Source organism: Phalacrocorax carbo, chromosome 17 (assembly GCF_963921805.1).
Source record: "Phalacrocorax carbo chromosome 17, bPhaCar2.1, whole genome shotgun sequence".
NCBI classification, from domain to species: domain Eukaryota; kingdom Metazoa; phylum Chordata; class Aves; order Suliformes; family Phalacrocoracidae; genus Phalacrocorax; species Phalacrocorax carbo.
Window position 1 is genome coordinate 9,817,466 of NC_087529.1, and position 1,150,566 is coordinate 10,968,031.

The window sequence follows — 1,150,566 nt, forward strand, 5'->3', positions numbered from 1 at the left end:
GGAGGGATCTTTCTTATGCCCTTCCAACATTATTTTGGCTGTGAACAGACCTCATGGAGCAGAGCAGCATCTCTAATTCCTATAGTGCCTAGCCAGCACAGGGGACGGGCAGTGAGACCTCCTGGACACTGGTCCGTGCTCCTCATACAAGGATCCTCCCATCAACCTTTGTGAAGACTTAATTAAAGAAAAGCTATAACGTCTCATCAGCAGTCTTTGCTGGTTTTAAGCATTATTAGTGCAAAATTCAGGAGGGGTTTGCTTTACTCTCAGAGAGCCTTTGAGTCTCCGGTAAATAAAGCAACTATTTTCAGCTCCCCCCGTCCTCCCGCGACCGAATGAAAAGGCAGAAGCCGCTGCAGCGAGCCAGCGCGCTGGGGAAGGCGGCAGCGAGCAAAGAGCACACCCTCCGAGATGCCGTCAGCTTTGAAGAAGCTGAGACGTCTTCTGCAGAAAAATAAGGTGCCAAAGATCAAAGGCATCACAGTGTATTTTGAGACTGGCAAATGAGTGGAGGAAAATGCAATTTTTCAGAGCAATGTAAGAAGGACAATTATTGAAGGCAAAGCGATGTCATTTAAAATCCAGCAGCATATTCAAAATTGACCCCACAGAGAACGAAACACACTTTTCTCTTTAAATATTAACACTGACAGTATGAAGGAACAAAGACGTTTAAAAAATAGAAAAATACAATTGGCGGGGAGAAAAAAGCTCCACCTGCCCCTCCGAGGAAAATAAAACCCAAGGTGTGAGCAGGGGGGGCATTTCTGCGAAGCCACTGACATTTTTGATTAATGAGTTTTCTGTGGGTGGTTTATGTAAAGGAGAAGGGTAAGAAACGCAGACATGACTTATTCTCCAGCAAGCCGACGAGACTAAAGGTCTCCTGACTCAACAGTTCTCCTGACTCAAGAATTCATCTTTTTTTTCTTTTGCCTTTGTAGGTTTTGCTGGATGCAAGAGAAAGCCGTACAATTTGTGAACTTCATAACAACAGTGTGGTCTTTTTAGGATCCAAAACCAATTTAAAGCCTACCTTTAAATGCTTAACTAGATGAGTTTATGATTACAGCTTAATTCCATATTTAATTTAATCTAAGCTAAGCATGATGATGAACGGAAGCCGAAATCAATGTCTACCTTTATACGTGTATTGAAGCCCTCCTGTCATAGGAATTGTACCACAGAAGACAACGTGTTGGAGAGAGAAAAACGTGTATAGGATGCTTTTACGGATTAGAAAGTATAAAGTCGTAAAAGGAAGCATTTCCTCTGATTCCTCAAGCCATTAACATGGAATCTTTCACCTAGAAATTCAGACTGAGCTTCAATAACCAGCGGTTGGTGGCAGCAACCGCCCTACAACCCATCCCTGCCCAACGACCCACGCCTGCAAAGCCCCCCTGAGCAACGCTCAGCAGCTACCCAACGGCAGGGACAACCGTCAGAGAGTTTGATCTGGCTGAAAACACACGGGGAATATATTTAAATCAAATAATTACCAAAACACGCTGCACACCCCTTCGCCTCTTTTCATTTCGCATTTGTCTGCATTCCTGACGCGGCAGCAACGCCACCAGAGGAGCAGAGCTCCTTTGGAGTCCAATAAGGGGTTTTGCTGGTTCCTAGAAATGTTATGTGGTTGAGGAGGTTAGAACCTTTGGGTGCCTTCAGGCACCCAAAGCTGAGCTCCCAGCCCACCTCCACGAAGGTGTGTTAAAGACAAGGGGAATGACTCACTACCAAGAGCTAAAAACAATTTTGTGTGTCAGATATTAGGCACGAAGCAGTGAGAAGGTGTGATGCTTAGCACCGGCCTTACCAACGCCTCCTGGAAGGGCGCGCACCGCCTGAGCGCAGCAAAGGGCTGTCTCCAGAAAGCAGCAGGAGCCCCGGCGGCAGCTCGCTCCGCACCCCCAAAGCGACGCTGCACGTCTCGGCCAAGCCAAGGAGCCGCAAAGCGGGGCTTTGTGGGGAGCCTGCAGGGAGGCGCAGAGACGGGCTAAAGCGGGTCACAGGAGGCAACCGAAAACGCATCGCTGTAGTCACTGCCCAGCGCCGCCAGAGGAGAAACCACCACCAAGCTCACCCCTGTTAGCCAGACCCCACTCTTCTGCAGGTCGGGGTGGGGAACTCCCTCACCAGAGGGCTTGCGAGGGGAGGAGGGGGCATTCGCTGCCGGACACAGCTCACACCGTGCGTATGAAATGGAGCACCTCGTCTAGCACTCACTCACGTGCACGTGCAGGCATCAAAACGGCTCGGAGTAAGCACGTTCGAGGATACAGGTGCTGGGAGATGCTAACAAAGCGTTTTGGGAACCAGCCTGCGAGGGAAGGTACCTTTGACAAATATTTGCAGGTGCTTTAATTTTACATTTGTTTCGTTTACATCAAATTGACTTTTTCCATGCAATGCAAGCTTAAATATTTGTTGTTCGCACTGCAAATGTTAAAAAAAAAAAAAAAAATGCAGTAAGATTTATGGGAAGCCAGACAGTGAAGTGGGGAATAGCGGCAGGAAACCAGCTTAAAAAAAACCAAACCAACAACCAACCATTAAAGGAAAGCAGAAAAGCATTAGTTGGAGAAACTCCCCAGCAAACCGCCTGACACCTAGGTGGAAAGACCCTGCCTCCAAGACAGCCCAGTTACCCCTTCTCCACTTCCGTTACCACAGTCCCTAAATCCAAATGTTCTGAGCCCTTGAATATAAAAAGAACAAACCTCTAACTGCTGGGGACCGTTACAGAACCGTCTGAGGTTTTAATGTAGTTATCAGGAATGCTTGTTGGGATTTTCAGTTGGAGGAAATAAGGTTGGGGTTTTTTTTTCAGTGTTCATCCCTCCTTAGACTGCATACCCATTTATGAGCCCCAGCCCAATGCTGCAGCCTGGGTTTGAGCTTTTTATTATTTGTGCTTTCTTAGGTAAAAATTAGGAAAGATTACTGCAGAATAGACCTCATTAAATTAGACCCGACCATCATGGAAAGAATGAGCTTTAATCTTACTTCCTTCACCTCTTACTTAATTCCTTCCCTATTCACAGTGGATTTCTCTCTTATTCACTTGAGTTGGAATCGGCTTCTTTGCTTTAAATTCAGAAGTGGGTTCTGTTTCCCCCCTACAAAGCCCAGCGCAGTTCCTGTTTTTCCAGGCTTTTGACCAATACACAGTCTTTGTTCCAGTTATTATCCAGCCTGGCCTCCCACGGACTAAGTGACCGAGCGTTGAAAAGCATCCTCTTTAATATATTAATCTGTTCTCCACCATTCAAGTAGCTTTACCTAAAGACCAGGTCATGGTTCTTATAGGCTCCCATGGCTGCGGTTGCTTGTCCCCTGAAAACAAGGCGTGACGCTGTGCTGGTGGCTTCCCCAGGAGATACCCAGCCCCGCTCACCTCTGGTTGCACGAAACCACTTTCATCATTCGCAGGGGAAAGGAAAGTAACGAATCGGATTATTGGGCCTTGCTCTGCTCCAGTGCACCCTCATTTTACAGCCGGGTACCTTCGTGGATTTGTGGACAGTCATTCCAGGTTTAAAATGGCGTTAATGGGCAGGTCTTGCCCTAATGTTTGCCAAGATACAAGATCCACTGGAAGCGCTGCATCTCAGGGCATTTGGGCTGGTTCTCTTTTAAGCATAGAACAGCCTTCTCCTAAAAGTAGGTTAAAAAAAACTCACTCGCTTTTAAGTTAGCTTGCAGCCTAATTTTGATCTCTTGGAAGAAAAACAGCCTTAATTACCTTGATCTGAAAACCAGTCGTTCTCAAACATTGTGGTTGGGAGCTCTGTTACATTCCAGCGCCTGGGAGCAGACGAGATTGAATAGCAGATTAAACTGAATTTGTTAAATTTATTACCTTGCTTACACCGGGTGAAACCTCAAACCTGGCTGTCTCCGGGAATGGTCCCCACTCCCCCACAACTCCACAATCACACCATTTATTTGTATTTAATAAAATTACCTAATGAGAACATTCTCTGAGCACGTGAAACCGGTGGAAACGACTTACAGCTTTAGGTAAATACAGCAAGATGTCAACTTCCTCACGCTTCCCTGAACAACCTTTTCCTCCAGCCAAACCCAAGGTAAATAAGCTTCTAAACTAAGCCCACGGGACTAGGTAGGAACAAGGACCATCGCTGATAAACACCACTAATTAGAATCAAGAGATACTACCACAAATCTCAGCTTTACATAAAACATCTGGGGTCCCAGCTGTTTCAGGTCAGAAAGTAAACACACATAGGCACTGAAACCAATGGATATCCATGGGAAAACTTCAGTTTTAGGACAAGGCCACTGGAATGTAAACAGCAGGGCTGGATTTTAAGAGAGCTCCAGAAGCATGTATCTCCGGAGCATGTATCCTGCATAGCTCGACCCAACATCAGGCACAGGCTGATCACAGGAGGAAAAGCGCGTTCGCTGACAGGCGCTGAAAATGAAGGTTCGTTAGGGAAAACCCTGGCTCTCGCTGCAAATTCGTGTGTTTCACATTCACTGAGGAGAGGAGAAAAGCAAACAAAAACCAGACACGGTGTTGTACTTTTTTGTTTTTATAGATTTTTTACAATATATTTCTCTTCATTTGCATATTTTACCCACATCTGTAGCTTTCTTTATACATGTTGAACTGAACTGGAATAAATCTAAAGGTTTGATATATTTTAAACAACTGATAAAAATTGCAAAGTAGTAAACCCGTAAGAAAAGAAATTATAAAACTCTCTTTTTTAAGTGTTTAATGAAAGCGAGTCAAATGTATCATTAGGAACAATATGGTTTGTTTTAAACACATCATAAGTGATTCAGGCAGGACTTTTTTGTTTGTGATTTTTTTTTTGTTTGGTTTTAAACTTTTTTTATATTAGGCACATTTTTTTCAGCATGCCTGTTTTCCAGACAGTTTTATACTATTCAATAGTACCATCCATATCCACTTGGAACTGCTGCAGGATTTGCAAAATGTAATTGATTAGGAATATTGATTATTGGTGTTCTCCTCCTTTCTTTAAAACTATCAGAATAAAATAAAATATCAGTGTTTCTTGTCTCTTAAAAAATCCATAATGAATGATTGAGTTGTAAGGCAGCAACAGATTCAGTGTCAACTGAGGTCACAGTCCTTCAGTTCCATCTAGTGGGTAGAAATTATATTTAGTGGACACTGTTCCTAGACAGTCCCTTCAGGGCGAGACGACTGACTGACAAGGCCAGTTACTGCTGGTAGAGTAAGTTAAGTGGTACACCTAGAAAGGAACACCGGCCACTCCTGTGTCATCCTTGCAGCCTCATGTCTTCACACAGCAAGCAAAAAGTCAGTCCAACGGAAAAAAAAACGTGAACATGATAGAGCCACGACAGGTTCTATGAATGGTTTATTTACAGTCTTCATCCCTGATGTGAGAAAAGAAAAAAGCCTTCTTTAACTAAACCAGGCAGATCTCAGCAGCATGCTACATGCCTTCGCAAATCAGCCCGTCGCGTTCCCTGACTGCTTAGCCATGGATTCACACTGAGGCAGTGAGTAGAAAGTCCTACTGCTCAAGAAGAGCAATTTCAAAATGCTCACCTGTCCCATCGAAACGTCTCCCTAAAGTAGACTCAAGAACGTCTCATTTTGGTGGAGCAACTCCCTGTTCCCAGGATCTGTTCGTGCTATTAAAGTGTGAAGCAGCTGGTTCCTCAGGGATCTCTGAGACCCCTGCAGTGAGATTCCAAACTCAAATACGTCACTCGAGTGTGGGAACAAAAGGATCCATGAGTTAAAGATATGCCGCAGCTTTGATAATTCCCTTCCCATTGTGATCTCACTGAGGAAGGAAGGAGGGCTTTAACCTTCAACTACAGTATGCTCGAGGAGGGGTTTCAGAGCAGTATCTCTCCGTCTCCTTTCAGTCTTTGATAAACAGTACATTTTTCCTGAATTCTGGCATTCTCGTTTGCTAAGAGGGCCACTCCATTCCTGAAGGCAATGTCTTCAGCATAGTGCTTCTTGGTCTTCAGTTTTAAGTCTTTCAGGCAGCATAACCACATTCTGATTCAACCTTATTCCCTGAAGAAGCACTCACTTTGCATTCACCTGGCTGAACAGAAGTCAAAACATCTTTAACTAGAGCAGTAAAGGCCATCCAAAAAAAAAAAGGGGATGTATTACTGCATGCTTCCCTCTCAGAGGGAGATTGGACCACCCTTAAAATTCCAGCCCCAGCTGACGAGACCATCAGTTCAGAGGTCGTCCCCTGAAGTGGTGCTCCTGTGCACGTTGCACATTGCTATTTAGGCACCCTTTGGACAAGCAAAGTCAAAAAGCGTATTCCCTTCTGACAGAGCCACTGCCTTTACACAACTTGCATTCAGTTACTACTGAAGCTCTTGGTTGCCTTTTTTTCAGATCCTAATGTTGAGGTGCAGAAAGGAAGAAGAAAATAATTAGCATAAGAAGTTCTCTGAATTAATACTTGACAAAGACCAGCTCTACATACTGTATAACGGTATACAAAATACACCCCCAATTCCTTCTATGTTCTTTTTAACTCTTTGGAAAGGGAATAATCAGCATAGCTGAGCAGGAAGAAAGCCAATTTATTTCAGCATAGAAGGACTGCAATTCATTCCATGTTCACTAAAAGTAACGCAGTTATTGCTCTCTAAGATAAGACTGGATTGATCACTAACCCCCATCCTAAGTGCTGGGAGTCCGGGTTCCCAAGATTGCCAAGAAAGACCTCCTAAGTCACTAGTATGGAAATAATTAAAGAAAAAAGCCTCATGAGTAATTTCTTGTAAAGACATGATCTTCAAGAAACATGCAAGTTTCTCAGTTCTTCATATTACCTCTGCTTTGTCAATGGAGGCCAGCCTCTGCTCTCTGCACTAGAATCACGTACTATTTAGAATAACACATCAGAGATAAATTAAGAGTAGATGATCCGGCTGATCAAATCAAAGAACAGGAGAAATGTTAATCTCTTGCACAGGGATGCTCTGAAACTGAAATCCTTTAACTGCTATGCAAGTCACCCAGAATTTTACAGGTTTTACAACCTGTAGTTTAGTAAGAATTAAGGTTCTTTTCCTTGGGTAGTAGCCTTCAAAGCAAAAGCAAACATGACAGGATTCAAGTGTGGACCCTTTCTGCATCAGCCCACCAGATTCTGGCTTGCCTATTTCACTTCAATGATATATAATAGATGCTGCTGACGGCATCACTCCGAGTTCAGCAGTATTTTCAAAGCCGTCACGTTCCATCAATCAAGTTCCCTTGGAGGCAGACGATACCAACGCAGGAGCCTTCCATTCTCATACTTCAGCTACCTTCTTTCATTTACTTCCTCTGAATAAAAAAAATATTGTTCTGTTTACTCTAACATGCTACAATATGTGCATACATAACTGTAGGCGACGCGTGAGTTACTTCAAGATGTGCTTTTTCATTGAAGTGCGCTTTTACTTTTACAAATTCTACATCAAGGTGGAAGGAAGGAAGGCTGCAGAGTGCTCATACACTGAAGCTGAAGGAACTTTTCCTGAACGAAGTTAAGATGTTTGTTCCAGTGTCCTATGGACAAACTACTCTATCCCATGCACTCCGGCCTGAGCCAGTATTAAACATTCCAGAAACTTGTTGATTTGTTTGGGTAGTTAATGGCGAGGCTGATAGCAGCAATGTTTTTCAGGGCCTATAAGAGAGAAGGAAAAACAAAGTCATGGCAATGAATCTCCTCAGTCCCAACCTGTAAAGAAATCCTTGTATGAAATTAAATAGATAAATAGCCATCCTGTTTCTACCCGGTCATTTCCTCGCAGTGCAGTCATGCCTGGTCATGCATCCAGGCAGTTTTGGCAAGGCAACTGCATTTCCAGTTGCTGAAAGTCCTTCCCCGTTCCCATGTTTTGGCCATTGAGAAGCCAATTCGGTAAAACAGATACAGCTGATTACACCCAACGGCCAGTCTGTGGCACATCATCTGACTGTTAAAGGAGAACAGCATTTGTGTGCAGTTCATTCACAAGTTTCAGAGGCCTATTGTCACAGTACTGTAAAGCCCAAGTACATTCATATCTATTTTCAAAACTCCACTAGGCAATCAGAAACCACTTGTTATCTCTATCTGCCAGAAAACTGACAAATACACACATCACTGGGATTGTGCAATCTTATTACCTGTGCTGTGCAGCGATGAAGATGATCTTCAGTATTTAAGGCAAGCAAATACTCCTGTAGAGACCCAAGCTCCTGCAGCCAGAAAACATTCCATGAACACCAACGTTTCTGCCAAAGGTGATATCCTACTAATTAACATTAAAATGCCAATCATCATAGCAGTCCCCGGGAACCAAAGGCATCAGAACTACACCCAAGACTCTCTTGAACTAGAGCACAGTTTGCGACCACAGAAATCAGTTAATTACAGGCTGTTCATATGTAAGGCCTACTGCCTTAATCACACAAGGAGTCACGACTATTACTTAAGGGCCCACGACGGATAAGGGAGCAGTATGCCCCTCTATTAGAATTCACTACCAGACTCCACAAGAGAAAGTTGTTAATGTTTCTGAAGCATTTAAAGTTTCTAAAGCTCTGATGAACTTTGCCAAGAAAAAAAAGAAAACTGCATTTAGTTTAACACTGAACCACATATCATTCCCAGCACTGGGGAGAGGAGGGATACAAATACATGAACTACTTACACTAACTCTGTTTTCTGTAACAAAGAAGAGTTCTGCAAGCGCACGATGAAGAGGAAGGAGAATACCAGGCTTGGTCATGTCATGACACAAGTTGTTTTCCATATGGGTGAAAAGCTGCCAAAGTGGCTTCAACAAGGTGAGGTCACAGTCCCTGGAGGGAAAAAAAAAAAGAAAAGGTAATTTAGATGAAATAGTGAGTAACCATGATGATTATGCCTGTTTTGGGGGAATGGGGGTGAAGGGGCAGGAAACCCCAAACAAATTTCAGAGACCAAAAACATACAGTTTTGACAGTTAGATGTACAGATGAAGGGAGAAACACAAGAAGTATTTTAGAATCTAAATTCAGTCAGGTGTTTCAGCACAATGAATTTCATCCTGAATCAGTGAAGTAGAGAAAACCTGATATCCATGAATATGTCTAAATGACTTTTCTAAAACTGAGTGGCCTCCTGAAATGAGGACTTTAAAATAACTATATACATCACTTTGCTAAATGCTCTAGCTCCACTGCTTCGAAGTATACCGTACCGAACTACAGCACCGAGCAGATGATGCCCTTGTAGAAGGCAGACAGACAAAAACTGATATATAGCTCTACAAACAACTCCAACCCTGCCTCCTTCCTACTCCTGAGTTAAAGCTAGCTAACCCAAATGTCACTTGTCATACAGATGGGATGACAAATATCACTTAGTGGGGGGGGAGAAAGGGGTAAAGTCCATTTCAGAACCTACCATCTGATAAACACAAGAAAAATATTAAATATTACAAGTACAATGGAAACTTGATATTTTAGCAATTAAATTTGTTGTCCGCATGACAAGGCAGACATTTTCTGAATAAAAAAAAAACAAGGGAACTTGAAAAAGTAATAAATCCGTGATTACAAGTAATACCAAAATCAGTATTTCAGACTTGCGTGCAGATCAGTGTATCTAAAATTTACAGAGTCAAGCAATAGTTTTATGTAATTGTTCATTTTTATTACTATATGTGAATATACTTCTTGACTTCTCCTTTATCGAAGCAAGCAAGTAGGATGCTGTTATTGACATGATTTTGCTTGCTCTTAACTGAGAAGACATAACCGAGGTAAGTGTCCAGCATTGCTGCCTTTGTTTCCAGCATTTCTGTTGAGTTAATGCGACTATACACATTTGCAAAACACTATAAAAGCTCAACATTTTTTGAACACGTACTTTCATAAGAAATACCCATGCCACACATTAGCACACCTATCCCTCCTAAAATTCAATTACAGGCTTAGTGGTACAACTGAAAATAATAATTTAAAAGTTATTTACTTTATAGAGAATCAGATCATCATTTCACCAGTTTATTATTCCATCCTCACCTTAATTCTGAAGTACAACTAATACAAAGAGAATATATTTCTAGAAAATTACTTGAGATCGATTTTTTGACCTGTATTGGTGTGATTTTTTTTCCTTTACTACAACCACATTTGGATTCATGGGACTTTTTTAAAAGCCAAAGAAGAAGAGAAAATGTTTTTAAAAACTGCTTATAATAGTTTTATAACTATTATAAACAGATAGTTTCTGCTATCAAGGCACTGTGAATTTTATCTGAAAGGCAAATTAAGAATACCTACTTCAAATCATGGGTTTCTGGCTTCAAAACAATACCAGCTTGGTCACTTTTTCTTCGCCTGCCCTTTGCCTTCTAGTGTGCAAGGCAGAACAGTGCACTTACCTCTGGGCGCTGCACTGCACTACCTTCAAGAGCAAGTGAATAGCCTTCAAACGCTGGTGACCGGTCTGACGGCACGCTACCCCGACCTGCCACTCCCAGATTTTGGCCAGTGGGAGGTGAGGAACTACCCTTTCCTCGGACAGCATCTGCTTTAGAATTTCAAACCCTGGGGGGGCGGAAAAGATTCAAACAGCTGTTACTTTTGTAGGGACCAATCCTGTTCATATATTCAGTTTTCTCTTCTCCGTATACTAAGAATTGCTCTGCCGAGCAAGAAATATCAAAGAAAAATACCAAACAAAAATCTGAGATAATTCTAGATTACATCCTGACATCGCAAGTCTTTTCTGGGGCAAAACTTAGATAATAATTAGAGGGAATCCTAATCTGAAGTTAAAGTTTTGCCCAAATAAGGCAAACAGAACGCAGGCCCTCACTATTATGTGGTATGCAGCAGAGTTTTGCTGATTGCAAGTCATCTACCGGCTTCGATTTTGTTAGCAATATTTAAGCTCTAAAGTAAAATAACAAAACCTTTTATGCTGTATCCAGACATTAGGTCCAGAACCAGCCTAATTTAATGGATGACTACTTTTTAAAAACACAATTACAATCATTTCTTTTTCCAATTACGGCACCTTGGAGTGTTTACTAAATCCTGCGTGCAATTACTGTCATATCATAAGACTTTGAACGCAAATAACATTATTGTAATTGTTATCTCCAAGTCTCTGTGAAGATTTGGTATTTCTAGCATAAAATCATAGCAGGTAAGAGACACTAGTCAAGTTTCAGCTTGAACAAGCCTAATTACGTTATTTCCAAAACACTGGAGAAAGCAAATTTTAAATAATAAAAAAAGGGATAAACACAAGTCTGTCAAAGCTCAGCAAAATAACTCCAAAAAGTCCTTTCCAATACATTCTGAGCAGTGCTTACCTGTCTGAAACCTTCCAAGGTGACCTGCTGTCACTGTAAACTTATAACCCCACTCAGTGTTACTCATGTCAGAAGTAAATCGGTAATAGAGTGTGTCTCCTGTGTACAGGGGCAGGAGGAAAATCAACATTACTACCTTCTGAGTTAGTTTTGCTACCACAACTACAATTCAGATGAAAAGTCAGTCATAAATTAATTCTAGACATCACCATTCAAGAGAGGTGATCTTTTACTTTTTGGTTAATGATGAAATGCACCGAACAGGGTGATGAACAGAAGGCTGGAGCAAAACGCAGCATGGTTTCCACTGGATAAAGATCGTTAGAAGGATAATGTCGCTTACATTTTGGCAGCTACATAGAAGAGGGAGCTAAAGAAACTCTATAATGTACACACAGCTAAACTTCACTTTTCCAGTTGTGTTATGGATCAGTTACGATTTATGAAAAAAGAAGCCAAGTTCACAGCCCATTAAACAGAAGGTTAAAAAAATGTGAAAGTAAAGCTGCACTGCTTTTACTTGTCAGAAAGTTAAATCGCACACTTCTACTCTACGGAGCAAAATTGCTAAACTTAACCACTTGAAAGTGGAAGAACCATCAAAATGTTTCACCATTTACAGTCAGGCAGTGGAACATTCACAAAGTTATTGTCACTGTAACATCTACAGCTTCACAGAGTTAAACAGGTAGTTAGCTGTAATGCTAAACAAAACAAATCCTTAGCTATCATGCCCTGTAATATTAGATCTGGTTAAAACTTAGAATTTCCTTCTGTTCCATGAAAAATCCTATCACCCTGGGACAAGCATGCTAGTTTAACTGGGAAGCAGAATTTTCAAAGTTTCATGAAGAAGAAAAATTTTTAAAACATATTTTAGGATTAAAAAAAAAGAAGAAATCTGAAAACCTGTTCCTCTTTACATCATGAAATGGAGCCATTGCTCTCTCCTACTCCAAGGAGCCTTGAGAAAGCCCTGCCGTCAAATGAAAAGCCCAGAAGCCTCCAAATGCCTGGTTCCAGCTAAAGCCTGCTGAGTGAAATCAAGAGCCTTAATCCAGACACCCTTGGCTGGAAGTGAAGTTTCACAGGTGAAACTCAAGTTTCACAGCCAAGGCTGCTCCAAAAACAACAGGCCTCAAAGTTCAGTTTCTTGGCAAGCCTCTACAACTGTTTGGGAGGAAAAGGAGGACAGAAAAGAGCATAAAAATTAAAAATATTTCTACAGAGCACACATTTGTTTCTAACTAGCACCTTGTAACCCAAACTCCTTTGCTAAGGAAGTTCTTAAATCTATTTACAGCTACTGACAGTACTCGAAGTCAAAAGCTTCCTGCAATGCCACAGTGCTCAGTGGTTACAGCAACTTAACCTAAGCAGCATGGGACCATGTGGTCTTCCAGCTCACTGGCATTTGCTACTGTGTTATCAAAAACGTGCTTAGAGAACAGAGACTGAAGCTGTCGGTCAAACGACTGACTTCTTTACAGCTATGCTCTGCAGCAAGCACTGGAGATAAGGCATTGGCATGCACTCTTTATTTGCTCTGAGCACTAGTACAGAGACAAAAGATAAGCTTTTTTTTTTTATTTTCTGCTTCCTGTGGAAAGTAAGACAAGGCAGAAACAATGTAAGTGAATATCGTGCAGAACAAGGGCTGTGCTGGAACAGAATCAAGATCAAAATTTGTTTCCAGTAGCTAAGTGCATGCTTTGAGTGAGGCGTGGAAAGAAAAAGGTCAAGTAGCAGAACAGCAGATAAGCCTACTTATAAGAAACAAATGCAAGAGCAGCACGTCAGAGCAAACAGACTGGGACAAGAAAGCGGTTCCCCCTCCTCGCCTCAGGAACACCTGCATTTAACTGTCATCTTTCAGCAGTTTCCCTCAGGAGTCCTGGATACTACTAATATCCTACACATTTGCACTGTAAAACACTGCATATTCACCTGGAAGCTCAAAATCATTCCATTTCTGCGGAGACCCACTGAAGCTGTGCCGATCCTGCTGGAAGTCACTGCTGCTGGACATGAGCAACTCATCACAGCCTTCTTCTGTGTTACACTGAGAGTCAAATTTGATCGAGAGGTAGATAGCACCGGGAATGTGAACTTTATCCTGAGAAATAAACACATCACCTTTGTATACTGTAATACTATATTACCTGCCAAGAAGCCACTTAACTTTCACCATCCAAACAAGGGAGATATGACAAATATTACAGCATCTCCATGGGGGAAAAAAAGAGTCTTCATTATTTTTATTGGGAGCTAATTTAACAAATGTAAAGCACGGTCTATCGTTTGCATTAGCTGTTACAAGTGTAAAAATTAATTGCTAGCAATGCCTTAGTGGGTTTTTTGTTGTTTTTGTTTGTTTGTTTTAAAAAGCTGTAATTGTTGCTGACATTGATCTCATTGCCAGAACCTAAAGGTTTATATCCATTTTAAAAATAAAAAGCTGCAGTGCAGTTAAAAATCCCAAGACTGCCCAGAGGCAATAAATACTTATAGCAAACTCTAGCAGAAAAATGGTTTCAAACAATACGAAGAAAAGAAAATCAGAAACTGTTTGTGTCAGGACAAGACAGTCTAAAACGAGAAATACAAGAAAAAAAAAGACTCCTCTCCTAGCTTTCATCTAGGAGCACAAGGAAGTAACAGGCCAAGTGAAACAGATCTTTGTATGAAAGGGTAGAAATATTTGCTCATTAAGGCTCTGAAACCATTTAAGTATATGATCTGCTTCAAACTCATGCGTAGTAAAACCCTTTAAGTTATGCACTTTCCACATGATTGAATTAGGACTGCAGTAGTGTGCCTTACACAACACATTCCTTACAGGACAAGGCCTCAGTCATTTGGCATCAGCCTCTTCAAAAGCAAGACTGAAAAGGACATTGCACAGGAGCTTCAAGCACAGAAGTCCCACGGGTATACACACAGACCATTAATATTTTTCAACCAGCCTTCAAGTCATGCAAACCCACTGCACTGCGATACATGTGTACCTTACCTCAAAATTGGTATTGTTGTTATACGGATGTTTAGATTCGCGCATCTGGACTGCCATTCCGGGTTCCTCCATGAACTGGCAAGCTGTCAATGCCATTGTTCCTAGCATGCTCTCATTGCACCCATGGAGTACTTTCTGTAGAATCTGGGGAGAAGCAACACGTCATGTAAATAGAATTTGCTATCAAAACATTTACAAACTTACATGCTGGTGACTGACACGAAAGTCATTTCTAGCCTCACCATGTTTCCCAAGAGAGGATTGAGCTACTAGCAAGAAACAAGACAAATTCACAAATTACGTCTCCAAGTGTCATCTCTGTAAGTGCAGAATACTTCACTCTGACCCAGACCTTTCAGTCTTTATCTGATAAAAATGCGAGAGCTATTAGCTACATCTCCTTCCACAAATGCTAGAATCAAGGCTAATCCATAAAGCATTTAACAGTAAACTAAAGCTGTAAACAACGAAGATGTTTTAAAACAACTTTGTTAACATAATAAAAAGACACCTCTACCTTCCATGCCTACAGGTTTTGATTTGAATAGAATGTGTCACATGTTTTAGCCTTCAAAATGTACAGCTCCATGTATAAGGAGGAATGATTAAGTATCAGTTAAGAGGCTGCAGAGTTAGAAAGCACTAGGTGCAAGAGCTGCGTCTTGAAAAATACAAAAAAAATGCTATTCAGTCTATCAGGACAAACTAAATGATAATTCAGAAAAACTTGAGTCTCCACTTTTTCCATATTTTTCAAAATTGCACAAAAGCTCTGAATCAGGAGTCCTGTGACTTAAGATCTTCCCAGCTCATTATAGCAACCCGTTACATCTCTTCATCTGCAATTTTCTAACTCCTCCTATAAAACATAGTGCAAGCTCAGACCAAAAGGTTCATCTCCACATCAGCCAGGAATGGATTTCTTGGGGGAAACGAGTTTAAAAAACAAAGGCAGTGTGTACCATAGTTCCCTGAATGCGTTCTTTGCCTCCACACACTTGCAGAACAGCCTAAGACAAAGGCTATGCTTTTGTATTTAATATGCCCTAACACATTTTTATTCTATCAGTTCATCCTGTCACTTTCTGAACCTATATAAACACCCTGTGGCAACAATTTCAATGACATACTGTGTCAAGAACCAGTTCTTTTGGTTTGTTTTGGACCTGCTGCTTATTACCTTAATCTGACACTCCTTTGTTTTCTTACTGGGAGGGCCAGTGAATAATACTTGCTGGTGACTTTTGTTTGCTGCTTACTGTTTTAGAACTACAGAGAAAGAGGAACAGACTTTTTCATTATTCCTCCTCCCTCAATGCCCCTACAGGGCAAAGATCCAGGATGAAGAAAATCAGTTGGTTCCTCATACTGAAGTTATTCCATGGCTATAATAATCCCTGCCACCCTTCTCCAGATCTCTTCCAGTTGTACTTCATCTTTTTTTTTTTAGAAGAGACAAGGGAGTCAGGTCACTCGCTGTAGTCCAGGTGAGAGCATACTAGCAGTTCAGTGGCATACTGATGCCTCTGTTTTATTTTCAATTCCTTCTTTGAAGATTCCCAGCACTTGATTTGCTTCAACTGCTGTGAAGCGTTGAGCTGACATTTTCATTACAACAGTCTATTGTAATTCCACAATCACTTCCACCACGGTAACAGTCAGCTCATCAATGGAGCAGCAGGTATTACAATATACACACCAAGACCTAATAAAAAGCAACTTTCAAAACAGACTGCCTATTCTACCAATTTCTCTGTAAGACTGGCTTTCCCATATAGCTCTTTCATAACTGAAAGATTTGTCTCCACGGAGCTAGTTTTTCCATTTTCTGTTACCAAAATCAGTCCATTAAAGACACTGACAGATTCCTACTGCTTTTCCAGAACTAATTTAAACGTTGGAGTTTCAATTTAGTTTAAGAAAAGGTACTGCAAGTATTTTTGTTAGTTGGTCTCGTGGCACGTAGGCACAGGGCTTGTTCACATGCATGAGTGAAATCCACTTACTTTTTCCCATAACTGCTTCTCCTCTAGCTGCATAAGCATGTCCAGTATGTATGTCATATGGGCTGGGCCACTAAGATCTAGGATTTCCTCATTTATTGCCACATCATCCGGCCACTCTGCTAACAACGATGCCAGCACATGCCTGGCATAAAGAACAGCAGTTGCCTCGTTTACACGATACAGGTAGTCCCTCACAGCTTTTTTACTTCTAGAGTCCAGCTCCTTGTGCAGGAGTATCGAACTTTTAGTGCGACGTTGCTTGGCATAACTAAGCTGTAGATCACTCTCTGTGTTGGTTATCAGCTTCTGGGCGACCGGATTGGTTTCTTCTGTTGCTTTATCACAGAGCGCAGGCTTTGACTGCAAAAAAGAAACACAAGTTTGAAAATAGGCTCTCAACATTTCGCTTCCTTACGTTTGGATATCTGACCAGTCCCTCAGACTGCAAGCTGAATTTACAAATTCATTTGTCTTTTACATACTGAAAAACAGATGCATCAAAGAACACAAAAGCGCGATCTCACACACACCTACAGGGACAGAATTCCTCAAAGACACTGTATATGTCAGACTTCACTATACACTGATGCATTCATGACTGTACACACGAGCAGAAATAGCAGTTACAGTTCTAACCAGAAGCGTTAATTTAAACTGACCTACAGAGGTAAAGCAACAAAGTGCCATGCTATTTGTGAGACCTAATGAGGCAAGTTGGGAGGGACCTCTGGAGATCATTTGGTCCAAATCTGACTTAAAGCTGAGCCAACTTCAAAAATCAAGGCTTTGTCCAGTTAAGTTTGTAGACTTTCCAGGGGTGGATATTTCACAGCCTCCGTATAAGCTGTTGTAAGGCCTATTTTATTTTTTCCTTATAATTATGTGAAACTACTTCAGGAAGCCGTTGATCCAGTTTGCTATAGAACTGTGCTGGTGATACCACGCAGCCAGGAACCAGCATCAAAGATAAGCCAAAGATCTGTGGGACCACGCTACTGAATGCAAAACATCAAGCTTCCAAGTGCAGTCTCTACTTTACAAGACGAACTCTTTGCTTCCTTGTACTGCTGAAATTACTGTAAGATAACAATAACATACTAAAAGAGTAACACTTAGGCATAAAGCTTACAGTAATTGGATACAATCTCTCTCGTATAAGGAGAGGAAATTACAGTGTGCAGTCACAATTTGTCCTCTTACTTCCTCTGAAGGAAGAAATTACAAGGAGGAAATACTTGCTTCGTGTTGTACCTGCTCATTCATTTTGATGTAAAGCATTAACAACAGATTATTTCAGATGTTAAAATGAAAAAAAGCTAGCTCTCAGGTTTGAAGTTACTAAGCAAAACTGAAGTTATTCAATGCCTAAATTAATTATTTCACAAGTACTTCTTTTTGTGGAGATGTACATACCAAACAGGGTAGGATGATCATATCTGTATCTACTGCTTTTGAGCTCTGCTCCTCCAATCGTAAACGCTTGCTGGGTTGCCATTTCTGAGCCAGTGTTCGGATCCTCTCATCTGTTGTAATTACATCTCCATCAAACCTTAAAAGAGGCAAAAGGAAAAGAAGCATACAAATGTGTTTTGGAAGTACTGAAAACTAAATAAGTGCAATTAAATGCAAATTCATCTTCCCACCTTCTGTTTTAGGAAGATTCATTAATCTCTACCTATTTTTATCATATTATGTTAACTAGCTTCCCTGTTCTAACAAGTCAAAGGTTTTACATGTTATAAAATTGCTCATCTCTGTGGGAAGATGGTGGCTCCACAACACGCTTTGATTACTAAAAGCCACAATAAGGTCGTACGGTCTCCATACTTCCTCAGTTTGGATAATTTAGAGACATAGTAGATCTTCATATGGGAGTTACCATACTGAAAAGAAAATATGATGTATTTCAGAAGATAGTGACTTGCTTCCATAAATACAACTTAGCAGGAGTTTATTTCCTTACTTTTTCACACATGAAAACCAAACATATCCTTGAACAACTTCTACTTGGCACCTATTAGATCTTAGGGTACCACCCACATCTAACGACTTTGTTTTTCTGCTGGACCCAGTCTTTCACATACCTCTTTTGAACTTCCAGGAAGAAAGAATCTGTTCTTTTCATTTGCAACTCATACATGGCTCGAAGAATATGGAGAGGTGCATTGAGTGCATCATGTGTCATCTGAGCAAGGAGAAATAAAAAATAAATTAAAAAAAATTACATTACAGGGGAAAAAGAAAGAAGAGTTTTTTTAAGGATGACCTAGGTATTGTTTACCCACTTATCATATAGGTACCAAATTAATGAACCGAATATCTGGTTTAGTAAAAATTAAAAGCAATTTGGCAAAAAGCTTTATAATGATTTTGTAGCGTTTATTAAGGTAGTTCTAGTTTATTTCCTTTAGATAACAATACATTGAAATCATTGACCCGTATTTGGTAAATTTATAAGAAAAACAGCCACATAAACTATGAAGTATTTTATGCCACTAACAAATTCACAGTAACTTCAAAGGAGGTAAAATTAAGTTTAACTACCAAGAAGCATATTTTGGTGGCTTCATCCAAACCCTCCAGAGGATCAAGTTTGTTCTGCTCTAAATCAACAGGACCAACGACGGGTTGCTCCACATCTTGATCTTGTTCCCTTTCTTCCAGTTCAGTATCCTCACGTTCAGCCAGGGAACTGATCTCTTTCTTTGAGGAATACAGCATTATTGACAAAATCTACATAGAAAAAAGGTAGCATATGGTGTGACGGCTGTAGATATTATTAGTGTATCTGCAATCAGCATTTTATAAGAACATTATAAGACTTGGACAGTGGTTAACACATCCTACTCTAAAAAGAAGCAGCACCTAAAAAAAAAAAAAAAAAAGGGGGGGAGGGAAGCCCAAAACACAAAACCAACCTGCTCCCCACTTCACAAATGAGTTACACCTTCCAGGCAGCTATAAAGGCAACTTAAGCAATTAGCCATAAATATAAAAATTTGAGACAATAATTATTTAACCATTTCATTACATCAAAGGTTTGAGGATTCTTACACAAGAACGGAGCAGAGGTGACTATCACCAAAAAGCCAGCGATGCCCTTACACACTCTCCTCCTTTGAAAACGTACGGTTGGCTTCAGCACAGCCAACACCACTAGTGCTTGTACCAGGAAGAAAATAACGTTACACACTTCCTTGGTCCTCCAATTTGTGCCAGCCTCAGTTCTAAGGATTAATGCAGGCAGAGCTATGGAGAGACATTTTCGTGCTCAGAGCAGAACACTCATTTGGTACGATGCTGCCCAAAGGGGAGGAAGGTGGGACACCTCTCTGAGCCAGGGCTGGTTCTCTGGCTGTAGGTCAGGAGGCAGCAAAACCCCACAGTCCAGATCTGATTCTGCAGTATTTCTAACCAACCACCTGGGGCAACTTTTCAGAGGAATTCCAGGGCATCTCTCTCTCTCTTGTTGCTACCGTCCTAAGTGCAAGTTAACACAACTCTTGCCACTATCTTCCAGCAATTAACAAATATTCAGAAAGAATTTGCCCACATGCATATTGATCTCCCTATATGGCACTGCAGTAATACCTTGTACATGTCAGTGAGTAATGCAAGTAATGTTTTTCTTTGAGATTATTTATTTTTTTAAAATTGAAGAATGGAAATTTTCAAGAACAGGCTAAATAAAATTCATAAAAGAAACTGAGCTGGTGGTTAATGCCTCATCTTGAAAATTTCTTTCAAATACCAATCAGATTAATTAAAACCAGCTCCTGCTTTAGAGAAGTTAGACTATGATCTACACAGTTATGATTGACAGAGGAAGACAGATTCAGGGATACAGGTAAGCGAACATTTTTGTAAAGACTAACTAGAAATACTATTGATACTTTCTTCACGGAAGGGAATTGCAGTGCCGTAACCTTTCACACCACTGTGTGAAGCCTGACTTCTTACAAAACGTAATTTTTCTTACCTCCAAGTCCCTCAGAAGCCAGGTCTTACTGAAACCAGTTCCTTTGCTACATTTTTTCACTAGAAGCTTCAGTAAACCAGACTGAAGAAAGGCAGCCTGGATCTCCTTAAAGCCATGAATCTACACATAGACACACACAAGTAAGTAAAAAGGGAATGATGCATCACAATCCTTGCAAGGCCTTATCACACAGCCTCAATTAAACTTCCTGCCTAGATGAATTACACTGGGAATCTTTTTCTTTCATTTCCCCAAAAGACCCCAAAATACAAATCCCCACTTCAAATACCTTAAGAGTATCACTTATGACACACACAGAGTAGTAACTGGATATCTGTCTCGCTCTGACGGTCCAAAAAAATCCAGACCCCCCCTTCAAATACTTCAGGAGTAAGAAAAGGGGCAAGTGAGCTTCACTCCATAAAGCGCTATTCCTACAAATTTCTTCTTCAGCTTTTCACGAATGGTCAGCCCCCACAGAGTAAAAGCCACTCAACTTTCAAATCTGACTCACAAATGCTTTTTAAAGCCTCGCAACCATTTCAACCCCCTGCCAACAGGGGATAAAAGGAGCCAGCTGTGAGAGAATGAACTTGTGTTAGTTCCCCAATGTGCTTAGTCAGTAGCCAAGTTCCTGTAGCACAAGGTAGAACACGGACTTTTATTTATCTATTATGTTCTACAGGTCAGGCAAAAGATACCTTAAGTGTTCTGTAAAGCCCCTTCAGAGCGAGCGACAAGACCCAAGTTGCCTCCACTGCCTCAGCATAGCTGCTGTCCATGCTGGTTTGCAGAAGGTGAGTGGATATAAGAACAAAGTGCTGGAGGTACTGCCTCAGCTGGGTCTGGGAATCACTGCCTTCTTGTCCACACTTCTGAATCAACTGATAATCTTTCACTACAAGAGAGAAAAAACACAGTTCACTATGTTCCTCTTAAAATGTTGTGAAATCATGTCTTACCAGTAGATATGAGTAGGCTGAAACAAGAACACAATCCATACGTGAAGTACATTCTAATAACCACAGTCACATTAAAGAGACTGTAGAACCACCACATATCTGCCTTGCTGTGACAAAATTATACTCTTGTACTGAAATTATCTCAGATTCATTGAATAGTCAAGAAAATATTTCATTTTTCTGTGCAAGTTAAAAAACCCCCAGGTAACTTCTGGCAACAGCTGACTGTCTGCACATATTTGCACATAAACAGTACCACATACAAAGCAGCACATGTTGTATTTAAAATTAAAACGGGGAATATTCTAACCTGCAATTGATATGATTAAATAAATCTTGCTGATCTTACTGTTGAAAATGTCAACCATAAAAAAATCAGATATAATACATAACACAATAATTATAAAATTATATCCACAGCTTTCAATACCAAAAAAGCAGTTTAGTCTGTTTATTTTTCCAAGTGTCTTTTAAAGAACTTCATTAGTCAAATCTTAGGATAACCTTTTCTTTATTAACTTCACAATTATTAAGTTGTGTATGCCAAAGCTGAAAGCCCTCACTCCCACAAAGCCAACTGATTTGTTATGTTAGGTGTTTGGCTTGACTAGCTTTTAAAAGAAGGTGAAACAGAGGAAGAAAATTCTCTCTTGTACAACGAATGTGACTCAGGAGGCAGCATCTAGCTCTGGGTCTTTGTTGTTGTCTTCTGGTGAGTTTTATTGTTGGGTATTTTTAATAACCTTTAGACACCATAATAGCCAACACACACTACCAACGTGCCCTAGAAAGGATTATTCCTAAATGTCCAGACACACATCCTGGAGCATACACTATTTCATGCCATATAGCTCTTTTTACATTTTTGTCTCAAATTTTAGGGGTATCCAAACTGTTTTGAGAAGTTCTTCCAGACAGGAGGAAAGCAGAGAAAATAGACTCCTGACATTTTATAGAGTACATGACTAAAGAAGTTAGGCCCATCCTCACAGCACGCTTTTTTACACGATCAGTTGAAAACAGCCAATACAGCATCACTTCAGAAGCGATTGATCGATGATGGGTATGTTTGTGTTTGTTCTTAGTCTTCTTTTGCTAGTAGGTAGCACACCTTGCCCACAGTGGAAACAGGCACTTCATAAAAATTCAGAATATTTTTTGAGCAATAAAATGGACTACCCCAAAAACGTTCAGGCTCTGAGTACCTTTCCTTTATATGGCAGCACCTAACTACAAAGATGCTGCGTGTGCATTTTATAAATTTGCAGTTGCTGTTTTAAAACACTAAGCACACGTCTGTAAAGGGTAAGAGAGAAGCCATGAGCAAATCTTGAAACAGAAACAATTGCTTAATCAAAGGCCTATTTCTGAGATTTCTCAGTTAATAAAATGGTCAACATTCCTTTTCTGAATAAAAATAAATGAGTCTCCATCATCTTTACTGCAGAACTTCACAATTTGGCTTAACCTACAGGCAGAAAATCAGGTGACTTAATAATGGAAGTCAAACTCTGCAGACCTGCATCAAGCAGTTTAGTTAAAATATGGTTCTGGGTGTCCACAAAAAACTGTAAGGAAATACTCTGTGATTCTTTGATAAAATAAAAATGTCACAGAACCTGTTTTTCTCTTTCGGGTTTTGATGTCTACTACAACTGCCCTGTTTTTCTCTGTGAAATGCTTCAGGATGATCACGTTATGAGGCTCATTAGCATTGTCCATGTACACAGAACGAGTCCCCATACACAGCACCTGAAATTGCAGCAAAAGTTGCAGTTATTGTTTGGAACACTTATTTGTAAATACACAGTCACCTTTTCTATTGGTTACCCTTGCTTATACTTGGTATTGCAGTTTTTAGCTGAAAAAAATCTGCTCTTTGCCAGGTATTTGCTGATCCTTAGAAAATGGCAGTTCCTTTCTATAAAAGTAATGCCTACAACAAACAACTTAATGCTACACAGGCAATATATCAGAGTTATAACTATCAAGAGTGAGACTGGTTTGTTTCGCTAGTATAAAAAGCTGGTTTTGATACTCAAACATACTAAGCTGGTTTTCTCATGATAGTTACAAGTAGCACTCAAAGAAATACAAGGCAAAACCAGCTACGTTGTTATTCATTAAATAACCATTAACTGTGTGCAAGTGGAAAGATGTGAACTCTGACATACACTGTGTTTTCACAGTTTATAATGGATGTCCCCAGTTGATTAAATGCCTAGTGTTTAGAAGTAGAAACCTAAAAGCTCTAACCAATTTTTGCTTCCTTTAGCATCAATAGGCCACTTACCTCAGGGAACCCAACCAGAACCAATAAAGTGAAGATATTGGTGTGCTTTAGCTGGAAGGGCAGTTGCTTAATGCAATGGTCAGTGAAAGCAGCGATCACATTATGCCACTGCGCAGAAGAGTTCAAAGATCGAAGAATATCTGCCATGGAACTTGCCCAGTCCAGACCTACACGACTGGAAAGCAAGAGCAGTCTGTATTAGGAGGGCTGACTACATACTTACCTGAAACTATTTTTCCCCTCAAGACAGCGTATCACTGCCAAATCTGTCATAGCTAGAGCTTTCATATCATATATAACTTCTTCCAAATATTTGAAGCTTTCAGGTTAGCTGACACATGAATTCCATTTTGTTTTTCATCACTAGAGCATAAATACTACTCTGTTTTCTTAAAGGGTTTACAGTCCCAAATCAAAGCGTTCCTGGACATTGTCACCTTTAACTCCTAATTTTAGTTTACAGGCCAGAAGTTTTTCTTTGCACAACAGCAAATGCTTTAATTCCCACCTATGTAACTACCTGCTTTCTCTCTGTGGACTACACAAATCTAGAGACTGGCCTCCTTGCTCTAAAGTTAGTCTTTGAGAAACTCCTTTCCCTCAGCTGATTCTCTGGATATTCTGCCTTTAAATTTCACATGCTTTCCAATTTGTTTGATTTAACAAGTGTGATGTTAACCTTAGAATGCTTGAGAGCTTTCTCAGGGTCTTCAAAATGGAACATCTGCCTTGCCCCTCCTTGCTGTTTCCAGTGCAATTTTACTATACAAAAGTCTCTAACACTTTTACATAAAAGGGCCAGATCCAGACCACAGCACTGGTGATGACACACTCTCCACCTTTCCCAAGTTACACAAGAGGTATGTAACTCAATGGGAGATTATTAATGACATACAAAAAAATATAGGACTGTATTTTGGTTTTCCTCGAAGCTTCCAAACCTTACTTCTTCCGCCATAACATGCTACATAGGTAAGCCCAGGAAAATTAAGCCACTCTTCAACAACCTTCTTTTGACGGAAATCAAGAGGTTCTCACTGCAACAAGGGCTGCAGGTGCTAAGCCCTTCCCAGAATTAGGGCACGGGTTTAACCAACTTTGTTAAAAAGGCTCTATGCGTGAGGCACACATAAAAGACAATTAGCATTAAGTCATCAGAGAGTAACTAATAGGTTCAAATTAAAAAGCACCTGTCTAAACACACAGCTCCCAGACTGAACAGAAGATGAGTTGTCTTCCAGCCTTCTGGCACTGAAGATCCATCTCCCGCAGCAAACAAATTATGTTTAGCTGAAAGGACTTTAGCCACTGCAGCATCCACTTCTGCAGGCATAAGCCGCAGGATTAACTGGCCCAGAAGTCCCAGTGTTAGATGGTAAGTTTCATTTAGGTGGCCAGCATTTGAGATTACAACCTGAAACATCAGTGGAAGTATCTGTTCCAGGTTAATCAAAGACATTGTGGAACCCTATGAAAAGAGAAAAATCTCAGTAAGACAAGGAAATAAAAGACTTTTAGTCAAAGCCATAGCACACATGAAAGATTCTGTTCTAATGCTCTTTCGAGTGGGACAAAAGGAAATGAGAAACTAGGTTGTTTCTTCTGTTGTTGACTAGTTGAGCTGACCTGACACACAAACTTAGGTTGATGGTTTAGAATTTGCAGCTGTTGAACAGTTAAGATAGACTGCTCTACAGATAAATTAAAATTCCCTTCCCTCTCCCCTGACCAGGAGAAAGCCCTTACATTCCTTAGTAATGTGAAATGTCTCAAGACATTCTGATTCACGTTTTATAACATGTAAGCAACAAGAGCCCACCTCCCACATTTAATTTGCTATGAATTCCATTCATGTTACTTGTGACACCTAGAAAACTACAGATTGAGAATAAAAAGAACTCACTGATTTGAAAGGTGGTAACATAGCTGCCAGCAATCCTAGGATCCTCTTCTGAGAGCATTCAGCAAAAACCTGTTCCTGGCTAGGTATTAAAACCTTCTCTGCTTGCTTCTGGGTGGAATCCTCCAAAAGGTAGTCATCTGCTTTTTAAATTAAAACAAAAGAAGAAAATGCCCAAAATTACATTAAAAATAAGATAAATAAGTTATAGCTTGATTTTATAATTACAATCTAAGGATAAAACTCCTTTTAAAAATTTTATTAAAATTTGAAAAGCAAGTTTTTATAAATCTGTATAAAGACAGCAGGTAAAGAGATCTACACCATCTATTCAAAACCATCAAGGACAGTACTATGGACAGATCCATTTTACCATCAAAATTCTAAAATACTAGTCTTTAATAGAATAAGACACTTAACTTCTGGTTCCAAGTACGTAAGAATACACCAGTATTGTGTCAGACCAACAGGAGCTATAACCTCTATACATGGATATATATTGGTGGAATTCTACTCCGATTTCTATGATCCTTTAAACGGATCGCAAGGTAGCATTTGTTCAAAGCAGTATGCTTGGCAGGTTTTTACAAAGCAGACAGCTCGCTTGCGTTAGAGACATTTGCAAATACACAAAAATGGGTTAGGAACAAAAAATACAGCTGTCTGCTTTGCATACGAATGGATATTCCTGTGACGGGGAAATGAGAAATAGTCCTTTACCTGTTGGAGAAACATTATCATCCACAGACAAGTCTGACTCCTGTCTCAAAACAGCTTTCTTTGCAATGACAGCTTTGCTTTCACTTCCTTGTTTTCCTACTTTATCTTCTGCAGGAGACCGAATTTCATTGCGAGCATCTCCTTTCGCCTAAAAATAAAACAAAGACACTAAAAGATTAAAAAAAGAATTAACACCTGCAGAGACAGCCATGGAAAGAAGCAGCCAGTCATCTGCAGTCAACAAACATTCTCCTTGACTATCAAAACATTTTACTGGTTAAGAACTTCTTGATATATACACGTCTTAAGCTTCCATACGGTGAAAATATATTTTTCTATTTCACTCGTATCTCTATGCATAAAATTATTACAGTGTAATAGTTTTATACACTGTATAAAATGGTAGGAAACTCGTTTTCCTACCTAAACAGTGCTAACAACTAGGGGAAACGACAGTCCTTTCAGAAAGAACCTCCTTTGCCCCTTCCCTCCAATGCTTTTGTGAATCAGTTGCCTGTGAGAACATAAGATGCCGCCTTTGTCTTTGATCAGCTGGATCTAATAAAAAAAAACAAACCCCAAAACGAACCAACCAACAACTGTTCCCTTGCCCTGCAACTTTTACCAACAAATGAAATCATTACTATCCATTATTTCAGTTACCTCTACGGAATAGGATGTTTAAGCTTCTGAAGAACACACATCTAACTGGTATCAGAGGTTCTGTACATAACAGGTACTTACATTACAACGCATAAAAGAGCGTGTGCTTGGTTTCTCATCTCTTCCCTCCACTGCTTTATCACCAGTATGACTTTTTGGAGCACCATCTGTGGGAGGACCGACTGAAACAGCATCATTCTCTGAGAAGGATTCACCTTCTGGCAACATGCAGAGGAGAGCTAAATTTTTCAGACCTGAAAGCAAGAAAGTTATAAAAGCTATTTAGCTGCTGAGTGGCAAGATAGGCAAAAAGCAGACTCAAAATGTTTTTAAAGAGAACTGCAAACTTCCCCTCACACACTTCTGAATATCAGCTCCATTAAAAAGATGTTCCCCATCATGCTCACTTAATTATGTAGTTCCATTAAATAATAGTGATGAACAGGTGGTGACATTTTCCACCTCGCAAAGATACCATCAGGGTAGGAGTCTTAATTAATTTAAGAAAGTGTTAGAGAGACCTTCCAGCAGCATAAGTTATGAAAGGTAAATGAAGTTTTTCATAGCTTTTAATCTTCTGACCATTTAAATACCTATACAATAAAACTGTACATTAAAAACAGATTAAATAATGACCGTGCATAAGTATGTGTTTGTGGTGGCGGCGGCAGCACTTCAGCTGTATTAGAGCTGCTCAAAACAACTACCAGTAAATTTATTTCACCTTGAGCCTGCAATTTTTGATACATTCAACATAGGTCTCTATTGTATCACCCTGTTTTCTGTAGTAGGTCTTAGTTCAGAAATCCCCATTTCCAGAAAAGGGACAGCATCCCCAGAAACTTATCTCAGACCACAAATAAGGTTAAAAAATTCTTGCGAAGAGATGCAGAACAAAAAACATTTTCCACCAAGTCATTTGCTTTCCTTCAAGTCTTTCAGTTGTCAGTAACATGTTAGTAACAGAACATGAAGCTATTTTGATTGATCCCTTTAAAACGTCTAAGATGGAAAAAAAAAACCCAAAGAGTTGCCAAGTTGTCTCAATATTTATGTAAGCATAAAATTAATTTTCTCAAGCACTCTGTTTTCCATGTTCCAGTGACCCTGAACGACACTTGTTCTACATTTGCTTTCTACATAAACAGTTATGCTCAGTGAAGTACACAGTAGCTTCCCCTTTCCTTTGGAAACCTCAAAGTGAGTAATCACAGACTTTTCTGACACTTGCTAGAAACCATTGTTTCAGTGAAGGAGGAGCTGACTCACCTTTTCCATGCTGTGCTTTCATCAAGCAGTCTCCGATGAGCTGTATGCACTGATGCTGCAGAACTCTGGCATGACTGAGGACCTGTGAATCTAGTTTCTCTCCTTCTACTTCCTCCCCATTTGCCAGATCTGCACTGTAGAGAGTCAAAGCTGCAAACAACAGCCAGGAATAATTGTGGACATATGGCTGGATGAGCCTCTGTCGGTCACTGATTCGAATAGTCACCATTGGATACACTGTGATGCTGTGAGTGGGCAAGTGACTGAAAGAAGAAGGTACATGATTTTGAAATGCAGCCATTTCTTGCTAACCAGTGTAGTTAGTAACACGCGACACCTCTGCAGGAAACTATGAAAAACCCAACACATTCCAGAGTTTCAAACTATAGACCTTCAAGTGCTGTAAACTGTCAGAGCCTCACTGACTTCAGCAGTGCTCATTTAACAGAACCTGAACTGTCACAAGAGCTCCTGCTCTAGAAATGAATTTTTTTAAGATCTTTGGTGTCAAGCAGTGAAACCTATGCTGTCTAACCACAGCACTGTGAGTTTCTTCTATCCCAGCATTCACGGCTGATAACTCCCTCTGCAACTTTCACAGCCACGGCTAGAAAACAATTGCTACTAAGTTACTTCAGAGGTTGGGGCAGGTTTCCAAACTGCAGAAGTTTTTGCTGAACTGGCCCTATATTTGTTATGTTTCCCTGAAGGACACCAGCTAGATGTTCTATGTCAGATGCTGCCTTGTAGGAAGAGACATGAGAGTGACTGTACTTAGTCACTTGTTCACTGCCAAGTGAAGTGAGTACAGAAATCACGTATTTAATACCTGTCAGAGTATTTCTTTGCAGAATAGCACCCATAGCAAAGGTCAAAGTCATCACACACATTGCAGTTCATTCTCCGACCTATGATAACTCCTTGACAGTGATCACAGGCGTACTCCATGTTAACCATTTCATGGTCATCCTCATGTCCTTCAGGTTTAACTCCACCTGTAAAGAAATATTTTAAGATTTCCCTGTAAATCCTTTTTGATAATGGATCTTTCTTAATTTCATGTTCAGATTAGGAAAAGAAAAGCTTAACATTTCTAAAATATCCAGAAGAAAAGTATTTCACTTCATTTTATGAATAATTTGTAAGATGCTATTTTGCCTTTGAGTATAGGGGTTTGAGGGTGGTTGGTTTTTTTAATGATTCTTACCAAGAAAACAAGTTTTACACAGATCCATGTCATTGCATTGCAGGCAGCGGTAGCGATGCCATGGCGCAATTTCATCACAGCCATCGCAGGATATGTCCACGTTTAGCAGGTCACAGTAACGAGCGACAAACATGTGCATCTAGAGCAATAAATGGACACAGTTTACTTGAGTATTATTTTCTGACTTTGAGAAAGCTCTCTTTAGACAGAAAGCAGAACACTTCCCCTGCCAAAAAAGTATGGGGATATTTTAATCATTTTCGACTTTTGAAGGCCTACAGGGAACCAGGGATCCAGCTCATGAAAAATCAGTTTAAGTTAGATTCCTTTCTCTCCTTTATACTTTTAGAAGTCTCCTAATTACCCCTTCTTCAGACAAATAAGCAAATCATGAGGTCACCTTTCTCTGCTTCTCTGGGTCAGCTTGAGCTATCTTTTCATACCAGGTCTCAAACATTACATCCTGACATTCATCCATCCACTCACAGTTTTGCTTGTAGTCTGCAATTTCATCTTCTTCACTCCACTGACTGAAAGAAAAGCAAGCTCAGAATTCAGTTGGAACGCAATCAGGCTTCCCTCTAATGTAACTTGAGATACTTTTTTTTTTTTTAAAGAACAAAGTGCTGTAACATGCTAAGAAAAACAGAATTGTGAGAACTCCAGTTCACTTGGTTAATAAATGACCATACAGACATGTGCTTCTTGCCTCCGTGACCAGTTCTTAGATACACATGGGAAGCAGAATGCAAAGTCAGAAAAATCCACTTACAAAACTGTTCATGGTAATGCCGGCAGATCAGATGGCAGATTTTAAAAGCTTTTTGGCCTTTACATTTGCTTACGTGTAAGAACTACAACTACTATAAAAATGAAATATGCAGGTGTTAAAACATTTGGCATTTATCAAGACAAGAAACAGCATTATCTACCTCCTGCTGCACTGCCTAACCGAGTGAAACGTTCCAGCAGTAATCAGGTTAAAGATAAACTTTTAATAGTTTTTGTGCTAGTAATGCTGCAAAAATTTTCAAATACTTCAGTTAAGCCCTTGGATACCGGCCAAAATTTTGCCATACTTCTTAGTAGCATTTTTTACTGCTTGTTCCAGCACAAAGTTCAGGAGCCTTTCTTGGTAAAAACGGTATCAATAGTTAGTACCACGTGCAAGTTGCGTTCTTCCTGACTCACCAAATGACACTGTCATGAATGCTTATGTTTTCTTGTGATGTAGTCATGAGAAGCTGTGGTAGTTGGATCTCAACAAAGAAGGAAAGATCGCTCGGTTCCCAGCTCATATCCAAAAGGTGAAGGAGAGTTGTCTGCACACATGATAAGGCTGGAAGCAACGATCTAAACAAAAAACAAGACAACAGAACATGACTGCTCTAACCTAAAGCTGAAATTGCGTATTTGGGGATCAAGAGGGAGACACTCGCTGTACACTGTTTTCCAGGCTTTACTCTGCATTAAGTCAACTATGTGGCAGAAACTCAGGTTTCCTAATGCATAAACTTACACAACTTATTAAGAAGCACAGCCAACACAATTTGAAGTAAAGATGGTATTTTTTATGGATTCAGTTGAGATAGAGCTTGTACTATTGCCTGAGCATGAGCAAGAGGGTCTGTTTCTTCTCTGCAGTACATTTTCCTGATATTTGCAGGAACTGGTTCTCTTTGAAACCTTTGCCATGTTCAGTTGAAACTAGACAAAGGACTTTGAAGTTATTGGCAGGGAAACGGACAATATAATATAGTCATGAAATTCTCATTTATTTAGGGCACCTGGCTATAAATCCCAGCAATTCTAACCAGGATGCTACCAAAACATGAGCTTTAACATTAAAGCATGGCTGCAGAATTGTGACGTTTATTATGGCATTACTCTCGCCGAAGTATTCCACAATAAATTCGCTATTTCTAGTATTTTACTATTAAGCTTCAGAAACACACTGCAGAACTATAACTACAAAATGCCATAATAAGTCTGAGTTTTAAGATTGATAAATTTGTTGTGCTTTCCTGCATAGTATTAATAAAGGAGTAACTTTGTATTTTTCATCACAAGATCAAGGTTCCATATTTAGTTCTGTAAATTATGCATGGCATAGTCAAACTAAATTAAGACATTAAAACAATAAGTAACAAGGGAAGAGGTGTGGAAGAACAGAAAAAAATAATCTCACGTGAGTAATGCCAGCAAGGTACTGTACCTGTCATTAATAGCACTAAATCCCTTCACAGAATTTACCAGGAACAAAACAAGCTGATAGTAGGACTCTCGAATCTCTTTGTGTAGCTCAGCACCACAGCCTTCCAAGTTTCCAAAGTAGCTAGAAATTAAAGACTCAGTTTAGTAGTCTAGAATTCACTACTACATTTTAGGTAGCATGATTTGTGCAAACTGACAATCTTTTAAACACTCCCCAGAAGTGGGAAGGATGTTAGTTTAGTTTAAAATGCAATCTGCCACTTTCAAAGGAAAATAAAAGAATCTGTCCTAGGTTTCAGAAGTTAAGAAATAAAATAGGCGAAGAGAACATTCTCATGGCATCAGTGAAAAAAACATTCCTTCAAATTAGGTTTTTGTAAAGCACCCTTTTAATCAGGGTCTTAGAGATCAGCGCGCTGCACCATATAAAAGCTCTTGACAAGTGAGAAACCAGCCGACAGAGTGGCATATATCCATATATTGCAATGTGAACAACAAGCATAGAATTGATATGATTTTTTTTCCCATGTGTGCGTGTGTATTTTGATCTGGTTGGAAATGTAAGCATGCTGCTAGGTATTCATGCTGATTCTACCCACTGGGTATGGGTAGCTATAGGTAGGTATAGCTGTACCACTAAGTCTCACTTGAAAATAGGTCTTGATTTTTTTTTAAATGAAGCACACAAGGTATGCATAGTAGCCTAAAAACTAATCCTCAGTCCATATTTTTATTACCCACATGGATTAAAACCAATAACTTTGCACTGTTTTCAACATACATAACTGGGAGAACACAGGGACTAAGACATTAGATCATGTGGCTGAGACTTGCCTAAAAAATTACTTACTTTGTAAAATCTTTCTGACAGGCCAGAAGTTCTAAGAGAAAAAGTACACACGGTGGCTGAAAACAGTGTGGCTGCCCAAGTGAGTCTAGGCACTGGCGGATTGTCTTGAGCACTTCCAAAATACTCTGCCCTTGGGATTTTCTCAAAGCAAGGACCTTTAAAACACTAAGAAGAGCAAAAATCATCTATGAGAACTTCAAAACATCATGCTTAAAATAATCCAAATAAATCACAATTCAGGAAGCACTTGACCAGGAAGTTTGGTATCTAAATTTCCGGTTGTAATTTGGCAGTGGTATATTGCAGTTGGAGTGAGCGATAATCTATGGGTGCCCCATCCCTAGAAACATTCAAGGCCAGGCTGGACGGGGCTCTGAGCAGCCTGATCTAGCTGAGGATGTCCCTGCTCACTGCAGGGGGGTTGGACTGGACGGCCTCTAAAGGCCCCTTCCAACCCAAGCCATTCTATGAGTCTAAAAAGCTTCAGCCAGAATCCTGCACCAGTCCAACTTTTAGAGCCTAAAATAGACAAACTGAGAATTGGAAATCTCTCTTTTGATATACATTTTCAGAATATCAGGCAATTTAATGAGGTGCAACTATTGTATATTTGGTATCAAGGATTTCTAGTACTGCTATATCATGTCTTTGCTGTTTGTAGATAAGAAGCAAAACGCCACTGCAAACAGATCTCAGGAAGCCAGACAACAAACAGACACGTCCTTGTTTTTCACATTCTGAAGTTCTACATGACAGAACTGAATCAAAGGAAATAATACTCTCTATGAGCCCATACGTGGTTGTGAATAACTGAAGTTTGATACATAAATCTGACAACTATTTACGTACAACATGATTTTCAATGCTATCTTGCACATAAAAGATGTTTTATTCCATCTGAAGAGGTCTGCAGACAAGCTTCTGTATTTTATAATTGGCAACATTTTCAATTCGCTTACCTTTCATGTGAAAGTGATTGATCCTTAATAAAGTCTAATGTGTTTTTCAATATAGGATATTTCTCCTTCACAGTAGGCACAGCTCTTGGCTCTTCCATTGATCTGAAAGACAGCAGCCTTAGTCTTCCACGGCTGAACTGAGATTTTCGTGTAGGAGTAGAAGGAGGTGATGATACATCTTGCTGTGAAACTGTATTCTCCACAGGCTTACTATGAAGTGCAGATGCTTCTTCTGTCTGGAGGGGGTCTGGAACTTGTTTGCTCTTTGTATCAGATTCTGTCATTTGGCCCCCGTCTTTTGAAACAGCATGAGTTACTCCATTGGAAGACAATGAGTGTGCTGCCTGGAAGTCTGCGTCCACAACAGAACCTTTTCTTTGGCATTTATCACTGACATACTGTTGGATATCATCAATATCTTGGGCTTCCAAGCTGTCTGAAGCAGCATCTTTCGTCTTTGCTCTTACAGGCAAAAAATTCAGCAACAAAAGGCTCTTCTGCATACAAAGTTTTGCTGCAGCATACAAATTGGAAGAATTAAAATCATGACAATAAAATGCCAAACTTGCCATCTTCTGCTTAGGAAAAAAAAGTTATTTATCTTGTTTCTTCTGAGCCAAGACAGCTAGAAAATACTGTTTTTCTTATTATATTGATCACAACACTGTCAGTTACTTAATTCTAGACTTCCAAATGCTAAATTTGAATGATCACGCTGAACCATACGAAGCACACACCAATAAATCAGAACATACACACCAATAAATGAGAACACATTTTATTCTAGTAACAGTCAGTGGCTCTTCTAACATCAGTTAATTGTGGTAACAAGTATTTACAAAAATAGATGAATGTAAGTTCAGAACCAGGTGACCCCAGTGAGAGGTCACTCCCTGCAGGATTTTCCCCTGAACTATTTTCTGCAAAGAATAGCAGAACACAATCCCAGTTAGTTCATGTAATGTGCACTAGTTTATCTCTTCAAGTATTAAAAAACACCAGTTGCTAACTTATCTTTTACAGCAAAAATACATGTCTAAGATTCACAAGGCAATGCTTTACTAAACTACCTGGAATGCTTATACATTTGGAAAGGCAACACTTACCAAGAGTTTCTGGGTTCACCTCACTTGCTTCTGTGTTCTGCTTCTCCTCAGTATCATTTCCCCTACCCATTAGGGATTTCTGCTTCATTTCCAACTGTAGACAGGATGTTAAAATAGTTAAAATATGACTCCCCCTGTGTATCTATACAGCAAGGCAGTATGAAGACTACATTGCATTAAAGGAATTTAATCTCGGGAACAGATGACAGTATTTACCATCCCCTATTGCAGAATAAAACACCCAGCTGTCTGAAAGAGCAATGCCTAACCTATCCAAGCAGATTACACAGCCTCATACAGAGATGCTCAAGGTTTGTAGGCTGAGAATCTTCCCTGTCTTGTGACTGGATGTGCATCAGCCCTCCAAGAGAAAGAGGGCTCCCCCTTTATCCCCAGCACTCAGGAAAAGATATGTTTAGTCATGAGGTGAGATTCTCCAGAAGCATCATGTAATCCAACTTGTGAGTGCTGTCAGATGCAAACAGCACCCGTCATGCAACAGGTACAATGCAACTACTCATCTTAACATGCATCTGCACTCATTGCACCTCTGGCTATCAAGCTGCCAGGAATTCTTGCAGGTAGGGGAAGAGGAGGAAGGAGGTCACAAGATGCTAGAAGTTAACCGGCCCACATCTGAAGGGCTCACAGGAGTAGCAGAGAAGCAGGCCATAGCAGTCTGAATTAGCTGTTCTTGAAGGCCACACAGTTGTTAACGTTTAGAATCTCCTGCAGACTAGCAAAATCTAACTGAATTTTGACTCTCCGTAACTGCAGGTGATGACACACACACCTCTCACCAGGATTTTTGCTGATGACACCAGCTCTTGACATAAGGCTTATGTTTCAAGGAAAATTATGTGCAAAAAAAATACTCTGAACTGCAGCCAGTTACTTGCTTGTCAAAGCAGCAATTATTTCCTTTTCTGTTAGCACTGCATTACTGTGAGAGTGATGTTTAAGACAGATTTCTTTCTATGTTATGCCTCAAAAGAATTCCAACTGCTCGTAAGAATCTCCCTAATAAACAACATGCTTTCTTATTGAAAAGTAACACAAACGTAACAGATTTTGAGTAAAATTCAGTCCTCAATACTCATGATGACACATCTGGGGCTGAGGGAAGGAGGGGAGCATTAGAATGCATTTAAATGTTTAAGTTCATAGTTTAGAAGTGAATGTATGTTCTTCCTAATCGAAAACAGTTAACCTAGAATCACTGAAGCAAAAACATGGTTCCACCCTACTCCTTAACATTGCATTGTAAAATATTAAGCTGAATGACATTAACAGACGTCCTCCTGAGTGATCTTACCATCCATATTCTAATTGAATCAGCCAGGGAATATACTTGTGCAAACTCATCACCCAAAGGCACCTTGCCTCCACTGTTGACTGGAAACGAGAGAAAGAAAAGTCCTGTTTATTTACAGCTCCATTTTTTATACAACTTGACTACTTAACTAAAATTATGTTAGAGTCTTCCTTTCACCTCTTAGTCAATACTTGGAATTATGCCTGTAAGAAAAATAAGGAATAAAAACTGCCCACTTTCATATGCCTTAAATACATAAATTGCACCTTAGAGTTATTTGCAAAGTTAAATTATTAATACCTTTCTCATCTCTTCCCAAAATTGACACCTGCAGCCATAGAAAATAAAAAGCTCTCTCTATACGTGCAAACATTACTAATGCAAACTGATAGAATAATCAAGAAATGCTTAGTATTAACTTAAAGCTCTATAGATTTATTTATCATTTTTTTTCCCCCTTTTGTCTTATGCTATGAATTCCTTGAACAGACTTTCAAGATCAATTTACAAAAACTAAAGACCTGACAAAACAGTTTCCATCAAAACTGGCCTGACGACGACTATGGAGAAAGATGTTCCTATGTGGGGTCTTCCCTTTCCCATTCCCCCATTTTTTCCTCCTTTTCAGCACCACTTGTACGTACTTCACACAGCATAGGTGAACATGGATCTTGAAATTAGTCTGCCCCACCAAGACCGACAGATGAAGCTATTAACATAATAGCAGGATGGATATCTTATCCACCCAGTAATGCGTTCCTCAGCTACCAGAGTTTTCAATCTTACTCAGAAAATCAGATCAATTGTCAGACATAGACAAAATGACTAAAGGCAATAACCAATTTAGTCATCAAGTCAGTCTTTGTGTCATTTTTACCCATAACTTTATAGCTCAAAATGTAAGGTGTTTAGCTTCAAAATTGTGACAGAAAGTGAAAGCCTAAAATTAAACGTTTCAAAATCAAGTAACACCTTATCCAATACTTCAAACATATTAATAAGCTTTATGGAAGGATGGTGTAAATTAGATAGTTGTTCATTTTACCTTCTGAAAATGCATAAGCTGCAATACAATGGACATTATACAAGTTAAAAGCAAAATATTACCTTTTATTTTTAAAAAATATATTTTGAGGATGCCAAGGTTAATTTCCACGGTATAACATTCTGGGAGGTAATTCACACCTCCTCCACCCCCAACATTTAAAAACATATTTAAGTTGGTGCTGACTTTTTAGAAAAGATACACTGAGAGTGGAAAATGATATAAGAACCTCTCATCACTGGGAGCCACACTGTTCTGAATTAAAACCCCAGAGGACATCACTACTCTCTTTAGGTATATCATTGTAAGGCTTAGGCAGTGGCTGATGATGGTTTATTAGTATTTGGACAGAGCTCTGAAGATAAAAGCATATACTAATAAAAAAAAAAAAACCAACACTCTAGAGATAAGGCTTACCACGTCTACCTAAACAATGACTTCTTTATACAGAACATCTTTTTCAAAGTGTCACACTAAACTGATTTTTCAAAGTTTATGAACTGAACTATAAGATAGCCTTTTACAAACTTTATGTCTTCATTATTAAGATAGTCTAATATTAGAGTTACCATATTTTTGAAGCTTCTCATACAAATCTGGAGTGAGATACACCAAAGCAGCAAATGTTGAGTTCACAGCTTGATCAACAGTAGAACCAGCAACTATATCTGTCTTTGGGGTCTGTTTTTTACATGCCTGTATAAGTCCTTTGAAAAGTTCAGATTTTTGCCCACTGAAGTCCTGGGCAGGATCTGATTTTGCAAAGTCGATAAGAAAGTTACGGCAGTCGTCTTGGTGAGAGCTCCTAGCCTGGAAAAAATGTTAGAAAACATTTACCTTTAATATTACCTGAAAAGTTGTTGCAGCACGTTTCTATAATTAAGTTAACTTGCAGTATATGCACTGCGGCTGAGCAACCGGATCTAACGGAACATGTCCCTGCCCAAGGCGGGGGTGTGTGTGAATTAGATGAACTTTGAAGGTCCCTCTCAGCCATTCTGTGGTTCTATGAAAACTAATAAAGGGCACAGAACAACAGTTTCTTTCCTCCTTGATATTTGAATTAAACAGTGCAACTGATGACAACTTTAGCACAACAGCATATGCTTAAGGACATACCAGCTAATTAAGTCTGAATGAAACTGTATGATACACAGGGATTTCATGCCAATGAAACAAAAGCAGTGGTGTAAGTACCTCTTTTTTATCTTGGTGCAGTCTGCTGCTTTTACTGGCTCCCAGGAGTGCCTCAGGACACATCTGATGCCTGAAGACAGGTTTCCACAGAGGAGAATTAAGAACTGATGTTACTTTCAAAGCAGGCAGGTCTGCTTCACTACCTAGTTCTGCAAGAAATTCAGAACAGACACTTCAGTTGCTAAATATTTTTGTTCATTTTTACAGATCAATGAAATTAATAAAAGTTAAACGTCCAGTGGCAGGAGGGGGAGGTAATGCAAAAAGACTGAAGTAGTAATATAACTATATTCTTTAACTTCTGTTTCTCTAATGTGGTGCAGAAAACTGATGTACCCTTTCTTTAATGATAGCATCAATATCCTATCATATAGTGACAATATGTTACATCATGGAAGGACTTCAATTTAAAATTTTTGCTGTACTTATACCTCTAGAAATTTCTGAACAATTTGCAAGAGTTTAAAAGCTTTTTCCTCCTACGAAAGACATAATAATTTGCTATACGTAAGGTAGGTCATAATTAACAAAGGAGAAAAATATTTTATGATAAGAACACTTCAGTTAGTTCCCTAAATCCACAGGTAAGTATCTGCCTAATTTTCCAAGGTAAGTAGTGACCACGTGACTGCAGCAAGAACTCTAACTTTGTTTAATTTCTCCAAAGTGGTGAGCGAATTGCCATTTAGGAAGCTAGCTAGAAGTGTTCTGGTTTTGAAATTAAAGAATAAACAACTGTCTCTTTTTTTAATTATGGCACCCATCTCACATTTTGTATGTTATTTATCTTCAGTGGCCCCGATCCTAAGAGTGCTTAACTTCTGGAATTAGCCAAACTTAACGTGACTGGGCAAACTGTGATATTACTTCATAAATGTAATTCAGCTTAGTACGACTACTTTCAGGTGTCCACCTTTTCCTAATATTGGCTTCTGACTACTAGAGAAATCAGTGATCTCTGGGCCATTTTCAGAGTAGTCCCACAGAACAGAGGCCAGGCTTGCTGCACGGAGGCCACAAGAAATGGATAAGGCTCAATGACCGCACGTCGTTAAGCAGCAATACAGCAAGGCTTCCATCTTCAGTCAAGGCAGGAGTACAGAAGGAACTTCATTTTCACAGGGGATTCGAAACATAAGGTCCTTGTATCTTCTATTTACAGGGCACCACAACTTCTGGAGCTATTCAGTGCACTCACCTCGTAGAGATTTCAGTGCCATACTTCGGGAAGCCAAGCGCCCCATCAACCGGGATACAAGAAGCTGTAAATCCAAGCCCCAAGAAACGGCAACATCTGGTAGGCCATAAGCAGTGACGGAAAACTTGTAGCCCCACTCATTATTACTGCTGTCAGAGTGAAAGAGAAACTGCAGCCGTGGGCCAGCCTTAAAGGTCACTTTCTACAGAGCAACAAAACAGTCATTTTGCCAAATGTACATGACAGGAAGACGTTTCAGGGTAATGAATTTCCTTCAGCAATTGTGGTTTTTCAGTATTATGTTCTGACCATAACAGATCTAATTTCCCCCACCATCTGAATGAGAAACCCACAATACCAAGCAGATAAAATTTCTATTCAATAGCTTAATGAGAAATATCATAGATGATTGAGCTTTAGAAGTTGGAGCCATAAAACAGTAGAGAAGCATCCCATTCGAGTAGGTGTCATTGAAGAAAGAGTAGCCACAGGAAGAATTACGCTCATCTCATGGTGTAAAAAATTGTGAGGGCAGAGCGTCAACAAATAAGTTTTACCAATGTAGTTACTGGCAGTTAAACATGATTATTACTTTTCAGTTTGACTGGCTGCTCCTTTGATAACAGCAACAAAGAGGGATTCTTTACTCATCCGCTCCTTTTGCTTGCATCATTGCCGAATTTCTTCCCCACCTCCTGCCCCCAACACTTGAGAAGCATGGATGCATACGTGCTTTTAGACAATAGTTTTTCCACAAGAATCTTAAGAATTTCTGAAGATTGGATGTATCCCTTGGTTCAGAATTTTAAAGGTGCTCACCTTAGGCCACTTCTCAGTGCCAACCTTTGTATCGTAACGAGTTTTTGCACCTCTGGCATCAGTAAACTCCAGGTAATCGTACCTGTGAAAATTGCAGTTCATTACTTCCAAATTTACTCTTTAAATTTTGGGAGAATATGTTTGCTTGTGGATTTTCACAAGTGCTGCACCTCAGAGTACCCTGTCACATCTGTCTGAACCACATCTGCATTGCTTCACATGACTGCTAAGGAATTTGTTTCATGTTTCAATGCAACGGTCTCAGCAAACACAGACCTGCATTCCTGCAGAACTTTCCCAACCCTTCAGAATTGGTAATGGGTGCCAATTTTAACATCTGGCATATGCCTTAACTAAGCAATAGCTTGGTATGTTACCAAGAGAAACGAAGCCAATAGTTTTGGCTGAAGAGGGCAAAATAAATACCACAAGCAAAAACTGTGGTGGTCACAGCAATATTACAAAACAGATCAAGGCCAAAGGAAGCAAAATTCTTACGAAGAACACGTCTGTACATTTGCCAGAAGTGGCTTTCAGCGTGAGAAGTCATTCAAAATAAGACGCTGCATATTACACAGGACAAGGAAAAAAATAGAAGTGGCATGCTTGGAGTGCAAGAAGTATTCCTTGCACATTGAAACATGAATTTCCCCTCTGCAAATAGTTATTTTAATCTTGTGCTGTGTTAGATTCAATTACCTCCTTTCAGTTTCACATTTTTCATCAAACTCCACCTCAAAGTAAGTTGCCCCATGACACAGGAAGACTGAGACCTCATGGCAATTATTTTCATAGTTATGAGGCGATTCCATCGTCCACGTCCGCAACACTACAGGCTGTTCTTGCTGCCAGCTTTCCATTTCGACCTGTAGAACAAAAATGTATTCCTAAGATACAAATGTAAAGTATTTTAAAAAATAAAATTACCACACTAGATTTTTGTGTCTATACTTTCAAGTTGCCACATGTACATACAAGGCGGCATTTACGAGGCTACAGCACTGATTTACACCTCAACTAGTTATAGACACCCTTGATAATCATGGTAAAGAGGCATTTCTAAAGCAAAATTCATCTACTCTACCAGGGAGGGGACAGACTCACCCCAGAAGAGCCTACAAGTCTCCAATAACAACAAAAGAGTCTGGATGACTAATGCAGATTTAAACATCTACACTACAGACATCCAGACTTTATTTGCATCACCGCAAGGAAGCTAAAAATGTTAAGCATGTACTATTTTTAATTTATTTTCTTCTTTCATCCTCAGAATCCTTCCTTCCTATCTACATTCTAGGCTTCCCATTCCAGTTGCACCTTCTGGTTGCTTTGCTCATCTTCCATATCAGTATAGATATATTTCTAGTTCTTCACTCAATATTTCATTACACATCACATGCTTTTAGAAGCTTTGCAGCTCCTTTCAAACACTCACTAATGGAATCACCTGAGTTTTCTATGTCTTCCTTGCAATTTTGGTGTTGTTTCACTGTACTTGATAGTGCCTGTATCTTTAGTTACCTTATGAGGCTCATTACAAAGGCTTTTCAGTGGTTCTATCAAAGTGCTGAATCCCTGTAGCAGTGTACAGTATGGAATGTCTAAAGTGCAAAAATCCAACAAGAAGATGACCTAGGAGAAAACACAAGTCTCATGAAAACACATGTAACCGCAGACATGCTACCCGGGAATAGTACAAATCCCAATGAGCACTTACCAGCTGACGAGTTGCCATAGCAAAGACAGAGTTACTTATTTTTTCTACTACTGTTTTGCCACTATATTGAGATAAAAGTGACTGCAAAATCGTTCTGATATTTGACAGGAACTGGCCCACATCTAAAGAGAAAAAAAACCCTTAATAGCCACTTTATGGATTTGCTACCACAACCTGCTTTATCAAACACTTAAGTGCATGTTGATGTGCACAAGAAGAAAGACAGCAGGAAACGCATCTGCTGCCCCAAGGCAGTGACACTCAAGAGCAAAAACAGTTCAGAGAAGTTTTCTGTGATATTTCTATTGTGGAAACAAGTTACACTTATCAATGATATTTTTAAAAAAATTATGAGTCATTTAAACACTCCAAGATTATTTCAACAATCTTAGTATATCAAATAGCCTCCTCTCCATGTAAACTTATGTGCAGCTTAAGTAACAATGGGGCTAATAATTCTTAGCTATAGTCCTGCTCCATTTTAAAATATATGACAGGAACACAACAAACTTATTTATACACAAATAACAAATATGAAGTAATTTTACATAAAATTACATCTCCACTAAGGATTTGGCCCAATTAACTACTCAATACTAAGCTGCTGCATTAAAATGCTGTAGCAAAACACCCCTTAGAAGTGCCCAGTTTCTTAAGCTCCTTTCTTCTTGCTATTACAAGCATCTAGGAAAATACATATGACCTCAGAGGAGCTTATAAAAATCAGGGAAATATAAAGAAATCAAAATGTTCAAATGAAAGTCTGTAACTCCATTTCCTCCCCCCCCGAATTTGACACCCAAAACTTACTGAAATGTTTTCTGAAGATTCTCCCAACATAAAATTATCAGTACAGTTAAAATTCTAAGTTGGTCAATACGCCTAGAAAGTCCTTCCTAAACACCTTAGAAATGCTGTGACAGTTACAAGTACGCCTCGGGCAACCACTGATGAACCCGTATTATACTGCAATTTGCAAAACCACATTTTGAAGTCCACCACATCTAATTCTGTATTTAATCCCAGCACTTACAGTTTTTAAGTATTTCTACAGCAAGATCCTTAGCTGAATTGTCGCTACCCTTAAGTTGCAGGTAGCACCAGGAAAGGAGGCTACCTTGAACAGACCAGAATAAGGAAGACAAGACTGTGCCACTCTCCTGCTGTGCAACATCCAGCATCATCATTTCACACTGAAAAATAAAGAACATAACACAAGGATAACCTCTTCTGCTGCAGAATGACACACAATGTGTTCTGAGTAAACTGTGATGGACATTATCGTCCCACTCACCCCACAAAAAAGATTAAACGCAACTGACAAGCAGCATATAACACCACGAAGCAACTAAAGTATTTTGCTCTGATAAATCGCAATTTTAAGTAGGAATAGCTACATATGAGTCACTCGATGTTCTCAGCACATTTTTTTTCTGCATATGTAAATGACCCTCCTCCATTTACACCTTCTGTAGTGGCACGACCAATTCTAACCTCTCAATATGGGAAGATTAATTCTGTTTCTTAGTCTTGATTGGGTGCCATAAAGGCTTCTCAACGCTACAGGAAAATTCCTTGTCTTATACATTACTATTATGAAACATTAATGCTTAAAGGAAAATATTTCAATTGGTTAGAAAACCTAATCCTACAGATCTGAATAGCCATGAATAGTTTTATCCAGAAAACCAGGAAAGGTAGTTCTTTAGCACACACCTCAGGCATGCAGCTTGTGTTTGAACACATAAAATCACGGCAAAGAAGTAGAAAGAGAAACAGTGCAAAGGCAGTTACCTCTCTTGCTGCCACTAGCAGAAGGGTATCCATGACTGACAGCACTTCATTTATGTCAAAATTTGCAGAAACTCCTTTCTCCGGTAATAATAAGAGTCCACCTGGATCTTGATCACTACAAAACAAAGATCTTACTGACCAACAAGTAACAGTTTCAAAATACAAATTTAGTTATCTTTGTGACAAATCTGCAGAGATCCTACTGCGTCATTGCTATGAAAATCAGCAGCGTTTGGGTTCTGATGACTACCAACCATCACCATGGACAAACAATCATTTAAAAAAAGCTGAAGGACAGCCCAGGAGAAGCCTGTGAGCGGTATACTGCGATTTCATCTCCAACTATTTTCCTTGGGCAGTGTTTTATATTACTATTTGGTTAATAAACATACTAAGTAGTAATATTGTCCTTCCCAAGGCAAAGCCTGTTGGTTGTTTTGAAGAATTCTTTTCCAGAGGAACAACATTTCTAAAAGGGATTAAATATGAACTTATTAACAGACATGGGGTATCAGACAATTATTTTCAATTTCCAGACCCCTTACCTGAAGTGAGTACACAAGGATCTGAAGGCAAGATGCACAGATTGCTTATGTTCTTGTTCTGTGATGTTTTTCTAGAAAAGGAAAAAGATTTATTTTTATTTTATGTTATGTTTCCCTCCTCTGTGAGAAAGGATTATAATTTCTGCAGTGTACTATTAATTTTTGGTAAGAAAGGCAGGGTTAGCTCCTCTTTCTCTGAATAAGCTGCAGGGAGAGAGAGAAGGGGGTTAAAAAGAGGCAAAGAAAAAACCCACATTTTTACTTTAATGGGACAAAGTATGCAATATTTGACAACAAGAGCTCACATTTGTCCTCTTTTCTGCACAAAGAAAGCAGGTTCTAATCAACCAATTTCTCATTTAATCATTTACCATCATGGTGAAGAGCTGGTGTCTCCTGGTCTGTCTGTCTGGGAAAAAGATTGCTGCTCCACTGAGTAAGGTGTTCTTAACTTCCTCTTTTAGCATTTTCATTGGCATGAAGTTACTGTCCCCCATATCCACTACTGCTCATACAAAAAGGAAACAAAATTACAAGTTCTAATTAATACTCCATCTAATAGTCAGAGGCATATTTCAATTAAATCTGTTATTTTACACAACTTCAGCCCCTTGCAACCCCATTATAAACACACAAAGTGAGGGGTAACTTTTTGAACTTCTAGCAAGAATGATTTTTCTACGGATATATTTGTTCATTGAGTAAGTTAATTCTAGGAACATTATTAGCTTTGGTAGTTGTCAAGTCTTAAACCAGTTTATATAGGATCTTTCACATCTGGAAAACATTATCTCCAGCTTGCTTTTCAGGAGACTGTGAGGTAATTTAAAAAAATGTACACTGGAATAAAGAGGACACCATCCTACTTTCAATGAAATCTAATTCCCATTCTCTTCACTGGCTCCAAAAGCTTCCCTGCGTTTCTGTAAACCTCACAAGGCTCCTTGAAAGTTTATTTATATTTATACGAAAGATCAGAAATAAATGAACCCCAGTAACAGTATAGTTAAAAGATCACACTCGCTGCTGGTTTGAAAGAAGCTTTCTATTGCAGCTGTTTCCAGACCACTTATTGTCACAAAGTCTATAAAACCATTTCATTGGGTCAAGGAAAGTTTCACTGCGATAGACTAATTAGCACACACCAACCTGAAGCAGCAAAGGAACAGTACTGACTTGGCCCTTAGGAATAAATATCTTTCCCACATTACAACAACTATGACATGCTTGTAAGCCAGAACAGACAAAACAGTTAATATAATTCAGTGTCAATTACCTTCACACAAATGTCTATAAAGCTCTTCTGCAGCTTCTGTGTGACCAACTGTTTTGCTCTGAGAAGTTTCTTGAGGTTTAGCAGTTTTATTGTCTCCAGTAAGCACAGAGAAGCAGCTCTGGAGAAGCTGCAATAGCAGTGTTTGAGCAAAGACGCATTCTTCCCTTGGGCTGTAAGAAAGCATAAAACAATCAGAAGCAAAAACTAGAAAAAGCAGCTCTTTTGCACCAAATAGATAATGCTATGAAAGTCACTATCTCGGACAGATAAAAAACACTGAGTAGAGAGCACATAGCCAAAAATATATAGCTGCCAGCTCAATTAATCTACATCTCAAGCTTCTACATTATGTTATAGTTAAAAACACATATGGCAGCAATAGAAAAGTGTTATTTATGTGAATAATGTAGTTTATGAAGAAGAAACTGCTGCAACTAAACTAAGCGTACTTTATTTATATGTACACACACAAGTCACTTACTTTTGGTGAAGTTTATTGTAAAAATTCCAGAACAGCTGCAAATCAAGGCCTGCAAAATCTAAAAATGACTTGTATTTTAATCCAGTCTCCTTCTGTTGAACCTTAAAAAGTCAAAGAAAATGCAGGATTGGAAAATTAACTCCATACAGAACACGCTTATAAGAAGTAAATGCCTGAGCACTGGGCTTAAAGCAGCCTAGTTTCCTGTAAATTTGCACCCAACATCAATTCCAGTATAAGTTCTTTCATGGATATTCCAGTGACTAAATGTGACAGTTCATGCGGAAACCTTCTCCTTCACAGAGCTACTACTAAGGACACTCTCTCCACTTTCCAGATGTCTAGTCCCCCATCCCTGTCCTCCACCACTGAAAGACTTTACAACTTCTACCTCTTCATCTAATTTGACTGAAAGTAAGTAATAGCCAAAAGAAGACTGCCCATGATTCAAAATTGAAGTTGAAAAGGCACAGATGCATGTACTGTATGAACAAAACATGGTTTTGGCATGTATCCTCAGAAGTATGGTGCACCATACCGACCTACATCAGCACACATCAGCCACATCTCTTAACTATGTACATCTCACCCTAGATATTTACAGAATTATTTCCAATAAAAAGAGGATGTTTTAATCTATGCAACTTTCCTCCTAGCTACCTCTCCAAGCACTTTTCCCCATGCTTGCTTCAGAAATAGCTACTGACAGACAGTAGAGCATCCTCCTGTTGCATGTACTTCACCCAGCATTGTAACCTGATGCTGAAAAATGGCGCTTAACTCTCTCTTAGACCCAAAGCGAGCATATCCCTATTCAACTTCAGTAAAAGTATAAAGAATGCTATTTTTCAGACACCATTTTTTCTTCTCCACAGCATAGTTTTAAAAGTCTTGCTACTAGGTACTAGTAACTGTTCTTTATCCATTCACAATTACTGTTAGCATAGCCTTATTACTTTTAGCACAGTAAATACATGCTTAAAGGGAACTAAAAAGTAGAAATACCAGGTCCTGTGCCAACTGCTGGATGAAATTAAGTGTCTTCAGGAGAAGAGTTGTGCCACAAATTGTATCATCATCAGTTTTCCTGCACTGCAAGCAGTTCATGCTCCTATTTGGCTCGTCTCGCATAGGCCGAAGATAGCCAAGAACATTCAGGCCTTGAACTCCAAGTCGTTCTGCTGTGTCTTGTCTTGTGCACAAGAACTTTATCATCAAATACTAGAAGGATATAAATGCAGAACAAGATTTGGCTTTAAAAGTTAGTCCAAATTTGGCTTTTAAAAGACATGAGTGCACATATGTGAAGAGACTGCAGGTGGGGTAGAGGAGGGCAAGCCTTATTCACTGTCAGTGAGATTCAGGCTAAGCTTGAGCTCTCCCCACATCCAAAAAAGTCACAGTGATTCTGCAGATGCCTGTAGAGGTCACAAAGTTAGCTAATTCAACATCAGTTCCATTCATTCTGCATACTCTGTTCCTTGGCTCGATAGTTACAGCATTTTTGCAGGTTAAAAAATTATTAGCCGGGTTTAAAAGCAAGCAGAGGATCCATATGTAATATTTAAAACATACTTTTATGCAATCTGTCCACAGTGAGGTACAGAACACAAAGCCGAAGGGAACAGCAAGTTCTGCCATCCAAATGCGCTTAGTAACTGCACACTAAGAAGTCTCAGGGACTAAGGGTTACACAGACAACAGCAGAATGTCTTAGCAAGCAGTGGCGGCTTTAGAAAAATTCCCAGCTGACTTATAACTGTGTCACTGCTTCTGCTGATTTCCACAGCACAAAAAGGATTGGGGAACTACAGAACAAGTGACTCCAGAAACAAGATAAAATGCAAGATCTGAAAAGCAATGTTTCCTTCTTAAGCACTACAAATCAAAACCCATACTCTGCCCCTCTTGAAATGGGAAAGTCCCACATTCCTCAAGGAAATTAACCTGGCGGAACTGCTTAGTAATCGTTTGTCCCTTAAAACAAGGGTTGAAGAACATGGCTCTGAAAGATAAATGCTATAACTATGCAGTGGTTAATTCATCTAGATATTAAAATAAAGCAAGTCATGTAATCCTTTTTAGAAATACTTCCCCATGATAAAAGCAGTAGCCTGCACATCATAACATAGTTTTGCATTAAATTTGATCCTGAAAGCACCATTTAACTACAGCTACATATGTGTACATACAGAGAAAAAGAATAAAACTCAGAGGACAAAAGTTGTGTCATTCATTTAACTAGAAGCCCATGGATTTTTACCTCTATCCAGAAGAGTTCTCCTTGCACAAAAAAGAGTTATGTTTATTTCAACTGGCATTACAACAAAGCACAGAAATGAGCCCACTGCGGCTGGGCCAATGGGTTGTCATGAATTCTCACCTGGGAAATTCTGCATTGCTGCATTCTGACATCAACTTCATCCCATTCCTCTTCCACTTCAAACCAGCCGATGGGATCATCATCTCCCAAATCATCACATGAACAACTGCTTCTATGTATAAAAGAATGTAACAAACTTTGTAAAGTAGTTTAAAGCAACTGCAAACCTGTTGATATTCTACCAAAATATTTTAGCATGTTACGGCTATAAAGATGAGAAACAACAGAAACTTGCACAAACTCTATCACATGCAAGGTAAGAAAATTCAGGAAATCTTTTTAGCCATGATCCCTAACCTCCCTTAACTCCGAAGCAACAGTTCTGAGAAAGTAATCTAATAAAAGCTAATTAACATATGATCTTCCTATAAATTGTTTGTTATCAGTGATCTGCACCTCAAGTAGAAAGTTTGTTTTGTAATATCCCTTTTTAAACAGGTCTTTAAATCAAGAGGTTGAAAACAACAGCTATATACATAATTCCTCAAACACATCAAATTGAGGCTCACTAAAATCAAATAAGTAAAAACGATGCATCATTTAATTGTTAAGTCATTTGGAACAATCTGCAGTGTCGCTTGAACTACCGAGGAAAGATCTAATAAAACATTTATTTTCCATGTATTCGTTAGAAAAAGTCCACCTATACCTGTTTTTTAGAAATTGTTTGAATTCCCGCAGCTTCCATTTGTCATAGCTTTCAAATCTTTTGAAGTGTTCCTCTGCGTGGAACTTTTCTGAAGCACTATTGTAAGCAAACACCAGCCCACACTGGGCCCCAATGGCTCCTCTTCGGACCTAAAAGAACAAATCCAGAGCAAAGTATCAAAAAGTTGACAATAAAAGAAGGTGTTACTTTCACAGAAAAATAAGTTATGAAAAGCAACTAAATGCTGACGATACTGATCTCTGGAATTGCACAGAAAAATGAAACTTGTCTAGAGAAGTAACCCACTGAACCAGGATCATGTACGTGTACGTGGTTAGTATTTGCTACATTTATCACCCTGCTACCACCCTAACATGAACTGGAGTTCCACGTATTAATTCTCATTCAATTTTTGTATACTTTTTTATTTAAAAAATAAAATAAACCAGAATTATGCATCCCAGTATCACTACACCGCCAAACAGCTTAGCTGCTTCTCCGGCTCCAGTTAGAATTTACTTGCCAGAAGTCTGTCCATGTATAATTCTCTTTGACATTGAAATATGCATCCCTGTTCCAGGAATTAAACTACTGCTTTGCCTTAAATAAATAAATAAATTCAGCTGCAGAAATCTCAGTGACGTTTTGTCCTGCCCATGAGATTTAATCGTAAGATCTTCCTTTTAAACCAGATACAAATGACACCAAATGTTCAAATTACACCAATGTCTCTAAAAAGAATTTGAAAGACCTACATTTAATCTGAACTCACATGCTACATATCTTGAAACCTGCTATTCACAAGAGTCAAAAAGTTATTTTAAATGTAAGATATAAGATCTTACATATAAATCCATATACTTTAGAGAGAAACCATTCACCTAAGAGTCACCGGCTTGAGTATATTGCAAGATACATACAAAAGCAATATAAGATAACAGCCTTTACTACATGCTGGGGGCACCCTGGAATGATTTAAGACCTCCCTTTCCTTAAATTCCTGTGGCTTACACCAAAATAAAACCCTAAAATAACACTATTTCATGATGAATTTAAAATTTCAGTTCATACAAAAAGTATTCTAATTTGACTCTACCACTAGGGACAAAAGTAAGCCTCCTACTTTGAAAACATATGGGAACCACATACCTTTATTCTAATTTGTGTCACTTGAAATGAAGATTCAGTTCCAGTAGAAAGAATGATACTTGCTCTGGTTTTCCCAGTTTCAGTAAGAAAACCTAAAGCAGCAGTGGGAATAGAATGAGGTTGGAAGGACTGCTAGTGCACACTGTTTGAAAGAGAATACTAATAGCGTGGACTAAAGGGGGGGGGAAACAAAAACACAATGCTTTTCTAGTGAAATGCTCATTAGTAAATGTTTCCAAATAAAAGAGTGAAGTAAAAAGGTCGTATTTTGTTAGTATACACTCCCGCAAAGGCACACAGAGATCTCTGCAGCCAGCATCTCTCTTGGGACTGCAATATCTGCAGCAGTTTCAAGAGTATCTCCCCATTAAAGGTTACTAATAACTCCCAAATGTTACTGCAGCTTGTGGCTCTGTTCACTGATACAACTCACTGTTTCCCAAACAGTGGTCCACAAAACAACAGAAGACAATCCACAAGATAACTAGAAAATAAACTCAAACAATACACACGAGCAAACAGAGGGATAAACATTTAGAATGTGCCTGATTTTCTATCGCAATAACAATCATTTAGTAGTAGCACTGCGAGAGACAATACACAATTTTTGTAAAAAAAAAAAAAACGGTTAGGTGGCATCTGACTTAAAATGGAGGTCAAGAAACACAAACCTCTTTGTTTAGGTTGTATCCACTACATAAAAACATTGCATTAACGAAGTCCAGCTTTCAAGGAGAATTAATGGTTACATGCAGCCAGTGCAAATTTCAGTGATTTCTACCATCTCTCTCCATCAGTATTTGGGAAACTAGCAGTGGATGAGTCACGACTTCAATCCACAAAATGTGCTTTAGTATAATGTTCTTTGTGACAGTTCATTGCTGACTTCCACAGAGAATATCAATAATTGTCCCCAAAATCCAATCTCTCTTTTGTTTGTCTTGTTTTAACAATAAACTGACTCCTGAGGCATCCACCTTGTTGTAAAATAGAATTTACATATTGTTTTGGTTTCGGTTTTTTGTTGGTGGTTTGTGGTAGGTTTTTTTTCAGTTACGGATCTTCCATATCATAAAACTATTAAGTAGCACCAAATATATATAAATATATATGGAATGGCACCACAGCCTGTTAAAATCCAGAATATTCAACCAGACACAAAGGCTGTTAAGTCCAGGCTCTTACCATCCCCAGTCCAAGGCTCTACAAGGAGGTTTTCAGGCCCTGATTTATCTTCTTTTCCCTTTACATCACACGCTTGCAGAGTTAGTCGCAAAGGTTTTCCTGTGTAAGAAAATCAACAGGTTTATCAAATTCATAAAAAAACCAACCTGGAACTATGCTTTCTGAAGTTCTTCACTCAGAAAAGAAATGGAAGAAATGATGATACTATGGGACTTCTACCATTGTCAGACAAAAAAGGAGAAAGAAACCGGAGTACAAGAGATATGTTAACCTAAAATAGCCGAAAATTAGATACAGGCAGAAGGACAATGAAAATCATGACAATTAACCTTCCTTCAACTGCCTGGGTGGTTTGGAATTCACAATACATGAAACGCCACTCTTGTCTTACAAGAAGCAGCAGTTGCTCCAGGAAAAACAAAGCAATTTTCAAAACTTTTGAAAGTAAATACTAATATTATAATTATAATTAATGTATTCTTTGGCATAAGCCGAGAAGTCCTGACAAAACATACTATAAGGCAAACAAAGGGAAAAGTTCTTCATAAGAGACTAATGATAATTTCAGAAGTCGACACCTGAGAAAATACAGATTTATCAAACAAGTACAGTCAATACAGCAAAATCTTACTACCTTATGCCAGACCATGCACAGCTCTACACTTACGACATACTCAGATTAATTATATTAATTAAGATAGAATTAATTAATATAGAAGTGAAACTAAAAGAACCGTAAATAGATGCTAATGGCATTACATTTAAAACATGTCTTAAATTTGTACACGAGTCTGCAAGAGAGACCACGTACTGAGGCTAAACATACAAAAAACTGTATTATTGGAAGAATAAGAATAGTTAATGTCATTTGCCTTTTATAGATTACAAACACTATCACCATCTTGACATAGGGGCCGCTACCTACAAAGTTCATGTTTTCTCCCTCAAGGTGATGTCACCTGGTTCAATTCTTAGACCACAGAAAGCTGATCTAATCACCAGCTTTTAGGGCAGTTCAGCTTCACAGGCTGTCTTCTTGGTAACAGTTCTTAATTTAGAAGTCCTGTATAATTTTAAACCCCAGCAGAACAAGAAGTAAAACAACTCAAAGCTGCATATTTTCTTAAGTACATACAGTAAAGGATCCAACAATTATTCATTTACCGTATTTATACAGCAGGTTCTGTCTGACTGTTGCCATGGAAGCAATAAGGGATGAAGCCTTGTATGGAGTGTCCAGGTGATCACTGATCGTACAAAGGGAACTTATCACTTTAGCGACACTCCCCCTGGCTAAGGCAAAGGCCAAGAGTGTAAGTTCAACCTCTGGAGTAGTACAACAACTGGGGAGGGAAAAAACCAACAGTATGAAAAGAAAACTCAAGACACTTTGCTTTTAAATAAAGACAAATAATGCTCGCATGATAAAATCTAAGGTGTCTGTTTCTTAATGTCTTTTAATTTTTCAAGATACCAAAAAAAGAGCAGGTGAGTAAAAATGAGAAGTTTGCCATACAAATCCTTCTAAACCATTTTCCACTGCATCAAAATACATCAACACGAACTCACCTTGTTATTCTTATAAGGAAGCTATCTACCTCTTCCAAAACATTTGGAGATAAGAAGCTTGAAAAATCTGTAGAGCCCGGTGTTAGGGATAGAGGTGGCATGTGCTGCAGTGCTTTCCTAGTAAAAAGGACAGAACACAACATCAGCAAACCACACAGAAATGGAGAAAACAGCCTGCTAAAATGAATTAGACATTTGAATCTTCCTGGTTTTTGCGAGCAGGTCTCAACAAATAGCTTCCAAGAGCAGAAAATCTATTTACACAGAGAATCTCTTCAAAAGGTAAACACAGTATGTCATTCTAGGCAGGGAAAGTTCAATGACTGCTAGGTAATCTTGAATCTAGCCTCCTAATCTCAGATTTAATGAGAGAAATAAATCAAGGGCTTTTGAATTAAGTCTGTGACAATATTATAAATAGCTTAGTGTCCAAGTACTGCTTCATTTTAAATCGTTCTAGAATTGAGCAAGAGTCCGTTAATAAAGGGAAAACCACTTTTAATTTTTTTCAGAACAATTACAGAAACTAAGAGAGAAACTTGTTAGCTCAGATCAGAATTTCTGTTTGATTTCCAAAGATAATGTAATAACCCCCAAAAAGATGAATTCTTAAGTGGTTTCAACGAAGTCATTTTATCCAATCTAAAGTTTGGGACTTTGCTTTATAATTCCAAACACTGAATATTTAATTCCTGAAAGCGTATTTTTAGTCCAGATTTCTCCATTATAACTTTTTTTAGGCTTTATTAGCTCAGTATTCATGTTAAATTTCTAAAAAAGTATCTAAACTGTAGCAAAACTGAAGATCCTCAGTTTCAGTGAAGTTCACAACTATGAACCTTCCTTAGACATAAGCACATATAAATTTATCTAAACTTTAAAGAGGTTTCATAGATTACACAAATTAAAAGGTAGGCTTAATGGACTTTAGCTTACAGTATTCATTAACCTAATGACAGCAGTGCTCTTAAGTGTGGTGCCATCATGCTAACTAAGCTCTATAGAAGTTGATGTGGGTGTGTAGCAATTTTATTAGGATTCCAATCCTTCAAGTCATCGAGCAAAAGTGTTTGGCAGCCAAACAAGGAAATGTTAGTCAGAAAACGGCCAATCACCACCAGCAAACATCTCCACAGAGATATTGCATATGCCCAACTATATCCCCGTGTAATGCATGACAAGGCGCTATACAAGCGAAGATTTGCTGCAAATGAAGCTAAATTAAGCACCAGTCATAAGTGGAAAGTGTCCAATACTTGTAATCGATAAAATTAACAATGAAAATCAATTAATTTTAGGCTTCTCAAAATTACTACAAATCAAAGGATAGGTAAAAAAATGTATTTTTCAGCGCCCGTTCAGTCACAGCTTAACCACTAGATTAGATACAAGAGCTAGGAGAATTACACTTGTTCTAGTATGTGCAAATGGACAAAAGAGAAATACCAAAATTTAAACAGTGTGATAGCTAAAAAAATGTTGAAACACCTTGATGGAGGGAGTGAGCTGTATTTAAAAAAAAAACCAAACCAAAACACCCACACAAAAACACCCACCAAAAAACCCCAAAAACCAAACAAACCCAAACAAACAAAAAAAATCACACGCCATGGAATTTTGGTACTTACTGAGTATTTTGTAAAATAGTGTGAACAAATGCTGGATTTGTTTCCATGGAAGCTGTTACCAGAGAGGTCAGCAGAGACCAGTACCAGATAGCTGAAGCATCACACACAGAGACGCCCACCTTCTTAACTCTTTGATAACCAACGGCCCTGAGTCCATGGATTCTAGTGTCACATCCATCACTAAGGCAACGCTTGATGTTGATCTGTACATCTGTCAAAACACAAAATAGAATTTTTTTCCCCATTTCTTCTGCTGGATTAGATCTAGAACAATCCAGATATTCAAAACAGTAAATACTGCAAAACCTCTTGGAAAAATAGCAGCAGATATATAACAGTACACCCACATATAGACAACTACACACATTTCTTCACCGTGCACCCTACATAAGATTTGGAAAAATTTAGCCTTTGAATGGCCTATGTGATCCATTATATTGGACAGCTAGATACTAGGGGAAAAAAGGTAGTAAGAGACCCTCAAAGTAGAAAATAGGTTATTTCACCAGCACGGTTTTGCCTACATACATAGGAAGTATATTGGGAGTGGTAGTGGAGAAGACACGGAAAAAGATTAAAGCCTAAAAGGAAATTTTTAAGTTATATGAAAATTTTCACATAAGTTCTTGACCATTATGCATAGCTAACGCTGTCTAGTCACTTTTGAGGAACAACATCCCTGCCACCCGCTTATGTGGCAGTGAAAGTTCAGCTTAGCGAAAAGCACCAATTTGAACTGAAGGGACAGCATTTCTGAAGCTGCAGAAACCATCTTAGCAAGGAGCAGCTTCCCTCTGATTGATTCCAACACAGCACCTACAGATCCACCAGACTTAAAAATAACACTACTTAAAACTCCTTAGCATAAAACCTGCTTTACAAAAATCATCTGACCAGCTTCAGAGTTTTGCTAAAAAAAAAAAAAGTTGCTCCGAAGCAGATTTTTTGCTAGATACTATTATCCAACATATGCTTTCGCTCTGCAAGCAAAGATATTTTAAAATTGCCCAGTGCCTTCAGACTGAGAGGCTAAAACTGCATCTGCTGTCAATCTAGCTCTTCAACCCTTAGCCCAAGTTAGACAGACACCATGAGAAAGACCCAGAAGACTCTCTTATAGGCTAGAAATTAAACTGCAATTAAAACAATTTCTCTAACCCAAGGACGAGGTCAAAAGTTTCTGCTCTAATGACTGACATTTCAACACATCGTTCTGTGATCTACCCAACCTTTCACCTTCAAAAAAGCAGCAGAACAATACACCAATGGTATCTTTATTGACTCACACATCTGACTAATGTTAGCGTTTTCCAACAGTGTTACGTAGCCAGTGATATTGCTTGGAATGTGAACATCTCGGACCTCCTGAAGACTGCTGGCATTCCTTCCCACTGCCACTGTAACTTGCTGTGGCATGTAACTCTGGTCATTAGCTGCCACCGCAATGGACAGATGTCTCAAAACAACATCTGGTTTCATCTTTAAACTGCAAAGCAAAGAAGATAAAACAGTTCTTGCAAAGAGAGGGTAAGTCGAGCACTTCACTTTTAGCTAAGCTTCACTCAGTTTCCACTTCTACAAACACAAATAAATCCACTGGAAATTACCCAATGCTTCACAGGCATTACCAACCCCGTATCATGGTAGATGAGTTAGAAAACTTGTAGCTGACTTGAAAGACAGTCATCTCTGATAGTGAGAATGTAGAATTTTCTATTGTTCAGCTTTTCAACTGAGAATTCACTCCGCAGGAATAGAAACGTACTGTCATTAGTGACCAAAATGAGACTTTTTTTTTTAAGCATATATTCTATACGTAATACCAAAATCCCACTGAACATTTCTGTTTCATGGAGCAGTAACTTTCTAGACAGCAGCAAAGCACTTCTGTTCAAGAACTAACTGCTGCACCTGTAATACTATTTGGAAAGCTTAGCCACCTAACAAGACAGTGTGTCAGCATGCATGTATTTTACAGGTGAACACTTTTACTTGGTGATTAGGCCTTATACCCCACTGGCTGTCAAACCTATGGACTAACAACCCCAAAACTCAGCTGTGTATCGCGTGCCGCTCACCGTATCCAATGTGAGCGAGCACTCCCATCCGACTGCCAGAAGGATGTAGTTTCTCCATTTGTCATCTTGTCAATATCAGCAGAATTGGATGAGGTTTCTATGTGAGTATAGCACTTTGTGACAGACTTCAGTTTGTCCGACTCCTGATTACCATTCAAGTCACTGGGGTATTCTGCAAAGAAAAGAAATCACTCATTAACATTCTTCTTTTGGTCATTTTTGAGAACCATTATACCTTTCTAATAATTATCTCATATAAATGAACTTGTTGGCACAGAACACAGCTCCTGAAGAAGTGTTTCTGACAGAACCTAGAAGACAGCAAAGTTTCATTTCAAATGAAATCACAATAATCTCAATCTACCACTTGTGCTATGAAAACACCTACTTTGCCTGGAGTTCAGTAGCCTTTATCTCCTTTCATTACTGGCCTCACCAGTGCTTTATTAGTATTATTATGTCAAAATACAAACAGACGAGACGAAAAAGTAAAATACGATGGCAAAACCCTCAATTCAGCTGTTCTAGGGAAGGGACAAAGCAGACTGTTTCCCCAAGTAATTTGATCTGTTTCAGTACAAGTGCAGAGATCTGAAAATATCAAGTCAAGCTGTGAAGAAAAGGAGCCCTCCCTCTAGGGAGACAACCAGGACAGTCCCATCTAGAATACAATAAAAGATTCACTACCTCCACCCCAAAACAATAAATTACTTTTTAATAATGAACAATCCACTTCAGAAAACATTCACCCTCACATGGAAACTGCTTCCAGCAACTAGCACCGATATTTGACTGAACAGAAAATATTGCAAATCAGTAATCGTTATTCTGAAACAGGTCAGGGGAGAGCTGAAAGACACCCCAGTGTGTTACTCAGATCGCTAGGATTGCTAGGCAGTTCAGACATTAATATGTTCACCTCAAAAAACCCAATAAAAAATCCACAGAAGCATGCAGATCAACTTCATAAAAAGTATGCCTGTTAAAAATCAAACAGGAAAGAAAGCTTTTTATTTATCTGCAATCTCTTCTTCAAGCTACAGTTACACCACCATCCTGGAGAAAAAAAAAAAAAAGATATTACATACCTCTCTCTTTTAGGAGAAGTCGATCTAAAGAATCCTTCAATACAGAAGACCGCATCGTACAGATATTGTTGAAGTACTCCAACACTGGATAAGGGATGGCAGTACTAGAAATCCGATTGCGGTGCAAGAATCTCAGTATCATTGAAGCATGAAGACCAAGACGCTCTTTTGATTCAGAAAATATATCAATAAAACCTAGAAAGAGACATTATTTCTACCTCTGTGGCAACATCTGACGTGACCAAGTCATCATTTTCCCCCTCTATATCTTATTATTAGGTAAATCCAAATTAAGCATGGCAGCCAATATGGGGACTACATTCCACCACACAAAGTAGATCAAGTCTGCAACCTCTACAGGACTGTGAAAGGAGTACACAAATATTTTTGCCAGTTACTTGAAATGCCTGAAGGGCTTCAAAAAAATTACCAGAAATCTTCATTCTTATGCTTATTTTACTGCCTCAAAAGCTCCAAACCCTTAGGTGAAACAGATGCTGCTTAGCTAACGAGCCATGGTACTCATGTCACGCACCTTGAGCTACGTTAAGCATCTCACTTTGGCATTATGGATTATTCCCAAAAAGGTTCCTAATGCTTTCCACCAACTTCATCAGAAATATCAGCTCCTGAACAGTGGCACTCTGAATCACAGTGCATTTAGATGTGTAGAATACCACCTCATAAGCACTCTCCTCTGACTTATCTATTAGCCAATTCTAACACCTCTTGTCTGATCCTCTAAGGCAAATCCCCTTTAGCCACTTAACATCAAAAGCTTGGAAGGAAAGCCAGTAACTGATACTTATCTGAGAAATCAAATTCTAGAAGCTGACACTTTCCAAACTATACGCTCTAAAACATGAATTATGTTTTAGCTGGATTTCAAATGCTAAATAACAATATAACAATAATAAAGTATATGACTCATCACCTGCAACAGACTCAATGGAGGATTTATTCCTCCAGTTAGCAAGTACAAGACTGCATTAGTGAGGCACTCACCAAAATTTTGCAAGGAACTGTTTTCTGTCTGTGAGATAAACTAGACAGGGATAAGAAGCCCCCCAGTCACACGGAGAAGAAAATATTGGTTATTTATGACAGTAAGTTAGCAGGATGTAATTAAGGGAAACTTAATTTACAGCAACTTCATTTGTTTGATACTAAAGAAGCGAGAATGACTTGGACTATGGTTTTGAGAAGATTAGGACAAACAACGCTATGAGAGCAATTCATTGAAGCAGCACTCCCTATATAGGGCAGGACTTGGGAAACTATTTGCTTTGTCACTTTGTTCTCATACCTGGAACTAGTGAGCAAGCTTGCAGTTGCCTGATTACATGGCTAAGCTCCCCTTGAAGATTAGCTCCACTAGAATTCTTGAGAGCCTCCAGCATATTCTCCACATCTACAGTGCCATCTCCTTCAGCATCAAATTGTGCAAAGGCCTGAAGAGGAACAAAAAAAAGAAAATTTATTTCAGTTTATTTACTTAAAGCGGAAATTAAAGGTATTTCATAGAAAACATAGCAGTAAACATCGTAACTCTGCTAAATAAATATCAAAGTAATCTGGTTTTGGTAGTAATGAATTCATGGCAACAGGAAAAAGCCTGGCTGGAAATCTGTAGTCTTCAGCAAGTTTTTAGGCATTTGCACTGCCTTCCTGTAAAAGTCAACTGTAGTTATGTTTAAGTGGAGAAGAAGGTGCTCTCAAAACAATACTAAAAAGCTCTTCCATTAAAGGGTGAGTTAGTTCTAAAAGCCATACCAGCCATTACTCATTACTGCTGCATCCACCTCACACTGCATCCACTCAAACTCTTTCAGGTTTTAAATATTTTCTTTAATTAAGAAAGTGTCCTTTGAACCAGAACACTTTTTAGATATGGATTTCCTTCCATATACTGTCCTCCCACACAAAATACCAGTTTAACAGAGTTTGTCAAAGTATTTGTGAAAACAATGGAGAGAGAAAATTTTTTTCTTATTGAAGGGAACCATTGCCAGCTTTAACTTTAACCTTAATACAAATTTTTAACACAAAATGTTGTGTTGAGCATGTATAAAAGTCACTCAACACAGCTATGCGCTTCACATCTTTCAACTACAGAAGTACAGGAAATTTTTATTCAGCTGAGCCTATAAAACCGAACCAAGTTCATAAATGTAAATTTTTTAACTAGCTACTTCAGAGAACTCATGATCCAGTGACACACTACTATTATTAAAAAACCACAGCTCTATTTTGATAATCGTATTTAAATTTTGAAACAAACTTCTGTTTAGTTGCTAGTAAAAATTGAACATACCTGAAAAAGAAATGCAACATTTCAGGAACATCCATTTTTTCATATAAATTGGGAATGCACTTACAAAAGACATTTCTGTACAAGCAAGACTTCAGCCTCCCAGCCCTGAACTTGGTATTTCAAGTTTGGCTACATAGCCAAGTAAATTTGGCCTCTAAGAACAGATCATCTCACAAGTGTCTGACAGAGTCAAGAAACCACTGCTGTTCAGGAGGATCTCTTGGTTTGCTACCCGATTATCAATCTCAACGTACCATTAAAAGCAATATCCTAGAGAGAAGTAATCCAAAATGACTAGATCAAAATAACCTGCCAATTAACCATGACATAAATGCATAAATACACCACTTAAATGAGAGCGAAGTCCTCAGAAGACAACAGAATCAAAATGCCATATTTTCACTGACTAAGGCTCCAACAGCACTTCTGTGGCACGGATCTGAATTTTAGCCCAGCAGTTCTACAAACTCTTGTTAAACATACAGCTGAACCCACGCTAACAACTATCACCTTTAAAAAACTTAGTAGCAACGAGGACCAGTGCTGGGCATCCAGTAGCTACCACAGCCGTACAGATGACTGGTGCTGGGCATCAGGTAGATACCAAAGCCAGAAACTAAGACCTTTGCTCGAGGACAATAACACAGAGGGAATTAATTTTAACAAACATAACTCAGTTGCCAAAAAACTTTAATGTACAGTTTCGTACCGTGCCATTCCTGCCATTATGACTTCTTCTCACATTTGAAGTCAAACTGTGCAATTACTAAACTATGAAGTGAACAAGTGAGCAAGTATTGTGATGTTACTAGTGGAAACAAACCACGCACAAGGTGACATGGCTGGATCTGCTGATAGCTACTTTAAACCAATTTCTTATACTTTCACGTAAGGAAAGATTACCATATATATTCTTTTCTTTGCATATTAATGCAGTATTTTGATATTTTATTTTTAAACTCTTCCCAAGATCTCAGGAGACTGCACCAACCCCAGAACTCTAAAATTATTTTTTGACTGTTCAGTATAACTTTCTATCTATATTTAACAGAAAACATACACAATTTCCATTGCTCAGACAAGCTGCCTGTGCAATACTGGTATAAGCAAAGAAAGAAAGAAAGAAAAAAATCAGTATGCAAATCTGCACCCAGAGCTTTTGAGTTGTGTTCACAACTCGGACACGACACAAATGCAACAGTAGCTTTGCCACAACCCAGCTGCATCCTGCTCCTTAATAAAAGCATCAAGTCCATGCACTTTCTACCTAGTTCAACACTGAACATGAAGAAACATAAAAGAAGCATCTTTCCTGGGAAATGATGGCTAAGGTGATCGCTAGGAACCACGGCACGTGGAAAAAATCACCTCCTCATCTCCCAGGGAGCTCAGGGGTTGGACAGCACCTCAGAATATCTAACATGTGACTTGGGAAAACTCTATTTCATTCTTTGCTCTCACTAGAACTGAAGCATTAATGTTTCAAGCAAAAGTTGGATAATTTACACGATAGCTGCTGAAGCATTAATGAATAAAAAAAGGATTCAGAGGTTCAGCTTATCTAAAAAATAGATTTTGCATTTAAACGGAGGTTCATTTTGTCCATAGAGCATTCAAAGTACGTGGTTCACAAGCCCCACACTGAGAACAGAAAAACTTAATGGGCAGATCAAAGCTTAGTCTATGCCAGCCACGATTCTATAAACATTAAAAAGTGAAGCTTATTGACCTGCCACCCACAAACTAACCTCTCATCAGTGTAAAATACATCCCGGAAATATAAAATACTAGAGCTCATGGGCTAGTGCCAGTTTTAGAAACAATGACATCAAGGTTTTCCACACAACTCCCAGCATTTCGCAGGATAGACTAGATGTGACCACATATCCGTAACCGTGATAAATCCTTTGACAAGTTTTTTCCCCACTCCCAAGAGCAGGGAAAAAACCCAACCAAAACATATCTTCTTCATGCAGAGGAAGATGTGCAATACAGACAATCCTCAAAATATTTCCGCAGCCCACAAAGCTCAGTTGTTTGTGCTAACAGAAAGAACCCCGACGTACTAATTTCACTCTTGCTGTCATTACCAATTAAGAAGTGTTCTTTATTGGCTCTCGTAAAGGGAACTGGAAATGGAGACAGCGTTTTAGTAAGCTACTTAAAACAGTCTGGTATAAACACCTATCTGCACAACAAAATCAATCTCTTCCCGGTTTCCAGTAGTTTTGTGAATATGTCAGCACCGATTTCAAGGAGCGTATGTGCAATTTAACAGCTTACCAAGTTATTCTGCTTCTCGGGAGCAATGCAAAACAGAAGGAAGTCCCTGGTGAGACTCAGGAACTTCACGCAGTAAGAAATTCAGCCATAACCACTTTCTCAACTGAGTGTGAAATTCCCGACAGGGTATTCTACTGCACTTTAAACGCTGGCTGAAGAGTAAAGCTGGAGATCAGATGTTCTAGATGTCAGGCAGAAAGGAGACTGTCCTCTCTTTTACTATTAAAACCTTAAGACCCTCTGTCTGTGGAAGGGGAACTCTGTTACACTGCTTTCTTACAAGTTTTCGAAAACTCTTACTTTACAACATGTAGTAGGATACCAACAAGATACCTGACAATTTCACTGCTGGTTTTGAAAAGCAACAATAAAATTAAGTCCAGTAAACTTAGACCTGCTGATACCATTAGGAAGTATCTCAGAGGAATTCCTCACACAATTTCCTATCTCTGCTACCACCAGCTGTGCTAGCGGCAGCAACAGCAGAAATACTGTTGTAAAGGACCATTTTACTCACAAGTGAGCACGACCACGGAGAACAGGCATAAATTAAAAGATGTCTGCAAGTTCACGGCCTGCCTATCAGTAGTGGCAGCCACTTCTTTAACCTCACTACAGAACCCTCTGGTCCGGCCTTGCCCGGGCTACCAGGGAGGGGCGTCCGGGATCTCCACGGTGGTGCCAAGGGCCGCGCTAGCGGCACCCCCTGCCACGGCCCTGGTGCTGGCGCGGGGAGCCCGGGGAGACCCACCCCCGGCGGCGCCCCGGGGCTCGGGAAGCCCCCCTCCCCGCCTGCCCCCCGCCCCGGGCCGGCGGGTCCCTCCGGACGCGGCCCTCCCCGCCGGTACCGGCCGCCCCTCACCTCCTCGCTCTCGCCGCGGGAGCCGGCTGCCAGGCGGGAGACGCTCTCCAGCACCTCGCAGAACTGCTCCAGGCTGACGGCCTCGTCGCCGCGGCTGAGGCGCTCCTCCAGCCATCGCACCAGCGTGCTGTGGTGCCGCGACACCAGCGACTCGGGCAGCGCCGCCTCTCGCAGCCGCGCCGTGGCCTCCCGCAGCCGGGCCTGGTCCAGCAGCACCTCGGCCGGCGGCAGCGGCGGCGCCGGGCTGGCGGCGGCGGGCGGGAAGGGAGCGCCGGGCTGAGGCGCGGCGGTCGTCCCCTCCATGCCTTCCTCGGCGCCCTCCTCCTCCTCCTCCTCGCTGCTGTGGCTCGCTGCCGTCCCCATGAGTCCCTCAGAGGCGCTGGCGCTGCCACCCGACGCTCGGCGGAGCCGCTTCTCCTCCTTCCCCCTCCGGCCGCCGCTGCCGCCGCCGCCCCGGCTCCACCCGGCCCAGCCCGGCTTAGTCAGCAACTTCCCGGCCCGCCACACCTGTCAGCCCCCGGCCGGCGGCGGCCGCGCCACACTGCCGCCAAGCGACACCGGGCAATGCCGCAAAGCCCCGCCCCGCCGACGGCGCGCAGTGGCCGTGCCGCGCGACACTCGCCGTAAAGCGGCGCCGCGGGAAGGATGGCCACACTGCCGTCAACCGCCGCCGCCGCCGCTCCGCTGTGAGGCGAGGAAAGTGTCGTGAAAGTGTCGGGCGGCCCCGCGGCGGCCCCATGCGGCGGGGTGCGGCGGCGGCGGCGGCGGCGGTGCTGTCCCTGGGGGCAGCCTGGCTGCTGGGTCGCGGGTTCGAGCCCCGCGCCTGGCTGCTGCCGACGCCCCACCACCGCTTGCTCAGCGCTGCCGAGCTGGGCCGCCACCGTGGGGCGGAGGGCGATCCCGGCCTCTACCTCGCCGTGCTGGGCCGCGTCTTCGACGTGGAGCGGGGCCGCAGGCACTACGGCCCCGGCGGCGCCTACAGTGGCCTCGCAGGTACTGGTGGGCTTGGGCTTGGCTTGGGCCTGGGCCTGGCTGGGCCCTGTCAGGGAGCTGGCCAGCGACTTCACCGCCTGCCTGCCCCACAGGGAGAGATGCCACCAGAGCATTTGCCACCGGCGACTTCACCACAGCCGGGCTGGTGGACGACGTCTCGGGGCTGTCGCCGGGCGAGATGCTCGCCATCCGGAGCTGGCTCTCCTTCTACAGCGACAGCTACGATCCCGTGGGTGAGCGGGTCTGGCCGGGGTGACCGGGCACGAGGGGAATGCGTGCGGGGGTGGGCGAGGGAAGGCCAGAGGACGCAGCGCCATGTTGCGCCTACGACGCGCCCGCCTCGGTGAGGGTGTTTCGCCTGTGCTGCTGGTGGCCGCTGGAGATCAGCGCACTGAAACCTGTGAGTGATCGGCTGGGCCTGCTGCTAAATCAGACCTAGCTTGAGGTCCGCTTTCCTCCAAGGCGAAGCTTAACAGTTTTCCTGCCCTGGGCTGTCAGCCGCAGCTCTCTGCCCTCCTTTTATTCATCTCTGCTGAGCAAAAGGCACGGAGCCAGAGCTGCGAGTACTGAAATTAGCAGGACTCGGGAGACTGTAGGAGCAGCAGTGCAGGGAAACTATTTTGAGGAATGAGGCACATGGGTGGGAAAGACTTCTGGGTTCTGCAGCTGAAAGTAGCATTGACTTTGCAATCTTTAATGAGGCCATGCCTGAGCTTGTCCTGCGTGGATTTATCCATGTGGGTAAACTGCTGTGTGATCCAAGAATGGAAGGGATGTAAAATTGGGCCATGGTGAGATCCTCCTTGTTTTTTTTTCTTTAAATAACAATTAAAAAAAAACCAAAACACTATTCACTTTCCTTGCCTGGAAACACTGTGGTCTTAATTGATCTTCTCTCCCAGGGAAGCTGGTGGGCAGATTCTATGATGAAAACGGGGCACCGACAGAAGCCTTAAGGCAGGCTGAGGCTGCGATTGAGGAAGCTCTGAAGTTCCAAGCAGAAGACGAGCAGAGGAAGCAGCAGTTTCCACCCTGCAACTCAGAATGGAGCTCTGCAGGGGGCAGCCGATTCTGGTGCTCCAGACAGAGGTAAACTCTGCTTTCCTACCATCGCTCTTGGGTCTTTGGAGCAGAGCGTTTCTGCCCTTTTTTTTTTGGACGCCCTGAGCTTTGTCATTGCCTCTCCTAGCAGAAGTGGCGTAGGAAGATGTTGTGGCACCTGCAGCCACTGTGCTCCATAGTCCGTAGGTGAGGTCTGCTGACTTCTCTACAGAAACGCACAGCTCGGTCCTGATGTGCCAAATGCTGGCATGGCTAGAATCTACCAGGCCTGGTCCTTTCCCCTGTCTGCACTCCTAAGGCTGTGCTTTCTGACAGAGGCAGAGCCAACCGGCAAGGAGCAGCAGTGCTGTTCTCCGCCATGCCTGGCTGAACCGCTGCTGCTGTGTGAATCAGAGCCCCTGGATTTCCTCTGCCAGTCGAGCAACCGCTGATAGCCTCCACCCAGTCTGGAGTTGCACAGAGGTGTAGGTTGGGCTAGTGAAAATGTTCTCAAGCATGAGGTAATGCAGGGGAACTCTGCTAACTTCCTGTGAGCAGGTAAAAGGAAAATAAAGTTTCATCCTAGTTATTATCATTCTCCACAACTCCTAAAACCTCCTAAAAAACGCCTAAAAGGAGGTTGTAGTGAGGTGGGGATTGGTCTCTTCTTCCAAGTAACTAGTGATAGGACAAGAAGAAATGGCCTTGAGTTGCATCAGGGGAGGTTTAGATTGGATATTAGGCAAAATGTCTTTACTGCAAGAGTGGTCAGGTGTTGGAACAGGCTGCCCAGAGAGGTGGGGGAGTCACCATCCCCTGGGGATGTTCAAAAAACATGTAGACATGGCACTTCAGGGCATGGTTTAGGAGGCCTGGGGGTGTTGGGTTGACACGTGGACTTGATTATCTTAGAGGTCTTTTCCAACCTTAATAATTCTATGATTAACACTTTTAGAAATGTTATTTCTGAGGCAAAAACTCTTTTCACAGAATCCCTGGTTGGAAGAGACCTCAGGGATCATCTAGTCCAACCTTTCTGGGAAGAGCACAGTCTAGACAAGATGGCCCGGCACCCTGTCCAACGAGGCCAAGCCAACCCCTTCCCTGGGGAGATTTGTGTCTATTTCCCCTTGTCCTCTCCATGGGACTCGTATAAAAAGGGAGTCTCTGTCTTCTTTGTAGCTGCCCCTTAAGTCCTGGTACGTGGGGTGAGATCCCCTCTGAGCCTCCTTTTCTCATGGCTGAACAAACCCAGCTCTCCCAGCCTAGCCTCGTATGGCAGCTTCGCAGTCCTCTGATCATCTTGGTGGCCCTTCTCTGGACCCCTTCCAGCCTGCCCACATCCTTTTTGTACAGCGGGGACCAGAACTGGACACAGCGCTCCAGGTGTGGCCTGACAAGCGCTGAGTAGAGTGGGGTGATGACTTCTTTATCTCTGCTGGCGATGCCCTTTTTGATGCAACCCAGCGTCCTATTGGCATTTTGTCACACTGGAATCAAAATCAGGTTTCAGAATTTGCCACATGTGCACATGATCCTCCTGTCTTCAGGAAAACAGGACAGAAATCCCACTAGGACCATCTGCTGCATTCGAACAGGTTTTCATGCCAATCAGGAATGGAAGGATTAGCTCGTGTTTTTCAGACAGCTTCACAGCCTGTCACAGGCTACTGCCACAACAGTTTTCACTTAAAACCACATAAAAATGAAGTTGAGCTTTGAATAGTCATTTCCTTCTTGGCCTATTTAGTTGTATTTCCCTCTCAGTTTAGGGACTATTTTGTCTGAAGGTGAAATCATTTCACAGGCCACATTGCAAAATGCTCGGCCTTCGTTTTGGCACAGTGGTAGCACTGCCTACCCTGGGGGATCCGCATCTATGCGTGAATGAGCTTGGGTGCAGCCCCGGGACTGGGTTTTGTGTGGCAGTCGCTTACGTAAGAGTTTAAAAGATGCAGTAGCTGGGGAACAGGCAGGATTTGGCCCATGAAGCAACACTATGAAGTAGCTGCGGAAGTACTTGAGACTTTTTTTGTTCCTTTTGCCCTAGTTCTCAAAATCACTGTGTTCAGTCACGGCACAGAAGGCAGCGTGTGGTTATCTGTGAGCAATTAGCTACCCCCAGAAAAGGCATTTTTCCGTGAGATGCTGTGCTACATAAGCTATGAGTCCTTTTCCAGCAATAGAGACGTGGGAAGCAAAAGCTGGTTGCTCCCAGAAGGGTGAGAGCATGTAGCAGCACTGATGAAACCAGGTTCGGGCCACAGGTTTCTGAAGCACAGCCAATAAAAAGGTATCAGAAAGCTGTGGGATGTTGGCTATTGGGATTAAAGTCTACCTCTGTGAGTGTATTGTTAGTTCCAACTCCCACCACATTGTCTTGTTTTTTTTATTAATGATTCTCTGTTCACTGGAAGCATTTTCACGGGTTTGAACTGTAATTTATTTTGATTTTCCATTCTCAGCGGGGGAGTGAAGAGGGACTGGACTGGGGTCCCCCGGAAGCTGTACCGACCTGGTTCGAAGGGGAGTCACTGCGTGTGCGTGAGGAGTACTGGTCCCCCGTGGGGCCAGCCGGGCTCCACCCAGCACGGTGACAGAGGCGATTTGGATAACCCCCACCTGGAGGAGTACAACGGCTGCCATCCGCTGGCCGAGCAGTGCGTCCTGAAGGCGTGACGCCGAGTGCTGGGTTCGAGGTGGGTGCAGAGTCCTGCGGCAAAACGTTGCGCTTTGGGTGGGCAGTTGCAGCTCCAGCGCCATTCCCTTCCATCTGTCTGTGCGAAGGGAGCAGTAACAATTTCATGTTATTTGTGACTCTTTTTTAACGTGTGGAGATGGAGTTGAGAGGAGGAGAAAACACTCGAGCCAAGTTAGTGGCTAAAAATATCAGTAACAGGGCACTTGCTTTCTTAGTGCTTTATTCCTGTCGTATTTTTACATTGGCAACATACTGTAAGATGCATGCCCTGAATTATATCTAAAAACTGATTTCTTACGCAGTCGGGAAAGAGGTGTTTGTGGGCACGGCAGCGGGCGCAGCGTGTTCTAAGGCAGCGAGGTGGTGAGCGCAAGAACTGCAGCATCAGTGGCCTCGGTTTATGCACAGTTGCTTGAACTCTGCCTACTGCACTGTAGTGCTAACGCTCCTTCCCAGTCACTGATTTACTCCACAGAGTTTAAAGGTAGCAGGGAGAAGCCTCAATTTCTCCTACAACTGAGGGACGTAGTATCTAGGAACTCGTGCAGTTTAATTATACATAAGCTTTATCAAATTCTTGGAGTACAGAAAGCAAAGGTCACAGCTGTATTTCCTCATCTAGTGTTTGTATTAGATACTGTGCAAAGAAGATAATGGAAGCCACCTACGAAGATCATTGTTTTATATTAACCCCACTATCCTGGTCCTCTGAGTCACTGCTTTTAAACTCCTCAGGTCAGGAATTGGTAGTTTTAGATAGGCAATAACAAAAGCTATGTGGTAACACGACCACCCTGCTGTAATCTGCCTCCTGTTTCCATTCTGGTGTATGACCTCCTCCCATCTGGTATGCATCCATCAGACTATAACCTGAGGCTGGATGTATCCTCACAATGCCCAGCTCCCTGGAAGTCTGTACGTATTTTATGATAGCTGGCAGAATTCAGTAATGTGAGTGACTCCCAGAAGAGCTGGGCAAGTTATTACCCTTCCTCTGTGGGGCTGAAAAGGCCAAGGGAGTACCTGCGTAGGGCCTGGGTGCTGTGAACCCCAGCCTGCAGGGGAGCAGTTGCTGGTTTTGGTAGAGTCTGCTGTTGGAATTAGTTTCTGGTGTAGCTGCAGCCTCAAGACACCCAGATTGCACAGAGTCCAGCAGTGGCACAGATCTGTGCTGAGCTGCACTCAGTTTTCCTTAAGGCAGCTGCCACCTATTTATAAACAGCCAGGAAGCATTTATAAACTCATTAATCTTAGCTACTAGCACCTCTAAAGAAAGTCCCACAAATCTAAGCAACTAATTAATAACTAGTAAGATTACAGGAGGTGTGGCAGCACTGCTTCAAAGCAAGAGTAATCACTTCATTGCAGTGGCGGCAGGACCCATGACAGCGCTTTTCACCCATGAGGTTTAGGTGAGGCTACAGCTGCCGTGGATAGGAACCATGCAGGAATTTAAATGTGTACATGTGTACTGTAATAAGTGTTTGGGGCTGTGGGTTTAACCTGGTTCTGTTGTGTTTCTGTTCCACCATACCTTGAAGAGAAGTCCTCCAAGGCACTTTCAGGCAGATATGCCGACTCTCACCAGCCATCAGTGGAAGTTGTGTGTGTGGAGGAGCAGCAGCAGAGCCGTTTCCATCACGCCGTGTTCAAGCCCCCAGTCACCCTTTTAGAATTGAACTCAGCTACAGGCCTGTGCCACCTCTGGGAGCTGCAGAGCAGTGCTTCGTCATCTCCACAACTGAGCAGGCATTGCAAGTGTCAGCACATCATTTGCTTTTGGACACATCTTCTTTAACAAGGGCTTGCCCTTGGGGACAAACTGATCAGTGTCTTTAAAATGGCTTTAAATGTTGCTCCAAATTCCAGATTATTAATACTTACAAACTACTTTTTAAAGGGCAAGGCAGTGTCACCAGCTGTAGTCCTAGGGAAGGGGTATCAGCCACGTCACTTCTCAGCAAGTTTCATCTTGTTGTAGCACTTGAGCACTATGGAGATAGTGCTGAACGGCTGAGGGGATGGTTTTGATCTTGAGCTACACAAAAATCAAGTAAGCAGCTGCAGGAAGGCAAAATGGGATGGTGTTGCTTTAAGTTAAGGTCGCTTGAAAACCAAGTCACATCTTAGTCCTTAGTTTTTTGTCTAGAAACACTAGGGTGGGAAGTTTGTCTTGCACTAGGAATAAGTCATCTGTTAAAGCAAACAAGGAGACCCCCTCCCTGACCTCAGGTGCTCCAAGATTATCTTGTTTCTACTCCAATTCAAGAGCTCAGCCAGATTCTCCCAAGGTAAAAAAAAAAAGGTGGGAAGAAAAGAGCGATAGTTACACAGGGGTCAAGTCAACTTAAGACAGTGCTCTAATAAAGCTCACCATTCATCTGTACTTCAGTAAATTTTATTAATAAAAGACTAATGCATCACAATCTCACGAGGATGTTTTGGTTGGTTTTGCTATTGCACTGGAGCTTTTCTTTTCCTGAAGTAAAGCTGCAGCAGCTACACGCCCTTCGAGGAGGCTAAGCTGCCCACCAGTATACAATGCAGCTCAGCAGGGCCAGGTCAATGGTTCTCTCTGTGAGCCAGCTCTGGCCTGCAGGAAGTGGGACTGTTCCATAAGAACCATCATCGACACATCTAGGATAAGGCATTGAAGATGACTATATGGTATGAACTAGAAGACCAGACCCTGTCAGCCAAAAGAACAGTTGTAGCAGTTCCACAACATTGAAATGAATGCCTGGAATAATTCTGGAACTAAGACTGAAGTGGTCATGCCTAATTGAGTATTAGAGCCCTGGTTCTCCTTGTGGCTTCTAAGGGATAGCTTGCAGAGGGGCAGCTGGCGCTACAGGAGAAGCTACCTTCTTAACAAGGCTTCCACCTCACGATGCATTATCTAGTTATACATTTTATTACAAGTAGAATCATTACACAACAAAGTAATGCATATTGGAAAAATACATTTTTACAATGACTCCAGACAAACATTGCAAATAAAATGCCATTGTTCTAAGACTTCCTTTTCTATTTCACAGAGGGTAGTAGAAGGTTCAGAGTTACTTTTGTCACTCATACATGCTTTGATTTTACCCAACTCTGCTGGTTACAGGAAAAAGAGGACTTGCCTATTAACATTTGATCTACCATAAAAAAAAAAAATCCATTCTTGGCCTCTCATATTGTTACCTGTTAATTTGTAAGCACTACATGAGAAGTTGTATAAGCCATTGATCTCCAGCGCAGGAAGTCATTAAGGCATCTGTCAGCTTTCAGCCAGCAGCTTGCTACGCTCTGTTAGTACCTTCAACACTAACGTTCTCACTCCACTTAGTGGTGTGAAACAGTGACTACGCCTTTTTCAGATACACATTAAAACTTTAGCCAGACTGCATTTTGTGCTTGTGTAAGAGTGCTGGATGACTGCAGTCAAAAGGAATCCAGTCTAAGAACAAAAAGCTACAGTATGAACCACCACAGACTTCCCATCCAGCCCTGAAGTGCCCGAAGCCTGGTTTGACAGCATCACTTCCCAGGGACAGGAGATGTTTTTTTTTTTTCCATTTACCCTTCTGTTCAATGCTTGGCAGACTTGAGGCGCAAGTTAATAGATACCCCTGCTGTCTCTAAGTGGTAAGAGGGGTGGGGTTTTTGGTCACAACTGTAGTATGCTACAAAAAAAAGGAGGAGCAGTTGTTTATGGAGATAGAAATGTGTTGACCACTACTACGTCACCAAGTGCCTCCATTCACATTTGTACCCTGCAGCAGAGCATTGCCAGCAAAACTCCCCCCAAAAAATCTAAGAGTTCAGACCAACACTAGGCAGAGCATAGACTGACCCCCCCCAGTTGTCTGGTGGGGTCAACCTCCTTAGTTGAAGAGCTAGAACAGAACTAACTTGGGTTTCGGGTCAAGTTGTGAGCTTTTCCTCTTTAACTCTGGCAGAAGCTATTTAGAGTTGGCTGGAAGGAAACTATCTCAAAGGCACTTTGAAATGATCAATTTTGCTGAATCTAGTTGCTTTAGATTTAATGAACACTTCAGGCTGTACATTATTGATAACCTTAACTTTCCTTTCAGACTTCAGTCAGAAAGAAAGCTGGTATAGTATTGGCTGTCAAAAGCCAACTAGGAGCATCATGTATGGTTTCACAGAGTTTCAGGTAGTTAGAATTAATAGTCTACTTTTAAAAAGAGCAACTCGCCAGCCTTAAACTTGCCATTCAGTTAAGCTAAATTATGACCAGATCTACATTTTATATCATTTAAAAGGTTGCTTATTCTCTTAGAACTGAGCTCCTTGTTCCCTTGCCCCTTCCATCAGGGAAGTCACTGAAAAAGTGATGTTTAAATGCTTTAGCTATTACAAGTTGTGCAGTTTTCCAATTAGGTTGAAGTCTAGAGGCTGTGGCCTTGGAAGAACACTCTTCTACCACTGCATTTCAGTACTCTGAGCACACACTTACCGCGCCACAGCACTGCAGCTCCAAACCAAGAAGGAAGCCAACATGTTATCATGGGATACACTATAGTCAAGACTTCTTTCACCAAATGTACTTTCCATCATTATCTTTCATTGCTAGAGACTTGCAACCAGTGATATTCTGAAACATCAGAAAGCAATGGACTAGAAGTACAATGTTTTCCATCATCTATTTCACTCAGAAAACACTGAACTAGCTTGCAGCTAAATGCTTCAGACACCATTATTTTCCACCGCTTTCACCTAGAGTGTAATGCCAGAGATGCACCATTTGTACTAGTAACTGTGTTACAGGGACCAGTTGTGTTACCCAGGGCATTCTGTTGGAACATGACAGCAGCAGACACTAAAACAGTGAGGCAAATTTGTATTATCATCCATTATTCTCCTCTAGTGTTACAAGGGTGAGATTCCAGTTATAGTATACGCATATGGGAAGATCAAAGTGCAGATAAGTGAGACTTGACGTGAAATTCATCGTGCAAATGTCAGCAGTTACACCCTCTCCCATCCTTTTCTTGTACAAGTTTGAGGTTTTTTTCAAGCGAGCCTCCCATAAAAGCAGCAGTCTGGTTTATCGTCTCATCTCACTATAAAACTGACAAGTCACTGTTCCAAACAGGGCAATGTGTCACCAATTTGTTCTTAATGTACACAGGAGATAACAGTCATTAAATAAATGCATACCAGTTCATGGAGTAGAGATGAGGAATGCTGAGTTGAGTCTAAGTTAGGCTCATCTCTTGGGATGAAAACAGCTTTAACATGGCATGTAGTTTTGCTTAAGTACATGTTTTTTTTTTCCTGACTGAAGCCTTTGCCCACCAAATCACAACCCTGTCTTTCAGCCAAGTACTTTCCTGTTTACGTAGACAATGTGGTGGTAGATTTTTATAGATTCAGCATGTTTAAGAGAGCACAACCAGCCTAGATTAAAATAACGCAGCTTAATCCAAGTGTCTGACACCACACTGCCAGTTCAGAAGCCTTCCTTCAAGGCCAGAGGCTTAATCTTAATAGGAAGCCTCCGAATACACTCCCACTCACCAGCAATCCTGCTGAAAATGGACCCAAATTTAACATCTAGAGGTGCAGCACATTCTACACTGGTAGGGTTACTGACTCTCCTGCAGCAGTTAACCAGGGTCTTGAAACCAAAGGAAAGTGCTACTCTCCCTCATGGGATTCATAATGCACTTCAGCATTTATTGCTGTATCGCAAGTTAGACTACTTAATCAGTTTTAGTGTTTCTCCACTTAGCATATGCTTAGGCCTTTCAGCACACTTACGGTCATTTACACAAGTTTCATGAGTTGGAAGGACTAGCAATGTAAATATGAAAGTGCAAAGTAGACTTTGACAGCTCTAGCAGATACAAACGAGTATTCACTGGCTAAAACAATCTTGCACTTCTCTTCAACATGCTAAAGCTAATGAGACATTTACTGAGGAGGTATCAAGATGTGGATCTGCAATTCTGACTGCTTTGCATCAGATGTTGTAAAGCTTTCTATCATAAGGCCACAATTCTTGAGCTATGCTTAGAACTAATCCCATTTTTGAAGAGTTTCTGGAAGTCAATAGTGGTTGCAACAGCTCAGTCTAGCTTCACAAGAAGGGAAAGGGAGACATTTCTATTTAAGACAAAGCAAAGAAAAGGTACCTGGTTACCCTGAAACTTAATGCCATCTCTACTAAGCAGCCTGAAAGCCACAGGACTTAATAGAGTTGCTCAGTGCAAAGCACCATGTCAAGGACAGACCTGTTTTATGTCGATTCAAACATCAGCCTAACAATTCTAGCTTCCATATCCCACTGCAATTAGAAGAGGGTCTAAATTCTTTTCACTTGTTTCAACAATCCACTCGAATTCCTAGTGAAGTCTATCACAGCCCAATACATTTACAGTCATACTAAGTCATTTATACCAGAATATATCATAACAGGGTCCTTAATTAGCTCAGTCTATTGCAGAAGACAATTATAGGCCTCCTCTTCCCTATCCAGAGGGCTTGTAAGCAGAGCTGCTGTCAGGAGCACTGACTGGGAATCCCTTTACTTCCAGAGCATACTAGGAGACTCCTCCCAGAGTCAGGACATCAAAGCAGATGTTGCAAACTCGAACTGGCTTGTTCAGATCAAATTTTATGATAGGAATCTCCTTTGTTGAGCACTTATGGCAGAGCAGGCGTCCACAGTGTCGGCTGTTGATAGAAGAGGGGTGGGAGAAAAGTGAATTTACTCATAATGAACACCAGGCGTTTACTGATATTCTTTATCAATGATAATATCACTAAAAAGGTATAGTAGCAATTTAAATGCTGCATTTTTCTTGTATCTTCTGATCTCTCTTGTATAATAATCGAGTACTAATGCCACAGGCACATGCTGCTTCTATACTAGCCAGTCACCGAGTACTACTTCAACTGATGCACGTTTCGTTTCTCTGGAACACTGGGCTAAGAAAAATCTCAGCTTAACATCCATCTAACCCAGCATAATTTGTGGAAATTCAGACTAGCTAGGAAAAGGCAACTCGTGTCTACACAAGAGCAACTCATGCCAGCATCTTCAGTCATTTCCACATCGCAAACAGAACCCCTAACCTAAGATGGCAGCAGCTGCCCAAGTCTGTCACCTGTTTCAGAGAAGTCAGGATCTAAATTTTGTTTCACCACTGAAACTGTAACATGATTTCTCATTTCCAGAATATAAAGTGCACAAACTGCTTAAGATATGATTTTAGTCGGACCACAAGTTACTGATCTAGGACAGGGCAGAACATTTCAGCAGGATTACTGGTCATACACCTACATTAACATGGACGGTTTCTTAAACCACCAGAAGGAACAACCCTAGCTAAGTTTGGAAGACAAATCCATTTCCTTGTAACCACAGCAAGATGTGTCATATTACCAGTGATGTTTTCTTGTCGTAACTCCAAATTTGGCAGTGCATTCATAGCAGTTGGAGCCATCACACCAAGGGGGTTCTTTTGTCAGCATATCTGTTAGAGGCAAAAATGTAAAGACAAAATGGGCTCAGACACCTCGAGTACCCTGTAACATTAAGGCGGCTTTTTCCAGTTTTAGGTTGCATCCAGTATAGCTGTCCACAAACAAGACTGCAGCTACTGCGAGAGTAGTTAAATCAATGTAGAGTTGCTTTCATCAACATCCCTTTCTCCACAGTGACTATACAGTACAAGTTAAAAAGCAGTATCTAGGTTTTAAGCTACATTAGACTATGACACCAACCATGAGCCTCCAAGTCTATCCTTCTAGAAAAGTTAAATATTTAAGTCTGGCAGGTCTGAATCGTGCAACTTTTCAGCTGATCATGAGAAAAATTAGTATTTCTACCCCCAGTTAAATCAGTGTAATATTCAGAAGTTCAGCCCCTCTGAAGTTACTGTCATCTAAGTCAGATGTCCAGAGTTCTTTCCTCCACAAAAGTATTTCAGAAGCATGAGCTTGAAACACTTTCCAACTGTAGCAAGTAGTACTTACCCAGCAGTCTGAAAAGAAGCTGTTTTGTAGCAACTTGGTAGTTGAAGATATTGACTCCCTGATTATTGTTAACTCCAAGACGAGCCCCAGCTCTCACTATGGCACGACACAAGTTTGCATTTCCCTTCATGTAAGCCAACAGGAGCACTGAAATATAAAAGCCAGACATTTCCCTGCTAACAGAGCGGTAGGTCTTGCATTCCACTCAGTCCAGAGTAGGATATTTAGGTCTTTTAAGTTTCCGTGTAATGTCTGCATCTTACTGTATTTAACATACTACTGCCAATTATTCCAGCTTTAAGAGTGACAGACCATTAATACAACTTGAGTGACTTTCAAGTTCCATAGCTATTGAATCTCACCTACCTGTGTTTCCTTCAGCATCAGGTTTGTCTAGAGGGTATTCTGGCATACACTCCAAGAAGAGGTCACAGATGGCTGCTGCATTATCTTTCCCATATTGTCCCAAAATATGCATTGGTGTCTGGCCTCTGGGGAAAAGAGTTTGTTATCCTGATCAAAGTCTGCTTGCTACTGCAGTTACTCATCCAGCTCTCCTTGTTTTCAAGTTTGGTTCAGACCAAAACAATGCTACACCTAAGTAACTCCGTACATCACCCACAGCTGCCTACTTTAACTTCCTTTTCTTAGTATACATAATTTCCACACCATTTAGACACAGCATGCTTTGCACACTTCACTGTAATATTAGTGTAGAAATACTATAGTCCAAACCTTTGGTGTTTTTTATCTGGTCATACCGGCACATATTTCAAAAATAGACTGGGTTTTTTTTTTAGTCTGTTAAGACCAATTACCTAATATTAAAGGCTTCTGCATCTACATTGCACTCTGTGAGGAGGACCCGGATATTATTTAGACGGCCATGCATCACTGCCAGATGAAGAGCTGAAAAGTAAAAGAGAAGCTTCAAGAATCTGAAGTAGTTAGTGTCAGCAATAAGTACAGCCTGATAAAATTAGGCAATCCCTTCCATTTGTCCCGCCTTCCCTGTGCAAAACTCCTTCCACCAGCTTTAAATTCTTGGACTTTCATTCTTTTTCACCTTTGAAGAGTGAACCCATTCAGTGGGCTCTACCACTAGTAGATACCATTAACAGACCTACTGCAGTATTTGCATCTATTGTAGAACTTCAGATGTTTACCATTATTTCCATTTTCATCTACAGCTGCAAAGTCTACTCCATTCTCCAGAAGGACTGAACAAATTGTGGGCAAATCTTGCTGGGCTGCTAAGTGAAGAGCAGTCTGACGATGCTTCGTCAGTTCATTCACCTGGGCACCTGCAAGCAGCTGTCAAGATGCAAGAAGGGATATGTTCAAAGATGTTTTCAGGGCTATTAGCCAACAGCTTATTTCTGCAAATGAAGCACACAAGACTCCGCTGTACAGGGATACTTCTAGGCCTCCAGCATATATAAAATGCTATCAATGCTGAGCTGCTGCAACTTGTGTTCACATTCAAATCTGCAGAAAATGCAAGGTAAAGTTCCTCCTTCAACGTGAGCCACACTAGGTAGTGATTGCTGCAAATCAAACATTCTCATACAAAGGCTACTGATGCAGCTCAGCTAACAGCACAAGCTAAGGGAACTTCATGCAAGTCTGAGTTCCGTCTCAGGAAAAGTGGTGTCACCTTCAGCTGACTCACTCCTCCAGCCTCCACACAACATGCAGTAAGGCAGAATGGGCATTTTTAAGTAGAGGAAAAAAGTGACTCTTCAGTACATACCAGATTACGCACAATGATCTCTGAGCCAGCTTGTACAGCCAGGTGGAGAGGTGTTAGTTTGGAGGCATCCTGGACCCGAGAGTTTACATTAGCCTGTACACTTATCAGGAACAGCACACTCTCAATGTCTGAGTTCTGAACAGCTACATGTAGGAAATTCCGACCTTTATTATCAACCTGTGGCAGAAAGGGCACGCAAAATGAAATCCATTATTTCTGTAGAACAGCAAATTGTTAGGTAGTAGGACATTTTCATCAACAGATACTCGCCCCCTCTACTTAAGGTAAACTGTAGAGCCTTGTTCTTTTCTCTGCTTGACATTAGGGACTTATTTGATAGATGTGACTATCAAATAAGCTGAACTGAAATTATCAGCTGCAACTGCTCACTCTAGTCTGCTTCAGACTACTTTATTTCTATTTTATAAACTTGTCATTTCTTGACCACACACTAGAGAGTATGACAGACAAAAGGTTAACAGCTGTGTAGTAAGTACTGAGCAGCAGTTAATGATAAACTCAGTTAAATGAAACAAACTTGAGTCAATCTGGCAGTTAACACCTGAAACAAGCAACATGCAATCCTGCCACACTGATGCAAAGTATATTCATTTTTTGGCTTAATACAAAGTGCACATTGTTGTTCATCTTTGCCTTGAAGCTGATGTTAAAGCATATTTAGAACTGGCTGTATTTGTAACCACGTTTTAGATATATCACAACAGCTCACTAAGCACTCAAATATTTTCATTACTAGTTAAACTTACATAGGGTAGGAAGAAACTCCTGAACAGCTGCCTGAAGTGTCAACTCCAGAAGCCTGAAGATACAGTTGGAGGTTTTATAGTTCAGCAGTGCAGCACAACATCTATTATTCAGTTATTTTAGGTCAGGGTTTCTATTCTGGATAGCTTTAGGAAAGCTGCATAATAGATTTTCATAGTAGTCCAGCAGAAGACAAGGGTAGAGTTAGAACTTTCTCCTTACATATACACATATGCCTGTTCCTGAATTTACTACTGACATCATGAGATAAGGTTTGATAAGACACTAATCCTTGATGTCCTTACTCACACATAGCATGTATACACCTACAGTTTCCTAATAAATCCTGCTTCAGAAAACTGGCATCTGTCAAATGTCACTGCACATAAAGCCATAAAAGGATAAAGCAGGATTTGCCTGGGGAATACCTGTTACCACAACTGGTGCAGTAACACAACAAGCATGCTTTGAATACTCCCAGCTTACCTGTTCAGCAGCTCCTGGTTCCCTCTTCAAAATTGCTTCAGCTGCTTTGTTATTTTTGTATGTCATAGCACATGCAAAGGGAGTCATTCCTTGCCTGTCACGTACATTTAGCTTAATATCTGGATGTGAAATCATAAGCTGAATGATAACATTATGTTGGTTGCTAATAGCAACATGGATTGGAGTTCTTCCTTCTGCATCCTAGAAGGAAACCAGAAAGTTTGTTATATGAAGGTTCAGGAATACACAAACCCTTCCTTAAGTCTGAAAAGTAGAGAAAGCTTATTGGTTTAGTTCTGTGATATGCCCAGCTGCGACACCAAACAGCTGCAGTGGGAGCACAAATCCACAGTGTAAGTGAAGAAAATTGGTATTTGTTTCTCTAAATAGGCTGACCTCAATCCTTTGCTATATAGCCACTGAAGTAGCTCAGAGTAACGTTACTCATAGTCAGACATTTTTGGGACAGAGATGAGCATTCGGGACCATACACAGGTATTCCAAGAGAATGCCTTCCAACTATAATATTAGTTTGAGGTATTTGATATTAATACTTTATAGCATTAACAATTTGTAGAATTCAGTTTTTATCTGAAAGAACAATGTACAGACCACAGTATACAAACCTGAGATATCATTTCCATAGATTCAGCACTACAGATATCTCCCTAGCTTGACTCTCAGGCACTAGCACTAAGTTTTCTGGAAGCTAAACACTTGAAGTTCCCTCATTGAAAAACAGAGCAGCATCAGGTGTGTTTGTTATGCAAGCAGTATATCAAAGTCTAGCAGATTCAAATAAGGTGTTTAATCGCTTGTCCCTATCAAGCAGCAGTTCACAGTCATGGCTGCTTTGTGGCTATGTGTTCTGCCAGTCATTTTGATGTCATTTTCAATAGCACCAGGACCTAGAAGTGTTACACATTCATTCCTTTTGTTATTTGTCAAGCTTCTGTTTAAGGATTACTGTATAATCAAAAATGAAGTGTAACTCTGTTACCTCACCTCAGTTTACTCAGTAACTGAAGACACTTCCTAAACATACTAGAAGTAGAGTATTTTGTAGTTTTACAATACAGTTGATCTAGTGATTAATTGCAGCAGAATACACCCCTACTCCTGCCTTCAATTCACACTAGGGAGAAAGGAGTTGAATTCCAATCATTACATCGGAAAACTAACACCGCAAGAAGTTTTCTGCATCACTATTTTCCTTCAGTACAGCTTCCTGAATTAACCCATCATAGGGGCAGGTAAGTACTTGATCTGGTAACAAGGGACAGGAAAGAAAGCAGAACTGCAGCCAGTCATCACATTGGCTCAGCCAGAGTAGAAGGATGTCCTTTTTCCTATCAAGCAAAATACACAGCTAAGAGGGCAGTTTGTTTTCACTACATTAGAGGCAAAGAATCAACCTCAAAGAAACTGTGCACAATTTCTCTACATACCTGAGCATTGACATTGGCACCAAACTCCAAAAGGCACTGGATCACCTCTTCTAGCCCCCAGCAGGCTGCCAAGTGTAGGGGTGTCTGTCCATCATGAGCTTCTTCTTCTCCCTCTCCATTCGGGCCTGGCTTTCTGGGACTATTCACGTCACAACCACTAACACAAATACAACACAATGAATTTATTACACTTAATCCAGATTTAAACTGTTCCAAACATAGGTCAGAAAAAAGTTTGCAAGAGCTGATCCTGCAACTACTATCACATTCTACATAAGCACAAGTTCCTGGGTTTAGTTTGCCTCTTGTCATCAGGAATATGATGCTAATATAGATAAGTGAATGTGCCTGTAAGATTAGTCAGACTTCCAGAAGTGCCACCCACCCACCAAAAGTCTAGTGAAGCACATACCAGTTACTAGCCAAAATAGCATTCAAATAATTCATGCCAGGAAAATATGTGACTGCACATTAGAGAGTTTGTATTTTAGAAGGGGGTCTGACCTGCGAATAAGAAAGCATGCTATTTGTTCACTGTTTTCATCGATAGCTCTGTGAAGAAGAGTTTGTAAGCAGCCACTTGGTCCCGAGCCCCAACAGGTTGAATCACATCCATGTCTAACCTGGAAGAAGCAGCACAATGAGGCAGTGACATTTTACATCTCCAGCAGGCTCCTATACTTCATATAGGCTTTGACTAATGCTTCTGAAACATTATCCCTTCGAGATAAAATTTGAGATGCCTTATCTATCCTTGTGACAGTCATTGAATTTCAGGAAACTAATGTCCTCTGGACCATTATTCTATTGCTTTACTATATAATACTTAATTAGGTAGTGTTTACTACAAGTTCAGATATTGATTCATATGGTCCGAATATAGACATCTTAAGCAAGTTTGGGTAATGGTTACCTCGCTTTCAGCAGTGAAAAGCGCCTAAAGTGAGTCAAATGCAATGTCTGCTGATGTTACTTGAAGGTCTCACCCATTTACTTGTTTTCCTATACATTCAGTGAATCACAGATAGAAATACTGCTCCTGGAAAAAACTAATATTTATATTCTTCTACCACAGAACTACTTACTCAAGCAATGTGGCACTTAAGTCTTGACAGACTATTTGCAAGGTTTATACATGAGTAGTTTCAGTGCTCACACAGATTCTTATCCAACACCAGCACAAATGGTCAAGTACAGTTACAAGATGTATTTCTCAGCTCATCAGCACAGCTTTTAAGTAGTTGTCTGCTAGAGACAATAACCGGATATCAGAGACAAAGCTTTCAAGTAACTTCCTTATAAAGGAGACATAAGGTCTACTTATGCCTCCTAAGAAATCTCCTGCTGCATCACTTACACCTGAAAGTAAGTAGTCTTAAAAGTAAATAAGCCTTTAAAGGCTTTCCTGATGGAACTTCAAGATGCAATAAAAATCAGCACATAGTCTAAAGCATAGATATGGGTGTTCAGTATTATTCAGGACACCTATCATTATACAAGCCTGGTACACTACAGATTGATGTTTTTAGTAAATCCTTATTCTTTCCAAAATTAGGAATCCGGATAGGATATTCTATACTCTTATTACAGTGGCTAAAAGCTATTTGGCTATACAGACTACAGTGTTTATAAAAGATTTCCCAAGAAAAATAAACTTCTGGTGAAGAAAAAGCTGTGGAAGTTGAACAGTGGTGTAGAACTACTCTTCTCATGCATTGAGTTTTTTTGCTGATTTGTGCATTTTGCTAGCAACAAAGGGCCAAAGTGAGACTCAATTAAGTCAGCTGACAGTCTTACCAGAGTTGATGCAATATCTTCCAAGTTATTTTCTAAGGCAAGCCATAAAGGAGGATTTCCTTTCTCATCTGGCACAGACATATCTGCTCCCCTGGTACAAATAGCATCAACCACAAGAGGGAGCTGATTTTTTATAGCTAGCTGCAAGGCAGTCTCTCCATCCTGTGTTCTGCAATAGGTACAGTTTGATGCGTGTTACTATTGCAATATAGTGAGGTCTCATGTTACAGTAGTTTATTGGCAAAGCCAAGAATTATCTCCTCATGCATGTATTTTTGCTGTGGTAAGACCTTATCATTGCAGGCAAGCAGACACAACATATTAGTTTTTCATCACAGCTACATAGTTTACCTTTCTTTCTCCCCCCACTTTAGTAGAAAGTGATTGTCTTCTGAAGTTTGAAAAGCACGTTAATGTTCTTAGCTCAGAGAACGCCACTTCCTTAAGTGCAGCCATTACTCGAACAGAGTTCCTTCAGAGCAAGCTTACTGCCACAGAAGTGAACAGCTTTGTCTGCACTGTGGTAACACTTCAAGCAACAGTCAGAAATACCAACTGTTAAGAAACTGAAGTTAGAACAGTGGTATGAGGCAGTTTGTACCCATGACACTCATTACAGTAGAGCCCACCAAATTTCAAAGACAACCTGTCAGTCACAAACAGACAAATGTTTTGTTCAGACAAATTGATATGTTAGACTAGGAGATGCTCAGGAGGCAAGTTCTATCAGAATCTTGTTGCTGGAGCTACATCTAATTAAGAAAACATGCAGCTCCAACAAACTGGCAAATAGATGAGACGATATAAGTTCAGTACCATGCCCCTAGGACTTGAGAGCCTGTTACAGAGGATTCTGTTCTACCTAGAATTAAGTGGCATCTCCCTCTGCAGCCGCTAGAGGAAGTACTGACCAATGGAGCTATATGTAGGTCCAAGTTCACATATGTAAACCCTCAGCCATAACAAGTGTTTGCTTTTTATGGCATTAAATGCACAAGTCATTATTTGAAACCAACTTCAAGCCATTATATAAAGACAGTCATCCCCACCCAGTCCTAAATACATATCCAGTTCAGTGTTGTGTCAGTTAAGATCTTACCTGACGTTTATATCTGCCTGATGTTCCAGCAAGAAGAGTGCACTCTTACTGTCTTGTCTCTGTATTGCAGTATGTAGTAGAGTCTGCCCGTCTGACATTGTGTCATTGATGGACGCCCCAGATCCAAGCAGCTGAGCTGCTATCGTGTGCATGCCTAGAGTTAAAGCTCATTAGTATTCTACCTTCAGTTCTATAAAAGAAACACTGAAGATAAATAAAAGTTCAAGCTTTCAGTTTTCAGTAATTACAGTAAGAGACACTGAATCAATATTAGAACCTATTAAAATTTACATATATGAGCTAAGCCAACTCTGGCTCTACCCAGATTGAATATTCATTGACAGACTTACTGAATATTGATTACTGAGCCCTTTTGATTTTGCTTGAAGGCACAAGATATGGTCTGCTACAGGGCAAAGCTTTCCCATTAGTTCTGCCAATCTAAATGTAGCAGACTCCTCCTTAACTGTACCTAGCTTAATCCTTCATAGCACTTCAGACCTTTGTCCAACATATTAACTTTGGTATTACATTCATAAGCTATTCCCTTGAATATTACTGTATTAGATGTTTATCTTAGTTCCTCCTCCTTTAACTCAGAAGCAGATAAGGGCAATGGTAAGGAGAAAAGGAGAAAGCTACATTTTGGTTTCCTTTCATTGGAAAGGAAAGTGACAAGCCTGGACAGTAAAGCTGGTTGTTACATATGGATGACACCTAGCACTCCTGCACAGAGCAACATCACTAGCATTCAGCCTCCTTAAATCCAGAGTATGAGTTGTCATCCCCCATACAGCTACTGTTTCCAGCTCAGTAGGACTGTACTTAAGTTCAGGAGTGAACACATCACCTCTTTCTTTTGATGATGTCCTGATATTGTTGAAGAGTCACTTGGCTGCACACATCAGTATCTAGTTTTCCCCAAACCATTCCCCTCCACATTTCAAGACAAGAAAGCATCTTCTGATTCAGAATTTCAAGATTCACTCCCTTAACAGCTACTTCAAGTAGCTCACCTTCCCTTTATAAAGATCAGCATTACTGTATTAACCAGCACCTAGAACAGAGTCAACTACAAAGAGAAGATATGTTGATCTCATATGAAAACTACCGGGGAGTTCACAGTGGAACAGTTCTGCAGAACTTCAAGTACAGTTGTGGGTAAGAGGCTCCAGGCTACCTGCTAGTGAACAAGGGAAGCTGTAGGGCTAGAAATCTATCAGTAAGTCAGATGCAAACACTGAGTATTAGAAGCTGAAGGATCATCTAAAGCTCCCCTTGAGAACTTCTCACCAGCAGCACAAGCCAGGACATGAACACACACACACTGTTTTGTCTTAAAAATCTTATCCACATCATAGCTTCCATATCTCTGTAAATTCTCCTCTTGCTTTGAAGGCACATACCTGTCCAAAGAGCCAATCCCAGCACAGTCTGGTCTCGTGAGTCCTTTAGACTAAAGTCAGGAATAATTTGCAAGTTGTTGGTAGCATGAAGAGCATTAGCTGGAAAAAAAGCATAAGGAATTACAGCATTCTTGTTCTTGACCAGCAGATGTGCTCTGAAAGCTGCGGGAGTAGCAGTGTCACATTTTGAAGTAGGCTGCTCCTTTAGCAGTCACTTTGAAAGACCTGAGAACGATATCTTCAGTTTCCCTGATGGAATACTGCTTGGGATTCAGGTAGTATTGCCACAACTACCTGATCTTCATACTTACACTAAAAAAATTCAGCTTTCCAGCTAAGAGGCTTAACCAGCCCCCTTTCTACCTCCATGTCCAAATAGACTGGCATATGCAAAGTTCCGAGAACAAAGAATGGAAGCTGTGCTGCAAGACAGTAGCAGCATCCCTCCTTCTCAGCTCCCTGGGATACTCTCCCCAATTCACCTGCTCCCTCTAAATCCCACTTGTGGCAGGAGACAAAATAGGCCTTGCTTCAGCTGCCAAACTCCCTTCCTGCTGCTAGAAAGGAGAAGCTGATCTAGTAGCATTTAATAAACTTTCATCTGCTGGTATTTCAGTACTCAAGTCTCAACTTTGCTACAATACTGGCATTACTCTCTACAAAATCCTCTTAAAGAGTTTAGGGAGGCAGAAGTCTCATCATAGAAAGATGCCTTTGATTCCAACATTTACCTGAACCAGATGCTTTGATGGGGGAAGAAAGAGGATCTTAGTTGTACAGCTAGAATACAACCTGGGGTGAAGTGTTCAAGTCCATCCTCTACAGTGGAGAATTTAGAAAGACTTATGGGCAACTTAATTTTCTAGTCTTAACAAGCAGATGATTTTAGTTTAAGACTATATTTAGCCAGCCTTACTAATTGCTCTACTTAAACAATGTTTACAGGAAAACATGCTTTATTAGTAGTCTGTCAAAGCACAGTTTAGATACCATCCTGACACACTGATCCTCTACAGCATTACCACAGCCGGAACGAGAAAAACCTACCTTTTTGCTCCAGAATGACTGACACCACATCTGGGTGATTGTGAGCAATAGCCATGTGAAGGGGAGTTTGCAGATAAACACTCTCTGCTGTTGGAGAAGATGCATCCCTCTGACTAAGCACAGCTTCTGCTGTCTGGATGTTTGGATTGGCTCCTTGTTGCAGAAGTTCTGCTGTCAGGTTTGCTAGGCCATGCCTACAGGCTGTATGCAGTGGTGTTTCTCCCTTTAATAAACAGGGTATAGTTTAACAGCTTGAGACATGAAAGTCAGAAGAGAAGTAGCTTTTAAACTACTATGCCCAAAAGAATTGGTGTGAAGAGCTTAAGCCCCGTAGTTGAAGCTCCTTAGAACTTTCAAACTACAGGAGTTAGCCTCTGTTACGGTCTTTATTACAAGAGGCACTGAGGGAAGTGTTAAAAGCATGCTGACAAATGGTAATGCTGCAAAAAAAAAAAAAAAGAGTGCCACAAGAATGCCACAGTTGTCTGATCACTAGCAAATATGTGAAAACATGCAAAAGGCTCAGCAGGTGTTCCAGCTTGCTTTAAGCTAGTTAGCAATGAGAGCTCTCTTATTTCTGAGGAGAAATAAGGAAACTTTCAGACTAGTCTATAGGTTTCTGCTTTTACCCATTTGTTTTGGTGGTTGACTTTTGCTCCATGGGTTGCTAGGAAGAGAGAAGCTGCCTCATTTCCTGCACCAGCTGCCCTCTGAAGCAAGCAGTTTCCTAAAGAAAAATGATTAACACTGTTAGGGTCCTATTCTAACAACACTTTAATACTAACAGTGTGCTAGCACCTTCCCACACCCTTACAACATTAAAATTTGAAGCCAACAAGGAAAATCCTATCTACTAGTAGTCCCCTTGCAATGCTGGGGTGTCTTGGGCACTACCATTTAGCAACTACACATTTTGAAACTGTAAAGAGGATGTTAGGACCTGGCAAGGAGTCCAGATTTTCTGTCACTTCCTGCAAGTCAAGCTCAGCTTGGGACCTGTCAGTGTTCCAGCTCTGGGTAGAACTACTACCACCTGCCATTTATTATGCAGCAAATGCTGTTGAAACCTCATTCAGCTCCTCAGAGCAGTTAGGATTAAGCAATTATCTTGCAAGCCTTCCACCTACACAGAAATACAAGTCTGTTTTACCTGTTACTGTGTCTGGAGCATCTGTATTGCTGCCTCGTTGGATCAGCCTTGCTGCAAAACTGTTCTCATCAAATGAAGTTCCATTTACAACAGGGGCATCCTCAAAAGGGTTTACAGACTGATCAGACGATACAGTGATATACTGAACCGCAAGCCACAGAGCTGTGCTTCCTTCATGATCCTTCAGCTCCAAGTCTAGTCTAAAAATAAGAGTTAATGTTCCCCAATTTATACCTTAAAAGTGGTCCCCAATGCAGCTTAAGTTTCAAGTGTCTGAACAGCTGTACTAGTTTATCTAATACCTCACTGACAACTTCTGCTTGCCAAGAAGCCTACCGTAGCTCCAGTTACTTCAGAGGATTTGTGAATACTCTGAAACAAGCTAGACACCTTTTAATGGCTACCAGATTTAAGCTCATTGCTCCTAGGAGAAGCATGGCCCCGGTACACTAAATGTAAGAGAGGCAAATAAATCCTCTTGTTATTTGAGTAAGTTGTATACAAGAACTGCAAGTTCAACTACAAAGAAACACAGTCAAATGAAGTATTCTGCTTCATTACCCTAAGCAGTCACCTGCATTGGCTTTAAGCAGCACCTAAGTCACACTCAAGAACGTATTCAGACATTAAAAGTCATCTTATTCCTTTTAGCTCCACTACAGATGAAGTTACTGCTACTTTATTTCACCTAGCCCTCTTTGAAAAAAACAAACACTGAGGTGCAGTTTTGCTTCCTCTTTACAGTAGGGCAAAACCTTCTTGGCTTTTGGCATTGATCTGGCATCTCAAGTTATGCAAAGCTTTTACATTTTTGCAACCCAAGCCTACTGCCAGCCTTATAATAAGGCAAAAAGGCATAGAAGTGTTTTAGACCAGTTTTCATACCTTCACTGTACAAGGTAAGCTCAGTGTTTTTTACATTCAAGCGAGACTTACTGTTTGCACTGAAGAAGTTGACTGAATACAGGTTCATTCCTGACCACAATTGACACATGTAATGGGGTCCTGCAATTGGAGCAAAGTACAGTTACGTTACTAATAAGTGAGATGCTTAAGACTGTGGCCACCAACATGCCCCTACAGTGGGGTTAACTTTTGTCTCTCCTTTCAGGAGAAGGGCACAAGCACATCTTGAAAGAGCCATCTACCTGCTTAGTGGACATGATTCCAATTAATTTAGTAGTAGACAACTCTTTACACTAATGTAAGAGCTAACCTTCAACGAAAAAGCAGAAGAGCTTGACTTATCAGAAGTGAGCAGCTGATATACTCCAAGTCTTCTGTATCATTTTATGTACTTGTTTGCCAGCCCAGCCTGATCTGTAAAGCAGTTTACAGGCCGTACACTTCAGATGAACATGCTGCAGATACTGGCTCTTAGAGATAATTTCAGTTTCACTGACAGCTTCAAAGAGAGGTACCTTTCAGGAATACTATTTGTCATCTTAGTTTACTTGCCTTGCTGTTCAGTGGTTCAATAGAGGCAAATTAATTGTGCACCATGTGTTCCAACACAACCAACTCACCTCAGCTTTCTATAGCTGGGCTTAGTAATGACAGGGTACCATTCAGCCTGCACAGCTTTCCTCTGAGTGCTGCCCATGGGTCTCAAACTGCATTAATGAATTAATCTTTCCTGCTTCCAGTATCACTTGTGCTCTGCTGACAGACCTGAGCAGGTTCTTAGTGGGCTGCATCTAATCACTACAGTATTACCTGTTAAACTGATAACCGACTTTACCCAGTATTTACCTTCCTTTGCTGTCTTGCATATTTGGATTGGCTCCTGCCTGTAAGAGGGACTCTGCTATCTGTGCCATCTCAGCCATGACATCTGGCAAATGCTTCTTGGGGCTGTATGATGCCACAAGGTGCAGAGGAGTCTCCTGGTCTCCCAGTGTCGCAGCATTCACACGCGCACCATTTTTAATGAGAAAGTTTGCAGCAAATTTATCTCCTATTGTGAAACAAAATGTTATTTATGGATACACTGGAACCCTATGGACTTGTATAAAGTATAGAAAATGGATACACATGATTTCCCTCTATACCATACAATCATTCCAATACAAGTGTCTGCTTTTAGAATGCCTTGGCAATAGGTAACTTCAAGAACATTTCACTGCAAAGTCAGGATTAAAATATTTTATAACACCCCCTTGGAAAAAGTGTTTTGCCCAGAGGTTACATGTGACTCAAGTTCATGCACTAGTTTATTTGCTATAGTGATTGTGAGTTTTCTAGTTCCTCTACCAAGACAAATCCATTGCTGCTTTAACACACATTTGGACCAATTTGAGACTAAATATACAAGTAGTTTTTGAACAAAGAGTACTATTCCTCAGCATCAGTTTAAAAGTGTGTAGTTGAAGTTAGTCATCATCTAATCAGTATTGCTACATAAATAAGCAATAACACAGCCGTTGCTCTTGAAAGTTTATGCCCCATTATATACAGGGTAAGGGCTTCACAGTCAGGATCCCCCATGCATAGTATTTTTAAGGACTCCCTCTTGAGAGCTTGTCAGAGGTCAGGCCCACTTCAGTACATGAAACCTTAGACTTGAAACACCAAGATGCAGAGTATTATCCCAAAGTCATTCTAATTCCCCTTACTCCAAAGACTACTTTGAATAGATGTATTAACAAGTTGCTTGTCCTGAATGCAAGACTGGAGAACCAAGACAACGGTTTGCCTTTACAGATTGCTGTATTACCTCCACCAGCAAAAATCAAAATCCCCATTTTCTCATTTCCATATCTGACATTCCCACATTCTCCAGTGATCATAAGAAATAACAATCATGTGGCAAGTTCAGACAATTCACTTCAGCTCAATTTCTAGAACATGTGATTGTTAACAGTGATTAATTCACTGAAGCTTTGGTTACTGAGAAAGCAAGCATTCATTCCCAGAGCTCTAGCTTAGACTGAATGCGGACATTAGGACTAGAGGACAAATCTTAGTATTGGATATAAAAGCAGCCTGCCACAATCCTTCTAGTGCTTTGTAGGGCTGCAGCTGTCACAACACTGACCTATGCCTAGAAGGTCTCCTACTCCTGCTGCTGAAGATTCATTCACAGGATCAGACACCAGCATTATCCTGTTTAGATATGTAGGAGATTAAGTGAAGATGTATTTTGAGCTCACAAAACTGAACCTACTTCTAAGATTCCAAAAAAGCTTGCTGTTAAAAATAAACTTATGCTTTTAATTTGTAGCACTACAACACCTACGAGGCCCAGTCACAGGTAAGGTTCCTGTTGTGCTTGGCTTTCTGGAACAGAGCTGCCAAAGGTGTCATTGCAGGCAACCAGCAGCACAAGGCACTCACTACAGACTCCTACCAGACTGGCTATAAGTCAAGATGCTGCTGCTCCAAAGCCTTCAGAGTACTGTGGCCAAGGCAAACAGGTCTTACCATGCTCCAAGTGTCATAAAATGTATTTTCCACTCTAAGGTAGAAAACAGCTCAAGATAGTCACGTAGTTGTGCTTAGACTCCACTCTGATAACTATGCTGGATTATGCTCTGATAACTATTCACCAGAGCTCTGAATATATTCAGACTGGCATAGAAACACCTCCACCTCCTCCTCCTCTTCTTCCAGTCAGTTTTTCCTCTCCTAGAACTGCTATCCAGTAACAAGGACCCTTGCTGTTAACCATAATCACAAAGAAAGATATGCTGCTTTCAACCCAGCTCTAGAAAGAGACTTCATCTTTATTTGTAACTAGGCTCTCATGCTTGATTCAACTATTTGTCAGAAAGACATTGAGCTGTCAAGTTATAATGCTCTCAGTATGCCCCTACATTTCTTTCTTTAGCAGAAAATGCTTTACTAGATTGCTTCTGGATGTCATGTAGTATGAGTCTAGTTCAGCAGCCAACAGGCTAGCTTTCAGATCCCAAATAAGTTTGTTTGGTTTTAAGTTTAAAAAAAAGAAACAGGACAAAGTTCATCCTTGACTACAGTTTTCTAACTGAAGTGTCAACTACAAAGTGACACAGGAATAGACTTTGGAATATAGATTCCACACCGGGAACAACTGCAAGTTAGCACAGCTTCATATCCTATTTACTTACCTCTTTGGATAGCTTTATGTAATAGACTCCAGCCTCTCTTGTCTGCCCGATCTACGTCAGCCTTGTAGTTGACCAGTGTAGTTGCAATGCTCTCCAGTCTTTGAGCAAGGGCTAGATCCAAAGCAAGATCTCCATTGTGATCTAATTCATTGAGCTTCCCAGGAAGCTATAATACAAATTCAGTCAACTGACATTAGTTAAAAGCATGCCCACCGACCCAACATAATATTTTAACAGTCTGTTCCAACTACCTTCAGCTCTAATACCTAAATGCAACACTAGCATTTTGTAAGTGCATCTTACACAGAAAAACAATCAGAAGATTAGCATCACAACATGTGAGCCTACCCAGAGGGCTGTTCCATGAGAAAACAGGAGTTCTGTCTGCAAGTCTTGTTTAACTCACAGGAAACAAGACTAGTACGCTCTTAAAAGATGCTGCCTACATAGGCATATTCAACATAGTACTAGGAAGAGTTATTCAATTACTCCTTTAAGATACCTCAAATCCTAACTGGATTAGCACCTAAGGGTGCTAAATACTGCTACTGAAGTCCCAGCTTCCAATTAGGATTTGAGGCATCTTAAAGGACCAATTGAATAATTTTTGACAATTAATACTTGAATAATTCTTCCTGCCCCCCTGTTGCGGAACAACTTACTTGCTAGTTGTTTAAAGTGTTCATCCAAACACAACAAATGCCTGTTACTTCAAACGTTCAATAGAAGAAAAAGGCATTTGTTCAAAGTGATGTTTACTGAACTGCCATGAAGCAGCAAAGTTGGCTATTATACTATTCAACTTTAAGTGTGCATAGCGATATCAAGTACTGGATTTTATTAGATACAATCTGTTGCAGGCAAGATGTTTACAGAAGTGATTCATAACATTTTAAATTTTATCTTTATGGAGCCTTTACTGCTAGACCTCTACTACATACACAGAAGTAGCTATAGCAATGATAAACATGCAGATAAGAATTAGTGACAAATCAATAACAATGTTCAGACTGGTAGTTATTTGAAACACCAAATTCTACAAGACAGATCAAGTCAGTCTCACTATACCTGTGAATCCATTTCAATAAGATACAAAAAGACTACATCTTCTCTCTCAACTTTAATAGCTTTATGCAAAGGATATTCTGTCTTTGACTTGAACATTTTATACAATAACTGAGCACTCATGCTACTGAAGTCTTCTTTACGCAAGTCATCCTAGAATCAATAAAAAAAGAAAAGGGTAAGCAATACTCTTATTTATAAACAAGACATTGCACAATGTAATTATGAAGTTCACAAAACAAGTTCAGTTAAAAGCTCCATTTTGATAACATCGTAACAAGCAGGAACAATCCAAGATCGCCTTTTAAGACTAGGAAGAAACACTCAGAATGTTTTACATATTACATTTTAGTTTCAAGATCAGTTAATGAAATTTTCCTTTCCTTTTGTCTACAGAGATGGAGAACTAGCATTTTACCAGACATTCCAGTAGATTAACATCTAGCCTCTACACGAATTCTCTATGTGGAGTTAATTCACAGATTAGAGTTTTCTGACAAAAAGGCCTACAACTATTGAAGACTGACAACTCCACGTAACTTTGAAAGACACTGAATAAAAGTAAACAGAAGCTTCAAATATAAAGACCTTATTTTTGAGTTAGCACTCATTTGACTGAACAGAAACAGCCTCATTTCCAGATAGTGTCAAAAGTTAATAGCCAGAAGCAAGAGTCAGAGTGGCTGACCTGCAGGTTCAGATACCAGAATCTTTAATATATTCACATATCAAAGCACTCCCTTCTGTTTTGGCGTTAGTCAAACAAAGAAATATCCACATCTGGATGATGTATTTTGGATTTAGAATAACCTAAATCCTCACACACTGCTCTTGACAAGTCTTATTTCAAGGGCTAATCAATTACACAATTAATCCAACTCTCCTCAAAATAACAGATCAGAGCAAATGAAACTTCCATGTCAGTTGCAAGACTCCTCGTCACTCCCTCCAGCTCAGCAGATGAAGTTGTCCCTGGATTATTTTTAGAAGTAAAAATAGGCCAGGGATTTGTGATCTGTACAGATAGAGACCAACTATGGATGAACTTCTAAGCAGTTTAGAGCCCAGATGTGATAAACAACTGACTGGCTTACTAGACTACAGTCCCTTTGTTTAGGAAAGTAAGATGCTTTTTACAGTGAAGTATTTCCAATGAACAGAACAACTCTTCAGGCTATAAGCTACATCCCCACTGTCAAGACATTCACACCAAGACAGACAACAGACATGACCTCTAAAGACAAAAATCTTAGAGGAACCATTTAACATGCTTTGTTTCAAAGCATAATTATTAATTAGTATTGTAGAGAATACTAAACAACACATAGCATCAAAAGCACGTATTGTAAAGATAACTGAGACAGATGGGAAGGGAAAAGTCACTCCTGGGAGCCCCTTCACTCACACCATTGGTCAGGGCACACAGATCTGACAGCTTTTTATCAACACTGTCACTCCTTTCAAACATACAGGGTCAGTGTAATAGGTCATCTTAGTCACTGAAAGTTATCAGGAATCCATGGAAAGCCCATCCCAACTGGGATGCTTGAATGCTAGCACACCAAGAGATACCCCTGAGCTTAGACAGTACATTAAGTTAATCAGAACTCTACTGATTAAGTTCCTATACTCTGCAGACATTTTTCTTCTTCCTTCTGACAGTACTTACCCAGTGACTGGCAATTATCTCAGCACAATAGTTTAGAAGAGTGCTGGCATTCAGCTCCTCAGCAGTCTGATAGAAACGGATGCAGTTCCTGACATTAACTAGTGACATAACTCCTTTTTCACATCTGTCAAAATAGGAAAGCCAGTGTTCAGCAATCAGGAAAGAGCTTTAATGTAATTACTCTGCCATGCTGGAACAGGGTCCTAAATACTCCTTTTCCTAGATGCCAGTACAAAGTGGCTTGGCCTTGCCTTACTATAAGGCTAAGCAGCATAAACACTTTGATCAAAAGCCCTGCAAGACAGTTTCCATAAGAGCAGACTCCTATTTGAGTCCATCTAAGCTAAGGCCCCATGATAACACCACACATGGCAGGAGCCCGCAAGTGGAGACAGTCATCCTAGTTCTCCCAAGGGAACAAACTGCAGTTCATTCACTGTTATGAAGTAGGGAAGATTTCTATCTTTACAAGTACAGCAGTGATCACAAGCAGCTTTTGTGCCAACACTAGAAAAAGGCATGTCAAATACAGCTATTTGTTTAATAAAGAGAAGGGATAAGCTTTAACAGCAAATCCACCTGATCTTTGTAGGTGTGAAGCTATTAGTTTGAGTTTATGGGAAGAAAACCCAAGTACCTGAAAATGAAGATGAAGTTAAACATGCCAGAGATCTCCAAGCAGATATTAAGACCAAAAAAATGGTAATACTTGTCACCAGGTGCAAACACCTACACCAAGACATATAATAGTTACTAGTAGCATACTGTACACGGACTTGTAACCAGACCACCATGACCAGACAACAGCTGGGGAATGTTTAGGTAGCACAACATGAAGACAGTTTTAGGCTGGTACAAAGCTTTGAAGGCCGTTTTAGTGTTGGCCTTACAGATGTCAGCTTCTTTGGTCAGAAGTGACAGCAGTTTAGTTTGCTTCACGTTGAGTAACACTTAAATCTGTTTCAGTGCCATGTACTGCTACAGTCTGTCACCCCTTGGGCAAGAGATTGTATCAAAGGGTTCTTCGTCTTTGACTAAATTCAAGGCTTCGAAGCTGCCCAAAACTTGAAGTTTCAATCTGTACATTCAGGCTTCTCACTAACTCTAACTGGTTATTTAGAGCACTCTATACAGTCAACAACCTAGTCCCTACTAGAATGACGTAATCATAATCTCAAAATGGCAAAGCATCATATTGTTACGTTAACCTTCTTAATGAATAAAAGTTGCCACCAGGATGCACAGAAGAACAGCTATTTAAGTTTAAAATTTTTCACCTGTGGTATTTTAATACTGGAAGCTACTTGCCATTGACTATTCCTAGCACTCTCATTAACAATCCCTTTCTTGCAACTCTCCAGAGCTTGTTACTAATATACTGATCTCTACTTCCTCTTAATGCCAAATTAGGGTTATTAGTTTGACTGGGAGAGGAACTGTAAAATAAATATAAAAGCTATGAAAAAACCTACTAGTCTAACCATGCTGCAAGGCTTTATTTCCTGTGATCAACCGAATGTCATACTGTATTACTGAAAACCTCAAGACTTTGAAAAAGCAAAACTTTATCCAACTACCAGCAGCTATTCTAGTCAAACAAGATTGAAGACTTCAAGAAGATTCACTGTATTTACCAAGACTCACCTTTCCCTAAGCAGCTGGAGCTGAAATTTATTAGCTAGTTTCATGAGCTCTGTCAAGAAGATATCATCTTCTCTTAGCTCAAGTTCATCTGTGTAGATCCACCGCAGCAATGCCATGGTTACCTCTGGGTCAGCATCTGGTACAGGGAGCAACAGGGGATTCTGTGATTTCAGGTGTTTACAACACTGATCACAAGCCTGATGTTTTTTACACAGCAAGAAAACTAGAGGCCTACACCACAGGACACAAGATGCACATGCCCAATAGCCATTGTCACCTAGACAGTAGTGACAATGCTACTTAAAAGGATGTAGATAATTACTCCACAAGATAAGATCAAACCAACAACAAAAAATACCATTCATTTATAAAAATAACATTGGTCCCTTAAGCTGTTTTGTTGGTTTTCAAAACAAATATACATGTTTAAGACACTGAGATACCCATCCTAAAGCATCTGCTTTACATGGAGGGTTGCCCCAGACTATTTGCAGAGTACCAGACAGTACTTGGCATAGCATGTAGGCTGCCTCCTAAGAAATGGGAGGTTTTAATAAAGCAAGTACCTTTTGCCAAACTTGTAGTCAGAAAACCTATTTGAGCTGTAATATCAGCTCTGCCTTGGCAGAGATCAGAGTTCATTTTCTCCCTCCCAGCAAGAAAACCTGTGTTAATATCTTTCTACTCTTCTTAAGGAATAGAAAATTCTGCAGATTACATGAACTCCAAAAGCACTCAATTTTAAACACTGCCTGTATTTTGAAGTTAGGATTCAGGCTGCCTTAGCTTGCCAGTTCTTAAGAGAACCCCTTAAGAAAACTACCATGGTTTTCAGGGAACAGCTTGTTGCTTGCTACAACTATTTCACAAGCTAATCCTTGTGCCGTTTACTAAATTTTATAAAAAATTCAATTTTACACAGTGGAAAGTATCATTTACTAGCAATTGTTTTGAGCATAATCCTGTGTTTGCACTGTTAAACATGCAAGACTGCAGTTACATTTGAAATTCTCAGACTAGCTTAGATGTGGAGGTAGAAATGCTATAGACCGCCACTTGCAACAAAACTACAATTAGCATAAGAGCTTTTTGAATAATCTTGTTAGCATAGTGCTCAATTTTTAAACTCCCTGGCATCGTTTTCTTGTGGCTGCAGAAAGATCCATAAATCCTTTTGCAAGAAAGCCTATGCTGTCTCATAAACTAGCTTGCTGTGACTTGCTTCTTTCCTCCAGTTTGTCTGCACTTAGGATTCATGATAAGATTAAGTGCAGAATGTAGGGCCAACACTTAATATTCAACATGCCAGCCAGCAAACCTGCTTAGCTTCATGCCTGTTTTTATTGCTCACAAATTGTATAAGACTCTTCTATACTTTTAAGTACAGAAGAAAAGCCTGCCAAGAGGTTCAATCTGCAGAAACCCTGCCCAGTGTAAGTACATACAAGAAACAGCTACAGCAGAACAAAACACCATCTTGTAGAAGACTTTGAGAAAACGTCTCTTCTTCACCTCTTCTGCAAAGGTATCAGAATGCTAAAGCAAACAACTTTTTAATAGCACATCAGTATTTGTATTCATTTCCCACACACCATGTTAACAAGAAGCAAGGTATTTCCATGACACACGTCAGAAATTATGCACACTACCTCAAAAAGCCCTGTCCTTAGAAAGGAAGAAGTCAAGCTCCTCCATACAGATTTTTCCCCCATTATGTTTAGTTGACTTTAGAAAACACAAACAGGCCACCACTCTCAACCCCTGTTCATTAAAGAGAAAGAAGGTAGATTATTGATTTAACTAGCACTAGCACCAAGTTCACAAGCATACTACCATGTTTCAGAGACAGAACTCCATAATTAACGGATTAAGCACCACTTTTGGGGGACAGGAGTAGTCTGAAAGGTACATAAGAAACCTTTTCCCAACAGGCCCTTTCATCAGTCACCATAAAGACATCTAAGCATCATACTACTAAGCAATGCCTGACCTGACAGATCCAGCTCCTCTGTGGAGGCAAGGCTGGCAAGACTCCAAGTATCACTGCGTGCCGCCAAGACAAATTTGTGAGCGCTGATGTGCTTGTCCCCAACCTTTATCTTCAGATCACTGAGAAGAAAAAAGCATATACATGTAAATGCAGGTTCCCCCTGTGCTTAGCTACATATGGATTCAGCATCTTCATAGCATCTATGTCCTGGTACCCACATTTAGGCTCAAGTCATTTGAGACACCAGAATACATTTATTTGCTTACACAGAACATGTTGCCAAATGAAACAATTATTTTTCTAGGGTGAAATGCAATGAGGCATTAATATTTAAGTTATCTGCGGTTTTTTCCTAACCATTTTGGAATGAACTGCAAGGGAACTATTGTAGAAGATAAGAAAATCCAATGATCTTGGTTAAATATATATGTTGCAGTGACCATACTAATACTGTCAGCTAAGCACCAATGGTTTCAGGCAAGACCAGCAAGAGAACAAACAATGTTTGACAGTAGTCTGAGTACAAGGCAGACTCCAAGAATCCCCAGTTCCCAGGAGACGAGCCATCAAGAACACTTTGATTTCATCTTGACCTCTAACACCCAGTTATCCTTTATAGTTAGAAAGTACCTGCCCCAATATTTTAAAACCCCATAGCTTGTAAGTGTTCTGACGGTGTAGGTGTCTTTTCCAGACCATTTTCTAATTCAAAGCACTGCTGTAAACTAAAGTGAAAAACACAGACAGGTTACTTCGCAAAACATGCATTAGGACTTGCTTCCTTTCTCCTTTTATAACCAGACCACTATTCTATGCCTTTAGAACTCAAAAGGCTGAACAGAATTGAAGTGATCCAGCTCTTCTGACATATGCTACCTTTTACCCAGCATGCTATAATAAGTTCTTGGCAGGCACGGAGCCTTTTCTCAGGGAGGCTCACGAAGAGATGTTAGGGGAAGGAAATCTTAATCAGAACTATTATTTTTCCCTTACATGACAGAACTCCTTTACTATATTGGCACCGCTTTCAGTAACAGCAAAGAAATTGCTACGTGTCATTGCAGTCTCAGAACTAAGTCAGTTAAGGGATCTAGAGTATTGAAGGTGATCCTTAATGTTCCTATGGAAAAGAAACCATTAAACCTAATTTTGTGTTGAGATTCAAAGACACAATATCATTTATACCACTAAGTCACATGTATCACTTAGACCTGTTACATCATACAGCCAGACAAGCCAATTTAATTGGGCTTCTTTACACACAACAGGAATATAGAACTGGTTTCAAGGACATATCCTTTCAAAGAAGAAGAGCTTTGCAGTTGGTAGAAGATACATCATGTAATTAAGCCATCAACTAGGTATAGATCAGTTTTAAACTACTTCTTTTCAAAAGGTGCTTTGCAGTTGACAGTGAAAACTGTCAGTTTTCTTTAAACTTGTCTTAAAGGTCAGTCTCCGAGATGAACTTCATAAGAGCTCTTGATTCAAGAATTGGATTCAGTACGCTGCCTGATCTTAGCATGCTCTTCCAACTGCAGTTGGAACAGAGAACCCTAATTACACCAGGCAGCAGAGAAAGAATTTTCCTTGGCTAAGATTAGTACCTACTGCACTCAAAATCAAAAGGTTCCCTTTTCCCCAAAGGGAGAGTTCTTACCTGTACTGCTCCTGCTGATAAAGTTCAGCTACAATGGCAAGAAGTCGACTGATGAAGGTGTCACTGGCATTGTCTCGGTTAGCCTGGGCAGCCAGAAGACTACATCTCCGTTCTGTATCAGCTAGTTTCTTCTGCAGCTTTACATACTCCTGGCGGAGAAGCATCAGGTGCTTTTCCAGCTTGGCCACCTCCTCTGCAGAGGCAGACAGTGTTGCCACAAGGTTTAGACATGCACACCTTTGTTTTGCATCTGAGGGTAACTTAACCCTACAAGCACATTACACATCTAGTTTCATCATGGAACACTCCATTAAGTCCCTCCTCTCCACACCACTTGAGCATCCCACCCCCAATATTAAACCTTTTCTTTTATATCATTGCTAGCCATAAACACATTGAAAGTCATCAGAACAGTGACAGAAGCCACTTACAAAGGAGGTTCCTGAATCCTTGTCTAGTCAGGAATGCCATAAGCTTTCTAAAGCCGTCAGAGTCCATGACTGTGGGAATCAGGGTCGGGTAGAGGACTAAGTCTTTGGTTCTTACCCATATTTTCAGTTTAGTTAAGATGCTGCTTGACTTGACAGCTGAGGCATCAACTACAAGTGAGCATTAGAACAGTTACTGATGTACCGTGTCTACCTCAGTACTTAACTGACCCGTTTACAACCTCTCACACTGTCAGCCAAGAAACACCTTAAGAAATGGCCAGAGTGGAAAACAGATTCTCCCCGAAATCCATGTTTTAAAGGCCAGACAAAAATACATAAAACTACTTACTACTGGCACACACACATTCCTCCATCGGAGGTACTGCACTGACAAGGCATCGCTACGCAGGGTCAGCTCCATGGTAGATATTTCAACCCAGGAGTAGCACAGCAACAGCGCCTGCGAATCTGATCCCTGATCAAGAATCTCCATTCCAGTGCCGAACCCACTTTTCTACCACACTTCAACATCCTGTGGTAAATTAGTTCACTGAACTCAACCCAGGCCACCCATATGAAAAAAACTCTGCTTCACTGCTGAAGGAAACATCGGTACAGGTGCTTAAAAACAGTCCGACTTATTAATACTGATTTATGGCTTAGCTACATAAAAAATAAGTAGCTACCATTGTGCTTAATCCATCATTCTCTCCCACCCCATCATTAAGTTGATTTTCCAAATAAGGGACGAACCCAAAACCAGTCCTAAAATGAGAGGGGACAGGGAAGAGAAATTTGGAAGCTAACCAGTGATTTTAAGCAGGAAAGTTCCTACAAGATTCCTCCCTACCAGCCAGGAATTCGTTGTTCAACAACTTCTCAAATATTTACTAAATGTAAGCCACTACTACAAACAATGAGAAACCAAGCTCTTTTGACCAGTGTTTTCTTCTTGCTTCTGTAGAAGAGTTCAACATAGCTGACCTTGGCCTTGTTCCAACACAGGTCCCCAGGGCAAAGCATCCTTCTCTAGCTCAGCTGCAGACAGAATGCCTCATTTAGTCTTTCCTCTATTGCCTGCTGCAGCAAATGCTCCCTCATAAGTCATTTAACTTAACTACTGTAATGGATAAACAGAAGGTAATTTACCCTATTTTACTCTTCAGTTAATACTACTTAAGCAGGTTTGCCAGTGTACTTCCTTAAACAGCTTCGTCCTTTAGAAGTTAATAGATACCATCTCCTTTGGGATACTTTCCTTATTCTCTTGAAATACACTATGATTTCAGGATTGTACTACCAATACCCACCAACCTTCAAAGATGGTTAGAAAGAAAGACCAGAGCAGAATTTCAACCTAGAGCTAAATGCAGTTTCACTGTCCCCAGAACTAGAAGGACATGTCTCTTGAGCAATGGCTCCTTCCCAACTGATTCATAAGGAAGGTATCATGGGTGGCACAAAGCCAGCCCTACGGTTACAGCAGGGAAAGCAAAAGTCTGACAGGAGCCAAAGAGTGACTGGTGAAAGACACTTCGAGAACCACATCAAAAACAAGTGTATGAACATCACCACTGTTCATACAGCAAGGTTTTTAGGTGCTATATAAATTCAAATGCTAGGAATACAAAGTTGCCTGCTGAAGCTTGTAGCATATATCATCTTAAAGAAATACTGCATCCTCCAGTCAAGCAATGAGTGTGTGAAGGTGGGAATAAAGAATCAGTACCAGAAAGTAACGTCTCAAATACTGTAATTTCACCAAAGTCAGCTCATTGGCTGCAAACTACTCTGAAGTCAGTAGGACACAACACAGAAATACCTTAAACCCTCAAACAATGGTAGCTTAAGCTTTATGCATAACTGACACTCAGGCTTATTACTGCTGCTTCCAGGGCAAGCCAAGACAATCACTACTGGCAGTGGAGGTACCTCAAAGAACCGAAGTTTTGAGGAATCTTGTTTTCAGGTTAACAGCATATGCTTCCTGTAACCTCAGTGAGAGGGATTGATAAGGACTGTCTTATTTGAGACCTAATGTCCAGTTAATCAATATTCACTGAAAAAGAACAAAGCCTCAAGTTTTCCTTGTATACTGTTCATTTAGAGTTCATATTGCTTCAAAAGCAAAACCACTCAAACTCAGGCAGAAGCATCACTTCTGTTTAAAGAGGTGAACTTGGAGTTGTGGTGCTACTATATACAGTCCTCAAATTTGGGAGGAGTGGGGAGGGTGTCACCACTTTTAAAAGTCAATGTAAAATGACCACTGTATCTCTCAGCTGACCATCATTTTGACAGAACCCGTATTATTGCCAGTCCCCATTACGTCTTGCCATTCATCTGGCCATCTCCCAAGTATAATGGGGAAGTACTACATGCATACACACATCTAATGAAGATCCTTGCATGCAGACACTGAAAAGGCAGCCTTACTGGAATGTACCACTAAGTCTCTGGCTAAACATGAATTCACATGCATCAGTGATCAGGATGCGTGGGTTTGGCACAGAGGTATACACAAAGTGACTCCTCTTCTGAGCTCACAGTCCAGGTATAGAGTTAACAGATGGCAAGAAAATAAAAGCAGCATTTGTTAACAGATTTCTCGTAGCTAGACTAGCACCTCATGAACTGGCAGAAGTTTATGTTCCATATCAAAGACTTTAAAGAAGACTTCAGAAAAGGCTACTGTTATTTTCTTATAGAAGGCACAAAAGTACTCAAGAGCAACTAGATAGCTGAATCCAAAGAGATAAGCAGGGAGGCAACAAGCAATGGGGTGACAGATAGCATGTACCAAAAACTAGAGGGAAGGTCTAGCGGAACATGTTACGCTGCCCATCCAAGCCACCAAGAGCAGTCACAGAAGTGATATGAGTAAGCTTTGTTTACTTATGAAGGGGACCCAAGTACAGTACTTCAGAAAAATATATTATTTCCTTACCCCCTCAAGTCCTTCAACCCCTGTATCCCCAAGGCTGTGCAAGTTGTTGCTTTCTCATTCATTTTTGCACACTTATGACCTGTACCCTGACAACCCTCCTGAAATCCTACAGCATACTTCCTGCTGCTCTACACTCAAACAGTAATCCAACAATTTTCACCCATGCCTGCATATAACCTAGTATCCTCTAGTACTGGTGGTACAGAACTCTTACAGAAATTACAAAAGCAAGCTCAGCTCTTGTCTTTACAAACTGTTCAATCAATTTGTAGCTAGTAATTGCAATAAATCCAATTCAGGACTTCTGCACGCAGAAGCAAACCTCCCATAAGAAAAAGCACTCAGCTCCTGAGTAGATGCCCACAGTTTGACAAGCTGCCTTTCTTAATAAGCCTTCACTTTTCAGCTGACTATCCAATACCATCAGTTCTTAACTAAAAGAGTGTTGATGTAGATAGGTACTTCATTTGAAGGGACAAAATAAGCCCTTCCACATAGATATCAGGAATTGAGTGGGGAAAGCTACAACTCCAGCTTATTACTCCTGTTGATGCAGGATCACTCATTGGTCATGTACTTTCTTTAGCCAAATGATCAGAGAATTACTTGTATTGAGAAGTACAGATGTCTGCAGCGGGACTTGCACCAACTGCAGGTTCATTCTGCAGAGAAGGACCCTGAACCAGAACCTCAGACCCTTTAGGATCTCAGTGGGGAAAATTCTACCACCTGAAGACATCTCTAACATCTGATGCCCACCAGAACTGGGTCACCAAGGCTTAAAAGCAAGCCTTAGAGACTCATCAGCTAAATAGGAAACAGTGGTATTTCAGCACACGAAGTTAAGAGTTAAACACCTTCAAGAGTCGCCTGGACAGGGTGCTGGGCCATCTTGTCTAGACTGTGCTCTTCCCAGAAAGGTTGGACTAGATGATCCCTGAGGTCCCTCCCAACCTGGGATTCTGTGACTGCAGCATCCTCTCGGCTGATGCATGCTAGGAGACCAGCACCTGCTACATCCTAGTTAATCTTCCACAAGTGGTTTTAAAATTCTACCACTGTCTGAGAGTTGCACTGCAGAGTTGAAGGCTGTGCTAAAGACTGGAAGTTAGAGCCTGCATTTCCTTTGCAACTTGGGGCATTTTAGCTCAGTTTGCCGACTCAGTTTCCTCCAGGGAGGAAAAGAAGAAGCTTCTGCTTGCAGAAGCAAGTAGGACTGTAGAGACCCAAGTGTTTTTTCAAATCCTATTACCTCAGTTAAATTAGTTTTGAAATGCTGTAACTGGTAGCCTCCAAGCCAAACAAAAGCAGTCTAGGAGCCCTGCAGATCTCATCACAGCCCAAACCTGGCAGAAGGGCTGCCGGCAGCAAGTGCCCCGGAGGCTGCAGCGCAGCCCCCCCCCGCGCCCCCAGAGGCTCCGGCAGCCCGCACCGGGCCCTGCTCCCGCCGCCAGCCCCGGGACAGGCCTCACCGGCGGGTCCCCGGGGGGGAGCTGGCGGGATGGCCCCCCACAGCACCCCAGAGCTACTCCAAACCCCGCTCCGGGCGGGCGAAAGCGCCCGTACCTGGCCCACCCTACGCCCAGGGGCGTCAGGCAGGGCAAGGCAGGGCAGGGCGTCCCCCCGCCATTTCATGTTCCCCCCCAGGGGGCGGCCTGCCCCACCAGCCGCGGGCCGGGCCTGACCGACCCGCTCCCGCAGGGGGGAGCGCCGGGAGCCCCACACGGGGGCTGCCCCCAGCCCCCTGCGAGCGCGGGAGCCACCCCGGCCGGCGGCGCTCCCCGCTGCAGCCGCGGCCCCGCCCGGCCCCTCGCCCGGGCTCCCCCCCTTACCTTCCGCCATGTTGGGGCCGGGGCCGCAGCTCTCGCGAGAGCCGCCGCCCGCCCCGCCGCCCGAGCCCGGCGCTCTCGCGAGAACAGCGCGGTGCGCTGCGGCCCGCTCCGCTCCGCCCCGGGCACCGCCCGCTCTCAGCGGGAGCCCCGAGCACGCCGCGCCGCCCTCCGCGCCCCGCCGCTTTATACCGGCGGCTCCTCCCCGCCTCGGCCGCGGAGCGGCCCCACGGGAGTCGCCCGGAGGACCCGCCCCCCCGGCGGTGCTGCCCGGCCCCTCGGGAGGCGGCGGGGTTCACCCCCCCGGCGGTCTGCGCCTGAAGCGTTTCGCCCCGGAGCGGCGGGAGGCGCCCGGGCTTAACCGCTCCCGGGTTCCTGTTCCCCTGCTCCTGCGAGGCGCCCTGACCGGGGGATCCCCGCGGGGACTGGTGGCCGCCAAACGCGCAGCAAAACGCCGACCGTCGGAGCGGGAGGGCCGGGAAACTGGGAAAACCGGCCCGCAGCGGGGGAAGAGGCACCGGGGCGGGCCTTCGCCACACCTGCATCGGAAGCCGCCGTCGTGCAGCAGCTTTAGCGCACCCCAAAAGCAACGCCTGCCTCTGCCGCTCGTCCCACTCCAGTACAGCTCCTGGAAGCGCCAGCGCGGGGGCTCAATCCGATGGGGTCCCTTCGGCGCACAGCTGTTACTTGTGCCGTCCTTGCTTTGGTTCCCACACATCTGGGGCAGCGGTCCCAGCAACAGGAGCTGTGCCCGCTGGGCAAAAAGTGCGGTTGAGTCGAGACAGGCAGTGACCAAGTGACAGTAACAGGACCGTTTTCGCAGGCCGTGCGTACACCACCGCCGACCTGCTGCTGTTTTTGTCGCTCCTCGTCTTTCCTGCCTAGATGCAACACAAATACCAGAATACTCTACACTGATCCAACAGCAGTTTGTTTGCTTTAAAGAGCAAATTTCAACTAAGTATTTGAATGCATTACGCACAATGTTGATTTACAGACATCGTTTTCTCCAGACTTCACCATTAAATGATCTTTGATCTGCTTCGTGTGTTAAGTCTTCTGTGCTCATCAGATAAAACAGCGAAACCAGAACCAGGCCTGTAGTTTCCATAGACTCTAGTCCTTAGGCATACTGCGAAACATGACCCGTCTCATTTTTCACAACTCAATGACATTTGTCATTGTACAACTAATGTTTATGTACACTGTAACGTGTACAACTTCGCTATGTAGCTAACTTACACTGCGGCTTTGTGGGTGCTATTGATCATCTTGAGTAACTGCGAGGAAACAGTTAGTACTGCCTGATCAGATTTAGTCTTAGTTGAATTTCTGAGCAACAACAGAGATCAGATTTCAAACCTCTGCTGTGTTTTGCATCTGGGGAATCAGCAATCTCATCTTCTGTTGAGGATTTGCCTGGGCAGGAAGCTGTCTTATTACAGCCTCTCTTTAAAACCCAAGCGCCTTCTGGTTTGGTTTGAAACCACTCATACATGCTTCTGAGGATACGCAGAAATTGCAAGCCGCGTGGTGCTCCGCTGTTTGCGTTGTGGTGGCGCCGTGCCAAGAGCAGCGCACCAGATGGTTCAGACGCAGTAAAAAGTCCACCCCCATCAGCCTACCAAAAAAACCAAAATACACTTATAATCACTTCAGAATTAACGTTCTCCATTTATTGATATTCTAGATTCAATAAGCATTTTCTAGGCATCACAGCAGGAAAGAATTTTAGCACGACAGCTGAACAGCCTTTCTGATTTTTACAGATATCTTCTCTGATGCATAAGGGGCAGCATGGAGAAATATAAAAAAGGAATTAGGATGCCCGTACTACTTTGATATTCCATGCTTTGCTTTTCCATTTCCCCCAGTGATGCAGTGTTATCTGTAAAGCAGGCCACCATGTGTTGGGGGGTAAAAAAAAAAAGAGCATAAAAACTCAGCCATAATTACATGCCTCCAGAGAACTAGAAAAAGTGTAATTAATCATCCAGTATGCTGATAACCTAACATAAACCAAACTAGATACGAGATCTCCGTGCAAGTGAAACCGCGTAAGAATACTGGGTTACCTGGTTGTTCAACGAGCGTTCTAGCACTGCTTGTACGTACTGCATCTCTTCAACAGTGTTCCTATCTTGAGGCTAAGCAGAAATTTCTCCTATCATAAAGCCTCACAGCCAGATCCCTTTCACGTGTGGGGCAAGAACAAAAAGCCAGCTGTGATCACAGAAACATTAAATAGGCCATTTCTGTGCCTGCCAGAGGCTTTCTACGACCCAGACCCTAACTGCCTCTTTCAATAAGTCACTGGGCGTTGGCCACACCTGCATCTGAACACGATCCCCCAGTAACGCTCCTCCCTTTGGAATATCTGGGTTGTGTAGAATCACAAACTGCCTGGGGAAGCCAAACAGGAGTGGGTTTATATTTGAGTAATTTAGAAGGAACCAACACTGCTGTGGAATTAACAGTTCTTCCCTACCGCTGCTGGAAGACTATAAAGTTTCCAGGCCTACCCCACAAAGAACAAACAAGCAGCTCTTCTGGAGAACAAATAAAAAAAAATAAAGCTTTAAACTATTTTGTGAGGTTTTCAGATGAGTCAGTTGTGAACTGTACGTGTTACTTAAGAAGACAAAACAGAGGACACCACTGAACTTGCTGAAAGCACAAGTACCAGTTATCTTGACTTGCTGCCAGCTCTTTAGATAGACTATGGAAAGGGAAAAGGAAGGGCAGCCTCCAGGGAAAAGGTCCCCTACTGGGTTTAGAACAGCAGCTTCTTCCTAACATTTTGTTTATGGAAAGAACAGCACCATGCGATGGGGATTCTGCACAGTCCCACTCTTGGAAAAGTGAAAAAGGGTAGCCAGCTAGGGGGCAAGAAACCTCCTCTCAAGCAATTTTAGACAAGCACTCAAAACAGGAACTAAAATCGGCTATTGTGCCTGGGCACTAATAGCTCCAAAGTACTGCACATACCTGCCTGCCTAGATGAGCAGGCTATCCAATTAAAAGCAAATTTAACTAATAATTTCTGAAAATAATTAGTTACCAAATACAGAAGTACTAAATGGCTTTTTTGTCCCATATGGCTGTACTGCCACTAATACCTGTCATCTCCTTCCACTCCAGCCCACCCCGCAAGAAGCCTGTTGGAAATGCTTTTTTAGTATACGCATGTTGCACAGCAAGCTGAAACAAAGTGCAGCCAGCTAGCAAATTAGTACTGAAGGCTTCTTACGAGATGACTCTCTACCACTGGAACTCTTGATTTATTAGTGGGTTACTCTGTGCTGTTAAAAGCTGTGGTAAACCTGTGACAGAGCAGAGAACAGACAAGTAGCTGCAAGTTCCTTTATGAAGTTTCTTTGGTAGAAAGGTATTTCAAGTAGGCTCAGAAAACTCTTGTTACCAGACACTCCAAGATTAGTGTTTGCTCACTGGAGAGCCAATGATGGTTACAATAGGAAGAACGGTATGTGTGTTGTTTGCCTTTTAATTATTTTAATATCAAATACAGTACGTCAAATTCAACAAATGTCTGCTGATGTTATGTTGCTGAAGATGTTCAGGTAAGCTGTGCTCCAACTGCAGTTACCCTTCCTATTCAGATACTCAAGACAGCCAGTTTGACACATTATTATTGGAAAAAATTATATTTTGGAAGAACTCACTACAGAAGGTGACAGAATTCCAAAAATCAAATTACATGAAAATATACATCGCAATTTTCTTTGTACATTAGGTGAGGAAAACTCTGAAGTAGAAGGCAAAGAATATGAAGGGTCACAGAAGAGAGAGAAGGGAAAAGGAGGGAAACTATTTTTGATACCAAACCCAGAAGTTACTCATTTGAAAGCCTACAGATGTGCATGCTTGAACTCAACCTTGAGGAAAAACAAGCCTCCCCCACACACACCCCGCCCCACAAACAGGCAATGAAAAAGGCAGGGAAAAAAAAAGTCACCCATAAAAAGCAGCTCATTCCTATCTTGGACTAACTTAGTCAACTGAACTTCCCAATGAATCACTCAAGTCCCTTGGAAGGTAAATATCCAGCAGGCTGCTCAAGGGTGCTCCATGGCCAGTTTTATTGCTATACCCAATTCAAGAAGTATGTGCAATTGGGTTTAAAAAAGGGGTTGGGAAGGGGAAAAAAAAAAAAAAAAAAAAGAAAAAGCACCTTTGAGACTACAAAGGTCATCATAAAAGAAGACAAGTAATTGATAGCAAATCCTTTCAGGGTTTAATTAGGAAAATTTTAAGTTCTGATGGGGAAAATAAAAGGAAGCACATTTCCAAAAACAAAACAAAAATACTAAACTTTAATAAGCAGGAGATTTTAATTCAGCCCTAGTGGGTCAAAGGACAATTAAAGGGGGGGGGGAGAACCCACAACTTTATCCTAACTGGTTTTAGTTTGACATGCTTCACAAGTTGTTGTTTGTTTTATGTGGTTTTGTTGTTTGTTTTTTTTAAACTGATAGGAAACTATAGGGAGAGAAAAACCTGCTAAAATCTTTAGAATTTACACGATTCTATTCCTAACTACAGACAGCATTATTTGGTACAATGTGTATTTGTGGATGTACATGAACAGTATATATATTATCCGGATCATGTGCTATGTACACATCTTTACAATTCTTCCTGAAGGTTAAAGCAGTTCATTAGATTTCAAAATGCGTAATCATCTTGTGTTGGCACTTGTTAGGCTCTTGTCAGCATTGATAACTGGCATGTTTTATTGCAGCCCAGTTCCAGCCAGTGTTTGCCAACTTGTAACAACAGAAGTCCAGCAATAGGTGGGTAGAGTGCAGGAAAAAAACAGTGCCATGTTTCTCAATTGAAGACCTACAAAGAAATCACAGTTATTAAAATAAAACCCATCATCATCATCAGTTATTTTAAAGAACTTAGTGTTTCAAGCTCAAGGAAGATAATCATTACTTATTCAAGAGCTTTACATACCTCTGAACAGAAGATGCATAAATCCAAAATCATCACCTGAGAAAGACTTGAGTTAGTTCAGCATATCCAAGCTCAACTATCAGACTTTCAGGCTCCTGTTAACTCGGGTTGCTTGTCAAGTGCAGAGTGTGTAAACATTTCATTATTCACACATAGGGCTAAACACTTCTAGATTTATCACTGAAACTTCCGTGCATCACTTACTGCGAATGAAGGATGCTGCTTCAACAGTGCAGTGCAGTACAAAATGGCATAGCGGTGCTTCATTAAGCAATAACACCACAGCTACCAAGTCAGACTCTGCTTGTTTGGAACCAGCTATATGGCCCCTTCTCATCCAATTCATTGCCCATCACTTACTTAGCAGGAGTCACCAGGACTTAGAAAAGCTTTTGCCTTCCAAAAAAGCAACACAGCCAATTACTTAAATATTTGTCATGAGCATTGTTTCAATATGGCCAAGTTTAACATGGCAACAGAGCTGAGGTTAGTTAAGGATACTCTGGAGCGTTACTCACAGTTACTCCCTTTCTCTAAAATAGAAAAAAAAACCCTGTCAGCTGCATTAACAATTCTTACACTCTAGTTATAGGCAGTTGTGTAAGACATTCGGTTCCTTTGCTTAGTCTTTTGATCAATATTGAGCATTTTCATGCTTTCTCTATACTGGAGAAAGTTCTGTTCCATCAAAGCATTTCTGCAGAGAGGAGATACTGAGGTACTAGTTTGTCACAGATGGAGCCTTCCCTCTCCCCAAACCCCCAAAATTCTTACAGAAGCTTAAGAAAGGAAGTATCCCCCCTGTACAACCTTGGTGAAGAAAAACTAACAGGAACATTTAGCAAGCTTTCTAGTCATTCAGAAAGTACAAACCCTTTAAACTACACGCAGTGTCGGTTTTTTCTCCCCACAAATCTTGTATGCTGAAGCTAACTAGTACGTATGGTTTCAGCCTTCTCCAGCTAAACGGGTCAGAGTAGTTTATTTGCCAAACCAACCATTAAGAAAGGGCAGCTTCAACATGAAGCTCTGTTTTGCTTTGAAAAGCAGGAGTGGGAAATTATTAGCTAGTTGAGAAAGTTTTTCCTTGGCATAGCAAGATTAAATACCTGGCCTTTGGTCACTTTAAGGGCCACATTTTTTTTTGATACAAGACCTTTCTACAAGAGCTTATTGTGTAAAAAAAAAGAAAGAGGTCCCATTCAAACTACAGTGGGATTGTTCAAATTAGTGTGTCTTGAGTCAGAAGCTCATTTTTAACAGGGTGGCATAAAGTGTGAATATCACGTCAACTACTTTCAGGTCAAAACTTGTCCAGGCTCTCAGATATACTACAGTTCAGTTTCCAAGCAGAATATAGCTCTTTTTCTGAAGCTATTCCTAAGCCTTCCCCAGTAAAAATTTTTTAGGGCAGCTCAAGAGAACACCACCTTTCTTGGTATCACTGATAGGCAATATCTCAGTTTGATCCTTTCTGATACACTAGTAGACTTTCTATTAAAATTCCCATAGATACTTGAAGCAATCCTTTCCAAATGGTTCCCAACAACCTCACCAGTCTTATTTAAAACCTACATGCAACATCCCACCAACATCTGCAAGATAAACTCCGTATATATGAACTTGAGATAGCAAGACAGGATGCTTTTAAAATTCAAAGGAGCGTTCCTAGCACAACAGCAAACGTGAAGAAATGATTATTCCCTTCTATTACAGCTCTAGTAACCCCTAAGCACTATTAATAAAGCAGGATGAATACTGATAAAGAGAATTTCAACTTCTGAACAGCATAAATACAAGAATACTAAAGAAGCTCCCCAATCTTGGCAGAAGGGGCTGTTACTGCACTTCTTTTAGTCTGTAGTATCAAACACAGCCACAGAACTCCATGAGATCATGGCAGCTGAGAAGAATGGTTGGTTGGTTTGTGGGTTTTGGGTTTGGTTTTTTTTTTTTTTGCTTTTGAGAAAAAAAGTTAGTTCAGCAACACTTAGGCAAGAAATCCTCAACTCAGGTAACTGACTTGTCTTCAGAAGCATACTTACCCTGAAAAAGTGAAGCTACTAGCTGCTGAATAAGTGTCACTCAAAAGCAGTTTCTTGGCTTTTTCTTACACAGCGGGCAACTTTTCTTTTAAATTCTCCATTTCTGTCTTCTCTCCATTCTTTCTGTAATTGAATAGACAGCTTTCAGGTGTCAGTCCTATAACAATGTACAAGTTCTAGGAAGACTTGATGTTTTTAGACATTAGCCATCTAGTCAACACCTAAATTTGCTTACAATCATTGAGCTAGTCACTGAAAACCTGTGACATTCAGGACTTGAAATCTTGCTCTGGATTTCTATGCAGGCTTCTCACAAGACAGCAAGGATGCAGCCTTTCCTCCTTGGGTTTCAGGCATTCTCCAAGACTAACCTGGTGGCTACCAAGATTTCAGAATGTCTAGGCCGAAATCTATTTACTTCAGCCTGCAAAGTAACAGCAAACTCAAACTGTAGACCACAAGCTATTGTTATGGGGTTAGAGAAAATGTCTTTAAGTGCAGCGATGGAAGAAGGTACACAGCTACTGTGGAGCCAGTAGGTATTCAGTGATTTTTAGGGCAGTTTCAACTCCCTCTCAGTCTAGCCAGGACACTCCAGGATAGAAACAGAGAAGTCACAGTATTCAGAAGAGACACAGCAGTATCCTTCGAAAGAAAACACCTCCTAGTTAGCCATGGTTGCAAAGTATTGGCTCCATGAGGAGGACCTTAACAGAATACTCAGCACACCTATGGGGATGGTCTCTGTGACAGGTATCTGATTCAAGAACTGTACAGATGAAGAACAAAGATAAAGCCCAACAGGAAGATAGGCAAGAGGTAAGTCTGAACCCAGAGATGTGCACACCATGGTATCACCAAAACCCACAGGAAAAAGCACAGCCAGTTTTAAGTTTCTTCTGCCAGCCTCATGACAGCTAGATGAAAGCACAGGAGCATTGTATACTGTGACTAAAGTTGACATGCTGAGTACTGGCAAGGAAGTGGTGAGAAAACATGAAGAACCCCTTATTTAATGAAATAACTTCTACAGTTAGTAGTTTTTGATATAAGCAATATATTCTTACTGCAGGGGTGGGGGAAGGGGTTTTAAAAAAAAACCAAACAATTACGCCACACTGTCACCTGAAGCAACCTAACATGCAACACCTTTTCACCCCCACTTGGTGTGAAGGTTGTAGCAAATTTCAGTGAGGGAAAATTAGGATAACTGGTATATTCTTACATTCATCACCTCCAAGCTCACCTAGCCAGTCAGCACGTTGGAAAGCCCAGCATGTCTTATCTTCCCAATGAAAACACAAATAAGGCTACTAATTAATTTGTTCTTTTCAGCAATTAGTACAGCATGCATTTGGTTCCTTGGATTGGGACATAGGACAGCTTAGACAAGATGGCTGAGGGCCAAGAAAAGCATTGAATTTGTGCCCTCCTAGCTTCAGATTCTTAGTTTTTATTTCTACCATTTATGTTTGCAGTACTATGAAGCAAGCGTTCAGAACTGAAGAGCAAGTAAAACTTCCAATTTGACAGCAATCTCTCCAAAACTCTTATTTTAGCTCATGAACTGTTGTATTTGCTTCTCACAATATCTATTCAGGCTCCTGCCCCTCATTTTTCTCCCACTCCAAGAGACAGTACTTCAACATGCGTAGTTCATTTTTCCAGGAAGCAGGTATATCCCTTGCTCCTATAATGCTGTGACCTGCCTGTAACACCTTATTCTCTAGACTCACTTAAAACTAGAAAATAATGAAAGCAGACAAAGTATCTTTTAGTAACTGCCAAATACTGTTGCTGCAATAAACTTGTACTTCATAAACCAAGTAGAAGATGTCTTGATAGCAGCTCAGAATAAAGCACATGAGCTGCTGATTCTTCATTATCCTGATGAGTATTTCTGGTTAATACGAGGATGCAACCTACATCCAGCAGGAGATCCTAAGCTGCTCAAGCAGCACATGAAGTTTAAAAGTTACTTGGAACATCTAATACAACAGCCAGAAAAATAGTTACTGGCATCCAAAGGTTACATCAGTGATGCTTCAGTACTGCCCTCACAGTTGGATTTGGGTTTTAATTTTTGTTCTTTCAAGCTGGGCTAGAAAATGCTGTGTTTCCTTAGGGCATTTTAAACTTTTGCCCTATGATTTAGGTAAAAAAAACACATCATAGTTTTCTGTCTAACATCTCTTTCTGCAGAAGAAAAAAAAAAAAAAAAAAAAATCGCTCCTGCAGTGGCTGGCAGGCAGTGGGATACGCTAAAGATTAAAAAGCTTGTGAGATGCTAGGAAGGTGACAAGCGTACCTAAAAGTATACGCTTTCTCGGACTAGGTCAGCTACATTCAACATACATGAGTCTAAACTGAGGAATTCCAATTGTACTTTTAGCATTTCCTTAATAACTTGCTCCTGCCAGTGCTCTCAGGTTTGCCAACAGAAGACATCTATGTGTCCTGGGTATTTTTGTTTCCACCAGTAACGTGCCAGAAGAAGGGGAGATCTGACATGCAAAAGGATGTTAAAAATGAGGGAATTCTTCACTACAACTTTCTGGTTTTGTTTTCCTTCCCATTAAGTTTGTTCCACATGAGACTTTTCCCATGATAGTTTTTCAGCAGAGCTCAACACCTTTGGAAATACTAGCAGCATAGTAGATCAAAGACTTCAGGAAACTGAACTCCCACCCACTTTGGGAATGTATAGCTAGCTTAACAGAACAGGTTAACACACTTCTAGAAAATACTGCATCTTCTGATTACCATCTCCCTTTTCCTCACTACCCCAGGTAAAAGACCTAGAACTTCTCTTTTGTGAGAGAATATCATGTATTAGTCACTGCTGAACTGCAATTCGAGAGTAATTCAAGGGAAAGTATGTTGGCGTATCTCAGATGAATGGGACCTGAAGTCTGTTCCCCTACTCCCCTCAGAACTAAGATTTTTTTCCCTCCCCACCACAAATACTTATTAGACTAATTGCTATTCTGCTATAAATGGATCTCTTCTAGAGAGCTGATAGCTGTGTTTATACACCCACACAGAATAGGCCGTGCTCCAGAAACACTATGCTGCACAAAACACTTGCATCTCACTTATGCAGAATCCTTACTGCAGATTCACCCTGGTCTTTGACTATAAACCAGGCCATTCTTCCTCACTTCTTAGCCAGTCATTCTAGCCTGGAGCAACACCGCCTCCAAACTTGAGGGCCAGATGCCCAGTGAAGCTTTCAAGTACGTTCTCAAAGCACAGACCTACAGTGTCAAACCTACTGCTTTAACCCATGACGACTGTTGCAGAGGTGGATGCAAAAAGTCACAAAATAATTATACCGAGGGACCCCACCACATTTTCTCCTTCCATTCAAATCAATATATTAGTTAACAGTTTATATTAATGCAGCAAAATTTTTGTCTTGGAAATATACTAACAACATAGTAGGAACCAAAAAAGGTCCTAGAATGTGTTGACTTCTGCAGCTAAACTCAATGGCAGTTCTAACTGCTACGTGTGTATAGCCACACAAGATCCTTGAATTTTCTAAGACTGAAGGAGCTAGAGTTTACCCAGTAAGTACCTCTGTGCACAACTTATTTACTATAAACAAATGCATTACTGCATAGGAGAAATTAAACTATCGCCATGACATCTGACAGCATCTTTCCCTTGTAACCTAGAAGAACTTTCCCAGGGCTATGTAGTAATTGTGTTTCACAACATGACTGCTTCCTTAGCCTGAGATATAAAAGGTTCTTCCAGAAGTTATTGTATTGTTTGTCAAACTAGAAGCAAAACTCCATTACAAGTTCAGGTTTTTACATTGAAGACAATTGGCAGACCAAGAAAAATCTTACCGCTGCATCAACATTAGCAGGAGAATCACCATTGGGATCTGCCAGCATAGAAATAACACTAATCATTATAGTTTCCACTGTGTGAATGGGAAGCCAGCGTTCCTCAGGTTTTTCATAGCCGTATTTGTCTTCTCCAGGCTCATGAAGAATTGAAATGCAGACATCACCATTCTTGTCAACTACAAAACAGAACAAGGCATATTTCAGTAATGAACAACATGCTGGCATTTCTGCAGGGTAGTTACGGAACTGTTAATCTTCACTCCAGCTAGTCTGAAATCACATTGGTGAAGACCCTTTACAAAAAAGGAAAGTAATTAACTATTGCAGAACTCAATCTGTAATAAATAGGGTTTGGTGGAAGCTTGTTATTATGCCTAGGCCTCTGGCAGAGAAGACGCTCAGGGCAGGGAAGAACATAATTCTAACATCACATTGCAGCTTTCAAGACTATTCAGACAGGCTTCCACTAAAGCTTCTTCTGTTAAGTTCAGCAAACTATACAGTCACTTTTTTTTCCACAGCAGCAGCACCAGCTGGATGTTGCTGCAATATACTGGAATATCATTTAAGCTGCTGGAATTAGAAGCTGCCTGACAAGTACTCTGGTATTTCCAGAGCTGAAACTAACACAGCATCAAAACAGTCTCTCTGTCCCGTTTGAGGGGAGCACTGCGCTTGTCTCCTCCCAGTTTTCAACATCTACAATTTCAATAACGACTTTAGAAACCAAAGAACATTCCTCCTTCCCAGTAAACTATTTCCATTTTGTTCTACCTTCCCATCCATGTCCAGCAGTCCATAAGTAAATGAAACATTAGGAGAAGTCGTCTTTGGAGGGACTAAAAGATGCTGTTACTTCCTTTCATGCTACACTGAAGAACCTTGGGCCTTCTATATAGAACCACCAAGTTTGTAATACTAAGATGAAATATTTGAAGGTATAACAAGCAGCAGCTATAGAAGTCAAGTTTCTCCTCAGACCAGAATTTTGCACTTGGGGTGGGGTGGGGGAGGGGGAAAAAAAAATCCCTGAACAGTTACCAAGAATTCAAGAAGCTACTTTTCAGTAGCTTCCAAAAATACTTCAGGAGCAGTCTCTCAGAGCAGCACTATTAAAAACTATGCCATGGTTATTACTTCTTTAGGAAGTGAATATGGCAAAGTAAACGCAGAGTTTCATATTTCTAACATGAACAGAAATGTATCCATTTGTCTTCACTGCATTTTAGTTCTTGGTTGCAAAAAGAAATTGAAACTTTGACATTTCTTACCATTCGGATGCCAGATTTCTGTGATGAATTTCATTTTTGGCGGCCTCAGTGGGTAGTCTTTTGGAAAAGTAAGATGAGCCTTGAAAACACCACCTTCACTGGGGAATCAAAAATATCTTAGTAGAGTTTCTTGTAAGCTTAAGCTGAAGATTGGAACTTACTGATGTATCAAAAGCTCTAAGTTTACCCCTCACACAGCTTAACATCATGTTAGTAATTAACAGTACCATCCTTTCCATATGCAATGCAGAGTTTCTAGATTGAGAAGATCCTTTCATAAGATACTGCCAGTTCCCCAGCACTGTATCTTTTTTAGAATTAGGATGATGTTCCAGAGGGGAAAAACCACACCAAAAATGAAATCTAAAAACTGCCAAGGAATTCACCATCTGGAATTGCAACTTACATTTTTGTTCCCAGTACATTTATTAACAGCAAGAGATCACCAGTAACACCCCTTCTCAAGCACAGCCCAGCAAATACCTGTTTATTCTCCTCCTTTAGATACCGCAGTCCTAATTTCTTGATATCAGCCTGCAGTAGTGAGCCTCAGTGAAAAGTTACAGAAAGCTTTATAGTTGTGTCTACAGCTGTACTTTGTAAAAAGACTTCCAATACCACCTTTTCAACACTAAGCTAAGGGGACTCAGAGAGACAGCGAGGTGTTCTGCATTACAGTTACCCACCAAACTGGAAAACAATAATAAAGAAGAGACATCCAGGTTTTATATGGCATTACAGGCCCATATTTAACTAAGGTAACAGTTTGTTGGGTTTTCTTTTTTTTGTTTTTTGTTGGGGTTTTCTTTTCTTTTTTAAATAACTAGGTTTCAAAACCCAGAAATAGTCCCTTTTGAAAAAATGTGAAGGCCTGTATTAAATGGAAAGCCTTACAGATGGAATATTTTGCTAATGCAAGTACTATAACATTTGCCCTGTTACTGTCATTTCTTGTAATTGAAGTTTGTTACAAAACTTGAAATTGCAAAGGCAGAGATTACAAAAACTAGAACATAACCTCTCAAGAAGGTGCCACAAGATGTGCAGTATGACAAGCTACCCTCAGTAGCCACACAGACAGAAGAACTGGTGCAGAAAAAACAAAGCTGTTCAGTGCAATTTTTCCCCCTCTATTTGTAAAGCAGTAGGAGCTAGTATCCAAATCTCACAGGCTACTGAGAAAATAACAAGTTTTACCACCACTAACCAGAGATGTGCAGTTCTAGCAAGTGTCAAAAAAAAAAAGCCCAACCCCAAAAAGCACTAGATTTAAGTGACTTGGCTCTTAAAGTAAAGCAGTTGAGGGGATCTGAGCCCACAGCATTCATCTTCCACAAGTTTTAGAAAAGAATCCTTGATCCTGGGAAGGGTAAGAATCCTAGGAACAATGGCTATTCTAACATCCATACTAGTCAAGACAAGGAGAGTTAGATTACACTTACTGATAGCCCCAAACCAGTTAAGTACTTTCTTTCAAAGTGAAAAAGTTCTTTCCCTTTTTAAAGAAACAGATCCTAAAGCTACTAGACTGTACCGCATCCATGGTTGTCCCTCATCAACTACATATAAATACAGCTCTTTAATTGGATACACATTAGAACCCAGTTAATGAAGTACAGCTGTCAGTTAAGGGAGATGGGTGCCATTTTTAGCAACATTCCTGATAAAGGGGTCTCTTGTCAGTAGAATTATGCACTGAGTCTAAAGTCTTTTTAGGTAAACTCAGAATAAATGAAGTGGGACCAGGAATGAAACTGAAGTTTGAGATTTTTGAACCGCCTGGTGAAGTTACACGATTATGTTCTACTGCCATCACAAAACGGACCAGGGAGGAAGGATTCAGTATAATGCGACATTGAAAAGCAGCAACTAGGGACTGGAACAGAAGACAGCGTCTATCCAAAGAGCCTCAAAACAAGCTCAGCACCTTATTGAAGTGGGGAAAAAATGCTACTGCAATTTTTAACATATAAGAGGTTCAATTAGAAGCAGTATTTCTTTACTGAAAGTATAAAATGGCCATAAGAATATAATGGAGCCACTACAAGACTGTTCAAAAGAGGTCAACAGAAGTTGGAGAATTCATCTCATGCAAGACTTGAGAACCACAATGTAGTGAGCTTAAGGAGGAGCAAAGCAATTCGATTACTGTGCTTAAGTACTTATTCAGAGGTCTGCAACTTCATGTTGGAACTAAAATTGACCTCAAGTAAATGTCACCAGGCTTTCTGTATCAGTAATTTCCCACTGGAACAGCTTAATGATGGAGAACAGAGTTCATCTTCAAGAGCTACACTTTAAGCTGACCTCTTCTGCACATGGAACCTTTTCCCAGGAGCTAGAGTAGATGATCATATATAATCTCTGTGACAAAGCAAAATCATTCTCTCAATTAGCCAGATATGTTGGGAGGTTTCTGTTTTGGGTTGGGTTTTTTTAAGGTTGTTTTTTCGGGGGTTTTTCAAACCAACCAACCACACTGCATGGGCCAGAATGCTTCAGGTATACAGCAGTGCAAAAACACAGCAAACTTAAAATCCAGGAAAAGAAGTTACTGTGTGAACTGCATAGTTTTGTGTTCAAATGTCAGTTAAAGAACCCAGTTCTTTCGATAAAGACAAGCTTTTCGAAGCCCTCTGTACAAGGTTTGCCAAGAACCCAAATTTGATCAACACTGAGGTACTTTAGGTCACACTAGGAAGTGCTCCCATCTCAAACTGACAGGACTTGAGGCTAATTCTACAGTCTGCTGCAGTTTCCCCAACTAGAACCCTCTTGAATATTTTCCTGCAATCACCAGCATGAAGTTGTAATGGCTTAAAATTGTACTATCAGCTAAACTGGAGCCTCACAGCAATAACAGCAAATAGGTGATTATACCTGCCTTACTTAAATGCGTAAGAAAACAGAAGCTGCCTTTAAGTATAGCCTAATCTTTCTCATTTCTACACAGGTACAAAGGGATTAGTGTTGCATTTTCCCAGGGGAGCAAAGCAGTTTAGAACTTCTATATAGCAATTCAGCCGTTTACAGGTATTTTACTAGCAACAGAAAAGTATTACCTAACTTAGTCAGTACGAAGATTTAGGTTAACTTCTAGTCACTTAGACCAAACTAGAACTATTAAATCCGAGTTCACTTAAGGTTCTGTATAAGTATGAGTACTTACTATAGTGTATCTGGAGGACCAATAATAAGGACTTCCCATCGATAAAGATCATTGTCATCTATTAAGCCCGCTGAAAAGCCTTCCACTGGATTTTTGTTGAGCTCTGTGTAGGAAAAAGAATTTAAGAGTGACTTTAGGTGCCTGTGATATGCATACGCGGTTTTTGCTCATGCCTCTATATGTGACCAAAACACCCCATGACTTTCAGTGATTTGGTGCCTACTGATGGCCTTATGGCCTGGGTGACTTCCCTCACCTCCCTACCACACATGACACATGCTGCCAGAGCTGAGACCGTGGCCTGACTAAAACTATCCATGTACATCATGAGCAGAAGGGCCAAAATAACTCGGAACTGTGGGACACTGTCTCCTAAGGTAGATACCAACAGGTGTCTGAGCAAGTCAGAAAACAGATTTTTTTCTATTAATAAAAAGCCACAGTGCTTTATAAGAACCGTGAGGAACCAGATGAAACTAAAGTCTAACTCTAGAAAATGTTAACAGAAGAAAAAGCCACTCTATGTTTTTATTTAAAGCTAACATCCTACCTCCCTTAAATGATTTTTTTTCTCCAGAATCTGAAAGAATTTGAGACCTGTACCCAGTGCATTCTGGAGATAATGATTTATTACATTCTGAACCACTCGAGAGAGCATGGAGGATAAGCTGTTATGCTGTTTAGGTTTGGGGGGTGTGGGGTGGGGGGGTTATTTTTTGTCTCACAGCTTTATCCACTAACGATAAACAACACAGCAACATAAGTTTATAGGCTACTTCATTTAGTTACTGCCAGATAGAAGGCTTATCTGGAAATAGCTATGCAGAAATCACACCTAGATATAGATTCCACTGAGTTTCTGTTTTCACCGTGCTCCAAGAAAAAGCATAAAATTTGGAAATAAACACCTCGAATGAGTTATGCCTAAAAGTCAATTTGGGGTTGGGGGAAGATGACATCTCTTAACCAACAGCTTCAGGTCAAAAACTAATTTAAATGCCATATTGATGCCAAATTCTTGACCCAGCATTTCCAGAGTATATACAGAGTCCTGATGGATCTTGGGCATTCATGATAGGGGAAGAGACAACATTATTCCTTAGCTAGTCAGTAATTTCCACATTAAATTAGTACAGTAATAATTGTAAAACAAAAAAATTCCTATTTTAAGTCCTGTCAGACATTATACAGCCCACCTGGTTATATTCCACAGCACAGTTAGTCTACTTATTTCCTCTCTGTAAACCCAATAGCTGTATTTTGTGTTGATTTCTAAACATTACAGACTTAAGTTCAGAGGTCCTTATTATACCCTCAGGTACATGCAAAAGAACATCAAGTGAGAAACTCTTATCTTTACAGAGAAAAGGCTACCATTAACTACGAACTGATTTGCCCATAAGCTTGCAGTCAGTGTTTGCCAGTTAAGAACTTAACTATTTAAAACACACTTTAAAAAAAATGCAAGAATAATCAATTCAGGCTCTACACAGAAAAGTCCACACGGGGAGAAGAAAGTGCTCAGCTCACATGAAGGCCCAAGGTCCTGAAGAGATAGATAGCAGGAATATCAATTTTGTCTGGTCATTGGTAATTCAAATTTATCCACATAGATGACCAAATGTTAAAATCCCAAGAAGAGTACTGGAAGGGCTTTTCTGAGAAGCTACTCAGCAGGGGTTTAGTCAACAGATGAGGTCAATTATTCACTCTTCAAGTTGCAGGACAAAGACTTAGGTATTGAACCAAATCACATTTTCTCAAGACAATACCCAAGACAGAAGGTACCACAGGCTATTTAACCACCAGGCAAGCTTCAAAACCAAAAACTACAGCATGGCCACACCTCCACTAAGCAGATCAGTTTTCATGCTCTGGCATCTATGAAAGTTTGTGGTAACAGCTGTATGAGCTTGAGTAACGGTTCTATTTAATTTTGATGAAAGGGGTAGAGAGACTAGGTAAGTATCTCACATGAGGTGAGGAGTTCACCAGCCCCTTACTACCTCCCTACTACAGACATTCCTCCAGCATCACATATTAAAAGTTCCACCACATTAGCAGTTGAATAACATGCTTTTTCATGCAGGATTTTATTTTTTTAAAATTTGTCTATTGCTTATGTGAAAAAAGCCACCTCCATTCAGGACACTTAAGTCATCCTTTTGGATACTATGTTAGTATTGTAACACACAATATTCAGCATGACAACTACATAAGGTGAGATACTAGAATATCTGCACTCTTTCTGTTGACTTAAGACTTTCAGACTTGAATTTAAGCCTCCAAAACAAGTTCCTTCATTTCTGCATTTCCACAGGAAGAAAAGGGTTTATGCAGAGTTCTGTGTAAACTGCTATAACTCAAGCAGCTCACATTTAGGTTCCTTATTGTTTTCTAGTTATCACTTCTCAGTGACAAGACTGTAAACAAGCCTGCCAGAAGTTAAGACTCTGGAAAACTCAGCATGCTTCTTTCTAAATATGCTACACTATTTTCAAGTCCAGCATACACATTTTCTTCTCTATTTCTTGATTTGTGCTATTTTGATTTCTTTTTATACCTGTCTCAGCCTCCAAATAACTTTTTTTAATCCTCAAGTCCTTTGAAACATTTTTCATGTACTTATTCCCAATGAAACCTAGCTCTTACACTCTGACTCATACCTAAAACCTTGCAGCACTATATTGCAAGAGATCTGCTGAGAAGGAATGAGATTGCTAGATGCCAACTCTTATAATGCAGAAAATCTGGAAACTGTGTGAAAGCGACAGCCATTGACAAAAATCCTCAGTTTCAGCAGTTATGGAAATTTGCTTGGTGGATGTGGCCTGTAAAGCAAATTATGATGTTACTTCTTTTACAGGAGGTGGCATCGGTCTCTGCTTATAAGAGGTTCTCATTTTCCTTCCACAGTAGCAATACTGAAGCATAGCTCAGAAAGCTACTGCTTGCACAAATACTTAACTTGAGGTAAAACAATGGATATAAGCTCAGGCACCTTCTCCACTAGAGGTATGCAGAATTACCACAGGCACATTAAAATGAGCTTTTCCATCCAGACTATTTATGCTAAACTGCACATCAGCTAATGGCTGGCAGACAAAAAAGGAAATCTCAGGAAAGTTTTGCACTGGGACATGAAAAACATCATCCTTGGCTGCTTTACCATGGATAGCTAAGAGCTGCTACTTGTTAAAACTTGCAGGCACTGAAGCCTATGGTTGGTTTGGTTGTGGCTTTTTCCCCTACATAAGGGTTAACTAGTAGTACCACCTCTCTCTCCATGAGTAGAGACACAGTAGTGAAACCCATGCACCAAAATCCCAAATGAACAGTGATGCCACTATGGCAAGAAAGGAGCACACACACACACACTATGCTCACAGTCACAGGAGTCAGCTGCTAGGCAGAGGGACTTCTGCCCACCAGAGCCTCTGGTGACACTGACACTGCACTCAAGAAAAGGAGACACCTGTTCTCTGTGTCTGTCATTTCCTACCAACTACAGCAGTTAACTACTTGCAGCCTGAACAAGGGTCTTCCCAGACAAACACGTGGATGATGAGAATGTTTCATAAAGCAAAGGATTCAATTCCCTCCCCCCACCAGGGAGAGGTAAGAAGCCCTTGGTGCAGGTCCCCTACAAATCCATGTTGAAGAACTGACCTACAACTCCTGGAAAAGCAGAGAAGTCAGACACCTATGAAGAACAAAACTGCTCCACATTATTTTTTTCAACACTTAGTTTGTCTTTGAGATTTCTTGTTTATCTAAAGATATTCCGTACTTTTTAAATGTAAATGAGTATATAAACCATCTCCACCATGCCCATATGCCTGAATAAGCGCAATTTACTTGCTACTATTATTACATAACATGGTTTAGTATTTCTGCCAGTATTTTCTGCATTTCTGACAGTTTAACAGAAATTTTTCTTCCCAGAGAAAAAATAAGTTCTTACATTCACTCTAGAAGCAGTTTCAGGTAGAGTCCTTTGCAGCTCAAGCAGCAGCTGACAGCCAAAGCAGCACAAACCCAGACAGCTGCCAAACAGCGACATGCTGGGGAAAGAATCCTGTGGCTGCTTATAAATTATACATTCAGACCCTTTAATCCCAGTCCTGAATCAATACCCAGTTTGGGAGATGAGGAAGACTACAGGCCCATAATCTAACAGAGTTGTTTTAGTCCAGAACAGACTTTAATATCCAATGCCTAGACTCCCACATGATCTGCCAACAGAACACAGTGCTCCTTTAGCGGTTTAGCTCTTACTAAAGCAGAACTAAGTTACCATTGCCTTAAACTGGAGCTAACACAGTACCATAAGCTGTGCTTCCATTTTCAGTGTTTAGCTGACACCAAACTACTGGTGTTCCCACACTCACTATAACTGCCTTTATTTAAGCCAAGAGACTTTCACCAATCCAAAAGCAAAACAGCATCAACAAAAATGACTAAGCAGAAAGAGCCCCATGGCTACATGTAGCAGCTATGTACGGCATCTAAACTTTTCAGCTTGACGTTTCACCCAGCCAGCCACTGCATATGAACGCTTCAGAGTATTTTAAGCTTCATTACAGAGCAAAGCTTTCAAAAATATAAGCTTCTACATTCTTTTTAATAGCAGCCTTTTTAGTAAGTTAGACAGCGGTTGAGTTTTGTGCAACCAGTGGGTTGACTCCAGCACAAAACCAGAGACTGGACAGCCCAAGTTCTAGCTAAGGCTCCTGGAGAAATGATCTAGCCAATTTACACACAGTTCCCAGAACAAGCAGGCCATATCAGAGGTTTACATTTGCTATACACAGGCTTGTTTCTTGGTTGCTTCTTCTGAGTCTCAGCACTAGTCCAGGAGCTTCTAACAACTGTACAGACTGAAAATCCTCATTCTAGACTCCTCTTCTGTGTACCACAAGCCATGACTTCCATATAGTTATATTACTTAACTGAGGTCAGTTATGATTTCCAAGACTTTCCTTTCTGCCTGCATACCAAGCTGTGACTCTCTGATTCTAGAAGATGAGGGCTGAGATAATGCTAAAGTAACATGATCTTGCAGAGATGTATTCTCAGAGCTCTCTGTATTATCTACTTTCATCATGTTCTGTCTTGCTCCACAAGCTCATCCAAAAAAGTTCAGACAAAAACAGCACGAGATATGCACACACTCCTGGCAGCCACTTGGGCAGTGACCAATTAAGACAGAACAGTTTTAGTCTCAGAAGGACACTAATTATTTTGGAGTGAGACTGAAGCAGTAAAGACAAACCTGTCTTAAAGAGAGATCTCTACCAACCAGTTCAGTAGCAGCTCTCCATTTGACTCTTAACTTTAGCCTAGCAACTAATTTCCAGTGCTCCATGCGTCACCCCCTGTTGATAAGGGCAGCATTATAGACTTCTACAGGTCTAATTCTCCCCTCAGTTCAGGGGATTTTTAGGGAGGGTTCTGTTGGCAGCATTAACAGGCAAGTTTCTCACAGAAATCGTCTCAGTACAGTGCTACACGGCTTCGCACGCTGCTGCATCAACATGCTTCGTTTGCCATCTCCTCAGCTATACCTGTAGAGCCTTCCAATGATTTGCACAGGTTTTGGAAGGATGGAGGACAAGGTTGGAGGTTTCTTGTTTGATTTATGTTTTTATTTCCAGTCAACTTCCTAGCCAGGGCCACAGCTCAGCTCTGCAAACAAGAGGACAGCAACACTAGCCCAAAGCAAAGAGGCAGAAGCTCCTACAACTGCCAATATGGGTCTGTTGATTAAGATTATAGCACCAGAGAAACTTGGCTAGAGAGACTCTGAAATTATATTACTAATAAGGTGTCTGTCACATTATTCTAGACGTAAGCTAAGAACCAAGTTTCTTTGTTGTGTATGTTCTGTAGCTCCACATTCGCACGAGTTGTGGCATACCTGAAGACAGACAATTGAAAGTTCAGGTCAGCTATTTAGTTGAAAACTGAGGAGTTCCCCATAGTCCCTTTTTTCCAGCGAAGTAACCACTGACAGACATTGTCAATGCCCTCTTAGACATCAATCTCAACTTCAAGGTCTCAAAGCCAGCTCTCTCAGAGTCTCAATTAGACCACAGATACTGATCTCACCTGGCAACCCAGTTTCCTCTGCTCATGATCCACTCCCATGCACCATTCTATACAAGAGTCATAAAGACAGGCAAGAATAGAAATGACCTATTTTGAGACATTTTCCTTCTGTAGCACCCTTCATACATAGAAGCCTTCCTTGTACACACACTCAAATCAGTCCTCTTCCAGCATCCCACACTTACCATTACCCAGGAGGAAGGTCTCCTTCCCCCTCCCCCTGATGTGTTTACCATTAAGCAAATGTCTACAACTCAGTAACTTAAGTTGCTACAGAGCACAGTTAGAGCACAGTACTTAGTGCCTACTAAGCCCACAAGACTTTTCTCTCAAGATGAAGGTGCTGTTTCAGTTACTTTCCTGTCCAAATCAGCTTCCATAGAACACTGGAAATGCAAGATATACTGATGAAAACCTTTGCATTCCATTGTTTTAAGTTCTGAAATAGTTATGCTTCCAAAATTAAGATTCTCAGCAGTAAACTTAGAACATATGTGCAAATTAATATCAATCATGTATTTTTGGTAGAAACTGAGATAAACTGTTTCCTGAAAAGCCATCTTTGGCTAGACTGCTTGAAGCACACTGTCTATCCCATCACATCAGAATCTAGCACAGTTACATCACCCACGTTAAAATGGAGGTTGAACAGATCTTAAAAAAATTCCTAATAAGGTCTGAATTTGGGTGGGAAGTGGTATGAGGAAGGGAAGAACAAGGATGGTCAAGAGGATTGAAAGAACCCTGATTCTGAAGTCCACACCTGAAAGGAAGCAAGTATCTCACCAGGAAACATTCCGTGGTTTGCCCATAGTCCACTGCAGCACAGGGTCACATTCATTACCACACTCAGTATAACAGAAACACCACCTTCATTTTGTCCTCAGTGTCCAATGCATGTTTCCACTCTAAGAGTCAGACAAGTATCAAGTGGGTACATGGACCTGCCTGTATTTGAGACTGTCACTCTCAGCAGCATTCAACAGGGATCTCATCAGGATAAGTTGTTCCTGAGACTCCATGATTATCCCAAAGCAGATGTCAAAAACAGGTCAGATGAATCACAGTGTGCATGTACTTATTTCTCTCACCTACAAAGGAGCCTACAGAGCTCCAGGTGTCTACTGCCAAATTCTAGCAGTTGTGTGCAATACAAGGGTCATCCTAGGTGCCAGGCGTATTAATGTAGTTGAGTCTAGCATGGACAGGATGAAAAGTTAATTAGCTTAACAGCTGTTTGCAGATTACCAACAGACTAAAGCTACAAAAAAATTTCCATTCAGGTATCTTCTGAGCAGTCATACACATCAGCCCTGAAAGAGCATTGCTGAAAAGAGCCAAGAGCTCTAGGATGCTTGTGGTTTACATACAAGAATAGAACACGATTCTAGGAAATCCACTAGAAAGTCTGTATCACAAGACTGTGCCATAGGGAGATGTTAACATGTGAGTAGTTCATCAGAAGCTTTCTTCATATGCATAAGTTGTTGTGCAAGTCAAGGACACTTTTCCAGCCTGTTTTCCCTCTTGCTTATATTATAACAGGTTTGTATATCCTAATTTGAGCTACATTGTTATTTAGAATTGTCACTTCTCTAAGTGACTCCTGACAGCATCACCTTTTAGATGAGCGTCAAGTACAAGCCAACAAAAAAAAAAAACAGCCAGTCTGACATACCAGGTACTGTGATGACTGCATGGAAATAGGTTTCCCTTAACTAACAATTCACCTACAGACAGACTGTATGTGAAAGCCTTTACAAAGGGCTTCTATCAAAAAGTCTTTACTATTAATTCTAAACCTGTACAAGCACTGCTAACATTCATGCCCAGGGGAGCACTTATTTTTATGAATCCTATTTCATTTAGATTGCTATACTTAGTATTCTTACAAGGTCTTGATATCTGATCTCTGTTCCAGCTGATATACCTTGGACCTAAGAGCAGGAAGAAGAAAATATGAACATTTACACTTGCAGGGTGGCCTGAAACTCAGACCTACTAAATTCCATAAGCAAAAGATCTTGCCAGGACCAGTCTACTGACAGATATGCACACACCACGGAAAACTGAAGCACAGGCCTGCACGTGAAGTGTTACCCAGATTCTGTTCCCATGCATTGGGACGAAAAGCAGACAGCACGAGTTTGAAGAGTCACATGCCCTCACCAAAGCCACCTGCTCTTCTTTCTACAGGCACCTAACTTTGCCCACTCATTTTAGTATTTGGTTAGTTTACACTTTCGGAGCAGCAGCCACCTTTCAGTTTTGTTCCACTTCATTAGAACCCTATCTTTATGCTGGTAAAAACATGCTGTACTTCCACCCTATTCTAAACCAATACTTGAAGCTTACTTCTGCAGAATACTTTAAAACCCCCAGCCTTACAGGTAGCAAACAAGAACACCTAGATCAAAACAGATTGCATTAAACACATTAGAAGAAAATTTAGCAGAATACCTATTTGAGGAAAATAAGTTTTACCTACAAAGTTCACTTCTTTTCAAAGTGTTTAGAATAGGGCATTGGGAGAAGAAAAAAGACAACCTGTACCAATATCAACCACAAGAAGGGACCAAGTAACCCTATCTTAGATGAATATGCGTGTACTGTTCCAAGTCTCCCTTGCATTAATAAAAACACAGAAGAGTCAAGGCAGAATCAGTTATAATTATGTGGTTTTATTTGAGGACTATTCACTCTACTTGATTTACCCCAGATGAAGTTTCTCTTAAACCAAAAAAAGACATTTCTAGTAAATCAACAAATCCTTACAGTTTACATTTCCACAGCAGATAGTTCTTTAGTATTAAAAGTTGGAATCACTATCAATCACAGAAGGCAAGACATTTGAGTGGGATTTGGGTGATTTAACATCTCCAAATAAAAAGATCTTATCAATAAAGTGGGAATTCTTCTAATGAAAGTATTTTCTCAAAAGCTGTTAATTTGCTCCTTATTTCACAGGATCTCCAGCAACATTCTCCCATTCCACCATTCTCTAACAGAGCAGAGCATACTGCCAGATCCAGATATGTCCACACTTTGGTGTAACTTACAGTGCCTTGTTTGGGGGGAGCAGAAAAGGAAAAAACTCATTTATGGTAAGCTTGGTTGTTTCACTGAAAGATTAGTAATCTGACCTAGCCAGAGCCAGCTGGCTGTGACTTTAGCTGCCCCATCAAGGGGTAAGCTTATGAAGCAGGTTGTTATTGCTTCATCCTGTTCAAGCAAGTGGTTGAGTCATCAAGCCCCTCCACTCTGAGGTTTAGCTAAACGTCACTTTCCAGAACTGCCAGCATCCCTGAATTTTTGCTCTTGTGACTGCTTTCATAAATACTCTTTTCTTTGAAGAGGCAGAGTTCAGCTTATTTCTGCAAGAGGAACATTTGAAAAACCTAACATGTGCAGTTAGTAAAGTTTGCCACAAGTCACACCCATTATGTTATTTGCAGTGCAACAGAAATTCAGGCTCCTTATACTGCTCAGACTCTAGTCACTGTAATAAGGCATGTGTTTTAGCAATGATATTATCTATCATTTCAGCATGAGCAAGGTAGCTTTGATGCTTCTGTCAACACATCCTCACAAAAAACAGGATTACTGCATCTGCTGTAATGGGGCCCTACTCTGCAAGAGTGTTAAGGTGAGAGGTACACACACATTGTAATCTAAGCACCCCAAAAAGCACCAGAGCAACAAAGATTGATTGTTATCTAGAAATATGAAAGAGTCTTTTAAAAAGAGGCAGGGAGGTTATAGCATTTTATGCAATACAGAAGTTCAGTTTGACATCTGCAGGACCTTGGAGTCTTAACTATTCAGGATAATGCAGAATATTACCCATCATACAAAAAAAAAACTCTCCACGGTAGCTAACAGGCAGACTAGCATCAGCGCAGTACTTCAGATCAGTGGCACTCAAATGATTATGTTGTAGAAAAACCTGCTGTAAGCCAGTAAATAGCCAGTACTAAACTGTAAACAAAGGCTTCTTACACCAGCCACCCAAGAGATACACCATCTCAGCGTCAATCTATAAAGTGATCTTAATTCCATAATTCCCTTCAGAATTCAATACTGATATTTCAAAAATAAATCCTATGTAACTGCTACAAATTGAACTAGCTCAGCATTATGCTACAAGATTTTTCTACACAAGTAAAAATTTTTGAACTGTCATATTAAGCATATAATAGTTTCCCAACATGTTAGATTTTAATTAGACATTTCTTACTTTGAAATAGGAGCTGTATATACTTTAAATGGAAATACTGCCATGTTTCTCATGTTTGACAAAAATATTAGCGCAGGGGTTTTTTTGTATCCTAAGCTGGAGAGTATTTACAACATAATACAACTTCAGCCAACAAGAGCACAGTTATTCCCGTTTTCAGGGATCCATGTTATGTTAAAGACGACTCGCACTTCTGGTTCCACTGTGCACTACTGATTTAACTGCATTCTCCCTAGATGATTTTCCTGGATGAACTAGACAAGTCTGCCTACTCTGTCAGAAAGGATTTGGCAGAAAAGATGAAATAAAAGCATTCAGAGAAATGCCTCAGTCTGCAAAAACCCTTGGACTTGACAGCTCTGGAGTCTCGAAGAGTAGCTTTACACTCTCAGTTGTCTCCTGCCTCCTTCTAAAGAGCATAAAGTTTTGGGGCTGTACAAAGAACACAGTTTATCCTCCCCTCACTTCCCTTGGGGGGTGACCCCTGCTAATCTAGTGCTATATGAATCTACATACTTGCTGTTGCCTTTTGGTTTTTTGGAAGTTCAGAGGCACTTCATTCTTTTAGTTTTTCCTGCACCTTACCCATAAGAGGAAACGGACAGGTCACGGCTCCTATTTCACACTATTACCAATCCACAACAAAGTGCCTTTCTCCTTCAAAAACAAAAAGAATACCTGTAAGAACAAATATGTTTATTGAATTTTAGGACATTTCCAGATGCTGCTAGAGCTTATAGCAAAGATGATTTGCAGAGAAATGGCCATTTGGCTTCAGGGATCCACAGAGGAGAGCTTCCCTTCAGCCCAAGCCAGTTAGACTAGCACTCTAACTGGCTTTGGTCCCCACTCAGCAGTTCCTTTAAACACTTTAAAAAAAATACAACAAATAAAAACTACCCACAGTTCTGACTACCTTGATTTGAACTGTTCTTGTGCCCAAAGCAGGGCAAGTACACGTCAATATAAAAACAGCTACTACACTATTTCCCTAGTGACATAGCTCAATATTTCATTAGCAAAGGCACTGCGAAGCTACTTAGTATTTGGGATTAAAAAAACAAAAAAACCACATCTAACTTGAAGTTATATTTTATGACCGTCATTAAATATCCCTTCTCCTAGAGCACTATCAGCATCCAGAACACGCCACTTAAGTCGACAAGCGTGTTGTATATATGGTACCGTGGCACTAGTTACCTGCTCAAGTTACAACACAAGCCAGCTTGCTCCAGAAAAAAATAGAAGTCTGTCTTCACACACTTATTGGAGCAACCTGGGATTGCGTTGTCAAGTTTCATTCTGTGTTTTGATAAGACCCTTGGTTTTAAGTCTCACTGACAACCAAAAAGACTTACCAGTTGACCTTCACTTTAACAAAGTCTTCAAGAATCAAACCAACTCACTGAAGTGCTACATGCCACAGACACCTGTTTTCCCCATAAGTCTTTATTAAGAACCAAAGCATATGGGAGACAAGACAGCTAACAGTTCTGAGAACTACTGTTTTACATTCCTTTCTCCTCCTGTCATTGTTTTTTCCTCTTGGCATTGAAAAGAGCTATCCAGTGTCCCACCCTTTAAAGAGCTTCTACATTTCTCAACTGTTCCGCCATTACATGGGTTTCAGACTCCCCCTTCAACCTCCCTCCACTTCTGGGTGTCTTGCTCCAAGTCTAACAGCTCCAACTTCATATCTCTTGTGCTTGAATAATCCTAATTTGACAAGTGAGTGATCTAGAGCAATTTAAACTGGTTTAGATCATGTAACTCATGACCTGTTCACCATCCTCCAAAACCCAACCACTAGGTACAACCCAATGACTCACCACACTCGATATAATGCAAAAGCTGCATGTAGCAGAAGGACTGAAGTATCAGCCCCACCAGGGGAAAGAATACCACACTGCTGACTTTTCTTTTGAGGTAGAACAAGTAGTGTGGATGTAAACAAAGGGACACACTGGAGCAGCTGAGACTTGGAAGAAGACAGTCAGCAGTAGGGAAGGAAGATCAGACATCATGAAGCTCAGTCTCTGCATTGCAACTCCACATAGCCTGCCATCAGAAAAAGCAGTGTCAAGAGTCCAGTTTCAGCTCAGTTCAGATGTTGCTTACGTTAACACATATGGAGGAAACTATTTGCTCTCTCAAGTCAGTTACTCCAGACAGGACTTTTGAAGAGTTCAAGACTCTTCTTCAGTACTCACCACACTAAGTATGCATACTCACAACCACTTTTAATATTGCTTTCAATTTTTTTTAAATACATGTAAAGGGATAGCGAAGACACTAATAATACTTAAAACACAAAAACCCCACAAAAGAGCTGCCTGTTACATGCAATTGATTACAATACTTGAGTCAGCACAGTTGAATCAGCAGCAGTAATAGGGGCAACTGGAAAAGCTTACCAGTTTTTACCATTCCACATGAAGCCTTCATAAGAGAGTAAGCAGAAAGGGAAACAGAAGTTAACCCCCAAATCTCACAGTCTACAAGTCTACCTACATATCCAACCAGCTTGTGCTTACAGAAGGTCTTAAGACCTCATAAGACAAGGGGGGGGGAGGAAAGCTACACAACAAGCAGCTGACAGCTAATACTTACTGAAAGGCTTCAGCTAAATGCCAGACTTTCTTTCATGGAGCACAATTAGTCAGTTAAAAGAGAAATTCCAGGCAACCAAAGAACTGTATTAGGTTACCAAATGCTCATTTTTATCAAGTTAGGGAGCAACTATTCTACCCTATTACTTCCCTAGAGGGATCATTTATAGGAAAGAGAAGCTTCACATCAAATCCCATCTGCAGCTCCTGTAGTAAGCCTATATGTAGTGTTATTAGCATATGCAGACACCTCACTGAACTTCAGCAGTTACCAAGGCATTAAGAGGTGCATGCTTATGTTCAGGAGTGCAGCCACGGTAGGTACAAATTTGTGGTTTGGGTTTTTTTAAAGAATGTCACTTTAACGGGATAAAAAAAATCCTGTGCTAATATTTAACTCCATTGAAGTTTCCCAAATTATCATCAACTAAAACCAGAAGATAGTGCCGGAGATGCAACACATCATCTAGCTTGCTATACCTGGTTATGCAACTTCACCTCCTTACTGCTAACAATATTGTTTTCCACCTTACACTTTCAAAGACATTACTTAAGTCTCTGGCCAAAATCCTCATCCAGGAATTCTTGTGCCACGCAGTGACCCCGTCCCTTTGTATGGCTACTCAGCAAACTTCAGCCAGCGCTATATTTGCCTGAGTTTAGGTACACCTAGCACACATTTCCTTATCTGGCTATGAAGCAACTTCTACATAAGGGACGAAAATGGCAATCAGATTCGCCCAAGGTGCGGGGTAGACCCGTGCGTTTTCGGGGGGGAGATCAGTTTATGCCGGCCGCAGAAAGCCAGAGGGCAGATGCGGGGCGAAGGCGTGCGAGCGGGGGAGGAGCGGCGGCAGGGTCCTCGCCGCAGCCGGCCGCCGGCTCGTTTCTCTTTAAATCTGGCAGCGAGCGACACATGGAGCTGCATTGTGCGCCCCGCCGCCCGGGCGGCCCCGCGCATGCGCGCCGCCGCCGGGCCGGCCCGAGCCAGGTCCCCTCAGCGGCGGCGGCCCAGGCAGGGCCCTCGCGCGCGGCCGCCCGCCCGCCCGGGGACAAAGGGAGGGGGCGGGGGCGCGGCGGGGACTGGCGACACGGAGCCGAGCTGCCACCCCGCTCCCCTCCGCCGGCCTCGGGCCCGCCGCTCCGGCCCTTCCCGTCCTCGAGCCCAGACTCCCAACTCCTCCTTCCCCGCACCCGTCCCGCCCTCCCGCCCCCGGCGGACCCCCTCGCCCCTCCCTGCGGGCTCCCCCCCGCAGCAGGCGGCGGGCAGTCCCGCTCGCCCTCCCCGGGGCCGGGTCGTGTGTGTGTGTCCGTTCCACACCCCTCCGCCCGGATCCCGGTGCTGCCCGGTCCTCCCCCGCCCCCTTCCCCCCGCCGGTGCCTGCAGAGCCCCCGGCTCCTCTCCTGACAACAAAGGGGGAAGCGGCCTCCCCCTCCCGGTCCGCCCTCCCCGGCGCGGGGCACGGGAGGTGAGGGGGGCAGCCGGGGAGGGGAGGCGGGACGGGGGCACCTCAGGTCCCCGCAGGAAGGTGCGCGGAGTGGGGCGATGCACCCCGGGCCTCAAGTACCGTTTCCAGCCGGGGCGGGGGGGGGGGGAAACCCGCCCTCCTCCGCTTCTTTTCGGTGCCCGACTAACACCCCCTGACACCAGGGAGGCTCCGTCCCTCCCGCCGCGGGGAGGAAAGCTCCGGCTCCCTTCTCCCCCTACCCCCGCCCTGGCCCTGGGGAGACAGGGCCGCAAGAGAGAGCGGGGAGGCTGCCAGGCACGGGGCGTGGGGAACAGGGTAGCGGGGCCGCTGCCAGCCCCCACTTCCCTGACGGGACGGGGGCAGCGGAGGAAACGCTCCCCCCCGTCACGACGGCCCTGCGCACCCCTCCCCCCGGCTCCCCTGGCAGCGATCGCCAGGCAGGCTCCCCCTCCCCCCCTCGGCCTAGTTCCCTCAGCTCCCGGCTGGGCAGGAGAGCTGCGGGGGGGGCGTAATCTCCCCTTCCCCCTCACACACACCCCCTGCCGTCCGCCCGCCCCCTCCCCCGAGCCGGCGCCCCCTCCCCCACCACAGGCCCCGGCCCCTCAGAGCCCGGCCTCCGCTCCCCTCCCCGCCGCCCCCCCCCCCACCCGCGGCGGATCGCCTCCCTCCCCCCCGCCGGCCCCCAGCCCGGGTACCTGCTAGTTGTCTCCGCAGTAGCAAGGCGGACTGGAGCTCCGTCATTCTCCCCCTCTCTCTGCCCGGGAAGGGAGTCCCAGCGGCGGCGGGGACGGCGCGGCTCCTGGTGCTGCGAGCGCCCGAGGCGGCGGCGAGTGGCCCTCAGCCCGCCCGCACCGCGCCCCCCGGGGGTCTGGTGGCTCCGCGCCGGCCGCCGCCACAGCACGCAGGGTCCCTGGCAGGGGCGCGCGGCCGTGGCTCCGTGCCGCCCTCCTCCTCACCGCTGCCACCTCCTCCCCCCGCCCGCCAGGAATTTCACTGCACTCCGGGCCGCGGCGCGCAGGCGCACTCCGGCCCGGCCGCCGGCCCTTCCGCGCCGCCATCTTGAGAGGGGCTGTGGGGTGGGGAGGCGGGGCGAGTAGGCTTTCGGCCGCCATGTTGAGAAGGTCCTCTCTTCTTTCCCCCCCCCTCCCCTTAACGCCCTAGCCTGCGGGGAGGGAAGGAGAGCTGCTGCTGAGGAGGACTTTCCTCAGATCCTCAGGATGGGCGTAGCGCGCTGTCCCTCCCCAGCACGGTGGTTCTGCTGCTGGCTGCTTTCCTAGTTGCCTCTGCTTGCACCTCACGGAGAGCTGAGGGGCTTCTAAGGGACAGCTGTTTGCTCCCTGTGAGAGACACGTCTTCCCTCAGTTACCCCAGTCCATGGGACTGTTCTCAGATCCAGGGCAGTAAGTAACAAAAGCTATCTGGGCGTTTTGTCCCTCAAAGCCCTGCTTGTCCTTAGGCTGCAGCCATCTCCCCAACCCAGTTTTTGAGGAGGAGCTAAAAAGCGCAGCTAAAAAGAGCAGGCTAAAAAGAGTTAGCAGCTGCTAGATGAAAGTTGCTCATGCAGGATTGATGCAAAATGTAGGAGATTTTTGTCTGTGGGTGTGATGGGGATGCTTGTGTGAGGGGGAGCGCGCTGCTGCGCTGAAGATGTGCCCAGGAAAGAGAAAGAAGTATAAAAGGCCTAAGTCATCCTCTTGTGCTTGTGACATAACGGCGCTCTCCTGCATTCATTTACCCCTGAAGGACGTAGGCTTGATTCTGGATCTCCAGCAAAAGCCTTCAGAAAAGGAGCTTTTGGAAGACTACAGCAAGTCTGAGGGTCAGGCACTGCTGAGAGGAAGAGCTAAAAATTAAGGTAGTTTATCCCAAAGAATAAAATAAATGGCCAGGGAAGGACTGACAAAAATACAAATTGTCTGTATATTCATATGTTGACTGTGAAAAATATACTGTGATAAACAGGTGTGTGAGACTAAAATAAAAGGTATGGGCTGCTCTACTCCTCTGCCATAAGTTTTGAGCACCCTATTGGATTCTCTGACTTTACATTTTAGTTCTCAAATAAATGCAATTTCTGGCTAATCAGATGAACCATTATAACCAGTAACAGAAAGTAGGAAACTCACTGCTCCATTGTAGAAAGAAGTTACTACAGACAGATTTATTCTGTATCGCTTTGCCAAAAGGTTCAAATCCTTTAGAAAAACAGCTCGCTCTATTTTTTATCCTACAAGGGGCTTGTTTTGTTTGTGAACACCAAACTTGGGTTGCAATGGAGGAAGGAGAACTAGCCTATAAGAGAGAAGTTTTTGCTTGCCAATGCTAAAGTCATTTCCCATGCTGCAATTTGGAAGGCCTAGTATAGACCGAGAGTTTCATTATTGTGCTAGTACAATTAATCACAATACTTTTCCCAGATACTCTTTCAGTTCTGATTAAATCTGTGTCCTCTTCAATGATTAAACTAGGATGATACAAGACATCCCACAGTGTATGCTACCGTTACTGAAATTCATCTCAGAAATGCTGTTCTTAGCCAATGAACGTCTTTGTGAAAGTCTTTCTCCTTTGTAGGTTGACTCTAATTCCTAAATGTATTTTGTATTTGTATTTTATATTGTTTTAGTCAGGTTCATTCAATCTTAAAAAACAATCTATCCATTTAAACATAGAAGGCTATCATGTGCAAGAGCATTTCATAAACTTATGCTAAGAGACAGTCACCCAGATTGGAATTCAGGCGTGTTGATGGGAAGTGACACTATTGTGCATGGTATTTCTCTTTCAGGAATAAAAGGTAGGCTTTGTTCACAATGTCAGTTAAGCCAGCACTAAATTCACTCACTCAACTTTCTGTACCTGATGTCAGTTCAGGCATGAGTACACATTTCTGACAGTTCTATTAATAGAGGACCTAACTGCAGCATTGAAGACTGAAAGGTTATATGAAACAACTCCATTTCTATTACATTATATTAATCAAAATCATCCTGAATTGTTCAGCATTAGGTCACTTGCTGGCAGTGATCTTACTTAAGAAGGGAAGTTTCCTCCAGTCTCCTATGCCTTGTGTATGATTTTCCATGTGAGAAGCATAGGAGGCAATGGGAGGGGAGAAAAAGGATATAGTTTAAGCTGGCACAGCTGACCCAGATTCCTTTATTCTGGCAGCAGATTCAATCCTAGTTTATAAAACTAATACATGTTTCATTATAGGAAGCATTGGCAACTTAAAAGTACTCTAACCTTGCTCTGTCAAATCAGCTTGCGTGCAGCTTCAAAATGTTAGAACGTGGCTACTGCTGGTGAGGGCAGCTGTGTGACCAAGATGTAAACTAGTTTAGTGTTTCCTTACAGCAATAAAGAGTCCATGGAATCCTGTCATCAAAATGAAGCCATCATGCCACAGCAGAGTGGGAGCTCTGTTAGCTCAGTTCATGTTGCCTGTCCTTAAACACAACAAGCTATCTGAAAAGAGATAAAAGCCTTTCCCTGGCTAGATAAAGTGATCTTCTGTTCTGTTAATATCTAGTTTCTGTACTCCCTATGCACAAACACCTTATCTGACTGTTTGCTGAGGCAACATGCAGTACATTTCAGAAGAAGACCTCAAGAGAGGAGAGATAGTTTTCTTAAATTTGTTTTACTGTCTCTGGCACACAGCCTCTCTGCAACCGTCTCTCCCATCTCTGCATTAAATGGAAGGGCAATAGGAATTCAGATTACTTTCTCTTTCCTGAGGCCATTTCTTGTGTAATGAGTGTTAAGATCTCACAGCCATTTGCTGTGGTCCTTACTACATTAATCTTTTCCCTTGGCAAGGGTATATTGTCATAATGGTTCATCTTGTGGTTGGAATAGGAAATCCTGGAAGTTTTTCTGTCACCTTAAAAAGGCTCAAGGTTTCACATTCAGCATCTTTCTTTGCTTGACTATGATGTCTTTTGTTTGACTTTCTCGCCCCATTCCTCATTCATGACACAAATCACAGATTTCACTAGTAGATAGTTTCTGTTCGGTAGAGAGTCTTCCGGCTGGATTCACACTGTTAGCAACATCTGCTCCCCTACTTCAGCTTCTTGGCAAAAACAAAAAGCTGATGCTAAGATAGACATAGCTCCCTCTAACATGTTCTGCAATGTTCATCTAATTTTACTTGCTGGAGTCAGTGAAGAGACATTTTAAACAGTAGCAATGTGAGGTATCAGTTTTGGGGCTTAAAAAAAGTTCCTGTTAGGCAAACAGGGACCATTTATATGTCTATTATAACCTTTGCAGGCTTGAGTTTCTTGCAGTTCAGATCTAGCAAGCAAGTTATTTTCTTAACAGTAAAGGCTAAGGATTTTTAAGGGCTTATATTTGGGATTGAAATTGTCATAAGGAAAAAGTATCAGTTTGCTGAGCGGTGGTGTATTGGTCTACCCCCTTACACTTGTTTTTGCTGTGCATTCGCTGATACATAAGTAGTTTGCTCTAAGGAGTCTCAATCTGAATGAGCCTTGACTGAGTTTGCTTGTGAGCAGTAAAATTGAAATGACTTCTTCATATGTTGTATGCAAAGGTAATATATGGCTACTACCATATATGTGTATTATACCGCAAATGCTCTGTAAATTCCTTGTTAAGAGAGAATTGGAGAGAAAAGGAGATGATGATTCACTGTATTTTGTCTTTGATTCACAGCTCCTTGCTGGCTTGAATAAGAGTGTAACAAGGACTAAAAGCTGTTTTGTCTCCAGTTAGGTATGACCTATAAATAAAGCAGGGGACTAAACCTGGGCTGAACACATCAGTCTGGCCAGAAGTATTTTGCATAAGTTCAGGCTACTCCTACATAACAAGTTCAAAAGTTTAACTGTTACTCAAATGTTGGGCTCATGTTTCACTGGGAAGTGGGAGTGTGTGTGAAGCAGGGGGGTTTCCTGGAAAAAATGGACCAGTGAATCAGTAGCATGGCAAACAGAGAGAAACCTGGTGCAGGAATTGCTGCAGCTGCTACAACACATCTCTTCAGAACGTACCTCGGTGCAGAGTATGATGAAAATGTTTATATTTACTTGTAGCAATGTTTAGATTCTCCAACTAAGATCAGAGTCCCACTGGGTTAACACTAATCCCTGATGATCTCTTGTAGAGGTATGAATCTCCATTCTTCCGTAAGAGTCCAAATAGTTAGGATGGACACGTGTGGCAGTCCATGGTGCTAAAATGTCTTGCCCAAGATGCCAGAGCAAGCCTGTACTGGAGGCAGAAATAGGAGCTGGTCCTGACTTCCATTCCCTGATACATGAAACCACAATGGCTTCAAACCTTGCCATGTGTCTATTTGTCATTCCTTAATAAATCCAGCAGTATTCCACCTAGGTCACTGATAAAGGTTTCAGTTGTGGCATGAAGCGTGGAAAATGATTGCTTGAGCCAGGGAGAAGATATGTAGATGTAGACTAAGTTTTCCACTGAAGGGTGACACTTAAATGAAGTGTTTTGGTGTGACTTTTTGATAAAATTTCTGGTATTAATCAATCTTGACAGCAATGGTTATGGTAAAACAGTCTCTGGAACTGCAGGAAATCCTTATGGATTTTTTGTGGTGGTGTTGACTCAGACTTTTGGCAGGAAGGTGCTGTTTAAGACCTGGGTAGACCAGAATGACCTTGTTCTAAACTTTGTTTGTATAAGTCTAAACTGTTGCTTAAACAGCTAGCATTCTCAGGTGGGAAACTGAGACTTTGCCTAGTCATTAATGTCAAGGTCAGGATAAAATGCCCACCTGAGAGGTGTTATGAACATAATTTCTTCAGAATACATTTGATTTCTTCCCTCATTATTAGTGAGAAACAGTTGACTTCCAAAAAAAGACAGCAAACGAAAGCAGAAGAAATTAAGGTAATGATGAAAGACTGACTTGAATGACAAAATAGTTAGGGGAAGGGCTAAACTAAAATGCAAATTGCAATTTTCTAGCTCATATGTCTAGAGAACTGAGTATGAGAAATTTTTGCTTTGCTACCTGCAAAGCCTGACCTAATTGACAATCAGTTTAATATACCTGATGGAAAGCAGTCATGAGATGCACCGCTGTGTCAGTTTTCAATCCTTGGAACAAATGTGAAATATGAGGCAGGTAGTAATTGATTTGCCTTTTCTGAAATGCTGGCGTGTTACTGGAAGGAAAAAAAAAAAATCAGTATTCTTACTTGAAGAAAACAAGGGCATGTATTTAAGAATGGTTGTTTGTATATAAATTTGATGCCAGAAGTTGAAATGCTGTTTTCACTACTTCCTTTTTCTATTGTTGGCTGAAACCAGATGTTTAAATAATTGATTTGTGGTTTAAAATGGCAAGCAGGAAATTGTAATTTACATAATTTATTTTAATCTTATTTTACATTTATAATTCTTAATTATTTTCTTAAATAAAAGCAGATTCCTTGTGCTTGGCACCACATTACTTTTTGTCAGTCAGAAGGACAGGAGTAGTCATTGATTTAAGATATGTTAACATATATCTATTCAAACTTCCGAGTTTTAAAATCAAAATCACATAAATCACATAATCATATAAAAAACCTTTCTTTGTTAAGTACTGTTTGAAATCTTTTGTTTATTAGATGCCGTGAGGTTTTAACTGATTATTTCTGTGAAGTTACACTTAGATTGGATTCAGTTAAAATGCACAAAGAAATCACGAATGAGAGATGAAAATGTGTTTTTAGCTCCCCCAACTTCCAAGATATTAATACTACCAGATCTTATCCTCCCACAAGTTAGAGCTAATCAGCCTGCATCTTGATTTTGCTCATAGTTTGGAAAAGGGAAAAACAATCTGGCATCCTTTTTCAAATCCCAGTTTAGTTCTCATCTCTGAATGAAACAGTGATCAAAATGAACTTGTTGAACGCACTGAAATGAAGAATTCACTTTCTTTCTGCACCTGCAGATGAAGCCAGTGCTGTAAAAAGCTGGTTCAGCACTCAACATGCTATTTCTAGCCACTTACCCAGTAACACCCACCAGTTTGGTGTTTTGACTTTCTCTGAAATTTCTGCAGCAAGCCTGGACTGCTTGTATATTTTGTACTTAGTGGATCGAGACTTCACTGTAGTGTAGGCAGCCCTTATTTCACATTTTATTTTAAATAGGGCTGTTTTTAAAAGGGTGGACATACTTAGTTTAAAATAATGACACTTTAAAAATTGTTTTGCCTTTTAATTTGGTAAATTCTTTGCTCTTGCTCACATTTTGCAAAATGTATCATAGTTGATACCAGTTCCCTCAAGTGGTGGCTGATATGTTGGTTAGGAGGTGTATAAAGTACTCTACAACAAAGTTAATTTTTTCATGGAATAATCTAGAACAGTAAACCTGAAGTTCTTTGAGATATATTAGTATGTGACGCGTTCTAGGGCCTTTGCTAGTACGAAATTGGGGCAGTGCACAAAAAGGAAGAAAATATGTATGCCTCATGGGTAGGTATTTCGTAGCAAATTGCCATAGAGATTAACAGAGCCATGGATGTAATTGTAACCTGCAGAAGGGCTGTGCAGGAGCATAAGCAACACAACCTGTATTGATATGTTTCAAGTGGCAAATCCCTTAATGTGAATGCAGATTTACAATACATGAGATTTTAGTCCCATATGGGAAGCAAAATAGGTTAAGACAGTGTAACTACAGACATCTGGGGGCTGTAGTGTTCTTATAATACAATATTTGCCTCTACTGGAAAATTATACTACCATAATTCTCTATAATATACACAGGTACTCTAGCATTGGATTTAAGTTCTACAGAAGCCCGGGTTAAAACTGGGCTTTGAAGCAGACAAGGAAACACCAAGCAGGCCTGTTGCTGGAAACAGGTGAGTGGACAAAAGGGATGAATGCCTCTGACCTGTGGGGTCTGGTAACTTCTTGCTGCCATCTTGCTACAGTGCTAGATTTTTCTGATCCTAATTTCTTTCCGTGTATGACTGGTTTGTTCTTCTGTGAGGACTACACTAGGAACTTCTCAGAGGAGGAGAAAAGTGGGGAGGGGGAATGGAGGCAGTGAAAACACGAGGCTTGAGCTATATTTGGCTTTTTTGAACAGATTAATCACTTTGCTGATTTACACCGTCCTTACTCCGTACTTTTTAACTCCTTCTTAAGGAAGCATCGTAATGAACTAAGTCAGGAAACATTTTATTGACATAAGCCTTGTTGTGAGGTAAAGAAAATATTTTTTTTAGAGTTTAGAAAATCGAGTGACTGCAATTCTTCCATGACTTTGATGAAGCTAGTTAAACTCCTGCAACTGTTCTAGACTTTGAAACAAAGGTCCTTCTTAGCTTCTTTTAACTTAGGGTTTTACAATTATAGATTCTTGTAACATGTTTTTTCAAGTAAATGTACCAGCTGAAGTTGATATTAATGCTCTTATTGATAAGTGTCATAGCATTATGTGGGTATTGCTTTCTGCTAGGTGTTATTTTTAGCTTAAGACAACAGTGTTATGTAACAAGGGAACATGATTAAAAAACTGAATATCAACCATTAATGAAAAGCATCTGAAAAGCTACTTTGAACTTTGCTGGTTGCTGGCTCGTAAGAGCAAAGAGAGAATAGTTCTTTCGCTGAACTTGTGCTGAACTTGTCTTAAGCAAAAGCAGCTACTAAAGCCATGAGAATAAAGTGCTGGTATTAGCAGCCTGAGATTCTGTATGATTATGCTGTATCAGAAGTGTGTAAAGCGTGCAAATGGCAGCATGATTCCAGGCAAGAAAGAAGGGCCATATTTTGTTCATACACCTTTTAATTTTATATGTAAGACCTTCTGAGACCATCTTCAGACCAGGTAAAGTTAGTGGTAGTATAATGAGTGGTTGGAAGGAGATTATGAATGGAATGAAAAGATAGAAGTGTAAGATGAACATATCTACTTTTTAGTTTAGTATTTAGCTAAGTAGTTAATAACTATATATATGTATAACCACATAGTGTGGTTTTATTACTGTGGTGGCAAATTTTGTAAAGAATATTGTATGAAGCCTGAAACCATCTTGTGCATTAACAAAAATCAGATGGTAAGTAGAACTGTGTTTCAAAGTTCAAATGTTTATTGTTTTCTTTCTCCCTTGTCATAATCGATGGTACCATTTGCTTTACAGGTAGGGACTTCAGGTCCCTTTGCTTTAGCAAAGGAAATTGGTAGCAGAGCAGGGATTCTTCCCAACTCTTCATCTCCCAGGTTACCAATATAACTGATAGACTATTCTTCCCACACTTGACATTTTTTTTCCCCATGTTTATGGATTTTTTGGTTTTGTTTCATTAAAAGTAGGCGTTTCACTGGCCAAGGTTTTTACAGACTTCTTTATCACTAGCTGATTAAAATCAAACAGAAGATGCCCAGGAAAAGAGTGACTCTGGCCACTTCCTGCATTTTTTCTCTTGTTGGAGTGGAAGCTACCCTCTGCCTAAGCTGGGTACCTATCAGTGACAGTATAGCTATATTTTAATCCCAATTTCCTAACTAAGTTGCTTCATAACTTTAAGTACTTCGAAATATTTGCACAATAACTGTCATAAACATCAGCATCCTGGGGTTAGTATAACTAAGAGCTTTGAAACAACAAAAGTTTTCTCTTGTTGCTGGCAGAATTTGTTTCCCTGTGCTAATATTTATGCATGGCTATAGGGGGCTCATGTACTTATCCTTACCAAAAGGGTGAATACAGCTTGCACTCACCTCACTGGAAGCATTGAGAGTGACAGTAAATTTTGTTTGTGCAGGACACTCTTCTGGGAAGTAAAGACATTCTCAATACTAAAGCGGACTATCCTTAATTTAAATCTATGTTTATTCAAGTTTTTAGTTAACCCTAACCTTAACATTCTCTGTAGTGATTAAATACTGTGGTCACTTGCAGAATAGTCTTCTCTTTCAGTCTGGAGGTAGCAAGGCTAGGAAGAAAAAAGGCCTCATAGGGAAAGGCCCCCATTTTTGTTCTGTCGATGCTTGTCTGTTTGTTATTACTCATAATAAATGGCGCCTTATCTGTTACGCTGTCTTCTTAATTAAGAGGGCTCTGGTGTATAAAAGTAAAGACTGCAGTCGTCAATGAATGGTTCTTCTAGGGATGAATGTTTCACTGTGGTAGAAAGGCCAAAACATAGGTTAAACAGGCATTTAATTCCACTGTTTTCTTCCTGAATCCATGCAGATTTCACAGCCCTTCTCTGCTGTAACTGTGGCAGAAGCATCCAGAGTCCTAACATGCAAGAAATCCAGCTAGCAGGTGCACCAGTAGAAGTGAGCTTGAACTAACAAAAATGGTAAAGGCGAAAGCAGGTAAATTGGTTAGTAGAATAGTATCATTGGTGCATAGTAACGATAATGCCCCACTTCTCTTGACCTCCATGAGCTGTTCTGTGCTTGAATAAATCTCAGCTAGAAGAGGAAGCTCTGTTCCAGTGATGTGCAGCTTCCTCCTTTGTCTGATGTTAATGCAAAATGTTCTCACTTGCAAAGGTTTTTTTCTTTATGTTATCTTTATTTTTTTTTCCAGAGAAGAAGGAGGGAACAAGTTAATAGAATTGGAGTCTCTTAATCTTTTACTGCTCTGTGATTATGAGCTACAGCTGTAATTTCTTCTGCTATACCTTTTGAGGCAGAATTATATGGATACAACAGAGAAGAATGTTAACTGTGAAATGAGTTATTTAGGTAAGCACCCCAAGAAATTTTTCATAAAGTTGCAGTTTGTTACCTATTGAAAAGGTGTGGGAGAAGAGTCTGAACTAGCCTCCCTGTGCAACCAAAACCATGACCTGCATTCCAGAAAGTTTAAAGTTATATATTGCTTATTTGTCAGTAATAATGAAAAAAGAGGATTTTATAATGTAGAGTGTGTAAATTTTATTTGCTGCTGTCACAAGGCTAAACTACGCTTACGCTGGGTCTGCACGGTGTTTTGTGCTAGTACCCAGGCAATGAGAAAGAAGGCATTTTAAAAGGAAATTCAGGCAGAGGAGCTAAAAAGGATGTGGTTAAGTAAAAATGCAGAATTTATTGAAACTCACAGAACAAGAATCTTCCAAGCAGATATTTTCCAATTAAGTGTATAGTGAAACAGGTGGTCCAGCTAGTTTTCTTGAAGTTTTTTGGTAACAGAAGACTTCTCAAAGTGTACGGGGCTCATAGAGATGGTTAGTCTGGATGGCTCAGTCCCTTACTACATATTTGTTCCACAAGATGCATGCAAAGGCAAAAGACACGTGAAGCAAGTAACGGCTCATACTGTTAGTTCTGCCTGCAAAGGTCTGAAGAGAAACTGTTGGCAATCTAGTCTTGATCATTCTTAAGTCAGTAGCAGTTGCTACCTGCATGTCAATCTTGACTAAATGTGGCCACAAGCAATAAGATTCAACAAACTACAGGTGCAGCATTTCTCAAACTTCCATCAAAGGAGAGCACTCAGATTCCCTCCCTTCCGGCTAGTATAGGCTATATTCCAAGGGAATAACAATTTGGCAAATGTGCATCAGTCCGGAGGACAGAAGTGCAAGAAAAATATACCCGTTAGCAGATGAGTCATCCCTGGAGTTTTGCAATATGGTCTTTTACAAGAATAGGATAAACTACTGATGCTATAATATACCTGAAACTGAAAATCACGCTGAATTTTACGCATGATTACATTACTTGGTTAGCTTGCTCTCGTGTCAGGTCGGTCACAGTCTGGTTTAAACTGTAGGTCAAACTGCCATCCCTCCAGACATGCAACCCAGATACTAATGTCCAGGTCCAAGCTTGTTGTTATGTTTTATCATGGCAGACTGGGTTCAAAGCCAGAAGTGATTTATTGTGCAGCCTTGGTTCAAATAGAGACCACAGTGGCAAACCTTAAAAAACCCACAGCCTCTTACCTAAATCTCTGTCACTCTGCAGCTCTTTTGTAGTCATTATCGTTGTCTTTGAATCTCCTTGGAGTGGAATGTTTCAGGAGGGTCCAGGCATGTATTTATTAAGCTGTCTGCATACCAGAATTATGTTGACTTTCATTTTTTCTGACCTTGTCAGACACTAAAATTACTAGTCTTGCAGAAATCTATATTTCAATTATTTGCAGAATCTCATGATTTATGAATTTGCTTCCATCACAATAGGCTTAAAATATGTACATCTCAAAATGCAGACCCTTCCCATATATGCTTGCAAATACAAGCAAGCACGTATTTTCTTTTGGCTACTTTATGTGCTGTGTCTGGGTGATGCATGAGAGAAGCAAAATACCAAAAGCAGCTTATTTCTTTCTTCCTAAAATCAGTATTGGTAGATCTAGTCAGCAATGAATATTATTTCCATATTCAATTCTTTTATAGACTTCGTTGCTGTTTGCTATTCGGTGGCTTAATAAGCTTCTTTTTGTTACACGTACAGAAATGGTTTTGAGTTAATCGGGATAATGAAATATTTTTCAATTTTTATCTTTCTGACATCTTGGTTCAATATTAATGCCCCTTCTGATGTAGCTTTCTGGGAAAGCTCTGGCAAAACCTTCAGAGCTGTTCATGGATGTGGCAGCATCCACCATTAAAGGATATTTGGATAAAGAAATACATTCAAAGGCATTTTGCAGTAAATACTTGGACATCCTTTCAGGGAAAACTGGAAGCTCTCACATCAGTTGCCTGTAAACAGTCCTCTCGGATCGCAGGCATGACACGTTGGCTGGCAGCATCTCACCTGCATTTAGTTAAACTGACAGGAGTACACCAGCGGCTGGTACGCATGCTGCTTCCACGAGTCTCAGTGGGCTGACGTAGCCCTGCCTTGGAGCGCACAAGGCACCTCTTCATTAGCTTCCTCCTACCCACAGCACTGGCGTGTTTCTTGCTAATAAAAATGCCAGCACAGGGTAGGGTTGTGGCCAAGTAAGGGTAGTTCCTCCGTCTCTCGGCTGGAGCACAGAGTGAGGACCCAACAGGACTGCTGCCCAGATGCTGAGGGGTGCCTGGACAGACAGGACGCTCTAGATTAATAATAGCCAAGGAGAACCTGTTTGAACGCTCTAGTTGAGACAAGCCAGCTTCCTAAGCATGCAAAACTCCCATGGCTTGGCCTGCTGAGTATCAGCCAACCCGTCCTAGCTACCACCAAATGTGCATGTTCATCTGGGAACTCAGTTGCATTTGTCCGTTTCAGCCGTCAAAATGACTTTTGGTACCACATCCATATTCAGAACAGTGTAAGAAAATATGTTGCTGTGTGTGGACTCATGCCAAATGCCTGGAGTAAACAGGTTCTGACTTGCTGCTACCGTAGAAGTATTTAACGGCTGGTGACTTCTTGCATGACACAGCTATGAGATCTCATGCTTAAATGAGCCATCAAGAGAACAGAGCTGGTGAAGGGGACTATGACAGGGATAAAAAGCTACTTTTCACATTGCATGGGCACCTGGCACCCCGGTGTAAGCTGTGGGGGCAAACACTGCACTTTGTTCCAAGCCAGCCAGTCCATGTCCCGACTGACAGAAGTGAACAAATATGGGGGGGGGGGGGAAGAGCTGTACTCTTGGCTAACAAAAGTTGACTTGTGTTGTGTTGTATCATGGCGTTCTGCAGCCCACGCAGCAAAAGTGGGTTGTGACAAAGTTTTGCAGGAATTTTTTGGCATGCCGTTGTCTGCATGAACATGAAAATCATGATGGGAGAGAAGGACAAGTAGGCAGTTAACGGCAGGAGAGCCATCGAGGAGGGATGTCTATGAAAGCCGGCAGAGTAAGGCTGAGACACAGCGGGCCTTTTAGAAGCGACTGCAGACTTGTACCCAGCAGTGAGAAAGAGAGTGGGTGGAAGGTTATGGCTTGTGACACTGAGGAAAGGGCGGGTGATGTCCGTACCAGTAACGGCGGCAGGGTTGCGGTATGCTCGGTGTTGGGGTCCCGCAAGACGATGACAACCTGGCTCACGAGTTTGATGCTGCAGACAGAAAAATGGCCAGCTAGCACTGCATCTAAAAGCATAAAGTGGAAGTGATGTCTGGAAGCTTTAATGAAGGGCAAGAGGGGAATCAAAAGTTTAGGGAGAGTTTAGAACTGGTGGTTTGGTGTTTATGAGGAACATTTTTCTGTTTAAACTGACTCTGGAAAACTGTCAGGTGTCTGTTAAACTGTCTTGGAAAATGTGGAATTTGGAAATTCCATTTTAGGAAAGCAGAACCGAGTTCTTCCTGTAACAGTATTAGTTAAAAACCTGCTTTTAACTGCCTATAAACATCAAGTCCAGCAGTCGATGTCAGGAGTTGAAAGCAATATAGGATGTGCCCCAGAAACCCAGAGGACGTTTAAGCTATCCTGAGTGAGGGTTCAATCCTGACGAGCTGCCCTGTGGGGCCTTCCTTACAAGGTTTGAGATGTGGCTGGGCATCACATACGGAAAATATTCGTACTGAAGGATATAGAGCCCAGATCCACTGCTGCCTTGCTTGTGAGGAGAACAAAGATGCAACCAAAAAAAAAAAAAAAAAGGCCCAACGTGGACTGTTTCACTTCCTGTTGCTAACGTCCCGCCGCGCTGCGAGCAGCTAAGGCTCGCCGCTCCGAGCCTCCAACACGCCGCTGAGGCGCTGCTCCGGCCCGCCGCGGGCCGTGCCCTCCTCCACCGCACGGGGCGCCCAGGCGCAGAGCGGCCTGCGCCGGGGGCGGGGCGCGCCGCGCGAGGGGTGCTGCACCGCGGCGGCGCGCGGCGGCGCGCGGGGCTGCCGGGCCGCTGCTCGAGCGCCACCCAGCGGCGCGGCGCGGCGCTCCGGGAGCCGGAGGGGAGCTGCCGCCGCCTCCTCCCCCTTCTCCCCCTCCTCCTCCGCCTCCTCCTCCAGCTCCTTGAAAGTAATTTTAATGGGTTTTTTTCAGTTTTTTTTTATCTACGGTTGTGGATGTAGCTAAAGTTTTTAATCTCTACAAAATTGCACCGATTCTTTATTGCTCCCAATTATAGTCCACTCTTGTCTTCGTCGGTTTCGTAAAGCAGTGGGATATAGAGATGATACGACATTTACTCAGTAAAGGTTCTATAGTCTATAGTAAAGAAAAAGGTAGTAGTGCTAATATTGGACAGAGAGCAAAATTTGCTTCCTGATAGTTGACACACTCTGAAATGTTTTCACACACAAGGTGATTTACGTGGAGCTCCCTTGAGCAGGGGTAGGGAGAGTTGCCCATAATCTAGACCTAAATCCTCCCTTAGGAATTTGAGAGCTAAGAAGTTACCAAAAAAAAAAAAAGACTGCTCTTAAAAAAAAATTAATATATACTTACCCATGATTAAATTAAACATGCCTTCTGGTACACGAAGAGCTAGATCTTCATGAAATGAAGATACAATGAAATACTACAGTGTTGAGCACGCAAAAGTAAAGAAGTAAGGATTTTACAAACTGGCCAAGAGTCTAAATAAAGTGTGATCAGTACTCATTCCAGTTACCTGCCTCACTCTCAAACTCTCACAGTTCACTGTTAATTTTAACTTTAAACTTTCCAAGCAGGGTGCAAAAAATAAATTACTTTCTGAAGTTGGTAATCCACAAAATGGCTCAAAACAGATGTGACTTGTTACGTGTCTAAAAAATAATTAATATAAGAGGAAAACTGATGCTGGAAGAATTAATTAAGAATACTTTTGCAAATATGAGTGGCCGGAAGAAAGACAGGGAAGAAAGGTATCTCAAAAATGCCTTTCTGTGTCCTCCTTTCTTCCACTTTCTGACCCCTTTTTGGGGGAGAAAGGGGAAGAAATCCCGTTGCACAATTCAGAACTGTGGAATGTCCACAGAACAGTTCCAGCAGGGGTGAAGAACAGTGTTTTTATTTCCATCTCCCTTTCTCTGCTTACGCTAGCATTCTGGTATGGTTTTTGGTTTGGTTTGCTTGGTTGGCTGGTATTCCCGCTCTGAAGCCCCCCCAGAGCAGTGAGCCGTCTGGAGTACGAGCCTTCTGCTTAAATTGGTTTGACCTGAAAACTCAGAACCTTATTGGAAAGGATTTTGTTCTAGGGGTAGATCTGGCCTGTTCAAAGCGGACGGGCAGAAACGGGGGGAAGTGACTGGTGAGGGGGCAGGGACCAGGCTAGGCAGCCCTGTTTTAAAGCTTGTGGGCGTGTGTGTGTGCAGGTGTGCGTGTACGTGTGTGTCAGGAGTAAAGATCTAAAGTGAAGAGAAAGCAAATGTCCAGAGCTGCCCAAGAAGTGGGTGGTAAAGGAGGGCTCAAGTCAGGGGTAGGTCCCTGGTCTAGCAAACAAGCAGCTTTTTTTTTTTTCTTTCACTCTCTCCTCTAGAAAGGTTATTTTTAGCTCTGGCAACTCACTGAGGCCTTAGCAAAGATTATTATTACTTTTGTATATGCAATTTCTGTGAGATCATTGCAAAGTTGTGCACTTTTATTTCTTGGATGCACAATGGATTATTTTGCTTTTGTTTACATTTACTTTTCTTTGTCTTCAAGGTATAGCACTTCAGCACTTTTGCTTTTTGCAAAAACACAGGACTGCAGCTTCTTTTTTTGCAAAGTTCTTCCTACTGCAAGGAACATTTAATTTCAGTTTCTAGTGGTTGGGCTTCATTGCCGGAAATGACCGTAGTGATTGAAGTTCCTCATAGTCCGAACACAAAAATTGACTTGTAGCTTGGGCACTGAGGAAACACTTCATAATCTGTGGTGACTTTCTGCACTGGGAAATATGCAAAACCATGGGGCACATGAAAACATAGGCCTGCAGTCCCAGCCGCCTCCCAGGGAGCAGAATTACGGAGCGACTGCAACACGTGTGAGACAAGGTCCATTTGTGTCTGTGTCAAGGAGCGGTCCAGCAAAGAGAGATTACCTGACAGTTGCTGTGCTGTGCTATGTGAATTTAATAAATTTCATGGATTGGTTCATTGTACCAGGTGAGAGACTATTTTATCCTTCTAAGGAAAAAGAAATTTAAGTTCTCTACAGCTCTACTTGCTCTGTAGTTACAAATTATTTTAAAGTAAGGAGATGCTTTATGTCTTTTTAGTCTTTCTCACTTATCTGCTTTAGCCTCTTGGTCATATTCTGAATGAAACTTCCAATTATAAATCCTGAAAGACCAATAAATGATGTATTAGTTATTGTTAGTAAAATGCTAATAAAATCACATCTGTTAAATGCTTAAGATTTCTATTTTTACATCTAAGTCTCTTATAAGCAGACTTCAGCATACAGAGCAACTAGTCAAGTTGTGTCTGGATTACACAAAAATTTGAGTAAGAAGCTTCCCTTTATTTTATACAGCAGCTTATCAGGCCTTCTTTGGATCTAGTAGATTAGATGTGGCATTCCTTTATCTGAAGCACAGTGATGCCATTTCCTCCATTAAAAGCACAAAAATTATGTTATCTTAGTGCAAGTTTGTTTAGGGGAGGCTTAACTTCCTCATGCTCAGCTGGAAACTGTGTGATTTCTGTAACGAAATGTGTAACATGATGGTGTAAAGACAAGACCCACTTCCTTAAGCATCACCTACCAAATTTACAGTTTGTTTTCTAATAAATAATATCCTTCTTCCAAAATGTGATTATTATTTTTTTTAACCTAACCATGAACAGCAAAGCATTGCTTCTGGTAAGTTGGTGGGAAGTCTATGTCTTTTCCTCCCATGTAAACTGTGGTCTGTGTAAATTCTTCTGTTTAGCATTGCTGCTAAGCATCTACGACACTTGCAAGGGATCTGATTTATAGATTAGGAGGAAACACTTGTTGTGAGCTTGCTATATTTTACTTCTGAGTGACCTGGAAATCACGAATATTTTAAATCCTTGAAAAAACCAAAAGGATGGATTGTTAAATTTGGAATTAATAGCTAGTGACAGCACACAAACTAATTATTTTTATTACTTAGACCATTCAGAAATTTAAGACGTTCAGCCAGTATCTTTAAAAATTGCGAGGCTAGTGGGTTTAGAAGTATAAGCTTTTTTCTTTTGCATACTTCTTAACCACACATATAAGAGGGAAGGAAACAAGTAGGAATGCATGCTGAATGATACTGCAAGACTGTTGGTGAAAAACTTCAGTCTATGAGTTCTATTGTCAAGTAACTTTCCCTGGAGAAGGGCAGGGGACGGGGGGGGATGAAAATGTCTTTGAGCAAGAACTGGGGTGCCAGGAGGGTCTGCACTCGGAAGTATTAAGTGCAAGCCATCATTTGGCCTGTTCCAGGCTTTGAACTATTCTTTGGCTCCAGGGCATGCTAAGAGCTTAAAATTTTCAAGAAAGCCTGGGAAGTGAGGCTTCCCTACTTCTTAACACGCTCTGTCTCTTGAGTGAGGGACATACAAGAATTGAGAGCAGAGGTGGGGATAGTGTCCAGGCCTTTGAAATGCCAAACACCTACTTTAATTACAATATATGACTAAACACTTTTTAGTTAACTCTATGACCTCGTGGGCCATAGATGAAATCTGTAAATTGCAGTTTATACCACAGCAAGTTACTGTCCATCTGCTCGAACTCAGCTGCCTTACCGAGTTCTTGCATCAGCACTTTTGAGTTTGTCCATATGTATGAGCATATTGTTAAATATAATTTACAGGAAAGTGGAGAAGGAAAGGCTTGAGTGTTTGTTTAAAAGTAAGCTGGTGGCAGTTACGAAGTTGTGGTTTCCGGGCAGTTTGGCTCACAGGCTTTGACAGAGTTTGCATCAATCTTCACACAGAGAAGAACAAGCTCTTCCACTTAATTGTCTGCTAGAACTGAGTCTTCATTTTGTTAAAAATGGTGATCAGGCAGACTTTTCCCCCCTCTGATCTGTTACCCTGTTCCAAGCCGCTCAGATCGATGCTTTGTAATTTGCCAATACCTGGTCAGGCCAGTTATTTCAGTTATGTGGAGGCAATACCGTTTTAGTGGTGCTCAGTGTGAAAGTTAGTTTGAGATGAAGTTGTGGGTCAGTTCAAGACTTTTGTTAGCTTTTTTGTTAGTGATTTGTTCTAAATACTCTATTAGTCCAGAACCGAAGCTCCTGTAATACAGTATTTCTGTGTATTGACAATCAGCTACCAGAAAAACTAGATAGAGTTGATTGTCCAGTTTTAATGATGCAAAATGTCTGAATGAAGTCACTTGACTTAAACTTCTGAGACCATTAGGAAAACCCTAAATGCAGAATATGTTCAAGAGTCATTGAGAAGCAGCTATAAAACCTCCGGTGCTGCTGTTAGGCTAGACCTTGATCTACACTGACTTCAAGACACATCAGTAAATAGTGAGGAGACTGCTCATGCTGCAGCCACAAGGACTGTGGGAGAGCATGGATTTAGCCTTAAACTAGCTGGCTCAAGAATGCTTTTAAGTGGCTGCAGGAGCATAGTACATGGCATAACATGTAAAATACACTGTAGGAGCAGAATAGGTGCCTCTGGCTAACCGCACCCTGAGCTCTGTTGTGCTGCAGATCAGCTTCTGTGAACGTAGCAGACAATTTACACAGAACTTGTTTTCTTAAGCAGTGGCTTCATCATCTTAATAATGTTTTGATTTTGGCTATTTTGGCAAAACTAAAGCTGCACGAGAAGAAATTTCTTTTTTTTAATTGGTATCTTTCAACATCAGAGTAAAGGTATGCTTATTCAAAGTAGTATCTTCTGCTAGTTTTATTTTTTTTTCCAGGAGTATAATGCAGAAATGCAAGATAGGTGAGATGGTAGATCTGCAGCCCTGGCACGATGTAGAGATGAAAATGATTTTTGTCTCAGAAGTATTCATGCATCCCTGAGGTGCCAGATCCATGGATCTTCCCTCAGTTTGTTGCTTGTGTGACTTTATTCATAATTTTTGACAAACCTTCTAACCTTTTTCCACAGCTATTGAATGGTTAGAAATCGAGATGGAATTTCTGTCAGCCATTTATCACAAATAGAAGTGATCACTTTTGGTGAAGTTTGTCATTGTCACCATGAAAAATGTTAATTTGTAAATCCGCAGTTATCTCTATCTCATATGATCTCTGCAAGATTATCATGGAAATATGAACAGGATTGCATGATTGGAACCATGATCTGAATTACAGTAGCATGGCTATGGGCTGATTTAGCCACCATTGGCTATTGAGGACTAGACATTTGCATCCTGAAAAATCCAACATCCACTCATTTGAAATCTGTATATACTGAAAATATTAACAGTTATTCTTAACAGAAAGAATTTCAGCTCATCTTAACATGTTAAGGTCATTAAGAAAATTTTAGGATTAGCTGTATGAAGATAGCAATCTCCTGGCTGCAAAACTTTGCCGCTGTTTTGTTCCACATTGTGTCCGTTAAACTTTGAACTGTAAACTATTTATGTGCTCACATACTAACCGTGCAAAAGAAACAGAACAGTTGTCATTGAAATAGTGGGTAAAATGACTCTCCTAAGACCTGTATAGTGGAAGATTATGAATTTTATCTCTAGTGATAAGAACTTTTAATTCTCTTTGTATCTGTGCTTGTGGTAGAGTAATGGTTTACATGTAAACTAGCAGGCTCAATGTGCTGCAGTTCTGGAAAACCCTGTTCTTGAAAGAAATCTTTGAGTTGGCAAATGAATAGAATCACAAGGAATGAGCAGGGTACTTTGCTGTCATTCAGTGTTTGACTCTGTTGCAGGGATCCTGTTAGATATACAGAAATACTTCAAGCTTAACGATGGGGATACAGGCCTACTGCAAACAGGTAATAAAATCTCTTCAGTTCAGATAGTTTACTTTGCCTTGCATCTATGTGGTCTGTTCCTAAAACACAGTCTAGTTACTTATTTCTTCTAGTTCCTACTCATGTGGTATTGCTCGCTTCCACTTGTGGGCAGGCTGACTGTGACGCAAAACTAAAAGTCTTTGGTTCAGGGAAGAGTGTAGTTGAGTCCTTCAATATGTGAATCACAAAAGATGAAGGAATTTCTCAAGAAATACAGAACTTGAGGAATTCACACGTTTTATTTTCGTACAGGTTTTTTTGAATCTCCATTTACCTTTTTCTAAATATCAGTCTACCTACTAGTTCTACAAACTCAGCCTTCCTTTAACTTCTGCCCTAAAAAATAACCTGAGTTTGTCTGAAGGATGAGTGTGTGCGATAAAAATAATTTGACCAATATTGTCTTTGCTGCTTCTTGCATTTCCAGTCTTCATCTTGTGTTACATGCTGGCTGCCCCCATCTTTGGATACCTTGGTGACCGGTACAATAGGAAAATCATCCTTGGAGCTGGTATTTTCTTCTGGTCTGGTGTAACATTAGGCAGTTCATTCATCAGTGAATTGGTATGTTGCTTTTTTAGAGGGTACTATGAAAATAATCTGCATACGTCTTGCAGGAGTTGATAAGAGTCCTCTGATCCCATTTGGAAAAGCTATCAGTGAGCACTCACTCCCCAAGCCTGGAGTAAATGGACTTTGTACAGGAATGCTTTATGGGATGGTGGAGTCCAGCCTAGGCAACGGAGAACCCACACATTACTGTTGCAATTGATGGGATCTTACTTTTGTCCTGAATGTTTGTTGATTACGACCCTAGGGTGTAGCAGCTTGCTCAGCAAGCTTGTGGTCTATGGACCCTATCCTGTAATTCCCTCTGGGTGTCACTCTGAGAAGTCACTACTGTGCAGAAAGTAGAAGGCTCAGCAGTGGAATGCAAGGGAAGCAGGTGTGAGTGGAGGGAATACAGACCTATGCAAAAGGCAGCTGAATTCTTATTTCCTCTGGTGCATTTGATCCACTAAAATGCACCTCTTTAATAGTAAGTTTTCTTTCTTGTGTGGGATTTTTTGGACTGTAATATGTCTTTTGCCTGCAGTATTGCTGGATATTCTTTCTTTCACGGGGACTAGTTGGCATTGGCACGGCCAGTTATTCCACAGTAGCACCTACCATCATTGCAGACCTGTTTGAGGAAGGAAAAAGGACCACAATGTTATCTATCTTCTATATCTTCATTCCAGTGGGAAGGTTGGTTTTCTTGCTAGTAACTGACCCGCCTTTTGCAATTCTGTCTGACCGTGCCTGCAGTTCAATATACCCTACCCTTGATTAGACATATTTTGATGTTTATCTGCATTGGCTCTTGCAAAACAATTTGTCACTTGCTTAGCAGGTTCAAATAGGGCTGGTTAGGCTTATTTCTGTATTTACCTTGAAGAAAACTTTGCTTTTTCCCCACAGCATTTTTTAGGGAGAATCTAAACTCTGAAAACTGTTAGGCTTTGAATAAAATATCGAATAAATTCTAAAAGAAATATGTGCATGGACGTAGGTAATTTATTTCGGGGTTTTGGAAGACAAAAGCTTTCAGATATTTGTTTACTTGACAAATTTTTCAAGAACCCTCCATTAAATGTCTCCCAAGGAAGAACTGGCACTTCCCTCTACTCTTTTAGTTAATTGACATTGTGTCTGAAGAAGAGGTGGAGAAGGACTTTTTAAGTGGTTGGAGGCATACTCTTTATTAGAGCAGGCAGTCAAGGCCAAGCCCAGAAGGCAGATTAAAACTAAAGGAATTCTTGCAGTGCTTAATTCATGTGGCTAGCATAGAAAAGAGTAAACAATAAACTGCTTTATGGGCTGTCTGGTCTGGGTTTGCAGTGTCATTCTGCATATGAATTCCAAGGGGAATCTGTGACATGATTGCCACCATCTCACGCCTGCTCAGAGGAGGTTAGGCTCTGTTTTTAATACTGGCTGGCAAGTAGACTAGCATAGACTGCGAGGGTTGTTTCTGTTTATGTGGTTTGAAAACCGTAACAGAATACTTCTCTGTCCTCTCCTTAGCTGGCAAGACATGTCATTTCAGCCAGCAAGAATTCATTGGTGCCTTCTGATTATTCCTTTCTGTTGCTTACAGTGGTCTTGGTTACGTCCTAGCAGCCGGCATGGCAGATGTCACAGGTGACTGGCACTGGGCATTCAGGGTGAGTTATTCACTTTCACTCATGGGGCTGAGCCATTCACTGTAAAATCAGAATCATCACTGGGGTTTGGATTACTTATGTTCATTGTGTTAAAAGAGGAGAGCAGTGGAAGGACTTTCTACTACCTGACTGGTCATGAACTCAGTGTTTGAGAACTGTTCCTGCAGGACAAGTGGGAGATTATGCCTAGCTCTTGCAGAATGAAAGCGTGGGTGGAATTGCGCAGCAGCCAGGGCAGGTGCTGATGTTCCTCTTACCTGAGGACACAAGACCTCCTCAAAAAGAGGAAACTGTAGGTGACATGATCATTATACTGGTAGCACCAGTATAATTCTTCAGGAAAATACAGAGAGATTGTTTTCTGAAATGCTGTTGGGAACAACTTCTATTATTTGATGGTTTAAAGACAAAAGCTCTTCTGTTCCAGTCATGTCATCATGACGTCTCTCCATACTGATCACCTAGTGCTTTGGAAGTACGTTGTCAGATCCTCCTGACTAATCTGTAAAATTAACTAGCAAGTACAGGATGAGTGGGGAAGAATGTTTACTGGAATAAAAGTAATATGTAATTCTAACACTGAATTTGAACTGCTGTGGCGTTTTCACTGTACAAAAAAAGGTATCCTTGAGCTAACCAGCCTTCTGTCTACAGGTAACTCCTTGCTTGGGAGGGCTGGCACTGGTTCTTCTGATTCTACTGGTCCCTCACAGGACCCAGAGACGGACAGCAGCACACAGAGCACTGAGCATCTCCGGCACAATACGCGTAGCAGCTGAGAAACCAGGTGTACAGAGAACTGCCAAGACTACTTGGTGTCAAGATGTCATATCACTTGCCAAGAAGTAAGTGATTTTAGCAACAAAGGTTCCCTCCATTAAAGAACGACCATTCTGTTATTAGAAATACGGCCATCAAATCCTGCTCGGCTCCTTTGTATTGCATGCCGTATAAAAGATGATCGAAACGCCATTAATAAAAATCTTTCTTCCACACTTTTACAGGAATGCTACATACGAGGTTAAAACTGTCTTTGCTTCTGCTATCCTCCCATTTTGAGGAGGGGGAAGCAGGCAAAGTTATGATGGCAGTGTGCTCCTGTTTAAATCAAACTCCACTTTCTACTAAGTTTCCTCTTCCCTGTTGCTTTAGCGTGTAGGGTCAGCTACATTGGTAAAAGTGCATATTTTGCAGGTGTAACTTTATCTGTAATTCTTAGTGCCTGAGGAAGGTTGGATCAGCATGACTCAGGCAGTCTTTAAGTGGTATTTGTGAGCGCGCTGTGCCTCTGATACAAGAGCCTGTAGGACCCCAGCATGGTTGATAAAATAATTGTACATGTGTTTTGACCAGCTAACCTGTGGCTGGCAGATGACCACGTCCTTTTAACCACGCAAAAATTAAAGTCAATACCAGCTGACGTGCAGGACGAAGTAAAACACTGGTTGCAGCAGGTTTCCCGCTCCCGTGACCTGCGGCCCGTGACAGCCCCGGCCGGGGCAGGGAGGAGGCGCCGGGCCCGGTTTCGAACAGCAGGTGCCGCTGTGCGCCTGCGCCAGACCCGGCCCCGCACTGCCCGCGCCGGCCGGCTGCTTCCCCGGCGTCCCGGCCGAGTGCTTCCGGTGCAAGGGCTTGCTCTCCTGGGGCCTGCTCTGTCTTTGGAGTGGTCTTCTTCGAGAGGATCCAGCGTTTTCTAATCGACAATTAAATTGGATTCCTGTTTGCGGAACAGCAAGTACATTAGAGATCCAGTTTGTTGGATCATAATTTGTAGGCACTATCGTCTGAAGTGAATTAAAAAAATGAACTTTCCTGAGTCAAAAATTAACCTTTCTGACATTTCAACAACTAGGCTATTGTCAAAGTTGCTTTCCTACAGAGATGCTCCTTACAACCTCCAGCAATGTTCTAAAAATAGACTTTAATTTTCTTTTCCTTTAGCAATGTATTTCCAAAGCATAAGGATGTACTGCCAAAAACCAGGTGGTTCCACTTCTAATCAAGTCCAAGAGCTCCTTATCTTTAGAAGATAAAGAATTAGGTTCATATTGTAACAAATCCTCTAGTCTGGTTGTCACCTGGTCATTTGCAGCATTTTTGTTTAGCCTTAAGATTTTGTCCCTCCCTATTGACCTCAAAGGGGACTTTCTCCTAAACTATTTTCTAGAAGGAGACCAATAAAAAGTTAATTTTCTCCTAGAATAAGGCATGAAGGAGACAAGATTTGGATAGTTTTTAACAATGCTTCTCCTTTTGTCTGAAAACTCGCTGTGTAGGCTGAGAGTCTGTTTTTTACTTACTCAGGTAGAGTTAAGGAGTGCTTCAGCCACTGCATCGTAACAGTTTGGAAGACCCAGATGTTACTGTCATTTATGCTTGTTACCCAAAGAACTTAAAACCATCCTGAGGCATTTAGACTTGCACACAGAACACTTTCATTCCACTACTAAGCCGTTAAATTCTTGCCCACTCTCTGTTGTAGTTCTGCTATAAAAAATTTCACAGCAACTGTTTGAGCAAAGGTTGGCAATGAAATCTGCAAGATACCAGGACTGGAATTTAACATGAAATCAGTAGGTCATACTCTTTGCTCTAATCAGTACTTTACTGTTGGGGTTCATAGATAAAGCTTCATCAAAGCTCATATCTTTAAGGGAGTGCATTTTGATAATAAGATGTCTGAATGAATTGGTTTGTTACTGCTTGAAATCCTGGGTATTGCAGGTAGGCTTCCCCTTTTACCTCACACCTCATTCTTTCTAATAGCTCTTTCTTTCTTTTGACTTTCAGTTGGAGTTTTGTCTGGTCCTCGCTGGGGCTGACTGCCATGGCCTTCGTTACTGGAGCCCTGGGAGTGTGGGTACCACTGTTTCTTTACAGGGCTCAGGTTGTTCAGGGCATCGTATCACCATGCCTCCAAGAATCATGCAATTCATCTAACAGGTGAGGTGTGTGTGACTGTGGCAACACACTTGGAAACACTGCACAGTGCTAAATCACAGTTTATTTCCAAAGGCAGAAGGTAGGATGTGACTGTGAACACTTCTTGTGAAGGCAGCTGGGTGAGAATGTTAGACTAAATTGCTTCCTATTTGTTTGTTTATAATCACTTGGTTAACCGGAAAGATGCTGCCAGCCCTATTTCAGTGGAAAGAAGCAGTAACAGGAACACTTACAGGAAAAAAGGAGCAGCTTTAGCAAGGAGACTTCAGTTAACAATCAGCTGTGTGCCCCAAGCTACTTAAATACCTATTTACGTATGTTTAGATCATGTGTTTTGGTAATGTCCCTATTATCTTCTTGTTAGTCTGGTTTTAAAACTCCTGCCCTGTTGGCCAGGTCATTGTGACTCCCAGCATAAAGCAAGCTTGATGAATTCGAGCTAGTATCATATCATTACCTCAAAACAGGGTAATTTGGTCCTTGAGTAACTGCCAGTGCAGCTCTGCTTACAGAGGCTGTCCAGACCAATAAAGATTCATGAATAAGTGTCAGGTGTTGGATGAGCAAGGGGCATTCACAACAGGAGAGGACTTTGAAGTAATCATAACACAGCTTTTTGGAGATCACTTCTCCCCAGCTAGGAAGAGAATTTTTTTCCTTTCAATGTGTTGTTCCAGAACAAGAAAATGTGTTTGGTGTTCCTCTTGAGCATTCATGGCTACCCTCAGTATCAGTGAGGGACACTTCTCTTCTGTGTACTGACTCCCTACCAGTGGCCTCCATACAAGTGTCCCTCCTTTTCTTCTCGAGACATCCCAAATCTAGTTTCAGGCTCTGCCTTCATGATGGATTTCCAAGAACCAACTGCTTACTACATTGCCTTTCCAGGTAAAAACAATTAAAGGGAAAAGCAGTAATCATACCTTGAGCATGTCCTCTGGTAATGGGGTTCTTTTGCTTTTCTGCAATGGAATAACTGAGTCAACTCAAAAGTGGTTTCCGAGTTGTAGCGTAACCAGATGGATTGAATAGTCATCCACAGGTACTTCAGTGGGAAATGCAGTTGTCCTTCTGCAGATGCCGCCATCGGCACAGTCCTTGATAGCAAATAATGCTGAGGAAGGGAGTGAACTCGGGAGTCTGGCTAAGGGTAGGCAGAGAAGGGAAGCTGAACAGTTTAAACTGATCGGCCGTATCTGTTAACAGATACACTTTAAATATTTCCTTTATTAAGCTGAAGGTGTTAGCCTATGTTTTGTTTTCTAACCCACCTTCTGAATTATTATTCCACAGCAGTGTTGTTAGAGCAGACATGGTCTTCAGGGAAGTAAAATGGAGCACCTGATAGTTTAACCTCATGTACTGCTTCTTACAGGGTGCTTTAAAAATAATCTTGGCATAAGCTAGTGCCAGAAGCAGCATAAGGCTGGTTTAGACTGTTATTCCAGAGGGATGTAAAAAAACATAAACAACTATGTTAGACCTGTAGCTGATGGTGCTGGAAGAACTGAGCTGCACATTCCCAGACCTGCCCAGGGATACTTTAAGGACATTTTCCCCTCTGGCTGTTCAGCAGTTGCAAGGCTTTGTTTAAGGATCAGGGCTGTGTCACTTAGATCCCCTGGAAACACAAATTCAAATGGCGCTACTGCTCACTCAGGTCTCAGTCCTTTCAAGGTAGATAAATAGGCAGTATGGAGTTTTTACTCAGGTCTCTGTGCAGACACTTTTGAATAGATCAGACAGATGAGTGAGCATTCTCAGACTCTAAAAGATCCCACAGGAGCCTTTCCACAGGACTAGGCTTCTGTACTTTCCTACTCCCCATCAACTGAACTGTGCTTGGGTTTAATTTTGGCTGTTCCTTTTTCTTCCAGCTGTAGGTTTATTTCAACTGTAGTTTACAACACATGAATCTTGTAAACACAATTCCGTGAATGCTTTGATCAACTAATGTCACCTTTGAACTTGCCTCTCTCAGACAAATCTCTAAAACAGTTATCCGCCTAGTGATAATCTATATTGTCACTATGAAGCTGTGCTGGTTTCAGCTGGGATAGAGTTAATTTTCTTCACAGTAGCTAACATGGGGCTCTGTTTTGGATTTTTGCTGGAAACAGCATAGATAACACAGGAATGTTTTCGTTCCTGCTGAGCAGTGCTGACACAGAGTCAAGGCCTTTTCTGCCCCTCACCCGCCCCACCAGCGAGGGGCTGGGGGTGCACAGGGAGTTGGGAGGGGACATGGCTGGGACAGTGACCCCAGGGATGTCCCACACCATATGGAGTCATGCTCAGTACATAAAGTTGGGGGAAGAAGGAAGGGAGGGATGTTCAGTGTGATGGCGTTTGTCTTCCCAAGTAACCGTTACCCTGCTTTCCTGGGGATGGCTGAACGCCTGCCTGCCCATGGGAAGGAGTGAATGAATTCCTGGTTTTGCTTTGCTTGTGTGCGTGGCTTTTGCTTTCCCTATTACCCTACTCTTATCTCAGCCCACGAGTTTTCTCACTTTTACCCTTCCGATTCTCTCCCCCATCCCACCACGGGGCAGTGAGTGAGTGGCTGTGTGGGGCTGAGTTGCTGGCTGGGGTTAAACCACAGCATGAGCTACAGTGAGTGATAGATCAGAAACCTGAAGATCTTACGGGGGAGTACAAATATGCTTAAAGTTTGCTATTTTGTGTAGCAATACTTTTTTTTTCATGTAGAATTATTGAGTTCTTCCTAATCAGCCAGAAAGAAATTAAAAAGTAGAGGCACAGTAGTTGAAAGGGATGGATTATATCCTAGCTGGTTACTTTGCTTTGCAGTCAGAGAAAGCTTAGGAATATGCACAGAATTTACCAGGTAGCACTCTGAAATATTTAGAAGCAGTTGTGCTCAGAACACAATGCTCCTGTCCTCATTTGTCTCAGGAGAATTATGATGCATTAAACAATCAGTGGCACCACTGGTCTTGTTGCAAGAGACTTGCTTTGTCATTAGGATCTCAATTGGGATAGAGAGAAAAGCATACATGTAAGTCCCTTTGGAAGCTGAATCTTCTAAGCTATTCAAATACATACTTTAAAACATGAACTTGTCATTCCTGGAGAACACATTTGCATCTGCAGACACAAGAAACTGAGCGGCATTTGAAATTCTGTGTTCAGAAAATACTACATGGACCTCCCACTAGTTAAGTATTCAGTGTTCTTTGGACTCTTTTGGGAAGTGGTAGATGTTTCCTATAGTCAGAGAAGTGACTCATCAGCTGTGCTAACTAGAGGGTTATAATTTAGATGTATATAATTCCACATGATAGGATCTCTTCCAAGGCAGCAGATTGTGATACAGAGTTATTCCATCTGTGTTTTAGGGATAGCTGAGTAGATTGGTTCACAGGGTAACCAAGATGACTGTGTCTCCTCTAAATCACTGGATGTCCAAGCCAGGTCATACCGAGAAGGGTCCTCCTTCAGCCTGAGTGCACAACACCTGCTCCGTAAATGGGAAAGTATCTGCTCCACAGGAGAGAGCCTCAGTTCCAGAAGCATAGCTTCAGTGGAGGCTTGGGATTAAATCCATTTGGAAGGAATGTGAGGGCTAGATGAAGTGGAATAAAATTCAAGTTCCCCATTAAAGATTCCTCTAAAACTAAAGGTATAAGCTAAGACCATTCTTTTTCCCACAGTATGGTCTCATTATGCTCAACTGAACCCTTTGCTTTGTCACCAGCCTAATATTTGGAGGCATCACCATTGGGACGGGAATCTTGGGTGTCATTGCTGGGGCAGAAGCTGCAAGAAGATTAAGGAAGATAAACAATAAAGCTGATCCTCTGATCTGTGCCACAAGCATGTTCATTTCTGCTCTGTGCCTCTACATAGCTCTGATGGTGGCCCAGGACAACATCCTTTCCACTTTTGTAAGTGCCAATCTCTCTATCATTATCAAAATGTCTTCTGGGATCCTGGGGAGAAAAGGAAGCGGGAGGAGGAGGCGAGGGGTGGCTTTTGCAGAATTCTCTGCGGTCTTCTAGACCATAAAGAGGTTTCAGTGACTTGTGACAAGGTAGCCTGCCAGCTGAGCACTGTGCATGTTGCTCCAACACTGCCTGGAGCTGCGGTCTGTCCTGTGAGAGCCGCGTTGTGCTTTACTTGGTCCAGTACAAAGGGTGGGCAGGCAGAGCGTTGTAAATTGGGCCTCAGGACCTACAGAGTCTGCCCACACTAAAGAAAAGTAAGCCTATGTAGTTAGCTGCATGAAGCTAATGTCCCTTATCCAAAAATGTAGCTAAAGGAAGTCTCAATCTTATGTTAATTTTTAATGCTCTGTGGCTAATTTAGTATTCTTATATATTTTGCTCTCTGAAGACTTGAAGATTGGTGTACTTGTGACTGTACAATACGGACGGTTCTTGTTAAGAATAATTTAGCCATCACCTTCAAAGCACCAAATCACTAGCTGATCTTCGAAGTCAAGCTTTTGGCAATGCAAACTGAAGTCTGAATCACTTAAATTCTCTTCTCAGTAAAGGGAAAACCAGAAGCTTACTAGGAATGACGAACAGTTCCAAAAAATCCCTGTGAGAGGGAACTGAATGTAAATCTTATTTTAACTGTCATCTGGTACAGCTAGGGAAAGACTCCAAGCTTTTTTCCTGTGACTCCATAGCCACAATTACCATGATTAACATAAATAAGAGGATCCAAGTAAAGTTAATTACAGTAATCAACAGTTCTCTGCAAAAGGGTACTTCTGCAGTTTTTTCACTTCTAAGAAAAACACTTATTCAAAGAGGTTTTCCTTTTGAATCCTCAGGAATGTCTATTCCTGTGGAAAAACACCTTTACACCAAGGGAAAAAAGAAATGGATTTGCATGTCTGAGTGTGTGTACACAAAGTAAAATATGAAATTGAAGATTGTTTTTAGATTCAAGAGTGGAGATCTGAGTGCCAGAAGAATTAGTCATTTTCTTTTTCTGCTTCTCAGGTTCCCACCCAGTCCCGCTCTGAGTATGTTCCTCAGTACTTTTTTTGTCACTGAAGGTGGAGAACAACAGTTTGATTTGCCAGTCTGTGTTAGATGAATGGCTCAATATATTGGTTTTGAATTACCAAAATATACCTTTTATTAGGACTGATAAAAAGAAATTTGTTTAAAATGTTTCTCTCCTTGTGTTCTGTTTTCAAGCAGTGTTATCTGGAAGGAAATTCTGAACTGGGATATGGATAATTCTGTTCCTTAAGTTTCTTCCCGTGGCCAGACCTGTCGGTCTTTTAACCAGAGACTTTGCCATTTTGTCTTTTGTTTTATGCACTTGATTCAGGTGTTCCAACACATAACGTCAACAGCGTGCAGTGGTAATAAATTGTATGTAATCCAAGCACCTGATTCTTCTAGCACTTATAGCACTACAGCTGCTTAACTATTTCCTTCTCTGGCACCAGCCATACCTCTCCTTGCTTTCTAAATAAGATCTGACACTGGCCATGCTGGTGTGAGAATTGGAGCGGCTGCCAGCTGGTGCATCTAATTTGAAGGTCCCACTGAAGCAAGTCTTCCATTTGTGCAGGACACTAGCAGGAGACCAGCTTTCCAGTCGCTCGCTACTCAGGCACGCTGACGCTAGCAAACCTGTCTCCATCACTGCACAGCGCCAAAGCTACTGAAGCAAAAAAGCATACGTGCATCAGCGTGCAATTACAGTAGTTTCTGGATGGTGCTTTCCACTGTCTTGAGTGGGTAATGAAAGGGAACAAGACAGGTTTAATCAGTTATGGCCAAAGCTGGAAGAAATGTTTCAAAGCACAAGAATTCTCAAGTTAATGTGGAATTATGGCAGGACATCCAGGGTTTCTGTTGGGGTAGGTGGACTGAAATGACAGGAGTTCTTTCTCCTCTTTCTGGACACGCAGTTCTTGATTTCAAAGACCACCTTTGAAAAGACAGAGAAAAATTATCTGTCTTTGTTATCTCAGAGGAGGCTTTGTCTAAATCTGTTCCTGTCTCCAAACCAAGACGAAAGACGTGCTCTCTGTGGTGCAGCAGTTGCTTTGGAAAGTCGTGACTGAACCCTGTGACTGGGAACCTTGGACAATATTTGGTATTGTAGTAACTTTGATTTAAGCAGAGTTATCTTTGATGGTAATGCTGTATCAGGACACAGTCTTGCCCTGCAGCCTGCCTTTGAAGGAGGCATTCTGCAGCTCTTGTCTCTGATACACCTGCCTGATGTGGGTCTTCTTGAAAATACAGAAATCATTGATCACCTATGGTCCAGCCATACTGATTTCCTACTCCTTTGTTGAGGCTTGTGACTGTTTAAAAGCACAATATCTGTTTGACACTGACATTGATGACAATCTTCTCTTCATATTAGCTTTAGGTATGAATGTAAACAGCCATCTACAGAGCAAAATCCCCTTAAAATTTGGGACATTATTCTGGTTGTATCCTTGGGAGACCAACATTAAATGTTGTCTGTTAAAAAAGTTGGGGATCCCGGAGAAGGTGACAGCAATAAAATAAGTTTCCCTCATTTCTAGGTACACTTAGGACAGAATAGGCATGCCACAAACTTGATTGCACAAATTTAATGGAAACCTTTTCTATATTAATTTAAAATAAGAACTTGAGACAGTATAAGGAATATTGAGTGATGGTAGGAACAGAATGATGCACTTTAAATAGAGCATTGCTGTGTTGTTCTCCTTCCATCCCCAGCCCTTCTTCCTAATCAAGTACAGGACTTCCAGGATGTCTCCACCTGTTTTGGAGACAAGAACGTACAACTCTCTCCTCTTTATTGATTGCAGTTGTTTTGCAGTTGGATGGCTTAGTATGCCAGCTATTCAACCATACTGCATTTATTCTGCATGAGAAAGTATAAAATTGCCATCGCTTTTAGACACAATACCTTGATAAAATCTGTAGAATGATTTATTACTTCCAAAACTGTCTGGGTTAAATTTTTCTGGTGACCCTACAACTGCAGGCCACACAAGACCTTAGGAAAGAAAATAAAAGCTAACAAAGTTGTGTCTCTAATGTTAACACAATTCTGTATGGCATAACTACTCTCCAGAGTATGAGGCCTTAGCCACTGAATATCACCTTTTCTCATCATGGATAATTTTTCACTAATTCCTATTCCTTCAAACTCTAGGTTGAGAGCATAACTTATTTCCTAAAGATTAATTTCACTTCCTTTTCTTGCACTAGGCATGACATACTCTTGTTCTTAGGGGCTTGTAGAGACTAAATAACTTGGAAAAAGTGTGAAGAGAAAGGAAAACTGGAAACAACACTTTAAAAGTGCTAAATATCACAAGATTCCTATAAGGGAGATAGACCAGCCTCTCATTCAATATATAAAGGCAGGTAGTTATCTGTTCCAGTGATGGTATGTAGGAACAGCTTGGAAGTCTTCAGAACCTTCTGCTCCAACTGTTGTATTTGCTTCTTGTTGTATCTAAAGTATCAGCCAGGATTTAAATAAATATCTTTTGGGTTTTTTGTCCGCTTTCTGTTTCACTTTGACCTGCACTATCTCTTGCTAGCTATGGCACAACTGACAGAATTTACATGCCGTTATGGCTGTGTAGCAGGATTCAACTGCACTTCAGCAGTTGCCTGATTCCTCTGTGAGTACGGCTTTGACCCCTTCACAGGCTGCAATTCTAAGCTAAGCAATAGCACATTTAAAGTTTATTTGCATGGAATTGGGGAAAAACAAAAGAGAGGAAGATCCTTGATGAATTTGGATCTTCCGAGACAGTTCAGGGAGTATCAGCTTGAAATAAGATGCTGAAAAGCTAATATTTTCTGGTGGCTACAAGATTTGACATTGTTAGTCCTTATTGCCAGGTGGCTTGGCAAAAAGCTCAACTGTGATACTGCTACCCATGTTAACAAACACAGTTCATTTTGTCTTTGGCCCAAAGTTCTCTAATGAAAGGTGTGTCACTTGCTTTCCAGCTAAGACTTGCATGCAGCATTGTTTCTGTAGTCTATAGACGGTTATTGCAACAGTCATGGAATTGGAGAAGAATGACTGCATTCTGTCTCTTGCAAGGGCAAGGTCTGCCAACGTTCTATCAGTGGAAAGTGGGATGCTTACATCCAAGAGCTAAGACATAGCCAAGGACTATGTGAAATGAGTGGTATTTGTTATAAAGCTTAAAGAACAGTAATTATAAATGGAGAAGTAGATTCAGCTGCAAATTAGGAAACCTATATAAAGCATTTTGAAGATGTCCGGATAAAGGTCTATACCAAATATCTCTGTACTTCAAGGAACTTTTTCTCCTGACTAGTTTGGAGAACAAAACACATGAACAGTACAGACAAGAAACACAAATACAGGTAGGGGTATCATCGGGAGGTGTATAATGGTTCTTCTTAGGAGAATGTAAGCTACCCCTCTGAAAACATCTGATAGTTTGCCACTGTGCCTTTCTTAGGACTGCGTTTCCCTCGACCAGATGCAACATCTTAACCAAGACCTCACCAAACAAGATGCTGGCCCCTGTTGTTATAATGGATTTTATTTCCTAGGTTCTGTCTGACTTTGTGGCCTGTGTCACTAAATAGATTCTGCCTTCTAGAACTGCTTCAGCTTAATAGCGTAGCTTTAATGCTTTCCTCAAGTATTGATTAGTCTGAACAGCCTGCTCAAATCTATGTCCAGGACTGGCTGAAAGGGTTAATCTTTTCTAAGACCACAGCTGTAAGAGCTGTTGCGGGCCGTACCCCTTTTCCTGATGACTGGGCCTCCATCTGTGATGAATTAGGGAATCCCCACAGGGCGTCAAGGCTTTGAGGCTGCCTGTCTCTGGGAGTCCATTTCATTTTGGAAGTTATCTCTCGGAAGGAGCCTATAAGAGTACTTGTTCTGGCACAGAGGTGTTCTGTTGGTTTCATTTGGAAACCTGACAAAGAAAGATCTTTGAGTACTTCTAAAACTGGTGCTGAATGTTTCTTTTCACAGGTTCTTGCTTTCCCCTTCTTGGGTTCAGCAGTTCATCACAGTTTATTTGGGAGGGTGGTATATGTTCCCTGTTTTGGTTCTTCTGCTGAGGATTTGTGACACAAAGCAACCCACATATCTTGTCTGGTTCCTTTCCCCCCTTTAAGATGAAGTAAGTGTTTTTAAGCATAGACAGAGGTGTTTAATTTATAAGTAGATGGGTGTGGACAACAACTTACATAGATAAGCACAGTCAGTGAGCCTGCCTTCATCCTCACGATAAAGAAGGTCAATGCAGTGTGTATAGTCACTGCTTTCTTCTTTTTTGCAGATTTTTATTGCATTTGGAGAACTGTTTTTATCTGTAAACTGGGCTGTTGTGACAGACATACTGTTGGTAAGTGCTTGTGAAACTATTTCCTTATTTCAAGTTTTTCAGCTTTTCTCAATGTAATATTGTTCATGAGCCTGCATCTTAGTGACCAGAAGGACCTCTGCCTTCTAGGAAGAGGTGAATGAACTCTTACTAAGAAGTACCTACTGATTACCGTTACTGGTACCCTGCTAACGTTAGAGGTGTAATCACGTGCACAGTGTAAAGCTGTGCAAAGATGCCAGTAACAATCAAAGTGTGGTGGTGCAGTAGTCCAGGCTCACTGTATGCCCAGACAGGAGCGGTACTGATTTGGATGAAACTCATGCAGGTGGAACTACCTAGTGCTTCTGGTGCCCTGTCGTGGTTTAATCCCGGCCGGCAACTCAGCCCCACCCAGCCGCTTGCTCGCTCCCCCCACCCCAGCGGGATGGGGGAGAGAGTCAGAAGGGCAAAAGTAAGAACACTTGTGGGTTGAGGTAAGAACAGTTTAATAATTAATATAATAATGATGATGATGATGATGATGATGTAATGAAAAGGAAAACAGTGAGAGAGAGAGAGAGAGAGAGAGAGGAGAGAGAAACCTGGGGAAAAAACAAATGATGCAACTGCTCACCACCCGCCAGGCCCCGAGCCACAGTCGCTGTCCCCCAGCCAACTCCCCCCAGTCTATACACTGAGCATGACGCCATATGGTGTGGAATATTCCTTTGGCCAGTTTGGATCAGCTGTCTCGACTGTGTCCCCTCCCCTCCCTGCTCCTTGTGCACCCAGCAGAGCATGGGAAGCTGGAAAGTCCTTGACTAGTGTAAGCACTACTTAGCAACAACTAACATGTCAGTGTGTTATCAACATTATTCTCATTCTAAATCCAAACCAGAGCACTATACTAGCTACTATAAAGAAAATTAACTCTATCCCAGCCAAAACCAGGACATACCCACACTAGTCTGGATTTTCTGTACAGCTCTGTGTTGTTGGATGTCTGCACCAGAAGAAGGGTTACTTTCTTCTATAATCAGAGATTTTCTGTTTGTGCCCCAAAGGTTTGAAAAGATGATCCAAATGAAGGAAAGTCAATATTCTGTAAGCTAATGTTAGTGAATCCATTACAGTTCATTATTCTGTGAGCTATTAGCAAGTCCCCTTATTCCAGAATACAGTACAGATAAATTCCAGTGCTGGCAAGTCAAATACATAAGTGGTGCTACGCTGCCAAAGTGTTAGGCAAGCAGCGATGCTTATGAGGCTCTTGGGGATTCCAGGACTGACACCACAAGCCCAAAGAATAGCAGTGCATTATTTCACTTGAATTCTGTCATCAGTAGCTTTCTTTAGAAAGGAGTGATGTGAAAAGCACACATCTTGTGGCACAGTTAGTCTAGGTGTCAGTGAGAGGCTAGTTCTGTTTATCATTGCAAAGAATTATAAGGTTAGTAATTTTTTAAAGTACTTGAGTTTTTACTCAAAGGAAAAATTTGGCAGCCTTTGGTTTATGCTGCAGCTCCACAGTCACAAATCAGTGTCTGTGTAAAATATGGGCCAGATATTTTTGTTACTATCACTGAACTATGCAGATCGTCACAGCCCTATGAAGTAGTTTATATGATTTTTTTTTAAAATCCATAGTACGAACAAGCTGAATATAGTTTATCAGTCAAATAAGGAAGCAAATGGTCTACCTTGCTCATATCTAGTAATCAGACTGCAGAAAGCTGATTTAAGTACCAAAGCCAGAGCTATTAAAACGATTGCCAATCCTTTTGTTGCTACCCGTGGGCATAAGACAAAGCATTTGAATTGGCACTATCCTTTTCTACAAAGAGTACAGTACTGTATCACAAATGAGACACAGACTCTCGACTTTGAAGAATTTTCTTCTGTGGGATCACTGTGTTGCAGAACGGTGAGTGTGTCTGTAACCCAGACATTTCAAGCAGGATGCTACCTGAGAGACAGAGAGCGTTGAGACAAGCGTGGCACAGCCAAAATGCTGATGCAGTTGGTACTGAGAGAAGGCAAAGTAGGGAAATTTTGTAAAGCCATCAGGACAAGGGAGAGAAGACACAAAGGTAAAGGGCAAAGCAGAACAGAAATCTCTGTCTGCCATCCTCAGGTTAATGGTGGAAAACCAGTGGCTGAGGAAAGCCTAAGCAAGAGTCACATGAGCATCTTCCATTTTACATCATAGTTTTTCATTCTAAGGGAGCTCAAGTCTATTTGCAGATTGCTACTGCAAACTCCACCATCATAATAAATCTTTCATATGAAAACCACAGTGAAAGCATTAACACGTAGCACAACATGCAGCGATGCACAATAATATGTCACAAGAGTTTAGGACAGTAAAGAAAACTTGCAGCCAATGGCTCATGTGGAACACAGTTGCCTACAAGGCTGTCATCATTGCTTGCTACCACAGGAACTGAAATTTCCAACTGAGGTTGCTGTCACTATGGTCTTAGTTGCTCAGATATACAGCTCGCTTGGTATTCCTAACAGCTAACTGAAAACAAGTCGTAGAAAAGCTGAGCAGAGATAAAAGTAGCTCTATTACAGTTTTCCATGTAAAAGGATGTGAAAGTGCATAGCCAAGTGCTGAGCACCGTCTAGTGACAGAAGGGACTAGCTGTGAAGCACTATAGAACCTTCCTTCCACTGACTTGACCTTGCCTTGTTGACATGAGCCTGTTCATCCTCACACTTCACAGCTTGCAGAACCTTCCTTTACATTCTGATTGAGATGAAGGAATGAAACAACTTGTATTTCATGCTTCTTCAAGAAAGCACAGCTGATATTGACTGTTGCGTTATGTTCTGAAGTTACTATTTCATGGTATTGCTCTCTACATGTCAGTTTTCTGCACTCTGGAGTTTTAATTTTAAAAAACCCAACTGCAGTCAGCATTAGTGAATTGGTTGCCTGCTTAAAACCTCAGCCAGCAGCAAGAGGGTTTAGTTTCTTCTTCGACTCTCAAAGAATGCTCAGAAACAATTATCCTATGAGACACGAGCTGTAGCCTTGAAGCAGTGAACAGGTGTGGAAAAACCATCACTGGTCCAAAATGAACTTTTTTATTAGCTTCTATTTCAGTTTATTTTGAAATCACTGGGTTTTTGCAACAGAACCAAGTACTATTACAATTAGCATTCTTTTTACATCAATTGAGGCACCATTAAAGGATTTTAAGAAACATTTTGCAGTTTACTTGTCTTTGAACTCCTACATCTGCATCTTAATTCTCTCCTCTGTCATTGTTAAAGAGAAAGATGACACCACTGAGTTAGATACTGTTGATATACAATGGGGAACGCAAGGCAGGTGATTACTGTCAGCTCTTTCCTTCAATTCCTTTCTGAACCCAATCTGCAAAGTCCGCAAGGAGCTGTGCTTTCATTCAGTTCAATCGCTCAGGTCTCGGCTTGCTCAGGGAATGCTGCATCGTACTGCAGCCTGCAGGAGGACTACAGGGAACGCCATTGCTGTATCCTGGATCCATGTAAATCCAGAAGGGGAGGAAGTTCTCATCTCTCAAGTGACTGACACTCCCCATTTGTATTTATTTTTGAAACTTTTGGTTTTAGGCACAAGCAATATTGCATCAGTTGGCAACAAGTGGGAAGGTGAAAAGTTTGGCAGAGCAGAGCTCTATAGGCGTGTGGTCCCCTGAGAGCAGCCATTGAGTGTATTACCATGAACGTGCTTCGGGTTGGATCTGTTGAGTTCTAAACATTGCTAATTGTATTATCAGAAAAATGGTGGGATTCAGCAGAATTTGTGGTTGTCTGCTCATTCAGTGGCAATCCTCTTTGGAAGCTGTGTTTCATCCTGCTGAAAACCCATGGGTTCGGTGTATTACTGCTATTACATTGGCTGAAGGGTGCTGCAGATAACGACAGTAATTTATCTTTTTGCATTGTTTCCCATGTGAGCTGGTAGGTTTTCTGTTAATGTGGCTGGATTTGCTAATGCATATTCTTATTTTGCCACGAAAATTACTTTTCTTTCTTCCCACATGGCACTACTAGCCAGACAATGTAGCTAGGAATTCATTTATCCTGCGACCTGTGGAGCCGAAGACAAAGGAAGATGCTGACTGAATGATAAGGACTTTCTCCCTTTGTGGCTAATGCATCAAGATGCGTTGCATGTAGCAACCTTTGTGCCTCTTATTCAGCTGTAAATATGAAGGTATCTACTGTACCACTACAGTCATCATGTGGAAGTGGCGAAACGCTGTAGCTGCCTTGCTTACAATGCGCTGGCTTACTGGGAGGCTGTACGTGGAGTGTCCCTTATGAGATATGTTTGCCATCTGTGAGGTAATAGGACTCTGTCTTTTAGGTTTCTGGCAGCTAATAGCATAGGAGGTGCTGGAACTGGAAGCTAATATGGGGTTTGGGAAGGCTACCAGCACGTCCTCGTCTTTGTTTGGAAGTGCCCTGGGAGGTATTGGAGCACTTACCAGCCTGTCTGTTCCATCTGCTTTTTTAGCTGACAACTCTGTCACATAGTCTGCAGGAGGATCTCTAAACCCTCCAGAGTCAGCACGACAGGGTTTGCAAACTATATCTGTTTGGGGCACCCCGCTTATCTGTCAAGGTATCTGGACTGGGATCTCCTAGGAGATGACAGGGTGTCATGTGCATTGTCGACATGGCACGGGTAACCGGGCAGTCACTGTGGGCAGACAGGATGCTATGGCTGTTTCAAAGTCCCTGTGTGTGGCAGTGTTTGATTTCTTCTTTCCCTAGTGAATCCTACAGTGCCTTGAGCTCTTGCATGTGGTTTGCATTGTGCAGAAGAACCTGAATAATAGCACAGACAGAGTTTGCATGGGCCTTGTAACTGTAGAAAACCTCCTACGCTTCTCTTACATTTTTCTTGTTACAGCTTTGTTCCATGTGTTTCTTGTAGTTACAGATATGAGCTATTAAATGAATGTGGTAAGGAGGCGGTGTGGGGCACTCAGAGAGCGAAAGTGCATTTATCTTTTCTCATGCCTGCAATGCCCACAATATGCATAACAATATTTGATTTGTATTTCTCAAACAGAGACTGTCATTATCAAAAAAAACCAAAAGAAATCTGAGTCTAGAAGAGATGACATGATATCCTTGGAGACCCAAGAACCGACAGTGTCCAGTCCAGCCCAGTTGGTCATAGCAAGGTCTACTTCCCAAGCTCAGAGTTTTCGACTGTAGTTTCTTTATCTCTCTGTACAAGAGCCTGTTCCCAAAGTGCAGACACTGAACTGGTACTCCAGGCAGGATCTGAGAAAACAAAACTTGGGTAGGCTGCATGCCCTCAGTCTAGGCCAAAGTGTGCCATGACCGCAGTGAGGAGGAGCCGTTGCACTGTTCCTTCATCCCACGGATAACAAGGATTTCAGCTTCCAGATCAGCTGCAATCTCACATGACTCTGTTCTTACACTGGCAGGGGACTGGATGCAGTGTGATGGCAACATGACATTAAAGTGGTTTTCTGTAACTCTGAAAAGATCTCCAAGACATCCCTGCTTTAATATCTATTATTGTTGAAGCACTCTGTCTAAATTTACCTAATGAAAAATAAATATTCCTTCCGTGGTTAGAAATACCTACATTGGAGAGACCAGGAATGGAAAGGGATACAAGCTAGCTGGATGTGTACAAAGTGAAGAAGGAGGTTGTGCCTTTTAACAAAACTGCATTGTATAGAGTACTCTTACTGGGTGCCAAGATGCTCTTTTAAGATGTTGAGTGATTTGCATGTCCGAGTTTGTGGCCATTTCTGGCTAAGAGGGGCACTGCCGATGTGGACTGGTTCTTTACTGAAACTGGTTGCAGTATGGGGTAAGGGCGACCGAAAGGCTCCTGCTGAATGGAATGGGTTATATGAGCTCTTGAGAAACTTTCTGTCTGAACAGAGGAAATTTGGCTGTAGAAAACAGGATGTCTCTGCTCATTGCAGTGTTTCTGGCATTCCAGCAGGGTGTAAGGCATGTTACTGCTTAGAAAACTCCGTCTACAAGAAGGGTTTACTCGGCAGAGATAAGAGGACAGATTACTGACTATAATTTTTGCTAATTGTGTTGGGGGAAATCTGTCTATTTTCTTTAGATCAAATGCTCTGTTAAATCTAAATGGGATTCATAGCCTCACTTCCTACGGAAACAAGACTTACTACAGTTGGTGCCTGCTTTCTCTTTACGTTTGAAACTGTAGATTTCAACCAGGTTTGATAAGAGTTAGAGACCCCAGGAAGACGTGATTCCATATAAGCCCTGTGAAGATAGGTGACCTTGGTGAGAAAAATTATTGAAATTGGCACCCCCCAGAAGAGCTGTGTTTTAGGGAAAGGCTCTGCAGCACATACATCTTGCTAAACATGAGAGAAAATGTTAGAAATTAGTTTATGAGAGAGAGACAAACAGCATGAAAGCCACAGCAATGGAAAAAGCTTGGTGTGATCCTTAAACTACAAGATGTAAATTGTGCATTATTCTATGAATGGCTTTTTGTAAAAATAATATAAAGATATGTTATTTTTATAAAAATAACATATTCTGAGGCCTCTTTAAACACAAAGAATTATAATAAAACTCTAAGTTAAATGTGAGAGCAGGATCTTTTTTTTTCCTTCTAAATCCAACTTGTCATGCATATTGGTGTTCCTTTAAGGCAGCTATAGAGCCACAATAGCTTATATACCTTGAGTTTGTCTCTTGGTAAAACACCAGTCACCCTATTAATTAGTGTTTGAGACACCCTGAATGATGTTCGAATCTGTTTCCAAAAAATCACGTTGGGATACAGAGAAATGGGAGAATATTAAGCATTTTGTCTCTGATATAAACAAGTGGTTGCAAAACAAAGGTATGAAGGTTTAAAATTGCTTCTGTTTCATTCTGACTGTGAATGCTTTTTTGTATAAATGTGTTATTAAGAGAGACACAAATTATATAGATCCTACTGTACTTTTAGGCACAGTTGATATTCAGGAGCACAGACATAAAGACCTTCTTACCCCAAAATGACTATATTTAATTTAAAAAAATAGTTCTAATTTATGTGATGCTTTGCCATGTTCTGGAAGTGCGCCACATCATCTTCTTCAACTTGTTATTTAAACTGTGTGCACCCAAAAGCATAATCATTTTGAGGTATTGTTACTAGACTAAGACTAGCTATATCTCAAGTGCTATCCAGTTACAAGCAGCAAACTTCTGCCACCAGAGCTATCACTGAAGCACCATCAGCCACCTTCTGGTCTGCCAGGTGGGGTCCCCTCCCTCTATCTTCACGTGGTCTGCAAGGTCTCAGCTGACAACCTTTATAGACATGGCAGCTCCTTCAGGTTCCAGGCACCCCAGTTTCCCCCCAGCAGTCTAGACCATGCCTGCTGACACAGTGTCATAAGAGTTTTTCTCAGAGGCTGCTAGTGCTGAATCTCCTTATTAGTAAATCAGTACAACTGTGTGGGTTACTAGCTGGAGGTTTCTCTTAGTTGCACAGCCAAGTGAATCTGTACAAGCTGCTGTGAGTCTACGAATGGAGGCAGGGGAGTCGTGTTTTTCCTACTTTATTGTCGTTCTGCCTTGTGTGTTGCTTTCTTGAATGGTTTTTTCCTCAACAAAACATCCAGTGTACTCTTTTGCTCTCAGAATAACTCCTCTGTGTCCAAACTTGTAAACAGTGTTTGAATATGAAATACATCAAAATGAATATATTGCTGTCTCTAGGATGTTATAGAAGTAGTTCATGGTATTCACTCTACTAACGTTCATTCTCCTGTGGGTTGTGTTTCGTTTCAGTATGTTGTGACACCAAGACGGCAGTCTACAGCTATTGCCCTGCAGATTTTGGTGAGCCATTTGCTGGGAGATGCAGGCAGCCCCTATCTCATTGGGATTGTAAGTGAATTTTCTGCTTATTGAGCTTTCCTTAGGGGAAAACTTCTAGAAACTGAAAGAGGCACTCTCAGATTGTAGGCACTTCCTGGTCCAAAATTAGAAGTTACTCAAATTGGTGACCTTGATACTAGAATACAGAAAGACATTTTTCTAAACATTTTTGTGTGCATGCAACATCTGGTCCTGTGACACCGCAGGTATGTATAAGATAATGCTATACTTTTAGGTGTGAGTAGTTCCATGCACTGTGTAGAAATTAATTTTTATTTTAAATTTGTAAATTTTTGAAGGTATACATTTTTGCAAAGGGTGTCATGGGCATTGAACTTGGTTTTAAGCACTTTCTGCTAAGTTTCTGAGGAGTTTCATGGAAATTAATCAAATGCCATAAAACCTAAGATTCTTAGTTCAAATCTTGAAGTTTGAAATCTTGCAATTAGTCAATGGTCTCTTGAAAATCAGAACAAGAGTGACGGCAATGGTTGCCTTTTGATGCTACTTGGCATTCAGAGCTCTGGTCTCAAATGACCTTAACCTTGGATTCCCATATTGCTCGAGACCTGATTTCTCTGCCCTTCCTACATTTACTTGATCTTATGTGCTTCTGGAAAAGCAGCCCAGCACTGTTTTCTCCTGGCAGTTCATTTGTTTTAGTTCCAGTGGATGATATCTGTCAGTGTTGTTTCCTTCCTTCATTATTTTTGATTTAAGACACAGTAATTCTGCACACAGTAGTTAACCAATCACCCACTTTGATTTTTTCTGCTTTACTGGACATGGGAGAGAGAGTCATTGTTTTTGTTGTTTTGGTTATGTGGAAGTTTATTTTAAGAAGTTCACCTCAGGAATATCTGCCTTTGTTTGTCACATGTTAACAGTGTTAGGGTTAGAGAGGGCTGGACAGAAATGACTGAGCGAGCTGTGCTTGCAGGCACAGCTGCTGCTGGTCCAGCCAGACAAGAGACCCTCCTTGTCCTCAGCTGGGTGTAAACTGGAGTCTCAGCTGTCTGATCTGTCTGGCAGAGAGGACAGCCCTCCCCCACTGAGAGATTCCTCCTGTTGGCTCTCTTTTTTTGGTAAATGAATAGATCACTTTGCTCATTGGTGTGTATCATGAAACTACTGCCATTGCACTGATTTGGCTGTATGCATGGGGAACACAACCACCAGCATCCCTATGTCATGAAGAATGGCTGAAACGATATACAAAAATGGGAGTATCTTAAAAACCGAACTATGTCTTGTGCATTCACCCTTTGACTATTCTATTGATTTCTTCTTCCTGCCTAAAAGATGAAAATGTTTGTATCTCTTACCCACTGTTCTTTGCCATCTCTGAGGCACAGGCAGAATTGCGGCTTCCTGCTGAATGTGCTGCTGCATCCTGCTAGTAACTGTGTGCAGAATACTTCTTATGCAGTACCTTGCATGCAGTTGCCTTAAATAGATAATTGAAAAGTGTGAAGACAGAAAAAGCTTATACAGATGAGATTAACCTCAGGTAACCTTGTAACTCTGCAAAGAACAGAGACAATAAATCCAAGGGTAAAACTGCTGTATGTCCCAGTGAGGTCCTATGCAATGAGCACACTGTCTGCTGGAATGCTTCTGTGAACCAATACACCAATGCTGCCCACAACCGCTGTCGAGTATCACCGAATCTTCTGCACTCATGTCTTGCCATTGTTTACCAACCTGCTTCAGCTAACTCTTTAGCTTAAAAACTGGCTGGAGAGTCAGGGAATAGTCTTTTTCAGAGTCTGTTTTTCTTCCCTTTGCGCTCCAGAGATTTTCTTACTAAGCATTTTAAAATTAAATGTATTTGTATTTTGGCCATTATACTTGATGTAGCTCCTAGGTCCAATTTAGAGTAGATCTTGCTTTTATCTGCCTAAACTGTCATAAATAATCATACTGAACCCAGCAAAGGTTGAAGAGTCTCATATGTGTGTATTTCAAGTCACATCGCATATTCTAACCATCAAGAACAAATGTGTGAATAAAAATAACTGCATTCAACATTCATCTTTTTGTTTACGCTAACAGGAGATTTCAAATTCCTTCATTAAGTGTTGAATCTTATTGAGTTTTTTGAAATCAGCTTTTCTTTCTGTCTACAAAAATAGTATTCATGTGTATCATTTATAGCTTTTACAACCTCATCCTCCAGCCAATGCAAAAAGCATCTGCCTTGTATCTTCTTCTCAGTTCCTCATAATGTCACTCCATGGCTCCAGAGCAGACTCCACTCCTGTATCTCTAATTGTTACTTGTGCCTGTATTGATGCTAGTCCCCTATTTCTACCCATTTGGTGTTGTTTAGGGCTGGATACAGTTATCGAATAACATCAAGAAATTATAAAGGTCATAAGGCCTGTCCTGTGCTAGCTATCTGGAGATGGGCTAGGCAATGGTAAAATGAGTTAATGTTTACCAAACGTTACAAACATTGGTTGCAGTATTTCCTACTCTTGTGACTGGAGGCATGGAAAGTATAAAAGAACATGGCATTCCTTGACCAAGTGGAAGCTGGACAGCAGTGAAGTGTATCGGGTACTGGGTTTGACAAACTGGTAGCGGGCTTTTCATCCCTATCTGCCTAGTTTTGTTCTTTTCAAGGACCACACTGTAAACAGTCTGCTCAAACCAGGAGAGGATGATGATGTTATCCCAGATTAATGACAGCCTTGTTCACTCCCTAGCTCTCCAATGCTATCCAGGCCAAGAACGCTCACTCGTTCCAGTGGAGTTTCTGGAGCATGCAGTACAGCTTCATCGTGTGTGCTTTTGTTGGTGTCTTTGGAGGAGGCTTTTTCCTCCTGACATCTTTCTACATTGAGGAAGATCGTAAGGAGGCGGAGCAGCTTTGAGGTTTCTGTATATCTTTATACCTTTTAAACCTTTATCAGATTGCTTTCTTGTTTGTACACTAGCCATGATATTGGCTCTGTGTAGTTAAAACACAACTGTCTGCATTAGGTTAATACCACATTATTTTCTATTAAAAAATAAAGGCAAAATCCCATCAAAGTCTCAGATTAAACACACCTCCCATATTGAGCAAAACAGACCGCGGAACACACAAGGAGCAGGGGAGTGCTATTAGACACACCTTCAAAATGCTGCAGTCTATGGAGGTGATAAAATAGCTTTACTGTAGGTAATGCACCAGTACAGACTTCACGGAAGGTGTGGTTCTTTTTCTCCTCTGGTCTCTCTGAGCCCAGTAGAACCAGTCCTAGCTCTCTGTAATACTTCTCCTTCTTCCTTGAAGGATGTCATATTCAAAGTGTAAAAGACTTAAAGAAAACCTGTTGAATTGGATGGAACACTGTCCGTAATCACCTAGATTCTTACAACTTCCTTCTGCTCTGACTTGGTTTTCTAGGTACCAGAAATGAATGCTGTCTTTCAAATGAAGATGAGCTCTGGGGCAAGATTTGCAAAGAAGAATGTCCTCTCCTTTTTCTTTCCTTTTTGCTTAATGAGATACAACTAGAGAAAAGGCCAAATAACAATTCCTCCATATGGCAGAAAATCCTGCATTCTGACTTTTTGGGATGCTTTTGACTGTGAGTCAAAAATTGCTACTCCATTGGCATATGGCAACCCTCCCCCATCTGTGAAACAGGCACAAGTATTCTGTGGAGCTGGGGAGCTCCAGAAAGTAGTGTATAGAGCTGTCACAGGCACGACTGCTAACCTAAACAAGACAGTAGCATTTAAGGCAGAATGTCTTGTGGAGATTAGGAAGGGAAGCCTACGAATTCACAGCAGGATAAGATTTGCCTGCAGAATTTGGAAAATGTAGATAGTACAAAAAGTGTTTTCAGTCATTTGAAATGACCAAGAGAAGCAGAAACTATCAAAGTCAGTGTCAGATTCAAGAGTGGCGGGTTGTGATCATTTTATATGTAATATGTTAATGGCCTCTTTCTAATCCTCTGAGGCTCTTCAGTGTATCCTCAGGCCTCATCTCCTCATGAATGAACAGTAGTAGCTGTAAAACCACTTAAATGCAATGATCCATGTGAGCACTTACCTCTCAAGTGTGTAAGACTTTGGAGGTGGTATCTATTGTCATAATATCGTGCCAGGTGCCAAACAGGACATGGTTACTGTGGCCGACTTCTGTTGTTTGAGGTGGTGTCGTTCCCTCCAGCACCTTAAAGCCAAAGCCTGAGGAAGATACTAGCAAGTGAATTGTGAAGTATTCTGAATCTTGCCTGATTTTCCCAGTAAATCATAAAGCACAATATTCCTGTAACAACTGCAAATATCTAATATCATTATAAATACCATAACTCGGCAACTGCAGGTTTTTGTTTCTCCCTCTGTCTCCCTCATTTTTAAAAAATCTCTTCTGAAACCTGACTTAAGCCCAGGTAGTGAAATTGGGTCAGAGCTTATGCCATTATGGGAAATAATAGAGAATTTTTTTGTGATACTCTGTAAGAGTGTAATAAATGTCTTTAAAATAAAAGTTGGAATTCTGAAAGACTGAGCAACTCTTTCTGGTTGTAAAAACTAGCCAAAGCCATTATACCACAGACTTTTTGGAAATTCATGTGGTGCCAGAGAGCCCATGTCCAGCAAGGGATTTTTACTACTGGGTATGGACGCATCAGCTTGTAGAGGTCCTAAGTGCTTGCCTTACCATTTTTTGGGCTATTTTTAAGCTACCTGGTAGCAATGTTTGGACTGAAACCTCTTGCTTACATTCAGCAGACCTGCTGAAATTTGTAGCATTTGTCTTACAGCTAGAGGGAGAACAATTCACTTTGCAGCAATGCCTCATTGTAGGATGAATTTGGGAGGTCTAAAAACATTCTTTAGGGCTTTCTCAACTCACTGCACACTTGGGGTTGGACTTGCAAGAGCCCGAGATTCACCTGGTACACCATTACTGTACCACGTGCGCCGCTTGATGATACCCACATGGCTCTGGCAAACAGCTCCTTTGTCGAAAAGTTAAATTGTGAGATGAGGTGAAATTCAACAGTGCAATATGCTGTACAGAGATACCATTTGCTGTTACATCACTTTATGCCCAGGAACTGATGGAAGAGTTCTGTGACAAGTGCACATCAGTATTTGAGGTGATAAAATTATTCTGATTTTGTTTAATTCTGTATTTGCTGGTCACAACAGTACCAGATCCTTCCTTAGTGCTTTATCAGAATTGCTCAGAAGCTGCCTATAAGCCTACCGCCATAAAGATTTGCATTGTGCTTCAAGTCTCTTGTACACAATATATAGACGTGTATTACGTACAGCCTAATTCTGAAATTGTCTGGGGATATTGGTACTAGGTAATGATTTGGTTTTGGTAAAGAATTCATTTGATAAGGTAACCTGATACTATGAAAGGAGTTGAGCTTGGATTTAGAGCTGTGAGGATCAGTAATAGAATCACAGGACCCAGCTCTGTTGCCAAACTATAGAGGTAAAGTTTGTGATTGCTAAAATCATTGAGAGCTGCAAATCAGATGCCCCCAACACCACAGCCGATTCCTTGAAACTCAGGCCAAGATCTTGAGAATAATTTTTCCCATTATTCAGCTATGGTAGGTTTTAAACAGCTCGATAGTAGTTCTCTATTGGTATGTTCATGATTTGCTCTGTAAACAGATTATCCATTTATCACTTTTGTAAAGTCAGCATTAAATTCTTAAAAAAAAAGGATCAGAAACTGTTCCTGGAATACTGCAGAGGCACGCATTTGACATATGAGCAAGAGATGCCACATGCTGTTCTGTAGATGGTACATGGAGTCCGTGACAAACTCATTCCTACTCCTACTCTTATCTCCTTTGTGAAAATCAGCGCCCAGGAATTAGCAGCATCACGCTGACTAGTTCAATTCCATCTTTTCAAATGCTTCTCTCTTTTCTTTGTAATGTAAGGGGAGAGGTCTTTTATTTTTGTTATTTTTTTTCTGCATTTTAGTAAGACTAACATTCAAGCCAAGAGGCAGGATGCTCTGAGCTGTGCCTGGGCCTCCCTGGAGCTGCGCTGTCCTCTGTCTTGCTAAGGACCGCTGACTTAGAGGTCATGCAGAGGTGCAGTGCCTGGGTGAAACAGCCCTGGGAGGCTCTGCCTCCAATGCAGGGAAGCATCATTGGTTTGGCTCTGTGTCTTAAGTAAAGATAAAACTTCCTCACTAGGATATGTAAAAGGAGTAGAATTTATTGAAATTTTCTGCATGGCTTGAATTTGCTTCTTAGCAGGTGGCACCAAATTCTGCACCAAGGTGTTACCACAACAGTTTCTTGGTGCTGGCAGGGGCTGTTGTGCACCGTACCTATTTAAGGTATCACACTTTTCACATGCCATCAAAAACCTGTGTTAGAGAAAGTTATGGAGTTCTGTCACACGGCCAGAGAAGGAGCAAAAGTCCTCTTTAGGCATCAGTTGAAATATCAGTTGTTTTCTATGGTTCCAGCTGAGTGGAAGTAGGAAAAAAGTGGAGGACTTAAAGAAGTTATTAAATCTGCTGCTCTATCTAGATTGGAAACAGCTGCTGCTGGAAGTGGCTGGTTATTGAGATAGTTTGTTCTGCAGCATTCAGGCTGCTTGGAATCTATGTCCCTTGCATCAAACAAATGACAATCGAACAAGTCAACAAAACTTGTATTTTCTGTAATTGTTTGAATATTCTCCTCCAACTTTAACATTTCTTCTTTGCTCTTTCCAACCAAACTGGTGGCTAAGACGCACTTTGGAACAGCTCCAAATGGTGAGATCTTATAAGTCCATTCAGGTAATGATTTTGATCTTTTCCTCCCCTTCCCTCATTCCCCAGAGCAGGGACAGGTGATTGGTACTGACCTTTAGTGCTGTTTATGTGGATGTTTTTTTAAAGAAGTTTTAGAACTCTGCTTGGAATAAAAACTGCCTTCAGAGTTGTGATTATTTCTAGCTTCTGCTAAAGGCATCAAGTGAGCAGGACGTGTCTAAGATACAACAGTACCACGGTGTATAACTGCTTCTCCAGAGTGATTCCTTCCACCAGTGATGTTGTGTGAGATTGTTATCCACAGAATTTTATTTGTCAAAGACGTCTTGTGTAACTTTTTCTCTCCCTCCCCCTCTCCTTCCCAAGCAAGTATCCCTGTGCGCTGCTCCTGAAAGGGGTTTTGCAGCACCTGAGGAATCATTTTGCACTGTGGCTGAAGGTGTGCAGATGGCAGACCACATCTTCCCAGGCTACGGATTTGTATATTCTGTCTAGGCTACTCCCTCCTAAGAAGATCTGGTGTTCTATTCCTCTTTGCTCTAATCACTTGTGCAGCTGAATTGTCTTTTGCAAAATATTTTGCAGAACAGCTGTGATTCTTTCTAATGCTACTGATGTAGCCATGGGTGTCAAAAGCATCATTTAGCTTCAAAAAAAAAAAGGCTCAGGGTTGCTGCTGTCATTCTGAGGGACCTGTGCTGAGACTGGATCAGTTATGACAGTACCAACCCTGATGGCTGTTTTACTAATTCATTCCTAACTTCCCCCGAAGAAGACTTCACCACCTTCCTAGGTGGCCTGTGTCAGTACTCCATCAATGACAAAGTGGCAGTTTCCCACTGCTATTCTATTGCAGAATAATTGGCTGAGTTATCTTTTGCTCGTCTCCCCTGCACTTCTCTTCCCTTGTACTCCCTCCGTTGTCTAGTGACTAGAGGTTCACCTAGTTCAGCCTTTATCATTGGGTATATAAGTCCTCTTAGTTTAGAACCTGCAGAATCTGTAGAAACTGATTCCTGTTTGGAAAGTGAGCTAAAACAAGTAGACACTGTCCACCTGACAGTAGCACAATATGAGTACAGGAAGGCGAGGTCAGCCAAATTTATGCTGTACCTGACATTAGTTTTTTCTTAGCAGTCAATCCATCATCTCTGCTTTTCTACCTTCCAGTCCTCACATCAAAATGCAGATGCAGTGTCTGTTGAAATACATTCTGAAATAACAAAGAAACCTAAAAATCCTCCATTATCCCAAAACCTTTATGGCAAAATTTTTCTTCAGAGATCCTTCTGCGGTTTTGCAAACATTGTGCACTCTTCAGGCCTCCTTTGAGTACTGGGTTCTCCTACCCTGCCCGCAATACTGCCAGTTACTGCTGCCTGTGAGGGTGCCTGCGACCTGCAGAGAAGGCACCTATGGCCTTTACCTTGAGGCAGGCAAAAAAAAGCGATGAAAGAACAATGTCTGTGGTTTCCTGCCAAGTGGTGTTGGCATTCAGGTAGCTGGCACTGGCTGTATGCCATTACAAGAGAGCCACTGGGTTCATCTCAGTTCTATAATTATCCTCCCTGTAATGCAATAAAGTCTTGGAAAGGTTCTTAGAAAGCTTTTTATTTATAAGGGAAACAAAGGTTGATATGAAAAGACTCTTGTTCCTAATGCTGTATAGCTGACCAAGGTCGTGTTGATCTCGCTTTGTGCAACTTAATGTTTTCAAAAGTTTTTTTATTAGTATGCAAACTGACTACATAATGTGCAGTAATAAAATGGCTGTAATTTTGAGAGATTAATGTAAGTGCTGTCAAGTCCCATTGTAGAAAGGTCCTTTGTAAATGCACTGTTAAATGTACGCAGGTTTGGAATGTGACTGAATCCGAGTAGGCCTGACTTTGCCCACGGAGCCAGAGCAGGGCTCCATAAAGTCAGGATTCTATACAACGAACAAATGTGACCTGTTCAGGACTCGGCTCATATTGTGGTACTAATATCTGACTTTATCTGCTCATATACTCTGGTGGGTTTTCTCCTACAACTAATACTTTTCTATATTATTATGAAAAATGCTTTTAAATGGAATTGAAAGGTAAATTCATGCATTCACGCTCACAGGTATAATTTTCTTTTCAGTGTTTTACGTGTTGGGCAGGAGGTTTGAAACTGATGTAAAAAGGATGAAGGTCACCATTTTTGAAAGCACTGACTTCAAGCCAGCTATTGAATCTCACCATAATGCACCCTAGTACGTGGCCTGACTTTCTTCTTCATTCCTTGTTTTCCAAGATCCTTGCATCTCTCTGTTCCTAATGAAGGCGGTCTGAGCAGCTGTGTGTTCAACACTCAAGAAAATCAAGCCATTTACTTAAAGACTTAAGTATGGGTTTAGGAGCCTAATCTTAGACACCTAATTTTTGAAATCTTGGTTGTAGGCATTTTTTTCAGGAATCTCTCTATCCTGATAAATGAAAACATCACTTAAAGAAATGCAGGTCTGTGAGCACTTCTTAATCTTCAGCCTGGTAGATATTGCATTTGTTAACTTCTTCATGGTTTTTGCCTTTACAGTTTACATTTTCAGTGAGTGAACTTGCTCTTTGTGTGTATTGACACCCACCACAGAGGACGTGTCACTGGAACTGCTATGTCAGAGCTGGGAGCAGACAGATCTGCAGTAAAAGAGGACACCTGAGTTCTTGCTGAGAATATTTCCACAGTAAAACCAGGTGAAAAGATGTTTCTTCAACCCACTTGGATAACTTTGTGGATTCAGCTGGCAGTGAAATGAAATGTGGATCACAGTATAAAGGAACAGAGTCCCCATTCTGATTTTTAAGAGCATTGCAGGAAGACGGCCTTGTGGTATGATGTAGGAGACACATGTTGGTATGAGCATAGAGGTGAAGAGGAGCGGTGATTGATGAAAAATGCTGGTTAAGTAATACAGTTCCTTTTATAGTAAACATTCTAGCCTGGTTTTTGTATTGGGAATGACTAGAGATGGTTCACCTAGTGGGTGGTTAATGGCAGCTACATAGTGTTTAAGCAATACCTTATCCTAGAGAATTATGTTCATGATCTGTTCTTTACCCCAAAAGCCTCTGCAAGCCAGCAGCCTCTCTTAGTCGTCCCTCCACTCAATCTGGGTAACCTGGGATAATTCAGTGGGAATTACACAGTAAGCTGCTGAGCACGGGACTTATTTTTCTTTAGCCTTTTGCTTTCCTGGAAGTCATGGAAGACAGAGCTGCTTTTTGCTCGATAAAGTGAGGAGGCAAGGCTCCTAAAGAAAACCGCAGTTCTATTTTTAGAATTGTTTTAATTGGGCATCAGATATGCGGATCTCCAACCTATTAAACTGGTCACACTGTGTAGTCTGATCCTCCTCTAATAGCCTGTGATTAAATGTGATTCATCATCATCTCCGCTAAGCGCGTGCAAGTGGGAGAACACTGGTAGTGAAGCAGATGCAGTTATTTTCATACCAGCTGCTTTCTCCTGTAAATTTAGTTTGTATTGTTAAACACTGTCATGTTGTCTTTGGGGGTCTCTGCTTCCTGGTCTAGTGCGATGGCCAAATGTCTTTGCTGCACTTCACCAGAGGCTCAGAGTGCTACTGGAAGGGGTGAGACCGACAGAAACAACAGGACTGAAGTCCAGGCAGAAGCTTTGAAGGAAGCCAGTTAGCTATGCCTGGGGGAGAAGAAAATTCTCATGCTTAGTGGGGTTGCCTGGACTTGCCAGCTTTATTAAGGAACTTTTATCGTTTTTTAAGGGCGAGGTATGGGAGGAAAGGGGAAACATTTGGGTTTGCTGATAGTCCATAAAAAGCAAATGTTTAACCAAAGAATAGCTTGTTTAAGTGAAGAGGGAGATCTAGCAGGGGGCTTGTAGCTGCCTAGAGAAGAGGTGTGGCCACAGGATGGGTCCGCTTCAACAGGTGACTGGGTTTTTGTGATCCCAACAATTCCAGAGCAGACTCACTACAGGTAAGAACATTTCGCTTCCTGAGGGTTGCAAACTTGCCTTAAAGCCAAGCTGAGCTGCCTGCTTTAAGGTGCTTAGTTTTCTTCCTGATGTGAGAATCATCTGCCCTCCAATGATGCTGTGGAGGTGCAAGAAAAGGATCCAAATGCCTCCTCCTCCTCCTAGCCTTTAGTCTTTATTTCTAATGGCCCTGGAAAGCCAGTGTTAAAACTCATTCCTTCTGAGGCAGGGTTCGACGGAGGTGCTGTAATACCTGATTTCCAGTGAGTACCTGCCTATGTCAAACACGTTGTACATGCTGAAGGCAGTGGAGATTGCCAGAGGGACAGTTGGTTTGAGCTGTTAGAATTTTCTTCCCAGTCAGGCTTTGCTCCGTCCTACCCTCCAGTAGCCAAAGGCCGTGGCAAGGGATAATGAGGGATAATGTTACTCTTTATCTTCAGGTTCTTTCCAGTAGAGATGCCTCACTCTTCTGATGTCAGCTGAGGAAAGGTAAAGGCACTTGACAAGAGTCACAGGTATCTCAGCCTACCATAAGAATGTATCTTTGCTTTTTCTCTCCCTTAATCCTTGGAGTCATGGCTATAGGAAATGTATTACAGTGGCCGGGGAGCGCTGAGAGCCCCAGACGAAGCTGTCATCCGTGTGAAGGTGAGAGCTACCAGCAGACGAGACTGGACAAGAACTGGCACTTACCAAGGACATGAGTCAGAGGGAGAGAGGGCTGGCGGGCGTGCGGAGGAAGCAGTGGAGTAGGAAGGCAGGAAGCAGCTGGCAGTGTAGGACGCAGTGAGCAGTCATGGGAACGAACAGGAGGAGCAGTAGGGAGTGAGCAGCCTCCTCGGTCGTGCGCTGATACCCAGCATCTCATTCAGCAACAGTGACATCAGGATTTCAAAGAAGTGTCCAAATAAATTTGTTCCTTTAAGGGATTTATTTTAATTCTTTATTAAAATAGGAGATATATGTGCATTTTCTCCTCTAGCCCACTGTTTTAATAAGATTACCTTTAGCATCGTCCCATGGGCTCTTAAATTTTCATTCCGAATCCTCTGTGTGAAGTCGTCTCAGCAGATCCAATCAGGTATATTTCACTGCTCAACAGTAGAGAGGAAATGAATTTTTGTGATGAGGGGAAAGCACAGTGAATAGCTTGATTCTCCTCCCCAATACCATCTGCAATCAGTTTTGTGCTGCAAATGAAGTCAACGTTTTCCTGGGTCAGAGGTGGCTAATTATTCATAGCACTTTCATTTCCAGCAGTAAAGTCATCATATCTCTGCCAATCATCATTCTAACTATTTTGTGTTTGGTTTACTTTGCATCGTTCTTAGGTTTGCAAGTCTAGCTGCTATCCAAACTCGTACTGCTCTTTGTTGCTTTTCCTGCGCTAGCACCAGTTCTCCCAGCTTCTGAAGAGACCGACAAGAGGACTTTGGCACCAGTATTGTAGTTTTCTCCCATCTTATGAGATCATGTCTGTTTAAAAAAGAATGAAATGCGAAGGAGGGAAGAATATAACACTCAGTTCACTTGTAACTAGCCAAAAAAGTCCCCAGCTGAGTAGTATTTCACTAAGATGGATCAGTGTCATCTGTGGGTTTTTTATGGCAATAAAGCCCAGGGAAGTGTATTAGTCAAGGTACAGCTGGGATTTGAACTTGACTGTCTTAACTCTCAGGCTGGTACGTTCCCTGCTCGTGCTTCGTGCTTCCCTCTGATCGGCATCCAGAACTCACGTTGTTGCAGCAACCACAGGTGGGTTTACAGTGTCCTTTAGTCTTGTCTCTTGCAGTTTTGGCCTTGGATTTACAGCACTATTCCTAATGTAGATTAGAAGAGTAACTGAGCTTTACGGCCCGTTCACTGCAGCAAATTGACTGATGCCTTGGGAGGGATGGCAACGCAAAGGAACTATGATCCAGCCTTTTATTTTCATGTAGTGGTAAGGTGCTCTTTGCACAGATCTGTTTAGAAGGATTTTAAGAGGGCTCCAAAGTAGATGCTGATAATTCAAATGCTAATTAAAAATGTTCCCAATGGTATTTGCTGATAGTGTTGCCAGAGCAGGTGAGGCTGCAATTATCTTGCTATTCCTTTTAGAACTAGAAAAATGTCCTGCAGTGAGTCAAGATGGAGTACGTAAGCCATGGTTGCTTCATAGCATTTCAGTGGTGACTTTCCTCCAGATTTCTTCAGTTTCTTTTTTTCATCTTCATGAAAAAGAAGGTGTTTGTTTTGACAATTCTGAATGTGCAAAACAGCCCCCAAGGGAACCTGAAGCCTATCAGCCTCGCAGGGCTGTGAGCGAAGCCACACACGTCTTCCACACGCATTGCATCTTGAGACCGCCTCACCATAGTTACTTGCTGCCATTGCCCAGAGTGGAACTGGGGCAAAGACTGTTCTGAAAGGCTTCGGAATAACAGCCACCAGGGCAGGGGATGTGGGTCTGCCGAGGCCCAGGAGAGAGTGCCCGCTTCAAGATCAGATCCTCACAGAGACTAAAGTAAAGCTTTCAAACGCCCAGGTGTTACAGCCTAAACCAGCATCGAACAGGTGAGTTTTGTCAGGAGGGCTCACAGTTGAGCTCACCGCTCGGCAGTTTTAGCTGGCAGGAATTTAAACGTGCTTAGTGCCATGCCGTAACTTAAAAGTAGGAAGTGGCACACAAAGCCAGGACTGTAACGAAGTGAAAGCTGAAGATGGGAAAATGAAAGGAGAGATGATAGGGTTAGAGGCAGATAGTAGGGACCCACAAAGAGGAGAAAAAGGGCTGCCAAAGGTCTGATAAAAGATATACTCTAGTTAGGTAGAAAGCTATTGACTTTCACGTAGGAATGCCAGGACAGAGACTTGATGGCCCCCGTCTCTTGAGTGCAGTGGTCTGTAACTAGGGGATGTGGGAGTTTCACCAGTTTTTCCTGACTAGATCCTGTATCGTGAAGGATGTGAAAGGGAATTCTGTCTAGCATGGCATGTAAGTTTAAATTTTAGAAAAATGAATTTTCTGTAGCCAAGATGAATCCTGCCTTCAGCCTTGCTCTTGGAGGGTATCTGTAGTGCCAGAAGAAGTATTTTCTGAATCGGCATCTTTTACTGGTGTAGTGTGTAACAGGTGGTGACAGAAGCTACTGGTGGTGTATAGAAAAAGCATTCAGGAAGGATCTGGGAGATGAGGAAGGAATGTAAGAGTGGAAGAAGGTGAACACGCGCTAAGCCAGAGTGTCTGAAGGTAATGTGATGTAAAACAGCTCAGGCTAACGGAGCTTTTAATGAAATAAATTTCTGCTAAACTCTACCTGGAATACTGCACTGCCTCTTCCTGAGATCAAAGTAATTTGTATTCCTCTGATATTTATATGTAACGGTGAAGAATGTTATAATTGCTGTCTGAACATTGTTTTACTTCACACCTTGTGATAACCCCGGGCTGTGCTTGTCTTTTAAAAAGTACGATGTCTGTGACACTCCTTTTTAAAATGGTGTAGGAAGTTTGGAGGCAACTTAGGTCTGTTTATAAAATCAGGGTGTTGTTTAATAAGTGTCTGTTACTGCCTGCTTTGTAATTTTATGGGTACATAAAACATTACAGTCTGATGCTTAACATATATATACGCAAAATACAGTACTAAGAAGATAGATGGACCTGAGCCAGTGGAATAGCTGTAGCAATAAGACACATCTGTATCTCCTCACCCAAGATATGGCAAGTGACAAATTTGTGTGCATCACTCAAACGCCAAAATTATTCAGAAGAGGTACTTCCTGAATGGTTGTGACCACTTGCTCCGAAGAGGAGACAAATAAGACAGGAGTGAAAGGGCTGCATCTACGCAGTGCCTGACAGAAGAAGATTCTCTAGAACTTCGCTGCTGTAGCTCTACAAAGATGACATGTCTTACAGGCTTCACCCACCCTCCTTCGTAGTTAAAGAGCAAGGACTCGTGAGAGGACAAAATCACAGAAGACTATGAAGTTAAAATCAAAGCTCTTTATTTTGCCCTTGCACAACTGGCTCGTGGAACTCTGTTGTCCAAAACTGTCCTAAGACTTCTTGAAGCAAAGCATTTCCCACCACCAAAATAAAACCAAAAGCTAAGACCTTCCTGTGTACCAGCGGTTCTGAGAGTTAACTGCAAAGATATATTTCCAAAGGTTTTTGGTGGGCAACAAGGAAAAAAAAAAAATCCATGAGATGAACAACAGTTACTAAAGTTTCTTAGGGAACTATTTTATTATAAGATTAGATGGCAGTCTTAAAAGCTAGACAGTGTTTCTTGCATTTTTTTCCTGAAGTAACCCAGGCTGGTGCCTGATGGAGGCAAGAGATTAGTTTTTTGCTGGTCTGATCTGATAAAATGACTCCTGTGTCTCCCCAGATTGAAGATGCTGCCAAAATTTCAGTGAAAACATGATTCTTTGTTAATCTCTGCAACAAAATGCTGATACACAGCCATGGTGCGCAGTCTGAGACTAACATTGAATTGTTTGATATTGTCATGGCCTGGTTGGACCGGGAGCAAGATCTCCCTGTAAATGAATCTGACACACGAGGAGTACCTAGATTTAACCACTGGAAAACTCATTGTGCAATCCCTAGGAGCTGCCTAAACAAATGCTGAGTTTTCCAGAATATTTTGTACCTTCAGCTGGGATTGTTACACTTGTGGCCAGGATGGATAAATGGTGCAGAGTAGTTTGGAAAATCTGGTCACTTATTAGTGGAGGGGGAGGCGGAGGGAACCGAGTCTTGACTGTTGCATCTGAACAGTTGAAGCCTGAGGGAAGCATACCCTTACTTGAGTTTTGCATGGTGCTCAGAAGGGCCATCTGTCTCTCTGCGACAGCAGAAGGGACATAGGGAACCCAGAAAAGTGTCTATTGGCCACACAGAGCTCCTGCTTCCAAAACTAATCCAGTGAAAATCAGCTTTAGAAGTATTTTTGTAGAGCTTCAGTGGCACCAAGCCCATTTTCTGTACTGCAGGATAAAACACATATTAAAGGACACACGTGTTGATTACTTTTAAAAATAAATACAGTGACCTGGAGTAGAAAGGGAACTACTGAAGTGGAAAGATGAAATATGAATGCAGATTCATTTCCGTCGGTGGCTGGAGTGTGTCTCAGTCTGTCAAGAATAAACAATCACGCATGGGGGGAGACTTGCCAAACCCAGCAGAGGGTGTCCACTGAACACACTGGTTTAAGGAATGAGTCTTGATCTGCTCTGTGGCGATAAGACTTGTACCGAAGAGAAGCAAAGGAAAAATACATCCACCTGCTTTTAAAGAGAAGACAAAGACACTAAACTGGCTATATAGGACTAAGCTACACACTCCTTGCAAGCTAAGGGTGGTGTTATTTTAACATCACTGTGTGAGTCTGTCTGTCTGTCTCTCTCCACGGTAGGAATTACTCACCTGTGTGATAAAGTCCCAGTTTAACTCCTGGCCTAGCACTGCTGGAGCGGCAGTTCTAAATCCTCCGTGTCACCGAGCGGCTCCCGCTGAGGTGCAAACTCAGGGGTGGCTGGGCATTTATTGCAATACTTCTTACAACAGTCATTTGCAGTGCTGCCGCACAACGCAGTTAAATATGTCATTTAATTACATTTCACCTCCAAAAAGTTCCATGAAAATTGATAATGTTACCTTATGCTTGTGCAGCAGAAACCAGAAGAGGGATATTAAACCCCTGTTACTAACATCCACACCCCAACCATTTCAGAATCCTAATCTCTGACTTAGTAGGGGAGTAGCAGGAGCGAGTATTCAACATCGTGCTCTTGGCAGGAAAACTGCTGAAACCAGAAGTGTAGCTTTTAATACATAAATTACCTATTTTACATACTTGCAAACTATATCTTGGGCTATGTACTTTGTCCCTATTTAACGTACCTTCAGCAATCAGTTTATGTATGTTGCATTTGCATTACTCCTATTTTAAAATTTTATCAAATGCACAATCTTGTCAAGTATTAACTTTGCTAATGCTTTATAAAGGTGTGTGGTGCTCAGGCAGCCTTTTTTTCTAGTTCACAGGTGCTTTAAGTGTTACAGGTGACTTTAATTGTGCTGATCACTCCTTTAATAGCAACCATGTGTTCTCTCTCATTTTACATTAGACCACTGCAGACTTACTTCAGTCTTGTCCTGAGTACAGGTAGGCTTCTAAGTCTTGTAAGAACCAGAGTCTTTTAGGTAGGCTTCTTGGTTATTTTTCTGTTTGTATGCCTCCCTTAGCAGTAAATGTTTCATTGTAAATGACAGATACTTTAATGCTGTTTTGTTTAGGAAGCATTTCTGGTGTGCCATGCTTAGGATATCACTAACCAGAGTCTCCAGCAGCAGGCACGTGTTGGGATGCTCGAGGCTGGCTTAGGACATAAAGTGTTAATACAGATTTTTGTATCCATGGAGAAATAGAAAGGCAAACAACTTCAAGCTCTCAGCCAGCTGTTTGAGAGAGAAGGTGTAAGAAGCACTATGGGATGAGGAACCGTCCTGGGAGGTAAGAGAAATAAAGCATCCTCTGGGTAACGTATGCATTTAGCTACAAGGTGACTGCCGGCTCTAGAAGGGAATCTTAGCGGCGATATTGGCAAATTTTGTTTGTTAACTACGCTTTGAATGAGCTGTTGGCCTGTGGCTGCTTCATCTTGAATACAAAAACTGAAGCTAAAATGTACAGCTGTCTGTCATGTGTTTGGGAGGAGACCCTGCTGGTGTTTATGCAAGAGTGCACCGGTTCCTGTACAGCCTCTGTACCCCCAGCGACGTTACTCGTCTCTGTCCCCCATCAAACTGGATGCTCTTTGTCATTGCTTTGCAGGGGTCTCAGAGGAGCTTTCGGTTAGGTAGAAGGGCTTGGGGTCAGACATAGCTGCTGCTCTCAGTTACGTTCTCTTCATGCCTCCTGTAAAAGTAATACTTAATGAGTAGTACAACAGAGAGGCGAATTAATATGCACCTTGGATGGACACACAAGCAGTTTGCCATTTGTCAGCTAAAAGAGAAAACTCTGCGCAGAGCCGCAGAGCATTTCTCGTTGCTTGCTTACTTTACCTGACAGCATCCCCTCTGCAAACAGGCCGGCTGGACGTGCCTGGCGGCTGCCCTGCTTTGGCAGGGCACCGTGAGCGCCTGCTGTGCTGACCCGCTCGTCTGCAGCGCGTGTCAAACCGGAGCCGCTGCACTGCGCGGGGGCTGCCCGCTCGGTCGCCCCGTCCCTGCGCCGTCGCGGCTTAGCTGACCTTCAGGAGCGGGCTGCTGCAGGCCCCCCACCGCTGGCACGCACCGGGGTTTGACTGTGCGTTGCTGACAAAGCCAAACATCGTCGTCTGGGAAGGCAAGCCCTACTATCATGTGAGGAATGACAATATTGGTGCTGAATCAAGAGACCTAGAAATGTAGAAATCGAGTAAGTGTGGAGAGACAGCAACTGTGTGTGTCTGTGCACGTTGTATCTGCGCTCTGCAGCGTGTCCTCTGTAAGGCTTAACCATAAAAACTATATTGGAGCACTCATTCTCTGCTGATGCCAGATTGTTTCCTATAGTCTTTTTTCTTTAAATATCAGTCTGCTTATAGCTTTTAATTATCTTAGTTAAGTGTATCTGTAGCTTTAGTAAACAGCCTTGTGGATTTCGCTGTGAATTTATTATCTTCCTGATACTCATCATCCTTGTATTCTAATGTTGTTGTACAACTTCTATGTGTCAGCCTAAATATTTCCCCACATACCTTTCAAACCCTTCTAGTTCTCCCTCGATAACCAATCGCTCCAGTCCTTTTAATTATATTTACAGTTTGCGTATTTAGTTTGTCTATGCTGCTGCAGAACTGTCAGAGTTTTCAGTGGCAATCTTCCTTGGACTACAGCTATCAAAACAGCCTGCCAGTTTCCCATCTGCTAGGGAGCTTTCCGGTCGTATGTGCATCACTGTCAATAGCCTGTGTTCAAGAATTAGGATATTGCCTGAAATCCTTGTTTGCCTGACAGGCCCATTTTCTGTAACATCTTGTTTAACTTGTGCTGTAAGTGACATCACCTAAATGAGAACGCAACGCCCGACTGATAGCATTGCACGCTACGTATGGCGCAGCCTTGGTTTAACTCTGTTTCCTCCCTGAAGTACTTTTCTAATAATTGAAGGGCAGGTTGTAGTGGTTGGGGATCTCTCCTCAGGGAGATAATACCCCCCCCCGCCCATGATTTACCAGGGACTTGCTCCGAGCATAATTTTCTGTAACGAAGCACACACACCAAAATGCTTTTGCTTTTGAGTGACAGCAAGGTCCTTGGAGGTCAGGTAAGGAACTCAATAACATACAAAGAGAGTAGGAAATTTCCCAGCTCCGCATGCCCCGTGCAACTGGGCAAAAAGGCTGGAGAAGCTATACAGGCAGCTGGTAGGCGCTGTCCCCTTGAGGAGCGTAATGCAGTGGCTGGTGTATGTCCTGCTTTCTGCTGGCTGCAGTGAGATTAACTGGCAGAGCAGGTTGAAGAGAATAAGATGAAACAGCTGTGGCGTGACAGCTAATTTAGTTTTGTATATGTCTCACTACGTAAGTTATCACTGTAAGGCTCTTCTTTGTCTAATAGTGAATAACAACAGATAACTGGAGATTATGATGTTTTCTTAATCATCTTGACGCCAGCTTTTCCGCGATAATTCACCCATACGCCAGCTGGTGCACGCTGGTCTATATGTGCTGCCATTGAATAACAGGAGGACGATGATGCTGCTGGCTGGGGAAATACGCTAGGATCCACGATTCCTGGATTTTTAAAGACAGGCTACCAAGTTTATTGTGTTCTTTCTTGCCTACTGGAGAAAGCTAATGCCGCCTGTTCAGAGGCATTACACCTGCCTAGAGTCTGCCGAGAGGTCTGATACACTGCTGTAGTAGAGAGGACTTCAGCTCTGGGAGCCCTGCATGTAAGGCAGATCCCCTCCGGGTAGGATTACCAGAAATGGATTTCCTTTTTTGGTTCTGCCACAGACAACCTGTGTGAATATTCCACACACTGTTCTGGGCACGGAGCAGAAAGATCATTTCATCCCCAGCGGGAGGCCACGGCACTGTTGCCAGACCTTGTTGCCTCTCCACTGCCATCCTTAATCTCCATGTAAGTCAGCTGCTTACAGCAAACCTGAGCTTCTCCTAAAATTTATGTCAGGTAAATGCTGAAAAGTGAATTTTAACAGCCGTGTAGATTTGGTGCGGGGAGGACTGATAGCCACTGCCGTCATCAGGCAGTGAGTAAGGCAGTGGAGCTGCTTCCCTAGCAGGTAGGCTACGTAAAGCCATTGGACTCTTACAGGCTTTGTCGCTACACCGATGCTCATCTCATTTGTGTTTCTAGCAATAATCCCTGCAGTGAACGCCGTCAGGATGAACAAAAAGATTCCCTTTAGCATTCATGTAGCTCTTGCAACTTCAAAGCCTCTAATCGTGCACTGCTGAGGTGGGTTGGAGTCCTCTGAATCCTGCAGGGATAACGCTAACGTGTTTCCGTAGCAGATAAAGGCGCCCGAGGCAGATGCAAGTAGGACTGTTCCCCAGCCATGTTTTCATTGCTTTGCCCTGGATCCAGCTTAATTTTGACTCTTATTATAGTGCCATAAATTAAGTATTGGATGTTTGACAACTCCCTGTGGGTCACATTTGCATAGGTTTCAAAACCAGGGCAAAACAAGCGTGCCTTCTGTTAAGCTGATGGCTCTCGAAATGAGTTAGGCACCCGTACCTGACCGAAGGCTGCAACGGCATATTAATTCAGGTTGGGGTGAAGGGTGCTGGTATCTATCTTGCGAAGATCACGCCATACAAAGCGTTCTCTGATTGAGCTGTCAATGTGTAGACTGCTTCTTGCTCATCAGACCCTGCTTTGAACTCCATAAACAATTTGAAGCAAGCCGTGAGAACAGCACGGCGCGATCTCGGATGAGTCTGGGCACACTCGGCGCTGTATGTGCAGAGTTACGGCCGCAGTGAAAGTGCTCTCCGAGGTGTGTCGTTTATTCAACTTTATTGATAAAAATTCACTGCTGCTGTCAAACCTCTGGCCAGCGAAGGGAGCCCGAATGTCTTGTAGTGATCCCCAGCACGCAGGACGATAACCGATGGCGAAGTATAAGCTGTTTCAGGAAGCGGAGAAGTAGCACTGTCTTGTTTATAGGAGTGCACCTCGTGCCTGGCACTGAGGGATCTCTAACCCAAGTCGGTGCCTCAGGATACCACTAGTGCAAGGGTAATTGCAGCCAATTAAAAACTGGAAGAGTTACTTTTGCAGTCTTCCTCTAATGTTGAACTGATCTCTCAAAAGAGAAGATAAAAATTAAATTTGCATTCCAGACTTTGGTTAAAAAGTGAAGAAACTGTTCCATGTCATGCATAAGCTTTTGTTGGCAAATGGTGCAAAGGAGGATTGGATTAGTCTCTTTGAAATCATACGATCTCTGAAAGTTTGCTGTGCCGCTTGCCTCCTCTTTAATCGACTTGTTCTCTCTGCAGCAGCTTCTCTTCACGCGGTAGGTCAGTAGTGCTGCTGCAGGATTGAACCAACTGCGGTGCTTTGTTAAATGAAGGTTTTGCTCCTCAGGGAAATGAGATCACATGAAAGAGAACTGACGTCTATCCTGAGCTCTCGTGTAGTACCTGGTACTGCTTGCTGGCAAATGTTGGATGCTGTTTCTGAAGCAGCCCAAACAATTCCACTGTCTGACATCAGCTTTAAATGTTATTTCCTGGATAACATCTGAGTAATTAAAAAAAAAAAAAAAACACAAAAATTGGATTTCAGCAATCTTCAATGATAATTAAAAGCTCTGCTCAGGAGGGGAAGCTGTGATATTTCAGAGCACAGTTCTGCACATCACCCTTGTGGATTTGTCTTTTGGATTTAACCAAAACTTTTTTCTTTAACCTTTTTGTTTCTTATATTTCAGAGATTAACTCGTGGGTGAAAGCTATTCTTAACCCTTGCCTAAAGTGGATCTAGGGTTAAATCTACGGTCAAGAACAGAAATAGCACAAGTTTGAGCCAGGATTTTCTGTCTAGTACCCTAGCTAGTAGCTAAGTGACTACTTTGGGTTGAGGCTGCTTTACTGGCATGTAAAAGCCTTCGTTTTGTTTCAGGCAAGGATGGAACATGCAAATCTTGACACTTGTGAAGCTGAATTCCTGCGTACTTAATGTCACTGGGTCCTTGCTTAGAGGAAATTGCTACTGACTGGTGGAGTGGTCTTATTTCAGTAGAATACAAGAGTTGAAAGCAGGTGGTCAAATCCCTAGTGCATACAGAACCACCAGCGTGAGGTGTAATACATTACCCCCCGCACCACCAGAAAGAGGTGTCTAAATAGTTAACAAGAGACTTTAGCCTTTGTGAAATGCATGTGCCGTTAAGTGTCTGTACCTGCTCTTCTCCTCTAATTGAAGAAATTCATACCTGTTTTGAAATGCTAGGCACCCTTACCCGATGCACACAGCATGCCATTTGTTGATTACCGTACAGTGTTTATTGTGTCGTGAGTTTAGTGTACCTCTGGTTCGTGCTGATGGCATAGAAGGAATCCTTCCGTGCACAGTGACTTGAATACTGCCTGTCCAGGCACACTCCTGTCATTTTTAATACAGATAATAAAACAGGAATTTAGGAGACGTCTCTTCAAAATACTGTGGTTTGGAGAAAAACCACACCTTTTTCGAGGGCTATATTATCTAGTTACTATCTCCTGCAGGTTTTCTTCTATTAAGCATCGGGACTTCAGTAGCTCATAGGTCTGACCTATTTTGCTGTTCACAGGCCTTCTGACATCTGCCCCCTGTGTTTTCACAGGAAGGTGTAGGAGTTATGTTATCAAGAGCGTAGCGGTTACATTTGGCACCAGTGTTATGAAGATGTCTTTTCCATTACCCTAAATATGTGCCAGGTATTTTCAGTAGTGTGGCATACGGAATATTGAGCTCTCTGGAAAATGACCTTTAAAGGATCTGTAACTGCAAGCCTCTGAGTGGTTTGGAGGGCGGTATATTTTTCCCTATCACCCCTGGAAAATTTGAGACCTTTAGAAGTATTAAGAATCTAGAGTTGCCGTTAATTTGACATGCTGACAGTGATGACTGACTCTAGTCTCACAGAAGACCTGGGCTAAGTAGCGCTTCCTCTCACACATTGCAAGTATTTTCTTGGATCTTGATGACTTCCAGTGTGCCGGAACATCTAGAAACTCCTAAGCTTTCCTCCCATTACTCTTAAACTTCTGCCTTCCTATGAATCTCTGTTTGTGAGCCTCAGGGGTTTGCATGAGACTTTGATACTGAACGTCAGGACACTTCTCCAGCCAAGCTCCTCTCTCTGGGTGCTTCTTGCTCCCCAGCAGATGGTACTTGTTGGCCTGCACTGTTGGACGAAGGCCCTTACCAAGCGCTTGTGCTCATCGCGTGCAGGTGACTTCAGAGGGAGTGAGGCAGAGTGCCGTCCTGAAGGGGACGGAATAAAACATAAATGAAGCAGACGGCGGAGCAGGAAGCAGGCTGAAGGCTCAAGATGTACCAGCGTGCTTTGGAGGGCTGCCTGCTGACTAATGAATAGCCAGTCTAGTCGTAGCAGGGGAGGGCTGCTCTCCCCTTCTCCAGAGCACTGAGTATTTACAGCTTCTTCAAACACACTTAAAGAACAAAGTTAGACAGAAATACCTCCTGTTCCCTCCTGACGTGTGCTTATCTGAGCCTGCCTCTGCTCTCTTCTCTGTGGGAAAGGCTCTGCTGCCAGGATTGCACCACACTGATGTAAACTCTCATTACAACACGCTGTCAGCCAGCAAACAAAACCAATCTGTGTTGTACGCCTCTATCATACATCTTGCCTTGCAAACAGGGGAAAGATGTGGCCTGGTACAAGTTAAATATACGCTCATCTCTAGTGCAGTACGGTATCTGCCTAAAGTGTTTAGCAACTGAGGACATGAAGTTTAGTGCTTCGTTCATCATTAATAACACCTGAGGGGTCTGGGGGTGTTTTGGCAATGGAATGATCTATTGTCACACAGGCTACAGTGTTAGATCCAGCCTGGGTTGCTAGAGAAATGTGCATCTGTGCTAAGGTTGTGAAATAAAGCTCCTTTTGCTATGGAAGAGAGAAGCAACTACCTTGAGAGTGCAAATCCTTCTAGTACCTGACAGTGTCCGAGCCCTGGCAGTAGCTGGCACGCTGAGTGAGCAGCCACGGTGGAGTCCAGAGATTGAGAAGGTCATGGAAAGTGCAGGGAAGTCTTATTTACCTGGTCAGGCACGCACCCAAAACTAGTACTGCGTTTGCCTGCTCTGCAGTTTCAATGTGGAAGCAAGATGGATCTGAGACATCAGAGGCCTTTCACTGGCATCCAATTTTTTTGATAAACTACCAGGCTGAATGTAAAGCTGTTTTGCAAACGTGCCGTTTTCTGCTACTCCAGCTGCAGCAGAAATTTAAGTGTCTCATTTTAAATGATTTTCCACTGTTGGAGTGGGTTTGACCTTCCACAAACCTTCGCTCTAGTGGTAATTTCTAGTTTTAAGTATTCCTGTTGCCAGTAGCGGCGCCTGTTCCCTGCCTGCGCGCTGAGGCAGTCCATACTCCTCAACGGACGCGCTTGTGCAGCGGTGTTAGAAGGAGACAAAACGCTCCTATAACTGGTACCAAATACCAAATGCTGACGGAGCAAGCTCGTAGTGCTTACCTGCTGCTTAAAGGTGTGGAGGAAACAAGCAACCCCTTCCTTTCCTCTCGCTGCCCCACCAAAACCTCAAACGAACCAGGCTGTGAACCATTTGTGCTGCGTTGTAGGTACCTGCACGTTCCTGCCTGCCAGACCCACGCGTGCCTCTGAATCCTAATCAAGCTGTCTCCAGAACCAGGGGTGGGAACCAACATTTTGCTGTGTTGGAAAATGTAATTTAGAGTTGCGTTTCATCAGGTACTCCTCAGCTACTGTTTCCAGTTTCATCATCTAGAGTCAGACCTTCTGCTTTACTAGGATGAAATTGCGAACCTCTTGGCAGAGATCTGAGTAATTCTGGCAGCAGAGGGCACAGACACGAACAGATGCATGGATCGCAATTGCATAGGCCTTAATTCCTTTGGAAGTCAGGCAAAAAGAACCTTTTCCCTCTTTTTAGAAAGACAATACGTGTTGGAGTTGAATGCTTAATAGCGCTATGGTAAGTGGATTAAAAAAACAAAATCAGTTTTTCAATGACTTTATTTCACCGTTATTCTGGTGAATTTTTTTAGCCACAACAGTCTGGCGAGGTTCTGCTTTCCCTGTTACAGCAAAGGGTTGCAGACAAATGTGTCAGACATGCTTATTCATGCTAATGACAGCCATCCGTCTCCTTACCGGCAAAGTGCACTCCTTGCACAGTTTTATTTTAAATCCATGGAAAAAGCCTTTCTCTCCTGAGTAATGTCAAAGGCCTCTCCACCTCTATTTTTATTTCTTTGTCATCATCTTTCATCCTCTACTAGCATAGGTGCATCTCTTTTTTCTTTGCTTTAAGTGAGTTTCAGTGATTTTGACTTATGAATGGCAAGGGTAGTAGAAACTTGATCTTCCATTGCAAAATACATCCCATTACTTCATCATTTCTTCCATTCAGAGAGCAAAGTGTATTTCGTACACACATGGCCTCATCTGCCTGTGTGGTAGAACAGCTTTGTACTTTAAAAAATTTATTCAGTTTCTATTTTGTCTGATTTCACCATTTCTATTGTTTAGTTTGGTTAAGATTTGAAGCCCTGGCAAGTCTGGCTTGCAAAGCAGGTTTCGGTGAAGACTGAGAAAGCAGTTTAGAAATCTAAACTCTAGTCTTATTCTGGCACTGATTTATCTGAGTGAGTGACAGTCAAATTCACCCTCTGCCTTGGCTTCCCCCAGGCTTGCCAGATGGGGGTTGGGACGGTGAATGCGCTGAGAGGCAGATCCTCCGCAGCACTGGGAGCAGTGTGAAAGCTTGCAAGTGTCTGAGATGCGGAGTATCTAAATGCATGGAGAGCGTTGCTTGTTATCGCAACAGATGACTCTTGCCTGTTGCATTCCTTGGGTGGTTGCTCAGTCATTAAGCATAACCTCAAAGCATTTCTTCTCATAGGGAGACATAGAAGGCTCCTGCTGTGATTGTTGTGAAGGGAAAGATTTTTTTCCTTCTGCTTATGATATCAGCATTCCCAAATGCTTCATTAATATGCAGAGCATGAAGGGAAAAAAATCAGTATTTTTGAAGATCTGCCTTATGATTATGATTCTGACGAGCTGCTCCTGGGCCACGGATAAGTTGGCACCACAGCAGTCGGGTGTTTGCAAACAGCAGCAGCAGGGAGAACGTGTGAATCGGACCATGGCTAATAAGGTGTCCATCCAACCAGCTGTAGAAACTGCTTGACCAGTTGTAAGCAGCTGTTGCCTTCTGTGCATTAGGGTGCCCCTACAAGGGCGCAGCCCCTTTCCCATTCAGCTGTCGGGTGAGCTAAGAGTGATTTCAGCCCAAACTGGCCGCCGTACTAGGGACATGGCACGTGCCGGCACGCTGGTACCCTGAAGGCTGGTCCTCCCACTTTGCTGGAGAAAGGATTGAATAATTTCTTGGTCTCCCAATGAGTTCCCACCAGCCTCTCCCCTTCTGCCCAGAAAGGTGTGTATTTTCCTACAGTTCACAGGGAAATCAATCCTGGAGCAGCTCGGAGTAGCACTGGGAGGAAAGCCGTGGACCGTGCCTCGGCAGCGCGCAGATGGGTGAACACGATGCTCGGGAAGGCACGGAAACTCGGTGACTCGCTCCTTTGGGTGGTGATCTTCTGGGTCAGTGCTAAGCTGCTCTGAGTCGAGAGAGCAGCACAGCGAAGCAATGTCTCCACTGTCTTGTCGTTGCCCATTTCTTGGAAAAAAAGATTACCAAACCCTTGAGAGAGTGTCTTCTCTCCCTGCTTACAGAAGTTGGGCTCTTCCTCACTAGTGAAGGGTCCACAGCTGGCACCTGCACGAAGAAAATGCAGTTGTATGCTATACGACGGCTTTTGTTTAATCCCCACTGCAGTGATCAGACAGAGCTCTTCAGTTTCCTCTTTGCCATTTACCAGCTTAATTATATCCAGATAAAGACTGTGCTGGAAGGACAGTTGCTGGGGGCGGGGGGGGAACCTGGGCAGTGAAGACACAATTAGATGTGTTCAAATACAGGAAGCTTTAGCCATTCTCTATCACTCCTCTTCTGTACAGGCTTCCTAATCCCATTGTGCTGACCAGAAGATTTAAGATAGACTAAAACAGGAATTGCAAGGGGCTCCTAGCATGTACTGTTGATACTAGGCAGTCCTTGATAACATTTTTTTTAAAATCTACCAGACACGATTACTAAGGATGTGTCCGTACTACAATGTGCCTTAATCCCAGGGGACAGTTGCAATAAGAAACATCACTGCTGCGCTCAGCATAGCTGGTCAGGCATGTAGTGCTGTCTTTCAGATTTCCTGAGGAAAGAGTGAAGCAGTTAGCAAATAGTTTTAGCTAAAAATGACAAAAAGAAAAAGGACAGCACTTTTAAAATACCAAAGCACTTTGCTTTAAGACTTCCAGTGGAAAAACTGGCTTTTACTTAGGAAATGTCAAATGTGAAATGGAAAAAATATCAACCTTTAAGTGTTACATATTACAAAGGTGAAGTAGAATACTTCATTTGGGCTAGAGAGATGTTCTTTGGTCGAAAGCTAAGGGCTTTTTTCTGTGCATCTGGGAAAACTTGTCTGCTTGTTTATCCCAAAGCAAATCTGTTCTCCCGACCCTGAAATTTGTCTCTCCCACCCCCCAGATTAGTATGTGTGTGCAATTCCACTACTGAAGCAACAAAGAAATCCTTTACTTGTCACCTCTGGGTCCATAGGATCTAAAGGAGTTAATCAGTTCTCATGTCATGCTGATACGTGGAACTGATCCTGCTGCCAGGGCGGAATTGTGAAACAAGGTTCTGTGGATGATTTGCCAACCCCCTTCTCTGCCTGGTCCCATGTGCATTTTGGAAAGAACTGCCAAGCCAGTTGCGCCTAGAGACCGGGGCAGCCAGAACCACTCGACTTCTCTCTGAGTTTTTCCTTTCCTTTTTGCTGAGGCTGTGTGGAGAGAGAGTTTCCCTTTCAGTTACTATTGCATAATTTGAGGTTATCACCTTTCTGAATATTGCTGCCTTATGAAAGCTTCAGTGGTGGAATTACAGGGCTTTTTATTTACCAAGATCTTCACAGTCCCGCATTTTTTTTCACCTTAAAGTAGTTTTACTAATCGTTCTTCTCATGGATTGTTGCCATTATTTGTGTGGATTTGCTTTTCTCCTATAATTTCTGCTCTTATTTGGAGGAGGAAGTGTTGCCAAAGGACTCGGGTTACCCCTGATAGGAAACATTTATTTTGCAGGTTGCTGTGTTTGGAAGGTGCTGTTGTTCTGAATTAAAATAAAGTTATTGCAATTCTGGGAAACCGATGTTGAGGGCTCAGCCCAGATTCCAAGGAGTCTCTATGGCCTTGCCTGAATTGACTCAAAGAGGCCGCGTCTGTGCTAGATTCTAAAATGCACTAGCAGCGGTATGGTGATACTTTAATGCGTGTGTTAAAACGCACTTTTCTTTTTCTATGCTAGTGTCAACAGTCTAGCTACCACCCCATACATCCCTGGTCTAGACAAGGAAATGTCCGTAGATTTCTGTGCCAGAGGCAATGGGAGCCTTGAGAGGCTGGTGTAGGTGGCTGTTCCTTCACCTCAGAAAGGAGAATTTTAACCCGAAACTGAGTGTCGAAATCCTAGCAGAGGCAAAACTGACTTGACTGCAGCTGGTAGCAGTGAGGGGAGGAGTGGGGGCTTTAACTAGTTATATGTTTGGCTTTAACTGGTTATGTGAATTCTGATCAGCCTGCACCTTTTCTCCAATACAAATTGGCACAGAAATATAAAAGGCATCTCCTTGCTCTGAAGGCAGTGCTAAGGAGCCGTCTCTGTGAGTTGTCTAGACTACCCTAAAAGATGTATTTAAAGCCCATTAGCTAAAATGAGTTAATTATCATATTAAACAGGTGAAGCAGGCAGGATGACTTGTGTTCTGTGGTTGTAGCCTGAGAAAGCTGGAGTGCTCTCCAGCACCGGGGAATCTCAGGGCTCCACTTCTGCGTCGGAATGGCCAACAGTTCTGTGCAAAGGCTGCAGTAGCGCAGCGTCGGGAGCTCACCCAAATTTTGGAGAAATCAAAGGATCCAGAACCAGAGCGTACATGTAGCTCTTGCTTCTGAGCATCAGTTAACAAAGTAAATAGCTTTGTTCATTCCCTACCGTTGTGGGTTGGCAGGTCAACTGGCATTTTATGGCTTTAATGGCTTGTGAGCTTGCTTAATATGTCAGAATTGGTGGAACAGACTGTGTTTAAAATTCAAATGATCCATTTTCATATGAAATCTGTGTGGGATTTGAGCAGTGTCCAAATTAATGCATGGCACATTTGAATACTGACTAATTAGACTTAACAAATCAGTAAGAATTGGGCACTGGTGAGAAATAAACCTATTAAAGAAACAGAAAAGCAGTTCATTTAAAAATAAAATAAAAAAACCCTGACACTTCATGTAGTGTTTCCCATTCACAGAGCTTTTGAAATGCTGATTAAAAATGCAGTGACCTCTGGGATAAACCCTGGCTGTGATATGCAGAGCAGCAAGGTAAAGTTTCAGCGAGCAAACAACAGAGTTAAAGTCCTGACCGATAAAGTGCAAAGCTCAGGGCCATCATTGCTGAAGGATTTGTTTTCCAGACAGTAGCAAGAGAAATGAAGTAATTACTTTAATGACAGAGAGACTGTACTATTGATGTTTTAAAGTGAGCCTATGCATCCTTCCAGGGCATAGTGAATACTTGATTCCATGCTATACTAGCTTGTTTTAAACATCTGAAAGATAGGGTCCGAGGAGCTCCTGCTGTATTTTCTCAGCAATTTTGCGATGCTTACATGCTATTCCAATAGGAAGTGGCCTGGGACCCACGACAGTCTCACAGAGACCTATGGAAATTACTTTATGGAAGCTTCATTTTCTGATATTAAATAACGTGGTTTTGAGAGCTTCTGTCAGAAGGATGTCTTGTTCCCTGGGTAGGAGGTGTCTGAGGCTGATTTACTCAAACGTTCTCACCAGCAGTCCTGCAGGAGGGCTTCTCCCTTTGGAACTGGGCTGCTCGAAATGGTGAAAAGGAAGTTCTGTATCTAGGCATCCTCCATGTCTCAGGTGAAACGTTTCAGTGGTTTTCTTGCTGTGTCCCATGTGCCTAGCATCTGAGCAAGAGGAGGATACGCGAATTGTACCATGGAACACGGAACTGGGTGTGTGGCTTTGTTTTCTGGGCAAAGATCTGTGGTTTGGCCGTACGTGAGATGAGTTGCAATGCTCGTGTGCAAAAGCACTCAAGATCTGAAGGAGGAAAGAATCATAAAGAGTAAGTATTTTCATAAGGGTGCTAAGCTGACCGACTGCTGTGTGTCCTTGTACTACTACCCCTGGAGGTTACAGGTCTGAAGAGGTTGCAATGGGACAGTAGCCTGCAGAGCAACAGGAGCTGATGTGCTTTCATTCTGCATCGTTTTCAGAGCGCGCCCCATTGACTCCAGCAACGCCTTTCACTGGGAATTTCTTGCTCGGGAGGTCCAGCTGCAGCCAGGTGTCGGTAAGACAGTGACATCGCCTTGTTTTGTACCAGCACCCTGACTTGCAAAGTCTGTAAGCAGCCAAGTCATTCCCTTCCAGCTGCTTCTCATCTGCCGTGTGTAAATACTTTGCCATCACCAGCAATACTGAGCATTCGAGAATACCTGTGTTGTGTCTAGAATTGCAATTTGAAGTGATGGGTTTTTGCTGCAGACGTTAACTCCCTCTCCTTGTATTTATTTGTAACTTAGTCTTTCCTGCCTCCTAACAGGATCACACCATCAAATACATCATTCATCTGACTGGCTAAATGCCGTGATACATAGGCATTTCAGACTTCTATTGACTGAGCATTACGGTACCGTGAACCATGTCTAAGGAGCAATCGGCTGAGTCCTGACCAAGGCCTGTCTTCCTTGTGGTGGGGGAGTTACTTGCCTTCCAACAAAGCATTCAAATGAGATGCTAGTAAAACTTGTGATGACAGGGGCGTTTCTTTGAATTATGTGTTCTGCTCTTTGTCCGTTTTACTGTTGCTCTTAATTTTGGCATCCCTGGTTGATCGTAATTGGTGGATGCAAGGCAGGAGGCTGTTGGCTGTATCACGTTAAGTGAAGCAATCCCAGTAGAGATCAGGGGAGTTCTGCTAACGATCTGGGACTTCTCTACACATAAAGTTGCAATGCTTTTCACTAGTCTTGAGGATGCAGCAGTGCACATGTAACAGGTAATGGCCGGTAGCGATGCAAATAGAGGATGGCCGGGGAATACAGTCCATTCTGTAACTCCACCCAAAGTATGATTTTCCAAGAGATTGTTACGCCCCAGTGACAGATGTGGATGTTCTTTCTGCACTCCCTGCTGGAGCAGCTTGTGAAGCATAAGAACAGATGCAAGTGATAGGAACCAAACAAAAAGACCAGAATTTTCACCAGAATGCTTCCACTGTGAGGTTACCCTAAGTGGTGAACAGACTTGCTCAGTCTCTGCAGAAGAGATTAATTTTGCCCCAGTGAAAAGAACTGTGGCAGGTGTGTCTCGCCCAGACACTGCTCTGGTTATCTCATGAGGAAATCTATTTTTACCTGTATAAATCTACTGTTTTTCCTTAATGCATGTTAAATTGTTTTGCCACCTTGATTTCCCTAGGTAAGTTAGATGATATAAAGAAGCCATTTTATTTCACACCAAAGTAGGCTGCCTTTCAGCTTCAGTATAGTCAGTTTAGCCGTAGGTGTGCATTGGAAGGACCTTTCCTACTGGATTGTAACATCAGAGACATAGCAGATTTCATGCTAAAGCACCCCAGGTTATCTTGGAACTGAAGTTTTTCTGATGGAAGGCATAAGGAATGTGCAGTAAGAAGACATAAAATTTCAATTAGATTTCCGTTCCTGACTATTTCCCAGAGGCTAGACACAATATATTACCAATCTGAACTGTAATCATAAAGTTAGTAATTGCCTTTAAGGGGTCAACACATTTAAGCAGCATTTGCAGCAAGTATTTTCATAAATACAACCATATTACAAGCCAGTGTTCTTCTAACAACTCCTCTTATTACCAATATGCAGAGGCATTGCTCCTCTGTCAAACTAAGGATGCTCATCTCGGATGTACTTCCATTTGCTCTTAATATAAATTAGTCTATTTCAAGAGGATAATTGTGTAGGCTTTGCTTGCTCCCTGGCACAGAACTCAGAATTGGAGCAGGGAGTGCAGTGAGTTTTGGAACACAGACTTGGAAAAGAAATGCTTCAATTGTATTTAACTTTGTTATGTACCTGGCACTACAGATGAGATGCTGCGTGATGTGCAAATTGGAATTTTCAGTTTTGCCTTGGGTAAATTTGTCGCAAAAGCACATGTCAACTACACGTTGGGACCCCAGGTGCCTTAATGACAATATGATACTTTAGGGTTAGGCAGGTCAAAAGAGTTGGAGGATGGAAAATATGGCGTTACAAATTCAAGTTGTGTCAGAGAAGCAGGACAGATAACAGTCAAGGTCACGAAGATGCAAGGGAGGAATTACATATATTACATATGTAGATAGCCTGTAATGATTTTGTTTGTAACAGTCTGTATGCAAATCAAAATACAATAGCAACAGTAAAAACTTGCTCATTTATAGAACTTGGCTCCAGAAATGCAGAGAGACTGGGGGAAGAAATCTGAACTAAAGCAGGTGCGATACTACCTCATCCCTCAACTTGCACCTCCCCTCAAATTCCCTGTTGTATGAAGGGGAGCACCGGAGGGCCTCTGGGTGACCTCCTTGGCCGTCAAACACACGCTTACTGTGGTTTCTGCTCCTGCCATTCGTTGCTTCGAAGCTGAGGCTGCCTATGGAGGCTGCCTTCATCGCTGCCGGCAGAACATTGATTCTGAGTGAACAAGCTCCGCGTGTTACTGCCTGGTTTCCCCGGCCCTATGGCGTGTCTCTCACCCGACAAAGACACAGAGCAAGTTTGCACAGTTTCCAGGCTTCCTCTTTTTGTAAAGAGACATTCGCTCCACACTTTTCCTTATACCAAGAAGCCAAGGGATTATTCCTTTGCAGTGAGGCCCTTCTGCTATAGGCACCCGGTCTAGTCAGAACCTGGATTTTATTCGGTCTGCTTTGTCCTGGTGGGTATTTTTTCATAGCTGCAGCCCCAAAAACTTGGATGTTATACAGTAGAAATACTTGTTTTCTAGGTGATCCTAGATCGTTGCTTATGTGCTAACGTATTGGAACAGCTTTTCTCCAGAAATTGAGGCAGAATGTATATGTTTTCCTGCCATCTCCAGGTCAAATCCTTGAATTAAATGCATAAATTAACTGGCCGTTGGTTGATGTCGTTGGTTATGACTGCAGAACTCCTCCCGTATATGAATAAGAAATGCAAGTGCTCAACTCTTCATCCATCCTCAGTATGGGTCGCCACTTTCAAACTTGGATGGCTGAAGCCAGGCCCCTAAGGAGATGGGCTTTATGGGAACGCTGGACTCCTACTGTTCTGTGATCAGTGGGAGGCGAACAAAATGCTCTAATGTAAGCGTGTCCTGTCAGCCTTCCCTTCTAGATGGCCATACTCCAGTTCTCAGATGAGAAAAACCTGACAAAGCACCTCTGACCTGAGAGAAGTATCCAGGCTCCCTCAGATCTGGTCCTGGTGCCGCGCAGCAATCTAGTACTTGCTGTGCAACACTAGCGAGTAGTAAAGTCGTGCTGATTTTTCTTCACTTAAATTTTGGAGGGGAGTTTTGCTGGTTTGGGGGTGTTGAGTGTTTTGCCTTATGCCTTAGATGCGAGCAGAACTAACACTTTAAGACTAGTTCAAAAAGCCTCTGAGTTTTGGTCTCGTGCGGCCATTTATATGACAGATCTGTGAATGTCGTGGGAAGGGGAAGCGTGGCGGTAAAACACCATTTAGCTTTTTCCCCAACTGGACAAGCCGATTATGCAAAATAAGAGACACATGTGGAATCCTTTGCCTTGTAAATAAAGGTGCCGTTGGGGATATTATGTGCAGGGAGGTTCCTCAGGCAGACTTGCAGAGCTGTGTTAGGATGTCCAGGCTGAGGTAAAAGGCGCCAGTTTCGCCGCCCCGTAGGCAGATCAGGGATCATGCTGTGGTTTAATCATCCCGAGTCCTTTGTTGCAGGTGGAGGTAAGCAGTGCTGGCTCTCTTGCTAGCGCAGGCTATTTCCAGATCTGCTCTTGTTCGGGAGTCACCAGGGAGCTCTGTGAGGTGGAAAGGGAAATCAGCGCACACAGGCTTTCCCTGCGCCCTGGGCTGGGAGCACCAGCTCCCCATCAGGCTTTATCTTGCCAAAGGTGTTCCAGTCCAGGTTGCTCCTGCACAGGACAAAGGGTTTGCCTCCCAGCTGCTTTGTCTGTTGCAGACATATGCAGGGGAGCTACATCTGAGCCTTATTCAAGGATGTGGATTGCACGACAGGAAGGGTAAGGAGCTTATGGGAGTATTTCGCTGTGTTTGCTCAACCACGTAACACAATCTTCAGTGCACAATGCTGTACGGGCCCGATTATCTTTCCTTTGATTTTATTTATTTAATTTATTTTGACTGCTACAGTAAAGTTTGTGGATATCTCTTTTTTTTCCTCTCTTTTTCCCCTGTTAGTTTTTGCTTTAGAAGTAGGTAAACCAGACCTCTCACTTCACTGAGTTTTCAGCACAATATGAGCATTTAGCATCATGCCAGCGCACGACTGTGATCCACGCGATGATGCTTCTGTGCATTTGAGACTTAACAGTATTTCATAAAGACACATACAAACAACAGCAGGCACATAAATATTTTGGTGAAGAGTCGATTGCATACAGGAAATAACTTGCTATATCTGCACAATATGGGTTGCAAATGGATTTCTATTTCTAGCCATGTATGTAAGTGACCCAAAGTGTATTCATTGTATACACATAGGATTATGGTCAAAATTTGGATAAAATGTACAATTCTTAACATTAAATAGATATTAAATCTCTAGGAAAATGAGAGACTCGCCTTTCTGGAGACACTCCTTAGTTTTCACTCAGTCTTGCTTCCTGTTACGAGGAGCTACAGCTGGGGCTACTTAATTTCCCAGTTTGTTCAGTTGCACGGTAAATCTAAGCTATTTTCTTGCAAGTTTGTCCACGGTAATCTACTTCCTGCTGCTACAATGGCTAACAGACCCCGGATAAAATCTGCTCAGCGGCTTCAGAAATTAGCCTCATAGCTCAGACTTGTGCTCAGAAGAGGACTGAACTGGGCAGCAGATGTTCTAGATGATGGTGAGCTTTCCTCTAAACCTCCACTGAAAGCCAGCTCGAGTCAGTACTGATGAACACTGGGCACCTTTTTCATTTATATAATGCAGATTGTGGTGTTCGGTTCAGGTGTTTAGGGCCAGCAGTGCAAAGAAATAAAACACCCTTCCAACTGGTCTACGTGGGGGTGGGGGGCTGTGGCAACTTCAGAACGCTTGGCATCGGCATCTATGAAAATCATTGATTCCGGTGGTAACAGGATTTCTTAAGCTGTCGTGAATCTCTGCTGTCGCTGCCCTGGTGCTGTTCGGCCGCGGTGCACATCTCGGTTCAGTTTGGGGTACGAGGCCCTGAGCAGCTCCCGCGGGCTGGATGCGCCGTTGCTCTCCCAGCCTTAAAGCTGCAGGAGTAGTAACGCCCCTGTGCTGTCAGCACGGCGCCTGCCAGGGGCGATTTAGGCCCTGAAGGTTTGCACATCTGGCTGGGAGCCGTTTTGGGCTGGGCTCTGGGTTGCCTTACACCCCTTGCAGTCCCTTTGGCAGCGCAGCATCACTGAGTTTGGCTGCGGGCCTGGCATTCTCCCAGAGCTGAGCCAAGGCGGCAGTCTGGGTGGGCGTTTTTATCCTAACTGTGATTTACCTGGAATGAATAACAGCTGAAAGGAATTTATTTGCAAAGTAAGGTCAGTACAGAACTTGTCCCCGTGCTTTCAAGCATGGCAGCCACTTTCCAGGGCTTTATAATTTAGTGACAATAATGAAAACAGTTCAGTCTCATATCTGCGGAGAAATCAAAGCAAGAGCTGCTTCTTTTTGCAATTTTGTTAGCAGCAGAGCTGAGCAAAGTGAGGAGACATCACAGCCTAGAAGAAATATTCCAGCCCTTGCCAGTGCAGCAGGTGATAACTGTGATGTGATGGGCAGTGACCGCTTCGGAGATAGATGTACCTCATGCAAACGAAATACTCGCCCAGCCTGAGCCTACCAGAGCCACGCAAAGCTGATTTTGCTGTAAGCAGGAGCTGTTTCGCATGAAGCCGCGAGAAGAGATCTCACACGTTCTTGCGGCTTTTCTCCCCTCTTTGGCACTGGGAGGTAAGGACGAAGGTGGCCAGAGGTATTTGTTCTTCGCGTGCTTTGGAGCGGGGCAACCTGCGCCCCTGCGCGCCTGCTTGCGTGAAGAGCCGTGGCGCGGAGGCTTCGCTCCCCTGGGAGCGTGGGGGGACGAGGCAGGCGGTGGCGTCCGTGACATGCCCGACGGTGCGCGCGCTCTGGCTTGCGGGTGGAGGTGAGCGCGGCGCGCGCACGACACGGTGCGCAGCAAAGGGTGGGATGGGTGGCCAGCAAGCCGCATCAGACGCGTGGAGCTGGGTTCAGCGCTTCGGGGCATAGTGCAGTGCTCTGCCTGGCTTCTTCAGCCGCCTCTGCCCAGGCGTAACCTGGAGACTCCTGTCGTCGCCTAATTGCTCTGGCGGCTGTGCCGACGGTGCCGTGACAGGCTCTTAGCGGAGCACTGCTCAGATTGCTTCCCTTCCGCTCCGATTCCTTAGCAGGTTTTCTTCCCAAATGAGTTAAGGTTAGCCAGCCTGTTCCAGCGGCGCGGACAACTGAGTGTTTCTTCCAGTAAATTGAAAGAATTTGGCAGCAGAGACAAAGACTTTCTACAGATCTCAGCTTATTTTGAAATGAGTTCCTTAAATTGCTGGGGATGCCTAGACATGTATGTTTCCATGCGGCGTGTAGGATAACTGTATCGAGATTAGAGAGATTGTCGCTTCCCCAGGCTTCACTTACGGGGAGGACTGATATTTTTTGGTAGGCTTTTGTCTGTTCTAGATCTAAAACAAAAATGTTCAGAAAGTTATTATTCCCTCTAATTAATTTGACTTTTTTCCTTACATTTTGGTTCTTCTCTGACAATAGACTATAGAAATCTTTCATATTCTTACTCAGCAAGTTCCTTCCCTTTGAGCATTGAGAGGCAAAATGACTAAGCCCTGCTGCATTGTCTTGTCTAAGCACTAATACAAAAAGAAATCCGAAAAACTCTGTTCTTCTGTCACACTCGAGGTTTCACAAAGTGAACGTGAATTCAGAAAATTTGGAGATACCATGAGAATCCCAGTTTCTGACTCGGAAAAGCTGTATCTGAATCCCTCTGCCTCTGAACCTTATGCTATACGTGGGCACTCCTCTGACTACATTGGAAAGCTCACTTTCATGTCTGTCAACATCAAATAACTCAGAATTCATCACTCCCTCGAAAGCCACAGTTAAAAGGGATGATGTTTGTTTCACCTGACGCTTGCTGCCACTGTAATATGCCCCAATGTTGGATGGGCTGCAAAACCAGATAAATTATACTTTCATAAAGCTGTAGCTGTGAGAGTCAAATCATAAAATCAAAAGACGCTTAACAAAAATGCCAGTTATTGCCCTTTGGACAGGGCGTGAGAGGAAGAACAGAGAATCCGCTATTAAATACGGAGGGCCAGATTTGCTGTCAGTGACGCTGCGGAGGCCGGCTGGATCACCGACGGGGAGAGCAGGACCCTGTAGCACCAAAAGTATCAAGCTCAGGGGGTCGATACTTCTGTCAGGAATGTTCTGACATTTCCCAGTGTTCAAAACCAGTCAAAAGGCCTTGGCTGTATCACCCCTATTTTGGAAAATAGTCAGATCCATGAGATTTTGCCTGGCATCTTACAGGATTCGCTTTTGCCTTCATCTAGTCACTCATCACGTATAAAACTGCACGGGCACCATGCAACAAAATGACTTCCTTACTGTTTAAAAGCCTTTATCTTATTTTTCCAATCTGAAACCTACAGTTTAGATAGAGCCTGAGTCAATTTTCACCTTCCCTTGAGCTGCATTTCTGCCTTGGAGAAATACAGATGACAGTGCAAAGTGCACCAAAACAGCCACTTCTTCCTGCAAATGACATTTATGCAGATATTTAAGGACTGGAACTGTATTGTCCAAAATAACCAGGTGGAGTTACAGAAAAACAACATAATAGCTTGAAAAGGATCTCTTTTCTACCAGGTGTACTATTAGTACTGCAAACACTGACCCGTTTTCAATGGGGTTTGTACCTCCATATAATATTGATCTTGCAGGATTTAATCTTAATATTGTAAAACTGCCGTGCTCATAAATGGACTCTGACAGCTATTTCTATTGAGAAAGAGCCAAGTCGGCTTAATCGAACTCGGCTCCTTTCCCCTCCTCGGCAAGGACAGCCGCTTTGGGGCGTGCTTCGTGAGGATGGAATCTACGTGAAAGTGCTCAAAAGCTACCATTCTGCCCCAATGTGTTTAAGAAAAGATGCCTCAGCTTCGCTCCACTCTGCATGGCTAGAAGGCTATTGGTACTAAGCGGTAGATGGTGCACGGTGCTAGGAGCACATCATGCCGGAGATGGTCTGAGCTTGGCTGGAAACTCAAGTGTGCTGAAGAAGGCACAAGCATCGGGGAGAGAGGATGGTGTGTGCTGGGGGGTGCGGTTCTGCCAAGATCTTTTCAGTCAGCGTAAAAGAATCCGAACAATAATTGATGCTTTAGAACCCTAAAACAACCTTTGTTTGAAAAATCCTAAGGGATCCTGGTGGAAGCGAACTGTTAAGCCAAAATGCCTTCGATCCTGGGGAAGGGGCAAAATCAGCCTTCTGCAGGGGAGGATGAATTAGCACTCATTTGCCTTCTGCCTGGCAGCGTAAGAGACGGCTGCTCCCACGCGGTCCCTAGCAAGTGCCCTACGAGGCCAAGGAAGGAGCGGCACGATGGGGGAAGTCGCTGAGCCGCTGGGCACGTGGCGGCTGTGCCTGAGGGGGACCTGCGGAGCCTTGCTTTGTCCCTTCGAAGGGAGCTGCTGTGAAACATCAGTAGCTTGTGGCTCTCAGCAGCTGCTTGTCAGACTTGATTTAGAAAGCGCTCGGGAGCGGTGAGTCCCACGTGGGCTGTAAGGGGACTGAGACGGTATAAACCTTTGTACAAAGGTAAATGGAGACTCTGCCATTTGCACCTGCTGTTACTTAATGTGCATTGACCTTCACCCGGTAAGGGATGTAACTAAAAACCCCCATGTAAATCTATGTTATGGTGAAGTGTTCTCTAAGTCCCGTTGCATGGAAACCAAAGAATTGAAAGGATTTTTTTAAAGTTGGAGCCTGCACATTTGGTTCATAATGGTCCATTTAAAAGCAAAGAGCTGCAAAAGAGTGTAGGCTCAGAAGCAGTCCTGGGACTTTAATGGCGACAGATGTGCAGGGAACTCTTAACGTGATCGATATCTGTCAGAACGCTCTTGTCCTGTGGCTGCAGGAGTAAAACAGCTGAGGACTGAAGTCCAGTGTCATGCAGAAGAAAACCCTTGTGAAGCTGGATGGGCTGCTGTGCTTTCCTGACAGAGCAGAATGAACTGGGACAGAGATGTATTTATATCACTTAATATTTTATTTAGTGCACATACATATTTTAGCAAGCCCCTGATTAGCTCCAGGAGCATGTATTCTGTAAATCTTCATACTGTGCCTCTGTGTGGCACCCTTGCCTAGCCCCTGTGCTTCTTGTGCAGCAAAAGAGGGTAGCTGCTGCCTTAGCCTTCAGGGCAAGCCATGTGTTCCCTCTCTACTTCTCTACTAATTCACTTCTGCTAAGTGCAGAGATGCACCGCTAGCCACGGACCCACACCTAAACTCAGCACAGGGTCTGGAGCTGTACTCTGCCAGGCAGCTTCTCCTCTCTGACCTTTTCCCCCGGCAACTCCGTACGATGGCCAGGCAGCTGCCCACTCCTCTTTTGCACTAGAACAGCAATAACTCTCCTCGTACTGCTCTTTATTCCCTGTCACGGGTAGGAATTCTGTTTTCTTCTCCTGGTGCAGGCTACTTCTGCCTTCCCTAAGATCAAGAATTTGCTTGCTGTGTAAATTGTGCTATTCTCTTATATCTACCCTGCATCAATGTCAGTACTTAATGCTAAGAGAACCACTGCTGGGCAGCGGTGAGGGATCTGGAAGTCTGGAATGCCTGTGCCTACTGAGGGTAAAGCACCACTGTCACCCATAAAAGATAGTTGCTCCTCACCATGACTTCCCACAAATGAATTAAGAGCCCTGCAATACTAGCTGTGCTTTTTGGAGTTAAATACATGCACTTCACAGCTTGCAATCGGCTTTGATAAGTAGCTTCTCATTATAAGCAGAGTTCAGCTAAAAAAAAATCCATAATGAACAATAAACTATACTCTTACCTTTCTGCCTATTATGTGAAAGCTTCAAGTAGTGTAAGGCAAAGCTGCCATACCTGTCGCTAAGTACATAAACGTTATCGAAACAAAATGCCATGAGAAATCTACTGTTCTACCAGCATCCCTCTGCAGACTTTGTTTTCAGAGTAAGGCTCTGCAGTGGCAATGTTTCCATTTGTCTTTAGTGGGGTGAGGACATGCTGGTAGACTTCAAGTGAAAGGAAGCTAGCGTTGAATGGCCGTGTGGGCTGTTTTCAGCCAGTAAATGCAGTGATACCATTTTCCTATGTTTTCTTTTATTTTTTTTTTTCCAGTAGATGTAACCGCCCCGCTGGCTGTCTGCACGTGGGTTTTGTTGAAGGATGATGCTGTCTGTTGTGGCAGATCAGCAGCTTCTCTGGAACTTAAAGCACCGCAGTGACCCTAGGGTCTTGCTGAAGTTCCATCAAATCTGAATCTGAGGAGCTTTCCTTGCTCCGGCTTGCAGTGCTCCTTTACTCTGTGAGCAGGTGGAGCAGCTCGGTGCATGATCTGCCAGCTAAAGACCAGACACGCGTGGGCTAACTCTGCTCTGTTAACTCTCCGGCAGTGACATTGCATATGGGAAGAAGCTTTTAATATATTTCTTTTGCATTTATTTTTCAGAGTTTGCCCTTGGTACCTCTTACCGGCCCTGGCCTGCTGCTTTACTGGAGCCTCTTTCTTCCAGCCAGCACAAAGATACGAGCACCGCTGTGGACTCCATCCAAAGAGTTAAAACAAAGCTGCCAAACGTGTGCTGCCTGCAGTGCCACCCGCGGTGCCTGGCGTTCCGTCTGTGGCTGGGATTTCCTGACCTTTTCTTTGCACTTGGGTGGATCCAGTAGCCCTGTTTCACCTGATGGATATTTTTCTGCTAATTTGATCTAGAAAAGTGTCTCCTTATGGGTCCTTGTAACCACGCCTTCATAGCGCAGAAAGCTGTGCCATGGAGTTGGCTTCTGTCTTAAAGACACCCTGGCTGGGGTACTGCAAAAAAGAAAGGTTCCTTTAAGTCTCCTCTGTCTTGACAATGATGACACCCCTCTCTGCATCTCTGTGTGAACGTGAAGAAATTCCACTTCTTGTGGACTATGGCTGCTAGCAACAAATTTGAGGGGTAATGAAAAATACTTGATGAACAGGGAAGCTGGTTGAAATACAACCATGATATGTTAATAACACATGCTACAGTATATCATGATGTATCGATGCAGATTCTATTAAGTAAGAGATGCTAAGTTAAGGTATCTTGTGAATAGCAGGATCACTCTTCTCTCCTTTTCCACAACCGCTTGCTCAGGACTGGATGAAAGGGAGGGGAAGAGACTCCCAGATAACTGCATTAACTATGGGTAATAAAAATCCAAAATGTCTGGCACACGCAAAAGTTGCCAGAAGCAGATGGTAAAAAGACAAATGAACAGGAATTGGCAGCATACCTAGAGTAACCCCTGTCTCATCAAAACAGGGAAAGAAAGAAAAATAATCACTGCGAACCACTTAGGAATGACCACAGGGAATCTCTTCATCTGCTGGAAGGCTTCTGAAACGGGGTCTCTGGGAGCCTTGCACGTGAATTAACACTACTGAGGATGCTCTCTAGTCCAGTGCCTTCTGGTATAAAGCGAGCACCTCTCTGGAGGACGCATTATCGACACCAACATATGGATGGTTCTTCCCTCATTGCTTTCCTTTATGGGAAAGTGCAGTGAAAAACGTAATTCCCTTCAAATTATTTACACGTATCCCTTATGATTTCAGAGGGAATAGCAAGACTGCAATTAAATTCATTCTTCTTAGCATCAAGCCCCAAACCAATCATGTCAAAATAGATCTGATCAAGAAATCCCCAGGAGTGTGAAAAGTGAAGAGGAAATCGTTTCTACATTCTTAATTCTGGCCGTTAGATTTGGTCTCCTCCTACGTTTCTGTGCTGACAAACGGTGCATGTTGAAGAGACAGCAGTATCCCCACACTGACACACAAGCTGACCGCGATCTCCTCCTGAAAAACTCCTCAATGGACTTGGTAGGGTCTCCTCCAAGATTTTTTTTAAAGTAATTATGGCAGAAAGTTAAACAAAGGTAGTAATTTCCATAGGACTTGGAGAAGCCCTGCTCTCTTGCAACCTTCCTATTTGATAGCACCGAGTCTCTTAAACCCCGCTGGTCTAAGTTACCAAGGCACCGCGCTCCTTCCCCAGTGCCGCGGAGATGTAGTCGGTATGCCTCGGGCCCGCGTTGCTCGGCCGGGGATGCCAGCGCCGCTGGGTGTTTGAGAGGTTAAGCACCGCCAAGAGCACGAGCTGGGCAGCAGCTGAGGTAATGAAGCCCATGTAAATAACAGCAAGAAAACAAAGTCTAGGGACAAAATGCAATGGCCTGTGAGAAGCGGTATTTTCTAAAGCGTTAATGACTGAGATATGTGCTCCCATGAGGCGCATTTAGAAAAATCCCGTGCCAAAGTCTCAGGGAACCTGCCTGACTTTAAAGACTGAGGCCAGTGGGAGTCTTTTTGTAGATGTGATGATTGGATCAGAGTCTGGGTCTCTATGGTAATTCGTTGCAGTGAAATGTTACTGGCAGCAATAACTGATCTAATTCTGTAGATCCTCTTTGTGAAATCAAGATATCTGCTGGCTGGTGAAGTGCTTACAGACTCACCCTAAACCTCTTGCAAATGCTACCGCTGTGAGCGATGCTAAAATCTTTTAGGTGTGGATGGTGTATCCTGTCATACTCAAGGTTAAACTGATTATCAGATTTCAGTTTAAGAACAAATGTTGATGTTTCCACGAACTGGTGCTGTTGGAGGTTGCGCTTCCCCCATAGCATGGTAATTTCCTAGGACTGTCAGGGCACTCCTTATTCCACAGTGCCCTCTCAGGGACCAAAGGCACTTGGGGTGACCTGGCCTTTCCTGTGGTCTTTGTGACACATGGCAGCTGTAGCCTCGTTGTCAAATTTGGGGCCTGCCTTGGAGGGGAGCGTGATGCGGGTACTGTGCATCCCCCTGGGCTGAATGTCCCGGCGGGACTGTCTGCCCTCACAGCAGGGGACGGGATTCAGGCAGTCCGGCCGTATGTCGGCTGCTGAACTGTGAGTCGTTCTTGGAGTCGTTCTATCCACCCCTCACTCAAGCCAGGGATGTGTAAAAAGCCACATAAATAACTGATGTTACTTTTAACCTAAATAAATAATTTTAATTGCCTCAAAAATATTAGCAGACAGTTAAACAAAACTGAAAGCACGTCAAAAATCTCGCTCAGCCCTAAGTGTGAGTCGCCTTGTCCCTTTCAAAAGGTACATACGGCCAAGAGCAGCCCTGCACTAACAAACCAGGGCAGGAGGAAGATGTTTTAGGAACAGCAAGTGGCTATCAGGGTTCCGGCACGTGATGCAGGGGGAACGGGGACTGATGGGCACTTGGCGATTTTTGTACACCTGAATCCAAGAGCCAGGGAAAAGTAAGTTACCGGACGGTCACAACATGAAGACAGATTTGACCAATGTCAACTGGAAATGCCTAGAAGGATCCGGCTCTGTTACCACTGCTGCAGAGCTGGGCTGAGGATCAAGTTGTGTGGAAGCGACTTTAGCTTTTAGGAGAATAAGGTCGCTCTTACCCATCTGAATGGGCTAGGTGGAAGAAAGGGGAACATAGCAATCTCTTCTGGGAACATCTGTGGATGAAGGCAGGCTGATAAAACAGCATTGCTGTAAAGCTACATTTATCTTATTATTTTAACGTTTTCCTTCCTTAGGTCCAAAGTTTCAAGTAACTTTTCAATTCCTAATAAATAGCAGAATTTCTGTAGAAAAGCTGGAATACTTTGTATTCCTCCGTGTACCCAACCCTCTGCCTGTAGCTTGGATGATTTATTTTTTTACAGATCTGGTGTTAAGTTGTACCTGCCAAGTCCTGTACGACACTTGGATGTTGTGCAGGTATCTGACTAATGTGCAGTTCAAGGCAAACTGAACGGCTGTTGCATCAGCTTCCACCTGTCTCTCTCACATTCTGATATCAGAAAATGTATTTTAGAGTGGAAGATAATTTCTCCTTGCTTTAAGGAACATAGTGTGATGCCAGGAACAAAGAGAGTTTGAAAGACTGGTTGCAAAGAATGTTAGGTGAAAATTTTTGCCCTCTTTCTGTTCACAAACGGATCCTCGTTCCCGCAAATGGTTTTATTCTTAGCATTACTGACGAGCGCCTGCAAAGGCTCACGCTGCTATCCTAATATCTTAGGCATCGCCTGTAGGGGCTCTGAGGGTAGGGTAGTCTGGGACCTGGTTTTTGGCTGAAACTCCAGACTTGAAGCCAGGAAGGAGAGCAGGTCCTTGGAGTTAAAAATAACAGGGAAGACCTGCTTTGCCTCTTACTAAGCAACAAAATATCTTTTCCAGGCTCCTTTGCCCACCTTTCTCTTGCTTTTTACTGCATCCTCTGTACAAGGAGATTACTAGGAGTCCATTTCTAAGTCGATAGCAGATTATATGCCATTGACCACCTGGAACTATTCCTGGTTAGAAAAAGCAGACAGTTGATTTCTGCCATAATCTTTCCCACCTCCCCGTTGCTCTTGCAAGGACTGCTGTAGCTAATGCAGCAGAGAGAGCAATAAGCAGCCTCTGCTGGTTTTGGCAGAAGGGGAGGAAAACTAGGAGAGCTTGGGTAAGAGCACCGCTTGTGGTTTTACCCCAAAACACTGGTAATGAAGGCTAGGCGTGCAAGTGTTTCTGCAAGGAGCAAAAGTTACTCTCACAAGGCCGGTAACCCAGTTAGGGACCTTCTGGTGCTTCAGATATAGAAAGCTACATTTATCTTATTATTTTAACGTTTTCCTTCCTTAAGTCCAAAGACCTTTATGCCTCTGCTATAACTAGAGGGGAGATACCTGCTCATGCAGAAGACTGAGGGTCACTCCAGGTCTCATAAGTTACAAAAAGGCATAAGTACTGGTGTTTCATATGGTACTGAACTACATATTGGACTGAGCTTGAATTCCAGATCTGCTCATACTGCTTTTTCTAGACGCTTCTGTTTGCTCTGCCTGATCTGTCGAGATGGTTGGTAACATACCGATCCAAAATAACCGAAGTGTAACTATTGGTTCTCGGCAGAACGGGGTCTTACGTTCAGAGAAAACTTGGAGATGCTACTGTAAATGCTCTGCCCTTATTATATCTTAGTGTGATATGTTAAGACAAATTAATTAGTGTGCAGAGTCCTTTGCCTTCATGCAGCCCTCAAGCAGTGCCACACTCCCGTTGCACACTCTAAAAATATCTTGTTTCCTCAAAATGAAGGTCTGAGTTTTGCTGAACTTTTTTTTTCTTTTTGGAAAACACGTTTTCATTTGAAAAGAGTGCATAGTGTAGAAATTCACTTAGATATGACAAGTTTTTTAATGTGTTCTGCAATTTTGTTTTGGTTTAGTTTTCTGCTGGGAAATAGAGACTAAAAAGGCTGGGTTGTTGAGGTTGGTGGGGTTTTTTGGTTCTGTTAACTAAAGAGAAGCTAGCTATCTCTAACCTCACAGCCTTCTTATTCTGGCACTAGCCTGAAGAGAAGATAGAGCTCAGAGGCTGATGTAGGTGAATAGGAGCTCGTGTGTGTATGTATATATATATAAAGGTAGCTCCAAAAACCCAGACTAGGCCTTCGCCCATCTAGATGCCAGCAGCATGCATACAGGAAGCACTCCCTGGAGAGAAGTAGCACTAACCAGTGCATACACCAGCATCTATAAAGCACTTGCCATCTTCCAATTAGAAGAGGATAAACATCCTGTTTGTTCTTTACCCTGAAATGAGGCTGTCAAGGAAACCGCATAGGAAATGGTGAATTTAGCAAAGGTACAGCACCTTCGTACCCAAACAGGCTCCAGGACTACTGGTCCCCTGTTCTGAGGCAGCGTCACCAGCAGGAGCAATTCCAATACTCCTGCAAGGCTTATAGTGGAAGGTGTTCCCCTGCTCCACAGTGCAGGCTGTCGAGGTGAGCTGCCAGGGTGAGCCTTTAGTACTTAACAGCCGGGTGAGGTCCCTCATCACCAATGGGTGAAATACATGGAGACAGCAGAAAGAAAATTCAGTTTGTAAACATGTTCAGTATTAATTACTTAGCATATCGGTCTAGGTGTGCGTCGGATCCCGTCCCGGGCAGTGGCAGTCGCTCCCTGACTGGCCTGAAGACCAAGGCGACAGGAGAATGTGAGGCAGCTGAAAGCATGTAAGCATGTTTTGACTCTTTCCGAGTTACCTGGATAGGTGAGCCAGACTTCTCCCTTTGTCTGGGCTCTGTTTGCAGTGGCCAATGTACAGGAAGGGATAAAAGGGGGAATTTGTTCTTTTCCTTGCCCTTTTATTTTTTTGGTAGGTGTAGACATGAAGTGGAAGGGGAGGTTTGGGCCCAAGTTGTTATGGCAAGGTCAATAAGATAGGGGCAAATGATCCTTTAGGAAATATGTACGTTCCTTCAGTAGCTCCTGACTTTCTGTTGGCTTATCCACGTTTGTGTCATGTAGCAATTACAGCTCAGGCACAATGTAGGGTGTCTTTACAAGCAGTGTGTTAATTCATTAAAGAAACTGGGTATCAGGCATGTTCTGGCTGAAGTCTTATTTCTTGACAAAGTACCCAGACTTCATAAAGTATTCTAAGCACTTAATGCAGCAGCAGACAGTATTTTCGATATCTATGGCACCCTCCACCCAGAAAGCTCAAAAGTAAAGCATGATATGGTTTTATCCATTTACCCGTGCAAGGATATTTTGTGGGCAATCACATCTGGGTTAGAGGAACATGATTGCTTTGATTGGCTACTGCCGCGCTGGTGCACGTCTCTGAGGAGACTGTCCCAAATTCTGATTACCTGGGTTTCTAGGCACCTCCTGAATTCTTCCACCTCCCATGTTTAGCCTGCAAGAGGAATGGACCAATTCCTTAGAAACCTGCACGTCCTTGAGCTTAGGAAAGGCTAAGCCAAGGTTAGTATTTCTTCTGAAAAACCTTCTTTGCTTTCTGCAGAAAGAGGCTTACAAATAATAAAACCAAACCAGTCTAGTTCAAACTCTACAAGTTTCGAATGTTGTTTGGATGCTGTTAGGATTCAGTTTCTGTTTATACACATTTTTACTAGAGAAAGACAGCATTTTATTGGGCCAGAACCAGCACAGTCACTTTTCACTTCAGCTTAGTCACTCTTCTACTTCAGACAAAGCCTAAACCACTGGAGATCGGGGGAGGAACGGACAGGGACATGGATACCTTCTCAAAAATGAAGGTAAGGACAGAATTTGGCAAGGAAGGTATTTTTTTTCCACGCCTGTATCATCTAGGTGATTTTTGATAGCCTGATTTTTAGATAGTTCTGTAGGGAAAGCACAGGAGTGTTACTGGCATTTGACATCTTTATTTAGTCCTTGGCTCTGCTACAGACTTAACAGTGAGACCTTTCGCAAGTCACCTAATTGCTCTGTGCCACAGCCCCCATCTGTCATGTGGGGATTTCTATTGCACGTTCTGTTTTCTCAATTCACATGAAGCACCATGTGGCGGTGATTGTTTTTCACCACATGTGGGAGTGGTGGTATGGGGGAGAAGAGTGGGGCCCCACCATCCACTGCGGCTCACTGAAATGCAGATAACTCACCACCTCTTTTATCTCCAAGTATTTCCTTCACCTAGAAATATCTGCAAACTAACCTGGCCTGAGGTTCAACTGCAGGGTGAAGACTATCTGATATAGATGAAAGACATTTACCAGATGCTCTCTTCTATTTTTTATTTATTTTTGCTTTCCATCTGGAGCATGTTGGTTATACGCAGAGACGCCAGTCTGGGCTTGCCGGATTAGCTCCCATGGGCAGAAGACAGGGGACTGGGGAACTTGGTCCCCCTGAAACCGTGTCCGTGGGTGAGCTGAAGGTGGCAGGTGCCCATGCACCAGGAGAGGGAGCTGCCTGCCCTCTGAAGGAGCAGACACGGGGACGTGCTTATACGGGAGCAGGACCCGGGCAATGCCCAAACTCACCCCTCCCTGCAGAAGGACAGTTTGTCACCTGCACCTGCTTCTTCAAAGGCTGGAAGGGACCTTCCCTTCCTCAAAGGGGGAAGGGAAGAAGAGAATATGAACAGCTCTTGCATTGGCCTTTCTCAAGGCTGAGATAGGTGTTTATTCCCACCATTGTCCTCTGAGCCCAACAATGAGGCTCAAATACAAGGGACTGGTGTCCTGCCTGCCTGCCTGGCTGGGATGGCCACAACCAAACCGGTGGGTACGGGATACTGCAGAATATTAGCTTTGGGAACCCTGTCCGCATGCACCAGGATACGCATTGAAATTGCTGGGACTGAGCTGGTGTAACAACAGCCTTCACCGTACAAATATTTTCAGATTGCTTTGAGTGGTTTTTTTCCCCTCCTTATTTGTTCTGTCACTTTTTACAAGAAATTTGGACTAAGCCAGCAAACCCTTACTTGTGTTCCAGGCTGAGCATAGCCATGCAGGGCACTGTACGGCTGCACCCAGAGAAACATTCCCTGCGAAGGTATGCTCTGCACCTGCCGCTGACCTCCCGGGTTGAGCAAACTGCGTCTCTACGCATGTACAGGGCACGCGCTCTCACTGCTGTTAGGGGCTGTGAAATGAAAGGTGAGGAAGTATCAGAGGGGATTTTAAGGTGAGTCACATGAGCTGAGGATTTGTGATTTCTAATGCATCTGGTTACTCACACGATTCTGCAAGAAACAGAGTATTTCCTTGTTCCCATAAGGTTGTTTGATTACAATACTCAAAGCCTTCTTCCCTCCATGGTAATAGGATTGCGACATGTCCCCTGGGGGTGGAAGAAAATGCTTCACATATTTTTCCTCGTCACTGCTCCTTTGCCGTGACTGTCAGCCTTACAGCTCATGGCAGCAACAAGCCCCTTCCGAAGTGCCCAGGGGAGCACTTGTGAAAAGTATCCTCTGGGTCGCTGTGTAAGGGAAGGATTCTGCCTGTTGTGGTACCGATAGTAAGCACACTTTTCCATACTGAAAGAAGTGATTGCTACTTAGAGGAGTATTAGGCATGTGTGAATGATTGCACCCACAGCTTCAGTGTTAGTGCTGCTCATTCTCCATCTGCTCCAGGGAAGATCTAGGAAAGCCGCCAGGAAAATATAGTAGTAAATAATGTTTCTATTGCACCTGCCATCAGAAACTTGCAAAGTGTTTTGCAAGCTACGCTGAAGTCCTGCTGCCACTAGGAGATGGGAGCACGTTCTTGTGCCTTCTGGTAACGTGCATACTGGGAGGTGTGAGGAGAAGACTTAACCCTGGGCAGCACGAACCTGGTGGAGTCTATCTCTGTTTCCAGGCTTGCAGTATGAACTTAGTTATGGAAGGAGCATAGAAAATTAGACTGATGCCTCAACATGGCAATTTAAAGAAACTGGAAGTGCTACCAGGCTGCTCAGCGAGGTAAAAATCCCGCACTGACAGAAACGTTCGTGCTCCTGGGCTTGTTATAGCTGAAGCGCCCGCTGGGCAGGATGCTGCGCCTTCCGCCGCATGCCGTGGCGATGGCACTTCTGCGTTAGGACCCCGGTCTTGTGGTTAATGTCCTGAGCTTACTGCTTCTTCTGAAACTTCGTAAGGCTCTTCTGCCGTTTCTCTTACCAAACTTCTTATATTCAAATACTTGAACTAAAACTCCTGGCCGCTCCTCTGCCCCGTATGGTCATCTGCAGCTGTAAAATGTTTTGTCCTTGCAACAAGTACCATGGAAGCAGCCTGCTTTGGCTCGCTCACAGGGCTTTGAAACGAGCCTCCCCACAGAGCGGACTGTCTTTGTAGTGCCCCAAGAGGCATACTGCACCCGAAGGGTAAGGATTCAGGCCCTCTCCACTATACAGACTCTGCCTCTCCCCTCACATGGAAATAATTCTCAAAAGAAACCAGAAAAACAAAAGTAAAGATGTTGGTGTGAAGGGCTAAAGGAGTGCTGCGTGCAGGGCGTAAGGAGTGCGGGCGGGCGGGCGGGCCCTGCAAGAAGCCCATTAGGTTGTGGGCTTTATCCAAGCTCACGCCGCGACAGGTGGGCAGGAGCCTGCGGAGAGCTGGAATCCTCTCTGCCTCTAGATACTAGCAAGGGCAGGCTGACAGTGCCTTGTCTGGAGGCTGTCACTGAGCCCGTCTGAGCGGTTGCTGTATCTGACAGCCTCATGCTAGGTCTTGCGGTACAAGGAGTTCTGGTTGATCCTTGAGGGCTGGCTACTCTTTCTCTGTTTCTTTTGGGTTTTTTTCACCTTCCTGCTTTTCAGAGCCTTTCAATAAATAGGCTCGCAGCTGGTGCTAGGTGTATCTGTTTGAGGCCTGACACGCGATGGGGAGATACCCCCCTGCTGCAGAACACCCGACCTGGAGCTCTTTGCCGCTACTGAAGACCAGAAGGACAAGTCAGGTTGCTGGTGGGCCCTTTCTGAAGGGATCCCTTCTTTCCACATCTACAAACCTAGACGATGATTCTGGAAGTTGTCCCCTAGCCTTGGACTTCCTACGTAAGGAAGCGAAATGCCACTGGGATGGCTCCACAGCCATTATCACTTCTCTGGGGAACACCTGCCACGCTGGGTGGCGGTGACAGCTTTCCTGGTCATTTGCTTTCCAGCTGCTCAGACTCATCAGAGCTCAGCAGAGACCCTCACTGCTCACCTAGAATCTTATTTGGACTGTCTGGATGTTAGAGTATTTGTGCATCGCTTCAAAGATGATTACAGACATTGAGTTCCTCTTGGAAATGCTCATGGGTAAGCTGGAGACTGTCAGCATGAGAACGTTGTACAGGTATAACCTATCGATATTTATATGGGTCTTGTAGGGGATGCTTCTAACTTTTTTTTTTTTTAAGTTGCCTGTGAACAAGAGGGCGTTCTGTGAGTTTATCGGTGTAAAGGCTTGCACCCATTTGGCTGGCCCCATTTTTTACCATGTTTCCACCAAAATCGACTACTTTCTTATCTCTTCAGGGAGACTTTACTTTTACTTGGTGACAACTGAATGAAGGAAGAAACAAGCAAAGTGGCTTGTCCAGGGCCAGAAATGGTGTCTGTCAGAACTGTGTTAATTTATCTGGTATAATTTTTCCCGATGTTGTGCCAAAACCACAGCTCTCTGGTGAGCTGGTTAGATGGAGCGGGGCATTCTTACCGCTTGGTGTCAGGTTGGGTTTTGCTTCCTATAAAACTAGTTTTTCTCACCCTCTCAGTGATAACTGACAAAAGCAAATCAGCTCCTACCTGTGTGATCCAAACAAGCTGTAAATCAACTCTACCATGTTTGTGTGGGAGGAGAGGATGTTTCCAAGTGCTAGGAAGGAAAGCTGCCTTTTAAGAAGTTAGTTACCTAATTATGTTGGGTTTATGGCATGCTTCTCCAGGGGCTGGATGTGGAGGAGGGCAGGGCTATTCCCATGGTGCTCAGATGCAAGGAAGTTCATTGTATTTCACCACCCATTCCTCAGGGAGTTCAGTCCACCAAAAGTCAAGGAAAACCCAAATGCTAAAAATATTTCTATGGAAAAGAAAACCCACAGCACATTCATGTGGTATCAAGGGCCAGCTCCTTGTGGTGACAAAAGTGCTGTGGCTTGTGTATTGTGAAGGGCTTTGCAGTTCAACAAGTTGTGGTTTCTTCAGAGAGAAAGATCTGGCAGCTTTTTTCAACAGTAATATTTCTAAGGCCTTGGTTTTGCTTCTATAAACAAAAGCTGAGGATTCAAGGGTACTACTGAGCCTATTTTTCATAATGGTAGAAAATGTTTTGTAGATGGGATCAACAGTGATAACAAAATAAGCTTTCGCAGCTATTACCTTCTAGCTGCTGTCTGGCTGTGGAGCCGTCTAATGCTTGGGCACACAGAACTAATGGCAGGCACTGTGTTTTTTGTTTTTTCTAGTACAGAAGGTTGACTTTATGGTGAGATTTCAAACTTCTCAATCTTCCTTGCAACCCAGAAGTTATGTAAATGACTTCTCTGAAATCCACCTACATTATCCAGAAAATTCCAAGTAAGACAACTGCTCCCCTTTCTGTCTTGTGCTAGCGACAAGACAGGCTGTAGGGAACCAGAAAGGGACAGCATGGACAGAAAAAGGTTCTGCCAGGTTGGTGCTAGAAGGCTTCTCTTTTATTAGAATCATATCTGCATAAAATCTTTGTAGAGTTATTAAAGGGAGACATACTGCTGGGGACTAGCATATCAAGACAAACCTCCCAGATAACAGACTGGAGAGCAAATGCTATTAAATGTAAGGTCAGATAGTCCTGGATATAATATCTAATAGATTTTTCTCATCAAAATGGGCCTGAATCAACAAGTGATGATATGACTTCAAATATGACTCTTGCGAGTGTTAAGGATATGATAAACAAGTTGCTGAAAAACATTATCCTAGCTTGGGTGATTATAAATTGATTCTATTTAAATCAAATGAAAGGATAAACAAAAGTAGGTTTGCAATTCAGATTTTCTGTTTCAAAGGGGAAACTGATTAGGGAAACCAACATACTTAGATATGGAAAAGGTCTGGAATTTCTTTGCCAGCTGCGGTACAAACATCACCAGGATTTCTCCTGAGTACAGAAGCCTCCACTCCAGTGTACTGAAAGAACTGGAATACAGCAGCAGAAAGTGTTTGAACAAATCTGCCCTTTGAGAATAGGACCATACAGGAGAGGGGATGAAACCAGGCAGCACTGAAATGAGGTGAGGGTAGTGAGCAATGACATTTCTAACAATACATGTAACCTTATTCAATATTTGTATTGGTTTACCTTTATGGAGATTTTTAAAATGTAATGGAATTGAAATGGATAAAATTCAGCAATACAAAATGCATGATTATGAACCTACAGATCAACAAGGATTTCTGCTATACACCACATCTTGGCGCAATCGGATGAGGGAGAAGAATATATGTAAGGGCCAGTTGAAGGATGGATCTGACCTGCCCGACGGGAAAAATGCAATTGCAGATCTAGTAATTGGGAAAGGACAAGGGGGTGTTAATGCACTGCACAAAGCAGGAATGAAATCTTACCTGGAGTTTCGAATCAGGTTCTGCGCTTTGAAAGCAGTGCAGAATAAGGTTATCTATTTCCCGGTCATCCTAGGAACCCATTTTATGAGAGAAGGAGCCTACCCTGTACGGGGCAAGACTCCATCTATAAATACACCACAGGAATGAACAACAGAAGGAGAAACATATTTAAACCAAAGGATAGCATTAGTCAAAGAGCAAAAGGGTCTGACTGGGACAGGAATGAACTTAGTCTGAAAACAAGATAAAATGTTATAACCCTCATAACAGGGAGGCTTTAAAAGAGTCTCCAAATTGGAGCTGTGGGGAAAAGAAACTTATTTTAGAAAATGGAGGTCTGGAAGGCCCTTCCAGACCCATCTTTTATGGAAAGGATAATGCAGACACAACGGAACTAGTTGACATTAAAAGCGCCCGGTGTCATCAGGAGATAATTTTTTTCTAGGTGGCTGGAAATTGAACTATTTTTTTTAGGAGCAGCATTAAGGTGGGGTTTGGTTATCTCCATCAGTGTTTACCAAATGCCACTTATCTCTGGCTTTTGGGATAACTGGGCAGTTTTCTGCCCAATACGTATTTTGCTACAATGCTTTCAGATCTGCCTGTGAACCAATGTTGAATGTATGTATTCTGAAAGAACATGTGCCAGCCTCTCCCTTCACATTCTCTTCCCCTCAGAGTAGAAAACAGGTTTCCTGATTCTACAACCAGGCCCTAATTCAATTAAAGGAACTGCCGATGGCGGTTTGTGCAGCTTATGAATGGCAGGAAAACGTGAGTTACAGCTGCATTCAACCAGATCCTCTACTGCAAGACACGGACCTCATTTGCAAAGGTTTCATTTTTAATGTTCTTTACAGTGACACTGGTGAACGTGTGGAATTCATAAAATAAGGCATAGGATACATCTGTGTGAATATTGCTGTTTGGGTCATTTAGGAAACGATGCAGGTTGGAGACCTTACAATATTCTTCCTGTTGGAGTGGGTTCTTCCACTATGCAGCCCAGACCTCTTGACAGTGAAGAAGTCTGCCAGTGGATGCTCAGTGCGTGCGTGCTTGCTTTCTCAGCTCTCTCTGCAACCAAAGTGTTTTCTAGTAAACTGGGATGCAGCAAGAATTGATCTGTGGGAGGCTTCACTACCTTAGCTGTAGCTGGCATCTGATGCTTTGAAGGAAAGCAGGACTCTGCCCTGAACAGCAGGAGAGTGACAGTTTCCAGTGCTACGCTTGTAAGCATAGTATTACCTCGTTCCTTTTGCTTGTGTATTCGATTGGATGTAAGAAGAGCTACAGATTGGTCTTGCTGCAGGTTGCATTTCAGGATGAAGCTGGAGATCAGGTCCAGCAGCTCAAATAAGCAGTGGTTATGCTGGTGTATCTATCTTAGAAGAATTAGCTGCCAAAAAGAGCCAGTTGGAAGCAGTAGTTGCAGAAGTTCGTTGTATTCTTGAGAATTATGCACTTAAGCAATGCCTTCTAGCTTTGTGCTGACTTTGTAATTCTCTGTTATTTAGCAAAGCTTATAAAACTTGCTCTTTTACCATGTATCAGTTGTGGTTCATTATGCTTTGCAGCAATGAGCATAGAAATGGACAAGTGGCAAGAATAGCTGTCATTTCGACTCTCGGGTAGCACCACTTGCCGCTGTAGTTAAAGCTTCTTCCCCCCCCTTACACTTTCTTAGAAAGAAAAAAGCATTTGAACAAACAGAAGAGCCTGCCCTGGGTTTTATTCTTATTTATATACTTATGTGTGTGTATGTATATATGCATGCGTATATACACGTGTATATGCATACGTCTATATACATTTAGGTTGAGTTTGGCTATATTTAAAAATGGATATCAGAGCAGATGGGACCTTTTCTGGCAACTTAATCTGATAGCCTGTATGTTACAGCTATAGACTCCTGTAAATTATTTCCTGTTTGAACTACAAAGGCTTTAGAAAAATATCTCATTTTGACTTGAATAATTTTTGGTTAAGTAGAACTGCTACAGTTGCTGGGGGATTGGTCCATCCGATCATCCTCATTAGTAATCATTGAATCATTTAGGTTGGAAAAGACCCTTAAGATCAGATCATCAATGTGCGACTTGTCTGCTCTTTGTATCTGTGTAGCTTCACACCCGAGCTGGTAAGGGCTTTTTCACAGTGTTGTCGTACAGATGACTCTGTAACAATTGAGTTAGTTTTCTTATGGATGTGTACAAAAACCTGTGCGAATCAGCCCTTGGCCTAAAAATCTAAACCCATTTGTGCTTTTTGAATCTGATATTATAAAACATCATTCCTAGCGCCTTCATCTTTCTTGCAGCTACTTCCCGAATGCTCTCCTATTTATCAACAGCCTTCTTGAGCAGTAGTCAACAGATCTGTACTTATTGTGGCAGAAGTAGATGTGACACCACGATTGAAAGGCGATATCGCTTGCTTCCTACGCCAGGTTCCTGAGGCATTTGTAGCCCTTTTGCCTACAGCACCACAGCATTAAACTCAGGTTTAATGGACTTTCCACTGTCAGCCTAGTCGCCTTTCCAAAGTGACTGCTTTCCAGAGTAAAATCCTTTGTCCTGCAAGACCTATGGGCTGTGTACCAAGACATTAAAACGTATTATTCCAGCCTGCCAGGCAATCGATACCATCCCAGCAGGAAGCTCTGCTGTCCTTATTTACTAAATGCTATAGCATTGGCATATGGTTGTTGATCGCTTTCTTCCTTGTCACTAACAATGTATTAAACCAAACAGAGCTAAAGTTCCTGAGGGACTCCTTCAGAACTATCCCTAGTAATATATCCCCACTTATAATTATATTTTGTGACTTGTTATGTAGCCAGGTTTAATTAATTCAATGTGTCACGGTATGTCTGAACTGGTGTGGATCCCTAATCACGTCATGTGAAACCAAGTTAAGTGTTGTGCAAAAGTCCATTGCAGTGATATTGCTACCTTTCAGCAGGCAAGTGAACTTTTGATCCTATAAAAAAAAAAAAATTCAGTTTAATTTGGCAAGTTCTACCGTTCAATGAACTTTTGTTCATTGGTAATAATTATATGATCCCCCTGTCTCCCTATTAATTGAGTCCATGTCAGCCCTTGGATTATTTTACTCAGGACTGATGCCAGGCTGGCAGGCCTGTATTTATGTTTATAAAATATTGGCACAACATGAGCATCCTTCCTGGCTCCTGGAAGTTCTCTCTGTTAACAGTTATCAGCATGTCTCGTGTCAACAGACCAGAGAGCCTTCATCCCGCTCTTCTAACAATCTCTGAAGTTCTGACTTGAAAGTGTCTAAGCCTTAGTAGCTTCAGACTGCAGCAGAGTCTGTTGTTGACAGCTCTGCTCCTTTATCTAATGGTGAGGCAGTATACTGTCAACACTACTCTTATGTTAAAAGAGACTGGAAAATTAAAATACTCCTTACAGAATATTGTGTTCTTTTGCTTCATTATCAATTTGTTTTAATTCTAGATTCCAATTTATAAAAATCTGGCCTTTTTATGGTAAATAGTATGTAATTTATAGCCCCTTTCTCTGTAAATAAGGCGCTTCACAGATCGCTATCATTCTCTAAGTTTTCTCTTGACTAGTTAGACTCACGATTGCCATGATTGCTTTGGCTTTGTGAAACAGGCCCTGTTAAAACACCAAGCACCATATGCTGGTCAGGTAACTCCTCACTGGCTGTATTCTGTTGGCATACAAGAAAGATGATCCAGGCAGAAGCAGGCCTGTATGAATCACAACTAACATTTAATTAAGTGATCAGTTCCCTTTTGTGTGGAAAATGAAGCCTAATTTAAAACTTCTCTGATTAGGACACAAGACTGCTTGAACTAAGAAACAGCAGTTGATAATAATTTACATACTTACAGGTAACTTCTTAACTGGCAGCACACGTCCCTTTACTCTGCATCTCTCACTGAAGTCTTCTCTCCCTTAGCTCTCCATCCCATAAAAGATATGCTAAGTTCAAACCTACCCACCCCTGCTCCATGCTGCTGTGTCTAGGCAGTGGATTGAGAACCTCCTTCTCCCGCTTTCCTTTTAAGACATGAATGATCTCAGAATAATTTGGATGTTGTTCTTCAAATTTCTCTTAAATCTTGACTACATTCAAACTGTGATCCCTTCAAAGAATCTCACTAGTACCTGTAACCACCATTACCTTGGGTAGAAACCTAGCTCAGCTTTCTAGTTTTGGAGTAGTGCTTTGGCTTTGAAGAATGACTTTGCCTTTCTCTTTTTTTTTTTTTAATGCTCATGGTATAGACTTTGCTGTCTTGGTCTCTTTACAAGCTGGGCAGGGCAACTCTCTAGTGAAGCAAGCCCTGCATGTTCTGTTTTGTTTGATCAAGTGGATCAGCCACCAGTGCGGACTTCGGAGCTTGAAACTGTTGAACTGCCAAGAATAATAGCTGGTTCCTTCCATCCTCTACACCCAGTTGTCAAATCCTGTCCCGGATGTTAGTAGGCAATCATTTGGCCCAAGGATGTAACTGCTGTGAGTCCAGAAGAGTGCATCCCCAGGATCCCATTATAAACCAAATGGCTTCACTGTAAATGCTGAAAAGGCATGAAAATCACTAAGTGTGAAATAAAATAAACCCCTCTTCTGAAAGCCCAGGTTGGCCCTTCAGGTGCTGAGGCTACAGGTGTTTTTTTTAACTGCAAATGCTTCAGCCCACTTGGAGTACTATAAATTCAAGTGACCCTGATGATGTATTAACATAAATCACATGAGGTTATGAGACTGGGATTGTCCTTTTGGGGACAACGTCTGGGACAATGGATGCATAGCCCTAATTACAGCTGCTAGTATTAAGCTGGAATTTTCAAAGTTGCTCGAGGAAATTTGGTCTTGAAATGAGTTAAGTTGACTTGACTGACAAAACCATGCAGTTAGAGCTATACAGTTTCAGCCTGTTCCACTTCGTGTGACCTCATCTTTTATCTGCCCTCACATGGGCAAAAACAAACAGTGGAACCGTTTCTGTTAATGTTGTTTTTGTAAGGATCCCCTTCTCATGGCTTGAGCCCTTTTGTACGATGCCAGCAAGCTGTTTATAAATTGGTAACTGCTAGGCCTGTCCTTATTGTTTTGGGATTCCTCTGCTCCCACACGGACCTGGCAGTCCCTTCCTAAAATGCTGGGGTAGCGCAAGAATGCTATTTCTGTAACTATCCATTCCACACTGGATTCTTAAATGCTAGTTAATCAGACCTCAAGTATTTAGCTGTTCTGAGAAGTGGGACGCTGACGGCAAATATGCATGTTATCATTTGCAGAATCTGACTCCTCTAGTGGGAGGCAGCAGTAGTTCAGGCTCAACATCCTTCATTCAAACATGGGACGAAGCTTGCCAAAAAAACAGCATACTAGTAATTGTAGTTCCCGCTGGGACCTGAGGTGAGACCACAAACTCCGTTTATTTGGAGCACTGAGACTCTTCTGAGCACGATGAAGGTCAGCACTTTTGGAGAGGGATCACTGCACTCAACAGTCCTGAACATGAAAGGCCATTCACTGAGAAACTGCAAGGGCAGCGGTGGTGTGTGCCTGCTGTACTGCCTGCCTCTGGTCCCTGTGATTCCGAGCAGTTTGCTCTGCCTGGAGATCTCTGTTTTGGGGGTTGCATGTGTCTTTTCTTGTTGGGTGTGGGGAGGGTAGGGGTTTGTTGGTTTTTTTTTTTTTGGTTTGGTGGTTTGGTTTTTTTGCCTTTTTTTTTTTTTTTAAGTTTTGGTTGGCACAAGATATTATAGGCCAGGCAGGCTGGAACGCTATACAAATGTTGTAACTGAAAAATTCACAAACAAGTATTCAGGCGCTTATGTAGGATTGTAGGGGAGGGTGAAAGCAGCTGCTTGTATTGTTGCAAAAGCTAAATGCTTTCATGGAAATGCAGCTTCTTCTGCACCCAATTTGTAATTTCAAGCACTACGGTGCAAGGGTTAGAAAAGAACTGGGCCTTGGGGTGCCGGCTTCTGTTCAGGGATTCTTCCTTTGATTCACTGCCTCTGTCTCCATCACGTTACTGTTGAATTCAAGGAATTAAAACACCACTGCACTTTCAACATTGAGATTAAGCCTAATGTGCCTTCTGAGAGATTTTAAAACTTCTGTGCATCTTGGGGCACTGTTCCAATCTTCTCTGCTTAATGACAGTGTGCAGGCAGCACCCTGCACACACGGGCTTCAGCGCACCAGCGCCCAGAGCTCTCCTCGGTGAGACACAGCGTATACGAGTGTGGAGGGAACAGGATGATAACCAGGGGGTTGCTGACGTCACTGAGTGCTGAACACGCCTCTTAAATAGCTAAATTAAGAGATTGGTCCCTCTAGGTAGTTTAAGGAGCCTGTTTGAGAGAGTGACTGCTGGAAAACATGGAGTTATATGCTAATGTGCGGCCCCCTTCACTGTATCACCCCCTGGAAGACCTGCTTGACGCTCAGCAGGTCTCCCCAGTACAGCACCTTGTACAAGAAACCTCTGAGCTGGATAAGCTTGTAAATGCTGCTGTGTAATATCAATTGTGAGTAACCAGTCAATTTAGGTAAGAAGTTTCTGAAGAAAAAAGAAGCCAGGAGATACAGCGGGCATAATGGGAATGTAGGTGTGTAATTGCAGGGCTGTGATTCTTTTTTTTGCAGAGCTGCGATCTGGTGGAAGTCCAAGAATAGGTAGGGCCAGAGAGTGTTCTGTCCTTGTCCTGTGTTTTGCTCTTGCAGCCTCGATGACCACCTGATGATACGGCCTTTCATAAAATTTGGTCAGGTAAAGGCTTATACTTGGATAACCTAAAATCAGGGGTTTGGGATCCTGCAGTTTGGTGTCTGTGGAGCTTTGTTTTTCTTAAGTGAGAGACTCTGTGTGTGTGTCCCCCTCTGTTTGAGTCCTGATTTTGAACCAGATTAAGCAAAACATGGGAAAAGGACAAAAGTTGTTTTGAGTCATAGTTATTTAGAGTCTAACAGGTTAGACCATTGTTGGCAGCTACTTGTCCTGGTAATAGTCATGGCTAGATTGGTGTACTTTTTGGCAAAGTGCTACTTTGGGGAGACTCCAGTCCTTTGACAGTTGTGTATTAGAGATTATTGTGACTTTGAACTGTAAAAAGTTATTTTTTCCAAGATTTTTATTACCTGAAAAAGGAATCTGGTTTCTAAGTAAGCTGGGCTAGAGATGGAAAGGCATTTCCTTTTACTTTTCATTATTTCCAAAACAGCAATGTGATGTCCTCTTGATGGTCTAGGTCCTCAGGCTGGTAGTAACTGCTTAGATTAGGTAAGGTCTGACCTGGTTATCAACAGGGCTCAGGTCTGGGTTTTGCTTTCCACAGCTGGTCCAACCCACCGTTCCCCTCTGCGAACAGTCCCTTCCTCCCCTTCCCTCACACCCCAGCTGGCGAGGGGGAAGGAGCTGAGAGAGAAGGCAGCTGCTGGCACCTAGCACCAGAGGATCAGCCATCGCCCCTTGGCAGAGAAGGTGGCAGGCTGGTCATAAACTTTGTGTAGGCCAGGCCTAGCCCAGGGACCAGCTACTGCACTACATCGCTGTAGTTAATATTGGTGCACCAGCAAATGTGGTTTTGCTTCCTCAAAGATAAATTATAGCTGTTGTCAAACAGAAGTGCTTTTGCTCGTACTGACCACCTTTAGAACTCTGGACATGGGGAAAAATTGGTAAGCATAGACCAGGAAAAAATAAAATAAACATTTTCAAGCTTTTAAGATACTAACAAAATAATGAAAGGAAGAAAACAATCCCTGAAGGGATGAGCTCTGTTGACTGCACTGAGAGAGAGGAGGGCTCCTAACAAGTGGATTTGTTCTTTTCCTCGTTGAACACTCAGCAAGATGTCTGCAAGCACCTTTCAGCAGACCACTGTTAAGGACTTGTGCGTGGTTTCATCCGGTCTCATCCGGACAGCATATCTGTGCGTGAGGCCACTGGGACAGCCAGTCATGGGGCATGGGCTGAGGTGCATGAGGCTGGGAGACATGCCTGAGGCTACGTTACTTCTCTGCAGAAAGGCTGCTGATTCTCTTATCCCTGGCTAATATCTGTTAGATGTAATCTACAGAAACTGGCCAGAGCTTTTTCTGGAGCAGAGATGACATGCATAATCAGGAAGAAGCAGAAGGATGAGCTAGCTAAGTTCAAACTTGCTTTTAATTTTATCTACACACCTCTTGGTAGTGTCCCCAGTGTGTGGGAGCTTCCTAGCTTTTAGACAGAACACAGCATCACCAGTTTCTAGAAAGATGCCATGTGCCTTCATCACCAGGGCTATGAGAACACTACTGCTTCGCAGCCCCCCAGGTTAGGTTGGTGTACTGTGCTTTCCCAGAGCTATGCTCAGATCAATCTAGCAACAGAAGCGGGTGCAGAAAATGTGGTGTGCCTTGTAAGCAGGGTAAGAACTTGTATCTGCAGGGTTGGGACTTTCACCCATGTAGCCTGACCTCCTGTATCATCAAATTACCACCAGTTCTCTCTGCATGGAGTGCAATAGCTCATGCTTGAGTTCAATAATGCACTTTCTAGAAAGGCAATCAACCTGGATCCAAGGACATAAAGGGACAGAGAATACACCCCTTCTTTAGCATTTTCTTCCAGAGAATAATCACTCTGTAACAAATGTGAACCAGATGATTCATTAGGATTTTTCTAACTCCAGCTCTCAGCCATTGTTCTGGTTCTTGCTATGCCTTTTCCCACTTGATTAGAGCTCTTAGGACTGGCATTTTTCTCCCCATGATAGAACTTGCACACTGTAATCAAACTGCCTCTCGACAACCTGTAACAGCAAAACCCAGCAATGTCTCTAAGCTAGAATCTACTCTGTTCCTCTTAAGAGGTAGTAACCAGTGATTTTAGCAGTTCAGTCATATGAATCATCCTGCCAGTAAAGCCAATTCCATCACATTTCTTCCAGTTCCCTCTGCTTTTCCTTTACACAAATCTCATGACATGGATGCACTGGCATCTGCTCCGAGTTTCCACGTACAGTTGAAGGTGTTAGGGTTGGCTGCAAGACCCTGCACGTCCATAGAACTACCCGCCTCACCAACGCCTCCTTGTGCTATATCTGGTGATGTGTCTGAGCTGAAACTCCTGTGTCAGAAGTAAAAGAATGCTCCTGCAAGACCCTTCAGCTCAGACCTGCATTGCTCCATGTTCGATGGCCATCAGATGCCTGCCCAAACTTCGGAGCATATATGTTGCCTTTTAAGAGTAAGTTGGTATTTGGACTGGTTTCTATTTTCTTGGCGATTTGCTGGACCGAGGGGGTTTGGAGAAGTCACTCCCCAGCCTTTTTAGGCAGTTATTTTGATGTGCAGTAAGCCACCTTGGTTTCAGTGTCGGCTGTGTTGGTGTGCTTGGTATTGGTTACAAGTGGAAAGACAGAAATTAAATTAAACTTCCATTTCTTAAGAAAACTGCGTTCTTAGTTGCTTTCAGGGGAGCCATTTGATCCATAAGATGAAGGTCTTTAATTTTGCCTTACCTTTTAATCTCATTAACATCTTCTGAACACTCTTTCCTGTGTGAAAAGCCACGGGGTAGCCCAAGTGGTTAAAAAAAAAGAGTGGAATAGACTTTGGAGCAGAACATAAACATCTGAGGGCTCCTGCACACTCTGGCCTCTGTGGAACTCCTTCAGCCTGTAGCTCAGCGGTTTTAGTGCCCAATATGTCTGACTTAAAGAATGCATGAGTTTTGCCTCCGCTGCTGGCCAAGCTGTGTGGCCTTCGTGAAGCTATTTAATACCTTTTTCCTTCCCTTTTTTTCTTCTTTCTTTTTTCCTTCTTTCCTTCAGTTCTACCATATCTTTTTCTCCTTTTGGGCTATAGAATATTCTGAGTGAGCACTGTCACTTGACCACATTAGTGTACATCAGTACTTCTGGAAATTCTGAAATTAGTAGGAATGTGAAGAAGCGGTTTTGTTAGTACAACCTTTACCACGTCAGTCACATCTGAATTGCAGATGCTGCTATGGAGTAGAAAATGATTCCCTAGATTTGAACAAGTCAGCCAGAACGTTATGCTACGTTAATCCAGCTATTATGTTTCTGTTACCAAAACTAGCTCTGGACTGTCTGTGCAGACCTGTTCTCAACGTAATAACATCACCACTCTTTAGGAGTGTTGTGTGTCATCAGAAACGGTGCTCGCTCCTTTCCTCAATGACGCGTTGCTCAAACAGCGCTGAATTGCAGGCTGACTCACCCTCTTCGCCACCAGCATCCCGGGGGTTCCTTTTGCAGTATCTCACCAGATTACCGGCATAGCCCGGCCCTGGTGTCACTGGCGCGAGCTCTGTGGGAAGGGTGTGACAAAGCCAGGTATGTTGAGCACACACAGAGGACATTGTACTGTGAGCAACGCAGGTTTCCGCAGAGGTAGGTGACGGGGTTTTTGTTTAAATGTGTATCCCAGAGACAAAGGCTTTAATCATGATGCAGTTTCAGAGGTAAGATCAACAGAGAAATCTGAAATCGTAACCTACTGTTTCTGGACAAGCACACATTAGCTCTCTAGCGCTCGTTTTATTTCTCTGGCTTTAGTTAGCTTTTGTAGTTTTACTACAGGTACGACAGGCTGGAGCCACTGTTTGTGAACACTTTTATCTCTTTGAAGCCTTCTTTTGAAATGAAATTTCTCTTGGCCCTTCTTAGCTCAAAGGTGGAACTTTATAGGGAGCGGGATGAAACTGTTTTCAGCGTGTGTGTGTGGGAATTTTGCAGCAATTCTACTTCCTTTGAAGATGCACGTTGTTCCTGAGCAACTTCTGTGCAACAGGAAAACCGGCTGTGGCCGAGCAGGAAGCCGTGAGGTGGGCAGCGCATTCCAGCATGCCCTGACCCTACCTCACGCCGCCCCTGCCCCGACAGCGGTCTTTTTGTGCCTGTGGATGGTTCTGGGAGTTGGAACCAGGCAAGGAGATTTTTTTTTTTTTTTTTCCGTACGGATTTGTTCTTAAAACCAGACCTGAGGGTTGGGCCCACGTGCAGTTTACTGCCAGATTCTGCCGGTCGGCGTGCTCCGAGCCGCCGCGCACTGCTGTAGAATACTAAAAGCGAGATCGAGGGAACCGAGCGCTTGGTGCCCCCGCGCCGGCAGCGCCGCGGAGCGAGGGGCTCCTCGGTGCCGGCCCTGAGGGGCGGGCGGCGGCCGGACTCAGCGAGGGAGCCCTTCCCGCCGGGGCGCGCGGCGGCCGCTGGCGCGCGGCGGCCGTTGGGGCGCGGCTGCGCGCCGCCGCGCGGGCGGGGCGGGGCGCGCGGGGGCGGAGCCCGCGCCGGGCCCCGCCCCTCCCGGGCAGCTGTCAGAGGCGGCGGCGGCGGCGGCCGGTCCCGCGGGCGGGCGGTCCCGCAGGCAGGCGGTCCCGCGGGATGCGGCGCTGAACGCGCACCGCCGGTCACTCGGCGCGGGCTCCTGCTGCGCCGCGGTTGTCTCCCCCCGCAGCTCATGATGTGCCTGGAAAGCGACGGTTCCTCCGGTAGCAGCCCGGGCTGCGGCGGGCGGCTCCGAGCCGGCGACGAGGAGGAGGAGGAAGAGGGCGAGCGGGGCTGCTGCGGCCGGGGAGCCGAGGGCGAGGTGCAGACCCTGTCGGGCAGGATGAACCCGCCGGCGGCCGGCAAGCACCCCGAGCGCCCGCCCGGCCGCCCCAAGGCGCCGAGCCTCGGCCGGGCCCGCGTGGCCGCCGCCGGTATCCTCAGCGTGGGCAACGTGCTCAACTACCTGGACCGGTACACGGTGGCAGGTGAGGGCACCCCTCGGCGGCCCTCCCCGGGGTGCCCGGGCGGGGTGCGGCCGCCGCCGCCCGCCCGGTGGGGCCGCCCCGGGGGCGGGGGGGTGTGTGTGTGTGTGTGGGACGGGGGACAGCGGGGCCCGCCGCCGGGCCGCCCCGGGGTGGGGTGGGGGGGCTCCGGTTCGCCGTGGCCGGGCTGGAGCGAGCGGCGCGGGATGCGGGGTGGCCGGCTGCGGCTGGTGCCCGTCGCGCAGCCCCTCCGGTATTGTTCTTTACTTTGGCTGAATTTCATCGCAAATAAAAGGAGGTGTCCTTTGTTTGCCTCGGTGGCGGAGTGAGTGTTCGGTGGGGGTTTTTTAAGCTTTTTTTCGGAAGGGCCTGGTGCCGGGGGGGGCTGCCGGACGCCGAGGCCACTTTACGCGATTTCGTGGGCTGATGGGAGAAGCGTTCTTGATCTTAGGACCGGTGTAAATGCTGTGGGTGACAGGTGCAGCTGCTGCCAGAGAAATACAGCCTGCTGTGCAACGGGGGGGAATCGAGGAATGCCGTCACTTTTGTCTCCGCGGGTGAAAGCAGCCGCCGAGCAGGTCGGCCCCGCAGCCCGAGGAGCCGGGCTGCCCTTGCGGCGCGCAGCTCGCAGGCGGCGGGAGCCGCTCCCGGCCGGCGGCGGAGCGGGGCGCGGGAGGGCCCGCGGGGCGCGGGAGGGGCCGCGGGGCAGCCGCACTGCACTTCGCGAAGCGGCGCTTTCCCTCAGGTGGACGCTTCGAAGTCGTGCCTTCCCCGACGGAGGCGCTTTCCCCGCCGCGCTGCGTGAGCGGCGCCCTGCGCCTCGGCGGCGGCGGCTGCTGGGAGCTCAGCCCCGAAACAAACCTGCGGTGGGACGCTTGCTGTAGGGTCCCGGGAGGGGACTCCTCATTTATTCTTGTCAGGCAGTAGTAGGAGGGGAGAAGGTGACTGCTGAACTTTTTCTGATTAGAAATGAAGTAGGCTTGTTGGTATTCGGCTGCCTCGTGTAATTAAAACATAATACATATTCTGTGTTTGGCAATACTGATAATTTTATCTTCGGAGCTTATAAAGGGGTTTGTGCGTGTATAAATTTTGCTCTATGCATATACATATTTTAATCACTAGGACTCAATGTGATGTTAAACAAATGAGTGCATTTGTTTATGCTACATTAAAATAATATACGTTTGTAGGGCAGTGGTAGGGTACAGGGGACATAAATCTAGTCACTGTTGTCAGAATAAGTTGGCCAGGCTGGCTTTGTCTTGTCTGGGGTAGGGAGATGGGGAGGATTAGAAGGAAAACTTAACTGATGTTGTTGTGGCTTTTTGGTTGTTATTTTTAGGCAGGGCTTGCTCCTTCAGGAAACGTAAAGGCCAGTCTTGGGAAGTATCGAGTACTCGGTTGGTAGTCAGTATGTTACAGGAGGAAGATTGAAGATAAAAGCTTGATCTGTTATTACTGAAGGAAATGGTAGTTTGCTCCCTCACCCTCAAATAGGAATCTCTCTAGTAAAGAGATTTACCACAAAGCACCATTCTCCTTTCACGCATGGAAAGTTTCTTCTTCAGGAGGCAACCCCCCTGCTCCCTGCCCCAGCCCCGCGCACTCAGCCTATTTATTTTTTTGTTTAAAAAGCACTATCTTGTTCATCTATTTATTATAGTACTTTCAGCAAGACATCTTATTTTTTGTCTGCAAGAACAGAACGCATGGGATGCTCTGGCAAGGGAGGGCAAAAGCATTTTCATTTCTGGGAAGGCTGGAAAGTGCCTGACCAAAGAATAAAAATGCCTGCCTACTGTCAGGTAGCATTGCCAGTCCTGGTGCTTCGATTGCCAGCGTTCCTAGGATAAGCTCTGGTTTTGCAGTGCCCAGTAACTGCCCTGTGGAACTTACCTGCTGGCTTTCAGCTTGATATCAAAGGTTTAAGATCTCAGACATCAGACTTTCCTTTGGGGACAGAATAAAATTTTGCATGATCCTTTTGTCTTCTCTCAATGGATATTTATTTTTCAAACTGGTGCTCTATAACGTGCTAATCCAAAAAAAAGGAATAATTTAAATCCAGTCTAATAGAAGAGTTGTGGTAATAAAAATGATGTGTTTTGAGCTGAAAGCTGACTTTATTATAAAGTCTTCTCTACAAGAAAACTTTGCTTTAATATTTTGAGTCTTAGTGCATACCACATGCTTATGCGATGTGCACTTGCATATGAATCAAGCTAGCACTTTGAATATTCAGCTCACATCTCAAGACAGGTAATAATTAGTGAATACAACTCTTCAGACCTTCAAAGGACATTTCAAATATGAATTGTTGCAGCATCGTAATAAGGGAGTTTAACACTAGCCACAATATGGCAGGGGAAGTAGCATCAGAAGTTATGATTTACCTAAGGCCAGCGAACTGTTGTGAGAACTGGAATTAATTTCTGGTTCCAGCTCTGTTTGAAACAAGTGTTAGAAGAGCAGCAGTACCAATGGAAACTGGTTCCTGAGGATTTGTGTCTCTAGGGTGATCCCTCCTGTGGGTTCTCTGACGTCAAATAAGAGCTGACCTTTGTCATTAACCTTTCTTATATGAGTCTCTCCTCTACCCAACTATTTTTTTTAAATGAAAGTCTTGGGAGCTTTGGGACTTCCTCCTGCTGTCAAATTTATTTGAAAGCCAGGTCAGTGGACTCAAAAGCGATTAGTAGGCAGCTGGCAGACGGACATAAGCAAACAGAAAATCCAGTTTGTGGGCACGATACTACAAGTGCATCTTCTATCTTACTTGGAAACTTGGTTGCAACAATTTTGGTCTTCCTGGTCACAAATGCAAGGATAAAAAAATAGCAATTTTATATATATATAGTGTGTGTGTATATATATATAAAATAAGTATATACAAGTATATATTATATTTTTAGTTGGTAGGAAAAAAAAGATCATATGTGGAGTGCTGTGTTGCATCTGTAGTTCCCTGGGTATCTCCCGCTGTTTTCTAACGTAACCACGTGGAAGTTAGATAACATGCAACCAGTCAACACAAGGAGATCTTAGGTAATAGCAGGAAAACTCTAGGCTGACCTATGGTACATCTTGCTCCTAAAAGTAAAAAGCAAATGCTTTTGCATTATTAAAAAATAAACAGCAAACACGGTATTTCTTGGTATTTACACTCTGGATACAAAGACATTGTGTATGATGAGTTGTTCTTGGGTGGTCTTTTTTTCAGGTCCAAGAAACAAGGAAGTAGCTGCCTGTTTCCCTAGTTTTGGTTTAATGATGTCCCAGTATAGACTGAATGAATTTAGGATGGTATATGCCTTTTGGTATCTGGGATGTTCCACGGCAGGACTTGAGCGCGGTTTCTGAGACACAGGAGGTGTACGGCTTCACCCCTGATGCTAAGTTGCAGCTCTTTTAGGAATGCATGGTGAACTGGCCCTCTGCTGAGGACTGGCCTGCTTCTTACTGTTTAAGTTTCTTCCAATACTTTAAAAATAAAAAGCTGGCACAGTAATCTTTCAATAACGTCCTTATGTTTACAAGAGTTGGAAATTTCCAGTGTGTGTGGGAAGGTTAAAATACAATGATATTGGGAGAAGCTGTCCCAGACAAAAAGCGGGAGTGCCTCTACTGTGGCTCGTCTAAAGAAAAGACTGAAAACTCTGTGCTGAACATTACTGACTTGAAGGGAAGTGATCCTCTGCAATTTTCTTCATAGGTCTTTGATCATACTGAAAACAGTTGCCTGTGGAAAAAGCATGCTTTCAAGAACCGTGATATTTTGCTGCTATTGGGAAAGCAAAGAGAAACTTAGCAGTAACCTATCATAGAGTACCTGTGAAACTACAGCATTTCAGCCATCTGGTGCTGCTGGGACATACCTTCTTCCTTAATGAAGTTTTGGGGAAAGTCATCTTACCTTCAGAAGCTTGGAATGTGGCTTCACAATTATGCCATGGATGACCTTTCACTATGGCTGCTGTTGTCGATGGAAATAGTCTTGCTTCATTAGGGTGTTACCTCCACCTTCTAGTTCAGACACTACTTCCTGGCATTTCTGTAGTGCCTTTAATTTAAAGGTAACAATTTAATTAAGCTGGAGAACTACACAGCAAAGTAAATGAGTCTTACTATCCCACTACAGAAGGGGAAACAGAGTTAGTGTTGTCGATTTGCCTGTGGTAATATAGTTAGTGGCAGAGCCTTGGCTGGTATTTGCTCATCCTTGAGGTTCTCTGTCCCTGTGACAGTGTGCCATAGGCTTTGGTCTGCTGTTTTTGTCCTGTAAATGTCTGGAACTTGCTAATAACCATATTTGTGTTAATTAGCCTCTCATTACAAAACATAGTTGCAAATCAAATACCATTCTTTGAAGATACGTACATGCAAATGATTATTGAAAGTTGAAAGTCAAGTTTGAAACTATGTAGTACAAGCTATAACTGAAGGGTTAGGAAAGGTTCAACACTAACTCTCAAATGCAAAGATGTTCAAGAGTTTATAAGCCAAAACTGCTTCTTTTTTCTTCTTTTCACTTGTGAGCTCATATTTCTGATAGTAATATGTTACCTCATAGCATGTTTCATACTGAACGATCTTTATGCAGTCTGAGATCTCGTATATGTGATGGGATAGAGAGCGCCCCTTATCCCCCTTGTAACAAGACTATGCTCAGTGCTTATTTCAGGGAGGAAACCATTAAGTGGCAGAGCTAAGCTCAACCTAGGACTCAGCTGTGGAAGAAGTGTAATGCTGCAAAATATTAAAAAAGAATATTGACAGAGCCTACTTGAGCCAGGGGTGCCCCAAGCTCACCCATGTGAGAATTTGCAAAAGGACAGCAACGTTTTCCTTGGACCATAGATACCTGCTGCTGGCTCAAGGCGCAAGAAGTACTGCACTGGGAGCAGGAGCTAGAAGGACTGAGCCTCATGCACTTCAAAAGCAGGCGAAAGAAAGCACTCTGCAGCACGATGACAAGGACTGTGTAGTACCATCTAGTTCTCTAACATTGTGTTTTCCCTGTGTGATGGGCTTTATTGCACAGTCAGCTGCTTCCTGTTTGCCGGTTCTTACGTGAGTTGGCAGGATTTGTTTCAGAGTATTTTACATTTTGAGCGAAGTCTTTAATCATAGTATTTTTCTTCCTTGTGATATAGGTTTGCCAGATAGTTACTATCTTTGTTATTATGTGCAGATTTTCCTGTTTGACTCTGAGATCCTCTTTCATGCATGTTGATTAATTTTATCCCCAAAGCATCCAAGTCACCACAGTTAGTGAATGGGGGCTTTATTACATGGAGTTAAGATCCTCATAAATATTGAGTATGTTATTAAGAATAATGTGATGATCATAACTAGTCCCTAGATCTTGGAGCCTGTCAATATCAGGGGCTGTGCAGAAAAGCTTCTCTGGTCAGAAGTGTGGGAATTCTATAGTCATTCCTTCATGACTTTTCAGATACCGTGCCAAGCTGTAGTAGGGTTGAATTCCATCAGTCAACTTGTTTTCAGTTGCTCCTGTTTATTACACGTTTATTCTTTATTGCTTCTGGTAGACTACACCAGAAGCAAACAAGCTCCCCATTAGTAGCATGGGGGGCTGCTAAGTTCAATAGATGTTGTTAAAAGCTGGTGACTTTCCCCTGATATGAAATCCCATAGGTCTCACTTGGGCTTTCAAGTGCTGAGGAACTTGCGATCAAAAGGTGATGTTATAATGTCTCGCCTGAATCAAACAAGGTTTGTAAAGGTCTTGAGTTTCCTTACAACTGTTAGTAAAGTCTCATGGTGCCTACTCAGGAGATTCAATGGGAAGCCATAATTTTATTTTACAGATATAAATTAGGAAATTCAGAGATCAGAACTCTTGCAGAGTTGCTTGTTTGCTTCATCATTGCTTTTTGTGTATTATAGACCAGGACATCATTGTACAGCTTCTACTGAGTCAGGTGGTGCACCCAAGGTACTTACCATCCATGTATATCAGGAGGGATCAGAGAGCTGTATGCCGTGGGTGGGAGGGGGTCTGAAGGAGACAAGAGACAGTATTGGTTAGTGTAAGGAGCCCCAGGACATTAGCAGATATGACTTATTTCATAGGCAGCATAGGCAAAGGAGGGATTTGAGGGAAGACAGTGGTAGCTTTCAGCAAGTGGTTACAGACAGCATCTACCAAACATGACGAGCATCACAGGAAAAAGCATGAAGATGTCTGTTGGAAATGGATGGTGGAGGATGACACCCTTTGCTGGTTGAGAGCATTTTCTGGAAATTGGCGCTGTGGATGTAGGGTGATGAGTGTTCTAGGAAAAAGATAATGTATGTTCAAAATGAGTTCTCAGAAGGACCTGTGAAGTGCCTAAGGGGCCATGGAAGTTAATGCGAGTTGAGCAAAATGGGCTTGGGCGCAGAGCCCAGAGAGGTATAAGTGAGGTGAGCAACTCCTGGTGGTTTCCAGAGAAGTTTGGGTACAGAACATGGCATGGACCTTTTCTGAAAATTGCATTTTTGGTGAACGGGTCTGAAAGTCAAGAAGCTAATCTGAGGCAGGTACAGGCAAAAAAACCAAACCAACCAACCAGCCAAAAAACCCCCAAGCAACACCCCAACACCCCCCACCTCCTTCCAAGCCCTTAGTTCTGAGCTCTGCTAGAACCTGCCTTTGAGTTTGGCAATATTAAAATAGTGCACTGCACTATTCATAGACTGGACAAGTACTTTACTTAGAATTGGCATGCACAGTAGGCATCTCATCACATTTTTTTCTTTTTTTGACACATCTGTTTTCATTGTTATTTTGTAGGTGTTTCTGTCTTACGTAACCCAGCTATTTCTGTAGGGTTGCAGGGAAAGGAAGTGAAAGGGAGGGAACGCTAATTTCCATGCTTCTGGTTTCACAGCAGTATAAATAATGAGGAAAGTGAGAATGTGAGGGATCCTGGATGACTAAAGGGGTATAGAATCTTTCACTTTTGAGGTCATTGCTTTGGGCCTATTGCCAGTCAGGAGTGGCTGAAGTTGTCTTTTGGAAGGCTCTTGGATGAGCTGTTCAGGACCCCACGGTGGTCTCTTTTACACTCTTCATGATGCTGTGTGTTTCAGGAAAGCCTCCACACAAGACATGGCTGGGAAGGGCATAGAGGAGTTCTGTCAGGCTGATCCTTCTAGACAGCAATGAAGCATGTCATGAGACCAATGTAGCTGCTCCCACCTATTCTGTACTTCTGTTTTTGAGGGAATATATATAAATCATTCTTCTCCAGAACTGTTGATCTTCTACCACAACTGAAATGCATAGCGCAATTTTAGCTGAAGGGAGAGCAATACAAAAGAAAAACTCGGCTTTATGCCTTGCCAGACCTAAATTTAGGCTTCAACAATGTGAACATTCCAGGGTTATGTAGTTGGTGAACAATTCTATCTCCTACAGGCTTTTTATTTTATTATTTTTAGTACCTGTTCTATGCTTCTGCTGGCGGCCAGCAACTGCAGTGGCTAAACAGAACAGCAGAGGGAAAAGATCAGGGTTATATGGAGAATAGCTGCAGTAGCAGCTTGGAGCTTGCTGGCAGAATGAAAGAACCACATGCTGGAATGAAAATCCTTTTCAGCTTTGGCATGTGATGATGTTTTTTTATTTTAAGGCTGCATTGAACCAAAACTGCAGTAATCCATTTTACTCCTTCAGGCTTCTGCCAATAATTATGTAAATAACAGAACACAGTTAATTATTTGTTTCATAGCTTCCCATTTGCTTTATTCATATCAGAAACATATCATTATTGTCTCAGAACGTGAGCCCTGTGTTCCTGGCAACATGGAAAACAACAAGAGTGGGTGAACTGACAGAGTCAACAGGACTTCTGTCTGTGTGAAGCCTGCAGGGCTTGAATTAAACCTACCCGAAGGTGAACTTTGATTCATGTGGCTGTCCCGTGCTTTGATGTTCTGTTCTCTCTGCATGCTCTCATTTCAGAGGAGCGATCCTTTGGGAGAGTGTGCCAGCAAAGCAGTACAGATCTGAGAGGGGGGTCTTGCCCTGTTGTTGGTTTGCAGTTTTCACTTCTTTCTGCCTCTCACTTCTGTACTTCATGATTTGTGTCTGTGTTGTATTGATGGCTGTGGACATTTTGCGTTTATGCTGGCATACGTAGTGGCTTCAGCACAGCTTTGCTGCCAGGTGTGCAGTTCGGGAAGCTTACAAACCACTGTGTGCTCTTGCTGTATGCCTCTTCAGTGAGACTTTTCATTTGAAAATGTGAGACTGACAGGATTTTTCTTTTCTCCCGTAAGATACTGGATTCTCATTTTTCCATTGCCTTTAGCGTTGGGTGGTTTGCTCCAACAGGCTTGTGCTTGTAAACTTTATCCCAGCGAGACCCAGTGTGGCTTGGCTGTCCTGAGCAGCACGAGTTAAATAATTTGATCAGCTATCCAGGCTTCAGTAACTGAGCAGGTTAGTGTGTGAAACGTTGGTTATGGGACACTGAGTTGGGGCTTCTTAAGCACTTTGGGGCAGGGGCTAATTTTGTGCCGTTCCAGGCATACTGTCAGTGCTAAATAATAATTAATATAGAATTGCAACACTATTAATAAATGCTGACTATGTAAGTTATGAAACAAACTATGCAATAAGGGAAAATGATTTCTAATGCACCAGTGTGCCTCAAAGAGTGGTCACTGCGTGTATTGGTGAGTTAAGCTATTAGAACTCAAATACTGCTGCAGCAATACTAATGCTAAAACATTTATAACAGTCTTGTTATTTCCCTCTAGCAGCCAGAAATGCTGCCTAACTTTCAGAATAACAATCTTTTATATATTCAGGAAACAAAATACCCAAGGGCCACCTGTGACTGACAGCTACAATGCTCTGATTAAAACTGACAGTTCCTGATCAGATCAGTCTTGGATGTGTTATTTCTTCTCTGATCGGGAAGAGAAGGGGGAGGACAAAGAACCCTGTAATGTGATAGTATTAGGAGCTTTTTTCCCTTTGCAATTTTTGAGGAATTTGTAACTCAGAAGTACCAAACAAGGTGCATGGAAAGGCAAACATTGATTTCTCCTTTATGATTTTCCTATAACAAGATATGGAAAATACTAAGGTAATTGATTTTTGACTATAAAACCAATGTGCTGAGATTCCTGAGCTTCTGGTGATCAATTAAGCTACGGTGTTTGGGGCCCTAAAAAGTGTGTGTGTGCGCCTTATTCCCAACTGGTATTAAGGGAAGGGAGATAACTTTTTATTTTTCCTAAATGAGAGGAATTCTGGTGGTTTTGTTCATCTGTGCTTGCATACACACTGCATAAACAATTACACAATCCCTAACGAAAGACCTTGAGTCACTGGTCAGAACGTGAGGTGGTTGGGTGCTAATCCTGGCTGAAGGTTGGGTACTCACCCACTAGCACTCCACGCAGCGAGTGGTATTTTCTGCCCTTTCCTCCCAACAGCATTTCTTAGCTGTCAAGGGAATAACCAACTTATTTCATTTACCTCTGTATTTGGTTAATCTACTCTTTATATGTATGCAGGTGCTGGATGCTCACGAGCAGTTCGCAACGCTTCCCTAGCACGTACTGCTCTGTGCTTGCCGGCTCTGTGACATACCTTGAACTGTACAGAAGTGCCGAAAAAGCAATAAAATTAATGACTTTGCTTCTCTTGCCTATTTCATTATAGCAGGGTCTTGGTAGAACTGCTAAAATTTAGGGTCACTTGCTATTTCCTTCATAAAACATGTATTTTTAGGGTGGCAAATTCCTGCTCTGCATAAATGGATATCACAGTTATTTTGTAAGCCTAGATGTGTGACCAGTTTTGGAAGCTAGTGCACTGTTTTATATGTGCTTTAACACCCATGAAATTGGATAGACCTTTCACTAATTAAATAAATTTTGGGTCATACTCTTCAAGTTGCTGGAGAAGTGAGGCATCTTTCTAAACTTGTGTGTCTCAGCAGTTAGAGTTGCAGTGGAAGGAGAGCAGCTCTTGCTTCTTGAAGCTTATGTCTGTGCAGCACATTTGTTGCATCGCTGCATAGTGCCCTTCCAGAGGTTCTTAGTCTCTCATGCCATGCTAAAACACTTTTCCAAGTAGGGTTAAACTTACCTTTGCCCTTAAAGGTGTTCCAGGATGGATGTGATACTAAGGCACATTTTTGGCAGCTATTCAATGTGCAGTGGGTGTATGTCAAGTTATTACAAAGCTACCAAAATTACGAAGTTGGGACTGTGGATTGAGAGGGACTGCAACAGTAGCTGAAGAGCGAGAGGTAAATCACTTTTGGTCTGCATTTCATTGTTCTTGTTAAACTTTTTCCTCATTTGGAAGTGACTCAAAATTAGTAATGCTTCTGTAGTCATATTATATTCAAAAATATATATTGGTATAAATGTCAAACTCTGTATATCATTGTAAACTTACATTTGCCTCAGAAGTGTACGTTTCAATCACTTGCATTGCTGAAAGCCACTTTACTTAACAAGAATAAATTAGCAGTAGAGCTAATGTTTGAATAAAAACGCAACTTCTGTGAGTGGCTGGGTAGAGGTTTCTGTCTGTAAGCACATGCAATACAATCTGTAATCAGATTTAACCTTCTTAACTATTTAGTCAAGCTCTATTGTACCATCCCTTCACATTTTCTATGTGAATAGGAAATACATTCATCACCATTTAGGAATTACTGGACTTTCTAACTGACCATGTTAGGGTTTGTTCACTCAAAGACTTGTGCAACTGAAGTACTAACGGCTTCAATACCGAGTGGGACAGGTTTCCTACGCAACTGGTATCTGTAGGAAGAGGTTTGTGTATCCAGAAGCAGCCCAGCAGTGGGAGAGTTCAGTTACGACAATCTAGACGAGACATTCAGCCTCCGGTCTCTGTGCAGAGACTGCCAGAAAACAACAGGTAGGGTCAGTCATGGTGTGGACAACCACTAGTTAGTAGATTTAAATCACTGATCTGATAATTAAGCAGTTCGTGAATGTCATTAATAGAACTTTTGGTTGGCAAACCAATATTTTCCAGCGCTTCAGTTTTCTTGGTAGATAAAAACAAATACATAAAGCTTTTTGCTTGCATGAGTTTGGCTTTAGTGAAGGAAGCTGGTAAGAAGAAAATCTATTAGCAGTACAGTTTTTTCACTGTTTTCAGGGGTCTCTTTTGTTCTGCAGGAGTAAGGTTTGCTTTTTTTTTTATTAATGCCATTGCAATAATACAGAAGATCACTGTTTGCAGCTTCCATTTGAACATGTGGACTCCAGTTGCCTCTGCTAATACAGAGTCGTAAAGACAGGAGACCTAAAATACAGATCTTACAGTCATGCAGAAAGTTTCTATTTTAAAAAATAGGTTTGTAAGTATGATGTTTCTAAAATAATTCTGCTCCTTTATAATTACACACTTTAGATATTAATACATATAATTTTGAAAGTATAATTTAGACTTCGGTAGGTAGTGTCACAACAATTTTAAGGTAGGTTTAAAAAAAAAATTGTACCAAAATATCTCAACAAGAGCAATTTTCTTATTTAGTGATATTCTTGTGCTTAGTCTGGAGGACCTGATCCTAGACTCTGGTGGCTTTTTTGTTTTGGGATTTTTTTCCCTTTTAACCCAGAATGCAATAGAGACTGAAGTGTCCTGTCTTTTAAAGAAACAGTCGCAGGGCCTTCTGTGAGATTTCAGGGCTAGAGGGAAGCAAGAGCACACTCTGGGTCCTTTCAGCTTACAAGTTACGGTTAGAAAATAGTCTCTTAGCAGCTCCTAAAAAGCCAGGTAGTGAAAGACTTGGTGGTAGGCTGAAAAAGCAGAGCACCTGCAAGTGTTACGGACAGCGTGTCAGTCTGCGTGTGAGTGGTGTGTTCGCACAGAGATTCCAGACTCCCCTGCTCTGAGATGAATTTCTTCTAACAGATTAGTTTCCCTTTAAATCTGGGATAGCATCTTTCCAGTCAAAATTGCTATGCGGCATGTGGTTTGCTGAGGGGAAAGCAAGTAATTTTTTGTCTACCAAAGGATCATGCCATGTCAGCTGTCTTACCCCCCTGTAATTTTGCTGTGGACCACTGTTCAGTGCCCCTGCTGCCGAGCCCGCAGCTGCATGCGCCCTTTACGTTCAGCATGGGTGCGCAGAGGGTCCTCACTCTCTGTTTCTTTCCTTCCCTCCCTCCCCCAGGCTTTCACTTGTGTGTAATCAAATTAAACAGTGGCACCAGCCCCAGTGGAGAAGAGCTCCTCTGTTAGAAAGCTGTCTTTCTAGAATTTGCACACAGATTTCATCATTTGCACCTGCCATTGCTGGCTGCTGCTATGACCTTGTGTGCCAGCAGCCTGTGCTGGTAAGTGTTCCCTGTTCCTTCTATCTCAATTAATAGTTTTAAGGACACTCAATTCTTTGCCAGTCTTCTAAAGCTTGTCTTTGTCCATAAACACTCTGCATTATATTTTTACAGGGTCCAGTTGAAGAGTGCTTTCAGCATGTGTAATGAAAGCTAGAAAGGGCCATGTTATGAGGTTTCTGTTAAATAAATAAAGGCAGCAACCCAAATCACCAGCGACTGGTGTCAAGTGATAACTGTGCAAGGATGCTGGGTCACTCAAGACAGTAGCAGTCACTTATGGAACACTGCAGACTTCTATTTGAAACCCATTGTAGGTTGGTAAAGCCTCTTGCTGTTTCTATTCAGATCTTCTGGGCATTGTGCCTTCTCTGGGGTAGCGGGCCGCTCCTCTCCCCATGCGGGACCCCGTGTGCCGGACACACCTGCCGGAGCAGCTGCGCTTTGCTGAGTCGCGCTGAGGTGTAGCAGCACGGGCGTGTGACATGGCCGCCGGCCTGTGAGGCTTGCCAGGCCTGCCCGCTCTGCGCAAGGCCTTCCGCCATGCTTTCCACTGTCTGATGAGCCCCTTAGGGTCAAACCAACGCTTTTTCAACGTGGAAACTTGAAACCACTGCCTCTGTCCCTATCTACAGGATGCTTCCTTGTGTTACGAAGCCTTCTCATTTAAACATTCTACACTTCAAAGTATTCATTTATTTCAATCCAGAATTCTTTGGTTCAACACAGACTTTGAATCTACTCGCTTTCCATCGCTGAAAATCATTGAGACAGCATTGCGCAGTGGAGCTTTAAGAGCCCCGCTTAGACTAAGCAGCAAACTGTGGTGTTTGGCTTCCTTTGGTTTCCTTTCCTTTCATTAGTGCAGCCCCCTCGTCGTGGATAATTTTCATGTGATGTTTTCATTTGGGCAGTGGATGTTGCGCATCTCTCTGGTGGGTGTTAGAGGTAACTGTACCCATGGAAGGGTGGACCTCTGTGTCAGAACTGGAGAACGTTGGTGGAATGGAACAGGGCACAGCCTGCCTTGTTAATTCTGTTAATGTTTTTAACAGTGCAATAATCTTTTTAGCTGCTAAATATCCCCCATCGGTGATTGCTAAATGTAGTTACTTATGTACAAGCAAGCTCAAACAATGGAAAATATATGAAATATGAGCCCTTTCTTTGTGCTGGGGTGGTAACATTCATCTTGCTTTGGTGAGGAATGTTCACTACACATTTCCGAACATTGTAGTGAGCAGATGAGCTGTTTCCTCCTTCTCCTTCAGGTTTTGGTTTCTCCTTTGGAGACCGTGCTTAGATGGACTGTTAGAGTAATTATCAAAATGAACAGGCATGGTTTTAAAGATGCTGTTCTGTGATTTTATTGTTGTTGAGTGGAGGGGGATGGAAACTGGCTTGGTTCTTGTTCTGTTTTTCCATAGTTCAGTGTATTGACATGTAGATGAGCAAGAGTCACATTGGGAAAGAGCTGCCTTTTGATTCTACCGGTGTCCCCAACCGAGGGAAGACTGAAGAATATAAAGGAACCTCAAAAAAAACAATCCTACAGCTGACAACCTCCTATCAAGCAGCATATTTGCAAAGACTATGGAAATTGTCATGTTGATACTGAGTTTTGTTTTTGCTGGGTGACTCTGTCAGTCTGTTAAATTGCTGAGAGAAACCTCCTTGTACAGGCACGGGTGTATTTTCACACATCCTAAGGTAATGAGAGTAAATTATAGGGAAACTTCATTCCTAAACAGTTGCTTTGAGCCCAATTTCACGGAAACTTTAACAAGACAACAAATACAAAACCTTAAAAAAAAAAAAAAAACCACCCCAAAAACCCAACCAACTTAAAAATAGAGATGAGGTTAAAAGGAGACTGTGTCTAATTTTGTTAGCGTTGTGGCCCTAATTTGTTGCTTCTGGTGACTTGAATTCCTCACAGATTGCTGGTTTGTCTGCAGATCTATAATTCCCACATACTGTAATTTCGCCCTTGGAAACGTTGGCCACTGGCAGCTCTCTCTGAGCTGGAATTCTGAATTTTTTAAACTCCTCAGCCCATTCCTTTTCTGTTTAATCTAGGTGGAGATGCTTGCCTCTCAGGGAGGACTGAGCAGCTGTCTGTGCTGTGGTGGAAAGCCCTGAGAAGGCAGTGGTGATGAGCAGGGTGCTGGGGTGTGGAAGGCGTCCGCTCTATGTGTAACAGCGGCGCTTGGATTGCATGTTGGCTGTAGAGAGGTTTGTGGTTTTCGGCAACAGTGTAACCATCCAGCAGGAGGATGTGCTGGAAAACCGGGCTGTTCTCTTCTAGGACACTTAAAAATGTGAGATCAAGAGGTACCACAGGAAAAATTCTGAGGTGTTTGTTCTGCAAAATCCAAAAATCCTTCCCCCCCCCCCCCCCCCCCCCCCCCCCCCAAATGTGCTCAGTTCTTTAATTCCTATCAGCTAGTGGAAGGGTCAAATACTGCTATGAGCCTTTGGCAGGTTTGAAATCACTAGCTACATACTTTGAGTTTCAGCTAGCACCCAGGCTCTCATTTTAGGCCATACATTTAACTGTTATGTTATAAACTGAAAGAATATATCATTTATTGAAGTCTGAAAACTTGAAATACTGAGATGAAAGGAGAGACAGATCTGAGTTGACTTTCATCTGGTTTTTGTAATTTCAGTTGGGTTTCAACCTGGTGGGTTTTTTTTTGTTGTTTTTTTTTTTTTTTTAGGAGCCCTAATAAATTAAACCTTAATCTTTTGTTTGCCTTCTACATCAGTTTTATCCTCTGGGCATCCCCTGTTGTTATTCTAACCGTTACTATACTTATAGCCTTAGTATGGACTTCTCAAGTAGGAGGACGTGGCAAGTAAATGCAATTAACTGAACTACTCACATCTTCAAGGGCTTATGAAGGTAACCCCTAACCTGTGGATGGAGGTTGGACTTGAAATACAAAGATACTTTAAGCTCCAGATATTTTTACTTTTCTGCTTAGCTCTAAAATTTAGCGAAGTTTTGGCACTTTCTGAAGCGGTCATGGATGCTTCTTAAATCTGAAATGCCTGCAGGAGGCTTTTTGGTTATACACTTATGTATTACTTCCATATACAGTTGGGAATTGCAATTAAGGACACTGTCATGCTGTGTTCTGTGCAGATGAGTAACAACGATGGCTGTCGGGAGAACAGAGCTCTCTGCTTAGCACGTGGATCACCTGTGCCATACCTATATGCGCTAAGTCCTTCACTGGCCTTCCCTTATGTATGATATGGATCTTGGCTGTTGGCAGCCCTCAACCAGTAAGGCTGACCATTGTTACCTCTGCTTCTGAACACATTAATGGGGCTCTGTGTTTGATATGAAGCAGAAGCCTAAGCAGTTTGCAGGGTGCCTATGTGGTGCAGGAGCAGCAGTGCTGCAGCGCACTTCTGTGGAGTCCTGATATGGTGAGAAGGAAAACCGTGTTCTGTAATTTTATGAGACAGTGTGTAATTTAAGTGAAATGCTTTACTTGATAGGCTGCAACCATTTATTTTTCAAACATGCTGTGAAATGTTAGTAGTGGGTTTGTGTAAAAATGATTGTGAAGGAGGAATGTTTATTTTGGGTGGAAAAGTTTCAGAAAGGAAACGATATTCATATCTCGATCAAAGTTGAGTAATGTGACGTTTTTAAGGAAAATAGTTGGGCTGAAGTCTCTTCATGTTAGTGTGAACACAGGGCGGTTGCAGAGTGTTTATACTGTACAACTGACATCAAGATTTTACTACTTCATTTTCCTGTGTTAGAAGGGAGAAATGGAAGAAGGAACAAAGAGCTCAAGCTAGGTTTTGGGCCCTGCCATGAAGTGTTGCTGTCTATATTACTGCAGAGTCCCCCGGAGTGGGCCCTACTGCAGAAGCGACTGTGCTCTTCCACCCCGCTGCATCCCTGGAAGTGGTGCTGGGAGCAGGGCAGCGAAGAGGAAGAGGATGGGGGGGAGGCTCCGTCATGTCAGGGGACTTCAGCACGAACACATGACAAACGCAGATGGCCCGTGTTCCAGAGTGACCATCCTGCAGACCTGCTGTGTGCTCTTGGGTAACTGGGCACAGCTTTCCTACCTAGTATAGCAAGGCTGTCTAACATGTAAGAACTCCTCAGAAATAATTAATACTCACAGTGGTCCTGTTAGTTAATTATTATTAATATCCTAACGTTGTTGGTGATGCTGGTGTCTGCCTTGCGTTTGAGAACTGAGAACAGCAAAGGTATCTTTTTATCTATCTGCTCCAGCTGTTTTCAAGCGGCTAGAAGAACGCTGATGTTCCCCTAGCTGCCTCTTGTTTGGCAAGCGCTTTGCAGTGTGGCAAAGCACCATGCTCCTGCAAATGCATGGGCAGTTAATCTGTGAATGAGTTGACCTGCATACCTAATTTCCTTTCACACCTCCTGTTTGCAGCCGATGTTAGTGTGTATTAAAACATGAAGCTTTCCCTGCATTATGCTGAGAGCGAGCGTTTGTGCAAAAGGGGGGAGGAGGGTAAGGGCTTTTAAGTAAAAATATGATGATGGATGGCATTTAAATACTTGTAGTTTGACAGAAATTGATGATGTAATTCAGAACACATCAATTAATATGAAGGACTTGGAGAGGAAATTGATGCAACTCAGAGCACTTTAGGAGGCTCTGGAACTGGTCTGTATCTAGCTGGAGCAACGGAGGTGTACGTTAGGACATGTTTCTGCTGAAATAAGATCTGCTTGGTCATTTCTGAAGGCTTACTTGAAATTTGTAGGCAGTAACATGGTTAAATTTGTCTTCTAAAGCAAATCAGTTATGGTTTTCTGCGGGAAGGAGAAAGTAAAGCAGAACCACACATCCCCCTCTCCCTTCCAGGTGCTCTTGCTCCCCCTGTAACTGTGGCCCTGGTCACACAAGCAGCTGCTTTGGCAGGTGACTTAAGGAGCAGCAGCAAGTGGCTCAGGGCAGAGCAGGGAGGTGGGAATCAGCTGCTGATAAGCAAGGTACTGGGACACTGTAGCAATCACATTGTTGTGGGGGTAAAAAGGCAGGCAAATCATTTGTCCTTTATCAGGCCAGATGGCCGTAGCAGTATTCTGGTTGCAAAGCAAAAGGCAGAGGATTTTATTTACTTCCAGCTTTACGGGTGCAGGGTTTGTTTCGCAGCAGTTACATGAAAAAGAGGGTGCTGAGTTGGTCAGGATAGAAATGTAGAATCGTTTAGGTTGGAAAAGATTGAGTCCAACCATTAACCTAACACTGCTGAGGCCACCGCTAAACCATGTCCCTCAGCACCACATCTACACGTCTTCTAAATACCTCCAGGGATGGTGACAACCCCTTCCTGGGGCAGCCTCTTCCAGTGCTGGACAACTCTTTCGGTGAAGAATTTTTTCCAAATATCCAATGTAAACCTCCCCTGGCACAACTTGAGGCCATTTCCTCTCATCCTATCCGGATACCTGTCAGAGGGACAGAAACGATGTGGTGTTTTCTTGCATTCTCCTTTCCTTTGTCTGTTAACCTGTGGCCTTGTTGTTTCATGTCTAGCAAGCTTTTCGTATTAGTAATCATTGTTCTGTTTGCAAAAAAAAAAAATAAACGGGGTGGCTGATGGAAACTTACAGATAATCATTGCCACAACTATGGACACAATAATGAGCAGGCCTTTCCAATTTGCCATGAAACTTAGAAATAAGTACTTTTTGGGCACGATTGAGTTGTGTTATGGGTTTGGAGCCTGTTTTATTCTGTTTGGGGGATTTTCTGCAAAACTATGCGATTTTTGAAGAGCTTAGTCTTAAAAGAATTCAGTAACTGCAGTAACAGCTGTTTTAAGGAGAGTGCCAAATATCACAAGGGTAAACAAACGCACAGGAGATGGCGGTTCTTAAATCCTACTTCTTAAAAAGTTAGAAGTAATTCTTGTGTTTCTTTAAAAAGCCGCAGCATGAGGCAGAGTGTGTGCTGTTGTCGGATGGGAAGATAAAACAAGACAAATGTCTGCTGGTGACTCCAAAAAGATTTGCCTTCTGTAGAGCTTCTGTGAAGCTTCCGCTTTCCTCGCTGAAGCAGGGAGGAGGTTTCTCGTGACTCCATCTACCTTTATTAGCCTCCTTCCTGAAGTCCTACTTCCAAAAGCATAATCTTAACCCTGAAATGGTCCATTTCCCTAAAAATTGCTGTAAAAATAAGTACTTAAAAACTGTACAAGTGTAGAGTTTATTAGAGAGTATGTAGTAGGGAACGAGGAAATCTTTTGCATATATGTTTAAATAGTTCTTGCAGTATGACTGCCATTAGGTTTAGACTATTTTGTTGGTGCTGTTGCTCCACCACGGCAGAAATCTCGCTCCAGCTGTGTATGTGAAGGGTGTAAATATCAGAACTAGCAATTTTCTTCAAGCATTTTTTTTGCATTTGAATGGAGCACAAAAAAAAGGCATCTGATCTGACAAGCAGAACCTGATGATGGCTCTAGGAAAACACTTTTTTGTTTTTGTTTTCAAAGCAATTTCTGCAGTTTCTCTCCACTTTTCTATTGCACAATTTAGCTGAATGGTGATGTATTATGCCTCCAGCACACAGCAGGATCCTTATGTCTATAGATGTTTTATGCAGTCTTGTCTTTTCGCAATATCCTTGGGTGGTGTTCCTGAGGTGAATATTTTCTTTCTCCTCGCCCCCAAGAACTGGTATTAATAATATAAAACTAGGAAATTAAGCAAAAAAGGTAGGAGTAGAATGGAGTATGTCTGCATTTGAGAAATGTCTTCATTGTGTCTAACGCCTGCACCGTCTAACGTCTAACATCGTCGGTTGTCCCTGAGTATCTGCAGTCCTTCTCTGGGCCCTTAGAGCATGAGAAGACAGGGAACAGCAGCGGGTGACCCCACCTACAAGGACATGAATATACAGCATTCTCTGAAATTCCAGGTAATTTAAAAGGAATTGCAAGAGATTTCCCTGTCTTTGCCATTTCAGATATCAAGTTGTATTTTCTTACCTTTAGCAGGCACTTGGTAGGAATGTAGCTAAGTGAAGAAAGAAGTTTGAAGTCAGTTCAAGATTGGGTAGGGTTGTGTGTGTATTTTTAAACGCTGATCATATAAAAATCAAACTGCTGATGGTGTTTCTCAACAGAGAGGGAAAGCCTGCTCTATTTGGGTTCAGTTTTAGTGTGCGTGGAGCAGTTCTGAGTTCTCAGTCAGCTTCATCATGAAGTGGGGGCAAAATGAGCAGGAGACAAAACCAAAATCAAATCCATTGCATGGGAATTTGAGTTGACGTCAAAGGCAAGTTTCTTAATTGAGAGAGGAGCAGCCCAGATATTCTAGCAGCAGAAAAAGGGTAAACTGATTTACGGAACAATTTTTTTTCTGAATATATATATATATACACACACACCCCTTAGTCCTAGTAAATACAGCATTTGAAGATTTGGTTATACTTTCATGCAGAAATCTCTCTTGGTTAAAACAGTGTCTCAAGAAAAGGACAGGTGGTAACTCTGAACTCAGCTTCTGTAGTGAATAAATGGGTGACCGTGGTCCTTCTGGCTATTAGCTGTGATATGTTAGGAGGCTTGTGATTTTCCATGTGTTTGATACATGTCTCACATTTCATGCAACACTGCGATAGGTATTAAAAAGCAGTAGATACGTGATAGGCACTTCTCCAACCATTTTTGTTCCCTGTCCAACTTTTCAAGAACAACCAGCTATGTGACAGTTCCTCAAAATTGCGTCAATTTTCTTGGGGCTCACCAGGTGTCTTCTAAGCATGCCTGGGGTATTTCAAGCAAGGTGTTAATAAAACTAATTTCCTAGGCAGATTGGTGTTCCAAATTTATATGTGCATTAGCACAAATGATTTTCCCCTCAGTAACTTCTACTTTTCTATACATTTTTGATCCTTATGAAATTTAAGTCTGTGGCTGGGGACTGCAGGAGGCTGATGAAGTTATGAACAAGACTTTCAAGGTGATCTACTTATGGGTTTTTGTTCCTTGTTAATTACCATTGTTGTAATGAACAGGTGGCTAGTATAGTGAGCAGCAGCACAAAGAGCATGTTTTCATATTTCAAAGAAATGCATGGCTGGTAAAGAAAGCCTACTGGTTTGTTTCCTTTCCCAAACCACTTGCATTTGGTCCTTTTTCGCTTCCACTTTCTCTTAATGTGCCAAACCAGGCAGAGCACAGCAAGTGTGCAGCTTTGCAGTTGTGAACAGATCTCTTTCAACTTGCCACAGAGAGAGGAAGAAATTGGGCAACACAGATGGAATTCTCTTTTGTTTGATTTCCTTCCTTTCATTGCTGCTGTCATGAACATGTGAAAATTACCTCTAGCAAAACACTTAGGCTGAGATATAATCTGCCAAGGGAATTTGGGCATACAGTACCTGCTTAAAATAACAATAAATTAAACAATTGGATGCCATATTCTCAGTGGAGCTTTGAAAGTCTCTGGCTTGAAGTATAATTACAAATACGATTTAAACAATGCCATTTATTTACACAAGCTTGCTATGAGTCATGAATTGAGTCTTTCTAAATTAATGGAAAGATTAATTTTCTCTTGTTTTCATTTCCACCAACCCCTGTACCTTGCGGGGAATACCTCACAGGGTAAATGACTTCTGGGACCCCGTCTGAAAACCATTCCGATGCGGAGGTTGGTGAGGAATGCTGCAGCTCCCTTGGTAAAGTGCGTTGCTCCTGGGAACACCTGGCGTGCCTGTTCAGACCTGCACAGAGCTATCTCCTGGTGTCTGGGTGGCATTCGTGTCTGGCTGTTGGACTGACTTGAAAGCGCCTTCACTAGCTTGGCATTTGCCTGTTTGGAAATAAAGTTCTTTGTGCTATGGTAGCTTGTGTATCTATCTTGTCAGGTCCTTGTGGATTTACCTACCATCTCTACATGCTAAAACATGTTCAGCAGTGACCTATGTCCATACTAAGGCATGTTCTGCGCTTCTATACAGACTAAACTGTCCTTGGTTCAGCACTGAGGGACTGACATAAGCAGAGGTCAGCAGGTGCTCTGCAGCCCAGCTTCCCAGCAGGTGTCTTGCTCACCATGTGGGTGCTCAGCCTAGCAGGATTCCAGCCGATGTCACAAGTGGAAGGAATCAAGGCTTTTGGGCATGGCAGGCATGGCAAGCCTGCTCTCCACCTGCAAAATATATACCCCCGCAGCGCAATGCTTAAGGAGTTTCTTTTATCCAAGAATCGCTTAATGTGATAGCACTGACTTTGGTGCTCGGAGTTTGCAGTATTTCCTGAATCCTTATTACTGACCACACAGGTACTTTGCAATACTTTCATGAATTAGTTTCAATAATCAGACAGCACTGAGGTGGTTTTTTCCCCTTTGCCTCAGACTGGCATTGGTTTCTTTATTATTTCATCTCCCCTATATGATGCAGCATTCCAATGGGCATACAGCTAAGATCTTTTATTTTCTCCTCAACATCTAAGTAAAGAGTAAATGATCAAAAGGATTGATATGCGTCCTAAAAGAAGTACCTTTAATAACAGACAGAAGTGCAGGACCAAAGAGTGTGGATTACTGTTCAGATTGAGGACTGGGTTGCCTTTTAATTTTAAAACGGATCTTTTCTTTTTCTTCTCTATTCAGTGAGGAGGCACATTTGCAGGACCCCACCAGGCTGTTTCTTCAAAGGGAGCTCTGCCTCTTATGTTCTGTACAAGTTCAATGGCTAAGCGTTTTGTTCCTGACCCCATCTCTTCAGCTATTTAGATATTACTGTGCAAAAGCAGGGTGTGGGTGGGGAGGGAACGACAAATAGTCTTTGCTTTATTTCAGTGATAGTCCCTTATGTGCAGCACCTTTGTCCAGTCTTGATTGTCTCTGAAGATTTAACAGTTTTCCACTTCACACGTAAAAACATCCTGAAATAAGGAATGAGTTAGGGACTGTCTATCCCAAAAGTGATGTCTGATTGACCAGCTATGAAACTTAATTTTATTAAACATTATTTCAAGAAATTTTGCTAGGTCCTGTTTTTTACCAGAGTTGAGTGGTGTTTTATCTTACTAGAAGACTGACAGTGTTGAGTAACAGAAATGGGAGTTGTAACTGGCATGGGATAATGCATGCATTTCTGAGTTTATGGATATAGTGAAGTAATACTGCTGATCTGCTTCTGTATAGAAAGCAAAAGGCACTACAGCTGGCATCAGATTTATAATGCATATAGCTGTTCTGAACCAGGAAAGTCACACTGGAATAAAATATGGCACCTATGTTCAAAATAAAGAACTTCAGCAATTCTGGCAAATGAAGATGTGAATTTAAATGGAAGCAGTTTCTTTTAAATGGAGGGTATTTTATAAGTATCTCTCTAGGTTATTCTTTATTTCCCTCACCCCTTACTGTTTTAATCCGTTGGCCAATTTTGGCCACACTTGAAGAAGGCAGGCCTCTGAAAGATACAATGCTGCTGGAGGTTTCATAGAAATTTGGAGCCAGGGAAATGTGGGAATCCCTGTAACATGAGCTTAACGTTTATTAGATGTGAAAGAAACCACAAAGGCAAAAGATTTTGAATATCCACCACTGACACCCTTGGAGAATTCTCTCTCAAGACATAAAGCCGTAGGAAAACAGGGTTTATTAGTTCTGGTTTTAGGAAATAATTTTTTGCTATAAACTTGCTGTGAACTAGTTTGTGGGACCTTGCCAAGCTGTTCTTTGAAAAAGATGTGGGCTTCTATGAGTTATGTGCTGTGGTTAACTCTTGATCTTGCGATTAGCTGTCCTGACTCTGAGGTACACCTGTCATTAAGGAATTAATGCACATCTCATGGGCAGAAGCTTAACAAATTAGAGCCTTTTACTGTTTATAGTTAAGGGGGGAAACCCAAACACCCTCTTTAGCTAGCTGTATTGCAGTCTTTCCTGAAATGAGTGGAAGCTATGTCCTTTTTTTTTCTCCTACTGTGTTGTTAATTATCTCAAATTAAAGTGTAGGTGACTTGCTGACAGCAATTTAAAAAAAACCTGACTCTTGAGAAGTGAGGGTTCAATACCACCCTGTTTTTTAAAAAACAGAAAGCTTCCCCTGCAAGGCGAAGGAAAGGTTTTTCGATGTCCTGGAAAGAATGTGCAATTGCTATTTTTTTTCCCAGGTTCCTGTACTCACCTATTTTTAAAGTAGTTCATTACTGAATGCCCCAAGGGAGAGTTCATGGAATTTGGTATCGCTTTGAAATTCATGCAGAGAAGTTAGAGTTAGTGTGTTTGTCACTGGATGATGCTGAATTGAAGTACGGCATCTAACACGCCTGGCGTGCTGCAGGAAGAACTCGGGTTCGTCTTTGGCAAGGGAGGAAGCCTGCTCCAGCGGTTAGCTCTCCAGGCTGAGGCTCGGGGAAAAGGTAGGGGGCTTGAGTCTCTCTCTGGGCTGTGCTGCTCAATTATACGTGAGCTCAGATGTATCGCCACATCTCTTGCTCTGTCCCTTTCCCCACCTTTAAAACAGGTCGTGATACTGACTGAAATGAGCAGTGCTGAGTGCTTTCTAGATGAAGAGCACTGCAGAAAAGATGTTTCCATTTGCACAAGTCTGTTGTTATCTTGGGAATTTAACATAATTTTATTGCAACATTTCTCACTAGTGACTGTGCTCACTACGGTGTGTTTATCCACAGGAAATGTTTCCTTTTCTTCAATCCAAGCCTTTCCTTCCGAGTGGCAGTACAGTGTTGATTCCTTGTTTTGGCTTGCAACAGTTAAAACAGAGGCAGGCCTGTCAGCTCTGTCATATCACAGACGCCAGTTACTGTGAGATCAGACCTCTGATCAAAGGCCTTTATGTTTGCAATATCAGAGGCTCAGCAGCCTTTATCACCTACCCACAGTCTACAAATAAAGTTTGAACATGGAAGGTGGTTAAAATGGGTCTACTTTACCAACATAGAAATAAAAGCTGCCCTAAATCAGAGGGACTCTCTCTCCTAACAACCGCATCACAAAAACGTTCCTGTCTGTTTTTTGTTTGGGATGCATATGTCTTTTAATTAATTTCTTCTCCTAATTTCCCTTTCGTCTGGGGCTCTTCTAAGCAATTCACAAGAACATAACAACCAAGCCCTACTGTATCTGTGACACACATGATTATTGTTATTATCTTCATTAGGCTAATGCAGACTCTGAATTTCTGCATGATCAGATAACTTACCCAAGGTTAAACAGCGATGCGGTGTCAGGATTGGGAACAGAGCAGTCCTGTCTCTTAAGCCTGGGTTGAATCCAGGTTTTGCTAACGTGGGTGTGTCGTTCAGGAGTGTGCATCACTGTCCTGTTACCATAGCCCTTCTCATAGAGGTCCTGTGGCAGTGCAGCCAGGCAAAAAACCAACAGTGTTGCTGTGGAGGGTGTTTAGCTTCAGAAATTGCTACAACTCACACCGAATAAAACACTCTATAAATAAAAAGCAAGCCATGTTTGTGCTGTGAGGATTTCCTGGTGTCGCTGTGGTCATGTGGCTACACCGATGACCACTTCCAATTATAGAGAAGCCCTAGGTGTCATGCTTATTTTAGGGCACTCTATTCTCATCTAAGTACACACCCCCATGCAGGTGTAAGGGCTTATACATGGCTCTGGCTGCTCTATCAGCTATGGAGCTAGTGTAGAACATAGTAAATTCTTTAACAGGGCATATTTAAGAAGCTAGGCTGATGCGTTTAAATAATGTGATAAGTCCAAAGCTTTTCCTTTCCTCTTTTCCCTGATGGTGCTGTGGGTAAGCTCTGCGTTCCTTAACAAGCTTTTGCGCCCCACACAGACGATCTCTGAATGCCTGTGTGCCTTACTAATTCACTGTGCAAAGCCGCTTGCCTTGTCAGCCAGATGAATTTAAAGACACGTTGCTTACAGTAACTTATGCGGCCATCGACAGTTGAGCACCATGCTTGATCATTTCCTAGCACAGCTTGACCAGGACCCGGAATGAAACGCAAACGCTTAACGCGTTTCTGCGGGAGGTGCCTGCGCACGCCCGCGTGTGTGCACACCCGTGTGCAGAAGAGGAGCGTCGCCTTGCTTTGTGCTCAGGGGAAGATATTTGAGTCAGTGGGAGATACTGGAGTGGGCAGGGACAGAAGGGCATTTCCACCCATACACAGCATGAAAAATGCCCACGATTAGAGGATTGCAATGGCTGTTTTAAATAGCTGTGGAAGAAAACACACGAGGGTTCTAGGATCCTGTGTTGGCAGCCTGTAGTAACACACCCTCAAGCCTTGTCTGTGGGAAGAATGTCTTCCTCGGGTCATACGAGGATATGAAAAAAGCTCCTCTAAACAGGACCTTTTGATATATGTACATCACGCGTTATATATTAACGCACCGTGTAGTAGGGTTCTTGTGTAGATCAACGTGCTTGTGACTGGAGACTTTCCCAAGTGATGCAAGAACGGGGAGAGGGAAGGAGGAAGGGAATATGCATTGGGTATGAGAAGCTGCTGTACGGAGCGTAGGGCCCTCCAGGTCAGGGGGTGGGTGAGGACACCCAGAAAGTCCTGGTTGTGGTGCTCTAGAGAGAACAGGGAAAATAGGTGGATGAAAGGGAGCAGCGTGCAAGCGTGGACTTGGAGTAGCTTTATCCTCCTTTCTTTATGCAGAATGACAGACTCATAAACCTATTTGCTGCGTTCAGCAGCAGTGTCTCAGAGATGTTTAAAGTGTGTATTTAATAGTAAGGGCCATTCTGGGATAACTAACATTAGGGTAGGTATTTTTATCTGCAGCCAAAAGCTTTTTTCATCTGGAAGTTAAAACAAGAATATTTAGGTAGCTACTTGAAATAGTAGGGCTTGGGGGGGGTTATTTCTTTTTTTTTGTTTGGTGGTTTTGGGTTTTTTTTCCCCCAGATTTTTTGTCATCTTAGAAGTGGGCACTGAGTTGGCATCACAGTTTTATCCAGGTTTTCATCTGTGGAGGATATGCTATAGGTAATTCTAGCTTTTCCTGCTTTTGCACTGAAACCCTCACGCTCCTCTCCAGATCTAGGTCCCAGCAGATTTGCACAGTGGACATTAACTGACGTTGCAGAGCCACATTTTAAAATCAGTATGCAGCTTGGCGGGAGCGCTGGAGATGTGCTCACACAGCCCCATCCTGCCATGAAGTTGATGACCAGAAGTCTATATTGGCCCAAGACCACGACATCAGCTGTGTCGCGCTTTGAGAGAAGCCGGTGGTTCGGTGCAGCAGAAACCTGCCTGGAACGTGCCCGACGTCGTTCCCTGCCAGGCTGCTTTACCACCTGGCTGCTGTTCTGCAGGCCGCTCTGTGCAGGGTACCTCTGCGTCGGGAGTCTCCCCTGCATTTTGTAAAACATTCTTTGTAGTAAAAAAGAACAGAAAGCTCCTTACAATTACGTACAAATATACCAGCATGCCCTGGACAGCTTGTGATGTTCCAAAATAGCTTTGAGGCATTGCTAAGCAGAAGCAAAATGCACATGAGAAATGAGGCGCAGTCGCTTGGAAGTGTGTCCAATCTGAGTGCATACTTCTACAAATTTGTTAGAAATCTTCTTAACTGGAGAAATTAGCTGTCATCTGCTGTATATCATCAGTCACGAATTGCCCCAGTTGTTCACTCATACCTCAGTCTTCTGTGTCACAAAAGGGTGTGTGGCTGTGAAAGGGGAGGGAGTGGGTAAAAAACCCTCACTCACTAATCTGTGACATTAGAGAACAGAGAGGCTTTCTTCTGTTAGCCTTCCCAACTTTGAATCTGCATTTTTTATTTCTCTCTAAATAATATTTTTAGTTTGACATTTTGAATTGAATTTTATTGTAGTGAAACGTGATGCATTGGCAGCCCCAGAGACGCAGCTGCTTGTGCATAGAAGGTGCACCTGATAGCACGGCTCTTTGGTGGGCTTCCTCTTCCCAACCTGCCCGAAAATCTTGACTCCGACGGGGCTGTGTCAGAAGGTAACAGTGCAAGTTCTGAAGGCCTGCGTGAATGAGGCAGGCAACACAGTGACCAGCTGGAGGCTATGCTTGCACAGAATTAGGTGGAGAACTGTTATCCTCACGTCATGCACGCCATTAGTTCTCAGTTTAGTACTGTTAAAATATTTGCATGTACTTTGGCTGGGTCTAAGCGAGTAATATTTGGCTATTTACTAAATTAGGTGTTATTGAGCATTCAGTAGGATATGGTAGCTTGCTTCAAATGTATTTGGTTAACATATAAGCAAGAAGATGCATGAGTAAAGACATCAATTTGATTCTGAGAACAAGAGCCTAATCATTATGTACAAAGGCAGCAAAAATCTCCAAAATCTCTCCAAAAAGAGATTTTGTAGATACTTATTTTAATTTCCTTGCAATTTGCGGCTCATTCCAGTTTCCTGACTCATTGTCACTCCGGTACGGTGATACGCCAAGTTTTCCAATAAGAAAAACAAGGGAGTGGTGAGTCACTGGCTGAATTCATATGCACTTGATTTGCTCTATCATTATCTATACTGTTTTTATTTATTTTAATTAGTTCATACACAAAGTCTCTGAGATATGTTTCATTGCATGAATTAGCTAGACTTGTTAGTCTTCTGTAAAGATTAGAAAGCTAGAAGACAGCTAGAGTTTTTGGTGGCAGGCCCACTTTTTTCTGCCATAGCATCTGTAAGGAGAGTATGAGGGGAGTCTGAATTCTCTAAGATTTGAATAAGTGAAATAAGAATTGTCTTATTTTTTCAGGCTCTGCTCTTTGGTCTGAAAATCTGTTAAGGCTGTTGATTAGATCTAAAGTGACCTAAGAGTAGCCTTTTCCCTCAGTAAAGATTGTGTTTGGTTCTGTGTGAGAGCAGAGGTGTTGCAGTGCAAAGTGTGCCTTGCTTGGTCTGTGTGAGTTAAAAAACTAGAAAGAGGGTCTGAACTGAGTCCTGAGAGAGAGATGCTGGGTATGGGAGAAAGGTCTGGCCAGCTTCATCTGAAAGCCCTTAATGGTTCCTGTCATTTCGGATGACTAACATAAACCTTAGCTACTACTTCTATTTCTGTTGGTTGTTTAAATTTGTAACAACTTCTGATTTTTACCATTCCACATAAGGGAATCTCTCCAAGTCTCAATGAATAAGATTGCTTTTAAGTCCAGGTCTAGGTGCCAATTCATGTTAGCCTGTCCTTTTGGCCAAATCACAGAATTTATCTCTAACTGAAGGCTTTCCTTGGCTTGTGAGAATTGCAAGGCTGATTAAGATAGGCTAAGGCAGGAGCCTCAAAGTGAGATGAGGCGGGGGTGAAACTAAGGATCTCATTCTAGGGAGCTGTGTGGCAGGGGTGGAAGGGAGAGCAAAGGGACGCTGTGAGCTTGGTCTCAGGTTTGACCCACGTCATTTTGCAGTTTTACTGGTGAGAGCTGTTGTTGCATTGGATCATAAATGGAAAATCTTTCATGTTTTGGAATTTATTTAAGCTCTTGGGCTTGTACTGGCCCAAGTGTCCCATGTTCCCCGTTTGACAAGGGCTTCCTTCCCAGCCATAGGCCTGGGAACAGGCCTACACTGTAATTAGGGAGATGAGGGATTTGATGAGGGTGTGGTTTTGCCAGTGAGGCACCCAGCATTTTGGCAGCCACGGTTGCATGCAAATTCCTATTTGTTTTGTTTTGATTTTTTTTTTTTTAATCCGAGCAGGACTAGTTGTCCTGTGCTGCCTTCCCCAGATGGCCTGACCCTGTGTTAATGATGCCTTGTGCTAATTGATTCTACACCTGATGAACATTTTTTGTCCCCTCCCACTCCTGCAGACAATTTTGTGCTTTGCATGCAACATTACAGTGGAGTTCTAGCTATGTTAGAGGAACCATCATTTATTACTACCTAGCCCCTGCCAGAGACGGAGGGAGAAGTTGGTTTTTTAATATATTTTCTTCTCCAAGCCCTTGGTTAATTGCATTCCTTATTTTTTTTTTCCTAATGTTTAATTACTTGTTACATGCCGTGCAGGTAAGCCAATAGCCTTTGGGAATGAATGAATAGCTCAGATACTTCCCCACCGATATTATAATAACGATAAAAACATTGAATGGAAAAAGTGGGTGTGACAGGTGGTGCAAGTCTCTGAGGATAATACTGGTTTTTGATTCAGAATAGGAATGTCACTACAAAGTAGACAGAAAATTTTATTTTGTTTCCCAAGCAGTAGTGTGCTTGGCAGAGCGGACAACGCCAATGAATGCCCAGTGAATATCCTAACGAAAGCCCACTGAAAATGCTACTCGGGGTAAACAGCAAGTCCTCTGTGTGTCAGAGCCCTTATGGGTTTGCTCTCCATTTCAAACACAGTCTTCTGAGACGAGCCTTCACCCTGTCACCTTTCTGTCTGTGCAGGTAGTGGGACGCTATCAGCGTCTGAAGGCTTTGCCCCCTCGCGCTTGCCTACCCTGGGGTTTTGTTGCAGATTTTTAAGCAGCTGTTTCACGGTCTGTGAACGACTGCAGTGCTGGGCGCCGAGACCCTGGCTCACTGATCTTCGGCTTGAACCGCTGCGCTGGATTTCGATCTTCACAGTGCTCCGCTCGAGTACTCAGGGAAACCCCTTTCTAAACGTGCCACTGTGGGTGTTGGCAGTTTCCTTTCAGTGCTTTCTCGGTCACAAGTTTCTTGCATGCCAGCGTGAGCAGATCTTAGGAAACCCTTGTTTTCATTTGTCTAGTTGCTGGTTTGGTTTTGATTCTTTTTAATCCTGCAACACTATTTGAAACCAAAGACTATTTCACCAATGCGTATTGCCACACCATGCAACAGTGGAAATTAGTTTTGCGGCAGGGAAGTCTGTGCATATGTCCCAAGGAAGCTCCTGTCGATGTTTTCAAGCAAGACATCGCTGCTCATTTAGCAATACTTAAAGACCAGGTCTGCTTCTTTTTGCATGTAAGACAGAGAGTGCTTCCATGGCAATCCAAAGAAGGTGGTGCTGCATTTTAGTTCTAGTTTTGCTAGTTCTGGTAGCAGTGGCATTTTAGCTTGAGGTACAAATATCAGCAAGGCTACCGTGATAGTTTTCTGCAGCTGAGTATTTAAATAGGGTCCAAATTGTGAAGCTGGTGTTTAATAGCTAGTGGGTGGCTGAGCTGAAGCCAGCTCGTTTGAAGCTTAGGGATCTGTGTGTGAACTGCAGTCACACCTCGGCGTTGCAGTCAAGATATAATCACAGAGACCTCAGAGTAAACTTCTCTCCACCTAATCTTTTCACATGTCTCTGAACAGGCAGGTGTGCACAGCACTCCTGTGTCTCCTCAATGCATTATTTGAAGCAGGCTGAATATGGCTGCAGGCATGAGGAAGAGCCTGATGGTAGGAAGGTGGCTTGTGCCTTTAATGGCTAGGAGGCCAGGGCTTGTCTCTCCCTGCTTATTGCCTACACCTGAGGGAGCTGGTCCTGGAAGAAGCAGGGAACATAGCCTGGGAAGGAAAATGCCTTAATACAGGAGGAGAGGTAGGCAGCAACAGGTAATGGAGGGAAAAGAGTTGTCTTTGGGAGCTCTCTTTGGGAGCCAAGAGAGCGTGTGAGTGCGGGTTCTGCTCCACCTCCTTTGAGGCCTCCCCAAAGACCAGTGCAAGTCCAGGGCTGCAGTGGGGCGGGGGAGAAGGCGCTGGGGGCACATGTGGGCTGTCAGTGCCCAGCCGGCATCGTGTGGAAAGGAACCAGCACCCAACTTTCAAGCACCATCATTTTTCCCCATCAAAAGGTACCTTTAAAGATGCATGTGCTTTTTAAGTAAGTAGCTGTGTTGGCCAGTGGTATTGTGGCAGACACGCAGCGTTTAAAGATTGTGTGAGCTGAAAACCCGTGGCTTTGTTTCTGTAGCTTTGTGCTTGGTGCACAGGCTGACTCTATTTTGCACCTGCCTTGGAAGCAGTTTGAAATCAAATCATGATGTTTTGTTTTGGTGAGTGGAAAATGGGGCTCTCCCAGGGAAGCTCTAATGTGTTTTTGCTTTGAAATTGTGATTTCATTGTGGCTTAGCTTATGAACACTGTTTCTTACCATGGTGAATCTTCATTCATATATACAGGTAGCAGTAATTAGATGAAGAGCCTACATTTCTTTTAAATATAAAGGATAACCAAAGCACTCTGCACACTAAATCTGCTATGGAATAGTTCTGTAAATTATGGTTAACACAAGAAACAGCTGTACCAAGATGACCTTCTGTTCAGAGCACTTTTTTTTACCCCATCTCAGATGACCTTCCCAGTTGTGCAGCTTTTGTTTTGTTGGAGCTATGGTCAGGAACACAAAGCCTATCTAGGCAAGCAGCTTGCCTTGTGCGTGATCTGTGCCACCGCCCACCCTGTTTGAAGCCTAAACCGCGCACTCCCAGGAAAATTCACCTTTCCCAAAAGTCTCAGAATCAGGTCTTTTATATTCGCTGTTTATGAAATGGCCAATAAAATTGGCAGCAGTACTCTGGATCCTGCACTGGATTCTAGAAACCCTCTGTCACTGTGGATGGATGAGGTCAGCCACGTTCCTCTTCCTCATTTAATTGACATTCCCTCCCTATCTAACACTCCACACCCAAGACCTTTTATCCTCCAAATTGCTCTTAAAAGTCTTTTGCTCTAATTATTTGCTCTAATTAATTGCATTAATGCTCTTAATGCCCAGTGCCCACAAAAATCCAGTAACTGCCTTGGTGTCTTTGTCAGGTACTTAGGCATTAACGTGGCAGGCCTAGTAAAGTAACCTAGATAGGGCTGAAGTAACTAGTCATTCCTCTGCCTGGGTTTCCCAGTAAGTCCTGTCTCTGTGCCCATCTTGATCCGCACTGCTGGCTCGGTGCTGCCCGTATTACATCTCATTGAGTTCCAAGCTCTTACATCAGCATTAACCGTGTCTGGTTCAGCCGGTAAGATACTTTGGAGGGTTGGCACCATGTTTTCTCTGTGTGTTTGTTCAGTCCTGGAAATGCCGAATGGGCTTAAGTAGTTAAGTAGGTGGTAGCACTAATGTGTGCCATGTAATCATAAAGACATCCCAAATGGCCATCAGCCCTGCTGAGGGGCTGTCTCAGGAAGAGAGGTGCCTGTTAGCTGCTCATGGCTATTTTGAGGTCCTCCTGGAACATAGGTATGGACTTTAATCCAAGAAAGGCCTTGTCAGCCACATGTGGCAGCTTCCCTTGCTTTGATTACATCAGGTGGTGTGCGACACCTGGGACTGCATCTCTACAAGCAACATGATCATTGTCTGAAGCCTGGCTCCAGCTATCTCTGCCTTCCCATCATCTCGAACCAGAAGGGAAAGTCAAAAGCTCTATCATTTTCCTGTCTTTTCCTCTGGTCTATCATTGCTTAATTGTATCCCTAAATCTTATTAAAGTTTGAGGTGAGTCATTGCCATGGTGAGGTGGAAACAGAGCTGAGCAAATTTAAGAGAGTAGGAGTGTCTTCCCATGTGAGCGTGCTGAGCAGGAAATCTCCCACAGCAGAGAGAAACTCGTATCACTTCATACATGTGTTGCATCATCTGCTTGCTGCTGCCTCTAATTTAATGCTCTAAATCCTGTATCAAAACACCTGCAGTCCAAAGAGAATATAAAATAGACATGGAGTTGGAAATTCATGCCAATTAGACATGCAGATTTCTCTTAATCATCTGAGACCTTCTTCCAAGCTCACACAGGACTTATAATTGTGGTTCTGTGTTGTCTTGTTGCATTGACTATCCACAGAACCCACTTCCCTCTCCGCCACCATGATAAAGTTGTAGGCTTAATCCAAGGTGGCTGCACTTCAGTGTCCTAAATGCATTTCATTTGTGGCTACAGTAGTTCAAGCTTGTAAAAACTGTGCTCTCTTGTGGAAAAAAGCACTGTAGAACTGTAAAGCCATTGTCATCGGACAGATAATTTCTTTGTAATGAACTGGAAGACCTCCTCTGCTTCGCTGTGTAGGCACCATTATAATCCCTTGCACTTGCTGTTCTGGTTTCTGATGCAAATCCAAAAAAAAAAAAATTCTTCTTTCTGAGGCGACGTTTTTGATCACATCCCAGGCTCCTGCTCCTGGTGACTTTTGGTGGTTTAATGTCCCTCTCTGGCATGGCTGGGGATACGTTGCTGCAGGCAGGGCAGGCACCTTTCAGGGTGGTGGAGGGAGCTGTGGACGTGTGTGTGTATTCCATCGTGGGATTAGGAGCACAGAATCGCAGAGATGTTGAGACTGGAAGGGACCTGTGGAGATAACTTAATTCAGAAGGTATGAATCCTGCTTGGTGATCACTTCAGCACAGATTTCTACCATGAAACCAGCATCAAGGTAGTCTGTCTGCGCTAGCTGCAGGGTAAATTTTTTTTCATCAGTTACCATCCTAACCAGAGTGTTTGCAACAGCACAGGTGCAGTGTCCTGTACTACTTTGTTTTTCTTTGCAGACTTCAGGTAATGTACTTGTAGCCTGTTTCACAGAGTTTAATTATTGAAATGAAAATCTATCTGGGAGTTGAAGCCCCATCCTGAAAGAAAGGTGGGTGCAAAACTTAGCCCTTTGTTACTGAAATAAAAGAAGCTGCAAGTTGATGGGCTGAACAGGAGCATGGCATCCACCAGGAAGCCATCTGCCCATGGACCAGGAGGTGAATGGGCATCACTTTGACCACCCAGTGACGTATGTGCTCAAACTAAGTCTTGTATTGAACGTGTCTGTAAAAGTAAGGAGAGCTTGGATCCCTCTGACCTGGCTTTTCCAGCTGGAATGTCAGGCTCAGCTGCAGGGAGTTAGTAGGTTATTTCACTTCTGTGTAGCACAACTGAGTGATGATAGGAAAGCATAAGAAAACATTGTATTTGGTATTTCCTCCCTTATTCCATGTTCTTCTGGAGAATGTTGATGGGTTTATCTTTGACAAAATTGGGATTGAAGTACCCACAAGTTGTTCTGACTTGCTGAGCTTCACCTGATGTGGGCAGTCCAGGACCAACCAATAAAGGAGCACAAATGGAAGGTGTTCAGAACTGGTTAAGCTAAGTAAGGTTTCTAGGTTGGGTTGCAGAAGAACGACTTTCTCCTGAAAGGGTGGGACAACAAGGGGAGTATGTAAGTCATCTAAACCTCAGAGGGTTTTGCTAGGCAAACACAAAATTTATTTTTGTCAGCAGATATTGCCTGGGTAATGATATCCCAGTTATTAATGGAGCAAATGAGGGAAGGGCAGCCAAGAAATGCCAGGGCACTTTGAAAACGGAGGTAAATCTGCGATCCAAGAGGAAGCTAAGAAGTTCCTTTTGGAATTATAGTAGACAGCAATGCTCCAAAGGAAAAGAAAGGCCAGAGGAAAACTGGATATAATCAGGCACTTAATACTTCAGAAAATTACAGAATCACAGAATAACTGATGGTTGGAAGTGACCTCTGGAGATCATCTAGTCCAAGCCCCCTGCTAAAAATGGGGTTTAAACATTCAAATGGGTTTTTCTGTGTTTCACTTTGTGCCCTTTGCCTCTTTTCAGTGGGCACCAGTGTGAAGAGCCTAGTTCTGATTTTGTTACCCCCTCTCCTATCAGGTATTGATACACATTGATAAGATTCACCCCCTTCCCCACCCTGAGCCTTCTCTGCTCAGGGCTAAACAGTCTGACAGAGAGAGTGAGGAAGGGCAGGTTGTTGTAGGAGGTTGTACTCATCTTATTGGGCAGATATTGGTAGTCTAAAAGCCAGCCTGAATGCTGCCCTGACTAGATGTGATGTACAAGTAATATGGAATAGGACAAATAAGCTTTCTTGCTTTTTCCTTTTTCTCTGTATCTTTTTTTCCTTGAGTACCTTTAATTTATGTCTGTATTCTTAGCATTGTCCCAGATATTTTCTGGGAATAGTTACCTCTGGGTCTTTTATCAGTTTGCGTTTGTCATTAGTGTGATCCTGGCAGTCCCAGAAGCCAAGATATTTATGGTGAGTTCAGGCTGGTGCTTAGTTGATGCCCGTGACCTGCAGTGATGAGCAGAATCACTGCTCATAAAGCCTCAGATCAAATTTTGAAATGAAGGTGAACTTTTGTAGATGCTCAGTATGGTTGGAGAGTGGTATTTCTTGTTTTTTAAAACAGAAACCTGCACATTCTCAGTTTTGAGGAAGACAGTAGAACAAAAAGGAAGTCCTAGATATTAAGAGAGCAACTGTCTGTTCCAGACCCAAGAATCACATCAGAGTGCAGTTTGTTTAGACCACAGACAAACGTTCAGGCCTCTGACACAACTGGATGATCTACAGCTTGGCAAATGCATGTCCCCCAAAATGAGTTATAAAACCTCTCTTGGGGGTTTTCCCTGTTGGTTAGCTGGTTACAAAAGCACGCCTGTTCATTTGTACCTGATGTTACATGTATTTATATGTTTGATACCCAAGTGCTAAATCTACCTGAATATGTAAATAGTACAAAACCGTTTAATTTTGCTTGTGCCAATTAAAATATTAGGGGTTCAGGGAAGAGGGAAGTTTGGTTTTGGTTCTGCCTGTAGTTGATTTAAAGCTAAGCATTTGGTCACTTACCCACCTTTACTAAGCTATTTAAAATTTATTTTCTACATTTGTTTTGGAAATGAGAACCCCCCAGAACTAGCTAAATGTGAAAACTTCCCCCATTGCTCCCATCGATGTGTCATATCTCCTCCTAACAGAGATTTGTTAAAACTTGTCTTGGAATCGATTTGTCTGTCTTGTCGAACCATCTGAAGCACCTAAGGGGCAGAATCACTTTCCCTGTATTTCTGAAATAACAGAAGTAAGGGATCTGGATCCTGCAGAAAACAAACAAAAAGAACCCCCAAGCTTATTTAACTAGAAAGGAAAGACCCAGTTTCTCATGCATGAGGATGTCATTCCCAAACTCTTTGCATAATGTATCTACCCACCTCTGCTTTTACTGTAGTAGCCCATAATTCTTGAGCGTACGTGTACCCAAAAGAAGCCAATGTGCAAACTTCGGAAGTTATGTGTCTAAACTACTGGAACGTGAAGCTTTGCTGATGCTTCACGAGAGGTTTGAGTTATATGCTTTTCAAAAGCTGAAGGCACTGAGTTTCTTCTCTCTGTTTTCCTTGCAGGTGTGTTACTAGACATCCAGCAGCACTTTGGAGTCAAGGACAGTGGGGCTGGCTTATTACAGACAGGTAAGAGTGTTTGTTTTCTCACTGGCTTTTGTAACCTTTCTCTTCTCAGAAGGATGCTTTCAGGTTTCTTCAGTTATGGCCCTTGGGCACATTGGTTGTTGAAATACAGTCTTACTGGGAAGATGAGTGAACATGAGGTTTTTCTGGTTTTGATTTGCTGGTGGCCAGGAGATCGGGGCTCAGCATGACTTGAGTGCAGAGTGGGCTAAAAGCAAACAAAACCTAATGATATCACTTATGATAACTAAATTCAAATAGGAGACGGCTACTTCTCCTGGACCAGAAAACTCATGATAAACCAACAGCAGGATCCTGTTGTTCTCACTTCTCTTAACTCTCTAGGTCGGTAATAAGTGTGATGTATGATGCCCTTCGTACGCTCTAGAGAGAATCTGCTGACTGTACAGTAATTGGGAGCACAGTGTGGCACGAAAATGTAAAACTCATCAGGACAAGTACCTGAGGATGAAAACTACAGGAAAGGCTAGCAATCACTGCGTTCATGGTAGCTCATGGATTAGCAGTATCCATGAGATTTTGGTGCTGTTAGCTTCAGACATTTCTCTTCTTGCATTTAAGGAAGAAGGATTATTGCAATCGTGATGTCCTTTTAATGTAGCAGACCTTTCAACGTTGCAGACATCTGCAGACTGAGCTGTACAACCGCAGGACAAATGCAGCTTTTCTGGCCTCTGGTCCTGAGGTCGTTTAGAGGAGTGCCTTTGTCAATGGGCTGGATTTGATGACATTGAGTAGCAGTCTCATGTAGTTATGACAGCCCATCTGATCTTTATGGAGAGTTGAAAGGACTAGCCAGAGAGCAAATGAAATATTTTAAGGAGAGAAACAGTCTGGTTGGAAACTTCCTACAGAATTATTAGTTACAGTCATAGATTTGTGGTGCTGTGGTTGTCTTGTCACTGTCATCTGTCTGAAGGAACCACACTGGAACAATTATATCTCTGAAAAAATTGGAATTCAATTATGATTAGAAATAGTGTGCCAGAAAGACTTTTTTTTCCATGCTTTTTTTTTTTCTTATGCTGTCATAGTGGATATCAAATGCCTGTCCAGAGCCTTTCCATGAAACTGTAGCCAACAATAAAGTGTGTAAAATCATTCATTCTTTATGATCACACTAGAGGTCAGAATGTTCTGGAGCCCCATTGGCCTTTGATTTCAGACTATGGGAACCATTGCAGTGTTTCCTCCTTTTTATTTTCTGCAACCCATGGCACCACAGGGTCCTCATCTGTGGTTACAGGTTCTTGGTAATGCTACAACACAAACAATTGATAACAGTTTGTATTAGGGCTTTAAAAATGCTCTCCTTGTGGGATGGCAGAGTTCAGCTAAGCTGATGTGTGCAGCTCATGTCCAGAACAGAAGGCCTGAGCTTTACAAGTCTTACTGATTATAAGTAGCATCAATCAGTTATGCCCAAAGTGCACTGGTTGTCCGTCAGGCTCTTTTCTGCAGCAATTATTTATACGTATTTATTGTGCTCAGAGGAACAGGTCCTCAATGTATCATTAGACATGAAGTGCCTTCAAGAAAATACTCTGATGGAAAACGACACTTGCCAAAGCATATATTTAATCTTCATTCCCCTCAGTGGATGAAATGTTTCTGCAGATTATTTGCTGGCAGCGAGTAAGAGCTAAGCTCCAACAGGGCATTTAATTTGTTAATTGCAAGAAATGTTATTTATTTCTCTAGTAAACATACAGGGCATCTGAAAACAGCGTCACTGAGATATTGCAAGATTGCTGCTAACTTTTGCTTTAAGAAAAGCAACATTTTCTCTTGGTTATTTTGCTGCTCTGAAAACTGAGGGCTTGACTTTGCCCCTGCAATATAGATAATAGTGTATTAATCACAGTGGCATCACAGGAGAAGCGTGCTCACAAAATAAAACACCATTTCGCATAAGTAAGGGTAGGGGCACATAAGTGAGAACTTACTAAATGTATTACTTTGGCTTAACAAGTTTCTGTGTTGGCAGCTGGCCCATGGCCCATGTATCCTTAGCCCTGATGTAATAAAACATGCTGGCCTAAACCATCATAAGCAGTACTTTTAATCTTTTGTCTGGTCTCTAAGTCTGACCGCTCTAGATGTGTAAATTAGAGAAAATGGATGCAGAGTGTAAAATCGTTTGACCAAAGTTGCAGAGGAAGTCTGTAGTAGAGCTAGAACCAGAACTGATGTCTCCCAGACCTCTGCCTTAACCTTGAACAGTTCCTTTGCAAGCAGAGAGGCAGAAATATCATCTTATTCCCAAGAGATGGTCCTGCTAACTAATTGAGTGATGTGAGACGAAAGACTGCTCATCCTGAATATGTCCTCTGAATAAAGAGTGGATTAGTCCTCAGGTTGTTAATTCTGCATCCAAATGAGTCCTAAATTAATTTACAATGTTAATGAGGGGGAGTGAAATGTAGTATTTGCTGGCAGTTCATATCACTCATCAAACAGGCTTTAAAAAATAATAAAGAAAATCCTTTTAACCGAGAAACAAGGTTGCACACAGTTTTAGGAAGATGTGGTAATGAAAACTCAAACAGCAAGGGGAAAAGAAATCCACCAAAGGCAATGTATGACCCTGCATTCATACCATAACCTGTTCTTTGCAGGCACAGCCAATCTCATAGTTCTCCTACTCCAAACATTCAAAACCCAGTTCATAGACTCTCAGCTTCTGCTGCTCTCTGGAAAGCAAAAGTGACTGGTTTCTCAGGAATTGCAAAGACAGAATTTGAATCTTTCTTACCTTTTATATTAACCCCAAGACACAAGCTGCTCTTTGCCTAGGAGATATAATGAAAACTGGTTAGAGGGACACTGTAACTCCCTGTACTGAAAAATCACAGGGACACTCCAGCCTCATCCATAATGGAAAGGAGCAGAACCTGGTAGCCTCTGCAGCAAGGATCCTGTGACAGCAAAGGACGCGCTGACGGATGGATCGCAACTGCTGCTTGCCCAGCAGCATTGTAGAGTAACAGGCACATTACTATGTTGATTCCAGAGCCTCAGTTATCTCTAGATGATGCTATAATTCTGTGATAATCTTCCTCTTTAAAGCACTACTTATGCAGTTATATAAATATTAGCTTCACTTAGCTGTCCTACAGGTCTGCATGCGAGCTTTCTTGTGCTTTTCATTTCTTACTGGTTGCTTTTCCCAGCTGGAGAAAGTATAATCCTGGCTGATTTAAAAAGGTGATAGAGTATCTCCTCGCCTACTTGAGCTGTACAGGTGTAGTCAGTCACTTCATTTGTAAGCCAAACCATACAAAAAGTCTTTCCCATGTGTGGAATTAGGGAGGAGCAGCAACTTGGACTCACCAGAACTACAGGCCTCTAAAAACAGAAAGGCTGAGAGGATGGGCCACTGGATTTGTACAACTGCTTCAAAATAGTGTTATCCTTCCATATATACTTAGGCCACAGCAGTAGTGCCCTGGTGCTGTACTCTGGTTTTCACTACATTTTTTCCCCCTTCTTTCTTCAATTTTTATGCTTTACTGTTCTGTCTGCTTTCCTTGCCCTTGGATTTATTGTGCCTTTGTGTCTCTTGCCAGTGTCTATTTAACACGCCAGAACTCTAATAATAATAGCGCCTGGCTCTCAATACAGTTTGTCTTCTGTAGATCTCAGGATGTTTTATATAGGGAGGGATAATGAGGCTTGCCCTTTTCTACAGATGGGGAAACCAAGAAGGCCAGATGGGAGAAACGTCCTGCCCAAAGTCACACAGCGGGACTGAGGCAGAGCCAGAATGAGAACTGTGGTCCGGTTCCTGAACACACAGCATTCAGCTAGGTTAATGCTTAGACCCAGAGATTTGGTCCTTGTTAATGGGCACCTTAATCTTCTAGCCTAGGCAGCTCAAGCTCAGGGGAAGGCACAGAAAACAGTGGGGAATTCTGCAAGTGGAAACTGTGAGGCGTCAAAGGGAGGGTATGGCAAGGGTTCCATTGAAATGCGGAGGAGAAAAGTGTCTGTCTTCAGAAAGAGCATAGGGGTGTCATTAGAGGAAACCCTGGTAACAAAAAGTTTATACCATAAGGTCAGAAGCAAGGAAGTATAAGGAAGAGAGAGACCTGAGAGGGTTCATTAAAGGTGAATAATCATAGGTAACTGGGGCTCTGAAAGAACTTGCCTCTTCTCACGTGGAGAGAGATGGGCATTCTCCCAAATGCCTTCCAGCCCCTGGTTTCTCAGGAAACCTAGCAATGCCAGGTACTTTCTTAAGTCTTCTTGTGGGCTCATTTTTCCTGTAAGGGTCAATTCCAGCTAAAACCTCTTTAATTTGAAAACTGAAACCTTTACCTACCTGAGTTCCCCTACCTCTTGAGCCAACCTAGTGGAACCTTGCACGAGACTGCAACCTTGCAGGTATGTTAGCAGCTCTGGTGTGCTGTGATTGTACCAACCGAGCTATAAACGTGTCCAGTGAACAGGGCACTTGAAATAGTGGGACGCAATGATGGGATAAATCAGACTTGCTAAATTGAAAGTTTTTCTTTCGACTCCCTTTGACTCCCATCTTCTTGTCATTGGCTTATGATGACAGCCTCTACTGCTCTAACATTTTTTTATTTATTCCACACAAAGACGACCTCTTCTGGATGCTAACCTTGAATATGTGTATATTACATGAGTTGCAGGTGCTGTGTGTTTCTTTTCTGCCATCTGCTTCTACCTCAGTAGATACTGTCTTGCTCCTCATCTGGGCTATACATAACTGAATCAAATCTTCATCTTTCACTTCCTACTGTACCTGCTTAACTGTTCTTCGTCCTAGAATGGAACTCATATTCTGGACACTTTCCTGTTTTCTGTTTAAAATTCATGGGCTTTCCTTTTGAATGAATGCCTTCTTACACCAGGGCACCACCCAAGGCCGTGGTATCTCAGGTGTCCAGTCCAGAAGGCAGACAGAATGCTTCGTAGTTGCTCTTCTTGGTTTATGACTGCAGATGGTTTGACCACCATGTCCTGCCTGGAGCAGATCATGCTACTGTCGTCTTCCCTTTCCTTGACCGTGCTAAGCATTCTTAAATCCAGGTTACTTCTCTGGCAATCTGGGGCTCTGAATGCCAAGACAAGGTGGAGCTCCCTATCTGCCAGGAGATCTTCTAAGTCATATCAACAATGAGCAGAACCTTTTTCCCCATTTCCCCCTCCATACCTGATTGTGTACCTTTTTTCTGAACTTCTCTGGCCTTCTGCAGGATGCTGCTGATCTAGGGATTAAACAGTTTGCATAGAACAGCTCCAGTTTAAACATTAAAGATGAAATAGCAGGGCTCTGTATTCAGTGTGCCTCGATTAATATTGTGACAACGGTAGGTCTTTTACTTACCAAGGTGGAGCGAGTTGAGATAGCCCAGAGCCTGGTTATTTCCTGCATAAGTCCTTTACAAGTTCCTACTCCTTATTTCCTGTGTGCTAGAAAGGTATCTGATACGCGAAGAAGTCACGGCAATCTGAGGGTCTGATTCATGAAAGCAGTTAAACCTTTTTGGAAAACCGTCTGCAATCAATAACGGAAGTATTTTCTCGAATCAGTGAACAGGCTGTAGGAAAACACGTTTGTGCCCTAGCCCAGTCCCCTACACACCAAGGACCAAACTATAAAGATGCTGTTTACAGTGTGCACTCTCACTGGGCAGCCCTAGATTGCAAAGTAAATAATCTTTGGTGGGGGAGAAGGGGCAGGGAAGGGAGCGGAAGATGTCCTTGTCTCCTGCTGATAGGATGTAAATGCCTGAGCCAGTGTTGCACTCTGTGTTGTATGTGTCAGCAAGTGCAGGCTCCTAGAACAGGGGAGCTCTCCAGACTAGCTGTCTTACTAATATCTTAATTTTATGACACTGCGTGGCCACTAACACAACATAATAATTCATTTTCCCATCCTGTCTCCCTGCTTTGCAGAAGGAAGGTTTGTCTTAACTACTGGCCTTTCAGACAGGGCAGGTACTTGGGCTGGTTGTTGCAAGTGAAGCTTGCACTTGTGCTGCCTGTGGCATGTCTGTTCTGTAAGTAGATGTTGGCCTATTTTCCCTTAGGCTGTAGTTCAAGCACCTCTTGCCAAGGTTGTGTTCACTTCTGTAATTTATTATAATAATGGGGAAAGATTTCCCACAGATTTTAGAGAGGTAGTTATCATTCCACCCAAAGTCCTAACAGTTTTTAACACAGCCTCTCTATCTCCCCCAACACGTGTTCCTCAAACCTCAGAATGTCATTCAAGCTCTTTATCATGGAAGATGAGGGTTTTGTTGGTATCATGTAATTCATTTAATCAACAACTTCCTCTCAATAGCAGCTATACAATCTCACGTAGCAGGCAGCTGCGCTGTACTGTGTGTTACTTCAGAAGGGCTAGTCTTGCCGCCTTTGCTTTTTTCATTAACACCATATGTGGAGTTTTGAAGGAAGGAGATGAACATTTGAGTTACATCAACAGTAATTTTAATGCTGCTATTAGACATGTAATGGCTACCAGTTGCTGGAAGAGAGGTGTGTACTTAGGTTCAATACCTCACGAGTAGCGTACATTTTTCCCTCCCCTTCTGCAGTGACACTAAAAGTTATTGGTAGTAAGTGGAAAACCTGCCTAGCTTTAATTCTTTCTTTTCACTGAGCCTGTAAGTTTAATTTTCAAGTGTGGTGACTGGAGGAGTGTTCATATATGGTCTAAGTCAAAAGGAGCACTGTATTTCTTCTCTGTACCCTGATCTAGATCTGTGCATACAGTTGCTACTGATACTTACTGGGCCCAATTTACAGGTAAGCTTTAGCCCAGACGGCAAGATTTTTTTGCCTTGACTTTAAGGGAAGTTGGATCAGGGTTGTCTTCTAACTGGGAGTGAGAAAATAGAACTAACTTTTATAGTACATTTTGTGTATTTAATACGCTTCATCCCAGGGGAGCCATAAGTGTTCTCTCTTAAAAGATTTATTTTAATACTGTTTTGGTTTTGACTTGCCTCCCACACCTGAAGAACTCTTATTTTCTTAGAGCACAAACCTACAGTTCTGCAGGGCAACATACTGTGTTGTGAAACATGTAAGCAGCTGTATTCGTACAGGGATCTGAGATCAGATAATAAAGAGGTCAGGCTTGGTCTGTGCCCACTGCGAGATTTCCAAGTTAGTAGTGTATAGGTGGAAGCATTGCAGTTGGAGGAGGTGTTTGGTCTGAGAGAGAGAGAGAGAGATCATTTGGATAAACCAAATAGTCTTGACAGAGTGTGAAGGAGCTCTGGAGCACTGGAGGTACTGTCTTGCAACGAAGCAGAGAGCGCTGATGTTGGTTGTTGTATTACAGCAGGCACTTCGTAGACTCTGGAAGTACCAGTTTTTGTAGTAGTGGGAATGCTGGGGACCTAGACCAGTCCATGCAATCATTTTGCTTCTCTAATGCCCTGTCTTGAGTTCCAGGTGGCTTTTCCTCCAAACCAGTGCTTCTCAACACTTTTGGGCTGAGTACCAGATCACCCTGCATCCTTACAATTGAATTTTTATAGCGATTTATCATCATCATCATCACTATGAAAGTAATGTTGCTGGCTGCAAAGAACTTGCTGTTACCTTGTGGAATGTGATTTTGGGAACCGTAGCCTTTATCTGTCACAAGCTGCTGAAACAGGTGGTGTTTTCCAGGCAGAAACTATGTTTCGGTACAGGCTGCAGTGATTCCCATGTATAGCCCCAAACACACTTGAGGAGGAGTGACTCATTTGTGGGCACGTATACCTTGCTTTCAAAATGAATTCCAGGGCATCAGTTACGTAAAAAGTGAGCATTCCTCGTGGTATTTGGTAGCGTTACCAGCCTGCAGAACTAGATTCCAACTAGCACAAGTAAGTCTGAGTTACATGAATGGTGTATTATTGCACCAATTCAGAGGAAATCTCCCAATGCACTCTCCTGACCCCCAATATGTGCACATATTCCAGGATTTTTCCTATATGCTGATGTAAGGTTATAGAGCAAAGACCAACTTTCTGCTTATCTTATCCAGGGAACCTGTTTCTGAAGGGAAAATATCACTGACCATAGTCCATTACTTACCCCAATTCCAAGTTAGTTCTCACAAAAAATGTCAATGTACATAAACATTTTTTGCTAAAACTCCCTTGAGCTGTTTTCACGTTTTAGTCAAATGACTGAGGATGGCTTAGGGTTTTAAATCTCAGATGAAAAACGAGCAAACAAACAACATCAGATGGGATGAATAGTAGGAAGAGGGGTTCATACACATTCTTGTGTTCTTTGCGGCTGCAGGCAGGGAAGTGCTTCGGTTTTCAGTGGAAAGGATGTTTCCAGGGGAAGTTCAATTCTGACCTCTTTTACTCCCCCACTCAGTTATACATCAGATTATGTCTAATTAAACATTTTGACAGCTTTAACCATTTCCTCCTTCCAACCTTTTAATCCACTAATGTTTACAGAGGCAAGATTTATTTTACATATTCTCCTACTGCATTATTCTCCCTCCTCTTTGTAGATGAGCTGAACTGGATATGTGGATATGCATGTTAGAGCTCTGACTTACTCTCTTGTGGGGCAGTAGTGTTGAACTGAGAACATTAATAGTAATACACCTTCCCTGCAAAGAGTGGCCTTAAAGAAATAAGGAGTTAAAGTTATTATAACTTGCTTATTTGGAGCTACACTAATTTTAAATGGATGTTTGCAATAAATTACTATTGGTGTAGACTTGGAAGTGGATTAGAGAGGCAGCACAGGTAGAACAGTTTGAGCTTTGATTTCTTTTTACGCTTCTGCTGATGGCACTGGCCAAGGCGCTCTCTTCTCTGGGTCTTTCCCCTGTTCCCTTTCTTCTCTCTAGATCATCAGTTTGTAGAGGCGAGGCCATCACCTACCCTGTAAGCGTGTGATGAAGAACTTGTTAAAACTGACCTTGTTAAGAGTTTTGGCTGAGTGAAACCTTCAGGATAGGATTGTCTGGTCTTTTCTGGGGTGTTGGGTTTGTTTTGTTTTATTTTGTTTGCCTCGAAGGATGTTCCAAATTCTCTGTTTTTATTTTCACTTTCATCACAGTTACTGGTTTTATTCTTGCCTCTGCCCACCCTGGGATTTGAGTGGTCCTGGTCACCGCAGCGATCGATGGTGTTAGCTATCATAGTCAGCATCCTGTGGTTTTGTCCAATCTACCTGGCAATATAAGTAACAATAAAAGTGCCTGAGTGTCCTTGGCCACACCTTTTGAGCACTAGAAATCATTGACAGTCTGACAAAGAGAGGTACTATTTCATGAGAGCCTCTGTGATTAGAATGAGTCATGTAAGAAAGATGAGTGAGTTAAAGAATAACTTTGCCACAAGAAGAAAGTAAAGGAGTTTTTTGTTTACTCTGGAATGTGCAGGGTGCTTTAGAGATCCATGTAGCATTGAACTGAGTTGCATTCAATTTAAGCATGTGGGCTGTTTTTAAAAGCAGCCTTCCATTTTACAGGTGTAGTTTTGGATATATAAATCCTTAACTTACTAATCGTGCCTGCAAATCAAAGCAGTTAAGTGGCACAAATTGCACCAGCAAAAATGCTTCCAGGGTAAATTGCAAGCTGAAAATTAGTGATTGAGTTGAAGATCCTTTAGAAACCTGATACTAAAAAAAGATATTAGTTCAGAAGGCTGATGTAAAGAGTTATTATGGTGAGAACCATGCTAGTGTTTGACTAGTTAAATCCACCTCCTTTGTCAATCTTCCTGAAGGTAAAATTACAGGACAGGAACATCAAAATGTCTCACAATTTTTTTCTGTTTTGGTTCCCCCTCTCCCCCTGTTTTGTATTTAAATTGACGTATTCCTCTGTCAAGATGCTGCCCATATGTCCATCAAGCAGGGGTTCACAGGAACACTGCTGGAATATATAAATCTGAGGTACTATTGTGTTGCTGTAACTCACGATGCTGAAACTGTCATCAGCTATGTGGTTGCTTTTGCTTAGTCATGTGGGTGTAGAAAGAGGTTCTATCTCTAAGGCTTATTTTTTTGCATTTCTTATAAAATGCAATGAAATCTTCTTATAAAGAAATCTACTCCTTCAAGATGTTTAGCTTCCCTGGGTATCTGTGACGACCTATCAAAACACCAGCCTTGTGAGTTGGCTATTATGCTGAAGGTATTTGGGGCTTGTTGGCTACAGAGTGACTGTCGGGGGAGAGATGTTTTAGATGTGGGTAGAATAAGAAGTGGAATCTGGTAGACTCGTGTTCTGCTGTGGCTCTTGTGCTGTCTGGTGTCCTGGGCACAGAGGTCATTAGTGTGTTGTCCACAAGGAACATTCAGGTTTGGGTATGTGAAGTGAAACGGAGTTCGGCGTGCTTTGGAAACACAACCTTCCAGCTCCTCACGAGATCAGTGCGGCTAAATCCGCAAATGTGTGTGTAACGTGCTGATGGGTGAGGTCTTCATGCTCCACTGCAGTGCGGGTCTGCACAGTACCCTGCCTCCATCAGCTGGCATCGCAGCCAAGAGGTGCAGGTGGTTTCATTCCTGTTTAACCCGTCCAGAGCCTTCAGTTCCTTTCAGCTTTTTGGCTAACACAGCGTGCTGCCTGCTACCTGCTTTGAAACCCATGGATTTAATAATACGGCAAACTATTAACAAGTATGATACAAAATGTGTCATATTTTGGGGCGGAGAGTGGCAAGACAAAGAGAAAATATTAAAAGAAAATATTTCTGGAAAAAAATGCAGAGAGAGAGAACCAGATTTTCCTGAAAAGCAAGTTGTCCAAAGTTACGCTTGTTCTCACTGAGGATGTTTTATGGCTGCAAAGGTAATAATACAGAATATTATACAATGGATGTTGAATTTGCACTAAAAGCTCCCCAGTGCTTTTAGTCCTACCAGCTGCTAACGCTATACCTTCCAATGACTTGGACAATATAGTATATGACACACTGAGCTGAGAAAATGTTTGCATTGTGTATAAAAGACATGTTAGTTTTTCTTGTTTGTACTTATTGAGCTTGTTCTTTATGGATTCATAGTCCAGACACTAGACTCCTTTGTCTAATCACCAGGCAAATAAACTGCTGGCAATGCCATGACAAGTTTTCCCCCAGGGTTCAGTTTTTGGCTCTATAGGACTGCTAATAATGAAGCTCAGCTGGCATCCTGGGACATTTGTGATGGTGTGGTCTCTAGGGAAGGGAACGGAATAGGCGCTGAACACAAACTGACTTCAGATGGGCCACTGGTCAGTCATCAGGCTCAGCTCTACATAGTTAGGCCTGAATGAAATGGGATTTTTTAGCACGTTAACAATCCCTGGATTCACCCAAATATTGTCTTTCCTTTTTTCCATTAATGTAATTGATGATGCATGAAGGCATTGCATTTGCAAACCTTGCGCACTGCAGTAGTCATTTCAGTGTGGTGTTTTCCAGTAGTACTCCTTCTGCCAGAAAGATACTAGTCAGAACAAATTTAAAACGAGGGATTATTTAAAACAGGGTCTGGTCATGCACCATGGCGATTGAAACTACTGTTAACCCCAGGATCTTTTACAGAGGTCACGTTTTCTTATCCACAGATGCAAGTTTAGCTGCAAATCTCACTCTGGAGCTGCAGTTCAACTTGATATTAAAGTGTTTTTGCAAGTCACAGATGACACTTTGGAAGTTCATGTGGATGATAATCTTAGAAATAACAACTGTAAGACAGACAGAGACCCGATTCATTCTCCAGTGTAGTTATGATCCTTTTTCAAACCATGGCAAATTAAACATTGGGATACATCAATATTACAACAATTCCCTTAAATGAATTTATGCCTTTTTGACGACCACCCAGCTGCTCTGAAACACTTGCTCTTTGTATAAATTGCCATCTATAACAGCAAGAGGCAAGAGCATTTCTAAATACTGCCAGCAAAATTGAATCAGCGAATAATTTCTGTCGCAAAGGACCAGCCACTTAAACTTGTGCAAGTGGCTTCCCTACATATTCCGTGATGCCCCTCCATTGTAGGACGAAGACTGCTTGTCATCGTAGGTGTTTATTTGTGGCCTGCTGTTTGTTCAGCTCTCTTGTCCTACTAGTCAATACGTAATTGCAAATTGCAGTCAATAGCAATGTTTCTTTGTGTTTACTTTGTGGTACAAAAACCTATTGAAATGTTGCTGCCATTTGAAAAAGTAGATGGATAAGCCTGTGGCTCTGTACCCTGGCAGAGAGTTGTTTCAGTGCTGATGGGCATCGTGGGGAATTGGATAAGGAAGTATTTATGACCCCTACCGTGTGCTCAGACCGCTGCTTCTTGAGTGCTGACGAGAACCCCTCTGAAGCGTGCTGGGCACTCAAAGCTGTGGGAGGTGAGGGTGTTCTGGATGTCCTAAGATCATGTTCCTCGTGCCTCTGGCTCGCTCATAGGTCTTGTTAGGATGGCGGGGGCTGGTGGTTGTCTGGAAAGCCTGTCTCTTGTAGTTTAGTCCCCAAGAGAAGCAGAGGTGGAGTTACCTGATGTACTGTAACAGTAAGAGAAAGCAGCATGGTAACTGCTGAGGGGCTAGGGCCACGCTTTCAGCCAAAGGTAGATCTTGCCGTCTGGTAGATCCGGACGCCTCTGTGACCCGCACTGTACTGTTAATTGGCCTAGGTTAGTGGTTCAGCGTTTTATTTCCTGGCCTTTGCAGCTACTGGTGAATTGTTTTTGTCTAAACACGCAGCGTCTGTGACTGTGCAAGTGTGATGACTGGGGTAATAAATAAGAATTAGTTCAGGGTACAGGGTAAGTGAGAGCACAAATGGTTCCTTCCGTGCTTTTTAGAGAATTCATGACCCATAATGAAACTAGACATTTACACACACGACACTTTTGGCCGACGTGTCTAGTCCAGACCAGCCAGCCCCAGCCCTGCATGTGCTCACATTTTGTCTTCACATGCGTGCCCTTCGCTTCCTTCTTAGGGGAGTAGCTTTAAAGACAGTATTTAAAGACAATCTTTAATTTGCTCATTCTTGAAAATAAGTGGGGGTTGAGGGGGGGCTAATGTCAAAGCACCTAAAGTAATTAATGTCTTGAAAAGGTAGGGGGTGTGTTTTTCTTATATTTTCCTCATGCTGCAGAAACAATCGGTACAGGTCAGTTTGCAGGAAAGCACTCCAAAACCTGATCCACGAGCAGTTAGCTTGTGGAAACGAACGCCATAAGGAGCGTTGTCAGGGACAGAGCTTAAAAGACCTGATCTTTATGTGGATAACACATTGTAATTCTTGGGAGGGCTTAAGCCAGGCGCTGAGTAATTCAGCTGCCTGCGTAAGAATTTTGTGTACTTTCCTCGGAAGGATCTGATTGCTGTCACTGTCACAGACAGGATGCAAGGCTACATGCTTTTCTGATCAGTTGCCATTGTTCTTGTGTTCTTCTGAAGTGGTCTCCTGAGGTTACATGAAAGATCTTTTTTTGGGGGACTTGCTATTATTTACACGCTGACAACACCGTAGGCAGAAAGATGGACACTGCTGTTAAGGAGAAACTGTGAGATTCCATTGACAGATGCTTTTCTCTCCTTCTGTGTTGCTGCTTTGAATTGAAACCCAGTCAGCACTATAGAAATTTCCTCTGTAAAATTAGTGTGGTTTTGGTCCAGTCCCTGATGGGCGGTAGCTTATACAGCAAGAGCTGTCATGCAACACTACGGTGTTTTGCAGGCAACTCAGAAGAAAGCAGGCAACGGAGCAGGCCAAAATACTGAAATTCCCTCTGTGACCAGCAAGCAGCTTTTTTAGAAGTAAGGTTTTGCTGGACAGTGTTAAGAAATTTATGTGCTTCCTTCACAAATAAATATGAAGCTGTCTATTTCAAGCACTAAGATCCCTGGGAGGGGAGAAAGTTGGAGGAAGAGCTTTGAGGAAAATAAGACAATCCCAGGCTGTTGGATTAGCATCAGACAAAAGCAGTTACCCACAGTTGCCTTTGCAGCCATATTTTCTGTGGATTTTAGCATATTCCCATTCCACGGTGATTTCTATTCCTAAAACAGTTTATTAGCAAAAGGCTGCAGATGGCAGGATTTTAAGAGCAATACCCCTTGCTGGTGCTGCCTGCATCTTAGAGCAAGTGAATAAAAATCAGGTGTTTCACATGTCCTCTTGAAATTCTTGTCACAAGAGGTAAAATATTTTCATCCCTTAAAACTCGAGTTTAATCTGACAAAGGTTTACCTTCCTCCAGATAACGAGAGGCAGGCAGCGTAAGCCCGAGGAGAAGTTAGTCTGTTTAGAAATTTAGAAAGATCTGACCTGACCTCTGTGAAGGAAGTTAGCTACAATACACAGAGATGAATCAGTGGTTTTCCCTTCAGATTGATGTTTTTGTTAGTTATTGAGGTTTTATTGATTTTTAAAAGCTGCCGTTTTCCTGGTCTGCTAAAAGCACTCCTGAAGATGTATGGCTTGGGTTGGAAAGGTAACAATTTTGCAGAGGAATGGTGTGCAAGGCGTTTGCTTACGAAACCCTGACACGCTTTTATTTGTGTATGTACAAACGCACATAGTGAATACGATTCCTTGTCCTTCTCCATCCAGACGTTGGTGCTCTGCTCCTGCGCTTGGGCGATTACACTGAAGCAGGATCTGGAGTGCATTGGAGGTCTCTCGTTAACCCCAAAGCATTTCATGTCCGTTTGCCCTCTGTTTACATGCTTTCCCGAGCAATTTCTGGAACGTGTAACCTGCACATATGTCTTCAGTTTTACCTCTCAGTAGGACAACGTTGGCGGATGTCAATGATAAACATTAAAAACTTGAGAGCAAAATCTCATTTCATACTTCTGGCCTGGCCAGAGTAGAAAATGTTTGTAATGAGGCTGTCGGTGCTGTGGTAGTTGATAGCCAACTGGATAATTAAAATGAAAGAATGGCCGTTTTCCCTTCAAAAGAGGGAGCATGTGTTTTGCCAGGCCCACTATAGATGGTACAACAGCCCCCTAAAGAACTGAAATAATAATTAAAAAGAAATCAATCAGTCCCACTGGCTGCCTGGGGAGAATGCCAGCAAAGAACTGTGTCCCGCATCCCCCTCCCCGTTCCCAAAGCAGACCCATGTGGATTGGCAAGGCTTTGATGTGGCGTTTCCTTGCCACTCTCAGCATCCCCTCAGTTCCCACCGGCACAGCCCTCAGAACTGGGGAGCTACAAACCCCCCCCCGAGCTTGCAGCCCTGGTGGAAGGCGATCGCTGAGAGTCTGTTTCTGGCCAAGACTACTAGCAAAGCCAGCATCTGTGCACCAGCCTTCCCCGAATCCCCCAGCCTGCAATGGAGCTGTAACTGAGTTAGCTGCCCCGTACCCTAGCTGTTTGTACGGCATATTTATGAGGTATATGTTTGGTCACTGCAGGGTTTCTCCAGCTTTGCAAATGCAACGAGCAGCTATTAGAAACTCATGTGTAGAGGTTAGCAAGGCATTCCTACTGCAGATTAGTCATTTGTTTGTGAATTTCCTTTTAAAAACAAACCTGAACAAACTTGAAGTCCGACAAAAGCTCTGGGATAAAAATATGTCAGACGAACATTTCTTTTAGCAAGCTTCCGTGAGTACTGTGGCATGAGAAGCTCTTGAGTCCACTCTAAAGAGCAGTGGAAGCACTTCCTATTGCATTGTTTTTCTTAGGAAGCTGCTGCTGTTGGTAAATTACATGTAGCAAAGAATTTATTAGTAATACACTGTACTTCCAAAGTGTCTCCTCTCTCTCCTGTTCTCTGTTGCTGCAGGAAGTAGGTTTTGAGATTGATTTCTCTTTGAGACAGAATAACTCCTATTGCACAGTAGTTAATTATTTGAAATTAAAATGTTAGTTGAGGTGGGATGCAGGATTAGTGGTGCAGTTGTAGAGAAGGATGGTAAACCTCACTTTAGGATGAAAACAGTCTTCCTCCTCTGTCTCAAATTGGAAATAAGGAACATTATTTCTCTTTATACCAGATACAAATGATGTATCATTCTATTAAGAGAATAACAGATTTAACGTATTTTATTGCTAGTTAAATCTAATTCATGGTACTCAATGCAGATTTTAAGGATCAAGGGATTTAGATTATTCTGCATTATCAGCTTTAGGCTGTCATTTCTTGGTGGGTTTAAGTGCACGCTGTGGTTGAAAAGGTTTTATGGGCAAAGGTGCACATAACTGTTCCTACCCTAAGGAAACCGGCTTGCTCTGGCCACAGGTTTATACTGTCTGCTTGGCACTTGCACTGCTGTGCCACGGATCAGGGAACCTGCCAGAAGAGATACAAGGTTAGTTTTCAGTCCTCAGCAGTCCCCTGATTTTGCTCTCCAGACGGCCACACACGCTCTGGTATTGGCACAAAGGAAGGTCTGACCAGTTCTTTCCAAAGGTCTCACCTGTGAATGTGGTTGTAGCGCGTGCTTGGTGTCATAATGGCAATGGAAAAAGAAAGGTCTCAAGTAGAATCATAGAATCATTAATGTTAGAAAAGACCTCTACGATCATCAAGTCCAACTGTCAACCCAACACTACCAGGCCTCCTAAGCCATGTCCTGAAGTGCCACGTCTACATGTTTTTTGAACATGAAGTACAGTAAGGGAAGAGAATAAAGTAAAGATCCTTTGATTTTGTGGTCATTTGAATGCTTTTCTCAAGACACCTTTCTGTAGCCCTGAGCCCTGGGTGTAGGTGCTTCATCCTACTGGCAAATGAGAGCAGCCCTCTTCCCTCCTGGAGCTTTATCTGCGAGTGAAGCTCTCGGATGGTGTGTGTGCAGAATGTCCTGGAAAACTGCAGAGAAAGGGAAAGACAAAACTGCTATTCTTCCAAATGCAGACTTTCATAAGTGCTAGGAGTGGTTATGGGCTGTTTCTCTAACAGCAGATTGTTTTAGGTGTATTTTTAGTTGTGTTGAGTCAAAACCAATGTTGTAGCAGTGTCACTCATGCTGTTGCAGTGCTGCAAAGTTATTGACCAATCTCTGTACCTCTGGGATCTCATGTCTAATTCAGGATTGACCAAAATTAATACAAATCCATCCTAATTGGTGAGCTAGGTTAATGAATTTTCCCTGCAACTGATTGGACAATGGCAAACCACCCGCTGTCACGCATTATATGAGCACCAAGGCTGCAGCCAGGAAGGGCTGATGTCCTCTTCTGCTCCACTGTGTTAACCTGCAGAGTTCTCAGTCAGAGCCAGTCAAGTCAAACAGAGAAGAATTTGCAAGGGGACAAAGCTTCTGTTACCTGGCTGGGTACTTCATTACTTTACCCTGTGACTGTGCACGTGCAGGGACAAAGTTCCTTCTGGTTTTAGAAAAGTAACTGTGAACCACATTCCAGCTTTTAAAAATCATTTTAGGTGCAACTCAATGTTATGTTAATAAGCCATTACCTAACCAAGCTGGTGGAAAGGATGCAGCTGCAATTTTGTCTTCCTAATTATCTTCTTTATTTTTTTTTCAGAATAACATGGGTATAGTTGTACTAGGCCAGAGCAGAGGTCCTTTTAGTATATTAGTCAGTCTTTGGTTGTGATCAGTAGCACATATATAAGGAAAAGATAAAAGAACAGGACAAGATTATGGTGATAGTTCCCTGGTATAACCTGTCAACTGGATAGTTGAGGACTTTCTGAACCAGAGGAGTTATCTTTAACAGTCCTTAAATTCCAGGACTTTGTCCAATCCTGTTTTGAAATAACATGAACTCTGAGCTCCCATAGCCTCCTGCGATAAAATCCCAGTGTTTAATTAAAGTTTTGTGCATGAAATATCTCCTTTGATTTGAATTTTGCCGCTGTCAGTCTTATTTTATGCCACCAGGTCAGTCTTCTAAGAGAGGAGGTGATTCAGTTTTCCCCTTTTCCATGCTACTCATGATGCTAGATCTCTTCTATATCCCACATCAGTTGTTTCTTTTCCAGTATGTTTAATGTTTTACTGTAAAATTACCTGCTTCGTCATTTTGGTGATGCTTTTTGGTGCTCTCTGTACTTTCCCAGTTATAACCTTTTCTGTTACAGGGGTGCAGTAAACTTATAAGTATTAAAATATGTTTACTGGTAAGAGGTTCTGATCTCTTCTGCCATTGGGGATTCATATCCAGTTATATCTAAACAAAAAACTCAGCTCTAATGCCCACTGAATCAAGTGGCAGTCCTTCCATCGGCTTCGGTCAGGAGTCTAAATCAAACCACACTAAAAGCCTTCTGCAGAAATACAACTCAAAGTGGAAGTGGCAATAAAGGAACATGGCCTTGACTTCTTTAATCATTCATTTCTGCGCAGTAAGAAATGCAAAAGCAGAATTTAAACACTGGCAGACAAGCTCGTTTTCTGGGTTATGCTCCTAAGCGTCAGCAGTCTCATGCTGTCTTAGGCAATCGCTTGTACTTCTGTTACAGGGACCTGCTATGGAAGGCAAACGCTGCTGCAGCCTCCGCTTCCTGCTCCCTCTTTTTGGCCACCGTGTAATGAACCAGCTTGTGTAACTGACCCAGATATGGAGTTGTTTTTGTTTTTTTATTTTAATTGATGGGGAGAGGTGGTGTCTGCTCCTCCTGAAATTTTCTCGTGGGTAAATGTTAATCCCCTAATCAAACACACTGCGTACCCACAGAAGGCATTCCCCTGCCAAGTGCACTAGATCATTGCAAAAGGTGTTCGTCAGGGCGGGCTGGCTGCTGCTCGCCCAGAGTCAGCTCGCTGCGGGGTCGGCAAGCGCCGGTTTAGGTGCGAGGGAAGCGGTGGACTGTAAGCTGTACGCTGCAGCCCTTCACTTGGATTGCTGCCTGCAGCACTGTATTAGGAAGCACATCTCTAGGATCACAGTAACTGGTTTATTGATGTTCAGGTTGACCAAATCCCTTTAAAACAACGGTAATGTGATCACTGTAATTCCCAAAGCGTAAAGCAGAGGGTGGGTTTGGGTTTTTCCTCTTTTTAAATCACGTTGTCTGTGTACAGCTGTTCAAAATTTAATCTAGTAGCAAGTTAGCTCCCGCTCCAAGTAAATTTGCTGGACATCTAGAGAGGCTGAACAGCACGGTAAAATACTAGCTTTTCTACTGCACCCTTAGATTAAAAAATTACAGAGTAAAGCATGATAGAATTGCACCTCAGTGGATGTGGAAAATGGTTGTGAAATAATAACTGCGAATAGTCTTCTACTTAATTGCTTTGGCAATAAGCATGATATGAATGGCTGAATCTTTAAATGCAGCTTCAATTGACATAATATTGGAAATTAATTTTTAAAAGTGAAAATTTTGAGTGCTATTTTAGATCTTGGCTTTTAATTCCAAGCCATTTTTTCCTTGCCCTTACAACACTGATTGCCTGAATCAGGAAACCAAGACTGATTTCAAACTTTGCAACGTTACAGCAGTATTTGTGATGCCTAAGTGAGAGGAGCTCGCTTCCTACCCTATACGGAGCGCAGGTATGCTGGGGACCATAGAGAGATGCTGGCTTAGGTCGATAGGAAGCAGGCTGGAGACTTTGTCTTCCCTTTGAGTTTATGTGGGAGAGTTTGCGTTCTCCGCAGGTCGTTGTAATAATTACTGGGTCTCTCTCTGCCTTCTGGTTATGAGCAGCGACACTGCTGGCTGCAGACACGTGCCCTTCTCAGCCCGCCAGCAGCACTGCCAGCGTCAGCCGCTGACAGCTCCATGGTTATAGCCACCTCTCACTGGTGGTGACCGAAGTGTCCTGTATCCTCTTGAACAGCCCTTCAAACGGGCTCTTTAGAAGACCAGAATGACAGTAGATCCCATCTTGTAGCTATGGTTTTACCTGCGCTACGGAGATGCAACAGTACTTGCAGATGGGTTTGTTGAGTTGAATGTTTCATGGTTTGATTTGTATTCGAATGATTTTGTCTGTAAGCCTATGCATGTAAGGAACTGCCACGGCCATTGGACTCCTCTAGGCTTTGCCAGTCTGTGGGCAACTGTACTCACCTGTAAAGGGTTCCCTTTTTAGCCTTTATTTTTGTTAGAGTTTTTTTCTTGTAGCTGTTGTCACATTTGGGACTGAAGAGGAGTATTTCTTCATCCCTGTGCAGCAATGCACAGAGTGAGTGCAACCTCTTCTCACATCCATAACATCACATACTCGCCACTGCATGGATCAGTGATATACTGTACTATCTATGGAAGTTTTGACAGCAGTTATTGGTATTTGACCACAGTGGTTGCTCTTTGCCCAACACAGTTCCTCTCCAAGCTCAGGTGGCATTAGTGTGTTTTTGGACTGGTTTTCTGGCTATTCTTATCTCACTTTCTGTTTCCAAGGAGTGGATTTCCCAGCAGTACCCACTGAAGCAATTATTTTGGTTGGCTAAGGTGAACAAAGCAAGCCTTCAGGATATCCTTTGCTGGAAATATAAGGGCTAACTCTTGGAAGAGTCTGGTTTCTGCAGTGAGGAAAAGGGGTGGAATTATCAGTACTGAATTCTTCCTGGGGCTGCATCTTGTGTATTGTTGAATCGGTCATGAACTTGCCAGGAAAGCTGTGTTCAGGCCTTGTCTGTCTTCCTAAGTGTGTTTTTGTAACTGGGTTCTGACCCTGTCACAGCAAATGAAATTGAGTGGTATCGTACAGCAGCCGCCTTCTCAATGTAAATGTGTATGTCAGCTGTGTGTGTATGTAGTCATCCTAAACATGTTGTTTATATTTTATATCAGTTTGCTCTAAGGAGAAAACTGGCACCTCATGGTGCAACGTGCTCCCTACAGAGAAGACAAGATCGAGCTTGAATACTGATGAGTGGCATCTGCATTGAGGGAAAGGCAATCTAGAGTGTCCTGCCAAGCAGAGAGATACTAGAGAAATGCAATCACTGTGAATAATTAGGTCCACACATTTTAAAGCACTGCTTTTCTCCTTGTTAATTTGCTGAGGACACAAGGATGAGGAGTCTGAAATTCTCTATTTTGCCTTGTACTGTGGTCTGTTCTGGGAGAGCATTTCAGGCCACATCCAAACCAAACGCTTGTGTATTCAAGTCCAGTTGGTTCAGTGTCTTCTCAAGCCTTTTTTTTTTTTTTTTTTTAAATGCTCCAGTGTTCAATGCCGTCAGTATATGACAGCTTTGCATGACATACGGAACCGATGGTGTGTTTCGAAGCTCCTTACACTTGTCAGAAACTTCTAGTCTGCATGATAGTCTGGAACCCAGTGATCCTGTGTTTTGCACTTGGCAAAATGCAGTAATGTGATCCATCTGTTGGCTGCTGAATTAGAAAACAAAGTCCATGTGGAGAGTGATGTAACAGCATACCTATGGTAGAGTTTGTGATAATGATGATGATTTGAAGGGTGATATTTCATACCAGTAATTGTATTGTAAGAATTAATCTCCATCAAAGGATGAACGTTTTAAATCTCATTGCTGAGATTTCCCAGGGCCTTGGGTTGCCCCGTAGTCAAATATCACTTTTATCTTGGTCACATCGCCGTATTGTGTCTGAAATATCAGGTTCAATGGTTAAGTAGCATGAAAGGATCTTTGTTCTTGCTTGGCTTCTATGGTGCTGTAAGAAAAAAATTTGCTTTTAATTGTGATTGTAGACCTTCAAAAATACTGTTAGCATAGATACAGTCCTGTAAACAGGACACTCCTGAAGCTGGAAGCCCTGTGTGGGTTCAAGATTTCTGTAGTTCATCCTGGGCAGGTCACTTTCCTGTGTCTTAATTTCCTTAGCCCTTAAGTAGAAATTAATGCTGTTTAACTTCCTTTCTAAATTGTCCCAGGCTTCGCTGTGATTGAATGTGCTGTGTATGTATGTGCTGAGTAGTATTATAGCATAAAACTATAATGAAAATGAAAACTGAAAAAGAAGCATTGCAAAAGCATGTCTTTGAAACAGAGGGGCTGGTTGGATGGGCTATTGGGAGAGTCTCTTTTCACCATGGCAGGGAGATGGCAGCTGGTCCTGTGAGAAACACGTGCATTCACAGCCAAAAGTCCCTGGAGTAGAAGTGGCTTGAACAAATCCCAGCAGGGCAGTCTCTGACGCAGAAGGAGCAGGATAGTGCTTGTACACACCCATAAATTATCCCATCCAGAGCGAGCTGGGTGTTTAGGTGTTCTCATTGTTTGGAAATTTGTTGTTGGGAAAATATTAACAACCTCACAGCACATAGTTCTTTGCTGTGTCTGTGTGGATTGCTGGTCCCTTGAGGCAGAGACTGTCTGGGTTTGCCTTCCACAGAGCCAAACACATTGTCAGCACTCAATTAGATGTGTATATATGGTTTCATGCTGACTCAGAGCTCAAAGATAGCCACTATTTTTTTCTTGTCGAGCATCCCCGTATAGAGAGAGCAAGCTATTTTTACCTGAACCTTTCTAGCATTATTTCTGACAGGAAAAAAATAAACCCTGTGTGCTTGACGTCAAAACCGAAAGAAGGGATCTTCTCTTGGAGGGGTCTGTGATCCTCTCACGTTTCCAGTAACTGAGGAAACGCAGCCTCTGTCGGTGCCTCTCTTCCTTCTCGGTTACACTGCGTGGACGACCCGCCGGCAGGAGAAGCCCCTCTCCGAGATACAAGGGGTTGGTCAGTCCGCGTGAGAAAAGAGCAAGTGAGACAGGGGCAGTAGTGCTTTCGGAATCGGGGGGTGGAAAGCTGATGGGTCAGAGCCTTTTCAGGGAACAGTTGTAGAGTCAAGCTGGTAAATTTTTGTTTGGAGGGAAAAAGGAGAAAAATAAAAGCAATGAAGTCTAGTTCCAGTAGGCAGGAGCTTTTTGTGACTGTTAAATACAAAGTCTGTGGTTTCTCCCTCTCCCCTCATCTCCTTTGCTTCCACTGTCTGGGGGTTTACTTTTCCACTGGGTACACAGACAGCTTTTGAGAGGGGAAGCGTGGGCTGAATAGCAGCTCCCTGGCCATAATCCCTAAAAGATGACTGAAGCTACAGTACATGAAGTAGGCAATAGAGGCTGGGGAGGATGCTTTCCTTCTCTGGTGAATATCTGGGTGGCAAGTGTAAGATTTTTATGAGGTTTTTTTATGCTGCACATTTTTGTAATTCCAGCCATGCACGGAGAAAGCTGGGCAGTGTTGGCTGCGAAGGTGCTTGTGCACCTGCACAGGGTGGGACAGGCATTCGGAGGCAGAAATAGACACCAAGCCATCCTGTTTGGGCAATTACACTCTTCCTGCATTCTCACCACAGTCGGCATTTCAGCGGCTAAGCCACAAAGGGAGGTATAAAAAAAAATGGGATCTCCTTTTGAAAATACCTGTACTTAAAAGAACCTCCCTCCTGTGATGGCATTCATTATGTGTCTGTTTATTCATCCTTTGCTCACATTATAATTTGCTCTTGCAGAAATGTATCTCAACTCCACCCAGTGCTGGGACTGAGCCACTTCTGCTGGCACTGTTGGAGATCATTGACCAAGAGAAATTGGTTGTACAGCATATATAATAGCGCCTGACATAGCTATACTGCCCACACCTGCTCCGAACGCAATCGCTACCTTTCAGTAGCTCATCCCAAATCCCAGTGGATTTCTAACTCCTCCCTGGCTCGCACTGTACGTCTTCTCAGGAGTTGGTAATATTCTGAGATGGCTTTAAGTGTAAATGGGAAGAGGAGCTGTTGATTTGGAAGAGGCAAATGAAATGCCAGCCTGTGTCACAGCGCTATCCTAATACAAAAGATTTGTGGCAGTGGGTTGGGACGAAGCTGCAGCTGCTGTGGTGTCACTTGGATATTAATTGGGGGGTGGGTGAGATCAGGGAGCAGAAGTTGCTGCGGAAGAGGGGAGAGGAGCCAGATAGGAAGAGGCTGGCACAAGTGCCAGGCTCCTGTACTGGAATGCGTCCCTCTCTGTTATGCTGCAGCCATCTTTCTCTGCAAATTAATCGTGTTTCTGCTGCCCCTCTCTCCAACTGAACGTGCTGTCTTCTGGATAAGGTATCTCCTTCATGGTGTTTAGTTGTTGCAGAACCTCAACTCCTGGTCTAGAGTAACTCGGGTTTCCATCCCACCTGGTGTCGTGCCCTAGATTCATTCACCTCTACTCTGCTAACCCAGTCTGTTGTTCAGGAGTCTCATCTGTCATTCGCAGGAGTAATTGCAAAAATTGATTCATGGGAAATGCCTGTACCAGGCAGATCCTTTTGACAGACCACACAGCCATCATATTCTGCATTTATTTGAGTCAATCAATGCTGTGATGCATATTTGGGTCATAAATACTCTGATATAAATTGCATTTATTATTATGACAGCTGTGTTCCATTACCTATTATTTATTAGGTTCTGTTGTCCTTTCGTTTCGCACCTTGTGGAGCTGTCAAGTCAGCTGCTTACCAGTGACAAAGCTCACAGCTCACTTCCGAATCTTCCAGAAATAAATTCTCTGAAGGGATTTGAGTAACAGCAGGTTGTATATTATTGGAAAGGCATTGGACAATCTTTTTTTCAGTTTGTCTTAAAATGGAAAGAGGAGGTTTGTGCTTTTTGCCTGCTTTTGCCCAAATTCCAGAATTAGTCTTCGCGTTTATGATCCAGAGGTCATTGAAGCTGATAATCCCACTGATTAGTGTGAATTTTGGATCACACCTCTGTGTCTCCAAGTTGAATTAATCAGGTTATTCGATATTTGAAATGGTGGGATGCTGACTTGGATGGTTCTAATTTTCCCTGGGAAGCTTTTTCAGCTTCATGTCTTTTTATATCAAAAAAATGGCAGAATATCTGATTCTGAGATGAATGAATTTCAGTGTCCTTCCAAGGTTGAGGTCGAATTGCAATGGGCACACAGCTCTGTCCGAGTCAGAGTCATTTTCTGTCTCTCATTTCCAATAAACAGTCACATATCCTTTGTGCCAGGCTGCTGCACCAGCTTTGCAAGGTGCCGCGCGCTTTGGTGTTAATTCAGGAAAGCACTTAATCATGGAATTGATGACTCTAAAGTGCTTAATATAAGCATGTGCTTAAGTGCCTTGTTGGACTGGGGCCAGCGCAGATGTACCCTTGCAGAGCAGAGATTTGTAAGCCACTTCTGGTCTACTGGAGCCAAATTCACTGGAAATGAAGGGTTTCGGGGATGTGCATCTCAGGGGGCTGGACTGTGCTGCAGGGGTGGGTGAGCATGACAAAGTGCCCCTGCATGGGGGAGAGAGCATTTAGCCAGGCAGTGCCTGTCCTGCGACTAAGCAGGGAACCAGGGTGAGCAGAATGGTGCTGCTCTTGGGCTACACCAAGCGTTGCACGCACCAACTGAGCGGGCGGCGGGAGCCTGCGGGAGCAGAGACCCGCGCTGGAGACATGCAACAGCCCTGTCTGGCAAAGCTGGGCTCTGCCCCGGGAGTGCGCCCTGCAGGGAAGGGGCAGCAGCGCTGCCTGGTCGTCCTGAAAGCTGTCATCCCCGCAGACCCACCCAGGGACTGGTTCCCTGGGGACAGAGTGCTAAGCTGGGTTTCAGACTAGCTGTGTAGTTTCTCTGTAAAACACAGGAGGTGAAAACACTGCGTAAGTGCTTGTAGTTGTATTCAACAGGTCTTGTTTGCACAAGGATTTTGGGATAGATGCGGGGACTGAGTGTTCTATCGATAGGGTTTATGTGCTGGCTTAACAGCAACATTTTTCATAGCACTGCTATTGAAACGTGTGATATAATGTTGCATGTTCTTCTTTTCATGTCTTAACATTTCTGTCTTATCTCCATTTATTTTACTCTAAATGTAAAAAGAGTAAATCTGTAATTCTGATCAAATATCACAGTGCAAAATTGATATACGCACAATCATATGGCTCACAAAATATAGATGCAAATGGATATGTATTATTTATAAAGCAGCTTTGACATCTTAATGTACTAAAAAAGAAGAGACAGATCATTTCATAGTTCATCATTCTGCACATTTTTGAGCTATCGTATATCATCATCCATGAAAAATTCATAATTTTGGTCTTAACCACTTTAATATTATGTGTGCATTCCAACCAAAGGGGCGTGCGTCCTTTGCTCTTGCCTTTTTTTTCCCTGTTCTGTCCCCTCCACACCCTTTTTTACAATTAGAAGTAGATGGCTGGGGTTAGACAATACCAAAAGCCCACCCTGCCTTCCAGGAGCTGCCCAATAATTAGAGAGAGTCATAACTCTGTGACTAAATCGGGATCTCCAGGTACTCTAGTGACCCGCCCAAATCCTCCTGGGCTTGCTGAACCCAAGACAGTCAGTGAAAGTCAAAAAGCTCATACTACATGGCAGTAAAATCGATGTGGTTGGTCTCATCCAAATCTCTAATGTGGACAGAGAAAAGACAGGTATAAATCAGCTTAAAACCTGGCAATTTCTGCCCTAGAGGAGTGAACTCTGAAGTTGAGGAGATTCTGCAGAGGTTATTCTATCAAGAGCCTCATTCCTACATGACAGGTCTTGGGTTAATGCTCTGGGTTTTTTTGGGGGACAAGCAAAGGTGAACTTGCAGTTGTTCAGATGAGGACGTTCCTTGCCTGTTAGGGCTTTGTAGGTTAAAACTCTTTCCTTTAGTGAAATTGTTGCTCAGTGATGGGTTTAAATACAAGTTCAGTGCTGGTGGAAGGATCTAATGAGGAGATGGGAGCTTTCTGTCTAACTACAGGGCTGAGGCCAGGAGGATACAGTAGCATTAACTGTGTTTCCTCACTGTTTCATGGTTGCCTTAAACTACTGCTAGGAAGGAGGAAAGAACTTCAGTTTCTGTGGCCTATTTCTCATTGGTCCCTGCTGCAAGACCCACCAAGGAGCCCTTGGCATGCTTTCTGTTTGCTTGAAACTCCTTCCAACCTCTACTTCACCTTCTCAGTGACATTTAGGCAGAAGCTCCTAATTTATTCTGCCCTGGTTTTGCCCATTCCCAGATGCTGAGCTCCCAGCGGACTCTGAGGGGCTGGTGCTTTCAAATGTAATATGAGTTCACTGGTCTGAAGTTTCTCTGGGAATGAAAAATCTGTTTGATTAAGGAAACACTGACTTCTGAAAGCCTATCAGACTGCGCAACTTTGTAAGTCAGGGCTGCAGAATGTCTAATTAAATGGAACTGCTCCCTAGAGGATTCGGCTTGCAGAAAATGAGTTTTCATGTTCTTGGCCTGGTGTTTATTAAATGTTTCTTTCCTTTTTCCTTCCTTTGCAGTTTTCATCTGTAGTTTCATGGTTGCAGCACCTATCTTTGGTTACCTTGGTGACCGTTTCAACAGAAAGATCATTCTCAGCTGCGGGATCTTCTTTTGGTCAGCTGTCACTTTTTCAAGCTCCTTCATCACTGAACAGGTAAGATCTTTGCAAAGGGACTTTGCAGGATGTCCTGAAAAGATGGACAATACGTTCCTAAAAAACTCCCCACTCTCCATGGCAGTGTGCTCAAGGGTTACATATCCCTCTGGTGTGTGTTTGACACAGAGCATGTTGCATTATCTGACCTTTTGTGGGTGAAGTGTGGTCTGTGTAACTGTGTTTTCTTAACTGTGAAAGCTGTTATACTTTGATTGTCCACATTCATAAAAAAATAACAGGTAAAGTATATCTAAGCAAGAGTTTCTCTTGACATAAGGGTTTTGTTTTCAGGGATATCCTAAACAAACTTCAAAAGGCTTAAAAATTACTTGATACCTCAATGGCTATATAGTGGTTCTCTTGTCTTCTGATATGTGAGAGAAGCCATTGGAGTTTGTTGGGAAGTCTGCTTCTGGTACGTGGAATGACAGAATGCGTCCAGCAGCAGTTTTACACGTGCACTTTGTTTCCTGTCGAACGAAGGCAGCGAAGGTGGATGACAGCATAGGGATTAGGCATAGTTTCAGCTCCTTTAATGCTAGTTGATGGATATGTCTGGGGAACTGATCATGGACTTGTAAGGCTCATTTAATTTTGTCAAGCTATGCACAGCATCCCTCACCTGCTTTCAGGACAGGTACAGTACCCCGTTTTGAGGACTCCTCATCGCATTAGTTTTCTTGCCTGTCAGAGGCACTCGGAGGAAACAGTGATCTGGCAGTTTCTGGGGAAAAATATCCTCTTGTTTAAATCATGTTATAGAGGAGGTTTAATTGCTGCAGGTGGCAACATTCCTGGAGAGACAAATCACAGCTCCTGGCATCATCAGACTGATTTCCCCAAGGGAGGCAGGGACATTGCTCATCCTTTCTGTCCAGCTGCGTTCCAGAGATTGCAGCACTGCGGTCACGCCTAAAGAATGACAACCAGGAACTAAACCTCTCCGCCCTGCTCCCTCCTGCCCGCACACATGCTCTGCAGTTTCTAATAAAAGAGAATTTCCACCTAAAGCGGGCAGTGGCGGTCACATGTCTGTCTGGCTTTCATGTTGGATTGATTGTTGCTGCATTTCTAAAGAAAAACGCATATGGCCAAATGTAGAAGCCTTTAACTCAGTAAATTGTTTGGTCTATAATTGGTGAGGAAGCGTCCTTTCAGAGAGAGAACATCTCCCACCTAAAGAGAAGAGGGTGTTTTCGTTTTCTTTTTTTTTTTCTTCCCCCCCCCCCCCCCATTTATCTTCATAACATTCTGCAAAAGCAGCTGTGATCAGAGCGCAACGAGGGAAGCATTTTATGAAGGAACCAATTACCTGCTTATAAACACTTCTCATGTTATGAACTGGCGTTCATGCTCAGGTTCTCATCGCTCCCTCTGCAATAGGCCTAGTCCCGTAGTTGCAAGTAGTGGAATGGACTGATGTAATCTATGTTTTCAGAGTTTATTTTGAGTTGAAGGATCCGGGGCTTATTAGCTGAAGTAGTTCGTGGGTTAATACATATGGTCATCAGTGTGCAAAAGCTCAGAATGGAAGTGGCATATTTTTAGCCAAAGAAAGGGAAAATAATGTTTATAAAGCTGGAATATGTTTGGAATCCAAACCCCGATGTTTTGGAAGTCACAAGAGAGCCAAGGTCAAAATAGCCTGACCTGTGTTAATTCCCCCAGGATTTGCCTTAGTACTAACTCTGAACCCAAACTACAACCTTGGACACAATCTCCTAAATATTGAGAAAAATCCCCCATCCTGATTTTACTGTGATCCTCAGCTCTAACGGAAGACTTTATCTGTAAAGCCAGAGGTCTCATACCCAGCTCTTGTTATCTACTCTGGGAGATTATGGAAGATTTCACAGCTGCTGTATGGATGTGCTCAACCCAGTGGCTGCAGCAGCTGAGCGAGGTCATAGGAATAGTCCCGACTTCCCATAGCATCCCTACCACCTTGGTACCCGTTTTGGAGGCCTGATCTCTAATTGGGAAGACATGCCACATTGAACAAGGTGAATTCCTGAAGTACTAATGAGAAAAAGGGTCAAAGGAGAGCTGATGCAGCTTTTTTTTCCTTCATGCAGTGACTAACTAGGCATTTTTCCTGATCTTTGTCTTCTAGGATTCATTTGAGGAGCAAAACGCTGGCTCTTCTCTCAGCATTTTTTCTTTCTTTTAAGACTGTATTTGTGTTTGTCAGGGGGGAAGGCTAGGAGCTGAATAAAATATTAAAAACTCCTTGCCGGCCCAGATAAAAGCAGTAGTAAGACTACTGTAAGCAGATAAGGAGTCACATCCAAGCCAACATGAAAACACAGGGCTAGAAGGAGCAAGTTGGCACAGGCTGAGCCCATTGAAATACTGCACAGAAAACTCCTTTATGTGGCGACAGCAAAAATACTGAACTAGGCGAGAAACAATAGCCATTCAGTAGAAATAGCAAACTGTCTTCAAGGATTGGCTTTCTTCAAATTTTGACAGTGTCTAGTGCCTCGTGCATGCTATCACTGTGTAATTAAATAGAGTACACATCTGCAGGGTTCAGATTTGGAGTGTAAATGGAAAGAGACAGCTTAACAAAGGCAGAAAGCAGCTACAGAGCTGGTGGACTATGAAAGCACCCAATTTGTAAAGGTTTTTGGCAGTGTGTTGTTAATATCCTGGCTAAAATTTGGACACTTAAAGGAAAACAATCAAAATGCTATCATTTGAGTGAATATCTAGATTATTTGTAATTTATTGTGCAAACAAGCATACAGAAAAGGCCATGTTAATTCTTATCTGTCAAGTTATTCAATAAAGAAATACCCACCTGGCAAGAAAAGGACATGGAGTGAGAATCTACCTGAAAGAGATGGATTTTTATCTGGAAAAAAGGATTGGAACACAATGAAACATTTCATCTAAGATACTATCTAAATGCTGTTTCATGCTGTTTGGGTTAAAAAGATAGTGACTGAAAATTGGCAGGTAAAACAGGGAGTTGGGTGTGTATGACATGCGGACACGCAGTTGCTACAGAGCACTGCATTAAAGTTTGTAACAACTTATTAAAATATCCTTATTTATTACCAAATATCTTTGGGCTATTAATATGGAATAATGACCATCATGTAAATGAAGAATGAATCTCTATCTGGTGGTAGCTACTAAATAATAGGCTAGCTAGTAAATAATAGGCTTTCACAGGAAACAAAGAAAATCACACCAAAATGTAAGGATCGTTACAGAGTATGGAGGGGGTGACAGTTACAGAAAACAACAATGCATGGATTCCATGCATAGCAAAGTAGCAATAGGAGAGATAGATACGTAAATGTTTGGTTGCTGTTCATGAGGTCTTAAATTACATTTAAAACAAATCAAAATAAGAAACCCAAATAAATTCATGACAGAGACTAATTCCATAAATACACCTGGTTTCATGGATAAAAATAGCTAATGATAAATTTATCTAAAGAAAATAATCAGAAGGAACGAGACTGGGATAATATTGAAAAGGTCACTTTTTATTCTGTCAAGTAATGTGACTTGGCTATTTGTATTAGTGCAGAATTTGTAGAAAAATAAGAAATGAGCCCTCCAGCACTTTGGCTCTAGTACTTGCACATTTCTGCTCTATAATACCCTTTAGCAATTTCTAAAATAAAAGTTGCATTAAAAAAATTATTAACAAACTTGTTCATTAATCTAAAATTAGTTGAAGTTGGTACATATTTAGACATATCTCTAGATTAGCTCCATTTATAGAAACCTCAATAAAGTATGCATATATCTTAATTTGTATTTTGTAAGTACGAACACCTGCTTAGAAATTACCTTCCTTTATGTGTGCCTTTTAATCAGTTCTGCACCTGCAGTTACACAAATGCTGGTACTTTCACCTGCAAAACCACTTCTTGTGTTGTCTTGTCTTTTGGCAAGCATTTGGAGAGAACACTTTCTGGCTGTTGGTTCATGCTCCGAAATAAATCAGCAAAAAATAAGTGAGCTGCTGTGCAATATAGGGTCATATCACAGAGAAATGCCCTGAGCACACAGACTTCACGGGGTGTCTTCACCAAGATGCATTTCCATCCACACAAAATGCTAAATATGTGTCTGTCTCCCCTGTATCAATATAAACTCTGATTTAATACGTAGCCAGTTTTTCCTCCGGATAGCATTTTGATGAGCATAGTGCCTGCTTGCCTGTGTTGTGGCTGATCGCCTCGAGCTGCTTCATATTCCAGGACATCACTGGAAAGAGTCTGTAGTCCCGATTGCACCATTTCTCTCTTTCTGAACAGTTTCACGTGAGGCAGCTTGGTATCAGGAACGATCAGGCCACGTGCTGAGAGTTTGTTTCTGGCTGCTTGGATACCTACATCTCTTAGTCATAATTACAGTTCTCGAAACCTTGCTTTTGGTGCTAGCCTTCCTGCCCCTCAGCACAGATTTCTGAGGGATCAGGACCCCTCTCCCACATGGGCAGACGCCAGTTTCTTAAAGCAAGAAAGAGCTTGGAGGCGGAAATTTGCAGACTGTTCTCCAGTCCTGTGAAATACTGCTATTTCCCATGTAAACATCTTGAATAAAGCGTATTCTGTGTAAAAGGGATGCTGTTTTACAGATGAGCAAAATATTCTGCTAAGTAGTTTGGCTCCACTAGGCTGGGAGACCAAGTGTACCCGATAATCAACCAGACCAGGCTGTGGTAATGTGGGTTTGCTGGGAGACATCAGAGCTGCAGATGGTAGAAAGTTTGGAAATGGAAAAGCGAAGAATTAGCAAGATAAACCAGGAATGTGCTTTTGAATCCTCCAGATCTTGGTAAATAATTCTGCGTAAATGTTGATATAGCTAACATGATAAAGCAGTTTGCTCCCACTGCAAGTTAATGTGGATAGGTATTTCTACTAGTGTTTTTTTTTCTGTCTCCTTTTGATTTATCTCTGAAAGAGGAAGAAAATAGTCCACTGTGGGATTCCAGTTAGCCTGCAGTGTCCTGTCTTTCAGACTTACCAGATATATATTTATTTCCAAAGCTTGTCGTTCAAGGAGTTCTAAAAGAGAAGCAACAAATTATGTGCACTACGGAACAAATGGTTAGCTGGGCTAATTTAAAAAAACATAAGTATAAACCAACCCTACCCCCCTACACATGATGATTCACTCCAAGAAAAAAAAAAAAACCTTCAGACTTACGTGCTCTAGCAGAAGTTGTGTAATAAAACATGCAGCTTCTGTTTCTTGGCTTCCACGGTGCAAGATAAATCCACAGTTTGAAAAACAGAAACAAACTAAAAGCCCCAAGCCATCGTTTTGTATCTAAGAGGTACTGAGTGTTATCTCTGAAGTCACCATGAATTACTGGAATGTTTATATCCCACTGTTCTTTCCTATTATTTTTGAGCAGAACTCTATTTTAGAAAGAAGGCATATTAGATCCTCCCAAGCGACTCTGTGAAGTCTGCGGCACATACATTCCGTCCCTTCCCTTCCCACAGATGCAGTTCCTGACAGTTGGTGTGGCTGGTACAGGAACTGGTGCTGGAATTGACACCGGCTGTTCATGGATGGGGGCTCTTAGATGGCTCGGGTGTATTTTGCCAGCCCTGGAGCCCTACAGATGAGCATACGCTCTTGACATTTGGATTTCCGCATGCTTGCCCTTTTGGTAGACTGCTCAGGGAAAATATAGTCCACTGTGTGCTCTCTTATCACCGAGGAAGAGATTAGGGTGGGTAATATACAACAGTGTTGCTTTCGAACTGCCAGCGGTGTCAACACTCAAATTACTAAGTGCTACTATTACGTCCCTCTGTGTAATGCTGGTATAGGGCCCCGCAGCACCGCCTCGCAGCTGTAACCGGCTCCTGCTTTGCCTCTGAAGTTGAGACATGACAATCTATACCTCCTTCTCCCCAGCTCTCAGGGCTCCCTCCTCCCCAGAGGAGAGCTGCTGTGCTGGGGGGCCGGGGAGCAGTGGGTGCCAGGGGAGGAAGGATGCTGTGCTGGAGTTAGGTGGCTGTGAAGCCCCAGATGAGAGGGAGGCTTTAGCCTGCAGAGTGAAATTCTTCATGGACTGATTCTGCCTCACTTTCCCTCTCCTGTATGCCTGAAAGCAGATGGTTTGAAGAAAGATAATTCCCACGGCCCCCTTTAGACCTGCTTCCCCTCTCAGCAGCCTCCTCTGCAAAAGGCTTACTTGTGCTGCAGTGTGCTGGTGATGGCTTTGCCCACCAGGAGAAGAGATGGACTGACATCAAGTCTGGTTATATGTACGGCCACCTATACGTACCTGCACATATGGCTGCTGGAGATAGAGTTACCCCACCAAGGGTAACATTCAAGAGCTGCAGCTCTTGGGATGTAGAAATTGTCAGGTTCTTGCAGCAGTTCTGCTGTGAGAAACTTCCTTTGTGTTTTCGTGGCTACTTGACTCTCCAGCTCTAGCTACATCTAGATTAAGATACAACGAAATCCATGCTCCCTGGAGAAGAAATATGAGAGTTTCTATGGGAATTGAAAGGCACAATTTCTTTGACTCCTCTCCGGCAAGAATGCACCTGCTGCTCCTTCCCATTGCTATTCACAGCAGTCTTACAAGTTTTACTATCTTGCATTTTTTAAATATGGATTATGTGAGGTATACTGTAGGAAAAGAATATTCTACTGCTTATTCCTCTCAATAATGAAATATTGGCTGAGCTGATCTTAAGGTATTCTGGGCATCTGTCAAATCTTGCTAGCGTCTTCAGCACAGCTGATACCAAATACTGTATGGGAAACTGCTTTCGTGTAAGACCAACGTCTTCTCTTGCACAGCTAAGTGTAATGATTTGAACTCTTGAATCCTGGGTCCTCATTGTTCCCTCGGATTTTGCTGACCTGGGACAGAAGAGATGGGAGAAGATTTATACAGATTAAATAGTTGCAGCTTGCTGAAATAGGGTGCGGAATTACTGTCGTGTGTTTGTCTCCTAGCTGCTTTATATTCCTACCTTGTTCTGTTCTACCTGTCCCTCTTCCAAAGGAAACTATAAATGAAAAAACAGGTTAGGGTGTTCTCAGAGCATCAGCCCTAAAAAGCCAATCTATGAGGGGAGGAGGCTTTTCATAGGTTTTATCAGGAATTGAAGTGTTGGACTTTCTGCTCTGAGTGTTGGTTTTCTTCCCTCCAGTACCTGCGTCTATTTATCTATAAAGCATTTGGAAAGAGTTACTGAAAACACAGCTGGTGATGGCTGCCAGCAGAGAGACAGGGTATAGCTCCAAAGCTTATTCAGAAAGCTTATTTGTGTGATGAGAAAAATGAATTTAAGGAAACTATCATAAGGAATATCTTTACTGTACACAGCATTTCCTGTCTGCAGTGTGTCTGGAACAGGATCAGTTCTGCCCTCCCCTCCGGGACCCACGAGCAATCAAGATTGCACCCCCCAAGTCCCACCTTCCCCAGGTAGGGACAGTTTGGCACCACATCCCATCAAACTTCTCAAATTACCCCCGTCGTGTGCTGTTCTGTTCCTAAGTGTGCCTCCTGCCCTCTGCTACCTACTTTTAGGTTATTAATTGGTCTGAAAGCATGCAATATCTGAATCAAACGCTGTGGATGCTGAAAGAAGAAATGTTTCTATCGCTGAGTGTTGTAGCTCACCTGAACTGACGCATGCTGCTGCGCAGGCTTCTGTCGCCAGCTCATTAAAATCAAGGTAGCGATTGGCACTGAAATGTCAGAGCTGCTCCTCAGAGCTCAGGCGTTTTCTGGAGCAGGTGGACAGAGGTTTGTGCTGGAAGACTCTCATGAAATAGGCTTGAGGCTTAATGCTGATTTGCAGTGGGTCTCAGTGCGGGGTCCCTGTAATTGCCTGTCCTCTTTTGTAGAGAGCCATCGGTTATCTATGTTACTGGAAGATGTTGAAATCATTATCATAGGGTCTGTGACTGTGGTTCTGATTCAGCTCCTCCTTTGGAAGCCTGTGGGAACCTTTTGTGTGTCTTTGTGGGAATTGAGTCAGACCCTATATCTTTTTAAATCAGTATGCTTATATTTGATGCTTTTTCATTGGAACATGAAAATGCCTGGAGGCAACAGCTGGGGACTGTGGTGCCGGCATGAAAGATCTTCACAGGCCAAAGGCCTTTCCAGCTTTGTCCCATTTTTATGCAGAAACCTGAATTTACAGTCTCTAGGTTGAAGAGTAGGAAAGTTCAGCCACTATGTCAGTTAGTGGATGGTTTGGAAGCAATGCCTGCCGGTAGCTGCCATCCTGCCTGTCCGGCTTTTATTGTGCCTGAGCAGGAGATCTCACCTGGGTTGGTTATTTGCTGAGAAGGCAGAGGGAAGAAGGCATATTTATTTCATTGCCAGGCTCTGTGTGTCTTGGAAGCACTCCTCCTTCTTGTGTTGTCTATTAAAATGTATATTCTGCTTGTCGTACTACAGCAGAGGCCTAACACCGGAGCGTGCTGATGGAACACAAAAAGGATGTCTTATTGCTTCAACCCAGTCTCATTGGAAATCTCTATAATGCTTTAGCGTTATGCTTTATAAATAATTATTACAGCATCTTAAGCTCAGCTTCATTCAAACCATCCCAGGAGTGGAAGAAAGGGAAAGTTCTCCTTAAATAGATGGACTGAACCACCGGGGAGGAAAAATAAGAATTTTTTTTAAAAAAAGGCATGTAAGTTTCCAAGCAAATGTTAAAATACAGAGTAAGGAATTATAAAATTTCCGATGAGCTTAACGTGATCCTTGCAGTAGTGGTTGTGACCTGAGGAACGCAAGTCATTGCCAATGCGGTGCTCCAGTGTCGCATGCGGTGCGTCAGTACTGGGGAAGCCTGGCTCGGTCAGACGAGTTCAGAAGGCGAACAAGTCACTACTGCAGTGTCTGTTTGGTGCTGTGTGATCCCATTCCTTTGGAAATAAGCTTCCCAGACAATTGTGTATTGAGGGTATTGAGAGGATGCCAAGTTGGTGGGGTAGAACGCGTCCCTTCATGTTTCACTGGGGTGTTCAAATATGGGTCTGGAGAAATGCTACCGTTCGTTTAAGGGTGTAAGCTGACATGTACTTAGCATGGATGTAAATGAGGCGGCTTACGGCTTGTGGTCTTGAGGCTTATGACTTGGAAAGAAGCACGATGCTTCAGGAGAGTTTGGTTAATGTGCCCCACAGACAAAAGAAAACAATTCATTCAACCCAGTTGTAGGCTCGTCAAGAGGCCTGGAAATAAACTGTATTAGCAGGGCCTTGGTGGTTCTTGAAGGTTGTGCATATTGTCCTGAAAAACAGGATGCAGGAGAGAGGGAAAGTGTTGTTCAGCCTCTTTGGCTTGTGTTCAGATGCAAAAGTATGGATTTGGGCCTTTCTTTGGTTGAGCTCTTGGTTGCCTGCTGATACAAAAGCATCAGTCATACTATAGGAAGTGTAAGTGCTTCTTCAATAGCACACGCAATCTGTGGCCCCCTGGGTCATGCATAAAGGCTGAAAAAAGGACCATTGTGTTCTGAGTAAAGTGCAAATAGTGTGAAGATGGGAAATTTCTTCTAGTACCAGGTGCTAAATTAGTCTTTTGAAGTGTTGACATTTCTTTTAAATGCATAAAGTTCACATGCTACACAAAACACTGCATTTGCAATTCAGATAACGTTGAATTAGAGTACTAATCTCAAAGCCACGTAATAGATTTTGAGCTGGAAATCCCTGGGAATGGTGCTGATCATCATGTCTGAAAACATGATTGACGAAGTCTCATGAGAAGATAGTGACAAAACATGCAAATGCATTTAATATAGTTAAATAGGATTGTCATTTTGTCAAATAGGCTGGCTGTAGAGAATGAAATGAAGCTACAACAAGACAAAACCTTGCCAATTAATAACGCTTCAGCTAGCAATATAACAACCATTCAAAGAAGATCATGAATAAGAAGAAGCTGCTAGGTAGGAGGAACTGGTAGATGCCTCAGTTTCTCTCTAGAAATCTGATGCTAAAAATGAGACATCTCTCAGATGTAGGTCAAACATACTGCAAGGTCAGCCTCTCTCACGGTACTGGGGCGCTTCTGGATCCTGACTGAGTCAGCAAGCCAGAGAAGTGTGCAAACAGAAAGCAGGAAGAAAAAAATTTCAGAGTTTGGAATGTTTTGGGCAGTTTTTCAGCAAAGTCGCCTGAAAGGTCTAACCTGCTGGTGTACTTAAATTTGTAGCATACGCAAAGTAAAATATGCCAAGAATCAGTGGAACCAACAGTATAGGTAAAGTTGCTGGGACTGTAACTTTGTGTGTGGTAATTTCATTTAAACCTCGAGGCATTCCATTAAAACGTGTCCTTCACAGACTCTCAAAACTTGTTCTACCCTTGAAAATGCATATAGTTAGGGCAAAACATTCACACACCTGGGTGTCGCTGTCAGTTGGCTGATGCTTTTTTTAAGAGGTGCTGTGAAATCAGTTTGTCCAGTTGTCTCGGGGATAGGAACATGGGGTTGTGCTCTCCAAGGATGCAACCTGTCTGTTGGATTTGACTACATTTTGGTTTAAGAATGGGTCCAAACCAAAGAGTGTTTGAGCCCATCAGGTTGATGTGGTTAGACCTCACACGTTTCTGTAGACAACGTTGAAGGTGGAGATGTTGCTAGTGTTATAGATCAGTGCCTGTAACTACTGGTTCTGCAAAATCTGCTATCTGTTTATAGCTGGGTTGCTTAGATTCAGTGTTTCCTTGTGACTCATTTGTGGCTGGAACACAGCAGCCTGTTACTACCTGTGAGTATTCTTTAGTTTCATGTATGCCAGGTCATATTCCAGCTATTATTATTTGATTTATTTTTTTTGTGTCAAGAGCCTTGCATTGTTTCCACAGTTGCAAAAATCCCAATCCCTATTTTTGTGATTATGTTATGATTGTCTTTGCCTCAGGAAGGGAACGGTGATACTGCCTAGCGCCAGAGATATTTGTTGCAAGTGCTGATAAGTGTGTTCCACCTGACAGATCTGGAACAAAAAGCAACAGTTTGCTTCCGACCCAGAACTATTAAGGTTCTCAGGGGAACAGTTTTGGAAGATACATGTTGGCTGAGCTGCATGTAATGGTTTTGTAACACGGATAAGTGACCACTGTTTCAGCCATGTGAAATACTACGGACTCCTCTGTGTCTTACACCAGAGCCACGAAGGTGAAAAGAAGTGCTTTAACTCAGTGTTCTAGCAGGCGCTGGTAACATGGGGCTCCTTATGATCCCTATGATTTATTTGAAAACATCAACCTTTTTCTTTAAGGTCTATTTTATCAGTAGCTGTGCACGTAGCACTCTGCTGGGTGGCGTTCTGGTGAGTAGCCAAGCTAATCTGTTACGTTCCTTCCAATTACATTCCAGACTAAATTGAGAAGAACATAAATCCCACCATTTGAGTGTCATGTAATATTTTTACCACAGGCGGGTCAATCAGATGAAAAGCCCTTCAATTAGTAAGCTGAAATGCTGCTTTGTCTTAACTGAGGCTATTGTCAGGACCTGGTGGTGCTGCTTCATCACCCAGTGTCTTGTAATTACATTATCTAATTGGATGGAGAATAGGAACTGGGCTTACTCTCCCCCCCCCCCCTTTTTTTTTTGTTACCCCAAAATTACTGAAAAGTAGTAGAAGAGTCCATCAGGACTGCCACAGGTTTGAAGGGAGGGCAGTGATGGGAACCTGGTTTTCGGGCACTGCAATTTTAATATTGAAAGGGAATTTCACATTCAAAATTTACAAGTAGCTAAGAAAATCTTGGCCCTGATTTTTGTGCCTGCAAAGCACACAGCAGGTCCCTGCAGACTGTGGGAAGCGGTGTGGGAGTCTTGCTACTTCCAGGGTGTTTTTGTTTTTCCTCCAGAGTGCTTAATTAGGTGCTTCACTTCAGAGCCTATCTGTAGGTATCCAGTTGTTAAACACTTCAGTTGCTGATTGAAGGGTGTGATGAGTGAAAAAGGAATATCTTACAATCTTTATTGGTTATTTTTCCATACTAAATAATAGTATAAATTTCATAAAATGAGGACGCTTTAATCAGCCATAATCTCGGGTACATTTCCAAATAAAACTTTCCACATTCAATTAAGTGTGCCTGAATAGGTCACCTGGGAGAACTAAAGCCATTAGTAAATACTCGAGACAATCAAAGGAAAGGTGAGTGGACTTTGCTTCATCTCCCTTGATGATTTCTGTATTTAAATATGTATTTTGTTCTCTTTTTACTTGCTGTAGTCTGTCTTCTCCTTGCAGGTCTCTGAATATCAGCTGAATTTTCCCAAAAGGGAATTTTTCAAAGGTGAGGTGCTTAGACCTGAGAATTGGTAGGACACTTCATGCATCCAAAATGAGCTGAAGTTTTGAAGTGTTTGACATAGCATAGATGGATGCTGTAGAAGAATCAGAACTGCTTTAGAAGTTATACTATAAGTTCATCCTAATTGCAAAGGGTTTAGATATTGACACTTGAGCAAATGATTCGTCAAGTATACTAATATTTCAGTAACTCAGTTGCTTGCTCTTAAGTCTTGACATGTGTACTGATCTCATCTGTAACACGCTTATAACCCCTACCAAGCATACAGTAAGTATGTGTGAATAAAGCGTGTGAATACTTGAAGGGAGGCCCAGGGCATTTTCACATCAGAGTTAGTGACCCGCCCTTCAGAGTTCAGGGGAAGACCTTTGGGTAAGAGAAGCGTCCTTTGTTGGACACAAATATTTAAACTTGTACACTTCCCGAGCCCTAGCCGGCTTCAGGGAAACAAAGTGAAGGAAAACCTATTTAAAGTGAACGCAACAGAGGCACAGTACATGAGATGGTATCTGCCATATGGATTTAACTGAGACTTTGAATAGCTTACCCTTGCTGAAGTAGCATCCTCACTCTAGAACTGTGCTTCTATCCCTAGACAGCCTGTAGTGCTGCTTCAGTGTGTATCAGTACCTGGCAGGAGGCAGTAAAGAAGGAGCCAGACTCTTCGCAGTGGTGCGAATGGTGAGGCAATGGGCTCAAACTAAAATACGGGAAATTCCATTTAAACTTCAGAAGAAACATTTTTACTGTGGGATGGTCAAACTCTGGAACAGGTTGTCCAGCGAGGCTGTGGCTTCTCCATCGTTGGAGATATTCAGAACTCAGTTGGACATTGTCTTGAGCAACCTGTTGTAGTTGACCCCACTTCGAACAGGAGGCTTGGACTAGGCTATCTCCAGAGGTCCTTTCCAATCTCAACTCTTCTGATTTTGTGACGTGCATGCAAAGGAGAAGAGCAGTTTCAAAATGGTGATGAAAGATGGGCTTGGCATCAAGAGTTTGATTTGAAGGGAGGAAACGGTAGAACTTAAATCCAGTGGTGATAGGAGTTATGGGAAATGTGTGCAGTAGTGACTTAAAAGGCACTTGTGATTGTAAAGAGATGGGAAGTGAAAAGTAGTTACGGGTAAATGATGACATGCACAACAAGGGAAGAAATGAGTCTAAACCCAGTGGTGTCTCTGCAGTGGGCCAAACAGCAAAAGAACCAGCAATTGCAGTGAATCTCCCCCAGGCTACCCTGCCAGCATGATTCACGTCTGATAAGGGAAAAACATCTTGTTGGAGGTGAGAAGGGTAGTTTATAGTTACATTTATCAGACAGGTAACTGTAGCATGAACCTCTAAGGGCACTTGTGTCTCTACAGAAAACAGATAAAATACTGATAGCTCACAGCATTGCATCAGAGCTGATAACTCATCAACCACTCACCAGCCAGACGCCACACAAGCATGTAGCCTGGCTAGTCACTCTCTGTGCCACCCAGAGATTAAACATAATCAACTCCTTTTGGTTGTAGGAAATCCTGAGAACAATGCTTGCCCAACCTACTAACGAGGGAGAAAAGTACCAACCAACAAAACATCACAGTAAACAGTTCTGCCCCCATGTTGTTTTGTATTTTGGCCTCTCTGCTGGCAACCCCCCTGAGGGATTAGTTAAGATTACTTGTAGATGAAGGTAGATGCTAATCTTCCTTTGTTTCTGTGCAAAGATCTTCCAAATGGTAATATTCCAAAAGACCAAAATTTGGCTTGAATATTCAGGTACTTAAAAGTCTGGGCTGGACTTGACAGGAAGAAATGTTCTTCGGGGTTGGCATGGAACAAATCACCAGTACTAAATATGTAATCACTCTCTAGCTCTTTACAATACTTATTCTCCTTTTATTAAAGGAGAGTTAGAACCATTCACATTTGAAAAGGTAGGGCGTGTGACTGTGTGGTCCGTATCTAGATTTGACACACCATTCCTAACAAATGTGTGGACCCAGGATATGTATCCACCGATGGAAGCCACATGCCTTGGTTGTATGTATTCAAAATTTGGAAACCCTTAGGGGTAGGGGTGCACAGACATGGAAGATGTATTTAGGCTTATCTATTCCGCTTTAGCCTTTGTCATCCAGCCAGACACAGAACGGAATTTAAAAGATGATCATTTAATGTCATCTTGTCTTTCATGATGTCCTTGGAAACTTTCAGGTTCTTAAAGGTGACCCCGTCATCCCTGGGAGGGCTGAGGGAAATGGAGCAAATGTGTCACCTGCATTTGTAACGTCATTCCATTGCTCAGCTCTTCTAGTTACTCTCACCTAATGAGCTGGAATTTGAACTGTGAGTTTACAGGAGCCGGTGCTCTTAGTCACAATGCCAAAACTCAGAAGCATGTTCCTGGTTTGGTTTGCACCATGATTAATGGTACATCTTTACTGTACCTGAGGTGAAGGGTGAGGTGTGTCACCTCTAACCACTTAGATCCCTACAAAGTACTGATACGGTTGGGGAAACTTAATGGAGTGCAAGAGGAAATGGTGTTTGCCTGGCCAGAAAATACAGGTTCTGCTCGGGAAAGGCAAATGCTTGCACATGAGTCTAGCTGTCAAAAGGGACCACTGTTGTGCAGCCCTTGAATATACATTTGAGCCCTGTGGGGTTTACTTTGGTCAGCTGACTCCTGCAGTATTTCAGATTTATCTGTCTTCAGTTGATCTAACTGATCACTTGTGCCTGCTGTAGTACCCTGGACGTTGTCAGTGCAAGACCCTGCCAGCTGTTGAAATGAAAGAGTATAACTGCAGTACAATTCAACTGAGTTTGCTCTAGAAACTCAGGGAAATTAAATCAATCCCAATGCTTTCTCCTTAGTTCATTGTCATTCCACACACATGTATTTTAGGCTTTGTGTGGCAATCCTAGCTGCCTGGTGGCATGGACGGTTTTCCTTACGCACGTCTTCTTTCCGAGGATACGAGCCCTGATTCTATATCCTTGTTTGCTGCATAATGTTTATATAACAAAAGAAGGAAAATATGGCAAACCTCAGCAGTTCAAATATGGAATTCCTTGGTGCTGAGCCCTCTTTTACAGAACCTAAACATAGAAACCATAGGAGGTTAACTCAATATCCTCATATAAGTAAGGGTGCAGGTACAGTTGCTGTATAAAAGATCCTTCCTTTAGGTGCTGTGCATCCGTACTAGGAATTCGTACTAGTTGTATCTGCGTGATCTCATCCGCGTGTCCCTAGTCTGAAAGAAGCATGTATTCAGCTTGTTTTGTGCAGACCCTTACATTCAAATGCAAATACTTAATAACCAAAGCTTAAGGATCATATGATTCTTTAGACAGTAAATCTGGTGTTTCGGAGTTGTACACATATTTGGCAGATTATAGGTTTATAGCTGACAGCTAATCTTTTAGAGAACTGTGGCTTAATTCCTTTTGTTAACTAATTAAAAAAAGAGAAAGTAGTGGAAGCTGTAATTAGACCTATTAAAACATGTATTACTCACTCAATGGCCTATACAACTGGGATAAATGCATAATTAGGAGGTTTGTCCAAACATGATTAAAGCTAGTCACGTGTCTTAGGCCATCAAACATTTATGTGTGCGTGAGATTGAGAGCGAAATCAGTATGAAAACGTGAATATAAACTATGTCATACTTTGTGAAGAAAATACATGAACTATCTTTTGGCATATTATAAATATTTAACTCAAATCACAAAAGTTTTTTTCAGGTGAAAATGCTGAACAGATTCTGTCGGGCCCATAGCTTCTAGCGGGATAGTGCCATTGGCAGCAGTAACCAGACCGGGTCCGTCTGTCCCCACGATCTATCGCTGCTGTTGCCTACAGTTTGCTGATAGTTTAAGAAACTCAGAAATCAGTAGGTTGCACATTCCTGCGAGTGATCGGTGCGTTCCCTGCGGCATAAGGATTTGTATCCCTTTCAAAACTCACATCTGTTTTGGGGGATTGAGTTTCTTTTTTGTTTGGGTTTGTCGGTTGTCAAATCCAAAGTAGTAAGGTCTTCAGCTTTAGAATTAGGGCATATTTTTCCTTCCATAGAGTTAAGAGATGGGAAGAAGGGAGCAGGTCCATTGACCTTTCTGCCCCACGTAGGTGTGTGTGAGTGCTTTCTCTGTGCACGACTTTCTGGTGATGGCACCTCTTGAAGGGAAATTCCCAGGAAGACTGTGGCAGTTCTGGGTCTCCGCCAGCCACCATTCCTTCCCTGTGTTGATGGTTTATGTATACGGGAATCCTCCCTGGCTTGTGTCTCATCATCCCCTTTGTGGCACATGCAAGTTGGAGAAGAGGACTCGGAGCACCTTGGCATCCTAAATTGCCCCCAGAGCTCAAGCAGGCGCATTGTACGGTTCCAGTCTTCCTATGATAACCCTCTGCAGCTGTCCACGTCTGGGCTGGTGCTAGGAGCCCTGCTGCAGCGTGGCTGTGACTGCGATACCGCGTAGCACGTCGGGCTGAAGCACGGGCAGGGAGGGAGGTTTCTGCCATACGGTCATCTGAAGGAGACCATAGCGACTCTACAAACCAGGAGATGTTGGCAGCTCTCATGGAGGCACAGACACCTCTGAAATGACTGCTAACCAAAATTAAAGACATAAATAAACTGTTTGCTGTAATAGCTCTTTGTTTCAAAAAACTTTAGTTGCAAGCACTTACACAGAAAAAAAGACATTGAAGTATTGAGGTTGCTGGGCTTAACTTATGGAAGAGAAAGAAGCTCACGTGCTGAAAGCTGACTCAGATATTTTCAATTTTCCTGCCAGAGTGAGAACTATTTGCACACATGAACGAATTACGGAAGAGTTCCAAAGTAATGTTGAAAGGAATAAGCTTCTTTAATATATATCAATTTCTGCTTGGGGAACAGTGAAATTCAGTTAAAAGTCTTAGCTGCCTGTACTGCCTTTAAGCACAGATAATGTAGAGAAGAATTTGGCTGGTGTCAGCCCTTTTTGTCTCAGTAAACTGCTGAGAATCCTGGGGTAGGACAGAGAGGAAAAAGCACATGGGGAAAATCTAGGGCGGAGGAAATGGAAGAAGTGTCCTGCTACAGCTGTGGAGGAGAACAGTGCTTCCTCTGCGTGGGTAATATCTGACTTCCCCGTTTGTTTGTGTTGGTTGTCGTGTTCACATGCACTCAGAGAGGGAGAGAGGTGTGTATGGGTGTACGTGTACAAAACGCACACACACAAAATAGCAGTTGTCTATATTGCATACATAGTGGTTTGGGGGCCAGTTTCTAAGTGGTTCATGGTATGTCTGTGACCCAGATGAGTAGCAGCATGAGAATTTTGGAGTCGTTTTTGTCGTTTGTATTTTTTCTTTCCTACATAAAAAATGAAGAGATTAGGCCTCTCTCAGAAAAGACCACTTTTTGTCTTGGGGAGCTACCCAGCCGTCCCTCTTCAGAGATGACAAAAACATAAGTTTTGACTGACTGATCAGAGATGGAAGATGGGGGGTTCTAGCTTCCTGTAACAAATTAATGCATAATTTTGTTGTATAGGTTCCAATAGGACGCATGCTAGCCAGAGATCTGGAAGAGATCTTTCAGCGGGATAAGAGGAGGCATTAGCTCTTTAATCGTAGATACAGGGCTCCAAAACCAGGCACTACATAGAACTGACTATAAATAATTTCCTAATGTTGTTTTATGGTTTTTGTTTTGCCTAGTTGTTACACCTAAATAGCTGCATTTTCTGTAGTCTTTGAATATACGATCTCAGAAGGGCAATACCATTCATGTCTTTATGTTGATTATGCTTTTATAAGACTGCTTTTATTGCCAACTGAAGTCAGAATCTCATGACTTAAGTTTGGATACTGCTGCTTCAGAGAATATGGTTTAAATTTTAAACAGATATTTGGAGTGTTGTAAGCATGGGATAAGCCAGGGAGGACGATTTGAGGAGGAACTGGAGGAGGAGGGTGAACATGTTACTTGTTGCAGCTGATTTCATTGTACTGGGACTCTGAGTCAATGGCACTGATGGACCCGAGTTACTCTTTACCACAGTAGGAAAACTTTGTACGGTTTTCCTGCTTTACGCAAGGATTTTAAGAGGGACCTTATAACAGCATTATGTGGAGGAAATTCCTGTCCAGTGCATTCACTGGGAGTGATACTGGCTGGTGAGCACAACTTGTGTCACTTTTAGGTAGGTATTTTATATTTGAGAAGAAACCAAAATCAGCCTCCAGTTCCCTCGCTTTCTAATTCTGCATGACTAAGTCGTTGAGCATGTTATAAATACTGTTGCTCATTCCACATGCATTGGTTACCTGTGCACCAATCATTGTCAGCATATTTCTGCAGTGGAGTAGTTTGGCATTGGGTAATTGGCATAAATTAAATTGCTTGAGTCACAGCATTGCTCTTTCTGCATACACCCACATGTGTCTGTTACGTATGCGCAGCTTATGGGAGATATATGAATGACAGCAGCACTGCAGACACCCTGCTGGCAAACAAGGAACTTGTATGCACTCAGAAAATAGGTATTGATGCAGAATTTACGTCAAAATAAGAGGAAGTGAAGAGCGCGCAGAAGTATTTGTTTTGTGTGACTATAGGAATCCTCAAGACATTCTTTTCAGCCAGAGCATTAAAAACAATGAAAACGTGTCAGTGGTAGATTTTTGTCTGCTGATGGATATATTTATGACTGAGGCGCATGGCTTGATGTCTGCACGGCATTTTCCGTATTTGTGAATGAGCCCTGTATTCTGGCTTAGCTTTGCTGTAAGGCACAAAGACAGTCACTTCACTGTAACTCAACTTTTTCCCATCTGAAGAAGGGGAATCAGTAATCGCTCATGGTTCTCAAAGCACTTTTGTGTTTAAGGACGTATCATAACCCCTGCTGTTCTTCTCATAAATGATCCATAGACTAATAACAGTAAAATGAGGATTTGTAGAGGTTACATTTGTAGAAATAGATTTCCCTGTGCTTACAGTTTTCTGCAGTTGACTGTTTAATTTCTGCACCTGCAATTACTTCTGGGTGTAGATCAAGCTACTTAGATGTCTGAGAACTTGATTGTGCTCATGTATCAGGTATTTAGGCATCAAAGTATTGTACCTTAGGCCTTCACACAGCAGCACCCAGCAAACTGCAAGCGAAGTGAAAGAGGTCAGCTTGAAAATCAGGTCCTTGCAGTGTATGAAAGCGTTGGTTGAAACAGGGAAATGGGCCATGGAGGAAATTCTATTAGATGAACAATTCTTTTCTGTCAATTTTAGGCTGCGTTGTGCTGAATGTGAAGTCCATCTCCTCATTCTGTTGGATTGCCCTTTACTCAGAAGGGCATGTAATTCTCTGGGCAGCTTAATGCCTTTTCAGCCTGTGTCGTTGCCTTGTGTGGCTCTGAATTTTTCACGCGGTGGTACTACTTACCGAGCACACTGATGTTCCTGTGGTCTTTCAGAAGCTTTCAGTGTTGGCCCACCCTGCCTTCCTGCTGTGAGGGGGAGGTTTATGCTTTTTTCCAAGGCAAGTGGAGTCAGATAGGTGCTTAGCACCTTTGAAAAACTTCCCTTATTCAGTAGCTTCTCATCAAGGAAAAAAGCGAGCGTTTGGGGGATTGCAGTTCAGCTCCCAAAGCTTTGAAGAGCTTTTAGGATTTCACCGGTCTTAGCTGGTCCCTTGATGTGCTGGGGAGGTTGGGATTGTGCTTGGCAGGTATTGCGTTTTCTGGATCCTGGAGTGGGGTCTGTTACACTCGCCCGCCTGCCCAAACCTTCCTCTGTCAGAGCAGCGCTGCTGGCACGTGGGCTTAACAACAGCCAGCGCCGCATCCCGAGAATAAACTGAGGCTCTTCTGCCTGCCTTAGGATACCTTCTTGAGTGTCACTGGGTAAACATGTGTTGTTACTACTTTTCTTTCATGCCTGTAAACCTTCACAAAAAGGACAGTCTCTTTCCTCCCCAGCAAGAAACAAATGAAAAGATCCTGAGGTTTTAAAAAAGAAATGCATGTAAGGGGGTCACTTTCCAGTCCCGTTGCGTTTATATTTCCCTATTTGCATAGCTTTCACTGTTGTCCATCCTGGATTCAGAAAGGCAAGGGGAGACCTGCTGAAGCGTTTCATTTCTTTCCTCAGTATTTCTGGCTGCTTGTGCTCTCGCGAGGTTTGGTTGGCATCGGTGAAGCGAGTTACTCCACTATTGCACCAACCATCATAGGAGACCTTTTCACCAAAAACACAAGGACCCTTATGCTGTCTGTTTTCTACTTTGCAATTCCTCTTGGCAGGTAAGTGACATAATGCTTCTTTCATCTGGTTTTGGCTTTTCTCTTGAACTAAGCTCACACAGATCCTAGGTTGCCAACGAGTTCTGTCTTTGGTTGGAATGGTTTAGACAGGAAAATATTGTGAGCAGTGACTAATTAGTTGCAGGAATTAGATTCTTTTTCTAGCCCTGCCACTGGTTCATGTGTGACTTTTGGGAAAAAGTGGGAAGGTTTGTTGGGGGTTTTTTACAGCAATGAGGTGGAAATGGAATAAAAATATTTTAGCTGACTTTTTTTTTTGTTAGCATTATGAAATTAAATTGTCATTTTGAATGATGTTATACTGGCTCTCTGAATCATTGCTTTGATTCATTTGAGGTCTAGGCCTTCTTTAGCCAGTGTCTTTCAGGTTACTGTGAAATCAAGATACCTTAAGACACTGGGCTGAGTTTTCAACAGTGAGCGAATGGATACCTGCTTCTGTGTGACAGTCTAAATATCAGAGGTGTCAAGAGGAGTATGCTATATATAAGTTTGAAATTTTGACTTTAAAAAATATTTTTACTTTAAGCTCAAATTCTGCCCAACCTTGAATTTGGCCAATCTGGCTAAGTTTGGAAAATAGAGCTAAGCCAATCTTAGATGGGTTGGTAGTTGCAATAGCAGTGGCCAGTCCATTTTGGTGCTAGTGCCACTGAAACAGCAGTTAGGAGAAATGGTGAAGTCTAGTGCAGGCAAGGCTGAAGAGAGAAACTGTAATCATCATTCACAACCAGTCTTAACGCAGAGCAGTGGAGGACAGTCAAGCCCATAGATACTTGATGAAAGCAACAGAGAGTCAGATTTAGAGTAGTTATTTCCTCTGGCACTTTCTTTCAGTTGAGTCCCCTTATCTGCCCAACGCAGTATCTGATTGTTGGGACAGGAGGGAATCTCTGATTTATTTTTTTTTAAATAACGGCTGACCCTCTGTGGTGAGGTTGTAGGCAGGGTGGGTTCACATAGTTTGCATTCCAGTTCCCAGAGCTGGACATCCTGTGCAAAAGTGGCATCACAGCTTCATTTCCAGCAGAGAAATCGTGGGCAGCAGTTTACCCCTCCTCCCCAGCTCAGGGGAAAACTTCTGGTTTAGCGTGGTGCATTTTACAATTTAAAGCACTTATCCCTGAGATAAAACTTACAAATATCAATTTGCTCTTGAAGAAAAAGCACGAGTAAAATCCTCAACTGGTGAAAAGAATATTTTCCCAAGAGGGCTAAGGATGCCAAATATTTACAAAGAGAATTCAGTGAACTATGACTAGGAAGAAGTGAGAAGTATTCATCCTGTCGAGCCTGATTCTGGGAATAATTCTCTCTATATCCAATGGAGGTTTGGATCCATGGCTTGATTTTGGAGCCCATCTGTGTAAAAAGCCCAGTTTGGGGGTGGTTATAGATGGCAACCTCCAAGCTCAGCAGGCTGTTCAATAAAGGCATGGGATGTCTGACAGCTGCCCTGCAGCACTTCTGGCAACTTTGAGCCAAGGCAATCTCAGCAACAAATGCAGCAGGCAAAGGAAATTCACATCCATTCAGTTTACTCTGAGAGAAGCGTGGCTACGTTCACCTTCATCTAGTCTCTCGTGAGCCACCTTTTGTTACCACAGTGAAATTCTTAGCATGTAGCTGAAGGTCATGCCGCTGCTTTATCTTCAGAGGGGATTTCCAAGGTTCAAGTCTGATGTTCTCCCATGAGGCTGTCTTGCATATTCTTCCTGGGTTTTTTTATAAGCTTATGGGAAATGGTCTCTTCATGAGTAATTAGAACCAAGTACTATTAAATGGCAAGAAAAAAATTCATTATATAATATGGTGTGTCCTTGAAGGGCACTTCTTGCTGAGAGCTTGAATGTATAATTGTTAGGTGTTTGTATTACTGCGCAGAACGGCCTGATGTAGAAATCGAATTGGGAAGTAAATTCTTTTTGTGGTTTTGTTTCCATCCACTGTAGGTTGAAAGGTCAGCTATAAACTTTGAGATCAGTGTCCAAATTTCCATTGGATTTGAGCATTTTTAGATAAACAGTGCTGAGAAGAGTTACAAATTAGCCACCACCAGCTTCATCCCCCATGTTTCTTCCCGCATGAGTAGAAAGCCTAGGCCACACAATTTTTAAATATTTTTTTAAGAACACCAACGGCTGCGGTACTCTGACTGTCACCTTTGTGCTTCTTGCAGTGGCCTGGGATACATCACCGGCTCAAGTGTGAAGCAGGTTGCTGGAGACTGGCACTGGGCGCTGCGGGTAAGCGACTCTTAGTAACGTCATACTAACAGTTGCATCAGTTGATCAGTGTTAGGGAAAGTTCCATCATGCAGTTCCTCACCCTGTTATACATAGAAGGTAAAGGATTGGAAATGGCATCTATGGCTATTAAGCGCATAGCAGATGCATTCTCTAAGCAAATGGGAAAGTTATGTGGTTTTGGCTTGTCGCACTTGTTTTTTTACTTGCCTGGGAGCAAGAATGTTCCAATCACTTTATTATCAGTTAACCATGATTTCTTGATGGGGATGGGGAGATGAGGCATTGGCCTTAAATCAACTCCACAGTCTTTCAGTCCTGTGCTGTCAAGAAACTCCGAGAATGGCTTCCTGCTTTGAGGAAAAAACACTTTGTTCCAGTTTCCGCTTGTTTTTCTGCCCTGAGACAGTCAGTTTCCTTCTATTTTAACCTCTTGGGACCTTGATAAATGTGCTGAAAAGATAATACACTCCAATCACATACGCACAAACAGATCCTGCACACAAAGATGTCTTGAAAGAGCTGGGAGGAAGTGGCCCAGCAGAACTGTTTTCTGACCTTTGGCAGTCTGGGTGGCACGAGCCCCCGTGAGGTGCATTCTCTGGCTCTGGCGCTTCATGAAGACAATGAAGCTCATGAAGCTCAGGCCAACACCGTTTATAACAGCAGGTGATGAAACACATGGGTTCCCATCTCAAGCGAACGTGCCCTTCTGTGACACAGGCCATTCCCTCCCTGTCCAGCAAGGGTAAGCAAAGCCAGGAAAATCTCCGTGAAGAGTTCATCTGTAGCTAGAAGAGTGGGGAGTAATTTCCAGCTGTGAACCTGAAATGAAAAGTTTAATAGCCTACAGCTTCACACCAAGAAGATGGCTACCTCACTGAGTAGCAGAAATTCTTTAAGGGTAAAATTAACTTTTGAGCAGAGGCCAGCACAAGGAATAAGAAACCCAAACCTCCTCCTCAGTGGGCTTTAACGAGGTTGATACATTGGAGCGTTCTTGTGTTTCTATCTGGAAAACCCAAACGATTAATTTGTGCAAAGAAATCCTCACTAGCATCTTTCTCTTGAGATGAATTGTCCATAGTTATCCTGAGAAATCCAGGCTATCTGCAAGACTACCCCTCGTGAGGTCATGATTTCCACTATAAATGACACATTGATGCATGATTCCCTGACCGTGCAACATCGTATGGAATATGACAAGCTGCACACGTCTATGATGGTTGCTTTGGGCAGCATTGCTTGGTTTTTGTAGTCAATCAGCACAGGTTGAAAGCTTCCAGACATCAGCATAAAGCAGCCTCCATCCCTGTGGCAATTCTTGTTCTCTTACAAGATGTACAAGATTCCCCTAGGTGATGCTTCCTTCTGTGATCTCCTCTGGTCTCCAAATCCGGAGGAGATCAGGAATAATCTGTACTCCAATGGTCTGAAGAAGACAGAATGACACTTTGGCAAGTGGCAGCTTTGTCTCTGGATCTAGCAGTAACGTCCGTGTTTCATTGGAGCATTGCTGAGTATCCTGTTGGGGGTTAAGCCTTTAAAATCAAGATGAAAATCAAAGAGACTTTAAATTATATGGCCCTAGAAAATCCCAGCATTTCAATTTTTTTTACCAGTGCTGTGTCTTGAGTTCAACTGTAATAAGGATACGGTATCAGGCTTCATTTAGCCCTGGATGAGGGATTTTCCTGCCTCTCCAATTCTGAAATATTTTTGTCTTCCCTTCCCTAGCAGAATTCTGGGTTTGTCATCTTTGGATGTGAAACACTCTCTATGTGTAAAGGCCATTCTCAGGTTATTATTGGAAGCTTTTTTTTTTTTTTAAAAAACAGGAATTTATTCTTAAATTGTCATGTATAGAAGAGATGATAGTTTGGTGAAAATCTGTGTTCCTGTTTTCCTAACAGAGCTATTTTCCATTCTGACAATGACGGAATTTCAGCATCAAAACAAGAGTCATGTTTGTAGCTTGCAAAACACCATGGGATCTTTGTATTTTTACCTAGTGACTGGGAGAAAGGGTTGGAAACTGGGAAATCTAAGCCTTGAATGTGTCCTTTTCCTATCTTCCAGCCTGAATTTTCAGTGTTTCTTGGTCTGCTGTACGCTGAGGTAACCTGAGGAAGCTGCCTGAAAATAGGAAGCCATCGTAGGTTAGCTGGAAGAGGGATGCATGTCAAGCAAGGATTTTCAAAGCCAGCATGCTTCCTACATCCAGAAATCTTTCACATGGCCTCGTTGCCTTTAAAAGGCCGCTGCACTCTCCCAGGAACTAGTTGGTCTTTTAGCCCAGCTGGGAGTAAGTTTCCAAAGATTTAAACATCACTGAAGAACCGTATTTAGATGAATGCTGGTACTTTCATAACACAAAGAAATGGACTGCCTTAATCAGAGTATTCTCAAGCTGCATACTTCCAGAGTGAGATAAGAGAATCCAGGGAACGACAGGGAGGAAGGAAAGGAGCAGATGCCTCGGTGTGCTTACAGATTCTGGCTAGCTGTAAAGAACTGAGTTGCTGAAACTAATGTAATCTGCTTCTTACTGATTTGCTAAAGCAAACCCTGCTGACTCCTGTGCTAATTCCCTGTTCCTTTCTTGCAGGTGTCTCCACTTCTGGGAATGATAACAGGGACACTCATCTTGATATTTGTACCTACTGCTAAAAGAGGAAATGTTGAACAACTTGGGGGACAGCTGAAGGCTCGGACCTCGTGGCTAAGAGACATGAAAGCACTGATTAGAAAGTAAGAGCACTCTAGAAAAAGCATGTTTTGCCTCTAATCCTTAATTGGAACATCCAATGACCTGTGCTGCTTACCTCTGTGAGACTGGAAAGTGGCAACATGCAGGGAGTTGCAGGAAGCTTAGTCTGTTGACCTGGGAAAGAACATCACAGTTATATTCACAAGATATCGACTGCAGTGATAATGATGGATTCCAACTTTTGCTCTAGCCTTTCCAAGATGGAGATCTAAGAGAGAGTGTGCTTTGTTTGGCTCATACTTCAGACAAATCAAGGCTTTTGAAGTGTAGAAATTGCTGTGCTCCTGTATTAATTGTTGTGCCACTGTTGTTCAGATGCTTATATCCTTTTTCTTCCTTGAAAGAGGTACTCTGCTGAGGGGTAAAAGATAGTTAAATACCAGAGCAATTTAAGAGGAGAAAATACACAAAAGCTTGCACTACTTGGCAAGTTTAAAAATACTCGTTTATACAACCACATGTGACTGAATGCACGAGCACTGAATGTGCTTGGGTGCCTGTATATGTGCATAAAAAAATCACATGCTCATGAGCATTTAAGCGCTGCCCTTGCTTCCAGAAAGCTTGCCTGTGAATGTGCAGATACTTGCACTCATGAATTCAGTGTTACATGAGAATTTTGATGGGAAATTTGTGGTGTCCTTCATTTTTAGAACTGCTGGCTAGAATGCCTTCCTGGTATTGTTAGCCAGTATCAACGGACCATGAAAAGTGGTGATGGCTAATTTATCAATATTTCTGTGTTACTTTTTTTTTTTGTTAGTTTATCCAAGTAGTAATCATATGGTGGCATGGATGGGGAGGGAGAAGTGAAACTGGGACTCCAAGTAAACAGGTGATATTACAGTGAAGGCCCTGTAATTCACACGTCATGTCTCAGTGACTAAATACTGATTGTCTTCTGAAACAGTCCCATGAAAAACGGTCTCTTTGAAACACCTCTGAAGAGTTAAGTACACTATTATCAATGGAGCGTCGTGTATGAAGAAATATTCCATGCCTCTCGTTCTCCATTGCTTTGTACCGTGCATATCTCTGCCCCTTGGCGACGGGAGGTCGCTGTTCTGAGGGAATGCTGTGTTTTGCCACTGAAGCACTGGCTCCCGTCCTGGGGCTTCTGCTCTCTCACTTTTCCCACTAAACTTTCTCTTGGTTTTGCCTCTCGCGTCTCCACAGCCGCAGCTACGTGTTCTCATCGTTGGCCACGTCAGCTGTCTCCTTTGCCACAGGGGCGCTTGGCATGTGGATCCCTCTCTACCTTCACAGAGCACAGGTCGTGCAGAAGACAGCAGAGACCTGCGACAAACAGTCCTGCAGCACCAAAGATAGGTGAGATTCATACTGTGCTGCTTTAAAGAGGGGGAAAAGGGGGTGGGGGCTTATTTACCAGAGGAAACAGCAAGTTCCATGGAGTCAAGTTACTAGAATGTCTGTAATTTCCTCTAGGTCTTTGCAACAATGATAGGAAACGCTGGGATTGTAAACTAGGTTTTATTTCTCTTCTTCATCGCGTGAAGTCAAACCATGGGAGAAGCAATGACCTCAGCTCTGTCTTAGTTCCCAGCCTATAGTGCAGAAGTAGAAAAGGTACTGCTGACTTTGCCTTAGAAGGTGTTTGGAGAGCTGACAGTTCGGTTCCTTAAGACCCACACTGTTTTCTGTGGTAGCAGCAGAATCCGCTGGCAGGTTGGGTACCACAGTGGTGGCTATAATTCAGGGTTCCCTAAAGGCTGCAGGGCCTGACCCTGAAGACTTTTGTTTCTGTGTGAGGGAAGACTTCCCCGTGTTTCATTGCTCTGTACAGCACTGCGTATGCTGAGTTTTGCTGAAAAATAGCGCAGAGATCTGGGACACTTTGGTCTGGATTGCTTGATGTTATACGGTGGTTTGGTTTTTTGGTCCCAGTTATATAATATCACTCGCAGCCCATGGGCTGTGAAAAGTAATTCATTGTTTTCTGCTTTACCATGATGGCACAAACCATAAAATTCTAAAAAAAGCATTTCTCCAGGTGAATAAAAGATACGAAAAACTGCCTTTTGTCAGCTCTTTTGCTTTTTAGCTTGTGAGGGAAAAATAACATTAGGAATACCTTCTTGCTCTAGCCGACACCATCCCATCTCAAGTAAACTACTTAGAGGTTTGGAGTACCATCAACTAGAGCACCCAGCGGGCAGTCTCAGTCTATTCTGCAAAAATGCAGTGAGCAGAAAACACAGCTGCAGTCAGACTGCCCATCGTTGTTTACGAAGAGAAGTTTTCCACTCCTTGATGACACCTATATTTTGAGCTGCCCTGGAGCTACTGTAATGTAGTTGCCAAAGACTCTGTAATCCAAGTCCTGCACATACAATAAGAAGAATCCTTAACAGCTCCTGGCTCTTTAGATTTAAATTAACACATTTCAGATGTGTAACATAACAGCAAGAGAGTCTAATCAGGATTCTTTGAAGTGGTCTGAAAGGAGTTAGAAAGTCAAAGTGTGTTGAAAGTCACCAGTATTTAGAGTCTTGTTAGCTTTCCTTTCCCTTAAGCTTCCCAGTGCCTATTCTGTCCGTGATTTCCCCTTACACGATCAATATTCAGGTTAATACTTAGGTTTGTGCATGCGTAATGAGCTGTACAATGCACTTGATCGGAAGCTCAGTTCCACACAAAGAGGCAGTATGAGTCCTTTGCACCTCTTTGCGTGTTGATCAATGCCTGCGTACAAGGCTGAATTTCATATGCTGTGTTTTTCTTAATTGCAGGGGAAGAGTGCTAAAACTCCAAGCACTCGGCGGGGGAGCTCATTTGTTTTATTCGAAATTTGCAAAGCCAATGTGCAATTTCCATTAGTCAGTTTACCCAAATCATTTGTTCAAAGACCATGACCATTTTTGGGAAAAAACTAGAAAAAAAAAACAGCCCAAAAAAACCAACTGTTTTTTCCTTTTTTTTCTTTTTAATAGCTTGATCTTTGGAGCAATCACATGCTTCACTGGTTTCCTGGGTGTAATCACAGGGGCTGGGGCAACCAAATGGTGCCGGTTAAAAACCCAGCGAGCTGATCCTCTTGTCTGTGCTGTCGGCATGCTAGGATCAGCCATCTTCATCTGTCTGATCTTCGTTGCTGCCAAGAACAGTATTGTGGGAGCCTATGTAAGTATAATCCTTGGCATATGCCATTCTCCCTCTTCCTCCCTCTACCAAACTCCTTAGAAGACTGTGTGCATTGTCCCCTGGAGGAAGCCTGAGATGTTGGTCTTGCTTTTCCCCTTCTGAATGTCTTTCATTTTGCCCTTTGGAATTTTGGCACTATCTAGACGTGCCTGAAGGGAAAATGGTATTTCAGCTGCTTATCCCCTTTTGCTGTCGTCAGAACTCAGAGCTGGGGATGTAGCACATGCATGGAAACTCACAGTTCCCCGCCTTCGCGTTGTTCTATCTAAACCTCTATCCATACCTCTATCGCTCTTGCCTAATGTTTTGGTACAGGAAAATTGGCTACTTCCCTTACAATAAGGGTATTGTAGCTGCAGTGGTACTAAATTATAATTATGGTATAATTTGTCTGTGGGCGTGCTTTTGGCTACCTATAAGTACCATTAATTTCCATAACTAGGTAGCTTGCTGCAGACCAATATTAATTACTATGTAATTTCAGTTTGTTGTTATCTGTATTACTGTAGCACCTGAAAGTCCTAGTTATAGCCCAGGAACCCACAATACTTGATGCTGCACAAATGCAGATGAAAATATGGCCCCTCCCAGAGTGTTTGTAGTCAAAGGATATAAAAAGACATCAGACAGATCCAGGTAAATAGACTGAAGGGAAAATTTCAGACTCAAGTATAATAATCCAGCCTCAGGCTAGAATCATGCTTTCAGCAGAGAGTAGAAATCCAGCACATCGCACGGGTCCCAGGTTCTCTTTCAATGTAATAGAATCACAGAATGCCCTGAGCTGGAAGGGACCCGCAAGGACCATCGAGTCCAACTCCCGTCCCTGCACAGGACACCCCAAATTCACACCGTGTCTCCGAGGGCGTCGTCCAAGTGCCTCTTGAATATCGCCAGGCTGGTGCCGTGATGCCTCCCTGGGGAGCTGTTCCAGGGCTCCACCACCCTCTGGGGGAAGGACCTTTCCCTAATGCCCAGCCTCACCCTCCCCTGGCACATCTCCCTGCCGTTCCCTCGGGCCCTGGCGTTGGTCACCAGAGAGCAGAGACCAGCCCTGCCCCTCCTCCTCCCCTTGGGAGGGGGCTGCAGAGCGCCATGAGGCTGCCCTCGGCCTCCTCTGCTCCAGCTGAACAACCCAAGGGGCTTTAGCTGCTCCTTGTACAGTTTCTCCTCTAAACCCTTCACCCACTCTGTGGCCTCCTCTGGACACTCTTCAATTTGTTTTTGAAGAGGAAGCGTGAGATGGTTTGAGTGAAAGCCCACCCTTAGTTTCCACGCTGCAGTGCACACTCCACCATGAGGAGAATTCATTTACAATTAACCAGTCAACCAATCTACTGTGGTTCCTTGTTTCTCTATATTTCTAGCACTAGCCCAGCCATGGTTATTTTCTGAGTATTTCAATAACTGCCATTGATATGGGGAAGCACAAGAAGAAAGATTAAAAACCTTAAGACAGAACGAAGAATGCCTGCTCTGGCTGTTTCGAAAGTGTCAGGAGGAGGTTCAGTCCTCTGGTTTGTGGCATGGTCTAGAACTAACCTTTGATTCAGTGATCACCAGAAAAATTACCACCTTAGACAACCTGTAAGAGGACATTACTGGTTGGCCAAGCATTAACCCTCCTGTCATCACCAGCCATCTCCGAGTGAAGAGACCTGCCACATCCCTCTGGCTGCCCCTCCCCTCCCCCTCTTTGTGCAGCCAGCCCTGTGATTCTTCTCCTTTCTCAGAGCCGATGGCTGACGTGTTCTCTGTGGTGTGTAGTCTCTGTGCAGAAGGTCCTCCCTTTCTAAGCTGGAAATGCTGTTTTCAAAAATTTTGCAGCAAAAGGTGGTTATTGGTCTCATTTTCATCTTTCTTTATTAGGTGTTTGTTTTTTAATAGCTGTGTGAGTATTCTGCAATGTGTAAATATATAAATATAGATTATACTATTTAACCAATCTTAGAAAAAACTTATTATGCATGAGCAGTAAATCTGTTAGAGTCAATGATTTGCAAAGGAAGTTATATCTGCATATGGAGGGGCTATGAGGAATATAAGCTGATTTTTTGATGCTGTTAGGCAGATGCATACATTTGTTGCAGGTAGCACTGCCTCTCTATAGCCCTAAATATGCTTTCTCTGCTGCTGGAAACCTGGTGCATAGAAAGCAGATAAGCGTCTAGTTATTCTGCCAGCTGGGGAATCAGAGATCTGAACTCTCTTTAACAGATTTTACATGTGATAGTGGGCAAGGTATTTGTTTTGTCTCTGCAAAAATGAGGATTCTTAACTTACAAAGGGTTAGGGTAGCTTAGATCATTAATGTTTGTAAATCACCTGGAGTTAGAAATCTGTGGCCAAGCCATCCACTATGAATGAATATAAACAGAAATCAATGACAGAGCACCTGCTGCGGTTGCTGTTTAGTGTTACAGGTGCTAACCCCACTGAGAGAACAGTTCTGTGTCGGAGCTACCAATGTCTCATAACACAAGGTATTATCACGGTGGTGCTATGTATCAGATGAATTGACTTTTCAAGGCAAGTTTCAAACACGAGCCCTTGTTTTTCCATGCCGTTCAATGCTATTGCAATCTTACAGATTTCCAGAGCGTTTAATTCCCTTGTACTTCCCTAGGAGACCTGGCTTGCAAGGTTGCATGGTGTAGCACTTTCTCATTACTGTCTGTTTTAAGTCTCATTGGTCCAAAATGAAGCACTGTTCTCTGACTCTGGATTGGAACACCTAGGTATGGTGGACAGCACGATGGACTAAGTTACCTTCCTTATCTCAAAATCCACGATAATAGCTTGTTCTGGAAAGAATACAGTAAAATTTATGGGTGGTTTTTCTCATCTCTGATAGCTTTCTTGACAGCTGTATCCTGATTCTCATCCTGAAACGGCATCCTTGAGTTCTGTATGACTCTAAAGGCAAGAGCAATGTTCTGGTCTGTTCCCCAACATGGTGCTGTTTCCAGACCTTCTCTACTGTGACTGTCCTTAGACTTCTGTCATTGATCACACCATGCTAAAATTGAAGGGTTACTGGGTTTGGACCCCTCGTTGGCTCAGAGCCTTAAAATTATCACTTCCAAGCATTTGGATGGGTCCCCATGAGATGGTGTTCTCTCACGTGGGGAGCTGTGATGGCCACCAGATCACCGTCTCCCTCCCTGCTCTAGGCAACAGTCAACAGTTTTTAATTCCAACTGGTACTGGCATCAACATAAATGAAGTGTTCAGAACTCCAGCAAGAATCAGCAGAGCCCTTGCTTTTTAATTTCTGGGGTTTTTGGGTTTTGGTTTTTTTTTGGAAAGGACCTGCAGATCCTTTGGCATGAGCACCTTGTCCCTTACAGTCTGTCAACTGTCTGCACTCTTCCTCCCGTGAACATGCGTACTTTTTCTCCCCTGCTCAGTCCTGTCTTGCGGGTGGTTTTGGTCCCTGCGGGCAGCGGCTATGCCAGTTCTGTAGCAGCCACTCCTACCTGGAGCAGGTAGGCAGACTTATTGTTTCCATCCAATCTTTTTATACTAACCCAGTAAATTATTACCAGTGGTAGAAGCGGCTGGAAAGGTAGAATAAACCAGCAGTCTATATCACTTAGCTGCCCAGACACTTGTATTTCTGTCTTTTACTATCTTGCTTGGCCATATAGTCCAGTCAGTTCTTATTCTGTGTTCCTTGCAGCGTGCGGGTTTGTGTGTTGTAGTCTGGCTCCTTAAAACAGCAATTTGCATATCTTTAGGTCCCACTTTTTCTGAAATATGTATTATTTGAAATGTTGGTTTTCAAGCCTGTCTCTTGAAACCCATTATCTGTATGGCAGCCTTGTATCACACTATTCAGACATTTCAATAGCAGATTTTAGACTAGTTTAAAATTCCAAATGACTGGAGAGAGAGGCTTTGCTTTGCCTTCCTTTTGACACTGTTCTAAGTTCCTGTTGTACCTCAATTTCAACATCTATTTCAACTCCTCAAAGACATTTTATGATCTTGCAGAAACAGCAACTCCCAGGGTAAAGCCTTGCCATAGAGTTTTTACAGCATCTCGGGGTCAACTCCAGGAACTTTCTGTTGACATGGGGTCGGTGACTTACCTATTTCTGTGGCATCGATATTGCCCAACACTGAGATGGAGTTAGACTTTCTTCAAATTCAAGAGTACTTGTGGGAGCCTTACCCACCATTTCAAAGAGAAATACAGGTAATGAAGATGTAGGCAGATACGCACTTTGCAAATAGCCATGGAAGGAGTTTATAACCTGCTTAGATCTTGCTGTGAGAGCTGCTGGTGTGACCACTCTGAAACTACTTATCATTTTTGGGAATCAGAATTTGCTAACAGATCACATGAACAGAAGGCTTGAGGGGAACATAACTTCTATCGGCTCATCACAGAGGAGCAACTGGGCACCAAATGGAGATGGCGAGATATTATGCAACACAGCTGGATTCAGAAGAGGATAGATCTCTAGAGCTGAAATCTCAGTGTAAAATGAGGCTTCGAAAAGTGTGTGAGGAGTCAAAACCGTGACCATTTCAGGAGCTGTTGATCTGTTCTGGAGGCTGCCCTATTTGCAGTAAGCATCCCTAGAGTCTCGCTCCAGCAGAAATATCACATACCCTCATACGCCCTTTGCAGTGGATGAACTCATTTTTATAAATCCCCATTAGCACCTGAAGGACAGCCTTTTTTTAATGTCGGTATCTTTTGTCCTACTTTTTGATCTTCTTCTTGTTCCTCTTTTCCTTTCATCATTATCCACATATTAAGCACGTTTCATGGAAACGCGTTGGGTGAAATACACATCCAACAATTCAAAACTGGTGTGCTCTGAAGTTTGTAGCATTTCAGGGATTTATTTACAGGACTTGTGCTGAATTCCTGCAGAAACGGGCAAGTCTTACTTGCTGCGTGTAACAATTCAACGTGTGTTATGTGTGTAATTTATATAACCTTAAGGCAAGCAGTTGCCTGTTTATAATATTGTATGAACAGGCAGGGCATATCGATGCCGCATTCAGAGGTGCGATTACATCTTTCCCAAGCTCAGTTTAATCTGTCCGGCCACAGAACCCCAGCAACAGCAGCTGCAAACTGTAGTAGGACAGATTTCAGAGCAGGTCCTGAGAGTCCTGAGAGCCCACCTGGGGCTCTGGGATGCCCTTGCTACATGACACATGGCTTCAACACCCGTGAGCACCTTCATTCATCAGACCTGTGTTTCTTAGCTTGGCAGTTGTCATTTCCAGTGAGAGCCAAGTTCAAGGCAGACCAGTGCACAGTGGGAAAATGGAAAAAGGAGATTTCCTAGCTGGCCAGCTGGGCCGTAATGACTGTCTCAGACACCATCACAGAGGAAGCAGATCCAGTCACAAAAAGAGGGGATAGGGAGGGAGAATATGTGGGAAACAAAGACAATTTTAGAAACAAATAGAGGAAGCTTTCTGTAGGTCAGTGCGTAAGACTTGCTAAATAAAGCAAACTATTCATGGCAGTGACATGATGGTCTGAGGGGTTTAGGCAAACTCAGCAAGTGTGTGGGAAAGACAACTGCGGTGGTCACATCAGAGCCATAGCTGCCAATCTTGGAGGTCCTCCTCCCAGCCCAAACTGCGCCTGCGCAAGCAACGGGGACCGGGACAGGGACTGGGACTGTCAGCCCATCAAAGCTCGCAAGAACACCACAAACCGACATCCATCGGAATGTTTCCTCAGAGCAAAGCGTACCATGTATTTCTTGCCCGCTTTGTTTCATCAATGAATTGTAGCCTATTCAACATAACAAAAACCAAGCATAAGGCAATTAAAGGGAGAATCTTCAATTACCTAAATCCAAATCTCCGTAGCTGTTATCTCCAACTACTCATAGGAATTCCGGGAGTAATGTTTCCTCTCTAGATGCCAGAAAAAGAAACGGGTTAGCTAAGCTAAAAGCAACTCTTGGGGGGATATCTAGTAAAGGAGTTTTGCTTGCCTTCTTGCTGGTGGGCAACAGGGGAGCTGGTTATTTACGTAGCCCTTATTCTGTGTGTTCCACTCTTCACAATACACAAAGGAAGAGGGAAATGTATGCGTGGAAGATTTTCCACCCTTGTTTTTTCATCCTGTTGAACCTACATTTCTTCGTTAAATTGTTAACCTACAGCATAAAAGCAATAGTTTCGTGACTGAAATATGGGTAAAAAGCTTTTTGAAGGCTGTGTTCCTCCTGAAGCTGTGTCACCCTTGCTTCATTGGACTCAGTTTGATGAATGTTTCCTTTAATGATGAGGCCAGGTTAAATTAGTTTTTCTCTTGATCATTTCCAGTTCTTCAGCTGCTGTAAGTGTTTGTAGAACCATTTAGTGAACTGCACCAGGGAGCTGATTTGGGTTTAAAATAAGCAAATAAGCAAAACAAGCCCCTCTTCCCCTACCTCCATCCCAACAAAAAGATTCTTTGCTCCATTTCAGTTTCTTGATCTGAATCCCTGCTTGGCTCTGTTGTACCAGCACAACTGAGAAGGCAGTATGGGATGGGAGTAAGTGAGGAGGGAGTGCCAGGGGAGGAAAGGATGTGGTAGCTGTTTATACCACACCAACACAAAAAGAAGCTCTCATCCCAATACATACACAGGGCTTTTAATATATCTTGTTGACCATCTCCACAGACTCAAGAGTTACATTTCACCGTAAGACACCAACATTGCAAAACCCATACTTAAGTCCTGTTCTGACAGTACATAGATATTACCGTTGTAATGCTTGAGTTGTTGTAGTGCCTGGACCTGTGTCCCCCACAAAAAGGACAGCAATATGCCAGCAGGGGAGGGAAGGGATCTTGCTCATAGGGGGCGGAGAACCTCATTTGGTTTGCAACAGAGGTTAACACATAACTTGATTCCTTGCGATGAAAATGACTGTGCTTTGGGGAGTTGTGGCCGCCTTGCCTTTTCTAACTGGCTTTTTGGAGCAGAATGATTTAAGTATGGAAGCTCAGGGCTGTCTCTTCTTGCTGGCGTCTCATATTCTTCTGTTACCAAGTGTGTCAGCCTTTTATTTAGCTGCTCTGTAGGTCATAAACAGTTTACACTAATGAAGTTGCAGGCCAACCCTCTAGAGCTCTGATAAAAATCTATAGTTCTCTAATATTCAGGATAAACCACAACAGTAACCAGGAGTGTATTGTGTGCAGAAGAATCCTTTGAGTAGGTTTGAGACAAGTAAGCAACAAAGGAAAGTTTGTGACAGGTTATTTTTCCCTTGAATGTCAAGTGAATAAATCTTCTCCTTTTTGTGTGTTTTGTTACAACAGATTTGCATTTTTATCGGAGAAACTCTTCTGTTTTCAAACTGGGCTATCACAGCAGACATACTAATGGTGAGTGTACTTTGGAACAGCATCTTTCTCTTCTGGTGGCCAGAGCAGTCTGTCAGCTTGCAAGAACAACCTGAAGTTCACCATTTCTTCCAAACGCCTAGCCCCTACTTCAGCCTATTCTCTTTTTTCCTTCTTTTTTTTTTTTTAAAACTTAATGAAAAGGAAAGCAAGATAGAGAGAGAGAAAGAAAAAAGGGTTATTCTAGTCCTTTGTTCTGAGCACCAGGGAGAGGAAATGTCCACAAGGGACACCGTTACTGAACTCAAATAGTTTCCCCAAATTTTACCTATTTGCACAAACCCCCATACGCAGAGAAATCAGCCAGCATTTCCTCATAGTCAGCATATTAGTGGATTTTGTTATCAATAACTCAGCTTTGTTCTGTAATAGGAAATCCTTCCCTCCCTCCCTCCTCTGACCACAAAGGCAGCCATCTACCTCTCTCTTTGGCTTAACTCCAGCAAACCTACCATTCAACACATACACAATAGAAAACCACCTCTGGGAGAGGAGAGAGGAAAAGAAAGTATAAAGAATTTTTGGACTATGTCCACCTTGTCCAGGAGGAAACTGTCAGGAACTTTTCACCTCATGTCCTTCATTTTCCATTCTTTCTCCACCATAGAGCTTTTTAAGTCTTTCAAATCAGCAAGCGGACCTCAGCAGCTAGATTTTCATATGAAATAGCCTGGATGTTTGTTAGAGAGCCTTGCATGTTTTGTAGATGCTTCCATCAGAGAGGTATGGAGCCTATCCAACATATGTTGAAATCCCGTTGTGAGGGAGGTTACTTGTTGCTTATTGTATGAAAAAGAAAGAAACCAGGGCACAGGACTTGCCCGAGGCCTTTTGGCAGGTTGTTGACAGAACTAAAAATATAATCAGTCTGGCATCAATAGAAAACTCCCTTGACTTGTATTTGTTGCTTATGCAAACATCAACAAGAAAACAATCTGGCTCAGTATTCCTAGACGTAAAGATAATGGCGTTGGTATATTGATTCAGCAAAGAACTTGAAGCTTCTGCTTCAGTTCTGTTCATGATTTAAGTTCAAGGTTGTGTTTATGTTTGAAGGCAGCTCTGTAGCTGCCATAATTGCGTTGCCTGATGGACTTTCAATCTTGAACTCATTTGTGCAGAGAACACGTTGGGAGGTGGGGTGGGGTGGTTATCAGTGTAGATAGCTCTTAATTACCGAGGCCTGTTCCTCCTACCGGTTTGGCTGTAGCGTGATAGAGCTCTGCATGGACTGAACGGGTGTTTGCTCTGTGCTTACATGGGTTTTGCAGCTTGTGCTGAGTTCAGGGCTGCTGTGGCTGTTCATTAAGTGGTATCTCAACACTTAGACAGACGTGCAGTCTACAGACAGCTGTGTTGAGGAAGAAATTATAGTACAATATTTGTAGCTGCTCATTACTGCCTCCTGCCAGAGCTTCCTGACACATCCTGCCCTTGGCTGTGATGTTCCCAGGAGCGCTCCCAGCTCTTTCTGGTCAGAATTAGCTCACGGGATTAAGTAGCAGATCTTTTATATCCTCACTAGCATTGGCTGAAACAGGTAGGGGTTTGGCCGTGGAGCACATCTGCAGTCCTCAGCAGTGACTCTCAAAGAGCAGCTGAGGTGGTCGCCTCTGCTGCCAACGTAGCGCAGCTGCAGGGAGGGTACCTGTCGGACATGTTCAAGGCCCTCCAGAATATCTGTGCCAGAGAGAGCTGAAACTTGACCAACGTTGTCTCAAGCTAACTCCAAAAGACAGTTTTCAACCAACTACTTTTTTATATCGAGTGTACTAAGGGTGCCGTCATTGTCCCCTTTTAATTAGTGAGATTTTTTTGTGTTGATTTCAATGTGACTTCGGTATCCTGTAGCTTTTTAATAGCTTTTATAGGGTTTGCCATCTGTCTTAGCAGCATCCTATAGTCAGTTGCATTTTGTAGGGATGCATATGCAGTTATTTATGTTGCTTTAGTGCAAAAGAACTCCATAAGAAATGATTGGAAATAATTGGAAATAATTTCTTTGTTCAAATTTCCGAAACATGGGAAAGCAACTAAAACGATGTTGAAAATTAGACTTCGGTAATTGATTGCAACTCTTATACTAGCTGTTCTCTTGTCTGTTTACAAAAACGAACTGAGTGTCATATAGAATGCCCAGCTTAATGCATTGTCAGCACGAGTAGACCTGTAAAAGTGCTATACAAATACATGTAAACATCCAGTTAGGTCAATGCAAGCCTCTAAAACAGATGGTCTGAAGTGCATTCATGTACACAAGGGCTTTGAGGGGATGTTTAGTCAGGCAATAGGTGAGAGCCAGGGCTATAACCATGTTGGACAGACAGCTTTGTAAGAATTCCTAGGCAGAGAAAGGTGTGGATATGCTTTAGTGAGATGCACTTTAAATGTCTGGCAAATTAATTTCTACTGATTACTATTTATTTAGTGTAATCAGAAGTGTGTCTGTTCTTGCCTGAGGCTGGTAAGGAGTTTAAAAGCATTATTAGTGTAAGCTTAACAACACTTTCATTATATACATAAATATTATCCTGTTTTCATGGATAAAAAGCTCTCAATACTGGCTGAACACTGTTCCCACTGATTTCATTATGCCAGAAGTGGGGCTTTTTGGAAGCTACGTCCCAAATGACTGATCATAGCTCTCCCAAGATGTACAGATCTCATGACTGCTTAAGAACCCTATCGAGCAAGCCAGTAAGCATCTTCAGAGGTTTTGCAAGTTTAATTTCCCTGGCAAAACAAGGATGTTTGCTTATGATCTGCAAATTTAATTGTTGGCTCTTCATAGCGTCGTGCTTCCGTTGCATCTCCTCTTCTTGCCAGCGTAACGGTGGGCGTGCAGCTTCTCCAATTGTCTGCAGTAAAAGGTGCTGAGTGCTAGGTTTGATAAACTGTCAGCACTGCCGAATGTACTGCACTGCCTGAGATTTTAAAAGGCTGATACTTGTTCCAAATGCAAATTTGTACAAAACAGGCCTTATTCTCCTGAGCACAACTCTCCAAATCTCCTCCCAAGCACATGCTCAGATGGTGCTTAGGGAAGGGGGGATGGCGCTTATGGAGCGTGCTAATTATGAAACAGATTTTATCAGCCATCTTTGCAAATTGGCCTCAAAATTACCAGAACCCCAAAGTAGCATTAAAACTGCCTTGTAACAGCAATAATGAATGAGCTTCAGTGCAGCAGCAAAGTGTATAATATTCTGAGACACGCTGAGTGCTTGTGGTGTTGTGGAATCTGGCCCTAATAGTAGGGTTTTTCCTCCATAGCACATCTCAAAAATAAAGATGATGAGCAGAGGCTTGCTGGCATTTCTGTGCGAGAGCCAGTAGGCAATTTAAAGGGCCTCAGCTATTGCGATCACAGTCTCTTTAGGTCTTTGCTAAGAAAAGCCATCCTCTAGTTTATGCAAAGTCCTGACACTCATGCAAAAAAATGCTCTGCATATTTCTTTTTTCTTTTAAAACATTAGTGCTTTTTACATGATCATGAGCTGCCATGGAGGAGCTGCTCTGGTGTTTTGCTGTTGGGTCGAAGTCCTCCTTTAGGCTTGAAACAGGCATAGACTGGTGCTTAGCCGTGCTAGAAGCATGGAGGAAAGTCGCTTTTGTTCTGATTACCTTCCCTATAAATAAAAGCCAATTATTTATGTAGAATATAATACTGCCCTTTTGGCAGCTGAAGATAAATAGCATTTCCGTTGTTCTCGTTGTTGCTTCTCTTGGTGTGCCTCCACACATCAGTAATCCGAGTGCTGTGGTTTAGACTTTAAGGCAGGGTGAGGAGTGCTTTGAATGAAGGTACACAGCCCACTGGAAACACTCGAGCCCAGCTCCGACCGGGAAGGACGTGCCACGGGACGCCCCTGCAGTTCTGTGGGCCAGGGGTTGCAGCTGGGTGTGTGCTGCTCCATCTTGTGCCGCGATCTGAGGGCAGGTCAGCCTCTTTTTACTTCATTTAAAAGTATTTTTTTAGTCAGTGTCTGCCTAGCTTGAGCGAAGGGTCTCTCTCAGGCTGGTTCCTCCGCATCGGAGCCTTTGCCTTCTCTGAACAGTAGTTGCATCAGGGAGACCTGGACTATTTCCAGGCTCTGCCGGTGGCTACAACAGGGTTAGCATGTGTTTCCTTTGCCTTTGGTGCTGAAAGCGGCCAGTATGCATTGTCCTGAAGATTACTGTCTGACCCAGAAGGGGTAGCAAAGTGTTTCAGAGAGTAGAGTTTTCTATCAGAGATGAGACATAAACATCAGAACTCAACTCTGGCACGTGGCCTTTTACTTGCAGAAGGGTGATATCTCCTTAGCTTTCCCGGTTAACTTACTTCAGACCAACTCATCCTGCTGGTTTCGCTCCAGGAAGGGGGTGTCAGCAGTAAACCATGGCCTTTCTGCACCTCTATTTAAAGAGCAGAGGTTTGCCAAAGCGGCTTGGTCAGCCTCCCTGCCCATCCTCTGTGCTGCCTGCCTCTGACCCTGGACTCAGAGACGAGCCGGGGCAATCCCACGGACTTCTGCCTCGGCTGCTGTGGCTCTCCCACCTCCACTTTCTGTGGGATGTTCAAACCAGGCCACGTATGGTTTGAATTTAGGCCTATTTTAGTATCAAAATGCCCATTTAGAGCTGTAATTTACTGCTGTCTTCCTAGAACAGTAGATAATGTTTGCTACCAACTACTTCCTCTCCATACAATAAAAAGCTTTTTAAGTAGGGACAGTGTGGAGTATTTTTTGGTGTTTTGGGGATGCTTGTTTAAGCCTTTTTTTCTTTCCGCTCTCTTTTTAGAGGAGGAGGAAAAAAACCTCATTTTCATTGGCTTGCCCCACGTTGGGTTTTTGGTTTGGAGGGGGAGGTGTTTGTCACTTGAATCCCAGACTAAATTTACTAAGTTTTGGCACTTTAAAGAGCCAAACCATATCAATGGTTTCGACCATCCGTAACTTCTTTAGTTAGGCAAATTGAAAAATTGCTGGAAATTGTATTGCTACTTGTAAAACTATGTATGTGCATAATACAGATATACATGCAAAATTAAGTGTGATATATATGTGAGTGTGTATTCAAGTGTATAAATACGCGCACACACACACACACGTATGATGCAGGTATCGTTCAAATTTCTTTATCCAGTTGGCAGCAATTCACTGCCACTCCCTGAAAATGGTAAGCTTTTAATAAATTTGCCATTTCATTTGGCATTTTGCTAAGAAAATGGATAGACTATCCAGGCAAGCTTTATTCTCCAGATTTGTTAACATAAGCTTTACAGAAAGGAAAATATTGTAAGTCTAAAATTCCGTTTCACAGATATACACAACTCTGGACTCTTGAATTAGGTAGAATTTCACTTTATCTTCTCAGATGCCCTTTCTCAGGCAGCTCTTGCAGAATGCTTCCACCTGTGTGAACTGGGGTCAGGTGGGAAGAACAGCAACTCACTCTTTTTATGTTTTCTTTTCTTCTGACTAATCTATCCAGGTTGCACCCATTACTCTGCATCTTTGGGGAATGGTAATGAAGTGTGTGGCTCTCCCACTGTTTCACAGCATGACCTTCAGTGTGTTTCTGTGTCTCTAATAAAGTCTAGACTTTATTTTCCTCTTGGGATTTCTGTGAGCTTTTGTTTTGAGCTCCTGGATGCAAAAGGAGGACAGCGTCTAACATCCGCAGCCAGGTGGCTGCGGTGGATCTGATCATCTTTTGCTCTTCTGTGGCACAACAGGAGTTTAACAGGGTACCCATTTAATACGTGGCATCAAAGTGCATTAGCAGTGGGTGCATTTGCAGCTTTGTCAAACCAGTAATGAAAGAACTGGCAGGTCATTCGGAAAGCACATGGTAAAACCCTAAGGAAAAGCATTTAATCTAATTTTACCCATTGTTTGTAATTGTCTCTGTTTGGAACAAGATGATCATTCTAAATAGGCATCAGGTCTCTTCTAGTGTGGATTTTCTCCACGTTTTTCTTTCCTTTTTTTATGGCTGACTCTTTTCACTGCGGACGGGGCAACTCATCTCCCTGAGAGGAAGTGTTACAGCACTGAAACAGTGCCTCAGACCCTGTGCCCTGAGATATGTCGCTGTTGAGCAGTGAGTCCTCCCTACCCCAGCTAAGGTACACTGATCTCGGTGTGTCTCTGGCCGGGGGGGATATGCCAGTCCTGAAATGTCACCTTTAATTAATAAGTGACTTCAGGAAAGGATTGCAAGAAGCACTGAAGTCTGGGAAGGCATGCCTTCTGAAGAAAGACTAAAGGCAGCCCAGCAGAGAGAAAGTGGATGAGTAAAAGGGGTCGTGGTCTACAAACAGCTGAACAAGAGCCATTTCTGGCAGGGTAGGTGGCTCTTCAGCACAACAGAAAAGGGCAGAACAAGAGTCAGTGCTTAGAAGTAGAAACAAAGCTCACTTGGATTTAGAGACCTGTTGAATTCTCGTTTACTTACAGCCTTTAAATCAAGACAATAAAAATTTATAAACCAGGATATGTGAACTTGATGCAGATGTTCTCAGCCAGCTTCTTTCACAAGTTTTATGCAGGAGACGACCACTTTTTTCTGCTCCTAAATGTGTTATAAAATTAAGGTTATTCTCCAGGATGAGGGTTTGTTGGGGTTTTTTATCCTTTTTATTCTTTCATCCCTTTCCATGGTTAGGGCTCTATTTTCTGTGAGCTTTGGTCCCTTAGCGGGGAAGTAATTTGTGGTTTTTGCTGATCCTGTGTAGTCAGACTGACTCCGCACGACCCAGCCGAGGGTGTCATGTCCTGTTAGAGGAGTGGAGACCAAACTACAGCAGCTTGGCTATGGAAAATTTTCCTAGTGTGTCTTTGTCACTTTTCACAAGTGGAATTGCAAATTTCTGAGAAAAATATAAAATGGCTAGAGATGGAGTGAGAGGGGGAGGATGTGTGACCTTTCATGCTGATGTGAATTGCTTATGGTTTAGGAAACAAAACTATATATTTAATATGGAAAAAATACAATATGCCAGGTTCCAGCAAAGTCCCCGTTTGGAAGGCTGGCGGTGCTGGGCAAGTTACATGCTGCAGGCAGCCTCGCACTTCGCTCTCCCCATCGGCCGAGCAAGTACAGGCTGAGGAGCAAAAGCAAAGTGTCTTGTGGGCAAGGCTGTGAGCCAAACTCATGCATTCAGTGCTGCTGAGAGGGCTGCACACCGGAGAGAGCTTCCTGCCCTCAGCACCTGCCATCAGGAGTACTAGAAAGCCAGGAAGGGTAGCTGGGCTCCCCAGTTGCCTGAGCCACCCGTGGACTGGACAGTGGCTGTGTCTGCCACCAACTCCTGGGGTACCTTGTTTATTTTGCCCTGACCGGGATATAAACTGAGCAATACAAGACAGCTGGACAGGTTCTTACTTCAGTTTCCTCATCTGTTTTTTTTCCTTTTCCCTTTTCCTTTGCAGTATGTGGTCATTCCGACCCGCCGTGCAACCGCAGTGGCCTTGCAGAGCTTCACTTCACACCTCCTGGGAGATGCTGGCAGTCCTTATCTGATTGGATTTGTAAGTCCTCACAGCAGGTTTTGGCAGGGTTGCTTGCCCATGTTTGGTTTTGTTTACTAACTGCTTATCTAAAATGCCAAGTTAAACCACGCTAGGGAAGGATGGGCTGTATTTATCAGCAGAATGGGAAGCGGAGCAGTGCAATGCAACTTTTGTGCATGCTTACGTTATTGGCGGGCTACAGTTCAAACCTGGAAGGACCACTTGGGCATGAGAAGTGAGCTTCTAAATCTTTTTAGCCTAGGGCATTTGTAAAGCTTCTAGACAGCTCTGTAAAGGGAGAGCGGTTGCCTCTGTGGTGTGGACAGAGGTCCATTAGAAATTAGATTGGAACAGGGCCGCGCGTGTGTGTTTAACTGTTAATCTGGTCTCATAAACCAAATATCTATTTATGGGTAGGAACATGCAGCTGTTCTGACCTGCTGATATTTTGAACCTGTTTTGTGTGATGATAAATGATGGTGTGAAATCCACGGCAGGATGGGTGTGTATGTTTTGGGGGTTTTTATTAGTATTGCTTTCTATTACTGCTGCAGTTGTTGGCCTTGGCCTGGCTGGAGATCTCCCTTATATGCCACCATTACCCTCGTGCAGAGCAAAACAGAAGACCCTGCTCCAAAAGCTGGCAATCAGAACATTCACAGTTGAAAATACAAGGCCTGGGAAATTTAATGAGGAAAAGAAATCTAGATATACTGGGGTAATTTCTTTCCCTTGCAGCCTTCTGTGGAGCTCGATGCATTGAGTTTTAGAGAACACTGACCATCATTTATACAACATAGTAGCTTCCATTTAAAGAAAGGCCCTAAGTGGCACTGCTCACGTTGTGTTGAAGGTGCTACAGCTTTCCAGTGCTGTTTAAAAAACGTCATTTCTCATCTATTCGTCCCATAGGCACTGGTGTGTGTATCTGTATATATTTATTTATATATATTTAATTCTGTGTATATATGTTTAAATATACATAAATATTTACTCTTGAATGCCAGCTCCCAAAAATTATATTGTTGCTCTGTAGTCCTCTGAAGCGTGCATGAAGAGACAGATACAGATAAGGCTGAACAGACCAAAGAAATGAGAAATGTCTCAAGAGATTAACTATGTACAATTTGGTTTACTCTTTATTTGCTTCAATGTTCTGGGCACCCAGGGAGAAATTATTTTAGAAATTATTTGAAAGTGGCAAGAACAAAGGAATCACTGGAAGAGACTGCTTTGTGCAGGGCAGGCGACATGGGGAATGTCAAGTAGGAGAATGAAATAAGCCAGCGTGCTTTGAAGGCAGGCGCCAGTGATGAGAGGCAGGGTCCGAGATGCAGGCGAGGCTGTCTCAGGTGACTCTGCTGCGTGTTCATTCTTTTTCTTACGTAAGAGGGAGGAATAGCGAGGACCCTGAATGATTGCAATAAATCTTGAAAGTTGCCTAGGGCTCTTTAGTGTCACAGATTGAAAGAAAAGGACTTTGCTTGTAGGAAATAATGTGCCTTGCCCTTCTAGGATTCAGAGATCAAGCAAGTTGTGAGTTACTTAAGGATGCCTGCCTGAAATATGCTTAACCCCAATTTAATAGCTGCCTTAGGCTTTCTTTAGACTGGGAAATATTAATTATGATTTTGAATTACTCTTTTTTAATGCTGTACTTGTTGGGCAGTTCTCATCTGGGAGGAGACTACTCAAGTACAAGGCTCTGTGGCAGGAGAGAAGCACTCATGTCATGGAAGGCACCAGCATCCATTTCTGTAGCCTGTAGCTTGGCTGACTCATGCTCCCTGTGCTACAGTGACGGAAAGGTCAGCTGCAGCTTTCACATCCCACAGAAAAACAAATGCTATTTAGAGTGAAAGGACAAACAGCCAGCTTCTCCACCAGAGCTAAGACAAGCACTCAACTTGATTGTTAAAGGCTGCAGGTGCTTGTCATTGGAGTTGTCCAGCTGAGTTGTAGGATGGAGACCTTCATGCAGGTCTGAAATCTCACTTGGGCGGGTTACAGAAGTGGCTTGGATTATGTCTAGGATTTTCAAGGCAGTCTATGGGAGCTAAGCAACCTACTCGTGTTGGCTTTAAGGGAAATTTGGGAACACAATTCCCATAGTCCCTCTGCAAATCCCCAGCCTGAGGACATCAACTCACACTGCTCTTATTCCAGAGTTGCCATGAAGCAGACCAAGAGGCAGAAGGCAGGATAAATCAAATGAGCTGCAGTAAGAGGCATGCTCAGAACTGGTGAAACCCAGCTTCTGGATCACTCGGGGTTGACCTGAGATCCTGAAGGTCTGCCATTCCGACTGCTTACAAAATTCGACTGCAGCTCCCTCAGTAAATTAGCAGTGTTTTGATCAAATACGCTGGACTCTTACATAGTTTTAGTGAGTTCATAGTGAGATTCCCTCTAGCAGTGCTCTAAATAAAGAATCAGATACCTGTGTCCTTGTAGGAATAAGCTGTCGCAGGCAGTTGTCTCTGTTTGCTGGGTACCAATAAATGTTGTATTGATCTTATAATCCTCATGTGGAACGTAGAAGGTGCTTAACAGCTGCAGCCTCATGTGTGTGACTGCTCCCTTGCTCTGTGGTGTGTCCTAAGAGCTGAAGGTCAGACTCAGCTTTTTCTGTAATCTCCCACAGTTCCAAATCTTGCAGTGCAGTTCCTTGCAATCACCCAAAGCACTAAATACTTATTAGTGTTTAAAAGCCAGGCGGAAGGAAGCATGTATGTATGGTTATTTTTCATGCCTCTTTAAATATTGATAACTTTTATTATGGTAAAAAGGCTTAAGATTGACTTACAAAGAAGTTATGCAAATGCAGTCTTGGGGTGGCAGCTGTAATTTGCGTAAGGTTTTACTACCTGCCAAGCGCTGAGATCAATTACTATAAATCAGTGCTGCCTATTCATTCACAAATAAGGATAGGCATTGCTGCAGTATTTCATTAGACGAAACAGGTTTTATTCCTGTAACTTTTTCAGGACCTTTGTGATAACCTGCAGAGTTTAAATAATTCCTCTTTAATAACTTGAGGTATAACTCCATGCTTTATTCTTGAGGTAGTCAGTGAGAAATTTCACCCGTTCAGTGCATTACACCCCAATATCTCTAGTACTTCTCCGTCTTTGAATGGTCCCACTATGCACACATGGTTGCTGAAGCACAGAACAGTTAAGAGAAATGCCCCAAATCTCACCACTCGTGTTTAGTATCAGAAAAAGGTCTTCTAACTGCTCTTCCCGTGCCCTAATACCTAGGCAGCGTTTCAGGCTCAGAGGGCCTGAGTAGAGGTAGCTAGCAGCAGAATGTGAAACCAGTTAACTCTTCTCAGGGTGAATCGTAGCTCCAGCTCTTTGTGTTATTAATTTTGGTTCTATCTTTGTTGCCCTTTAAAATTAAACAATTGTAAGAAGCGCCAGTGAGTCTGCACTTCTGTGCACATGCGCGCATGAACCTGTCTTGCCTACTCAGGGTTTGCATTATTGCTTCACACAAACGGGTCTCCCTCCACTTACTGACGTACTCTTCTGCTTCAGGAAAACCGAGCACAGGCAGTGATTTTTCTCTTCTGAGGCTGTGCCTTGGTACTTTTTCTTTGCTTCCTCCAAGTCTGTCATTTGCTTCCTATCTGAGCACAGCAGTGCTTTCCTCTTCCATCCTTGCCTTGCTCCCAGCCCTGGCTGTGATGAGAAACGGGCGCCTGCTGCAGGCTTTGCTCTCTCTACGCGTGCCAGGGAAATTGCGTTGTGGGCACACACTGTCCTTGCTGCCGTGGTGCTGTTGGCGCTCCTGTTAGCTTCCTGCTTTATTAAATTCTTTCTTATCTCCCCTGGCAACATCAATGTGTGAGGATGGTGTTTTAAAGTGCCGGAGATCAGCCCTCCTCCACCAGCACCTTTGGATGGGCTAGGAGCTCCTCCCTGTCCTCGCCTGGTGGCGGTACCCACCTGTCCTGACCTCCTTGGCTGCTGCATCTCCAGTTTACTGAGGGACACGGCCTCCAGCCAAGCAGCGGCAGGACGGTATTCCACGGTCTGGCAGCTGGGCTTTGCGAGAGGGGAGACCCCCATCACTCATCTGCATGCTGAGGGCCCTGCGAGAGCCCTCCCCGTCTGCCCCTCTCTGTTACGAAAATGGCAGCGTTACCTGAATTGCTGGGTCTCTAACGGCCTCCTCTTGGAGGCCCCGCCACCGAATGCCGTGTCGGTTTGCGGTGCCCAGGCACGCTGGTTCGCCTGGCAGCGGAGACCACGAGTGTCCGGGCAGGCTTCTCCTCTTTGAACGGTCTCCTCTTGAAAAAGGGGTCTGAGCGTGAGCGGCCTTGTCATTAGTTGTAAACAAAGCTGAGCTGTTCCGTTTTGTTTTGAAGGGGTTTTGTGTAACTCCTAGTATTACCTGGAAAAATTTTATTAATAAGCTGATTGCTTGTCACTTTTCACCCTTCCCCAACTTTCTTATGTGAGTGGGTTGATAAACTAGATCTAATGAGCTACTTAAATAGCACGAATGCTAATGACCTTCCTTTAGCAAGTTAGCAGAACAGTGTTAATTATCACTGGTGCAGAGTATCAGGGAAGGCAGATCAGCATTTGATTAGGGGCAGCTAAAGGAAAATTGTAGTAAATGCAGCAATTAAGATACTTTTTTAATGAAGGTTATAATTGGAGGTGTAGATTTCACAGCCTTCTCGTCCCGGTTTGAGACGGCCTTTTTGTTGATTTGGTTTCAAAGGTATTTACCCATCCCAGTAAATAAATATGTGGAGAAAGTAGTTCTCTGTGTGAAGGCTTGCCCACCTGAGAAAGCGGAATTCATGTATTACGGTTTAAAATTCGTATTTTATGGTTTAAAATACTATGGCTACTTCAGAGCAGGTCTGTGGATATGCTTACTGTAAAGTATCATTTTTCCCCAATGTAGTTTGCTAGATTAAAACAGGCCACAGCCTGTTGGGGCTCAAATCCACTGCTGCCAGGCTTAAAAGCAGAGCAGTGGAATAAAATGGACTGTTGCGATGTGATGCTGTAGCCTGGGTTTTTTTGTCCCTGTCTGACCTGTGTGGCCGTTCCTTAAATACGGCCCATTATGTCCTCACTGGTGGTTCCCCAGTGCCGTCTCTTCCACCAGAGCAGGGTGCGAGGTGAGCCTGGGGTCAAAAAGGCAAGCGTATCCTGTAACAAAAACGTGCAAATTATTCTCCTAGCACCGCTCTCTGTTTTATGGACTATCAGAAGCTATTCCGCTGCTGTTGTGGGATTAAGGATGGAACAGAGGTCTCCGTCTTGTTGCCTTTTGCAGCACGTTACATGTTCCAGTATTTACAGTATAAATGAGTGTGTACGGGCAGCATCTTCCATCACCTGATGGAGATAGTAGATGAAATGTGATACACATTTATGTTTTCATTGTTCTTTCTTTACCAAGCGCCAGCTGCATGACTGGTGTCCTGTAGCCCTAACGGTACCGCTCCTCCTGCAGGGGTCTTGCCCCACCTTCGTGCTTGCGTATGACCCAGGTTGTGGTGGGGGCAGCGGGCCTTGCCCTCGCACTCCAGCATCGGAGGTACCTGTGGCAGGGAAGCGCGCTGAGGAAGAGAGCCCCCAGCCCCTGGTCCTTGTTATCTGTTTCTTCAAGCAGGAACTTTAAGTTGAGGATTTCTCTCGTCCTGGCTGAGCTGAGTAATTAAAAGCCTTTTTCATACCGGGTAGAAAGGCCAAATCTTTGACATGGCAGTCAGCTGCAAAAAAGGGGGAGAATTAAGCACCTGGAGACCAGTCCACATAGGATTTATCTCCTCATTGCAATGAGCTAACAAGCTTCCTACTTCTAATGACTCAGCAAAGGACAAGATTTAAATCTGCCCTAAAAAACCAAAAGACTTCCCATATATAAAACACTCTTTGCCAAGGGTTCACAGCCTGTTCTGGGTTTTTTCCAGAGCTGCTGTGCACCTGTCATTTCCCGTGACTTTGATTAGAGCTGCAGGTTCTCAGTATTTTTGATAAACGGATGTTTAAAGTATGTAAAAATATCTCATTAAAGAAAGCCCCGAAATCCAGAGTTGATCATTTTCACTCACGTATTTCAAGCTCTGTCCCATCTGTTCTGTCACTCCTTCTGTGCACTAAAAATCTCTTTAAATAAGTGGCTTCTTTCTCTGAGCTGCCAGGGACCCTGTACGCTCCCAATACGGACACAGAGTTTTCCTGTGTTGCTGAACACCTTTCAGAACGAGGTGTCCAACTTCTGCAACATGGGGGATGACTTCCTTGTCCTGGGACGTACCGCCAGGGAAGGGGCCTGCGCTGCAAGGGGAGGTGGGGGACAGGGATGTTCCCTAAAGGGTGTGCTCCCAACCCGTGCTCCTCTGCCATAGACCTTATTTCTGCACGTAAGCGGGCACCCCCCATCGCTACCCATTGAAGTACATCTGCGTGAACCACATTCCTCAGTTCCATGTTCCCCGTGGTACAAGGCATCTCCTGCTGGGGCAGGAGAAAGCCCAGTGTTAACTTAGAAAACCCCTGGGCAGACCAGCCCTGGAGAGAAAGGCAGTTAATGACATGAAGGAAATAGACTTTCAGCCCGCCCCAGGGCAAATGTTTTCTGGAGGCAAATGTTGCTCCAACACCAAGAGACGTACAAAACCCATTTGCTAGCGTTGCAAGCAGAACCCTTGATTGAGTCTCTTCATTTACTGCAGCCTTTTCAAGGAAGCACCACTTATTAATGCAGGCTGGTAATCGCGGGAGGGGGTACAAGGGCATGAACAGGGGAAGCAGTGCGGGGATCCTTGCTGCAGGTACTGCAGGGGCAGGCTCGGGTACCACGCACCCACGCAGGTATCGATATTGTCACCAGCCAAGTATTAAATCTGGTTGCGATCTCAGAAGGACACAATTAAGATGAACAGGATGTTTCGCTTTTTTCCCCTCCAACACCCAAACATGCCAATGTTAAAATTGAAATAACTTTTCAAATATAAAATAGCTTTTGCCTTTCTGTGGCTTTCAGAATGAGTTTCATAAAATAGTTGTCTTCACTTCCTCTTTTTATAATGTGTGTCTCATGCCATTTAGCACAGTATAAATGTTTGTGCTCCCCCACAGGTCCAGCAAATTGTTTACTTTTACGTTATAAAATGCCTTCTTTTTGTTTCTAGTCTTCATTTGCATTCATATTAGATTTTAAAAAAAAAAATCAAGGCAACCTTTCACAAATATCTCTGAATTCAGAGTGGGTGAACCTCAAACCTTTGTGGTGACACTGTGGGGTTACAGGGAGTGCTGTGTTAGGGAACCGTGCTGAAGAGAGCAGCCAGGGAGAACCTGGCATGTATCAAATTGGTAACCATGAAAATCGGGTATTTGTGCCAGATACTGCAGTGGAAATATCCTTTATGTAGCAGGATTTGTGCCCAAGAGGCAACGTCAGGAATTTAGGAAAATCAAGCAAGCGCAGAGGAATTGAGATGCATGACTCAGCAACGAGACAGGGTAGATGAAATTGTGATTTCAAAGATGATGTTACCGTTCCACTGCCTAATTAGTAAATCAGTTTAATTTAACCACTCATGCTGTTCAGGAGGGACAGTAACACAGAAGCAAGCCGTCTTTCTGGGGCTTCAGCCCACCTGAGCTTTTTTTACCTCGGGAGCCTGGCCAGTGTTCCAAAAAACACAGCACGTGCTTCCCAAGAAGTCTGATGAAGTTCCCCGTTTTCCCTTCATAGTCTTGTGCGCTCAGATTGAGACACACTCAGAGATTGGGGGGTTTCGGCTCGTGCCCGCTGCAGCTGTACTGCCCGCTCTCCAGCAAGCGGGCGTTTTCCCTAGCTGGACGCCATCCAGTTGGCTGCCGCCGGCTGAATACGTGCCATTTGTATTCTGTTGTAAAAATGCCATGAGCTGAAGTTTATTTAAGAAAGTCATTCTTCTTGGTCTGAGATCTGTGTTACACAGAGAGGGAAAAGATGTGAACTTCCATAGTTTGGATGTTATCAAAGAGTTTTTATTAGACTGCAGGGCAGAAGGACTTCCTTATTGATTTTCCGCCCCCAAGTTTTGGGTAAATGTTTTGAAGTTTTTTGCCTCCTACCGAGTGGCAGAACAAAGAAGGGAATCCCACGCGACTCCGTGCTGAAGAACTGGCACTGGCTGCGCTTGCAACCCCCACTTTTTGTTACTCATGATAGAGAGAAGACACTGAATATGATGCTAGATTGGGTCTTGCCAAGTCACAGTTAGGCTCGGGATGCTATCGTTGCAAGGAGTCTGGAAAGCCCCAAACTGGCAGCAGGGAGCGGACCATTTGGCAGACAGTTTGTCATTCTTGGAGCCCAAGTCTGTAATTATGTCCTGTGTCCTCTTGAGAGGAGATGCCAAAGTTGCAGTCTTAGCAGGTGGCTTGTCACTGAGTGGAAAAACCCAACAAAGAACAGTGACTCTAAGTTAACAGCAAAAGCACATATATGTGGGCCCTGATAAAGTTCTAGAGTTACGAGATGCAGATGTGGGCAAGGGGATTGTACGAAACCTAGATGAGAAAGCCCAGCTGGCTTGGTGGGAAGAATTACACCTGGGATGGGAGGAAACACTGCTTTTTCTAAAATGTGCACTTAAACGATGTGTTGGGTTAAAAATGAAAAAGGTAGAAGGTTCGATATTAACAGCATTTGTTGGTGTAAAATAAACATGATGCCTTAGAAGGGAAGGTGTGGGGCAAGCTGCATTGGGAGCTTTATTTGTTGGAGACTTTAAGTTTTCAAAGCTGTTTTTAGCTTAGAATGTCGTGTCATCCGTAAGAGAAAGCAACTGGGAGCACATGCCTGGCTTTTCATCCTCTACTGCTGATTTATCATATCAATTTGTCAAGTGATTTATTGTCTAGTCCTTTTGGAGGATAATTGTATCCATTCCCAAAAATGAGAAGTGGTTTAGAATTTCTAAATTTCTATTTTGGAATAGCCTCAATTCTGGCTATTGCACAGAGAGGGGCTGATTCAGTGCCAGATTTTGGTTCATAATGAAGAGTGAGGGAAATGTTGGGAATTAAGGTGTCTGGATACAAGAGGGAGTAAATTACCAACTGATGTCCCTGCCTCGTGGGTGCAGTGCATGTTCTGCTGATTGCCTGTGAGTGCATTCTTTACACATGCAAGCCTTGTTGCTATTTTTTAATAAGTCTCTCAGACTAATAGCCACTGTCATTTGCCTTCAGTCTAAGGACTTTTTAAATCATCGGTTCTCATGAGACTTGTTCATAACAATCCTGGTTTTTGTTGGGCGTGTTATACACTGTGAATAAAGTTCTCTTTGAGAGGACAGGAACGCTTCCTTAGCTATAGCCCAAGCACTGAAATTTTCTTCTCCTCCTTTCTATGGCAGAGGACGAAACAGAGAAGTCTGGCTAAAAACCTTAAATTCTTTCTGTAGATCCACTCTTCCAGTGTTCATCCACTCCTCTCTACTTGGGAATGCTCCGTCCTGAAAGACAGTCCTCTGTTGCTTTGTGTGCAGGGGTTTCGCCTCCAGCATCAGGCTGCCCGCTGCCCTGTTCCTTCCCTGCAGCAGGAGCCGGGCTGAGCTGTAAGACAGATATTAGGGCACTGAGACCACCAACGCTCCAGAGCCTCCCTGCTGCAGCACACCCTGCGACCTGTTCATCTGAGTCCCCACGAGCGTCACCTCTGCGGCACCTTCTCTTGCGCTTGGCCCCTGCTGGGGCATCTCACCACATCCATTTACCTTCCAGGTGGCTACGGTTGGCTGCAGGGCTGAGTTGGTGTTTTCTCCTGCACGTGACATTTCCTCACTTGATTTTCAAGTCTCTTTCGATTTAAGCCTTGAATGTTGGGTGTTGCTTGTAGTTTGCATCTGACGCCACCTTTTCCACTAGCAGTAACGTAGCAGTTCAGAAGTTGCTGCACAAGCTTTGACTATTTCTGGAACCAATTTGTGTGTGTGCACAGCGGTAGGATTTTATGCCGCAAATTTCCTGCAGCATTTTGGTATAAACTAGTATTTCTGCCTCAACAAGAGGTCACAGATAAAAACAGAGCTGGACATTTAAATACCCAATGCCTTGAGACTCGTCGCGACTGCTGCTACCACTGGGTTGGATTTATGGAGAGTAAAGTTGTTTGCTGGACAGTAAATACTAAAATGTGATTGTCTTAGCTACAGACAGTCATTAAATATTACTGAGTTTTAGCAAAAGCTTTTCATAATTAACTCAATACTGCAATTGCGTGTCACTGCTCCTTCGCACAAGGGCAAACTGGCGTTCAGTTTCGTATAATGACACTTTCTGGGTGCTGGAAGATGCAGGGTGCCTTAGCCCATAAACGTGGTGGTGCACGGTTCTTCGGTGTGTGTGCAGCCCCTGTGCGACAGGCCTTGTCTGAGCCTGGGGGGCAGAGTCACATCTTGCACGTAATTAGACTTCAAAGGGCAGCAGGCTTAGGAGGTGAGAGGAGGGGATGAGGCCTGCACCTTACACAGGGGTAAAACCACGTTAGGGTTCTGTTTCTGAAAATCAGGTGGGACCTCTGGTTTTTTGTTCTGTGAAAGCATTTCTTCCTTCCCGCTCAATACACAGAAATGGAATTTAGTACCACCTTTTGCTGAAAGGTAGGTAAGGTGTAGGGGTGATCAGGACTTGATAGACATTTGAGAAGATTGATCTCTGCGTCGCCCACGAAGCAATGTCGGTGTGGCCCTGCCGGCACCCCAGGAGGCTTGGGCAGTACAGCGAGGTTGGACCCCCACGCATTCAGTCAGTGAAGCAGCCAGGGAGAAGATGAAGCAAGCTGTGGGAAGAATAATAGATCCGGCCAGGAGAGCGACAGGAGAGCCAGGAGAAGCCCTGCCAAGCTGCTCACAGCACAAGGTGCCCAGGCTCCAGAGCGGTATGCGGAAGGCTGAAGCGTGCAAAGGACATTCAGCCTTTACTGAACGCACTGTTCCGTTTTAAACCTCATGCACATGTTCAGTGGGTGGTTGTTTAGGGAATCGTGTTCTCTTCACCATTATCGTGTCTCTTTTCCATCTAAGTGACTTATTTTTTTGCCCTTCTTTCCTAGATCTCAGACCTGATACGACAAAGCACAAAGGAGTCCCCAGTCTGGGAGTTCCTCAGCTTGGGGTACGCACTCATGCTCTGCCCGTTTGTCGTTGTCCTAGGAGGGATGTTTTTCCTGGCCACAGCCCTCTTCTTCCTAAGTGACCGAGCCAAAGCTGAACAACAGTGAGTAACCTGGCAATAGCAATGGGGAGGTACCGAAGCCTGTTTTCTGTCTTGAACGTTATGCTTGTTCTCTTTCCCTGGCCTTGGTCCTTCCAGGTAAAGGATGTCAGGTTGTGTGTTAACAACCTGGGCTCAGCAGAGTGCATGAGGCTGCACGAAGCACAGGGGTGTGGGTCGTGCTGGCTGGGCATCCTTTACACGCTTCTGCTCTGGTGGATCTCAGTTGTTGGCCATAGGGCCCGGAGGGGAGCACAGTACTTGAGATCACAGGCCCCTTTTACCCGTGCGTGAGCATGACACAGCCCAGGCCGCCTGTGGTGAGGGGTTGCCGTGTGCTGGAAGCGGTAGACCACCAGGTGAAGAGCAAGAGATACTTTACAGCGCTTGGTGTCAGCTGTGAGCCCACAGCCCCATTGCAGCCCCTGTGCCCTGCTCACTGCCTCCAATACACAGGAACAGCAGGCAAGAAGGAAGCAAGCTGTGTATGTGGGGACGTACGTGCTCAAGGGTCGCTGTGCTAAAGATAGTCTTTCCCAGTCCCTTATTGCAGCCTGTAAAAAAAAAGCTACTGTTTTTCAGTAAAGAAACCGATTCGGACCACCTCACGGTTGGCAACTACAGTAATTCAGAAGACGCTTCCACATGACATACAAACTTCTGGGGTTAGTCTCTTTCTCATAATTGTCAAAAAATAGAGTATCTATGTATAATGGCATGCTGAACATGTGGGTAGGTGACGAGTCTGGTGTTGACTATAAGTTGCCTTTGCCCTTCTCCCACTGGGAGAATGGGAGACGTGCGGACATTAACAGCCTGTCATGATGCTGCAGACAAAGCAAGCAGAGTATACCTTGCTGTACCTTAAGGAGAGGGGCCCTGGCATATCACTGTCACTAGACGTAGTACAACTAGGAGGAAAATAAGGTGTTTGGAGGTTGACATAAGTGCGTGGACAGTTTGGGTGATGCTTTCTGGCTCACGCTGTCATATCAGATGGATGCAAGAGACTTGGAAGCAGGACCACAGATGGTGCTGTGGCCCTGTAAGAGCAGTTCTACCTTCTTTTTACTAACACGCACAAATTGCAGAGAAAGGAAAGGTTTTCTGCCTCCTGGTGCCTTTAGATGTATACTTTCCCCCTACAATGAGATGATTAAGCACTGTGGAAAAAAACAAGACCTCATCACGTCTCTCATAAGGAGGTTCAGTCCTGCACAGCTGAACTTGAGTGTGGCTCTGGAGCTGTGATGTGACTGACGTGCGCCTGGTTTGTTATCTGCATATAAGGGCTTTAAACTGCAAGAAGTGAAATTGGAGATTAGATGTTAGGAAGAACTTCCTAAGAGGGGAAAAAAGGGTAATTTCTACAGCAGATTATTTGGGGAAGACACGAAAGCTGTCCTGTGTTTCTGAAGGCCTCCCTGGCTCGGGTGGAGGGAGGAGGATGGGAACTGCTCCTGGCTGACCTCCAGTCCTATTTCTGTATTTGTGCACATAAGCTGTACATGCAAGTCTAAGTAGTGATCACCTGGGGACGTGGCAAGATGCACGTACGTTTCTAGGTGCTCAGGGTGGCTTTTTTTTGCTGCAAGGAGCCAAAAGTTCTGTTTGGTGACAGGGTAGTGATACAGCGCAGCAGATGAAATCCCCCTCGTGTAGCCATAGCGGTAGCCTTCGCTTGTTCCGCTTCCTTAGAATTACAGTGGAGATATGTCCCTTTGCACCACGTGTGTTGCCAGCACGGCATGAGAGCATTCAGGTGGTGAAGGAGGATTTCAGTATTCAGGTACTGATGAATTCCGGGTCACTCAAGCCTTTATCAGCATGTCTAACCCCACCTGGACCTTTATACTGGGCAATGCACTGTGGTATCCAGCCGGAATCACAGGTCCAGCCGGGTTCGCAAGGAAAAGGGCTCTCTCAGGAGGCACTGCAGGTCACAGGCTGGTCGCTAACTGGTTGACTCTGCTTGGGTGCCAGCGCTGGCATGTTTTATAGGATGGTTTTACAGTGCACCAAACCACCAGCTTTGCAGCAGTGTTACTGTGGGAGGGAGATCAAATCCCACAGCTCTGCTTTCTCCTGCTCAAAAGTGTTTATTTCTGTCTGTTGCTGTCTGGTCTGAGCGGATTTGGTTGTAGTCTGTTCGCGTCCAAAGCGTACCGGCTTCCCAGCCAGTCAGGATCCAGACCTGGGGTTTTTACGCTCTCTCTTTCAGCATCCTTCCCTTTCCCGGTCTGTCTGAGTTCTGTTTGTTTACGAATTTTATATTATTCAGCCGCAGATCCGTCACATTGCAAACTGGCTCAGGTTCGGAGGGAGAGCTGTTGTCATAAACAATAGTTAACAAAATAATTTCTCTCAAATGACTCCTACTGCACTGTTTCTGGGATGTGCCCACTCCCATGTTAAAAATAGCCTGGCATCCTACAGTCAGATTCCTGGAGAGCACAGCTTATTTCAGGTTTGAGACATTACGGAAGAGTAAGATAGTGTCTTTAATAGGGTTGGCAACAGCGGAGTAAGGACCCTCTCCCCGCCACATGCGGTGGTGTCTGCGCTGTGGGCTGGGTCCCGCCTGCCATTGCCGACGGGTTCCGTGATCTCAGAAGAGCTCCGAGGGGAGGATTTGTTTGGTACTAACTGCGTGCTTGCTTGTAAGAGAAAAGACAACAGAGCATTTCGCTATCAGCGGTTTAAAACTCCGTGCTGGACTCCAGACCCGATGTCCAGCTCCCAGCTATGCGAGAGGCCGTCTGCACTTGGCACTGCGCACCTTTGGCAAGGATGGCTTGCTGCCTGGCCAGTCCTCCCGCGTATCCTACCTATTACCTGCTGGGTATGGGAGGATTTCTTTTTCGAGATGCCTTGTTTTCCCTCTGCAGTCAGTCATGCTGCTCAGACAACAGGACTTGGAAACGTGCTTTGCCAAAAGAAATCAATTAACCTGCAGGAATCACAAACGCTGGTGTCACACGCCAGAGATTAAACCCATTCATCACCAGTAGGGTCAGGGCACGCAGGCCAGATGTCACAGACGCCTCTAATGAACTAATATGGAAGCAAAGAAGTGTAACGCTGCTCTCTGCAGCCCTGCCTATGGAAATAAAGCTTTCCCTGCTTTAATTTCCGTGTTTCTGTGAAAAGTAGTTCAGGGTTTTATTGCTGGGATTTTTTCGTTTGTTTGTTCCTTTGTGTACTGGTCTCTGGGCGTTTGATTAGAGATAATTTCTTCTTCCAGGCAGGACGGAGTATCAGGATAGCAACCTCTCTTTCCTGTAAAGCTTCCTCCCTTTTCCACCACACTTCCTTTCAAAAACAGAATTTCCAGGCTTTCAGTGCCTTGTGACTTTTTTACACTACTTTTGTCATTGCCACAATTCCTGGCATACTTTGTAGATTACGTTTTTAGCACAGAAATTCCAGTCAAAAAGGCTGCCCCTCTCACAAAAACACTCATGAGAAAAATGACTTTGTACAGCAATTCTTTTTTTTTTTTTAAATCACCATTCTTTTATAACTATTTTCATACTGCTTCAGGAGTCTGACAGCTTAAAAAGGCTTTTAGTAAATTTAGGAGAACATGATACAGTACATCTCTCTGTAATATAACCCAATCATTTTTGGTGCCATTTTTATAACGTGAATTTAATCCTACCTTTCCAAAGTGTTAAGAGAAAGAAAATAGTTCAGATTAATAGTTGTTAATGGTTTCTGTAAGAGCTCTTCTGCACTAGTAATAAGAAATAGTTCTTTTTTAAACCTCTCAACTACAATTCCTGCTGTGGTTTCACTTGACTATATTGTTGTTCCTTTCCTGCTCTGTAGTACTGCAGCAGAGGGTTAAAGCAGTCGTATTTTATTTCCAAACATTACTGCACTCTAGACTGTATTTCTCTTACCTGCTTGATGAAAATTTGTGAGACCCAAGCTATACTTTGACGTCCTCTGGAAGACGATATGTACAAGTACAGTATCTGGCCATGGCAGAGCCCTACCGAAATGGATCAGAAACCTGATGACCTTACTTTTATTCCCTAGCTCCGTCACGCATACCTGTGTGGCCTTGGCAGACACCAGCCAGAAGGCAACTTTCAGAGGTCAGGAGCACTTCAGGTACTTCCCTTGTCGGTTGTAAAAACCCAGCATTGCTGAGAATGGCATCTGCGGACCGTCTGCGTCCTCTTCCTCGCTCGTAATGCAGAAAACTTGAAATAAACCAAAGCTTCACCCTAGAGCGCCGCAGAAGAAACGCCTACATTGGTACTTAGTAGAAGCAATGGCCTCACCAGTAATTGGGAAGAATGTACTGGTTTTGTTATGAAAAGAAGAAGAAAAAAAATTCCTTTCCCCAAGCTGTGACAACTTTTGGGTGCCAGGGTATATAAATCACTGTAATGTAATTAGCGTGTAACATGACTCTTTTCTGGGCAGTCAGCGTGAGCGTTAAGCATCTGGAGCGTTGCTGAGCAATGAGTCTCCGTCTCTGCACGGACACAGACCCGTAGGACCACTGATGCTCTGCAGCAGGTGCAGGATGATTCTGCAGTCCTGCTCCAACAACGGCCACTCCCAGTTGTTGCTGTGGGAAAACCCAAACTCACCTAGATTTTTCCTGCAGAACACCACCCTGTGCAGGTGTAGAATACGCTACCCCTCAAAGGACTTTTTTTTTTTAATAATTTTTTAATTTGGTCTCTGATTTTATACCTGGAAGCATGAGATCTTCTGTTTTTTCCCCACATCCTCTCAGAGGTACAGAAAGATGCTCTAGAAAGATATCTGTTTTATAATTGTTCAGTCCCTCTCTGCATCCTGCATGATATATGCTGGATATTTTTGCCAAAGATACAGCAATGCAGATCAGGCAGCAGGATGCAACTGCAGTGTGTATCCCTGGTGCAGACACCAACAGGAATAAATAGCTGTACTGATGCAGCTGGTCAGAACAAAAGAATTTAAGTATTTAACTAGCTACCGCTCGGCACTTCACAGAGACCTGCAAGCATAAAGTTCACCCATTTGTTTACATGACAAGGATCAGGTTAGTTAAACAGCTCTAGCAGGTTTTTTCATCTCTCCTAAAATTAAAGTTAAACACTTAATAAGAAAAAAAAATTTGCTCTTAACACCTTTGGGTGTGAAAACTCTTGCTAAATAGCAGTGCTGATTAGCATTTCATTTTAAAAGCGGTGGGTACAAGCACTAGAAAAATACTCATTCCAGACTATATAGTGCAAGCCACAAAAAGAACAATCCCTGGGCCGCACACCTTTTCTGCTGTCTTAAACACGGCGCATCTGCAAATTACATTACAGGAAAAATGAGAATAATCCATTTTCAGACTCTGTCTGCTGCCTCACATCAGGCTTATTTTTAGCCTCTTCTAGAACTACATATAAAATGATCTCCCAGTTCTCCTATTGCAGAAATTTGAAAGTGTCTGACCTTATTTTTGCTTTGCAGATTCGATTATGTGGGGCAGGGGAAGGACTCGCAGAGCTGTCAACCCTCTTTTTTCTCTGACTTTTCTGTGGCAGCAGTTAGAGACAGAAAGGACCCATCAAATGACCCCATGTTGTCGCCAGCAAAGGATCGAGTCCCCTCCGTTGATAGTGTCACGGGTATCAAACCGGCAGGCTAGAAGGGTACCCAGCGTGTTCCCGTCTGGTAGTTTGCATTACTAAAAAGAGCGTTTCTTCCATGAAATATTTTAAGATGTATTGCGAGGGTTTCTTTTAAAAAGGCTGGTCACTTACTGTAGAGAGACGTCTCAGTGCTGCATTGAAGCAGAGTTTGAATTTGAGGATTTCAGGGCCAGCAAGTGGATTTAATCGAACAGCCCCCATAAAGGGGTATTTGAGGAACAGTTCACTCTGCTGATATTCAGCTCTTTAGGGGGAATAATATGAGTGCTTTGGTTTTTACTTTACAAAAGAACACCGATATTTAAACATTTCCTACAGTGATAAAAACTCACAATGCTTTTTTTAGCCCACATAAGATGTCCTTGGCCTTTGAAGGCATGTGAGTTTACAGCAAAAATTCCAGATTAGGATGCAGAGGATCTGTAAAGATGGAAGATGAGAGGCAAGGAGTGTGTTCTGGATATGTGAGAGTGGCATGATAAAGATGCACAGGCTGCAGGTGGAATAAGATTAGACTATGAGATGGTTTAGATGGAATCAAAGGGTTGGGAATATGAAGGGAAGAGGTGGTGAAAATGTAAGTAGTTTTATTATGGCTGGAAAAGGCCTGCTTGTAGAGTTGGGGTTTTTCTCCCCTGTTTACTACCATGTTTGTAACTCCACAAATGGAACTAGAAAATAGAAGAATGTAATGGCTTGGGACTGGCTGAATTTTAACTGCTGGCTTCCTTCTTCAGCTGAGAGCTGCTGGTTTCATGCAGATGGAAAACATGGTCTCGTATAGAAGAAATACTGACCCGTTCTGTTGTTTTAGTCAACCTGTGGATTTCAAGCAGGTTAGGTAGGAAGATGTCAAAGGTCAGTTTGGTTGTTCACAGACGTTTTGAGCTCAGTTGCGGTTCTTACACAAAATGTTTGTGGCACTTGAAATATGCTGTTCAAGTTAATTGTTGGCAGCAGGAGCTTTGCTTAAGTACAGGCAGAAGGATTGAGCCAGCTGGTGTTGGCACACTCTCGCCAACCGCAAGCTGTGGAAGAGGCTGCAGGCAGAACTTCATGGTTCTCCAAGCCCATCAATTCCCCACACGTGCTGCCCTTTCGAGGTTAATCTCCTGTGCCATGGAGAAAGGAAAACAATATTCCTAGATTATTCCTAGCTACCTAAGTGCTGCTCAACGGCAAGTATGGAATTCCTCCATGTGTCTAAAGTTATAGGAAGGCAAAGCTTACTTGTCCAAGAAAAGCACCAGATCAAGAACTACTGGGAGTCCTACTGCTGTCTTGGCTACTGACTCGCTGCTGCGACCTTCAAGAAGTCAGATGCGCTCGTCAGCGGTAAAACAGGATTAAAAAGCACTTGTCCACAAGGTACAAGGGGCCCTTAACCATATGTTTCCAGTGGATTCAATGTGTCAATTTGCATTGTCATTGCAAAGGACAGTTCTTGGCATGCGGGGACTTCATTATGCAGGAAGATATTTTGAACTCACGCTAAGACAGTTTCTTTGCTAAGGCTGCCCTGGCACAGATACGAAATGTGATCAGATCCCACGCAGGTAACTGGAGCACTGAACAGAAGGTAGCCTTCCAAGCCAGAAACCCTTTCTGACACAAGGAAACAGAACAAGTAATGAAAAATTCATTATTTAAACTTGCCCAGACTTATAGCGGGGCAAAACAGAAGGGTGTTTCCCATACCCGGTTGGTGAAAAGAGCTGTATCACAAAGCGGTTATTTTGGAGGGTGAGAAGTATGTCTCTAATCAAGTGGCATTAGGAGGCTCTACAGGATTCTCTGTTTAAAGATTTAATTAGATCATACCGGCTTTTTATGTCATGCTTTATCCCATTTCCCATTCAATCATGCCAAGAAAAATGCAAGGCCCTCCACTTCCTCTTTCCTCCATTATTTCAGAGGACGTGAGAGCACGATGTTACCCACATCTTCCATGGCACTAAAAGTCTCAACACCTTAATTCCGAGTCCATCAATATCTGGCAGAACTAGACATACAAGACAGACTCAGGCATAAAGTTTCGAGGGCTTCAGAGACCCACATCTTCCCTAGCCTCAGGAGTCCACACTGGCGTACCACCTCAGAGCAGGAAGGCAGACTTGTCGCTGGAGTTCATTTCCATCCAAGTCCTTGGTACCTAATGAGAGCTGTTAAATGCTTGTCTTCACATCTGTTGCAACTGCCTGGAAAAACAGAAGGAAAGGTTATTGATTTTTTCTTTATGCCAGTTTTCTCCTCTGTCAAGACCTGCGAAAGGCGAAAAATAGAAGCTGACCTTCCTCTGGAGGCAAATAGGCTCAGCACCTAGATTAAATGAACAGATGGAAAGTACTAACAGAGTCTGCGCAGCTTTAAGGGGCTGCACCAAATAGAGAGAAAAAAATGTATTTGCTGTCCATGATTATCATACTCCGTGCGCTAAATCCACTGACGTGCAGGAAGAAAAGGGGACTTAAGCCAATTTGTTTCTTTAGCGCAGCTGGCGGAGCAGCTGTCACCACCAGCACGAAGCTGCCGTCGGGCCGTCTCCGTGAGAGCCGCTGCTCGGTGCAGCCTGAGCCACCAGTTCTGTCTCCGGAGGGAAGGGCAGCTCTGCCGGTGCCTGCGCACAACCAAGGCCTGCTTGCACCTTGGTTTGGAGTGCTTTGGATTTACACAAGCCCCAGGCTTCCTCTCTGGGTCGAAATGAGTGAGCACAAGCAGCCAGCAGAGCTAAATAAAGCAACGGTTTCCTACTCCGATGCAAGCTACTCCTCTGCCTGATTCTTTGTTAAATTTTGTTAGCGTGCTGCTTAGCGTCCTTTTCCTTTAGCAAACTGACCTCGGCTTCGTCAGCCGGACCCTGTTCCTGGGAGGCTGGACGACCCTGTCATGGCGCATCAGGAAGCTCAGTGCATGGACTATTTTTAGCTGTGCCAGTCCTGTCCCTGTACCGCTCACTGGGATCTTTCTAGGTTGATGTAGTATTATTGCTGACCTTTCGTGCGCACTCTCAGTCATTGTTTTCAGCTGCAGCATACTAGGAGCCTTTTAAATCAAAGCATTGAGTTTCTGCAGTAATAAATGGTCTTAATCATGGGTGTCTTGTCCCAAAGTTACTGACTTAACTATTGAAATAGCTTGAGTTCTGTTAAAACAGGACATGCTCTCTGGAAACGATCCTTGATTTGGCTGTGCTTACACCCTGCTCAGGAGGTGACAGGGTGTACTAAGGTTTAATGCCCTGCGCCCATTTTTTAGGGAGGAGATGGAGGCACAAGTGCACCTAGCAGTTTGTTCAGCATCCCGGGAGAGCTCTGCTGTAGAGTGGGGAACCAAAGCCCGCGCCTTCCAGCTGCAGGTGAAAATGGCACTTGTACTTAGTTACTGGAGGACGGTAATGGCTAACCTATTTACATACTGCACCGCTTGGTTAAAATCTCTGTATAGTGAAGGGCGTAAAAGGTACACGCTTCAGCTGGCGGCTCCAGCCTGCTGGTTTTGCTCTTCGTAAAGTGTCTGGCAAAAAGACGGTGCGTTGTTGGGACCAGCATGTTACGCTCACAAGTGTGGTAGAGAGCCAAGCTGACAAAATCCCAGTGAAATGCAGCTGTAAGTCCCCATGTGGTGAAATATTGGTGAGACAAAGCAGCAGGGACTGTATAGAGTATGACTGAGGTGTGATAAGCTATGAGGGGTGGCTGGCTGTGTTTTTAAGGTGTTTCCTGGTCCTGTGTTAGCTGTTGGTATTGCTGGCAGGCCACCGGCAGTAACCTTTGTATCCTCTTGCAGCTGACTCTGCTGATGAGGGTGATGACAGTGAGCAGACAGTGGTGGAAAATATGAGTGGGACGGTCTGTTTCCCTCCTTTGTTTACTAAAATGTTGATGTGCTTTGGCAATAGGCTTCAGCAAGGATTTACTTAAGGCAGGTGATCCCTGCAGTAACAAGGTGGTGGATGAAGCGAGTATGTGGAACACACTTTCCTGACATTTCTCCCCTTCTGAACCACAGCTGGTAAATTAAGCGGTGGTTATTGTGCAGAGAGAGGATTTGGCTTGTGGCTAAGCCCGCTTTATGCTCCTGTGCCTTAGCGATCGCTTTCCTCCTTCCAGCTGCAACTACGCTTGTCCTCTTGTACGTGTCAGGGAGACCACAGTGACAGTATTACTTCTGCCCGAGGCTTTTAACTTACCTGATGGACCTGAGTTCGTGTAGAGCTGAAGATGAAGAAACCCAGTGTGGAAAGCTGCCCTGGCTCTCCTACTCCATAAGTGTTTTGTGGGTTATCTGCAGGAATACAGTGCTAACAATAGCAAGTAACTGCCTGCGTTCATTTATCAGTCGCAAAAATTCACTGTTACATCAGAAAATCATACAGGTGTGGAGCTACAGGTGATAATCCTTAGCCTCTGTTTTTCTTGCACGGTTTCAGACAGCAACATTAGATTTGAATGCTACTGATGAGGCTCAGTAGTGGGATTTGCGGACCGCTGCACCTGGCTGGGCTGCTAATCGTCGCTCATACACAGGTGGGGTGTGTCATTGGCTCTAACGCATTGATGCCAAAAAAACCCCTTTAGCTAGCTGTATTTGAAAAAGCGATTTGTTTTTCATAGATTTAAGGCCATAAAGGCTCATTACCTTTCAAGGATGTCGGTCCATGTAAACATTTCATCACCTAAAATTTCTGATTTCAGTATGTTCATGAGGCCGTTTGGAGAGGTTTATCCCCCCCCCCCCCAGCAACGTCTGAGAGCGGTCAGACAGGGAGCAATCTGCTGAAGGGTGCCATTAGGGGCTGTTATGTTGGTATCCCTTCCTAGAGCACTGCTTCAGACAGGCGCTTTATGGCATATTGCACAGTACTTCAGAAACACAGAATTGACTCCGGTGAAATGAAGGAAGGCGAAGGATCCTTAATCACAGGCAGCAGTTGCTGCTAAGTACAGAGACCTAGCTGTCCCCGTAGCCCTGGTACTCTTGTCTGCCGAACGAGCTCCTGCTAGTCAAAAAATTAGTTATTTGCAGGCTAGAAGGACCCCATCAAAGTATTTTATTGTTGGTTGTAAAAGTTAAGTGATGTTAAGTACAGCAGGCTGTCAAAATCAGGACATTATTGCCTACTAGGCTTCTCTCTTACAAAAGCCAGAGCCTGACCTGTTTCGGTAGCACGAAAACAGGGCTTTTGGAAAGCTGTAGGGTACCGAAATACGTGTGTTGGTTAAGTTAGGTATGAAACTTCACATTAAACGGTGTTGGCAGGTTTCACAAAAGCTTCATTTATGCAGAGCCTTTCTCTCAGCGTCTTGGGCATGAGGGTGCCTCGCACGCTAGCCTGCAGGTGTGTTCTCCTTGACGTCCTGTTGCTTGCTTGAGTTTGAGCTTGTGAGCAGAGATGTAAAGTCATGGAGGTCAAACATTCAGCTGCTCATTGCTTATGGGCCATAGATCCTGCCACTGCTGCTCACTTCACCCTAAATTGCTGGAGCAGATGCAGCTGCAGGTGAGAAGGGAGATCTGGATTTTATTCTTGCTGGCGCAGGGTGGCGCAGAGCAGTCTCGGCGTGGATGTGGGCAGTAAAATCTCTTTCAAAGGCCTCCGAAGGCCCCAGTCGTGCCGGGAACTGTACAGCGGTGCTGGCGGTGCTACAAACTGTGATCTCCAGTATCTGTTGGCTTGGTGACCTGCTAGACTGAAAGGGACAGAGCATTTGGAGAAGCACCTCTGCACAAGTCCTGAAACTATAATTGACCTGTAAAAGATCCTGGCCACTCATCTCTTATATTAAATTCATCTTCTTTTTCCTATGCAGTTCTGTAAGCAGCTGAGGTGCTACGAAATTAGATCCATTTTACATAGCATAAATATTTAACAGCTCTACAGCATGTAGTTTAATATTAAACAGACAGTTTTATAAATACTTCAGAATTATAGATGCTGTCACACTACATCGAAATGGGCTGATAGGATCTAGGCGAAATATTTAGGTTTGACAGGGGAGGAAACGATGGGGTTAGGAGGATTCAGCCACATTTTTAACTGCTGGAGGAGCCCGTAAAAACAACTAAAAAAGTTGTACAGCTTCTGTTCTTGAAAGGCAATTTGGGTAAGTTTCCTCTCCCTCAGGAAATAACAGAGTGGTTCCCACCCTACTCTTTTCAAGGAATGAAAACATTCACAATCTTGAGAAAACACTGCAGAGAAAATAGACCAATTTAGGAGCCAATGTTTAGTCAGCAGATATCCCCAAATCGGAAGCGACAATCTATTCAGGATTATCATTATTAGAAAGGCAAGTGGGACTTAAGCAGGGATTTAGATGCTCTTAAGCCTTGTTAGCTTAAGTCCTTATACTACATTTTGCCACTTAAGAGAATCTAAAATCTATTATTAGTGTTTCTGATTAAAAATAAATAAATAGACAGCTAACCTGCTGCCACCTCTAAGCTGAGCCTTGTTGAAATCAGGCTGTGCAGACACCGGTGCGCCACCGTCTACACCACAGTGCTTCAGACAGAAGGCTGCACTGTCTGAAATCTGGGCGGCTCTTTCAGCTCTCTCCCCTGCCCGCTAGCGTCCTACGTGATCCCTGGAAGTCCCTTCTCTCCCCAGCAGCTTCTCGAGTCATGTGGGGTCTAATTTCCCATGAAATTTTCTAATTGCATTTCAGGACTAGCCCCTGTAGGCCTGTGTTCCCATCTGTAAAAGAGAGATAAAACAGAAGTTGAGAGAAACATGTTAAGATGCAAAGAACGAGCAACCCTCATGACTTGGGGACAACATAAGTACTTCTGTGGATGGTACGTTTTATCCCCTAGGAGGCTGAATTATAAATAATATAAGGAAGAAAGTCTCGTGTGTGTTTAAGATTCAGCTGTCAGTAATACAGGTGGGTTCCCTGTGCTAAAGAGAAAGTAATGGCAAACCTAACTTTTTCTGTATGTATTCTGTATCCTGTAAAAATGTGGAATGAATTACCTGTTAAGGGATATGACTTTCAAACGTTACAGCTCATTCAAACGGCTGGAGTTTTAGTATTCTATGATAGCTTCATAACATACCATAGTTCACTTTCTACTGCTGAAGTTGTCTGTAGCGGTACAAGGTAATCTGTTTTAGGTCTCTGGTGTATTCCAAGAGGTAAAGCAGAGTTACGATGCTCACTACAATGTAATGTCCAATGCAGAAGGGTTACCAAGAATGGGAAGCCTACAAAGAAACTAGGGTCAGCTCCTGCATCAAAAATACTTCGGGTTATAGCCTTGAAAGGCAGAAAAGGCACAGACGCTTCTATGCGGCTTGGAGACAAGCTTTCTGTGGGGCTGGTGTGAAGCTGGGAGCTGTAGGCTGAACTGGGCCGATTTCTGGCGCAGAGATTTCTTGAAAGGTGTCCCCTAACCACTGGTTAATTTTTATCTTGGAACTCATGTCTGAAGCCAGCATCACCCCTTTTCAGCAAAGGCTAGTGTCCTGGGTCACATATGAAGTCTGGTGAAAAGCCACAGCTGAATTTTAATGAATCATCATTTTCCTTTGGAAAATGGTGTTTCATTGAGAAGTTCTTACCTGGTAGGACCTCAGCTGGTGACGGTGTCTGGGATCCTCCCTGTAAATACACCTAATTTGAGTGAAAACACTCAAAACATGGCAACGTCAAGCCAAGTCCTTAGGTGAGGTGGGTGGTTCCCAGTGTTACTGAGAAGCCGTGAGTTCCCACTGACAGCAGCGAGCATCCAAGATAGAAAGCAAGTCTCAAAGGTCTTAAGGGTCCAAGAGTGACTTGTCGTTTTTACAGTCCACACAGGCCCCGCTGTGCAAAGGCGATTGCTCCTGTCGCTAAGTAGCCACGCTCTGGGAAGGCAGGGCCAGCGTGGGGGGCAGCGGGCGCGCTGCTGCAGCAGGGGGGCTCTTGCCGGGGGAGGCTGAGTTAGTTGCGCAGGGCACGTGCTGCAAGGAGGGGCAGGTCTAAGGGAGGAGCTCTGTAAAGCTAGGAAGGCCGCAGAAGCGATGAACTCTGTACCCCACAGCGCACGCAGGAGCCCTCCCCCGCCACCCTCAGCAGCGGGAGGTGCAGGAGGGCACGTGGCCCAGGCCAGGTTCTGCCCGGTGGCACTGCAGTCCCCACTGGTCTCCATCCGTGGCTTGGGAGCAGCTGTCCGGAACCGCAGCAGGCCTTCAGGAGCTGAAACCTGAGCGACAGCTACTCTTTTCTTAATTTAGTTTTTATCAGTGGTGACTGTTTACATGGATGCTGTCGCTCTGAAGGCCACCATTCAACAGCCACTGTATAAACAGTCTTGTTACTGGCTTAGGGAAACAATTGCTACGTCTGAATGCCTTTGGGACCTTCCTAAATCCTTGTCAATTAGCGTCAGCAATGTTACTTGTCATGTTCCAGCAACTGTCAGAATTGCTATCAGACACCACTGTGAAAGGGTTTCGGCTTTATACCACTGTGCAGGACAGTTATTAATGTTCTATCCCTTTAGAAACTGTTAAGCAACAGCAACCTGGATTTAATAGGCTGGTGTGTTTTTAGGAGCCTGTTTCTTGGCTAATTGCAGCTCTCACATGTCACACTTGTTTTCCCTTCACCAGGGTGAATCAACTTGTGATGCCACCAGCCTCTGTGAAAGTCTGAGACGGTGAGTGACCCAAACCAGCAATTGGTTTCACGCTACCCATCCGCTCTAAAACCCCATCAACCCATTTCTTTCCTTTTAAATTGGAAAGAAGTTAACCTTAGCGAGCTGCAGTTTGCACCTTTGCTACCCTCAACCCAAATCAGAGCAAAGCAAAGCAAAACAAGGCAACCAGGGGTCAACTCAAGCATCCTTCATAGCACTGAGTTCCTTACAGAAGCCTGGTGCTCCTGTCTTTGGGCAGACACGGCCACACAGCCCCTATCGACCTGACCACGAGTAGGGGTGCTTGTCTGAGGCCAGAACTTAGGTTTTGCCTGAACTGACATGCAGGCATAAAACCTGCCGCTGCATCGCTCTTGGCCTGACATCTACGCGCCATCAAATGAGCATTCCTAGCACGTTCCAGCTTTTCTGCAGAAAAATGCTTTCTGGAAGCGCATGGCCTTGCATGTTGTTGCTAGGCCTGTCCCCATTGCAGCCCTCGAGCCAGGGTGGCAAGGCTGAGGCCTCGGCAGCGAGCCAGAGGGAGAGTCCCACTCCCGCTGCCCTTTCTTCTCCCCTCCCTTGTGCTCGTGCTATTCTTATCACTGACCAACACGCACAGCATTGCAGCTCAGAGCTGCAACGATTGATAAACACTTCCCAGCATTTTACTGTAGCCAAAATTAATTAAGTTTTTGAAGAGATTTCTTTCCCATAAATTAAATGCATTGAAAGTGTAATCATAAAAATCGGACCTCAGTAACACACTGAAGAACAGCCTTTCAGGGGAAAAGATTTTTAATACAATCTTTAGTACAGCAGATGTGTTATTTCCACAGAGGGGGGTATATTCTGGTACAGGCTAAGGATATAATAGGCCTGCCTGTACCTTGCAGTGTCTGGGCTGGATGTGTACTCATACTCACACATTATTATTTATCAGTAGTTTTTAGGCAAAATGTTTGTTTTTTTAAAAAAAAAAAAGCATCAAAAAAATCTGGCAGCAATTAGGTGGTGTTGCTGAGACTTGCCTTGTAAAACACTGAACGCTTGGGTCCTGCGCACACTTAGGTTTGCCACTGTACTTTCTTCTCTTTTGGTCCAGTTTTATACAGGTTGAGAAGAACCAGGCCATTGCGACAGGGAATTTTTCTATAATCCAGCAGTCACTGATTTTTAAGATCAGGGGCAATTTCCTGCATACCATGGAGCACAGAACCTCTCACAGGAAATCCTGCAGTGAGAGAACGGGTTATCCTTCCCACACAATCTAGGAAAGCTGCTGGACGCTTGGATATGCCACAGCACACACAAGTGCTATCTCACCAGTCAATAAATGTGCTGATGTTGCTCTTTAAATCAAATGTATACCACCAGCATGCTGGGAGAACGCCAGTGTCTGCTCTGCTTTGTTAGCAGCAAGACTGACAGCTGAGCTCTACTGCTGGGGATGTGCATGCTGGACTGCCCCCCGCCCCGGCTCTGCGAGGACAAGTTTTGAAAATGACAATTTAAGGCAAGAGGCAGTCCCTGGCTTCCTCAGTAAACTGATGTGGTTAAAAACAGTCTAGCAAAAATTAACTCTATTATCCCTGAGCTGTTTTAACCCACATCACCAACAGTTGTACCTACACAACCGATAAACAAGATGTCGTTGATGACCTTAAATACTATGGGCAGGAGTCTAAACCTGTTACTGGTTCCCCTTCTTAAGCAGCGTGTGCCTGGGTCACAGCGTAGTGGCGTATCCCATTCCAAAAGCCTACGGTACATCCCAAAGGGCTGCCTCTGCACTGGTCAAGCTTTGCTAGCCTCCAACTTGCATAGAGGCAAGGGGTCTCCTAGCTGGCCTCTGCCACAACGCTGGGGGTGCATGCGGTCACCATTACCAAGCCACTCCTGTGACTACCCCATTAACCACCTTCTTCTCTTCCCTTGTTTGCAGTTGCCAGTGAAGGAAATGACATATGGACTGCTGCTCCCACCGCTGCCCCAATCTCAAGCTCAAAGCCCTTCTGTACTGGAACCCGGTGGATCCTTCAGCTCCACACCACCCTGGAAGGGTTATCCTGCACCAAGTCAATCACACCACTCCAGCCTGCAGGGTCACACACCAGATGAGCCGGGCAGCCTGGAACACAAGTACTTCTTGACCATAAGGACGTTCACAGGTTCCTCTGTGCATCAAAAGCAACTGTCCACTGGACCCACAATGTGCTACCCAAGTGAGTGACTGTCAATTGTGTATATGGTTTTAGTTGTAGCCAATGAAGTCCGCATCGTTTGTAGGGCACCTTACGTCCTATTGAATGCTGCTGTTCTGGCAGCACTCCCACACCCAGAGACTGCACTAGTTGGGGACCTATTCTGTACATCACCTTTTGTTTCACACTGAAGGCTCGATTCAGATTATTATTTTTTATTTAAATATGTCATAAGATGCTTTATCTCTGCTGAAGACATTAGATGACAGATATATATATATATATTTAGATAAACAGTTTTTATTTAAACATTTAAAATCTGGAGCTGCCTGTGCAACCGTACCAGACATGAATAACGTCCACAACTCTCCTCATCTCAGTGCCCTGGTATCGGGCCCTGCAAGGGCGCCCATAGGAAGACTTCCAGCGGATGACGACCTGTCACCTGAGGCTGGGCAATGGGACAGAGGAGAGAGTTTCACTGCACTGGGTATGCTGGTGGTTGCTACAGAAAGGCCCAGAAGAACTTTGGACAGAAATACTTAGGGGCTCTAGAGTTTGCTCCATGCGCTGAATTCAGCCTTCCCTGGGAGGCTCACAGGGTTTTAAAACACCGAACTCCATCTAGCTGAATTGCTTTACCTAGGGCCCGGTAGTGCAATACTGCTGTGCCAGTGACATCATGCTTCGTTTACACGCGTATCATACATCGTCAGTGCTAATTCTCCCTCTGTCAGTATTTCCAAAGCAGGTGGCTGATACTCTACCGTAGCTGTTTCCTTTGGAACAATCCTTAGGTTTAATGTGTGCCCAGCCCCAGACTATTCTTACGGGGGGGTGTCAGTTCGTCACTTTTATCTTTATGATGATGCATTTGAGATCTTTAATATACAAGGCCAGTGTCTGAACTGTGTTAGGCTCCAGCGCACAAGCACGTGTCTGTAAAGCAGAGTGACATTTCACTAGAGTCTTGCTTCCTGCACTTGGCCTCCACAAGCCACATTTATGCTATGTCAGCTTGGTGCAGCAACAGCGTGAGGAAGGAAGGTGAGCACAGGCTCTGGAGAAAGAGTCAGGCTTCCAGAGAAAGGTCATTGGTTCAGCGAACTCCCCACTCCTTTTTTTCTCTTTAGATGTCTCCCACAGTTTAGCTACTCCCCTCCAGTTAAGCACACATCTTGAGCAGGTGAATGCACCGCACTCTTGTGCTCAGGTTTAACAAGTGGCTGTGGTTGGGCTACAAGCAGGGCTAAATCAGCAAAGGAAATGCCAAGCCAGGACTGGATGCGAGTTAAGCCTGGAAGCTGGCTGTCTGATTGTGGTGTAAGTTTGTTCAGAGACACAGGAAGGTACTGTTAGTAAATCTGGGTTTTATCTCCCTTTCACTTCCAGGATGCGTTAGGACTTACAGTACAGCATTGTAGTCGAGATGGTCCGTAATTCCAGTTATGCGCGAACTGGTTAATACTCACTGCGTAGCCAGTCTCTGCCCAGGCAGGTGGGTTCTGAGGGTGACTCCTATAACAATGCCAGCCTTTCCTCCTCATCAAACTCCACAGGACTCTTCTGCAAAGGTTGTTCCGTCACCTAAAATACCTTAACAATAGCTTTAGGATTTGGGTAAACAATTAGAGCCAGAAATTTTCCTCGAGTGCCTGGGCATCCTCTGGAGAGCAGCAAGCGGGTGCTAGAAATAATAAAGCAAAGCAAAGCCAGAACAATGCTTCATTTCCCACCTCGTGCCAGTATTTACATTTGGAGGGGAAATACTGCCTCTGTAGTCTGGGAGCCAAAACACTTGGCTTTAAAGGCACATCAATTTCTGAGTCCAAGTAAGAAATTCCTTGTTAAGCAGTTTAAAAAGAAACAAAAAGCAACTCAATCATCAGTCATTTCATCTCAGAGACCAAAGAAGATTAGCCACATTTCCTGATCTGCTTTTCTGTTAGGCTCTTCTGTTGTAGCAGTTACTGTCAGCAAAATGAAGCATTCCTGCTAAAGTTCAGAGATTAGGAATTGTCCTTAACTTAACTCTCAGGAGTCAACAATGAAAAGGGAACTTAAGTGTTCTGTAATTTCAGTAGTTCTCCTCGTTATTCATAATTTCAGTAGTTCTCCTCGCTAGTGACAAGCCCCAGTCCTTGTTAGAGAAGGGCAGCGCTGTTACAGGGGCCAGCTTTATCTTCTGTGCATACGAAGGCAATCGCTGTGGCTTTCTTTTTAACGTGGAAAGAGGGGAGGGAGCAAGCCAGGGCATGAAAAGTGAGTCCTATCTGCATCAGTTCCACACAAAGGGATCCCTGAATCCCTGCTCCCACACGTTCCAGGCTCAGAGAGGGAAGCCAAAGCAGCAGCTACGACAGCTCAGAGGAGATGAACAGAAGGGAGAGGAAACTCAGGCTTTCCACCTCCTGCAGATGCTGCTGCTCCTTTACACGCTGATGGCCCCTGTTTGAATGGCCAGAAGCTGAAAGGCTGCATTTCTTGTTGACTGTTTCTTGCTTTAGCTGCGAAGACTTGTTCAGTTAGTGCTTCTATAAATGTACTTGGTCTAGTAGAAGGAAACCAGCTCACTCACATCAAGGGTCCATAGATTATGGCAGAACCAGGTACATCAAGTCTGGACGGGAAATGTATGTATTACTGAACAGAAACTGGACCTGTGCTGCCATATAAGCCCCTTCCCCGGATTCTAACATACTGTTCCAGGACATCAGCCCTTTTCTGCTAGTGTATGACTCGGGGAGGGTCACTGCCCGGCCTCAGTTTCTTTATATGCAAGGCTGAGATACTCGCGGCTGAGATGCTGTATGAACAAGCGATGCCGTGTTCCTGAACTCCAGCAGAGATCAGTTGTTCCCCATCGTTAAAGAAAAGACTTACAGTATTGTGTTATACTGGTGCTGAACCCTGGACTTAGCAAGCAACGGTGGGCTGGCTTCCCCTGTGACTGCATTTTAGGTGTAGATGTAACCAGGCTTGGAAGCTGTTAGGGCCGTTTGGTTGTTGACCTTGTGGAGCAGTGGCGCAATTTTTGGTACATGCATAGGAAGTGTTTCTGGAATGAGAATAGAAGTCTAGACTGAACACACATTACTTATATCCAAAGCTGAATAACAACCCTCATTAAAATTAGTATTTCTGGTTTTATAAAGAAAGGCTGTTAATAGGAAAATTTTTAATTATGTTTTTAATAAAGTACCCACATATTTAACCACCGATCACACTTAGTGAAGTAAGATTCCAGCCTGCCACTTAAATAAGGTGTTGTGCAGGTTATTAAGGTTACGTTTGTGGTTTTAACCTTCAACACAGAATTAAATAGTCTCAAAAAGGACAGAAATAACTTTAAAGCCACCGATTTCTTGCACACAAAATCACTTCATGGGAATGTCTGACAATTAGACTATGCAAACAGGAGCCCCTGAATGCATCTGAAAACATATGGGAAAATACTACCAAAAGGCAGTGAGCACTACTCACACCCTCCCATCCCACCACATCCACGTCTCCTCAGGACAGGGGGCCAAGCGAGGGGAAAGGTGTTCAGGTTAGTGGCTGGTGCTGCTGTGTCTTGCCCCCACTCCCTGGTACCTGCCGCCTCACTCCGTTCCTCAGGGCTGCAACTGGTCCTTCCCCAGTGCTCTGCCCCCGTTCTCCACCTCTGCCTGAGGGTCGCCCACACTGATGGTTTGCTGCGGGACACAGGCTCCTTCCAATCTCCCTTCAGTCTGTGGGACCCACGATGTTAGCTGCAGCCTTACTGCATTCACCAGGCTCTGGGCAGGGTGCGGGGTGTCCAGAGTGCCCTGGGGAGGGTCCAGGATGCCCCTCAGTTAATCATGAGGGCTTTCTTCTACTCCACTTCATAAACCCCCTTTTGTTTTTTTTTAAGCAAGCATGAACTCCCTCCACAGCTAATACTGCATTTGCACCAATGCACCCACTACAGAAGAAATTAGGCGGCTTGTACACAGCAGGAGGAACAGAGGTAATGGGAATTGCACAGAGAGGCAAGAAAATTACCCCAAAAAGCAGCAATCTGCCCGCCCAAGTAACTATAATGCCTCCTAGAGCCTCTCCCCTTTTATAGACTACCTAAGAGAGAACCTCAGGGTGGCTACGCCCTATAAATGAATGCCTGTACTCTGGAAAGTGGAGTTCCTTTCTGCATCCCCGTCCTAATGATTTGTTTTATTCTCTGTTTGCTTTATTGTTTGGTAAACCAGCACTTACAATCACTTTTGCTACGTGATGTACGGGAGTATACAGTGTATTTTCTTGTTATACAAGGGAGCAGTATAAAATAGTTTTCTGATTTCTTTCAGAAGCAAATTACTATTTTATTTTTTAAGGGCAATTGATTGTGAATCTCAGAGTATAAAAAAAGATAAATAAGCCAAATATATACCTTTATGTAAATTAAGAAATAAAAGTATTTAAAACATACCTCCTGGCTCCATTTCTTGTGTCAGCTCGTGCCCTGGCATGCATTCCTGTGGTTGCTGTCGGCAGGGCTGGTCCCTGGGACAAGGCTGCCCTGAGCGCCACCAGCCACACGGCTCCTGCCGGGAACACGTTGGTGTGGATGTCACGCGGACCCAGACCTGGACACCAGCCTGCCTGGAGCTCATTTGAAAAGTAACACCACAAGCAGGGAAGGTCAGAGGGAGTGGAGGGTGGTGGGTGACAGCCTCCTCTGCCCTCTGAGTTGGCTGCCAGGATCCTGCCAAGGACCTGGGAAACTCTAGGCCAGTCAGCCTCACCTCCGTCCCCGGGAAGGTGATGGAGCAGGTCATCCTGGAGGGCATCTCCAGGCATGTAGAGGAAAAGAAGGTTATCAGAAACAGTCAACGTGGCTTCACCAAGGGAAGACCATGCTTAACCAACCTGACTGACAGCCTTCTGTGCTGGCGTGACTGGCTGGGTCGACGAAGGGAGAGCAGTGGATGTTGTCTGTCTCGACTTCAGTAAGGCGTTTGACACTGTCTCCCACAGCATCCTCACAGGCAAGCTAAGGAAGTGTGGGTTGGAGGAGGGGACAGTGAGGTGGACACAGAACTCGCTCAGGATCAGCACTCCGAGGGTCATGATCAACCGAGCAGAGTCTGGCTGGAGGCCTGTCACTGGTGGTGTTCCCCAGGGGTCTGTGCTGGGTCCAGTCCTGTTCAACATATTCATCAGTGACCTGGATGAAGATACAGAGCGCACCCACAGCAAGTTTGCAGATGACCCCAAGCTGGGAGGAGCGGCTGATACAGCAGAAGGCCGTGCTGCCATCCAGCGAGACCTGGGCAGGCTGGAGAGCTGGGCCCAGGGGAACCTCAGGGAATTCAACATGAGCAAGTACAAGGTCCTGCCCCTGGGGAGGAACAACCCCCTGCACCAGTACAGATTAGGGGTTGACCTGCTAGAAAGCTGCTCTGCTGAGAAGGGCCTGGGGGTGCTGGGGGGCAGCGAGGTGACCCTGAGCCAGCACCGGGCCCTTGGGGCCAAGGGGGCCAGCGGTGCCCTGGGGTGCATGGAAAGGCGTGTGGCCAGCAGGGCGAGGGAGGTTCTCCTCCCCCTCTGCTCTGCCCCAGTGAGGCCACATCTGGGGTGCTGCATCGCCAACCCACCCCCCACCCCCCCCCACCCCCCCCCAGTTTAAGAAGGATGTGGAACTGCTCGAGCAAGCCCAGCACTGCCAAGATGATCAGGGGCTGGAGCATCTCCTTTATGAGGAAAGGCTGAGAGACCTGGGTTTGTTCAGCCTGGAGATAACAAGATTGAGGGGGGAGCTCATCAAACCTATGAATATCTAAAGGGTGGGTGTCAGGATGGGACTGGACTCTTTTCAGAAGGACAAGGGGCACCGGGCACAAGCTGGAACACGGGAAGTTCCCCCTGAACACGAGGACAAACCCCTTCCCTGTGCGGGTGCCAGAGCAGGGGCACAGGCTGCCCAGAGAGGCTGTGGGGTCCCTTCCCTGGAGACATTCACCCCCCCCGGACGCGGCCCTGTGCCCCTGCTCTGGGGGTGCCTGCTCCAGCAGGGGGTGGGACGGGGTCAGCTCCAGGGGTCCCTCCAACCCCTGCCATTCTGTGAGGACCAGAGCAGGCGGGGGAGGCATCAGTGGTGGGCTCAGAGGCAGGGTCCTGCTCCAGCTCTTTCTAGGCTCCTCGCTGCACAGCACAAGTTGAAAGACCTGGCTGCTCCGACTGATGGAAATGGCTAACGTGGTGGTAGCTATGGGCTGGGTGCTCATGAAGACAGGCAGGAATCAGGCCAGGAAATTAATCCCCAGGTAGCAGCCATGGCAGGCACCAAGGCTGCCCTTCGCCAGGGGTTCTGCACTAGCCATGCCTGCCAGCTTCACTGGGTGGTGGCGTCTTACTTGTGGGCAAAAGAAGGAGCAAAAGGGCTGGTTCTGCTGCTTCAGGCCCACCTGTTCTGCCTTGGTCGGCAGTGGCAGCACAGACAAGGTGCATTTGAGTCTCCCCTTACCAGCCGTGGACGAGACCTCTCCTACACTGCCTTGCAGCACCTCCCTTCAGCACACTTTTCCTTCAGCGCAGTGCCAAGTGTCCAGGCCAGGACACCCCTGCAAGCAACGGATTTGTCACTTAAACAATCAACCCTGATCACCTTTTGGCAGTGCATCTCAGCGCTTTCAGCTTAATCATACTGTATAAATGACATGATTAAGCATAATTTTACAAATTCTGATGTTCCAGCAGCTAAGCTTTGCAGCTCAGCAGCTTTAGCTTCCATCAGCAAACAACTACAACTGCTAACATGAGTGTACTGGTCACATTTTGGTGGTTTTTTTTTATCACGGACATACACAGGCACGCACACTCTCACTCTTCCAGCCCCACTTGGCATCCCTTTTCATAAATCCCCCCTTTCTGTAGAGCTCATACCAAGACCAGCTGCAGTCTGACAAACAGACGACAGCCTCGCTGCTGGGCTTGCGCAGGGTGAATACACTGACCAGCTCCACCACATACTGACACCAGAGCTGCACATCACCTTGTGAAGCCCGAGCTGGCTTGTACAAGCTGATGCCATTTATGCTGTAGGTGCCCTGGTCTGGCTGCCGGCGCATTTATCATGGTTGTACAAGGAGGCCCTGACTGCCTGGCAACCTCATTTTCACTCCTAATCAACTCCACCACCCCGCAACCATCTCCCAGTGTCCCTGGCAAAAATCTTCGTATGACATATAGTACATGAATTCAAAATAAAACCAAAGTTTTAGCATTTGAAAACATGCTTAGACAGGTGCAACATTTACCTTGCTAACAGTCGATTCTCTGTGGCTATATGCGATGACCAATAGATGCAAGGCACGTCAGGAGGAAACCCCTCTGGCCAGGCTTTCCCCTGCCACGAAGAGCCATAATGTGAACCTGTTTGCTGGCTGGGTGCTGGGGCAGAGATTCCACATGGCTGGCCAGCCCGGGACACCCCTCACAGCACAGCCGTCTGTTGGGAGCATCGCTGCCCCCATCCAAAGCAGCACCAAACAACCGGGAGCATCCTGCCAACCCCAGCACATGCTGCTGGCCTCCTGCTGAACGGTGAGCCGGCTGGTTTCTCTAGTCTCACAGCACGAAGCAGAACACCATGAACCATGTTAACGCTCCAGTTTGAGGCAATTCCTGTAACCTTAGGGCTTCTGAATGTTAAGGAATTAATCCTTTAAGAGCCAGCAAGGAAGTGTCAGCATTAAGCCCTGCTTCCACTAAGATTTACGGAGGACAGGTTTGCCTTTGCTTTAGAAAGGGAGAAAAGTAAAAATACAACTCACCATTCTACACGCTGGGCTTGCAGTGAAGTATTTCTGAAGATGGCAAGACCAGGCATGTGGCTTCCCTGTCTGTTAGGTGTCTCCCAGCTATGTCCTGAGCCTGTCCCAGGCCCTATTTTATGTCAGTAAGTCTGGAACAGCTGGAAATAAGCTTGGGATGCATGTCTTGGCAGCAAGAGCAACTCAGAAAAATCTTTTTTGTTGTTATTGTCCCACACTTCAAAGGAAAAGCTATTGCAGCTGTTTTTCTCTGGAAGAGGACTAGCTGCTGCTGAGTTGATCACAGCTACTACAGTTGCCACTTAGCACTGATGCTATGAAGCACGTTGTCCACAAGTGATGCGTCAGCGCCAGTGCATTGCACTGCTGTAGGACACTTCCCCCCCGCAGAAACACGCCGCTGCCACTAAAACCCAGGGCTTCTCCTGCATCACCAAGATCCCACCACTAAAGGGCAGCTAATTCCCCACTGGCCTTGTTAGCAAGGTGGCCGAGCCACCGTTTGCCTTGACAGACAGCAGGCAGGGCCTCCTGCCATGGTCTGAAAGCCATGCACTGACCTCATCGGCAAGGATGAGATCCAGAGGGAGGACGGAGACTGGAACACAGCTGTTCCAGCACAAGCTCAGCGAGGGACAGGTAGATTTTTAATCTCCTTTGCAGGGAAGCTTATTTTGCTTCGCCTGGCTGCCACATGCAGCCTTACTCCCCTGCACAGACAAGCCAGCCTTGTCTCAGCCTTTACGCCCTGTCCAAACCCTCCCCTAGCAATCCAGCACTGATTCTTCTGTCAGTCACAGGCAGTGGGGAGAGGCCTAATGCACCTTGGGACCAAACAGTCATGACTTTAATTGAAACAGTCTACAGCCCTCACGCAAGAAGCAGGCACCAGACTGGGAAAGGTGGCCCGTAGCCCTGCTCCTCCCAGGCCTCCCCCCGCCTGGGACAAAGGCCAGTCTCCAGCAGTGCACCTGCAGAGGAGCACTCCCTTGAGCTCAGTGCCCCAGGGACTGCGGCTATTTTCTTGCATTCAGAAGAACCCTTGAGCTCTTATCACTGCCAAAGAGCGTCTGAGCCCAGGACATCTGAAAAGAAAAGGCTTCATTAAAATCAAAGCATGCTCTATCCCCTAAAGCCCTAAAGGTCCAGCGACAGACAGGACATGAAATCAAGGAAAATGAAACCTTTGCAATTCTTAAAAGACACAAGTAAGTGCTGGTGAAACACGATTTGACTTGGTGGATTAGTGACTGCTTTCTATAAACTGTGCATCAAAGCCGGTCTAAAGTCAGGTAATTTAGTTGGCAAAAGAGTTGTTACTGAAGCACAGCTCGCACAATGCCTTGCAGCTTTCCTCTCCCTTTTCCCCTTGACTCCCCTGCAAGTGCTGAAGACTAAAAGCACACATGAGCATGGCAGCTCCATGCTGGCGAGGCGGAGGTCAAAGTCACCCTCTCCAGCTTGGCAGCTGCCATCTGGCACTACCCAGCTGCCATCCCTCTGTCAGAAACAACAGCTGGCATGGCTTCATCCTCGTGCTTTGCCCTTCCCTGGTATCCCCCCAAAATGACGGTGACAGACTGATCCGCATGAACTCTTAACCCCTGTGACCCTGGCAGATATCCCAGAGCGGCTCAGCCAGCCTCTGTGGCCCCAGCTCCCGCTCCTGTGGGCAAGGACTCACCCAGCAGCAGTGGCCACAGCAGGGCTGCAGCAGCTCTGGGGTGCCGGGCAGACACACTCCCTGCAGACAGGAGAAGGTTCCCCCCTTTGCTGCCTGGAGAGAGCTCCCTCATCCAGCCCACTCGAGTGATCTGTTAAATCAAAACCTGCTCTTTAAACCAGTCATATATTGGCAGCAGCAAGCTAGAAAGAGCAGACGCAGAAAATTATGCCTATCCCCAGTAAAAAAAGCACTGGCCCTGCCATATGCAGGGCAAGTAGGTTTCAGCCTGCTGTGGCAGCTCTGCTGGGAGCACTGTGAAAGGCTCTTTCTATAGCTCTTACTTTCACCAGGACCTTGTGCTGTCCCACAGCTTGGCTGCAATTGTATCTCTGAGCTCGCAAGTGATGGAGAGCTCAGCTGGGCCTTAAAACAACTCAGCATGCTCTGTGGGGACAAAACCGCACCAGCTGAGCCCTCGTAGACAAAGCTTCACCCCAAAAGTTTCACAGGGTCAGAAGCCCCTGTCTGCGAGGCCACAGTACCTGCTCTGCCCATCACCTGCCAGGCCCAGGAGCAGGCTCACGTTCCCACAGAAGAGTGAGGTGGCATCCTCCAAACTGGAGAGCCTGGTGCGGCACGGCCCTGGTGCTGCTCCAGGCTGCTCAAGGCCGCTGCCTTGAGCACCAGGCTCAGCTCCCACAACACAATGAAGCTGCTGCCCTGCTGCGCATCTGAAGAGACAGCCCAGAGGGCTCTAATGCCGTCTTCCCACTCCCAACACACCCACGTACCTGTGCACTTGCCTGCTTCCCACCCACCACACCTGCATGCTCCTTCTCCTCTAATTCTGCAGGGGCAGAGGTACCAAGTCCCAGGATGTCCTGCTTACAGGCACAGAAAGAAGGGAAGAAATCTTTAGTCAAGACAGTGTTCAGATTTGAAACCCCTGCTCCCCTTCAGAGCATCTCTGGATCATTAAACACGGACGGCCCTGACCTGCCGGCCTCTTTATGCTGCATTTGCATAATATATGAAAAGTCATCACTCAAGAGACATCTGGAGGGGCTTAGCTGGGATTGAGGTTTTAACAAGGCAATGAGCCAGCTTGCAGCATTTTAAATGGCAGAGGCAGGGCAGCAGTCCCTTTTGAAGCACAGACACCCTTTTTCTTGGAGCAAGATTGGCAATAATAATTGCCAGTACCTCCTGACTGGGAACAAAGACTCGCAGCTCTTCTGCAGGCTGCAACAGCAGCTATTCCAGCCAAGACCCTACAACAACATTCAGATTAATAAGTGGCTTGGGAGAAAAGATCCAGCAGGACGAGCCCAGCCCTAAATCGCTCAGAACTGGTTGATGTTTGAGGTGGGGAAGCTCCAAGTGTGGTCCCTGCACAGAGACGCAGGCACCAGGCCCTTCGCAGGTCTGATCTGCATTGTCCCAGTTACCTACCTGCAGCCTAAGCCTCTCCACCCTGCTTGGGGACCAGTGGCTTCCTGCAACCCCTGCTGAGGCTGCAGGCCAACAGTTAGTGTGTGTGGGCAAAAGGAGAGCTTCGCTTCCCATGATAAGGGACCTCGGCAACCTTGCAGAGCTCCCCTTCACCTCCTCCCCCAGTCTGTGCCACTACCTGAAGGGCACTTGACTTGCAGAGTCCAGCTCCGGTTCATGTACCCTCCTCATCCAGGATGGACAAGGGCTGCGTCCTCCAAGGCAATGCCAAAAAGTGCTCATCGGTTCTGCCTCCCTTGAGTGTCAGAGGAAGCCAGCTGTGAAGGCAGAAAGCAGAAGACAGGGGAAGGAAGGACATTCTCTGCTAATAATGCCAGCAGACGGGCATAGTAACTCCAGCCCTCACCTGCTGCTACCAGGAGCCAGCACATCCTTAGGATGCGCAGCAGACCTTGCAGGATCACTGCTGTGCCATGGAAATGAGAAGAGGGCTGCACTTACCCAGGGGTCTGCAATTGAACGTGTTTGCGCTGCTGCCAGCAGCCGTCTCCCAGGGAGTTTTATGCCTTTTGAGAAAGGAATCATTGCTAAGGCAGATAAATAGCCATGGGCAAACACAGCCCTTTGCAGCTCTTCTCTCACTCCCTCCAAAACCAACGCGACATTTCCTGTGACCTTATCTAGGTCTGGCGGTACAGACCCACCTGCGGGACGAGAGGCAAAGGCACAGCAGGAACAGCCCAGCTCGAGGGCCCTTTGCTCTGCCAGCAGCCGCCTGCTCCGACAGCAGCCGGCACCAAACTTCCCAGCAGGAGGAAGGGGAGCACCTGGGCCTTCATGGGGACTGCTCCCTCCAATGCTGGGAGAGGCGTCAGGGCCAGCCCACACCTTCCAGCCTCCAGGAGCAAGGTGGTCGGCAGGTGGGGGTGAGGAAAGGAGGGAGGAGGCTTTTAGAGGCAACTACAATACGAGCAGGGTTTCAAACACCGGAGAACCTGGTCCTGGCCTCTCCGAAGGGGTGATGGCATTCTGGCGTTCAGGAGCCTGGGGATAAACAAGCAGATGCAACTCCAAGCAGTCACCTTCATAGCAAGGTGTTGTAAGCCTGCTGGTAACAGGTGCTTTGCATGGCTGCACAGAGCCTGCTGGCCTGGCAGACCAGCAAATCAATCAACCATTTCAATTGTTTCACTGCTTTATTGATGTCCCTGTGCTATCACAGGGGCCATCGCCCCTCCTGCACCCAGCAGCAAAAAAGCAAGAAAGGCAGATCATGGTAGCTACTGATGACACCTGAGGGGCAAAACTGGATATATTTGACCCCAGAATATGCATGTGCAAGCCCATTAAACCCCAGGCATTTAAGAAGCAGCACCTCCCAGACTGGAGAAGCTGTAAGTACTGCTGGGCCTGGCCAGGACAGAAATGTGCCTTTAAGAGTTACTTCTGAACCTCCAACAGGGCTTGACTGCACAGCACAGCAGTGCCAGCACACCTACCACAACTCCCCAAGAAACCCAAACAAGCCTCTCACTTCTGCCTTGGGAAATCGTGGAGACAGGAACCCGTCCTCTGAAGCACAGGCTGTTTGGCACTACTGCCAGAAAAGAGAGAGTGCGCACCTACCAGAGCCTGGAGGGTACGTGACCTCCTGAAGCTCCCTGTCCTGAACCCTCCACACAAGTCAGACCTGCAGCTTTAGAGCTCAGCATCATGGAAGGTTTATTTAGAGTCAGGAAGGACACAAAACCTACAGTTATAAAAGATATTAAAACAGTCCTCTGAGCCATGCTAGCCATGCCAGGCCTGGGTGAGTCCATGGAGTTTACTCCTGCTGCACTAGAGTTTTTTTCTCTTTTCTTTTTTTCTTGGCTTTTCTCTGCATCTGCTGGTCAACTTTGCTGGTTTGCTTCTGCTGGGTCTCCTGGCTGACACTCCCCTTGGTCTTCTTTGCAGCTGGAACCTGCTCAGCTTCATTGCCTACATCACCTTTTCTTTTTCTGTTCATATTATTCTTCTTCTTCTTCTTCTTCTTCTTGTCTGCCACAGCATCTCCTCCATTAACGGCTTCCTCCCCGCTGCCCGCCACTGCCACTCCATTCTCCCTGACCCCTCTGTTCCGATTCTTGTGTTTGCCACTACTGGGCATGAGGCCTTTCTTCTGCTTGGGGGTTTCTGTTGCCAGGGGCCGCTCCTCTGGGGCTGCTGGTTCTCCATCTTCACTAGCTACTGGTGCTACCCCATTCTCCTGGATGCCTTTCTTGCGATTCTTGCGTTTCTTGGTCTCTGGCAGGAAGCCTTTCTTCTTCCGCTTAAGTGTCTCTGCTTCCTGTGCAGGCTTATTGGCTGTCTTCTCTTTCTTGGGCTTCCTGCAGAGGGAACACCAAAAATCAAGAGCAACTTAGTTTACAGCCAGGGAGCAGCATGATTCATGCTAGAGGCAGTCCATGAACAGGCAGAAGCGCAAGAAGCACAGGCATGTCGCAGGGATGAGCGTTATCCCTGGAGGTGGTCCTCAGTCTGCACAAGAGACTGGTTAAATGAACAGCAGGAGCCAGACCAGGACTCAAGAAGGTACACGGAGACTTGAGGAAGAATCCCCATTCCATAGACCAGATAATGCTGTACTTACCACCTTCCTGAGCACACCTGCCTGCAGCCCCATGAAAGGCTATTGAGACTGTCTGTCCAAGGTGACAGCCCCAGCAAGGCCTTCGCTGTGCTAACAATCCTGAGAGGTCTTCCAGCAAGAACCCCCAAGAGACCACTCCAGTCTCATCTGGAGAGCCTTTATATGCATCAAGCCAGCCACTGCTGCTGCTGTTCTCTGACAGGGTCTGTCAGCAACTTCACCACCACCCAGTCTATGTGGCTCTGCACCAGCTCAGTCCCCGCGGAGGAGTCCTGAAAAGGAACCAGTCTAATTCCACGGCCTGGCTTTCACTGTGAAGCTTTTTGGAGAGTTTTTCAAGCTGCATCTCTTCAGGGTGGAAAAACACAATCCTGACAACCTGATGTTAGCACTTGCCTCTCAGCAGCTCCTCCAGGATCCTGTGCACAAACCACTCTGGCTGTAGGTTTGTCCCATCTCACCTGCACAAAGGTCTCTGCGTGTCACAGCAAGATGGCACCAACAGTGACAGCAGGCTGCACCCCTGAGACCCAACCCCTTCCTCAGACAGCATGCACAAGCTCAGCATTTCCTACCTTAGCAACCCCACTCCTAGCTGCAGTCTCCACTAGCTCCTAAACCAAGCCCTATCCTTGTGCCAGCCCTGGCAGTACGATGCCAGGGGACCTGTGTGAGACTGGGAAAGGGCCTGGGGCTGTGTCATAGGGCTGGGTGAGGCCACTGTGGTCTGCAAGCCTGTTCAAAGCATCAGAAGGGGCCACAACAGCTTCCACCGCCTTGTATGATTCCTCCCTGCCTCTGAGCCCTCTCAATGTGAGCCACATGGAAGCATTTCCCTCAGAGCCTCTTCTGGGCTGAGATACCACAGTCCAGGCCACCCACACGCTGGGACCACAGCTCCTAGTGATGAGCAGAGCACCCAGCGTGCTGGGCATCTCACTAAATACTGCCAGCAGGAAGGGAAACAAAAGTTATGATTGCAAGCCATTGATAGAAAGGAGAAAAAGATCCTATGCCTTCCCCCCCCGGAGAGAAAGTCAAATCCAGCTGCCATTTAACACAGGAGCACTAAAGCACAAACACTGAATGCTCCCCAGCTTTCAGAGCTGCAAGGCAACCACTCCAAGCATCAGGCTGGGGATCCAGACACTAAGGAGCCCCAAAATCACTGGAGAGGACTGAAGGTCCTGGCATATACTCTCTGGTATCCAGTCACTTCCCAGAACAGCTACTCATTCCCTCCAGCCTCACATTTGCAAAATCAATCCACAGTGATGTGGAAAGAGCTTAGCGACTCATGCTAGCCTAGAAATTTCTCTGCAACTTTGGTGATGGCTCTTAAACAAGGCCACCACTTGGGACTGCTGAAAGCAGGCACTCTATCCTTGGGTGACCGGCTGCCTTACTTCTACTGGCAAGACACAAGCAGATATCAGACATGCATGACAATTCTTTCCCATCAAGGACCAATCCTAAGCATAAAAGCACCTGGAACAATGAGCCTAGCATTATTCCGAACGAGCAAAACAACAAGCATTTCAACATCACCAACCCAGGAGGTCCATTTAACTCCAACTCCAGCCTGAGCTTAGTGCCTTGATTTCCTTCCTCTTCCTGCTTCCCCACATCAACGAAGACAAGTAGGACAGGCAGTCAGTCCCCCAGGCAAGGCAAGAAGCCAGAGTGCCAAGCATACGTACGTATAATTCAGCCAGCGCATGACGTTCCAGTAGAGAGAGTCGAGACGTGCAGAATTCCCAATGCCTTCTGGCTGGTTCAGAGCTACCAGCACTTTATCCAACTCCGTCAAATTCACACACAGCTTCTGCAAGAGGCAAGTACAAACAGACAATCTGCAAAGCGAACGCAGAAAAGGCACTCACAGCAGCAGGGCACAGGCCATCCTTGGGATAAGACCATGGCAGGAATAACCAACCCTGTTCAGATTTTCCAAGCTGCTGCCGTAAGCCCCTTTGAAGACCACTTCAATTCGGGGGCATTGGTGAGCCACGGGTAGAGGGTTTGCTTGAAAACTGGGTCTCTAGTATGGTGGCGTGAGTCTAACAGCTAGAACTGTACTGGCATAAAAGGGACTGAAAGGTCCTTTGGTCCTCTTTCCCTTTCAGTCCACGGCTGGGAGCAGGGGGAAGAAGACACACGTGACTATGTACCTATCTAAAACAAACGCAGCGGCATTTTCAGTCTGGTTTCTAAAGGACACAATCGTGCCTTGTCTGGCTGCCTCTACAACTTCCGTAACCCACTGGATAATTTCAGTAAAACCAGACAGAATGGAGCGTCTCAAAGGCTATTGAGTTCCTACAAGAGCCTTGGAAATAAACTCACTCCTCCACCCACTTTCCTATTAGGTCTTCACAAAGAAACAGGCTGTGGTGTGAGCTCAGTGCTTATCAGTAGGAAACTGGGCTTCAGCAATTCTGCTGCTTGTGTTTTTTTGCCCCAGTAAATAAGACTATATTGGAGACTTATTTTGTCACCTACAGAAAATCTTCTCATGTTCAAAAGAGACATTTTCCAGTAAGGAAAACAAAGCCCCAGCACAAAGCTTCATTCCCATTCACAAAGCTTCTGAGTAAGTCTCAGGTTCTGGAAACTAAAATGTCTGGAGTTCAGTGGAGAGGACAGAGCAATCATCTGGGACAAAACGCAGCTCACCCTCCCTGTACCCCAGGCTGTATTTCTGCTGATAAGAAAGAAGATGCCACATGCATTTGTGGAACACTGCCCAAACGCTCAACAAGCTCTTGGAGATCAGCTCACAAGAGCTACGGATCACTCCTTCAGACATGAGGCCTCTTCTGTCTTCTAACCCAGCTAGGCATTCCCTCCAGGGGCACCTTCGGTAAGAAATGAGGTGGGGTGTGTCGATGGAGCAGTCACAAGGTAAAATCCAAGCTTGACATTGAAAAGAGGCCCCGGTGGTGTTCGGAAGAACAGCCATTTGCCACACATCGGGTCACACACTCACCTCCTCTGTCACAGTTTTGAGGAGAACGTTCAGCAGCTCCAAGCTCTTTGCAGCTTTCTCCTTCTCAGCCTTCAGGATACACTTGCCGACCATTTTCAAACTCTGCAAATTAAATGGAGAAACAAATGACTCTTCTCAGGATGAAGCAGAAAAGTAAGGATTGGCAGGATTAACCTGTCACCGAAATAACTCTGGAACACAAACCCACCGAACTCTGGAAGTGCTCAGGAGGGTACACGGTGGAAGCTGCTGATGTCCAGGTTAATTAAGAAACAACTGGACAAAATAAGAGCAAGCCTACCACAAAGGCACAACCCTGCCGCTCTCCCCAGTTTCTAAGCTAACGCGCAACTGGAGACATGTTGCTGCCTTGTGGAGAAAAACAGGAAAGACAATATCCACCCCAGCCCCAGAAAGGCCAGGCGGCTGCCAGACAACAGACTCACCTGAGGGACAACAGCTACTCAGCTGCAGAAGCTGGGATTTACACATAAAGCGCTAATGCAAAAATCCATTAACACTTACGCCTAGGAAATCCCAGTTGCCAGCACTGGAACAGAGCTTGTCAATCAAGCTTAAATTCACTGAAATGACTGTGAGAAAAATCTCATCTCTTTGTGTTCCCTTTATGTGCTGCAGGGTTTCTGAAACAGTGAAAGGTCTGGCTTAGAGGAAAATCACTCCAAAGATAGGTCAAACAAAAGCCAGAGTTATTTACAAGTGGAGAAGGGCAGAAAATAGCCATAAAAAAGCAGCTGGATCAAAGAGGTGGCCCAGGGGCTCAGGGGTACTGATCCTCTGCCTGCAGCTGGTCTTCACAGCCCCACGTACATGGCGGTTTTCTTCCCCGCCATAGCTGTGTGTGGACGCACACACCACAGCAAGCCCTGCAGCTTGCACGGATCACACTAACATGAGATAGGATTTGCAGGGACAAGCTTACTGTAGACAGTGGCATGCCCCATCACAGCCTGCTTCTCTAGAGGGGGCTGCACTTGTGGCCAAGCCCGCCTTCGCTTGGAGTTCGAACATGCCAACCCAGCCAACGGGCAAGGTCCGTCCCGGCTCAGCACCCTCGGTGCCTCAGGCAACACGCATGGCTGATACATCCCTGCACCAAACCGGTACCCCGCAGTGGAAGGTTCACCAGGAGATGCAATCGCTCCCATTATACCATCTATTGCTTTTGCTCCATTCAGTCTGGAAGTAATTTTAAGGACTCTGAGCAAACTATTCTCCATCTATATCAGCATAAAACTGGCAAATAAAGTAAAAATCCTTGCAGACACTGACAGTAGAAATTTATTCCCCAAAGCAAGCTCTTTCAGTAATGATGCCCACAACAGAAAAATAGTGATGCCCAGCAAGAGTGTAAGGATCACTTTTAGCAGAAAAAGTGGGGAGACAGATAACATATCTGCAGGAACAGCCGCCTTCAAGCAGGATTATTTACCATCTGTACAGGCTCCACACCCTGCCAGTATCTTTTTTAAATAACAAAGATACAGTTGTTTCCTGACCAGGATGGTCCACGAGCTCTGTATTAGAAAGCCAAGGCTTTCTGCTGGCTGGAATTCATGCCGCAACTTCATCTGACTATCAATAACTTGCTAATTACTCTCTCCTGATATAGATGCACTGCAACTCTATTCCAGAGCTGTCATTAACCTACAAGGTCATACACTTCAGCAGCTCTCTAGTCTCTCAGGTAAAACAAGAAACAAATATAGGGTGTGTGATTTAAAAAAAAAATAAAAAAATCTTCACATGTAGGATATAACACCCCATGGGCCATGCACACTCCATTTATTAGGCTTACCACAATTATTATTATTAGTAGTAATAATAATAATCATCATCAAATCAATAATGCAAACAAACCAGACTGGTTTGCATAAAAATTTTCCTTGCAATTTGCAGAACAAGATATTGTCAGGCCAACAGTCATTACTTGTGGTTAAAGTAGCCTTCAGAGAGGCTATTAAATTCAGATCCCTATTTTGCTAAGTTGTGTACAGGTTCACAGTGAGAGAAAACCAATATGGATCGTCAGCTCTTCAGGGCAAGAGGAATCAGGGCAGTACTGTGAGAAGGAGCTACAGTGAAGACAACTGTCATTTCATCTTTTTAATATACAAACATTTTGGAATTAAGAAGGTGTTAAAAATAAATTGCATTTTCTCTTCACTGTAGATGGGTGATGTAGATGACTGCAGTTAAATCACACTGGCTTGACTCTGTCTGTTCTTGCTGCCACTCCTACTTCCCAGAATTGCCCTGATGCTTTGAAGGGTTTGAAACAAATCCTACTAAGTCAACAGAAAAGTCATACAGCTCTGAACAACACCTGAGGGGCTGATTTTCAGAAGTCTGCAAGCAGTTTTCAGGTGCTTGGGAAATTGGAACACACATTTAGTTTGGGATGCCCAACCAAAGTCATGCAGACCTGCAGAACAAAAAGGGTGGCTTGCCCAGCTGGAGATGGAAGATATCACAGGTCTAGCGACATCAATGCTGTAAGACTAAGCATCTTTATTAAAAGCAGTGTTTTGCATAAGTCTGGAAACACAAGCACAGTTCCACCAGCCTAAATAGCCAGAAGCAATCCCGTACAATTTAGGTGCTCTGCAAACAAACAGGTCCCTGCTGAAACGGATCACTTTTGAACAGCTCTCAAAGATGAGGAAGGAACAAGGAAGAGGGTGGGAGTGGGTGGAGAGGCCAAAGGAGCAGCAAAGCAGCAGCAGCTAATGAATTCCTACAGAATGCACAATTTTCTTTAGTCCAGAAGCAGAATGGATTGGCTAAAGCCAATCCAGCCAGGAAGCGGGATTCAGATAAAGTCTTACGATTTCTCAATACATCGTTTCCCTTTCCCTTCTGCTACAAAGGATGTAAAAGAAATTTACTCCAAAGAGCACAAAAACACCAGCACCTCTGTATGTGGTATGGTTGAGACAGTCAAGCCTCCCTAAAGACTTAAATCCCATTCCTGCTCCGCTCAGTGTCACGTATCCTGATCTCATCGCCGCTGCCTCAGAGTGCCTCCCCATCACGCATTACATGGCATCTTCTGTCACGCACGCACTGCTTCGCTCTCGTCCTCCCATGGCAGGGAGCGTACTCAGCGGAGTCTTTGCTTCCGTGGGATTTGTGTTAGCGTGCGACATCAGTACAAACAAGCTGCACTCTGGTTATGTAAAAACAAGCTGACTTTAGACTGGGGGTACTGGCAAGCCTCGGGGAACTGGTTGCAAGGAATGAAATCCCAAATCTCTTCAATGGGAACTGGGCCCAAACCTCAAAAGCAGCTTTCTGAAGTATCTGTCGTAACTTCTTGCTACATAAGGTACCGACCATTGCCTGCTCCCTCGCGCAGCTGTCTGAAAGAAGAAATGAGCACTGCCACCCCAGTTGCGCAGGTCAACCCTTTTACAGGCCTACTGTGATTTCATTTAGGAAATGTATAAAACACAATCATAAAATTAAAGCAAAAGCTATTATGTAACAGATGGCAAACATGTTTTAAAAAGAAAAGTAGCATCTCAGTCATCTGCAGCACCCTTAAGAGAGCCTCCAACACCAATTAGATCACAAAAGGTTGGCAAGTACCTCCATTCTACATAGCAAGACTGAGGCACAAAGCAGGGGCTCTGTTTCCAGTAACGCTACAGGTCAGCGGTGGAGGGTTATGCAAAATCCCAGAAGAACCTGTCTAACCACCTGTTCTGTGATTCTGTGCCATGTGCTGTTTGCACCAACTCTCCCTTCCCCTGCCCTCTGAAAGCATTACCAACCTGAGAGTCACATAACCCAACCACTCAATACTAAAAGCAGAGAGACCACGTGGCTTATATTCAACAGCCACACTTGCATCACTTGCTGATTATGTTGTTTTTCTCCCACTTTCTGCTTTTCTTCCTCTATTCCTCCAGTAACAGCCAGTCCCACTTCACAGGGAATCTCAGTTCCAGTTACTGCAGCTCAGTAATACCTGTAACAGTTAATCATGCCTGTACATCCCAGCTGTCAGCAGAATTGGGCAGGTCATTTTCCAAAAGGAAAAAATATGGAGGCAGTTTTCACAGCTGGAACTCCCATCTCATCTCTAGCCAATACAGCAATACAGTCCCTGCCTCACCCGTCATGGATTCAGCTGACAGAGATGGTTTTGTCTTGTTATGTCAAACATACTGCTTCCAAAAGCCTCTGGCTGTTTCTGGTGGATGACTCTCCTGGATCCCAAGTTCTCTGCTTCTAGACTTCTACAAAGAACAGCACACCCCCGGCACCTTATCAGTCAGGGTTTTTTCTTATATTCCTAATTCCTGCATCACACATGAAGGTATCCCAACTACTGCAGGATCCAACCCTCATTCCACCTCTCATTGCACTTCGCAGCATTTCTTCATCTTCACAAAGTATAAAACCAGTTTGTTAGAGCACAGGAGGTAAATACCTGCAGTCACTCAGGCATACAAGTAGGACAGAGGGCTGGCAGCTAGAAAGAGGTGTTAACCACACAGCTCCATGCCTCGGTTTCCCTGGTAGGATTTTAGCCTAAGCCCAAGACTCCCCTGAAACCTGCAATACAGCAAAAAGTGGTGCATGTGCATCTAGAGCCAAAGTCAGCATCCCAGCCACTGCCCAGCTCTTCTGGCAAGGGAGATGGCAGTATGCTGTTAGATGGAGCCAGGCGATGTTTCTGGAAGCCTCCACATTCACACCTGCCTGCAATCTCAGCCTGTCTGCACTTCTTCCCCTTTCACAGGTACCACAGTGGGGGACAGACTTAACCCAGATTTACAAGACCCAGTATCTCAAGAGTGCAGACAAGTGTTCTGCTACCAAGAGACGAGCACATTTCCTAGCTGGAAGTTTAAACACCATTTCATATTTATGCATTCCCAGCACGTCCTTCAGCCTACTTCATTGTTCAAAACAAACAGCCCTTCCCCTCCGTGGGATCAGCCTGACAGATCCATCACTGCTCCATGAGCTGGAGAAGCCCGGCCAACCTGCATTCTTTCCGCAAGCTGCGCTATCTCCATCATTCCCCCTCCTCCCCCGTAACAGACCTGATGCTGATGGATAAATGTGCAGATTCACGGCTGAATACAGTGCCAAGTGCCTTCTGCAAAACACATACCTCCACCCACCCTGCACCACCTTACACCCCCTGGCACAGCCCAAGGTTGCTAAGGTAAACTCTCTTCTCCGGCAGTAAATAGTTCAGCAAAATTTCCACTCTACTGAACGTCCACAGGCACGACGAGAAAGTGCTTAAGAGGTCTGAACTCGGTGTGCTGACCGCTTTCATACTGCCTGCGAAAGCTAAAGCTTTGCCCTAGCTCCACGCTGCATGCAGGATCCCAGGGCAAAGACACAACCTGGCATTTTGCTGCTGTTGTGGCTCAGGTCCCTGTGGTGGAGTCACACCCAGAGGGGCCCCAGCAAGTGGGTTTGGGGCCCTGTGAGAGCCTGCCCATTCCCTGAGCCAACGCAGTTTTCCCATGTCCACATACAGGTAAGCCGAGAGGTCTGGGAGGGGCACAGCTTTCCTCTGCTATTTAGAGGCTAATAACAAACTGACAACCAAATGAAGTATTTTAGTATTCTGTATGCTCATAGCTCCTGTTATTATCTGATGTAAGCACCCTCACCTCACCTGTAATTACTCTCACATTTCTCCTGAGAGGTAAGAGGTAAGCCAGCATCATTCCCTCCATTTCGAAGAGGCTCCGAGAGGCCAAGTAACATGACTGAGTCACACAGACCAAGACAGTGCCAGGAATCAACTCTGAGCTTCCCAAAACCCAGACAAGCCAACCCCAAATACTTCCTTTCATGACAATACTCACTACACAACAGAAGAAACCAAGCTAGAACTTCCGGCTAAATCACGGAAGACAAAGAAGCCAGATCCACTTCCAGCTCCATGTACACAAGGTACACAAGGTACACAAGGTACACAAGGTACACAAGGTACACAAGGTACACAAGGTACACAAGGTACACAAGGAGAGGTTCTCACACCACCCACCTGAAAAGCACGGCAGCTGCTGCCGAGAGCACCGAAAGGAGGGGAAAAAAGCACTGACTGTCCCTCCTCCCTCCGCTCTCTCTCACTAGATTTCTGAAGACTGAAAGTATAAACGTTCAAAACTTTCCTTGCATCTCTAGCAGAAAAAAAAGTCATCAAGAAATGCTCACAAAGGGAAGGGAACCACCGAGTCTCTGCTTGTCTCTGACCAAGAGAGAGAGGGAAGGTAGGGGACTAAGCAGACCCACATGCTGAAGGCTTTAACTAAAGGGCATTTGTTTCAATGTTTATTTTGGCTGTTATTAGAGGGAGGAGCCCAAAATCCAGAAGCCATTCTCACAGAAAATGTCAATGCTTTCCCAAGTTTCAAAATCTGATTTTTTTTTCCATAGACCATATGAAAATGCAGCAGGGAAAAACCATACAGGACAGCTGAGGGAACAGAGGAGAATGAATTCTCCACAGAGACATCCAGTACTCTGAAAGCACGTCAAAGATATCAGTTCAATCACTAGTGGCCTCATTTTACAAGCTAAGAGGCTGAGAAAGGGCAATGAATTAAGATTTTATAAAGACGGACAGATAAAAGTTCAGGCAATCTTCGAGAAAAAAATTGAAGAATGGCTTTTTTTGAGATTTGATGAAGTCACTGTTAATAATTTATCTCCCTACAAATTAAGACACTGATAATCAAATGTGACGCCCTTCAGAAAGGAAGGGCACTGGAAGGCTGTATCCCTCTCTGAGCAGCTCCAGCTAGTTATTTTAAATCCCTAGCTGAACAACACAATAGCAACAAAACCCTCTAATGCCATATAATAGAAGCCTTCAGAGAGCATACAGTAACTTTCAAGCGATATGAGCTTGGAAAAGAGGTGTTGGTTATCTATCCCATCCCCTGCACAGGCCACGTCATCCCGTCTGTCTACATTCATGCCTTTCTAGGGAAACACGGTTGCCTGCCCGGTCCAAGCCCACCACCTACGTGGAAGGAGGCATCACATGCGTCTCATTTGGATGATGTGTGTATTTATCTGGAAGTCTCCAATACTGGTGACCTGGAGTGCTTTGGTCTTACACTGAACTCCGGTATCAGATTCTGTGAGCATTTGTACATTCCAGGCTGCCTTGATCCCATTTTGGTTTCAAACAGCCAACCTGAACACTCTCTGCTCTGCCCGTCCCTCATGACATTGACAAACCAAGCAAAGGGAAAAAAATAGTGGTAAAGTTGGGCCCTTCCTATGAGGTACTTACTGCAGAAGACAGACAAAGGAAACCCTCAGGAAACTGCAGTGTATAAGCCAGAGAAAGCAGTTTTAACAACAGTTTTCTGAGGGCTGCTTTGTTTTGAAGTTGCTCAGACATAAAAATATACATTTGTCGGAATATGCCTCAAAATCCTTTCTCACTTCCCTCCGATTTTCACATTGTAACTGGGAGTTTCAGCATGAGTTGGGAGATACACAAAGCACCTCAGTTCAGGAGGGCAAGCCAGCCCCTGGGAAAGGGATGACATAAAAAGGTAATGAAACTATGTATTCCGATCCTGGCCTTCCTACCCCAAATCTGTCAGTGATTTCCTAAAAAAACTGGCACAGCTTCAAGATCACTCTAAAGCCAAGACCACAATTTTGTAACCAAAGACCAAACTGAGAGGTGCTTGACAGAGCCAGAACGCAGCAACGCCCCAGTTCCCTGCATGAGATGGGGAAGCTGAGCCTCTCAGGTTCTGCCATGAGCCTCGCTGCGTGACTCCGGGCAGTCTGGACTCACAACCGCCAGTATCCTCCTTAGATAACATCGGGACAGAGGCTGCTGTCCAACACAATGGGATGTTCTCAGGTCAAGTTAAGAAACAGATTGCCCATGCAGAAGGAAGGTGTCTAGGATGTCTCAGAAGACCCAGCTTTGACTCTTGGCTCAGCTCCCAGCCAAGCATGTCATCTGTAAAACAGGGTGAATGACTTTAGTAAACTAAATACATTAGCTCTTTGGTTTCTGCAAAATACCTTCTTCATTACATCAACAACTCACTGGTTTGAATTTCCTTTGTAAAGTGATTTGAGACCTACCGATAAAAGAACAAAGCTCTGGAAGAGGAAGAACTCTTCGTCAGATGCTCTAGCATCTCAGGTGAGCTCTGTCATTTACAACATGAAGCAACTCTATTTCTTTATATTGTAAACACAACTGAGTTGTCTAGACTGGCAACATTAGAATAAACTTGAACAACCATAGCAAGGTTCTGCTTTGTTTAAAGTATCTAGGACCAAGGAGGCTAAAACTAATCTCCACTTCCCTAGCTTTGCTTGCTGTCCAATAAAATACAGCTCACAGGGCAGCCCCATAGCTTGTGGACAAGGCTTTCTGCCCAGGTGACCCAGCAGAACAAGCCAAGAGCACCAACAGCAAGCAGAGCTCTCACAAGAACAAGTCAACTCCAAAGTACCCACTAGGATATCGAGACTTCCCTCGCTGACACTGAGGAGATGGCAAATATGAATCCTTCATGACTGTGATATATGTTTTATAAGCGTGCTTAAAAATTTTGAGAACAAATAAGGTCAAGTTAGCTTATGTAAGCACAAGAGCCATTGCCTCGCAGCAGCTGGAGCTGCTATTTCAGGAAGCTGTCTCTTCATTTAAAGTTCCTGGCCATTGATTCTCCCTCATCTGCCTCTTAGTTTTACAAGCATAATTCAATGATATCCAAGACTGCAGTTTTCTCACATTGCTTCTTCCCCAGTTCCAGCACATATCACTGCCTAAAACCATCCCAGGCTCCCTGCTCCTCACCAAGTGATCTGCAGGTACGCAGCGCAACCACTGAGGCAAGACAGGATGAGAAAGCAGACACCAGGGGATAGCATCCTATCCTCTCTTACGGCCTTACACCTGCAACGGCAATCCTGCGCTTCAGGAGCTACCAGCCCCATAGCTGCAAATCTGACCAAGGACACAGAGAGCATAGCAAAGCCTTCAGATGACAGCTTCCTTGTGAACAGTACCACTGCTGGAATTACAAGTGCATATCAGCATAGTCAGTTAAAGAGTTGGCCCTCCCACATTATACCAGACTTCTCCCTTGGTCAAAGAAAGGTATAAAATTCTGCATTATCCTTTTTTCCTCTTCAAACAGCTATTTGTGAGGGATGGTGGCAGGAATGGCCAATGAGAGCAAATGCAGACCTTTCAACTAGAGGTAGGGCAACAAGACCTAATCATTTTTCAAAGCATCATCAACTACTGCTTTCTGTCGAGGTGAGAGTCAAGGTCCCTCATGGGCAAGCACTCACATGCCAACATCTACCTACTTACATACTCACTTCCAAAATCATGGCTGACCTGGAATGGCCCACCAAAAGAGGTCTCAGATGAAAAGGGACAAGACTGAGCTGCAGGAGAAACTCTCTGTTCTGCAAATGCCTTCCCTACCCTCTAGCTAAGCAGAGGCATGTGTGGAGATCAAGGACAGAAAGGGCTATTGTTTAGCCCAAGCTTTTGCCTAACAGAGTCCAAGCAAACTCACCCCATAATTTCAACATCAAGCCCATAACTTCCACCCAACCTGCAGCTTCTCTTTCAGTCAAGCAAACAATCTCCACCTGGCAATTCAGAGCTCGTAAACTCTTCAGCAAGTTATTTTAGTGGTGTCTTAATGTCTTTGACAAACACATACTTTCTACAGATTCTAAATTTGCTCAGTTTCCAGCCTCTGATTTCTGCTACAAGGCATATTTTACTCTCTCCAAAAGAGATCAGTCATGATATGAGTATTGTTCTACTACACCATAAATCCAGTGCATATTTTTACAGCTATTACTCAGACAAGTGAGCATTTCTGTGCCACCAGAAATACACAGAATACCTTTTGCAGCTTTAGAAAGTTTCACAGCGCAAGTGTCAGCCTTTGGCTATGAATTAGATCTGTTATAAAGTCCTTGATCCCTCTTAATTACAGCAACATTTAAAGCCATGCAGCTGCCCCAGCTCCAAGGAGCCACACCAGCACTGTGCTAGTGCAAGGCAGGAGCAGGAAGAAGGGAACTAAACCCAATACGTGTATGTCCACCAACAGAGCACTCTGTAGAAATGTTACGTCAGGGCTTTTCCAGGCCAAAAAACCAGCTAGCACCTATATGGCACTGCCAGCCAATAGTGTGGGAGGCCTCCTGCCTGGAGGGTATACTTTGGCCAGCCCAAACAAACTGACAGTATTTCCCAGGAATTTTTCTTTAAACACAGATGACCACCAAAATGAGAGGCACCGAGGAAGCTTTGGTAGCAAAGCCCATTAAAATACTGGATGGGTTGCAAGTTGCTAAACTTTCCCTGACAAGAACAACATAAAGGCATTGTAAATGTTTGTGGTTTCCCAGTGAATCACTGAGTCCTGCAGGTATTCAGCTGCTAGAGAGAAACATGGAGTCGACTGGGTTGGAAGGAGTGGCACGTTTTATGTAGCTGCAAAATAAAATCATACCTAACTCCACCCCTCGGATTCCTCATGTAACCATTAAATAAAAGCTATTTAATGAAACCCAGGATTACCTGCTTCCTCAAGAATTATAAACAGCACCTCTGAATTCCTTGATGCAAACTTGCTTAGATTTTGTCTCTCCTTGACAAAAGAAAACAGAGCTAATCATTCTGTTCAATTACAGTAAATTACAGAACGGCCTAAATTACCATGTAACCAGCATTTAAAGAAGTAAGTAAAGAATGAAAGCTACACTTAGAAAGAGGTCAATACTACAGTTACGTAGGAACACCAAGGTTGGAATCTCCCTTGTCATCAAGTTTCATCACCACATCATAACATTAATTTGGCTGGTTCCCCCCACGTCAATCCACAAGACTATAATTGAATGGCAGTTGCCTCTTCAGTCTCCTGTCCCACAGATCACCTCCTACATAATAGCTGCACCCAAAAACCATCTTCAGGTACAATCTGCACTCGCCACCGAATCAGGAGCCCTGCAACTTCTGTCACCGTACAAATTTCTGCACAACAATTCCTGTACAAATTATTTCCCAATGTATTTTAAGGTTTCCCTGACCCATAATATTAGCAAGGGAGTCTGGTCCAGAAGGCCTGCAACGCACCAGGGGTCAGAAGACTAGTGCACCTCAGCTCTGTCTCTTTGGCCCTGAAGTTCATTCAAATACAGAACTATCATGACATTTTCTGAAATTAAGTAAACATTCACAATACCTTTCAATTCAAAACTTGTATTTTAAAAGCACCTTAAATTGACCTGTATTCCCTAAAATTCAAGCTCTGCCTCCTGGATCCATACACAGGCACCGCTGAGCTGTACCAGGCACGTTTTCTGCACTCTGTGAAAACACATCTAAATAGCGGTGTTACAAGAATGCTGTAATCCTGGCGGACACTACTCAGACCTGGTGCAAGCAGGCACAACCCCTCTAAGATCAGTTAAGCTGAGCACAGCCACAGTCTCCAGCTCTGAGAACAAGCACCACGCCAGTAAAAGCAGCACCCATTAGGCGCTATCTACACATTTAACATGTTGAAGCTTGTTACCTCTGTCACTTGGCTGATGCTTTCTCTGATCAATTCCTCCCACTCCTCCTCTGTCATGAAGGGCTTCAGTTCACGAAGTAGCAGAACCTTCTGGAGAAGCAAACAGGCCTGGGCCTGAAAGAGAAAGGGGAGAGGAGACGTGAAACTCCACACTCTCTAGGGAAGGTGTTAGCAATGCAAATACCTCGCTGAAGTGAACAGCTAAGCACGGCACCCAGGGAGTGCCATGTTACAGATGCTGCGTATCCTCACCAACATGTACATTGCTCCATTAAAAAACATTCTCTAAACCCTAAGAGAGTCACTCCTCAGGAAACAGGGTGGTGGGTTTTGGTTGAATGCACATACTTAAAAGAGAAGGTCAAAGGAGAGGGGGAGATCATGCCCCTTCTAGATTGATGCATTAATATCCAAAATATGCTTTAGTAGCTGCTCTGAGTACATCACTTCCAGTCTCCAATAGTCTTCAGGCAGCCCTTTGTGTGACTGTACGCTTTACCATGCCCTGATGAATGCAGTAGGCACAAACAAAAATAAAAGCTGGCAGGTTAGCAAATGCCTCATTTCAAAGGAACCCTTGATGGAAACTGCTGTTCAGAGCAGCACTCAGCCTTGCCCTGGAGTCAAACTTGCTCATTAAGTCTCTACGTTAACACAGCAATGAAAAGAGTGGCCACTAGAAAACCAACAGTAATCTGCAATCTTCTTACAAGTCCTTTTCTGTTCCAGAACTCCTACTTTAAGGCTTTCTTAGGTACAAGAAAACCACAGCAATAGACAAAAGCAAATTACAGAAATGCACAGAATATACTAATGAGGATTAGTGCAAATAGTTTAGAGGATTTAAAGGGAAAATTTTTGTAGCAGCATGGAATTAGCAAGCGTATTCTACCCACATATAAAGAAAAAAAAATCTTGCCTCTAGCTGCCATCACACAGACCAAAACTGAATGCAGGTGTAAATACCAAAAATCATTGGGAATTACATCAAGAGTTAATCTCATCCAGAGAAAGCAAGGGCTGCTATTTGTTAACCGCAGGTCGCAGCTGAACCCACCCTACAGAAAACAACTGAGCAGAGTTTGTAAAGCTCTATCAAAGACACCATGGAGATCAAAAGTCTAAGAGGCCTCAAGAAAAAAATGCAGCCTGGTGATACCCAGCCTGGCTTCCAGATACCCATTGCATCCAAAGGAAGCAGGAGGCTAAAAAAAACTGGTCGTATGGTACCCACATTTCTACTGGGGCATTTTTAGGGAACTATTTACTGAAGAATTCAAAGTGAGGGAAGAGAAGAAATCGCTGGGTCTCCTGAGAGCAATAAGACCATCCAAAGCTGTAGGCAGTTGAACAGAACACCTAACAAGCTCAAGGAGGTCTGTGTTTCCTATACAACATACTCCAGGCTTCTAGGGCGGACAGGACACTGAACACAGGTCCCCCACAGGATAATTTCAGCACTCGCATTTGTGTTAGACCAGAGTAATGTCACACATCTGTGTAAGCTTACCTCCAGTTTGCACCAGTATGGCCAATGAAGAGAATTATCCAAACAGCAAGCTTTCACTCACAAACAGAAATCCTGTTCTTTACTTGAGGGAGAGAATGTGGCAGGGAACCAACACGACTCCATTAAAAGATTTATGTTGATTTAATGAGAGAGCGCACCCTAATGCCATATTTGAGGCAGGCAAGCTTACATATTCCTTGTAATTATGAGGAGGCTGTGTCTTACAGAACAAATTATGGCATGTCTGCATGCATGTACCAAATGTAGTGGAAAGTCACTTCAGTGCAATTACACAGAGAACATGACCCTCGGAGTAGATGAAAGACCATAATTCATTCTGAAAGGCTCAGGCAGGGTCATAAACCTCAAGGCACCGTCTCTTCTTTGACAATTACAAAAGCGCTCATACTGCAAGTGGGTGCAAAGCACAGAGAAGGGTCCTGTTACGCCATCCTGATAGTACCTCAGGAGGCAAACAGAGGACCAGAGGCAACAGTGATCAGGGCCCGCTCAGGAGTCGTACCAGCCAGCAGTGAGTGGGAGCGCTGCAAGTCAATGAGGAAAAGAAATCAAAGCCATCCGAAAGGACAAGGAGCTCTGGTGACCTGAGACTCAAACACCGGACTGACAGAACAGACACTGAACAGGATCTAGTCCTCAGTAAGCACTAAGCTTGAAAATAATTTTAAAAGAGAGGAAATAACCCACTGAACATTCCCTTCTGCGTATCATAAATGAGGAAGTCAAAACACCCGGTCATCTGAGAATCCTGGCTGGTGCTATCGCTCTTTAGTAATTTTGCCACACTCAGTTTTCACGCTTCCAGTCCATGTACTAGATTTGAGCAAAGAGAAAATATGTTCCGAGCTTCACATAATTAAAACATTGCTATTGCTGTACTCAACACAATCCTGTGTTTCCTCATTGTTTTTTAACCCAATGATAATTTAGTACTAAGCATGAATGACTTTTCTCATGTTAAAGAATAAAAAGAAAATGAAATATTTACTTGCTGGTTGAAATAAAATTTGGCTTAAGAACATCTCAGAGAGCAAACGTGACACTAATAGTTACAAGGTCCTCAGTGCCCAGTACCATGCTATGCTGTAGTTTAAGGTTATCATATTCATCACAGAGTCGGTGACTCTTCTAGTCCTAAAGGTAGTTATTAACATGTAGCTCTCGTATAGCCTATTTTTCCAGAGCAAACTGCACAGTTGAACAGCTAAAGTTAAACCACAGGGAGAAGAACTGGCATCAGCGGAGTCAGGCAGAAAAATCAGGGGCAGAACAAAAACCGAAACCCAGTTCTTCAATCCCAGTCCAAGGGTAAACCCAGTAAGAAACAGCACTTCCCACTCCTCCAGCTGATGCCATCCCACCTCAGCAAGTTCAAGCCAAAACAGGAGGGGCGGCAAGTCTTTTCTTTAGAAAGAGGTGCAACCATCACACCATCTACCAGCATGTGAAAAAGGATCCTGGATGTCATCAGAAGATTGCTTAACAAGTAAATGTACACGGAGAAAACAATCTAGCAACCAGGACCGCAAAGCTGCCACATCACTTTGCAAAGGAACAGTCCTCAGCAATGGCTTTTCAGCAGCAAGTTGCTGCCAGGGCTCAGAAATGTCAAACCACCAGCTGGAAAGGCATGAAACAGGTCCCTGTAGAACAGTCCCTGGCAGGATTTGCAAAAAGGATTTCAAACACTCAAAGAGGAATCACTTTCATGACCTCCAGGAGCTTCACCAGGTAACATATACTTTACCACCTAATTTAAGAGGGGCTAAGAGTATGAGTGCTTTGCAAAAATAAGGAAAGATCCAAAGTGAGGCAGATCTCTAGGAACCGCTTCCTTGACAACACAAAGAAGCTGCTCTCTCTTTGCAGTTCACTTTCTTTGTTTTATCTTCTCAGATAAACGGACACAACGCAGCTGAAAGTAGACACGCTGGAGGTGTGAACATCTATGCCTTTAGAAGCGAATGTTCATCTCCCCCTCACACCTGCTCTAGAGGGCTAGTCAGAGTTTCCAGATACCACAAGCCATCTTACTTGCCCACCTTGACACATCACACTAGCCTGATTTTTGGGAGCCCAGACACTCAATGTTTTTTATGAAAACAGCCTCAAAAAAAAAAAAAAAAAAAAAAAAGAGGCTGCTCAGAGGATTTTTCAATCCACCTCCTGGAATGAGGGTCTTTCCATCGCTAGGCACTTCTGAAAACACACGCCACTACCATTTGGTGGTGCTGCTGTGGCAATACCAGTAATCCAAAAAGACCCTTTAGAAATGAAAAATAGTCACAAAATCTACCTATTTTCTGTTCTGTGAAAAAGGTTCTAGTGTGTGTGCACGTGCATGCAAGAAAATACATGTGTGCAAGAAAATTACATGAACGTAAGCCTGCAACGTTTTCATCCACACATATTTTTTTAAAAAGCAGCATTTTACAAGCTTGTGCTTGAAGACACAAGCTCTCTCCTTGTTGAGCAGTAGAAAAAAGAAACAGTAGTAAAAAGAAACTTTCCCAATCACATATCTGATTCCTGTCCACTTTCTTACAGCTTCCCCAGAAGCAGTTGGGATCTGTTCACTAGAGGAGGCGCCGACCTTACGCAACCAACTCCCACCCCCTCAGCAGGACTTTTGAAGCGCAAGGCCACGCGCAGAACGCGTTAGGAGGAGCCAAGCCACCCCAGCTAGTTCAAATCTTTTGCATCAGAACACTATCAACCCCCATAATTCCTCACAGTCCATCATTTACCCTTAATATCTTCGCAGCATGTCTTTTATATAGCTGCACATTTTATCATCACACAATTAAACGTCTGGAAAGTACTCCCACAAAATTCAGCACAGACCTGGAGCTCAACAACTACCCAGTTCTGTCCCTGTCCCTCCTGCCCTCTCCCAGCATCACTGATTTTTTTTGACGTCTTATAAGCATTTGGCAATTTTGGAGGCTGCCAGAAGAATACTATTCCCCAGAATATCATAGAGGATTCTCTGCATTTTCTCAGTGCCAAATCAAGCCTGCTGTGCTGCTCACAGCACTATGAGAGCGCCAAGTATTATCAACACTTCACAAATGGACAAAAATAGCAGAATACCCAAGAGCCCCAGCTACCAAACTCCAGTCCAGTTCAGAAGACAAAGCTGTCGTCCCCCTATATGCACAATCTCTAAAATGAGCATGTGTGACAATAGTTACAAGCAGTTGACGGCCACATTAGAGCTTTTCATTAAGGGCAGAGGAGAATGTCGCAGCCCATCCTCTGCTCTAGGAGCCATCCAGTTGCCTAATCAAAACATTTTCTCCTTAATGTCAGTTTTTAAGAAGAAAGACCATAAAATAGTACAAAAACAAATAAAAGTGACGTCTATTCAAGCAAGGGTAATACATACATACACTCCCACATATGTCTATCAACGATATGACTAAATGAGGCAGAACCCTCATTGTCAGTCCATGTGGGAGAAGAAAACAAACAATAACTAACTGCAGTGCTGACCCTCTGATTTTCTGCCAGCTTTGTTTATTTCTCTCTTATCTACAATGCTTACACAAATGCCGTTCAGTATAAACGGTTAAGATTTCTTTCTGAAATGGTAAACGTGCTCACTGCGGTAACCGAGATGTGCTGGTAATTCCCAGATGTGCTCACCTACCTTATTTAGATGCTAAAAAGGAGTGCAAGCCGGTGGGGTTGCTGGGTTGTCCAACCTGCCTTTACCCTGCACAGTAAAGGACAAGACATGCAGGCTGACTATTTAAAATGGCAAGCAACAGATTAACCCCTACCAATTCAGCCACTGTTTCTTATTGAAAGCACAGGCTTTCTTATCCAGCGCAGGCAGAGTAGCTGCGTAGGTCAGAACAGCAGCTCTCCCTGGTCACCATCCAGGTGGCTCACCCTCCAGCTGAGCTGGATGGAGGGGAATAGATCAAGATGTCTTTCAGTCACTGCGGTTGTGAAAGAGAAAATAAACAAGCCTTTGCGGTGATGTACAGATTTTGTTTGCAATTTGGAAGAGGTGAAGGCACGGTCTAAATTCAGGGCTGTTTTTCAAAGAAAGGCACACTGTTAATAAGAAGACACTTATTTCTGATGCGAAAAGCAATTCTTTTCTCAGTCCCAAGCGTTTCAGGAGGCTGGCTGGAGGTGGCTTTGCAAGCGAGAAAAGATACCACACAGACACGCTCCCATGAGAAAAGGCACTGAAATCAGCAGTCACCCTCTGCCACCATCGGAGGAGCACGAAACCGGAGATGTGCCCACACTGCAACACGCCAAACACCGAGCCTGAGTTTTCACAATGCCATTTTGTCGGATGATCTCAAAGCAGCTTGCAGGTTACAGCTGATTAACCCTTCCAAATTCCCTTACGGCACTTCCAGCTTACAGGAGAGAAGCGGTAATTTTAACTGTCTTGCCTGAAGCACATGGCAGGACAGAAACGTCTCATTAGGTCTCACCCAGGACAGAATCTGAGCTACATCAGACCTCCGTGCACATTTTAACAGGAGCAGTGGGGAGTTTAAATGCTTATCAAAAACATCAAGATGGATTTCCCCCACCTTATGACTATCATTTTTGCATTGTGGGCATGGTTTTATCAACATGAAGCATGTCACCAGCGTGGCAAGAGCTTCTTATTGCCTTTATGTATATATAATATACGCATAAAAAGAAAACGTTACCTGGAAAATTACAAGTTTGTGCAACTTGAATAGATTTTTAGAACTGAAGAAGCGTCAGGAGCATTAGTGCTATCATCATTTCACTGCTCTTGGAAGCCCAGGAGACAAAAAATATACAGGTGGTATCACACCACACAGGCTACTGGTATTTCAGAGCACTGAAGCCTCCCTTCTGGCATACACGCTACAGCAGCGATGCTACAGCATAACCTGACCTGCCACCACATCTGATTCAGTGCCAGCACACGTTATAAAACAGCAGTATGTAATCCTCAGCATTAAGACTATTCTACAGCCATAGGGATATGGAAAAAATAATTGCACTTCCAGAAATTTTCACCTACCAAGCCCTTTGAGACTGCAATCACATGAATCACACGCTGCATTCGTGACAAATGCTACCAGAAAGCTGGGGTAAAAGAACACATGCCAAGAATATGGGAAATTCTAAATAAGCTTTCTTTTAATTTTAATAGTCAAACTACAAAATAAATTCCTCGGCTATCTGCAATTTGTTACATGTTTAAAACAAACCAAAAAAACCCCAAAAAACCAAAACAAATAACCCACCCGCAAAAGCCAAAGCCACAGCAAGCTCCAGCTACCAGGACTCTTGGTATAGGAGAATAACCTGTCACTTATTACTACAGGGCAGGATATCTAGAGCAACCACAGCAAAAGTCTCTTCCAATTACTGTCAAAGCTTTTGTAAAAAGAAAACAAACAGCATGCAAAGCCATGAAGCAAGTGCTGATCCATCCCCATTTCTTCTCCCACAGCTTAACTACTCTATTTTTACATTTACACTGGCTGTGGGATGGAAAGGAAGGCTCCACAGAACAGTTAGGTTTCAAGGCTTGCTTTTCATTTCTCTACCACATTTATTTCGTGCAATTTGAGCATTTCTGAGCTTATAAACTAGAAGTTTGTTAGGCTAGGACAGCCTAGAAGCTTATTTAAAAGAGCAAATTACAACAGGGAAAGAAGAACAAGGCCCACAACAATGGTGCTCCCTGTTCCTGTACAGCGAATTCACAGCGGGTAGTACAGAAGCAATGGCCGTTCAATGTGGCCATTCCTTGACACATGATAATCAGAATTACAAAACGCTGGGCAAGACAGGCTTCTTGGCTAGGAACTGACATGACAATACTTAACAGAGAACTTAAACTTGTGACTAACTTAAAAGTCTGCAGTTTCACACAGCCTGTTGACCTTAACAGGACCGAGCTGAGCTGCAAATTCTCTGGGGGATGCGCGAAGAGGGGAAAAAAGGACTCCTTCCTAAGTTAAGAACAAACAAAAAATTATCCTTCAAGATCCTTAACAAGTTTCCTCACCGAACAAGCATCAAATGCCCATTATTTACTTAAAACATACAAAACTTATTTGAAGGCTTTAGAGGTAAAAAGTGAAAACCAGAGGTGATTAAGAAACACTTGCCAAATCAATTTTCCTCAATCCACAAGCTGCAACTGCGGTCTTTCACACACGACGCACATGCACACATTCTATATGTGTTTCAAATTCAAGGGGAAGGGAGGATAAGGCAAAGCCCTGGCTGTGGCTTAAAAAGAAAAACCCACAAGCTACTTTTGAGAACAAAAATTAATTTTTAACCTCCTCAGCACTGCTGGAACAAGGCGCACACAAGCAGCGAAGCCTAGATTCTCATTTAGCCTCTATCTAAAGGCTTCAGAGTGGCAAGTGCTGGCGCCTTCTGGGATAAGTGGGACTGCTGAGACTACATGGCTGCTTGGATATGCAGCGCTGCCCGTGCCCGGACACCTGAGCATCTCCATAACTATTTCTAGGTTTAAAAATGTGCTGCTGATGCTCCAAGGCAGCTTCATAAATGAGACACCTACTTTTACCCCAAATTTACCCTGTTGTCCGCTCTGATTAAGGGACCCAGGGAGTGCTTTTCCCGCACCCTCTTCCTGGCTGCCTCCTCTGTTGCGCCTGGCTCCGGGGCACTGCCAGGCTCAAGCGGAGCCTCAAGCCCTGCTGTACGCCGCGCTGCAGCAGCCCGTACGGGAAAGCCTCCTGCACGGAGCTCCTGTCTGCGGGGCCTGTTGCGCAGGGGGACGCGGGCAAAACAGGCCTGCGTGACGGCACCGACACAGTGCGGTGCCTCGGCTGCGCGGCCGGCTCTCAGCAGGAAAGCTGCGTTATCCATCACTACACAGATTCCTGGTGCAAGCAGAGTCAGGGAGTGCTCATGCTGGCCTAGGAAGACCATGAAAATCTCTTCTGCCTGATCATCTGGCTCGGGAGCCAAATTCAATACTTCCTGCTACAATCCAGTGTCTTCAGACTAATCAATCGGCTCTTTAAAGACTTTCCCTCAGCCAGCCTTGACAAGGTCCAATATTACTGTCTGAGGGCGGCAGAACGTGAGCAGGATCCGATTCGGCCAACGCAGAAGTTGTCCTACCAGATGCCAGTTTCCAAGTCTGCAAACTTGCCCTCCTGCCTCCAGGAACAGACAAGGCTCAGCAATGCAGGAACACTGACCAGAAACCTCCACCCACCAACCACTACCCCCTGCTCCCACACCTTCCCTGTGCCTGCTCGCCAAGCTCTGGGCCAGGAGGCAGTTTCCTCCCAGCCCTCCCTCAGTCTGGCCTTGCCAAAAAAACACCAAATAGGAGATTTATGAGCCCAGGAACAAAATTCTCCTTGCCAAAAAGTGATCAAAACAAAAGATATTTTAGAGCTTAAATTAAATTCCTGGGACAAATGGATTTGAAAAATTTTGCAAGGCTAGTTAATTACAACATGTAAAGCATTCAAGTGACACCTAAATCACTTTTTACAACCTTGGACGAGAAAGGCAATTTTACTCAGTGTACTCCCACCAAACATCCTAGGTCATCAAGCTCTTGCAATTTTCAGCATTTCAGAATAAGCCAACCTGCACTGCAACCCAGTTTCACGCAAAGTAGATCGTACCCGTTCCTCCTTCCTAGTAAAAAAGCAGATTTCACAGGTACAGCAGGATACTTTCCATCCAGGAGCCCTTAAACAACTCACGACAGCTTGCATAGTAGCACATTGAAAATAATTGTCACACGAGACACATTTCACTCATTTGATCATCATCATGTAGATGATCTGTTTAGTCCTTCTGGAATGCAAAAAATTATCAGTAAACTCTGTTGGGTCTGTGGGTTTTTTTTAATGTTAACTTTTATTTCTAAACCTCTGAAACAGCCAACATCCCTCGCTCTAGTTAGTTTCTAAACAAGAGTTTGCAGACAAAGGGTTTGTGTGTCCCCTTAAGCTGCTGGAACATATGAACCCAGTAATTCTGAGCGCCGGCCAACTTCCCAGTCACTATCTCAGGGATGGAAAAAATGGAAAAGCAATCACCTGCTCATCACCTGCTAGGCAGAGTGCTACATCCCTCAGTAGCAGGCGAACTGGGTCTCACCTGCATGAGAGGGGCTCAGCACCAGTGACTCAGGGATGGTGGAAATTTCTTGCTACAGTGCCAGCAAATAGGGGAAAACTTGCACAGGACATGGTGCTACACTCACATCTTGGTCCCCACTTTGGAAGCTCTGCTTTTGTGTTTGAGGTTTTACTGCCTTGCTTACTGAAAAAGAACAAAGCTCCCTGGAAGATAGCAATTGAGACAAAACTGACTGCGGAGATATCTCCATCTTTCTACCCTTCCTGCTGACTTCCCTCTCCTCTTTATTTTTATTATCCTTCATAAACCTCTTCTCCCATGGCTCAGATGTCCTGCTTTAAGAAGGAGCAATGAGAAGTTAAGAAATCTATACAATTCTACTATTCCCAAGGCTCTGAACAGCAGCTGTTGCATCGATCAGATGGGCTGTTAACTTCATTCGCCTGCTACTCAGTACTTGTCTACACTACAGAAAGTTTTATCACATTAGCCATGCTGGCACATCTCCTCCTCCACAACATGACAACAGCTATTGCAAGACACAAGCACTTAAACCACCACCGCTCAATCTGGCTGAAAATGTGGAATGAGCTACACCCCACAGAATCACCTTTATATAGTGCAGCTGCACCTACACTAGTTACGTCAGCATTAGCTCTACAGGTAAAAATAGTCATTGCCTTCCCTGGCAAAGTCACACCAGTGTGTTTTTTTAAATATACCTGAGCCAGCAGAAAACCGAGCACTAGCAGTCAAGACACCGGAGCAGCCTGCCTGCAGACCAGGGCATATATACAGTCCTCACTTCCGTGCAGGTTTCTTCATGCCTTAAAACATCATTACTTAATTTGTTTAATCAGGGACTCTGCAAATCATGGTCTCTCCACTGCTACTGAGGAGTGGATTTGCTCCATGCCTGGTTCCTCTACAAACAGTGTGCTGGAGGATGTTCTTGTCACAGCAGCAGCCTCATCTTGCCCTTGCCTAACCAGAGGAGCCCATTTGTGAGAGCCTGCTCGCTGCAGCAGGACATTCGTGCCCAATACAAGTGGGTACACCTACAGCTGCTTCCTTCAGCCCTGTTCTGTTGGCAGCTGGGAAATGAGGAGGAGAAAAAAATTAATAATAATAATGACAAATCAAGGCTCCCTCCTACGGTCACCACAATCTAACAAGAACTAGTGACTGAAATAAGATGTTGCTAGATTTTAAAGGCAGTAGATATGAGCCAATACACACAGGGAGGAGATTTGACACCTCAATTTTTCAGAGGATATCTGCACATTAAATACTGGGCTTCACTGGCAGGCTTTCTGCCTGAGATGAAGGGTCTGCAGAACATTTGGGCAGTCAAAACAATCAATATATAAAATAACATACTGGACTCCTGGGCCAGGCCTGGCTGATGGTATTAGGTACTAGCTTTGAATATTTCATTTGCATACAACAAGGATACACCTAGTGACCATTCAGAGAAGACCTTATTCACTTTGTGCTCTTCTTTCACCAGAGGCCAACAGGCAGACCCTCAGGACACAGCAATTCATACAGAACAATCTATATATTGGTCTGCTGCACTGGTGAACACGGAGATTCATTTCTCCCAAGGGTAACCACTTACCATATCAGAAAGGCCAATCAGTCTTAATGTTTCCCTCAAAAAAATAAAAGTCAATACCTTATTATCCTAAATTCTTGAAGAATAAAAAGATGCCACAATTAGGTGAACCATGAGAACACAAGATAAATCGGTAGCAGAACAGATCAGCGGCCATGAGTGCTGATGTTTTCTGCTCTTTCCGTAATGCCCACTTACAGGACTGAAACATTGGTGGGGAATATTGGTACCATAGGGCATACTGAGACCAGCGGAGAAAAGAACAGCAAGTTAAGAACAAGGTCACATTAAAAAAATAAAAATCTCAGAAAATTAAGTTTCTTATTATGGCACTGTTTATTTTGGAGTACTTCTGTTTTCTTTTACAACTTCCTCACTCTAAACACCAGAGCAAGAAATGCCCTTTTGTTAAGAAATAAGAGCGAAGATTCTCACAGAACGTCCCAGTAGCTGAGGCTCAAAGAAACGTTACCAAACATCAAGAAACCTCTTGCGAAATCATCTGTGACACTATCCTTTCTCTCGACCCTGGCTTTCCTCTTGAGGGAAAAAAAAAAACCAAACACAAAAAACCCCCAAACAAAAAAAAAAACAAAAAACAAACCAAAAACCAAAGAGAAAAAAACCCAAACCAACCTATCCCCAAAGCTTTAAATTTTTATTTTACACACATACACACTGTATTATTCAAACATCAAGAAGCTCCACTGACACCTCAAGGTACTCGAACACATTGGTAAAACCAAAACCAAACCCACCCCTTCCAGTTCCCTCTCCTGGCTGCTCCTCCCGACACTTTCGAAGCCAGATACCTCCTCTGCACAACAAAGCCAATTTTCCTCAATTCAGGAGAGACATGCAATAGGATTTTCCTTAGGCTGTTCAGAAGGCAGCTACTACATAACGCAGCCTATTTAAAGAGACTTTGCTAAAGTCAAATTTAATAATTTAGAAGATTTAAGAGCAGCACGCATTCAAAAAAACCCCCACGTTGTGTAGGCGCTGTGAGCCTTTTAGCTACTGTCCCTGATTCACTAGACCAGTCTTGAAGTTGCAAGGACAAATGTTTTCATCTTTTGAGAACGTTTATCAGCAGATAATGAGAAATTAGAATTCCAATTCACTCAAACGTCAACTATTGAAGTTTAGCTTTCAAGCAGTAGAAAAAAACAAAAAATAAAGTACTCGCACGTCAGTAAAACTGTTAGCTTGGAACACTGAAATAAACAGCATCGCTAAGCAGAAAAAGAAGAAGTTGGCAATTGTACTGGGTTGAACTTTGTAGGTTCATCGATTCGGACACTTGCCAGCAGATCTTTTCGTTTTGCAGAATCCACTGAGAGAAGCACCGGGAGGTGACAGACTGCACACTGCCCTCGGGGAGAGGGACGTGTCTTGAGACCCTGTTCTAGGAGGTTGCTGAGAAATCCCAACTCTTTTCTTGAGCTTTAACTTTTGCAGAGTGGCATTTTAATACATGCCAAGGGAAAGCAGAAACAGAAGCAGCCAAAGTCCTTTTTTCCCCCATCCCCAAACGACAACAAAAAGGGACCTACCCCTTTCTACACGAACTCTTAAGAACATCCTTGTCAGTGAATACAGCCCAGGTTGGCATTTCATTTTATGTTAGAGAAGCCCTAATCTTTCTTCACCTGCCAACAAAACACCTTTCCGACACACTCGCTAGTATTTCCAAACCAAGATCCAATAGCCCGCTGTAAACACAACCAAACTCATTACCCAGAGCTTCAACGAAACAGGATTCCATCTTGATGTTTTTATATTTTATAGCACAAATATAACTCGAGCCCATATGACTGAGATAGTCACCCATTTCATCACAAACACAGACGCTTCTTCCCCTCCTGTTTTTGTTATGCTGTTATTAAATACATGGCAATGACCTCGCCTCCAAGCAAATTTTTCCCATTTGCTCTACCCAAATATCTACTCATCAAATTGTCGAAGGGGCTATGTTTGTCAGGCTGAGCAAAACACACTTGGGTGGTTCACTCTCTTTTTGAAAACTATCAACTCCCCAAATGTCAAATGGCAAGTTTAATTTAGTAGGGTAGGAAATTAGTCTTGGAAAATCACTGCAATATGGTATATATCTAACTCAGCAAGTCCATCCAATCTGCAGGGCCATTAACGCTACTGATCATCCCATCCTTGGATAGCTCCTGCCAGCAGCAGTGTCTGCAGTAACAACTAAAGCGTATGTGACCTTTTAATTTTCTTATTTCTTCCCAGCAACAGACTAGAATGTTCCTCCATTACTGAGGATTTGCTGGATGATCAACAACATCATCGGATGAACAGTAGTGAGCAGAATAAACACAGTCTGTACCTCCAGAATAAGAATAAAGAGGCAAGGAGGGGCTTTCTCACGTTCTGTTTGTGCTGCACTGCATAGTGGCATATGAAGGCTGGGACTGCTAACAGGGCAGTTTCTCTGTGCCAGTCAGGTAATGCCTGGTATCGTTACAGATTTGTAGGTGGGCAAGGCAGGCATCTAGCCGCTAGACACTTTTTGCAAAAGAAACAGGGGCCATTAAAAGGCGCCAAGAAATACAACCAAAAACCACCGATATGACAGAAAAAAGAAAGCAATGTAAACAGCTAACGACATGCACGATGTTCCAAAGGGACCCTGCAGACTCGGTGACAGGGTTCCCTTGTTCAACTGAAATACACCACGAGCACACAACGTTCTCAATGCAAATACAAGTAAAAACTCGTGCCACGGGATTTCAAGCACTCGGCTTAAATGCAGGCAGGAGCATCTGAAAAATGTAAACAGATCTTTTAAAATTTTCAACCACCTCACACAAGTGAGAAGAAAAGGAGAGAGAAACATGGCTTATAAAACAGAGCGCGCTACCTTTCCAAAGGACATCAGAGCCTATTTATAGATGCTGTCAACATCCTCCAACTCCCCCAGGGAAGACAGTTTCCTTGAGCTCTCCCATTGCAAGAGACGTTCTCAAAAAATGAAAGGATGGGATGCAATAATCCACATCCGCAACCACCCTAAAGGTCTAGGAATTAAAAATCTCTACACAAAAATGTTGAGCGCACTGGCCCTGACCCAGCAAAGCACTTAAGCATTCAGCTGTTCCCCCTTCAACTTCAGAGGGACAATTTACATACCTAGAGCTAGTACATGTCACAGGGCTTTGCTGGCTTATGATCAGATAGCTCAAAAATGTGCAAGAGCCCACCCATAGTTCAGCTTTACCTTGCAAAACACAGGGTCTCCTTGACCATCACCTTACACAAAACAAAAACAGGAACAGGACACTGACTGGAGCCAAAGCATGTCAGTGTGACATACATCTTCCAGCTGCAAATGATTTCTCTTCATTGAAGAGAAGGTGCACGCTGAACAGAGGGAGACAAAAAAGAAGTCTGCAGGCAACGGCCGCTGTGACGCTGTGTTGCACAAGAAGGTACCACCGCCTGTGGGTAACACCCCCTGGAGGTCTGCGCACCTCAGCCAGACCCTGGGATGAGCCTTCCCCCAGTGACACCCCTACGGAGGACGCAGGCGCACCGAGTCCCACCTCTGCCGAGGGGATGGAGAGCGCTTTGAAGGAATGGTACCTTTCAGTCATGGCCTATTGCTTAGCTGGAACCAGCAGCCCAGTTTTCATTTCTGATACAGAATAGGTAGAGCTGAACTGGTGCTGGTACTTGTCTGGGGAGGTTTATTTTGCTTCATTATCAGTAACAGCTTATGCAAAATATTCCATAACAAGTCCTTGCTATACCACCTGCTGGAACCTCTCTACAAGAATGCAGGCAAGGCACGGGTGCATTCATGTAGTGATCCATTCATCCATCACAGCACGAAAAGGAATATTCCCACATATACACACAGAGGGGTGCTGGCTTCTGATGCTTTGCAGTGCTTTTACTGTGCTTGCTGTATTAAAGTTTAATTACTTTTTAACTTAGATATTTACATAGAACATAAACCCTTCAGAAGGATAACTGTCAGCCAGCCAAGACCTCTTTGGCAGGACTTTGGGATCATATTTTACTCTTTTGGTGATGGTAGCTCTGGCACAGAATTGCTTCAGTTTTGTAAAATTATGTCTATATATGTTTGATCCCTTTGGGGAGACTGCCAAAGCACCAAGATTAATTAGCAACTTACCTAAAATACACTCCCTATTAGATAGATCTTAAAGGGTTCCTTGTCACAGACTGCTTTATAAAAACACATTTCGAAAATTAATGAATCTATATGACATAAGATGACATTCTGAACTCTGTCTCGGTGCCCATTCTCATCTCCACAGTAAGTAAAGTGACTTTTATTAGCTTCATGACGGCTCTGCACTTACATCAGCTTTGCAGAGTTCTAGCCAAATCATTGAAAATAAACTCACTTGATGGACAAATACAGCACCATTATGCTCCCAGCTACTGCAACATCCTCAATCAATATTGCTTTAAATGTAAACAAGAAGACAGGGATGTATCCAAACTGATGTGTTATCACAGTGCAGAAATAATTGCAAAGGCTCTTCATTACAGTGTTGAAATGTACACTCCCAGTGCCTTTCCCAAAGGAAAAGAACAAGGGACAGGTATCAAATCATTTGCCTAAACCCTAAGAAAAAGTTACAGACTAGAAGTGGTCTAAGTGGCTGCCAATACAAGCAAGATGGGGACAACAGCTTATTCCTGGTAGCAGTGGATGTTTCATTTACTAGTCTTCCTTTCCAAATTGGTTCCAATACCGCTGGTCAACAAGCTGGATTTCTCAGGGAAAAGCATTGTTGTTCCAGTCCAGGGCTCCAGAGAGGCTGTGCTTCAGCCTGTTTCCAGTTCAGAGCTGGCACTTGGAGCATGCACTTGCCCGCACAACCCTGCATCAGCAGTAAGCCTGGGTACCGCAGTGCAACCAGCCACACATCTTCCTTCCTCACCTGATCCTCAGACTAACAGAATTGAGTTATTAGGGTAGAAGCATTAGTTCACGGACCCATCCAGGCCTCTGGCAGCCCCAGCAACTGTGAGTATGGTGGGCACCACAGTAAGAAGCTCACCACAGTTAACAATGCACCACAGAGGGGTTTGGCTGTAAAGGCATCAAAGCATCAGAGGGTCACCCAAGACCACACACAGTTACAGAACGAGACATTACTGTAGCTATGCTCATCATACCGATGCTGCTAAAAATAAACCAGGAAGACATTCCTCACCTAAGGCTCAGGAGGGTTCTGGTATGTAGCTGAGTCATGCAATAATCATTAATTTAAACACATATTGATCCCAGGTTTACACTCCATCGGCACAAGTCAAAAAAATAAACCCAAGCCTTTTGTGCATATTGAGAAAGCAACACTGCACCCACTGAAAAAGGGCACAAGGAAGTAATCTGAAGGTCAGGGTCTCCTAGAAAACAATTGCAGCAGTAAGATCAAATTGCATTTAGAAAGGAGGAAGCGAGGACAAGCTCACACACAATTTTTTTCTGAACAGAATGTGAGAGAACGTGTTTAGTGCTTGTGGAAGACATCAGACTGACAGCAACATCCTTTGTCAACAAAACCGCGCAAGCCTCCCCCACCTGTTCGCACCACACACACTCTGCTCGGCTAATTGCAAGGCTTTGCACTGCCAATGGGATCGTCCGTGCCAGAAGCTTAATACAGTTCATTAGCACTAGGCCAACTCAAAAGTATAACACAAGCTCCATTTCTGATGACCTGCCATTTTCCCATACCAGTCTTATCATTGAAGACTACACTCCTAGCTGCCATGTGTACCTAAGCTGCTTGGGGCACGTGTAAGTATGCCGATACATATGCATGCAGGTATGCGATTCTAGAAACGTTAGCTGCACTTCACTCAGGTGTAAGCACCTCCTTGGCAAGAGAAAGCTATCAGAGCTGCCTATATGTACAAACGTTAGTGTGTTCATTTTTTTAAAAGCCTGAAGCATTTTAACTTGCACACAGGTACCTTTGGGACAGCAGTCTTTCTTCTTTAGCTCCACTCTTCAAGAAATGCAGAGTTTGAAAAATAGGCCAGCCAACAGGTAACACCAAGCATTCAAAGCACCAGCTGCCAGAGTCACAGTGCATTTGAACTGGCAGAATATGATTCATAGTCTCCTGCAGTCAGTGTGGTCTCACAAGAGGTGGGAAGCCCCGTTCAGATGCATGAACTCCCTGAAACAATGTGATTTTGCAGATCCACTGTCACACAGTGTGGCAGTGTCTTGTATCTTTCTGATGTATAGGTTTAAACAGGTACTAAGTGAATTCAGGGTGGGATGACAACCCCCCTTCTCTGGTCATGCATCCCTTGCCCTTTGTTCCCCCACTCATAATGACACCAGTCTCGCCAGCTCTTCCCTTTTCCAAGGAAGCTGCTGTATTACTGTCTCCTGCAGGGATCCGCATTCCAGGAGTAGCATTAGAGGAACAGAACTTGGCCACATGTACATACTTCAGTTTCAAGTTCACTCTCAGTAAGACCATTGCAAATTCACCTTTCCAGTTTAACACTTGTTATACAGGTTGAACTTACTGCTAGGAAATGTACCAACCCAACCACTGTGAGCCAGGTTTAAAACTGCCTTAAGAGCTCTCACCCCCCAAAGTGCTGTTCATTTTATCTCATAAATTACTTCAATATGGAGGTGAACAACCTTACTGGTGCTTTAAGCATGTAGAAACAGTGTCAGAGAAAAAAAGCGGACTTGATGTCACACTATCTACATTTTTTGTTCTAAAGCTTCTTTTTTTTCTGCTAAGCTTTGCACCACCTGCCTTTGCATATCTCCAAAAGACCCTTCTATACAGCAATGACACAGGCCAAAGAAACGCACCTCCCAGAAAGGCATATAACACCCATCCGATAGCTACAAACACCCCTCTCTTCACAGTCACAACACTGCTGCTGAGGGTTCAGTGTTCTCTGGGTTTGAGGTGAGCAACTGAGGGAGACAGGATGCACAGAAAGGCTGCAGCAATGCAAGACCCAGCTGCCCGAGTCATCAGCTGCAGCAAACAGTCCACACAGACAAACTCTGCTTTCGAATATTCTTGTACTCACTTCACAGAAGCCATAATTTCATGTAAACAAACACTGATGCTTGATGAAATAGATAACAGCTTTCACCCAGCCACTCCTGAACTGACTATCCTTGTGCCCTGAACAAGACCAGTGAATTGATCACATTTTAACACAGCAAAAGGGGTGGGGAGTATGTGTGCAAGGGGAAGTTTTAAGCCAAATCATCATCATGGCTGTTTTGAGCCATAACTGCATGAACACTCGGGCACCAGACAGACAGTGAGGTCCCCAGGGTCAGGACAAATGGCTGGGGTGGAAGAGGACAGACTGCTCCTCTCCAAGCCAACGCCAGCTGAGCAGCATTAGAACAGCTCCTGCATTTCCTAGAGGATCCTCTCTCAGTCACACCTGCCCAGAAATTGAGTCTGACAGACCTGCAGCAGCCTGCAACAGAAGGCACAGGAACAACATTTCACATACAGTTCGGTTTGCTGTTTCTTGCCAAGAGCCCAGGCCAGTCCAGGACTCCCTGTACGTTGTGTGGCTTACTGATCACACAGGGAAACGTGCTGCAAATCACCTCAACCAGGCTAGTCCAGCACGATCACTTCGCAATCAAGTTTGACTACACTAGAGGCCCCAGCAAGAGCAGAGACCCCTGAAGTAAGAGCTGGACATGTATGCTGGTGGCCACAAAATCTTGCCTTAAAGTCCTTAAAAAAACCTCAGGGACCAGTCTGGCTGAGAGAAGAGATGGAACAGATCCCCCCCACCTCCGTGCCGCTCTCACAAACGCCCAGGTACCCAGGGTGAGGAGGAAGAAACACCCCTGCCCTTACATCTTCCTCATGAAACACTTTTCCTTTTGTTCAGAACTACCTAAAAGCCCAACCTGAAGGTGCATCCGCTTCTCCTACCCCGTCGGGAAGGGCCTCCCCCAGGCCAGCTGCGACAGTGGCCAGCAGCCCTGCTGGGCCAGAGCCCCAGGGATCATCACCAGGCCAACACAAGACACCTGGCCAGAGCTGTGAGCCTCCACCTTCCCACGCAGAGCACGGCTCTCCCTACCCAGCACGGCCCTGAGGACTCTCTCCAAAGGGATCTGCAGAGCCAAGAAGTCAAAATCACAGTGGGATCAGCTGTTCATACAGAAGCAGCAGGCATAGCCAGAAGGATCAGCATTAATAACAGGAGTGTTAGAAGGGGAATTAAGCCTCATGTCTCTGGGACTAAGCTAGTTTAATGATTAAAGGCCAACATTTGGGGGCTGAAAATAGGAGACTCTCCCCACTTGCCTCTCAACCATCAGGGCCGGCCAAAGCCACGGTAGCAGGAGACCTTTGGTGTCTTTGGGTCTCTAAAGTAGGACAGCCCTTCTGGTAGCTGAGCCCCTCCACCTCACTCCCCAGGGGCTGCCACAAGCTGCAGAGACTCCGGAGAAGTCACCCATGACATCACTTCATCACATACACCCACCTAGCTTGTCCCGCTACCCTACCCCCTAGGACACCACCAAAGCACATTTGCATTGAGAATCAGTGGGAAAAATTAATTGAAAACCTGGCAAATTAGATATTTGATGAGGCGAAGCCCGAATTCCTGAAAAGGAAGCAGTATGCAAAAAACAAAGCTGCGACGCTGAATTCCACAGGCTTTACAAAGCTTACTCTCCATGTTGCCTTTAACAGTAGCATATCCACGTTCTCTATCCAGTCTCCCACAAACAGCGCACTGCATCTCCTCCCACCCACAGATAAGCAGGCTCTAGAAACAAAGCTTGAGCAGATAACTGTGGAAGCCCTGAAAGAAGGACAATGCTATTCCCTGTGGGGAAGCAAAGATACCACGTAAATGAAGCTGTCTGCTTGGGATGCAGTTCTTGGTCTCTTGAGGACAGGGTCAAGTATGTGCCTTATAATTAATTTGTTTGTTATTTGTATAACATCCTTATTTCTATCCACTGAAATTACTAACAGCTTAATTCTTTTTTGTTGTTGTTGTTTTTTAAATCGGAGCCATTCCTGTTGGGTGAAAGAGCCTGAAATGCAATTTACACAGACAATGTAAAGCAGCCTTACAACAAACACCCACCTAGCCCTCCACATTCCCTCCAACGATCAGAAACAATAAAACAACTATTTATGAAACAGAAAGGTCAATCCAGGATGAAATTCTGCAGGGGACAGATGCGTGTTACAGCTAGGGGGTGGGAAAGTTTGAGAGATGGTGCTGCTGGCCTAAAGGGGTTTTGGTTATTAACTGCGTGGAAGCACCCCCACTGCAGTGCACGCTGCAGTGAGAATCCAGACAGGCCTCATTCCCTGCTCATGCAACAGCGAGCTGTGCAGTCACCCTGCAATGTTTTATTGATAAGGCTCAACTAATTTTGTGTTTGTCAGGCACATGCAATCAACCATCAAAAAACAGATCTATAATACAGGTGGTTTTAAACTAGACACAGAAGCACAGGGCCTAGAAAATGCAGGACAGCTGGCAAGGCATGGAACAGACTCAAGAGACTAACCTTGAGTTAGCATTAGGAGGCAAGGGTTACAACATGCTGCATTAATACAGAGGAACATCTTACCAATAAGAAAGTAATCAAGGAATAAGTGACTGAAGGCAACCCCTACAACAATCAGGGCTCAATCCTGAAAGCTGCAGGTAGTTTTTAAACGAGATGCTACCAAAGAAACCCTGTGACTGTGAATATATAAGCTACTTCCACAACTTCAGTCACATACCTGAAGCAGCAAGGCCGTATTTGCAAAAGCTCTCCCCGCAGGAAGCCCAATTCTCAAAACTGGGCAGCCCTAAAGGCACCGATAGACATATTCACAGCAGCTCAAACGATGCTTAATAAGTGACTTCTCCGACTGACTATTTAATACATCTTCGTTTCTTTGTTTTCCTTCTTACCTGCTGGTGTTGCCTGGCTCCTGCTGTGATAGACTTGACAAGAATATCTACTAATGGCTTACACATGATCTGTAAGAAAGAAAGACCCAGTCTCTTATTAGTGGCTTGCTGACAGACAGGTTTGTTTTTCAGGCAAAGCAGTCTATATTTTACTCAGCTTCTTGAGTGAGAGGAAAGTGCCACAAGAAAGAAAAGCGCCTAGAGACCAGCAACAGTTTACTTGAAAATTAACAGCTTTGGTCACCCTAGCCCTGAGCGAAATCTTGACCACAAGGAAATCAGCAGCAAAACTCAAACCGGAAAAAATCAGGCAAAGGTTTCACCTCCTGTGTTCTGCCTGGTTCTTGATTTAAATCTGCCTCTGCCCAATACTTTACATAGGCAGTTCAGTTTGCGCAGAGGAAGAGTCCAAGAGGCAAAGGAGAACTTGCTGAGAATGTCAGAGCTTGGGGAAAGACCTGAACCCACGTGCTAAAGGGACAGAAACAACTGTGTCAGGAGGAAGGCCTCCCTGGAGACAGGTTAACTTAAAGTTGTCCCCAGTAACAAGTCTCAATCAAACCAGCTTTTCTAGAGAAGGGATACTTGTCAGCAAAGTGCGATGAAACTCTCTTCTGGCCTAACCCACCATTTCCTATGTTTATAGGCAAAATATTTCCAATCTGAGGGGCATAAGGACTCCAGACACATGAAATGAGAAAGCATCTGGATTGCAGATACCTTACTAGCATACCCCCAATGTCTATCAGGCTCTGGAAGGTCTGGCCCTGACAAAGCATGTTTGACAAAGCTGTCAGCAGTTTGCTGTACAGTTCACTGACATATTATGCTGGTGGTTATTCCAACCACAACACCTGAAATGGCTTCTTTTTGGGGGTAGAAAGACTACTAAAACAACAGATAGCTCTAGCAAGTTGGCAAAGCCCAGCTTTAAACTACCCAGTATCTTTGTATATCATTACCTTTCTTTTATACAAGGGATGAGCTTAAAGATTGTAAAAGACTTTTCTGCAAGGAATAGCTGCAAGGAAGAGCTGCAGGCTCTAGAAACCTGCAGATGGGATCTTAAGCTTGCTGTCCACGTGGGCAGCGCACAACCCTTCTCTTCCCCTTATTTCACTAACTTATATAGGTGTCATTGTGGACTGGTGTCCTAAGAAACCTCATATGCAAAAGAACTCTATCCTGCAAGGATTCCCTCAGAGTGTGAAAGCATCTCCCCCCAGTTACGGGAGCCTGTGCCTCCTCCCACCCTCCTGTCCGACATCAATTCTAAAAGATTGAAACCCTTGAGAAGGAGCTTCTGGCAATTGTCTCTATTTCACTCTGACCTAAAAATCCCTGAAGAACTGTACGACATGCAGACCCAAGGCCTGTTTCTTAAAAACTGGCTGTCCTCAGAGTGGAGACCAGCTCCAGGCCTAGGTCAAATTTGCAGGAAATACCTCAAACATTTCAGACACTGACACTGTCCCAACACCTGCCTTGCAGATTAGATTCTAATTAGACTCTATGCTCTACGGTCTTCTTGGAAGAAAATTTATAAACTGAGCACGCAGTCAGAGCAAAGCTAGTCAGGAGCTACATTAGCTGTTTAAACAAGCTGGCCCCTTCTGCCTTTGTGCAAACTTTGCTCATCCACATTGTCTTGAATATTGGTCAAAAATTAGAACTTCTTAGACTATGCTTTAAAAAGAAGCCTTCTGTTAATCTATATCCTCCATGCAGTATCCCAGTCGAAACCACAAATGAGATCCTGGCCTTCTGCAGCATTGCTACCAAAACACACAGTATTAAGAGTGTGAGCAGGTGAAGATCCTAGGAGACCTTACAGCAGTTTTAAAAGCCTACAATAAAGTGAAGCTTCCCTCCCTACTTTCCCCAGCATTACAACGGTACTGTGCAGCCACCAGAAGACAACACACCACACAGTCAGCAAGACTTACCGGGAAGCGTGTGAAGAGATCGTGGAACATGGAGCTTGTAAGAGCACTGTTCCGTTTAGTCAAGAATTGTGTCAGCGCTTGCTGATATATTACAGTCACCCTCTCCATATCCAAACAACCTGTGCTTGAAGCCTATAGGGAAAAAGCAGAACAAAAAACGTTCCCAGTGAAACGCAAGGATGAATCACTAGCAACAAAGTAATTAATTTCTACCAGTGCACAGAGATTTTTCCAACAACTAGATATTCTGGGGTAGCTTATGCAATACAGAACCATGAAAAAACAACGAAGTGGGCCCCAAACACGCCCTCCCAAGTACTGATAGCCATATGATCATGCTAGTGAAGAGCAGCACAGCTTTCTAGTAGGACTACATACGCTGCATCTAGTGCGGGGTATTGTGGGGGCTGTACTTCTCGGCTTGTGGTGGGCATGTCTAACACACGTTCGGCGCACAGGGCACTCAAAGACCACCCTGCAGCAGCCGTGCTGTGCACATGGTGTCCTCAGCTGTAGAGCTTTCTGAATCTGTAGATATTAGTGTATGTAGGTATCTTGATCTACACACACTTAGCAGCTATGCCCAGGATTTCTAAGTACCCAGCAAACAAGCCCTAGTTCTGATCAGGGATCCAGCAATCCCAGAACTGTGTAAATGTTCTAATATCCCCCTCTGGTGGGGAACAAGAAACCCAGACATGCAGCAACCAGCTGAGACCTATCCAGACCATATGGATCTAAACTAACAACACAGGGGTGAATGAACAGCGAAGCATGGAGCATCGCATCCCAACATATGTCACTGTTCTCATGTTGCCAAGGAAGCACAGCTCTCTGGGAAGAAAGAAAAATTAAGGCCTAGGAGGTCAAAGCTGTGATCTTCACAGTAGTGAAGGGCCTTTTATGAACCTCTGCCCAAGTAATTTTAACATGGCCCCATAGTAAGTTAAAGCCATGTTAATGTTGTGCCCCATTCTCAGGTTGAACTCCCAGTGCTACTGCAGCTGAACACAGGCCAGAGTGGAACAGGGGAGACGGATGTTGAAATACATGACCCGTTTCCTAGTCAAGGGTCTATTCTTAGCACTTATTTGACATACACATCTGCAGGTTAAAAATTTGATTCCTCCCATGCAGATGTTTGCTGTAAAAAATTTCTTCTGTATTAACAGGCTTTTCCAGAAATTTGACCACTGCATCATAGGGCCTGCGCGAGTTCCACTTGGCTGCTTACTGGAAAGCTCCAGATTATACTCACAAAGCACTGCTGACTGGAAACACACCACACCTTTGCTCTGGTTCCCCACTGCAGAACGTTCCCAGCCTGGACACAATGTCAGCACCAGCAGCATCACACAAACTAAACTGTGTCAATTCCCTCAAAGCAGCAACTCACTCCAGCTGCTGGCTGTGTCCTTGGCTGGTCAAGACCACAGCTCTGCTCCTGCAGGAATAATAGCCTTCCCTGTGAAGCTGCACAAGGATGCTGTGAAGCATGTCTCACTCTAGGGTCAATGTCCAGTATGTTGTTTGTATTCCCCACAGACCTCCCACTTTGTTTTTCTTTCCAAAAAGGCCCAGCACAGAACAAGAGCTGCTTGAATTAACACTCTCAATCTCTCACTAAGCCTTAGAAACATTGGCTATCTTTTCAGCTGCTAATAATATCTCAGTGTTTGTAATTCCCAGGCCCTCTGTTGTCATGAGGTAGGCCTGTTTATTTTCCTTCCCCTCCTAAATGTCAACAGGATTATGGCACTAATTCCTGCACATAACTTGAGAGGTTCAGAGTCAAGTATCAGGCTAGCTGGCGAAACACTTCTTGCTAGGTCCTATGGAGGTGACTGGACTGGGCTGCCCAGTACATAGGGCCACCAAATTCAGAGACCTGTGAAATCCAGCAGAGACAGGTGAAAGGGATCAAGACAGTAAGGCTCCCCAAGTAACAGACATCCATAACACAACCAAATGAGGAGTCTCCCTGCAAACAACCACCACTGAAATCAGGGCTGCTCCACACTCTTCACCCTGAGGTAACTCAGCCCAAACCACAGAGATAGAGTTCGCCCTCATCCACCACTGTCCTGTGCCTCCCTGCTCCTCAGCACCCTCCCAGGAAAGAACTCAGAGTGACTGCTAAGAGTTTAATGGAAAACGTAGCAAATCAGTCAGGAGAGCATCATAAATATACATCAGGCTTCTTCAGCAGTTACCCGGGATCCACTGTACATCAGCAGCCCCTGGTGGCTATGGGCAAGCAGGCACTGCAAAGGCAGGAGGGTGAGGGCCAGAAGGGGATGAGGAATTTGACAGCTTTATGGAAAAGAAATTGTGTAGGCAAGCATCTGCAGGCAGCAGGAACAGTGAGACTGAATAAGCAAGGTCCACTCAGCGAAATCAGGTAATGCAACTTTACTGGCAAAAACCCACTGCCTCCAGAGCAGCCTGCTGCCTTACCTGACAAGCCTGCAGCTTGCTGGTGTTCTGTTTCTCTCGCAGGGGGGTAGGAGGAGTTGATGACTTATCGGGCATGTTTCCTCTCAACACTTTGAGCAGGTATAATGAGGCACTAAAAAAGAAAAGGAAAAGGGGAGAAGATAGCAGTTACCAGTGTCACAGTGTCACTGCAAACCCACCTGAGGGCAGAGGCCAAGCGATGCAGGCAGGTTATTCTGTACTAGGCAGGGCTAAAGAGTCTGAGAAGGCCCCTTCTCTCAGTCTAACCCGTTCTTGCCAGACCTAAAGACAAATAAACCTTAGAAGGCTGCATCATGTCATTATCTGTCACTGCAGTCAGATGTCCCCACTACCAGCCTGGTTTCCTCAAGCTCATGCTGTTGACTAGCACTGCTTGAGGACCTCCGCATTTGCCCAGGATTTCCGAGCCGGCACAGCTCAGCCAGCGCTGCAGCGCAGCCCTCTCAGCCCAGGCTGCTCTGTGCCCGGAGGCCTCGGGCACGTCAGCTGAGAGAGCATGCAGGCAGCTTGCTGCCTTTGTGAAACGTTGTATTAGCTGGGCACAGCTCCTCTCAGGGCTGCCACTGCCAGGAAGCTGTCAGGGAACCATGCGGCGCGCACAGCCAGCCCTGTGCTGCCAGGATGTACCACGGCTCCTGCACAGCCACGAGCCAGGTGTGCCGCAGAGCCAACGCTGCCCGATGGCACTGAGTTGGCCATGCAACAGGGTACCCGCTGCATACACAGTTGTGTTGAGAAATCCCAGGCGGAGTGCGAAAGTCCTCCTGAAACTGCCTGCAAGTCACAAGAGAGCCAACCGGTAAATGGCACTCGCATTTAACCAGGAAACAGCAAGATTGCCCAGGTTTCCTGAGAAATACACATATGACTTATTCTAATTCACCTGTATTCAGCAGCAAAGGAGTGAATCCTGGTACATACCAGGACTCATAATCATTATTATCCTCACTGTGCTATCATGGAGACAGCAAACCACTGTATTTACAGAACGATCATTGCAGATTGTATAAGTTACACTCATCCCTGCACTGAATCACACACAATTCATTATTCCCCAATGAAGCCTCAAGAAAGAGCTTCCCATCACTACCAGCAAAGCTGTACCAGATCATATCTGTAACACAGAGCCCATAAAAGATGGTCACCAAAAAATGGACATCTGTGAAAATGCTTCAGACTGCCAGGATGACTGACTAGTCCTCATGTAAGACACAGATGCTGGCACCCAGCCTTCATCAAGTCTCTCGCTTCTCTGAACCATTTTAACATGCAACGTTATGCCTGCTTACAGACCAGCCTACAGCACCGAGTAGAGATGCTCCTTTTTAACACTCACCTGAAATAATAGAGAGCCACTGAAGAGTCAGTGTGCTTGCAGGCTTTCTTCACAAGCCTCTCCACAAAAGCATGCAAATCTTCTTGGAGGGCATCCAGTCTCTTGCAGTACTGCTTAGTTCGGCACAATGAGTTCCTGAAAAGAGCATTAAAACCAGACCCAAACCTACAGAAAGAGCCCTGGGAAACAGACTGCTATGAACCCTACCACTGGGCTCAGGGCAACACACGAACAGAAATGGTGCCAGCTGCAGGCAGCAAAGGAGGCAGTCATTGCTGTGGCAAAAAAGGTCAGGAGACTTACTGCTCTTCCCCTTCAAGCACCTGTTTAGGCGTCAGAATCAACTTTCCTCCAGAGCTCCCACAAAGGGGATTAGCTGCCTCAAACCCTGTTACCACAGAACTGCTTCTCAACAGGGAGTAGAGAGCCAGCACCCAAAATGCTTTAGAGCAGCGCTGGAGATGTCAGGGAGCGGTGTGCAGATGACACATCGTGGCACACACCGTGCATTATGTCTGTGTCTAGCTTGTACCATGCCTCACTTCTGGCCATGAACAGAGAGAATTTGCACTCTGCCTGGCTCAGTAATAACGTGTTGGCAGTTTTGTTCCAGCCACAGCGACTCCATAAGCCTAGGGAGCTGTTGTACGGTCTGACTCGGAGGTCAGAGGCCTGTGGAGATATTCAGTGACATGGCACCGTGCCTGCAATACCAATGTTTGTTCTTAAGGCTTCCACCTGCAAACAGGTTTGACACTTGAAGTCCCTTAGACTAGAAAACCTAGATCCTAATTTCTTTCCTGCCAGTTATGACTAAGCATTGTGGGCATGTGTGGTGCTGGTAATCTAATCCTACACATAGCAATCACCTTCAGTCTTAGAAAGACCAACTTCTGGGGTTCAGCAAACACCACGGTGTCCATCAAAAGCCATTGCCTACTATCAGGAGGACTAAGGACACTTACTTGAAGATATTGGCTGTTTTCTGGAGGAAGTCAACCTCCTGCTTGTCAGAGTCTGAGCTCATGCACTGTTCGATCACCCGAAGCAGGGGCTCAATGATGTCAAACACCAAGGGGTTATCTGATTGCTTAGTCAGGAACACTTCAACCAGATCCAGCACCTGCCAACACAGCGTTACTGACGTGAGAACTAATGCAGACAGGGAAGCATGATGGATCTAGCCAGAGCAGCTCCCTCAGACTGGAACAGGCTACACAGCAGCTGGAGGGGGCTGAAGGAAACTATTTGCAGCTGAGATCTGTACACCTTCTGCTATTATTTGTACTGTTAGGGCATGAGAAACTGAAAATTAAAAAATTGAAACTGAAGATTAAAGGCTGTCTGTTGACTTCAGCTTTATTTTGTGCAGTGACACCATTTAGAAACAGCAGTTATGGGAATCACTGCCACCTGGCCAGACCTGCAGTCATGATATCTTAGCACAGACCTCTGTTAGCACCATTGACTGATAGTTCTCATCCCTGCCAGCCCCCCTTGACTTCCAGACAGTGCATTAGCATAAAATCAGCCTCTTATGGCACAGCATCAGAATGAAAATGCAGTAAAGCCAATGGCTCACTACACTGTTCAGCCTTCATCTTGGCTAATCCGACACCATACATTTCTATATGTGAGCATCTGGAGCTGTCCCTGGACGGTCCATGCTGACACCAGGTGGCCTGAAGTCAGTATTACAAGTCACAAACAACCAGGGAGCATTAATCATAATCCTCCCAATTTTACTAGCACAATAACCCCCCAGAAAAGCTTACGCTGCAAAATTACCAGAGGAACTTTATGCATGTCACACTAAGGCACACCAAGCTTGTCCAGCTGACAAAAACTGACAGGCACCTACCTTTGGGTAGGTGTGGGGAAGGATCTAATAAATCGAAGCATTTCAGATCACCAAATGAAAACCACAATTTACTTTTTGAAAACACAGTCCTGTTTTTGAAATAGGCCTGTGAAGCCCCAGTCACTGACGACAACATTGCTGTGCCAGGTGCTGTACAAAGCCAGAACAATCCAGCCCCAACCTCCAGGAGCTTATGACACACATGAATTTCCAAGCTGTTCAGCCTTAAGTAGCTCATGGCATGCAGTAGGCTACAACTAACATGCTAGTAAGCCAGAGGTCTTCACACCAAATGCTCATCTCCCACCTTAATCTTGAAATCCCTCCGTAGGATCTTCTCTTTCCTCATCCTGTCTTTCTCATTCTTCTTTGCCTGGATACGTTTCTGCTGCTCCGCAAAAAGGGCTGAGATGTTCTTGTCGAGAGCCATCATAGCCTCATCATCCAGCTCTTCATCACTCTCGTCTCCTCCCTTCTGTTTTTAGGATGCAGAAACAACATGTCATCTCACATACTTCAAAAAGACAGTGGGGAGAGAACCACAGCCAAGACCAGACTCTCAGTAGGGATGTAACTCCCTCTAGACCCAGAATAACAACATGGGGATGGAAAACAGATGCTCAGACCCATGAGAAATCTGGCTCATATTTCCTCTCAGGTAATCCTGGCTGCACAGAACTAACACACAGAGCTAGAGGATCGGGAGAGGGAGGAAGCTGAGGTTTTGACACTGTTGCTCCTTCAGTGAAGAGGTTAATATGTTGCTATGTCTGTAGCCTTTAAAGGAATCATTAAATCCCAGTCCAAAGCTGCTACAAGAAGTCTCTACAGTGGCCTACAGGGATCACACTCCTCCACCTCCTCCACACAGGCCAGCCCATACAGGCACCATGTAACAGCATCTCTGCTTTTGTTCACATCAATCTCGTTTATTACAGGCAGAAATACACGCTGTATCAGGCTAGACTGGACAAGCACTCAAGACACTAACAATAAATAAAAGAACAAGTGACTTATTGCCACAGCTTGCTTTGAAGATCCTGACCTCCTGCTTCAAATGCCATACAAAGATGACTGCCAGGGTTATCACTGCATGGGCTCAGATAGGATGTGGGTATTAGATAATTTTTCACCACCCCAAACCTCCTGGTAACTGTATCAAGGGAGGCAGCAAAAACATACCAATGCATTCCCTGCTTGGAGAACGTTCATCAGCTGACTGCGAAAATCATCATCAACTTCTTCATTCTTTTCCTCATCTCCACTGTCATTCTCTTCCTCAGTGTCGCTTTCGTCTGAGGAGTCCTCACTTCCTTCCTCGTCCTGAGGAAGAAAAGTTCATCTCCTGACCCCACCGTTCTTAAGCCCTACTCAATACTCAGATGTTCAGAAATAAAAACTCAAGCCTCCCCTCACCCCACTGCCTTGCTTCCAGCCTTCAGATTCAAGTAAAGACACCTCAGATAACAAGATACCAGATATTCACAAGAGCTAAAAGCAGAACACAATACAGACGTCTCTGTCATATTAAATGAGTATCAAAAAGAAGCTTCCAAGGAACATCTGAAGTAACAGCCCCCATCTGACTCTCCTTTCTGCTAATGCTTGTAATACTTTGTGACTTGAATCTCTGCAGTTCTGAAAACCTGGAGATCTTGAATTCAGACGGCTGCGCATCGCAGCAACGATTCAGTCTGTGGCTGCAAAAAAGAGGCCTGTGCTAATTTCAGGATGCAGTCATTTGTTCTCAGGAAGTCATCTATTCAAACAGCCAAACCTACAACAGCATTTTCCTTCAAGGCCAAGGGACTAATGAACATGCACTTCCAACAAGACATTTGTGCGTTGCACTTTTAAAATAAATCTTCCTAGAGCAACAGCCACTTTACTCAAGACAGAGGAATGCAATTACATATATTATCACAGATCAGGAGAAACATTATTTTTGAGCAGTGAAGGTACGAAGAGTAATTGTGACAGGCAAAGGCACATCAATTACCGCATCCTGCGCAGATTTGATCTTTTTGTCCGATTCTTCCATCACAACAACAGCACTTTCTTCATTTTGCTCTTGGTACGGGTCAAGAACCTGTAGGAAAGAGGGACTTGTGTTTTTTCAGTGTTTTGTTTTGACGCATTTCTTGTGTACAACAGGCAGGAATTCAGCACAGTAAGCCAGCTGGGTAACGAAACAGTAAGTAAGGGCATTCACCTTTCTGGCTTGCAATATCATGTTTGCTAATATGCTAAGTTCTTTCTATAAGTAACAAAGAAGGTGGTGAAAACTGAAGAGGTTGGTGACATCACACATTTGATACAAATGACATATTAGGTTCATCATATAACGTTCCTGATGGCGCATCTTTGCAATCCACATAGTACTCTCTCAGAAGACAGCACCTTATTCAGTGTTACAACCAATTCAGATCTCCAGTGTCACTTATTTTGAGCACCTCTATGTTTAGCCTTTCTAGAAAAAAGAAGTTGTTAGCATTTACACTCACATATAAAATCTACCAGCTATATAAACTGACCCAGGAATTTCTTCAGCCTAAAACTACCAAAGAGTACAGGTTAAAGTTAGCAGATCTCAGTCTCCCATAACAAAAAAAAAAAAAAACAAAAAACAAACTCAAAAGCCAACTCTCTGTAAGCTACATCTAGAATTCAGTAGCACACATTGTCAGACATTTTCTAAATTAAGAAGGCTTTTATTTAATCCCAAAATAGAGACATGCTTGTGTATCTGTTGGGGACAAGACAGGCAAACAGTACAATGCCCTACTAGTGCCTCACTTACATCCAGGATCAGCTGCAAGCCCCTCTTGGTCAGGTTAGGGCATATTCGTACAAACGTGCTCTTGGAAATCCGACGTATGAGTAGGCTGGGCTGGGCAAGGAGGGAGAGGAGAATTTCCACCATCACCTCAACCCATCCTGGCTCTGCGTTGTCTGCACAGGAACAAACAAACAGTGACAGGAAGGGGCAAAATCACTGCACTGCCACATCGATAACGGACTGCAGAAAAATTCACCAAGGAAAAAAACAGATGGCGCTTCTAGCTGACCATTAGAAGTACTCATTCAGCAACACAGATCAGAAATAATCCAGTGTGAAGCTAGAGATTGTAGCTGTATTGGAAGGCTACTAACTGTAGGGAGAAACAGGCCCGAACTTGTCTTTAGGCCACTGCAAAGCCTTACCACTTCACAAAACCTAATATTAATTAACTTATTAATTAGATTATCAGTTCTGCAAATCATGCAACATCTACCTGGCCACATTAAAGCAATCAGCAGCTAGTCAGCAAAGGTATATATATTTATAGTGTTTCTTGCGGAATCAGGAGTCACAGCAGCCCAAGAAAAGTGCTGACACTTGAAACTGCTCTATTAGCCCAAACATTTGGGAATCCTGATCTGCATCAACCCAGCCACCACAGAACTGCAGCTCAACTTTACTCACAGATTTAAGGACAACAAGACGACCAGAGTTAGAGAGGAAGTCAAAAGACTGAGCCAGGTTCTTTCCTGGTCAAGTCCCAACCTAGCTCTGCAGGCCCTAAGTGAGGACTAGCCTAAAATAAGCTACAAGCTTTGTCTACACACAGGACACATTTAGTTTGCTCAGAACTTGAGCTCTGAATGTACCACGTTTCAGGCCTGCCGGCTGTTAGGAGAGCCCACAGCTTTGCCCAGGCAGATACCACCACTGCAATCAAGCTCTTGGCCAGCACAGAACCAGGACTCAAAACGAGTGAACTCCCTTGGACACTGCTCATCTGAACAACCTATCCTTTAAGAGGCACACAGGTACACAACCGACTGAAGATGTGGTCAGAAAGCGGGAACAAGAGACATGAGACTTAGAAAGACAAGGAAAGAGGATGAAGGACAGGGGAATCTCCTGGGGATAAGTGCATCAGGCTAGAACTGGTGCAGTTAGAGTGCTTCACTAATGCAGAAAGGCCATCTTCTGTCTTTTGACAGACCATTAACAATCCCACTCCATTTCTTTCTGTAGGAAGGACTCACCAGCCTTTTTCTTCTTAGGTTCTTTGCTGAATGCCCTCTCCGTGCAGTTCAGAAGGTCACTCAGAACATCCATTGTTTCAGATGGATTCTGTTTGATCACAAGTAGACAGTAAACACACTCTCTGAATTCCCCACTACCACCAGAAGGAATATACCCCAAATCTAAGGACCTCTCTAAATAGGTACAGATATTAAAATCAGCTACACTACAACCCCTTTGCAGAAGAAAATACGAATCTAAGTAAAATTGCTCCACTCAACAGCAAATCAAGGGCAAAACTAATGCTCAGGCCAAGCTTTGCCCCTGTAAGTTGTCTACAGTCAGTGTAAGAATCACAGTTTATTAGCTGCCAATTGTCCACTTCTAGAAGCCAGAGGCTGTGAGAGATTGGATCTCTGATCACAAAGAAACTCTCCAGCTCCGTGTTCAGAAAGCCCAGCTATGAACTCATTTTACACCACTCAAACAGGCTTTAGAGGTCTTACCTTGAAAAGGTGAATGGCCATTAAAAGCAGAAGTTGCTGGAAAGCAACAACTTTGGCACTGTCTGATTTATTTTCCTTCTTCTGCAGATTCTTCACAGACTGAAGTGTTCTGAAAAAAGAAACCCTTTTGAGTCCTTCACAATTACAATAGTAAATCCTCTCTTATGATCAGACTAAAACATGACCAAATCTATAGTATCATTTTCCATACTTAACATTCAATTTATTGAACTTAGACATTCATATAGTATACAACCTTCCCCCAGCAACAGCATCTCGCTTTGCGTAGCTCATAAAAACCTGTGCACCTGGGCACAGGCTAGATTCCTAATACTACAGCAGCCAAGGCATAGACCTTTCGAGAAGTTCAAGCTCAGAAAAGAGCACCAGAAAAAACTCACCGAAAAGTTGGTTCAGGCATTATTAGGGGAAAAGATCAGCAGAGTTAAAATCATGTTTGGGAGAGGGATTAGAAGGAAAAATAGAAAAGGGCATGGTCACCTACACATAGTTAACAAGCAGAAGGAACAGGAAGAAAGGAACGGGGTGATAAGAGAGAGAGGCATCCCGAAACCCAGGCGCAGGTGCAGGATACTCAAAGGGAAGAAACAGAACTGCCATTGCTATGAAATGGCTCTGCTACAGTGGCCAGAACAACAGGACAAGGATGAGAGAATACAGTTTCTCTTTTACTGGCCCAACCTCACCTCTCCCAGGCATCCCTCTGTCCCTTGGTAAAAGGCTTCACAGCTTTGACATGTTCACTTGAGAGCAGCTTATTGGCATACTCAACAAGGAGAGAGATCCACAGCTTCCCATCTGCAGTCACACCATGGATGTGCTTCTCCCTCAAGGCTGCAGCCTTTGCTGTATCCCCCAAAACAGGCAAGGAGTTTAAAGTCTGAAGTAACCTGCAAAGAAAAACAGCCAGCATGCTACTGTCAGAGGAACCAGATGGCCTTCTCACACTTTCCAAAAAAAAAATTAAAAAGGGCCACCAGCAGAGCACTTTCATCCCAGAGCTGTGCTCACTCGTTGCAACCCGGACGCACAGGGCCTAAGTTTCAACCCATGCGCATATCCAAGCAGAGTAATGTACAGCTATTGTCTCGGTGTCCCCAAGCATACCTCGTGCCCCCCAAGGACACTGTTACCCTCAGTTGTTTCCCATTCTGTGTCCCACCATGTCCTCTGCTTTCCCGTTACTGAGGTTGGAGCACCAGCTTTGCCAATCACCTAAAAGCATCTGTTATTACCAGCTCCATCTCCCTTAGTACAGGGAGGACTGCAGAGCCACCAGCAGTTTGCATGCACAGCGGACAGAAAGCCAACAGCAACCTGCACAACCACACCACCTCTCTCTTGGGTCCCTCCACTTCTAGCTTGCAACAAAGGCAACAGAAATCTTATGAGAAAAAGCAGTCTGAGCTCAACTCTACACCTACCTGATCAGCACACACATACTCAGCCGGTTTGCCATGCAAATCATGGATAAAACATGAGGATCTGTGGGAAATCCATCCAGGATCTCCTTAAAAAAGCCATCCCCTGGTCCTGGAGTCATACAAATGCTCCAATAGCAACTCACAACCCCAAACCTCTTGCCCTGCCATTCGCAGGCTGATCTTATCCTCAGGAATATGTGAAATTTCCAAGCTTTAAACATGCAAGCAAAATCCTTACCCAAAGAAGTAGTTTTCTGTCACTGAATGAGCCTGTTGATCTAGCGGCTCTGATGGAAGGACGTTCGCCTCAGGTATTTGGGAAGTCTTTTTCTTAGCCTCAAAGAAAGCATGGAAGAAGCAAAATCTAGGATCGACAGAAGCAAAACCAAAATTAACAGCCAGCTTGGTCCTAACAAAGCAAAACCAGCTCATGTGCAAACCAAATAGCACCACATATTCACAACATTTTTATTAAAGGACGTCCAAGCACTGAAAAAAAGATCACTATTTAAAATAAGACACTTTCCTCAAGGTATACGGGGTAAAGAAGAGAGAAGGATATTCAGGACTTCACAAAACTGAAGAGCCAACACTTGAGGCCACACAATACAATACTCAGACTGTCAGATTTGGGTTATATTCTCCAAGACTTTTAAATTGACAAATACTTAGTAAGATCTGATGCAAAATTAGAAGTAATATCTTCAAGCAGTCTAGGTAACCAGGAACCTAAAATTTACTGAAAACAAATGGGACTGAGGTGATTTTAAGTGCCTGAACTACTTATGGAAAGAGCTTGTCCAAGTTTGCAGAAGGTATTTTGAAAACAGAACCTAGTCTCCTAAACTATTTATGTTATGGAATATTTCCACTAATGAATTTGCCTAGTGTTATGGGGACAGCTTATGTGGAATATTTCTATCGAGCTAAACAGAATTATTCTAAGCACATGTGACATTAAGTCTTTAAATCATTCTCACCTGGAAATGTCCATCACGAGGCTCTCTTCCTTTTCCGCTGAGCTTTCAACAATGTTAGCAAGTCGGTGGATGATCCATTTTCTTAGTCGACCAATCTTATGTTGTGCTCTTTCAGTAAGGAAGTGGACACAAATCAATAGTTTGAACACTACCCCAAAATGAACACAAACCACACGACCCACTGCAGCAAGAGGTGACTTTCAGATATTCAGAGCCTTTACATTAAAGATGGCAAAGTTATGTAGCAAGAAAGCAAGAGGTACCTAAGAAGAGATACAATCTTCCCAAGTTTGCTTTTTACTATGCAAAGGAGTCTATTTTCCCCCTCTGAGGTACTGCAGCCTACCAAAAAGCACTTCCAAGAATTGCAGTAGTGCATTTAACGACTTGTCTACTGACAAGCGACACATAGACACACTGTTTTAACAGCTTACGTCTTTGGAAGAAATCCCTGCAAGTAACCCAGTCCCCGCAGCACCAAGTCACGTGTGTTCAGCGAGCAGCAGTGCCAAGGAGGATAGAACTTTCTCTTGGGAAGTTTTCCTAGCTGGAAATCGCTACAAATGCCTATCAAGGATGTCAGTATTTACAGGCTACTCCTGAGACACGGAAGTGGGCGCTTTGCTCTGGGCCAAGGAGACAAGAGCACTCAGGCCAGTTTAATAGTCAGATAAAAGGGATGCACAATTCCTACAAAGACCTGAGAGTCTGTAGTAAAAAAGGAAGCCACCAGACATTTTTGCTAAAGCAGCCGTCAGGGCTAGAAAAGCTAGAGAAAAGGCTTCTTTGGTGATCCAGCCTGCTTTGGCCAGGCTGGCTAGTTCTCACCATGTCTGCTCCTACTTGCAGAACTGAACGTTGTCCCAGCAAAAGAGGGAGATACTGGGGCTAAACCTTCTGGGACAGAGGAAATAGAATGGGGGACAACTGTCAACTCATGGCAAGGGAACCAGCAAACGCTGGCTGTCCAAACCAGACGTCACGCAGGTAGCTATTCTAACCACAAAAGAGAAAGAGGAAGGTGCATCATCTATACACTCACATGTTTACATTTTCCTGGTTCTGTTTCTGCCGGTTACTTGAGAAGTCTGAACAAGAGTCAAGGTCTGGCCTGAGGAACATGTCTTTGAGCCAGTCAATGTATTTTTGCAGTGCCACTGGCTGCAGGTGTCTGACTACCCTGGAAGAACTGGACAACACTGGATAGCCTTGATTGGTGAGAGTAGAGAAGCCGATCATCACCACCAGCTGCCTCTCCAGGTCATCACAGCTGCTCAGAAATTCATCTATATATCCTTCCATCTCTGGAGCAAACTTAAATCGGTCTGGAAGCTGAAAAACAGTCAAACAAGCAGGTTAGGAACCTCACACTGAGTCTGAGTGTCTCTGTAAGTACAAATCACTTCACAGATTTGACTGCAGTAAGTAAATTGAAGTCACGTGCTTGAACATTTGTCATAAGGCATACAGCAGGTCATCAATTTCACCTCATGGTCTTCCTCACACAGGAGCAACCACAGAATCCTGCCGTGTACCAACTTCGACCCTTTTATTTGCACCTTCCAAGTCAGGCTTCAGCGGGCTGGACCACATGCTGGCCAGTGCAGCTAAGCTCCTAGGCCGATTGGCTCTTATTTTGGGTAAAAGTCCAGGGTGTTTCTCACATCATCTACCTTAGACTTTCCCTTGATTTGGAAACTCCCCCACATCAATTCCGGTGTCATCTAGCAGCCCTGGAGCCTGCTGACCTACAGTGGGTAGTGTTGAGGAATTCTGGATGGAGGGGCAGTTGACATGTTTAACCTAAAAACCATATCCTGAGGTGTTGCTGGTTTGTGCTAAGTCCTATCCTCAGCCCTGCCACTGATCTGCAAGGCACACAGCTGGCAGGCTGCTGGCCCTGGAACACTCTCCAGCAGCATGCAGACCCCCAGGACATGTCCCATCTCACCACACATCCCATTTCCTTATGTTCTTTCATAGCCCACAGTGTTCAATCCCACTCTTTTATTCTGGGGGGGGGAAGCATAATTGGAGAAACCTTGAAGAGGGCAAGCTGTGGCTTCATCCAATAATGCAATGCGAGTTTCATAAATTAGTAAAACAACTTGTTTGGTATGATGTCACGATCAATAGTGACCTGGCAAGAGCAGAAACAGTAATGAAAGTCTAGGGAACATTGTTCTTTTAAATAAAGGAGCTATAAATTCCTAATTATCTACAAATCCATACAATATCACAAAAACCCCTGCAAGAAATCTCACACAACATAGCAAGCTCCTGCTTCCACTGTTGGAGAACTCAATACTTGTGCATCAGTACGAAAACTGGGAGGAAAACTCCAGGAGGCACTGCTGTAAAGAGGCTAATAACTCACAACAGGGGTTTCATCAATCATCTCTCAACCAAAGCAAATCAAGTACATTTGCTCCCCTGTTGAAACAAAGTAGACTCAGGAATATTACTTTCAGTAAATATCAGACTCAAGCTTTGTATAGTTCCATCTCCAGCAGCAACCAGAATCCCATTAGAAAGTACAAGATAACAGTATTTGCTTTCCAAAACAAACAACCCATCTCAAGGAACAAAACAACAACAAATTCAAACTAACATGTTTTTTACTTCCTCGTCATCAACAATATTAGGGGTTTATCCTTCCATTTAGTCAATAGTTGTCTTCAGTGAATCTGTACATTTTGGGCAGGAATTAACGCATTTTTTGACGCACATGGAAGAACACAGCCTAATTCACCGTGCAACAAGCATAAAAAGCAAGAAACAGGAAAACAACTAAGTCAGTGGATAAACCCTGGAGAAAGTTGGTCCATACAGGGAGGCACCATGGTAAGCATTATTTTCAGAGCAAACCCACACATCTGTTGCTGCTTTGATACCAGAACAGGAAGACTGCAAAGTCCTGTCCCTCCCAAGAGAGGGCAACAATTCTTGGCCCACTTGAGGAGGCTTACAATTACGTTACCACAAAAAGCCAAACCAAAGCCTGTTTTTATCAGTATTCCCCTTTTATTCTTCTTCCCTTTATTGCAGGGCTGTGTTGTTTGCTGGCTTCCCAGGAGGGAAAGAAGAAGAGGAGTTCCAAAATCCGATTCCCAAATAAAATTAGGGCTTAAACCTCATATGTGCTTTATTTTAACTTTTTTTAACAAGCACTAACATAAACAAAAGCATGAGTTGACCCTTTTTGTCTCTGACTTCAAATGTTCATGCAACACCCAGCACAATGACAGACAAAAAGGAGCTTCTGGACACGCAAAATCAAAAGGACTGTTAAAGGATGACATATGACATTGTCAATATGCTGAGGGCTGCCCTTCCTCTGCTTGTATCGTTAGAGCTTTCTCAGCAACATCAATGAAAGCAGATGGGGTCAGTGCTGAACAATTTCAAAACCCTTAAAATAAGCCTGAACGAAAAATACAGAAATAGGCAATGACAATTAAACACAGCCTATACTCAGCCCACTGCAACCAGTTTTTAGTAAGAGTCCAAGTTCTAAAATTACATAAACTTTTTATACAATACAACATGAAACTAGAAAGGGGGGCGGAGAGGACTTCTGCTCAGGACGGAGCCTTCAGCCCCGAGCACCAGTACTTTCAGAAGACCTACCTGAGTCGTTACCACGTGCTCTCCATAGTGCTGCATCACCTTCCCTTTGAGAACCATCTGTAGCTGATCCAGAGACAACAAGGGGAGAGCACTGCCCAGCAACCGGTAGCACATGTAACTGAGGGGAAACAAAGATTCCCTCAGGTAAGAGGCGGAGCAGTAAAGCCACACACAAGGGTAAGACAGAGCAGTAGTGGTGGGGCAGGCTACATGGAGCATGCGGGAAGGCAGAAGTCAAAAATGCATGGATCCTGTGTTCAAAGCTCCTACTGCCCAAAGCTTTTCTTCTGACTAGCATAGCTGCTAACATCTCTCCCGGTAGCAGGTCCTCCGCTGTCTAGAAATAGATTTGTCCTCACTAGCTGTTCCTTCCTCAGTCCACTTTCTGGATCTCTTCTCCCCAGACATTTTGTTTCCACAGGCCTAATAAAAACTTACTTAGTTCTTGACTTCACAAATTTACTTAGTTTTGACAGCAACTTGCTGTCAAATTTGTTCAAAATTGCCCAGTAGGCTCAGGAGTTATGGGATAGACAGCACTAGCCTCACTTCTGCAGGAGATCAGGCTAAAAAAAGCTACATTTTGAGCATACAAAGGGTATTTTCAGACTTACCCAAGAAGTAAAACAAGACTTAAACTGCCCAGGCTTGGAAAATGGCTTTCTTTCACTGTGATAGTCATGTAATAAGTTTAAAAAAAACTTGTAGGTGCACCTCTACAACTTTTAAACTCTTGAGTTAAGAGGGATTTAAACCTGGCCACAGACTGCCTTGCTATGGTCCAGATGAAACTATGCTCCCCCAAAATGCTCACAGATTTCTATTCCCGATTTGGCATTGTTTTTATACAGCGTGAGTCTCAACCAACAACTTAAATAATCCTACAAAGATCTCGCATTAGACTTGGAAAAGAGGCTCAAATTGCTACTGTTATGATGTCAGCCACAGCCATAGCCTACTTAAAAACATGGACCATGTCAGAATCGAAACGTATCCAGGCACTTTAATTCAGTCCATCCCACAAAGCACAAGTCCAGCAGTATTAGACACAAATTTCAGAACTAGGGTTTATCTAGACAGAAGCTGTCCTCCTTAAACCAAGCAAACAAAGCCAAATGACTCTCCCTCTCAAGCACTTACAAAAGGACAGTACAGCGCCTCTGACAAGTCTTGTAGGAGCAAGCTATATATTTAAGACACCTTTATGCCCAATGAGGTGCATCACCTTTATGTGCTGTCCTAGTTAAAGTTAACCTCAAATTTGTTATATGTCACAATTCTAAGGGAAACCTTACTAACTCCTGGATTTAGTCTCCCCAGAAACTTTCTCCTGAATACCTAAATAATCAAAAGCAAGTGTTCTCACATTGTTCATAAGAAGTCATATGACCTACCCTACCACAGGGCAGCAGAAAGACTGTGGCAAGAAACAGAAGGATAATATGGAAAACAGCAAACAACATGTTAAAACAAACCTCACAGGTCCCGATTTCTCCTTCAGTAGCCCATTCTCCACACCTTCTTTCCAGAACAGTTCAAAGGCATCTTCCTTCAGTGAAACTTGTAGCAAATCAAACACTACACTGGGCAATTTCTTGTCCTTCTTCTCAGATTTGGCAGCACTTTGCAGAAGCTCTACAAGTCTAGAAGAAGAAAGAAAATAATGTGAGACATCTGGCCTGGAAGGGGATTGCTGAAGGCCAAATTCATCCTGCTGAAGGACACAGAACATTTCCTGAGCACTGCGGGCTGTGCCTCTTGGGAGAAATGACAGAGCTATAATTTAGGAACCTGCATAACAGTTAGCACCTGACCCTTAACAGCACCTGCAGTGGCAAATGCAGGCAGATATCGGAACGAAAGCCACGTTTCTCTCACTGCTAGTCAAGAGACCAAGAATGTTGCATTTAATGCTCCTTATTTAAGAACTCACCTGGGAATATTTTCCTCATTTACAACAGTAGGCGAGCCAAACAGCTTCTTCAGATTCTTAGGTTTCAGAACACCAGGGAATTTCTGCATGCCCACAAGCAAAAGGTGCAGGTTCTCTGGAGATGTGAAGGCTGAAGCGAGGTCACTTTGCAAGATGCCCAACAGGACCTCCTCAAACACAGTTTCAGGAACCTAGACAGGAATGAAGGTGAGAGCACATGAGAAACATCTGAGTGCATTTTACTAACTTGCTGCATAATATATTAAAATACCTGCATTGTAGGGCATTCTACTAAAAGTATACAGTGTTCTGGAAACTACAGAAATAGTCTTTATCCAAAACTAAATAATGGATGTATTCAGTACTGCCATACAGTCCCAGGTGCTTAACCATGTGGAGTAGGCCAATATATTGTCATCAGATCGCAATTCTGGTCAACCGACTCCAGCTGCAACTGTCCTCTTGCTGTCCGACTGCTCCTGTCCGTACAGCCGTGCAGCCCAGGGAGGAGGAAACGCTCTTGTATTAGCTTTTAATTATATTTCCCGAAGTTACTTGTTTCAATAAGATTTGCTGGTAAACAACAGTGTTCAATGATTTTAGAGAAAAGTGGATCCAATGTTTTCATCAGTAAAATAAAAAATGCACAAACACTCCTTTAATTTGTATTTTTTAAAGATTGTATTCAACTTACATTTAAACCTCACACCAAGACTAAAGGACCCTGAACACTTCTGTACAAAACCTTATTTAATTTTGATTTAACACTGTTAGTCTTCACACCTACGAACAATATCCACATAAAAGAAGGAAATAAACAAACTCTCTCCTTTTCTTACATACTCAGAGTTCCTTTACTCCATGTCCCTACATCCTTTCACTCTCAGCAGCCCAAAATTCAGCCTTAGGCTCAGGCTTGCTTCATAAAAGAGAAGGTTTGCTGTCCAGAGTTCTCAACATACTTCTATTCAAAAGAGCAGGCGGTCTCATGTACCACCCAAGCAAGCCAACTGGGAAAAAACAGACTACAGTTTGCCCATGATGAAATCAGACTAAGCTAAACCAGAGCATCCCTCCCAGAATAAAAGCATCTGCCCACAGACAACACAGGAAACAGCTCCTACAGTTTAAACACACTCTTCCGCACCCTCCCTTTAACTTTCAACTATGAACAAACTAAGGAAAAAGCAGTCCCCGAAGCAAAGTCCTCTCTCCTCCCACCCACCAGATGCTGTGGCTATACCTCAGACACGATGTCAATGAGAGCTTTGCGAGGGAGGTCTCTGAGGTGTGCTTGGTGATGTGCCAGCTGCTGGAGAAGCTGGATGCTCTCCAGCAGAGCTTTCCGGTCCTAGAAAGGAAAGATAAGCCAAAACCAAAGGACATATATCAAAGATTAAGCTGAAGGCTCAGGTAAAAATCCACTCTTGAGACCCTTACAAGGCTTGTAACAAGAAACCTACGCAATTGCTTCCTGATAGGCCACTCATCTTTTGCCCACATGGTGTTTTCTGATGGTGTATAACAGATCCCTTCCTTCCAGGAGAGGGAGGACCTCCTGCGCTATCTGACACGGTTCCTACATTCTAGTCACGAACAGACATTTAAAAAGCACAAAAAGTCCGTGGATAAAACAAAATAAATGAACTGAACTTGATGCTTCAAGTCCCATCTCATCGACCAGCCAATGACCCAGCCTTTCTCTCTAGACCCTCTCTCCACTTCAGACAGCCCCAGGATCGGTACTGACAAACAAGTAACAACAGTAACGTTACCTTAACAAGCCGGCCGGATTGAAACAGAGCCATAACACCAAAAAAGTTTCCAAAAGCAGCATTTCTCACAAGTTTCTGGAAAGGGGAAAAAAAAAAGGGTGGGGGAGTTAACCCACTTCACTTAGGTTTCATGTTCAGCTACACCTCTGATCAGTGGAACTAGATGGCTGGAAGATCTAGCCTTGAACACCCTGCCACATGAAGATAACATACTGAAAAGAAACCTCCTGCACTGTGTTTAAGAAGCGTCCTAGATTGTCTTTCTGCCACACGAGCAAACCTCAACTAAAACAGGGCCAGACGACAATGTCATCAACCTCCAGTTTTTATAAATATTTCTGTTATTTCATTATGGTCATTTGCCTTAGCAAGAACCCCAAAACTACAGTATCCAGGCACCAAGCCTTCAAAGAATAGAGAATGGTTAATTTAAACTAGCTGTTAGGCAACGCTGCTATGAGCCAACTCACCTTTTTCACTTTTTCCAGATTGTGTTTTTCTTTTATCTGTTCCAGGACACTGCACATTGGTATTTCCTCAAAAGCCTGTAAAACCTGAGGAGATGGATGGAACAGCTCAGTTTGCAGTTCTTCTATTTTATGAAGTTTTATCAAGTTCAGCCAAAATAGAGCTGAAGAGCTGTTCAGCATAGCAGCAGATGCGCTGCCTTATTAGGCCAGCACAGAGACAACTAGATCAGTAGATGATGTGTCCAAATAGGAACTCATGTAGACAGAAATATACCTACTGATATTCCTTTTTTTCCTCCCCTGTACATTACTTAGCAGGATTAATAATGAGAACATTTTGCTGCAACTGCATGACCCTGTAACAGAAGCAACAAAACCTTTCAGCATGGGCAAGGCTCTTATGCATCATCAACTTGTTAGCTGAGATGCGGTCGGATCCCACTGGTGATCCCAGTTGCTGGGACTCTTAGCTATGTTACAGGCTCAAAGTTTGCAAATTAAGGGTGGTTCTTGAAGCAGGACAGAATTCTGTAGCATGACTGTGGTACTGGTATAGCTTATACCGTTATAAGTGCTCCTACAACAGGCTAGCACCATTTAAAATTGCACAGTTTTTCTATGCTCGCTGCAAAAGCCTCCTCTGCCACCTGCATGCTGAGGTTGCCCTCAAGCCTCCTTTCAAACTGCAAAGCGGGACCCCGGGAACTGGCCGGGGTTGGCGAGGGGCCACAGAGCGCAGGGCTCCGCTCTGCGAAACACTGACCTGCGCCAGGGCCAAGCTGAAGCCTGGGCGGGCGGCCTCCCGAGTGGCTCCCAGTCCTTCCACCAGCCGCTGGAGCGTGTACTTCAGCTCATCGTCCTGCAAGAGACAGCCAGCTCCGGCGGTGCCCACGCTCCTGCGGACCCGGCGGGGCTGCCGGGCCCCGCGCCGCGCCTCTCTTCCGGCACACGCGTTTCCAAGCGGGAGCGGAGCGAAGGGCCGCGCCGACCCGGCGCCTTCCCGCGCCCATGGCCCCTGCGGCCGGCCCGCCGCGGCCTCGGCCCCGGCCCCGGCCCCGGCCCCCACCTCACCTTCCTGCCCTCCCGCAGGTGCCGCAGGAGGCTCTCGGTGGCCGCCAGCCGCACCTCCTGCTCCGGCTTGGCGATGTCCCAGAAGAAGTCGAGGAAGGCGCGGCCCTGCCGCAGCACCCCGCGGGGGTCGGCGACCGCCCCGCCGGCCCGGCCCTCCAGCTCCGCCATGCCGCCGCTGCCGCACGTGGGGCCGCCGCCGTCCTCCGCCCGCCCCGCCTCTTCCGGGGCAGCGGGGCCCGAGCGCGGACGGGGCCGTCGGCGCCCTCAGCGCCGTCGGTCCGCGGTTTCCCCCTCACCTCAGGGCCGGGGCTTCACCCCCGCGCCCCGCGTTCCCCACAGCGCCGGGGCTTCACCCCCGCGCCTCGTGTTCCCCACAGCGCCCCACGCTCCCCTCAGGGCCGCCCCTCAGCACTATGTTCCCGTCCCCATCACCCCCGCAGGCCTCCCCCGTCCCTCCCCTGCCCCAAGGGCTTCCTTCGCTCCCCCGTGCCGCGGTTAGCAGCTTTTGAGGGAGGTTTGAACCCTCTCCCGTGGGGCACGGATCACTCTCTCCGCTCTTCCAAAACACAGCGGTCCAGAGTCGCAGGGGCAGAGGACACCGGGCGTATCGGCCATTGCACGAGAGCCTCTGTGTCTTGTGGTGTTACTATAACACCTGAAATAACGGCCCAGGAAAAGGAAACAGATCGGTCAATGCACAGGGCATGTTTTTAAACACCAAGAAACTTTTGGGTGCAGCCCATTATCTTTACAATAAAATACAGCTCTATTCTGCAGAAATTGTGCACGTTTGCTGCTTCCAGGCTCTCTCATCTCATGCCAATGGCAAGAGTGCAGAGACTAAGTGTCACGCCTGGAGCATGAGCCACCCCCTGGGATCTGATCAGCAATGACCCCGACGCGGTTTGGGGACACACGGGAGGCCGGCGGCTCTAGTACTGGGGCGGCGAAAGCACTCTCCGGAGCCAAAGGCCTAGCTTGTGTCACCAATGAACGCCCGGCCCCGACCCCGCAGCCCGTACCGGGGCTATCCCGCGAGCCCCCGGCGACGGCGCGCGGGTGGAGCCGGGGCTCGGCTGGGCCGCAACGGCCGGTGAGAGACGTGAGGGCGGCGGCAGACCGCCCGGAGACGGCCCGACAGGCAGTAGCGCGGACAGTCCCGGCGGGGCGGGGAGCTGGAGACAGGCACCGCGAGGGGCAGCCCTGGCCCGGGCCCCGCCGTATATAAGCGGCGCGGGGTCCTGCGGGCGCGGTCCTGTCACGCTCGCACGGGGAGGAGGCTGAGGTGGCGATGGCGGATTTTGATCCTTACGACGATCGGGCCTACAGCAGCTTCGGCGGCGGCCGGGGGTGAGCGCGGCGCTGCGGGCGGCGCCGGAGCCCGGCCCGCCGGGGAGCGCCGCGGGCTCCCCCGGAGCGCGAGGGAGGGAGGGAGTGGCGCTCCGCGGCCCCCCCGGCCGGGCGAGGAGGGGGCGCGGCCGGGCCGGGCCGAGCCTGCCCCTTTCCCTCTGGAGATGGCGGGCGGGCGCGGCGGGGGGGCGGCTGCGGACAGGGACGGGCGGGGGCGCGCTGCCTCCGGGGGAGCCTTTCGGGCCCGTCTCGCCCCGCCGCCTTCCCTTCTCCGGGGGATGGGGCTGAGCCCGGCGGGGCGCGTTTCACCCGGCCGTGGCGGGCCCGCTTTGTGAGGCGAGGAGGAGGCTGTGGTGTTCTGGGAGGGGGTGGCGGCCCCCTCGCTCCGAGGGGCGAGTGCCGCAAGGTTTAGGGCCTGGCGGCTTGGGAGTGCCGGGAAGGGGCGGGAGGAGGAGGAGGAGGAAGGTGTCGCTGTGTTCCCGCCGGCCCGGAGGCGAGTGGAGAGGGGGATTTAGGGAGGTGCTGGGCCCGAGCCAGGGCAGACCGTGAGGAGCTCGGGGACGGACCGGGAGATGGGAGGAGAGAGCTTCCCGCGAAGGACTGCGGCGGGGCGAGGGGCCCCTGTTGTGGCCGGCCGTGCTCCGTAGGGCGAGGTGCCCGGCGGCGGGGGGAGTCGCTGCGGCGCCCCCGGGAGCGGGCAGCATTGCGATGCCTGCGGCGGGGAGGAAATGGGAGGGCTTTGTGGTGCCTCCGGCCGGGGAGGGCTGTGAGCCGCCGTCCAGCCTCATCCGGGCTCCGGGTGCCGACCCCAAATCTCTGACCCTTAGGAATAAGGCTTGTCTCATCTCTTGTTTCTGTGCTGGAGAGTGCGTGTAGGGGAGGAGCTACAGAAACAATAACCAGCAATTACGAAGTTTGTCTTATATCAGGTTAGGAAGATGCAATTAGTAATTTACTGTTTTGAAGGTTGGTGCCATATAAGTTTCTGTGCACACTAAAATAGAGCAGTAGGCATAGAACTATGAAATAAACTGTCCTTGCAAACAGATCTTAACCAGTATGCTATTTTATAATCTAATCTTCCATGATATGTTTCCTGATCAAAAATGTTCTTGTCCTTTCCTGGTCTTAGAGGAATAAACTGGTTTCGTTTCAGACTCTCTAGGCAGCAGGGAGGAGCTGCTGCTGAGGTTATAACAGGAGTAAGTTTTCTTGTCTTTGGAAGCGCTCTGACACTTTGCTTTGTACACTTAAGCCTTGTAAGCTTGTTTTTATGCGTAGTGTCTAAAGAAGAGATGTCCCAGAGCAAACAGATGGTGTAGCCACTTAGGATTGTTATTTCTTAACTTCTGTAACAAATAACCTTGACAGCAGCCTAAAGTGGCACTTGATGCTCATAATAAATTCAGATGTTACTATTCAGTTTGCCCTAGTCAATATAGGCATGTTCTATGAAGTAATAAAATTAAAGTTTAAATGTTACTTTCATATTTAGATTTCTTTAATAGAGTACTTAAACTTCCTCTCAGGCAAGATGTGGAGACTTGTTTTGGTGAACTGAAGGTGTCCTGCTGATTAGCAGATGCCTTTGCAGAAGAGAAAATGTACTTATTCTGAATTAGCTGTAGTTTTAAGCCTCAGATGCTACTAATATTAGCGTTCTACTTGTATTTGCATCTAATTTATCACTAGGAAGACTAGGAAGGTAATAGCTAATTCATGATTTCAGACCTTAATGGGTCTCTGCTTTGTGTAAAGTCCCATAATATGTGTAGCATAATGAAAACATCATTGTTCTTCTTGGGCATTCTGATTAAAGAATCCCATGTTAACTTAAAGTGAGTCCTACTCATTTTTAGGATTGAAAGAATAGTGTAAACTCAGTTGAGATATAGTAACTTTTATGGAAGTTGTATTTTGCATAACATTTGGTCTGTGTAGAGAGTGAGCGTAGGATTTAAGCGTGACGGATAGAAAACAGTCATTCCCAACAAGTTCTAACATCCGTAAGTTATCTGCCTCTTTCTCATACTCTTTAAAATTATGGTGGAAGAGCAACAGAATATGACTGGCATGATGAGATGGGATTTTGCTAGTGCCCTGGTAGTGCACTGATTAAGAGCTAAAGCATAATACTTACTATGGTATGCAAAAGTCACTTCATTCCAGGTGAGGAACATGCTGCTAATTTTAATAACAGATGGTTTACTATAAAAGCTTTTTGGTGCTTTGGAGCCCAAAATTTGACACACAAATCTGTACTTAAGCGTACCGAGGCCTAGCTGAAAGTCTCTGAACATGTGTAGAACTTCTCAAAGTTGAAGGAAACTGAGTATTTAACCCTCCCGGCTTGCTGGTAGGCGTGAAGTGCTGGGATTAATAATGGTGGGCACCTTACTCAAGCATTAAGATTCATCTGCTGAAGTAAGTAAAAGTAAGTGAAAATGGAGAGCTAATCCTTATGGTATTTTGGATCCTGTGTCTTACCCATTTAGTGTTAATAAATGTCTCCTAATTTTTAGACTTGGGTAAGTTTTTTGTTGAAGACATCTAATGCTTGCTCTAAAGATGTACTGGATTGCTTGAATAAATTTGATATCTATTTGGAGTTGTGGTCTTGGAGATTTTCAACAAAGCCTGCATCCTGCTGAGCCTTATGCTGCCTCTGGTAAAGCACTAACACTGGAATCCAGTTAGGTGGTTGTCTCCGCTGTGCAGAAAGATACATACTGAACTATTGTTTTGATTGTTAGTGAAAGGCTATTAAATACTAGCTTTCAAAATATTATTTGTTTTGAACTTTTGACAGATCTTATTTTCTGGAGAGGATAACTAAACTTTCTGAAAGAGTAGCTTCAAAATGAGAGTTTGGTGGTTGTTTCACACCAATATGGCCTTACGATGTCATTTAACTCAATCCACCAAAAAGTAAGTCTAATTATAAGGATGTGTGCTTCTGCATTTGCTAGAAGCAAGCTTTCCACTTCAGCTTTCTGCTTTGGTTTTCTGAAAAAGAAATCAAATAGTAGTCTTTCAGATTCTCACATTAAGATGACATCATTATTACCTATTTGTGCCTGAGCAGAAGTTACACTGAGTGGGAAATGCAGATATTCATTTAAAACTTTAGTGTGACCCAGTTCACTTAGTTCAGAGATGTTTTTAATTATAGTTAACTTTTGGCCTATTTTGTTAACAAATGAGAGCATCTTCTTTCAATTTCATTGTTTGGTTATTGAAGTCAGCCTTTTTTTTGTTTCAGTGTTGAAAAAATGTAGGGAAGTAAACAGATAGTTTCTTTTTGTGTTTCTATATGTGGATTCTGTAGAAAACTGAGTTTGGAACCTAGTTATTGACCATTTTTCTTCTTCAAATGGAGACTAAATACCAAAGATATATCTATATATTCGATGACTGAGGCCTTAATGCATCAAATTCAAAAAGAATACTTCATTTTCTGACTTAGTGTCAGTAGGGATTGCACAATAGGGCATGGTGTTCCATACACGCACCCCATGAAGTTCTGGTATGCTATGGTAGAAACAAGGTTTGTAGCACAAAAAATTCTTTTGGGGATTGCTAGCTTGTGGGTGTGGTTTCAGAAGCAGCTCAAAATGATCTGAGGGGAGGTTGGTGTTGAAAGCTGTAGTCTGAGCCCTTGCTTTGGTGCTCCTTCCCATCTTGGCACAAGCGCCCTTTGCATCTTGTTGATCTGGCTGAGAATTCAGCTTCAGGGTGAATTTCCAGGTGAATCAGCGCACTGAACCAGATGACTGGTCCAAGGAACATGGTGAGAATATGTAGAAGGATGTTATGCTCCTTTTAAACTCAACGTAAGCAAAAAATTAAGATTTTTGGCTGCAAGTTAGATGTATAGTATTTTAATAATGGTTTGTAAGGCCATAGATGAGAATTAAGAACAAAGACATGGAATGGATTCTAAGCATTATGGACTTCTAAAGAAGAGCAATTCAAGTTTCTTGGAGTTCCTCCTTAAAACTTAAGTCTTGTGACTAAAGTTAATTCTGCTGTACATACACAGCACCCAACTGTAGCAGCTTTAGTTCTGAAGTATGTTTTTGACTCTGACTTGTTAATGAGACAAAGGCAGATGAAGAATATTGTAAAAAATGCTAAAATATGAACCTGGGTGGACACTAATTAAAGATATGTAGGTTGTGATTTAAGTACACTTGGCAGCATGCTGATAGTGTTGGTGACAAATGACTCCTGTGTGGAGCTGCTACCATAAAAAGGCATAAATGACAGGCTTACCTAGAAAGAGTTAAGGAATCTTACTCAAGATGTGTGCATTATTTGATTCATTTGTAATAAAATATTTATTCTGGAATTAAAAAAAAAAAGGCAGACAAGTACATTGCTTGCCCAATGGATTTTCTAGCTGCATGGAACCAGCCAGGATAAAGGGAAATAATAAAATGATTTGACCTTCTGTATTTGAGGTAGGACTCTGCAGAAATCTAATTACTCCATGTCACACTAGCAAATCCTGGTTTGGTACAGTTTGCATCCACTCTGCTTCTAAATGCGCAGTGAGCCTCTGGGAAAGTGAGCTGAGATTTTCAATGCCTGACTTTTACTGCGCTTTATTAAGAACATGGACAGAGTAGTAGGTAGGCGTCTCAGGTAAAAGTCAAAGATTGCTCAGGTGAGGCAAGAGGCATTGGAATCGGTGATAGTGGCATCCTCTAGCCTAGAAGTCCAGGAGCTGTAACTTATGGTTGCCTTGTGCCCATGCTACAAATCTTGCTTTCTGTAAAGGAGATCAAAGTTAGCTTTAGAAGATTGGGCTCTGCAGGAAATTAACACACAGAGGTGTCACATTGATACACTAAAGAATACAGTACAGGCTAGTTCCTCAGCAAGCAATGCCAATGGCCTTAACTCAGAATGAGGGAAAAGACAACCTAGTTTATATCAGTCTAATTCATGAGATGCAAATGAAGTAAACACCCAAATAGCACTGGAAGTGGTTTCTCTGCCTTAGAACACCTTGCTCAACCAAGTTTTTTATCTGTTCAATTCAAAGCATTCCAGTCCAGTTATCTGACATTTATGGCCATAACTTGAGAGTTTGGAGAAGATGTTTCTGTTAAGCAAAAAGCTGTTGAAATAATTTAGATGATTGTGGAGTGGTTGTTGATAATACGCTGTTTAGTTAAAAGCATTGGATTCAGCTTAATTTCAGGAGAAGCTGATGAGCCTGTGCCATGCAAGTATTTCTTCCCTGTTTTTGAGTAGGGGACAGTAGAAATAACCTTACATTGCTTTTCTTAATGGACTGTGGGAGGAGAAAGAAGTTCATTCATCACTTTGTTACTGAGTTCACCTGTAGTGTATTTAAAGATATTGTTCATTTGTTTTCCCACTCAAGTACTGCCTCAGGTAATTCTAGAAAGGAGTTGGCTGATAGTGGAGGTGGCAGGTAGAGGTAAAGGGGTAGGAAAAACTAAGCAAAGTTGTAGAAAAATCCACTGCTAGGAAGTCAAACAGCACCTGAATAGTGCTATGCAGTATATTACTGGCTGTGTTTGGGAGTCAAATTCCAGAGACACTGTACTTTCTTTCAACAGGTCTCGTGGCGGTGGCCTTGGTTCTCGCAAACAGAAAGAGCTGCCAACAGAACCCCCTTTCACAGCATATGTGGGAAATCTACCCTTCAACACTGTTCAAGGAGACATAGATGCCATCTTCAAGGATCTCAGTGTAAGGAGTGTACGACTAGTCAGAGACAAGGAAACAGACAAATTTAAAGGTGAGTGTTCAGAGTTGTTTTAGTTATAGATGGCTAACTGGTAGGAGGAAACAAGGCACTTCTGAAGTCACTTTAATGGGGAGTTTCAGTCCCTACTCTGAAGCACAGTTAGCTTGTTGATCTGCATTTGTTCTTTATGTTGACTTATGCAGGTTTCTCATTCACTAACAAATAAACATGTCCTCTGAATGAGATTCACTGTTACTTCCATCATCTTAAGATACAGACTAACCTGAGTGACGAGTCAATATTTGCCCTGCCGTAAGAGGACTTTCTCAAACCTTGTTTGTCTTGTATGAATTGTACAAAGCTGAAGTGTCTGACCCACTTAAGATCCATGACCTTAAGCATTGAGTACTTACACAATCCTTCTTTAGTTGATAAGACTCCCATTGCTTCAGCTCTGTCTTTTTTTAGTAGGTGGGGAGAAAAAGCAAGTAACAAGCCATTCAGATAGTTGTTTTAGAGGACACAGAACCAGTTTGCATTGGAATTGGCCAGTGGAAAGGGAGTGTATTTAAGTTACTCTTGGTGGGGGGAAAGGCTTGGCTCAGGTAATGGGGGGTCTCAGAAAAAGGAATAAATTCACAAGATGATGTGATGACACAAAATCAGTCTGCTGGCCAAGCAGGCACTTCAGCTTCTTGTTGAAAAATACTGGTAATGAAATATCAATATTCAGCTAAATAACTGTCCAAAGGCATAGACCAAATCTAATCTGTAATGAGAACCCTATGGTAAAGGGAGTTAATCAGGCTCTTAGCTTTTGCATAGTGCCCATTCAGAGTTCTGTTTCAGGATTTGTCCCTGTCACTAATAGGCATAGGTAAATGCATTCTTCATTAATCGCGTTTGGTTTGAGTTGTGTGCAACTTGCACTTATTGTAGCTCATGTTTGAAAGGGAAGGGAGGCTATTAGCAGATATGTAGAAAGAGCAGCTTCTTACAAAGGCCTTTTAAAGTGCTGGTATTAACTTGTGAGGTTCTCCTTACAGGATTTTGTTACGTAGAGTTCGATGAGGTGGAGTCACTCAAGGAAGCTCTTACATATGATGGTGCAGTAAGTATACTTGCAACTAATTTGTGAAGTAAAAAGATAAGCACGAGTCTCAAACTCCTTGGCAGCCCATATGGTACATTCTGAAAAGATTCTCCCCTTTATTTAACAGCTTTTAGGTGATCGATCACTCCGAGTGGACATAGCAGAAGGCAGAAAACAGGATAAAGGTGGCTTTGGCTTCAGAAAAGGTGGCGGGCCTGATGACAGAGGTGACTTCCATTTTTGAGTAGCTTCTTAAATATGATGGCTGTAGTTATGACTTGTGGTGCTAACTAATGCTAAGACAAGGCATGCAGGTAAACGCGAAGATTATGTGGGAAGGGGAAATTTTATATATATATGTATATATACATGTTTCTAACCTAGCTGCTGCTGCTCTTGAAATGTCTGGAATAGATGCGCTTTGTCCAAAAGCTAAATATGTTGTCACTCCTAGGCCAGGAAGTGAGACCAATACCCCTAGTGATGTACGGTGTCTTGCAGAGGACAATCATAAGCCCAACAGTCTGATCTGCTACTATTTTATCATGATGTAAGAAAAGTGAGTAAGCTAAGCAAGCACAAGTAGACAAATACTTACTTTGGACTATCTAGTCTCCTGTTCCAGTGTAAAAACAGGCTTTGTTGTCGTTGAAGCTTGATCGACCTAGACATGCCAAAGGTTTCCATTGAATATGTATTAGAGGAACTTTTCTGACCACGTATTCTTGGTTAACTTAAACTGACCTTTTGTTCCTATGCAATGGAACTTGGTAGTACTGAAACAAAAGGCTTTTCTAGCAGCATGACTTTGGATATTGAAGGACTGAAACTTTGGTGTGGTATCCCCTTGATCAGTCTTTCCCACAGCTTCAGATCTGAACAGAATTGTGGCTTTTTTCCTAGGAATGGGAGGAGGTTCCCGAGAATCCAGAGGAGGTGGATGGGATTCCAGAGATGACTTCAATTCTGGTATCAGTATTAACACTTATACGGATAGGCAGCCTAAAAGGCACAAAATTGTTCTCATTTTCATGTCAGCTGCATTTGTCCCCATTACTGTTTTGGTTGAGTCTAGTGTATGCCAACTTTGGACAACCTACAGCTGCGGTGGGATCCTTCAGGGGGAATCTTCCGTTGCCTTATAACAGAGGAAGGAGTCTTGATTGTGCATTTTATGAAACAGTCCTGATTGACAGAATACTTGTTCAAATGTAGCCTGTCGTATCTAGGTTTTAAGCATTTCTCAAACATGATGCCAAGCACATTTCTGAATAGTAGCAGAAACAGACGGATCATGTGGAAAAGCTGATATTGTATTCTTTCAGAGCAGAGCCTTTCACCTTCTGAAGGAGAAGTGACATCATTATATGTGTACCCCTGAAGCAACTGACTTTTCCAAAGATGTGTTAGTGTTCCAGAGCACTCTTAAATGCAAAAATGTACCTACACTTTTAGACCTGTTACAGTAATGCAAGTTGCAGCAAATGACTGAGCTTGCTGAGTGGAAGGTAGCAGTGGAGCCACCGGGTTTGCTCTTGACTTCCAGTCAGCTGCAAGCTACTAGAATACAGGGTGACATTAACACAATTTCTTTTGTCCTCTGAAATCACGGGTTTGGTCCATTTTCTGATGGGGAGATGTTGGCAAGTGCAACTTTGCAATGTCTGGTCTCTGCGTGAGTGGAATGGACAAAGTAGAAGGAGCAATATCGAAGCATGCCCTTGGCACTAGCATGAAACTGAAGCCGGATGCTGGAGAGAGGACGCTTGCTACAGCGCTGCACTTAATCTGCCGTCGTAGCTAAGCGTTCTGGCATTACAGCTTTATTCCTTTTTTGGCAGCTTCTTCAAATGCAGATGCATTTCAGCTTGTTAGGTGCTGGATGAGTGATTTGTGAGCCAAAAATTTAGCTTTTAAGACTTAGTTGCTACAGCTTTTCTCAGGTTGTACAGCTTTGCTCTAGATCAAGCCTTTAAAGATGGTTGTTTGGCACTGAAGTAAGCGACAGTTCTGCAACTCTGCCAAAAACTGCAGTGGAAAGGAAAATCTGAAATGGGAGCAAAACAACTTTCTCTTCTAGGCAGCTTCTGAAAAACTGAGTATATTCCCCTTGGGTGTGCTGTTAGTCTGAAGTATCCTCCTCCCATTGAATGATGATGGGGGCTGAGAGATGCTCTAGGATTGGCGTGGACTGGAATTCTGGCCAGTGACAGACACTGCTTAATTTTTTTGATACATAAGCTGAAGAAATGCAGTCAATTTCACATTTAAAGTCTGTACTGCTTTTTTTTTCTAGTTCTTTCATTAATCTAGTAAATGCCTGGTCAGTTTATAGTACAACTAAAAAGCCTTGGGGTTTTGCTCTGCTTTTCAAAGGCTCTGTTTTCCAAGGAGTGTGTATTTCACTATGCCCTCGCTATTTTCCCATTTACTCTGCTCCTGCAGATGTCATGCTAAGGCTGTAGCCAGTGTGATCTGGCTACAGAAGTACTCTGGGTACTTCCAGCTTTGTCTCTGAATTCAGCTAATGGTGTTAACAATCTGAAGTTGCAGCTGAAGCTCATATTTTTAAGCTCACTTGATGACCCGCTCTCCAACACTCCAGTAAGCCTCTAGGTGGATAAAGCAGCTTCTGAACTTGGCACAGTATGCTGGGTTTCAATCGGAATCTGTGTGACTCTTCTAGAACGTGTTAGAGATCTGTGAAGCGACCTGTCTACAGACAAAGGCTCTCAGTGCATCATCTTGGACTGACAGCAGTGACTTGCAAGGTTTTCCAGTCACCCAAATAAAAATGTAGACTAAAAGCATTGCAGGACGTGCTCTTTAAATTCACTGTCTTCCGCCTTCAGGATTCAAAGATGATGACTTCTTGGGAGGCCGGGGTAGAGGAACCCGCCCTGGAGACCGGCGACCACCAGGTGCCTCAATGGGAAGTGGTGGCACTGGTCGCTTCCGAGATGGGCCTCCCCTTCGTGGATCTTCCATGGACTTCAGAGAGCCAACAGAAGGTAAACACTTTACCTTCTGTAAGTCAGCCTTCCTTCATGGAGGAGACTCCTGCTTTATGTCAGGTTAAAGCTACTACCCTTGACAGACAGATCTTAAACTCAATGTTTCTTCTTTCAGAGGAAAGAGCACAGCGGCCCCGGCTTCAGCTCAAGCCTCGAACAGTTGCTACTCCCCTCAATCAAGTAGCCAACCCAAACTCTGCTATCTTCGGTGGAGCCAAGCCCCGAGAGGAAGTAGTAAAAGAGCACGACTGAGTTTGGGGTTGAGAGGGAATGGGGAGGCGGGAGGAAAAACAAGACAGTACAGAGTGACTAGCTCTGCTGGAATGTCAACCCTGCAGTTTACCATTCCTGCCATCTGGCATTTGTCCTCTTTGAAACCGAAAACACAGAGCTTGTGAATGCATGTCAGCTGTTAACAAGTGGTTTTTAGTACGTTCTTGGCTTTGCTGTATCTAGTGCCTGCTTTGTGCTGAGTTTCCCTCTTCTGTTTCCTTCCAAACAGCACAGTTGCCAGTAGATAAGGCAGTGTTGCTCCTTCCACGAGTGTGGAGGTCTCTGGACAAAGGTGCTGCTTCAACTTCTTCCTTTCTGGGTTTGTTTTACTTTAGAAGCACAGGTTAGACTTAGTTATTGCCCTGTATTGTTTCCTTTTACTTCCTCAGTGCTCCTCTTCTGACCTGCATGTCTTGTTCTGTATTGCTGTGGCTCTGAAGAGGAAAACTGGAGAGTCCAGATGAGTTGAACAGAAATCTACAGTTCTAACCAAGTAGTGCAATACCATTTATGGCATTTGGTGACAGAGTTCCTGTATATGGCAAAGCCCCGTATCAAACTCGGGGACAGGTGCCCTTTCACACCAGAGCTATCAATTTAATAGATTTAAATCAAATTGGAAGACAAGAAGCCTGGTGAATAGGTGGTGGAATCAGTGTGGATAAAGCACCTGCCAGCAGACTCTTGCTGGTGGTTGGCTGTTGACTTTAAAATGGTATGATACTACACCTCTGAGCTCAAGGTTAGCGCTGCAAAAAATGTGCCTCTTTGAGCACAACTGCTCACTGGCTCTTTCTGCTTACTCTTTTTTTTTTGGGTTTTACATGTTGGGTAAATTTTTAAATGAAGTTTCTACAAATAAAATTGACTTTTTTATTTTTGTTTGAGTGTATACTTTGCCATGCAGTATGTAATCACCATTATCCCCTGTATTTCTTTGCCCAGTGCTGTACAGTTTTAAGACCTCTGCTTTCAGAATACCTTGAAAATGGGCAGATTAGAAATCGCTCTGCTATAGATTCTCTTCCTGTAGAAGTTTGGGTAAAAAGCATCTCTAATTGCTGCATCTCTCTCCACTTGAAATGTTTCTTGCCGGTGTTGTGTGGGAGGAGGGAGGGGAGGCTGGAGCGAAAGGAGAGAGAGGTCATTAATGTTTCAAAACAAAGCCTGGATCCACAACACTGAAGTGTGGATGTGTCCAATGCATGACAGAAACCTGGGCCCCTAACGCTAGTGCTGACAGCTTTCGGATAAAACAGCCGGCACAGCAGAGCGCTGGCGAGAGGAGTTTGGAAGCGTGGCTGCTTCACTACCGGCAGCACCGCTGCTAGTAGCGAATGTCTTCCCTGAAGTTACCTTTGTAATGTCAGAGTCCCAGCAACTTACAGAACTACTCTTTCCTTCCTTCTGCCTGTCATTTAATCTGCTTCTGAGATAAGAACCATTTGTCTAACACTAATACTTAATTTAAGACAGACATGCATTTGTGTGGTTGTATTCCAAACCAATAATTGACCTCTTTACATCTTCAATGTGGAAAAGATTTTAAGAACAAATTCCCATATAAAATCTCACCTCTAGTCAAGACAGTTGACTTTTAAATGTAAAAACAAAAACAGGAAAAGAAAAGAATTTCAAACACTTAACACATTCTGCTTCATAACAAAATAAATTTATGGATATGGTATTTTGTGAATGATCTTTTAAATAAAAGAAAACATTAAGTAATATTTAACATTGGTCTTTATTTGAGTCCACTACAGCATGATCCCCACACGTGCCCTTCCCCCCATTTTTCAAATGTGTTAATTTGGAATTTGCAACCTTAATATTAATGGGGAAGCAGTACCAGACCCATTCTTATACAAATAAGGGGGGAGAGGAAAAGACGAAGGGGAGGAATCTAATCTAAACAAGTTCTGGAACGTGCAGGACACAGCGAAGTAAAAATGGTGTACAAGTGTCTCAAGGTCTTTGTCCTGTGGCCTCAGTACAAGCTCAGTGGTACCGCTATGGCTGCCGGGCAGGACTTGGAAGCACTCGAGCGTGCGGGTCGTATAGCTCTTGGCGCTGTTCCCACGGGCTGGGTTCCGCTGCCCTCTGCCCTGTGGGTCCTTCCAGTGTGAGGAGTGGTTTAACGTGGAGTCTTTGTGGTACGAGGTGAATAGAGCCGCTTGCTGCTGTCTTGCCCAGGTTCTCCCAATGTTTTCAGCTGTCCTGTTTCCCTCTAGACATAACTGTTGCTCTGTGTGTCTTTGAAGTATGTGCGTGCTGCAGGGTAAGTTAAAAGAGGGAGAGCTGTGTTTTTATTGAGGAAATGAGCCCTGGCCTTCCTGCTGGTTTTACTGCTTTCCATGGCATGGAAGAAAGGAAAGCATTCCTGCCTGCTGGCTGCTCGGTCCACTCTCTCTCTAGACCTGCACTTAGGACAGCTTAAGCAGAGAATCAAAACCCTGCTGTGGAGCCTCTCGCTGAAGCAGCGTGGGTTCTAGCGCCTGACTGACCGGCATGAATAGTAGCCTGAGGTTTACATGCAAGAGTAGGGCCAGCTGGTGGAGAGGGTGTTCTTCAGCGGCTGCCGCAAGGCTTGCTCGTAGCTGGTCTCTCAGGCCTTCTGTCGTCGCTGCATGGAGGGAAGTAATGCTGATGGGTGGGAAAGGTAGAGATGGAAGATGGCTCATCTTAGTCCTATAAGTATTTTTCTGTATCTGCTAATATTTGTTTGCTCAAGGGTTTCCCGCTAGCGAATACAGCCTAACCCCAATATCATTTAATACTTTTTTTTTTGTCCAGTAGCTCTTTGTATGCAAACATTAATGCACCGCCTGGTTTCTTTGGAGCATTCTGCATTATGCTTCCCACATGGCTTAGGGTCAGACTCCTCCAGTCCTTTTTCTTTTCCCCCTTCAAAAGTTTAGTTGATTAACATATATAGAATTATATCAAACCAGCTTGTGTCAACAGTTGACAAAACTAAATTTATGGATGTGGCATTTAAGTTTCATAGGAGGAACTTTCTCCTTCCCACCAGCAAAAAGCAGTTAAGGTTTAATCTGTAATGCTTAATTTTACCAGCAGATTAAAGCTAAGCCTGGCATGGCGAAGCCTGGACCGAGGAGGTTACCAGCAGTGGTAGCAAATGGATAATTCACTTTGTGGCTCTTCATATTCTCACCAAGTTGTTTCTAGTAGCTGTGCAGAGCTTTCTTCAAGCTTGAACTTCACGAGCAAGCTGAAGTCAGGAATGCAGCAGACAGTGTTTGGAGCTGAAATCGAGTTCAGGCACGGCGCTGCTTTGCTACTGCAGAAGGTGCTTTGCCCTGTTTCTCCAGTTGGGCTGCAGGTGGGGAAAGCTGGTGTGGTGTCTCTGGAAGAGCTGTGGGACACCGCAGGAGTAAGCAGCAGGTGTCTAACTTGCTGCGACTCCGTCAACCACCAAAAAATAAACCCTCCAAGCCCAGGAGCGGTCCTGGGAGAGCTAATCCCAGTCCTCTAAGGGCAGCCGCCCCGTGCTGGCACGGGTGTGTCGCCAACTCACGGGACTGTGCAAGTCCAACAGCGTCCGAGGGGTCTTTGTGCTCATGAATGGTCGTGAGCACATGGCCGTGGTGGTCATGAACGTTGCTCTGATGGCTGAAGAAAGGTGGAGGAGTGTTCATATATTCACCTGGTGGGCCGGTGATAGAGTCAAGTTACATTTATGCCCTCGAGGGTGGCTTACTTCCCTTCCTAGAGTAGCAACAGGATCTTAACTTACTACTGAGATGCGTTGGCACTGCTAAGAGGCTCCAGTGGTGACCGTGACTTCCTGAAGTTTTGCTAGGTGTCCCAGAGCCGGTTGTGACAGAGAGTGAGTGAGGCCAAGACTCGCCGCCCCAGGGCGGTTTTGGATGATGTTGATACTTTTCAACTTGTCTTAATGAATTCCATTATCGGTTCAGTCCTGACTTTAGCACGTAGTATAGTAGGTGCATTTGCCACCTGTAGTACTAGCTGCTGACTTGTCTTCAGAAAAGATAATATCTTGAGAATTTTAGAGCAAATCCTGTGATATTGCAAGCCCTCCTTTTTGTAGAAAAGATCTAATAATAATAAAGCCAGCAAATTTGGAAATGCACGTGCGACCCCCTCCATCAGAGCGCTCGCGCGTAGCAGCTGTCAGAGCAGCCCTTGTCCCACTGACTGCTCTGAGCAGAGCTGCTTGGAGCGGCTGTTTTCCAGGAATCCCCCTGGTCACCTAGAGGGTGTTTTGGCCCAAGGCCGCGCGTGCCAAGTTTGCTCCAAGCACAGCAGTTCGGAGCCAAGCACAGATCGCTGCTTTTCTACACCCACCTCACTCCTCAGCACGTGGAAGCGTGTCTGGTGACTGATCACACCGGCTTACAGCGAGAGCACGGGCCATAAGCTGTTAACTGTGAGCGTCTGTACGTTTGTGTTAAGTTTGTGGTTTACACTCTGATGGTTTCTGTGTTTCGCTACCAGATGAGAGCGAAGGCTCTGAAGGAACGGGGCTGTTCATGTATCCTGGCATATTCCAGCGCAGAATCAGTTACCTTTGTTGTCCTCAAGGGCACTTCTCTGGACCGGATTTGGGGGGCAATTTTATAAGTGACGCTTGTCTTAAATTTTTTAGAAAGGGGAGTTTCTGTGGCTGACGAGGAATCCAATTTCCAGCTGAGACTGGAATTTCTAATCTGGTAGTTGAATCCCTCCTCCCAAACGCCACTTCCCCACTGCAGGATTGTAAGGAATCGAGTATATTTGAAGGGGCAGAGGGCCGTCTTTCATTGGGTGCATACATTGCGTCTGTATACTCTGCAATTTATTCTGTTACTTGTGATACCCCTCACTAGAGCGGTATCAAACCAACCAATTAGAAGTATTTAAAGTTGTGTAATCATATTATTTGACCTTGCTTTCTGAAAGGATTTAACCCTTCAGTGCCAGACACTTGACTCTCAAGCCTGATGCTCACCACTAACAGCAATATCCTGATGATGCTGTATGTCCTGGACTAACTGGACAAACGTGCTACCAAAGCTACAGGTGCGCGGCTTGCACCGATCCTGCGCGTTAGGGATGGCAGGGGAGCTTTGCTGGCTCCTGCCCCTGTCCGCTCACTGAAACCCCAACGGCGCAAGGAACGGGAGAGGGGGTCCGGGTGCTCACACGGCGTCACGGTGCGCGCGCGGTGTCGCTGTTATTAGGTCTACGATCATGTTCCTCGTTGTACTGTAGCTGTTTGGGTGACTAAATCTAAAGCGTTTTATGGTTTCCTCTTCCATAGCTGCAGCGACTGCGTTACGTGTCAGTGCCTGCTCAACGGCAGGCTAATTTTAACATCAGCTTCCCTCGTTTCTGTCCCCTTTGCAGCAAAGTGCATCCAAGGGCTTTAAGGGCCTTCGGTGCTGTTACAGGAACGACCTGCTCACCTGTAAGCTCAGAAATTCTTGTGAAAGGCTCTAGAGTATCCCAGGGTTGATGTTTTGGGTATGTTATTGCTGGGAATGCTGCCACCCGCTTTCCGCCCAGTAGGTTTCAGCCAGGTTAGTGTTCAGCGCAGGGGGGATTTACTTCTTACTACGAGATTGTTTTGTTCGTGTCACCGTGCTCCCAAATCTGCCTCTTTCTTTTAAATAAACCAAAAATCACTAAGTACCTCTATAAACCCCTGCAAAATCTGTACTGTAATGAATCGGTATCATTTGTATTGCTGTACAAAAAACCCAAATAAAAGCATTCAAACCTTCTCGGGTTTTGTGTTCAAATTTAAGAATTACGGTGTCTACAAGGACGAAGTGAGCAGGGTAAGAATGGGAAGAAGCTTTAGCAGGATTAGCCTTTGCAAACCTTGCTCGGCCGAATTCTCGTAAAGCACCCAGAAGTCCCGGCTGCGAGCTGTCTGTCCGCCGGGTGGTAGCAGCACGTACCTCCAGCCGTAACGGAGCTGCTTTCGGTTTCAGCCCGGCGAGGTCGGGTTTGCAGCGGGGCGTGCAGCCGGGGCCGCGCCTCCCCTTGAGCCGGGGAAACGCGCCCGCCGCTCCGGCCGGGGGGGGGCGCGCTCCCGGGCCGCACGGAAGCGCGCTCCCGGGCCGCTCCGGCGCGCCACAAGCTCTCCTCCGAGCTGTGGCTTCCACTAAAGCTGCGGTGAAAATCTGGCGAAACACATACTTTGTTGGGATGAGACGTGCTTATTGTGGTCCCAAAGCGAAGGGGATTGAAAGCCGGTCTCCTGCAAAGCGGGCGGCGCTTTGCAAAGCTTATGAGCTCCGGGGGAAAGTTGCTCAGAAGCCTTTCCTCAAAACTTGCAGCATTGGGTGTGTTTCCGCAGAAAGGTCGGGTTTACGTGATGCATTGATTTCTAGTCGTTGGTCTGCTGAGAGTTTCTGATCAGCATTAGTCATAGCCCCCGGTTCAGGCAAAACCAGCCGGTCTTTGAGCAGACCCCACCTTTACCTGAAAGGATGTAAACCGGTCCCCAGGGCGTTCAGCCTCCCAGCCTCAAGAGGTGAGCTGGAGAGGGTGGAAGATGGAGTCTCATGATCTCTCTGGGCCCAAACAGATATTTCTACAGCTGGTTAGCTATGTTTTAAAAGGAAAAAAAAAAAAAAAAAAGACGGTTTGGTTTGCTGTTAAAACTGGCTGAAGGAGTAGGTGCTGCGTGCTTGTTGTGCGGGGAAAACAAAACCAAGCTGAAATGGGTAATCTTTGAAAAGGGTATGGGAGGGTGGAGTTGTAGTGTGACTTTTTACATGATTTATTGCAGTAGCTAGAAGCATGATGCTTCTCTCTCTTTGACTTTTTGTCAGACCAGAAATGGTTTCTAGCAGCAGGTCTAGACGAGGCACGGGAGTTGCAGGAGGGAGAGGGCAGGCACAGGGCAGAGCCTGGTACCCCATGCTGGGTTTGGTGTCTGAGGGGTTACTGCATGTGTGTCGGGGCGGGGGGCTCGGTCATGGTTGTGTTAGTAGGGGCTCGGAGTGAGGGCTCTCATCCTAAACCCCTACATGCAGCCCTTCTCGGGAGAAATACGAAGAAGGGAGGTAGTAGCTATACAACGGGGTGTGTTACTGCAGTAATTACCTTCTAATCAAAGTTCGACATCACGGTGGTTGGCCTCTCAGAAAGACTGATGTCTTCAAAGGGCATGTTGTAACGCACTGGGGCTGACCCGGCTGCTTTGCACCGCGGGCATGGCAGCAGCTTCTACCTGTTCTAGAGAGGCTGAGCAGTCGCCGCTGTCAGCCCAGGAGGCAGCTGGGGGACTAACACGAGGTGCCTTTGCTACAGCCCGTGCCAACTGTGCTAACGTCCGTACCGTGGCAGTGAGTCATCTCTGAAGCTGTGGGACCCATCAGAGAACCTGTAAGCAAATGCAAGGTACCTTTTTAGCAGCGGCTGTTCCTAATGAAAGAGATTTCTGATACAAAAGACAAACTGTAATGGTCTCCAGCATGTTCAGAACATCAGTTCTGTTATAAAGAACTCCTCTGCAAAACTTCTGTTATCAGTTTAGGTTTAAATATGTAAAAAAAACTGCCAGAAAACCCCTAATAAACTACTCCATAGCCAAGACCTCTGCTAGAAATGCCAATTTTGTAGCAACTGTTTTAGCAGTCAGACATACATTTCACATTATATAGTATTCCTTATACAGGGGCCAGCCAGAAACCGTATAACCAGTTCAAAGCTGGGTCTCTCTTCTAGTCTTTGGTTCAGATTATACGCACGGATTTAGATAGGCTTCTGCACCCAGATTTCGTGTGGGAATGGCTCGGAAAGGTGCGTGCAAGCAATGACTTTTGCACCTCAGGTTAGAATTGGAAGAGAGAAATTCTAAATGTATCTGCACGTACAGTTGTTAACTATCTTATCAAAGCAACATTTCCTCTGAAAGACTGATGGCAAAGTTCCCATCCCAGGGTTGCGAAGGTTGTAAACAGTTGGCTATTTTGTCATTTTTATGGTAGAAGAGCCACCTTCTCTCGGGGAGAGATGGATGTAGATGACTGGTTGTGGTAGCTTGAGAGTGCCCTAATTTAAATATAACAAAATTTCCCTTTACTGGATAACGTACATGGCTGTATGTAAGAGAGATGTTATAGAGTCTTAGTGAGAGGCAGCACGAAATGTCGTTCTATTTGCAGTGGTAAAGCATGTGCCCGGCTGCCTGTTGCACTCTCTGGTAGCTCCAACTATACGGGGCTGCTATGTACACGTGCAGACTTCCCTATTCCTGGAGCAGGATACATATTTCATTTACTGTAACAGGGCTCTAAGCCAGTACGTGAATTCCCCATTACTCATAAACCCTCCTTATTCTATTCAAGCACAAAAAAAATTTAAGGAATTACTAGTCTTTTTTTTAAAGAGCACAGTGAAATTGTGTCTGATGTCTGCAAACTGCCAACGCTGAAGTATAAGAAATAGTTTTATTCTTACAGCTCCGGTCAGGTGCTCCAGGTTTGGCCGTTAGCAATGGTGACCGCAGGTCGTTTGCTGCCTTTGAGACCTGATGTCATCTTTGCTGTAAAAACTAAGAGAGGACTCGCTATTTGCTTTATCTGCTCCGAGTTTTCCAGGCAGCATCTGCCGCTTCCAGGGTGCGCTGTGAAATCCTGCAAAGGCTCTTTGCTAAAAGGAGACTTGAGCTTTTTGGGGGGACGCCAGCCCCATCTGAAACTCTTGGGCTGCTTGGGAAGGGACCTCGGTGGCGCGTGTGGTTCCTCACCGTCCACGTCTCTTCCTCTCCCTGCAGCAGATAAACCGAAACGCTCCTGCGAGAGGCTGCCCCGGGTGAGTTTGTGCAAGCGCCGCCCGCGGGTCCCTCTTGCGAGCTGGCGAGGGGCTGACCGGCCGAGCGGCGGATGTTGGGGTTAGTGATTCAGATGATGACAGGAAACCAGAAACTGGCTAACGAGCCCCGGCGGAACCGGCTCCAGCATTGGTGGCTGCGGCCGTGAGTTGCAGGAGGAGATGGGACAGATGGGAGAGAGCGGCTGAGGCTGTGGGTAAGGTGGGAGAGGGAGAGACGGGTGCCTGGGGCTGCGTGGGGTTTGTGCGAAGGCTTTGGGGCAGGTGGGGTGTCCCACTGATTTCGGTGAGACCAGAGATCTCGGGCTCAACCTCGGTGACCCTTTTAAAGAGGGTTCAAGGTCATCCCTGTAAAACCCCTCTGAAAAGCAAGGTGCTGGATGTTACCCCTTGCTGCTGCTCATGGCCATCACCTGACAAGCTCCACGGTATGAAAATTACCAAATATCTCTTCTAGCAGCGCTTACACCCCTCTGGACCCGAGAAGGGAGTTGAATCCCATACAGCCTGGACGGCCTGTTTTATGATGCTATTCTTTACATCTCCCCACTCCCTCTGCTGATGGCAGCAGGGCTTTTTCAAATTACATTATTTCTGCATTCGCATCTACTAAAATGTTCTGGAAGGTTCAGGCTGAGCTGCCCTCGTCCCGTATCTACTGAGCCCTGCTTCTGGCTCCTGCCTACAGCTTCTGGGACCGCTGCAGCCCACGAGGTTTGCCCCTCCAAAGCCCAATCCTACGGAATAGCTGACTTGAACTACACTTTCTGGGTTTTCCATCGGTTTCAAGGCTGAATGGCATCATGTATATGAATGTATTTCTTTTACTACCTATAAGTGCTTGAAATTGCTAATCCTAGATGGAAAGAGCTTTGTCTTGGCATCGGTTTTCTCTTGCGATCAATGTTCAGTGTAATCTGGGCCGCGAGGTAGGCACTCTAGCAAAACAGGATAATTGTGGGATAATCTTGTGTGATATTGGCTCATTTTCATTGCTGTGGACTTAATAGGAGTACTTAGATACAAAGGGGTTGCCTATATCTGCAGTTCCTAATGTGGCGTCCCCCTGGACTCCGCAGCTGTGGCAAAGGGTGCTGCATGGCTTTGACGCTGCCTGAAACAGGGGAAGTGAAGGACGAATACAGGATATTTCTGTGAATTAGCTCCTTACACGGGCATGCTGCTTGTGATTAGGATTTTGCACCGTATTTTCCACCTGTGGTCTTTTTAAAGCATTTTACAAAGTGATAATCTAACTTCAAGTTGATTTATCAATTCCAATTTTCCCTCTTGTCCCATGTTCTACTAAAATGCATCTACTGCTTCCTTGGCATAATATAAAGTGTGGTCTACTTGAATAGCTGTGCAAAGCCAGACTTTATCTATACTGCAGCAGCTTTCCTAAGAAAATGTACCCATTTCTGGTAGGAAATGGGATGCGCAGACCTCTGGCAAGGGGCTTTTTCTGGAGACTCAGTGCTGATCATTGAAGTGCTTCCAACCACAGGAGCTTCCTTGGCCTGAGACTTCTTAATTTCTAAATTGCCGTGACTTTCTGCGGCAATCTGTGCAATGTAGACAAACAGAAAGTAGTGTTTCTTTTCTTAGAAATGTTAGAGACATTGAGTCAAGCTGAATATTGCATCTGTGCAACAAGTCCGTGTGCTAAATTTCATATGGCGAGGTTTTAAATAAACTCTCCGCTTTATATTTCATGCCGGTGACTCATCCAATTGGTCGGAATTAGTTTTAATTTATTGCAAACTAGAGCAGACCACAAAACTTTCTGGAGGGAAGAGGAGAAAACTGTTTTGTATTTTACCTTTTGGGCATTTTTTTTTACAAATAGGATGAACACGTGATAGAAACCTGCAATTTCAGTCTTTATCTTGCAGTGTGAACTTGGGGGGTGGACTTGACATCTGCAGTGGGCTAAAATTACTTCGTCGGAAATGATCTTACAGAAAACCAGCCATTTTTGCCGATGCCACATCAACACATTCCTCACTCTCCTGGATTTTCAGCAAAAAGTTTAAGGATGTTTTTATACTCGTAAAGGGTTTTTAAGTTAGATTTTTGCCTCTTCTGCGACAGTTGGAAAGTTCTTCCAGACTTTCCATCCATTAGGAATTTTATTTCCAGCCTGTGCGTATCCAGCTTATACCTACTCCTTTTATAAGCCAGCGTCGTCTTATTTAAATTTAAACAGCTTTTCTCACTTTGGTGTTTCTCCCTCGGACAGATTGACAATGACTGTCCGCGGACTGTCTCTCCTCTTTAGTAGACTTAAAAGCGAGAGACATTTCAGTCTTCCCTGATAAAAAAAACCTCCCCTTCCCTTGGCTGTTCATAGCGAGCCCCGTTACTGGAGACTCACTATAACTTAGGACTGGAAACCTTTCACACCAGCAACCAGGCTGACAAGACCTGGCACGTACAGACTGGACGATCTTTTGCAAGTTCATTAATTCTTCCCTTTTTTTTAAAAACAAAAATAAAAAATGTTTGTCTCTTGGATTGCTAAAAATATCCGAGGCCGTGAAAAGAGCAGCCCCTGTTCAGGAAGGCGTGCTTCCCCTTCGCGGGAGAGGTGCCGGCTGCAGAGACCATGACTTAACCCAGGCTCCAGCGGGTTACTCTCCCTGGGTGGATTTATTCGGAGCAGCTGCTCCCGGGGGATTTCGCGGGCCGTGGTGCTCGGGCTGCGCTTGCTGCCGGAGGCGCGGCCGTGGCCATGCTGGCTTCCTCGTGCGAGCAGAGACTTCTGCCTGTGGAAAAAGGGGGGAAAAAACATATAAAGGAACAGAGAAGTGTATAAAAAGAGCAGGGCATTTTGCTGCTCTGAATTTTACTCCTGAAGAGCTGAAACTAGATGGGAACCTTTCTCCCCACATTTGAATGCAGCATCTTGAAAGCAAGGCTGATCAGCAAGTTATTTACTCTGAGCATCCTTCTGATATATCTGGATCTCATCGCAGCCCTCTGTGGCTTGAGCCTATTTATTCTCCTTGCCGTCTCCCCAAGGCACAGAGCAGGGAAGCACGTTCAGCCTTCCAAATATTTTATTTATATCCTGCCAGCCATGAGTAAGTGCCTCCAGCCTTCTGCTTGTCATAAATCTGTTCATCACCTCCTCCCGTCAGCTCCTTACGAGAGGAGGTTTTGTACCAAAAGAAAGGATTTCCAGGGACTTGGGTGTTCAGTGAACATAAATAATAACCGCCAGGCCGGTGTTGTGCTTGTGACTTGGTAGCCGTGGGGGATGCCGTGGTGGGGTCAGACACGCAGCGCCCTGTTCAGCAGCCCCTGCGAATAACCCCCTTTTGTGTTGCTGTCGAGTGAGGGGCTCGGCAGCAGCCTGGGTTTGCGGTGTTACTGCCCCACTGCAGAAATTAAACCGGCTCGAGAAGGGAGATGGCGGCCGGCTTTGCAATGGTTTAAACTAGGTCAGCGCTGTCGGGCGCCTTCAGCTCTGCCTGGGCTTTGCTTAAAAAAAAAAAAAGAGAGAGAAAAAGAAAAAACCCCAATAACCAAAAAAACCCCACAAACAAATCAGCAATGTTACAGCCCTTTGTGTGATGAATTTTGGTCACCAGCACTGGGCCAACTTCCCTTAGCTGCCCCTTGCAGATGCTTTAGAGATGGCCCACAGCTCATGGTTTCCAGGGGAGATGCTGAGCCACGAGAAAATGATGTGAGAAACCACACGGTCCTGACCAGGCTCAGTCCCTGACATCCTGGCTGCCGGTCCTGCACCTTCAGGGTGGCTGCTGGGCACACCATTAGTTTAAAACGACTCACTCCAGCTTCTTCAGAAATTGCTGTGAGAAACTTTGCCCGACAAGGCCCCTGGGGGGTCTCTAAAGAGCAAAGCCACGGTGGAGCGAGCGCTGGGAGCTGCCACGGCCTTGCGAGTCTACACGACCTTGAAGAGCGTGGAGATAAACCCAGTTTCCTCACAAGCAGGGAGGATGGTCTCAAAGCCAGTTCGCCATTCTGCTTGATGTAGGGGCCTCCGGGCAGTCAGACCGTGCTCGGGCACCGCTGCGCGGAGGCTGGCACCAAACCCCAGGGAGCCCATCCCGCCCGGCAGCGATCGCTGCGTCCTGGCGCTGTGCCTGAGGGGCTGCTGGAGCAAAAATGGGGGGCTGTGTCTTTCCTTCCCTTCCCCTGCCCCACAATCATTTACATCGTGCCCTGGTAATTAGGATGCTGGCGCAGGACTGGGACTCCAATGCCGAACCGAACCACCAACCTACCGCCAGCATCCTCGGCCGCACGGGCAGGGGGATGATTGCTCGGCACCGAGCGGCTCGCCTGCTGCAAGGAGCTCTCTGGGTTCTCTCCTGCATGCATGGGCTGTCGGTGCGGCTTGCAGTCTGGGCAGAGAAATGTTATTTATTCTGCTTTACGCAAGCGGAAGCAGAAGGTGCTGAGCAGGGCAGAATCGAGCTGCTGTTTTCTATTGTCTGTTATTGGTATTTTAAAATTTATTTAATTATTTATTGTTTTTATACTTAGTTATTTCCCCCTATATATATCTTTTTCTCCCCTCATCCACAGTGTCTATACCAATACAATGTGGGCTTCATTTGTTATAAGGAGATTCAAGTTAGGCAGTACGAAAGCTTCCTACCAGGCAGAGCAATGATGGACTGGCCTTTGGCAAGTTGAAGTGTCTCCATCCCTAGGGGCCAAAGAAGTTGTTTATTAAAACCAAAAATAAATTAAAATAATCTGTAAGTAAAGAAAATCTGGCCCCGGGGAATAGGAATGGGCTAAACGATCTGTCCCAGTCCCAGCAGGCTGTTTTCTGTGATATTTATAGGATGTTTTGTATTTTAAAGGAAGAAATTGAAGCCAAATCATGCTGATTATTACAAAATGTTAGCTGGTGTTTGTGGAAGAGCCTGTCATGGAAAGGAGGGGAAGAGATGGTGTCTGAGCCAGCTCAACGCAGGAAAAAGTGTGGGGAAATTCACATTTAAAGTAATTCTGTGCTGCAGGGAAATAGCTAGGGTGCCTTGTACAAAGGTCTTGGCAGCTCTGAATATTTCCAAGTGCCTCCCTTTTCGCCCTCTTTTCTAGACAGTTAAAAATAGTATCTGCTGACAATCTTTTATGATGCCAACGTGGGTTATGGGATTGGGAATGAGTAAATCCAAGCGGGTTTTTCCTCTTCATGCCAGCGTCCCAAGGGAAACCCCGTGAACAACTTCTCCTTCCTTGTGGTGAAATGGCTCTGGGGTGAGCTCAGGTCGGGCTGGAGCAGCACGGGGAAGGGCATTGCCTCTGTCACCCCATGGGAATATCACCCTGAAGTCTCTTCTGCAGCCTTAGAAACACCCAGCTCTTTGAGGGTGTCTTTGGGGCGCTCTGAGGGGGTGGGAGCTCTCCGAGCGGCGGCCGCGCAGCCTCGCGTGCCCCTGGTGCTCACAGGGTTCCTCTCACTGCTGTTTCAGGCTGGACGTGGCCGGGCCATGGCGCAGCTGGAGCTGCTGTGGGCGGCTGCTGTGCTGATGCTGCTCGGGGCCGCCGTCAGCCTCTGCGTCAAGTGCCAGCACTCCGGTAAGGCGCTGCCATGTGCGCCAGGGTCCTGCCCCTGGCCCCGGGTTGGGCTGGGGGTCACGCCGGGCAGACCCTTTCCTTTTGGGGTGTCCCCTCTGGGCGGGTTTGGTCCTGCTCAGCCACGTCCTGGCTCAGGGTGCTTTGCCCCCGCAGGGATGCTCCCAGCAGCTTGAGCTGGGAAGGGTCTCTGCTGGTGGCCAGAGAGCAGCTGGAGGGGAAGGACGGACCCCCTGACCCTGCAGCACCCCTTCCCTGGGTGGGTGGGTGCAACGCCGTGGGCTGCAGACCCTTCTCCATGGGCACTGTCGTTGGTGGCTTTGGGACACCCCACATGGGAGGACCGTATCCAGGTGCACAAATCCTGCGGGGGCAGACGGGCAGGAGGAGGGCAGGCACGAAAGGGCAGGCTGGGGGATGTATTCGTATATACATTAAATACAAAGGCGGAGGTGAGCACCCACCCGGGCAGGGGGTTTGAGCCCACCTCTCAGTGCTGGGTGGGTTTTACTGGGAGAGGCTGCAAGGTAGGGTTTTGGGGATGGGAATTGCTTGCTTGCTTGCTTTGTGGCGCCTGAGATAAACACTACGCTTTAGACATGGTTTAAAAAACTAAATCAAAACCCTTTTGCAACTGCTGCTCATTGCCTCCGCTGTTCTCTCGTGCTCCCGACTGAAGAAGTTTTGTGAACGTGTTTTATTATTTTTCTGATCTTTAGCTCCCAAATCATCCTTTCCTAAGAGCTTTTTTATTTCCCCTGCCTTCCAGCTACCAAGCGAGAGAAGCAGCCGAACGAGCGAAGCAGCCAGTAAGTTGCCTTTCACAGTCGCGCTTCTCCCCCAAACAGCTCACCTGGGGTGAGACCCTGGCCGGAGCCAGATCCGCTCCGTGCCTCACAGCTGAAATCTGGATTTATATAAAATAAAATAATCCCAGAATGGGGCGTGCAGGGCGGTGTGCCCCAGCCCGGGCGCTGCTGAAGGGATTATGCCTTTACAAAGAATAATCCAAAATGAAACTGAAGCTCTGACCGTGATGCCTGTGAGTCATTACCTAGTTGGAAAAAGGTCTGGGAGAATTGGAAGGCCAAGTCCTTATCCTGTCCCGTTGCACCCTGAGATGAGACAGAGAGGTTGGTCACTTCATAAACAAGACCCTGCCCTTGGCTGGTGCTGGCGGGACCCTGTGCCAGAGCAACCACCGACCTACAGCATAAGCAATGAAGGAAATGCACATGTACACACATGCACACCCCCTTATTTCCTTCAGCAACAGACAAACCACAGCTAAATGATATAAAGAAAAAAAAAAAGCTGGCTTGTAACCTTTGATATAGGAGTAAATGTGGTGCAAAGGGGCTCTGCGAAGGCCTCCGTGGAGTTGGGGTGTTTGCTTCTGCCCCGCTTGCCCAGGACCAGGGGAAGGGCTTCGGTGTGGTCCATCGGAGGCCGATGGAAAAGCCAGTGCAGGCACTGTCCCCTGCGGGCTCGTACTGAATCGTCTGAGTTCTTGAAATTTATACTTGGATTAGGTGGTTTGACTTCAGACTCGTGGTATTGTGTGCTCTATTTAAAGACGTGTGCTCTTTTGAGAGATCTTTTTCTGGGTTAGTCAGGGCTTTTTGCAAGCAAAGTTGTTTAACTCTGTATATTTGCAGGGTTTGCAGTGAGGCCCTTTGCCTGACACCTCGTCTGCCCGCCAGCCCTGTGCTGTGAATGCCACCTTGGGATGGTGGGGTGACGCGAGTGAAAGGAGGGGGGGAAAGGGACACTTTCAGGGTCCCAAAATCAGAGTTAATAGGTGCCTGTATGCACCCGTGGTTGAAGAGCCACTGAAGCCTCTTGTGCTCTGAAGAGCACGTCTTCTGTTAATTAAAAAGTAGAGAGGTTATTGGGCATGTATGTTATTTTTATTATTGGTCATGTATGCTATTTTTTTCAGGTTGATGTTAAGGGATGTTGGGAGGGGCAGGGACAGCAGTGGAGGTGAAGCAGTGAGGTTTGAAGCCATTTCACAAGTGAACACCCAGTTTTTGTGGGCGAAAATGCTCTTCTGGCCTTAACTGGTGCAAAAAGTGTCCCAGTAGGAATTATCCTAAATGATGTTTTCCTCACCCCCGGGTCCTTCCCTTAGCTGATGTTGGCTGCTCTGCCAATGGCCCATAAGCACATCTTGACTTTAAAGGGTCAAAAAGGGTTCTGGGAAGCTGCTCCCAGCTCGTGTGGGTCCTGCCCTTCCCTCTGCTCAGCAAACAGGGAGGTCTCTCGCATCTATTTTCCTTGTCATAGACCCCAAAACTCAGCTGAGGCTGTACCTCCGTTTTTTCCAGGCTTGAAAGCCAGCAGACATTTGAGGTGATCCGATCCCATTCCAGTGAGTATGAATGTTGCCCAGGGCTGCTGCATTGCGGGGTGGGGGTCCTGCATGCACAGAACAGGAGGAAAGTAAAAATAAAAGGGTCACTTTGAAGCCAGGCGGTGAAATTATATTAGACTGACATTGTCAAAGCCACCTTAAATGGCTCTAGTGATGCAAATTCTGAGCTCTAGGAAAAAATCTCCCTTCGCATTGAAAATAAATCACCAAAGCAATGTCATCGAAATGCAACCCCTTATTAACTTGGGCTCTTCAAACTGCCCTGTTTGCCCTGTGAAAACAACAGTGTGGGTGAACCCAAATTGATAGGAGTGACTCATTTATCATCACCCCCTTACTGCTTCCTGCAGCAAGCTGGGTTAGGTGCTGACCTTTTGATTTTTATCCTGAAACGAGCTGCTGACAGGGTCTGTATTAAATGTCACTGCCTGCAGACGGCTCTGTGGGGCTGCTCCTTTCCCTGCGGCCTTGCTGAGTCTGAGCCCCACAAACCCGCTACGAGACTTTGCTACAAGCCCAGCCTGACAAAAACTTATGACCTACTGGTGCTGAGCGTGGAAAAGACCCCGAAATCAAGAGGGTCTGGGGGGAATGGGCAACAAGGCAGTGGTCGGCATTGTAGCTTCCTCCGATGTGTGTTTGGTAGCTCTGCGGTCTGCACAGACACCAGCTTTTTCTGTTTGTTTTCCATTTTGGCCACCATGTACTTTCAAGGAACGATTTGGAAGCTGTTTTGGGATGCATTAGAAAAATGCTTGCCAGTACTGGGGAATCCTCTCTGTTGGATGCTTTGTGCTCATTGAAATATCTGCTGCTGCCATAATAATTAACGTCTCATTTTGTTCTTGCTGCTAGCTACAACCCGAAGGCTGGAACAAATTAAGGAACATGAAAACTTCCCAGGAGTAAGGTAGGTAAAGAAACCAAACCTAAACATAACTATAGAGCCAAGGCTGGGTGAACTTCACCCAACATAGTGAAGGTTCAGGATTTGGGGTTGGGTCCTGGACCCTATACATGTGGCTTGGGCTATACTTGATCTATTGATGGTCAACAGCGGGTTTAGACCTTTTCTGGATTTTCTTCAGTCTGACTACATTCTACTGGCAACCGCTTAAATTGAACCCAAGCAAATGAGCTGTGTTTGTACATAATACGTACATCATGAAACAAACCCCACCATTCTCTGCTTATAAGCAGTTTGACACAAGAAATCCCATTCTCCCCACCACCAAAACCCCAAAAACTACATGGCCGCGATACCTCTGCTGCAATATTCAGACATAGTGGGATTTGACCCCAAACTCTTCTTGTGTGCCCTGTTAAACCTCGCAAGGAGGTTTCACAGATGGCCCTTCTGGCTTAGTCATTGCTGTGGTTTGTAACCCCTGGTATGGTTTGCTCGGACCTGGGATTTTAGCTTCCTTTTCTCTCTTTCAGGAAAACCACCAAGGAGCTTGGCGCCTCCCACTGCGGATACGGTGAGCATCTCCCCCAGGACGGGCACCGGTTCGATGCTCTCCCCATCCCCCGCGGCTGCGGGGGAAGCACCTACTGCAAAATTCATAAATGGGGATGTTGCAAATATCAGCTCATTTGTGTAGGTACCGGCTGGGAGCTCCCACCAGTTTTGGGAAGACAAAGCCTCCGAGAGGCTGGTTACTCACTGCTGGACCCCAGGCAGGGCATGGAGGGGCGGTTTATCCTGGAAACAAGCTGGGTGATTATAAAATTAACTGCTGTTATTAGCACCTGCCCGTGACGCTTGTGGCTGGTCTGCACCGTGACACTTAATAAGAACTAGCCTGGGTCTGAGTTTAAAATCCAGTCCTCATCCTGCTACGGCTGACCAGTCCTGGTTAGAGCCCCAGGGTCAGATTATTTAAAATATCACCCCTGGCTGTCCCAAAACCTCCACCCTGGGGTGTCCAACCTTGCAGCTGTGTCCCCCAGCCCGGAGCAAGGAGCTGAGCGGCGTCAGAGCTGCTGGTGCCGCAACGCTCGGTGGCTCCATCATCGAATGGTTCCCATCGCTCAACCTGAGCCCGAACGTAATGTGCCCCTCTGTTTTTCTCCAGGGAGCAGGACCAGCTTCAGGTATCAAAATTTCCTGACAGGTAAATGCTGCAGCCGCATGTCTGGAAGTGTGGGGAGGGAAGGCTGCCGAGGCGATGAGTGGTTATGAGGGATGAGAGCCGGCAGGGAGCATGCAGGCAGCCGGCGCGGCAGCTGGCAGAGCTCTGGCTTGGTTAATTTAGTGATTGCTTTATAAGTCACGCACTGATCTGATTAACGGTCAGAGCAGAGGGGGACAGGATGCTCATGAGCCCCCCACTCCCTCCCAGAGCAGTGTGAGCTGGTGCTTGCCCTGAGAGGATTATTGGCGCATCGAGCTGTGCTTTCCTCTCCCAAATGCGGGAGGATATTCCCGATCTCCCTGCCAGCTGGCAGGATCTGCCCATGAGAAGTGGTGAGCCCTGGTTTTCTCAGGGCCTGGGGTGGATTGGGGCTGCCTCCCCCTGCTCCAGCCTCCCAGCTCTGCTTGTGGATGGGCTTTGGGGCCGTGCCGGGGCTTTCTGGCTGCTGGGGACATCTGCCATAGCTGCGCTTGAGCAATTTGTCCAGCTGTGCTTTGGGACGGCGGTTTGCGTTTATGCAACGGCGTGGTGTGGTGACAGCAAACCCTTTGTGCCTGCAGAGGACTGCCTGCAAGGGGACGCTGCCTACGTGTAAGTAGCTGCCCACCGGCGCAACCGAGCGGCGCCGCACGGGTCCCAGCATCATCGCTCACTCCTGGCTCTTGTAGCTCCGGCTGGGGGGGCCGTGGGCTGCCCCGGGCAGGAGGAGCTAACGGTGCCCCTCCTTACAGGGAGCCCATGTCTCTGGATTACTACAACTGTGCTCGGTTCTTCACACCACCCAACGGTAAGGTCTCCACGTGAGCAAGATAGGTTGCTTCTCCAGCCACCAGCCCGCTGCCCCGTGGCTCCAGGGAGCCCGTGAGACTTTTCTCACCTAGGTGTGTGCGTTACTGCAGTAAGGCCTGAAGCAAGCGTGGGTCCAGGAGACACTTCCGTTAAGGGGTGTAGTCAAGCCATGGGGCGCGAGGGATGCTCAAGACCCGATCAGCCCATCCGTTGGTTGTAAACAGGATGGCCCAAATGCATCCGTGGCTCTGATTGCACAAAACGCTTCTCACCCTGTTTTGTCTCTTGGCAGCAGCAAATTATCCATCGCTGCAGGAGCGTTTGGGGTAACGAGGCCATTTTCCTGGTTGTAGCTTGGTCTGGTTTGGGTGAGCAGAGGTTGCAGCTCCACAGGGTCCTGCCCAGACACGCAGGAAAGGGCATGTCCTCATCCAGAAGTTTTTTGCCAAAGGGAGGCTATCAAATATTTTGTATGCTTGGTTTATGAGGCTAATGAATGAAGGTGGGATGAAACGCACTGCTCCATTCAAATGTGTCTTTTCAAGGCAAGTATTGCATCTAGGAAACGTTTTTACCTCCCTGGGTACTCGGCATTTTTATGCACTGACTCAGGCATCAATCTCTTTTTCTCTAAAATTAATTTCAAAACATGAATCCTACTTTTTATTTAAAAAGAATGGAGGGAGAAAAAAATATATAAAAAAAAAAAAAGAAAAAATATCTTGTTTACCAACAAATTTTAAGTTATTTAAAAAAGGGAGAAAGAGAAACCTGAATGTATTAGCATTAATGTTTTTGTATCCCCTACTAGTTTTAATACTTTTTCAGCGGCTGAGGATGACCTAGAGGCAGTGTCAGTGTGCAGCTGTTGCGGAGCTGCTCCGAGCAGCTCGCTTGGCTAGCGCTCCCCGCTCCTGCCCGCCGTGGGTGTGGGCAGCAAAGCCCTCGCCGGTGCCGGGACTGCCTGTCCTGGCTGAGCCCATCGACCCGCTGGGCTCGGTGCTTCTCCCCTTCAGCTTTGGAGAAGCACAGAGGGTCGTGGTGTGGGCAGCAGCGGTGCTTACGCTGTCTGCAAACATTTCCAGCTTAGGTGCTGTGACCACACCAACTGTTGGGTGTCAGCAGTGCTTTCAGTACCAGTGGATGCAGGTTTTGAGGTTAGCAGCGTAGGGACTCACATGCTTCAGCCACTCACAGGCCTGTCCAGAGAGCTGAAATAACCAGCAACAGAACAAAGAGCTTGCGGGGGGGTTAAAAATTCTTTTAAGCAGGTTTTGGTTCTAGATATTAATAGGTTTGCATACTGGGCTCAGACAGATGGTGTGCTTGGAATGGGGCTCAGTTCCTTCCCAGAAACTGAGAATAAGCCCAAGAAGACACCGCAGTCAAAAGCTTAATGCTCACTGGGAAGGAATACCCCCTCCCAACGGCTACCCTGGGCAGGGTGCCTGGGGACTCACCCCTTGCTGGAGCCGGCCCTCTCCCTGTTCACCTTAGCGGCTGCTGATAGGGTAGTAATTACGCTTATTGGGTTTTATCCCTATCCTAAGGAAAGTCACAGTTGGTGGCTTGGAAGGGATGTGGCAGACAGCATCGGAGGTGATGGTGCTCCCACGGGGCAGCAATCGCCCCCTGCAGCTGTGCTGGGGATGCCCTGGCCTCGGGTTGGTGCAGGCTGGCAGGAAGACTAACAATTTTTTAGCTAATGTGCATTTTGTTGTGGGAAACAGCCCTCTCCTACAGGTGCTGAGGGATCTTCCCAGGTCACCTGTGCTTCCTTAAGCCCTTTTCCCCCCTCTCTCTTCTCTCTGCCAGAGAAAGAAGAGGATTCCCATTCCTATCAAAACGTCATCATTGGAACACCTCACAGCTCCGATCCAGGTAGGTGTGTTGCTGTCGTGGCTTTTGTGTGCTGTACAAGGGTATCTGGAAGCACAGAGAGGGAGGGCGACCCGCTCAGCCGAGGGAAAACCCCCTCGTTCGCAGGCTCAGCTCTTCCTATCAGCTCAGTGCTGGCAGAGCTGAGGCACAGAGCAGACCTGGAACGTTCCCCCTTTCTGCAGCAAAACGCACACGGTGATACCTTACTGGCCAAGAGCTCACCTCCGAGCTGATCCCTTTGTTTAGGAGATCTCTGCAGCAATTCAGGAGCCTTGGGTTCTTCAATGCTTCTCTAGGTCTTTCAGTGTCGTCAGCCAAGACTGACCATGGTTCTAGCCCCCAGCTCAGGTTTCTTACCACGTCCGGCCCAAGAAGGCTGCAGCCAGAGAGCTGCTGGAGGATGGCACTGCACCACAGAGTCTGCTTAAGGGCTTCCAGCTTCTGTCCTGGGATGTTGCAATCAAAATAGGAAGTCAAGCTGGTTTCCTTCAGGAAATTAGCACAATGCTTTCTGCACTGCTAGAGCCTGCTCCTGGCTTTGCACGGGGCGATTAGAGGAGGCGGGAGCAGCAGGGACCAGCCTGATCCCCGTCTGCGCCCGCAGCTATCCAGGCGCGTGGTCAGGGCTGGAAAAGCAATGAGGCAGCATCAGCCGACCTGCGGCAGGATGGCAGCCGCCCGACTGGAAACTCACTCACATGCAAGGGGCAGTCGGGGAGCTGTGGCTGGGGGGGCTGTTTCACAAACATCCAGTTTTAGTCCACTTGCTGTTCATCGTCATCCCGTACAAACTCTTCTTAGTCACAGATGATGCTGTAGACTATGAGAACAGCGCGGCGATACACATATGGAACCTCCAGCAAGCAGAAGGTATGTTCTCTGTAACTGTTTACTATTTAGGGATGGGGCTCATGGGCAGGGTGCCTGTCGCACTAAACCGGTGCAGACCGTGCTCAGGGCAACGCAGCCATCACCCCCATCTCGAGTTATTTTTTCCCCAGTCGTCCATGATAAATGTCTAAGGCAACGTCCAAATTGCTACGCCCACTTGTAATTTCATGTTGCTATGATGGGACACGTGTTTCTTGTCCACAAAAGGCCACGGTGCAGGTGGCCGTCCCTAAACCCTGACCACAGGATGCTGCAGAAGAATGTCACTCTTCGTGTCATTCTATCCTCTCTTGTTTTCAAGTTGCCCTGGTGCAAGCTCAGCCTTGTAATCCCCTCTGACAAAGAAACACGCATCCAGCGGGTCGGCCCATGACTTTCCTGCAGCAATCGGGGGTGCACATTTCTTAAACTGCTCTTTAAAAGTTAGCTTAACCTAACGTGTGGCTTCCTGTGCAGTGTTGGGGGTAGTCTGGCCTGGGAGATAGTGGTGCATGTATACATATATATTTAAGAGCTTTCTGTCTCTGGTGTGGAAGCTGCCTAAGCAAACTGATTCTTGTTATCCTGTTTGCGCACTCTCTAGATTAAATCTAAGTCATTCTCTCTTGCCTCTGAAAAGCTGTCCATGCTCACTGTTTGCAGAGCATTTGCAAATTTCCTATGACCGTTCTGAACCCCCTTCAAGGAGACCTTGACACTGTGATCTGAGGTTTCTTGGCCCAGGCACAAAAACCTGTTGGTACCGGAGGCTAAATACTGACAGGACACACAGCGTGTCTATGTGGTTTTAGATCAACGCGCTTACTGATCAGGGTTTCCCATCCTCAGTTGCAGCTCTGCAGATGGAAAGCCCGGATGATGAGCCAGACTATGTCAACACGGCCCCTGCATCAGGCCCTGCCCCTCTGTCAAATAAAAGGTAAAAAGAGAGCAAATGGTTGAGGCATTTATTTAGAGATGGGAGGTTTATTGTGTTTATGCCAAAGAGAACTCAGCTGGAGCTTTGCCCCTTGCTGGTGGGGCCAGCCGGTGCCCAGCAGCCCATGCGGGCAGTGCAGGGAGCAGGGGCAGCCTGCTCTGTGCCGTACCGTGTCTCTGGCTGATGCCGAGCTGACTTAACCCCGACCAGGGAGACAAATTTGTCAAGGTCTGTGTCCCAGCCCCAGCACTGCCCTCCTCCAACAGGAACTCAAAACCGTTTCACAGCAGCTTCATGCAGCGCTGCCACGTGCCGCAGGCAGGAACCCCCAAAACCCGTCTGGTCTGTGCAGCTCGGAGGCTGAGCAGCATAAGGGATTCCCTGGGCTCAGCTGAGCCCTGCCTGCTCTGCTCCGACCGCATATCCTGCCCCATTATCAGCAGCAACCTGATGCTGATGATAAAGAATTACTCAAGGCAATTAAAGTAACAACTGTCCGCGGAGAGCTGCAGGAAAATGGCATTGCACTGAATGAGTGGGTGATATAACACAGTCTCAGTAAATTCATGGTAATGTGCAGAGGAAAAGTAGCCCCAGATACACCAAACACAGGGACAGGTTCTGCATTAGGTGTTCCGGCTCAAAATGGGCTCTCGGAGGCTTTGCAGAGAGCTCACAGCAAGCACTGGCTGAGTTCTTGGCAGACGAGTGTAGGTGGATTGCTGAGAAAGGGAAGGAGGAAAATAAACCACTGCTGTGCTAATGTATAGATCTGTGGTGTCTTTATATGCTGATTAGAGCATGTAGTGCTGGTCACCCAGCTTCCAGACTAGATTAGGAATCCAGCTGGGGGAGGGACTGGGACCAGTATTGCTCTCCTTGTCGGGTTTTACTCTCTGAGCACCTGCAGAGACCCAGCAGGATCATCTTTATGCCACGTGCTGGCAGCTCCAGTTACAGGGTTTTACAATCCCCAAACTGCTGGCACCAGCAGTGGGCAGCCCCCAAAAGCGGATCTTTCTGAAGCCGTGCAAAGTATTTATGATTTGCCCCTGCCATGCAAAGCACCGTCACCCTATTCTCCACATTATAGCATTTGCTTTGAACTTCAGCAGCCCGTCCCAGCAGCGTTAGCTCTTACTCACAAAGACTGTGCAGGAGGGGAAGCCGCACCAAAGGCAGGCTGTGCTTTTTGGTCAAGGATTCAGCATGTGTCACTCATAGCACGCACATCGTTTCCCAACAGCACGTGCACGTGGTCTGACCGACAGCAAATCCAGCTCAGCCTGGTGAGCACGTCTTCCCCTGCCCGCAGACACCCACTGCTCCCCACGGGCCAACACCAGCCTTTGCTGGGATGCGGCTGAGCACGGGAACCCCGGCCCGAAAAACCTGCCGCAGCAGTACCTCGCTGCCAGGCATCTCTGTTTGAGCTGGAGCAAAGCAAGAGAATATCATAAAATTGGACTATTTCAGATGTGTTGCAGAGAAACGTGCTTTCTTACAGAGGAATTTCTTTTTGGAAGGTGTTTATGGAGTAGCCAGGCATCATGTTGGCTAAGCATCTGGAGGAAGGAAGTCAGATTATCCATGAAAAAATGAAAAGTGCTATAATGATAGCTCTTACAAGCAATTCTGCCTGTATTCCTTTTCCACAGGAAAGTTTTAAGGAGGAGGAGGAGGATTACATTTCTGCATTGGTCACAGCATGGCCCTGCTTTTCCCGGGCACACCGGACTGCTCTGTTTGCTGTTTGTAATGGGGAGGGTGCCCCCAGCCTTCAGGGCTGTGAGAGGAACAGTCAGGGCCAACAGGTGCCCAAAACGTTTAGCAAAGCTGCTGTAATGAGCACACCTGATTTAGTGGAGAGCAATGATCAAAGCAGCACAGGGGCTACCCTAAATCCACCCCCCAAAGTGATAAATGATGCTGGGGAGGTAGAAGAGGGAGGAATAGCTGTCCTGGGAAAACTGCTAGTTGTTAGCCCTAGCAAAACGCTATCATGGCTGTACGTGTGAATAGCTTCTGGCAGCTCCGTAAGTAAACTAAAATGGCCAATACAATTTTTGCCATTATAATGCTACCTCTGTTATAGCCTTTGCTAGCAGAGTAATGCTATAAAATCCCCATGTCTAACCATCAAATGCCAGCACAAGCTCTCCACTGAGGGTGAGAGAATTTGGGCTCCTGGCACTGCTGTGTCCTCTGTTCTGGTTATCATCCAGAGCACAACTGGGGCTTCTGCTTAGATGTGGACATTTTGTAGTGTACCTCACCCCTTGTCCCTGGAGAAAAAATGTAACAGGCAGCAGAGTTAAGAACTTGAAAGCAGTCAGTGGACTCACTGTTTTTTCTCCTCTTTTTTCAAGTATTCTACATAAAGTCTGAAGAAGTCCTGTGCTGAGCTGTGAGAGCGCACCCAGCGAGCATGCACACAGGGAGAGGGGAAATTTCAATCCCTCAGTGAAACCTCTTCTCCAAATTGTGCCCAAGATGACATAGAAGGGCTTCCACTGAAAGGAAGAAATGCTCTGCTTGAAGTCCCACAGAAGTCCAACTGCAAACCTGCAACTGGAGGAAGCACTCTGCCCAGCAGTGACCACGAGCAAGCCAAGAGCTCCTTCTCCCGTCTCAGTCCCCTGCACGTCTACTTGAGGGAGGATGGCCAGTCCGTGCAATGCTTTCTCTTGTCAAGCCTGAAATGAATCTTTAAATTGCTGAGCAGTAATGTAGCCAGCTACTTAATTTGTCAGAGTGACTCATGCATGATGGTATTAAGACATAGGGATTACGTTCTGATTTAGTTCCTGTGCTCTCCTGCAGAAGTGGTTTCCTACAAGAGAGGAACTGGCAAGGCAGATGTTGCTTTTACAACAGCAGTGGTTCTCTGGAACTAAATGAGATACCAATCTGTTCACAAAAGGTAAAGACTAAAGAGGATTAAATCCCCACCTTATCCAGAGCTTGTAGTTCACAGTATCTGTCTGTGGCAGTTTTCCTTGAGTTTCGGTATGCCTTTTATAACGATACAAAGACCCCGCCACAACTGAGAAGGTCCAAGGCACAGCTGCCAGCCTCAGAAACCGGATCGGTCTGTCAGTAGTGCTATAGGACACATCAACCCTGAAACGTAACCCTCGTCTCTTGGGCCCTGATGCACAGATTTGGCACTGTTGTACCAGTTATTTATTAAAATTGAAAAGCCTCCAAAGAAAACTGGTGTTTTATTATGGTTTACTATGATGCAGACACTGTCTTTGCGTGGCTGGGTGAGACAGACCGAGATGGGAGCACGTGAGATGACAGGGAATGGTGCGCGGGATCTGATGGGGAGAAAATGTAGCTCCCTAAAGCCTTCTTCCTCAAAATCAGTTCAGAAGACTGTGTCAAGAAGAGATGCAGCCCATACTCATGTCTGCAGGACTGCTGACATTGAGCAGAGAAGTGGCGCTAAGGGCGAGCGAGCCCTGGAGCGGGAGAGGGGGATGTCAGGTGCTTCCTCCTGCAAATGACTCGGCTGTATTTTTAGCAGAATCGCTGAGACCATGGGTGGCCACTGATCGTGTAGCTGAAACAGTGGGTGGTTTGGGGTGAGGCTTAGGAGAAGATTTGCTTTAGCTCCTACAAATGCATTTGTTCCTGCTTCCACAGGACTTTTACAATGGAGAAAATCTAGTGTGCTTCAAGGATGTACACACACACGGTCAGCTACAGCCTGGTTTTCTGCTTACCCCAGCCTAGCTTCTACTCACACCCTCTGGTTTCCTGATGTTTAAATACTCTGCAAAAAGTTTGCATGGGCGGGGGATGTCAGTGTCCCAGTGAGCCCGGAGCAGACATGGTGACAGCCACAGCCTGGGCTCGCTCTGGACAGGCTCACAGACAGGCAAGGCAACGAGGAGATGCCTTTGTTACCAGCCCTCGCAGGGCCATGAAGCTGTCACCTGGTGTCTAACTCAGCACCTGAAGAAGCTCCCACTTCCCATGAAGCGCTGCAGACCGTGCATTTTTTGCTGGAGGGAAAGGGTGAGCGCCGTTCTCAGTGTCATGCAGTGATGTTATACCTACCGGTGAGTCATCTCATAACCGGAGGGAGTCATTAAATGATTAGGAGAAGATTAGCAGCAGTAAAAGATCCTTGGCACACAGTAATAGATCCAGCTAGAGAACTCCCAGAAAGTTCTAGCCGTTAGGTGAGCGCACGGCCAAAACATTAAAATAAGATTTGCTGCTCTCCTCGCTAAGCAGGGAGGCGGATCAGACCAATTACATTTTCCTGGGATGAGGCTCCTCTGCTGCCAAAATCCAAGTTTGAAAGTCGTGGAGCCAAAGCAGACAGGGCGGGAGCTGGATATAGAGCATCTTCCCTCCTCTTACTGGGAGTCTGAGCAAATCGCCCCCTTGCAGCTCTCCAGAAGAGCCAGCTGTAGAGAGGCATAAATCCTTTCTCAGCTTTCTGAAGCTCCTGAAGTGATTTCAGCCAGTGATCTCATTGTGCTGGAAGATATCCAGGGACTGTTACGGGAACTTTCATCAATGTTATTAGTCTTGTTCTGAACCACCTTACGTTTTTTCTTTGCAACGAGTGAGTACGTACGTGCGATTGTGTTCACTGACGCACTGTCCTGTCAGAACTCGTTTTCAGGTGGGCAAGGATTTCTGGTGCTCAACCAAAATCACCAGATCCTGTGTTGCCTGAACACAACGGCAAGGAGAAATGACAGCTCCCCTGGGTCCATGTATCTCTTTCCTCACATTAGGTAGGCAGCCAAGTGAGCAATTCACTTCCTGTTTTCAATTTAAGATGCATTAGAAAAGTAGTTTTGGCACTGCTGGTGTGGCTCTTGAGTGGAGCTGGGGAGCCTTAGCTAGCTGCCGGAAAGCAGAGCTCTGCACACCGAGAGGGTGAGCAACCACCGTGGGTAGAACAGGCTGCATTGGTGGCCCCTGGGATCCATACTGTCCTCTTCTCAGGAAAAGTGAGTATGATTATGTCCCCTCAGTGCTCTAGAGGGCTAGCCCAGCAAAGAATCAGTTCCGAACTGGAGCTGAAAAGCAGCTACTGAATAGAGTCAGGAAGAAAACCACCTAAAGCAGGGAGGAACAGGCACTGTGACCCTCCATGTTTCTCAGCCTCCGACTGGCACCATGCAGCAAACCAGACGACGCGCAGGTAGGTACATCCAGCGGGGTAAGGACCAGCCCTATGACTCCTGGTACGGCGTGTGCTATTTTATGAAACCTCCACTGTAACACCTCTTCCTTCCCCGTTCAGCAGTGACTATATTTAACTAGAAAGCAAAGAAAGTGTAGGCTGGCTGTGATGTACAGCCAAAGCAAAATTAACCTGCTCTTTAAATGTGCCTTATTTAAGCTTTCAGGGACAAAAGCCGTGACGCTGTGTCTGTAGAGGACTCAGCATCTTAAGCCCCTTAATATAAATTATTAAACAGCATTTGTGCCAGTAGTGACAATTCGGTGGCTGGGAATCAAAAGGTAAGTTCAAGAAATTTCTAGTGAAGGAAGAATGTACTTTGAGAACAGCATCTATTATTCCAAGAGCTGTTTGCTTTATTCCATTTGGGCGAAAGCTCAAATATGTCTGCGCTTTAGCTGTCAGTTAACTTGCTCTCCAGCACTGCCAATTACAAAGGGTTGTTTTCAGGCTCTGGCAGAGCAGCTGCAGAAAGTCTCAGCGGGGCAACTTAAGACACTACCAGGTCTTGCTGCTGAAACTCGTTACCCCTGTGCCTGAGTCAGAGAAGCAGAGGGTGTAACCAGCCACTGCTCCAGCGCAGGGGCCAGCCTTTAGACCAAAGCCGGCTTACGCTGCCAGTGAAGATCAGTTTGGCACTGGGACAGCTGTGGCGTGGGCAGCTGAATACTTGGGGTGGAAAACATCAACAGAACAGGGAGGGTGAAGTGCAGGCACCAGTAACTTGCACCTCTACCGTGCTCTGTTTGACTGCAATAATCAGAATGTACTTAATTATATTAAGATAGCTCTGCCTGGAGACACGTATCTCATGTCTGATATGGAGGTGGTAAAATTCAATTTATATTTGCTTTCACTCTGCATTTCACACTTTGTCGGTCATCTGCACTGCCAAGGTGCTTTCCAACACCAAAGAGACAGGAAAGCATGATGCAGTAGCTTTTTGGTACACTGAAAAGATAGTAAAATGACATTACCTAAGCTGGAGAGCGAGAACAGAAAAAGGAACTCAAATGCAGAGCGTCACAGCATTTGGTAAGTTTTTTAAAGAAATATAAAAAATAAATAGCTGCCCCATTAAGAAATGTGTAATATTTCTCCTGTTTGGTGAAAATGTCTTCCTTACATGTAGGACATCAACAGCACCCAGTAGAGGCACCTGCTCAGCGTACTTCAACTGTAACTTCATTAAATGCCTTATTTTGTGCAAAGGTTTTTCCTTCCTGGTCTCAGTGAAACCACCACTCACGACCAGTCTTGGAGTGCAATCACTAACACCAGGATTCAGTTTCTGTTTCTCCTGCTGTTAGGACATGGTGGCACTGACACAGGCAGTTTTGCTGACTGCACTAGACAGACCTTACTGCTCTGGACTGTCGCATTCCTCTCCTCTACCTCGGTTATACAGGTAAGAGTTCTTGGGTCAAAGTAAATTTTAAATCTTTATTGGTCTAAATAAAAAAAATTACAAAACATTTTTAGAATAGAACCTGGTTATTCGTCTGTGATTTAGCGAAACCAAGGGAAGAGGCTCATTGCATGCCGAATGCAGGACACACACAGAGCTGCTGACCTGGCGCACCAGGCTGTCACCTCCCAGAATGCCGGCTTCAGCTCCCTGCAATACTTAACTTGCTGCGGGGGCTGCGGTCTTCTGACACAGCCTGGCCAGCAGTCCAGCCATTTGTAAAAGCGAGTTCACACCTTCTGCTATCTTCATATGAGTGTACCCGATTTCCTGGTGATAAAGACATTGTAAAATCTTCCGTTTTGTTCCTCAGTCTATGTACAGTACGACTAATGACCAAATAGAACATATCCCTGACTGCTAACAGGCCAACTTCGAGTCACTCGAACTTCAGAGAAGTCTATCTTCTCAGGCAAACCAACGAGAATGCCTTTTTTTTTTTCCTTTAAAATCAAAGCCTGTATTTCCCCACTTCCTTTATAAGAAGCAAGGTGTGTACATTTGAGGACAGGTTTTAAATACGAAGATTGATTCCATTATACCAGTTTACCATTTGTCAAAGAGCTGTTAATATAATTTGATATTTTACTATCTGTTGGACTACAGTCAAGAATGCACTTGAAGGAAGTTCTCAGGGAGTTATTTGTGGCTTTGGTGTAAATAATAAATTCAGGCAGCATTACGTCTGTTATTCATTCTCGTTGATCACTAAAGTGACCTTTGGCACTTCCATTGGAGGTTAGGCTTTAAACTTCAAGTGACCATTCTTACTGACAAACTGACGACGCAGAGCGGGAAGGGGAGCAGCAATAAGAAGTTAAGAAATACTTTTTGCGCACTAATATATAGCAAATCTCAAAGAGAAAACCCTGAGGCTGCTCCTGTATTAGGGACCACAGCTTCTTCTTAAAAAGGCCCAAAAGACCCCACCAGGAACAAGGTCAGTACTAACCTTGATAAATTCCAGTTTCAGATATTCTGGCATTTGAAAGGTTTTACACACCCGGAAGATGTTGCCAATCACATCTTCTGGAGAGTATCCAAGTCGCCACAGGTGGGCAAGAATCTGTGCAGGCAAGAATAACCCCTCATTTATCTGCAAAACTTATCAGGTAAGTCGAGTATATTCACTTTTGGAAGAGCTGTATGTAATTACTGGAACTGTATGTATTATTTATATGATTTAACCTCAATTGTTTAGCAAGTAATTTCAGTACAACTTGGGTTTTTTTTGCTTTCTGGCTGATTCATCTGAACAGACCCCCACATAAGAAGGATTTAATTCATCAACTCATCTGCATGGTATTTCCTTTATCTTAAAAAACAACACACACTGTGAATTCTTCAAAACAAACAAGAATTCTGAGAGAAAATGTGTCCGTCTACGCAGACACAACACATGAAAACCAACCTTGTACGCTTCATCAATATTTGCATTTATGCAGTGTTGTATCATTTCTTTCACAAGCAGAGGATGAGGCTCATCACATACCTATATCAAAGGGAAATATTACACTTCAAAATATTAGAAGACTCTGCATTAAATCCCTGGTATTTTAACCAAGCTTCTATACAGTTGAAGTACTGAATCAGACACATTCTATAATACAGATTAAATTTTAAGTAATATGACTCTTCTGGTAACAGAGCTATCCTGCATGGCAGGCTCAACTGCATGAAATGAGAACCCCCAAGTAATAGATTAAATAGTTATCACTGTGAAATTTCCCAGCAGTTATGTGATTCATGTGCTTAGAGAGAGCTGGAAAGCCACAGGGTCTCAGACGTGCCATTAGGGACTGCGAACACTCTCTTTTTCAAAAGGCACTTGTGCTTTTTTACAGCCTAATGCTGTAATTGCTACATACGTAGTGCTGTCTGCAAACCAGCAAAGCGCTTTCAAGGCTTATATATCTGAGGGAAGTTCTCACACAGCTGTAGCGCTCAACTTCTAGCATCACTGTTTTATGTTATTACTAACCTTAAAGACATTTTCACTGTTTATAAAGCCAAATCCAGAATATGTGGACTGCAAGTTGTTTAATGCCTGTGAAAGAAAAAATAGGACTTTGTTTATTTTCTGAAATGCTCTACTTCTCACTCTCCCCCTCAGGATGAGATGCTTTTCAGAAAATGATGCCAAATAAGCAGTTCTCAATTAAGCAACGGAGTAAACCACAAATGTATGCAGACTTTGTTTCCTCCCACAAATTCTGTACCCTGCTCCCACCAATTCATTTTTAAGGATCAGATCCACTTTAAAACCTCACAAAACCAAATAGTTCAGTTACTCTTGTGCCACTGGTCTCGTCCCCTTTGCTTCACCTCTCCAAATATAAATCCTTGAGAGCCACAATTCAAAGGTTTTTTTGCTTTAAACAGAAGCCTTTGTTTCGTTGCCTTTCTTCTTTTACCTGTCTCATATCTCCTTGGGCTGTGAAGATAATGGCTTCTAGTCCATCATCTGTATATGGTACATTCTCTTTCTCAACAATCTTCAGTAGCCTTGCAAGGATTTGTGAATCTGTCAGCTTGGTGTAACGCAGCACTGCACACCGGGACTGAATAGGTTCTGAGGACAGAGATGTGTAATTAGCATTTCCCTCTTTTCTCAACAAAACCAAAAAACCACCCAACCCAAACCCCATTTGTTTTCATCTTGGAAGAAGCTATCGCAGCTTCTTACTCTTCTTTTGTCTTCTTTTAAGAAAAAAGAACATGTCAGCTCCAAACAGAATATAGCATCTCCTTAAGCATATACAATTGTTATGGTCCTTTACTTGAGCCCAAATGTGCTGCTTGAGTTCCCCCAGATATTTGCGAATATATATATGAAGCTCAGCTTCTGCTCAGCCGGTTTTCTGAATGTGTATGTTTATCATGCCATTTTAATGGCTAAACAAGAAAAGTCTAAACATCTACAGTGTGTTAGCCTATAGGCAAACTTAAAGATTATGTTTCAGAAAGGACAACAAAAGAGGTTCAATACCCAGTAAACAACACATCAAACACATTAAACTGTAGCAGAGTTGGATGGAGATTAAGCCCAAAGTATGAGAAATCTGCTTCTGCAGTCATGCACAGCACCATCCATCAAACACAGCTCTTCACAGGGATCACCAGCTACACAAATATACTCTTCTTTTATTAGCTGGATGTACGGGTGGTTTGATTTTGCAGAAGTACTGTGGTTTCTTGCAATAGGCAGGTCCAAGGTATTTCTGAAAACTGCCTTGGAAGTTAGCCAACAGTATGGAGACCATGACACAAAACCACCCAGGGAGTAGCAGCACTTTACCTATGATTTTGTCAGAGGCATTGCACGCAAGTGCGAAGCGCGTTGTTTTGGAATAAATTTCCATTGTTCTTCTCAATGCTTGCTGTGCTCCATCTGTCATGCTGGGGGAGAAAAGAGGACAGATTTTGCCCTTCACTGACTTATAGGTGAGCCTAATAACTATTTTTATACAAGCTTCAGAGTTTACAGATATTAAATAATGCTTTGTAAATTACTTGATATTCTGGCTTGGTAAAGTAAGCAGCTTTTTCTAGCCATGCGAACAAATCACCCCGCAGTGCAGGTAGAACCCGGGACCTCCATAAAAGTAACACACAAAAATATATCATTAATACTCTGAAGAATACTGCTAATACTACTACTATTTAAATGCAGATGGAGAACGCCCCATTTTCACGCAGTGAAACTGTCTATATAAGCCAGACTCTTTTCCAAGAGAAAAAGCCAGTAAGCTGGAAGATGCTGTTTCATACACAGCTAAATCACAAAGTGTTTCACCCCAATATTCGGTATCTCCTTCAAAGCAATGACCTCCGCTTGATATGAGTAATCTCATGAGAACACTGTTCAATGCATATTTATTTCCTAACAAATTATTTTTGATAGCCTGATAGAAACATCTACGACTGCCCAAGACAGCAACGCTGCACACAGCATAGATGCAACACATTTCACGTAGCGGCTGAGGTCAAGAAAAAAAACAACGTACCTGTCTGCTTCATCAAGGATGATTATTTTATGCCGACCTTTTGGAAGTGTGACCTTTTGCTGGGCAAACATTTTGATTTTGTTTCTCACAACATCAATGCCCCTGGAACAGTAATTCAAGTGATTCATAATCAGTTGGGTGAAATTACGTAGCAGATTTTATTCAGCAGCCACAGCGGCTGAAGCGCTCCCGAGCTCCCTGCTCTCCCGCTGTTTGTTCCTACTTCAGCCGTGCCAGTGTAACTGTGGTGAAACCATGCCATAAGCCACGCTGCCTTGATTCAGATTTAAACACCAATTATCCTCATTTTTAGAGGCCTTGAAAAAATAATTTAATGGTGTCAGTATATATATATCAGTAACCTTACAGTACTGCCACAAAATTACTTGTGTTTGGCAAAAGGTAGGGGTAGTAAATGAACACGGGCAGAAGCGTTTAATACTGCTTTGCTACTTCACCAGTACTTCACACAGCTACATCCACAGACCTAGGTATAACTCAGAAGAGTTTAAGAAAAACAGCTGGACGGACTGCACCATTTTAACACAGCATGGGTGCTTTCCTAGACACAGTCCCAACAAAGACTTACTTTTAAGAATAAAGGATTTTACTTTTTTGTTCGGTTTAGAAAACAAATGTTGTGGTCTAGCTCTTCTATAACTGATATTAACAAAGGCCGGTAAAATGTGTTGTACTCATAAACAACCCTCTAGGAAATGTCCTCAGAACACATCAGGACAGGTCTGCTACAGAATTTGGGAAGTATAATCAGCCCTTAGTGCCTGATCCTTGGGGCAGAGCCAGTATCCTCTGCATACCTAACATCCTTATCCATTTTAATCCCCAGCTGCCCTTATAGCCCTAATTTCTACCACTTCACTTTTTTTCCTAAGCACTGGAGAGTGTCATTACAAACAACTTGCTCACTTTTCATTCTTAGGAGGATCTTCAAGAATGCTGGAAGCTTAACTTTTTAAAGTAAATTCAAGAAAACAGTACCATTACGGATTCTGCGCTCCATCGGTTTCTATTTTTGTGCATGAAAGTATCTATCAAGTTTATAAACCATCCAGTAATAATATGTATGTTGATAGTTGGGTATTAAAGATTGCCTACCTTTTAGTTGGAAAAACTGCATTAAAATAAGTACTAGAAGCATTAATATAGCATTAAGTCTATCAAGCCAGCCTGAGTTGAACTAAATATAAAACGGGATACTTGCTTCTTCATTAAAAGTTTAATAAGGTTTGTTCATTCTCACCTGTCATTTGAGGCATTCAGCTCCAAAACAGCATCCTTTAATGCAGGACCAAGCAGAGCACGAGCCAAGCAGAGGATACTGGTGGTTTTACCTGTTCCTGGGGGACCCTAGGAATGCAACAATGCAGCAGTTGCTGGTAAAGTTAATGTCATTTTCTCAGCTGTACTCTCTGCAAAACTCCTCTGTCACGAAAAACAGCTGCGCAGAGGAACTGCAGAGAGAACATCAGACTGCAGGCTGCCCGAGGTCAGGATCCTGCCTCCAACAGAGGAGAGGAACGCTGCAGGGAGAAGCACAAGACGTGCTTCAATAGGCACCTGAGGGCCAAGTTAGTTTTTAACAGAAGGTTGTTCACTACGTGTGTATTCTGCCAAGAGCACTGCTCCATGACCATGCAGTCGACATCCCTCTTACTAATACATTCAGGCACAATGCAAATCTATACAGGGAAGCTATTACTGATAGATTTCAGAAGCCAGGACCACCACAGTAAAAATCAGTACAACACAGCAATACTTACAGCAATTATAATATTTGGTACATTCCCCTCTTTTGCAAAGACCTAAGAAAGAATAATAAAAAATTATATAAGAAAACAGTGGGAACAAATAGCTTTCACTTGTGTTCCATGTTAAGCATGTTAAGAAACAGAGCTAACCCATTCTTTTCTTCCCTCCTACTTTCATTTTTTTGGGCCTTGCTGCTTTCATTTTTTTTTTAATTCAACCATTAGAAGTCAGTCCTTAGAGTAGTATGGAAAAACTTGTAAGCACTTAATCCCACAGGTCTTTAGTACTCTTGCCTCTCCTTTGCATCCGTTACATGTTTGTTAGTATATGCCTCCTGTTAACAAATACTGTGTTTACAAACCAATTTGTCAAGGAAAATATTTTTCTTCCAGAAAAGCATTATATTTATGGTTTTTCCTATGATATTACATTTATTCATTGAAACAATATTATTATAACAGCTACAAATTTTCTAAGTTGTATCAAAACACAGCCAACTGAAACAATATCCCACTTCAAGAAGGTGAGAACACCACTCAAGCATGTCTTAAAACATGTGCTTTCTTAAGTGACTCAGAAAGGTTTTTCCACATACTCGAGTATGGATGTAAAAATACAAAAGTACTTTTACTGGTCAGTGGATCTATGCAGAACTATGGTTTTTACGCTAACCTGTGAAATGATAAAAGGGACAGCTACACACCTCCAACCTGCTCACAGTATCTTCATTTCCAACTATTTCACATAATTTCACGGGTCTGTATTTTTCCACCCTGTAAAAGTGAAACCGCACACGCTTCAGCACATCTAATAAAACTTTAATAGTGCTTTACACCGGCAGAAAAGGATTACGTTAAGATAACGCGGGACAAAGATGACTTGAGGTGTCTCTAGGGCAAATGCTACAGGGGCCCGCCCGACCGCCGAGCACAGCATTCCACAACAGCCATTCCTTGCTGGCTGTTTCACTTCGGTTAGTACAAAAAAGGAAAAGGGATAAAAACGTGCTCAGCTCGGACACGATTTTGGTGCCTCAGACTGGGATCAGGGCTAAGAGGAGATGCCGCCCTGTGCGCTCTCTCACGGCTAACACACGGCAGGAGTGGCTTTCTCTGGACTCGGTGGGGACTTCTTGCCCTCCACCCCAGGCTGCCGGTGCCCTCTCTCCATCTCCACGCCCACCCCAGAGGGCCCGAAGCGGAGGGAAGGCGGGAGCCCGAGGCCGGCCCCCACCACCACCGCCACCGCCTCAACAGAGGCTCCGCGCCGATACAGGCCCAAGGCCGCTGCGCGGGCCCCCGCCTTCCCGCCACAGGCACGCCCCGCCCTCCTCCCGCTCCATAGGCTGTGCCCCGCCAGGCCCCGCCCCCTCCCCGCTCTGCACCAATGACCGCGCGCCCTCGGCGCTGCCTCCCGCCCCTGGCTCCCTCCGGCGGCCGCCCGGCCGTCACTCGCGCCCCCTCCTCTCCGCTCCCGGCGCGCGCCCCCCCGCCCGCGCCGCCTCCGCCGCTCACCAGGGCAACTCGTAATGGCCGCCGGCGAGTCCGCGCTTCTCGCCCGCCGCGGGACCGGCCTTCTCGTCCTCCACGGCCTCCACCTCCATCTCCATCCCGCCGGCGGCTGGCACGGCCCGGCCCCTGCCGCCCCACCGCCTCCGTGAGGGGAGGGCCGCGATTCCGGGCCCGCCCCGCGGGGCGGACCTTCCCCACGCTCCCGGGGCGGCCTCCCCGCGGGTGGGCGCTCCGCAGCCGGCCCTGGCGGCTCCCACGGCCGTGCGGGGGCGCTGGGCGGAGGCGGCGGGCCCGGGCCCGGGCGGCTGGGCCTGGGGGTCGCTCACAGCCCGGCTGGCTGGGCTTCTGCTGCGTTGTTCTGGAGCCTGGCGGCTTTTCCTGCCCTACTGACAGGTTAAGTGTTAAGATAATTAATAAAAACAGTAATAGGTTTTCACTTCAGGAATCTAAACCTTTGTTTCTTCTTCTAGCTAGCTTTATCCCCCTATAAAATGAAAACAATAAAAGATATATTGCAAAATACTGTAAGTTATGTTACGATAGAGGAGTGCGGTTCTGGTGCTACCGTTAGAATTGGGGTGTTAGCGCTAGCTTTAAACCTCAGCTTTAAACCTGGGGCCTTGATACATCTTTAAGCTCTGCTTACGCTCCGCGTCATGACATTTGTGCTTGCTCAGTGAGCAGAGGATATGCCCTTCGCTTTGGGCTCTGATTCGTTGGGAAGCGTTTCTAATTTGAGATCGGCGTGGGGCAGGAACTTGGAACTGATTGTACTTGAAGCCCTGTGTGAGCAGTGATGCTCTTCTAAGGGAGTAACTTCCTATCACTTGCCACAACACTTGCGTTCCAGTGTTACTGTCAGTGCCTGTCACTTGGTGTTTTGAGGTTGGCACACGAATGTTTGCAGGTGAGAGCGTTGCCTTCAGCCTGTGGAACTGGTTTAGCTGGTGGCCTGACGGTGATGGAGTTTGCCGAGTTTCTTCTGAAACTCCGGAGGGTGAAGCTTCCGTTATGCAAAGTTTCATATCTGAGTTTTAATGTAGGCAAGGTGGTCAGTGCTGTAATCTTGTTTTGCCTTTTTTTTTTTTATTAATAGCTGTACATAGTTCCTAGTGGTTTTAAGATAAGTGTAATGTAAGGATTAAATTTTAAGTGGTCTGCAGCCTTTACATGGCTGGCTGAATGAACCGTGGATTAACTTTGCCTCCATCGGAGGTAAAGTAGAAAATTAAACAATTATGTGGCGTAGACAGTTGGCATTTTTTTCAGTACCCAGGCTGTTTGTAGCACACATACCAGATTAATACATTGGTCCTGTAATACCTCAGACTCACTCTTACTCTTGTCTTTGGATTTAACTTGCTGTGGCGCTCAGAAGAGCCCAGCACGAGCCAGTGAAAGACTGCAGCTGCATGCAGCACTGCTGGTCATAAAAGCCTGTCACTACAGCACACTGGGCATGCTTTGGTTTCTTGCCAAATTAAACAGTTGTTACGCTCTTAGGAAGTACCCGCCTCTAGATAAGATACGATTTTTCTGGCCAGCATTAATTCTCCCACTGTATGTGTAGGATTGCTGCTGATAAGCACCCAAAGGACAGTAAGAAAGGCTATTCATAAGACTTGTTGCGGAGAGCCTGATGACAGATTTTGTGTTACATTTCAGCAAACCAGTTGCAATGCATATTTCCCTGGAGCATCGTCTTCTAAAGTGCTGCAGCCGCTGCATAGGCAGTAACCCCTTGCATATCCACAGTGGTTCTGTAGTTTATCAAACACAGAACAAGTATTTGTTGAAGGTGCAAAAATATTGATAGGGATGTGTGGCAGGTGGATAGGCAGACCTGAGCCTGAATGAGTTTTAAAACCCATGGTCCCAAAATATGAACTGTTTTTATTGTCATCTGTCTGTTGAGATCACAGGATACATCCAGGATAAAATAAATTCCAAATTCAGTGCTGAAATGACAGAACTCTTTTGATGTGTCATCAACAGTGCCCCAATACACGTGCATGCAGTAGATGTACTGTATTATCATGAAAGGAGAATAACCCTGAATTTAAGATTATTCTTTCTGACCTGTCTCCCTCCCACCCCAAAAGATATTTAGAAAAAGCTTACTCAGTATTTGTAATTAGTATAGAGTACAGATAAAGGCTTTTTGCTAATGATTTAATTAGCAAGGGGAATGCTCCTCTTGGGTGTATTCAAATGGTATCTACTACTAGTAATGGAGATCACCATCGGAGAAATCAATAGCAATCTTGTGGCCATCCCAGGAGCAAGGATGTCCCAGCTGCAGGTTGTTGATGTAGGGAACAGGTCCTTTAAAGACCATATGGAGGCTCTTCTCAGACTGGCTCCAGTCAAGGGCTTATCCTTAGCCCCTATAGGGAAACTAAAGCCCAATGCAATGGGTTTCATCAGAGGGTTGGGTAAATGCAGAAGTTGTGGCGAAAGGATTGCTGTTTTGCATGCTATGGTTAGTGAAACCAAGGATAGCTTGTTTTGAGTTTGACCAAGAAAGTGAAATTAGTGGAGACATTAAAAGTGAAGCAGTAGTTGAAGCCAGCAAAGAGCAACAGTGATGAAATTATGATGGGGGATGTGAGGTATAAAATCCAGAAGGCAATAGAAATAAAGCATAAGAGAGGAAAATAACTTTAGGCATTCATTAGTGAGAAGTATGTATCTGTACTGCATATTCAGTACACATAAGGAATTGAAAATTTCGTATATATGGTGGTTGCGGGAGTGAGGGGAGAACTGCTTAGTGTTCAAGGTTGTTTTGCTTTTGGGTTAAATCTGAGTTCACCGTACCGTTATTGTTAGGGCTAACACTAATATACATTATCCAGCAGGTCTGACAGGCCAGGGGCTGAGACCTTAAATTACAGTGTTAAGAGAAGCGCAGAGTTCCTTCGGCTGTGCGTTCCCCGTCCCCACCAGCCCTGCAGTCGCTGTTAAACTGTCACCTCCTATTGCAGCGTGCTGTTGTTCAGCAGCCACAAGTAGGTCACGTAGCACAGATGGCCTTGCTGCCAGGGAAGTGCGGAGTCTGCAGTCCCCTTTGAGGCTATTTGCTCGCTCTCCCTTTCACACAGTTAGGTTGGAGACAGTGGAATGAATTCTGATGCTACCAGCCATTTTATCTTGTGTTCCCTGAGGCTGAAAGCATAAAGCGAAGCTGGTACAAATACCAGGAGTGAAAGTAATGATGGGGTGGTTAGAAGGGAGACTGCACGGTGCTTTATGAAATTGGGCATCACTGTACTAGAGAGTTTCATGGGCTTGACATGTCTGCACCCAGACCGACAGGGGCCCTGATTCCTGTAGAGCTGCCGTGCTTGAGCTCTGAGAGCAAAACCAGGGATGATGTTGTCAGTATATGCAATGTATTAATTTGTTTTTCTAGCACCACAGCGCCCTCCATTCCTCCTGTCTTTATCTACAGGCTGTCCCTGGGAGGTACAATTGTGCTGATCTGAGCTCATGTTAACGTTATGTCTGCCATTTAAAATTTCTTCTTAAATATAATGGCTGAGGTCACACATTCCACCAGCACGCTGCTGTCTCCTAGTTCATTTCCCCATCCACCGCCTGATCCTTCCCCTCTCGTTAACATCTCTAGTAGCCGCAGAGCAATGGCAGCTCACCAGAACAGTCCAGGAAAATACAGCACGATATCTGCCCACCCTGTTACCTGAGCACTTTTCTCTATGGCACCTCATTGCTTTTTACATTTTCATTAAGTACTTTTAAATGTTTGGGGTTTTTTTAATGCTGTCACACAAAATTACAAGCAGTATGCTGTCTTAGGCTGCAGTTAGGAAATTCATACTGCTAGAAGTGAGGCAAGTCACAGACCATGGTGATATGGAGTAGCGGGAACAATCAATATCAGCTTATTGCTACCCAGAGAGTCTAATGTTGTATATATTTACAATTCTTTTCTACAAGCACCTGAAAATACTTAAAAGAGTGGATTTAGATCACTGCAATTTTAAGCCATAGAAGCTTTATTATAATTTTTATGCATGTGTTGAGGAACAAATTATAATGTCCAGTGCTTTATACTAGGTTACAAGAAAAGGATTCAGGAGCAGGGACCTGCTAGTCCTACTCTCCTGCTCTTTGGATGCTTAAGACTAACAATGTAATTGAAATTTCCTTTCCTTTTTTTTTTTTTTCAGTCAATAATAGAGAACGATGAGTGTCCAGCACAAGACCAGGCATGTGGTTACAGCTTTAGTCAGTAGAGGGAGTATGGACACCTGTATTAAAAGGGTCACCTATGACAGCCAAAAGAAAAGACTTTCTCCTAGAATTCCTCTTTTGTCTGCAAAAAAAAGGTAAATTATTTAAGAATACATTTTCCTAGATGCCAAAATGCAGCTGTTGGCTACTAACGCTGTTGACAAAGCTGAAAGTGTGGGAGAGGGGAATGAGCCTTTGTGCTTGCTGTGCTTCTCTCCTTGCGCAGTCACCCCATGAGCACTCGGCCACTTGCACCTGCAGCTCGGGGCTGGCTGGAGCAGTATCTTTTCTCCTCCATGTCAGGTTCTCGTGTCACCATTACTGACAGTAGCCAGGTTCTGTCTGCACAAACCACTGCCTCTGGGGAGGGCACAGACTCCCCCTTGTCCCCAAGGAAGCTGAGAAAGCGGTTGTGTGCATGAATTCTGTTGCCAAATGTAGATGTTGCAAAGAGCATCCTGCAGCAGTGAGTGCCTTGCTGGGACTCCCTTGCATAAGAGGAAGGATCTTGATGAAGAAGAAAGAACCTTATGGCTCTGTGAGCCTTCTGCTTGAAGACTCAGCCCTGAGCTGGTGCAAAACCAGAGGAGTGATTTGAGGGCCGTGTCAGCTAAGCTCTGGTGAATGGCACCACCCAATAGTTTGAAATGGAGGTAGGCAGTTGGGGTTCATCCATTCTTTTACCAGTGTGCCACTTAGTTTGTGTTTTCAAACATAACTCTTGGTCTCTGTGGCCTCCATTTCCCATGATAATGGGAATGTGGACTGGCTTGATTGATGTTCATCAGAAACTTCAAAAGAAATTTGCAATGAAGTTGATGCAAAGTGGATTTTATATTTTTGATAGTTGCAGTATTACTTGACTTTTGGTCAGACGCAGTGCAGCCACGATATATCACGATACTTCTGTTTAGTGCCATCAGCATGTGTACTTTCTGGTGTTTGTTCCATATGTCAGCAGTGTGGTAATATTCTCCACTGACTGCCCCTAACTGGGACTGCATGACTTTATGCAATCCATTTCAGCTGTATCTAGTCTCTTAAATGCTGGCCAAAACTTGATCAGAGGCCTTGTTTGATTGAATGTAACAAAATAAATCTTAGAGTAACATTCATTTGCACTCATTTCCCATATGTAAAAGATGAAAATGCAATAATGTTGTTTATCAGGAGCCCAGGAATTACCAGGCTGTAGCACTCTGGATTCCTTCAAGGCTGCAGAGCATGGATTTAGAAATATCAGAAGGAAGAGCTCCAATATTCCAAGCCAGGAAGTTCCTAAAGCATAAAAGAGGAATTTAGCAAACAGTTAAGGTAAGGGTTAAGTCTGGCTTGGCTGTAGAGTTCTTATGATAGAGGAAGTGAAAAAAATCTGACAAAAATAAAAATGTGGTCGTTATCTTCAGACCTTTGTGTGTATGGGTGAATTTTACTCCAAATATTTGTTGTGGTCGTGGCTAGATACGCAAGGACAATTAGGACTTGTATTCTTAAGATTTGTTTTAGTGGCTGCATATCAGTTTGGATTTAAATGATGATTTGGTATATTTTATTAAGTCTAGAGTATAACGCCAAAATATGCACTCAGACTTCAATTGTCCCAAGAGAAAATGGCTTGTGAACCTTTCCTTAGTCTGGGAGAACATGAAAGGAACCAGTCCTGCATTACTGGGTGAAGGTGTATTCTGTTTTGTGGGGTTAAAGTCTAGTGAAACCCAGGCGCTGCACTAGCTGGCACTGTACAGTTAGAGTTGGCCACAGACCAGCATGGTGCCAGCTCAGCCCTAGAGCTCCAGGCAGCATCTTTCAAATGAGATGTGACAGGACACTCCTGCAGAGGTAAACCTTGGGATATTAACCCTGCAATCCAGGCCCCATTCCACCTAGGCTAACTCCCTAAATGTAGGGCTGCCTCCCTAAATTTCCCTTGCCTTAATTATGCTCAGTACATCCTCCAATTAAAGACATCTTTTGTTCATTGTAGTGTTACAGTATTGAAGTTAACACAGAAGTCTGAGAAACGGGGGTGAGGAAAAAAAAAGTTTCTCTTTCCTGCATTAGTCACCTGGGTTTTGCCCTTTCCAAGTGAACAAATCCTATCGGAGCGTGCCTTACTGAGTAAGTCAGGTTGGAATATCTCCTAGTGACTTCCTTGAAAATACCTGATTTCCCTGCAGCCAGGCCGCTCTTTTTCTACTGACCCGTCGTATGGTGGTGGTCCTCCAAAACGCGAATGCAACAGGAATGGGCAGCAAGTTCCAATGTTGAGAGAGCTCTGTTTAAGCAGCAGAGTAATTTGTCGCTTCATTGATACTGCATTTAAGCACTATGTAAGAACAGGGCATTTTAAACAAAATGAGGCAGTTTGCCTCTCTTGTCTAGTATCCTGTAAATCTTGCTTTAATGGTGTGTTGAAGTAACAGAGTTAATCTAATCCATTAAAATTAAACATTAGCTTATATATCCCTTCTTTTGTAGTCTTTTTACCTGCATTTCCTCAAAGCAGCTTTAACTGTAGCAGGAAGGGAAAATTCTTGTATCAGTCTCCTTTGTTTCATGCATCCAAGAGCCCTTCGGTTGCGTGGAAGCTGTGCTTCCTTGGTTGTTTGTATAGCTTTCACAGTGAAAGTCACAGGATAAACAGTTTCTGTCAAAATTGGCTTGGAGAAGCCTGAAACCACTTCATACGTGTGGTTTGTTCATTATATTTTTGTTTGGTAAATGGACAGGTTGTCTTTAGGATATATGCAGATACTTAAAGATACGCTTATACATTTGCAGGTTCAGTGTCAGGTTTTATAAGATGCTTTTGGGCTCACTGGATAAGTGTAAGACAACGATAATTGCTATCAGTCTTACAGAGGCCGGATAGATGCCACCATACGGTATACCTAGCATACACATTTGTGATGTGAGGATTTTGCTCACCTTTTATTTAAATGTTTTTCTTAATAGCTTGATTTTCAGTAAAGCTTTTAAAGAGCTTTGAATTTTAAAATGTCTGTTTAAATTGGCTTCTGGTTAGAACACTTCAACTATTTATTCTGAGAGCTTTTAAAGTGGGTTGGTTTTTATTTTTGTAATCTCTGTTGTAGGTATTTGTGGCTAAGATTTATTGAGGGGGAACTGGGGTGACACATTGGTAAGGGAGAAACTGTCAGTAACTGAAGAGCAGTGTCCTGGCTCTGAAGGCTTAGGTTTCTGATACCAGCTCAGAATTTGCCTGCCTGAACTTCAGTTTCCAGTGGCCTTTGTGCATTTGCATGCTGGAGGCAGCTGGATGCATTTGTGGGATTTTCAAAATAAGCTAACTAATGAGAAATGAGTGTAGTCTTAGTCCTCTGGCAGCGCAGGAGAAAACTCCCACAGACTTGAGTAAAACCAGGATTTAATTTAGGGGTGGTCTTTAGGGGGTTTTGTTGTTTTTAAAATTTCTTTCTACAACAGTAATCTTAGGTGATGCTTGCACTGTTAGAGAATTATTTCTCCCTCCCCTCACCCCCCATACCATAAAAGCACCTTAAATATTAATTTATTTTTTTATCTAATCCCACCACATGCCATTATTAATCCATATGTTTTACCGCCACCCAGGAAAGCTTTGCATATAAAATGTTGACATTATTAAATGAATGTTGGCTGCTGCATCCCAGGGAGCATTTTTCTGCCTTTCCTGATGTGTGGGGTTTTTTATTGTCTCATTTTTTCCCTTCCTTTCATTCTGATCGCCCTGCTATGACTTCTTTCTTATTTGCTCAGCCCTGCAGGGGAGTTATTCTGAGGGCTAATATTCATTAGACGGTAATTAAAACAATGAAGGATGGATGTTAATGTAAAATGCTACATTTCTGTTTTAATTTTCAAGAAATAAATCTTCCCCTGCATGTATCCTCTTTTAGGAATCTGCCAGAAAGTAATAGGTAGCTTCTTTCTTTCCCTGCAGATTCCAGAAATTAGGCTTCTCTGAAAGGTCTTTTTATGGTGTCCTGTGCAAAGTAACTAGAGTTCAGAAACAGTCAGCCCTGCTGGTAAGGCTTGTCAAATAGGCCCAGCCAGTGCTGTGTGTTAGGTTTGAGCTGCAAGGGGACCGATGGTTGCTCCTCTGCACGCAATTAGAGCTTATGGGACACTCCTGTGCCTCCAGTTAGTGGCTGACAAATGACATCTGCAGCTTCACGCTGGTCTTCTCAGGAAAGCGAAGGACTGCAGAAGATTGCTTTCTTTACTGATATTAAGGGTGGTCTTTGTATGTGGGGGCACAAGGAAATGGAAGAGGGCTGTCTGGCTGTGTGGGGAGAGAAGATCTCTCTTCTCAGGAAGGTGCTTATTCTGAGCTCAGGTGTGCTCCGATTCTGAAGGCACATGCAAAACAGCTTTCAGAGTGATGTGGTTTTAGGACATGAGAGGAGTGTGGCAAGGTGGGGAGAGAGGTTACCTGGAGAACTCAAAGCAACAGCTTATGCATATGGCGGGGGTAACTATCAGCCTCTCCAAACCAGAGCTTGGAGGGATCCCATCCTGGTATGTATCCACACTGACCGTGCAGCATGTGTTCCCCCTGCGATGCAGTGGCTCCCTGCAGGATCCCCACTACAGGACACCAGCCCAGTTTGTTCCCTGCCTCACCGGGTCACCACACAGGAGATTCAGGGTGCAGTTTGCCCTTTGTGATCCCCTTCCCACCATCGCGGGAAGGCTGCGAAGGGAGCTTCCATCCTCCACCCCCGCCTCTCCTTCTTGATGTCCTGGACGCTTGCCAGCTTGCGACCGAGTACCCCCAAGAAATATTTACTTCCTGTTTTTTTGCTTAGACCTCCAGAGGCCTCGTTTTTCATGAATAAAATATGAGCTGTTCTCCTGGAGCCATGAAGGGAGGAAACCACTGCCAGCTGGTGTGGCCACTGCTTTTTATTGCTGTGGTTGCTGATCCCTCCGCCCTTGCAGGCCGGGAGACCAGAGAAGAGAGGAAACGGCTCCAGGGTTTAGTCTAGTGACTGTTTCCAGTGTGGACTGTGCTGTCTGGAGCCAATCCTGAGGAGCAGCTCGCTTTGTGATACCTTGTTTCAAGCAGTTTGTAACTGAGGAAGTTAAATGTTTCAGTTTGAACTGAAATTTTCCATTATTTATGTTTTGCTCAGAGCACATCACTGGCTAATGTTCAGTTTTCAGTCTGTTGTAACCAGAGGATATTTCCCTGGTGTTCCCCCCACCCCTTTTTTTATATTTGCCCAGGTGAATGTAGAGTTGTACAATCACTTGCCCCAGCTGAATTGCATGATGATTTTTCCATCTTTTTCCAGTTTTTTTAAGATTATTTTTCATTAGCTTTGCTTTTCTGCTTTTCTTGCAGCTCCTCTTGTCTTGGCATCTTGTTCAGATTTAATAGACATGATATGCAAATAATAATGTTAAATAATAGCATTTACCCTTTTGGTGACTGTACTTGTGCTCCCATACTTTGAAGTCAGAACTTCATGGACGAGTTGAAAGGGTGTCGAATGCCACTCTCTTACCCGTATGAGTAAACAGCAATGTGTCGTCTTACCCACAGAAGTATTTAGTATGTTCTTCCTGGGCTTTGGGAACTATTATCTCCCTAAACATTATTTGTCCTGGAGACTTCCAGACTGCTAAGCAAAGCTTTTCATGCAGGTATTGCTTTTGACTATTAGACTGGTACCAGAGTTGAGAACAGAGACTGATGCCTACACCACTACTGTTTCCCTCTCTTGATAGTTCTCTTGACATAGTTCCTGAATTCAGTACTTCTATCAGCTGAGAGCAGGCCAGTTTGCTAGATATCAGTATATTTTTATAATAGTTTCCAAGCCTACTCTGGGATTTAGCTTTCCAATTCTGCATGTATCTTGCTAGTAATATTTTGATAGAATCTTTAACTGAATGGCTAAAAACTTCATTCATCTGGGCAGCTCACCTGCTGGAAAAAAGGTGCTGCCGATGTACAGGTGGGGGAACTGAAATAGGAAAGTTTGAAATGTCTTGCCGAAGAAGAGAGAGTTTTGGCCTAGAATGTGGCCTTTGTCCACTATGTTGAGTACAATTGACTCTTCCTTTAAGTACTTACACAATTACATTTGTGCAGGTTTTATGCATGTTAATAAACACGTATATGATTCTATGACTCTAAACACGAGTATTTACATGTTTGTACGTGCAGGACATTTGTGTATCACACTATATAGGTTTACTTGGTTAAATACAAATTGACCGGTAGCTTAGGAAAAGGTCTTAGATGTTGAAAAATACTACTTTTAACCCCTAAACATGAAACATAGATTCCCCCACCTCTACAATGGTTATTTGGTGATTATTTAGTTATTTCATCCAGTTCTCTGAGTACTAAAATGAAATAGATGCAGTTGTTTTAGTGATTTGTTCAGTCTTTCAGTTGTCGTTAATGTAAGATACCGTTTACTGATGCACTATAGGAGGATTCTTAATTGGGTAAGTTGCTTCCCAAGCAGATAGGGCTACATAAGCTGAGTGTGCCTAAGTCCTCTGTGACTGTACTGTTCTTCAGAGACAACCTTCTTTGTCTGATCAGTGAATTCCTAGTTAACAACCTTCTGAAATGCATGCTGACATCAGGTGACAGAGGTGCTGAAAGGCCAGAAAATCTTACATACTGTCATTAGGGTGAATGTGAGCTGGGCTTGAGCTGTTGGCTTTCTCTGCCTGTCAGGAGTTCATCTCCTGTAGATAGATGATACGGTAATACAAATGCCACCTGCACCGAATTACTTCGGCTTAGGAGGTGTCTTGGAGCCGGATAGAGAAAGACAGAGCTGCACACACAATCTTTGTTGTAAAGTGGATATATGAATGGAGCAGCTCATGAACAGGTTTGACTGTACGGTTTATCAGTCAGCCGCTTCACTGGGCTTAGCTGTTAGTGGATGTGAAGGTTTGACACAATAAAACCAGAATACAGCAAAATGCCCTTTATGAACACCCCTTGTTTCAGCGCATTGTAATATACAGGACTGCGCTTAGTATATCTCATCTCAGAATGGAAATATTATTATTACTTATTGAAAATAACCTGTCGCTAAACCACGACACACATGGAGTGAAAGCTGTACAGATGAACTAGACACACCTCATCTGGCAGGACTGTAGGTTATAAAGCACTTTATTAGAACTGGGATTTTATGGAAACGAATGATTGAAAAGACATCTCAGCTGCCAGAAATAGTCTTTATTCCCCCAGTACAATCGTCAGAGTAACCTTGAGCAAGTCATTTGACTTCCTTATGCAGCTGGAAAACAGGGTAAAAGGCATGAATATAATTGGAAAATCAAATGCTGCAACAAAGTGGATCTTTCTTGAAGAAATAAAGGGTTTACAAGCTAAAAGCTTAGTACTGTATCTAATGGCATCCCATCGCACCTGTGTTCTGCTGCCTCAAACCAATATAGCGCAGGGAAAGGCCTGATCCCGATAGGGGGCTGCGCACCTGCAAGCCACAAAACAACAGTGCACACTTGGTATGGAGTTGACTTTCAGGATGTGTATAATCTAATTAATTTCATGGGGGTTGCTCCTAGACATGAAGTTAAACCTGCACTTACGATTTCTGCTGAACTGGGGCCTGGGTTCCCTACTGGAATCAGCAGACTGGGAGCATGACGTGCTTCCCAGCACCGGGTGCTTGGATGCCATTTCATTGCAATGGGTGACAAAAACATCTTTCTCGCTGATATAATCATACAGCCTGCTGTAGGGCAGAGGGTTGTGGAGGTTGAAAATGATTGCAAATAATCATCTGCTTCAGAGATCAGAGACTGGCTTCCCACAGAGCTGGGTGGCAGCACATCCTGGCTAAGTCCGTGGCTTTGGCAGTCTGCAGACACAGTTCCTGTGAAAACAAATGCCAAAATTATTGTGGGGCAGGTCTTGTTTTGTGTTGGGGATGACACCCGCCTCCTTCAGGCCTGTGCTGGTACAAAAGAAGTATTTCCCCCTTCTGTCTGCTTCTGTGGTACAGGCTTACGATAATTTTTATGCACTCCACACCTCTCAGAACGATACCGTCTCAATGCAGCAATGATGGAATTAATCCAACAATGTTCTAGTTTCTTTTCATCTGCTGCCTAGATTGACCTGCTTATGTACTTCTAGATATACCAGGTACACAAACTGATCCTTAAATATCGCAATATGGGTTTTTTTGCAATGTAGGGATAGGGGGAGTGAAACTGCCCTGCAAGTTTGAAGTGCTGTTTACAGGTGTTAACATCTAATATCCTCTTTATTTTCTGTGGAAATATCTGCATTACAAATCTACTCAGCTGTTCTTCCCCGGATCAGTCATGTCAGCCCTGTGAAGGTGGATCAGCATGAGCTGGGGACCACAAGTGGGGAAATTGTCCAACTTCAGCTCCTTGGCTGTTGCGACCTGAAGGTCACTGCAGTATGTCATTCTCAAGGCAATTTTCTCTGGAACTGCAATATGGTCATGGCTTTGTTTTATGGCCTTGATGTCACAAATTATTAATAATCTCTTAAAACAAGACCACTTGCAAAAAAAAAAAAAAAACCAACAAAAAAAAAACCCTGATGAGATTTGATCATTTGTTAGGTTTTTTGGTCAGTATTTATAGTCTGCTTAAAAATCATAGCTTTTGGTGTGATACATAGGTACGGATGTGAGTGGGTGGGTTTCTCTGCCATACTTGCCAGTATACAAAAGGAAATGAATTTTCAGTCTGTTGGGAGGGCAGCTGTTTCCAAGATATTTTAAGCCCAATCTGCAAATATCTTCATCTCTTTTCTTTAGCTATACATACAATTTGCATGTTAGATGGGTGTGACATGGCTTAATTCATATTTTTAAATGTTTTTCACAAAAAACCCCTATTAATGTCTTATTTCCTTTCTTCAATAAATAGATAGTAATCTGCTATTTCTGTTCTTTTGCCACATGCATTCTTAGACATATTGCAGAGACTATAAAGTGAAAGGTACAGGCGAATTATCTACTGGAACAGACCAGATGCCTGTTGAAGTGAATATCCCCTCTGAGAAGCTGGCTTATCACAGGCTCCAAGGAGAGAAAGGCAGACCTTAAGCATGATACCAACCAATTACAGAATCTGTCCAGAGAAGTTTATTTTTCATCAAGAGTTAAGGTTTGTCTCATAGTTTTTTACCCTAATTGGAATTAACCTAGCTACCACTGCAATATAATTACCTTAATTACCTTTACTATATTCTGGCACTGAGTTCCACAGGTTAATTTATGTTAATTGTATTTTTCTACTTGTTAACTTTATTTTTGTTGCCACCCTCCTCAGATTCTGTTTCTTCTAAAGAGGGTAAGAGAAAACACAGTTTACCTCCTTTACTTTTTTCTTTTGTATCTTCACAGCTGAGCAGTTGGCATTTTCCACCAGCCAAACACAAGACATGTAGAGTGCATTTGCATTGTCTGAAGGTAGGACTGCCATGCACACTGGTGTGACTGAGCCCCGATATTTGCAGCGAGGGGCATGTAGAGCAGTCTTGTCAGGAATATTGGGCATAATTACTGCATCCCCTGTTTCTAAACGTGGTTCTTGTGTGTCTGCATGCTTTTATTATGTAATGGAGCGTGTTCTTTATGGGCGCTGTGTGGACTGTCGGGTTAGTGGCTGTAGTGCACCCTGAAGATCAGGGCTAGTTGTCAGTTTTGACAGGACTGAGAAGGACTAAGCATTTGCATCATTCATTGAGCTTGTCTGTGTGTATTTAGGACTGAGACAAATATTAGAGTAGGCAACATAAGCTATTTTAATGTGTACCTTCCACATTTAGTCTGGTCAACTCAAAGCACTTCACAGATCAGGTCAGTATCATTGTTCCTCTTTCACTGTTAGTAAAAACAGTTGTTGAGATGGAGGGAGTTTCCGTTTTACACCAGCAGTAAAAACAGAAACTAGATTAGAGTCCAATTGTCATGTGTCCATGCACAGTGCTCTATAGAAAGCCACACTGGCAGCATTCTCACGGTGATTATTCCTTATTGAAACATATCATATAATTTAGGTAGTGCAATTAATAAAACTAAATTGGCAGGAAATTGAAGAAGTGTGTGCAAGTTCCTGGATCTGGGTTATATCATGACATTTGGCAGACAGAATCCACATTACAAAGGATTTTCTGTAATAAATATTCTAAAATGAAAATGAACACCTGGCAAAGGATCAGGCTTTCTCAGCCTTTCTATGTGTGTTTTAGGAAGACTGGGATCTTTGGGAGTCGTGACTGCCCTTTCTGCCTGGCAGTCACTCCAGCAGTATCCATTTGGTGGCTGAGGACATCTGGGGCATCTTGCTCCTCTGCTGTCACATGACATGTTATTTCTGCGTAAAGAAATAATCTCCTTTATAGAAAGATATCACACTGATTCTTTAAACTTTTTAATGTCATACTGAAAAATGACAGCTGGGATGGTTGAATGGGTTGATGGTGGAAACGTACTGTTGTGGGAAAACTGAAATTCTAACATATGGTAGATAGTTCCCCTCTACCAGAATAGCATGCTTCTGTTGCATGGACATTTCTGTGGAAAGAGAACAAAAGGCAGTTTAACTATCATCCGGCGCTTTCCCAGAGACAGGTTAGCAGCCCATTCCCCTCCATCGATGCTGAAACAAGATGTGCTGTGGGTTTTGAGTGACGTATTTATGTTATGCTCATTACTGTGGTATTTAAATATAGGTCAGCCAGGGTCTTTGGTTGAAACTTCTCCTTAATTAAAAACATACATAAGTTTGCAGGAAGTAGAGGGCAGCTAGTTGTACTGTGGATGGTCTCCTACCTTTTGCGTGTTCTTTCGGCCTTACACAGAGAGCTGCTAATATTCCACACCTCAGTATGGAAGCAGACCTCTAGCAGATCTCATTAATGTAGGCCTATGTCTCACCCAGCAGGCAAAGCTGGCTGGGAACAACTAGCTCATTGGCTGCTTTAATGGCTGGAAATTAGTGGACTGAAGGTGATCCTGCACGGGACTCAGTCATGTAAATTACTTTATGCTTCAATTTTCTCATCTGCAGCTTGTTATGAAGATTGTTTCATGTGTGCTTTGGGATCTTTTGGGAAAGTGTGCCCTATGTTAAATTACAGTGTCAGTGCCTTTTTGGGGCCAGCCCTGCTTTGCTGGAGAATGAAAGGCTAGGAACCCAAAGTGGCAGGACTGGATGTTTCAGTGGTCAGTGCCCACAGTCAGGCCAGCTGACCACACCAGCTCTGTGCATTGCCTGCCAGAGACATTTGAAAAGTCTGGCTTCTCTCTAAATTTTCAAAATTGGAGTTTGTTTCCCCCCTCTTCCCCAATAAACACAGCTTTGGTTGTAGGTGCTGAAATCTTTTTTCAAGTTCTAGGCACAGAGAGGAAGCTTTTTCATCCTGGCTCCCATCCCTTATCTTTGATCTTCTAACACACTCCAGTTTGTGCAAAGGAAACGGGACTCTCTTGCCTCTCACAGGCACTGTGCATTCTGTAGCTCTGGTAGAAAACATCTGGTGCTTCTGTTTGGTCTGAAATAGTACTTGTGTCAGGGCCCAAAGAACAGGGAAATAGACTGCTTTTTTACATAAAGTACAGGCTGGCTTCAATTTGTTACAGACCCTGTTCAGCCAGGACAGAAAAAACCATAAATCTTCACACCCCTGACAACAATGAGGAAAGTCTGGTGGCACGCACTTGGAGCAGCAGCAGAAGAGGGGAGTCATTTTTTGACATACAATGAAAAACGGTAAGCAAGTCAGAAGTGATTTTGATTGGCAATGCAAAGAGACAGAGCTTGGATGGTTTGCAAATGGCTGGGCCTGGTACACCGGATGCTTTGACAACTGGAAAAACGCAGAGTTGTCCCATAATATCCCATTATGAGTGAAGTATAACGTGATAATGCCCAGAGTCTAGCCACCTAGGTTCTGCACCCAGCTGTGCTGCTGCATTAGAGTTGGCCTTGGGAAAATATTGATTCCTGAGTTTACAAAATATAGGTGATGTTTGCTTACCTTTGAGGTCAGTAGGCATAAAAGTCCCCTTTATTTGTGCAAGCCTGGCTAAGCGCAACTGTCAATCTTTAAAAAATGGACTAAGCAAAGGACTGCCTGATCTTTAGTCTCAATTCAGACAAGCCACAAGCTTTACGGCAATAACAAAGGAAATGAAAATAAATACGTGGTTCTGTGCTGGGATGGGAGGGCTGCTTAGAACGGCTTATCCACTGCTTAACGTCTGATGCTTTGCTGTGTTGTTCCCCGCCCTGCCAAGAATAAGATGTCATACTCACTGGTGCCAAATCTCCCTTCAGTCTCCCCATGCTGTTATCCTACTGTATTATTTTCTTTTGGTCATGCTTAGTTGTAGATGTTCAACGCTGAAATGTAGATGCTGGCCAACATATTTCTGTTTCAGCTGGATGATCACAGGTATGTTTCTTTTTTCTCTCCGTGACTCATTTACTTCATCTGTAAAGAGGAGCTTCACCTTCAGATGAAAGATTGGCCATAATTTACTGACTTTAAAAAAAGAGCTATTCCAAGTTCTCCACTGCCAGTGTGATTTTTTGTAGGTCATTTGGCCAAACATGGTATTAGAGGACAGAATTTCAGAAGGCTGAATTTCTCTGAAAATCCACTTGCCTTCAGGTTCATGAATAGGAAACTGTCTTTGTGATGGAAATTACGCTATTTCTTTGATCATGCAGTGTGGACCATTTTAATATGTTGCATTTGTGTGGAGTGCTGTCCCACGTTCCTCAGAGTCGTTGCTGGTGCAGCAAGGAGGTTTACTTTAAAAATGTAGAACAACAGGAACCAGTCTGTGCTAATGATTAAATTATACTGATGGTTGAAGTTTAAGTAACAGTTCATGCACTAATTTCAGTATAGGAAATATGCTAAAAAAGCAGTAAGAGCTCCTCTTGATCTTCATAAGTAATGCGAACTGCCATGATCCTGCAAGGTATTTCCACCCACACTTTCTTTTATGTTAACAAGTGTGTAGGAACATGCGGCAATCAGCCTAGTAAAGCCACCTTTCTGAGCACTTTCCGCCACACTGTACAAGCCACATGTGCTCCCCTGAAGGGTCCTGGAGCCAGGTCCTGCCCCTGTTGAATCCTGGCCGACAGTTTAATTTCTTTCAGTGAAACAGAACAAAGTCAAGCCTTCAGACAAGAATGTACCTAACACGCATGTCTGATCTACGTGCACCCAAATAAGCATCGTCAGCAGTGCTGAGCATTTCTGGAAGGAAGATGAGTGGAATTCATAGCAGTGAACTTCAAACATCTCATTTGGCCTAATTCTCGACTACCCCTGTAATTCATGGATGGAAGCGGGCATTGTTAGAGAGCACTTAATCCATTTTAGATGTCTGCAATATGATGAGGGGAATTGCGCCCCAGTGCCTGTTCCTCTGCACTCATTATATAGGAAGTCTAGACAGTTGGCTCGGATATAGATGTCTGAAGATAGATGAGAGGTTTCTTTCACCTAAGGAGATACGACAGAATCTGCTGGATGTTAGAGGCTTTGCAGTGGCTCTTGGTTGGATAACAAATGCCTGAAAACATGGTGCCACTTGGATGAATTGTTGCAACTGTGCAAGATCTTAAAATTTAAAAGGTGTTTACAACAAGTTTCTGAACTGTAGTTTTGGCCTAGAATGGGTAAGGCCTAAAGCAGGCACTGATCCCCAAGATAAGAAGTTCTTTCAGCAGCTCTGTAATCAAAGGAAAAAAACAGCTTTTCTTTAAATCACTGCTTTAATCTTGTTTCTCCCACCAATACTGGAATTCTGTGCTCTACCACCAAACACAGCAGGCTATTTATAGCGTCAGCTTGAATGAATGGTAAGAACTTACGCTCTAGTTGCGGCTGCATCTTTGAGATGATGGAGATCACACAACTGGAAGTTGACAGTAATGAAGTTGCACAATATTTTCAAACACAGTTGTTTCTGACACCACTCAGCACAGTACATTGGCAGGGCCAAGGGGTATATGTGGCAGGGGTTTCTAGGCATGTGGTAGGGAAAGACTGAAAGGATTCAACTCTGAGGCTTTTGTTGACTTCTGGGGTCCTGATGTCACCACTTCATATGGCATATATATGCTCTCTGTAGCCTTCAAATGCAGCTGCCTTTGGGGAACAACTGCAGGATCAGGGCTTTAGGAAGTGTAACCTATTGGTATGTGACAAATCAAGTGTCTCATCAGCTCCTTGTGGAGAGGTGCTTCATCTCCTGCTGCTGGCTAATAAATAGGAAGATACTTGAGCACTTTGGCCATTCCTTATCTGCTGTCCTTATTCAAACAACATAAATAACAGCAAAACACAAAATGTTTGCTCTTCTTATTTCCCTAGATGCATGCGTGAGTATTCCCTTGGTTTTTACGTTACTTTGTTTGTGTAACGCTTCAGTTTGTCAGGATAATTTAAAAGAAAACAGCTGTGAAGCTTTTCAGTGATCCCAACAGCTAATGCAAATACTTACCAAATCAGAATAATGGATCAGTCAAGTGGAGACAGTTTTGACTATTTGTGAGAAGCCACTTTTCAAAACAAAATATATATCAAATCCATAGAATAGGAGGGTAGTATATAGCAAGAGGTTTATCAGGCAACTGTGATAGCCCAGAAGTGTCAGAGATTTCATACTAGCTTTCTCCAAGTAATGGTTTAATTGAAAATCATGGCTCTGCTCACCTGTGTAAAGTTAACAAGTTCTCATATATTCGTAGGCTGAAGCTTAAGTGTCTCCTGTGCTTCTCCATGTCTGGCATCACCAGTGCAGGGTTGTTTGCCTGCATGCAGCCCCCGTGAATAAATAAGTGGTTACTGGGAAGTAGTAGTGCCATTCTGCAGAATGACAGGATTTCAACATTTATTTTCATCCTGAAGCTCTGTTTGTGAAAAGCAGGTACAACAAAAGCTGAGGGATAGCTTTGTGGGAGAGCACTTGATGCCAAAGACACAAATTCAAGTCTACAGGTACTTCAGCCGCATCACCATGAGTGCTCTGGCCCCGGGTGATCTTTCCTTCTGTCCCTGGAAATTGCCCTGAGCAAGTTTAGTCAGAGAGGCAGATTTGTCAGAATGATTCAAGGAAATTACTTAAGGGCTGTGAAATCTTTCCAGCTTCATCTTATTGAAGCCAGTGGGCTCAATTCCCCTCTCGGTTTTGCATCAGCGTTGCAGAGCGCGCGGGAAACCCGACTGTGGTGTGCGGATCTGCCCCTTCTTCAGGGAGCGCACGGTGCCTGGCACAACGGCCTCGCATCGCGGGGCACCCCGAGTCGCTACTATAGAAAACACGGTAGTCACTGCAATATACAACTGCTTGCACACTGAACCCTTGGGACGACGGAGTTCTAAAGAAGAAAACAAAAGCGCTTGTAAAATTCAAGACTTCTGCTGCTGAAATGGAGAAGCAATGAGATACGTGCCAGCTTGCAACGTAGTGTGTCCATCTTGGGCCCCCGTCCTGCAACAGTTCGAGACTGAAGAGGAGAAACAGCGTTGAGCTGCTGTGTGTACCACAGGCTATTGGCAGGCAAAATACAGCCCCAGACTTGCTGACCTTCTTTGTCGTAATGTAGACATAGGGCTGTAAGTTAAACATGTATACGGAAGTTTTTGTAATGAGAACAAATGAACATATATAAGATACAGCATAAAATTGTGCAATTGATCAAAAATGAGAAGGTTTAACTTCTGAGCAATAACAGATTTTAATCCTACCCTGAGGCACCTGGAAACAGTAAAGAGGAAGTTTTTTTCAAAACAGCTTTAAATTTACACTCTTCCTTCTTACAAAATGCATGCCTGCACGTAACACTTCTCATTAGTCTCACTGGAACTCGCAAAGGGAAGTCACTATCATCGCTCCATCACCATTTTAATAAGGAAAGAAACTCAGCCCTAAGGATATGAACTGGCAGAGCTGGCAAAGCAGGGGCGAAGCTGGACGAAGAAGCGAGACCTCCTGTTGGAGTCCAGAGCCTGATTCAATAGGCACCTTCTCGTCTAGCCCTTCTCCTGGTGACACACAGTCTCCCTAGGCAACTACAGATTGGAGAGGAGACCAAAAATCTTGTATCTGGAACCGCAGAGCAACGACTTGAGCTTGGATGTAGGGAAAACATCAGGGAAAGACAGTGAACAGTTGAAGCAAAGGCGTCAGGGTCAGGTGCTTCGAATTCTATTTTTGACTTGGACCAGCCATTTCACTTATCTTCACTTTGGCTTCCCCTCTGCGAGATGGAAAACGAGGATACCTGCAGCTGCCTCGTGGGGCTGGATTGTCTTGCCGAGGCCAGGGCTGTCAAATCTTATATTCTGGATGATGCTCAGTTGACGTCAGCCTTGTTCTTCTCTGCTTTGCGACTTGCGTCTCCCTTGTGCTTTCCTGGGCCCACACAGAGTCACAGCACCAGATTTCAGGACTGCTGCCAGTTGGGACCCTCCTCCGTTATCCCACCATAGCGTCTGATGTGGGAAATCGCTGCCTGCTGCGTGATCTGGGGTGTCTGTGGGGCTCGTAAAGTATGCTGGATAGAGGCGTGGCCCTTGTACCAAGCGGTTCCACTCCTGCCTGAATTAAAGATGCCATCTCAGGGGATAGGCGCTAGATATGACCCTGCATCATTGTGTCTCTAGCTAATGTCAGCCCAGGTACAGCTCTGGAGTTACCAGCAGAGAGGTGGTGAGGGACCGGTGATGATGATCAGCTCAGCCTACCCGTCCTGGCTTTGAATCAAGGTGCTTTCTCTTTGCTGCATTCCCCAGAAAATCCCTAGCAATTAGGGCTTCCTCCTTTTTTCCAGGAAGCACCTCCAACTCCTCCTGCCCTTCTTGAATGAATCGAATTTGCTACCATGTAAATTCAGGTGTGCTTAGAGACCTCGTCTTTTCCAGAGGCCAGACCCACAGCCGCGAGGAAGGGAGGCCGCATCTCTGCCGAGCAAAAGGTGAACGTTATGATTTTTTTTTTTTTCCCCTTTCTCCCAAGGAATGAGTGCTCAGGGCTGCAGGCAGCCAGAACGAGCCTCCCCGCCGCCTTTCCGCCCTCCCACCCGCCTTCCGGCGGCGCCGGGGTCCGGCAACCAGGAGGATTTCGGCGCGGGGCGGCCCCGGGCCGGCCCCTTTGTTCGCGCGGGCTGCGGGGCCCGGCCGTGCGCCCGCAGGCGGCGGCGCCCGGGAGGAGGGAGGGAGGCGGCCGCGCCGCCGGCCCCGGCATCCTCCTCCTCCTCCTCCTCCTCCTCCTCCGCCTGCGCCAATCGGGCCGCCCGCCCAGCTCCCTCCTTCCCTTCCCGGCTCAGCTCGGCTCCGCCGCGGCCGCGCAGGGAGTGGCTCGGCGGCCGCCCGCCCGCGCGCAGCCTGCGGCAGCTCCCGCTCCGCGCCGCGGCGGGCTGCAGAGGGTAAGGGGGGCCGCGGGAGGGGCAGCGCCTCGGCCGGCCCACGCCGCGCCGGCAACAAAGGAGGGGATGAATGAAGCTGGTGCGGGGGGGGGGGGGGGGGGAGAGCCCGGAGCCGGCGGGTCTGTGGCGCTGTCAGCGCCGCGATCCGCCGCTCGGTCTCCGTGCAGGAGGCTCGGCCACGGGGAAGCTTTGTCCTTGGTCGGCGAGGAAAGGCACCGTCCTTACCGCGGGCTGCGGTCCGTGCGAGGAGGGCTGGTGCTCCCGCCGCTGCCTTTGCAGCCCCCAAGGCTGGGCGGGAGCGCGGCACCCGCGGGCGGCTGGGGAGGGAGCTCGGGGGGGTTCCGCTGCGCTGCAGCCCGGCCTGCTGCACGGCCGCCTGGCACGGCCGCTCCCCGCGGGCTGCGGCCCGGACCCGCACACCGCCGCAGCGGGGGGGGGCCCGGGGGCGAACGCCCCCGCTGGGTCACAGCGAATGGCTCTGGCTGGGGGCGGCTGGGGAGGCAGGGGCTGATGCTGGGAGGATGGAGGTAAGAGCGGGCGTCAGTGGCGATCGCTCCGTGCCGGGCGGGTTTTGGGTTTGACACGGGAGGAGATTTTTCTTTTGTCTCTGGGAAGCTGGACTGCTTGCTGGGCTCAGTCTCCTCTCTGGATTTTTGTTCCCTGATGATCCAGATATTGACATTAACCACATACTGCAGGATTTGATGAGGGTTTTTTTCGGTCTGTGGCAAGGAGATGTGCTTCTGAGGAAGGCCCGGCTGGGTTGGGCTGCTGGCGTTCATGTGCTGCTCGGGCTGTGAATGGCACGGCAGATCGAGCAGGTCTCTGCCCCTTCCACCTCCTGATACAACGCAGCAAACGGTCTGTTTGGGGAAGCATCCAGGGATGGAGGCAGAGGCGCGCGTTGCTATCTCCAGGGGTATCTGGGCAGGCTGCAACGGTGTTTGGGAAGTACCGGGAGACAAAGCACTGTGTCAGCACTGTTAGTTGCCGCTCTGTTGAGTGTCAGTCTTGCAGGCCTGCAAACCTTGTCTCTGAAACTCATCCTGCTGGAATGGATGTCGAGTTTCACCAGCCCACCCGTTACTGTTGGCTAGAAGCATTTCCTTTAGCGTGAATTGCAATTTGAGAAGAACTGTTCTGTGTGTGGACAGAGATATATTCGGGTGCCTGGCCAGCCTTGTTGGCCTTAACCTCTACCCTGCCACCTGCTAGGCAGCTTTCCTTTACCTGCTCCAAGAGGACCCCTTTAATCAGCACGGGTCAGCCCTGCCCCAGTGTTGCTGGGGAGGTGATGCTTTAGACACGGTGCAGCTGCCTGTTCTTAAACTTGGGTCTGGGATTTGGCATTTTAAGAAATTACCTACCCGCTGTTATAGCCTGCTAGGGCTGGGAAGGCGAGAGTCTGCATCAAACAGCCGTGTTCTCACAAAAAGGTGTCACTGTGCCTGCCAGAAATCACTGAGAGTGTAGGACTTCAAAGACTCAGCTCTGAGACAAGCCACAAGTTAAAATGCTAGCATTACAGCCATTACAGGCACGTCAGAGAAAAGCTGTGCTGGAACTAATCTTATCATCTCAGGAGCACTCGTGTGGGGCCTGCCTTCAATTAAGGGAAAACCTGTGTGTTTCAGGAGATGCTCTTAGGAAAGGATGGACTGGATTATCTACTGAGGCCAAGGGCTGGTATGTGCTCCTCTTCTGCTTGGCTTCCTGCCACCTCTAGCCTTGGAGGCTGCCATAATTTACTCCAGCAAGTAGCAGTTCCTGGTGCATTTCCTCTTTCTCCCCACTTGTGCTTTTGCTCTGGCAAAGAAGAACCCAAAAGGGCATTTTCCAGTGTCAAGGGATGCGGCTATGTAAGTGTACGGATTCCACCTCCTGATTGAGGTTGCTGGCTTTATTTATCAATATGTCTCCTCTCTCCAGGAAACTCAGGAAAATTAATATTTTTTGGGGGGAGGGTGGGGTGCCATAATTCTGGTGAAGACAAGAGAAAATATATAAAGCAAATTCCATCCCCCAGATACGTGATGTTGGTACCACTTTGCAGAGTCTATACAGTGCATGGCAAGGTTTATATACTTCTAAAGCTCTGGGAAAGCCCAGGTACAGGTAGCTAGAACTGAACACAACTTGTTGCTAACCTGTGTGAGACACTGGTATGCACTTATTTAGAGATATCTATTTTTTTCATAAATATCTTTTATAAGTACCTCGTGACCCATTTCCCCCTCCATCTCTTAAGGGGTCTGAGCACAAGAATGACCAAGGAAGTTGCTGTCATGGGGCGAGAAAGCATGTTTTCTGCCTCTCTATTGCCGAGTTAAAGACAGCCAACAATCTCTGGCTGTTCTTTTATTGTTGTTCTTGTGATATTTACAGTAGAATTTCAGGTCTCGTTTGCCTGGGAGAGCACCTTGGCTGATAGCGCTCGTAATGTCAGGCTCCAGCAAGACCAGGGCTTTGTTTTACTGGTCAGTTTTTCTAAAACCATCAGATTACGTAAGTTGCTGAACAAAGAAGACAAACTGTCCAAGGTCACTCCAGGAGCCCAGGTTAGAGAAAGGAATTGGACTTGGTCTTCCTCAGTCCTGCTCTAATCCTGCCTTCTCTGTGCAGCCGTCCTTCCCGTCCCGCGTGAAAGCCCTTGACTCTGTGGCTGATACTACAGAGAAGCGCAGAAGTCTGTCAGTTCGTCGACGTACAAAGTCTCCTTCTGCAGTACCACCGTGCTCTCAGAGCATTTCCCCTGCTCTGCTGAGAGGACCCTGTGTGCTGTGTTTGTCTGTTGTACTTTGTTGAATTGCAAGGCTAAACAGGACAAAGGAAATTCACTTTCCTTGTAGTTGGATTTAATTCCTTGCTCTTATACGATTGTGCAGTAACTCTTGCTGTAGCTACCCGTTGGAAGAATGACTTCATTGCGTGTGACTCTGAGCCTGGCACCTTAAACTGATACTTACTGCTATTCCTGAAAAAAAAAACCCAAAGAAACCCCATTAAAAAACCCACCAAACCCACAATATTTCTGCATCAGAGTTTTTGGAAATCATTCCCATGCGGCAGCACCATGTCTGTTACCTCCTTCTAACGGAGTGAAACTGTGTCTGTAAAATAGCTGTGGTTGTTTCAGATGTAGCATATGCAAAAAAAGGTGTGTAAAGAAATAAAAGCAAGCATGGTCATATTTTTTTTGTCACAGTTTAATTTTTTTTTTAATTTCGGTATGATGGAATAAAATATGATGCTGACTTGACTTGGCACTGAAATTAGGTGAGACTTCCCTTTCAGTGATTTATTTTTATTATGCTAGTGCTTATCCACCTGGATAGTTGTAGAAAAACATGGCACAGACTAGTGGAATGCCCTGCTGCGGATTCTGAGCCAGCCAGGGGGTCCCCATCTCCCCATCCCCGTCTGTGCTGAAGCACAAAGGGAATCTGAATTTTGTTAGGGTTTTTTGAGATTTAATGTTCTGAACTCTGATGCTGACTCCCTTGGTGACTGCATTTGTGCCTGGGAAAGCCAAGTGATTATTTTTGAAAAGTATTTATACTCTGTGTCTGTAAAGTAAACACTTCCGAAAGACTTCCCAAGCCCCTTGATGGGCTGGATATTCAGAGAGGTAGTGGTGCCTGATGGAGTCAGGCAACTGTTCATCTCTGCCGCTGGTTTTTGGGTAATCTTGGGAAGAAGATTTTTCTTCTCTGTACCTATTTCTCCCAGGTACAAAATGAGTGTTGCAGTTCTGACCTCCTTTGAGGTCTGTGAATTAAATGCTCTGTGGATGTTGGATATGTGGACCTTGGAGCTTTTTAATCACTTTTTGGTGCTTTTTAATCCCTCTCCTGTGCACCCTGACATGGTTCCTTTAAGAAGGTAACGCAAAGGTATTGCTTGTGCTAGAGCTTTTGGTCAAAATGAATCCTATTTTATTTTAGCGAAAAACTAGCATAGTGTAGTAAAGACTTTGGATATTGGTTACACTGGAAGGGCTTCACAAAAATTTGGAGTGGCAGAAACTTCAAGAGATCATCTGATCCCTCTGTCCCAGGTTAGGTCCATCTTCATCTCTGTCGTTCAAGACAGAGGTTTGAAGATTATTTTTTTTCTTTAAGAATAATGTGGGCAGTGAAGTTTCTACAGCCTGGCTGGACAGTCTAGCTCGGTTTGAACTAGTGTTGTAGTTAGAACTGTGTTGTGTGTGTCTTCCCCTTTGTTTTGTTTGTTGTCATTGTCACTTTGTGATTCTGCCTGTTAGTGTACAAAGGACAAGTACAAAGGTGTTTCACTGACAAAACCAGCACAGTTTCTTTTGCAGCACATCTTCTGGAGGGGCAGAGGAAGGCTTCCAAACGGAGGCACCAACCTCTGGCATAGTCACTAACAAAGGCTTTTTCTGGCTGGTCTGTTCTTTTTCTTCATTTGACATATTCCTCCCCCATTTATCTGTTGCATCATGCTCTGAAAAATTCTGTGTCTGCCAATTAGTGCTGGAAACTTTTCAGTAATCCTGACAGGCGCTAAAAGCAGCTGCCTGTTGAAACAAGCAGCACTTTCCCATCCCTCGCAAATTCTCCCATTCGCGACCTGCAAGCGCATCCCCTGGGTGCAGAGGCTGTCCAGGCTGGGGGACAAACCTGCCTAGAAAAAGAGGCCTCTCCTGGAAGGAGGAGAAGCACTAAAGAGCTGTGTGTAATGGGCTTTTTTACCCTCATATTTGGCTGTCGTATATTGTGTGCTATACTACCTCAGTGGCTCCTGGTGATTAAAGTCTGCTCCTTAGCTATACTTAGCGTATAGCTATTTGTTTTATAACTGGAGTAGGTCAGTCTGCAACCTTGAATACGTGCTTTTTTTTTTTTTCTCTGGACTTCTGTTTCCCAGCTGGTAAGTTTGGTGGTTCTAGCTGATGACCAACCTGCCAGCCATTCCTAATGGCGGTTTAATGAGGGACACTATGGCACAGAAAGGCAAGTTTGTGTGGAATACGCAGCTGAGGCAGAGGAAGATGATGTTTTGCCTTATCCAGGTCATCTTTTATGTGTCCGTTTACGTAGACACTTACTGGGGTCTGTGCAGTAGCTTTTTGGACTTGCTAAATGGCTTCCATAGGAAAAATTTACGTTTATGTGTGTGTGCATATTCATACATATATATCTCTAGTAAATGATAATGGCAATAGCAATGCCTCCTGTGAGCTTGATCTTTGTCTCCAAAGCATCCGCAAGAACTTTTTCCCGTTTTATCTCTGAACCCCCCTCCTAGCACTTTGTGTAGACAGTAGGAAGGTGGGGGAGCACCTGACACGCTGACGTGGAAACGTCAAAGTCAAATGGGTGCTTTTGGGTGATCGTATGGTTCACGTTCATGGAACGCTGTGATGTACTCTGCCTTAGGGTACCAGAAACACTGATTGTCCGTGTTAAAAGAAGTGACAATTCCTTTTTGCTCTTCCTTTTTGGTTGAAACAGGATCCGTCTGTGTTAGAGACGACGTGCCAGCACTTGGCATTGTGATGTGCTCAGGCTGCTGCCTGTAACCGCGCTATACTTGGTTGGCTAGATGAGATTATATCTTGATCTCTGTAGAAAATCATGATTGTAGAAAATCATGATTGTGGTCTTGCCTAAATTAGAGGAGAATTAATGACACTTGCAGTATAGAAACAACCCATTTCTGTAAGAAGTGAAGGAGCAGCTAGGGACACATGGTGGCTCTGTAAAGCTTTGGCTAGGGCATGTAGTGCTGCGGTACTGCAGGAGCATGGTGGGTTGATCCATCTGTCCTGCCTACCTGCGTGCAGGCTGGGTCCACCCTGCCAGCATCGCTTATCTCCAGAGATATGAAATGCTAAATCCCATCTTTAGCACTAGCCAGACCTGCTCCTTTTGGCTACCAGCATCTATACATCAAGCACTGCTGTATGTGTGCTTCCCAATGGCATGGTGGCATGCAGATAGAACTGCTGATTAAAACCAGGCTGTGGAGCAGTACAGCTCTTGCAAGGTCTCTGTTCCTGCTGGAGGAGGCTGGGACTGACAGCCTTTCCCAGATGTGTGCAGCCCGTGCTGTGACAGCCTGTCTTGTCCTTGCCAGCCCAACAAGTCCCGCTGGAGCAGGGGCAGCACACTGAGCATGTTCAGTCTCCACACCTGCTTTGCAATCTGGCTGTGTAGGACAGTATTTTCTTTCTTCACCCCTTAGAAACTAATCTCTCACCTCTTCTGGTGTAACACACTAGGTTGGCATCCTGTGTAAGCTTTTGTGGCTTAGTGTGTGGCTTAGTGCCTAGAGGCTTTGAGCAAGGAGCTCTGTTTCTCTACATGTGGTGCAACCCAAAGTAAATGACAGCCTCTGCGAGGCACGTTGTGAGGTGTGGGTGAAAGGAACCACAAGGCAGGAGGGGATAACGTAACAGTGTTGACAGATAACATCCAATTTGATAAAACTTGCCAAAATTATTATTGTTTTGCTCATTGATAGCAATGTAATTTGGGTAAGAGGCGTGTTCCTTCTTGTACTATAAGGCTTATGAGCTATCTAAACTGGCTTCTCTAAGCACCTTTGTACTGGGGTTGCAGGTGGTAAATAGGAAACTCCATGATTAACACATACTGGCCAAAAGCAAACTTTCTAGATTACTGTCCTCGCTGTCTCCACTGCTGATTATGGTGGGAGCTGTGTAGATAGGTTGGTGTCAGCTGAGGTCTGGGGAAATTGCCGTATTTGTAGAGAGGCTCAGGAGAAAGCAGCAATTAATGCATATAGCCCAGAGGTCAGCTTCTTAAGCGGGAGGCTGAGTGCAGGCTGGTGAATCAGCCGGGAGGAGGAGGAGGAGGAGGAGGAGGAGGAGGGTGCTCCAGGGGGCAACTGTGTCCAGCATTGCTCTGCTGCTGCCAGCATGGTGATGGGGAGGAGGATGCTGAGGGTGGATAGTGGGGATGGGGCTTAACACAGTGCATTGATGCTCTGGAGAGAGAGTCAGTTGGCTCCTCCCTAGCGTTGTCGGTCTGATGATCTCAGGTCTTTCAAGAGGTGCCAGTGGCGTAACCCTCCTGCTCTACCACCCTTCTGTTTGCGACCTTGGTACCATCATCATCCCTCTTTATGTGGCAAGGAGATTACTGACCACTGTGGAAGAAGAAAGCAGTCCTGGCTGTCAGTGCTGCATTTCAGCTGTGAGATGATGGTCCTTTTCGTCTTTTCAGCTTACCTCCTTTTCCTTTTCAGCTCACCTCCTGTTGTATCTCAGCTTACTCTTAAGCTGAGTCAGAGTGTGAGGGTGGGTTAGCTATTCTTTCAGCTTTTGGGAACAGTTGCTTTGTTTGAAGGAATGAGATGATGTTAGCTTGTAACAATTGGCCCAGAGTTTGTCCAAGGCCTGTGGAGATGTCGCCTGGGATGCAGCATGCGTTTTGGGTTGCCCATGTCTAAAAAGACTGAATTGAAGTGATGGAGGTTTAGAGAGGGTCTCCTAAGATGAGCCAGGAAATTGTGAGTTTCGCATCTGAGGACCTCTCAGAGGAGAGCATTGCTTGTTCAGAATGACACAGTGAAGGCAGAGGATGGGCAAAGCTGTCTCATGGGGGTTGGGAATGATGGGAGAGCGTCAGAGTTGTGCAAAGGGCAGAGTAGTTACGTGGGCAGAAGGTTGGCTTGAATAAGTCTGTGCTGGCAACTCATGGGGGGGGTTCCCAGCCAGTGGAGAAACTAACACTGCTGAACTGCAGGAACGAAGAGTCTTGTAAGGTGTTTTTTTATAACTCAACGAAAGGGGTTCCATCAGGTGCAGGGTAGGCCTTACCCATCCTGCATCCCTGTCTGAAGTTCAGCAGCTTGTGGAGAGGCCGGGTCCCTTAATGTGACCTTCTTCTGAGGGGGCTTCTGTACTGGCCATTACAGCTTCAGCACCGGTGGCTCAGGGCAAGGCTTTGCTCTTGTTCCTGCTGTAGCGTCCGGGTCTCCACTGCGTACCGAATCGCATTAAACGTGTGATTGCTTTAACATGGTGTCTTTTCCGAGTGCACTTGAGGGGGTGTGTAGATATTGGGCAGGATTAGTGGAGCACACTGGGGGCTTCAGTGGCAAGCCCGATGTGTCCCAGGGTATTTTCTATTACACCAGAAACATGTTGCATTCCGCTCCTGTTTTCCTTGCTTTTAACTAGATTGTCTGCATGTTTAAACTGGTACAAGTGCACTACCATCAGACAGGCTGTCATAACACTACCCTGAAAATGAAAACAAAATTCCTCATTTCAAGAAACTTAAATGTGCAAAGAGAAAGAAAAACTTGCAAGACCAGTTGTTTCCTATTTTCAGCTCTTTGTTGCTCCAGCTTTTCAGTTAGTCTACAAACCAAGGCTGGTCTGCAAAGAAGTCTTTGTTGCAGGTGCAGGTTGTAAAAAGGGGGGAGGGGGAGGAAGGGTGAGAGGGACCTGGGTGCTGTTTCTGTTTCATAATCAAAGTCCAGGGCAGAGGTTAGATTACAGAAGTGCATAAATCAAAATCTATAAGTTAACCTGAGCTCCAGTGAATAACAGATTAAGTGCCAGGGTGAGCTTTAATGCTATACTAAATCAAATAGTCAAAAGCCAGGAAATTCCAAAAGTTCAGATCCTTCTGCAGCTCTGCACGGGGTGCGTAGCATGGCTGAGTTATTGTATAGCTCATATTTAATTAAAGAAATTGTTTCTCTAATAGTAAAATACCAAGCCGTTATAATGGAATATGTTCATTGCATATCATTGTCTTTCCTGCGCTCTGCCTGCTCTCCTCATGTTTCTTTTCCAGATACTCCTTAAGACAATGCTTTCTGTGAACAGGAAACTTAGAATGCATTAAATTGTAGCAAAACCTTTCATGGAATTGAGTAGCCGTTGGGTCAAGTCTGAAATGACCTGGAGGACAGCAGCCCCGAAATCTCTGTGTATGTTCTGTTCCCTTCCTGTGTGAGCCGTGCGATTTTGGTGTCATGCCCCTAAGTATCTCTGTGGGGACACTGTCCCCTGCCCCCAGGGCTTAACTCCAGGGAGCAGAAACTCATGTAGGTCCAAGACCACCCCTAGGATTTTTCCCACAAATTAGAGACTGTTTTGCTCTGCAGTTAGTGCAGAATTGTCGCTATCACACTGTGTCGGTCTTCAGTAGGCGTTTTGCCAGCGTGGGGAGTGTGAGCTCATCAGCAAGCCCATAATTACTCCCCAGTTTGTATATGATGACTTCCTTGAATGTCCTTTGTCTTTTTTTCCCGACTTTGCCTCAGGTTTTGCATTGTGGTTTTTAGAGTGCAATGGGATGTTTTTGCACATTCTTCCTTCAATAATCACTGTTTTATAACTAAATCACAGGGTGACTAGTTTAGAACTAGAGTAAAAAAGTTTGTAAATAAAAGGCCTCTAGGCTTTCTGTTCGCATTCTCAGCTAATTATTACAAAACTTGAGTGAGGAAGAAACTAAACACAGGCTTTTTTAGAGGTTAACAACCTTTCAGACTTGTAAGGCAGACTACGTGGTAACAACAGAGCTTTATGGCTGAAGAACCTATGTGAATTCTTCAGCTGCAAGGGAGAAAAAACCCTCGCGGCTGCCAGAGGATACTGGGATTCCCTGGTTTTGCCTGTGTGTAACTGAAGGCAATATGCTCCTTCCTTTCATTCCTATAGTACTCTACCTCCATTCCCTCTATGGGAGGAGGAAAGGTTTTCTTGGGAGAGGAGTCTGACCTTAATTAAGAATGAGCGTCTCTTCTTTCACTTAATTGAAGTATAGAGGAAATTATTTAATCCTAATCTGCCATGTGCTTCAGAAATGGGTTTCTGATTGCTTGTTGGAAGGAGTAACTAATCAAAGAGGTGAGAAGGCAATGGTATGGTTACCTTGGATTAGATGGAGCATCTAAAGGAATTAAAAGATAAAATTACCCTTTCTTCTCAGCATAATCTCTGTCTCTGTTAGCAAAACTGCAGTTTGGCTTTATCAGATCCTGTCTCTGTGTTGATCAGATTCATTTCCTGTCCCTTTTGCAGAAGACTGAGCAGTTTGAGTCTGCCCGTCAGATTTTGATTTCAAGGCAAAATCCTGTTCTTAAATTCCCTAGCCCGTCTTTGAAGCATGGCTGGTGTTGTGGGGTTGTGAGCCTGGGGCACCAAATCTTTCCCTGTCCTTGCCTGTGGCATGCGGTCGGTTGGGCAGTAACCTATCCTAGAGTAATGATTCTAGGAGATGGAGCTTTATTGCCTGAAAAAATCCCATGTTCCTGGCGGTGGGGAAGGTGCAGAAAAGCTTAGAATGATGAAGTGGATGCAACTAAATGCTCAGAAACAAGAAAAGAAATAACTTTACATAACTTTTTTTTTAAATAATATTTTTAGGCCAGTAAAGGTTTTGTATAAGGCCTAATAAAGGAATAATAGAGTTGGCACTGAAAGCTTTTTGCCTTTATTGTGTATGCCTGTTGTTGAAGTGAGTGAAGAGTTCCTCCAGCAATCAGTGGACCAAATTTTTCTCTAACTATTTGTTTTCAGGGAGCTGCTGGGCTTCAGGTATCGTTTTCAACATTTACAGTGCCCGATATTGAAGGTTTCTGCAAGCAGTAATGCTGTTTTCAGTGGGATGTTCTGCATGGGGAGCACAGCATGTGTGAGAATAAATTGCTGAAACTGGCAGTTGTGGGTCCTGCGGGGAGCAGGGGTTGTTCTCAGGCTGTGCTAAGGTAGATTCACCCTTTTTCCAGAGTCCCAGAGGTTCTTGAATGGCAGAGGCCAGGGGACCAAACCCAGAAACCTCTTGAAAGCTCTGTACTCTTTCTGAAATACAATGCTGAAACATGGGTAGAAAATAAAGTTCCTGCTTTTATGTTTAACTCTCCTGAACATGCATGCAAAGGATGTGTTGAAACCGAAAGGCTGTTGGACCTTCCCCACCTACACATTGTGTGGCAGCATGCGGGATTCTTTCCCTTTCCTGTAGAGGATGGGGTTTCACCTTGCAGGTGTAAAATGCACTTTCCATTACTCCATATGGAGTTGCTGTTATTACATTGTCAGAGCAGCTGCAGACAGAATTCGTGGTCTTTCCAAGCTCTGTCTTTATTACTAATGCAAGTCTCTGTGCAGATTCAGCTACACCACCCCATCCTATGATAACCCTGAAAATGGCTGAAACTCCGCTTGCAGCCGTACTGCCGTAGGGCTACATCCCAAGCCCTAGTGTTCCTCATCCTTAGTGCAAACATGAGCAAAGCTGGCATAGTGGCACAAAAAATTGCTTCTCAAACGATTATCTTAGATGGGAGTAGGTAAAAACAGAAAGACTTTATTGTGCAAACCTTTTCCTATCCAAACAGTTGTCTTTGAAGTCACTGATTATTTGCATGAGTCAAGATTATTTAGGGAAAAAAAGTGGTTTACTGCTTCTCTGCATTGTCTTTGTTTATCATTAACCTTCCATACAACATGGCCTTGTCTTCCTTCAGTCTGATAACTAGATACTGTTCTTTACCTTTTTTTGTGGGCCCTTGTACTGAAAAGGTGTACACATGACTGACTGCAAACTTCAAATTTAATGTCTTACCTGTGGATTTCCAAATCTAGAAAATTAGAAAAGTAAAATCTGGTACTCCCTTTTTTTGGCTATATATTTAATTTTAAGAAATAAGGAGTTATTTCCCCACAAAACATTGTATTTACCCAACTGTTACAGCAGTGTTCAGATACAGCTGGTCTAAATTCCACTTGGGTCTGCATTCAGAACAAAATCCCTGTGCCTTGCCTAGGGTTTCATGTTGGGTAAACACTTCTCACATCTAGATCCATCCAGAAGGAAGCACCAGGCACAGGATGGGATTCAGGCCAACTCAGTCTGGTGTCTGGAAACCTGTTCTTGTGTCTTGCAGTTGTTTCACTCAACGTTGAGGTGAACAGATCCTTGGATTGGCACCCGTGAGGGCTTTCTTCTGGGGAATGTGCTGAATCTGGGAGCGTGCTTTGTTGCTTATGTCCATCTTGAATGGGATGGTATTCTGCATGGCAAGCAAGTACTCATGTGCCTTGTTGAGGGTAGGAGGGATGGTTGAAGCAGAGAAACTTGCAGATAAGCTGTGTTGCCAAGACTGACAAAGGCTTTTGCTTCCAACCCTTGTTTTTTCTTCTACCACATTTGAGAAATAATTGAAGTCTAAACACCTCCAGTTGTTCTTCTGTTTTTAATGCGCTCTGTTCTGATGCCTGGCCAGCGTTGTAGATAGTTGCGTATCCAGGTATGTTGCTTCTGGTGAAAGGTATTTTTTGGATGTACATCTGTACTTAGTTGAGAACTGTTCTTTTTGAATCTGAGCCTAGGTGACTCAGATCCAGCTGTCCCTTCTTCTGATGGAAAGATGGAGAACAGAACGTTTTGGTCATTTGAAGCAGGCTTTCATATTGTGCATTCCTGGGATGCTTTTCTTGGTTGTGGGAACAGACAGAACCATTCATCCCAGTATGAAAAGATTGCAGGAAGACTCTAGCGGAGATCTAGAAAATCTGTGTAATTTGTGTCATCTTGGAAAACGAAGAAAAACAAAATAAGCAGAGCTGGTGGCCCTAGAGTATCCACGGGGACAAATAGGTTTTTCTACAGTGTGTCTGGAGAAAGTAACATTTCCATGAAGTTACACAGGAAGGCAAAGCTTACAGCTTTTGCAGGTACTATAGGGAGTGGGAAAGAGAAAATGGTTCGTGTGTTTCTTATATCACACGCAGCATCATATTTGCCCGTGTTCAGCATGTACTGCTGGAAGCAGATTTTTCAGAAGGGCCCTGTTAATAGGGCCTGTTGGGGTGCTGAGGGTGCAATACAGGAGCTCAGGGCAAGTTGTTCTCTCTAATGGAGCAGGGTAGTGCCCTGTGGAGATACTGGCCGGTGTCCCAGGCTGAGGATATTTCTGCAGCACAAAAGCTGCATCGCTCGGTTGGGAGCTAACATGGGACTTGGATGGCTCAGGGCAGCGTTGCTCTGGGTGGTGAAGATGACCTAATGGTGTCATTCAGAAGAGCTCCATGCTCAGCCTTCGGGGCTTCCTAAAAATCTGCTCATATATTTTTGTGTTGAAATGGGGGAGAAACTAGTGACAGAGAAGGACTATCTGCCCCTAGCAGCAGGCATAGACTTCTTTAAAAATGTCCCAGACATTTATTTTTATCAATGTATTTCTTTCAGGCTGCATTTATAGTAAAATTTAGTGAAGTTCATTCCCATTTCCCATGCGATAACGAGTGTGCAGGTATACACTAAGGCAGTTGTCCCTGTTTCCTGGCTTTGGTCAGCCTGCAGCTCGAGGAGGTGAGAAGGACACTTAAGATACGTGAGTTAGCCCCCATCAGACTCCCCTGTGGACCGACACGCAGTGAGTGTGGCTGGGCAGGGGGTATCTGGCAGTGAGGCCAGAAGTTTTTTGAATCTGGTGTGTGGCGTGGAGACCCTGGTGAGTGTGGCTGTGAACTAGCTGTGGTGATTGTATTTCAGGATAAAAGAAGCTATCTGTTCGGAGGGTAGCTTAATTAGCAGCCTGTGGAGTTCATTTGTTTTTCAGCATTAGTGTGTTGAAAGCAAATGTGTCTGCGTAAAGGCTTCTGGCAGAAATCTTTATGCAATGGGAATGCACTTCCTCTTATTTCTCTCCCCCTGCATAAAAATAAAATCCAGTCATCCTGAGAAGGAGCAGAATATCACAATATCCTGTGACTTGTGTGGCCAGATGATCTTCAGGGATAATGAGTAGTGGAGGGAAAATGAAGCAAAGTTCCCTGTTTCTTCACAGATGAGCAGCAAAATAGAGGAACAGACTAAATTTACTGTCTCCCTAAAGTTTATGTGGTTCTGGCTGCAAAGTTAGGGATCCAGAGACTCACTTTAACAGAGGCCTGAAAAATATTTTTGTTATTATTCAGGCACCCTTTCCTGCTTAAATTCTTCTCTACTACTGTTTTAGCCTTCCCCTGTGTCCTTTTATCCTTCCCCTGTCCACGTTCCTGGTTGTGGATTCAGCTGGCCATCAAGTTTTATCTGGAAGGACCAGCATCCCCAGCTTGCTTAATCACAAGTACAACATCAAAACTTGTAACCAAAAGGTAGAACAGAGTGATGAGATGTGTAAATCTAGGAATAAGGGCGTATTGTGAAGAGAGCAAACCTTCGGGTTGAAGGTGATGGAGATGAGGTGAGATATCTTGGTAGAGCACATCACCTGCCAGCAGAAGTGCAAGATGTTAACTTGCTCTGTAAAATCAAAGCTAGCCCTGGGCAAAATGTGTCATATGAGATGGGGAGTGGGTGGGAGGGAGATGTCTGATGGCTTGACAGATAGGAGGGACCGGGCCGATCAATGTTTGTCACCTCCAGAGTCTGTTACTCGTCTCCTGTTTTATGCTAAATAGAGCTGAAAACTGCAGCCTCTCCTGTCCAGCTCTGTGACAGCATCTGGTCCTCGCTGGCTCTGTTGCAGGAAGGCTGTTTTCTCTCTTCTTTAAGAAGAACTGCTTGCTCTTGTCTGTTGTTCCTGCTGCTGGTGATGTGACCTGAGCATCCTGCTTCTCATAAACAGCCCTGACTTCTGTACGAGCCAAATACTGCCCAGTAGGTGCAGCCTGCAGGTGTCTGAAGCCACCCCAGGTGTTGAACACCCATTTTGTGGGACTCAGGGAAGAGATGGGGCTTGATCCCTTGGGTTTTCACTCAGAGTCCCTCCCTGGGCTGTCTCTGCTGATCCCTCCTTTCTTTGTCTCTCTAAGCCAGTGTGGGACAACTGACTCTTACGGCTGAAACACTCTGGTGTGTCAGATATTTGTGAGCCCTCAGGAATACAGTTTTGGAATTCTCCTTGTGGTTTTTCCTCCTCCGTGTCTGCTTGCAGCTTTCCCTGGAGCCCTGCCGGCTCCTCTCTCTGACCCAGCCTGTGTTGAAATCCTTACTCATGCTTTAATCAGTTCCTGTCCCTGCTGTTGCAACCCCCCCCTCGCAGCATCTGTAAATCTTTGCTACGTTAATTCTCTGGAGTGCTGCCTGCAGCAGGCTGCCTCCTTCCTAGGCCCAGGAAGCAGGTCTGGGTGTCCCCCGGCTTCTGGCCAGTCCTTGGTTTGCTCTTCTTGCAATTCCCTTTGCCATTATGTTGGTGTTGTCCCTGCCTCGCTCTGCTGCCACCTTCTTCCCTCCACGTCCTAGCCTGCTCGTGCAGCCAGCCTTAGCTTCCTTTTGGCTGATAGTCTCCATTTTTTCATTGTTTTTCTTTATCCATTAGGAATGTTTTTGCATTTTTTTAAAGCAACTTAGCAATTTTCTTTCTTTTTCTTTTCTTGTTATAAAACTTTTTGCTGGAGGAGTTATGTGCTTGTTAGTGCAACATCCTTTCAAGGGGTTTGGTGGTTTTATTCCATTTGCCTACCGGGAAGGGAATGGCATAGGGAAGGGTTATGTGACTTCACTAATGAGTTGTCGTTAGAGTCATGCTTATGTTTCAGAAAGGTTTCGGTTCCTCGGTTCCCCCCGCCCCGTCTTACTGCTCACCCATGGGGTCAGATGCCCTTTTTCTGTAACAAGGTTTTGGATTTGTTCTTAAGGAAAGGAGCTGAAAGCCCCACCTTGGACACTGGCCTCTTTCTTCCTTTTCCTGTCAATTTGGAGAGGCTGCCCTGAAGTCTAGTGAAAATGGGGGCCATGCACCAAAGGTCTAGTGCTGAGGGTTGTTAGTGTGCTCTTGGTAAGGGCTCCGACAGCAGAACTGAGTCTGGGCCGATGCGTGAACTGAGATTTTAGAACTTAAAACCAGTCAACAATTTCAGTCACTCAATTCCCAAACTGAATTTAAATTCTTGTTTGGTGGTTCTAGGAGGTTTCAGCTTTGGTCCAGGACTCCAGGGTTAAAGTGAGACTGTGAGATTGAGGAAAAGAATGTTACATTCAAGATGGGAGATGAAGGAAATAATCACCCTTGTTTTGTAAGAGAAGAAAGATCCTGGCTCTCCAAGGGATCTGAGGAGGGAGCTGGGCCCTGCTTTCTGGGAGCCTGTTTGGTGCTCTCCCACCCATTCTCCATCTGATTTCTTTGTGCTCTTCTCTCCCAGGTCTGTGATAATGGAAGAGGTCCATCATCGAGAAGCCTGAATGGTGATACCATGACAGGCCTTTGAGACACTGGCAATACGAGTCTGACAGGAGACAGCAAACATGCTGAAGCCAAGTGGACTTAAAATCCCCGGCAGGGCTGGGAAGCACTCCAGCCCAGTGGGACGGGCATCAGGGACCACTGCAGCTGCCGTCACCACTGGTTCAAAAGAAGGTAAGGACTTGATTTGGTAGGGGCATGAGCTGGCCCAGGTGATTACCTGGATTAAAGGCAAAGGCCTAGTGGTGCCAGCGTTCAGTAGGGCGTGAAATTCCCCATCTGTGCATAGATTGATCGTAAGCATGGATCAAAACAAGTGTAATGGGGTGAGTAAATGTTTTCCCTCTCCCAACTAATGCAGAAACCAGGCAGGTTGTGGAGTGGGTGGGAGGCAGATGGATCCTCTGGTATTTAGGTGCTGCCTCCTGTCTCGTGTGTGTGTGTGTGTATACCTGTACAGACACTAACATTTAAAGACCTGGTAGTAATTGGGCAGATGGGAACGTCACCCGTGGCCTTCTTAAACACTGTCCTGTAGCCATTGCTTCTGGCCTGAGATAATGCAAGAGTAAGAACCAGGCACTTAAGGTGATTTGTCCTCTGCTGATTACCTCAGATTAGTGCCTTTGTTTGAACAGAATAATTTGAAGCATGGGGATTTGAATAATGACTTACCTAGACGTACATATACACGCTTTATTGACCGTTGATCTATATCCAGTGTATACATAAGCTATACAGACTGCCATTATGCAGTATAATTAACACTTCAAAAGCGTTTTGCCTAGGAGTAATTTTTCTGGCTGCTTTGACTGCAGGGTTGTTTTTTTTATTAAATATAATTTACACAGAATCCCAGGTTGGAAGGGACCTCAGGGATCATCTAGTCCAACCTTTCTAGGAAGAGCACAGTCTAGACAAGATGGCCCAGCACCCTGTCCAGACGACTCTTTAAAGCGTCCAATGTGGCTGAGTCAACCCCTTCCCTGAGGAAAATATAGCAAATATTCAAGTTTTGTATGTAATTGTTGTTCTGTTTTGGTTTTTTTTTTTTGTTTCACATTGTTAAAAAAGGCTTTCCTCTTGGTTTTGGGGAAAAGCTCCAGGGTGATGTATATCCTATCAATCACTTATACATTCAATATATTACACTTTCATTTGAGAAAGTCGCTGGTTGCTTCTTGAGATCTGTCAACCTCTTGTCCCATAATAATTTAGGCCACTGCCCACATGCCTAGTTACTTTGCTGTATGTTTCAGTCCTGAAAGTATACAGTGTTTGGCAGAAGCAGGAAAGCGTTGTACCTGTCAGGGAACATTTTTAGTATAGGGGCTAATACTGGGCACAATTTGCTTTAGCGTGCTATGACAACTTAGTCTGTGATAATGATAGTGCAAAAATGAGGGTCACCAAGAAGTGCTATCTTCTGTCACAGTAATGCTGAAGTGTTAGGTATTTAAACAAAACAAAAAAAACCCTGTTTCTGTTGTGCTGGGGCACGTGTCCTTGTCCCGTGAATACCCTCCATTGAGAGGGTGGTTCAGGCACAACCTCTGCACAGGACTTCCAAGCAAAGACCCTGCTTGCTGCTGAGCGACCCTGGCTCTGCTCTCTTGGTACATGTCAGGGCCTCTGCTTTCCTCATGGATTTCTTCAGCTGAGTGTTCTCTTCTTCCAGTGATTAATAGTGTATATATCACCTCTCCCACTCAGTAAATTCTTTCCTTGAACAGTATTGTAAAAGCCGTAGTTTTTTGCACATGTGCAACATCTTGTTTGAGGGGCCAGTCACTGCATGAGATCATGGGCTGAGTTCCAGATCCTTTGGTGTAAGACAGCCTTGTAGGGAGTGGGCGGCACTGCTCTTACTTGGCTGAGGACTTGGCCCTAAATGTAGAGGTAAACATGTGAATTGCACTTTTTTGTGTTTGACTGGGTTTTGATATCGGAAAGACTAATTTCTTAATTTAGTATCTAAATTGAAGATACCGAAGTCTCCTTATATATGTTTGCTAGAGGGGAGTGCAAATAGACAAAGGAAATTCTTGGGATAAGGTTTATAGGTTTGGCTATTTATTTTTAACTTATTCTCCAGACCCATGTCTGTATTTCTCCCTTGTTTCTCCTAGCACCTAGCCTTGATAGCGAAATGAACTTGAAGGACCCCAGTGAAGTGACTGTTTAGCTACCAGTTGTGAATCTCTCAAGGTGCTTCATGCTGGATTTATAATTGCAGTGTGGCGTGGAGTTACTTTCAGCTGATTTTTGTTGCTTACAGAAAAAATAGGGGCGGGGGACGGGACACAAGACCCGAGTCCTGTCTTCTCCTCAGAGGCTTTGCACAAAGGCTTCTCGGCAAACGCAGTCGGCGCATGTGTTGCGGTATGAAAGAGTTAGTCAGCATGGATAGTCAGCACCGGGGTCCGATGCAGCCTTTCAGCTGAATGCAGCGCTTGTTTGCTGGAGCTTCTTTGTGCCTTGTTCAGCTATCGCAGCCATCTGTCACTGTGATAGATGTGCAGCAAAGCCGGCCGAGTGTGGGCAGAATCTGCACCAAGCTGAGTTTGACCTTCGCCTGCGAAGTTCTAGAATGAGTTTTATTCCTGGAAAAATATGTGTATGGAGAAGGGGAGAAGTCTTGGGAGGGTGGGTTGGTACTGCGCAACCACTGTGCTGCGAGCTGTGCTGCTGCTCCTCTGCCTCCCGGGGTGGTGCAGGGGGCTTTCAGGAGTCACAGAGCTGCCGGAGCAATCACAGCACTGAGCTGTTCCTACCTGGAAGGTGAGAACAGAGCACATGGGGCTGTTCACCCAGCGGGTGCTAGGTGGGTAGCTGCAGTAGGGCTTGTAGCATCATCTTTGATGTCATCCCTAGCATTGTCATCTTGCTTTGTGTTCTGCACAAGAACTACTGATGTATCTATGCATGGCCTGTACCTGCTTTTCCTCCTGCAGATCTCTGGCCTCTCGCTGCCTTCTGCGCCTCTCCTTTCCAATGATAATTTGAAGCAGTGAGCAAAGTGCTCATCCCAAAATCCTGTTGACTTGCCTGCGTGCCCTTCTCTGAGAGCAGCAGCATCTGTGCTGGCTCTGGGGCCCAGCCGCAGCACAGACAATCATGAGATTCAGCCTTTGGCGGGGAAGAACTCCAAAAGAAAATATTCTTTTTTCTGTCAAAGTGGTTTAATTCTATTTCAGAGCCAAGTGTCCACATCACTAAAAGCCTAACCACAGCAGGCAATGACGTAAACTTTGAGGATGCCTGCAGCCAAAGGATCTGGTGGTAGATGGCCATGGAGACTAGATTTCATTACCTTTCCTGAGATTAATCAGGTCTGGGCCACAGGAGGGTAATGGAGCTTTGCCCCATCCTCACTTTTCTGTCTTGCTAACCTGCGTCACTCGACCTCTGGCCTGTAAGCACATCGCTGCTGTTAATTCACATTCACAGCAGTACTGATAACCCAACTTTATCAAGAGGAGGTAACTATATGCCAGCCCAAGGGCGGTCACGTTAGGTCTAGTAATGTGCAGTCAGCACCGAGTGCTTTCCCCAGTGTCGCGGCATCGCAGCCTTTCTAATGCACAGGGGGACAACGGCAGAGATGGAGAGGCTGAAAGCAGTTGTCTTTTGTGTGTTTAATGTGAATACAGCAAAGGGCTTTTCTAGTTTTCTTCCCTTTTCTGTCACTGTCCAGGAAAGTGCCTTCATGTGGTATATTGGGTGTCTGCTGGGATGGAAGGATTCTCTAAAGATACCAGGCTTTACATCAGGTCTTAAAAAGTTCCATGAAGGAGGCTGTATGAGAGGTATTTGAGAAGCCCTGCAAAAACAGTGAGCTCTGCTCTGTGCTGCCTTTGAGCATTTGCACGAGCTCTGTGAACTGTCTGTGCACTGAGAGTGCTTCCTGGGAGACCGTCAGGGTTTGCCTGGCTCCAGGGGGATCTGAGTGCACTGGATTTTTCTGAACTCGTGTGTTGCCTCCATGCTTACCTGCCTCTTGCCAGAAATGCCAAAAGAGACCTCTCCATTTTCTTAGGCATTTGGTGAACCACCTGAGCCCTGCAGCTTGATGGAAGAAAACCAGGGTGGTTTGGATTACAAAATATGGAGCTGCAACATTGATCTTTATGAATTTGCTACCTTGAGGGAAGACAGAAATCTAAAGAGCTTGAAATATAGTTGCAAAATAAAACCATAAATCTAGTAAAGTGCAGAATTAAACTGCACCGATGTACAGTCTGTTGGCTCTGAGCTGTCTCTTGGCTCTGGTAGCCTGGGCTGGCCCAGAAAGATCCCACATCGAGGTTATATCTTCCAGACTGGGTGTCAAAAGAAGGTACTCATTCTCCAGTTGTACCTGAGAGTTGTCAGAGAGCCATTAGATGCAAACGAATTTTGAAAAGCTTCACACTTTCTTCCTCCTATCTTCCCATAAGCTGATCAGTCTTGTCTGCTAAAGTGTGAGTAGAGGTACTTTCTTTTATTCTTAGTCTGGAGTACACAAAGCTGCTTCGGTTTCTTCTTCCTCTTTTCCCCAGCACTCTCTTCACGTTCTTTTGTAAAAAGTGTCTCTCATCCATCTCTTGTCTCTTTTCCTTTTGCAGGCTGTGGAGATGTACCCTGTTAAACATTTCCATGTACTCTTGACAACTCACATCTTCTGTAACAGAACAGAGGACTGATGCAGATGTAAGATGCTCTGTGTGCATGTATATATAACTTCACAACTCATGGCTGTAGGTTTCTGTAGAGACCAAATATCACGTAGTCGTAGTGTGTGACAAGCTGGCTCAGTATGTCAGAGCTATTTTTCCTGAAAACTTATTCGAAGCCCCTGTTTCCTACTAGATGGTGGAGTGTCCTCTTTGAACTTTCCTAGAGTGGAGAATTACCCTCTCCTGTGTGAGCTGGCCCTTTCAAAGACCCATGAGGTATAAGGGCTTTTTGCAGTGGTATTCTGGGTCAGGTGCATAGGCTTGTTGTGGGTGGGGGCACTTTTTTTTGTGAAGAAGAGCTGAAATGGTCATTTTCACTGAAAGTCAGCGGGGACTGGTACTTGACGTGGATTCTTGGAAAAACGCGAGCCTCAATGAGTGGTGTCAATGCCAACATTCTCCCTCCCTTTTCTCCCATAAAGCTGGAACAATGGAAAAAGTAAGTTCTGCTGCTTTGTGGTAACTATTTTCCTTAAAACCAGACTGAAAATTCATCTCTAGCTGTCTCAGGAGAGGATTTCCCACAAATGCATTGGCCTATTTCCCATGCTTCAAGTAAAGAATGTTACTGCTCTCGGCCGCATGTGCAAGAGAGGTTTCTGTGCAAAGGGCATGGGTCACTGGTAAAGGGCTCAATATAGTGCTTAGATTTGTTGTTACTTACAAAGCTCATATGTCTTGGTTTCCTTCCCACCCTCCTCCTGGAAGAGCCTGCTTTTGCCTGGAGTTGCAAGATGGAGAGAGAATGGAAGCTGTGATGAATGGGTCCACACAGCCCTTCCAGCTGGTGGAACAGGTGAAAGCTGCTGGGAAGGGAAGCGTTCACATTTCAGAGTGTTTTTTGTCTGCTCAGAGCAGCATTAGAGTAACTTGGTTAGAGAGGAAAGTCTTGCCTTTCCTACTGCATTTTGCTGTCAGCTGGCTCTGGCATTCATTTATAGTGCTTTTTATGGTTCTTAAATCTCTTCAATTAAAGAATTCTGGCAAAAGGGGGAGGAAAAAACAGAAAATTAGTACTTGCAGATGGAGCTGGGCAACACTGGGATGTCCGTGCTGGAGGCAAAAACGCCCAAACCTGTTAGATTTCCCATGAGACTTAAACGCATCCAGTCTGCATCCAGCCTAGATCTTGAATTTTACAGATGGATCCTGTCTTTCTGAATGGGCAGGTGCAAGTATCTGTGACCTGAATATCATATTTAGGCATGGCTGTGAGTATCAAAACTGTGTTTCGGTGGGTGCCCAGTTTCATTTCCAAAAACTATAATTTGATAGCTAAACTAGCCTGGGAACGCCCTCTCATTTCCATATAAGTGTACATACGTTATTTTTGATGAAAAATAAATGCACAGAACTATTAATATTTGCTGGCATAATGTCTGCCTTTGCAAACACTGTATGATGCTTTTGTTCGCTAAAAATAAAAGGGAAGCTGACTGGAGCGCTCACAGGGCCATTAAAGAGCACTAGATGACTGGCTCCATAGGGTAATTAAACTAAATATGCAGTAATGAGGGTTTTATAAGCCTGAGCCGTGCTAGTTATTGGGGTAGTTAGTTGTACTTGGTTTCTGGTTGCTAATCGGCTGGTTGCATCCTGGGGGATAGCTACTGCTGCGCTGAGGGGATGAGCTTCTCATTCTTCAGCAGCAGCTGGGACGGGTTTGCTGGGTGCAGTGCTGAGTTTGCATTAGGTGGGATGTGTGATCAGAGCTGCCACTCCAACCTGCATGTGACCAATCACTCCTAGCATCGGAGAGTAAGAGGAGGAGGCCAACAGAGGGTTGGACAGACTGGACTCCATGGGTTACATCCCAGGTCCCTCTTCGCAATTAAAGGCGGTTTCCTTTGAAAATTGTGTGGCATAATCTTTTTATCAGGGTTGAATTTGGTTTTGAGTCTCCTGGTGGGGTTGGTGGGGTGGGTTAACTTTAACTTTGTTTTCTGGTTTGTTTTTTAGAAATACAGTTATCTTCTGAGGGCTGCTTCTAGTTTCAGAGACTCAGCAATTCTATATGGATCAGTCTCTTTGTGTACACCTAGGCCCCATCATTAATGAGCTATACCTGCATGAATTCTGCTGGAGGAGCCTAAATCTCACCACTGCCTTACCTCCACTGTAGGATTAGTGCCTTGCTCTTACCTTCCTCGGTGGGAAATCTTCATTCCTTTTTATTTATCTGCAACAGAACAGCAGCATCTTGGTAAATTAACCTGAAAGTCAGTTGTTGCCCCTTAAGTTTCTCAGGATTTTGTTGGGAGTAAATTGGCTGAATGCATATCAATAATGGATCTTTTTTGACATACCTTGTCAGAAGTACTTTGAGTAATTTTGCCATGTGCAAAAAGTACCTGACTTGAGACAACCCTGTTGCCGCTAGGATTATGTTGCAGTAAAACAGAGCGAGGAAAGGTGGTCCTTAGTGAGGAATTCATGCCTCGGTAATAAGGGAAGGCTTGGGCAAGTTATTCTCAGGTAATCATTGATGGTTTGGCAGTGTCTTAACACAGGCTTTTCTATAAAGCTGCAATAGAGAGTGCTGAGGCTGTCTGGTTTTGTATCAATCTATTAATTCTCATTTCCAAATAAATATTAAAGACACTAAACTACTGTTTTGTCTGAAACAAAAGAAATGGAATTTTAGTGTCTGGAGCAGCTGATTGACTGGCACAGATGTAGGGAGCTACTTCTTGGCTATTCAAAGGTTTTGTGGCTCTTGATTAATATTAATTTGGGGTGTTGGGCACTGGCAAAGTGAGAGAAAAGACCCCACATCGTGGGGCCAGAGGCTGCTATTACTTTTAGCAAACCTTTGTTTTTGCTGTTTTGCTTCAGGCCTCATGGAGTGATCGGCATTGTCAGCTCTCATCTGAGCGCTGTCCTCAATGAAATCCATGCTGCAAGCGTGAATGGATGTTCCCTGAGTCAGATTAGTGATCGTTGCTGGAAATGCATCATCGGTGTCTGAAGTTTGATTAGGTCTTGCTTTATCTTAATGGGTCTGTGTACACAGCGTCTTCAGTTCCTAGGGGAATTGGGAAGATGAGGTGCCAAAGAGCATGTTTTGAGATCAAATGCCTCTGACTACTACAGTATCAGCAGATTATCAATTAGTAGTAAGAGCTACAGTATCCATGTACACGCAGGCAGTCATCTGTTGAAGAGGTTATCAGATACCTGAAAGAAAACAAGAGTGTGTTTTCAAGGGCTACACAGGGAAAATTGTTGCTGGTTTGCTGATTTAGGATTGATGTACAGCTCAAACAGAGAAGTGAGGCTGGGAGGGGAACTGTGGTGGCTGATGGTCAGTGCGGCAGAGGTGTAGGGACTGCGACAACCACCAGAGGAGCTTTGCTGAGTGATCATTAGAGCTTGAGCATGTTCATTCATTGTTCCTGTGGGGTGACCAGAGTGCCTTGCGTGTAGGTCACGTCACTCGCTAGAAATCCACTCGCTCGTGGACACTGATGCTCTCGTGAGACCCTGCATATTTGCTTCTAATCCCTACTGTGTATCCAGAAGCCGAATGTTTTCTGGCATGGTTGTGGATCAACCGTTTGACTATTTGCATAGGGCTTGTATTCAGCTCACACGTCCCTTTCATGAGCCACTGTCTGCCGTCCTGCAGTCTGAAATGTGTTTTGTGGTGGGGTTCCTGTGGGGTGTTTGGAGGTGGTGGTTCTCCCACCCATTCTGGTTCCTGTCTTGAAGAGGGAAGGACCCTTGGCAGCATTCCTCTCCCACAGAGAAGTGATTTGATGCATTCCAAGCAATATAAAAGGGCATTGAATCAATCTTGATTTAATCAGCTTTACAGGTGACATCTAGAGACAACTGAGAGTCTGATTTTAATTGTCTTAATCATTAGATGCTCTTAGAAGGATTTGATATAGTTAATCCTTAATATTCAAGTGCACTCAATGTAGAATGAGATGCAAGCACACACCTAAGGCATATGGAGGTCAGACGCCCTCCTGCTCTCCCTGTCTGTAGCTCCTCGCAGAACAGCAGGGAAAGAAAATCTGCTTCCCACAGATGTTCAGCTTATGGTGGTTCAAATATAATGAACCAAATCCTATTCAGCCATGGTGGTGTAAGTCTGTAGTAACATCAGTACGCTTGCAGTTATGCCCATTGGAGTAAGGGTGCAGCTTCAGGGCAGAATCTGCTCCTGCTTGTTCTGCCTCAAACAATTGAACTAATCCTGCAAGAGCAGATTAATCATTAGAGGCCTGAGCCAATATTCATTGAAATCAAAAGAAAGATTCCATTTGGCATAGATGGATTTGGGATGAGAATCCGTAGGATTACAGTGGCATCAGATTGCTGCTACATGGTATTGGCTATTGGTCTGATTTAACCATCACACACTGACCTTGCTGTAAGCATCCTCCTTCAAGCAGTTAAATGGGCGAATTGGTCTCCACAAAAGCCTTAAAATATTTAGAATACAGAGATTTTGCTCTTTTTATTTTGGGTCTGATAGGATGTTTACTTTTTATAAAGGTGGTAGAAAGTAATATCCCCTTAATTTATTTTTTATGCCATTCTTTTTTATGCAATAGTGAGGTCTGTAGGAAAACTCCCATGTGTCACAATACTAGCTATAAAATAATAAGACCTGTCAAAGCTGGCCTGTCTGTGGCTTAAGCAACTCCATTCTGAACACAGGTGATGGTCTCTCCACTACAAAATGTGACTGTTTCAGCAATGCTGTTTTCCAACACAGTAAACGTGTGTCCTCTTTTGCTACGTCTGGGTTGTGAGTGGCCTGGAGGATGCAGCAGAGCGCTTTATTTGCATGGTCTTCTTTGCAGAATTCTTTGTGAGAAAGCAAATAGGGATTTTAAATAATTGCAGAGGAAGGCAGTGATGAACTTTGCCACGAGTGCCTCTTAAAAACCAAACCTACACCAAGAATTCAGAAACGGGGTTGTGTGATCCAGCGCGCTGCCAGTGCTCTAACTTGCAGGGCAGCATTACACAGGAGTTTGCTGCTGCTGCTGCAGGAGTATTCCCAAGCTGCTTTATGCATTCCTCCCAAGCGCAAGCTGTAAGTCATTCTCACTTTCTGTAATTATAAGCCTGCTATGCACATATGAACCCTCTCTGCGTAGGCACTCCGACTGCTTCACCACCTGTGAATCCTGGGGCTGTGGGGTAGGTTGGTATTATCTGTGCTTTACACACACGACAACTTAGGGAACTAGGTCTTGCCCCATGTCATCCTGTGATTCAGAGGTGAAAGGGGAACAGTTATCCTCGCCAGCAGGTTTTTCTGGCCTTTTGCCCTCCTGGTCCTGGCACCAGGAGCAGCAGCTTCCCCCTCCGACACTGCTTCCCATAGTCCTTTTCATTGACAAAAGTGCTGTGTCTGTAAACATTAGTGCATGTGTCATTTGGCTGAGGGTGCGCAGGCATTGAGCATATAGGGCAAGTGTCTCAGTCCTGCACTGGGGTGTGCTTGTCTTATTTCATGCTTAAACCTGTACAGTTGTTTAGGATTCACATCCTTGAAGATGACAGGAGCCTTATGTATTGCTGTATAATTTATTTCACAGAATTGCTCATTTATATGGCTCATACTATATTTGGAGGTATTTGCTCAGAAAAAACCTGCAAGAAATTAGAAGGGCTCGATGCAGACCTTAAACACAAAATTTCAGTTAAGGATGGTATGTTGAGAAAATCCTGACCCCAAAAAAGGGCTTGGATACTTCATCCTCACTGACTGACTGCTGCCCTGGCCAGGTGTGTTCAGTGAATAAAAGCATAAAACTGATCAGCTGATGAAGTTCTGAAGAAGTGGCATAAGAGAGGTCAGTTCACATATGAATATCTCTAACCAGTGGGATGTACGGGGATTGGGAGCATGCTGTGTGCTCAAGACTAGTCAGTATGCCTGGTGGGGCCGTGTACTGAGATTGTGTACGGCTCCCACAGCTTTGCCCATGATCTCTCACTTCACATTATGCATTTGCCCCCCCTCCCCGCTTCTCACTTTACTCACCATCACCCCTGGAAGGGTATAATGTATCATTTCTGGTGATTGCTGAGACGTATAGCTGTTGGGTTTGAGATACAAACCCACAGCAAGTAAGTTCATATCATAGCTCAGAGTTTTTAGGATCAGATCTGGATCATGGTCGTGTTTTTTCTCAAAAAATATCTGCTGCAAGTAGGTGATTTGGATTTTCTGCACATAGTGCCTGTTCATGTACAGCTCGTTGCCTTTTGAATTGGATACTTAAATGTTTAAGTCAGATATTTGGAATAAAGTAGATGACTCGGTGTTAATCTGCTCTCAAATATCTTTTTTTTTATTAGATTGGGCAAAACAAAAACAGCCCAACAAACTCTGCATTCTGCTGAGCGTGGATCTGTGTACAATCAGTGTATTGTGTGACCTTCGCAGGAGATGTATAGTCTGTGCAATCTGCACATGGATGTATGGCTGCAAAAATAAATGGCTGATGAAGTAATGAATCAAAGCTGTGTTTCAGCACAGTGCAGCCCTAGGGCTGTGTGCAAGTTTGTTTGGCAATTAAGAGATGCTGGTCTTTACCTCTCCTACAGTTCCCCTGGGATCCTGGGGGTGCTGCAGATGGCCCCTAAAGTGTCCCTCTTTCAGGCAAGTCAGATGGATGATTCAGAGGGATGGTATAATTGTATTGCTTTCATGTTTCTATTAAGAAGGGGGGAAAAAAACTACATAAAAGACAGAAAGGCTGGTGCTTGCCTTTCTGCTGGTACCATCCCTGTGGTTCAATTAAGTGGCTTAACTCTCTGCTGTCTTCCAGGATAGCTGGTGACGCTGAAAAAAAAGCCTCTCAGCATGCTCATGATGAGCTAACTACATATCCTCCTTCAATATTACATGTCAGGTGTTATAGTTTTGTACTTTTCCCTCAAGACTAGCTGCAGGCAGGTCATGAGAAAGTACCTTGCACGGCTGCAGGCTGCGAGATCTTGCAAAGAGCGATCACTGCGAGGATTAGCCCAACTCCTGCCAGGGGAAGCAGAGCAAAGTAATATCAGAAACTCAGAGGAAAGCTTGTGCTTATACCTAGGAAACGTTTCTGACGTTCAGCAGGTAGAAATGAGAAGTTGTTATCAGTCAAGAGAGAAGGAGCAGGGAAGATCTTACCGATGTGGTCTATTGCTGCATGTCTAGCCCTTCACGTGGGAAGACCTCCCAGGTGCCAGCAGAGCACTTGCTGCCTGAGCTTGCAACTTCCAGCTGCCCAAATGCACCTCTGGCTTGAATTGAATTTAAGCTTGAGCTGGGGGCACATGGGCCTCCAGTAGTGCAGCAGGAACATAGGTATGAGTGGTATGGCTCATCAGCCAGGCAAAATGCTGTGCTACAGTACTGATCTGACTTGAATGGGGTAACCAGATCATCTGAGTGCTGTGAGGATGTACGAGAGGGCTGTAGTGCTTGTTGTGTAGCTGAAGTACTATGCCCAAAGGCAGGCTGTTGCAAAGTCAGAGTTGAACTAGGTGCTCTCCTTGTCATTTAATCTTCTTTTCCCCTGGATTGTTAGAGGTTCGGCTACTCTGGTTATGCATGGCTGCTCAGCTTGTGTCCTGTGAGTAAATATCCTGAGTTACACATGCACGGCAACTTCTCCTGCATCACGTTCCCTGCACGGGCTGTTGTTCTTGGAGCTGCTGATCCCCTGCTCTGGCTCTGGTCAAGTAATAATTACTCTCTTGATGGACCGAGCCAGGCTATTTTTTGGTACCTTCTCTTCTACATTTTATTGGTAGTGAGCTAATTCCATCATTTCTGAGTGAATAATTAAATGGCCTTCCAGTGTGCACCTGCCTGAGCAATGTACTGCTTGGCTGCTCAGCTCTTTCAGTTAGTGCCATAGCTGGTTAGGAATGGCACCAGCATCCATCCGAGTGGGTTTTATGTGGGAATGATGCCTGAGCAAAAATCCTGCACTTAAAAAGGCTGTGAAATCTCAAAACCCTGCTGCTTGATTGCTTTTCTGGTGGAGAGAAAACACTATGCTTTGCTTGGCTGCTCTTTACAGTGTTTGGTACTCAAGATAAATTTCACCAGTTCAGAAGGTGTCCTGAGACTGCTCCTCTCTCTGTGCTAGTGCCAGTGCTCTGCCTGGGAAATCGTTTATAAATGTCTCATTAAAGACCTCTGTCTGCCTCCTTTTCTTTCTTTTTGTCATCGGATCAGCTCACTGAGAGCAGCTGTCTTCACTTCCGTAATAGCAGCCCCGAAACCACGCTTGTGCCTTACAAATTCCCACAGCCTAAGAAACTGCGGACAACTGTGCACGTATGTATGTGCCGGGGTTTGCAGACATGGTGGGTTTAGACCGAGCTCGTTCCCAAGCTTTTCCACACTCTGAGAAGTTAGCTTTTTGCTAGATTTATAAAGAAACTGAACATATGGTGTGACTACAGCTATGCAACTGGAGAGCCAGAGACGCGTGTGAGTGCATGCCGGTGATTCAAGGGGACGTTGTGTTACACAGTGCATCGCTTGGGCTGCTGGAAGGAAGCTCACCGCGCCGGGTAGGAGCCATCCCTGTAAGTGTATCTCCCCCAGTTGGCATTCATGCTCTCGGGGCTGTCTCATGGGTTACCACTGTACCGGGCTCCCCCGGGCTGCTTTCTAACGCTCCTTGCTGTCTTTCAGTAGTTGCAATGGTCTGGGCAAGGTAACCCAGTTTGGATGTGGAGCTGGGGGGACAGGACTTAGTGAATCTTTACAGCTGAGGGCTTGTTTAAATGGAAAGCTATATCCTCTAGTTAGAATAAGCTAATAAGCTATGGTGAATAAGGTGAATAATACTTCCAGGTGGAATATTCTCTAGCTGAAGTAATTTTATTATTTATTTACAGAAAAATGATGCCTCTATTATTCCGTAATACACCAGGAGTTACTTTAGCATAGTCCTAGTTTTTCAAATATGTCTGTGACTTATTTCTAGAGGTGGGGGTGGCACAAGCTGGGGAGGAAGGCATGGGTGCTCCGTTCTTTTTGTCAAACCTGAAACACCCTTAAAATTGTGGGATTTTTGTTTTCATTCTTTTCTGGGAAAACAGGGTGCTGCTTCCAAGGTGTGGTAGATGGGGCCCTGTTTTCAGACTGGAAAACGTTGAATAGCGTATTGAAATATGAGTGTTGAAAGAATATACTTATGATTAAAAATAATAATTATGTAGAAATTAAGCCTGTAATCTTGAGATGAATAGATCCATCCATATGCTGCAAGTTAATTATCCCTCAGTGAAAGAAACCTTGTGCATTTTCTACTAGTCCTTGCCTCCCTAGTGCCCTGTGCTGCCAAAACCCATCTGCTTTGCATATTTTGTTGAATACCATTGTTTATTTGAAAAACTTAAAATCCTCACACATGACAAATATATACCTTTGCTGTTTGTTTCTTTTAAGAATTATACTGGACCTGATCTAGCATAGCTGGTAAACCCCAGGGTCCTCCATCCCTCCCGTCTCCAGCAGGCACCAAGAATGCGCGTCTCGCCTGTGGCAGAGCAGATTTCGTACCAGCCAGCCTCTTGAATGAGACCTTTATAAGAAAGCCTTTGTTCAGTACGTCTGTTTGAGGTTCATTGCCCTTCCCAGCTGCCCTTGTGAAGACAAATATCTGCCTCAATGGGCATCTCCTTGCATGCAGTGCAAAGCAACTTTGCAGGGGTTCTTGTTCAATTTTGCTTGCTCATTCATAGTCCTCCTTCACTTTCTTATTGTCCTCTTTTCCGTCTTCCTCGTCACAGGTTTCTTTCTAGGTGTGTCTCCTCTCTTCAGAGGAGCTGGAGCCAGCGGCGCTGAAGTTTTATCGGATATTAATATCCACGCCATGGGGTTATTCCAGGGAATAGCAGGGGCAACAGATTTCCAGGGTGCCAGATGCAGAGCTTGTCTCCATGCCAGATTACAGCCCCAACTTTTCAGCTTTGAACTTGCAGAGCTTTCAGTTGTTGTTTCCAAGTCAGCCATAAATCTCGCGGGCTTCTTCCTCCCACAGTGTGCTGCCAGGCATTCAGCTATCGCCTGCAAAGCATTGCTTTCTCTCGCAGTCACCCCTTCCCTCTCTATTTCTGCCTTATCTTGCAGCTTGAAAGGGCCGTGATAAATCTTGCAGAAAACAGCTGCTTCGTTACTGTGCTTGATAATTTGAATTTGGGTATGGCAGAGTGAGCTGGCTTTCACCTGATGGCCAACAACGTCAAGTTTATTTAATTCAAGCTGCTTTGAGAAAGTCCAATCCCTGTGTGGGAACCTAGAAATTACATGTGGTGAGGCCTCTCCATCACCAAGCGCTGGGAAGGCAGCAGGCAGCCAGCCCGTCTCCCGTGGGAGACCCTGTCAGCCTGCGTGGCGGCTTCCTCTGCTGCCAAGTCTCCCTGCCCACGCAGGTGGCAGCTCGTGGAGGTGCAGCAGGTTGTACCTCCTTGTCTCTTGCCTGCTAGACCAGCTACTGTAGCTGATAGGGACTGAGGCTTGAGTCTTTGACAACAGATGCTCTGGACTGTCATTCTTCATTCCCTTCTCTGCAGCTCTTCCCTCTGTCGGCTAGTGAATTTCTATGGTGTTATGCCTGGAGATGAAGTGGTATTGTAGACCCAGAGAGGCCTACAGTAATTGCCATGTAAAAGCAGTGGGTAAAAACTTGGTTGTACAGACAGTGTACTGCTATTCTACACCTCCAGCTCGTAGTGGAGGGTGCTGGTCTGTTGAATGGGGGGAAAGTATCATTCACCACAAATGCCTGGTGCCCTGAGTACAGGCTGCAGCTTGAACAGGGGCAGTGTCTGACGTCCCAGCTGAGACCACATCCCCACGTCATCACCTGAGTGTTGAACCATGCAGAGAGCCAGGCTTCTCTAATGCCTCTTAGGCTCTTATCTAATCTTTGTGGCAATAAAAACATACATTATTCCTTTTAGCTGGCACACCTTCGGCCAGCTGTGGAGTTTTCCAGTTGACAAAAACTGCCTTGTCTTCAAACGGTCATTACAGGCCCCTGGTCATGGGACTGTCCTTGAAGCCCTGCCCAGGCTGGGAGTGAGCAGAGCTGGTACCAAAGGTTTTTGACTAGCTAGTTTGGCCACAGGGCTGCATGTTGAGAGATGCTCAAGAGCTACAAGGTGTGCTGCCCTGTCACAGGTTAGTGACGTCTGTAGCATGGGCCAGTGAGATGAGCATGCAGTGTCTTCGGGGTGTGTGACAGTGACACTTCTGCCAGGCTGGTACAGCTTTTCTTGCTGGCTAGTGGATGAGAAGCTTATTGATTGCTGTAGAGAGGGAATGTGGCCTTGGAGTGGACAGATAATTTTGTGCTGTACGTCAGGCTGTCTCATGATGTGGGATTTGAGGGAAAAACCCTCTGAAAATTAAAATTAAGAAGGAAAAAGACCCCTCCCAGGAGCACCATAAAGCTCTTTTGTAAATATCATGTCTTTTCTCATTTCTCCCTCCCTTCCTGGAGTAAGATGCTACTCTGATATATCTTTCTTCTCTTTTTTTTTTTTTTTCCCCTCTCTCCTTTCTTTTAAATCTAACGTGCCTCCATTTTATCAATTAACTGCCTGTCTCCTGATTCCCATGGCAACACAACAGGCTGTTGCATTTCTGATGCCTTTGGCAGTTGGGGTGCCTGGCATGTGTCTCGGGAGCAGTAAGATTACAAAAGGGTTCTGCAGGGGGTAGGAAATACATGGGCAACACTCACTATGCACTGCTTCTCATGCTAAACTATTATTCTCTTCCTCTCCCTCCACCCCTTTGAAACAAAGGGGAAAGGAAACTTGTTTCTAATTGCCTAGTGATAAGAAATGAGCAACTGAAGTGCTGTGGGAGGTCGAAAGATGTGGAGGGAGTGAGGGGATGCAAGTTTCTGCTGCATGTGGATGGCACTTAAACATAGCATGAGGCTGAGCATCTCATTGGGGATCCTGCAAAGAAGGTTATTCCTGCTGATGCTGCAGAGTGCGTGCTCTGTTCCTCCTGCTTCAACTTTCAGAGCTTACTTGAAGGGGGGTTTCTTGCTCCTGTAATGTACAAAGCTGTCTCTTCACCCCTTCCTACAGCAGATGTTTCCAAGAGCTAGAAGACTGTCCCCTGTTTGCAGAAGTCCATGTGCTTCCAAGAATTTCGGACACATGGCTTTCATTGACATGGTAACGAGAACCATGTGAACAGGCTGAAGCTTCAGTTAAAACCTTTAACCTCTCCAGTTCTTGGCTGGTAGGGATTTGTTTGGCTCCTGAAGTACTGGTGCCCTGTCACTGTGGGTGCCCTGTCACTGTGGGGCCCTAAAACCGATGGGGTGAGTTTGCAAGAAGAGCCCTAAGCACCGGGTCTGCCGTGGTTATTATTAGTGCGTCATGCATGTGCTTTACAAAAGCTAAAGGGAAAATAGAGACTTAGAGTTGGATATGACGTGCATTTAGTGGATGCTGTGTATGACTTTGATTTATAAGTTGTTGTTCAGCCCTGAAAGCTGTGACCTACAGGAAGACCATTTAAACTGAAAAGAATGAGCCGGGTAATGAACACAATAGGGTTGTACAGTTGGAAAGCCCAAGTGGAAGAGATCCTGCTTTACTGCTTGTTATGTCTTGGAGCCTGGTCCCAGCAAGAGCGAGGGAGGGAGGAGCTGCTGTCACAGTCCTGTCTAGCAAGCGAGGTTTGTGTTGGACAGAGCAGCAGAGGGAGATTCTCCTGGACCAAGGAGGAAAGAGCTTTCCCCATCGCTGGCTTCCAGGTGAGCCTCTGAGTTAGATGCATAATAGTGACATTCAGAGAGTTCCTGTGGCTTGTTGATCGGCATCACCAGATAATGGCACGATTGGAGTAGGAATACTGAGTTTACATTTTGTTGGATTTGTTTCTCTTGTGTAACTCTGTTTTCAACTTTGTACCTGAGATCTGTACCCTTGCTTTGCTGTTAGCGAGTTTCTTGGAACTTATTGGTGTTTAACTTGGGAGTCTGACTAAACAAAAGATTTTTCATCTTGAGAAAAAACAAATCCAAATGACCCAGGAATAGACTGATTCTTTAGGTGCCTGTAGGCTGGAGAAAGCTCAGGAATTCTGGGGACTCGGGCCTTTCCCCTAAGCTGCAAGAGCTGCTTGGAGAGCAGGTAACTCCAGGTGTCAGGTCTTGGAGCGTAGGGCTGTCAGCTGATGTCTGGTTTGGGCTATCCTAAAATACTCATGGGATCGAAGGCAAGTTGCTTATCACTAACTACCTCTTGCCTTCTGAAGGGCTGGTGACTAGATACGTACCAGGCAGGATCAGAGCTTAGTCTATTCAAACTACTCTGGATGTTGTCTGGCCATCTAGTTAATGGGTCTGTCAGACCTGAAGCCAAGAAGAATGGGTTTAGCTTGATCATAGTAACTCTTGGCTTCTCTGAAAAACCTAGTGCAAAAAAGCCTCGTAGCTGCACTGTAGGAAAACTTCTGGCTTAGTTATTGTTTTATATGTGGGTAATGAAGGTTGTGTAAAATACCAGGTTTCTACAGTGTGGCCATAATGAAGAAAGTGAACCTTCTGGCAGTTCCTCACTTAAATCCTATCTTTCTGAATCATTCACCTCATGCTAAAGAATAAAGGTGCTGCTGACTGCTCTGCTCAGGAGCCTGTAATTAGGCTGTTTCCCTGAGATGGTATAACTACTGCAGTTTGGCAGCCCTGCCTGTCAGACAGGCACTTAAATTTTAGTGGGACTTTATACACTCCGTTAATTTTTGGCTTTACGGGGAGCACAATGTTACACCAAAAGTCCAATGGACTGTTCTTATTTTTCCTCCAGTCCAAGTCTGTTTTTGAAGGTGTTCACTCTTGCAGTGAAATACGGTGAGCCTAGACATGGTTTTAAATCCTGCTGCATTGTTTGTTCAGCCCTGGGGAGCCTTCCTGCCTTTCTTTGCTTGAATTTCGCTGCTGAAGGGTTTACTTATCCCAGCCATGTTGCAGAGGTGTTTGTGAGAGCTAATGTAACCTGCATCTTGATCATTAAGTAACAGCCATAATAAAGAGTGCCAGTGTGCTGAAACTCAGGCTCCAGTAGGACTAGAAAAACAGCTTTGATCTTTTGTGAATACAGATGCAGGCCCCCCCCCCAAATTTCTGTGCTTGTAGTTCCCTGTACATTAGAGTTGAACTCGGCTCTTCTGCGTGGCACATTGCATGTGTCTGTTGCAAACATGTCAGTGGCACGAGATGTGTGTGTTACGGCACTCTGCCAAGCATGAAACCAGAATGTAAGTTGTGTTTCTAATTTAATTTTTTCTCATACCCATGAAAGGGGACATATATATCACAGATGTTGGTGATAACCCCCTGTAGCCATCTCTACTTATTAAACTGAAATACTCTTTTTTAAATGTAACTTGTTGGTTCCTAATCTAACTGCTTTACTCTCTTGTGCTACTAAGCACTGAAATGAAAATGGTGGCCTTATTTTCTGCTTATGGTTGTCTTTACAGTTCACATGGATGGAGCCCTCTTTCTCACCCCCTCTTTTATTTAAAGTCTTTTGTAAAGATCAAAATCTCTAAGCATCCTTACAGTCTTTTGTTTTTCAGTTTTTAAGGTGAAATTGGTTCTTGGATGTAATGCACTACCCCTAACAGAGCTCCTTTTGAAGGACTATCTTTTACAAGATTGAGAGTAACACAAGCTTGAAAGTCAGGCATTGGGGGGGGGGGCGGGGGGGAATTGGTTAATGAAGAGCACGTGAGGTTGAGGAAGCTTTCAGAGCAGGCCCCAAATGCCAGGAGAGGGCAGGTCAGGGAGTATGGCATGTCTCCTTCTCCCAGGGAGCTGGCTGAGTTTTGCTGGGAGCACTGAGGACTCACTTGCTGCTAACCTTTTCAGTCGGGAACAGTATTTATGTTACTGCCCTTTCCATGCCCATCACAGGATGGGCCTCTCGAACAGCACATCACATGGGGCATGTGCGTGCCCCGTTTAGCTAACTTTCTCAAGAGTTGTTCCAGCTCCAGCCCACCAAGCCTAACAAGCAGGTTGGAGGTGGTTCTGTTCATGAGAGGAGTTTGTATGATCGTGGTCTTTGTGTGATTGTGCCTTAGCTGCTCTCTGTCCTAGTTCAGACCAGGCAGAAGTACTGCTGTCTTCCAGGAGCCACAAACAAACTGTTTGTGCCGTAGAGATTTGTCAGGAGTGTTGACTCTGGTGTCTAATGAGAACTGAAGTGTCAAATTAATCCCTCTTCAGGCAGCTGGTTTAGCAGAAACTGTAGGTTCTTTATACTATCACTGAAGCACTGGTGCTCTTTTCTTTCCCCTGACATTAGACCTTTAGCAAAGCTTTGAAGTATCTTGGTTTGAGAGTTTTTATTCTTCACGCTTTCTAGGAGCTGAGCCTGATCTGTCAGGCCCATTACTTGTGAAAGAGCTGTACAAATGGCGCAGGCCGAGCAGTAGTGATGGCTGAGGCTGAACAAGTTCCACAGTTCATTTCAGATAAGCGCTCGTTTGACTTGTCTTTGCAGCTGCTTGGACTTTCTCTGTCAGCCTTGTCTGGTAGCAAATAAAGCACACCCAGGAAGAAGTCTTTAGTTTTTTCTAGTTGGTGGCGCCCAGAAATTTCAGCTTAAAGTTTGGCTGAAGAGTCCAGGTAGCCTTCACTGAGCGCAGGGTGTGTGGGACCAAGTGTCATGCACACACCAGCGGTAGGGGAGAAGCGCACTTGGGACCTCAGTGCTACCAAGAGCTGAGGGTGACTGAAAATCCACAGTATATGAGTTGCTGCATCTTATTTTGCAAGCTTTTTTCCTCATTCTCTTGTGTGGTTTCTTTTAGAACTTTACTTAACCGCCCCCTTTAGCCTTCAGAGTGTTTTAATGAAGTCCGTATGTCCTTTTCTTTCATTCCCCTGGGGCCTAGGCTGAAAGCCCGAAGTTTGCGATAGGAGAATTTGATGCTGCGGTCAGCAAGAGTAGGGCCCCTGCTAACTCAAATGCTTGGGTTGTCTCTGTTCCCCTTTGGACACCAGTCACATCTGGCCAGTCCCGGGTATGCTGGAGAGAGTGAGAAGCAGGACAGTGAATTTCCAGCATCACCTGCAGTTTTCCTTCTCCCAACGCAGCGAAGTATTGCTGGAGGTCTGGCTTCAGCTTGATGGGCTGATGCCGGAATAAGAGCATTGCTTTTTGTGGTTTTTATTGAGTTCGGCGCACAGTGTGTCGGCCCTGGGAAGGCTGTGCATGCAGGGGTTTGTAGATGCTTCCTGTTTATAGATATGCTGTTTATATTGAGCATACCCCAGGTGGCTGCTCACTGCTGGGTTCTGCTCCAGCAAAGGGCATAGCAGAAGCTGGGAAAAATGAGTAATTTGCAAAGGCAGCTGCATGGTCCCACAGGAGCTATTAATGCCCTTAGTGGGACTCTCGGTGCTTGCAATAACTGTTTGCCTGCATACAGACACGTGGCGTTCTGATAGTTCAGGTACTAAAACATCAGTACCTCATTCATTTATTACTTCGTGTTGTTTGTTTTTTTTTTTAATTTTTGGATGAAAGGGTGACTTTGGCATCTTTCTTCAAAGCAGCAGTTCGCTGGTCTCCTTTTGATCCTTAAGCACTTACCACCACTCCTGTCTTTTTGAGCTTATTCACATTAGTGCTGCCATGCAAAATATCCCTCAGTGCTGTGATGGGACTGGGGCTAAGTGGGCGTTTTAAAGGGGGATGAAGATGTGGGGTTGGTTCTTTGTTGTGTGCAAGACCTGCAGAAACTGGGCAGCGTCCGGGGATTTCTGTGCAGATTGCTTTCCTGCCAAGGAAGATGTGTAAGTAATGGGGTCGCTCAGGTTTTAACCTTCACCTAGCGTAAACCTGCGGCTGAAGTCGTGGTCCCAGATGTTTCCTTTCTGTAAATGCCCTTTCCTGGTGTTTTGGCTGCCTTTTAGGATTTCTCCTCATACCAAAACCTCTTTTCCCTTGATTCACAGGCTCACCTTTACACAAGCAGGGTACCACCTCCACCGCCAGCGCCGAGAAGTCGGGTTCAAAGGTTGCCGAGGTGGGCGATGATTTCCTGGGAGACTTTGTGGTGGGCGAACGTGTCTGGGTAAATGGAGTGAAGCCAGGTGTGATCCAGTATCTTGGGGAGACGCAGTTTGCTCCGGGCCAGTGGGCAGGGGTCGTTCTGGATGACCCGGTGGGTAAGAATGACGGCTCTGTCGGTGGAGTACGTTACTTTGAATGCCAGCCGCTGCAGGGGATTTTTACACGACCATCCAAGCTGACGCGGCAGCCGGTGGCTGAGGGCTCAGGGAGCGACGCCCCCTCCGTGGACTCCCTGACAGCTCAGAACTTGTCACTGCACTCGGGGACGGCCACGCCACCTCTTTCCACTCGTGTCATCCCCCTGAGGGAGAGCGTCCTGAACAGCGCCATGAAGACGGGCAACGAGTCTGGATCTAACCTCTCGGACAGTGGGTCTGTGAAAAAAGGGGAGAAGGACTTACGGCTTGGAGATCGTGTGCTGGTGAGTTGATTGCGGGGTACCCCTTGAAAGGCAAAGGACAAGAATTTGTCCCCTCCCTAAGTGTTCCTGGTCAGGTTCAGGATGAGGCAAAAGGAGGACAGAGTTGGTGGTGAGGTGTGGGACAGAGCACGGTCTTGGAAGGGGGATGCCTGGACCAAGCAGGCATCGAACTACTGCATTCCCTGTTACGTGGGATGCTGTGTCTTCTGGACATCTCTCTCTCTCACACAGATGCAAGACAACATATTCCAGAGCATTTCTTGTATTGGACCAGTCCTGAGCAGTAGAATGAAGTCAGAGAGAAAGCAACTCAAACATGAGAGGGAACATGATAGAAGAAAAATCACTGATTATTATTTTCTAATCCAATGCTACTCTCCATAATGGTGTGTTTGGGGCTTTTGAGGAATTTGCAGCAGGCTGTCTTGTTGCATGTGGTGGTGTGTACTCTGCAAGTATTTGCAAGAATCTCTCATAGCTGGTCACTCCCCTTTTGGTGCTTTAGTTGTTATATATTGGATATGAGACTAACTTTTCCTGTACAGAAAGGAACTTGCAGTTATTTTTATAAAAGGGCAGGACTTTGGGAGAGGTCACTGTGCTCATGGATGGGTTCTTCACATCTGATTTCTGTTGTTGTTTTTATTATCTAGAATAGACTATCTGATGACTTTAAGCCCAAATGCCACACTCGCGCTAAGAATGGCTTACGCGAAGTTTGCTATCAAGCTTGTCACCATTTGTGCCCTGGCAAATGCGTAGTGCTTTCACTGGAGGTGGAGAAGGAAAAGAAAGATATCAAAGCACCAAAAGACTGAGTTTTGTTCTGCAGCCCTGTAGAGAGTATAGTTTCATTTAGTGGGTATGATACATACTGTGATATCAAATACTGGAAGAGCCAAGCATTTGAGCACAGATCTGTTGCGACTTTATCCCCAGTAATATCTCTGGATCTAAAAGATAAAGGCGACTCTGACCGATAGCAATGGCAGGTTGCAGAGGGTTAGTCTTTGTGCATCCTGGGCAATCTGGCTCCCATTTAAAGTTAGCTATGAAATGTTTCCATTTTGGGGCACCTGGTTCCAACACCAATAGTAGTAGGGAAGTGTAGACAGACTTGCCAGCTGGTTAATAGCAGGGCTGTGGTAGTACTTGGCTCTGCAGCCAATATGAATCAGGGTGCAGGGGGTTGGCAGAGGCAGTCTCAGATGTCATTTGTGGTCTCGGAAGGTGGGTTTGTCTGCTGGCGATAGCAGCAACCCTGGGCAGGCTGCAGCTCAAGCCGATGGAGTTGATTCCTTTGCTCTCTGCAGCCCCAAGGAGGCCCTGGGGAGCGCTGCACGGCTGTGGCAGGCCACACGTCTTCTGAGGCAAAACTTCACGTGGCACAGTCTGCTCTGAGGTTTCAGGATCTGTTGTGGCCAAACATCAGGCATCTCTGGCATTACAAATACAATTGCAAAGCTAGCAACGCACTTGCACGCCAAAGCACTGTTGGGTTGTCCGGTAGTTTTCATTTTGTTTGAATAAAATATAAACAATTTAAAGTTGGTTCATTTTTTTGGAGGAGGAAAAGTAAAGATGGGTTCTCCTTGTGCCCACTGGGTATGACACTAAGTAAATCTAGTGTGAACAAGTAAGCTTGTAGACCTAGTTGTAGAGGTGAGGAAGTTTTATAGTCTCAGATTTTCCCCCAAATATGCATTGCATTGCACAGCACGAGCTGACAGCTGATGAAGGGTTTGTGGCTTGTCTGTCTTCTTCCTGCCTTCACCGGCCTCTGCCCTTCTTTCCTCCCCATCCCTGCTGTTAGCAAAGCGGCTGCTGTCCCTGCGGGTCCCAGGGGCTGGGATGGGCAGGGAAAGGTGGCAGAGACACCCCCTGTTTACACACGCGGTGATGCTTCGTGTTGGTATGTTAAAGCAGCCACACATGGGGAAAAATGAACCTGGGGAATCTGTTCTCCTTTGATCAGTTTATTTGCTCCCATTTTCTCCTTTACCTGTTGCAGGGAGTGAGGAGGGTGCTCAGGTGAGAATGTCCCATTTAAGAGCAGCAGTCATAGAAGGTAAACCACAAAATATAAGATCTGTGCTAAACTGGGTTCTGTTCTCTCTAAACCAGCTAGGCAGTGGAATAGCCTTCTCCAGACTGAATTGTTTAACTCCTGTCTTCTCCTGACTGTAAACTCACTGAGGCAGGGTCTGTCCACTTAATACCCCGCTTACCTCAGCGGGGCCCATGCAGGCTGAGATTTCAGCATACCCATGCAATGCAAACTGTTAGCATCCCTCCCCTTGGCTTCTGTTGAGTTCTTTTTGGGGTTTTGAGGGTGATTTTGTTTGGGTTTTTGTGTTTGTTTTTAATGAAGGTGCGTCCTTAGAAGTCCTCCCTCCCTGCCTGTTAATTTATCCACCCCAGCTTGTATAGATAAAGTTTGTGCTATGATTTGTTAGTGTAATATATAGCTTCAAAAGAGCAAATCTGCAATGAGCTCAGCATCTCACTGGCTCTAGTAGGAATGCTCAGCTTACAGAAACACCAGGAATTGTTTGCATGTAGTAGTAGAGGTCTGGGAAAAGAACAGATAATGGCAACAAGAAGAAATAATTTTGCTGTTATGGTTCAGTAACATGTGCTTGCCTTGGCAGATGGCTTTTTTTTCTTGTAATGGAGATGTCAGCTAATCATGTTTGGTGTTTGAATACATAAACAATAATTCTGGGTTAACCTGAGTTGCCTCAAATTCCCTGAGTAAATCTTTGCTCTTGTCCTCTATGGATTGGTACAGTTTTAGTTCTTTATTACTCTTAGTCTGTGCTTTTCTGAAAGATTATCTTTTTATTTGAGAATGGCTTTTAGGCAGATGGGATCCACCAAAGGCTTTTCAAGTGAGGGAGGACATGTGTTTTCTGTAATTGCTTAGTGGATGGAGCACAAGGTTGCAGGTGTCCCTTCCAGGTCTGTAAGACTGACACCTGGCTGCTCTGCATTCGGCTTGCTTCTTGGTAGTGGTTTTCTTTAACTTCATTAAAGTCCACTGTAGCTTGAAGACATTTTTGCTTTTCAATGACTTCATTCTGAGACCCTTTCTGACTCTGTAGCAGTTGTGAAAAGTGACTTTTAGCTTTCCATTAGAAGCTCTCCGTTAGAAGAATTGGATAATATTTGCCTTTGGCACTTTCTAACTCAGAGTTTTTCCCAGAGATGCAAAAATTGCATTAAAGAGATAAAAAACCTACCCTAATGTTGTAGAACTCATCTATTGAAGTCTGGCAAACAAATATGGAACAATTAACCTTTGCTTTAGCAGTGGAGCTTCCCAGAGTACGGTAATCGCTGGAGTGCTGCTGTTAATGTGTGGCTGGCTTGTTGCCTTCCTCCAGGGAAAGAAGGAATGGAAATAGAGAAACGGAGCAGTTGAGCATTTTCTGCTTGGGAGGAATCCCTGCTGTGTTTTTGGCCTAAGAAAATATATTTTATATGATTGGGGGAGGGGGGCTTTCTCAGCACCTGAACACATTCCACCCTAGATGTAGTTGCTTTCTTAAGGGTGGGAAGGAGGTGGCTGTTCTCTATGTCAGTCTAAATAAAAAGTAATTTTAAAAAATCTATAGTCCTCTTCATGGAGGTATTTGGCCCTTTAGCCGTCCTTCTGTCTGCTAACTGGGATTGTACTCTTCGGTACTGAAATGTAGTAATAAACACAACTATTTAAGGGCCAGGCTCTATCCCAGTGGATGATTGACTATTGCTGTGGGGTGCTGCCCCAGATACCCTGTGGATGGATTCTAGGTTTGTGATTTTGCTAGAACTTGTAGGTGGCCTCGACCAGAATAGACGCTGGAATAGCGGAAGCAGAACTAGAAGGGACATGACGATGGAGCAATGCCTCGGCTGATGGACAGGCAGGGCTGCCACCATGGGCTGGTGGAAACAGACTCCGGACTTACCCCTGAGCATGTGATTTTAGTAATTTTCTCCTCTGTATGCTGCAAAGTGTTTTTGCCTGCAGTGTGTTGTAACCTCTGGCTACTGGCAAATGGCAGAAAAGTCTCATGAATAAACTAATTGCGTCCTTTTCTTTAGCATCCCCCCTGTACGCCCCCGCCCCAGCCCTGCTCTGCAAGCCTGACGTTGTAGAAAGCCTTTAACCATCTGAGTGAAAAATCATTTCCATTAGAAGTTCCCTGGCAAGGAGAATTGCAGTCTAAGCTTTTCTCCTTGGGCAGAGACAGCTACTTGCTTGCTGCTGCTAGTTTGCTTTGAGCTATTTCAGTGCCTGAGACTGAAGCCTCGCTGCTGCGAAGGCACGTGAGGTGTTACAAAGGAAGGATTCATGCTCTTCATTTTCCTGGTTAACCGTCAGAGCTCTCCCAGCTTGCTGGAGTCTTAGAGGTGCAGGAGTGCTCCTGTATGGGCTTTACAGACAAACACAAGACTTATTTCCTTATTGCAAACCAGGCAGGAAAGAAAGAAGCAACCTGTTCTGTAGTTCTACCAAGGCAGCATTTTCAGGGAAAGGTGTTTTTAGTATTTCATAGCTTGCTTTCAGCTTGGTCCATAAGGAGACCAGCAATTGCTGTGTCATGTCTGGAGAGCGTAGCGGTACGGCAGAACCCAAGACCTTGCACTGGGAGCGTGGGAACGATGGATCTCTGTCCCTACGGAGGTTTGTGATGGGCAGCGGGAAGTGCAGTCTTCTGGTTGTTTGCAGGATTCAAGAGGCAGGAAAACATCTAGTTCTCCTAGTCCAAGATTGTTGCCCTGGTGTGGTGTGAAATACAGTGTTTCTACTGTTGTGACAGGAGCAAGTGTTCCCTGTCACTGCGGTGAAACTAAGAGGAAATAAATAGCCCAAAGAAACCGCCCTGCCTTGCTGCCACATTAACCCTTTGAGGCTTTTTGTGGACGCACACACTCTCCTAACAGTTCATTTGGGCTGACGCATTGGCCAGTCCTTGTCTTCTGTGTGCAATATCTGTCACTAAATAGGAGTTGTAAGTGGCCTGTGGTGGAGCAGACTGTATTATTAATGTGGGTGGACTTTGTATCAGACACAGCCTCAGGAGGGGATGCTGTAATTCAAGGCTTTCCTCTTACACCACATCCGTAGGACATTATTTTCTCACTGGTGCCTGAAAAATAAACATGCACAAATGTCTTGCATCAGCAGTGCTGTCAGACTCGTTCCTGTGCAAGGCTGATTTGTACTGTGGGGATCGGAAGGCACAAAGATAAGTGGCTGGATTAAAAGAAACTATAAAAATTCCTGTACCTTCATGCAGGGAGGAGTGTCCTGTAACTCCTGGCTGTCTCTTTCTCCCCTCAGGCTAAAACCCAGTTCTGGCAGTCACAGATGATATAGAGAGTATCTGGTCAGATGAAACTGCTGATGATCGGATCCACCTGAATTAAGTTGTATTTACAGACAAACCTGACCACAAGCCAGATCTCTACCTTACCACTAGCTTGCTGACCGTTGTCCCTAGCTGTCAGCTGGGACGCAGCCCCAGTAAGTGATGGCACACATTTCCCATAGGTATGTGCTTTTACCCCCTTGTACTTACAGATCATTATTTCCTGTGATCTGTGATGGCTGGACCCACACCCCCATGCTGCTGCAAAAAGCGCCCTCTGAAATCAAGTCTTGTACAATAATCTTCCATCAATGCTTGGAAGAGCTAAATTATGTGTGGTGGGAAAACACAGCTTCTACCTCTCTCAGCTTGGGTGCAAATAGGCTGCTTGTCTGGGTGGATGAGTGTAGGGGGAGAAACCCTTTTTTCGCTGAGGGAAAGGACGCTGGATACAGCCTGCGGCTACAGCTCCAACTGGAGCAAGCAACACCTGTCCGATAAAGGCGAGCTCCAATTTCTTGTTGGTATCATCCAATGATAATGTAGAGTAAGCTTACGTGCTGCACGTCAGGAGTAGTTGAAGGTCCTCAGAGTAAAGAGAGTGCCCCATGTCTGCCCTTTCCCCACTGTCCCCTTCCTTTCCCTTCCCACAGGAGAGCAGTGGGAGAGTTCCGCGGTTCCGCCAGGACCCAGCATGAGACATGGGAACCCTGCGGAGGAGGAGGCATGTCAGTGTGCTGTACTTGAGCACTTTCTGTTCCCACCTCAACCCTCTGGTCAGCAGCACTGTCTTGTGGAAATGCTTTGGATAGCAGCTGAGAAAATAAATTTAGATGGGTAAATTAGAATTTTAAGCAGACGGCACTGCATCCTTTCCGTGGTTTCTGCCTGGGGATATGCTCAAGCAAGCATCTGCAGCAATTGCTGACCCCTGAACCATGCGTGAAATGGTGGGGAACAGTCCCTGTTGGCCTGAATGACACTTAAAATTTTATTTTTCTTTTCTTCCTTAGCAGTATTGGAGTGTATTGCAAGCAGTGCATTGCCCGCAGGCCCTTGGTTGAGGACAGCTGTTGAGGTTTTTGCTGAGAGCAAGAAACGGCTTTGGGGCGAGCAGGAAGGATGTAAGAGGAAAAGAGCAAACGCAGGCTGGAGGGAGTCTGACTTGCAGCAGCCAGATTGAGATCTGGCCTGGTGCTAATTTCGTAAATTGTTTAAATGACATATTAGCAGCTCTGCTGAAGACAGTGTCTGGAAGGATTAGCATCATTGTCTTTTCAGCCCTGGGATACTGGTCTGGATCCAATTTTGTCATTTTGTTGAGAAAACCGTAGTACAACATGATGTCAGTGATACTACAGTTAGCAGGGAAGGCGTGTGGATGTCGTTTTGCTATGAGTGCACGTTGCTTTCCTGACTCACCAGTTAGGACACGGACCTGCTAAATATTCCTGCCTTCATTTTGTTGTGAAGGTCAAACCCAAGACTGCCTCTTGGGAGATCTTTCGTTGAGGAAAGGCCAGGCCAGGAAGATAGTCTTTAGTCAAAGGCATGAAAAAGGCATCGGAGCTGAGGCAGAGAACTTCAGTCTGGAGCTGGAACTTTCCAGGAGGTCAGAGGTATGTGTCTCTGAGGCAGCTTGAATCCAGCTGGAGAGGGTGGGCCACCATGAGCTGCTTTAAAGTTGGTCATACGTGTTTTCACCTGAAGCAGAGAAATTTGGAATGTTGATACTGGTCAAAATACCCTCCAAACCAAAAAATCCTATATCACTATATCAGTGTTGTTTCTGGTTTTTGGAGCTTTAAGAAAGAGCTATTCTTAGCTGCTTTTTATTTTGTTTTGTGGTTTTTGATGGCCTTTTTGTTTGTTTGGGATATTTTTTTCCAAAAAAAACCCTCAACTATAACTAAACTCAAGAATACTTTACATTTGGTAAAATCTCATTCTCTTGGACATGAATAATTTCAGTCATAGTTTTGGTAAGGTAACTATTAAACGCTGCTCAGAAAAGCTTTGGGAGTTTTGTTAGTTTTTGAACAAAAATTCTCAACTCTGCAAGCCGTGGCGTGTCTGAACTGCTGGCGTGTAGCTGAGCCCACTGGCAGCCTTGTTTACTCTGTGCTGTCTCGTGCTTGAGCCAAGAGATGGGTTGCCCTGTCCAGTTTGTCTTTGCTTAACTCCAGACACTCGGCAGGTTGAAGGTGTGGTTGTGGCTCCGATTAATGCGCCAGGCTGAGATGCAGACAAGTTTTTCCGTAAAGAAACTTGTGACTCAGTGTGGCGCTGGTGCTACCGGCGGGCTGAGATGCCCGTGGGATGGAAACCCTCTGGTCTCTAGCGTGGTTGTGGCAGCCGTGTTAGCGCAGTAGGAGCCGTCCACGCTCGGCTGTCTTTCACACTCGGGTCACGGAGCATGGTATCAAAGCTAGGCATGGGCAGAAGGAGGGGCTGTGAGTTACCGCGAGTTATGCTATGCAATTGCTAACCTCCCTGGCTTTTACAAGCTGCTGTTTATCCTCCTTCCAAGGTGATACCTCCGATTTATTGAAGGGTCTGATAGAAACAAAAGCTTCTGTTTTGATGAGGCTGTTTTGTGCGCCAATACGACCTGCCAGCTGGCTTTTTCCAAAACGCATTATTTATTTTAGCAGCATTAGCAGATTATCAGGCCTGTATAAATCTGCATGTCTGAGTCGGATGAATTTTCTAGGCTTTCCGTCCATAAGAGTTTTTGTGTGCCTGCCAAAAGATGGGAAGCTCAACGAGAGGGTTGGGTGCTGGCATGTGAGTGTGACAGCCCAATATTGGCTTCTGGCTGTACTGCCAGCCCTGCCGGGATCCGGGAGCGCAGGCTGTTGGGGAGCAGATGTGTCTGTTTTGGCTTGGGGGAGAAGATAATGCTGTATGGCGAGGGTGTATTTTATAGAAAAGATGGCAGAATAATTAATGCTTGAAAGAGAAAATAAAATATGTTGCTTTGGAAGCAGAGAATCGCATTGTCGTTTGGGGGAGTGTTAGACCTGATCCACACTTAGCAGCTTCGCTGATGTACGGCTTTCGGGTAGGAACGTGACAGGCTCTCTTACTGCACAGTTCTGGTGTTGGCATAATTAGATAATGTGTGTATTAAGTCAGTGGGGGTAGTTGTTTTCTCCCCTGTTTGGAAACAGCTTTCTCAAAATAAATAATACCTGTGGGGACGTAACTGAGTGGTCCTATTGTTTGTGTGGATGGAGGAGTGTGGCCTTCCAGTAGATGCCCCAGAACAGCGTGGTAAGAGTCGCGCTGATGGAGGGAGCTCATCAGGTTTTTAAGGTGTTTACATGAGGCTCTGTGGGGTCAGGATCATGTGGCTTGGTAAAGGAAATGTGGCTCAATATCTGTAATTAAAACTCAATAAAAATAAAATTGAGGGAGCTTACCAGCAATGGTAAGTTCCTATAAATGACGTTAAGATGAATTACACCTATATTGAGTTCAACTTGCAGCTAAAGAAATTTACTAGAATGGCATTAAATCATTGCATTAATATTAAGAGGCTGATCTGTATAAACTCAAATAAATCAAAAAGGGGACTGCTATTTGACTGTGAATGATAGCTAAAGAATTTTACTGCAACTGTTCAAACCTGTAACTTGCCAAGAACCTAATACTGAAATTGAATCATCTTTTTTCTCCTGGACGCAGTGTGGGACCAGAAAGCTTTCTTGTAATACTTTTCCTGCTGGGAAAGATTTTCCTCCTTCTTATAGCGAAGAGAATAACATCAGCAAAGGTTTTTCCATAAGCAGCACTTTGAATCCTTAGTGAGAGAAGTTACAGAAGACTAACTGAAGCTGCGTGCTGCAGCGCAGCCTCCCAGGACTTGCAGTAGGACCCAGACTTCAGAGCTGTGCTCTCTGCTCCATTCAGGTGAAGTTATTTTTAGGCTGGGAAAGCTCTCCTTTTGGATAAGCAATTTTCAGAATTTTGGGGGATTCAGAATCGGTACATCTGTAACATCCCCACCCCAGAACACACAAAACTGGAGATTTCTGCATTCAACTCTCACTGTTTTCTGTAGGAGAATATTACTCTGTTGATACCTGTTTATGTAAAACTTAGTATTAAGAAAATCTATAACTGCAAGTCATTCAAGATAAAGCCGCAAATTTAATTTTAGTCTTATTTTTTAAGCTTTCTTCCTTGAACGTAGGCTTTAGCAGAGATAGGCTAAAAAAGTTTTAATCATATGCTGATTTACTTGAAGAATGAACCTTTAGAACCACCCTCCTACTTTTCCATCTTTCTTTTCTCAGCACAAGTATCTACGTAGGAGCTTCTAGTGCAAAGGAAGAGGCAGCTGCTGCTCAGTGAAATGTGCTCTCATAGCAGTGACCAAAACTCAGCTTCATACATTCCTGACTTATGCTCTCCTAGAGTCTACTCAGCACGTTGAAAGCATTAAGTGTACATATGGGAGCAAAAGGTGTGATTTATTCTTATTTCTCCATGGACAGAAAAAATCTGTGCTAGTGGAAGCCTAGCAGTGAGATGTGTAGGTAAAAGCAGAGGGTTTTTTTCCTGTACAAAACACCTGTATTTTGAGAGGTTTGCTGGGAGGGCTGTTCACTACGTCCTAGCAAATCCTGCATGTGGGCAAGCTGAAGAGTGATAAGTGCCTTCCTGGCTCAGCTTGTCCCTTTGATGTCCTGTCCCAGTTTTGCTCAGAACTGCCAGCTGAAAGAGCACAGGATTAAAACCCCTTAGTGCAGGTTTTGGTTCGTTACAGAAGGCAGGTATAAGCTGCACTTAGGGGGCTTAAACTCCTTTGTGGTCTCACAAGTAACTTTGTGTAATTAGTTGATGCCTTGAAATATGTTTTCATTATATTTGTTCTGGCAGGCAGGCAGATCCAAAAGCGGGAGTTGGTCAGTTTGCTTGTAATTATTGGAGACACATCTTTAGTACTAGGAGAACTTGATATGAAAACTATCTGTTCTGGTTTCATTAGATCTGAAACAGAAAATACTGATGTCTCCCCCCACCATAGCTGTCCCAGCTTCAGTCCCCTTGTGGCAGTGCCAGTGCTGCCATCGCTAACCCTTGGCACCTTATCTCCAACAGGTTGGTGGGACAAAGACAGGAGTTGTGCGCTACGTGGGAGAGACGGATTTTGCCAAAGGAGAGTGGTGTGGTGTGGAGCTGGATGAACCCCTGGGGAAGAACGACGGGGCGGTTGCTGGTACAAGGTACTCTGAACTCTCAAACCCACCCTGTGGCACGTAGGGTCCTACGCACCTCCTGGGGTGACTGGGGGCAAAATGGACCTGCGGGGAGGACTCAGGGATCTCTGTAGTTGTGTTTGGTTGGATGTTGTGGGTTGGCAGGAGAAGTCCAGTTTTGAACCTTTCTGGGCTTTGGGATAGCTTTGCAGGGGGATCAAGAAACCTCATCACTGGAACGGCCGGTTACAAGCGGTGTTCCCCAGGGCTCAGTTTTGGGGCCAGTCTTGTTTAATATCTTTATCAATTATCTGGATGAGGGGATCGAGTGCACACTCAGTACGTTTGCAGATGACGCCAAATTGGGCGGGAGGTTTGATCTGCCCGAGGGTAGGAAGGCTCTGCAGAGGGACCTGGACAGGCTGGATTGATGGGCCGAGGTCAAATGTATGAGGTTTAACAAGGCCAAGGGCCGGGTCCTGCCCTTGGGTCACACCAACCCCAGGCAGCGCCCCAGGCCTGGGGCAGAGGGGCTGGGAAGTGCCTGGCGGAGAAGGCCCTGGGGGTGCTGGCTGACAGCCGGCTGGGCATGAGCCAGCAGTGCCCGGGTGGCCAAGGAGGCCACCAGCCCCCGGGCTTGTGTCAGCCCTGGTGTGGCCAGCAGGGGCCGGGCAGGGATGGGGCCCCTGTGCTCGGCCCTGGGGAGGCCCCACCTCGAGTGCTGGGCTCAGGTTTGGGCCCCTCGGGACAAGAAGGGCCTGGAGGGGCTGGAGCGTGTCCAGAGAAGGGCAGCGGGGCTGGGGCAGGGTCCGGAGCACAAGTGTGCTGGGGGGGGGCTGGGGGGGTTTAGCCTGGAGAAGAGGGGGCTGAGGGGAGCCCTTCTCGCTCTCTGCAGCTGCCTGAGAGGGGCTGGAGTGAGGGGGGGGCTGGTGTCTGCTCCCAAGTCACCAGTGACAGGACGAGAGGGAACGGCCTCAGGCTGCGTCAGGGGAGGTTTAGGTTGGAGATTAGGGGAAATGTCTTTACTGCAAGAGTGCCCAGGCACTGGCACAGGCTGCCCAGAGAGGTGGGGGAGTCACCAACCCTGCAGGTGTTCAAAAACTGTGTAGACGTGGCACTTCAGGACATGGTTTAGGAGGCCTGGAGGTGTTGGGTTGACAGTTGTGGTTGATGATCTTTTCCAACCTTAATGATTCTATGATAACGCCTGTGAAGAAGTAACCTGAGGGGCTTCAGGAAACAGGAGGGAGTAGGGAGAGAAGACAACTTATAGTGGGATTTAGTTTTTGCTAGAAATTGATTCTGTGATTGTATTAGCTCTACTTTCCCTTCATAAACTTTCTTGTGCTATATCTATAACTCACCCTGTCAGAACTATAGAAGATAAAGATTTGACTCTATCTTTTTCTTCAGCTTAATGTTATTTGTTCTGTTCTTTCTGGGGACAAATTTCCAGAGATCTGAAAGAACCATTAGTGGTCATTGTCTGTCCTTGTACTAATTCTGTAGTGTGAAGGCTGTCCGCTGATTTGATCTTTCCACCTCTGACTCCACAGGCACGTCCACCCTTTCCTTCTCTTTTTCCTCCCCCCCCCCCTTTCAGAAAAAAGCCCTTGTTACTATCTATAAAACTAGGCAGGGACATCTCACAGGCTTGCTGGGAAGCTGTTTCTTTTCACGTGGGAGTTAGGTAGGGGGATGGCCTCAGATCTTGATCTTGGGTATGTTCAAATCCGAATTATATAGCAGCACTTTGACCCTGCTTCATAGAAAGGTGGAACTGATTCCTTGTCCTTCAGACATTCCTTTAGTGGGAAATACTGTTGGTGTTTTGGAGCTTCTTACAGTAACCTTGCATTAAAGGTGAGATTTAGGTTTGAAACTGAGGAGCTGAGAGTTTGTCCCTTGTTTGATCTCAGGTTCTGTAATAAAGGTTTCTTGTGTTGGGTCAGCCTTGTTTTGTCCAGCAGCCGTGTGTTTTCATTTAAAATAGAGTAACACTGCCTTGTTCACTGTGAGGACAAGAAAGCAGAAAATGATTGGCAGCAGGTAGCTGAGCTCCAGCCTTTTCTCGAAAAGAAAAGAACCGGGATGGTAGAGAATGAGTCATGGAGTAAATCCAGGTCCCTGCTTTCTTTATCAAACACCACAAATTATCTCTAAGATTAATCTTCAGGGTGCTCAGAAATTGTTTATTGTCTCTGTGCATCTGGAAGATGTGGAAGGCAGATGTGAGCGTAAAGGTGCTCTCTCTGCCTCTTGTCCTCACACCTCTGTTGCCGTGTTTTGAAAATCCAACTTTTGGAAGTCATCTGTCTTCTGCAACTGCTACACCTTGGCTGAGGTTGTTATGGTATGTGCCCTGAATGCAAGGCTTCTTTTTTGTTTCACACTTTATCGAGAGCAGGAAAAATTGAGCTCCGTAGCAGGGAACGGGGAGCAGGAGTGAATTAAGAGGTTTGGATTAAACAGGGAAGACTGAGGGAAGTCTGTAAGGCATCCCTGCCCCTTGCATCCTGGCTGATTTTGCAGATATTCTAGCAATGATGGATAGTAGCCAATACAGCAGTGGTACACACAGACCCTCCAGCTGATGGGCTCCCTGTCCACCAAGGATCTGGCTGCAGGTTTGCAGCATTGTCCCTGTTTGTCCTTTGATCCTTCACCCAGCCTTTTGATTTTCTTATAGCATGTGCCGATTTCAACAGCAGGGTTTTGGAGGAGAAGCCAGTATAGTAAAACTGACTCCCTTGGTGCATGGAGGCACCCCTCGCACAGTCTTCCCCATGTCTACCACTGCCATATGGGGTTCCTGATACCACCCTGAGCTTGTCCTGCCAGAATCAGTCTGGGCAGAGACAGCCCAGGGCTTAGGAGTCTGTTTTGGTGGTTGATGCCATCTAGTGAGCATCCTTGGCCTGGCTGCCTGAGACCAGCGCTCGCTGCCGCAGTAGCTGTCTGCTGCAGCAGGAAAGGCCTGTCCAAAGAAGAGACTCGAGACAGTGGAGGCTGGTGGAAGCAGGAGAGCAGACACGTGGGCAAATGAGCAAGCAAAGGATGCTGGCACCATCTTTGCTGCTGTGGGTTCTCCAGTTGAGTCAGTGGTGAATCACCTGAAACTTGAGGAGGGGCACTCTGATTCTTCTGCAGGTTCAGGAAGGGCATCCAGGTCTGGGTGTGCATCAAGGGAAGGATGATGGGCCAGGGTTTCCCGAGCAGCTTCTGTTTCTCTGCTGCCTGCAGGCTGTGGTTCAGTAGCAGTGCCCAAGAGGAGGAGGATATCACTGTGGTGAGCCCCTCTCCGTACATCAGAGGGATGCTGCTGGGACACACTGTGGGCTTTGCTGCACCTGCTTTCCTGTCTGTGTAGGGGACTAGAGAGGTGCTGGTGTGAGAGAGATGCTGGTGTGGGGTTTTTGGTTTCTTATCCACAAAGCCAAGCAAGTTCCACTTACTCACCCCTAGTATATTAACTTTTACTTGCTTATTTTAGTGTTCTTCCTTCTCTGCCTGTCTTTGCCCACTAAACTGCTCATGCCTTTGCTTTCACATAGATTGAAACATGTCAGCTACAGGCCTTGGACACTGAAGATTTTTTTTATCTCTTTCAAAATTTCCTGGGCTGTTCCCTACCTGCAGTTTGCATTGCCATCACAATGCACTTTTCTTCCCTGTTTCTCTTCTGTAATGTGAGTATAGAACTCCTTAGCGCTCAGTGAGAGCAGCTCTTGGTTTTCAAGCAGATTTTTTTTTTTCTGCTAAGTTTTCTGGACCCAGTTCCTGCTTCTGAACTACAAAAGTTAATTGCAACCACTTCCAGTCTGAACTAAAAGAAAATGAGCAGACATAGAGTGATGCAAGTTTGGACTTGCTAAGGGCTTTAGAGTGACTTAGTCTTTGGCGTTGTTGTACAGTCACAAGTACCAGTCTGTGCTTCGACCGGTGGAAGGAGATGTGCCGTGCTGCTGGTCCACCTGTGCTTGCTTAGTTCAATTTGAGAATATGATGCTGAGCAGGGTTTTGGGTGGTTTGCAAGAGGCCAGACTGATTTTCTTCCTTGGGTCTCTGTTCCGCAGCAAGGTCAGCCTGCAGTGTGGCTGGTTTTCCAAACCCAAGAGCCTGTATTGGCAACAAGCAGAGGGGGCTAAGTGATTTTGGGTTGTAGAGGGTTGTGGAGTTTGGTGGTGGTCTTTTCTTTGTTTGTTCCCCCACTACCCCACCCTCCCTGAGGGGGAGGTTGTTCGGTGTTTTGTTTGTTTTTGTGGGGTGGGGTGTTTTTTGGTTTTGTTTTGTGTTTTTGTTCTTTGGTTGGTTTTTTTAAAGATTGTTATAGAAAAAATTGGGCTTGAGCAGATGTTTCAAAATGAATCACTTTCTCATCTGGCTGAAGATCAGGCTTTTCTCTGGCCTCCCAAGCACACAGAATTCTGCCCGTGATACAGCTGCGTGGCTCCAAGCACTTAAAAATAAAAGGGAATGGGGGAAACAGCTGCTCACATCTGGGGAGAGAGGGTTTGCGCTAGCAAAGTTGGATTTGTGTCATTTATTCATTAGGACCTGTTTTTTATGTTAACATGAGGTAGGCTATTATATAGCCCAGCATGTTTCCCTAGCCTTGCTATGAAGCCTTTGGGAAAGAACTCTTAATGGAGACAGTTTTCTATGGTGACTACTCCCTCGAAACAAGTGGATGTGATGCCTGGAGATGATCTGGTTTTACTTGCTGCAGCGCAGCTGGCTGGCAACAGATAAACCCTGGCTCAAGCCAGTTAGCCTAAGCTCTGAAGGGGTTTCCAGGGTCTGATGCTGTGGGTTTTGGCTCATTAGTATTCTGAAAGAGGGCTCCAGAGAGACATAATCATCAGGCTCACTGCAATTGTGGAAGACAGCGTGCACTGTAATTATCTGATCTTCTCTTTTTTATGATTGCTTCTTTCTAAGTTTGTTTGCATGGGAACCAGTTTCTCTTTCTCTGCCACCCAGAGGAGATGGCACACACTGGAGTTTGCTGTAATGGTATTTTTAGCGTCAGAGTTAGGAGCTGCCATTTTCCCCTTCTGTTTCGGAAACAACATTTATGCAGAGCTGTGTGATTCAGATCCTTTTATTCAACGCACTTTACTATGTGACTTTCTTGCAAAGCAGGGAAGAGAAGACACGCAAGTTTTGGGAAGGCTTGCTTGTTGTGGTAAGGAAGGAGTGTGTGTGCTCCTGCTGTGTTTATGTACTGGGACCTTTGTACTATCCAGGCTACCACACGGGTCTTTCCTGGCATCTTATCAAAGTGTGCAGCAACTAGTGCATGGCAATTATCTTGGGCTTCCCTGCTTAAGCACCACAGGTGAAAACATGGAGATTGCCACTACTCTTAAGTGGCAGGAAAGGAGAATAATCCAGCTGCTTGCACGCAGGAAGCAACGTCACAGCAAAGCACTGAGAGATGAGCTGAGGTTCGGGGTTGCACATTGCTTAGCAATGCCATGCTGTGAGGCTTGGGCGAGGTGGATGCTCTCCCACTTCTGACTTGGTGCATCTCCTGTATTACAGGTATTTTCAGTGCCCTCCCAAGTTTGGCCTCTTTGCTCCCATCCACAAGGTGATCCGGATTGGGTTCCCCTCAACCAGCCCCGCCAAGGCAAAGAAGAGCAAACGAATGGCCATGGGAGTGTCTGCCTTAACCCACAGCCCCAGCAGCTCCTCCATCAGCTCCGTCAGCTCGGTGGCATCGTCTGTTGGGGGCAGGCCCAGCCGCAGTGGGCTGGTAAGTGGCTCTTTCCAGAGATTGTGCAGCCTCGATTCACTTCCTCTGTGACCTGGCTCTACAAAGCCAGAGGTTTGGAGTTTGTGTCAGTAGCTGCACTGGGGCAGCTGCTCCTTTTGCCATCAATGAGACGAGGGGAGTGGAGAGTGTGATATTGTTACCCACCTTACAAATAGGACTCCCTGCATGGACATGAGAGGCGTAACAGATGTTGAGCAATTGTGACCATTATATAGCACTTTGGGCTCTTTGCAGTGGGATGAATCTCAGCTCCGCTGTCAAAAGCAGGTTTTGTACAGGATCCCGGCAAAAAATGCCGTGCTTCTTGTCCCTCATGGTTGTGTAGCAGCGTGCTGCTGTGTTGAACAGCTTTATGAAAGCTCCTGCAATGACTGTGTTTTACTGTAGAGGGGTACACTGCCCTGAATCACATGCCTTGTGATTTGGCAGGTACTCAAGAAGGCAGATACCAGAGCAGGCAGCAATATTATTAAAAGCTCGAACTCTGCCATAGTGTGTGCTGCATAGTACCTGCAGTCATCTTGGCTGGGGTTGAGGGTGCAGTACCCGTTATTGGGAGTGGATCCAACTAGTCCGTACAAGTCTCCGGTTGAGATCAGTCCTCCCAGCTGAGCTTACTGTTTGGGACAGCACCAGGGCAGGTCACCAATACAATATATTTAAGAAGGCAAATGATAAACTACATTATAATCTTTCCTGACCCAATTCCCACCCCACATCCTGTCCTTTGGGAAATGGTCCTTTCATTGCAGCGTAGCAGAGCTATTGAGCTTGTAAGCAGCATCCAGATGTTTTGCAGACTTGTTAACCCTGCCTGTAGGGCCTGGAGGGTCCAGCGCTGGAACTGCAGCTCTGTGCACCTTAATAAATAATCAGTAGGTGAGCTGCATTCCAGATTTAACAGGGGACTTCAAGCTATTCTAGAGTGGGAAGGACGCAGCTTTACCCCTGTCTCTTTTGAACTCTCTTCTACAGCTGACAGAGACTTCTTCTCGATATGCCCGAAAAATCTCTGGCACCACAGCTCTCCAAGAGGCACTGAAGGAGAAGCAGCAGCACATCGAACAACTACTGGCAGAGCGTGACCTGGAGCGGGCCGAGGTTGCCAAAGCCACCAGCCACATCTGTGAGGTGGAGAAAGAGATTACCATCATGAAGGCCCAGCACGAGCAGGTAGGCGGTGACGTGGCTTTATCGCTAGCACGCAAATATCTGGCATCTTCTGAAAGTTTCAGATCATAACGGTACCCATGTGTAGCTTCCTGATGTGAAACCTGGGCTCTGAATTTCTGCCTTTCAAGTGGAGACAGCTTACTGCACGGTGGTTAAGCTGAGGTTCCTTCTCCACTCCTGCCAGTGGAACATGTGCTCTCTCTGCCCCAAGCCAGGAGCAGAAAAAAGAAGCTGTGCCAGAAAAAGGACAGTAGATAGTTTGTGTCTGGTGGATCAATGCATTCAAATGCTGACATGCAAGTGGAGGGCAAACTTGTTCCCCTTAGCCACCGAAGCTGGCCTTGGCTGTGACTGCATTGCAGTGGTTTTTTGATACTATCGGACTCTGCTGAGAACATCAGCTCACTGATTTCCTGTCAGAGGGGGTGATGTTTTTATCACATTAATAAAGTAAAGAGATCTGTTAAAAAAAAAAAAGACTGATTATATATAGTTTTTTTCACAATCGTTTGTACAAACGATATTTTATGGACTTGAATGCTAAAAGAAAGGGGTTGTGTTTGTGCTATTTGTCAATATGTGGCTCTTCAACGACTGCTATTGCCCTTAATTCCTTGCTTGCATTTATAAACTCCAATCAGCTGCTAGGGAGCATTGACCGCACCGGGTATCTTCATGTGGTAGGCCACACCTGCCTGTCAGAAATGCAGGAGAAATTGGCAAGTCAACTGCAAGCTGACATCTTCCTTGTGTATAATATTTTCCAGTGATTACCCATCGCAAGTCTGCGATGACTTCTTGCTTCATGACCAGGGCTGAATTGCATCTGGTAACCTCAGACCAGATTTTCAAAACTGTTCAGGCTTCAGGTGCCTAAGTCTTAGGATTCTCCAGAGAGTTCAAGTCAGAGGGGCACTGAAACATGGATCAAATTTATAAGCTGCTGGAGATTGAACAGGTTTTTTCTTTTTGATACCTACATCCTGGCCTTTTAGGAAAATCTGCCTTCTTACTATAGCAGCCTCTGAAATAGATCATCAAAACCTTCTGTTCCCTTGTTCTGATCCTTTTTTTTCAAACAACTCCATACTTCAGACATAGTTAACCTCTGTGGCTTGGGCTCTTTTTTTTTTCTTCTCTCTCTGCAGTATGTCACAGAGGCAGAAGGAAACCTCCAGCGAGCACGAGCCCTGGTGGATGGGATGCAGAAGGAGAAGATTGAACTGTTGAACCAGCTGGAAGAGGAGAAGAGGTGAAGCAGGAGTGGATAGATGTGGGGGAGGTGAAGTGATGGGGGAGAAGAGGCTCTTACCCAGCAATGTTGTTCATGGGATGTAAGGAGAAGAAAGTGACTGGGAAAGCCATCTTTGGATGTCTTCCAGTGCTTCAGATGGGCTGGGTTCCCCTCTCCTGGCCATTGTCTGCCCCATGTAGGGGAGGGGCGTGCTGCTTGAGGTAACGGGAAGTTTAGAACAATTTTGCTGCAGTTGCACAGCTAATGTGACTCTTGTCTAGGGTTGGGTATCCAGTACAGTGACTGCCCCCATGTGCTGCTGCTAATCACAACTGAACAGTCATTTCCAGTTAGTCCTGTACGTTCCTATGTCTTATGGCTTTCAGAGGAGACTCAATGCTACATCATCTGGTGGGGTTGCAGTGAGCTGATTTCTGTGACATAATCAATCTCCAGTTTTTTGGCTATGCCCAGGTGAACCTGCCCCTTTGTTGCAATGCAACTGAAAGGCAGAGCACAAACAGCCAGCCAGGATAGCTCATACTCGGATAGGGGCAGCTCTGTTTTGCCATGAAAAGGAGTTTCATGGTTGGATGCACTTTCCTGCTAAACGCATGTAGCAGTTAAGAAAAAAAGAGACCATCAGTTTCCATTCCTGATTAGGACTCTAAGTGCTGGCACTTCTGTGCTGACCCTGATAAATATTTGACAGGCTGCTTGCATGTCCAAGAGTATTTGACCGTGGCACGTGTTGCACTAACAGTACGATGGTGGACAACAGTTGATCTGCCACTGCCTGTAGAAGGCCAAATAGTCTCAGTCTCCTGCTTGGCAGTGAAGTTATTGAAGGTTTCCAGCCATCTTCCCTGTTGTTTGGTTCCCAACACCAAGCAGGGAGAAGCAGCATTATTAGCCTGAAGGAACAAAGGGCTTCAGTAGTATCAGTAGCTCTGGGATTTGATACCCTGACCCAACTCAGCCCTGTTGCTATGTGTGACAGAGCCTTGCCTTCAGATATTCTTGGCTAAGGATAAGGTATAAAAACAATATTGGATAATAAACAGAACATGCAGGTTGGGCCATCCCAGGGCCCTGACCTTTCTGTACAACCTGGCTTTGCTAAAGACCATTTCTCTCCCCTCTACTTGTGGTGTGATGACCTTAAGGACATTCCTTCTGAGGAAGGGAAGTCAAATTGGAGTACAGCCTCACTGTAGTGCGATTCATCACCTCCCCACATCCCAGAGGTACCATCCATGTATATATGATGATGCATACATTTCCTCTGGAAAGTGAGGAAAAATCTGTTTGTCGTTCTTGGAGTCCAATTGCTCCATATATATAATTAAGCTCTTCAGTGGGAATAGAAAGACATTTCTGTGTATTAAGTAATTGAAACCAGCATTGATTTCAATTGAATGATGCCCCTCCTGAGGACCAATTGTTCTTTCGTGCACAAGTCTCCCCGTTCTCCTAGGAGGCAGCTCACTTTCCCAGCTCCAGGAGGCCCTTTAACACAAGACAGCTGAGTTCTTTCCTAAATATTAACAGATGACTCTTCTAATTAGAGGAGATTTAGACAAGGAAGCTTGTTTATGAAGTTAGATATGTATACTCACAGCTATTTTTGTCTGTAGCGGAATCAGAGTCCTTACATCTGGCTACCAGCTCAACATCCTCATTATTGCCTTTTTTAAAATCGGTAAAGAGAACAAAGAGGACTGAATTTAGCAGAAGGTTGAATTCTTTTGTATTGTTACTGGATTTTTCTCTTCAGACTTTGCAAAAGAGTCCTATGCACTTCTGCATTTGTTCATCTGATTTTTATGTGCATTTATGTGTGACTGGCCTGTACAATCTCTGGCAGCTCACCGTTTCCACATGGTGGAAACATTAAGCATGGCCCACCCTCTGCCAAGAAGGCAGTGGCTCTGATTCCCCTGAAATATTTTGTAAGGACCCTGTGCATTTGGCATAGGAATTGTCCAGTGCTTGATGGCAGGATAACAGGGTCTAAGAAAACAAGTGAAACCTGGTTGTGGCTTTCATGTTTTCAGGATCCCAGTGTCAGCAAACAGCAGTTGTGCTTGCTGAGAGGTGGTGCAGCAGAAACAGCATGTCTGTGAGCGTGCACCTTGCAAGAAGGCAAATGTTTGCTGTGTGGAAGCCTTGCTTATTAAATGTCTTGCTCTGTGTGTCTTGCTGTATAGCTTTTGCTGAGCTGTTTGTATACAAAGTTTGTCTGTACACCGCTCCTCTTAGACTTTGGTTGTGCAGGGGATGCCCACGTGCAATGGCTGCTGAGAAATGGGAAGCTATTCTGGATGTTACTGATTGCTATTTGTGTCTTTTCCCCTCCCCAGGAAAGTGGAGGACTTGCAGTTCCGTGTGGAGGAAGAATCCATCACAAAGGGGGATCTGGAGGTAATTCCTAACACCCTTACCAAACTGTGGGGTTAAAAACTGAAAATGCATATGGGGCCTCACCTGAATAATTTCTGCCACCTTTTGCTCAACTCCTGAACAATACATTATGTTTACTGATGGCTTTGGACCTGCTGTGAACACCATGGTATAAACTGTGAATATTGTTCTTTGGTATGTTGCCCCATGACTAGTAATGCTAGGAGCTGCCTGGAATTAACCATGTGCAGCCAGCCTGGCTTTAAATGTTGACATGAGTTGCTAACCCATGTTAAAATCTGACTGTATCTGAATGCATTACAACATGTTTTTTCACTGTAGAAATTACTTGACTGCTCAGTCACTGTCCCTGCAGTGTCCTGTTAGTAGCAGCTCACTGACACGCACAGTGTCCTGGTCAGATGCTGTTCTATTCCAGCTGAAATGCCACGTATTTTTTGACCTGCAGTAGCTCTGTGTGGAGTCCTCTGCCCACGGGAGTGGGGTTTGACGCTAGGATACCCTTTCATTTGGGAGGGCTGTTGCTCAGAGCAGTGCTGTTGCAGTGAATATTGTGTAAACTGGAAGTGGTGTTGGGAGCTTGCCCTTGAGTGGGAGGCTCTTTGTGGGGGTGTGGGGGGAAAGGAAAAGCAAATATTTCTGTGAAAGCAAGGCTCTGCTCTACATGTGTAAACCAGGACTTTCCCCGACCTTCAGCTAGAGGGCTACGTTAGTAACAGTCAGAAATGTCAAGGGACCTGCTCCTGTGCTTCACTGTTGGTCATATTGATAAAGGAACAGGAACATGGGAAAGCTAGGCAATGGAGTGCATTGCTATGGCTTTGATGCTCTTGGCGTAAACCTCTCCCCTTTATCCAGAAACTGAAGCAGCGTCATGTGTTTGACAGGGTGTGAGTCAGCAATGCGCTGATAGCAGACCTTTGCTAAAGGACAGCAAGTGCCTATTCCACCTAGCGTGTGGGTGCAAAATCGGGTCTCTATTGATTCCTGAGCTTGGATGATAGGTTTCCCCCAGCGCTTTAGAGAAGTGCGATTGATCCAGCACTCCCTTTGAGAGCAGTGACTTGTCCCTATGTAAGCTTTAAGTGTTTAAGCCTGGCTGTGGAGTAATGGCAATGGGACCAGGGTTAGCTAGCAGGTATATTTAGATATATTTTTTTTCTAAAAAAGCCACTGTGTTTTAGCAGGATGGTGAGCTGCTGTGACATAAATGCTCCTATAACCGCATGTCCCAAACTGAGGATAGATCTGATTTTCATTTGGGCTGGGAAGGAGTTGCTTTGCAATAGGGATGTGGCCAAGCTTCTTGCAGGCTGCCAGTGTCCTGTCCCCACCTTCATGTTCTCTACAGAAGAACAAATAACTTCTTAGGGAAGACTCACGGAGCAGCTTGGTTTCCTGCAATCCAGAGAACTGGGATGTTCCCCTGTGGGTCCAACACAGTGACAGCACAGACACTGTCAGAGGGCTTTGCTGTAGTCAGTTTTTACGTCCTGTCCTCTCTAATTTGGATGCTCAGGCTGAATGATTGACCCCCTGGAGTTAATTCTCACCTTCCTGCTTTGCTGTGCAGACAGGATTTCCAGAAGCAAGTAATTGACTTAAAGAAAAAATCCCTGATTGGAAATAGGGGGATAAGTGCTCCTTCATGTTGCAGTAAGTTTGCTGGGAAACGGTTGACCCTGATATTCTTCATGTAAAACTACAACGAAGTCAACCAGTGGCTGCTAGCACAGCCCGTTGCATCCCTAGGTAGAGCTCAACTAGACAGCCAAATACCAAAAGCAAAACCCAGTGACAGTTGTCTCCCCTTCTCTGGTCTTGTAGCCCTCTTACACCAGCAGCCCTCTTCTGAGAATTCAGAGGAGAATGTTTATCTTGCGCGTAACAGCCAGTAACAGGCATGACGCTAAGAAAACATCATCTCCTCTGTGGTCCCTAGATCTAGGGTTTCTGCTGAAGGCTAGGCTAAATCCCACAGTATTTCTCATAATATCATCTAGTTTTTGAACAAAAACTGGGTGTTGAGCGTGGCAGGCAGCATTCCTAGAAGCTCTTTGACCAAAGAAATCAATGTGTCTGCAGCTTGGAGATATGAGTCCAGTTTTTGGACCTCTGATAAAGAAGGAGGAGCTGTGGATTTAGCCTTGAAATGTAGTTGTGAATTCAACCCGTTTTTGATCGTGATTGGCAGGATCCTGTTGCTATAGTGCTTTGGAAGGTGAAAAGCAATTGCAGGAAAACAAAACCTTTTAAGAAGGGCTTTTTATGGTGGAAGACTGTGTTGTTATAGGAAATATTAGCCTCTTCAAGGAACTGCCTCATGCTGATCTGGAACCTACCTCATACCTTGAACACCAGTGGGAAGTCAGTTTGTAACCTGTGAATAGTAATTTAAGGCTAATAGCAAGAAGTAAGTCTAAAATTCAGATCTGAACTTCCTCAAAGTGTGGGAAAACTTGGGATTTGAGGCTTTGAGTCATACCGGCTAGGCAAAACAATTTGCAAAAAAATAAGAAACAACACAGGACTTGATGTGAATCTTAAGTGAAGCTATATTTAAGGACTGTAAACAGTTGATCTAACTTTCTTCCCTGATTATTTTTCTCCTCTACTTTCATGTGTTTTTCCAGACTTTGAAAATAGCAGGATTGGTAGATACTGAACAAGCTTGGCTGGGACCTTGAGTGTCAACCTCAGGAGTCTTGAGAGGTTTTCTGTGGGAGATTCAGAGATTAGTTTTGTAATAGGTCAGCATCTTCAGGTAGCCAATATCTGACGTGCTGCCACCAGTTAAGGTAATTTCAAAAGTTTGTGTTGCTGAAATTCCACTTGGGGATTTTGAGATAGTGTAAATTAAGGAAAAATCATTAGTATCAATGGAATAATTTTCCCTGTAAATAAAATGAAGCCTGGAGCTCCATCTTGAGATGTAGATCTTTGAGCTTTGCAGAGAGCTGGGGAAGCCACTCAGTACAAAATTAAGTTTCTTTTATTAGGATGCATTCAGCCAACTTTTACACTTCAGTGATATCATTTGTGGGTTTTGATAATGTTTGGGGTTTTGAGACCACATCTTTTTTCCCTCTTTCAGGGGTCAGATAGACCACATAAAATATGGACTAGCCTGAATATATCTGACACTTGATATCTTGACCATCTATGAATACATGTATAATGATACATTACAAGCCATAAGAGAAAACATGGATTTTCACAAACTTCAGTTGCCATCATTTGTACAAAACTAACCAAAACTTGCTTTATTGTAGGAAAGGGCAGAAAACCCCTAAAATTGTTTCCAATAGAAAGAGGGGGAAGCAAGTAATTGTATGGAAAATGAAGGGCAGAAAATGGGGGTTAAAAGAAATGGTTCTGGTCAGGTTTGGGTTTTAGTAGGTCCAGTTTAATACAAGGAAAAATGTTGGTTTTGTAAGCTAAAAAATTGTGAAGGCCAGAGTCTGCATGCATTTTCCCATGTCTCCTCTCCTCTCTTTTATTTATGGGAAATTTTACATGATATTACAGTGGCCATTGCAGAGTCATGAGGTTTGCCACCAAGTGCAGTTATATGGTACTTCTGCTTTAAAAGTGAAGAGAACTGAAGCAATGCCCGGAGTCAATGCTCCTGGATTTGGCAGGTTACATAAACTTCTTGTGCTTAGTTTACTCACCTGTTTAAAAAATGAAACAACAAACAAACAAAAAAGAAAAATACACAAAAAAATCAAGTAAAAACCCCAAAATAGTTTTGTGTACAAGGCTGTTAAAGCCTTAGTGTGCAAAAACCACTTTGAAATTCATAGCAGCCCTGTTCAGAGCTAAAGCACTGGTTTATGTAAGTTTGGTATCTAAATGGCTTTGATTTGCTTTCAGTGCAGTGTGGTTTTGGTTTTAGCAATATGCCGTGTACCGTATGAACTGCTGGCTTTTTCCCCCACCTAGTGTAGGGTTCAAGCTGTCTCCAGAGCAAAAAGAGGATGGAAACTTCCAACTCTTTTCAGACTACCTTGTGATTCTTCTTGAGGAGAGATGCAGAGAATCATTGCAAGGTCTTTGCATTCTCTATGTGATGCAAGGGTCTTGTACTGGTGGTCTGCAGCGGCGGGAGCTTTGCTTTCAGGAAGTGTCTTCAGTATAGTCTTGATGCAGGAAAACACGGAAGCAGCTTTCTAATGCAGAGGGTTGTTTTCCCATCACAGATTCCATTTTCTCGTGAATAGCCACTACGAGTACCATGCAAAATCCTGTAGTGACCGTTTTCTGTTTGGTTGGGTTTTTTCCTGCTTGTTTGGATCTTTATTCTCCCCCTGTTGTGAACTGCCTTTCCTTGTCTTGTACACTGAAGATGATGTTGCAGCCTTCTCTTTCCCTCTCTTTCTCTCTCTCCCCCTTTCCCCTTTTCCCATCTCCACTGTTCTTTTTTCCCTATGTGTGACCAGACTCAGACGCAGTTGGAGCATGCCCGAATACGGGAGCTCGAGCAGAGCCTGCTGTTTGAGAAGGCACAGGCTGAAAAACTCCTCAGAGAATTAGAGGACACCAGGGTAATCGACCCCCACTTGCCCTGCCTGCAGAACAGCGCGCTTGCCCCCTGCGTTGATGCTCATGATGCCATGCTTTGGGTTTCTTCTTTTTTTATTCTTTTTTTGTTTGGTTTGTGGGTTGATTGGTTTTGGCTTGAATTTAGGCTTCCCTGATTTTTTTGTTTGGTTTTTTTTCATTGCTCTCTCTCCTGGAACTGGTAGTACGATATAATTTCTAGCTTTGCTTTCTTGTGTGGGGACTCGTTTCTCAGATTGAGTTTGCTTCTCTGCCCCATGCCACCATTTGACACATGAGCTCTTCACAATTCATCTTTCAATTAACATGCCCAAATAATATCTGCACTCTGCACAATTCATTCTGCCTCGAGGCTCCCCCAGGCTGTAACAGAAAATAACATTGCGATCAGCATTCCCTTTGTCCTCTCTCCAGCTGTGGGAGCTGCCACCTGAAATGGAAGATACTGGTGAGTGCAGGTGGACCGTCTCTGATCCTTGGCCACGCCTGCAACAGGACAGGCTGCCCAGATGAACAACACACCCGATCCTAAAAGCAACCAGATGTGGAAAGGGCTTTTTCGTGCTGGTGTGGTGTGGAAGCAGCGAACTTGCCTACAGTGAGCTTGCTCCTCACCAATGGATTTGTTAGAGCTGTTGAAAACACAAATGTGAGGTTGTCCAAAAGGGCTAAATGGTTTGAATGTCCCTGTCCCCATGTAAAATAAAAAATACCCAGCCTCCTGGGCTGATGGTTAGTGGGGAAAATGGCAATTGAAATGAAATGGAATTGATTGCTTGTGTTTTGGCACTGGAAGATCCGCTTGGTTTCCTTGTTTCTTCTGCCTTTTTCTAATATTTCATATAGTCAAATCTCTTCATCCATCCGTAGCTGCAGCCCCCTGAACTCCCTGTGACTAGCAGGTGGTTCTGCCCTGTTAGGTTGCATTCAGATAGTAAGACATTGATCCATAGCCCTTATGCTCAATGTTAACCATGGCCAGATTTATTGTCTTGCATCCTCTAGCCTTCTACGTTATTTTTACTTTGCTAATGAACTCTAACAAGTACTTCTGTAGAAATCCCTTTTCCTTTTTACACCAGGGTAAACAAATTAAGATGCAGAAGAGAGGTTTGTAGGCTGAGGATTGCTGAGCAGTAAAGGAAACTTGATATGCTTACTGCCGGTTTCAACGCTTGTGATCTTCCTGCATGTGCAGTTACATTTCCTCTGTGCATCCTCTGGCAAGATGCCTAGTCTGGAAATATAATGCCCTTTCAGGACATTATTTTTCATAAACCACGGTTGCTCTCTAGCGAATTCCAAGGGTTACCTCAAAGATGTGTGTTTCTCTGTGGTAAATGAGAGGTTCATATTAGAAAAAAACAAATTGCAATTGGCACATAGACATAACTGTTAGTTATTGGTGGTAGTTACCCTGGTGCAAAACTGTACTCAGACCGGAGGGTGCTGGGTGTTCTTTTCCTGTTTATTTGAACTTTGACTAATGTACTTTGGATTTACTTCCACTGGAGCACACTTACTAAAAGGAAGGATGCAGCGATGAGAGGTGAGGACTGATTTTTGTCTTCTCTATTGTGTTGCAGTTAACCACAGTAGCGGAGAAGTCCAGAATCCTGCAGCTGGAGGAGGAGCTGAGCCTCAGACGCAGCGAGGTGGATGAGCTTCGGCAGTGCCTCAGGAGCTCTCACCAAGCAGAGACGCCTGAGCATAACCTTGGCTTGCAGTCAGAGGCTCTTCGTCTACGAGATCAATTGCTGTCTGCCAACAAGGAGCATCAGAAGGAGAGCAGCCAACTAAAGGAGAAGTACGAGAAGACATTAAAGAAGTACCAGCAGGAGCTGGAGAAGCTGAAAGCTGTCAATGAGAAGTATTCTCAGGAAATCGTTGACCTAAAGCATAAAGTTCAGCAAGCCACTAATGAGAACATGGGGCTTATGGACAACTGGAAGTCCAAGTTGGACACGTTAGCTTCTGACCACCAGAAGTCTCTGGAGGACCTCAAAGCCACATTGAGCACAGGCCCCGACACCCAGCACAAGGAGATTGTGGAACTGAAGGCAGTGGTGGAGAGTATAAAGATGGAGCACCAGCTTGAGTTGGAGAACCTGAAAGCAAAGCATGACATTGAGACAGCTGTTCATATAAAGGAAAAAGAGAGCCTCAAACTGAAGTTGCAGGAGGCTGTGGATGAAGCAGAAAAAAGCAACAGCAACTGGAAAATGCAACTGGAAACCAAAAGCAATCAGCACCTTCTTGAGCTCCAAGATGTGAAGGACAAGTGTCGAGATGCTGAGCTGAGGGTGCATGAACTGGAGAAACTTCACAGTGAATATAAAGATCAGACACAAGCAATAGCTTTCTTAAAAGAGCAGATATCTTTGGCTGAGAAGAAGATGTTGGACTATGAGACGCTGCAGAAAACAGAAGCCCAGAGCAAACAGGAGATCCACAGATTGCAGGAAAAAGTGCTTGTCTTAGAGAACAAGCTGCAGTCCATGGAGGCCCTGCATCCTTCTCAGCATGCAAATGTATGACTCCTGGGTCATTCTGCTTGTTTGTTATCACTGTTAGTAACCCTTCCTAGGAGTAGCCCTCCACTGCTGCCTTGTGCAATTTTCTGAAGCTTCTGTGCCTCAAAGTATCTGGATGCTTTTACCTTCCATTGATAGTGCTTTTTCCGCACTGCATCTCCATGATGAAGGTGTCTTTGCGCTCTTGAAAGCCAGTACAGCGGCACTTTTAGAAATAAGAGTCAAGAGAAGCAAGTGGGCCACATCTGGGCTTGAAGGCATGTGAGGGCTGTGGCAGCAGACTAGGGCTATCGTAGTTTGTCAGGGGTGGGCTCTCATCCTGAGCAAGCAGCACTTTTAGCTGAAAAAGTATCATTTCTACAATATGGTTGTCCTCCAAGGAGCTGCATCAGCCGTAGTGTATGATTGAGCAAGGACCGTTAGGGGTGGGTGGAGGACAGGGTGGAAGAAGAGCCATTGCCCATGCTGAGATAGAGCATGTAGCTCACTCAGCACACGGGGCATGGTTTGAGAGCCCCAGCTAGGGGGCTGAGCTGATGGGATTGGGCGGGAGGTGCATGCCAGCGATGCGGCAGAGGCAGTGGGGAGGCTTCACAGCGGATACAGGAGGCACAGGGAAATGCTGACTTTGAGGATTGTAGTGGAAGAGCTGCTGGCAAGGGTCAGGATGGCACCAGGCTGGGGAAATAAGATGCCTGGTTGAATAAGGGTCCTGAGCCTCCCAGGGAAGGCTAGAATAAGAGCAGGAACAATATGAAGAGGTCAATTTTCTGTGGCCCTTGTCTTTTTAAGTCATCCTCATGTTTTTGACTGCTATAGGATGCTATCCTGCTTTTGTGGCATGGCACAGGGACACATGGCTGGCTTTGCACGAGAGTGAAGGGAGGAGATTGCTACTTGTGGCTCTAGGCTGGATCACTGTTTGTGTTTGGATTTTGCATGAGAAATGAGAAAAACTCAACTTACAACTTGCCCCTGTGGGGATGCAGAAAATGAAAATAAGCCAATAAAACGTGAAATGTGCATGTTTTAAGAATACTCATTTGAAATCTATCACTGGCAGTGTAGTCGCTATTCCAGACTGAGGTGCCAAAGACGTGAATACAATACCTACATTTTATTTGCCAGCATGAACAGCCCTACTGAAATTGGTTGCATCTCTAGGCAGCAAAGTCAAGCCCATGAATTACTGTTGGCCAAGTTAGAGCTTCGTGCCTGCAAAAGGACACACTGAACTGGACAGGAGAGGCAAAAGCCAAAGGCGGAATCTACAGGATTGATGGTGATTCAAGGGTTGCTCAACATGTTTCACCAAGTAAAGACGGTTGTGAACAACAAGTACAGCCAGGGCCCTGGGAAAAGTGGGTTGTTATTGCAACAGGTCACGTATTATAGCCAATATTCAAGCAGGGATGAGTGTGAAAGAAGCTGGAGGCTTGTTCCAGAGCCTTTTAAATAAATGAGAAGGCTCTGGGGGATACTGATATTGGATTAGCATCAGGGAGTCTTTAAATAATTACTTTAACTATTTATCAAAATCAGGAAAATGTGGAAAGAAATGCATGGGTGAAAGCCTTTTGAGTATCACAGAGCAAATTCTATTTTTAAATGTCTAAATGTCTTAGCTAATTTAATATGACTGTAGTATTAACTATCCAAATATTTTAAATGAACAAATATGTCTTGTGACCGTCTTTCCTGGACCTTCGAGTGAGAACCACAAATGTGCTTCCAAAGAGCAGTTAAATAGTTTTTCCGTACCAAAAGTACATCAGGTTGCGTATTCCCCCTTTGGGTGTGCTCCTGCGTCTGCTCAAGACACATCCTGCAGCCTCACTGGGGCTCTCGGGGACTGACCTCGGGGCTTTCAGCAGTGATGGCCAGAGCAACTGCTTGATCTGGGGCATGTGCTGACGTCCCATCAAAGGCTGCTGGACACAAAGAGGTTTGAAGGGCTGAGTTGTAGCCTCTGCCACAAGAAAGCTTGGCCGTGAGCTCCCTGGTCTGGCTTTTCATTGCAGGATAGGCAAAAGAGGATGGGGAAAAGGCAGAATCCCTTGTATGGGCCAGCATTTGCTTTTTATTATTTTTATTAATGTATTCATTCTCTAATAATTATTATTCTATCAAGATTTTATTAGTATTTTTACAACTTTGGGCACAGTTAAATTTTTCAGAACTTGAGGAACTTGTCTGATAGGTCCCAAGCTAAATGCTGACGAGTATTTGCACCTGACTATTTGCTATGGTTAACCACAGGAGACTGGGCCAAAGGAGAGCAGCTCTTCTATTGCCCTGCACAAACTTGGGGTGTGAAAGCTGGAACCAGAGCTTATGGGGAAAGCCTGATGTCTCTTCCCTCCTGGGTGAATCTCAGTGTTGTGCTCAGCTGCCTGTTGTGTGGGGGCACTCTCAGGTGATACCAGTTCACCTTCACAGTGCCCAGCTGTAGAAGTGACCCCTCAAAAGCCTTTGTTTCCCTCTCAGTAAGGATGTAAAACATGGTAACTTGGGTACCAGATACACTTCTGCTTTGGATGGGGGTTTGTGGTGGTTAACTTTGCTTTGAATCTTTGGGAAAAGTTCTGTTTTACATCTCATATTATACATTTATTTCAGATGATTGAAACTAACGATATTTCAGAAGAAAAGATAAAGATGAAGCAGACTATGGAAGGTATGAAATTTTTTTTCATGGAACACCCTGTTCTTGTAACTCACTTGCCTTCCCTTCCTCTAACTTTCTGCCCTTGTAGGGATGGCTGTGTGAAAGGGCCTTAGGAAGCCATTTCATCTCTCAGATTTTGCTGGGTGCCATTTGTTGTTTGGCTTTTTTTTTCCCCCTCTAATGTGGCTGAGCATATGCAGGGGTGGATGGTTTTACTTGTGTTACACACCATGCAGATGGTGCAGGTTAGAGACAGATCTGGGGAAATGGGCACGCTTCCATCCCATCATTGATCTTTACAGCAGGTAAAATCCAGCCATTAAATGTAATTTGTTCATTGGAGAGGACTGCTAATGGTAGATATTAATGTGACCGGCTTGAAATAATGGGGGTTACTTTTTTATTAAGCTTACTATAAATCAAATCCATTCTTTTAATGAAAGGCAGAATTTATGCACTCAGACAATTTGTATAAAGTAGCTTTGAAACTGAATTACACCTGGCCTCCCTCAAAAGGAGGGTAAGCTGTAACCCCTAGTCTGGGCAACAGCAGGGCTGGCAAGATCAGAGCTGGATGGCCCAGATGGTCTCTGTTGGGAGCGATGTCCTACCACACTGCTGTGCATGACATACGTTTTTGGGTGTCTGTGAAGGATTCCGGGCTGTTCCAAGACATGGAAGGTGCTCCCAGATCACATCATCCCTTGCTTGTCCCCCAGAGACTCATATTTCTTGATTCTTCCTTAGGGTTGGGTTGTTTTGTTTGGGTGGGTGGGGTGTTTTTGTTGTTGTTTTGTTTGGTTGGTTGGGTTTTTTTGTTTGTTTTGGTATTTTGGGGTTTTTTTTAGCAGAAAACGTTATCAATGTAGGTCACAAAGGTGATCTCTAAAGAACTAACTTGTCAATTCCCTTTTCAAATGGCATTTGGCTTAGGGTAGCATAGCGTTTTCTCAGTTATTCACCTCCAAGGAGTCTATTCTCTGCAAAGCCCATGTTAAAACCTTGCTGAGGATGTAGCAATCTAAGCAGAAGTTACTGGGGACTTCTGCAGGATCAAACTTCGCTTAATAAAACTTTGTTTAGTTTGAGTGTCCCTCTAGCTGTTTGTGGATTCAGACGGAGATGTTTTGTCCTATTTCCATCTGCCCTCAATGCTAGCTAGGCACTGTCAGTCAGCCTCAGCACTGTCTTTGCAGGTACAGGATTATGTATATGCAATACCAAATTGTATGCTGATTGACAGGTAATTCCTGCCTAGTGAGGGCAGAACCTAACTAGGTCCAGCAGCCACTGCTCTTAAAATGGCCACTCAGTCCGTGTGCGTGTTGTTTCCACACTGAATAAGCCATATATAGAAGGTGCTAAAACCAACTAGCTCAGACTTGAGCCACAAAAGCACCATACTTCAAATCTATGACTCCGAGTGCGGAAGTGCATCAGTTCCCAACAACATGTATTTTAAAAATGTCTCTGCCTTCCAGTGTAAGAGGTAACACAAAGAAATGTGCTCAAAGTGCCTTTCTGGGGTTCTTATTAAGGTTTTATCCCCCCTGCCCCCAGTTGCTTTCTTAAACCTGTCTGATATGGTTTCCCAGCTGTGTATCCTGCCTCCTAATACCTGGGGAGTGGTGAGATGCAGTGAGAAACACCCGTTATCTGTCTCCTGCTGCTTCTCTGCTGATGGAGAGTGCCACCATGGCCCTGTCGCACCCCAACCCATGCCGTACACTCAATACGTTCCTGATTTGCACAGAGCATTTTTCCAAGCTTCTAATCTTTGTCTTTTCTTTTCATTATCCCACAGACCTCCAAGACAAGCTGAGTAAAAGAGGCAAAGAAGTGTCATCACTGGTGTCTCAGACTGAAACTCTAAGGGCCCAAGTAAGTGGTAAGTTTCCCTAATCCAGTGCTGGTGGTAACTAGGTGTTCCCCTGCTCGTCCTCTCTACTGGTGTTAAACTAGGGCCCAGGTGCTGAAAGGGGCAGGTATAAAACATGACGCTGCCTGTCTGTTAGTGGATATTATTGGTAAGAAATGTTCAGGAGTTCTGGTCTCATTTCAGGAGGTGAACACAAACACTGCAGAAGTTATTTGTATCCTGTGAGAAGGGGTTTTTGGGCTCATTGAATGTCAAAAGCTGAAAGAGGCAGAAATAAATGGAGTTGGGTGTGTTGCTTCCAAGATCTCCCCTTAAACAGGGCTAGATCCAGAGCTGATTAGACTGTGCTGTTAGGAGTGGGAATTGGAAAAGGCAAAAAACAGGAATGTAAGTAAAGGACTAAGTGACCTTTCTTCCCCCTGTATCCTCTGCTTCTCATAGCTTTGGAAAATAAATGCAAAACGGCAGAAAAGAAGGCCGATTTGGTCTTAAAAGAAAAGAAGAGGCTGGAAGGTGAACTGGAAGCCTTGACCAAGAAAACACACGATGCTTCAGGGCAACTGGTCATGATTAGCCAGGAGCTACTCAAGAAAGAAAGGTCAGTCTGCAGGTCTGAAGGACGGAGCTGGAGACAGGGGGCTGTGTGTGTGCTCCTGTTCATTCACGGTGCTGTAATTTACCACTAAAAGAAATCTAAAGGCTGAGTCGTTGAAGTCCAGCCCTCAGCTCTCCTGTTCTTTAGAGATGCTCATGTAGGAATTTGGTTAAAATTAGGGGCTATGAATTATCAAAGCCCTTCCACTGCTCACCAGGAGCTGCAAGGCAGCTCAGCACCCATGTAGATGCTGAATGAATTCGTGTACAAAGCAGCTAAGCCGGCTGCTGCCCTGCTCTGAAACACAGTGCCCTGTGCAGGTCCCAGTATCTTTACAGCTGGTGTGGTGGGGAGGGCAGGAGGTCTGAAGCCCCCAAAAGGGTGGGAGTTGGGTCAGGTTTGCTTGCTGGCCTTTCTTTGGCTCTGTAACAAAGGTGGGAGGGAGCGTGGCAGGACTCCAGTGGTGTGCACGCTCGGAAAATGTCTTCACCTTTTTCGTGCTGCTGCTTCCAGGAGCCTGAACGAGCTGAGGGTGTTGTTACTGGAGGCGAACCGGCATTCGCCTGGGCCAGAGCGAGACCTGAGCCGGGAGGTGCACAAAGCTGAGTGGCGGCTGAAGGAGCAGAAGCTCAAAGATGACATCAAGGGGCTGCGAGAGAAACTGGTGGTGCTGGTAAGGGCACCAAACCCCTTCCTGGCCTTGACTTGGGGGCTGAAGGGCTCTGTGCGGCTTGTGTGGGGTTCTAGCCCTTCACCCTTACTCCAAGCCTTCCTGCTTTCTTTTGTGCTACTGAGCATTTGATGGGAACTTCCTTGACAGCGCCTGTGAGCTGTGGCCTGGCTTAGCAGCACCTCATTAAGCAGCAAAAATGTCCATCTGTCCTTCTCCAGTGTTTTCCTGTTCCCACTGGTTTTAGATCTATTGCTAAATAGGGCTAAAATTTGTGGGAGAAACTGAAGGTTGGTCAGCTACTTCACATTTTTACACATTCTCTGATCTAAGAATAAGCAACGTCCTCTAATTCCTGTGTACTTCAGTGTCCTCCAGTGGTTGAAACGTGAATAATTTATTTGAACTCTGCTGGGAACAAATTGGAGCTGCTGCTGGTTGGATTCGATACAATTGCCTTGAGCTGTGCTCTGACCCCATCTACTGTTGAAATCAAAACATGGTTCTATGAGTTACTGTGGATTTCTATTTTGCTTAGTTTCTGTAGTTATTGGTTTAATTGAACATGCTTCTATTTTCTTTGTTGTATAAGGACAAGGAAAGATCGGTAACAGATCAGCGGCGATACTCCCTGATTGACCCCTCGTCAGAGTCAGAAGTGATCCGGCTGCAGCACCGGCTCGTCAGCACAGAGGACGTGCTGCGCAATGCCCTGGAGCAGGGCCACCAGATGGAGAAGCTCATGGAAGCCATGAGGCTCTCCTCCGAGAAAACACAGGTAGAACATTGGCAGTAATTTCCCACGTCACTCAGCCCTCAGCAGTCATTTCTCTTAAGCAATCTCCTGGGACCTTGCCCTGTGCTGTGGGGGTGATGCAGTCAGCTGGGTCCCTTTCCCTCCGCTGGAAACAGCCTGGCAAGACTTTGTTTTGTCAGGCGTGGCTTAAAACTAAGAAAAGCCTTGCTAGTAATTATGGATCCTTTTGTGCTCTGCAAGAATGGTTGCCAAAAGTGGTGTTTTGGGGAAGGCTGCAGTGTGAGTAACTGTTCTTTGTGTACAGTGACGTGTGGCCGCATATCCTTGCAGTACAGGCACTTTATAATGGGAGAGTTGAAGACTTCTGCCGTCTCTGTTCTTGGAGAGGGTTATTTCCATGCAGTCCATAAGAACAAACTTTGGAGGTGACTGGGAAAATGTTTTCTATTTCACTAACTAGTTCCTGGAGGCATCTGTCTATCTGATCTGGGTTTGCTGACGGACGATGAATGTTCACATTCCAGTTGCTATCTTCTCTTCCCAACTTCCTCTGGCCTCCCTTTGTTTCTTGTGACAAAAGCAAAACAGCTTCACCTGTTTGTCTTGCATCCTTCTTTGTGAAATTGAGGGCTGCAAATAACTTGACTCCGCATTTGACTTTTTCCATCTCATACCTATGGTGTCTAAGCCCTGACTGATTCTTCCTGTGAAGTGACCTGCCCCTAGTGCCGAGCTTTGTCTTTCATGTCCTTTTTTACTCTTCTAGCTGTATTTTCTCTTGTGTCTGCATTCAGGTCATGGCTTTCAGAGCTCAGATGCACAAGCGCTGCTCTTGAACTTGCTAACTTGAATTCTTAGCAGAAAAATGTTTTAGGATAGTACAGAACAAGCCACTAGACATGGAAAATGGGCAGAGAGCATGTTTTCCCTGATGCAGGTGCAGATAGGTTGTGGTAGGTAATCCAGGGGGTATGAAGTCTTCTCCTCCCCCCGTGACAGCTTTCTGCACAGTTTGCAGATAGACCAAATGGCTGTTTGCATTGCAGTGCTACTTGTAGGGAGGCAGTCAGGAGGAGGGTGCACAGTAAAAATTGTAGCCCTGAAAGCTCTGCCAGCTCAGCTGAGCATCTGTGTGTTGCAGACAAGTCTCTTTATATCCCACAGTGCAGCGGCAGCAACCGTCTGCCAGCACCAGACAGGACAGCTGTAGTCATGATGACAAGTTTGTGGCAGTCCAAGACATACTATAATCCTGTCAGTACCTCCAGAGTGACTTTAGCTTCTGCTGTAATTGCTATGTGTCAAATGAAGATGCATCATGACAACCTCATATGTTGGAAGCTATGGGAGGGGTGGGGAAAGTTATTTTCTGTTTGCTTTAATGCTAAGTCCCTTGAGAAAAGGGAACCTTCCTTTTCACATTCCTGTCTCCAGAGGTGATGCAGGTGGTAATTATTTCTTCCCCAACTGGAGAAAATAACGAATCTTACATAAAGTGAGTTGGAACAGACCTTAGGAGGTCAGCTAATCTATCCCTGGTATTACTCTGGTACTTTCATGCTTAAGAAATCTTAGAGATATGACAAGATAGTATTATGCCTTCAACGACAAACCACGGTACTGAGAGACAGACGGAGGATTACTGTGGGGAGCTAGGCTTCAAACTTCTATTGATGTCAGATTTTTAAAGTGTCTAGTTACAAGGAAACCTGGATCAAAGCTCCTTAGTTTCAGTATGATATCTGTTCATCATTCCCCTTATGAAGGGGAGTTGTTAACCAGGGGCTTTCATGCTGAGCCTGAGGACGCTGCTGGCCTAGGGAGATCCTGGTGCAATAGTTAAGGAATTGATGGTTCTTCTACATTTCCACTGTAACCCATTCTGTGCTACCTTCTGACCTCCCATCTCCTCTCTGACAGCAGCAGCTATTGCCCAGGGATCTGCCTTGGCATCGCTCTCCCTTTGTCTGCAAAGCCTTCACTTTGCAGCATGCTCGAGAAGGAAATCTCTTAATTACCAGAGGCGGCTGCTGCTGCTCTCCCTTCGCAGGCTTAGTCAGCCACCACGCTCTGCAGTCCTTGCTGTGCATGGCTGGCCTTGCTGTTAGATGGGGAGGTGCAGGAGCTGGGGAAGCATAATGGCACCACGTCTTCATCTCACCCTCGAGTAATCGCTGCCTTGCTGTTTCCCTGCCTACAGCTGCAAAGTATTTGTCCTGTAAGAGAGGAAGAGGATCTTTGCCTTCTCCTTGTCTTGGGAGACCCTGATCTCGCAGCTTTGCAGGAAATTACAAGGATTTGGCACTCGGGCCTTTTCTTGGAGAATTTGCAGTGACTGCTCTGGGAGCTTTTTTATTTCATTTAAAGTGAATTGCACCACTTTGTTCATTATCGTGACCGTGTACTGAGACCAAATTTCAAACCTAATTCCTGGTATCTGATAGCTGCTTAGTGCGCAGATCGGGTGTGCTGCAGGTAGGATATATTGCCTTGTGTAAGGTCTGAATCACCTGTGAGTCGTGGGTGCAGACCCAAAGTCAAGCCACTACAGCGGCACTATTCTGGCCACCCACCCAGGTGGGTTCACTGCCTGGCAAACAGCTCCGGCTCTCAAAGCAGAGCTGTTTGAATTCCTGCCTGTTTTTCCTGCCCAAACTAAACCTCTGTCCTGTAGGGTTGATTATTCACCATCATGGTAAGAATGGAAGCTGGGTAGCTGGGACTCCTCTAATGATGGGTTTTAAACCTTGCAGTCTTGTCTCCCTGTAATGTCTGGTTTTGCTGCCATCAGCAATTCACCAACAACTGTGAATCTGCTTACCCAGACCCAAGCAACTGACATCTGGCATGCTGTGACTTCAGGCTGCAGCTTTCTGCTCTTGTTTGTGCTGGTTGTACTGTCATTTTGAAGCTGAAGGGCTCCGTATCATCCCTGCTTAAAGGAACATTATAAATGTTTAAAAGTTCTTGTGCTTTATAAAGAGAGAACAGCCTGTCCTGGCTGCCAGACTTGTCCCCAGAGACGGGAAATGGGGAACAGCAAACGTCCTTTTCACTGCTGGGATGTTCACTGTGCCGTGTTTTGCAGTCAACGCTGCCCTTGGTGGAGCGTTTGTTTATCAGGATTTAAGAGGCAGAAGTAGAGTGGGTCTGTGTCTGTGAGGAACTCTGGGGATGTTTTGTAGATGGGAAGGATGCAATCTGGCATGTGGGGATTGGGCCAGGGTGCAGAGGGCAGGAAGCTTCTTGCCAAAATTGAGGTGGGATTTTTGCATTCTCCTTTCCTTGTGTGGAGTGAGCTGCTAAGGAAGGAGATGGCAGTCTTGCCAGATCTCAGTGCTTGTGGGCAAACCCACTCGGCTCTGTGTCCCTCTTCAGTAAGTGCTGTCCGTTCTCCATTGCAGACTGTTGGAAATTCTGGGTCTGCTAACGGGATTCACCAGCAGGATAAATCCCACAAGCAAGAGGTAAGTTATAAGAAGAACGTTGTTAAAAAACGGTGACTGCTTCGTGTGATTTCTTGCCTGATGTGCTGGGGACAGCTCTTGGATAGAGGCAGTTCTGTCAGCAAAGCTTGACTGTGCTATTCCCACAGCAAAAGCAAGGGGCTTTGCACAACTCCAGTTGCCAAGCATGGTGGGAACCTCACCTTACCATTAAAACCACTTGAAGCCATCAGGAAGGTGCTAGTGAGATGCACACTGAGGTGCAATGGGTGCTTGCTCTGGCAGAAGCAGTGGGAAGGGAGTTTTACCTCAGTCTCCTGGGTCAGTGCCTGTGTGGCTCCTCCTGGCAGCCCCAGTGAGAACCCGCTCGGTCTCGGATCTCTGCCATCCCCTTTACATGGGTGGTGCCTGTGGGGCATGCCGTCCTGGTGTCCCCTGGCTTTCATGATGTAGGGCAAGACCTGCAGCCTCAGATGTTATTTCCTCACAGGCAGGATGGTCAGCCTGAGGAAGAGGCAGTGTGACTTACTGGGCAGAGCAGCGGGTCAGGACACGTCAGGCCTGGTGGCATCATGCTCCGTGCCTCAGTTTCCTCTTCTGTAAAAACACCTCTGTGCTTGCCCTCATTTTGCCTAACAAGGTCTCTTTCCTTCCAGGAGAAGCTCTGATAGAGAAGAGGTGAAGAGGATCGTTTCACACCAGTATCAGCTCCTGTGCAGTGTCAGGAAAAACGATACCCCATCTGGCTTTAGCACCTCCAAAAGACTAGACACAGTATTTTCACCTTAAAGCAGGACAATGTTTATAATATACTAACTGATGTAATCAGGACAATCCTAGAGTCCAGTTTTCCAAGACAGACATTGTTCCAGGAGGGAGCAGAAAGATCTCTCTGGGTTTGGTTTCTTACCTGTATTGGTTTCGACTGTGGAATTTGTATTGCTTGAGCTGTCCTTCTCCCACCAGCTGATGCGGTCTGGATGACAGCTGCCCTGACTGGTGGCTGAAGTGTCAGCGAGTCCCAGTAACCCCACGGGAACTGCAGAGGGATTTGCTGTGGTGTTCAACAACAAAGCGTGTGCCCAGAGGCTGCGCGCTTCCCACATGGTCTGTCCCTTCCCTTCCACCCACCCCAGTGTCTTGAAGACCTGCACAAGCGAGTGGAACCTGCTGGGCTGACTGTTCACGCTGGCACACGTAGGCTGAGGAAGATGGGGTGTGGGGACATGTTTCCCTCCTCGCCTTGTAGATGATGTTGCTGGTCTAGAGCATGGAGGCTGCACTTAGTACTTGTATCATAGCATGTCATGGGAAATAATCTGATTTCCAAGGGATATTTATTTTGTTTCTCACTCGTTGCTGTTTGGGGAAGGAGCTGTGGTGGCTCTGAGTTTGGGGACAGGCACACCTTGCTCAGGTGTGGTTGGCCTTTCTTCCTGCAGAGAGATCGCTGAGCAGGCCTGCCGATGCCCTGGGCCACAGCCAGGGTGGTTCCTCTTTGAGCACAGGACTCCACAGGTGGCTGGATCTCAGTATCACCAGCCTGAGAGCTCCATGGTGGCTGCAGTCAGTGTGGGACAGATACCTTGAGGAAATGGTTCCCTCCTTGCCTGTTTAATGGCTACTCAGGGATTGCCTGGGCATTCTCCAGTGCTGTCCTTGGCTCTTCAGTATGATGCCCATCCCCTACTACCGGGAATGGAGGAGGCTACGGTGCTCTGTGAGCATTCACCCAGTAGTGGCTGTCTGTATTTGACGGGTACAGCAATCCTCTGTGCATGACCTGAGTACGAGCATTTGGAGCGGAAGGAATCCAAGACTGGAGCCCACACAGCTCTTGTGTCCATATGCAGCAGTGCAGGCCAGGCAAGGGTCTTGTTCCTTCGTCAGAAGGCTTTACTCTCCTCTTTAATTTTGCACCACAGCTCCCAAGGGACATTAGGGTGGAGGAAGGGGGCAATACGCTCTTAAAAGTATGAGAGACTCCAGTTCAGATTCACTGCTCAATACCACAGGGAAGAGTCACAGCAATATTTTTACCAGGCTTACCTAGTTAGTGCCCGGCTGCTCTGGTCGTCAGAAACTCTTGTGTTATGATGGGGCATCAGTGAAAGAGGACGAGACCTGAGCCAGACCACAGGCAGATGAACATCACGGCATGTCAGCTTCATTGCTTTTTGCCCTAATTTCCTACAAAGTTGTGTTACTTTTTCTTAGTGGGTTGCTGGACTCCTCCTTCCTTGAAGGATGGGCAGCCAGAAGCAACCTGGGAAAGACTTGGGCTTCATGGCCGCGATTCTGCCGTGAGGAGGAGGTTGCTGAATCTGGGCTATGATACAATACTGGACTCTGCTCACCTGATGCAGAACTGGTGATCTCCCTCCATTCAAAGGGATGATGAGAGAGGAAGGTGGCTTCGGGGGAGTAAAGCAAGTCAGAAAACAGAGCTTAAACCTGGTGCACAGCAGGGGGAGGCAGAGCTTGGGATTTAATTGGCTGGAAATAATTCGAATGGGATCCTATCCTGCCTAGTAGAAGTGTTTCATTAGCTCTTAGTAATCACCAGGAAGATTGCCACGTATCTGCCTAGCTCTGGGAGTTTTCCAAGGGATCATAGGGGTGGTCTCCAAAAATCCCCCTGGCTGGTGCATTCATCTCCTAAGCGATTTAGGAAAGTCCTCCAGGGAGTGTTCATTGTTACAGCCTGTAACAGTGAATACCTTGCTGGGAGCTGCTGTTCTAGGAATTTAGGGCTGGTGTTTTCCCAAAGTGCTCCAGTTGGCTGGATGCTCTCTGAAGACACTGCTGCAGCTCCTGCTGGCTTGAGTGGAGCTAACACAGGTGCTTCTTGCAGTGCTGCCTGTCTCTAAGCCCAGGGCCTCCTGGGCACCTGCAGGTGGGACAGTCCATTCTGGTTTGTAGCTTCTTTTCCCCAGAAGGTCTTCTAGTGACTTGTGAGCAGCTGCCTTCGTCTACAGAGGAAAGGCACATGCATTTTCCACCTCCCTTGCTGAACCTCTGGCTCTGCACAGGGCGGGATCCCCCAGGAGCGGTTATGAGGGCCACATATTTGGCTCTGTTAAACAGATCCAGAGTTGTCAGGGTGGCAGTGGTTCAGGCTGGAGCAGTCTCTGGCTCCTCCCAGGACCATCCCCTGTGAGAGGCTCAGACCTGTGGCTCTTCCTGGTCAGCTTGGGTGAGAATGCAGAACAGCAGCAGATGGGTCCGAGCAGGTTTAAAGTTAGTGCTGATGGTCTCTGGCTGTTAATAGCTGTGCTGGTCCTTAAGGATCAGCCAGGAACTGATGGCACCTCTTGGCTTTCTGTGGAGGCTGTGCAGGCTTTGTGTCGCAGGGCTGTACCAGGACAGGCAGCGGAGCGATGCCAGGTCCCCTGTGTCCCCACCACCCTTGGGGTGCGGGTCCATGGGAGCTGCTCCCAGGCAGGACTGACTGCAGCGTCAGCAGGGAATGGTATCACACGTGTCACCTGAGTTTCAGCTCAACCCTGTGAGGTGGCCAGGAGCGGGTTCAGACATCAGCTGTGTCTTCCCTCTCCAAAATTGGCGTAGGCTTCCCAAGGGCACCTGCCTCTGGCTGCCCCTCTGCGGTTGTAAGAGACTAAACTAGGGACAAACTTGGAAAGGAGAAGGCGGAGATTCCCCAGCCCCTCTATTTATTTGTAAGTTTAATTGCTATTTTTGCCTATGTGGTGGTGTATAAAGTACTTCACAATATTTGGTCTTACTGGCTTGGTTCTTTGGGGGAGATTTTCAAGGGCGTTGGAGCAGTGATGCACCCATCTCCTGTTGTCGGTCAGGGACTGGTTCCTGTTTGTGCCTTCACTCTTTGGCATCAGCCTTGCTCTTGTTTTGGTCTCTGAGAGCCGGTACAGGGGGCTCGGTTCTCCCTAGCCGCTCTCCTGCCTCGCACGTGCCGTGCTGGGTCCGCACCCGGAGCTGGGTCCGGAGCATGCCTCAGAGCACTGCTGCAGGGTGGGGAGCAGGAGGTAGCCATGCACATGCTCAGCATCCTGCCGAAGCCTTCAGCACGAGGGGAAGGACCAGCACCCTGGTTGTGAGACCATCCCTCACAGCCAGCTGCGTTACCCCAACAGTTAGTGATGCTTTTCTGCTAAGGCTGAGATGTTACCCAGCAAAAAGTGTCTTTGAAATGGAGACTGTTCCATATTTAGTGGGTTTTTTTCCTCTCTAACCCTCTAGACCAAAGGGAAAACAAATCTGTCTTGGTTGGTGATTTCAGCTTTATCCCTCCTACAGCAGCCAGAGAGCTGGAGCGAGGGGCAGCACCACGCCGGTGCCGTACCAAACGATGGGTGCCGAGTTGCCAGCCGAGGCTTTACAGCTCTTGCCTACCCCCAGCCACCAGCCGTTCCTCTGGCTTGCAGTAGAGATGCATGAGGGTTTCGTTAAAACAAAACAATGCAAATGACACGGTAAAAGTCTTAACAAAAATTCCAGTACTCCGTTGTTCGGCAGCTTTCGCAGCTCAACGCTATCTTGTAGGGAGTTATTAATACACTAAGTTCCTATAGGCCTCATGTAAGTTACCAGAATGAAGATGATACTAGATGTATAAATGGATGATAACCTTTTACCCGTACAGTATGTATTACAATTTTGTAGCTTAGTCATTTTTTGGCTATTGGATTTTGTTAGTATGATATAAAAAAAAAAAAAGACAAAAAAAAGTTTGACTGCTAATGTCTATTTTGTTATTTGATTCATTTTATTTCTTCCTCTGTACAAAAGCTGTACAAATCTCAGTCTGTGTAACTACTACAGATCTGTATTCATGTACCATCCACCCCTGTCCTGGCTTGCTGGTGTGGTGAGCTCGTTACTAAACAATAAAATCTGTGGCTGAAGTCGGGCACCCCCGGGCTGCTGGGGGTGTGTTAAGGATGTTTTGCAGTGCATGAGCCAGGCTGGGGGGCAAGGGGGGGCTTTCCCGTTGCAGCTCCAATGTGGGGCTTTGGCAAGTCCCTCTTGCCCTGAGCCCAAGCGGTGACCTGGAGCCATCAGCATGTGGGCTCTGCCAAGAGCAGGGTAGCAAACAGCCAGGAGGCCGCAGCCCTGACCCGAGGGATGAGATGCGCCGGGGGCTGGCACGGGGCGGTTGCGCTGCTGCCGCCTGTGCTGGAGGCAAGGGCAACCAGCTCCTGCCCCCGGTGGCTCCTCGCCCGCTGCTGCCGGGTATCTCCTGATCCACGGGGTGATGGTGCTATTTAATTATTGGTGCTATTATTGATAATTTTCCCTCTCCCTCCAGTCCCTCCCCGCTGCATCCACAACACCCCGAGGCAAGGGGTGTCAGTGTGCTGTGCTAGACCCACCTCCCCTCACCTCAATCTGGCACCCACCCACTTGAGCAGAGCCACCTTGGTTTTGCAGGGGCAGAGATGGCAGTTGGGTCACCCTCATCCCTTCCAGCTCACTTCCTGCAGACCTTTAGAGCACGGGGAGACGGAGGGGCTGTGGATCGGTCCCACGAGGGTGCTGTGGTTGCTGCCAGGGTCGGTGCAGGTCCTGGGGAAGCCACGCTGCTCCCCAGCCCAGCGTCCCACCCCTTTTCCCCCGTGTTCCCACCACATGGCCATGTGGATGCTCTGAGTAGCGTGGGGTTACGCTGCCTCCCACGGGGCAGGACTGGGGGAATTTAGGGCTTGCTGCTTTTTTCATGGTACAGCATCTCTTAGGTGGGAATTTCCTTGACTGCCCACGGCCTGTGCCCCAGCTCCGCAGCACCCCATACAGCAACGGCACAGCCGTCTCCTGCTGTGTTTTCCTGCACCTGTGGGCTGAAGGTCCTTTACAGAAAGGGAGGGGTTTCCCAGTATTGCCAGCTGTTTTAATATATAGGAAAAAACTGGAATGCTTTTCCCCTTGCTTCCTGGCTGCTTCTTTTCCTGGACTTAAAATTCTCCACTACCAGATTACCTGACGGTTTCAAACTCTTTCCAAATAGCTGGTGAGGTTTGCAGGTGATGGGTTGACTCCAGAGCAAGGCCCCAAGAAAATTACAGGCGACTGACAGTAACACCATGAAAACTGGCCGTGCGGCCAGTACAGAGCTGTAACATGGTCTGCACAGCGTGGTCCGTGATAGCCTGCTATTTTATTTTTTCAAGGTGTGTTAAGAGTTGCTGTCACAAACAATTAACTTGAGACTTTGTTTCTTCACCAGCTCCCTGTGCATTGCAGGGTCTCAGGATCTCCTGGAAGAGCTGGGCAAGAACAGCAGGTCCTTGGGTCACCGCGTTGCTTATTTCTAGAGCAGGGGCTGATGGCATCTGCCGCTGCCGTGTGCTTCACTGTCCTCCAGCGGCTGGAAGGAGAATAATTTATTTGAACTTTGCCTGGGAGAAATCTCTGGACTCGGGAAGGTCCATCGGGGCTCAGCCCAGCATCCATGCTGGGCAGGGAGCTGATGAAGTCGTCGTTTTCCCTGCCCTTTGCTTTCAAAGGCTGCCGCTGCTCGCTCACAGCAGGTCCTCAGGTGCTGCAGCCGGGCAGCGCTAGGGGTGGGCTCCCCTCCCAGCCACGCAGCTCTGGCGTGGGGAGCTGCGCGGTGGCTCCCGTGTGTGATCCCACCGGCACGGCTCGGCCCTGGCCCCCAGTAGCTGCTTCAGGATTTGCGACCCTCTGCTCCATCGGTCCCATCTTCGCTGCCGAGGCTGCCAGCAAGGGGGAGGGCTGCTCCGGCGGTGGCTCTCAAACTGTCCCCACGCTGGCTGCGCGGTCACCAAGCAAGTCCCCTTTTACAGCTGACGCTCCTGGAGGGAGTTGTACCTGGGAAAAGACAGGTTTTGGGAACAGGAGCCCTTATCTGGTACAGCTGGCAGAAAACAGCAAGTTTTCCATCAAGCCAGCCCCTCCCTGGGCTCCAGGCAGGGCCTGGGCTGCCTGGGGCAGGAGGCAAAGGCCATGAGCACCATGTCCTTCCCCAGGACAGGTGACTTCAGCTCCACCTTTTATGTAGTTCCACTACATAATTCATTAACGTGCATATTTACAATCGAGTGCCCAAGCCCCGGTATCTCATAGAGATAACACTGTAGCACATGCCTTTGTTTGCAGACATCACATTCCGGTGCTGCTAATCGTACGGTGAGGATTAATAAAACATGAAGTTTAAAGATGCCTAAATCACAGTGGGGGAGCTGGTAATCTCTGCCAACAATAATATTTGCACTTTATTTTCATCCTAACATCCAGCCAAAGAGCGGAGCCTGGGCCAGGGAGTGGTACTGCTGCATGAAAACAGATGGGGTGAGGATGGCATGGAGTTCCCAACCTTCTGCTTGGGCACTGTGGGTGGCTCAGGAGAGGTGATGAGTGGGACACCCTTCCTCATCCACGTTGGGGACCTCTGCCCCCTGGGATGCTGTGCGCTTGCCCACAGCTGGATGGGTGCTTCAGGGATTGGTTTAAGCCAGGGGTGAGGTAGGGGTGAGGCGTGGGGATACAGGCAGAGAGGACATCTCTGCACGGATGTGGCCGCCCTGCTCTAACAGCACATCCTGCGGCCACCCGTGGTCCGTGCTCCCCCAGCACCTGCCACCCAAGGGCACGTCCCTTTGCGCTGTCCCCTCTGGCGGGGGTGGATGTACCGGGTCTCTGCTTGGTGCTGGGGGACCTGTGGGCCACCAAAAGTGCAATTCTGCTTTTGCAGGGGCTGCCCATGTCCCCTCCCTGCTGCAACCCCACCACCAGCAAGCCCAGCTCAAAGGGGCACCGCAGCCCCAGTGCCAGCATCGGGGCTGGGACTGCTGCTTCCCTGGTAAGGGTGTTTCCTCCTCATCTCTGTGCTGCCTAACAAGCATCCTTGTCAAAATAGCTAATTTCCTTCCAGAACAAAAAGTCACCTGAATACATTTGGAAGCTGTATTGCACTATCAGGGTAATCAGAATTTAATTTGATGCAGTCAAGGCTCTAAAAAGATGTTATCGAGGGGAACATCAAAGCTGGATTCCTGCGCTTGGAAATGCAACTGGAATGCTTAGTCCAGATTTCTCATTTTATCGGAGACTTTCAAAATATCAGTCTAAATAACAAAAAATGAATATTAAGAGTATTTGCAAATTAATGTCTTTTGTAGATGAACAAAGGCCACTGTCTAACCTACTTCTTTTGCATGTCTGGGACAGTCTCTTATTAAATCCTAATTATACAATTTTGTTGTGTCTAATCATTTCTGCACTTGCAGGAATTAAAACTGAAGCTCATTTCCTCATATGTTGTACCATGCTGTTCTTCAGAGAACGGATCCTGCAAGTGAGGCTGCCCCCGCTCAAGACAGGGGGGCCTGGGGGCACAGAGACAGGGAAGGTGGGATGGGAACCTGGGTTTGCTCTTTCTCTCCTGTGTCTGTGTTATAGCCTCAGGGCTTTGCATCCTTCCCAGCTCTCGGGATAGCTGAGGAGAAGCTGCAGCTCTTACTAGCGAATGGGATCGTGCAACAATTTCAGGTTTTATTTTTAACGTACAATTTCAAAAGGAAGAAAGGCAGCTCTAGGCCTTTTGGGTGCCCAGAAGATTGAAAATATGACCAAAATGCACCCTGGAGATGGGGTGCTCCTTTTTGGAGAGGTTTTGTTCGACCTGGGGGGCCATGGCTGTGTTATAGCAGCAGCTGGTGCTGGGGCAGGGGCTGGCAGAGCAGTGGCCTTGTCCCTATTCGCTTCAAACACCACGATTCTGTGCCAGGCTCAGGCTGTGTTGCCACATGGCACGTGCCGAGCTGGCCGAGGGCGGTGGGTGACGGCACAGCAGCCCCTGCCCAGCGCTGCAGCCATTGCCTCCGTCCCTTCCCTTAGCTCCCATTTCTGCAGAGCCCGAGCCCAAACGCCATCATCCCCCTGTGCAGGGGGCACACAGGGGACAGGCCTGTCCCCAGCTTTAGCCCTTGGAAACGTGGCGGGGAAGCTTTGGGGGAAAGGAGGTTCAGTCAACTTCGTTAGGGAAATAGCACGGATCTTGTGTTCAAACCTTTGAAGTGTTAATTAAAAAGAATTATGCAAAGGAGCGAGGATTTGAAACATTCATTTGAATCTCAATAAGGCATCTGTATTAAAAATAGCAGCGGGATCAACGAAAGATACAGCAGTTTTGGAGCAAAACGGTCCCCATGTCCCCGCTGCCGTCGGGCCGTGAGTTTCTGCCTGCTCCCTGCCCCGAATGGGCGCTGTGGAGCATGGCACAGCGAGAGCTTGGGAAAACACTTCTTGCCTAATATTTAAAGATCTTGAAAGCATCTCGTTTAAAAAAAGACCCAGTGGGGGCCAGCGTGGTGCTTAGCTGTGGTGCATGGGGAGGGAGAGCGGGGCGCACAGGCTGGTGAGGTGGGTGCAGGGCTGGGAGCAGCCCGGGGCACCCGATGTGGAGCACAAGCCACCCCATGGAGACCACAGCTCCCCCGGACCCCAAACTGCCCTCAAGCCCTGGCAAGGCTCCTTCCGGGGGAAACCAGGAGGATGCGCCTCTCTGGTATGGCCCTTCATTAAAACCCCCAGCATGTCCTGGCCCTTGCTCATTCCAATAAAAAGCATCCAGGGTATTAATTACCAGATCAGTGGATAACGTCGTTAAGTTTACTTTTGCATTGTGCGGACCCAACAGGAATGTCAATGCCTCCTGCCCTTGGTGTTGGTGCTGCAAGGGCGCGAGCGAGTGGCCGCCCGACTGGTGCTGGGTGGGCTGTGCCGGGCCGGCAGTGCCGAGGGGGCACCGGCACCGAGGCTCCACGCCTGCCGAGAACCGATGCTTTCGCTTCCTTCCAGCGTGGGAGAGGTGGGCTGCGAGGGCGTGGGTCCTCCGGTGGGGATGGCTTTGCTGGGCAGTGAGTCGGGGGCTGCAGTCGGGGGCTGAAAGCAGCCTGGGCAGGGGATGGAGGGGCGAGGAGATTTGCTGGGGCTGCAGCCCCGTGGGGAAGGCGCCGATGGGCAAAGCTGGAGCCTCACTGTGAAATTACACGGCAATTTCAAAGGCTGGGGCTGTAAACTTAGCTGCAGGCTTGATTGAAAATATATGAGTACCAGCCTGACCTTGGGCAGGGCTCAGGGCTGGCGCTGCCCAGCAGCCCCTTGACCCCCGCTGGCGGGAGGAGCTGATGCTCTTGGCCAAAATGTGGTGCGGGGATAACCCCAGTGCTTGCCTTCTGCACCAGGGAGTGGGATTTCTGTGGATGGGGCCTCCCTCGTCCCATTTGGATGCTTGAAGTCTGCAGAGGGGACCCCGGGACCAAGAACTGGGCTATTGGACACCCCCCAGGGACGCTGCCAGTACCCGCGGCAGCCCTCCTGCTCATCTGGGTGTGTGAAGGATCCCCTGTCCCTGATGAGCCAAAACCAACCCTGGTGACAACATCAGCTTAGGAAAGGGCCTTTCCTCCTGCCAGGTGTCGTGGAGCTGGAAAGGATTGGGGGGTCAGAAGACAGAAATCTCCCTGCTTTGCTCCCCAGGACGCTGTCCAGAGGCTCCAGTTCGGGAGCGCCTCACCAGGCTCTCATTATCGTGGAAATAATTCAAGGGACGCACACAAGAGAGCTGGAAAAGCATTTTATCTGTTGTGTTGGAGCAAACTCCTTTTGCAGCACAGCGTTCAAAGGACAGCACAACTGCAGGCAGCCGGCACCGCAGCCAGCTATGTGAAATGCAGATAGGCAGAGTAAATAGGCACTATAAGCCATCACTATGCCCCAGCAGGCAGGGAATGGAGAGAGAGGGTGAGGTTTTTTTTGGTCTTTCTGCAAATATGTTTGAGACCAACAGATATCAGCTCAGTTTCGCAGGGAATCCTTGCTGGTTTTACCCAATAGCATGTATCTTGCAAAAGAATAATACTTTTGGTGCACAGCTCTCCCCATAGCAGCTGTTTTCAATGCGGGACGGACTCGCTGCAAATACAGCCCCAAAACCAGCGGTTAATCTGCTGCATGCAAAGCCTTGTTGCTCCGGTTGTGAGCGATGGCTTGAAAAGCTCTTCCCCTCACCCCAACCCTCAGACCTTCCCACCCAGACCCACAGACCCCAGTACTTTCTTTCTCCTCAAGGTTTTTCCTCGCATGGTTTTTGCATCTCCCAGCCCTGCTCCAGGTGATTGCAGCTCCCCGCATCCGCACGGCTCACCCAAGACGTGCCCGGCAGCAACGAGTTGTGGGAGGCTTCCAGAAATGTCCCGCTCTTGATCTATAATTTAAAAACCATTTTGTTTTGCCTCGGTCGTTTTTACCAGCAATTTGCTCTAGCAAAGGAACACAATACCCCTTTAGGAAAGAAGAAATAAACTCATTCTTTCAATTAAATTTCTCCTGACCTTACTAAAACTTTTTCCCTGTTCCCTCTTCTAAAGAAGCAGCTTTTTTTATTTTTGTGATCTCCAATTCCACCGAGAGACAGAAGAAATCAGCATATCAGAGAAAACAACGATTCTTGTGATGCCCAGCAGTCACTAATTAACAAATTAAAAAAGAAAAAGAAAAAGAAAAATCTTTCTGCAGATAGGATTGTTTTCTGGCGATGTTGCCTTTTCTTTTGCTGGCGCTGTGACAAGGAACTTCTTTATTGCTCCAGATAGAGCAGATTAAACCATCCCTCGCACGCCACTCGCCTAGGTGGATGGGTTTGTGCAGCTCATTGCTTTGGCCCCCAAATAAAACGCCTTGACCCCACTTTTATCCTATTGTCGTGGGTTCCTTCAGAGACATGCACAGATGTGACAATTGCAAGAGAGTGTTTAAGCCATGGCATCTGTCCCCCAGCTGGACCAGGCGTCCTTTCAATGACTGTGAGCATCCCTAGAGGATGGGGGCTCCAGCGGAACATCTTGAGAACATCTGGGGTTCCTCCAGGTGCTCCACCTCCCCCTGAAGTCCCCAGCCCCCCAGGTGGCAGCAGGCCCAGGAGCCCTCCCCAAGGGGCCGAGCTGGGGCTCAGCCCGGCCCTCCAGGCACTCATGCGGTTCAGCCCGCAGCCTGCCCTACTCCACACCATCTTCCCAGGCTTCTCCGAATTTCAGGATTGTTTTGCCCTCTCCCCTCCCCGCAAGCACTTACAGCCCTGCTTGGAGGTGGTGATGGAGTCAGAGGCTCCACTGGGAGCTGCTGCTGGCCACGGGGGCTGAGCTCTCCCTTCACACACCAGTGACCGAAGGTGGCACCCACGGGCCTCCAACTTTATCTCGGTTCATGGTCCCCAATGGTGAGGAGCAAAACCAGTCCCCAAAGCCAGCCACCACAGAGCCAGCCCTGGGGCTCAGTGCTGGGGTCCCAGCCTTGTGAGCAGCTCTTGGGGTCTCCGCTGGAGCAAGGCAAAAGGGTGGGACGGTTCCCTGCGTGTTTGGAGCCAGCCAGATGTTGGTCTTTGGCCAAAGGACCTTGGAAACCCTCTTGGCCAAGGTCTCCTCCGAGGGCCCGCGCCCTTCAGAGGGCTCTGAGTTGTGTTGCCCTGCGGAGTACTTGCAGCGGCGAGGAGCTGAGTGCATGTGGGGGGTTGCCTAACTCCCCAAATACCAACAGAAGCCTCTTTTGCTGTTGACAGTCCCTTGGGGCTGCTGGAACTGCCCAGATGCCCCTGGGGCCGGGGGATGCGGGGCTGGCCCCGGGGAAGGCAGATTTTGGGAGCAAGACGAGCACAAGCCTGACCCGAGCACGGCCAAAGGCAGGACCCCGGCGCTGCCCAAAACCTCCGCCTGCTGCGATGGGCCCGGTGGGGCCACAGCCCTCCCGGGGACCCCCGCGCTCCCAGAACTGCTGCCCGCTGCGACAGGCACTCGGCGCCACAGCCCTCCCGGGGCACAGAGCAGGGGGGCGCGCACAGCTGTGGCAGCTGGATATTGCATCAAAACATTAAAAAAAAAAAATATTCCCCATTTTTATTATTGCACAGGTTTCCCCAGCAAAGGGCCATGGGTTTTGGCCGGCAGCGTGCTGCAGAGGGGCTGAAGACCCACGGCGAGAATGGGGCAGCGGAGCCCTGCGCAGAAACCTGCCCGTGCTTCGCAGGCAGCTCCTGTGCTCGGATGACCTAATTAAATTAATTTTGGTGGCTTGGGTGCTTTTTTTTTTGGGGGGGGGGAGGAAGTCTGGCTTAAAGACAATTAGCCAAACGATGCCCTGATTTCTTTTCTTCGGAGTAAGATCATCCATCTAATTATTCAGCAAGTATGTTTTCACTCACCATTTGCTCTCCCAGGGAGAGCCGATGCCAGGTGCAAATCAGGGACCAGCTCCAGCCACCCCAGCGGGACGCACCCCACCCCGACGAGCCCCGGCCCACCAAACCCTTCACCCCGCTCGGGATTTTGCTGGACCCGGCGCAGCCCCAGCCTGCTGCTACCTCTGCAATGAGTTTGCCAGGCCTGATGCCACAGGGAGGGAGGTGAGGGGTGCTGGGTGCCCGCGCAGAGCTCGACAGAGCTGAAACCCCCCTTCCCTGCTCCTCTAGAAACTGGGAAAGTGTTTTCTCTTAAAATGTTTTCTTCTCCCCTGGCCCCGGAGCGGTAATAAATCATCACTTATTTAAAACAAAATCCAGCTAATGGAGCAGCTGCATAATGTGTATGCTTCAAAGGGAAAAAAACTGTCAGCAGTTTCCAAACTTTCGAGGTTAAAATGCTGTCAAGTTATTTTTAATAGTTTTTCATTTGTTTTAATTTGCCATTCCTTAATATGCAGCGAGGAACTCGGAAAATAATAATTTCCTCCCCACGGATCGTCTTCCCGGCTGGCAAACGCAGCCTTGGCCTCTGTGCCGCTGGGCAGGGGTGGCCGGGGACGGTGGCGGCAGCACCGGCAGGGTGGCCGGGACGTCCCGGCACTGCTGCGCCTGGCTCTGGTGAACAGAGTGCTCCGAAGGGGCGTGCCAGGCTGAGCTTTGCTGGGCCGAGCTGAGCCCTGCTGCGCCGAGCTGGGCAATGCCGCGGTGGGCTGAGCCGTGCCGAGCTGGGCAATGCCATGGAGGGCTGTGCCGTGCCGAGCTGGGCAATGCCGCGGAGGGCTGAGCCGTGCCAGGCTGGGCAATGCCGCGGTGGGCTGTGCCGTGCCGAGCTGGGCAATGCCATGGAGGGCTGAGCCGTGCCAGGCTGGGCAATGCCATGGAGGGCTGTGCCGTGCCAGGCTGGGCAATGCCGCGGTGGGCTGAGCCGTGCCGAGCTGGGCAATGCCATGGAGGGCTGAGCCGTGCCAGGCTGGGCAATGCCATGGAGGGCTGAGCCGTGCCAGGCTGGGCAATGCCGCGGTGGGCTGAGCCGTGCCGAGCTGGGCAATGCCATGGAGGGCTGTGCCGTGCCGAGCTGGGCAATGCCGCGGTGGGCTGTGCCGTGCCAGGCTGGGCAATGCCATGGAGGGCTGAGCCGTGCCAGGCTGGGCAATGCCGCGGTGGGCTGTGCCGTGCCGAGCTGGGCAATGCCATGGAGGGCTGAGCCGTGCCAGGCTGGGCAATGCCATGGAGGGCTGTGCCGTGCCGAGCTGGGCAATGCCATGGAGGGCTGAGCCGTGCCGAGCTGGGCAATGCCATGGAGGGCTGTGCCGTGCCAGGCTGGGCAATGCCATGGAGGGCTGAGCCGTGCCAGGCTGGGCAATGCCGCGGAAGGCTGTGCCGTGCCGAGCTGGGCAATGCCATGGAGGGCTGTGCCGTGCCGAGCTGGGCAATGCCGCAGAGGGCTGTGCCGTGCCGAGCTGGGCAATGCCATGGAGGGCTGAGCCGTGCCGAGCTGGGCAATGCCGCGGAGGGCTGTGCCGTGCCGAGCTGGGCAATGCCGCGGAGGGCTGTGCCGTGCCGAGCTGGGCAATGCCGCAGAGGGCTGTGCCGTGCCGAGCTGGGCAATGCCGTGGAGGGCTGAGCCGTGCCGAGCTGGGCAATGCCGCGGTGGGCTGAGCCGTGCCGAGCTGGGCAATGCCATGGAGGGCTGTGCCGTGCCGAGCTGGGCAATGCCATGGAGGGCTGAGCCATGCCGAGCTGGGCAATGCCATGGAGGGCTGTGCCGTGCCGAGCTGGGCAATGCCGTGGAGGGCTGTGCCGTGCCGAGCTGGGCAATGCCATGGAGGGCTGTGCCGTGCCAGGCTGGGCAATGCCATGGAGGGCTGAGCCGTGCCGAGCTGGGCAATGCCGCGGTGGGCTGTGCCGTGCCGAGCTGGGCAATGCCATGGAGGGCTGTGCCGTGCCGAGCTGGGCAATGCCATGGAGGGCTGAGCCGTGCCAGGCTGGGCAATGCCATGGAGGGCTGAGCCGTGCCGAGCTGGGCAATGCCGCAGAGGGCTGTGCCGTGCCGAGCTGGGCAATGCCGTGGAGGGCTGAGCCGTGCCGAGCTGGGCAATGCCACGGTGGGCTGTGCCGTGTCGAGCTGGGCAATGCCACGGTGGGCTGTGCCGTGCCGAGCTGGGCAATGCCGCGGAGGGCTGAGCCGTGCCGAGCTGGGCAATGCCATGGAGGGCTGTGCCGTGCCGAGCTGGGCAATGCCGCGGAGGGCTGTGCCGTGCCGAGCTGGGCAATGCCATGGAGGGCTGAGCCGTGCCAGGCTGGGCAATGCCGCGGAGGGCTGTGCCGTGCCGAGCTGGGCAATGCCGCGGAGGGCTGAGCCGTGCCGAGCTGGGCAATGCCATGGAGGGCTGTGCCGTGCCAGGCTGGGCAATGCCATGGAGGGCTGAGCCGTGCCAGGCTGGGCAATGCCATGGAGGGCTGTGCCGTGCCAGGCTGGGCAATGCCATGGAGGGCTGTGCCGTGCCGAGCTGGGCAATGCCGTGGAGGGCTGTGCCGTGCCAGGCTGGGCAATGCCATGGAGGGCTGAGCTGTGCCAGGCTGGGCAATGCCGCGGAGGGCTGTGCCGTGCCGAGCTGGGCAATGCCATGGAGGGCTGAGCCGTGCCGAGCTGGGCAATGCCATGGAGGGCTGAGCCGTGCCAGGCTGGGCAATGCCGCAGAGGGCTGAGCCGTGCCGAGCTGGGCAATGCCATGGAGGGCTGTGCCGTGCCAGGCTGGGCAATGCCGCGGAAGGCTGTGCCGTGCCAGGCTGGGCAATGCCATGGAGGGCTGAGCCGTGCCGAGCTGGGCAATGCCATGGAGGGCTGAGCCATGCCGAGCTGGGCAATGCCATGGAGGGCTGTGCCGTGCCGAGCTGGGCAATGCCATGGAGGGCTGTGCTGTGCCGAGCTGGGCAATGCCGCGGTGGGCTGTGCCGTGCCGAGCTGGGCAATGCCATGGAGGGCTGTGCCGTGTCGAGCTGGGCAATGCCGCGGTGGGCTGAGCCGTGCCGAGCTGGGCAATGCCATGGAGGGCTGAGCCGTGCCGAGCTGGGCAATGCCATGGAGGGCTGTGCCATGCTGAGCTGGGCAATGCTGTGGAGTGCCGTGCTGTGGTGGGCCATGGTGTGGCAGGCCATGCCAAACCAGGCATGCCGTGCAAGGCCAGGCAATGCCAAGTTGTGCCATGCCGAGCCATGCCATGCCATGCCATGCCATGCAAGGCCAGGCAACGCCAAGCTGTGCCATGCCAAGTCATGCCATGCCATGCCGTGCCAAGCCATGCCATGCCATGCCAAGCCATGCAAGGCCAGGCAACGCCAAGCTCTGCCATGCCGAGCCATGCCATGCCATGCAAGGCCAGGCAACGCCAAGCTGTGCCATGCCGAGCCATGCCATGCCATGCAAGGCCAGGCAACGCCAAGCTGTGCCATGCTGTGTCGAGCCATGCCATGCCATGCCGTGCCAGGCAACGCCAAGCTCTGTTGTCGTGACTTGCCAAGCCATGCCAAGCCATGCAAGGCCAGGCAACGCCAAGCTGTGCCATGCTGAGCCATGCCATGCCATGCTGAGCCATGCAATGCCAGGCAACGCCAAGCTGTGCCATGCGAGCCATGCCATGCCATGCCATGCCGTGCCAGGCAATGCCAAGCTGTGTTGTCGTGACTTGCCATGCCATGCCAAGCCATGCAAGGCCAGGCAATGCCAAGCTGTGCCGTGCCGTGCCAAGCCAAGCCACCCAAGGGCAGGCCATGCCAAGCTGTGCCGTGCCGAGCCCTGCCGTGCCGAGCCGTGCCAAGCCAAGCCACCCAAGGGCAGGCCATGCCAAGCTGTGCCGTGCCGAGCCGTGCCAAGCCAAGCCACCCAAGGGCAGGCCATGCCAAGCTGTGCCGTGCTGAGCCAAGCCCTGCCGAGCCAAGCCGAGCCGTACCGAGCCAAACCACGCCGACCGGCGCTAACCCGTCCCGGGGCCACCCTGTCCCGCGCCCCCCCGCGCCCCCCCGCGCTCCCCGTGCCCAGCCGCGCCAACGCCAACAGGTGGCGGCAGGTCCCCGCCGCGCCCCCCCAGCGCCCCCCGCCCAGCGCCCAGCCGGGCCCCGCCGCGGCACGAAGGGACTTCGCGCGGCCCGTCCCCCCCCCCCGACCCCCCCGTCCGGTTATCGGGCTGGTTAATCCCGTATGTAAACGGCAGCCAATGGATGGTGCCGTTGAGCGGGGTTGGGATTAGCGGCGGGGCGAATGGCTGGCACTTTTACTGGGATTACAGAACAAAGAGCTGCTCTCCCTTCCCAGCTTGGGGTGGGTTTTTCCTCCCCCCCCCGGCCCCCCCTTTGCCGTGCGGCCCCGGCGGGCAGGGGCGGCCCCGCCCGGGGAGGAGGGCAGCGGCGGGAGGCGGCTCCGTCCCGGCCCCCGCGCCCGCCCCCGCCGCTCCCGCGCAGCCTCGCCGGGGGAGGCAGGAGCGCCGCGCCCGAGACGCCCGCGGTAAGGAAAAGTTTTGCCCCCCCCCACCCCCCCTCCGGCTCCTTACACCCCCCCCCCCCCCCCCAACCCCGGTCCCAGTCCTGGGGGGGGGGGGGGCGCGATGGGGGATGCTGGGTGCGATGGGGCTGGGGGGGGACAGGGGGGGTATTCGGGCTTGGGGGAGCGCAGGAGGGCGACAGGGCTGGGGGGGGATGCTGGGGGGCAGCAGGGCTGGGGGATGGAGGAGGGGCGTTAGGGCTGCTGGGGGGCGCAAGGGCTGCGGGGGTGCAGGGGGGCATCGAGGCGCGGGGGATGTTGGGGAGCAATACGGCTGGGGGGATGCTGGGCTCTTTAGGGCAGGGGGTGTGCGGGGGGTGCATTAGGGCTTGAGGGGCGCTGGGGGGTGATAGGGCTGGGGGGTGCCGGCGGGAATGCTAGGCTCATCGCGGCTGGGAGAGCGCAGGGGCGCAATAGGGATACTGGGGGAGGATGGTGCTGGGGATGCAGGGGGCAACAGGGCTGGGAGATGCTGCAGGGCAATAGGGCTGGGGGGGCGCTGGGGGCGATTAGGCTTTGGAGGGATGTTGGGGCTACAGGGCTTGGGGGAGATGCCGGGGATGTTAGGGCTGGCAGGGGGAAACGCGTGGGGGTGATGATGGGGCTTGGGGTGGTGGGGTCCGTCTGGGCTGCGGGGGGATGCAAGGAAGCAGTGAGGCTGAGGGGGGGCATTAGGGGTTGGGGGTGATAGTGCTGCAGGGGTGCTTGGGGTGGTAAGGCAGGGAGATGCAGGGAGCAGTAGGGCTGGGTGGGGGAGTGACAGTGCTGGGGCAGTTGGGTAGGAGATGTGGGGCTGGCCCTCGGTGCCCACCACCGCAACAGTGTCCCACGTCCCTAAGGCAGCTCCAGGGCTGCCACCTGCCCCGGCTGCGTCTGGCGGTGCCGGGCAGGAAGGGAAGCTGTGAGCAGGGCTTTGCTGGGGCTCGCCTCCCTCCCCGCCGGCGCGGGGAAAGGCGGCAGCACGGCTGGAAATAGAAACGCAGGGTTGAGCTGACGAAGCGCTCGGGGCTTCAGCTAGGCTGGTAACCCAGCCTCGGCACCGCGGCCGGCGGGGCGGAGGGACAGACGTCCTCTGCGGCTCCCCGGTGCTGGTGGGGACATGCGTACGTTTCTCGGTGCTGGGGGACGACCGTGATGGGGAGAAAGTTGTTCCCCAGGGAGCCGGTGCCCTTGTCGTTCCAGTATGCGGGGCTGGTGGTGGGTTTATCTGGGATAAGATGTAAATTGGAGCGAACCTATTAATGCATCTTGTGCCGGAGCGAGCCTCGGATCCGGTGGCGCTGCACGGGTAATCCCCGGGTGTTCGTGGCGGGCGCCTGGGCGAGAGCGCTTTGGGAGGCGTTGGTGCCGCCGAGCATCGCTGCAGAGCTACGGGGCCGGGTGTCGCGGGCGCTTCGAGGTCGGTCGCTTGGCCTCCTGCCACATCCATCGCCTGCCGGTGTGCAAGCTCCGGACGGAGGGACTGCCTGGGGTATCGGCACGGAGCCTCGCGTGACGGGAGGGAGCCCCTGGCTTCGGGGTGTCTGCTCCCCATGCTGCTCCTGCCAGAGGAGCCGCTGGAAGCGCTGCAACTGGGGAGTAATCCTGCGGACACGAGCACCTTTAAGTCTGCAGGATCCCAGGTCTCTGGTCCGCACCGGTGCGGCCAGATGCGCTACGTTGTCCGTCACCTGTCCGAGCCCGTGGAATTTCCTACTCCTGTGGAAACCGCTGCAGCGCTTGCTCTGAAATGAGGAAGCGTTGTGGCAGCTGCTGGCATCAGACCCGACCCTGCCGGCAGCCAAGGGCTGGGATGTTAAAGGCCGCGGCTTGGTGCCTCTGCTGCATCCCACTGGCCCCCAGCGCCGGAGCAGCGAGCCCTGGCACAGCAGTGTGTGCCACCGTCGGGACGATGTCGAGCAGCCAGCTGGGTGTCAGGGTCGCCTTTGAGCCGTGGCAGCACGGCATGGCTCTGTAGCTTCCTGTGGGACCCTGTTCCTCTCCGTTCAGCCCTGCAGAGCTGGGGTCGCGGTAACTGCCCGGGGGACGGGGTGCCCCGGTTCGGGGCTGTGCAGCTGGTTTTCCCATGCACCGCTGCTACCCGAGCTGGCATTGCCTCGCCAGGCCATGTTTTTGGGGTGAACCGTGCCCGGGATGCATCGCCGCTGGGTGCGGGCAGGGGAAGGGGTCAGGCAGCTGCCCTTGTGGGGTGCCTGCAGGAGCCAGGGGGTGACGAAGGGGACACGTGCTGGTGGCCACTGCCGCCTCCCTCTTCTCTCCCTCCCACAAGGGCTTTCGCGTCTTGGTGGAGAAGCTGCTCGTGCTGCCGCAGGTCGCTGCTCGTTTAGGTTTGCTAATGAGAAGCAAGGAGAGGAGGGAAGGAACCTGCTCAGGGATGTGTTTAGCAACCTGCCCTACCAGCCCAGGTGAGAGACATGGTGCCCTTGCTCACAGCTCGGTGCTGTCCTGAGAGCCCGGCACAGTGTCGGCAGGCATCCAGTGGGACCTTGTGTGGGCAGGAGGTCACAAGGAGGGTGGACTTCGGGGCCAGCATGGAGGGGAACAGGTCTGGCTCTTCCACATGATGTGCATGACATATGACTTGAGCGATCCTCTGCTTAAAGGAAGGAGAAAAAAACCCCAAACCCAGAAATCCTAGACCAAAAGGAGTGACCTCTCAGTGTTGGAGCTAATGGGGGATTCCCATCTGCTGCTCCCGCAGGAAATAGCTCAGATTTTTTTCGGCAATTATCAATGCCCTGTACTTCCTTTGGGAATTTCGGCGGCTGCACCCCGGCAGCCAGGCTGGAGGGATGTGGAGGGACTCCAGCCGCTGGCCAGGCTGGTCCCCGGCCGGTTGCCCGCTGTGGGGCTCACCCCTGGGGTGGGCGCAGGGCTGGGCGCCGGCTGTCCCCAGCTTGGGCAACGGCGCCCTGCCCTGCCTGTCAGCTGATGGGCGCGGTTCCTCCTTGTGCCACCGGCATCCGTTTGCAGATGCCTGTGGCGGGTGGACATGGTGGTGGCTCATCGTGGAAGAAGAGGTGTGGATGGGGACTGCTGCTCCCAGGGTGGCTGGGCTTGGGTGTAGGTGGTGGGTGATGGTTTGGGGAAGGGGATGCATGGACGAGGGGCTGTGTCAGTACCTGTGCTCTGCTCCTGGCCCTCCGGCCACATTTGCGTGTGTTGCGCCTCATCGGCAAGGACAGACCTCTTCTGGGGCTTCTGGGGGGAGCAGAGGCAGATGCTGAAGGCATGTGGCGTGGGTTTGCTGCCACTAGAAGCCTTCTCCTCGAGGGCAGGGAGGAGTAGAGGAAAGGACCTACTGGGAGGCCCCTCTGAGGTTGGAGATATCCATCCAAGAGCTAAAAATGTATCTATTGATTCATTTATTGGGAAGAGCCCAGCTGGAAGCCATAGGGAAGGCTCCTGGTGTCCACCTGGATGCTGGCCGGAGCAGTGGGGCTGAGGGCAGCGAGCAGCCCTGGCTGGAGGTTTGCTGGGGAGGCAGCAGGGCTTTGCAGACTGGAGCAAGGTTTCCTGGGACCCTGCTCTGCCGTGTTGCAGCCTGTCCCTTCACGGGACATGTTTTATTTAAGTCTCTTGAAGCATCGTCTTTAAAAACAGGTCATGAGCCCTTGATCTTGTCCGAAGCTGCGGGAGGCTCGGGGCTGCGCTGTGGCTGGGGTTCAGGTGAGCTTTATGGATTGGGGATTTGGGGTTTTTTTGCTCACTGGTTCGATGCTTGCTTTCTTAGCGCGGCCCCGTTGGTTGAATTTGCTTTGAGCCCAAGAGAAAAATGTCAAGTGAGTCTGGGCAGGAGCTCATCCCCGCTGCGTGGTGCCCGTGTGGTGGTGGAGGGATGGAGTGAGAAGGGGGATTGCTGCTGGAGAAATCCCCCAAAACAGCTGCTGTGTGAATATCCCCGTGTCTCGTCCCGCTTCGGGAGCCGCTGCCAAATGCAGCTTTACAAACACTTTGGCGGTGGTTTCCGAGGGTCTTGCCTGCAGCGGCAGCAAGGCTTTCCCGTAGGTAGGACGCTCTGAAGAAAAGCACTCTGTACACGAATCCTCTCCTTGAGAGCAGGCTGTACCGAGGTGGGGTTTACATTCCTGCACGCAAAAAGCTTCTCTCTGAGTTTTCTGGCTTGATGTTGCCTTGTCTCTGCTCCATGCTGGTCTGGCTGGTTTAAGAAGAGAATTAACCTCAGTGGGATGAGCAGGGGACCAGCGAGGAGCATCGCTCTGCTGCTGCGCGTCCGCACCGATGTCACCGTCCTTTACCAGGGCTTCCCCCCTTGGCGCTGAGCTCCAGCTCACATGAGAGATGAGGTGTCTGTCTTCATTTCTTTAAACATGCAGCATCAAAAGGAGCGAATGATGATGGGGATGTTGGTGCAGACCCAGGAGAGGTCCTGGAAACATGTCATGCAGCACCCACCTGCATGCCTGGGACCCCTGGCCCAGCAGCATGAAGGGGACAAACCTGAAAGTCCTCTGCCCACAGGTGACCTCCCCTCTGGGGTCTGCAGGATCCGGCTGCGCCCCTGAGCCATCCAAGCAGTGGGTGCAAGTGGATGGGTGCAAATGCCCTGGTGGGCACTATGGTCCTGCTGCTGATCCACTGCTGGGAAACCTGGGAGCTCAGAGGGTGCTTTGGGGCACAGATGCCCCTGGAGGTGGCAGCGGGGAAGATGGTGGGCAGGATGTTTGTAACTTCTTGAGCCTTTCTTGCACTTTTTGATGATGCACGCAGGTACTGGTTGCTGCCAGGGGTTGTGTGTCCTGCTTAGCTGGGGGGGTTTGATGTACCTGGAGGAGAAACCTCCCCTTGTCTTAGGTGGGTGAAGGTTGGAGGGATTTGTACGCTTCTGAGAGAAATGTATGGTGCCTGGGCCCTCATAACCTTTGTGGGGCAGTTTGAAGCTGAGAAATCCGTTTACATGAGAAAAGAGGTTTGGTAGCCAGGTTGGAGCTGAGCCCTGTCCCTGGCTGAGGCAGGGGATGGATGCGTGGGATCCCAGCCACGGGTTGTGCTGGTGGCAAGGCCATCGAGGAGCCCTTGGCTTCTTTCTCTCATGCTAAAAAGAAAAAGCAGAAAAACCCTCAAAGCTTTCCCTGTGGTAGCTGCTGGTTAGAAGAACATAGAGGTGGTCAGTCTGGCTTAGGGAAAACGTGTGGTGAGTGGAGAGGGAGTCCTCTGGAACAAGGTAACACTGGGGAAATGGAACGATTGCAGTGGGTGAAGGAGACCTCCTCAGATTTATCCAGATGCTGTGCGAGAAAATGCTTTGCCCACTTTTAAAGGGTGGCATGCAGGGATGCGTGCGTCTCCGTGCCCTGGTTTCAGCAGAGCTCCCATCTTGCCTTTACCTCCAGCTGCGTCTGTGTGGACCAGTCTCCTGCCTGGGAAACCACCCACTCCTTAGTGCTGGCATGACGTGACCTTGCCTTGGGACGCTGGCTTGCTCATCTGCTGCTGGAGCTCCAGCCTGGTGGCACTGACGGGTTGGCCCTGGGCGGTGGGGACGGCTCTGGCCATCACGCTGGGGATGGAGGTGGCTCCCTGGAGGTGGGCAGAGCCCCCTGCACCGACACGCACAGATGAAAGAGGCAAACCCAGCCCTGCTTCTAATTAGCAGCAATCCTTGCGCCTGAAATTAAGCCCGGCCACTTTATAAGGGCTCGGCACCGGGGAGCACGCGTGGCACACCACATCGATGACGGCACCTGGGAGCAGTGCCGGTAAGGCAGGCTCTGCCCTCCCCTGCCCGCCTGCCGCCAGCCATCGGGGAGAGCCTCCGGGATGCCAGAAGGTTTAGGACAAGTCTTGAGATGAGCTGCTGGGCTGCTGGTCCATACCCTGATGCAGGGCAGAGACCCCATTGCAGTGGTAGGGTTTTCCCTGGATGGATGCTGCTGCTCAGATCTTCCCCAAAGGGACCCTAAAGGATGGTTTGCGTTTAGAGCTGGACCGGCGCTGGGCCCCCCGGGATGGGTATTTTGGCATATCTCCCCAGCGCTGGTAGGATGGGGCTGTGCCCACAGTGATCAAGCTTTGGGACCTATTTGAGTCTCCCATCGCAGTCACGCTCCTCCCCATCCGGTTGGTTTTCTGCTTGTTTCATTGCAGGGTAGGAGACAGGAATGCAAAACCCTGTAGGAAAGGCAGGATTATATCTCCCTAATTAGCGGGGGCCTGATTTTCATTTCTACTGAGAGCTCTGGTAATGATTAAATATGTGGGAATTATCTTTATTATTTGTATTGTATTAGTATTTAGGAGGCTAGGACCCCATTTGCTGTGCAGTGAAGGATAGTCCTTGCCTGGAGGAATGCTGTCTCTGGCACACCCGTCGCGTGTCCTGGGTCGGGTAGATTGGGTTTTGAGCCCTGCATGCCCGTGGTATTGGCTAAATTGCTACCGCAGCTCTGCTCCCTGGCACTCAGAAGGATTTAAAGCATTGAATTGTGCGTCTTTTTTGTTGCGTACGAGTCACATGTGTTTTAATACGGGGAAAAAAATTGGTGTATTAACGTAACCTGAGAAATCGTGATTTATGTGTAGATTTAAAATGTATATATATTTGGCACCTGGGTTGTCAAAGCCCAGGAGCTGGCCGCCGCCTTTAGATGCTCTTGCTTTATTGTTGGAGGGCTACAATAAAGCAATCTCGTTAGGTAAATATAACGACGTTACAATCCACCATCTGCTAAAGTGCTGCTGCGCGGCACCGGCGGAGCGGTGGGAGCTGCCTGCCGTGCCGCTTCTCCCCTGCTCCTTCTTGCCAGTGTCTGCCGTGGCTCCTGCATGTCCTAGGAGAAACAGAAGTGGTGGTACGGATGGAGAAAGGGCTTTTTCTTATGGCTTCCTCCCTTTTAACCAGCCGGGGGATGAGCTGTTGAACCCTTCCAGCTGGTGAGGACCGATGCCCCTCGGAGCGCAGTGGGGCTGCTGGGATGGTGGTAGGGTCATCAGCAAGTTCCCCAAAAACTGGGTCACCACATTACTGAGCTGTGGAGACCCTGATGTGTGGGGATGCTCTGGTCTGGAGGGATGCCCTGAGATGCCACCAGGTCCCTGGGTCCCATAGCATCATCCTGCTCCCATCCAGGCGGTGGGACAACCCTGCCCCAGTGGCAGCAGGGACCCCCCTGCGCCCCCTGGGTGCTGGAAACCCTTTTGCAGTCGCCATCAGAAAAGATCGCGCTTGGTCGGCGAAATATGTGAGGAACTCTGCTTGTTTAAAGTGCCTTTGGGGTTTTGGGCCTTAAATAAACATCCTGGTTGGGGTTTGGGTTGGAGGTTTTCATCCTGGGAAAGGCAGGCGGGGGGAAGGGAGCCGTGCCGGTGCCCCAAGTCTGCGTATGCCTTCTGACAAGGTTATAAATTAGCTTCATTAGAGGAGGATCACTGAAAATAAATCGCTCCGCACCCTTCAGGGGCATCGTCGGGCTGTAATTTCATCTCATCTTTCTGGGAATGAATGCCTAGAAACCCCTAAGTGAAATTACAGCATTTTACCTTGCGTTAGAGCTTGGTGGTTTTGCCCTCAGAAATGCAAACCCGCCCTCCGTGTCCCGAGATGAAGCTTGGCTGGGGGCTTGCATCAAAAGCAGGGGGGTTAGTTGGGGTTCGCTGCAGGTTTCTGGCACACGGCGGCCCCCAGCCACCGCCGCCCGACAGCCTCCTGGGGGGCGCCCGGCTGGGGAGAGGAGCGTGCCGGGCGTTTGAACCCGGGTGAAACAGCGTGGTTCAAACCGAGCGGCCCGTGTGCTTTTAATACAGATCTGTGGCAGGAGCAGGCAGCGGGCGACCTTTAACAGGACATTAAACATTTATTTAAACCGTTAGAATTAGTGTCAGGTTGTATTTTTTAAATTTTATTTGAAAAGAGAGGGGGGAAAAAAAAGACACAGGAGAGGCAAGCGTGACCTGAGAGTCCCATGAGATGACTGATCTGGTGCGGTGCATCCCCAGCCCTCTCTGTGCAAGCTCCCGGAGCAAAGACCTGGCTCCAGGATGGATCCAGCATCTGCCCGGGCCCTTACCACGGCTCCTTGCTGGATCCTGCCGCAGCGAAGAGCAGGCACCCAGCATCTGTCGTGAAAAACCTCACCTCCATCCTGGGCTCCTCAAATACTTGTTGTTCAGGTGGGTTAATTTTTTTCTCCACCTGCCAAATGTTTATTCCTTTATGGGGAGGTGGGAGAGCACGAGATTAGCCCCACGTCTCTCCCACATCGTCTTCCCGCAGCCGCCCGCCAGCTTTCCCCGAGCCACCCCTCTGAGGATTACCCACTCTCTTGAAAACCTCTTTGTTTCCCCGTGTTTGCTGTTGTAATTTATGTACGATGCCACTGCTTGTTGAAAAACAAGGTCTTTATCTCCGTGGGAATTACACCTGCACAAATCCAGCCCTATCGCTGCCTGCTTGCGAGGCTCTCCGTGATAAAAGCTGGCTCCAGAGCCACCACAGCAAAGCAAAAGTTTCCTCTACTTCAGCTGCTGGCGAGGGCAATGCTTGCCTCCCCTCTGTACCTCGTAGCACACAAATCCCCTCATCTTTGAATGCTCTCTGAAAGCAGGCTGCTTGGGTTGTGGCTTCATTGCTGATAAATTTTCTTCTTCCTGATTTCTTTCTTTCTCCCCTAGCAGCGTAGTTATGGTTGAATATTTTTTTTGGCTCCTGGTTGATTTATTTTCTTTTTTTTTTTTCTGCATGTAAGATGCATATTTCCATGCTCACTGACCTTCTGGTGCACCGTGGACCTGGTGCGGTGATGCCGATGGATGGAGCGGAGAGCACCCGTCCCGCAGGGCCAAGGGTGCCTGTGGGTGGCTGGCAGCCGCGCTCCTGGAAAGAGTTATTTTTAACAGCTGGGCTCGTGCTGGGTTGCCATCGATGCACCGGAGCACGTAGGCATCCTTTATTATTTTAAACCTGATAATTAAAAATAATGCGGAGGTTGTCTGTGCTGTGGGTAGCTGCTGCTGAGGATGCTCCGAGATGCTGGCTTTCCCATGGCGAGGGGGTCCCATCCGCACCCGGACCGGCGGGTGGGCTTTGTGTGCCCAATGGCTGTCCCCGTTGGGGCAGGGAAGCCGGTGCCTGTCAGCGGCTGGGGACAGCACTTGGGAGATGCAGGACCAGAAGAGCAGGACGGGAGATGGCTCCTGTGGGGGCCGCGGGCAAGGAGAGCAGTGTGGGTTGGTTCTCCCCCCGGCGCTGGCTGACAGACCGCCGGCTGCCCTCGTGTGTCCCCTCCACACAGCTCTGCGCCCCCCAAAAGCAAAATGGCAGCAGCTGGGGTGCACGCAAGCATCACCCGGGTGGGAGCCAGGACGTGATGCTGGGGTGTCCCTGCTCTTCCTCCTCCCCATAATTCTTCACTTGTGGTCGGATGAGGCTCGTGGGGTGCCAGGCTGGGTCTGAACCCCTGCTGCGTGCTCCCTGCCTAGAAACCATCAGTGATGCGTATGGAAAACCTTAGAGCAAGCGCTGTCCCTCTTAAACCCATGCGCTGTGGGTACACCGAGGGTTTTTCTGTCCTTCCCCCCCCCCCCTTCACTAACCTGCTTTTCACCAGCGATGCTACAAAAGGCATTTAAGCCCAGAACCTTCCTTCTTGGTATTGATTTTGCTTTCTGCTAGAGTCTCTCTTTATTGCCCTTGGTATTTTGAATAGCTAGAAGGATGCTGGGGAGAGCTGGGCTGCCTCTTTGGGGGGCTTTGTGTCCCCAGCAGTGAGGCAATGGGCAGTGGGGCTGGGGGAGGCGTTCATGGGGATGGAGCAATACCTCTCCTTGGAGGTGCTGATATCCCAGGGGCTGCGGTTTCAGACTGCGAGGGGTGTGCCTTGAAGGTGCCGAGAGATGCGGGATCACGCTTGGCACCCAGGGAAAGCCTCTTGCAGGGTGGCTGGAGCAGTTTCTCCTCCTGGTCCCAGATCCCTGGCCTTGGGGAGAGGTTAAGGCGCTTCCTCCTACCTTGGGAAAAAAACAGTATTTTGCTTTTAATCAGGTTTTTGGGCTTCACCCAGGTCAGTGACTTCACAGAGGACAAGGCACGGTGGCAGAGCAGCTGAAATAAACCCGCATATTTCAATATTTACTTGCCCATTATAAAGCAGCTCCATGTTTACCCACCCTGTGGCTGCATGTGGTGCGAAGAGCAGTGCCGAGAGCTCGCCGGCTCCCCCAGGCTCAGCACCCGCGCTGCCAGGCGGCGGGCGCCCATTGCCTAATTGCGTGCCACCCATTTATGGGGAACTGATTAAGAAATTAATTCACAAACTTAGGCTCTGTGGGTCCCGATCTGAATGCTTTGACCACAGCAGGACGAGGACGGATGCGGGTGATTGTGCTGTTTCCCATCCTTCTGGCTGAAGCAAGAGGTAATTAAGGACTTTTGGTGTTGGGGTGAGATTTGGTATTTGAAAATTCTCGGTTTTTTAATGGGTTTCTATAAATTTCCTAGCGTATGAGGTTGTGTGGGTCTTGGTGGGGTTTGGGGTACAGATCCATGCTCGGCAGCATCCTGAATTGGGGTGATGGAGAGCCCGAGCTAGTCCCCGGTCGTGCAGCCCCTTGTTTCCCATCTCGTGGATAAAGACATCAGAGAGTTTCCATTTTTCAACCTGACAAGCACATGTGCGAAAAATGAGGTGCGAGCCCAAAAATTACACTGCGTGCCCTCTGCCTTTCCCATGACAAGGTGCTCTCCCTTTGCACAGCCCCAAAAATCTCCTTTTCTGAGGGGCTGGTCCCCACCCCTGGTATCACCTCTCCTGGAAGCATCACCATCCCAGAGCTAAATCAGCATCGAGCCACCTCCCAGCACTCAAACCACGATGCACATGTATTTATTTTCTGCTCTTTATGGGGCACTGAGCTGGGCTCTTGCTTTCTCCAGTGGCAAAGAACCGGCGTGCCTTACAGCTGCCTCTGCACCCCCGAACCCACCCCAGGCACCCCAAAAGGCATCGGGTGCTGGACATTGGGTGCCTGTTTCCCTGCCCTCGCACCTAAAGCAGGCTCTGAATTTGGGACGCCGCTTCTCTTGGCGCTTCGTCAGGCGCAGGAGCTGCCGATTAAGGGAAATGTGCCACAAGGCAGGTTTGCTTTGCAGGATTAGAAGCAAATAAATATTTATGTGCTATGCAAAGCAGGCCTGATAAAATATGCTTATCATTGGGAATTTGAAGCGGTTTCGGTTTGGGCCCAAGATGAAGGGGTGCGTGTGTCGGTGCGTTATGTGGATTTAAGGGGATGCTTTTTCTCCTGCTGCACAAAAATAAAAATAGAAAGGGGAAAAACAAGGCTTTTTTGCTTCCCGGGCTGCTCTGGTCTTGGGTTTCGCCATCTCCCCGCATCTTTAACTGCAGGGATGGAGAAGAGCCAGGGAGAGAGGGCAGTGCAGGCAGCATTTCGTATGCAAATATAATGCTGGCCCGGTTCCTAATATTCACTGTGTTTACACGTAAATGCAAACAACTGTTGACTTAGTTTCAACAGATAATGTGTTTCATAACACAATGGAAATGAGAATTAAGCTGGAATTTAGCAGAGGGGAACATGTGTTTCTGCGAGACCTCAGGCTCCGCCGTCCCCGCGCCCGTGTGCCGTGTCGTGGTCATGGTGGTGCCGGCACCGCAGTGGCTGAGGCTCGGTGTCCTTGGGGGGCTCCTCCTCGCTCGCGTTGGGGGACACCACTGCTGCCTGTTTTTCTGTGCTAAACCACCCTGAAATGGGGGGAGCAAGACAAGAGGGCAGGGCTGGTCAGCTGCAGGATCGGAGCGATGAACTGGCTCACCGATGAGGCTGGGAGCGGGGGCTGATGTCCCCTCGAGGTTGTAGGGACTGGGGCTGATCCGGGGCCAGTTTTCCTCTGGGAAAGAAGGGGGTCAAGGCGTCAGGGGAAGGGAACTGCTGGCCCAGGCCACCGCGTTGGAGCCCGAGCACCGGCACGTCCTGGGAGGGAGGAGGTGGCGGTGGCCAGGTCACCTTGTCCTGGAGTGACTCCAAGCAGAAGCATGCGGGAGAGGCCCCGGCTGTATTTTAGGGCCGGATCCTGGCCAGCCTGGAGCAGCCCTCGCAGGGCTCCCTGGGGCCAGCTCTGACGCCGGCTGGGGTGGCCTTTGAGTCACGGCTCAAATCGCCGGCTATCAGAGGCACTCCTGCCGCCTCCACCCTGCGCCTGCCACCGTCCCCGCCCTGCTGCACCCCAGACCCCGCTGCGGGGGCGAGGTGGGACCCTGGTACTATCGGGGACACCCCTGGGGTGCTGCGCTGCACTTCTTGGGTGAAGCGCGTGAGGGTTGTTCCCTGCAGCCCTGAGGAGCAGAGGCATTGCTGGGGAGTCAGCATTTTGGGACCCACTGGTGTGTAATCACCATTTTGGGGCGTGGGTTTGTCCCTGTCCATCTGTCTGCCTGTCCCTGGCCTGCTGACTGGCTGCCACCCAGCGTGGCCGGGCTCGTGGTGCTCAGGACACAGTGTTAAAAAAAGGTGGGCCCCTGGGAATACAATGGGAGGAAATTTTGTGATGTGCACCCAAGCTATATTAGACACTGGCGAATCTCCCCATGAGAGTTGCAGGGACAGTCACGCCAGCGGGGACACCTTGGTTGGAGTTGCATGGCTCTACCAGCCACTGGAGAGCACAGCCACGGGCTGGGGCCCCCTGGGGACCCTCCAGCCGTGGGGCTGCTGCTCCTGGGGATGCAGGGGCAGCACGGCAGGACCCGGCGCTGCGGACCCGGTCGCAATGCCGGGGCCCGGGGAAGCCAGAGCTGTCCTTGGCCGGACCCGTCGGCTCCTGGCACGTCAGCTCACCGCGGAGGGTGATGTCTGCCGGGGGTGGGTGGGGGCCACGCAGCACCTGCGGCTGTTTGTGTCTGGCAGCCGGCGGTGATGCCGAGCCCTGATAGCGCTGCGGTAATGGCGGGGTTTGCATGAGAAACAGCAGGTTTCAGGGCCGGTGCCGGGGCCAGAGGCCGCCCGGGAAGGAAATGGGGATCCCGGCCGGCTGGGGCGGCCAGCTGCCGGCAGCATCCCTCCTCCCCGGCGGCACTGCCGTGCTGCCCGGCTCCCTTGACGGGTCGCACCAGGGCGGGTGCAGGCTTGGCTTTGCCGAAGACCCCTCCATTGCCGGTGGCAAGTCCTAGGCAGTGCCACATCCACCCGCCTGCCCGGGACGCCCGATTTTGGGCAGACGACGAGACAGCAGGTGATGAGGTGCAGCCAGCACCGCCTCTCGGCACGTGTGCTCCCCACCGCTGGGCTGGAGCAGAGGGCAAGCGCTGGGGCAAGCCGGGACCTGCTGCTGCCGCCTTTCCCTCCTCCCCTTAGATAAACATTTTATTTTTTTATTGAGTTTATTTATGTGGCGCAGAGTCAGGCCTTGGATTAGCAAATAGCCTGTCCTGTAACACAGGGAATACTTGATATTGAGACACCAGCAACCAGAGAGAAGTATTAGAGATAAAATTTAACATAATGAGATTAGGCAGCGGCTCTTATCAGAGACCTCCTTACGCAGAGGTAATTACCTGGGCAGAGCAGAAAGCGGGTGATGAGCAGTGGTGGCTGCGGGCTGGGGTTGGTGCTGGGGGGTCAGGGTCACCCCAGCCCTGCCTGGGAGCTGGCGGCGGGTTCAGTGCCATCAACAGCGGCTTTGCAAAAGAAAAAAGCATCGGGGTTGAGTGTGGAGGAGCAAGATGATGTGCCCAGCAGCGTCCGCTCCCATGGCGAAGTCTGGGGTGGACCATCCTCTGCTGAGCCCTTGCAAACTCATTGTGACCAGCCTGAGCACTGTGTCTTTGTATGTTTGCAGTTTGGGGATTTTTTTTGCTAGATAATTAATAATAATAGTTGTTATTATTGTTATTATTTGGAGCAGCGCCCAGTTTGATGGACACAAGGTGGGCACGCAAACTGGGGCAACAGCTGGGACAGGGCATCAGGCACCATTTGGAGAAAGCAAACCATGTAACGGGATGTGGGGTCAGTGCTGCAGCACCTGCGGGCATCATGCACATGGGACTTTAAATTAGAGGGGAAAAAAATAAGAGTGGGGGGAACCCCATGTGCCTGTGTAATATAAAATTTGAGTTCGGCTCTCGGTGACTGCACGGAAAACAACAGGCTTTTTATGTTGGCTCTTGGAGTAGTAGGAGAGCAGGCTAGAATAAAGATTTACAGTGTTTGGGAGATTAAAGGCCCTTGGTACATTGTTCAAATACCACGAGATTAGTTTCCAAGGAGACGGATACCAGTTGCCATAGGCACCGGGGGGCCAGGAATTAGGATTGCGATTTTTTATCCTGATCACGCAACCAGTAGCTGAACGTTGCTAAAACTCGGGCTTTAAATAACCCCAGCATTAGCTTACGCGCCGCCGAACCGGAGGCTGGAAACTGTATCTCCCCTCCTTCCCCCCGCCTCAGCACCAGTTTGGGTGTGCAGAGTTGGACCTGGGTATCGATAGAGGGGTGCGAGGGCATACAGGGCTGGGGACTGAGGTCAGTACAACCCCAAGACCTTCCCTGCAGGTCATCCCGTGGCTTCTGGGCTCGTTTCATCTCGCCTTTTCTCTAGGCAAGAGGTTGCCGACATCTTCCTGCAACAACCGGCAGTCACCGCAGTACAGGGGCAGGGGATGTACTGAGGGGCAGAATTAGTCACCTGCTAATTTTGGCTTCCCCCAGTTGCCCGCTTCTGGGAAGTGCAACCTGAGCCCTGGCACGTGGGACACCGGATCCGTGCCCTTGCTGCCCGCCTCTCCTTCTAGGAAGTGCAAAGCAGTGGTTTTTTGCCAGGCTGTACAGGAAGGGGCGCTGAGCTCCCTGCCGTGGGCTGGGTTTTGGGGCTGGGTATCCCCTTGGGGAGGGAGGCTCAATCCTGGGAGCCATCAAGCACCTGAGTCCCCATGGCTGGGTGCCTTTGCTCACCCACCAGGCACCATGAAGCTCATCTCCAGCTTCGACGCCCCCAGCCACCATGCGGGGCCGCCGGGGCAGGATCTGGCTCAGCTGCAGCCGCTTTCCATGCACAATGCTCACAGCATCCCTCCCCTGCAATGGTGGGAATGCTGTGATTAACACTTATTTTTTATTTTTTTCCATTTTTTTCTCTTTTCTTTAATAAATGAAGAGGCAGTTGCTCGAAGCAAGAGCTTCTGCGCCTGCCTGCCGTGAGATTGCGGTGTGGAAACTTGTCTAGAGCTGAAAGCCGTGCTGCTCGAGCTCCGCAGGCAGAGCGATCCCCCCCAGCAGCCGCCGTGACATGAAAGTGTTTATCCTGGGGGAGATGAGACGCAGCTTCTGAAGGGCACTTGATCCTGATCCGTCTCTCTTCACACTAGACAGAAGCTTACTATGATTTTACTGTATTGCATTTGTGTGCACGCCTAGGCCAGGCTTAAGAAAATCAAGGCGGCGGCGGAATACAACGCCCTGGTTGCAGGGGGGAAGCTAAATTCCTGCTGTGGATACATCCCCCCGCAGGAGCCCCTGGTTTGCTCTTTGCTTCTTTTATAAGCGGGACTAAACTGCGGCAGGCACCGGATTATCCAGGAAAGCGGAGCTGAGGCGCTGATGCCGGTGCATGTTGTCGTTGTGGTGCTGGTGTGTCCGTGAGGAGCTTTTGCAGCAGGTGCCCTGGGTTTTGTCGGTAAAATAAAACAGGGGAGGAGGTGTCTGGTGGTGGGGGCTTGTTCTGCTTGGTACTACCTGGCTGGAAGGAGGGGAAAAAACATAGGGATTGGGAGAACCGGCAGACCCGGTGGGGTGAGGGCTGCTGGCACGGCAGGGATGCAGGCACAAGTGGTTGGGTACCCCGGACCGTACTGGGGGCTCTTTGCCCCCAGCTCTGCTGCTTCAGACTTCTGCAAAAAGGTATTTGCTTGAAAAGCGGCAAAATAAAGGGAATTTGTGGTATGCGGGGAGAGATGTGGCAGTGGTTATAGGGCAGCAGTCGGGCCAGGATATGAGGCTGGGGGTGCACCAGCACCCACCTTTGGGGGATGCAGATGCGGCCTTAGTGGGTGCTTTTTCACAGCAGGTATATCGGCAGGGCGGCACCCGGGGTACCCCAAAACCCAGAGTCCCCTGCCCACCCCAGAGGGCTGCGCTGCAGGGGCCCCCACACAGGGGGCAGAGATTCTGAATTTGGGGGGGGCTTGGGGATGTTTAGACATTTGAAGGTATTTCTGGGCATTTTGCAAATGCCCTGAGCCATGGTTATCTGCTGTACTGCTGGCATCTGTGCCGACCGTGCAGTCACCGATCCGCCGGCTAACGAAGCATCGTTAGTGAAGCGATAAACCGCCCCGGCATGAGCTGTGTGGCTTTGCCCGTGCCGGCTTGGGATGGTGAGGATGTGGCCGCGGGGGCCAGAGGCTGTCTCTGAATTAGGCATAAAGGGATTAGGGTTTAGCTGGGCAGCACGGGCGGGTTAAAGTCATTGTGCTGTGGGCAAGTCGCCCGTGCGGAGCGGAGATTGCTGTGGCAAAAACCCCCGGGCTCGTTATTTGGTGAGTGTGGGGCCATGCTGTGGTGCTCCTGCACCCGAGATAGCTTCAGTCGCATCTGCCGGCTCCGCTGATACCGGCGTTTGCTTAAACAATTAGGAAAAAAACCCACAAATTGAAATTCAAGCCTGGTCCCTACCCCTGGCTTTCGCCCCTCTGTGGTTTATGTGGTTTCCAGGGCTTTTTGCTCAAGCGACTCCAGCTCGCTGGGCACCTCGCTGCTAACGGGCGCCTGCCGAAAAAGGACCTCAGAAGTCCCTGAGACGGAGCGGGGCAGAGAAATACCTTCTGAGTCGGGGCCCCTTCCTCATCGGTGAGATAACTCTTAGTGTGGGTCCTGCCCCAGAGTGATGTCCCTGGCAGGGACACGGGGAACGGTCCCCTCGCTTGGAGGGGGGATGCTGTCCCAGCGCTAGCAAAGGATATTATTTGTCCCTCTGGCTCCTATCAGGATGGCTCCTGATGGATTTTAAAGCGTGTTTAATGATAGCCAGGGCTAATTGCTTAAACATCCTCCAGGGCCGGTGTAATTTTTAAAAATCCCCTTTACATATGCCCTTCCAGAGTAAAAGACCATTACAAATAAAATCACTGTCGTCTTGTTGTTACGTGCGGGTCATCGCTACGCTCACGTGCTGGGGATGCCCTCGCACCAGACGGGCTGGGGGTGCCGGTCCTGCTCCCTCAGGTCCGGGGGGCTCGTTGAGCGTTTCAGGTGGCCAAGGAGGCCAAATACCACCTTCAGAAGTCCCCACCTCTAGCAGTGCTTTCCCCTGCTCTAATGTACCCCCAAGCTGTCCCTCCTCTCCCCGGGAGGGTAAATGGCCCATAATCCATCTCAAGACCAACCACTTACATATGTATATATATTTTTATATATATATATAATCTATATTCCATATATAGATATACATAATTTATTTTTTACTGTTTTGCTGGAATTGGGGCTGGCTCACTTGGGCTTCCCGCAGTCTCACTGGCAGTGCTGAAGCAACAGGCAGAATTTTCCTGGAAAAATGAATAAGCAGATAATTTCCAGCCACTCTCATGCGGAGCTGCAAGCAGGACCGGCACGATGGTCTTTTTTTTTTTTTTTTTTTTTTTTCCCCCCCAACATGCTGAATGGTCGAAGCTCTCATTAATTTAAATTCCTGTTTGGCTCCCTGAACTGGGAGCCAGCCCATGCGGTTGGAGGCTTTATAAACATCCCAGCTGGGTGCGTGGGGGAATTTCCGTGGTGATGCTGTGATGTCCGTAGGGCAAGAAATCAGCAGTGGTAGCGTCTGTTTGGGGCTCTCCATGCTGCTCCCCTGCTTTTCGCTTCTCCCTTGCTGCCGTCGGACCCCGGCATGCTCTGCGCCGGTGGCATTTCCTTGGTGCGGTGGCTGAGCCGGTGTCCTCCAGCTGGGCGCCCTTGGATGCAGTTGGTGGTTTAAGGTGGTTTAAGGGCTGAGCTGGAAGGCGTTGCACCCACCCAGCACTCATGAGTTTGGGTTGGGGCACTGGCTGTCGGATGCTTTGCCTTGCAATGGTTTTGAGTGGTCTCCTGTCCTCATTACAGGATATGCTTCATGCGGTGAAAATCACCAGGGTTACATTTTTAAGATACGGTAGAGCTGCGGGGAAAAAATAAATAAATCACTCAATGTAGTTTGAAACCAATAGTGGTAGAAAGCAGTGTAAGAAGCAGCAGATTTAGTCCTTCGTCCATTCTGGGCATTTGGCTGTTCCCATCTCACAGTGTCTTCCACTCTGCATTGGGTTTGGCCTTGGGTAATTCCCAAAAAAGGGGTTATTGACTTTTTTTTCTGATGGCAGGGGTGGCCTGAAGGAGTGCTGGGCATGAGGGGAGCTGGTGACAAGTTCAGCCCAGTTTTGTGAGTCCCGGGCGAGTGCGTGGCTCCCTTTGGGAAACTGGATTTTGGGGTTTATGCTACATAAGGCTTTCGCACGCAGCAAGGTGAAAGCGGTGGGGAGGACGGCGGTGGAGCTCCTTCTTCCAGCCTCACCATGGGAGTGTTGAAACACCAGCTTGGCTTAATAAAGAGGATACTGTTGCTTCTGGTTGTGGCACAGAGCTGGAAATTGCTGTAAGGCTTGAAAAGATGAGCAAGAAGGGGAACAACAGTCAGCAGTAGGAGCTTACAGCACCCATCTTTGCCATGAACCAAGCCGCAGCCTGGCAGGCGGCGCCACGGCCATGCCGTGTGAGCTGCCAGCTCCTAGAAACTCCCCTTGGTTTCTCCTAATTGAACCTGTTTATAATTTGAGGGATACAACAACACGGTTTTCTGCTTGGAAATTTCCTCTGAGGGGGTTGTCGTTGGCTTGCTTGTTGTTGTTGTTTGGTTTGGTTTGTTTTACTGTTTTGTTTGCTCCGAACGCTTTAGAGATGGTGCTGCAGCGCGCAGGACCGGAGGATGTTTATTCTGGGGAGAGATGCTGCCCCGCAACAGCGGTCGGGGGGATGGGGAAGGGATGCTCCTGCTGCGGGTGCAGGGTCTGGGGCAGACCCCATTTCTGCCACCCCACGCACCTGGGTTTCCTTTGCTGCAGCCTGGGTGATTCGCAAGCAAAACTCCGCTGGGACCAAATTTATAATCTTTCCCAGGATTATAAAGAGAGGCGAGGAAAGAGGTGTCGTAAGAGCTGAGCAGGTGATGGCCTGTGCGGGCTCCCTGCCTGTGTCCCCATGCTGGCTGTGGCATGGCACCCCCGTCCCCAAACTGCTCGTTCCATCCCCACAAGACTAATTTGGGGAGGAAAAAGTATTAAAAAAAATAATACATTAAATAATAACTTTTTTTTTTAATATTGAAAAATACAGCCATTCTGCAAATGTTTGCTTTGGCCCCGTGACAGCGACGTGGCGGTCCCTGCGTCATCCTGCACCCCAGGGATGGGGCTCAGGGCACAGAGGTGGGACGGGGCTGAGGCTGGAGCTGAGCCCCTGCTGCGGGCAAGGAGGGGGAAATCAGCCCCTCGGTGGGTGCGCCAGTGGGATTTCAGCAGGATGGGTGTGTGGTGCCCCAGGCAGGGGGGTAGGATGCTCTGCACCCATCTTATCCACCTCGCTCCCTGCCACTGGCCCTAACTGCTATAAGAATGGTTTACCCCAGTTTTCCTAAAGATTACTTTCCCTTTGATTAGACAAACAACTTCAAGCTGTACGTATTAATTTGATTTGAATAAGCCTGGTGCTTGCTGTGAAGTTTTTTCCTCCCTTTTATTCCCCCCTTTTATAAATCTGCTGTCACTGCTCTGCGTGACCGTAAATGATTAAAAGCTTTACAGGAATATTGTCCCCCACATCCCTTAACGTCCTGTTGTATTACTTGGGTCATATTTTTGTTATGATTTTTTTTTTTCCTTGTTGAGTGATTCTCCATTTTCCTTATTAAATGGTCAGCCAGGTGAAAGGGATTATTTTTGTCCCAGTCTTCTGCAGAGCAGGGAGTGGGTAGGGAGAGGGTGCAGGGACCCTGCCCGATTCCCTCTGGCGTTATCCCGGGGTTTCTCTTCAGTTCCCTCTCTGGGGCCAGATCCAGCTTGTGGCTTTGCCTTCTGCAGCTGAGGGAGGAGTATATCTTCCCCGTAAGCACCACTTCCCATGGGAAACTGCGGCCGAGCAGGTTGGTGCGGCTTGAGCTCTGTGAGGGGCTGCTACCAGCCTCACCAAGGCAGGCACCGGCTCTCCAAAGCGCTGCCAGAAGGCAGCAAGAACATCCATGTTATGGCAGTCATATTTAATAATAATTAGGGCACTCAGAAATACGTATGGCCATCAAAATAAGGCTGTTTTCCAAGCGAGTGCTTGGGGGGCAGCTAAGAAGGATGTGATGCTCCCTGGACTGGTTCTTTTCCCGACGGCAGCCCCCAGGCGATGGCTGGTCCCCAGTGCAGCACTGCAGCTGCCCGGTGTCCTGCGGGCCAGGAGGGCGGCTCAGGGCCAGCATCAGCACCGCCATCGCCTTGCCGCTCCCTGCCAGCTGCAAGGAGGCACCTCTTACTAACACAGCACTGATTAAAAGCAGAAATCTTGAGCTCCCTGCACCCGCAGGGCTGTGTGCAGGGAGCTGCTCGGGAGCGTGTACGTGAAATGGTCCCTCATCTGTCCATCCATCCATCCATGCACAAACCGCAGGGCTGGAGCAAGACGGACCGCTGCCCCGCATTACTGCAACCCTTCGTGAGGGTAAAGCTGGAGGTGCAGGCAGAGCCCTGTCCCCAGCGTGGGGCTGTGCCGGAGGGCGGCAGCGCCCAGGCTGCAGGACCGTGTGTTCAGTTTCCTGCTTTATTTTCCAAGATGATGCCTAGTTTTGGGTTCGCCCCCCACCCCAAAATTGTCCTGGCGGAGGAGAGTCATCTGTCAGCTTTGTTAGGAAGCGTCAGCGGGGTGTAAGAGGATTTTGGCGGGCGGCTGTCAGCGTGGCGCAGCAGAAGTGCTGGCACGGCTGTGGCTCGGCCATCCAGAAGTGCCGGTGAGGCCTCAGCACTGCTTGCCTGCTCACGCCGGCCAGCAATGCAAGGGAAGCCGGCCTGGAGGTCTCATCAAGAGCAATTTCTGAAATTCAGTTATTACTGTTTAACAGGGATTTGTCTCCACCCTCGCTGGCTTGTTGCACACCCACATAACAGCGAGGTTTTGCAGGGCTGAGGGCACGTTCATCAGCCCCCTACCCTGTGCATGCTCAGGCACCTGCAGAGATGCCTGCATGGGGGCACTTGTTATTTTGGGCCAAAATCCAGTATTTCCCCAGTTGCACGGGGCAGCACTGCCCTGCTTTGCGTGCAGATTCCTTCTGCTTGGACACGGGTGTGAACCAGGGCAGGAAGGTAAATTTGGGGTTTTGCTGTTCACTTTTAACCCTTGTTTTTCGCAGAGCTGAGCGGCCACGGTTATCAGCTGAGCCACAAATTGAGTAACACGCAGGCAGCTTCATTCATATTCCCCGGCTCCTGCCCGTCTCGCCTTGTTAGAAATTCTCTGGCCTCTTTTATCCGCTTGCGGCTTTGAGCACATGATTTACGATCTGGTTTGAGTGGCTCCTAAGCGTTACTGGCTAATTTGCCACCCTTTATTTGCAGGATTAAAGCCGGGCAGCGCGACGCTGCCCTGGGGATGGAGGGGCGATAGCTGGGAGGGACCGTGCTGGGTGCTGGGGCGGGGGGATGCTGTACCGGGTGCGAGTGCTCTGGCGTGCAAGTGGGGCCATTTATGCAGGGGGAGCCCCTGCCTCAGCTTCCCCTGCAGCATCAGCATTGCCACGGGTCATCGTGAGAGGTGTGCATTGGGGTGCAGAGACCCGGCGCAGTTGCTGCACGTGTGGTCAGGCCCCTGCATTTTTACCCCTTTTTTTGCCCGTTTTGCAGTGTGGGATGGAGCTCCGGGGGCTGAGCCTCTTCTTGGCCACGGGGTCCTGGTATGCTACCCAGTCCTGCTCCTGCCAGCGTGGTCCTCCAGGAGCTGCAGGGTGGGATGATTTGATGACAGAGCTGCCTTTCTTCCTCGGGGTGAAGGCAGAGGAAGGGTGTCCTTGCTGCGTCCCTCTGTCTTCAGGCACCTTTGGGTGCCCGGCTCTCCTCTTGCCCAGGGTGTAGGGAGTGGGGCGTGGGGACGGCCCGCACGGTGTCCTCGCAGGGACACGTGTGTCACCTCCTGCTCACTGCTGCCCGCAGAGCGCGAGCACTGGAGCGCTCTGCGTCCGCTTCAGCGCTACATCCTCTGGCTCGGCACAGCCGCAGCCTGCTCGTCCGGGGTGTCCTGCGTGCTCCGGCGCGCCCTGCGCCGCGGTGGCATCTCCCCGGGGATGAGTCCCGAGGGCAGAGGTGACCTGGCCGCTGCTGGGACACGCAGCATTGGCCCTGGGGGTTGGTTATGGCTTGCAGCGTCCACAATTAATCTGCCTTTAGCAGAGGAGACGTGGGGAACATGGGGCTCAGGCGGGCCCCGGCCCCTCTCTGTGCCGCAGTTTCCCCGCGTATCCACGCCAGCGGTGTCCGTAGCCCATGGCACACGCTGGTGTTTGGCTGTGCTGCGCTACTCAGTGCCAGCTCCCATTAGTAACAGCAATGCATATACCATTTTTTTGTTTCTATTTTCAGGTGAATATGGCCCTGGCAGGGAAGCCTTTAGACGTGACTCTCAGCACCTCCAGAGCTAACCAGTGGAATATGGTTTTTCCCCAGAAAGACGAAATCATCACCAGCTTAGTGTCTGCCTTAGACTCCATGGTAAGAGGCCGGTGGCGTCCCCGTCCCCCTCCGTCGTTTCACCTCCCGTTAGTGGGGCTGGCTGGGAGCAGGGCTGAAGCAGGAGGGCTGTCGAGCTTGTCCCTCTCCCCTCTGCTGCCGGAAAGTCCAGGGAGCTGCCGGAGCTGGGAAATAAAAATCCTCTCCTGCCCTGACAGCCGTAAGGATCATAAAGTCGGCCCAAGTTAATCTCAAATGTGTATTGTTTTCCCATTAATATTTATGTTGGTATCAACTGAATGTAGGGTGCTTGGCTGGTTTTTTTCTTGATGTTTTACCAATGTTACCATGAGCTTTTACACAACAGGAGAACAATGGCTTTTATCTCTGAGAACAAAGAAAATAACTTTCATATCTTTTGACGTAGAATTCCCGGTGGAAACCTTGCCTAAGTCAGCCGTGCTTACATAAACAAGATAACTGTCTGGATTAAGTCTCGTGGACCAGAGCTAATCTTATTTTTAACTGTGAATGTGATCAAGAATGGAAAGCGTGTGTGTAGTAACAAATGTCTAATGCAATGTGACATGCTAAATAGCCCTCCCTTTTTAAAACCAAGTCGTATTTAATGTATTTAGGTTGGATGCATCCTCTTCTTTATGCAGGTAGTGTGTGGGGTTTTTTTCCCACTAATTCTGATTTCCTTCTTTTTGACCATCACTGCCCCACTAAGGAGCAGGTTCCCCGGAGCTGACGTACCCCAAGCAGCTTTGATGATTTATATACGTGCCGTCCCGTACAGCAAATCGTATTATCATAGTTTGGTTTCTTAATGAATATACATTATTCCGCAGTCCTTGTTACAAGCTGACACCAGGGCCAGGAGGCCAGGCTGCTCCTGAAATTCAGCCTTTATCCCACCGCTTCGCCGTGTCTGGGCTCTGCACCCGCTGAAGGCTGGCTGCCTGCGTGTGCGATAAATAAACCACGGGGCCACATGCACATTGCCAGGCGGGCTTAGGCTTTGGATTTGGTCTGTCTCCACATCTCACATCCCCTAGATTTTATGCTTATTTTTTGAATGTTGGGCTTTTTGAGCAAAATACTTTCATTTGCTGCTGGGTTCTTGAAAGGAGGTTTCTTAAAAATATCTATTTTTGGGGGTGTGATTCAATACCCTCTTCTCGAAGAAGATGAGCAGGAGGTAAAATGACCCAGTACAGAGACTGATTTGAACCCATGCAAATCAAACTGGCTGTAATGTGGGGAGCTGAAGGTAGCTCCGGGGGGTTTGGTCCATGGGCAGCTGCTTTCCTGCTCCCTCCCCGCTGCCAGATCCTCCGGCCCCTCTGCGGTGCCGGGGGTGGGCGACGTGTCTAACCAGGGCTGACGATGGGAAAATCTCCCATTTTACCCATTAAATCGTGACCTGTGGATAATGTCTTCCTAGCGTTGGTGCTGTAGCTATGGGAATATGACTCAGGCTGCCGGCACTGTGTAACTATTATAATACAAAAAATAATAATAAAAATGCATATACATGTGTATTATGTAGAGCAGGAAGCACACGTTACATAAAATGGATTAATGGAGGAAGTCTTTTCCATCTCTAATGTTTTGCATAAGTGTACAAGAAGAATCGTTTGACTAATCCAGACTTTGACCATATTAGTGTTCTGCAGCTGAAATAAGATTCCCGTGCTCCTTATTTCATTAGAGCTGGTGGAAAAATACAAGTTGTTGTTGTGGGGTTTTTTGTTTGTTTGTTTGTTTTACAGGAATATTTTGTTTTAAAGAAATACTATAAAATATTTACTTTTAGGATAAGAAAAAGTGAAGTAAAATGATGGGTAAATAGTTCTGGTTTTCCAGCAAAGTGTGGCTCAGCCGGCTACCTTTCTGGAGCTGTAAAGTTGCTGAAGTATTTAAGGGATGTCCTAAACCCCATGAAATTCTGACCCAAACCAGAACATTGCTTTTGATGGGGGGATCTTTTGATGGGAAGAAAAAAAATGCCACTGGAAAATGGCAGGGGGTGCTGTGCGGGGATGCTCCTGCGGCCGCTCTGAGCCGGTGCCTCCCCGCAGTGCTCCGCGCTCTCCAAGCTGAACGCGGAGGTGGCCTGCATCGCCGTCCACGAGGAGAGCGCCTTCGTGGTGGGCACCGAGAAGGGACGGGTCTTCCTCAGCGCCCGCAAGGAGCTGCAAGCCGACTTCCAGAAGTTTTGCAGTGAGTATCCCTGCCAGCATGGTCTCCTCAGCTGAGGCTGGTGCTCCGGTTGTGCCAGCCAGGACCCCTGCTGCGCACGGAGGGGTTGTGGTCTGGGGGGCACAGCGGCACTGTGTGTCTGTAGGGCTGAGTAGGGTTTAAAGTGATGGAGAAAGTGGGTGGGAACCGTGGCTGGAGCCTCTCCCCTCCCAGGCAGGGCATTGCGCACCCCGGCTCTCCTGCCCGAAAGCATCCCTGGGGTGGCACAGGGCTGGATGGCTGCTCTGCTCCCCCGGCGCTGTCGGCCTGCCGCCGCGCTGCTGGTGTGCTGGAGTGACTTCTGACAACTCTGCAGGAATAGTTTGTCCTAGTGATCCCCCAGGAGCAGAGGTTTTCTTGGGCCAAGGTTTTTTTTCCTAGTTTTGTAAAGACAAGGATGGGTTTGGGAGCTGGGAGTGTTGGTTGTGGAGCTGCTTATTATTTTGAGGGGCTAACAGTGGTGAAAGGATGACTTGAGCAAGAGAAGTGGTCCCCCCAGACTCAGACTGGGGTCACCAGGAATCACAGGGATGTGTGTGAGTGGTGGCAGCCCTGTGTGTGGTGAGGCTGGCACCCAGCCCTCTGCCAGCTCTCCAAAAACAGCCTGGGAGCTGAGAGGAAAGTGGGAGCCACGCTGTGCACGGGAATCTGCATTTCTTGGGTGGCATCGTCCCTGGCATGCCAGCTGCTGCTTTCCCCACTCCATGCAGGAGCCAGGACAGGATCTGGCTTTGGTGGTGCTGGGGATGCCAGAGCCAGGGGGACTCGACTCCAGATCTGCTTGCACATGCTGCCCACGGTGGGATGTCAGTGGAGAGAAATGAACCGGCTGTGTGTGCACGCACATGGTGTTGACGGAAACCATATTGGTGCTTAATCCATTGGAGAGATTGCTCAGGAAGGGTTCGCTCTAGTGAAAACATTAGCGCTGTAAAGCTGCCAGGGTCGCTGCCTGCTCGGGTTATTCGCTGCACGTGTGCGGGAGGAGCTGGCTTGGCTTTGCAGGAGTGGCTCCCCGGTGAGGCTCCGCTCTGCCCGCCGTCCTGCCTGCTGTGGGCAGCTGCCTGCCACCTCCGCCACGCCACAGGCACTCGGGAGATCCGCCATTTGTTATCTTCCACTTTGGTGAGTTGTGTTTTGCAGGATGGGAGGCATTTTGGGGATGTTTCCTGCATTCGCAGGCGGCTCTGCCTCCCCTTCCCACCACCCACGAGAGGCAGGGAGGTACCCGGGCAGTGAACGGCAGCAGGGTGGCCAACGGGAGGGAGCTCCATCTTGTGTACTGAGTGCCAACTGTGTCTCCCTAGAGCTCACAATACCTGATGACCTTCTGCAGATTTCACTCCTAGAAACATATATATATATATATCCCAGCTGGTGACCTACCACTGTGCTGGGGCAAGGCACCCAGCATCAGATCCTGATTCCCCTCTCCTTTGGTTTCATTTACACCTTTATCAAAATGAAACGGTCGTGTCTGGTTGAAAGCACAAAATCCTGACAATGGGGTTTGGGTGAAGCAGCTGATGCTGGAGACAGAATGAAACGTGATAACTCTGTCTTGAATTATAAATGGCCGAGGCTCAACTCCGCTCCATAAAGCTCTTACAACTGGCATGCAGTGGAAAGCATCCCTGGAAGTGCCTCTGATTTATGGTGTAGCTGCCCCCTTAGAAAGGATCTGAAATAATCTAAAGCAGACATCACTGGGAGATGTAAGAAGCCTCTTATCTCTCTGGGTGCGCAGACCTCGCTTGAACGCGCTCCTTTATCTGAACCTCTGGCTCAGCCTTTCCTGGCACACGGGGGGAACTTGACAGTGATCAGGATTAATGTCAATGGAGGAGAGTTTGCGCCCAGCCAGGAGGAAGAGTCAGTCGTAGGAGGCTGTGGATGAGGATGTATTTCACCACCTTGGTAAAACACCCCCAAAAAGTTTTCCAGGGCCCGTTTGCCTGTGCAGTGGGAGGGATGTGGAGCTTGCCAGGGGCTGGGTGGTGTTCGTGGCTGTCCCCTTTCTGGTGGCTGGTTGTGCAGGTACCCCAGGTGGCTCTCACCCCATCCCAGTGATGTCCCAGCCACGGGCAGTTTCCATGGGAGGGATCCACGAGCTCCTCCTTGAGTGCCCAGGCAGCATCCAGGGCTGATCACTGGCAGGAGCCTGTCGAGGATGATGAAGGAATTAGTCCTTCGCCACCGAAAATCCCTTGTGAATCGCTTTGGATAGAAAGGCAATAATGCACTTGTAGTGTTTAATTTTCTGTGCATTTAGAGATGCAAGGAAGTCGTTGCTGAAGATATGCTTTATTTGAGGTTTAATGGGGGAAATTAGCAGGAAATAGCTGGTATTACGGAGCTACGTGACACTGAAGGGTAAAAAAGCCTTCAAGAAAGGCGGATTTTCTTTTCCTGAGAGATTGAAGGCTAAGCAGATTGAAACCAAGGAAAAGAAATGCGCTGCCCAATTAATCACAACAGTTTTGGTGCAGCTGAGTGGGTAAAACCAGGGAAGGGGGGACACACACAGGATGACCGACCCTGCTCCCGGCGACGGTGCTGGTACCACTGCCAGGGCCAGCACCTTCCCCCGCATGCTGTGGGCTGCTGGGGGCTGTGGCCCCATCCGAGCCAGGGGGCTGGGGTAGATGGGAGACCTGGGCCACCCAACTGCCTGGCCAGAGGACTTTGCTGATGCCATGGAGGTGGTGAGGGGCCCAGAGCCCGTGGGACCCCCGTCTTGTGTGGGGTTTGGGTTGGGTTTGGGATGGGATGGGGTTTGGCAGGGATGTGTTCAGTCCTGGCTAGAGTTGGTGTAACCTGGTTAGCAGGTTCAATCATTTTGCAGCCGCTCAAAAGCATGCGCAGCATTGCTCACGAGCCCTCTTCTCACCAGAGCGCCTTCTGTTTTCTCCTCTTCCCCCCACAGGAGTCCAGCAGAGGAAGGAGCAGGACGTGGAGGCGCAGAAGAAGGCAAAGGAGTGCGGGCGAAGCATGCTCAGGGTCTCCCCGGACCAGGGATCAGACGTGTACCTCCTCAGGAAGATGGTAGAGGAAGTGTTTGATGTGCTTTATAGTAAGAACCTTCACGCTTCCATTTGGGGATTTGGATTGCCCCCAGGGCTCGCAGAGCTGACTGGCGCTGCCGCTGGATGCGGCTTTCGGCCCCAGCCCGGCTCCCCGGTGAGGGAGCAGGCGCCTGGCAGGGGCAGCGTGGTGGGACATGCTCCTGTGTAGGGTTAGTGTTGTGCTGAGATGGGATCCGGCCACTGCCTCTTCACTTTCCAGTGCCCCAACCTGGGCAAAAAAAATCCCAGCGCGGGGGGAAGCATCCTCTGTCCCCTCAGCCAGGGGAAGCCTCTGCCATGCCCTGAGAGTGATTTCCAAGCACACCTTTGTCCCTGACACTGTGTCTACAGCACCTCTTTCACAAGCACTGTGTCAGGGCTCTGCAGAGACTCTCTCACCCCTTTCCCTGGCAAGTCTATTTAAAAGGAAAAAAGATGATTTTTCTAGCAGGCGGCCCCACAGCCCCAGCTCCAAGAGACGAGCTGGTGCTGTTCCAGCACATGCATCATCCCCAGCAATAAAGCTTCTGCAATTAAAATGTAGATGACCATATGGCTGTTGATATGTAACCCAGTGGGTTGCAGAGCTCCCTCCGGGCCCAATCTGTGGAGGCTCAGGCAGCAGCAATGCCTGCTTCTCACTCGGGAGGTCCCTGCTGGAGCCCCCCTGGAGTGGCTGGAGGTGGCGGCCATGCTCCTGGCTCATCCCCCAGCAGCGCCTACAGGGTCGTGCTGGCCCAGGTAGGAAAAGCGAGGTTGGGTTGGGAAAATGGGGCAGTGAGCCCCAATATCCCCCTGTGCTGCTCAGTGGGTTGCATTAGCCCAGCATGATGCTTTGGGGAGTTCAGGCCATGTGGCTGGACCAGCTGCAGCACTGGGTGTTTCGGTTTCCTTGGGTACAGCTCAGCATCACCGTTTCGGATTTGGGGTGAGCTACTGAGCCCTGCCAGGACTGTGCAGGTCTCCCTGAGCCTGAAGCGCAGGCGTTGCCCCTGTTTGTGTGCTGGGTTTGGGAACGGGCACTCCCACACGATGGGAGGGGGATAACGGGTGCTCCCACCAACCCCCCTGGGCTTGTGCGCAAGATTTGCTGCTGCTGGCTGTTGTTTGGCACTTGCCTTGCCAGCACCTTTCTGGCTTCATAGACAGAAGGGGGAGATGGCATCCCTTCCCCCAGGGACATCCTCTGGGAATCGCTGAGATTTTTCCAAAACCACTTAAAGGACTTGGAGACAATGTTCCCGTTAGCAGGGGTAATAAAATCCTCTCACTGGCTCCAAAAAGCTGGGCCCAAGCGGGAAGGAAGGGGCAACGCAGAAGAGCCAAGGGAATGGGGTGGGGAGGGCGTTTTGGCAGTGGTTGGATACCCACTGGGAGCTGCAGGTCTCCTTGTCCTGCTGCCGGGAGAGCACTGGGCTTTACAGGCCCCTGGGGAATATGGGAATTATTCATGTATGACATACCATAAATACATAACTGCATAAAAACACTTGACCAGGGTGCATCTGCATGGGGGTGTATGGACCATGTGGCCCATCTGGGATGAGTTTGGTGATGCTCTTCACCTTGTGTGTGTGTGGACGAGCTGGCCAGGTCCCCAACCCAGGGTGGCCGGTGTCACCATGGCTAGTGGTAGTAGCAGGAGGGAGTTTGGCATCCCTGAGCTGGTGATTTTGGCCTGGCTTTGCGTGTAGTTCTGGAATTGGGTGTAATTCTGGCATTTAGTGTAACTCTGTTTTTCCTGCTGATTCAGTAGAATCAGCTGTTTCCATCCCTGAGCTGCTGGATGGGGAAACCTGCTGGGCCGATGCTCCCCTCCCAGTGTGCCCACCAGGAAGAGCCTCTCCTGGTTGAGTGGGGAGAAATACCGCAGGAGATAGTAGGTGCCCCAGGGTGATTCTGTGTCCGACACTGAAAGGACTGTCAGAAATTAACAGTTATCTTTCTGATGGTTTTAGGTTTTTTTTTAGTTCTTTCAGTCATCAGGACATGGTCTATTCAGTCATGAACATCTTCCCATCAACAGGGATTGGAAACAAAAACTCTTAGAAAATGCTCAGTCAAAAAGATCATGTATTCCCTCCAGAGCCGGGTAATCTCTGCACCAACAGGATGACTGATTACCGCCGGCTTCTATTAAACAGGCATTAATGATGATTATTGTCTCTCTTTAGCTAAACCATGAGTCTCTGCACGGCAGCGTGAGGCTTGGTGAAGGTCACTTTGACAGTAACGCATTCCCCATAAAAATATGTTCTGGGAGTTGTTGAGTGTCGGGTTGATAAGGAGCCGCCGTGGGCATTGGGAGCTTCTCCCCATCGTGAAGAGAGGTGATGGAGGGAGGTGGAAAGCTGCTGCAGCGGGTGCGTTGGGGCAGGGAAACCATCGGTACCCTCCGGGCTTGCAGAAAACGTATTCGTGGTGTTGTGGTTCAAAGGTTTGTTTTGAAACCTCTGTTATTGGCTTAATTAAAACATCCATCCCGCCTATAAGGAACCTTGATGGCTTGTGCAAGTTGCACGTCATTTGTTGTCACGTGTTGCTTCAAAGAACATGTTGAAGAAATCACTTTTAATAGGGACTTGCTGACAGTGCCACAATAAAGAAGAGAGAAAAAAGAAAAGATTTTTGAAGAAAAGCAACAATATAAAACCCCACAGCTATTTAAAAGTCCCATAATCTCCCCTGCCTGCCCCTCAGCCTGGAGACAAAGGCGCAGACACCTTGCCATACGACCAGATGTTCTGCATCTGGACACTGCTTTGCCAGACAGGTCGAATTCCTGTGTGACTGTTTCTTCTGCTTTGTGCTTTCAGCACCAGGTTTATTGGTCGCAGCGACTTGGGTTTATTTCCAAAGTAATTTTTCATCAGAGAGCAGCTCAAGGGTTTGGTCATTCCTTGAAAGCCTTCAGAAGGGGCTGACTTTCCAATGATGTCTTGCCTGGAGGGCACCTCAAGCATCCCCAGTTTGGGCATGTGGGCTTTTCAGCCAGTTTACAAAATCTCTGTGTAGCTGCGATGCTTGCTGGTTGTCTTCTGCTGCCAGGGAAGGGAAAGCAGTTTGCTGCTGGTGTCAGAGGTCCAGCAGAGCCAGCCCCACACGCTGGGGACACGGGAGGACTCTGTACCCATCATCAAGTGGAGTGGGTGAGGTTTCTGGGCTGCTGGAGGCCATCATGCAGTCAAATGTATTGATATTCATGCTACCTGCAAATGAATGGTGGGATGGAGGGAGACTGTTGAGGTTTTTTTTCTTGTCTCTCAAAGTGCGTCGAGGCTGCCTGGCAGCACCAGCAATCAAAGTACTTTCCTTTCTTCCAGGAGGTAAAATAAGACAACCGACTGAAAATTAGGTTCCCAGAATATCTCAGTAAACATGAGATAAAAATCAGCGCAAGCCCTTCAGCCTCCTTTGTCAGCTCTTGGCTCCCTCCCGGCTTGCCGGCAGCCACATCCCTCGCTGGCACACGTCTGGGCACTCCTGGGGGGCGGGCTTGTGCCAAGTGACCCCAACTGAGGATTTTACTGTGCAACCTGAAAGATTATTGGGTTGGACTTGATGATCTTAAAGGTCTTTTCCAACCTAAATGATTCTAGGATTCTGTGAGACATCTGCTTATTGGCTTTTATGAGCTTTTTATTAATTAGCGCTTTTAGAAAGCGCTGAGAGGGCCTTGCATGCTAAGTACAGAGGTAGGAGGAGGTTTTCTTCTCATAATTTTTCCGTCGGGATCTCTCGCCTCTTGCATTTGCTCCTCCAGCCCAGCTCGGCCGCAGTTGGGAGTGCGGGGTGTCCGTCAGTGTGTAACTCTGCCCCCTCCTCAGGTGAAGCCGTGGGGAAGAGCAGCGTGGTCCCTTTGCCATACGAGAGGTTTCTGAAAGAGCCGGGCTCGCTGGCGGTGGCTGGCTTGCCCGAGGGGATCAGCTTTAAGAAACCCATGGAGTATGATGTGAAGTCCCTGATGGCCATCTTAGAGCACAGCCACAGCATCCGCTTCCGGCTAAAAAGGTAATTTTGGAGATCCCTGAAGGGGTGGGAGGGCAGCGAGGCCTCAGGATGGCGGCTCTTCTAATGCCAGTGAATGGCAGAGATTTTGGGCAGAGCAGGCAGGCGGGTCTCTCCCACGTCCCGGCTTCTCCCCCAGACTCAGAAACCTGGGTCCAGCCATGCCAAACCCAGCCTTGCATGGAGGTTCATCAGTGTCCGGTGGCTCAAGACCGTTTTGGACTTATTCCTATAATAAGCGCATGTAAACGTGTGCATTAACCTCATCGCTTTACGTGTCTCCACCAAAATTTCCGCTGTGGTAAGCTAAGTGCTTTTATGTCTCCAGAGGGGTTTCCAGTGTAAATGATGCAAGCTTCTTCCCAGGCTGAAATGGGGTTTTTAATGCCAGATGAGAAGGGAGGCAGGGGACCACAGTGGGATGCACTGCCCATTTTGGCCACGTTTTCGCAAGGGGTTCGGTGGTTTTGGGTGCGTTTCCTCTGCGTTTGCCTGGCTGGTGGCACCTCAGATCCGTTGAGAGAAATGCTGAGCACTACCGAATACCTCCTCTGAAGGCTTGGCACTTCTGGAAAATCAGGCTGAGACAGCTAAAAGTAGGACACAGAATTTGAGCCGTCTGTGAGCTTGTGGCTGCCTATCTCATGTGAAGCACGCGGGCTTCCTCGGTCTGAAGCTCCTCCTTGGGCTGACTGAGGTCCCCCTTGAACGTGCCGTGGGGGCTGGGAGAGGCGATGGAGTCTAGCGGTTACAGTCACACAAATTGTTTTAGTTCTTAAACACACTGGGCTGTTGAGCTAGGCGGCTTTGCCCTAGCTTTGAACTTCTGTAAGACCAACCTGCTTAAAGAAGACAAAACGATGCAGGTGCCCAAAGAAGCTGGAAGAGGTTGGGCGACGGCTGTAATTTCTGAAACAAAGAGCCCGGCAGCTGGCAGTGCAGCGTGTCCCACCCTCCCGGGCACAGCTCTCCTTCCCCGTCCACATCCTTACTTGTCCCAGCTTAGCAGTGCCACGGACCCAAAGGAACCTGTTTTTTAGCTCCTCTTCTCCCTTCCTTCCCTTCAGGCCAGCAGACGAGCCCAGCCGAGAGCTGAACCCCAGCGTCGAGTTGACTTGTACATCTCTCGCCTCCAAGGGGAGCCGAGACTCCGGTGCCAACGGCCCCATGGCCAAACCCGCTGGCCAGGACACCCCCTCCACCGTCGCCGTCACCAATTTCTTATACGGCGTCTCGCTGCCGACCCAGATCGCCGTCGACCTAAAGCAAGAGGTGTCCTCCGGCCTGCCTGGGCCGAACGCGGCCGGCGAGGCGCTGCTGCCCAGGCCCGCGGGAGAGCTGAAGGTGCCTTCCTCACAGGAGTACAGCGACTGCTGTGGTAATAGCCTGGAGTTTGCTCTCAGACGAGGGCCTGCTGCGAAGCCCACCCCCCCGGCGCTGACAGGGGACAGGCCCAGGTGTTTTGGCGGTCCTCAGATGAAAATCAGTGCAAAGCTTGGCCTGTACGGAGATAAGCAAACCTCCCTGCCACGCCACGCCGCCCCGGCCCTTCCCCGGGTGCTTCCGAGGTGTCGATGGGACACACTTCCATTTTTGCCTTGAGACGCTGGGTGCTGCACCACGAGGCTGGAGGGGCAGCCGGCAGGGATGGGGGGACTCGGTCTGGCCAGGACCCTTGTAGGGTTGTCACAGGCCAGGGTGCATGAAAGAGAGCCAGTGGGGTCAGGTCGGCATCGCCAGTGGGGAACAGCACCCGGAGGCTTGTTTGGGTGCCCCGAGCATCAGTCAGGCTCTCATCAGCCCTTTCTCCTTGTCTCCCCTCTTGTCCAGGACAGAAATCGTCAGTCTCTGGAGGTCCTCTCATCCAGAACGTGCACTCCTCCAAGCGCATCCTCTTCTCCATTGTCCATGACAAGACAGGTCCGTGCCCCGTTCCAGCATTGGAGGCGGCCAGCAGCCACCTCTTAGGAAAAGGTTTCCTCCAACCCCATCTCTCCCCAGTGGTCTCCCAGCCATCCCCACGTTCTGTGGCATGGGAGGTGCTGCAGTGGGAAATTTTTTCCCTATTACTTGTTTCAACAACTTAGCATTGCAGCTGAGACCTTCATCTCTGCTCGGGTCCATCCCTGCCACCTCCATGACACTCGGTCCTCGAGCAGTGCCAGCCAGCTGGGAAATCCCATCCCTGCTTTGTGCACGGGGAACCGAGGCACGGCTTTGGGTGAGGCCGTTTTCCCAAGCTGCAAACAGCAAATACCTGCTGAAAGCTTGGCGTTATTTCAAAATAACTGAAACCCACTAAACCCAGTGTGATTCTGCAGCAGTGCCCCGGGGGGATCAGCGATGGGGAGGAGACTTTGCCATTTCCCCACCTCCACCCCACCCAAGGGAAATGCAGCCTAAAATTGCTGACCTGTTTACATCAAAACCCTCACCTGCCTGTGTTTAAAAAAAAAAAGAAGAATCAAAAAAAAAAAAAGGGTGGGAAAGTTGGGAAAGAGAAAGAGACGAAAGAGCTTCTCTGTGAAACGGCCGTGCCTTTCGAAGGTTTGTTTCAGGTTGAGTTTGCTCTGTCCCAGAGGGTCTTTAATTTCAGGGTTGAGAAGTTTTATGGGGTCATTTCTTAGGAATCTGCTTTGCACATGCACGGCTGCAGAGGAGGTTGCTTGGGGCTGGGGAAGCCCAGACCTTATCTGCCAGCCTGGCAGAATCTGCTCAGGAAGAGGGAAATAATTATTTTTAAAGCAGTAAACTCTTCTTCCTGCTTCCCAATGCTTCGTGCAAGAAAAGTGCATCTGCTGTGTACAAACCATATGGAAGTTCCTTATTTCTTATCTTTTGTTTTGATAGATAAGTGGGACAGTTTTATAAAAGAAACTGAAGATATCAACACCCTTAGGGAGTGCGTGCAAATTCTGTTTAACAGCAGATATGGTGAGTAGGAGTTAATATCCCATTATGCATCTGCAGCGCTTGTGGTTTGCATATCATTATATAGCAATCATTTTTGTTCCCTAACACAGCAGCAGAAGCCATATGCTAGAGTTCCCTTCTCTTCCTAACACATTTAGCCCAGCAGCTCCCAGTCACTGGGTGTCTGCTGAAGGTTATGTCAATATTTCCATTTGGAGCACCCCCCACCGTCGAGGAATTTACAACTGGGCTGTAAAACAGCCCTGGTTTGAAGTGTGGCACGCCGGGTCAGAGCGCCCAGGCCCTGCTGGCGCTTGTGGGTGATGGGGATGTGGTGGCATGTGGCCGTTTTTTATTAATGTGGCAGGGTTAAAAAGAAGGTTGTCCTTATTGCAACGGCATTTTTCTACCTGCATAGCTTACGGGTGTCATTGGTGCGTCCCTCGCCATGAGCAGTGCTTTTGGGTTAATTCCTGGGCATTCTGGGCAGCTTAGAAAATCGCTCAGGAATGGGCTGATGGGCTGGAGGTTGTCACCTGTACCATCCTCATCAGGCTGTGTAATTCATGAGTTATAGATGGGCTATAGATGAGCTCTGTAACTTAACACCTGTATACGTGCTATGCAACTCGTGAATTACATAGCTCAGCGACCTGCTGCGGTTGAAGGGAGGTTGGGGACAGCACATGGGCCAGCTCGCTCCTGGTTTGAGCAATGCTGGGCACATTTGGGGGTTTTGGAGGACGCCGTTAGCTGTGTTTGCTGCTGCATTGTCTCCCCGTTGTCCCGTCCCCCAAGGGTGAGCTGCTCCCAGGGCTCACATTCTGGGACAAGCAAAAGAGAAGAGGGTAGGAGGCGCTCGCTCTGCTTGAGTTCAAGCCTTTACACCTTCATTTTATCATCTGTAGAAGGAAAAGCATGTGTTTAAGTGCAAAACCATGCATTCACCTTTCAGCCGAAGCCTTGGGGTTAGACCACATGGTCCCTGTCCCGTACCGGAAAATTGCCTGCGACCCCGAGGCGGTGGAAATCATCGGCATCCCAGACAAAATACCCTTCAAAAGACCTTGCACCTACGGCGTCCCCAAACTCAAGCGGATACTGGAGGAGAGGCACAACATCCATTTTGTCATCAAAAGGTGGCGAGGCGGGCAAGGGGGACTGCATGGTCTCGAGGGGGCTCGGGGATTTAAACTGTTCCCTCCATGCTGAGAGGGTTGGTTTGACGCCCAAAACTTATTTTACCCTTTTTTATGGAAAAGAGCCAAACAAGTCTTTTTTTCCCCCAAACCTCCATTTTCCATCTCTGTTTCCCTTTTTGCAAGGATGCGGCAGGGCCATACCACGGTCACGCCCGAGGCCCGTCACCCCGTTGTAGGTCTGTGCAGGCATTGCCAGTGCCACCCGAAGCACTTCGCCACGACTCTCTCCAATGGCGTTTGGTGGATGGGAGCGGTGCCCCAGGTTTGGGGGAGGAACATCCATATTCACGATGCGCGGGGATTCCCCTCCACCTTCTTTTGTGGTGATCACTTATGGATGTCCTGCATATGCTATGATGAGGATGTATTGCCTACGGGCAGGGCGTTGCGCCTTGGTGTCTGCATTTGCACTGGAGTAGGAGGAGTGGATGCTTTCCCGGTTATCTCTCCGGCATGCAGCCCCTCTTTGCTTCTCCATCAGGAAAATCTGCTTTATAATATATTTATTTATTCGGTCCTTCCTGTGCAGCACTTGTGTTGTTCCCTTGCCAGAGGTGTGAATCTGTGGCCCAGAAACCACCCAGCTAAGGCTCCCAAGGGGGCTAAAATCACTGATATCAACAGGACTTAGGCATCCTAAACAGAATTAGCTTTCCAGATGTTGGCTGGTGGAGGAGCCACTTTATTCCACAATGGTCAGGCTGGGCTGGGCTGGATCAGGCCCTGGGACGTGCCCCCGAACACGCTTTGCTCCCATGAGTACCTTTGCATAGAAGTTGCGGGTGGCTCCAAAATACAGTATTTGGGAGAAAGGTGACATATCCCGCCAAAGTGGGAGAGTGTAAACACTGCAGCTCTGTGCTGGTGGCATCTAGTTGATGGTCTGTGTCGTGAAGTGAAGGTCCAGCAGCAGCTACTTCGAGCCCATCATCTTTTTTGGTAAAGCCAGCCTGTAGCAGCCTCATTTAATAAGTTAATTAAATGAAGATAATGACTTATAAGCAGATTTAAAGGTGCTTTAGTTAAAAAGCATATGCTATAAGATTGCTTGGTTGCACAACAGGCTAAAAGGCTTTTTTTTTTTTTGCTGAAAAATTCATTCCCCCTTTTTTAGGGAATGACTAAAACTACTATTTTGACTTGGTTTAATACTGTTCATTAATAAAACCTAAAATTCAGTCATTAGAAGCACCTATTTCTAATCCCTTTTTTTCCTTTCCTCCTAGGATGTTTGATGAGAGAATTTTTACAGGTATGTTCTTCATGTCCTTTGATTTATTGCCCAGAAAATAGAAAGATTATCCAGAGAGGCAGAGTTGAAATAATGTCACCTGTAAGCAGGAAAAGTGCAGGACACTTGCAGTTATGCTAGTGAGGAGAAGCCTTGCCTGTGCCCTAGGCGCGGGCATGCTGAGATTGCCTTTGCCTGGGATCGGTGCAAGCACCGTGTGCCCCTTAAATAGTGTTTTGAAGGTTTAAGCGAGAAATCCCTGGTGCGTGAGGCTGGGCTGGCTCCCTGCGCCGGGCTGAGCTGCAGCTACAGGCAGCACACGGCATGTTTCTGTGCTTTCAGGAGGAAGAAAAATCACTGCTGGGGTCCTCACTGGTAAATTATTCTCCTGGTTTTGGCTGGGAAGTGCTAACATCATCCAGCCCCTGACTTTTTAAAAGAAAAACAACAAAAATCCATTTTTTCAGTGACAAAACCCTGAGAGGGGGTTCTTCGGCTTTCTTTTGTCTTGTGTTTCTACTCCTTTTGATTTGAGCTGGCGAAGCCAGGCTAAGTGCTTCTTGGCAAATAAAGGGAGATAGGCACTGGTGCAGTCCAGCCTGACCCTTGACCCTCGCTCCAGCAGCTGCCCCCGTCCCACCGCCCTGGTATTGGCACTGCACCCCAATTTATCACCGCCCAGCCCTGCTCCTGGTTTGCCTGGGCTTGGCTTGCAAGTAAAGACGTGTTTTCTGGGGTTGGTTTTTTTTTGGTTTTGTTTTTTTTTTTTCTTTCCCAAGCTGCCAACCCTGCATGCTGGCAGCTTTCCCGACACCACCTTCTTCTCTGACACCTCCACCAGCCAAATTAACCCCTGTGGCCCTGCGACAGCCCTGGCCCCAAGGGTGCTCTCTGGGGACAACAACACCAGAGCCACCCAAAGGGGACCTCCAGCAGAGCCTGAGGGGGTCCCACCTCAATGGGGGAGTTTCTTTGTCTCCAGCCCCATTAATGACTTTTTTTCTCAAGAAAAGGATTTTTTTTAAGATCTAACCCACCCCCAAGGGATGGAGCACTGAACTGTGACTTGGGATGCTTGGATTTTCCTTGCAAATCCATCGTGGTTGTGGAGTATCTGGGGGGAGGTGTCACATATGTATGTACATCAGCACCGTGCTACAAGCTCCGGGGTTACATGGGAGGGAGGTACAAGTGGAAATTAGGAGATGAGGAAGCAAACCCAGCAGGACTGGGGTGGATGGCAGCTCCCCCTCCCCTGCCTGCTCCCTGCAGGGCTACCAGAAGCAAAACACATTAAACCTGGCTTTTTGTGATTTGCGTCAGCACATCTGACTGTGCAAAAAAAAAAAAAAGCATCTGCTGAGTCAGGAGGTGCCATTTTTGCAAAGACACTATTTTCTGAGCGGAGCTGTATTTTAAATTGCCGACTGCAAAGTATCCCAAAGCTTCCCCATGCAGTTTTGCTCACCCTTTAATTAAAATACCCACCACTGCTAGGAAACCTATTTTTGCTACTCCCCTGGGTAGCAGCTTCAGGCAGGCTTCACTGCTGGAAGAACAAGATTTGGTCCATAGAAGGCACAAATTAAAAGGAGCCTTTTGGACTGTCCATACATAAATAGTGTCTTTAAGGCTCTATGTTGCTGATGGTCCCATTGCCAGAGACCTGCCCTTCCTTGCAGGCTGGAGCTGAAAGGAGAAAGGCTTCATGTTCCCATGGACGGGATGTGTTTTAGAAGGGTGGGGATGTCACGATGGCACTTCAGGACCAGCAAAGGGCCTTTGGCAGCAGCTATTTAGCAAGACACCTACGTGGTTTCTGCAGCCTCGCGGCGTAATTTCATTCCCTCCTTCCCCCCAGCACTAATCCTTCAGCTCTTTGCTCACCTTCCCTGCCTGATTTTCATTTCCTACCCTCCCTTCAGATCACTCTTTTCATCTCCAAGGTCATTGCTGAGGCTTTGTTTCAGCTCCTTTCACGTTGCTGAGGAACAGGGAAGGAAGAGAGGAGGTTTTTCATGGTGACAGGATGCTTTTGTCCCCCTCCGTATTGCTTTAGCAGAGATTTATCCTGTTGTGTGCAGGGCTCAGAGCTGTGGGACGGGGCTCCCCATGGCACCACTGCTCTGGGCTTCGCTGAGCTCCTGTCCAGTGCAGGACATCCCCTCCCTTGGGACAGGGTTCTTCTTGCTTTGGGGCTTGCTCCTGCAGCACTGGTCCATGGCCCTGGCCATACCTGGCTTTGCTGAGCCTGGTCCCCACCTCTCCCAGTCCCCACCCTGTCCCAGCAGCCAGCCCTTTCCGGAGATGCTCCATCCCGGGCAGGGCTTCCCAGCACCCACTTAGTTATGCAGAGGTTTAAGCAAGCTTCTTGCTAGTATTTTAATGTGTAAACCCAATTAAATCTACACCCTTCTCTTTGCAATCTGGTGACTCTTGAAAACCTGCCCCCGACCCTGACCTCAGCTCTGGGGCTAGAGGGAGAAGAAATGGAGGTGGAAAAGCTGCATCATTTTTTAGCCTCTCTGGTTGCTAATTCTGGTTTTGCTTTTCCTTCCAAACCTGCCCTGTGCACCTGGCACCAGGAAGCAAATTTACCAAAGATCCAACCAAGCTGGAACCCTCCAGCCCCCCCGGGGAGATCTCCCCCGAGCCGCACCGCGGGGCCGTGCTGGACCTGGCGGGGACCTCTCAGGCCAACAGCAGGTAAGTGGCACTCCCATCCCGCAGCCGCTGCCAGGCGACATCCTTCGGAGAATTATTTTGGGGACGTTAATGTGCACAGCAGGTTATTGCTGTGCTGCCGGCTCACATGCTGGCTGGGAAGGATGGGCATGGGATGGTGCAACGGGTGTGATTCAGTAAGCTGCAGCGTTGGGGAGATGTTGTGGGTAACGAGGTGGGAAGGCAAGTGGCTGTAAGGGCATTGCTTTCCTGCCTCCCTAACACCACTGCGATGGTACAGCTAGCTGGCATAGGAGGAGACCGAGCACCCCCATCCTTTTGTGAGCCAAAATAGCAAAGTTTGGAATCATTGATTTTGTACAAAACTGATGAAATAGGGGTCGTACCCAGGCAGGCTGGGATTACCTGCAGGAGCGATCTCCAGTGTTAAAGCATGGCCTAAAGATGCACCCTAAGCCAGCACTGTAACACAACATCCTGATAATTAAGCGTTACGTGTTTATAAAGCTCAAAGGGAGACTAATACCGGATTAGCGGATGTTTTAATAAAGGTGGGGTTATACAGTTCAGCAGGGCAGGAGGCTTTTTATGAGAGTACCTGTTTCTGGTACAACCATGCCACAAGCTAGGTGGGTCTGTAATGTGCTGGCAGCGCCTATGGAGCATATAGCATTGCTCTCCAACAAACGCTGGGAGATCCAGAAGGTATTTTTCTCTGTGTAGCTCCAGCTTCCTTCATTTTTGCTTCAGCTGGTCAGAAGCAAGGTAATATTTAGCCCCAACATTTACCTTTAAAATCACTTTAAATAAAGAGGAGTGGGGCAGTAGTTTATAGCAGTATAACTGACGCTTGCAGGCAAGGCTGTGCCTCAGGGAAAGGAGCCTTTTCCCAGCCTTGCCCCTGCACAGCCAGCTCGGTGAGGGGTGGGTTTGCAAGCAGCAAAATGAGTTTTGCTGGCATGTCCGTCCGCACACCCATGCTGGAGGCTGCCGGCTGCAGGGAGGCTCAGGAGCAGGGGTGTAAGAGCGAGCGCTCCTCAGCCTCTCCGGCTCAAAGTCTCTCCGGGCTGCTGGGGCTGCGGATGGTGCTGTGGGGTCAGCAACTTCTGCAGGCTGGGATGGGGAGATGGGGTGGCTTGTCCCCATCTTCTCCATGGCATGTGTTGGGCTCCCCTCCCTCCTTGGCTCTTTGCTGACATGAACCTGTGACAGGTTGGAGTCTCCTTCTGGTTGTCCTGAGTGCTGTTTCAGGTTTGCCCCCTTGGATGTGGCCACTGTGTGCCTCTAAAGCCATGCTTGCCCTGGATGGGGAACCTGCCACGCTGGCAGCGTTGGAGCAGGCAGCGAGCAAGCCCGGCAGTGCACCAAGCACTGAAATCTCGCAGCTTTGGAGGGCAGAGACCTCTCAAGCTGCCCAGTCCATGGGGCTGGCATTCATCACCCAGCCCTCTGGGCTTCTCCAGCTTCAAAGGAGGGTTTGAGGGTGGTTTTTACCCCACGGGTTGGGATCGTACACAACCTTGCTGCCCCACTGCTGCAGGACACCCCCATGTCCCCTCCCAGGCTTCATTTTGCTAAATAGAACATGCCAAATTCTTCTCATCCTCTCCTTCACCAGGGGCAGGGTGCTGGGAGCACCAATGGGTGTCACTTGTGGCCCATGCTATGCCACAGTGACGTTTTCTGTACTTTGCAGAGGCTTGCCCCACTCCTCGTCCCGTTGGCTGCGAGTGCAATACAAGTCATGCCACGCTGGAGCTGTGATGCAAGGCAGAGTCAACCATGGGCATGGGAAGGGCGTTAAGATGAGTGGGTGGTTGGGTTGGCTTTCCTGGACCAGGTGATGTTGGTTGGCTCTGGGCATTGGTATTGTACATGGGCTGAAATGGTCAGTGCTCAGCGTGCAGGTGTCACCCCCAAAGGACAGCAACCCCGAATGCTGCGCTGGTGAAGCTGGGCCATGGCAGCATGGCTGCTCGCCACTCTGATGGAGGGAGGGTGGCGGCGGCTGCCTTCGGGCATCTGTGCTGGAGCAGGACTGACTGAGTCACTCCAGCACCTTTCATCAGCAGTGAGCTCAGTGCGCCCGTGAGTCAGCCCTTTCCAACCATTTAAAACGGGTTGGAGGGATCACACCCCACGAGTGCCTTTTTCTCCCCCTGATGATGAAGGGACTCTGGATGAGAGCCTTGGCCAGAGATGTCTGTGGTGGGAACTTGGTTGGGCTGGGTCCAGGCTTGAGGTTCTTCACTGGTGTTATGGGGAATTAAACTGAATCTCCAGGATCCCCAGCTAGGGCTTAGCCACAGAACCATTTCTCAGCCAGCTCTCGATTGCTCTCCACACCTTGCTGAACAGCTCTGTGTCTGGAGGCGTTTAGACTTGGGGAGTGGCAGAGCATCCGTTGCGTGTTGGATGCCAGGGCAAACGGTGATGCTTCAAATACCACTGGCCTCTAAGCATGCTGCGGGGCTGAAACCTGGCCCGAGGCTTCTTGTTTTCCCATTCATTAACATTTGCAATTAGGACACTTAATTTTTGCTGCAGAAGATCCCACTGTGCAGTTAAATTGGTGTGACTGGAAACAAGGAGGTGGAAGGCTGGGATATTACGGATGTTGAGCTGGTTTCTGCAAAGCAATAGGTAAAAAACCAGCCCCCGCATGTCTGCAGGAGCATGCCAGCAGGGTGGGAGCTGAGGTTTGCTGCTGCAGACCTCTGCAGGCAGCTGGAAGCTCGTGGTCCCCATACGGCCCTCGCTGATGCTGCACCATCCCCATGTCACCTGCTGCGCTCCAGCTGTGGGCCAGGGGAAAAAAAAGAGGTTTTTAGGGGTGCCTTGTACCCAGCCAGATTTGGATCACCCTCCCCGTGGTGGTGCTGTCATGTGGACCACGCTGGGCTATGCTGGGCTGGACTGACTGCCTTCCAGTGGTGTGAATCTAGCACAACCTGAAGATCATCCTGGGATCCCTTTCAAATTTGTCCTAGCTGTGTGTATATAAATGCCTTGTTCCTCATTTACGCTGTGTGCGTGCATATTGATTCGGGCCACGGACCCTGAGGTTCATGTGCACCTCTGGTTACAAAAGGAATCATGCACTGCAGTGGTGATGCACAGCTTGCCTGTGCAGGGGGAAACTTGAATCTCCCGGAATCTCCCAATGCATTGGTAACACCCACCTGCAGGAAAAAATAGGTGGATATTCAAATCCCACTTTGTTCTTCCTGCAAATGAGGAACCTCTGTTCCCTGGTAGGAGCAGGGCATTTCCATAGCAGTGATTCTTCCAGGTCAGAGTCCAGTTCCAGGGAAAGGGCAGTGCCGGATGCTCCAGGGAGAAGGGCCACATACCTGGGGGATAACGCACTCCCCAGGGAAGCTCCCCCCGCCCAGATTTCCCTAGGGAAAGGTTGACTTTGACTTGAAGTGGGAGAGTTGAAAACCCTTCCCAAGGCTCCTAGGTAATATATGCAGTACTTTTTAGACCAGAGATCCTTTTCACCCATACCACATTTAGGAAGAACGTTTCAAGAGCACTCCTGGCTTTCTTCACGTTGCTCGTAGTTTGTTCTGCTGATGCTGCTGAGTGGATTTAGGCGAGCGAGAATTGCTTTTGAACATTCCCCCTGAGCCAACAGGGATGTGGTGCTGGCTCAGAAGGGTTTTCCTTCCTCCTGAAGGACCAGTGTTGTAGAGGATTGCGTTTTCTGGTGCTGTTCTTTAGGTCATTTACTGCCAAAGTGCAGTGGTTGTTCTTTTTTTAAGAAAGAGAGAGACAGAAAGCAAATGTGTTCTGAGAATGCAAAGTAATCTCATTTGGATGCTGTACACCTTGTGTAAATTCCTGAGCATGCGAAGTTAACTGTAGACACAAGTTTGGGATAGCGCCCAGTTTTCAGGGGAGAAAAGCTTTGGGCAGAATAAATATTTACAAAATCAATTGACTTTTTTCCTTTCTCCCTATTTGCATTACCTCCATGAGTAACCACATTGTAATGATGCCTTATGCACTGCGCTCTGCCACAAAGGGATGGAGTTGACCAGGTTTCAGGCTTAAAACCCCTCTTGCTTTCAGGAGCTCTCAGCTGCTTCAACATCCATCGGTGTGTAGCGGCAGGGCTGATACCAGGGGAGAGTTTGGGAGCAGGGCTTGGTTGCAGAGAAACCCGCAGAAACGTGGCTTTCCTTTGCAGCCACGGATGTTGTGCTGTTGCTGGGACCGTGGTGCAGTGTCCCTGGGGACACCTCCGCAGCCCTTGCCTGGCATCGCGGGGGGCTGTGGTGTTTCTCCCTCCTGCCAGGATCAGTCCTACACACACCACTGGTTGCTCCATGACCACCTCTCTCGTCTGCCTTTCCCTTCCAGGTCTGAGAAGTGTAGTGTTTCTGAAAGCTGTGAACCAGGTGAGGAATAATTCATTTTCTCTTGCAAAATAGTGATATTGGGGGCTGACACTAGAGAAAGCTGCTTGGGGAGTTACCTGGTTGCCCCATGGGGCAGTTCTCCCAGGATTTCATCCCCATTTGATAGACGCAGAGATGAAGGGTCTTATCCTGTGACCCTCCAGCTGGGTCCCAAAAGTGCATAAATTGAAATAACAGGACTTGAGAACATGCTTAAATGCAATGCTGAGGGAAGTCTTCAATCTCAGAGTTCCCTTTTCCCTAAAAGCCACCACGACTGGGTCACCAGGCAGTCAGTGGTGTCAGTACTCTGAGCACCGCAAGTGAGAAGGAAGTGCTTTTCCCCATGTTTAGGTGCTTCGACTCATTGAATCACCACCCAACAGGTGAAGCCACGCTGAGGGCCCCTGACCTGCCTGCCCAGTGCAAGCTGTGACTCAACCCCTTGCAGTTAATCAGCCCCACCCTAAAAGAGGAAATTTATCTGGAGATAAGGGGCAGCTGGGCTGAGCACCGCATGCAGCATCCCCCTGGGGCAGCCTCTGCAGGATGGCCAGGCCGGCGCAGGTTCCCCGCAGGCGGGGGTTCAAACCATGCTGAATTTTGCCAGGGTTCAGCCGTTTGTGCCCTGGCGTGATGTGGCTGTGGTTGGCCCTCCCAGAGCACGGGTCTGCAGAGGGGCCTGTCCCAAACTTGAGTTTGGGAGCACTAAAGATGCCAGGGGTGCCCACTAGAGGTGGCTCCTCCGGTATCCCCACCAACGCTGTTGGTGACGCAGGTCATTTCAAGTGAAGAAAGCCAGGAAACAAACATGTAATGAGGGCGGGTGGCTGGTTCAGTGGCACCGGCAGCTCCTGCCAGCTGAGCTGTCTGCAGAGGCCATGCCTGCAGACGTCCCTTGGGTACTTCCATGCCATGGGCTTGATGCTGCTGGGCCCATTGGCCAAAGCCTCATTGCTGCAGGATGCTCGGCTGGCACTGAAGTGGCTGGCCGTGGCTGCCCTGCCCACGTTGGTGGGCAGATGCAGCATTGCTGGTTCCTGTTGGTGATTTGCCTTTTGTTGCCTTTCCCCGGTAGGTACCTCAGGAGAGCTGGGTGGGATCAGGCAGATCAAAATTGAGCCAGATGAGCTGGACATCATCCAGATCACCGTGCCAGGTAGGCGCTGGGGTACTGGCTGCATGCAGTGGCCTCTGCACAGGCAGGGCTGCCCCGTGGTGTCTTGGCATGTTCCTTTGAGAAGGGGTGTTCATGGGGTATCTCCCAGCACGGAAGGTCCCATGTGCCCGTGCACTGGTCTTTCTTCACTGAAGGTCGTTTTAAGGGTCATATTGGGAATGAGTGGGTTTCCTGGGGGTAGCGCAGGGTGTTCTAGGGCTTGTTCTTGTTTCTCTGTCTCCTTCATCACTTCTCCATGTTGCCTATCCCCTGGAGAAAGTGAGCCTGCTTTGCTGCTTTCCTTCATGTGTGGGCTTGGGGGATCCCAGGTATTGAACATGAATGCTTTTGATGTGGTCCTTAATTTAGAAGAACAGCCTGGTTATGAAGAGTTCGTAAGAACAGGTTTAATATTAAGCATGTGCTGAAAATGTGTTGGAATCAGCGGCACTGATGCATTTCCCCACATTTCTGCCCGGAGAGCTCGGTGGCGATGGAGATGAGCAGTTGGGTACTTGAGGGGCAGCTGGGAGAGTTGTTTTCCAGTTTCCTGACATGGACAGTGCAGCAAGTGGTAGGATGATCGTCTGGGTTTAGTGAGTGGATGGTTAGCACTTTGCATTTTCAGTGTGCTTTACAAACATCAATTAATAATTTCACCAGAAGGCGGGCAGCAACAGTGTGCCCGAGGGCGAGCGATGCCGGGGACAGCAGTGATGCCCAGCCCCACCATGCTGGTGTGATCTCTGTTGCACCCGGCAGTCACCTTAATATAGTCATATCTCGGGAGTCACTCCAGGATTACCTTAGGGTGGACTTAAGGCATGGTTAATATATGGGAATCAGAAGGAACAAGGTATAGTCGTAGATCAAACATTTTAATTTTCAACTAGGCCGCTAATGGAAGAGAAGAAAGCTAATACGTGGCGAGCTGGCAGCGCGTGCGAGGAGGAGGAGGAGGTGTTACCACTTCTCCAGTGCTGGGTAGATCACACATCAAGTCCAGAGTCCACCTTTTCTTACCTTATTTGAAGATCGAGTTCAGTCAGAGGGAGTACAGCTGAAGGCAGGGAGGAGGATTAATAGGAAAGAGGTGCTCACCTACAGGGAGAAATTGATGAAATGTGGATTCTTTATCCTGCAAGGTGATGTTAAGAAGTGACCTGATTGAAGTATTTAAAGTAGCTGAAGGTTTATTTAAAGCTAAATTTGGGTAGCTCTTTGAGGGTGTTGGAGAGCCCAGCATTACAGGAGACAGGTTTAAATGAAGAGGGCATACAGATTATGTAAGGGAAACCCAAGGAGGTGTGATTTTGTGGAGGACGGAGGAATTAGTGGAATGGTTTTCCCACAGTGGAGTAGCTAAGTCAAGCAGCATTAACTTTTTAAGCCAGAATTGAGTGTCTAGATGGAATTAAGCCAAGTAAATAATTTTGAACTATTTTTGCTCTTCACCTTCCATGGAGGTTAGGAAGAAACTTTTGCTCTTTTCCCTTGGGCTGAGAGGTTGGGTGTGTTTCAGGGATGAGCTCCAGGTGGTCCTGGGGAGCAATAAGGCAGATGCACCCCAAGAGCAGCTCCTGGTGATGGGCCGTGGTGCATGGGGTCTCGGGACTGGGGGGCCCTTTGCTCAGCCCTTGCTGATGGGCCAGGATCCTCTGAACCCTGTTTTGGGGATGGTGCCCCCGAGCATTGAAACAAAAGCTGCCCATAGGGTTTTGTCCGCAGACCGATCACCTGGTTCGGATGAGATGCACGACCCGGTGCCCACGCACATGGCCTCGGAGGAGTCGAACTACATCCTAGAAACGGTAGCAGGTACCAGAAATGAAGCATCCAGGAGACGGTGCGGGGGCACGGGAGTTTGTGTGTGTGTGTGTGTGTGAGAAATGAGTAAATACCATTTATGAGCCAAGGTGATGGAGTTGGGACCTGCTTCCTGACTTGTGGCCTCAGTGAGGCTAGCGAGGAGCTCTGATAGACAAACTGGTGGCTTTTTCAGCACTGGTGCTCCTTCCCAGTCTCTCTCCAGCCCCCAGCTCACTGCAAACCCTGGCTCCTCTGCCCAGCTCATGACTGGGGTTTACCCTGGGGAATTTATGCAGCTGCCCTCGCTCCTGCCAAGTGCTGGGTCTCACCTCTCCTGGGAAGCCCATGCCAAAAGGCGGGCAGACCCCTTGGATGTAAGTGATGGGTTTATTCTGCTTATGCAGCTCCTGGCACGATGCTGTCAGCCTGAGCCTGCGCTGGGGTTGTGTGCTCAGAGCTTAGTGACGGGAGGGAGCGGTTGGGTGACCGCAGGGGTCTTGGAGACCTCCTGCTCATATCTGGACTGGTTTTGCTAACACTTGGCTACCACTAATCCTCCTCTTCCTCAGCAGGGACAGAGAAGGGGTCCAGCGAGGAGTCGCGACACGAGGAAAAGCAGATGGAGGGATCAGGTGAGCGTGCGATGAGCCCCAGGCACTGCCTGATCGCTGCAAGTTTTTGGAAGAATGGATGAACACAGATGTATTTTTGGGTTGGGTTTCCTGGGCTTCCTACCTAATCAGCAAAGCATTCAGCTTCCAAAAAGTTCAGCGTGGAAAGGACACTCCCGTGTTCTCAGGCTCTGTCCTCCCCTCTCTTGCTGGATTTACTGTTTTCCCTACCTTTTTCCCTCCTTGCTGCTGGCACAGCTCTGTGGCAGGCGCGTTGCTGCCCTTCCTCACTTAGGGGCGAGCTCGGAGGCAGCTCCTGGAGGACCAACACCAGTCTGGGAGGTGTGAAGAGTGCGCAGCCGGCTCTGCCGGAGCTCAGGGGCTCTTGCCTGCGCTGTGCACTGCTTGCCCCAGAGGCAGCTGATTTCTCAGAGCATTTCTTTCTTTTCCTTTTTTTTTTTTCTTTTTATTTTTTTGCAGATGGTATAGGGGACGTTTTAAGTCATTTGAGGAAACAAGTTGAAATTTTGTTCAACACAAGATACGGTAAGACGGTCATTAACACATGTTCATCATGCCAAGTGCCGGCCTCTGCCGTGGGGAGCTACTAATTGCTCTGAAATGTCACCTACCATTTCCAAACCAGCGGCTGAGTAAAGGTGCAATCTAATTTGTTCATTTGCTGTCTGCTGGGCTTACAAATGCATTTGAAATCTCCCAGGGCCTTGTTATTGCAGCTCTTCCCCTTTGTTTCCTCGATGCCATTTTGCTGGCTGCAGCCCAGGAATTGCTGCTGTGACCTTCAGCCTTCCTCCTGTGGAGGGAAGGACCAAAATGTTTCCCCCCCGCCACCACTTGTTTGAAATATCAGAGGGAGTTTTCCACCTGAGGTGGTCATGGCGTGGCCCAGGAAGGCTGGCACTCGGCATGCTCTGCTCACCCCTTTTTAGAAAGGTTATTTAACCCAGAAATTTAACCCACAAATGAGGCCACGCGTGCATTTTGAGAGCTGGCAGGAAGTTTTTGCCGCTGGCGGGACCAGGAGACGTGGCTCCGCCTGGCGGTCCCCAAAAGGCGGGGGCAGAGCCCATTGTGACTGGGGGAGAGGGGAAGGGCTGGGATGCTCTTGGGCAGGGGTAGGTGCTGGGGATGCAGCTGGAATGGCCGGCGGGCGATGGCCCTGGATGCGCTCCATGCTTTAGTAACGGAGTGGGAGTCCTCGCCCACACTTGTGGAATTTTGGCCTGGTTTTTCACCTCTGGCCAAACAGCGCTGCTTGATGCTAGCTGTTCAGTTGCTTATTGGCGATATTTAGCGGAGGAAAGGGAGCCTTCACCATGCTGGGTTGCACCGGCTGGCAGGGCACCCCCAGGCACGTTCTCTGTCCCCTCACCTGGCAGAGGGACATTATGGAGGTCTGGACGTGGGGTCCCGTTGCCTCGTGGAGAGATATTTGCAACCTTTATAGGAAGCCCCTTCAATGTGTGCCACCGAAAGGCAGGCTGTGTTAATGCAGCAAATGCAAAAGCCACCTCCCGGCGGCTGCCTGGCTCTACTCCTCAGCTGTGTCTGCCAGCACCAGGGACATCCCCACCAGGCACAGAGTGACAATAAGCTCTCCAAAAACCTTTCCAGCCCCCCACCAACATATTGTGTCGCTGCTGCTTTGACCTGACATGGAGGCCCAGCAAACTAATGAGATTTGGTCCCCACGCAGCAAAAGCCATAGGAATATCTGAGCCAGTCAAAGTTCCCTACTCCAAGTTCCTGATGTATCCTGAGGACCTGTTCGTTGTGGGCTTGCCGGAGGGCATCCTGCTGCGGCGCCCCAACTGCTTCGGGATTGCAAAGCTGAAGAAGATCCTGCAAGCGAGCAACAACATCCAGTTTGTCATTAAAAGGTAAGGCAGGTGGAGCGGCCATGTCCTGGGAGGATGTTCCTGCTCGGAGCTCCTGCTGCTGTACAGTGTGCTGGGAAACAGCCGTCACTTGGTCATCTTCAATAAATTTGCTTGATTAGAAGCAGCCGTGGGTGGTTGCCTTGTTGGAGCCATCCCCAAGAGGCAGCGGTGGTGTTGCCATCTCTCCCTTGATGTCTTTTGGGGTTTTAATCCACTTTTGCAAAGGTCTGGCCACAGCAGCAGGGAGCTCCCAAGGGTGGGTGAGAGGAGCCAGAGCCTTTAACCTTCAGGGTGCTCAGGTGTGGAGCAAGGAATGGGGCTGGGAGCCCTGGAGGGCCTTCTTATGTGAAGCGGCACTGGCCGAGGTCCAGATGTGTAAATCTGTGCCTCAGCGGGATGCTGCGGGCATCAGGGAAGATGCTGCATTGCAGTGGGGAGCAGGGGGTGTCACGGGAGCTGGGGGGGCTGTGAGAAGCCATGACTGATGTCACACAGTGACATTGCCCTGAAGGAGGGAACGAATCCAGCAGAGATGGATTTAAAAATGTCTTTAGGTATTTTGAGGGGTTTGTCACCCAAATGCTAACTCGGCCTCCCTTGCAGGGGAGAGAGCTGATGCAACCAACGTGCTGCTGGCTGAAACAGAAAATAAACGTTGAAAGCGCAGAGATTTTTGTGGTACCAGACCAGCAGCTGCCAGGCCAGCCTGACCGCGTTTTGGGGGTTCTCCTGTCCCCATGCCAGACCCCTCTCTCTAGCACAGCTTCAACGCAGCTTGTAACAAGCCCTGCCGTCGCCTTAGCATGCGGTTTTAGCATTAGATACCAAGTGACAATTTTTGGGGCCAACGGTGTGTTGAAAGGAGCTGTGCATGGCTTCTCCCATCCCCGAGAAGCACGCAGGACCGTGCCTTCTAAAAGTCTGTAACAGCCGATTTAAGCTGCTCAGCCTTCGCCAGCTTAATCTCATTCTGAGGAGCATCACATTGGCTCACTAAAGAGTCTGTTGGCATGAAAATGACTTCCAAAGTTCTCCCGCTGCATCGCAAGAGCTTTAAAATTGTGTTAGCCAGACACGGTTAGTGGTTTGTGGCTGGAGGAGCGTTGTCCTAGGGGATGCTGGAGCAGCGGGGTGTTGCTGGCCGGGATGCTCACTCACGTGCCCTCTGCTTCTTGCTGTTTTCCAGACCAGAGCTGCTGGCGGAGGGCATAAAGGAGCCGTCGTCGGAGAGCCCGGCAGCCAAAGGTAGGCTGCGAGACGCCCGGCAGCCGGGCCGTTAAGGACTAGGTAGGAGAGGAGTGAGAGCGTTTTCGTACAGCGCATCTCTTGCCTTCCCTCCCCACCTCGTTTTTTGGCTGGAAACCCCCTCCTGTGTGTCTCCCCCAGCAGCACCACGAATCCTAATTCCTCTTATGTCCCCTGTCTCAGCCACCAGCGAGAGGGAATCGAGCGAGGTGCTGCTGGAGGATGCTGTGAAGAGACAGGGCTTTCAAGGTGAGGGCCTGGAGGCACCTGCGGGAGGTTGGAGGCAGAGTCCCTGGCCCGTGGCGGGGGCTGTGTGGAGCAAACAGGTGTGGGAAGGGAGCGGCCGTGGGGCAGGGCTCGGCGGGATGGCGGAGGAGCAAGGCAAGGCAAGGATGGGAGGGAGGGGAGGAGAGGAGGAGGTGGGGTGAGGGGATGGGAAGGACAGACTACCAGAAGACAAGACACGCAACAGGGGCGGGCAGTCCCGTAGGTCCAAGGAAGAGGCTTGAAGCACTCTGCATGGTGCCCTAATTAACTGGCTTTGCTTATCTCACCATCTGACCTTGCAGGATGCATAATTAAGTCTTGCAAGCGTCGGAGTTTGGCTTTTCTGGGGCTTTTTCCACCCAGATGATGTTTGTGTAAGTGCTGCTCCGGTCCGGCACGCACCAGCAGCCGGCAGGGCAGCTCCACCAGGGAAAGGAGCAGTGGTGAGAAGCCCGTGGGCTGGGGGGTGCAAATGCTGCCCTGCTTGAGCATCCCTTTCCTCAGGCCACCGGGGCCGGGGAGGGACGGAGGCTTTTCAAAGGCTTTGGCTTTTCAGAGAGGCTTGGGAGTGTGTTTTATTTTAATGCTGGTAGTTATCGCAACTGAATCTTCGATTTCATGCGGCTTTTATTCTTAGCAAACAGGCGGGGGGAAAAAGAAACATATTTCTGTTTAGATTATTTTTAAGGACTTTGAATGGCCCACTCCAGAGATTAGCTAATTGCAAGATAAGGACTTTCCTATAATTAGAAAATGGCATTACTTAAAAGTCACAGAGTGCCTTTTAATTTACCAGCAGAAGTCCATAATTGTTTCTTTATTTTACAGAAAATTATGATGCCAGGCTCTCCAGAATAGACATCGCTAACACGCTGCGGGAACAAGTCCAGGACCTGTTCAATAAGAAATACGGTGAGAAACCAGGGTGGGAGTTGGTTTTATTGCCTCCTTATCCCCTCCTAATTTTTGTCTCCCTACCCCTCCCTTCTCCTCCTGATTCCTCCTTGCCAGGTGCTTTCTCTCGCCTCCCCCTTGAGTGGCCGGCACCTCAGAGGGCTGGGGAGGGGACGGTGGGTCTGGGAATCGGTGCTCTTTGCCGTGGGCGCTTGCTGCCTAGCGGCTCCCACGCAGCAGGGGGGAACCCGCGGTGGGGAGCGCGCCGCAGCCCTTCCCACCGCCTGCCCTTTCCAGCCACGTTTCGGTGGGTTTTTCCTTTGAACCTCGCCTGTGTGAAGAACAATGGTGGTAAATTCATCAGTGGAGAACTGTGGAGCTGTGGGAGTGTGGGGGGTGGTGGGAGGTTGGGAAGGGAATAAGGAGGGGCCGTGGTGAGCACTCACAGGCGCGCTGGGGGACAAGTAGATGCCGCTCCTCCTGTCCCTAGGGCACCTACATGGACTCTGCTGGGCGCTCCCACGGCCTGCCTGCCCTCGCGTCTGTTCTTTATCAAGCAAGGCAGGGGAATGACGTTATCCCCATTTTCTAGGCAGCAGTAAGACTTGTGCAAGTTCGCAAGTACCCACAAGAGCAATTATTTGCAAGGAAATGTGTAGCCTCAGTCCTGCAGCCAGACCTCAGAGAGGGAACATGCCTATGGAGTTATCTCCAAATAATGTCTTGAAGCAAAGCTGCTGATTTCCAACCCTCCCGCTGCACTGCATGGGCATCGTTGTACAGGCTGGTGCTTCTCCTCAGCCCCACCAGCGCTGCTGCATGCTCGCAGCTGCCTTGGGACCCCGCCACTCCCATCATGGAGTTGGCCTGAAAATGTTAGTCCTTGATGTAATGCTTGATGTGGTGCCTCGAGCAGCCTGCTCACGCCGTGCCGTGCTTTGGCAGGGCCAGGGATGGAGCCAGAGTCACCGTAGAAATCACATCCCTGGTGTTCTGCTCACTTCCCACTCGCTTCTCTCCCAGGTGAGGCCTTGGGGATTAAATACCCTGTGCAAGTGCCATACAAGCGGATCAAGAGCAATCCAGGGTCGGTGATTATAGAGGGGCTGCCCCCCGGGATCCCCTTCAGGAAGCCGTGCACCTTCGGCTCGCAGAATCTGGAGAGGATATTGGCCGTCGCCGATAAAATCAAGTTCACCGTGACGAGGTACGTGGCGAGAGGTGTCCGCCACCCTGCCGAGCAGGAGGGGGAGAGGAGGAGGCCGACCTAAACGCACCCCCAGCTCTGCCAGCCCCATTGGGCCAGGGCTGTAAATACTAGAAATGTCTCCAGCCCCCGAGACAGCTATCAAGTTGACAGCTAATGGTTCAACAGAAACGGGGACACTGTAAAATAGTGTCCTGCTCTTTCCTCCTGTCTGCTGCCTGGAGAGGTGGTGGGAAAGGTGCTGGCGGGAGAAAACGGTGCTCGGTGCGATGGTTATGTGGGCAGAGACATCCCAGCGCCTTTTCTAGGAGTCTTGAGATAGGAGGAATGTTGCTCGGTTCATTGCTGGTGAAAGGCAGTGCTCAGGCTCCCACAGCACTTGGAGAGGTGCCGGGCACTGGCCGTTTGTGAGGGGGTCCTGCGGGATTTGCAGCCAAAGGAGGTGGGACACAAGGGGGAGGGCAAAGGCACTTATCGCTGCATCACTGTAAGGTGAGACTGGGAAAAACACAGGCTTGAAGTGTGGCTCCGTCACCCTCTTGCTGGGCCACGCTGCCCGTCTGCTTCCTGGCACGGTGCGTGCTGCCCCAAGCAGGGCGCGTGTCCCCGGGGACTGCAAGCACCCCGTCCCCGCAGAGCTCCTCCGGGTCCTGCCTGGGTCATGGCACCGCCTACGAAGGACAGGCTGACCCCCAACCTTCCCTGGGCTGCAGGAGGGTGCTCAGGCCAGGCGTGATGGCTTCCCGGTGGCATTTCATTTTAAATCTCCTTTTTTCCTTATTTTTTACAGGCCTTTTCAAGGACTCATCCCCAAACCCGGTAAGAGAATTATGCCTTTTTTACGTAAGCAATGCATTGGTGAAGCATTTAGTGGTGCTTAGGGAGTTGTAAGACGTGGATGGTGTGCAATAATTTTATCAGCTGGAGGAAGGTTGCCCTTGACTTCCCTTTCCGGCTTCCCACTATGGTTTTGTTGTTGTTTGGTGCATTTGCTGACACTCCCCTGACCGAGGCAGCTGGTGTCAGCGGCACCCATTGGTACTGCCGCTGTTGCCTTGAAATGACAGCATTTTTCAAGAGCTAATCTAGGGCAGGGATCTGCATCCTGTATTTAGAAAAGCGCCCGCTTTCTTAAGCGTTTTCTTAAAATAACTAAGAGTTGCGATGAGCTGGCAGGTTCACTGGTGAGGGAGGGCCCTGGGGAGGGGGTGAGGAACCACAGGGTCCGCACTGGGCTGCAGCAGCACGGGAGTGAAAGTTCTTGCTGGCTTGTGGGCATCCCACGTGTTGGAAACACTGGGGGAGACGTGAGAGGGGAGGATGGGGTGTCCCAGGCGTGCTCCGTACCCAGCTGCAGAAATCGCTGTCCCAGAGCCCGTGCATCGCTGCGGTAGCTCTGTCTCTCACTTCTAGGCTGCCCAGAAAAGAGAGCCGCTGTCAGAAACGCGGGTAAAAACCTGTCTCGGTTTTCAATGTCTGTATTTACAATTGTTGGAAGAGCACAGATGGGTGCAAAAAATGTTGTCTTTATTGATGGCTTCCCGCTTCCTTGGCCAGCCTCCATGGGATGGCACAATTTAGGGAAGACAAATATGACAGAGAGGAAAACATTTATATGCCCTTATTGGGAACAGCAAAGAGGCGTTAGACACCCGAGGGGACTCTAACAAAAGGCGAGCTGTCGGAGAAATTCAATCCAGGGCATGGTCCGAGCGTTGACCTTCTGCATCCCTGTGTATGGCCCCACCAAGTCGATGGGCAGGTCCCCGAGACCTCTGCGGACTTTGGGTTTAGACTTCCTATCTTTTGGTCCTAAACAGCAAGGTGCCGGCTCACATCGGCTGGACCTTCAACGAGCCCTCAGTTAAATGCCAGTTTCGCAGAACTCTGGTTTTCCCCAGAATTACATGGCTATAACGCTGGAGTGAGCTGAGGATGTAACCGCTCTTCCAGCCACATCTTATCTTCCCGTTCCTCTGCCGTAATCGGTATAATTACATTAAGAGACGCTGATCTGACACAAATCACACCATTAACAAAGGAGCACATCAGAAGGCAAATACTTCAACCTGCCAGCTGGCTTGGAAACGCAGCCTGATAGATAGAGATGTAGAGGAAATTGATTTTCTTTTCAATGCACAACATTTTTTTTTTCCTCCTCCTCCAGCTGAATGCTCCCACCACGGGCTAGCACATGCTAGCACGAACCCAAAGGCATGTTTTATTCTGTGTATTGTGGTAGCCGTGCGGGCTCGGGAGGAGGTTGCAGCATCCCTGCCAGGCTCAGGGCTTCACGCCCTCTCCTCCCACGGGGGTTTTAAATAACAGCAGTCGCAGGTGAGGGTTTTTTCTTACTTGACATCTCAATTTGTTACAGACTATTTCATATATTTGCTAAATCTTCAGAGACAATTCCAGGACTTGTAATTATTTTCTTGTAGTCAGACTACCACCGACATGTCTCCTTGAGAAAAAGGCTATTTCTATTTTGCCCCCAAAAAGTCCCCACTGACAGCAATTAACCTCTCGTCTGCTTTTCCACCCCATTACACCGAAGCGGATGGTGGCAACACAGCGGTACATTCACTGCTTTGGCTTTGATCGCTTTTCATCTGCCTTAACAAAATTAATGATTTCCAACTAGTCCTAGATCATTAAAAATTTAAATTTAAGAGTGTTCTTTTTACCTCAATCTTGTGTGGTAAAGTCCTGCCATGTAAAATGAAGAGCAGGAGCAGAAGTTCATGCTTGGCGTTAAAACAAAATCAATGCAAATCACTTTTATTTCGCAGAGGAGCGTTAAAATGAAAGCAATAGTCACTCCCAAGCAGGATGGCATTGCAAAGGCATCTAAAAGCTGGAAAGCCCAGGAGATGACTGTATAAATGTAAGGGAGGTAATGTTTTTTGTGGACCTTTTTGGCCAAAAATTACATGAAAAATAGACATTTGAAGGGAAAATGGAAATTTAACGTAAGCATATTTTAAAATTATTCTGGGGTGATTTTAGTTGCCTTTAGGTTAAATTACAGGGTTTAATTTGCTCTAAACAAGTTGTGCACCTCCTGCATTGCAAAGAACATCCCAGATAAGAAGGCCAGTCGTCCACGGTCCTGCAGTTATCTCTTTCTTCTGGGGACACCCATTTTTTAAGTGCAGCAGAAACAGACAAAAGGAGTTCAGTACAGTCGGAGAGCCAAGCATGCTTCTTCTCAAGATTATCTGTAATTTCTCGGTCGAGATGCTATCTCCCCCCTAATGGGCCGCAGTGGGGGGGTGAGGCTTCCGGCACAGAGGCGGCTGGGGGGGTGCATGCTTGCAGGGATGCTCTTTGCAGAAGGAGGTTTTTTGGAGGGGAATGAGGCTGGTTTTTTGGAAAAATTAAGCCGGTCGTGCTCCCCAGTGCCTGGAGGAGGTCAGTGGCTGCAACCCCCTTCTGCAGTGTGGATTTGCAGCCTTTTGAAGGTGGGACGATGGCCCTGAGGACACAGGTGCCTCTGCCAGCGCTCTACCTGCCTGGCTCCCCGACCGCACAACCCTCCTGGTGTCTTAGATTTTCCTTTTGATTTCCAAATTTTTTTCTCCCCACCGCTAGTTTCTGCTCTGCAAAAAAAAGACCTTCAAAACACCTTTTTCAAAGCAGAATCATCTCTTGGCATTAAAACAGAACTGGGAGAGCAGGGGTGAAGCTCCAGCGCTATAAACACAGCACTTACCCTTTCTTTTCGTCTTTTCCTGAGGCACAGAGATACAAAACAGGCTTAATTTGAGCCTTTGAAAAAAAAAAAAAAAATCAAGCATAAGTAATCTAGCACACACACACAAAAATCTTTCTGTATGTTAATTTTTATGTGCTTTGATTGAAAATGTACACCAGCTCCATCTGTCCTATTCCCCAAACTCTCTACCACCCTGATACATTATTTCCCATACTCCAATTAATAAAGTAGGGCAGGCAGTGTTCTTTAATTAAAAAACCCATACATCCAGGCATCCTTTTTATATATATTTTTTTTTAATTACAAGAGCACAATCCTCCGCAAGACTTTGATGAGATGTGCCTCGCGTTGGAAACTCCTAGCAAGAAAAAAAAGAAAAGAGGAAAACACTTGATGGGGCAGTGATGAGAGCGGAGCGCATCTTGCTCCATCACCAGGTTGCTTTTCGAGGTCCATGCCCCTCTCCCTTCACCCCCAGCCCTGACATTTAGTCCCTGCGGGAGCAGCGGGTTATTTTTCCTTCTGATCCGCCTTCCTGTTATCCGGGGTGAATCGGTTTTTAGTGTTTAGCTGGTTAGTCTGAAGGTGGAAAATCAAGCAGGTAGTCTTGAGTAGCTGTGGAGCTTCAAAGCCTGTTTTTAAGCACCTCCATGATTCCAATCACATTTTCCTTTGCCTGTTTTTTGTCTCCTTTTCCCTTTCGCCTGCTTGTGTAGCATCCTCATGCCGATGGGAAGGCAGCGCCATTTCCCAGCTCTTCCCAGCCCTCATGTTTGCTTTGCACTTGCCTCCCTCCCACTCCAGTCTCATATCCTGACGTGTTCTTCCGAGACCCCAAAACCCCCTTTTTTCAGGGTGCTCATCGAGATGGGTGCCGCTCCATCCCAGCTGTGGTCTGGCACTTAGGGATGCACTCCACGCCACGCAGCACAGCAGCCGTGGGCCTGGTGGGATGCCTCCTGTGGTTAAGGCTGAGCAGCACATGTGGGTTACCAGGACAAGAAATTTTAATTATCTTTCTTAATCAGTGTAATTTCATAACGGCACCTTGAAATCATCACCTGAAACACTGAAAATGCCTTTGAGTTGCCACAAACCAAATGAATCGCCAGGCTGCCCTTCCGAAACCATTTCTGATTCATATTGGAAAGATGCTGCTCTATGCTTCTCTTCCTTGCTGCCTGCCTGCGCCCCTGCCCGTGCTCCTGCCTGCATTTCTCCCTGACAGGAGCTATGCCAGGAGCTTGTTCCTTCTTGGCTTTGTCTCTAGCTTGGCTTTCCCAGTGCCAGCATGACCCATCTGCATCTCTCCCCCTTTGCACTGTGTATTTGCCTAAACGTTTTTTGTGGTGGGTGCTGCCCACAGACTGTCCACGCAGGCAGGGTGTCACCCAGCAGTTCGGGGGACCAGGTTATGGGCAGCGTCGCTTATTTTCCAGCTGGGTCCTGCCGCGTGGCAGCGAGCAGCAGTGCTGCAGCCAGATTTATCCACCTGCAGCCCAGGCAGTGCAGGGTCTGTCTCAGCGCCCCAGGTCACCGTGGTCTGCACTGAAATGTTGGTGCCTGCCGTTGCCCTGTGCAAAACCTGCGATTTCTGTTCCTTTTGTGCCGCTGAACCGAAGCGCTCTCCCTGCGCAGACCGTCGGGCCAGACGCATCGGCAGAGCTCTTGTCTCCTGTGTGCTGCAATGGCTGCCTTTCTGAGCCTGCTTGAGATAAACATGTGGTGCATATTTTGAGCTACTTCAGCTTGCTCATACCTCTGCTCGGCAAATTCGGACGCACGCCCCTGCTCTCTCCCCACATCCCCTCCAGTTTGCCGGCGCCCGCGTGCTGCAGTTTGGCAGCAAGACCCTCCGTGGTGCTGCAACCTGCAGCTCCTGTCCCCCCTGCTGGGTCTCCCACAGCTGCCGGCTTTGGCATGACGAGCTGCTCCATTCCTCCTTTTGCCCATCATGCAAATCCTGGACCTATCCCTGTCGCTGCTGCTTTTCCCCAAGAAATTAATTTCTTTTTGATATTGCTCGTCACTTTGGAGTCAGTGGCGAGCGCCAGCCTCTCCTTAGGGATCCCTTTTCCTCCTGTTCTCCCCCCCGCCGTTGCTGCAGAACTGACACAGTTTCCCTGTTTGGTTCCATCTGCTTTAACCTCAGATATTTTTTTTCTCCTCGGCACAGCCACGCGGCACGACCGCTGCTGCTTCGGCACGTGCCATAAATGCTGCAATTCAGCCGCATGCCTCTGGGCATGTGTGGACCTCCAGCTGCTCGGGAGTACGGAGTAGCTCAGGGGATGCGCGTGGGCTCAAGCACAGCCCAAAACAGGTCCCTGGTGCGTGGTGGAGAGCCCAGCCCGCCCGCCCAGCTCACGGGGCAGTTATTTAGCTACCAAAAGCATCTCTGTGCAAGGGGCCCTGGGACCAGAAGAACTCTAAGCTGCTAGGGATAGTGTCATCCTGGGTTTTGCTTTTGTTTGTGACCAAGAAACCAAGCTGCAGCACTCATGGCTCTCTTTTTCTTTCTCTCTCTTTTTTTTTTTTTTTTTTGTCTTCTTTTAACTTGCGCTCTAGCCCCTAGACGGATAACGTCATTGGAAAAAGCCTACGCTGCCTTGAATGGTACGTAGCTCAGTTGATGCATCGTAGATGGTAGCAGACAAGAAATGCACTTGCATTTTAATTTAAGAATGAAAATGTCTTAAAATCCCAAATTTCAGGTATTTTTTTTTTCTCTCTGCTCTGTTCCTCTGTGATACCAAGAACTGAATGATGCAGGATGTGTTTAACAGTATTTTATCGTTGTTATTAATCCTCTCTGCATTTCTAAGCACCGTTGCTGCAGTCCCCGGGCATCGGTGCCTGTTCTGCTCCAGACAAACCAACCTGCCATGTTTTCCTCGGTTCATCCATGTGTCTGAGCAATTAATTTGTGAAAACATCCATTTGCCATTCACAGGGAGTTCTTGCACAGGTTTGGGTTGGGGTTTCTTTCTTTGCTTTAACACATACTCTGGGCCAGAGCCGCTGTGCAGTCGTGTAAGCTCCAGGGATTTAACATATATACTGATTTACAGGAGTAAAGAAGAGTTTGCCTGCCTGCATCTGCAGCAGGGCATGGCGTATCTCTGGCTGATCCAGCCTTAGTCCCATCAGCTGGGATTTTGGCCGCATGTCTAGATGTTAAGTGCCTGCTCCTGCAAGTTTATAGCTCCGCTTTGAAAACACACACATGTTGAGCTAATTTGAACTGTACTTAAACCTGACTTACTGAGGAATAGCCTCAGTAAAGTCAGTGGGTTTATTCCAGATTTACACAGGGGTGTTGAAGCTGGAAGGAGGGGGAAGAGGCATGTATTTATCCTCTTGAGATTCAGGGCCCGATCCTGACCGCTGTGAGCAGCCTAACCCAGCTGGGTGTTTCTTTGACATGGCCGGGATTGCCTGAAGAAGGGACCCGAGTCGCTTTCCCGGTGGGATGTGTTGGGCAGTGGCTGTTTCCCTGATGAAACAGGCTTCACGCCGGGGGTTCGGATAACGGGAGGCTGTTACTCCGCACGCGGTGGCCAGGTGGAGGACGTGCTTCGCCTGGAGCTGCGCCCCGGGATGCTGGCAGCAGCACAGGGAAGGGGGAGGCTCTGCTGGGTACCCTGCCCGGCTGTGCCGTGGCTTCACCGCTGAGATCAGGGCTCTGCTCGTGGCATGGCGAACCCAGACAAAGCCATTATTTACCTGAGGGATACCTTGGATTTGGTTCTGTTGGGTTTATTTTTTAAAGTCACTAGAGGAACAGGCGGTGTTTTGGATCCTGTTGTCCAACAGCAGACACCTAAACCCTGTTTTAAATAACTAGTAAATATGACTCTGTGTTTCTAAAAGAAATGTCGAGCTCTGACAAGTCCTATTGGAAAAGAGCAAATGGCGCTTTAAAAATATGATCTCTTGTACATGAGTGCCTATGGAGCGCAGGGCTCCTTGCTTCAGGCAAACAGGGCTGGGAAAAAATAAGTCAATCAACTGGCTACTTTTTTGAATTAAAAAAGAAAATATTGATAACACAGAGGTGAAGCCAGCAGCATGCATAAACCTGCTTTATGGGAAGGACTCGGTACATCCCAGGGGTGCCAGTGGCTTCCTTGGGTCAATTATTTCCCAAACCCAAACGGATAAAGCCAAAGGCAGTTGGAGATCCCTCTTGCCCGGAGCCACCTGGGGACGGAGGCGCAGGTCCCCAGGAAGCAGTGCCGCCAGCCGGAGCCTCCTCTCTGGCTTCTCTGTTATGCATGCTCAGTTCCAGGTTTTTAGTGGTGTTTGTTTGTGTCCTTGGATGGGAATTTGGGAGTCCTGCCCACCGCAAGATGCAAAAAAACCTGCTTAGAATCTTGTTTCTTGCACTCGGGTCGCTCGGGGCATAAGTGGAAGGGAAACAGCTGCTGCATTTTTCAGTCCAAGAGAATTAAACAAGTGAAAACACTTAATTTTGGTGTTTCTTTGTCTGCTACCATCTACACATCCACACGGGTGTGTATTTACAGCCCAGAAACTGAGCATCAATGACAAGGAAGTCACAGAGGGAGCCCGCGGGGTTTGCCCCCACTGGCCTGCCATGGCCTTGGGAGCAGCACCACAAGGCGAGGTCTTGGTTCTTGAAATCAGAGCTCCTTGGCGGCATTTGTTTGATTTTCTTCGGTTTTATTTATTTTTTGCTCCATCCCTTCCAAGCTGCTTTGTTGCCATTTCTGGGTGTGAAGCACAAGTTGGCCCTAACGTTCCTTCGCAGAAACTTCTCCCTCTCTTTTTTTTCCCCCTAGTTATATCCAGGCACAACTGTTGTTTTCCAGGTGGAGAAGAGGCTTTTTTTGAGGCCGTACCCTGCAGCAGCAGGGTGTGGAGATTCACGGGTGCCAGCTTCTCTCCAGGACCCTCAGCAGCAGGGTGGCGAGGCTTGTGATTTCTGCCGGGGGTGCTGAGCGCCGGGCTCTGGGGCCCCATGCAGGGAGGAAGGGACTTGCATCAGGTTTTCAGTTTGCATTTAAAACAAAATTGCAAGCCACGTGATTGCTTAAAAAACAAAACTAAAATCATGTGATTGCACAAAATCAGAATCAAAATCATGTGATTGCTCAAACTCAAATTAAATAGCTGCAGACCAGGGCAGAGGGTACTCGGGTCCCTCATGCTGAGGTTTGCAGCACTCATCTTGATGTTTTAAATAACCATCCTGGATTTCCACCCCGCGGCGGGCCAGACTGGGTGAAAATGCCTGCCTGCAGTGCAGCAAGGCTCACGGTGGTAATGCCTCCCCTCCAGGAGGAGACCCCACCAAGCTGGCCCTGCACTGCGCTCCCCGGCTGGCTCAGGGCTGGAGGAATGACCCCGGCGAGAGGCAGAGAGGGTTCATTCAGTTGGTGCTTTATACTTGCAGCGTGAAAAGCATCAAACAGGGCCAGTACTGACCCCAGTTGTTTTTCCTGGAGCCCCCCTGAGGATGCAGAATAGCTGGGGGAAAAAAATCTACTGACATAGGCACATTGTTTGAAATGAGAGAACAGAGGAGAAACTGTTTGGCACGATGAGGATAATTAAAAAAGCCAGTAAAGCCAAGCTGATTATATGGCATATTATAAAACAATACTGTACTTAGGACCCCAGCTATAAAAGTGCTATCTCATTCCTTGATATCACTTGTGGGAATATTCATGGCACTGGGGGCCTGAGTACCCGTTGCTTTGCGTATTTTGCAGTCATTTACAGCACCGCAAAGTGGATGTAAAATGCTCTCAGCTGTGGCAGCGCATGGCAAATGCAAATTTGGCAGCATTTTATAGCTACTTTGCACGGCTCTGAAAGGCAACGCAAGGTGCAAGCACAGAGCAGCCGCCTCTGAGGTGTCCCCACGCCGCACTGGGGCAGAGGGACAGAGACACGGTCATGTGTTGTAACAGTGTGGTGGGTTTCCAGGGGCTCAGAAATAAACAAGGTATTTTATTCCCTGTCCTTTTTTGCTTTGCAGATGAGGATGATGCCAACAGGCTTGGAGAGAAGGTGATTCTCCGAGAGCAAGTGAAAGAGCTTTTCAATGAAAAATACGGTGAGTCTCCCGTCAGCACGCATCGCCAAGCGGGTTTGGTTTTGCTGACAGCAGCCATAGTTAAAATTAATTTGATTGAAGGCCTCTATTTATAGGCCGAGTGCACGGCAGCCCGCTGCAGCACAGGTTTCATCCCACTGCTTCACGTTACAGCCCGTCCCCGGGGATGTTCCCGTGTCTCACTCCCAGCAGGTGGGACTGTGACCTTCTTGTTGACAGCTCCTCCTTGGCGAGGGGAGGGAGGATGGGAAAAAAACCACAGCCGAGGAGCAGGATTTGTTCAGTCTGGCATCAGCCTTTGATGTGTTTTTAACGTGTCCCGAGCCGGCGTGTGCCGCGGTGTGTGCGCTGAGCGTGCCTGCCCTGCGCCAGCCTGCTGGCAAGCAGCCTGCCGGGCTGGGAGCAAGGCTGGAGCCGCAGCCCAACATGAGGCACGGCTGCGGAAAAGCTCACTGGAGCCGCGGTGGAAAAGGAGGTCAGGAGATCGAAGAAGATTTGAAAACGCTGTTTGCAGGCTCCTTGTGCTGCCTAGCAAACCCCTCCTTCCACCCGACGCTGGGAAAAGGCGCAGCAGGAAGGGCAGCCGGGTGGGGGGAGCGTAGGAGCCAGCCGCAGGACGCATGGCCCAAGCGGCTTCGCCCTCTCAGCCCTGCGGGCACGGGCTGCCACTGCCCATGGCTGTCCCCGTTTGGGCATGACTTGTGTCAGTGCTGTGCAGTTATTTCTCAGCCCATGAGACCCCAGGGCTGCGCAGCTGGGCCATGCAGCTCTGGTGCGGTGCCTCACCTCTCTGCTCAAAATAATTGCCTGAAGGAGAAGGAAAATAGCCAAAATTATAGCAAAGCAGTGGGGAACGTCATTCCCCTCCTTTCTCAAGTCTCCTCTTGTCAAGGCAGCTCACTCTTCCCACAAACCCTGTTTGTTTTGGGGTGCTGCTCGCAGCACGGGCTGTGTCCTGCTTCGGGGGCCGATTTGCCCCCTTGGAGGTGCCAGCATGTGGGCGCAGCCCCAGGGGAGGCTGGTGCCCATGCTCTTGAGCATCCCCATCCTCCCCAGCTCAGCAGCACTTGGCCCATGTGGGGGCTGAGCCCACAGCAGATCCCTGCGTTCCCATGGTCCAGGCACGGATTATGGAGCACAAGATGCCAGGTGGGCTCCAGGGACGCACTCCCTGCAGGGAAAGCCAGGAATGTGGCTGAGGGGCAGCTCGCACCTCCGGGTTTGGGGGATGCAGACACGCAAGGCCAGAGCAGCCTCTTATAATCAGGACCAGCACAGGAGAGGATTGTTTACGGCTCCCCACCATGCAGGAACTAAAGGGGTAACCAGAAAGGTGGGCAGCAGATTTAGGATCTGGCAGGATCCTAAACGGAAACTAATGGAGCAGGCAACAAACCGGGCAGGCAGACATGAAACAGCTGGGTGGGACGTGGCGGCAGCAAAGGTCGGGCGTCGTGGCAGCCGTGGCTTCCCAAAGTCCTCCCAGGGCTCTTGGTCCCTCGGTTGGTTGGGTCTGGAGCTCTGTGGGGTAAAGCCAGTGCATTGTCCTCTGCTCTGCCATTACAGGAGAGGCTCTGGGCTTGAACCGGCCCGTCATGGTGCCCTATAAACTCATCAGGGACAGTCCTGATGCCGTGGAGGTTACCGGGCTGCCAGATGATATCCCTTTCAGAAACCCCAATACCTACGACATCCATCGGCTGGAGAAGATCCTGAAGGCACGGGAGAGCATCCGGATGGTGATTATAAACCAGCTCCAGTAAGTTTCCCCAGCTCTGTGACCAGGGAAGGTTTCTGTTCATTAAGTGTTGCCCTTGCTTCTCCAGCCGCGAGTGGGGTAAGTCACCACGGGGCCACCGGCGCAGGGCCATGGAGGACCCGCTCCATCCCCAGCACCCACTGTCCTGCGCCGTAGGGAGGTGCTCAGCCATGGGTGGGCACGGCAAAGCGTCAGCTGGGCCGGTTTATCCCCTCCTCCTTGTGCAGTCTGAGATGATGATGCTGGGAAGGGGCACGGCACGGGGGCAGGTAGCAGGACAGCTCAGAGACCCAGCTGAGTTATTTTGGGTTGCTTCCTTCTGGGGAGCGGTGGGGAGGCTCCGTGTCCCATACCCGCGCAGGGGGGTATCGGAGAAGGCATCTCAGGGTTGGGGTCTGGGCTGTGTCCCAGCACGGGCAGGCGTGTAGGGGAGAAACAGGGGGGTCCACCTGCTCTGACCCTGCTTGTCTCTTACGCAGGCCATTTGCTGAAATCTGCACTGAGGCCAAACAGACAGGTAAGTGGAAGGCTAAGGAACAACCACGGGTTTCCCTGCCCTGTGGCAGAGAGAATATATGGGCAAAACGGATGGGGGTTTTGGGGAGGCGTTTGAACCTCCCATATCCCCAGGAGAGGCTGGCGAGAAGAGCCTAGCTGGAAAAAGAAAAGTCAGGCTCAGCTTCTGCTCAGGAGCAAACCATCAACTTAGGCAATGGCACTCCTGTGAGCTGGGGAGAGACTGGGCTGTTAGACTCAAACTTTCAGTGTATTCTGGAGGATTTGATTATCCCTTTTCCATTAGCAATTTACTCACCATGAGCAATTTATTCACTGGCTAAAGCCCTTAATTTGAGCCATTCTTTAGCAGTTGAGCTTCTAAGGAAACAAGGTTTTTGTGATTGCTGGGAATGCATTTCTCTCCCCATCCCATCCTCCCCAATAACTCTCAGCCAGTTTTAATCAAATGTGTCAGAATTAGCAGCCCCAGAGATAATTAGGGTTATACTAGTTTTATGAAAGTAGGTGGCTAGGTAGAGAAGCAAGCAATCTGGCAAGCAAGAGCATGCTGCAACGTGGTGCAAAGAGAGATGCACAAGAAACTATATATGCAGGTGTAATTGGGCGTATTGGCATCAGAGCTGGCACTTTCACAGCCCCAAAGCATCCAGCGCGGACACAAGTCTGTGTGATATCGGGCTTTGTAAGTGCTGGAATTTGACATTTGCTTATTTTGGGGATTTTCTTCACTGGTGCCTGAGGAAAGCTGGCAGCTCCGTGCCAGGCCGCGGAGGCCAAGCCTGTGTCACCAACGGTGGCACAGTGGATCAGGGGGACGCTCAGTGGGAGGCAAGGTCAGAGTGGCGGGATGGGTCCCCCCCATTTAGGGGCTGCTCACAGAGCTCGGACACCTCATGCCTTCCCTCTCTCCCTGCAGAGAAAGATACCAGCGTTCCCAAACGGAAGCGGAAGAGGATTTCCGAAGGGAACTCGGTATCTTCCTCTTCCTCATCTTCCTCTTCCTCCTCTTCCAATATGGAGTCTACATCATCAACAAATCAGATCTCACTTGTGGTAAAGCCTTCCAAATATTAGGGGGGTTACTGCCTACCTATGTTTCTGCTTCAGGATGCTGCTCTCTGCTCTCCTCGAATGGTCACCATCTCCCTCTGCCTGACAAACACTATAAAGTGTGATGTAAAATGGCACAAGCAGGTTTGGCGAAGGAGGGGACGCAGCTTTGGGGCTGCCTTTTCCCGCCGGGTTTGTCTAGGGCAGCGGAGCAAAGCGCCCGCTGCCCCTTGGGGCTCTCCCACATCAATCCCTGGGGGGATGCTCAGCACGTGCTGTTAGCAGGAGCCACACGAGGGACCAGCCTGAGCAAATCCCCTGACCCCACTGGGTTAAAACATGGGTGCTGGTGGCAGCGCCTTGGCCTCGTGGCACCCCGTGGCAGGACCCAGCGGTTCCCCCGTGGTCTGGCCTGCACCGGGTGTGCTGCTTCGGCTCCATCCTGGGAGCAATGCAGAGCTCCGGCGCGCATCCGCACTGTGAAAGCAGGAAACAAAATCAGGGAGCTGCATCCAACTGCTCTCCCTCAGGGCTTGGCTTTGGTTGTGGATGATAGCAAATGCTTTTTGAAAAATAATAAAAGAAAAAAAGCAAGAGAAGTGGAAGGGTCTTTTTTGTCAGGTTTGCTGGTGGTGTTTTGGTTTGGGGTTGGTTCTTTTATCGTATTTGGAAAATGGGAGCAACAGCCCATGTCGGAACATGTCAGAGATTTGATGTATTCATGGTTTTCTGTTGTGTCCTAACAGAGACTTTTGCCTTCTTTTTCTCTCCCTCTCTTTCAGCAATGGCCCATGAACATGTACATGTTAGACTATGGTGGTCTAAACGTCCAGATCCCAGGACCTATTAACTATTAGACCTCAATACCGAATAAGAACCTCAAATGAAAGAATAAATAAATAAATGTAATTTATGTAAAAAGTGTATATTCCAATATGTATCAATGCCTTTTAGTTTTTCCAATGATTTTTACACTATATTCCTGCCATCAAGGCCTTTTTAAATAAAAATAAAAAGTGTTGCCTTGCTCTTAAAAGTACTTATTTTATTATGTATATTATTGATAAATAGCATTTAGGTAAGACTAAGCGCAGGAGGGCACCCCCGGACAGACCTTGTTGTGCTTTCGCTGCTCAATAAAATCCTTAGTGTCACCAATGCTTGAAACCAAGAGGTTTGACACGTTTTAATGCTTCATTTGCCACTGATGTCTTCAATTTAGATCAAAGGCATACAAATTTACATACAGAGCTGCAGGAGGAGCAGTACCAAACTGCAGCGGTGACGGACGAGGGAACCAGCCCTTACAAGCGTCAGAGACCTGCGCCTGCGAGCCCTGTTGGCGCTGGAGCAGAAGCAGGTTTGGATTAAGCAGGAAGGAGGTTTCAGGCCCCTCAAGGAGCCAGATCCCCCCAGGCCCTCTCATGTCTGACCTCCTGCCGCCCCAGACTTGGAAAGGCACAGAAGCGTTTTCAGTTGTGTGTGTTTAACCAGCTTCTGAACCAGGAAATTATTTTCATCCAATGAAGTTGTTCACTATTCATGATTTTCTGAGAGGCTTTGGTGCCATATTTGGGGGGAAGCTCCCACATTAAATAGGGGCTGGTCCTGCCGATGCTCCACTGGTTCCATAACACTGGACCAAGAGCTGCGAGTGTCATTGCTGAGAGGATCCAGGGGAGCCCCTGGGCTCCTCCTCGTGCCCTGGGCCCCTTTGTCCCATATAAGAAGCAAACCCAGTAAACTGAGGGGTGATATTTGAAATTCCTGCAATTTTACTTCCATTCCACACGTAGAGTTTGGCAGCAGAAGCTAATGGTGCCGACCGGCACACGAATTTAACTTGTGCTTTCTGTCCGCCGAGAGCTGTGCGCAGGCGCAACGTGGTGGGAGCTAATGCCGGCATGAGGGCAGCGTAAGAAGCCAACGAGAAGAAACATCCCAGATTCTGCGTAGGTAAATGCAGCCCAGCGTGAACCCCCAGTGAAGCGAGATGCCCCGGGGCTTGTGGCTTTGGTGCTGTCCCATGCAGCGATGCGCGGTGTCGCTGTGGGGTGACCACTGCTGGGCGTCCCTCCAGGCTGCAGGACAGGTCACAGCCCTGTCACAGAGCAAACCGGCCCCGAAAGCAGCGGCCGGGCTCTGCTGAAAGGTGGATGGCCGTAGGTGCAGGATCAAAGTTGCTTGTGACAGCTTTTCCACTGTAATGCGCTGCGTTGTTTGTTTTATGGGATTTCGGTCTGCTCGAATCCTGGTCTTTTCAGGCCACTGGAGGGTTTTGATGGTGGGTAGAAGCGTTTCAAGGCAGCTGTGCTTTCATTTCCTGGCTCTGGACTTGCATTTGCTGTGCAGTTAGATGCAAATGATCACGAGATAATAAAAGCCCAAACAAATGTAGGAGACGGCACAAAGGCAGTAGCCGAAAGAAGAGCAAAGATCTGTATCAGCGACCCCAATTAGAAAGACAATTTGACATCTGAGCAGTTTGCATCAAAATCTGAAGTCTTTCATGTTTCTGCCTGATGCTGAAACCTGTGGAATCTCCAATTAGGAAATAAAGAAATGTGATTCAGAGGTAAAAATACGATTTTCTCTTCCAAAATGTCTGAAAGGGGCTTATTCACAGATCAAACCCCACTGAGTAGGTGTCTCCTAAGAGGGCACACTCATTATATTTTGACTTTAAAATAACAAGGTCTGCTGCCAGAGCACCAAAGGCAGCGGCGCGGTTCAGTAATGAGTGGAGATGTTTGAGGCTGCCCCGGGTCTGCTGCCGGTCCCGGCATCCCACGAGCGCACCGGCAGCGGAGGGGAGGCCGCTCGCGGGGTGCAGGTCTGGAGCGCTGCACCCTGCACGGGGCCCTAATTGCTGCTGCCGAAAGGCAGGGGTGAGTGCAGGCAGTGGAGTTAAATTAGGGCATGAGAGCTATGCTGGGGACTAATGATTTAGTTCAGAAAGCTGAATGCAATCGTAAAGCCTGTAAACGTGCGGGGGGATGGAAGCTGAGCAAGGAGGCAGCGTAGGGCTGTTTCCCCGCTCTGCCTCTTCCCTCTCCCCCAGCCGGCATCCCCGGCTCAGAGCCTGGTTAGCAAGAGGGGCAGGGGAAGGCTGGCTGTGCTGCTGCAGCACGGGCCGAGCCAAGGCTCTGGGCTCAGGTTTTCTCCCCTGAGTTTCTTGATCCATTAATTGGAGCCCCAGGAGCCCCCAAGCCCACTCGCCAAAGGGCCCTGCCACATCTGCTCGGTCAGGAAGCTCCGTGCTGCCTGGCACCTCCAGTATCCCCAGGCTGGGTTTTGAGGCTGCTGGGTTCTGGTAACAGATATATTTTTGGGAGTGAATAGCAATAATTCCCGCTGTAATTTGGGGAGTTTCAGGGCCAGGATATCCACTTTTCATTTTCTGTGGCTGGGATGGGAAACTCCTGCCCTGCATTTGCATGTGACCCTTTCCCACTTTGGAAAAAATGACAGTTATCGTTTTATTACTGTTTTCCCTCAGCTGTAATTCTCGCAGCTTCCCTAATCTTGATCCTGCAGTTGCAGGGTATTTTTATATCCAGTCTTTGTGTATAACGTGATTATCTGCTGAATGGGATCCGCTCCATTACAATTAGACAAGTGAAGATGCAGATCTTAACACTTGAGCCACGTTCCTCATTTATTACTTTTCAAAGACTTTGGTGGGGGGTTTTTTGTTGTTTATGTGTTTACAAATCCAATAACAATCCTCATTAAGAGTTGCAAAACATGAAGGCATTTTGATCCCAGGCAGATGGCAGCTAAATGAAGTTTAATTAAAGAATGAGAGCTTTGATTCAAATCATTTTTAAAAAATATAGTGCACCGAGATGCTAGAGAACAGCATAAACAGCATCTGGGCTTTTATTCAGAAGCCCAAATGCATTTGTGAGGAAACACTCTGCAAACCCTTTCAGAGCAATCACGGGTTGTCGGCTGCAGCTCGATGGGCCAGCATGGCTGGCTGGCGCATGAGAAATCTTCTTCCCCTGGTTCTATGGCAAGGCTAGGAAACTAAAAATGCAGCCAAGCGCAAGGTCTTGCTTCCTTCTTTGGGCAATTTTAATTTTTAAAAAATTTTTGAAGCATTCAGCTGATGCCAAAGAAAGACTCAATTTGAAATACACCCAAATTTTGGGCTGTTCCCTGGCAGTCGTTACACCCTACCTCTCCTCGCAGTAACTCGCCCCTTCCAGAAGCGCATGGAGCAGTATGGCTAGCATATACATGACATGTAGTCCTTTGAAGCCTATACAGCATATAGCATGTAGCTAATCAAAGGCTAAAGCTCATGAAATGGAGGCTGAGGTGTCTTGAGAGGCTCTGTCCCAGCGGTGCCAAGGCTTGACTCCCCAGGAGCTCCTGCGTGGCTCTGGCCAGGGCTCAGCACTTTCCTGCAGGTCAAACCCCATGTGCACACCTGGCCGTCATCTTAACTGGTGATCCTATTGATTAGGATTACCTAATCCAGAGAAAGAAACCCCACTGATGGGCCTGTGCCGCTGGACGGGAGAGCTGGTGGGCAGCGGGTGATGCTGGAGGCACCAGGGTCAACTGGGGGGATGGAGCTGCGGTGCTGTAATTCATGAGGACACTGCCAGTGGAGTGCCTACTTAAATGCTAATGTTTAAATGTTAAACAGCTGCCTCAGACTCAGATTAACAGGTCCATGGGGTTTAAGGGCAAATTGATGTAGCTGAACTGAACTGGCCATTCTCATGTGAAGATTTAATGTCTTTTCATGAGCGGGGTTTTTTGGGGGGTGATGGCTAAGTGGAATGAATCTCTGTGAGCCGTCGTTAAAGTTACTTATTAATTTTTTCCCTGATAAGATTATGAAATGGGCATTCCTAGAAGGGACAGGCCAAATCCCCAGCAGGCTCATTCATCTTACTAAAATGGCTTTACAGTCCTCATGGCAGGGGCTGGGATTTCATCGCTGCCTGTAGGATTTGGCGGTGCAGGGCTGCGGCACGTCCACTACCGTCGGCAGCCTCAGGGAGGAGGCGGCTCTGCTGCTTCGCCCTCTTCTGCTAATGGCAGATGGTGGCAGAGGAGACTGACAGACATCTCTGGGAGCAGCTGTGTGGACACAGGAGGGTAACGAGGCCCAACAACTGTAGTGTCCACCTGCGCTGCAACCCAGCCCCGCAGCCTGAGCAAGCACGGCTCTGCCTGGGTAATCCGGGGCTCGCTCCGGGTAGGGAGGCATGTTCCATGGAGGCATGTTCCATGGGGGCTTCCTGCTCTTCTTCGTCCTCTGGACAAACAGATCTGCCCAGCAATTCTGTTCCTAGGGTTTGGGAGAGCTGGGAGGGTCACAGGTGACCTGGGTTGGGAAAAGCAATGAAGGCTCCTTGGGTTATGCTGTGGAGAGCTGACTGCAGGGCCAAGGTCTTATAAAGGATTATAAAATCCTTGGGACTTGTCTACAGGAATGCGCTTCCTTGCAGTTCCTCTGCTGATATTAATGGCTCATTTTAAGCTACTGTTCATGTTGCTGATGTCTGCATCAGTAAATCTGTCTTCTGTTGCAGCTGGGACAAAAAAAGACCACCTTCTTCATGCCCAGATGTCGATAGACCTGAGTGCAGAACAATTGTAGATAAGGATGCAATAGGCTGATTACATTTAGAAGCGCTAATAGAGCTGCAGGCGTGTAAGTGATAGTGACAGCTGACTGTGTTTGCCAAAAATAAATAAGATGGCCCGGTGTTTGCCTCAGGAAGCTTCTGCGGAGGATGGCACTGATGTGTGAGAAAGCTCCCGTGCGGAGCGCTGACATGCTGCTCACGCCGGCGCTGCCAGGCACCTCCCGAGGCACATCACCTCTCTGGGAAGGACGGTGATGGATGGGGACAAACACGCTCTCCCTCGGTGAGTAATGCTGAACGGTTAGTTTGCACAAAAATTACTCGGCTCTGCAGCTGAGGAAAACTGCATCTGGTTTTGACTTCTTGAGACTGAGATGATCAGGGCAGAGCGCTCCCATGTCCCGGGCTCCCTGCTAGGAATGCTGGGCTGCTCCTTGCTGCTCAGTTTTAAACTCCTTCGCCACCACTTTCAGGTGGCCTCCAGCCTCTTGGGAGAGGTTGTGCTGTGCCCCAAGGAGGCAAGGAGAGCCAGGTGACAGGCGGGTTTGGAGCAGCAGGTTTGAAGAGCTCATAACCCTGGAAGACGATCCCCATCACAGCCAGCCTGCTGCTGCCTCCTCGCTGCCACGGTCCCCTGCCACCCCCTGCACAGCTTGTACAGGAGGAGTATGTAAGGGGAAGGGATGGACAGTGTCTAGGAAGATCAGACTGGAACCATAAACTGAACACAGGCAAGTCCCTAAATTGTTGGTTTTATTGGGAATTTTTTTGGCTTTTCTACAGTTTAGCTGCCAATGAAATCATTCTGTAAGGTAAAGCGAAAACGGTCCCAAACTCCTTTCTTCTAGAAAATGTAGGCTGAGTAGGAAGGTCTGTGTTCTTTAATTGCAAACAAGAATCCCTTTTGAGCCTTCAGTGTGGTGGGTGTTCACATCAAATATGTAGCTGCCCAAATTGCTGGTCTGTTTGTCAACGGCTTGATCTAGGCTCCATAACGCTGGCACAGATTTCTTGGTGAGGAGCGGGGCGGGGGGGAGAAAAACCCCAACCAAAACAAAAAAAACCCCCAAACCCCTCTCTTGGATGATATAGCATTGCTGGCAAACTCCCAATCTCATTTCCTCTGGATAGCAAAAAAACAATTTAGGTTTATTTGAGGCACAAGCAGCGCTGGCTTCTGTGTTACTTGGAGAGCTTTGTAATAGAGCTGAATTAATTCTCAGTGCGCCTACACTAGATCTGAGCTATCGCGGTTCGTGTTTGTTCGCTTTGTCCTTCCTGCTGCCTGGGACGCCTTGCAGTGCCGGCCCAAGCCTGGCGCTGGGCTGGAGCGGCCCCGGGAGCGCCCGGCGGGATGCTGGCACGTCTCCCACTCTGCCATCTTGTGCGCAACCGTCTCGGCTTTCATTTCAGAGGCGCTCGGTCCCTGGCATGGCTGGGAGGAAAATTTGGGAAGCACAAACTGATGCAGCAATGTCTGTATGAGCCTGCGAGTGCAGTGACCATTTTGCAATGTGAATACTTACTCAGCAGCCGCGGATACTATTAATGTCCCCGTTAACCACTGTGCTCATCGAAGCACCTCGCTGCACCGACCTGCCAGGTATTTTCAAAGTGGCAATTTATTTTGTGCTACAAGTAGGTGCATTTAGGGGTTTCCGTGACCTATTCTGGCGCCTGCAATTTTGGGTAGTGCATCAAGTTGGGGTTTTTTATTCCTGATCTTTGGAACAATGTACATTTACTGTCCCTGTAATAATCTGTTAGAAAAGGTGAATTACTTGTAAATGCTTCCTTCTTCTTTTCAAGAATTACAGTAAGCAAATGGGTGCAGAATTCCTGTCTGCTTTATAGACTTCATATTGTCTTTAAAAATGATGGTAATAGAAGGATCTTGGTTTAAGAACATCGCTCTGGGAGGACATGGAGGGGAGAGCCAAGACATTCTAGTACATCCTTCCTTGCTGAGCTTCCCAGAACATCCTTAACTGAGGGCAGAGGAGTAAATGATAAGAGAAAACAGTGCCTGTGCTTTTACTAGCCAAATATTTGTACCACCCGTGTTTTCACTAGCCTTATCAGGTCCACCATGTTCAAAGGAAAAATACAGCATGTCCTTATTTACTATTTAATGGAGAAAAAGCCTAGCGAAAGAAAACTGCAGCAGAATCTAGACAACTGGAGCAAAGGAGAATTGGTAAAGGAGCATGAAATAAGCTTATCTGGAGCCGTGTGCTGGAAAAATGTGGATCACTATAGTCTTGTTCCGGTCCGTCATCACTACTGTTCTCTGATACAAAGAGCATGTTGCTGCTCCTGGGCTGTAGTGGAGCTATGCTGGTTTGGGAATTGCAATTAAAAAAATAAACTGGGAGAAGGAAAGAGATTCTATTTATATATAAGAGAAACAGTACACAGCGAGGAACTATGGACCCCGTGCTCTGAGGGTCTGTCAGATGGGCACATAGCTTCCAGACACTGCAGTCTGACTTCTGCGCAAAACATGAAAGACAATATAATTCTGTGTTGTTTTTTTTTTTCTGAGAGGTTGGGGCTTCCTCCTTCCTTTCCCTCTGCACTTCCCGTCAATTCAAAGGTCATGTACATTAATCCTGGAACCAAAGCACAGAGAGATGGCAAGACACCAGGTAAAGGCTGGCAGACTACGGCACACATCCTGCGCTGGACAAGGGCAAGGCAGTCCTGGGTGGAGGAATTGAGACTGGATCCGAATCCTCCGTGTGTGAGGTTTTGCAGGGGTTTTGAAGTTTTTCTGCCTGGAAAAGCAGGTCTGTGGTGATCAGTGTAAGACTAGTTGGTTTCTACTCACCCCTTCACAAATTTTTAAGGGCTCCAGTAGTTTCAAAAGCCGTACCCTAAGGCTTTCAGGCTCTCAGATGTTAGATGGAAGTCGTCAAAGATATTTAGATTTACCCATGGAAGCTTCAAGGGTGAGTTGACTGAAATCCCCTATGCTACACTTAGCTTGAGGTTAAATTTGTAACTTCTTGCATGTAGCGAAACAAAGCCTTCTGATAAAGACATCCTAGCTCTTGAGAGTGCTAAAGAGAATAATACAAGTTTCTGGGGATGAAACAGGATAATTCCCCAAAACTAATGAGTAAGTGAAAAAAAAATTGTATGTATTGGTCTCAATTTCTTTTCAGAACACTATGAGCTTGAAAAGGAATTCCGTGGGTTTTGTTTTTTGTTTTAATTATGATAAAAATAACTCTGAATTCAACTCCTCTCTTCCAATGTTTTTGGTTTCCCAGTCTGGCTCCCTTGTTGGAGAGAAATGTTTTGCTTGCCTTGTAGTTGTATGAAAATCTTTTTCAAACTGTACTTGAAGCCCAGCTGGTTAACTAGCAGAGGGGAAAGAAAAGCGATACAAAATACTTTAAACCAAGGAATTTAGATCAAAGTATTTTCTGCCAGAAGACTTGACCTTGAATTTTAAACCTAGAAAGAATATCAAGATTAACTGATCAGATGTTATATATAACAGTCAGTTCAGGAATCTGCTGGTAAAAATCCATGGAGGCTGTGTATTAAGCTGGATGTCTTTTCTAGAAGGAAGCCGCTTGAACTTCCAGGCCCTGAACTGATGGAGAAATTCTTGCGGTCCCTGGTAATATGTTACAGTTGTTAATTACTCTAGCTACTAAAAACATACAAGTCATTTCTAGTCTGAGCATTGATTTACAACACCCAGTGAATGTCTCTGATGGATTTAGAAGCCTTAAGGAACTAATTTTTCAGTTAGTCATCTTGTAACCACAATGGGTAAACATTATTCCACATAAAGCATGACTTAAGTTAACTCTCTGCCTTCAGTTAACTCCTAAACTTTGTTCAGCTCCATAGCTCATGTGGCTGGATCAGATGGTAGAGAGGGACACAGAAGAGTGGGAAGAATCTTATAGTGGATGAATACCAGATTTCCACTCTTCCAAGGACCCACATGGTAGCAAATGAGGCATGGTAACGATGGTCTTACCAGTGGGAAGCAGCTGCCATGTACAGCTCTCAAAATAAATAGTGACATGATGCTGTGTAACCATAAGGCATCTTCTCTGTGACCTGGAGCAGTCCATACCTGCAGGACAAGGGTCCAGATGCAGCCCCTGAATGATGTCCTGGCAATTACTTCCATTTCTTAGGCAGGAAAAACTCCTCCTCTCTTCCAGGAGGATTTGCTTGAGTAACTTCTGGACAGGGTGTACTTAGGACATCTACACCTGTATGGAATGGTCAGTATGGGCTGGCTGTACAGTAAGGTGCAGCTGGAAGACGACAGCATGCAGTTATCGTGGAGTGATGCCTTCCACTAAAAATGCCATCTAAATGGCAAAGGGAAATAGAAAACAATTGTGGCTGCTCAGAAAGATTGGGTGTCCCTTGTGGTGAAGTCCTTCACCAGAGGTTTTGCCTTTCCCTGCACAGGATCTGCAGAGGAACCACTCAAATACTGCAGGGTGAAATCTTCTGGTTTAGGTTAAGGTGGTCGTCAAAGCTGGAGATGGCTTTTTTTTTTTGTCTTTTGGGTTCTTTGGAGTGTTTTGGTGGGCTTTTTGTTGTTGTTGTTTTCGCTAGGCTGCTGCAGAACGCTTAGGTCTCCTTTCCAACAACGTACATCATGAGAACAGTTACGTCCCGCTGAACACTGGCTAGGAACCACTGAGAGCCGCAACATCTTGAATCACTCAGACCGGTTGCTCAGGGGACGCTGGTCAGCGTCTGCAGATGGGCGTTTGTTTTGCACAGTCTATAGCATCAACAGCAACGGTACAGGAACAGCCAAAGTGCCTCCTGGGGGGCCCTCTCCCAGCAGACAGCTTCTCAGCTTCATTCCCTCGTTTGATTTATCTCTATTTATTGCACCTAGGAGGAAGCTGAATGCTTTCAACAACATACACTTCCGTTTCCTTTACAAATAAGATTTACTTGCAGCTGTGGTGTTTGGTGTTTCCTCTTGACCAACTCTCAACACTCAATTAACATTTCGAAAATACCATTAAGAGTTTTATATACATCGTAATAGTCAGCCTTGAGAAAAGGAGGCTCAGAGGGGATCTCATCCCCACGTACCAGTACTTAAGGGGCAGCTACAAAGAAGACGGAGACTCCCTTTTTACACAGAGTCCCATGGAGAGGACAAGGGGGGATGGACACAAGTTGCTCTTGGGGAGATTCCGATGGGACACAAGAGGGACATTTTTCACAGTGAGGACAGTCACCATTGGAATAATCTCCCCAGGACAGGGGTTGGCTCGGCCATGCTGGGACACCTGTAAGAGTCGCCTGGACAGGCTGCTGGGCCGTCTTGTCTAGGCTGTGCCCTTCCCAGAAAGGTTGGACTAGGTGATCCCTGAGGTCCCTCCCAACCTGGGATTCTGTGATTCTGTGCAATAGTCCCACATGCACTATAAACAAAATATTGATATTCATAAAAACAGTAGTTTGATTTAAAAACTAGCTATTTTTAACGGTACTCAGCTTTTTGATTTGGAACAAATTTTGATATGTGACTTTTCCCTTTGAATGGATTTTTTTTCTTTTTTTTAACCCCATTTACTCCATTGAACCAAAATTCAGAGGAAAACACCAGTGATGTCGACTAAAGCATTTGCTTGGTTACGCCCAGGCAAAGGGATCTCATAGATGGTATCCACTACACTGGGTGCCTGTAGGGAAAAGTAATAACCCGACTTGCAGCAACAGGGGAATTACTTTGCCGTGACGTTCTTCATTAACCCAAAAGCAGGCTCTTTCTTGCAGGAGGCTGCTGCCGCCGGTACCGGTTCTGGGGAACCCGGGAGCATCTCCGGCTGTTAAACCCGGCTGGTTGTTTTGCAGAGCGGGAGCGGGGGCGCCGGGACCGCCGAGCCAAGGCCGTTGCCGGGGCCGGCCGGGCGGCACCGCGGGGCGGCAGCGGCGGGGGGCGCTCTCGGAGCCGGGAGCTCCCCTCGCTCCGCCGGGCCAGGCCGCAGGGCGGGCGGCGGCGGGGGGGAGCGGCCTGGCGGCAGCGCCCTCCCGGGTCAGGGGCGCCCGAGGCAGCGGGGCAGAGGGAAGACACCCCCCCCCACCCCGCGCCCCGGCTCCGCCGCTCGGGCCCGGTCCCGGCCCCGGCCGCCCCTCCCGGCGCGGGGCACGGCGGGAGCCGCCACCCGCCCCCTCCCCTCGCCCCGCCCGGCCGCCGGCGGACTGCGGCTCCCGGCGGCCCCCGCCAGCCCGCGCCTGCGCGGCCGGGCCTCCGCGAACAAAAACCCTCCCCGCGCCGCTCGGCTCGGCTCGGCTCGGCTCCGCTCCCCGGAGCGGCGCTGGGCTCAGCCCCGCACCGTCAGGGGGCAAAGACGGGGCCGTCTGGTGGCTGGGCCCATCGCCCCGCCCGCCGCTGAGGGGCCGCGGGGAAACCGCACCCCGCCAGCGGGGCTGCGCCGCGCCCGGCCTGCCTTACCCCGCGGCGCCTCCTCGCCTCCGGCCAGCGGGAGCGGGCTGTCCGCGCCCGGCGGCGGGTGAGTGAGCGGGCGGGCGGGCGGGCGGGAGCGGGCCTCGCCGCTGCGGGGTGGGGCGGGGCCGGGACCGCTATCCCGCGGCGCCCTGAGGAGAGCCCGAGCCCTCCGGCGGCCTGGAGCGCGGGGGGGGGCGGTGTGTGTGTCCTGGGAGCGGGGCCGGCGGGGGCCGCGCCCCGGGGGGTCCCGGCGCCGCTTGGGGGGGTGGGGGGAGCGCCCCCTGATTACGAGGGTGGGCGGGGCTCCGCGCCCTTCACCGCCCCTTCCCGCGGGACCCCGGCCGCGGGGAGGAGGGGGCGCCGCCGCCACCCTGCCGCCGCCTCCCATTGGCTGGTGGGGCGGTGCGCACGTGCCGGAGGGCTGCGGGTGGCGGCGGCGATTGGGCGCGGGCGGGGAGGGGCGTGGTGTGCAAAGGAGAGGGGGCGGGGCCAGGCACCCCCGGGAGGGCGAGGGCGTGAGCGGGGTCTGCGCGGCCCTGGGTCGGGGGGGGGCTCGGCGCCCCCGGGAGCCCACGCACCGTGCGGGCAGCGCCCGGGCACCGGCGGGGACGTGCGCAGCCCAGGTGAGGAGGACGTGCACTTACATACAGTCAGCAGAATGATCTGTATTGCTGTATTTTCCCTTAAAGCCTAGAGGCGTTTAGGTTCTCCTTCCGCTCCCTGTGCCAAGCACCCTAGCTGTGACCTCGGTCTGGCGCCTCCGTGTCACCCTGCGGTGGGAAATCCGCGCTCCGGGCAGCCGCGGGGGGAGCAGGTTGCCCGGGGACGAGCCCGGCGGCGGCTCGAGGGGGGGCTCGGCCGAGGTGGGCTCGCGCGCCGCAGCGCGGGGGGTTGCGGGGGGCGGGCCGGGGGCGTAGCGTTACCCGCCTCTGTCGGATTCAGGACGGTGTTTTTCATCATCACGATGTTTTGGGCATCACCTGTTGCGGTCCCAGTTCTGTGTCGGCAGGCTGCTTTTGCCAGAGGTTTGGTGCCCAAGTTGCTCGAGAGAAGCATCCCCGTCGTGACCGTTTGAGTAACGGCCCCCACGTAAGCTGGTCGCGTGGCTGAGTTGCTGTCAGTGCTCATGGCTCACAATAAGGAGCAACTTTTAGACTTTTTTTTTTAATACACCCAATATTTGTTTCAGCTTGTCTAACTTTAACTCTGCAATTAAAATAACAAAGCCCTGTAAAGCATTTTGGAAAAAGAACAAAAAGAAAGGCTTGTAAATCTCTTGGGTAAATTAGATGGCATAAAAGTTTGCCCTCTGCGGCCTCGTAAGAGGCTACTGGCAGCCCTCTGTCTTACCTAGCAGGATATGAGAACCTTTTCATAGAAGTTTGGTTGAAACTTGAGTTCTGTGGAAAGACTCTGAATTTTGTGATTTTTTTTTTTTTTTTTTCTGACAAAGTTACTGACCCATTCCCAAACTCTTCCTTATGGAAGGAATTGACTTCTATTTCTGGTCTCGGATCCTGGCTGGAGAGAGAGGCTTCTAATAGGATTGACATAAATACTTTAATTCAAGGAAGAACATGTGTAATTGATTTCATGGAAATCGGTGTTCTGGTTCATTTTGTTAAATGCAATAATAGGAACAAGGGAGAGAGATGCAGAGGGAATTAAGTGACCAAATAGAGGGAACTGATTACTGCCGAAGAGCGACGGGGCGATTAGTTTCGCGGAGTGCCCAGATGCACCCGGCGGTGAGCAGCAGCATGCCGGCACGGGGACGGGGTGCTTCACTGCATGAAGCTACTCTGCGAAGCTGTGCCCTTCGGATGCTGGCTAGATACGAATTGGATGATCTTTTTCAAGGCGTTAAAACGCTACTGGGTGTTTAGCGTCAGTTTAGCTTTTTGTGGGAACTCCGGAGGGAATTAAAGGGATTTTGTTTGCCCTTGAATCGATTTGAGCCTTTTGTTTCCTGTGACCATTGCAGTATGACATACAAATCCTGTCGTGGTTTAACCCCAGCCTGGTGACCGACCCCATGCAGCCGCTTGCTCGCTCCCTGCCCCAGTGTGACGGGGGAGAGAACTGGAAGAGTAAAAGTGAGAAAACTCATGGGTTGAGATAAATGACAATTTTAATAATTGACATTAAATAGTAATAAAAGAATAAACAAAGCAGGTGATGCACGATATAATTTCTCACCGCCCACTGACTGATGCCCAGTTGGTCCCAGAAGGCAGCCCTCCGGCCAGCCCCCCCCAGTTCACACACTGGGCATGATGCCATATGGTGTGGAACATCGCTTCGGCCAGTTGGGGTCAGCTGTCCCGGCTGTGCCCCCTCCCAGCCACTTGTGCATCTCCAGCCTTCCCTGTCGGTAGAGCATGGGACGCTGAGAAGTCCTTGACATAGTGTAAGCACTACTTAACATACTGGTGTTTTAATTGTTGCTATCAACATTATTCTCATGCTAAATCCAAAACACAGCACCATACCAGCTACTAGGAGGAAAATTAACTCCGTCCCAGCTGAAACAAGGGCAGATCCAAAACACTAGTTCTCGCTAGTGAGGACAATATCTTGCTCTGGGAAAAGTACCAGCACCAATTTTGTTACAATTAAGTAAATACCAATAGAGTTTAGACTAATTAACTTCTCAAATATTGTGTGTAAGTGTTGATGGACACACAGAACTAAAGTAATTTTATTTGACATGATTGTCATGTTGACTAAGTAAATATAATTATCACATGGTCAGGACTGCTGTGATTAATGTCTCATTTTGTTTACACGATTTCACTGTAATTCACAAATGCCGAGGTGCTGCAGCAGGACAGTGTAGTACTTAAAAACTAAGTGAATTGTCTCCCGAGTCTGGCTTTAATACAGAAATGGAGTTTTATGGTAGCAGTTTCTGAACTACTCCGAACCAGGTAATATGTGCGCTTCTATGTAATATATTCTGAAATTATATTTATATTCTATATAATTGCCGGTATGTGGTTAGATACTGCATTTTCATTTTATCTAACATGTCATAATTATATGTTGGTCTATGTTGGGATCTTTAGAAATAGTGCAGATCAGATTTAAGTATCTCTTTGCAAACACATGCAGACTTACGAATGAGAGGAATCAGAGGTGCTTTTCAAGTAACAGTTGCTGGAATCAGGTTTTACTTTTTAACGCTTCTTAAGAGTAGCAGAGGTAGTTGCCACCCAGGCTGGCTAAAAAGTCATCACATGTTGCTGAGTATCATAAAAGTTCCTAGAAAAATGGCAATTAATTATTACTGGTTTTAGTGGGGGGTATTGCAGCTGCGTAATGAACCATGCCCCCGCCACCCCCAGCGAAGTGCTGCTGGTTTTGTGGGGCTGTGTGCTGTCTCGGTGCTATCGGGTGTGCTGAGCACCAGGTGTTTCCCCTCAGAGCTTTGTTTGTTAGGGGCCCTTGTTCTCTTTCCCGGCTGCCTTTGGTTGCTGACCTTCTGCTCGGCTGCCCTTGGAGGAAAGAAAAAGAAAGCTTAACTACAGTAGGGATTTGGGGCAGTGTGTTGGTTTACAGTGAGATCATATTTCTGAGTGACGTGATTCTGCGAATCGTTTCATTAATTGGAGTGGGACGTGGTGCTGTGAGCAGCGTTGCTGGTGTGTTTCGTTGGGGTAAGCCCTAATGTAAAACACTTGGCGCGGCGTCTTGTTGATTCTGCCGCGAGTTAAATCCCTGTGGTGGGAGTCGGATCGAAATGGCGACAGCAAATGTCCCAGCTGCTGTGTAATGGGTCACTGTTGCTGTGCTGGTAACGGTGTCGGGTGTGAATGGCCAGAGCGTGCTTACCACGGAACCTGCTCCTCGGGCGTAGCTGGTGAGTGCCGTGCCTCTGTTCCCGGTGTCTCGGACTAGAAGGCGATACAGCTTCAGGTTGGGGAGATAAACACGCTTGATTTTTAGTGAGCAAAGGAGCAAGAAGGTTGACTTTAACCATGATGTGCGTGTTTCCTGAATCAGCCACTCTGCTGCTCCAGATAAGAGGCTGGGAAAAAAGGCAACCGAGATACTTGAGGGAGTACGTGTGGAGGGGAGAGGTGCAGAGCCTTCCTGGTACATTAAGTCTTGAGGGCTACTCGCTGGCCTTGAGTTATTTTTATTCATTTTTTAGGGGGGGTTAATAGCCTGCATTCAGCCTTAGCGAAGAGCTGACCGTGCGTATGTACGAGACACTGCTGTCTAGCTGATGTGGCAGGTTTGTACCTCCGAGGGACCCAACTTCTGTCTGGAAGAGCTGACAGTAAGCCAGAAGAGAAACCCAGGTGGGTTTGAGGTGACTAAATGCCCTCTGGTATCTCCATATTGTCTCTCCTTCCGGTTCGTGGTGTTGGGAAGCTTCACCCTCTTGCTTTCGGTGTAGGCTGTAAGCAGAGTTAAGCTCTGCCAGACCTGCCTCTGCCTCTGCTTTGGATTGAGCTGGCTCTGAACATCTGGAGCTGCTTTTGCATGGTGTGGTTCAGCAGCGTTTGTGTTTCAGAATAGGCTGGTCCTCCACGGAGGTAACATGGACATTGCTCATCTGAATTATTTCCTGACCCACATACGCCAGATGCAGATGATGAAGAACTGGCAGTGTTTTTGTGAGTGAACTCCCAGATCCTTTGCTTCTATTTCTCTAGGGCTATGGCTGGTGAAGATATTTCCTGTCAAAAAATAGTAGCCTGCATCTGAAGGAGGGGGTGTCACAGTCTGAGCGCCCTTGCTGTTAAGCCTGTTGTGTTTCTGCTACGCGTGTGCAGTCTAGTGGTTGGAAGGAGCTGAAAATTGCTGCTTATAGAGTATTGTTTTAAGATGATCAATGATATGTCATAACAAGGAAAACAGATCATCCTAACAGGATTGCGTAGGTCAGCTGTGAACAGATGCTGGAGGGTGAAGGTGAGAATCTACTAAACCTGTGTGCACTGGGGCTAGGGTGGGTGTGTTATAGAAAATCAGGAAAAAACGGTGGTGGTAGGTTTGCATCCCAACAGAGTTTCTGTGCTAAGTTAGCTGAGAACCTCTGAAACATGGGATCACTGAACCAAATTGTAGGAAAAATAACACAGATTTTTAGCCAAGATCTGTTTAAAAAGATTCATTTGCACTTAACAGCTCGCGAGTATTAATCTGTACAGTTTGGAAAGAACCAAGTTCTGCCCTTTGTCAGAAGGCCAGTATTTGGGCAGAGTTAAATATGCTGAAATTGTGTCTTGGCCCAGAAGGCTAAGAAGCCAAGGGGTGAAAGCTGCAACAGCCAAGAAGCAGTCTAGCTTCGTTAGATTTTTTTTTAATAGTATATTTTATGTTCCTTCTTGTTCCAGCTTTGTAACGAAATGTATGTGTCCTGGTTTTGTCTGGGAGAGAGTTAATTTTCTTCCTCATAGCTGGTATGGTGCTGTGTTTTGGATTTAGCATGAGAATAATGTTGATAACACACTGATGTTTTAGTTGTTGCTAAGCAGTGTTTATACTAAGTCAAGGACTTTGCAGCTTCCCATGCTCTGCCAGCGAGGAGGTGCACAGGAGGCTGGGAGGGGGCACAGCCGGGACAGCTGACCCCAACTGCCCAAAGGGATGTTCCACACCATATGGCACCATGCCCAGCGTGTGAACTGGGGGGGCGGGTCGGGAGCAGTGATCACTGCTCAGGGGCTGGCTGGCTATCGGTTGGCGGTTGGTGAGTGGCTGTATCACTTATTTTTCCTGGGTTTTGTTCCTCTCTCTTTTTGCTTTCTTTCTCATTACAATTTATTATTATTATTATATTTCATTTATTAAAGTGTCACTTATCTCAACCCATGAGTTTTCTCACTTTTACTCTTCTGATTCTCTCCCCCATCCCACTGGGGGGATGTGGGTGAGCGAGCAGCTGAGTTCCCAGCTGGGGTTAAATCACAACAGTGTGCTTTTTGTACTCTGCTAGAATAACTTTTTATCCCCAAATATCAAAAGTAGCCCATGGAGATCTAGCGGGAGCTGGACTCTTTACCCTAGGGAACAGCAAATCTTCAGTGGTGTATAAGGATGAGCTCCCACAAACTCACATCCAGCTGTATTTTGGGGTTCTCTGGAGTTACGTTCTTCCCCATCAGTGCAGCGGGATTTGTCCTGTTGTCTGTAATGCCTGGTGAGGGGTTAGTAGAGAAGAGCATGCTTTGGCATCCACAGCTGCTTTCCTGGAAAGTATCAGAAAATGGATAGATGTATCATTTTGGGAATACCCTCTTGTATTACATCTGGTAAAGAATAAAAACATGTTGGTATTGCTGATCAAGATTATTCTTGTCCTTGTAAAGGAAAACCCAGAGGCTTTTAGCCCTGGTAGTGAACTTCTCATCAGGCAGTGTTCTGGTTTCAGCTGGGATAGAGTTAACTTTCTTCACAGTAGCTTGTATGAGGCTCTGTTTTGGATTTGTGCTGGAAACAGTGTTGATAATGCAGGGGTGTGTTAGTTACTGCGGGCAGGGCTTACACAGAGTCAAGGCCTTCTCTGCCTTTCACCCCACCCCACCAGCAAGTGGGCTGGGGGGGCACAAGGGGTTGGGAGGGGATGTGGCTGGGACAGTGACCCCAGCTGACCCCAGGGATGTCCCACACCATATGGTGTCATGCTCAGCACATAGAGGTGGGGGAAGGAGGAGGAAGGGGGGATGTTCGGAGTGGTGGCGTTTGTCTTCCCAAGTCACCGTTACGCGTGATGGAGCCCTTTTCTCCTGGGGATGGCTGAGCACCTCCTGCCCGTGGGAAGGAGTGCATGAATTCCTGGTTTTGCTTTGCTTGTGTCCACAGTGTTTGCTTTACCTATTAAACTGTCTTTATCTCAACCCACGAGTTTTCTGCCTTTTACCCTTCCGATTCTCTCCCCGTGCCACCGCAGCAGGGAGTGGGCGAGGGGCTGTGTGGGGCTGAGTTGCCGGCTGGGGTTAAACCCCAGGCAGGAATGGCTAAATGCTACATCCTTGGTACTCTACGAGTATATATTGCAAGGCTTTGGTCATTGTTACAAACCTTTACTTGGGCAAAGGTTCGTCTTGGCACAGTTAAACTGAAGGATTTATAGGTGATTATAACTAATAATAACTGATCTGGAAGTTCTTTTTTAGCAGTACGCGATGAAGATTAGTAGATATATCATAAGTGCTACTCTGGCAGCCAGCTTATAATTGTTCAAAGGATGGTTTTTAAATTGGCCATTTTGTGCAGAATGTTGGGAATGGGGGTGTTACACTTTTTTCAAGGCTTTGCACTAAGGATTTATGTTGAGCAATGGTGTTTGTCACACGCTTTCTAAGGGCTGGATCTTGGAAAGGCAGCCAGGTTCATTAGATGTACTGAAGCATAGCCTACTCTTTCTAATAATAAACACTGCCCCAGTGGTATAGGTAAGGGTAGCGGAGAAAATGTGTTTGAAAGGGAGAAACTGGAGAGATGGGGGGTGCGGGTGTGGGGGTGTGCGCCTGTGGAGTCTTTCACGTGTGATTTGGTGTCAGGTGGGTAGGAAAAATATTCTTGTGCTGCCATGCTGCAACAGGATGTCTCTTGAATCTACATTAAACACTGATCCAGCACCACACAGACTGGTTAAAGAACGGGTACCCTAAAAGTACAAGGCGCTATGACTATATACTCTGGAAAGATTCTTCCAAATGTTATTAGAAGACTAGTCCAATGATAACCTAATCCAACTCCCAAATGCAATTCTGGGATACTGAGGCTGTGGCCTCACGTGCAGCAGCAAGGTAGCTTAGGATGTGCTGTCATCTCTGTTGAGCCAGGATGGCTGTTTGTGGGGCTGTGCAGCGGGTCAGTCTGGGACCTGGTCCAGCAGAGCGCATCTCTCTGTTCCCTGGACAAGCTCTCTGACTTGATTCACTGCGCGCTTGTGAATCAGAAACCACCCTCCAGGGATGGGAACAATTCTGCATGGGGGAGGCAGCCTGAGCTGGCACTTCTCGGATGTGCTTGTGCATCCACAGCCTTCCAATGATTGCTAGAATTTCCTTGGCCTGTTTTCTGAACAAGATGCCTCTACAAAATAGTAAATCAGTTACTCTTGTTTTTACGCAGCCTGATTTTTCACCTAGAATGGGGTAGGTACGTATGCTTGAGCCACTGCTAGCTTGGGAGTTGTTGAACTGATGCAGAACAGCTGCATCAGACAGTGAGTAGAGACGCGGGAGAAAGGGGAAATATGCAGTTATGTTCTGTTTCATGTTTAATATCAGATTGTTAAGATATCGTTTTAAAAAGTCTAAAAGCTATCATGTTTAAAATCACTGTCAGCATCCCAACCCTAAAGGAGTTCCAGAGATGAGCTTGAGAACTCCATTAGGTATAAAAAAAAATCATGGCTCAATGAAGATTGATTTATTCATGTCACATCATAATCTCCCTTTTCCCTCTGAAACTCCACAAGCAATAAGTAAGATGCCCTTCTTCCTCTGGAGGATAAGATAACCCCATCAGCCTCTGCCTCCCCATCCCCAGCTGCCCCTCTCTTAGGTCACTGAAGCAATCAACATCATTCAACAGTTGTTATTCCTTTATCTTCACTCTTGAAGTTTAGCTCCTTTTCCAGACCCAGCGAGGACCTATTTGTCTACTCTTCAATGTAGCAGGGGCTGGTGTTCAAACCTCTCGTTACCTGCGTGCTCAAACAGCTGCTGGCTATACCACTGCCAGTTTATCCATAACACAGTTTTAAAGCTGTTTAAACCTTGTTGGCCTGTGTCTGAAGAGCCAGAAGGCTGCTGGATGTCTGTTGTCAGCTTGCAGTGTTGCTAGCTTCACACTCCAAACTGGAGGGGGGGGAAGTGCTCAAAGTCCTATCGAACAATACGGTCCCATTTGTTTTTTTCCCCCCCAATGTAAGCATGTATTATCACACGTGGTGGTTATTTGTGCTGCCCTGACTTGTCTGCACATCTAATACACGTCACCTTTGAAAACTTGAGCCACATCATGTGTCCAGGTTCTGCAGGAGCAGCAAGCTGTCTCGTTGGAGCTGTTGCAAAATGTCTCATTTATCTGAGCTATCTTGGCTTTTGAAGTGATTTTTCTCAAGACTTGCAGATGGAGTTGTAACAGCTAAATCTTTACCAGTTCTCTCCTCCTCCAGGCATGTCAGGTTATTGCTTTAGGTACATTTAAGCATAACAAGTTGCAACACTCCAATAGGAAAAATGTGCTCTTAGCAGCTGCTGAAACTTCATTTTCAATATATTCAGTCTTGTATAGACAATTCTGCCAGGTGAAGCATAAAAAAGTCCTGACTATTACCTATGTCTTAAATAGGTTGAAAGTCTCCTGAATGACATACAGAAAGTAGGTTTAAATCTCTTTTGTGTCACTGCTGAAAATCAGGTTTTAATTTTAGCACCTTAATTGGGACTACTTAGCTTTGGAGTTATTCTTCAGCTGTAGGATTATGCAAATAAAAATGTCACATTCTGGTTACTGATACTGTAGTCTCTGAGGCCGTTATTCTGGGGCAGGGTGGTGGTGGTTGCTTTTGAGCTAGGCCATGATAATTACCGGAAGGATTGTTCTAATACCTGTATCTTAACTACAATTTGCCATTTCTTTTCTGTATGTTAATGCCAGTGTGTTTTGCTATGTTTTCTGGACTGCTGGAGTTGCAAATATGCTTAGAAAGAAAAATAGATGTAAATTCAGCTAATCAGTTACTGTGCATCTATAGGCACAAAGGGTTTGTGGTTTAGTCATGGCACAACATTTGAACTTCTGAATGTTTAGCTCCAGCTTTGGATGAAACAGCAGGATGCATGAAAGAACAGAAAAGTAAGCACTTCCTCCTGTTAATTTACCTGTACATTTGCTTGCTTGTGTGTGTTTGATGGGTTGCGTTCTGGGTTTTTGAATTTTTTTTTCTTTGCTTGCATAAGAGAGGTTTTCATTTTCTTGCACTGTTGTGTGGGTCTGAACAGGGGTTTTTTTATTTCATTTTATAGGGGGAAAATGGCCCAAGCTACCACACCAGCAGCGTCCATCCATGATGAGGACTCTTCTGAAAGCAGAATGGTGGTTACATTCCTCATGTCAGCGCTTGAGTCAATGGTTAGTAGAGAAGTTGAGCAGCTGTGTCATAGCTCTGTCTTGGCAAGTGCAGGATTACACCAATACAGTGCCTCCCGTTGGGGAGGAGGAAAGGTTTAATGTTATATTTTTACCTGATCGTGTGCTGTCCAACCAGCTGTAACTCTGTCTCTTTGCTTGTGGAAAATTGTGCTAACAGCGTCTTGTTTCTTGTTGTGGTGTCGTTGTTTTAAAAATTATTTTGTCAAATAAACAAATGGGAAGTATTTCTTGATGGCTCGGGTGGAGTGTGGTTGAAAGGCAAGAGTATGTTCTAGTCTTTGTCATCTGTAATATAGAGTGAATAAGTGGCCTCGAGGCTAATGCCTTGTCCTCAGCTGCTGCACCAGTTCCACAAAACTTGTTCAGAAAATTATTTTCTTTAAGTTGGCATATCACCTGCTTTGTAGAAGTTATTTGATTGTGTGGTGGGGTTTAAGGTTGGCCAGGGCTGTGAGCAGAAATGCCTGTCCTGTTTCCTTAAAGTTGAGGCACTGCCAAATATTTGGTTCTTTAAAATTGTTTTCTTAAATGATAACAAAGAACATAAATTCTTTTCAACAATGAAACTTTGAATGGGATGGTTATAAGATAATTGCTTGCAAGCCTTTTTTCCTAACAAGGGTATATTTGGTTCGTAAAAGCTTCGTGTCGCTTTTTCCTCTCGTGCTGCAGTTGTTGGTGTCTTTATAGGCTGCAGCAAACCCTGATCTGAGTTCCTAGGAGAAACAGACTTTCTGTGATCGCTTTTTGACGATGTCACTAATTTTCCTAGGACCTTTGCTCTCTCCTTGTGCCGAAGGCTTCCTGCCTTACTTTGCCAGAAACTTCTCCCAGCAGAGCGCGCGCAGGTGTTCGCAGGGGAGGTGCAGTCCTGCTCAGGAGGAACTCACCTGCGCACAGCAGGCAGGACAAGGCAGGCGGCAGGCAGCCTTCCCGCTTGCAGCCACACCTTCGGAATAGGACGTGTTGTGTGATAAGTGTGCTGCGAGTGCTGTGTTGAAAGTTGGAGTAAGGCATTCAATATGATTATCTAATAAGGAAGTGATAATTACGCATGGATTGATGTCATAAATCATTTTAATTAAAAACAGTGCAATCTCTGAGTCTAGACAAGGTCTTAATTTCGCTAATGCATCCACAGTGCTTTTAAGATTCCTGATGAAAAGCACTCCTGATGTATAAATTATCCTTTGCTAATGGCCGATGTTACGTTACTCGCAGTACCTTCTGAAGGATGGATGCTGGCAGCAGAAGTAATAACTGTTTTTACATGATACCACATAAATTTCTATTAACTGTACTCTTAACTATGGTAATAAAAGCTGTTTTTTCTTTATAGTGTAAAGAACTTGCCAAGTCCAAGGCAGAAGTTGCCTGTATTGCTGTATATGAAACAGATGTGTTTGTAGTTGGAACTGAGAGAGGAAGAGCCTTTGTCAATTCCAGGAAAGATTTTCAGAAGGATTTTGTTAAATACTGTAAGTTTCAATGTTTTTATTCTTGTATTTCACAAGCTGCTCAATATGTATTGTATAATACTAATAACTTTGGGGCGCAAAGTTCTGTATATCGTGGCTACATGCTATAATTACATTGGCTATGACAAAACCAGCTCTTTAAGAACATGAAAATGATCAGTAACAGTCGTCTTGTTTGGAGTGTTATTTCAACTGTGTCAGGAAATGTTCATTTTCTCTTAGATAATGTGACAGACTAGTACAATAAGAAGTATTAGACTGTCCACCCTCACAACACATCCTGCGTTTCCTAGTGCATGTTAATTTTCCTTTGCATCCCCTCCATCAAGTCTTTTTTTCTACTTGTGAAGGCTGGGTGGGACATTGAACAGGTAGCAGACTACTTCTGCCAGCTCAGATGGTCCTGGTTCTTCAGATCACTCCATGCGTTATTAAAGCAGGTGCACATTGTTGGCAAGATATTTTTTGTGTCGTTTTTATGACTGTTATTTAGTAGACAGAAATATGTCTACACAATAATGATTCAAATTACATCTGCATTACTCTTGTACCCCTTTAAGTACATCTAGGGTGTGTTTTCTGTTTAGTTTTGTTTTTATAGTAAACCAGTGAGACTTCTGTGTTCATAAAACATGGTCTGTCAGGTACAGGACAGTATTTTTAGGAGTTAGGTTTCAAAGATTCAGTGACTCTTGGGAGAATTGATGTGCTCATTTAGGAAAGTGTTGTTGATGGACGCTTTTAATCAATAACGGAATGTATGTTTACCTACCTAGGGAAGGGGAGAAGATGCAGGTCAAAAGCAGAGTATGAGAGAAGAATCAGTCTGGGGGAGTTTCAGAGCAACAGCTGTAAAATGTTCTGGCTTGACTAATTAAATACTGCTTGGAAAGCAACTATGTTTAGTCTGTAACAGAAACATGCTTGTGCTGCTAGCTAAAATTCTCCTGGGGGTTTCGTCTCACGGGCATTTGTCCGTGGTGGGGCTCTGGATTTTTGTCTCTGTCCTTGCTTGGACGGTGACTTTCTATGTGTGTAAGTATATTTACTCTAAGGAAAGTCACCACAAACCATGTTGCGTTGTAACAGGTTACTGATACCAAAATGCAGAATTATGACCTCACTGAAGAATCAAGTGCAAGATGGATCAATTTATTTCTTACAGGGGAAGTCTTCTGATACTGGTATTTATGAAAACTTTTAGCTGAATAATGGGGGGGAGTTCAGTTCTTCACCTGATTTCTTTTTTTTTGTTGCTGTTTGTTGAAGGGCTTCCCTGAGGTCCTAGCTACTTAGCTTTATTGCCACGTGGTGGTATCCTGTGCCCTGATATACTGGAGAATTTGTATACTGGGCATACCTATTGGCAGGGAGTCTGAGATAACTGGGATCTGATGTTTGATCTCCCTGGCTAGATCTGTATTTCTGGTTCTGTACTGTGGGAAGTACTGCCTTCTCATCCGTGCTTGTGTTTAACTGTATCAGATGTGGTTCCACGTGGTTAAATGTTACTTTAGTTCTGATAATCCTCATTCTTTGCTTTATTCCAGTTACAAGATGCTTGTTCTTGGGCAGGGTTTTTGTACTGTCAGGCCAATGACATTAAACAATACCCACTTTGAAAACAATGTTTTCATTATGCTTCTTGCAGCACTTCATGGTGTAGATCTGTGTGAATAAAGCCAACTAACCTCAGTCATCGCTTTCATGGTTTCACTAAGTGCGTATCCCCCGTACTTTCTAGGGAGTTCGGATACTGGAGGTAGTTTTCTCCTGTTACTGACAAAGATTCCAGAAAACTTGACTTCAAAACTCTAATTTTTAGGAATAATAGCATTACATATTCCTGACGATGGTGATTCCATCACTGCCTTTGACAACTTTGAAGTCTTGATGAAGTTTATAGTGTAATATCTTTTGATCTAAAACTTAGAATGGTGGAGGCAACGGCTCCTTTCCCCTCACACCTTGTTTCTTCAGTTAAATATGAAAGCTAGCAATAGGCAGTGTTACCTGCAATTTTAGTAGATGTTTTGAAAAAATCCAGGAAGGCCACAGTTCTGTGTGTTTTTAATAAGTTACAGTTGGGCTTTTTTTGTTCCTTTATGATTAATAACGGCTTCTGGGAGATTCTTACATTGCTGTTAGAATTAAACCGTTAAAAATTCAGCTGTAATGTCGGTCTCTGCAACGTGTGGTGCTGACAGTGTTGAGAATTAGCTCTCCGCTTGTATATAAGAGGTTTATGAAGGAAGTAGCATGTACACTTTCTAGCAGTATAGGACTGCTAAAAATAACAGCGGTTCAGTGAAAGCGGCACTGGCGTTTGGTTTCTTGTGACTTTCATTCATGACTTTCACCCACATGGGTTCCCTAATGCCTAGCTGCAGGGGAAGGAGGAGCCCTGCGCCTATGTCGTGTGCCTTAAGAAAATGCGTTAGAAACAAATTATAGCAATGCTTTTTTTTAATGTTAGTATGGGTTGTGTAGCGAGTGTTGAAGAACCAGTCAGCAGGCATTAATTATTTAAAATTGGGTCAGATAATATATTATTCGGAACTGTGCTTTATTAATATGACTGTAAGCCCAATGTTACAGTGAAATGGTACGTTTTAATCAATGTAGAACTGTGTGTTTGTACGCATAACATGTAGCTTAGGTAACCTGCAGTGTCAGTTACACTAAGTCCGTGTAAATTTTCATTGTACATAAAAAGAGTGTATTCTTCAGGTGCCTGCTCACATTCAGAATACGGACAAGCATGGATACTTGTGCACTGTAAGCAATCAAGATCATACAGGTCTTGCCCTACCAGTACCTCTTTGTTTTAGTGGCTGTTCCCTGTAGAAGTGTCTGGTGCGGTCCTCAGTTCCTCTTGGATGGCCTCGGCAAGATGATGTGCCTCCTTGCGTCCTGGATTGCTGTGGAGTTGTGGGTTATCAGCCCTCCTCAATGGGAGATTTATTCCTGGGGTGTCTCAGGAATGCTCTTCCCTTGATGTATTCATCTTTGTCATCTTGGCAGTTTCCCTTGAGGTTTGGTCAAGGTTTGGTATCAGCTCTGTGGAATTCGTTCCCATTTGAATGGAGCTGGAGGATGTTTATAAACCAACAAACAAAAAAAAAACCCAGAAGAGGCATCGCCATTCCCAGGTTGTATTTGCCTGTCAGAAGTGAACTTTCAGAAGAACTTCCTGACTCAGAAGCACCTTTTCGGATGTCTGCTCTGGGCTTTGAAAGAGATTTACCCAGCACTGTGCGGTCCATCCCATCTGCCAAGGAGCTGATTGTTCTCCGAGAATCCTGGTTGCCTCTGCTAGCATTTCCACCGGTACTGGCTGTTGCACCACCGGTATGTAGGTTGCACAGAAGTGTAATCCTGCTAGTTGTGCAACTTTCTGTCAGCTCTCCTAGTCACACTGCTTTTTCCTTCTTTGGTGCCAGGGCTCTGGGCTCACTTGCCGGAGGTGGGGCTGCCTTGCACCTGTGGATGGTTCATCTTGGATGATAGGTCCTTTATTTTTAGGACCCTTCGTTTTCCTTCTGGTGGCCTCAGGTATCCATGCTGATCTTAACAATGCTTCTCGTAAGGGCCAGAGTTTGGCTTCAGGTCCTGCTAGAGGCTTTGGCCTGGCATCTTTCAGTCTTACCTGTACCTCCATGTCCATCCAGCTACAGGTTGCAAGAACTGCTTGTACCTTCAAGAATGCTCAGAATCCGAGTGTTTTTGAGGGTCACGGCTGTTCCGCCTGCTTGTGATGAATGAATGGCACATGATACTCCAAAGGCCTTATGGGCAAGATTGCTTAGGTTTGGTCCTCAATATCTTTGGTATGTGGGTTATTCTTCCCTTTTGGATATCCTCCATCAACTGCAGGCGAGTAAAATGATGCTTCCCATAAACTAGGCTACTGTGGATCTGCCTGAAGATCTGAGGCTAGGCTTCTGTCTCATCGAATCCTTCTGGCCTCTGAGCAAATAGAATTATCAGGTTTTCTGGGGAATTATTCTTCTGACATTGTGCTCCTTTATCTCTTTGACTCTGTAACTAATGTAGTGCTTCAGCAGTTTAGAGGGGGGTGGAAAAAGGAAACAAAACCAGAAACCTGGAAGGCTAGACTTTACTGTTTTAAAAAACAAAACAAACCAAACTTGAAACTGGCAAGTCTCTGACTGGATTGGCAACTGTTGGACTATTTTGGCCTGCTCTAATTTCCATCTGAATAGGTGAAATTGGCATTTACGGGCTTGTAGTAACTTGTTCCTGTAGTCTAGAGAGAGCATCTCTGGCTGAAGTTATACCATATCTAGGGTCTTGCTATGGTAGATGCTGGCTTCCTACTCCATAGCTGTAATTATGACTATGCAGTGACTGTCCTCACTTCAGGTTTTGGCTTCCACGGAAGCTGTTCACTGTGCACCTCCTTTTCTCTGTAGAAAATGAGCTTTTTAGCTTAATAGCAAAGAAGGGTTCAAATGCGCAAAACGACTGTAGAGCAGTGGTTTGGTCTTTAAGGATGTGCAAATGGGATTCTGAGTAGTCAGTCTGTAGATCACACCTACGCTGGGGAGCGTCAGTCTACTTCACCCCTAGCTGTTCATCCCCGTAGGCTAGAGGATGCCTGTGTGGGATTAAAGCAAACCTGTTGACTGCCTAGACCTTCTTTTCCGGGCAGCGTCTTCCCAGCTATGCCAAAGCGGTACAGCTCGCTCCTGTCTTTGCTTTCAGTGGCAGAGTTTTGCTAGGCTGGGTGCTGTCTGTGCTGGATGCCAGAGGTGGAAACTGCCATGACGCAGCTTTCCCCTCTTTGCTTGCTTTCCTGATCTGTTTCTAGGGATTCTTCTCAGGGAATCTTACTTTTGCTGTTCTCTGGGTGACAGAACTAGTTTGTTCTTACATTAAAGGTTAATGTTTAGACCATGACTGCACAGGACAGAGCTACTCAGATGTTCCGAGCAGCACAGCAAAAGGGCTGTCAGTGAATGTAGCTTCGGGCTGTTCAGTGGTATCACGTACGCAGCGCTGGGATCCTGGGCAGCTGGAAGGCAGTCTGAATGCTCCGGATACGCTTTCATCAGAAGCGATGGCTTTGCTCAGTTCAAGAGATCTCGCTAGCAGTGAACACGAGCTCTGTGGCTGCTGTCTACACCAGGACTTCCCTTCAGAGGAATTTGTGGCACTTGTTGGACTCGTCCCCCATGGAAAAGTGCATATGGACACTAGAGCCTTACAGTCCAGCTGTTTGAAGGCAGCAGCTTCCTTTGTTTGCCTGTCATAACCTGTCTTAACGCTGTTCCCTACTGACAAGAGGTACGTGCACTCCAAGTTGCCCGACTAAAAGTGTTTTTTTCAAACTAGAAGTATGAATTAAAATAGTCAATACTTCACTTGCAATTGAGGTTTAAAAAAATGTTAATATTCTCCATTGCATCACCACAGGTGCAATTAGTTCCAATATTGGCAATAATAAAATCGATGCTACCAACAGGGCCAGATCTCCAAAGCAACTTAGGTACATGAAAATCTAGAGGAAAGCTTCTGAAAGTCTCCATGACATCTACTTGTAGGCATCTAAATAGCTCATAAATCAGTATTTTTGTCTTAAACTGCGTTCTCTTTGTAGGTGACGATATCAAAAAAGCATGGTGTAGGAATCCCTATCTTCAGTATTTTTTTAACCAGAGCTCAGTAAAGTGTATAGCATATTGGTATAAATATAAATTGTAACACGCTGAAGCTCTGATTGGCATGTCTTCCTGCTTTCTTTCATTTTTCTAAGGGGTGAAGCTATTCACGTGTTCGATCCTGTCTGTCTGTTGTCTCTACTGTCACTATCAGCAGTGCAGAACTGGGTGTGATATTGCAGGCCTGAGAGCATCGTGCGCAGATCCTGCGTTTAGAAGATAGGTGGAAGCCAAGCTACAGTGGTGTGAATATTTTATTAATTCAGTAGCTCTGTGTTAATTTTAGACTTGCGCTTAAAAATATCTTTGATTAAATCTGCTGAGATAGACCCTGATGCTGCAGCTTACTAGTTGGTGCGTGTACTGTTCTACCCGTCTGGAGGTAGTCCTTTCATGGTACCTGATTTCGATGCTCTGGTAGTGCTGTAAATAAAGCATTAATACAGTTGACTGACTTCTTCCTTACTATTGTGATTACCTCTGATTATATTCTGTATATCGTTCTTGTCATGCCTGTAGTAATTCAGAAGCAGTATCTAAATGGGGTGTTTAACTTTTCGGCTCTAAGGTGGAAGGTCTTGGACTTGAAATTCAGTACAGGCTGAATCCTCTGACCTCGATGGAAGCAGCCTAATACTTCTTCAGTATTACTCTAACAACACAGGTTATTAGCGGGTCTAACTGCTATTGATAGTGTGTATTAGTCCTTGTTATAATATCAAAAGGACAATCTTCATCATCTTCGTCTCTGGTTATGTGCTATGGTATTATAGTGAAAATACCATTCTGTAACTAGCCGACATCTTTTTATGTTGCTCAGAGGCTAATCCCTTGGCACTAATGCAGCTAGTTGAAAAAAACCAGTTCTTTTTGATGGCGATGTGGTAGTGTGGAAACTGGTTTCCTACAGTCATTTTCTTTGGCCCTAAACGGTTCTGTGGCCAGCTGAGACTTCTGTGGCTTTTGCTGCTCCTGAAGCTACAGAATATTTTGGATGAGAAAGGAGCCATTAAATCGTAGACATAAATAGTAAATGAAAGAAAAACAATCAGAGCCAAGGAGAGGATTAGTCCTGACAAAACACTCCTGGAGTTGCATGCATGCCATTGCTAATCTGTTACCTATTTTAAATGCAAATATAGGGGACTATATCTGATTCTTGCTTTAGCTTTGGTCTTCCAGCGCACTTCAGAAAGGGTACACTTTACAGAATGTGTAGCAGGAAAAAAGGATGTAGGAATAGTTGCTTTGTAAAGCTGTGACTGTCAGGATGCTTTCCTGTTGCCAAGCCAGAGCTGTTTTACATGTCTGTAGCTCTCAACCTCTTTTTTTTTCATGCCAGATTTCCTTCCAGCTATTTGGGAGTGGCCTCTTTAAAGCAACCTCTGGTAAATGCTTTTTCTGTTTGAGTATCTGCTGGAACAGGCTCTTCCCTGTCACTTCTAATGGGAATTTACTCAGCTGTGGCTCTCTGCCTTCCTGAGTTGTTCACTTGCGTTTTTGCAGCAGGTGACTTGGACTAATGTGTACTTCTGCACCTTGTAAGACCAGAAGCGGTGGATGGCTGCGCCTGGCCATGCTGGCTGCAGCCCATCACTGTTGCTCACACTAATCACACTGGCAAACGTGATGTATTTACTCCCCCCGTGTCTGTCACTTGGGGGTTAAGACCTTGCATCTCCACTGGTGGAAGGGATGGCGTGAGTGTTCCCTTGCCCATTGTATGTTACACGAGCCAGGTTGCGTCGGGCCTCTTCAGTGATGTGGTAATGCTAACCTGGCCGCTCTGCCTGGGGCTGGCGAGGAATAGTTTCATAATCCTTTTTGCTCGGGAGAGTTGTGGGCATGGTAACTGCTGCCTTCTTGTGCTATCGCCTTTCCCGTTCTTCTGCAGCTCTCTGCGTAAGACGGGTCTTCTGCACTTGTGCCCAGGCCTCTGTGTGACTGTGAAACCTTAGCACTGTGATTTAGTTCTGGGGGTCCCCATCTCCCTAGGATGCTACGAAGATGGCTGGAGTGCCCTGATTGCTAAAGCTTATGGGGTATCTTCATTTATTTCACAAAAAGCACGAAGCTTCAGATGTCCCGGCTGGAGAGCTAGGACCCTTTGCTACATACATTGTGACTACCTCCAGCACTCGGGGCTTCTCCTTTCCCAGTCTCTAAAGTATTTACATTGCCCTCTGTGCTCTTACCGGAAGCACTAGTTCATATTTTGCATTTTTTCCTGCCCCGCCTGTAGTTTTTGAGGGAGTTTTTCTGTTGCGGTTGTAACTGCCTGATAAATTAACTGCCTGGTGTTCATTCTGGGAGTCCCCGATAGCTTTTTTTAATTTCGTTTCAATCACTTTGTTTTTTATTTGCAAAATGTAGCTACGAGTTAAAGCATCTACCCTTAAAGACTTGGTGAGTTTCTTCCTAATAAATCATGTGCTTAGGAATTAGTTTAAAGATAACATTCCTAGCACTCGCCAAACAGTTGCAGTTACATGTAATAACAATAAAATCCAAAGCAATCAGCCCTGTCTTACTGAGAACTGCTTTTTTTGTCATCGCTGTTGCCATCTGAGCTCACGTAAATGGCTCAGCTTACAGTCCCCTTCTGCTAATCTTTTGAAATGCTAATAATGTAATTTTTGAGCTGTCCCATGCTGCATATTTCTCACATTAATATGTGTTCATTAGCTGAACCCTGCATTAATAGCCTAGATCATTGTGAAAGACATGGATTTAATTCTCCTATCTTTTAGTGATATTTGTGGCCTGCTATACTCTTTCTCTTCTACCACTGTTCTCATTTCCTTCTTTTTTTTTTTTTTCCCCAACTTCCTAGGCTGGGAAAAGGGCTTTACAGGAAGTGGGTGGTGGCCGGCCCTGGCTAGCCATGCATTTTTTAATGGTCTCCTTTGCAGCCCCTTTTCATGGTATTAAGGGTGAATTAATCTGTTTTTCTTAAGTTTTATGTTACTGGCAGTTTTCCTTCTTTTACAAGTTCTCAAAATGAAGAAGAAATGCATTTTCAAAGCTTCCGTTACATAGTTAGACGCAAGTTACTTGTAAAGAGTTTTATAAGATCACTTTCTACCTCCCTTCCTCAGGGGTGCTTCCTTTGCTTTCATCGTCTGCCTCTCTGGCTCCAGAAACAGGCTCTTGCAGGTTGAGTGCCATTCGGATCTTCATCCGTGCCCTGCCTACCTCCGAGCTCCATGCTGTTTTTCTGGGTGTATTTCAGATTTGGGTATCTGGCCTCTTTTACAGCCTTATTAGAGCTGGGTTGCTTGGCATGATTGTCAGAAACTTTTCATGTTCTGTCTCTGCCTAGCCAGGTAAGGGGAATCTAACAGCTAAAACACTTGCTAAGAAAGTTCAGTCACATTTCAGTGGAGACCACCCCTCTGCTCCCTCAGAGTCGCAAACAAACAGAAAATTACTGTAGATTGCCCATCTTTTTGAAACTCATTAGCTCCTAAATGCTGCCTCAGGTGATTTGCTTTTCTTGTGGTTTAAGTGATCCTTTGATAATCATAAAATGATTTTTCTTTAATTTGAGGTTATTGTCCAATTTCCTGAACTGTAAAACTGGATGGCCTTAAAAAGCTCACAGGTGAACTGGGTTGATGCATTGTAAAGCAAAGCAAAACACTTAGCCACACACACATCCTTTCCCTCTTTCCTTGCTCATAGTTATTTTCAGAGAGTAATTTCCCTTAAGCACAAATGATAAAATGTATGTACATGGGTGTTGTCACCAAATAATTGTTGCCTTTAGGTTGCTTCTCGGAGTGTCTGTGCAGGGGTGATGTTCATACTCTTAGAATCACTCCTTGGCTTTCTGTACGTGGGGGAATTAAAACCACCTGATTAAAAAACCTTCTATTGTTGTAAGATGCCTTATGTACCATGGGACTGACAGCTCTTTTGCTAGAGAAGTGTTGAGCTCCATCAGCTTCAGATAGTGAATTCATCATCTTTTCTCTGTTGTTCTTGTAGCATCTCATCTTCAGGTCACATTTCTGAGGAAAGCTCAATTAAGTAAACTGTTTATCTGCTAAAGCTTGATTTTTGTGTCTTTGCCGAGATGTGGTCGGTGCTGGTTTTGTCACTTGTCTGCAGCATGACCCAGCGGGACGGGCTCCGCTCCGCGGGAGAAATGCAGCCTGCCTCCTCCAAAAGGCAGCTTTCCCCTTACTTCTGAGTCAAGTGCTTTGAAGACAGGCACTCTTTATGGCCTGATTTAGTCTGCTGCGCTCAGGCCATGCTTTAGCGGATCTTCGGAATAGGTGTTGTATAACACTGCTGAGCTGTAACTCTCTTCATCAATTCATAACAGCATCTCTTTAAGGCAGGAAGCTGGAGAGTCTGCCCATACAGCGGTCGGGGTGTAGCTATCTAATTGCTGCCCTGCAATAAGAAGAAAATTGCTGAATTAAAATTTGATTGTTCCAAGTATTCCATTTTTTGTTCCATCACAAAAAAATTTGTAAGCTTTTTTTGTTTTAAATTTAAAGCAGTCTATTAATTTTATAGTCTACTTATTTTATAAGGATGATGGCAGCTGAGAGATCCCTTTTCTAGCCAAGCAGTAGGCCAGACTGTCAAACCCAGTCTGCTGATGGTCAGGACGGGTAAGAGGAAAGGTTCAGAATAACCAAAACAGCTGGATAGTGCAAGGAGTAAGAGACACTCAGCCATATATGGCCTCTCAGTGCAAAAGGAGGATTGTTAGGAGTTGGTTCATTTTAGTCCCGCTGAATCTGGAGTAACTTCTGCAGAGTGACTAGGACAATCCTGCAGTGCACTCCCAGCTGTGTAGAATGCAACCGTTCCTCACCCTTCCTCAGCCATTTACCATGTAAACGCGTCCCCTCACCCCTCTTCCCTGCCAGCTCTTGTTGCACATGTCCCAGGTCTCCCCACCCAGACATAGCCTGGATCCTGCTGGGTGCTCCACTAAATGCGACGAGTGCTTCGGCAGAGCCTGAGAGTTGTGTAGCCTCCGAGATGTGTCTGTCAGTGCTGCCCGGAGGAGACGAAGGGCTGCTAGTTTTGATCAGTTGTGCAGAGCTCTTCTAAATCTTGCTGTCTTTGAGGCTTGGTTTTGTTTGTCAGAAGTTGGCCAGCAAACAAGGGAGAGATTAGGGAGGCAGATATGTAATGTGAGCTCGAGAAAATGGATGAAAATTATGTAATGAAAAACAAGGATAAGGGGTTTCTTCTAGCTAAGAAGGAAAATGTCTATTTTCTTGTCTGCTTTTCATTTTAATGGGAAGCAAGCAGTGTTGTCATTTTTGTTTTGCTTATTATTTTTAGAAAGTGTGGGTACACTTTTGAGCAGCTACTGGCAGTAAAGTCGTTTTCAGTGAATCAGTCTCTTATGTGGAAAAAAAAACCACCCAAAAAGCAACATTGTGTGTAGCTATAAATGGGAACTGCTGTCTCTTATCCCTGAGTCTCCAGGAAACCTTATCAACTGTCATTAACTAAACCCCTGTGTTATGGGCAAATAATAATCCATTTTTGCATTACTTCTGTGTTATGGTAGGCACTGTGATATTGCAGAGAAAGCAAAAGTTTCAGGCCTGAAGAGCTGGAGAGCTAAATGTCGCATGGGGGTGGGTTTCCAGGGCACAAAGCAGATGTGTGATCTATAGAGGAAGGAACAGGTTCTCTTTTAAATGAAGATACACGTTTTTAAAATAAATGCATTTGTACTAAAAGCGTTGCTGCTTCAGCTCATTTCACAACTGATTTGTAATCGTCTGTTCAAACTGATGTTTGTTTTCTCATATTGGCCTAGAATTACGATGCCAGCAGTACTGGTAATGCAAATCACAGCGTTTCAGACTTACCGCTGTGCTTGCTCACAGTGAAGTCACGATACAGCTTCAGCACTGATTGTTCTCCTGCACGTAGGAACATAGATCTTTTTATTCCATGTGCAGAATATCTTTGCTGTTCTCCCCGATTTTTGCTGGGTGATTCTCAGTAAATCTTTGCAAGAACTGAATAAGGAAGGAAGTCTGCCACCTGAAATGATCACTTCCATTTGCTTTTTAATATTGAAAGAGTTGTTGTTCCATCGCTCCTTTTGCAATGACTTTGCTCAGAGACTAGGACAAGGTGTAAGGCTGAAATATTCTCTGTCCTGCGTGATGGTGGCTTGTTTGCAACTCCTGCTATTCAGCAATAAGAGATGAACTTAAAATGTCTTTTGAAAGATATAGGAGCTGTTGCGGCAAAAGTCTATAAAAAGTTCAGCCAAGCACATAGAGCGTAAATAAAACAGGATATAACATAACTGCTGCATAAGACATCTTGCATAGCACTAGAGACCTGTGGGACCTTCCACACAGACATTTTACTGTTTCCCTGGTGACTGTCTTGGTGGTTCTTTTCTTGACAGTTTTGCATTTTATTTCTACAGTATTATCCTCTCCTGAGATTAATAGTGTTTTCTACCTCTTCATGCCAAAAAAAAAAAAAGCCTGCTTGGATGTGTCCTTTAATTCATCATTCTTACGCCTCAGAGGGTGATATTCACAAAGGTTTTAAGGAGAATATAATAATTTTGGTGTAAATTTAAATTTACTCATTGCTCAGGTACATAGATAAAGGCCTTTGCTTCTAAAGCAAATAAGTTCTTACAGTTTTCTGGCAGGAATTCTTCCCAAGTGTCTATAGTCTAAACTGCAGGGACTAGGTACCGGGAGTTTTAATAACTTATTATTTTATTCTTATTTTCATAAATAAACGCCAGGTGTTACAGAAGACGAGAAGGCTGCGGAACTGCAGAAAACAAAGACTGTGCCACCTGTAAACAGACTGACGGTGGATATCGTGGAACAGGAAGCTCTCAGAAAATCTGTGGAGGACTTTTTCTGCTTTTGCTATGGTGGGTGCTTTAAAGTCTTCTAAATAGCTGTTCTAAATTTCTAGACTTTTATTCCAATTGGGAGGAAGGTACTGCATGCTCTTAGCCTTCCAACTATGCTGTTGTTAAGGTGATAAGTTTCACTTCTAGTAGCCGATTCTAAGACATACACATGTAGTTTTCGATGTGATGTGAGATTATCGCGCAGCACAGCCCGTTCAGTTGTCTTTCAGGAAGGCCTCTGTATCTCAGTGGGTTCCAGCGCATGTTAATGTGAGCAGTATGTGGTTTCCTGTAGAGATTCGCATCTGCACCTTGCTTTTGCTCTAGTCCTCTTCAAAGTAAAAAGTTTTACGATGGACTCATCCTTTTGCTAACTTGAGTGCTCTTGAGCTCAAAACCATCTTTTTTTTTTTTTCTTCCCCCCCCTCCCCATCTAGGTAAAGCTTTAGGAAAGTCAACAGTGGTACCTGTGCCATATGAGAAGATTCAGAGGGACCACTCTGCTGTGGTAGTGCAGGGCCTGCCCGAAGGACTTGCATTTAAACATCCAGCAAATTACGATGTTTCAACCCTGAAATGGATTTTGGAAAACAAGTCAGGGATCTCATTTATTATCAAAAGGTTATTTGCGCTCTCTAGTACTGGTCTGTCTGCTTTGGTTTTGTACTTAAATTAAGTCCAATTCATTTTAATTTTTAATCAAATACATTGCAGCCTGTTTCACTTAAACAGGAGTGCGCTCTCTCTAATGTTACACTGCCAAGCAAGTAGTAATGTCTTTACTAAAGCTATGGGTTTTTCTTTCCCTATTTCCACACAGGCCATTCCTAGAGCCAAAGAAACACCTAGGTAAGTTACTACTTAGACTAAACAGAAACGGTTCAGAATTCTACTTTAGATAGCAATGTAGATAGAAGATTTGGTCACGTGGATACAGTGGTGAACTGTGCAGAAATTCCTGGCCTGTGAGTTGCCTTGCTCGTGGAACTGTAATCTTTGCCTTTGTGTGTTCTGCCGAGAGCAACTAATTAGAGATAAAACTTGTTCTATTCCAGTCTTCATCCTTTTACTGAATTTAAATTTAATGTGAATTGGATAGTATCCTAGGGAAAGGAGAAGTGAACTGATGGAGGACTGTGCATTACATTTTTGGAAGATGCCAAGACTTTGCAGTGCTCCATGTGCTAGTACATAGCTGATTTTGGCATTTATATCTCATTTTAAAACATGATCTAAGCATCTGAAGGGGTTAGGTGTTGCAGTCCCTGTGAAAGCCTTTATATATGAAAAAATCTGTGCTAAAGTGACTTTTTAAAAACCCCACAAAGGTTCACTTCTAGCCTAGAAATCCTTTCTCGTGTTCCTTTCTGGGATCATGTTGCTTTATCTGCAAAATTCATATAAGTGAGGATTTCTTTTATGAAGAGGATGAAGCAATTCTTATAGGAATGTAATCAAAAAAGAAAAGTTCTGCTTTCTGAGGTGAAACAGCCAGAAGCTGATGCTGGATGAGTAAACAGAAGTGTGTTGCATGTACCCAGTAAGACTAGGGGCTGGGAAATTCCAGTGATTCTGGTAATAATATATATCTGTTGAAAAAGCAAGGCATGTTTTCAGTGTGGTAAATGACTTTCTATAAAGATAATCTATTTGTATCTAGCTGTAATTTAGGACTAAGCTGGAATCTCTATAAAACAATCCATTTTGTTTTAGCAGAGTTTAGGTTGGAAAATCTGTTTAACTTTGTTTCCCAAGATTTTCGCTTAGCATCATGAGAGACAGCAGTGAAAAGCATGGTGATATGCACGTTTGAAGCAATTTTATATTGCTGTTGCTTTATAGATTAATAGAGCTATTTAACGAGAGATCCTGGCTTCATATCTGTGAATACAGAAAATATGCACATGTGCTTGTAAAATGTGAACAGATTTTCGCTTAATGTAATCAGTGTTACGTTTTTAATTTGTATTTAAGGTAAATGGAGTACAGGAAATTCAAAGACTGTCTTTTAATTTTCAGGAGTTCATATGACGGATCCTTCGCATTCAGTTATACCTCCAGGTGGAAGGTGAATTTAAAATAATGGTTTTTTATTAACTATGTATTTTCTTATAGTTCAGCTTTCTCTTAATGTGCTTTTTCTGTCCAGCTGACTTTGGATAACTGTTGCTTGCCTGGGATTATAAAAAGCATCAAGTTGAATTTTCTCTCTTTTTTGACCATTATTTGTGGGGAAACTGTTACAAATTAAACAGATGGCAAAGTTTCCCCTTCGTTTAATTAGCTCAATGAGCGTTTTAATTCACAGTCTGTCATTCAGGGATAAGTTTGTCATGTTTTATGATATGGTAGTGATGGGGAACAGATGTAATGTTGCTTCCTTCCCCCCCCCCCCCCCCCCCCCCCCCCCCAAAAAAAAAAAAATTGAAAAATTAAAATACGTTTTTTGTCAGTAAATGAAGAGATTATATCTGGAATAAATAAAAAAAATTGGTTAATGTGAAAACAGGGAGCAAAATAGCAAGTATTTCTGTGCTTCTGAGTTGCTTCTCATTAAATGGTAAACATGCTTTGAATATTGTGTATGTCCCAGAAATGTAGGGATGGGGGATTCCTGGCAATTCCCTTGAGCTAAATGAGATAAGCTGAGGTGCGAGGTTTTTTGCTTTTGTGTTCCTAGTTGGAAAAAAAAAATATACTGGGAGATTGATTTTACTTGACAACCTGTAAAGCTTGAGGAAATTTTCAGAAATGTGATATTTGTTTTTTGTCATGTCAATGTGCTTGATTTGTTTATTTTTGTAGCTGTCCTCCTGTTCAAGTGAAAACTGAACCAAACGAGGATTCTGGTATGTACAAAATTTTACCCTTATTTACAAAATTATAAAAATCTGGTTCTGTTCAGAAGGCTGACTTTAAGCAAAGATAGGAAGCTCCAAGAAGCAGCAAAAAGACATCCGTTGTGAGAAATAAAAACTTTCGTTTCCTTAAAAACGCTCACTTTTCAGTTGGCATTTTTAACAAGTATTTAACTTTAGCTACTTCTAGGAGGAGGAGATTTGTAAAGTTTTGTAGACTAAAATAATTTGTCTTTGTAAATAGTTTGGTTTCCAGTGGAGAAGAAGAAAATCCTCCACTTTTTTATTTTGTTCTAATTTAAGATGACTTTATCTTTAATGGGGAGAGAAAAACTTGGTTTATTTGTTAATATTCCTAAAATATTGAAAATGATAGAATGTCCATTTTCTAGCTCAAATGGAAATAAATAGCAAAATATGTTAGACTGTGGAAAAAAAAATGACCAAGCATTCTGAAGGTCCCCTGCCGGTAGGGCATGATCCTGCAAGGCACAGTGATCTGCGGCGGAGCACTGAAATGTATGCTTTGAGATAAAGGCACAAGTAATCCCGTTAAAGCCAGCGAGACAACAGGTGGGCCTAGAGATAAGCTTGTGACTTTCCCTTTTGTTGAGTTGGGCTACACTGCTCGGCATTTTGTATAAGAATTAAGTTTTTATATTTAGTCCAGTTTTTTGCTCTATTTCTTTGTGTTTCATAACTTGTGGTTTGGGAACCCTTCGTGGTTAACGTTTAGCTTAACATACACAAAGAGTTGAGCTTTTCATCAAGTCAGTCCCAGACTCTTTCCAGGGCTGCTTTCGAGGCATTTTAAGTAATTCTCCTTTCGTTGGAACGTTTTGAAAACATTTTAGGGAATGCTGTGAAGGCTTGTGGAGGGGATAGTTCACCTGAAGGAAGCCAGGAGCAGTTGGGGACCTTTGGTGCTGCTCGGTCAGCAGCACAGTTTGATGCGGACTGTCTCTGAGCTTGGCTCTACAGAGGAGTGGCCAGGAGTAGGTCTACAAGTACTTGCAGTACAATGAGTGTTAAATATTTTTAAAATTTTTATTTTGGCTCTGGTAGTGGGCAGAATGGAAGGAGACCGTTCTTTTTAATTCTTCAGATCCAAGATGGCATTTGCAAGGATGCCTAGTCTGTAGGGAAGCATTTAATCCTGAATCCCTTCTGACAGTGACCAAACTGAAACAGAAGAAACCAGCAGGTCACTTCATTACCCTTGTTTTAGCTCAGCAATTGTTTAGTGTCTCAGGACCTGAAAATATTTTTTTTTCTTTTTTTTTGAATAGGATCTTGGTCAGTGTTTTGTTTGGGGTTTTTTTAAACCCTTTTTTTTGGGGGGGTGGGGTGGGTGGGTTGGGTTATTATTAGTTTCCATATTTGATTTTTCTGTTGCTTCTACAGGAATTTCTTTGGAAATGGCAACAGTAGCAGTGAAGGAGGAATCAGATGATCCTGACTACTATCAATATAATATTCCAGGTAACAATACTAGCTTTTGCATGTGTTTATCTCGTAACAGGGTTGATAGCATAAGTGTTTGCTCTCTCTGTGCCTTTCTTTCTACTTATTCTTGGTTGTTAAACATGCAATTACTTACCTCTGTTAAGATACCACATTTCCATGCTGACTGTCAGTTAAATTATTCTGAAGAATGCCAAAAGAGCTAAAGTACAACTTGAACATGCCCATATGTGTGTGTTTGGGCTGAAGGAGAGATTTCAGGAGTCTTTTGAATTGCTTGGGTTTTATTTCTGAGGGTCCAGTACACAGACACTTAATTCCAGTGATCTCTTTAAACAGGAAATAAACCATAAAAACGATACTGCCTAGAGCATAGCTTGGATCTTTCATTTAAAGTTTCAGTAGCTTTTATAGCGCATCCATCACTTCTCCAGCATGGCACGGCCAGTATGTGTCAAAATTGTGTTGAAAGGTTTATACAGACAAAGCATAACAATTGTGGGGTCCATGATTCGGGCTCCGTGTATGTTTTAAGGTATCTCTCGGTTGCTTTTCCTCATCACTACGTATCTGGTTAACATCAGCTAGGAGTAAAAAAAAAAGAAATCATTACTACTTTAGGTTGAAATGAACAATAATAAAGAAGCCCTGTTTATAAACGGCAATATAAAATAACTAGAACCCTAAATTTATTATTTCAGCCTGTTTGCATTTGTCATTAGGTTAATTGAGCAATACAAAGGAGCTCAGGGAAGGTGCTACGCATCTCGGGAAAAATAGCTGCATTTTCAACAATGAAGTGCGAAACAGCACATCCTTTCTGTCCTAGTTTCAGCTGGGAGAGAGTTAATTTTCTTCCTAGTAGGTGGTACAGCGCTGTGTCTTGGATTTAGCATGAGAATGATGTTGGTACACACTGATGTTTTAGTTGTTGCTAAGTAGTGCTTACACATCTGCTACACATTATTACACTACACTACTACACATCAAGGACTTTTCAGCGTCCCGTGCTCTTCCGACAGGGAAGGCTGGAGATGCACGAGGAGCTGGGAGGGGGCACAGCCGGGACAGCTGACCCCAACTGCCCAAAGGGATGTTCCACACCATATGGCACCATGCCCAGCGTGTGAACTGGGGGGGGCCGGCCGGGAGCAGGGATCACTGCTCGGGGACAGACTGGATATTGGTCAGTGAGCAATGGCATCATGCATCACTTGCTTTGTATATTCTTGTATTATTACTACTCTTAATTTTATTTCAATTATTAAAGTGTCATTTATCTCAACCCATGAGTTTTCTCACTTCTACTCTTTCCAGTTCTCTCCCCCATCCCGCTGCAGCGGGGAGTGAGCGAGTGGCCCTGTGAGGCTGAGTTGGTGGCTGGGGTTAGGCCACAACACTTTCATTTTGTGATACTTTATATTTTTGAGAACTTTTGTGTGTGTGTTTAGATACAAAGATTCTTGAGATTGTTTTCTAATGTGCTTCAATAACTAACTACAGGACCGTAGAATCAATATTCTCCTACAGGCATGTCTCTAGCAATGTACAAGCACTGTTCAGAGAGACCTTAACCATACACACAGCAAAATGTCGCCACTCAAGTTCAGAATTTGAAAGATTAATTCTCTGGTGTTAGGATTATCTTTTCATATTTGCACATTGCCGAGCCTCAGGGGATGGGGGGGTTTACAGGCATGATGAAGTATAGTAAAAATAGATACTTTTTTGGAGACAACCTAATCATTGTTCCTTCCAAAGCCAAGTCCTGTCATCTTTTTGCTTCTCGGCCTCTCGTGGCTTTCCATTTCATGCATAAAAACAATGTCAGAATTTGGCCAAGAGCCCGAAGTGTAATCCAGTGCTGTTTGAAGAGAGTCTGTACTGAAATCGCTTCCTTAAAAAATAGTAACCCATTGTGCTGCAGCGTGTTTGAGCTAAAAAATCCTGTTTATACGATATGCTTCCATAGTAAAGTCTGAGCAATGTGGATTTGGAAGGGGGGTTTCTCTAAAATTCCAGTCTTCTGAGTGGTGAACAGCAATATGTATCTGAAGGGCGGGTGTCAGGGGGATGGGCCGGGCTCTTTTCAGCGGTGCCCAACGCCAGGACAAGGGGCAACGGGCACAAGTTGGAACACGGGAAGTTCCACCTGAACATGAGGAAAAAATTCTTTACTTTGGGGGTGACAGAGCAGTGGAACAGGCTGCCCAGAGAGGTTGTGGAGTCTCCTTCTCTGGAAATGTTAAAAAATATTTAGAAATATTAAAAATTTATTTTAAAAATTCCAGTTTTCTGGAAATCTTAAAAAAAATTAAATATTGAACTAAAAATATTTCCAAAAATACCTACCAGTCTGTGTGATTCTGTATCTTTTTCAGATAAAATGGTGCTTGATGAATAGCTCCCCCTTTCCCCCTTCCAGTCTAGTCCTCCAAACTTGCATTTGAAACAAGGCAAAACTGAATATACTGGTCAAAGGGATGGGGTGCTGTGAGTGAACAGAGGTGTTACCGTGTCATGTCGCACCACCTTCCCCAGAGTAAAGCAGCTTCCCCTGCGTTTCTTTGTGTTGCTGATGCTCAGATTCAAGCCAAGGGTTGTACAAAGCGCAGAGCGCTATAAATTCAAGAGGCCTATAGGGGTTTGTGTGTGCATGATGGTGCTGTGCAGAGAAGTGAACCTTCGAAAAGTACAGTTATCCCGAGGTGTGCTCCTGAGGGATGCCGCAAGTCTGCCCAGGCGCTGCCTTTGTGCTGCAAAATAAAGAAAATAGCTAGGGTCGTAGTTCTTACTAAAAATACCCGACAGCAAGAGCTGGGCCTATTGATGTATGGGGACAAACGACTTAACTGTTAGAGAACAGCAATCTGCTTGGGGGCTTCCTGGATGAAATGATTTCCTCATGAAATTTCACAGTTACTGTTTTTCTGAGTGTTTGCTTCCTCTCACAAATCTGTAATGCTGAACGAAGCGCTGTCTGCCTCAGTGGCACACAAAATCCTCCCGTTAATCAAACGGGGAAATTCTACCTGTAGCGGAAGTTCTTTTAATCTCTTATTATCGAATAGTAGGTTGCAGCATTTGGATGTCGCTATGAATTAATACTGAATTATTAAATTTATTAAGTTTTAGCAGTCTCAGTAAGCAGACTGAGAAACAGGGACTTTAGCCATCAAAAACTTCATGTGGGTGTTCTGGCACAGTATTAGTGTCAATTTTCCATCAGTGGGCAAAAGCCGTATGGCAGTGGGTGGTTTTTTCCCGGTATCCAGGACAAATGTGAAGGTCATTGGAGAGTTAAATGCTTTGGGTGACACTGAAGACAACCTGTTCTGGAAGAAGGGTCCAGATTTTGACTGTTGACTAGGTGAGGAAAAGGACTGAGCAGAGCTCTGCAGGGCTAAATAGCACTAAACAGCACTAAATAGCACAATAGTGCTGGAGCATTCCACCTATTGAAGACAATATTCCTGCATATACCTTATTTATAAATACCAGTTATCATGGCTCTTATGAAAAGAAATGTTAGTTAAAATGCTGTTCCTTAGTTTAGTGGTTGAAATATGGTTTAGTCCTTGAAAGTTGGTTTGCACTCTTAAATGAAGCATATTACTGTGCTGTGGGAATAGGTCTGTTTCCATGGCTGTTGCGGTAGGACCAGTATCTATTTTTGCCCGAGCTCCCAATCAGCTGGGTATGTGCAAGGCCTGATCCTAAAGCCAAGTAGGAGGGAGTGTGCTCTGTACTGGGTTTATGCACGTACATCTCTGTGCCTGTAGATCCTCCTAGCTTCTACACCAGCTTCCTTGCATTCAGGGGACTGTTCAGCTGGTATATAAATGTACTGTAAAGTAACAGACACGAATCTTAGCTTCTTACTAGAAGGCTGTCTATAAGACCCAGGCTATCTTGAAGACTTTTCATGGAGAAAATGAGGTCAAAATACCATCAGCTCTGAATCAATTAAGAGAATAGAATTAAGAGATATACTTTGTCGTCCCCGTTGTCCCCCCTCAGTTTACAGAGAAGCAGGAATACATTAAGAAAACTCCTCAGGGATACGTGCCATCTTCAATCCTCTTTATCAGCACAGAGTAGAAGTAGTGTTTTCTGAGACATAGCCCATGCAGAACTGAGCAACTTGCTGACTAAGGACCAAACATTTCCTGAAAGAGGCATGTTATTCCATGAATTTTGTGGATGCAAGTCTTCAGTTACCACTGATACCTTAAAGTTAAAACAAAGAACTGGAAGCAGAAGGCTGTAAACAGTGTGTCCTGTGCATTGGCTGGTTCAGCTTATAAACCACTGTCTAATGAACTGTCTGGTTTAGCTTCTAAACAACTCAAGAGTGTGTAAACAACTGCCGAACAAACATCTTTTCCCTCTAAAGCACCGTGTGGTTGAACAGTGCTATCAGTTTTGGAATTTCTGGAAATGTTAGAGTGAGGCAGTTAAAATATAGGACATCAATCCAAAACCAAATGAGATTGAAACTATCTTCTGCTGGGGAAAAAGACCAAGCTGTGCTTGTATTCTCACTCTGGAATGTTGAAAGTCGTGAACATCTTTTAGTATGTCTCTAACAACAAAATATTTCTCCTTTGGAGATCTCCCAGAATACTGGAAGAAATGTCCATTTTAATGCGGCTAAAACTAAAGCTAGTCTGGCAGTACTCTAACCCCCATAACGTAACACTTGGCATATAGATGCTATCTTAAACCAAGAAATTCCAGACAATATATCAAGAAAACAAGAAAGCATGATGTTCTGCTTCCTAAAGGCATTTGGGTATTACCCTGTGTTGTGGTTTAGCCCCAGCCCCCAACTCAGCCCCACAGGGCTGCTTGCTCACTCCCCGCTGCAGCAGGATGGGGGAGAGAACTGGAAAGAGTAGAAGTGAGAAAACTCATGGGTTGAGATAAATGACACTTTAATAATTGAAATAAAATTAAGAGTAGTAATAATACAAGAATATACAAAGCAAGTGATGCATGATGCCATTGCTCACTGACCAATATCCAGCCTGTCCCCGAGCAGTGATCCCTGCTCCCGGCCGGCCCCCCCCAGTTCACACGCTGGGCATGGTGCCATATGGTGTGGAACATCCCTTTGGGCAGTTGGGGTCAGCTGTCCCGGCTGTGCCCCCTCCCAGCTCCTCGTGCATCTCCAGCCTTCCCTGTCAGAAGAGCATGGGAAGCTGAAAAGTCCTTGATTTAGTGTAAGCGCTACTTAGCAACAACTAAAACATCAGTGTGTTACCAACATCATTCTCATGCTAAATCCAAGACGAACCATTGTACCAGCTACTAGGAAGAAAATTAACTCTCTCCCAGACAAAACCAGGAAACCCTGGTAATTACATTTTGTTCACATTGCTGCCATCTGTGTAGTGGAAAAAAAAAAAAAAAAAAGACAAAAAAAAATGAGCATCACTGACGATGCTAATCCATGAGATGCTAAATCCGTTGCTTCTGCCAAGTAGCACAGGTTTGGCTGTGTGGTGTTAGGACATAATCCGTTAGAAACTGAGGCTGAGGGATTTGAACTCAGTTCAAGTAAATGGTTTTACCACAATGCTTGGTTTTTGCTTTTGCTAGTCATGTGATGTGTGTCTGCTTGTAATGTGCATGAATAGACTGGTGTAGATTGGATATTAGGAGAAATGTCTTTACTGCAGGAGTGCCCAGGCACTGGCACAGGCTGCCCAGAGAGGTGGGGGAGTCACCCTGGGGGTGTTCAAAAAAGGTGTAGATGTGGCACATCAGGGCACGGTTTAGGAGGCCTGGGGGTGTTGGGTTGACAGTTGTGCTTGATGATCTTTGAGGTCTTTTCCAACCTTAATGATTCTATGATTTTACAAATGCAGTAAAGTGGAAACATACCTGGTTGGGTTTTTTTTAAATATATCTGGGTGTTAGAACTTTCAGAATTCTTTTAAATTTCTTTTTCTAGTTTTTACTGAATTATGCTAGAAGACTATATTGTTTCACACTTCTTAATTTCTGAAACATTTTTCATACTGTTTTTTCCTCTGTCAAAGCTTCATAATATGAAAAAAAAGCTTCATGTTTCATAAAATAATCTGTTTAGGTCACTCAAAAGATATGCTAGATTTATTACACGTACTGTAGGTTTTATTGACATTAGAGATGAGAGGATTGAATTCTCTGTGCTTAATCCCAGGGGCTGAAAGCCTAGTAAGTGTATCTTTTTAACTGGAAAAATCTATCTTCAAGTTGGAACATGTCAAAGACTCTTATTTTTCTTTTTTTTTTGTGTGTGTGTGTGTGTCACAGAATACATTTGGCATGAAGATAATGCAATATTAGAGACTATTGCAGAGCATGTAGGTAAAGCCATCTTGTCAGGATTTCTGAGTGAAGGAATGAACATCAAAATGTGCTTATAATAGGATATTTGCTTATGATGCTTCTGTGAGTCAGTGTGTTATGAATTATAATAATTCTCCTGTCTGCCTGCATACGTGGAATATGCTTATTTAAATAAAATCAAATTTAGTCCATGGAGACATTTTCCAGCATACCCAGGGAGGTTGTGTTCCACTCCCACTTGCCCGTAACAGTTGCAAATCACACTGTTTTGATGAGAATTTCTGCTTGTGTGGCCCAGAGCACCACCAGTGTCTCTGCCTTCTGCTTTGCTCCTTTTCTTCCCCACCGCTGTTTTCTGTCTTTGGTCTCAGCTGTGCCAGTACCATTCTTTCTGGAGCCGTGTTTTGAAGTGAATCAGGGAGCTCCTTTGAGTTAAACAGACAAACAGGAAAAAAACTGGCCCCCCAGCAAAGGAAAAGTGGCAGGACCAGGGTAAAGCAGCACTTACTGAAAGAAATGCATGTAAAACTAAGAGCCTTGTGTAGAATCCTGACTTGAAATCCTGTTAATTTAAAATTCCTTTGAAAATCTGAGCAAACAAATTAGGTAGAACTGTCTCACCCAAACTTATTGTAACCACCTAACAATCATGTTTTTCTTTGGAAAATTTAACCCATAAATCTTAATTTTCTTGAATAACTCATAGTATTTGATACTGTATATGTACTTTCAGTTGACTAAAATACTCATTAAGTCTGATTGTGACAAGTCTTTTCTATCTTTTCTTGCTTTCTGTGCGTATGAAAGAATAGTTGAAAACATTTCACTTGCCTTATTAGTTAACAGTAGCTTTTTCTGTTGTAAAGCTATTAATAATCGTTGTTGATACCCTTTTAAACCTACCTCTAAAGGGCCGTAATTTCTGGGAAGGTATATGATCTTCTGCAGGTTGCTTTTGCAAATGAACACAGCAATGATTTGATTAACACAGAACAGTTAGTCCAAACCCTTCAGTTCCAGTTAGTCCTATACATCCCCATATGCCACGTATAGTGGCTAGTTTTATATACCTGTGCTATTTCTGTGGTATAGAATGATCAGTGCGAAGCTGTTTGTGCTGCAAGCGATTCACTCTTTTTGAGTGTAACTGCAGGAGTGCTAAAGCACTAAGCAGTAGGTTTTTAGGGGTGTTAATTTAATCTTTTAAGTGTCATTTGTGTGCTGCTTTCTGCAACAGCCTTTTTAAAGCAGTCCGTATATAGCCATCAAAAGAGCTGTTGTGATGAAAAGCAAACAACCTTGAAGTGTCGTAAATGATTTTAATCTCTCTGAATTTGTCTATTTAATGTAGGTAGAAATTTTCAAGTCAAAAAGGACTCCCTAGGAATACAAATTTTAACGAACAGGAAAAAAAATTAGCTGATTAAATATTCATTGAAGAAAGGCAGAACCATCAACATTTCATGTTTTAAAATTAGTTTATTAACACCAAAAGAGTGGAAAAGCTGCTGTTCTGCATGAGTCTCTGACTGTTCAGTAGTCCAAGAAATACACACCCCTGCCTTTTGCCCCTCACCATTTTTATTCTGTTGAACTGGATGAGTATGGATTTATACATTCTTAATATTTCATATGGTCTTTCTGAAGTTCGACATTACAGGAAGTATGAAACGAGCGTATGATATATGAAGTTAAGAGTTACGTGGCAAATTCCTCTGTGGACTGGGAAAATGTTTGTTGTGAGACACAATTTAAAAGCTGTTCTCTTTGTTCCCAAGCAGGCCCTTCCGAAACATCAGAGATGGATGAAAAAATTGCTCTTGCAAAAAGTTACACAGGTAGATCTTTTAGTTGTATTTTTCTCACACCTGTTTTTGGAAATTGAATGTGTGAGTTCTACTTTTCAAGGCTCTGCATCCTTGATTTAAAGTAAGAGTTTTAGGGTGTTGGAACTTCAACAGAAATAAAAATTTCAGTTGCCTTAATTTTCAGGTGTCCAAGGTCATATAGGAGGGAATCTCCTTTCTTTCTCTTCTAAATTTGAAAAGGAACATCAGGTTGATCACTAAAGCACTAGTAATTTGTGCAAGTCGACATGTTTCTCATGAAACTTAGTCTGTTTCATTATTGGTTATAAAGTGTAATAAACTTCAGCTTACGTATAAGGAGTACAACGTGATCATTCCTTTCAGCTGTGTGTGAGGTGAATGGGCATATACAAAGTACGTGGAAAGGCTGTGTTTAGGGGAAGGAGTTCCTTACCGTATGTGAACAATGTCTAAAATAAATTTATTCCAAAATTGTACATTTCTTTCGGCTTCTTCCAGTCTGTATTAAAAATACTGGTTTGCCCATTTGCAAACACTAGAAAATACTAATCTGCATTTCAACCTGTGACTCTCTCTGTAACGTCAGAGTGCTGCTGCTGTCGTGAATTAAAGATTCAGAAATCGAGCCTTTTCTATGTTGTGCGCGTGAACGTTAGAGTTCTGGATTTTTCGCTTACGAAAATCCTTACTTTGAATAGTCAATGTTAAACGTTCCTTTTGTATTTTTATTATGGTATGTTTTTCACTTTATATCTGTCTAAAGGAAGCCACCAGGGTTCCGATTGCAGTGAAGGAACAGATGTGGAAATACCGGTAGAAGGTTAGAGATATGAAATGTTTTTCATGAGAATAATTTAACATCATTGGATATTTTTTTACAGAAATATTTGAAAAGATGGCACCTTAATTAAAGTTGTACATCTTCTCCAACCATTCTCTTTCCACATTTTCACAAGGTTGGCTTTTGGGTTTTTTGTTTTGCTTTGCTTTTAATCTCCCAAATCCTGCCACTCTGCTATAAGTGAGTTGTGATGGGAGTCGTCATTCTTTTAAATCATAAATTGCATTTGTAAGGTGCTTGTCACCCGACATTTAATGCTTTGACATGATGTTAAAAGTACATATTCTGCAGCTAGTTTCATTCTAAGCAGCTGACTGTCAAACGGGAGTTGTGAGGCTTTTTTGGATGTTAAGGCCAAGTTATGCTTGCAGCAATACTTATTCTTGCAAATCCCGTTAGTTCTGCTTTGAAGGTAAATATCACCATAGTTAAGGGTACCATTACATGAAATGTAAAAGCATTTCTCTTGGTAAAGGAGAAGAAAGTTCTTTGCTCTGGCTGACTGCACAGATAACTCTACTTACTTGAGAAGAAATAATCTAGGTACTTTGTTTTCCTAAGCATAACGCCATGAGATCTTTGCCTGACTGTGAAGAGAGAGCCCGAGGAAAGGGAAGCGGGATACAAAATGATCGAGACTGACTTTGCTTTGTTTTTGACTAGGTAGAATTTTATAGCTACAGATGACGAGCATGGCCCTTTGTGTCAGAATATGGTTTTGTCGCACACCCTTTTCTCAAATCTGTTCTCCTTTACAAGTTTCTGTAAAAGATACGCTGAAAGTTGCACCTCGGTTTTGCTGAATAGAATAAACCTGTTTGTGAAGGTTGGTATTTATGAAAAGGTCTATAGGCAGTGATTAAAATTGCAGGTAACAGTCTAACTTAAATTTCATTTATTGTTTAAATAAGCATACAGCGTAGGCAGCCTTGTCTGGATTCTGTAAAATAAAGTTACTTATTGCTGATCGTCACAAAAAAGAGTAAAAAAGAAAAATTGATGAAAATGTTTGGATGTTATGAAGTCTTTGGTGTATATCCTTCTAAATATTATCAAAGAAATACATATAATAGGCATTTAAAGTTCTTCTGAAAGTTTGACTGAAATACAGCCCGCGATGCAGAAAACTTGCAGAAACGATTGTTTTCTGCAAAGAAAAACATCAGAGGGATGTACGAACGTACCTTTTGGTGTATATCGCTGGGGAGTTTTGCTGTTTTTCCCCTCCAGTAACGTTGACAAGGTGGTGGAAAAGGAAGTGGCAAAATTAGCATGTGCCTGGAATCCCCCAGATTGGCTGTAGCTGATACAGGTGTCTGGGGTCTTTAGTGAGACCGGCTGAGCGGGGGGCGTGGTGTGATTGAAGTTCAGCGGTCAGAAACTTGTGGTTCTGGGCATCAAAAGAAATTGTTTTCAACTGAATGAAATTGCATTTGACTAACCGGAGACGGTGCTGCTTAGGAGCTGTGCATTTACCCAAGATAAAAAAAATACCTAGTGATGGTAATACTTTGTTAGTGTTTAAACCAGTCGGTTTAATATGACTTAAGAAGAAATGTCTGATCTGGGAGTTTTCTTCCAGAACTTTGTTACCCTCTGCTTTGACATTTTTGCATGTTTTTCTTAATTATGACTGTTTCTCAGGGACTTGCTACTGGGCTAGATGGACCATTTGCCAGCCTTTGTGGCTGTTCTTAAATGGCCAAAACTTGTATTTTTTTAAAAACTTTTCTGATGCTCTCGAACAAGGTTCTAAGTGATCAGTTGATGGGATAGTTACGATCACATCTCCTGAAAGGCCATTATCTCCGAATTCCTTCATTTTGTTGTGCTTTGCATTTGCTAGTTATCTACCCAACACTCACTCTGGATTAGATCAGAACATCATACTATGTTTTCCATGAACTGGATGAGATTTTTGACATAGTTTGAATATACTGCAGTTAAGGTGTCTCCATAGATACGGCTGAATCTCTAGTATACACGACATCATGTGAAGAGCCTTTGAAACTGAGATTCCGTCAGACTTGCTCCCAAAGTGACATTATACTTCCAGCTTACAGAGATCTGAAAGAAGACACTCTTCAAAATGCCTAAGTGCAGCATTACTCTGCCAGAGTAATTAAAATATATTCCTTTATACACTGCTGCTTAGTTTTGAAATAGTTTCCAATATAAGTAGCTTCACTTTTTAAACTTTTCTGCAGTTAAATGCACGTTGCTCTTTCTCCCACTGAGTATTGATAGGCCTGATCCTTTTTATTATGTTGGTGCAGACTGCCCCAATGAAAGCGTTGTGATTATGCAGTTCCCTATCATTTTTCGCTGTTGGCCTGGCAGCCTGGTACAGAAGTCTTTATTGTGCAACAACTACGGGTCTGTATAAATGGTAAAGAAATAAATCATCTGTAGGGGCACACAGCCTTTGTTTATATTTTCAGTAATCCTTGATAACAAAGGGAAAAATATTTATGATTGTATTAATCCTATTAAGCCAAGAATAAGGAATTTCCTACTGTCATTAACACCAACTCTGCACTGCTGCACACACAATTTAGCAAGTATAATCCCCACCTCCTTACCCTTCTCTAGAATTGCTTAAAGGCTTATAGTAAAATATCTTTGCTTCTGTTTTTGTTGCACACTGTGAATGCAAAATGTTTCAGTGAGCCAGGGGCTTCTTTGGCAAGTGTTAGTTTAAATACAAAATCACGGAGCGTTTGGTTAAAAACCTTTTTGGTGTCCATCATTCAGCAGTATTCTTCTTCCCCCTTCAGATTCCTCCCAGCATGCCCCTTCAGAAACAAGTGAGGATCCTGAGGTCGAGGTCACCATCGAAGGTTAGTTCTCCAGTCATTGATTTCAGTCCGTTGGGCATTTTTTATGTCCAAGAAATGCTTTGCAATGCCTGCATTACTTGACACTGAATAAATAGGATAATGTGTGAGTGTTGACTGCAGTTTGGATCATGCACTGCTTGACAAAGATATCTAGTCCAGAAGATTTATAAAACCACAATACACTGAAGCATATTGGACTCTCTGGGCTGGTTTGAAATGATGCATGACAGAGATTTGCATCTTTCGCAAAGAACGCTCATTATTCAACAGCCATTAATTAAGATTTTAAAAAGATTTTTAAAAGATTTTACAACATTCGCTGTTTTATAAGCACAGAGTAGTTATATAAAATTTCTAGTTAACACTAGCTTCTGGGAAGAATTGTACCATAACAGAAATAATGATACAGGTGGTGTAAGTGAAGCTTCAATTTATTTGTCGAATATCGATAAATATGGGATAAAAACCTTTATACTTACCACTGCCCTTTCTCATCGAAACAGCGCTAAAGCCACTTTAGTGCTTTAGTCTCCATGTTGTTTTCATGCTAAGACTTTGGTTGGAAGTCAGCTGCGTTTATTGTATTTATGAATTACATGCCCTGTAACTACTTTAAGACACTTCTGAGGTTGGCTTTTGCAATGCTTGCTTCTGGAATGGGTAAGATTAAGACTACCAAATTAACAATTTAGAAATTAGGCAATGCATTTTAGGACAAAGCTGGCATTTCTGGCATGACTTTCATCTTTTTATAATCCAGCAATAAAATAATTCTTACATTACCTCAACATAAAAGGTAATAAGAGACTAGTCATTAAATTCTGTGTATATGTAAAGGCCTTTACCACTGAAACTAAAAATGCTCTGGAAAGGTTTTTCTCTAACAATATAATGCAACTGCATAGGTGCAAGAGATGTCAGTAGGTAATAATATTCTTCCTAAGTAGACTATACCCTTGGTGACCTGGGCGGATGCTGTTCTGTATGTGAAATTAATTTTCTTTGTCTGCTTTAACAATTTCTTTTCTCTAAGGTTGTAGGGAACTGGTAATTGGACAGTTTTAAGAACTCATTAACTGGTAGGGAAGATAGTGTTTTGGATTGAGAAGTGCCTGGCTAAGTAGCAGCTCACTGAAAAATACCTGGGGTTTGCAATATTCCCCATCTGTGTGTTTGCGTGGGTTTGAGGCAGGGCTGACCTGCTAACTGACTTTCAGTTATGTCCATCAGTTTCACATTGGTTTGAAACTGGTTTTAGCACCTTTGAGCTCTTCGAGATAAAAGTTAGGTACTGTGTTTCAAGACTTATTGGCGGAAGGATACTTCCAATTAGATAAAAAATGTAGTCTATGTCTGCATAATTTATTTCCTGATTTCTTTGGCTGTTGCATGGCCATTTTATGATCCTGAGATGTGTTATGATCATGAGATTGTTTCCTTCGGATGTACAGTAGATGCTTTACTTTTTGCTATCTTACACCTTGTGTTGGTTCTCTTACGCAAATTGTTCGTACACAGGCCAGTAGCTTTCTAAAGTTACTCAGATAAGTACTGTGTTGCAAAATTTGATGCCCTGATAAAGCACAGTTCAATGCTCGCATTAGAGGTTTGAAATTGAAAGCAGTTCCAATGTTGCACATGAGCTCTCTGGACATTAAAACAGTGGTATTTTTATGTTTCTTTAAGATGATGACGACTACTTGCCCCCTAACAAGAGACCAAAGAACACCGAGTCAGCTAATGAAGCTGCCAATACAGGGAGAAGAAAAGTGCGAGAGTTCAATTTTGGTAAGATAAAAATTAAAGATTATTTTGTGTCTCTGTTTTGTTTTATAAAATGGTATTAGACGATTTCACACTGCAGGAATGAGCCGCACCAGTGCGAGCAATCATTTAAGAGCCCAGGGCTCTTTGTAGATGTATTGCAGCAATAGAGTCATCATCATAGGCTACCTCTGTTATTTCTCATTAGTGAAAGTGACCATCTAAATAGGCACTGCACATAATTTAATTACATAAAAATAAGTCTAGATTTTTATCAGCTGATTTCTTGGACGAGAAGATAAGACTGAGTTTACTGATGTACTGAGTTATGACAAACTGGAGGTTAGGAGCCTGTCCAGCTGGTCTTTCTTGAAACATGCTGTGGACAGTGAAGATTTGCTATGGGGAGCCATGTTTGGGAAGGTAACCAAATGACTCTGTTACGCCAAGTAGCCTGCCTTAATCCCTGTAGACACACAAAAAGTTGGGGTCTTTTTGGTAGTGTTCTTTCATGATACGTTATGTAGAATTCTCACTGCAGAAATGCATCCACATGCTGTAGTTATTCTGGTTACAGATATTTCCCGTGTGATTTGTTGCAGCCCCATACCTCTCATTTATTTCTTGTTCTGGTTTGATTTCTGGGCAGATATCCCATGAATCTGTGTACTTCTATAAGGTTCTGTGCAATCACAAATATGTCCTTTGGCACAGTATTTGAGATGTTTATTAGGAATGCTGGGGCTTGAGGTCAATTGAGAAATCCCCATGGGACCTCTTCTGACATCTGTTTTGTGTGAAACATGTTATTTCATGCTAATTTCAGTGAAAATGCATAAAACATTGTTGAGAGCTCTATTCTCAAAAGGTCATTAATACTAATAGGCAGTTCCACACGTAGCATTAGTTAGTTTTGGTTGGGTCAGGACCACATAGTGGCAATATTAGTAGAGGAGAAGATTGAGCAGTTAATACTGTAGGAGCTTTTGCTAAAATATATTCCCTTGGTAGAAAGCAGCATCTAAGCTTGATAGGCCAGCAGGGTTTGAAAGAAATAAACAGTGAGGTTGATCAGACATGGAGAGCAAAGGTAATAAACTTTTATCATCCTAATATTTTGAGCTGAACTTGCAATGTTGAAACACCAGTTAAAGAACATCTCAGAGCTAACCTGCTCGCTGTTGCTTCTGAGTTGACTTGGTAGATTATCTCTCAAAGAAAACTTTGCTCTTAACCACCCGCCATGCAGTTAGATTACAGTGTTTTGCAGCTCACAGCTTATTCAGAAGCCTTTATTCCCGGGCTTCCTAAATTGTACTGAGGTTATTGCCCCTCGTATTCACTTTTTGGGTTCACCTATAGAAAGTGGTATTTCTCTGCAGTGTTGCAAGGTCTGGTTAAAACACAAAATGAGTGTGAGAAGCTTTGGAGAAATAGAGTTTACCTGCTGTAATGCAGGTAATGCAGCAACTGTTGGTAGTTACAGCGCTGCTGTTTGGATATTTCAGAGGACTTTGCACCTTTGCTGAATGAAGTCTAATATTAGGTAGTTGGACAGGAGAAAGGAGGTGTTCAATTCTATGCTGAATAGCTGCGGAATGACAAAGGCACATGCACTCAAGACTAGAAAGGAGGTGTAGATGCCTGAGAGAGAAATCTGTCTCATCTGATAAGGATTTTCAGTATTTTACATAAGATCCAGATGTTTCATAGCTGTGAGTTGGAGACACTTCCTGTACATCTCGACTGAGTCAGAGATCAGGTACCCCAAGTGGCCTGAGAAACAGGGTGAATAATGTGCTGTGCTCTCAGTTTCATGGAAACAGGAAGAACAAAATAATGGTGTCCGGGGGGGGGAGAGTGAAAAGTGTGTGGTAAAATACTTGATAGAAATTGATCGTCCTTGGGTAGGGAGGTTGGATTTCAAAAATATTTCTGAACCAACTATTTAAGGTTAAAAATATCTTTGCTGAAAGAAACTGACATTGTCAGTAAAAATCTCTTCCTGCAACGTTTTGCTTTCTTAGAGATTCTACCAAAAACTCAAAAGCTTCAAGTTGTGTCTTGCAGTTGTGTCGTACCATTTTAGTGCAAAAAAAAAAGTCCCCATAGCTGTTGTCTCACTGGGACGGTGATGGAAAGTGTGTATAGTTTTTCTCCATTTTGACGCGCTGTCGAACACAGGTTTTGCCAGCGTGCAGCATGCTTAGACTTGCTGTGGGTTTTCCATTTTATTTCCCCACGGAGTACTGCTTGGCACGGTGATGGGAACAGGAGCGTGCTTAGTATCTGAGCATCATTTTGTGTTCACGGTGCAGGTTGCCCCTACTGCAGTGGCTGTTATCTGGAGCAGAGACTGGGGTCGGTTGAAGAGACTCTGGACGGGCTGGGGAATTTTGCCGGATTGTTATTTAATTGGGATGGTGTTTCTTATGTATCAGAAGGTGTATATGTAGGAATAGAAGGAAACCAACGCTATCTTGGTGCCTGTGGGAAGGCTAAACTGCTTTGCAGAATGGTTACCAAATCAGAATATCAGCTTAGCTTTGTGGTACATCTTCAGCTCTGCTACACAAGGACAAAGTGCGTGTGTGGCAAAAGAGTGTTTTTAAAGTAATTGGTCTGAACCCAAGGGGTTAATAGTGCTGGCAGTCTGATTAAAAATAATGGCAGTTACTTGATAAACCCTCTGAATTTTGTCTCTGTAGCCAAACTTGACAATTTACTCATAAAATACAAAAGTAGCTAAAAAAGCAGTGTGCTGATCAAAATGTGAGCCGGTTCATGATTTTTTTTTTAGTTGCCTATTCTCTGTGTAACCGCCATTCCAAATAAACATGCCTGTTTTGTGGTGTATTTCATTATTTGTCCCTGTAGTGTTTCCTTTGGAGGGAGAGTGACATGGAGGTAGTTCCTTGAAAATACCCACAGGGAACATTTGGCCAGTGATTGTGGGGTTTGGTGACTGGGAAAAATGAACCCTTGACAAATGACTGGCCCCTGTAGGAACACCCTTGTGAGCATGCTAACAAGCAGAGGGAGACCAGGCTGGGTGGGAGCAGCTTCTAAGATTGCAGCAACAACCTATTCAAACCAGTATTCTTTGTATACTTTTATATGGCTGCTTTGTCATATGGCGTGACATTCTTGCTGGCTGTTCTCTCTCTGATGAAGACCAGCCTGAATTTTAGAGGAGGTTGTTTGCTGAGTCTGCCTCAGAGCTTGTTACGGACTCAAAGTCAATCCTCTATCTTGTCTGATATACGAAATTTTTGACAACTGGCAGCATAGTAGCTTGAGCGGCCTCATGGCAAGTTTGCTGACAACACCAAGCTGTGTGGTGCTGTCGATGTGCCGGAGGGAAAGGGTGCCATCCCAGAGGGGTCTTGACAGCCTTGAGAGGTGGGCCCACGTGAACTTCATGAAGTTCAACAATGCCAAGCACAAGGTCCTGCACATGGGTCGGGGCAATCCCAGGCACAAGTACAGGCTGGACAGAGAATGGATTGAGAGCAGCCCTGAGGAGAGGCACTTGGGGGTGTTGGCTGATGAGAAGCTCAAGGTGACCCAGCAGTGTGCGCTTGCAGCCCTGAAAGCCATCCGTATCCCTGGGCTGCATCAAAAGAAGCGTGGCCAGCAGGTCAAGGGAGGTGATTCTCCCCCTCTACTCTGCTCTGGTGAAACCCCACCTGGAGTGCTGCATCCAGCTCTGGGGTCCCCAACATAAGAAGGACACGGACATGTTGGAGCAAGTCCAGAGGAGGGCCATGAAGATGATCAGAGGGCTGGAGCACCTCTCCTATGAAGACAGGCTGAGAGAGCTGGGGTTGTTCAGCCTGGAGAAAAGAAGACTCCAGGGAAACCTTATTGCAGCCTTCCAGTACCTGAAGGGGGCCTACAGGAAAGCTGGAGAAGGGACTGTTTACAAGGGCATGTAGTGATAGGACAAGGGGTGATGGCTTTAAACTGAAAGAGGGAAGATTGAGATGAGATATAAGGAAGAAATTCTTCATTATGGGGGTGGTGAGGCACTGGCCCAGGCTGCCCAGAGAAGCTGTGGATGCCCCATCCCTGGCAGTGTCCAAGGCCAGGTTGGATGGGGCTTTGAACCACCTGCTCTGGTGGAAGGTGTCCCTGCCCATGGCAGCGGGGTTGGAACTAGATGATCTTTAAGGTCGCTTCCACCCAAACCATTCTATGATTCTGTGATTTTTTTTTACCTCTGCAGTTACTAGATTCAAGTCTTTAGTGTAAGAAGCTGTAGGTGCACTTGCTTCCTAACTCATTCGTAGAAGCCAGCGAGCATCTGGTACCATTTACGTAAGAGTTGTGGCATTTTCCTAAAGGTGTTGAGATGTTACAAAAAGCTCTGAAAACATGTGCATTCTGTCACAGGCAGAAAATTAGATGTTAAAAATCTGCTGTTTAATCCAGCTTTCCATGGAACACAATTGGATTTGGATAACTTCTCTCTTGCAGCCTGCATATTCTTTCAGAAGTAGGATTCATGGGGATGTTTTGCAGCATCAGGACTTGGAGAAATACTGGATTAAGGTAGAGAGTGGCACGATGCCTTCTGATCCAGAGCGCTGTACAGATTTGTGCCAAAACAGCTTCATGTACTCGCTGGAAGCTTTAGTAATTAAGCTTTTCAGCACCTGGATTTAGGTAACTATCAACAGCGCTGCAAACTGACGTTACCTCTGATGGCAGTGAGAGCTGCTGACCGAGCTGTCAAAGAGAAACCATTTTTGGAGTTACTTCAGCCTGGTTTGTGTCCTTTTAATTTTTTTTTTTTAAACTTGATTTAACATCTGCACAAATTTTGGAGGTAATCTTAAACATTTGATTTTATCCTTTTTCTTTCTGAATGTATCCATATGTTTTACGGTCTAGCCTATACTGTACTCCACAGGCACCTGTATGCAAGTGCGCAATAAAAGCACACTGCGTATTTCAGTTAGTGGTAACATAGATTTTACGAGAGCTTCTTCGTTTCATTTGTAAGCTGACATATCCTCCTCTTTTCTTTGCAGAGAAATGGAATGCGCGAATTACAGACTTGAGAAAGCAAGTTGAAGAGCTGTTTGAAAAAAAATATGGTATGTGTTACACTCCTTTCCAAACAATCGCCTCTAGTCCTTTGATGCCGTAAATTACAGCTCTTTGGTATGTGTCTTGTTGTTGTCTCAGGAGCATACCAATACTGATAGCACCAAAGGGCTAAATATTGTTAGAAGCCATAAAACTGGAGAAAGTAGCTTTTTTGATGAGCAGAGTAATTTCAAAATTGGCTGCCTGTATTTGGCACCTAAGTGTGAAACTTGATTTTATTTTTCAGTTGTGCTCAGTTTCCTGGAGCTCCAGTGTGCTCATGTCTGGGGCCACCCACATTTGACAGAGCTGGCCTTTTTTCTGTAATTATACTGAGTCCTTAAGTGAAATGATCTTTTAAAATGGCTCTGGGGAGCGCTTACCACTGATTGATTGTTCCTTTCTGACTATGACTGGCTTGCAGTGAAGCAACAATTGTATGTTAATTGTTCCTGGAGAGAAAAAGCAGCACACATGTTAGACTTTGGAGTTTGTCTCCAGATGTTGTACCCAGATATATTTTGTGTCTACATATTACAAACTAAAACAGTATCAGCAGAAATTTCAAAATAAATGGTGGTGCTGCTCTGCTGTGAAAAGTGGAAGTGCTTTCAGAACGGGCCTTGTGATGTTGGGCTTACTACATGTTTTGGGTTCGACTATCATCTGACATTTAAACAGCCCACCGAAAGCAACTGACACTGGGGAAAAACAGTTCACAATCTGATTAACAGTATTTTAATTGTTCTAGCAAGGAGCATCGTTCTTGGTGAATTGCTTTAATTTTGGTTTTGGTGTTTGCACATAGCCAGCCTAAAAATCTCCTGTGGAGTCTGTTGAATAGAGAGCTATTCCTGACTTAACATAGCAGGGCAGATGGTATTAAATTATCCCCTTTTTCCCTCTGGATGACATTTCATTGATTCACAAACCAATTCTATATCAAATTCCAATTCTTTCTGTCTGCATGGGTGTGCAATTTCCCACTTACTGAAATGAGTTATGGATGTCAGAATTTCCTGAATACTCCTTAGATTTGTTGGCTCTGGAACTCCAAAGTGCTTTAGCAGTGTCAGTCATTGTCATCCATTACAACTGCCATGTGTGAAAAGAGACTAATTTTTGTATTTAAATGTAAACTAAATGGGTTTGCTTTTTATAGTGTAAATATAAGATAGTGGCTCACAAATACAGACTCATTTATAGAAATGAAACCTATATTCAGGAGGATTTCTATGGAAAAACGTGTAAGGTTCCAAATCTAAGAAGCCTCACTACCGACTGCGATGCTGATCCTGTTCGTTGGCTGTCTGAAGAGTCTTTGCTAAAACATTTGCTGATCTAGGAGAAATAAATACTCTCACTTGTAAAAACTTACCTGTTGTTAGTTACTTATTTAAACAAATAGGACTTTTGTTATTCTGAAGCTGTTCTTACTTGACGCTGTGTAGTGATGTAGATTTTAGTGAAGGTCTTAAATCTTTTTTTCCTGTGGCGAACTGTGATTCACAAATGCTCATTTCCATCCAAGTCTCATCTGCTGGATTTGTTATGCATTTCACCACTTGCCACAACAGCCTCCAGGGCTGAGAATAATTTTTTTTAATTTCTTGGAAGAGGTATATGACTGCAATAAAAACCTACTTTAATGAAGGACTGATGTGATACACAACAGCTCTGTTGTGGTTGCTTTGCAGCTCCTTTGACACAGGTTTGAATAGGGTTTCTTTAGTCTCTTTGCCAAGAGTCATCTTCAGGTTTGTGTCCCTCTCTGTACATACTTATTCTCTGTCTCCAGTTTTGGCCATCTTATATTTGGCAGTTGAAACCAAGTCTGGTTGAAACGCAGTTCTCACAGTTTTCTAAAATTTTGATACTCGGTTCTCCTCAGAACATGAGACTAAGATACAGACAGTATTTTCAGAGCTTCCCTGGAACTGTTCTGCTTCCAAGTGGTTGAAAGAGTATGTTACCCAATTGCCTTTAAAACCTAAATTGTTTTATTACTTTTAAGAGTTAATGTGAGCGTTTTGTATGCCCTGATGTCTGAACCACTGGCCATGTTCACATTACATTAAGTTGCTTGAAAAGATGCCCTGAGAAGTTTTGCTTTTGGAAACCCTGCCGCAGCATCACTGTACTCTAATTTGGCCTTAGCTTGGCCTTTCTCTCCTCAAATAATTTTTTGCATCTAATTTCCATAGCAAAACAACAGAATGTACCAAACTATTTGCAGACCAGTCGGATGGTAATAGAGAATTCTTGTTGCATGGCCTACAAAATTAACGTACCCTTGTGTGTATACAGCAATTAGCCCTCTTGGTATTTGCAAACCGTCATGCCATTCGCCAGTGTTTGCCAGCCTGATAGGTGTATTGATATGGTTGTGGTCGTCATAACTTAAAGGAATACACTGAGGTTATTTTGCAGCTGTGGGTGAATCTGTTATTTGCTTTTCATTTGCTGGAAAGATTTCATTAGTAGGGCCGTGTTTTTTTCAGTAGTGTTAGAAATGTATTGTTTATTTCATTATTCACTCCTTGGATTTCTAAAATACACTGAAGCTTTAGGAATTCACGCAAAAGAAGGGATGTGTTCCCCTCCTCCAAAGCGTTGACTCTTGTAACCCAGTAGTAACAAATAATAGTAATCAGAGCTTATGAACCGAAACATTCTTGGTTTATAATTAAGTCTAGATAATTTCATCTTTCAAAATGTGCTATTAAACAAAACCAAAATACTGTGAAACTTTACTGTAACAGGTTGTAGTCTCTGTTATTAAATGTTTACAGAGTAAAGGGAAGAGGAGAATCTGCATATGTATGCAGGTCTTCAGCTTGTTTACCGTGAATTGGAGTAATTTTGCTATAAAAGAAAAGCAAACCCTCCCCCCCCAAATACAAATGCTCGCAGGTTTAAATGTGCTGAGGGGGTTATTGCCTGTCTGCTGATTTTAATGTTTTTCCTAATGATATCAAACAGATCGTGTGAATAGAGCCACAAGCTGGTCTAATGTTTTTATTCTTTTTTTTTTCTTAAAGCTCAAGCTATAAAAGCAAAAGGTCCAGTGTCCATCCCATACCCACTCTTCCAATCACACGTGGAAGACTTATATGTGGAAGGGCTGCCAGAAGGAATTCCCTTCAGGCGGCCATCCACGTACGGCATTCCCCGCCTTGAGAGGATACTTCTAGCAAAGGAGCGGATCCGGTTTGTGATTAAAAAGTAAGGAATTTTGCATTTATGTCCCTATATTACTCATTGTTTTCTGCTGGCTCCAGTCTGCTTCATTTTATCTTCAAGAATTTCCAATCTGATTTCTACTGACATATTCTTTTCCGGTACTGATGAATAATTTTTAGCTGATGTTCACTCTGATAAATTCAGCTTACTAGAGCACCACAGTGGTGCCTGACGTCTGGACAGATCTCTTCAATATTACAGACTTCTTGTCATGGGCAGATCTTTTTGTACTATTTTAATCTCTGCATCTATAATACATGTTGAAAGCCATTGAGTTGGGGATATTTTGTGCTAGCTGAGGATCCTGGCCTGAATTTCAGCTTGTGCTTTTATTTTTTTCTTGCTGGAATGCTATATCAAGGTATCTATGGCTGTATCTCTGTATAGCATCTCCCAGGGCAGGCCTGAGGCCAAAATAGCTATTGGTTCCTGTGACTTAGTTGGATGTGTGTCTGGAGGTAGTTCAGGTAGCATACACGAAGGGAGGCCTTAGATGTACATAGGAAGTGCTTGAGGGCTCAGTTGCCTGCCATAGCTAGCCTGGCAGGGTATCATCTCCTTTTAAAGTGAGGACATGAGACTCATGAGATGTTCTGGGCTCCTTTCTTTCTTTCTCTTGTCTTGCCTTGGTGTCTTTATTAAAAGAACCCTGATATTACTTTCTGCAAAGGCAGGTGGGATTGGAAGGGAGCCTGGGCCAAGCCTGAATTCAGGATATGCAGGGAGAGATGCCAGCATCTGTGGATGCCGAGTGCTGGATCTCAGAGCTACAGAGCGCTTGAGGTCCAGCGCTGCAGGTACAACTGTGGCAGGCCGATGCACAGCTTTGGTAGTGGGTGGATATTTACCTTTTACAGTTTGGTGTTTCACTTCAGGCAGGTGTGGTTTCACACCACAGACGGGCATTTGCAGTTTAAGTGAAGCTTCTGTGAGTAACAGCTGACATTTTACTGTTGTTCAGTGGTGTAAGGCCTAATGGAAGAGGTTTCAAAGTGGATAGGAGCCTGCCAGTTGCAGGGTCAGGCTCAGAGCTGGTGGTGGTGGCAGCCCATGCCTCTGCGCCTACTGCCTTTAGCACCGATGCTAGTTTCTCAAGTTTGAGAGGTATGTTCAGCCTCTGTCATCCTGATGCTTGCAGATAACCAGAAAAGAGGAAGAAGTGCAGATCTACCTTTTCTCTCGCTTAAAATCAGACACTGACTTTCAATAGATTTTAATATTTATGCAGTGCTGGCACCTGCTTCTGTCAAATTTGTCTTAGTTGTTAACAGTTACTAATTTATGCTGTTGATTGGTTTTGTAATATGTGGTAACCAGAGCAGCCCAAAAACCAGTTCTGCTCTGTGAGAAATATCAGAATTTTTAAATATTTTGTTGTTCTAATATGGATAAAACTAGATGTATTTGGGAAACAGAAATGCCTGCTTTGAGATTTTTCATTTTTAAAGGTTAAATTTTTAATTTGGATCATTGTTTCCAATGAAGCACATCTAAGACCTCAGAGACAATTTTAACGTAATCTGTATGTTACCATGATACGTTATGGCTCAGGTGGATATGGGTGTCAGGCATGAAGAATGTTTTTGTCAGTAGGGCTCCAGCCAGCCCTTAAAATACTTTGGTGTTAACTGGAATTTAATGTTGGGGTTTGTGATGTCCACTGTTGTTGTTTTTTTTTTTCCTGATCCTTCAGTGGTAACTTGAGGCTGTAACTGTAGACTGTAACTTTTAGTTTATCAAAGTATATGTCACCGTTGAAGCATGTATATTAAATCTTTTAGGCATGAGCTTTTGAATTCGACACGAGAAGATGTACCATTGGACAAACCAGTTGCAGGAGGTAGGTCTTCAAATGTGTGAGTGGTACAAGTACAGTGTGATTTTGTATTTGTCAGTCTTAGTGGTGGCTACTGTTTGCTTTTACTAATAACAACTGCAAATAATTCCTCATTTTGAATTTTCTTTAGCTACAAAGTGACAGCAGTTTTCTACTGGCTGTCCAGGCCAGTGTTACTAACACTCTTATCAACTGATTCTGAGATGCAGCTGACCAGAAGGTAAAACAATGAGCTCAGTGTTAGTCTGTTGAGATGTAGAGAAAAGGCAGTCGTTTCCATAGTTCATAATTTACTGGGTAAGGAACTGTCTGTATCATGGAATAATTGCTGATATGTGATATTTGTCAAAATTAGATTAACTGAAATGCAGTAATAAACATCCTGGTTCTAGTGACATTTATTATTATAGAATGTGACTTGCTCGGATGACGGGACACAGTAGTGCAAAGACAATGCATTCTAACCACTTTTGCCATCAGGAATACTTTTCAGCAGATGCATGCTCCCATCCAAAGGTAACAAAAATGACCATGTCAAAACAAGACTACAAGAATAGACTTCTGTTACAGTTGCAGCCATGAACTCACTGAAGTTGGGAGAAAATGTTTAATATGGAAAAAAATTAATTGTGCGTTTGCATGGGCACTAGCCAGTAAATTACTTTCCTGAACTTGTTTTTCTCTTCAGTTGTATTCTATTGTCTCTTGGGCCTCAGGGCGCTTTTTTAACTGTCCAATTAAGCCAAGTGTTGAAAGATTGTATGCCTGAACCAATGGTAGCAAACAAATTGCTCCCAACCCCAAAATGCTGACTGGCAACCTCAGCCTGGTTGAACTGTGAAATTTTAGTAATACCAGAGGAATTCTTAGTTCAGACAGGGACGCAAGCATCTAAATTGGTAGCATTTGCACTACTGCAGTACCATTACGTTGTATTATATACTCGTAGTATTCTGTTGTAAAAAAGTATATCAAAGACTACTTAAAGTGAACATTACAGATCTAAATTAAGCGAAGGAATTATGTCATAAGGATGTCACTTTAGCATGTATGTAGGAATTAAACTTTTCCTGCAGTATAGGTTAACCTAGTGTCTTGAGTCTTAATAACGTACTGTTCCTTTGAGCAGCAAATTAGACTATGAAAATAGTAGGTAGGCTAATGACTGAGTCTTAAACTTACTGTACTCTTACGTGGGCTTTTAAATTAGCCCTTTTCTCTGTTGCTTTTGCTGTATTTAATATGGTTATACTGATTATGAGGACAAAGCAGGTACATTACAGATCCCGTAAAAGCCCTGTAGCTAAGATGACTAGCAGTAACCATTTTTACGGCACAGTGTTATGAACAGTCACTCTGTGTTACTTGTCTTCACTATTCACGTGTGACCTCTGCATCATTTCTGAGAGAAGAGAACATCTGTGCAAGCTGTTGATAACACCTCAGGGAACACAGCTCAGAAGACAGCAGCTGTCTGAGCCTCCTTTCCCCCAGTTGTCTTTTCTCCCTGTTTGCATTCCCTCTTTCCCAGAAGCTCATTATCTCCTCTGCTGCTCTATGAGTCTGCTGCCGTCTCAGGGGAGAGCGCTATGTAGTGCCAGCCCCTATGTCCAACATCCTGCTCTGTCCATAGCCCCTGCTAGCTTGCATGCCCGGCAGGAGAGGAATTGGATGAGTACAGAAGTTGTATTCTGACTGGCAGAAGAAAAGTGATTTGCATTTGCATTCCTGTGGGAAATGGGCTGGTCAGGAAGGTTTTATGAAATGGCCTCAGCCCTGAAGCCCTGAGAAGGCTGGTACTGGCTCCAAGACAAAGCAGTCGGGCAGTGATGGTTTGGCTCAGGAAATGGCTGGAGAAGTGTGAGCACGTGCCTGTGAAGGTAGCCCAGCCTGGTGCAGTGCAGTTACGGAGCCCAAGTTGTTGCTAGCGCATGCTGACCAAACCCACAGCGTGTCTTGTTCAAGGCTGATGAGCTTCTACTTGTTGGTCACAAAGACATATTCAGAAGAAAAACGTGATTTGAATGATGCGTGCTTTTGATCCCTGTCACCTGATACTGAGGGGACGGGCAGGTTCTTTTAGGGATCCTTGGCAGAAGGATGACAGCACTAAATCGTAGTTACAATTAAAGCTTTATTTTTATTAACAGGTTATTATAATTAGTATAGCATAGATTTTATTATTAGAATGGCACGGGATTTCTACGAGCAGAATCAATGTAGCACAATTTATAAGTAGCGTAAATACAGAATTTATAATACAGCTTAACCTATGGTTCTAATCACCTACACCCTCTGCAGATCTTAATACATGGCTTGCTATATCAATATAAAAGTCATAATCTAGACTCAAGAATGATATAAAAGAAAAGCCACTTGATCTTCGGAGGAAGCAGATGGTGGAGGCATCCCTGGCCATGGTGGGTCACAGGTCTCGCTGTCCAGCAGCAGCTCTGGTCCAAGTTCCCCCCTTAGGACTTGTGACTGCTTGATTTTATGGACAGTGCTCCGTGTGCTGTTACACTTCCCTGTCCGGTGGGGACATCGCCGCCACAGGGCTGGCTGCCTGTCTGAGACCTTCAAGGCCAGTAAGGAAGGCAGTAATCAGCCTGGTGCTCAGGAACCTTGAGGCTGGGAGGGAGGGGAAGAGGAAATTTGTTTGGTTTGTCTGCTTCGCAGGTTCACAGGACTTTCAAGGCCTGAGAATGAAGGGAAAGGGAAGGAACAGGTGACCCACTGGGTCACAGAGAATGGCTGCTTGCCTTACAAAATTGCATTTGTTATGCTAACCACATTACCAGGGGTTGGGAGCAGGGGGTCCTGGTCACAGTCCCAGATGATGAGCACACATGACAAAACAGAAGCAAAAGCTGTTACCATTCCTGCTACCAAATATGAGAGCGCTAACATCAATGTTGTGCTCTGCTGTTCTGCTGGAGGAGCAGAACTCACTTATGACTGTCTCCAGGTGCAAAACTGTGTCTCATGAACACTACCAGAGATGCGCATGTACCAGCCAATAAGCAAAGATACTAAGTGATAAAATGATGGAAGAACAGTATTTAAACTTGATTTCTTCACCAGAATATGCTAACCTATGTAGCTGCCCCATGTTGGGTTCTGTGTCTAAATTATGACTTAACTTGTGTCTTAGTGTCAAGGAAACATTTTGGAGAGTTGGAACTAAGCTGCTTGTCATCTCAAGAAGAATGACAAAATCCCTAGAGTCATCTGATGTAGCTATTAACAACCATTCAAAAAGTATTGATGACAAACAGCAGGGAGAACTGGATGCTGCAAGTTCAACGTGAATATACAGTGAAGAGCAAACTTATACGTGCGCCTACTGTAAAAGGTTCCTTTGGGGTTGTCGGTGCTTAGCTGAAAATTCCTTGAAAGCTAGTTTTCATCCCACATGCATACCAAATTCTGCACTGCATATCAAGATAATCTTTTAGAAAATCAAACTAGCAAAAACCTAATCCTATCTCCAAATGACATCTACAGATTGGAGGCAGATGATGAAAGCGTTGCAGTTATTCGTGCCAATACGCTGTGTGTGTTTTGTAGGAAAATTGATGTCACTGGTTCAATGGATTTTTGTACAGTTTAATATCTCTTTTTTTATAATTAATTTTCCTGGTTCCAAGTTGAATCCATACTTTTTCTGCGTAGTGTTTCCTGGGTTACCTGAAAATGCCGGATGGTTATGCCTGCTATAAACTGAATGACTGAAAATATAACCAAATTAATTAGGGAATGTTGTCTTTGTTCTGTTTTACTCTCAAATACAGTGAAAGAGGAGTGGTATGCCAGAATTACCAAACTGAGAAAGATGGTAGATCAACTCTTCTGTAAAAAGTTTGGTGAGTACAGAATTTTTTTTTTTTCTTTTATGGCTTTGTTATGACGATTGCTTTCATTATTTCCTTTGAACATCTACATGAACGAGACCTTTGATCACTTTTTTCAAATATTTAAAATCCTGGCAGTTGAGTGAAAAAGAATGTATTATTCTGCTTATACAACAAGGTAAATTCACAGTTTAAAAAAAATAATAAATCTTATATGTACAGCTCTTCTAATTGCTCTCAGTTCCTTCCTACTTGGATTTCTTTTCCTTTCATGTTGACTAAAACAACCATTTACTTACTTATATCCATTGCTGTGCCATTAAAATTAGTATTAGAACAGTTCTGGGTGAATTCTTATGTTCTCTCTAGTATATAAAAATAGCTTCATAGGGATTAGAATAAAATGTTGCATGATGCTCTATAATAGATGAAAAACTTTGGACAAAACCACTGTATTATGCCGCAGCGAAGAACCCAGTAATCTTCAGTCTAGCATTGTGACTGCCAATATCAATGTGATATAATATGGTAAATGTTTATATTCTTGGTGTGCTGAGACTTGGACTCTGTTGGGTTCAGATATCCTGTGTTTTCCCAGGTTCTAAGGTCACAATTGCAACAGCCTGAAGATTTGGTAGCTGAGCTAGCTTTCAATAAAGGTTGATGGCTGGACTGTCCAGTTACTAGGTGTATTTTGCTCTAACAGCCGAGGCCTTGGGGAGCACTGAGCCTAAAGCTGTTCCGTACCAGAAATTTGAGGCGCATCCTACTGACCTCTGTGTTGAAGGGCTGCCAGAGAACATCCCCTTTAGGAGTCCCTCGTGGTATGGAATCCCTCGCCTTGAAAAAATAATTCAAGTGAGCAACAGAATAAAATTTGTGATCAAAAGGTAAGTGTTTGTTTTAATGCCTAAACATTTTTTTTTTAAGAAAGAGGCCAAACAAACACCCTTTGTGTAATCAAGCGCTTGGTTTCATTCAGTCATGAAGCATTTAGTGTCTAGTTACCAAATAGGCCTATTAAATATTCTGCATTTTAAAGTGGGTATTTGCAATCCAGACAAGTCTTCCAAAATATCTTTGTAGCATTTTCACTAGTGTGAAATACATAATAGAAAAATCCAAACTTTTCAATTATGTTGTAATAAGTATTAGTATTTAATTTGTGTCACGCATGGGCAGATTATTTGCTTTCTGGTTGCAGGCCGGAGCTGCTAACTCTCACTTCAACCGAAGTTATTCAGCCCAGGTCGAACACCCCAGGTAAGACGGGTGCTCCAAGTGGGAATGGAAGGGATCTGTGGGGACACAAATTTGCATCGATGCAACGTTTTTCGAGATGTAACCCTCTGTGATGGGTGCGCTGACGTGCTCTTCATGAGTTTTGAAAACAATAACTTGACGGTTATGACCATGGATGGATTTGTGGATTGCGGTGCAGTCCAGCGGTCTCTGAGTAACAGAATGGATCACCTTCACAGCCCGGGAGAACTGGAGTTACTCTCCTGGCCTGAATCAAAGCTTTGGAGCCCCTTAGCATTTCGCAGCTGACTTTGTTGGGCTTTTTTCAGGCCTCTGTTGGTAAGGAATTGTAATGACTTCTTGTAAACATGAAATGCCTTTAACAGAGGAAGAGAATCCAGATTGCTTTCTGTTTCCTGAGGCAATCAAATACTCTGAATTGGCGTATTGATACTTCCTTGCTACAGAAGCGTGCAATCCAGAGTATGAATCTGCTAGCAGTAATAACACAGACCAAGACGCAGGGCTTGCTAGGTTGTTGCCCCACACATTTCACTGAATAAACAAACTGCAGCTTCAGGAAACGATTGTGTTGAGCTTTCTGCAAAAAAAAAAAAAAAAAAAAAGGAAAAAATAATACGATTTAATCATATAATCAATAGTCTTATGTCATCACAATGTATTATGGATTTTGTTTGGATTTTAGGGAAAGGCTCATATTCAGCAAGAGGGTAGCTCAGTAGAAAAGACTATGTTCAATGTGGAACAGGAGGAGGAGGCAGCACTAATTCATTTGTTTTGTTGCCAAAATCCTGATTGTTGTCAAATTTGACAATATAACAGACAATTTGACCATAAAGTAATAACAGCAGGCGCCAATGATACCAGTAAAAAAACAGCTAATGAAATTCTCTTTCTGACAAAACTGACATGCCGTGGCTGTGATTCCTAAAACTCAGACTGTGTGAATCTTCAGAATTACATTTCTTTTTTTGTCTTAGCTATATTTTTTTTCACTAACCACTGCCCACAATGCTTAGCAGGGTCCAGGGTTTGATGTCAGACAGGTAGGACACAGCAAATGTTCTCCTGGACGTGGAGTCCAGTGAAAACCATTTTCCCAGGCAAAGGCTGAAGATCTTGTTACTGCAGATGTAGTACTTTGTGTTGCTAAAGAATATTAGACCTTTCTTTAGGCAAAATATCATTCTGTTGCAAAGTAATGATCTGGTGCCCTCAACAGATAGTCTGCAAACAACATTTTAATTTTTTTAAGCAAGTTAGTCTAATTCCTTTGCCAGTGAGATTACAACCTGTGCATAAGTATAAACACATGCAGGTGTTAAATACCTGTGAAATCTAACAAATAAGTAAGCCAGATTGCAAAAAATATTAATGCATCTTGCCTTGACAGTATAAGAAGCTAGAAATAAAGAAGGTCAGGTAATTTGTTAGTCAGAAATATTACTTGGAAACAAAAAATTTCATATAGTTTCCTTCCTTCATGCTTTCCGTAACTCTGAATGGTATTAGCTCAGTGGCAGTTAATTGTTAGTTGTGGGTTATGATGAAAAATAATCAATTATGCTGTTTGTCAGAAAAGTAGAGCTTTTTATTGCTGCTAGTGTCATTTGCTTTCTTCTCCACCTAAGCTACAAATTGTCCGCTCTGGTTAGCACTCCTATAATTGACTTTCATTTATAACAGAGAACAAGATTGAAGATGATTTTTTTTATGCTAATCAAGATGTTTAGCAAAGCACACTTTACATCGTCATCTCTGTTCTGAAGAGTGTTGCACTACGATTAATTAATTCCAACTTCGCAAGAGCCACTAGCATAATTCCTTCCTGCGTTTAAAGGCTCTGAAGAGCAAGTTCTCCCACTTGGGGCAATGTTTGAAATTTCTAACTACATTTAAACAGATCTTCCATTATGTAGAGGGAATTACGTTTATCCTTTAAGGTGCCATTAACAATCGTTGCTCATTGTACGTCCTTGTCCAGATGTGATTGTTCGCAGGTTCTTCTCTTGAAAAGAATGTGTTTGAATGTACCTTTTTATCTAGAACTGGGTAACACTCTGACATATCCATTTCTGGTTTTCAGTCAAAGAAGACTGGAACGTCAGGATCACAAAGCTAAGAAAGCAAGTAGAAGAGATATTTAATATGAAGTTTGGTAAGTTACATGTTAAATGAACTGTTTTATATTGCTGCTGTGTTTTAAAACTTGTCTGTACTTAAACCTCAGAGATGTGCTAGGTCAGATGTCTCACCTACTTTTTACTGGCTCTTCCCTATAACTGACCTAAACGACTTTATAACAATGTCCTAGGCCATAGTTTTTCCAGTTGTGTGACAGAGATATGTGCAAAACAAGCTTTTGGATGAAAAAAGTTCTCAGAAGAAGATACTAGTTTCTGCAGACTTGGATGTTATCTGTAACAAGATGGATGAAGTTGCCATCTGCAATTATTTTACCGAAAATAATAGAAAGATCTATTTAAGTATTTCTTTTGGGTTTTTTATAATCTCTTGAGTAGCAGAGCTTCTGTAAGCCAAGCTTCTTAAAATCACTTGAGATAATATACCACCCATTTGAGTGTGTAAACTGTCATTAAATCTTTATTTTCAGCCCAAGCTCTGGGGCTTTCAGAGGCAGTGAAAGTTCCCTATCCTGTATTTGAATCAAACCCTGAGTACTTGTACGTCGAAGGCTTGCCAGAAGGAATCCCCTTCCGGAGTCCCACATGGTTTGGAATTCCACGCCTTGAAAGAATTGTCCGTGGGAGTGGCAAAATCAAATTTGTTGTTAAAAAGTATGTTTGTAATTCAGTTATTTTACTCCTGATTTTGAAGTTATTTGATTTTCTTCACAGCAACTTTAAATGCTACCTAAATTCTCTTTCCTTGAAACAAAAAGAACATTTTGCATGTATGTTTTACCTTATAAAAGGATATACCTTCCTTATTGAATTTATATAGATGTGTAAATTGCACGTTTCGTGCATCAAGGATCTAGGGGAGAAATGACCTCGTACCTGGAAGCTTTTTTCCTTCTTTTTCTTTATTTTTTGCTTTAAATAAACCCATAAGAAAATCACAGAGTAGAAAATGTAGCTTTGTTTTCTAACTTTTTGTGGTTATAGTAGATGGAAAGTCACCGGTGCTTCTAGTAGAATTTTATTATAGAGAGCTGATGTTATGTAAATTGGAACTTAACTGAATTCCAAGAAATTTGGAACATTTTGCTATATTATTTTTCTTGAACAAGTAATTGATTGGGTTGTGTTCTGTTCAACTTTTAGGCCTGAGCTTGTCACTTCCTATTTGCCCCCAGGACTGGCGAGTAAAATAAACACTAAAGGTAAACAATTAAATGTTATTTGCTGCCATCATTTCATAAATACTTACTTTCTGCTTCTGTAAAAGACGGAGGTCCTTGTGGTTGAAAAACATGGGTGTTGCAAACAAAAGGCATTAAGAAGATCTAGCAGAGTAGCCTCTAAACCTGCTTTTATTTGAAAAAGTTAGTCAAATCATAACTTTATCTACTTTTTTTAACTTAACACTATTCCAATACAGAAAATGGAATTTACCCAATTTTGACAACTTTTATTTTGCTGCTCATGGCCTAAGACATATTTAACTTACAGTTGTGAACTGGAGTAAATAACAATTAAGTTTTGTAAGAAAAGAATAAAAAAGAAAATCTTTTAAGTTTGTCTACAAAAAATTCAAAAGTTAGTAGTTTTATTTAGATAAAATAAGAAGTACCAAAGCTGTCCCTCACACTTAGAAACAACAAAGTCTTACGTTCTGAGTTAGTAGAATGGAAATTTAGATGTGATACCTGCCTTTTTCAAGAGTACTAAACCTCCTTTTTAAGGCTGTGAGCGTCACTGTACTGTTCAGATTTTACAATGCAGACTGCACTTGATACAGACCCAAGTCATTCTTCAGTCTGCGGAATTTTCAGAATACAGCTGGTTTTTTATTAGCTGTGCCGGATATGCATCACAGAGGGTTTGTGCATTACACCTTGTATTATATTGACTTCCAGCAATGAGTCCAAAGAGTTCAAAAAGGTCACGAAGTCCTGCAGGCAATTCAAAGGTCCCAGAGCTGGAAGTTACTGTTGAAGAAGGTATGGGCAAAGTATCATTAAATATTCTTCTAATGTTTTCTGTTCTCAGATTTCATCGCCCATAATTAACTTATACATGCACCTCATGTAGCAAACTCAGTTTCATTTCAGGGTTCCAGATACACTTTAATATAGAAATGGTTTTATTTTTTTTTTTGTTTCTGAATAACGCTGGATTCGGTGCAGATGATGGTTTTGTAAAATGTTGGAGTTTGACAGCTTGCTTGGGCCTTTTATTCCAAGCAAAGATGTGGGAACTGATGTAGACCTGAGCAGAGGGATGACAGATGTGATCAGTAGTATCAAATGCCTGGATACAACCCTAGAAGGACTTCTTAAGGGTTTTTTTATTCTACTCTTGATTCAGAAGTTAAGTTTTCTCTAGTAATCAAGTTTGATATGTTGTTTTTTTTGATTGATGGCTTGCTTCTGCTCTCTGTATGTATATATGTAATGTCTTTTTACAGGTCCTAATAAACCACAAACAACAGATGTTCGAACTAATTCTCAAACCAATGGGTCCAATATGAGTTTCAAGCCACGAGGAAGAGAATTTTCTTTTGGTAAATGTTTTGGGAATTAGCACACGTGGGTTCTGTTATGATTGGTATTGAAAATTCTGGTGATTATGTATGAGAGAGATTTTGAATTCATGTTTTATTTCCCAGTTAGTGAATGACTGAAGTTCCTCCTTTCACGTACATTCAGTTCTTCATCCTGTAGAATAACCTGCATCGGAGAAGTCCTGGATGATCTATTGAGAATGCTGTACAAATGCAGTACAGGTCCATTAGATCTTATTAACTTGGTTTCAGAACCAGTCCCTTTAGACTTTTGCTCTTATTTCACAGTGCTGCAGACCCTTGAAGGTGTGCAGTACCACCAGAGTGCATAAACCCAGCTGAGATCTGATATTGTGCATAAGCTTAATAAGCGCTGCACAAACGAAATACTGAGCCTCACTGTGCAGAGCTACCCAAGTGGTACGTAGGAACTAGGGAGGAATCACCTAATGTCAGTAAGGCATGATCTATTGCAGCCCATTTTGCAAGATCGCCATTATAGACCTCTCCTGTTCTGGAAGATCAGTAAAGGAAAAGCCAGACAGGACTGGAAGACATGCAGTTGTCTTCATGAGCATTGGGCCGGAGCTTTTTAACCGCGGAGGACCAGGCCTGTCTGTGCAGTGCTACAGCACAGAAATCTTTGCGATGAAAGCAGGGTCAAATCTGCGCCGCAGAATAAATCCCCTGTGGTCAACAGAGATGAATGACTGTATTCAGAGTAACTGTGAGCAGTTTTCGAAGTCTCACAAAACTTTTTTTCCCAGCATCCTTCTGTTCTGAGATTATTTGCTTATATTTATATCGGAGTTTGGTTTTGGTTTTCGGTGTTTTCCCCCATGCTTCCTTTTTCGCCATATGGTCATCAAACGTGAAACAAAGGAATTCTTTCCTCCCACTGAGCCAGTTTAGACTGAATATAAGATACTGACTGTATAACTGCTCCTTTTGGCCTGGGCAGTATTTGTAGTCACAGTTGTGTACCGTTTTCTTTGACTTGCTTGTTACAGTTAGGCCTAGGCTTTTTTTAAGCTTTAGTTTGCAAATTTTTTAAACTTTCAATGGAGTTTTTAGTTTTGTAGACCAGCTATGGACCACTTGCTGCAGCCACAAGTGAACCGCTTTAGGAGTTGCTGCTGGTCACTGTCAGAAACAAAATGCCTAGCGAGGTGGACATTTAATCTTACCCGCTGTAGCTGAAATTATGATAGAGCTTACAGAACTTCAGAGGGGCATTTAAGGGCTGTGTCACTGAACATATGAAGAACTTGCTGCCGCTATTTTGGGTGCTGGTTTGGATGAGTAATTTTTAAGTTGCCTGATATTGTAAATTTGGATCACTCTTGCATTAATTTCAATTTTAATCATCCTTGTTTTAGTTATTGGTATTTTTCAAAGCTTTAGGAAAATGAGGATTCATGTGGATGTAGGTTTAGACGGCAGCAGAATGTTTCAGTGCCATTTGCAGAATGAGAGCTATTTGTGCATTTTACTGTCATAGTAAATAGGCTATCAAGCATAATAATTTATTCTACATTTATTAAAATATTCTTCAAGGACTCATTTATTGTGCGCATGTTGATTTAATTCTTCCGATTTCCTCCTGGCAGAGGCGTGGAATGCCAAAATTACTGACTTAAAGCAGAAAGTTGAAAATCTTTTTAATGAAAAATGTGGTAAGTTTATTGATTCGTTTTTACCAAGATATCTTTCTTAAGGACATGCAGTTGATGCATGATAGATATGTTCACATGTTTATTCCAAAGGTCCTGCAACCCTTGTGTGCTCTAGGCAGTGTCTCATTTGAGTTCATTCTCATATATGTTGCTTGCAATTCTTTGCCCCATTTCCACTAGTTACTGTATTTGGGTTTGGAAATGGAGGAGTTGTGGTTGGATTACTGCTTCTTTAATCACCCAGAGACATAGTGACTCCACATCCTGGCACATCTTTCAAGTTTCCTTCGCTCTGCTTATGAATGGGACTTTGTATGACTTCAGCCTCTGCATGACTTGATACGTTATGGATCGTATCTGGAGAGACGTGCTCCATCGTATCCCAGCGCTTATTCTAGTGCAGGATGTTTGGAAGCTAACGACCTTTGGAAGTAATGACTTCTCGTTACGCTTCTGAGTGCAGTTCTTGGAACAAGAACACTAATGTCACCTGCCCTTGGTGCTATTCTCTGACAGAGACAAAGACAGAATACACTGCCTGTAATGGAGTACAAACAGGATAGTCTCATATGCAGACCAAGCCAGTGGCATGAGCTGTCTATAAATACCAATATTTTCAACTGCAAATTATGATCAGATTTACTGCAACAGGATGAGTTAGTTCTGTCTGAGACTGTTTACTTTCCTCCTGCCTACTCATAGCTGTTACCAAAAAAACCCAAAGCCTGCTGATTCCATCTAATCTAGTATGTATGTGCCAACTATTATAGACCATTTATACCTGAGATTTTCCTTTTTATAGACACATCAGTTGCCTAGCTGGTAGCCTGTTTGCTCTGTTGCGTTTCAGGGGAAGCACTGGGGCTGACTGAACCAGTGAAGGTGCCGTTTGCACTGTTTGAATCCTTCCCGGAGGTTTTCTATGTGGAAGGACTACCTGAGGGGGTGCCATTCCGCCGACCTTCCACTTTTGGAATTCCAAGACTAGAGAAGATCCTGAGAAACAAATCGAAGATAAAATTCATTATTAAAAAGTAAGACTTCCATACATCTTTGATAATCCATTCTATAAGAATTCAAACGTAGACCAAAAAGTGAAATTGTGTTGCCAAGTTGCTAGATTACTCGATAAAATACACACTGGAATATTTTTAGTAAATGAGGAAATGGCCAGAAAGCTCTTGTAGAGGTTGTTCTGAAAGACACTCACTACCTGTTTTTGGAGGAAGAGCAAGTCTCTTATTCATTCTAATTCAGATTTCTCAGTCCATTTCAGTTATTACATCACTGGTTTAGTTCCTACTGCATGGAGCACTCATGGGTTACTCATAAAACTTGGCAGCAGTGTACTAAGAGCCGAGAAGTGGAGATTCATATATTGGGTGTTGCAAGAATTTATTTTTCTTGTCTAGAATAGGTTTAGGTACCCATGTGCCAGTGTAGAAACAGTGGCAAGAGAAGCTGCGGAGCCTCTCAGCCATCACATTCTTGGGTGTCTGCTTTTCTGAGAGTAATACAGCATTTATGGAATTTAGTTCCTGTCTTTAGTAAATTAATATTAGAAAATCTTGTTTCCTTTAACGTTGATGAATGCCATTTTATTGCTGTACATGAGATGTTCAATCTGTTTGCAGGCCTGAGATGTTTGAGGCGGCTGTTAAGGAAAGTTCTGCTAGAAGCCCCCAAAGTGAGTTTTGCAACTGCTTAACGTTCTAGATAAGTCTCTTTCAAGGTTTAAATACAAATCAGGAGTGCTGCACGGTGTTAATGAGTTCCTGAAAGATCTATTCTACGCTGTGGTTGGTTTGCTTGTTTGTTCCTAAGATGGCAAAAGCACTTTCCAGTTATGGTTTTAATACAGCTTTAGCAAAGGAGTATTAAATTTAAGTTATTCACAACAATCATGCCTCTACTGTAGTCTTTACTACCTTTTATCAAAATGTAAGTAGCAATGTGTGATTCACAGAAGTAATTCAGGTCTAGAGAGAAATTATTTGCTGCTGATACGTAGGTCATCTAAATGAGAAATGCTGCGCAGATAGGAGCGCAGGTAGCCAGTAGAAAACTCTGTCAGGCAGGTCATGGATTAAATGCTTTGAGTCATATTATTATCTGTTACTATGGGTTGGCAAAACTCCACTGAGTTAGTTGAACTACGCTAGTTTGTGCCGGTGGAGAGCGTGGCTTACGAGTCTAACTAAGGGGTTTCTTTTGTGAATGCATGCAGTGAATGCGTGGATCAGTAGGTGTTACTGAATTAATGGCAAGTACTATGATTATTCTGTTAATAAAAATATGAAAATAGATGTTCCACATACTCTTTTGGGTTTTTTTCCCTTTTCTTAATAGTCTTTTAGAAAGCCAGGTAGGTAAAGATTAACATTGTCTTCAGTCTAGCCCTTTCTCCTCTTGGATGGGGAAGTCAGAGTAGTGTGCACCTTCAATAAGTATGTCTCACTGGAAGCTGAACCCATTTCGAAAATGGCACTGGGTCTGCTGTGAAAAGTTTGCAAATACCTGTTATTTTGCAATATTGTCTTTATACATGACAGTCAAGATTTTGGGCTTTTTATAACTGTTTTTAAAATTAATTCTTTTAGGAAAAAATAATTCATCTAATGTAGCCAACACAGCAAGCACCACAACAAACACAGTGGTGAACACAGCTGCAGGTGTTGAAGATCTTAACATCATTCAAGTAACTATACCAGGTGTGTATACTGTCAGGTTTCATGTCATACTTTTTGTGCTTATATTCTCCATGACATCTGTTTAGTCTGATGAATTTTTTTCCTACAGTCAAGTTAGTTCACTGTCATATGAGTACAGTCAACAAAGAGCGTAATTTACCATTCTGTGTATGCTGAAATGTTAAATATTTTCTAACGCTCATGAATATCTATTCAGTGACATCTCTAGAATATTCTTGGTCCAGCGCCTAGTTAAGAAGTATCCACTTTTTTCCCTTTTCTTCTCATGCAATAAATTAAGAACTGACTTGCAATTTTCTTGGCAACTTCAAGAGATCAGGGCTCAGACTGAATGGAGTAACCATGCAGTCTGAACTGCTTTCTCTTTACACTGATTGCTACTTTCTCAGGCATATATTGCATTTATCAGAAACCATGAGGAACGTTGCATGCTATGGCAGTGTACTGTCACTTCACTTTTACCTTTCCCCAGTGTTACATGTACTGTAAGAAAATAAAATACAATTTGTGGTTTTAGATTAAATTTACAAAATCATCTCTAGACAGTAAATCTAATGTTGGTTATGTAAATACTTTGAAGCTTCTTACAGATCTCTTAACCATCTATTTTTGCATATTTCTACAATTCTGCGTTACTGCTAAAACTAGGAACAAAGACGGGGTGTTTCAAAAGCATTTGGACGTACCTGCTTTGAGTAATCATGCAGCAATAAACAAGCTTCAGGGGAAAAAAATCTGCTTAATTCTGATGCTATTCTAACAATTTCTTCCAGATGATGAGAGTGAGCGACTGTCAAAAGTAGAGAAGGCCAGACAATTGAGAGAGCAAGTAAATGATCTTTTTAGCCGGAAATTTGGTAATTGCTTCTTACTCCCCATTTTTACATGGGTGTGAATGCAGTTAACGATGTTCATATTGAAGTGACTGAATCATCACAGCGGATGATATATATGATCATTAAAATGAACAAATTCAAGAATTGTATATGAATGTTGTGATTTGACTTCAAAAAGTCTTTTATAAGTGATGTAGGTTGTTTGGTTTTCTAAACAAAAAGTCCCAAGAGCGTAGGTTGCTTTATGTTCCCCTCCTTCAGGTTTATTTCTGTGTAAACACAGATGAAATACATACTTTGCTGGCAAACCATGATTATTCTTAGGACTTCAGAGGCTTCTTACTACTTGAGACTAGACTAATTTTTAAAATGCAACGTAACATTTTTGCTTTGTAAGGTTTTCTTTATTGCTACTTTGTAATTGCATCATACAGCAATAATGACCTCAGCTGCTCTATCTGAAATTCCTTCACTAGTGCTGTGTTGAATTGCTTTTCTGTGCACGTTGCAGGAAACGCTTTGTCTTCCTTTGGTCGCTATTTCCCTAGATACCCTGTTCTATACGTTTTTTAGTAAAACCAGAGTCTGGGTCCTTTACGTGGTGAGCTGTTAGAGTTGCAGTTGTAACTAACGTTCTTCGTAGTAACATTCGTGAGTGTAATCCGAAACGTAACACTGTAATGGTTTGTCAAGTGGATTTTCATAGTTTGCATTTAGTTTCTTAATCGTCTGAGGACATTTTCTTCAATGTCTAACCATAAATATGTAGACTTGGAAACAAACGTGACCTCTCTCACTTAGGTGAAGCCATTGGTATGAATTTTCCCGTGAAAGTCCCATACAGAAAAATCACTATCAACCCTGGCTGTGTGGTGGTGGATGGGATGCCTCCCGGTGTGGCATTTAAAGCTCCCAGTTATCTGGAAATCAGCTCGATGAGGAAGATTTTGGAATCAGCAGAGTTTATCAAATTTACTGTCATTCGGTATGTGGTTGCCATTGATCAGATCGTAGAGATGTTGTGAGGACAGCCCTGTAGCTTGAATAAATTGAGATTCGAAAGACTAGAAGTTGCAGTGCATCTTTAAATAGTGGAGGATGTTGGCTTTTTGGAAACAATATGTCAAGTCAAATGAAGCCCAAATGTTCACAGCATGAATGAAGATGGTAACTCTTTGGAGGACGTGTCCAATTCAGTATGACAAAGAGCGTATTATTAATACTGCGTATTATAGCAAGCTGCGTTTGAGTTGAAATCTATTCATATTCTATAACACAGTTGTAAAGTGTTGTGGGCCTTGCTCTCCCATATATCAGATCGAGCTCTGAGACAGGTCCAGAGCTTGTTGGCTCTTGACAGTAGATAGTATGTTTGTAGTAGTATTAAATTAATATTATTATTTTTAAGTGTTTCAGTTGTGTTAAAATCCCTGAGTTAAGCTCTTTGAAAAAACATTTTTTTCCTACAAAACTAGTTTTATCTACAATATATAGAAATACTATATTGTCCAATTACAATATAAGTTAATTTTATTTGTACGTGAATGTTTGCACGGATGCGTACACACACGTACATATATACAGAGTGTATCTATGCGTGAAGCAGAACAGATGAAACTTTGGAATCATACTCAGGAGGAGTTCAGGAATTGAAAATAAATTTATAGTTTATGCAACTTCTCAAATCATAGGCTGCTTCACAGGAGTCTAAAAGCTTCAGTCTGTCTTTAGATAGGGATAAATTTCCTAAATATATTTTGCTGAGGTGTCTGAATTCTCAACCCTTAATCATGAAGAGTTCTGACTGAAAGGACTTTTGATATGTTTTATTTAATTGAGGTCTGAAGAAGAGGTGACTCCATTGTTAATTAGCTGTGACTGAGGGAAGGATTTAGATCTTTCTGTGTATGTGACTTTTCAAAGTGCTAGGAACAAACCATGGCGCCCAAGAGCTGCCATGATGGTTCCTTCTGTTTTGTTGGACTTTTTATTCATTTTTTAGCATGACCTCTGAATTTTATTTTTTTTTACAGACCATTTCCAGGGCTTGTGATTAACAATCGTAAGTATTTATGAAACACTGATGGCAAATGTGTTTTTGTAACTTACCAAGATTCATTTTCTACATTTTGGCTTAGTGGCAGAGACTCTACAGCGGTTCAGTTCTGTGCATAACCCTCTTGTCCGTGGCTGTCTCATTAAGATTTCCTGACTAAACATGCATGTGCAATTAACTTGAGAGCAGTGTGATAAATTTACAGAACAGTATAAGATTAGCATTAACTTTGATATGAAAATGCAAGATACTGATTTTGTATTTTTCAGCTGCAGAGTCTCAAAGAGATTTAGGACCCTGACTGAGCTACAGACTTATATGGGAGCGTCTACAGTTTAGGTTTGGATCCATCACAGTAGCAGTTAGTAAGGACTTCCTAGTAGCTGCGCAACCCTGTTGCAGTGAAAAATTCTGCCTTCTCCTGAAACCGTAACGGTTTAGAGAGGCAGAGTGTAATTACCCAAAGTGCCACGGCCAAGTTGGACACATTAATGAAATCATTTGAGAGGGGAAAAAAAAAGTTGTTGTATTTTCAATTGCCTAAAATATTTGTGTCCTGTTTTGTTAGATCTTATTTAAGAGAAAAAACAAGCTGCAAAACACTGTCATTACAGTGTCCCTTGTGTCATGTTCTTTCTAAGCCAATGTCAGATTAGAAATTCAGAGGACAAATAACCTCCTGTTGTTTCTTTGGCCTTACCCAGCCTGAGCCTTGGCGACCCAGCATGCATTCATCTGCATCCCGTCAGCAGTATCCTCAGTGATCTTAAAGATCTTTTCCAACGTGAATGATTCTATGATTCTATATTCCAGCTAACATGCTGAGGTCTATGAACTGCAAGTACGAAGTGTTCTCAAGAAAGTATTCTAGTTGACCTGCTCGCCAGTCCTAGGCACACCTTCTTAGGTGGGAGAGAGATCCCTTTGTAAGAGGGAACCTTCCAGGCAGATAAGTGTGTAATAGCATTTCCAGAGACTTGAATTAGAAATGAAAGAATATATTAAACTGTTGTTCAGCCAGCATAACTTCCAGCATGTGGTGGGGCTGAGGCTAGCTAATATGCTGAATAAAACCAACATAGATACCCAGTCATCTTCTGTCACTGGAGGAGCAGATTGGTCATTGAACATGTGATTTTAATGCAGTATCTGTGTCCACTAATGAAGATAAAAATTATCTGATATTGATAGATACCGAGGTGAATGATTGAAAGGCTCTGAGCTACTGCTTATGTAGGTATGATGCTTTGTTCTTGTTCTGAAGGATGTGTGATAACTTACAAGGAAATTTTTGGTGCTTGCAGACAAGTTAGGGAATGTTTTTTCTGTGATAAAAAATACTGAACTGCAGCTCAATCACAAGCGTTAGTAACCTGTTCATGCGACAAGTTTCAGGATTTGCAGATTCAAGAAGTAAGATTGCCCTTGTGTTACATGTGGGACCATTGTCATTGTGAAGTTAAACAGTGATCATGTCTAATCTTAGAGCTGATGGAAAAAGCTGAAGCAGAGGCACCGCCAACAGCACCAGCAGCAGCACCAGTACTGCCAGGTGATGCAGAGTGTGACACGTGTCCCTGCAGAAGGGGTAGGGTATGGAGTTCTCGATCTTATTGCCAGACGATGATAGTAGTCATGTCCTGGGTGCGCATTGCTCGTGACGAGCCATTTTATTGTGACAGATGGTGTGCGATGGTGACTTTTATAGCTATTAAATATTCATAAATTAATAGAAAGAGCCATTGCTTCCTTCAGGCTGTGTCATTGGCATGTTCCTTGATTTGATTTTTGCAGATGATGAGTGAGCTGGAAAGGAGTAGTACGGGCAATATATAAAGCCAATTCAGTATCCATTAATTGATGTCTACTTAACTCAAAGTATGTGTGTGTCTGTGCCAGATAGATGTTCAGCCAAGTGAAGTTTGTGTAACATGTAAGAACCTAGAACGGGGTCTCGACAGAACTTCTGCCTACCGCACGGCTCTGTAACCGCTGCTAGACTGAGTCTAGACTGCACACTCATCCCCTGTCTTAGTCTTAGTGGAGAATTTAGCTTTATGCTATGAATAGGTAAAGTAAATGTAATTAAGCAACTTCCTTTTGACCCAGTATAGTTTCTAAATGTCCCCAGACCTTTTTAAAATGCGTTGGTGTAGCGCAGGGAAGACACTTGCAATTGACTGAATAAACTGTTACTCAAATACATTGGGGAGCTAAGAGAAAATGTTCGATAAACATTTTAAGAGTGAGGGACACTTGTATGGTGGAAATCATTTTAAAGGCAACTGCTGGCTCCTCTGTTTACATTTTGAGGTGGTGGAATGGAGGAAAGCAGCTGCTGATGGTCAGCGAACTTGCTCTCGTCTGTCTTTAACTCACCCGCAGCGTTAAAAAGTTTAAATGGCTTTTCTAACACCTGCCCATCTATAATCCATCAACATAGGTAATAGAAAAGTCATTATGGAATTCAAACACACTTTTTGCCCTCTAGTCTGCACCTTCCCACTCTCCCCAAAAAACCACGTATTTGCCATTGAGGACAATACTGACTGGAAGTGATGATTTTTTTATTTTTTTAAATGCGGTTTTATATTTAAGCCGTTTGAGTAAAGCTGTTCCAAACGGGGTATGTTCTGTGCAAGTGCACGTTGTGTGCTGCTAGGCCTTGGTGATATGTCTGCCGCAGTGAACCATACTTGGAAGAGCAAGTGTAGGGTAGTGTAGTGCAATAAATGTTTGGGTATATTTTATATTTTGCTGCAGACTCTCTATAGAAAGTTACACATAGTTATCTCAGACAAAGATATTTGAGTCTGATCATAAGGGCAGAAATCAGGTGCTTTTTTTCAGGGAAAACTTAATTTCCCTAATTTTTCTAAGATACTTATCTGATTTCTATTGCTGAAACTATATTTGTATTCATTTGACTATATTTTTTCATTTAAGAGCCAGCTGAACCAAGCCAAATACAAGTATCTGTAGGAGGTAAGTGTTTGTCTTCAGTTACTATCGACAAATATTTTTAAGTAATTTTGAACAAAGTTGCATCTTGTTTTTTAAAGGACACAGGTCAATCAAAACAAGGGCTTTTATTGGTCCCCAGGACGTTTTTTCATCTGTATTAATATCATGCTGCTCATGTGAAAAATACTCTGCAGCAAAAGTTATTATTCAAATAATTTTATAAAGGAGTTTTATGAATTGTTGGTTGGTGAGTCATGACTATATATAGGCTTTGAGTGATTGCTCATATCCTGAGTGATGCATCTAGTTATTCAGCGCAGTAGTTTCCACAATTTATGCAAGCAAATGATTGCCATCATCAGGAAATTTGGATGCCATATCGGCCTGAATATATGGTGCTGAGGAGGTGGGAGTAATGCTGGTCTTCCAGAACTTAAGCTCTGAAAAACATCCAACTTTCCTATTGCCCAAGAATCTACTTGAGTTGTATCTTTTTCAGATGTTGATGTGTGTGAGACCAAGGAGGCTGTAGCTCTTCTACGCCCCCTGTACTTCTGCATGTGGTCTTGGAGCATTAGGAACACCGAATTGACCTGAGAACTGGGACGCTGGTGTCAGCTGTGTGCTCTGGTCTTGTAAATACTGCCTCGGCTGTAGCCCCACCTTGTCAGCCCGGCCCTGGAGCGCTGTGGCTGCTTCTGGCCTGGCTGGCATAGGGGATCCGAGGTGCTGTGACCGTTTGATGGGGTGCCAGGTAGCCCTGAGAGGGGGCTCTCTGATGGGTCAGTAGCTGGGATTGAGGCTGCTGTGCATCAGTACTTGTCATCTTAAAACTCTCCACTTGAGTTCATTCCTCAACCCTGCTTAGATTTCCCCAAAAGAGGAGCCAGTGAATCACAGCACTCCCATTCTTCTATACCCTTTTCCATGGAATACCCTTTCCAGTCTCCATTGCTTCAGTTTCCCTGGCACGTCACTGAACTCAGAGACAAGGCGACATGCTCAGCCAGAACTACTGTTACAAACTCAGTTCCAGGTTCAGTGTTGAGTCGGTCTTTCTCAGAACATAGATCAATCCTGTTGCAACATTCAAGATGAAAAGAAAGCGTTAGAGTCACAGAAGAGCTGAGCTGCAGGTTTTAAGCTCACAGTTATTGAAAGCTGGAGCATCAAATGCCTTTATGATACCAAAACTATGTGGGATCACTGAAATTGTTAGGTGATGGAGTGCATGAGTTGTTCCTGAATAGCCTCATGCAGAGGAGATCTAGCTCTGGGCCTGCAAAGTGATTGTTTTGAAGAAACAGACAAATGTGGTTTGGAATTTGTCATCCAAAACCGGATTCAGACCCCGTTACCAGAGGAATGATCTTGAGGAAAGGCATGCAATTGCTAGAGAACTCAAAGTCGCTTCAGAACTAGACCGGAAGGTATAAAATGATTGTGCAATGAAATGGCTTGGCTTTGTAGTGATGAATTACCCTAGCCCCAAACCTGCCAAACAACCTCAGTGAAAAAACAATTTCCTTCCAACATCATTCTCTGTTTATGAAAAGAACAGAATCAGGCTCCGGGTCATATAGGCAGTGCTATATAGGCACGAGATTTCTTTGATTTACCTCCAAGCGTCCCTGTGAACAAGAAAAAGCAAAGATTTTGTAATGAAGTCTCCTGGAAATGAAAAAAAAAAAAAATCATATCAAAAGATAATGAATGCTTTAGCCAAGAAGATAAAATTTCTTGATCTCTTTTTTTTTTAAAGCATCTCATAATGCCTTTCTATGTGATAATGTGCATTGAAGAAGAAAAATTACCTAGGGTCAAAATTTGTTTTGGACAGATTGAAATATAATAATGCAAAAGCCGGTATCAGGTTGACGAGGGAAGCAGTCCTACAGATGGAAAAAATACCTGAAAAATAGTGCTGTGAAAGCAAGAGTTTGTGCAGTGAATGTTAATTTAATAACTAACCTGGAAGGCATGACTTGATCACACGTAGGTTCAGATGTTGTTAGCTAGCTTTGGAAGACAGCATCTTAAAAAATGTGAAGCAGTGGCCATGCATGGAATATTTGAAGTCATGGGCTACAGACTTACCTGTGAGTGTTGGAAAAGCTTCGCCTCACGTTGCCTATCTGTTGAGGTGGGTGGAGGAAGGAATGGTGCTGGGGGCTGGCAAAGAGGAGGGAGAAGGACTGAAGAGCAGGGTGCAGACCGAAACAGTGATACATCTGGCATTTTTTTCACCGGTTATATATTGTTTCCTTTTTGGATTAAGTTCCTTTCCTGCCCAGTGAGTATTTCAGCTACATAAAAAGCATTTTAAAGTTTCATATGCTTCTAAGACCAATTTTATTTCTGTTCTTTAAAAAACTAGAGTTCTCTCAGATCCCAGGCTGCTTTGCATTGGAGTGAATGTGCTCATTTATGCAGAATCAGATTGTTGTGAACACGCTTTTATTTATTGTTAATAGTTTAAAATGATAAATGAATGCTTTTCATATTTTCATAACTTTTTTACTTAATAAGCACAACAATAACAATAAATTGGTCGAGAAGTTTCCTTTTTTCTTCATTCATTACTCTTTTTCAACAGATACTACAGAAACAGAAGAAAATTCTCAAATAAAGCAAGAACCAGACCCGACGTGGTAGACCTCATCAACACTGGGTAAAAAATTTAGAGTTTCTTGAAGTCATTGCCTGTCGAGGAGTAACATTTTCATGTTTTGGGGTGGGGAGAAAAGGGCTGATACACAGGACTGAATGCCAGAAGGTGCCAGTCCTTCACTTGTGAATTATTTCATTTGTCTTGGTTCTCACCTGTCAAACGCAGGATGTTTTCAGACCCTTATCCAAACACAATGTAAAGCACGCTCTCTGCAAACTTGTGATGCAGTCAGTCCTAGGAAAATGTGGCCTATAAACAAAAATGGGTGATGGCAATTACCTCAGAGGCAGGGTAAATGAAAGCTTAGGGAATTAGAGTTCACAACAAAGAGCTCTGACGTGGTTGTGTGAGAGATCATTGTTATTCTTGGTAAAGCCTACATATTTCCAAACTGTAATTGAGCAGGAAGGCTCTTCACTACGATTGCAATATTGTCTAAGCTTGGGACACTTGGTAAAGCTTAGCTGTGATGAGAAACCAACTGCCTTTAAAAGTTTTCTTTTTTCTTTTCTGTTAATTTTTATGAAAAGCTTAGTTTAATTTACAATGAAAAGAAGTCTGAATCTTTCTCTTATACTATTTTTAACTTCACTCCTTCCTAAAAATGACATTTGGGTGGAGGTGAACAGTGCTAGCGATGTTATCACGTCACCAAATGTAAAAGGCTGACCCGCACAGTTGTGAGTCTCTATGCTTCATTCAGAGAAAATGGCAATTTTGAGCTATCACAGCTCTGTAGTACTTCTTCCCATTTCAGTTTTTTGATAATACTCCAAACCAAATATATTCCTCATTGTGTAGCGTGTGGTACTTTAGAGATCTGATTTGATTGGTGTAAAGTTGGATGCATTTATTTGGTGTACCCGAGCTGTAACTGGTCTCGCTTTAGTGAGAAAGACATTTTATTCATCCCAGAGAAGAAAACGTCCGCATACTATTCCAGTTCTGAGGGCACAGACGGGCAATCAGCAAAACCAAGCTCTGGTTCTTCATCTCTGAGCAGCTGAGAGCGATAGTGCGGTCTGTCCCCCACATGAAGCAGTGGCTGAGGGAGCCTGGAGCCCGTGGTTTTCACTCCTGGCACCACCCAGGTTTTTGGAGGCAAGGACAGGGTTGGCCACGGCCCTCTGCCTGTGCAGCATAAACACAGCGTTGGCACGTGGGGGGCTGCTGACGGCACCGGGATGAGGGACTGAAGGGACGGATCCAGAAATTATTTGGTAGAAGCTGGCAGAGCCGCCGTACCAGCATACCAACTGTCTGTGCCCTGAGAATTGCAACGACAGCAGTAGTCTTCCTAATGAATTGGAGAAGTCTGCTTTGGAAGTGTTTGTCATAAAACTGAACATGGCAGGAGAAAATATACTAAAGAAAAGCTTTTGATTAATCCTGGGAAACACTTCACCCAGTGGAGGTATAAAAAGCCATTTCACCTGTCCATTAAAAGTCGTGGAAATTTTGTCTGAGCAGTGGCTGCACAACTTGGTGCTGCAACGGTTCGGGTTTTTGGATGCTTTAGGCCATCCACTGAATATACTAAAGCAAATGCTTGATCTAAACTCTTACAGAGACCACGCAAGCACACATTTAATCTCATGTGACACTGATGATCTTAGAGGTCTTTTCCGACCTTAATGATCCTATGATCCTGTGTCTATTGCAAGCAATATTCCGCTTCTGCGTGCTTTCTGAATCTACACCTAAAGAACTCAAAAAGGCAGTACAAGCCACTCTTATTTGTAATAAGGTACAGAGCTGCAATGAAACTAACTCACTTCTGTAATTTTTCTTATCTAGTCAGAAGAATCCAGTTCTGAGAAGAGCCCGCCGGGACTATCTTGAGCTGTGTAATATAATTGTATAAGAGAAGTACCTTCTATACAAACCCTTTTTGTACTTTTAGATAGAAATGTCTACTTTTTCAGCAGTTCTGTGAATTGACTTAAAGCAAAGAATGACTGTAGATTTGGAATGGCTGGTTTTACTTTGGAATATATTATAAGGACTAAATTTGATGCAGAAGTGCTGGGGAGATGACAGGGATTAAAATCAACAGGGACTTAACAGATGCCGTCTACATTTCCCAGTAAAGCTGAATTTCACTGTACCTGAATGCATCTCAGCTTTTGTAATGCAGAAAAATTCCTGCAGGTAGTTCAGTTTGTTAGTTTTACTTTGGGAAAAAAAAAAAATCATTAATTCTTACTCCTTTAATGGCTGATTGGACAATAGTATCTGTATATTTGAACTAATTTTTCCTATTACATCTATCACAATTCGTATGTTTTTCATAAATAAAAGATAAACTGGTTCACTTGACCGTTAGTACGCATTAATGAGATGGACTGTGAAAAGGGACAGTATTTCGTTGTGTGGATTAGGAACCGATTTAAATTGAACCTGTTATGGTTTGTTCCATTAACTCAAAGTAGTAAGTGCATGTTGTATCAGAATATCACATGGTTTATATATGATGGGTCTGGTCTTGCAGTCCTAATGTAGGCAAAACTCGCATGGACCTGTGTGAGAGCTTTTCTCCTGAAGGCTGTGGGAGATGCCCTTCTGTTCATCTAGTTATGGAAGCATATGCTACAAGCTGCTGTAAGTCCTACTATGTCAAAAGTTAAGTCCCTTATAGTCCCAGTTATGCCCCACATCATGTATGCATTTTTTTTAAGTTTCACAAACCGTAAGAGATGTAAAGTTCTGGCTATATGATAATCTCGATAGAGAAGATGCAGATTATTGTAAAGGATACTCTTTTATTGGCATGAGTTTGGGATGATTGCATTATGCACAAGTGGTAAACCTGATTCCCTGAATAAGAAATAAAGACCTTTCTGATGGTTTTTACGACTGTCCGTGCAGTATACGTTTACATATTTTACAGCAAATCAAGTTCTAGCAGTAATTCTGTAGGCAGGTAGAACATGATGTAGCATATTTATTCATTCCAGTGAAGGAAGTAAGTTCCAGTCATGCCTTTCAGACAGAAATCCTGCTCCAGGTGGGTGACGTGGTTGTATCTTCAAGAAAAAATTTTGAAGCCTTAAATTCAGTTGGGTACAGTGTCCGTTCCCCGGGAGCACCCTGAAAGTCAGCAGCCGAATTCAGAGCAGCACGCGCTCGGTCGTTCTGAAGGCGCAGGAGAGCCGTAGGACACATGCTTGCGTTTTCGCAGTCGCACCATGCAGATCTAGGTGCTTAAATATTGTGCTGTTGATGTCAGTAGGAGCAGGGTTAGCTCTGTGCTGAGTCAATTTGAAAACGCTCATCCCGGTTGTACCTTGCAGCTCTCCAGATGGGAACCGGTGGTGGCTGATTCAGAGCTGCCTTCCTGCCTCGGCAAACAGCCCCTATCTCAGTCCCATGGGAACGAGCCCGTTGACTTAACCTGGTAACCCTCAGCTGTTTGGGTACTGTCCCAAAGTATAACCACTGATGTATTTCACTGCTGATTAATAGACATGCTCAGTAACGTACCTCCATAGATAGGTTGTTATCAGGGTGATGGCGAGTTTCATGATTGCTGCTAGGAATGTTTAGAATGGGGAAATGAGTTAATGCAGCTTTCCCCGGGTTTTCAGCTGGTTCTCGACTTCCCCTTTTGAAAAAGCGGAAGGATGGTCCATCCCTTCTTCACTCGCAGCTATTTCAGGAGGCACTTTTTGCACAGCTGCCTGCCCAGCAAGGCTGTACATTGCTGATGGAGGCGTTAATGCTCGCTCAAAATGGGGGCAAAGCATCGTAGCAAAAGAACTGTGAAAATAAGTAATTCCAGGCTACTGCCTTGCACATACCAGCAGAGTGTGGGCAGCCTGCAACTGCACATGCAGGAGCTGGGAAAAAAAAATGAAGTGAAAACTGATGCAGTGGTTTTGGTTTTGGTGGAAGGACTGGAGTCTTTATGTGTGCTGGGAGTTAGGCTTGCAGTAATGCTGACAGGTGCGTAAGCGTTCAACACTGAAGTCTCTTTGTGGTCTCAGACATTTTGAGTTATATCCAGTAGAGAGAAATTAGACTGACAAAATAATTGCACCAATATTTATACTTTCAAAATACCAATTTTATATTAAAAAATTATCTGTCTCTATATATAGTCCTAACAGGTAGCAGACTTTTAAGATGTTGACCATGTATGAAAATCTCACTCATTTCCAAACTAGTAATACGTGAGGTGTGTCACTCTTTGGGTATTGAGTGATAATGCCCTGAAAGCCTTGGCTGTACCAATAAACAAGTAAATAAATAAAATTGCAACAACTCTGAGTTCTGAATATTTCTTTTTCTCCGGCAGAGCAGCTTTGTGGTGATGAAGTAGCAGACAAGTATTTATTCCCCATGTTCTACTGAACTTTAAAAGCCCGTGCTGTGCCTTAGGCCGGCTCCTTTCTCTTAAATATGAGGTTTGGATCCAAGCAGCGCAGGATCAGGGTGTCCGTGGTGGAGCCTGGTGTTCCTCAGGTACAGCACCCCGGCTTTTCTCACAGCGGTAACCACTAGGTGTCACAGGAGGTCCGGCACCTCTGTCATGCGGCTGCTGGCCACTGTTTTTCCCTTGGGATTTGAAGTGTTCCACAAAAAACTTGAACCCTTTCTCCTTCATTTCTTTTCGTATCTTAGTAGTCTGCCGCTGATAGGGCAGAGAGAGGACAGACTCTTATTTTTGTGATTTTGCAACAGCTGTTAGGGCACGTAGTAGTACTCTTCACACACAGCAATCCGCCGTCAATGACACGAGCAAGGCCTCCCTTGGCTCTGGATTGAATTAAGCTTAAATTTAAACTACCAAAAAATAAAAAATCATGTTTTGAACAAAATGAGGGTGGCATTCCTTTCTTCAGCCTTTAATTTCTAGGAGGTTTTGGTACTAGTTTTGGGTGGAGCTCTACAGAAAAGAGGGTAGTCCATTCTCCTAAGAAAGTAAACCTCCAGCGCTTCGTCTTCAATAATCTCGATTTTAATCTGTCATCTTAAGTCCCGTATCTGCTGTTCTCACTCCAAAGCAGTGGTGCATTGCAGCAAAGGCCAGTGGAAGTTCTCCATCTCTCCCAAAAATCAGGTCCTGCATTCAGATGCCAGCCTTGTTTCCCAGAACGTGAATCAGCTCATGAACTCCATAAAATCAGCTTGTTTATCAGAAGGGTCATCAGAAGGAGTCATTATTCCTCCAAGAATTTTCTTCTAAAATTATGCTTCTCGATACCTAGTAACTATGGGACAGTTGGAAACACTAAGCAATGTATTATACCAAGCTACGTGCTGCGACTCACTGCACTAACCCATTGTCAGCAGTGAGATCTATAAGCTCCGTTTCATTTCTCACATCACAAAATGAGGAATAAGGAAACAGGAAGAAACCTGAATTAAGTGGTTTCCAGTAATGCACTGCCTGTAAAGCAGTTTTAAATTTAGTACAAACAGTTGTAATTATTAAATGAGCTTTCACGACAAAGTTTGTGGTGGTTCTGCCTAAGAAGCAGTGATCTGGCTGTTAACTGAGCAGAATCCAAACAGCCCTGGAGATACCTTTTTTTTTAATATTACTGGTTGTGTAATTCTGCCTCGCATACAGGGAAGTCCCCGTGTTAAAATACTAAACCAAATTTAAATGACCATGTTTGTGGTCTTGACAGGTGCAGAGCACCATACTTGAGATTCAGGGGAAAGCTATGGTTAGTATTTGATTTTTTTAATGCGGTCAGAGCAAACTTTTGTCTTTACAGCTACTAAGGGTATTTGCCCATGGAGGGGCCGTCCCTGCACCAGAGCTTGCTGTTGATGGGCAGCTGGGAGAGCCAGTGTTAGCCCTGCTGGTGGTCTGGGGCTGCTGCCTGCCAGGAATGGGGGCACAGGCGTTGCCTCACTGACCAAGACATCTCCGCTCCCGGCTGAGCGTGGCTCTGGGCTTGCTCTGACGGCCGCGCTCACGGTAAGGTGTTGGCCTGCCGGGGACACCAGCTGCAGCCAAGCACAGGCTCCCAGAGGGGATGCAGCAGAGGGGCTCAGGGATGGGGCTAAGGGCTCGTGACCAGGCAGCCAGCTGGAGCCGGGCTCCTGAGCATCCCGTGCCGGCTCTGTACGCTCTCGGGACAGCCCAGTGCTGGTACCCGTCGTAACTGAGGGTGCCCTTGCTGGGGACAAAAGAGGTGCTCCCAGGTGCCCCTTTGCCTGCGTGCAGCCCTCGCTTCCCTTTGTGCCTTTCTGCTCAAGGCTGGAGGGGGAGAATGCTGGTGCACTGCCGTTTCAGAGGGTCTTTACTGGGAACCCTCGTGCTCCCCCAGTGGGAGGCAGGGGTCCATGTCCAGCCTACCCTGGGGTTTCCCCATGCCTGGGCTCCCCTGTGGCTGGTGCTCCCATGCAGCCCTGTCCCTAGGCATGGCAGTGAATGGAGCCATGGCGCTGAAGCTGGCTCAGGTCCTCGAGGGCCTTTTGTGGGCAGATTTTGGGGAAGCTGCAGGTGACTGAAAGAAAACAGTGATGCAATGGGAGGAGCCCTGGGAGTGCAGGATGGTCTCCCAGCCATACAGAGGAGGGTGCTGCTGTCCCCGGGCTCAGGGAGCACGTTACGTGCTTCATTCGGCCCATCCAGCTCTGCTTAAGATTGTAAAGACTCTTCTGGTTGCTATTGCCAAGGCACTCTGCTAAACTGGCTTTACAGCACCCGGTGCCAGCACAGGGCAGCGTCAGCAGTCAGGGGGGCCGCTTGGCTATTGGGGCAGCTGACCTGGCCCGGAACCTTCACTGTCCTCTGCTTCCAGAGGTGGCTCCAGGTCATCCCCAAGGTCTCCCAGCTGCCTGCCTCCTCCCCAGTCCTGGAGCCGCTGGAGGGGCTGGGCTGGAGGCTCCCCACGGGAAACACCGACTCAATACAAACCACAGCGGGTAAACAATAACGGATGCAATTGCAGCGGGACTTCCGCTTCCCCGGGGGCTTTAACGACGAAGCGGAGCTGGGCAGAGGCAGAGGGGAGGAGAGGACGCTGAGACACCCGAGGAGGCAGGAGCAGGGGCCGGAGTGGGACGCCACGGCTGGGAGCAGCTATGGGGGATGAGTTCATCCGGCACATCGAGCTGCTGGGCTACGAGAAAAGGTTTTTTCCCAGTCAGCACTATGTGAGTACGCAGCAACCTTCTGACAAGCTGGGCAGCAAGGACTGGTGAGGGTAAAAGCATGGCCAGCATATTTCTTTAGATAAATGTGACTGAGAGCCTAAGAGCATCCTTCTCGGGGGGGTGGGGGTGTCATGGCAGCTGGCATGAGCTGGGGGCAGCTATAGGATAAAATATCCTGAGCACACAAGATCTGGGCACCTCCTTTGCAAGCTTTTGGTAACTTCACAGGCTTGGAAAGGGCTTTTCCCCGATTCCCACCTGTCTGCATGTTCCTGTCCCCCCCCCGTCCCTGCGGAGCTTCCCTCGCGCTCAGCTCGCTCGCTGCCTGGGCAGAGCTACTCACTTTGGGGTGGTGGAAGAAAAACGCACCGTTTATCTGAAATGGAAACATCCATGAGGCTCCCCGGGGGCTTTGGCCGCAGTGGGGTGTGGGGGTCCGGCTCGGCCGCAGAGCTGCAGCGCCTCTGCTTTCCCCCTCAGGTCTATATGTTCCTGGTGAAGTGGAATGACCTCTCCGAAAAGCTCGTCTACCGCCGGTTTACTGAGATATACGAGTTCCACGTGAGTTGTCCCAGGGTGGGCCCTGGCCACCGGCTTTGTGCTCCCCTGTCAGGTTTCTCCTGGTGTCAAGGCGCAGGGTCCAGCCAGCACATGCCGGCGGGCAGCGGGGCAAATGCTGGGACGGGGGGCAAAATGCAGGCAGGGGTGCAGGTGCCGTGGGGGCGTCCCCCAGTGCCATCCTCACAGCCATGCCTGCTTCTGCTCCACAGAAAGCGCTGAAGGAGATGTTCCCCATTGAATCCGGGGACATCAACGTGGAGAAGCGGATCATCCCACACTTGCCAGGTGAGGGGCAGGCACCGGGGCTGGGGGCTGAAATAGAAATTGCAGCTGGTTGGGAAATCCCCCAGCAGGCCGAGCTCTGCCGGCTGCCTCCCGCACAGGTGCTTGGTGTGATTTCTGTTCCTGCGCATTGGGCTTGAAATCCAAACACGAGAAAGGTCTGTCTGAGCAGCAGCTGTGGTTTGTCCCAGCCTCACCAGCCCCGCAGACCCCATCCTTGCTCCCCGGGGTGGTTCCTGGAGCATTGGCTGTGACCCCTGGCTGGTGCAAAGGGTCTGGCTTTGGGGAGCTGAGCTGAGCCTGAGCTGAGCCTGAGCTGAGCCCTCCTTCAGTGACACCATCACTGGTATCAGTTTTTACAGCCCTTATGGCAACACAGATATTTTGTAAGAGGAAGAAATGCGATATGTCTTCAATGGCAGGGTGTGAACTTCTGATCCAAAGAGCTGTTTGTGCCCAAGCACAGGGCAGGTCAGCAAAATTCCCCGTTATTTAATTTCCTGCTTTAAAGGAGACAGGAAGGAGCATGAGGAATAGCTGTGGGTTGTGGTCGGCACCTTTTGAGTAGGAATAAACCTGCATCATGCAGCAGTGTGGGTGTCAGGTCTGGGGGGGGGCTCCCCTCGGAGCCAGAGTAACACCACTGTGCCGGGACCCTTCCTACATGCATGCTGCCACCATGTGCAGCGCGTCCTCATCCCATTTGGGGAACTGAAAGCGCTGGGGACAAGGCAAACATCAGACTGCTGCGAGGAGCGCAGGGGTGCCACCAGCTGCACACACGCACCCGGAGGCTGGGTTCAACACTGCTGTGGGTTGGGCTGCCAAGCAGCATTTTGGAGCCCTGGGGTCGAGTGGCGGCTGCAGGATGTGCGCCGTGACCAGTGGGACAGAGGGATGTGCACGTCTGCCCCGGCCACAGGCTGATCCCGAGTCCCTCCTTGTGCCCCGGTGCAGTCTCTGCATTTGTGCCCCGGCAGCTGGGCTTAGTCTGAGCATGGATGTGGGAGTTATCCCGTAACTGAAATGAGGTCAAATAGCATCTTTTCTGGGCTCTGCAAGAGTCCACAGCCTGCAGGGGACGAGTCCGGCTGCAGAGAGCTCTCCTCCATACTGCCCACAGCACCCCAGTTGGGTGCTGTGCTGTGCTCGCCTCCCCAGCCACACTGCTGAAATGAGGAACCCGTGGCTGCAGCACCTCTGTAGAACAGCCGTGGCCCTGTGTCAGCTTCTCCCAGCTTTTTCAGGGCTGTGGGTGGCCCCCATGCACCTGCCAAGCCGGGGACAGAGTGGCAAGGGAGGAGACCTTGCCACCTTCCCGCAGAGCTTTGCCTTACGGGCACCATGCAGCCACGCAGCACCCTGGGGCCAAATCCACTCATTTTCAGGGCAAAATCAATGATTCAGAGTAGCCCATTGGGAAATTCATAAAAACAGGGTACTCTGCCTGCTTTTTCCCCTCTCCCCCAGCCCCAAAGTGGTTTGATGGGCAGCGCTCGACGCAGAACAGGCAGAGCACACTGGCCGAGTACTGCTACGCCCTGATCAACCTGCCCCACAAGATCTCCCGGTGCCTGCATGTGGTCAACTTCTTCAAGGTCCGTCCCGATGACACGAACCCCGTCACGGACAGCCAGTGAGTCCAGCCACCTGCTGCTTTGGGGGAAACCGGCGCCCCCGGCCCCGGGCGCTGGCAGCAGCCCGCAGGGAGGGCATCGCTGCCGGCGGTGAGGGGTGGTCAGCATTGAGCTGCCTTTACTCCAACCCATCTAGGATCAAGAAGCCTGAGGTCTTCCTCCTGCCAAAAGATGCCAAGAAAAACCCCACTGGTAAGAGGCCTCGGAAGGGTGCAAGCAGCTGCTGCAGTGGCTGGGAGAGGGGCAGCCTTCCCATGGCAGATGCCCTGAGGGAAAGCATGGTCTCTGTGCTAGAGCTGCAGCTGGGAGGAAATCACAGCATCAGGGGAATGAGTCTCTATCCTGGGACCCAGCTGGTTTGGGACCAGAAGAGGCTGGGAGAGCACTTTGGGCTGTCCTGGGGCTGCTTTTGGCCTGCCTGAAACAGGGGATTTCTGTGCTGGGTGCCAGGAGAGGGAACATCTCTTGCTTCTCCCCCACAGACATCACCGGCCCCATTGTCCTGCAAACCTACCGGGCTGTTGCTGACTACGAGAAGAGCTCCACATCTGAGATGGCTCTAAAAGCTGGGGATATGGTGGATGTCGTGGAGAAGGGTGAAAGCGGTATGTGCCCATTCCCCCAGAGAGCCGCCAAGGGCCAGCTCCCTCCATTTCAGCATGGGGACTGCCCTTGCATCTCAAGTTCAAATGGAGTACGCAAGCTAGTTTTGCCAGTGCATGTGTTAAAGGGTAGGCAGTTGTATCAGGGTCTCCTGATGCAGAGAGGCTTGGAGCAAATGCAGCCAGCAGCACTGAACCTCTTGGTACTTCCTGCCCCCTTGGGACGTTTCACATTCACATGGCGCCACATGACAGTCAGTTTTGGCTGGGGAGGGTGTGGAGCAATCCTAGAAAACCCTGAAATCATCTCGCATGCCTCAGCCTGTGAGGTTTCCTGCCCAGGAGGAAACAGGATGAACTGACCAAGCTCCCTGGTTGTGCCATGTAAACAGAGACGGGCCCCAGCCCTGTCCGTTCCGTCCAGGCCACATGGATGCCTGTGTGTATTCCAGCTGGGGCCAGAACCGATGCTGGTGCCCCCACAACACCCTCTTCTCTTGCCCACAGCACCGTCTGCTCTTGCCTATGGCTGCTTTTGTTGCAGGTTGGTGGTTTTGCCAGTTGAAGAATAAACGGGGCTGGGTGCCAGCTGCCTACCTGGAGCCGATAGATGGTCCTGATGAGTCTGAAGAGCAGGAGCCCAACTACGCAGGTAAAATGTTGGGGTGAACAGGGCATGCAGCAGAACACAGGCTGCCGCTGCTCCCTGCTGGGATGGTTCATTGCAAGGCCCCCGCTGGGCAGTCCACGCTGCAGCAGGACAGCTGGCCACAGAGCTTTTGCTGTAGACGCTGCCAAAAGAAATTGTTCAGTGCCCTACCCTCAACATCAGGGGCTTCCCGTGACCTGCCACTCAGCATTAGATGCTTGTTTTGGCTGATCACGGATGCACATTTTCATCCAGTGCCCATCCTGAGCTAGCTGGGTCCGTGCTGAGTTGCTGGGTTAGGAAAAGAGCACAGTGCAGCATCCGAACTGAGGCACAGGCTTTCCCTAGCACTTGGCTTCTGCGCTGCCCTTATCAGCCCTCCGCATTGCCCCACCATGGCAGCAGGGCCTCATCACACAGAGCAGAGGAAGGACCCTGCAGACTCATGCTGATTGCTCTCCAGGCTTCAGCTTTGTGGTTTTCAAAACGCTGCAACAGAGTCTATTAGAACAACACCTCCTTCTTCCTCATTCAATCACCCAAATTATAAACATGCTTTTCAGCAGCGACAGGTCTATTTCTGCTGCTTGCATTCACCAGCTTTCTCCTGGAAAGCTGCTGGAGATGTGGGATGAGCCACAGGCACCGACAAGGCTGGGGGAAATCTGAGTCCAAACCTGGAGACCTGAAGCACCCTGGGTCTTTCAAAAAACATAGGGTAGATGCTCTGGTGCCCCCTCTCCTCAGCAGCTGGAGAGGACAAGCCCCATCCCTGGCATGGTAGCATGCAACCTGCTGTCCCAATTTTGTGTGCAGGTGAGCAGTACATCGTCCAGAAAAGCTACACAGCTGTGGAGGAGGATGAGCTGACCCTCAAGGAAGGTGATACCATCGAAGTTATCCACAAGCTGCTCGATGGCTGGTGGGTCATCAGGTGAGAGATGCCACAGACAAAGCAGGCAAGCGGGATTCTGGTAGAGGGAAGGGATGAACAAGCAGTTCTCCACACGGACTGTTTGGAGCCACTGCCCAGCACTTCCTTTTGCAGGGCTGCTCCTAGTAGCCTGCGGTTTTGCCAAATGTTAAACATTGCGGATGGACTTCCTCTGCTGAGGGCTTCAGAAATACCCAAGAAGGAAGCAGATGGAAAAAAAAAAATCCACTGTTTTGCCTCCAAGTACTCTGGCACATTTTGCTTTGCAAAACCTCAGCTTTCATCCCAGCCCTGGCCCGCCCTGTAAACTCAGGCTTTCCCAAGGGGAACCCCAGATGCATTTGTGGTCTGGAGAGTGGCAGATTGCACATTTGCAGCAGGACACGACATGCCTGCAAACCCTGGGGATCCTCCTGCCCCAGCATGTGCCCAGGCAAGTGGTCCAGGAGGGTCTCCTGGTGTTTGCAGGTGTGCTGGGCTGAAGGGGGAGATGGGCTGGGGACCAGGGAGTGTTTCTTGAGCACATGGCAGGGTGTCTGGCAGGAGGCCCTGAGCAATGCTTCAGGAGCCCAGTGAAACCCCCAAGGGAGATTATATGAGCTGGTCAGACCCTGAAAGCCCTGAGACATTGCTCTGTCCACTACCTGCTTGCTTTGGGGACTCAAGCTACACTTTCAGGGAGAACCTCAGGCACACGAGGTGGGGGGACAGTGGAAGCCCCCCCATCCCTGCAAGCAACATGAGAAGAAATAGCCCGCCTAGCGCCAGCAGTCCTGCTGGGGACAGGGGCGAGGAGGTGGTGGTGGCAGAGCCAAGAATACAAGCAATGTTGCTTTGTGTTGCACTGCAGGAAGGATGAAACCACAGGATATTACCCCTCCATGTACCTGAAGAAAGCTGGGGAGGCAGACACATCTGTGAAGAGCGAGCTGAGGAACCGGAGCGCTCCTCCACGAAGGTAGGAGAAGCCCTGGGTCGGGGGAGGACAACTAAAGCTTTTATTCAAGAGGAGTGAAATGAAACCAGACAGTGGTGTGTGGTGTTCCTTGCTCGCCCTGTCAATGAGGAGCTGCACAGGACAGATGTGAGCAGGGCAAAGACAGACCAGGAGGCAGATCCTGCAAGGCTGCAGCAAAAATAGCTCTGTGCTCCCCAGCTTCCACAGGTGGAGAGGCCCCCCAGCACTTCCGATGCAGGGCTGTCCTCCAGCCAGGCGTATTTCTCCTTGTCCTTCTGGAAAGTTTCTTTTCTGGGCTTATCTCCTTTAATTTTCGAATTGGCCTTTTTCTTATTTCCTAAGCGCATCCACTGAATCTTTGAGAAGCGAGGAGAGATTTGACTAATCAGAGCTGCCAAACGGCCTAATCTGATGGGAGGATTTGAGCTAATGGAAGGGATTTCATTTTGATTAAAAAGATAAAAAGCAATAATAACTCATTAATTCCGATGCAAAGAAAACTGCTGGGAAGGGCAGAGCTTGCTGCTATCTTTTCTTCCCTACAAGAAAACCAGCAGCTTTTCTATAAAATCTCTCAAAATCCAGCTCTGCTGGTGCACGGATTGAGTGTAAGACAGTGTAAAATGGCCCAAATCCACCTATTTGAGTGCAGTGATGCCTACTGGATACCTTTGGTGGAGGTGAGATGGCCTGTCTCAAGGACAGTGACGTGCCCTACCATGGTTAGTGCTGTCCCTAGGCTGAGCCCTGTTGCAAAGGTGGTCACCTGCCATTGTGGGCAAGAGCTTAGCTTTGAGATGGATGTGTGCTCAAACCAGGGAGAGGCTGAAGGCAGATGGGCACAGCAAGGGGCATTGCCTTGAGCAGAGCAGGAAGACGATGCCACGGGATGGATGTCGGGAGTCACGTCACTCATGCCCTGGTAGTGAAGACAAAGCGGTGGCCTCCGTTCTGCCTGCCTGGGGACGGTCCCCAATGCTGGGGATTCCCCTGTGGCAGCATGCTGCCGCACAGCCCAGGCTGCTCAGCCTTTCACTTCTCTCAGCAGCTTCTCTGCTGTGGGTTCAACACCACACATCCAGGTGCATGCTGACATGTACCCCACATTCTGGTCCCCAGGCCCAGGGACTGATCCTTGGGCGCTGGGGAGCCATGCCAAACACATCATCAGGGATCTCAGTGTTGCAGTCAGTATAGATGCTGTATGTCTATCCATCCAAGATCTATAGATCACTTCCAGAGCTTTCTTGAACTCTGTGGGATAAAGCTCATGCCCATCTCATCCTTCCAGCCTTACGCCCAATCTACCTCGCCATTGCCATCATTACTTTCCAGGCTTGTGCTCAGGCTTCTCCCTTCAGTATTCGCTTCCAAAGAACCACTCCGGCTGCCTCCTAACGCGCTATACATCACGTCTCACCTACAGCTGCCTTCGAGGGCTGGCATCCACCTGCTGCCTTCCACTGGGCAAAACCAGAAAGCTGATATTGGGGTTTGGGTGAGGCAGAGGAGGAAGCGTGGGGTGGAAATCCTCAGCAAAAAAAGTGTCTGGTGTAAGAGCTGCCGACACAGAAACTGAAAGTTTTGTTTCCAACTCACGGCAGATCCACCATCCGAAACGCGAAGAGCATCCACAAGCAGAGCCGGAAGCAGATCAGCCAGGAGACTTACAGGAGGAACAGCAAGAAGTACATCCAGAGCCAGAGGAACATGAAGGAAAACTTGCAGAACAAGGCCAATGTCATCAGTAAGTTCCAGTGGGGCCTTTGCCCTGGATGTGGGCTGAAGTCCTACAGGCATGGCCCGTGTCCTCCAACGCTGGTTGCTGGGGTAGGACGGCACATGGAGGCCACACCTTGCCTGTCCACCCTTCTCCTGTGGGGAAAGTGTGTGCAGGGAGGGGTTTGTTTTCAATGAGGTTTCTTACCTCAGGTGATAGGTCTGAGAGAGGAGCAGAATATGGTCCTGGTGGGAGATCAGCTCATATTTGGGACCTGTGCTTTCCTCTGTGCACCTAACCTCACCCATGCTGCTGTTACCATTACCATTATCATGTACATGAGCTGTCAGCAAAGCACCTGGAGGGAATTGTTGCAGGACAAAGGAGGCTGCTATTGAGGTAGATGCTTTAGATCTGGTAATCCCAGCGCAGGGACCCATGACCTTGCCAAGGGAGAGTAGCTCCTCGCACAGACCTAGAGCTGGGCTTCCACCTGAGCAGAGCTCCCAGCTGGGCACTGGTGAGCTCACCCCACCACCTTGATCACTGGGAAGACCATTACATGTGGCTGAGGCAGGAGGAGAGGCAGGAGCTTTGGTGGCCATTATATAGGAAGCTTTTGAATGTTCACATGAAGGTGGTGGGCAGTGGAGAGCTCTGACAGATCTGTACATCTGCTTTACCTGCAGCTGAGAAAAATGAGCAAGAAGAGAATAAGTCCAAGGCTCAACCTGCTGTTCCTCCCCGTCCCAGCAAAGACCTCATCCTGAACCGCTGTACCGAGAGCACCCGGAGGAAGATCCTATGAAGCCTCAGCCCCCCACGCCAGCCAGCTGATGCTTTATCTCCACCAGCTCCCACACAGCGGGGGCTCAGAGCCAGACTTGGGGGATCCAGGTGGTTCTGGCAGCCACTGCAGGCCCCGGGGGACTGCTGGCCAGATCGGGGCAGCCTGGCGCCTGCCTTCATCCACGGGCACGGTGAGCCCAAGGTGTCCTAATGCCACCATGAGGAGGGACCCAGTCCTGCTTCCCTAGCTCCTGGGGGGCTGAGGCCTCCACAGCGACTGGAGGCCCCTTGCCACTAGACCCCCTTTTATGCCCTATTTGTATTTTGAATGATTTTGTGTTTTTCACCATTAAAGGAGAGACACTTTATAGATGTATTTCAGTGTTTTCCTGGGCAGCTGGTCAGTGTGGTGGCCAGTGGTGTGGTGGCAGGAAAGGCGTTTCTCCCCGCAATGTCTGGTGGGGGATTGGGCAAGGGTCTTGCAAAAGACACTGGTGGGGAGGAAATTCGCTTGGGTGGACAAATGATGGCAGCTTCCTCCTGGAAGGTGGCTGCTTTACTCCCTCTGGTGGAAAGCAAGGGCTGGGTTGTGGGGGTAGTCAAAGTCAAATAGAAGAGGGAGGTTCACAATGTGTGGAAAAAGGGACCGGCCACTTGGGAGGAATATAGGAATGTTGACAGCATATGCAAAGATGTGACGAGGAAGGCCCACTTGGGATGAAATCTGGCGAGGAATGTCAAGGATAACAAGATGGGCTTCTTTAAATACATCAGCAGTAAAAGGAATACTGGGGGTACAGCAGGCCCACTGCTGAACAAGGTGTGTGCCCTGGTGACCAGGGTGCAGAGAAGGCGGAGTTACTGAATGCCCGTGCTTATGTCTTTACTGCTAAGGCTGGCCCTCAGGCATCCCAGACCCAGAGGAGAGAGAAAAAATCTGGAGAAAGGACAGCGAACTGCTTGAGCAAGCCCAGCGCAGAGCTACCAAGATGATCAGGGGGCTGGAGCACCTCCCTTATGAGAAAGGCTGAGAGACCTGGGTTTGTTCAGCCTGCAGAAGAGAAGGCTGAGGGGGGATCTCATCAATGCCTATAAATATCTGAAGGGTGGGTGTCAGGGGGATGGGCCGGGCTCTTTTCAGCGGTGCCCAACGCCAGGCCAAGGGGCCACGGGCACAAGCTGGAACACGGGAAGTTCCACCTGAACATGAGGACAAACCCCTTCCCTGTGCGGGTGCCAGAGCAGGGGCACAGGCTGCCCAGAGAGGCTGTGGGGTCCCTTCCCTGGAGACATTCACCCCCCGCCTGGACGCGGCCCTGTGCCCCTGCTCTGGGGGTGCCTGCTCCAGCAGGGGTGGGACAGGATGAGCTCCAGAGGGCCCTTCCAACCCCTGCCATTCTGGGATTCTGTGATTTTGTGATATGGTGTCTGCTGGGTGGGGTGGGAGCCGTGAGGCAGCTCCACCACCGCCATGCTGCGTGGGTTCAGGTTCAGGTTTGGGAAGTAGGTCTGGGTCTAGGTTTGGGCCTGGGTTTGGATTTGGGTCTACATTTGTGTCTAGTTCTGGATCTAGTTCTGGGTAGGGGACTAGGTTTTGGTCTAGGTTTGGGTTGGGTCTAGTTCTGGGTCTGGGACTAGTTTTGAGTATGGGTTTGGGTTAGGGTCTGGGTCTATTATGGGTGAAGGACTAGGCTTGGGCCTGGGTTTGGGCCTGAATGTAGGTTTGTGTCGTGGTCTCGGTGTTGGTTTATATTTAGACCTAGGTCCGAGCCCGCGACAGGTGGGACCCACTCCCGCCGTTGGGCGGCGTAACCCCTTTAAGACGATCCCGTCGCGCGCTCCAGCCGACCGGCCGGCCTTTCGCGCAGCACGTGACGGCGGTGCCGCGGCCTGGCGCACGCGCACGGGGGCGGCAGGCGGGAGGCCGCCAAGATGGCGGCGGCGGCAGCCGTGGCCGGGCGGGGAGCGCTGAGGGGGCCGCTGGGGACGCCGCCGCCCGTCCTCCGCAGGGGCCTGGCCACGCCGTCGGGCCCGCGGAGCGTCCGCCAGCTGAGGGAGGCCGAGGAGGCCGCCCCCATCTTCCAGTACGCGGGGAAGTCGGCCAGGCGGAAGGACCGCGTCTTCGTCTGGGGCTTCTGCTACTCGGGTGCCCTGGGCGTCCCCAGCTTCGTGAGGCCGGACGCGGGCTGGAAGAAGCCGCGGCGGATCCAACCCACGCCCTACCGGCTGGAGACGGCGGAGAAGGTGGGCCGGGGTCGGCGGCCGGTGCGTGCTGGGGGCAGCGGTAGCCGGCCTTCCCCAACGCCTCCGCCTACCCACACACGCCTCCGCCTGCTCACGCACCTCTGAAAGCGGCCCTGAAAGGCTAACTAACCTGATTCAGAGACTTTGAGGTGACTGAGGAATAGTGTGGCCAGCAGGAGCCGGGCAGGGATGGGGCCCCTGTGCTCGGCCCTGGGGAGGCCCCACCTCGAATGCTGGGCTCAGGTTTGGGCCCCTCGGGACAAGAAGGGCCTTGAGGGGCTGGAGCGTGTCCAGAGAAGGGCAGCGGGGCTGGGGCAGGGTCTGGAGCACAAGTGTGCTGGGGGGCGGCTGGGGGAGCTGGGGGGGTTTAGCCTGGAGAAGAGGGGGCTGAGGGGAGCCCTTCTCGCTCTCTGCAGCTGCCTGAGAGGGGCTGGAGTGAGGGGGGGGCTGGTCTCTGCTCCCAGATAACAAGCATAGGATGAGAGGAAACGGCCTCAAGCTGTGTCGGGAGGTTTAGGCTGGATATTAGGAGAAACGTCTTTACTGCAAGAGTGGTCAGGCATTGGAAGAGGTGGTGGAGTCCCCAGCCCTGGAGGTGTTCAAAAAAGGTGTAGACATGGCACTTCAGGGCATGGTTTAGGAGGCTGGGGGGTGTTGGTTTGATGGTTGTACTTGACCTTGGAGGTCTTTTCCAACCTTAATAGTTCTGTGATCCGTTTTTGTAATTGATAGCGTTATTCATCAGGATGAATTTTGGCATAACTACAGTAGCATACTGTATATATGTAGGTATATATAGAATGCGTATATATTCTACATAAAATGTATATCTATAATCTTTTGTCAGAGCCATAAGGGACCAAGAGTGTGAAAAACATTTATCAGAGAGGTAGGGCCTTGTTTTCAGTGCCTTTCCTGGCTACTTTCAGCTTCATCAAGAAAAAAGAAACAGGAAGTTCCGCCTAAACATGAGACAAAAACTTTTCTACTGTGCGGGTGCCAGAGCAGGGGCACAGGCTGCCCAGAGAGGCTGTGGGGTCCCTTCCCTGGAGACATTCACCCCCCGCCTGGACGCGGCCCTGTGCCCCTGCTCTGGGTGTGCCTGCTCCAGCAGGAGGTGGGATGGGATGAGCTCCAGTGGGCCCTGGCATTCTATGATTTTGTGAGTCTGCTAAATTGGAAGCTTGTACTGAAAGTCATGTTACTTTTCTATGTGTTTCAAACATCATGCTCTGCTGTCCAGCTCAAAGAAGGTCAGAGCTGTTTTACTGGGCTTTTTTTTTTTTTTGGCAAAAGAAGTAAAGCAGGAGAATGTTAATCTCTTAATATTTCTTTGTGGTTTATTTGTTGTTGTTTTTTTTTTCATGTACTCCTGATGCAGGTCAGCATATAGGTCTTCCTGTTGTCTTTGAATCAGTCCAAAATAATACAAAAAAGTAGTAGTATGCAAACAAAAACAAAACTCTAGAGTGGTAATGTTAGGCTTGCGTTTATACCCTTGTGCTTATCACTGTAGAGCGTTTCTGCAGTTTTGTGAAGACTGCATGTACTGTGAATTTGGATATGGATCATGAAGGAGGAATGTTGATCAACAAATAGTATGGGGTGAAACTTGTTTTTCTATGCCATAGTTTGTAACTTTGTTTCTCTTCAAAGATATCGTCTGCTGCCTGTGGTTATGGATTCACGCTGCTGTCCTCTAAGACCACGGACATCACCAAAGTGTGGGGCATGGGGTTGAACAAGGATTCCCAGCTTGGATTTCAGAGAAGCGTAAGAGATCGAAGTAAGGATTGAGGTGGTGTAAGGGCTTACAGGGCAGCACTACAGGATACATGTGATGTGGGAAACTTCAGGTTAGAAGGCATTAAAAAATGTCCAGAAGGCTTTGATGCAGAGGCTATGCCTTTTTTTAAATTTTTCTTTCTTTTTAAAAATAGGTTTTTTTTAAGAACTTGGCTATGTTTTTGCACTTGGCTATGTTTGTGCATGGTTTGTAACTGATCAAGGTATGCATTTGTTCTGTGCAGTGCGCTTACGTTCTTGCCTGGATGTAATTAAAAACTGAGTAACTTCATTCTTAATAAATGTGTGTGTGTTGGTTAAGGTGTTGCTTTCAATCTCTGTGGTTTGATAGTAGACGATGTAGTGGGCTAGTTAATGAAATTATTTTGGCAAGGTGATTTGCTCACATCTGTTGCCTTTGCATCTATAAACTAATTTCCTTTCCCACAAGAGATCTTTTTATACAGTCAGTGGAATTTTGTGTGAGGCTGTAGGAGTGTTTTATTTTAATACCAAATTACAATTTGAAAGAAAAACATGGTGTTTGGTCATTCTGTTTTACACCAGGCTCTCAAATGCATTTATGATTTCTGTGCAGAACATTGCCACCTTCCACCTAAAACAGATATGAAAAACACAGACTTACTTCCCTGGCTGTCTCTTAACTGTTTGGAAACATTGTTCCATGTTAAAAGCAGATTTTCCTCTTTAATAGTGTACAAGAGCCTAATCCATTAAGGTATAGTGCATCTGATGTGGGCAAAAGATAAAACTTTGTGGAGAAGCAAAAGCAAATTGCTGCTACTGCGCAGAATGCTGGAGTTTACAGTGGTGCTGCTGTTGGGCACAGTTCCTAGCATACTGTGTAGATTTCCAAGAGCGTGTGTACGCGGTGAGTATGTGTGCTTAAACAGCAGCTACAAAATCAAGGGACTGTGGAAGCTTCCACTCACTTCTGCTTTTAAAAGTTTCAGCTCTTACTCTTTGTTCCGTAACTGTTGATGTCTCAGGAGTGTCCTGTCATTTTCTTGTTCTTCATCTGACCCACAGATTATTTTTGCCAGAGAATCCATAAGTAGGTTATGCAGTTCAGGCCCTTCTAAGCAAGGGAGCATTCAGTCTTCAATAGGATCTGTTGAAAGTGGTGTGCAGATCAGTGGGTCTGTTGCTGCTCCACATCTAACTTCCCACAGAGAAGCTTCCTGTTGGACATGCTGCTTGTTACTCAGTTTTACAAACTTACTTTGGTACATGCTACTTCTAACTCTGTGTCCCTGTAGATGGTTTGTTTCCAGGGGAATTTATAACCTTCTGACTTTGAGATGGTTGTTTTTCATACTCTAACTTGAGCTGTTTCTAAGCTAAACTCCTAATAACTCACTCTTGCCCTCCCCTGCCTCAGCCATCTTGTCTTTTCTCTAAAATCCCTCAGATATCAGTGGTGATATTGAGTTCATTACCACAGATCCCAGGAGCTTGTGACTCTGCTGGAAGGAAGAGGCGGAGGGGAGGAAAGGAGAGGGAGAGAGGAAAAGGTTTTATGCTTTGTGACTTCTATGTCTCTCCTAGATGGATGCAACCTCACTGCCTTTCTGTCCCTGTTATATTGCAAGGCAGGCTCCAGCCATTTGCAAGCGGGAATGTGATGCCTGTCCTCAAGTTCCATCAAGTAGTGTCTTAGTCTAAAAGGGTCTGCGTAGATTTTCTGGGGTTTGTTTGGTTTTGGGGTTGGTTTTTTTTTTTTTTCCAATCGAAGGCAGTGAGAACTAGTTAAAGCACTGCTCCATGTGAGCAGAGTACCGCTTTGGGTCCCTTGGGATTTGATTTCACTTGTTACAGTGGCTTTCTTTGATATCAAAGCTTTTTATCTTCCCTTAACCTTTTCCCTAGTACTGATTTATGTTTTTATGTTCTTTTTTTTTCCCCCTCTTTCCCAGTTGACTGTAACTAATCACATATTTTTCAAGTTACTAAATCTTCTTTTTCTAGTAAAGCTTGTGATTTTTTTTCATAAACCTTAGATCACATATCCCCTATGGAGCCATGCTAGCTAGTGTTTCTTGCGTTCCTTTTTTTCTGAAAAGACCTTTAGTCTACTGTTCTTTAAATATGAAGCCCAAAGACATTTTTGTTCACCTTTTGTGCTGTCTTTTTGTGATTGCTGCTATTGTACCTTGTTTGCAATATACCCCGTTGCACAGAGTACTTAGTTTGTGCTTAGCGTTAAGCTCACTGGTAATCCAACCTTATTCACCAAAGTGGTTGAACATGTGGCTCAGTAAAAGGCTGAAAGCCTCCATTTCACACTTCTGGCCACCTAAAGCCTTAATAATGTTCAGCTTCTAGGTATGGTGGATTTTTGATAAGGCAGTGGTTGTTGGCTTCAACCATTCCTATGGCTTTTTAACTTCCCCTCCAATGAATCCCAGTCAACCTTTTACTTGGGTTAGTGTCATGGCTTTCTAAAATATATCTGCTTTTGTAACAAAATGGAAGTGAGTGTGTATGTACAACAGGATTGGCAAATATGTGATGAATTTGCTTTGTGGAAGCTACTGACTTTTTAAATTTCTCTCTCTTCCTTAAGCTAAGGGCTATGAATATGTCTTGGAACCATCTCCAATTCCATTACCATTGGAGAAGCCGCAGCAAACTCGAGTCTTGCAGGTGTCCTGTGGGAGAGCACATTCCCTGATCCTGACAGACAACGAGGGAGGTATAGTATCGCTTGTGCTGGTGATGGGACGCCTGACTATGCTTTCATTAAAAGCTCTAGAAAAGATTGTCTTCTGTCCTTTAGAACTAGACCCCCAAATAGGCTGTTCTTACTATAAAGGTGATGCAGGTGGTGGTTGGCCTGTGTGGGGTTGCTGCTGGGAGGGAGAGCCCTGAGCTGATAATCATGTGTTGAGCTCTGCTTGGCTCAAGCTGTACATGAGTTGGAAGCTTTTTCACTACAAATATTGTAAAATACATATTATTTTTTTTTAAATCTAGCCCCAGGCCTCATGTAAGTGTAGCCTATTTGTCTTGTTCAGTCAGCCGTGTTTTTGAATTCAGTTTGAGATGGCTATGCCAATACTCCTCTGTTATTTTCCTCTTGAAGCCCTAGAGTGCTACATTCATAAAAGTGATTAATTAATAGGCCTTTATACAGAAGATCCTCAGTGTGAATTGGCTCTCCACGTCTCTGGGAATTCTCTGGTGCAGTGGCTTCAGTGCTGCGCTGGGCGATCCAGTGCTGCTTATCAGTGGGTGAGCTGGTTGGCTGGTTGGTTGATTTAATGCTCCTGTGGGAGCACTGATCTCTTTGAGTCTCCTTGGCAACGGCAGGATGAACTAGGCAATTACTGAAAAACAGCCAACAGGCTCCAGGTACTGCTACTGTGCCTACAACAATATTGCCAGGATATTGTTGACTAAAATGGATTCAGTCACTTGAATTTAAGTGAACTTCGGTTTGAAGAAAGCTTATGTCAATTTTTATGGTACTGTGTTCCACCTTTCGTACTGAGGACCGCGTGAAAATATTTTGTACCGGAAAAGAAGCTTTCAGGGGAATGGACAATAATAAAACTAGTGCATTTTATCGTTGCTTTTCAGTTTTTACCATGGGGAACAATTCTTATGGACAGTGTGGCCGGAAGGTTGTTGAAGATGAAACCTACAGGTGAGAATCCAAAGATCCTGAACTTCGTTAAGGTTAAAAACATAATTTCATGAAAACAACCCTACAGAAAAGCCTGGAGGTGGGCAAAATCTGGTAGTACAACGATGCCATTTAAGACTAAGGAGTCTGGGAACAGGCTTTTTTGCTGCAGACATTATATAAATGGCCTGGCTTTAAACCCAGGCTGGGCACGAGCGCTCTTCTGACCACGTTCACAAAAGACAGAAGGATGTCAGCATGTGACGGTGTTTGCAGGGCATAGTGTGAAAACCCAACATTCGTAAAGTGCTTGAGGTAATTGGCATTAGTAGTTGGTCTTTCTCCCCTTAGCTTCTCAGAGTGCTAGTGCTATTTCTGAGGGTGTTAGAAATGCCATTTAATAATGAAAGAGGCATCCTTTTGTTGAATCTGTTTGCTGTAACTGCCATTGAATCTGTAGTGCTTTTCCTTTATGGGGTTTTTGTGGGCCACACCAAAGCATATTCTCAAAATGCTCTCTAAGATGGTAGCGATGGAAGTGGATAGTGGGAATATGCTGGAAGTTACTAATTTCCTGGCTGGGCCTTGAAGAGATCTTGCTGATTGCTCTCTGTGATCCACAAGACTTGGCCTGTAGAGTTTAAGATGGTAGCGGTAATTTAGCTAGCTTTTTTTGGCCTTGATACTGGAAGTTCGTCATTTGATTGTTCAGAATTTCTGTTTTTGTGAAAGAATGAAATGGGTGTGAATGCTGCACTGCTCTGAGATTCCAATCTGGTTAATCTCTAGTGAAGTGTAGCGTTTATGTAGGTGCTGCAGTATTATCTAGTGCCTGTGCTCATTCCAGACTAGGGAACGTATTTGAGGATTGCTCCCACACCCAATTCCCATGAGAGGTTATATTTAAAAAGTGATAGTTCTTAACTTCTCAAATAAAAGAAGCAAAATTACCTTCCTTCTTTGTGCAGTAATTTTACGATGGAACTATGCTCTTTGAATATATAAGAGAACATGTGAAAGAATCTCTTTTCTTGGAATAACAAAGTGGCTTTCAGTAAAGGCAGGTCTACCTTCACGTTTTTCAGTTGCAGTCCTCTGAACTGTTGTGTTGCCTTTTCTCTTCTCGGTTGTTTTTTGGTGGTATCCAGTGACAGTCATCTAATACATCAGCTGAATGAGTTTGACAGCAGAGTTGTCCAGGTAAGAGGATCTTCTGAACCGAATTCTGAAGGTGAATTGAAAACTGGCTGAAAAGCTGAGCTCAGAGGGTGGCGTCTCCCTCCTTGGAGACATTCAAAAGCCATCTGGACGTAGTCCTGGACAACTGCCTGTAGGTGTCCCTGTGTGAGTGGAGGGGTTCGACCAGATGTTTTTCTGAGGTTCCTTCCAACCTCAACCAGTCTGTGATTCTGTAATGAAATAAAAAAATCATTATGCAAATCATTCAGTTGAAGCTCTTTAAAATGATGAGGTGATCTACTATATGGTTGCTTATAAAAAGCACAAGGTGGCATTTTGCTCCATGCCTGTGCAGAGCAGTTGCAACTGGCAGTGCAGGGTCTGAACTTACTGAAGTATTTGATTGGAATGACAATGCAGTGTTCGCTTGGTTCACTTCTAGGTAACACCTGCATGGCAGGGAAGTTGTTTTGATGCCTCATTTCTTCCTGTTCGGATTTCTTGCTCTTGTTCCCCTTTGGCACTTTTATATCAATTGAACTGTTTTATTTTGAATTTTGTCTTCCTCATTTCAATAGTGAGCTGTGAGACTGTCCACTTAGACTAGCCAGCATTTCCCTAGGGCAGGTTTCTAGGAGCGCAAGGGATCACAGGGCAGCATAAATGCCACGGAGTGTGCACACGGCTGCAGTATTTCCAGGCACAGGCGCAGTTCCCTAGTACGTCTGTGCCACTGTAGTGGTACTGTGTGGCCAAACATTGCTCTTGTTCCATGCAGCATCCTAGAAAGCAAGGGTCGCTTACTTAGGTCCATGTGATGAATACGCTGTGGTACATCCGAATGATGTTTTGAATTAGGCTTGTGAACTTTTATTTGGATTTTTCGTTATTTTGCTTTTCAAGTGGGTTGAATAATTGGTATCTGTTTGTACTTTGATGACAGCAGTTATGTGCTTAATATTCTTGGTAGTCAACCTCTTCACTTGTGGATCAAATCCCTTTAGTCTTTGGCTAATCTTCAGTGCCTGCTTTTGAAGATCTTGGCTTTAATTCATGCCAAGCCTGTGGCAGACATGATTGCTAGTTCAACATAAATGTCAATTTGAGAACAGATATGTTCCTAGAGCACTTACATGGCAAGGAATCAATAGCAGTTTGTGGAGCCATGTGGTAGCACTCTGGGAAGGGAGATCTCATATTTACTGTTTGCTGTTTTATTGTGTTGCACTGCTGAATTGAGCTCTCTGTTAACTAGGCCTTGGTTTGGATCTCGGAAGAAATCCACTGCAGCGTCACTTTCCACAAAGAAAATTCTGCTGTTTTCTGTGCTGTATCACACTGTTCTTAGCTTTTTCCTGTCTGTAGAGCCATTTGATCTGGAGAGAAAGGTCAAAATCTGAGCTGATGGGCATTGTAGGGTTTGATTGCTCAATTTGTCTGCCAGTAATGCTTCATTAAATCAGTTCTGAACACTTGACCTTTCCTGACCGGCTCTGACTTTCTGTTTGCTTGCAGGTTGTGTGTGGGCAGGACCACAGTCTGTTTAGAACCAAGAAGGGTACGCTCTACGCGTGCGGATGGGGAGCTGATGGGCAAACAGGTAGGAGCTCAGCTAAGCTTGCACTTCAGTGAATTGATGACTTGTCATGGTATTAGCTGGGATAGAGCTAATTTTCTTCACTGCAGCTGGCCTAATGCTATGCTTTGGACTTAGTATGAAACCAATGTTGATAACACACCGATGCTTTGGTTGTTGCTGGGTATTGCTTGTACTAGTCAAGGACATTTTTAGCTTCCCATGCTCTGCTGGGGGCACAAGAAGCCGGGAGGGGAGAGGACACAGCTAAGACAGCAGATTCAAACTGGCCAAAGGGATATTCCATATCATGTGACGTCATGCCCAGTGTATTAACTGGGGGGAGCCGGCTGTGGGGGGAGCAATTGCGGCTTGGAGACCAACAGCGTCAGTCGGCGGGTGGTGAGTGGTTGTATCACTTGTGTGGATTTTTGTTTTTTCTTCCTCCCAAGTGTTCATCTCTCTCTTCCTCTCTCTCATTATTTTCTTTTTCATTAGATTATTATTATTATTACTGTTTTATTTTAGTTATTAAACTGTTCTTATCTCAACTGCAAGTTTTCTTACTTTGGCCCTTCTGATTCTCTCCCCCATCCCACGGGTGGAGGGAGGGAGTGAGCAGCTGTGTGGTATTTAGTTGCTGACTGGGGCTAAACCACAGCATGACTATAGCAAGCTGTCCTAATTCAGAGCTTGTGATGTATGTTTGTCTTGCATGTGTGGACAGAAAGGGGCCGCTGTATTTCTGGCTGTGTGCAGATTTGTCATCATGTTCTCTGTGTGCAACCAAACTAAGATAAACCAGTTCATTTTCAGAGGTGCTTTAGGTGCCATGCTGGGCAATCCAAGCATGCAGTCTGAGGAGAATGCGTCTGCAGCTTGAAGTTTGTGAGGGTATGTGGAAGTGTCATGGGAAGGTTCTGTGCGGGTTTTGCTTCCCGATTCTCAGTTCAGGGTCTGTTTTGCTTCTTGCTCATTTTGAACTGCCAGAGACCTTTGGCAGCTACTGCTGTCTTAGCATGGGATCTTTGGCCAGGCCCTTGTCCTGGTGACTTTTGCTGTCAGAGGACTTTCAGTCCTTCCTACTGTTTAGTTCTTCTGTTCCTGAAGCTGGGTTCTGCCTGTGGTTCTCCTGAGTGGATGAACTGTAGCTCTTCTTGTTTGTCATCTACATTCTGGCCTCTTGTCCAGACAGCTCTTTCTCATGTAGTGTGCGTGCTTCCTAGCCTCTTTTGCCTCTTCACTGGCTGTTGTCTAAACTGATTGCAGTGTGTTGTCACTCCTGGCTCTCCTTGCAGAAGGCAGGATGCAGCTGGTTTGTGAAACTTCACCTCTGGGATGGCTGCCTGGAGTTACTGCTCTCTCAAACACTTTAGTCCATGTAGACAAGAGAGATGAGGACCTAGACTGTTTTCCAGATGTGATTGTATAAAGTTGTTTGGTGCTCTAGAGGGGTAGCTTTGGCTAGTAGAACTGGTATTTGTGGCTGCATGTCCATTGAAGCTGGTAGTTGAGAGATGGACAGAAGGATTTCTTTTGGAAGGAGGGCGATTGAGTTATAACATGACAAAATGGTCCTATGTAGGCATGAGAAGTGTGTCTGGAAGAAAATTCCTCATCATCTCTCTACTTTTTTCCTTTCAGGTCTTGGACACTACAACATCACCAGCGTTCCTACCAAGCTACATGGTGACATTGCTGGGGTAAACATTATCCAGGTCTCTTCCTATGGAGACTGTTGTCTGGCTGTTTCAGATGAAGGAGACATCTTTGGTTGGGGAAATTCAGAATACTTGCAGTTGGCCTCTGTCACAGAAACAACACAGGTCAGTTGGCCTGGGGGCGTGTTTTCACATGTTTCTGTTGACCACCTGCACATAGCATTAAAAATTACACACTTCTGTCTGCTCTGGGTTCTTTTGACAGCAGTATAAGTCAATATAAACTAACACTACTAGCAGGCTGGTTTTACCTATGCTTACAAAACCAGCCTGTCTGAAATGGCTGTATAGCTTTAGGGCAGTACATTTCCCAGCTATTGATAGGCAAAGGCTTTGGTCACCTCACCCCAGCTTGTTAGTCTGTTGTAAAGGAAGAGTGCACCCCATGCTCTCCTTTCCCCATCCCATGGACTTTGCATTAAACTGAGATCCAGCTTCAGTGCTTGTGCTGGTTCCAGGACAGGAATTAGTCTCTTTGCTGGCTAATTTAGAATTCCGAGTGGTCCTGCCTTGAGCATGGTGCTGGTCCAGATGACCCTTGGAAGACCCCTGTGTTGGTGAATTTTTCATGAACAACCTTAGTAGGTTTATAGCTGAGTCCTGAACAAATCCCAGTGTCTCACAGCTAAAAGTTTTTTGAAGCAAATTTATGTGGGGTAAAAATACAGTGCTGACTTGCCACTAAGCACTGTAGTACTGAGGTAATTAGGCAGATGGCCTCCTCTTACAGTTAGTGTAGGAAATGGAGTCAGGGAATTAATACTCAGGCTATTCTTGGCAGGAGGCTAAGAGCAGACAGTTGCATTAGTGTGGCTTTAGTGAAATCTGTACCTTTTGTTTCCCATGCCTCTCCTGATATATCCTTTTAATGTAGGGCTAATTACTGAGACCCGTAAGGCCTGAAGACAGTGACCAGGTTAAGTAGCATAGTAGTTTCCTGGCTGGGTGCTCGATGGAGGCTGGAGGGGTCTGAAATGGACGAGTGGCATGTTTGCCAAAGTGGGAGTTTTAGGTACAGTATAGATAAAAGTCCAAACTGTGGAACAGCAGAGCTGGATATTATCTGGAAATCTGAGGTCACTGGTTACATGTGTCAAGCCCTGTAGGTTTCTGGTGTATTGAACTGTACCAAATAAGAGTGATTTTCATTGAGTGATTTTTCCCTAGTATGTACAGAAAAGCCACCCCAGACCAAATTTTAATGATCTTGTCCATTGTGAAAACTTGCCGTTGTGCTCACCTACTGGCTTTCCCATTGTGTCTAACTTACAGAGCCAGGGATATAAGCAGACATTAAGCATTCCCAGCTTTATTGCCATGCATGTAAGCTTTTCAGTGGGTAACTTTTCCCACTTTGTCTCCACGTTCAGCCTTAATGAATTTCATGTAGCTTTTTTAATCTTGGGACTGGCATTCGTTCCGTTATTCCGTTATTGTGTCCAGTTTATTACCTTGTCTCTAATGACTCTCTTGCAACCTCATACAGGTCAATGTTCCCAGACATTTGCCGTTCAAGATTGGGAAGATAAAGGAGGCTGCATGTGGAGGGACTGGCAATGTTGTGCTGACAGGTGAGATTGCTTTTCCAATCATCCTCTTTAGTGCAAGGCTGTGCAGCAGGTGGTTTGTAACATGATGGAGCATCTTGTTCACTGGAAAGAGGGAAGTACTGTCTGTTAGGAGGAGAGCTGGGAAACTGAGAAACCTGTGATTTCAGAATGTACTACGGGAGTTCTTTGCACTAGCTGCAGAGCATTGCTGCCAGTGTGTGCTGTTGAGAGCACTTATGCTAACTGTAACAAGGGCATGGCCTCTGCTTGCTGTTCCGATCCCTTGTTTGTTGATGACACAGGCCATGTGTGGCCTATGATGAAGATGGATATAGGGAGGAACACTTGAGAGAAAGAGCAGCCCTTCAGACTCATTATAAATCTGACATGCAAATAAATCTTGATAAACTAGGCTGGAAATTAGAGAGTTCTGAGAACAGCGAAACTCTGCAGCAGGCTTCTTAGCGAATGCTGCTTTGGACTGCCAGCAGCCAGGGAAGCACAGCTTGAAAGTCACGGAATAAAGGAGTGAGGGAAAGGATTGTACTAGTTTTATGAGGGATCGTCTCAAGAAAGGCATTCGTATACCTGGTTGTAGTTGCTGTGATGACGAGACATTTGAGATTCTAGCGTGAAGGGAGCAGCGGTAGCAGGCATAGCAACTTACTCTTGTCTTATGCTGTCCAACTGCTGCCTTTCCCAGGCACCCAACTTAAGGCAGAATGCCAGGCAGAGCAACTAGCCTACCACTGGTTTGGCCATGCCTCAAAGGAAAAAGAGGTGGTAATAAAACTGACTGACGGAGGCAGAGGATGAATGTAAGCTGAAGTAGTTTATCCAGCCCACACTGGCATGTTTTCCCCATGAAGGTTTTGCCTGTGAAGATTGGTCTGCTTGCACACCTTAGGTAAAAATTAAGGCATTTGAATGGGGATGCATTGTTTGCTACTTTTCAATAATCAAAAGGTGCTAGACTGCTCTGGGAGAACAGCAAATATCCTTTGGGATCTGATTAACTTGGGATCATGGCATGAATTTCACAAGCACAGGCTTTCTTACAGAATGTGTTCTTATTGTATTACAGAAGAAGGAAATGTTTTTGTCTGGGGATATGGAATTCTTGGGAAAGGCCCAAGCATAATAGAGACAGCAGTGCCAGAGATGATCCCACCCAGCCTTTTTGGCTGGTCAGTCTTCAATCCGGATGTCCGTGTTGCTCATGTTCGCTGTGGACTCAGCCAGTTTGCGGCACTTACAAGTAAGTTTCTAGTCCTACTGTCACAGAGAAGTCATGTGGGCAGTCGGGGAAAAAAAACCAAACCAAAAAAGTGCCCATCTTTCTTTAAACTTAAAGCATGCTGGAATGCAACAGGAGGGGCGGACAGCATATTTATAGGCGTCAGCACGGTTTCTAACATAAGTACTGCACTAACTTATGCTTTAATTAAGAAAGTGTTATTCTCCTAAAGCAAACAAAAAAAATCCTCTCAAACAGGAAACCTGGGAAAGTTTTTTTTCATGTCCTTGTACAGAATAAGTCAGTCAGTTGCACTTTACAAGCAGCAGGAATTTGTGATAAATGAACAAACTAAAACTGAGTCTAAATTGGAGCTAGATGTCAGGGTTTCTTGGCCTTTCTAACGAATTCAGTTAGCAATCTGAGGTAGGAAGACCTACACATTTAACATGCAAAGGGTATGATACTCTGGTATGTACACCCTGTACTTGATACCAAGTCTTTAAAAGGAAGTTTTGAATTTGAAAGTCACTTAAACATGGGCAGCAGAGGGCAGCAGCACAGAAAACCCACATACTTGGTAGCAAAATTAAGAGCTTACTAAGAAAAGTGTCAGGTGCCAACGTGCTCCATCCTTCCTGGGGCGGTGGTATGCGTGGTGCTATCAGTCAGGTTTCTCCCCCTGGTGTTCAGGAAGCGTTAGAAACTGTGTTCCAATTAAATTGTACTTACATTATAGATCATGTTTTGGTCGCCTCTGCTGTGGGGCTGATCTAAACACTTCTAAAATCTACATATTTTGCTGAGGGGCTTAAAACTGTTCAGCTCTGTTGAACAAAGTTTTTTTCCTTTTCCCCAGTTGTGATTAGAAGGTCACTTCTGTCAGGGGGCTGAATGACCAGTCCCCAGGTGATGGCATTTGCAGTGCTGATAGCTGATGTGGGTCAGCTGTAATTGTCTGACTTCCACCACAAATGATTCCCTGGAATCTCTTCTGCTGCACTCTTTCTTCAGATAAAGTTCCAAAGCAAGAGGTGTAAGAGGGGGACGCAAAGGCTTGTGCCCAGAACTTGCTGCTTGTCCTGCTCGTTGGGCATCATTTTCCCCAAGCACAAGTACATTTATTACACTTGGAACTAAAGTCTATGGCTTTCATACTGCATGTATAACCCTTTATACTTCCAGAAGCACTGTAGCCACACTTGCCAGCATCACAAATAGAATTCTTCCTTTTCAATAACTAAGCCATATTTTTTAATTCTTTTTCCTGTATAGACAGAGGAGAACTGTTTGTATGGGGCAAGAATCTAAGAGGGTGTCTGGGAATTGGAAGAATGGAAGACCAGTATTTCCCATGGAGGGTAAGGATGGTAGTATTAAGGCCAAGAGTATATTCTTTAGCTAGTCTTTGTTATTCCGAGGGCAGGAAACATCATATGCTGCGTAGTTTTGTTGAGTAATTTTGTAAGAAGCGGAATCCTAAGATGTCTGTAGAACTGCTTTGTTTTCCAGAGATCCTTGCCTAGCCTGCTTAGGGAAGGAGGTATTCAGTAAACCTTTTGAGTCTTCTGGTTCTGCTATTTCAGTAGAGATTTCAGATCCCAAAGTAAACCCTGATGCTGTGCCATCGCTTCTGAACAGTTCTTTTCTTCCTGTTCAGTCTTCTACCTGCTACCCCTTACTGCCTCTTCCCTTCTAACCCACACTTCACTTTTGTATGTGCTGCAAAGAAAACCACCAGTATTGGTCATCTGTGACCCAAAGGACTTGCATTACATGTCTAAATTGGGTGAACATTTTTGTTGCAGTGGTCAGACTGTAGTGGCAGCAGGTCCACACAGCAGTGGGCTGCCTTCCCCTGCGCCTCTTCCAAGTCAAGCAGCTCTGGTGGTGGGTCACTGGACTGTCTGTGTAGTTACAGTAGAATATCCTTAGCCACCAAACTGTTTTCATAGCTGTTCTGCAACGCTTCCAGTTCCACTCCCTTCTCTCAGATGGCTCTGAGAGCCAGACTCTGGGTGTAGAAGAGTCTTTGGCTCTGGAGTTCAGCCCTCAGCCTAACAGATGTTCCCAGTCTCCATGAAGGCCAAGTAGGAGAGGAGGGAGGCAATCAGTTGGACCACCCTGGAGTCCTTTTCCATGTGTCTGAACTTGCAGTAGATGTGTTTCTTTGGCATGCTTTCTCCTCCTTTTAAAAAAATGAACAAAAAAGACCAACTCTGGAGCATTTGCCTGAAATCACACTGCTGTGGCTGAGCAGAGTCTCTGAATTCACCAAGCGTGGCATGTCCACATTTCCCTAAGTGTGGACACAGGATTATTCTCTCTCGAGCAGCCAGCTCCTGTCTGGCATTGCTACAGCAGTGCACCAAAACAAGGGCAGTTACCAGGGTACTTGTCTGTGACCTGCTGCCCTAGAACTGGCCATCTCTCCTCTCCCTTAGCTCTAAGGAAGAGCTTCCACTTGTAGCCTCTGCTTTCCTTGAATCTGAAGTCAACTTTAAGTGAAAGAGCTATAAATACAGTAGTGAGTGAGCTGCATCTGCTTAGCATCAAAGCAAAAACTGCCTTAGGCTGGGCTGAGCTTTTGCCTCGTTCCAGTCCTTGCTGATGAGAGAAGAGGCAAATCCTTGTGGTGCTTGGGCAGATCGTCTTTCTGCTGCTGGGATTACTCTGTTCGGTCGTGCTGTTTCTGCTGCTGAACAGATGGGCTGAGGCTACAGTCTCCTCACTGTCTGCTAGTCAGACCTCTCTCTCTGTCCTTCCAAAGGCTTACGTGCCTCTGTGAAGGGAGAGAGGGAATATTTCACAGCTCAGTGCACAAGCATGTCTGGTGCTGAATCTTGCTTTCTCTGGGTTTTCAAGATGGGACTTCCATACGTACAAGTTCCGATGAAACCAACTGGCAAGTTAAGCAGAAGGAGGATGAGAAATAGGAAATACCAGGTGCAAAGTACCAGCCTGAGAAATAATCCGCTCTTGTGTGTCTGACCCAGGTGACTGTACCCGGTGAGGTGGTGGATGTTGCCTGTGGAGTTGATCATATGGTAAGCATGGTTAAGTCTTTCACCTAGTGATATTGCTGGGCCTCAGCGCTGTGTGAAGATGAGGGGACTTGGCGACAAGCTTCTTGGAAAGGAAGACTTATTCCGTGAAGCCAAGCAAGAAACGACTGTGAGCAGAGACAGCCATAGCTGTGCCTGGGTGTGTTGCCATCTCTGCACCACTGAAACACTCTGGCCTGGCTGCAGGAGCAATGTACATTCCCTGAGGAGAGTGGACATGCAGGGAGTGCGCTGGCTGGTTCATGATGAGCTCCCACGTAGCCTGAGGCCCAGCCCACAGCTGGTGAGGCCCTCGTGTGTGTAAGGATGAAAAGCATCTTCCTCAGGGAAAACTGGCACAAGGTGAAAGCTGTAGCAAGGGACATTCATTGGATGCTTTCCTGGGCACCAGCTCTGGGGTCAGCCAAACTGTCTCTCAAGGGAAAGGGTTTTTTAATAACTATTTCTTCTTATGTGGAAGAGAAGTCATGCTGGCTGTTGGCAGTGTCCGCCACCGGCTGCGCTCTGCTCGGGCTGCTCTTCCTTGCGGAAGCTGGAGGTGGCCAGGGGTTTGGAGGTAGTGGTGCGCTAGCAGGGGAAGGAGTGTTAGTGGGCAAGAGGCAGAGCCTTGTTTCTTGGTACTTTCTTAGCAGAGAAGTTGCGGTGAGTGCGTTTAGGACACAGTAGGCTGCTGGAGGTGGGGTGCAACAGCTGTGTGTACCTGTAGCAGGCACTTCCCAAATCTCATACTGAAGTGTGGGAAACTGCCTCCTGTGAAATACTCCAAACATCAGGCAGAGTTGTATCATTTTTTTTGTGTGGGGGATACTTCTACTGTGTAAATTATTTTGGCAAAAATCCAAGCTGTAATGTTTTTAATAAAGTGGTAATGGAAATACTCTTGAGCTTGACTTCACATGCGGGCTGCTCCGTCTTGCACTCGGCTTTTAAACTTAAGCATTTCGGTTCACAGCGGTGTGACGGGAGGCCTCTTTTGTCAGCTGCAACGCCTCTGCACCTGCAGGACTGATCTGTTGTAGGCAGGCACTGTGTCCCAGGGGACACCACATACTCCCATTTTGGCTCCATTATCTGTAATTCTATATTGAATCTATGTTGCGTAATTACCAAAACTTAGGGGCTAAACTCTACCTTGATGAAGTAAGTCTTAAAGGACTTTGCATAAAATATAGAAGTGAAACAAAGTACACAGAAGTAGAGAGAGCTATGTGAGTTGTTAACATTGCAGTGTAACTGGTGTTGCTGTGGTGGGTTGAGGCAGAACAAGCAGAAAGCTGCTGTTAAATTGTGGCAGACCTTCACTGCTGTGAATTCCCATTAAGCTTTAATTTATACCCTCCATCCGACTTTGGCAACTCGAGCTGCCCAAACATGTCTTGTTGGCCTCGTGGGAGCAGCTATGCCCGTTTAACACGAGGAAGCTTATTAAAGCATTGAAGCAAATGTAAAAAACAATGGTAAGAAGGGTGTTTCTAACTCGCTCTTGGTGGATGTTGCTGTTGGAGGAGGGCTGTGCAGGGTGGCTGGTTAGTGCCGGGGAGCTGTAGGCTTTTAGCTGCCGATTGGCGTTCCCTGATGCCACGTGGGGCCAGGCCTTTTGGAGAGCTGGGATGAGAATTAATGCTGTCATACCTGGCTGTGTTGCAGTCTTGCTGTGCAATAAATTGCAAAATCTGTGTGTTAATTAGATGCCAGCTAGGTCTTTAGCCCTAAATAGAAGTGTTATACGGCTTAATGCAGCGGGAATGTTTGCGCTTTCATTACAGTGGCTGTGGGCATTCTCCAACACACTGCTTAATGGGACCAAGGTTAGCGGCAGAGAGCCTGTGGTCTGGTGAGCGCCAGTGCTGAACCTCGTTTGGGTTAATTGTGGTGTCGGGGGTTGACCCTGGCCAGGTGCTCACCAAGCTGCTCTGTCACTCCCCCTCCAGCAACAGGACAGGGGGAGAAAATATGGTAGAAAGCTTGTGGGTTGAGATGAGGACAGGGAGATGACTTACCAGTTACCATGATGGGCAAAGCAGACAACATGGGGAAATTAATTTATTGCCAATGAAACAGAGCAGGATAATGAATAAGAACTAATCTAAAACCACCTTTTCCCTACCCCTTGCTTCTTTTCAGGCTTAAGCTTACTCCTGACTCTTCTACATCCTCCCTTTCCTTGTTCACTGATCATCTTGGTGACTGCATGGTCGTTTCTCTCACACTCTCACTCCTCTCTCGCAGCGCAGCAGTTTTTACCCCTTCCTAAATAATGTTATCACAGAAGCATGACTGCCATCACTGATGGGCTCAGCCTTGGCCAGTGGTGGGTCGTCTCAGAGCTGGGTGGAGCTGTCTCTGCCCAGCATGGGGGCAGCTCCTGGTGCCTTCTCACAGAAGCCACCCCTGCAGTCCTGTTACCAAAACCTTGCTGCCCAATAGAGGCGGGTGTTGTTGAAGTGATTTGATCCGCAAGATCAGACTAGAGCTTGTCCAGAGCCGTTAGAGAGGCCCTGGCAGAAGTCGTTTCATTATTCGGAGGGTCTTGCACTACTTGGTAAGTTAGATATGCCCGAGAGCCCCAGGCCCACACTAACGCCCAGTGTATTGGTGTTTCTCAACGGCTTTGTCCGGGGGGTGTCAGCGTGCCAAGTGGATGGCAAGAGCTGCCAGGATGGTGGCAAGTGTCGCAGTACAGTGCCCAGCCTGTCCCCAAGCAGCGATTGCTGCCCCCCAGCCAGCTCCCCCCGGTTCACACGCTGGGCACGATGCCATAGGGTATGGAATATCCCTCTGGCCAGTTGGGGTCAGCTGTCCCGGCTGTGCCCCCTCCCAGCTCCTCGTGCATCTCCAGCCTTCCTGGTTGGTAGAACAGGAGAAGCTGCAAAGTCCTTGAATCATTGTAAGCACTGCTTAGCAACAACTAAAACATCAGTGTGTTATCAACATTATTCTCATGCTAAATCCAAAACACAGCAGCATACCAGCTACTAGGAAGAAAATTAACTCTCTCCCAGCCAAAACCAGGACTGTATCCCAAGCCAACCATGTCATCCTCCTGGGCCGCAAGCGGGGCCTATCTGCGCTCCATGCAGCCATCGTCTGTGGCCGAAGTAGCGATCTGAACTGCGGTGGGGTTCATTGCTCCCCTGCCTCCAGCGAGTCTTGTGGTGCAGCTGAAGTGCTGGTGGGATGTGCTGAGTTTGTGGTTGCCTGGGCTGGAGCTGCTGTTCCCAGGTTGCTCATCACACTCTGCTCTTGTACCGGCAGGATTCTGGAAGTGCAGGGGCAGCTGTGCTGGGCTAAAGCTGGGCCCCCTTTCCTCTGGCTGCTGGGGAGAGGTCTTAAGTGGCAGAAGGTTCCTTGGACTGATAACAGAGAACATGGTGTGCAACGCCATGTTTTCTAATTGCCAGCATCATGCTGTGAATGTTGAAATGCAGTTGGGAAGAGGGTTGGTGCTGGTAGCCCAGCTGCCCTCTGCAGCGAACGGCAGGGGTAGGGGGAATGCTGGCTTTGGCACTGGCTGGGCTAGGCTGTCCTCCTGCCCTTTAGCCCTGCAATACAAATGCATCTAAAGAAATCCTCTGCTCCCTGCAAACCTTCCCCGTGAAACACTAATTAAACCTAAAGCCATTGCAGCCCTTGCAAATGGTGGCTGCAGGAGGAGGGTGTTTGGCCACCGTCTTTGCACCTCACTCAGCTGTGAAGCCTCATGGTGCTGCCAGCCTGGCATTTGCCTGTGGAAACTGATATTTGCCTGAATGGAAACCACGCGTCCAGCCCTGTGTGGCGTGGCTGCCCGGCGTGCCATTGGAAAGGGCTCCTCTGAGCCGCCTGCCCGTGCGCCGGCGGGCAGCCGGGGAGCTGCAGCCAGGGCTGCGACCCGGGGAGGGCGGGAGGGCCGTGGCAGGGCGTTGTGGGGTGACCCCTTCCCGCTGCAGCTGGCGGGACTGGCCGTGCAACGCTCCGCAGCCCGCGCCGCTCAGCCCCACGGCCGGGGAGAGGCTGTGGAGGAGAAGCGGAAGGGGAAGCTTTAAGCCGTGGCGTTTCATGGCGCACCGGCCCTGTGGCACCGTCCTGCCTCAGCTCGCCCAGCCGGTCAGGGACGGGGCGTCCTTGGAGGCCTTTCCCTCAGCAGCCGCAGGTTTGCTAAATGAGAGTTGGGCGACAAGTGCCTTTGCCAGGGAGAGCGGTGCCGGGAGCTGCCGCGCTGGCAGCAGTCTCCCAAGTATCGGCACAGGTGAGCTGAATTCACAGTTGTCTCCTGGGATTTCGGTTTGTGGGGGTTTTTTTTAGGGCTTTTTTTGCAGCATTATTCTTACATTTATTGTTATCATGTTTAATATATTCAAGTTGTTCACTATTTAATTACAGCAAATTTAGATTTGTGGGTTTTTTGTTAAATAAAGATTTAGGCGTTGGGCACCCCCCCGCGGGCAGAGCAGCCCCTTCTGTGGCACCCCTCAGCCCAGCACCAGCCTGGCCAGGGCACGCTTTTGGCATTGGAGCTCCGCTGGCGGCCAGGACCCGCAAGGAGCCGGTACTGGTGTGGCACCGCTGCGTGCACGGCTCAGGCCGCAGGAAGCCTGGGAACGGCAGCCCCTGCTGCAGAGGGGACGCTGAGGCTGGGGGCAGCCGGCACCTTCCTCGGCTCCGGCTGCCAGGACAGACGGCGCGAAGGAGCGCCCACAAAACTTGATCTTACAAACAGGTTTCCCTTTGGGGGGGGTTGGGGGGAGAGCAGGAGTGCACCCCCACTAAAGGGAGCCCTTCCAGTGATGCGTTGCTTTGACAAGCAGCCAAACAAGAGATGGGAGACTTGCCCTGCCCAATTTTTCACGTCTTTCTTGCGAGCCTGGCTGACAAACGTCCTGCTCGGCTGACCTGCTGCCCTCCTCCCCGTTCGGCTGTGGGTCCAGTTTCAAAGCAAGCGCTGGCCCACGGCTGCTGCCAGCCTGCCCGACCCCGCTGGCTGTGAGGCTGCTGGAGCCGCTGGCTCTGGTGCCCACCAGCACCGTGCTGCTCTGGGAACGGCGCTTCCCCGAGAAACCTTTTGTTACAGCTTGTGAGGGGCAGGAGCCTGAGCGGCCGCAGGACAGAGCCTCCCTTCCCGGGGCCCTGGGAGCTGCTCTGGTGCTGGGCTGCTGAACACCACTTGCTTGTCTTTCATATAATGCTTTTGCCAGCTGGGCATGAGCCAGCAGTGCCCGGGTGGCCAAGGAGGCCACCAGCCCCCGGGCTTGTGTCAGCACTGGTGTGGCCAGCAGGAGCCGGGCAGGGATGGGGCCCCTGTGCTCAGCCCTGGGGAGGCCCCACCTCGAGTGCTGGGCTCAGGTTTGGGCCCCTCGGGACAAGAAGGGCCTTGAGGGGCTGGAGCGTGTCCAGAGAAGGGCAGCGGGGCTGGGGCAGGGTCTGGAGCACAAGTGTGCTGGGGGGCGGCTGGGGGGGCTGGGGGGGTTTAGCCTGGAGAAGGGGGGGCTGAGGGGAGCCCCTCTCGCTCTCTGCAGCTGCCTGAGAGGGGCTGGAGTGAGGGGGGGGGTCGGTCTCTGCTCCCAAATAACAAGTGATAGGATGAGAGGAAATGGCCTCAAGGCGCATCGGGGAGGTTTAGGCTGGATATTAGGAGAAATGTCTTCAGTGCAAGAGTGGTCAGGCATTGGAAGAGGTGGTGGAGTCACCAACCCTGGAGGTGTTCAAAAAAGGTGTAGATGTGGCACTTGGGAATATGGTTTATGAGGCCTGAAGGGGTTGGGTTGACGGTTGTCCTTGATGATCTTGGAGATCTTTTCCTACCTTAATGATTCTATGATTTTTCTCTTGCTAAAGGAGGGGACCGTCATGGGTAAACTTGTTCAGTGTTTGGGCACTTCTGCCAATTGCCGTGATCACGAGGTTGGTGCAGGCTGCAGAGCTTCAGAGACGATGAACAGGAGATAGACAAGAGTGTCTCTGGGATGCAGCAGGTTGAATTGCTGCCAGCTGCAATAGGACACGGCCAGCATCCACCAGGTGAGCGCAACCTCTGGAGAAGGTGAGGGATGGACACTGGTGAGTTCTGGCACCAAGAGGATGGTTCCTGCCTCATCTAAAGTCTTTGAACTACAGAATAGGTTCATCACCCTCAAACTTGAGGAGGAGCCAGATGTGCCTTCAACCAAAGGCGCTGGTCTGCATGACGATCACCAGGGAAAAAAGAAAAACCCACCACACTGAAAAAAGATCAGAGTTTATTTTTAATAGCTCTTTTCATCCTAGATCCCTTGGCCATGTGACCTCTCCCTGGGGGCTGCGCTGCTCTGGTTCGTATGATGCTGAGAGCAGCATTATTCTCGTGTGATGGAGTCACACGCACCCCCCACCCCCACCACTGCAGACCCTTCTCTCCCCACCAGGCAGCACCTGCTGCTCCCTGTGGGTCCATCCCAGGCCCGGATGGTCTCCAACAGCAGGTTGCAAATTGGGGAACACAGAAACAGTGGAAGAGCTGAGGTCAAATCTATTTGGAGACGGGGGGTGGGGGTGTTGGCTACAAGAAAACTGGAGCAAGCAGAAGAAAAAAGAGCTGTGTGGGCCCTAATTCACAACATTCCTGTGGCAGCGCTCTTCCTTTTACTGCTTTGTATCTAGGAAATAACTAAGACAAATGTTATATTTAAGAAGAAAAGGCTCAGCAAACAGAAAAAATAAATACACTCTTTCCCCCTGCCCACTTACTTGTCAAGGCTGAGAGGTTTGTGCTGCTCCCCCCGTGACGGCTGGGCCAGGGCTGCGCAGGAGCCTGGCTGTGGCGTAACGGCGGGGAAACGCCGGCGTCGGGCAGGGGCAGGTGGGAGAAATGGAGTCGGCCGGCAGGGAAAACGCCGACAGCAGGCGGGGTTAGGGCCGCTACTTTGCACCATTTTTGTCCTTTGAAGTAGCAAATGAGCTAGCCCAAAATATATTTGCATCCCTAAATATACCTGCGGTGAGGTGGAGGTAGAGGCCAGAGAAGCACAAGGGGAGCAGCTGAAATTAGAACTAAAATAACCTACTTGATTTCACATTGATTAGCAAGAGTAATTTGCCCTCCAAACACCACCGTGTTCTCTGGTTTGGCTTAAAATAACCTGAAAGTGCTTCAGGACGAGCCGCTTGTGCAGAGCCCTGTACACGTACAGTTCCGAGCAGGTCGGCGCAGGGCTGCGACACACGCTAGCGGCCCAGGGCTGGGGGGCTGCTGGAGGGAAGGGGTGAGAGTGCCATGCCCACAGTCCCTGGCCGCAGCCCGCCGTGCCAAGGCGCTGCTGGCAATGCCCTGCCGGCCAGGGCTCCCATGGCCCCTCCGTGAGCCTCCCGCACAGCGAGGCTGGGCTCGTCTGCCGGCGCGCTGCCGAGCTGGGAATAAAACACAAAAGCCCATAAAAACAAAGACTATTTTAGGCACCTGCTACATTACAGCAAACTCTTTTCTCTACAGGATCCTTCAAAAACAAATGACTCAAAGAACTAATAATTAGCCTGAAGCATTCAAAATACTCCCCCCGAAAAATGTTACTCCATCATGATTCATCAGGATCTATTTTTGCAGGGTTTTCTGCAAGGGGCTGGGGTGCCCCCAGCCCCCTCTGCCTGAGGGCATGAAACTGGTCAGGGAAAGTTTAAAAAAAAATATATATAAAAAAAATAAATTACTGATGCTGATATCATCTCAGTGTGTGCAGTGTCTTAGGGGCATCTGGGCTCCAGTGTAACCGCCTAAGTCCTGTGTATTTACCCTGAGCCCCCACTCGCTGCCGCAGGTAGCGCTGAGCCTGTGTGACACTCTGGGTGTTGGGGTTTTGTGGTTTCGTTGGGGTTTTTTTTGGTAATTGGCGTAAACCCTCCGGGCAATGCTCTGCATTAAGGCTGCATTCCACATTGGCACTACCACGCTAAATTCTTACGTGCATGCTCTTACACTTGACCAGATGAGCCAGAATGAGTTACACTATGCCGGAAGATACTTATCTTAACCACAGTTTATCTAGGTGAGCTGCTTCCCTTTAAATGGCCATTATCATAGAATCATAGCATGCTTTGGGTTGGAAGGGACCTTTAGAGGTCATCTAGTCCAACGCCCCCCCCACCGCACCCCCCAGTGAGCAGGGACAGCTCCAACGCGCTCAGGCTGCTCAGAGCCCCGTCCAGCCTCACCTTGGGTGTCTCTACGGACGGGGCCACCACAGCCTCTCTGGGCAACCTCGGCCAGTGTTTCACCACCCTCACTGCAAAAATCTTTTTCCTTATATCCGGTCTAAATCCCCCCTCCTTTAGTTTAAACTATTACCCCTTGTCCTGTCACAACAGGTCTTGCTAAAGAGATTGCCCCCCCCAGTCCTTCTTGTAGGCCCCCTTGAAGTACTGAAAGGCCACAATAAGGTCTCCCCGCAGCCCTCTCTTCCCCAGGCTGAGCAACCCCAGCGCTCTCAGCCTGTCCTTGTAGGAGAGGCGCTCCAGCCCTCGGAGCATTTTCGTGGCCCCCTCTGGACCCACTCCACCGTCTCCACGTCCTTCCTGAGCTGAGGGCCCCCGAGCTGGAGGCGCCGCTGCAGGTGGGGTCTCACCAGAGCGGCGCAGAGGGCAGAACCCCCTCCCTTGCCCCACTGCCCGCGCTGCTGGGGATGCAGCCCAGGACAGAGCTGGCCTTTTGGGCTGCCAGCCCACATTGTTGGCTCATTCCAGCTTTTTGTTCACCAGCACCCCAAGTCCTTCTCCACAGCACTGCTTTCCATCCCCCAGTCTGTACTGATACCAGGGGTTGCCCCGACCCAGGGCAGGACCTTGCACTTGGCCTTGCTGAACCTCATGAGGGTCTCACAGACCTTGTCCAGGTCGCCTTGGATGACATCCCGTCCTTCCAGTGTATCAACCGCATCGGCAGTTTGGGGTCATCTGCAAATTTGCTGAGGGTGCACTTGATCCCACTGTTTATGTCAGTGATGAAGCTCTTAGTGCTGGTCTCAGTATGGACCCATGAGGGACACCGCTGGTCACTGGTCTCCATCTCGACCGCGAGCCATTGACCACTACCCAGCCAGCCAGCTCCTCATTCACTGACCAGGCCACCCATCAATTCCCTATCATCTCCCCAGCTGAGTGAGAAGGATGCTGTTGGGAACTGTGCCGATGGCCTTACAGACGCCCAGCCAGGTGATGGCCATAGCTCTGCCCTTGCCCACTGATGCAGTCACTCCATCATAGGAGGCCACTAGGTTGGACAGGCAGGACTTGCCCTTGGTGAAGCCATGCAGACGGCCTCGGAGCACCTCCCTGTCCTCCATGTGCCTTAGCAGAGCTTCTAGGAGGAGCCGTTCCATGATCTTCCCAGGCACAGAGGTGAGGCTGACAGCTGTTATAACTGTGATGGGGTGATGAGCCATCTGATCTCACTGGTTTTCGCTTGCACACTTCAGCCAGGCTCTTCAGCTCCTCTGTCCCAAGAAGGGTGTGGCAATGACACTGCAGCTGCACCGAGGCTCCGCCAGCACCCAGCGGCGACTGCCCTAGTCTGCGAGGGGATGGCAGTTCTCCCCGTCCCCTCGGGGTGCAGGGCTTGGGTCATGCCCCATCACAGTCTCTGCTGGGGCTCTCCGGGCACCTGGGCATCTCACACCCTTCTGTGACCAGGTAAAAGTCGTGTCTTGCAACTACGCAGTACCTCACTGATATCTTAAGGGAATAGGCTGGGGCAGGTTTGGTGGCTCCCTGAGAACAGCAACAGGATGGAGAAGATGGTGGCAGCGACCATCCCTAGGGGGTAATATACACCTGGTGACAGGTTCAGGACGCCGGAGCACCTCAGGGACATCTGCTGACCTTCCTAACTGGATGTACGTAGGCAAAGGGCACTGGCGGGAGCAAGGCCCACCAGCGTGGCTGTAGGTCAAAAAACCAGAGCTACATCTTATAGACAATGCCAAGCTCTGCTTTATTTTCATCAGTTTGATCAGTACAAAAGCAGACAGCATATGTTTCACTTTTTATTCTTTTTCATTTTAATTAACACTTTACAAAGTACAAAATATACTGTCATTTATTTTGGAACATTAGGGTTTTCTTCTTTTTTTCTGTGTGTTTTTATTTTTTTTCCCATACAGTACATAAATCTCAGCTTTTCAGCATAAGACCAGCAAAAAAAAGCAGCGTGTGCACTCGCTGGGAAAGCAAAGCGTCCACTTCTCAGCTCCACACTTTGTGCCCAGAGCATGATCCTCAGCTGCTGCCACCACCGGCATGTAACGGCCCCGGGGCGCAACGTCCCCCTCGCCCAGAGGCCAGCGGGAAGGCCACTGACGCCGTCGCTCTCCCCTTCGCCCTGTGCCCCGTGCTCTCAGGAGCTGCTGCCCGCACGCGTGGTGTCCGGCCCCACCGAGCGCAGCCGGCGCTGCCCGGGCCGCAGCCCAGAGCGGGGGGGCAGCACGGGCCCCCTCCCCGGTCAGTTTGTATTAGTCCGGTAATTAAAGGGGAAAAAAAAGACACTTTTTTTGCTTCCCCCCACAAAGGAAAGGCTCCTGTGGGGTTTCCCAGAGGTGAGCAGGGAGGAGAGGCTGAGGGGGGTCGGGGTGCCCAGGGTTGCCCGCGTCCCCAGCCCAACCTCAGCCAGTTTGGTGGGTGTCTGAGGCTAGAAGTGGTATTTCACTTACTGATAAAATAATATATAAATAACCTTTTTAAAGAAGGTCCTAAAGGTTTGTGTTTCCTCCCTGGGCTGCCCAGCAGGGCCATTCGAAGCAGCCAGGGAGCAGAGGGGCAGAGCCTGGCCTGAGCTGGGCAGATGCTGCACCAGGAGCCTCTGCTCTCTAGGAAGTTCTAGAAATTCAGGTCATGCTACGGCCATCCTGGGCACCCAGGGAAAATCTAGGCTCCTTCTTAAGTCCAAAAGAAGAGGAGAAACAGATAAATGCTTAGTCTTGTTCAAGCCAGTTGAGACACTAATGAAGTGGTGATGCAGTACAGCCATGGAAGGGCTGACCCCACCCGTCCAGCTCTGAATGTGCCCAAAGCAGCGGCGTCATGGCATAAACCTGCACCACGACCCCGCAGGGCAACAGCTCACTGCATTTCAGCCCAGAGGGACCGAACTGAAAACCTGTCCCTAAGTACTGCTGAGGCTGACGAGGCCTCACTCCATGCAACACTCCCTCCAAATTAACCCTCCCGCGTGCGTTAAGGTGCCATGAGAGCAGGAGGCGGCCGACGCGCGCCAGCGCCGTGCTGCGGGGCTGCAGCTGGACACGCTTGCGAGGGGGGCTGCAGAGCCGCAGCGTGTTCCCTGCGCACTATGGCACTGAGGAGAGCGCAAATCCCAGCACCTCCAGGACCTGCTGGCATGGCTTGGTGGTGGGAGTGGGTGAGCGTGTTCACCAAACTGAGATCATCACGCTCCCTAATTTTAGTGAAAACAAGGGGAAAGCAGGCTGCCTGGGTAGTTAATGGAGAGAGGGAGGGAGACAGGCTCTTCCAAAGGCTGAATCGGAGCATCCAAAGCCAGATCCTGCCGTGAGTCACTGCCCGGCAGCCTCTTTCTCCCCTCTCCTTCTTGGGTCAGCAGGACGAGCATCCCCTCGCTGTCACTGCCATCCCCGGCTGCTGCAGGGGCAGCGCAGAGGAGGAGGAGGACGTGCTAGCAGAAAACGTGGCTGCCACAGTGCTAAATGTGTCTCATGAACCCCAAACCCAAGCCTGCAGCCCATGCACGGGAAGGACAAGGGGAGGAGTGACCCAGCCGGAGGCAGGGGACAGGTCCGCGCTGGCTGTGACACTGCACACAGCCCCGGGCTGGCAAGAGGCAGGCGAGTGCTACCACCCTCTTCACCGCCAGGCCCCTGGTCGGGGCGCTGACAGCACTCAAACGCAGTTCTCACACCCCTACTACGAACAGCCATCGGGTTAGCATGAGTATTTTTAGCAGCAGTAGCAGCAAGGCTTTCGGGTGAGAGGCGAGAGCAGCCCCAGCTCCAGCACAACCAGAAACACTGGGAAAAGACTCTTCCAGTGCCTTTGGGGAGCTGCAAAAGCACCCCAGCCCCCACCGGTTCACAAATGCAGAGCAAACAAAAACACGGAGGAAGGAAGAACTGAGACAGTGTGGTTCGGGCCCCGTGGGGCTGGGAGGAGGGGACCCCCAACAGGCAGGGTCTGGAGGAGAGCGAGGGCACGATTCATTTTTTAATTCTATGACAAAACCAAGACAAGGCCAAGGTCATCAAGCCAAAGCAGATAGCCTCAAAGGGAAACCTGGGCGCTCCTAGCGCAGAGCCGTCCTTTCGTACACCGACCCTCCCGACCCCAGCGTGGCCCTCACGCACGGGCGCAGGGCTGGCCCCGCTAAACGGCACCGACCCACAAACGCACGCCGCGAGGGGGAACACGGAGGCTTCCTCCCTGAAAGGAGATGCTCAAAATTCTTCAAGGACAGGACTAAACAGCCTGCCTACGCGCATCGCTGCAGATGAGTGGCGTGGCTGGATGGGAGAGCCCTGAACAGCCCGTGCCTCGGGGCTGAGCCGCGGTGGGAAGAGCCCCTGCGCCCTGTGCAGGCCACTCCTGCCCTGAGGCAACGCCGCCCTCGGAAGGTTTGCACTTCCCGCCGGCTGCAGCAGCAGAGCCAGCTCTGTAGGTAATTTCAGTGACCTCAAAAATTCAAAAAACCCACAAGGTTGGCCTTAAAAATAACTACAAGAAAAGACTGCGGGTTTTTTTTTCTCCTTTGCCCTATGCATGAAGCCCCTCGCCCCTTCCTTCAGCTCCCCACACGGCAAATGCTCTTCCCACCGACCACAAAACCAAACAGGACACTGCTGGTTTTCTTCAGCAAAAGGGAAATTCCCGCCACGACCCCTTCCAGCCGATGGGCATGACTCTGCGGGCAGCGAGGACACAGAGGGCACGGCGGCTCCGTTTGCCGGGGCTCTCTGTCCCGTGCGAGCCGTTTCCCAGAGCAGCCTCCCGCCAGCCTGAGCCCGGTGGCTGCTTCAGTGTGGTCCAGCAGGCAAATGGGGCTCACCGCCTCTTTTGGGGCCCGAAGGAGCATTAGTGCTCCCGGCAGCCATCCCGGCAAGTGGGGTGCTTCCAGCGCATTCCCACGAGGGCCAGGGAATCCGGTACCTGGAAACTGTGTTTTCCAAATTACAAAAGAGCTGGTAGGAATCCTTTGGGAAAAAGAAAAAGCTTATTACTGTATTTGCAGAAAGCTGGTTTCGAATCCTCAAGACGCTGAGATAGCAGCAGAAAGCTGGGCGGCGCAAGGGGACCCCAAACTACAGCCAGCCTCCGACAGCATCTTTCCAAACGTGCCATGTAAGAGACACTGCCTCTGCCACATCCACACAGGGAGGAGAAAAGCTACCAGCCCTCCAAAAGGAAGGACAAAAGGAGCCCTTTTTTTGGCATCATCTTTCAGGGTTGGGAGGACACCGCTGGGTTTGCCTCGAGAGGGGCACTCAGCAGCTGATCAGCTCTCCTATGGTACAGGCAGAGGACAGAGTTAAGACAGAGGGGACCAAAGTGCTCCTGCTCCACTCCCGGAGATATTTCAAAATTTCAATCCTGCCGGATTCCTGCCGGGCAACTCTGTCCATCTCCGATCCAAAATCCACCCACGCTTCATTTACAGAATTCTGCAGAAAGCTAAAAAAGAATGGAAACAAGAACCCAAGGGAGCCCAGGGAATTGAGCAGCGGGTTTGCCACCGCTCCCGCAGCCCGGGCCGGGGCTGGGCACGGCCCAGTGGGGCAGCCAGGCCGGGAGGGGGGCGGCCGCCACCCCCCCGCCGCTCCCTACGCCTCGGCTGCAAAGCTTCGGGGCTTTCAGGTCGCGTGAGCGCTCTGGGGTTCGCGCTCCCTCGTGGCTGGGCCCTCGCCAAACCCGGGGCAGGCAGCGGCACGGGTCACCTCCGCAAAGGAGTTACGGCGCGGGGGGAAGCTGTTGCAGGTAACCTGCAGTCGCAAAGCAACACTCAGCCCCAGGCTTCGGGATGCAGATTAGCTTCCCAACCTGAAGGAGAAATGGCTGGTACTGTCTAGAGAGACCAAGGAAGGGACATCTTGGCTGTATGTGTGCCAAAGAGGTACGTTTCTCTGCACATTCATACCCTAACATTAGAATATACTTTGTTTGATACATACTTCATTTATTTCCCCTGCTTAAAACAGGGTTTGTGCATTGCTTCACCGTCACCAGAGATTCTGCAGGGGCTACTCCTGCTCCAGCCAGGATTTGCTGATCAGCCCCCAGTGCACGTCCCGTGTTGCAGAACCCAGTCCTTTTCTTCCCCTGTGCTAACCAGAGCTGGTATTTCAACCACACTGTGCTTTGTGAAGATTAAATAAAGGAGGCCGAGGTATGGAAACGGGACTGAAGACAGCAGAGTAACTCAAGATTCTCAGTCGAGTGTTTCCCTCCCAGGTGCGCTGCACATCTCGGCCAATGTAAACACACCCCAGCACATGCTACAAAATGTAAATACTATTTGGCAAAGTATTACTGGGTTTTACTCTCTAGCAGGCAATACAAGTTTAATCCAATCCAGCATTTGCAGGCAGGACTGGAACAGGTAAGTGAGATGCCTTAAGCTGCTTACTGGAGATGTCCACAATAGTCAGAGTAACAGAGAGAAAAGAAATCCTCATCTAAAGGTTATTTCTTGCCCACTGCCACATGCTGCCATGAGACACGTTCGCTCAGGAGCTAGCAGCCGACACGCAGGCTTGGGCTGAACGGAGAATTTCTCCTTTGCCGTTATCAGAAAATACCAATTATCCAGTGCCAAGACAGGAACGTTTGTTCTCACTGAGCACTGACTGTGCCGACACGGGGCCTGGCACCCTCTGCTCAAGTCGCTGACCCCTGAAGTAGGGAGTGTGAATGCCCCGGTGCGCTCGAACAGAACGTGTAAGTACACGGACGGGAAAAACCACCAGGATGTGACTAAGCCCCCCGGCCACAGTCCCCGACACCACCAGCACCACAGACCACGCAGTGATACTCGGAGGCTTTCCCCCAAGGAAAGGGTGAGCATTGGAAGATTTTTCTGAATACCAGGGGCTTGGGAGGGCTCGTGCCACCTTTTCTGGGGTGGTGCTACCGGGACAAACGCAGCCCCGGGGTGCACTGGGCTGAGCAGGGAGGCTGGGCAGGGAGAGGAGGCCTGGTTGATGCAAAGAGGAGAAAGAAGGAAAATGCTTTTGTGTTCACAGCAACGAGCAAATCTGCATACATTCATACTTGCACACCTAAAAAAGAAAAACAATTCTGTTGCATCACTCGGTACTCCAGCTGTCCCCTCCTTTCCCTGGTTTTTGCATGCCTGGCTATTAACAGGGACCCCCACAGACCTCCTTACAGCCACAGCTCACACGCTGCACACACAGACGTGCGGGAAACTGCCAAGACAGAAACGGGTGCCCACAGCAGTAGAGAAGCTGGGGCTGCCACCACGGCTGCTGCAAGTCAGCAGGGACTGAAGCCCCAGCCCTTCTGCAGCCGGGGCAGCAATGGCTACGTTACCTTACACCAGGGAGGCTGCCTCCTTTGTAACAGAAGAAAATTCAAGTATTGTACGGCAAACCTAAGAAAAGATGGGAAATGGCTTCTTTCAGAGACAGACTCTGATTAAACACATGCTGCTTAGCTTATAATGTCCCCAACAGCTTCCCTACCTTCACGGGAGTCAGAGTCGTGCTGTTAAAACCTCATCCCAGGGACACACTGGGAGACAACAGGTCCCCGCGCCGGGACCTCATGCCTGGGGATGGCAAATCCAGCCCCTGCAAACGCCAGCGCAGTCTCTGAGCAAAGCTGCTTTCTGCCTCGCTTCTCTCAGGTGTTTGCATGCTGCTGAGCGGCCAGGAACACACCTGGCTTCCCACAGAGCCACGCTGGAGCCAGAGCAACCTCCTCTGCTACACGCCCCTCACGCTGCACTGCCTCGTCTCCCTCCCAGCGTCTGCAGGACAAAACTTCATACTTCAGAAAAATTAAACCTGATAAAATTCCGTTGGCTGCTTTTCTTGGCTAAATTCATCATGACCTTGCAGTAACATTTTCCTTCAAGCGTCAGTCCTGAAAATCCCCACGCCTGCTCTGCACGGCACGGCTTAGAAGAGTAAATCACTGCTCGGTGCCATTTGCAACTCCACAAGCAGGGTCTGACACCAACAGCTTCTTGTTAAGAGATGAGGGTTGATTCACCTCTGACCAACAGCATTCCCCACCTGTGCCCCTGGGAATGGTAACACCGAGCTTGGAGTTAGAAATGCAGTTGGAAGCAGCAGCATGATGTTTATATGATGAATGCTCTTTCTAAAAGGCATTGCCAGTAAGTAAGTCTTAATACGAACGTCACCCACCGCAGGTGCCACAATCTCTGTGTCCAGTCAAACCCAAATACTTCCACTAAGGCCTCCCTGTGCAAGGGAGATTATCGCATGCCACTTAAAGCACAGTATTTCAGAAACTCTATCAACTGCAAACAAAACGGAGTTCCATGTCTGACAAGAAACAGAAAGCCGCACAAACCCCCGCGAGGATGCGTTTACGGGCAGACTGAGAATCAGCGACCTGAAAGAGCCGAAAGGTCAGCTGCAAGGCAGCACCCCCGCGGCGTCTGGTGAAGCGTAACTGAAATATCAAAATGGGGGATGTTCTGGGTAAAAACGTTTTCTCACCTGGAGCCTAACAAACCGCTCTCCTGGTCAGCAGGAACCTCTGCCTACAAGATGCAAAGGCCATAGACTTCGAAGGACTGAGTTCAAACAGCTGCTCTCACTTTTAAGAGGGAAAAAAAACCCTCCAACATTTCCATCTATTTAAAGACAACCCACTGATTTAAAGCTCCTCACAGGCCAACAAATGTGAGTTTCCCAGCAGAGCTCTGCGTTAGCCGCGGGTCGCCTCCCGGCCGCCAGCAGCCACGGTACCAGCAGACGCGCACCGCGCGGGGACGCTGGGGGAGGCCACCGCGAGCCGGCCCCGGAGGAGAGGCGGCGACGAGCCCGGGCCGTCCCGCGGACCCTGGGTGCAGGAGGATCGGGAGGCGCCCCGAGCCGCGGGCGGCCGGGCCAGGCGGGCGGCACGGGCACCGGCCCGGTGCTCGCGGGGCTGGAAGCCCCATTGCAAAGCCCCCCGGCCGGGGTCTGGGCAGGCACTTTGCAAATGACCCATCGTGACTTACAGGCTGAAGCGATTCAGGGCAGCAACTAAAATATATATAAAGGAAAAGGAGCAGCTTTCCTACGGTCTCTGTGCTTGAGGCACCAAACTGAAGAGGACTGGGGTATTTCTGAAGCAGGCAGGAAAACCCGATGCTGCGATCGGCGTGGGTCTCTGCCTGCTCACAGCAAGCAGAGGAGCCACAGCTTTGCTCCAGGTCAGCTTCGCTGCTGCTCTTCACTGAAAACGTGTAGAGAAATCCCGAGAGCGTAACTAAGTATTCATATTGCCTATATACTTGAATTAAAAATATATGGTGAATAAATGTGTGTATACAGCACTTACTACATATATACACACACAGAGAGCGTGTGCCCAGAGTATACACACATGTACTCACACAGTATATATTAACCTATATTGCTCAAGTATATATGCTATGTACAGTATATAGCCATACAAACATAAACCACAGGTATTTATATATGTGTACAATAGAGACATACTAAGTTTTTCTATGTAAACACTATACAATTATATGAACATATGCACACACTTGCACAGTAGAAAGGAATTTGCAGCCAAAATCTAACCGGGGTGGGGGAAGAAGACAAAAACCTATGTAGTAACACACACAACGTGAGAAAGGCTGACATTTCTAAGAAAACAAAGGCCTCGGAGAAACAAGGAGGGCGCGGGAGGGCTACGTTCTCCTTCCCTGCCCACCCCTCCTTGCAGGGCTGGAAACGCTTTTTGCATTTCGCTGTTTGGTGAATTTTTGTGCAACGAGAGGAACCGAGAGGGCTCAGGGAGGGTCCCGCAGCGTTAAGGTGATCCCTGATTAGCAGCAGCCGTGGCCAGGTGAAACGTTCCAGACCCCCGAGCAGGGATGCTCGGGGCAGCGCGGGCGGCTGCCAGTAACCCGGGCGGTCGGTGGCGCGGGCGCCCAGCCGAAGGGCGTCCCACTACGACATGCTCCTCCTTTTATCCACACAGTGTTAAACAGCACAATGCCAGGGATGCTCAGAGACATTATTATCATAAGGCATCTAAAAAAAAAGAAAAGAAAAGACCCTTCAATTTTTCCTCACCCCAAAGGCCAGGTGCCGGGAGAGCGGGAGCTGTTGAGCAGCTTTAAAAGCCGCTGCTTTGGGCTCGTTAAGCACTATGGTGTTATTATATTATTATTATTACTACTAATTTTTTTTTTAACAAATCTCCTACAGATCCCTTCCTGCCTTACCCAGCGAAGGTCTCACAAGCAACACCACGGCGCAAGTTTGCACTGATCCTGACCCCACGCTGGGCTGCCCTTCCCCAGGGCTCCCGTTCAAGGTTCAGCCAGTTCTGGCTAAATTCAGAGTATCTCAGTTCCCACCAGCAACGTGGTTCGGGGAACGCTAAAGGGAAAGCATCTAACTACCCCAAGTTGTCTGAAACAACTTTCTTGGTTCTCAGGACAGAAGAAGAGAGGAAATAAAAAGGTGAAGCTGAGGATGATGGCAGGGACAGAGAGTCCCTCAATCGCATTTTACACCTTGTGAATTTTTCAGGCTAACTTTCTTGTGCCGGGACATCAACCTGCTTTGTGAAGTTTTGAAACACCCCCAAAATTTCTAAAGATTTCACAAATTTAAGGCTGACTCCCCCAGGAAAAAAAGTGGAAAATTTAAATTAAAAAAATCAGCCTCTAAAATAGCCTGAGTGCAAAGTTTTTAAAAAAATAAAATTAAAACCTAGTTTTTTCACTTTCTCTTAAGGCTCAGTAAAGTTGATGCTTGTTTCAAGTAATTCCTTACCGTACATGTTGCGGGCCTCAGAAAGCAGCACTAGCCCACGCAGAGGGCAATGCAAGTTGCTCTCTCATGTGGAAAGTGGCTAAATAATAATTTCCCAATGGTTGACAAAACCCAGGGGCACTAAGACGACGCTGTCCCAGTGACGCTGTCGCTGTCCTTGCACACAGGGAAAGCTCAGGCTCAACTCAGCCCAGCAGAAAGCCTGTTGGCCACTCAGCGGCTGTACACCAACTAGCATGCTGGTATCTCTCTCCCAGAAAACTCCTGCACAGCCCTACAAACACCCCCACCCGCCATCCCAAGGCGAAACCCTTCAACGATTTACGCAGTGAAAAGCTACCGACCGCCCCGCCGCACCCTTCAGCTCAGCTCGCGGCCAACGGCGCTGTGCAGGTTCCCGTAAAACGTCTCCGAGTACTTTTTCTTTCTTAAATATTGCACCGCACAGCCTGTGCTCGCATCCTTACAGCTTGTGGCAGGACACCAAAGCATCCTTCCAAGCGAACATCCGGAGTCGCATGGTGCCGCACCTGGAATAAACCTTTACTCCAGAAATCTGGAGTGAATATAATCTATCATGGGGCAATTCTGAAAACCCATGTCAAGGAACAGCAAAACATACTGTTCAGTAAAGTATTAAACATGTGCCTAAGTGTTTCTCAGCAGGGATGCTTTAACTCAGTTTAACTCAAAGGAAAGTTACCCACGATTTTCCCTGTGGATGCTCTGACTCCCTGTCTAGCTGCCACAACATCCCACCAAATAAAAACCAGAAAGATTTGACACTCATTGGGTCCAGCAGCACCAGAAACCACAAATGTTAAGCTCAGCCCTCCAGCACTGTGAATGGAGAACTAAACAGTGACCCATAAGCTGGTGTGTTTGCACGTCCTACACACCATTATAAACCTGTCTGCATGTCCTGTACACCAGTATAAACCATGCCCATGTCATGATCTCAGGTGCTTGCTTACTGCTCCTGGACTAATGCAAAACCATGGCTCAAACCTGCAAGACAGCCTCACCAAAACCATGCTAGAGGCTGTCCTTAAGCAAGGCTGGAAAGCCCTCATTACAACGATAAGACCTGCAAATTTCTTCGTATCAAAAATGAAATTGGAATAAGACTAGCAATGCGAGAAATCCTTGGGCTCCTAACCGTAAAAGCAGAGTCCTCTGCAGACAGCTTCTCCTTCCCACCGCCCCTCGCTGCAGTCACGGCACGGTGCAGACTGCGGGTACCTACGTCTCGGGTGACGGCTGCGCTCCCGCCGCTGGTCACCACTGCCTTCCACAGCGCTGGGAGTGGCCGCGGGCACGATGCGGAGGCGGGTGCCACCATGGGCCTTGACGCCTGGCTCCTGCTGGCCCGCAGCTTTGGCTCAAGCCAGGAGCAAACACACTCCTGCTGCCCCACGGGAAAAGCCCACATCATCTTCTCGCAACAGGACCAGAAGGAAATGCCTCAGGTTTTATGCATTTTCAACACTGGGCTGCCCACCGAACCCAATGGAAAAACCCCAGGAGTCAAGTCCCCAGCTGGCAGTGACTTCCACCCTGGTGATGAAGGAGATAATGACAAACTGCAGGAGGGTCCCAGCAGGGCCCGGGCACCCTCCTGGGCCTGGTGGGGAGACCCCGCTGCAGCTCTTGGCCTGGTGGCCTGGGTTGTGCAGGAGCAGCTCCCCAAGGGACCCCAGGCAATGCTTCATGTCCCCGCGACTGTACAAAGTGGATGGGAAGAAGCTTGCGGGGACAGGAGAAGAGACGCCTCCCTCCTCCTGCTGGCCCTGGGGGACCAAGGGCTCGGGGATGGCTCCGACGCGAGGGCAAGGGGACAGCAGCTGCCCTGGAGCAGGGCATGCGGCGGGAGGACACTGAGGGTGGTGGGAGGGTGACTGGGGAAAACTGAGCTAAAACAGCCAAGTTTCAATGCAGACAGACGTCTTGGTGGCATCACCTGCCAGGAGGTGGGTGAGAGCAACGCTCCCCCCACCCAGGTTTTCTCAGAGAAGCCAGGCTTTGACTATAGGGAGAAAGGGAAAATTCAAACAAGCGGATATTTTCCCCTTTTCCAATGCCAAACAGATTTGCCAAGGGAAACAGAACCCAATTCCCATCCTATCTCAACATACGCAATGACGGACAGTCCTCAGAAAGTCTGATGCGAGGAGACAAGCCAGCACTATGCGACGTCTTTTCTGTTTAATTCCACATTTCATTGTTTACTGTTTTCAGGGCTCTCTCTGAGTAAGCGGCCCGCCTGCCCCAGCCGTGCCGCAAAGCTCTCAGCAGAGTGCCTGCGCGTGCGGCCATCCGTGCCGCCGCGCTGCGGGGAGAGACGGGTGTCCCCGGGCAGCTCCTTCCACAGCGAGAACATGGGCAGGTTGCACTTTGCCTTGGAGCTGAACATCAGGAAACCATCTGAACTCCCTTTCCTCCTGCCCCTCATTTATAAATTTAATAAAATAACAATAATAATATAATAATAATAATAATAATGAAAACAAAGGCTTATTGGAGCTGTTTCTGCTCAACTTTCCACAGTCTCTTTTCATGTAACTCTCTGGAATCAGATTTTTTCCAAGAAATACTGTGAGAAAAAAAGAATAATAATAATAATAATTATAATAATAATAATTATAATAATAAAAAGCATCTGGAACCAGCTCAGAAGATTTCTAATGCTTTTCAGCTTGACTGACTTGGAGTGCATTGACCACACCATTTATATTTTCTTCAGGTACCTGCAAGAAAACAAAAAGAAAGGTCATGCTCTAGCAGAAGCCAGGGAGGGACGACAAGGAAAGGAGAGGCAGGCGACGAAGCCAAAGCAGTCCCAAGGAGCCAGGTACTTTGCTGTTGCACGCCTGAACTCCACTGAGAAAGGACTCCATCTACAAGAGGTACCCCCTGGTTCAAAAGCGTTAACCCATGGTACCCCTAGAAGCAAACCTCGTAAGTGAGATCTGGCTGGTTTGCTGCCTCCGTGGTGAGTGCTGGTGGGGAGGCAACTGTTTTGGGCTTTTCCTTTCCTTCTCCTCTTCCTCTCCCTTCCTTTCCCTTCCTTTTGTTGGTACAGCATTTGTACACCAGCAGCTCGCTCATGCAAGGTGCCTGTGCTGATGGACTTATACAGGTGCCTGAGGGCTCCATGAGGCTCTCCAGGCCATCCTACAGGTTTGGGACCCACAAGTGTGGGTGGGAAGACCATGTCGGGTGATAGGGGAACATGTCCATCAAAAGAAGAAGAGAACTGCCAGTCTGCTTGTGGTGGGGAGGGTCCCAGATGGTGCGGCATAGCACCTGAGCTTTCTTATCCAGTCTTGTGATGAGACTTAACCATAGGAGTTCATATACAAAATTATTAGTGGGTGTCTTTTCACACTTACTGCAAGAAAAAACTCTTGTAAGAGAAGATGCAAAAGATCTCAGAGCGACTGTCATTGGTAGAAAAGAATATCACAAGTAAAGGTATATCAGATAGAAAAGAGGCGCCTGACTGTTACATAAACTCAAAGACGACACTCAGGGGACCGGCAGCTAACAGCTCTTGGAAAGTGGAAAGGGGACTGAGGGGAAAATAAATTATCTGTGAGCTGCTGCAAGAAGCCAAATAATTCACGTTAAGTAAGTTGAAGAAGGGACTGTCTCTTCTGCGAGGTATTTGAGTCTTGGCCAGGAGTACAATACCTGGATTCACTGGACACCTGCCAGAGCTCAGACAGTGGAAATACAACTGGACCGTGATTTTCTGCAAGGCTTTTAGCAAATGTGAGGAAAAAAACCCGCGAGAAGTAACAAGAAAAACGTTCAATTTTCCAATGGGGGGATGGAATAGGAGCGGCTGACTCTGATGATGTGTGAACAGAAGTCAGCTGGGAAAGGAAGAAAATAATCTTAAAACAACCATACAGCAAATTCTTCTGGGTTAGGAAGGAAACCCCAGCAAACCTTGACCATAGGGAACAGGACTTTGAGACAGGACTCTCCACTGCCTCCCCTCCATCATTTTTCCCAGTACACCGAACACTGCAGTGGAAGAAGCTGTATGACTGCCTCTCCAGAAGATAATGATAAAAGACACAGGAATCAATTTTGCAAAACACATTTTCTTAGCCAGCCCCAGCGGACGATCAGCGGGGCTCTCCACATGCTCCTTCAGTGCAGCACAGAAGCAGGAAGAAGCAGAAGGGGCCCATTCTAGCCCGTTGGCTTTGACCCACGTGGACCCACCTCCTCACTTAAACACCACGGGCCGATCCTTCACGCACTGCAAAATGCTTGATTGATTTAACCTCAAGGAAATTCTATCAATCATACCACAAATGCTTGGGCCAGACCTTCTCCAGGACAGCAGGGCAGATGTGTGCACAGTTTTCATTTGTAGGACACATCCTAGTTTGCCACCAGTGGAGAAGTCCTACCTCTCTCTGCCCCTTAGAAAAGGTCCCTGTCCCAGGGCAGCTGGTGCAACACGCTCACTCGTCGGCTAGAGGGCAGATCAAAGCATCTACCGTGAAGGGAAAAGTAAAGCTCCAAACTACTTCCCACACATAGCTTCAGCCTCGTTAGCTGCAAAATGCTGGTGAAGAAGAGCAAGATACCCCTGAGCATGAGGCAGTGAGAGCAGCGCACCTAGAAACGGGACCCTTCTCACTGGCTCTCTGTAGAGGGAGCTGGAAACCACCGGTCTCTCCAGCCTGACCTTATGTCACCCAGGGGATACACCAGAGAGCTGGAGGTTCCCATCTCAGCATTGTCTCCCAAAGGGATTTCTTCTCAAGCACAGGTCCTGATCTCCAGGGCAAACTTCTACAGCTACAGCACTGCAGAAGGCCTGAGTGTTAACACCCAGGTGAAATGAAAAATTAAGCAACCAAAAAAACCTTAAGGTGCACAGGAGTAAAAAAAGTCAAAGGGAACAGCAAGCTTTTATAAAGTGCTCTAAATTGTGGACAACAAGAACTGAACAACCTTAAATAAAGAAAGGGAGGATGCAGAGAAAGCCTTCAGGATGCAGTTAGACCTTGAGAAATGTCACTAGAAGTCAAGGTGTCTGGGTGGCAAAGTTAGGGAAAACATGACAAAATCTAGGTCAGGGTCTTGGCCAATAAAGCCAACCTAGAGCCCGCAGGCACACAGGCCAGCCACCATGCCTGGAGCGAAGTCAAGCAAAGGGGGGCTTGAAATGCACCTTCCACATAGTGGGAGGATTTGACAACTAGAATAGCACTGTCCAGATGACGAGGCTTTTAAAACCGTACGAAAAGAAAACAGCAGGTAGCAAGGAAAATGCTAAAATACTGATTTGAGTAAGGAAGATCTGCAGACCTTAGGGCATGGCCCAAATAACACCCTTCCAGCTGCTCAGAGGCAGGGATCTGCTGGGCTCAGATGCAGCATGATGCTTTTAAAAGGCGGAGCTGCCTGCAGAGTCATCACAATTGTACAGCACAAGTTTTAAGTGAAATATCTACTTTAACTGACAGGGCTTAGCTCTCCAGATATCCCTTGACAACTAGAAGCACTCTGCACCTTGTGCTCTGCAAGGAAAGCATGCACCTGGGGCCACAACAACAGGTAGGAATGTGAGGCAAAGCTAACAGTATTGATTTTAAAATGGTGTTTTATTAGCTTATCTTATCAGCACAGTTAATATTCAAGAAAGTAAGACAAACATATATAACACTTTGACCTTTGCTATCTGGAATAATATTTACTTTTACTCTTTACACACATGACCTATAGGCTGCAAATGGTTCACACCAACTGTGAAAAACCAAAGTAATACGCTGAAAAAACCCACCTTGAACTCACTGGAGCTTTTACAGGTCAAAAGTAGGGCCTGAGCAGTGAATTTACAGTGATGAAAGGAGAAGTATAATGCAATAAAGGGCACAATTAAGAAAAAAAAAAAACTCAAAAAGCACAAAGCAGCTGAGTTTTGTTAGCACATGGGCTACTGATGTCCGCCCTCAGGACTTGGGGAATGGGCTCCAAGCCAAATGCCATCCTGTTTGTGGCTACAGGCATAGCAATTTTCCCTTTTTAGGGAAATTCCTCATTTTTGAGGGTGTCCTATACAGCCAAAGGAAGAGCAGAGGTAGGCCTAGAAGGTAAAATATCCGCCAGTACAAAAGAGAAGAGAACCCTGCATAAATGGCAAGGCCCTCATGCTCATGACTGTGCTGCAACTGCTCATGGGCACTTCAGGAGAAGAAACCCTTCTCTGCTTCAAAATTACCTTCCCTGGCTGTTCTGCCAGTCATTGCTATTTTATCAAAGGCTTACACCATGAGGAGGATGATGCAGGGACAGCAGGGCTAATCAGGACTCACAGATGGGTCTCAAAATGCCAAGGTTAGGGCTGTGCAGGTGCCAAGAGATGAAGGCAGGGGTTTTCTGTTGGGAGACTCTCCAAAAAGTTCCCCGCACACCCTCCTCAGAGTCTGGAGCCTCTGACTGTGTTTGCAGGAAAACGGAGAGGGTTTGTGGTTGCTTCTAAGAGAAGCTAGTGATGCAGTGGAGAAGACTCCATTGCTGCAGGTCTTTAAGGACTGAGACCAGCGTTTTGTAAGAATGACACTCCCTAACATGGCTTTGTCTTGGGGTAGGGCTGGGCTTGGTTCAGGATCCCCTGACGCAGGGCAGTGACAGCCAGGCGGGTCACTCTGCTGGGCTACGTCAGAGCAGAGGCACTCCAGATGGAAAATGATGTTCTCATCATGAGTTTTCTGCCAGGGAAAATATCTGCCCTGTTCCAAAGAAGCTGTCTTGATACTCACCAATGCGTGATCAAACTTAAAAGTACTGATGTAGTAGGCTGGGATGTCAGCTGCGGCCAAAGGCTCAGAAATCTGAGCGACAATTCCACATTCGTCTGTGGGGGGAGATTAAAAAATCAATCATTGTCTGAATGGCACCTGTCAGTCTCGCAGAACTCCTGGGTCTCGCCAGCTCCGCAGCCAAACAGAGGAGTTTGTCTTCACAAACTCCAATGAGAAGGGATCTCTGTAGTAAAATGTGTTCTTTCTCACAGAATCAGGCTCTTTGGGCCACCATGATACATTGCATATTTGATTTTATTGCCTTCTTTTTGTTACAGAGGACTGTAAATCCCCCAAAGGCACTGAACATTAGGACTGGAATGATTTTCAGAAGTCCAAAGAAGGGCAACTAATGATGTTCAGGAAGGAAGCACCAAAACCAGTCTCACATACCCTTAACCTCTGTTTTTCTCTTTAGCTCTTGCGAGTTAACACTTGCCCTGCATGTCTGAGAGAGGAGATGCTGCCCCGCTGGCCAGCCTGGACACATGGTTCCTAGATCACAGACCACCACAGATGCCAGTTTACATGGTTCATCTGTCCTGTTCATTGCAGAACATTGTTTCCAGATGAAATCTGAGTTTCACTGACCCAAACTGTACATTTCAACTTGATTGTAAGCTAGCATACTTAAACATCGCATACTTAGGGGACTGGTAGGTGTCCTGCGGTCCCACCAGTGATATATACCATGTCATTTCTACATATTTGTCTCTAAGATACATAAAGAGAAGGTGCATGAAAATTTCCTTCCTGCTACTTTTGGCTGTCTGGTGTAGAAGCTGCAATTAAATACAAAAATTGGGCAAACATTTTCCAGAAATGTTTTTGAAGCCTGTATTTTGTAACTGTTTCAGAGGCCATGGGAAGGAGTGTTTTCTGAAGATCAGGCCCTTGTTTCAATATTCAGATCAGCCTCCTTAAAATTACAGGGGACATAAAAGTAACCAGAACACTTCTGCAGACATGAAGCATTTGCTCTGCGCTGCTGAGGTCCAATATTCTTTTGAGCAGAGAAAATGTCTGCAACCCTGAACGGACTGCCACTTGGACTGCTAGAAATCTGTACCAAATCTACAGGAGCCACAGAGTTGCCCACGGACAGCACTGGAGTGCGGCAGCGCCGCCTGACCACTGATTTCAGTAATCTACAATGCATTCCCGTATCACCTTTTTGCCCACTTTTTCTCTTTAAACGGAGACCCAGCTGTAGCTACCTCCGCAGTCCAGCAGATGAATGCAATTTAGATGGAGCTGTCGAGCATGCAGTACTTTCAAAAGTATATTTAGAAGTCTGACTTATTAGGTAGGAGTCAGACTCCTCCCGTTTGAGAAGCCCAGCTTGCAAAGTCATGTTAAGCTTCTGGCTCTTAAAAAGCCTCAGCCTCAGATGGATTTTTCCATCATCTTTGAAGGCCCTGAGGCGACTGACTACCTGTGCACCAACTGATCCCCCAAATGTTTACCTACCAAAGCCAAGAGGCTGCCCACCAATCCGCACCATCTTCCAGAGTTCACCAGATGCACTTGTAAACAACAAATTATTAGGAAATCTGTAAAAGAAAAGGAACACCAAACGCGGCAATTAAAACACAGCAGTGTGTCAAATATTGCCTGTGGGGATGCTTCTGTTCCTGTATCCCTGCGCTGCTTGAAGCCAACAATAGTGGCAGCAGCAGCTTGGTGAATCGGAGAAAACTCAAGGCAAGCGGGACAGATGCACCTGCCTGCCCCTCCAGATGTCCTGTGGTAAACCAGCACCCGATGCTGGAAGTGTGCACAGGCACCCGGAGAGGCATGGTAAAAGATTTCTAAGAAACAGGCCATGCCCCAGCTCCACAAACGTCAGGACAGTTACCTGAAGGCTTGATTTGAACTGCATTTAGAAACGCCTAGGGACAGAATATGTTTCTATACCTACTCTCTTAGGAGTGTTTTCAGTGACCACTGGTTTTGTGTCTGAGCATCATCAGTGCTTTTCTCCATACCATCCCTGGGAGGTCCCTGGGATCTCTGCGGGGATCCCCATTTCTTAGCAGAGGAAAGAAGACCCGTGGCTAAGTGACTTGCCCAGGGTCAAGCAGGCAGTCTGTGCAGAGGAGGAGTTGGCTGCCCAGGTTCCCCAAGCATCGGGCTGCTGCTGCAACGCTCTAGCCTCTCTTGAAGGCAGACAGAGGTTTACTTCAATTAAGGTCAAAGAAACTTTCAAGAGGGCAATTAATAGGTTGCAAAACAAGTCCCTAGGGCAGGCAAGAATTAAAACCAAACACTGTACTGTGTGCCAAAAGTAAACCTATGCATTGCACCTCAGTGCAGCAACCTGTCTGGCCTCCAGACCTCAGAGACTTCTGTGATGTGAAGCTGCAGAAGCACACACACACACTAACAGGCTGATATTTGCTCCCGAGGTGACTTTCTCCTTGCCAGACAAACGAGTCACGGCTCCGGCTGCACAGGGATGACTCAGTACATTATCATCACAACGAGACTCCGCACCAAGCCCAGCCATGTGTAAAAGCAAAGCAGGAGGACAGCATCACTGACATCCCCACCCTATTTTGGCCTTTAGCAGTAAAACTTCAACCATGCACGCTGTATTTCTTTGGGTTTTGCTCTTAAAAACACAGCTAATGAACAATGGAATAAAAATGTCAAAACCATTTTGCTCCAGTGTTCCTCTTTCAAAAGTGAGATAACCCTATGGTACATTGGCTTGTGATTTCAGGGAGGGCTTGGACAGACTAGCCCAAAATTCAGGAGCTAGAACTAACATGCCAGACATCACTCAGAGAAGGGACAGAGTGTACAGGCACGTGAAACCCATGCAATGAGACTCCCAAGAATTAATATGGAGGAGCTTAAGCTGCTTCCTGCTCCTGTGAGAACACCCCAGATGTCTTTTTGGGGTCCAGGAGACCCTAAGACCAAAGCTCACCTCTGCTGTGTCTGGACATCCATGACCAAGGAGATGTAACCCTCAATGAGAGAAAAGGAGAAAAAGCGAATATGTCCCGAGTCTTCGTTGCCCACCACCGAGTCTTTTACTCTGAAGAGACAGGAGAGAACAGCATTAACTGTGGCTAGAAGAGCAAAGGAAGGATTTTAAAGCAGATATAGCCAGTAAAACGAGAAGTGTTCATACACTGACTTAGGGGACTGAAAAAAATGCCAGTCCCCACGATTGACAAAACTCTCCCACCCCCGCCCCAAGGTCCTCTCACAGGAGGCTGTGGGCCAGGAGCTCCAGGCGCCAACGGGCAGCAGCACAGCCAGCCGTACATCCTCCGGTCATACGTGAATATGTAGCACGTTGATCACATTGCTACTTTTAGCTTGAATCTGAAAAGGCTCAGCCTTCCAAAGCCAATGGATGTCTCTGGGCACCCTCAATCTTCTAATTGGCTTCCACCTGTCAGGACAACCCTCCTCAGCCTGTGAAACCTCCTGCCCTAAGTGCAGGGCAGCGGAGCAGCGCAAGGCCACAGCAGATCCCTGGGCATCCTGGAGCTGCAATGTGAATCTGCACCCCAGATGCCAGCCACACCTCCCCTGGGAGCCTGTCTCCCCGCCAGGACCTACCCATTGGAGTAAAACATGACATCCATTAGGAGTGTAGCAACAGCGGGAAGGGTATCTGGATCCAGGCTGGTGACGCAGAACATATTACTCGGACTGGAAAGGGGATGAATGACAGGCCTCTGAACTGAAAGAGACACACACAGACACACAAAACTATGAAGCCACATCTGCAGCAGGTTCACGTCCCACCAGACATGTGTTATCCACGCACCAGCTGTGGCCGCAGAGAGAACTGACGGTGTTCGTAAGAACATCCCTCATTACTGAAGCCCTGCTGATTCTCAAGACAGGGACCGAGGAGCCTGGGGGCAACCTGCTCTCGCAGCGTCCTCCCCAGGGTATAGGGTGAGATCATCCCAAGTACCCTGCCCTGCCCAGGGCACAGGTCAGCTCTCTGCTTGTAAGGGCTTTCAGGCCATCGGGTGCACCCACATGAGATGGCAAGCTAAGAGAGGTGACAACACAAACTAAAAGGAGCAATAAATTCAGGCCTCCACCATTTAAAAGGCAGGACTATGGAAGGCATTTCTCCAGCTGTGGTTGCTGGCAGTACACCCTCTTTTCCCTCCTTTTGGGGGGCCTATTTTGCCCTAATATCTAAAAAAATTAAAAACCAGCTGACACACAGCAGCTTGGCAAACACACCTGCAGCCAGCAGCTGAGAAGCAGCCAGTATTTAGACACGCAACTATTAAACACAGCAACACAGGGAACTGCATACTTGTGCATAATCAACGTGTGTTTCACTGTGCCCTTCCTTCATCCTTTTTGTGTAAGGCTCATTTTCTTAAACAAGATTATCTATAGCTATCAAGTGACAAGGCTGAGTGGCGCTTCATAATAACCGATCCCTGCTTTGTTTGGCTATGGGCACAAACTTACACACAGCGCGTAGGTAAACATATGTGTTTAAGTAGTTCCTTTTCCTGACTGTGGCCTTTGCTTGGCACTTGTTGCCCTAGACTGGAAACATCATAAGGTTCTGTACAGCCCTGGGCTGACAGTGGCCTTGATCCTGACTGGTATTGAAGTGTGAAAGTTGAACAGCAGCATTCTCTGTGCATCAATCACTGCAATATTTAAACAAGCTTTTATATAAGCCATTTTCCTTTGAAATGCTGAAACATGGAAGTCCGGGCTACAGACAATGTTATTTTTGCAACTGAAATGAACTGTGGTTTAACTTTCTGTCCTACAAAAGGCAAGTCTCCTCTAGAAATGTGAAACTAGCACTAAATGCTTAAACTCAGCAAAGCTCATTGGCATTGCTCAGACAGTTACGCACCTACTCAAATCCTTGGTTGAACTGGGATAGACTCAGGCACGTGTTAAGATAGTCTATTATCTTACAACAGGATGAACAGTCACCAGAATGTTGAAGGCAGGTAGGAGGCAGACTTTCACCCCCATGTGTCATGGAGACCAACTGCCTGGCAAGCTGAGCCCATGCTGGTCCTTACCCAGTTTTGGTTTGACAAATCCATTCGTTATCCCAAGGTCATCGGCAGCCACTGTCTCCCCATTCACTACTCTGAGGATGGTGAACTCAGCAGCCAGCGTGTGCATTACGAAGGGCAGGTCTCGCTCACGTACCTGAAGTTGACAACAGGATTAGCTCACGATGGTACGCACCAGAAGTGAGAACCTCCACTGCAGTGGAGGTTACGTACCCTCAGGGCACAGCAAAGTGGACACATCACTCCTGCTTGAGCCAGCAGGTGTGTAAGGATAATTACTGCCTGGATGTGTGTCTAGAGAAGCACATTTGGTGATATCACGGCAAATATCAGTAGGATTAAGCACTACAGTGTTTTTAAGACTGTGGAAAGAGTGTGGAGACTTCTAAGAGGGAGATGCTTCACCCCTTTTGCAGCATCCCTTCAAGAACCAGCACTGCCTGTTCTTCAGCCTTGTTTCCTAAGGAAAGAAAACTTATGTGGTTGTGCCCTCTGTGTGTGCACACATGTGTGCGAGACAGAAAGACAGTCTATCTGTCTACCCCCAAAATAACTTTGGAGCCTCCTGGCCATCATCAGCCAATCTGACAGCAGACACTATGTTCCTCTAACTCTCAGAAAAACAATGTCTGAGTGATGGTGGGAAATGCTGCCAGTGCCTCCATTAAGGGAAAGACTGCAGTGTGGGCTCAGCGCTCTCATTAGACACCAGATAACCCATACCAACAAATGCCTCATCCTATGAGAAAAGCTCCTGAGATGCCTAACTACAAAGCACAGAGCTCTGGGGAAAGCAGACTTTGGTGCTTCTGCTGCTCCTCGAACAAATTCTTCCCAGAAACGTCATTAAAACTGCCCAACCAAACTTTCATCTGGTGGCAGGTAACTCTGCCTGGTCCTCTCATGTCCTCTTACCAGGATGAAGTCCGTCTGATAGGTGGAGAGCATGAACACTGAGATGTTTTGGTCAGCTAGTGGTGCTATTACTGACTTGGCAATTTTGGTCACTCCAATGGGCTGGGAGCCGGAGAAGCCACCTCCACCAGACACCACGTTGAGGGCAAGCCATGTCGCATCAGCCACGCTCAAGTGTTCTGAGGAAGGGAGCTCTGCAAAGAGACAGAGGGGAAGGACAGAGGTTTGTTTTAGAGGCAGAGAGCGCCAGGTCCACCATCTGGTCCGTACGTGGTTAGCACCGACCTCAGTGCAAGGAATGAAATAAGCCCACTTATCAAGCCAGCCCCCCGGGCTTCCCATGCTGCTTCCCACGTTGGTACTGCGCCGCTTTCTAGATATACCAACTGCATCGATTTCCACTGCAGGACTCATACAGATTTTCAAGGACGACACAGGGAACTACACGAGCCTCAGCAATTCACTCAGATGCCCGTGACCAGCACCGCTGACTTCCCCATGTGGAAAAAGCCTGACGTCTTTGACTTGAATCTCTTCTGTCACACAATTTTCTCCAAATAACTTTACTTGAGCTTTTCCACTCTCTTTTGTTTCCTTTTTCCTGCTCTAAAACCAAATTTTGTTCTCCACGACTCGAGACAGAGGTTGACAGCGCAGCCTGGGCACTAGCACAAGGCTTTGGCGATGCAGAGCAGGTACCCTATGCACCTGCAGGCTGCTGCCTCCGTCTCTAAAGCAGAGGTCAAGAGCCGCACAGTCCTGTAAGGGATGGGAGGTGTAACGTATGCACTAGATTACAAGGTGATCGCATATTAAGATAATGGAAATCTTTTTAAGAATAACCCCGGTTCCATTCCATTTGCTTCTAGTCTATTGCTGTTGAGTAGTTAAAAATCTGCAGCTAAACCATTTAATATAAATTATTAACTGTTTTAAAGAAACCTTAATGTATTAACAGCCTGTGAAACCAGACGCGGACTCTGGAATGAAGGCATAAACTTATCTAAGATTCTCTGGACTTTGGATTTTGGTTTGGCAAATTATAGAAACAAACAGGTCAGATCCAGATCCAGACTCACAAATGCATAATCCCAGCTAAATCTACTTGGTGTAAGGAACCTGACCTCAGCCGGCAAAGACACAGCGGAGGGCCCAGCGGAAACCTGCACACTTTGTTTAGAGGTTAGATGCAGCCCAGCAGTCTGAAAGCCTAAATCCCAGTATTGCTGCTCTTGCAGCCCTGGCACCGTAGGCAAGCCACTTCATGTCTCCACACCCTTGTTTCTGACACTGTGCACCAACTCCAGGCTCCTCCATACAGTATCCTTCCCTTCTGCTTCTGCGAGACCTCTGGGAGCTGTTTCTGTACAGCTCCGGACACCATGTAATAAAATTCATAACCCCACACCCCCGAATCCCCTGGCACCACTGCTGTGAGGCAACGACAGCGCTGAAAACCCAAAATGAACTGAATAATAAATACTGTTCGTTTGACTCTCCTCAATAACCTCAATTGTGTGTGGCATGAAAATCACCCTGAGCAAATACACTGCAAACAGCGGGGACACTGAGGGTTCTGCTTCTGCATTTTGATGTTTAGCTTCACAGGCCAATGTTGTTTTTTTTTTTTTACTGAATAATCAGAGCTTACATGGAATGAAAACTAGGCACCAGGGAGAGTGGGTAAGTTTATGCATTAATCAACAGCATGTTACCTCAGAGAGACCAGTGCAAGTTGCTTGCATAAAATTATTGCAGCAAAACAACATTTTCTGATCAGACAGCTCTTTGCATCAGAAAAGCACCCCCAAAACAAAGCTTACTACATCAATTGGCATGGAGAAGCTAGGGCTCAAAACAACTGCTGCTGATCTAATAAGCAGCTGACATCTTTTTTTCCTTTATTCCCACCTCTGCTCCTTGCCTGTGAAATAAATAAGAAAGGAAAACAAAAAAAAAAGTGTTCTTTCTTTGGACATGGATTTGCTCCCTGGCAGCAGGGAGCAGGCAGGCGCAGGGGAGGCCACCTGCACGCCATCGGTATTTACACTTCCATTTCCCGCATCCCAAAGCCATTAAAGCAGCCAGGCAACTAAATGACAGAGAGGTCAAGTGACACCTTTCCTCTCTGCAAACTCACCCCCACAAGCCTCTGGCAGCACGGCTGCCCCGGTAACTCTGCCAGCTGCGCAGGATGCACGGGCAGCTCCGCATGCGCCGGGGCCCCGCGCTCACCGACCCGTCCCACCCACAGCGGGCACGTCCCAGATGTGCCCAAGCCTCTAATGACTCATTACTAGCAGCGAGAAGAGATCACAGCTCATTTCTCTCGCTATAAACAGGGTCCTGCTTTGTACGGGTGATGTGGACCTGGCTGCAATTCATCAGATACCAGTTTAAATACTATTTTGGGTCAGGGATGTGATGGAAGATGCAGTATCTCACGGTGGGTGGAGGCATTATCACATTTCACTCAGGCAGCAGCAGTGCTGGAGTAGTTGCCCCAGGAAGACCTCGTCAACCTCTCCCTCAGGGGGCAGGAAGGCTGATTTACCCGTTGCATTTGTGATTACTGGAAATTGTTGATCATGTTTGGTTTTTTGTGTTTAACAGGCCCTATGAAGTGTGACAGGAGCCATTGCATTTGCTTAAGTAACCTGTTTCTCATAATTCAACTAACTTTGCAAAAAATATATCGGAAGTGACTGAAATACCAATTTCGGACACTGTTTCCACTAGGCAGCCAGATGGAAAAGCACAGCCCAAATTTTAGTGAAACAAACCCAAGCTAGAGGCTCAACAAATTCATCTAAATAGCATCAAATAAGCCATGTGGGAAGGTGCTTTGCCCAGGAAGCTGTTAAACGCAGTAAACCCAAGGAGAGCTGAAAACACCAGACGTAACATTAACGCAGACTCAGTGAGGTAATACTCATAAGGTAACAAATAAAGAGCAAAATGAAGAATTGCCCACGTTTCAGCACCAAAACCACCATCTCCACCACTTCCCCCACAGGAGAGCAGAGCTCCTGACACCCCACAGCTTCAGTGCCACAGCATCCCCCGTCCTCACACTGTGAGATCGGCACAGAAATCTCTCTGTGGGGCTCTAAAGATCCTCCTGCAACTGGTTTATCGGAGTGCAAGAGTGCACTCCCACTTCTAATCACAGGGGACATCCCACCTCTGGCTGAGAAGGACCTCTAAGAGGGCAGAGACTTGGGCTTTAGTTATTATAATCATGGATTTTGTTTTGAGTTTGCATTGGGGTGAAGCCTCTAGATTTTTGTGGGTTTGCTGTGTAACACTTTGCCAGGAGCGGGCGCCCAGGAGCAGTTCAGCTGCCCATCATCACAACATCACTGGCAAAGCAGAGGAGGCTCACAGGCTCCAGCTGTCATTTTGCCCGTGGTAGCTGGCATGGAACCCCACCAACCTACACAAGATGTGATCATCCCGATAGCCCAAGCACAGCACTCATCTCGCGTATGATTTTGCCTGGCAGTGCAATGCTAGGTACCAATTGCCGGTGGGCTCCAATCGCCCATGGTACTGCTCTTTTTTGGCACGGTAGTTTTCCCTCGTGCAAAATTCTCCCCGCTGCATGAACCCTGCAGTGCCACCAAACAGACAGACAGATGCCGTGTGGGGGATGGCACAGGGCACAACGGCCCCTCAAGGGAGATACTAAACAAATGACAATGTCTGTTCAAACCAAATCCAACAAACACGTGTCAAATAAGATTTAGGGCATGATTTAAACTGCTTATTAACACTATGGGTGATTTGAAAGGTCGGAAGTCTGTTTGGAGCCTCACTGGCCCATTTGGCAGGTACAGTTGAAGCAAAGCAGCCTCCATGGCACATGTTATCCTGGGATGTGAGGTGGTGAGTATCGTATCGGCCATAGTTGGCTCCTGAGCTCAAATAATCAATCCATTTCCAGTGAGGACAACAAACGTTGGCTGAAACCCAAACTGCTGCTGCCAGAGTGCTACGAAATGCTGTAAGCACTGTGAGCTGGGGCTCCACGTGGCACTGTTAAAATACTTTTGGGGGGATGCAGGCCAGATGATGCGCTTCCAGCTCATGGTCTGCCACCAAGGTGGCCACAGAAAGCCGGGAAGGAAAACCTCCTGGTTTACAGCCCTGACCAAAGAGTATGGGTCTACCTAACAGTGGGATAACAGCAACATTTTTCTGCCCGTTTTCCACCCTGGGGACCCCCCAGCCTCACGCACCCTGTACAGTTTGAGGCAAAGCATTGGGAGAGAGTCCTCCTGTTCTGGAGGAGCACTGGAAAATGTGCAAGATGCTCTGAGGAAGTGCAACACCACCAGAATTTTTTTCCCTTTCTGTACCTAATTTAAATGGGTTCAAATTTCTCATAAAAGGATTACAGTTAAGGTACGGGGATCACTGGAAAATGCACACTTCCATAGCAGAAATACACCTCACCTACCCACATTGATACCTGGGTCAATGCTGTGCAAAGCACTGCCAACCAGAGACTTATTTCCTTCCCCTAAAAGAATACCTTGTGAGCTGTTTTCCATAGACCTCGTTCCAACCTAACAGCAACCAAATACCCACTTGAGGACACCTATTAGCTTTCAAGTGAAACTGTAGATATATGATGGATTTATCGTAGGGCTTGGAGAGGAACGAAGGTGCTCGGCTGGTTTGTTTCTTTGGTGTGGTATGTTGGATCATCTCTTAAGCACTTACCTTCCCTCAGTACAAATTTCTGCATTATCGCAGAGTCGCCTGGGTGATGTGCTACTCCTTGATTTGTTCTGGTACTCTAAATGAACCTATTGCTCATTCAATTAATCATTATAGGACTTATGTTTGCAGCCATGGCTAACTCCAAATGCTAAAAAATAATGAAATTAAAAAATACTGTGGATTTTTTGACCAGCCTACTGGCTTTAAATCCCTTACTCTGTACGTATTTCACCTTTTATAGCCTCCCCCTGCAAAAATGACAGCTAGACTCCTGCTTGTATTAAAAAGATAGAGAAAAAGGCTCCTGCAATAGCAGGACTCCAATGGTCAGGCATTAAAAATAAAAGCACTGCCAACTGCAAAATTCATGATAAATTGGGAGAGCTGTCGCCAATGCCTCTATGTGGCCGCACAGTCTATGTATATATATTTTTAAGAGCATATTTATATTTATTAAAGGGTTCTCCTTCCCACTGCCCAGTGGAAGCTTTTCATTGCTCTGCGATCTTCAAGTCCCATCTAATAATGAAGCGAAATAAGGGATTATCTCAGGTCGTAAAGCCTGAGATCCAAATCCTGGGCATCTTTCTGACTTCTCTGCTGGCTTTATCACGCAGCCACTGGGGAGGGGCTGGAGAGGCCACCGGGTGCTGCAGGTGGGTGCTGCCGAGAAGAGTGTGCGATGGCCAAAGCATCAATGGGCCCATGGGGAGCTGGGATGCCCAAGGTTGGTTTCCAGCACCCACTGGCGTGGTTTCCCTGCCGTCTAATAGCGTGCATGTGGTTGAACTGGATGTCTCTGCTCGGAAAACTTTTTTAGGAGTTCTTTATCTTTGAGGGCGCCATGGAAACTGGCCACATGAGCTCAAAATCTTGGATGGAGAAGAGGAGGAGGAGGATAACCACCTGAGCCTCATATCTTTTGCAAAATTAGGCTAAGTAAACATTCCTCTAATGTTAGGAAACGGAGGACTCTGTTTCTCTTTCAGAAAGCCAGGCGAAATGGGATAAAGCAGGGCATAGATATAATTTATCAATTTCTATAGCGTACTAAAATCCAGAAAGCGCTCCGAAGCTGGTCAAACGTCCAGCTTTGCGTGTCCCAGTCCTCGCTACTTGGGAAGCACGAGGGTTATTCCTGCAGGATGCCCCGTGTCTCGCTTTGCGCTGCCACAAGGACAAGCTGAGGTTATCCACCGTGTTTCCCCCTTGGGGACCCCACCAGGCTTTCTTTTTGCCTCAAAACACGTATGCTGCCAGCTTCGCACTTAATAACTGGGAGCAAAGACTTTTGCTGCTACAGAGGTTTTAAACAAGCCTCGCAGGCAGTTTGCAGCGCGGTGCGAGATGGCTGCCAGGCAGAAAGTCCTTGGCGTCGGTTTGATTTGAGTGCCACAGAGCCCTCCCACACCAAGGGACTTACCTAAGCACAACGGCTGGTGAGATGAAAGCACGCCGCTTGGCTTTGCATTGGGAAACATGATGATTAAGTCCAAAAAGTTAATGCTTTTGTGCACAAGAGAAGGAAGAAAATCCCACAGCTCTGATTCAGCTGAAATCATCTCACATGCCAACGAGCTCGAGCTCGTCCTGGGAAGAGGCTGCCACGCTCACAACCAAGCAGCTTTTGCAATTTTTTCCATTTATGCTAATGGTTTGGTCAACTGCCACCCTCTGCAGAGGGCAACACCGGAGGCGATCAGTGCCAGAGGCAGCCCTGTGAGCACGAGTCACGACATGAGGAGCGCAATGCCTCCAGCACCGCATCGCTGCCCCACGGCACGCGCTCTGGCTCAGCCTCATCGAGGCATGAGCCGCACTGAGACATCTCCTCCAGCAACACATCGGGAATTTTTAAAGGACTGGTAGCTCCAAATGTTCATTAGACACCAAGTGCTGCCAGCAAATGGGACGGCAGGTTTCTCCAGGATCACAGTGGACCATCAAACTTCAATTTTTGTCTCTCTTATTGCTCTTCCTTGTGCATGCCAAATTTGCTCCTGATGGGATGCCTGGGCACCTCTGCAGGGCTGGATCCACAGCCGGGGAACCTCGCCATATCTAACTGCGTGCTTCTGTGTTTTTGACATTTTCTCCTAACAGAGCATGCAAAACTGAGTCTTTTTTTTTTTATTCTGAACTCCCTCATCAGGGAAGCTGTGAAACCTGTCATCTCATTTTCCTATTTAGGTATTATCCCACTCACAAAACTGTCAAAAGAACATTTTTAGGTTCATAAACTCAAAACACTTTGCAGTGAGGAAATGACAGGTTGACATTTTATATATTTAACCTCAATGTTTCTGTGCCTCAGTTTCCTATCTATAAAGTGGGTACAACAACCCCTATTTCTTCTAAATCTTGCTCTCAAGAGACAGCTGGCCTGTTTAGCTGAGGTTTATACACATCTCACAACTGAAGAATTTCACAGTTAATGTAAAAATCAGCAGTAGGCAGACAAGCAGCATGGAAAATTTCTGCCCAAACAGGGAGCGTGGCAAAGATTTAAGTGTCTGAAAATAGGTGAGAAAGGAAGGAACTAGGAAGTTTTGCTCTGGCCTCTGAGCATCTTTCCTTCATCAAGAGAGGAAGCTGCAGGTGCTAGTGCTATTCTGGGGATATTCAGGTAGGTTTGAAAGACAAAAGTCTCTCCAAGACCATAAAAGACAGGGAGACAGGGGGAAAGAAAGAAAAAGAAAACAAGAAGGAAGCAAGCAAGAAAGCACTTGAAGGAAAAACAAGCACCCAGAGCCTGTCAAAGTCTCACTCCCTGAGCTCTGGGCAAGCAGTGCTTGTATGGACCTGCTCTCCCCAAATCCGCACCTCCTATGAGTGCTCCCAAAGCACGTCAAGCAATGCAGCCGTCTTCCCTCATTTCTCACACGAAATTTAGCTTATACCCATCCTTGTCTGCTATTACAGATTTTCTTTCAATTATGGATTAACTAAATCTAGAAGGCTATTAATGGGTTTACATTAGAATGGGCGAACGTACCTAGTGCAATTTTCTCATGTTTTCCTGACAATTCAATTCATACTCTGCCCAGTGTAATGACCAGTTTGAATTTCACACTATTCCTGTGAATAGGACAAATTACACAGGGACTAACACACAGTGACCCCAGGTCCCATGCCCATCTGACAGAAACTACTGTTAATACTGACAAGTAAGGGAGTTCTCCAAGCCCTCTACTGGAGGGAAATTATAAGCACATCCATCTCACCTTTATTTTACAGAATTGGGAGACTCAAAAACCTGCTTCCCCGAGCACTGCGGTCACATGGGGCATTTCTTCAGGCTCAGTTCTCAAAGAGAGAGAAATAGCTCCTAACCAGACATCAAGTGATTTCATACTGAGTATTCCCAGCCACCTTGGGAGCTATTATTGGAGAGACTCAGCTCAGGCAGATCCAGCAGAGCTTCACTGGTCCCATAAACAATTTGCAGGGGCATGCGAGTATTCTGAATTTTCAAAACAGCTGGAACATTTTAACATAAAGTACCTACTTTTTCCAACCAGCCCCATCCACTGTCCCATACAACACAACCATTTCTGCAGGCACTACAATCAAGCAGCTCTCTAGCAAGGCCTTTGTAAAAAGTTTGTATGAAAGGGAGGGCACATCGCTGTGCAGCTTCTCCACTGTTATGTATCTGCCCACGTATGTGCACGAAGTAGGAAAGTCTCTGACAGCGCTGGAAATGTCATTCTCAGATGGAGAAGTCAGTGTATTTTTACCATGTACGGTACCGTCCCAAGAAGACTTCCCAGGCACAATGTCCATGCCCCGGGATGACGGAGGAGGACAGTTTGTTGCGGGTTCTCTTTCTCAGCAGATGCCAAAGAGATCCTCACCTCTGCTGACATGCAAACAACCTACATGGATTTTGAGGAAGGAGAAGAGGTAGATGCTATGGGGTGGCACCTTCCTGGAAAGTTTACGAGCTAGTCCATTAAAATCCGCAGAAGTGACAATGTATTTACACTGGTTCCAGAGCCTGGGAAGGAGTACGTGCTAATTAAAATTATTCTTTCTGCTCAGCACGTCCTCAACTGCATTTGTACAGAGCAGAGATGACGCCATGTGGCTGACTGATCTATTTACACCTCTGGAGTCCCCTGCCCATCCCCATCCCTGTTTCCCAATTAAGGGTGCAGACAGAAATTTGGGCTAGTTCCAGCAATCAAATCCGCCTGGTACACCACTGGGACTGAAGAGACAAACTAGTGACTTTTACCCAACATAAGCTGTTCAGGATCTCTCGGCTGCCTGAACACAGGCAAGTAGATGAACCTGAAAAGCCTATTCCTGGGGAAGAGCTAATATAAAGTGAATATTGTGCTGGAGCCTGTTGTGAATGCAAAAAGCCAGCAAAAGCCAGGTTAAAACTGTCTGCTGCTGCTTCTGAATTTAAGAAGCAGAGGCAAGAAGTGTGCTGTGTTCAGAAATGCACCCATTCCTGTGCAGCCTCTGGCTGTCTGGCCTGGGCACGTTAGGAGTTCAGGGAAGCGAAAGGGCAGACAGCCCACGATGCACATGCGCCTGAGCACACATCAGGTCCAACCCAGCACTGCTGCTTAATCCAGGCTTGGCCAGAAGTGGAGTGCTCCATAGCCTGGCAATGCTCACCAGCTCCGCACATCCCCAGCCAGCTGCAAGCCCACGTCCCCCATCGTAACGAAGGTACCGTTATATCTGCAAAGACATCTCCTGCACCCATTAAAAGAGAAGGCATAGCTGAGAGCTTGTAAATTATGTAATTCAAAGATAATCATGGCACTGCAGACAGGGAATAGAAAGCTTCTAGAAGATGTGCCTTTGCTGAGGCTATCAGCAACCTCGGGGCTTCTGCTGGCTCCGCAGCTCATCCTGGTGGCTGCAGGAGCGATTTTAACACTTTGCTCTTTTCTTGCAGGGATGGGGCTGTGTCTCTACACCCCAGGCCTCTGCTGGCATGGGCTGCATTCCTGCCACGTGCTGGGCATACAGATCTAGAAAGCAGAGCCAGAATCAAAGAGCAGCTGACCGACGAGGAGGAGCGCAGCGAAGTTCTCCCACTGCACTCTGCCGCGCTGGTTTTGACCTAAACAATCTAGATGTTGACAGATGCCCTTCCAAGTCGGAGACGTGCGTCCCTTCCTCCCTGCGGCACCCCGGGCCTGTGGACAGACCGTTTGCACCTAGTTATAGCAGGCGCTGCCTGTGGCAGGGAGCCCTCCAGCAGAACATAGCCCACTTGTACAACCGTGCACCTGGACTTGGTGACTATCCAAATCGCCACTGAACAGCAAGCAAATATTTGCACAAGTTCGTGGAAGCTTTTTATGGAAGAAAGGAGCAATGATATTTAAAAGACGAATACAGCATGCTGCAGGTAGGAAGATCTCTGTAATTGAAAATATGCGCTGAGGTGCTGGGGAGCCTACATAATGCTAACTTTCATCAATATTCATAAAAATAAGTGAAATATGTTTCTTCTTATTCTCACTGCTTATTTGTCTTTTAAAGATGGGGGAATTAGAGTAGATATCAACTACACGTTGGAAAAAATTAAACTGTTTCATTTTAGCACTGGTGTTTCCCAGAGCAGCTAGTTCTCAATATGAATAGTCTTCTGGCTGCAGCAACAGCATCTCTCTTTCTTCCAGACTTTTTTTACACTCCTTGCCCAGGTGGCTTAGGGGTAAGCGCAGGCTGTTTCACAGGTGTCCCGTCCCTGCAGGCAGAGAGAGACCACATGCAGCGATGTCGGGGCAGTGGCCAGGCTTGCAGTATTGCAGATGGATGCTGAGAGACCACCGCAGTGGTCTGGCCCCGGCAGAGATGGCTTACCAGCCTTACTCGGCCACTAGTTTGTGAGGTGGCCTTGGGCACATCATGCCCCCTCCCTTACCTGCATTTCCCTTTCACATTAAGTATTGGGTTGTTAAAGTCCTTCTCTCTTGCAATAGGTATGTGAAATACTGGCAGCACAGAGCACTGTGGTTCCTGGGTGTTACAGTAATAACGCCAAAAATAAGCTCAGGAGATGTGACTTGGCCACCCGTCGTGGTGCACTTAAAGGAGGCAGCTCCCCTTTATTTGTCTCCTGGTATTTTCATTTCATGCAGTTTTCCCAAAGCCACCTGCGTCCGAGCACCGTGGCACTCAGAGCCATCCCTAGCAGTGCCTGTGCCACTGAGGTGAGGGGTCTCCACGCCTCCTCTTTCACTCTGAAGTAGGAAAAACAGCAACAGCTGCAGAAATCCAAGCAGTTGCTTTTTTCTCCCTCCATTAGGCTCCAGCCTACAACCAAAACAAGCAACTCCTTTGGTCTGCATCTGGAGAGCAGCTGGATCCCCTTGCATTAATGAAAGGCCAGGATTTCCCAGGGGGGAAAGAATGTGTTTGCAATGCAAGTTCCCTTTGCAGGAGAGAGATCTTCAGCCATGTGAAGCACAATATATTTCCTTTAAAATCAGCCAATATTCCTCCCAATCTCAGCTTCCCCATCTTCAAGCAAAGAATTAGTGCCCCTGTGTCAACCTGATGGAGAGCTGAACTTGACAACCGCTAAGTGCTGCACTACAGCCTTCCCGGTGCCTCAGGCAGAGGCCAGAAATGCAGCCTGGAGTCTCTGCTTGTCCCACACCAACCACTGACATACCCAAGCAGGGACATGTTCTCCTGCACACCTACCAGACCTTCTGCAGTCCAAGCTGCTCCACCAAAGGCACCCAGCACAAATCTCTGAAGACCCTTGTGAACTCAGGTTCCCAACCCTCTCCCTTCCCTGGCTCAGTATTTATGATCCAGTGAGTTTATGCCCTGGGCGTTGCAGGGATTTGCTGCTGACTGGTTTTCCCTGGCCTCCTGGAAGCCCCTGGGCTGACTGTGTTCCTCAGCCTGAGCCTGAGATGAAGGTTGTGGCAAGAAGAAAAGGCCGGTGAAGCTGTGCCCGTGGTGAGGGCAAAGGGATCGCTGTTCCTGGAAGCGCTGCTGTTGTGCCACGTTCTGCCACCACCTGAAACCCAGTGAGAGCCTTGCGTGCATCCTGGGTCGTGCCCAGAGTCACAGACATGGCCAAGGCAGCGGAAGGAATGAGAAAGGCCATTTTTAACATTCAAGTGGGTCTGTGATATACAGCAACGCTAGAGCGGGGGTCGACAAGGCGAGTACCTTTACGTGAAAATACCAAGCTCTCCAACTTTTGAAGCTGCTTTTCTAAATGCCCCCCTCCCCTTGTCCAGGTTAAAAGATGTCGAACAGAACACATCTTTCTTGGAGATGTTCTGGATACACAGCGCTGAGTGAGACCAGAGGCAGTTTCAATAGTGTCCAATGACAGACGATCACGCAGGTCCACTCTGAGTCTCACTCTGAGACTCCAGAATGGATCCAAAGCACCGCCCAATTACATCAGTCTGAAAGCGAATTTTAGGGCAGTGCAGATGTATCTGCATGTCTGCGGGCAAACCAGAAGCCTGGGAGCGCTGGCTACCCAACCTGTCACCGTGAGGATGATACCTGTTGGCCACTTGCCATCTGAGCCCAGCATCATAAAGGCCAAAGACCCTTCCCAGCTGCCAGCCACGCAGACCAGCTGAGCTCTGCTCGGTCCTTGCCTCCAGCCAGTGCCAGGGGTGCAGGTGACACAGGATGGTGCTGGGAAAAGGATTCACAGCTCAGCTTCCAGTTAGTGAGACCTTTCTTTCTTTCTTTCTACCTCCCTTTTCCTATTTTAACTGTGAACTTGTGGATAGACAGAGGGGATATTTCAACACTTCGTTTGAACTGGGAAAATCTTTCCTTGGCTGGGAGGTGCTGAACTATTCCAGAGGTGTCATCAATCTTCACCATTTCTGGAAAGCCAAGCACGCAGGTGCGAGGGCTGCACACGCTCACTAGGCAGATGTTTTTGAAACAGCAGCACAAGAAATGCTACCTTTTCTACAGATAAAGTCCTTAAAGCTGCGGCTTAGTGTGCACAAGCCAGCAACCCCTCCAAAGGCATGTGGTGCGAGGCAGTGGCAGAGAGCAAACCTTGCCCTCCTGCTGAAGCGACAGATCTGCCGGAGGGATGGGATTTACCAGCCAGCCCCGGACTGCAAATGGTGCAGACATCTCTCCCTCTCCTACCTGGTTACACGCACGCCTTAGAGCCTCTTACCCAGGCAGGCACTTTGTAAATAGGGGGCTGAGCCACAGGCACCTTCTCTGACCCTGTGAAGAAGGGGCTACTTTTCTGGAGGGAGATGGGTGTTATGTTATATTTCACTTTTCAAAACCTGCTTATGATTCAGGGTAGACAACTGCTACTCATTTCTACTTATGCACACATACCCGGAGACAAGACTGCTCCCAGAAATGGGATGCAAAGCTCTCTCTGCGCTTCATTCACCGACGCCGCTGTCGGAGGGGTGCACCTCCCTGCGTGCAGCCCCACTAGCCCTGGGCTGTGTGCTCCCCCCTCCCCACCCTGCCCCGCTCCCTGCCCAGGGCTGCCACACCAACCCTGCCCTCTTCCCTGGTTAGAAAAACAACCACCTTTATTTAAAAGGTACAAAAGCAAGTCTCCAGGTAAACCGAACCTGTTCATGCAAGCTGTGGAGAGAAATGAATGCAGATGAGTTTATTTTTGTATAGCCTCCTACTACCAGAGCACCGGGAACTGCTAACATTACATCATCCGAACACCCCCGCCCCCTCGACGGATCAAACCCTGCAAAGGCACAACGCTTCTGCTGACGGCTGCTGGAAGCAATAGCCATAGGAAAATTAACTCTTTGCTGTGCAGGATGCATGCTGCACTCTCCAGTGGCTGGTAGTTACCCAGCGCTGGTTTTTTTTTGTGGTCAGCTGTTACAGAAAGGGAGGTCTGAATCCTCAGAGATGAGCAACCCCAGCAACCTCTGCCTCCAAGTATTTATCTAACAGAACAAGTAATTATCTAACAGGACAAAGAGTCTGAGCTGCTCCCAGTCTGTCCCAAATGTAGGACTAAAGATGGGCAAGGGAAACCACCTGATACTTCAAGGAACAGACTAATAGTTTTGATAGAGGGACATGACTGAGCAGGGCATTCAATTCCCACCCACAGACTTCAATTACCCAAGAAACTGGTATTGTTGGTGTCAGTTTTCCTCGAGACCCACGTGGCCTGATGGAGCAGCCGACGACCGAGACAGAGGCCCAGGCATCTTGTCGATGCAACACAAAAGCTTTTCTTTGCAGGAAATTAAAAACAAGGGAACAAACACCAGCACTTGCGTAAGCCCCAGACTGGCTCAGACAGAAAATTACCTCGAGACTGTTTGTGTTCCAGATCAATGGATCAGCTGAGACACAGGGCAATTAGCACCTTGAAATTATTCAACAAGCCAAGGGGTGGGAATTTTAGGGGAGGGTGGTGAGGGAAGGGTGAGAGCAAGCAGGAATAACAATAGATCTTTCTGGATACAAAAGTCAACGCTTGGCTCTGGCTGAGCCCAAGCTACAAGATGAACAGGCTGTTGGATGCTTTTGTGACCAGGCAGAAGGGGGACAAGACGGAGCTGGAGGGGCTGCTGACGCTGCATCCTGGGAACGGGTATAAGGCATGAACATAGAAAGCAGAGCCAATTATTTCTGTCTGGGACTAAAGATATCTGCCCAGTTATACCACAAGCCTCCTTTCTGCCGTACCCAGCACTCCGAGGAAGGCAAAACTACTCTGTAAAGAGATCCTAGCTGTGCTAGGTATGTGGATGGGCACAGGGTGCAAATTGACCACGAGGCAAACACTTCAAGCAGGTATCAGCTCGGTTAGGGCTCTGCCCGGGTCTGCGACGAGGCTCAGGACCAGCCCCTTTCAGAGGAGCATCCTCGCAGGGGCTGGGTGCCCCTCTCCAGCCACACTCCTCAGCAGCACACACACCAAAAACCTTACTTGTTCTGGATGTCATGAAGATATTAGTCTGATTATTCCTGCCGCCATTAGGAACAGGAAAACCTCATTATTTCCTATGTGCTGACATAATGCTCACAAATACATTACATGCTTTACTGTTGCTATCAGAGAAGAAGGAGGAAGGAGGGATAACTGTGGCTGGCTCCAGTGTAACGTCTCTCCTGGCCCTTCTTTAAACAAACCAAATCTCCAGACTCACCCAGGTGAAAGATGTGCTCAGACGGGCCTTATTCCCCAACCCGCCAGGACCAACAGGAATCACTGCCTCTTCCCGTGACCCGGGGACGCACACGTGGCCTTTGCTGTGGGACATGGGGGCTTTCTCCAGCATTCCTGAACACCAACCCATAAAAAAGCCAGATACCAAAGACATAACAAAGATTAAAGCAACTACATGAGAAAGGCTTACTCCTTTCTAACAGGTCTCCATGCTTCTGTTATTAATCTACGGTGAAAAGAAAACCACCTCTGTCCAAACAGTTTTCTATTATCGTGAATGTGTTTGCATCTAATCCGAACACGGGGAGGCCAAGGCAAGCTGAGTGCAAAACTCTTTCAGGCACTGATGCTCTTAACACTTTGAAATCATGCTAATCTGATAAGGCACTGAGGGAATTATGCAAGTAATTGCATTCTCTAATACTCCTGATAAGGAGTATTAGAGATAGGGCACACCACATATTTAGTGCTTGGAGGGCGGGAGGCAGCGACGGCTAGCACAGCTCCCCGCAGCCCTGCCCAGAAGCTGCGGTGGCCGGCGCGGGGAGGAAAGCCAGCCTGCCCCAACCACTGATGGCTGTAGCCCATGACAAGGAAGATTGAACAGCAGGATGCAAGCGCTGCTGCTCACAGCTAGACTTTCCTGAGCATTAACATTTGATCACAGCACTTCCTTCGCCAGGATATGTGGAGATGCAGGATAGAAACTAGGAATAAAAAATGGCCGGCACACAAGGGTTAGCTGCAAGCAAAGCAAACAGGAGGCAGCAGGGATTTTTTTTTTCTTCCCTCTGCATGGTTGGTTGGTGTTTGGCAAGACCTGAGCCCTCCCTGCATTCCCGGGTGCTGGTAACACTTTAGCTTCATGCTTTGTGAAAACGATGCAGGAAGGCTGCAAACTGCTGCCTGTCCTGCCATGCCAGCTTTGCCGGGAGCTTGCCTCCTATCTTCCTGCAGAGTCCCCCAGAAAAACAAGCCTCACGGAAGAAAGCTAGTCTAAGGCCCATCTCCTAAATCAACTTTCTAATTTAGGGGCAATTTTTCGAAAGCCTCTCCCCACCCTGGGACATGCAGAGCCTCATTTTGCACAAGCGCTGCCCCAGCCTGGCGGCGCTGGCGCTGCTCCGGGACTCAGCACCTCGGAAATATCAGGCTGCAAATCAACCCCCTGAAGCAGACCCACCCCAGAGCAGCAGATGCTTCCTATGAAGTTTTGTTGCTACCTCTTCGTCGCGCTTTTGTTATTTATATAATGGGGATATGAACCCTGTCATTTCAGGAATGTTGATGAGTGATTAATAGCTGCAAAGCATTTGGAAGGTAAAATGGTCTGGGTAATTATTACCGAGTGACAAAGAACAAGACAGTTCAAGAGTACACACCAATGGATTACAACATCATACTACAAGGGAGCACCCAAAATCTCCCAGCTACTCCAGTTTGAGGGATGAGGTCCAATGCTGTATGTTGTAAGAGATGCTTTGGCATTTTCAACTCTTCTTTGGCGTTGGATTCGATTATTATTATGGTAATTGCCAGTGGAAAAAAAAGATTAATGGGTTGAGAAGGGGAAGACAGGCTCTAGGAGGGGATGAGGCAGGAATAGCCGCTCTCCCACCACTGGCTCCCCCTTCCTTGGCATCTGCTGTCTGGAGCATGATGCAATGGGAGCAACGTACGCAAGGGAAGCCTGGTCCCCTTGATGGGACCTTTCCCTGGAGTGGGAAGGGGTGAACAGGGACACAAGACCTCTCCCATTTCCCACTCATCCATCTGCACAATAATTGCAGGAATCTGAGATCCTTGAGAGCTCTTCCTCTGCCTCCAGCAAATTTGGCTGAAACCAGCCAAGCAGAAAGACTCACTCTGTGCATATGCGCAAATCTCACTTTCTTACAGAGAACATTGGTGTTCCTGAGACAGTCAGGCTTTCGGATAATCCAGCACTAAGTGCTACCGAAACAGCAGCATTAGTAGTAATTAAAAATGAGATGCTTTCCACAGCAGGCTGTACTCTTTGGAGGCAGCCAGTTCACCCAAACAGGATTATGATAGTTCAGGATTTTACTTCTTTATTTCCACTCCCCTAACCATGAGATCAGTGTAGCCGACCCCAGAAGAAATAGGCACAAAATTCACTTATGCTGAGATGGGTCTGAAGCTAAAATGTATTTTTCCTCTATTTCTCCAGGACATTCAAGACAAATACAAATATGGAACAGGACTGACACTGGAAAGCAAATAGCATTTAGTCACCCACACAGACCTCTAACAAGCACTTTACTGCGTAAGTGAAAATCCCCTGCAAAAGCAGTTTAGTTCAGGGGAAGGAAACCTTTAGGAGAGTGGTAGGAGAACTCCCTGACTGCTCATTTGTGGGAAATTAGAGGTAAAAACAAAACATACAAGGGAAACCAGAATGGTTTAAGTGGGAAACCTCCAAACTGAGGAAGCAGTTGGGCTGTGGTGACCTGCTAGCACGTAAACATATAATGTGCTTGTGTGCATCTATATACGTGCTCCTATATATAACACATAAGTATGCCAGCCTCTGCACACACAGCAATGCTCTCCCCTCCTAACCAGCCCCATTTTCAGGGAGTATCAGGCTTTTAGGACAGGCAATTTGTTTTCAGGCTACACATGTGAGCTGGCATCAGGAGCATTTGTCCCCTTTTTGACCCCAGTGTGTTGGTTCATTCTATTTATGTATTTTTGATCTCTAACCCACGACAGAGGTTTTTGGCACCATTGCTGGAAGGTCACGGAAGGACCACAGAAGAGCAAGTCCCAGGCACGGAGCCCTTGCAGAGCATGATCCGTCAGCTGCCTCCGCCAGGAATTTGTCGTGTTTTGAATTCAAAGAATCTCTTTCAGAAACAAAAACCCACTCAGACCTCCATGCCAAGATGGTAAGCTGGCGGCCCAGAGCTGGTGGAACAGCACAGGGAGCATCCCATGTTCAGCCCAGGCAGCCAACCATACAGAGACACTTGGCCACGGGACCTGCAAGAAGGTCCTGGGGAGAGAGAAGGGATGGAGTGAGATGGAGAAGGCAGATTCATGCAGGAGGAGAAACACCCTCTGAGAACAGGCTCTACTCCTGCCCAGCACTAAGCATGCTGTTAAGCAGCCGGTTTATCGGCATTGCCTAGGGCAGGAGAAAGTGCCTGCAAAGCTGATGGGGAGCGAAGAACCACTCCCTGCATTTCCTTCTCCCTTCGAGACCTATAAAAGACATTTCATAACTTAGGCCCTAATTCCATTAGGTGCCAGTGAATATCCCCATACGACTTCTGGCACTGTCTTGTTGAAGGATTCGATAAGAGAGTCCAGGACATGTGCCGGAGAGGACAGGAGGTTCAGCCAGGAGGACGACTTTGGTCCTGAGCCCCTGTGAAAGAGTCAGGCGAGGCTGAGGAACAGGAGACGCCTCCATGAGAAAGAGCCATGTCTATCTACAGTGTGGGGAAAAACATGCCAGGCTGAGGCTACTAAATGCACATGTTCTCTTCATTAGTTCCCAAGCGAACTCATGCGTATACATGTTCAATGTCCCAGGAGAAGACATCAGGGCGGGGCTGGGAGAAGAGCTACAGGGCTGGGTTTTCAAATGATAGAAGAGCACAAATGTTGAAGGGATAGCACTTAGGAGTTTCCAGCAGTCCTATTTCTAAAGCCCTAATTCCCACATGTTTGAAGAAGGTCTAGAACAGAAGATGAACACAGGGGCCAGGAGCTTCCCCTTGCACAAGGCAGGCAAATATTTGAAGACACAACAGCAGAGAAGAGTTGGGTTGTATATTCCCTGCTGGAGACAAACCACAGCATCCTATTTTTCAGTGCTCAGGTTTAAAATAAAAAATCCCCCAGACTTGACAGTTCATGCCCACTGATCTCATAAGACAGTTCCAGGGGGTTTTATCATATCCAATGCTTCATCACAGGATCACCCCTCCTGCAGCTTCACATCCCACGGTGGGGACAGCCTTTCCTGGGAAGGCACAATCCCCACAGGACTAGAGCATTTTGTGGACTAACCACACACTCCCGCTGCCTCCCCACCTTTTCAAAACACACTATTTATTGAACAGGCACAAGTGACGATACAAGAAATACATACGATGGTGATTTTCCCTTGGTGGATAACAGCATCTTCTCTCATCTGGAGGCCCACCTCCGGGCTGCGTTGCATATCAGCAACCAGGCACTCCCCTGGCTGCGGCGGGTGCATCATCACTGTTCACCCACTCACGTTCTGGCACGTGAATTTGCTGTTTAAAAAACTTTCCTGCAGTTTGTGTTTCTCGGTAACCCTGCGGTAGTAGTCATGGTGACAAAACTGGGGTCCTTGGCAACACACCAGTGATGCTGCAAATCTACGATGACTAATCCTAAAAGCCCAATTTGCAGAACTCATTTAAATGCTTAAAGATATGCAGGTCACCGCAGGGGTCGATTTAATGGCTATGGCATATTTGGTGGTGAAGCAGTTGTTACAGGAGAAGCAGCCAGGGCATCTTCTGGTCATAAAATTAAGTGGATTTTTAATGCAAGATGTAGGCTAAAGAGATTAAAAGGAAAGCACAATTTAAACATAGGCACAATAACAAACCCAGCTGATTTCCAGTCAAAGAGCTGGTCAAAGCTTCCAGATGAAACGCTGTTTTAAATAACAATCCCACACAACAATATCGCTGATACAGTATTGCCTGGTTTATTTGCGCCTATTCAGAATGTAATGAATGCTCTTCTCAACACATCTTGCCTGTGAGTATGCAAAACCACAGTGCAGCACAGCCAATTCCCCAAATTGGCCCTATTAAAGGCACACAGAGGATGCAGACTGAGGACCTACCAGTGCAGTGGCTTCCAGCTTTACCAGGACGGCCGATGGGCCGAGCATCTGCCCCCTGCCACCTTCCCCTCCCAGTCTCTCACAGGGCAGCGCATGCAGGACAGCAGCGCTCATTACCTATTCAGTGTTTTAGACATTCAGCTCTTCGCTGGCACAAAAAAAACCTCATGGCCACATCTTCAGTTAATATGCTGATGATGTCACCAAGGGAAGAGCGCCAAAGTAAGTATATTGCTATAACTGTGCTTGGCTGGACCGACGAGGCAGCGTTAAAGCCATTGGCTCTTTTTTCCACAGCTTTTACATTTCTCTTCTCCAACTGTCTGCCACCTGGCATTTAACACACATAGGCACAAGGAAATGAAGAGCAGCTTCTGCTAACACGCACATCAGCAAAAACCCTTTGCATAGGCTTTCTCTCCCTCTTTATGTGAATAAAGCAATAAGCACTGTAGACAGTATCTTACCCCACAGAAAGCTAATCACACTGGCCTGAGGCTGTAGAGTCCTGAATCTTTATCCCATAGTGCTAATCAATTATCACTCCCGTAATTTGTTGTGGTTTTGAGTAAGCGTTCACATCACTCTACTCAGCAACTACCAGAGACAAGCATCAACACACAACCAGGTTAAGCCGCTTGATCACACAGTGGTATCATTTCCATGTCCTGATCCACTGCCTTAACCCACTGCCCTTCCTACACAGGCATCTTCCAGGAGAACGACTTCTCTCATCTGACCGGGAGCTGGGACACGAAGCGCGTTCATGTGGCAAAAAGTAGGCAGCTTTAGTCAAAAGCAAGCAGACAAAAATATTCGTTTGGTAAAATCCTAGTTCTACTTACTTATCAGGACTTCCCCCTCCTTAAAACTGGATGCAAAATAATGGCACTTGCCATTGTGGTTGACACAGAGCCAACTCGAGCACAAAGCACCATTGGTTCCCTTCATTAAGTTTGTCAACGTTTCTGTTCCTGCAGAGGAAATGGAGTTTAACCAGGAGTTATCTCCACTCATACTTCATTATATTGCTTTATTAAGCAATAGCAATAATAATTACTATGGGTACTAATAAGTTCTATTGCACCTTCAAGCGCAAAATGCACCACACGACGTATGTAATGCTTGCATGGATGCAGTCAAGATGCTTCTTGGGTAAATTCATGCAAAACAAAGGCTCTGTAAGTCTTGAAGACAGACTCAACCTTCGTTCTTTTGAAAAACCAAAACCCCTTGCTGATCCCACTGGGGACTGATCCTGGAGGGCTTGGACAGTTAGACACAATCTTTCGTCACCTAAAATAGCACCTGTGACTCCTGCCACGGGAGCATGAGCCTCCTTGACCACAGAGATGCCATAGCTCATTAACAGGATACATTTACTATAGTAAGAAACCTGAATATAGATTTATGCCATCGATACTGGCATTCTGATCTTAGTGTTTGGGTACAGAACAGCACAATTGCTGTTTTCAGTTATTAGCCCCAGAAATGGCAATGCCATACACCAAGTACAGCAAAAGATGGGAGCCCAAGCCCCACTTTCTGAACCCCTGTGTGTGAATGTGTGATCCAACTGAAGTTGCGTCGACCACGGCTCAGTTTCACCCCTGGTGATAACAGGGCTAGTTACCCTCTCCCGGTACTAGTGTGAGGCTTTAATTAAAGCATTCATATAATTTTTTGATCCACAGCGTTATCTACCGTGTATTCGGTCTCTGTGCAGACTGAAATCCTGGATTTGTGGATGTAAAGAGGCTTCTGATGATGGCTTTTTCTGTCAGGACTATTTAAATTTCTCTTGTCAAAATAACAAACCTTGCAGGGTTCCCCATCAGCAGTGCAGCTCACCCCTGCTGCCTGTGTCACCTCCCTGCAGCTCTTACTTGGGTCACCTCCAGCGGCCTGTCACGGCCCCCTGTCCCCCGACCCTGTCCAGGGGACCCCAGCTGTCCCAGAGAGGCTGCCGCTGCCCTTGCGCCTTGGCCAAGGCTCTGCCATCTCGCAGCGCTGCCCAGCCTCTCCGGACAGTGCTCCGGGCCCTGCACAGCCACGTCAACATTTTGCTACAGAAAATCAGGATAAACCATGGTCCGTACCGCATGTCTCCAGTGCTGCGTAAGGGCACCTTGGGGGTTTACTCAATTTCAGCAGTTGCAGCTGGGCTGAGCATTCGGACGTGGACTGCAGGTCCTGCTGGCAGTTCAAGGGGGAGCTTAAGGATGGAAAAGGCAGCGTACTTTTAGGTGCAGCTCAGCGACAGGAGAAGAGCTCCCTATAAAACACTGCCTATGAAGCTGTCGAGTTTTCAATGGCTGCTGCATAAGCAATTGCAAAATCTATTCCCTGCTATGCTTTACGCTCACCTCATCCTGAAAAGCCACTGTCTACCACAGACATTTAAAGCTCAGCTGAACAAAGCATTAGAAAAGGGGCTGTGTGGACTGATGGCGTGGTCAGTGGGGTGTGCAAAGAGGCGACTTGAAGAGGCATTTACCGTTTCTAAAACTCCAAGTAGAAGAGGAAAACAAAAATTGGGTAAAAAGAAGGATATGAGACAGAACAGGTTTCTGTGTGGTCTAGGGGACTTGTAAGCTCTTCTCAACATCTGCAGAAAGGTTTGAATCCAGAACGAGAAACCCTGGGATGACACTAGTTAAATGCTTCAATGAATTGGAAGTTATCTTCCAGTATATTTTTAGTTGGCACCAACAGGCATTACATAATGGCTATTATATAACAGCACGACAGCTACAAATACTCTCTTTGGGGCTTTTTGTTTGTTTTTCCTTTCTCTCTCCCTTCCCCCCCCCCCAAATCTTCTCCTTAGTGGGGGATTGATCAATAATTGCACTTGACATCAAATGAGGGAAGCAAATCCTTAAGAGAAAATTCAAATGGAGTAAAAATATTGTTACTAAGCCTGTGAGCGCTTCTCTCTTGCCCAACCTCAAACAGAATTAACTATTCCCAGAATAGAAATTCCACTAAGGCTTATCTGTAGTTTAAAGGGACAGGCTGTGATTCTGTGCAGACACTAAATTTCTCAATACTGGAGGGTTTTTTATCTCGTAGTGATGATAGCTCAGAAGACAAAAATAAAAGGGGGGAGCACTCTGTAGGAGATGCTGAGGAAAAACTGAAGGAGATTTTCTTTATCTGCCAGTAAGATCATTGCCCATTGGTGCTCCTTTAAAATGTTCCCCTGGCATATTTTTTATCTTTTCTTCCTAACAGTCATACTGGCAGAGCAACAGAGACTTCTGCTTCCAAACTAGGTGCTACATGAAAAAAAGAAGACAGTTTCCAAAACCTAGAAATATTTCCTTTCCTTTATTTTGTATCTTTGAACCTAAAGAGAGCCAAAGCAGGCGCTCTGCCTCTGAATGCAAAGATAAAAATCAGCTCAGTGGCACTCCGTGAGCTCCCACATCACGCCGCCCTCCGGGCTTAGGCAAGGGCTCGCTTTGCTTTTGTTACCCCAGCACAGAGCCTCTCTGACAAACACAGCATTCTTGGTAATTCTGCCTTTTTCGGGCCGGTCCTCTTTGAAACCAATGAGCTGATTCCAGAAAGAGCAAAAGACATCATCTGACAAATAATCACTTTTTTGCTAGCACGCTGCTCCCTTCTGCTGTTTCACTCTCCCACCTCTCCAAACCCGGTAATGCCACCGATGCTCCCCTGACTCACACTAGATTTATAAATAAACCAAACCCTGGGCTACCTAGATGGGAAGGCATCGTCCTGAGTGCATCGCTAGGTGCCACACAGGGAACAGACACAACCCTGAGAGAGCGGAGAAGGAAAAATTACAAATGCAGCTGCTCGGAGAGCACTAAGTCAATCCAGAGAGAGGCTTTTGGGCTTTAAAAGCTCTACGGCACACAGCAGACCCCACTCCTGGGAGCGGCTCTGAGGGCAGCGATTGCAGCCCCGTGCAGGAGGACAGCCTGGCAGGGCCGGTCATGTAAACATGAACAAAATAAACCCCAAGAAAGCAGGACAGAGAGGGAGCAGAAGGGATAAAAATGAGTTAGCTGGCATGACAGTGCTTGGTTTGGGCTAAAGTAATGCACTTGGGGGGGAGAAGGAATAGCTTACAAAAACATATCAAAGCTACGAAGGTGTATTATTACGTGGGGAATACTGCCTTGTTCTGTTTTGTGGGCTTCTGACACCTAGCTATTATGACCTTCATTAAGCTGAGAAAAAAGTAATTTGCTGGAAAAGCTGAGAATTTGTTTGAGCTGTGAAGATATGGATGCGTGAGACCCCTGCTCTGCAGCGCTCTGCAACTGGGCCACGCTAACCACAAAGAATACAGCCATTTGTCATTCAGGACTGGAAATGTTAGAGAAACAAGTGTCAAAACAAGCAAAAGCAGTGAGTTTACTTGCATTTGTCATGGTTTTCTCCTCTATACAAGCCATTAAAGGATTTTACAATAACCTATCGCTTGCAGCGCTGGGAAACAGCAAAAACAAGCTTAACTGAGACAAACGTTCATGGTTCTCAGGAGAAACACTCCTAATTCATTTCAAAGCTACCCTGCCCTGCCGAGCCTCCAGTGCCAGGTGCTCAGGATAAAGGCATTTGATACGGGTTCAGACGCAGTGTTGTTTCTGCCATCGAGTGCCCTTCTCAAGATCAAAGCTCTGAAGGCAAACATGGCACAACTGCTAAATCCCTTGTTAATGAACCCTTCTACACGGCTGTACATATTTATTTGGTAGCTGGTTCATGCACGTATGCAAATGGAGGGGGGGGGAAGACATCCTCAGGAATCAACAGCTGAACATACGGTCAGGAACTGTTTATCAAACAGACGATTGCAGTTGCTGTTGCAGCACTTCTGTTTGAGTCAGCAGCAAACAGCCGGTCCGCAAACAGCGCGGCCACAATGGGAGCGCGCTTGGGGGTCTTCCTGCTGCGGGGACTTGCCGGTGGGGGGGAAGAAAAGGATGTTTAACTTAAAAGGAAAGGAGCCGCGTACAGACTATGTGAACTCATGAAAATCAGGTTTCACTCTGACATACTCAAAATTTGGCCAAAGAAAACCAGCTGAACTTTATGAGGACAGAAGAGCACAGCCCTCCTCCGTCAGGAGCTTCCTTTGTCCAACTCCCCATTAGCCGCAGCCAGCAGGGAGGGGGAAGAGCTGCTAGAAGAGGGCTCCATACACACCTCCTGCGCTGAAGGACCAGGCTGGGGCAAAGCCTGAAGTGGCACTGCTGTGATCTGCTTGGGACACTACAAGCAGCCTGGCAGGAGAGAGAGCAGCAAACGCTGCAGGGGGTACTCCTGGATTTTACCGCAGCTCTGCCACAGGTGTGTGCTCACATCTGAGTCCAAATCACTTACCCTACCAGACCAGTGCCCAGGAGGTGACACAGGCAAGTAGCTCACTCCTTCCCTTGCCCCACTTGATCTCCACATCTCAGGGGACCCAAACATGCATTCCCATTTTCACCCAGCCTCTCTGCACGTGCCTTTGCATCAGCCTGACATATCAAACCTCTCTCCTGTGAAAGCAGCAGTTATCCCTCATAACCTTGAGGCATAATGCCCTGAGGTTCAGTTCGATGGTGTTTCAGAGCTCCTTGGTTTCTTACAAGACTTCTGGGGCAGTGCATGCAACGGGACTCTGAAGAATCCTAACTAACCAGCTGCACGTTCAAGTGCGAGCCTCTGCAAACGTGCTGCCACTGGGTAGAAAGAGCCAACTTCACTGTAAAGATTGTTCCACTGTATTTAAGATGGAATTAAAACATATTTAACTCATATAAGTGATATGTAATAAATTTAAGAATAAAATAAAAAGCCTCAGATCTGCAAAAAATGAACCATTAATCAAATAGACACTCTGAAAGACTTCACTGTGAAATGTCTAGTGATTAGCTATGGGCATGCAGCCAAAGAGGCCTGCAAGCTCTGTTTCACTGACATGTATTTTTAAACTAGCTCCAGCAAAGAGGAGGCCATTTGGGGCACAGAATACCAGCTCTGGGGGCTGGGACCAGTCCCCCCCCCAGATTCTCTTGCAGAGCATCTCTCTGGATCTCAGTTCTCCCTATGACTGGGACAATATGCCCTGCTCCTAATTCCTGCCTAACTTCTACAACTTAATCTGCAGGGCATAGACCACCTCTTCCTACATTTACGTAGTATGCAGTGCAACTCTGACCCTGTTTGGTGATGAGAGTTGTGTACATCTGTCATATACACCATGGAGACAATAAAAAACCCCAGGGTTGAAAGATCTTCAGACGTAACACAGCCAGTCTATGACAGGGCCAGTTAGCCCTAGATCATTCCTAATTCTACTTAATGCATTATTTGAAACCACCCAGCAATAGAGAGCTTGCTGCCTCTTTAATAGCCTATTGATTAAATGTATTGCCACAGCCCATGACACAAACTACTAGAAGGATCATCCCTCAGACTGCATTACCATCCCCTGCACCTCCAGGTATGCTGAAACCTGCCTGGGCTGGGTCAGGAGAGCTGGCGTTTCGTCAAGCTAGTGGCCCCTGTTGACTTGGGCCGAGCAAAATACCTACCAACTTCTCTCAGGTTGCAGATAGCCCAGAACGCTACAGAGACAAAAGAGGTTACACTGGTAACAAACACAGAATTAAGCTGACAGTTTTAAAAGATTAGTAAAATACTGCTTTCCATTCAAATTAGGGAGAAAAAAGCTTATAAAAAAAGAACTTCTTCCACAGAGCGTTTATTCTCTCCTGAAATGCAGCAAGAGCTACTTGCGTTACTGCAAATCCTCATCAGCAGAAAAGCAAATGTTTAAAAGGAAAAAAACGTAAGAGTTTGCAAAATAATGCCAGTTAAAGGTTTTCAGATTTTTCCTTCATGCGGACCATGGGTAAACAGTGCTAATCTAAACTCTGCCAAAGCAATAGTAACTGAAAGGGTGCCCAAGACTTGCAGAGCGGTGGTCAGCACAGGGGCCCTGGGCGAGCAGGCTGCCCAGCATTATCCCACAGCAGTGCCTGAATCCAGCCGCGGGAAGCAAACCGCTGCTCGGCTGGAAGCAGTCAGCAAGCTCACTGTTCCGTTCCGGTCAGAGCCACCGCTTCCCTCTCTGAAAGCGACAGTGAGGGTTCAAATTCACAGTCACTTTCGTACCTTCTGGAGATCCCCAAGCAAAACAAGGTACAGACGCCAAGGGTGGCTATGAGGGCAGATTCCTGAGCAGGAAGCACCACTGCGGCTTGGCTTCTACCTGCTAGCCCTGCAGGACACAACAGCTGGGGCAAAGGGAAACCCTGCGTAGGAAGGTGAGCTGCTAATTAAAAAAAAAAAACCAGAGCAAGCAAAAAAGCAGACGTCGGTATCTTCAGCGTGCCTCGCCAGCTGGGAGGGATTTGATTTAACATGCAGTTTTGGTTTAAGTGCTTGTACCGTGTAGGTTTTTAATGTAAGTTTTTACCGATCACTTTACTTGCAACAAATGCATCACAGGCAGCAGTACTTTGAAGGGCCCTGCACTTGTTTCAAAAAGATGTTTCTTGCCCTCACGAGTTTACATTTCAACCTAATACAGCGAGACAATGGATGTAAGCAAAAATGCATTCTGGCTGTTCTCACAGCGTGAGAAACGTTAGGAGGGTAAAGAAGGTAAGTATAGACAAGAATAGTTTAAATTCGTTTTTGCAGACATAATCTGAGAAGTGTGAAGCAGAACTTCTCTGTGCCTTGCAGGGAATCAAAAGCAAAAGCAAGTCCCATGACAGGGCTTAGCAGAAGCTCCGCACAAGCTCTTGAGCAAAGAAATAAAACACGCATCTTCATATGAACACAAGTTCTGAAAGAACCGATTGAGAGAGAACATGGATGTTGCAGAGAAGGAGCCTTACAAAGTGATGCAGGCCAAAACGCTGCTCCACAGCTTTACCCTCCCCTCCTGAGCCGGTCAGTCTGCGGGGAGACAGGCACACAGCCACCAGCAGCTTCACTGCTCAGCACGCTCTTCAGCTTCGGATCTTGCCTTCAGCCTATCTTCCCCAACTCCATTTCCAAAGTGCTGCCCTGACACAGCTAAACTCTAGTTTCTAAGGATTAGAAATTGGAAGAATTGGACCTACCAAGCTTGGGTCCTAAAAATAAAAGGACAGCTAACTTTTTCAGCTCTACTGTGCCCTGCTGTTGTTGTGAAACACCATGGGACAGCATGGTATGAAAGAAAGCATAGAAGCAAAGCATCCTGCAGAACAAAGCGGTTGTGTCTGTGTTGGACTCGCATGACCTCTTCCTTAGGGTAAACAAATCTGGACTTCTTCTGAACCAGTCACAGTCGGAGATGACTCTCCACTCCCAGGACTCCCAACTGATCCTTCAGATGAAAGAGAGCAATGGTGGGTTATTGCAGCCCCATCTCCCCCATGTGTGGAACAGATAGCCTTTCAAACAGCTAAGAGCAATCTCTTGGCCTGCTGGACTCGAATTAATCAACGATTTATCATGTATTAACCTTTTATAACTTCCCTATGCATGTGCCCTTAATGACAAGGGTGATCGTTCTTCTCAATATAGCCAGACATTATCTGCAGAGTTTCTCCATAAGGACAACTTACTCCAGATCCCATGATGGCTTGGAATTTGAGGGCTATTACCTATGCTTGGAAAACAATACATTCATCAATGGTCAAGGATCATGGCCCACAGCCCCGGTCAGTCCCCTGCAACAACACTGCAAATCAAGTAAAGCACTAATGCATGTGCCTGAGTCCCATGGATCTCAGTGGAGGCTAAACACCCATTTAGCACCTGGAGCTGGAACAGTGGCTCCTTGCGAACAACTTCTCACAAGCCATCACCCTGGAGCCTGCTTTACACCAACCACTCCAGCACAGTTACTGAGGATTTCATCTTACACATAAAAATGTTGTTTAAAGTGGTGCAATACTGAGTGGTCTGAGGGTAGGAGGCTGCCAAGCTGAGGTTGTCACAGACAGGGACACAATCCTATTTACCATGAAACCAATCTATCTTTTCCTGCCATTTGCTTTACTTAGTCTCCAGCTCCCAGCAGCGGGAAGGATGCAGCTGTCTGCAGCCCCCAGCCGCATTTACCACCCGAGCCAGATGCCACCCCAGTGCAGCTTTGGGCACTCAGGTAATGGATCTCAAAGCAGTAGCTTGTAATGACGCTACTGAATGCCTGCATCATGAAGCAGACGCAAGAGGAGGTAAGTTATCACAGGAAGCTGAGTTTTGGCATCAGCCTTTCTAATAACCCCAGGCACTTTTAGTACCGGCTAAACCAAAACCAGCACAACTACTAGCTCGGGCACTGAAAACTGCTGAAAAACTGCAGTTGCATCAGAGCTTCATCATGTTCTGCACATGCTCTTGTTTCAGAGCCAGCCCATTCAGACCTGCTGCCGTATGCACTGCAATTGTAGCTGGCATTTTCCACTGCCCGGAGCTGGTGTGGAATGAAAGACACACTTTCCTGGTGAGTGGGACAGGTACCTGCCACCATGGGTGCCCTCATGGGCAGTGGGAGGAGAAGGTGCTCTCGGTGGCCAATTTCTGCTCATCCACGAAGCCAACACCCACCAGCCTGTTCCCATTTCCTCTCCTCCCTCCTCCCACCTCCCCACCCAGTCACCCTCACCAACAGCATGTGATCCTTATCGTCTCCTCCCATCCTCCTTGTTCATTCATCCGGCTTTATTCGTTTTTGTCTCCTCTTGTCCTCCCTACTGGTCCTGTGCCCTACCCAACACCTAGGTCCATCTCCCCACCCACCAACCTGCCCTCATCTCCATCACTGCTGCTCTCAGATTTCTCCCCTCCGGTCTCAGACTCACTATTCACACCTTGATTCTCATTCTTCCTCTGCATTATGTTGGCAACAGCAGGGCCAGAAACCTCCCTTGCTCCTGCACCCCCCCAGGGGTCCCCGCTCCCCACTGCAGCACCGAGGCAGTTCTTCCAAAGCTGGCTTTTCTCACGCCTTACCCGCGAGCTGGGTGTACAGCACGCTCTGCCAGCAGGAGCTGCGCTACGGGCTGAGAAAAACCACAACAGACTCGATGACACTTTGGCTAAAAAACTCTGGAGCGCAACAAACCTACACCTGGGCTGAATGCTTTTAATAAGGAAGGCAAAGACACCTCCCCTGTCAAAGCACGAGAGGACTACAGCTCTTCAAAGAAAAAGAGGTCAATATTTTGCAGTATTTCCTTCGAAGCTGCCCCTGAGAATTGCTTAAATAAAATAAAATTAAAAGGAAAAAAAATGAAGAAGTCGGGTCTCCTGGCGTAGAGAATCTCACCCCAGGTTACCAAACCTAGCAGAGAATCAGGCAAAGGCCTAGGGCATTTTAATGGGAAACACTGGGTAAAGTTAACAGAAGGCTGTACTCTCAGCCCCACCTATACCAAGTTTTAAACTTTTGCTGACACAGTTCATTATCTTACAAAACAAATTGCTCCAAGTGAACTGTGACATTAGTGTGTGTGATTCTCCAGTTGCTCAGGCTATTAATGTTTAAGATGTAATTAGAAGTAAGGGTAGAAAATAGCCTTTGCAGAATATTTTTCAGACCATTAGTTGAAAGAATTTTCCACACAATTTCTCTCTGGCATTTCTGAGTACAAGGGCCTTCTCTTTATCAAGTGCTCCCTACCCCACTAAGCAGTATGCGTTTTCAGTAGTCACGCCAGCCACCCACCCAACGTGCACCATCGGCTCCAGCTCTTGTTCTGCCACTTCACCAAACCAGAGAAGATCAGGTCAAATTAGGCTTGTATTGACAAGGGGCTGCCTTGCCTCACTTGCCTCAATGGAAAAAGGCCAAATCAATCTTACTCTCTAATCCATGAGTCCCTCTTGGTAGCCAAATTGTTAAAGAATTGAAGAAAGAAGCTGGAGAAAAGCAATAGAATATTGCACATCTACACACTGTAGAAATTATATGTATTGCCACTTCCCAGCAACAGAGACTCTGTCCACTTACTAACATGCGGTTCGTTAAGGCAGCCCTTTGCTATAGGGAAAATTGTTCATGTTAAGCCTCTTTGCCTTCTGCTCACCTTGGAAATAAGTACTTTCTGCGCTTTTTAAAAAAAACTTTCTTGCCACCTAGAACCTTCTAGCTGCAATGGCTGCTTGGAAAAAACTACTTGCCAAACACACAAGAGTCTCTTGGTTTTTTGCTTCCTGGACCACATTACTATCATTATTTATGTGGTAGCAGAGGCTAGGAGACCTGGTCATGGACCACAGCCCAGCTGCCTCGAGCTCACTGGAGGGGAAAGGAAAAAAGAAAACCACCAGAAAAATTCAAAAGCATGAAAAGCAGCAGACGAAAAGCAGTATCTAATACTTTTCCCAATTTTCCACCAAGTGCTTTTTAAGCATCATCTTTCCATTTTCAAACAAGGGAGCAGGCTGCACCCTACGTCAGTAGCCCAACTAATCAAAACTGACAACAGAAGTGTCCCACCTAGAACAACCCATCAAAAACATACCAAACCCAACCACAGGAATCTCTATAAAATAGGCTCTTTTTTTTCATACCAAATTTCCCTCCAGAAACTTTTCAACTGTGGAGAATTTTTAAAGCAGCCGGGGAAGGTCTGAGAATCGGTAACAAACACAGCCTGCAATACTGTGGAGCCCATTAGAGCTCCGGCACGCACCTTGCCTGCTTCACTACAGAGCCCTGCTCAAAATCCAGCGTTTTGCACTGCCAACAGACCATCAACTCCCTTTGTCACATAACCCAAGTCAGATACATCCACATAACAAGGCTTTTATGTGAATAAAACCTCTGCCGATGCCCGCCCTCCCCACCGTAGCGAGCCCGGCTCCCTCCAACTGCCTTCCCTTCCCCCAAAGTCACACACTTCTCCGGGGCGGTACATGAAGGGGTCCTGATCTTTTGGATATTTAAGCCACATTCATCACGTGCGTGGCCCTCTAAGTCCCAGTGGAAGAATATTATGCTTAATATGCTTAAAATTAAGCAGGTGCATATGCCTTAAAGGTGCAGCCATTGCACCACAAAGAGCACTGCTATTAAACCTCCTGTTCTCGAGAGTGTTTTTCTTTGGGGTTGGTGAAGTGTAGTCAAAGTTCCTTTGAACTTCATGTTTATGAGACATAGGTTGTACTTTTGAAAGCAAACTGGTTTCAGTTTGTGGTTTCCTTTCATCCAACTGGGAGGCAATCTGAGAAGCTGGCATGGATTGTCCTTGATTCTTGGACACATAAATACATTTCCTTGTAAAGGTACATACAAGCCAATAACACCAGGCACATTGTGGCATGCTGGAGTATTCATCTAGGTCAAGAATTTGTTTATACAAATTCTAAAAATGAATTTGTCTGGGGGGAAAATTATCTCTTCTCTGTTTAGAGCATGAAGGGACATGGTAAACATCCATCGGAGCAGGCACTCCTCTCCGCTGCAAGCAGAGAGAGCTTGTTCAAGAGGCTGTTTTATTTTTTGTTCACTAGTTGAAATGCCGGAACAGACATCCACCAGAGGCTCATCCACACGATGACCCACATAAATCCTCATCCCACATCTCCAGTGGCTCAATTTTACCCTCTTAAAACAAAAACCAAAAAAACTGAAACCCAAACCTAATTCACCAAACCTAAAACCTGGTATCGCTGAGGATTTCAGCTGTGTGACAGCAGTACTCGGAGACCAGGACACCACCTGCCATCCAGCTCCTCTGTGTGAGCTGCCTATTTAATTCACCAGCTAAAGAAACCTTGATTTGGTCCTGGACCACTGAGTCCTGACAGATGCTCTCACTAGATATAGTAAAGCTTGAAAATCCAATATATTTTTCAGCTTTAAGCTAGAGCTTAAGGACAAGTTTCTGAAAAAGAACAACTGAAAATGCTGTCACTTAATCCCCTTCTACATCCCTGAATAAATATATACATATACAAATAGAGGTATATACACACACATACACACAGGCATTGTATAGATAAATTGGCAACTCTTAATCACCCAAGTTCAGCTCGGAGTGTTTCAGTAAACAAACATCTTACCCAAGCCCGAAGAAGCAGAAAAGAAAAACAACTAAATACCTCGCATACACAGTTTCTTCAGCAGGACTCCAGAGATTACCACTTACTTAGTGCTTACAATCTGCTCAACAATGTGCAAGACAGAAAGAGAAAGAAATCAGGTTGTTGGGAACCCTCCAAGGGCACGGCAGCCACGCGCCCGGGGCTCCTGGCACCTCCGGCCCTTGAGAAGCCACCTCTCATGTCTTATGAAACCCTTCAATTTCATATACTCCAAAACCAACTCAAAATAAATGCAAACCATGACTGTGGAGATATGGTTCATTCCAACTTCAAAAATTCAATAGATGTGGAAGTAGGGAACTGAAGAAGGATATTGCAAAATAAACACGAGAATGTTTTGGTAGAACATGGCGATGGAAATCCCAGAAAGAACCAACCTGGAAGAAAATGACCACCACACATGCGAAGCAAAACTGGGGACACGTTTACCGCTTTTCGCCTAGACAGTACGCAGAGAGCTTCGAGAGGGATTGTGGAAGAAAATGGGAAAGAACTTGAGTTTTTATGCTGCTCTGAATGAAGTTAACCACTGTAAATCACATCTTACACCTAAAACTAGATTCCTACAGTCAGGAGTTAGGATTAAAAAAATTGTGTGGTTCAAATTGAGCTGGTGGTGTTTGGGGTTTTTTGGGTGTTTTCTTTTTGGGGGGAGGGGGGAAAAGAGAGAGAGGTATGAACCCAAATATATTGCAATTCTTTCCGTTTGTATTCTGGGAATGAATTGTTCATATTTTAGAATTTTATTCTTCTCTACCAAGAGAAAAATGAAATTGATTTTCTCCTGTTAGAAAAAAAAGTGTACCATATAATATAATTTTCCAAGATGGGATTTTAAGGGAAGATACATTGTGGAACAGCTTATCAAAAGGTAGAATTTGTCTTACGAACTTTCTCCCTACTTCCCTAGTACCATGGGATGAAAGTGAACATCCTCTGACGGGCTTTTAAGAAAAACACCAATAAACAGTCAGTTCTCAATGGAAGGAATTTTGTGGGATGAACCAAGAGGGGCCCCTGGCAGGACCTATGTTAATTAACATTTTTATCAAGGCTCTCTTCTTCCCCCTGCCTAAGAGTCGTGGAGACGCTGTAGGTAGGTCTTTGAGAAACATCAAGACAATGTTCAAAGATCTTTAAGAAGTCTTGGGAGGAGAACTGTGAGTAAGACAACAGGCATCATTATGCTACAGAGTAAACAAACACTACCTGAAACCCGATGAAATTATCCAGGAGCGGGTTTAAAGGATCTGAGCTGCAGTATGAATTCCTACAGCGCACACACTGCTGCATGCGCTGGCGGAGGGTATCACGGAGACAAAGAATGAAGAGGCTTCAAAAGGGGTTTAGACAAATTTGCGGTGGATTGGTATATTGATAGCTATTAAATACTGCAATGTCGATTCAGCCTGTAATTTAGGAATCCCTCAGTTGTTGACTGGTGGGAAACTGCAGTGGGGAAGGAAGAATACGAACTTTGTTGTTCATCTCCTACCCTTGCAGATCTTACCGAGGACAACCCACGGGCACCGCTCATGTAGCCACAAGCCAATCTGAGCTGACATCCCCAGTTTTTTCAAACAGATCAGCACCTCCACAGAACTGGGTAAGTCCAGATCAATGCAGACAATAAGTTTTCACTGCTATTATACGCTGCAGTTGACGCAGTAATCTCTCTTACATCGTATTACGGTGTCTGAGCAGGATGTCAGTCACCTAAAAGCAAATGGATATACAGAATCCATATCAGAAACCTTCAAAAGAGCCCTCTGGTCAGTGGTACAGGGCACGTAAAGACTGCTCAGCTGCCCTGGACTGCAGATAGCAAACATCTAACGAAGGTTGCAAGACTTTTAAGTAGGTATCCGATATATCAGAACTGCAATTTTGCATCATGATTATCTAAACAGGACCTTAGAAAAAGAGCTTAAAGCTCTGCGATGATAAGGCCTTGGTATAGGAATTGTCAGAATTGTGAGCTCTGGGAAGGAATTAAAATAGGGAGTAAAACAGTGAAAAAAGAAGAAAATAATCTATTTTCTTTTAGATTCAAGACCTGAAGGGAATTAAAAGAGGGGAAGCACTCCCAAACAACCACTTCCTCTGTCACAGGAGGGAATTCAGAAATCATCAATTTGTACAGCCCAATGCATAAAGCTTCCATAAGCACAAATCATGAGTCGGGATCTAATGAACATAACCTGATGCTAACACCCTTTCCAAATTGAATAAATGATTTGGAAGAACAGTTGACTTGTATGTTTATTTCTGTCACTGCCTGTGTACTAAGCGCATGAGCCATAAAAGCAACATATGGGCAACTCCGCAGTGTAATATAAACCCCGAGAAGCTACAACCCTCAACTACAGGTACCCCTCATAGGCTTTCCTGCTGCCTGCGTGTCTCTAAGAAGTGCTGCAGCCTCAGCTGTGCAAGTCCTGTTAGTCTTGCTGTGCTGATAAAACATATTTCTGGAAGGTGGTTACAGCTAAAAGACAGATTTACTGATGACACAGTCCAAAAAGATGAGAAGCGTTTTAACCACAGGGGCAGAAGAGCGGGCATGCCTTTAGCATTATGCACTGAGTATCACAAGATAGACACATCTCTGCCAAGGGAAGCTGGAAATGCAACTCGCTCGACTTTCTCATGTGTAAGCTGCATATAAAATATTAGTGCCATGGTCAAATAAAACATTCTACCATTTTAGGCACATTGCCTAATTAGAGGCCATTGTTATCCGAGAACACTGTTTTTGCAGCTGTCAGGAAATTAAATAACCCAAGGGTAACTTGGAATTAAATGAAGCTGTACAAACACATAGCCCAGCTCTGAAATCCTGACTGTGACAAGTAGCTCCTCTGCTTTCCAAAGGACTGAACATCTAACTAGGGCATGCAACTACCCTTTTCTATCAAGCCATAGGACAACACGATACTGGTCCTTCTTGAGTGGCTGATGTGGTAGTCCTTTAGAGACCGGGAACTTGCAAATACATGTGTATGCCCAGGCACTGCCTTCTCCCCACTTAAATAATCAGCACCTCCTGAGGAAAGACCTTCAGTACAAGTGTCCACTAAGAGAGCAATCAAGGACTGATAAAAGCAAATGCTTATATAGAAACCCCTGCTTTCATCTCATTTTCAATCAATTACTTCTCCTCTTGCAGTCCTTGTAATTTTTAAACTTTGACAGCAATCTAAAACTAAGCTGGTTATACTTCTACAGTGACTTTTTAAAAATTAAACAAAAAGGAGTGCATTTCCAATGAGATTGGCGCAGTCATGTGAAATGCACAAAAACGTCCGTTCAGAAAATGTTTATGGCGGCCTCCTTTCTTAGCTTCCTACTTGTGATTTCTGCTGTGAGAAACAAAAACCTCCAGACTAATAGCAACACTCTGAGTCTAAAAGCAAGGAGGCAAGTTCTTGCCAGGCCAGACACAGATTTAGCAATAAATGGCATTGCACAAGAAAGTCAAGTCATAATGTGGAAGTTGTTATAATGCGATAGCACGCTTCCCACCTGGCTACGCGCACAGAGGGATAAGTGACTCACTACAGGCTGGTGGGAGGAGCACTAGAAAACTGTGGTTTTACAGTACTGTCTTAGCACAGGTACGCAAGTCTCTGAAATACAGTGGTAAATAAAGTCCGATTCTGAAGCGCAGACAAGTCGATGGCAATCGGGGCTTGTAGTTAAGGCAAAAACTGATCTGTCCCACAAAGTGTGTATGTGACTCGAAACAAGCCACTCTGTCGCCTTTTTATCAGTTTCCTCATATGTGGGAGAAAAAAAAAACCTCTTACCTCACAGGGGTCTCATCAGACAGGAAGTATGAATACACTCCAAAAACAAAGCATCATTATTATGTTTGGCTAAAAACGTGGAACACGGTAAGGCAGATTCCAAAAATAATCACTATGTTCACTCTCACTGGAGAGCTGAGTTAGGAAGACAAATCCAGGTTAGGCTCCAGTCTGCTCTCAGGAAATCAGGCTGCTCTCTTCCTTCCTCTTCATGGGATAACGCACCACTAATAATGAGCAAACGTGGAAAATCAAAACCAGATCCAAGCTCCAGAAGCTGGTGTTTGCTTGTGAGAAGGAAGAAGGGAGCAGAAATTGGCTTTTTTTCTTTAGTGATAAGCAAAGGAAGATTAAAAGTTTGGCTCAAGATGTGCTCAGAGCATTGATATGGGTGTATCTGTCCTTCTAGCACAGGTTTGCCTCCTGAGTGCACTGACTTTGACGCCCTCTCTGTGCCATGATCAAGAGCTGGGTCCTTCCCAACCGGCTGACCATGGCTTTTTGCTCCCAGCGAGGAAAGCGTTGCTCATGCCAGCCTCTCCTCACGCTTCACGAGCGAATGGGCTCCACAGCCTGAAAGAATTGAGGATTTTGTCTCTGGTAATCGGGTGACAGGAACTGCAGAAGTCAGCAGATTTCCCACTTCCTGACAAAACTTGCCCTGTGTTTCAAAAACTCTTGGCAAAGGCTTTGCTCGCAGAATCTGCAAGCCGGGGGGTGGGGAGGACCTAGCCCGGCTGAGCAGCGAAGGCAAGGCTGACGGCTCAGGTTACTGTCGGCAAGGGGACACAGACAGTGTGTTTCACTGAAAAACGAAAAACACAGAAACTAAAGAAGATAAAAAAAAAGAAACCAATGCAGTTGGACTCACATTGCCAAGTCTTTCTGAATTTTCAAACAAAAGAACATAAGGAATCCTTTTTTCTTCTTCTTATTGTCTGAAAAGTGATTTTCAAAATATTTCACCAGGCTGACAGAGCAGAGCAAATAATTACATTTCAAACAAGACTTGAAGATGGAGCCACTAATTTCCTAACTGTTGTATGACTGTAACCTTGAGGTTGTGAGACTTAATCCTGTGCAAGATTAAATACTAAGATACGAGATTTTAAAATGATTATGCAACTTTTTTCATAAAAGGGTTTTTTTTTTTTCCACCATAATCTCCAATCTGTTCCGCTGTAGAGATGATTCATTCAGTAGGTCTGCAAGCGCACCCATTGTAAAAGTGAATCCTGTGGGACAGAAGCTACCTCAATTATTATTTATCATGGCTGTTGCCTGTTACATTACCAAAGCATTTCCACATGTTTACTAATTAATCTTTATACGGCCTGTTATGAGGTGATTTAATAGGATTATCCATATTTTTCAGATGAGGAAACTGAGACACAATGAGAGACTCACCCAAGGTCAGAGAAGCCTGCAGCAGACCTGGGAACTTTATCACGCTTCTCCGACTCCCTGTCCCTTCACCTTGCGATTGTAGCAGCAAACCTGCTCACTCGAGAAAGGCTCACCTGCCCAACAGGCAGCCCTTCCACAAAGCCCAGAGAGACTTTCTGTGACTGTCAGGCCAAAAGCCTGAAGACGACGGTTGGCCAGCGTGTCACCATCAGCTTAATACTGCACACAAAGGAAAGAACATCCCCTCTTTGTTTTAATTGCACAAGAGTTAGCTCAAAGTATCAAGCCTCCACTCATTCCCCTCAAAAGAGAACTGTTAGTTTGGAGTCAAACACATGCATTGCTCTGCCTTTCCAGAGTTAGACACAAGGAATTGAACTGATTCTAGTAAACCCCAAACAACTAAACACATTGCATTGGGATTATGAGAGCTACCCTTGATCCATCATTAGCTCTGCAGACTTTGTACCAAGGCTGGCAGAAAGCTGGAAAAGACTATTTTCTCCTGGTGTGGTGATCAAAGTTGGTGAAGTTTGGGGGCACAAAAACTTGCCACCTCTGCCTGAGAGCCTCTGCCTAGGTACAGACAAGACGGAGGCTTGTTTGGCTTTCCCTCCCAGGTCACTTGAGCAAGAGGATCCTTCAAGCCTGCCAGGGACAGAAGTTTTCTCGTGTTGATGAATGACTGTTGATCCTTGGGAAACCTGAGGCATGGGCACCTCCATCCCCTGCACCAAAGAGAAAATATGGCAAATCCGCTCAGAGACCAGCCCTGGGGAGTGCCGCGTGCTGGCATTTTGCAAGGGATTGCCACAAAAGAAACGTTTTCTCTGTTTGCAGGTGATGAGACTGTTTTTTCAGAAGGTTACTGTATTCTCACCATTTCTAGACTAAGGTCACAGCATATATGAGATGCCAAGGTCGAGGAAATCCACTTCCTAGTCAGGTCATGAACTTGAGAAAAGTATGGCTTGAAAGTTATAGTAGGTTCACAACTAGCAAAGTTTGGGAACTGAGGGTTGAACACTTTCAGCCTTGGTAAAAAGGTTCATTTCTCTGCTGTATCACTGATCCCTCAGCAATCCCCGTGCTTCAGTCCTCGACCCGTGACTGCGGGGTAACAGCACCTCCTCATCTCTCACGGGGTGCTCCATACAGAGTTCACATAAAAAGCAGAGTAAGATTACAGATTTCAGTCCTACCAGCATTTACAACATACAAATGTTTCAAAAAGTCTTACAGAGTATATTCAGCCTTGTCCCTTCCTCACCTTGGGGTGCAGCACTTGCCACCCTGGCAGACTGCGGATAGCTCCAGATATAGGCGAACAATGAAAGCCAACAAATCCCCCTAAGTCCTGCCTAAATAAAATTCCAAACAAACCCAGATGCCTCAGTGGAACAGCACATAGGTGGTCAAATGCTGTCTAGTGAAACAAATAAGCAGGGATGCTACTTCTCTGTTAAGCTGCATCTTGCTTTTACAGACCAACCTAAAATTTCAGTGAATCATTCCATCATTTCAGCCAGAAAAGCTTTTTTAGGTTCTGCGTTTATGAGAGCGGGTTGATAAGAGTGAGCCATAGTATCTATCTGCTCATCTGTCTCAGACTTCGGAAAGTGCTAGGAAGCAGCCAAGATGTAATAAATTTATAGGAGGAAATCATGGCTAGTCAAGTGGTTCAGGAAGAGATGTCTGGGCTTTCTCTCCACAGGCTGCAAAACAAACACAGATATAGATACACACCCATCTACTGGAGAAAACAGTGAAAAATATGTATTATTTATGCATTATTTCTTTAAATAGGAGCAAGGAGAGAAACTGGACCAAAAGACTTTATGTGGCAGGTTACAACCATAAGGAACAGTATGTGCCATCAAGATTTGCAAACCCACTCCCATATGAGCTCTAAGGAGTAGCGAAAGTGCCCCTTTCCCCAGGTGACACAAGCCAGACCGTGGAACAGCACATATTTCTCACCCTTCCCTGAAAGCTTTAACTACCAAGCCCTGCTGCCTCTCGGGAGAGGGCAGAAATCCCATGTAATCGCAGCCCCTCAACATGCCTATCGATCTGTACCAGCGTATATGCTTTGAAGGAAAAACCCTCCCAACCAAGCACATACTTCTGTTGAGTCAGTACTCAAATCCCCATGTTTTTAATTTGAATTTAAGTCATTAATACCACATTACTTAAAAACCCTGAAAACCACAGACACAGTGTAGTCTGGCCAATACAGAGATCCAAAAGAGAGCGACTGTGCACGTGTTTAATAGAGAAAAACATCTTCTGCCTAGCAACCAGCAGGCTCTCCTGGCAGTCCAGGGGAAGGAATTCAGCGCTATAAATGTCAGCAAGCAAATTAAGCCACCGTGCCTGAGATACAAAGGCCTAGTCACCGGGCAATAAAAAAATTAAAGGAGAAATAGTTATAGAAGAAATAGCCAAAAAGAACAGATGCATCTATTTGCTTGCTTCCCTCTGTATCTTTAAATAAAGTTACAGATTGCTCCCAGCTAGATGGGTTCTGTGCTTGCACTTATTTATAAGATGATTTCTGGCCCATTTTATATACAAGATGAGAGAGAGGACACGGAAAGCAATTTACCATTTTGATGTTATTGAAAAAGGGGCTCAATGTGGTACTAAAGCATATGATGGTCCTGAATCCAAGGTCAGATAGAGAACAGGTTGTCTGAGGATGATGGCTATCAAAACAAAGCACTGCCAGCAGGAGAGCTTTTTTTTTCTTTTTATCCTTTCTTTTTATTAGAATGAGGTCACCATTTATGAATTTGGACAAAATCTCTCTGCTACTCTAACTAGTTGAGATTTTTCAAGTCATTCCATTATCTTAATGTACTAGGCAATTTACTGTGAGGTATGAACTCAGATTACGAGCCTCCTCATTCTGGAAACTGTGTAAATGCATAAATTTCTGGCCTTAGAGGAGTTACTCGTCATACTGGGCAGCCAAAGAAGGTTAAAGGAAGGACTGTCACCTCCATCTTGCAGATGAACCTCAGTGTGGGGAGACTGAGAGGCTTGCTCTATGTTCCCACAGAGGATCTGCACCGAAGGAGGAGATGTTTCTGCTTCAGTACTGAAATCAAACTGCTCTTCCTCTCTAGTTCCAGTCCAGAAGAGACCAGTCAGGACCTAAGGTCTGCTAACTGCAGTGGCCTACATGAAATGGGCTTGCCAGATCTAGGAGAGAGAAGACCAGAGTATGGGAAGGTGATGTGTTCCCCTTCCCCACCCCCAATTCCCCTGAAACTAGAATATGCATGTTTACCAACTTGGAAATCACAAGGATTCACTCCTCCCTTGACCCTAGCATTTGATTTCTTTTCCGCTTCTCTGATAACATTTTAAGTTCACTGCCTACAGAGGAAGATTGCACGCAAGGGACACCGATTACCGCCAAGGCTGGGAAGGCAGTGATCTCGCCTTGGAAACTGTAGCAGCTCGTTGCTCTACGATCTTCCATCTTCAGGACAGCTTCACCTGGATGACAGACTGTCACAGACCCCATTTATGCAGATGTTTATGGAGCAACTCAACAGCTGCCAAGATCACAGAGGAGGCTATGTCAGGGTAGCAACAGGCTAGGGGTTGTCCCCCAAGGGAGAAAGAAGCCTCCCAAACTCCATCCACTGCCCTGTAAGAGGTCTCAAAAAGGGAGACTCCTCTTTTCATCATAAATAGGGCATAAACTCAAAAAGTAGAACTTGTTGCCTTCTAGGTGCAAAGAGACTATCTCGCCATAGGAACAATAGCACATCGCCGGGTCCCAGTGGTGGCGATTCAGGGAGGGTCCTTATCACAGAGTTTGGCCTTCTTTCAAGTGGATGCAACAGATACTGAAACAAAGAAATACCTGAGGGTAAACTGCAGCCGTCTCTCACCTCCATGCAACTGGACCAACTTATATAGAGGACACTGGATGGGCTTTTACTTCATTAGGCTTAGAGAATAAATGTGGTTGAGGTAGAGTGTTCTTCATTTCACACTGTGCTGTGCTGTGTAAAATGGGGGGCTAGATGGATGGGGTTTCATTGAAAGCTACCCAAGCAGAGCTATCGCTCTGTTGTGGACTTCCAAGAGAAAAAAAGGGCAAATATGATGGCAGACAAACCAGCTGGAGAAACCAGAAGCAGAAATGGGGCAATTAAAACAAACCAAACACCCAAACTGGCCCTTTACCTCCAATAAAACTCTGTCTGGACATATGGTACAGAAGCTGCGGTGTGACAGCTGTTGGGAGTGTCACTGGAAGAATGTTGCTACCCCCAAACCCCATTGTTTTATTCAGATGGCATCTCCAGGACAGGACTGCAATGTCGGTAACTGCTTCCTGGTGCACAGAAACAGGGTTTCTGAGAGCATGGCTATCGCCAGGTGTCCTGGCATGTGCTTTCCTTCCACTGTGAGAAACCCAAAGCCTTTGATGAACAGAGACTACTGGGACCAGTGAGACCACAGGCTAAAGCTTTGCTGGTGCAGCTGCCCAGAGATGGAGGGAGTCTGTCCTTGCTGGCCTTTGAAAAAGGAAAGACTACGCAGAGAGCGCAGGGGCAATGGCATATCTGCACTACACACAGGCAGCTCCTGCTTTCAGCCAAGCCTTGGGGGAAAAGCAAACCAAACTCAAATATTGCTACATTTCAGGGAGCAGCGGCCGCTCGACTCTTCTGCCTTGTGCCAGCTGCACAGCAGGTGATAAATGCATGGATTTTACATGGCTGTCCAAGCACCCCAGTAGCTGAGACACTCGTCTTCACACAGGAGGGCCCACGGCCAAACTCCTTCTGGTAATTCATCTCAGTATCAGCCAGGAAAAGAGCTTTCTGTGCACTGTCCCCCTGTGTTATTTGCTGAATAAAATTCTTCCTCATTAACGGGCCAAAGCCCAAGAAACGGCCACTGGAACAAACAAGGTTCTGTGCAGATATAATCCCCACCTCACCGCTGGGGGATTAAAGTAAAGAATTAGGCTGTAGCCGTTCCCTTCCAGCACGATGGATGCTTAAGCAGGTTATGGCTTTGCACTGCAGATGTTTTCTGGGGAGAAGAAATAATGACTTCTTTACCAGCCTGACTCACTTGCGACTCTCAGGGAAACAAGCCCGAGGATTATTTTTTGACAAAACAGTTAAGAATGGTTACTGCATGTCAGTATGTTTGAAATGTTAACCTCAAGGATTGCTGAAAGTGCCAGTATTTCTCCAGCCTATTCTTTGCCCTTCAGTGCTGTTTGTGATATGCAGGAGAAGGGGCCTGGCTAACTTGAGAGATGCCAGCTAACAGGACAATCTTCTCACTGCTGCTGCAGCAAAAATTCATATAGGTGCCTGAGAAAGAAAGGTCCTAATTTTCCACACAGACAAGCCTGCCCTTCAGAGACCTACATCTAGTTTGTTAAGCACTGGAAGAACAGAAGTTACCTGGAGAGGAAAAAGCAGCGTCACTTACTGCTGCTGGGTTTGCTACCTAATCTGCTCACCAAGGGTGAAAATTTACCCTGTAATTCTTGAGCTGAACCTGGCACTTGGCTAGTCAGGTCAAGAAGCAGCTGATCCACTTGAGGCGGACGTGATTGGCGGTGTTTTGCAAGAAGGTAGGATGCTGCAATTCTTCCAGATTTTGATCCTGTTCAAGTCTATGGGCCGATTACACTCTGTACAAAGGCCAAGTGAGACTCCTTCTCCTGAGACATTTATAGCCAGACTGTGAGGGGGAAGCAGGGAGTGAAGCAGAGGCTTTCACTGTGACAAGGCATCCTAGAGGGCAGATCCTGAATTCCTCCAGACCATGAAAAACTTACAGCATATGAAAATGAGGAACAGGGATGGAGCAACAGCGGAGATTGCAGTCAGGGCTAACCCTGAGGTGGTGACAATTCAGAAGGAAGAGCATGGGCTGGGCACAAACCCAAAGGGCACGGGGGCTGTGTTAGGCGAGTTAGCGGGATGCAGAGCATACAAGTCTTGCCAGCAGATCAGAACTTACTGGCAAAGAACAAAGAAAAAGTGATGAAGCTGCCAGTTCCTGACACTACTACCCGTGCTGGGTTTTGCACCTGGCTTCCACGCCATGCCATAGCGAAGGATGGCCTTAGCATGCTCCTTCCTTCCCCTGCGTTGCCTGGAAGGTGATCTTTTCTCCTGCAAAGCCCTGCTTTAACACCCCAACTGCATGTGGTGTATTTGAGAAAAAGGGATGTGACATGCTGCCAAAACCATTGCTTAACGGAAGCTACATGGGTGCTGTAACTATCAGCAGTAAATTTATGTGTGCATGAGAGCCAAGGTAATAAAGTCAGAAAGGTCCAAGCAGAGAGGGCTGCTGCTTTGAAGTGCAGCAGCTCTGTCTGCTTCGCAGAGATAACCCAAGGCACCAGTGGGACATGCAGCTTTTCAAGGACACTGGTCTGGCTAGGCCTGGGATTTGCTCCAAGTACAACCAGTGGTGTACACAGTGCAACACGACCCCGTTACTGGTGAGCAAAACCACTGCTTGAGCTTACCTTTGTATCAAGCCGGAATAATCTCCAGAGGTAAACAGCAGTGTGGCTGCTAGCGGCTGTACGGGGGTGGCTGCAATCCAGACCTGCCACCAGCGACTGAGCTGAGGAATCTGCCTTGTGCCAGCTGGGCAGAGAAATGAGTGCCACGGGTATCACGGACACAGATGTGATGCTGGAGATGAGCGTGTCCCTACCATGGCGCATCTGCAGGGGCAGCACGGTTCAGCAACACAGACTCCCTCCTGACAATGGGAATCTCTGCATTTCTTGCTCTGCCATGTGCTGTGGCCCTTGGAAAAAAAAAAACCCAACTTTTCTCCTTCTTTGGTGACTTCTCTCTTAAAATTAAGCTCTTAGAGGGAAGCTTTGCATGCTGCTATTATGGCAAAACCGAATTTGAATTGATTTCCCCCAGCTACCACCAATAATAATAAAAGAAGGTACTACCAATAGCAGTAATAAAATTTTCGCACATATGCTCCCTGAAGAAAATGCAGCAAGGGACATTCTGGCAGCAGAATTGTATGTCAAGTCCTCTTTTGGGAGCAAAAGCAGAACACGTGACATACACTTTCAATCAAACCCCACAACTCCCAAGTTAAAAACAGCAATAGCTGTAAAGATCCATTCACCTATTCTCAACGTACTGATTATTTTATGAAAACGTTTAGCCACTATTGTAGTGTTCCAAATTGTAATAATTTATTCTATTATGTGTTTATGAGTACTCCTGAAACAGAAAGGGAATAATTCAGCAATGCTACCGATTATAAAACTTTTACTCCATACTAAATAAAGATGGTATAGTTTCTAATTTTCTCCTTATGGTTTGGATATTACAAACCCATTGAATATTACAGTGTCACAAGTAGCCACTCGACAGTTAATTCCTGTTCAGGAATGAAATCCTCTTTTTTTGTATTTTAATGAATTTTCTCCAAACCGGTAAAATGTGTAGACTTTTAATTCCAACCACAGAAAGCAGTGATTGAACAAAGATAATAATAGCTCCACAATACTTCCTCATTCCACCACCTCAATACACTGCTACAAACAAAACCTCCCCACATGATAAATGTTATTACAAACTATTTCCATCCACAAAGCCAAACCATTCTCTCCATCAGCACTCGCCCAACGCCAAGTGCCTGCAGCTCCCAAGCACATGGCAACCACCTTATCTGACTCCACCTTTGACACAGGCAGAGAGGGACCCTCAGCCACCATGGGCAAAGACGGCACGTTTAATACAGAGAGAGCTGGGAGTAAGAAAGGGGGATAAATCACAGCTTTCAGCGATGAGCCGAAGGAGCTGATACACAGCTCCACAGCATTGTGATGTTTGTGGGGATGATACAAACTACTCACCTTCAAGTGCTCCTTTGAAAGAGAGAGGTTGGATGAACAAGCGGGAGATGCAAGATGTGGTGTGCTTGTGGAGGTTTGGGGGCAAAGGCCAGGTCATTTTAATACAATGATACTCAGATGGTTTTTCTTTCTTAAATGCGCTTAAGTTTTCTTTAAGACTTGTGCATGCTCTTCTCCCGGCATTAAAATATATTCATATTCCATGTGTGAAACGCCTTGTACAGCACAGCAGCTGAGACAGTATGCTTAAGTGATCAAAGCACCTCTCGTAGCTGTACTACTAGCACTGACAAACAGACCTGTTTTACAAACGCTTTGGTTTATAATCTCAGTGAGAGATGACATGTTTTCCTCCTCCACCCCCACCTCCAGGTTGGATACCGAAGCGGCACAAGCCAACACTTACCTAGGAAGCCCTCTTCATCCACAATGATGGTGTAGTCCTCTGGGGTTTCTGTGAGGCTGAAGAACTTGCACCTGGCAAAGGCAAACAGCAGGAGAACATGATTAGCTGCTGGACTGAGCGGAGCCTGGTCTTCCATCTAAAACGGAGGTCCCTTCCCACCCGAGCTGTGCCGGGGGAAAGAGTCACAGTCTGGTGTGTACGGAGAGGCCTGAGGCATTAACAGACCTGGATTTTATTCCTGGCTCAGCCACTCACACTGTGTGACCCACATTCCTTGCTGCCTGCCTAAGCACAATGGAGCTGGTAAAACACTTATTATTTTTATGACTTAGTTCTTAGTTACTTTTCTTAATTACCATGTCCCTTAAGGCATCCTGTCACAGCCCAGGACCTGCTTTATTGCACTGACACAGAGCGAAAGGCTTTGCTCCCCAGCTGATCACTCCAGCGCCCTCCAAAAGCCTTCCCACAGTTCATGCATGCTCCCATCTTCCTTATTTACCCAGTGAAGCTTCTTGCCTTGTCAAGGTTTGACATCTAATCTCTCAACCGAGCCCCAGTATGTCTTCTTACTGCTTCAGAGGCTTTTCCTACCAGCAGACAGCATGCCAGTTCCCTTTGCTGGTCCTTGCCTCTCCCCTCAGTAGATGCCTCTCTTCCCCGGGTTGCTCCAGGTGAAGAGACAAGTGGCAGGGGCCATCCAGCACACGAACACAAGGTCGTGCTCCCCCCCGCAGTCTCCCACTGCCTCTGTTCTGCTCTGTGCTCATCTTTCGACACCGCAGGCCATGTGCGCCACAGCCTCTCCGTCCCATTCAGCACTGAGGGCAATGTCACCTCTCACAGGAGATACAAAATAAATGTGACGTGGGATTCTTCCACTGTAGAGACACAAACAAAAAAAAGCCTCAGCCTTAAGGTTTAACACCACATATAGCTGGAAAAGCTTTTTTCCCTGGCACACCAACATACGTACAGCAACAGCTACTAAAAAAACCCAAAACTTTCTCCAGCTTCTCTCCAGTTGGCCCCCAGCAATGGCAGGAAGGTTTGCACATTTTGCAAGCTCACGTTCACCTTCAGAAGAGCACGCACTTGTTGAGAGCACCAGCGCAGGGCTCGTGGCCCCTCCAGGAGCACGCGGGCTGCGTTTGCCACCCAAGCTACAAAACAAGTTTTTTCCCTCTTGATGCTAAATTGGGTGCAACGGGAAAAGCCCGTGTCTTTAAGGACCAAAGAGCAGGATTTCACACTTACGCCGTAACACTATCAGATTTGTCTGATGCAACCTACAGAAAATATTTTAAATACTGGAAAAAGAAAGCTGGTTCTTAAGGCCCACAGATTTCACAGTGTCTTCGCAGTATAATCCCTGCATGGGGCACAGTTCAGCAGTACTGAGCAACCAGGGCCTACCAGGGCTTCTCAGCACTGCTGAGCGTCTGTGTCCCAAAGTCTTCAGGACTTCTGAAAGCCAGGAACCCCACACTGGTGGCTCAAGACATCAAAAAATGGAAGCATTCACTCAATTAGAGAATCAGACTAAAATCTGGCGTGAGGATTTCGACTGACTGAAAAGAACAAAGGCGGCAGCTGTCCCCTCCAAAAACAACAGGGAGAAAAAAAAAGAGATGGCTGCTGCCATCCTCCCCCTCACCTCATCAGGAAAACTAGAAGAAGCAACATGCAGCTCTATTAGTGATCTGCCATGTAACCAACAGGATTTCATGTAAATGGAAAGTATCAGATAACCCGCCTTTAGAGACTCGGCCTGTTTTCCTTGAAGCATCCGTCACGACAATCACGCATGACACTCTCCCTCCTAGCGCAGACCTATCACTTCAAAATACTGAAGTGGCCCCACCACAACAGAAACCACAACCTAATTATTTTGTGTCATTGGTAATAGCTACTGTGACAGCCACATTTACTAACTCGGCTCTCTCCAGGAATAGTGCCAAGAGAAGCAGAAAACAGTAGCAGCCCCAATTTTTTACTCTCACTTCTTAAATGCACAAGGATGCTACCCGTGCGATGGGTGATCCAAGCTGGGTAAAAAGGACTTCTGAGATGCTACTCCAGGTGGCTCCCAGGAGGTGTAAGTATTTATTACTTTGTGGGTGAATTCTCTGGAGAAATCACTGAAATAAAATTCTTTGCTACTGTTACCCACCGAGCCACCTACATGCTTACTAGCAAGAAGCTAGTGGTCCTAAAGGAGGAAACAATAACTAAAAAAAAATATATTTCCTGATCAGCAATAGCATTTATGGAGAGATTTTGTTCCAGAACAGTAATACATGTGTGCACACATGGACCACAGCAGAAAAAGCATGATTGTGACAGATGCCGTTTTCTTAGCACACATCTAAAAGTGATGATATTTAAGGGATATGTAGAGATGAAATCCCAAAATTGCTGGCTCAGAATGCATGTCAAAACCACACATCTTCATATACCAGCTCATTGAGCTCAAAGCTCAATCCCCACCTCACTGCAATTCTGTGAAAGGTCAGCAGCATAGAGCCATCTGAATTTAAAAGCAAAGTCTTTTCACCAGCACAGAGAAGACCAGCAGTTCTTGTGGTATACATTCACTTTGTTCAAGCTAATGATGCATTTTTTTTTCCCAGGGAAAAACTAAAAATGAGAAATTGGAATTGCAAATATTGCGTGGTAAAGTACGGCATGGAAAATTTTCTTACCATCGCATGCTGTCAAAACTCAAGCCCTCACCCTAAAACCTGTCCCTCAGCATAGATATGTAAAGATCTGCTTCCACTGTGAGTGCAACTCAAAAACTGTGTCTTGAATCATCAATGACAGAAAGAACTCAATGTTGTCTCTCTCCCGCACTATACTACACATGCTCTTCCGTTCAAGTTATTCCAATCGTTTCTCTTCCCTCTTACATCAGTTCTCGATAAGCTGAATGCCAACAGCATCTTCTATTATCACATCAAAGCCAAGAAAAGAAAAGAATTGCCCTTTAATAATTTTGAGACATCAGGCAAACAGTATTTCTGTAAGTATGTGCGGAAAGCACGTATGCGAGAAGACAGTATTTTTAGTTTCCTAATAGCCAAACCTCGGACAGATTCTTCTGGATTTCTGCCTTCTTCGTGTTTCAGCACATTTCCACTTCAGCACTGTTGCTGACTTCGACTGCCTGACAACATATGTCTTTTTCTGGCAACGCAACAAATGTAGACCAATCTATTATTAGATTCGATCTTTGAAACTGCAAAGCTTACGCTGTGTATGGAAGTAATACCCAAGCGCGCACAGAGCAGGAAAGCATGTGTAGGATGCGGCAACAGCATCAGCTCAGTTTGCAAACAGCACTCGAGCCTCCACGGGGGAAGAAAGCAGGCAGGAAAGCATACTGGTGGGCCTCACTTGCAGGTCTGCACGAGAAGTGTGTCCGCAGGACATCTGGTCCCCCGGCCCGCCTAGATCCCAAGGGCCTTAACAGTGAATGAACGCAACCTCCATTGGTTCTGGGTCCCACACAAAGTACGCATTTGTGGGAACACTGCTGTGGGTCATTTGACAGTTCAGCACAGTTGATGGTCTTTAAGGAAGCCAGAAGTCCTACCTTCTCATTTCTAAGGAAACTACTTAGTTAATTGTTGCTTCACCAGGGTAAAGTGTTGCAAAGCTGTTTGTTCCAAGGAAAAGACCCTTCCCAGAAGCAGGTGGGCGGCTGGCCTCCCCATGTCAGAAGCCACGGCCAAACGCCATTCAAAAGCAACATAATGCCTACCAGGCATTCAAATGCGAAGTCTGGAGGTAACACAAAAATTTGGAAAGAAGCAGTTGAACTGAATGGGGATTAAGAAGCAGCAGCAGCAAGTTGATCTGAGTGAACATGAAAAACATAACTTGTTGGGTTTTATTCCAGTCTGTCTTCTATTTTAGATGGGAAGGGATCTGTATGTTTCAATCTGTACATTATCATTATAACATATATTCTCTAGTACAGAAAGACAGTCTCATGCTAATCACCTAATTCTTGGTGATCTCAGCTTATTTGCAGTTTTATAAACAATGATGAGGTGGGTTCTAGTACCACATATTGTGAAATGTATTTAGGAAAGCAGTAAAGAACGCTTGTGCTGTTAATGCATTTTGACATATTTGTGCAACATGTTAAGTACTTTGCACCATCTAATTACAAGACTATATAGTCAAATGGCACTGAAAATCGCAAACAGTGAAATGGCTGGTGTTTTCTAAACAGCGTATTTGCTTGTTAGCCAAAACACTTTGCCATCTTTTTGGTGAGGCTGATAAAACACAGCTTAGCTGAACTCCAAACATGAAAAAAAGACCCGTGCAATAGGTGTCAGTTGACTTTCCACTCAAGGCACAGATCAGAAAGTGGCCGGTTCACCTTTCTTACAGTAACTTAATTCTGCAGCCTGACATTAGAAGGCTGCTACCCTGTTAAAAGGAGCAGTATTGTTCCTATGAGCTGTTTAAGCAAACTCCACACTACGATCCCTACCAAGGGAAACACTAAAGTTGTCACAGCACTGTTAGAAACGGTCAAAGGACAGCAGCAACATTCCTTCCAGTCATTACTTGTGCTCAGCTCTGGGACGGAGGCATTAGCTAATACCATCAGGGACTGCCTAAAGGGTCACTGTGATAGCAGTTTGGTTCAGTACAGAAAGTTAAAAATTTTCAAAACCAACACAGAACAAAACTAACAGATTTGTGGCCAAGGAAAGCAAGTATTCATGAACAGACATAAATTCAGGGAAGTCCCACAGCCTGTGCTATGCCAAAACTTGCAGCACGATACCCATGACGGTCTTGTCTAATCCACAACAATAATGACAGTTGAAGCTACAGATTACATTGTACACAGTTAAAAGGGGGGACCTTCAGTCAATCCCTCTCCTTGCTACTTCTGTGTAGCTGAGTAAGTTATCGAAGCCTTTATGTAGACTTTGAGACAACTGGGAGCAGAATAATAGAAAAATGATCGGCACCCTGAAGGAACAGAAATCGACAAAACACAAGAAGGATTACCTGCAATACAGAAAATAAATAAATAAATAAATAAATAAATGTGGATGTGCTGAAGAAGACACTGGTCTTAAGTAGAGCTTACTGCTAAAGCCAGGACACGTGGCAAAAATACACAAGGATTATAAAAAAAAATGTCAGCTGGGTGTCTCCCGTACTGGCCTTCATTAAACCAGTATCAAACTGAGGTTCAAGTCTTAATCAGAACAGTTCCATGTGGTCTACATGAGCCCATGCAAATCAAATTACCGCTGCAAATGAAAGATTAGCAGTAGTTTGAATAAATACCAGCTAGTAATTCTGATGTGATTTCTATTTTTCTGGAGTCAGACTTGGTCAGTCCAGACTTCCCAAGCTGCAGGTTAAACAAAGCTACAATATTCACGAGTTATCCTGCAACATAACTGCAGGAGATATTTTTTTGTTCTATAAAGAAACACTTGAAGTTTATTTTGTGAGACTACCAAAGTCCAAGTCACGATGCTTTTGCTAGTCAAAGTGTTTGCAGTATTGTGTGTACTGCAAAGTGTTTGCAGTATTGCTTTCTAAAACTGTTACTTGGGATACTAAATCATACCTTTCCTTTGTTTGTCACGAGAGCATTTTTTTAATACTTCCTAAAATACTTCCTTAAAAATAATGATATGCATCATATTTAGGAAGATTCTGTAAGGAAATCTGTTTTATCTTGACTTTTGTGTAGAAATAAGTTCTTGCCAAATGTGAAGAGAGAAGCCAAAACTCTGCTAAAGTAGTAATAAGAAACTACACCACATGAAGAAACTAAGGCATATTCCACGCTGGAATGGAGTGGAAAGATCAGCTTACTGAAGGAAACTCTATAAGGGAGATGAAAAGGTCTGAGTCCATCCAAGTGCAGAACGCGAACGATGCTGGTTTCCCATCCCAGCACAACTGCCGTCAGGCGAGGAGTCTGTGGTGCTTAGCAGCGATGTACTGCAGGAAATATAAATGCAGTTTAAGACCATGCAAGCGTTACTGCACTCATCTGTTATTTGTCCACTGAAAGAGCTAAATACAGAAGGTTTTTTTAATGAACTCAATGAGAACAATACACAAACCAGTGACTTCAGGTGCGGACACACTGAAGTTAATACATCTTCAAGACTAGTCCTGGGCGTGAATCTGTAGAATAATTTACTGACCCGATGTAATTAAAAGTTATTCTTAGCATAGATTTTTCTTCCCTGGTCATAAATTATTTCAAGTGAGCTCTGCTGTGCAATTTTTACTTGGAACATCACCACTCACCACCTATATTAGTGAATGGGGCTGAATCAAAAACCTGGATCTGAACTTTACTGCTTTGGCCGGTGCCCAGATGCTGCTAGTGCCAGGTGCTTGGCAGGAAAAGTCACCCAGTTACCTCCAAATGGCTCACTTGCACTTTGAGACTCCAGTCTGCCAGGCACCATGTAAGCATCCTCAATGATAAAGGTGCTCAAGGGTGCAAAGCACAAGGACAGGAACCTGCCGCAGATCTGCACCCATGCTGCACCTCACTTCACACAACCACAGGGTGTCATTCTTTAGGTTTTAGCATCCTTACTGAATATTTAGCAGTACTGGGTACAGGTGCTCATAAGGATTTGGTGGATACAGTATGTCTGGAAGCCTGCCTGGTGCTCAGAGAAGCAGCAGCTCTTGGTCTAAAAGAACATCAGTTATAGCAACATAATTTAAATTTTCCTGAAGTAACCTAAAAATAAAATTAAAAAAGAAAAGGAAAATGGAATTACCTCCCTCTACTTCTCATTCATCATTTTGTTTTGTCTTCTCTGCCATCTTACTTCCCAAAAAGGGGCAACAGAAGTTGAGGGAACAAGTTCTTGATAAATCAAAACTAGAAAATCACTTCTTATAGTTGCAGATTGAAACACTTCCTTTTAGTTTGAACTGAAATAAAAAATTTCATGCCAGCAACAAACGTTTCATGGAAGGCATTATGCAGTTTTGACATAACTGAGCCCCTGAGGTCTTAATTCCATAAAGACTCTTCACTGGTTAATGCCTTCTGCTTGGGAAATGTTTATTTTGGTGCAGCAAATGGCAAGGGGGATGGAAGAAACCAGCAATCATGGTTCAGAGTTGCAGGCAGGAACAAGATCCTCCGCTAATCTTAAAGGTAAAAAAATATTAGAACAAAGCAGCATTTAAATAGATATATGCCTGTGCTTCCACTCCTACACTTTATTCTTTGGCCTTTGAAACCGCACTGTGTTTCACAGCACGTATGACTGCCACATGCACCTTGCTCACGCTTACCCTGGAACCACAGGGTTATCTCTCTGGCTTGCACGTTGCACGCACTACAAATGCTGCTGCTGGAGCAGGTTTAACAATCCCATCGCATTACATGAGCCATGACAAACCCCACCTTCCTCTCCTGCAGCCGTAGGTGAGTTGCACAGCATAGTGCGGGACTTTTTCCCATCTCGCATAACTCATTTTTATCATCTGCTTAAGTAGGGAACAGAGTAAGGCAGTAGGGAGGGCAGGAGGAGGGGAGAAATGAGAGGAAATAAATGCATTCAGTTAGGTTTCACTTCCCAAATGCTATTTGAACTTTCTAGATTCATTATAGGCCAAAAATTCAGGTGTCAGACTGCTGATGGAACTAGCTGCTTTTGTGCTTGAAAGCAGACACCACTCCACGCTCCAACCGCTGGCGAGAGAAAACAGAGCAGGATTACTAGGTTGTTCATCTATTATTCTCGTAAAATTTGAGAACTGTTGTTTAATATTGCCTGCAAGGTACTAGTTTTCTTTCCTGTCATCACAGAGTAATGCTGAGCCCAAATTCATCAGCATATGGGTGAATGCCAGAGTGAACTATTTTCTTTTTCTCTTGACTGTATGGAAAACATCAGCGCGTTTGTTTGTAGGAAAACACAGCCATAAAGTCAATAACGGGTGCTCCTTCTCATTGAAACCATTTCTTATTTTCCTCATAAGAGAAATTTGGCAACTTCAAGTTCCGCAAGAATAATAATAATTAGCTGATTTTGCCTACCTGGCTACAAGTCAGAATCACTAGGCTGCTCTGATAAGGGTTATCTTTGCCTTATCCTCTGATAAGGCAAAGTTAAAGCCACGGCTTCCCTCACACCGTGGGATTTCATGGCACAAGGCAGCGGCAACTGGGTGTCTGGCTACAGCTATGGTCAGTGCTCTGCAGGGTCTTTGGCGGGACACCCGCTATTCACCCCAGGAACGTGCTGGGGTGCACTCAGAGCTGACTGGCATGCGGGTGGTGAGCACGGGGTACCTGCCTGGGGTCAGCAGGGGTTATTATGGCAAAAGCCTTTTTGCCACTCTGGTTCTATGGAGCTGAAGGCAAACTAAGCACAGCTCTATTTCTTGACAATAAAACCAAGCTTTAAAGGGCTTGCTGTCAAGCTGCTGAGGGGTATTTAAGCCTTGCAGAGTCACTGGGGCTGACCTACCCAGAGACCCCCTGACTGAGGAGCCCCGCGACATGGGCCCGGCCTGGAGCAATGCCATGCACGCCGAGGGCACGCTGCAAGAGTCACAAGGTGTGAGACAATCTCGGATACTCAGCTCTTCCCAAGTCAGCATTCATCCTTCATGCCCCTTTTCACCGAACAGTGCATACATTTCTACTGATTTAGACGGTCTTGCATAGCTGTAAGTAAACACCGACAGGGTGACAATCTGTTTGCACTGCAGGAGAAGCACTGAAGCATGTTTGCAACGCATCAGTGCTATCCCCGATCTAGCAGGCCATCCTGCCAGCTCACAAGCACACCCAGGATCTGCCTTTTTTCCCCCCCAGCTGTTAACACAAGTCAGGGCTGATGTTGAGCTTTCACTGGAAGGAGCCTCCCTCAGCTTCACTTCAGCCCTGTTTGCAACTTAAGGAGTTCTACTCACAATATAAGAGGAAATAAAGTGAATTTAAGCCAAGAAGTTTACTGAACCCTGTCTTCAGGAGTTTACGGCTTTCTGGTTATTGGGCTATATAAGCAAAACCCAGTTGTAGAAATGGGTCTTGTGTAGAGTTGGTTTTGGGTCACTAAAGACTCTACACTCCCCGAAAGGCAAAGTGCGTAAAGAAAGCAGATTTTTGTTCTGAACACTGAAAACATAGATGAGTAAATCTTCTTTCTCCAGCCATAACTGTTGATTGACCTGTATCATACTACAGGAACTTAACCCGAAAAAGTGAACTTTCAGGGAAAGGCATCTAATGCAAATTTGAATTCAGGAGGAAAACAAAACAAAACAAAACAAACTTGCAATGTTCACAGAAATAACACCAAAAAGAGCCCAGGATTTATTAGCATGGTTTTCTGAGTTAAAAGAAGCCATGGAAATGTGGTTTTTGTCCATGCAATTCGCTGAACATAACCCAGTTAGTGGTTTGCACCGATGCTCTTCCCAACTCTTCCGACTTTCATCAAGCCCACCACTAGCTTCACTCAATACAGAATGGGCAAGCACCAAAAGCAGAGGACATTTTTCTTTATAGAAATCTGCCTTTAACGCTATTATCCAGAAGAACAGCAGTCATGTGTCTCTATATCACACAAGATTCCAGTTAGGATTGTCTCGGTCTGCCTGTATTCAGCTTTTCACTGTGGGCTCTGGGCATGTTTCTGTAGCTCCTGCCAGGGCGGTGCCGAGCCACAGAGAACTACCAGGGAGTTGTGCAGTCCCACAAAGCCAGGAGCCTGGTAAAAAATATTACTTGCCATTTCTCACGTCAAAGCAAATACTTTGAGGCTTAGCACTAGATAAAATGAACGAAAGTCAAGCTAAGGCAGAAGGTGAGCCACAGCACTTGCAAAAATGCCAGACGCGCATCCCTGCCAGCAGCAGGAAGCGGGTCTCTCCAGGAGCCAAAGCAGCACGGCACTGCCAGCTTCAGGGATATCAAGAGCCTTCGGCGTGGACTGCCCACGGCTGTACTAAGCACTGCCGAGCTGCTGTCTGTGCTACGCTGACCTTCTACAACCATTAGTGGGAACCATAATAACCGTTAACGTGCAGGAGGAGCAAGGCCGCCTCCTCTCAGCCCAGAGCACTTCAGGGATAACAGAATACTGCCCACAGGGCCTCTGTGCACATTCTCCTCTGTTTACCTAAAACCTGTATGTAAACAAATTTTCCCTCCTTCTGCCCCTCCCCAAAAATTTTTATTATGAACAACTGTGAGAAGGGACCAAGACCCTAGCGGCGTGAACGGTGTCACAGCCCTCAGGCCCAAGAGACGTGAGAACAGCCAACAATATCAATATTCAGAAGATAAAGTAGCCCTAGATAGCACGTTCCTCCAGTCAATTACAGCCAACTACGTGAGGACAGTCACAAAACAGGCTAACTAACAGGTAATCGCTAAGCCAGATCCCAGTTTAGAAGCGACAGCACCCCGAGACTGGTTAACCTTCCAGCCTCCATGCCTGGTGGGATGGGAGCAGCTCCTTCCCAGCACGAAGGCAGGCGGTAACACACCTCCTGGGTTACAGGGTCCAGTCCCAAAGGGTGCAGGAGTATCTCCATGTGCGAGGAGGCGGGCAGGGGAGGCTGCAGTCATTGCCTGACCTAAGCAAGGAAAGCTCTCTTCTTTTTAGGCAAACCCACAAATTACATCAGGAATTATTTCAGTCCACTAATTTAGACTGCAGTGTCTTTGGATTTACAAATAGGAAAATGAGGCAAGACTCTTATCCACTTAAAAACAAACCAACCAACCAAGAACAAAAAACAACCCGCACCAAAACTGCCAGGGTTACGTTACTGGCTCCAGAGACTCTAACACCTTGCTCCATACTGGTCCTACGGGCCAGCCTATGACTCAGTTTCCATTTGTGATACAGGTCTAAAACCATCCCTGTTGAAAACTATGGGGACATTAAAACCAGACCAAACCCCATCATATTCTCATTTATTGTGCCAACGGGAACTAAATGAGCATCTCAGGCATCGCTTTGTTCATGTTTTATTGCTGTTCTTCCTCCAGCATGGGTTGTTTTTGGTTTTTTTTTAACCAACATATCAGAAACAAAGCAATAGAGCAATAGCAAAAATGTTTGAATCCCTGAACTTGCAAAAATCATAAAATTATTTGCAAAGATGAAACTACTATCTGATGCACAGTGCAGTGCTGCCTGTACTAATTTCCTTCTCCAAGGACTACGGTAAAGTGCACATCACTTCTTATTTAAGTCCTTCAATTTGTTCCTTTTGGTTTGATGCCGCCCCAAAGCATCTTTAACAATATTGTTTACAGTTTTATCATTGTTAATAGCAGGGAAGAAACGTTTCAAATCTCCATAGAGGGTCAATAAATGTTTACATCAAAATGGCAAGAGCTCTTTTGCTTTGGGAGAGAATGCTGTAACCAAATCTCTGAAGGGAAAGTTGGAGCAGTAAATGAAAAGGAAGCTTAGTTTGTGTGCATTGGAAGAGGATTCATTTATTATCTACAATTAAGTAATTGATCCAGACACACCTTTTCCTCTTCTTTCTTTGCTATCCCAGCCTGCCAGCACTCTTCAAATCTACTGCAAGCTAACTTAGCCACATGAGAGATGCAAAAGCAATTCTTTCCATTTGAAATAGCCCATCATTTATTTAAGCAGAAGGCAACTGTGCTTTAAAAACTTTTTCTTTACAGCAGTAACAGTATCCCTTGATCATCATCAGAGCTGAACGAACTTTCGGCACGAGAGAGAGGTGGAGTACAACACAGGTGTCCTGGTTTTCGCTGAGATAGGGTTAATTTTCTTCACAGAGGCTTGTACGAAGCTCTGTTTTGGATTTGTGCTGAAAAAAAGTGTTGATAACACAGGGGTGTTTTAGTTACTGCGGGCAGGGCTTACACCGAGTCAAGGCCTTTTCTCTGCCTCTCACCCCACCCCACCAGCAAGTGGGCTGGGGGGGCACAAGGGGTTGGGAAGGGACGTGGCTGGGACAGTGACCCCAGCTGGCCCCAGGGATGTCCCACACCATATGGTGTCATGCTCAGCACATAGAGGTGGGGGAAGGAGGAGGAAGGGGGGATGTTCGGAGTGGTGGCGTTTGTCTTCCCAAGTCACCGTTACGCGTGATGGAGCCCTTTTCTCCTGGGGATGGCTGAGCACCTCCTGCCCGTGGGAAGGAGTGCATGAATTCCTGGTTTTGCTTTGCTTGTGTGCACGGATTTTGCTTTACCTATTAACCTACTCTTATCTCAGCCCACGAGTTTTCTCACTTTTACCCTTCTGACTCTCTCCCCATCCCACCGCAGCAGGGGGCGAGTGAGCAGCCCTGTGGTGTTTAGGGTGCCAGCTGTTAAACCACGACAACAGAATCTTTCTTAACCACAAATCACCTTCTACAAATCAGAAACTGAACTGAGAAAGACGTTACAGATGTGGGTGCGGGACCTAAGATTTACAGTTGAAAACAAAGCATGATTTAATGTACAAAGGCTTGCGAATACATTTTACCAACTGGATCCAGAAGGATTATCCTATGAGGACCAATGCAAATGCTGAGAAAAAGCATAAGCCCTGTTTCTTTTCCCCTTCCAAATCAGGCACTATACATCAGTACTGGCAAATCTGATTCTCTCTTATACTACTCCTTTAATGCCCTCTGCTGCAGAACACTGACTTTTAAATCCTACCAACGATAAAATACAACTGAATTTTTCTAAGTGCAGTGCCGCTGCACATCCAAACCCAAATATTTTGGGGTACATAGTAGCTATTATTGTGTTCAGCCAAAACCCAATGATTATTTTGTGGACAGCACTGAAAAACACAGACTGCAGAGCATATGCTTTTTATTTCGAAGATGTGAGAAACCCAGGCTCAGCCCAATGGGGGCAAGAGGTTCTTACTATATTGCTCCAAGACACAAAAGAAGGAGGAAGAAACAGCAAAACTGTTGTGGACTGGAATTGATGAACTTGTTTCCCTGCAGGAACCGTAAACACAATTTTCCCAGCATGGGACATAATAGTTCTCCCACAAATTACTAAAATATATTTCCAGCGCTCAATATAGAAAGCTAGATGCACAAGAAATGTTTGCAGCTTCAGTGCAGGCAGTAATTGAGAACATGTGTGGCAGGGGGATTGAAGGGGGAGGAGGAGGAAGAGAGAGCAAGCCATACTCCATCGAAACGGAGCAGCAGGAGAAACACATTTCAGTCCTCATCATTTTCAAAGAGCTTCCATTTGCAAGCGGGTCCAAAACCCTGTGTTGTAACTCCATCTGAGGAACGCTGTGAGCCTGCATGTCAAACCCAAATGTAATGCACATTAACAATTTAAGAGACATTGCTGAGCTTGAATTTAAAAAAAAAGTTTCATAAACTTTCCCTTAAGCACAGAGAGCGGTTTTGTATTCTTTTATGAATTAAGGACACATTTACAGGAAAAGCTACCTTTGACTCCTCTTATTCTCCCAGGCTCTGCTTTTGTGTCCTACCCAACATGGGTATTAACAGTCCAGCAATGAACGAGAAAAGCAGTGTTTCTGTATATTTGACCTGACATTACGTGCAAATTAGTGTTGTAGATGTGCCTGTGGCCAGCTTTCCATGAACCTGCAGTTAAGGGGTTCACCAAATCCACCACACTGAAAGGAAACTTCATTTGCTTCCTTTGCTAATGAAGCAAAAGGAAGCTGCTCTCGTGCCAATTCTCTTGGGTTGTTTTGGATAAAGTTCCCTATACACGTATGAAAAGGGGAAAAGACATTTCAAGAATTTTGCTTTTTAAGGTAAATGAATACTGACAACCCACAAAGTTTTAGCCTTGAAAATGCCAGCATTTTAAACAATGGTCCTCCAAAATGTTCTTTCTAAATCGGTCTCTTCAGGCTGTGAAGGAAGAACCTACAGTAAAGGTCAAAGGATGAAACTTCTTCCCAGGCCTACCAGACCCAAGAAAGACACAAGAAATTATTCAGCAAGTGAGCATTATATGGCTCAGATTGAATTCTGCAGTTTCTGAATATTGCCCCTGAAATCCAGCTGACAGATCAACACCCAAAATGAAAGCTAGAGCTCCTGGAGAAGTCCAATGATAATGCAGAGCAGGTCATTGGGTCAAAAACAGGGTCACGGCCAGTTTTCCACAGTCCCATAGACATTTTTTGTTGCTCGGTCCCTCTGAAGGAGCATTACAGAATCCCAGACTGGTGGGGGCTGGACGGGACCCCTGGAGCTCACCCCATCCCACCCCTGCGTGAGCAGGCACCCCAGAGCAGGGGCACAGGGCCGCGTCCAGGCGGGGGGTGAATGTCTCCAGGGAAGGGACCCCACAGCCTCTCTGGGCAGCCTGTGCCCCTGCTCTGGCACCGGCACAGGGAAGGGGTTTCTCCTCATGTTCAGGGGGAACTTCCCGTGTTCCAGCTTGTGCCCGTGGCCCCTTGGCCTGGCGTTGGGCACCACTGAAAAGAGCCCAGTCCCATCCTCCTGACACCCGCCCTTCAGATATTTATAGGTATTGATGAGATCCTCCCTCAGCCTTCTCTTCTCCAGGCTGAACAAACCCAGGTCTCTCAGCCTTTCTCATAAGGGAGGAAATTCCCAACAACCACTCCATAGGGCTTTGCCTTGGTGGCTCTCCCTCAGATGCCTGCAGGGCCACTAGTGTGAAAGGTGTAAAACGAACTCAAAAGCAGCTCAGATCAGGGTCTCAAATCAAAGCTCCAGAAGTCTCCAGACATTAATGAAGTTACTCATTCCCGCACTGTGTTCTCGGGCTTCGCATATGTTTGTTGGCTACTTTAACTGGCTGCACTGTACCTGCAGTGTCTTCATATTTGGCTTTTGATCCCTTCAAAGTTTCAGCACAAGAACTCTCTCCTGCTCTCTGCACAGTACCTAGCACAGTGAGGCTCAGACATTTCTAGGGAGCATGTGCCACAAAAGCGTGCGTTAGCAATACTGTTTTGTAAGGCTGGTAAGTTTGCTGGGTGATGAGAAAACAGCTGCTTAGAGCCAAAGATTCATAAACTCAGTTTCCACCTAAAGATCTTATAATGCCTGGTGACTGAGTAATAAGATGGCAGGTGAAATACAAAGTCGATAAATAGAAATTAATGCATACTGGGGGAAAATAATTTAAATTCTGAATGAAGAATGACAGGCTCTAAATAGGCTATTACCACTCAGGAAGGATTCTGGAGTCACCATGGGCTGTTCTCTGAAAGGGTCAAGGCTTTCAAAGAAGCTGCAAGAACAGGAGTAACCGGGCAGGGAGGCGAGAACATCTCATTACCCCAAAGCACAAATCCAGCATATACCCAGCTACCAAGTACTTCATGATGAAACCATCCCAAGGCTACCGAATGGTTTGGAATTCAGTTGGAGGAAACACAGAGAAGGACCAAGGGTGGTCCAAGGTGTGGAAAACTGAACAGATGAGAACTGTCCAACTGCAAGAAGCAAAAGCTCAGTGTGGGATTACGGGAGAAGTCATTATGGCCAAGGTGATTAAAGAAGACTAATTCACTCTCTCACAACGTGTGAAAGTGGGGCATGCAATGAAGTGATCTAAGAGCACAAAGTTTTCCATTTAAAAGCCTGCATGACTGTGCACATATATGGAGAGGGGGATAGCCAGATAACAACACAAAAGCCAATAGGCACAGGGAAGAGATGGGTTCAAGGAAGAAGAGTTCACTGGTGAACATGGTGCCCCTGATGAAATCCTCCCTTTAGGACGTCTCTTACACTTCTGGCTCTGGGAGGACACTCCAGCATATGTACACAGGCCCCGTTTCGCTTCCCTGAGCAGCGCGATCAGTGCCACAGGGGAGAGAGCCCGGGGTGAGATGGCTCTTTGCTTTGACCAACCTTGTATTCCAAAGGATAGCACAGCTCAAAGCAAGGGTAAGACAGGAAGACAGAGCATGAAACAAAACCTGCAGGACTCAATCCTTTTTTCTTTTCTTTAGGCATGCCTCCTAGAAAGATGCTTCATGCTGAGCTGCCACCTTGGGAGAAATTTTCAGCCCTTTCCCAGGGTGGGGAAGAGAAAACTACCAGCACTAAGCTGAGTTGGTTGCCTGGCCAAGGTAAATCAGAGCCCACCGCCTCAGACACAATCACAGACAAATCCACGTTTCAAATCCTGATTCTCAAATTCACACTTCTGAGCCCGCATGTCAGGATGGGTAAGAGGGAAGCGTGAGCCAAAAAGCCAGGTAACGCCTGTTACCAAGACATATCCCCTTCTGGCGTAGCTCTCACCGTTACTAAATTTGTAAAGGTTTTTTTAGATAAGATGAACTGTGCTGGGGAAGGGGAAAGTCAGCATTTTAGTAATGGTTTAGATGTTTCAGCTACCAGATATCACCATTAGCTGTCCTGTTAGTCAAATTAAAAAGCGTCTAAATGGCAGTGGTCTGTCTGTGTTTTAAAGAGAGATTTAAAGTCTGTGGGAACAAATACAATGCATTTAACACGCTGGGAAAACCTTTCCACAAGCAGACATAGCAAGAAGTTAAGGTAGTTCTAAGTGAGTGCCTGAGGGCACAGACAACATCTTTCCATTTCCAATTGTCTCAGACTGGATAGGCATTTTGGAAGTGAAAGGAAATGCTGTGCCCCAGGCAGGTTTTAATACTTTAACTAACAGATTTTCTCCTGCCCTATCCTCTCTGCTTTAAAATGTAGATGAATCAAGTGCAGAACCATTTTAAATACCACTTCGCATGAAATTCTAACCACCATTTCAGTTTATGTTTTACTGCATTGTTCATTCCCTGTTTCCCCACAGAGAAAAAGAGAAAAGGGAAGAGGTGGTAGTTCAGGAACTGACAGAGTCCATAAACACGTTCTCTGGAAACAGCCAAAGGCTGAAAAATGGCCAGGCCCTATAAAGCCCAACAGGCTGTAATCATCTGCTTGTGTCCTGTCCTCACCAAGTGCTGTGCAGGATAAGTATTAAAATAGATTGAAAAAATTAAAGCAACAAAATAACAGCTGTCAAAGATTTACAGAAAATTAATATTGTGAAATCACTATCTGGGATTAAGAAAGCATAACAAAACCTCACAATCTTTCTCTTGTAAGGGTTTGGGGAAGAAAAAGTACTCTCAGAACAATACAAGGCAAAATACACCTCCAGAGTACGAGAACTTAATGAGCAATAGTCTTGGATCCTCCTCTGTGTGCGGTTGTGTTGAGGCCCACCAAAAACAAACAAGGGTAAGGCTGGGCAATATCAATATCCCCTCCATCCTAGGCAGCTGCCTGGGAATACTCCTGACTTTATTCTTCCTTCCAACCAGTAAGTGGTCAAGTGGACATAACAAAAAACACACTGTTGGATGTTGCTTATAATTTTCATCAATACAGAAGTTTAAACCATCAGATAACTCAAAAAGGGAATGTAAAACATCTCCGGAGAGGTCCTGAGGCACCTGTATGCACGTACAATACTGGCTGGGCTGAAAAGCTTTGAAGGGCAAGTTCCCCTGCCATGGAAAAACGCAACTGGCTCAGGTGCCCAAGAGCTCAGGTCTGCAACATCAACAGCGTCCACCTTGGAAAGGAAGCAAGTAGAAGTCTCAGTAAGCTGAGCCTTTAGTATAAAGGCTCTTCTGTCACCTCTGTTCTGTGCTTACTTTCTAACCTCAGTGCTTCATCAATATAAGATTCCAGGATCACAAACCTGTGTAGAACAGATCTAAGGGAAAGCACAGTTCTGTGAATTGAGGGAGACGCTTGAGGTATCTTAACAATCCGTTTCCACTCAAATAGGATTTAAAACACACTTTACAGATAAGGATTCTCATTCATCATCTGCATCAGTACTTTCTGCGAATGGTATTTCAAAATACTTCCAACCATGATCATAAGACAGAGGCTATTGGTTCATCGGGGTGAATAAGCTAAATTTTGCTTAATGCTTCCTGAAGCGTTCAATGAAAAGTTTGTTCTATGGAGGAACCAAAACCAGGATAAATGACAAAAGCTTCAGGTGAGATACAGCCCTGGACTTTGGGTAGTGTAATGCAAGATGCAAAGATATCAATGACAGCTTATGGCCGTACTCACCGAATACAATTCTTCCTTCTCCTGCACCAGCAAATATCTGTGATGAGCACCATCAGAAAACTCTCTCCTAAAGACACATTTAGGTCACAGAACACACTTGAATATCCTCAAAGAAGATACAAAACTAAGTACAATGTTGAACTAAGACAAACATAGGTGGAATAAGAACTAGAGAACACAAGTTATTCCTAGGCTGTGAGAACCGCTAGATTACTATCGTCGAGGAACAAAAGAACAAAAGACTCTTAGAAAGGCACAATTCCATCCGGCTAATTGCTGCTTTTCACAAGTAGACCTCAAAGCACTTTCTAAAGAAAGTCAGTATCAATATCAGGTTTTATTGCATCTCAGCTGCACAGGACAAAGCACAGCAGTAGTAATTCTCTCTGGCCTCACACAGCCCAGACAGGTCTGAACATTTAGTGCTCTTCCAGCAAGTCCTCCAGGAGAATAAACAGTTTGTAACAGTTAAAGAACATTTTTAACCTATGCTGAGGATAAAGGGAGCCCAGCCTTTGGCAATATATGAGACTTTGCTTTCAAGCCAAGACTTTGCTTTTTTCACAGCAGAAAGAAACAGGAACAAAACCACCAGGTATTGCCGCCCTCATGCTCTACACAGTGAGAAACAGCGAGGAGATGGGAAACAGCACAGTCCCACAGGACAGCAGGGTCTGCAAACCACCAGCACCCTGACATACTCATCCACAGATCAATCCAAGAATGGCATAAAAGCTGGGAAGGGAAGTAATGACCTGAAAAATACAATTCAGCCCTGTACAGAAGATGAATATGAATAAGATTTTTTAAGGATGACTAGGGATCTACACTTAATTTGGTCTGATGTGGCACACAGGTCTCCAGCAGGATCTGGCCTCCAGCATCCAATGCCTCCAGCAGAAGTTTCAGGAGGTTTCTGCGAACACACACTGCCTGTGCTCCCATCCCAGATAGCACTTGGATGACTTATAAGAAAACCGCCTGGAACCAGGAGTTCACTGCTGGGGGGAGCAGAGCGTGCCGGACAGCCTGGGAAAGGTAGATCTCTCTTTCAATACGGACGACTTCTGTTTTGCTGAGCCCAAGGCTTTACTGTCAAGCTCACACTTTGAGATATAGTCTGCAGGCTTTGTTCTGGCAGCAATTAATTGGCTTAGTCACCATTTTTTTTCCTGTTGTCGTTGACCTATGTCAGTAAGAAAACAACATGGGTTTTTTGATCAGACAAAGAGTGAGGGGGTGGAAGCTGCTCAAAGAACAGAAAACAATCATAAATGAACCTCTGATCTTAGGCGCTGTTATAAATCAAGAAGGTGAGCAACAGAGAAGGTGCTAGGAAACCCACTGGTTATTGCACAAGCTTTTTTTCACTTGGTGCCAAGATTCAAATCCCGCTGGAAGGTTAGGAACAAAACAGCCTTCTCCATGGCTATGACAGCATGCCCAGTTGCCACGCTGAGTCGTCTTTGTTATTCCAGTTCAAGATACTGCATTATCATAGACAAAACCTCAGATTCCACTATGTCCATCTTAATCCAAATCCAGAGCATTTGCTATTATTCTCGATCCAGAATCTCTCAAGACACAATTCTGGTCTATTCTGCCCCACCCTGATGTACCTTCTCCCACTGCTTAAGCTCTGCCAAGCAGCCTTCCCTCCCCACCACCTTCGCTGGGGCGATGGGAAGTTGCATGGACTATGGAGGCTGCTAAGGAAGATGAGCAACCACACACTTCACATGCAACATCCTTGGGGCAAGCACTATCTGTGAACCTCAGCAGGATCCTGTTCCAGAATTAAACACATCTGATCTTGTCACAGTAAGAGAGAGATCAACTTGAAGCATAACAATACAATGGTTAAAATTCAGATGTGGTGAAAGTCAGAGTAGTTTGGGCGTGATGAATGTCACACAAGGGGTGTTTTAGAGGCACAAAGTAACTTATTTTCATTTATCTGTACAATTAAAATTTCCTTAAGTAGCAACAAAAGCAAAACTAGAAAACATCATCCAGGACTTGTGTATTAAACACCAGACCACATCATATTTTTCCCTGTAGGTTATTTCCAGTTCCACTCACACAGCCCTTCATAAAGGCCTGCTGAAGACATCAATCAAGCTTCCTAATGCAGAATGACTGATTTCTCTGGCCATCAAGAATACATTTATATCTCAAAGAACTGAATAAATCCGACAGAGGGAAGTTACCATTCATTTATTTGCCAGCAAGTCCTTTGCCATTTTGCCTTTTGCTCCTCTGCTAAAATGAGTACTTCCACGAATTGCAGAATGATCTTCTGACATACAAAGCAGTCAATTCCTATCACATCAAAGAGTCCAAACAGCATTTTATGCCATAAACAGCAATTTCACCCATGGATTTATGTGCTAGTCACTGAGTGTGGCATCAAGAGTCTGGTCCATGACGGAGCTGCAAGAAGGCTGGTAGGAATGTCTATGCACTGCTGTCTCCTGCAGATCTGGCACAGCAACGTGAATGTTTTGGGAATGGGAATTTTTAATTGCTGTCTTCCCTATAACTACATTTCACTGTTTAACCTCAGAAGGTTGAGATGGCCAGGAGGCATTTGGAGAAACTGGGCATGCGGCTCTAGCATATGCAGCGTGACCCAGGGTCACTCACCTAAGATGTTCCTCCAGTTACGTGGCAGCCAGCGATAGCGGTGAACGGGCTGTGAGCCAGGGAGCTGCCTGGCAGGTAGATGGGGCCAAGCCATGAATCACCGAAGCTGCCTGGTGTGGAAGAAGAGCGGCAACCTACTGAAGAAACTAAGATCTTAAGATGAGAAGTTCTACTATTTTTTCTTGATGTTCAGTTGCCCAGCAGCAAGTAGAGCATGGAAGGGATGATCACTCTCTTGCCAAAGACAGGGCAGGGAAGATCTGGGAAAGAAGTACTGATAGTTTCCCTCTTTCGGGCCTAGTTTTAAAGAGGAAGGCAATTTTAATGCAAACAAACTTGTCCCTTCCATATAAGTCTTTGACCTATTGGCTAATTTCTGATAAATGTCAAAGTTGGAGATTTCAAAGGCACTAAATTGATGTAAGGCTCATTAAAATAGGTGCTAGATAGAAGAGGAAAGCCTGCCTGCAGCAGCACTGAGGAAAAGGCCATAATGCAAGCACAAACCTTACTAGACAGCAAAGAATCCACAAGGGGCATGTCCAGACCAGAGGAAGCCTCAGAGCTCACACCATGGTAGACTCCAGAGAGTCTCACTGCAAGAGAAAGCAAGAGCAAACCAGCTTTGCTAGTTTGGCTGCTCGTTTTCATCAGAGATGTGCAGCCTGGGCATGCTTTGTGAAGTAGAGCTCTAGTTCTTTTAGAGGTCCTGCATGAAGCTGTGGTGTTTCTTTACATCAAGTGCCTCAACGGGGTGGAAAAGCCAGTGTTGAGCGTCTCCAGCTGAGGGAAGAGCACATGGACTGCTGCACTGGTGGGAGAGCGCTGTTCCAGTGCCTGAGCTGGGGACACACGTATATTAATGCCACCACCCCAGATGGGAACCAGACCTGGCCCAAACCCAGCAGCCTATGCACAGGCACCCAGATGTTCACATAAGAAACAGAGTCTTGTCCCCATCCTTGCTCTGGGGAGGTTGTCATGACTGAAGGGCACCTCTGGCAAAGGACGGGGCCCAGCCAACTCTCCTGCCCTGCCAGGTCATAGCAGGCGTTGCTTCCCTGCTGGGGCTCCTTGTTCATTTTGGAAGCAGCTCTCCTCTGCTGAGAAGCAGGGGCACCCAAAGCCAGCTCTGTGATTTTGGAGGAGAGAAGGCAAGCCCGAGTACAACTTTTTGAAGGTTGAGGACTGGCAAACTTTCAGTAAAGCAGTCTAAAAGTTTTCAGTTACCTCAACATCTGCCTGTATAAATATAACATTTCTCTCAAAGTCAACAGCGGTCTGTTTTTATCTTTGCTATCCTTTGATGTCATTGCCCAGAGCGCTGGAAATGCTACTTAGCAGCATCGCCACAAAAGCGTAGGTAGCAGGATCTTCTGCATCAATAGCTGATGACTCAGGAATCCAATATAATTCAGCCTTCACTTTTGGCTGTTTCTGTTACCTGGATTTTCACCACGCTGCAAAACCTGCACAGAGTGCTTAATATCTTCTCCTTGGAAATGGCCATCTGTTTACCCTGACACGGTTGAGTTAATTTCAGGTTTCAGCATTGCGTATTAGCTATAAGCCACCAAGCAAACAAGGCTTGAAGAGAACCTCACAGAAATTAGACTGGGGAAAGGTACGGTTTAGTCACTGATATAAGGGGAAAATCAACTTGGAGCTGCTTCCACCTCACCGACAGCAGCATTTTTCCGCAGCTACTTGCCAGCCAGCCAACTTCCCGTTGCTCTGGCTGAACCCGTCAGCCAGACTTTCAAAGGTAGACAGGGTTGCTAACAGTGCAGGCTATGAGGCTTCCAAAGCATCCACCCCTTCCAGAGAAATGCAGAGGGAGCCAGACACTTCAGTACCTCTGGAAACACATGAGTAACCACATCTCAAAATGAACTAAATCCCTTCGCACATGCGATGCCTAGTCTCACCCTGTGAGCGTGGGGAACTTCTGCTGCCATTCCAAGGTGTTGCTGTACCATAGGGTCTCTTTCCCAGTAAGCTGAGAAGGGACTTCACTAGGAGCTGTTACCATTTCTAGACCCAGTGAATCACTGAGCACTGGCAGTAGGCTGGGGGAACCCCATCTAAGCAATTCTTGCTGTCACAAAAGTTAAATAAGTTAGATAAACTCTCAGTAAGCCAGAGATCATTCATGTTGAGTGAATCTGGCTAAGGCACAGCTCCAGCTCTCTTCCAGGCTGGTAGGAGGCAGAAGACACAACAAGTGAGATAAAAATGAGCTCATGGTGCCAAACGCTTTCATGCTACACATGGAACAGAATGTCATCCTGCACTAATTTGTGCTATGGTTTCTTATTCATTCCTCTGCATTGGTTTCAGATACACTCAAGCTGCAGATCTTTAAATGGACATGCTAAATATAAGCTATGGAGCTGACTGACAGTTTTATTTTTGTCTTTTATTTAAAGCCATGACTGAATCTAGTGTTGCTAGTTTTCTCTTAGCACCCATGTTCATCATGTGAAATTCTACTCCATAGCAGGTAAGGGAGGTGGGAGAAATTTCACTCATCTTGCTAAGAAAAGAAGTTACTTCTAGCTTAAACAAACACCATTTACATCCCTCCTATAAAAATTCATATCTGCATCACTACACATAAATATACCATACTAATGCATATAGAAATGATTTACAATCTTCCTCTGTTTTCACTAGTCTAACAATCTTTGTATCCAATCAGCCCTTTAGGAAGTAAAACCCAGAAAACTCCATTCCCAAGAAAGCGCACTCTCCTCGGAGCCGCTCATGGGCAGTATTGCAAATCTGAGGCTATAGGAATCACCTGCACAATTGATTGTGAGGAATCAGCCAAATCAACCTTGCCAGCTTATCTTGTTGCTCCGCCAGAGTTGGGGAAGACAGAACTTACGCAGTGTATGGCATACAAAGAATCCTTTCTAAGCCATGTGTATAGAAAAACACCACAATAAAAGGAGCGTTCACCAGAGACAAGGAAACTCAAAGGAACAACGGAAAATGTTTTCCCTTAGTAAGAGACATGCTTCACCCCTTGTACGACACGGGTGCTACGAGACTAATCTGCTTGGCCAATACAGGTCAGCATCTACCTCTGCTACCTGATGCAACAAAGCAGATTAACTTATGGTTTCACTTAGAATGGCTTAATCTTTCAAACCATGTACCTCAAAGACAAAAACAGTCTCACAACAGAGTTTCGCAAAAGCCAGCCCTCCGAAGATGGGTTTCGAGGACCGAAAGGAGACACCGTCCTGACTGATCTCCATCCTCACACAAGCCACAGATTTTGACATCAAGTCCAAAACTTGCATATAGAGCAGAACCTCAAGTGTAGGAAAACAGCTGCACATACAGGTGCGGAGTTGCCTGGAACAAAGTCCTGTGATTTTAGTGAAGAAAAAGCCAAAAAAGACACTTTTCCATTTTAAGATGCTTTAGTGTGTGTGAGGGCTCTTGTTTTCACGAGGTGAATGCAAAGGGCAGCCTTGTTCCCTTGGGAAAAGGCCAGCTCCTCTACTCTAAGAAAACGTCCCTGCAAAATAAGAATGCAGTGCTCGCTCCTACATTCCTCCATGGCTTTATGTCTATGATTGAAAAGGCTTTTTTCTCTCGAGCGCAGGAGTGGGCAAATTACTACCTTCAATTTCTGCATAGATAAAAAGAACATGTCCGAGACAGCTAAAGTGAAAACTGAAACAGCCACATAAGTAGAAATGCATATCTAAGTGCACATGGTTGTTTGGACTGCCAGGACCGGCCTGGATCTTTCCCTGCCAGTAACAGGGAAGAAATCTAATGGAAGTGGCAGCACTGGGACTCGGGGCTCTTAGGTGCAGCTCATGGCTTCAACGTGAATTCACTGCAGTATTTTGGGTAGCTGCTAAAAACCCTCTTCCACGTATTTTTTCCAGTGAAAAATCAGAGTAGAAAAAAACCACATCAACCTCTCAGGTATCCTCCAAGCTTACCAGCTGTGGCGAAGCACTATATTTCATAGGCGAGTCTTTCACCCGGCCTCAGTACAGGCGCCAATTTATTTTATTTTTCATATGATAGTTCAGTAGATGTGGTAAAACATTAACGTCATGGAGAAAAGCCAGGAAATATAAAATGTATGCAACCTGGGGTAACACGTTATGGCTTCTGCTACTACTACTTAGGTAGGGGTTTATGACAACCTATCTATTCAGTACTTTAATTCAGCCCTCATGAAGTTTGCACTAAAATTCATTAAAATCCCCAGGGCATGGGGAAGAGATAAGGAGAGAAGTATTTAACAGCGGGCATATAAAAGCTTATGTACATGCTCTAAGTGCTCATATACCTGTCCTCAAGATGAAACTTCTTTATGTTCATATGTCATTTTATTGGGAATTGTAGAATACTTCATTTCAAAACACAAGCAGTTGCCAATGCACATTAATGAATATTAGCACTGACGCGTGCTACCATACCGTCAAAATGGGTAGCTCTGCAGCTTGCTGATTTTCATGAATTCTGAAGCACAGAGGTAGGTGGGTTTGTGCACATATTATTCAGCTGCCCAAGGAGAAAGAACAAACAACCCATTGTGTCCATCTGACAAAGAAGAAAACCAACCTGCTGTGCAGAAGACAAATCGGTTTTTAGTAATGCTGCCGGGGACACTGTTGATGACAAACGCTGAATTCTGGCTTGAGCGTGTGGGGTGGGAAGATTAAACATGCTCTGCCATTTAATAAACTTTATCCTAAGCTCCGTTTTTCTCTGCCCCACTCTCTTATCAAAAGAATGAAGCAACTTATCAGATATTTCCAGGCATGCTTCAGACATTATTACCAACTTAAATAATATCATATGCCTTTGCTGTTAGAGAAAGAAATGAAAGGTGAGATGTAGGTCAGAAGCCCGCAGTTTGGACCAAGTACTGTTACCAAGTTAACTCCTTTTGTTATAAAAACAAAGTCAAGATTACACACTGTCCTGGTTTCAGCTGGCATAGAGGTAATTTTCTTCCTAGGAGCTGGTACAGTGCTGTGTTTTGGATTTAGGATGAGAATAATGTTGATAACACACAGATGTTTTAGTTGTAGCTAAGTAGTGCTTACACTAGTCAAGGACTTCTTCAGCTTCCCATGCTCTGCCAGGTGCATGGATGCAGGGTGCATCCATGAAGGGTGCAAGGAGCAGGGATGGGACACGGGCAGGACAGCTGACCCCAGCTGGGCAGAGGGATATTCCACACCATATGGTGTCAGCTCAGTGTATAAACTGGGGGGAGCTGGCCGGGAGCTGGTGATCGTGGCTCAGGGACTGGCTGGGCATCGGTCAGTGGGGGGTGAGCAGTTGCATTGCTTGTTTCTCTCTTTGTTTTCTTTTTCATTATATTATTATTATAGTTCAGTTATTAAACTGTTCTTATCTCAACCCACAAGTTTTCCTACTTTTGCTCTTCAGATTCTCTCCCCCATCCCACCAGGGCGGGGAGGGTGAGCGAGCGGCTGTGCAGTGCTTCGGGCTAAACCATGGCACACATAAAGGGTCATATTTTAGGTATCAGACAATTTCAACAAGCACGGAGGCAACGGCAGCAAAGCCTTGGTGTATTATTAAACCAGAACCAAGTACAAAGAACTCGAGTTAATCACAGAGGCTGCTGGCACCTTATTGTCCCTGTGTGTCCGGACAGTCTCCATCTTGTACCAACAACACAGAAAATGCCGACACACCGGCATCAAAGTGAGGGAGTATCAGAGAAGGCAATGCTCCCCACCCATTTTTTACCAAACTGCAGAAATTTGTTGTTGCACCGTGCCACCACATTTGCATGGTGTTTTGATTGTCAAATCTTATGACTGCCTTGTTGCGGATATATCTAGAAACAGATGAAGTTTTCATGTATTCACATGCCATTAAAAAAACCCAAACCCACCAGGTGTGGAGAAAAGTCCTGAAGCATTAACCCACAACTCAAAACCAGGATGCCAAGTTATGTGCATATGTGGAGATCTGATGCACCTTGAACGCTGCAGGTTGACATTAGCAGAAATTCACAGATTCCCAGGCAGATATTAGGATATCAGCCACAAAAAAACCCCAACCAAAACAAAACAAAAAAAAACCACAAAAGACCCCAATACAAAGTAAGAAAAAAAGCAAATAACTGGAACAATATCCAGTGAACATCCAAAACCAAAAACTGGAGTTAGAGGTCAACTACAGAGGAACAGTACCATTAGTATCCCCGAAAAACTCATCATCCATCAGAAATTGCTTCTTGTTTATATCCAACAAGAATCAAGTCTGTAGCTGAGCAGCCCTAATTCTCATCTCACACCGAAGAGCACAGAGGGGAGAGAGCAACCACTAGCAGGCCCCCACAGAACAACTAACCCATTCCCCACGCCTGACCACCCGTGAACACTGCCATGTCCATAGCACTGCTTTTATCATTTACCAAATAATTCCTTGAGTGAGTAGTCAATTAGCAGTGGGGATGTGGACAAGTGCTTGAAGATATCTCTTCCTTTTAAATGGTCTGAAGATCTTTTGAAGAGGGAGACTACATTGATGGAATCAACAGATCTACATGAGCAAAGGTATCTCCCTACATGGAGAAGTTTGATGTCCAGGCCAACACACAGGTGCATGTGCTGAAAAAAACCCTTCAGAGAGAATTAAGCAGTTGTGCGTGTAAAGGAGAACAACTGGCAAAAAATAAACAAGAAGGGAAGAAGAGAAGGAGGCAATAGATGGAATAAGGTTTTCCAAGTATGTTCAGTTATGGCTTTAAAATTTAATTACTGCATATTTTTGCAGAGCAATAATAATGCTCTATTGCATTTCAGTGTAGTGCCAGACTTGGCCTCCACAATAAGCATCAACACCTTGTGCTCCCAATACATCCAACCGTTCACCTCTTAGTTTACAAAGGAACAGGAAAATAATTAAGGCATATACTAGGGCATTTCATAGGATCCTGCTGGTTCAGTACAAAGCCTATTATATTACCAAGTGCTCACCTATACACTTTTTCTCTCAAAGCTCCCTCCTGCTATGAGATAAGACAGACTTGCTAGGTGCAGGCAGGGCTCTCTGAAACCCAAGATATCCTAGTAGCCCCACATCTTGCTAGTATTTGACCCTGTGCTGGCACACGTGACAGTCCCAGCAGGGTGATATCAAGGCAGTCTCAGTGTAAGCAGCTTTGCTCCTTTTTAGGCATACATTTTGTTTGATAAAACAGCAGGAAAGGTTCACTCTCGTGCAAGACCACAACTGCCCCATTCCTGGATTGGGGGGGGGGATCAGAAGCAAAAGCTTGTGATTCAGCGGGCTGGAACAATCCCATCAAATAAGATCAATGCAATACCCAGCTATGAGCCAGCCATGCTCTTAACTCCCGAGCATCAAATCGCCGTTACTGGTTTAACACCACTGGAGTTGGTATCTGCTGACTTACTACCCTAAGAACAGCTATGGTGAAAGAGTTAACTTTCCATAAAACGTACATCTATCAGGGAGCTATCAGGAACTTCTCCCCCTCTCCGCCCTGCTTGATTTTTTGGTATTTATTCACATTCCTCTGCCATGCAAACTCAGGCCAGCGTTTTCAACTTCACTGCCTAGAGGCAGGCACCCACATCTGCTTGCAGGTCCTTCAGCAGCTTCCAAACTGCTGAGCTACTGGTAATTCCTGTTGCCATCAGCTGGAGCTACAATGGCTCAGCACCTCTGTAGGGAACAACCTACTAGGTGTTTCGGTGCAGATGTGGCAATTTGAACAGTTCCATACGAAACTTTGTTCCTGATTTTAAACATTCCAGTAAGTAAAGGTGGAACAGCACACAGCCATTGCAAAACCAGCCATGGGTGACCACGGATCCCCTTGGTTATCAATGTTACCGAATAACCCTGTACATAGAACAGATTAACAGTTTCACTGTGTTCATGCTCCTGACCTCCCAAGGCCCATTATAATCGTGATTTAGTTGTTCTAAACAGTACAGTAGATCCCCCCATAACTGATGCCCTTACCCCCAATTACCTCCAAGTCTTTAATTCAGTCTTTTTCAACATCTCAGATGTGGAAATCAAACTATAATTACTACGTAAGCAGAAAACTTCAAGGTATAGCATAACCCCCCCGAATTTCCTCTCTGCTTTCCCCAGACACAGACGACAGTTTCGCTAGCATGCTTCCAGCAGCATCCTCAAACAAAATGGATTCATAAAAACCAACCTTACCCTCTGTAACTGCAGCTACAGTGAACATACAACATTTGGATCTTCTGAGGTGACAAGAATCCTGTGAGTCTGTATTACAGTAGCAACCCTAAGCCTGAAATACAACGCATTTATATCGTCATCAAAACTGTAATATCTTGTTTTAGAAACTGTCCTTGATGGACCTACCCTTATAAGACTGAAGTAAGGGAATTTCCCCCCTCCATGTTTTACAAATCAAATTTGAGTATTTAAAGCTGCCTGCACTATCACTCTAGGTTTCTTGTGTGATCTTAGGCCAGTCTCTTTGATCTGTGAGCTCACTTTCACATCTACCTCAGAAAAAAAGTTTGAGGACTGACATTACGACACTTTGCCAAAAAGCCCAGAAGCTCTGATGCAAACTGAGTAGGCTCAGCCCTTCCAAGGACAGAGTGGAGCATAATCACTAGAAAGCAATTAGAAAACACCGTAGTTTGATTAGAAGAAAAGGCAGGGAGACCACATTATAGAGAAGCACCTATGTACTGCTGGGCTCAGCCCACATTAACAGCCCCTATCAGCCTGGGTTTTTTTAAAGTGAAGAATTGCAGGGATGCCAGACAAACAGCGAGAAGCAATTCAGTCAGACCAGAGAAAAATCTTTATAATCATTCAAAAGTCCAACTTAAGCAAAAACCTTGCATGGCAACACAGCAACCCTCCCCCCAGCCTGCGACTCAGACTGTGGAGCAAGACTGAATCCATCCAGTGTTCATCCTCCTGCCCTCCCCGCTTGCAAGGGAACAGAGTGAAAACTGAGTACCTGAACCCCATTAGCGAAGGAACCCAAAGCAAGAGCTGCTGCCCAGACCTCCGTAATCAGGCACTTGCCCACACGCTCACCTTTCACAGCTAAAGTCACTGGTTTAAGGAATAATACTGCCAAAGCATCAAAATCCAGACTAGGCTCTATCATGCACAGGAAAAAAAAAGTTCATGCGTTTCCATGGGGATAGCGGTGATTATATATTTAGCGGCGGTAAGATAAGCTAGCATGCACGACCAGCACACCAATTTCCTGGATGGCAGAATAGCCACAACACCTAAAAGCCGGGACAGCCACAAAATGACAGACGGCAGATTTCCATTCAGGCTTTAATGTCGAGGCAGTATTTTCTGCAGAGCAGGAGCTGGTGGAGAAGGTTCCTGCTATTTCATGTCTGGAGATCAGACAAGTGATGCCTTAACTCCTCCCCGGATTTGCTTGTTATAGAAATCCCAGCGGAGGAGGCCTGCCACATCTAAAGCAGTGCGAGTCCCACGACTCCTCCCTCCCAATTTTGGAGTGCCGGAAAGCATCACCAGACCTCACAACCTACATGTGGAAAGAACAGGCGAAACACGGGCTGAGTGGGGGACTCACAGGGTAGGGTCTTATGGCAGGCACAGACAAACACATGGGATGGTGCAGGGAAGGGGGATACAGCGGGGGATCAAGCACTGATGGCAGAGCAAAGCACTGTTTTTCTGCTGAGCCCCATGCAAAGTGCGGCCAGACCCCAGATCAAGCTGACAGCTACAGAGCCAGCAGGCAAGCTCCCCATCTGGGAACTGTGCAATACAGAGCTGAAAAGCCCTACAGGGAGTCAAAGCAAGAGAGTTTCTTGCTGACCGTGAGGCCTGACAGGACTGCAGTGCAGTGCTGCAGGGCAGCAAACATCTACCAGCACCAGCCAGTACAGGAGCATCCTCAGAGCAGCCATTAAAGCCTTCTTGTCTATACTAAACCTCTGGTGTCTTCATGCTCAAAAACAGAATAAGACAAAGGACTGCAGCAAAGTTAATAAAAATATACAACTTTTCTACTACGTGAAATACTCAGGGGCCACTCCTGCACAGGTTTATGTCCATACTTTTGCACCCTAACCAGTATGGGGCAGGGATCAGGGTTCCTTATACAGCTGCACTTTTGTGCTAATTGCTTTTTGCAAGCAAATTTTTGAAAGCCATTTATAGGCAACCCAAACACACACAGACACACAGCAAAAGCATGCAGTTGTAGGGGGCTTGATAAAATTGAACTCCCCCATGAATTTCCATTATATTCCTTCAACAGCTTAATACACGGCAAGCTTAAACTACAGGCAAACACAAAGTCATTTGACTGGCCACTGAAGTACTTTTCTATGGCTTATGTAATTATACCCCTGTGGCAAAGCTGTAGCATTTGAAGTCCTGTTTTAAGAAAGGGGAATTAAAAACCAACCAATTACTGTACGCCGGCACAAAGATTTCAGTACACAGCTCTATGCTGGCAAATGGCCTGCAATCACCAGAGCTGGGGACAATTTGTGTCTAATGCTGCCAGGGAAAAGCGGGGTTCCGAAGGCCAACACCTCAAACACCCACACAGGAACGGTGCAGCGTCCGGCATCACTCACCCGGCTTTTCAACAGCCTGCTTCACATTACTGCCCGATACTTAGCAATTCAGGACATGCATCGTCTGTAAACGTATTTTACAAATAGATCTTCACATCTCCCTGAAGCAAGCAGGTGTAAATTGTTATTAACTTCATCACTTTCATCTTCACACATGGAAGCAGGGGTAAAACCAGCTTCCAGAACCCAGATCAGAGCCAAGTTTAACATTAATCTAGATGCCATGTCTGCGCTTGGCTGAGACATCCCACCCCTTCGCTCCCATATCTGCTCCACAGAGAGTGTAATGCTCCTGCACTCCCACTACCGGAATGGAAATTGGAAGCAACTATCAAGCAAATTTAAGAGCTCCTGAATTAGGACAGTGACTCCTGAAAACACATGGATCTGCTTTAAAGGATAAAACAGGCTTTACTGCAGAATCAGGAGAGTGGCAAATGATGAAGCAAATTCTGAAATTTATAGTTTAATGCCCAAAAGACTGTTTCATTACTCATTCCAGGCCCATTTTAGTGCCAGTATCACACTGGAGATGGGCTTCAACATATAGAGGATAAAGGACTTTGGACAAAAAACTCTTCCAGGACCATTTTCTGATGTTCCCCCCGACCGGGCATGTAGCAGGGAGGGTGCTGTGAAACCACCACATCCAGAAATCCTCAGAAAGAGATATGGGAAAATAATGAAACACAACAGGAGATCCAGGACCATGAATCAGGATAGTATCATCTACCCAAAACCTGTTCATTTTGGGGGAGTTTTTCACTACAGCAGATTCCATTCCTCAGATAAGCCCTTCTCACAAGTTCTCAGTCATTTGCCAGGTAGTTCCTGCTGCAGAAAACCATAAAAAGACTTTTTTTTTTTTTAGGAGTCCTTTTAGGGGGCTACTTGGTAACTCCAAACAACCTTTTGGTCAACTGAAGGCAACGGCTGCACAGCTCTACCCCAGCCGGCAACAGCCCTTTGCTGACAAGCAGCCAAGGCACAAGGCAGTTGTCAGCTGCAGAGCCATCACTCACCACTTTCCTTCCCAGACTACAGCTGTTGAGTAGTAAATATCAGCATAATTAGAAGAAAGCAGAAAACACACAAACAAATCTAACCAACCAGGCAACAACAGCAGCACTGCAAGAACCCCATCCTGAAGTCAGCTGCATTCTTGGCTTGCTGTTGATGCCCTAAGGCTGTGCTGGAGATTGACAACCTGGCAAAACAGGAGATGTCCCCTCCATGTCCCCTGTAGAAAGCTATGACTGTACCACTTGTGATCTCCTTATCTAGACAGACACAGCAGGAAAGGGTGAAGAGAGAAGGACTTTCATCCTGCTTTGCAGATAGGGAAATGAGACAAAAGAAATAAAAGCCAGAAATGCCAATACTTAGCTTCAAGAAGCTTGCTGCCCAAGGGTGGGCTATTGCACTTGAAACCTGTGAAGCAGCCCCAGTGGCAGTACTGAAACTGAAGAGCAGAGTCCAAGTCCCAGCTCAAAGACTAACCCAAGCCCTCCTTTTACAGCCTACAGAAACACTTGCAAGTCCTTGTTTGTAGCCCAAGGACAAAGACCAGCTCCTGCCAGCACCAACGATGTCTCCAATCAGTCCTGACACACTCCTTGCACCAAGGCGGCAGCTCGCCCCAGGAAGGCCTCAGAGACACCTCCAACCCCTCACAGATTTGTTTTCCCTATGGACATCTAATATTATGGAAGGAAAAATGAAGAAAATGGGGAGATAGCAGGAGACAAAGTTCGCATCCCAGGTTAAACCAGAAGTGTCTCAGCTTCTGCTGGTGAGCAGCCACAGAGGCTGCCACCATCCCCTACGCTGCTGCTGGGAGCAGAGGGGGTGCAGTGCTCCAGACCATGCCAGGGACTCTGCCTGCTGCGCTGGAAGGAAACACAGGCAAGGCACAGCCACAGGGATCTCAGGGCTGCCTTTCCACCTCCGAATCATTATTTAAAGTTACAACGGGAGAAAATGGCTACTCGTTGGTACAAAATTATTTAGTTATGACAATAAAGCCCAGCTGAGCCATAGAGGAGACACACAAGGAGAGCAATTTTTCCTACCTGTGTAGTGAATGAACTGTGTAATTCTATGCTCCCCCCAAAGATGTGTTGTTACATATTTTAGCAGTGTTGCTACAGTGCAGTGATTATGGCTCAAATACAGTATTTGTGTTTATTGGTGTACTTCCAAAAGTTGCACTCTAATATACCTGATAGGGACGCCATAAAATATTCTGTGACCCTATGGACCCTGACAGCTTTCCCCCCGAACAGCTCGCAGGGCTTGCATCGCAGCGGATCAGATGGCTACACGCTGTTTTAAAGCTTTGTGCATTAAACATTATTAGAAGTGCTTTTTGCCATAGACTGCTTGGGCTGGAATATGGGGAACATAACACCATAGAAAAGGGAAGCGATCGTTTCTTAAAGTGATCTAGCTGCCACTCATTCATTTAGTCTGCATACTGAAAGAGACTTCCAGCTATCATCTGCAATGCATCTGTCTGCTTGCACTTAACACCACCCCGCTGTCCCTTGGTAATAAATACAACTCCACAGTAACCCAAGTTTTCTTGCAACATGATCTATAAAAAGCAGCTGGCTTCCCTTCCCTCTCCAACACTACCTTGGGCTTCCTGATACTCTTGGAAACCTAACAGGGCTTTTATTGAGCAAGTTGGCATTAAGTAGCTATAAACGTGAATTCTAACCCTACCTCTCTAAATATTACTTACAAGGTCAACATCTCTCATCTACCCTTCACCCCCTCCAAAACAAACAACAAACACAAACTTTCTTTAGCCCCTTTTGAGTTTTTGGAAGCTACCAAGCATAAAATTAAGATACCACCTAGTTGTGTAGCCTCCTTAAATACCCTTGGCTGACATGGAAGGAGAGGAGCCGTATTCAGGGGTACCTGAACGCAGCTTAAGTAAATAAGTTTACAATTCCTACTTGCAACCAAAATGGGTACAGACCAACGTGGCAAATTTTTGTTCACAGACAGATCCCTATTCCTCTTCCTCCTCCCCTGAAATGATGCATGTAAACTAGACCATTAAGGGCACCCATTTTAGAAACCCCCTCATCACACGCTGCCTCCATTTTAGCAATTCTCACTCGGTCTGTCGTGATGCATGGGATGCAAGAATGGTAGGCACATCTCAGCCTTATACCTTATTGCCATCAGATCAGGAGACAGATTAAAAGCCAACAGGAACAAGGACAGATGAAAAGGAGAACCCTGCAGCAGCAGGAGATTTTTTTGGGGGGGTATTAACCTAAAGCCAGCTCCGTCTTTTGGGAGTAATGAAGAAAGAATAAAGTCTTCTGGCCACTGCTGGGTAGCCTCTTTTTTTCCAGCACCTTCAAACCTCCTTGGATTAGGCCTCTCCGCAGTTTTACCCCATCTTCTACACTTAGGCCAAGACCGCATCTACATGTCTTGGATCTCCCCTTAAAGTCCCCTAAAGCTGCATTTTGCTAACAGAACTTGGGACTCCTCCCCGAATTATGGGGTCACATGCGCTCTTCATAAAATGACTGGCAATGAAAGGGCCATGTCCTGTTTCTCTGGCCTGACATCCTTACGCTGGAACATTCCCCCGTTTAGGGGTCACGGTATGGCCCAGGCCCATCGTCTGCGCCATACCAGACCTCACAGGCCTGGCAGAGAGAGCCAGGTACGGTTGTTCTGCAGTGGGTTTGACCCCTCACAAGTTCGTCGGTTGCTTTGTTTTAAGAAGTACAGAACTGCTTGTGCAATGTTGTTCTGGTGAAGAAATAATTTATTATTTATGGCATGTTTTTTCAGAGAAATATATATTCAGGCTTGAGTATAACCTTAAAAGTAGGCTGAGAGTACATCAGGGAGTAAGAATGAGTTGAGCTAATGACTTGCCCAGATTCAGCCTCTGCTTTCTGCACTGTTTCTTGAGGGAATAAGCTGCTCCTACAGCACAACTCAGTATCAGAGCATTTAACCTGTACACGTCGTCTCCTCCCTGCAGTCCACGCACAAGTATTCTGGGATCTGTACATGGCTATAATAGGAGGTAATTCATCAATAACCTCTCCTTCCCAGGTCCTCAAGGAATATTTACCCAACTCTCAGGTAAATGAGTCAAGACAGAGCACGTCTTGTTCCCAGAACCAGCCCCTCTCTATCAAGCATTAGACATATTTGCTGAAAAACAAATTAGAGCATGTTAAAACACTTCGCTTAATTAAAAATAATCCTAACAGTATCACAAAGGTAAAAGTAATTCAATGTTTTGGTTAAACACTGAAAATAGACCAAAGTCTGTGAGATCACCCTGTGCACACTAAATAGTACTTTATTTTTTAAGCATACTAATGGAGCAAAAAGAAAAGTGATTTGAATTGGCTTCTTAATCACACAATTTAACCTGGAAGTAACTATAAGAAAACCATCTGGACATAGGTAAAGCTCATGAGAGGTTTTTTTTCCCCAGCACTAAAAACTGCTAAGATGCATCATCAATATTTTGAATTTCACTTGAAAAAAACAAAACTAGAAAAAAAAATCTAATTTCTTCCCTCCTCCAGGGCCTGTCTTTTCTCCAGCTTTACGAAGAACACCCTAAGTAGATACCTGGCTCGTTGCATGAACATGACAGAACAAATCTACTGCCTTTTATGAAACAGGGATGAACTATTGATATGACACAGAGCTCCTCTAAACTCTGATCTGCAACCTCCCCCAGTGTCACAGAGGTATTGGGCCACGTTCTCCCTCCAGCGCGCAGTAAGAGCCTTCAGTTTCCCGCTGAAGTCTGACCACAGACTGTCAGTGATTCCTGCGGTTCTCCAACAGGCAGTTCATAAGAAATGGATGTCTGGCACTCCAACTTTTGGCTATGAAAAGCTGGAGGGAAATAAAATACAAAAGAAAGAATGGAAGAAAAATACGGAAGGAAATTTGCAGCAAGCCTCCTTCATTTAAAAGTAAGCGTGGTAGAGTAAGCCGCCACCATGACTTTAACAAAATTGCTTTTTTCTTCCAGTCTCCTCCACAGTGCCTTCAAAGAGAAAGCAATGTACATCTTAACTTTTCCAGCACTACGTTTTAGTTCAGACTTCCTTAGGAAAATACAACAAAAGTTGTTTAAAAGAATGAAAAGGGGAAAAAAAACCCAACCCCAAATTACTCATTTCTTGGCATTCAGACTATATGAATGCTCTAGGGAGATAAAAGCAAACCTTCAGTTTTTGCACTAATGTATGCCTGTTTAAGAAGGTAAAGTCCATTGCTCTGGACAGCTTTTATTCATTTCATTTTTACTGTTACTGTTTGATGCCAAAATGCATTTTTCCTGAAGAATTATGCACTTGGATCACTGAGGCCAACATCATTTTCACCGCTGAATGCAATGAAAGCAGGATTTAGGCCACACTGCTGAGCATACCTATGTCCAGTTATTTTGAGAACATAAATTAACACCGAAGCATCCATCTGGCATAACAGATTGTTTGGTGCATTTCACCCCCTGCTAATTAATTGATTAGCTCTACTGGGTAACAAGAGAATTTCCCGCCTCGTTCTCCAGTTTCAGAGGACAGGGAGGATGGGCTGCCTGGCCGCAGACTCAACAAGTAGGGGCTCACACCGACATCCAGCCTTTTAAAACCCTTTCATTGAAACTATAGTAGGCAGGAAATTCCTTGGCCAAAAAGTGTTTTGGGGTAGAGAGGTGGGTGAGTTTGTTGATTAAAAATTGTGGTTTTGTGAAAGGTTTGCGGGTGTCAACGCTCTCCTGATCTGACAATGTGGAGAAAAAGTAAAGAACTGACTAATTTCCCACACACCCCCCCAAAACTAGCACAGGTATCACAGTAAAGGCTGAACACACTGATTCCCAGACCCAGCAATAGAGCCTCAAGCCAGATCACCTGGCAGCAGAGACCTGACCCACTCGAGGCAGCGATGAGGGCCAGCCAGCCTTCCCCTGGCACCAGCCCTCTTCTACTGCAGCAATGCTTCAGGGAACTTCTCAGGGCCTCCTGCTTGTAAAGTCTGCTCTTGTCCCCAAATATAAGCTCATGAAAGTAACACCCCCGACCTGGGACGGAGCCAGGCAGCAGAGGATCACGCTGCAAGAGCAGAGCAACTACCACAGGGCCACAGGATGGGGAAGGCCATTCCTGTGTTAACTTCAGTCGTCATCCTAGCCACCACCCTGAACTGTAAGAAAGCTTGCTGAAAGCTGGAAAAAAAAAAAAGACTTCCATGTCTCTGAAAATACCTAAAACTTAAGGGACTTGCTTGATGCAACTACATATGCAATATGCCCTGGCAAGTGCTTTGGCAGGAAACTGTATAGCTTTAGCAGCAAGAACAAAACAGAAGTTAGACTCTGTTTAAGCTCACTTGCCAGTGTATTTCCAGCAGTTTTGGTGGATTTAACCACTGCTAGCTGTTTATCTGCAGCTTTTTCCAACTGCAAACTTGTGCTGCTGAGGGAGCAGACACAGCGCCTGGGAAGCCACCGAACAGAACGCGGCTCTGCTGCCCTGACTCACTGGGTGCATGTACTTGCCTGCACCCACAGCGGTGCGGGGGCCCAAAGCTGAGCCTTTCAAATAAACCCAGGAAGTCAGAAGTGCCTGTGTCAGGAACTGAGGGCTTAACTTGAGACATTAACAACAAGAAAAATATTGCACATGGAAATGCTCTTTATGCTCCTTTTGTAGCTCAGTTCAGCGAGGTAAAGGGCAATGGTCATTTTACTCCTCTGTCTAAACTGGCCTGTTTACATAAGCTATCAAGTGAAAACTCAGAAAAAGCTTGAGGAATAACAATTCTTCCTCTACATCTGCCCATGTCATAAAAATATTCCAAATGCACTTTCTGGGAAACATTACTTTCTTGGAAACTGCCTTTCCAAATTACATTTATCTCCTCATCAAAATTGCATGCTAAGACAGGTCTCCGATCTGCGTAAGCACCTTAGGGCTGGGACCATCTCTTCCAATGCATGTCTGTGAAGTTCCTTATCACACTTGAGGGCAGCACAACTGAAAAACACAAGTGCAGGTGTCTGGAAAGAAGATATCTTACAAGCCCATGAGATAATCATCAAAACAGAAAGCTGATTAAACACTAACAATTCAGTAAACAGCCCAGTCCTTCACTACGGGGCCACTGCTCCATTGCATAGGCTTTGACTGCTACGAGGGCACATACGCAACAGTCCGTTTTTGAGGAAACCTGCTCTCTGTACCTATGCGGATCTTTTTTAAATATCTGATGTCAGAAAACAAGGACTTTCAGTCCCTGGCATCACCACAAAGCTGCCTCAGACAGGCCAAGAAGTAGTTTGTATAGTGCAGGATGAGGGAAAGAAGAAATATTTGGCTTATATGATCACAAATAACATAACAAAAATTCAAACGCATTTTAAAATCTCTCCTATAGGGTGTGAAGTTGTGGCAGAGAGCCATTCTGATATCCCAACTATGTTTCAGCTAGGCATCTTACATGAAAAACGTGGGACCTACAGTCATACTGGCTCAGGGTCTTGAGCTTCCCACCTGTAACAGGAACCAAACACGCCTGAGGTACAAGGGAGAGAATTCAGGTCCTATGCACTGGCTGGCCAACAAGTCTCAGATGTGATGCAGAAGCTGCCAGAAGGATTGAGTGTGACTTTAAAATAAATGCCTGCCACAAGGAAAACAACTGCAAAACAAAATGCCTTCACCAACCAGCCATCCCGCCTGCCGGCCCCGGCCATGCAGCCATCCTTCAGCTGCCTTCACCCTGAGATACCCTCCGTGCTTTAGCTGGCCACAGGGTGTCTGTGCAAGTAATACTTGACCATGAAGTAAAGCCTCATGAATGGTCAAACACTACCAGCACACAATGATGGCACACATTTCACCCCCACCCCCCCCAGCATTAAGTTAGGTAACATGGCTTATTTTATCTCTAGTACCACCCTGACTCCTGCAGCTCTTCGGTTCTATTTTTTCCCCCTGCTCACTATTTCCTCACGCACCCCCGGCAAACACTGAGCGAGCACAAGCTTCGTCGTGCTGTAACGCAGCCGCACAGCAGCTCGCAGGAGGAAGGCACGGTGGAAAGATCAGTCACTGTGCTACAAAGAGATGCAAATCAGGGCTCTCCCTATGCTGAGGAACGACAGGCCTCCTGTGATTGCAGTATGAAGCCTCCTGGAAGGAGGAAATGTGAAGATCAAGGTCAGAAAGAAGAAACTAAGCGTTACAGAAGGCAGAAGGTTCCCCCAGCAGCTCCAAAGGCACCCTGAAAAAAGTGCATGTGTACCATGCGTGCCTGCGCCCACTGGCTGGCCAAGATCCTGGTGCTGGTCAAAAAAGCAGCGGAGCCAGGCCCGCACATGGCACTTACACAGGCTGAGCACTGGGCAGCCCTGCCCACCCCCCTTAAAAGTTTATCTGCAAGGCTCAGCCTGGGAGCTCTTCAGACAGGGATTTCATGGAGTTACTTGCCGAGAGCAGTGTTGATCTTCCATAATCCAAAGGTGTGCAGCCATTTATCCATTCAAGCACCAGCCAATACAACCTGAACGGTTATTATCCTTCAACAGCACAGTCTCAAAACTTGCAATGATGGCTATTTCAAAGGCAAAAAGAGGAAAAAGAAGCCTCCTTTCTCCTTCATTTACTTACTTCCTCCTGCTCATCAACCAGGGTCTGGCACTGTTCTTCCAGAAGAGTTTCCAAGAGATGCTCTTTGTTACTGAATCTCATTATTGCTCAACACGTTGATCACATACCAAGAAGCCACATCCCTGCAATCTCCCATGCAGGAAATTCCAGGCTTTGTCAAAACTTGGCTTGAGACAAGAAATAAAAGCTTTTCGTGTTCCGATGTCATACAAATCTTCTGAGCACTGTCATACAGCCATGAGTATTTAGTTTAAACCTCTATCACATGAGAGCCACGTGTTCATTATTGCTACCTCAAAGTCAATTAATCAAGCCTTCTCTGGTATCCAAAGCCTCCATATCAGTGTTCTTCAGAAACATATGCACATCCAGAGTTTACATCAAGGTCTTCTGGGCCAGTGGGGAAGGGGGTGGGATGCAGCTTGACACAAGGGAGACCCTTCTTCTGCAAAGTCATGGGATCACATTCCGATGAATGATCACCATAAACCTAGAGAGGTCGGGAACTGCTGAGGTACTGCAGCTTTGGAGCAAACCACTCTCCTCTTTTAGCTTCCTGCGTAACACTGGGCCATCATTCACTGCAACATGGTTAAGAAAGTAGGTCTGTTTTCTCCAAATGTCTACCTAGAATAATGTGATTACGCATGACCAAACAAAAATAATCAATAAAGAGGTTCAGGCTTGTTTGCAGAAAAACTTACACTGAAAACCTGGATACTATTTGGGGAAAGAAATGCAAATTAAAATGCTTTTATTTAAAACTCACATTTTAAAGCCAGTCTTCCTACTTCTTGGGGCTCAGCCTCCTGGGGTTTTTGGATGTCTGGGTATGTTGATGCTGAAAATGGAATGTCCAGCCCACACCTACCTCGCACAGGTGTTCTGCAGCTACAGCACTCTTAATGAAATGCTGCTGGTCCTTTCACAGGCATTTCTATTCAGTTTGTGGTAACACCATTCCTAAAATAGCTGGCCAGCTATAAGAGGTCTCCGAGCAGTGTATCCTCTGATTCTACCTAGCTACTGTGCAGCACTCACCTTGCATACCCAGGCTAGAAGCGACCAAGCAGCAGCCAGAAGAGCCCAGCCAGCAGAGTCAGCTGTCTGCACATCCTTTATGCTCATATTCCACACAGCAATAATCAAAAAAAGATCCTTTACCGTAGCAACCTGGAGAAGGAACTCCAACAAGCCCACTGCATCACATTCTTTCCATTTGGCCTCTGGCAAGTCTCTGCCTGTTTGAACAGATGCCACCAGCACTTGTCCACGTTGTGCTGTTTTTTTTTTTTACTTATTCCACTCTTCTGCTGCTTAAAAGCTGGTTTGTTCTTTTACAACCTGAATGTTCACCTGATGGCAAAAGATGGCTAAACATTAAACCAGAACAGTTTCCTATCCAGATCCCTAAGCACAAGTCTGCATTTAAATGTTGTCTCCAACACAACTGACACTATACAATTATATTTGTGAAGTCAGTATCAGCTGCTAGAACCATGCTAAGAGGCGATGTTGAACAAAGCTACCCTTAGCTGGGAATGTAACAGAGTTGCTCTTCAGATGTACAACCCAAATTCACAACTTTGAGGGTCATCTGAGAAGCCCCATAAAGGCTCAAAACTGGCTCAGTCACTTCAAATCAGATCTGAGACTGTTCTTCAGCTGAAGATAGTTACGACACAAACTTTTAAAAAAAGTAATTTCCATATCTTTTCTTTAGCTTTCCAACTGTCGAGCATACATGACACTATTTGGGATTCCACTTGGAATAAAATTCAGCATTGCTGATCTGTTTTACTGTCACTGATCTCATGATATATGCTATTTTTAAAACTCTAGTTTATAAATCATATCAAGCTCAAGGGTATGTATTTTAGACACTTGAACACAAAAAGAAAGGTAAACGTAACACATCCGTAACTAAAGAGGCTCAGACTGGAACGTAAATAGCAGCTCTATTTTTATTAAAAAAAAAAAATCAAGATTTTAAAATTAATTCAATTGTTTTGATGATGTATGTATAGTTGATCTGAGTGAAAATGTTTCAACCATCTATCCTGCATTTTTTAAACTCTAGAATCCAACAAGGAGAATAGCCACAGGCGTGAGCAGGTTGTAAAACCTCCCTTGCTACCTTGCAGGCATCAGTATTACTGATTTTATTATTTTTTAATATATCCTTTATGTATCTTGTTGAAAAAGTCTTGAGGAATATCATAAGGACTTACAGAAAGTTAATATCTCTGTAAAGCATTTAAGAAATTGTAATCCTTGTATATCAAATACTTAAAATGGTTCAGGCAGCTATGGACAAAGAATTATTCTTAACGATACTGTGCAGAATTTAGTTGCTTTTAAAAGAAGATTTCTGGTTTTATCACCTTTGAATCCCACAAGCCTGTCTTCAAAGAATCACTTGACTTTTTTCTGCCAAACTTTTTTAAAAGTTTGTTTGTAAATCTTGGAAGCAAACAGATCTGGCAATTACACCACCACAGAAGGGGTTACAACCAGACGAGAGAGTTGGGGAACAGCCCCCCCAGTCCCTACTTACAACTTGCCTTCCCAATTTATCAAGTTAATCACATACCTAGCTAATAAATTTTAAATGGAGTGACTCATGTGCTTGAAGTTAGGTGTGCCCTAAGGCAGCCTGACGAACCAGGGATACTGGGAGCCATGCATGCTGACCCTGCAGAAAAAACAACCCATCCAATATAAACCAAGTTTTTATAAAAGCACACCTTCCTGTTAAGGCCCTCGCCTTCAGAAAGTCATGCCCAAACCCTCTGGTACTTACTCCATATTGTGGAGTACTGCGATTTCCAATGCGTGCCTTCAGTCACTACTGGCAAGTCTGTTAACAAGTTTTAGATAAAAGTTTAACAACAACTACTTTGATCAGAAGTGAAATATGATTCCTGTCAGCTTTGTCAGTCTTTCATTACATGAGCAATCCCAAGAGCTGATGTTTTGATGTTCCCTCGGTTGTACTAAAGTAACACTTGATGAGGAAGCAATGATCTCCTTCCCTACCTGCCCAGGGAGCAGGCTGCCCTTACAGTGGCACCTCTGTAAAACAGTGTCACGTGCTTTCTAACTGAAACAATTTACTGATGCTCCCAAGTTTCTCACTGTAGTTTCTCCCTCTCTTACCAAATTAAGGCAAGAGAGAATATGAAGAAAGAGACAGGAAGAAAATACACAGCTTAATTACCTAAAAGACTATGGATAATCAAAGCAAGCCACAGAGCTGAAACAGGACAAATACATTCTGCCTTTTATATAAACAATAAATATCTACAGTATACGCCTAATTACTGAAAGTACTCAGCCACAGCCTGAATTGTAACTGCTTAACTAGACCCAGCGAGGACAACCAACCAAACAGAAAACTGTCCACACAGACAGAGCTCAGCTCGTAATGTTGTCATTACGCTACGAAAAAATAAATCCAAATCTAGGGACTTTGGACCAAAGACATCCATGGACTTAAAAATTCTCCTCACTTGTCTCTTTTGTGAAAGGTTAAGTCCCATGTTTTCTCACCGAGAGGATTCAAGAAGGAAGTAATTAGCTTTCATATCAAGCTTAAAATCAAAGCCCTAAATCATTTGATGCTCTAGTGTCAGCAAAAGGAAACGAACATAAGATGAAAAAAAATGCTTCATGGCTGAAAATATGGCGAATATTGTGGAAAAAAATTATCAGTGTACAAAAGAGCCCAAGAGCCTCTGTTAGTTTTTAGGCAGGCTTTAGTCAAAACACTAAAAGCATCAAGTGCACAACTTAGTCAATGCTGGGCTACATTTGAGTGCATCTTAAGGTGTTTGTCCAGTGCAATTCTTGGAGAAGGAGGGCAAAAGCTTTTTTCCTGGCTCTTTTTCTGATGCCTGTTTTGCTGGGGATGAGCCAAAGAACCCTGCTCTTCTGGGGTGAGAGGGCTGCCACTCCCTCTACAAAGGAGGGGGGATGAAAACTGGAAGCTTACATCTTCTGAGTCCTCTTGAGACAAGCAAGCCAGCCAACTTACCCCAAAACATCCCATGCTTTACCCACAGGGGCAGAACAGCAGAGATCCCCTTCAAGGAGGGGGGGATCTTGCAACTGGCAGAGGGAGAGAGAACAGACAGGAGAGCAACAGACTCCTATACCTTGAGGATGAGAAAATATATCCAGAAAAGCATTAGAACAAACTGAGGGGAAGCTCACTAAAGAACAGCAGCCTGCTGGACACACAAGGGCTCCGAAGCACAACCACACGGGGACTGTCAGGAGCAGTATGATGCATTATTGTTATCTGGGGGGGCAGACCCAGCCCTAGCGCATCAATCTCCAAGGCTCTCTGTGGGTATGGACTGCTTCCCCAGCACTGGGGTGGGACAGGGGCACTAGCAGGAGCTCCACCCAGGGACACATTGTGAGGAGCAGCACTCACCAGCACTGGTAGCAACTCCAATCCATTGCCTCGTATGCAGTCAGAGACAATTAAATAAACTGTAAAGCTGGAGAGACACCAACAGATTTATACGTGCATTTAAATGTACAGGCATGTAGCTCCCAACAAACTAGAAATCATCCTCAAGCTTCTGATGATGGGCTATCAGTGCTCTTTGTATGATTGCCCCCCCGCCCCCCCGCTTCCAGAAACGCCTTGCTGTACAACTCGGGACAATGTTTTCAATTCACTGGGGAGAAAGGGATGGAGGATGCTGCCCCAGTGTGAGGGGCATGGGAGGTAGTCATTTTGCTCCTCTGCCTCTTACTTTACCTAAATAAATTATTCTGCAAGGCCTATCCACTTTAAAGCCCTGTTAGTCAAATATATATAAGCACTGGGAGAGACTTGCCCCTTCACAGGCAAGAGCTTGAAGTGCCACTACATTAACAAGCATTTCCTAAAAGAAAAAAAAAAAATCCACTACCAGGCTCTGTGTTTTCGGAACTAAGTTTACGAAGAGACCGTACGTTCTCTAACACTTATCAAAAGCTCAACTGACACAAAAATCTAGCTGTGCTTTTTTCAAGCTGATCCCCCACTGAAAAGCCTGCTAACAGAATTTTGCCAACAGCTCTGTAGATTAATCTACCTCTGTCCCTGCACCAGGAAAATAAACCCTCACACAAACCAGCAGAGCAAGATGCTGCACACGGCAGATACCAGAACCGCACATGCTACAAAATACATCACAGCCAAATGTAAAGTAAGGGGTTTGCAACATTACAGTATCCTTTGTGTTGTGCCCTTTTATAAGATACTCTAGAAATTAACTCCTAGCCCAGAACGTTTTAAACTCGATTTCATTTTAAGATTGAAGCTCAGATTATCTTAAAGCAAAAGTACCATACAAAAACAAGCGTTCCCATTCATCTTTGCAGAAGGATGTGAAATTAATTTAAGGCCAATAAAAGCAGAGTTCACTGCAGGTATTAATTTCCAACTCTTTTAATTTATTGACAGCCATAGAACTCCTCAATTTCTAGCTGAGCCAGTAGCATAATGAGAGGAAGCAGCAGCAGCACTTAGCAAGGTCCATGCTATGTTGACCTTGCCATCTGGACATGTGGCAGGCCCAGTGCAGAGGCATTTCCAGCGTTATCCTCTATAATCATGTAAAATTGTATTCTGATGAGAGAGGCCAAAAATCCCATGCTCCAAAGACCCAGCTGATAACAGCGATCAATCAATCCCCTTTTTGGATGCCAGGTCACACACGTCACACAGTGATGCCCATGCTACTGCTTCACAAACATTAATAAATGATCACACTTTCTGCATTAAGATGTTGATTTTCATTCCCCCAGCCCTATTGAGTGGGAGAAAAACAGCAGTTAAGAAGCTGATCCTGTGTTCCCAACGAAAAACTCGAAGGACTTTATTGGGGGCTGCTGTGCGTGCAAGATTAGGTCTGACTGATTTGCAAAAGGCTTTGCAATGTATTGGTTACTGAGCTAAGAATAGAAGCTGGGAATCCTGTTCCTAGCTCTGTACTCGCTACGCAAATGCTGCCTGTTCAGCCTCTATAACCACTGCCTTCCCCCATAGTGGGCACTCAGGCACACAACTGGACTTTGATGTAGCAAGAGGACACATTGCCCTTGCGAGGCTTCACTCGGGAGACTTCCATCAGCTGCACTGCAAGAGACCTGTGCTGGAAACCACGAAACAGCTGTAGCTTCAGCTCCTACTTCAGTATTACACACCAGTGTTGTCCGTCTCCACCTTTATGCCAGGAATTCTGCAGGAATTTGCTTTCTGCAGACTAAAGAGAAAGAAGAGTGAAAAAGATAAAGGGAAGGGATGGGGAGGGTGGGGGAGAGAAGGCTTTGAAATTACTGTTTAACCTACTGCAAAACACGAGCTGAAAAAAAAAAAGATTTAGTAATTCCTATACCAAGTCCATAACTTCTGAGTCTTCTGTATGCCGTTCATCCCGACCACTATCCTACCATCTGTACTACAACCGCTTCCAGCCCGCATTCAGGCCTCTCGCACCTACGGTCTCTGCCCCAAGAAGCTTGCTTAGCGGCAGCAGACAAATCCAGTTGCTTCAGCAGCAAAGGCCTCAGCCAGCTCGGCACAAGTGGCATTTCTTTGAAACAGCATATTTTGGGAAGAACCAAACACCTCCAAAGCCTGAGATGTAAAAGATAAGGATCCAAAGCAGGATCCCCCAACAACACCACTACATACAACCCTCTCTCACACACCCTGACATAACAAGACTTTACAGGGCTTGAGGGAGCAAGCATAACAGTTATGATATGTTGAAACAAGTAATGTCACTCATTCCCTGTCTTGTACGACAGATTGATGGATTGTCAGCGCAGAACTTGCAGACGATTTCAAAGGGTGGCAAGCAGAAGACAAACTGTCAGTGAGGGGACCAAAATCTTTTTCTGAAAACGAATAAACACGAACCCTGAATCCCCAAGCACTCGGACTTTTATTAAGCAGAATCCAAGAGAACAAATCCTGGTATGTGCCCACAGAGCACAACTGTCTGTGCACCTTTTCTAAGCAGAAGAAACTGTTTTCATGACGGATGTCATTGCTTAAGGACCAACAATCCAGACCAAGTAAAACAGGTTAATTATGGAAGAAAATGACCAGGGGACATTATGGGGTTTCGAGAAAGCTAGTAATGAATCAGCTAACTAGAACATCACATAATTCCACTGAAGCCGGTCTCCCACAACGATACTTCCCAATTCTGGATGCAGCCATGACATTCACTAGTTTGGTGATGCGTAACTGTATGACACTGATTTTCTACATGGCATCAGAAGGAAACATGCTCCCAGCCTGTCATCTGCAGAATGGGAAGGCTGCTCCACAGATGCAAACGTTTCAGGATGAGGCTCCATGTGGCCATACAAATGCATGGGTAAAAGTACTAAAAATGGCTTTCACAGAGCTTGTTGATTCAAATCCGTCAGCATGCAAGCCTGTACTGAAGTCTACTACTAGTTTAATAGCAATGCTGCACATAGCGAAGGTACGCAGGCCAAATCAAAGCAGTTTTGATAGATTTCCTGGGAAGCTACAGCGCCAGACGACCCTCTCTGCAGAGAAGGGAGTTATCTTCATGGGAATCAGCTCCCACAATGTCAAAGTAATAATTCTGTGCTCGGACGAATAAATGGGGGGAGGGGGAATCTTTTAGATTAAATCGCAGAGAAGCTTTCTCCACAACAGAAATCCAACAGCATACCAAGGTTTCCAAGCCAGTCACTGCTGAGCTATCCAAAGAAAAGCTGAAGAGTAATTTACTGGATTTCTGTAAAATAAGCTTCAGTTTCATCTGAGGCTGCAATAAGCAAAGCTACAATTGCTGTGTAGTTTTAGTTGGTGGTAAGGCTTCATTCTAGAGCTGTGTGAGGAGTGGGCAGCGCCTCCTACTTAAAGGATCATGAAGAACTGAACATAAGTATGCTGGAAAAAGAAAGTAACACTCAAATCTATCAACAGCTAAGGGACCGACTTTATCCCAGAAATTACGTCAATGTCAATACGTCCACCGCTTTCAATTGAATAAAGATTTCTCCTGTTACACAGGCTTAGCTTGCTCACTGTCTACCAAAAACGACTCGATGCTGAGCGATGCTGCTGTTAACTTCTTCCTTGAATGTACTGCCCTGATTGAAATGAGCCTGTATCACTACCAGCTGTAATACAACTGTACAAGGTACCTGAAAAAAGGACAAAATGAGGCTCCAAAGAACCTCATTATAAAGACAAAGAACTGGCAAAGATGTTTTTACTGCAATTAATTGAGAACTAGCAAACTTTAGTCTTTCCTGCTCTAAACAAAGGGGGTGTAAAGAGGGCAGCACCACTGTGACCTGTACCCAATGGATGAATCCCTTCACCTAAGCTGACACAATACGTGTGTAAAGATGAGGTTCCCCTCAATTTCAAAACCAAAGCTTAACACACACACACACAAAAACATCCCCAAAAACCCGCCACCAAAAAAAGCAAGTTTTCCTAGATACTTGATTAAGTCTAACACCCTTGCTCCCCGGCTTCCTCCCTCTCCCAGCGTGGCAGCCAACTATTGCCTAGCAGTCGGAGAGATGTTCTGAGGCCTTATGGGCTGTTCTCACTGCGAGGCATCACATCTTGCTCCTGAGCAGCAATGACAGCTGTAAACAAAACATCTATTAAAAAGAGATTACTGAGGATACACACTCATGTCTTAAATGGAAATAAAAAATTTCTATTTGGCCAGACTCCCAGGCAAAGGCAGTCCTGTGCAAGTTAACCAGCATTTTCATGCCCAAGGAGCAAAATAATTTCTTCTTAAACCTCTCCATCAAGAGCCAGGTGAATAGCCATTCTTCAGAATGATGGCACAGAATCTCACAGCCACAAAGGCAGCAATAAAAGGGGAAGAGGTAAAAGAGCAAGGCATGGGCAACTATCACACAATCACTGTCTTCACACTTACCACAACGCACAGTGGCTTCAGACCATAGCGGTGCTGCAGGGCAACAGGATGGGAGCACTGCGAACATCAGTTATCCAGGAGAACAAAGGGATGGGAGAGCCTTGGCTAAATAAAACTTTAAATAACAGAAATCATACACATGAGTGTGCAACGGGATGTTGGGGAAAGAACCGTCAGCAATCCCGTCGCCTGCTGAGTTTCCCGAGCTGGGAAATCAACAAAATGGCAGGAGAAGGCGGCATGCTGCTGTCGCCTGCTAATCTAGATCCAGGCTGGATGTTTTGTCGCCTTAGTATGGGAACTTCACCATTTACACAATTCACCCAGAGATAATCAAGAGCTGGCTTGGAATTAATCCAAGGATCCTAATGCATGCTACATCCAGCAAAAAGGGTTGTTCTCCCAGAAGCCTCAAGCGTACCGATGTCCAATTTGCAGGAACAGCAGTTAGCAGAAACACTCCCTCTCACATGAATTTTTCAGCCTGGGCTCTAACTCGCTGACATCAACGAAGAGAAACTTGTTGACTTTTCCAGGCATAGAACTGGGTTATCAGGGCATCCTAAGCAGATTTGTAACAAAATAATTGGCTTGAATATTGACATTTCCACTCTTGTACCTGTAGGCATGATAAAGAAATACCTCTCGCAAGAAAAAGCTCTGGCCAAGCGTAACTACCAAGTCAGCTATATTTCAATACAATATTGTTTTCAATACAAACAGTAAGGTAAATCATTACGCAGTGGTTATGCTGTATTATATGCACACATCGGCATTATTTCATACCATGTTTTACGCTTTCCAACTCAATTCTATTAAATTTTATTTTTTTTAACCCGGCAATGCTTTTCAACTTAGTACAATGCAAAATATAGTTAACTGGTACAGCCTTGGAGTTCAGGCCGAATGACATTTGTTGACCCTACAGGGAAACTACCTGAACAATTGTTTTCAAAGGAAGGCAGCAAACTCCTGGAGAAGTGGGAAACATTCCCATGGAAAAGAGAAAGCCACACCTGTAAGCTTCAGGTATTTCTCTATTATCAAACCTGATCTTGGGGACAAGACATACTTAATCAGCATTTTTCTTACTTCTTGCTGCCAGAAATAGGTGATGCATTTGAAACATATGCAAAGCTGCGTCTCTGTAGAGACCTCCCTTTTGCAACAACCTGATCTTTTCTGTTTATTAGCACAGGCTGGACCTAAATTTTTCAATACTATACACAAACACCTATATAATTTGAGCTAGAAGAATACTGCCGTAATTGACAAGAATAGGTGCGGCCAAATGTTTTCTCATGCGGTTCAGAGATATCACAGCAGCATCTTCTCAAAACATAACAAAAGATGACACTTCATCAGACAACATAGATGTGCCAGGCAATAAATCTTGCAGCAGAAGGCTCTTTCCTATTTCAATTCTAGTCATCACCGATCGAGAGATACAATTGTCTTTCTCAAGACAGACACAGGAGAGGTGAAACGAAAGCAAACACCTCAAACAACTGAAAAAAACACTGAAATGCTCAGGGTTTCATTTAAATCCTAGTGTACTTGCTCTGGACTAATAAAAATAGCCCACCCCCCTGTTTGTACAATTCCTGAGATCAGTAGATACTATCCTGCAGCTGCCTTCACTATTCAGAACAGCAAGCAGGCTTGTTTCAGTTGGGCACATCCATCTGTTTCCCCCTCCCCTTTTAAATAGATGCATCGTTTCAGCCCCAAGCATGGAACGGGCTGGAGATCTTCCCCACTGTGACTTGCGTATCTGTGCACTACTGGCCACGAAAAGGTGTCCCCACAGCTTTGGTATTTTGCACTATTCTAGGATCTTTCACCTAAATGTTAGCAAACAAAGCTGTTTTGCAGTACTCCACAAGAACGTTTTTTATTTGGCATCTGACCATTGTTGCTGTCAGGGCATGAAGAAAGGGCTCTCATATGTAGCAGCACAGACCAGCACGGACTCCAGAAAAATCTGTCTAAAAACAGGGTAAACACTTGGTCACTTAGTTCTGCCAAGTTCTGCGTTTTACTGGGTACAGCACCAGATTTATCCAAGCTACCTAGTTTGAAGTTATAAATATGTGACTGCTGTGCAGATTGGTCTTGAGGTAGGAGGTTTTAGCTTTCCATCCACAGCCACAAAATAAGGCACTTAAAAGTACAAAATAAGGTCCCACTGCCTTGTTCCCAGGTTCTCCAGCTAGTAAGGAAAAATTAAGCAGAGGCCACAGTAAGTCAGAATCAGAAGAGTTTAAAACATTACCTCTTAAAGAACAGATTCAGATACGTTATCTAGTAAAATCTATTTGTGTATCAGTGGCCACTTTTCCTTCAGAAGAAATGCTCCGAGGCTCCTTCAGTGCTAGCAGCTCAGAGCTCACAAATAACCCTTTGACAAGAAGCCAGCGTGCATCCAGCGAGGATATACAGCCTACTGGGATCAGGACTCAAACCAGCTTGCTTCTCCTTCTTGTTCTTCTACAGCTCCCTGCATGTCTGTGGGTAAAAATGACTCCATCTTCCCGTGCCTAAATTCCACGTTTGTAAAGGAGGGATAATCACTCTTCGCTACTACAGAGGGCCATTGTCAGGCTACATTTACCAGTGACTGACAGGAGCCTAGGTACTACAGACAAGCACCACAAAGGATCGCCCCTCTGCCCCACAGGCTTTATGAAAAACAAATGTTCCTTAAAGAGCAGGTTTCAGATTGAGTTCCCTAGTAGTTATCACAAAGAACAGCAATTTAACAAAGCCTCTACAAATGTAAAAAAAAAAAACCAACCCACAATTTGATACTGTCCTTTCAACCTGACGTTTCAAAAAACCACATGCACAATTACATATGATAATGACAAAGCAAGAGAACAAAAAAGGTGGGCAATATTGTTCCTTCTAGGTTAAAAAAAATTACAGTGCACTCAGTTTGCCAGTTTAATAGGTGATGTGACAGGTCCTTAGTTCATCTTAGGACAATTTGAGAAGAGAATGATTAGCAGTGTATGATGACAGTGATCACTAGCTGATTCCTGGAGAGCTGATAAGTTATTAAGCTAAACAATGCATCACTATTATGAGCGAGTCAGTGCACTAACTGTAATTTCCTTGAAAGCTGAGCGGTGCATGATTATACTTGTCCACTCAGACTCCCTGCTGGCAGCTCCGAGTTCTGCTATTGTTCTGAGCTCTAGAGCCTTCCCAGTGCCCAGGATACAGCCACGTGAAAGCGTACTCTTCTTATTCAGCCTTCGTTGTGGCAGCTGTCATCTGAAGGATACTGGGAAGAGACATTCTCTATCCTGAAGCACAGAAGCACAGCTATTAGAGCCCCTAAAAACATGTGGTTTTGTTTGTCAGCACGAGTTACCTCTCATTTCTGAGGCAATTTCCATTTCAAGAGTGCTCTGACTTTGTAATGACACATATATACCTACATATACATTATACATGTACATAAATATGTGCGTTTGTGTGTATTAAAAACCACACATACATACATACAGGTACATTTCTGGTTGTTTTCTTTACAACTCTCGGGAAGACGGCTGTTATTACTGGAAGCTCAGACAGACATCTTTCAACTTGTACTTCTCTCTCAAGGTCTACGCGAAGACAGCAGAGCCCACCTCCGCTAATGTAGAAAAACTAGGAACAGAAAAGGAAGAGACGAAGGGGGCAGCCGGACGACAGGGCTTTCAGGTGCCTAATACACAGGCTGGAAACATGGCCTTCATCTGTCCTACAGAAAAGAGGCAGCCCTAGCGGGGGAGACAACGCAAGCCGTGGAGAAAACAGCCAGATCCTGCTGCAGACCTGCTCTGTGATACGGAGCAGCCCCTCGCCCGCCTACGTGCCTCAGTTTCCCCCCCCGCAAAGGGAGCGAGCGGCGGCTCCCCGCTGCCGGAGGTGCGGCCACACGCACCGTGAGGGCTGGGCCCCGGGCGCGCGGGGCCTGGCGCTGCGCTGCTGGACAAACGGAGCAAAGCCAGTCCCTAGCCCACGAGGTTACGTGGAGAGATGAGAACACAGACCCCCATTTTGATTCCCTAAACTAATTCTCAAAATAAATCTTCGCTCTCCTCTGCACGACCAACCGCACTACGCCTCCCCTCCCTTTGGTGCATTTTCACCGTGCTCTTGTCCTGAATGTCGTCAGCTAGTCTGTCCGGGAGGCAAAATTTTTTAAAACCCCTAAGTGTCTTCCCCTCCAGCAGCAACAGACATTTCAGAGTATAAGCCCCATTGGCTTCCAATGAGCCTTGCGGTGCCAAGTGCTTACGTTTTTTTAAATTTTTTTTTTTTTAAATGGGACTTAGGTGATTCTGAAAATATTATCATGTACCTCACATTAGATTTGATATAAAGTGAACATTAAGTGGGAAGAAAATCTGACACTGAGAACATTTGACAAGTGCTTAAAAGGTAGATCCTAATTCATTTTAAACTTTGTTTTATATAAGACTCATTTAAGGAGCACCATGAAATTGTTTCATTGTCCTTTTCTCTGTGCTGATCCTGCACGGAATATATAATCAGTAATATGTTTAAACAAGCCAAGGAAAAAGTACCACTCTATTTTGAATCCAGGAACTGTGCTATTCCTGTCACTGAGTTTTTTCAAACCCAAGTAAAGGGGAAAAACTGTTGCTGTTGGAATTAAAAACACAAAATGAGCAAATGTAATATTCAAAACATGATACTAGTAATACACATAGGATAAGCCTGCCCTATAGTTTTGAAAAAAGGTTAACACCATTGCTATTTGCACACCTCATACCTTAACAAATAAATTATTTCTATGCCTACAAGGTCTAATCATCTGACCACTCTCCCAGGCAGTAAAGCAAGGTTAAGAAGTCAATCATTTCTATTCCAACTCTGGAATTAAGTATCCCATAGCTGTACTATTGCAACTGTCTGTGAGCCTGTGCCATAAATATAACCAAAATTATTTGGCTTCAAAGGTGTGGGGTTTTTTTCTCCCCCTTTTCCCTGAACTCAGATCACACTCGGCAAGTTAACAGCAACTTCCATAACACTGGAGGTGAGAGCTGTTGACTTGGGGCCAGGAATTTCATCAACTGCTTTGCTATGATCCTCCAGCTACACCCTCAGTTATCCGGCCAACAGGGACTGCACCTAAAGATAGAGCCATTAACTGTTCCAAGTACTGTGGCCGTCGTCTACAAATCCCTAAGAAAAATGCACGGTTATGTTCCAGTCAGTGGGAACTCAAAAGGAGATAAACAGCAATAACATGCCATGGAAGGCTATCAAACATGGATTAACAGCCAAGAGTGTATTAGTTTAAAGCCTCAGTGATATGCTATAAACATAGAAGAAAATTAATTCAAAGCATATGCGCAAGTACATCTCAAAAGGACACAAGTCTTAGGTGAAGCATTTTATACATACTACTTATCATTTCTGACCTTCCTGGTTTTTTCCACTGATAATTAGGTCATTATCACCTTTACAATGAGATATCCATTCAAAATACACCGCTTCACAAAATCATTAAAAGCTAATAGATAACCATATTGTTTTGGGATTATTTCATATTTAAATCATTGCCTAAGATTACAATTCAACCACCATCTGAATGAACAAAGCCATTCAAATGGGTACGGGATGCACAAAGTCCTTTTACTTTAGTCAATCCAGGCTGATTTCACACTCCTGTGCAAATGAGAAGTACTTCTGGCCCATCACAGCATATGAGCTACCAGGGGATAGCTCAGGGATTCGCCACAAAACCTTCCCTTAGAGACTTTTATCCTTCCGCAGACACAAGGCTTTCCCTACATACAGACACAGAGTGCTTGTCCTGGGGTCAAGCCTCAGCAGCCCCCAGTTTACAGCACTGCGATGGGCAGTGTGACAAGGCGTAAAGCCAAGAAAGTGACTGTACATGCAGGAATTATGAGAACCACGCAGAAATTCAGGGCCTGGGAGTAACTCGATACCAATATGAAGACGACAGAGCAAACTCTTTCATATAGTGTGGTTTCATCTCATGACCACTGTACAATAACCAACGAACAACTTTTACTGTAGGGCACCCACCACACAATACCGTACATTAAAGTCAAACCAAGCAACATTCGGACTTTATGCCATTCTAATACTTTCCCTTACTTACATCAAGGACATAAATAAAACTTCTGCACAGAGAACTTGGGTAGAAGTAGCTTAATTAGTTTTGTACATCCATCCAACCCCCTAACAAATTGTAATTCAGCTGTCTGCTCTGGTACAGAAGTGCGTACGTGCCCTTTCCCAAGGCAAGCTTTGCTCTTAGCCAGCTATGGAATTTTTGGCTTCTAGTTTAAGTTAGAGCAGCCTCAAGGCTGCTTTAACTTCAGCTAGTTTTTCACAGTTTACAGCCAATAAGCAGTTTCGCATGAAATGCTCACAAAGAAACATGGAGGACCAATAAATTACTGCAGTAGGCAGTTTTTGCTCCGTACCAAGTTCTCACCAAAACTGAGAGGTTGTACAATCTCACTCTTGAGTTCAAAGAGCACTTTGTCCTGTTTAAATTAAACATTAAATCACACATCATCATGCTACGCGGAAAGTAATGCCAAATGGAACAAAGCATTACAATGTCAACAACATGTTAATGCAGAAGAGAGCAAAGCTCCATGCAGGGCTTTAAATACAAGATCCAACTGGACAAAATCCTGAGCAACCTGCTCTGGGTGACTCTGCCTTGACCTGGGGGGTTGGGCTAGATGATCTTCAGAGATCCTTCCCACCCTTAACCATTCTGTGAAGATTTGCTATTTTCTTATTTTGTGATGACAGCATGGTACCAGGCTTAGACTGAAAACACCACAAAAAGGTTAAGGCTCCACTATGGCATTAACTGTTGAAGTCCAGCGTGAGGCTCCCGTGTAGTTATGAGACATCCATGCTCCTTCACCCGGCCAACCCTGTGCTTTGTCATCTTCTGTTCCTTTTCCTCTCCCTCTCATCCATAAATTCAGAACCCCCTCCAGAAATCCATAAAGCCTGCCTAGGCCAAGCTTAATTCTTGCTAACCTCTTCTGTACTTCGCCAAAATTATACTGGTCTGGCAAAGTGGTTCCTGGCAGCCATCAAAACACTGTTACACCTGTACGCCAGAAATACTGAAAAGAAAGCAATCATTTAATAAAAAAAAAAAGCTCTTTGTCAAAAAGTGACCTTCTGTTCTTTAGGAATCCAGTCGTTTTGTACATCTGTAACTACCGTTACCTTGCGTGCAGTGCAGGTAACTCAAATCCATTTAATTTTCCAGAAAAATGTATTCATTTCAGTTGCACAGGAATTGCTACAGATTGTCTACTCTTAAAAACAATAGTCTATGTGAATTTGTGTTCGCTTAGTCCATAAAAGGTAAGTATTGCAAAACACACAGTCCTACCACTCACCGCAGAAAACCATTCACTGACTAGCCTAAAACCTGCGGCAAGCTCAGGAGAGAGCGAGCCACAAGCACATGGTTTCACACCTTGCTAGCTCAGCAGATGCAAACGAGCCACGCACATTAAAACTCTGGTTGGCTTATGAAAATTATGAAAATTAACATGCAACATTGTCTCGGTATATCATGAACTGTCCTACCTTTATCCCCACAGTAGTGAGACAGGTTAATTCTAATATTTCCATTTTGCAACCACGTAGTTCAGACAAAAACAATTAAAGCACGATTTTATTTTAACATTAGCTAATCTGATTTAAAGATGTCTGAAATAATTTTTTGAGTCACAGCATCTTAGGTATAAATAAGATAATTTAAATAACAATTATCAAAAGAAGTATGTTTGCTGCTGAAGCTCCAGAGCAAATTAAACAAGTCAATTGAGGAGACATTGGTGATAAAGCAACTGGAACCGGTCCATTTACGCAATAAGCCAGATTTTGACAGCGACAGCATCTTCTGCAAAAAGCAAGAATATTTTCCTCCTCATTTCAAATTACTTAGTTTCGTTCAGAATGATCACTAGTTCATTCCAGGATGAGAAATTAATTAGTAACTGAAAAAGCAAGTAAACTTTTTTTTTCTTCCAGTCTGCAAACAAGGAGTAGGTGTGGGAGGCTGAGATCTACTAGCTCCAGCACCTTGACAAGCATAGTCTCAAGTCACCATCAGTTTTGTTTGTTTAGTACAGGTCACATTATACTGCTTAGTTATAAGCACAAAATAGGCTGAGGGTTTTTTCCCCCTAAATACTCAGCACATTGAATATTGCTTATTTGTTTAAAAACAGCAAATGAAAATGTATGTTTTTCATGTTATAATCAAACTCCAATTTCCACCCAAAAGCATCTTGAAAAAGATCACAACTGAAAGATTAATCATGTAATAAGTCATCCATCATTTTCCAAAAAGCATAAAAATAAAGACTGAGTAAATCTATGTAAATGTATACAGTTGCTTAGATGCATACAGAGTACATCCTTCTCATTATTAAGGACAACCTTTTTTCCTTTTTGCCAAGACTACATTTATTTGCGAGTGCCTCACAGGTTATTAAAAGAGAAGAGTCAACCTTTCCTTAGGAAAAGAAACAAGAGCTACAAATGTTAAACAAGATTAACACGGGCCATTTCAATCAAGGTCTCTGACTTGTCGGCTTCAACCAACTCGCCCTGCAAAACAGGGTATATGCCTGGCATAATAAAGGGTTGAATACTGATTTTTTTTTAACCACAGAACGAGGATAAATATTCAGGTATTGCTAAAACCAGTGCACTTCATTACCCAGATTCTCTGACACATAACATTTCTAAATAGCCTGAACAGAACGAGACAGGGGGAGTCACACCTACGTCTTAACTGTTCTACCCATGTCAAAACTTGTAACTTCTCCCCTCTCAGTTTTACAAATTCCACCAGGACCATTTTTTTAAAAAAATTCATCTATTTGAATACTTTACATAAGACTTAAAGGCTGCATTTTACTCAAGTGATGTAGCTTGCAACACCTGATGACGTTGCTAGTATCCTCTGTAACAAGGACACTAAAACTTTGCAGGCAAAGAAAATGAACTTTTCCTTTACAGCTACACCTCGGTCAAACACACATTCACACTTCACAACGCAAAGAGGGTTGGGTTCCTACTTCATAGACAATTAGTATTAAAAGATTTTGGGTCAGTGACAGCCTACCACCAATAACGGCCTGCACCTCCCTACAATTACTGGCCAATAAGTAGCACAAGTATCTTAAAAACATCTATTCCATCACATTGACAAAACCTAATTGGACCACAAAGGTCTCAAAAAAAAAAATCACTTTGCCTGAGACATTCCCACAAAGGCGTATCTCAGAAGTCGCCAAAAGATTAACAAATGGTTTGCTGCCACCAAGCAAACTCACCACTTTTGCGCCAGCTTTGTGCTAAATACCAGCTCTGGTATTTCAGCATTACTGCTGTGAGCCTCCCCAAGCAGGCTGCAGTTCAGAGGTAGACTTTTTATTCTAATCTCTAGCAAAGCACATTTAACAGACCGAAGTAAGGAAGCTGGTTCTGGTTGGTGAGGAAGTTTAGGCATTCACTGCTTTTTTTGGATGTGAAAATAAAACTTTATCAACCAGTACAAAATGTTTATTATGCATCAGACCACAAAAATGAGATCAGATTTTCTGTTTCCATGGTCAGCACAGTAAAACTTTGCGCAGTGTCTGAAACTAACAGGGGACTGTACAGTCACAAAACAGGCTTAATCAATATTTCTTTTGTCCCATAATAAAACATTTTTGTCTGTTGTTTTCTCTCTTAACAAATGTATCTTATAGTTAGCTACACAAAACCGAGCTGAGCTTGGGGAGGAGGAAAGATCTTTTTTACTTTGAAATGATAACTGCAACTTACAGGCTTTGCTCTGTTGATTCTGAACTGCAATGAATGGAGTTATTTCCTCACATTCCTGTTGTATAATTCTTCCTTTACCAGCCTTCAGCCATCAGCAGATCAGAGCTGGAGTTTACTCTGGAGTTGGCAGTAAACAAAAGAACAAATCTGCACTGTTTCCTCTGAAAAAAGAAATTGTAGCCCTTGTCCAAATATATTAAAACATTGAAACATGCAGGACGATTAAGGAGTTGTGTATTAGATAAATGAGCCTCTGTGCTCAACAGATTAAAAAAAAGAATAATTAAGTAGAAAGATTTACATATTTATAGAGCACAAACAAGGCATTGTCAAACAGTTCCAGCCATCAAATGGAGCCTAATTTAAGTTATAAGTCGGTGGAAGGAGTAGCCTGTGGATTCAAACTATTGTGTTAATGAACAACTCAGCTGTTACTTCTCGATGACGAATGCACAGCACACACTTTTCCTTAACAGACCTGCAATACATTTGCTCTACTGCTGAAGCATAAGAGCACCCAGCTTGCAGGGGGAGCCATCTAGGTACTAATAAAACCCACATTTTTCATTTAAATACTGACTTTAATCTGAAAGTAATAAACAAATATTCAGCTGAAGGGATCTTTAATGAGTTGCACGGTGAAAGATGAACTGAGAAAGAAGAGGAAAAAATATTTAACATCAGTGGGCACCAGTGTTGTTTGCTTTACATCACTGATGTGGTGCCTTATCCCCAGATGATGCATTACACCTATGCAACAGCTCTGCCAATGGATGGAAACAGTTCAGCGTGGGAAATAAGGAAAAACAGCCAGCCTGCTACAAACTACAGCCAGGTATTTATTTATTGAAAAGGCAAATGTCCAAGTTCAGACAAGAGGAAGAAAAAAAAGTATCTTAAAAAAATGAACAGCCCTGCTAAAACATCCAATATCTAAACCAACATTTCTCCAGCACGTAGCACTCCCCAGCATTACACTGTGGGTTTGATCCAGTACTTCTGTTCCACCTTTTGAATCTCATTTAGTTTCTAAGCACTCCTGTCAGCTTCTGACTTGGCATCAGCCTTAGCCTGATGGGACCACATGGTAGGTTGAGGACTGCATGACAGGACTGCCAGGCAAAGTGCCAGAAGCAGAAAAGAAAGGGAAATAATAACAACATTTGTAGATAAACAATAAGAGACCATCAGGAAGGAAACCTGCTCTTTCCAAGGTTTAATGTATTAAAGCACTACAGAACATTCTCACAGCCCAGCAGCAGCTGAAACACCCAGCAGCCCTGAACACAAACTGATGACATTCACAATTGAAGAGCTTATGTCCTTCGTTAGTCCAAACGAGTAACTTCTAAGTCTTTCTCCTTCTCACTAGCTCTTACTCATCCTGAATATCCACCAGCAAGTTCAGCACCGTACGAACACATGGCGATGCAAACAAGAAGGCAAAGCGCTCTGGGGAAGGGCAGGCAGGCGGCTTTAGCCATGGGGCTTCCCATCACTCCCGCCTCCCGTGGTGTCTGGACTCCAGCACTCGGTCCTTCTGTAACAGATGGTCACCAAGTCAGACTTAAAAAGAAGTCCCCAAACCTCTGATATCACACGCACAGACACACCCGGGCAAAGGGAAATCAAGACATTTGGGAGCCTTTGCCACACCAAAAGAAAACACGAGCAACCTGTTTTAAATGAGTAAACGCTGTCTTATAACTTGTAAGAGCCTTTTTTCCATGGTCTTCCAGGGCCATGCAGGATGGCAGATGCCAAGGGAAAAAAAAAAAAAAAAGAGAAGAAAGGTTTTAACAACAGGAGCAACTTGCCTTTGCCAGATGATCACCCAATGTTGCAGATCAATCTGTATTTCATATAAGGGCATAAACAACATTTGTTTGTCTGAGCTCATACCAAAGGAAACAGACTACTGATCCCTTGAATGTCCTCAAATGATGCATAGACATGTTTTAAGCACTTGTTTGTCCTATTATGCTCTGAAATCCAAAATAGACCTTTTATTACAGTATCTCCAATTTCAGGACACCTAGACAGTAAACAAGTGAACAGGGAGTGAGAAACACTTATATTAATAGCAACAACACAGTGTTCATAGGTAGAAGTGTCAATTATTAGTAAGCAAAATGGACACATTACCAAAAATACCACCACGAACTCAAAGACAAAGCTAGTTTTGTTTTTTGTTCAAAGACCGAAGAAAATCCAACTTATCCTGTACAGTTTATCATTGTTTACTTCTTGCTACACTTCTATTAGAATAAATAATTTTAAGCACCTCCCCACTCTAAGAGCACCTCCTGCTTCCGAGCATCCCCTGGTAGAGGCTGCATGGCAAGCAGCGTCGAACGTGGGGCAGAGCCCAGCCTGGCTCCTCCACACTACCCAGCTTCTCACCCACACGGCCAGCCTCCTGTACTTCGCGCCAAATGTGCGAGATTGCAAAGTGCTTGTAGTTCTGCTTCAAGTCACCAATCTACACAAACTGCACCTCTAGAAGACCTGAGCATCTTGGAAGAGAAACCAGGCCGACAGGTGCTTTTGAAATGGCTGCCTTAAACACTTCTGTGACCCAGGTCTCAACCTTTGCCCATGCAGAACTTGTTCCTTCTCTTCAGCACACTGAAATCACGACCATCTCAAACTAAACACTATCAGAAAACTCTGCTGGAGATTTTCAAATTTATGATGCTGGACACAGGACGTATAACTATTTTAACTGCCCAGCCCTGTGAACAAACTAACCTCTCAACTTCATCCTGATTACAACTTAATAGCATTAGAATTTAAATACTACCTTTCTCCCTCAACTACCTTAGTTCACTGTTTACCACCAAATCTTTATATTAGGTAACGAAGAGAGAGAGGAAAGGCTACTTGTTAACTCACTGACTCTGGATGTGCAAAGGTCTACCAAAGCATTACCCAGAAATCGGGCTAATGACATTATACAGATACAGTGCTTGGAAGAACCCTGACCCCACGTTATTCTCCAGGACTTAAACTCTCCATATATTTTTATATACGCTCAAAAGACAAGGTCAGGATCACATTCCTTCTCCCTACTGCATGCCCTGATGGCTCAGTGCAAGCATTATCCAAGACTGTCCTTCCTCCCCCTCCATTCAGGTTTAATTCCTATGCAGTAAAAGGAGATAGTTAAAAATATTTTGCAATTAGGAAAAAAAATCAAGACAGGAATGTAACAGCACATCAATATGTCTGTCGAGTCTTCAAGCAGGTTACTTGTGGCACATCACCCAATAGTATGACATTGTTTAACTCTGACCAAGGAAACGGAGACACTTAATTCTGGTGGGAAGGATGCTGCTCTTTTTGCAGCACACAGGGAGCTGAAGGTGGGAGTTCACCCACGAGCAGTTCTCTGCCCCAGAGAGCTAACATTTACAGGGGCACGTACAAAAGAAAAAGGACGCAATATTAAAACCAGGCACAGTTGTTACATTCACATACATAAACGCCTGGCACACCTTCTGAACAGGTAAAGATCCTTGGCACCAAGGAACTCTCAAGCCAAACACGGACACAACACAATCAGTAAAACGCTAGGATGACGGTGATGACAGCAACGGCAAAAAGACACATGCAGATCTTCTGCAAGCAACTAAAAATTATATGGATCTGATCCTCCACTAGGGTGCCTGGCAGAGCTCAGCTGAAATCAATAGGTCTGCACTTCTTTACGCAAGCAGAGCATCAAGAGCACATTGCTTGGGGTAACTGCTCAGGAGTTCCACTATTACTTATTTCTGGACTACCTGTCTTAATGCAACTTTGCATAAAATACCTCATGCCTAACTTAAAGTTATGATTAATAGTGTTTTTCTTTCAGCTCAGTTCAGCCCACCGTTTCATTCACTCCTGGGCTCACCTCTTCACCTCGTTAATGGCTTTCTTGCTTCTGGCCATCAGAATAGTTCCAAAATTGCTGTTCTTTGTTCAAAAAATACTGCCATTGTAACAGAAGCTAAATTAAAAGACTCATGTCATGAACGAGGGCAGACTGAAAGTGGCAAAAAGCCAAATAAAAAGAGGGAGATTTGTTACTTTTCCTTCCCAAGAGGATTAAGAAAAACACACAAGATTTAAAAAAATTGTTTGAGCCCGTTTCCCTGGTGTACGAGAACATGAAAGAGACTCCAGTACTCCCTCCAGATTACTTCTCAGAAGAGCCTATGTAAAAACTGTAGAGTTTCTTGCATGACTAACATAAGGATACTGATGATGTCATTGCCACCTCTCTGGATCACATCTGTCCCACAAGTCATTATTTCTTACTGGCAGCCTTGCAGCACAGGTAAAAACTCAGTTTAAGGTCTCACTGGGGAAAAATGTAGGTGGTGTAAGTAACTGGCATCTTTGCTATCTCATCAGAAAAGATTAGCAGGGATGTAGGCCGCCTTCTCCCTTCATCCACCAAGTGGTCCTTTTCAGATGGGGTGGTTGGGAGGGTCTTGCACCCATATAAAAAGTTGTTGTCTTGTGGGCACAATCACTACTTAAACAAGGAGGAAAAAGAAACAGTGGGATCATAAATTTATGGAGTTACAGCTCCCGAAGACCCTCACCTTCCTCATACACATGGCGCTCATCAGAGCAGAAGGTCCATGGGGCAGAGACCTTGTTTGCCTCAGAGCATGTAAAAAGCACACAGGAGGCAGCAATATTTCAGTACTATCAGCTGTCTTAAGAATGACACAAACAAGCTTCCCCTCCTCTCCCCTGCATCTCTGTCTGCAAAAACAACGAAACAAACAAAAGGGAAATAAATAGAAGTTTCCCATGCCAACAAACCTTTCCACAAATAGTTTTTGTTCCTGACTGGTGAGATTCCGTGAAAGCTAGGGAAAGATTATTAATCCTCACTGTGCATGGAATGGGCCAGACACCACAGTGACCAAAGGCAATACCAAACTGTCAAGCGCTGCACCCAAATGCAGGACAAGGTATCACATCCCAAAGGGCTTATCTTACTGTCCCAACCCTTTCACAGCTCTCTAATGTTGAAGATGTCTTTTTGTTTCGCACTACATTTTCACAACAGGACCATCCCTGAACTTAAAAAAAAATAAAAATGAAAAAAAAAAATCCACCAAAGCTCAGTCTCTGCATTAGGAATGACAGATTTAAAGATTTCACTGTTGACGTTAACAGTGACATTTTAAGTATGGGAGGGGGAGCAACAACCCCTCCCAAAAAAATCAGCAGCTACTTTCAATTATAATGAAACAACACATTAAAAATAGAAATCTAAGATTGGAGAGCCTTTAGTGCCCTGTGGAACGTCCAGGGACAACAGTAAACAAGGTGCTGATATACTTTACACTGCAAACAACGTTAGTGGTGAGCCAAATGGGATGAGCCCCAAATCAGAGTGAAATTTCAATGCATGAAGTTTAACTGTAAGATAAGGGACCGTAATCAAATTACACCACAAATAGATCCATTCATCCGTAAGCATTATCGCAGAGAAAGGATTGAATTACAGCTTGGAACAATTTAAAAAATAAAAAGCAAATTTATTATCTATTTATTATTGTCCTACTGCCAAAGAAAATTTCCCACCTTCATACAAGAATGCCAGCCGAGATGAATCTGGGGAGAAAACTGAAATACTAATTATCAGGCTGGAAAAACAAGAAGAGTTTGAGTTATTTACATTCCCATTCCTCCTTCTGAATAGAGCAACAAAGTCAACAAGCTAAGTGAAGACAGGAGAACATGCATTTGCAATTCAAGTTGTTTTGCTGCAAAAGGCCTAGGCAGCTTTATACATTCAATAAACTGGCCAGAGTGTTTTTTTCCTCTGCCTAAAAAAAAGAAAAAAAAAATTTCTCAGTGTCTTCCACTACATTCCCCCCCCCAAAAAGCTATCACAATCCATATTACTCAATACCACAATTTTTAAAGAGAACCAAGTGCAAGGCACGCATCGCCCATCACCCTCCTCCAATCTGGCAGCATCGAAAAAGCACCTTTTAACACAAACACGCGTGTGGACGATTCGCTCTTTCAGTAAGTGCTGCAAGGAACAACAACCGGGGGGGGGGAGCGAGAGGAGAAAAAACCACTCCTCCTCCTCCTCCTCCCGTTGCTGTTGTCGCCTTTGTTGTCCGGCGGGCGCCCCGAGCCCGCAGCCCGCCCGGCCCGGCCCCCGGCCCCCACCTGTTCCCCTGCAGGCGCTCAGGGCAGCGCCCGGCCCGGGGGGCAGCCGGAGCCTGGCCGGGGCTGCCCCGAGCCCTCGCGGGGGGCCCCGAACTCCAGCGCTGACCCCGTCGCCACCCCCCAGCCTTGGGACGGGGGGGGGGGGGTGTAAGGAAGACCCCGGTGTCCTCCCTCAGCTCCCAAAACCCAGCCCTCTGGGAAGAGAGTATCCCCCCTCACCCCAGCACCCTGACCTCTTGCAAGGAGGGTGCCTTCACCCTCCCCGACACCCTGCCCCTTTGCAGGAAGGGGGGTACCCTTCCCCCTTGCAAGGGGGGTGCCCCTCACCCCAACACCCTGCCCCCTTGCAAGGGGGGAGCCCCTCACCCCAACACCCTGACCTCTTGCAAGGAGGGAGCCCCTCACCCCAACACCCTGCCCCCTTGCAAGGAGGGAGCCCCTCACCCCAACACCCTGCCCCCTTGCAAGGGGGGAGCCCCTCACCCCAACACCCTGCCCCCTTGCAAGGGGGGAGCCCCTCACCCCAACACCCTGCCCCCTTGCAAGGGGGGGCTGTTCTCCATCCCAGGACTGCTTTTTTCTTCCAAAAAAGAGGGCGCCCCCCACCCCCTTGTAAGAAGGAGGCTGCCATGCCTCCTTGCAAGGAAGATACCCCCTACCCCAGCCCATTCGCAGGGACGCAGGGTGTCCCGCACTCCAGCACCCTGCCCCCTCTGCAGGAGGGAGGGTGCCCTCCCAGCACCCGGCCCCTTTTAGCAAGGGGGATACCTCCCCAGCCCCGTGCCCCCCGGCACCCTGCCCCCTCGCGCGGAGGGTGCCCCCCGGCACCCTGCCCCCTCGCGCGGAGGGTGCCCCCCCCGGCACCCTGCCCCCTCGCGCGGAGGGCGCCCCCAGCCCCAGCACCTACCTCGTCTTGGAGGACAGGAAAGCAAGTTTGATTAATCCATAGGTAAACAACTGGATGCTCTCCTTGGCTATGCTGGCCACTCTGAGCCTGTGCTCTAGGATGTGCAGTTCCATCTTTTCCTCTTTCTCATTTGTAGTTCATCTATCCCTGGGGTTTATTTTGTGTTTTTGAATGGGGAGGGGGAGGGGGGCTGTTATTGTCGGTGCCTGGTTTGTGGGGTTTTTTTTCTATCCCCCCCCCCGGCTCCTTCTCCTCCTTCCCGGCTGCGGGGGCGGGGAGGCCGGCGGGGCGCGGAGCGGCGCGGCGCGGAGCCGGGCAGGGAGGCAGCGGAGCGCGGAGCGCCGAGCAGCTGGTGCTCGCTGGAACAAACAACTTGCCACTCAAGCCCGGCCCGGCAGCGCCTGCGCGCCGCCCCGCCGCATGCCGGGCCTTGGAGTCCGGGCTGCCGGGCGGGGCGGGGCCGGCCGGCGCCCCCGCCCCCGCCCCGCCCGGCCCCGCCCGGCCCCGCCCCGGCCCCGCCCTCACGTGCGATTTTGACCGGTCGCTGAAGAAAATAGCAAGGAAATGTATTACGAGTACTTGTAAGTGGCCGGCCTTTCCCCCCCCCCAACTTGTTTTTTGTTTTGTTTTGTTTCATCTTCCTTGCGGCCGGCGTTCGGCTGGGGCCGGGGAGGCACACGGAGCGTCCGGAAAACCTTTTACAACCTGAAAGCCGGCAGAAAGGCGAACTTCAGAAATTTCATTAACAATAGGGAAATACTCAAATCTTACCCTGTTTATTCTTCCAGGTGGCAGGTAGGGAGTCTTCATCTATTTCCCTGTGCGGCAAAAATAAAGGGGGAAAAAAACCCAGTTGGCATCAAAGTCTTACAGAAGGAAAATCGCAGTTGTAAAGAACATAAAAACAGCCTTGTGTGTGTGGCAGTTGGTAGCGTTGGAAGGGTGAATGGCCTGCTCGCCCCAGTCCTCGCCCCACTCCTTGATGTCACCGCTCTAGCAGGGAAAGAGTTACTTCTCTTCACTGCAGCTGGTGTAGTGCTGTGCTTTGCACTTAGGCCGAAGGGAGGTCGGGATGGACAGACCTTCGAGCTGGCACTCCAAAGTGGGGGCTGCTCTGCCACCGGCACTGCCTCCGGGCCGACCCCAGCCACGCTGCCTGCGAGCACCGGCTCCTCTGCACAGAGCCCCACCGACACCACGCAGACCAAAACAGGAATTAGATTCAGGCTTAGGGTGTTCTTAAAGCAGGACCTGAGCCATAAACCTGATTTAGGTTCTGCGCTGGGCTCCCTCTGACTTCAGATCACACTGATTCTGCCATGAACAGCAACAGCAATAACCCCACCTAGATCACTATGGCACTTTCCATTAGTAGATCTCAAAGAGGCTTTACAAAGACCATCAATAGCAACCCTTCTGTTCTACACATGGGGAAACTGAGGCGCGGGATGTGTCCAAGGACACAAGATCAGAGCTCCGTTAGCCAAGCCCCACTCCAGGCCATTCCTCTTCCCTATACAGAAGGAAGAACTTCTGTAGTTGTAAATTAAGCTTTTAGGGCCTGTGTTCTTGTGGCAGAAATCCCTTGAATCGAGCTCTGGAGATGAGCTTCTGCAACTAGGACTTCCAAACCCTTTCTGCTCTGTTACTTCCCACTGGATGGCTCTATTTCTCCCCTGGACACGTCTGTTCTTCCTCTGCCTGTGGCCATACTTCCGAAAGGCTGTCTTAATTTTGTAATATCCCAAAAGGAAAAGGTAGAAATTAGAAGCATTCATATCAACAGTTAGTCAAAATCATTCAGACGAAAAGCAACAAAGATAAAACAGCAAACCTGTACTTCATTTTTTACAAGCCTTTAAAAACCAAGGTGTTGTTTTCCTTTGTTGCCTCACACAGAAGTTCAGATGACTGTAGGCGTTGCATTTTAGGAAGCTGAAGAGAGCTTTTAATCTGCTTCCACTGCCAGTTCAAGGTCTTGGTCTTCGAAGCTCTGCATGTATCTGTGCCCAGCTACAAAAAGTGCCTGCACCTGCACCTACAAATCACAGCCATATCTGTGTTCCTGTGGGACAATGCAGACCACAGAGTCCAGAAGGAAGCAGCCAGGGACAAATCACGCACCATCAAGGCTGCTGTGAGCTTCCAGAGGAAATCAGACAAATGTAGCCTGAATCGCTTCTAGGAAATGCTGCAAAAATTTCCTCTTTTTCCATCATAATCAGGGCAACATTCACAACATCAACTGTTCCCCTTCCCACTTAGAGAAAAAGTATGCTGCCCCCAAGCAGAGCTTTCTCAACCCAGAGAGGCCAGGCACTCCAGGAAGGCCACCAGGGATTCTGCTATTACCAGTCTAATTACCACAGAAAACGCTTACATGAAACAATGAGAGATGGTAGAACAAACCCAAAGGTAAAATCAGTGGGGACTTTTTGAAGCAAGTAAATCATCAGAGACTTTGTTCTGCCTGGAGGGAAGGAGAAAAGAGGCCCTGAGTTAGTCATCTGGATTCACTAAAAAAAAAAAGAAGAATCAAGCAAACAAGCAAAAAAAATCCCCCTAAACCCACAAAACACAAAAATACTTCATTTTGTAAGTTTACATCTGGTGCTCTCGAAAATTGCATTTTCGTTCCTGGGTTCAGCTGCTATGGTTTTCCAAGTCTTTCAAAGAAGGCCTGAAGGCCTCTTTGAGATGGGAACACAGACCTCATGGCTACATGAACCTTCGCAGTTGACTGTAGGAAGCATTAGGAAAATATAAAGCCCTACCAACACCTAAACCAATTTTCTACATGTGAAAAATATGCCTTGCTTAGCACAGGCAAATTTTTCAAGAGCAGGCAACCTGGCAATTAGCCAAAATACTATTACATGCCCCCTCCTCCAGCTGTCATTAGTATTCAGATCTCTCTCTTGTTGCCAGGTATACCTGGGAGATTCCATGCAGGGAGCAGCCTAGAATGTGTTGTTATTATATATAACGTGCTATAATATCTTTTGATTATTGCAATTGAAAGTTTTCCATATTTTTGCAGCTCGAAAGGACTCACTTGGCCCAGCCACAGAGCAGGGACCTGTTGTGCAAGATGATGTAACCACGTTTTTTTATTAAAACCAAAACCCATTCCCTGCCCACACAGCTTCCAATGTCAGTTACCACAGCACATGCTGGGCAGACAGAACAAAGAAACGGGGAGAACGGACAAGAAAACAGGAAGATGAGAGAGCAGCAAAACAAATCTCAGTATGAGGACCAGGCACCATGAGTCATCTCCTGCCTGGATGGAGAGCAAAGCACTTATGAGCCATCAAAAGTAGATGAGATTTCTAAGTGCTTTGGTCAGATACCACCCATAACGCTAAGCAAAACTTGGGTTTTGAAGCCCTGAGGGTGGAGGTGCAGGGATTTCCCCGGTAGAGGAATGCAGGCTGTACTTGGACTGTTGGGCAGTTTTCAGATATCAGCTTCTGCTCCTGTTCACAAGGACCTTCTTCCTGGCAAGCAGGGCAAGAGGCAACGCCTGTTTGCCCTGGGGCACTGTTTGTCTACACGCGAGGTCCTCAGAAGCAACGCCGTGTTTTATGAAAAACCTGACTTCAGGAAGATGGTCTGTATTTTTGCCTTGAACATTCGTCTCAGCAGCAACCAAGGTACAACCAGGTGTGGGTCACCAACAGTCCTTTGGGGGGCTCTACCTCTTGTGAGTCTGAATTTTGCCTGAATGCAATGTTTCTCAGTAAAGCACAGAGCAGTCCAACACCCAAGTCTCTGCATGCAGATTGCTTCCAAACCAAACCGAAAGACTCAACAACGATCAGCGTTTCAGGAAAAAGAAATTTTTAAAAATGTAGGAACAGTTTAGGTGAAAGGAATGTAATTACACTCTGTGATGAACAGTTCATGAAGATCAGCACTGTTCACAGAGGAAAAATAAAGGAGAATTTCTAATCACGTGAGTCATCATGTTTTATGCAGTTATGCCAAATTATAGCAGGATATTTCAGCATTATTTTATTTAGATGGTGGAAGGAAGTTCTTAAATCAGTTGTGGTCTCTTCTGATACTGTAAAAAAGCCCCAAATTACCCTACTTAGTTCTGAAAGATGAAGCTATGGTAGCCTTTTACGGATGGATTTTAACATGCAGTATCTAAATTTTTTGTCAATAAAACCTCATTTAAAAAAAATAGATATAATTTAGATTAAATTCTCTTCACGTGATTTGTATGACATTGCACTGCTGCAAATCTAACATTGGTCTGCTCTTGGCGGAATTATGCTCTTCTTTCAGGAACATCTGAAGTTCAACAGCATCTTGACCTCTGGCTAGGGCTTGTAACAGCTTCTAAGATCTAAAATAGCAGATAATACAAGTCCTAATGTGAATGATGTAATGGCAATACCCTGGATAAATATACCCAAGGCAAGATGAATCTAGTGTCGTAGTTGTTTATACTAGCATTTGCTTTTCTGCAGTAGACAGAGCATATGAAGTTCTTAGCACGTCTATAGCTCTGGTGTGAAACCAGGGTCAGCATGCATTTCGGGGGTCCCTTTCAGACTCAGTGTGTCAGGGGCACAGCAATCTGTTCCAGCTTCTAAGCTCAGAGAGTACTTTTTGAAAGCAGACTGTGTTTAAAGCTTTGAGGACTGGAGGTATCTTCAGGTCAGTTGCCGGTTTTGACCAAAAGGGAAGCCATCACATTTCTTAACAGCCTTAACCAGTTTATTCAGAAATTAAAGTTACTAAGTAACTATATCCTGGAACTCCTTGCTTAAGTTAAACAGGCCTTTTTGACCCAGGGAGGGTAATGCTTCTTTAGACAAACAGGTAAACAAAGGCACAGAAAGGCAGTCAGTGAACCAAGGTCACACCATCAGTTATTACTATTTTTGGAAGTACAATTCATAGGCCATTGCTTGATCATGAGACCTCTGTGAGGTTGTCTGAGGCAGACAGGATGGGTTTACAAGCTGTTATCTTAACACTTCAGTGACAATTAATCTCTTCTAAAAAAATCAGTTCTTTAAGAATAATCACATGTAAAATAAAAATAAAAAAAAGAAAAAAACCTCTTCCCAAACGATAGCTTCTGGGCTTGCTTGTGAAAAATTACCCATTTGTTTAATTGAAAAGAGCGATTTATCAGGCTAATTTCCTTCTAGCAACCAGAGACCTTTCAAAACTTGATTGCAGTTAATGTGCCAGTGTTTCAAAGCGTTTCAAAGCTAATGAAGACCTTTAATTTACTGTTGAAGTACAAAGTGGGCTGAGTGGGTTGGACATTTCGTGCTCCCGGGGCAGCAGAGGTGCGGATGAGACTCCGCTGTTGCATCAGCTCCTCAGCGAGGCCCAGGCGTCCTGCAGGAGAGCTGGGGGAGGCCAAAGCCGTAAAAGGATGTGCAGAGGCAGCTCCCACTCTGGGTACAGGCCATGCTACCCCTAACCTGAATAGCAGCAAAGAGCTCCAATTAAACAATCACGAGCCAGGTTACAAGTGGAGATTGTACAACTAAATACCTTAGTCAGGAAGGACAAAAACTCACCTTTTTGTTCCCCCATCTACGTTCTGTGCTTTGGTGACACCTAACAGCTGCTGTTCTAGAAGAACAGAAAACAATGGGACTCCCAGTGCTGGGCTGGAGAAAGGGAGCTTTAGCATTTGTTATCAATGTTACAGGGCCCCAGGATAGGAGAGACGAAATAGTGTGTACCTGTCATGCATAGCTGGACATAGCAAGGACCAACTGCAATACCAACCAACTGCAAGTAACTCGCCAAAACTCAGTACACCACACAGTGGTGGGCTAATACTGTCCCCATCGCAGGTCAGCAAAAGTTGCTCAGTGTTGGCCTGTGAGAAGCCAGGCATAAATATTTAGTCTTGGTATTTTGCTCCAGTTCCTTGTTCTCTTTGCTAGTGCTGACAAAGCTTGTCGGCACCCTTGGAGATTCGTTGGCTACATCTTCATCCCTGGAAACATTCAAGGCCAGGCTGGACGGGGCTCTGAGCAACCTGATAGAGTTGAAGGTGTCCCAGCTCTCTGCAGGGGGGTTGGACTAGATGGCCTCTAAAGGTCCCTTCCAACCCAAACCATTCTATGATTCTATGATACAGACACTCCTATGAATCCCTCATTCTCAGGAACATGTAGATGTATTAATAAGTTGGACCTACAACTTTACCGGAAACACTCAAAGTCTGGAGGGAAAAAGATTATTAACAAAAAGAGGAAAAGTAGTGCACGTGTTGCTGAACCAAAACATCACATGAGATAGCAGCTGAAAGTTTTCTAGTCAAGATGCTGACCACACTGGTTTACCGATCAGGTGTGCTCCTTAAACCTGTTTGTCGCAATAAGCATTGTTGAAACAGACCCAGTTCAGCTCATCAGCACTGAACAAAGGCAGGCAAAATAACTAAAGTCATGTCCACTTCAGGAAGGAGGAAAATCGTTCCTGACGCAAAACTGAGACAGCATGGCTCAGATGAGGGAAGGACGTCTTCACAGCTACTAGGAGGTGTCAAGGATGATCTTATCTTCTCATTTACTCCTGATACTGAAATAGGCAATTGAAGAAAATATCCCCCCTCCTCCCGCCAGCCTCCTAAAGATCAACACATCTGCAAACACATTCTGCAAACCTATTCTGCAAACCTAAGGGAAGAAAGCCAGATTGTAGCCTGCCTTATCTCTTCTGACTTGCTAAATGTATTTCAGGCCTCAAGCATCACATGACTGTACATAATGTGTGGATACAATAACTAATGTGGCTTTCATAACGGATCAGCAGGGATCAGCAATGTTGAACAAACACCCTTATTTGCAAAAGCTCCTTCCCAGCCCACGAAGCAGGTGACCTTGTCTCCCAAGGGTTACAGTGCAAAGTTAATGATCCGCAATTAAAGAATTAGAAACTCATGTGAAATTTATCCACAGCTCCCCCTTAACCTCACCATTTTGCACTGAATCAAACAAATGCTGTCACTGCTCTATAGAAACCTAGTACAAAAAAAGAGGCCGGCTCCTGACAGTGCAGGACACAGCAGACAGCACATTTTCTGCGAGAAGGCACCTGCTAGGGGTAACAAGATTTCATGAGAAAGCATAGATCAGTATCTTGTTGAATGTCCTTTGCTGTACCTCCAGCTGAAGAACATAACACATCTCTCACATAGTCCTACCTAGTCACATGGTATACTAAGTAGGCCTCCATGGCGGTCTGGGGACTCCTGAAGACCGGGTCAAAGTATAAGCTATTAACATTGACCAGAACAGTTTTCTACACACTGGAAAGTTCCGACTCTACAGGATGAAATCCTGTATGCTCTGCTGGACCACAGGATTCAGGTATTCACAAGATTTAATTCCAGATAAAATGCCACATGGAAAAATTCCCTGCACATTGCCTCTCACATTCTCAATAAATTACATTCTCTATCTCGATGGTGAGAAAACCTTTCTTGCCCATGTATTTATAGAGTAACCTTATGTGCACAGAAGGCATTTCTGACCACACTACACTCCTCTCACAGCTGGTGTGCCTAAGTCGGGCTCACAGAGTTTTGCCATTTCCACTTGAGGACCCCTTGAATCTCTTGGTCAGTGTAACCTCTGGATAAGTCCTGGGGCTTTTTTGACTTTGTGGGCCTGTGCACGCCATGCTCTTTCCTCACTAGGGAGTTTTTGGCTGGGGCAATGCATTTACTGGCATTGAAGCTGGCTTTAGAAGTTGCAGCCTGCCCTAAGGGACTAATTCCTACACATGTGCTGTGCTAGTCAAAGCTTTTGTCTGGCTACAAGACCGACAGGGAGCTCCTGTGACAGAAATTCAGCATAGAGGAGGAAACAGTGAATATTTTAGATCCACTCTAACGCCTGCTCCCCTTAAGAGACCTGAGGCAAGCTGGCAGGAATCCCAGTTAGGCAAGGCGTTTTTGCTGAGACAAAGCAGGGCCTGTTGGTCATTTGTCTGTAAGAGGTGGAGGGCCTGAGCTGGCACGTCCAGGTCTCTCTCTTCAGGAGATCCAACAAGGAAGCAGGCTGGTGTCTCTAACAACCTCCATTTCCTCAAACACATTGTCAGCATCGATTCCCTGTTTTTCTTCTTCAGAAGGGTCTTTTTTACATAATTACTTTGATACAAATGAGCCCTGCTGGAGTGTTTTAGGAGATAAAGCCCAGTTGTTCCCATAGTCTCTAACATGGGGTCTTCCTTCAAGTATCTCAACCCCTTTGATTCCAGGCAGCGCATTCCAGCAAATACGGGAAAATACTCTCCTCCTCTTGCCTCTCATACCAGGATAAGAGTTTTAACCCATTGTTATCCCTTGAAAACAGGATACAGTAGCATGCACAATAACAACTCTCATGCACTCCACAGAGTCTAATACTACAGACAGAGGAAAACCAAAATGAAAGATGTACTAAAGAGACATAAAAATAACTGCACAATTAGGAAATGTACACACGTTTGCCTACACAAGGCCTGCTTCTGTAACACTTGGGAGTCATGTATAATTGCTTCGGTCTCCAATCTGCAAGTGCAAAAATCATGGAAATGTCATCTTTATCAACAGGATACCTCTGCAGAGAACTAGAAATGTATTTTCACGTCTTCAGATTGTGCGTTCCACCATGGTGACCAGGGAACACTTTTACTTGGTTTATACACCATATTTGTAGATGCTGCAAGGGAGGAGCTGCTGAAATAAATTCAGTGAACATAACGAGCTGCAGAACTGGACCATCTTGCCTTCAATCCTGTTTCTGACAGTAGCAAATGCTGGTGGCAGAATGTAAGAATAAGTCACTTTTGTAGCCTCTTCTACAGCACCTTGTATAGTGCCTGACAGGTACAAAACCTCACATTTTTCTAAACCACTCTGTAGACCTTGACCCTTTATTTTAAGACCAAAATTTTAGTAGTAATATCTGAGTGCCCGGAGGAACAAAAGCTGAATTGAGGAACAAAGAGTCTTTAAGACAGCAGGGGAAAAACCACTGAGATATTTTAAAATGGAACATTACAAACACTGCAAACAAGCAGACTAAAGAAATGGGACAGCGAGACACACAGGGGAGCAAGTGGAAGGAGGCAGAGTCAACTGCATTTAACTGCATAGAAAGTTTGCTTTATATAACACATTTATTTCCACTCCTAGGCTTAAATCATGGCTTTCCTCTGCCACTGGCCCCAGTAAAAAAACAACAGCAACAACGACATGAAGAATGTTCCAGCTTTGGGGATCAAGGGAGAAATTCAGGCACTAGGTTCTATAATATGGTCACACATATCCCCCTTGCAACTGCTTTCTCTCCCCCTGCTGTAACCACCCATGTCTTTGTCTGGAGAGCTGACAGGTTTAAATAGAGCATATAAAACTGGCTGTTTTCAAGACTCCATTTCTGCCTGTATCAGAAAGCATGTAACAGACTTCTTTACACTCAGAGTCACTTTTTCAAATTTCAGTTTTGATTACTGCAGGGCTGTGTTTCACACTATGCTGTTATTTATTTTAATGAACTCTGCCTACTCTATCATTTGGTTCAAACTAGGAGATCTTTGGAGCTGTTATGCTACGCACAAATTCAGGATGATACAGCAAAGTAATCTAAATGGAATGAGGCCAAACAACATGTAATCATGTCTAACAAGGAGGGAGGGTAGAGAGTGCAGAGGGGGATGGGTGGGGAGAAGTGGAGATGCAATAAATACCGTGCACAGAAGAACAATGCTTCTTACTATACATGAGTCCTGACAAACAAACAGGAGGACAGCTCTGGCTGAGAGGGGAGAGCAAGATCTGGCAATCAGGTGGACGGACAGTGAAAGCCATTTTCTGAACTGGTGGCTGAGTTTTTGGTAGTGGCATGTTTTCACGAGGAAGGAAATGTAGTCCTAGAGAAAGAACCCTTCAGCAATTTGCTCTTAGGTTTTTTGCCTTGCTGTTCATGACTAGCATAAAGCAGAAAAGGAAAAAAAAAGAAATGGAGTTACACCAAGAAGAGATACTCCAGGCAGTTACCTGCTTCCTATTCTGCATGTTACCTGAAGACTAAGCATGCTCAGTTCTTAGCATTAACTAGAGTCTTCCTTATGTCTCTTGCCCTGTAACTCAAATTAATTTCTGCTCTTCTTACTCTTTCATTGGACTGAGTAGGCAGCACTTTTGAGATCTGCTTCTTGGGCACAGCTCAAAACGGGATAAACTTCTGAGGCAGAGATAACACTAAATGGGTCCAGATGTTTGCAGAACAAATAGATGAGTTGAAGGTAAGGCAATATATTCACTAGAATATTTCACCATTTTTGCTCCAGTAGAACATTTCCCAAGGGGAAATGATAACGGAGTAAACTAGGTACACAGTATCTGTTAACTTAGGAACGTGCAGAAAGAAAAAGAGCAGGAGATAATGAAGTCTAAGGAAGAGCAGAAGTCCTAGAGGCTTGTATTCCTTCCTCATATACCAACCACACTCATGGAAGCACTATTGTTCTCCAAATTCTTGGACATGAACCTATAACTAAGCATACCAGAACTCCCCCTACTGAGGAGCTACCATAACCACAACTAAATATTTGGGGAATTTCTCTGGCGAAAGACTTCTCTGTTGGAAAGTGCTGATTTGTTGAAACCAAAGCTTTATGTGGAAAAACGTCAGCTTCAATGAAATATTAGCTGGGACAAGGTTTTTGTGCTCACAGTGCAATCGCTTGGCAAGACCAGGCAGATACAGCATTCCTTCTGCACTGTCCATACACGGCAGGGTCAGACAGACAACCAGACAGACATACAAACACAAACCAGAAAGGGCAACCTCTTTTATGTGGAAGGCCGGATTCAGAAGAGGCATTTGAATGTGGCCTTTCCCACTGGGATACTACCATATGGGAAGGGGACATCTTTCTTCAAAAGACAGGCTTACGCGCTTTGGTTTTCTTTTTCAAGAAGAGAACAAACAAAAAGACAAAAGCATTAAACTTGTCATGAAACAGCACTGTGTTCCCGCTCTCCAGTTTTAACACAAATGATATCATTGCACTCACACTAGGGACTTGATAATTATTTTGGCTGAAGAAAACTAAACAAACAAGAACAAAACCTTGTAACTCTGTGTGATAGCACTACATTTAGAAAGATTAAACATAAAGCTTAAAATGAAAGAAATTTTGCCTTGCTCTCTCCCCTTCAGCCTGAGGCTGGCTCTCCTTGCATGAACACTTCCATACTTGTTGCCAGCATCATTTCACTAAATGAGTGGAACAAGGTGCAAGCTGGGCCCCCTGACTAGGGGAACAGCATTTTCTGATGATGTTTAAAAGCCCTAAAAATCTTTCTAAAAAGGCCAGACCCCCTGTTTAAATTGTGTGGCTGCAGTAAGATTTTGTTTGAAAGACTCTAACTGCAGGAAGTTGGGGTTTCTTAGCCCAGATGGAAAACAGAAAGGCTCCTTCTGGTTCTTGAATCTCATTCTATGCTATCATGAGCAACGGTGTTGTTTAACTCCCTTCCCAAACACCTGAGGCCCCATGTATGCCAAGGACTTTTAAAACAGCTCACTGCTTGGCAAATTCCTACTTAGCTCGACCTGGGTGTGTGTTTGCCCATGCTGATGGCTGCACGAGGGCTGCTGCTGCATGTGCTCAGAGTTGAGGAGCTTGGCGTGCTGCTCTGTGGTGTTTCTGCTAAAGGCAGGTGATGCATGTTTCACTGTAGTTGTCCTGAGTCCAAAGAGAACTGTGCCTCCTCCTGATTCTGTGTTTCCAAGGCGGCAGCATCAAGTAGCTTCAAGTCACTATCAAACTTGGACAAAAACAAATGAAAGAACTACTTTTCTGGATATATTTATATGCCTAGCAATAAAAGATGCCCTTTAAAAATGTTTTTGGTTGGGTTTTTTGGAAGCCACAAGCCATGAAAACAGGATGAAGATGAAGTCTTGCAGACTCTGCTTGCTGGAATACAGTCGAGTGTAAATTAATTGAGGTTCCAAGCAGCAATGAAGACCAGTCCACAAACAAGCTGTGAGCCCGTAACAACCTTGACACAAGTCTGCAGTTAGGATTAAAAGCTGAACCAGGGCTGTTTCAAAAACCATGGTATTATCTTCTCTTAAGTCCTTTTCTGGTCCAAAATAAGCTTTATTTATGGATCAGTATTATGTGACTGACATTTTTATGTCCCTCGTTTTCTGTACGCAGTCACTGTTGTGGCAACAAGTGATAACGCCTCACACTTCAGGGTTTGCTGATGTATAAGCCACTCAGAAGGAACTACCCAAGGAGAAGGCAACAACGACCCATGCGTTAGCCACATACAGAGGGTGGAGTACAGTTAAAGCATGCTACTGTGTCATCAAACCTTCCCAAGCAATTATCAGAAGAAAGGTTAGCAGGGGCACTTTGGTCCCAGGCTGTGTTTGCCCACCATATTTTTGAGCTGTAAAACTCAAGGGCTAGAAAAGGCCAAGAAAATTCAAGAGCCACTTGGTGAGAGGGAAGGGCTATTTGCCAAAGCATGGGTCAGTGGAAATCTGCTGTGACCAAAACAGTAAGTAACACAAAGTTTGCCCCCATGTCACACCTTCTATTAGGGTATTGACTTCCAGCATCCACATGACTGCATCTGACTGACAAGGCAGTCATGATTCAGTTAGCCATCTGTACAAACTCACCTTCAGTACTATCGTGGACATAAAGAGGTACACATAGGAAAGGAATAACAAATCTATCACCCCAAATACCATAAAAAGATTATGTTCCCAAAATGCAGATGTTGAATCAGTGATTTACTACGTTTTCTTTTCCATTTTGCCTCATAAGATTTTTTTCCTGAAAATATGTGTCCCACTTGCTTAGATAATCCAGCCTAAATACTTACAAGCTTTGTAGGAAGTTATGGCTTGGCTGTAGCTTTTTGACTAATGGTAGGAGAAAGATCCATAACATAATCCTGTAAGGCTTGATTCAGTCACACTTCAAAATCAGATTTTGGCACACCTGCTACCTTTGTATTTAGAATCATTGACACATATTTACAGCCTTTTAAGTCTGTTTCTTCCCAACTTTCAGTCTAAACATGTCCTTGAAAGCACAGAAATATCCATGACAAATTAGAAGATATGCATCGAATGGTTGATCACAAAAATCTTTATCTGATAGGTAAGAGAATATTACTGTTACACCATTGTCCAACACAGAGGCAAAGATTCTTTAGCAGAAAGGTACCTTGCTAGCACATAGAATACAGAGAATCAAGTGGGTTGGAAAAGACCTTTGAGATCATCAAGTCCAACCGCAAACCTAACACTGCTAGTTCAGCACTAAACCATGTCCCTAAGCACCACATCCAAACATCTTTCAAACACCTCCAGGGATGGTGACTCAACCACCTCCCTGCACAGCCTGTTCCATTGCTTGACAACTCTTCTGATTAAGCAATATTTCATAATATCCAATCTAAACCTCCCCTGGCACAACTTGGGGCCATTCCCTCTCGTAGCTTGGGAGAAGAGACTGACCCCCACCTTGCTACAAGCTCCTTTCAGGTAGCTGCAGAGAGCGAGAAGGGCTCCCCTCAGCCCCCTCTTCTCCAGGCTAAACCCCCCCAGCCCCCCCAGCCGCCCCCCAGCACACTTGTGCTCCAGACCCTGCCCCAGCCCCGCTGCCCTTCTCTGGACACGCTCCAGCCCCTCAAGGCCCTTCTTGTCCCGAGGGGCCTAAACCTGAGCCCAGCATTCGAGGTGGGGCCTCCCCAGGGCCGAGCACAGGGGCCCCATCCCTGCCCGGCCCCTGCTGGCCACACCAGGCTGACACAAGCCCGGGGGCTGGTGGCCTCCTTGGCCACCCGGGCACTGCTGGCTCATGCCCAGCCAGCTGTCAGCCAGCACCCCCAGGGCCTTCCCCGCCGGGCACTTCCCAGCCCCTCTGCCCCAGGCCTGGGGCGCTGCCTGGGGTTGGTGTGACCCAAGGGCAGGACCCGGCACTGGGCCTTGTTGTACCCCATGCAGGCTTGCCAGAGACTCAAATTCTCTGAACATAAATGGCTTGATAATGAGGAGAAATACTGCGTTTAAACCACTACTGCAAAGCTACCATGTTTGGGAAGTGGCTTTTTTTGTTTAGGTTTTTTTTTTTAATTTTTTTTTGTCTCTTTTCACTTGTCACTCAAAAAAGAATAAAGGAACTTCTGGTCAAATGCATTTATAAGAAAGGATTACAAATTTGTTATCTTCCCCCTCCACTCCTTTAAAGTGAGTATTTTCTGGAGAGAATGGCATTGCTAAATTGTTGAAAAAACAGAATGCAGGCTGCCCCCAGGCACAGCATAGTCCATATATCACATCCAGTTTTATCTGCTCCAACAGCAGGTGGAACAAATTTAGGCAGTCAGGATAACATTGTTGTCACTTCCATATTGTGGTCATGTATAGGGTTTGTGTAGCAAGTTTTTGGTAGCAGGGGTGCTCCAGGGGTGGCTTCTGCGAGAAGCTGCTAGAAGCTTCTCCTATGTCCAATAGGGCCAATGCCAGCTGGCTCCAAGACTGACCCACCGCTGGCCAAGGCCAAGCCCATCAGCGATGGCGGCAGCACCTCTGGGGTAACATATTTAAGAACGGGGAGAAAAAAAATTTGCACAGTAATTTGGAGCTGAAGAGAGGAGTGAGAATATGAGAGAAACAACCCTGCAGACACCAAGGTCAGTGAAGAAGAGGGAGAAGAGGTGCTCCAGACACCAGAGCAGAGATTCCTCTGCAGCCCTTGGTAAAGACCATGGTGAGGCCAGCTGTGCCCCTGCAGCCCATGGAGATTAATGGTGGAGCAGATATCTGCCTGCAGCCCGTGGAGGACCCCACACCAGAGCAGGTCTATGCCCAAAGGAGGCTGTGACCCTGTGGGAAGCCTGCGCTGGAGCAGGCTCCTGGCAGGACCTGTGGCCCTGTGGAAAGAGGAGCCCATGCTGGAGCAGGTTTGCTGGCAGGACTTGTGACCCCATGGGGGAGCCACACTGGAGCAGTCTGTTCCTGAAGGACTGCACCCCCTGGGAGGGACCCACGCTGGAGCAGTTCATGAAGAACTGCAGCCCATGGGAAGGACCCGTGTTGGAGAGGTTGATGATGGAGGACTGTCTCCTGTGGGAGAGACCCCAGGCTAGAGCAGGAAAAGAGTGTGAGGAGTCCTCCCCCTGAGGAGGAAGGAGCGGCAGAAACAACGTGTGATGAACTGACCACAACCCCCACTCCCTGGTCCCCGTGGTTGGCAGGGAGGAGGTGGAGAAAATCAGGAGTGAAGCTGAGCCCAGCAAGAAGGGAGGGGTGGGGGGAAGGTGTTTTAAGAATTTTTTTTCTCATTACCCTACTCTGATTTGATGGTAATAAATTAAGCTAATTTTCCCAAGTCAAGCCTGTTTCGCCAGTGATGGTAGTTGGTGAGCGATCTCTCCCTGATCTTATCTTGATCCATGAGCCTCTGGTTATATTGTGTCTCCCCTGTCCAGTTGAGGAGGGGGAGTGATAGAGTGGCTTTGGTGGGCACCTGGCATCCAGCCAGGGTCAACCCACCACAGGTCCTTTTTGTGCAAGTTCCTTTTGGAAGCTGGTATGAAATAGTACAACTTCGCTAGACTTTCCTGGGATACCACTAGTTTACAACAGCTCTGATTTTCAGGCTTGTTCTCTACCTACCAGTATGATGTGTGGAAATAATCATAAGAGATTTAAGGAAAAGACCGATGTCTTTCTGTGGTTATGCCATGCTTTCTTGTACCATGTTTTACCAATTTACAGATGACTTGCTTATTAACACAGTTTGCCCTCACATAACTAATCTAAGAGCCGGTCCCTGCTATGCTAATCTACCACTTTATGCCACAGTTACACCTGAAACTGGATGAGAAATACAGATTTACTGCAGAGAGCAGCAAACCACCCTTAGCACTGAACTTGCAATCTTTATGAGGCTGGAATTCCCATGGGGTTTTGATTGAGGTGTGCAGAACTCAGTCTTAAAAGTCGTACATGAACAGAAACACAGTAAGGGCAAATGCTGGTAGGGACTTTCATGGTCCTCAGAACACTCCAGGAGTGGTAAACTATAACATCATACACCAACATTAGGATACCAGGAGTTAAAGTCCTTCTGCAAAGAGCAGAAATTAACTGTTATTTTGCTCTGTTCACTTGTTTTCAACTAGATATTTTTCCATCCCCTAATTTCTTAGAATAGAATGAGAAACACTTTTCCAGCCAATATGAATATATTTTAAAAACATTTTCCTCATTTAAATTAGAATGAAAATTCAACTTCATTTTTTCATTGAAACGGTTCATTTTGTCTTATCTTTTCAATTTCAACTTCCATTTATGTGTTTCAAACAGTACAGTTTAAAAAGGAAATTGTTCAAAGCAGATGTTTCAGCAATGTCAAAACCTTTCCTGTAAAAATTATTTTAAAAGACAAAATGTGATAGGATAGTCTCAGAACAAGCCCTCTCCTGAAAAAAAATGTTTGATTTTAATGAATTATCATTTTACAACACATACATTTCAATAAGAAATTCTTGATTAATTCCTTTCAATAACCTCTCAAGAAAGAACATCCTTTTACTGTCTAAGAGTCTGGAATTACTGTGCAAGTGTGCTGAAGAGTGCTAGAGACAGGTATGTGCTCGAAGCCACCTGGGTACTTCTCCTTCATGGCTCGCTCTGGTAACCTCAGAGGAAGCACAGAGAAAGTGTTCCTCCTAAAATGACAAAGAATGCAGTCCCCATGCCCTTGACGAATCAGGCCAGAGCAAAGTAGGTTAGTTTATTTTCACTTGTCACTCCAAATCCTTTGGCACACTCTTCAACAACAAAGACAAGAAGAGTGCATTAAGTGGCTTTACCCATTCCACATTATCCTGCTCTGCATGTGTATTGATGATATAAGCTGAGTGAGTTAAATTAATTCTTTAGAGCATGCCTGTATCTGAAGTTATGTTCTCTTCCCAAGAATGTGAGCAGGGAGCATGTTCTGAATCTTGAGATTCCACTCATCAGTGGAGTATGCTTCCATTACAACACTAACCTGCTATGAAAACGATAGCTTCAATTACATTTTCATGATAAGAAGCTTCCACTGAAGGTGATTTAACAACACATTTTACTGCCTATTTTCCATGCTTGTGCCAATGACTTGGAAAATCGTAAAATTGTAAAAATTTTGTACAAGAGAATAAGCCAGACCTAATTGCAACCTCCAAGTGTCAGCACCGCAGTTCAGTTTTTTCCCTCCCCACCCCTGCAAATCTCAAGTCCACAAGAAACAATGGTGCAACCAGCACCCGAATGCAGAACTTGTTACTCCTGCACTCACATGTGCCTTCTCCAAGCAGATGGATAGAAGTCTCTCTACTAGGCTTAAACTCTTGCTTTCAATACAGGCTTGCTGACTTTTATAATTTCTCATTATGCAGCAACAAATAATATTGAAGAATCTTTGCAGAATACAGATGCCATTAAGAGATTAATGGAGAAGGGAAAGAAAAACATGTTGGTAACAACTACACGATTATGAAATTCCAAAACTTTGCCAGATGGACATTAATATAGGTTCCAAAGGGTCACTTCTGCAGTTCATTGTTGGGCAGAAGTTTATACAGTCAGATGACAATGAGTCAAGCATATTTAAAAGATTCTCCTCTGTATTTAAGTCTAAAAGTATCCTCAAGGATTCCTTTCAAACCTTGTGTTTATAACCTTCATTCATCTCCTCTCTTCCACAGCTAGTACACCTTGCAAGCAAGATTCTTTTCAGCTCTATACCTCAGAACAGACAAGGGGCTGCATATCATATTCTGCTGTTACTGTTCATTAAAAAGATAAGGGAAGAAAAGGAAGCATACATGAGTGTGTGAAATGGACAGATTAGACACCTAAGGCCATAGACAACAGCAGGAATACATTTGCTTCCACAATCTGCTTATGTTTTGTCCTAGAAAACGCATTAGGCATACACTATTAATAAAATGTCACATGCCTACTCATATTGAATGTAGAAGTCTTGCATTTCTTAGGGTCAGGCCTTGAAGACAACATAATTTCTATAAAATAGCAATGGAAAATCAGTTATTTAATTTCTTCAACCACAGTAGAAGAAATTACTGTTTCTAATACCACTCAAAATGGAGTAGGTAAAAATTCCACCCACCACCCACTCCCCCCGAAAATTTTTATTGGTCAAAAACGAATTACAAAACCCAACCAAAACCCAACTTTGTGGTGATTTCTGCAAAAAACTAACAGTACAAGATACTGTTAAAAATTAAAAACGTGTTTTCCTGCATAACCATGCAGTTTTTTTTCTACTAATGTTAATGCCAATCACTATCGTGGGTCCAAACATACCACTCCATGAGATGGATCAATTTTGGAAAGATGTAAGTAGAGACAAAGAAGAGTCAGCAGAGATGCCCTGCGAGGCAAACACTCAGCCTTGTTCTAACAGATGTTAGCAGCATTGGAGGACTTTGGTAAGACTAAGAACCACAGGTCTGGTGTCTTTTTCGTATGAAAGGTTATGCATAGACATCTCTTGTCTAAGACAGATGACAGGATTTGCCTGCAGAGGGTCACTGCAGTTTTCTCCAAGCCCAGCAGGAGCTGCTGAATACTTGCAAGCAGTCCACAGGAAGATGAGGCAAGATTGGAGTCCAATAAATCCAAGACCATTTACTAATCACTCATCCCATTGCTTCCAGTCTTGCCTCTCCTCTCATTTGCCTGTGGCTCCTTTCATCAAACACTGAAGGACAATAATCTAGATCAAGACAAAGGGAATGAATTCTACTGTTGGAAAGACCATGGGGGGTAACACAAAAAAAAAAAAAAAAAAAAAAAATGCACAAAGAAGCACAGTTATTTGGAAAGTTGAAGACCAAATACCCTTCCTTTTCCTTGTTGCAGAAAGCATACACCCCCACACATACTCCTATCAACAGAAAACCAATGCTGACTACAGCCAATGTTCACAGGGAAATGCTCTGCTCAGTGAACAGCCAGCCAGTTCATGTCCCTGTCTCTGCATTCGACTTCAGCTGGCTGCAAAGAGTAATATTATCTTTATAAGTGATGTACACAAGATCTGCGTTAATGCAGGATCTGGTTTTAAAAAACCCCTCTGTCAAGATTATGTAATCTAGCAAATGTAAAACCAAATGCATGTCCCACCAACTAATCCTCAAAAAAGCTGCATTTAGAAGAAAATACAGAGCGCTCACACGGCATTGCTGGCTAAATCTACTAGGTACTATCAAGGCCAAGTTGTAATCTTCCTCATAAAGGTTATCCCTCCCTTGCAGGGCAGAACTCACTTAATTTCACTGGGACCAATATTTGGCTCTCAGAGCATAAACTACGAAGTAGCAGCCAGGCCACACTGCTGCAGCTCAGGCAGCCAACAGCAAAAAAGGAAATGAAGAAGCTAGTACTGCCAGTACTTTGTAGGGGGAATGAGAAGGTCAGCATCTCACAAATATGTTCTGCATATAGACACATGTGTATATGTTTGCAAGAAACTTGTTCCCTCTGCTTGGTGTGATACATGTTGTTTTGTACATGCAGCCCTCTGTTTTCTGATTGCACGCCTTGAGGAAGTACTATTGGAACAACCATCCTAGACAGGGACATAATTGTTTGACTTGGCTGTATTCTCATTTATCAAGCTTTGACACAGAAGCCTCCCTTCCAGGAAAAAAAAGGGGGCTCAGAAACAGGGAGCTGATTTGGACACCTGTTTTAGTGTCGGCACACTGTCAGTGCCTACGCCTTATGCTCTGCAGACTCGTTTCTGCTGCTTTCTACTAGAAAAGCAATAGTTAAATTGGCATGAGGTTCCCTACTGTATGTCATTGACATTTTTATAGTACTGGAATCAGGTGGACTTTTGCTGTTTCATCTCTATTCACTTGTTTGTTTTGTAATAACCAGTCTATTTTTAAAAACAGAATTATCTGTCCTGGGTATTTGGCTGTGTCTGAGTGCAGTACATGAATTAACCTTCAGACGTGCAAGTTTAACAGCCTGCAATTATTGCAGCCATCTTTCATTACAGACCCTTTTAAACAAATAGGTTTTTTCCATGTAAGATCAACTTCCCCAAAACTATCAAAACCAACAACACAAGCAAACTTAATCACACGCTTTCTTGCAGGCAATAGAAAGGGGGCACCACAGGTACAAGCCGAGAAGTGCAAAGAGCTTGGGAAGGTGAGCACTGCCCCTCGGCCCCAGGCCAGGGAAGGTGTGACTGTCCCTGCTGCCCTCCCTGGAGCTTTGCCAGGGGTATTACCCCTCTGCTGGCTCCAGAGCAGCTGCACATCACCATTTAGTATCTTAGCTTGAACCGGTGTTACAAACTGCTTAGCTCCTAGCTATGGCTCCAGACTCAGCACACAAGTGGTTCTCCTGCCATTGCAATGGATTAGCAGAAGCTTCTGGCCAAGAGGTGCTACGTACAACTAAGAGGTGGTGTTCAAAACTCTGACAGTAATAGTCATCTGCACTCATCTGTCGGAGTGCTTAAGCATATGCTTACCATTAACACCTTTTTAAAGTCTTCCTGATATTAAAGGGAGTTAGCATGTGCTTGAAGGCTCTGTTGAACACATGAACAGAAGCACGTGCTTAAAAGCAGTCAGAGGGACTGCAGTCTCAATAGATTGAAAAGTTATTTTTGAAGGCAGCAATGAAAGACAACAAATATCTCCACAAGGCTTAACATAAACCCCTCAAAAATGGGATGCTTGGGGTCACTGTCAACATACCATAAACCCAGGATTTACTGGGATCATATTTCATTAGAAATCAGTGTGTCTACGCTGGGAAGGAAAGATGGCAAAGGGGTTTGTAGACCTTAAAGAATATTTTCTGGTATCTAATACAAAATATTTCTAGGCTGTAAGATTCACCACAGTTTTGGCTTTTTATTTTTGTTTAAATCACAGAATCTTAGGTTGGAAGGGACAGTTAGCTTATAAATAATTTCCCCTATGTTAATGTTTTTTAACATGTCTCTTTCCTAATTTAATATAAGTTACTTAAAGCAGGAAATTACTTCTTACATACATAACCCAGCTGGATTTTCAAATTCAGTTTTGCAGAATTTTAAGAATGAAATATGTTGATGTAAAGAGCTGCTTGGATGCTGAAGGCACTAGGGCCTTTCTATACCTAGGGGAAACTGAGCTACATAGTTACTACAGAATAACTATTTCACAACACTCCTTTCAGTGCAGTTCAATTATTCAGAGCAGCTCCAGACATACTTCTGCAAAATAAAAGTCACTTTAATTTTAGATTAAGGAATGAAAACAGGATAGCTGTGCTAGAACAGTTAATTCTGCAGCAGCTAAGCCACAAAGCATTTTCCCTGGCATAAAAGTATGCCCATTTCTGTGACCTCACTTTAAGGGAACAGTTGTGAAATGGCCACCAAAAAAAAAAAGTAGAATCAATGTTAGGAAAGAGCAAGAATGTGTTTTACACTCTTTCTCTTCCACAGATTTCATTGCATGAACCTTCAGATATATAATGGGACTGAAGAATCAGGCTTCAGCAAAACAGTAACCATAATATTTTCCACAATGCCCAGAAAATTTGGGATTCTCAGTTTCATTTGACCGTATTAGTGATTCTTAGAAATCAGACTTTGTATGATAGTGCAGTAATGAACATTCTTTTTTAATGAGTTTTTCATCCTTTGATGCCATTGGTTTTTGTTACTTGGAAACACCAAATTTCTTTACAGAAGACATTTTAAAACATGGATAACATTTTAAAAATGGAATAAATCAGAAGTTAAAAATAGCAGTAATTACAAGCCTGCACAGAAGCATCCCTCATTGTTTGTTTCCCGTTGTACAGAAACTAAGTTAGTAGTTGCATTAATTTTGGAGGGGTTGGCTTGATTTTCAAGATTTGTCAGATACACCTATCACACGTCATCTGCAATGGAACTTGTGCTTTCCAAGTCTGGCTGGCTAAGAAAATGTAGCATGTTAATAGGGCACACATGGCCCCCCTAACAGAAGATTTGCGCCTAACGTGATGCAGCTGGTTTAGTTCAAATGACTTTTTTTCCTTTTTGTGCCTTGTACCATTCAGCATTGAAAGCACCTTTCGCTGCGAAAGGACTTCGCTAAACTTTCTGTTGAGAAATGCTCACCTGACCCTTCCCTTGCATCTTCCTGCTCCCAGATAGTGCCCACTAATTGTCCTACTCAGCAGTTCCCTGCCCTTTACTATGGAGAAAGCATCTATTATCCAAGCAATTTTCAGTGACCTTGGCCTCACTGTGGCTGTTCAGGAGTCCTCCAAAAGACAGATGACTACATGGTCTGAACTTGGGCATTACAGCAAACATCCTCTTCTCAACTGACCGAGTCATTCGTCTTCCAGCCAGCACTCATGCCTGACCTTGAATTTGCCAAACCATGCTTGGCTTTGGGGACAAAACAGTGATGACTTCTTTTCTTTTTTGCTTTCTATACCATTTGATAGATATAACTATTTATCTGTGACATTAGTGTTGCTCTTTCTTCCCCAAGTAAATTCGGAGGATATAAGGCACTTAAAGAGCAGGCCCATGAAGCAAAATGGCAGACTTCTCAAAGTAATGTGATTACAGCATTCTTATTGCTCGGCAAAAATGATTCATGGCACCTCTTAATTGGTATTCATGTATACTTTTTCGTTTTGATTTTTTCTCCAACATGCAACAGAAATGCATTTCAAAGTGGTAAAATAGGTGATGAAATCTGCTCCATGGCAGTTAGCTACTTTAGAGGCAGCTTTCATCAACATATTCTTCAATAAACTGATTAACATATTTTTAAAGAGGCAGAAACTGTATTTCCTCTCCAAAATCAGGGAAAGAAGCCCTGTCCACACACCTAAATGTATTAAAGTGGTGGAATGCTACTATCTCAGCTTCTAGACACAAATAGCATTGCTATGTATCCTCTGATGGGCCTGCCCCCAATTTGTTTTTAATTTGTTTAATTTAAAAACAGAAAATGGGCATTTGCTCTGGTTTAAGCAAACTGCAGCAGAACCTCAAATAAATGCTCTGTTCATGACATGAGTAAAGAAATCAGTATACTGATGAAAGTTTATTCAGCTCAGAGGCTATCCCAGAGGTATCAGCCAGACACGTCACTGCCCGTCTGCCCCATCAGAGCTCAGGCATAGCTCTGGAAGTCTGGGACCATTTTTGCCATCTACAGTGCTTGGCCGAGGCTGAGAAATGCCTACAATTCTACTTCCTCCACTGGAGGTTTGGAAACAATGCAGAAGAAATAGAAGGAAGAATTAAGAATATTTGGTATCCTTGTGTTTGTGCTATGCAGTATAACAGTCTGTTTGGTGGTCTGTCTCAGGTACGTGGAAAACAGTTACCCCTGAGCTAGCACGGGTTCTCACGCCTCTGTGAATAGATCACATCCATATTGGTAGACTTACAGTAACTGCTGGCATTATAAAGAATAGGCTATAACTAATGTCTGCTCACCTAACAATTGTTTTGAAGCTTACAAATAACATCATCAGCGGGCATTCCTGAAAAGGTTCATAGGCCTTGTTGATATGTTAATATTTTGTTACACTGAAGTTGGGCCTTACAGCCTCCACCAGGTTTAACTGGATATCCCTTGATAGACTGAATGAAAAAGTAAGACAAACAGTTAGCTTCTCCAGTAACATGCCAAATGGTGAGTGAGAGGACAGATTTCTTATTGACTTTGCATCGCTCTTTGTCTTTCAAAACTCAGGAGCACAGTGTGTGTGTCCCACTGCACTGTACCTTGTTTAGCCAGGGACTGCCCTGATACCCTCTTTCTGGTGGTCAGGAAATGCTAACAGCAAAGCAGACACTGGGGCTTCATAGCCCAAATCTGCTATTCCTGACTGTACACAGCAAAACTTTATTGGAAACTGCCCATTTGCTCTCCACTTGGCCAGGTACTCTCTTATTCTAAAGAATAAATTTAACAAGATAAATACTGAGACAACCTCATCTCTAGAGTAGATTATATGAAACTATCTTGTTTTGAGTCCATAAACTGGGTTATAATAGGCCTAAGCATAACATATAATAAGGCTCAAGATTTTAACTTTAGTGTTTTGTACTAAAGTGTAAAGAGAGAAGCATCATGTTACCAAGGCTCTCCCTCTCCGAAAGGGTATTACAAGAAAATAGCACTCAATTTTCAGTGTAAGACTTGCTGCCCCTTCAAATGCTCAAGGCTGAAAACTGTGGCAGCTTCCATCTTCTTATCTGCTAGTGCTTCCTCCTCCTTATCAGGTGCTTGCAGACAGCAATAGGATGATAGGAAAGCTGCTGCTTGTGCTGCATCAGAAAGCAAAAAGCAGCACAGATGTGTACAAACATGCACTCAACCAAGCCAACTCCAGTTCCCCACATGCTTGTATGAGGCCAGCAGATCAAGAATCAGCTGAGGATACACTTGCCTAAACCTTCACATGTAACTTGTTCACCTGCCAGAATACACACATACAGGAAACCTGATTAACTCCCACTCCAAAAAGGGCCATAGAGTCCTTCAATACCTTTTCACTTAATGAAAGGGACAGGCTACAAAAATATTTCAAGCAATATTCAACCCCAAGATGGTGCTTCCCCTTCTCACATTTGTATAACATGCTTGTCAAAAAAGACTTCATACATCATTTAGCAAGGGATAAAAGGTTGCCACAGTGGTCGTTACTGAAAAAACCACAATCTGCACATGCAACATCAACCACATCCAACCTGTGTCCACTTAAAATCTCAGAAAACAACATGCACAGAAAACAAACTAAATTTAAGGTCCAACTCTGAAAAGGAAAGAAACTTCCAAGACATGTGATGTACGAAATTTTACATGGATCTCATGGTCCTGGATAGCAATGGATCGCTGGGGAAAAAAAAACCTACCCCAAACCTAAACTATTTTTCACATTTTCCCCCGACATTTGTCACACAAAGTATATATTTTATGGGATGCCAGTCCACTAACAAATATAAACTCAAAATCAGGCTTTTTCCTTACAGAAGAGCTGAAGTTGTCCTTCAGTCACGTTCTTAATTTAATCAGGAACATAAACATCATGTGTCCAAGCACATTGGATCAATAGATGCTATGTCAGCACAACTTACAAATACAGACCAGTTACTGAACAGCTGATCACTCAAGATTTGCACCAAATTTAGTTGTTTTTTTTTTAATTTAAAAACCTCAGAGGTGACTAATTAGGCAAAACAACAATAAAAAAGCCATATCTGCAGAAAGATAGGAGTGTGCAAAGTATAGTTTCATATGGATGTGCTTCTTTATTGAGAAAATGAATTTTCTGTTGATAAGGTGAAGTGGAATCTAGATCAAGATCCACCTGCATGCATGATAACAGTGGAAAAAAAAAACCTGCCTTACCCATGTGTCTTGAGTGCACAGACATTTCCTGTAGATGCAAATATTTTTTGCTAACTTGAACAAAAGAACCAGGTAGGCATCGGTTTTCTCCATATAACAAAGTTTCCATTGGAAGCCGATCCCAATCCTCGTACATGTGCCAATAAAGCATGTATTTTCTTGTATGTCTTTTCTAAGCACTAAAGCTTGTCTTGGTCCTTGGACCAAGCATTCCAAATCCTTGGAATTGAGGATAACCCTTACAAACCAGCACGTGCAGAAGGAACCCTGCAAAGCATATGGTCACTGCCCCTAGCGTAACAGGTGGGGTGCACTCACACCACAGCCAGGAGTCAGGGAGGGTTTCACACTGTCTCAAGCTGCAAGGCTGGGTGGGAGAGGTGGATAGAGAAGGCAAGTTTCCTGTGCTTCTAAATTAACTATGCAAGAATGTGTGAATTACTGCCATACTACCATGGCGGGCAGGAAGAAATCCTGGATTAGCATCCTAGAGTCCTGACAACCATCCTGACACCAAGATTCTGATCATGTGCAAAGATCATGTGTATTATCCATTTTACTGCTGACATGCAAAAAAAAAATTGTGATTCATTAAACACACCTATGCAGATTTTATGTGTTTCCTGTGCACCACGCAAACTAGCCTGAAAAGGCCCCCTTGAACTTGCTCTAGGAATGTGCTGTTTGAGTGAAAGAACACATTTCATAGGGATTGAGCGGAATAATCTTTTTGCCTTCAAGTCAATGAGACTCCTGACAGAGTAAGGTAGAGATCAAGTGATCTGGAAAATATCCAAACCTAGTCCATAATCCTTCTTAACTGAGTGGAAAAAAAGTTGAATATTGTTCTACATCCAATCTGATTTTATGTTAAGATTGCCATGGCAGCCTCTGACACCATTTTGGTATAAGGTATGTGCAGAATCTCGTGGGTGAGGGGAAAACTGTTGTGTAGTAGCATTGATTGACTCGGGCAGTTTGCTGAATTGAGGTGCTGTGCGTTTGTTAGCACATCTCCCCTGGGTATACGCCTGGTTCCCACTGCTTTGGTTCTACTTCAGCTACATCCTTAGGTAAATTCAATTCCCGTGGCAAATTAGCTTGCCAAAGCTTGTACAGATGGTAAGAAATATATAAGGCAGAAGATAAAACCTAGTGCCTCTCTGCCCAGGCACTGATGATTCTGTGAGTCTCTACAGCTTAGAGCTAGGTTTTGTTTGGCACTAACAACAAGGAAAGAGGCTATGTAATGATTGGTGTTTAGCAAGACCCACCTCAGAATCTTAGAAAAACAGAGTTGTGGGTTCAGAAAACAACCACTAAGATGAACTATGAGATCACCATAATAATAAAATTACTTTAGCTTAAAAAAATTAATTTTCAGATCTAAGACTCAAATCCTACTGACTCTTGGTTCTCACATTAAAATATTTTCCTATAAATCTAGTTAAGAAATTAAAATTTCCCAGAGGATCATAAAGCAACTATTAAAAATAATCAGTCACACAGGGCATCTCATTAAGAATTAAATTGACATAGATTTCAATTAGTCTTATTTCTAACTAACATAACAATAGACCTATTGGGGCAGACAGCAAGATCTGGAGTTTCCTTTGGCTATCTTTTACAGGTCCTGAAAGAGCTGAAATAAAAACAAGAAGTTACCCAGCTCATAAAACACACTGGCATCTTCTAACAACAAGGGAAAGACACACACCTGCATAGGTTGAGATAAAGTTAGGCAATATAAATCAGATAATATTTTGCGTAGAGGTTTTACATCTACCTATCATGCCTCTTCTGAAAACCTATACGACTAGCCTGGCACACTGCCACAGACAGTAGCCTGGGAAACATAAGTGTTCGTCCCCAGCCTTCAGGGACCTGCAGCTGAGGGAACTGTCTAAACAAACAATGGTTCCTCATATTGAATAACTCTTGATTAGTTTTTCTCAGTAAGCCATGGAAGTGTTTTTCTGTCTACAACATTCTGGTTGCTTGTTTTCAGGTTTATTAAGTTAGACTTAAATTCAGAGCAGGACTTGCCTCATTTCCTGTTGAGGAACAATTCCTGTAAACAATTTGTTTTGTAAAGTTTTTGTTCACTTCTTCCTGGAACCTGGAGATGATGATCTCTCTGCCTGAGGATGGTGCATTGATACTTGTCATGAATTCCAGAACCAAACCTAGCAGACTCTCTCTGAGAAGGGGGGAGGATGAAGTCCCAGTGGTACTAACAAAGCAAAATGTTTGTTCTTAAAGGTAGACAAATAGACCTGAAGATCTTCTATTTAAATTACCAGTCTCACTCATGAGTCTATTCCTGCCACTAATCATCTTTTTCTTCCTCTCTTCCCTATAACCTTCACGAAGAGGTCATGCCAATCCCAGCAAATGCCAAAGAACTAAATTGCAGCCTCAAATTCACTTCTGTTCCCCAACCAGGAGGAAAATTCTGAAAGTGATTGTAATTCTCTATTATAACTATTATGTTTATTATTATGGGACTCACTAAAAACATTTTTAGTATTCTTTAGATGTAAATTACTGTAAGACAGCAATGGCCTAAGTGTTATCTGTAGCAGATTAATTCTCAGTTTATCTGAAGGGACTTTCTCAGAGTAACCAATGTATAGTAATCTTGTAAGCAAGCTACTAAGCAAATTCGTCAAATACAAACACAGCATTATCTAGAAAATTTGCCATAAGACACATGATGCTTTATTTCACCTAAATTTTACTTTCTCTATGCTTTAAAGATAAGGCAGTGATGTAACCCAGTATTCAAGAGGCACTGCTTCTTCCCTCTATGCTTGAGTCACAGATGATGTGAATGCATGTTAACTTCCAGCTAGGGAACATATTATTTCACTTTAAATTATAAAGGTTCTTGCTTTCAATTCTACAGATCTTTCAGTGACAAAGGTCATGACCACTGCATCACAGATGAGTACTGCAGTGGAAAGTGTCCTGTGCCATCAGGTAAGGGCCAGAAGATGCAAAAGCAAAGGTTACTAACCTAGAATTTTTAAGGAAGCCTGCTTAATGTTGGATATGCAATTTACAAGCTCTGTGATATGTCCTTCACAAGAGCTAAGTAGTCCTTTAATTTATCAGAACATGCGCTTTCCTTTTGGATGAGATACAGAACCAGAGGCTATTAAAAAGACTATTCATTATAAGATTATTCACATTAACAGCATTTCCCCTCATAGCATTAGTGATAATGGTCATGGTGTTGACCCCAGGTTTGGTACAAGTTAGATGACTTACATTTGCAGGCATGTATTTCACATTAATATGAATCATTAACTCCTGCTACTGAACTAAAACACAGCGTAGCAGGAACGAAGGGTTGTAAACAACTGGTTGACCAGAGATCCCAATCCCTCTACAGTATTCTAAAGCAACAAGAGGAAGTTTGGCGCGTAGGCAAATGTCTATTCAGTGAAACGTCCTGCAGTTCTGGTGCCTAAAACATTGTCTGGTAGGTCAGTCCAGAATAGGGTTGCATGTTTTCAAGGGTATGACTCAAACTCCCCTGGGTCGTGTATCAAGTGATTTAACAACGGACTTGGAGAAATGCTCAACTCTCATTTAGACCTGACAAAGATTTTCCTGAAATCTCTAATGTTTACAGCTAACTGCGTCAATCTGCACCTGGGATCCGATTAGTGGGATCACTAGTGGTTCTTACAGGGAGGACAACTTAATAACTCCTCTACCTTCTGCCCTCTCACCAAATTCCTTGCACACATTAAGTCTGTAAGGCCTCTTACCTTAAAATCATACCACTAGCCTTAAAACACATCACTACTACAATCCACAACATGCACTCGTTTGTAAAGTTTGAGCTGAGCTGTTCCTACATACTTCTATGCTAGGATTAAATACATTTCTAAAATGTGCATTTATAATGCATCAGATTGTCACATCAGCTGTCAGTGTAGCAAAATATCACTGCCAGTTACCTTAACTGCTTGCTTGCCATCATTTTACGGCAGCACTATAGCTATATATTTTGCCAGGTAAACCATCTTAATAGCTTTACCTCTCAGTGAAGAGAATGGTGAGTGAAGTCTCAGGGCTAGACTCAGACAGGATGAATAGGGAAGAAGGTGTAGAGCTGTATCCGATACCCCTTGACCATGTGTAATATACACGCAGTGCAAATTGGAAGGATGTTACAGCCACCAAGGACAATGGAGAACAGTCAATACCTTCCCTCATGTCTTGGTCAAAAAACCTCAGCACTTTTCCCTTTTTTGCCATGCCTTCATTTTGTTTCTATACATGTGTATATATGCGCACATACACACTATTAAATATGTATTTTATAATGTAATTTAACCTTTTACAACCGCCCTGAGTTTCCTAGAGGAGAGAAAGCCTCACATGCAAATGCCATTCGGCACTCTAACAAACGCTGGACAGGAAATATGCAGAGAGATAAAGTAATTTTTGTTAAGAGGTTATTTCCACACACCGAGGCCCTTGTTACTCTAGGCAATATCACATTATACTCTGAAACTTGAATTATTTTGGAGAAGCTGGTATAGGACAAGAAAACACTGTAGAATCACGCACAATGAAGAGAATACAGCCATACTATTGCGTATCACCAGAAGACAAATAAAACCCTTTACATTTGTCTATATTCAGTTCCCCAGAGCAAGGAAAACACAATAAAAGGATCTGACACTATTGACCTGGTAAGGCAAGATCTTACCTGTGATTTCTTTAGGTATACGTTAGTGCCCAAAGTGCAAAGGAATAGAAAACTGGACTACAGATTTTAAGTACAAACCATCCATATGCTGCACAGAGCCTAAGCATGGGCCACCAAGTAGGTTTCAGTTTAGTGATTTTTGGATATCGTTGAAAATAGAATAACAGATTAAAGCTAAACTGGATAGTTATTTTATTTACTGCCAACCCCATTTTTTTGTTTTTATACCTAGCTGGTTTTGATTCAGAAGTCATGTTTTAAAAATCATCTAACATTTGAAATATGGAATACAGAGTTTAAATAAGCTGGGTTCAATTTATTTTTCATATTTCAGAATTTTTAAAACCGGACATGCTAATAAGACATTTTTCCTTCCACTTCTTTGCAAAAAACCTACCGTATTGAACTATGCCAGTTTTAAAGGGAGAAATATTAGGCAAGCTTAGACACATTTTGATGTATATTCAAAACTATCATTGCATTTATCTTCATGTTGCAGAGCATCCTGTGGGAAATGTAGACCGGAAAACATATGTGCTTTCAGAATGAGCATTTCATTCGTTAAGGCTCACACTCCTTCAATTTACACAGGAAACATTCACCTAAAGTAAACTTCTGAACCATTGAAAGGCTGCTCTGATTTTTAAAATAGTTATCAGCTCATGGGAAACAATTTCCAAGGAATATGAACTTAGAAAGAGTGTCCATAACATCACAAGTAACACCCCCCAAAACCCCCCCCCACACCTATGTATTTGTAAGTAACAGGCTGTATATTAATTAACACACATTATCTACACTTTGCTTGCTGACAATTGTTACAGCCCAAACAAGTCCTTCAGGGTGGTTAGGCTGTAACTTTCATTTAAAACATACAGGATGCATGCGTGTACAACTTTAACATCCTGTACCCCCCAACACAGCAAGCTTTGTCTAGAGCTGGGAGAACTCCACCAGACTAACACTATTCTAGCCAACCGCAGTCAGCTGCTGCAGGGCAGCCAAAAGCACAGCAGTGGAACTAGGAGTCATGAACCCCCTTTTCGCAAGCCCCTACTTACAGATCCTCTGTACAGACATACATTCAGTGTCAAAGGAATTTGGCCAAAGTGCAATATAGTTAATTGTGTTCACTGAACAGATGTATTGAAAACTCTCCTCTGAAAGACATTTCATTGATATGTTTGGTTCTTGTCTTCTCCAATTTATTAAAAAAGGAAAGCATGTGGCTGTAAATCAGTTCTTTGTTTTACAGGGTTAGGAAAATATTTTCTCTTTCCTTTGAAGGCTTCTTGCTTGAAAGATCAGGTGAGACTGCCAGGTAGTAAAGACAACTTCTAGTGCAGAGCAGAGATTTTAAATTTTGCTTATAGAATTTTTCTTGTATGCAGGCACCTACTTTAGAAGACACATTGATTTTGGAATAAGTACCATTTGCCTATAATTAAAGACTGCCTGCATTGATTAATGTGCATATAGAACTCATGAAATAGATCACAGGGAAGAATGAAGAAAAAATGCCTGACCTATTGGCAGAACAAAGGACTCGCTTTCCCCAATTCCTCTGATGACAGACTTTCCCTGGAACATACCAGTCATGCACACTGCAATTAAATACAAGTTCTTGTAATCAAAATCATTAACAGAAGAGGCCATCTCCTCCCATGGTCTGGGTTGGGGATGGTGGGTTTTAATTACTAAATGAAGACAATCTCACGGAGAGGACGATCCTCATTCTGAGAGAGGCATGCTCTTGGGAACCTGGGTTATCCACCAGCTTCTCTTGCCAAATGTAGCCAAAAATCAAGGTCAAAAAAGCATCTATCTCCCTCTCAGAGAACAGCTTGATCTCTCCCACCTGTAAGTTTTAATCAATGCAAATGAACTGACCTCCAGACTTTTCCAGTTTGTTTGAACAAGGCCGAACAACTACAAAATAATCACCTTCCTTAAAAAGATGGCAATGTTGAAGCAGAGAGGTGAAGCCACTTAAGAGGTTACCCCTCTTTGTTTAGGTATTCTTATGAGTGAAATGATTACGTTGAAGTCTGCCTGTCAGCTAACAGCACAGCCAGAAACATAAAGCAGAACACTAGCTCCCAGTTTTATCCTCCCACTTCCACACTTGGAATAATACCTCACACTGCCATCACTGCAAGGAGTAACGAGGATTAATGCAGGGGCAACCGGCGGAAGGTTGTGCAAAGGAAGTGAAACGTGGGACAGTACAGCATACACTTCAGTGAGATTTGGACAGGGAAATGTTTAGGTGGGATACACCAAACTCAAGATAGAAAAAGGGATGAGAAGGCCATAAAGGGAACATGAACATAACTAAATATTTTTAAGGATAGCTCACACATGATCAGAAGACTTATGGACAGAAACAGGCAGGCAAGATATTTTGTGCAACGTACTGATCACCTGGATAAGAAATGCAGTACCCTGTTTTCACGGATACAATTCTTCTGAAGTAAGAGCTGTGACCCTCGGAGCTGAGTGCACAGTGTCATCTGACCTCTCTTCTGCAGCCTTTGCAAAACTCATGTAAGGCTCCTTCTTTCAGGTCTTCCCTAAAGGTCTTGGGCTATTTCACCATACACAGACCCTGAAATGAAAGTTACAAAGGTGTTTAGCTCAGCTGTTAATTTCTTATCCTTAATGGTAGCATTAAATCAGCCAACTCCCTCCATCCTCTTTAGCTTTCAGGTTGAAAAAATCCCAGAGTTACACCAGGTTACAAGGCCAAACATACAGCAAAGCCCAGGAATTACTGTTATATTTCCTTACCCTACTCTTTCTGGAAGAGTCATGGATATGACCTGTACCGCTGCACACACAGAGGTATTTAACCTCAAGGTCTTACTTGCATCTGTGATGATCAGCTGTGCAACTCTGACTCCTCATCACAAGCTTCTCTCTCCTCCTGCTTCTTGCTGGAATATTCTGTGGAGCAAGTGGGGGGATGCATTTGCAGCTCCAAGTTCTTCTCCCATCAATATCTGCTCATCAGACTACTGCTTCTGCATGAGCAGTAAGCAGAGGTGCTCCTGAGAACATGAATGGTGGCAGGAACAGTGACACTCAGCAAGGTTGCTTTTCTGGAGTGTATACTTTGAGGAGAATCACTGTTGTTTAATTCTTTACATGAGAACAGGGCTGGATCAGACATTTGCTGCATTCCTCCTTAAAAAACAGATGCAAACCTGAAGTATTACAAATACATCCTGCCACTGACATCCCTCTTCTAAGGCAAGATAAGCCATCTGACTGACAGATCCGCGGCTACATCACTGGGATTGATTCAGAAGGCTGTATTCTGAAGGGTAAGCCATTTGCTCGGCTGTTGTTAGGCTACAGCTGATAATTCAAGTGCATTCAGAACAGAACGTTTGCCGAGTTCACCTCTGTGCTTTTCATGACTCCGAGATACGAGGCTTTTCCATTCATCAGGTTTGTCAGCTTATTTGGGCACAGCAGAGGCCAGGAGACTTATCTTTGCTCTACGCAGGGAAGCAAAGATCCATACTGCAGTGCACCCAGCCAATTTTCCTTTCTAGTTATCTGTGCAGAAAATACACCACCTTCTGCACTGCCCTGAGCAGATGAGCCCCTACCAACTGCCTTACTTGAAAGCAACCTGTCACTTTCATTACACAAGACACTTGAAAACATATTATTCCCAGGCGAAAGACGCATTACAGGGAGCATACGCTTACTCTTAACTAGAATGGTCTTTTTGTCTACTAAAAATGATAGAAAGTATCCAGCAACCAGAATTTGGCTCCAAGTTTGACCTGCACTAACTAAAGTAGCACAGTTCACTGCTCGCCTACACAGATTAAAATGATCACACTAAAACAGCATCCATGAAAGAAAGCTAGCTCATCCTCACTGTAAACATGGAGAAGCCCAAATGATCAGTTTTTTGAACACTATGAATGTGACCAACCAAATTCTTTACAAACCAGTTTTTATTAGGTATATTTGTCTATATTATTTCAGGAGGATACAATACATAATACAAATACAGAGATAGTCATAAGAATATTTAACTGCCATTTTGCAAAAAAGCATACAATTTGTATTAGCAAGTAAATATTGTTTTGGGCTGCACTTTTGATTAAGATGAACCAAGATATTAGAAATCAAGTATTTAAACTATTTGACTGATTCACTTTGGTTTTCCAAAGGAGTTCTCAGATCTAAAAAACTATTAACCACTAGCAGGAAACAAGCAGGTCAGAGCAGACCAGGAAAGGAACCTCAATTTCTTTTGTCCTTGATAAGATACAGCTGTGGCCTATCACAACAGGTAGCTGTAGGAAACTGTCCTATTTCTTAAGGAGATAATAATCAAAGCTAAAACAGGATCCATCTTTTCTGGTAACCCCAAGTATATCTACTCTTGTGAAATGCATCATGGATTATATCAGGGGCTGGATTATTAAAAAAAATCTAAGTGAAGTGCATGTCTAAGAATCAGACAGGGAACAAAATATTAGTTTAGTATCTGGAAAAGCAAGGGGAGCGCTTGAAATGGTTCAGCATAATATGCATGGAAAGAGTTTCTGGTCATTATGACCAGAATTATGACTCTGCAAAGAAACAAGGTTGGTTAGATTTCTAATTACCCGAGTTAAAATGAGTAATATTACCCTATATCCAATACACTTATTGGGGAAGCCCACAGCTCTCATTTAATTAAGCATCATTTAGACTTCTGCAGAATTTGCGTCGCCAGGATTCTCTGCTGCATTACAGTACTTCACACACAGCTCTAGTGAGGTCAGGGGAGTTAAAACAACTGAACTCTTGAGTAGTGGAAAGGAAATTTAGACCCACTGTCTTCATAATTTGGAACTGCCATCTGACTACTCATCTATAGCACATTCCTTTACAACTTACTGAGCAGATGAAAGAGATCTCCGAAGGCATTAGGTTCTCATTTGAATCAAGATTTTTTTTATGCTATGCTTTCTTTAAACAGAGAGTTTGCCTGTGAGTGGCTGAGCAAAAAGTGGATGATCTAAAGTACCACCAATGAATGTCCTTGTGCCTTCTGCAATGGAACTTGGTTTGTAGGCTCCTTGGTGGCTCAGAGCTGACATAGTATATGCCACTAAAATTTTCCTCCCTAGACTGCCTCAGAAAGGTGGAAGTGTGCATGACAAGATGGTTCAAGGGAGAAAACCAAAGGGCAGCAAACTGCCACTGGAAAAACTAAGTAAAAGAACAAGCTCCGAGTCTTCCAGTGTGTCCTTATTACTTTTCTTAAGATACCAGGAAACTGTATTTCATTCAAAGTAGCAAACGATGTATTTTAAACTACTTCATGAGCTTGCTGAGCCTGGTGTTTAAAGAATGAGTCTGTTCAGCGTAAGGAAATTACAGTGGAGAAATTAGTTACAACATACTTGTAAATTGCTGACATTTAAAAAACCCAAACAAACAAAAAAAGAAATGGAAAGCAAACATTGCAGACTTACTGGAATATTTCCCATGAGAAATGAAAAGATGATTTATCAAACTCGGGTTCCCTAGGAAATTCTAAAGAAAGCTGCAATTAGAGAATTAATGATGCAACGCCTATATTAGCAGCTGTCATGTTCAATGTAGTAATTAAGCAACTCAAAGCTTTTGTTAGAAAGGTATAAACATAACCATCCGTGTTTTACAGACAGGAAAGTAGTAGGGAAGATAATCATTGTCATCACCTAAATATAAACTCAGAAGTATACATTCCAAGTTTCATCCTCATTCCTTTGGATCATGCTTACTAGACCAGATCCATGAAATTTATTCTACATTCATGACACACACACAGAAGGGCATCAAGCATGCAAGCTACCATACTCTGTGTACAGGTGGTACACAAAGCACCCTGTGGTTACTAAGGTGAAGTAAATTGGTATTTTCTTAAAATACAGTATGAAAGATTAAAGGTACATCAATGAACTGAAACTTTACAAAGCCTGAAACTTTAATTATTCACCAGTTTGTCAAAAATACCTTCCCAGTCTGTGAAAAGGATAGCTACACTTCTCTACATCACCAGAGGGTCAAAAAGGGTGCACAAGTAGCATTGCCATAGAAAACATATAATACATTTACCAAAATATTTTTCCTAAATTCAACAGCCAGTAGATTCCCTGCACCTAGCTGAAAGCACCCTCACTGTCCTGGAAGAAGTCCATCAGATTTTCACCTGACTTCCTGGCCCAACAGTGGTGAGATGGAAGGTGTGAATTCCTATATGCAAAACAAGATTCAACAAAAGCTTTTTTGAGAACAAATATGCTAAAGTGAATAAGTAAGCACAGAGAAATTAGTCATAGCATGGTAAAAACGCAGATGCGCAACTTTAATTGTAGCTCCTTTAATATGTGCTAGATATATTTCATTCTTTATCTTTGACAAACACCTGTAAAAAGAAGAAACAATCTAAGTAATCATAAAAAATAAAACTAGAATGCATGATGACACAGATTAATTATAGATTTAATTAGAAATGTAGTACTAGAACTGCCCATAGTTATCTGAGCCACATGACAGTAGAAAAAGGGATTTTAGGCACGCTTATAAGAGCTATCACCCTGTGACTTTTGTTTTTTCTTTTAAAGTACAGCTTATGCTGCTGCCCTCCATCATACACATAAGCAAGTCTCAGGTAGCATCACTCCTAAGAATAAGTACAGATACTGGAAAATCTTAAAAAAAGCCCTATCTACAAAAGAGAGGAAGTTGCAGACTCTGGTTCTGTTCTCGCTGCAACACTGAACGATCCTGACATTTGACACTGGGGGAAGAGAAAAACACACCTTTAAATAAAGCAAGGGACTTGGACAGTCTCATTCCAATAGTTATGTATTCTCGTCAAGAAGCACTGACATTATGGGTCTAGGCATACAGCAAGTGTTTATATTGAGCCTCTTAGATCCAAATGTATCACTGAAGTTAAATAAAAGTCTACAGGCACAAACAGAAGATCAAGTTCTGTCCTGATTTAGTCACTGATAAAAATTACGTTTACCAACATGTGGCACATCTGGAAGAGTAACAGCCATGAACCGGATGGGGAGTAAATCAGGACAGAATTAGACCTCTGGAGTGCACGGCTGTACGGCAGCCAGATGTGCTCTCTGTCAACAAACATAATCCCTTTCGAGTCATTGACTCCATCACCAGCAGAAGTGGCATTATTAGCCAATGCTGTGCATGTAGTTTCACTAATGTGTTCCCTCGGTTTCAGGGATAAACATATGCATAATCCTGCACTGCACGACTCCCACACACCAAACAGGAGTCAGGCAGATTGGTCAGACCACCCAAGCTGAAGGTCAAACAGTGCAACTTGTAAAATGTCCAGACTGCAAACCCTCTACTCGTACTGGTAAGCAGTCTCCTTACTTACAGTTCACTGAGTCAGTGGGTAACTACTTGCCAGAGGATTCATGGCTTCACCTCAGAATAGCAGACATACTTTTAAGAAACACAAAGCAATTACCATAGTATATGTGACAGTAAACTGGGGCAAAATAGAGAATTCATTCACAACCGTTTCAGAGAGTTGTCGCTGATAGATAGCCATCTTCAGACTGTAGAAGATATTGGCAGAGCCTGGATCATGTTCCATGTTTTGCATTTAGAATAGCAATGATTATTTTCTGGAAGATGATGACAGATCAGATGACCCGGCAAGCTCTTTCCTAGTCTGTACATGGCTTGATATAAGCTACTGCTAATTTTCAGTGGCTACAAAATGCATGGGAAGGAGGGCTAAAGTTTTAGTACTCAACATGGATGTAGAAGAGAACACTGAACTCAAACAAAAGTTCAGATTCCTCTACTACTGATAATCAAGATAATCAGCGTTTCACTGGTGTTATGTTATTGATGCCACCAGGATTCCTGGAGAAGAGTATCATCCTACCCTAAGTATGACAAAACATGACTCACGGCAACTTTATACAAGTATCACTTGCACTCTGAAAACAAAAAAAAACCCAATGCAAAACCTTTGTAATAAAGGAGAGCAAGTTTAAAGCTTCTTAACTGGCACTGCTATGCCTGTGGAGGCAAGGACCTAGAATGCCTTGCTAATAGACGAAGGAAAAAAGCAAGCATCAAATCACTGAAATGAATTTATGTTCTGTGGAAATGACATCGAAGAGGCCTTTAGAAATATTTTTAAAGGTGTGTTATGCTAAAGTGACCAACATTTTGTAGTGGGCCAGCAAAAAAAAGTTACGGTATTCAGCTTTCTGGCTTTAGGGATGGGAGTTTCAGTCTAACAATTTAAAACATGATAGCTGCTCTTAGACACATGAAGATTACCTGGGTAGCATCAGAGGTAAATAATGTCTTAGCTCATAAAAGGACACCTCAGTAGTCCACACTACATCCATGGGAGAAAGGTGAATTATTCTCAAGTAGGTGAATTGTGCTGACAGTTTTATTTGGCAGAATTTATTGGAAGGTATGAACAATTTTAGCAACTGATACAGAGGAAAGAGGAGCAAGCTTTACCATTAAAAGCTGTATACATTTGAAATTTCCTTACGCATTATATTTCTCTAGGTTTAATTCTAAACCAAAGAATTTTTACCATTTTTCTGAATGGGAGAATTTTTCTCATGTTATGTGTTAAAATATGTGTCATACTAATAAAGTATATGAAAATTCTAAAACATGCCTGAAAATGGAGTTAAACACCCCACTCCTAGGTTGAGCAAATAATACACGAGCCTTTCCCAACAGACTTATGAAACAACTGCACAGGTTTACAGACAGCTAATTACAGAGAAAAGCACACTGGGGACTGGCCCACTCCTGATGCAGTGTCTTCTCCCAGCTTTAAAAAACATCCATAGGGCTTCACAAGTACAGTGAAATATTAGTGCTTGGTTTAGAACAAATTAGCAAGTTGCCAACCAATGCAAGCAGCACGGATTTACATTGCTTCCCCACTGAAGGTTATTATTTTAATAGCTGGTATGAAATTCCAGGACTATCTTTTAAATTCTATAGGTTAAACACAGGTGTTTCATATGCAGACAGCAAAAATCTACCCTGCTTTATATCTTCGCTGGGCTGTCAAGGTCTAGAACATTTAATACTATACACAGGACAACATCACTGCCATACACAGAAGAAATCGGAGGGCTTATTAGACAGGAAAATCTTTAGCAGTCCAATACATTCCTTGCTGCAGCTGTTTTCAGAATGGAAGTGATCATTACTCAGACTTGCCAGAATCCCTAAAGGGGTGGAAAGTCATTCACAGTTCAGCATTTTCTGCCTGGAGACTGTAGGAGTCATGGTAGGCACGGAAAAAATCAGCGCTTTAAAAAGGTTACGTAGAAGCGGCATTCTCAACAGGAGAAATAGGTGATCTTCACAGCACCTTCTTCCCTATTACAGAAGTGTTCCTAAAGTAATTGAAATACTAGACAAACAATTTTTTTGGTGATGCCTACTAGCATAAACTGACCATTTATTTTAATTTTGTACTTTATAGCAGAAAAATAAGTTTAATGTCTGGTGATATGACAATAGCTATGGGGCAATGAAAAAAAATCCCTTCCAGGGCTGTGCAAATGGCAATAGGATTATAGAAATAGATAGGTATGTTTTCCCTATAAAATTAGGTCAGGTAATTGGCACAGAAGACAGCACCACAGGAAGATCAAAAAGCCCACACATAAAGGAATCACAATGGAGATCTGGAGTAATTTTGGGTGTCGCGCTCAGTTTTGCTTCTGTCTAGTACTTACCATGGAAAAATACCAGGAAAATACCATCACTATTTAGATTACTTCCTCTGTGCAGAACAGAAACACTACCGGCCATCATGAAAGGAACAGCTGATCTTCAGCTTCTAGGTTTTCTCAGGAAAACCAGTCTAATTGGTGCTGAAGGATTTCTCTGCAAGCTCTAGGCCTGAGTCTAGTGTTCACTGTACAGCTTATGAGTCACGTAAATCACATGTGAAAAACATTTGTTGCACTAGAAATAACAATGCTGATTGGTTTCATACACTGCCTATAATACTGAATATATTTTTTTTAAAATCCCCAGCCTGAGTATTTTGTACATAATTGGATTTCAAGCAACAAAATTAGAGAGGAAAAAACAGTAATAGTATCAGCCCCAATTAATTTCTTCCCTATTTGCATCTAAGCAGTATCAAGGAACTGAGCTGTTTATTTTAGAAAATGCCTGTGCTATTTCATTGAATAAGATTACTGAAAGAAAAGTCCCTCAGGCTAGATGAATGTGGCCTGAAACTATCACAAGTTAGCCTTATCTATGAACCCTTTGAATCAGGGGCAGAACATTTCCGATTAGAGTGAGCTTAGCATCCTCTACTACCTACAGCTCCCAGAGCCCTGCTCCTACAAGCCAGGCCTAAGTGCAGGCAGGGTAAAGCTGAGGAAGTTTGCTTGCATTAGGCTTCTCACTAGAGTGAGGCTTTAATCTCTGAATGTTTGCAAGCTCCTGCCTAACAACAGTAGCCTTATACCCTTTCCATCCCAACAGCCATTTTCTTTTATTGGGCTTATAAAGGCAGGACTACTCGAGGTTATTAACTGGGAGCCACCCACAGCATTTAAAGAAAACCAAAACCCAACACACTTATCTATACAGCTAGCATCATCTTAGGCTAATAATGATTTTCTAGCTAGGTATTCACATTTCCTTGTTGGTACTAAAAGCTGACTCACCTGCTGAAGCAGACCAGTCCTGCCATTCCAGCATCTACTGCTACACTTCTGCTGACAAGACAAAAGGAAACAATACAACCCACCTCTTCAAGGAGCTTTTTGAAAGTGACAGGAACACACATTTCAAGGATTTGATGTTTTAACTAGCAGGGAGAGGAAGAAGTGGGTCCCTCAGCTGAGGCCATTCCTCTCCTCCCCTGCATTTCCCCTCAGTGAATGAGGCTGACGTATCAGGGTGCCATTCTGTTTTCCTTCCTCATGCCACCCTAGCTCTACAGTGCCCTAAGCTGGGTGGTGCTAGCAGGACTTACAGCTCTCACCTGCCCCACCAAGATGCTTAATGAGACATAGAGAAGATGTGTTTGCAAAGACTTCATGTTAAAACTACCTCACAAAGACCCAGGTACTGGGAGTTACAAGTCACTCCTGTGGCGAGGGCTGCGCTCAATGCCATTACTGAAATGGTTCGTGAGGGAGACCAGCCTGCAGGGGTGGGGCTGGGCCCTGAGTACTTTCAGCTCTGTCATGTTATACTCATTGCCATTTTTTAAGTCACAGAACCTTTTGGGCAGCTTGCAGCTGTGTCAGAAGTGCCCCTGCCTCCAGACAGGTGCCATTCTCAGCGCTCTCCTCAGGCCGTGAGGAAGTAGGTGGGGAGGGCTGGGGCTTGGGGCCCCTTTTACCTCAGGGATGTTGCCGGCGGCCCCTTCAGAGGTTTTACTTCTGGAGTGTCTCTGTGGGAGCCTCTTTACTGACTTCTTGCTGTGTTTTAAGAGACTTCCCTGCAATCTGTTGTGCTTGTCAAAGGTTTCAACTTGAGGGAAATGAGAGCGGATGTTTAAAACACATGAAAAAAAAAAAAAATCACCTCTACAAGGAGAGTGGGACTTGGAAAAAGTTTGTCAAACAAATCCCACATACAGCTATTTCTTTGCCACACAGCATGAGTTAGTAGGGCTGAATTTTGCAGCATGTTACATTCCTCTTAAGGCCTAGCCCACCTTTATTTCTGTGCCTATCTGACAGATTTCCAGTGCTTTATTAGGCTTTCCTGGCTGGAATTGATTTTTTTCTTTAAAAGTCTTTTCCTTGATCAAGGATTTTTCTGCATTAATGAAGCAGTATGTTCTTGTATCTATAAATGGAATAGCATACGCTACACAGCAAGTGAATTGGGAGCAATAGAGAAACCTCTCAGAAAAAATACCTCTCTCACTAGCAAAATCAGCAAATGCATGGAATCAAGAAATATTTTGTAAGGTCATCAGTGTGGCAGGAGTGCTGCGTATGGGCAGTACCTCATCAGCCTTAGGTTACCATTATATTTGAGTTTTGTGCTGTAATTCAAAAGCAAAGCAGTATCACTTTCTTGCATTTTTTGGTATTAAGTTAAAACAATGTGATATTTAAGAGCATTTTTCAGTTTCTGTATTTTCTTAATCCTGCTCAAGTTTCCTGTTGTCAGTCCTGTAAATGTTACTAGCAGTGTGGTGTTGCTGATCCTGCTAACTGCTGTGTAGAACTCATGTTGATTTAGCGAGCTCCGTTGTCATTTTGCTACTAACACAGATATCCATTCCCTGTTTTTGGCTTCCTACCAACCTGTGGTGAAAGTTTGCTGAATAAGAATATTTAGCTGCCCAAGTTCAACTCATTGGGGTTATTTTAAGACAGAATTCATATTGGCACTGTATGTGAAACATTCAGCCTTAATTCTTCAAAGAGATATTTAAAAAAAAAAAATCAAACCTAAAACAGACTTCTTGTGCTAGTTACAGCCTGAGAATCCTGAAGCCATCCCTGAGGAACACTGCTTCAGAGAGAGATGGCAGTACAGGACAGTAAGATGAGAATTTGGTCACTAGATGAAAGGAAATGTGAACTCCTAAGCACTCATGGGAGCAGCACGAATTGATTTACCATGAAGTGCAAATGATCAAAATGAGCAAAATGCAAGTATGGAGCAATTTTGCCTTCCTCTTTCTTGTTTCTCTTTCCTTTGTCCAGAGGCAAAAAGATAACATTGTGCACTTTAGTAATTTGGTTTTTAAATTGAAGATTTATATATGGTTCTAAGCAGTCTATAGTAGTTACTTCACCCACAAATTACCATTAGGATTTCATCCTCAAGGCATCTATATGTGAAAGCAATTCTCATTAATGGCAGGACAACCCATCTGGTTGACTGAGCCATAGCTTAGCTTGGTGTTTGTATTCAGTGGTCACACAGAATTCCTAGGAGGGTAATCTGAGGAGGAGGGAGCTGTGCTTGCAGGTCATCTCCTGACTTTAACCAATATAACTTTCCAAGAGTCTGGTTCAGGCAGAGGGGACACCATGATCAGAATGGTGTTTTTCTAGGGTGATGTTAATGCCTTGTTTCAAATACGCTGACCCTATGTTGTGGTTTAGCCGGCAGCTCAGCCCCACACAGTCGCTCACTCACTCCCCCACCGGTAGATGGGGGAGAGAATCAGAAGGGTAACGCTCGTGGGTCGGGATAAGAACAGTTTAATAACTAAAATTAAAAGAAACAACAACAAAAATGCAATGTAAAGGAGAACAACGAGAGGCTCAAAGCCCCGCGGGAGGGGAACGAGCCGCACGCACCTCAGCCTCCCGCCGCCGCGCCGCTCCCGAGCCGCAAGCTACGCTCCCCCCCCGCCCCCTCCCTAATATACCGGTCATGGTGCCACGTGGTATGGAATGAACCTGCCATTGGCCAGTCGGGGTCAGCCGCCCCTGCCATGGCCCCGCCCCTCCCAGCCCTTCACCGCCACGCGGCAGCGCGGGAAGCTGGAAAGGCAGCCGAGCAGCCACGGTGAGAACTAACCCCTTCTCAGCCAAAACCAGCACACCCCAAAAGCCCAGCTCCGTCACTTGTGGGGCAAATGATGTTCAGAGGTAGCAGCGTGCTGCCCAGCCGCTAACCCCTTTTGCCTAAAGCTAGAGTGGGTTTTGCATAAGTGTGGTAGTTTTTGCAATGCTGCGGCCATGTGAGGGCCTTCAGACTTACCCATTTGAAAGAAGTAGCCTTGTAATTTCTATGCTGAATGAAGTCTTTGAAACTTTAAGTGCTCATTCTGCTGCAGTATGAAAACTAATGTGAGACTTAAGTACAAATATTCCCTGGGAACAGTATTACAGGCCTGCTGTTTTTCAAATAGTAAAATTTTTCCTAATTGTTTCCCTTAAGAGACAAGTTAGAACAGCATAAACACCTTTGTAGCCCTGTTCACAGCTGTGGGAGGTGTCGCACAGCTGTGTTGTACAGTGTCCTAGACTTACAAATAATACATCTTGCTCAGCATGCTAAAGTTAATCTAAATGTTTAGGATGAGAGTTGTAGTCTTACTGTTTTAAAAGCTTTTTCCTGGTGCGCTTCCCCTTTCTCCTCGGTGTTCAGTGTTTTGCTAGGGATGCATATTTCTGAAAGAATCAAGCTGTGTTTGTCTCTGCATAGAGACACACCCAGCAAACTTGGGCAGAACGAGTGATAGCTGTGATTTGGGCTCATCATAGCTCGGGCAGCTTGTGACCTGTGTTCTGTTTCCTCTGAGAGGCTCAGCTAGAACTTTCTACGTTGAAACCGTTCATGTTTTAGCAAGCCTGGGAATGAACTGTTTGCACTGTGGGAAGTAGCAGCTGAGGCAATGGGTCCTGATGTAGTCCTGATTGCTGCTGATAGCCTATCCAGTTTCCTTGGTTTCTGTGATGCTAGTAAGGGAGAATGAGCTCAAAATACATATTTACATTTATGTTTGAAAAACAGCAGAAGCTTCCAGGAAGGTAGAAATTGAAGAACGATAATACAAGAGCTGGAGAATGGCAGGAAGATTCATTTGCTGTACAAATTAGTGGATAACGTAATGAAGGTTAGATGACTCATCAGGGAGGTACAAGGGCTTTTCAAGGCCCAGGCTACCTAGTGGGAAGCTCCCACTGATTTTAACTGGTTCTGGGTCATGCTTCTACAGAGCAGAACTGAGACTCCTTCTGATGAAGTAACACATTTTAAAAATGATGCACATATACAAAAGCTCTTCTGTGGGATTCCTCCAGGAAGCAGTAGGAATACAGATGAAGCTTTTAAAACAAAGCCATGTGAAGGCCAGGTCATGTAATGTGGGAGAATTGTGTATGAGATTTCAGATACATGTATAATTATTAAACCAGTGATTCTACACTTGCTGGAACAGGGGTAACGTTAACAAATTTGTGTTTGGGCAGTAGCTAGTACCAAGGCTTGTTGGTCCTTATACAACACCTTGTGTATGGAAAGTTAGCAAATTTACTTGAAGAAACAAAATCCTTCAAGGTTTGAACTAACAGGGCGTCCTTGAAGATGTGCAGGGTTTAGATCATTACCAAGCTCTGCCTAACAGCTGGGAGCAACAGAAATACCTCTGTTAACGTGCAGGTTATGTGAATTCTTCTTCTTCTGACCCTGTGTTGACTGGGTAGTTTTGCTAGGAAAGTTTTGTCTTAATGGTGTTATAATGGTAGCATGGCTTATCCTCCTTTGACGCGTGCTTTTTGCATTCTGTTCCTGCTCTGTTTTTATGTGATCCCATTTGCTGGGATTTGTGTGTCAATTCTTTGCAAACACACGACTCAGGGTGGTGTAACTGTCACCATCAATATTTAGAGTATATTGTGGTGTTTCCCCCCCATGTGTAAACACCAAAGCAACTCAACAACCATTATTTATGTGTAGTCAAACAGGATGGTTTATAGATCTGTAGCATCCAGTACTGAATCTCAGAGTTTGATTACAGGAGCCTCAGGAATTCAAGGTGACTACCTAATGTACTGAGCAGAGGTTTATGGAGGTAAACTTAAGAGGCAAAATGGTAGCAACGCATACCTTTTAAATAACATTTGTCCTCAGGTAGGTCTTAAATCTTAAAAAACAGATGCAATAATTTCTCCCGTATTTCACAGGTGGAGAAACTGAGGAACAGAACAGTGACAAGTCCTGTCTATCGCTATGCGGGAGGGATAGAGCTGGTGAAATAACTCTGATTTTTTGAGTCTTAAATCCATGATTTCTCTAATGACATTGGAATATCATGGTGGACAGCAGTTTTCTATCTCAGCTCTTGGAGCCTCCCCTCCAAATTTCAAGGGACTTGTGTGAAAATTTTTATGGGTCCATATGCAGGTTGCTGTATGGTGTGCACAAACCTGATCATCTTAGATGCCTTTTTTGATCTCTCCTGAATAGTTTGTGGTCCCCCTCCCTTGCCCCCTAGAGGAGTGTGAGCCACAGGATGAAAATTGCTGGTGTAGGAGTGTTATTAGCCGAGGTGGTAAGGACTGAAGTGTGAAGGAAAATGTGTTTGAAAACAGGTCTGAACTTGCTAGATTAATGCTCTACTTTGCTTCTCAGATAGCTGCAGCTGGAGGAAAAGCTTAGGTGAAATTCTGTTGCATATGCCTGACTTTAGGGTAGGTCAGAAATGGAAGTTTTTGAGCTTTTGTTTGTGGATGACACTGGATGCCACCTGTGTGACCACAGGTGATGCAGGGATGAGGGTCTTTATGTGGAGCAGCTGTGCTTGTTGCTTGTGTGTAGGAGTTGAAACTGGGAGGAACTTACATGGTGACATGCAGATACCCCCTTAGTGTCCTGGTACTTCTGTAGCGGTTTGCAGCTTATGTTCAGGGATAGCTTTAGCAAGCTCGACCGTTGCTGGGATTATCACTCCAGTGGACGTGCTGATGGAAAGCTGCCTGGTAAGTACCATATGTGTGGGGTTTAAAAGCAAACAGGCTGTGGAGTTGGGAGCAGGGGTTTAAGTCTATGTGGGATGTTGTGGAATGAGAGAAGGGCTGGACAATGCTATGTAGGCTTTATTGGTGGGTTGTTTTTTTTAATGTATTTTCTGAAAGATGAAAATAGCTTTTGGGGTGAGGCTTTTAAGCTCTGGCTGAAGCAAATACATGCTGGTGCTGCAAGGAGCAGTTCTAGGGTGTATTGTATTTGTTTTTTTTTCTTCTTGGGATGTAATTTATTTTTCTGCAGGTTTTATCCTCTTCTAGCAGATTGTTTGATAGCCTTAGTGTAGAGCTAGGAGACTGCATTGAAACTGCAGCTCTCTTGCAGGTTGTTTCTGCATGATTAGATGAGGACAGTGGGACATTAATCAGGTTATGAAATGAAGAGGTTACCCGTGGAAGAATGGCACCTGAGTGCATGATCCTGCTGTGTTTGTGTATTTGCTGTTAACTTAGGCCAAATATAAAATGGGAAGAGTAAATCATTCCTTGTTGTTATCTATCTGCAGCTGGTTCTCTTTGCTCTGAATTAAACAGCAGGGGACTTGCAGTGGAGTACAGCACAGATGACGGAAGGCTGGTCGAGCAATGCCTTAAAAAACTTTGCCTAAAAAGCTCACACGATTGCATTATTCTCAACAGCCACACTCTCAACAGCCACACTGCCCAGCCAGCACCGAGCTGTTCCTTGGTGGTGCCTGCACTGGTCCCAGGGCAGGAAGCAGAGCTCATCAGCGTGCGTGCTGCATCATGTTGTAATGGCTTTAGCAGAGCTGGTATCTGAGTGGGACTGCTCTGACCCGAGTACCTGTTCTAGCTCGAGGGTTTCCAGGCAGCGTTGCAGTACATACTGTAGGCTAACCTCAGCACTTTTAAACAACAAAGCTAAGCTAAGCCAGTCCCAGACTGCCAGGAATCAGAGCTTTAAAAACAGAGCAGTTCCCTTTTCTGCTGAGGATGGAACATACCAGAAAACCATCGATTTTATAGCAGCTGATGAAATAATGTTAGAAGTGTATCCACCTCAGGTGCCCTGACCAGTTTCATTCATGTGTTTTATTTTGCATAGAGAGTGGCAGGCTGGCAGCTATAAGTTACGGGGATCTTGGTGGATCCTGTCTCCGAACTACAATAGCAAGGCAATGGCCCAGAAAACCATAGTTTCTTCATGGTATTTTCAGTTCCAAGCTTGATGATGGGAGGAAGTAGATTTGCTAGAAAAGCACAGTGATATCTTAATTCAATGCACTTCTGTTAGAAAATCTAGACTAGGTTCTTTGCTTTTGATAGGAGGATTTCCAGTGCCTAGGGCTAAGACCCATCCTCACACTGAACTGCCTCCCTGCCCTCACTGTGTGAGGGTGGCTTTAACTCAGAGTTGCTGGCTGAAACGCAGCTTGACAGAAGCAAATGTGACTACCCTGTAATCTCTATGTCAACTGGATTCACTTAAGTGATTACAGTTTATTCATATCTCTCTCTGCGTGCTTTGGGATGGGCAATTTTTCACCACTTCTCTGTGACAGAAATGATTGGAGTGGTACATTACAGTTACAAGGATCACAGTATGACCCGTGTCATTTGGGGCAGTTCATTCAAAGGAAGGGTTTGCAGACCTGAGCACCTTTCCCCAGCTGTACCCAGCAACACCAACTGGTACAGTGTATGCTCCTGTATCCCGTGGTGCCACTGAACAGGAGTTAAGGATTGTATTCAAGTAGTTATTCACGAATTTGTGGCAATAACTGAAACTGTACAGTGGAAGTTGTCTGCCTTGCAATGAAAATCTCCTTCGTGTGTGTTAGAGGCTACTGCTTTGTGTCCAGAATTCGATTTCATTCCTACAGAAACAAATCGATTTTTAAACACTGAAGTATTTCAGTGTATTCACTTACCTCTGATTTATTTGTATAAACATGACAAATTTAAATTCTAACCCACTTCACCCTTCTGATGGTAATTAATTCAGAGCGTGTTCCAGTACCGCTCAGCGCAGGCTTAATCACATCATCAGTTGTGGATGTTAACTGTAACATCTGTGACGTTCGCATAACACCTGTAGGAGCCTGATGCTGTGTGAAATTGCTCTCATTACACAGTTCATTTTGAGATTGTAAGTAGCCATGCTGCTCAGCAAACAGGATTAGGATGAAGCAGTCTATTAACACGCTTTATCCATAACTAAAATAATATTCATTACTCTTATCCTGTTTTAGGGGGCGAGTGTTTTATTTAAGCTGAGGATGATCTTTCTAAATAGGACCTATGTAGTTACATGATAAAATTGAAGTCTGTGATGAGAAAGATTAGCTGGTGCCTGTAATACAGCAAAATTATGTGTCAGGTAGGAGGCAGCTGTGTCAGAGGTGTCACCACTTTGTCAGAGAGTTGCTCCTCTGCAGCTGGCAAGGATAAAATTGTAATTCCTTTCTTTAAAAGTTGCTCCGTGGTGTATGCTGGAGAGGTCCGATCACTGTGTCTTGCCTGGATACGTCTGAGTTAGGCATTAGTTATTCAGACCATTGACTGTCTGCTGGTCTTTCCACAATGTCTGCGTTGCAGCCTCGGTTTTGGCTCACGCTCCGGGGCTGAACTGGAGGACTCCAGAGCTAAAACAATGAGTGCCGACAGCTTCAGCGAGAGAGCCAAGCTCCTGTCGTGGGTGGCTGTCACAACACATATGCTTTGCATGTTCACTAGAGGATGGACGTGAACAGTAATGCTGTGTTTTTCTCCATACACAAAGGCTGTCTGTAGACTCTGTCAGAATTACTTTTTCTGAATTGGAAACAACTGCGGGGTCTGTGTCAGTGAGCGTGCTGTGGCAGAGTCACGCTGAGGACTGCCTTTAACTGGGGCGAGTGCAAAATGGCTGCCCGTCCCTGCAGCAGAGCTGTGGCATCGCACGGAGAGCAGAAAGGCACAACAACTATACCTTGCACAACTCGTTTGCCTGAACTCCAACCTTATCCTATTGCCAGTCCTAAATAGGAATAAAAAAAGTATTTTGTTTGTTAACAACGCATTAAAGGTTTTCTGTGACTAGAAACATTTTAACAGCCTTTGGGTACCTTGGTCATTTGAGGCAAAGTCTTGTCGGAGCAGAATGAAGCTTTGCATTTTTGTGCTGCTTTGGAAAAGGTTTTGTGAAAATGGATTTGCATTGAGGAGAGGAATGCACATGTGTGTGTCTGCTGGAAGTTTGTGGCCCAGTATGACTGACTGGCTTGTGGGATGCTGCATGTTTAGTTTCTGTTCTCACTGATTCACAGTGGAATTTTTTCATTCTGCATCATTTCAAATGAGGCTAAGCAGGGACTAGAATGAGAATCTCCCTGGTCAGCCTACCCCAGCTCATTTTGCCCGATTTAGCATGCCTAAATGCTGTTTTTCTGAAGTATAGAATCAGCATATTGGTAGTGGTAGTGGTAAGACAGTGCTGATGCTGGTGGGTGGTGACAGGAATAGAAAAAATAATGGTGAATTAGCAGAACAGGTAAAAAGTTAGAAGTAACAAAACTGAAGTAAAGCTACTGTTTTGTACAGATCTTTGTTATATACATGAAGTCTTGCTGAATGTCACTGTCTCGTACAGAACAAAAAAAGGGACTGGAAGGAAGGAAAACATCAAACCATTCCATAACTTTCTAGATTTAGGTGGCTTGTGCTTTTTTTGTGTGTGTGTTTTTTTGGTTGTGTGTGGGGGTTTGGTTTTTTTGGTGTGTGTTTTTTTTTTTTTGGTAGTATGTGAAAGAAGAAGTGGCAGAGCAGCCCCGGATCTGGTTTGGATAAGGAACAAATCTTGCTAGAGCCAGTCCTTTGATCAGATGAGACAAACAGAATTTTATATGAGGAGACTTCCAGTTCTGTGAAGCTTCTTGTGGCAATGGGCAGAGGAGCCTTCAGAGTTTCTTTTCTGGTAGTGGAAAACTTTCTGATGCAAGAACCACAGAAGATAGTCATAAAGCTGGCTTTTGAAGGTGCTTTCCAATACCTGGTTGGAGTCAAGACAATCTGGAGAATCTCCTGTGGCAGGCCTCTAGGGAGGTTCAGAAATGAAGGCCCATCTATCTCTGAGAAAGTCTCCTTTATTTTCTGGTTCACCAGTTGCCTTTCTTTCCATCTTTTGATAGCATTTGTTTAAACTAAGATTTAAAATATGTGAAAACATTTTGGCTTTTTTGGACAAAGGTATAATTTCTGTGTTAATGCTAAGCTGCTGTGGGAGAGCATTCACAAGTATGTGTTTTCTAAAATAGTTTTTAGTTGAAATTGAGCTCAGAAACAAGGGATAAAAGTAGATAACAAATACAATTAAAAAAAAGGCTGTCAAAAGTACCAATGAGACAAATGGTTCAGTTAAAATGCATTAATGTTGCGTTTCAGATGACCTTTCTTCAGGAGTGTGGTCTTGTGAAAAAATGCTCTCTTCTTCAGAATTTTCGAACCTTCCAGATTGTTCAAACATGCTGTAGAATATCTATCATTTTCTATTACCATTTTATAGGCTTTTGTATGTAATTTATGAAGAAACTATTCAATTTTGTGTGTAATAAATTGTATGAGTCTGCTCCATAAAGGATCCGTATGTGACTGCCAAAGATCTGGAGTATCATGTAGTCCCCTTTAAACACCTTTCTGAGAAATCAGTGTAGCAAAAATCCTTCCATAAGAATATGACTTTACTGAAACTGTGCTTGAGCATAGAAACAAACAGAAACCTTGCCAGACCCGCAGTCATTGTAAAGTGAGCTCTGGTGTTTAGCTGGCTGGTTTAGTTTCAGCTGGAATCAAATCCCCTGATTACTGTCAATGAAAAGTGATTATATAGGCTGTTTGCCTCCCGTCGGGCAGGACAATGAAAGCTGTGCCACGTTTTAAGTATTTGTGACCAGCTTCACTTCATAAATAAAAAGCATGGGCAATTCATGCCACTGAATAGTGATGATGAAGGTGCCAAATCATCGGGGCCTTTTCGTTAAAGGGGTGTGGGGAGTGTTGGCACCTTGAGACGTTGTTTCTGCAGCCCTGCTTGGCTGAAGAGGGCTGTGGGAGTGCTGGGTCCCTCTGCTCTGGCTGGGGGGTCGTGCCCCACACCTTGGAAGAGAGCAGAGCTGCCTGCGCTCTCTGGCCCGGGCACTCATCTGACAGGCAGCGGTAGGCCCTTTGTGGGGTGAGACGGGAAGGTTTTGCTCACCCTCTCTTCTGAACATGCTAATACAAGTATGGGTTCTGGCTGTGTGATTTTAAAAAAAGACCTTTGATTGTAAAGATTTCCTGTAGCACAAGGTGGCAGTAATGCTCTATGATTTTTCCATTCACCCTCCTGCAGTTGAACAGACATGAAGTTAGAACCTCAGAATGCAAAGCTGAGATTTCTACCCCCCCCCCCGGAGATTACTTCATCTATCCTTTGGCCCCTCAGTCATTCTTCGTATTTTTCCCTGAGGTCCAGGAGTGGGTGGGGTGGGACAGAATGGGAAGTGCTTGTGACCTGAGTCTGTCTGGAGCCTCCTACCTCAAAAACACGGAGAACTGAATCCATTTGGGGTTGGGGCTGTGGGAAAATGGCTGGGAGTGAGTTCCTAGGATTAGTTAAAGTGTAGTTGCCAGCCCTAGTGTCACTGTGAAACTTGTGCTGCCTGCAGGGCCCATAGGGCCACACAGGAGTGACACTGTAGATAGCACACACTGACATCTAAGTGTAAGAAATAATCACTCACACTATGATGTAGATCTAATTCTCTCTTACTGCACAATGGGATGTTTTCCTCTGCTGAGCTTTCTAGAGATCTTCAGAACATATCTGGATATTAACCTTGTAGCCTTTGCTCAGGAGTGGCACCATGTTGGCCATAAACACCGTTGTTTTCAGCTGGCTTCTGTATTTTAGTCTTGGTGTGTGAATGACAGGTCTGTGTCATTGTGGAGTTGTTCTCCTGCCCTGATGCCTTGTGTTGGCCTGCCCTACTAACGACTCCCCATTTATTTCCATAATGGCTCCCTTCCTGAATTTGTCTATACTGTAAAATATCTGTTCCAAATTATAATTTCACAGAAAATAGACTTTCATTCATTCAAAGATAGTATGTACAGTTCTCTCGTGAGTAGATCTGGGATTACTTTAAAAATATCTGCATATTACATGCAGAACGGGAAAGAAGTACCAGAGTGGTGAAACTTGTCATTCACAGTCAGCCATCGGACATTGTGGTACAAGCCCCTGTCTTGGGACAGCTTCATAACCCCTAGGCGAATTTGGGCAGGTAGAGGTAGATGGCATGCATCTGATTGCACCAACATTGCCTGTTTTTTTTTTTTTTTTTCCTTCCAAGCTGCAGCCCAGTATTGGGTCTAAAGCCCAGATATGAGGCATATTTCTTTGTATGTATTGCTAAGATGTCATGGTTTAGCCCCAGTCAGCAACTGAGCCCCACACAGCTGCTCACTCATTCCCCCCAGGTGGGATGGGGAGAGAATCAGAAGAGTAAAAGTGAGGAAACTTGTGGGTTGAGATAAAGACAGTTTAACAGGTAAAGCAAAAGCCGTGCACACAAGCAAAGCAAAACCAGGAATTAATTCACTCCTTCCCACGGGCAGGCAGGTGTTCAGGCATCCCCAGGAAAGGGCTCCATCAAGCATTAACAGTTACTTGGGAAGACAAACACAATAACTCCAAATGTCCCTCCCTCCTTCCTTCCCCCAGCTCTATGTGCTGAGCATGACGCCATATGGTGTGGGACATCCCTGGGGTCAGTTGGGGTCAGCTGTCCCTGCCGTGTCCCCCTCTGACCCCTTGTGCACCCGGCAGAGCATGGGAAGCTGAAAAAGTCCTTGACTAGTGTAAGCACTACTTAGCAACAATTGGAACATCTCCACATTATCAACACTGTTTTATGTAACACAAATCCAAAACAGAGCCCCATACCAGCTACTATGAAGAAAATGAACTCTTTCCCAGCTGAAACCAGATAACAAGGTTTGAAGGTGTTATGGATTGAGGTATCGCTGTCCCTGTAAGTCTTGCAGGACAGAGTTGGAAAGGATTACAGTGAATGTGTTTGCCCTTTCACATCCCTGCTTTTTGTCTCCTTCGCGGCTCAGAAGTGGACGCAGTTATCCTTTCTTCCTGACACAAGCATAATTGCTGCTTTTCTGCTGCACAGTTTTGATATGGTGTGTGAACATTTGTCTTGAAGCCTCCTGAGTGTATGAGGATCCCTCTGAAGTGTTGGTAGTTGTGCCTGGGTTTGCACAAAGGGCTGTCCAGACCAAAGCCTTCAGTGCGTTGGCAGCCAGTGCAGTGAGGGGTCTCTGGGCTGGGCTCACCCCGTTCCCTGAGACGAAGGAAGCCCCGTGTGCAGCAGTCCGAGTCCCGGCAGATGTCACTCTTGGCTTGCAGTAGAAAGCAGGGTGTTGAGAAACCCCCATTCTGTCTGCAGAACTGCTTTTTCCTTTGCACGCTGCTGTGACACTACCTTGGTGTGCTTGTCTTGTGTTCTGGCACAGCGTTTTTCTTCAGCTGTGTCTATCATGGGAGGAAAACAGGATGATGTTCCTGTGGCCGAGTGTGCAACGTGTAGCTGCCCAACGTTACCGACTTCGGGGAACAAAAATTTAGTAGAGGTTATGAAGATAGCTGTTTCAGAGGCATTCACGCTGTCTGTGCAACAGCATGCCATGACTTAAATAGCATCTGTGATTTCCCTGTATCTGTCTGATGAACTTTCTGAGTAAGCAATTGTATTTCCACAGTTACTTTGATGCACCGGCAACAACATTTGATTCTTGCTCTACTTCAATATGTAGCACCATCCAAATGTGCAAGTGATGTCACCCTCATCCTTCTGGGTGACACATACTGAGGATTAGACCTTGGGTTTCTTTCCTTGGCTCCTGTCTACAAGGGTTAGGCAGATGGCCTAGTCTAGTTAGTGACATGTAGCTAGTAGGCTGAAACATGGCTGAAAAATTGCCCCTTGTCCTGCTGTGTCCTACAGCCCTCTACAGCTGCATGAGTGTGTGAGAGGTCTGGGTTATAGATTATGGTTTTGGCCGTACTCTGGGAGGAGCAAAGTCTTATTGGACTCAAGATGATTGTGGAAAACATATTTTTCCTGACTGATAATTTATTTTTAAAAAAAAAAAAAAAGATTTTACTAGGTTCTAAAGGCTCCTTCCAACCCAAGCCATTCTATGATTTTTACCAGCTTACTTCTGTGTTGCTTAATGCAGCCTAAAGCACTGTTTGACCATGGGCAATATGGGTTGAGTAATATCAAAGCCTGCATGGGTATTTTTGACGTATATAAACGCATCCATATGTGTTTTTTGTATACAGTAAGAAAGTCATATCATTGCTCAAAAAAGCAGACTGTAGCTATTAAACATATGCTAAAGCTCAGAGTTTCCATTAATTTAATACACCATGTGTAGCTGGAGAATATACTGTACTAACAGGAGATTCCTGCTCTGAGCAGAATTGGGATTTGGGATCTCATATGTTTTGTATCACTTCCTTGTCTTGACTCCAGCTTAAAAGTATTGTAGTGCTTTCTGGTAAAGCTCCCCCCACCCCCCTCTTTTGCTTCCCCTCCAAATCCTTTCATGAATTGTTAGCTTCAAAATTAATAGCATGGTCCTTGTGGTGCCAAAGTGTAATGGGAGAAAGAGATATTGGCACTCCAAGCTGTTGGAGTGGTTTTTGCTACCTATGGGCTTCATTCTTTGGTATGTAGTCTGACTCGTGTAGGTTCCCGAAAGGAAGGCCATGCACAGAGCTTTGTGCTTTGGGCCAGGACCTGTGCAGGCGGTCTGAGTCAATAGTTTGACATTGTGAAGCAGGAAACTGTTCATTGGGCTGTACTGACTTTGGCGTGAGCCAAGGCTTCCCTCATCACACAGAGCTGACTGGCTGCTCTCTCTGGAGGAAAAGGCATCAAGGTTATTATGTCTGTGCCATTGAAGGAGGGTAAGACTGCAGTGTGCTCTGGCATGCTGGAGCAAGCTGAATGTGCCTACTAGCCAGCAAATGTAGGAAGGCTGCAGAGGAGGACACTACTTCTTGCTTTTGGGAATATGTAGCCAGGTTGCTGGCTTCTTGTTATCTAGTTTTGTGTTTTATTATTTACTAATGCAACTGCTCAGACTAGATACGCCATATGCTAACAGATATACCTGCTTGAGGTTACAACCACACCTTTGTTTCTCTGTGTGGATATACCCTGGGCAGACACTGCGCCAGGAAGCTTCGGGCATGTGTGTGGCCCTTTGTACCTAGCACTGTGGTTAAGTTGAGCCTTTTAGGCCTGAAACGTATCACAGGGTAACTCTTTGTTACACATTTGACAGGCAGGACATTTTCTCTTGTCCCCCCTTCTCAAACTGTGACTGCTGCCTCCTAAAATGTTTGCACCACTTATTGAAGATGTAATTATTTAGCATGTTGTTTTAGACTGACACTTTTTGTATATGCTTTGTTGGCCAAGGCTGACGGTGTGTTCATCCATGCATATAGACCTAAGCCTGCCTTCTGCCAAAGCAATTAAACTCTAGAAATGCACCACAACTGTGGCATCAGTCAGCAATGTCAAAATCTGCTTGCATAGCAGTGGGTAAACTGTTCTTTTCTCTTGTGACTTGCACACGTGCTCTCTCTCCTTTTTCTTTTTTCTTGGTGGAGACTGAGAGCTGGATACTTGTCAAATGATATAACGTGAAGTTAAACATTTGACTTGGGGAGAATGACACGTTGACACTTTTCATAATAATTGCTTCCTACACTGGAAACCTCCAGCTGTTTTGGTGGAAATAACATGATGTGACTGTGACAATAATACAGTCCCAAAGCCTTCAGACTGAAAACAGAAGCTTCCGGGTCCAATTTTAGTTGGAAAGTAGGGGTTTTAACCTTTATGATGCTGATCATAAAGATGCATGTGTGTAGAAATTAAAGGAACCCCAAGAAAGCTCTTCCAGTTGTTCACATATACGCATAGGTATTTGTGGGATAGCTTTATGAATAAGGATTATTGTTATGTCTTTGCAGCAGTAAATTTCAGGAATGCCCTTTGAAGAGGAATAGGTTTGGATTCACTTTTCGCTTTGGAGGATTCAAATTGCAAAATCTGTGTTGTAACATCACCCTGTTCAGTCCTGATGCTATGCTAGTGTAGGCAGCAAACGAATCTCGGAGGCTCTTTCCATGTATGGCCAGTCCAAGTTGAATGAAAAGTCATCTGAAGGTTAGTCTGTGGTGAGACAACTCTGGGGTAGCTTTCCATCCTATAAGCAAAATTATTGATGTAACAGTCATTAAAGTTACAGCTGAATGGGGAATATTTATTTTTAATATTTTTTGCCCACATGAAACATTAAAGATTGGACAGTGAGTATGCTTTTAATGAGACACATAACTATTCTGCGAAAGGATGAATATGGTAACTGTATTTCATTATCTATTTCTTGGAATTAATGCCTCTATCCCCCCCAATAAAAACAGGATGAACATACGTCTGCTAAATCTTTAATGTCTCTAATGGCCTCTTGATCATTTGCATTTCAGATCCTTTTTCATACACAGCAGCAATTTGTGATCTTGGAATGTGCTGGCGATTGAAGCTGAAGGTGCTGCTTATTATTATTATTTTTTTTTCCCCCCCATTCAGCCATAGGATGCAACAGATAAGATTTTGCTGTGGTATTTCTGGAGATTCACTGCTGAGATCTCAGCATTGAGAGGGTACAGGCTCTGCTTAATTGTGTTCTAAAGGGAATATGCATTTATGCATCTTTCTTTTGATGACAGGGATTCAGAGAAATAATAAAAAAAGGCATTTGTTGAAGTCTGTAGAAAGGCAGGTAGGCTGTAGTGCCATAGTAGTCATTGCCCATCATGTAGTCATTGCCCATCGTGTTTAAATGATCCCAGAAGTCCCATCATGTAACTTCATTAAGAGATAGATTAAAATCACTTAAGTTCATTGTGTTTTGTCAGTAGTGAGAGACCTACTGATGGAGAAACTGCTGAAAAAAACCCAGCTCCTGGGACTTGTCGTGATCCACTGTTGGGTTGAACAATTTGGCAGAGGTTAAACCCCCTTGCTTTCCAACCAACCTCAGATAACTCTGGGAGGTTGGGGGTGGCTGGGCTTAACTTCTGATTAACTCCGATGTTTTATAGTGACTAGGTTCCTTTTACATTCTTGGAAACAGAATTAAGACTCAAAACAGAATCAAGTGCCAAGTCACTTTATTTGGCCAACAGCAAATATGCGAGAGAAAAGGAGAGAAAGAGAAAAAGTAAGAAAGGGAAAGAGAGTTGCGATAGCTGCTACCATGGATCTGCAGTGTCCCGTCAGTCCAATGTGTCTTTGAATCCAGTGGGGGGAATGTTCCAGAACGCTCCTTGTGATCTCCGCTGTTTTCCCCTCCTCAATGCGTTGTCCTCTTGCATAGTCAATAACCGTTCTGTGTACCTTCGCCTCCCACTCGGTGGTGGGGCGCATGCCCAGCACCGTCACCAGAGGGTGCTCGAAAGTTCTAGAGGGTCCGAACCCCGCAATATGTTGTCAGTCGACCCTTGGCCCAGGCCCATGCGCAGAGGACATGTGCTCCAAGAAAACGGGACGCACACGTTCCTGGCAGGTAGAAACCACTGGGCTGCCTTGGTGATTAAACTGCCCCACTCGGTTGCTGTGGTGACCAGGCTTTGGTAGTTAAACTGTCCTGCCAACAACGTTGAGACAAGTTTCCAGTCCCTTACAGGACTGAAATATGTTATTAAATCACAGTCCGTTTTTAGGAAATACAAAGTATGGGGACTTGAGTGTAATTTAGGCTGTGTAAATATGGCCCTCAGAGGAACCCGTTATAGAACAGGTTACTTTCTCAACCCACATCCTGAGGTTAGTTATGCCAAATGTCACTTAAAATACCAAATCCAGGAGTAGCTTGCTTGTATCACAATATCCTAGTTTGAATTAAATTTTTGTCTGTCTGAAGAAGGCCTGGAATTTGTTCACTACTGTATTTATTTTGACTTACGCCAGTCACCAGGGCATAAAGTCTGCTTTCAGTTTTCAGTAGCAGATCCTGCAAAGCTGCTTTTCTTTTAGTCAGCTTTGTGTGAGGTACCTTAAAAAGAACCTTTTTGTTAAACAGGAAAACAGGGTTGCAAGCCATTTGCAAAAGTGTGGTTATTTACATCTTGAAGGCTTTGTCTTTTTGTAGGGATACCAACAGATACTGTGGTTGACATTTTTGTTTTTTCCTTCCAAGGCAGCAGTTTCTCTCTTTCTGGGCCACACCAGATCCTGCCTGATCTTTCTTGGGAGCCTTTCCATGTTACTTCTGCTCTTTCATGCTTCTGTGAGTGTAAAGCCATTGAAGACTGAATCTGGTACATATCCAGAATAAACCCTCTGCTCTTACTGGAAGGTGGAACTAGATACCAGATAACTGGATACCAGATTTCAGAATTTGCTAGTTGCAGCTCAAAGAATACACAGGTGCTATAACTATATCCCCTATTTTCCAACTTAAAATATTAGACTGAAATGAATACTTCCCTGTTACATAGGACTCTCTTTAATGGCACAATCATTCCAAGTCTCAATAGCTTTTTATGTTCAGACACAGCATTTAAGTGCAGTGCCAGCTTTACTCCGAAAGATATCTAGCCTCTCTCTTCTGAAGGAAAGACACCTGTTATTTACTGCACAACTGTCACTGCCACTTCTGCTTACCGTGAAGAGCTGTTCAGTGAGCCACTGCAGGAGGGTTGCAGGTAGATTATTCAAGCTCCTCCCTTTCTGTAGTGGATCCAGGTGGATGCTAAGCTTGCTGGAGAGGCTTGTGGTGCATATGCCCTTGTCTGCTGCGGACACAGACCAGGTGTCAACGCTGATTCTCAGCCTGCAGCCTTGATCTCGGTGCCAGTGACAGGGAAGTCCTGGCAAGGATAGGTTGAATGCCCTTAAGTGTGTCTGTTTTCCATCCGTGGAGAACTTGAAAGTTTCTGTGTGGTTGCTCATCTGCCTTGAGGGTTAACTCTCCTGTGGTGGGACAGAAACCCATGTTGGCATCCCTGTTGTTCAAAGCTATGAAGTAATCTGAACAGCAGTGTATTTACATGCTGTAAAACTCCACTTGGTTTGTTTTCCTTGATCCATGTGTTGTTGACACACACACACATATGGGTTGGAAGTGGCCAGCTGAAATGTGACCTAGATGAGGGAAGCAGCCAGCAGAGATGGCCATAGTCATGGAGTAACTGGTGAGATGTGCCTGTATTTTCTCAGCGTAACTTAAAAATCTGGTGGTTCTTTTGTTGGCTGAGGTGACTTGATAGTACTCCAGCATGCCTCTTCCACATTTTAGAGATTTGTTCTTGCCTGTAAAGTGATAGTTTATATCTTGCAGAAACAATCTTGTAATCTGTACAGTATCTCTTTTGCAACTCCCACTGGATTTTTGCAATGCGTTTTCCTTGTGGTTACAGTTGCCTGGCTGTTGGGTGCATAGGTATGCAGTTAACTACCTGTCCAGTTCAGCATGTAGCTTCATGGCAGGTGGTGTTCAATATAACTCCCCTTCATATACGGGTACAACGGTGGTCGGTGCTCGTCTTCTGTGTAAGGTCAGATGCTGACACAGGGACGAGGTATCAGAGGTGATTTTGCGGCTGTTCTGAGGGCAAGAATACTTGGCACTTTATGAAGTTTGTTAAGGTGTCTGACTAGTAACAGAAGAGGATCTGACAGTTCCTGGGTGGGTATGGCTCTGTGTTTCATCACCATTAAAATTTGAAGGACATTAAACATGCTTTCTCACGCTGTAGATCTTAACTCTCAGTAACATGAAAGTGGACTCCCTTTGCAAGAGAGCTCTGCTCTTTTTCCTCATAGAAGACTAAAATTTAAAAAAAGTGTTTTAGAAGAGAAAAATAAATGGAGCCCAATGATCTGTCTGGTAGTGTAGTGCTGGCTAATGCTCTCTGCCTGTTTTTCTCATGTACAATCACTTGCTCTTTTTGAATGGCTCCTCATATCTGAACAGCAATACAGATGAAACAGTGACCATTTAGGAACATGAATCTGATAGTTTTCATAAATTTTACTGCTTGCAGAATCTGCACTTTGTTGACCATAAGACTCAACTATTTTTCCTGTCTTTTTGTCTCTGTAGTAACTTGTTTTTCATTTACTATATTGCATAATTTGGTACGTAACACACACGCTTTATTACGATTATTAAGCAACTATATTCTAGCGGGTTTTTTGATGTAGTACATCTTGCTCAATCTGTTAAACCAAAGCCTTCAGAACACCTGACCACAGTAATCGCATCATTTTTTCATCCCCACTTCCAACTCTTAGTTGGGGACTCCTACCACACATTGTCACCATATATCCTCATTCGAGCAGTCCAATTTACATATTACTACGATCACACTGAAAGTTCTAATAAATCTCCCTCAGTAGTAGAAAGCTATTTGAATAATGGCTGTGTCTAAAACTGTCACCTTAATACCTTTGAGCTTGTCATCTTCCTGGAGCTTATTACTCAAGTTTTAACAGTATCCTGTAACTGGTGCCCTGCCTGCACCGTTGTCTTTTAAAACCCTGTGATCTTTCCATTGCCTGTGGTGATGCTGCAAGTCCTTGAGGGTTTATGTAAGCAAACTGAAATTGAGTCTTCATGTGTGCTGGACAAGGTGCTGATCACCTTCTTCCCTGCCTGCATAGTTGTTTTTTTCAAAGGAGTGGACGAGAGCCTTCCTGAACCTTGTTACAGCAGAGAGCTTTTGCTTTTGTCACGCGTGTGTTTTCTTACAAAGTCTGTCTTGGAGTGGCACATCATTTACAAATTACGTCTGATCCAGGCACTTTTCAGTGAGGTTATATACAGGCCTATCTCTTTTCTGTAACAAAGTTTCCTTTTTCAGTTCAATATTTATCCATATATCTTGTTCTAAAGTATATGGAAATACTGGTGATGAGGGGAAATCATTGAATCCACATGGAAGAGCTGAAGTGCTGTTTGGGTTATGGTTTGCCTTAGCTGGGGAAGGAGATGCTAGGAGCTTATAAGCTGTCCTGGTTCCAGCTGGGAGAGACTTAATTTTCTTTCTAGTAGCTGGTATGGTGCTGTGTTTTGGATTTAACATGAGAATAATTTTGATACACACTGGTATTTTAGTTGCAAAGCAGTGCTTATACTGAGTCAAGAACCTTTCAGCTTCCCATGCTCTGCCAGCGAGGAGGTCACAGGAGGCTGGGAGGGGGCACAGCTGGGACAGCTGACCCCAACTGCCCAAAGGGATGTTCCACACCATATGGCATCATGCCCAGTATATAAACCGGGGGGAGCTGGCCGGGGAGCCGCTCTCAGGGACTGGCTGGGCATCGGTCTGCAGGTGGTGAGCGGTTGCATCACTCATTCGTCCTGGGTGTGCGTTCTCTCTCTGCCTGTTACAATTTATTATTTTTCTCTTATTCGATCATTAAACTGTTATTTATCTCAACCCATGAGTTTTCCTACTTTCGCTCTTCAGATTCTGTCCCCCATCCCATGGTGGGGGAGGGTGAGGAGGGGCTGGGTGGTGCTTGGTTGCTGGCCATGGTTAAACCACGATATAAGCCAGTACTGATGGTTGTTGAAGCTGCATTGGGAAAAAGGTAGTTACTTATGGGAATGTGTTTGACTGGCAGTTGCTGCAGGATTTTTTTTTATTTTTAGTCAAATGCACTCTAGGTGCGACTATTGTACAGGAGGTATTGTAAATTGCTGTTTGTTCTTTGTCTCTTGTAAGTATGCAATCTGTCTTAGCCTCCTCTCCTCTTTGGGCTTTGTTTGTGGTTACTTGCCACATTCAGATGTGCTTCGCCCTTTCTGACTTGACTAGTTAGAAGCAGTATAGAGAAGATGGATGTTGGGGCAATCCATTGCACCAGGGCTGTTTTATGAAGACAAAACACTTGCCTCTAATAGATGACTTGAAGTTTTTCTGTTAGTGTCCTAGATAGGCTATCTACTCTTCAGCCAGAAAAAAAGAGGCTATTTTCATCTATAGAAGGAACTCAGTCTTTGAATGGATCAATAGACAGGTGCATAATGAAAAAGGATGTGAGAAAGAAAAATGCATTTTTTTGCTACAGGGCTCATTTGGAAGTGCAGTAGTTGGAGGGGTGCAGTGGATTTGTGTTTGCCTACAGGGTATAACTGTTACTTGAATGTGGTGGTAATCTTAAAGATAAATGGTCTCCAGTCTGATGAGCAATGGGGGAGAGGGGAGGAGGGGTGTTAAGCTTTAGAATGGTGTGGGGTTCTTTTGTTATTTGGGGTTGGTTGGTTTGGTTGGGTTTTTGTTGTGGGTTTTCTTTTTTTCCTGTTGAAAAAAGAGTGTCTAACCTAGAGCAATAGCTGCTAGGCCAGTGCTCTTGCTCAAATACTGGGGAAATCTGGTTCAAGACCCTGGTTCAGGTGGGTGAAAGCAGCAAGTAAAACTGGACTTACCGTGTTCCAGGTCAGCTTTTTATCCAGGAGAATTTAGAGAGAGGCTTCTGTTATGCTTTTTTTTTCTGGTTTTAGCTGTTGTTCTGTTGCAGAGTGAAATCAAATGTCCCTTCTTACAGAATGACTATCTCTCTCTAATTTTTTGTAAATGGTGCTTTTTAGGACCAGATGTTGCCAGCCAGTAGCAATGTGCACCTTTCGCGGAAGGCCACTTCTGGTATTAAGGGTCTGACCCAATTTCCAATGAAATTGCTGTGCATTTGGCCTAGGGAGCTAATAGGAACAAATATGCAACGTGCTGGGAAAATGTAAGTGTCATGTTGGGGACTGAGAATCTGTGAGTTCAGCTCCTTCTTGCTCTCAGTTTGCTGCCCCCAAATAGAAAATAGATCTGTGCTTGTGTATATGATGAAAATACTCAATATGCTTTTTAAAAAAATAGGTTATAAAGGTCATCTGATCATGGAACACGTGCACAGGCTGTCACCTTAGCTCTGCGTAAAATAGTGGAATTGAGGACAAAGCTTTAATGTTGTTCAGGTGCTCAAATCCTCTTGATTTCTTAGGGATTCCTTCATTTCAGTGGGAGTGAGGTGGTTTCAGCAGTTCTGGCTCTTGCTCCAGATTATAAAATGCCTAGTTAAGCACACAAGTGGTCTCACTGATGTTTCAGTAATGCCTTGGTGGACATAATATGCAAGCCCAGTTTCAGGATAGACTGATTTCTGGGGCTTTTTGAACATGCTTATGAGGGGGACTGATTTCCCCCCCCCCAGGTATGCTGAAAATAAGACCTCTCTCATGTTCCTCAAGTTGAGCTCTTCCATATCAATGATCAGTTTGGAAAATTGTATTTGGTTTCACTGTTTACTATTTATAAAATATAGATGTAAACACTCTCACAGAGTGATGATACATTCACAGTGTCCACAGACTGAAAAATGCATTTTTAAAAAAAATGTTATATCCTAGGTAAAATAAGGTGGAAAACGAGTCTAGACAGTACCAAGGAAGGAGAACAACATTGCCCGTCTGTTCATCTCCTCTTCTCTGCTACCAGGTATTGTTTTCTGAGTTGCATGTAGGGTTTTGTATTCTAGATGTAAGTAAACACACTGCCTCCCTGTAAGATATTTACTGCAGTTGTCACCCTGTGCAGCATTCCAGTGATTTCTGTACCTAGATTATACAAGCACATGCTGAGTTGTTGGAGCACAGATAGTTTGGCAGGTGGCTGCACAGTGTCTAATTACAGAAGGGTAACACGGGTTTCTGTTGCACATATATGTAAACACAAATCAGGCAGGAGGTAATGAAAAAATATGCTTTGCCCAAGTCAGGGAGCAAAACAGGAAAAAGAACTAGGCAGCAATGACTTTGCTGAACTTTTGCACTGACTTCGTGTGTCTCCTCCTTGGGAGCTACGCCACAGATGTCTGTTGAGCTTCTTGCATCAGATGTGGAAGAAGTCAGACCTGCCTCCTGTGACCTGAATCAGGAGGTAGGTAGAGGTGTAAATTAGACTCTCCTCTCCCGTGTCTGCTCAGCTAGTTCTTATAAGGATCAGTTCTAGCAGCAATTTCATTTTGGTTACCCTTCCCCTAATAGAGGGAAAAATGCGGTGGCAGATTTAGCTATGTCACTCCTACACACGTGGAAGGAGAGATTACAGTCATCCAGCTTTGAGAGATATGTCAGTCAGGTTTAACTGAGTTCATATGATGTACCTGTTTTGGGTTGGGAGGATATCAGTGAATCAGCTGCAAACTGTTCATGTTTGACTCTTTCTTTCTTTGTGGGGTTATTTTTTTTGTGTGGTTGGTTTTTTTTTTTTTTAATTTTTTTTTTTAGGAAAGGCAGTCTCTGAGCTACAAGCTGCTAGGTAAAACGCATGGTTTAGTAGGCTGTTCCCAACTAAAACTCTAGTTTGTTATTTGTGTGACACTGGTACTTTGAGATTCCAGTGGAACTCAGACATTCATTGCTCTGGGCCCTGCACAGAGTATACCCAGAGAAACCTCTAAAGAACCGCAGTCCAGTGTCGAAGACAAGCAAAGGACTCGAGCCTATGGTTGGTCAGATGTCCAGCTGGACACAGACCCCCAAGTCCAACATCTCAGACCAGCGTGTGTTACCTCCTAATTGAAACGTGTTTAACACAGCCATTGATCCATGAAAAATCTGTTGTACCGAAAGAATGCAATAGAAGAGAGGTTGCCAGTGCCCTGACACTACGCATTGGCTAGACTTGAAGGGAAGGTCTGGTTTAAAACCTGTGCTCTTGGTGCAAGTACTAATACCATACTAAGCTGGTACTTCTGCACTCACTTTCCTCCTAGCTTTATGCAACGCAAACCAGACTCTGCACAATGAAGAGCGAAAGAGGAGGAGAATATCTCTTTATTGTGTTATTGGAGGTAGAAATACAGAATTTGGATTGTGCTGGTATTTTGGAGGGTAGTATAAAGGCAAGTGCTACCTTGATGCTAAGGATGCTGGCAATAATAATGGTATCTGTTAAAATAAGTAGCCTCTGAGATATCTGAGAACTCTTTTATTTCAGGTTGAGATCTGGCACTGGGAGTGCTAAGGAATATTTTTCTTCTGCTTTCATCTGTGACTAATTGATGAATAAATTAATGTACTGTTAGCGTGAAATGAGAACTGAATTATTCATACTTTTTTTTTTTTTGTAAAGGCATGTAAGTCATGAACAAATAGTGATAATAAATTTTGGTTGGTGTAAAGTCAATAACTGACTGAAGTACTGGAGCTAGATATTTTAATAATGTGCCTAACCAACTGGAGTGTGTGTGTGTTTTTAGGCAGGAGCTCCATGAATACCTAGAAAATTGCTTTTTAAAAGTACCTGATAAATTTCAATGCCTCATTGAATCCGTTTGACCCAAGGACTTGCAGAGGAATACCTCCTGTCTACAGGAAAGCAGCCTACATACGCAAAGATTGTGAATTCACCACGGAGAAATCCACCTCTTTTTTTTTTTTTTGACCCAGACCTTCAAATGATAGGATGTATGTCTGATCTCCACCACCCTTCCCCATTTGCCATCAAAGGGCGAGTGCTAAAATACCAGCAAGCATTGATATGCATGTACTTCCAAAGGTAAAGAATTATTCTTTCTTTTCATTATGACCATTTCCCCACAAATATGTGAAAAGATAAATGTATGAGATGTTTTAATATATCATGCTAAAAGATTAAGGCTGTATCTGTGTGATAGTTCAGCATAACAATACCAAGTTGTACCAGAAAGCACTGTGCTGTTCAGAGGAAGTCCAAGTGGAGAAGAAATACGGTGCTGTGGCCCTGAGCTGCACTTATGCCTGTCACAGGTGCCCTGGGAGACCCTGAGGGAGCCATGGTGGAGGATTCTGTCTCGGCTTCCTCGCCCTAGTTTTGCTGTTATCTGTTTAGGCGGTAAATATTCAGAAAATGTTCTTGTTTTGAGATATGTACAGCAGCTAGCACATAGGGTCTTGCTCTCAGGGCGCTGTGGCAATACAGATAATAATCCTTAGCCTAGGAAGCAAGGCACGTTTTTCCCTTTGCAGCATAATAGCACTTTAAATTCCTCTGCTGTCCTAGGCTAGATGCACGCTGACTCAGCAACATAAAGATACTTCTGTAGTGTCTCCTTACATATACTATGGGTTTGTGACTCTGCTTCCATAGCCATGTAAATCAGAAGGAACCCTGCTGAAATTAATGTTTTATGTTCTGGTATATAATCGTGGGAGAGAAGAACGGATTTATTTTGAGAAATGGGAATGGCAGCTTGTTTAACATTTCTTTCCTTGCATTAAAAAAACAAAATGTGTTGATGATGTTTTTCTAATGGGCTCTAAAGACTCAGCCCTTAAAATGAGTGGGTCCATGAATAAAAGAATTGTTCCTGGCAAGGGGGAACTGCCAAAAAATATGCTTAATTTATGGCACCAAGAAAGAAATACTGATGTAATAAACGAGTTAGTTTTGCCATTCGATTATGCAGCTAACATTATGGATACTATAATCTTAAAGTTGTTTCCAGTTTCTATTTTGTTTCCTTCCCACATCATACAAATACTGCTAAGTAGTTTCTAGTTTAAAATGGGTGAGCACTGTGAAGGGAAGACTTCCCTTCGGTCTTTCTCATGTTAACTTGCACAATGCCACGTGAATGCAGTTGTCTATCATCAGACATGGCATCTACCAGCACACTGACCTGGCCCTCCTGGCTGTCTGTTCTCATTAGATGATGTGGATAATGCCCAGGAGGGAGAAGGCTGCATCATGTTGACAGGTGCCCTTGTAATATGTTTCTCAAAGGTATTACCTTCTAATTATAAACCAATGACATTCTTCTGTGTTGTGTTTTCCCCATCTAGTGACTTTTCATTTGTAAGGTAAAGGTCTTTTGGTTTTCATATTTTGACATGAACAAAAAAATCAGTTTAAGGGCTGAGGGTTGCTTCTGACTTTGTAATGTGTTCTCAGGGTCTACAGCAGCAGTCAGCATCAGCTCTTGGGTGGCATGATGCCCAAGAGAGCAAACAACGGAGTCTGCTCTCATTTTGAAAATTAAGAGAAAAGGGAATTTGGACCAGCAGACTTCATGATGGTTATATAAAACTGTGACTGAGAAAACAAGATACCTGTCTGGCAGCTACTCACTCTGCTAATTACCTGTTTTTGTTCTGTTTTAAAATGGAAGTGCAGTGGTTCTTTGCCAATGCTTTGAAGGAGTGTCCTCTGCTATGAGGTGCTGATTACCCCTTAGTACTAACATAATCTTACTATTATGTAGTTCTCAAAGCATGTTCTAACAGAGATTACATTTATCTCCATTTATCAGCTGGAGAAGTGGTCAGAGAAAGAGGAACTGATGGCCTCCCTGAGGCTTAAAAGCATGTTCTAAGACAGAATTAGGAAAGAAACTCAGTTCCCAGGCAGTGCTCTACCCACAAGGCATTGCTCCTAATTCAGCTGGCTGAACACCAGTTGAATTCTGATGCCTGATATTATTGTCTAAAGTTTGTATTCTTACTGCACAGCAAATAATATCTGATAAGCTAAGACTGCTGCCAAAAGCTGCTGGAAACTGAAGCTGATTTATGAGCAACCTTTTTCTTCCTTCAGGAATTAATAAGGGTGTAGGTTTATAGAATTGGGCTAGTTTTGTCAAGTAGAATAGGGCTGAGGTTGGGACTCAGAACATTGGGTTTTGGTCTCTTAGATATGTTAGGAATTGCTTCAGAAGCAGTCCCCAAAATCTTTACAGTGCTGACACTGGGATGTAGGCAGAATTCTGGTATCTAAGCCTGGAAGCACAGTCCTTAAAATCCACTCTGTTAGCCTGCAGGCATCTGTCGTCATCAGGGAGTTTCCACAAGGCCCTGCTTGGGCACGTGCTCTGGACTGCCTTGAGAATAGCACAGTGCCTTTTGCCTCTGCCTCATGAGTCCTCCACTAAGCTGCTTGCAGCCTTTCTATTTTGAAGGGACATCTTGTGGGGTATGTTTTAAATGTGTTAATTCATACTAGAAGATCAGTCAAAAGTTAGTTCAAAACTGAAGAAAAATGATGGGTGAAAAGATGGTGATACTCTCTTATGTGTGCCTTAGCGTTTAGGGCAGTCTTCTGCATATGGAAAACTCAAAATTCATTTCCCCCACCTGGTGGTCTCCAGCTCAAATCTGCATCACCTTCTGCCCAGGACTGACTGCTGTGAGTTCCCAGGGTCTGAGGTTTCCTGGTAGGACAGTGAAAGGTGCAAGTTTGTCTCCCTCAAGCAGAGGAGGAGAAATTTGACTTCCTACATCTTGGCCATGTGCCCTTATTGCTAAGGCATTGAGTGAAAGAAGAATGTCACTACATCCCACGTCAACCAGTGAGGGAAGTCTGATACCTTCCCTTATCAGAGGGAAGAATGAGAGCTGACTGGCTTTCAGTAGAAAGGTCTGCAAGTGGACAACTTGCAAAGGTGTTGGCTGGTGTGTGAACTCTGAAAGAAGAAGATGGACTCCTGCAGGAGATGCAAGATGGAGATGCCTCCTTCTGAAAAAGATGATCTAGATGGCATTTAGTTCAGCAGGAGGGTTGCTGTGAACACCACTTGGATGTGCTGACTTTCTCCGTGGAGCACTCGGTGAGCCTAAGAGCCTCATTCACAGTGATGGATGGTGCTGGTGACAATGGGTCAGGTACCTGTGGTGCTCTTCATTGTAAGAAACAAGGCTCTTTGGGGAGCTGGTCCTTGGCTTCCCTGCAGTTCAGTAATCAGGGTGCAAAACTGGAGTGTTTTGCACACCTAATATGAAATGGGTAGGGAATTTTGTATCCAGCAGACCTAGAAGTTTCCTTAAGCAGAAGAACTGTCAAGGTCTATTGTTGGGTTTGTTTGTAAAAGTTAAGTCTGGAAGATGTAATGAATGTATGGATCTGAGGTGGTGGAATGGAAAGCTAAGGCCTTATATTAGGTGTTAAAATCAGTTTTCTGTAATCATATAGGGGTCCTGCAAAAATTGCTGGAAGTTCACATATGTGACTCTTGGGTTATCTTAAAGTAGAAAAAAGGCAGACAACACCTTATTTGCTCTCCAGAACAACCTTCTTCAGTTCATTTCCTGTAACCTTGACTGTTATGAGCTTGTCTGAGTAACAGGAGGGATAATTTACATCAGTCCCTGTTTCCGTTAGTCCTTAGGTCTTTGCTTTTGATTTTGTTGGTTTGATGGTTTATCTTCTGACTTCGTTTATTTGTAAAAGGAAGTTGAATGTATGAGCTAAGGGCTTATCTGTGCAAAAATGTGCTATTAGAGTGCTAGAGAAATCAGGATCTATAGTTTATTCAAAAGTAGCAATTCCTTAATTTCCCAATAAATCAGGATATGGTTAGTCTTTTGAGAGTGGTTCTTGCTTGTAGGGTCTATTAGCGTCTGAGTCTGTAGCTTTTAATTTGCTTAAGGAACTCTGAATTCAGAAGGATTTAATCTGGCTTCTGTAAAGGAAGTTTCATTTATGGCTGTTGTTTTCCACCACTGAAGAAAATTCAAACTATTACCTGGTCGGGTGAAGAGGTGAGTGGATAAGGCATTCCTTATATTGGCTGTGCTTGTGGTAAATATTCCTGAGGACAATGTGATGACTAGAAAGCCTGAGCTTTAATTGACAGACTCAGACATGAAAAGAGAAACCTGTTTGATGCATTTCTCATTACTGGGCAAACAGAAGGTCAAGCTAATTAGTTCTCTTGATAACTTGCTTACTCCACTGTGGGAAGCTCAAATGTGTCTGAACAAGACTGGTTTGCAATGCAACAGAGAATTACCTTCCAAAATCATTAAAGAAACATTAAGGAAATCACAAGTGTAATGCACCTGAGCAGATTACAAGGTTTTGTTAAACCAGTGCATATTTAAAATTAGTTATAATTTCTGCCTTCGTTTAATGCACCTTCATCTCTTTAATGAGGACTCTTGTGAATTTTAACAAAGGGGGAGCTGAAAGTGTCCCAAGGTGGCACTGGTTTTGCACAAATAATTCAACCAGTTGTTCTCTGGCCAGATTTGATGGCTAATAGTACTTTAGTTTGATTCCAATGAACGTGTGCCCTGCACTGAGGCTAGTTTTGTCTCTTATGTTCGTCAATGTATATCTTGTAATTATGGAAGGTTAATGTGGTCTTGGTAAGCGGAAATTAGGCAAGTTAAATGTATTGCTGTGCTTTACCTAAGAGTAAAGGATGTCTACAGCAATCTCGTGACTTGAATCCTCATGGAAATTTGATGCAGCGTACTGCACTAGGTCAGTGAATGTGTATTTATTGTTTGGGGTAATCAAGTAGAATAACTGTCATGATTAAACAATTTTGTAACCTTTTTGTAAAGGTCTAGCACTTTGCTTCCTTGTTCTATATCCTACAAATTCAGAGGAGAGGAAAGCTGTGCCTGCAGTATGACTCTTGTTGTAGCTATAGATGGCTACTTCTCACCACCCCAAGCTCTCTGGTTCTGCACCCAGATCTAAACACTGCTGGTTCTGTTGCAGGTGTAAGCCCAGATGTGGGTGTCTAACAGTTTTCTTTTAACTGGCAGGGCTTTTTATACACTTTGTTAGTAGCATATGTCAATGGGAATCAAACAAGTTCGGGATCGAGTGCTGCACAAGTATAGCTTTAAAACCTGCACACCTTGAAATCCAAACCAGCAGGTACAGAGGGGAAGCAAGGAAATGTATTTGTTATCTACATGTGGGAAGCTAAGTCCAGGAGAAATCAAGTAAGTTACTGCAGCTCCTTTGGGAGACCAAGTCTAGGGAAATTAAGGAGTTGGAATCCAGATCTCCTGAAATGCAGATTCCCCAGCAGCAGAACTGCTTTGCACATTGATGCATCTAGTCCAAAAAGCAGTGTGTGTGTGTTTCAGCACCCTGGGTTTAGCTGCTTTGTGCAGTGAAAGAATAAACCTCTGGGAAAGTACTTGAATGCTTTCCGAGAACAGTTTCAGAGATGCGTAGTCTTTTTTTAATGAGTTACTTTTCTCCTTAAAGCTATTCTGTGGTTCAAATCAACACGAATACAGATTTTGAAAGTAAAAGTAATGTGCAGGTCAGCTCATCTTAAGAAATGGGAAGTATTTAAAAGTATAGTTTTCTGTTGGTTTTCTTTTGCAAAAAGGGCCCTTGTTTGAGCCAAGTACAGCAAATTTTGGTTTAAACACGGGTTAATATTTTTTTATTATATTCTAAATATTAATACGGTAGGAAAATGTGTCCAATTTTAAGCTTCCCTTAAGCGTTCTTAAGGCCTAAATGTCAACTCTTTCTCATTAGGATCATTCCTGTTTACAGTAGAATCTGGTTCTGTGTTTAACTTCCCCTTTGAAAGAGAAGGGAAAAAATGTTTTCATTTTTATCGGTATCTATGTAGCTAATCCTTCTCTTCTTACCACTTTCTTCTGTGGGATATTCCCTGCTGGCTCCTTCTGTTTTGCATTGACATCTAGACTTGGATCATGCATAAACAACACCTGATGGTGTCAGTGGGACCACTGCATACATGAGTGTCCTCGCAGTAGTGCCCTGCCAGCAGTGGTGACATTCCAGCCCCGAGTTTGACATTGATACCTGTTCCAAAGGCAGCAAGAAATATTACTGCATACTTATGTTTAAAAATACATGCATATGATTTTAAAGGATTTTCTTTTTTACTAGTATGTCTGAAAGACAGTGCACCCCACACTGCTGGTTTAATTCCTGACTATGAAACCATAGATGTGTGTGTGTATGAATTGTGTCTATATAAGAAAAGCTGTATATCAGAACTGTGCAAACATCGTTTTCATGTTTAATATTTGCATTTGTCAGTGGTTAAATGAATCTTTTGATTGTTTTTGCATAATTTATTTTGATGCATCTATGTTATTTTTGGCTTTTCAGACAAATCGAAAGTCATTTTACAAACATTTTTTTTTGACCTTAGACACTGTCTGTAGCTGTTGTCAAGATAAATGGAAATCAGAGTTTCCATGTGCCGTCAACAGATGTCCAGTGAAAAGATCTTTCTTTTTGCTCTGAAGTATACAGTTCATTCCTTTTTTGCCACAGAGCTACGTAAGAGACACGAAACTAATCTGGATGCCGTTCAAATAATGATATCACTTTATGCAGGTTTACTGTGTGGCTTGTAATAATTAGAAACCCATGTGTAATGGTGCTTTTTATTTTCCCACACTTTGATTTGTGTTAATGGATGGCAGCGGCTATATGTATTACTGAGATAATCACAAATTCTTTTGGTTCTGGCATTAGTATGGATGAAATCACATTACTGGTCATAGTGCTGACTACGGTTAGCGTTACCCATGGCTCTGTGTGACAGAAACTGCCCATGTGCATAAGTGAAGCCTACTAGAACAGTATTACTACACTTCAATGAAGTTCTGTTAAAACAGGAGTCCTCACGGAAACCTGCTATTAAAACTTCAGGATTTGAATGTTGTGATGTATACTGAGAAAGTCACTGACTGATCAGAATGAGTTTTACTGAGTAAACAGTGAATAGGGCCTAGCAGAGTCATACTGATCTGCATCAGCTAAGACACTAGAGCTGCAATATTTTTACTATTTGACATTTTTGTTCTACCTCATGTGAGCACAGGAGAGGAAATCTTCTCTAATACTGGATTTGAGAAATAGGTTTTATTTGTTAGATTTGCAGTAAGAGCTGACTGATAACTGTGTTGCTGGAGGTAGACTAAAGTGAAAGTCATACTAATATTGTGTCTTTCTTGGCCTCACTGTGAGCAAGGTATGTCGAGCTGAGTCATCTCAGCCTAAGAGGAGCAACTATAGTAGAATTCAGAAAGGCACTGGGTGTAAATGGAGGATAGATCAATCATTTTCCTTTTAAGTAGAAGCGCTGCTACAATAGTGCACAGTAGCTCTAAAAAAAGATGTTTTGAAGGACTTTTAGAAGGTCCATCTCCTGCAACACTTATATTTTTAAATTTCTTTTATTCTGCCCGCCCTTGCCAGCAGGCATCATAGCAGTAACTTTTATAACCTCTCCCCACTACTCCATGGTGAAGAGTCACTGTGAGCAGGAGCTGAACAGGCAGTGACTGCAGAAGGCCAGTCGCAAGCACTGGTATCCAGCCCCCCTCACATGCCAAGAAGTGAGCCCAGCAGTTAACTAAATGGGTCTTCCCTAAGTCTGCATTCAGAAATGTAGATATCCTAGTTAGTGATTTGGGACTTACTGTCAGCTGAATCTTGTTTTTTCTTCCATAAGTTCTGTTGTAGAGCATCAGTCTAACAATTTGGGTGAGGAGGTGAGGTTAAGAGGACAGGAGGAAGGGTAAGAGTAATGCTTTTGGCCTGTGCAGCTTACTTGTAACAGACGCTGGAATGGGAGAGAAAGGGAGAGGTGCCTGCAGGCTGTCTTTGTGCATATAGTGGTAGTCTGTTCCTTCGTGGGTATTTTCCATAAAAGGGTAGCCTGGTGGAACTTCTGCCCATTCTCGAAGGCTGCACTTTGGGTGAAATGTATGTAGCTCTGTCCTAAAATGAACCAAATTTGACAATTGGAACGCTCCTCTGTAGCAAGGATTAACTTCACAAAATCTCATTCGAGTGGAGCGTGCCTCCTTTCCTCTTCTGCCTCCCAGAAGGGGCTGCGAATAACTGATATGGAGCATTTGCTCCATGGTATCACTGTCAAGACATACTATATTGCTGAAGTTTTATAAGCCTTAAATAAATATAAAGTCCTTTGAAGTCAATTCATTAATGTAATGCCCCTCCTCAGAGTGTTGAGGATACTCTTGCTTCTACCTTCTTTTTTTCTTCTCCCTAGGTAGATGAATATGTACTGTCTAATTAGAAAGGTGAATAGGGCTCATAGGGTAAATCTGTTTGCCTTAAAACTGGTGCACCTGAGTAAGGTGCTGCTGATGCTTTTTGGACTTTGTTTTCTTGCAGATCTGTTACCAGACAACACCATGTTTTATATTTTTAATAAACACTAATCACTTAAAATAGGAAAATGAAAGTACTTTTAATGCTCAGGGAGAATCATGATGGAAATACAGTGAGCAACTTCGCCCACTTCAAAACTGGTTAAGTTTTTGATGTTAGTGTTTGTAGGACTACAATTCCCGAATGTGAAATGGTACGTTTTGGTTCTATTTTAGTGCTTTACTCTGTTCAAAATGTCTTCTTTTTTAAAAACAGTAGATACTGAAATTCTTCTTTACATGTAAGTCCATGCGTATAGTGCACACAAATGGGATGAGCATCATGATAAAACCACGAGTCTGGCTGCAACGTGTGTTTGTACGTCATCCCTGAACGGATTGTTCTGTAACACCAGCAAGTGCTTTGAAGTCTTTTTGAAGTAGGCTAGTTTTAAATTAGTACATTTAGCAATAACCTGCTTTGTATTTTAGTTTGGATCACAGTTTTGAGGCCGCTGTTCTGCAGCAAGAGGCTGTAGAAGGATGTAGTGGATGTGGGATGGGGACCCTATGTGACTTCTTGCAGGTCTTTTGCATTTTAGGGGCAGCTGGAAATACAAAGGTCGATTACGAGTCCTGAGCTCTAACCCTAACAATAGCACTGTCTGTCCTAGCAGGCTGCCGTTTGCTAAAACTTGAAGTGCACAGTTTGCAGCTGATACTAATTACATATCGGTATTAAACACAAATGAAGTATGTGTTCATGCAAGAGCAGTGAGATGTGGGCCTGTGTGAGTGAACAGAAGTAGAGGAGGCAGAGATGGCAGCTCACGTGGAGCAGAATTCAGAATACAAAGTGCTACATATATATCTAGGAGAAGAGGGAACTGAAACCATTAAGTTACAATTGCTTGACTCCCTTTGCCTCTGAACCACAGAAACAGTATGCACATTTTAATAACGTTGTGGTATGAGTAAGGACATCACTGTGCACAATTCTTTTGCTGACTCTAGTAATAAAGCATTCTGCCCTTTATTTATAGGACTGCCTCAAGGATCTGACAGGAGGAATTGAGTATGCTGCCAAGATATTAAATGAAATTCCCCAGAAAGTCATTCAGTGCACTAAAAGAGCCTCAAAGGCAGAAAGGGAAGGAAATGGGCAAGGTAAGTCATACATAATGATCTCAGTTGGCGTCCATTGATCTCGTCCAGCATCCTTTGAGAGTGGAATATCCATAAAAGTCTTTTAAAAGTCACTTGGATATTCTGGGTAGCGTTTGTGCTCACAGACATGCCTTGTGCAGCAGTAAGGTTAACTGTGACAAACCATTTTCTTTTGACCCAACTAATTAAAAAAATGAAAATAAAATTGTTGCTTCAGTCCATTGCTGTTAATCTGAAAAGTCAGCAAAGAAATACGTATTTTATCCTGAATATCTTCAGCTCTCTGCATTTTCCCCTGCTTTTCCCTGAAGGAAAACCATCAACATGGGACCATACTTGGAGAGATGAAAGGTCCCCTGAGCCTGTGCTCTGTCTCCAGCACAGGCCAGTGATGGATACCTGTGGTGAGTACAGGAACAAGGCAAGCACAATGTGATATCCTTCAGAATCATCTCTGTCAGCTATCTGTGGCTCAGAGCCTTCCTGAGCCACGTGAATTTATCTGCTTGGGTTTTGTGCTTACGTAAGCTACGAGCATCCACAGGGTCTCGCAGCAAGAAGTTCCAGAGGTGAATTACGTGTGTGGTGAATTACCTTTTCTGTGCTGTGTTTAGTGCTTCCCCTGAAGTTTCACTAGTTCTTACACTGTGGAATTCACAGGAGCTGACCCTTCCCTTTATGCTTTGTGTGATTTCAAATCTCCTGCCCTCCCCCCACCCTTTCCCACCAGAGAAGTCCTCATCTACTTAAGTTGTTCCTCCTGCAGAAGTTGTTCTATTCATGTATCTGAACCACCTGGTCGTGAAAGCTTTTTGCGGTAAAAGGAAAGAGGGTGTTTTGGGGAAGAGCTGCCTGGAGTTCAGTTTTGTAACATCCCTGGCCTGAAAATGTAGCTCTTGAGGTGAGAAATCTCTTGCTTTTCCCCATACCCAGCAGTAACCAGGAAGGTCTATATCTCAAGTGACTATGTAAAGCAAAAGGTATTGATATCTGCACGTTTTTGACAAATATTTTATCTTTTAGAAAATCGTAGTTTGATCAAAGAAACTGCTCATGATCTGACAAAGACACTGCTAAGTTCCATAAAAGTTCAGAGCGTGGGATTTGTTCTTGGTTTTGGTGTTCTGTGTCGGAGGGAACAAGTTTCAAAGTTGAGTTTGCTCTTTCACTTTAATGCTTGAACAGCTTCTTTGAGGAGATCTGATAGGAAGCACAAATATTTTAAGAAGGATCAATAAAAAGTACAACCCTGTTCGCAAAATGCACTTAATGCTTTGGGTCCACATTTTCCTAAAATACAGGAAGGCAACAAAAATACTTAATACTACAGAGTGCTTCTAACCCGTATCCAAAGATGACGAAAAACACGGCTGTGTCTGTGGCTCTGTTGGTGAACGCGTGGAGACTGATGCTACCTGTCAGCTCAAACAGTTTCTGTACAGCTAGCTCGCAGTTTGCTTTGGTGTGCGTTATTTTAGTTATTGCTATAGACTGTCAGTAGTCTTTGCACACAATTCTAGTTTCCTAACTGAGAAGAAGAAAAGCACTTCTTTTTTCTTTTTTTGGGGGGGTGGGGGTGGGGGGAGGCTTTGGAGTGTTGCAGTCAGCCAGGATATCGAACCCAAGAGTTATCCTGGATCAAGAACCACCTAAATCTTTTGGGCAGCTTGTCATTCCATGTACCAGCATTATGGTTGTGAATTACGTTTCTAATCCTTCCTATTCCCTCTTCCAGCAGAAACATAAAGGACTATTCAAGTTTTACCATGTTCTTAAAAAAACAATACTACTGCATCATTATCATTATTTAAATTATGTTGATGAAGTGCTTGGAGCTGTACACACTCTACAAGAAATATTGAGGTTATAGTGTCTGAAATGTGACAGTCTATATAACTTTGCTCCAGCCATGTTGATTTGGGTAACTAACAAAGGGTGTAATAGCTCTTCTTTTTTCTTCTTAAATCAACCCTTTATTCTCCAATTTATATAAGGTGGTTTATCGTATGCATTGTATTCACGGGCACTAGAGAGCGTTAGGCAGGCAGATGTAAGCTTCATGTTTTGAGTCTCATATTTTCTTTTTATTGGTGTTCTGGGTGTGGTTTTTGGATTCGTTTTGTGGTTTTTGGTGGTTTTTTTTTTTGTATGCTCAGATTGCTCTGGGATTACAGTTACAAATCGAACTTTCTCATTTTAACAGTCCATGTCCTCTTCAACAGGAACGTTACCTCCCTGGTGCAGGTTCAGTGATTGATGCTATTGCTGAAGAACTGGAATTTGTCTGTCCCTTTTGTTTAAATGTCAGTAAAAAATTAGCTCAACAGTGTAGAGGGACACCATCCCCCTCGCCATGGCTAAGGGTTATAATAGTCTACATTCACACTCCCCTGGCCCAAAATCAGGCTAGTGTCATATAGGTTAATCTTCTACATAAATATAATTTAGGTTTCCCCCAATAGGAAAACAATGTAGCGATGCCACGTAACATGCTTTGTGCACAAATCTGTATAGAGTTGTTAAAAAGAGCCTAAGGCTGGTAATAGGCTTAACAGAGAATCATTTTGTGCCCCACTGAAGGGCAGTTCCTAAGCAGGAAATACAGCAGGCCTCCTGTACCAGAAATTAAACTGCTTTAGGGATCTTTATTGTTATAACTGAAACGACTCTGCTTTGGAAAAGCAGCGGGCTATGGCCTGGTTGGAATCTGGCCTGGTTGGACTTCGCCTGAAACACCTGTGTGACACTAGATTAGAAAATATCTGCATGTTTTGATGACCAAAAGATGTCAGTGCTTTAAAAAACAAAACAAAACAAAAATCACTTTGAACCTGGGCAAATACTTCACCCTCTTCCATGATGTTTTTAATAGAATTTTTATTGATTGCAGAGGGGGCTTTAAATACTGGCTTTTCTAGAATTGGGCATCTTCACTAAACAGCTGCACCTAAATTTTAGCAGATGTTTCTCTATTTTAGGCTTTTTGAAACCTTTAAGGATTTTTCCCATCTAAGTACATTAGGACCAAATGGTGAATTACTGAAAGTCAAGAAACTTTGTTTTTATCATAAAAGTGCTTTCTAATAACAGAGAAGGCGATATTAAGGCCTTTATTATTGTCTTCTGGATCAAATTGCTACAAATTATTCCATATTTAGTCCAGTAAAACACTTGTGATTACTTTGTATTGAATGTGAACTGTAACGAAGTAATGTGGCAGTTGAATGCGCTGATGAATTAAAAAGGAGAATCTTTTACAGCTGGGAAACTCTTTGATGTGTCATTTATTATTTCCATGCTCCACCATGTGCTAGTGGTAAGCGTGGCTTTTTTATAGTCTGCCTGCAGCTGTGTATGCGGACTAGGGCTATCTCAGTTTTGACCCTGATGTTAAGATGATAGGAACCATCGCTTACAGTGAGTGTAACTGCTAAAAACTGGGGCTGAGTAACAGGGCTTTTATTCCAATGAGCCACCAGATAAGCACAGGTAACAACTCACTGCAGTTAGAAGAGAGAAGTTTTGATTGGTCTTTCCATATAGCTCAGGAAAGAAATGTAGCTGGCAAGCTCGTGCTTTCACAATTGTTTGAGTAACGATGTTATACCAAAAATGACTACAGTCAGTTACTTGAATGGAGTAAGCATGCAAACCCTGCTGTGTTTTCTTAGGGCTGCAGTAATGTGTAAATAACTTCAGCTGATGCTGTCTGTAGAGGTAATAGTTTCCCATCCTCAGCTGCTCTGTGGAAGCCCTACACCTTGGCAAGAAGAAGAGTTCAACTTTTTGGGTTGTTCCGTCATATGTTCTCTTTCTAGGTCTGTCAGTTGACCCTCCAGGATTTTAAATTAAATTGTAGGCATCTGCTTTTTAAACTAGTTATACACTATTGAACTGGTAGTGCGTTGCGTCGTATCCAGGCTTTGAAGATCAGCTGGGTTTCCCTTGCACTGCCATCTGCGGTGATAGGGCTTTCCTGACGGTGTGAAGGTTATGGTACAGGAAACCGCTTGCCTTGGTGGCAATGTAGTTACAAAAGAATGATGTCTTAAACTTAGCAGATTTTGTGGGTGTTTTAGGTACCTGTTTCTTCCTGAAAAGAAAACTTCATGTGGAAAGAAAAAAGGTGCCAAGAAGACATCCTAATAGAGTAAAAAGAAAAAAAAACTGTTAAAAGGGAGCAGCCTTCATCTCTGCCCACCCTGCAGGATGCAGGAGACCCTATCGAAATGCTCCAAGCCCTTTTTCTGGAGTGCAGAATGACCTTTCCTGGCATTTCAGCCAATAGTCTGAGACAGCGCTTTCCTGGAGCTCACAATTATTTCTTGTTGCATAAGTTGAGATAGAGGTTTCAGATTTTAAGGACAACAGGAGTGACCACAGAATTAGATCTATGGCCAGTTCCTGTTGCCTTCTACTCTGACTACACGTTTCAGGCATAGTTTTACTGGAGAGGCTGAGGAAGGATTTGCCATCCAGGAGTACCCCGTTAGAGCGGATTTGCCCAGTATTTCTAGATGCTGGCAGCATCTGAGTAGTAGGCACAGGGCACGTGCAGCTGGTGTGATGGTTCTTGTCCATCACCAATATGTACATTGGCAGCAAGTTTGGCTCCTGTCAAAGGATTCTGTCCGGGAATTCCTACCTTTCATCTGGATCGGAGCTAGGGGCAGAAGAGATTGGGCCAACCATAGGTGGATGAACTCTTGAGTTGGAAACTGTCTTACAGAGTTAGCTCACAGTGAAATTGAGATGATAATTCTTGCTTAAAGACAAGGACTATTAGCTTGTCCTCAGTGCTCGGCTAATACGGTTACATGGTTTCCAGCTAGCTTGGAGCATGGCCAGAGCAAACTTGGGGCCTGCTCACAAGGCAGTGTCCAGCTATCCTTACAATATAAAGTATAAAATAAATTTTCCTAATCGCTTACAGTTAGGGACTGGTTTTTGTTCCTTGAAGAATGACCTTTATAATGTTGAAAGTTCTCGTTCTGTATTTAAATGTATATTTTTATGTGAAATGCTAGATATGAAGATTCCATGGGGATTGTGGGGTTTGGTATTTGTTCAGCTGGATTAAAAGCCTTTATAGTTTTCTTCATCTAACCCTTTGTAACTTTTGCAGCCTGAGCATGGAAGCCCTGAAAATTTGGTAAAAGATTGTTGCAATAGCTGTAATCTTTGATTTATAAATCAAAGACATTAAAGCCATTTATGTGCTGGCCTGTACTCCAGCATGGGTTAGGCTGAATGTAGCATGAGATTTTTTATCACAAATGCTGAATATCTTCTGGCGTTTTGACTTTCCTTTACCTGCACAGAATTAGTAAGGAATCTGTTCAGGTACCCAGGTATGAAATACTCACTCTGCTTTATAAGAGCTAAACCATGTTCTACTTTGAGCTTAACATCCTTGAAGGAGGTGAATCTGAGATGCAGAAATGAGGAAGATAAAGAATGAGGCTGTGTGTGCAGAAAAGGCTATAGCCATGTGGGACCAGATGATTCAGTGAGCATTTGCTGTGATGAGAGGCAGACTTTGATTCCCCAGAACGACCTGTAGATCTGCTAACTTTTGGAGACATACCTACAACATCCTGAATATCCACAGTAGTCCTCATGGATGTCTCCTGTTTTCTGAGCTGAGAATGGCTTTGTTCAGCTTCTTTAGAGCAGGAAGGCTAATGATTTATTCTGTGTAGGTTGATTCAAGGATCCCTGAGTTCCAATGATAAATGAGGCTGTCATTTGAGGAGGCTGCTGTCATTTAACTGTGGCATATATTAAGTTCACATACGGTAAACAAGGAGGGGGAACCAAAACCAAAAAACCAACTTTGGAAACTGGACTGGTTAAAACAAGAAACTAAACTCGTGGGCAATTGGAGAGAGGCCATGGCAGAAACACTAAGGGGTTTTGTTTAAGACTCTCAGCTTGTACTTTCTGCTTGGATAGGTTTTTCTACTTCTGTCATATAAATTAGAATGTTTCCTTTAAATTTAGAAAGTCAGTGTGTACAATAAATTGGTGCCCTCTCTCACGGAATAAACAAATTCATTTTCATCATATGTAGGTGTTAATCCCTGTCACACTAATTCAGAATTCTTAATGAGTTTTTGGTCATAATTTTGGGAACAAAGCCAGTTAGAGAGATGGATTTTAAATGGAGGTAATATTAGGAAGGATATTGACACTGCTAAGAAACTATAGTAGTGGCAGAACAAAGATTATTTATTAACCAAAATAATTTTAGACCAAATTCTGGAAATAACTTGTGCCAACTCCTGTGAATTGTTTCAGCTGAAAGAATAAGAAAATGGGAACTTTTTCCTAGCTTGAATGGCACCCTGATTTATATTAGGTGTGCCTTAAAATGTAAGCTAGCACCTGAAATTTTTTTTTTCACCTTAACATCATGGCTTGTTTTGGCATTTTATTTCACCAAGAAAGCAGGGCAAACAACCTCCTGGCCAGCCAGCTTTCCTTCCCTCCCATCTCACTTGCACAGTTTTGTTAATGATTTTTTTTCCACCCCGCATCCCCTTAGTTTGTTCTGTTAACCAGAGATGTAATTTCTTTCTTACAGGACTTTAATTTTCAAAGTAGTGACTGCTACAGAAGGAAGAAGTTGTTCTGATTTTGATGGCAGAACTGGCTTTCTGTCAGAGCTGGACTAAAGGATTTGTTCATTTCCGGGCTGATTGACATTTGGGTGGTTTGGAAAAGTGGTTTTGAAGTGAGTTGAGAATATGAAAGTGATAAAAATTAACATATTTACCTTCATAGTTGACTGGTGTCCAGCAGCGGCTGTCTTGAATGTAGCAGCCCTGAGTCTGCAAGTAAATGTGTTCTAGACGTGTATTTTATCATTTGCATTTGCCCACAAAATAGCTTAAACATTAGCTATGAATTGAAAATATGCTGCCTTTGATAATATTCTGAGGTGGTTATAGGTGTTATCCTTTCATCCTACCTGCAATCCTAATTGTCATGTTCCTTTAATTTCTTCTTGGAAAACAAGCTAATTTTCATCCTACGCATTCATGGGTATTTTTTTTTTTCAGTGCTGCTATTTTTATATGCAGAACTATTTCGGGATTATACTTTTAAGAGACACTTTATGACAACAAATTAGCCCTGATTCTGTCCTTTTCCAACACTGCTAGGTGTTGAGGTTAGCTGGGCTAATGCCACCTCTAAGTTGATCTTTCTTAAAAGAGATACTAGGTTTTTCCAGGCATATATATTTGTTTTAACAAAGTTGCTTATAATGATAGCTGCTGAATTTCTACTTTCTTGCCCAGCTGCTGGGTCAAGTTTAAAGTAATTTAAAACGCTGGGAAATCTGAGTTGATTTTCATACCATTTTAAATGCACCAAGGACCTGTACTGTTGGTATTAGAAGGAGGAATAAAAGCTTAATTTTTATCTTTAAAAAGGCAATTTGTACAGTAATGTGGACATTTCTTACAAGGGCTACACATTAACTAATGTGCAGTTACTTCTGGCAGCATGGTATTACTGTAGTAATGCCAGTTTTTCTCATATATTAATGATTTTATGATTACTGAAACGATAATTCCAAGCCCAAATGTATCCAGTGGGGTTGGATATATTTAGTCAAAGTTTTCAGGTTCTCTACAGGAAAGAATGAGGTGTCTAAGTGAAAATTTAGTCCTTGGAGATATTACTTAGAAGGAACATTTTCTGTGTATGTTATACATTAATCTTTATTTTCACTAGCTTTCTACTCTTCATATTAAGAATTTCCTTGGAGAAAATACCACAAAATCCAAATCATCATAATAAGACATGAACAGAATGAAAGGCAGGAGCTGTAGCAGGTTTCCATGCTAAGTAATGAAGCTTCCTCCTGGGTTGCTTCCATCACGTCAGGTAGAAATTTTAGATTTTATTGTATTTTGATTACATTTTATGCTGTCAGTTATGTGTAGGAAGGTGCAAATCATTGTTTTTAATTTCTAAGGAGTACAGCTAAGAGCAAAAGTGTTTAAAAGAGGACAGAAGTCCCATATCTGACTGAAAAGATGTTGTTAGCATGAGTTGCAGTCATGGAGTCGCAGGTACTCCAGGGTGCAATGTTGAAACTGATGCCCTCTCCGTGTTACAGCGTACCACCACGCTGCGGTGGTTTGGGGTCCTTTCTGGCCTCTCAAAATAAGGAACTGCAGCAAAAAGCCTTAAGCCATGCTCCCCGTTGACAGTCCCACTTGCAACATCCATTGCAAACAGGTCTGAACAGCATCAGAGATGTTCACCTTTACATCTTTTCTCTGATTTTTTTTTTTTTTTTTTTGAGATATGAAACCTACATTTCTGCTTCTACCAGGGATCTGCTGTTCCATTGTTTGGCTGGGTGTCACGTTTAGAGACTTACCTACATAAAATAATAAGCCTCTTGCACGCAGCACCTGCTTTGCAGAGCTTTTAGAAATTGCTTATGTTCAATTAAAAGTGGGTTGCTTGCCTTCTTAATACTCTGTAGGCTTAGTTCATACTTCAATAATTTCTTTATTAAATCTTTTGAACAGAGAGGCTTTAAACATACTTTTGAGTGACTTTTTTTCCCTTCTGTGATCAATGGATACCCTGGATTAATGTCTGGTTTTGTGTAGTGTGGTGGCATCTTCTGTGCTCTGTAAGTTTGGTTGCCGTATCAGGTTGCGACATGCAGCCCTGTGTAACTTAGCTCTGCATGCTTTGCAGCACCGATGTGACTGTTCTGGTAACTCTGCTTGTCCGAGTTGCTTGGGGTGTTTTGTGTGTAATACTAATCCTTCTGAAGGACATCACTTGACAGAATGAGTCTGGTTTTCATACAAGAAAACAGGTGTCTAGAAATGATCTGGTATTCTGGAATTTGTTCTTGGTGGGGGTTTTTTGTCAATGTTCATTTACATCTCTAGTTTGGTTAACGTGATTACAGGTGCTTTGCAAGGGGCTGTGTTACTGTGAACTGAGATGTTTTTCCATCCTAAGTACACACATGTAAGTTCCTTTCCAGAGGGAGCCTTCAATCAGCAGCCTTGCCAAGCTCTGCAGCAGGGTATGGCTCCGTGAAGGGAGAACGCTAGGCAGTGTTTCTGAAGCTTTTGTTTAAAAGTAAGAGGGTCAACTAAAGATCAGTGTGCCACGGGTGATGCGGAAAGGCATCTCCCTCATGTGGATGGAAGACTGTGAACTCCTCAGCAAGCAGGGAAATGGAATTCTGACTCAGGAACACAAATAGCTCTGTCCCTGCCTGACCTGGGACTCTGCCTTTTCTTGCCAGAGTAGGGATGCTTCCTTCTCATAAGGGCATAAAGAAGGAAGATATAATGGAATTTTTTAATTTTTTTTTTTTTTTGGTGGGGTGGGGGCAGGGGAAAGGACAGGGACAGGGAGGGGAATTTTCTGAAATCTTAAAAGCCCTCAAAGGAAAATGGGCAGAAGTTGTCTTTCTGGGGCTTGAGAAACTAAGTTGAGTAGGGTACCAATAAACAGCAGCACTGGAGACTCTTGTGCTTGCAGGGGAATGCATCAGCTGAGATTTTCCAACAAGCCGTATCTTGTCTGTCTCTGCTATAATTATCTGTCTTGGAGGCTCAGTGTACTAAGGCATGCTGACTGCAGATGTTATCTGCCACATGATGGAAAAACAAGCACTTTAAAAACCAAACAAACATGGTGGTTACAGTAATCCTCTTTCCCCACAGCGGTTTGCAAATCATGCAAACATAAACAAATTCTATAGAATTTTGAGCAAGTGTAATCTGCTCCTATTCAAATAAAGCGGATTGTTGCTTTTCACAGCTTTAGCTTATGAAATCTGTAATGTAATTATAGTGTAGAAATAGCAAGAATGGAAGGAATTTAGCTTAATGTGCAGCAAGTTTTCAAATGGGAGATAAATACAGATATTGCAGGAAAATATATGCACAAATTGAGTATCTCACACCCTGAATGAAAAACACGTCCTGGCCAGGAGAATGTGCTGACCTCTTCCTGAGCAGGCAGCACTGGAAGGAATTCATCAGAGTTTTGCCACCTCTTTTTAAGAGGTGAGTGAAAATCCCATGGCTTCCTTCCTGTCAGAGGTGGGTCGAGGTCAGCTCTGTTTGTCCCATCAAAGAACCGGGAACAGAGCTGAGAGGAAGGCTGCAGGGAGAAAGCCATGATTTGCTTTCCTTATCCTAGGGCTCAAGGGCACAGTTTAGCGTACTGGCTGCATGCTAGATGAGCCTCACAGGTTTTAAGCTAATGGGCCTGGCTAGCTATCGAACTGTCTGGAAAAGTCCCAGAGGCTTTCCTCTCCTGTCTGCTGTAATGCACCAGGCAGAAGCAGGTGAAGAGAGCTACTGCTGTGCCATAGAAGCATAGAATTATTTAAGTTGGACAAGACCTTTAAGGTCGAGTCCAACCGTAAACCTAATACTGCCAAGTCCACCACTAAACCATGTCCCTAAGCACCATGTCTATACCTCTTTTAGATACCTCCAGGGATGGTGACTCAACCCCTTCCCTGGGCAGCCTGGTCCAGTGCTTGACAACCTTTTCAGTGAAGAATTTTTTCCTAATATCCAACCTAAACCTCCCCTGGTGCAGCTTGAGGCCGTTCTGGTGGAGACCTCTCCTTCCCCTGCTCTGTAGCAGAACTTTGTTGCCAAGTAAGGGCATGTGTATGTCCCTCTTCTGCCACTTGCAAGGGACCTCGTGGAGGGCCTGCATCTGGCTGCATGAAGGGGAGAGTCACACTCTGTGGAAGTGTGGGGGTGTTAAAAACGGCTGGGGTAAGTCAGTACGCTTGGCCTGCTGCCCAGTAGCACAAACAAGTGTGGCAAGGCTTTAAATGTTTTTTTAATGACTAGAAATACAAATATAAAGGCATTCTTCACAGCTGTTGTATCTTTCACAAATAAATTATGATAAGCAGTGCCTTTGTTGAAGCATTTGAGTGGTGCTAGTTAATAATACTCAGTTATATGTAGCAAGAAGCTGAAACACACCCATAAAGAATGGCAACTACTGCGTGGAACAAACAAATTTTTCTGGTGCGTATGGTTTGCTAACGCACCTAATAGTGCAAATGCATAGTCGTCTGATATTATTTAACATGAAATCCTCTGATTTGACGTGCTGGCCCCTCCTGTCAGAAGAAGATGGGCTCAGCTGGTGGAATTCAGCGTTGTTTTGTTCTTGTGGTATATTGTCTTAGAGTTTCATGGAGGTCAGTGAACTTAGGCTAGCTGGTGTTTCTGATTTTGTGGGCTGAAATCAGCACTCCTTCCTGGTGCAGCAGGCAGAGGTCTGTGTGGGAGCTTGCTGTAGCTGACTTGCCAAATGTAGGTGACTGTATCTGGGAATTCTGGCCTTGGGTTACCTGAAAGCTGGACAGGAGTTTGTGGTGGGAAGGGTGGAGGAAAGGTCTGGAGAGAGAGAAACGAAAATGAAACCATAAGGAGAAGTGAAGGTAAGTAATTTTGGGGGTCTGAGCAGAATAAGGATGAGGTGTTTGGGTGTTCCCCCCCCCCCCCCAATGGGCTTTGTCCAAATAGGATAGAAGTCATAATTCAGAGCTGGAAAACATTTGTTTTGTACTCACTGTTCAAATGTGTTTCAAAATTGGCACCTTTGTGTGCCATGTAACTGGGGAAATCAAATGTATTTACAAAAATCTCTTCTCTGCCAAAAAAGGTCAGTTGTATTTATGTGCGCTGGCTGGATCTCACCTCCTCAGAGGAACCCCGTGTGTGTACTGGAACTCCATCAACTTTGCTTTTTAATGTTGTGTGATTTGACCTGTCCTGTGTTGTTGCCGTTAGCCTTGAGGCTAATTTTTAATACATGCTCTGCCTGTGCCAGCAATACAGAGCCTGTCTGTCAGATGGCTTTGAGGCTAGGCAGGCATGCAATGGCTAACACGCGCTACGTGGTTACTCACCGCTTCAGCTACAGCAGCGGCATGGCACTTGGCACAAGGGCAAGTCCTCTCGCTACAGCTCCTACAGTCTGCAACCTCTTCCTCACTGCTCTTTTCCTCGCTGATTCCTTGGATGTGAGTGGGAACCGATTTATAGTCCTTCCTCATCCCATGAAAGTACACCTGCCTTGTTACCAAGTGGATTTGGCTTCTGTCGTGGGAGTGTGTACCTGTCCTCACCAGGGCTGCACGGTTCCCTACCCACGACGTCCAGTGAAGTCTTCAGTCTTGCAGTCGGTTTCTCTGTTCAGTGTTTTGTGTTAGGATGAGGGAGACATGTAAAGACTTAGAAGGGACAGACATGAAAATTAAACACTAGCCTTCATACTGTAGGGATTTAATCTTCACAGGAATGAAGCTGCAGAAGAACTAGTTGTAGCGACATTCCTATTAATCATATTCTGGCTGTAAAATAGTTCAGTTTAAAGCTTGTCTCTATTGTGGAGATAAGAAAACACAAAGCAACACAGAAAATGTTGTTGAAAATTAATTTCAACTATGTATTGAATTAAATGTGTTCAACCTCTCTATACAGGCACTGTGTCAGAGCTGGAGTGGCTTTAATTTGCTTTACATGTTAAACAGTGTTGAGGCATTTTCCTTTTTAAATGAGAGGGTTCACTCCAGGGTTTATAGCACTTTCTGCAGAGAAGCCCATATGCGTGTTTTCAGCTGAAACGTTTCCAGGCTTTTGATGAGCAGGTTATTTTGTAATTGTTCAGCTCTTGATACTCTTGTTTCATTTTTAAGGCATATGCTAATGACCTGTGTCAGGAATCAGGGAGGACTCTGGACGGACTTCTGGCCTCTTCTTAAATGGCTACTCTTGCTTTCATTGAGATGGTGGAGGATGGGCATTCAGACAAGATGGCAGAGAATTAATGTGCTGGCTGTGCACTTAAAACCACCTATTCTTGGCATCTCTGCCCTACTAAAACTGGCACATCACCTAGTCAGCAGGCAGTATGCCATCCTGACAGATGGCTGGGGAAGCAAGCAGCCAAGAGGCTATACATGAGCATCAAATGCATTTGTTGAGGGCAGGATACCAAGCCAGAAATGTCAAAGTGGTTTTCAACCCAGAGCTGCTGAACCTGTGTGCAAGCGAATGTCGCTGATACTTCAGCTCAGAGCTGGATTAACTGGGTAAAGGTAAAGCTTGACTTCCCAGATCATGGACAATGAATTTCTGGAATGTCTTAGATCAAATTTTGCCTGGCACTGGGCATAAAAGTGAAAAGACTGTCACACTGACCCTTCCGTTTTTGTTTCTTAAAATGCTCCCTATAGAAGTGACAATAGTACCTCCTGATCTGTTTCTGGTTAATTAGATAAAGCTGCTGGGGACCTCATGGGTTACTTCTTATGTTTTTTAAACCTGAACAATATTTCTGTGGTTAGAATCCTTTGGCAGCATTACATATTAATGCTAAAACACTACATGATGGAGAAAATGTCCATGTTGTAGTAGTCTACTAAACTGCTGATTGGCTTTCCTGGGAGCTGCGTGAGGCTCTGGATATCTAAATCCAGCCCTTTGCTGACATAGCACCGCAATGCACAATATCATTGTGCTCCATCTTCAGAACTGTAGGCTTTTGACAAAATATTCTGGTTGGAAAGCAAATAGTAGGAAACGTCTTCCAATTCTTTTTATATAATTGAATTTGAAAGAATAATTTGAAACCAATGTATTTTTTTTAAAGAACTTTACAGAACACTCTGGCTTAGAAAATCTGAAACACAGCTGGCACCTAGAGAAGTATTGTCTGTGATGATGTGTTGGTCCACAGCATGCACTCCTAAACTGTGTAATTACACTGATTAGCCTTATTCATACAATAATCAGATCAGTGTCTGGTAAAATGAGGGTTTTTTTATTTTGTGACATAAGGAGATTATTTTCATTTAGTAGGTTTCTGCGTTTGTTAGTGCCAATATGCTAAAAAAAAAAAATATTGCCTATAGTCATGTGGGACAGTTGGAACACAGTGAGTAAATCTGTGTTCAGACAGGAACGGATCCCACGGGGAATGCTTTAGCATGGATTTCTGTGCTTTGCAAAGGGAAAAATGGTCTTTAAGACTGTCAGTTTCTCACCTAAACATTTATTTATATTGCAATGATACCCAGAGGCCCCTCCCGATAGGGAACTGAGAAGCGGAGCCGCTGGTGCGGGGACAACTGACGGTAATCGCACACCTTGGCGAGGCTTTCCCAGCACCCCCCGTCTGTTACAGCAGGGTTACTGGGAGATTCAGAATTACAATCCATTATTGCTATGCTGAGCTAGTTTTCTGCGTAGTGCAGTCTGAGAGTCCTAATCTTCATTTTCTGTATCATGATCTTACTTTTTGCATTTTACGTTATAGTATATGAAAAATGAAGACAGGAAAAAACTTGAAATGTGTTGCAGTACCTTGAACTTTCTTTTTAGAGACCACTTCTAATTCCCTGCTCCCCTTTTACATTTGACCTAGGAAAAGAATATCTGTAATTTATATAAGGAACATGGAAGATGCAACAGCCTTAGAAATATGTATTCAAACCAGAGTTAAACTGACATTTTTTTCCTGTTTATTTGAATTTTAAAGAAAATGAAAGCTAATTGATACTCTTAGTAAGAATAGGGGTTTTTTTGTATCAAGGTTTTTTTAGCCTTATTAATAATTCAGCTAATATTCTAGACTTGACTTTTTTAAAATTTATTGCATATTGTTATGTCTCCGCAGTATTATGACTGAAGAGTGCTATTGTGGGTCTTCCAAAATTCAAATGACTCCATAAATCTCCCTCAATCCAGTAATATGTTAATTAAATAAATGTATTGTTCATGGCTTTTGAGCACAGACATTCATTATTTTGCTTGATGAAGTGACCTTAGCCAGAATTTGCTAATGTCCAAAGGGGTAAGCTTGTGACCTCAGTAACGTGGTTAATTTTAATTAGCCAAAGGCATGCTCAGGCTCTCTGTAGCTTTGAAACATTTGAATTCAGTTTTGATGGCATTATTCTCCGGGAGCGTGAAACAGATGCACACAATCCTTGTTAGCATATTACTTGAAGTTGACTTCAAACATGTGTTCATTGCAAATTGTTAGACTCTGTTCATCCACTGGGATTCCAATCTGCCCATTTTCCTTTTTGTTGTTGTTTTAAGTTACTATGGTTTGTAACTCACACCTAGGAACCCATGTCATCTGGTGGGCCCTTTCTGTGCTGAGGCCTGTACGGAAAAAGTCTCTGCTCCAACAGTTTATAGTTTAAGCCTTAGAATTTCTTGCTTGGTTTTGTCTTACACAAGACTAACTTCTTTAAAGGAGGTATTTTATTTCCAGTTATAGGTTTGTGGTTCTTTCTATCTGTCTGTCTTGCCATCTGAGTGTATTCTTACAAATTAGCAGTACTAGGGTCACCTGCTGCGCGTAGTTGTCAGCTTTGAGGTCCTGTCTTGAGTGTTTGCTTGAACGAAGGAGCTCAGATTTTGGCACCTTGCAATCCAAAGAGCCTCTCACACATAGGCAATGTGTTTCCTTTTTGTACTTAAATGTGTAAGATCATATTTGTTGGTCTAAATGACAGTATTATGTGTATGTCCAACTTCATACAAGGGGGAAAAAAATCCATTGCTAACTCCATAGTTATGGTTTTTTTAAAGTAACTATTAGGCTGGGGCACGGTTTTGGTGTGTGTTTTGCTTTTTTTTTTCTAATAGGGAAGGACAGAAGAGAATTTTGTCTCAGTAGGAGTAGTGCCCTTTTTTTATTTTAAAAGCTTTAGTGGTTCACTGAGTTAAGTGCACCTAGATGGGTCTAAAAGAGGAGGAAGAGGGATCAGGACGAGACCCTTCACGACCAGGTCGCCTCCCCTTTATAAATCCATGCTCCTGTTTCTCTCATGCCTGCTTGAACACCTTTGAGGCATTTGTATCACAATACTGATGCGAGGAGATCACTTTTAAAATTGTGTTCTCAGAGGTAGTTTCTGTTGCTTAGGTTTTTCTGCCTCTATCCTTTTCAGCCTCCTTTCCCAAGCAGAAGTCTTAAAATCTGCCAAGACATTGGGCATTAATCTGTGACCAGCCTTCACAGGTAATTGAACAATATATTCTGCTTACTCTTTTCAAAACCTGAAATTGGAAGGAATAATTTGATGATTCTGACAGTTTAAATACTATAACTGAAATAAATAAATGAAAATTACTCTGCAAACTGGAAAAAAGTTAACTTGGTGGAGAATCTCTACTTTTTAATAGTTTGAGAGTGGAAGAAGAATTAGAGAGTATGAAGATATTTCATAATCGACTGTAAACTTCTGTGCACTGGTTCATTGTCCAAGTATGAACTTGTGCTCCTTTCTTCACCAAAACGTTCCTAGCAGGAAGAGACTCCAGATGACTCTGCAGTTTTTTTAATTAACTTCCCATGCTCTAAAGACAAGAAATGCTCTAAATAATCTGTGCCAGATGAGCATGCCCCCTCCTGCATAGTCCCATTGGTTCACCAGGGTTCCTTGGTTTTGTCTTCAATCAGTATGTTATGATATCCCAGCTGTAGAATAAGGCCTTGATTTTTGGGCACAGGAAGCCTATTTGCAGAGTAAGAAATACGTTTGCAGAGTGTGTAAGATGTGATTTTTACCTAGACTAAAATCTTGGGGATTTTTTGATTGAGGTGGAACAGTGGTTCATTAATTCCCCTGTGTAGTCACTGGTTAGCATATTTTTGATGATCATCTTTTAAGGGCAGAGGAGGTTAAGTTTTCATGGTGGTTTGTGTCCTACCATATAAGACATTATTTTCTTGCTGAGATGGTATAAGAGGGTTAGCTGAGCATAGCAATAATGCGGCACCGTGCTCGGCTGGAACCTTAGTTTGCAGTCTTGCCTGTAGCTCTCTTCCTCCCAAGTCTGGAAGGAGCTATAAAGTTAGCAGTTCTCTGCAAAACATACCTCCCTTCTGAAAATGTTGGAAAACATTCTGGGGGTGATAGTGAGTATTAACACCTCTTTAGCTGGGGAGAAATAAGGTAGGCAGCCAATTTCTCCTGCTGCTCTAAATTGATTCATGCTTTGTATGGCACTTAGTCTTGAATGCTTTCAGTATGTGTTGTTTATCATTTCTTGTAATGTTCTCATTAAATGTAAATGAGAGGTTTGAATTTCGTTATTTTTTCAATGACATAAAAGTTGGATTCAAAATACTGTAAGATGTGGCATTTGCAGTAAAGAAGTTTGAGGGGAAAAAGAGGCTAGCTGAGTTTATGTAGTGTCTGGTGATAGAGGGCTTGAAGCTCAGGGAAGCCTGGCATCTGGGCTTGCTTACCATGTGCTGCAGTCTCCCCACAGCATGCAAATACCTTTCACTTCCCAACATCTTTAGAGCTCTTTGAAGTCCAATCAATAGTCCAGGCAAACCACACAGTGGTGGTTTGGAAGTTTTGATCATGACATTGGTGTGTGTCAGCATATTGTTTACACCTCATGTGATGTGAAATTTTAGAGAAAATACAGGTAAAATATGCACACATCTTTAAAAGTAAAGATGTGCCTAATAAATTTCACCAGACAGTGAGCTAGATGAAGTGCTGGTTTCTTTCTCTAAGCTGCATTGCTTTGATTAAGAAAGGGGTGTATGATTATTGCATCTCCAATAGCAAAAGCCATATTTCTGTAATGATACAATTTTGAACTCTTTAGTGGAATTTGCATTCCTTGAAGACTTGTACTTGAGGCAGGGAAATGAACTCAGGATTAACTTAGTAGCCTAGCATAGGAAGGCTGGTAGATTGCTATGTGTTGGTCACTGGACAGTGTTCAAAATCACGTCTACTGTTGCTCACCTGGCACGTTTGCCCAGCAGAAGTGACATGGCAGGGGCTGCTCGCTGTGACTTCCCTGTGTATTGGTAAGCTTCACTAAATTTGATTACTGCTGTTTGTCTCAGCGGCAGCTATACTTCACAGATGATCAGTAGAGAAAATACTTTAGTCCTCTGTTGTAAGAGAAGACTTAGCACTTGTTTCTCTTGAAGTACATGATTAAGGCAGAAAAATATGCATACAGTTGTTTTAGAATTGGGGAAATTGAGGCAGGGTGTGCTGTAAGTAAAAAAAAACAAACAACCAACTACTATGGCAGAGATGAGGACATCCCTCTGACGTTGTATCCAAATCTTAAAGGGCCTCATATGATAAGATGGGAGCCTTAAGATTCCCTTTCTTTTAGTTCTTTTTTCTGTGCTTACTGCAGATGCTAGTTCGTCAATATACGATCGCATGTATTAAGCATGTATCTATCTGCTGCAGAGTGTTTCTTCCCTCTGCAAGGCAGAAACTTATGTGTTTGAGTCTGTTTTCTCTAAGTGGCCATGATACCTCCTGAGACTAGCAACTGTTGGTTTGTCTGCCTCATTTCTGTTACGTTTTACTCTGGCCTAAGCTAGCATTGTTATGGGACATTCTGCTTCTGACTGCTTTGCCTTTTCCCTGGGCCAACTATGTTATGCCCCTGTGAGCCACAGGACAAAGTGGATCATACCAGCAATCTCACCTGCTCTTGCCTCCTGGTTCATCTGATCGGCGTGGTCAACTCTGTCAGCTCTCTGATCTGCTTCCCAGGGTGATTCCAAGAACATTTATCCTGGTGTAAGAGGGTAGAACGGCAAAGAGACACCAGAGGCATGGATAATGTTCCTTTTGGCATCAGCACCAGGTTCTGATGGGGTAACGTGCTGAGGCACCTGCAGCTCTAGCCCCCTGTTATTTGCAGAATTGCAGGGAATCTTGTAGGTACTGCTAATACCAAACAGACCCCACGAGAGAGCAACACAGTCGGGGGGAGGGTGTTGTCCAACACACTTCTCCGTCTTAACTTCATGGATAAACACATGGATACCCAATCTCTTAGCCAGGTGGCAACAAAATACAAGACTGCAGAGAAAACATGGGCCTTCCTCTGAGGCCGAAGTCAACCCGTGAGGACATGGCACCAGGCCACTCATTGTGCTCGCAGTCATGTATATGACGAGAGAGTGGTGTGTGATCGGTCAGATGACAAAACAGGACTGAAGCTGCTTGTGGGTTGTGCTGACTGGTATCTCTGCCCCATCTGCTTTCTGCAAAAGGCAGAAGTGCCAAGTGTTGATCTGCTTAAACCATCCTATAGCTAGGAGGCAGCTGAGTGACTCTGGTATGTGGTTTGGCTGCAGCACAAGAGAAGTACTAAAGACATTGCTTGCCTTATTTATTTTATTTCATAAACAGACTTCTGGGGGCACATTAGACTTCAAAAGACCTTTCTTCCTCCTTCTTCCCTGAAAAAGAAAAAAAGTTTCCCTTATGCGTATTGCTTTAGGCTCATATTTCAAAATGACACATTGGTACCAAAGACTGTAGAGCTGAGCACATCGCTCATGATGCATTGCTCCCTATCCACATAGTTCCTCCACTTTATGATCAAAATAAAACACTTGAAATATGTTCTAGTCTGCTGGGTGGGAGAGAGAACAAAATGCTGGAGGGGAACCTTTAAGTGGTATCTCTCTGGACTTATTTATAAGATTGCACTATTTTTCCCCCAACCCCTTCCTTGTTTCTCCTCCTCTTTTCCTTCAAATATTCTGACTGGTGCTGACAGAGATGATTATAGCTTATGAGTGATAATATAATTCAGTTTCCCTCAAGGAGAGATGCTATCAAGGAAGTTGGTGTGGGTTTTTTTGTTTTTTGTTTTTTTTTTTTTTTAAATATACTGGTTCAAAAGAGCTATCTTTCTTCCTAGAAGAACAGTTATTAATCTCTTACTAGTACATTTTCATATCATTTTGGACATTTATTTCCATGCTGTGGTATTATAAAACCAGGCATTTGTGTCAGTTTTGATGCAGTGCAACATGCTGGAACATGAAAAGCCGTAATTACCACTGTGGTCGTTTGAATTGCTAACCAGATCCTGACATTTTCAAATCGGACCAATTTCTTAGTGATCCAGAAGTAAGTCTGGGTGCTATATGAGCTGCATTTCAATTAGGCAGCTCAACATTTAACAAGAAAAGGCGGAGCACTCACATCTCCAAAGCATTACTAAAATGACGAAGTGCTTCGCTGGTTTTCTGTTGCCGCCTCTAGATTGTTTTGCTTGTGAGGATTTTTTTATAAGACTGTAGTTACTGTTAATTTTGATGAATTTTAAATATTCAAGAAGATATCTTTAAAGAACTTCTCCTGTAACTGTTACCTCTTTTTAATGGAAATATTCATAACACCCTGCTCTGAGGTTTGTATCCGAGTGTGCTGTGTACCTTCATGGGCACGAGCTCTCAAGGCTCCTGAGGTTTGTATTATGGACTTTCTTCTCCGAGCCCTGTTCGCTTGGGTTTGTTGCGGTGCAAGTTTCATAGCCTGAGTTTCCAAAGTGGCTGGAGAGCTTAATTTTAGCTAGTGGATGCACTTGCCCACGCTTCTGCTTGCTGACGGCGCTCTGCTGGCTGGTAGTGTTTGGAGAGCTTACTTTGTTAGAGCCTTCCAGCTGCACTGGCTGGGAGGAGGGAATGTGGCAAAGCAGAGCCACTGAGACAAACGATCCATTGGCTACCAACAGTCCAGATGAAGGCCTTGACACCCTGTGTCATTAAAAGTTTTATCTTTGAAAGAATAATCAGAGGCTCTCAGCATCCCAAACCAGTAGAGATAGAGATATATATATCTATATATGAATAATTTTGTTAAAAGAAGATTAATCTTCTTTTAACCTATTGGACCTGAGGAATGTCGCATATGGTATCTATTAGACATGAGGCCAGAGAAAACTATACAATTATGAAGTGTCAGGAGGGGAAGTGAGAAGGAGGAATATTTACTTTTAATCCACAAAATGCCGCAAAAGCGGCAGTTGCAAAGATATCTTCCATTTCAGTTTGGGAACTATGGAAAAGCAGTACCTGTACTAGACTAGATGAGGAAAGAAAGCAGGAAACAAACTGAAATATGTTTGGATTAGTGGGAAATACTTGTATGTGATCACTCTTCTTTTTTCTTATTTACTTGCAAAATTTTGTATCTAAAGAGTCTGGATTTTTACTTATTTTAAAATTTTTATTTCTGCCTTTTTTTTTTTTCCTCCTCCTTTGAGAAGTGCCAGAGTGTTTTCCCACAAAGAAAAGGTGAATTCTTGGCTCAGTCTGGGGAGGTCTGTTGTTCTTTTCCTCTTGTGGACAAAATAATAGTTTTGCTTAAGCTGTGGGTCTGCTTATTGAATCAAGGAGAGAAAGAAAGATGACAGAAACCAGCTGCAGGCTTCTTTTAAAGATCAGACTTCAACCTTTCATATATAGGGATTTCACCTTTCCTGCCTGAAAATATCAGATTTGCATATCTGTCATAATGTTTTTGTGTATTGAACTATGAAAATATAGCTGTAGAAAAATGAAGCTAAAAATTGGCTTAAATTAACAGTTGTTTTCTTTATGACTGTTTTTGCTTCTCAGAGGATTGAGAGAAGTGCTTTAAACTGTTCTTGTGAAAGTATTTAGAATACATAATTTTTATATTCCTAGCATGCGGTAGTTGTTGGAATATTACTTGTCAAAGCTACCATTCCTGATTTAAGTCCGTCTCTCCTGAAAGTAGATTTCTAGATCTGTTTGACTTTAATGTGTGTTTTGGAGTGACTGAAGCACTGTTGCTGGTATTCTGATGCGTGGTATTTGAGGTAGTCTTTTCGGAGGTAAAGTTGATCTTGAGAACACAGATAACTTGGGCATATTGTGCTTTGGACTCAAGTTGGCACTGGATAATTTTCATGCAACAGATGTGTTTGATTATGGCAACCTGGGGCATGAAATTACTCCTAATGCTCAAACTAGTGGATTCAATACAGTGCTAGGCTGTGCAGTTGTTATTTCCACTGCAGAGATGTCTAGACACCTCACCCAGGGAGCCAGGCCCCCAGGTAGTAAGCACTGTATGTCTATGTAACAAAAGGGCTCTTCCAGACAGAAACAACTTTAAAAATACACTTGAAAGCATGTTGGCTGTTCCAAAAAGAAGGGAAAAAAAAGAGTAAAAGTCTATTCTAATTGTGAAACTCCTGTGTGGGAAAAAATAAATAATTAAATAAAAAGTCTGTGTGGCAAAAAGTGAATGAGTCGCAATGTGCAGAGCTACTGATTGACTCATTACCTCTCTGGGCTTTCTCCTTCTGCATGTCTCGCAGTCGGTTCAGCCCAATGTAGACCACAGCCATCACCCATGTGCCCATTGCACTAGTGATAGTGTGCTTAGTACCATGAAAAGTATATATGATGCTAAGTGTTCAGAAGCTGGGAATTTATAATGGGCTGTCCCTGGCCTGCTTGTTCGACCTTCCACCAGTATCCTCTGGATGGCATGGGGTTTGTTTGTTTGAAAGAACAACATAGGTAAATGGCTAACTAATTATATTGATGTCTGGCTCTATGAAGTCTGAAGTCCAGAATACGAAGCAATGAATAAACCTGTTGGCATTTGTCCTTGAGCCTTCTTCCATAAAGTCCATCATTTTGTCTCAGCCAAATCAGCCACTTCTGCAAATGCTTTCATAGGCATGGGCTACCTGCGTATGCACCGCTACTTCCGTGAATCAGCATTGTGCTGTTTTTACGGAAGCACAGATAGCACGTTTCCTTAGGGCACGACTGCAGATGGGGTTCTTACTACTAAAATGGAATGTGTGTTTGTGTCTGTAACATGGCATGTCTTCTCCAAATATAATTGGTACCATATTATTAAATTGGAGGCCCATTTCTGTGGCATTTTACAAATATGCTAGAGAATATTGCTATAGATTTGTGTTTTAAGTCAGCCATGGTAGAAAATTGGAGGATTCCCCCCCAGCCTGGAGATGAGACAAAGGCTTGCAGACAGAGCAATGGTCATTGCTATCCATCACTTCTTTCCTCCCCTATCTGACAGGGGACAAGGTGAACCTCTTCTCATTCCTTGTGGGGCACTCTTGCCCCTTGTCATCTCTCCATCAAGCAGCAGTGTCACCTGCAACGACAGCGCTGACATGAGTAAGTGGCTTGCAGGGATACAAGAAAGCATTGCAGTGAACAAAACTTGTCAGCTTTAATTAGCAGTGTTGAATGATGTCTTGAAAGCCTGTAGGTATAAACAGACAAATAAGCTGGTAGAATTAAAAACAGATGTTAGAACTTAACTCCTTTAATAACAACATCCCCCGCCTCTTCCCCATTAAAAAAAAAAATCTAATGTCAGTTAATGCCCAATTCTATTTATACATTTCTCATTTACATGCAGATTTAGCATAATGTATTCAGGAAGACAACATGCTTTTTATTTTAATGGAGGTGGCTGTTGGTATTCATCAAATCTCTCTGCTCCTACATTCTTCCTAACCACTTGTCCGGAGAGAAGGGACTCAACTTAAAAACTGACCAGGGCATACTTCAAATTCCATAAATTCCTGATCCTCCAGAAGGGGGTAAAACAATTCTGTAATAAAATCCTAGCAAAATGTCACCTGGACTACTAGAGAGTACACTGAAATCTCTTAATGTGGAACACATTCAATGCAATAGAAAGATGGTTTAATATGAGGAATCCCTTCCAGACACATTGTTTCCAAGGTCCTTGTGCCTTTCCAAAGCAAGCTGTTAATCGTGACCACATGCAACTGGGAACTGAAGCAGGCATAGTCCTCATCTGAACAGCATAATTGCACAGCCTCCGACCATGGCTGTGGCACGTGATGTAGCACACGCTAAGCCAGCTATTAATAATAAAAGGCAGGAAGTGGGAAGAAAAGACATCATGGTTCCCTTAGCCCTTAAGTAAATCTATATCCACTTTGGTTTGTCTTTGAATTTTTTTTATTTGCAGAAAGCTTTATGTTGTTGTGAGTCTACAGGGCATACGCAAACTGTAGTCTTGTATTTATCTCTGAAGTGTGGATCTAGGCTGGAGGTGCAGAGCGTCTTGGAAGGAAGACCATGGAGATGAACAAAATCTTGGAGCAAAAGGCTTTTTCAGTAAGCCTGATTTGGAGGCATGCAAGTGCTTCCTGATTGACTGAGGAGATGTCTGTGTCTTCTAGCCTGTTAATTTAAGTATCAACAATCTGTGGTAGGAATGCCAAAGATGGCACCCAATCAACTTCTGAATGGCATTTGGCAAGGCTGCCACACTGTGACAGCAGAAATAGCTGAGAGAAACAGGGTCTTCTCGTTACAATGTCCTGTTGAGTTGCAAACGTGGCCAGAGTGGGATCCTCATCTTACAAGAGAGAAGTGGTAGATAAGCAACAACTTTCCTCTGGGAAGCAGCATCTGCTGGCATCTCCAGTGTTTGTCTCCATTCTGAACACTGAAATTGGAAAGAGAAAATATAGTCTGGCACAGGTCCTCTAAAGCAGAATGCAGCATGTCCCAGTGGTGGGAACACAACTCGGAGCACAGCTTTTCCCCATCAGCCTCCTTCAGGGGTTCAGATCTTTGGGAACTTCTTTAAAGATAAGTCTTCCTACTGGTACGTACCAGGAGAGAAAAATCACAGTCTCTGATCTAACTGCTATTGCTATTTGAAAGTGATGTATTTTTCTGGATGACATATTTGATGTCAGACTTCCCTATTGGACTGGCACTGGCACCTGAGGACCAAGCAGTGAGCATGGGTGTACTTCACAATGACTAATTGGAATGCTTTCTTTCAACTATTAGTCATTGTTTTTCCTGCAGGCTAGACCTGCGTTTATGGTATGAGCTGCAAGTGCTCCAATAAATTATGAATAGGCATGTAAATGTTTAAATCCATGTGTTTGCATGAGAGGCAAGACTGGAAAAATAAGAGCAATTCTTGATCTACTCTGATTTTCACAATATGACAGACTGTCAAGGTTAAAAGGACCTTCACAGATTTTTATTCACTTTTATATTACTTGCTTGACGTAAAATGAGGATGACAAAACAGGAGAGTTATGGCGAGGTGTCAAATTATTAAGACTTAATTGCTTCTAGAGAGTACACAACCGAACATGTACAGTGCTATAATGTAAAAATATAAAGTACATGTTAAACAGATCGACTAAATATGCACCTTGAGGACATATCTTCCATTTTTATGTTTTTGGCTTGCTGATGCTCACAGCTCGATAAGACATGATTAGTCTTCAAATCATTAATATGATACTGCTATAAAACATTGCTCCCGTTTCTAGTCATTTTACTGAGCTATGTCCTGCTGAAAACAGAATAATGGGCAGTTATAACCGAAATCAATAGCTATTGTTTCTTCTGTTCCAAAGCATTAATGTGGTAAAACTAAACATAGGCATTATAGATTTCCTCTCAGAATTATGAGAGAAGTTGGTTATAGAAGATGCATGAAAGACTCCCATGTTTGTATTAAAATTACCTTTTGACCACTCCTCTCAAGTTCATATGCATGCAAGTTTTAAAAATGCAGAAGAGGAGAATGTGTGGGAAGACTTCCTGGGGAGCTGGGGGCGGTGGTAAGCCAAGGCCCGCGTCACCTGGGTTCTGGTGAGCGGGAGGACTCGGGCAGTGCAACCCCAGCCCTGCAGCTGGTTGTGCTCTTCCCTCAGAGCCGTTGCTGGGAGCTGAACCAGCAGCCTGATGGCTCTGCTTTGCGAAGGTCCTCGCCACGGTTGAAGATTTTGCTGTTTTTGAAAAACAACAAACGCCACCACAAAACAAAACACCCCCCAAAAAGTCCTAGGGCAATGTGGGTGCTGTGGCCATGGTTCTGCTCCTAAAATGGCTTTTCCTGTTTTCTGGGGTTTTTTGTTACAATTGGCCTGTGTTTTTCAGTGACACGGAATCTGAAACTTGCTGTATTGAAACTATGACTTTAGTATAAAATTTTATCATTGAAAGCAGTTAACCTGTAGCATGACCTCCTTCTGGACAAGGGGCATCCTTCACTGAAGAGTTACTGTGTTTCTAAAAGAAATAGTCACGCTCCGCCAGCAGTTATGTTCCTGTTGTAGGAATGCGCTGCTGCAGCTGTGTGTTATGCTCTAAGTGACCAGACTTTGTGTTCTCTCATGTCCTTAATATATCTCTACTTGTTCTTTTATCTCTTTTTTTTTCTTTTCCCTGTCACAATAATGCTTTCAGCAAGGCATAGATTGGAGGCGGGAGCCTGAAGGTAATTTTGTCTGCTCTTCCTTCCTGGGAGTTTTGCACCTTCATCTGCAAATAGCAGGCTCGTTTTGTCCAAGTGAGGCAGGTGATGGCAAGTTTCCTTTTTTAATTTTTTTTTTTTTAAGTGAGAACTTTCTGTTAAACAAAGATATTGTCCGTTGAAAAGACTCTGATACTTTTTTCCCCCTATGTTATTTAGAACTTGGACAAAGACCAGTCATAATAACCCTATTGTCCATTGTGTTGGCAGGACCTTATGTAAAATAAATGGCATCTCATAATTTTCCTCCGAGAAAGATGAATTCTAGCTGGGACTAGAGGAAAAGGCTATGGGAGTGATATGGGGAATGAAGAGCTCATAACAGGAGACAGAATGAGCTAGCTCAGGTGTCTGCTGTATGGCACCTCCATGTGCTCCGCAAGCATGCGCTTAGATAAATTGGTTTTTATCTTGCCAGTCTAGTCTCTCTGCAGAGTCCGCATTTCTCAAAACCAAATATTTGCATTTAACTGTCTGAAGCATATCCCACAGTGATAACTACACCGTTAACTCTGGGAAAGCAAGAAAGGCCAGGAAGGACTATCTGGATCAGGTTTTCCACGCTGGTGCCTCCTCCACGCCGTGCTTTCTGGCCAGGCTGGCAAAAAATTATTCTTCTTCCTTGTGAAATGCAAAGCAGTAGAAATAATCCTTATTGGATTGTTCTTGGCTGGTGATGTTGAAAGCTTTATTATATTTCCCTGTAGTTGGTACAATTTTGCTGCCAGCTTGCTATTTGGGTTTGTGTGTTTCTCATTCATTTTCAAGAAGTTTAATACTGTGGAATGCAAAGAGCAGGATTGGGACACTAGATTCAAAGAGAATAGTTGTGAAGGGAAAAAAGACTGTTTTCAATAGAATTTAAAATACTGAGAAGTTTTTTGCTGGTTTTGGTTTTTAATAGTTGATGAATTCCTTTGTCTGTTCCCCCAACATTGTCTGGGCTTTTTTTGTTGTTTAATTTACTTAATAGCAATAGTTTCAAAATCAATAAGAAATGAGAAAAAACAACCCCCAAACCCCAAGCTTGTGCCTCTTTGGCAGAGAAAGCTCTGCTCCACATCTGCTAGCTGAAACTTGAGAAAATAGGCTCTGTGTTCATGCTCTGAGCCTGGAACCTGATCTGGTGTCCATTTATGTGGAAGGGAATCTTGCCATGAGTTCACTAGGCTTTACTTCACGCTGTCTCTGTGGCAGTAACTTATCAGTCAGAAATTTGAACCCTTGTGGGTGTTTGGATTGGTTGTTTGGGGTGGTGTGGGTTTGGTTTTCTTTTTCTTTTAACGGTTCATCCAGCTCATCCATTTGCTTCATGCTCAGAAATGCCAACTCTGTTAAGTCTTTAAACCTTCAGGCAGTATTTTAGCAAACATACACATCTCTGCAGTTAACATCACGTTGATACGCCTATTTTCCTTCTGTTACAAAGCTGGCCGGAAGGTCTATGCTACCAGTAATGGTAGAAAGTATTGGTTAACAAAGAGAAATAAAAGTCTGCTTGGGATTACCTTACCTGCAGGGATTATCTGCTTGGGATTGCCTTAATCTTGGAAAAATTTAGCTTTTCCACGTGGCTTTGAGACTTGCAGCAAATCTAACATTATTAATGATGGAAAAAAAAGTGCGTTTTGAATTTTGATTTTCGTTCAGATAGGTGGTGACTTCTGGTCAAAGTGACAGCCCTGCTTGCCTTTCAGTGGTGCAGACTACCTGGAGCTTTCTCTGTAGCCTGAATCTTTGATGTTCTTGTAGATAGACTTCTGCTGTGGAGAAACTAGATGTAACACCATCCAGTGGTCTGGTACTTCCAGTGGGAACGCCCAGGAGGCCTTCTCCTAGGTAGAGTGTTTGTAGCATGTTAGAAACTACTAAATAAAAATATCGGTTTGATTTAAAAAAAAAAAAAAGTGAAGTTTGCATCAAGGAGGGCAAGATGATTACTTTCTCTAGGCTGTGGGAGAACACTAACATATGCCATCCTTACATCCAGTTAGATTGATGAATACCAGATGGAAGTCATGCAGAATGTTTTCTGTAGCATGCATAAGTGTTGCTGGCAGCTTTTCAGTTTTTGATATAGCAAAAGACAGTTGTACTTGCTTTAGTCAGTTGAGATAAATGCCTGCAGACTCCAAAATCTGTCCAGGAGAAGCGCTGCAACTCTAAAAGTTTTCAGTGATCCTTCATTTATTGTCAAAGTATCATGACTGTGGCTATTACTTAATACAAGCGCTTGATATAGACAATCTCTTAGCAGCCATTAGAGCAGTGAAGTAGCTCTTCTGTACAACTTTCTTTTTCATGAATTTTTATTTAAATCTTAGATGTGTGTTCTGTTTTCCCTTTAATAACCAAAGACGCATGTTGAAATGTTTACTGAATAGCCTTTCATGAATAACATATGACTGCTGAATTTCACATTCTTCTGTTTCTTTTCCCCAGCACTTTGTCCATCTTGTCCATTTGGGTCTTGCAGCTGCATTTAATCTGCATCAGTGGAGTCTTGTCAATTGTGACCTAAAACAATGAGCTGTGCAGTGCCAGCGTAGTCGCCTTGTGTGCATGTTCCTAACTGCATCACTGTGTTCAATTACTAAATGTGCTTTGGTTACTGACTAGCAGTAACGAATCTCTGAGATACTATAGTGTTCATCTATTGAAATACCCACACGTGCAGCTGTTATATTTTGGCACTGTATTTTTATGCTCTTCTCCATCAGTGGCTTTACTCTCAAGGGGCTTAACCGACTTTGTTATTTGGCGACTTCAAGTTTTTTAAGCTAATGGTCTGCAGCAATTTGTCTTTTGTAACCTTAGCCTGTGATGTGGGTCTGGTCTGGGTGTGATTTCTGTGTGGCTATTGTTTGTTTCTACCAGCCCCGTTTGTGACTGTCTGACATAATTCAGTTGAGACCAGTCTGACATAATTTCAGGTGAGACCAGAAATAACGGAAATCCATACTGACAAACTGCTGCGTGGACTCGCCTTTGTGGCCCACTTGTGCAAGGGTTCAAAAGAGACTGTGAACCATGTGGCATCTGGGGGGAAACCAGTTCTGTAGCTCATTTCCTTTGGGAAAAGGGAGTGAGATTGTAAATGGCTCCAAACACTTACTCTAGCTGGGGAATTGCAAACTGTCTTCAGTTGCCAGGAGCAGCCCAGTCTCCCAGTGTGGGGGAGTGTGTGTTACCTCCCACAGTTAGAGAATACATCCAGTTCTCTTCTTTCTTTGCCATGGGAGAACTGAGCTGCTGCCGACTGAGGAGACTGCACAAAAGCAGAGCGGCCAAGTAAAGGAAAGGGTAGAGCAAGTTTGTTTGAACATGCTTGCGAAATACGATGAAATGACTTCCCCCAAGGTGCCCAGAGGAATGGGATAATGATTTAGGGTAATAATTGGGGCGGGTTGTGAACTTTTCAGTGACTTTTTTTTTTTTTAAACATTAGAAAATGCTGGCTTCTTAAAATGAGAAAAATGTTTTCTTGAAGTATATTAGCTTTGTTAAAACTTTTAAGGAGGCTTCCTAGCATGAGTCTTCTGAACATGAGAGATGCACCCCCGTGCTTCAAAAGCCTGGTTGTCAGAGCACTCCCCCAGGATGGACTGACATCCTCAAGTCCTCGCTTTGCTTCATTGAAATGGTCCTTAAATCCAGCTGGAGGCAATAACTGGATGGACAACAGAGATTGCAGTGCTTGCAGTGACTGACAAGGTTCCTGTCCTTGGCACCTCCCTGCTCCCTGGGTCGCTGAGCCACTTCTGAATTTGTCATTTAAGTGCTACATTTCACAGCAAGGAAATCAATGATGTTTACTTTAAAAACCACTTCGTAAATGCCCCGCTGCAACTTCATTAGCCACTCAAATCTATGCAGTGCCTGCTCAGCAGTCCAAGTACTCTGTGATAAAGGTTCATCAAACCCTGATGCCTGGGCCAAGTTCTCCAGCGATTCAGTACCATGAGGTGTATCGCACTGCGCTGTGTCCCCTGCTCGCAGGAGTTCTGGTGGCATGTCAGGTAAGGGAAGCAAAGGAAGTTTGAACAGCTTGAGGTCCTCATCAGGCCTTTAGAAGCAGACAGGAACTAGGATGATGTGATAGTTCAAGTGTGTCCCAGACAGATACCAAAAGCCTGCTGCATGGTTTGGATTTGTTGTTTTGCAGCCTGTTCAATTACTTATGGCCCGCTAGACAACTGAAAGGCCAGCCTACTTCTAACCTATCACATATGTATAAAAATTACTCCCCTCAGGTTGTCTCCTGCTCTGTACAGTGCTGGCTCCGCGTATGCCCCTGTTTCAAGCAGTAGCATGCACAGCTCAGGTATTGGCTAACCTAACTTTTTTTTAGGGGGAGTGGTAGTGGGGGGCAACAGAAGTCATGGGTACAGAAGAGGTACAGAAGAGGTACAGTTCAGTTCATGTGCTTTACTTAGAGAATGGAGGCATCCAGGTGGAGTTGCAGTTTAAAATGAAGGCATTGTATTGATAAACTCTTGAAAATGTGAATAGCGTTATCTTTTCTTAATGTGTTTACAAGGATGTTCTAAAGTCTGAAACCTGCTATTGTTCACCACTGAAATTTTGCCTTGTTAAAACTAGCTACTAAAGAGCTATTGGTAAGTTTTACTGAAGTGATTCTTATGTCTAATTCCTTTGGATGACCCTAAAATCCCTGTGTCTCGGTTTGCATAGCTTCAAGGGGTTGTGTTATATGGTTGTCTCTGATAGCAGCAAAGGGTACTTAGTGCTGTTGGTGGTCCCATTTCACATGTGTCTGGTTTGGGCCCTAGTGCTATACATGAATTGTGAGGGTACTGCAGAGTCAGCGTATACTGACCACGGCATCGTTAGGAGGTCATTAAGCTAGTGGTGACCTGGACTACTAAATCCATCTAGCACATCGTGTGCCTTGGTGCTGGGAGAGGCTGGGTCAGACGATCGGAGTTCAGCAACCTGGTAGATGTCATGGATGGGAGCAGGAGGCAGCCTTTGCATGTGGAAGACCCGGGACATGCTGGCTGTGCAGGTGTATCTCTTTCCCTGTTTTGTCTATTCGGGTTCTAAACTGCGAAGGGGAGTGACTGATTACCAGTAACGGTGTGCAGTGTGCCTGGTGCAATGAGCTGCTGGTCTAGGTTAGCTCTTCAATGGCAGCATAAGAGTGCAAAGAACACAGTCTGGGTATGTGGCATGCTAAAGCTGAATACAGGAGGGTGGGTTGCAGTAATTCCTCTGAGTCCTTTTAGTGCAGGATGAGCAAATTTCCTGGTTGCTTCTCTGTCCCGTGATATGGATGTGAACAGTGTGTGTTTGAATGGGAAAGAGGGAGGGCTGAGGAGCTGGGGTGGCAGGTCAAGCAGTAGAATTTGTAAGCAGAGTGCTGTTTCCTGTCCCTCAGGGTGCTCAGGGAAACAGGACTTGAGAGGGTTTATCATCAGATTTCCCAGCTTCTAGTTAACAATGTCTGCTTTCAGCTCTCTCCTCTTTGGCAAGAGCTCTGTTCTGCTCTTCTCCCATAGCAGATTTATAGGGTCCCTCAGAGAATGAGGTGGTAGACGGAGTCATCACAGCCTACTTGATTGCAAGGGAGGCAGAGTTAAACATTCACCGGCAGGAATGTCTCTAATTTAATAGTTAAATATTTTTAAATAATTGTACAGGTACCATGCAGTAATGCAACCATCAGTCTTCCTTTCCAGTAGGCTTTTTAGGTTGTAAAAAGACTGAATTTGAGCCACCGTACTATCTTTCTCACTGTACTAGCAAAGCTGGTTAGGGATTTATTTGTGTTTTGGATGAGAGATTTTTCTAGAACTCCCTTGAAGATCTATTGCTTTTGAAAATCCCTTCCCGTGAGACACATGGAAAAGGAAGAATTAATGGAACTGGCACTAGAAAGATGGGGCAAACAGTGGTAAAATGGTAAAAAGAATATTGAGCAAATTACTTTTTTCATTCTAAACATAATTACATGAAATATGTTATGTTATAATGTAAAACCCTGTGAGATGCTAAGATAGATATTAAAATGTTTATGCTCAAGATAATCTGGTGATAAGGGCAAAAAGCAATGCAGGCATTTTACCAGATGATGGTGCTGTGGTTTCACAAAAATTCTCCCTGCTGTAGTAAATAAAATTTTTTGACTGGTTATTATTGAGCTTTCGTTCTAGCTAGATACATCAGCAATGTTAGCCCTGCAGTGCTGTGTCACTTGGGATTTCTGGCGATGACTTGCAGTGATGTGGAAGGAAAACTGCTTCCCGCTCCACAGAGCAAGACCCACAGACAAGAATGGCTGGCGCTGCAGTATCAATTCTTAGGGGGATTTGGGATAATCTTAACCTTTTGAGTGCTCTGTACTGCTGTGGTGTATGCATAAGGCCAGCTCCACTATACAGAGAGGCAAAGTGTCCTGCAAAACAGTGTGGTGCTCTTCCTTTGGTCTCTGCAAACCTCAGCACGTTGTGTCCGAGTCACACGGTAAGTACCACAGAAGTACGTGACCATCAGATGATGGTCGTGGTACAGCGACGGGGTGCAACATGTGGTGTCAGAGACCGTGTGTAGAAGCATTAGGAAAAGACATGGTACCTTTTCTTTGAAGCGTTGCAGAGCCACACACTTCCCACTGAGGCCTGATGAACAAAAGCATCCAAAGCAATTAGGAACATAAGCTTCCTGGATTTTTTCAGTGGGAGCTCTTGGTGTTTATTCCTAAGATTCTGAATGACTATGTTACAGTGGCTTAGCAGGCAAGTCATCAGCAAACTTCAACAATTGACCATCTGTGTGCTCCTAGTTGGTAAATGTGAATGGTTTAACTACCATCATGTGTCATTATATTGTAGTAGATAGTATTTTCTTTAGTGGTTTGTGAGCCCTGTGGTGGCATTCAGTAATTGCCACCATATTGCTTTTAGCAAAGCAGTGTGAAAAGCTGCATAAGTAGAGTAAGGTCCTAAATAATTGTTTTTATTTGATACATGCAGGCAGGTGAGGTTCTGTTATGCTTGTGGCTTTTTACCCTTTTTTTGGTGTGATTCTTGAGCACAGAGCAATGATAAAGACTGTAGATAATTAAGGATATTGTAGCCTCCCCGTGTACTGTACTTGGGTATCCCAGCGGTAACTTAAATTTCCCAGCTAAGCCTTTTGCATCCCTACTGAATTCCTTTAACTGTCTTTAGGGGTTTATCGGTGAGCAGTCAGTGCTTGCTTAAAATATCCAACCGAAGTTGACCGTAAAGAATCAACTAGTACCCAGGGAATTGTTAAGAAGGTTATAGTTTAACTGTTGCAGAATGAAGTTTATTCTCTTAACTGACTGTTACAGTGCTACTACATCTCAAGTAAGCATGCCATCAAATGGCTTTGTCCAACTGGGTTTTCTTTATGATGGCTGGGGGGAAGGCTGCCAAGAAAATTACTGTTGAATGTTTAGCTTCTTGGTTTATCAGCTCATCAAATAACCTTGCTGTTAGAGTGTGTTTGTCATCAGCCTTAATCAGTTTGGGCTTGGACAAAAGATGCTTCCTTCAGGTAGTTTTTCCTCAGTTACAATGTAGCTGTGTGACATTTGGGGTGTTTCATGGTAACACAGAAGCATCACATGGAGTTTTCTCTCTTTTTCTTTCAGGCTGGTGAGGCCTATCATCCCTCTGCTTTCTTTCACTTTGATTTAGCATTTTCACCGTGGTTTTTTTTGTTTGGCTTATTCAAAACAGATAGATGGGATGGCCCTGGGAGTGCCCATGCAAATTAGCAAATACAACCACGAGGGCAGGCTGTTTGCATAGATTCAGCCAAAAAACAGCAGGACTGTAAAGAATTATCAAGTGTAGATTTATAATAGTGATCTTAAATAAAGATTAAAAAGATTTAGTCTATTGCAAGACAAACAGTATTTGCTGAGCGTGATTTTACAAGCGTCACTGTACCTGCACATAGGGGACATGCTCTGCCATGTACATACATTGACTGTTGAATCTGTGTGAAAATCAGAAGAGTTTCAGAAACACAAGTTGAAATGTCCATTAAAGTTGGAGTTCATTGTGGTTGCTGGAGCCCTAGGAATAACAGGTACAATAACTAGTCTGTTGGTGATCATATGAATAGGCCTAAAGGATAAACCAGTAATGTTTAACATCATCTTTAGGGAATGTAGTAGTAGTACTTTTAATAATATTGCCAATATATAGATAATTTGTGTGATTCTGTGCTGGAAGTCATAGTGATGTTTTCCTGCTGATGGAAATGTGGGAAGAGAATTTGGTTTGAGGTAAAAGCCCACAGAAAACTTTGGAACCAATAGCCGATGCCTGCTAAGGGATGTCTGCGTATTCATGCTGGTTTAGCTTGGATGTAGCAGGCTATGAGCACTTCAGGGTCTTGTTCTAGACAGGCTGAGGGATGCCAGGTCCCTAAATGGTAGTGTGGTAAACAAAGACTGAACTGATGTGGTGGTTGTAGGATAGTCTAAACCCCATGATCACACTGATTTTTCTACACACTGAAATTTGAATTAAGTTTATGTCACTAGGTAAAAAAGACACCATTTAAATGGCATACTTGAAATGACTGTATGAAAGAAGTATGGCACTGTTGTGGTGTAAGAATTGGTAAATAAAGAAAATTGTATGTTATATGTTAATAACAATAAATGGGACCAGAGAAATGCCTGGTCTAATCAGTATTTGAATGGAAATGCAGTATCCAAGAATTGCCTATTAAATTACAGGGCAGGTGATTTAAATAAAACCAGAGTTGTTTTGGTAATAACCAGCTTATAATAGCAGGCAATAAGGCATGTCAGGAGAGATCCAGGAAAAACTGAAGAAACTGCACTGGGGTGGCAAAAGAGAGGGTAAAGGAGGAGTTGTCTTGATCCTGTGTGCTGAGGTCGCTAATACATTTAGTGATGCAGCTAGAGTGCAAATTCTTTGTAAATAATTGCTACTGTGGCTGATATGATGCACATTTTCAGACAAAAAATAGCTTTAAAGATGCTTACTTAATAAACCTTTAATTTACTTTTTCTGTCTGTCATGGGCTATACTCTTCCTCTGTTCAGAGCTTTCTAGCATCATTAAGTGTCCAAGCTATGAAAATGTATGAATTATTAGAATAGTTGAATTTAACAGTAATGGCAGAATACAGAGGTTTAGTTCAGCTTGGATAAGCATCTGAAAACGTGGGTGCTTGCTTATACAGATTTACAGTATTTGGTGGTTTTGATGCAGATGATCTTGTTTCCCTCTCACCAGGCTACAGACCGCAAGACATGAGCTATTTTTCTCCCTTCTGCTGCTCTAGTCCTAAAGACAATCTGGAAGTGGGAACTGGAAATACAAAAGCAAATGGTGAAACAAGATTTAGATGTTACTCAAATGTCAGAGATCATGTAGAAGATAATAAAAGCATATGTATGAAGTGCACTTATGAGGCTCTTAAACATTTGAGAGTGGTTTGCTCTATTTAGTTCATCTGGTAGGTGCAGTTTTCAGAAAAGTCATCTTACTCTTGAATTGCCACAAGAATGCACTCCTATTACTTTATTTCATAAAATAAGAGAATAAGAAAATGACTAACACACTGAAGCTTGCAGAAAGTCCATCTTCTCAGCGAATCACACGCGCCAAAGCCAGCTTTCAGCACCATCCATAGAGCTTCACTGGAATGAAGGGAGTGAGACAGCAAAAAGTAAGAAGCTAAAGCCATGATTCTGTACTGTAGAACTTCAGAGAAAATTACCCACTTCCAATAGACTGGGGTTTTCTTAGTCACCCCACAGGACTGAACACAGAACTAGGATGCAGAGTTCTAGGCGGGAGATGCAAAGAGATGGAGGCATGCAGCAAACCAGCTGTACTAGAGGTGCTGGTACCACTGTGTGTGGATGAATGTGAACTGCTTTGCTTCCTGCCTGGCAGGGATCCCGTGCTGATGGAAACGTGGGCTGCAGGTTTGAGTAGGGGCCTTGCAAGCCCTCCTGCTTATCTTGCTGGACTCCGTACCCCTACAGCCATGCTGCTCTGACATACAGAAAACCTTTGCTGCCAGTCGTCCCCCACCCCGCCCCCGCCCCTTGATGGGAAAGGTTCTCAGTCTGTAGGAAATCACTTTATTTCTCTGCAGCTTCAGTTCTCCTGTAACATCACAGAATCCCCGAATGGCAGGGGCTGGAAGGGCCCTCTGGAGCTCACCCCGTCCCACCCCTGCTGGAGCAGGCACCCCCAGAGCAGGGGCACAGGGCCGCGTCCAGGCGGGGGGTGGATGTCTCCAGGAAGAAATGTGGCTAAATGTGCTGTCTTTGTCCATTATTTTGGGTGCTAGAAAATGCAGGGTGCTGTGTGGCAGGCAGGGAAGTGCTGCAGCTTTCTGTTTAAGGTGTGGTTATCATTCTCTGCCCAAGCCTAATATACAGGACTTTTTCCTATGAGGTTTAGAATCACAGGAAGAAGGGAGGGGAAGGTCTACTTCATGGTGACTTGTGACTTGTACATAAAACATTTTCTCAGAACTAATTAAAACTTTGAGAAATTGTCAGAACTTAAATGAATTAGTGCTGCGTAACTAACGGCTTATGTTAAAGGCTTTGAACAAATATCCACAATGCATCAGTAAACATGCAAATTACTTTTTCATGTCGGGATGTGTTTCAGTACAATGCTGTGCATTGATAAAAGATTTCTCTGTGTCTGTAGCTTTCCATACTTTTAAGTTTATTGGTTTTCCTAACCTCTCTTTCAGGCCTTTTAATGTATGGAGAAACACTCTTTAAAATGATTCACCAAGCAAAATTCAGTGTGCTTCAGCAATAACTAGCAGTTAACAAAGTGTCTAAATTAAGGACTGAAACAAAGCTGGGACCAGTTACTGTTCAATCATGGCTGTTAACTTTGGTAATGTCCTTTAAAGGGGGTTATTGCAGCTATAAAATATTTTCCCATGGTTATGATGGCAGTTATGGAGAAGATTCATGACCTGCAAAACTTCTGTTAGGCATAGTTCACTCCTGGGTTCTTTAACTTATACTGTAAAGTAAGCCTCAGTTTGGAGAGGGAAGGAGGGAAGAGAATTGGATCCAGTAATGAATATAATTAACACCACTGGCTTCTTTTTCTGTTAGTTTTTCATAAGCAATAACCCCCTATTGCTTGAGCTGTTTCTAACACTGTTAGGCTTTTTGGATCACTTCGTACCTTCTGTCTGGGTGCATAATACGTACTAGCAAGCGTTACTGTTCTGCCTTTGTCTCTTTGAAGGATGGTTATAAGCTTGCAACTGCTGGCTGGCAGACCTGGTACATTTGCTCAGAGGGTAGAGGCTAATCTTTCTGGATTCTCAGCTGAGTCAGTACAACTGGCTCATATGCTGAGGGCTTCCTGTTACAGATTCACATTAGGTGGACTTCATACTGCAGGATGATATGAACTTTGAAGGACTCTGCAAATACAGCATTCAGAGTAAGCAATGGTGCTTACAACATCGCAATTCTGCCTACCTGTACTGTTGGAGTCTAATTTTTCATTCTCTGTGGACCTCTGTAGCTTTTTCCAGAATCCATTTGCAGTTTTCACCACTTACCGATACTTTAACCTTGGTGCATTTTGGTAGCTAAAGAAGTTCATTCTGTGTGTGTAAGAGTGCAGGTCGAAAATGAAATGTCTGCTGGTGCAAAAGGCCTAGTCTGAGCTGGCCACTCTTCCTCAGCGGCACGAGCGTCGCACATCTTTCTGCAATGGTTGAAACCTGGTGTTGGGGCTTCCAGACTCACTCGGAGACTGTCAAAAAGAAAAGGTGTGAACCATGAGAGAAGGCAGCAGCCCACGTTTCCTAACCTGGGAGTGTCACCCTGGTAATGGGCTAGGGTGAACTTCTGTCTTGGTCCTTTCAAAGCCGGTGTATTCACGTGTGAGCTTTAGGAAGCCAGTGACTAGGGCAGCGCTGGTTAAGAACAAGCTGCATCATATTGGATTAATTTGGTAGGGCCATGTGCCAGCCTGTAATGAACTGGGACAATATTAGTGCAATGGTACATTACGGACACTGACCACTGAGTTATGTTTCATACGTATCAAGTCACTTCTGTTTCTGGGTTGCCACCTTCCCAATGGGATGCTTATGGGGCTGTTCTGGAAGCAAATAAAAGAATTCCAATGAATGAATGACATCCTAGATCATTGCAATGATGAACTTATATCACGACATTCAGTTCTATCAGTACAACTGAAGAGAAGAGCAGAAAACTGCAGCATTTTAATGGGGACAAGAAAGGAGAGGTGTAGTGGAGCAGGAATTTCTCACACTGGCTTTGCCACCAAGGAATACACATTGTGTAACTATACTCTGCAAATTAAATGTTACGCTTTCATGCCCTTCTTGTTCAGCGTGCCTTAATTAAAAGCCCCTTTCCTTTGGTTCCTGGGATCAAAACTGTGTAATGCTGTTAAACAAACATCTGACTAAATTTCTCTCTACCAGATTAATTTTGTAATAGTTTAGTGAATAATGGCATATCATTAAGGGTGAGTAGTGTATTTAAACCCAGGTAAGACTTTGCCAGTGGAAGTGGGCATCTTTCTAGGATATTGGGGTTCTCAAGTTACTTGCTGTTAAGGGAAAAGAAAAAAGGGTGTATTTGTCTTCACAAATAATTTAAATTTTGCAACTATTCTACCACAAAACATGCATTTGTTTCCCAACTGTTCTCTACATGAAGTATAAAAATGAGCAAGGAACAATCATATTTCTGAATAGTGGAGCGGAAGAGTTGAAAGGTATTCATACACTTCAAAAGTTAATAATGAATGAGTTTTTGTCCAGACATAGTTACAAGAATATAAACAATGTCATACTTAGAATTGTAAGGCTGTAAGGATAAAAAGATCAGTGGCTTATGTAAACTAAATTCAGCTAATCAACACAAGATGATGGCATTTAGTTTCTCAGTTGTTTGCCGATAGCCCGTTGGCTCTCCGCTTGCCTCATTAATGCCAGACATTGTTGCAGCCAGCGTTGAACCAGAGCGAGGAACAGCCCCTCTTTGTAGCGTGTCGCAGGCGTTCTGGGTTATTGTGGAGGATGGGTGGCTTGCTTGCTGGTGTGGTTGGGTTGTTTGCTTCGTGGTCTGTGCTCTGCTTAATAGAAGAGTGCTGCTCTTCAGCTCTTGTGGAGAGAAATTCTTAACGTTTGCTTAATAACAAACGTTTGTTATGTGAAGAAACTACTTTCTCCCAAATAGGTCAGAGAGTAAGAAAGGAAATTTTCTGACACAGAGAACACTTTGTTGCATTTGATTTGTACTTTGAAAGGAGTACTTATTTTGGGTTAGGACTTTTGCATTAAGACGAGAAACGTGTTGTGCTGGACCCTGTGTGTGCTGATCATATTCCTGCATCCTGGGTTTTCAGTGTGAAGTAGTTGGAAGTGAGTTTGTGTAAAGAAATGGCCACGGTTTTGTTGTATCTATGTGGAAGCTTGATGAGTTTGCTTTTGTGCAGGACGGTTTAGGAAGTGGAAAGAGAAAATGTTTTGGTTGGTTTACAGAGAGTTTTTGTAATTTGTTTCAAAACTTATTTGATTTTAGTACTTCACTTTAAGGAGTTTAGATGGTGAGTCTAGGTAAAATGAGGCATAGTAGAGCATATATGCAGAAAATTATCATTGCCAGAAAGGTGATTGCATGCTTTAAGAATAACTTCATGTTGGATTATTTTTTTTCTCCTGGCTATTAGAATAAAACTATTGGTTCTTCCCTTAGCTTTAAGATCTCCTTCTTGGTAACAAAAATGGACATAATCACTTGATTCCAACAACTGAGTCCTGATAACACCACTTGTGAATAAGCTTGCCAACGCTGATGTTGCTGCCCTGGTTTCTGAAACACTTTGACCATGACTGTGAAGGAATCTCCTGGTACCCGTCTGAAACACTTCCAGTGTGAGACTTAGCAGAAGGTTGTCCCTTCTCTTCTGCCAGGACTCATTGTACAAAGAACGCTCTACTGGCTGTGGCCTCAATTTTCAGGCTGAAACCCTAGGTATGTGCATCCTCCTAATGTAACATGATGCAACACACCTCCAGATTTCTCTGCTTCCTGGTGTGTGACCGCCATTAACCTTCAATATTTTACCCAGTCAGGCTGCTCACACCTGTCACGTACCATATGCAAAGCACTATTCCAGAAACAGAACTTCTGCACTTAGATGTGTGTGTGCGACTGCTCGACTTGTCATGATTGTCAGTTCCCAGCTTCTTTCCCTTGCATTACACTGGTGAACTGGAACTCTGATAAAGGAGTTATGTACAGTGATGACAAGAATTGATTTCCAATTTCCTGTAGAATGACTCTATCATTGCTTGTGACTCAGGCAATTTAGCTTATATTACAGTGCTAGCTAGGGGCTATAGATCACCCTGACAGTCGTCTAGTCACAGAGCATGCTGATTTTGACAAGATATTGAAAGAGAGATTTTTACAAGAGTTTCCTTTGTGAAACAGCTTGAAGTGCCATTTTCTGTTGTTGGATCATGTGTAAAGAGATTTTGTATGAGGCAGAATAAAAGTATTGGGCTCAATTTGTCTAATTTGTCCTTAATCTTTGCGCTTGAGAGCCTATGGAAAAATACTGAACAGCCCTCTTGTCTTGGATCTGCTTCAGAACATGCAAGTATCTGTGTTAGGTTAGACAGATGTCCCAGGATCTTTTTAGGAGTGGCATGTAGCACATTATTAGGGAAAGAATAAAAGAAATGAGTCAGATGTAAGAGAGGTCCTTTCCCTGATGTACCATGGCAGATCCAGCCGTCGGTGGTCTGGAGCCTTGCTGGATTGAGTGAATAACACTATACAGAAATAGATGCTCTTACTGCCCACATTCAAGAATTTCTGTTGCTCCATGATGAGATCTGATTTGCTGTCTTACTACTGGAACAGATAGCATTCTGCTTTTTAGTGATCTCATCATCTTTTGACATTGCTGACCTGCAGGTAGAGTTGGGTGGGTGTTCAGTGTCCTGTTGCTAATGCAAACGGCTTCAAGCATGCCCTTGTTCAACTGTGTCACTGTTAACTTGAGTGCAAAGCCCCTGTGACAGCCGAGGGGAGGACTCAGGGGCAGTGATTTGGGCTTCTCTGGCATTCAGTTATAAAAAGACAGGAGCAGACTTCAGCTGGAAAGGTCTCCCAGCTGTGGCTGACTTGCAGGCCTTGATGGCAGCAAGCTATGTGCTATTTAACCTGAATGGGGCTGAGTGCTGCTGTGCTGTGTGCATGTTCCTAGGGGGCTCAGTAGAGGCATCAGAATTTTAATAATAATACATTCGGAGATCAGGAAAGATATTTTGTGGCAGTCTGTGCCTGTTCATAAGCAGCAGCCCATTATTTTTTTTTTTTTAAGGTGTTCTGCTGAGCAAATATACTTTTATGATGTCTTGGGCACTCATATTACTCATCACTCTAATATCTGATTGCTTTGCACTTCATCCACACAAATCCATCTGGAATGGGAGATGCTCACATCCTCAAGTTGCTGGCAAACAGAGAATGTACACTTGCGAAGGTAGATAGTCACCAGAAGATGTAGAGGATTCTTCAGAAGTTGCAACACTTCTCTCCCTATTTCTTTTTGCACCTTTATTTAAATATCTCAAAATGTTGAAGGCTTTCTATTTCAGTTAAGCCTTAAGTATTTTTGAGAACTGATCAATGTGATTTCTGTAACTTCCCTAAGAACCTCACTAGTCAAGGAAACTAGGGGTTCCTGACATCTTAATGGCACCCTGAGACTGTCTTTGCCTCCTCAGGTTAAATGGAGCCAGAAGTAGCCATTGCTTGTCAGTTTTGCCAAAACTTTTTCTTACAAAATGAGCAAAAGGGTAAAATTAGAATTCAGGCTTGGACAGTCCTATACAAAATAGGACTTTGAAATGCTTAGCACATGAAGTCCTTAAAAATATGAGTCAGGCACAACTGTCATCTTCTAAAGCGACTTCCTTAAATTAAACCAATTCCCTTTTTGTCTTTAAATGACAGTTTAGGGTTCATTTTCCTCAGATTGTCAGGCAGGATGAAAACTGATGAGACCAAGCTTGAAATATTGGATTTTTAATTGGGATTTTATATTTGGCATCTCTACTAAAATGACAGTTATGAAAGTAAACTATACCCTGGTGTTAAGCTTGGAAACAAATTTTTTCAAAGGATTCTTGAGGGGAAGGATGAAGACTTTAGGTGGAAGTGGGATAGTGAGTGTCCCTGGTTCTGTCCTGACGCACTAGGGAAGTGTATTTATAGAGTATCTGTCACGTTGGAGTTCAGAATGCAGGTTTGCTTGCTACCAGTTTCTGGTTTCAGAGCTTCCACCTTATTGAGAAGTCTGCAGTGAGGAGCTCTGGGTGGGAACTCCTTTTGCTATTTTAAGTATCACAGTTTAATTCTATTTGGAAACTTTTGGAGTGCTGCCTGAATTTAGATTAAGGTCTTTGGGAACCTGGATGATTAAGTTCTGCAATAGGCGTCAAATATTTTGTCTAAATTATGTTTTATGTCTTACTGGGGTTATAAGAGGTATAACAGGCAGCCTAGGAAGATGATTCTGGGAAGATCTAATAGCAGCTTCAGAAGGAAATAGGACTCTTTGCAAGATGTAAATTGAATTAATCTATGCAAAGAGAAAAAAGAAAGCCTTGAAAAATTGTGTGATGTGTTTGGCGGAGGTATGAATGCCAAAGTATTAAAAATACGTGTAGTAATGGTGGGGAATGATAAAAGCTGTCCTCTTCAGGCTGTTTCACTGAGAACAGGCCATTTTTTTTTTGTCTGAAATAAGCGGAGTTCCATGAAATTGTCACTAGGTAGTCTTGTGAGTGGATAACTAAATTTCCTTTCTGTTACACCACCAGAGAACTGTGATAGTATGATGTAAAGTAGTAGTACTAGTTTCAGTATTCCCAATGACTTCTAGGATTCTCAGCCTTTCTTCATTTAAAGGCATTTGTTTGGCTAATTAATTTTTGTTTAGCACTGGTTTTGTGCTTTTGGAACTAGTGCAAATTTTGTCATACATTTGTGGCATAGCCTTTTGAAGGGGAAAGAGCTGTGTGTTGCCTCATTGTTTTGAAAACTTTGTGAAATTTTTGGGTATTGTGGTATGTTACACTCTGGTAAATTTAGAATGAAGCTTGCTGGGGCTCTGTACTTGTCAAAGTCTATCTTAGACAAGTTTAGCTTTTAGCTTCCTGTTCTTATTGCAGAATAATCGGTATTTGGTGACTTAGGTTGGAAGGAAGTGGACTACATTTTTGGATATATTTTGTTCTCTGCCCTTAGCAGTTGAGAACAGTCTCAAACCACGCGTACCACCCTGGCTATGTGTATGGAAAGGCTCAGGTAACTGTGAGTATAGCAGTGGTACATACACATTAATATCTCAGCATACTTGTTTTTCTACATAAGTCTCACACCCCACACACCACCACCCCCCCCCCCCCCCCCCGTCTTAGTATTTAATTACTGTTTGGAAAATGTGTAAGAAATGTAAAGCTCACAGTAAGGGGTAAATGCTATTAATTGTAATAACCAAGTCGGTTATTTCTTAGCTTTGATATGGTTCCATTTGCTCTGGATAAACACCAGGGGATGTACGCCTTCAGGGTAACTTGATAACTCCTGTTCTCATAGCAAAACTAGAGATAATACAGTTTGATTGTTTTGTCAGTCAGAGGAGGAGCAAACTACAATGCTAGAAATTTTCCAGGGATTACTCATGTGTCTTTTAATTATGGCCTGTTTTGCAAACAAGGTATTTTTACCATGCAAGTTTGCTGAAATAAAATCCCAGTTAGGTCTCTAACCTGAGTGATTGCTTGGCCTGCATTTCTGAAGTTTGCTGTCTGGACGGTGCAGTGATTCAACTCATCTGTCCCCAAAACGTGTTTGGTTCCCCTCCTCCCTTAACCTTCCTGTGCTTCATCCCCTGTACCTTACTAAGCCTCTGACACTGTCACTCGTGTTGTGCTGTGTTACTGGCTTCAGAGGATTGACTGTGACAATATAATGGCTCTGTTCATACCTGTCAGGTACAAGCTGTATTAAGCAGTGCATGTGAGGCATTTTTAGCCTGTGATCAAAGTGATTGAGGGAGATGTACCCCAGGGGTCTTATTTAATTGCTGTAAAAATGACTTTAACAGACAAATAAAGAAGTGCTGAGAGGACAGCATGACAGGGGACGTGCTGTTGCTTCTGGGAATGAGGTCTGTAGCCTCACTGGGATAACAGAGATGTACTATGGTATTTGCAGAACTAGACTGCTGCAATGGACGATACAAGCCCCTTCGGAAGGTTAGGCTGGGGGTGGCAAGGAAGAGTTGACCTTTATGTAAGAGAGCAGCAGGAATGCATGGAGCTCTGCCTTGAGGTGGACGATGATCCAGTGGAGGGTTTGCAGGTCAGGATTAGCAGGCAGACAAAACAGGCAGTATGGTGTCTGCCATGGGCTGCCTGATTAGGAAGAATAGGTCAGGCCTTCTTCAGACAACTGGGAGAAGCCTTATGTTCCCAGGCCCTGGTCCTCATGGGGAACTTTAACCACACCAGTATCTGCTGGAAGGGCAGCCCAGCAGGGCACAAGCAAGCCAGGTGGTTTCTGAAGTGCATTATTGAAAACTTCCTGACAAAGATGAGCAAGGATCTGACAAGGGGATGTGCTTTGCTGGACCGCATACCTACGAACAAGGAAGAGCTGGTTGGGCATGTGAGTTTACTGTTTCTGAGGATGTTCCCCAAGCTTGAGATGGTGTAGCTCAGGATCCTGAGGAAAAGAAACAAGGCAAATAGCAGGGTTGCAACTGTGGGTTTCAGGAGAACAGACTTTGACCTCTTTGTGGATCTGCTTGGTTTTTTTTTTTCAAGGATTCTCTCTTCCATGCTCAAGAGTGGACCAAATGGATGAGCAGAAAATTGAGCACAGATGACAGGAGGCGTGCATGGATGAACATGGATCTCCTGGACAAACTCAGATGTAAAAAGTATGCAAGAGGTGGAAGCAGGGTCAGGAGATACTGGGGCAATTTCATTTTAACATCTTCATTAATGATGTAGATGATGGGACAGAATGCACTCTCAACACGTCTGCAGAATGTATAGAACTGGGAGGAATTGTTGATCCACCACATGATTGCATCGCCATTCAGAGAGGTGTTGACAAGCTGGAGAAACAGGCCAACGGGAACCTCATGAAGTGTGAAGTCCTGTGACTGGGAAGAGACAAGCCCATGTATCTCATAGGCTGAGGGCTGATGGGCAGGAAAACAGCTTGGCAGAAAAGGCTTTAGGTGTCCTTGTGGATCAGAAGTTGAGCGTGAGCCAGCAAAGGCGGCCAGTGTGTCCTGGACTGCAGTAGGAAGAGTGCAGCCAGCAGGCTGAGGGAGGTGATCCTTCCTGTCTGTGCAGCACTGGTGAGAGTGCTGTGTCCAGTTCTCAGCTCCCCAGTACAACAGAGGCAAGGACGTGTCCTTGGAGATAGTCAGAGCCTGACTGGACCGGGGTCCTGGGCAACTTGCTCTACTGACCTTGCTGAGCAGGGCGTGGGACTAGATGATCTCTAGAGGTCCTTTTTACCCTTGACTGTTCTATAGTTCTGTGATATCTGTATTCACTCCAGAAATTATTTGTATGCAAATGATGCTTGCTCTCTTCTTTTTAAAGCAAACAATTCCTGAGCAGTCTACAGCTTATAGTTTTTAGAACGGGATTATAAAATGCGGGTTATTATTAAATTTGGCTCTTATGTCATGGTGAGCTGCACATGACTAATAAGGTTCCTATGTTGAAATAAGGTAGTAACTGTGATCTCTCTGACAAAGACAGCTTCGGATGATAGAACTGGAATCTAAAGACATTCTTGTCTGTGCACTGAATAATTGCAAGGGAATTTAGGCTTTTTGCTTTCAGCGCTGGCATGACTAGCCTGTGTAATTGTACACGGTAACAGCACCTACATTACTTTAATAATAAGGTGTTTATTCTTGTCCTGCCTGCGTGCTATAGAAAGGGTAACCAGTACAGAGATATTAGCTAAGGGGTGCATGTGTAGGAGGAAATGGAAGCAAAGGAGATTAGAGTGTATTTTAAGTCAGAAGTAGTGTTAGCAGCTCTAGGTCTGTCCCAGCAAGGTAAATGGGGTTTTCATTCAAAATATCAAGCTGAAAAGAGCACTTAAAAGAAAGACAAGGGCACTGAGAAATAAGTAATGTCAAAGTGTTGCTTTATTCCTAGTAGCATTGGGGAAAAAATGGTCTTGTAGGAGTAAATGTTTTAAGAGGGAGCAGGTGTTGAACTGATTTCATAGCTGCTCTCCTTGGCTAGTCAGATGTGTTTTACTGTCTGCTGTGGCTGACTAGCAGGTAGCAGATGGTCACAGTAGCTGCAGATGTATGTATTATAACCTCTGATATGTGCTAACACAGTTGCAGATGATCTTACCCAGAGTTGAAGTGAAAAGGGGGACCGGACACGCAGGGAGATGCAGGCATTCTTGCAGGGATGACTGCAGAGTCTACGTAAGCCATCAGTGATGGACCTAGAGTACGTCCAGATCTGTAAAGAAGTTTTGGTCCCTATGTCCTATCAACCTTTGAGACTGATCCCAGTCTTGGTTGATAGGCAGACTTGCCCGTGGATGACTGCATTAAGGCACATAAAATTTAGGTATAAAGCTCTGGGAGCATGGTTACTATGAGGCTGGTACACCAAAGCAGCTGTTAGCCAAAGGAGGAACACCTATCTCAAGGGCAATGCGGGTGGGAAATCACTCCTTTTCAATTAGCTCCGTGGAACTGGAGTAAAGTCATATGCTCTCCACTGTGCAAGGCTTTTTTTTCTCAGTGATATCCACTTAGTTCCTAACAAAAATGTATTCAAAAGATTAGTGTCAGAACACTTGGAAGCTGGAACCACTCAGGCCTAATGATATAATTACTCTATAAAGCCATTTGTAAAGCAATTATGTACTATTGTTCTCTTTTGTTCTATATCTTTGTAAAAGTGAGCCGTCTTGGCAGGCTGTGATGTGAATGCATTGAGCTGGCTGTTATGTAAGGATATGAATAATTTGTGTGCATATTTATAAAAAAAATGATGTTTTTACAATGTGACTGAATTGTTTACATGTAAAGATCTTTGTAGGGAAACAGCTTGCTGTTATATTTTCTGATGTGGCCAGTGTTTTTCAGTAGGTAGTATCTAACTTCTGTGGAAAGTTTGTGTGGTTTTTTTTTGTTTGTTTGTTTTGGGTGTCAGCCCCTTTCCTCCCCCCCAAAAAAGAGAAGATATTAAGTACGTTGTTCAGGTGCTAGAGGTTTTAATAGTTCTTATTTCTAATAATTATATTAATCACATGTAGTTTTTTGCAACTTTTTTCATTTAACATGCTCTTACCTTTTAATTTTCACCTAATTCTGGAGAGTTTTGTGCATAGCTGTAACCTGTCGGTATAAGCTTAGGTTTTATTTGTTACTGTGTGTGGGCATCAGATTTTTTTAATATGCCTAAGCATCAATATCTATTTCGGCTGAACTGCAAGTGCATAATAAGGTGTCAGGGTGAGGTTCCTGAGGAGGGGCTGAGCCAATTCACCACTGAAAGTGGTGGTCCCACTCAGTCTCTCACCTGTGTGTGTATTCCTGCAGATCCTCTGTCAACCAAGTCAGTGTGTTTAGAATGATGTTGTGGTTTAGCCCCAGCTAAACTCAGCCCCCCCCAGCCGCTCGCTCACCCCCCTGCTGGGGTGGGGGAGAGAACTGGAAGGGTAAAATTGAGAAAACTCATGGCTTGAAATAAAGACAGTTTAACAGGTAAAGCGAAATGCTAATAGTAACAGTAATAATACTAATAATAATGAAAAGGAAAAGCAAACGCCGTGCTCACAAGCAAAACAAAACAAGGAATTCATTCACCCCTTAGCCACGGGCAGGCAGGTTTCAGCCATCCCCAGGGAAGCAGGGCTCCATCACGCCTAATGGGTTCTTAGGAAGACAAACGCCATCACTCCGAATGTCCCCCCCATTCCTCCTTCTTCCCCCAGCTCTATGTACAGAGCAGGACGTTCATGGTGTGGGACATCCCTGGGGTCAGCTGGATCGGCTGCCTTGGCTGTGGCCCCTCTCTTCCCGGCTTCTTGTGCCCCTGGCACAGTATGGGAAGCTGGAAAAGTCCTTGACCTAGTGTGGGCCCTGCTTAGGGACACTCAGCTGCTACGTAACAACAACCAAAACGTCGATGTGCCATCAGCACTATTCTCATACCAAATCCAAAACAGACGATACCAGCTACAGTGAAGAAAATTAACTCTATCCCAGCCAAGACCAGGACAGCTCAGTAGAAACAAGTTTGTTTTCTGCTGGGTTAGAGAGCTGAACTGGCTCACTGAGAGACTGGACGGGGCCGGAGCAGGCAAGAAGGGGAGGGAGTGGGGCTGCGTGGCTAAAACTGAGTGGGGGAAGAAGGGGATGGGAAATGGCAGGGAGCAGCAGCAGCAAAATGTTAGGTCACTGCAGCCTTTTGCTGGCATTCAGTCTGAGTGTGGTGTGGTTGAGCTCTGTTTCAGCCTCTTGCTGGTGATGTAAAATACACAAAAAAGAAAAGCATTGTCCACCAAGTAGTTTTTCTGGACAACACGTAGAGCATCAATGGTGTACGTCACTATTGTGGAGCATCAGTTCTTCCAGTGTTTCACAGCTACTGTGACAAGTGTTGTGCTTCCTAGCCCACAAAAACTGTACAGATGGCTGTAAAGGAGTGGAATTCTAGTTTTAAGTATCATATGAAAATCTATTTATAGTCTAATCTACACTGTATGGGGACATTTTTTAGTTTAAAACTCTTCAGCAAGGACTGTTATTTGCATACTGTAACCTGTATGTGCCCTGATACTACACGTGCGAGAGTGGGAGCAAGTTAATTCTATGCCTGCTTTAGCCTGGAGAGAACCAACCTTGTCAGTGGTAACATTTTAGGCAGGCTGCGAGTGGTTTTGTGATGTCAGCGCTGCTTTTGGCTTGGTTCAACTGAAGACCTGGTGGTAAAGTGTGTGTTGTGTGCACTGGAGCTTGTTGAATCACTGCTACTTGTGACAGAGAACGCTGAGCTGCAAAGGAGGGGGCTATTATTATAAATCTGTAGGCAGTAGGAGGCTCACCTGCAGAAAGCGTTTGAGGTGAGTAAATTTGTGCCGCAGCAAATGTGAACTGCCGTACTAGGATGAGTAGTTGAAGCACAACATGGGTGTACCTGGTCTCAATTCGTTAGGTTGAACTTGTTGATGTTAAAATAATAGATTGTAATCTCAGTTTATGGAACAAGCATTAATTTCTGATTTAGATTTAAGGAAATGCTGATATTTAATCTCTTATGTGCAAAGCAGAAGTGGGGTAAGTAATTGGGCAGTAGTGGAGTTGAAGCTTGAAGACAAATTGAAAGTATTCATCAGAGCATCAGATGTAAGAAGAGAGGGGCAAATGTTACAAAATATTTCAAAAAGGTTATTTTTCTCCATGTTTTTTTCTCTAAGTGAATGGAGAGAGAGCTGGGTAATATGGGGGCTTAGAGGAGAGAATCAAATGTTTCTACTCAGAAGACACGTTCCTGCTGCCTGTGCTGCTAGTTTGATGGGGAAAAGCAGGCCAGGTTGTCCTTTTTTTTGCATTTTAAAAAAATGCCTTTACTGTAAAGGAGTGGGGCTCTACTGATGATAAAAACAGTGCTAAGGGTTAGAACTCGTTGTTTATTGCATTCTATGTTTCCATCGAGGGAAACCTGTGATCTCTACAGCTTTGAAGGGTGCATCATTGCATTAGGTGCCTAAATTTGAGTTCTTCAGAGGAACTCTGGTTTCCTGTCACTATTTTCTGTTGGCAAAATATTCTTAATAATGTGATATCACAACAATTGGGCAATTGAGTATGAAATGAATGATCTTAAATTACAGAAATGTTGGAGATAATTGTGTTCGTCATATGTTAATCTCCAACTTGGCTTCCTGTGAATCACTGAGTAACCTCTACAAGAGGAGATTACGCTCTCTAAGCATTTATCACCTTGAATTTTTCTACATAAAAGTAAAACACAGGATATGAGAAGTTATTATGAATCTTTGTTGAATAAGGGATCATAGCAATTCATCCAGCTGTATCATGTGTCACTCTTATTTCCCACATTAAAATCCTATATTCAGACCCTGAAAATCCCTGTTAGGTCATGCACCTGAGATCCCAGGAAATACTGATTAGTCTCTAATGCCTCCTGCCATTCTTTTTTGCTTTCATCCCGATAGGTTGCTTGGCTGTGCCAAGGGTGAGTGTTCGTTTCTGCTACATGGCGGTAATACTGGTAACTTCCAGTTTTGTTGACTGGGACGTTCTTCACTGATTCCCTGTGATGCTTCTATGAATGCGGAACACAAGCCAGGAAGTGCTGTGCTTGTTCCCCAGTTGAATTTTAATTTGTTCATGTTTTTATCTCTTGAGTTTTTTTCCTGGTTCTGCTTTGCTTACTACCTCAAAGAACAGGCTTGATGATGGAATCTAACTAACAATTTTATATGTGTTATGAATTTTGTTTCCTGTTGAAATCTGAATGTCATATGACTGTGACCCAAACGTTGGGAAGCAGCTTCCAGTTAATACTGCTGAACTATGTATAAAGCATCATGAAAGTATTTCAGGTGTGTACATGAGACTCTGCTCCTTGAAGCATCATAGAATTCTTTGAAGTGGAGGTTTCTGTAGCATTAATAATACAGAAATTTGGCATGATAGCAGGAAAAAGCTGTCACGAGGTATTGTCAGTTCACCTGCTGGAGCCTTTAAAGTGCTAATTCAGGTATCTAAAACAAGCTTAGATCAGAGACACTTTGCAAATCTGAACTTAGCCACTTCAGGCAGGGTTGAGGTAGGAAAAGGAGTTTCCCTTGGTTAAAACACAATGGAGAGAAGACAGAGAACAGACAGAGAACATTTGTGTGTCCTTTGACACACAAATGACATATAAGATTACTTCTTTGAAGGCTTGTACAGTCATGTGGTATGTATGTGTCTGTTTGCCATTTTTGCCCTTTCAGACTATTCCTTTAGCATCTTTTAACCAGATTTGAAGGGACTCAGACGTACTGTGTTCCAGCATGAAAGTAATTGGTTAAAACAGTATTTGAGCAAAAGGCTGCAATGTAAGATGTGTTGTCACATGGGATCCCCACATGGAAGAGTGTTCCTTTGCACGTCTGAACTGTGAAAAAAGCGTTCCCATGTCAGGGAGCAGCAAGAGCAGGGCAAGTCAGTAGCCAAGGGTGGTGACAGCAGCTGGACAATGGCCACCACACCAGCAGGACAGAGCCCCACAGCACATGGGTGGGATGAGCAGAGCTCGGAAGTGAAGGCAACCACCAGGTCTAATGTCAATCCTGGAAATCCAAACATGAACCCAGGGACAGAGTTGGGGATAGGTACAGCTATGACACAGCTCCCGCTGGATGTGAAGGGTTGGGCTTGAGCTTAGCTGGAGCCCCTGGGCAATGGGCAGTGGGTGGGGAGGGATGCCAGCCACAGGCTGCAAATCCCCAGGCAATCAGTGCTGTTATCTCTGCTGCCAGCACAGGTGTTTGTTTTCAATGAGGGCCTGCATCTCTGCGTGCTTCTACAATAAACCCATGAACACTTTACATTTTTTCCAAAGAACCCTCGACAAAATAATTTTATGAGGTTGATGTTTCTGATAATGTAGATCCATTATATTTAAAAATGCTTATCTGAGGAGGGGATGCCTTGCCAAGAATGAGCATCGACATTTGTTACAGCAAATGCTGCTTGCTTTCAGCCCAGTCCGCAGCCTTTGTGGGAATATCAGACACATGGTATTTGCAAAAGATGTATATTATTTCAACAAAATTTTGCCCACGTTTTCATATATGATGATTGAGAGTGACAGTGAATTCACATAGTTGTAAGTGGCTTTTTGGAGCTGATAACATCTAGAGCAGGAGTGGGAGTAATTTACACGCAAATTATTTGCCATGCATGTCTGTTGGTGCCATTTACTAAAAAAAAATATTAATTGTAATTAAATTAATCTGGTCCTGTGGAAATACAATCTTGACAAAGTATGTTTCTTGCTGCCACAGAATGCTATTAGCTCACTGAGTTTTATGTGTTGTTAGTAATTTAAGTACTGTACCAGTCAAAATAACTGCAAATTGCTGGTACCAGATGTCATTAATGCAGAAAAGTATTTCTCCACCCTAACCTTATTTTCAGTAATGTAAAAGAAAAAGCTGAAGATATTGTGCAGTTAATTGGGAAATTAACTGTTACCTAGTAACCTTGTATTTTGTTTTCTAAAGAAAATGCTTTCTTCTGTATGCGCATTATTATTAATTCTTCCACTGGAGAAACCGGTGGGGAAACTTTGCTGAAGTATTCTCAGTTGGCAAATGCAGATAACTTTAAGTCAGTCTTTTTATGCACAAGCTTATGTGCATGAATTAAAGTATCACTGAGGAGATGGGGAGAAAAACTGAGTGGCAGGTGAGGCTAAAACTGCTTCTCAAAGGAGGTAAGAGAAGCCCCACTGCAGGTGATGGAGACCCAGACTCAGAGCCCTGTTCCATGTGATTGACCCCTGGTCTGGAACTGGGGCTTCCAGCTTTTCCCTGGCGAATGCCATCAGCACTTGGCTGTTGGTGTTCGTGGGGATGGGTAATACTTAGGCTGCACAGATATTCAAGGTGTACATTCTTTGCCTTGCTCCTTTTTTGCTATTGGTCGCGGTAATTCATTAAATCTATAGTGTAAAACGAAGGGTGACAGAATTCTTGTGCCTGCAGATATGCTTTGGAACTAGGTATGGCTTTTCTTTTCTCCGTTACTGTGACTTGGATCAAATTGAAGTGAAAGGGAGAGATAGCAATGCTGGGAGAAAGGAAGGAATGTGCCAGCCAGAAGGTATTCGCCTAACAGCAGTGAAAAAGAGGAAGAGAGGTGAATGCAAAGATCAGAACAGAGACAGGCTATTAAGCAAAGAGAAAGCAGTGGTGGAAAAAGGTAGACAAAGGAAAGGGGAGAGAATAAGGGTAAGTGATAAAATGAATGATCAAATATCAAAAGATGAGAAACGCAGGACACCCAAGTACAACTGGAGATGAGTGCGAAGTTGCAAGAGGAGCAAAAGCAGCATGGGCAGTCTCACGTCCCTCTAAGCAGAGATGGCTGAAAAAGGAGAACAAATGAGAAAAGGGTCAACAGTCTATTTAGACTGTCATTCAAACTCTTCACCTGCTCAGCTGGAAGGACTGTGAATTCGATATCGGAGTTTGGGGCTCATAGTGTGTGAACAAGCTGAGGAATATTGCACCTGCTTATACAAGTGAGAAGTTAGGCAGAGTGCTATGGATGCAGAACGGGAGCCATAGGAATTGAATACATCCTCATGAAACACTTCCTTTTGAATGACAGAAGGGTTACTAAGATGAGCAAAGTATTTTCACAGGGAGAAAATACAAGGTACTAAAGGGTGATTTAATCTAGCTGAGAAAAGAGAGAATAAGAAGCAGTTACTGGAAAGTGAAACCAGATTAATTCAAATTAGAAGTAAGGCAAGTATCTTCAACAGTGAAACAGATTACTAAGAAAGAGATGAGTTTTCTATGTCTGAATATCTTTATGTCAGTATCCTCCTTTTAAATCTGAAAACTAAAGCTTCAGACAGAGGCAGCCTTATCTGCTGTCCTTTTAACGTTTTCAGCAAATGGATCAAGTCTTTGCCACAGAACTGTGCTTGGAGCTCACCTCAATTCTTTACCACAAGCCCTACTTTTGTTTTCCATTACTATTTTCCTGAGTATTGTTCCTTAGCCTTGAAAACAGGACCAGGGGAGAAAAACCGAACAAACAGCTTTTCACGAGCAGATGACTGAGAGGAGAAGGGCTAACAGGTTATTGCAGGCTGCTGTTGCAAGGGCAAAGCGTGCCTCATTCTTCATGCCCACTCGGGGCTGGTTAAGAAGTCAATGTGATCTGAAACTGCAGTTGAGAATGTTTTAGTCTAGATGTGAGGGGAAATTTTTCAAGTTATGAAGGAAAATGGGAGACAAGATTTACTTGCCAGGCCTGTGCAATCCCAGTCATCAGAGATTTTCAAGAAAAAGTTAAACACATATCTGTCTGGACAGCTTAGATCTCGGTGGGAAGGTGGGCTTGGCTGATTCGTAGACCTTTCCATTTGGAATTTCTAGGATTTTTCCCAGATGAACGTTCTTGTGAGTTTTGATTTAAAACGTACTTTGTTCAAATGGGCCCCATTTCCCAAATGGCTCCGATTTTGTTGTCAGTACTCTCATCTTTTCCTCACTTGCCAGTCTGCAAGTATTGACAGTATCAATTCCCTCTGCTCGGTTTGCTTTAGTTACTTCCCATTGATGGAAGCATTCCTTTGTAAAGGGCTTCATCCCAATCCTTTTGGGAACTTGCTAGTAATGGCGCCTCAGATGTCAAGTCCTTGTTAATGTCTATGTTTGCAAGCTCGCTAGAGATTTTAAATCCATTTAATATGTACTTTAGTCATGCTGTATTCTCAGGTGCTGATTTATAGGTCTCATATGAATCTAAGAAATTTGCACTATTGGCCCAACTTGTAATCAACTCGAAGAAGACAAAATCAGGATTTTTAAACAGGAGCTAGTCACCAGCAAATTGTTTTTGTTGGCATTTGTTATATTCCTGGCTTTGTTTTGTGTTGCATGAATGCTACGCTAATAATTTCTTTCACCTGCGCCTATTAAATATTGGAATAATGTTACGACCTTTGCAAGCTTTGGGAATGCACAAACTTAGCCCTGGGTCTGGGGTTAGTCTCACTTGAAATTGATTTTATCACCTGGGGGAAAAAATCCCAACAATCCTGAATTTTGGGACAGAGGTTTTTCCATGAATTTTCATTCACTTTGGAAAAAGTACATGTACAGAAGTTATGTATGAAAAGGCACCTCTTTTTTTCACTCTGTGTGACCATTGCTGGTTTACTGTGTTTTTCCTAAAGCTAATAATTTTACCTCGCCTATGGAAAGGAACGCATGGTTATGGCTGAGGAAAACAGGGGGAAATGACGAGTTTTCAGATGTGCCCCCCTGGAGGACTGAAGTGCACTGCTGGTTCATTGCAATGCAAGGCTGTCAGTAGCACAGGAAAGAAACACGTAAACGTCAGAAACCACTGCAGATTTAGTGGGCCAACTTTCAGAAAAAATGTATCAGCTTGGAAGGATCGGCTTTGAGAACACATCAAGAGCTGTCAACGCAGCCCAGAGCCATAAATATTTAATTTATCTTGACCCTTTTGATGTTGACAATCAATGTTGTTCTCTTCTGCTATTATGCTGACAGTGATACCAGTCAGTTTGTCAAACGGAATGACACTATCTCTCCATATTCGGTTCTTCATGGTCATGGGATTCTGTCAGAAGCCTTTGCACACAGTGCATGGACTGTGTGAAATTTATAGCTGCAGTCCTACTCGGAAGTAGAACAGACCGACATAATTAGGTAATATATCTTGTTAGTGATAGTTTTATGCAACAAGGTATACAAAGTAAAACTGTCTGCCTGCAAAAAAACCCCACATTAGTTAATGATAAAATTCTGAATGCTCATAAAAGTCAAATGTGGTTTTGCTTTGCCACCATACTTCTAGCTTATCATTGCATTAAAAACATTCCAAAATATTTGCACTGAGTTAAAGGTATGATTTATCTGTAGTAACTCTTCTTTTTTAGCTGCCTTTGTCTGTTATAAAGATTACTGGAGAAACAGGGTATGGCTGTCCAGCAGTTACACCGGCACATTGATTCTGTAAGCCTGCAGAGTACGCCAGCGTTTAAAACTGAATGTTGTTGTGAAACACGTGAGTCATTTGAAGTGAGGCAGCTAAAATGATTGTTGGTTTCAGCTATCAAAGAGATGGAGAATGATACCTAAGGTAAGTGGATGATTGCTGGTCATCAGAGTGATGATAATTTTTAATGTAGCGTGTTTCGTACCAGTAGGAGCTCAAAAGCATAAGATTTCCTATGCAGTTACTTCAGGTAGCAGAGATCTTCTGCGGAGTTTGTTTTCATTCAGCAACATTTACACAATGGCTCACAGGTTGGAAATAGAGAATGACGCTACCATTTGAAGCTTGACAGAGCGCGCTCAATGTGTGTGAAGTCTCAAGAAATGACATTTCTGCACAACTCTTCTAAGTGGTGCTATAAACATTCTGAGGTTATATATCTCCTCCAGAAAAAGGGGAAATAGTGGAAGTATAACGTGTCCTAGTATCACGCAGCAACCTCTGTTGCTGTTGCAAACAAGGTGCCACCTCCTACGTCTGTAAAAATCGTTATTTCTTTGGTTCCTCCCAACCTGAGGCTGGCCAGGGCTGTGTCTGACTTATCACATGATTGGAGGCCTGTTGGACCTTAATTCCAAAGAGTATCTCAGCTCTGGTGGTAATAAAAAGTTCTAATTTACTCTGTGGGTAAGAGTACAAATAGAGTGAATAAATGTGAATTCCTATCCTGCAGGCTTTCTGCTTCGTAAGCAAAAACATGCAACTGATTGAAACGGTGTTACAGCAGAGTATTTTATGACTGAATCTCAATGGGTTTTTCCACAGCTACATATGAGAGATACACATTTTCATGCATATCTTTCTCAAAAGTGTTTTCATTTATATATTTTGTGCAATGTATTATGTGACATTCTGCTTATCAATATTTGTGGCTTTACTACTTTGCTGCTGTGGTTCCCAGCTGTTGGTACAGTCCTGCGTGGGGCAGCTGTGCTGAGTGGAACCTGCTGGGAGGTACAGTTCCTCAAAGCCATGAAGGTGATGACTCTTCAGGTCTTGCGTTCACCTGTGAAGGAGCCCCATGTGATTGAAAACGAGTGGAATTGGGCATAATGTAATAATTTTCTTCATGATGGACCCTGAGTTCCTGTGTTGGACTGGGAGCACTTTTCCTCCCTGCTTTATCCTAAAGACAAAACCCAGCAACATGACTTCATTTCAGAGAGCAGGTTGATGGAACCACGTTGGCTGCAATTTCATCCAACTTCTACTGATTTTCTTAGTCAAGAACACATGCCCGTTTTGTTTTTTAGTCCTGGTTAAGTTGACTGCTGGTCTGATAGACTGTGAATGAATTGCACTGTGGGTGGGTGACAGCTCGCTCTGTCACTGAAGTGTGTCCCCTGCCTGAGTAAGCACCTATTCAGGGCTGGTCTGTTACGTGGTGACTGAGAAAGAGTGTGAGCATGGGCATTCAGACAATGTTTTTGCACAAATGCTTGTCAGTGAAGCTGGTGACCGTCTTTAAGAGTCAACTGCAAAATCACAGCAGTTGGGAGCATTTTCATATATTTTGTAATCTTCTCTTCTTCAGAGCAGCACTCTTAGTTTAAGAGCTATAGGCTGTGTCCACCCCACAAGGGATCCCCAAGTGATCTGCCTCATTCTGGAGGAGGGTGTAAATGCTCTGTTGCAACTGTATAATGGCTTTGCTTTTATTTAAATTAATTTTGCAGCTGTCTTGCAAATTTTCTGTAACAGAACATGAATGTTTAAAAACATTTCCTGGGAATTTCTTCTCTCCTGCACACACAACATCTTAGAGTTGGGGTGAATTTTGGGGTTTTTTTTTTTTGTAAAACATTTTCTTTCAAAATCCACTAAAATTTACCGTTCTGCAGAACAGTAATTTTACTTTTGTGCAGATTTTAAGATAGGAGTTGTGTGTTTTGGCAGTATGGATTAGATGATACTGGCTGGATTTAAACACAGTACTTCTATTAAAACAGGAAAGGTTGTTTGGGTAGAATGGTACAGGTTCCTGCAAAGAAGTGCTTTATCTATTTTGTAATTATTTCTATAACATTAACAAGTCTGTTAACACAAACCAAAGAGCAGTTTGTATTCCATTTAATAATATATTTCCATTCATAACGCTTCCTGTGTGCAAGGCTCAAACCTCTGTATGAAAAATAAGAAAACCTCTGGCTCGTTGGGTACGTGTAGATGCCGTAGAGTGGCCAGTGAAGTGACTGGTAATTGGCCAAGACGGGAGTCAACAGGCAGTCCAGTGCCTGGTTTTGATGGATTTCCCCTCTCTTTTAGATGCATGGTCATCTCTCAGCTGCACTCAGGGACCATAGTGCTCATCCCGAGACCTGTATTTTATGATCTTGCTTAGTTTTTCAGTTCTTTATCATCAGCTTAGGTGGTAGGCTTAGAGCAGTGTGAAGAGTGCCTGTGCATTACTTATCTGCTTCAGCTGTCTGGAGGGGAAACAAACTGAGCACTGCAAAACTAGCTCATATCAACCATCTGGGGCACACTGACGCTTTCTGCTACGGTTAGTACCGGGATGCTGCACAGCTCTCCACTGTGCTTTTCCTGAAAACATTTTGTGAAATGCTGAAGTGCTTTTAGCTCCACTTCACTAATGGGGAATTGAGCTTCTCTACAACCAGAGGAGACCCGGAGTCCCCTTCAGAAGCTCCGAAGTCTTTTAGACCCTTCACTTAAGAGGTGATGAATTTCCCTCTGGACATACCCACTTATCTGCATAAGCTTAAGAAAAACATAAACAGCTTGCTTAGACTTGTGCAATTAACTCTTAGTGATTGCCTACCTAGAGGGATTAGACAAGACTTTCCTATCGATTCAGGCACCAAAAGGTAGATCAAGTGAATATCTAAATCATGTTCAGGGAGGTTTACGTGTTTGCTTAGGAGGCAGAAAATGTCGTGGCCAACGCTTAGCCATCCTTCCTGTTCCTCACCCAGGTTTGGTTGCTATTTGTTCCCCTTTCGGAATTCCCTCTGGACTTTCTGGTGGAGACCTTTGCTTACAGGGGGTGTTGGGTGTGGGTGCTGGTGTCGTATGTTATGTCTTTGCTATTTCAGTGGTGGCTTTAATGCTAGAGGTGTCTTGTGTGGTTGGGAATTGAGTATCAGAAGAATTCAAATAGAGTCAAACAAGCCCCCTACATTTGCATTCTGAAATCACAGAAACCACCAACCAGTGCTTATACTGTCCTCAAAACTTGGAAAGTTACACTTGGGTTGCCTTGATTTCCCCATGATGTTTTGCATATGTGTGTCATTGTGTCTTTATAACTTACCGGAGTGTGTTGCATCTGAGACTGTATTATTTAGTACAAAATGATTCTATATCACTTAAATTTCAGGCTTTGGACAAATAACTTTTTAAATTGAAAGAGGCTGAGCTGACCTGATGATTCATCAGTTTAGGAAGGTAACTGCTGAGATTCACCTGCTCGCAACCAACATTTGTTCCAGCCTTCCTTAAAATAAAGGGTTGTAATCTCAATAATTAGCACTGACTTGTGATAGTTTAGCCAGGAAACAGAGGGGAGCGTTTCTCTGTAGGGTCCTTTTCATTTTGTACATACAAGTCTTATTTTGCACGTGAATTAAATAATAACTTAAAGTGTGTATGTGTGTGGCAGATGGACTGGGATTCTTTCCTCTGAGGAATTCGGTTTGGAAGTGAAATGTATGTTACGTTCTCTTCCTGTCTTTAAAGTTAGGAAGAAAATAACTCTATAGGAACTTGGGGAGGGTTGCTCATGAGACGTTTATATCAAGTGTGGTTCACAACCAGACTGAAGTAGATAATGTGTAACAGGAAATAGGAGTTTAAACCCCCCTGTGTGTGGCACTGAGCAGGAGAAACCCCAGGTGGTGAATCCGCAGCCTCATGGAGTGATGCATCCAGGGGCCGCTTTCAAGCTGCCAACACAACTGGTGCTGAATCTTCCAAATGGGCCAGATGTTACAGCTCACTCTTTGTGTGGCTGGAACCCAAAGAGAAACAGAGGCCTTGCATCTTCTCTTTTTTTATACTACCATATGGGAGTGGGATGCAACATGGATGAATTGAATTGCACGTAGCTTTCTAGATGCATTGTTAGGTTTATCTCCGTTCCCTGTTACAGCAACTGCTGATACCTGAGGGCTTTTCAGGTTCTTGCTTTGGTTTGCCGAGGTAGGCATCCAGAAAGGCACAGAATCAAAAGCCTTGAACGTGCAAATGGTTTTAGAAAAATTTTGGAAGGGGAATAGGTGTTTTCAGTGAAGACAGCGTTGCCATGTCCTGGCAGGGTTAGAAGGTGGATGAATAAGATGTAGAGGACTGAAAGGTCATTGAAAAGGGAGGCAGCAGAAAGCTGTTTGTCTTGTAAGAATGAAGACCAAGAAGCCACAGTCATGAATAGAGCCCTGTGGCAATAGCTGTGGATGAGATGCTGAGGGACGGACCGTCCGACACTTTACAATCTAGGTGTTAAAAGCAGGCAGTGCAGTCTGATGTAGAGTATGTTATCCCAGGGGTCTCGGAGGTCTCTGCACTTATTTCCAGAGCTACTGCTGACTATGGCCAGGTGATCCAGTGCTCTGGCTGGCTGCTCTGCCAGTTGTCCTGAACTGTTTCTGCAAATGGTTTCCATTGCACACAGTCCTTTCTCAGCTCCTACCAACAATGGATACATACGTAATGGTAGGAGGCTGTACCTTCTGGCATAGATAACTACTGTCATAATGTAAACAACAAATAGAAATACTGAAGTCAAAAAACCATGTGTAGACCATGCACCTTACTAGAGTGTGGCAAAGTGTTTTATTTGGGTGATGGGACTGAAGTCAAGATCTGGGTTGTTTTTCTGTTTGGTGGGTTGGTTTTCTTTGTTTGTTTTTTTAATTCCCCCCCGCCCCGAGGCAAACTGCCATCCCGAACTCCAGGCCCCATCTGTTGAGGCCGTTGCTGGCAGCATCGGATCCATGCACGTGCCAGTTGAGGTGCTGGCACTTCATGCATTTGCAACACAGGACTGTGTTTTCTCTTGTGTTCCAGGCTGTGCCTGTTGCACAGATGTGTGAAGTGAGAAAGGTGCTGGTGCTCCAAAGCTTCCCCCCTCCTCTTGGGCAACACCCCCCACCCCCAAAAGCAAGTATCCTGATGTTTCAGCCCCTTCCAGCCATGCAGACTAGGGGCCTGCTAATGGGCAACCGCAACACACCCGTCAGGTCGCCTGCTGGTAGAGTGGGACTGGCTATCGTTAGGGTACTCTAAGAGGTCTTTGCAGCAGTCTGCCTGCACTACAGTCCTTGGTACATCTAGGAAAGCAATAGCTTTTAAATCCAGCCTTCTGTGTTGTGGCAGCATGTGGGTGCCTAGAGGCACTGAAGTACTTACAGCCAGCAAGAGGGAAGTGGAGAGACTGACTGTGAATTGCTATTATTATTAATAATAATATTAATGAAAAAGCTCCCAAAGATCAAGGACTTTCAAATTAATTATTCCTAGTTACAATATACAGCATGAAAAGAGGCTGCCTAAACCAATAATGGGCTTCTAGTCCTTTCCTTATTAAATTAATTTTGTTTCAGATCTTCAGCGTTTTCCTCATCTGTGCAAATTTTTAATAAATATTTAAAAGAAGAATTAAAAAGGAAAGATTAAGGAAAGCAGAAGCAGCAGTAAGCCAGCTGAGAAAGAAGTATGGAAAAGAAATAACTTCTGAGATACTGAAGCATTTTTGAATAAATATCCTTTCATTTTTATGACTATTATAATTCTTTTTCAAATACTCTTATGACCAGATCCTGCATTTCTTGTGCATTTAAATCTCCCATTAACCTCAATGCCACAGTATTCAAAGGACCCCGTCTTGCCTTCCATGTGCTCAGTGGGACTTAGGATTTGTGAGGAATGAAAAATTGCACCGTTAGGGTAATTGAGCCATCCTTTTATTCTAAGACTGATAGTAGAGATTGAAGGTAATCGGATACTTCTGTGTGAATCATACTTGCTTAAAACGTGATCATTGCCTAGGTTAATCTGAACTATAGATGTGAATTTTACTGCTGTCCATATGTCCATATGGATGAATATAATTTACGTAGTTCTACTGTGGTTAGCTAGCTTCCCTCTGAGCACTAAGCCCTGCATGGAAGTCCAGAGGTGGTGCCCTGTTTCCCCTGAAATGACTGGCAAAATTCTTGTTGACTTCAGAGGACCCAGGAAGCCACTCCAGATACCTTAGCAGAATTATACTGGAAAAGATTTACCATTATCATTAGACCCTTGGGAACTTTTCCAGAATGCTTTGCTCATACGTGCCCCTTTTGTTTAGGTAAGGCCATTCACTCCAAGTTTATAATTTGTGAATGTGTTGAACATCAAAAAGAGATCAAATGATGGAAGATGAGCTCTAGTTGTTTTGTGTACTTTTTGCTACAAGTGTCTGCATGATTTACACATGGTTTTCCATTGCTCGCATTTTATTTATGCCACATTTTTGAGCTGATAATTTAAAAGCTTACGGTATCCTTTGAAAGTATTACTTAAATAGATAATTTAATTCCCAGCGAGGAGTCCCTGTTTTTCCCCTCCAAGAAGAATGATGTTACAGCTGCAAAGTATATTGCAATAAAAAGTACTTGTTTTGACCAAAAGGGGAGAGAGGAAACAATGTGTTTTACTCGTCTGTGATTCTATACCTCCTTTCCCCCTCTTTAAAAATCATAGACATAGTTGACTAAACAATAGGCATTTGGATGCCCAGCTGACTCGTGTCCATAGTTAGCTGGTACATACTCAAAATAACAGGAATTTTGCCCAGCAGATACGTATATACCAGCTCAGATTCCTGTTCAGCTCAACCTGAAGATAGCTGCTTGGATGGGAACTTGCGGGGGGAAGTTGCCTGGGGTGCTGCAGCAGAAGGTATAGTGGGAGTGGAGTCTGTCTTGTCTTTCCCAACTGAGTGGCATTAAAGGGCTATTATAGGCTAAAGTGGTATGAATTCATCCTGAACATAGTGAGCTGCTGTGACCCTTCCTTGGCTGCCTCTTGTGCCTGCAGTGAATCGAAGTGGGAATGTCTACGTGACTCCTGGGTATGCTTGAAAAACCAGTGTCAAATATTTTTCTGGTAATGGTAAACGATTGCCTGGTGGGACACTTGTGCTGAGATGCCTGTGTACCAACCTGGTACAATCTGTTTCCTAATTTCTATATTCATCTACTTACTGGCAGTGCTGTGTGCATGTGGCATAACACCCGCCACGAATATTTGTTCAGGTCTGACTCCACGTTTGGATCCAGCCATACCCAGCACCTGCTTGCTTAGAAGCTTTGAGCACTTGCTTGACAAATTTATTTCAGCTAACTGTTTGCTCAGTTCTAATTTTAAATAATCTCATTTAGGGGAGAAAAAAAGCCCCGCCCAACAAAACCCACCTTTCTTCTAGTCTGCCTCCTCTCTCTCTGTAAGTTGCACTGATTGAGGGCTGTCTGGTCTGCCGTGGCTGCTGCTGGTGTGTGGAGAGCTCTGGTAACCCTGCAGCTCGTGGAGCAGAGGTGCTGTGGTGTCCTGCAGAGAAATACCCTGCCAGGGTTTCCAGCAGGTGGTTTGGATGGCCCCTAGAGGTGCGCCTCTTTCCTAGGTTCCGTAAAGGAAGCCTGTGACACTCCCTGTTTTGCATCAGAGGCGTGATGAGTCCTGTCACTGGTTAGAGAGAGCCATATGCTGTCCTCTTGCTTCTTAAATGTGGTCACCAAGTACAAACCTGTGTGGGAACAATTTCTTGCTGGACAGTCAAGCTCACTGATAAACCATTCCAGGTCTTCTGTCTGTCATCAACCTGTGCAGGAGGAGTCATGAGTTGGAGAGGGTCTCCATGGCTAGAGCTATCAGGTCCCATGAGACACTATTGAATAGGATGTTTCAAAATTACTTTTGGTGATATCAAGGTTTTTGGGATGCCTTGCTTTTTAAAAGGAACTTGATGACAAAGAAAATAATTATGGGGAAAAGCAGATGATAAAGCTCTAATTCTTGCAGGTTTCAGTCTTGTTTACATCCGTAGTGTACAGAACGTGACCGAAGGACTTAATAATCAATATCCCCATCCCTTGTGTTTAAACATGAAAAATGGATTTAGAAGAAGCAGGGAGTTACGCAGCTGTTAATTAACATGTGCACATTATAGAAGTCTGGATTTTTTAATGTGTGATATGGGAATTATAGTTTTTTGTTTTAACACTAGTAGAAGTTAATAAAACAGTTTAAAAAAATTAATTGCCCATCTTAGAGAAAGCTTTAACTATGCAGCCTATAACTTGTGTAGTCTCCTCTTTCAACATGTTGCTGAAGTGTATTTGTTGCTTTTTCATTTTTTTCCCCAAAGAAAAATCAACCTTATTGGGCCAGCACTGTGTTTTAAACCACTGTGAAATGTCCATTTTATTATTTAAAAGTAGAACAGGCTTAGATTCATCTTCAGGGTAAAAAATTAGTTAATAGAGGAAAGACAGATGGTGATAAAGAAAAGCTTGGCAGGGAGTGGGGAGATCTGAGACCTTACAGAGAAGCCTGTTCAGCATGTTTGAGGGGATGTCTGTGCATGCGTGGCCTTGTTCCTTTTGTCCCTTGAATCCGTGCAGTTCACAGCCTTTGTGAGCATGGTGAACCTCGGTGACATTTAATGTATAATAAGAAATTATTTTGCTGGTCTCACTTGGGGATGTGAATTTATTACTAGTCTCTGATCCACTTCTTTTCTTCTTTTGTAATGCTTTTCAGGAGGGAGGCTCCTCCTAACAAAATGGAAGTGTTCATTTAAAATTAGTTTCTTCTCTTCTGTTTTGCCATGGGTGATCTGTAGCTGTTAAGAACAAAACAAAAAATAGAATTCATGAAACCAAGAGTAAATTCTACGTGGTGAGACAACTAAAGAAAGTTAAAGACTTGCCTGTTGTAAAATAGAAACAAACACTGTGCTTAGAGGTTTTTGTTTCATATGACTATAAGAAACCAGTGAGGATTATTTTCTTCCAATTTATATATTTATAGGGGACAGTTCTTAGTATATGTAAAAATAATTTCAGTTTGCATTTCTGAACTACCTGTTTCTTGCAGTATAGCTTTGTAAGGGTCCTCAGTCAGAGAACCTTTTAGATATCTTACTTTTCTTGCTAAGTATAGAACCGCAGAGTTAATATTCTAGTACTGCTTATCTGATGATGACAGAAGAATTGAATTGTTACAAACCTCCTCTTCATGAAAACTCCTGATGTCAAGTTCAGCAGCATCTGTAGGATCACTTTCAATATCATTCTACATTTTCTTGTAACTTCTAATCTGCTTCTAAAATGCACTGGAAAACAGGTAGCGTTTGTAATCCACTTAACTCATCTCTCTACCAGCTCATACAGACGTGATGAAATTAAACATCTCTTTGGTCATTAGGGTAAATGACAAACGACCCTGACCTGATTAAGGCACAACATTGATCCAAACTGCTCAGGAGCAGCTAAGGATACAAAGTCCTTTAGAAACAAATGCCTCTTGAAGACTGCGAGGGAGCAACAGTAACTCTCCAGGGCTGCATCTGTTCAAGGCATACAACATGTTTGGTCACTGAGCTGCGCAAGCTGGTGCGATGTGGGTTTATAAATCTTAATGGAGCTTCTTTCCATCCCCTTTGGTACAGATGATGACCCCAAGGATATTTAGTTTAAAGAAAAGTCACTTAAAAAGAGCGGTTTGATCAAGGCAGGCAAAATGGCTTCTCAGTGGGCACAAATCAAAATACAGTAAATTCTATTTAATTGTAAGAAAAAAACCCCTATTTTAATTTAAGGGTGATCAAATGATGGAACAGGCTGTCCGAAGGGATTATAGAGTCTCCATCCTTGGAGACATTCAAAACCCAGCAGGACACAGTCCTGAGTAACCTGCTGTAGGTGGCCCTGCTTTCAGCAGAGGGGCTGGACTAGATGATCTCCAGAGGAGCCTTCCAACTTCAACAACTCTGTGATTCTGTGGAATAAGGATGGGGTGAAAAGATGAGCCAGGTGACTGTGACTTACCCTTTCTTAATAACCAGGTCAAGCAGACATTTGAGAAGTCTAATGAGTCAGTACTGTGCTCCTCTTCCAGGCTTTTCAGCCCCAGTGAGTTTGGTGTATTTCAGGAGCAGAAGGAGAGGTGGTGGAGAAGAGGGAGCGAATGCTATCAGGTTTTGAATTTCCATCTGTAGGCAGAGGAATTCATGCTTGTATGTGCCGTCAGTGCTGGGTGCGAAGATAAAGACTGCATTAATTAGCTTGTGCAATAGTGGTTATACAAATCGTGTGTGGTCCATGCCTTCTCTGATCCTAGAAATGAGACGAGGCTGCTCAAATTCTGTTTTAAGAAAACAACATGGAACTGAAAGGGAAAATAATGGTCTCTCTGAATCACCTAGCAGCGCACATTCATTCTGGGCACATACTTGGCTCAGCAGGAGGTATTATTTACTGACCAAAGAACGTTAGTCAGCATGGCAAGCTACGGGCATTTCAAATCAGGAAAAACCTAATAATCAAGTCTTCCCCTGACTATATAGCTCCTCTTGTTCATTTATTGTTCACAGTAGGTGGAGAGGATTGAAATTATAGTGGTGATTAAAAACGTGCAGATAGAAACGTAGCAAAGTAGTCTGACAGTTATAAGAAATATCCAGATCTAACTGGACAAAGTCTGAAATCAACTGCAGTCCTTCATTCTGCACTCAAAACATGCCTGCCATTGTCTGGGCTGGCTGTTGTGCAGCCACTTTCTAGCGCTTGGGTTGGGTGGGGAAGCAAGCCGGCATTTCACTAGACTTCAATGGGCAGGCTAACAGTGAGTAAATGCAACGCCGTGCTGTAATCATGAGAGCTGCATTAGAAATGTGGCTTGGATATAATTGGAGATTAATGATATGTTGTCTGCTTGTCTCCAACTGACTCGTGAATGAACATACTTGGAGAGAAAAAAGCTTGGTTTTTTGAGATGCACACTAAAGTTTCAGTGTGTCGTGGTTTAGCCCCAGTCAGCAACTGAGCCCCACGCAGCCGCTCACTCGCTCCCCACCAGTGGGATGAGGAGAGAATCAGAAGAGTAAAAGTGAGGAAACTCGTTGGTTGAGATAAAGACAGTTTAACAGGTAAAGCAAAAGCCGTGCACACAAACAAAGCAAAACCAGGAATTAATTCACTCCTTCCCACGGGCAGGCAGGTGTTCAGGCATCCCCAGGAAAGGGCTCCATCAAGCATTAACAGTTACTTGGGAAGACAAACGCCATCACTCCAAACATCCCTCCCTCCTTCCTTCTTCCCCCAGCTCTATGTGCTGAGCATGACGCCATATGGTGTGGGACATCCCTGGGGTCAGCTGGGGTCAGCTGTCCCTGCCGTGTCCCCCTCTGACCCCTTGTGCACCCAGCAGAGCATGGGAAGCTGAAAAAGTCCTTGACTAGTGTAAGCACTACTTAGCAAACAGAAACGTTTCCACATTATCAACACTACTTTTTGTAGCGCAAATCCAAAACAGCTACCAGCTACTATGAAGAGAATGAACTCTTTCCCAGCTGAAACCAGGGCATTGACTCTGGTATTCAGTGGATGCAGAAGACCATTCCCTTTGGGCAGTTACAGCAGACAGTTGTTCTAGTAATATATTGTGTATTGAAAGATTAATACAGTTCTCTAGAAATTGACATAAAACCTCAAACATGAAAAAGAGTAGGATTCTTCTGGGGTGAGGGGTGGAGAAATTGCTGAGATGGACTGGCATACAGGAAAAAGTTGACATGAAATAAGTATGCAACATTTGTTAAAGCCAGATGTGCATCTTCTGCTAGCCCTTCTGAAGAGAATAGTATTTGAAGGAGAAGAGGTGGTTGTTGGTTGATAACCCATGAAAAGCTCTGCATCTTTGGGAGGTCGAGGCTAACACATCACAGGTCCTGCATGGCCCACCAGGAGAGGCCTCTAGCAAAACCCAGGTTAGAAAGTCATCTACTCCAGAGGTCACGTACGCACATGTTTAAAAGCTCTCGACAGCAGCGCTACCCCGTGAGTGCTTAGAGGTGAGTATGTGCTCAGGTGCACTCACAGGGACCAACTTGAAGTAAGTGCTTAATTCTTTTAATGAACCGGAGCAAAAACGCATCAAGTTCTTTGTAAGACCGGGCCCTCAGTTTGTCTGTACAGATACTGTGCATGGCCTCTCTTAATTTCTGTAGTCGCGTGCGCACGTTGTCAGTGACTCATGTTCAATATGCAACACGGAGAGCCTTTTTCAAGTACAGAATATTACCCTGCGACTAAACTGAAGTTCTCCCATTAATCAAAGGTTTAAGATCACGCTGACAAATCTTATTTAAGGGCCTATGTAAATTTTGATATTAATAATTCTCTAGCACTTTGACTTAAATCTGGGAGCTCCCTGCAATGCCCGACCTCAGAATCGTGCTACAATATATTTTTCTGTTACTTTTATCACAGCAATCTTTCTTAACTTCTCGCAGAGCATTGTCTCTGAATACACCGAAACTGTCAGCAATGACTGTTTGGTTAGTCTTTTTTGTTTATTTTCAGTTGCTAGTGTGTTGTGGAAAAGCGTGATAGTAACTTAAAATGCATTGATTTCTCCCTGATAGGCTACAACTTGTGATCTTTAAATACAGGAATGTTTTGGTGCCGTGCAATGAGGTGCTACTGCTTTTCCTCACCAAATAGTTATAGAGTGTGCTGGACAGGAGAACAAACATGACTTCTTCAACATAATGTTTCAGACTTTCCAAACTTTCTTTTCCCTTTTTTCTTTAATGCTGATAGTTTTAGTTGCATGTGTCCAGAACAAGCAAAAATCTTTCCAGTACTGCAGGAACTCTTGTGTTCCCAGTCTCCCTCATCTCCCTCTTTCCAAAAAAGCCGACCTTGTTCTAACATAGCAAAGTGACACCTGCCGTCTCTCACTGATGACATCTCAACGTTGATTAAACAGGACACTAATCACCATGGCATGTTCTATCCTGCTGTTCCTTTTTGCTTCACGTTGCAAATTCCTACAAATAGTGTTCAGCATCTCCTAATTTCTTTCATTTTCAGTATTGCTTAGGTTCATGGGCTACTGAAATCCAGCTGTGAAGGACAATTTTATCTGAACATGAATTACTTTTAATTTCTTGATTTTAATTAGGTGGTTAATTACTTATGACCATATTGTATCATTGATGACACTTAAATTTTAAAGATAATTGCACAAGTATGTGAAGCTAAAGAATTATTCTTTACAGTTCTGTAAATCTTGCTGTTGTTGTAATACAGATATGAAATAGAGGCTCATAATTATGAAGACTTCAATTTCCATAAGTTAAATAACTATTAATTGTTTAGGGAAGTTATCTAACATTTCTAGAGCAACTCATGGTAATAACAAATGAATTGTGTGTTATATATAACCATACTTTAGAGGGCAGACTAAACATTTATTGAATTTGTTTATCTATAGTCTAGATTTTTAATTTAGCCTCAAGGAATGCTATTTTGTTTGGTAAATTACATTATCTATGAAGTGTCTAAAGCCACGCAGTAGCAAGTAGAAGTGGTAGCCAGAGAAATAAATAAACAAGCAAAAGCCTTCCCCCATCAAAGCATAACGCTCCCTCCCTCACTGCAGTTTTGGTATATTAACCAGGCCATCTCCAAAGGCCGCTATATGCCCTGTGAGTGGGGCTGTGTGGATCATATATCATTATTGAACAGCACAAGCTAACTTTTTAACAGCACCACTATTGGAAGTACATGGGCCGCGGTGGTCGTGTATCTGCGCGTCAGCTTTCTAATACTCATGTTTTGGTGGCTGTTCACTACCTCTGTTTTAAGCTGGTGACTCCATGGCTGTTCAGAAAGGAGACTGTGTTCAAGTTATACGCTTAACTTAAGTGATGTGAACGTTCTCAGTTTCTATAGTATTTAAGAGTTGCAGGCCTCAGTATTTCAACACCGAAGTGACCCAAGATCCTGAGCGCTCCATTCCCAGCCATGGGCCTGCTTTCACTCCTGGTACTTTTCTACCTGTTGTGCTGTTAGGTGGCTTGAAACAGTCAACTAATTCACCTAAAATAGGCGAATTATTCTGAATCGGCCTCCATCGAATCATGCTTTGATTGTGTGATTATCAGCCCAGCTCAAGGACATGGGTGCTGACCCCAGTCAGATGAGTGTAAGCACCCTTGGTCTTGATTCCAACATACTTGCTCAACCGAGTGTAGTTCAGTTCCAGTGGTATTTAGTTTTGCTTGTGGGTGGCAGCCAAAACACTTCAAATCTGGACTCAGATGGAATTTAGAGTTCTGTTATGACTTCTTTTCTTTCCTTGTTGCATATCAGCCCATTGCTGTTCCTCCTGATTTCCACTCAGATCAAGGTGCTGTGCTGGCTGGAAAGGCAAAACAGGCAGTCTGAGTAACTGGAAATGCACTAAAATGGACTTGCCTGTCATAAGCAGAAATCTGTGGTCACGTGTCTACCCTATGGTTTTAGGTAGGAAATGCATGGACGAAAGCTGGACCGTGTATTTGTAAACTTCCCCTCCCTTCTGGGCGATTAATTCCTCATAGAGCTTATTAATTTTCTGATTTAACAACATCTATTTCATTATAAAGTAGCTTTTACTGTGCGTGCTGCACCCACAGCAAGAGCGTGTGGCTGTCATACTTCCTATATGCAAACTGCAGTACCTTTCTAGAAGGAATTATCAGAACTATTTCTTTTGCTGCTCTTCTCAAGTCCAGACATCAGCCACTTGATCTCACTTAGTGCTGCTTAGCCCTAAGACTGTTTTCCAAACAAGCGTCATTGTGTTATGCATGTCCTGTCCACTCACAACTTCAGATTCTGTTGATGGATTTTAACAAAGATAGATTTTAAGTTGCAGTGTCTAATTTAATGAAAATGACAGTAACAAAGAGAGGATTAGAAATATCTTAACCATGGAAAAAATTTCAAATTTTGTAGGAACAGTGTTGACAAAAGGAAGAAAAAAGAAAAAACACTGTAAGAAATTGAGTTTCATTATTCTGTTGTTCATGGAATAATTTGTCTTTTGTTTTTTTTCCCCTTAACTACAGAACACTGATTTTTAGAGAAATTTTGGATGAACGTTGCTAGGGTGAAATTAAATATCCCTAGCCACTGCAAAAAGGCCTTGGTAATGTGCATTTCTGCTGTAGCCCCATGGGTCCGCTCCAACTATTGCCTCTGAGACTGAACCCCTAAATTTAGTTATTTCTTTACCAGACTGCTTAAAATACTCGCAAAATACTTGTATCTTCCAGTTGGAGGCATGGAGTGAGAATGACAATCCACTCAAAATACGCTATCGAACAGCCACCTGGTGCCAAGACCCACCCACTTGTGACTTGGACGTTGTTTGAATCCATACCCTTGAGTGTAATGAGTGTGGTGTCTGTTTTAATCTGGTATGCCTTCGGAAATGCGCTGGTCAGCTCCCTGCGTTCATAGTATGATTGTTCAGATTTGAGGTTTAGCTAATTAAAACTCTGAAGAGCTATAGTAAAATATTGCATGGTCCTGTCCCATTCTTTCTCCTTGAGTATTCATATACTAGTAAGCAGGGAAATCTGATTTGCAGCTGTTGCTGCAGTAGCTGTCCCCCTCTACAGTGACAGGGAAGGTGTTTCTCATGACCCATGACACAGCCTATGTGGACAAGAAGGTTTCCTTCCTGATGTTTCGAGGAGTTGTGGGATGTATGTGTGCACCTCTGAGAACTGCAGGCAAAAGGGTGGTAAGGTAAAGGCAGAGACTGTAGAGGTTTGCTAAGCTCTGGTTGTCGTAAGGATGGGAGCTGAGGGCAGCGATATTTTGATTCTGGCTATATTAAAGAAAACAGACTTAGTCCTTCAAGCTTCTGAGCCTCTAGAGTGTCTTTGCCTTGTAGTAGTCCTAAAGGAGTGTGATCTTCTGGATGGAAAGTTTTGATTATGGCAGACTGATTTGTTGAAATCTGGCTCATCTCGTTTCCGCAAAGCAGCAGGGTGCAATAGCAAAATGCCTTGGGACTGAAGTGAGCACGGAGAGCTTTTACTACAGGTTCATGTTAAGTGCTTAAACCTCGGGTGTGTGACTTTCCTTCAGCCGGAGAGGACACGGGACTCCACCAACTCCATAAACCAGAGACTAGTTTCTCCTTTAGATTCCCCCAATAATAACTAAGCGGAGATACATTTTATTTTGCTAGTCAGTTTTACAGTCTATAAGCTATTAGTTGTAAATTGGGTTCTTAAAAGCAACGTTCTTCATATAAGGTTGCTTAATATTCACTTGTACCATCTGTTTTGTAGTAATGTTTTGCTCTTCTGGGCATACTGAATGCTGCCTAGATTTTTTTTTTACAGAAAAAGAAAAAACACGGACAGTCTGAAGTGCAAGATAATAACAAGAACATGCCGTAAGTGCAGTTTGCATGAATGCCAGCCTAAGATTTTTCTATTTATCACATAGATGGTGGGATGGCCTGCTTGTCGTAACCCTTTGATTCTGAAAAATGCACCTGATTCTTCTCTTTTTTTGGTGTTAATGTGTCACCTTTTATTTCCATATCAAATTTTCCTGTTCTAATTATGAATTTTGGAGTGTGCATACACAGACTAGTAGGATTCTGAGTGGTTGCTAGGAAATTATTTAGTAGTATATTATGTTACTTATATCTTTCCTGAAGTTTAAAGTCCGTTCTCAGGGTGTGTACATGGCAGGACCACATTGCTGCAGACCTGTATTACGAATATAAATGCTTTTAATATGAATATTCATATAGGAGTGCTTTGCAAAAAAACCAGCTAGTGTGTTTCAACATGGATTCATTTGTATGTGAAACAAAGATGTTATGTTTACAACACAACCGGACCGTATGAGCACTGGGACTCTCTGTGCAAGGTGGATGCAGCAGTACAGCAGGAGGATGGTATTTTGAACCTTCCACTGTTCTGAGCTGATATTGTGCTTGTTACTGTTTTCTTCATGTGAAGAGGTCATATGGCACCATGAAGTAATTAAGGTTGGAAGTGGCCTTTGAGGATGATCCAATCCAACCCTCTGCACAAAGCAGGGCTACCTTCAATGTTAGATGATGTTGCTCAGGGCCTTGTCCTGTGAAGTGTTGGTTATCTCCAAAGATGGAGATTCCACAACTTCTCTAGGCGCCTGTACCAGTGATTGACCACTCCTTTCATGCAATCTTTCATTGAGAGATCACATCCTGATCTGGTTTTCTCCTTTTTGGTTTGCAAAGCTAGCAATCTTCGTTTCTTTGCCTCTTCCCATGTGTGCCTTTCACATGTATTGCTGTCATATACCCTTTGGTAAGAGTGGTCCTTTGCTTACAACCAGATCTGTACCTCTAGTGACATGGAAACGTGGATGTAGCAGAAGTGGTTCCTTCTGCAACAAAGACCTGTGGCACGGACGTCAGCTTGTGGTGTATGAGCCTTCTGAGAACCATGAACGCTGATGCAAGCACCCGAACCCCACGATGGGATGCTTTACCCTACCCTGCAGCATAGCAGAATTGATCAGTCACCTGCCCCTTCTAATGGCCGTAAGTTTTGTCAGGGTATCTTATCTTGAATTTCATTTGTTTAGATATATTAAAATGAAGCACCTCCTGTCCTCATAAGAGAAACAGCCACAATTTTTGTGCTTAGCCAGCTCAACTGTAGCAATGTACAAATGTTTCTGTGGCATGAGAATGACATTTCAATGTTTTTTTTTTCTCTTGGGAGGGGGCAAGAAATGGAAATGTAACTAAATTTTCACAGAACAAGATGTATGAAAAATTAAATTTGGTAATGCATTTGGAACCTTGGGATTCCAATGCACTGATCTGGGCTGAAGTATTTTCTCATGATATAGCATGATATTAAATGGAATTGTTTTGTAGTGACAAATTGCCTACAAGAGCCTCTCTGTTTCAGGATTAGTTGTCCTGTGGGTTCAGTGCTATGTCTAGACAATACTGCTCGTCCTACCTCAAAATCTGCATTGTAGTCATGGCTTGCTTTATTTTGTAGGAGGTTGGGAAAGGGTCAGCTGCCTCTGGGAGAAAACTCTTTTGAACTACTGGACCCATAATGTAATAGTTTGTTACACTGATGCAAAACAAAATGTTTGGGGCAGTTGTTCCTTCTTTTGTTTTCATTGGGTCTGTCAAGCTCTAAATGTAACAATGCCTTTAGAGCTTGGACTGGAAGTTTTTCCTTTTTGTAGCAGAAAATGTCAAGAAACTGTTTTGTACAGGAAGAGACAGAAATCCTTGTTTTTACAAAAAAAATTCCTTGGGAAAATTCCCAGCTCTCTCAACTGACCTACCTTGGGAGGTTCTCACAGCTTTACAGCCCTGTCTGGTTGTTAGGGTAGAGAACCGATTGTGTCTGTAAACTGGTGGTTTCTCTTTCTACTGCAGATTCTCTTTGTCTGAACTTAGTGAAGTAATACTTGTTTTCTGTCTAAATCTTCTATCTGTAAAATAGTCCAGTGGTATCTCCCACTGTCTTGCCTACTGAGACCATCAATTCTTGTGGTCAGTCTTTACACAGCACTTAGAGCAGTGGGCCCTTGGACACAGCTGGATCTTCTCTAGATCCTGTAATGGGAGAAATGGTACATAATGTACATTTCAAGCCTGAAATCTTGAAATATCTAGGCTGACCTTGGGTTGCAGCTTGGCTGAACTGAGCCCAATCAGTGGTGCAGCAGCTACAACGCACACGTCAATGTAACCAAGTGGTAAATCAGTCTGAATATTTTCAGTGAACTATCAACACATGGTCCACAAGCACGAGTTATTCGTGAATAGTTTTGTGTAATGAATACATTCCAGAATTGCACAAAATGTTCGAAGAGAGATGAAAGGTGAAATGCAGTGAATAAATTATTCATAACAAATTATTCACTAAGCTCTATTCATCACTGAGATGAGACAGAATTATTGACTGGACATGGAAACAAAATTTCATTTCAGAGAGATGATATTAAAATACTAGTATGTTAGTGTAATTATGCTGTGACTGTAAAGACTTTACTATTCTGCAGTAAAATATGCCTTGGGTACTGCTGCAAGATTGATATTCTCCAGGGCTAGTATGCTGGATTTTTCCTTTAGCTACATAATGGATTTTTAGGTACACTATTGATCTCTTCCCATAGCGAGATGAATTTTTGCTTATTTCCTTTGCTTATAATTTGCTGAAAGGCAAATATTGTGCTCAGCTGGATGGGATGAAGAGTGGTTAAACTCGAAGTGGTATTTATGTACTTATTAAGCATCATTCCTTATACTTGGATGACAATCTGTAGTGTCTTAAATGTTCCTATGATGTGAGAAGGAGGGTACCTTCTCTTACCACTCGCATGTTCATTCAGTATGTGAACGTTTGGGTCCTGCTTCGGCTGCGTGTGTAAGTACCTGCGTTAACATGTGAATAATCTTTTGGCCAGCAGGTTGGGAAACAGCACTTAAAATGTTATCTCGGTACAATTTCCATCATCACCATGACCAGTGGATCTAAATGGATATTGTGAATGTGTATTCAAGTTTTTCCAGCCCAGGGGATGCTTGCTTTAGTTAGCTCCGTAGGTTTTTGAAACATTTTCCTCTTTACTTGCTTCTTAAGGTACAAAATTAATATTAGCATGCTTGCTGCGGCCTGTACATGGTTATTTATTATTGACATGACCCTAATGCTCCAAGTCCTATATGAAATCGATATATCATTGTGTTAGGAGCTGTATTTCTATGAAAAGACCTTGTATTTCCTTGGCTTGTACTGTGTAGTACTTTTCTGCCCGTGGCTCTTAACATTGCAGTCCTGTTAAGCCATTGATGAATTTGGGCATAAATTATTCTTCTTCCCTCACTCAGTCATTGTTTTTGTCCCTATGTTGTGAACTCCTTGATGCATTGACTGTCTCTGTGGGATCAGAATCTTCTCCTGCATAGAAGGTATGCTGTAAACAGTAAGTACATGGGGTCACTGAAGGGTACAACTGTTCTTCCCTTGAAGTCATTGCCCAAGGGATGGAACATGAGGTAAAATAAAGGAGTTGCCTAATTTTAGCACAACAAATCTAGTGTTTGAGTCAATCCAAACAGTTCACTATTTTAGATCAGGACATGCAATCACTTTAGCACTTTTCTTCTCTTTTTAGTTGTCCTGGGCTTATTTTCCAAAATCACATAATGGAACGGCTGTTTGTTCATGGCAGATGAGCACATATTGGTTTGTACTGGAAGGCCCAATTTGTTCCACCCCAGTTAAAGATGTTGGCCTAAAACCAGGCAAGGGTCACATAAAGACTTTGTGCAGCAACGCTTTTGATGCTGCTGTACTAGCTGTAGCTTTGGCTTTGGTTACTGAATTGCTTTCACTTATTACTGATAGACAGTCTTCCAGCAAAAAGGGAGGCTTTTCAAAATGCTAATAAAAGCATTAGTGCTCCATCATCATCATCTTGCAGAAAACAATGTCTAGATCAATCTATCTCCTTCTAAATCTTTAGAGAAACAAAATTTAAACTCATTTTGCCAAGGCCAAATGTCAATCATAAGAAAAAATCTATATGAAATTTTAATTGCAAGATGTTCGGTGCAAATTTAATGAGTGAAATAAGAGATCTGAGAATTCAAGCATGCTCAGCTCATGCATAATGTTGACTTAAATTGGCTCTCTAGAGGTGCAGGGAATTGCGTTTTTAGAATTTACACACTGATAGAGCAAATGTACTGGGCCCTGTATGTTAAGGTCATAAATCAGAATCATTTAACTGCCTTTGAGTGATTGCTACAGACTATAATGGTTGGGAGAACGGGCTTCAGCTACAAGTGATTACTCTGCTTGGATTATTGAAATGCTACTCAATATTCATAAATCAGTGATCATTAATCCCCCAAATAGTTCCTGTCAGCTTTCTAAATAAATTTCCTACTAGCTAATTGAGATTGAAGGAGACTAGCATGCACTGGTTCAGAATTAGGACAAATGAGCTGCTTTGCGTACCTAGGATCAGAAACACATCTATGGGGGAAATTGAACCATACTGAGTACATATGTGGCTGCTAAAATTGTCACGTTTAAGCTGTTAACTGGAGAAGCCTTTCTTAGCAGGTTTTGCCCTCATGAGTTACAATCATTATAAAGAGACTTCTGTATGGTTTTTTATGATGAAGATATTTGTGTGCTATGCATCAAAAGTAGCTAAACTGTCAATTGGTGGCATTCATCTCGGTGCAGAGAGCAAATACATGAGAGACCAAGACCTGTAGCCCTGGAACTGCATTGGTGTAAGATGCTCGTCATCCTCTTCTCAACAACAGTTGAAAGAAATAAAAATTCATGGCTCTGGTGTTGGGATGTAACTGGCATGTTTTAGCTCCGTACAAGTTTTTATTAGCTGCACATATGTTTACCGCTGCAACTTCTTATACTTGAATGTGAGGAATGTTTTACTAATGGGCTGTCTCACCTCCTACTGCAGTAGATGTCGGGTGGGTTTGCAGACTTCAAATACTAAAGTGCTCTGAAAGCAGGGGATCTGATTTTGAAGGTTGTGTAAATGGTTGTTTCTGTGGGTCCTCGGTACCATTTGTGAATAGCAGCTGAGAGGCACAGCTTGGGCCTTCTGTACAGAACCATGTAAATGGCCCACATGTGTCTGCAAAATGCATTCAAGGACATCCCTGGCGCGTTCCCTATAGTTGGAATTTTTTGTTGGCTTTCTTGAGGAGATGAGGATGCTGTCCCAGTACTGGATGTGTGGCTGTATAGGTGTCTGTCTGCTCTTCCTGCCTGCTGGCAATTTTGAATTCATGGGCTTGCTTCCACCAAATGTAGCACAGCAGGACCGGGGTTAAAGCTATTGGGTTCCTACAGGTGGGCAGGTAAGGAAGGACCCTCCTGCTACTCTATTCCACAAGGAAAGGTGGTAGCGTGAGCTCTGCCCTTTTCAGGCACCGGGGAAGAAGCCATGTGGACCTCACCCCATAGGAAACCCTGTCTTTTCGTAGCTCAGATGCTCACAGAACTCCTTGGTTTTTTCTGTCGTCCTGTTGAAAAGTTGCTGTTGCTGTGGGCTTGGACAGCATGTTTTTGGTTTTTTTTTTTTTTAAATTAATCATTGTTTAAGTGCTGCTGCTTTCTCATAGTTTCTCTCTTCTCTCCTGTTCATTTCATTTATATGCAAGCTTTGTTTAAAAAAAAAAAAAGGCAAATTTAGTTGAAGGACAATAGACAAATGAAAATGGTATTTATAAGTGCTAGTACTGGCAGGGATGCTACTCCATTGTCATAATGATGTGCAGTATCAAAAGTCACAGAGGAAAGGAGAGGTGCTGGTGCCTTGTTGTAATTATCTCAAAATATCTCTTTTTTAATAAGGTTTATGAGAAGATGATCTTGAGAGGAAGGTCTTATTTTGTATCTATTTCTTTTTTTAAACAGAGAACTTAAACCAGAACTGATGCCTATCTAGATTCCTTTCATATCAGGACCACCAGAGCTCCAGGCAAAAAGCTAATTGTATTAAAAAGCCATACTTAATTTGACAAAGAGGAATTATTTTCGAAACATGTATGGAAGGATTAGACGGTGTACTTCAGTGTACTTATATTGCTGCTGCAATGTATCCTTTTATTTCTGTCAACACTGACACAGATGTTAACATAAGTCCTTTATCTTTAATTGAAACTAGTAATGTATTTAAAGCTGAGGATGTGATAAAGCAGTTTGAGGGAAACCTCCTATTTTGTCTCTCGCTCGTTGCTGTTCCACTTGTATTATCTCCAGCCCAAGCCTCCCCTAGCTGGCTGCTGTGTTAAAACGTAAAAGGCCATCCTGCTAGATAGTTACACCTTGGGGTGGAGCGCACGCGCCCATTAACGGACATCAGCGATGCCCTGAAATAAGCTTTTAAATCCGGGCAATCGAGGTTGCAGTTCCTTGTGCTGTGAACATTTTTTTATTCCTATTACAGGTGCTTCCACATAGTACAAGATCCTAGAAATGTTTGTATCTTATGGTGTATCATTACTTAATTACTTTGCTTCGCGTTGCAGTTTGGTTAGTGATAAACTGTAAATACTCCTGTAATCTCTCTTAAGCTTCTTGAGTCAGAGAATGACAAGTATGTTGAGATTGCTGCCTCCTCCAGGGTCATTTGAGCGGGCTTTTAAGAAGTATTGCTTCATTGGCAGAATTAACAGCAGAGCCTGGGAGTGGGGAAGCCTCTCTTCTGGTACCTTGTGCTGGTAATGGATACTAAAGTACTGCTATGAAGTGGACCCTCCAGATGTGAACTAAGACTTCCACCGTACTAGACGCTGTCCACATCGAGATCAATAAATTGCTCTGAATTGTAGTTTGCAATTAAAAGATAAAGCAAAAGACTCCTAGTAGGCAGAGAGCGAGGAGCCACACATGTGGGGCGTTATGCTGGTGCTGTAGAGGAATAGCTCCACGTGTCGGGATCTGTAAAATGCTTCTGCAGAGCTCTGTGACTTAGCTTCCCTTTTTTAAAACCATGTTGCTGTATCTGACCAGGCCCCTGTGGCTGATGCTAGAAATAGAAATAAGCTGGTGGTAACTTCTTTACTGAAGCCAGCTTGGGTTTGCACTGGATGGGACCAGATTGCTTTGTTGGGTGTAAAACACAGGGTGCATCATCCGCATCTCTGTTCCCCAGGCGAGCAGGGAGAGGATGTTTGGAGTGAACGTGCTTCCTCCAGGCAGACTCAGGTGGCCTTGTTTTTGACACAAGACGTAGTAAGCAGGTAAGTAATGCACAGAGGCTCCTTCCACTGAAGGAGCAGGATTGCTTAGTTTGTTTCCAAGCTTGGTTTCACAGATGTGGGAGCAGAAGGTGAAGGTGTAGCGTATGTGAACAGAAATAGGACAAAAGGACTGTTGAGGGCCAGGCTTGTTTTCTGGTTGGCTTAAATATTGCCTAGACCTCTTGTGACCTGTGTGAATAGTTGGAAAAAAGCATCCCTTGGGAGCTGTGCGAAGGCAGAAAGCTGGTAGGAAATGGAGCTTAGCTCATACAACCATGGTGAGCGGTGCTTGGCTCTGCAGTCGTTGCTGCTTTCTAGTTGGGCATAAAGTTGAGATTCATTTGACTCGGCCACCCCCCTTACACTCTGTTTGGCCCCACAGGCAACCTGTCAAGAGGGGGAAGCAACAATGGGGCTTTTTTGTTTTTCAACCTCATTTTTTAAGTATGACAGTGTAATTGCAAAGTCTATCCAGATGTTTGTCTGCACTAGCTTTTCCACACGGATAGCTCCAGACTGTGGTTTGCAAGTATTGATTTAGTTTTTAGCCTTTTTGTACACCTGCAACTACCAGTATCGGGCTGTAAGGATTTTGTTATTTTTATTTCCATTGTTATGCCTCCAATTCTTAGTTCCTTCTGCTTTTGCAGTGGTTTTTCTCTAAGAATAGACTGGCTCCATAGAGCTTGGCATCAAAAGGGAGCACATGCTAAACTGAAACAAGGATATTGTCATGTCTGTTTCTCATGCTGATTTGCCAGTGTTTCCTTCTTGTACTGTGAAAACTGATTGTGAAATGATAAATAGCCAAACCTTGTTACATCGTGTTAATAGTCTAATCCTATTGTCATGTCAGATCGTCTAATCTTGATCCAAATTTTGTCTGTTGATCTAATTAGGTTTTTTTATTTGTTCCTGGCAAATTTCTGACTCTTGGAGTTGCTGGGCTGGCTCTTGAGACTGTTGAGGTGGAATGATCCATACGGTTCCTAGTGGCTTTAAACAGAAACATCTGTCAGAAACAAGCAATTTGTTGGCTGGGTTTAGCAGTAAGTAAACTTGCATTTGACAGCACTGCTCTTGCTTCTGAGTGACTCGAGTGAGAAAAGCTATTAGGGACTGCAGAGCCAGCAGAGACTGTCTGTAGGACGCACCATGCTCTCTGGTAACCTTCAGAGGAAAATTAAAAGTCTGGACAGATAATATTGACGTGTTTTCATTCTTTGTTCATACTTCCTTCCTCTCCTTTGTTGGAAAGGAGGTTTCAGCAATCATATCTTTGTTTTCTTCTTGCCAGCTAAAGATTAACTTTAATTTTGGGTTTTGGGGGGGTTTTGTTAAGTCATCGGGGACTTTTGCTGAAGTGTAAAGCTATGAGTTCAAATAATGTCCTCAGTGGAGATGATCTGTAATTTAGAGTCTAACTTAAACTCGTCTGGAAGGAGGGTACACATCTGTAGTGTGTATGTGAATACTATATATGTACATATGTACACACACACATATATCTATAAATAAAACCAATTGCCTGTTTCCTTTTGTCAGCTTATGTTGCATTGTGCCAGTCACACTTAAACAGGTTTCAGAAGAGAAGTCGCTTCCCTGGCACCGATTCTGCCACCATTTAAGCCAGTGGCAAAATTTCACTGATTTCAGAGAGTGGCACTGAGGCAGTGAGCAAGGGGGGTTTGTCAGGATGTTGCTTTCCCTAGGCCACATCTCCCAGGAGGACGGCAGGAGTCACCAGGCAAGTGTCTTTAGCCAGTGGATTTTTTAAATTACATTGCGGTCACAGGCCTGCTCATGAACCTGCGAGGAAATGCAGCCACCACAATTCCGTTGTAATCCTGTTTGCTGCAGATACGTTAGTCATCTGCTGGGGCAGCAGCTTTTCTGGCCTTGTGTAGCGACGTGGAAGCACCTGCTGAGTGACAACAATGGAAGGGCTGCGGGGAAAACAAAATGCGGCTCTAGTGAAGCTGAGACATGAACCAGTATAAAGCCTGCTGAGAGCAGAGAAAGGAGCTGCCTGCGTGCACGCGGCCTTCCCAGAGCAGGCAGTGCTTCAGGAGTTGTTTGCAGGACGGTATTTAGCAAGGCAGCTGACGTGAGAGTGACAAAAATGCTGTCAAAATTCTCAATTAAGGTTTGTGTGTTTGAGTAGTCTGCTATGCCTTGGAGTAGTTGTGCCGTGTCTCCTACTGAATAAAGGCAGTGTAAATTAAAATTGGACAGGACCTGTGGTATGTAAAGTGAGGTCTCTCCATGAGATGCTTGGGGTTCAGGAACCTGACAGCCGCTGCCTTCACCCTGTTGGTGTGGGGCTGCCTGCCGCGGTGGACAGAAGATGCATCGCCGTGTGCGCGGCAGGTCGAGCCTCCATGTCGTACCTGCCGTGAGTCGGGAAGTGCTTGAGTCGGTGGCTCCAGCACAGCCAAAATTGTGCAGAGGAAGGTGATTGTGGGGTCTTTCCTTTGAGCCAGGGCTGGGAGCCCAACCTGGGTGACCCATTGCTGGAGGCAGTGCTGGGTGCTGCGGTTTCCTGTGGGAGCCCCATGCTGGGGCAGAGCTACGTCTGTAGGACCACTAACGAGGAATTTATTCTCCTTCTGGTGTTTCAGCTGGAAGCTGGTTATCAGTTGATTCATATTTTCTGTTTTGCCTGGAACGCAAGCCCTCAGAATCCTGCACTGATCCTGTATTTTAAAAAAATATTTACAAAAATCCTTGGCTTATTTTATAATGAAATTAAGTGTTTTCTGGCTATGAGATGTTGATTGGAGTGATGTATGTAGCACAGACAGCTTATCCCAGTGCTCCGTATGTACTCTAGATTGGTGGGTAATGGGGTTGCTGTACTTCTTAGCAGTGGATGTGAATTTTAGAGATAATTTAGAGATAATTTTAGAGTAATGTGTGAAGCAAAACTATGCAGTTAGTTAGCTTAGCTTTACTTTGCATGGAAACTTAGATGTAGCTTAAGTATGATCCTTGAATATTTCTGCTTTAACTCAAAGCTGGAAAATTTACCCTTGGAAAATGGGGAACATGTTTCTGTTTCATCTCAGGCAATACTTGGATTAGTCTCTGCTGAGATGAAACTCTTTTGAGCTGAGGTGTCTGGAATAACAAGGACATGAATTTTGATTGAAAATGATCAAACATTTTAATGGAAGTAATAGAAATCGTCCAAATGTCTTTAGTAAGAATAAGATTTTCAGTAAGAATTTTTACACGTTGCAGAAGTAATACAAATGCCCACTTTCTAGTCCTGTATCCAGACACACAAAGACCCCAGGTTTGACTTAAATGATCTCTAGCTAATAAGAAGCTCAGTTATTGTTTGTACCACGTGTTTCAGTCCAGGCACTGATTTTTACATCATTCTACACTAATTAGGCTTGTTATCTCTAATCCTTTGTGGCTGTTACGAAAAGGGGGAGAACTACTGATAGATAATACTTATAGGTTCAATATTAGATTCTCTTTAAAAGTCCCTGGGGGGCTGCACATGCACAAAAAGCAGATGTTATTTTAATGTGTAAATCAATAAAGCTGCCTTGTTTTTTTCTGGTTTTATTCCGGTATTGATGGGACTTGTAAGTCTTTTTGAAAACAGCTTCCTATCTATCTTGGGGTTTCAGTAGAAAGGATGGATCAATTTCTTTGGGAAGATTCTGAAAGACTATAAACCAGATATGATCAGTGATTCTGAGAGCCAAGATTACTCTAAGTATTGATAGTTTCCAACCAGGGCCCTGAGTGCCTCTGGAATATGTGCCGTAGCCAGCTGTGAGCTGTGCTCTGCTTGAGCGCAACTGGCCCCAGCTGAAACTGAAAGGCTTGTGGAATAGAGAGTTCAGGGCGGTCAACCCAGTCATTCCCTCCGACTTGAGACTTCCCCTGCTTTCGACTTGTTAATCCAAGTTGGTTTTATTTGGGGGAGAGGGAAGGAAATAATAGTAATTTTAAAGAGCCAGGATATTGGGAATAGGAAAAAACCTCTTAGTTATGCATGATGGCAGATTTTGCTGTGGAACAACATGCCACCCTCAGAAATGAAAGAAAAAAAGAGCATCTGTACAGAGAAGGACCCCCAGGATGAGTGTGGGGAGGGAGTAGCTGTTCTCAGTAAAAGGGACTATAATGATTATATTTCTGAAATGATTGAGACTAATAAATGTCGATATGTAAAAAGAAATGATCCTTCTTTATTGGCCCATTGAGGCGGGCTATAATTTTTTTTATGTTCAAGCTCTGATCAGAAATTGAAGTGACATATGGAATCAGAATTGAAATACAGCTCCGTGGAATACTTTGTCTGTAGGAAAAAATTGCATATGATAAAGCTGCTGAATTTTTGGCATCAATTACAACACCATCTTGTGAGCACTGGTGAGAGACATTTATGCCCAGGTTTCAGCAGGTTCATTTATGCCAGGTTTCAGGTTGTGTTCTGAACGAATGGAGAATTTCAGATAACTGCATTTCCCTTTTCTATTCCAAGGATGTGTGGGTATTCTGCAGGGTTTTTATTAAATTGAATTGTAATCAGATACAGTCATTACTTAGCTGCTTGGAAAGATAATTCCGAAGAATGAGAAATTAGGGTGAAATTAATTCTTCTGGAAATTTAGAGCTCTTAAGCCTACCAGATATTTCAAGATGTTTCACATCTCAGTTCCTGTGCACATTTGAGAAGTACAAATACCTTTCAGCCTAAATAGAAATGCCCAGAGCTGGGACCCAGGAGACCCTGAGTTCTGAGCTCTCCTGGCTGCAGCCTGTGTTATGGTGTATTATTATTTTTTTAAGAGAGCACAAAGCCAAACCTCAAAGATCTCACAATCTGCCTAGGACTGTGGTCAAATATGGTGGTTGATAAAATAAAAACCCTGATGTTACACAACTCCACCTTGCAGAGCATTTTTGAATGAAATTCTGCTATACATCCTTATATGCACAGAGGTGATCAGTTCTGTGCTGGCATGTTCTGCAGCGGAGCAGAGGATTGTGGTGTTCAGGGCAGTGTACAACATCTGTGTGGACACCTACACCCAGACTGACCTCCCAGGGGCTGAAAGAGCTGCCCAGACCCAAACTTGCATGGAACTCCAGAACCTGGAAGTCCTTCTAGGGCCCAAAGGCAGAGGTGGATGTCATGGGTGCAAGTGTGCCCAGCTGGATGACCTCTTCAAGCAAGTAGCCGTGTTACAAGAGGAACTTGACAGGCAACGCAGTATCTGGGAATCTGAGTGAGAGGTTGATGCATGGTGTTGTGTGCTGTCACAAGCTGAGCGACAGCCCTGCCTTAAGTCTTTGCAAAGGGAAGGTAAGCTTGCTTCCAACCCTGAGCTGATGGACTCAACTAAATCATGAAGAAGACTAGACTCTCGTCTCTGCTTGGGGCAGGAGGAGGAATCTTCCCCTTCCCTCTGCAGTGCCCTTACATAACAGATATGATGCCCTGGGGCTGGAGAATGCAGACAGAGTGAGTAACAGGCAAGACCCAGGAAAGGCCAACCATGCAAAGTTAGTCCAACCACCCACCCGCATTAGAACCAGTGCCCCCAGAAAAGCAGGTAGGGTGTTAGTAATTGGAGACTTCTTTCTGAGAGGCCTGAAGCACCTCTTTGGCATTGATACAGCATCTCTACAGAAGCTTGCCTGCTGGGAGCTCGCATCCGTGGTGTCGCAGAGAGGCTGCTGAGCCTGGTCAAGCCTGCAGACTATTACAGGTTCCTACTATTCCAGGTAGGGTTGAATGATGCTGCAACGAAGTGACTCAGGAATATCAAGAGACCTTATATCCCTTGGAACAATGTTCAAGGGACTGGGAGACCAGGTGGTGTTCTCCTCCACCCTGCCAGTTGGAGAAGGAGCATTTGAGAAAAAGGAGGCAAACTGAACAGGTGAATGACTGGCTGCATAGCTGGTGCTGTGCTCAAGGTCTCGGCTTCTATGATCTTGGGCATACCTTTGAGAAACTGGGCCTGTTGACGGCTGTCGGAGCTCAACTGACCAAGTGGGGTAAGTGTGTCCTGGGAAGCAAGCTGACTGGACTTATCAACGGAGATTTAAACTATGTTTAAACTAGATTTAAACTTCTAATTAGATTTTTTTTTTTGCCTCAGTCTTCAACGGCAAGTACTCTATCCACACTGCCCAGTTCATGGAATCCAAAGGAGGGACTGGGAGAATTAAGAACTACCCACTGTAGGACAAGATAAGGTTTGAGACTGTCTAAGTGAACCTCATTGTGCACAAGTCCATGGGACGTGATGAAATGCATCCGAGGGTCCTGAGGGAACTGGCAGATAAAGCTGCTAAGCTACTATCCATCCTATTTGAGAAGTTGTGACAGACTGGTGAAGTTCCCAGTGACTGGAAAAGGGAAAACTTAACTTCCATTTTCAAAAATGGGGAATAGGAAGACCTGGGGAACTACAGGTCAGACTCTGCCTGGCAAGAACATGGAACAGATCCTCCTGGAAACTATGCTAAGGCACATGGAAAACGGAGAGGTGATTGGTGACAGCCAACATGGTTTCACTAAGGGGAAATCATGCTTGACCAGTCTGGTGGCCCTCAACGATGGGGTTACAGCAGTGGTGGCTAAGGGAGGAGTGACTGGCATCATCTCTCTGGGAGGAGTGATTGACATAATCTCTCTGGACCTGTGCAAAGCATTTGTCGCTGTCCTGCACAACATCCTCATCTCTAAATTGGAGAGGTGTGAATTTGGTGGGTAGACCACTTGGTGGATAAGGAATTGGCTGGGTGGTTGCACTCAAAGGGTTGTGGTCAACAGCTTGATGTCCAAATAGAGACCAGTAGTGAGTGGTGACCTTCAGGGGTCTGTATTGGGACCAGTATTATTTAATATCTTTGTCAGGGACATGGACAGTGGGATCAAGTGCACCCTCAGCAAGTTTGCAGATGACACCAAGCTGAGATGAGGGACCTGGAAAAGCTCGAGAAGTGGGCCTGTGTGACTGTCACAAAGTTCAACAAGGCCAAGTGCAAGGTACTGCACATGGGTTGGGGCAATGAGTGGTTTGAGAGCAGCCCTGAGGAGAACTTGGCAGTACCGGTGCATGAAAAACCAAACATGAGCCAGCAATGTGCACCTGCAGCCCAGAAAGACAATCATGTCCTGGGCCACATCAAAAGAAGTGTGACCAGCAGGTTGACGGAGGCGATTCTGCCCCTCTACTCTGCTCTGGTGAGACCCCACCTGAAGTACAGCATTCACCTTTGGGGTCCCCAACATAAGAGAGACATGGATCTGTTTGAGCGGTTGCAGAGGAGGACCACTAAGATGATCAGAGGGTTGGAGCACCTTCCCTATGAGGACAGGCTGAGAGAGCTTGTTGTTTAGCTTAGAGGTTGTTTAGAGTTGTTTAGCTTAGAGGAGAAAAGGTTCTGGGGAGATCTTATAGTGGCCTTCCAGTACCTAAAGGAAGCCTATGGGAAAGATGGGGAAGGACTCTTTATGAGGGACTGTACTGATAGGATCACAGAATCATTAAGGTTGGAAAAGACCTCTAAGATCATCAACTCCAAGTGTCAACCCAACACCACCATGCCTCCTAAACCATGTCGCAAAGTACCACATCTACAATTTGGTTGGAACATCTCCAGGCATTAAGTACCTCAGCCTTTTCTTCATCCTTGCTGGCAATGTTCCCCCCTGCATCCAATAAAGGATGGAGAATCTCCTTGGCTCTCTTTGTTGTTAATGTAAATTTACAATATAAAATATAAGTAAATAAAAAATTGTTATATAAATTTTATATTATAAAAAATGTAAATGTAAAAACATTTTTTGTTATCTCTTACAACAGTGGCCAGACTGAGTTCTAGCTGGGCTTTTGCCTTTCTGATTTTCTCTCTGCATGAGATGTGATGGGGGGTATTGGCTTTAAGCTGAAAGAGGGTGGATTTAGCTTAGATATAAGGAAGAAATACTTCACTATGGGGGTGGTGAGGCACTGGCCCAGGTTGCCTAGAGAAGTTGTGGATGCCCCATCCCTGGCAGTGTCCAAGGCCAGGTTGGATGGGGCTTTGAGCCACCTGCTCTGGTGGAAGGTGTCCCTGCCCATGGCAGCGGGGTTGGAACTGGATCATCTTTAAGGTCGCTTCCACCCAAACTGTTCTATGAGACAAACATCTCACTTGATTTTTTTTAATTTTTTTTTAAAATACGGTATCTCAAGAATATGTTAATCTAAATCAGCCCTCCAGGCTTTTCTTATTTGTAATATCTGCTGTAACGTCTTTTCCAGCTCAAACCAGATTTTAAATTTTGAAATCATTATAATGCCTCAATTATTGCAGCAAACAGATATTCAACAGCTCAGATCCATCTTGCATCCTGACTGCTGTAGCAGGCAAAGAGCTGTTGCTGTGTTAAAGCGTCAAAGGCGGTGTTGCTATCGCTTGCCATCTTGGTGGTACGGCAGGCACGTATGAGTAAGGAGAAAGGATATTCCTGCAGTGACGGAGCTCCAGGCCTTTCTGTAAGCCTCACTGTACATCTCTGCTTCATCTTTGACCTCAGGCGATTTGTCCAACCTCTGTACCTTTTTTCCCCAGGTGGTGTGCCCGCCTTTGTAATGCACACTAAGGTCTACAGATGCAAACACTGCTTTTCCTTTAGCTGTTGGTGACAAAAAAGTGGCGGATTCCATGAGTGGTCATAGTCCATGAGAGACTGCATTCAGGCTGAACACCTTCTGGTTGGGTTAAGGAAATTTAATGACTGTGTAGCGCGCTCTGACCTTTGTTGTGCTCCAGCTCAGCCCTGTTAAAGTCTGATCCGGTTGCCTTTTCTAATATTTATTGCCTGGATTAAATCTAGTGTCTAGACACTTCACCTACCTCATTATGGATTTATTTGGAGTAAAGCCGCTATTCGACTGCTGACTGTAAGAAGATTGCTGTTCCATACCTTGATACACAGATACAGGCCAGAGGGTTGTAAATAAAAAGAATGAACAGACTGATATGTTACTGAGGAAAGTACAAGTAGTGTAATTTAGGAATGTTAGGTGAAATGGGAGTAGTAGTTGTCTGTATATCAGCTTTTTTTTTTCCATTTGATTGGACCCCAAAGAGGATCTTGCTGTCTTCCTCATTGTGCGATTTCTAGGCATCTCCTCCTCCTCTGCTGCATGAGGTTTCTTTGAAGTAAATTCAGTCAGCGTCACATCAAGCAGAGATCCGTTTTTTTATCTCTAGCGGCTGAGAGCCTCCTGCCCCTGTTTGTTCTTGCATCCATGGCACAGATTACCATCATGTCGAAACAAGTCTGAGCTCTCACTGACCTGGGACAAAAATCTCAAACCCCTTTATTTTGCAGGTCTTTTCTTGAATGGATGTTTTCGCTCACAGAAGCTGTAACATCTAGGTGCACCTGAAGGGTTTTTATAAACAAGCAAGAACACTTTTTATGCAGGAAAACGTTTTCCTGGGACTGGTCAGATTAGTGTAAATTGTAAACATCTGAGATGGCTGGCTATTAAAAAGTGAAAGCTGGAGGTTGCAAATGTGAATTCTGTATCCTTAGTTGTGATGTAGGTTGTGCCTTGGGACCCTACCTGTGAATCAGGGCCACATTGTATGTCACCTGTGCAACCTCAGGGGAGGCAGGTGGTACAGCCCAAAGTATTTAGGAGAAAGACTAAAACAGATGGGCACAAGGAGAGATGGAGTAGCAGAGGGAAATGGTAAAGCAGAACTGGTCGATGTGGTAGTGTGTGCTCTCAGCCCATCAACAGCCTCTTTGCCTTGAGTGGGCTCCACAGGTCTCTGATGGTGCCCAGTAGAGAAGTTACTGCCAGCAAGAAGCGGGAGAACCCCAGAAATCAAGCAGAGCCCTACTGTTGCCCCTTCTGTCCAATTTCTTGATGTTAAGAGCCGTTTCTCTTCCAAGGTCACTTCAGCACATAGGCTGGTGTTTTTTTTATGAGGAGCTGTCGTTCAAGGGGACAAATACTTTACAAAGCTCCTTTTTTATTTTTTCCTTCATACTCTGTAGTGTGCCATGTGCTCAGTGCTATTCCCAGCTTTTCTTCTGGCAAGGAGAGAAAGGCAGGCCTGTTATGCTGTAATAATAGTTGCCCTCATTCACTAGGATGCCATGTGTTGTGTTTTTGAGCCAAGCGTATTTCTGATTGTGTGATACCTAAATCTAGTACCCAATATTTCCCATGCTTTAAGTTTTAATAAAAGCCATTCCAAGTTGCCTGTATTCCAAACGGAGTGTGTAATCTCTTTATTATGCCTGGCCTGGCTTGCTGGGCACATGAATAAACCTGGCTCTGTGTCACGATGACTGTTTGTATCGCCTGACAATAATTGGAACAGAGTTAAATAAAATCAGTGTTTTGTCTTTCCTTAGATTGGACTCATCAGCAGATGGGGAATGCTGCCGTTCTTTCTTTATTTTTGGCAAGGACTTGCATGGCTGACAGACCCCTGCTATGATGGAGAGATATGGTTCAATGAGGTTCAGGGAAGAACTAATAATACATCATTTACTTCTGTCATACTTGGAATATGGTTTGATTTGATCATTTAAAATGTGTTTTTTTTTAATCTTAAAGGAACCTGCTTTATTACCTACCTCCTGGTTTGACATCTGTGTAGCAAAATGTGAGCGTTTGGAATATGCAAACTAAAATCAAAGTGTAGAATTCCCTTTGAAGCTTAGTTTCTAGCTCTTCTCCCTCCCCACCTTTTAATATTCAGCCTGCTATAATTTTATTTCTCTGAAATTTTTAGTGTAATTGAAAGAGTGTTGAAGGAACAAAGCAAATATTTACATTGCACAAATGCCACTTGATGTGATTAGTTAAAAGCAATCTATTTAAAATTTAATATGTGTATTAAACACATGCGTACACGTACATGCACACACAGAGGAGCCAGTGGAATAAATTCTGAGTTTAGATAGCCTAGAAGCTTCCAGGCTCTGGAGCACAGTATCTGGAAACAGATTTTGGACAGTTTGGTCTTTAGGTTATAAAGAGCAAACCCGCCTCTAGTGCACTTCAGGACAGCAAACCTAAAGGCATTTAGAGACTTCTAGTGCTGCCTTCTGACTTGACACGTGTGGTCCTGTAAGGAACCTCCTCTTAAACCTTGGGCTGCTTTATCCAGCATTAGGGGCCAAACGTTCACTAATACATAGACCTGTATAGTTTTTTCAGTTAGATGAGCAAGAAACTGACCTTGACTCTGTGCTGCCTGTTCCTGCCTGGTGCATGGGGGCTACTGGGACAACCTTCCTGCCTCTAAACAAGAGGAGAGCAGGGATGGAGCTCTGTCAGGGTTGTGCATTTTACAACGAATTTGTTTAGTGTTTTATGGCAAATTTAGATAAGGTAAGCGAGCCACTCAAGTTTTCATCCTATTTCTTTTCCATAATAACTTTTGCCAAGGATACTACAGTGTGGAAACAGTATTTAGTGAAACTGTATTTAAGCATTCCTAGAGGAGATGAGATCACAGAAATTCAAGCAAATTGAGCAAAAACTCTCCAGACCTGCTAAATCTCATGGTTGGTGCAAGACTGTTTCTCAGACCATTGATGGATACCATAGCTTCTCTGGTCTGGGCTTCTCAGACAACTTTTCCTGGTCTCTGTAGCCCAAGAGGTGGTGAAGCTGCAGCATCAGAGAAGAACGTGGTGGTGGTGGTGCAGCCCTGACTGCACCTCACCCCTGTGCTTTGGGGAGGATGAAAGTGCCCATCAGTAATTGCACCTCGCTGTGATCTTATGTGACCCATAAAAGACCTTGAACCTAAAGGAAGGGAGAGCAGGGCTGATGGCTACTTAGTTAGGCTTCAACGAGTGATCAGCAGCTGAGACTGGATACTTTTCTGTGAAATCTCATGGTTTTATTTTTCTTATTTCGGAGTACTTGAGGCAGGGGTACCCTGAGATTTGTTTCGTGCCAGCTATGGTGGTTTGGGGAAAAGCTTTGCTTGAGCGCTACTTCCGGAGTTTGGTTTGTGTAGCCCTTGAGAAACAGTTGGGTAGTATGAAAATAGAGCTGGATTCCTTCAAGTGTTCTCCCCAGGAGGACACTGAAATGTCAGAGACAGAATCTGTCTCGTGGTTTGACCCTAAAGGTAACTCCTTGGTTTGTAGGTTCTTTACTGGGTGGTGGGTGGGGGGAGATTCCCGTGCAATGTGATTGTCATGATGGACCTAATAGTGGAAATGCTCAGATGCTGCACACCTGGAGGCTAAGGCACCATCCTTCAAAGGCATCCATGGGGCTTGTTTGCATGAGGAAATTTTCACAAGCATTTAAATGTTAACGGTGTTGGGTTCTAGCCTGTGATGTTTTGCATTGCTTTTAGTCAGTATTTCCTCAAAACCTGTATCCCTCTGCCCCATACATGCTGTAGGCAGACATCCCGGTGCAATTGTGATCCACCAGGGAAACAGACAATTTTTCATAAAGTTTCCCCAATATTCTTAACGCTTTCGTAACAGTAGAATATGGCTTCTGTGGAACTGATGTAAGGGTCTAGATTCACCAAACCTGATCCGTCAATTAGAGGAGGAAATAACATTTAATCCATATTATAAAGCCTGATTTCATGTTACTGAGAGAGTCATTGTAAATGGCTGGATTAAAAGACAATCTTAACAAAATCGTAGAGCACAGAGAAGGAGCCATGTAGTGTTTTTGTAACAGATGCCTCTTTTTCCTGTGATCCTCTTTTAATGTGGCTTTGAAAATTGCCCAGCAGTACATTATTATTTAGCTTTGCTTTAAATGTTAAAACACATTTCCCTTTTTTCAACCTAAAGGAGACCTTTATATGGAATTAATGCACAAAATCACAAGTAAAGGACCATTAAGCAAGTATAATGCTGGGAGGGAAAAGTATGCTTTGAACATTGTTTCCATTATTCAGAATTCATGAAGTTTCATCCCAAATAGAAATGAAAGACTATTGAGGAAACTTTGCAAACACCTGAAATTCTAACTTCTGCTTTGCTCTTGTTAACTATGTCATGGCTAAGGAAGAAAGGAAAATTGCTAAGAAGTTTGACATTGCAAGTGATATAACCACGAGCCTGTCTTAACTATAGACCTGTGCAAAAGTTCATCAGTAGTCAGTAAGTTCACTGACCTTTTAAAATGTTTTTCTTTGATACATCAAACTAAAAGGAATCACATTCTCTTGAAAGCACAATAAAACTTTGTGTATTTGCCCAATATTAATGACAAGGTTGTATTTTTGCCTCAAGATGAAATAATGCAATTGTGTCTCATGGAAAATAGTTTCCTACCCCTGCAGGATTGTTAGAATCTACAAATCCCATGCTGCTTTCCATTGATTTTGAAGGTAAGGTAATTATAGAGATGTAAAGGTGTAGCCTTATGCCTCTTGGAGCTGATCGTTCAGTGAGTGTTTTCTATGGGCTTTATTTTATCTGTTTTCAGATAGTTTTCTGGCCAACTTTTGAACATTTTTGTTCCAGTTGGTGTTGCTGGGGTGGCTGCCCTTTGTTGTAGACAAACCTTCTTACCCAGAGCACCAGGCAGCAGTCTCATTTAATAAAATTTGCCAGAGATAATTATGTTCTGCTTTATTCAGTGGGACTGTTCCAGTGCTCGGCAGTCAGATAAGGGCCTTTAGAAAGGGCATTGTCTGAACCTTGGACACTTGTTCTTATTCATGAACAGGTATGTGTGGGGCTGGTTTTATGAGAATTCAACCTTAAATCTTTGCAGACTGGCTGTCCATAAATTAGAGCAAAAAACTTTTTCCTCTGGGTACAGCATCCCAACACATTTTACTGCTAGTTTTATAGAGAGGGGATGCTAATATTTGTTCTTTCCCTCCTCTTTTCAGAGAGCAGATGTTTGTGCTTTCTTGCAACACTGCTGGTTTTGGTGACTGTTTGTTTTTTCTACTGTGACAGTTTGAAAAAATAAAAAAAGAAAAAGTGGGGAGGGGAATAACTATTCATTTCAATTCTTGTTACTCTGTATTGACAGAGCAGAAAATACAATAAAATAGGTGGAGGTGGTAAATCAGAGATGGCCTTTGTAATTGCCTACTCATAAGGATTCTTGGCCTGACCTAATGTATTCTTAATCTTTCTTTACAATATTCGGATGTTGCTCACTTAAATGGATTTCAACTGAAGTAGAAGTCTCTAATTAGACAGTAACATTGGAGAAATTGACCATTATCTCCAGTTATTGAATTTTCAGGCAGCCTGTATTAGCAATCATGCTTCTACCAGTTGGTCTTTAAACATGGAAATAATGCATCCAGAGATTATTGTTTAAAACTATTTTCAATAGTCTAATAGCTTTTTAATTTTTTCAAATAGCTTATATTCATCAGCTGGAGCACAGGGTAATCAGATTGACTCAATCAACTCAGTTATTATGTCCGTCTTAGCTAATGACAGGTTGTATTCAGATGTTAAACCAATGGGGAAGCTGTGCTTTTATTATTATTATTATTTTTTTTAAATAATCTTATAAGCAGCAGCCCATGCAGTCAGTGAGTTAAGTCCATGGGATTCTCTGGCAAGGAAGAAAGGGGCTTCCTAGGCTTTAAGTAAATATGCAGAGTTGCTTTGGTAGTTTGTCAGTGGTTTGAGTGATTCTTTGTTACTTTGCTTTATTGTACTCTTATAGACTCATCTATGTAGGGGAGATACTGAGCAGGGTATGAATTCTTGGTGGTTTATCTATACTGTGCTTGGGTCTCTGTCAGACGCTCTGGGGAGAAGGTACAAGGGAAGTGATTTCTTCAAAGGTGTCACTTATTGGCACCGGACCCAGCTGTGATCAGGACAAAGGGGGGTAAGCGTGGGTGCTATGGTTATCTAGCAACTCACTTGTTGAGACACCAAGAGCATGTGCTTCACAGGAGGGTGAATGGAGGAAGCCTGTAACCTCCCTAGACACCTTTTCCCTTGTGAAAGATCCCACAACTCACTCTGACCTACCTCCCCTATGTAGACAAGCTCCGTCTGTTAGTGTCTCTCCAATGCAGATCAAATTCTCCAGCATAGTAATGTTTGCGTGTGTTGCTGCCCTTGGTTGGAAGTAAAAAGTTTTCAGTAAGGTAATGCCTGGGTGTACTTGGGCAAAAGTTGTTTGCAGAGAGGTTCAGGACCCACAGAGGGAACGGGGGCTTGGAGCTCTGTGTACAAGGCCCAAGGACTGTGAATGGACACGCTCAATTGAAGCATCAGGCACTTCTCATCGAAGCCAAATGCCTCCCTTCGGTTCAGTGCCTATTGCTTTATGTAACCTTAATGCATCCCAACAGCTAGAAGGAGGCTTATTTGCCTGTGTCAACTCAGCATACTTTAGTTGCCCATTAGACACAGCTCCATGTACCAATGTGATGTCTTGCTGCGTATTTGCCCCAAACAGGTGTTTGGGTCGTTCTATAAGGTATGTGATTCGATAATGTTACCTTGATATATCCTTGGTTACAGCTACAACAGATGATATTGCTTCAACAGCTCCAGGCTATTCTTCCTCTGCCAAATCTGGACTTTATGGATCAAGCTCTAAACCAGAGGCTCAGGTTGAACTCAGGGCATCAAAAACTGCAGGGCTCATAAATCATAGAATCATTAAGGTTGGAAAAGACCTCTAGGATCATCGAGCCCAACCGTCAATGCAACACTACCATGTCTCCTAAACCATGCCCTGAAGCGCCCCATCTACACGTCTCTTAAATACCTCCAGGGATGGCGACTCCACCACCTCTCTGGGCAAAGGAGGTCTGCAAGAAGGGTTTTGTTCTTGCATAAAGGAGGCCTGCAAGAAGGGTTTCCACCTGTAGCTTCTGTACCTGTAGTTTCATCAAACATAGATGGCAGGTCAAGCCACAAGGCCATGCACATTTGCAACATCGGACAGCACACTGTGTAGTAAGTTTCCCATAGGATTTCACAAACCTAGGCAGATGGGTTGATTATAAGCATTGATTTTTTTTTTTTTTAAAATTACCTACTGTATAGGAGATAGTTTTCAGCTGGCAGATCTGGGCCACAGAGCTAGAAAAAAAATGTGAACAACTCCAGCTACGAGATTAGGTGCTGCAAGTCTGTGTGTGTTCCACTTCTGAATGGTCTTCTGAGTCTCAGCACTTCTGGAGTCCTGTTGTTGCAGTATCGCCCAAACACTGATAAATTAATGCCTTTTTAAGTCAGAGTTGTACAAGTCTGGAGAGTGGAAATACAGTGAGTTTATATGTATAATCGGTATAGTAGGTGTGTAATATCTGTGTGGTGGTACCACAGAGCGGAAGACATTGGCAAATGAGGCAGTGCTCAATATGTATCGATTCCTTTGCAAGCCCTAACGTATGAAATGAGAAAAGTTAACACACACGAAGATGACCATGTTGAAGGATAGTCAATGTGCACGTTAGGATTCAAACTCAAGTGTCTTTTGCTCTTTTCCTAGGCCCGGGATCAATCCTTTCCCTGTGGTAATCGGTGGTTAAATAAATTGCAGTCAGTCAGTTCTAGAGTTGTAAACTTAGTCTTTTCTCCTGAGTTTTCGTTTTGTCATCCTTTCTGGGTCAGCTTTTACAGTAAAGCATAGCAAGAACATCAGTAGACTATGGATAAAATGATCTGCCTCCACCCAAGCGTTCAGTACTAGCACAGGGCTACCTGTGTATCGCAGGGGTGGTAAATGGAAAGGCCAGTCTGGATCCCTGGAGCCGCACGGTAGTGCGATGAGCAGTGCTAATCAGCCCAGGTGAGACACAACATTGGTTTTCTCCTACTACTTCTCTGGCTCAGGAGCTGCCTTGTTTTGTGCTGGCTCTGGGATCTCTCCGAAGCTCTGTGCTGTGCAATGATAGGCACGTTCCAGGGTTGAACTCATTGCATTGCTATGCTTGTGTGAAACGGTTGATTATAAGTATCTTCAAAATATTGACAGGATAAGAGACAGATGTATTCCAATCAGTTAAATTTTCCATGAAATTGATTTTCCATGGAAAAATACTTCATTTCATTGAAGTAGAGTGGATAAAAGTAAATAATTTAACTGCATCTTTTTCTTTTCTGAAAGAAAAGTGGTTGACTAGACATACTTCGTTTTTCATACAGAAATCCCAGTTGTCTGAAATGAATTTTCATGTGAACAAAGGTTTCTTCAGTCCACCTTTCTGTGTCTGGTTATGATTTGCTCTTAGAAACTCTATAATCATGTGCTGGGAATGTTCTCATCCATGGGAATACATACTGCAATCTGTGCCAGTTCAAGTTTACGTGCTGTCAAAGATTTGGGGGAGGGAGGATAGTTGTGAAATAAAAGAATAACAAAGAACAAAGGTTCTCCAGTTTCTGAAATAAGGAGGATAAACCTCTTACCTCCTTCGGTTCTAATTTTATTTGGAATAGAAGAAACTTACAGCTGTCGTGTAACGTATGCGTTTTGGCAATGGTCTTTAAGACGCTGCTGAATGCTGTGATATTTGCATGCCTGTTAGGCAGTCCAGAGAAACCGGCGCATGCCCTTGTGTTTGGATGCACAGTGACCAACAGATTTCCTACCGACAGGTACTTCCTAATCTACTAAGTGTTCAACCATTTCAGAATGATTCAGCAGCATTTGACTTTCATCGTTTGACTTGAAACTTTGACTTTCATCTGCACACACAGTTTGTTGCCTTCTGAATAAAGAACTAGGGGAGTGTGACCCCTTTTTCCACTCTGGACAACAGATACCAATAACTCCTTGAAAAGCATAATTCCTATTTTCCAGATGTTTAAATTGTAAGTTTCTTGTTCCAAGTGGTAAGAAAACACGAAGCATTGAAATTTCCTGCAGAATGGGAATGCTGGAACTTATTTTTGCAAATACATGGATTCTTTTAAATGCATCCAGGCTTTCACCAGATTCCTGGAGTGCTTAAAACCCAGAAGGCTGGGAGTCCTGGAGACAGGCTTGCCTACTGCTAAAGGGCTTCTAAGGAGCTGAGACTTTAGAAGCAGTGGGGTTACCATAAATTCAAGGCAGTTTGCCTGGTGATTTACGAAGTTGACAGGGAGCCGTACAAACTTGGCTTGCGAGTTTGCTGGTCTGTGAGTTTAGGACTCAGGGTTTCTTTATCCCTAGGTTTCCATCAGCCTGCTGGGATGATTGCAGCAGAGCTATGAGGAAATGAAGTAATTTTCCAATGGAAACCTGCCTGGTTTTCATCAGAATTTTAGCCAAATTAATCAACTATATGTTTTGATGAACTTGATTTTTTTTTTTTCTAGTGGAAAATGTTCCGTTGGAAAGTTTCTGAATGGCCACAAGGACCTGTGTGTCCTATTACAGCTCCAGTGGTGGCTGCTGGTTGTTTCAATTTATTCACTTGTGATGGTCTGAATAACGCAAACATCACGAATGCCATCTTCAATCACAAGAGGAAAATCTTTTTAGAAAATCTATAATGTAGTTTACGAAATGAACTGTTCCTGCAAATCAGAAGAAACATACTGTAAACTGTTTTACTCTGTCTCATATATGCAAGTGATTTATTTAGCGTTGACTTTCTAAATTCATCGATGTAAGGAGATTACAAAAATCTGTACAAATTCATGTGTTCAATGAAACTTCCATTCAATGAAGGTCATCTATCTTTGCATTAGTATGAGTCCCAGTATCCCATTAATGGACAGGAAAATGATATATATATATAAAAAAATCTGTCATTCGTGTTGTGCTTCTTATATCCCATATTTTAATTCTTGCTTGCTGGTACAGAATTACTAACTGATGTACTCCATGTGCAATTTAAATGATGCCCACCAGTTGTGCTCATCTTGGGGAGAGAAAGATTATTGGAAGGGATCTGGGGAAGAGAGACAGCTATGCTCCAGATATGAACAGTGGCTAACTGCCTTGCAAGGGCTTACCACATCTATAAAAGTGTACTGGCACAGGAAGAATAATCAAGGTCCTTGGATTCATGCCTGGGCAGATACTTCGGTCGAAGCTGCTGGGAATGGGCTCTGCAGGAACGGAGTCTAAAATGGCTCTGAGTCAGCAGCAGCAGCTGCAGAAAATGTGGCCTGGGGAGCAAATGGAAAGCAAAACACGCAGGTGTGCATAGCTAAAAGAATTTTGCCTTGCAAAACTCAGTTAACAATTCAACCAATGCTGTACAAACCAGACAAGATTCAGGCTCTGTCTAGACTCTAGAGAGACGTAACATACAATAAAATGCAATAAATTTTTTTACCATAAAAAGAGATGTGTTACTGAGTATCCACTGTGCTCAGATGTGTTCAGTCAGAATGAGTGTTTTTACATGTCTTCAGGGATACTTAATCTTCATTGTGGTGCAGACAGACAGCCCTGCAGGGTCTTAAATGCAAAAGCTTTGTACCTGTGCAGTAAGAACTGAAATTTCCATAAAGCTCTGGAAGCTTTTCACAAACTTTGGCAAATGTTTTAGGAGATTTGATTTCTTTATCACTCGAAGGAACAGTACTATGTGAAATGAAATGTGCCAGACCAACACTTCACAAAGTTTGGTTTCAGATGCCGCTTGAAATTCGCGTGCAAGGCATGTGTCAGGCCCTGCTTGAGTCTATAGGTGCCATTCATCGGTGATGGGTGCATAAGGAGGATAACGTGTGGGCTTGTTGTGTCAGTCTAGTCACTGATCAATGAAGGTGATTGTTGGGTGGCAAATGTAGACCTCGCTGCTGTAGCAGTTTAGCTACTCAGGGTCAGATCCCGAAGTCACTGTTGCGATGTATCACTTCACTTGTTCATATTTATAAGGCTTTTATGCCTAGGAGTCCACGTGGCTCAGGGCCGGGTGACTGGATTTTCTGCTCTCTGTCCTGTGGCACATACAGAGCACAGTCGTGCAAGGAATCGTCCTTCAGCGGTTTTGATCTGCTCCTGAGAATAACCCTGGGTGGTGAATGAGCTTGCAAGGAGGCCTCCAAGGAATGTGCTGCAGCTGGGGTGAGTTATTACATCTCTGTTGACTTGTAACCTGAAATCTATATCCCACTGAGTCTTGCTGTGTAGCCATCATCTCTTTACCTTGGGATTATTGATTGTATTAAAATGTTCACTTTGTACTCCACACAGCTAGGGTACCGATTAGACTTTTATTCATGTTGCCACTTGGAAAGGTTATTTATGCGGGACCATTTCCAACATCTGTGCCAATCTGGAAAGCAGAATGTTTTATCTTTAATTATGTGTTGAAAATCTTTATACAAAATAAGTTGTTTACTGAGATAAAATACTTATTCAAGGGGACATCTTGCCCTCTTTATTTACTTCATTTATTCTGGTGCATCATATTCAATTTGAGAAAACATCAAACCTAAATAGGTTTCATTCTTGGTTAGTTATGCAAAGTATTGTGTTCCTAAAAAAAGAGATGACCTAATCTAGGTTTGTGGCAGAACAAAACATAGCAAATGTGCTTGCAGTGTTGTGCTCTCACATACATGAGCGTGGATATTATTTTACGTTACAAAACACACATTTCCATGCTTATTGCTTAACTTTTCCTTCTATGTCTTCAAATCATGGAAAGAAGTTCCTTTACCGTACTGATTATTCCCCTTTCTGGGCCGTTAGCAAAACATGGACTTTACTATATAATTAAATCATCAGGGTTTTGGTTTTTTGAATTGCAGTATCAGATCTAGGAACATGCTGTTGTATCACTTTGCAGAAAGATTTGGCATTAAGCCTCCAAGTCTTCTTCACACCAAGCTGTTTCATCAAACAGGACTTACTAGGATTTCCTCTGGACACTTTCCATAGGGACCAGTTTGGCGCATGCTTCTCACCGCCTGTTATGATGGACTGCGGGGGCCACCTCAGGTTAGGAAATGCTCTCTGGGGAGAAAAGTATCATAAAGTTGAGCCTTCACAGTTCTTGGAGGGGTTTCTACAGTGAGATACTAACCATTTTCCACTAATTTGGAGGCCTAACGGAGCAGAAGTAAGGCTCTGAGGGCTCTTTTACTTACTCCCAAAGCAGCGCATGGGGTGGCGCCGAGCCCCCAGGTGTGCAGGCTGACACCACTCCTTGGCCTCAGCTCCAGCGGTGTGTGCTAGCGGCCGGGCCAGCTGCTATGGCTGTGGTGCAAAGATGGGGAATCTGCATCAGTGTGGGGCGAGAACCGCTTCATTTCAGCTCTCAAAGTTTTGAGTTAGCTTTTGGAGCTTTTTTCCCCCAAAATTGCAGAAAGAAATGTTGGGGGGAGGGGGGAAAGTAAATAATTTCGTTTATTTTCAGCTGTTTTCCCACTTCGACCTCTAATTCTAAGTAAATGCACATGTATGTTTTTTCAATGCAGTATAGTTTTGGATCAAGTAAGGAAACCATTTCATTAATGCATTGACCAACTGAATCAATTATCCTTTCAAAAATAGCTGAGTATGGTCCACAGACTTCAATCCAATTTTTGTTCCAAAAAATTGCAGTGTTGGTTTTTGTGGTCTGAGTTTTCAGTGGTTGTTTTGTTGTTGTTGTTTTTTGTTTGTTTGTTTTTTTTTTTCCTGTCCAAATAAGCCTCCCACGCTTAATTTGCCCAGGCATAACTGTCATCTCTTGTTTCAATGGCGAGGCAAAATTTGTTTCAAAATCCTGTTTTTCAATTCTGGGCACAGAACGTTAGAACCAAGAAGCATGCTCAGGCTTGGAACCGTTCGTGCTGTTTGCATCCATATTGTAGCCAATATTTTCCATTGAAAATTCATTTCTTAAACAACTGGAACATGAATACCAGATAGTGTTTTCTTTTAGATTCATAATGGTGGGAAGGCAGAAGACCGGGGCATGGACCCAGAGCAGATCAAAGTCTAGAATTTCTGCTTCATCTTCATACTATGCATAACAAAATCCATAAAGTGAGTCTCAGGAGTCAGGCTCAAGGGCCTCTTGATTAAGAATTAAATTACAGGTATGATTTACTAAATTTGTGCTTGGGGAAAGAAAGATTTTGATGATGATGTGATTGGTAAACTACACATTTCCTCAGCAACATATTAAAATTAATGGGAATAGCAAAACTATACATGCAAAATACTTCACAAGTCTCAGGATGTTTTGTCTTGTAAACTAAGCCACACAACCAAAATCCTGTGTCTGTAACTCCTTTACGAAAGTAAACCTAAGGGGAGCGTAAAGCTGGCCCTCACTCTTCTCAGAGTGAAGCTTCTTCTGCTGTTAAAGAAGATCTAGTCAGAGGAGCTCTCACATCAGCTCCTTTATCTGATTTTTTCATATGATTGTTTTAAACCATTGAAATGTAGAACCATTTGAAAGCTTTTTTTCCAAGGGTTGTGTATTTTTACTGGGCTAATTCAAATTGCTTTTAAATTTCTTTCAAAATTGCTTGAAATTATACCTGTTATATCTTCTTGTTCTTTGTTGCATAAGTTTAACTTAGTGGGATCCTTAGTCATGTTTTGGGCTTCAAGATGCTGTTGCCTCCAAGCAACATGTGACAACAAGGTTTGGAAGGAGAAATAAGAGAGTTATTGCCAACATTGCTGCTTCACGTGATACAAACAAGTGTGTGGGACATCACAAAAAATCCATGTCATGCCATGCTACTGTAAATCTACAGTATGCATGACCAGCCCGCAGTGCAAAGTCTGTGCTCTTCCATTGTTGTTCGGCTGTCTTAAGGCAGGCAAGTTAGACCAGTGTTTCGTGCAAACCTAAATAATTGGGTATTTCTCTTCCATGAATGCAGGTACTTAGGAATTCAGTGTATGTGAGCAGGAGGAAGGAGATGGGAATGGTCAAGGTCAAGTTTCTAAGCACTCTGAAATCACACCAGTTACCCAAATCCAGGGAGGCTTTTCGGTTGCTGCTCCAAGGGGTACTGCAGCTGCCGGGGCTTGTGAGAGTGGGTAACGTTTGCTCCCACTGTCTCTGTCTGTTGTATTTCATTGGGATTAAAAATTGTCCTGTTCCTCTAAAACCTTTCATTAGCAGCCATTGCAACTTTAGAGCTTTTGACCAAGAGCAGCACAGCTCAGAAAGTAGAACATTTTTATAGTGGAAAAGATGCTTGATTTACCTCCAGCTTATGCTCAGCCTCCCTCACCTGCAGACCCAAGATTCATTAAGGAGAGAGCTCTCAGTCATATCACAAGAGCAAAGAAACATGAAAGACTGCTCTCTTCTAATACACAACAAAGCACATAATTAAAATAAACAAAATAGCATTAACAATAAGGTCTTGCTGGTGTCGTTTTCAAAGCCATGAAGGGATTTTGGAGTCTCTCAGATCTCATCTGTTTGGATTGCAGTAGGGCATTAGCTACAAAGCCATGTGGGAAATTATTAATTAAGCTGGAAATTGGTACGAGGAACCAGCTAGAAAACAACCCCATTTTGTGATGTTAGGGGAGATATTGGGCTGGGGGAGATTAAGCTGGAATGCCCCCCAAAACAACGTGTGAATAACTGTAATTACAATAGGAATGAATTAGAAGTTACTGATGTTATTTACTGACGATGGGATGTTGGGGAGCTTTGTCAAATAGGGCAAAAGAACAGAACATCAGACTGGAAGCGGAGGGTGGTCTTAGGGACTGAAATAATGGACTATGAAATTTATTAGTATAAAACTCAAGTGAATGATTAGGGGCTAGTAATAAAGAATTAATTTATAAGGTGGGTCTTGTAATTTAGATGTATCAGAAGGGGAAGACCAGAGCTATTCTACAGTACATGCAGCAAATCATTGATAGGACAGCCGCGGTATTTGTGCTGCTGTTGTATGAGGCACAGGCGAGACCGTGTCTGGAATGCTGTGCTCAAGCCTGGTCACCTGTATTCCAGAAAATTGAATTAATCCAGGAACAGCTACAGAGAATACTACCAGGAGGATCAGGGAGCTTGACCTCTGAGATGAAGCTAGAACACTGGGCTTGTTCTCCCGTGCAGAACGAGGACTGAGACAGGATCATTGTCTCTAATATGTCAGGAGAGACGGCTGAAGAAGGGGGAAAATTCTTAAATGTCATAGACAACAGTGGGGCAAGACTAAGGGTGCATAAATTGACAGTTGTAGATTTAGACCTCTTTTAAGAAAAGGTTTCTAGCATTTAGGGCGGTGTAGAAGTTTGGGAACAGTTTGCGGGTAGGAAGGTCAATAGCAACGTGCCTTCAACGTCATGTGCGTTGTTCAGGAAGCTGTCTGTGGGGCATAGTTATCTGTTTTAATGGTTGACAGATTTCACTGACCCAAGATAAGACCCTTCCTCCTCCTGCATTAAAGAATTGAAATGTGCCTGGCCTTGTGGAGACTTTTGAGAACGGCTATGACTGCGCATGTACTCTTGCAAGGATGTTTGGGTTTTTTTCCAGGTGTAAATATTTTCATTTCAGGGCTTAAAGTTAGGTGCAAGTGTGTTGCTACAGATACTTACAGTGTTTCATGTTTAAGCCATGGCTATAATGAAATTTCTTCTTAATTCTGCTCCACAGCATTTGATACTGAGACACAGCAGCTATGGGAAAGAGCAACTAAAGAGCACTAATTAAGACTCAGAGTGCTTTCAGTAAACTTGTGTTGCAATGAACAAATTAACCGACAAGGGAAAAAGACAATATTGCCCTTGAGGCATTGTGCTGACACAGAGATAACTCTAAATAGTTCAGCAGTCTTTTGATTCGGAGGAAACTATGAAATACGAGTCTGGTTCGGAAATGTTTACATCTGATGTGTCAGAAGGACGAGCACAAAAATGTTATCACACTAGAAAACAAAGATAATTTCCAACTAAGGAGAATGCATACAGGAAAACCAGTGGAAAGCCTAAGGAGGCAGTTATTCTTGCCTCTGCCTGCCGTAGCTGTAGTGCACAAGGTCAGCATTACTTGCAGTCATAAGGAGGGCACCTTTCACGTTGCTTTGTACAGAAGTATAGTGAGGGGAAGCGTCAGACATGTCCGGTCTTACTGCTTGTTTAAAATATATGTGTATATATATAATTTTTTTTTTTGATGAAGGTGCTATCCTGAAGAAGAGGAGCACCTGCTGTTCCCTGAAGGCACTCCTCCAGTACAGGAGCTTCTAACTCAGGCAGAACCAGTAGTTTGAGCTGTGCATATGACGGTAGCAAAAGGCATTCAAGAATTGTTTCTTTCTAGTGCTTTGGGTTGCGTTGGTGTGGGGTGGTTTTTTTTGGTTTATCTTTTGAAAGATGTAACATTTGCATGCTGTCAGAGAACACATGCTTGCAGTTTTGATTTCTGACTCAGTTTGGTAAAGGAATGTTGTTTGAGCCCTTAAAATTTCTGGTGGATTGGGAGGTTTTTTCCCCAGTGTTAGGCAAAGTAGTATATAGATTTTTTCGATATGAGTATCGAGGTACTACCAGTGTTGATGTGTCCTCTCCATAAAACCCTGAAATGAATAATTTCAGAAACATTGAACCCATTGAGATGAAAATGTTAGGTTGGAAGGTGGTGGCAAGGGCTTTTGTCAACACTGGTAACAGTCTGGCCTTTGCTCCTTTTGGTAGCTGGCTTGCTTGTGTAACACCAGTAAATCCTTCTTCTCTCAGAAACTCCTTCAGCTGAAGCAACAGTTGTGGCTCCATGGGTTCTTGGGTTTCGTCTTCATGATTTACAGTTGTTTACATTGGATTGTTTGCAGCAGCTTAAGGGTGTTTGTGATACACTTGCCACATTTCAAGCCACAGGCCAGCAGCGCGTACGGCAGAGACCAGCGCAAGCCCGGGGAATCCTGGCGGGGCGTTACCTGCTCGCACAGCTTGAGGCTCTTCTTTCTCACTGAGTAGAGAAGAGGCTTTATTTGCAGGGTCTATTCAGCATCGTCCAAGGATACTAAATCCTATCCTTAAAGGCAAGAAGAGAAAGGGGGAAAAAGAACAAAATAAAAGGGCAAGCAGCTCACATTGTTCCTGCACCATTTTCTGGTTTTCCTCCCCCCCCCCCAAGCCCATAACTTGAGGTCATTTTGGGATTAATTGAAGCTAATATCTTTACCTCAAAGCAGCACGAGATCAAGCCAAATGTACATGCATAGCAATTAAAGATTTGGCAAGGTAATATGGATTGGCTTCTACAGCAGCAGCTTTCTCCCTGTGCTGTTCCACTTGTTCAGGCCTTTGATGTGCTTCAGAGCACAACTAGCTGGGCCTGTGTTTTAAACAAAGGAGCATTTTAGCAGTGTATTCTGCAGAGATTGGCTGTTGTGCTATAGTTAATATTTTTAACTGTCTATAAAATTGGAAAGATTATGAATCTGTAGTATGACTGGCTACTGGAGAATTCTGTGGATAATGAAGAAAATTGCAGGGGGCAAATTGAAAGATTTCTCTTTTATATTGTTTAACATCAGTATTCCTTTAGCGCTAACAAAGATGAGGCCAATTTAGTATAAATCTTCAAAGCAACATGTGTGAATTTATCTGTCCAGTGCTCATTACAGTTAATGAGAATCATGTGGCTGGAACTTTGCAAGTGCTTTGGAAGTGCTCCTTTTATAGTTACATTATAGACCCCCATGTTAGCTGTTTTGCTGTTATTTTTATATTGCTCCATTTGTTTTCTTGACACTAAAAAAGCCAAAACAGTAAATTAATTAAAAACTGCATCACCCCCTCCAGTGTTAAACAGAGTAAAATACTCATTTTGTAAAGTAAATAAAATATTACTTATATGTAAATCAACTTGAGACACAAGATGAATATCTACTGTTTTAAATCCCTGTAGTATAAGACATGCTGCTTGTTGCACACTAATTAAGTGAGCTTAACTGGGAAGTCAAAATATCGATCCAGACATGCATGTTTGAATTTTGGTCTCACTGTACCAAGTGTGGTACATGATCTGTACCTCTTTTTAATCTATAGGAAATATTTGGTTAATCTGTTGTAGGGAAGCAGAAAGACATAATAAAAGCAGGAACTTATAAGTAAGACAGGTGATGAGCATAAAAGTGCACCTACACAGATGAAAGTGTAAATTGTTGGATGCTTGGTCTTAATATTTTGATTGTTCTCCTATTAAAATGTATGAATAGGCATATACTTTGTTATGGAGAACAAGACTTTCCCCCCACCCTTGAAATCTGGATAAATTAGAGGAAATTTTATAAATTCATTTGAAACACAAGAATAATAAAAAGGTTTCATCTGGCATTAGGTGAAATGCCCAGGGTTTCAGGGGAAGATGCTGTCTTGGTTTAGGAATACATTGCTGAGATGTCAGTGATCTCTGCCCAGTGGGTGGGCTGTGTATAATGGCGAGTGCCTTTTGTTTCTCCCACAGCCTTGTCTGGTGGGAGCCATGAGCAAAAAACCCTACAAATCCTCACACAAAACACTCAGAATAGTTTATTTTGGTGGTCCTGTGAGTACTGGGCATTGTGTTTTGGCTTCTTTTACATCAGAGGTGCAAGTTTGGGCTTGCACTCCTTCTTTCCCTTCAACTCGAGCTTAATCCACAAAGGTTGTGTAGTAGCTGGGTTTTATTTTTAAAACTTCTGATCCTGATATTGTTTACTGTGAGTGACATTGCAAATTAGGGTGTCCTTCTCCTTCGTTTGGTTTCTGAACTTTCAAGTGCAGGTGGTTTGAGACTAATGCTGTCTGGGTCCAGTCCTGTTCAACATATTCATCAGTGACCTGGATGAAGATACAGAGCGCACCCTCAGCACGTTTGCAGATGACCCCAAGCTGGGAGGAGCGGCTGATACAGCAGAAGGCCGTGCTGCCATCCAGCGAGCCCTGGCCAGGCTGGAGAGCTGGGCCCAGGGGAACCTCAGGGAATTCAACATGAGCAAGTACAAGGTCCTGCCCCTGGGGAGGAACAACCCCCTGCACCAGTACAGATTAGGGGTTGACCTGCTAGAAAGCTGCTCTGCTGAGAAGGGCCTGGGGGTGCTGGGGGGCAGCGAGGTGACCCTGAGCCACCACCGGGCCCTTGGGGCCAAGGGGGCCAGCGGTGTCCTGGGGTGCATGGAAAGGTGTGTGGCCAGCAGGGCGAGGGAGGTTCTCCTCCCCCTCTGCTCTGCCCCAGTGAGGCCACATCTGGAGTGCAGTGTCCAGTTCTGAGCCTCCCAGTTCAAGAAAGACATGGAGCTATAGGAGAGAGTCCAGCGGAGAGCTACCAAGATGCTCAGGGGACTGGAGCATCTCTCTTAGGAAAGGCTGAGAGACCTGGGTTTGTTCAGCCTGGAGAAGAGAAGGCTGAGGGGGGATTTCATCAATACCTATAAATATCGAAAGGGTGGGTGTCAGGAGGACGGGGCCGGGCTCTTTTCAGCGGTGCCCAACACCAGGCCAAGGGGCCACGGGCACAAGCTGGAACATGGGAAGTTCCCCCTGAACATGAGGAGAAAACCCTTTGCTGTGCGGGTGCCAGAGCAGGGGCACAGGCTGCCCAGAGAGGCTGTGGGGTCCCTTCCCTGGAGACATTCACCCCCCGCCTGGATGCAGCCCTGTGCCCCTGCTCTGGGGGTGCCTGCTCCAGCAGGGGGTGGGATGGGGTGAGCTCCAGGGGGCCCTTTCAACCCCCACCACTCTGTGATCCTGTGATATTGTCAGGACTGGCCAACCAAGAAGTTTCTGTCCCACTGTGTCCAGTAAAAGGCGAAGTGTTGAGTCCTCTTCGCAGCAGGCCAGGCAAAAGCCGAAATCCAGTGTCAGATGGTACCCTCAGGCCATCTCAGCTCAGCTGGTGATGCTGTTTGCAGGCACTCTGGACTACCCATGTTATTCTCAGGGACAAGGCATGGGTTTTTGCTTTGCTTTGTTTTCCCTCAGTCTGAAGCAAGCTTTCAGGCCACGATTTAGCAATGAGCCTTGCAAGAGATCCAAAATGGGAGAATATTTTCACCTCTGTACGAAAGCCTAGAGGATTCATGCAGGCACTAATCATCTGCTGCCACAGAGGATCAATGCTATTGAGGTTCTCCAGAGAGGTAGGGAAGGAGCAGGGCTAAGTTCCCCAGTCTGACTGTTTTATTTTTCTTTCATCCTTCCAGTGACGTAGGAAACGAGATTTTGACCAGTGAGAGAGGGGAAAGATACAAACACCCCCATGGCACGAGCAAGATTCTCAAGGTTTTTCGACAGAAGATAAAGGGAAAGAGAGATGATGGGAAGCTGCTTCACACTGGGGAGGCTGGTGTGTAGATTCAGTTGTTTGCTGAGAGCTCGTATCTTTGAGTTGTTTAGATTACTGTGGCAGTGGCAGAAAGCTTTTGGGGGTTTGATGAGTGTGGTAAGAGGGTGGCTGCTCAGCGCTGTCACCCTGGCGGGAAGGGAAACGTTCAGAGGCACTGAATGTGAGTGCTGTTGAGCAGGTACGCGCGGCTGGAACAATGGCTGGCACGCAGCTTTGCCTCAGGAAACCGGCTTTGGTGTCTCAGCTTTCTCCTTGCAGTTGCTGTTGCCAGAGGGAGGGAGATGAGAGAAATGGGCTATAACAGCATAAAATCTGATTTATTTTAAAAAAATATAATCCTGGGGAATTGACAGTATTAAAAGTACATAACGCTTTTGGTTGGAGGTAAAAATGTGACATTCAGGAGAAAAGTAGGGACGTTGCAGGGAAAAGGCAAAATAAATATAAATGTTTCAGTTGTCAGGTTCTGTGTTTTCCACGCAATTACAAAATGTAGTAGCAGCCCCTGTGTATTGTGGATGATTTTGTATTATGATTAAACGCTGAGGTCTCAACTGGCAAGACCAAGTTGCCTGGGCAAAATATTTTGTGCAGACTACACGGTAGTAGGCATCTTACCAGAAGTGAGAAATAAATCCCTTTGGAAAGAGCCATTGGAACTACAAGAAAACTTTGTCCAGGCTGTCAGATATGTCATACAGGTTTTGCTGCCAGGGTAGTGGTCTGATCCAAAGCCTGTACAAAGCCTAGTACTTTCAGTGGATTTTAGATTACTGTGATGAATAACCTGATTACAGAGAGGAGGCCTCTTGGTGTGTAGAAGAATCCTGTGGCTGAAGGAAGTGACTGGTCTGAAGGATAAGAGTACAGCTGAACTGGGATCTTCTAGAGGTCAGTAAAGAGTCTTTGTAGAAAGATCAGATCTGAATGATAATGTGACAGTATTGATAATCTCAGGTAAAAATACTAAACCATGTAGTGGGTCCGTCTTTGCAACATTAATGCTGGAAATAACACCTCTTTAACTTAAATTTTTCTTGGGCACAACCAATATTGTCAATGATTCTCAGGTCCTGGTCTGCACGCACTTAATCACAAGTTAATTTACGTACGTGAGTAGTTCACAAAGACAATGGCTGAAGTTAAATCTGAGTGTAGGTGTTTGTATGACCTGACACCATACCACTTGTAGGAGAGGAGGATTTTAAAGTAACGTTCCTGCTTCTGTCAAAGATGAGGTGTTTCTGCATTATGACCAGTAGAAGTAGTCTGGAGTCCAGTTCAGGAATTGATATAGAACTGAAGTGATGGTTCAGTTTGGGTAAGGCCATGTCTGAGACCCAGAAGGACTGTGTGGTGGGAATGATAGCCCCAAGGGAATAAACCAGATGTCTGAGCTGCGTGGTGTACTCTGTAGTGTGCAATGTTAAGCATATTTTTGGTCAAAATTAATGTTGGGAATACAATTTTTAAGTAAGATTGCAATTACAGATACTGAATGTTACATAATGGATGTGTAAAGAGTACGTATGTATAGCCAGGACCAAGTCAAAGCAAGACTTCCTCAAACCTCTCAAGATTCCATGTGGCCCAGGGAGCCATGTGGAAGGAGAGTCGATATGTAATCCACCTTATGCCCCTCCTGAAAAAAATGCAGCTGAAATGATGTTCTTTTTTAATTTAATGTAGTTACTGCTGGAGGCCTTTGCATTTTTCTCACAGCCAGTGAAATGACTCAAACCCTTTGACACCTTCAGTCTTTGTGCCGGGGTGTGCTGATCTTTCAGGCTTGTTGTTGCTGACTTGTTGCCATCGGTTCATGGGAAGTACCTGGGCGTAGTGCGTTCCGTGACTCTGTGAGCTCTGTCCTGACACAGACATTAAGGAACTGCTAACAGAAAACAGAATTCAAATTCTCAATCTGATTCAATGTCTGTGTATGGCAGCAGATTGAAAAAAGTTTAGGGGAATTCAAATTGGCTCCAGTACTGAGGTAAGAACATTGTACTAACAGACACTGCATGTTCTATTTCTTTAAAGCTAAAGGTAAATTATTATTTGCTGTGGAAACCCTCCCCCGCCCATACCTTACTTGAAATAATGCTCTAGTCTTGAAATTAAGTTTGTCGTAAGAGCTGTTGATGAAAATTATGTTGTGACTTTGTGTTCAAACAAACTAAACAAAAGACATCAAGGTTGAAAAGCATTGCTATGGTTACCTTGTTTAAAGGCGTTTGTTAATAAAGGAGAGAAAATTGGAACTGGGAGAGGCAGTCATTGCAAAAGCATAGAAAAGGTTATGCTAGCATTTTTCATCAAAACTTGCTGTGAACTTACTTCATGTTATGTTCATTAAATATCCGTTTTAAGGATGCCATCTTAACTCAAAGACTGTAGCTAGAAGAAATCGAACTTAACAAGTTTATGTTTTAAAAAAGGGCAGCATTCTTGTTTTGAATTCCTGGGCTAAGGGCTCTGGATGGAGTCCAGTTAAGCTTTAGAGTGGGAGGTTTTCTCCCTTCTTTAGTATTTTGAGAAGAGATAATTGGTTTTAAAATGGTTGCAATGTGCCTTTTAAAGCACATATGTTCTGATTTTGTTTCCCTGTTCTTTATCATGGTGCGTTACCTATTCACATGGGACCAGAACCTTAGAAACCAGGAATTTGAGCTTGAGCTGCTAGCATGATTTAAACCCCAAGCTTAAATATTTTAATTGAAGTCAGCTAACATAAAGCTTCCAATCCCAGGGTGGAATGTTGGCTTTTTAAAAATCATAAATATGCCCACAGTCTCTGAAATCAAGAGAATTCCATGCACTGGTAACATGGTTTGTGGTGACAGCAATTGTCTTTGCCTACACAAAGACGCCAATTCAAAGCTGCATAAAATGTTTTCTAGTTACGTCCTTTCTGGGGTAACATTTTTGGGTTCAAGAGGAATTAGACCAAAGCTGACTGATGGCTTCCATTTATGCAAAAAGGGCTTGTTTACTTTGAAAATATGGGTTAACTGAATATCAGCTTTCATATTAGCCTACTTTATCGCTTAAAAGAGATGTTTTTCAATTAAAATAAAAAGATATTACATACCAAAGGTTACAGAAACATGTTCTTTAAAAATTAAGTTAAATTAGAAATGACATCTCCTCTTCTAATATTGATGTTGTAGCTGAGAGTTAAGCTATAAAAGGAGTCAATTAAATCCTCTGCAGCTTTGCTGCAAAATCCAAATTTAAGCTACACAATAAAGCAATCATATTAATGCTGGCAGTTTCAGACCACTCATTTCTAGAGCTAAACTGGGGCAAAAACATTAATCCAAATCCACATCTGTCTGATTAATAAATTCCTATGATGTCAAGATTTAAAGATGAACATGTCACAGGTTCTGGTTTTTTGCCAGGTTTCTGACACCAGAAGACTCAGAAGGGCTGTTAGGAAGCCACAGTGTTTATTGGTATTAAAAATGAGCACATCAAATGTGGCAGAGGAGTACAGCACAAGGTTTCTCCAGCAAATCTCAAGTGCCTCCTACCAGTGCTGGTATTTTGTCTCTGTGAACTAACCTACACTGATGCATCCAGGAGTCTTTAGATTTCTTTGATCGTGTTTTGCAAGGAGAAATCAGGGAGCACTTGCTCTGGTTTTAGATTTTTTCGTGGAAGAAAGACTGCTGAATACAATATTTTAATTAGTTTATTTAAATATATTGACTTATGAGATTTTGATTGCACTCTAAGCTTTTGTATGTATGTCCCTGAGATTTTGAAAAGCTAGCCCCAAACATCCAGGGAAGTGGAACGGTGTAAGTAGTAGGTCTTCTCTAGCTCACATCATACTGACTAGGCTGGCTGTGAGGGACGTGTAGGAGCAGAGGAGGCTTTGGCAACCTTTTTGGGGCAGAGGAGCTCCTTCAAGGCTGTACCTGAAACGAGTTATCTGGCTTCAGAGCACAAATCCTGGTGTTCAGTGGGACTTGAGCTCCCTATGCGCTTTAAGGGATCTGAGAACTTCCTTGTCGCGTGTGCTTCGCGGGTACCTGTCGGAGAGGTGTCATGGTGTTACTGTAGGTTGGGTCAGTGTAGCAGAGTATATTAGTTGTACTGTTTGCAAAATGGTAGTGGAAGCTCTTCTAGCTGAGTAGGAGGATGTATGGCGTAGGCTTGGGAGGCTATTAGGCCTTGTGGTCACGGGAGCCGGAAGAGCCCCAAAGATAAACCCATAGATGAGCAAAATGTTTTATCTGGTTTCTCCCCAACAGTTGCTGTCAGACTTAATTCTATAGGCTCATCTGTAATCCAAACTCTTGGAGTTTGCTCAGTAACTGCATTTTATAGCTTAATTTTACCACTTGATTATTAAATGAAGATTTTAAAAGTAGTGCACTGAAGATTACCCTGCTTGGAAATGGTTAAAAACTGCAGGCAACTTTCTATCCATTTATACTTATATATTTAATATCTCCTGCATACTCTCTGCACTTCCTGCTATGGCAGTATGTTGTAAGCAATCTTTGTGTCTCCTCTGATCATCTCTGCAGTAGCCAAGACCCATCCTTTTAGCCTCATGCTGGGCAGACCTAGGAGGAAGAGGAAGTGGTCCTTGTCCTAAAGAATTTAAACTTTCTGAAAAATGGTGATGAAATAGAAAAGTGGTGTTAATTTCAAGCTCCATTAGAAGCAAAAGGACAGATATTTATATCCATCTTCCGTGCTATAGCTTAGACCCTTTGATATTTTGTTTTAGTGTGGTGCTTAAATACTGGAATGAAGAGTGCTTTAGAGGTCAAAGAGGAAATGGGGAGTGAGTGCTTGTTAAATAAATGTTGACAGGAATCTCACATTAAACTCTTAAAAAAAAAAGAAAAGTTCCTATGGCTGTAATGCCAACAGTATCTTTGAGGGATTCTCCTCCCTCCTCTGGCCACTTTGTGGTCAAAATGGGTAGGTTCCGGCAACCCTGTTACGCTGACTGGCACCGTACTTGGTTATTCCTGCCCCTGCCTTAAGCAAGTGTTTGTGGAACAGAGAGAAGCAGGATCTGGCCCAGAAGGGGAGCAATGGGATGTGCAGTGCAGCACGCTTGACAAAGTCTCTTTCTACAATTCAACCAGCAGGAAGAGTTGCTGCCTTTGGGTAAATACACCTGGAGCGTGTTCCGTGCTGAGCGCAGCCCTCCGCCGGAGCCCCAGGCAGCTGCTGCGGCCTCGGTGTTTGGGGCGCTCGGGGTCCCGGCTGCGGCCCCCACCTCCCGTGGCGTCACAGCACAGGCTGCTTTAACGCTTCTGACAACACTGAGCTGAGGATCCCCGCACCACGTGTTTCATTTTTTTAATAGAGTGTTTGTTTTATATAACGTTTGTCTCCAGCAGCTTGGCTTCTGTTGTGCTTATGTTTAATGCAGTTCTGATTCCCGTTCTAGCGGTTTTCTAAATTACATCATGAGTGAGCTAAAAAGGACTAGTTAAGAACCGTGCTAAGATGGATCCTGCTGCTCTGTGCTGTTTTGAAAACCAGCTGTACAGTGAAGAATGGAACTGTTCCTGATGAGAGTGTATTAGTTTAAATGCAAACATTTAACATGTCTGTGCCAGCTATCTGACCTGTAATCTAAACTGATGGGGTTTTGCCCTAGGGCCACCCAACCACTGTTCTTAAGTGTTGTAATTGTAATGCATCTTGGATAGCTAGCCTGCTATTTCCAGCCCTCTGTAGAAGCAGAGGATTTGGTTCCAGTGAAACTAGTATTTACCAAAGCTGAAAGTTAATCTGATCCTATTTGTAGCTGGCATTCATATAAATCATTTGGACAACTTTGTGCAAGGCCTGCTCCTTATTATGTATTTATCCAGTGCCTACCCCAACACGCTCCTGATCCATACCGGCAATCTCCTGATGTTAGCGCATGACAGTGTTTAGTCCTAGTGATGGCCCTGACAATTTCATAAGTGTACAGGGTAGATCAAGCATTCAGCGCTGTTACCGCGAACACCTGTGCTGGCAGGGTTGTATCAACCCACGGTAAAAGAGGTGTTCATTCAGCAAAATGCAAGCACTTGTTGAACTTGCCATGTGAAGGACAATAGACCAGCCAAGGAAAGCAAATGCAGAGAAAAGAAACAGTAGTTTAGGCTGTAGTGGAGATGTGTAATACAGATGTACACAAACAATTAGTATTTCCAAATAATACGTTTAAGTGAATCTTTTTTTCTTACATAGAATCTAAAAATGCTGATGCAGCTATATAAACTCAATCCTTCCCAATACAAAGGGTGTTATAAATAAAAGCATATTTAAGCATAAAACATCTTGCGCAGTGAGTGAATAGGATGATTTCCGTTCTGTGTCTAAGGAAAACAGACACAAAGAAATGCACATCCTGATTCAGGGTTTGTTTCTGTTGTGCTAGCAGATATGAGCGTGGACATTACAGGTCCATGAGTCTCTGGAGTCTCACTCCATGAGCAATCACTCCACAAAAGTCCATTTTGATTTCGGGGGAACCAAGGCCGCTATGAGGTGCTGACAGATTTGTGGCAACGCTGTCTGGGCCCTGCTGGACGCAGTTTTAGGTAAAATCACAGCCAGTTCCCAAAGGGGCTGTAAAAACCACCTCCAGCAAACTCTTGTTTTCTGCCTCTGTTTTGCTGCCAGTGACTCCCTAAGTGGACAGCTTCTCTTCACGTCACCTCTGCCACGAAGGCCCTGATCCTGGAGCGTGTTGCTGCTCTGTTACCCGAAAGGAGTGACCCCGAGGAGTGCTTTGAGACTCTGATGCAATAACATCCCAGGGCAGGAGATGGAGGTAAGGGCGGCAGGTGGGGGGCTGTGGTGTGTGCACATGGTACAGGTGCAGCCAAAACTGGGCACCCACATTTTGGGGAGGACCACACCCTTGTTTAATTTCCAATCTCTGTTTTCTCATGCGTGAAATGGGATAGTGATGTGATGCCTACCTTGCTCAGAAAATGCTTTCAGTTTCATAGAGGAAAAGTATTTTTTAGGACCGATGTATTTTATTTTTTCTAGAAAAAAATAACTCAACCACGAAATTTCACTTTTTTCTGTTGCAACCTTCAATCTCTTGTGCTTTGCTCAACAGGAATTCCCCTTGCTTCTCCATGTAAAATAATTCAAAGTCACTTTGTCCTATTGAATTTTAGAGTTAAATCTTACCGTAGCAATGTCATTGCAGCTGTGATGTTTTAAAGATCTGAGAACGATAAGTTTTACATTCACATTTAGCTCTCAAGTTTTGCAATATAGAGACAAATAGTTAGTAGCTGTATTTTCCAAGGCAGATGAGCTGTTGAATTATTTTTAAGAAAATAATGTTAATTCCTATTTTTTAAAAAAATTATTTGTAAGCACTCTATAAAGTGAATTTAATATCCCAACAAAGACAATTTATTTTTCTCTCTTTTTCTGTCTCTGGTTTTTAACCTACCTGAGGATGTCCTGTGACACAGCCAGCCATAATGGTACCAGACATTATAGACTGTTGTGTTAATAATCCGTGAATTAAAGCATCCCCCAGCAAGCTCTTAATGTGATGGATTGTATCAATGGTGTGTGGTTAAAGGGTCCCCAAGCAGGCCTTGACGTGATAGACCAGAGCAGTTCGGAAGGTCTGTTGTTGTCAATGATCTGCTGATTATGCGAGCATATCTGGAGGGAGGGTAGGGCGGGAGGCAGAGGGAGGCTGTAAACAGCAGCTTAAGCTCTGTCAGATTTAGGGCTGCCTGTCACAAATGGAAGGCTGGCAAGAAAAGCATGTGCTGCCTGGGATGAACTGAACAGTAGGTCACGAGGAACTTCAGAGAGGTTGAGGGTGCTCATTGGATTGCCAGGGGTGAGCACTGGGAGACCAAAATACCTAGGATCCTCTTGACAAAGAAAAGCATAAGTCTCAACATTAAAAATAGATGCTTTTTATCTTGCATATGATACAAAATCTCTTGTGATATGGTATTTTTTTACTATACTTTAGCAGCTCCAAGCAGTCTTGGATTAGGCCTGTATCACAACAGTAATACACAGGAGGCTATGTTTTGTCTTGCTATGACACCAGCTACTATTGTTTTTGATCTGCAGCCTCTGAAGAGGGATGCTGCATCTTCTACGGAAGGTGTTATGAGTGCAGATTAGTTAGACAAGTGCTGGAGTGAATGCATAAGTAGTGATTTTGCATAATGAGGTATGTGAAATCCCAGTGGAGGTTGTTAAAACAGATAGACAGCCTGTGGTAAACAACAAGGAAGGTAGGCTTTGAAAACAGATGGCTTTGAAAACCTGGCAAATGACTGTTCCATACTTAAAAATCAGTTTTGTTAGTGGAAAATATCTTATTTAAAAAAAAAAAAAAAAAGAAAACTGAAACAGCTTAGCCTGCATATTTTCATAAACCTGAATGTGTTAATGAAGTCTGTGGGTAACCATACATCATCTCTCTTTCCTGCTATACGTGTGTCTGAACGATGGAGGCAGTGGACCGAATACCCTGAGATGTTCTGCAGCAATCCATCGGGCTTCATTGTGCAGCTGCTTCTATCTGGCAGATGTACTGGTCCTCATTAGCATTGTGACCGTCTCTAGGTCTGTACTTCTCATTGGGAAACTAATCTTGAAATCAAAGGGTTAATTCATCTGAAAGAGAGTCTACGAGTGAAATGGGAATATAGAGGCATATTCCTGCTAGTTGGGAAGGGCGCAGAGAAGCCCGTTGCCATCGGAGATACTACGGTTAGAGCTGGCCAGAAGATGAGATTCTGTTTTGGTGTAACATGTACCTGCTTTCTGTGTCTTTTATACCTTTGGCATAAGCCGTAGGAGGTGTGAGGCTGGGACCAACCTCTGCGTACGTTGGTTTGTTGCGAGTCAAATCAGTTTGGAAGGTGCTGGTTAGCCGGCAGTGAGATGCACAACTGTCTCTGGTGTAACCTGTCTGGGGCTCACACTCTCTGTTCTCCTGCAAAACAGCTGCAACAGAAATTTGCATAGTATTAACTCCAGATATAATAGTTCCTGCAATATTTTCAGAGCCCGAGCTTGAGGGGCTCACTCTTGGGGTACTGACACTGAAGCACTCAGTTATAGTGACTGTTAAAGACCTTCCCCCATGGCCTGAACTGAGGATATGAGACTATTCTAGTAGAGTAATGCTTTTCATTCTTGTCCAGTGTAAGTTCTAAAAGCTTTCCTGTGCACGTGGTAGTTACTCTGCAGCCTGAGGGTAAATAAAACTTCCATTTTCTTAGTTATTTTGGTGGCCCCCTCAGAACAAGCCCATAGATGCCCAGGGCTCTGTGGGCTCTATTGAAAGATAGTGCAAGCGGTCCAATTCTTTTTTGAAAAGGATCACAAATGCAAACAGGGGATTCCTCAGTCCCCCATCTTCTGCTGGAAAAAAGGCAAGTTCCTATGATTTGGGAATAAGAAGTGGGTCATCCTGTGTCCTGAGAAAAATCAGGGACGCCGGGACGTGTCAAACACTTGTCCTTGCACACTGGTGCTGCCCTTGGCGGATCTAGTGTGTGCAGTCAGGCAGAGTGATGAGCCCAACAGCAAAGCATCAGCTCCAGTGATGGCAGCTCATGCTCTTAAATCCTGGGAATCTGGGGGAAGAGGACAGCTGCTGTACACTGCTTCCCATCTCACAAAAAAATATGTTGAAAATTGGGACTGCACCTGGGAGATTGGCACAAACCTTGTTTGGCGCGTGTTTGGCACGTGGCTTGTGCCAGTCTCCCAGGAGTGGGAGCCAAGTGATGCTCTAAATATGGGAAGTGTCCCCGTCCCCTTTGCCCTGAGGCTTGCAAGGCCAGTGCTGGGGACAAGCCTGCCGAGACTGGCTTGGCAGCAGAGCTGGGGCAGGTGTGGGAGCATGGGCTCTGCTTTCATTTGCATGAGACGGGAGAAATAGGTGTTCAGAAAGTAAGAGAAGCAAATTTTAGCCACTTCATATTTCTTTTCATAAATTAAACGAAGTACTTGCTGAGTAGCTCATTTCTCAAGGTACCAAGTACAGCTGTTGAGAATTTTTGCCATTATGTTGTTTTTAATCAAAAAATGCTGATTGTAAAACTGGATTTGTAGGCAAGAGAAAGTAGTGGATTTTTTGCAGTAATTTCCTTTTCTGATTGATTTCAATACGCCCTATTTTAACATTTTCAAAATGACAAAGTGGGCTGCTTTGTTGTTATTCGACATTGTTATCAACATTTAAGGCTGGATGAAATAAAAATGAAATTATTGGCTTGGCCATTTTTTCTTGAGGTTTTTTGATTCCTTGACTTTGTCTGGATTTTGACTTTTAGCTGTGTCTGCAGGTGGAGATCGCTGGGTGAGCAGCAGCTGGAAAGTCTGACAGGACAGGAAACTGGTTTTGTTTTCTGCTTGGAGAGAAACGTTTGCTAAACCGAGATGGATCAGAGCTGAGAGTTTCTGCCACTTCTGTGACGAGCTGTATTTTTTCCTCTCCTATGGGGTATTTGTACTCATCACTGAGATATTGCTAGAGCTCTGCATGATGCTGAGTATCATGTCTAAAAGCTTTTTTTTTCTAGAGACCTGTTCTTCATAAAATGTTGGAAGTAACGCTCTCAGATGAACTTTTCAAAAGCACTTCAGTTAATGTACTGAAAACTTTCAAATTTTGATTATTTTTGTACCTATTTAAGAGTTCTGAAAAATCTGACCCCAAGTGTCTCAAGATCTTTTTTTTTTCCTGTGCTGCGACAAGATTGTTTACAAACATCTGTCCGATATGTATGAAGTTATTATGGAGTAAATGAGAAGGGAAAGTGCTGTGCTGGTGTTAACAGGTTAAGAAAAAGTCAGGCATCCCTGCACTAAAATATTCACCTGTTTTTTCAAGTGGTTTTTAGCTGCAGGGAACCAGGATGTTTTATCTATGACACTCCACTAACTCCGCGATAATGAAAACCAAGACAGCATTTTTCAGTCCTCGGGTTACTGTTAGGAATGTTTATTACACATGGGGGCAGTAGCACACCATAAAGATACCAAGTATGTTAATATTGGCTGGGATGATTTATGGGTGTGCAATATACAGTGGGATATTTAGTATTCGTTAGCTGGCTGTATGTTTGACAGATATTGGCAAGAAGTATTAACTTACATCCAAGATTGTCTTAACTAATAAGTGATGAGCAAAGAGAAGTTTATATTTGCTGTCTTAAAATGATCTGTGGATCTTTATCCTTCAAAATTTTTGATTCTGACTTTGACATGTGGCCACTTCCATCTGTTTAAATGTTGCAGGTGCCATCAGAAGCCAAAAGTGAAGAGACGCGTCTTGAGAGCGGCATGAAACCATTCTTCTTGTGCCTTAGAATCAGAACTTGTATTAAATTGCCCTATTTCATTTTTTTCTATTTTAATGTATATTTTAAGCTCTTTTTAATATATTTTCTGTGATACAGTCAGTGGAAAAGTTGCTCCGCTTTTTAAGGGATAACCAAGTGCTTAAGTGCTTTGCTGGATCCAGGCCAGAGCCAGCATCTTGCAGAATAGAGCCCATGACAACTCATTTCATCCCAAAAATCTCAGTTTTCTTCACAAACTCCAGTAAACAAAGTCTCCTGATAGCCTGCGAGTGCTGTAGCAGCAGCAGTGTCCCAGCTTTCCAGATGGCAAAGAGAGTGGTTAAATGACTTGCTCAAGGGAGTTGGGAGATGAGTGAGGCTGGGCAGATGTAGGAGGCGGACTCTGGGGATGATTTTGTTGGCTGGGTTTATTGCATGTTTGTTACATTTATGCTGCTGCCTGGGTGGTATGGTTGGGACGCGATCCTGAGTCTGTTCTGCGAGCTGTTTTCTATGAGTATACCTAGAGCTTTCAGGGGTGAGGATGGAGGGGCTCTGGTTGCTCCCTAATGGAGTAATTTGAATGACACCAACTTGCTCCCAGAGTGAGGGGTAGGACTGTTGGCGGGGTGATGAGTTGCAGAACGGCAGTGCTGATGCTTTTGCGTGCCCAGCCACCCTTGAGTCTCAACGTGTGAAAGGAAATGATGGAGAGAAGAATAAAAGCAAGAAAATTAACACACACACAAAAAAATGCTGAGCAACACCTTTATTTTATTCTTGCATTTGCAATTTATGTTAGTAAGTCCAGTCAGGAACTCACCTAAAGCAATTATCCAGGGGCTTCCTAATGGTATTCCGTCGTGACACAGGGAGTTACACAGGGTATTATTTTAAGGTAATACATTCTGTGTATTAATCATTGGTTGTTATTGACTTGGTGACACGTTGCTGTTGGTGAAATGAACTGCGATATAATTAGGAGCAAATAATACCCAGGCATGCTGTGCTAATTATTTTTATGTGAACCGAATTCATTGCTAATATAAATAGCAATATTAATCACAGCAAGTATCAATATTTATGCAGTATGCTTCCGTTTAAGTGCAGCTGTAGATGACATTGCTTGTACGTACACCGAAGAAAGAGGCATACGTGGGGTTAGTCTCTTCAATCACACCTTTATGCGTTACGTCCATTACATGACACAAGGCCAATTGTTCTGTGGTTACAGCAAAGAACTGTAGGACGCCCCTCCAGGCTGCTTCTCTGCAGAAGCCCCAGGTCTTCAATATAACAAACTGAACTGCATGTGAAAGAAATTCGTATTTATATCTGTTCATTTTCCCCTCCTCCCATGTCTAAGCACACAGGCTGTTAGCACCTCTCGCCTGCGACTCTGACACTGGAAGAGTGCTGGGTACAGCAGCTGTCTTGAAGGGATCTGGTGTAGGAACGAGAAGCGCGTTCTGCTCCATTTCCATGGAAATCCCGCTGAAGATGAAGCTACTTTGGGTGAGTCAGGGTTGTCTTTCTGTCTCTCAACTTCCTCACCTTTAAAAGACAGCTGTCACACAAATAGGTGAGTGTGGCACATAGAAAATGCAACGGCCCCAGCTGGATTTTCCTTCCATAAAATAAAGCCAGGAGAGTCTGTGTTTGGGTGCTAGTGCCTGAGCACGCAGATCCAGGTGCTTTGCTTGCTCTAGTGCTCCTGCTGGGGTGCCATCTTTCCCATTACTTAACGGTTTTCCCAAGATATGGCTTTTAAAGGGTGTCATGGATTATTTCTGGTTCAGCCTTGTACTGAGTGTACACCTGCTCTGAACAAAGCAGTGTTGGACTGTGCAGGTGAGCAGTGGGAACAGAGCTGGCTGTACAGCCCATGGCAGTATTGGCACTCGGAGTCCCAGGGCTGGGAAAAGCAAGACTGAAGATTGGCATGTGATCCTGACCCTGGGCAGGGATGTACAGTGCATGCTGCAGAGGTGCACTCAATAAATTAGATGATGATGTATGGCATAGTACATCACATTCTTGAAGGCAAGGCATATATACTCACCAGATAATGTGGAGCATGTGAAGTATTGAATATATCAAAGAAAGATTAATCTTTGTCTGGGAGTAACCCTGCACATTTTCTGTCTAGCTGAGCCAATGCTGTATAATTTAAAATGTGGAGGGAGTGCGTGTGCCTCTGTATTTGGACACGGGAGGAATATGTTTGTGTGCGTGTTTCGTGTTAGAGGGTGTCAGGGTACACATCTGTCACTTCTAATATTAAAAGATTGCCCTCCGTTGTTTTGCAGAAGAAAATGTTCTCTTCGCATCTAAGGCCCTTTTTCTAAACGAGGACCTTGTGCCAAACACCGCATGCGCTCAGGAGGAACACTGTGTCCTGCCCCAACAAGGCTTGCAGACAAGTGAGTTTTAGTCTTTCCTCTCTACCCAAAGGAAGCAGTGGCTGCAGTGCATGCCGTGCCACTAGCGCACTCCTCGACACATCAGCTGAAAATTCAGAGAATAGGAACTGACAGAGTAACTGTTTGTGGTGATTTGGCAAGATTCTGCTAAAAATGGATATTGTTCTGTGAAGGTGAGTGTGACTGAAAGCTTAGCTAAAAATTTCCAATCTCTGTTTTGTCTGTGTTTAAGGACTGGTATTTTGTATAGTTAAAATTGCTACAACTATTTTCACCTCAACAATTTGCATCTGCTGAAAATGTAAAACCTCGGTATAATGTACGAAATGATGATTAATTTACAGCATTTATCTTGGTTTACTAATCATTCTGGTTTTAGCTGATAATTTTATTTGTAATCTCCACAGTTAAATTGCCATAAAATATTATAGTTACAAAGACATTCATAAGCAGTTGAAAGGATATGACACATTGTAATTTAGGAATTAATGCACACATTAAAAAAAGCAAATTCAAGAGAAAGCTACTAATACATGTACGTTGTAGGAAAAACAAAGCAGAAACAAAAAAAAAAGCTGCAACCAGAAGATAAGCACATGAGCATTGCAGCTGTATTACTAACTGGCAGTTTAAAGACATGGTAAATTCCATCCCACCATCTCTGAACAAAGAGTAACAAAGGGCAGAGAAATGTAACAAAAAAATCTAGTGCTGAGCATGAGTGGTACCAGCTGGAAAACATTCACAGTCTACGCCTGATTAAGCTCTGCCTTGCTATCTCTCATAATGTGGACAGCTAAAAAATGTCCCCCATTTAATGAAACTCAGACGTGTCCCTTCCACTGCGGAGAAGCACCGGGGAGCTCCAGGAAAGGATCGGAACCTGTGTTACCGGGTAATGCAAAACGGTGAGCAAGATGCTCTTTGCCTGCAGTGCTGGGTAGTCCCTAATTATAAGGCATCCAAGTGTAGGACAAGACCTTCGAAGACTGCAGCAGTCTCCAAACCGCACGCGATCTGCTGCCTTCTCACATTTTGAAGCCCGTCTACAAATCCAGAGGAAGGGTGGCTGTGGGCTTACACTGATGGACCTGGGCTGGGTGCCCTGCAGGGCCACGCTGCGTGCAGAGGGCTCAGTCCTGGCTGTTCGCTCAGTGCCAGGTTTGTAGCGGCAGGGAGCCCTGTGTTGCTCTGTCTTCCACAAGTGCTTCTCACGCTGTAGTTTAAATCTAGGCTGGGCATGTCTAAGCTGCTGTCTGAAGCGTGGGAATACCAGCAGGGTCAGCCAGGCCCTCTTCACCCACGTCCCTCTTTGGGTAACGTCGTCACTGCCCAACAGCGTCACAGGAAGGAACATATAGTATCTACAGTCTGCAAGAAATACAGAATAAAGGCATTCTCTTTTCTTCAGAACAACAACCAGAAGCTTAGGAAAGGGGGTAGAGGTGGAGAGTAATCAAGATAATGACACGGATTTTGGTACATTATACATGCACTTAAGTTTGTGGTAGAGTTGGTTTATTTCTGTAAACCTGGCTACTTTACCTCATCTAATAATTGGCCATTCTGAACTGCATAGATGTGATTATTCTTTTTAGATCACTGTAATTGCATGAAGGAGAAATTTAAAGTTATTTTTTCCTTTTCTTGACTCTTAATTCTGTAGCTCTACTTAGGTGCACAGGGAGGGATCCTTCATGGCATGAGAGAGAAATAGTTTACATGAAATTAAGGAAGATTTTCTTCCACCCTGTGCAGACAACCCTTTGTTATGTGTTTGTTCTTCATAGAAAAGAGTTAGGCATTAATCTTACGCAATACAGTAGGGAATGTTATGATCAAGAAATCAAGAGTTCAACCATGCTTTCTTGGAAGGATGTTTTCACAAGGCACAGAATATTCCATGGCAAAAGTAATCCTTAGCAATAAAGAGAAGTGTTGAAAGTGGTAGAGGTAGAGTAGCGGTAGCTCTTTGGTTACTTTGAACTGTCTGAGGAAATTGCAATTTATACCTGCAAAAGAATGGGAAGAGCTTGAAGAGTGGTGTGATAGTATGAGATAGAGCCTGTATCTTAGCAGGTTGCGGTGTTTAATGGGATCCTGGCTTGCAAACAAACTCATTTCCTTTCACAACACTGTTCCTGGAAATGCATGTGTCAGTATGGGTCACTGCTGTCACCCTGCTTTCATTCAAACATCCATTTGAAATAATAATGAACATCTAAGAACCAGCAGAGATTTTTTTAATTAGCTCAATCCCTCAGGCACAACTACATTGTGTATGTTAAATTCTCCAGTTCTGTTATTTTCTGTTCTAACATTACTTTGATAATACGTATGCTGCCATTCATGAGGGATTTATAATTTAGCTGATTTAACCCATGGATTTTAATGTAGAATACTAAATACATTTTAATTTAATCCCTCATGATGAGAATAACTGGTCGCTTTTTCCGATTTGTTAATTTTCTGCGAGCATGTTACCTATGATAGTACCTACCCAGGTGATTTCTATGTCATTAACTCTTAGATGACTGGGTTGGTTATAGATAACTGCAAGATAACTAACCCATGTGTTTCACCAACACTTCCTTCAGCTGGTTTCCTTCTGCCTGAGTGGGAGGGAGGCTGTATAAGATAGCAAGTTTTTACCTGCCCACATCAAATTGGGAATGAGTGATCTTCCTGCCTCTAGCTCTTTGCTCAGCACAGAATCATAGAATGGTTTGGGTGGAAGGGACCATCCACTTCCAACCCCGCTGCCATGGGCAGGGACACCTTCCACCAGAGCAGGTGGCTCAAAGCCCCATCCAACCTGGCCTTGGACACTGCCAGGGATGGGGCATCCACAACTTCTCTGGGCAGCCTGGGCCAGTGCCTCACCACCCCCATAGTGAAGAATTTCTTCCTTATATCTCATCTCAATCTTCCCTCTTTCAGTTTAAAGCCATCACCCCTTGTCCTATCACTACATGCCCTTGCAAAAGTCCTTCTCCAGCTTTCTTGTAGGCCCCCTTCAGGTACTGGAAGGCTGCAATAAGGTTTCCCTGGAGTCTTCTCCAGGCGGAACAACCCCAGCTCTCTCAGCCTGTTCTCATAGGAGAGCTGTTCCAGCCCTCTGGTGATCTCTGTGGCCCTCCTCTGGACTTGCTCCAGCAGGTTCATGTCCTTATGTTGGGGGTGCCAGAACGGAACGCAGCACTCCAGGTGGGGTCTCAAAAGAGCAGAGCAGAGGGGCAGAAACCCCTCCCTGACCTGCTGGTCACACTTTAGCAGCCCAGGATGTGATTGGCTGTCTGGGCTGCAGGTGGGTCTTGTTGAGCTTCTCACCAACCAAGTGCCTCTCCTCAGGGCTGCTCTCAATCCGTTCTCTGTCCAGCCTGTACTTGTGCTTGGGATTGCCCCAACCCATGTGCAGGACCTTGCGCTTGGCCTTGTTGAACTTCATGAGGTTCGTGCAGGCTCACCTCTTAAGGCGGTCAAGGTCGCTCTGGATGGCGTCCCTTCCCTCCAGCATGTCAACTGTACCACACAGCTTGGTGTTGTCAGCAAGCTTGCTGAGGGTGCACTTGATACCACTGTTCATGTCCCTGACATGTTGAACAGCACTGGTCCCAATAACAGCCTCTGAGGAAAGCCACTTGTCACTGGTCTCCACTTGGGCATCAAGTCATTAACTGCAGTGGTTTGAGTGCAACCATCCAGCCAATTCCTTACCTACTGAGTGGTCCACCCACCAGATCCATGTCTCTCTGATTTTGGGACAAGGATGTTGTGCAGGACACAAGCACAAGTCCAAGCAGATGACATCAGTCGCTCTTCCTTTAGCCACCAATGCTGTAACCTAGGCCACCGGATTGCTCGCGCACGATTTGCCCTTAGCGAAGCCGTGCTGGCTGTCACCAATCACTTATCGTCCATGTGCATAAGCCGGTCCCACCTAGCATAGTTTCCAGGAGGATCTGCTCCGTGCTCTTGCTGGGCACAGAGGTGGGACTGACTGGCCTGTAGTTCCCCAGGTCTCGCTTTTTTCCCTTTTCCAGCCAGTGGGAACGTCACGGGACTGCACCTGCATGGACGCGCGTTCAGTCTCTCCACATTAAGCAGATTTTCAGCAAGGGAGTGTCAGGATTACAGGGTTACAATATGATGCAAAATCACCAGAATGTCTTGCAGGGAGTGCACAGCAAGGAGTACGCAGGGTTGAATGCGTGAGGCAAAGACATTATTTTTTAACACTGGGTGGTTTTCTTCCTAGAACACAAAAAGCTTACCAGTAGCTTCTGGGCAGCTTTTCCATTTGTTCGTAATGTTCTCTCCATTGATGTTGCATCCAGTAATCAATAAAACTTGATTAAGGATAATAGTGAAAATCAGCAGCCTGCAACCTTGTTAAATGTAAAAATCCAGTACGGAGTGTGGTGACTAGAGTCAAATAATCGTGACTTACAGGACACATGTGTGGCTACAGTATAGAAGAAACTGAACTGATATTGCCAGGGTGATTTTTCTCACTGACTTATCCCTCAAGAAGGAAGCTGCCAATTCCATGAGTTGGATGTGGAATTACAGTTGGACAGGAGGATAAACCTGCACGAATAAGTGTTTTGTTAAAGATTTGTTTTCATTTCAGATCAAACCAGAAGTGTTGATTTAGAATGATTGAGAAAGAATAATTAAGGGAAAGAAATATTTTTGAGGCTGAATGAATGCTTTGCCTAACCTTAAATGAGACATTTTATTTTTGTCTTGAGTAGTTTTGAAGGTTGTATCCATGATTAAAAACAAATGACATTTTGGAGTGAAACACCATTCCAAATTTTTTAAAATTGAAATATTTTTTTCCTTTCTCTGGATATCTTTTCAACAGCAGTGTGGTGGAATAGGCACACGAATCTGAAGTGCTCTGTTCAAAGTTGGGTTCTTCCACTCCGAGAAGGTCTGAGTGCCACCAGCTCTATTTGAAGGTCCGTGGCAAAAAGAAACCTGCACCTTGATTTTTGGGACTGGTGAGGCTTCCTTTCTTCAAGGGTGGTGATAGAACTGGAAAGGTCAGGGTTGCCACCTGCAAATTTCTAAGAATTGTATTAGTGACTTGAAAATAATGAACTATTGCTTTAATGCAGTTGTGGGTTCTTTTGATACGCCTTCTGGTTTCTGGATTGCTAGAGTATTCATAGTTATTTTTTCTGTACCACGACAAAGGCATAATACTCCCTTTTTCATTAAATAGGAGTGCCACAGCTAAGCACTGGGAGCTGTGACTTTAAATAAAAAAAGCAACATTGGAAATCTATAAGAGAGGAAAGTTTCTCCTGTATTGTTTGGTGCTTGCTGGGAATACAGGTATCTGGTGAGAAAAGAGCTGGCGTGCCCCAAACTCCTGCTGTTCTTTATGGTGAAATACTTAAGACTCTAGGTACAGTAAGGGGCAAAACTTTGTCACCGGAGAGTGTTGCCTCGCGAGCTGGGTGTGATGGGATTAGAGGTTTGATGAGTGCAAGAAT

At 44.9% G+C, this 1,150,566-nt stretch overlaps 17 protein-coding genes and 2 long non-coding RNA genes across 40 annotated transcripts; 12 read left to right on the forward strand and 7 right to left on the reverse strand.

Moving 5' to 3' along the window:
* Positions 1 to 4,555: 4,555 nt before the first annotated feature.
* Positions 4,556 to 63,608, reverse strand: ZZEF1 (zinc finger ZZ-type and EF-hand domain containing 1). 2 transcript variants are annotated; one of them, XM_064468104.1, is made up of 55 exons: positions 63,084 to 63,608; positions 58,931 to 59,075; positions 57,625 to 57,819; positions 56,537 to 56,708; positions 55,745 to 55,944; positions 54,459 to 54,669; positions 52,831 to 52,947; positions 52,426 to 52,604; positions 51,262 to 51,360; positions 50,077 to 50,168; positions 48,928 to 49,076; positions 48,279 to 48,390; positions 46,901 to 47,116; positions 45,896 to 45,996; positions 45,415 to 45,584; positions 44,510 to 44,643; positions 44,139 to 44,209; positions 43,594 to 43,708; positions 42,833 to 42,992; positions 41,800 to 41,921; positions 41,604 to 41,714; positions 40,782 to 40,948; positions 40,083 to 40,164; positions 39,264 to 39,465; positions 38,066 to 38,214; positions 37,438 to 37,678; positions 35,824 to 35,903; positions 34,509 to 34,602; positions 33,403 to 33,916; positions 32,444 to 32,608; positions 31,595 to 31,714; positions 30,571 to 30,732; positions 29,780 to 29,909; positions 29,380 to 29,518; positions 29,002 to 29,167; positions 28,173 to 28,435; positions 26,985 to 27,157; positions 26,241 to 26,388; positions 25,524 to 25,660; positions 24,811 to 25,088; positions 23,621 to 23,795; positions 22,947 to 23,079; positions 21,067 to 21,263; positions 20,366 to 20,485; positions 18,931 to 19,119; positions 18,471 to 18,571; positions 17,800 to 17,935; positions 16,387 to 16,746; positions 14,381 to 14,524; positions 13,315 to 13,483; positions 11,368 to 11,466; positions 10,429 to 10,594; positions 8,710 to 8,860; positions 8,183 to 8,254; positions 4,556 to 7,697 (listed from the first exon to the last, which is right to left on the reverse strand). In XM_064468104.1, exons 1-55 carry the CDS (start codon positions 63,444 to 63,446, stop codon positions 7,623 to 7,625), a joined length of 8,931 nt encoding a protein of 2,976 aa, XP_064324174.1. In that variant the 5' UTR covers positions 63,447 to 63,608; the 3' UTR covers positions 4,556 to 7,622. The 2 variants fall into 2 exon arrangements, with proteins under 2 accessions (XP_064324174.1, XP_064324173.1); XM_064468103.1 differs by having other exon boundaries at positions 25,524 to 25,663.
* A 100-nt stretch (positions 63,609 to 63,708) lies between these two features.
* LOC104045901 (neuferricin) lies at positions 63,709 to 70,244 on the forward strand. The gene is made up of 5 exons (XM_064467598.1): positions 63,709 to 64,076; positions 64,169 to 64,309; positions 64,979 to 65,165; positions 67,583 to 67,816; positions 69,360 to 70,244. Exons 1-4 carry the CDS (start codon positions 63,821 to 63,823, stop codon positions 67,794 to 67,796), a joined length of 798 nt encoding a protein of 265 aa, XP_064323668.1. The 5' UTR covers positions 63,709 to 63,820; the 3' UTR covers positions 67,797 to 67,816; positions 69,360 to 70,244.
* A 467-nt stretch (positions 70,245 to 70,711) lies between these two features.
* On the reverse strand, positions 70,712 to 104,251 carry ANKFY1 (ankyrin repeat and FYVE domain containing 1). The gene is made up of 25 exons (XM_064467596.1): positions 104,091 to 104,251; positions 98,881 to 99,073; positions 97,221 to 97,339; positions 95,231 to 95,366; positions 93,587 to 93,710; positions 91,921 to 92,070; positions 90,853 to 91,018; positions 88,517 to 88,721; positions 87,701 to 87,769; positions 86,765 to 86,964; positions 86,244 to 86,341; positions 85,615 to 85,837; positions 84,568 to 84,666; positions 83,162 to 83,315; positions 82,063 to 82,231; positions 80,770 to 80,888; positions 80,266 to 80,422; positions 78,818 to 79,018; positions 77,567 to 77,743; positions 76,980 to 77,127; positions 76,632 to 76,722; positions 76,180 to 76,304; positions 75,814 to 75,960; positions 75,221 to 75,311; positions 70,712 to 74,508 (listed from the first exon to the last, which is right to left on the reverse strand). The coding sequence occupies exons 1-25, from the start codon at positions 104,098 to 104,100 to the stop codon at positions 74,376 to 74,378; spliced, it is 3,504 nt and encodes a 1,167-aa protein (XP_064323666.1). The 5' UTR covers positions 104,101 to 104,251; the 3' UTR covers positions 70,712 to 74,375.
* Positions 104,252 to 107,733: 3,482 nt separating this feature from the next.
* UBE2G1 (ubiquitin conjugating enzyme E2 G1) lies at positions 107,734 to 134,840 on the reverse strand. Of its 4 annotated transcripts, none has more exons than XR_010375499.1 (7): positions 134,534 to 134,840; positions 119,413 to 119,515; positions 116,244 to 116,341; positions 114,970 to 115,148; positions 111,113 to 111,235; positions 109,068 to 109,103; positions 107,734 to 108,950 (listed from the first exon to the last, which is right to left on the reverse strand). XR_010375499.1 is itself a non-coding variant. In XM_064467601.1 (7 exons), the coding sequence occupies exons 2-6, from the start codon at positions 131,615 to 131,617 to the stop codon at positions 111,149 to 111,151; spliced, it is 495 nt and encodes a 164-aa protein (XP_064323671.1). In that variant the 5' UTR covers positions 131,618 to 131,818; positions 134,534 to 134,840; the 3' UTR covers positions 107,734 to 108,950; positions 111,113 to 111,148. The 4 variants fall into 4 exon arrangements, 3 of the variants coding, with proteins under 3 accessions (XP_064323671.1, XP_064323670.1, XP_064323672.1); XM_064467601.1 differs by lacking the exon at positions 109,068 to 109,103 and adding an exon at positions 131,590 to 131,818; XM_064467600.1 differs by lacking the exon at positions 109,068 to 109,103 and having other exon boundaries at positions 134,534 to 134,838.
* On the forward strand, positions 133,722 to 181,753 carry LOC135316038 (protein spinster homolog 3-like). The gene is made up of 15 exons (XM_064467597.1): positions 133,722 to 133,838; positions 141,602 to 141,699; positions 144,388 to 144,545; positions 150,322 to 150,764; positions 154,491 to 154,556; positions 155,005 to 155,141; positions 155,674 to 155,825; positions 156,718 to 156,784; positions 157,439 to 157,629; positions 159,575 to 159,727; positions 163,446 to 163,635; positions 169,014 to 169,079; positions 176,856 to 176,954; positions 179,657 to 179,825; positions 180,343 to 181,753. Exons 4-14 carry the CDS (start codon positions 150,557 to 150,559, stop codon positions 179,822 to 179,824), a joined length of 1,497 nt encoding a protein of 498 aa, XP_064323667.1. The 5' UTR covers positions 133,722 to 133,838; positions 141,602 to 141,699; positions 144,388 to 144,545; positions 150,322 to 150,556; the 3' UTR covers position 179,825; positions 180,343 to 181,753.
* Positions 181,754 to 206,764: 25,011 nt separating this feature from the next.
* On the forward strand, positions 206,765 to 208,816 carry LOC135316096 (uncharacterized). The gene is made up of 3 exons (XR_010375548.1): positions 206,765 to 207,190; positions 207,342 to 207,418; positions 207,671 to 208,816. It is a non-coding gene; the product is annotated as an uncharacterized LOC135316096 (long non-coding RNA).
* A 33,033-nt stretch (positions 208,817 to 241,849) lies between these two features.
* On the forward strand, positions 241,850 to 381,977 carry SPNS2 (SPNS lysolipid transporter 2, sphingosine-1-phosphate). Of its 3 annotated transcripts, XR_010375502.1 has the most exons (14): positions 241,850 to 242,302; positions 278,754 to 278,819; positions 305,973 to 306,109; positions 326,569 to 326,720; positions 328,921 to 328,987; positions 331,596 to 331,738; positions 332,934 to 333,086; positions 334,709 to 334,898; positions 342,214 to 342,279; positions 349,719 to 349,817; positions 360,888 to 361,051; positions 361,631 to 361,713; positions 375,296 to 375,342; positions 377,270 to 381,977. XR_010375502.1 is itself a non-coding variant. In XM_064467716.1 (13 exons), the coding sequence occupies exons 1-12, from the start codon at positions 242,008 to 242,010 to the stop codon at positions 375,336 to 375,338; spliced, it is 1,575 nt and encodes a 524-aa protein (XP_064323786.1). In that variant the 5' UTR covers positions 241,850 to 242,007; the 3' UTR covers positions 375,339 to 375,342; positions 377,270 to 381,977. The 3 variants fall into 3 exon arrangements, 1 of the variants encoding a protein (XP_064323786.1); XR_010375503.1 differs by lacking the exon at positions 342,214 to 342,279; XM_064467716.1 differs by lacking the exon at positions 361,631 to 361,713.
* On the reverse strand, positions 379,356 to 388,128 carry LOC135316058 (uncharacterized). 2 transcript variants are annotated; one of them, XM_064467719.1, is made up of 6 exons: positions 387,782 to 388,128; positions 385,325 to 385,464; positions 384,809 to 384,897; positions 382,419 to 382,716; positions 381,979 to 382,093; positions 379,356 to 380,586 (listed from the first exon to the last, which is right to left on the reverse strand). In XM_064467719.1, exons 2-6 carry the CDS (start codon positions 385,325 to 385,327, stop codon positions 380,486 to 380,488), a joined length of 606 nt encoding a protein of 201 aa, XP_064323789.1. In that variant the 5' UTR covers positions 385,328 to 385,464; positions 387,782 to 388,128; the 3' UTR covers positions 379,356 to 380,485. The 2 variants fall into 2 exon arrangements, 1 of the variants encoding a protein (XP_064323789.1); XR_010375505.1 differs by adding an exon at positions 384,016 to 384,112 and having other exon boundaries at positions 381,979 to 382,716; positions 384,809 to 388,128.
* A 2,019-nt stretch (positions 388,129 to 390,147) lies between these two features.
* On the reverse strand, positions 390,148 to 450,590 carry MYBBP1A (MYB binding protein 1a). Its single transcript, XM_064467715.1, has 27 exons — positions 450,313 to 450,590; positions 450,005 to 450,100; positions 449,242 to 449,325; positions 448,772 to 448,846; positions 448,240 to 448,347; positions 446,997 to 447,187; positions 446,539 to 446,706; positions 445,064 to 445,181; positions 442,476 to 442,765; positions 441,434 to 441,541; positions 440,692 to 440,817; positions 439,716 to 439,919; positions 439,009 to 439,117; positions 438,523 to 438,610; positions 437,288 to 437,439; positions 436,487 to 436,576; positions 435,670 to 435,810; positions 434,795 to 434,962; positions 433,592 to 433,749; positions 432,627 to 432,761; positions 431,270 to 431,381; positions 428,813 to 428,944; positions 426,867 to 426,935; positions 405,658 to 405,771; positions 394,064 to 394,165; positions 392,775 to 392,899; positions 390,148 to 390,811 (listed from the first exon to the last, which is right to left on the reverse strand). Exons 1-27 carry the CDS (start codon positions 450,478 to 450,480, stop codon positions 390,268 to 390,270), a joined length of 3,975 nt encoding a protein of 1,324 aa, XP_064323785.1. The 5' UTR covers positions 450,481 to 450,590; the 3' UTR covers positions 390,148 to 390,267.
* Positions 450,591 to 451,525: 935 nt separating this feature from the next.
* On the forward strand, positions 451,526 to 463,497 carry EIF4H (eukaryotic translation initiation factor 4H). 2 transcript variants are annotated; one of them, XM_064467717.1, is made up of 7 exons: positions 451,526 to 451,662; positions 457,257 to 457,438; positions 458,434 to 458,498; positions 458,608 to 458,707; positions 459,384 to 459,449; positions 461,333 to 461,491; positions 461,610 to 463,497. In XM_064467717.1, exons 1-7 carry the CDS (start codon positions 451,604 to 451,606, stop codon positions 461,744 to 461,746), a joined length of 768 nt encoding a protein of 255 aa, XP_064323787.1. In that variant the 5' UTR covers positions 451,526 to 451,603; the 3' UTR covers positions 461,747 to 463,497. The 2 variants fall into 2 exon arrangements, with proteins under 2 accessions (XP_064323787.1, XP_064323788.1); XM_064467718.1 differs by lacking the exon at positions 459,384 to 459,449.
* A 7,117-nt stretch (positions 463,498 to 470,614) lies between these two features.
* On the forward strand, positions 470,615 to 488,351 carry LAT2 (linker for activation of T cells family member 2). Its single transcript, XM_064467905.1, has 13 exons — positions 470,615 to 470,778; positions 476,044 to 476,149; positions 476,916 to 476,955; positions 478,477 to 478,520; positions 479,379 to 479,433; positions 479,964 to 480,004; positions 480,602 to 480,640; positions 481,222 to 481,252; positions 481,393 to 481,448; positions 483,266 to 483,331; positions 484,133 to 484,201; positions 485,051 to 485,141; positions 487,511 to 488,351. The coding sequence occupies exons 2-13, from the start codon at positions 476,062 to 476,064 to the stop codon at positions 487,527 to 487,529; spliced, it is 639 nt and encodes a 212-aa protein (XP_064323975.1). The 5' UTR covers positions 470,615 to 470,778; positions 476,044 to 476,061; the 3' UTR covers positions 487,530 to 488,351.
* A 3,434-nt stretch (positions 488,352 to 491,785) lies between these two features.
* Positions 491,786 to 499,277, reverse strand: RFC2 (replication factor C subunit 2). The gene is made up of 11 exons (XM_064467843.1): positions 499,116 to 499,277; positions 498,305 to 498,374; positions 497,613 to 497,654; positions 497,093 to 497,199; positions 495,832 to 495,933; positions 495,123 to 495,223; positions 494,239 to 494,396; positions 493,806 to 493,871; positions 493,236 to 493,316; positions 492,777 to 492,890; positions 491,786 to 492,094 (listed from the first exon to the last, which is right to left on the reverse strand). The coding sequence occupies exons 1-11, from the start codon at positions 499,208 to 499,210 to the stop codon at positions 491,984 to 491,986; spliced, it is 1,047 nt and encodes a 348-aa protein (XP_064323913.1). The 5' UTR covers positions 499,211 to 499,277; the 3' UTR covers positions 491,786 to 491,983.
* Positions 499,278 to 505,124: 5,847 nt separating this feature from the next.
* On the forward strand, positions 505,125 to 514,671 carry LOC135316110 (uncharacterized). Its single transcript, XR_010375558.1, has 4 exons — positions 505,125 to 505,208; positions 512,327 to 512,522; positions 512,762 to 512,827; positions 513,610 to 514,671. It is a non-coding gene; the product is annotated as an uncharacterized LOC135316110 (long non-coding RNA).
* Positions 514,672 to 520,518: 5,847 nt separating this feature from the next.
* Positions 520,519 to 602,377, forward strand: CLIP2 (CAP-Gly domain containing linker protein 2). 4 transcript variants are annotated; one of them, XM_064468089.1, is made up of 17 exons: positions 520,519 to 520,814; positions 536,920 to 537,134; positions 558,661 to 559,199; positions 569,669 to 569,793; positions 575,314 to 575,527; positions 576,524 to 576,721; positions 577,870 to 577,973; positions 580,319 to 580,379; positions 584,822 to 584,926; positions 586,529 to 587,473; positions 590,096 to 590,153; positions 591,949 to 592,032; positions 592,465 to 592,621; positions 593,132 to 593,291; positions 593,881 to 594,066; positions 597,450 to 597,512; positions 598,148 to 602,377. In XM_064468089.1, the coding sequence occupies exons 2-17, from the start codon at positions 537,023 to 537,025 to the stop codon at positions 598,157 to 598,159; spliced, it is 3,123 nt and encodes a 1,040-aa protein (XP_064324159.1). In that variant the 5' UTR covers positions 520,519 to 520,814; positions 536,920 to 537,022; the 3' UTR covers positions 598,160 to 602,377. The 4 variants fall into 4 exon arrangements, with proteins under 4 accessions (XP_064324159.1, XP_064324161.1, XP_064324158.1 ...); XM_064468091.1 differs by lacking the exon at positions 584,822 to 584,926 and having other exon boundaries at positions 520,521 to 520,814; XM_064468088.1 differs by lacking the exons at positions 520,519 to 520,814; positions 536,920 to 537,134 and adding an exon at positions 554,277 to 554,442.
* Positions 602,378 to 614,990: 12,613 nt separating this feature from the next.
* Positions 614,991 to 683,106, forward strand: GTF2IRD1 (GTF2I repeat domain containing 1). Of its 4 annotated transcripts, none has more exons than XM_064467690.1 (28): positions 614,991 to 615,229; positions 637,881 to 638,009; positions 640,055 to 640,196; positions 643,141 to 643,287; positions 647,107 to 647,290; positions 648,355 to 648,665; positions 649,118 to 649,207; positions 650,138 to 650,221; positions 651,156 to 651,339; positions 652,629 to 652,654; positions 655,219 to 655,339; positions 659,687 to 659,724; positions 660,803 to 660,883; positions 662,612 to 662,701; positions 663,262 to 663,324; positions 663,784 to 663,849; positions 665,021 to 665,204; positions 666,391 to 666,449; positions 666,633 to 666,698; positions 667,545 to 667,628; positions 668,634 to 668,817; positions 669,608 to 669,636; positions 675,104 to 675,151; positions 678,543 to 678,620; positions 680,187 to 680,379; positions 680,859 to 680,896; positions 681,815 to 681,951; positions 682,731 to 683,106. In XM_064467690.1, exons 2-28 carry the CDS (start codon positions 637,887 to 637,889, stop codon positions 682,803 to 682,805), a joined length of 2,925 nt encoding a protein of 974 aa, XP_064323760.1. In that variant the 5' UTR covers positions 614,991 to 615,229; positions 637,881 to 637,886; the 3' UTR covers positions 682,806 to 683,106. The 4 variants fall into 4 exon arrangements, with proteins under 4 accessions (XP_064323760.1, XP_064323763.1, XP_064323761.1 ...); XM_064467693.1 differs by having other exon boundaries at positions 681,815 to 681,870; XM_064467691.1 differs by having other exon boundaries at positions 663,265 to 663,324.
* A 10,840-nt stretch (positions 683,107 to 693,946) lies between these two features.
* Positions 693,947 to 771,853, forward strand: GTF2I (general transcription factor IIi). 8 transcript variants are annotated; one of them, XM_064467965.1, is made up of 34 exons: positions 693,947 to 694,078; positions 704,013 to 704,118; positions 705,479 to 705,617; positions 718,059 to 718,193; positions 718,613 to 718,796; positions 718,996 to 719,024; positions 720,195 to 720,243; positions 720,981 to 721,024; positions 722,438 to 722,515; positions 730,615 to 730,674; positions 734,284 to 734,346; positions 736,033 to 736,134; positions 741,147 to 741,212; positions 744,246 to 744,429; positions 746,229 to 746,287; positions 750,079 to 750,150; positions 750,845 to 751,028; positions 751,343 to 751,401; positions 753,488 to 753,559; positions 754,016 to 754,199; positions 754,689 to 754,747; positions 755,444 to 755,527; positions 755,995 to 756,090; positions 757,701 to 757,766; positions 758,617 to 758,800; positions 759,401 to 759,453; positions 760,367 to 760,477; positions 761,251 to 761,334; positions 762,115 to 762,298; positions 763,347 to 763,375; positions 764,856 to 764,957; positions 766,316 to 766,354; positions 768,930 to 769,004; positions 770,802 to 771,853. In XM_064467965.1, the coding sequence occupies exons 2-33, from the start codon at positions 704,020 to 704,022 to the stop codon at positions 768,986 to 768,988; spliced, it is 3,012 nt and encodes a 1,003-aa protein (XP_064324035.1). In that variant the 5' UTR covers positions 693,947 to 694,078; positions 704,013 to 704,019; the 3' UTR covers positions 768,989 to 769,004; positions 770,802 to 771,853. The 8 variants fall into 8 exon arrangements, with proteins under 8 accessions (XP_064324035.1, XP_064324036.1, XP_064324033.1 ...); XM_064467966.1 differs by lacking the exon at positions 693,947 to 694,078 and adding an exon at positions 694,573 to 694,637; XM_064467963.1 differs by lacking the exon at positions 693,947 to 694,078 and adding an exon at positions 697,752 to 697,876 and having other exon boundaries at positions 730,618 to 730,674.
* Positions 771,854 to 775,360: 3,507 nt separating this feature from the next.
* Positions 775,361 to 784,620, forward strand: NCF1 (neutrophil cytosolic factor 1). The gene is made up of 11 exons (XM_064467971.1): positions 775,361 to 776,120; positions 776,601 to 776,681; positions 776,891 to 776,966; positions 778,434 to 778,599; positions 778,737 to 778,792; positions 779,083 to 779,205; positions 779,747 to 779,854; positions 780,668 to 780,785; positions 781,636 to 781,743; positions 783,348 to 783,490; positions 784,153 to 784,620. Exons 1-11 carry the CDS (start codon positions 776,049 to 776,051, stop codon positions 784,269 to 784,271), a joined length of 1,170 nt encoding a protein of 389 aa, XP_064324041.1. The 5' UTR covers positions 775,361 to 776,048; the 3' UTR covers positions 784,272 to 784,620.
* A 1,531-nt stretch (positions 784,621 to 786,151) lies between these two features.
* RCC1L (RCC1 like) lies at positions 786,152 to 803,135 on the forward strand. Its single transcript, XM_064467639.1, has 11 exons — positions 786,152 to 786,496; positions 788,153 to 788,282; positions 790,869 to 790,997; positions 791,885 to 791,951; positions 793,079 to 793,130; positions 794,625 to 794,709; positions 796,330 to 796,511; positions 797,893 to 797,977; positions 799,041 to 799,214; positions 800,469 to 800,554; positions 802,190 to 803,135. The coding sequence occupies exons 1-11, from the start codon at positions 786,185 to 786,187 to the stop codon at positions 802,265 to 802,267; spliced, it is 1,380 nt and encodes a 459-aa protein (XP_064323709.1). The 5' UTR covers positions 786,152 to 786,184; the 3' UTR covers positions 802,268 to 803,135.
* A 20,267-nt stretch (positions 803,136 to 823,402) lies between these two features.
* Positions 823,403 to 946,698, reverse strand: CASTOR2 (cytosolic arginine sensor for mTORC1 subunit 2). Its single transcript, XM_064468338.1, has 9 exons — positions 946,314 to 946,698; positions 880,337 to 880,407; positions 833,996 to 834,189; positions 833,084 to 833,216; positions 831,624 to 831,747; positions 830,980 to 831,090; positions 829,515 to 829,597; positions 828,003 to 828,097; positions 823,403 to 823,961 (listed from the first exon to the last, which is right to left on the reverse strand). The coding sequence occupies exons 1-9, from the start codon at positions 946,424 to 946,426 to the stop codon at positions 823,896 to 823,898; spliced, it is 990 nt and encodes a 329-aa protein (XP_064324408.1). The 5' UTR covers positions 946,427 to 946,698; the 3' UTR covers positions 823,403 to 823,895.
* Positions 946,699 to 1,150,566: the final 203,868 nt, after the last annotated feature.

Coding starts and splice junctions, on each gene's coding strand:
- ZZEF1 (XM_064468103.1), bottom strand. CDS start 63,446: ATGGGGACGGCAGCGAGCCACAGCAGCGAGGAGGAGGAGGAGGAGGGC. Junction 23,080..23,620: donor TTCTGGTTGGGTTCCCTGAG/GTAAGTGGCCTA, acceptor CTGCAATTTCAG/GTGCTGTGTATGGGGACTCG. Junction 8,255..8,709: donor TTACAGAAAACAGAGTTAGT/GTAAGTAGTTCA, acceptor TTCTGGCTGCAG/GAGCTTGGGTCTCTACAGGA.
- LOC104045901 (XM_064467598.1), top strand. CDS start 63,821: ATGCGGCGGGGTGCGGCGGCGGCGGCGGCGGCGGTGCTGTCCCTGGGG. Junction 64,310..64,978: donor CGACAGCTACGATCCCGTGG/GTGAGCGGGTCT, acceptor CTTCTCTCCCAG/GGAAGCTGGTGGGCAGATTC. Junction 65,166..67,582: donor TTCTGGTGCTCCAGACAGAG/GTAAACTCTGCT, acceptor TTCCATTCTCAG/CGGGGGAGTGAAGAGGGACT.
- ANKFY1 (XM_064467596.1), bottom strand. Junction 85,838..86,243: donor TCAACCACCAAAACAAATGG/GTAAAAGCAGAA, acceptor TGTTTATTAAAG/GGAGAAACACCACTGCATAC. Junction 76,305..76,631: donor GCAGAAGCCTTTAATATTAG/GTAATTGGTCTT, acceptor TCTTTTCCCCAG/AGGCCAGACACCAATGCATA.
- UBE2G1 (XM_064467600.1), bottom strand. CDS start 134,579: ATGACGGAGCTCCAGTCCGCCTTGCTACTGCGGAGACAACTAGCAG. Junction 116,342..119,412: donor GGTCCTCCAGATACACTATA/GTAAGTACTCAT, acceptor TTGATTCCCCAG/TGAAGGTGGTGTTTTCAAGG. Junction 111,236..114,969: donor CTGCTAATGTTGATGCAGCG/GTAAGATTTTTC, acceptor ATTCAATTACAG/AAAGAATGGAGAGAAGACAG.
- LOC135316038 (XM_064467597.1), top strand. CDS start 150,557: ATGCAAAACCATGGGGCACATGAAAACATAGGCCTGCAGTCCCAGCCG. Junction 150,765..154,490: donor GGATTGGTTCATTGTACCAG/GTGAGAGACTAT, acceptor ACTCTGTTGCAG/GGATCCTGTTAGATATACAG. Junction 159,728..163,445: donor TCATGCAATTCATCTAACAG/GTGAGGTGTGTG, acceptor CTTTGTCACCAG/CCTAATATTTGGAGGCATCA.
- SPNS2 (XM_064467716.1), top strand. CDS start 242,008: ATGATGTGCCTGGAAAGCGACGGTTCCTCCGGTAGCAGCCCGGGCTGC. Junction 334,899..342,213: donor ACAGTATTGTGGGAGCCTAT/GTAAGTATAATC, acceptor TTGTTACAACAG/ATTTGCATTTTTATCGGAGA. Junction 361,052..375,295: donor CGAGCCAAAGCTGAACAACA/GTGAGTAACCTG, acceptor TCCCTTCACCAG/GGTGAATCAACTTGTGATGC.
- LOC135316058 (XM_064467719.1), bottom strand. Junction 382,094..382,418: donor CACAGAAGGCTGTCAGTCAG/GTTGGTTAAGCA, acceptor TGTTCCCGGCAG/GAGCCGTGTGGCTGGTGGCG. Junction 380,587..381,978: donor ACAAGAAATGGAGCCAGGAG/GTATGTTTTAAA, acceptor TTCTCATTCCAG/AAACACTTCCTATGCATGTA.
- MYBBP1A (XM_064467715.1), bottom strand. CDS start 450,480: ATGGCGGAGCTGGAGGGCCGGGCCGGCGGGGCGGTCGCCGACCCCCGC. Junction 448,348..448,771: donor AATCCGGCCGGCTTGTTAAG/GTAACGTTACTG, acceptor TTTCCTTTCTAG/GACCGGAAAGCTCTGCTGGA. Junction 405,772..426,866: donor GAGCCAGGCAACACCAGCAG/GTAAGAAGGAAA, acceptor TTTCTCTTTCAG/GCCCAGGCCTGTTTGCTTCT.
- EIF4H (XM_064467717.1), top strand. CDS start 451,604: ATGGCGGATTTTGATCCTTACGACGATCGGGCCTACAGCAGCTTCGGC. Junction 451,663..457,256: donor AGCTTCGGCGGCGGCCGGGG/GTGAGCGCGGCG, acceptor TTCTTTCAACAG/GTCTCGTGGCGGTGGCCTTG. Junction 461,492..461,609: donor CTTCAGAGAGCCAACAGAAG/GTAAACACTTTA, acceptor TTCTTCTTTCAG/AGGAAAGAGCACAGCGGCCC.
- LAT2 (XM_064467905.1), top strand. CDS start 476,062: ATGGCGCAGCTGGAGCTGCTGTGGGCGGCTGCTGTGCTGATGCTGCTC. Junction 481,253..481,392: donor CAAGGGGACGCTGCCTACGT/GTAAGTAGCTGC, acceptor CCCTCCTTACAG/GGAGCCCATGTCTCTGGATT. Junction 484,202..485,050: donor GAACCTCCAGCAAGCAGAAG/GTATGTTCTCTG, acceptor TCCCATCCTCAG/TTGCAGCTCTGCAGATGGAA.
- RFC2 (XM_064467843.1), bottom strand. CDS start 499,210: ATGGAGATGGAGGTGGAGGCCGTGGAGGACGAGAAGGCCGGTCCCGCG. Junction 495,224..495,831: donor ATCCTTGATGAAGCAGACAG/GTACGTTGTTTT, acceptor TTTCTCCCCCAG/CATGACAGATGGAGCACAGC. Junction 493,317..493,805: donor ACAGTGAAAATGTCTTTAAG/GTTAGTAATAAC, acceptor CCTTTGATATAG/GTATGTGATGAGCCTCATCC.
- CLIP2 (XM_064468088.1), top strand. CDS start 554,292: ATGTCTTGGAGCCTGGTCCCAGCAAGAGCGAGGGAGGGAGGAGCTGCT. Junction 559,200..569,668: donor GGCTTGGAGATCGTGTGCTG/GTGAGTTGATTG, acceptor TATCTCCAACAG/GTTGGTGGGACAAAGACAGG. Junction 580,380..584,821: donor TCACAAAGGGGGATCTGGAG/GTAATTCCTAAC, acceptor ATGTGTGACCAG/ACTCAGACGCAGTTGGAGCA.
- GTF2IRD1 (XM_064467690.1), top strand. CDS start 637,887: ATGGCCCTGGCAGGGAAGCCTTTAGACGTGACTCTCAGCACCTCCAGA. Junction 638,010..640,054: donor TGTCTGCCTTAGACTCCATG/GTAAGAGGCCGG, acceptor GCCTCCCCGCAG/TGCTCCGCGCTCTCCAAGCT. Junction 651,340..652,628: donor ATCCATTTTGTCATCAAAAG/GTGGCGAGGCGG, acceptor CTTTCCTCCTAG/GATGTTTGATGAGAGAATTT.
- GTF2I (XM_064467962.1), top strand. CDS start 697,830: ATGGCCAGAGCGTGCTTACCACGGAACCTGCTCCTCGGGCGTAGCTG. Junction 753,560..754,015: donor GATATTTAATATGAAGTTTG/GTAAGTTACATG, acceptor CTTTATTTTCAG/CCCAAGCTCTGGGGCTTTCA. Junction 766,355..768,929: donor AATACAAGTATCTGTAGGAG/GTAAGTGTTTGT, acceptor CTTTTTCAACAG/ATACTACAGAAACAGAAGAA.
- NCF1 (XM_064467971.1), top strand. CDS start 776,049: ATGGGGGATGAGTTCATCCGGCACATCGAGCTGCTGGGCTACGAGAAA. Junction 776,967..778,433: donor GATCATCCCACACTTGCCAG/GTGAGGGGCAGG, acceptor CCTCTCCCCCAG/CCCCAAAGTGGTTTGATGGG. Junction 779,855..780,667: donor GCAGGAGCCCAACTACGCAG/GTAAAATGTTGG, acceptor TTTTGTGTGCAG/GTGAGCAGTACATCGTCCAG.
- RCC1L (XM_064467639.1), top strand. CDS start 786,185: ATGGCGGCGGCGGCAGCCGTGGCCGGGCGGGGAGCGCTGAGGGGGCCG. Junction 791,952..793,078: donor GTTGAAGATGAAACCTACAG/GTGAGAATCCAA, acceptor GGTGGTATCCAG/TGACAGTCATCTAATACATC. Junction 800,555..802,189: donor ACCAGTATTTCCCATGGAGG/GTAAGGATGGTA, acceptor TGTCTGACCCAG/GTGACTGTACCCGGTGAGGT.
- CASTOR2 (XM_064468338.1), bottom strand. CDS start 946,426: ATGGAACTGCACATCCTAGAGCACAGGCTCAGAGTGGCCAGCATAGCC. Junction 834,190..880,336: donor GGATGAAGAGGGCTTCCTAG/GTAAGTGTTGGC, acceptor GTCTCTTTGCAG/AGCTCCCTTCCTCAGAACAC. Junction 823,962..828,002: donor TTAAGTTTGATCACGCATTG/GTGAGTATCAAG, acceptor GTTTTCTTGCAG/GTACCTGAAGAAAATATAAA.